This window comes from Dasypus novemcinctus, chromosome 6 (assembly GCF_030445035.2).
Source record: "Dasypus novemcinctus isolate mDasNov1 chromosome 6, mDasNov1.1.hap2, whole genome shotgun sequence".
NCBI classification, from domain to species: Eukaryota; Metazoa; Chordata; class Mammalia; order Cingulata; family Dasypodidae; genus Dasypus; species Dasypus novemcinctus.
In genome coordinates this window covers 79,985,134-81,072,369 of record NC_080678.1, presented here as the reverse complement: position 1 = coordinate 81,072,369, position 1,087,236 = coordinate 79,985,134, and the positions used below count along the sequence as shown (strand labels likewise).

Sequence of the window (1,087,236 nt, the reverse complement as noted above, 5' to 3'; positions counted from 1 at the left end):
CTTGTAGGTTGTGCTGGGACTCCGGGTGGCTGTGATGCTGTGCTGAGCTCCCCGGGCCGAGGGGCGGGTCTGGCGGCGAGCGGTGCTGCAGGTGGCTTCAGTCCTCGAGGCCTGCGGGGTGCCAGCCCTGGGCCGTGGCTGCACACAGCGGAGTCAGCTCATGCGCCCTCTCAGAGGGAGCCGATGAGTCTAAAGAGCTTGTGGGGAGTCATCGGTATCCACAGGTGATATGGGGAGTGGAGGACCACCTCCCTGCCCCCAGGGCCGAGGGGCGCCTGGCACGCAGCTTCCAGGACCTGTGCACCCGGCAATGGCTCCCAAAGGCCACGGCATCCCCGGCAGTTCTTCCAACACGGGTTGTGGCAGAGGTTTCCCTTCTGTCGTAATGGAGCCCCTCGTTTCTAGCAGGCACGTGCTGCCCAGAACAAAGACCACATTGCCAGCAAGCGGATGTGGCTCAAGCAATCGGGCTCCCGTCTTCCATGCAGGGCGTCCTCCCGGTGAAGGTGAGCTGGTCAGCGCCGCAGAAAGCTGGTGCGACAAGATGACGCAACAAGAAAAGAGACACAGGGGAAAGAATGAGAGTCACAACAAACCAGGGAGCTGAGTTGATTCAAGTGATGAGGGCCTCTCTCCCACTGTGGAGGTCCCAGGATCTGTTCCCAGTGCCTCCTAAAGAGAAGACAAGCAGACACAGAAGAATGCTCAGCGAATGGACAGGGGCAGACCGTGAGCGCAGGCAGTGGGGGGTGGGGAGGGATAGATAAAATAAAATAAATCTTAAAAAAAAAAAAAGACACTGCCTGCCTCCCTTGCAGCTAGAGATGGCCAGGTGACTCCATGGTGAACAAAAGGATGTGAGCAGAAGGGATAGGTGGCACTCCTGGTTGTGGCCTTAAGTGAAGGGGGCTTGCCCCTCCCCTTTCCTTTCACCTCTTCCCACTTGCTGGGATGGGTGTGGTCAGGGGCGATGGCCACGGAATGCCCAGCGTGGAAGGAAGCTGCACCCTGTGCCCCCGGGACTGCCTAGACCTGAACTGTGACAGAAAGAAATAAAATGTTTATTTTCTTTAAGCCTCAGTGTTTTTTCATGTCTCTGATACAAGATCCAAATCTAGATCCTAAATCTGAGAGTCTCAAAATTTTTTACCTTGACTTCAGAAGTCCCTTTGACCCTGGGTCCCAGGACACACTACATGTGTGCGTGCACATGTGTGTAACTAGAACAAGGTTTCGTGAAGCAGTATTGACCCTTTTTATGCGCTCTGCATTCTAATATTTTTATTCTGTTTGACTTCTTTTAAAAGATGCTGGTTGCGCTCATTAAACTGGCCCTGTGATAGTGGCCTGCAGTCAGAAAAACATCTTAAATATTCTCCAGGCCAACTCTGTTCCCTTCAAGTCACCAGTTTTCCTGCTTCTCTGCTCAGCACTACCTCACCTTGTGCACCTCCTCCTACCACCCTTTTTTCCCTCTTCCAAATGATTAGTCACTCAACAAACATTTATGGGTATCTACGTGGGGCCAGAAACCGTTCCAGCAGTATCCTGGTAAAAGTGCCAAGGAACTGAGGGAAGGAGAGAGGAAGCTGATTGCCAGTGATCAGGGGAGGCTTCCTGGTGGAGGTGGCATTTGCATTGGGCCTCAAAGGTCAGAGATAATGTGGAAGGGCAGTGCCCTACAGGACTGGTCCCAGCTCCACTCCTGCATCCCAGTCGTGACCCTTTTGCCACACTGGTCTTTCTTCTAGTCCTCAGAGGAGCCCGACTCTTTCCTACCTCAGGACCCTCACATTCTGTTCCTCTGCCTGGAACAGTCTTCCTCTGTCTCACCCTCAGACTCCTACCCATACTGACTCCCCAGCACCCGAGTCAGTGGCTGCCTCTAGGGAGATGGTCAGTAATAAATATTGGTTGAAATGAATCCCCACCCCAGCTAATGGTGCAGCTGCTGTGGAAGACAATTGGCAGTTCCTCAGAAAGGTAAGTATCCCGGCAGTCCCACTTCTGTGTACATTCCCAAAATAGTCGAAAGCAGGGACTCAAACGGGTATCTGCACACCAGTGTTCATAGCGGCATTACTGACAGTTGCCAAAAGATGGAAGCAACCCGAGTGTCTGTTAACTGATGAATGGCTAAATGGGACGTGGTATATACACACAATGGAATGTTATTCAACCATGAAAAGCATGAAGTTCTGATACATGCAGCAACATGGAGGAAGCTTGAAGACATCATGTTGAGTGAAATGAGCCAGATTCAAAAGGATGAATATTGTATGTTCTCACTTGATAAGAAATAATTAGAAAAAGCAAACGCATGGAGTTAGAATCTAGAACAGAGGTAACCAGGAGAGGGGTGCAGTAGGGAATAGGGAATGAACACTTAAAATGTAGAGTTTCTAACTGGGGTGGTGGGAAATTCTAACAGTGGGTGGTGGTGATGGTAGCACAACACTGTAAAAGTAATTGACGGCACTGAATAATATATTAGAATGTGGCTAAAAGGGGACATTTTAGGTTGCATATATGATACTAGAATTAAAATGTTAAAAACCCATGGAGCTATACAACCCAAACAGTGAATCCTAAGTTCAATCATGGGCTATAGTGTGTGTTTTCATCAGTTTTACAACTGACGCAGAAAGTGATACAAACGTTCCACACCAACGCAAGATGTTAATAATAGGGTGGTATATGGGAACCCTGGATTTTATGCATGATTTTTCTGTAAACCCACAACTTCACTTAAAAAAAAAAAGACATGTTAAGGGAATGAATGATCTTGTCTCAATTTGGCCTGGAGTCACCCTTAGGCCACCTCCTTTTCCTGCTCTCACTGGAATACCTTTTATCTGAAATATCTGTGATCACCAGTCTTGGTGCTGTTGATCACGAATAGCGAGTTCACTTCTCTTCAGCTGCTTTGAATGATTTTATCTTTCCTGGAGAATCATTTGGCAAATTGCTCTCAAGCCCACATATTCTAACTGCTTCTTGTTGGAAATCAAAATGTCAACATTTTATGTGAATTGCTGAAAATTTAAAGCTAGTTAAAAGCAACAAGTTTTTGGTAATATTGGTTCATTTATGTAAGGCATGTGGATTTTTTTTTGGGGGGGGGGTCCTGTGGTAAAATGGCCTACTTTCTGCGTCCTGAATTTCACTCTTAGTTCATACTTTCAAAAGGAGCTTTGATCCAAAGGAATGAATCTCTAAGGGTGGAGATGTGTGTCCTTTGGGGCAGAAAGATTGTAAAAGATGGTCTTCTCTGCTCTTGTCTGTGTTTTCCTTGGATTCACACCCTGTGATTTTTCATCCTCACCCTAACAGCACCAGAAGTCCACAGGGACGGCCTACCTGAAGGGAGGGACGGTGGCCCGACTGCGTGGGCGCTATCTTCCTCTGCTCGTTGCTGCTTGGTCAGCAGGGGGAGGGTTTGGAAACCACCGTGTGAGCCTGGATCCTGTGGCTCCAGTTACAGATCCCAACTCAGAGCGAGAGAGAGAAGGAATTTGTCAGCTCCCTTAGAGGGGGACCATATCGGGGCTCTCAGCATCTGAAGTCCAGGAGCCAGAACTTCTGAGCTGGCGACGTTGAGGCCAGAGCCCCAGGCCTGGCTCCTCGCTGGCCGTCCTGTGCCTCTGCTCTACTCTGCTCCGTCCGCCCCGTGGCCTCGCTCCCTCCTACTCCGACAGGCCTTGTCCGCATGGTGGCGCTGTGACTGCCCCGCAGCGCGGGCCGCTTGCTCCCCGGGTCCCTACGTCACACCCCGGGAGGGAGTCCATCCCCACCCATTCCTGCCGCCAGGTGATGGCGTGCGTGCTTAGCCAGGCCCGGGTCGCCAGCCCACCCGCCTGGCCGGGCCCGGGTCGCCAGCCCACCCGCCTGGCCGGGCCCGGGTCGCCAGCCCACCCGCTTACCCGGGACTGGGTCACGAGCCCACCTTGCAGCCTGGGCAGGGGCTCTGGAACCAGAGGATGGGAGACGGGGAAGCTTCCTGGAACCATCTAAAACAGCCAACAAGCTTGAATAAAAAACGCATGGACGTAGGTAAACAAATACCCCAGCTAGCACGCTAGGGTGTCCAGGATATTTTTTAATTGAGACTCTTCACAATTTAATTCCAACCTGCTTTCCCCCTATGCCTGACCCCCCCACCCCCAAGTCACACACTGCATTCCAGTTAAGCTCTTTGCTCGCTGCCGGTAAGTCTTTACAGAGGGGATGAATGAGTGTTTCCTGTGAATGGCCCACACTGTCCTACCTCAGGGCCTTTGTCGGCTGGGATGTACCTTCCACCCTGCCTGTTCCTACTTGTTTTCCATCACATCCATATTCTAAGGACTAGTTCAAACGCCACCTTTCCAGGAAGTCCTACCTGACCTTAAGACAGGCAGTAATTTGTTTCTTTTTAAGCTTTGGTTTGCACCACTCTAACCAGATTTTATGTTGTTTGCATTGTGTATTGGTTTAGCAGAAGGAACTTTCCAATAATTAATCCATCATCATATATTAATTGATGGGAGATAGTGCGCTCTCCATCCCTGGAGGCATTAAAGTAGAGATCTGTTTAGGGTTGTAGAAAAAGGAGGACTTCTTGGGGGTGGCGTGTAGGACAAACTGAAGACAATTTGGCTAGTAGAGACCAGACAGGAGCGGAGGTGGCAGTCTCAGCCCCAACCATTGTCAGATCTAGTTGTTGAAAGAAGCCAGAAGTCTAGATTTTTAAAAACATGCAGATTTTTAAATGCAACATATTCAAAAGCTTTTAAGGCATTGTGCTCTATACCTCTATAGACAATACATCTATGAGTCAAATTTGGCCTGTGGAGTGCCAGTTTGTGACTTCCAGCAAAAACTAAAACTTGGCTTCGGTGATCTCAGGGGAGAGCAGTGGGTGAGGCACTACCGCCAATGGCCACTGGAGGGCGAGCTGGTCTTTGTTTCAGGCGGGAGTGTGGTTTGGTGGAGGATTAAGCCAAAGGCTGGGCGTCATTCCATTTTTTTTTAATTCATTTTAAAAAAAATATTACATTAAAAAAATATGAGGTCCCCACTCACCCCCCACCCCACCACTCCCCCCACAGCAACACTCTCCCCATCATCACGTCATTCCATTTTAAACGTACTCTTCCATTGCTTCCTCTTACTCTTCGATGCCTGCTACTCTTGTCTGCTAATGAAACCTACTCCTTTGGCAGACAAAATGGGTTCAGAAGCAGCAAAGAAAGACCGCAGGAAAAAAGAAAGCAATGGTCAGAGTGCTCGTTCAACAGCTTTTCTTTATTCTCAATCAATCTTTTAAAATTGACATAAGCATTTGGGAAAAAAACTCAAACAGTACGAACGATTTGTTGTTCCCACTCCCAACCTCCACCCTCACTAACACCTCAAGAGCTTCTGAATCCAGAGACCATGATGACCTTTTTGTTGTTGTTGCACAGGTATCATACGCTTTTCTTGCAGGCAAGATTCTGCGCTGTTTGTGCAATGAAATTAGGTACGTCAGTACAATGACCTTGAGAATCCTAAGAAAAGTCATAGCAGGAATGAAGAGGAGGCCTTCCCAGGAACTTAATCACACTTACTATCTAATCACACTGACTCTTAGATGCAATATTTCCTAACGTTATTTCTAGTATTAAATAAATATTTATTTTTACTTTTTGTTATGGAAATTTTCAGATATTCATAAAAATAGAGAGATTAGTGTAATGGACCCCCAAGGACCCATCCATCGCAGGTTCAGCACTTATCACCCAAGCTCAATCTTGCTCCCTGCCCCGTGTACTTGTTTGCTGGAGTATTCCAAAGCAAATCCCAGATAGTGTGTCTTCCCCCTCATAAATACTTTTGTAATACATATTCTTCTATTTTATTCTTATTTTTTTTCTTTGCAGGGGAACTCATGGGTGACGGACTCAGCACCAGTCAGCACCCCACCCAGGCCAGGGGCAGCCCTGCACCATTCCACCTCAGCTCCAGCTGCCCCGGGCGGAGCCCACGCCTTCTCTTCCCCATCAGCAGCTTCGCTTTTGTGCTTTCTACTCTTTTTTATTTTTTAGGGATTGATTGATGTTGGCTCTTTTTTTAAAAGATTTATTTATTTGTTTATTTCTCTCCTCCCGCCCCTCACCCCGGTTGTCTGCTCTCTGTGTGCATTCGCTGTGGGTTCTTCTGTGACCACTTCTCTCCTTATCAGCGGCACGGGAATCAGTGTTTCTTTTTGTTGCGTCATCTTGTTGTGTCAGCTCTCCGTTTGTGCGGCTCCATTCCTGGGCAGACTGTACTTTCTTTCACACTGGGCGGCTCTCCCTACGGGGCGCACTCCTTGCACGTGGGGCTTCCCTATGCGGGGGACACCCCTGTGTGGCACGGCACTCCTTGCGCACATCAGCTTTGCGCATGGCCAGCTCCACACGGGTCAAGGAGGCCCGGGGTTTGAACCGCGGACCTCCCATGTGGCAGACGGACGCCCTATCCACTGGGCCAAGTCCGCTTCTCTCTACTCTTTTTTAAAAAATCAAAGAATATGCATAAAACTCAGTGATTAAAATTCAAATAATTGCCAGGCCCAGGTCTGCTCTCTGACAGAGACGGCCCCCGCCAAAACCCACCCCTCGGGCAACACCAGCGCCCCTCATAGCTTTATGTGTTTGGGGCCAACTGAGGCCTGAAATCCCTGAATTCTGTGTGCCGGAAAGGTGGGCTAAGGGTGTCAATGTCAAATGTACAAAGACCACAGGTCCTGGGGCTCCTCCCTGCCTGGATTTGTCCTTGCCTGCCCCGGATGCTGGGGATGCCTCGGCGGGGCAGATTATATTTTCCACAGGCGGCTGCGACACCATCTCTAACCCACCTGCCCTCGAGTGCGCCTGGCGCTCCTCCCACGGACACAGGAGATCTAGGCCTGTCTCCTTGAACCGGGCAGGCCTGTGACTTAATCGTGACCCAGAGTGCAGCAGAAGTAACGCTGCTGACGTCCAGCCTGGCCCGAGAAACGTGATGCAGCTTCTACCTGGTTAGTGAGAGCACTCGGCGGAGCCAGGTAAGGAGACTGACGGCCGAGGCCGCCATGCTGTTAGGAAGCTCAAAGGTCACACAGGCAGAGACCACAGGGGAGGCTCCGAAACCCCCCGGAGAGCGCAAGAGAGGTGCTCTAGGGTCCCCAGCTGCCCCGGGCTCACGCCATTCCAACACGGCCTCCACCCACCTGCACCTCCGTGAGATCTGAGCCCATCCTGATCGCCTGACCCACGGCAACCACGAGGGGTGATCAAACGACTGTCCTGCGGAGGGTGAGCTTTTGCTCAGCAATAGATAACTGACCCCCATGGGGTTGGGTGGGAAGAACCTCCTAGGCTTGGGTGGAGTGAACGGCTTTCTGGATATTTAGATTTCAGCGACCCTCAGGTATTCTGCTACTTGTGCCAGGAACGCCACTCCTTAGTGGCTGACTCAGATGTGCCACATCCTCTCCTTCCCCTGAGAGGTGAACAGGTACAGCTTCTCGTGGAGGAATGAGGCAGCTCCTTTCTTAAATCAGGCCAGGAGAGGTATCTCAAGGTGTTCCATGGGCAGACCACCTGATATTAGCTGGCCCCCCTCCCCATGTCCAGACTGTCCTACATGCCTGAGCTGCCCCAAGCTCAGGCCAGTGACGGGACCCTGTCCTCAGGCAGCGGAGGAGATGGCCCCTGGACACTCATCACACAGCATCCCCTTTATGAACCAACCCCACCAATACTGCCCCATCTCTCCAGAGAACTTTCTGGCTCTTTCATTTTATTTTTTATTTTATTTTAGGAGGTACCAGGGATGGAACCCAGGACCTAGTACATGGGGAAGCAGGAGCTCAACTACTGAGCTATATCTGCTCCCCAGTGAGAGTTGTTTTTTTCATTTGTTTGTTTTTAGGAGGTACTGGGGATCCAACCTGGGACCTTGTTCATGGGAAGCAGGCGCTCAACCACTTGAGCTACATCCACTCCCCTTGCTCTTTTATTTTTTTCAGTTAAAATTTTTTTTTAATTAAAAAAAATTAGAGCAGTTGTAGGTTTATAGAGAATCATGCTGTAAGGACAGAGCTCCCATATACTCTCCCTCTACCACAGTATTCTCTCATTAATATTTTGCATTAGTGTGGTACCTTTGTTATAACTGACCAAACATTATTATTAATTATAGTTCATAGTTTACATTAGGGGTCACTCTTTGTGCTGTACGGTTCTGTTTAGGTAACAAGTATACAACCTAAAATTAATCATTTCAGCCACTTTTTATACAATTCAGTGGTGTTAATTATGTTATGCCACCATCACCACCATCCATTACCAAAACTTTTCTATCACCCCGCACAGAAACTCTGTACCCATTACTCATTAATTCCCCATCACCAAAACCCACTGGTATTCTAATTTCTGACTGTGAATTTGTATATTCTAATCATTTCATATAAGTGAGATCATATAACAGCTATCCTTTTGTGTCTGACTTATTTGCTCAACCTGATGTCTTCAAGGTTCACCCATGCTGTTGGAGGTATCAGAAATTTATTCCCTATTGTGGTTGAATAATATTCCATTCTTCCACGATATTCCAATATCCCAATAATATTCCACTGTGTTTGTATATACTGTATTTGGTTTATCCATTCTTCCATTGATGGATGTTTGGGTTACTTCCACATTTTGGCAAGTGTAAGTAATGCTGTTATGAATGTAGGTGTCTAAAAGCAGTCTCTTAATTTTCTCCTGTGCACACTGGAGTAAGTCAGAAGTAACTGACCACATTTCTGGTTTTGCTAGAAAAGGTGTGGCCAAAGTGTGGCTCCCATGCTAAGGTCATGATGGTAGAAAAATGAAGGGGGAAAAATCACAACCCCACTGCTCAAGACATGGAGAGTGGAGGGAGGGACCTGCTCTAGACCTTAGCACTAGATCTTTAATTAAAATGATTAATCTAGGGAAGTCTTCGGACTTTGTGGTGTAGCCTTCCAGACTCTTGACTATGCGTGTATGTAACACAAATGCAGACACATAGATGAGAGTGGGACTTTACAAAACCCAGTTTATAGACAACATAAACATCTTTTTGTGGCATTGCATGTCTTTCTATAACACAGTGACTCAATTTCTTTTTCTTTTTTTTTAAGGTACTGGGGCCGGGGATTGAACCCTGGACCTCATTTGTGGGAAGCCGGTGCTCAACCACTGAGCTACGTCAGCTCCTGAGTTGGTTTTTTCATTTGTTTGTTTGTTTTTTAGGAAGCACTGGGGGCCCATCCCGGGACCTCCCATGAGGGAAGCAAGCAGTAATCACTTGAGACATATCCACTCCCAATTTCTTGGGGCCCCGGTTATTTCAAGAAGCCCAGGAGAACTTTAGTCCCTTAGTAGGAAAACACCCTTAAGCACATGCATACAAACTTGGCATTTGGTTTCAGGAAGTCCACAGACTTCCTAAACTTCATTCAGGAGGCTCAGTTATAAATTAAGTTCTGTAGCCCGTGATTTCAGTTTTTATGGCTGCATGATAGTCAATTACATGTCTATATTGTAATTTTATTTAACCAATCCCCTATCTTTGGATATTATGTAGTTAATAATGTTCCACTGTTATAAACTATAATAACCATCATTGTAGCAAAATCATCAACAGAACTTTGTCCCAGGCTTAATTTATGCCGGTTGCAGTTGATGTGGATACTTTATATCTTCTCGGTGACACGGCAGGGCATGTTTAAAGAAATACAATGTTTTGAAAATGAGAAATACGTGCAGTGGAACTGCCCTCGGCCTGGCCTGGAGATGCGCCCCGGGGCTCCGGGCGCTGGGCTGTGCGGAGGTGAGGAGCCGGCGGTCCCCGCCTGCAGGATGTCGCCGGCGCCTGTGAAGCGGGCTGGGGGAACCTGGCCTCGCTGCCCTCCCGAGGAGCCGAGATTTACGTCGAGGGTCGAGGCGGCACAGGGGCCGCGGGCTCCCTCCTGGGGCCGGTTCAGGCCTGTGGGCCTGGGGGCCGGGGGCCGGGGCCCTGGGGGCCGGGGGCCTGGGGCCGGGGGGCCTGGGGGCTGGGGGGCTGGGGGGGCCTGGGGGCCGGGGGGCCTGGGGGCTGGGGGGCCGGGGGGCCTGGGGGCTGGGGGGCCGGGGGGCCTGGGGGCCGGGGGCCCTGGGGGCTGGGGGGCCTGGGGGCCGGGGGGCCGGAGACCTGGGGACCTGGGGGCCGGGGGGCCGGGGACCTGGGGGCCGGGGACCTGGGGGCCGGGGGCCTGGGGCCGGGGGGCCGGGGGGCCTGGGGGCCGGGGGGCCGGGGACCTGGGGACCTGGGGGCCGGGGGGCCGGGGACCTGGGGGCCGGGGACCTGGGGGCCGGGGGGCCTGGGGGCCGGGGGGGCCGGGGATCTGGGGGGCCGGGGACCTGGGGGCCGGGGGACCTGGGGGCCGGGGACCTGGGGACCTGGGGGCCGGGGGCCGGGGATCTGGGGGGCCGGGGACCTGGGGGCCGGGGGGCCTGGGGGCCTGGGGAGCGGGACGGGGCGGGAGGGTGGAGGCCGCAAGGCTCCCGCCTCGGCTGCTCCTCCAACCCTGTTCACTCCGGGAGGAGCGGGAGGGCAGAGCTGGGCCCCGCAGCTGCGCAGCCGCCTGCAGAGCCGCAGGGCCGCGGCCTCCAGGGAGGGGCCTTTAGTAGGGCGGCGGCGCGCGCGGAGCAGGCGCGGAAGGCCGGCGGGGCTGGGGCGGAGCCGCGGGCTGCTGCGCCCCCGGGAGCGGCCGGCAGGGGGTGCTCGCGGGCCGAGGAAGCGGCTGCCGCAGGGGCGCTGGGTCTTAGGTTAGGGGTGGGGGCTCCGCTCTCCAGAGCGGGTCCTGCCCTCCACTCTCTCCATTTCTTCCTCCCTCCTTTCTTTCCTTCCTTCTCCCTCTTTCTTTTTATTAATTTTGGTACTTAACAAGAGTTAACGGTGCCCATTTACCTGCTGACTCCGTACAAAGGTGGGGGAAGAGGAGGTGGGGGAAGAGGAGGTGGGGCTCCCGCCCCCCCCCCCCCCAGGCCTCTCTCCACCACCCCCCTCCAGGTTCTCACGAGCACACGAGCCCATGCACACAGCTAGGGCCTTGCGGTTGCTTGCTTTTAGGGAAAATGTTAGCAGGGGCCACCACGGCCGTGCTTTTCAGCGTGGAATATCTGGCAGTGTGCAGAGGCTCTAGAGACCCGGAGCGGAAGGCCCAGGGAGGCTGCGAGTCCGGCGGTGCTTGGGCCAGGCCTGAGTATCGATTCGCCCTGCCTGCAGTTCCTACAGCGCCCCAAGCCGCACGTGCTTTTCCATTTTAGTGATATGTACACAGCCCTCCAGATAGTGGAGCTGGACCAATTTATTCTTTGTGTGTGTGATAAAATACATGTGACATAAACATTTACCACTTTAACCATTTTAAAGTGTATGATTTAGTGGCGTTAAGTACATTTACAATGTTGTACAACCATCATCACTATCTAATTCCAGACTCATCTATTCCTTTTTATTTTATTTTTTTTATAGCTTATGGGTCTTTTGTTGTTGTTGTTTGTTTTTTAGGAGGTACCAGGGACTGAACCCAGGACCTTGTACATGGGAAACAGGTGCTCAACCACTAAGCTACATCTGCTTCCCTACACCTTACGGCTTTAAAAAAATTATTATAGCAATAAATATACAACTGAATAGACTCAAACAGATACTTGCACATTGATGTTCATAGCAGCATTATTCACAATTGCCTAAAGAGAGAAGCAGCCCAAGTGTCCATCACCTAAGAAATGGATAAATGAAATATAGCATACCCATGCAATGGAATATTATTCAGCTGTAAAAAGGAATGAAATCCTGACACTTGTGAACAACTGGATGAAACTTGATGACATCATGTTGGGTGAAATAAACCAGATACAAAAGGACAAATATTGTATGATCTCTCTGATTTGAAACAATTAGAATAAGCAAACTCATAGAGACAGAATCTGGAATAAAGTTTACCAGGGGACAGGGAGGGGATAGGGAGTGGGTAATTGAGGCTTAAAGTGCACAGAGTTGCTGTCTGAAATGACAGGAATGTTTAGCGGATGCTGGTGACGGCAGCACAACATTGTGAACGCAGTTGACAGCACTGAAATATACATCTGCATGTGATCAAAGGGGAAATGTTAGACTGTATATATCTATATGGTAACAGAATAAAATATTTCTTAAAATTCGTGGAACTACACTACACAAACAGTGACCCTTAAGTTAAACCATGGACTTTTGTTAATAGTACAATTAGGAAATTTTGCTGTCATCAACTGTAAGAAATGTATGACACCAATGTAAGATCTTGGTAGTGGGGTAATGTAAGAGAATCCTGGATTTTATTGTTCTGTAAACTGACAACTTCTCTCATATAAAAAGAAAAGCCAAAAAACATACATATACTCAAAATTTCCCATTCTAACCATGTTCTAGTGTACAAGTATTAATTACATTCACAGTGCAATGCTACCATCACTGAAATCTATTGCCTGCACTTTCTCATCACCTCAAACAGAAACTCTGCACTCATTAAGCAATCACCCATCTCCCTCCCTGCCCCACACTGGTTCCTGGTTACCTGTAATCTACTATTTGGCTCTGTGAAATTTGTCTCTTCTCATATAAATGAGATTATACAATATTTGTCTTTTTGTATCTGGCATATTTTGTGCAACATGATGTCTTCCAGGTTCATCCATCTTGTCGCATGTGTCAGACCTACATTCCTTTTTGTGGCTGAATGATATTCCCTTTTGTTTATCCATTTGTCAGCTGATGGACACTTGCGTTGCCTCCACCTTTTGGCTGTTGTGGATAATGTTGCTTGCAAATATTTTGGGTGTACACCTAGAAGTAGGATTGTGGAATCCATTCTTCTTAACAGATGCATAATATGCAAGAATGTGGATCCAACACTATTTATTCAACCATTTCCCTATAATGGATATTCAGATACCTAGTTTTGTTTTGTTTTGCTTTTTGCCCTTTCTAACAATGTTGCAAAACAACTCCTTTTTCCATATCCTTTTGGTAGGTGCTTTTATCCCTACAGGAAACTTGTCAATGGTGGGGCTGCTGGGCTAACGTGAATGTGTATTTCCTATTTTAGAAGAGAACGCCTGATTATTTTCTAAAAGGGTGCTGCAATTTCCATGCTCACAACAAACGGCAGCCGCCCGCTTTCCCATCGCCTCACCACCACTGCTATTATGGTTTAAGTTAAAATTTTGCCAATTTGTGGGTGAGAAAACAGCCTCTCACAGATTCTTTAATGTGCCTTTTCCTGAACCCTGACCAGGCTGTGTCTTTTCAAATGCTCCCTGGCCTCTGGCTTCCTGCTTCTCAGTCCCTGCTTGATAGTGACCTCTGGGTGGCACCTGGGGCCTGGGGCCTTTCACTTTCTTGCTCTGAGCCTCAGTGTCTTTGGCCTTCAAGTGGCGACACCGCCATTTCTCAGGGTCATTTGTAAGCGAAGTGTCGCACCCGCTCAGGCGGCTCACTGTCCTCAACCATCACGGTCACCAGTGTGGAGTGCTCTGTATGCACTAGGCTAAAGCCTTCACACGCCTCGCCTCATCTAATCCTCACAATTGCCCTGCATCCTAGGGACACTTTGACCACTTTGCAGATAAGGAAACTGGGACTCTGAGAGGTTTTTTGGCTTGCCCCATGCCACCCAGCCGAGATGGCAGAGCCAGGTTTGCAGCCAGGACCGAGTCCAGAACCTGAGCTTCCCAGCAGCAGGAGCGTGCTCTTGGGGCCTCGGGTCACCTCTGCATCCGGCCCCTCTGCCTGTCCTCAGCACTGAGGCCATCCCGTGCAAGTTCCCCGTTCCCCTTCTCTGCTCAGAGACCCTTCCCTCCCAGCACTCTCTCTCCCCGGAACCACTGAGGAACGTCTCCCAGTTTGGCTGTAAATATGAAGGTATGTTATTTTCATGCAAATACTGCTGTCAGCTGTGCTATGCTGAATGCCCTATTTGCCTTCCCTTAGAGACGTCTAGGGTGGCCTCTGTGCCTTTTTCTTTTTAAGACTTATTTATTTACCCTCCCCCTTTTTTGTAGTCGCCGTCTGCTCTCTATGTCCATTCGCTGTGTGCTCTCTGTGTCTGCTCGTCTTCTCTTTAGGAGGCACTGGGAATGGAACCTGGGACCTCCCATGTGGAAGAGAGGCCCTCAATCACCTGAGCCACCTCAGCTCCTTGGTTTTTTGTGTCTCTCACTGTCTTTCCTCTTTGTGTCTCTTTTGTTGCATCATCTTGTTGCATCAGCTAGCTACCCCTGCCCGTCGTGCCAGCTCGCCTTCTCCAGGAGTCCCCAGGAACCGAACTCAGGACCTCCCATGTGGTAAGCGGAAGCCCAATCGCTTGAGCCACCTCCGCTTCTCCTCTGCCTTTCGGAGCACTTACCGTGTTTGGAATTCGTCCTGTCCAACTTCAAATGCCAGTCTCAGCCCTGAACGGACTTGGCGTCCCTCCCCAGTGCCGGCAGAGCGCCCCTTCTCCCTGTGCGTTGAGTGTGCCCCTCCCCATTGTCCCTGTGCATGTGGGGTCTCCCTGCAGATGGTGCTTTACTTGGGGGCGCCCAGCCTCACCCCAAACCCCTTGTGCTGAAGCCCCTCGGAGAGGAGCCGCAGGGTCTTCCCTGCTCCCAGCCCCAACCACGCCCCTACCCCTTCTCGGGTCTAGGCCCCGGGCGGGCCCTGTCTCCTGCCCAGCCCCACCCTGACCTTCAAGCTCCTGCGCAGGGCCCCGCCTCCTGCCCTCAGAGGGCTGGGAGAAGTGGGGTGCACTCCCCCTTGCTGCAGGTGTCTGAACCCACCGCGGCTGGCCGCCCCCCACCAGGAAAGCGCGGGCAGGCAGCCTCTCTTCCCCGCTCTTCCTCCCGCCCCACCCCACCACGGCCTCCCCCGTGCCCCACCCTGTAATTTCCCGGCTGTGACCGAGCTGATTTGGGACTTACCAGGGCGTGGTCTCACTGGGGGGGGGAGCACGGTCAACAGTCCCTCCCTGAGACGGCCTCCGCCCAGTTGCCCCGGCAGAGGCCTGAGAGCCGCAGAGGTGCGGGCGGTGGCCCCCGGGTGGCCCTGCCGTGGCCCCTGGGTGGCCCTGGGCTTGCCACTGGCCTTCTCTGGGCCTTTCCAAGTGAGTAGCTCAGGGTCCAATTGAAGGGAACCTAGCACCAGCCCCCTCCCCAAGTCTCGGATGGCCGGGAGCCTGGCATGGTGCCCAGCCGCGGCCAGGTAACGGGGGCCAAGCTGCAATGTGTGGGCGCGGCGTCAAGGGGCAGGGCCTCCGGCCTGCCCGGCCAGAGGCTGGACCAGGTGGGGACAAGGGGCCGGGCCTGAAGACCTGTACTCTTCCGGCCCCTCTAGCAATGTGGCCTGGCCGTGTGAGACTCTCAGGGCCTCAGTTTCTCCATCTGTAAAATGGAGATGATGCTTTTTCTCTCAGGGTTCAAGTGAGATGAAAGACCTCAACTCAAGTTGTTCCCGGGTGAGGGTCCAGCCGCGGCCCCGCCCGAGCCTCTGAGTCTATAAATCCCACACAGCTTCAGAGGCAGGTCAGAGGAGCAGGTGCTGCGGCCTGCAGGAGGCAAGAGGGGCATGTGACAGGAGCAGATGTTCCTCAAGGGCAGCCAGGTGGCCGTGGCTGGCTTCAGCTCCTTCATGTGTAAATAAGGATCCTCACACGGCAGGGAGAGGCACGCCCAGGTAGGAGCTGCTCTTTTTTGGTATTATCATGACATTGCCTTTTACCTGTGAGGGAGGAATGAGGCAGCACCTGTGTGCCTGTTTTGCAGTTGAGAGAAAGCGATAAAGGACCTCCCGCGCCAACCTGACCCATAGCTGCCCGTCTGCAGGCAGGAAGGAGGGCTCCCGAGAGGGACAGGGCCCAATCTCCAGCTCTGAAAAACCAGATTAGGTCACCGGGGGACAGGGTGTGCTAAAGAGACAAAGACCAGTCCAGACCATTTCCTGGCTGGGTTCTGAATGTCAACACCAACTCCTTTTGCTCCGTAAATACATTTTGCATTTAAATAAATAAGGAACAACGTGAATTTTTTTTTTCCCCTTTTGCAGAAGAAAAGAGCATTTGTCCCATCTCCAGAAGCTCATTCCTTATTTCCAGCTCCTCTGTGACATCACCCAGGGGCAGCCTGGGTGGAATTTTCCCTTCTCAGATGGCCGTCTCCTGGACAGCACAGGCAGTGCCCAGCCCTCGAGCCACAGGCAGGCTTTGTTCCCACAAATCTTCTGCAGGTTGTTGTTGAAAACACTGAAGCAAGGTTGCATGTGGCTGTTTGGTTCCCAGGCTAGACCAGCAGCCCATTTTTGGAAGCAGTGAGGAACAAGCAGCGGCTTTGGACTCGGAAGACCTGACGCGGCCCTGGATCTTCCATGTACGAGCTGTGTGAGCCCAGAAAAGTGACTTGACTTCTCTGAGTCTTCTCTGTCGATCGGGACCTGATTCTCCAAGGGTCTCTCTTCTTTCTCCATGTCTTATGGCAGTTTCTGTTCTGGCGTATCTTTTCAAGAATGCTTGTACAGCAAACAGCCTTGGAAGACAAATATTGTCTCCCTCCGGGCCAGAAGGCAGATTTGTTTGCTTTCCGGGATTATAAAGACAGCATCTCCCTTTGGGGCAAAGATTGGGTAGGTTTGCTAGCAGCCCCCTTGTAAGACTGGGGCTTTCCTAAATTCAGGCTTCCTCAGCTGTGACATAAGCCCACTGAGGGTGCAGCGTCCACCCGACCCGCCTCAACACTGGCCCCACGAGATTTGGGGGCCCAGGGGTCCAGTGTGAACCCATGCTGCCTGCTGTGCCTTGGGGAGTAACAAAGTCTTCGTCTCTGACCAGGAGTCTCCTGTCCTCGGCCAGCGTCCCTGAGCCGTGGCAGGCGAACAGGCTACATTCTCAGACCCGCCGCAGCTCTGACAGTCGCCTGCGGGGCCCTGACGCCCCCTGTGAGGTCGCTGTGAGCGCGAGATGGCAGGCGCTGCCGGCCCTTGGTGAGCAGTTAACACACGAGGTGGTGACCATCTGCCGACCGGAAGCTGGTTATCTAAAGCCTCCCAGAAGCCCTCCCCAGATGCCGGCGGTGCTGCGAGGCCTTGGGCTTGGGAATTCCAGCCCGTCGTGGGGGTCTGGAAGCCAGCTCAGGGGTGCAGGATCTGGGGCAAGGATTTCAGGAGGAGGGGGTAAAGTCCTCCTTGACCACCCCACCCAGCCCCCACCCCTCCTCGGCGGTCACCTCGATGACCCATTTGAAACACGCCTTTCCAAACCTTTTCCTCTACATAAATATAGGTTTAGAGAATGTGTAATTTTTTCACATAAGTGAATTACACTGTATGTATTATTTTGCAGTTTTCTTTTTTTCACTTAAAGTTATGTCCTAGACACCTTTTTTAAAAATCTGGTTGCATCATCGTCTTCTTTTCTCTGGTGTGTCGCCTCGCTGAGTGGGTGGGGGGCCTGCGCCTCTCTGCAGGTCTGGGATGCCTCATTTTTTCTTTTTCTTTTTCTTTTTTAACCAGAAGTTCCCAGGGATTGAACCCAGGTCCTCCATATGGTAAAAGCTTGAGCCACAGCGGCTTGCCCCAGATACCTCTTTCCATCAGCCCACTTAGCTTTTAAAAGCTGCGGAGTCACCATCATGATGTGGCTCTGCTGCCCTTTCTTTACCCCTTCCCCACTTGATGGACATTTGGTTGCTTCCATTTTTGTCAGTACAAAGAGGCCCATCGCACGTGTTGAAAAGCCTCCTTGGGGGCATGGCCGAGGCATCTCCAGGGGAGAAATGGTACGGAAATGGGGACCCACAGGGGCGGTAGACTTCCCTAGGGTCACACTGGGAGTGGGCGGCCAGGCTCAGCCTGCCCTTGGACCCCAGAGCCCAGTGCCCCACCCCCTCCTCTCCCCTGAGGGCGGTGAGGAGGGGCCAGGAGGCCAGCGGGCAGGAGAAGGAAGGAGCAGAGGGGGTGATAGCGCCGCTTCTCCAGTGATGCTGACCGGCCCATGGAGGCAATGGGGAGGCAGCAGAGGGGCTCTCGAGGGGCTCCCACGTGGGGCTGCAGGGGAAATACGGGCCTCTCAGGGCTGCCGGGCCCAGGTTTCCTCTTGGGGGGCCTGGCCCCATCCACCTCACTCTAGAATCCTCCGTCCACCAGCCCCAGGGCCTCCCGGGTTGCTGCTCCTGTCACCTATCCCTGCGGCCCAGGCCCTGCAGACCAGAGCAGGGAGGCGAGCAGGGAGGGCGGGGCGGGGGAAAGGCCGCCGAGGCCACCCAAGTCCGTCCCTCCTCCCACCAGACCAGTCGACAGAAACGCCGAGAGCCACTGCCAGGCTCTGCGTGGGCCCACCGGGGACGTTCCCAGCTTGCTGAAGGTCAGACTGTGACATCAAACAGCACGAGCAGAATAGAGGATAAGTAGTGGGTAGCTCACTAACCACTTATTTGGTGCTTAAAATGTTCCTGGCACGCTGAGCCGTTTCCTCCTGCCTCTCCTAGCCTCACCACCTGTGGGGTAGATAATATGACCATTCCTATCTTACAGAGAGGTGAAGGGGCTCATCCCAGGTGGCCCAGCCGGCAAGAAGTCTCTGAGAAGTCTTGAACCTAGACCTTCTAGACCAAATGGTTCTTAATTAAAAAAAAAAATTTACTTATTTCTCCCCCCGCCCCTTGTTGTTTGCACTAGCTGTCTGTTCTCTGAGTCTGTTCGTTGTGCGCTTGTCTTCTTTTTAGGAGGCACTGGGAACTGAAACCAGTACCACCCCATGTGAGAGGGAGGTGCCTAATCGCTTGAGTCACCTCCACTCCCTGCTTGTTTTGTCTCTCATTGTGTTTCCTCGCTGTATCTCTTCGTTGCATCATCTTGTTGAGTCATCTTGGCGCATCGTTTTGTTGCATCAGCTCGCTGTGCCAGCCCATTGCATCAGTTCGTTGTCTTGCTCATCTTCTTTAGGAGGCCCTGGGAACCAAACCAGGCACCTTCCATGTGGTAGGCAGGTGCCCAACTGCTTGAGCCACATCCATTTCCCAGTTCTTAACTTTTTCAGAGGCACGGATCCCTTGAGACTCTCATGAAAGCCCTGAATTCTTCGGCCAGAAAAGTGCCTGCAGTATCTACACACAACATGCCCCCGTGCCAGGGCCAGCTTCCCGGAAGTGTGACACGTGCAATCCTGCAGTTCCCCTGCTCGGAAGGCCCCATGCTGTTTATGCTCTGCCGTTGCCATCTTGAAATTCCTAACATTTTTGAACGAGGGTATCACATCCTCTTTTGCACTGGGCCCCACAAATCACATAGTTGGTCCTGCAGATACACACACTTCCTGCACACACGCCACAAATTTGCAGACAACTCTAGGTGTGCAAGAATCCAAAGAAGCGATTCATAGACTCTGGAGCGACCCCTTTGCTTTCCTCTGCTTCCTGGAAGGCCGTGCGTGCGCACGTGTGCGTGTGTGAGTGTGCAGGTGGGTTTGTGGTAAGTCGTCTGGGACCGTGCGCTCAGGGAGGAGGGCTGGCGAGGAAGGCTTCCCCCTCCTCGCCTGTGACAGCAGCTTGCTGGCCCCCGAGAGAGGGCGCCTGGCCTGGCGCCTGAAGCCCTGTCCTTAAAAACCTGCTGCCTGGGACGGGACAAGGCGCCCTTGTGTGAGGTGCGGCGACCTCAGGGTAAACATGGGAAGGCGACCAGCGGCGGCTCGCTCGCCGTCTGGGGAGGGCCTCCGAGTCCAGCTTGGCGTTTGGCTCCGAAGGCTGCTGCCCGCGGCCCTGGGCGTGGAAACGTCCAGGCAGGGCTGGGCCCTGGCACCGGCACAGGGGCCTGAGGACCCAGAGGCACGGCCAGCGCGGCGGCAGGGGCCCGGGCCTTTAGGAAGTCCTTCTCTCGCTGTGGCACTTTGGGGGAGGGCTTAGGCGCCCTGTGGCTCAGTGTCCTCATCCACAAAGCTGCCCCCGGGCTTGTGGATTGAGTACAATCTGTGATGCCCTTAGAGCGAAGCACAAGAAATGACGGCTATCATCATCATCATCATCATCATCACTACTACGAAAACGGGGCTTCGAGCGTCGCAGCCGTGCTTTTAGTTTTTTTTTAAAGTCAATTGCTGCTCTATATGAGCCATTAGGGTTTTTTTGGGGGGGTAAGGAGAAAGGTCTGTTACTACCAAATTGGAGAATTAGTGCCCGGATGGAAACTGGGGAGATCGGGGGGTGCATGCCTGGGTGGGGCAGGGTCACCCTCAGGGCAGGAGCCGGGAGCGGGCCCCGAGGAGCCCAGGGGTCCACTGAGCTTGAGGCTGGGGCTTTGGCCAAGAGGGATTTCTTTTCTTTTCAACAGCAGTAGCACAGGGGCTGTTTCTACCGCCTCGGCGGGAGGCAGACTAGGCCAGGGCCTCGCCCCCAGAGAAAGTCCCTGGGAGCTTGTCCTGTGTGTGCGCGTGAGCATGCGCAGCCTCCGGCCTAGGGCCCGGGGAGGCCGGGGCGAGGACCGTGGGAGGCCCCAGGGCTCAGAGCACCCCCCTGCCTGCAGTTCTGGGGAGTCCTGTAGCCCGGCAAGGGGCCAAGGCAGCCTGTGGCTTGCGGGCCCGTGACGAGCTGGCGGTGCCCGCCGGCAACACGGCTCACCGCTGCGAGGACCTTCTGCGCTCGGGGCTCGCCTCCAGCTCCCTGTCGTTCTCAGTTCAGCCCCTCACCTGCCCGAGTCCTTGCAGGGGAGGAAACGGGGCCGAGAGGGACCAGCCCAGTCCCAGGGTGCCCGCCAGCGCGTGACGTGCCAGGCCTGGACTCCAGCTCCGGGAGACTGCAAAACTTTGGTGCAAGCCACGCCGAGCCCCGGACGCTGCTACCTGAGCCCAGCGCTTCGTGCCCAGCGCCCTCCCCCGGGCGGCGGCCCCAGGCGGGGAGCAGGGCCCGAGGGGCTGTGAAGGACGCCTCTTTCCAGTCTGCCCCTTGGTTGCACGCCCCCTGCCCCCTGCCTCCTTCCCCCAGGCCTGGGCCTCTTTCTGGCCAAGCCCCAAGCCCATCCTCGTTGTCGGGCAGTGCTGCCCGCTGACTATTCAGGATTGCAAAACATCAAAACTTAGGTAAAATTTTTTTTGTGGGGATGAATGCACAACACTGTGGTTATACTAAAAGTCATCGATTGCACACTTTGGAGAGCTTGTATGGTATGTGAATACATCTCAATAAAACTGCTTAAAAATTTTAGATGTATTAAAGTGCTTGGCGCACTGTAAGTACGGAATCAGTGTCACCTGATTTTATTATTAGCTTTCCAGTGGGGTCACTGATCTTTCCAAGACCCTTTAAGAAAGGGGCCATAAGCCTCCATTTATTTATTTATTTATTTATTTATTTATTTATTTATTTATTTATTTATTTATTTATTTATTTATCTCCCCTTCCCTCCTGCCCCAGTTGTCTGTTTTCTGTGTCTATTTGCCGTGTGTTCTTCAGCGGCACGGGAATCTGTGTTTCTTTTTGTTGCGTCATCTTATTGTGTCAGTTCTCCATGTGGGCAGTGCCATTTTTAGGCTGGCTGCACTTTCTTTCGTGCTGGGTGGCTCTCCGTATGGGACACACTCCTTGCTCGTGGGGCTCCCCTACGCAGGGGACACCCCTGCGTGGCAGGGCACTCCTTGCACACAGCACTGCGCATGGGCCAGCTCCACATGGGTCAAGGAGGCCCGGGTTTGAACCACGGACCTCCCATGTGGTAGACGGATGCCCTAACCACTGGGCCAAGTCTGCTTCCCAGCCATAAGCCTCCATTTTCAAGATAAGGAAGCTGGGGCTGAGATTGGTTGGAGAACTTGCTCAAAGTCACTGACCTTGTTCCTGAAAACCTTCCATCCTCCCAGCCTGCCACACACTCCTGCCTTCAGCCCTGAGGGTGAGCAAGGTGAAGGGGGAGGGTGTGTGATAGGGGACAGTTCCAGGTGGGGATAGTAGCCAGAGGGACTCAGGGGCCCTGAGCAGAGTCCAGGCTTGACCACTGGCCAGCTGTGTGTCCTTGGGTCAATAACCAGCCTCTCATCTGAGGAATGGGCAGAGGGACAGCAGCATCTCACAGCTGTGCACTGGGATTAGAAGCTTGGCCCATGGATGGACATGTCTTCATCTGCTGGGCATCTCTGCAAGTGTGCTGCCTGCCACAGTCTGGAAAGTGGTGGCATACATTGAATTGGTTTTTCATCTTTGTCAAGAATCAGTTGATCTATGTATGAGTCTATCCATACTGTCTTGATTACTGTAGCTGCTGATTCCTGTAGGGAGGTCTAATCTCGAGCAGAATTATTCTTCCCACTTCATTCTTCTTTGTCAAGATGGTTTTAGATATTCTAGCACCTATGGGCTTTTCATATCAGTTTTAGAATAAGCTCATTTATCTCTACAAAAAACCTTGCTGGGATTTTGATAGGCATTGCATTAAACCTATTGATCAATTTTGGGAGAATCAATATCTTTACTATCTTGAGCTTTCCCATCCATGAACATGGTATGCCTCTCTATTTTTGTAGGTCTTCTTTGGTTTCTTTCATCAGGATTTTGGTTGTTTTCAACATAAAGATCCTGTACATATTTTGTTAAGTTAAATGTATACCTAAAAATGTTATTTTTGTGGCACAGCTATAAATGGTATTGTGTTTTTAATTTGGGTTTCTGCCTGTTCATTATTAGTATGTGTAAGTGTGATTAATTTTGCAAATTGATGTTGTATCCTGTGACCTTGCTTAGTTCATATAGGATGGAATATTATGCAGCCATTAAAATAGTATTTATATTATCTATTTCTTCGCTCCATTTAAGGTTAATTCCACAGAACTAAATAACTGTCCCATGAGAGTTTTTCCATTCTACAGAGTTCAATGATATGTTTTTAAATTCAGATATATTTAATTGCTTTTATATTCATTGTTCTTGTTTTATTCTTCCCATTTAGCTTGATAATTGCTTATTTTTAAAAATTGATTCCTAAGGAGTCTAAACATACTTCTTTTAAAGTTTTTTTTCCCCAGATTCATCTGCAGTGAATTTATTTCTTGTTGTGAATGTGTTGTTTTCTTAGCATTACGTTTCTCCACTTGATTTGGATTTAGTTTCTGGGCCAATTGTGAGTGGGAGGTTTGTTTGTATTTGTGTTATCTTTCTTCCTCCCTCCTGCTTGCCACATCTGCCTGCAGCTTTGCAGACCCTGTCCACAGCCCTCTGCACCCACATCCTGGGTTTTTTGTTGGCATCTTGGGGCTCCTGCTCTGTGTTCATACTGGGGAGATCAGACATTAAGCAGATGTGCAGCTTCTCACAAACTTTCTGACCTTTGGCCCTGAGCTCAACCTTCAGCCTCTCCACAGCTTTGGGTTTTCATTTCATCACTGCACCAAAAGAAGCTTATCACATTTTTGAGTGTAGGCACATTTTTTTTTTTTTTTTGCGGTAGATGGGGCTATATCTTTTAATTTCTTTTTAAAACTTTATATATTATGACTATGCTTCTGGAGCCACAGAGATCCTCAAAGCATGAGCATAAAACTCTAACTTGACCACAAGTCCGCTCCTTCCAATGCCTCCATTCTCATGGTGAAACGGAGGCTCAGACAGGCAAAGGGACTTAGATGACACTCGGCGCTGTGGGCGCCCAGACTCTGAAAGCTTCAGATAGTTTCTGTCTGGTCAGGGGAATCCTTCACCACCCCTCCCAGGGGAAGCTATGGGCAGAGATGAAGACTGAAGCAAGTAAAGGTGGGATGGGTGTGCGGTGGGAGGTTGGGGTCAGGTCCTTCGGAGAGAGGGCAGGGGGTGTGTTGGCACATGCACGCTGTCCCGTTTCTGGCTTGTTTCATGTCAGGCACTCGGAGGCAGGCAGTGGTCACATCTTCCAGGCCGAGGGCTGGTGCAGTCCCCACTCTCCTTGTCGGGGCCAGGCCACCATCCCTGGTGACAAAGTGGAGATGTCTCTCTTCCAGACCAGACTTGCGGGTGGGACCGTGACAGATGAGAGCCCACAGCTGTCCAGATGCCCCTTCAGGTGCGGGGAGGAGAGGGAGGGGAGATTTACTTTCTTGGAAGTTTTCAATATCTTCTTCTTTGGAGAATTTAAGAGGATATCATATTTATTGGGTACGGACAAGTGTAAGAGTGGCTTTATGGGGTACAGTGACTGCCTTTGGGGAGATGTCAAGAATATTAGGGAAGTGGCTGTGGCTCAGCTGATAGAGCGTCCGCCTACCATATGGAGGGCCCAGGACCCAGGGCCTCCTTGACCCGTGTGCAGCTGGCCCATGCGCAGTGCTGCCGCGCACAAGGAGTGCCATGCCACGCAGGGGTGTCCCCCGCGTAGGGGTGCCCCATGCACAAGGGGTGCACCCCGTAAGGAGAGCCGCCCAGCGCGAAAGAAAGTGCAGCCTGCCCAGGAGTGGCACTGCACACAAGGAGAGCTGACACAGCAAGATGATGCAACAAAAAAAGCAACACAGTTTCCTGGTGCCGCATGACAAGAATGCAAGCAGACACAGAAGAACACACAGCAAAAGGACACAGAGAGCAGACGGGGGTGGTAGAAAAAAAATCTTTTTTTAAAAAACAGAATAATATAGTTTAGGGGAGTAGATGTAGCTCAGGCAGTTGAGTGTCTGCTTCCCACTTATGAGGTCCCAGGTTCGATCCCTGGTACCTCCTAAAAACGACAAACGAAAAACCAACTCTCACTGGGGAGCACTCAGTGATTGAGTGTCTGCTTCCCATGTATGAGGTCCTGAGTTCATTCCCTGGTACCTCCTAAAAAAAATAATAATATAGTTTGTTCTCATTATAACATGGCTCCAGATATTTTATGTACCCTCCCTCTCGAAGAGGTAATATTATCTTGAAGGAAAGTTAAAATTAGTTAGACAGAACTCGGTTTAATTGATTCTACTCATTAGGTGTGTATGACCCTGAGCAAGTAACCTCACTTCTCTGCCTTGGTTTTCTTATCTGTAAAATGGGGATAATAATAGTACTTACCTGTGACTGAGATAGTTACCAAACTTTCTGTGTGCTCCCTGACATTTCCCTGCCCCCTGCAATTGGGCAGGTGCCACGTGACTCATTCTGACTGATGGCCTGTGGATTGAAGTGATGTGAGTCACTTCTGGGGCAAAGCACGGAACTGCTGGCACATGACCCTTCATCTGTCTCTCCCTCTTCTTCAGCACCAAGGAGGCTTCAAGATCAAAGCTACCTGGGTCCCGTGGAGCCACAGTAAACTTTATGTAAGTGAGAAATACACTGCTGTTAGGTTAGGCCCTGAGACTTTGGGGACTGTTTGTTATCACAGCACAACCTAGCCTGTGCTGACTAATACACTCCCTCTAGGATTCTTATGAGAATGAAATGAGTGGGTAAAGCAACTACAGCAGTGCCTGATAAACGGTAATTTCTCAATAAGTGTTAGCTATTCTCTGAACCTTGTTTCCTCATTTTCAAAATAGGAGCAATGAGGGCGTCTGCTCTGGGAGTTGTAAAGATTAACTAGGCTATTGTGTGAGCGCTGAGTGGCGTGCCTGCCCAGGGGAAGGCTCAGCGCATTCCTTCTCCTCCTCCTGGCTCCTCGTTGTGGCTGCCCAGTCGACGAGCCTGCCTGACTTTGTTTGAAGCTCCTCTGAGCAGGACTTGGCCAGCGTCCACTGACCCTTCCTTTCCTGACGTGAACACGTTGGGCCCCATTCTGCGGTGAAGTCATTGTTCAAAGCATCTGCTCTTGGTTTTATAAGCCTTCCCCCTGTGGAGCTGGAGGTCCCCAGCCCCCCCTCCCGCCAGGCCTCAGAGCAGGGCCTGAACGGGTGCCTGGCAGGCTGGTGATTAATGCCCAGCCAGACAGAGCGGCGGCCCAGCGCCTGTGTGCTCAGCGGGCACCATTTCCAGCCCCGGGCCGCCTTTCCCAGCCCCAGGCCGCCCTTCCCAGCCCCGGGCTGCCCGGGCTGAGGGCTTGGGGCTCACAGGACCTCTACTTTTTGTGGATCAAAGCAGGTTGGCTTTTTTGTGCTGGTCCTAAGGAAATTTCAGCATCCTGTGCAAGGAGAGGGAACGTTTCTCTCAGAACAAAGGCGAGAGGGAGTTGGGGTACTCAGAAGGCAATGAGCCTGTCAACTGAGAACATGAGAACTGCAGCCCAGCTCTGAGCCCCAAGCCCGGCCAGAACCACAGGGCAGAGTAGGGGCTCTTGGGAACGGCTTCCGGGAAGCTGCAGGTGGGCTGAGGCGGAGAAAGAGGTCAGGATTTCTCTCTGACGTGAAAAGGGAGTGGGCGTGAGGCCAGGCAGCGACTGAGAGCAGCTGGACCTGGGCAGGTCCTTACGTGATGACTGGGTGTTTGTCCTTATTTTTGTCAATTGCCCTGTGGTAGGTTCCCGGTGGTTTTAAAGGGCAGGTGCCCAGGGCCCTGCTCCAGACCACCTGAGTCTGGGAGAGTCTCAAAGTGCAGACCCTGGGACCAGCACACGGGCAGCATGGGGAGTTCTTGAAATGCAAATTCTCAATAGCCCACCCCGCTCCATCTCCTGGATCAGAAAACTGGGTTAGGGCCCAGCAATCTGTTTTAACAGGCCCCCCGCCCCGGGGATTCTGATGCACGGGAAAGCTTGAGAACAAGGTAGCTAGGAAACAGGGACATTTATAGAGCTCCTCGGATGATTTTAATGTGCATCCAACTTGAAATGCACCGGTTAGAGTTTCGGGGGCTCTTTCTTATTAACAATGTAATGCAAGGGGGAGGTTGAGTTCAGAGGCCTCATCCACAGAGCCTGGCCTCTTCACCACTGAAGTCCTTCCTGTCTGTCTCTTTGGGGAGGACGCACCATCACAGACCCTGGCGGGTGCTAATTCTGCAGCCCCCCCGAGATCACATATCCCCCCAGGCCTTCCCAGGGAGGGCCCCGGGGTCAGGGGGCTGCACTTCCGTGATCCGTGAATTAGTGGCCAGTGAGTGGATGGGACGTGAGCAGGGCCTCCAGCCTCGAGCTCAGAATGAGACGGCGGCACAGGGCTGTGCCAGCTCCCAGACAGGCAGCCCCAGGCAGAGGTGCTCCATCGCCCTGCGGACCTGCGAGGGGGGCATAAATGCTTGCTGTCCGGGCCCCGGGACTTTGGCATGGTCTGTTATACAGTGTTAAGACTGCTCTTCCACCTTTCCTGTCTGATATTTCCACACCTTATGCCTTCTTCTCATACTCGAGCCCACCCTCCCTTGGAAGACACTCTTGTTTTTTGTGTCCTAAGGAACAAAGAGGACCTTTGAAGGCAGTGCCTTCATCCTTACCCCCGCCCCTAAACTACAGCACATGGGGCCTCTGCCACACCCGACCCCCTTTCCCCCTGTGATTAAGGGGTGATGCTCCCCCAGTCCCTCTGCTGCCGACCAAGGGATATATCTGTGATTACCGCCCCCTCTCTCCCGAGTCTTCACCTCTGTCTTTCTACCGGAACGTTCCCTGCAGCAGTCACACAGGCTCGCGTTCGCCTTTCCTTGTGCAAACTCTCCCTGATCTGGAATCCTATGCAATCCCTGTCCTGACTCCGCTCCCCAGGACAGTGAATGCTCTCCAGAGAATCGTGGCTTGGGCCTACGTCATAGCAGGAAAGAGGAGGACCCGCCAAGGAGAGAGGGAAGAAGTGCTCGGAGAGGCAGGGGGAGGCTAGCTGGATTGGGTAGGGTCTTCTAGGCTGAGGGGAGAGAAGGTTCTAAGAAACGGACAGGTTGATGTGTGGAGGGCGAGGACAGAAAGAGGAAGGGCTTTGCCAGCAGTGTAAGAGCGTTCAGAGCGGTCGAGCCCACTGTGCTCCTCTCAGGTTCAGTCCTGTCCTCCATCAAGCCCCCAGCACAGAGCTCACCGTGCCTTAGGGGCTCGAGAAGGACTTGCTGATTTGGTCTTGAAAATGCTCTAGCTTGTCATCTGCACAAAACAGGAAAACATCTTACCCTGTGGCCCTCTCTATGTGCCTGTGTGCTGGGTTGGATAGCATCCCACCCAAATCCATATTCCACCCAGAACCTGTGAATGGGACCGCATTTGGAAATAAGGTCTTTGCAGATGCACTCAAGTTATGATGAGGTTACGCTGGCTTAAGTAGGCCGTAAGTCCAATGCTGATGTCTTTTTTAAAAATATTTATTTATTTATTTCTCTCCCCTTCCCCCTACCCCCCCCACCCCCCCACCCCGGTTGTCTGTTCTCTGTGTCTATTTGCTGCGCCTTCTTCTTTGTCCGCTTCTGTTGTTGTCAGTGGCACGGGAATCTGTCTCTTTTTGTTGCGTCATTTTGTTGTGTCAGCTCTCCGTGTGTGTGGCACCATTCCTGGGCAGGCTGCACTTTCTTTCAAGCTGGGCGGCTCTCCTTACGGGGTGCACTCCTTGCGTGTGGGGCTCCCCTATGCGGGTGACACCCCTATGCGGGGGCACCCCTGAGTGGCACGGCACTTCTTGTGCGCATCAGCACTGCGCATGGGCCAGCTCCACACGGGTCAAGGGGTCCTGGCGTTTGAACCGCAGACCTCCCATGTGGTAGACGGATGCCCTAACCACTGGGCCAAGTCTGCCAGCCTGATGTCTTTCTAAGGAGAGGGATTTGGATACAGAGAGGTGCAGACAGAGGGAAAAAAGGCCACGTGAGAATAGGGGCAGCTCCAAGACAAAGAGCAACCACCAGAGGCTAAGAGGCGGCACGGAAGGATTCTTCCCCCGTGTCTTCAGAGCGTGGCCCTGACAACACTTCTGGCCTCCAGAGCTCTGAGAGAATGAATTTCTCTTGTTTTAAGCCACCCAGTTTGTGGGATTTTGTTACAGCAGACCTAGGAAACTAATACAGTCTGCATCCACCACCCAGCCAATGGCCGGTTTCTCAGGTAACCCCAAGGTGGGAAGATGTGTCTTTAGCTTACTCTTCTACTCTTAGGGTTGGAGAATGCAAGGGGGTGCATCTGGGCCTCAGTCAAAATGCCAGGGGGAAGGGGGGGTCAGGTTCCAGGGCCACACATCAAACTGGAAGGTTTGTACTTTGTTGGGGGTGCCAAAGTCTACACTACCGTGAGCACTGGTGGTTAGGCGCTTCGACGACCTTGCGTGCTGGGCTCAGCACAGAGGAGCTGCTCCATCCATCCATTCGTTCAGGTATTTGCCAAGAACCCACTATGTGGGGAGTCTTAAAGCCCACTTTGTCTGATAGTAATATTGTGATGTCTTTTGGTCCTTGTTGCCAGGTAGGCTTTTAAATATCTGTAGAAATCAAATACATGACAGTAATAGCAAAAAAGGAGGGAAGGGGGAGAGCAAAGTTAAAGTAGTCTAAGATCCTTACATTGCCCAGAAGGAAGTTGAAGTATCAATTTATAGTAGACTGTAAAAAGTCAAGAATGCATATTCTAATATCTAGGGCAAACTCTTGTATTAGTTTACCAAAGGGTTGCTGATGCACAGTACCAGAAATGTGTTGGTTTTTATGAAGGGTATTTATCTGAGGTAAAAGCTTACAGTTCCTAGGCTGTGAAAAGTCCAACTCAAGGCATCATAAGAAGTGCTTTCTCACCCAAGGCAGCTGCCCCGTTTTGAAGCAAGATGGGGGACGATCTCTGGTCTCTGCCTTCCGCTCCAGGCTGTTTCAGCTCCCGGAGCTCAGATGAGGGCAACCAGGCATGGGCTTGTCTCTTACAGGACCTCTCTCTCAGGCTTGGCTGCTCTACTCTCTTCCTGAGTTTAGCTGCAAGCTATCAGGCAAACGGCTCATTTGTCCCTAGAGCCTCAGCTTCTGGAGCCTCTCCTTTCTGGCTCGCGGCAGCATCAGATCTGGTGGAGCTCTCTTTTCTGCTGTGTCTTTGTTTTTGTTTTGTTTTGTTATTTTTAAGATTTATTTATTTTATTTATTTCTCTCCCCTTCCACCCCCCCACCTCCCAGTTGTCTGCTCTCTGTGTCCATTCACTGTATGTTCTTCTGTGACCGCTTCTATCCTTATCAGCGGCACAGGAATCTGTGTTTCTTTTTGCTGTGTTATTTTGTTGTGTCATTTCTCTGTGTGGGCGGCGCCATTCCTGGGCAGGCTGCACTTTCTTTTGCGCTGGGCGGCTCTCCTTACGGGGCGCACTCCTTGTGCGTGGGGCTCCCCTATGCGGGGGACACCCCTGCATGGCACGGCACTCCTTGCGCTCATCAGCACTGTGCATGGGCCAGCTGCACACGGGTCAAGGAGACCCGGGTTTGAACCGTGGACCTCCCATGTGGTAGGCGGACGCTCTACCCATTGGGCCAAGTCTGCTTCCCATGTGTCTTTGTTTTTTATCAGACCCAGCAAGAGGGCAGAGACAACCTGAGTCACACCTCACTGAGGCAGTTCAATTTAAAAAAGGTCTCATACCCACAAGAGTGGACCAGCTCACAAACATAATCTTTCTCTTTTGAGATTCATAAGATAATTTCAAATGACCACATCTCTAAAATATTACAACTATCTGAAATGAAAAATCCAAAGGATATTGTTAACATTAGATTAGATACTATATAGAAAAAGATCAGTGTGCTTGAAATTATAGCAATAGAAACCATCCAAAATGAATCACATCAGGATAACTGGAGTTCAGAAGAAAGGGGAGAGGGCAGAAAAAATTCACCCATTTAGAGGGAGCAATTCAATGATTTTTGGTATATTCACAGAGCTGTGCAACCATCACCACAATAAATTTTAGAACATTTTTCATTACACAAAAAAAACCCAAAACCACTCTCCTTAGCCTTCATTCCCTACTTCCTCCCAGCACCCCCACTGCCCAAATCCTAGGAAACCACTAATCTGCTTTGTCTCTATATATTCATCAAACCTAGACATATCATAAAAATAGAACCATGCAATTTGTGGTCTTTTCTGACTGGCTTCTTTCCCTTAACATAATGTTTTCAGGATTCGTCTCTTTTATAGCACTTAGGGAATCATTCCTTTTCTTTTTTTAAAAGATTTATTTATTTATTTCTCTCCCCCACCCTTCATTGTTTGTGCTTGCTGTCGGCTTTCTGTGTCTCTTCATTGTGTCTTCTCTGTGACTCCTTGTCTTTTTTTTTTTAGGAGGTACCAGGAACCATACCCAGGATCTCCCACGTAGGAGGGAGGTGCCTCAATTGCTTGAGCTACATCTACTCCCTGCTTGTTGTGTCTCTTGTTGTATTTCCTCGTTGAATCATCTTGCTGCATCAGCTCACTGTTCCAGGCCATCGTATCAGCTTGCTGTCTTGCGTGTCTTCTTTAGGAGACACCAGGAACCGAAACTGGGACCTCCCATTTGGTAGATGGGCTCCCAACTGCTTGAGCCACATCTGCTTCCCATCATTCCTTTTTATTGCCAAATAATATTCCATTGTATGGGTACACCACAAATTATTTATCCATTCATCATTTTATGGACATTTGGGTTGTTGCAACTTTTTTTAATGAATAATACTGCTATGAACATTCATATACAAGTTTTCATATAAACATATGTTTTCATTCTCTTGGGTATATATACAGGAATGGAATTGTGGGTCACATGGTAATTCTATATTTAGCTTTTGAGGAACTGCCAGACTATTTTCCAAAGGGCCTGCACCATTTTACATTCCCACCAGCAATGCATGAGGATTCTAATTTCTTCACATACCCGCCAACACTGGTTATTATCTGACTTTTTGATTCTAGCCATTCTAGTGGGGGTGATTTTTATACTGTGGTTTTGATTTGCATTTTCTTAATGTTGACCATCTTTTCATGTACTTATTGGCCATTTGTGTATATTCTTGGGGTAAATATCTATTTAAATCCTTTGCCCAGTTTTTAATTGTGTTTTTTTTTGTCTTTTCATTATTGAGTTCTAAGAATTTTTAAAAAATAAATATTCTACCTATATGTCCCTTACCAGATACACGATTTGCAGATATTTTCTCCAATGCAGTAGATTGTTTTTTCACTTTCTTGATGATATCCATTGAAGCACAAAAGTTTCTAATTTTGATGAAATCTAATGTATCTATTTTTTTCTTTATTCATTGTGCTTTTGATATCATATCTAAGAAGACTGTGTTTCTCGAAGATACTCTGTTTTCTTCTAAGAATTTTATAGTTTAAGCTCTTACATTTAGGTCTATGGTTCATTTTGAGTTAATTTTTGTGTATGGTGTGAGGAAGGGGTCTAATTTCATTTGTTTGCACATGAATATCCAGTTGTCCCAGCACCATTTGTTGAATTTCTTTTCTTTTTAAGTAAACATTTTATTGAAATAAGATACATACAGAAAATACACATACATAATATACCTAAATCATAAGTGTCCAACTTGATGAAGTTTTACAAAATGAACATACCCAGATATTTTAGGGTGTCTTTGGTCAGGTTCCCTAGAAGCCGAATCTGAGAAGCAAATTCAAGTCCGTATGATCCCCTGAAGGGATGCTCTCAGAATAAAGGGAGGGGGAGAGCAGAGCAGGGCAGAGCTGGACCAAGCCAGGACGTGATCTCAGCTGGGGCGAGCTTCAGCCTGTTCCCAAGGGAAGCTCAGGAGCGTGAACTCTAGCACAGAGTCGGTCCCATGTTGAAGTAAGAGGGCCAGCCCAGGCACCCACGTGTGAGCTGCCCTGGGGCAAGGGGACATAACCTCCTCGGGGAGGTAGACCCCATTTGGCCACAGGCAATTGTCAGGAGAAGGGGGCAGCTGTGCACGTTGGCAGCCAACACTCCCAGCAGTTGGGGGTGGTGAGTGGATCTGGACGGGGCTCAGCGGCAACGAAGGCCCCCGTGGAGCCGCCACCCAAACAGACATAGATGTTGCCAGCGCTCTAATCACTTTCCCTCCCGCCCCACTCACCCTCTGTCCTGACTTCCATCACCACCGACGAGGCTTGCCTGTTACGGTAATAACCAGAGACCTCCGAATCCTGCATGTTCTTGCCGTGTCCAGGCAGTCCAAGGGCCCCCTCTCTCCTTTGGGAAGCGCCACCTCGGGGCCCAGCCCTCTTGTCAGGGTTGGTCTCAGGGACCTGACAACTTCTGTTTGGGCCCTGGAGTTCCGGATCAAAGGGTTCAGAGTTGGGAAGGAGGAACCTGGTCTCTGCTCCCTGGAGGGGAAAAGGGATAATGACCTTCTCATTCTTTGAACATCTTCTACATATATAAGTGAGAACAAGACAAAAATTAATGTCGCAATTCATTTTCCTGCCCACTCTGTAGCAACACCAATAACAGCCCAAATCTGCTCAGAGAATCCTAAAAAACAAAAAAAACTGGACTTGGAATTCTACCAAGAGGCCAAGTCAGGCGCAGGGTCCTTCAGCTGTGTCTCAGCGAGTTCCGTTTAAGCCAAGTTCACGCCCTGCAAACATAGAACCTTTTTCTTGGGTTTTGGCACATTCTTCACACTGCTAGTCCTGAAGGAAGTAATTTATTTCAGTGCGATAGAAGAGTTGTGGGAAGTGGGTGGAGCGGGAATTTCTAGGAATCACAGCTTTCCTTGCCTCGCCTCCTTCTCTCTTTTTCAATCCAGTGCTCCTGCCGGCCCTCCCTGGAGCTCAGGCGCTCTGCTCTGTCTTGGGCCACCAGAATGTACCCCCCAAGCTGGTGTCTTCAGGCCAAGGGGACTGCAGTGTGCTCCTGGGTCAAACCAGCAGTGGAAGAAGTCCGGCTGAGCCCTGTCACCCTCCTGCTCTCCTGGTCTGGAAGGGGGGTGCACAAGCATCATGCCTGTGTGTGGGAGGTGTAGGGGGAAAACATGTCCCTCTAGCCTGCTCTCCCACATGTGAGGAAATCTGTGGCCCATACAAGCCAGCCCTTGCCTGGTGAGGGGCGACAGCAGAGGACAGAGCGACGGGCGGGTGGAAGCCTGCGGGGGTTGCTGGTGGCTTCCGCGGGCGTCTCCCTCTGGCCCACCCATCTGACTTCTCAGCCATCCGTCATCACTCCTCGCCCCAGACTGCACTGATTCTCACCCGATTCCTAGCCACCCCCCTTTCCTGTCCATCCCTTTGCCTCTTGGAGCCAACAACACTGCAAGGTTTCTCCTTGGCCTCTTCCAAGTCTGCCGGGCTAAGGTGGTGCCTTGAATCTACTAAAATCAGTCCTATTTTGCGACCAGATACTCTGCAGTGCAGGAGGTGGTCATGACTGAGAGCAAGAAACGAAGCGGACCAAGGAGTCCCAGCAGTGAATGGCAGTCTCTTTCTAGACCTGGCTGAAGAGTCCCCTTCCTGCCCTCATTTTGTTCTTGGTACAAGCTCTCCTCTGTCTCTCCTCCCAAATCAAACACGCTTTCCCCAAAGTGCATTTTTGTAAACTTCCGTGTCTCGCTCTGGGGCCAGCAGACCACTGTTTGCCGGGCTGTTCCTTGCAAGCCGTCTCGGTGGACAGGAGCGAGGAGGGCCCACACCCGAGGCCCGGCAGGTGTGAGCCGGCGGCCTGGCAGGACATCAGAGGGCACACCAACAGCCTCGCGGAGGCAGAGCCGGCAGGGATGGGCTCCTGCGAGCTCGGTGGGAGGGGAAGTGGGCAGGACTCCGGCTCTTTTCCTTCCTAATCGTTAAAGTGATGACGATAATAATCATAACACTTAATAGTAAGAATAGTGGTGGTGATAATAAATAATGGTCTGAGGCATTGTGTTAGGAACTCTACACGTATCATTTCATTAATAGCCTCCAAATCCCCTTTGGCTTTATTATTATCCCCAATTTATATCTGAAGACTGAAAATCAGAGAGGGTCAGCTCATGAGGGATGGAATGGGATATGACCTTGGGCAGCCTGACACAGAGGCCAGGCTCTTAACCACTGCATGACAGGTGCAAGGAGCACGGGCTTATTAAAATTTTTAAAAACTCAGGTAAGTACAGGGGAAACCATACAGTAGTCACCATTAAAAAAACCCTGCCAACATTTTTGTTTATGTCCTTTCAATCATTTCTCTGTGCAGATATATTCACATTATAGATATTTCATTTTACTAAAATGGCCTCATATGGTACACAGTATTTTTTTTGAAGATTGATTGATTGATTTCCCCCCTTCCCTTCCTCCTGCCCTACTGTGTTTTTTGTTTGTTTGTTTGTTTGTTTGTTTTGCTGTCTGTGTTTTCTTCTCTTCTCATTTTCTTTCCTCTAGGATTCACTGGGATTCGATCCTGGAGACCTCCGATGTGGAGAGAGGTTCCCTGTCAATTGCACCACCTCAGCTCCTGGTTTCTGCTGCACTTCACCTTGACTTTCCCCTTGTCTCTCTTTTGATACGTCATCATCTTGCTGCATGCTCGCTTGCACAGGACACCAGCTCACATGCTGGTACTCGCATGGGCACTCATGTGGGGACTGGCTCACCATGCAGGCACTCAAGCAGGCACTGGCTTGTCATGCTGGCATGATTTTCTCCTTCTTTTTCACCAGGAGATCCCAGGGATTGAAGTCAGGTCCTCCCATATGGTAGGTGGAAGCGCTATTACTTGAGCCACATTTGCTTCCCCGTATGCACTATTTTATAGCCTCTTTTTTTGCCTAATACATCCTTAGCATCCTCAGCTGTCATATAAATGTCTTCTGCAAGCATCCTTTCTTGATAAAAACACTTTGAAAGATATGAATCGAAAGAAAGCTCTTCTATATGACAAAACATATATGAGAAACCCACAACTAACATCATATGCAATGGTGAAAGGTTGAAAGCTTTCCCTCTAATATCAGGAACAAGACAAGGAGGCCCACTGTCACCATTATTATTCAACATTGTACTAGAAGTTCTAGCTACAGAAATTAGACAAGAAAAAAAAAAATTTAAAGGCATCCAAATAGGAAAAGAGGAAATAAAACTCAGCAATTTGCAGGTGACATGATCCTATGTTTAGAAAATTCTGAAATGTCTATAACAAAGCTACTTGAACTAATGAAAGAAATTAAATTTTAAAAATAAATCTTTAAAAAAAAACCCCAAAAAACCCTAGCATGGTACTGGCGTAAAGATAGACACATTATCAGTGGAATAGAAATGAGAGTCAAGAAATAAACCTTTATCTCTACCGTCAACTGGCTTTTGACAAACCTACCAAGTCCATGTTAACAGGACAAAACAGTCTTTTCAACAAATCATGCTGGGAGAACAGGATATCTATAACCAAAGAATGAAAGAAGACCCCTATTTCACTCCCTAAACAAGAATCAACTCAAAATTGATCAAATACCTAAATATAAAAGCTGGAACCTTCAAACTGCTAGAAGAAAATGTAGGGAAACATCTTAAAGACTTAGTGGTAGATGGTGGTTTCTTGGACCTTACACCCAAAGTACGTACAACGAAAGAAAAATAGATGAATGGGATCCCCTCAGAATTAAACACTCTTGTACCTCATAGGACTTTGTCAAAAGGGTGAAAAGACAGTTGACTCAATGGGAGAAAATATTTGGAAATCATATGTTCAGTAAATGTTTAATATCCATGATATATAGAGATGTTATAATTCAACAATGAAAAGACAAATGCCTTAATAAAAAAATGGGCAAAAGACTTGAATAGACATTTGTCCAAAGAAAAAATCCAAATGTAAAAAAAAAAATACACACAAAAAAATGTGCAACATCATCAGCAATTAGGGAAATACAAATCAAAACTACAGTGAGATATCACTTCACACCTATCAGAATGACCACTATTAAAAAGAGAACTACAAGTGTTGGAGAGGATGTGGGGAAATAGGAACACTTCTTCACTGTTGATAGCAATGTAGAATGGTACAGCCACTGTGGAGGACTGTTTGGCAGTTCCTAAAGAAGATGAATATAGATTGGCCATGTGACCCTGCAATACCACTACTGGGTATATATACCCAGAAGAACTGAGAGCAGTGACATGAACAGACATCTGCACACCGACGTTCATAGTGGCGATATTCATGATTGCTAAAAGTTGGAAACATCCCAGGTGTGCATCAACAGATGAATGAATAAACAAACTGTGGTGTAGTTACATGATGGAATATTATGCCACTGTAAGAAGAAATGAAGTCGTAAAGCCTATGACAATATGAATGAACCTGGAGGACTTTATGTTGAGTGAAGCAAGCCAGACACAAAAGGACAAGTATTGTATGATTGTACTTCTATGAACTAAACATATTGTGTAACATATTGTATGATTCCATTAATACAAAATATAAATATAAATCAATTTATAAAGATGAAATTAGATTAGTGGTTATGTAGGGCTGAGGAAGGCAGGCTAACAGGTGTGGAGTTTTTCTTTTTGGAGTAATGAAACTGTTCTAAAATTTTTTTGTGGCGGTGAAATGTGCAACATTGTGATTATACTAAAAGCCGTTGACTATATACTTTGGATAGATCATATGCTATGTGAATATATCTCAATAAAACTAAATAAATAATTGTGCAAGAATAGCCAGAAATAGCAGCTAAGTACAGCTGGGGAAACAGAGACTGAGAGGTGAAGAATATCTTTGTTTATTTGTTTGTCTGGTTTTTCATTTATTATTATTATTGAAACAATGAAAATGCTCTGATAACGATTGGAGTGATGAATACACAACTATGTGATTATACCAAATATCATTGATTGTACATTTTGGGTAAATCGTATGCTTTATTAATTTAATGTACCAATAAAATTGATTTGTTTTTAAAAAAGTCTTCTGCATGATCATTTTAATGGCTGCAGAGAATCCCATTATATGTGTAATCATAATTTCTTTGTCAAATCCCTGTTATTCAACATATAAATGATATTTCAGTTTTTCAATATTATAGTCACTCTCAGAGTGCAGCCACAATTACTTCTTTAAGATCAATTCCTGTCATTGGATTTGCTGGATGAAAGGGCATAACAAATGCTACGGTTTTCCGCACATTTTACCAAACTGTCCTCCAGAAGAGTGGACTTTCCGTTAGATGAATGAACATGTCTCCACACCGTCACCTCCCGGCTTTACGTAGTCTTTCTTTTTTTTCTGATTTTTGCCCACTTGTGAGGTCTTTGTTGTCTTACTTTGCATTTCTTTGGTCTCTCCTGAGTTTAAGCTTTATTCCTGTGTTCATTATGGACTTGTCTCTCCAGGGAAACAGGAAACATTTTGTCCACAGCTCTTCTGTCCTGGCCCCACATGTGAGGTTTCCCTGCCTTTGCATCTTGTTGTGTCCTGAGTCAAGTTCTGGGGAGTTCCCCGTCCTTCTGCTGTTTTCTTGGCTGAGTCAGGATTTCACGAGCCTTGTTCATGGAGGCAGACAACATCCTTTGGGAAACAACCCAAGCCTCAGATACGGGGCTGACGATGAAGGGCCTTGGGGCACAGGTGTAGCTCAGTGGTTGAGTGCCTGCTTCCCACGTGCAAGGTCCTGGGTTCAAGCCCTGGTCCCTCTGTTCTGACAACAGTGTGTGGAGCAGCTGTTCAGGTGTCAAGGTCTGGAGGCAGAAAGGTTGGTCCAAACCTGGATCTGCCCTCGCTGCCTGTGTCCTTGGTTACATCGCTCCCCTTCTCTAAGCCTTGGTTTTCTCATCAGGAAAATGGGCGATAACCGGTGGATGGGCCCATTTCGCAAGGTTGGGGCATCATCCAGGGAGATAATGCGTGGAAGGCACTTGGCACAGTGCCTGGCAGATGGTACAAGAATTATCATCATTATCACCCAGGGAGGAGGATCTAGAGGGTTTTGAGAGAGTATTTTGAGTGACAGATAATATCATAAATGTTCACTTGCTTAAAACATTCACAAAAGAGAAACACAACCAAGTTGACATTTCTGGGAGGAAAAGAATTAGAATTCCTAGTTTTACTATCTTTATTCCCTCCTCTTACCAGGTTCTTAGCTTGAAAACTCACATTTGCAAGCACTTACTATGCACCAGACCATTTACATGAATTAGCTCTACTTAGTTCTTACAACAACCCTCTGAAGTAGATACCCTATCTGCACCCCCATTTTACAGATGAAGAAACTGCCGAACAGCCAGGTCGAGTAACATACCCAAGGTCATGCACCGAGAAAACAGGCTGAGCCAGGATCGGAAACAGACAGCCCGGCTCCAGATTCCACACGCTTATCCTCCACACTGCACAACTGACCCTCTTCAAGGTTGCGTGGGGCGCTGCCCGGCTCTGCCAACAGCTCCAGGACAGGCCACCGAGCCTCCTTCAGCTTCTGATAAAAGGGACAGGGAGGGTGGGCTCTGAGCACCCCAGGCCCTGCCACTCTAGGATTCTGTTGGATCCTGTCCAGGGGCAGGGCCTTGGGGTGACCCTGTGCTCTGGGCTCCACTCTGCCCAACAGCCACGTGACGGCAGGGCTTCCTGGGCAGTGCTGAGAAGTCAGCGGCTGGCGTGGAGTTTCTGGTCATCCTGCTTCCATCTCCAAGATAACACACTGCAGAGGAGCCCTTGGATTGCTTGAGGAGACCCGTACAGTCCCCTTAGGCAGCTGTCCACGCAGACAGACCACCTGCACCGCCAAGGGTGCAGAGACACTGGTGAGTCACTTGGATCAGCGAGACTCAAACTACTTCAGGCTGGACCATCCCATCAGTCACGTGACGCAGAGGTGTCTGTTACCCCAGAACGCCGTGAGTTTCGGGAACCCAGAACCACGTGCTCAGCCCACACGGGGTCTGGCGTTCAGCGGGCTCACAGCCCGCAGAGTCTCTGTCGTTTTCTATCCCATCCCTCCTTAACCTCTCTAAGCCTCAGTTCCTTCCTCTGTGAAATGGGGAAATAATATCCACCTCGTCAAGTAGTTATGAGGGTTCAATAAGACATAATGAGCAAGTGCCCAGCTCAGTGCCTGGAACATAAGTGCTCAGCAAATGTTTATTAAAATGGAAGTGGGAAGAGAATTAGCAAGATGGCAGCAGAGTAAGGAGCTCCTAGAGTCAGCTCCTGCTGCAGGGCAGTTAGCAAACACCCAGAGCTCTCTGGAGCTGGCTGAAGCACCTGCTTGGGGGCTCCAGGAGGCCAGAAAGCATCCTGCAACATCCTTGAAGAAGTGGAAGGAGGGGACTGCCCGTCTGCAGAGAAGACTCGTAAGTAGAGGCTCCACCCCACGGAGGCAGGTGCCCATCCTCCACTGCAGGCACAAGCCGCCTCCGGAGCTGTTCTGCAGTTGGAATTGAAGCTCCACTTCCCAAAAACGGGGTAGGAAGAGATGGTTGGGCACCAACTTCAGCTATGATGGGGAAATTCAATGGGCTACAGTATGATCCTGAGAACAGCTAAGTTTGAGCCTGTCCAGGTCAGAAAGAGGCCGGGAGCTGCCACCTTAACTCCACGCCTGGCACGAGGAAAGGCGGGGCAGACTGGAAATCCCAGTTCTGGTGGGCACCGGCTTCTTCCTGTCCCGACCATACTGCAGTCTAGCCTAGGACCCAGGGCCACCTCCAGCAGGGAGGAAGCTGCGGGGACCTGCGCCAGCCTGTCCAGGAAATTACCGGCCAAGCCACAGAGGCCAGCAATTATCCTACTCTGGAGGCACAAGCCGTCCGAGGAGCTGTTCTGTGACAGGAATTGGAAGCTCCATTTCCCAGAAATAGGGGAGGAGGAGACAGTTGGCTGCCGATTTCAGCTACTGATTGGGAGACTTGGCTGGCTAAGAGATAACCCTGGGAACAGCTGGGGTGTGAACCAGCCCAAGTCAGAAAGGGGCCAGTAGCCACCATTCTGACTCCATCCCCAGCCTGCGGGGAAGCTGGGCTGACAGTTTCTTTCATGCAGATCAGCCTGCAGCCTGCCTAGGCTCAGTCCCGCCTCTGTCAGGGAGGAGGCTGAGGAGCCCTGTACCAGCCTGTAAGATAACTGCAGGGAACTTCGGCTGGCATAGACTGAAAATCAGAAGTCTACCAGGGCAACTGCAGTCAACTTGGACCTGCACTGCAGAGATTGCTGCCCACACCTGCAGCTCCATCCCTACCTCAGGCAGGGGAGAAAGGGATGTGAAGCTTCATCAGTCTCTCTGGGCATCTACAGTCTAGGCCTGCATATGAATTATTCCACATAGCTGTGACTCTGTCCTTACCCCTGGCAAAGGAGAAAGATGGAAGAAGCTTCATTGGTCCTGGCGCAATGAGAGCAGCTTGAGCCTCCACAGCTTATAGCACCAACTACATGCTTGGCTCCTACTGCACAATCAGCAAGGGCGAAAGGGCAGGAAGCCCTAAACTAAAGAGAACAACTGCACCCAGAATAAATACTCTAGTAAGCCAGATGCGAAGACACCAACAAAAAATTACAATCCACACCAAGAAACAGGAAGCTATGGCCCAGTTAAAGGAACAAGATAAGCCTCCAGATGACATAAAGTAGTTGAGACAACTAACTATAGATGTTCAAACAAATCTCCTTAATAAATTCAATAAGATGGCTAAAGAGATTAAGGATATTAAGAAGACATGGATTGGCACAAAGAAGAATTTGAAAGCATACACAGAAAAATAGCAGATCTTAGGGGAATGAAAGGTGCAATCAATGAAATTTAAAAAACATTGGAATCATATAATAGCAGATTTGAGGAGGCAGAAGAAAGGATTGGTGAGCTTGAAGAAATGACCTCTGAAAGTGAACATATAGGGAAGTAGACTTGGCCCAGTGGTTAGGGCGTCTATTTACTAGATGGGAGGTCCGTGGATCAAACTCCGGGCCTCCTTGACCCATGTGGAGCTGGCCCATGCGTAGTGCTGATGCATGCAAGGAGTGCCGTGCCACCCAGGAGTGTCCCTGCATAGGGGAGCCCCATGCGCAAGGAGTGCGCCCCTTAAGGAGAGCCACCCAGCGTGAAAGAAAGTGCAGCCTGCCCAGGAATGGCGCCACACACACGGAGAGCTGACACAACAAGATGACGCAACAGAAAGAGACACAGATTCCCATGCTGCTGACAACAACAGAAGTGGACAAAGAAAAACATGCAGCAAATAGACACAGAAAACAGACAACTGGGGTGGGGCGAAGGGGAGAGAAATAAATAAAAAATAAATCTTTAAAAAAGAAAAGTGAACATACAGAAGAACAGATGAAGAAAAGAATGGAAAAAATTGAACAAAGTCTCAGGGAACTAAATGACACCAAAAGATGTGCAAACATACATGTCATGGTGTCCCAGAAGGAGAAGAGAAGGGAAAAGGGGCAGAAGGAATATTTAAAGAAATAATGGTAGAAAATTTCCCAACCCTATTGAAGGACATAGGTATCCCTGTCCAAGAAGCACAACGTATTACCACCCAAAAAAATCCAGATAGACCAACTCCAAGACATATACTAATCAGGATGTCAAAGGCCAAAGACAAAGAGAGAATGCTGAGAGCAGCAAGAGAAAAACAATGCGTAACATATAAGGGATGCCCAATAAGACTAAGTGCTGATTTCTCACCAGAAACCATGGAGGCAAGAAGACAGTGGTCTGATATATTTAAGGTACTACAAGAGAAAAACTTCCAGCCAAGAATCTTATAGCCAACAAGACTGTCTTTCAAAAGTGAGGGTGAAATTAGAATATTCACAGATAAACAGAAACTTAGAGAGTTTCTAAGCAAGAGACCAGAATTTCAGGAAATACTAAAAGGTGTGCTAGAGCCTAAAAAGAAAAGACAGGAGAGAGGGACCTGGAAGAGAGTCTAGAAATGAAGATTATATCAATAAAAGTAACAAAAAGTGTCAAAAGGGTGGTGAAAATAAAATATGACAGATAAAACTCAGATAGTCAGGAATAAACTTAACCAATGATGTAAACCACTTGTATTCAGAAAACTGCAACTCAATGTTAAATCAAGAAAGCCCTAAATAACTGGAAGAACATTCTATGCTCATGGATTGGAAGACTAAATGTCATTAAAATGTCAATTCGACTCAAATAAGTATACAGATTTAATGCAATCCTGATAAAAATTCCACCAGCATTAAAGAAAAAATTGAAAACTTGATCATTAAATTAATTTGGAAGGGTAAGGAGTCCTGAATAGCCAGAAACATCATAAAAAGGAAAAGTGAACCCTCATTTCCAGACTTTAAATCATTAATACCTACCTACAGTGGTAAAAACAACATGGTACTGGCCTAAAGACAAACACAATGGACAATGGAACCAAATTTATGGTTCAGAAACAGACCCTCACAGGTAGGGTCAAATGATTTTTGACTGGCCTGTCAAACTCACACAGCTTGGGCAGAACAATCCATTCAACAAATGATGCTGAAAAAATTGGACATCCATGCCAAAAGAAGGAAAGAGGACCCCTATCTCACACCTTATCCAAAAATTAACTCAAAATGGATCAAAAAACTAAAAACAAAAGCAAAAACCATGAAACTTCTAGAAGAAATCATTGAAAAATATCTTCAAGACCTGGTGGTATGGGGTGGATTCTTAAAGGAGATAAGAGAAGGACTGAGTGGACTACTGATGTTTAATGTATGTAGTTTTCATTAGCTTTACTGTATAAGTGTGGAAATGTATAGAGTGGATGGTAACACACAGTGAGTAACAGCTAGTTTATAAATGGGGATGTGACTGAAAATTGTAGTCTAGTTATGTAAATGCCAATTGACAGAATGCTTGAGAAGAATCTAGGAACTGGAGAGCACAGTAAACCAAGAGGTGGGTGAGAATTGTGGTTGATGGTACAGATGCAAGAGTGTCCTTTGTTAGCTAGAACAAATGTATGTCACTACTGCAGGGTGAGGGGAATGTGGAGAAGCATGGGAAAAACACAGCTGGCGTGACCTATGGACTGTGGTTAGTAGTAATAATATAATATTCTTGCATCTACGCAAAAGATGTACTGTGTTGATATTGAGGCAGTATGGAAAATGTGAACCAAATGTACACTATGGACATGGCAATAATCAGATGGTATTATTTTATCTGTAGCAAATGACACTCCACATTGTGGTGTTGATGCAGGGGTTTTGTTTGGGAATTCTGCACATGTGCACGATTGCTTTATAAGTCAATAACTTCTGTCATAAAAAAATACATTTAAAAAATAATAATAGGGTGAGATGGGGGAAAAACACACCAAATGTAACATAAGAACTATGATTACAGTAAGATTTTGACAGTGTACTTTCATAGTTTGTGGCAGATGTCTCATGACAATGCAAGGTGTTGGTGGAGGGTTGATGTATGGGACCCCTGTATGATGTTATGCATGTTTGCTTTGTAAGTTCACAACTTTTACTATACACTTAATTGTTCATGTATGTTCATATATAAATTATATAAAGATAATAATAATCAGATTGGTTAGGGGAAAAATACTTTGTTTAGTAGTAATATTTTGACAATGCTCTTTAATCATTAGTTTAAAAAGTTTAAAAACAATGCAAGTTATTGATGGTAGGATGAGATGTTATATGTTTGTTTGATGTTATATATGTTTGTTTTGTAAGTTCACAACTATTATACATTTATTGTATAATTTATTTCAATAAATTAAAAAAAAAAAAAAGAAAGTGGGTGGAAACAGATGTGGCCTGCAGTTGGGTCCTGTCTACCATATGGAGGGTCCAGGGTTCGATGACCAGGGCCTCCTGGTGAAGACAAGCTGGCCACACAGCAAACTGGCCCACCTGGAATGCTGGCTCACGTGGGAGTGCCGGCTGATGTGGAGAGCTGGCGCAGCAAGATGACACAAGAGACACAGAGGAGAGACAATGAGAAGACATAGCAGAACAGGGAGCTGAGGTGGCGCACTGTTCCCTTGCTCCCACTCCGGAAGGTCCCAGGATTGGCTCCCAGAGCTGCCTAATGAGAATACAAGCAGACACAGAACACACAGCAGATAGACACAGAAAGCAGACAATGGGTGGCGAACTTGGCCCAGTGGTTAGGGCGTCCGTCTACCACATGGGAGGTCCGCGGTTCAAACCCCGGGCCTCCTTGACCCGTGTGCAGCTGGCCCATGTGCAGTGCTGATGCGCGCAAGGAGTGCCGTGCCACACAGGGGTGTCCCCCGCGTAGGGGAGCCCCACGTGCAAGGAGTGTGCCCTGTAAGGAGAGCCGCCCAGCGTGTAAGAAAGTGTAGTCTGCCCGGGAATGGCGCCGCACACACGGAGAGCAGACACAGCAAGATGACACAACAAAACGAAACACAGATTCTCATGCTGGTGACGACAACCGAAGCGGACAAAGAAGACGCAGCAAATAGACACAGAGAACAGACAATCTGGGGAGGGAGGAGGAGGAGGAAGGGGAGAGAAATAAATAAATAAATCTTTAAAAAAAAAGATACTTAAAAAAAAAAGAAAGCAGACAATGGAGGGAGGGGGGAGAAATAAATAAATAAAATAAATCTTTGAAATGAAAGTGGGGAAGTGGATGTGGCTCAAGAGATTGGGCTCTGCCTACCACATGGGAGGCCCTTGGTTCGCTTCCTGGTGCCTCCTAAAGAAGACAGCGAGCTGGCACAACAGGCAGGCATGGCAAGCAGACACAACGAGTTGATGGAACAAGAGACACAAGAAGAAAAACATAATAAGAGACACAGCAAAGCAGGAATGGAGGTAGCTAAAGCAATTAGGTGCCTCCCTTCCACGTCAGAAGTCCAGGTTCAGTTCCCGGTGCTGCCTGAAGAAGTAAGGAAGATGAATAGACACAGCAAGTACAAACAACGAGGGGGTAGGGAGAAATTAATTAATTAATTAAATCTTAAAAATAGAAAGTGCTCATTCCAAGTGCTTCTTTAGCTTTATCACGATTCATTCATTCATTCAACCACCACTCATGCTGTGTCTGGCATGGTGGGTGACAACGGGAATTACTGACGTCAGGGACTTAATCATCCATGAGAGACAAAGAGGCAAGGGCAGCTACACGTAAGACATCAGGAGCAGGTCTCTGTAACGTGCTCCTTGGATTCTGACGTTCGTGGGCAAGCCTTGAACACGTGTCTCCTTCACAGTTCCTCGGCCCCTCAGCCGAACAGGACATAAGTCAGGAGGCCATGGGCTCCAGGCCAAATGCGAACACTCCTCTATGTGGCCAGACAGACCCCTCGGGGGCCGGGACTAGGGGAGAATCGCTGCAAGATTTTGAATTGATTGACTGAAACCTGTATCTTCTTGGTTCTTGAGTGTCAATCTCTGCACTCATAGAGACAGAAGGAGGAGGGCTTTTTTTCTTTTTCCTGGAAGAGAAACTGTTTAAATAAATCAACATCAAGTCAGGGCAAAGAGAGTGTTAGAAGACAGAGGTGGAATTAATGAAAACTACCAGAAAGGATGAGAAAACCAGCACCACCCCACCCCACCCCACCCCACCCCACCCAAATTCTGGGAGGAGCCCTGAAGTCATCTCAGGGTTCGTCTTTGGAACCTCAGCTCCTGCTTTCAGAATTTGTCCTGCAGAGGCAGCCTGCCTGCCGCAGAGGCTGAGGGGCTCCGTTTGGCTCCCGTCTTCTTATAAGCTCTACGTGGGCCTTGGTTCTAGCCTTCAAAATATTTGCTGATTCAGTGATGGAGAGACTTCCTGAAGAGGGTGAGCACAGGACAAAGGGCCACCGACCATCTTCAAGTACAGCCCCGCCATTTATTCAGGGCCCATGGTGAACCGGGCACATGATGTGCATCACCAGCCCTTCCCACTGATGTTGTTATCCCCACTTGACACAGAAGGACCTCGAGGCTCAGAGAGGGCAAGTCACTGGCCCAAGGTCACACAGCCAGGACACATTGCTGCTATTCAAACCTAGAGAAGAACAGGCTTGGGGGCAGAGGTTTGAGAAGCTGGCATGTGGGAGGGATTCTGGCTTGTTCTGTGTGGCCCCAAAGGATAGTGCCTCCCGGGCTTGTGCCTCGATGACACTCACAAGGCTTGTGGGGTCTCAACGATCGAGGTGGGAGATTGACAAAGATGTAAAGGACGGGCAGGCGGAGGGATCTGCGAGGTCGTGGAGTCACATCCTGACACTGCCGGCTGTTCATCCTCTGTGCCTCACTCCTGTGCCTGTAAGACAGAGTGCAACTGACCAGCCTGGGCTGCTCTGCTTCGCTCTGAGGACCGAGCCGGGCCCAGCATGACCCTTCGGGCCTCCTGCCTCGGCCCTGCCTCCGTGGAGCAAGCCGCTTCTCAGTCCCCAGGCCTCTGCACTCCCTGCTTTCTTGGTAGCTCCGTGGAGCTTTCCTGGGCAGTGCTTGAGCCCAGGCACTGGGAAGTGATCACTGATCACAGGAGGCACATGCCCAAGGACTCCCCAAGTGATCACCCCGCCCCAGGTGATCACCCGGCCAAGTGCAAGGGCAGAAAGACGTGGAAGACTTCCCTGGGGGGGAGGGCCGGTCTGCCACGGGCTGGAGGCAAGCCGGGACGCGTGGGCCCTGCGGGTGGCCCAAACCACCTGCCCTCTTCTCTCGGCTCCTCCTGGCCACCCCCTCGGGGCTCCGGGGTAGGGGTGGACGGGAGCAGTGGGGGTGGGCGCGGTGGGAGGCGCCTCCCACCCCACTCCTGGGTGCTGCAGTGCTTGGACCAGGCGGACCCAAGCAGAAGCGAAGGTTTCCAGGGCGGCCACCTTGCTCTGACCTTGGTCTGACGTGAGGGCCCGGGGCGGACAAGGCGGGGCGGCCAGCCCAGGCCTCAGCATTCCACCAGCCCCTCCGCAGGCGCTGAAAACGCGGGCGGTGGCTGCGAGGGGTCAGGGTGAGTGCAGGCCCGCTGTGGCCCTCTCGGCCTGAGGCTTCTCACTGTTGACAGACATGGAGTCACAAAGATTTCTCTGCTGTGCAAGTGCAGACAAATGGCAATCGGCAGGCTGCCTCAGTGTTGGGGAGACCCTAGGGACTGGGGAGCCACGTCCTCTCCACCTAAAGGGACTGGGGCCTTCTCCCAGCAGCAGCCAGGGGGTCCCGAGGGAGTGAGAGCCCCACGTCCCGTCTTACCTTTCGGCGAGCTCTGGGTGGCTTCCCACTGCCCGTACCTCCTCCTCTGGACCTGAAGGCTTTTTCTAGAATTCCCAAGTGCTGCTCCCCTGGGGCGAGGGGTAGGCTCGGACATCAATGCTGTCCAAGAACGGCTGGGCCGGTGACCGCCAGGACTTGCCGTGGGAATCTTGCCGGCGCCTCCCCTCTCCCCCAGGGGGGGCTCCCCAAGTCACGGGGCTTACACGGTTTTCCCGAGTGGGGGGCTTGCACACCAGCCCACCCTCTAACAGCCCCTCTCTTCCCTCCTCCCCGCTGGGCCGCCTGCCACTCCCCAGTAGACCATTTGCTCTCACACTCTTGTCTCAGAGGCTCCTTCTAACGCAACCCAAGAAAGACACCTGATATTCTAGAGGAACCAGAAATCTGCTTTGTGGGTAATCGCCCTCAAATTTTAAGTGTTGATCTCTAATATCAATTGTTAAAAACCAAACCAAACCCACAGACCCCACGTCCGTGGGCGAGACTGCTCTTTACAGCGCCTTGGCTGTCTTGAAAACGCCCCCTCTTGCCACTCGCCCCTCCCTCCCATCCTTTCTTCCTTCCTTTCTTCTTTTCCCCATTCGGATTTTCTCGGGCCGGCCTCTCCTGCTGAGCATTTACTACCTGCTTGTCTTCCAATACACTGCTGGGCAGCACTGAGCGGGGCTTTGCTAGCCGCTAGAGGATCACACCTCCAGGGAACGGGTTGCACGGGTAGCCTTGGCCCAGCCCTTTCAGAAATGGCTCCTTTAAGAACTACCCCAAGCTCTGATCTCTTGGCTAAATGGTGCCCAGCGGTGATTATGCCTGGCCTGTTTTTTCAGGCTCTGCGCTCTCTAAGGAGGTCACCCCATCTTTGGGGTAAGCCATAGAGAGGTTAAGGTGGGTCAGCCAAGGACCAAGGATTTCAGGTGACCAAGTGGCTCTGTGAGGCCAGCACCAACGCCTTGGGGCTGTGAACTCCACTCCGCAGTGCCCCCAAGGCTGCTGCGACCTCCCCAGGGCGCCTGCCGCCTGGGCTGCCGCTCAGGTGGGCACGCGGGAAGGTGGAAGGGTGCCGGTAGGCCTGACGCTTGGCTTTTGCTCCCCTGCTGCCGCACCCACCAGACGTTGTCTGCCTACCTTGGCTTTTAGTCCCGGACATTTTTAATTGCTATAGACTATTTTGCAGAATGTCAGAGTCCTGCAAAATATTGATTGTTGGAACAAAAAACATTTCCACGATAAAAGTTTTTCCTGATAAAAAAGGCCCTGTGAGCAAAATGCTGGGCTTGGCAAAGGAAAGCAGGACTTCTCAGAGCGTTTGTTATGCTAATATGCATGTACCTTCCCCTGGGCCATTTCCTAGGCAGCAGTTCCTCCAGATGCACTTGGGGGGACACACTGCTGCAGCCTCCAGCAGGGCCTGAGTGGGACTGGCGGGGCTCCGTGAGCAAATGGCACAGCCCAGGCCTCTGGGGGCGACAAAACACTTGTTGGGGTGGATTCCAGCTGACTGCCTCTCCCTCAGAGACCCCATGGGGTGCTCAGTGACTTCTGAGAGTCCAGTATTTTGGGGTGTTAGGGAAAGAAGATTCAGAAGCCCAAAGGGATCCGGGAGCCGTGGGAGAGGGGGATGGTGGTGGGGGTGGGGGAGATGGCTTCCGGCCCGGGCTGCTCACTGAAGGGGTGGCTGGGTGGGGTGACCAGGCACCTCTGCTCTATCATTAGGGGAAATTTGTTTCTCCAGGAGGGTCATTTGTGGCAGGAAACACAGCCCAGAAATTAAACTAAATAAACCTAGTTCCCTGAGCAGTAGAGACAGCACTAGCTCCTGGCTGAGTGGGCGGGGTGGGGGGTGGGGGGTGGAGCTGGGAGAGTCCACACTTGTCACTGCCCTGACTCAAATATTTTAAGCTTTGGGAGGGAAATGATTGAGCTTCCAAAGCTTGCCCTGGTAAAATGGCAGACACCGGGTTTGAGGTTTGGGGGAAAGGTCCCATTTCAACACCAGTCCCCAGTGCTCAGCTCTCCTCTGCTGCTTCCTGCTGCTGCTGTTTCTGCTTCCCCCAAACCCCCAAACCCCCAAAGCTCCACCCAGCTGTCTTCCCTTATTCCACAGTGAGCGCCCTCCCTTCTCCCTGGGGGAATGCCTGTTCCCTCCACACAGCTGTTAGGAGGGTCTGAAAGCGAATTCTCACTAAAGTTACCATGACTGACGGCAGTGTGATTGCAGTTTGAAAGGACTCTATTCAATTTCTTAGCTGAGAGGGTCCCTAGCAATCTCCTAGTTCAAGATTTTGTTAAAGGCCAATCTCCCTTGACGCAGTTCCACACACAATTGCTCTGGCTGAGAGAGGGTGTGACCTGCCCTTCCACTCCCTAAAGGGACTCCTGAAACAACAGCTGTAAACTACGGCTTCCCCCCACCCCATGCTGAAGGAAACGGGAGCCGATAGAAGTGACTTGCCAAGGTCACATGGCCAGGTAGTGGCAGCGCCAGGTCTTGGTCCCAGGTCCCCAGGTCCCTGCCCCTCAATGCCTGATTTCTCTCCAACCTTGTTCCTACAGCTGTCTCCTTCAAGTAGTTATCATCAGCTCTGACATTTTCAGAACATAAAAAGCATTCATCTCCCACCCTGTGCTTACTCGCAGCGGGAGTCCCTGCCCTTCCTCTAGCTGGAAGCCATCCCTTTGCCCCTGGTTTATTAATTTATGTTTTGCTGGTAATACTCATGACACAATTGCCACCAAGAACAAATGCACCTCAGATCTTGCTTGTTGCACATTTCCATTTTTAATTAAATAAGTCAAGTAAGCCCTCCGGCGATGGGCACAAGGTTCACATTCTGTTCTGCAAAGCAGATCCTGACTGGCACAGCCGCCAGCCCTCTGAAGGGCAGCCCCTGCATGTCCACCAACGGCAAGGGCTTCTGGGACATGGTTGGCAAGGAGGCTGGGAGCAGTGCGGGGCAGGGCCAGGGGCCAAGCAGCATGAGCAAAACGCTACGCATAGACCTGGGGACACATGTACAAACCGCGGTCATGTATGGCCAATGAAGGGCATGTCCAGCATCACTGTGGCCATGACACAGGACTGAGGCGGTGACAAAATTGACAGTTACAGGACCTAGGAAGGGACAGGAGATCCAGGCAAACTTAGCCCAGAGTATGACAGATGGACACTTCAGGAGTGTCTGGCCCAAGCCCAGGTATGTGGGTCATTTTATTTACCAAATATGTTACCTGGGCTTCAAAAGAGCTAGGGCCCAAGATGATGGCACCTTATCTGCATCCTGGGAAACACGTACCTAGTACATCCCGCATGCCCGGCCATGGGATGAGACAAGAGACAAAACCAAGAGACAAGATCTTGAAGCTCTTAAGACATCTGAAGTTGCCAATTCTCCATCTTTTGAGGTAAAGAGCAGCTTCTGCTATTCCCAAAACTGTGGGCAGTTTGAGAGGTGATGTGGAATTTGGGAAACCCTGGGCATCCTTCCTCCCTGCTGGACCACATCCTCTGAGCCGGGGGAATTATTTGCAGGCATTCACTAGATGGACAAGTCTGGATTCCTTCCCAAGCAAACCCACCAAGCTGGGGGCCCCTGGATTTTAGCAGATGCTCCTTCTTTTTGTTCATACCATCTGACAAGACCTGTACCAGAAGTTTCCTTTAAAGTTGGTTTCTGCAGGCATCTGCTCTGCCCCCAGCTCTCCCTGCCCCAGGAATCCTCTGAAACCTCTTTGCTTTCAGTCTTTGGGGGGTGGAGGTGGGAAGGGTTGTGTCCAACAGAATGGGAACTGCTCTGGAGACGCAGCCATCAGCTGCCTCGTGATCTCGGGCTATTAAGGGACAGGCCCTATCACCAATTTAAACAGGCACAAGCATGGGAGAGGGTCACATAGGGCCATAGACCATAGGGGCAGGCCCAGACACCACCTGAAGCCTCCATCTCCTCCTGCCATCTGGACCTAGCGTGCGTCTTCAGCGGGGACCGTACGTACCACCTCCCACTGGACTCGTTCCATCACCACGCAGGTGGCAGAGATGACAGGAAAAGATGCCACTCTGATGGGTAAGTAGGTGCCCTCTGCTTTTGGGGGTTCAGCAGCCCCATTCCTCCAGCCTCATGGCAGCAGCTCCCAGGCTGAGGGCCCTGGCAGACAGTGAGTAAACTGTTAAAAAAATTTTTTTCCTGTTTATTTCATGATTCATTTTTGTGTGTATATCATAAAGACAAAAAGCTAGACTCTGCTCATGACTCCCGACCTTGGTAATAGCTGGACGATAACTCGCGGGGTATGTGTGCTACGGAGCTGCTTTTCCACCTCTCGGGGCCTCAGGAATCCTGCCTCCCCTGACTACCTTCAAGGACCTCCCCAGAGCCCCCCTCGTTTCCAAACAAGGTCCAGGGGTGAAGCCAGGAACGGGCTGCGGTGGCGACAGCCCTGCAGGTGCTGGCCACTGCCCTGTCTCACCAAGGCCTGGAATGTTCTGAACTATTTATACAGGCCAGGCTCAAGAGGTCCTCACCAGCAAGGGCAACGCGGCTGAATGAGCCTCTTGTGCGGAGGACGCTGGCGCGGCCCAGGCAGGCGAGGCCTCGGCCGCTCCCGGTCTCGGGGCTGGGGGGGCTCTGTGGAGCGGAAGGCTCGCCGGGGCGCCAGTGCAGGCAGAGAAAGCAGAGCTGGCCTCAGGGGGCGAGGCGGGCCCGCCCCCAGCAGGACCACCCCTCCCGCGCCAGCTCCACACTGAAAACCCCTGGTCCCGTGGTTGGTGCGTCCAGACAGAAGTCACCTCCCCCACCCCCGCTGCCCCTTGCCCAAACCCCGAGGGTTCCCAGAGCGCCGCGGGGCCCCAGGGGGACGGGTTTCAAGGCAACACTCATGTGAATTCCTTTGTCTCAGACACCAGGGCAACTGGAACACAGTAAAAGGGCCTAATGTTCACGTCTTCACATCAAACTGACAGAAAGCAAGGAGTCTCCTTAAACAGCCCCCAGGGGCCACAGTTTTTGACGAGGCCCATCTTCATTTTCTCCTCTTGTATACTGAATCATCTTCGGGGGTCCTTGTGTGTGTGGAGTGTGTGAATGGTTCTTACTAATTTGTCTTTCTTGATTCGGGTACAGCTTTGAGTCCCTGCAAATACTAAGGCACTCTCTGTTTCTTCTTCTCCACAAAATAAATAAATTAAGTCAACTTGCAGCGTACAAAGTGTCAATGTCCTGAGAAGTCCCAAAGGCTCGTTCTCCATACCGTCCTCAAGAGCTGAGGGATGGAGGGGGCTGTGGCCCCAGAGATGAAGGAGGGGAGGACCCAGCCTGCTGTCCGCACAGCGAGGTCTCTCTCCTAGGAAGAGCCCCAGAGGTGGCTGCCCCCTCCCCCACCCCCACCCCGGGAACAGAGGAGGGAGCAGGGTGGTGGCTGGGGAAAGATGCCTTGCACTTCTGGGCCTGCCAGAAACGTCCTGGCCCCACTCTGCCCCAGGGTCAAGTTTTCAGGGCTGGAGTGCCTTTGGCCAGTCAGAAACAGCCCCCTCTACAATCTATCCTTGAACTGCAAAATGGAGACAACCCTGAAAGGTTCAAGTCCATGATGATGGGGACCCAGGGGCTCAAACACACTGATTAGAACAAACACCGAGACGGCTAGCATCTTCACCTTTTTAAACGGCGACTTCCTGGCAGGATACCATTCCTCCCGACTCCACAGAGCCACCTACCCGACCTGGATCCTCTAGTTCCCAAGTGTCCATATTACTCAACCCAAAACTCGGCCCTCCGAGTTTGACAACAGGACTCATCTGACCTGAAGGTTGCTGGGGAAGTCAGACAGTATCTGGATGAATTCCCCAAGCCAGCCAGCCCGAGGTGAACTCCCCCATCTCCCTACAAATTCTCAGGTTCGAATGTGGGAGCTGGGGAAGGGCTTCCACTCTGAGGTCGCTCATTGCTTGCCTCAAGGTCCCTGGCCCCCAGGGAATCTGGAAGCCTTTGGAGGCCAGCCTCTCCCCTGGGGCTGCGGGCTGCTGACTTTCGCTGCTTCTGGATGTGCAGCAGGAACAGTGGTGGGTTCTGAGATTCGTTCCACGTGGGGTTCAAGCAGAAAAGCAAGTGGGGGCACTGTGGGCCGCCACGTGGCTACTGCTGCTCATTTGTCCCGCAGGAGCCAAAGAATCCCTGCTAGTTCTCCCAGGCCCCTCGGTCCCTCAAGCCCACAAGCTTCCAAGTGGCATTCCTGCTGAGACCAAACTGAAAGCACAGCCACAAACCAAGGACACCAAACCATAAATAACTTAACCCCAAATAACACACCCAGCCCATCCCCAGTTGAGCAATCCTCTCCAGAGCCTGAAGGAGGAACTCGAGTCCTTGGCTGTAACCATGGCGACTGGCCGGCTGACCTCTGTCCATGGGAGAGAAGGCAGTCTTCGCATGGAAGGGGAATCCTGATATGACTTCTCCCCCAAGAGCACTCTGTACTGTCTTCTTGGCCCTGGCTCTTTCATCTCCAGGGACCACAGCCACTTCTGCTGGTCGGGCCTGAGGCAGCATTCAAATATGGACAGACTTGCTGGGAGCTGGCTGAGCTGGACAGGGCTTTGGACAGCATTCATGTGAGTCGGCCACGTCATTCCAAAATATCCGTTTGCCAGCAGTGAGGACATGGAAGAGCCACAGAAGGAAGTGCAAGAATCCAAGGCAGACTTGGCAGCTCCAAATCCACTATTCAGTCCTAAGTCTGGTGAGGGGACTGGGTCATTGCACACGACCCCGTTTCCTCCCTCCACCAGTTCAAATAATTCTAAAAATGTAATCAAAGGCCCCCTTCAGGTGTGTGGCACAGATACACCCTGTAGGCATATGAGATGTGTGTGTATTTGCATTTTCATGATACTTTTGTCTCTCTGTGTGGTGTGTGAACATTTGTTTTTATGTATACATGTGTGTTTTGTGGCCCGATATGGGGCTAATGTTCAACCATACACCAGTGTGGCTATACTAGTTATGAAAAGTCACTCCATACTGGTTGGTGAACAGCTGCTGTCACCTGATGATCCCTAAATGTACCCCTCTGTCTCCCTGAGCTGTCCTGGCCCCTTCCCCAAGAACCCACCCAGACTCAACTTCTCTAAAAGCCAGACACTGAAAGGTTAACACTGGGCTCCAGGCAGTGACCTGCCAGCGCCCTCACCCACAGGGTGTTCAGGCGCTGCTGTGTGCTCGATCTTCATTTCTGTGGGTGTGATAAGCTGGTCCATAAGCCCTGGGCTGCTCAGTCCTGTTCAGGGGACCACAGCCCCTTAGGTCTGAGCTTGGCAGCTCCCAAGGGGGTCATGGCACTGTCCTGTTCCGAGTGAGACCCCGGCCCGCGGCTGGTGGGAAAGCTGGCTGGCTTGGGGCCTACTTCTACAGCTGGAGCGCTTGCCCTGCTGGCTCAGCTTCCCGCCCTTGCTCTGCAGAGCTCTGCGGGCTCTCCGGGGCGCCCGGGCGAGGAAGGCGGGGCCGGACTTTCACCAGGAGGGGGTACCGTGGCCACAGGCCCCCTACGTGACCCAGAAGGTGCCGCGCTCCTCCAGCAGGCTGACAGAGCGGTTAGTGAGCGCGGCCGCGTCCCGCACCAACTTGTAGCCAAAGAGGCGCATGGCGGGGCCGCAGGCGGCCTGCACCACCTGCGCCAGCTTGAAGGGCATGCTGAAGCGCCACTTCTCGAACTGCTCCGAGGAGTTCTTCTGCGTGGAGTAGATGCCGCTGCCGTCGCGCGGCGCCTGGGTGTTCTTCTGGATCCAGTCCTCCACCTGGGCGGTGAGGGGGATGCCCGCGAAGCGGTACATCTCGCGCGCCTTCTGCAGCGGCCGGCGCGCCACGTCCTCGTAGCGCACCAGCAGGTAGCGGCCGCGCAGCCACGGCGGCTGCCGCAGGCCCAGCTCGGCCGACAGGCGGATGCTCTCGCAGTTGCCCCTGAGCCGCTGCACCTCGTCCTCCCGCAGCCGGTCCTGCCCCTCCGCCAGCCACTTCTTCCAGGTCTCGTACTTGCCCGCGAAGGCCACCATGCGGGAGGCCAGCACGGCCCGCGGGTCGCGCACCAGCTGGATGACGCGCAGGTCGAGCCGGGGGTCCTCGGCCAGCGGCTGCAGGAACTCCAGCTGCCGGATGCGCACGGCCTTGAGCGCCATGTGCTCCTTGCGGCGGCAGGCCTCGGCCGCCAGCGTCACGTTGAGCGGCCCGCAGCGGCGGTTCTTGCAGCGGTACTTCTCGAAGGCCTTCTTGACCAAGGGCGTGCACACGGGGTCCTCGCAGAGGGAGCGGCTGGAGCTGCGGCGGAACATGAACTGCGTCAGGTGGTCCTCGGGCGGCGGGCTGATGAAGTGCTCCAGGACGTACAGGTCGCACAGGAAGAGCTGCTTGAGCACGTCGCGGTAGACGAGCGCCGAGCCCGCCGCGTTGGCGCCCCCCGGCTCGAAGGTCACCGTGCGCTCGATGTGCCACAGCGGCTCGAAGAGGTAGAAGATGTTGCCCTGCTGGTTGAAGAACTCGCCCACGAACGAGGAGCCCGTGCGCGTGGTGGCCATGAGCAGCACGTGGCGCCGGGGCGGGGCCCCCGCGGGGCGGGGCGGCCCCGGCTCCCCCCGCTCCTCCGCCGCTTTCTCCTCCTCCTCTGCCTCCTGGGTCTGGACCTCGGCCGCGGGCTCCACGCCCAGCTGCAAGCTGAGGTTCCGCAGGCGGCTCTGCATCTGGGAGAAGGCCGAATCCAGCTCGCTCAGGGACAGAAGGGACAGGTTCTCAGCCAGCACCAGGGCTGGGTCCGTGCTGTTGGCATCGGCCAGGGACTGCGGGATCTGCTTCAGCTTGTCCGAGACCCTGTGAGGGAGCGCAAGGGGAGAGAGGGGTCAGGGACTGATCCGGGACCCCATTCCCGGTGCTCTCAGGCTCTTCCTCCAAGTGGCCCCCCAGGCTGATCACCGAAAGCTGGTTGTAGTTGGGTTTCCCCAGAAGCAGACTCTGAGGAAGGATTTCAGTGTAAGTGGTTTATTTGGGACATAAAGGGATGAACTTATAGAGGAGTAGGGAAGGGAGGCAGTTAGGAAGAGAAGTCAGTAAAGCATGTGCTGTAATAGGGCAGCTACCCCTGCGGGCAACTGAGGCTCAACCTGCTGGAGGGTGGAAGGCTGCCATCCGGCCCTGGCTGAGGGCTGCTCCGGGAGATTCTTACTCCCTGGTACTCCTGACTTGACAGTGTGCAGATAAAGAAGGCCCTCAGTGGAGAGTTTCTGGGGGCTGCAGGAAGACCCTGTAGGCACAGACTACAACAGGCTGTGCCAAGGGGACCCAGGCAGGGAACCGTGTGCTTCACAGCCCAATGCCTATCCTACCCACCTTGCAGGGGTGGTGCCTGGGAGGAGAGGAGACCTAAGAATTTTTCTAAATCCATAGGTCCACCAGCACTTCCAACTCTAGGGGGCGGCATTCCCAGGGTAACCTATTGAGTTGAGTAATACACGACCTGGACAGCTGTACTTGGCAGCCCTACCCACCAAGGTATCCCAAGCAGGACCCTGCCTTGCCATCATTCTAGGCTAAGAACTGAATTAATGTTAGTAGTAACAACCTGCAACTATCGGACACCAACTATGTGCCAGGCACTGGGTTAAATGCTTTTGCATTTTCTTATTAAATCTTTATAAGGCAGGCATCTTATAAGGAGGATCTTAAAACTCAGAAAAGGGACATAACTTGCCTAAGATCTTACAATTGCAAAGAGCCAGAGACAGGATTCGAACCCGGGCTGCATGAGTTCGGAGACCGTTACCCTGTGCAGTCCTACCTTCTACTCATGAGGACATCTGCAGGACCCATTGCCTGGAACACTGCAGGGGCTTGAGAAGTACTTGCTGAGGTCCACTGAGAACCCTGCAGTCACCTGTGCGCCCACCCCGCCCCCCTTGAGAAGGAAGGCTGGTGCTTGCATCCCTCACCTTGATATGATTTTATTTTCCTTCTCAATGAAGACAAAAACCACCACCACAAAAGCCAGGAAAAGAGCATATTTGCTTCTCATCCTCAAGTTGTGCAGAAAGTCCCTGCAGTCCTGGGGCAAAGCGAGTCCTTTATCCATGGGGAAAGGTGCGGCCGTGGGCTCCTCAGGCACTCAGTGCAGGGGCATCACTTGAGACCCAGCTTCTCGTCTTCAGGGAGGGGACCCTTTGTCCTGTGGGGAGACAGGCGGTCAAGACACCCTCGTTTGTAGGTGGGAAAAAAGAGGACGTTTCCACCACTTGTGAGGCTCCCAGCTTTAGTTAGCAGCCAGAAGCCCAGCCCCTCTCTTCAAACAGACGGTACTGGAAGATACTTGAAATCAGATGATTTGCAATGCTTATGAACCCTTTGATTTATCCTTTCCAACTCTACAAATTTATCCCATAGACGTACTTGCTCATAGGTCAAGGGTAAGAAGCATAAATGTTCACAAGAGCAAAAGGCTACAAACGCCTACATACAAATGATGGAGGGGAAAGGATGTGCCTTAAGCAATTGGGTGCCCACGTCCCACATGGGAGGTCCCAATTTGGTTCCAGTGCCTCCTAAAGAAGACGAATCACTGCAATGGACTGCATCCCACTAGCGGAAATGGCTCAAGTGGTTGGGCACTTGCCTCCCACATGGGAGGTCCCGGGTTCGGTTCCCAGTGTCTCCTGAGTAAGACTAGCAGACAAAGAGCAGAAGGACGAGCAAGTCCTCTGGGGAGGAGGGGGGAGAAGAATAAAAATTTAGAAAGATGGGCCATCCATGCAATGGATTATTATGCTGCCACAAAGAATAAGGAATTGGATCTATAAAGGCTGACGTGGCATAATTTACAAAATACATTAAAAACAAAAGCAAGGTACAGACACAGTGTGTTTATACAGGACAGGGCTTCACAACCTTGGCACACTGACATTTTGGACAGCATGTTCTTTGTTGTGGAGGTTGTTCTCTGCATGGTAGCACGTTTAGCAGCATCTTGACCCCTACCCGCCAGATGACATTAGTACCTCTTCCCCCCAGGTAGTGAAAACCCAAAACGTCTCCAGACACTGCTGACTGTCCCCCAGGGAGGAGGTGCAAAATTGTCCCAGGTTGGGGGTTACTGATGTAGTATGATCCCACTTGAAAAAAAAAAAGGAGGAAATATAGATGCTTGGACACTTATGGACAGCGACTGCAGAAATGCAAGGCCTGATAACAGTGGTGCCTCTAGAAACTGTATGCACTGTTTGAAATTTTACCATGTATAACTTCTAAAATATTAACAAAAAATGAAACAAAAACCCACCATAGCACTTGAATTCTAACCAAAATCCTTACCATGGCCTCGGCCTTCAGGTCTCAGCTTACTGGAGCAGCCTCTCCCAGGCTAGGTTAGAGTCCCCCCACAGGCCCCCCAGCTCCCCACTGTACAAAGACTCCATTGGCTCCTCAACCTCGTCACAAAGTGAATCCACTTGTGACAACTTGTCCAATTCTGACTGTCCCTGCACAGAGGATGGAGACTTTGTCTGGGCCTCTCCTTACGCCTCCACGTGGGCCAGGCACACAGGGGACACTCATGCGCAGTCACTGAATGGCCGAGGAGCTAAACGAATAAATGGCCTCCGCTAAGGTTGTGTATATGTGTAAAAACCGAGCCAAGACAGCATGGCCCCGAGGAGCCAGATCCCTCTCCCGTGTGTCCTCACCACCATCACGGCATCATACGCATCCCCTGTCCAGCACCGTGGGCTCCAGATTTCAGCACAGCCCCCGCTTCTGAGAGTCTCTTTCCTAAAGGACACTCATCCGTGGGAGCTGACCTGCTCCGATTTGGAGTCTGGAAAAAAACACTGTGACCACCTGCAGGCGCTCAGGGCCAACTGCTCACTACCACTGCTCGAAAACTTTCTGGAAAAGATGTATTTCCCCAAAGGAAGTGGCTGATGTTGACATGGGTGAGAGAGGGCAGAAAGGAGGGTCCCCGGGCTGCACCTTCTTCATGCAATGGAAGTGGCTTCAGGGACAGCCAGGAAATCCGTTCTGTGCAGGAGGGAGCAGCTCTGCTCCTCAGCAGCCACAGTGCAAGGTGCCCAGGCTGCGCCAGGAGGAGTGGAGACGAGCAGGGGTGGGCTCTCACTGACTAGGGCACTGGGGGTGCTTCCCAGGTGTGGAGAGGGCAGGGAGAGACTCGGGAGAGAAGAGCGCTGGCCCAAGGCACCTGGAATATTCCTGCCTCTTTCTAATTTTCCTGGGTCTTTTCCCAGGACTTGTTTGTTTTTTGTTTTGAGTCCTTAGAATTTTTTTTCCTTTTTCTTCTTTATTTTCTTTTAAATGTTACATTCAAAATATAAGAGGTCCCCACCCCCCCCACACCCCCAGTACTTGTTAAATATTTTCCAAGCACCTCCTATGTACCAGCCTGTGGTGCAGGCACTGGGGACACGGTGGTGAGCAAGCAGACACCGTCCGTGCTTCAAGGGACTCACACTCGGGCTGGAAGGTGTGCCAGGTGTCACTTGCTTTGCATTTCCTCATCAGATCCTCACAAAAGCCCTAGAAGGGAACAGCTGTCCCATTTTACAGATGAGGAAACTGAGGCACAGTAACTTGTCCAGGGTCCCTCAGCGGGTGGGCAGTCGGGGGCTGGGATTTGGCCCAGGCAGCCGACCTGCACCAAAAGAAACAGGTGTGTCTGCTTTGAGTGTCTGTTCTGGCCTCTCAGCAAGTGACCTGGATGTCTGTGGGAACCTCTGTTACGTTACGGAAACCACAGAAAGCAAAACAGAGAGAAAACAACAGAGAGCTCTGTGATCTGCCTGGCAGTTGTGAACAGATGCTAGAAGGGGACATGTGAACCCAGAAGTCACCAGTGTGTTAGGGTAGGGGACATTCTGCTTTGTTCTAAATAAAAAAATTGGTAACTGTCAACTACAACATGGTTTGTGTGAAAAATGAAAGTGGCCAGCTACCAGACGACCTTAACCAAATGAGTCTGCTTAGTTCCAAAGGAGAAGAGTTGTTTCCAGGAGGAAGCCCCTTCAGTCGAGGGACAAGCAGCCGTGGGGATGCAGGGTCCTGAGAATGGTTTCTCATCCCTAAACTGAAACAAACACTGCCAGGGATCGGAGGCTGGACTTCGGCAATGGAGGCTGCCCTGAACCCCCTCCGGCTCATTTCCTGTTGGCAACCGGAAGTGGGTCTTCCTCTCCTCAGCTGCTTTCCTAGAAACAGTGGTCCTTGCACCTTGGTTAGCATCAGAGTTCCTCGGCCTCTCCCAGAGTCCTGCTCCACCAGGCCTGGGTGGGGCCTGACGGTTTTATTTGCTAAGAAGCTCCCAGGAGGTGCTGCTGATCTGGGGCACCCCCTCAGAGAACAACTGTCCTGGAGGCTTTCTCAGCAACAGCAAATGCCCACCGGGAGAGGCCAGGCAGCCCCCAAGCTGAGAGGCGAGGGGAGGCGTGTGAGTGGTGGAGAGGACACTGCTGCCCTCTGCCTTTCAAACTCTTCACCCTGCCCACCCATCACCTTTACTCGGCCCACAGGCCTTCGCGACCAGGTCCCTGCTTGTGTTCGGTAAATACAAGGGGCGTAGAGGGATGGCGTGGGGGAGCTCGCAGCTGCCCTCTGCCTTCTCGCGCCAGCACCTTTGGCTGCCTGACGTCCAGGGCTGCCTGGCTGAGCGAGCTCCTGAACCTTCTGGTCCCCTCCCTTCCAGGGACCGTTTCTATTTCTGAGTTGCCGTCCCAGCCCCCTCAGCTCCACAACTACACAGGGCTAGAAGATCTTTCCCGGCGCTGCCCTAAAAGGAAGACGCAAGGGTGAAACACCCTCTAGCAGGAAGCACAAGGCAGGCGGCTGGGTGCCCTGCCCAACCCCAGCCAGGCTGCCCCATGCTTAGCTTGGGAGGCCCACAGGGCCAGGGTGCTGTAAGGGTCCCGGGAGGAAGTGGGAGGTCCCCAGAGCCAGGCGGTGGGGTGAGGTCATAGGTGCTGGGAGGTCACAGGGTCGCGAGGGAGGGCGCCAGGGCCTGGAGCGGGCCACGAGGCCTAGCCCAGGCAGGAACTGCGCATGTGGACGAGGCTTTGGCTCCCTCCCTCCCCAATCTTGCGGTGCGTGTGGCCAGTCCCAACTCCCTGTTCAGCTCCCTAGAAGCAGCGAAAAGTGTTTCCTCCTCTTGGCGGATGCCCCCTCCGGGCCCCTCATACTTGATAGCTCCCCGCTCCCCCATATCCGAGCAACGAAGTAACAGGCAGAGGAAAAGGTGGAGGGCCTCGGGACGAGGGTGAAGAAAGCCTGGAGCTGCGGGGGAGTGGGGCAGCTGGGGCCCAGGCACACCCAGCGCCCGCAGGTGAGAGCCATACCTGAGGAGGGAAGGAACAGGAAGGGCTGGGTTCTTTCAGGGTGGCCCCTGGCGAGTGTGCACGGTGGGCTGGGCCCTGGGGCCACCCCAGCTCGGGCACCCCGCCTGCCTGCCCCTCAGGAGCGCGGCACAAACTTGCTCACCGCCCAGAACACTAATGGGCCTCTCCACCACCAGTACTGTGGCAGCCAAAGAAACTGAGCATTTGCTCTCACAGGCAGTGGGCTTCAGAGCCCCAGAAGTCCAGCTTCTGATGCTGGGCCTGGTACCTGGGCCCCACTACCTGCTTGGTTACCTGAAGCCACACTGTCACCAACGACAGGAAGACTGGGATTTGCGGGTCTCCCCGCCCTAGCCTTTATTCTGTAGCCACAACTCCACATCCATTCCTCTCCAGATTATGACCAAGACCCCACAATGCCCTGGATTGGCCTGCCTTCTCACCCCCACCCAGGTCTACCTTGACCTGCTGTGTGTCTTTAGGCCAGTCCCTCTCCCTCTCTGGACCTCTTTTTCCTCATCAGAAGATGCTGCAGTGGTTATCTCTAAGGTCCTCCCAGCTCCTGTGAGGCCCACCCCATCTCTCCCTGAGATACTAAAGGCACCTCAGCCCCATGCCAGCTGACACTTTTCACTAGCATGACTAGCATGCTCCTTGCAGGTGCAAGCAGTGCCCAGAACTATGGGAGGGGGAACGGGTATCAGAGTAAAAGACAAAGTCCTTAACACGATAACCCAGGTGGCCGCCAGGGGATGAATGGTCACATAAAATGTAGCATGTTCCCAAAATGGAATATTATTTGGCAATAAAAGAAATGAAGTACTCACACATGCTACAACGTGGATGAATCTTGAAAACATTAGGCTGAACAAAAGAAGCCAGACAAAAGGGCACGTATTGTATGATTCCAGCTACGTGAAATGTCCAGAATAGGCAAATCTATAGAGGCAGAAAGGAGATTCGTGGTTGCCTAGGACTGGGGGCAAGAAGGGATTATGGCAAGGGGTACAGGTTTCTTTCAGGGATAATGAAAATGTTCTAAAATTGATTGTGATCATGGTGGCACAACTTTGTGAATATACCAAAAGCCATTGATTTGTACCCTTTAAATGGGTCAGTTGTGTGAGGGGTGAGTTATATCTCAATAAAGTTGTTAAATTGTCCCTAGCCTGCCCTCCAGGGCCTTGGGGACAGCCCCTGCCGCCCTCCCGCGGCACCTGGCACCACCAGTCCTCCAGCCCCTGCCCTTCCGCTCACCTCGGGCGGCTTCTGCACCAGCCGGCTCCTCTGCCTGGAGGACTCTTCTTTCGGGTCTTCTCTCTTTCTAACCATTCAGGCCTCGAATGCCCCCTGCTCTGGAGTCCTTCTATATCCACCAGCATAATGCTAACCCCCCACCCCATCACTTTCTCAGGGTCCTGCTTTATTTCATTCATAGAACTTATCATTCTGTACATCCTTGTCCATTGCCTATTTCCTGTGCTGGGACATCAGCCCCACAGGAGGGCATCACGTCTGCTCCAGCTTTGTATTCCAGTGTCCAGAATGGTACCTGGCTCAGAGTAGGTACTCCTTATATACTTGTTGAGTTAATGAATAAATGCCTTTCCCAAAGCATTTAGCCATTGCAAATGCTTAATCATTCCAAGCTGATAGAAATATGAAGAAGCAGAAGAATTAGAAAAAGCAGCTGTTTGACATATTGAGCGAACCGCACATAGGTTGCTGTGTGAGCGTGTGCTATGAGCGCATGCTGTGAGCGTGTGCTATGGGCATGTGCCCTGAGTGTGTGCTACAAGCATGTACCGTGGCAGGCACTACGGGAGTGTACTGTGAGAACTTAAGGCAAACCTCCATGCCTGGGGCTTCCCATGTATCAGCCCTCTCAACCCTCATATCAATCCAGGCAACGCACTCTGAGACGGGAAACTGAACCTTGGTCAAGCTTCTAACAGCTGTGTGTAACGGGGGTGCGTGTGGGGACAAATCTCAGTGACTGTGGAAAGAAAGGTAGGCGTGAGCTGAGGCCCAGCCAGCCCTAGCAAGCCAGACATTGGCCTCCCTTCCCTGCTGTCCCCTAAGCGGCTCGTCTGCTCAGCAACCCCTCCTGAGAGAACGAGTTCTCTCTGTACATGGTTGGCTCCCAGCCAGCCCCTCGGCTCCCCTGACCTTCCACTGAGGCCTCAAGTGGCCCGTGGACTGCAGCCCACCCCACCCCCACTGGGGGTCAGCGTCAGGCCCTGCGAATAGAGCTCCGATAAGGGTCGGCCCTGCCAGACATTGCATCAGGCAGCAGAACTCCCCCACTCGCCGCTCGGGGCCCAGGGCTCAGCTTTGCGGGCCATGCTCACAGCCTTTCCGGGGGCAGGGATGGGAGCCCTGAAACCACCGCGGGCACACTCTGAACCAACCCACGGGCTGCGGCCCTGAGGGGTGGGGAGGCTGCCCCTGACCTCATCGCCCAGAACCTCGTGACGGTTTCTGGGGGTTGTCCCTGAATCCTCAAGAGTGGATACCCGCAGATCATTGGCAAGCCGTGGAACTGGGAGAAGGAAGCAAGCGCTCAAATGCTGAGCCTTCCTCTAGTTTGGATGAGAACTTGGGGAATGCAGAAGTCCATCACGAGGCCATCCAGAGGTGGCTTGGGAAGGGCCAAGCTTAGGGTCCTAGTGTCTGGCATGGGAGCAAATGCCCAGGGGCTGCTGAGTGACCCGGTGAGTGAAGGAGGAAGGAGTGAATGAATGAGGACATAAATAAGTGGACAAGCGGCCAACACTCCCCTGCGCACTCAGAGATATCCATACTTCCCGAACATCCTCGCTCTCAGGACTCAGGCTTCCTCTCCCAAGAATGAGTCAGTCTCTGACTTCTCTGTGGAAACGTGTCCTCCTCCAGCCAAACAGAGGCATGTCTCACCTGCGTGTCGGTGGACGCCCACGAGGTGGCTGCTGGGGCCAGGCAGCCTGGCGAGGCTGCTCGCTCTCCGGGGTTGCTCCCTGCCCTCAGGGCTGCTGGGCTGTGGGGCTCCCCGGGAGCCAGCCCTGGCGGGGACAGGCCCAGCTGCCCTCGGCCCTTCCTGCCTGGGCAGGGACGGGGGAGAGCGCGCTCTTTCCCTCGCTTCCCACGTCTGACACTGGTCAGTTCTTCGGGGTCTGCTCAGCTGTGAGAGTGAGCCATCCTCTGTAGACCCCAAAGCTGACAGCTGCACCAGAGACAGGGCTGTGAAGAAGAGGCCCGGGCCCCCCTGTGGGGAAAGCACTTCCACGCCTCTGGAGCTGGACCCTGGGCCCCGGCCAGGTGGGAGCAGCACTGCCCCTCTGGGCTTCGGCTGCGCTTGCCTAGGCAGGAGCTGCAGTGGACGCTGGTGGCCACGAGCCTGTGACCATGCAGCTGGGGCCACCCGGGGAGGCCCTGCTGGCCCATTCAGAACTGACCTGGACAGGGGCAAAGACTTGTCGCCCAAGGATGTGCACTCCGCCCCCGGAAACCTGATGAGTGCTTCGGCACAATGGAATGCATGCCCCAAGGGGGTTAAAAATGCTGGCAGAGTTAAAAATGGAATGGTCAATAAGAGCTGAATCTTTTCCCTTTAGTGTTGTGTGAAATTTTGAAGACCAGGCACACGTATCACTTTAAAATTAAAAAAAAAAACAGCTCTAACCTAAAATTTAAAAAAAGAAATGCAAACTTACGTTGGGAGTTGTGTGAAAAATGCTTTGGGAACAGGCCGGCCGGGAGACCAAGTCAGTGCGGGTGATGGTTGGACTAATGTGTCAACTGGACCAGGTAATGGTGGCCAGTTGTTCGGTCCGGCAAGCACTGGGCACTGTAATACAAGGACATTTATGGACTTTAATCATCTGTGAGTTGATTGCATAGATGGCTGATTACATCTGCAACCAACCAAGGAGATTGCCGTCAGCAATGAGTGACATCTGATCCAATCAGTTGAAGACTTTAAAAGGGGGCATGCATGACTTCAGCATTCAGAGAGAATTCCCCTCTCTACTTTGGAAAGCCAGCATCTCCTGGGAACTCATCAAGGACCTTCATCAGAGCCCCTGGTTTGCAGCCTGCCCTGTAGAATTTGGACTTGTGCATCCCCCCAGTCATGTGAGAGGATTTTTATAAAATCTTATACTATTTACAAATCTCGTCAGTTCTGTTTCCCTAGAGAACCCGGACCGATACAGTGCCCATCCACAGTGGCCCAGGAGAGACGAGGTGGCCTGAGCAAGGCTACGGCAGAGTCATGTAGCGGGGGAGGCGGGGGAGCAGGGGGGAGTGAGGCGGACCTGCTGCTGTCCCTGGATGCCTGGCTTGTTCTCCGCTGCACCCTCAGTGCCTGGCACATGGCAGAGCTCAATAGATAGCTGTTAAGTGAATGAATGGCTTGTACACAGTGTTCAAGAGTTAGCTGTTGTTTCCTGTGAGTTGGTCTTCTCTTTTCTAGGGCTAGTATAGATGATGCTTAACTAATACTCGATCGAAAAAACAAAGTAGGCATAAAGTCAATTATTACATAGAACAATGTTCATGTTATGATTCAGAGCCAAAAAACCAGACACACCAGTATCTAAAGTATATTGCGTTTTTGTAAAAATAAAAAATAAAAAGCATACATACATACATACTCAGGAAAAAGTCTGAAAATATCACCAGCGATTCCCGCTAGAGCAGTGGGTCCTTTTGGCTTCCCTCCTTCTGCTCATTGTCTCTGACTTTAAGGCCTGTGACCTTGGGCAAGACACTTAACCTCTCTGAGTGCAATTTCCTCTCCTGCAAAACGGGGGCATTTACAGCATTATTGCATCAGTGTTTATGAGATGATGCTGGTGGAACACTTAACCCGAGCCTCAGATGTCGTCGGTGGCAGCTAGGAAGGAACCGCGGGCCCCGTTCTCACAGACGTGGCACTTTCAGAGGCTTGCACTCTGTTGGTGTTGGAATGGGGGTCGTAGTCTCCCAAAACACCCAGCTGATGTTAATGGCGACCAGACCACCAGCTGTACATGCCCCTTGGGTGGGATGGCCCCCCTGCCAAGTGGCCCTGGGCACCCTCTCCTAGGGCCTTTCTGGCCGCACCTGGAGATGAACTGGCTGGCTTTCCCTGTCCCAGGCACTGCAGCTGCCCCAGGCAGGAGGCAGATACCCAGAAACACCATGGTCAGAGCCCTCAGAGATGCTCTCCCCAGTTCCCCGCAGGTGCGAGCTGTTCACAAGTGCCACGTGGCCCTCGCAGGGCCAGCAGGGACTGCGCAGGCTCTGAGAGGACTAGGCCTCAGGAACGACAGGAACCACAGTGTGGGGTGGGCCCAAGGAAAACTTGCAGAGGTGTCATCTCCCCTCTGACTGTTGTGAAGGGCGTGCTCCATGGACAAAATCATGCTGAGCAGTGGCCAAGGCTAGCAGCCTCACCTGAAGCTCAGCTTTCCAATTCTAGTTGTACTCTCTTTCCATAGTAGAATTCCAAGGGGGCATTTCTTTCTGAAAAGTTCAAGAGAAATCTCTCCTGTACACCACCCCACCAATCACAAGCAAACACAGCTCTTGTCATAGAGATGTAGAACGTCAGGACTAGGAAGGGATTCGAAATTTTCTTGTCCACTCTTCCTCACTTTTCACTTTTAGAAACTCAGACTCAGGGAGAAGAAGTGCTTGACCAAGGTCATACAGCTAGGTGGTGACAAAACTGGAAACAGGACCTAAGTCTCTTGTCTCCCAGGTTAGTGATGCCTCTGCCCAACTTTACCACCCTGGCTCTCATGGCTCACTCCATTCAGAAACCTTCAGTACAGGGATGGCAAATACATGGCATACATCCCACCACTCAGCAGTCCTGTGCCTGAGACAGACATTACTAATCAATCAGCATCCTATTTTTAGCTAAGATTGGATGTAGCCCCATAAATCTTCTCAATGCAGTGCCAATTCATTTGTCTTTGGCTTGAGGTAAAACCCATTCTGCTCTCCCCCTCCCCCAATTTAGAGAATCTCCATTGGCTACCAAACAAAATTCCTCACTAGCCCCTAATTCAGCATTCTACCATGTGACACCACACTGCCAGCCCAAATCCCAACTCTCCTCTACATAAACCTTCCATTCAAGCATGCATGCCCATGCATTCTGCCCTCCAAACCTTTAATTTTTAGCCCATAAGGACCTTAACTGAGCAAAGCACCACAAGCCACAATTCTTTGTGAGGATGCTAAAAATAGTTAAAGCATCAAAGTCTGCAAAAATTTTACTTTTTGAAAAGAACTGCAATGAATGCAGGGTTATCTTTAAAATTACACCTTTCTCCCTTGCTTAGCTGAGCTTTCATGAATAAGAGAGGAAGTAGAGTTATAGCTAGCTTAGGAAATTGCACAGAACCACTGCGATTCACTCCACACCACAGCTGGCAAAGATCTTTAAACATCTAGTTTTATATTATTACATGCTTTCATATGTTTTTATGAACAACAGCCAAAAATACAGGAAAAAAAAAAAAAGTATTAGGGCTTCCCTACAAAATGTTTTTGGGTTCTGGACAAGTCCCCTGGAGTGTGAACATAAATTACTATGGGTAGTACAGCAGAAAAAGGTTCAGAGCAACTGCTTAAAGAGAGCACATAAGTACAAATCAAAATTATATGCAACTGGCACAAGGACAGGCATATAGACCAAAGCAATAGGACTGAGAGTTCAGAAACAAACCTGCACATCTATGGCCAATTGATTTTGACAAGGGTGCCAAGTTCACTCAATGGGGAAAGAATAGTCTCTTCAACAAATGGCACTGGGACAATTGGATATCCACAGGCAAAAGAATGAAAGTGGACCCCGACCTCACACCATATACAAAAATTAATTCAAAATGGAACACTGACCTAACTAAGACTTAAAACTATAAATCTTTTCAAAGAAAACATAGGAGAATTTCTTCAGGACCTTGTTTTAGACAACAGATTCTTAGACTTCACACCAAAAGCATAAGCAACAACCAAAAAATTGATAAATTGAACTTCATCAAAACTAAAAACTTTTGTGTATCAAAGAACAACATCAAGAGAGTGAGAAAACAACCTACAGACTGGGAGAAAATATTTGGAAACCATATATCCAATAAGGGTTTAATATCCAGAAATATATAAAGAAATCCTATAACTCAACAACAGAAAGACAACCCAAATTTTAATGGGCAAAGGACTTGAACAGACATTTCCTCCAAAGGTGTACAAATGGCCAAACAGCACATTAAAATATGTTCAACGTCATCATCATTAGGAAAATGCAAATCAAAACCACAATGAGATACCACTTCACATCTACTAGGATGGCTATTAATTTAAAAATGGAAAATAACAAGCAAGAATGTGAAAAATGGGGATCCTTGTACATGGTTGGTGGGAATGATGGGAAACATTGGCAGGTAGGTTCTTCTTCCACTTCTAGGTATACACCGATACATGCTATAATGGATGAACCTTGAAGACATCATGTTGAGTGAAATAAACCAGACACTAGAGGATAAACATTATATCATTTCAGTTACCTGAAATAACTAGAATATGGAAATTCACAGAGACAGAAAGCAGATTAGAAATTACCAGGAGTGGGGAGTGAGGGGAGGAATGGGGAGTAATTGCTCAATGGGTACAGAATTTCTGTTTGGGGTGATGGAAAAGTTTTGGTAATGGATAGTGATGATAGCACAACATCATGAATGTAATTAAAACTACTGAATTATATACTTGAAAATGGTAAAAATGGGGGAAGTGAGAACATTTGGGAAAGTACCTAATGAACCTTCCAATGATAAAATCTCACATTCAACAAGTATTATCCATTTGAGCACTTACTCTGGGCCAAGCATGGGACCAGGCCTTGAAAAGAGGAGGAAATGACACAGTCCCTGCACTGGAAGACTTGATGCTAATGTTTATTAACTTGAAGCTAATGTTTATTCTGAAGCAGGCACTATTCCAAGCATCTCATGCACATAAATGTATTTCATCCTTAGAACAACTCTCTGAGGAAGGTAGTATTATCCCCAGCTGTGGTGGCTCATTTCACATGCCCGCCTGGTTAGGTTATGGTGTCCAACTGTTTGAAAGCAACCAAGCACTGGCCCGGTTTTGACTGTGAGGGTCTAACATGGTCAGTTGACTGCATCTACGACTGGTCCCGTCCACCACCAACAAAGGAGCTTGCCCTCAGCAATGAGGGATGCCTCCTCATCTGGCAGTCAGAACGGAGGAGTTCTGTCTCTTCTTCAGCCAGCTGGGGAATACAACTTCACTTTCATCAGAGTTTCCAGCTTGCTACCTGCCCTACAGAGTTGGGATGTGCCAGATTTTATAACAGAATCACCTTTTTCAAAGTTCCCAGTTTGTGGCCTGCCCTAAATACAAACTTGCCAATCCCCACAGTTACATAAGCCAATTCCTATAAAAATCTCTCATTATATATAAATCTTTCATTATATATAAATATATTTAAAATCTCCTGTTGGTTCTGTTTCTCTGAAGAACCCTGACTAATACACCATCTTACAGAAAACAAAATGAAAGCAAGGAGAAGCAAAGCAACTTGCCCCAAGTTACATGGCAGAGCTGGGATTCGAACGCCCAGGCAGTCTGGCTGCACAGGCCACGAATTCCATTACTTTGCTGTATCGCTGAGCAAGCAGATTTAGCCAGAAGGAAGGGGCTGTGCAGCAGTGGGCAGAGCAGAGTCCTGGTCAGAACACAGTCTTCCAGGACCTGTCACCACCCTGGCTCTGTGACTACGGATGACTCTCCGGACATCTGTGTCTCATACTCCCCAAGAAATACACGGGGCCCCAAATGCAGAGTTCCTGGAGAGTCTTAGAGGGAACGTGCTTTGCAGGCACAAGGCCACTGCCGGCCTCCCAGGAAATGGGGGCCTGCTGACCGCTCCAGATAAGTGGCTGTTGCTGGCCAGGATGACAGGAAGTAGAGTGCTGCTCCTGGCCCTACCCTGGGGTTTTGAATGGGAGTCCAGAGCCCGAACACCAAGCAGGCCCGAGAGTCTGAGGAGTAGAGGACACCAGCAAGAGTGCCTCATGGGCTCCACTCCTCCAGAAGCAAGCTCCAACTGCCCCAGCATTCCAGGGGTCACGCTGGCCCCTCTGTCTTTCCAACTGGTCTCCACTCCAAGGACACTAGGATAGAACACGGCAGGGCTGGGATTTGAACCATGTCTGTCTGGCTCCAAATTGGGGGCAGTGTGGGCAGCTGGAGAGAGCAGTGAATGAAGGTCAGGGACACCGGAGTCCTCCCTACTCCAGCTCTGCACTTGCTGTGACGTCACTTCTTTCCTCACCTGCAAGGTGGGGCTAGTGAGAGCACTCTAGTAATTTCCTATTGCTGCTGCAACAAACTTCCACAAACGTAGTGGCTTAAAACACCGCAACTCAGATTTATTCTCCTACAGTTCTGAAGGTCGGAAAGCCGAAGTGAGTCTCAGGGGGCTGAACTCAGGGTCGGCAGGGCTGCTTTCCCTCCGGATACTCTGGGGGAGAATGTTTCCTTGCCCTCTGCAGCTTCTAGAGGCCGCCTGCTTTCCTCGGCTTGTGGCCCCATCCTCCCTTTTCAAAGCCAGCAAAGGCTGGTCGAGTCTTTCTCAGGCTTCATTGCTCTGGCATTCCCCTTCCACAGTCAAATTCCCCTCTGCTTCCCTTAAAGAAGTCCATCCTGATAATCCTGGACAATCTCTCCACCTCAAAATCCTTCATCACACCTGCAAAGGCCCTTTCGCCCCATAAGGGAACCTAGTCTCAGGTTCTGGGGATGTGGACGTGACAGCTCCACGGGGCGTTGTTCAGCCTACCGCAAGCACCTGCCTCACTGAATGGTTGACAACAGGCGAAGCAGAGCCCGGTGTGTACCTGATGGGAGGCCGGGGTGCACAATCCCAGCTGGGGCGAGAATCACTTTGGGAGCTTTTAAAAAATACCAGTCAGTGGCTGAGCTCACCCTGAAGATTCTGAGGAGGGGGTCTGTGCCTCTGAATTGTCAGCTCCCCAGGGACTCTCTGGGGGAGCCAGGGCTGGGGTGACTGTAACCAGCGCTGAAGTCAGAGCAACAATTATCAGTATTCCCCACGGCTACTTAACACCATAACTCAGGGCCCAGGAGCTGTTCAATAAATGTTCGTTGGACTGGACGGAGCTGAATCAATCCTGGGACCCCGACTGCCCTCTGGGTTAGGGTGAGAGGGGCAAGGGAGGAGGGGCTTCTCCCTGCTGTCTCAGGGTCCAGAGAATGAGGTTCTGTGGGTAGACAGAGGCTGAGGCCTCCAAATCAACCTCACACCCAGAAACTGCGGCCCGGTGGGCTGGCATCCTTCCTGCCCCAAAAGCCCAGTCAGAGGGGGCCCAACCCGGGCAGAATTCCACCATGAAAGGGCCATTGTTAACGCAACAGAGGGGCTCTGTGCCCATTTAACACTTCCCCTCTTCGTGAAGCTGCTCCCAGCCAAAGGCTGACTTCTGGGGGGCTGTAAGGCTGGGGAGAGGGCCGTGGGGGCCCGAGCTAGTGTGAGCAGGGGGATGGGGGAGCAGAGGCTACAGAGGAGGAGGATTGGGGTTGGGGGCTGAGAGCTCCCCGAGTAGGAGGACGGAGGCAGGGTGAGATACAGACCAGTCTCGGCATTCCGGCTAAAGCTGGGAATCCCGAGGCAGCCAATAACCTCCCAGACCCCATCCCAGAGGCAAGGGGGGACGGCCTGGCGGTGGCCACGCTCGCCCCACTTTCTTTCCTTTAAAAAAAACAAAAAGGTGAACTCCACATAGTAAATGGTTCCTTTCACGGCCTATAAGAAGAACAGTGTTTTCCAGCTGAGAGGACTTTATGTTCCACGGGTTTGGGATTTGAGAGTCAGGTCATTCCACCGAGGCTGGGCATAAACATTCCTTGGCTTCCAGACCTTTCATCACTCCGCACTTTCTATCAATAGTGCAAGCCGGCTTCCAGGAGGGAGAGTGTTTAAAACCCCAAAAATGCCTGACCGGCATTCTCAGAAATCTCGGAGACCCACAGTGCTTGTGCCACCGTCAGCAGTTCTCATCTGCTCAGCAAAGCAAATGCCCGGGGGGTCTCTGCCAAGGGAGCATATTGCCTTAAAATATATTCCAGGAAGGTGGATCTCAAAGTGGGGCCCCGGGGACGGCAGCACCAGTGCCACCTGGGAGCTTGCTGGAATTCCAGTTCCCCAGCCCAGATCCACTGGGTCAGAATCCCTGGGGACGGCGCAGCAAGCTGGTTTAACAAGCTCTACGCGATACAGGGCGTGCTCAAGTTTGAATATTGCTGGTCCAAGTGATATTTTTCAAAGTGGTTGTGAAAGCACTTTGGTGGATCCGACAAACTTTTGTTTTTTTAATAGGCGAGAATTTTAAAGAAGAGAAAACATCAGAGCGCATCACAGTATAAATATGAGTTCCATTAAAACTTTCGTTTCTGCCTTGTGTGTGCCTGTGTCAGATTTTCGTCACAAACAAGGATGAAAGCCACTGTTCTAGAGCCAGAATGAACTAATTTAGACTGGCTCCCCTTTTGTCATATTTCTGAATCAGTGAGGTTTTAAGATCCTGGCGTGGGTCCCTCGGGCCCCACGCGAGGCAGTCGTGCAGGGGACTAACACGAGAAGGATGCGGCAGGCAATCTTTCCAAAGGAATCCTTGCTGGATCTGCTCTCAGGGCAGACAACTGCTTTACGATGCTGGCCTAAAAGGAAATTACATGGTGTATTTTTCCCATTCCTATAGCTTTGTCCCTCCACTGCCTCCTCCTTCTATGTACAAGTATCTAGAGAATTGTCTAGAAGTGTGTGGACCAAATAACTAATCGATTATATGTCTGGGTAGTAGGCGCATGGGTGATTTGTTATTTTTCTATCAGTATTTACCCATTTTGTTTGAATTTTGCATGTTGAGCATTTATTACTATTATAAAAGCAATATAGTTGCTCCTTAAACAAATACAAAGCAGGGGATGCATCTCTTTGTGGAAATTCACAAGAGGGAAGGCACTCCCAGAAGGGAGGGAGGCAGCCGTCAGCCCTGGGCCAGCACCTGCTAAAATGCCACCTCCTCCCTGTCTGTGCCTGGCCAAATTTTACCCACCCCTACGGCTGAGCCCCTACGGCATACATCCCCTGGGCAACCCTGCCCCCACAGCCATAGTCTCCAGGGGAGACTAGCACCGACCCGCCCCCCCAGCTGTCACCCTCTCCCTTAGCCCTTTCGTGCCTCTTGTGTGAAGGCTGGATCTATAACCTCTTTTCCTTCATTATCCAGATGAGACACAGAGGTTCAGAGGGCTAAGTGACCTGCCCAAGGTCAAAGAGCTGGAGAGCAGACCTCAAGCACATTGACCCCTAGCACCATTTGTCTGGCTGCTTCCTGCCATATTTATCACTTTCCACCTTCACTAGAGTTAGGTGCATGGGCTGTCGGGCAGCCTCCAATAAACGCGGAGGGCAGAGAAGGAATTTGTTCCAGGGCCAAGGAGAACCTGGTATGTTGTTGAACCTCCCCGTGACACTGGGACCCCAAGGTCAGACACGGGGGATGGGGGAAGAAGCCTGGGGGAGGGGCCCACAGACCTCACCAGCTGTGCCTCCAACTCCTGCTTCTGGCCCACAGGTCAGTGCTGACCAGGGACTCTCAGAGGGGCTGCTCCCTCATGGCCCTCAAACACGGGCTGCTGTGCCCCAGCCTCCTTGTCTGTAAAAAGGGCACAAGGACAGGACACGGGCGTTTTGAGGACTCCAGGGTGAATATCTGAAAAGCTCCCAGAGCAAAGCCTTGCACCAAGTAAAGCGCACAGAGGGCGGCTTACTGTTCTGACTAGTCTGGTTATTGGAGCCGGGGGGAATGAGGGGTCACCCACCTGCTACCTGCTGGGGGAAGTGAGCTGATCTCGGAATTCCTCGAAGCCCTCCAGGGCAGCCCTGCAGTGGGGTGTGGAACCCGTGACGGGCCGGGCTGCTGTTTGGAGCACAGCTGAGCATCTTCTCCTGTGTGACCCGAGCAGGTGGCCGGCCTGCCCCGCCTCATCCCTCCTCTGTCCAAGGGGACAGCGGTGCTACCTCACAGGGTTAAACGACAACGCTCATAAAATGCGTGCCACGGAGCCTGGCGCAGAGGCAGGCATCAATCCGACACGGTGGTAGTGCTCCTCTTAGCGAATGCTGCACGGACTTCTCCGTTGGTGGCTCAGAGCCAGGTCTGTGGGAGACACTTCAAAGCTCAAGCTTTGGGGATGGGGCAGGGGCAGGGGGGGGAGCGGTAGTCTTTGGTCACCTGCAGGATGGGCGTGGCGAAGGGCAGGCCCTTCCTGTGGGAGCCCCAGCCCTAGGGAACTCGGATGATGGACATGCAGTCTGGCCGCAGTCTGGCCGAGGGGCAGCCTGGTCTAGCCACATCACCACTGCCAGGTCCTGACACATCAGCTGAGCCCGCAGGCCCCAGCTGCCGCTCCCTGCCCAGCCACCAGGAGGGGAAGGAGGTGGAGGGGCCGGACGGCTGGGTTAACCCAGAGCCAGGCCTGCAAGCCCAGGGAACTGGCAGGGGCTGGGCCCCCCCAGAGCCACAGGGGACGAGGGGCTGCCAGCTTCCCCGCCACGCTGTGTGGGTGGAGTCAAAGGTGACTGCTGAGGGGCGGGGGCCTGGGAGGGGGCGGCCACTTAGCAATGCTGGTAGGTGATTATCATGTTAACAGTCCTCAGGCAGAGTTGGCCTATTTCCAGGGCCCATTACTTTCCAGGTGGTGCCTCGGTTTACCTCATGGTAGAGCAGAGAGCCTGACAGAGTAGGATTTTAATGGTTTTAACACTGGATAGTTTAAAAATAAATAAAAATAAAACTGGACAGTTTAAAAGCAGTTTACACCCAAAAAACTCATAATGCCGGCTGCTTCTGTAGAGAGACCTGGGTGTCTGGGGCAGGCATGACATAGAGACTTCACCATATGTTCCTCTGTGTACCTTTTAAAATTCGGACCATGGGCATGCCTTACTTATTTTATAAAATTAAACTAAAAATAAAATGAAAGTTAGGTACCAGTTTTCTACTGGTAGAGGCAGAGGCAAAATCTTTTGAGGTTAGACTCCTCGTGTTAAATAGTTCCTTTAACAGGCTTTCAAATGTCAGTAGGGGCAAAACCAAAGTCCTATTTCAGAAAGGAAAACTTGGGGACAGTGACAAGCAAAACTGCTCCTAGAGTCTGTTTAAAAGTTTACCTTCTCTGAAAGAAAAGTGACAACTCTCCATAAATTATTATTGTAGTCATTGGGCCTGAGACAGAGGATGATGGGAGTGACGGGTTTGGGCTCCCCTCACTGCCGTGGCGGGAGGGGTGCCCCCCACCTGCTGAGGGGAGGGGGGCTGATGCTGGGGAATCACCCGGACCTCACAGAGGCATTCCAGACCCTCTGCCGCCACGGGCATGGCCAGGGCAGGGTGGAGCTGGCACCAGGGAGAGAAGGAACCTGCCCCCAGGCCTGGCAGAGGCCCCTCTGGCTTCAAATGTGTGCCAGGAAAAATGGTGACTCATCGCCCGAGGGAAAGAAGAGCTTTTCTCTCATCCCAGAGGGTCATTCGCCCTGTAACAGAGGGACCCATCTGACGACGGACCACAGAATGAATCAGAAACGCAAGCCTGAGGACAGGGCAGGCTCCTCAGTGGAGCCAGCAGCTCCGTCAGCGAGAAAGGGCCTCTCTGTCCCTCTCTCTGAAGATGGAGTCCCCATTCCTCCTCTTTCTGGCCGAGGGTGGCTCAGGCAGGCCAAAACTTCCCTGAGCCTCAGTGTTCTCATATGGAAAATGGGGATAATCACGCCTCCCCAGCAGGGCTGTGGTGAGGTGAGACCAGCCCTGCCTCCCAGGCTGTGCCAGCCGCCAGCTGCAGGGGGCAGGGTGGGGGGAGCTATGAGCACAGCAGCAGCTGCAGTGGCCTGGGCCCCCAGCCTGACCCGTTCTCTTTGTCCGGGTCTGGGCCAGGTGACAGTACAGGCGCGCCTCTGAGCTCCTGTGCTCCTTCCAGAGAGGAGAGGCAATGGGATTTTAAAGAAACCCCCGCACCCCACCAGCCACATCAGAGGATCTGCGTGGCCAAGGAGGCTGGGTGCTCTCTGCTGCCTTCAAAATGGATCTACAATCTCCAGGAAGCTCTGGGGCGTGACCCACACTCAGATGAAAACTCCTCTGGCACTTCCTATCTAAACTGCACAATTTGGGAGGCTTAGGCTGGGTACACCCCACTTCTTACGGTTCTCTGGTGGCTCCATTGGAGGCTGGCTGGCAGAGCGGCAAGAGCATGGGCTCTGGGCTTGGGCAGCTGTGGGCTGAGCATGGGCTGTGTGACCTTGACAAGCTACTCACCCCTGCACCTGTAAAATGGGGTACCTCGGGCAGTTGGACTGATGCTAAGAGAGTTCTCTGCCTCTGGAGGCTGGTACGTAAAGATGCCTCAGATTCTCAATGGTGTCCTCTGCGGATACTCAGCTTCTGGATCTTCTCTAGGACGTGGCAGAGTGCTGGGCACACAGCTCAACTAAGCTTTGTTTTCAGAAGTGATTCCAACAGAATAGCAGGCACCATTCTCAAAGGAAAGTAACCGTAAAACCTGGACACAGGAGCAGGTGTACTTCAGTGGCTGAGGACCTGCTTCCCAGGGTATGAGGTCCCGGGTTCAATCCCCAGTACCCTCTAAAATAAAAAAAAAAAAAATTAAAAAAAAGAAGAAATGTGAAGGAAAAGATAATTAAAATAACTGTTACATATCTATAAGCAGAGCGGGTGCAGCTCAGTGGTTGAGTGTCTACCTCACATGTAAGAGGTCCCAGGTTTAATCCCCAGTACCGACTAAAAATTTTTAAAAAAATTGACACAGGCTCATGAGCTGTCCCCTCTCCACCTGGCATCCCAATTAAGGGGCTGGTACGGAAGCCTGTTTGAAAGCTCTCTGCACCCATCACCTCTTTCAGAAGCACTCAGACATGGGACTGGGGTGGAGGCTCTGGCAGGAAGGGGAGAGGTGGGAAAGTGGGAGACAGAGGCTCAGGAGGGGAAGCCAGGGCAGGAAGTGGTGCAGCTGGCCTGGCCCTGCTGCCTGGGGCGAGAGACTCTTCTCAGGGCTTTTGGCCCCGAAACGAAACCACCGGGAGAACTACAGGGGGCAGACCGGCAGGTAGGCGGCAAATGGCAGGCGGCAAGACCCAGTGATGTCATGTTTTTCCAAAATGACTCAACGGCTTGCCCCGGGCTGTGACCAGCCGGCTGTGTGCTCAGGCCTCCAGACCTCCCGGTCCTCCCGGCCTCCAGAAGTGCCCTGCATCTCTCCTTCCCCTATCGCCCCCTGCCCTCCCTGCCCCAGAAACCCGAGCTCTGCTCCTGGCTACGAGCCCAGCCTAGGCATGTCCCCCACACGCCCCTGCCATGTCTCTCCAATCTCCGTGTTGGAGAAAGACTGAGTGCCACGCGGCACCTGGTTTCATCCTGGTTTCATTACTGCCACTGACTTCTCCTGACTGAGTGACCTTGGGCGGGGTACTCGACCTCTCTGAGCCTCAGTTTCCTCATCTGTAAAATGGAGTCATTGCTAGTAACCTTGAAGGTTATATCAGGCTTACTGAGCATGTCTGTAAAACACTTGGCAGGTACTGAGTAAATGGAAAGTATGACATTCAAGACTCTTCTATGATCTGACCTCAACTTATCTTTCTAACTGCAATTTTTAAGTCTTAAAAAAATAAAAAGGGAAACGGACTTGGCCCAGTGGTTAGGGCGTCCGCCTACCACATGGGAGGTCTGTGGTTCAAACCCTGGGCCTCCTTGACCCGTGTGGAGCTGGCCCATGCGCAGTGCTGATGCGCGCAAGGAGTGCCGTGCCACGCAGGGGTGTCCCCCGCATAGGGGAGCCCCACGCGCTAGGAGTGCACCCCATAGGAGAGTCACCCAGCGCGAAAAGAAAGTGCAGCCTGCCCAGGAAAGTGCAGCCTGCCCAGGAATGGCGCTGCCCACACTTCCCGTGCCGCTGACGACAACAGAAGCGGACAAAGAAACAAGACACAGCAAATAGACACAGAGAACAGACAACCAGGAGAGGGGAGGGGAGGGGAATTAAATAAATAAAAATAAATCTTAAAAAAAAAAAAAAATAAATAAAATAAAATAAAAGTCTCACAGCTAACCTTTGTTAAGTGCTCACTGCTCTAAACACTAATTTATTTTCCTATCACCATGTGGTAGGTGCCATTAGTATTTCCATTTTACAGATGAAGAAACTAAAGGACAGAGAGGTAAAGCAACTTGGCCATGGCCACACAGCCAGTAAGTGGGAGCTGGGTCTCCCACACAGGCAGGCTCTCTCCAGCACCACTCCTTCCCTCCTTCCCACTTTCTCTCCTTCACGCATCCTACACGTTACAGTTCAGTCCCACCGGATCCCTACTGCTCCCTGCATGCACCCTGCACTTGCCCCTCTCCAGCTTCCCCCTGGATTCCCTGCTTCACTGAGTGCCCGCCTCCTCCATGGAGGCCTTCCTAGGTCCCCACTCACGGTCACCTTTGCCGGCTCGTCACAGCTGGCCCTAAACAAGTCTCCTCTCCCCTTTCCAGCCTGAGGGACCTCCCCTGACCCCCTCCCTCTGTCCACTCGACATGGTTCATGCAGGAGCAGGCACACAGGACCCTGACAGACGATGCCCGGCCAGCCCCCTGGTGTGGGGGTGGTGTGGGTCAGGAGCCGGCACTCAGGGGGCCCCTGCTTCTGCAGGCGCGGCTCCGAGCACTGGAGCTGGAACCACAGAGCCGTTCCTCCCCCCGCAGGAGGCAGGCGTCCTTCTCTCTGCTCAGGGAAATCGATGCACCCCCCCTGCCTGGAGGTTGGGACTGGACCTTGGAGAGGTTTATGGTCATCCACACTGGGGACAGGACCGGCCCTCCCTTGCTGGAGGCGCTGAGAGGTGAGGCCCATATTCCAACAATCCACCCGCCCAAGTAATTCAAAGGGGAGCCCCTGGGAAGGCAGGAAAGGGTGGGGTGGGAGGGGATCTCAGGCCCATGACCAGGAGAGGCCATCTGGCCTGGGTCCTACTCTCTGCTTCCCGCCCCTGTTCCACGCATGGCTCCTGGCCCATGCCAGCGGGCCCCTCCCGCTCCCCATGCCCCCCACCATCTCTGCCCAGGCGCAGTCCCTCCCTGATGACAACTTCCCGGGCTCCGATTCATCCTCCCAGCCGGCAGCGCGGGGGTGAGGCGGGGAGTGGATCCCTCCTCCGTCACGGCTCCAGGGCGGGCACACGAGGGCGAACAGGCAGGCGCTGTCCTGCCCTCGCTGAGCGCACGACCTGGCAGAGACCCCAGACCACAAAGCCAGCAGTCTTACGAGAGTGGGGTGCAATGTGGTGACAGGGGTGCACAGGCAGCCACGGGGGAGGACCACTGCCCTGGGCTTGGGACGGGGAGGCTTCTGGAAGAACGTGCCATGTATGCTGAGACCCGAAGAGGGGGTGGCCAGAGGAAAGGAGGGAAGGGGAGGGGTCTGGGCCCCTGGTACGGCTCCCGAGAGTGGGACGTATGCCTGGGAAATAAGGATGCTGGGGACACCTGAGCACTGCGTAAAGGTGGGGGCAGGTGGAGGAGACGCTGGGGAACCAACACCCCCTGGAAGATCGCACTGGGCACGGCTCTTTGCATCCCCAGCAGCTGGGTGCTGGCGCCGGGGTGCGGTTATCATCGGGGAGACTGAGGCCACCACGCTAACTTCCGCTCCCTCCACAGGGCCTCCTGAGACCGGGTCAGGGCAAAGCAGATGGCCAACGCTGCAAAAGAGGCCTTGAAAACATCTGCTAAGCGACCGAGGCCACTCACGAAGGACCACGGGGTGCATGACTCCATGCACGTGAAATGTCCATAAGAGGCAAATCCACAGAGAGAAACCCTAGATGGTGGTAGCCTGGGGCTGGTGGGAGGAGGGAGAAAGGGAATGGAGTGGCTGCTAGTGCATACGAGGCTTCTTTTTGGGGGTGATGAAAATGTTCTAAAATTGCACTAGGGGGACAAAAGAATAAAAATTAAAAATTAAAAAAAAATTGAAGTAGGGGGTATATGGGAACTTTCTGTACTTCCTGTGCAATTTTTTCTGTAAACCTAAAACTTCTCTAAAAAATGAAATCTACTTTTAAAGGACTGTGTTCGATTCAAACAGTTGTGCAACTATGTGACTATACTAAAAACCACGGAACTGGACACTTTAGGTGGGTGAATTATAGCTCAATAAAGCTGTTATTTTAAAGAAGAAGAGGTCGTTGTACAATCCTTTTTTAAGGCCCTGCCCTGGTCAGCCAGTGGGTGCTGGAGTCTGGTGCAGAAGGCTGAGGTTCAAACTTTTGCCTGCCAGACCCGACGCTACCCCGATGCCCCCTGGCTGGAGCTTCCTGGCGAGAAAGCAGCAGCGCGCCCCGGCCGCGGTTACTAAGGGCGCGCTCTGCGTGCCTCTCTCCGCCCAGTCTCAAACAGGACAGATGCACACGCAGGGGGTGTTGGGGCAGGGTTCTCAGCAGGACCCCAGAAGCCAGGGGACAGGGCTCGCACCACCAGCTGTCTGTCTAGCTCTGTTTTCCCATAAAAAGCACCTGCCCCAAAAGCTCTGGAAGCAATCAATGAGCGACTGCCCCGAAGGCCCTGAGACAGCGCCGGGAGGGGGTTGTGTCTAGCTGCTGTTATTATTTTCTGGGTACAACAGGGGCTGTCCTGGCTCCCCCATTCTTAAGCCCTGCCCCCGGGGTTGCTGTACCAGATTCAAAAGAAAGAAGAAGAGAGAAAACAGCATCTCTCAGAACAAAAATAAGATAAGGCTGCCTGACCTTTGTGGTCACGAGCGTTTCAGTCGTGGGGCGACTTCCCCTTCCTGACTCACAGGGTCTAAGTTTCTAAAGCTGGGGCCCTTCCCACCAGTCTATGCTTCCCCCGGCGGTGACAGACCCACCGGCTTCTTTCTCTCCGGCTTCTTTCTCTCCGGGCTCCCTGAGGCCTGGGCTCTTCTCCAGGGCCCAGCCAAGCGCCCGGCAGCCCCGCCCCGTGTTGTCTGAGTTGTGAAATTCCTCGCTGAAAATAAGTGCCGCCTCAGCCAGAGGGGTGGCCGGTTTGTTTTCAAAATATTTCCTCAGATAGCACTGCTTTGGCTCAGACGCGTTAGCACTTTCCAGAATCCTGCAGATGGCGAGGCAGCTGGAGAGGAAGTGAGAAGAGGGAAGGGGGGAGGAGAGCACTGGAGCCGGGACCCAGCCTCAGGTAGCCGCGTGGGCTCGGGCGCACCTGCGGGACGGGGAGTCCCTCGACCTGGAGATGGCAGCTTTCAAGCTTCCACGCCGGTGAAAGCTGGGTGTGCAGAGAGGCTAACTCGGGAGGCCCTTGAGGGGTCCCCACTAGACCTGGGGCTCCGTGGGGCGTAATCTGAAAACTCCTGCTAAAGGAATCACGTGCTTCTTTGGAGGCGTTGTGGCCATGTTGTTTCAAAATAATGAGCTTCCTGAAGGAAAATGAGATTCTCTCTCTAAAAAATTCTGATTAGATTCTAGTACAGAGAACGTGACGTATCCTGGAGAACGAGGTCTCAGAAAGAGACTGATGCCATCCACTGCTGAGTCTCTGGGTGTCCCTCAGAGAAGGCTTGTGCACTCAGGTCTGTGACTTCCCGGGAAGGAGCGTGTGGTGAATAATAATTTTAACACCTACGTAGCTCTCACCAGGGGCAGGCACACTTCTAAACTCCCGTAGATTAATTCATTTACAGTCCCTCACCGAGATTACTATCACCAACCTCCTCTGATGGATTAGGACACTGGGGCCCAGAGAGGTTAAGTAACTTGCCCCAGGCCATGCAGTTATGAAGCAGTACCATAAACCTTTGAGCATGGGCAATCTGGCTTTAGATTCTGTGCTCTTAACCACTACATAATTTGGCTTTCCGAATGCGTGTGTCCCTGTTCGTGTACCTGTGTGCGTATACGCAGGCACGTGTGCCGGCAAATGTTGTTGCAGTAGGCATCTGTAATGCGCCCGGCTGTCTCTAAGTGTGGGGTACCCGCGTGAGGGGGCAGGATATTTGTGCATTTCTGCCCACGACGACATGTGGCTGGTCCGGGAGTTCTGGGTGTGCGGGTCGGCCCACCAGCACCCCCCACAAGGCTGCAGGCTGTGATGCTCACCCCACAATCCCCCTCTCTGGCAGGTGGCAGCAGCAGGAAAAAGTGGCTCCCCGTCCTGGAGGCAGGATTCAGAGCCTTGAGGCCACAGACCACTCCTGAGATGACGGAGGTTTCGGGGTTTGCTGACCCAGCCCGGCACAACCACATACACTGGAGAGGCCCCTCAGCCACTCCTGGGGAGGTGGGTACCGGGAACTGCCCCCCGCCCCCAGCGCTGGTCCTCGCCCTTCTCACCAGGTGCCGGGTTTTAGAGTTGATCAACCAAATAAATCAAAGTTACTAAGTTACACAAATTTACTTCCTATCCCAAAGACATAGTAACACACGCTAGTGCTTTGAAACTTCTTTACATCAGTGGCGTGACCTTATACCAACACCACCATGAGCTGATATGACTCCTGCTAAAAGCAAAGAAACCTGACATTTTCGTTAATGTGGGAAGCCCCGGTAAGGTAAATGTATTTGAGGGTTTCTTTGCAGGTGGGCCCCCACCTTGGGGGCTCTGACCCACCCACCCCAAACCAATATTTAACATGCAAAGCTTCCTCAGAATGCCACAAGACTGGGGGAAAAAAAGCCCCACCATTCTCCACCATCAAAGTCAAACACAGCCACCCCCAGCCAGGCTGCGCTCTGCCGCGCTGAGCGGGGCACGCTGGGAGACTCACTCAGGGCCAGGCCGAGCTGGGGCCCTCACGCGGCCTTTTCTCCCACACGCTTCTGCACACTCTTCTCCCGTGTGTTGTGCCAGGGTTCCTTTTGGGGCAAGGACTGGAGGCTCCCAAAGTCAAGGAGGAGGACTGGGGGGAAGGAATGGAGGGGTCCTGGGGGGGCCAGGAAGGAGGGAGCTGGCTGAAAGGCAGCTGTGAGCTGGGTGTAGCCACGCGAGGCCACCTCAGGACTTCCCAGGCTGGCTTCTGAGGGTGCTGTTTACTTGCGGCGTTCAGGAGAGGCTGAGCTCGGAGCGCGTTATTTATTTTCCGAACTCTTCCTTCAAATCCTTTTCAGAGAGCCCTCCCGAGCCCCAGCACAGATTTCCCAGGGGCCAGGGAAACCACCGTCCCTCAGTGCACAAGCCGCCTTTGTGAGGAGGCTGGGGGGCGCCTCGAGAGGGAGGTGTGTGATTAGGAGCTCCCACGGCCGCCCCCGCCCCTCCCTCCACCCTGGCAGGCGTTCCAGAAGCACCCACCAGATCTGGGGTGATGGAGAAGGAAGGCTGAAGCCTGTTCACCTTCAAGCACAGGACAAACCGTGCAGGCCTGCCAGGGGCCACCCACACCCAGCTGTAGGAGCCACGCATTTGGTGCAGGCAAGCTCCATCTCTATCCTCTCTAGGCATCAGAGAAGAAAGGTGGCGAGTATCGTTTCTGGGAAAGGAATGAAAAGGAGGGCGGTCCTGCCCTGTGTGACTTTGTGAAAGCCAGAAACCTCTCTGTGCCTGTTTCCTTGCAGCTAGGATCCCCTCTGCTCCCCTGCTTTCCAGTTCCCCAGCCTGGGCCCTCAGGGTCCTTCCCTGGGCTTCCTTCATCCCGTCCCCCCAATTCCATGGGCCAGACACGGGCAGAGCCAGGAGAGCAAAGAGAAGACTCCTGGCCCTCGGGCCGGGCAGCTTCTTCCCACACCCAGTCTCCCTTCTCCACTCCGGGCAGCAAAAGAGGAGGCAAGGGCTCCAGGGTTGCAGCTCCGCCGCGTGAAGGCCCCTGGCACTCCCACAGGTAGGCTTCCGTGGAAGGCGGCAGGGGCCGGCTGGGCAGTGCCAGTCCTCTGCTCCTGCTTCCGTTTGAGGGTGCCAGCTTTCCCCGTACTAGAGACCCCTGTATCACAGGCTTTTGGGGCAGAGTTGGGGACGGGGGGAAGAAATGGGCCTTTGCCCCACAGGGTAACCCCTATCAGCCTTCAGGGTGGCAGAGAACACCAACCAGACTGAGACCTCAGCCGCCCGGGTGGAAGCGGGGCCTGCTCGCTGTTCCCTGGCTCCCCCGTGGGGTGGGAGGCACAGGTCCGCCCCGTGCACCAGCAGGCCTCCCCCACCCGAAGGATCCCTGGGCGGAGGCCTCCGCGAGCCCCCACTGTGCCCCCTTCTGCTCTCGTGACCGCGGCGCACTCAGCCTCACTCCCTCATCTGGAAGGTGGGACCACCACGATCCCGTCCCTCGGTGAGGGGTGTGTGTGGCCGGGTCAGCCACGTGGCCCTCCCCTCCACTGGCTGCCCTGCCTCTGCCCCAGCCACCTCTCCTGAGGACCAAACACCGCGAGGAGCGCAACTCTACGGTGGGGGAAGACACCAGCGGGAGGTGGCAGGTGCGGGCTGCTTTCCCCAAGTAATAGATTCCCTTGACGAGGCCAAAAAGGGAAAGGAATACAATACAGAATCGTTTGAAGATGTTTCTGTTTACCTGGCAATTTCTCCCACCTCCGAGGAGGGCGACACCTGGAAGCTTTGTCCCTGGAAGCTTCGTCCAGCCTAGATAAGCCGCTAATCATCTCTCACCTGAATTACTGCAGCATCTCCTTGTATTCACCCGAGCCCCCTCTCCCCAGGCGTTTCCTGACTGCTGATCCACTGCTCCCAGCAGCCTAATACCACCTGGCTTTTGACTCCCTGGGCCCATAGTACAGACCAGACTGGGCAGGGCGCATGGAAAAAGAGGCCCCGGGACCAGTTTCTCCACCCATAAAACAACGTCCACATTAGTAAGTGGCACCAGTGTTGTTTCCTTGTTGCCATGGAGAACTTAGAGACAGTCTGGCATGGTGGAGACAGTGTGGGTTCTGGAGTCAGACTGCCCAGGTTCAAATCTTGGCTTTGTCCCTCACCAGCTGTGTGACCGGGAAAACGTTCCTTAGCTTTTCTGAGCTCTGGTTTCCTAATCTTTAAAGTGGAAATAAAATGCCAGCCTCACAGGGATGTAAGAGCTTAGTGAGATAATGTATGTAGAGCCCCGATTCACAGAGGGAATAATTAAGGTGGAAAGGTGATATGGAAAGGGACTGGCTGCAATGTTTAACCTGAAATTGGGGGTGGTCAAACTCAGGCCACCCCCTCTCTCACTCTGGGGCCACAGTCCTTGGCACTGCCCACAAAACTTGCTCATCTCTGCATTAAGGCCATTGAGAAGCTTGAAATCTGCACTGAACATGAGCAGAGCTGTTCACAGGGGTGGGGTGGGAAGGGTACATTTCTCTGTGATTACATGCCCAGGCGGCCCCCACACCCTTGCCCGCCTCCTTTCCCACAGCAGTAGGGAAACGTTCCCAAGGCGGCGTGCAGGCCCAGCTGCAGGCCCATGGGATGTTTCTGCTCCTATGGGAAGCTCGCGCCAGCTGGCACAGAGGACCCCGCAGCGGGGCTCTGCAGGGACTGTGTGTGACCACCCCTCCACCTACCGCCACCAGCACAGCTGTGGAGCCATGCCCTTGCTGGAGACACAGCTTCATAGGACCCATCTCCAGCCAGCAGGAGCCCGAGAGAAGAGCACATGACCCCTCGCCCCAGTGCTACGTGTTCCCATGACTGTACCCCTAGCACATGCCTGCAGCCTGGCCCAAGCCTTTCTCCCACTTATCCACTCCTCTCCCCTGGCTAGGAGATGGAAGGGTGAATGGCATCGAGGCCTCTACCGACTACAGGTCTAAGGTTATTCTAACTAAGCTTGTAAAGGGCCGGGGGGGAACGGGTGGCCCCTAGGCAGGAGCCCCCTCTCAGAAAGGGAGATCCTGTGGTTTTTCTGCAAAGGGCTCTTTAGTCTTGTCTGAACCACGTGGGGCTATCTTAGGTCCAGGGCACACCAGACGGGCTGTCACCGAGTCACCTCTGATACTGACCCTCAGGCCTCCTTTTGGACCCCAGGCTGATGCTCAAGATGCCTGCAGGCTCTCCAGGGCTGCGGTCGCAGCAGGCTGCAGGTGACAACGAATTCCCCAAACACTACTCCAACCATGCAAGCCCCACACCACCCCCAGCCTAGCCAGAGGCAAGGAGGCTGCCCCTCTCAAGGGCAGCAGACGCCAAGGACAAGACACAAGTCCCCGAGGCCAGCACCTGAGGCACAGGGGAGCAAGCTGCTTGGGCCACTTCACCAAACAGATCAGGAGGACTCCCTGGAGCCACACGGGGATCCTTCGCCTGCAGGAAGACAAGCCCCGCACAGGCTCACGGAGGCTGGCTCATCGTTGAATCCACAATCAGTATTAATGATTGGTGTCTTGATTCACCAAACAACTGCTTATTGAGTATCCCTTACGTGCCAGGCACGGTGCTACACCCAGGAAAGTCCCTGGGCCCCAGGACACCACACATCAGAAACCAAACACCTCTTCAGGTGCAAGGAAAATGATCAAGGTTTCAGAGAACCCTCGGGCTTCTTCAAGAGCCTGGAGTCTTAACCCCAACCCCGCCCCATCCCGGGGCCGGAATCTCCTCAGCCCTTCCCAGTCTGGAAGTCCCTCCGAGGAAGCACATCCGCTGGAGGAAAGGGTGGCCGCTTCCCACGCAGGCCGGCTCACGGCCCCCACCCGCCCGGCCGAGCGACCCCGGCACGCCGGCTCTGAGGTTGTGAATCACTCGCTGCTCTCGCGCGGCCTCGCCTCCGGAAGGGCCGCGCACACCCAGACACATCACCCAGACTCCGAGCTTCCACACCGAACCGCGCGCCTGACCGGCCCCGGGAGCCGAGACCGCAATGTCCGCTTTCCCTTCCTCGCCCCTCGGCCTCGGGGTCCCTGCCACCACTTTCCACCACTCCCCTGCCCGCGGCGCTCCGGGGACTCCTTCTCCCCGGGGGGGCTGCAAAGACCGCGGATTCGTCCGAGGGGCCGGAGGACGTGCCTGGTTGAAGGCTCAGACCTCCGCGCTCCCAGGGCTGTAAACGTCTGTACGTGGCGTGTGCGCGGCCGGGGTGGCGCGCGCTCCGAGCGTGTGCGCGGCGGGTCTGGGGGCTGAGTGTGGGCGCGCCCTGTGCCCCCGGCAGCGCAGCGTGGATCTGGGGGGGCAGCGCGGCCGTGGGCTGCGGGTGCCTGCGTGGGATTCGGCCGGGAACTTCCTCCCTCACCCTCCGCTTCATCCCCTTCTTCCCGCAAAGTTTGGCGCGCGATCCCGACCCGGGACAGCGGGGGTTGGGGGCTGCGGGGAGGAGGAGGCGCACGGCCGGCGGCCTCCCCGGCCCTGGAAGCGATTCGGGGGCGCCGCCGTTCCACTTACCCCGGCCGCCGAGCCTCCTCCGGCCGGGGCGGAGCCGACTCCCCGCGGACCTCCGGGACGCGACGCTGGCAGCACAGGCTCGCAACTTCTCCCTTCGCTCGGAGGCTCGCGGCAGAAGCGGCTCGCAGGCGCCAGCTCCCGCGCGGTCCCGGCTCCGCGCCGTCCCGGGGGCGGCTGCGGGGAGGGCGGGAGGCGCGGCCCGGCGGGTCCGCACGCCCGGCGGGAATCGGCGCCAGGCGGGCGCCGCGCTGCGCGGCGAGCGAGCGAGCGGTCCTGCCCCGCGCCCTCCCCGCTCCGGCGGCGGCGGCAGCGGATTCCTGAACCGCGTCCAAAGCGCCTGCGGAGCCTTCCTTCTCCTCCGCCTCTTCTTCCTCACCCCACCCAGCTCCCAGCCCTCCGCGCCCGGGAACTTGGGAACAGTTGGCGAAGTTGGCGCTGCCGGGGCTGCGCGCCGGCCGGGTCGCGGGGTGGAGGGAGGGGAGCAGGGGGAGGAGCTGGGGGCGGCGGATGGGGCCAGGCCAGCCCCCGCCCCCGGGGAGCCGAGTTCTCAAGGACCCCTCTGTGGGCCTTTGTTCCGGGCGCTGCACCTCGGCCCGCCCCTCCCCGGGGACTCGCTCCGGGCCGCTCCGATCCCCACCCCCTCCCGGCGATGCTGGGAGGAGCTCCGGGCCCCTAGAGAGGGGCGGGAGGGGCGGGAGGGGCGGGGAGGGGGCTGTGGGGCGGCTTCACGCTCGAGAGCCCCCAGGCCGTTAGCGCCCCTCTCCCCAGGGAGACCCCACTGGCTACGTGGGTCCCCGACCGTCTCTGAGGGGCTTCTTCCCGCCCCCTTCGGATGGGGGCTGAGTGACGGTCCCCTGGGCTTCGGAAGACCACACGCCCCTCTCTGGGCGGTAACAGGTCCCCCACCCTCGCCAGCCTAGGACCGACCGACGCCAAGACCGCCGGGCCCGAGCCGCTTCGCCTTCCCTTCTGATCCTCCCCGCCAGCAGCGCCTCGCTCTGGGCCACCGAGGCCGACCTCGCCAGGAGCTTGGCAGGGGGGACTCGGTATTGGAACTTACACCGAGTATTGGTGGGAACGTACAGCCCGAATCTTGCTGATGCCGGCGCCTCCAAAAACGCGGGGGATGGCTTTTATTCCGGCTTCCCGGGCTCTCGCACGGGACTTCCCAGCACTCAGCGGCGGGAGCCGGTGCAGGCCTGAGACGGTGGTCCTGACGTTTAATGGGCTAGGAGAGGGGTCAGGCACAATAAGGCATTTCCTGTAAATGAGAAGTAGGGAAACCCAAAACATCAAAAGCCTCCCTCTGCTATTCTCAGCGTTTATAGATGAGATGGCCCCCAAGTGTCTGCCTTAGGCAGCAGCTGAAGTGCCAACGGAGCCGAGCGGGACCCCGGCCCTCCCAGGAGCCAGGGCCCACCGCTGGTGGGAGGGAGCAGTCCCTGGCCAGAACCTGGGTCTAGGCCAATTAGAGCCTCCACCAAGGCTGTGCCTGGAGGGGACCTGACAGGTGAATGACACGATTTGGGTCCTTCGGTTCTTTTACCTTCAATCCTGGGGCCTGCTGAAGTGGACGCAGACATTCCCAAGAATTCAGAACCCAGCTCAGCACCCAGGTAAGCACCCTGAGTCCCTCTGCCCGCATCTCCTGCGGCCCTGGCTGCCCTCACCTCTCCCGGGCTGCCCGCCAGCACGCCGCCCGGTCTCACTGCTGGCATCTTCCGGTGCGGGTTCCTCCCGGCTCCACTGCCTGCTTTCAGGAGGGAGGGCTGCTGGTTCAGCCTCCACCATCTGTCTAGGAGCTATAAGTAACTGCACCTGCTGGCCTTACACGCTCCTTCCCACTGGGACATATGGAGACTTGGACTTTATTGCCGGAACTTTGTGATGCACCTTGGGGATACAAAAGCAAAAACTTGGAACTGTGTCACCACCAGATTACAGAGAATGGGACTCTGTGCTGCTGGGGGTAGGGGCCTGGGACACTCTCGTGATCATTCAACACTGAACACACGGCCCACATGGGTCACTGGGGACCCCGCTGGCCCTGGGCCCACAGAGTAAACAAGTCTTAATCCCACCCTCTTTTGGAGAAGACAGACACATGTCTCAACCCATGCTAGTAATTCAGTGTACTACAAGAGGTGAGGCGTTTCCAGAACAGGACCTCAGGCTCACGCACCTCCAGGGGGCACCGTGCACATGGAGTGGGATGTGACTGGTGGCCCCTGGAATCGTGGGATGCTGCAGCCTTACTCCTGGAGCTGAAGCCTGGAGAGATAAGCTGGGGTTCTGCAGGTAGAGAGGGGGTAGAGGAGGACAAAGGGACCAGCAGTCATAAAGGAGCAGGGGTGTGAAAGGTCATTCATTCCCCAAGCTGCAGCTGGCATGGCAGCCAATGCTTGGGCCTTCAGTGAGGATATCTTGGGTGCAAACGAGAAGTCAGGAGGAAAGCGGATGTGGCTCAAGCGATTGGGCTCCTGCCTACCACGTGGGAGGTCCCTGGTTCGGTTCCCAGCGCCTCCTGAAGAAGACAGCAAGCTGGCACTACAGGCAGGTGCAGCAAGCTTATGCAATAAGGAAAAACCATGATGAGAGACACAACATAGTAGGGTGCAGAGGTTTCCAGTGTCTGCCAAAGAAGACGAGCAAGACAGCATGTTGATGCGACAGGCAGGTGCTGCAAGCGGACGCAACAAGATGACACAACAAGAGACATAAGGAGGGAAACATGAGAGACACAGGGAGCGGGGGTGCTCAAGCAATTAGGTGCCTCCCTCCCACGTTGAAGGTCCTGGGTTCAGTTCCTGGTGCCTCCAAAGAAACAAGGAAGATGAACAGATACAGCAAGTGCAAAACAACAAGGGAATGGGGATAAATAAATAAGTATATATTTTTAAAAGTCTGGAGTAAAAGTCTGATCCAGGACATTGGGAAATTTCATCCTAAAAGAGTTTCCAGGCTTGGCTTCTTTCTGGATTTGCTCTGCCAAGAGAATTGGTCTCATTTTGAAAAACCTTTTGAAAATTGAAAAAACCTTCCAGGCCAGAGGCAGAATTGCAGAGTTGTAAAGAGTGTGGGAACTTGAGCACCGTTTTAACCAAGCGATCCAAGTGAACGTCACTAATAATGGGGTGGGGACGGGATAAGGGATTGGACCCAGCTGGAAAGTTCCTCTGCTCCATATGGCATCATCTGAAGCCACTCTGCGGCATTCAGCTGGCGACCGGGGCTGGAAGGCTGCGCTCACATGTGCGGCACCCTGCTCCTCTCACCTTAGCCTCTCTCTCTCCAGGAGATTAGCTTGGGCTCCCTCGCAGCATGGTGGTTTCAGAGACATCAGGCTTCTGACGTGGCAGCTGGCTTCCAGGAGGGAGGCAGTTTAAAACTGCCAGTCTTGAGAGTCCCAAAACATTCTACTGGTTCAAACAAGTTACAACACCTTTCTAAATGTAAGGGGCAGGAAAAGCACCTCCATCTTGTGCTGGGAGGAGCAGCGTGCAAGTCCAGAGAGGGAAGGAATGGGTAGCAGTCACTTTGGGGGACTATTTACACAGACAGGGAAAAAGCAAATGTCAGAAATGTTAACAAGTGGTAAATCTGGAGGGAGGATAGCAATTCTTTTGAAGTAAAATTTAAAATAAAACCTGAATACTTAGAGACAGACTGCCTGGGTTCTGATCCTTTGTGTGTGACCTTGGGCAAGTTAACTGAGCCCTTTGTCTTAGGATTCTAGACTATAAAATAGGGAGTGTAATAGTGTACCTACCTTTTAGGGTTCTTGTGAGGATTAAATGAGTTAAGCCTATGAAGTGCCTGAAATAGTTCTGGCATTTAAAAATACAACAAAATAAAAGCTCTCTGTAAATATTGCCAAGGTCTTTGGCACAAATGTCAAAGGCTGGACACTGGCCCTTTCTGCGTACTTTTCCCTGGGATGGAACGTCATAGGGTTCTAGATCCCGGAGGCCTTACCTCTCTGCTCAGGACAGCTGAGGCTGAGAGCCAGGACAGTTCATCCTGTGTGGCCTGGGCTGTGGGGTGATGTGTGGCCTGGGCTGCTGGGAGTCCCAGCTCTTCCGAAAGACAGAGGCCCAGGCCGCTGAGTGCTGGACGAGGGAGGTGCTAAGGCATCCCTGGGATCCAGGACAGATCCTCTTCCCTGGACTGGGAGGAGCCAGTTGGGCAGTCACGAGGAAAAGAATCCTGAGTGCAAAGAGCAAAAAAGAGGCTCTGCTGCCCGGAGTCCAAGGACCCAGTGGCTCAGCAGCTTAGAGTAAGCTCTCCCTCTGCCCACGGCTCTCCACTTCAGCTTCCTTTCCTCCCGCAGGCTGCCCCCGATCATTTTTTAAAGCAGTTTTATTGAGATATATGCACATACCATACAATCCAGCCAAAGTGTACAATCAGTGGCTTTTAGGATAATCACAGTGTTGTGCTTTCATCCCCACAAAAATTTCCAGAACAATTTCATTACTCCAAAAAGAAAAGCTCCACACCCGTTTGCAGTCACCTCTCAATCCTGCTATCCTTCCCCAGCCCTACATAACCACTAATCTAGTTCTATCTGTATACATCGATTTATACTTATACATTTTATAGAAATGGAATCTATTTATAGTAGTTTGTGTCTACATAAACAGGAAGTGTTTCTTTCACTTAGCATAATATGTTTTTTGTTTTGTTTTGGTTGTTTTCTATATTGTCGTGTTTTGCCTGATGTTAATATCTTGTAACATTAACATACATTTGTTCAGTTTCAAAGAATAACAGTCATATATGCAACATTACCCATATTCATATTTCACGTGAGGTTTTACTATGCTATACAGTTCCATGTTAGCTTTCCTTTTAGTAATATACATGACCTTAGTCTTTCCAATCCATGTAATAGCACTACTAGACACAAACATGTTGTGCTTTCACCTTTTCATTTCATTTCCAAAGATAAACACACATCCTTTTTACCAATTCTACCCAAGTTAACCCTCAGCTTTCTATTCTCTAACCTCATTCTATTTTTTGGTGACCCATATTCTAGTTATTAACTTCATGAGTTTATACAATATATTTAGTTCTTAATAGTATAATCATACAGTATTTGTCCTTTTGTGTCTGGCTTACTTCACTCAACATAATGTGCTCCAGGTTCATCCATGTTGTCATTTGCTTCACAACTTCATTTCCTCTTACAACTGCATAATATTCTGTTGTGTGAATACACCAGTTTGTTTATCCATTCATCTGTTGAAGGACACCTGGGTTGTTTCCAACTTTTGACAATCGTGAGTAATGCCTTTACGAACATCGGTGTGCAGAGGTCCATTTGTGTCACTGCTCTCAGTTCTGGGTATATACCCAGTAGTGGTATTGCAGGGTCATATGGCAAATCTATGTTCAACTTCTTTAGGAGCTGCCAAACAGTCCTCCACAGTGGCTGTACCATTCTGCATTCCCACCAACAGTGAATAAGTGTTTCTCTCTTTCCATATCTTCTCCAACACCTGTAGTTCTGTCTTTTTAATAGTCACCATTTTGATAGATGTGAAGTGATATCTCATTGTAGTTTTGATTTGCATTTCCCTAATCATTAGTGATGTTGAAACTTTTATCGTGTTTTTTTTGTTTTGTTTTTGCCTTTTGTATTTCTTCTTTGGACAAATGTCTATTCAGGTCTTTTGCCCATTTTTTAATCAGTTCTTTTGTTGTTGTTGTTGAGTTGTAGCATCTCTCCTTTTTTTTTTAAAGACTTATTTATTTATTTATTTCTCTCCCTTCCCCTAGTTGTCTGCTCTCTGTGTCCATTTGCTGTGTGTTCTTCTGTGAACGCTTTTATCCTTATCAGCGGCGCCGGGAATCTGTGTTTCTTTTTGTTGTGTCATCTTGTTGTGTCAGCTCTGTGTGTGTGTGGCGCCATTCTTGGGCAGGCTGCACTTTCTTCCGTGCTGGGTGGCTCTCCTTACGGGGTGCACTCCTTGCGCGTGGGGCTCCCCTATGTGGGGGACACCCCTGCTTGGCAGGGCACTCCTTGCACACATCAGCACTGCGCATGGGCCAGCTCCATACGGGTCAAGGAGGCCTGGGGTTTGAACCGCGGACTTCCTATGTGGTAGGCGGACGCCCTATCCATTGGGCCAAGTCTGCTTCCCTGTAGTATCTCTTAATCATGGATATTAAGCCCTTATTGATTTCCAATATTTTCTGCCATTAAGTTGGCTGCTTTTTCACCCTTTGGACAAAGTCCTGTGAGGTGCAAAAGGATTTCATTTTGAGGAGGTCCCATTTATCTATTTTTTGTTTGGTTGCACATGCTTTGGGTGGTAGGTCCAAGAAACCACCACCTACCACAGGGTCTTTAAGATCTTTCCCTACATTTTCTTATAGTAGTTTTATGGTCCTGGATTTTATATTTCAGTCTTTGATCCATTTTGATTCATTTTTGTATAGGGAGTGAGATAGAGGTCCTCATTCATTCTTTTGGTTATGGATATCCAGTTCTCCCAGCCCCATTTGTTGAAGAAATAAAATAAATCTTTAAAAAAAACACACAAAAAAAACAAACCAATTGGCCGTAGAGGTGAGCGTTTATTTCTGGTCTCTCAGTTCTATTCTATTGACCGATGTCTCTATGCCAATACCATGCTGTTTTGACCACTGTAGCTTTGTTAAATGTTTCAATGTCAGGGAGTGAAAGTCCTCCCACATTGGTCTTCTTTTTTAGAATGCTTTTGGCTATTCCCTTCCCTTCCTAATGAATTTGGTAATTACCTTTCTAGTTCTGTGAAGTAAGCTGCTGGAATTTTGATTATATTGCTCTGAATCTATAAATCAGTATGCGTAGGGTTGATATCTTCACAATCTTTATTCTTCCAATCCATGAACACGGAATGTCTTTCCATTTGTTTAGGTCATCTTTGATTTCTTTTAGCATTATTTCTAATTTTCTGAATATAGGTTCTGTACTTCTTTGGTTAAATTGATTCCTAGGTATGTGTCTTTTACTTGCTATTGTAAATGGGATTTTTTTCCAATTTCCTCCTCAGATTGTTCAGCACTAGTGTACGGAAGCATTACTGACTTGTGTGTGTCGGTCTTGTCTCCTGCCACTTTGCTGAACTTCTTTATTAGCTCTAGTAGCTTTGTTGTAGACATTTCAGAAATTTCCAAGTATAGGATCAAGTTATCTGTGAACAGTGATAGTTTTACTTCCTCTTTTCCTATTGGGATGCCTTTTATTTATTATTTCTTGCCCAATTGCCCTAGCTAGAACTTCTACCACAATATTCACCTTTTTGTTTGTTTGTTTCTTGTTTGTTTTTAGGAGGTCTTGGGAATTGAACCTGGGACCTTGTACATGGGAAATAGGTGCTCAACCACTTGAACTACATCTCCTTTCTATTGCAATATTGAAAAATAATGGTGACACTGGGCATCCTTGTGTGGTTCCTGATCTTAGGAATAAATCCCATCTGGTCGAGTCATATAAGTCTTTTGATATGATGTTGGATTCTATTTGCAAGTATTTTATTGAGAATTTTTACATCTATATTCATTGGAGAGATTGGTCTGTAATTTTCTTTTCTTGTATTATCTTTATCTGACTTTGGTTTTAGGGTGATGTTGGCTTCATAAAATGTGGGGGCTAATTTTCCCTCCTCTTGAAGTTTTCTGGGAGAGTTTAAACATGATTCGTTTAATTCTTCTCGAAATGCTTGGTAGAGTTCACCTGTGAAGCTGTCTGGTCCTGGACTTTTTTGGGAGACTTTTGATGACTGATTCAATATCTTTAAATGTGATTGGTTTGTTAAGTTCTTGTATTTCTTGTAGAGTCAATGTAGTTTGTGCATTTCTAGGAATTTGTCCATTTCATCTAGATTATGTGATTGGTTTGTTAAGTTATTGTATTTCTTGTAGAGTCAATGTAGTTTGTGCTTTTCTAGGAATTTGTCCATTTTATCCAGGTTATCTAGCTTGTTGGCACCATTTTCTTATAATATCCTCTTATGATCCTTTTTATTTCTGCAGAGTCAGTTGTAACTTTCCCCCTTTCATTTCTGATTTTATTTATTTGCATCTTCTATCTTTTCTTCTTTCTTAGTTTAGCTAAGGGTTTTTCATATTATTGATCTTCTCAAAGAACCAGCTTTTGGTTTTATTCATTTTCTCTATTGCTTTTGTTTGTTTGTTCTCAATTTCATTTATTTCTCCTCTAATCTTTATTATTTCTTTCCTTTTGCTTGCTTTGGGAATGATATGTTGTTCTTTTTTTCTAGTTTCTCCCATTGTTTAATTAGACTTTGATTTTTGCTCTTTCTTCATTTTTTAATAAGGAATTTAAGGCTATAAATTTCCCTCTCAGCACTGCCTTTACTGTTCCCCATAGTATTGTGTTTTTTAAAAAATTTATTTTATTATTTATTTCTCTCCCCTTCCCCCCACCCTGCCCATTGTCTGTTCTCTGTGTCCATTTGCTGTGTGTTCTTCTGTGTCTGCTTGCATTCTCAGCGGCACCAGGAATTTGCGTCTCTTTTTGTTGCGTCATCTTGCTGCGTCAGCTCTCCGTGTGTGCAATGCCACTCCTGGGCAGGCTGCGCTTTTCTCACGTGGGGTGGCTCAATGAGCAGTGCGCTCCTTGTGCATGGGGCTCCCCAATGCTGGGGACACCCCTGCGTGGCACAGCACTCCTTGCTATGCAGCACTGCACGTGGGCCAGCTCACCACATGGGTCAGGAGGCCCTGGGTTTGAACCCTGGACCTCCCATATGGTAGGCTGATGCTCTATTAGTTGAGCCACGTCCGCTTCCCCCCCCACCCCATAGTTTTTGATAAGTTGCGTTCTTGTTTTCATTCATTTCAATATATTTACTAATTTCACATACAGTCTCTTCTTTGACCCACTGATTGTTTAGGAGTGTGTTGTTTAGACTCCATACCTTTGCAAATTTCCCCTTTCTCGTCTATTACTGATTTCCAGTTTCATTCCATTATGATCTGAAAAGGTGTTTTGAATAATTTCATTTTTCTTATACTTATTGAAACTTGCACTGTGTCCTAACATGTGGTCTATCCTGGAGAAAGATCTATGAGCACTTGAGACTAATGTATGACCTGCTGATTTGGTTTGCAACATTCTGTACATGTCTGTTAGGTCTAGCTCATTTATCATATTGTTCAAGTTCTCTGTTTCCTTGTTGATCTTCTGTCTAGTTGTTCTATCTAATGATGTGGTGGTATTTTGAAGTCTTCAACCATTATTGTAGAGGTGTCTATTTCTCCCTTTATTTTGCCAGAGTTAGCTTCATGTATTTTGGGGCACCCTGGTTAAGAGCATAGACATTTATGATTCTTATTTCTTCCTGGTAGATTGTCCCTTTTATTAATATATAATGGCTTTTTGTAGCTAATATAACCTTTTTTTGCATTTAAAGTCTGTTTTGGTGGCGGACTTGGCCCAGTGGTTAGGGTGTCTGTCTACCACATGGGAGGTCCACAGTTCAAACCCCGGGCCTCCTTGACCCGTGTGGAGCTGGCCCATGCGCAGTGCTCATGAGCGCAAGGAGTGCTGTGCCATGCAGGGGTGTCCCCCGCGTAGGGGAGCCCCACGCGCAAGAAGTGCGCCCCGTAAGGAGAGCTGCCCAGCACGAAAGAAAGTGCAGCCTGCCCAGGAATGGTGCTGCACACACGGAGAGCTGACACAACAAGATGACGCACCAAAAAGAAATGCAGATTCCTGTGCCGCTGACAACAGAAGCGGACAAACAAGACACAGCAAGTAGACACAGAGAACAGACAACCGGGGTGAGGGGAAGGGGAGAGAAATAAATAAATAAATAAATACATAAATCTTTTTTTTTTTAAAAGGCTGTTTTGTTCAATATTAGTATAGCTACCCCTGCTTTTTTTTTTTTTTTTTTTTTTTTGGTTATTGTTTGCATGGAGTATCTTTTTTCCGACCTTTCATTTCCAGCTGGTTTGTATTCCTGGGCCAAAGGTGTATCTCTAGTAGGCAGCAAATGGATGGCTCATGTTTTTTTTATCCATTCTGTCAGCCTACATCTTTTGATTGGGGAGTTTAAACCATTCACATTCAATGATATTACTGTGAATGCTTTATTTACTTCCACTATTTTATTCTTTGTTTTTCATATGTCACATCATATTTTTGTCTGTCTTTTGACTCTTTTGGTTGTCCTTTCTGCTATTCTTACCTTCTACACTCTCCTCCAAGCCTCTCTCTCCTGTCTTTTTCTTTCGGGCCATAAGGCTTTCTTTAATATTTCCTGCAAGTGGGAATGGGTGTGGCTCAAGCAATTGAGTGCCTGTTTCTCACATGGGAGGTCACAGGTTCAGTTCCTGGAGCCTCCTAGGAACAAGGGCAAAACAACAAGCAAAACAAACAAAGAAACCAACTCAGGGTTGCCGATGTGGCTCAGGGGTCGAGCGCTGGCCTCCCACATACGAAGACCAGGGTTCAATCCCCAGACCCAACACCTAAAAAGAAAAATAATTCCTGAAAGGTAAACTCTTTTGTATGAACTCCCTTAGTTTTTGTTTGTTTGTGAATATTTTAAACACTTTCATATTTGAAGGACATTTTGCTGGATAAAAAATTCTTGGTTGTGAATTTTTCTCTCTCGGTATCCTAATTATATCATACCACTGTCTTCTTACCTCCATGGTTTCTGATGAGAAATCCTCAGTGAGTCTTACTAGGTAGCCCTTGTATGTGATGGTTTTCTTCTCCCTTGCTCCTCTCAGAATTTTCTCTTGATCTTTGACATTTGACATTCTGAGTAATATGGATTTATTCTGATTGGAGTATGCTGCATTTCTTGGACATGGAAATTAATTTATTTCATGAGGTTTGGGAATTTTCAGCCATTATTTCCTTCAATACTCTTTCTGCCCCTTTTCCCTTCTCTTCTTGAAAACCCTTGACATGTACATTGCTGCACTTCTTGCTGTCCTTCAACTCCCTGAGCCCCTGCTCGTTTTTTCCATTCTTTTCTCTCTTCAATTTCAGCTCTTCTGTCTTTTGTGCACTTATTTTTTCTTCTATCATTTTGAGTCTGCTCTCGTATGCTTCTAATGTATTTTTTATCTCATTGTATTAGTCAACCAAATGGGTGCTGATACAAAATACTAGAAATTGGTTGGTTTTTATTACAGGTGTTTATCTGGGGTAGGAGCTTACAGATACCAGGCCATAAAGCGTAAGTTACTTCCCTCACCCAAGTCCATTTGGAGCAAGGTGGCTGCCGACGTCTACGAGGGTTCCGGCTCCCTGGGTTCCTACATTCCTGGGCTTGCTTTCTCTGGGTTCAAGGTTCCTTTCTTCCTGGGGCTGGCTTCTCTTTCCTCTGTGTGCTGAATTCCTGGGACTCCAGCTTAAATCTTCAGTATTAAACTCCAACATCAAAACTTCAACATCAAAACCCTCAGCTCTGTCCTTTGCCACGCCTTTTATCTGTCAGCCCCACCCACCCACCCTAATCATAACTCACTCATGCCCAGATCAGATCACAAGCACAGATCTGATCAGGCACAGACAGATTACAAGCATAATCCAATATTCCTTTTTGTAATTCATCAATTATATCAAACTGCTATACTCATCTATCATGTCTTTCATTCCTATGAGCTCTATTATTTTTTATTCAAGACTTTAAATTCTTCTTTGTGTTCACCCAGGTCTTATTGGTGCCTTTTATCTCTTTAGGCATATTGTCTTTCAACGTATTAATTTGATTTTGGAAATTTTTTTGAATCATTGATTAGTTGTCCAAATCCTGTGTTTCATCTGGGTCTTTGATATGTTCCTTTTCTTGGGCCATTTCTTCCATTTTCTTAGTATGGCTTGTAATTTTTTGCTGCTGTCTAGGCGTCTGATTATGATGTTTGGTTTCCTCAGTTGCTCAATTTCTTTTGTAGGATTTAGTGGCAGGAGACTGCTACTGCCGTTCTTTGATTCTTGGTTCAACCTATGCTAGGTCTTTAGGATTGTCCCTGCTGGTTGCTTACGTAAGGACCCTGGCACCGGTAACGGCTTGCACACCTGCTTCCACGGCCTTGGGGAGGGAGGCTGCAAAGGCCTGAAAAGGCCTCACTTGCTTCTCTGCTTTTAATTCCTTCTCATGCACTTGGTCAAGCAGCAGATGGCACTTTTGGCAGGCTTCGCAGTTCAAACCTGGCCACAGTGTGTTTGCTGCAACACAGACCAGATCTGTGTGGTGGAGGATCCTGTCTGGAGGCTAGGAGTCTCGTAAATCGAGCTTTCTGAGAGACAGTTCTCCAACTTTTGCTGGCAGCCTCCTCTCTTTTCCCGGGTATGAAATTACTCCATTCACCTCTGTGTCCTCAACAACCAGGCCCTTCACTCAGGAGGGTGATTGACAGGGTCGGGTCTCTCAGTCTCCTGCAGGCTCCTAGGGCGAGCAATGGCACAGCTTCACCTGGCCCGGAGGGGCTCATGGGACACAGCAGACCAAACTTGTGGGTCAAAAGCTAAGTCAATCTTAGGCTGTGTCCCCCTCTTTCCCTTTTCCTGGGGAAGTGGATCCCTGGAGCCCCCTTTGTAGTGGCCACCCAAGACCTGAGAATTCAACGCTCCCTGTTGGTTGGGGAGGGGAGGGGTGCAAGCAGCTGCAGCTGCTGTGTCTAGTCATGGTCTTAACGTGAGTTTCCTTCTCGTGCCTCTCTTCTGGGCGGTATCCAGCCTTCCTCTGGTGTCCTATACCCTAGAACTTTTTTTCCAGGCTGTTTCTGCCTATACTCTAGCTGTTTTTCTGGGAGAGTAGAGAGTCCTGTGTCTTTCCAATCTGCCATCTTCTCGGAAGTCTGCCTGATGATCATCTTAACCTATAAGCTCACTTAAAGGGGTGGAGAGGAAGGCAGGATGCTGCCACTTATTCAGCACAGGGTGCCAGGAGCTCTACCCAGGTTATTTCATTTAATCCTCACAGCAGCCCTGCAAAGGAGCCCGTGGTTACCCATTTTGAAAAGAAGGGGTAGAAGAGGTCCCGAGAGGTGCAGTGACCTGCCAAGAAAGAGCTGATTCACTTTTTATTCAATGAAGCTGGGCTTGTGAACACAGGAAGAATGATGTCGTAGTCAGCTGTTGTTGCAACAATGCTGCGTAACAACTGTCTTCTAAATCTCAGTGGCTTACGGCAACAAATATATTTTTTCCTCATTCACAGGTCAGTGTGTCAACCAGAATTCTCTTTCAGGCCATGGATTGACTGGCTTGGCTCCAGGCTTCAAGTCATGGTCAAGTCTGCTTTTCCCATCTCCACATTTTCCTTGGACCAGTGGCTACCTTGGGATATGTTCTTGTCAAGGTAAAGCCCAAGAGCACAGCCAAACCACATAAACACGTTTAAAACCTCTGATTTCCTCACTAACTAAATCCCCCACGGCCAAACCCAAGGCCATTAGGGTAGAGAAGTATATTCTGCCCACCCTGACACCACAGTAAGGGCATAGATAGATAATTCTATGAAGTGAGGGAGTGAAGAATTGAGAGCGAAGATCCAGTCTCCAATAGGCCTTGCCCTCAGGGAGCTCACAGTCTAGTGGGAAAATGCGTAAACAATCACAGCGCAGTGGGGTAAGTGCAAGGGAGGAAGCATAGGTGTGTAACCTGGGAATGTGTGTTTGGGTGTGCATGTGCACTATGGGAGCACAGGAGTGGCCCCTGCAGCCAGCTGGTCATCTGGGAAGACTTCCTAGAGGAGATGCCCAAGGTGTTAAAGGATAAATAAACGCTATTGGTGGGAAACGGATGTGGCTCAAGCAATTGGGCTCCCATCTACCATATAGGAGGTCCAGGGTTTGATGCCCAGGGCCTCCTGGTGAGCAGGTCCAGGGTTCAATGCCCAGGGCTTCCTGGTTTGATGCCCAGGGCCTCCCATGTGACAAGCTGTCCCACATGGAGTGCCGGCCCATGCAGGAATGTGGCCCCACACAGGAGAGCTGCATGGAAATGCCGCCTCACGGGGAAAAAGCCTCCCTGCATAGGAATGCTGGCAGATGTGGGGAGCTGGCACAGCAAGGTGACACAACACGAGACACAGAGGAGAGAAAACAAGAGGATGTAGCAGAACAGGGAGCTGAGGTGGACAAGAGAATGATCGCCTCTCTACCACTGCAGAAGGTCCCAGGATCAGTTCCTGGAGCTGCCTAATGAGAATGCAAGCAGACAGTGAAGAACACACAGTGAATGGACACAGAGAGTGGGGAATGGGGTGGGAGATAAATAAATAAAATAAAATAAAATATAAAATAAAAGCTACTGGTTGAAATGGAGGGAAGGGGGTGTGGAAGGGAGGAAGGGCATTCCAGGCAGTCAAAACTGGGTGGCAAAGGGGCCATGAGCAGCATGGTATGCGCAGGGGAAATGGCACCGTTTGCTGTCCCTGGAGCATAAAGCAGAAGGCGGTGGGTGTCAGGGGGAGGCAGGAAGGAGAAGTCGGCAGGAGCCAGACCAAACTCACGGCTTCTGTGATGTGCTGGACATCTTGCTTGACACGCTCAGACCCACTCCCCACCTTTCTGGCGGCTGACCCACCCAGGACAGCATCAAAGCCTCTCTAATTCTAGGAAGATGGCTTAATGCAGTTTCTGAATCTTCCTAAAATTCTCTGATAAAAGCAGAGCAAATAGGACTTTTTTAAAATTGGAAGACTAACAGACAACATCTACACCAAAAGTGCGTGACAAGATAAACCCACAAACCCCAAAAGATGGGTGGGTGGGGACAAACCACAGGCATTACGCGACCCGGCATTTATGAGAGTGGTATCAGCATTTACGAAAGAGGAAGCAAAAGTGAGGCACCTGGGCTTCTGACGGCCCTGAGAACAGAAAAGCTCCCACACCGCCAGCCAATCCCAAATTAAAAGCATAGGGCAGGCCGGTCCGAGAACGTCAGCCTGAAACTGGGAAGGAGTCTGCAGAATCCAGTTTGCCTGTGAGTACCAGGGGACCTCTGTGCAAGTACGGATAGTGCTGGAGCCCCCTGGCCCTACGTGCGCTCTCCTGCGTCCTCTATAAACTCTTGGAGCTAATGGACTGAAGCTCTCTTTAAGAGGAGAATCCAAACTGCTCAGGACAGGCAAACTGGGGACAAAGCCAGAGAAGTTCTAGGTAAGAGTGGGATTGGGGGGATCAAGGAGGTAGATCTCAGGAAGCACAAAGACACCTTTGTTTTTTAGCGTTGAGGCAGATTTTGTTTTCTAAATGTTGGGAATTGAATCGTGTCTCCTGCAAAAGCCATGGTCAGGGACCAACTACGGTTTGGGTCCTGTAGGTGTGAGCCCCTCTGTAAAGATGTTATGAGCTAAGGGGTGCCCAAACTGAACGAGGGGGGCCCTAATTCAAGATGGCCCCAGTCCTTATAAGCAAAGGCAATTGGACACGGAGAGAGAAGCCACCGGGAGAAACGAGAAGATAAAAGCCAGCAGAACCCAGAAGGGAATGGAGAAGATGCTGCCATGTGCATTGCCAGGTGACAAGAAAGCCAAGGAAATCCAAGATTGCTGGCCAGTGAGAAAATACTGACCATTTTAGTTTTCTGGCTTCTAAAGCAAATACCACTCAATGGGTTGGCTTAAAGAGTTGGAACTTATTGGTTCACACTTCTTTTTTTTAAATATTTATTTATTTATTTATTTCTCTCCCCTTCCCCCCTGTTGTCTGCTCTCTGTGTCCATTTGCTGCGTGTTCTTCTTTGTCCGCTTCTGTTGTTGTCAGTGGCATGGGAATCTGTGTTTCTTTTTGTTGCGTCATCTTGCTGTGTCACTCTCTGTGTGGGCGGCGCCATTCCTGGGCAGGCTGCACTTTCTTTTGCGCTGGGCGGCTCTCCTTATGGGGCGCACTCCCTGCACGTGGGGCTCCCCTATGCGGGGACACCCCTGCGTGGCATGGCACTCCTTGCACACATCAGCACTGCTCGTGGACCAGCTCCACACGGGTCAAGGAGGCCCGGGGTTTGAACCACGGACCTCCCATGTGGTAGACGGACACCCCAATTGTTGGGCCAAGTCCGCTTCCCTGGTTCATGCTTTTGAGGTTAGGAGAAGTCCAAAATCAGCGCATCATCACAGCAATGCTTTTTCCCAGAAGACTGGGGCACTCCAGGGCTGAGTGCCAGTGTGCCTTGGTCCTGGGCTCCTCTGTCACATGGCACATGGACCTCTCCTGGCTTCTCCTTCTCTTCAGGGTACCAGTGACTCTCAGCTCCTGACTACCCCCCCGGTCCCTGGCTTTCTCTTTTTTGTGACCTTCCCTATAAGGGCTCCTGTAATAGGATTAAGATCCGTTCTGGTACAGCTGGGCCAGGCCTCAACTGAAGTTTCCTCATCAAGAGGTCCCATTTACAAGGGTTCACACCCATAGGAAGGGGTTAAGTTTAAGAAGATGTTTTTTGGTTAGAAGCAATAGTTCAACATGTGTTCACAAATTGTAACAAATGTACCACACTAATGAAAGGTGTTGCTAATGGTGAGAGGTGTGGGAGGAGGATGGGGATGGGGTATGTGGGAATCCCTTATATTTTCTATGTAACAGTTATACAACTAATAGCTTTAGTTAATCTAAAGCTTCTTTAAAAGTAAAAAAGAAGGGGGAAGGAGTGGGGTATATGGGAATCCCCTATATTTTTGATGTAACACTTACATAATCTAAAGTTTCTTTAAAAATAAAAATAAGAGACTTCCAGGACTCTCTTCTCCAGAAAAATAACTAGAGGACAGCCTGAAACAGCCTAGAATAAGGTCTTCTAGGATTTAGGAGACCAGGTGAAGACTGGACACCACCCAGAGGAGAGAGGGACAAAGGGGGGAAACTGCAATGACAGAACTCTGAGTAGAAACCAGCGGCTGCTGCTGCCGGCACCCTCCCCCACACTAAAGACACTTCAGAATTCTCAGGCCTCTGGGCCTGCCCCTACAGACAAGGGGGCTCCAGGGATCCACCACCACAGGAAAGGGGAGAGAGAGGGGCACAGCCGAAGGCTGACTCAGCTCCTAACTCACAAATTTGGTCTGCTGTGTCCCAGGAGCCCTTCCAGGCCCAGTGGGGCTGCACCATTATTTGCCTTGGGAGCCAGCAAGGGGCTAAAGGTATACGACCCTCCCAATCTCCTTCTCTACTAACTGGGATTGATTGTTGAGGACTCAGAGGGGAGTGAAATATTTCCTAGCCAGGAAAAGGGATCTGGCTGCCAGAGAATGCTAGAGAATTGTCTCAGAGAAAGTTTGAATTACAAGGCTCAGAGCCTCCAGACAGGAAGCTCTATCACATTGATCCAGTCTGTGTTGCAACAAATATACTCCAACCAGGCATTGAACTGAGACTTGCCAAAGAGCACCTTCTGCTGGCAGACCAGGGAAATGCATGCAAGAAAATTGAAAATAAGTAGGAAAGTTTTTTTTCCGGCCTCTATAACTTCCCTCCCCAATGCCCTAGGAAGCGAGTCTACCACCAATTACTGGGTCCAGTGCCCAGTTTTCAGCAACTAGCATGGACAATCCTAACAATTCAGGCCAAGCCAAGAATCAAAGAGCGGTGGTAACACACAGCCTCCTGCCATTAAATCCTTACAAAAAAGAAATAAATTGAACACCTGAGTAAATTATATCCTAATCAGATGCCTAGACATCAGCAAAAAATTACAAGCCATACTAAAAAAATAGAAGACATGGCCCAAGAAAAGGCATATACCAAAGCCCAGATGGGAGGATTTGAGAAAACTAATCAGTGAGATGCACACAAATTTCCAAAATCAAATTAATGAGTTAAAAGACAATATGGTTAAAGAGATAAATGACATCAAGAAGACATTGAGCAAGTGTAAAGAAGAATTTGAAATCCTGAACAGAAAAGTAACAGAACTCATGAGAATGAAAGACACAATAGCTTACAACAGTAGACTCAATATAATAGAAGAAAGAACAAGTGATACTGAAGACCAAACAACTAAAATTGGAGACAAAAAAGACTGGGAAAAATTGAGCAGGGGTTCAGATTTGAATGACACACAAAACAAAACAACATATGTGTCATGGAAGTAGTAGAAGGAGAAGAGAAGGGAAAAGGGGCAGAAAGAGTATTTGAGGGAATAACAGCTGAAAATTTCCCAACAACTCTCACGAAAGAAATGAACTTACATGTTCAAGAAGTGCATTGTACCCCAATCAGAATAAATCCAAATAGACCTACTCCAAGACACATACTATTCAGAAAGTCAAATGCCAAAGATAAAGAGAAAATTCACAGAGCAGCAAAAGAGAAGCAAACCATCACGTACAAAGGATGTCCAGTAAGAATCAGCACAGATTTCTCTTTGAAAACCATGGAGGCAAGAAGACAGTGGATGAAACTATTGGGATACTGAAAGAGAAAAGATGCCAGCTGAGATTTCTTTATCTAGGAAATTTGTTCTTCACATATGAAGGTGAGTATAAAATATTCACAAACAAACAGAAACTAAGAGAATTTGCAAAAAAAGAATCCAACTTTATGGGGAATATTAAGGAAAGCCTTACAACCCAAAAGAAAAAGACAGGAGAGAGAGACTTGTCAGAGAGTATAGGAGAAAGAAGAGCAGAAAGGATAACCAAAAGAGTAAAAAGACAGATAAAAATATGATATCACATATGAAAACCAAAGAATAAAATAGTGGAAATAAATAGTACATTTAAAGTAATATCATTGAAAATGAATGGATTAAACTCCCCAATCAAAAGATACATGCTGACAAAATGGATAAGAAAACATGAACCCTCCACATGCTGCTTACAAGAAACTTCCTTTAGACCCAGGAGTACAAAATGACCAAAAGTGAAAGGTTGGAAAAAGATAATCCATGAGAATTGTAAACAAAATAGAACAGGAGTAGTTATACTCCTGTATAATAATTATTAGTATTATTATACTATTAATAATATTATACTATTATTAATAGTATAATAGACAAAACAGATTTTAAATGCAAAAACTTATAAGAGATTGTAGCAGTTTGGTATGGTTATGAATTCCAAAAATAGGTATTGGATTATGTTTGTAATCTGGTCTGTACCTGGGCATGATTAAGTTATGATTAGGGCTTTGATTGGGCCATGTCATTAGGGCACTGAGTCCCCACTCACCTGGGGACTCACACATAAAAGACATGGCAAAGGATAGAGGTGAGGGTTTTTGATGTTAAAGTTTTGATGTTGGAGTTTGATGTGGAAGCATTAAGCTGGAGCCCTGGGAAGTAAGCTCACAGAGGAAAGAGAAGCAAGCCCTGGGAAGAGAGGAACGCTGAACTCAGAGAGAAGCAAAACCCTGGAAGGGAGGAACCCAGGAAGCCTGAATGCTCACAGACATCGGCAGCCATCTTGCACCAACATGTGGAAATAGACTTTGGTGAGGGAAGTAACTTGTGCTTTATAGCCCCAAATAAATACCCTTTATAAAAACCAATCAATATCTGGTATTTTGCATCAGCACCCCTTTGGCTAACTAATACAGAGATACAGAAGACCATTATATATTAATATAAGGGACAATCCACCAGGAAGATATAAGAGTCATAAGTATCTATGAACCTAACCAGGGTGCCCCAAAACACATGAGACAAACTCCGGCAAAACTGAAGGGAGAAATAGACATCTCTACAATAATCATTGGAGATTTCAACACCCCATTCACATCATTAGATAGAACAACTAGACAGAAGATCAACAAGGAACCAGAGAACTTGAACAACATGATAAACGAGTTAGACCTAACAGATGTATAAAGAACAGTGCATATGGAAGCAGATTTTGCTCAACTGCTAGAGTGTCCACCTACCACATGGGAAATCCGGGGTTCCAACCCAGGGCCTCCTGACCTGTGTGGTGATCTGGCCCATGCGAAGTGCTGATGCGCGTAAGGAGTGCCGTGCCATGCAGGGGTGTCCCCTGTGTAGGGAACCCCCATGTGCAAGGAATGTGTCCTGCAAGGAGAGACACCCCACACAAAAAAAGCACAGCCTGCCCAGGAGTGGCGCTGCACACAAGGAGAGCTGATGCAGCAAGATTATGCCACAAAAAGAGACACAGATTCCTGGTGCCACTGACGAGAATCCAACTCAAGAGAATCCAAGGACACAGAAGAACACACAGTGAATGGACACAGAGGGCAGACAATGGGGGGGAGGGGGGGAAAATAAATAAAAAATAAATCTTTAAAAAATAAATAAAGAACACTGCATATAAATTCAGCAGGTTATACATTCTTCTCAAGTGCCCATGGATCTTTCTCCAGGATAGACCACATGTTTGGGCACAATGCAGCTCTCAATAAATATAAAAAGATTGAAATTATATAAAGCACTTTCTAGGATCATCACAGAATGAAACTAGAAATCAATATTAGATAAGAAAAGTAAATACACAAATGTGTGGAAGCTGAACAACACACTCCTAAATAATCAGTAGGTCAAAGAAGAAATTGCAAGTGGAGTCAATAAATATATTGAGACAAATGAAAATGAGAATACAACTTATCAAAACTTATGGCATACAGCAAATGCAGTCTTGAGAGGGAAATTTATAGCCCTAAATGCCTATATTAAAAAAGGAAAAAGAGCTAACTCAAAGATTTAACTCAACAACTAGAGAAACTAGAGAAAGAGCAGCAAACCAATCCCAAAGCAAGCAGAAGGAAAGAAATAAAAGTGATTAGAGCAGAAATAAATGAAATTGAGAACAAACAAGAGAGAAAAATCAACAAAATCAAAAGCTGGTTCTTTGAGATGATCAATAGAGTTGATAACCCCCCAGCTAGACTAACAAAGAAAAAAAGAGAGAAAGTGCAAATAAATTAATGTGTAATGAAAGGGACAAAGTTATGACTGACAACACAGAAATTAAGAGGATATTATGATAAACTGTATGCCAACAAACTAGACAACCTAGATGAAATGGGCAAATTCCTAGAAATGTACAACCAACCTACACTGATGCTACAAGAAATACAAGAACTTAACAAACCAGTCACATTTAAAGAGACTGAGGGAAGTGGATGTGGGTCAAGTGATTGAGCTCTTGTCTACCAAATGGGAGGTCCAGGGTTCAATTCCCAGGGCCTCCTGGTGAAGGCAAGCTGGCCCATACAGCAAGCTGGCCGGCATAGAGTGCTGACCCATGTGGCAAACTGGCCCAAGTGCAGAGCTGGCACAGCTGGCACAGCAAGATGATGCAACAAAAAGAGACACAGAGGAGAGATAGTAAGAGACACAGCAGACCAGGAACCTGAAGTGGTACAAGAGATTGAGCACCTCTTTCCCACTCCAGAAGGTCCCAGGATCATTTCCTGGTGCCACATAAAAAGATGAGAAGACAGAGAAGAATGCACAGTGAATGGACATAGAGAGCAGCAGACAACTAGGGGCTGTGGAGAGAGACAAAGAAATAAATCTTTTAAAAAAAAGGGAGAGAGAGCTTGAACCTGTCATCAAAAATCTCCCAGCAGTGGGGGTGGTGGTGGGGTGGTGGTGGATTTTTTTTAATCTTAAAAAAAAAATCTCCCAGCAAAGAAAAGTCCAGGACCAGATGACTTCATAGGTGAATTCTACCAACCATTAAAAAAAAAAAAAAAAAAAAAAAAAAAAAAATTAACACCAATCCTGTTTAAACTTTCCAAAAATGAAGAGGAGGGAAAATTACCGAACACATTTTATGAAGCCAATGTCACCTTAATACCAAAGCCACATAAAGATACTACAAGAAAATAAAACTACAGACCAATGAACATAGATGCAAAAATTCTCAACAAAATACTTGCAAATCAAATCCAACAACATATCAAAAACTTATGCATCACGACCAAGTGGGATTTATTCCTGGTATGCAAGGCTGGTTCAACAAAAGAAAATCATCAATGTAAAACATCACATTAACAAACTGAAGAGAAAAAAACCACATGATAATTTCAACTGATGCAGAAAAGTCATTTGACAAGATCCAGCATCTTTTTTTGATAAAAACACTTCAAAAGATAGGAACAGAAGGAAAATTCCTCAATATGATAAGAAGCATGTAAGAAAAACCCTACATCATACTCAATGGGGAAAGGTTGAAAGCTTTCCCTCTAAGGTCGGGAACAAGACAAGGATGCCCACTGTTACCATTGTTATTCAATATTGTACTAGAAGTTCTAGCTAGAGCAATTAGACAAGAAAAAAAATTAAAGGCACCAAATTGGAAAAGAGGAAGTAAAACTCTCACTGTCTGCAGATGACATGATCCTGTACTTAGAAAATTCTGAAGTATACACGACAAAGCTACTTGAGCTAATAAACGAGTACAGCAAAGTGGCAGGATACAAGATAAACATACAAAAATCAGTAATGTTTTTGTACACTAGCACTGAACAATCTGAGTAGGAAATCAGGGGGGAAATTCGATTTTCAATAGCAATAAAAAGACTCAAATACCTAGGAATTAACTTAACCAAAGAAGTATAGGACCTATATGCAGAAAACTACAAAACAGTGCTAAAAGAAATCAAAGAAGACCTAAACAAATGGAAAGACATTGCATGTTCATAAATTGGAAGAATAAATATCATGAAGATGTCAGTCTTACCCAAACTGATTTATAGATTCAATGCAATACTAGTCAAAATCCTAACAGCTAGGGAAGTGGATTTGGCCCAACAGATAGGGCATCTGCCTACCACTTGGGAGGTCCAAGGTTCAAACCCAAGGCCGCCTGACCTGTGTGATGAGCTGGCCTACATGCAGTGCTGATGGATACAAGGAGTGCTGTGCCACGCAGGGGTGTCCCCTGCATAGGGGAGCCCCATGAGCAAGGAGTGTGCCCCATAAGGAGAGCCACCCAGTGCGAAAAAAGTGCAGCCTGCCCAGGAATGGCACCACATACACTGAGAGCTGATGCAGCAAGATGATGCAACAAAACGAGACACAGATTCTGGGTGCTGCTGACACAAGAAGCAGACACAAGAAGAACACACAGTGAATGGATAGAGAGTAGACAACTGGGGGTGGGGTGGAGAGGGGAGAGAAATAAATAAAAAATAAATCTTAAAAAAAATTCTAACAGCTTACTTTACAGAATTAGAAAAGGCAATTATCAAATTCATTTGGAAGGGAAAGTGCACCCAAATAGCCAAAATCATTATAAAAAGGAGAGTGACATAGGAGGAATTTCACTTTCTGACCTTGAAACATATTACAAAGCTATAGTAGTCAAAACAGCATGGTATTGGCATAAAGACAGATAGATCAATTGGTGGAATAGAATTGAGAATCTAGAAATAAGCCCTTACTTATACAGTCAACTGGTTTTTGACAAACCTACCAAGTTAATATTAATGGAACAAAACAATCTCTTCAACAAATAGTGCTGGGAGAACTGGATATCTATAACCAAAAGAATGAAAGAGGACCCCTATCTCACTCCCTATACAAGAATCAACTCACAATGGATCAAATTCTTAAGTATAAAAGCCAGGACAATGAAACTACTAGAAAAAAATATCGGGAAACATCTTCAAGACCTTGTAGTAGGTGATAGTTTCTTGGACCTTACAACAAAGCCTGTGCAACAGAAGAAAAAAATAAATAAATGGGACCTCCTCAAAATTAAACACTTTTTCACCTCACAGGACTTTGTCAAAAGGGTGAAAAGGCAACCTACTCAATGAGAGAATATATTTGGAAATCACATATCCAAAAAGGGTTTTTTTTTTAAGATTTATTTTTTATCTATTTCTCACCCCCCCACCACCGTTCCATTCACTGTGTGTTCTTCTATGTCTGCTTGTATTCTCATTTGGCAGCTCAGGGAACTGATCCTGGGAACTTCCAGAGTGGAAGAGAGGTGATTACTCTCTTGTGTCACCTCAGTTTCCATTTCTGCTGTCTTCTTATTTTCTCTCCTCTGTGTCTCTTGCTGCGCCAGCTCTCTGTGCTAGTTGGCACTCCCGTGCAAGGAAGCTTTCCTGCGCAGGGCGGCACTCCTGTGTGGGGCCACATTCCCGTGTGAGCCAGCACTCTGTGTCGGCCAGTTCGCCATGTGGGCCAGCTTGCCCTCACCAGGAGGCCCTGGGCAGCCAACCCTGGACCTCCTATATGGTAGATGGGAGTTCAATTGGTTGAGCCACATCCATTTCTCCTGATAAGTGTTTAATATCCAGGATATATAAAGAGATGTTACAACTCAACAATAAAAAGACGAATGATCCAATTTAAAAAATGGGCAAAAGAGGGAAGCGGACTTGGCCCAATGGATAGGGCATCCGCCTACCACATGGGAGGTCCATGGTTCAAACCCCGGGCCTCCTTGACCCATGTGGAGCTGGCCCACATGCAGTGCTGATGCGCACAAGGAGTGTCGTGTCAGGCAGGAGTGTCCCCCATGTAGGGGAGCCCCACGCGCAAGGAGTGCACCCCGTAAGGAGAGCTACCCAACGCGAAAGTGCAGCCTGCCCAGGAGTGGCGGCCACACACACGGAGAGCTGACACAACAAGATGATGCAAGAAAAAGAAACACAGATTCCCGGTGTGTCTATCCTTATCAGCGGTCACAGAGGAACACACAGTGAATGGTCACAGAGAGCAGAAAACTGGGGGGGAGGGGGCAGGGGGAGGGGAGAGAAGTAAATAAAAAATAAATAAATCTTAAAAAAAAAATGGGCAAAAGACTTGAATAGGTATTTGTCCAAAGAAGAAATACAAATGGCAAAAAAACACATGAAGAAATATTCGACATCACTAGCAATTAGGGAAATGTAAATCAAAACTACAACGAGATGTCATCTCACACCTATAGAATGCCATTAATAAAAAGACAGAGAACTACAAGTGTTGGAGAGATACTAACATTTATTCACCGTTGGTGGGAATGCAGAATGGTACAGCCAGTGTGGAGGACTATTTGGCGGCTCCTAAAGAAGTTGAACATAGATTTGCCATATGACCCTGCAATACCACTACTGGGTATATATTTAGAAGAACTGAGAGCAGTGACACAGACAACTGCACATTGATGTTCATAGCGACATTATTCTCGATTGCCAAAAGTTGGAAACAACCCAGGTGTCCTTCAACAGATGAATGGATAAACAAACTGGTGTATTCACACAACAGAATATTATGCAATTGTAAGAGGAAATGAAGTTGTGAAGCACATGACAACATGGATGAACCTGGAGCACATTATGTTGAGTGAAGCAAGCCAGACACAAAAGGACAAATACTGTATGATTGCGTTACTATGAACCAAATATATTGTGTAACATATTGTATGATTCAAAAAATTTTTTTAATGTGTCCAGTACATCCAATTGAGAAATGTAAGTTTTAATTCAATTGTGTTATTAGTTTTTAATTGTTTATATTTCCAATTATTACATGTACAAAATAAAGTTTAAAAATAAAGTGAAATCAAACAATAAAAATAAAAACAAAACAAAAAAATAAAAATAATAAAAAGGAACATATTTTTTTCTGAGATACATAGCTTCAAACCACCACATCAATTCTGGGAAGAAGCAAGCTGGTAGCTTATTTATTTATTTATTCCCGCCCCCCCCCACTTGCCGCTTGTTTGCTGTCTGCTTTCTGTGTCCACTCGTTTCGCACTCTCCGTGGCGTGTGGGCGAGCCTGCCTTCACAAGGAGGCCCCGGGACGCAAACCCAGGGCCTCCCATATGGTAGACGGGAGCCCAGGGGATTGCGCCACAGCTGCTTCCTAAGCCATTAGCTTTTGAAACCAATATAGCACTGAGTCAATAAAGTTCTGTTGTTAAGCCCATTATAAGGTATCTGTTTTAGCAGCTAGAAACCCAAAACACCAAAGATGTTTGCAAAACCAACTCCTCTTCCTAAATGCCTTTTTTTACAATGTGGTTGTGACCCCTGTCCCGCTAAAAGCTGGAATCTTTGTTCTCTCCCCGTGAAACTGGCTGGGACTTTGTGACTGGTTCAATCAGTAGAGGACAGTGGAAGTAATGACTATGTGGCTTCCAAGGCCATTGATGGCAAGGCCATGGACTTCCACCTTGCTCTCTCAGGATGTTCACTCTTGGCAGCGAGCCACAAAGCTGTGAGGAAGCCCAGGGAGCCACTTGCAGAGATGGCATGTGGCAGTCCAGCAGCCCTCCAGCATGAGACGTTGGCCCCAGCCCTTAGCGGTCAGCTCACCTCCACTCAGTCTTCCCAGCTCCTCTAAAAATAATAATAATGCAGCCTCCGTCTTCCTGCTGATATTCGATGTCAGCCAGATGAAGAAGGGAGAGGACATGAAACAGAGACTTGCCGTCCTAGATGTGCCCTTTCTCAATTCCTGACTCACGGGACCATCAGAATAATAAAATGGTGGTTGTTTCATGAACTAAGCTGTGGGTGGCTTGTTAAACAGCAGTTGTAACTAGAACCAGCACTTTATGGACACAACAGAATAAGAAGCCCAAGACCTGTAAACTTAGACACCTATCTTTTCTCAGCCCTAGCTCCTAAATTATGGGAAAGTTCATTCCACTTTAAAAAGTAGCAGCAGAAGAGGATGAAGGTTGAATCGCACCTAAAATTATAATGAAAAGAGGATAAGTAACAAAATAACATTTTTACAAACGTGCCAGAAAAACATGTCCATAAAATAAATGAATGCAGTAACCCAATATTTCAAAACAAAATTAGAGAAATTAAGAAAATGATAGAAGTTATGAAGCAACAGAAATCAAAATTAGGTAAATTCAGAAGTGAGGTGACTGGGGGGAGAAAGCAGTTTTGAAAAGAATAATAATAAAAATCAGAAAATAGTTAAATAATAGAAAAATATATCATTTTAGAAATGAAGATGAAACCAGAAGGGACAGAAGAGTGAATAAATACAATAGATAATACCTTAAGAGAAAAAATAAGAGATGGACATTTTAAAATATAGAAATAAAATTGAAAGATAAAAAGGATTCAAGAGTGAGTGATAGATTCAAAAGATAGAAAAAGAAATTTCAACATATATATTAAGTAGTCCCTGAAGAAGAAAGCAAAACAATGGAACAGAATAAATACTAAAAAAATAGAATTCAAGGAAATGTTCCTCAAATACAACATGACTTGAAATTATATCTTGAGAAGCGGACTTGGCCCAGTGGTTAGGGCGTCCGTCTACCACATGGGAAGTCCGCGGTTCAAACCCCGGACCTTCTTCACCCGTGTGGAGCTGGCCCATGCGCAGTGCTGATGCATGCAAGGAGTGCCCTGCCATGCAGGGGTGTCCCCCGCATAGGGGAGCCACCTCCTCCTCCCCACCCCCGCGCAAGGAGTGCGCCCCGCAAGGAGTACGCCCCGTAAGGAGAGCTGCCCGGTGCGAAAGAACGTGCAGTCTGCCTAAGGATGGTGCCACCCACACAGAGAACTAACGCAGCAAGGTGAGGCAGCAAGGTGACGCAACAAAAAGCGACACAGATTCCGTGCTGCTGACAACAACAGAAGCGGACAAAGAAACAAGACACAGCAAATAGACACAGAGAACAGACAACTGGGGCGGGGGAGGGGAGAGAAATAAATAAATCTTAAAAAAAAAAATTATATCTTGAAGAAACATACTGTGTCCCTAGGAAAACCAAGCCTGACACGTAAATCCAGTGAAACTATTGGACTGTAAAGAAAAAAAAAAGGGGGGGTGGTATCTGAACAAAAAGACCAAATCCCTTGAAAGGGAAAGAAAAAACATTGCCATCAGACTTTTCAATAGCAGTGCTTTATGCCAGAAGACAATAATTTCATGAACTGTGAACCAAGTGTTGTTTTTGTTGTTTTTTTTACCAAGGATTTTATATGGAGTGAAATTTACCTTCAAATATAGAAGTCATAGACAAACTTATGAACAGGGAAGATCCCAAGGAATTCTTTTCTCTTCAGCCTTTCTGAGTAATCTACTAAAGAATAAGCTCCAGAAACTAAAAAAGATAGGTGAATTGTTGACATAAAGCCTTGTGAAGTACCAGAAGGAGTGGTAGAATTAGCATATCACCATTTGGAAACCCCTAATAAATTAAAGGATCTAGGCAATAGTCATCAGTAGCTGCTAATATCACAAAAAGAGAGATAATCAGACATTGTTATTTCCTAATGGAAGAACAAAATATTATCTATTAAGTAGTCTTGGCAAAAAAAAGAAGCAGCAATGAACCTGAAGCCAATCACTCCTATAATCTACCTACAAATTTAAGGGCATACAGGAGACAGAGGAACACGTTGAAATGATACCACGAACATCAGCACAATACAAGCTGTGGAAAACACTACAGGCGTAAGACCCAAGTTTTTCAACAATCACAACCAAATAAAAATTACAAGAAAAAAAGAAGAGATGAAGGAAAAATTTGTAGAGTAGAAGAGATTGAAGGGAAAAGAGAGAGAGAGACTTCAGAGATGTATTAACCAAATGCAATGTATGGGCTTTATTTGGATCCTGATTCAAACAAACTTTTTTTTTCACTTTATAGAACAATTGATGAAATATGAACTCTGGTGGAATAATTGATGATATAAGGAATTATTGTTAAAGATTTTGGAGTAGTTTTTGTAAAAAAAGTCCTTACCACATTTATATTGGACATTAATAAAAAATAAAATAAAATAATCAATAAAAAATAAAATAAGACCCCAAATCTGGTTAATTCTGTAAGGAGAGTCCCCTGTCCGTTTAGCTAGTTCAGTTTTCCATAATCCTGCTCACAAAGCTCAGCCCAATTCCAGGTGTTCCCACGTAGATTAACCAGACCAGGGTTTTAACTCAGAATTTTTATAATGAAGAAAGTTTTTTGGAGAATCATGTTTTCTAAAGGAACTGTGTTTTGAATTCTCCTACAATTTAAGATGGACTCTCCAAATTCCTCAGCCCACGACAACAGCTACTAGCAAGTGAGTCCGTTTAAAGTGCTAGGGAATGGAAGACGACCTTGATCAGAGGGTGAAATGAAGTGATTACACTTTAATTTAAAGCTTGGGATACAGAGACAAAAACAGTGTTTTCACAGTCACTTGGACTTTTATTCAAACTGATACTGAAATCTGTCCATTGGTTCCGTAGCCAGACTGAAGAACTGGGAAATGAGCGGGTGTTCCGTGTTGCATTTCCTCCTTTACGGCACAGGCTGTATTGAACACCTCAGGTGCAGTGTCTCACCTCCTCTCAGTTCACCTCACCCTCAGGCACCGCAGAGGCCGCGAGCTCCGCAGAGCTGTTTAACTCAGTTCCGCTCTGGACTTGCAGTGTTCTTGTTGCAGCTTCCTCTGAAGGCCCCAGGGGAGCTGCCTGAGGAAATCCATTCAGAATGGGAATGGGAAAGTTTATATCCTAAGGACAAGACTTTGCCAGTAAGATATGGGAGCTGATGGATAAAAATCCCCCAATTCTATCCCTGGGAGGACAGTTCTGAGGCACATTCTAAAGGTTTGCTCAGAAGGTCCTGGACACATCTAATAAGTTTTCCACAGTAGTGTCCAACTTACCAATGCTTCCTAAAATTGGCCTTTTCTCTTTTTCTGTTTTACTTTCCTCAATCCTATTCATCAGTATCACTTCAAAAATAAACTACCTGGATGCAAAAAAAAAAAAGTCTTTGTGGCTTAGAATTACATACTGAACCACCTACAGATGAAACGATACGTGTGATGTGTGGAATTTCCCTCCACGTAGTCTAAAGAGGGAGACAGAGTGTGCTGGCGGTTAGAGGAAGTATGATCGCCATGTAGTGGCAACTGCTGAAGCTGGGTGATGGGTACCTCAGGTTCATTATACTCTTTGTTCTTTTTTGCATGTTTGAAAATTTCTTCACTAAAAAGTTAAAGCCTTAGGGAGTGGATGTGGCTCAAGCAATCGAGCGCCTGCTTCCCAATGGGAGGACCTCGGTGCCTCCCAAGAACAAAAACAAAGCAAACGAATGAAACGATTATCTCATGGGAGCCGATGTGGCTCAGTGGTTGAGTGCCAGCTTCCCACATACAAGGCCCCAGGTTCAATTCCCGGTACCTCCTCTAAAAACAATAATAATAAAGCCTCTGTGTTCCTGCTGATACTTGATGTCAGCCAGATGAAGAAGGGAGAGGACATGGAGAGACAATTCCAGGAAGACAGACTATGCACAGCGGAAAGAGCTGAGGGGAAGATTTCTGCCTGTGAAAGGCCAGTGCTGGGGGGCCAGGGGAGTGGGCATGGACAGGAGAAGGATGGAGAGCCCAGTCTTGTGCACTAAGGAGCTTGAACATTTTTAAAAGAGCAATGGGGAGACACGGAAGGGCTCAGAGCAGAGGAGGGGCGCAACCAGATATGCTGGGGTTAGGGCCCAGCGAGGGTCCAGGGGAGGGCCAGTGCTGGCAGTAGGGATGGGGGGTGGGGCTCTTCCTGGTTTATTTAGGAGGTGGAGTCAGAGGGGCCTCATGATTGATGGGAGGAGGGTGATAAGTCAGAAGGCCCACTGTGGGCCTGATCTGAGCACTTTATACACATGAAGTTATTTTGCCCTCGTAGAATAAGATGATGCTGGTCTTAGCCTGGATTCCACAGAAAGCAAAGCCCGAGGCACTGGCTCATGCCTAGCTACGCTTTGTTAGGATTTGTTAGGAAGTGCATCCGAGGCTGCAGGAGGGAGGGAGGCACCAGGGGAGGGAAGCAGGGAAGGACGTGGAACCCCCGGCCCCACCGTGAGCTGGAGTGCGCTGTCCAGCGGAGCCTCCTCCAGGAAGGCAGGTGGAAGCAAGCCTGTAGAGCGTCATCCCCCATGGGTCAGTGTTCACCCCAAGTGGCTTTACGTGCCCCACACACACACTTGATTACTCAAGAGCAGGTGCTAGGCAGAGTCCCCGAGGAGCCCCAGGGCAGGAGGCGAGAGGCTGGCAGGCTGGACGCAAGGCCAGGCCTTCCAGCTGGAAGCGTCTGGCTGCAGAGCATCACCAAAGTGTGAGCAAAGGGTCCAGCTCAAGGTCTGAGCATCTGCTGGGGAGTTATAGGAAAGGGCTGGCCAGGGCTCAGATTACAGGGCTACCAGGCTAACCCGTGACTTGGGGGGAAGGGGGTTAAAACAACCCCACGGCCAAGGTCGGGAGGAGGTGAGGGGTGGTGTTTCCCTTTGGAGAACAGGGGCAGCTACAGACGTGGCCGTGGCACGCCCCCTTTTGCATGTAGCTCTGCAGCCAAAGAGGCTGCCACAAAGCCTTTCCCTCAGCTCCGCGGCCCGGGCGACCCTCTGCACCCCAACCCCCGCAGCCACTGCCAGCCAAGGGCCACTTATCTGGAGACAAATCTGGGCAAGAGAGAAGCTTTAAAATTCTAATGTCAGTTATTTCACTCTTCTCCCATCTTTTGGGATAAAAAAACAAACAACATGCCTTGGGATAATATTTTGGCACCTGCTTATCGAGCTTCTGTTACTGTGTTTTGTTTCTTTTTCTTAAGGACCCTTGCTTTTAAAATGTGCTAGAATTAAACTCCGTTGTTAGCCTACTGCAATCCTAATTACCTTGACAAATGCTGTGGAAAACTTTCCAGTGGGCTAAGTCAGAACTGCTTTGATGCTGGAATGAATGTCTATCCCTGCGCTGCTTTAGAAATAAGTCAATCTATTCACGGGAAGAGCTGGACGTGGCATTTGGGGTGGGGCAAATCCATGTTCTATATTTATTACCTGTGTAGATTTGGCCAGGTCACTTCACTTCTGTGAGCAGTGGGTGTCTCATCTGTAAAGTGGGTATAAGTGTACGTGCTTCTTAGGGATAGCATGAGCGTGATGGGGATTAGGTCTGTAACAGTCCCAGGTGCGGGGAGGGGCTGTGGCTCAAGCAGCTGAGCACCTGCTTTCCACACGGGAGTCGCCAGTGCCTTCTAAACAGAAACAAAACAACAAGCAAACAAGTGGAAAAACCTCCTCAGGCGAGCGGATGTGGCTCAGTGGCTGAGTGCTGGTTTCCTACATTGGAGGTCCCAGGTTCAATGCCCAGCCCCCATACCTAAAAAAAAATTTAAAAAAAGCAATCCCAGCTGGTAGAGGGTTTAGTAATTATAGATAGACAATCTATTTTTCTACTTTCCCTGCTTGTAGTTCCCTGAGCAATACAGTCTTTGTGTAACATAGAAACACACAGAATGCTGAACACAAAAGTGGGGTTTCAAACCAATGGGTTAGAAATCCACAGGGTGAGAGTTTACAGTTATCACCAAGAATTGGGACCAGGGATTGAAAACCTAAGCTGGGATTTGTAGGCTAATCGGATTTTTTCCCTGACTGGTGAGTTTCTATGAAAAATCTGACAAAGTCACTCTAATGAAAATACATTTGTTGTGGTTAACAGTAAATCAGATGGCAAATATGCTTGCCTTTGTTGCTTAATTAAGAGTTTCCAGAAAATCCCAGTCCTCCTTTTGAAAGTATAACTGTTGGGTCCTTTCAAAGCCATCTCTAGACATGGTGCTGTCCAACAGAACTTCCAGTGATGATGAAATCCTCCAGTGTGGTAGCCACGCGTGCTCGGGGAGCACTTGAAGTGTGGCGAGCGGGACTGAGACACTGAAGTCTTAATTTTATTTAATTTTAATTAACACGTATTTAAACAGTCGCATACAGCCTGTGTCTACCATACAGCTCTAATGCGACTGAGTGTTGGTGAAACTGGAGCACTGTCCATTTATAATTGGACTCAGTGGACAAACAGTGGTTCCCGATTTGGGGTCTAAACGCTGATATAATTTCTCCATGACTCTGCAGAACTGTATTTAGGAGACTAGCCTATGTATTTCACTATCAGCATGACCATGGACTGGTCATTTCTTTTCTCTGAACCTTAGTTTCCCAAGCTGTCAAATTAGTAACAATAATATTCCTTGGTAGGGTGTTATGAGGCCAGGATAAAATTCTAAGCCTGCTCTACCTTTTTCTAGCTGGGTGACTGTAGCACTTTGGTATTGTTTATGAATTCCAAAAATAGATAATTGTGTTGTGTTTGTAAACTGGTCTGTTCTTCTGGGCATATTAGATTGTATTAAATCCAGAAGTTTCACTTTTACTTGATTAACTTATGATGAGGGCTTTGATTTGACCACGTCAGTAGGATGTTGATGGGGACTCACAGAGAAAATGACACTGCAGAGGAAAGAGTTTTTAGTTTTTGATGCTGGAGCTCTGGGAAGCAGACACAGGAGAAGAACACAGAGGAATAGAGATGGCTCCACAGACACGACCAAGGGCCCGGGAAGAGAGAGGAGCCTGCTAGCCTCCAGCCGCAGCTGAGCCGGAGCGAAATAAGCCCCGGGGAGGGAGAGGAGCCTTATCCCAGCCTTCAGCCAAGATCGGAAGAAGCGGGGACCACAGAGCTAAAGAGGAAGAGGACGCTGAGCCCTCACAGGGATTGACAGCCATCTTGCTTCAACACGTGGCAACAGACTTTGGTGTGGAAGTAACTGACTTTTTTTTGGTTCAGATTTATTTTATTTATTTCTCTCCCCTCCGCCACCCCTGCTCCCCGTTGTCTGCTCTCTGTGTGTTCTTCTGTGTCTGCTTGCATTTTTATCAGGTGGCACTGGGAATCGGTGTCTCTTTTTTTGTTGCGTCATCTTGCTGCATCGGCTCTCCGTGTGTGTGGCACCACTCCTGGGCAGGCTGAGCTTTTTTGGCATGGGGCAGCTCTCCTTGCAGGGCACACTCCTTGCGTGGGGGGCACCCCTACATGGGGGGCACCCCTGCAAGGCACGGCACTCCTTGCATGTAGCAGCACTGTGCATGGGCCAGCTCACCACACAGGCCAGGAGGCCCTGGATATCAAACTGTGGACCTCCTATATGGTAGGCAGATACTCTTATCAGTTGAGCCACATCCACTTCCCAGTAACTTACTCTTATACCCTCTGTAAAAGCCAACAGAGTTCTGGTACTTTGCATCAGCACCCTTTAGCTGACTGAAACAGTGACCTTAGACAAGTTACTTAACCTCTCTATGCTTCCATTTCAACTTGGAGATGGGAATTAATGTTAATAATCTGATAAGATTTTTGTGAGGATTAAGTAGGAACTGCAAATCTGGGGGCATGATACAACCTATATATTTGTTTGTTCTTGCTATTTGAATATTAATATATTTAATAAATCACTACCAGTGTTTTCATAGATTTGTTTCTTTACTGTTCTCTTGGAACTGATCTTCCTGTGTCATACTAACAATTTCTAAAACCATATTTGATATCTTTTTTTTTTTTGATACTATCTTTTTAAGCAAGAAAACATTTTGTTTCAGTTTCATAAATATGTTTCATCACAGTCTCTATGTCAAATAGATTTATTTTCGGGTTGGGCCAAACAAGTTTTAAAGGCACTACTTTATTTTTTTTAATATGGAAGAGCTCAAAATTACGGAAAAGTAATCTCAAAATTACATGAATAAATTCTTTTCCTTAAACCCTTTAAAAAAAAACCCTGTGTTTTCCCCCCATCCATGCTGTGCTCAGGAGATAACTGCAAGCCCGAAGCCACAGCGGGGCCTGGCTGGAGGAGCTCGGGGCTGTGGAGCGGCGGTGACGGAGGGAGGAAATCCCAGGGAGGAGGCAGCCGCAGAAGGCTCCTGACTGCGTGCCTGCGCGGGGCAGGAGCGTGTGTTCTGTCCTTCTGGGGAAAGGGCCCTACCAAGTCAATCAGGCCGGAGCTCCCGGCGAGGGGGAGGAGGAGGAAGGGAGAAGGCATCCCTGGATGGCTCGGCGGGTGGGTGCACGGGCTCCCTGCCGCCATGTGGCACCCGCCTGCAGGTGAGGGACGGAGGAGGAAGGGAGAAGGCATCCCTGGATGGCTCGGCGGGTGGGTGCACGGGCTCCCTGCCACCACGTGGCCGCCCCCGCCTGCAGGTGAGGGACGGAGGAGGAAGGGAGAAGGCGTCCCCGGATGGCAGATGGGTGCTCAGGCTCCCTGCCGCCACCCCTGCCTGCAGGTGAGGGAAGGTGGGTGCAGGAGTCAGGACTCTCTAGGGAAACAGGACCGACAGGAGAGACCTGAAAATAGCATGAGGGTTCACAAACTGTCTCCCGCGCGGTGGGGACGCATTAGGCCGCGTTCCGCAGGGCAGGCGGCAAGCCAAGGGCTTCGAGGAAGGTCTTGATGGGTTCCCAGGAGACGCTGCTGTCCCAAGACAGGGGTTCTCTCTCTGACTGCCGACATCACGTCCCCTTTCACAGCTTCAGCTGACCGGGTGAGCTTCCGACAGCAACCTCCTCGGCTGATGGTCGAGGTCACCGGCCATCTCTGCCATCGACTCACTGGGACGAGAGCCCATGAAACGGCTTGTATTACAGTCAGCCCAGTGCTCGCGGGACCAGACACCTGGGCACCGTGGCCCGGCCGAGCCGACGCATCCGCCCACCCACCACAGTGAGTTTTCAGGTTTCTAGGATTCTGTAGTAGAGGAAGTCCAGGAAAGGGGGGCTCGCACGTGCGTGAGTGGGTCCACCCATCCACCTGCCACCCTGCATGAGTTCCTCAGAGACAGCCACAGACACCCGCCTTCCCAGCCTCTGCATCTGCTGCCCCCGCCCGCCATCTCTGCCCCCCCCACCCCAATTCCAGGCTCATCCTTGAGAGCACGGCCTCCTGGAGCAGAGCACCCAGACCTCCCTGCCCACGCAGGGAGATCGGAGGGGGGGGGGGGGGCAGTGGCGTGTGTGGGGCTGACCGGCCACTCTGGACATGGCAGCAGTTCCAGGGGCTGAGGGGACATGAGAAGGCGGGCAGAAGCATCTGCTCTGCTGTAGGGGCCTAACGGCCCCCCTCCAGTGAAAGGAGAAGGGCCAGGACCCGCTCTGAGGCCCGCTCTGAGGCCGCGCACCTGGATTCAGGTGAGAGCGGGGAGGGGGAGGGGGGCACACGTTTCCCTCCTGGCTCCCCCGTGCTCCCCACCACGGAACTCGTGCAAGCGAGCCGAGCCGACCTGTGTCAAGGGAAGACGGCTTCAGGCGACTTCTGGGGGTGGCGGCGAGGGCTGCTCTGGGCTGGGGGTCCTTCTGGGGGTGGCGGCGAGGGCTGCTCGAGCTGGGCTGGGGGTCCTTCTGGGGGGGATAATCAGCCCAGAAGCAGGAAAGCGCCTGGGGGCTGCTGGGTGTGGGGAGGAGACCCCAGTGGCTAAGGGGTCCAGCCCAGGAAAAGGGAAGGGGAGCCCGGGAGGACGGCTGAGCCTCGGGGGCCGGGGGCCCACGGGCGGCTCGGGGTTCGCTCGCTGTGCTCGGGTTCTATTGCTGCAGTAACAAATTATCACCAACTTCGTGACTCAACACAACACAAACGTCTGCGCTACAGTTCTGGAGGTGGGAAGTCCAAGGCCGCTCTCCCTGGGCTACAGCGGGCCGGGGCCGCGGGGCGCCCGCAGGCTCGGGGGGCTGCGCCGCCTGGCCTTTCCCAGCTCGCCGAGGCCCGGCTTTCTCGGCTCACGGCGCCTTCACGTCCCTCTGACCACAGCTGGGAGAGGCGCTCTAAAGGCCCGTGATTAGATCGGGCCTTTGGGGATAAACCGGGATAATCTCATCCGACCGCAATCACAACTGCAAGGTTCCTTTGTGCCTTGGAAGGTACCACATTCACGGGTCCCGGGGACCAGGGCGTGGCATCTTGGGGGGCCATTATCCAGCCTGCTACACCTGGGGCTGAGGCGTCTCCACCAGGGCACCCTCGGGTTTCGTGAAGGAGACAGGGGAGCAGAAATTTTAAAGCCCTATAGTGTCCAGTGCTCGGGAGTGTGTGGGCAAACGGGCATTTACAATTCTGTGGGTGGAAATAGAAACTGCTACAACTTTCTTGGAGAGAAATTTGACAGTGGGTGCTAAACTTTAAAACCCACATATCTCTATATGAGTCATCCCACTTCTAGAAATTGATCCTACAGAAATAAAGCATGAGAATATCAGAGATTGATACAGCTATAGTTATAGATATAAGCTTTTGTTGTGACATTGTAATACAGAAAAACTGAAAATAGGCTATGTATACATCAATAATGTGAATAAATAAATGATGCTATATCCATGCAATGGAATTTTATGAAGACATTTAAAAGGATAAAGATCTATAAATATTGACCTTAAAAATGTTCACGATATATTATTGAATGAAAAAAAAAAGTCAATATGAATAGCATAATCCCATTTTGTCTAGAAAAAAAGGAAAAATACATTCTGCTATGTACTATGTATAAATACATAAAGCTAACATCTACATTAACTTGGGGGAAAATTGATTTGTTTTTTAAAAAAACTTTATTATTTTTACTTTTGTTTTTATTATTTTTCTTTTTAACTTGGGGGAAATTGGGGAGACAATGCTACAAACCGTTAACAGGGTTTAGAAGGGGTGCAGGTGGGGGGAGGAGGCATACTGGTGGGATCTAACAGGCGAAAATGCAAATGGTCGCTACTTACTGGACTATTATTTGTAGAGTAATGGGAGAGGTGGGAGTTGGGTGATTTTTAAACGCATTTTTTTTCCTGTTTTTCAATATTAAATAAAAAATTAAGGGCACTCTCCCCAAGCCCGTGCGAGCAGGTCAGAGAGGGCGCCTGTCCAGGAGGGGGTGGGCGGGTCCCAGCCCGCAGCCGGCAGCTGCCTGCCAAGGCTCCGCGGAGCTCCGGGCCGGGCACCCGGAGCCCACCCAGGGGCCGTGTCGGCCTCCGCGCTCCCCGCTGCGGACGAGGCCCTGGGCCTGCTCTAAGGTGCCCCGGGAGGGCCAGCCATGGCGTCTCCGTAGGCAGCAGCTCTGGATCCAGGAGCCACGAGCAGTTCCACATCCCTCTCTGCCTTAGTGTCCCTCTCTTTAAATGGGAAACACATGAATCGCGAAGGCTATGTTACAGAACAGTATACACACTATGATCCTAACTGCATAAAAACATATCTCCCCCCCCCATGGCTCCCTCGTCTGTCTGCTCGTTGTATGCTCGTCTTCTTTAGGAGGCACCAGGACCCCCCGTGTGGGAGGGGAGGGTCCAACTGAGCCACACCCGCTCCCCTATCAGTTGTTAAACGTATACAAAACGTATATGCTCTTTAGGTAATGGATGGTGGGGGGAAAGTATATACAAACCAAGAGAAAAGACTAGAAGGATATTTTCCAAGACAGCCTCCATGGTTCTTTCGGGAACAGGACCCGGGCGACGCCGCTTCTTTGTCCCACGGCGCACGCGCACTCCATGCCGCGGTGCCTCACCCTGCACCATCCAAGCTAACTCACAGGGCAGCTGCCCCGGGAAGGTGCGTGAGGAGCCCCGCCGATGCGAGGCGGGAGGCTGGAGGCGGGGAGGGCCAGGGCGCACCAGCCGCACCTCCGCCCGCCCCCGCGGTGGTGCTGAAGGAAAAGACAAGCGTATCAGAGGGATTTGCTCCCCAAAGCCACTTCCGGGCACGGCCAGGGGTGAGGGCCCCTGTGCAGTCAGCTCTCCACCCCCCACCCCCCACCCCGACTCGGCGACGACCCCCGATCACGGTCCTCAGAGCCGACCAGGGGCGGAAAGTCTGGGGGCTGGACCCTCAGGGTTTGGAGTCCCAGGTCCCTCGAGCCGCGGCGGCCGAGCCACTCCAGCGTGCCCACCTGCTCACGTCTTGTCCAGGTTCACCGTCACACTGGCCCTTCCTCGGCCCTCGCCGCAGGCCCTGGGCACCCGGCTGGGTGTGAGGTTTCGGAGGGGGAACCTGGAGGTTCCGAGCCCGAGTCTCCCTGTGGTCAGAGAAGCAAATGTTGTATTCTTCTGCCCTCCTGTGGCCAGGCCCAAGATTGCAAGCGCCAGCCTCCTCGCCTCCCTGCTGTTATGCTGGAACTGGCCACCAGAGGGCAGGCTTCTCAACACGACCCCACCCAATGCGTGGTCCCGCTCCCAGCTTGCTGTTATTTAGTTAAAGGTTTGTTTTATTTACTTATTTCTCCCCTGCCCCCATTGTTTGTGCTTGCTGCCTGCTCTCTTTGTTGTGTCTGCTTGTCTTTTATTTTTTGAGGAGGACTGAATGAATCCAGTTCCTCCCATGTGGAAGAGAGGTGCCCAATGGCTTGAGCATATCCTCTCCCTGCTTGTTGAGTCTCTCATCTTGTTTCCCTGTGTCTTCTCGTTGTGTCATCTTGTTGCATCATCTTGCTGTGTCATCTTGTTGCATCAGCTTGCCACACTGGCCCATCACATCAGCTTGCTGTCTTGCTTGTCTTCTTTAGGAGGCACTGGGAACCCTGGGACCTCCCATGTGGTAGGCAGGCACCCAACTGCTTCAGCAACATCTGCTTCCCCCTGTTGTATTTTTTAGTAGATTATTTTATTTATTGATTTGATTTTTAGATTATTTTCTCCAGGCTTTCTAAAGAAATTTTTATTAGAGAAGTTATAGGTTTAGAGTAGACTCTTTTTAAACAGCGTTATTAAGGTATGATTCATATACCATACACTTCACCCATTTATAAATACCATTTAATGATCTTTACTATATATTCAGAGTTGTGCAACCATCATCTTTGTAATTTTAGAGCAGAAAGAAAACCCTACCCATTAGCAGTCACCCCTTCATTCTTGTCCCCTCATCCAGCACTTGGAAACCACTAATCTACCTTCTGTCTCTACAGATTTGTCTATTCTGGACAGTTCATAATTGTAATCATGGACTATATGACCTTTCATGAGTGGCTTCTTTCACTTAACAGTGTTTTCTAGGTTCATCAATTTGATAGAATGTATCACTGCTTTTATTGCTTAATCATATTCCATTGTATGGATATATCACATTTCATTTACCCATTCATCAGTTTAAGGACATTTGAGTTGTTTCTACTTTTGTCTATTATAAATAACGTTTCTGGGTGGCGGACTTTGCCCAGTGGTTAGGGCGTCCGTCTACCACATGGGAGGTCCGCGGTTCAAACCCGGGGCCTCCTTGACCCGTGTGGAGCTGGCCCATGCGCAGTGCTGATGCGCGCAAGAAGTGCCGTGCCACGCAGGGGTGTCCCCGTGCAGGGGAGCCTCACGCGCAAGGAGTGTGCCCTGTAAGGAGAGCCGCCCAGCGCGAAACAAAGTGCAGCCTGCCCAGGAATGGCGCCGCACACACGGAGAGCTGACACAAGATGACACAGCAAAAGAGACACAGATTCCCGTGCCGCTGACAACACAAAAGCGGACAAAGAAGACACAGCAAATAGACACAGAGAACAGACAACCAGGGTGGGGGGGGAGGGGAGAGAAATAAATAAATAAATAAATCTTTTGAAAATAAATAAATAATGTTTCTGTGAACATTTAGGTACAAACCTTTGAGCGAATGAATGTCTTCATTTATCTTATGACTATAAACCTAGGAATGGAATTGTTGGGTCATATGATACTTCTATGATATAAATATAATATAATATAATATAATATAATATAATATAATATAATATAATATAATATAATATAATATAATATAATATAATATTCCCATGTGGAAGGTGGGCACCCAACTGCTTGAGCCATATATCTGCTCCCCTCTAGCTTTCTTTCAAGTGACATTTACATCCTTTTCAGCCACAATCCCATTTATAAACCAGCTCTATTAGTTCTACTCACTGTAATGTTACCATCAACTCTATCCATTTCCACACTTTTACAGTCACGTTATTTAAAACATCTCATATAGTAAGCATCAATACACCTTCTCAGTCCTCCTTTTATCACCTAATAACCTATAATCTAGGGTTTAACTCCACGTGTTCATTCTTTGTATTTAGTTGCTATTAGTGAGACCATGCAATATTTGTCCTTTTCTATCTGGCTTATTTCACTTAACATAATATCTTGAAGGTTCGTCCATGTTATCATATGTTTCCCAATTTCATTTCTTCTTACAGGAGCATAGTATTCCATCATATGTATATACCACATATTGTTTGTCCATTCATTGGTTGACGGACACTTGGGTTGTTTTATCTTTTGGCAATTGTGAATAACGCTGCTATGAACATTGGTGTACAAATGTCTGTTCATGTCAGTTTTCAGTGATTTTGGATATATTCCTAGTAGAGGAATTGCTATCATATGACTGTTTTCTATGTTTAACTTCCTGAGGAACTGCCTAACTGTTTTCCACAGAGGCTGCACCATATTACATTTCCATCAACAGTGAAGGAGTGTTTCTCTTTCTCGCCATACTCTCCAGCACTTATTGTTTTCTGTTTTTTTGATAATGGCCATTCTATGTGGTGTGAGGTAATATCTCATTGTCATTTAGATTTGCATTTCCTTAATAGCAAGTGATATTGAACATTTTTTCATGCACTTTTTTGGCCACTTGTATTTACTCTTTGGAGAAATGTTTATTTAAGAGTTTTCCCCCTTTTTAAATTGGATTGCTTGTTCTTTTATTGTTGAGTTGTATGATCCCTTTAGTATAGAACAGAAATCAAATCCTTATTGGATATGTGGTTTCCAAATATTTTCTCCCATTGAGTGCGCTGAATTTTCACTTTTTTGGCAAAGTCCTTTGAATCGCCGAAGTGTTTAAGTTTGAGGAGGTCCCATTTAACCATGTTTTCTTTTGTTTATCATGCTTTTAGGGTAAGGTTAAAAATCCACCACCTAACAGCAGGTCTTGAAGATGTTTCCCTACATTTTCTTCTAGGAACTTCATGGTTATAGATTTTAGAGTTAGGTCTTTGATTCATTTTGAGTTAATTTTTGTATAATTTTTGTGTGATGGGTCTTCTTTCTTTATTTTGCATATGGATATACAGTTCTCCCAACACCATTTATTGAATAGACTGTTCTGCCCCAGCTGGGTGGGCCTGACAGCCTTGTCAAAAATCACACGACCATAGATGTGAGGGTGTATTTCCAAACTATCAATTCAGTTCCACTGATCTATGTGTTGATCATTATTCCAGTACCATGTTTGTTTATGGGTTTTTTTAAACCACTATAGTTAGGTACTATGATTTAAAGTCCAGAGGTAAGAGTCCTCCAAGTTTGCTCTTCCTTTTTAAGATGTTTCTGGCTATTTGGGGTCCTTTACCCTTCCAAATTTGATAATTATGTTGTCCATTTCTTTAAAAAATGCTGGTGGAATTTTTATCAAGATTGCATTTAATCTGTATATCAATTTGGATAGAATCGCCATCTTAACGATATTTGGTCTTCCTATCTATGAGCACAGAACGTTCTTCCATTTAGGCCTTTTAAAATTTCTTTTAGCAACGCATTGTATTTTTCTGAATGTAAGTGCTTTACCTCCTTGGTTAAGGTTATCCTTAAATATTTGATTCTTTTAGTTGCTATTGTAAATGCAATTTTTTCCTGACTTCCTCCTCAGATTGCATATTACTACTGTATAGAAACACTACTGATTTTTGTGTATTAATCTTGTATCCTGAAGTCATTTATTAGCTCATGCAGTTTTTTGTACATTTTTGGGGACTTTCTTGGTAGAGGATCATATCATCTGCAAATATGAAAGTTTTACTTCTTCCTTTCCAATTTGATGCTTTTTATTTCTTTTTCTTGCTTGATTGCTCTAGCTAGAACCTCTTGCACTATATTGAACAACTGTGGTGACAGTGGGCTTTCTTGTATTGTTCCCAATCTCAATGCAAAAGCTTTCAGTCTTTCACCATTTAATACCATGTTAGCTGTGGGTTTTTCATATATGGCCTTTACCATGTGGAGAAAGTTTCCTTCAATTCTTATCTTTTGTAGGGTTTGTTTGTTTGCTTGCTTGCTTGGTTTTTTAATTAATTAATTTTTTTATTCCTCCCCTTGTGGCTGGCTTGCTTGCTGTCTGCTCTCCATGTCCATTTGCTGTGCATTCTTCTGTGTGTCTGTATTTATTTTTATTTATCCCCCCGCCCCTTGCAGCTTGCTTGTTGTTTTTTGCTCTCTGTGTCCATTCACTGTGCATTCTTCCGTGTTTTTTACTTGTTTCCCTTTTTGTTGTGTCACCTTGCTGAGCTGGCTCTCCGCAGCACTTACAGGCCAGGCAGCACTCTTGGGCATGCAGGCGAGCCTGCCTTCACAAGGAGGCCCCCGGACGTGAACCCAGGGCCTCCCATATGGTAGACGGGAGCCCAACTGATTGAGCCACAGTCACTTCCTTACTTGCTTGTTTTTTTAGGTACTGGGGCTGGGAATTGAACCTGGGACCTCGTATGAGGGAAGGTGCCATTCAGTCACAGAGCTACACTGGCTCCCCTCTTTTGTAGTATTTTTATCAAGAAATGATGCTGTATTTTGTCAAATGTCTCTTCTGCGTCAATCAATAGTGTCATGTGATTTTTCTTTTTTGATTTATTAATGTGGTGTATTAAGCTGATTGACTTCCTTGTGTTCAACCACCCTTGTATGCCTGGTATAAAACCTATTTGATCATGATGAATAATTATTTTAATGTGTTGTTGGATTTGATTAGCAGGTATTTTGTTGAGGATTTTTGCATCTGTATTCAATAGGGAAATGGGTCTGTAATTTTCTTTTTTCATACTATCTTTATCTGGCTTTGGTATTAGGGTGATATTGGCTTCATAGAATGAGTTTAGTAGCATTCCTTCTTGTTCAATTTTTTGGAAGAGCTTGAGTAAGATTGGTATTAAATCTTTGAATGCTTGGTAGAGCTCACCTGTGAAACCATCTGGTCCTGGGTCTTTCTTTTGGGTAGTTGTTTGATGACTGTTTCAATCTCTGTACTTGTGATTGGTTTGTTAAGGTCTTCTATTTCTTCTAGGGTCAGTGTGGGTCATTTGTACATTCCTAGGGATTTTCCCATTTCATCTAAATTGTCTAGTTTTTTTGGTGTACAATTGTTCATAGTATCCTCATCTCTTTTATTTCTGTGGAGTCAGTAGTGATGTTCCCATTTTCATTTTTTATTTTATTTATTTACATCCTCTTTTTCTCTCTCTCTCTTTTTTTCAGTTTAGCTAAGAGTTTGTCAATTTTGTTAATCTTCTCAGAAATTCAACTTTTGGTTTTTTTAATCTTCCCTACTTTTTTTCTCAATTTAATTTATTTCTGCTCTGATCTTTGTTACTTCATTCCTTCTATTTGCTTTGGGATTAGTTTGCTGCTCTTTTTCTAGTTCCTCCAGCTGTGTATTTAGGTCATTGGTTTTAGCTTTTTCTCCTTTTTTTAAATGTAAACACTGAGGGCTCTAAATTTCCCTCTCAGCACTGCCTTTGTTTCCTCCCATAGCCTCTGGTATGTCATTTCCTCATTTTCAATTTTTTTTGAGATATTTATTGATTTCTCTTGAAATTTCTTCTTTGACTCACCGATTATTTAAGAATGTGTTGTTTAATCTCCATATATTTGTGAATTTTCCCTTTTCCCACTTGTTGATTTCCAACTTTCTTCCATTATGATCAGAGAAAGTGCTTTGTATAATTTTGATCTTGTTGAATTTATTGAAATCTGCTTTGTGACCCAACATGTGGTCTATTCTGGAGAAAGATCCATGAGCACTTGAGAAGACTGCATTTCCTGTTGTTTTGGAGATGCAATGTTCTGTATATGTCTGTTAGGTTTAATCCATTTATCATAATAGTCAAGCTCTGTTTCTTTATTGATCCTCTTCCCAGATGTTCTATCCAATGCTGAGAATGAAGTATTGAAGTCTCCAATTATTATTGTAGGTATATCTATTTCTCCCTTCAGTTTTGCCAATGTTTGCCTCATGTATCTGGGGGCATCTTGGTTAGGTTCATATACATTTATGCTTGTTATTTCTTCCTGATGTATTGCCCCTTTTATTAATATGTAATGTCCTTCCTTGTCTCTAATAACAGTTTTGTTTTTAAAGTCTATTTCATCCAATATAAGTATAGCTACTCCAGCTTTTTTGTTGTTGTTGCTGCATGCATGGAATATCTTTTTCCAACCTTTCCCTTTTAATCTATTGATATCCTTTGGTCTAAGGTGACTCTCTTATAGAGAGCACATAGAAGGCTCATATTATCTTATCTATGCCAGTCTGTATCTTTGGAGAGTTTAATCCATTAACATCCAATGTTATTACTATAAAGGCAGTTCTTATTTCACTCATTTTGACCTTTGGGTTTTATCTGTCATATTTTATTTTAACCACTCTTCTTACACTTTCAGTTACTTTTATTTATATAATCTTCATTTTTAGACTCTCTTCCAAGCCTTTGTCTCCTGTCTTTTCTTTGCAGGCTGTAGCACTCCCTTTAGTATTTCTTGCAAAGCTGATCTCTTTGTTATAAACTCTCATTTTTTGTGAATATTCTAAATTCGTCCTTATTTTCAAAAGACAATCTTGATGGATATCAGGTCTTGGCTGACAATTTTTTTCTCTTGCAGTATCTTAAATATACATACCACTGTCTTCTTGCCTCCATGGTTTCTCATGAGAAATCAGCGCTTAATCTTATTGGGTATCCCTTATATGTTTTGCATTGCTTTTCTCTTGCTGCTCTCAGAATCCTCTCTCTGTCTTTGGCATTTAATATTCTGATTAGGACATGTCTTGGAGTTGGTCTATTGGATTTATTCAGATGGGAGTATATTGTGCTTCCTGGACAGGGATATCTATGTTCTTCAATAGGGTTGAAAATTTTTCTACCATTATTTCTTCAAATATTCCTTCTGCCCCTTTTCACTTCTCCTTCTGCGACTCCTATGACATGTATGTTTGCACATTTTTTTTTTTGCCATCATTTAGTTGCCTGAGACTGTTCAATTTTTTCCATTCTTTACTTCATCTGTTCATTTGTATGTTCACTTTCAGAGGCCATTTCTTCAAGTTCACCAATCCTTTCTTCTACCTCCTCAAAACTACTATTATATGATTCCAATGTATTTTTCATTTCATTGTGCCTTTCATTCCCATAAGATCTGCTATTTTTCTATGTATTCTTTCAAATTCTTCTTTGTGCTCATCAATTGTCTTCTCATATCCTTAATCTCTTTAGCCATCTCATTGAATTTATTAAGCAGATTTGTTTGAACATCTATGATTAGTTGTTTCAACTCCTTCATATCATCTGGAGGCTTATCTTACTCCTTTGACTGGGCCATATCTTCCTGTTTCTTGGCATGGATTTTAATTTTTTGTTTTTATTCTCTTGGCATCTGTATTTACTCTGGGTTCAGTCTCTCTTTAGTTTAGGACTCTCTCCTTTTCTCCCTTGCTGGCTGTGTAGTAGGAGTTGAGGATGTAGTTCGTGCTATGAACTGTGGAGGCTGAAGCTGCCCACATTGCCTCAGGAACCAGTGAAGCTTCTCCCACCTTTCTCCTCTGCCAAGGGTAGGGACAGAGCCACAGCTGTGTGTAGTAATCCAAGTTGTGCAGGCCAAGACTGTCTGCAGTTTCCCCAAGCAACAGATGAAGTTTCATTCCCCTTCCTCCCTGGAGCAGGGATAGAGCTGCAGGTGCAGGCAGTAATCCATGCTGTTTGGGTCCAACATGGCCAAAATTTCCCAGGTAGACTGACATAGCACCACCACCCCCTCCCTGCCAGAGGTGGGGTGGACCTTCTGGAGTGCCCAACAATCTAATCCATGTGGCTGGAATGCACCTGCAGTTGCCCTGAGATGTTGAGGGAGTACTGTACCTTCTGCCCTTTGAGGATGGGAATGGAACCACCAATGCTCAACAGACCAGTCCATGCAGGCCAAAAGTGCCTACCATTGCCCAGAAAGGCTGAGGAAACACAGCTCCCCTTCTATCCTATTTGGGCAGGGATGGAGCTTCAGGTGTCTGACTATTCAGTGTGTCTGGTCCAAAAACCCCTGCAGTTACCCAGGGAGGCTGGGAAACACAGTCCCTTTCTTGTCCTACCAGGGGTGTGAGCCACAGACACCCAACAGTGGAATCTGTGCAGGCCAAAAGCACCTGCAGTTGTCCTGAGAGGATGAGGAAACACCAGCCCCCTCCTATCCTATGGGGGAGGGGTTTGAAGCAGCCTTAGGATCAAAAATGCACTCAGTACAGAGACAGGCATGAGCTTTATTGGGACTTATGGACAGGAGAGGATCTCTGGAAGTGTCAGGCTGAAGAATGAAAGTAATGCTCCACAAAGAGGTGAGAAAAGATGGGACAATATATGGGGTCTCAGAACAAAGACATACCATAGGGTATGGGAACAGAGTTTCTGCAAGAGTTACATGAAATACGCAAATGGGGTGTCTGGTGATGTTACACAAGGAAAGGAGTATACAGCCTGTGAAGATTAGTGTTTATAGTACCATCTGCACATTTCTTTCCTTTGAGGAGGTTTGTTACTTTTAACTAGTGAGTGCCTAGGTTATGCTGGCAGCTACCTACTTTGGGCTCTGTTTTATTTAAGGGGGGGCAGCCTGGGCACTGGGCTCCCACAGCTGACAATTTTCTTCTCTCAGGATCCTAGTTATAGCATACCACTGTCTTCTCGCCTCCATGGATGCTGATGGAAATCCGCACTAGGTCTTACTGTGTGTCCCTTGTATGTGGTGGTTTGCTTCTCCCTTGTTACTCTCAGAATTTTCTCTTTTACTTTGACATTTGATATTTTGAGCAGTATATGTCTTGGAGTAGGTGTATTTGCATATATTCTGGTTAGGGTACACTGTGCTCTTGGACATGTAAGGTCATTTATTTCCTGAGAGTTGGGAGATTTTCAGCCATTATTTCCTCAAATACTCTTTCTGCCCCTTCTGCCTTCTCTTCTCCTTTTGGAACTCCCATGACACATATGTTGTGTTTCATATTATCATTCAAGTCTCTAAGCCTCTGCTCAATTTTTTTCCATTCTTTACTCTCTTAGTTCTTTTCTACCTTCAATTTCAGCTGTTCTGCTATCTATATCACTTTTTCTTTCTTCTGTCATTTCAAGTCTGGTGTTGTATGCCTCTAAGCTGTTTTTGATCTCACCTATGGTGTCTTTCATTCCTATGGGCTCTGTTATTTCTCTGTTCAGGTTTTCAAATTCTTCTTTGTGCTTGCTCAGTGTCTTCTTGATGTCCTTTATCTCTTTAGCCATATTGTCTTTCAACTCATTAATTTGATTGGATTTTGGAAATTTGTGGGCATCTCATTGGTTAGGTGTCAGAAATCTTATGTCTCATCTGGGGATTTGATATGTTCCTTTTCTTGGGCCATGTCTTCCATTTACTTAGTATGGCTTGTAATTTTTTGCTGATGTCTAGGCATCTGATCAGGATGGTGAGTTTACTTAGATGCTCAGTTTCTCTCTCTTTCGTAGGGATTTAGAGGTGGGAAGCTGTGTGTTACTGCTCTTCTTTGATTCTTGGTTCAACTTGTTCTGGGTCTTTAGGATTGCCCCTGTTATTTGCTCGAATCTAGTCTGGACCCAGTGATGAGTTGCAGACCTGCTTCCAAGAGCCTTGGGGAGGGAGCCTGTAAAGACCGGAAAGAGCCTCTCTTACCTGTTTATTTTACTTTCCTTGCTGCCCTTCCTTGGTCAGCCAGCACCTGGTACTCTTTGGCAGCCCTCTCAGTTCAAAGCCTGGTTGGAATGTTTTTGCTGCAACACAGACTGGATTGATGTGATAGAGGATCCGGCCTGGAGGCCAAGAGCCTCATAATTCAAACTTTCTCAGAGGCAGTTCTCTATTCTTTACTAGCAGCCCCCTCCCTTTTCCCAGGCAGGAACTAATCCCCCTCCCCTCAGTATCCTCAGCACCCTGCCCAGGTAGGGAGGGAGATTGACGGTTCCCAAGGCAAAGGATGACACGGTCCCACCCAGCCTGGAAGGGCTCCTGGGACACAGCAGAGACCAAATTTGTGGGTCAAAAGCTGAGTCAGCCTTAGGCTGTGTCCCTCTCTCTCCCCTTTCCTGGAGAGGTGGATTCCTGGGGCCCTCTCTTTCTGTAGCCATGGGCTCTGAGGCCTGAGAATTCCAAAGTATCGACAGGGTGGAGGAGCCGCCAGCAGCTGCAGCTGCAGTTTCTACTCACGATCTAGCATTGCGATTCCTTTCCTGTGCCTCTCTCCTCTGGGCAGTGTCCAGCCTTCCCCTGGGGTTCTAAACCCTAGAACATCTTCTTCCAGGCTGTCTGCCTTTAGCTGTTTTTCTGGGAGAGGAGAGAGTCCCTTGTCTTTCTCGTCCGCCACCCTCCCAGAAGTTTTCTCCCTTCTATGTTCAATATTTTGAGGAACTGTCATCCTGTCTCCCAAAATGCACCATTTCACAATCCCACCAGCAGTGAGTAAGGATTCCAACTTCTCCACATCCTCACCAATACTTATTTCTGTCTTTTTAAATTATTTTTTATTATAGCTATCCAAGTTGGTGTGAAGCAGTACCCCAATGCATACTGTTTCAAAGGAAGTATTTTGAAATGCTCTCTTCTTATTTTGAAATTGGATGCATAAATTGGCTGTTCTCAAACTCTTTGTCCTCAGGACACCTTTACAGTCTTAAAAATTACTGAGAACTCAGATATTTTAGTTAGTCATCTAAAAATAACAATAAACCCATTTAATATAAACATATTTTTACCCAAAAATGTACATTTCCCAAAAAACGTAGTGAGAAGAGTAGCATTGTTATACACTTTTGTGAACCTTTTTTTCATCTTTATAAATTGATTCATATTGACATTTTATATAAATGGAATCATACAATATGTTACACAATATATTTGGTTCATAGTAATGCAGTCATAGAGTATTTGTCCTTTTGTGCCTGACTTGCTTCACCCAATATAATGTCCTCCAGTTTCATCCATGTGGTCATATGCTTTATGATTTCATTTCTTCTTACAGCTGCATAATATTCCATCGTGTGAATAGACCACCGTTTGTTTATCCATTCATCAGTTGTGGACACCTGGGATGTTTCCAACTTTTGGAACCATGTATAATGTCACTATGTACATTGGTATGCAGATGTCTATCTGCTCTCTGTTTTTCTGGGTATATACCCAGTAGTGGAACTGCAGGGTCACATGGCAAATCTATATTCAACTGCTTAAGGAACTGCCAAACAGTCCTCCACAGTGGCTGTACCATTCTGCATTCCCACCAACGGTGAATAAGTGGTCCTATCTCTCCATATCCTCTCCAGTACTTGTAGCTTTCTGTCTTTTTACTTTATTTTTTAGATCTTTTAAAAAAATTTTATATATTCTCCCCCTCCCCCGCCAACTGTGCTCACTGTCTGCTCTCTGTGTCCATTCACTGTGTCTTCTTCTGTGTCTGCTTGTTTTCTCTTTAGGAAGCACCAGGAACCAATCCTGGGACCTCCGATGTGGGAGAGAGGCATTCAATTGCTTGAGCAACCTCAGCTCACTGGTTTTGCTGGGTCTCTCATTGACTCTCTTCTGTGTCTCTTTTTTGTTGCATCATCTTGCTGCGTCAGCCTTCCACGTGGGCCAGCTCTCCGTGCAGGCCAGCCCACCTTCACCAGGAGGCCCTGGGAACTGAAACTGGGACCTCCCATATGGTACACGGGAGCCCAGTCGCTTGAGCTGCATCTGCTTCCCTGTCTTTTTTTTTTTTTTTTTTAAAGATTTATTTATTTATTTTAATTTCCCCCCCTCCCCTGGTTGTCTGTTCTCGGTGTCTATTTGCTGCGTCTTGTTTCTTTGTCCGCTTCTGTTGTCTATTTGCTGCGTCTTGTTTCTTTGTCCGCTTCTGTTGTCGTCAGCGGCACGGGAAGTGTGGGCGGCGCCATTCCTGGGCAGGCTGCTCTTTCTTTTCACGCTGGGCGGCTTTCCTCACGGGCGCACTCCTTGCGCGTGGGGCTCCCCACGCGGGGGACACCCTTGCGCGGCACGGCACTCCTTGCGCGCATCAGCACTGCACATGGCCAGCTCCACACGGGTCAAGGAGGCCCGGGGTTTGAACCGCGGACCTCCCATGTGGTAGACGGACGCCCTAACCACTGGGCCAAAGTCCGTTTCCCTCCCTGTCTTTTTAATAGTGACCATTCTGATAGGTATGAAATGGTATCTTGTTGCAGCTTTGACTTGTGTTTCCTTAATCATTAGTATTGTTGAGAATTTTTCCATGTTTTTTTTTTTCCATTTCTATTTCTTCTTTGGACAAATGTCTGTTTAAGCCCTTTGCCCATTTTTAAAATCAGGTCATTTGTTTTTTATTGTTGAGCTGTAACATCTATTTATGTAACAGGGATATTAGACCCTTATTGGACATGTGATTTCCAAATATTTTCTCCCATTGAGTCCTCTGCCTTTTCACTATTTTGACAAAGTCCTGTGAGGTGCAAGTGTTTAATTTTGAGGAGGTCCCACTTATCTATTTTTTCTTCCATTGCACATGCTTTGGGTGTAAGGTCCAAGAAACCACCAACTACCACAAGGTCTTTAAGATGTTTCCCTACATTTTCTGCTAGTAAATTTCCTGCTAGTAGTTTTATGGTCCTGGCTTTTATATTAAGGAATTTGATCCATTTTGGGTCGATTCTTCAGCACCATTTGTTGAAGAGACTGTTTTGTCCCATTAATATTAACTTGGTAGGTCTGTCAAAAACCAGTTGACTCTATAGGTGAGGGTTTATTTCTGGATCCTCAATTCTATTCCAATGATCGATGTGTCTATCTTTGTGCCAGTACCATGCTGTTTATATATATATTTTAAACATTTGTTTTTATTTATCCCTCTCCCCATCCCTCCCGTTGTCTGCTCTCTGCGTCCATTCGTTGTGCGTTCTTCTGCGTCCACTTGCATTATCCTGTGGCACTGGGAAACTGGGTCTCTTTTTTGTTGCATCATCTTGCTGCATCAACTCTCCACGTGTGTGGCACCACACCTGGGCGGGCTACGCTTTTTTCACACAGGGTGGCTCTCCTTTGCGGAGCACACTTCTTGCATGTGGGGGACCCCTACACAGGGACACCACTGCATGGCATGGCACTTCTTGTACACAGGAGCACTGCACGTGGGCCATATCACCACAGGGGTCAGGAGGCCCTGGGGATCGAATCCTGGACCCTCCATATGGTAGATGGACACTCTATCATTTGAACCATGTTTGCTTCCCAGTACCATGCTGTTTTGACCACTGTAATTTTGTAATATGTTTCAAAGTCAGGCAGCGAAATTCCTCCCACATCGCTCTTCTTTTTTTAGAATGCTTTTGACTATTCGGGTGCACTTTCCCTTCCAAATGAATTTGGTAATTGCCTTTTCCAATTCTGTAAAGTAAGCTGTTGGGATTTTGATTGGTATTGCTTTGGATATATAAATCAGTTTGGGTAAGATTGACATTGTCATGATATTTGTTCTTCCAAACCATGAACATGGAATGTCTTTCCATTTGTTTAGATCTTTTAAATTTTCTTTTGGTATTATTTTGTAGTTTTCTACATATAGGTCCTGCACTTCTTTGGTTAAATTGATTCCTAGGTATTTTTGTTGCTATTGTAAATGCAGTTTCCCCCCTGATTTCTTCCTCGGACTGTTTGGTATGAGTGTACAAAAACTACTGATTTTTGCATGTTGATCTTGTATCCTGCCACTTTGCTGAATTCATTTATTAGCTCAAGTAGCTTTGTCTTGTATACTTCAGAGTTCTCTAAGTACAGGATCATTCCATATGCAAACAGTGAGAGTTTTACTCTTTTCCTATTTGGATGACTTTATTTATTTATTTATTTATTTATTTATTTATTTATTTTCCTTGTCTCATTGCCCTAGCTAGAACTTCTAGTACAATGTGGAATAACGATGGTGACAGTGGGCATCCTTGTGTGTTCCCAGTCTTAGAGGGAAAGCTTTCAGCCTTTCCCCATTGGGTATAATGCTGGCTGTGGGTTTTTCATATATGCCTTTTATCATATTGAAGAATTTTCCTTCTATTCCTATCTTTTGAAGTGTTTTTTAATTAAAAAAGGATGCTGGATTTCATTGAACGCCTTTTCTATGTCAATTGAGATTATCATGTGTTTTTTTCCCTTCAATTTGTTAATGTAGTGTATTATGTTGATCGATTCCTTATGTTGAACCAGGCTTACATATCAGGAAATGTCATATAAGTCTTTTGACATGCTGCTGTATTTGATTTGCATTTATTTTGTTGAGAATTTTTGTATCTATGTTCGCTAGAGAGATTGGTCTGTAGGTTTCTTGTAGTATCTTTCTCTGGCTTTGGTATTAGTATCATGTTGGCTTCATAAAATGCATTGGCTAATTTTCCCTCCTCTTCAATTTTTTGGAAGAGTTTAAACAGAATTGGTGTTAATTCTTTTTGAAATGCTTGGTAGAATTCATCTGTGAAGCCATCTGGTCCTGGGCTTTTCTTTGCTGGGATATTTTTGATGATAGATTCAATCTCTTTACATGTGATTGGTTTGTTAAGTTCTTGTATTTCTTGTAGCATCAGTGTAGGTTGATTGTGCATTTCTTGGAATTTGTCCATTTCATCTAGGTTGTCTAGTTTGTTGGCATACAATTTCTCATAATATCCTCTTATGATCCTTTTTATTTCTGTGGGTTCAGTTGTATCTTCCCCCTACTTCTTTTTTTTTTTATAATATATATATTTTAATTTTTTATTTCTTCTCCCCGCTCCCAGTTGTCTGCTCTCTATGTCCATTAGCTGTGTGTTCTTCTGTGTCCGCTTATATTCTTGTTAGTGGCACTGGGAATCTGTGTCTCTTTTTGTTGTGTCATCTTGCTTTGTTAGCTCTCCATGTGTGCAGTGCCACTCCTGGGCAGGCTGCACTTTTTTTGCACTGAGTGGCTCTCCTTATGGGGTGTGCTCCTTGAGTGTGGGGCTCCCCTATGTAGGGGACACCCCTGCGTGGCAGGGCACTCCTTGGGCACATCTGCACTGCACATAGGCCAGCTCATCACATGGGACAGGAGGCCCTGGGTTTGAACCGTGGAACTCCCATGTGGTAGGCAGACGCTCTATGCATTAAGCCAAATCTTCTTCCCTCCTTGCACTTCTGATTGTATTTATTTGCATCTTCTCTCTTTTTTTATTAGTTAGTCTAGCAAGGGGTTTGTCTATTTTATTGATCTTCTCAAAGAACCAGCTTTTGGTTTTGTTGGTTTTCTCTATTTTTTGTTCTTAATTTCATTTATTTCTGCTCTAAACACTATTATTTCTTTCCTTCTGCTTGCTTTTTCTAGTTTCTCTTGTTGTTCAGTTAAACTTTGAGTTTAGCTCTTTCTTCTTTTTAAATATAGGCAGGGAAGCAGATTTGACTCAACTGATAGAACAGCTGCCTACCATATGGGATGTCTAGGGTTCAAACCCACAGCATCCTGACCTGCAAGCTGAGGTGGCCCACATGCAGCGTTGATGCGCACAAGGAGTGCCATGCCACGCGGGGTGTCTCCCATGTAGGGGAGCCCCATGTGCAAGAAGAGCCTCCCTGCATGAAAAAAGCACAGCCTGCCCAGGAGTTGCACTACACACATGGAAAGCTGATGCAGCAAGATAACGCAACAAAAAGAGACAGTGCCACTGGCAAGAATGCGAGCAGAAGGAGAACACACAGCGAATGGACACAGAGAGCAGATGGGGGGGGAGTGAATAAATAAAAAATAAATAAAAAAATAAAAAAATTAAGTATAGGTAATTAGGGCTATAAATTCCCTTGTGAAGACTGCCTTCACGGTATCCAATAATTTTTTTTTTTTAAAGATTTCTTTATTTAGTTCTACCTCCTCCCTCCGTTGTCTGCTCTCTGTGTCTATTTGCTGTGTGTTCTTCTCTGTCTGCTTGTATTCTCATAAGGCAGCTCCTGGAACTGATCCTGGGACCTTCTGGAGTGGGAGAGAGGCGATCATTCTCTTGCCCCATCTCAGGTCCCTGATCCAGGGTGGGTCTTAATCCTCTTACGAGTCCTTTATAAATGGGATGAATATGGCTAGAGGGAGCTGCAGACACAGAGAGAAACCCCCAGAAGCTGAGAGAGAAAGCCATGGGAGCAAGAAGCTAAAATATACTGAACCCAGAAGAGAGAAAGCACTGGGGTTGGAGAGAGAGCTGGAACAAGCCAGATGCTGAACACAACGAGACCTGGAGGAGAAGGGAGAGGCAGAAGAGGCCGCCACTGTGCCTGCCCTGTGACAGAGAAGCCCAGGATCCCCGGCAGCCGTGTGTTCGGGGAGAGAGCTTTGCCCGATGCCTTGGTCTGGACAATTTTCTCAGCCTCAGAACTGTAAGTTTATATATTAATTAATCCCCGTTAAAAAGCCAACCCATTTCTGGTATTTTGCCTTAGCAACCTTTTTCAAACTTAATCAGGATATATATATATTTTTTCCACCTTTTCACTTTAATCATGTCTTCTTGTTGAATTGACCCCTTTATGAATATATAGGGACCCTCTTTGTCCCTCATAACAGTTTTGACTTAAAGTATATTTTATCTAATATTAGCATAGCCACCCTAGCCTTCTTTTGGTTACCACTTGCATTAGTGATAATTTCTTAAACATTGACTGCAACGTGGAATCTGAAACCATATCAATGAATTTTTATACTTGGTTACATTAAATGCATTGGTCTATCTTGCACTTTGAATGGGTCTTTTACCCACACATGATTTTTTAAAATTTATTTCTCTCCCCTTCCCCCCCGCCCCCTCCCCCCAGTTTTCTGCTCTCTGTGTCCATTCACTGCGTTCTTCTGTGACCTCTTCTTTCCTTATCAGCAGTACCAGGAATCTGTGTTTCTTTTTGTTGTGTCATCTTGCTGTGTCAGCTCTCTGTGTGGGCGGCGCCATCCCTGGGCAGGCTGCACTTTCTCTCGCGCTGGGCGGCTCTCCTCTGGGGCGCACTCCTTGCGCGTGGGGCTCCCCTACGCGGGGACACCCCTACATGGCAGGGCACTCCCTGCCCGCATCAGCACTGCACATGGGCCAGTTCCACACGGGTCAAGGAGGCCCGGGGTTTGAACCACGGACCTCCCATGTGGTAGGCGGACGCCCCGTCCATTAGGCCAAGTCCGCTTCCCCACACGTGATTTTTTAATACCATGCTTTGGTCATCTGAAAAGCTTTGGTGCATTGACTTGGGCAGATCTTCCAAAAGGTGATCTGTGTCACGAAACAATGTCAAAACATCACAGCGATTCACATCACCACCCATCTCATCAGAAAGGCCTTTAAATCCTGGGAAGCGGTCAAGCTCCTGGCGGAGGACACAGGTCTGCCCAAATAATCATTTCTGATTGAAATTATCATGTAGATCATCGGCAACAAATGCTTTCAGTTGTTTTCTTTGAAGTGACCGACTAATTTCATTCGTTTTTGAAAAACTGCCTGCCAGATGCCCAAGTCTGAATAACCTCAGTTGGTCTGTCAGCTGTTCTTTCAGGTAAAAGTTGTGTTCCATGAAAAAAAAACAACAAAAAAGCAGCTAGTTCAGCTCCAACACAAGTCACTCCACGTGATTTTTTTTTTTTAAAAGATTTATTATTTATTTATTTAATTCCCCTCCCCTCCCCCGGTTGTCTGTTTTCTGTGTCTCTTTGCTGCGTCTTGTTTCTTTGTCCGCTTCTGTTGTCGTCAGCGGCACGGGAAGTGTGGGCGGCGCCATTCCTCGGCAGGCTGCTCCCTCCTTCGCGCTGGGCGGCTCTCCTTATGGGTGCACTCCTTGCGCGTGGGGCTCCCCTACGCGGGGGACACCCCTGCGTGGCACGGCACTCCTTGCGCGCATCAGCGCTGCGCATGGGCCAGCTCCACACGGGTCAAGGAGGCCCGGGGCTTGAACCGCGGACCTCCCATATGGTAGACGGACGCCCTAACCACTGGGCCAAAGTCCGTTTCCCTCCACGTGATTTATGTGCACGTCCTGTTTTGTCACGCAGGATAGCAAAAGTCGTGTACCCAAGGGCAGAGGTTTAATGAACTTTGTCCCTTCCTCGGCTTGGTCGAGGGGTTCTTAAAGGAAGAGGGCGTCGTTGCTCCTGAGAGCAGCTCTAGGAGAAAGCCAGGCTCGGGACCCTGCCCCGCTCCGGCGAGGCTCCTCAGGCCCCCCCACCTCAGCGCCAGTGTCAACATGGCGAAAAAGGCCACCAAGTCTAAGCAGCTTTCGGAGGAGTTTTGACCTGGTGGACCCCTGGGTGGGCCTCAGGGACCTCAGGGGTCCGTGGACCACACTGTGAGAATCAGTGACATAGATGTCAAATTTTACCTACACATACAGCATCAAAAAAAATTAGTATCATGCCCCAACTAATATATAGAGGAGAAGTAAAAATAAAGTAATAAGCAATGTCTAATAAGCATATATGCATCTCAATACGTCGCTGCCGGGCCACAATTCCCCCAGCAGACATAAATCATCAGATGCCCACGGCACCCATCAAAGCGAGACAAATGCCCAGCTGCAAATGCAGACATTTTAAGGATGCTGTTTTGAAGACTTGAATTCCGGGACAGAGGCTGCGGCCAGTGCTGCGATTTTCCGAGATGCTTAAAACTCTTGATAAAGTTCCCCACAAGACAAAGCACAGTCTTCCATTAACTTGCATTCCTGGAAAAGTCAGAGCATGTTTTAAAACATGCAAAAATACCTTGTGTTAAGTGTGGAACAGAGCTTGGTTTTTCACCTCTATGAGTATCTGAAAGGACACTTGAAAGCCTGGAAAGAACATTCGGGACAGTTCTTTGTCTCGAGGGGCAGCCCTGTACATTCCTGATGTTCAGCCTTCCCAGGCTCCCACCCAAACGCCTCTGCTGTTCCACCCCCGACACATCGTTGCAACAATCAACTGCCCCCCACGGGCATCCAAAACGCCCACCAGGGGCAGCGCCACCTGGTGGCACTCACGGGTCTAACCCTCCTGAGCTCAGGAGCAGCTGCACACTCCAGAGACGCTTCCGGGGGTGCTGGAGGCAGGGCTGGGCCCGGGGAGGGACCCCCATGTGAACTTCTGGCTGCCCTGGGCACACAGCCCTGGCTAACACAGGGCCAGCAACTCTTGTGAATGATATTCGTGATCTGATGGACGGGGGAAATGCCTGGGTGGGGGAAGGCTAGAAGCTGGGGGTCATCTCCAGGGAGCCAGAGAGAGGTTGCTTTGGAGGGGGCTGTGAACCTAAGCACAGCTGTTTCCAGTAGACAGGCCCTTCCGATCTGGCACCAAAAAGGCCAAACACGTGTCTTCCTGAGAAGGTGATTTATTGTGAGTACACAAGCAAGGAACTGGGGGAATCTTCCCCAAACCAGTTCAAAGTGCAAATGGGAACTAGGCCTTTTATAGGCAAAAGGAGAGGGAGAGAGGAGAAGAAAAACAAGTGATGCCGGGGTCTTGGGAGGGGGGCCTGCGCGTTTTCTCAGGCCTGTGTCGTCTTGAGCCCAGCCAGCTTGTCCTTGATTTCAGCGGCCACCAGACCCGGTTTAGGTAGAGCTGCGTGGGTGCAAGGCCTCCGTGGCCCCTTTCTCCAATGACCGCTCAAGGAGATCAAGCTATTTCGTCTCTGGGAAAAGTTACGGATTTGCACCATTCTGTTTGGTTTTGCTTGAAATGTTCCCGGCAGGGAACTCAGTGCAAAGAGTAAAGTTCCAAAATTAGATTAATAAAAAACAAGCTCAGTGAGTATGAGAATTTTCAAAACTGCTCAAGGAAAGGGATTTCAAAAGGCACATGTCCCATCTGTCAGGGTCAGCGGGAGAGGAACCGTGAGAAGCAGCGGGCAGCTGGAGTTCACTCGGGGTGAGCGGCCGGTGGGGGGGGGGGGGGCTCGGAGGGTGGGAAACAGCGGGGAGGAAGGCACCCAGGGTTCCCACGCTGGATCCCGCCAGTGCGAGGAGGGAGCAGCAGCACGGACGCGCCCCGGCGTGGGAAAGGCGCCCTGTCCGTGAGCGTCTGAAGAAGCAGGTACCCTGGGGCGTGGGCTGTGGCTGCAAAGACCACAGAAGGAGCGGAGAGGCAAGACGGCTGAAGGGAGGGACCCAGGATTCAGGGCAGGCCGGGCCCAGGACTCTAAGGCCACGGGCCCAGAACACGGGGCTAGGAGGAACTAAAGGTAGCCACTGTCACAGAAGAAGGTCATAGGCCTAAGATGCGGGGTCCACAGGGACCCTTAAAGACCAACTAATCTGATACACACATTATACGGATGGGGAAACTGAGGCCCAGAGTGCAATGTGACATTTCCTGGGACAGAACCATTGTAGAATTTCTTGTCTTACGGAATCTGTGTTCCTAACACCAAATTATTTCCTCTCCAGTGCCTGCCAATGCCCCAAGGCCCCTCGGGGTGGAGGGTCCAACAGCTCAGTGGAATGACCGCCAGCAGAAAAGCTGTGAATTCCACCTGTAATCTCTTGATCTTAAATGTTTGTTGTTGTTTTTTAAATATAATCAATGGCTTTTAGTCTAATCAGTTATGCATCATCATCACCACAAAAAATTTTGGAATATTTCATATCTCCAAAAAGAAAATCTCCATACCCCTTAGCACTCATCTCTCAATCCCTCTATCCTTCCCCAGCCCTGCATAACCACTAATCTAATTTCATCTTTATAAACTGATTTAAATTTACATTTTATATAAATGGAATCATTCAATATGTTGTACTTTGCGTCTGGTTTCTTTCATTTAGCATAATGTTTTTGTTTTGCTTGATAGTAACATCTTGTAACACTAATATATGTTTTTTTCAATTTCAAAGAAAAAGTCATATATGCAATATTACCCATACTCATATTTCACATGTGGTTACTATACTATACAGTCCCATGTTACATTTTTTAGCTTTCCTTTTAGTAATATACATGATTTAGACTTTCCCTTGCAACCATTCATACCCATATAATAGCACTGCTAGGTACAAACATTATGTTGTGCTTTCACCTTTTCTATTCATTTCCAAAGATTGTACAACCTTTGTACAAATTCGGCACAAGTTAAACTTCAGCATTCCATTCTCTAACCTCATTCTATTTTCTGGTGACCTATACTCTAGTTGTTTGCTCCATGAGTTTACACAATATATTTAGCTCATAATGGCGCAATCATACAGCATTTGTGCTTTTATGTCTGGGTTGCTTCACTCACCATAATGTCCTCCAGGTTTATCCATGTTGCCATTTGCTTCACAACTTTATTTCTTACAGGTGCATAATATTTCATTATGTGCATACACAACAGTTTGTTTATCTTCTCATCAGTTGATGGACACCTGGGTTGTTTCTTTCTTTTGGCATTCATGAATAACGCTGCTATGAACATTGGTGTGTGAATGTCTGTTCATGTTACTGTTCTCAGTTTTTCTGGATATATTCCCAGTAGTGGTATTGCCAGGTCTCATGGCAAGTCTATACTCAACTTCCTTAGGAAATACCAAGCAGCCTTCCAGAGTGGCTGTACCATTCTACATTCCCACCAACAGTGAATAAGTATTCCTATCTCTCCACATCCTCTCCTCTCTAGTTCTCTGTCTTTTTAACAGTAGCCATTCTGATAGGTGTGAAATGATATCTCATTGTAGTTTTGATTTGTATTTCCCTAATTGCTAGTGATGTTGAAAATTTTTTCATGTTTTTCTTTTTCTTTGCATTTGTATTTCTTCTCTGGACAAATGTCTATTCAACTCTTTTTGCCTATTTTTAAATCAGGTTGTTTCTCTTTTTATTGTTGAGTTGGAGCAGCTCTTTCTATATCATGGATATTAAACCCTTATTGTATATGTGATTTCCAGATATTCTCTCCCATTGAATCTACAGTCTTTACACCTTTTCACAAAGTCCTGTGAGGTGCAAAAGTGTTTTATTTTGAGGATGTCCCACGTGCTTTGGGTGTAAGGTCCAAGAAAGCAACACCTGCCACAAGGTTTTTAAGATGTTTAGGGAAACATCTTAAATGTTAGGGATATTTTCTTCTAGTAGTTTTATGGTCCTGGCTTTTATATTTAGGTCTTTGATCCATTTTTAGTTGATTCTTGTATAGAGAGTGAGAAATGGGTCTTCTTTCATTCTTTTCTTTACGGAGATCAAGTTCTCTCAACACCATTTTTTGAAGAGATTGTTTTGTCCGTTAATGTGACTTTGGGAGGTTAGTCGAAAACCAGTTGGCCTTAGAGATGAGGGTTTATTTCTGGACTCTCAATTCTGTTCTAGTGATCAATGCATCTATCTTTATATCAATACCATTCTGTTTAGACCACTGTCTAAACAGGTCATGCAGTGAAATTATTCCCATGTCACTCTTCTTTGTTTAGAATGTTTTTGGTTATTTATGTGAACTCCCCTTTCAAATAAATCTGGTAATTGTCTTTTCTATTTCTGTAAAGTAGGCTGTTGGAATTTTGATTGGTATTGCCTTGGATCTCTAAATCAGTTTTGATAGGATTGGCATCTTCACAATATTAAATTTTCCAATTCATGAACATGGAAGTTCTTTCCATTTGTTAAGGCCTTCGTTGATTCCTATTTAGCAATGTTTTGTAGTTTTGTGAATATAGATCCTGTGCTTCTTTGGGTAAATTGATACCTAGGTATTTGAGTCTTTTTGTTACTATCATAAATGGATCTCCCCCCTGATTTCCTCCTTAGATTGTCCAATACTTACATACAGAAACATTACTGATTTTTGTGTATTGATCTGGTATCCTGACACTTTGCTGAACTTGTTTATTAGTGCAAGCAGCTTTGTCATAGACATCTCAGAATTTTCCAAATATAGGATCATGTCATCTGTGAATAGTGAGAGTTTTACACCCTCTTTTCCTGTTTGGATGCCTTTTTATTTATTTTTTCTTGTCTAATTGCTATAGCTAGAACTTCCACCACAATACTGAATAACAGTGGTGACAGCGGGCATCTTGTCTTTTATTTCTTGTAGCATCAGTGTAGGTGGTTTCTGCATTTCCAGGAAATTATCCATTTCATCTAGGTTGTCTAGTTTGTTGGCTTACAGTTTCTCATAATATCCTCTTATGATCCTTTTTATTTCTGTCATAACTTCCCCTCTTTCATTTCTGTTTTTACTTATTTGTAGCTTCCCTCTTTTTTTCCTTTGTTAGTTGAGCTAAGAGTTTGTCAATTTTATGGATCATCTCAAAGAACCAGCTTTTGTTTTTATTGATTTTCTCTATTTTTGTTGTTGTTATTGTTCTCAATTTCATTTATTTCTGCTCTAATATTTGTTATTTCTTTCCTTCTGCTTGCTTTGGCATTCATTTACTGTCCTTTTTCTTGTTTCTCCAGTTGTTCAGTTAGATCTTTGATTTTATCTCTTTCTTCCTCTTCAATGTAGGGGTTTAGGGCTATAAATTTCCCTCTCAGCACTGCCTTTGCTGTATCTCATAAGTTTTGATATGCTGTGTTCTCATTTTCACTCACATCTCAATGTATATACTGATTTCACTTACAATGTCTTCTTTTACCCATTGATTGTTTAGGAGTGTTGTTCAGCCTCCATACATTTGTGAATTTTCTCCTTTCCTGTGTGTGTTAGTCAGCTAAAGTGGTGCTGATGCAAAATACCAGAAATTGTTTCATTTTTATAAAGGGTATTTATTTGAGGTAGGAGCTTACAGATACCAGGTCATAAAGCATAAGTTACTTCTCTCACTTAAGTCTATTTCATGTGTTAAAGCAAGATGGCTGCTGACGTCTGCAAGGGTTCAGGCTTTCTGGGTTCCTCCCTTCCAGGGTCATGTTTCATTCTGGGCTCAGGGTTCCTCTCTTCCTGGGGCTTGCTTCTCTTTCCTCTCTGAGCTTGCTTCCCAGGGCTCCAGCTTAAGGCTTCAGCATCAAATTCCAACATAAAAAACCCTCAACTCTGTCCTTTGCCATGCCTTTTATCTGTAAGTCCACACGCACCAAGGGGTAGGGACTCAAGGCCCTAGTGACATGGCCCAATCAAAGCCCTAATCATAATTTAATTATGGCCAGGTTCCAAACAGTTTGCAAACATAATCCAATATCTATTTTTGGAATTTATAACTATGTCAAACTGCTGCACTGTGTATATTGATTTCCGGTGTCATTCCATTACGATCTGAGAAGATGCTTTGTATAATTTCAACCTTTTTATATATATTGAGACCTACCTTGTGACCTAACATGTAGTCAATCCTGGAGAAAGGTCCATGGGCATTTGAGAAGAATGTATAACTCACTGATTTGGGATGCAACATTCTGTGTATGTCTATTAGGTCTAACTCATTTATCATATTGTTCAAGTTCTCTGTTTACTTGTTGATCTTCTGTCTACCGTTTTCTATCTAATGATGTGTGTGGTACGTTAAAGTCTCCAACTATTATTGTAGAGATGTCTATTTCTCTCTTCAGTTTTGCTGGAGTTTGTCTCATGTATTTTGGGGCACCCTGGTTAGATTCCTAGACATTTCTGACTGTTATTTCTTACTGGTAGATTTTCTCATTTGTTAATAAATAATGGCCTTCAGTATTTCTTATAACTTTTATAACAGCATTTAAAGTCTGTTTTGTTTGATATTAGTATAGCTACCCCTGCTCTTTTTTGTTATTGTTTGCATTGAGTATCTTTTTCCAACCTTTCACTTTCACCTGGTGTATTAGTCAGCCAAAGGGGTGCTGATGCAACTTACCAGAAATCTGTTGGATTTTATAAAGGGTATTTATTTGAGCAGAAGCTTAGAGTTACTAGGCCCTAAAGAGTCCAACCAAGGTACCGTAAAATGTACTTACTCACTAAAATCTGTTGCCATGTGTTGATGCAAGACGGCGGGCAATGCCTATGAGGATTCAGCCTTCCTCCTTCCTCTTAAGGCTCTTTGGTCCCAGCTTCTTCCAATCTCAGTTGTAGGCTGGCACAAGGCTCATCTCTCTCCCTGGGGCTCATTTTTTTCTAGGCTCAGCTGCTCTGGTCTCTTCACAAGGTCAGCTGTAGACTATCAGGCTCATCTCTCTTCCCTGGGCCATGTCTAAGGAACACTCTCTTCCTGCTTATCTGCTTCTGTGTGTGAGTGTCCACACACCAAGGGGGCAGGGACTCAACGCCCTACTGAGTTGGCCAAATCAAAGCCCTAATCTTAATTTAATCAAGTAAATGTAACCTTTGAATTTAATGCAATCAAACAGCATCACGCCCAGAGGAAACGACTGTTTTACAAACATAATCAAATTCCTTTTTTGGAATTCATAAATAATATCAAACTTCCACAGTTTGTATCCCTGGGTATACTGTGAGTCTCTTGTAGGCAGCATATGGATGACTCATTTTTTTATCCATTCTGTCAGCCTGTATCTTTTGATTGGGGAATTTAATCTGTTCTATTCATGATATTACTGTAAATGCATTATTTACAACAAACCATTTTACTCTTTGGTTTTCATATGTCATAACTTATTTTTGCCTATCTTTTTACTGTTTTGTTTATCCTTTCTGCTCTTCTTGCCTTTTACATTCTCCTCCAACCCTCTCTCTCCTGTCTTTTTCTTTCAGGCTGTAAGGCTGCCTTTAATATTTCCTGCAAAGGTGGATTTTTTTAAAAAAAGAACTCTATTATTTTCTGTTTGTTTGTGAATGTTTTAAACTCACTTTCATATTTGAAGGACAATTTTGCTGGATCAAGAATTCTTGACTGGCAGTTTTTCCCTTTCAGTAACCTAACTGTATCATACCACTGTCTTCATTTCTCCATGGTTTCTGATAAGAACTCTACACTAAGTTTTACTGGGCACCCCTTGTATGTGATAGTTTGCCTCTTCCTTGATGCTCTCAGAATTGTCTCTTTGTCTTTGAGATTTGATATTCTGAGTAGTATGTGTCTTGGAGTAGGTCTATTTGGATTTATTCTGATTGGGGTATGAAGTGCTTCTTGGACATATAAGTTCATTTCTTTTATGGAAGTTGGGAAATTTTCAGCCATTATTTCTTCAAATACTCTTTCTGCCCCCTTCCCTTCTCTTCTCCTTCTGGAACTCCCAAGACATGTATGTTGCTGTGCTTGGTGCTATCATTCAACTCTCTGAGCCCCTGCTCAATTTTTTCCATTCTTTTTTCTCGCTGTCCTTCTCTTTCTTTATTTTAGCAGTTCTTTCTTCTGTATCATTTATCCTTACTTCTATTATTTTGAGTTTACTGTTCTTACCTCTAATATGTTGTGGTTTTTTTAAGATTTATTTTTTATTTATTTCCCTCCCCTCTCCCCACCCCCAGCCAGTGTCTGCTCTCTGTGTCCATTTGCTGTGTGTTCGTCTGTGTCCGCTTGTATTCTTGGCAGCAGCATCACTGTGTCTCTTTCTGCTGCATCATCTTGCTGAGTCAGCTCTCCATGTGTGAGGTGCCACTCCTGGTGGGCTGTGCTTTTTTTCATGCAGGGCGGCTCTCCACGGCGGGGGGGGGGGCATTCCCTGTGCATGGGGCTCCCCTATGTGGGGACACCCCTGTGTGGCATGGCACTCCTTGCACACATCAGCACTGCGTATGGGCCAACTCCACACAGGTCAAGGAGGCCCTGGGTTTGAACCCTGGACCTCCCATATGGTAGGCAGATGCTCCATCAGTTGACCCAAATCCGGTTCGCCATCTAATGTGGTTTTTTAAAAAAAGATTTTATTTATTTATCTATTTATTTCTCCCCCTCCCCCTTGTTGTTTGCACTCGCTGTCTTCTCTCTATGTCTGTTCATGGTGTGCTAGTCTTCTTTTTAGGAGCCACTGGGAACTGAACCCAGGACTTCCCGTGTGGGAAGGAGGCACCCAATGGCTTGAGCCACCTCTGCTCCCACCTGTTACATCTCTCATTGTGTTTCCTCCTTGCGTCTTCTCAATGCATCATCTTGTTGCATCAACTCACTGCGTCAGCTCGCTGCGCCAACCTCTCGTGTCAGCTCTCTGCCTCTGTAGGAGGCACCGGGAACTGAACCTGGGACCTCCCCTGTGTTAGGCAGGCACACAGCTGCTTGAGTTATATCCACTTCCCTCAAATGTGTTTTTCATCTCATCTATTGCATCTTTCATTCCCATGAGCTCTGTTACTTTTATATTCAGGTTTCCAAATTTGTGCTTTGAAAATTTTTGTATTTACTCAGTGTCTTCTTTTTTTTTCCCTTCCTCTCCCCCTCTCCTGCCCTGCTGTTTTTGCTGTCTGTGCCCATTCACTGGGTGATCTTCTGTATCTATTTCTCTTTTTTGTCTTCTCTTCTCATCCTTCTCCTCTGGGATTCACTGGGATTCAATCACGGGGACCTCTGATGTGGAGAGAGGTTCCCTGTCAATTGCGCCACTTCAGTCCCTGGTCTCTGCTGTGCTTCACCTTGATTTTCCCCTTTGTCTCTCTTTTGTTGCATCATCATCTTGCTGCATGACTCACTTATGGGGGCACTGGCTCACTCCATGGGCACTTGACTTGCTGAGTAGGCATTCAGCTTACCACACAGGCACCGGCTTGCCACACAGGCACCGGCTTGCCATGTGGGCACTTGTACCGGCACTCAGCTCACCAAGTGGGCACTCGGCTCACCATGCAGGCACGCTTTCTCTTCTTTTTCACCAGGAGTCCCCAGGGATCGAACCCAGGTCCTCCCTTATGGTAGGATGAGGCCCTATAACTTGATAGCCACATCCGCTTCCCTCAGTGTCTTCTTAATGTCCTTTATCTCTTTAGCCATATTGTCTTTCAACTCATTAATTTTATTTTGGAAGTTTGTGTGCATCTCATTGATTAGTTTTCTCAAATCCTTTGTTTCCCCACTGGGTGGCCTGGCAGAGAGTGTAAACTACAATGTAAACCATTATCCATGTAGTGAAGCAGTGCTCCAAAATGTATTCACCAAATGCAACGAATGTCCCACGATGATGAAAGAGGTTGTTGATGTGGGAGGAGTGGGGTGATGGGGGTGGGGGCTATATGGGACCTCTTACATTTTTTGAATGTAACATTTTAAAAAAATAGAGAAAAAAAGGTTATATGTTAATCCATGGAAATGAGTAGAAAAGGTGAAAGCCCAATGCAATGTCTATAACTAGCAGTATTATTATGTGGGTATGAAAGGGGTTTAAAGAGAAAGTCTAAAGACTCTATATTACTAAAAGGAAAGCTAAAACATGTAACATTGAACTGTATAGTATAGTAAAACCACATGAAATATGAATATGGGTAAAATTACATATATAAAACTGTTTATCTTTGAAATTAAACAAATGTATGTTAACACTACAAGATGTTAATATCAGACAAAAATTTATGCTAAGTGAAAGAAATCAGACACAAAGTGCTACATATTGTATGATTTCATTTATATAATGTAAAAAGAAATCACTTCATAAAGACAGTTAGATTTGTAGTTATGTAGGGCTAAGGAAGGACTACTCAGGGGTGTGGGGTTTTTTCTTTTTGTAGTAATGAAATTGTTCTAATATTTTCTTGTGGTGATGAATGCACAACATTGTGATCATACAAAAAACCATTGATTAAACACTTTGGATATTGAGGTATATGAATATATCTCAATAAAACTGATTAATAAATAATTGTGCAAGAATAACCAGAAATAGCAGCTATGTACATCAGGGGAAGCACAGCGTGATTGAGGGATAAAGAATTTTGTTTGTTTTTATTATTGAAATAATGAAAATACTCTACTTATTATTGAGGTGATGAATGCACAACTATGTGATTACACCAAATTTATTGTAAAATTTGGAAGATTTTTGTGCTTTATTAATATGTATCAGTAAAATTGATTTAATAAAAAAGGAATGACACTTGCACACACAAAAAAATCCTTTGTCTCATCTGGGGCTTTGATATGCTCCCTTTTTTGGCCATGTCTTCCATTTTCTTAGTATGGCTTGTAATGTTTTGCTGATGTCTAGGCATCTGATTAGGAAAGTAATTTACTCAGATGCTCAATTTCTCTTTCATAGGGATTGAGTAGTGGGAGGCTGTGTGTTACTGCTGCTCTTTGATCCTTGGTTCAGCCTGTTTTAGACCTTTAGGATTGTCCCTGTTGCTCAAATCTGTCCCTGGACCCAGTAAAGGGTTGCAGACATGCTTGCAAGGGCTCTGGGGTGATGTAGGCTATGGGTGGGTGGGGCTGTTCATCTCTTTGTAGATAACTGAGCTGTATGTGTCCTGAGCTGGGCTTTAGGGACAGTGAGAACTGCAGCCCTGCCCTCGGTAACCATGACAACAACTCCAGTCCAGAGAAACAGTTTAGCAATGCAGACTCTATATACTTTAAATATTCAGGGGAAATGCAAACCAAATGTGCTAAAAGCTTATCTAGAATATATGAAGTCCATGCTACAAGCTGACCTAGGATGTGGACGATACATGTTAATTCAAGCCTACCGAGCACTGAAACAAAGAACCATTTGGCCCTTCCTCTGTATGAAAAGAACTCAGAAATCTTGTTTGGGGCTCAGATTTTGCATGAGAAGCTCCAAGCCCGGCCGGTCATAAATAAATTCTTTTTCCTTCCCAAAATTATTCCTGAGTCCTGGCCTTTCTATATACAAATAATTGAACCTCTCTCAACTTCGACAACAGGGGAAGGAGGCTGGAGAGGCCAGAAAAAGCTCCCTTGCTTATTACTTTTTTTTTTTTTTTTTGAGGTACCAGGGTGGGGATTAAACCTGGGACTTCGTGTGTGGGAAGCTGGCACACAATCACTGAGCCACAACAGCAACCCTGAGTTGGCTTTTTTGTTGTTGCTTGTCTTTAGTCTTGTTTCGTTTTGAGGAGGCACCAGGAACCAAACGCAGGACCTCCCATGTGGAAACAGGTGCTCAGCCGCTTGAGCTCTATCTGCTCCTCGCTTACTTTTATTCACATGCACTTCCTTGGCCCACCAGAGGATGGTGCTCTTCAGAGCCCTCTCAGTTCAAAGCCTGGTGGGAATGTGTTCACTGCAACACACTGGATCATGTGATAGACGATCCTGCCTGGAGGCTAAGAGCCTCGTGATTCAAACTTTCTGAGACGTTGTTCTCTAATCTTTCCTGGCAGCCCCCCCTCTTTTCCCAGGTAGGAAACAATTCTCTGCCCACTGTGTCCTCACCAACCAGTCCCAGTCAGCAGAGGGAGATTGAGAGGGTTGGATCTCTTCAGTCCTGTGCCAGCTCCCAATGCAAACAATGGTGCAGGAAGGGCTGGTGGGACACAGCAGACCAAATGTGTGAGTCATGTTGATTCAGTCTCTAGCTGTGTCCCCCTCCCTCCCATTTCCCGTGGACGCGGATCCCTGCGGTCCCCTTTGCCTCTAGCTGCCAGCCAGCTCAAGGCCTGAGCATTCAAATTGTCTATCTGGTGGGGGAGGGCGCTGGCAGCTGCAGCTGCAGCTTTAACTCACAGTTTTGCCATCAAGATTCTTTTCCTTTGCCTCTCTCTCTTCGGGCAGTTTCCAGCCTTCCCCTGAAGTCCTAAACCCTGGAACTTTTTCCCAGGCCTTTTCTGCATGTCCTCTAACTATTTTTCTGGGAGAGGAGAGTTCCGTGTCTTTCTAGTCTGCCATCTTCCGGGAAGTGTAAATGTCCTTTTTAAAACAAGCAAATCTTCAGGACTGTGCTTGTCAAAGAGATCCTTTGGGGGACAGACTCAACTGCCACAGTCTTGGGTCCAGAAGCTCCAGCTTCAGGCTGGACTGCCTCCTCGGTGTGGAAAGCCCCTGCCACCCGCGGCAGGGCGATGGTCCAGCCCCATCTACACCACTAAGACATCCTAGATGTCTTCCACAAGGAGGCCTGGGTGGAGTGTGGGGGGGTGCTGGGTAGGTGGGGGTGCCAGGGAGAAAGGAGGGGGGCAGGAGGGTGGAAGGGGAAGAGGGGCCTTGGAACAAAGCCGCTTCCTTCAAGTGTGGTCAGCCGGCCGCAGACAGCACTTCTTACTTATATCAGTATCTATTGTTATCAGAAGAGCAGCTGTGTACCACAGAGGAAGGAGAGACTGAGAGGCGATTACTAAGGGGTAGAGCTTTTTTTGTCTGTGTTTTATTGTATCATTATTGGAATAATGAAAATTCTCTAATAATGGCTGGTGATGAATGCACAACTGCAACTATACAAAATACCCATTGATTGTACACTTAGGATGGACGGCTCATTTTGGATGGATGTATGCTTTAATAATACGCATCGATAAAATTGGTTTTTAAAAACCCGAAATATATATAGTTTATTATTTCCATAACAATGTTTTAGAACAATCCTTGAGTTTCTCTGACCTCTTCGTTTTCGAGCTGAGGGATCAGAGATGCGAGGGGATGCCTTGCCCAGAGTCAGTGGGCTGGTGGCGGTGGCGAGGAGAGGGGAAGGATTTCAGGACGCCTGTTTCCTGGCTCGGGTGGAAGGCGAAGGTTCCAGGCCGCTGCGGCGCTGTGCGCTGTGCCCGTTTCACAGGCGAGGCGGCTGGCGTGGAGCGGGAGGCCGTCTCCGCCGTTCCCGGGCCCCCCGGAGCCGGCGTGCGCGCCGCGGGGGCTGGGAGGAGAGAGACGGTGGATGAACTGGGCTCCGGGCGGCTTCCTGGAGAAAGTGGCTCCACGGAAGAGTTAACGAAGAGTTGTTCGTTTTTCATCTTAAAATCAGTCAGAACAATGGCGCGGTCTAAGCGAAAAAGGAGGCTGCACCCGCCACGCCCCGACGTGGAGGCGCGGGGAGATCCGCGGGCCCGCACCTGTAGTCCTGCCCGTGCGCGCTGAAGCCCCCCAGGGCTGCAGGCCAGGGGCGTCCCGGGGCTGGGGGGGGGGGCGGGAAAAGCCGGGGTGGGGCGGGCGGCAGCGGGCGGAGGGGGGCGCGGGCGCACAGGCTCCCACGGCGGGCGCAGCCGGTGGGTGCCACGACCCCTCCTCAGCCCGCCGCCCCCGCCTCCCTCCAGATGGCTGAAATCACTTCGCAGTTTCTGATCCTCTTTCACTTCCCTTTCTCGGGGAACCTAAAGTTCCGCGCGTTAGGTTTGCAAAATTGTTTTTCAAAAGCGGGCGAGGGCTGCGAATTCCGCCGCAGGGCCCGCGGGGCGGTGGGCAGCGGGGAGCGTCTTGGCCAAACCGCGAAGGCAGCGGGAGATCCGCGGAGGGAACTGGGCGCCAACGGCCCGAGGCTTCCAGCCGCCCCCCCGGGCACCTCTCCCTGCACCCACAGCCGCCTTGCGGTTGAAAACGCAGTCAGTGTGTCCTGTAAAAGTCAGGGTGACGGTTACTCTTGGGGGGGTGATTGGGAAGGGCCGTGTGGAGGGGCTTCTAGCGCAGCCCGCAAAGCCCTTTTCCCCAGCCTCGGCGGAGTTCACCTCGCGGTAAATAGTTAAGCCCTACATTAAAAAAAAAATTGAAACCATAAAAGGATTTTAAAAAATGCCATTACAAGTGTAAAAGTGAAATTCCCCCAGCCCTAATTTTCTTTTTTTTCTTTCTCCTTTCATTAAGTTTTTTCCTCTTCTTTTCTTTCTTGTTGTTTTACTTCTATTTCTGTCTTTCTTTCAACAAATATTCCCTGAGAAGCCACCCACGCTGGGAATGTTCTACACTTGCTTCTCCACTGGTGAATTGACTTGTGGTCTCTGCTTCCCTGGAACTTACAGGCAGGGAAGGGAGGTAGCTGCAAATTGTGATGAAGATTTTGGTGTGCACAGGATTTTCACATAGGCGTGTGTTACCGGATTCTATCCAGGTTCTTGGCTATGCTGGAGAAATGAATTTCAAGAGCATGCTGGGTGAGTTAGGCCAGTAATTTATTCAGGTAGGGAGGAAGAGAAATGGGAGAAAATAACAGAGCAGGGGTCCCAGGTAGTGAGGAAAGGGGTGAAGAGGGCTAATTTACAAGCTACAATTCCCCGTTATAGATTATAAGTCCCCAGGATTACTTGCGTGGCCACATGGCAGAGGAAAAATGGTGGCAGTGGCACACAGAGGAGAAGACAGGTCCACCGGCGAGAGTAAGGTGAGCCCGAGAGCACAAGCCTCGAGGTTTGCTTTTAAATTGCTAGTCAGTCCACCCCCTTGCTAGTGGAAGGGGAGGGGGCGCCAGGTGTTTGCTGTTTGGATTGATAACCCCACCCATCAAGTCCTTAGGGAGGACCCAATGATAAAGTGTTTAGAGAACATCCGGGACATTTCCTTGTTCCCAGGAAGAAGTCTTTGTTCTAAGTAGCAGAATCCCAGGGATGGAGTTCCTCCAGCAGCCGTCTTGGGGTTCCAGATGTCCACGTGCACTCTGCCAGGTTCCAGATCCGTCTATTCCCTATCTTATTAGCCTGCTTCACATGCACAACATACATAAAATTGTGTACATGTACATGGATATATACATATGTAGGCTTTTTTTTTTACACAAGAACTCTGTACAATATATATTGCTAAGAAACTTGCTTTTCTCATATAAAAATGTGTCATGAGCAATTTTCTCAGTTGATACATGCAGGCTACCTCATTACTATTGACAGCTGTGTAGTATTCTGTCATACAGATTTCCCATCATTTATTACCCAGTCCTTTATGGAAGGACAGTTCAGTAGTTGATGCAGACCAGGTGTGGTTAAGCTGCCCAATGTGCTCAATGATCAATCCTGAGATTTCAAAGAGACAAAGACTTTATCGTGGTTGCACCACGTAGGGAGAACAGGTTTTTAACAGAACAGTTAAAACCTCAGCTGTATCCCCCTGAACTGGGGAAACCTTTAGTGTTTTATAGTATTCAAACAAAGGCAGGCAGGCTTAGGGTAATGAGCAAGGTGGTTTGAGTGATACACTCTAATTACTGAGCATGTGCAGATTGATGACATGCTTAGTCCCAGGACGTATGTAAGAAAATGGCAGCTTAACGTGATGATGGGCATGGTTTTTAGCATTTTAATAAAGAATAGGTCACCTGAAGTTTGAGGTTTAAACTACTGCACATGGGTAAGAACCTGCTTGGTCTAGCAAGATAGCTTAGGAATGGGTTGGTCAGTTCTGGGCACCTGTTACTTCATTAAGTACTTCAGTAACATTAAGGGGTCTATGTGCGGGGGCAGCAGACTTCAGAGTTGTCGGAAAAGATAAGGGATTTGCCACTGTCCAGTTACAAGGTAAAGATTATGCAGTTATAAAACATAGCATCAGCATCAAAGAAACAAGTCCAGTGAGTTATAACAGTTATAGATACTTGCCTCTAGCTACTTCAGAAGGTTAACATACGTCAAGGCATAGTTCAGTGGTATTGTCAAAGCTTCCAGGCACCTGGGTTACAGTTCATGTCTTAGAATAGTTTCAAGTACTTACTTCTGGCTGCTTTTTCAACCCTGGCTGCACATTGGCATCACCTGGACAGCTTTATAAAAGCTGAAGTCAGAATATCTGGGGTGGGGCATGGAGATGGGTGTATTTTTTAAAGTTCTTCAGGTAACTCTAAAGCAGAGTTGAAAAACCACCGCACTATCTTGTGTGGTGGTGCAGTAAGATTTTGAGAGCCCAGAGGAGGCAGTTTCCTCCGTGAGGCTCCTAGCAGCTTAGGAGCAAAGCTTGACAGGAGCCAGAACTCTGCAGCCTGCCCTAGGGATTGCCCAGCAGATGACCCTTTCAGCGTACATCCTTTTTGCCAAGTTTTGAATTTATGCGGTAACGAAGGATGTATTTTCTTTTTTCTCTAAATGTTAGAGAAAAAACGGCGCTCACTGGACATGGAAACTGAGGGTTGCAGGCAGGCAGGAGTTTATTGGGAAGCTCTCCCAACAGAGGGGGTCTGAAGATTAGACTTCAGCCAGCTCGTGGGAGGTGCAGATGTGAATTTGTACAGTACATCAACAGGCGGGAAAACGTTAGTTCAAGGGGAGGGGGTTAGACTCTGAGTATAGCCTCTGGTTAATAAGGGGCTGTAAGTGAATTCTTCCGTGCATGGCTAGGGGGTAGTGGGCTAGGAGGCAGGGTCTTCTTGGAAGGCAGGGGTCTGGAAGGGATGGGTCCTTATCTGCTCCATTCCCACTGTGATTTGGCTTATCCTTGGGGGGAAATATGCTGTCTTCCTGCACGTAGGCAGCTTTGCTCAACGATGGGACTGGAGTCGCGGCCTTATGACCTTAATCGTTGCAAATCTTATATGGGGGAAACTCTAACACCAAAAAATTTATAGATTTATATTATTGTAACAATTAAGGCAATTCAGCTCTAATAAATAAATAAGAATGAAAAGATTCTTATGAAAAAAAAAAAGATGGTCATGAATAGGCAATTCACAAAAGAAGAAATCCAAACAATGTATAAACAGTGGAAAGATCAGTCTCACCAAGATTTAAAGAAATGCAAATTAAGCTAACAAGGAAACATTTCCCCACCTATACCGTTGGCAAAGATGAAATGCTAACTGCTGCAAAAACCGTGGGCAAATGAATATTCCCTTTAAATCCATACCTGTTCAATCTTCTAAAGGAAATTTGGGAATATAAACCAAAAGCATTAAAAGTGCATTAAAAATGCATTCTGGGAAAGTGGACGTGGCTCAAGGGAATTGAGTTCCCGCCTACCACATGGGAGATCCCAGGTTCAGTTCCCAGGGCCTCCTGGAGAAGGTCAGCTGGCAACAGGCAGGCACGGTGAGATGATGCTACAAGATGACACAACAAGAGACACAAAGAGGAAAGACAATGAGAGACACAACAAACCAGGGAGCTAAGGTGACTCAAGTGTTTGAGTGCTTCTCTCCCACATGGGTGGTACCAGGTTCGGTTCCTGGTGCCTCCTAAAGAGAAGACAAGCAGTCAGCGAGCGGGGGAAATAAGTAAATTTAAAAAATCTTTTAAAAAATATATTCTGTTTGCCTTAGAACTTGCACTTTTAGGAAAAGCACCTGCCAAGACATATGTAAAGTATGTTCACTGCAAAATTATTAGTCATGATAAAAATAATTGGAAAACAACATAAAGATCCAGAAATAAGGGATTTGTTACAAAAATAAGTTATTCTGTATCCCACTGTGAAACATTAAGCAGCCATTAAAGAGAGATGAGGGAAAAAGAGTTGAGGCTGGGAGCTGGTATGGCTCGAGTGGTTGAGCTCCCACCTCCCATGTGGGAGGTCCCAGGTTGGGTTCCGTGTCTCCTGAAAAAAGAACAACAACAACAAAAAACAACACACAAAATAAACAAAAAAACCAACTCAGGGAAGCCTATGTGGTTCAGTGGTTGAGGGCTGGTTTCCCAGGGTTCAATCCCAGAGCCCCAGTACCTAAAAAATTAAAAAGAGATAAGGCTCACTGACTTGAATGCTTGAAAGTGGTCCAAATGGGAAACATTGTGTTGTGTGTGTATATAAACTATATATATATATATAAACTTTTTTAGAAAAGAGAGCTGAGACTTTACCTATGCACCTTGATGTAGAAAAAATGAGTATATTGTTATGTGACAAAAATCAAGTTCCAAGTAAATATCTCTGTGTGTGTGTATGTATGAATGTGTCTCTATATGTAAGTATGGTGTGTATGTGGATATATATTATATATATGTGTATTTATATGTATAGATATACATAGTACATAAGTTTGTATGTGTGTGATGTATAAGTGTGTATGACCAAGAAGATATTAACTACTAACATTCATTATCTCTGGGCAGTGAAATTACAAGGTTTTTCCCACTTTATTTTCATATACACCTATATTGTAAAAAATTTAACAAAATGCATTAATTTTTTAAAGTATTATTTTTATTTATCTCTCCCCACCCCCTCATTGTTTGCACTTGCTGTGTCTGTTCATCTTCTTTGTTTCTGTAGGAGGGACCAGGAGCCAAACCTAGGACCTCCAGTGTGGGAGGGAGGCACTTAACCGCTTCAGCCACCCCTGTTCCCTGCTTTCTTGTCCCTTGTTATGCTTTTGCTCTTGTGTGTCTTGTGTTATCTGGTCACATCAGCTCACCACACCTGCCCATTGTGCCAGCTTGCTCTCCTCCTCGTCCTCTTTAGGAGACCCCAGTGACCACTGTTCCCTGCTTTTTTGTGTCTCTCATTATGCTTTTCTTCTTGTGTCTCTTGTTGTGTCAGCTTGCCATGCCTCCCCGTTGCGCCAGCTTGCTGTCTTCTTTAGGAGACACAAGGAACTGTACCCCAGACCTCCCATGTGGTAGGTGGGAGCCCAATTGCTTGAGTCACATCCACTTCCTGTATTAATTTTATAATCAGAAAAAAGTTAAAATATTTTTCCCTTTTTGAAGAAAAGTAAAAGTAATAGATTTATTAGGAAAACACAGAAAAACAGAATGCAGAACCCAAATTCCCTTTGGTTCTATTCCACAAAGGCCCACACATATCTCATTTGCTCCTAGTCTTTCTCCTGTGCTGTTTTATTAGCTGTTGTTATTTGGCATAAATAATTTCACACCCTGCTTTTTCCTCCATCTTATATTTTAATGTAAGAATTTTTCCCTATCATGAAAAAGCCCACACAAATGTTACTGTTATTGGCTGTGTAATATTCCATTGTATGACTGTCTCTGTTTTCTTAATAATTTCCTTATTGTTAGGCATTTCGATCATCTCTAATATTTTGCTATTACAACCAACAGCACAATTAGCATCTTTGTACAAAATGCTTTTCCTGTCCTTAAGGCCTTAAGTTCAATTCCTTTTTTTTTTTTTAAGATTTATTTTATTTATTTCTCTTCCCTTCCCCCCCCCCCACCCCAGTTGTCTGTTCTCTGTGTCTATTTGCTGCGTCTTCCTTGTCTGCTTCTGTTGTTGTCAGCGGCACGGGAACGGGAATCTGTGTTTCTTTTTGTTGCGTCATCTTGTTGTGTCAGCTCTCTGTGTGTGCAGCACCATTCCTGGGCAGGCTGCACTTTCTTTCACACTGGGTGGCTCTCCCCACGGGATGCACTCCTTGCGCGTGGGGCTCCCCTACGCGGGGACAGGGCACTCCGTGTACGCATCAGCACTGCGCATGGGCCAGCTCCACATGGGTCAAGGAGGCCTGGGGTTTGAACCACGGACCTCCCATGTGGGAGATGGACGCCCTAACCACTGGGCCAAGTCCGCCACCTTAAGTTCAGTTCCTAATAGGTGAATTACTGTGCTAAAGGAGAGGAACATTTGTAAGCCCATTGATGCTCTCTGTAAAATTCTCTCTGAAAGAGTTGAGGCTGTCTCCACTCCCACCAGCAGTGCATGGATGCATGTTCTGAAGTAATTTTCCATCTCATTTTCTAATAAAGCCAGTTCCTTATTTTGAATCATCTGTCTGCAAACAAACTCTGTTTCCTCCACTTCTGTCCTCCTTCCTCTGGTTTAGTGGACAGAGTAGGATATTGTGGGTTCAAATCAAGGCTGGGTCCCTTGTGACTTTGGGAAATTACCTAACTTCTCTGGGCCTCCGTTTTTCTTCTTCAGTGCTTCCCGCAGGTCTTAATAATATCCTTGAACCTATGGTTTAGTTTGCCAAAAAGCTGCCAATGCAAAGTACCAGAAATGGGTTGGCTTTTATAAAGGGGATTAATTTGGAGTAAAAGCTTACAGTTCTAAGGCCATGAAAAGTCCAACTCAAGACACCATAAGAGGGAAGCAGATGTGGCTCAGGTGACTGGGCTCCCGCCTACCGCATGGGAGGTCGCTGGTTCGGATCCCGGTGCCTCCTAAAGAAGACAGTGAGCTGGTGTGACTGGAAGGTGCAGCAAGCTGACACAACAAGAGATGCAGGGAGGAAAAACATAATGAAAGACACAACAAAAGCAGGGAGCGGAGGTGGCTCTTGTGATTAGACACCTCCCTCCAACCTCAGAAGTCCCAGGTTCAGCTCCTGGTGCCTCCTAAAGAAACAAGGGGAAGCAGATTTGGGCCAACAGTTAGGGCGTCCGCCTACCTCATGGGAGGTCCAAGGTTCTAACCCAGGGCCTCCTGACCCATGTGATGTGCTGGCCCACGCACAGTGCTGATGTGCGCAAGGAGTGCCGTGCCATGCGGGGGTGTCCCACACATAGGGGAGCCCTGCATGCAAGGAGTGCGCCCTGCAAGGAGAGCCACCCCACCTGAAAAAAGTGCAGCCTGCCCAGGAGTGGTGCCGCACACATGGAGACCTGATGCAGCAAGATGATGCAACAAAATGAGATAGATTCCTGGTACCACTGAGGAGAATACAAATGGACACAGAAGCACACACAGTGCATGGACACAGAAAGCAGACAACTGGGGGCGTGGTCGGGGAAGGGGAGAGAAAAAAAAAAAAGAAACAAGGAAGACAGACATAGCAAGTGAAAAACAACAAGGGGGTGGGGAGAAATAAATAAATAAATCTTTAAAAACAATAGTAAAAGACACCACACCAGGTGCTTTTCCACCAGGGTCAGCTGCCACACGGTGAAGCAAGATGGCCACTGCTTGGTCTCTGCCTTCCCCTCTAGGCTGTGCCATCTCGGGGCGCTCAGCTGTGGGCAACCAGGTGTGGGAATTGTCTCTTCCCAGGCCTCCTCTCGTAGCTTCAGCTGCTCCTCTTTCTCCCTGAGATCCGCTGCAAGCTCTGAGGCGTAAGGGTCATCTCTCCCTGGGCCTCAGGTCTTTGAGCCTCTCAGGGGCTTCTCTCACAGGGCAGGATGAAATATGACGAAGCTCAGTTTTCCTGTGTGTCTCCATTAATATCAGACCCAGCGAGACAACGGACACTCCTCACTGACACAACCCAAATGAAAGGGTCTCACACCTACAGGAATGGATTTTTTTTTTTTTTTGGAGGTACTGGGGATTGAACCCTGGGTCTTGTACATGGGAAGAAGGTACCCAACCACTGTGCTACATCTGCTCCCCAACACCAGAATGGAATTAGTCTACAACCATAATCTTTCTCTTTTTGGGATTCATAAAATAACTTCAAACTGCCGCAACCTACTTTTGAGAGGTCAAGCAGGATTGCTTATTTTTATTCTCTTTTCTCTCCAGGATAGCACCAAAATTCTTCCTCCAAGAGGCAGGGTTCTGGGGGAAAATGTGACCTTGCTTTGTCAGGGGAGAGTCCTGCCTTCCTCCCCACATATGGAAATTGCCTCCTGCTGAGAGGAAGGTGTCCTGTCTTCCTTTCCTTGGCACCTCTCCCCAAGGCCATCCTCTCCCAGGAGAAAGGGATCCAGGGATATTAGCTTAGGGACAGCCCTGCTTTTTCCTTCTCGGAAATCAACATAGAGAAGCTGAAAGTAACCTTTGTTCTCCTTGGCCAAAAAAGATTCTTACTGAAGACTCAGGACATGGGCACTAGAATCCTTGAATTCATTCGCTCCTTCATGCTTGCATGCATGCTTTCATCCTTATATTTGTTCATTGAATCATTCATTCAATCACACATTCAGCTGGGGTTAATGGAGGCCTCCTATTGGCAGCCTGGCCTAGTGCACTCTGGGAAGGGCTAGGACCAGATTCTGTCCTTTGGAGCCACGTGATGAGAGACGTAGTGTGGGACTATCACAGGCTTCCCATGGCCCTGAGATCGAGTCCAAACTACCTCTGCCTCGAGCCACTGGCTCCTCCCTTGACCAGATACCCGATGTTCCTGGAACCTCTGCTTGGAAGACTTCTCCAGGCTCTGCCCCTTCTGCCACACTAACTCTTACTTACCCTCGGGCTCCACGTAGATCCACCTCCCCCCAGACGCATTGTAGGACTGACGGTTCCGAGGGCGTGGCCCCCACGTGCTTCCAGGGCAGCCCTCCCCTCTCACTCTGATCAGTGCTCTGGCTACCTGCCCCTTCTGGTGCAGAAGATGGTAATCTCTTGAGGGCAGAGAGTGTATCTGTCTTCTTAAGCCTGGTATCCATTTTCTCCAGAGTCATGCTCAGCACACAATCGGTGCTCGATGAACATTTGGGGAACTAAGTAATGATGTAAGGAGAAGTAAGAGTAGCAGGCAGATCTGAAAGATGCAGGCCTCAGATCGGTGGGAGCCCAGTGGGGCTGGGAGGACTCCCTGGGTGAAGTGGCCTGTGAGCTGGGCTTTGCAAGGGGAGGAAAGGCATCCAGCTGAAGGGAAAGGCATGAGCAAAGCGCGAAGACGAGATGGCGGCACGGCACGCCCGTGTGAGTGGACCAGCTTGGCTGGAGTGGAGAGTGCTGGGACAGGGAGATGAGTGGGAAGGGTGGGCATTGAAGGCCATGGGCACAGGGCAGCAGGCAGAGGGGGCATGCTGGAGAATCATGAGAGATGAGGGGAGGAGGAGAAGAGGGCGTTGGTGGCCAAGCGGGTGAGTTTGGGGTCAGTCCTCTAGGCCTTAGAGAACCAGTGAAAATTACTGAGCAACCACGTGGCTGTGATGGAGGCACAGTGGATCCTGTTCTCTGCAGCCTGGAGCCCTGGGTTCACACCCTCTCTCTACCGCTTTCTAATCCGCCGAATCTTTTTCATTTCTTCAAATCTCATTTCTTCATCAGAAGCTCCTTCAAGCCAGACACTGTCTGAGCACTGTGGACTCAGTGGTGCACATGGCACAGACCCAGGCCCTGTTCTCACAGACCCTTCCATCTGTCAAACCAGAAAACCTGCAGTTAGGAGGGCAGTGCTGCGAACCACGGGTTATGGCTCATAAAACGCTGTCACCCAATGTCTGTTCAAAACGAAGGTGACAGCAGATTCAGGCTGCTTAGTTTTGTACCAGACGAGATGGCCTGCAGGAGGTCGTTTGTGGTGGCTATGGCGGCGCCGTGAAGACGACAGCGAGAGCCGAGATTTAGGGAGCTCCAGAGACTGGTGGGGGGTGAGCGGGGCAAGAGAAGCTGTAGGAATGTCCACGTGGGCCCCGTGAAGCTCTTGAAGGCTGGGGCTCTGCGGTACCCACTCCCCTTACCTAGCACCCGGCCGCTGGAGCGCGCCATGGTGGCCTCACGCAGAGGCTGTGAGGAAGGATAGCCTGCGTCAGCATCAGCGAGTGGGCCCAGCGTGGCGCTCAGCCTGTGCCCGAAACCCAGAGAAGCAGCTTAGCCGTAGGGAAGGACAGTGGGCGAGTTGCCGAGCTGAAAGGGAGCCCTGGCTGGGGCACAAGGCTTTCCCGGACTTCGCTGGCTGACGCCTGCCCGGTTCCCAGGGATCAAGGACGCCCCAGCCCTTGGGAACTGACAGTGCTCGCGGCCCGAGCTGGATCCAAATGCCCTCACTTCTCCCCTTTCCCTCCAGGTCCCACTCCCAGAAGAGGCCTGGCCACGGCCTGTGACAGATGCGGATGTGAAACTGGAGACACTGGGTGAGAGCAAGGTGCCTGGAGCTGCTTGGGGGTCTATGGGCGTAGAATTCAGGAGAATTGTCTTTTTCTTCTTTTTCTAATACCTACAGGACCAAGACCAATTTTTCTGCATTTTCCAATTTTTTTTCCAGGACTGTGCTTTTGAGAATCATAAAAAAGAATACAGGGAAGCGGCTGTGGCTCAAACGATGGGGCTCCCGCCCACCATATGGGAGGCCCTGGGTTTGCGTCCCAGGGCCTCCTTGTGAGGGCAAGCTGGCCCGTGCCCCCGGAGAGCTGATGGCCCGTGCGCCGCGGAGAGCTGGTGCAGCAAGTTGACGCAACAAAGGGAGACAAGCCGATACAGAAAAAACGTGCAGCTAATGGACACAGAGAAGAGACAGCAAAGAACGGAACAAGCTGCAAGGGGGAGGAAATAAATAAATTAATCTTTTAAAAAAAAGAATACACTTTAAATTGATAAGCTATATAAATAAATGGATAGAAAAACTAAAATAGTAATGATTATGCCCACGTTACAGAGGCTGGGGGGCTTGGGGCCTGCTGGCACCGGGCAGGGACTCCGAGTGTTTGTTGAATGAGCGGCAGGGTGGGGTGATGGGTGGGGGTGGGGGCTGGGGCTGGGGGGTGGGCCCCCTCCTGCGGCTCTCTCTCCCCTCTCTCACGACCATCTGTCGGTTCATTCCACATCTGCTGAGGACCTACTATGCTCCAGGAGCCTGGGATACAGGGACGAGTGAGCCCCTGGGCAGGTACAGGCTCTGGGATGCTGTGGGACAAGGGTGTCCCCTGTGGATGCGGGACCCACTTGCCTGTGGGATTGAGGAAGTTTTCATAAAAGGGGGGTGCTGGAGCTGGATCTTGCGGGGTTGGGAAGGAGTTTGGGAGGCTGGGCAAAGGGCACGGGCATCCCAGCCCTGAATCCACGCTCCTTCCCTCCTCCATTTAGCCCTTCACGCCATCATTCTGCAAATGTCCCTGGAGTACCTACGATGTGCCAGGCCCTAAGGAAATGGGGAACACAGTAAGATTATCTCACCGACGTTCACATAGGAGAGAGTAAATAAAACATATATTGCGGGTAAGCCCCCAAATAAACTACTGCAGGGGGATGGATAGAGAGTGAGGCCTCCCTGCCCACAGTGGGCTGCAGGACTGGGAACCCCAAACTCCAGTCTAGAGTAGGAAGCAATTTTCAAGACCCACTGCTGGCCCCCCACCCCACCTTCCAGGCTGTGTGCACAGCTTCCGGATGCGTGCGAGGCTTGCAGGTCAAAGGACCTGGGGGCACTGTGCTCGCTGGGCTAGGAGGGAGTCGGGATTTGAGTCCCTTGATCCACCGGGACCCTTGATCCACCCTGGTGGCCGGTTCCCATTGGGTACAGCAAGGGCAGTGCTCTAAGCCAGCTAGAGTCCGAGGCGCCTACTCTGGGCTTTCAACTCCACCTTCTCCGGCCACATGACTGTGTGCCCTGCTTCCCTCTGCCCCCAGGGCTGGAGTTCCCAGGGCAGGGACCCGGCGCCCAGAGGAGCCTCAACGCCTGTGTGGACCACGACGCCCGGGGCTGTTGGTGGGTGGGGTGACTTCCGGTCGGGATGGTAGACTGTCACCCCACACACACACACACCCGCCTGCTGAAGCCCATCCCCAGCCCCCGTCCCTCCACTCTGGAGGAGGACCCAGAGGAGGACGGGAGGCCGAGGCCAGCATCGGCCGGTCATGCTGGCTGGGGAATGGAACTGGAACAAGCACTGTCACATCAACTGACTCATGGGGCACCCCTACCCCCCCCACCACGTGCCCTGTCCTGCCCGTGAGACTGAAGCCCTTTTCCAGAAAGCCTGGCCGGCTGCCGTCCTGGCCGGGGGAGGGTGGCACACACAGCTGCTAGCCCTGCCTGTGGCCTTGTCCCTGGAACTCCCAGAGCCGAAGCTGGATAATCACTCCTCCTCTTTCTGTGAGTCCTTGTCTTTAGATAGAGATTAAATGAAAACCCAATTTAATTTTTCTTAGCAGATTATCCCTGGGCTCAAATCTATGGAAAATTGTTGCCCAGGGAGTCTAGAAACTTGGGTCAGTTCCCAGCTCTAGCCCTTTGCTGGGTGACCTAGAAGGAGTCCCTTGCCCTCTCTGGGCCTCAGTTTCCTTTTCTGTACAAGGAGGCCTTGGACTCGGGGGCTCTCCAAGGGGCTTTAAATTCTATTTTAGTGGGTGTTGGTACCTTGGGGCCAGGGTCTCCTCTGCCCAGTCGGGGCTCTGGGGCGTCTTTGCTGGTAAGGCAGGCCAGGGAACCAAGGGAGAGGCAGGTTTTGAGTGTCTGTCACTTTCTGAAAATGCTGACGTTTGACTTGGGGCCCTTGGGACCATGTTTGTGACTTAGCATGTGATCCACTGGCTGCCGCGGCCCGCACAGGGCCTCTCAGCCGCCTTCTCGGCTCTGTGGCATGGAGAGCCGCCCTGTGGCCTGACCTCCTGGCTGGGCATGTGACCCGGGCTCCGCTGGGCACCGCGAGTGTCCTCACGACCTCAGAGGGGCCCGAGGGGCTGGGCTGGCCCCGTGGGGCGGGCGATAGCCCCGAGTGCCTCCAGAGAGTCCTGGTTTATGAAGAAGCCCCCTCCCTTTTGAGGCTCCAGGAGTGTGGGCAATAAGGTTTTTATGAAATCCTAGGGGAAAGGATGTTTACTTCTCTCTGAGCTTATTCACTGTTTCTCACATTTTGTTGAACATATACTGCTTTGGTAATCAGGAAAAAAAAAAGACTGTTGTTACTGTTTTTCAATGCCATGCCTGAAACCATCATCAGCACCCACTGCGCTGCCCAGCTCAGGATTTTTTTTTTTTTTTTTTTTGAGATTCCAGCTTTTCAAATTCCTTTCAGGATTTTTTATACAGATCCTGGCACTTGCGGTGGTCAGAGTCAGACCTGAGTTGAAACTCTGCCCCCACCCCCCTTTCCTAGCTTCTCTGAGCCCCATAAAAGGAATGATCATAACGGTCAATCTTACTCAGCATTTGCCTTGTGCCTGGCTCTCTTTTAACCACTTTACATGATTATTTAATTCTCACAACAACCCATAAGGACAGAACTGTTACCCCCATATTACAGGCAAGGCAATCGAGGCACAGGTGACCCAGATAGCCCGCTGTGGGCCGGGGAGTGTCGGAATCGTCGATCCGAAGGGTATCGGGAATGAAAGACAAAGAGAGATTGGCATCTGGGGATCTGAGAGCACCGAATCCTCAAGCTCATCAGACAAGTTTATTGATCACAGGGGCTTCCTTTTATACCCCGTCAGCCCATTAAAGCAGGCAAATAGTCCTAGTTAGTTATGTCCATTACATCAGCCCATTCCAGTAAAAGGAGATACACATCTAATGTACAGGACCTACACGATTACACCTCTAGGTGCGAAATCCCCGTGTTCTTTAACACTATTCTATAAACAAGCCTGTAAATCTTGTTGCCCACTTTGCCTTGTTTCACCTGAACGCACACATCTCCTTGCTGGCCTTGTGACCTGCATGTCAAGCCATGGTGACAGCATGTCTCAGTGGTCAAGGAAATAACTTGCTTAATGGAAACAATGTGCCTTTGTTTCCCCCAGGGGAGCCCACCCCAGGGCCTGCATGGGCTGCATCCTAATTTGCTGGCGGCTCGCCGGGAGGAGGTGAGGGGCAGTGAGCAGAGCGCATAGCGCCCGGCACGCAGCCGGCTCACCCATCCCTCACTCCTTCTAAGGGCAGAGCAGGCCCACGTAGGTGCCCAGGGACATGGAGACACCTACACTGTGGGAGCACGGGGCTTGGGGCCACCGTGTCCCCATGGGGGTCAAGAGCTGGATGGCACCCGGACGACCTGCATCCAAGCCTCTCACGGTCCCATTGGGGGTGGGGACACCACAGCTGGACAGGGGCAGCATCTTGTGCCAGGCCACGCAGCTCACCCAGGAACCAGGTCTCCTGACTCCTCTTCGGGGCCCATCTTGGTGGACCCCAACCTCCTAGATCAGAAAAAGCCCCTGCAGGAAATGCAGGGGGCAGATACCTGCCATCGTGAGGCCGCGGGCTTGCAGAGCAGTTCCTCGGCACCTGCAGGGGGTGGTCATTGGACGGGGAGGCTCACGGGGGCTCCTGTGGTTGCGGGCAGACGAGAGGAAGCAAGAGCCGCAGCACCAGAGCCAGCTCGCCAGCTCGCCAGCAGCTGGCTTTGGGAGGGTTGGGGCCGGTGGGCTGGGGCTCTCCTTCCCCCAGGTTGACGCACTGCCACTCCACCCACTGTAGCCCCGGGCTCACCCGCACCAGCGGCAGTGAGGTGGGCGGAGCATTGAGGCTGCCCGGTGGTTAAGTTTGGGGGGAGAGGTGGGCAGAGGGTTGATGTTAAAAATTAAATATGTGTACGGACCACTAGTGCAGGATTTTAAAATTTTATTGAATAAAGGCTATGATTAGAAAGAGAAACAAAAACACTGTTATTGAGATGTAGTTCATATACCACACAAATGGCCCGTTTAAAGTGCACGTTCACTGACTTTTCTGACTTCTGCATCCATCACCACAACGTTAGGGCATTTTTATTACCACAGAAAGAAACCACTGGGAGTGGATGTGGCTCAAGTGATTGAGCACCTGCTTTGCACGTGGAGGTCCCTGTGGTCCCAGGAGCCTCCTAAAAAACAAACAAAAACAAGCAAACAAATGAAAACATCAACCGAGGGGGGCCGACGTCGCTCAGTGGTTGAGCACTGCCTTCCTGCATACAAGATCCTGGGTTCAATCCTTGACCCTGGCACCTCAAAAAAAGAAAGAAATATAGAAAGAAAGAAACCCCCATCTCTTTGCCATCACCCCCTGCCCCAATCTCTCCATCCCCTGCATCCCCTGGTCACCTCTAGCCTACTTTCTGTCTCTGTGGGTTTGTCTGCTCTGGACATTTCCTACAAATGGAACCATTCATACCCTGTGGTCCGTGGTGTCTGGCTTCTTTCAGGCAGCACGATGCTTTCAAGGTTCCTCCAGGTTAGGGTTTGTATCAGAACTTCCTTCCTTTCTCACACTTAAATTTGTGTGTGTGTATGCGCAGGATTTTGTATTTTTTAAAAATTTCCCATTTTAACCACTTTTCAGGATAGAATTCGGTGTGCGGTTTACATCCACAACGCTGTGCTGCCACCGACACCGTCCATGATCAAAACTTTTACTTCATTTCTTTTTGTTGCAGAATAATATTCCATTGCCTGGACAGACCACATTTTGTTTCCCCGTTCCTCAGCTGATAGACCTCTTAGCTATAATAATGAATAATGCTGCTATGAGCATTTGTGTACAAGTTCCTGTCTTGCCATGTTTGTTTATTAGGGGTATAGTCCTAACAGGGGAATTGCTGGGTCATATGGTATGTTTAACTCTATGTTTAACCTTTTGAGGAACTGCCAGACTGTTTTCCAAAGCGGCTGCACCATTTTGTACTCTCACCAGCAGAGTCTGAGTGCTCTGGTTGCTACCCTTCTCCCCAGCACTTATTATCTGTCTTTGAGATTACAGCCATCTTAGAGGGTGTGAAGTGTCATCTTACTGTGATTTCCCTCCCCCTGCCCCCAGACAGGGCAGGAAATCTTTAGTTCATCTTCTAAGAAAAAACTTTCATTATGGATATATATATACACAACATAAAATTATTTCCCATTTTAGTCTCTTTCAAGTAAATAATTTAGTGGTATTAATCACCACTTCACCATCTCATGGCATTTTTATTTTTATAAGTCACTGGGGATTGAACCTGGGACCTTGTACATGGGAAGCAGGTGCTTAACCACTGAGCAACACCCGCTCCCTGAAGTATATTTAATAACCTCACAGTACCTTCTCATATACAAATGATCAAAATGGTTTTCGAGAAATAAGTATTTGATAATCTGGCCTTTCCTATGAGGAATGACCCCACTCTGGCATTTTTTTAAAAAGATTTATTTTATTTACTTATTTCTCCCCACCCCCTTGTTGTTTTTCACTTGCTGTGTCTGTCTTCCTTGCTTCTTTAGGCAGCACCACAAGCTAAACCAGGGACCTCCGTTGTAGGAAGGAGGGGCTTAATCACCAGAGCTACTTCTGCTCCCTACTTGGTTGTGTCTCTTGTTCTGCTTTTCCTTCCCATGTCTCTCGTTGCATTATCTTGCTGCAACAGGTCACCATGGCCGCCCATCACACCAGCTTGCTGTCTTCTTTAGGAAGCACTGCGAACCTCTGCTCCCAGCTTTATTGCGTCTCTCGTTATGTTTTTTCTTCTTGTGTCTGTGTGTCAGCCTCTCGCATCTGCCTGTCACACCAGCTCACTGTCATCTCTAGGAGGCACTGGGATCTGAACCAGCAACCTCCCATGTGGTAGGCGGCAGCCCAGTTGCCTGAGCCACATCTGCTTACCTCCTGTTAGAGAAAAATGCTACTCACTGGGACACGGAGACTGACACGATTGCAGGCAGGACGTTTATTGGGAAGCTTTCCCAATGGAAGGGGTCTAAAGAATAGACCTCAGCCCCCCACCTGCATGGTAGGGGTCTGAAGAGAGACTTCAGCCGGCTCCAGGAAGGTGGTGGGTGTGACTTTATACAGTACACCAATAGGCAGGTAAACCGAGTACAGCCTGGGGTCAAGTGGCCAGGGGGAAGTGGCTACAAAGTCTTGGAATGTGGGTGGGGTTGGTGGTGCCTGGGGTAAAGGTCCTTATCTGCCCTTATCTGCTCTACTTTTAGTTTATTTTTGGGAGGGAACCGGCTGCCTTCTAGCCCCCACAGGCAGTTTGTGCAATGAATGGGAATGGAGTCACAGCGTTATGACCTGTTAATTATTGTAAGGGGAAACTCTTTTAACACCTCCATTCTGGGCATTTAAAACGAAGATGTTTTTGTTTCATCCACTAAAGAGTAATGAAATGTACTAAAAAGAATATAATGGGTCAGAATAAATCAACTCATGCACAAGAAACTCCTGTACGATGATTTGTGGTTGCTGAGAATATTCAGCACATTATTTCAAAGTGGCAAATTCTGAGCAATCTAAAAAAAGAGAATTCAAAAGTGGCAACTACATTTGCTGATAGGTTTATGTGGGACACATGCACAAAACCCCCATCTTTTTCAGTGTGTATGCCAAGAGTTCATCATCAAAACAAGTCATTTTGGGGGGGCCGATGTGGCTCAAGCAGTGGAGCACCTGCTTCCAACATGGGAGATCCCAGTTCAGTTCCCCTGCCTCCTAAGAAAACAAACAAATAAAAAAATCTCACATAACAATTCAGGGGAGCAATGTGACTCAGTAGTTGAGCTCTGGCTTTCCACTTATGAGGTTCCAGGTCCAATCCTCCCAGATTCAGTCAGGCCGGGTTCAATCTGCCCGTTTCCTCCTACAAAAATAAATAAATAAATAAAAGTTATTTTGTTCATTACAGTGCAGGAAACAACAGAAGGAAAGACACTTTGCTGGTGAGCAATTGAAAAGCATTTTGTAAAATGTCCATGTCAATCTGAAACGGAAGGCCAGGCGTCCAGTGCCTCTGGCCTAGATTGGCTTGACCCCTTATTTGGTTGCAGCGGTGCCAGTGGGAGCTGTTTCCTCTATACCTTCTGCTGGCTTCTTCTCTTCCTCTTCCTCTTCCTCCTCATCCTCCTGGGGATAGAGGTCCTGGTATTTCGGCATGCATTCCTCCATGGCCCAGAACTGGTCTACACAGTCTGACCCCTTGACATCCTCCTTGCTGTAGCAGAAGCAGGAAAAGGCTGACTCGAACAGTTCCCCATCGGGGCCACTGCCCTTCCCCCAAGGCATGGGCAGGTCCAGTTAAGGTCTCCATTGGCAGAATCAATCCGTGTCCTCCCATGGAGGATTGCTGGGGCCCTCCACCAGCTCTGCATTGCTTGGAGTTTCATGGTCTTTGGTTACAAATGTAATTCAATCCTTCTCTTCTTGCTGGCAGTAGGAAGGGCACAGCTGTTCCATGCTCTGACCTTCATGGCGGTTTTGATCTGCATTTCCCTGTGGATAAGGAGGTTGAGAATCTTTTCATGTGCTTATTGGCCTTTAGTCTATCTTCTTTTTAAATAGGTTTAATCTTCTTTCTTCATTTTTTGGTGGGGAAATACCTTTACATAGTTTGAATTCTAAAGGTTTAGCACTCAGGAGCACCTGAGGGCTGCAGAGACACACGGGTTCTGTGGTCATGGCAGGTGGCTCTGGAGTTCGGTGCCTTGCCAGTGGGCCCTGGAATTTGGGCTCCTGAGTGTCATGGAGTTGGAATCAGATGTGACCTCTCTACACATGCCTCTTCTGTCACTTTTACTGAACCTGTAGTTGGTGCTGGGGTTGGTGTATGCTCAGGAGACTTGAATCTCTGGACTGCCCATGTGCCAGCTGAGACCTGAGCCTCAGCAGAGTTGCAACACCTACTCTTTGGTTCGTTGGACTTACCCAGGTCAGCTAACAGGGAGGTGGGGATGGTCAACCACTATATGAGGGAATCATCAGCCATGTGGGATCTAAGCCCCTTCTCGATTTAGAGGTGAAGTGGACATCACCATCCCAGGGTTCAGAGGATGCAGGAATAAAAGATGGATTAGAGTGGACTTATTCTACTATAAAACTATTATGACTCTAGCAATAGAAGAAATTATATCATTGATGTGGAGGCAGTGCCCATGGGAGTTGCTGAGGGCAGGGAGAGGGAAGCAGAGGTGTGATGTGAGGGCATTTTCGGGACTTGGACTTGTCCTGAATGATAATGCAGGGACAGATGCAGGATATTATATATCCCGCCATAACCCACTGAATGGACTGGGGGAGAGTGTAAACTACAATGTAAACTATAATCCATGTGGTGTAGCAGTGCTCCAAAATGTATTCACCAAATGCAATGCATGTGCCACAACGAAAAAAAAAAGACAGAAATTTGAAAAACAAATTATTTGTAGATACAGATGCTAACAATCACTTTAGGTAGACAATATTTCTTATATATTATGCAAATTTTAGTAGACTAAAGTTCATCTATGTAGGAACTTTATTATAATACTGATCAACAAAATTTTTTGTCAACTATTCATTGTGGTTGCCACATTTAATATGAACCATTTACTCTACAAATAATAAAATATAATTCTAGACATAAAAAATAAATAAAATAAAGAAGAGAAAATAAATAAATAAAGAAGGGTTAGTAAAACCGCTTCCTTCCAGCCCTGCTCTAAATTCTTCCAGAGATAGTCTTTGCAAATTTAAACAAATATGTATACATGTTCTTTTCTCCGCACCCCTCCAACACAAATGGAGAATATTAAACACTTCTTTGCACCTTGCTCTCCCATTTTGTATGGTTATATATTTCAACGTTGTCTTCGTGCTGAAGCTGGGCTAGTAAGATAGGGAATCAATAGATGGATCTGGAACCTGGCAGAGGGTCCACGTGGACATCAAAAACCCCAAGATAGCTGCTGCAAGACCGCCCTCCCCCTGCCCCAAGATTCTGCCATTCCGACCAAAATTTCCTCCAGCAGCCAAGGGAAGCCAGGAGAAGCCCTGGGTGTTTCCCAAGGACTTTATCATTGGGCCCTCTGGGGGACTGATGAGTGGGGGTAATCAATCAAAACAGCAAACTGCTGGAACTCCCCCCCTGCCATTAGCAAAGGGGCGGAATAATTAATGGTTTAAAAAGCAAGTGCCAAGCTCTTTTACTCTCCTGCCTTCACGTGTCCTGGTGCCAGTACCAGTACCGGTCCGTGTGCCTGTTCCTGCCCTCTGGGCCCTGCTTTTGCCGTTTTTCCCCTGCCATGATGGCCACGCAAGTAAAATCCGGGTGTTTATAATCTATAATGGGGAATTGTAGCCTGTAAATCAGCCTCCTTTATTACTTTTCAGCCCCTTCCTCACTACCTGGGACCACTGCTCTGTTACTTTCTCCCGTTTCTCTTCCCTCCCTACCTTCATAAATTACTGGCCTAGTTCACCCGGCGTGCTCTTGAAATTCAATTCTGCACCATAGCCAAGAACCTAGACAAAATCCGGTTACAATGCCGTAGGAGCCATTGGAGATTCCAGTGCCCTTTGGCTGGTAGCTTAGCCAGCCCCAGGACCTGGAGGCTTTTGGAGGCACGGTCTCTGGCAGGGTCGAGGAGGAGGCCTGCTCTGCTGGGATCCGCCCCCTCCAGGGAAAGTTGGGGACAGACGAGTGGGGAGTGGGACAAGGTCTTGGAGGCTGAGGCTGAAAACAAACCTTGTGGTGCCCTTGGGAACCCCTCAGGCGGCAGTCAGGAGTCGCTGGTTCTCCCTGGTGCAGGATTTGGGTCTCCTATTTAAAAAAGTGTCAAGAAGAACAAACCCTTATCATCTTCAGGGAAGGTGGGAAGAGAGATGGCTCAGAAACCATTGACTACTGATCCCCACCTGGACTGAGGCCGCCTAAGGACAGGAGGACATGTCCTGCCACATACCCAGTGCCTGGGGCAGGGTTTAGCCCAGAGCTGGTCATGAAGACATATTAGTTGATTAGTGTTTGAAAGGGCGACTTTGACCTTGAAATAGGCTCATGCCCCACCGCGGGCACAGCATTTCCTCCAGTGGCACCACTCTTTCCAGCCGGCAATGTATGTCCATGCTCCCTGGGCGGATGGAAAAGCCACGGGAGGTGACAGCCAGCAAGAAGCAGATCAGGGGGTAGATTCCAGGTGCCCTGACTTCAAATCCAATCCCCTCTCTCTAAGTCAGGGGTTCTTAACCAGGGGTCCCTGAGCTTGACCTGAAATTCAAAAAAACATTATTCTTGTGGGGACGTGTTGGTGTGGGTGTGATATATATAACACAGTATAGTGTGGACTTAGTAAGAGGAGTCTATGGAACAAAAAAAAATAAGAACCCCTGCTCTGAGTAAAACTTCCAGGTGTGGGTGGGGTTGTGCTTTGGGGGCACTTAGAATCCAGTGAGTGTGGCTCACTCCAACCTTGAACAGAATGAAGAAACGCCTGAGACAGGACCAGACGCCACAAAGAAACCTCAAGAGAATGAAAAGAGCAGAGGTACCAGCCTCCTTGTTTCCAAGGATGTTTAAGTACAGAGATCTATCCTGAGCCAAGAGTTCACGGTCCCCACCTGTGAAGGTGGACCTCGGTGCTGACCTGGCCGCCAGAAGCCCAGCCGTGGAGCGTCTTGATGGGGTGTCCCAATCCCGATGAAGGACCAGGGTCCCAGGCCCACGTGGCGGACTGAGAAACGTAATGTTTTCAGTGCCCAGAGCTGATGAACCTCCTCAACAAACTGACAAGAGCCAAGTGCAGAAACCTTGAAATGTGGGAGGGTTTGGTAGGTGGAGACAGCTGATAAATCTGGAGAACTAGAATGCAGGAGAGCTAGGTCCGGTCCCAGTTCTCTTATTTGCTTGCTGTGTGAACTGGTTAAGTCACTTCCCCAATTCGGGTTTATTGAGATTCTTGTTTTAGAGTCCACAGATGGATACTGGAGGTCTCTGAACCTCCTGAAAACATCTGCAAAATGTTGCATCTAAGCGTTTTTCTGGCAGAGCTTTTGCGGCCGTCATCAGATGTTCAAATGAGCTCTGACCTCAGTTGCAGGCTTTCTTGGGGTGACTCAGCAGCTCCTGTCTGCCTCGCTGCCCCTGCTGCCGCTGACTCACCAACGCACGCTCTTTCATCCCCTGCTAAGCCTCTCCAGAGCGCTGGGATTGGCATGGGCAGCCACAGTCCCGTATGGAATACTCGAGTGAGAGCCACGAGCCTCCAGCATAGACCGGCTGCCTGGGGCTGGCTCACCCCCAGTCCAGTTAACTGTGGCCAGGGTGACCGGACCTGAGCATTAGAGATCCCCCGGAGGGAATATGGTCGTAGCCCAGGCTCTGTGGTTTTCCCAGAGGCGGGCAGGGAATAACAAGCCCCTCCTGTGGCCTTTCCTCTCAGCCTGTGTCTTTCAGTTCAGTGTCCTCAGCCCCTAGTACAGGCCTGGTATATAATAGGTGCTCAATAAATGTATTGCTAAGACAATAACGAAACCACATGATAGATGACTCTTAAGACGTGAACAAAGTACCGTGGGAGCACTGAGAAGGGCGTCTCTGCAATTCCATAAAGAATAGAAAAGGCTTCCATCTGGTGGTGTCCCTTGATTGGGTCTTGAAGCTTGAATAAGAGTTCACCAGGGAGAGAGGAAGGAGAGAGAATTTAAGAAGGGGAGGGGCTATCTGCAGGAGCACAGAGATGTGAAACTGCAGTACTCATTTAGGGAATCAGGGACTGTGGGATGGAGATGGAGGACAGGGCTGGGGAGTTGGAGGGTAACAGAGACTGCAAAGCTGGGTGAGGGCCAAGGCTTTAGGTTCTGAAAAGAAACGGTCAGAGAAGTAGGACGACAACCAAGCAGGCAGGGATGGCGCCCTGGCTCAGTGCGCCATCCAGCTCCACCTTTCAGGACTAAGGCTGCCAGGGGCGCTGCCTGCTGAGGGCTCCCAACTGCACCCAGCTCCAGGAATCACCCTCAGCCAAAGGGAGCCCCTCACCCCAGCTTATCTTCCCTTCCCTGGTCCCTATTATATTGCGGTGCAAAGGCCCAGCCCCCTTCCCTCCATTGAGGAACGCTCTGCAGGGCCAGCCGTGCCACGTGGGATGCCACGTGGGATGCCACGTGGGACGGGCTGAGGCCTCGGCTGCCACTTCATTATGGCTCAAGGCCCCCTCTGCCCTGTCCTGCCACCCTCACTGCCTCCTGGGGTTGGTCCTGAGAGCACTCCCTGATCAACAGCCTCAGAGCTGTTTCCCAGCCAAGACAGCTAGCAAATACTTTGATCAGCCGTAGGGCTGCCTCGAGAAGCTGAGCTCGGTAGTGGTGTCTGCTGTGGCGGATGAAGTGGGGAGGGGGTTGCCACCCCTGCCGAGGGGTGCTGTGGTACTGATGCCGACGTGGGGGAGAATTGTAGGCGGGAGGCACAGACCCACCGTGCCAGCGGCTAAAGGGGATGAGGGGACTTCACAAGTAGGAATCCACTGTCTGCTTTGGACAAGCGTTGGGTGGAAGGGTGAGCTGGGATAGACTCAGGAGGGGAAGTAGTAGATATGGCAGTTGCAGATGACTGAAGTGTGTCCACGAAGGGAAGGGAAGAGAAAGCACAGTAGGTGAAGTGAAACTCAGGAGTGAGGAAAGAGTCCTCTTAGGATGGCAGAGACTTGGGCTTATTTGTAGTCTCATGGGGAAGAAGAGTCCGTGAAGGGGGAACGGAGGGGCAATTGATGGAGCCAAGTGCTCGAGGGATGATATTTAAAATATTCAACAACTGGTAGGGCATGGACACTGAACAATCAGAATGGACAGGCTATCAGTTCTGTCCTAGAGGTCACAGGGGCGGATAATAAAAAACACAGGTAGATTTAGTGGCTGATCTTCAGCCTCATAAAGAAGAGAAAGGACGTTTCCTCCTCAGAGGCAGGAGGGGTAAAGCGGGAAATGGGGATGAAGTAGCTAAAGATGAGTTGATCCAGGTGTCCATTAACTATGAATGGATAAACAAACTGGTTTATTCACATGACAATATTATGCAGCTGTAAGAAGAAATGAAGTCGTAAAGCATACGACAACATGGATGAACCTGGAGCACATTATGTTGAGTGAAGCAAGCCAGGCACAAAAGGACAAACATTGAATGAACTAAATATGTTGTATAGCATAGGGTATGATTCCACTTTTATAAAATGTAAATATAAATCAATTTATAAAGGTGAAATTAGATTAGTGGTATGTAGGGCTGAGGAAGGACTGCTAAGGGGTGTGGAGTTTTTCTTTTTGGAATAATGAAGTAGTTCTAAAAATTTTTTGTGATGATGAATGTACAACATTGTGATTATATGAAAAGTCATAATACTGCATGATTCAAAAAAATTTTTTATATGTATCCAGTACATTCATGTAATTGAGAAATGGATGTTTGTTTTTTTTTAATTTTTTAAAAAAGATTTATTCATTTATTTCTCCCCCCCCCTCCCTTCATTGTCTGCTCTCTGTATGTTCTTCTGTGTTTGCTTGTCTTCTCATTAGGTGGCTCCAGGAACCAATCCTGGGACCTTCTGGAGTGGAAGAGAAGTGATCATTCTCTTGCGCCACCTCAGCTCCTGGTTTGCTAAGTCTCTTATTGTCTCTCCTCTGTGTCTCTTTTTGTTGTGTCATCTTGCTGCACCAGCTCTCTGCATTGGCTGGTACTCCTACACAGGGTGGCACTCCTGCATGGGGTGGCACTCCCATGTGTGCCAGTGGCACTCTGCATGGGCCAGCTCGCTGCACTGGGCCAGCTCGCTGCACTGGGCCAGCTTGCCTTCACCAGGAGGCCCTGGGCATCGAACCCTGGACCTCCTATATGGTAGATGGGAGCCCAATTGCTTGAGCCACATCTGCTTCCTGAGAAATGGATGTTTTTTAATTTTTTATATTTTCAATTGCTAAACGTACAAAATAAAGTTAAAAAAGAAAAGAAAAGCCATTGGTTATACACTTTAAATAGATTGTATGGTATGTGAAAATATCTCAGTAAAAGTGCTGAATAAATAAGTAAATGAATAATTGTGCAAGAATAGCCAGAGGTAGCAGCTATGTACAGCAGGGGAAGCATAGAGAGATTGAAAGGTGAAGAATTTTCTTGTTTATTTGTCTGTTTTTTATCATTAATTTTGAAATAATGAAAATGCTGTACTAATATTTGAAGTGATGAATGCACAAATATGAGATTACACCAAATGCCATTGATTGTATATTTTGGATGAATTGTATGCTTTATTAATATGTATCAATAAAATTGATTTGTTAAAAAAAAAAAAAGATGAGTTGAGGGCTTGAGTACTGTAGAGGAGACCTGGAGTGTAACAGAAAACTCAAGATAATGAGGGCTTAAAGAAGACAGGAGTGCATTTACTAAATAAAATCTGGAGGTAGATGGTCTTGAGTGGGTATAATCATCAGGACACCAGGCTTCTATGTTGTTGTTCTGTCATCCTCAACAAGTCTTCCACCTCATAGTCCAGCATAAGATGCTGGAGCTCCTGCCATTATGTCCACATTCTGGCCAGCAAGAAGAAGAAAGGAATTTTACCCAGGGTTTATATTTAGCTTGTACACAGTAGTAGAGCTGTATCAGTAGTTAAATTATTGAGATATCTCTTTATTAGTTGAAATGGCTCAACTGACACTCATCCCCCCACTGATTTATCCACTCTGGCTCCTCCCCTGGGACTACCCACTTTACCACTACCCAAGCTTTGTCAGGTCCTTCCAGGATGTTCCTCCAGCACTGTGGCCAGTGTCCTGGCAGTAGCAGTTATTAAATATTTGAATATTCTCCTGGATGTGTGCCTTACTCTTTTTTTTTTTTTAAACAAATCAATTGTATTGGTACATATTAATAAAGCATACAATTCATCCAAAGTGTACATTCAATGGTATTTGGTATCATCACAGAGTTGTGCATTCATCACTTTAATCATTATTAGAGCATTTTTGTTATTTCAATAATAATAAACAAAAAAACAAGTGAGCAAGAAAACTCTTCACCCTTTAGTCTCTCTGTTTCCCCTGCTGTATATAGCTGCTATTTCTGGCTATTCATGCAAAATTATTTATTCAGCAGTTTTGGTTGTTTTTCTTTTTTTGGGGGGGGGAAAGAGCAGATGCAGTCCACCAGCAACACAAACTATGCAGTCAAGCTTCCCCCATGGGGAAGCAGACGTGCCTCTACTGAGAGAGCGTCCGCCTACCACATGGGAGGTCCAGGGTTCAAACCCAGGGCCTCCTGACCCGTGTGGAGCTGGCCCACATGGAGTGCTGCCACACACAAGGAGTGTCCTGCCACGCAGGGGTGTCCGCTGTGTAGGGGAGCCCCATGCACAAGGAGTATGCCCTGCATTGAGCTGCCCCATGTGGGAAAAACGTGCAGGCTGCCCAGGAGTGGCACCGCACACGGAGAGCTGACGCAGCAAGATGACGCAACAAAAAGAGGCACAGATTCTTGGTGCTACCGAGAATTCAAGTGGACACAGAAGAACATGCAGTGAATGGACACAGAGAACAGACAATGGGGTGGGGAAGGGGAGAGAAATAAATAATAAAGTAAATCTTAAAAAAAAAAAAAAATCCCCTATGGGAAATTGCAGGGCTCAGCAGGTCCCCAGTGCAACGGATCAACCTCGCCCCAGGAAAACCACCTTCGTGATCATGGTGTCTCCCCTGCCAGATAAGTATAAGTCAGCAGTTTTATTGAGATATATTCACATACCATATGATCTATCCAAAGTGTATATCAATGGCTTTTAGTATCATCACCACAAAAGTTTTAGAACCATTTCATTACTCCAAAAAGAAAAAAAACTACACCCCTTAGTGTGACTTTCCCAGCCCTACATAACCACTAATCTAATTTCATCTTTATAAATTGCTTTGTATTGTTTTGTATTATATAAACAAATAATACGTTACATGACATATTTAGTTCACAGAAGCACAATGATACAGTATTTGTCCTTTTGTGTCTGGCTTGCTTCACTCAATGCCCTCCAGTTCATCCATGTTGTCATATGCTTTATGACTTCGTTTCTTCTTACAGCTGCATAATATTCCATCATATGAATACACCACAGTTTGTTTATCCATTCATCGGTTGATGGACACCTGGGTTGTTTCCACCTTTTGTCAATCATGAATAATGCTGCTATGAACATCAGTGTACAGATGTCTGTTTGTGTCACTGCTCTCAGTTCTTCTGGGTATATACCTAGTAGTGGTATTGCAGGATCACATGTGCAGTACCACTTTTAAGAACAATACCCAGAAGTCACAAAATGGGCTACTGTACTTTAATTTCAATGACCAGAATGTAGTCTTACGGACAGGCTTAGCTGCAAGGGAGGCTGGGAAATGTAGTCTTTATTCTGGGTAGCCGTGGACCCAGATATAAATAGGGGGTGTAATTACTATCAGGAAGAAGGGGAAAGGAAAGTTAGGAGACAGTAGTGGACTTTGCCACAATGGATTGCTAATTAGTTGCTAAGCAGCACAGAGGGTAGGGCCAGGTGAGTCCTGGATGGGATCAGCGATTTCTCCAGCAGCCCAGGGGAGGTGGGGGTAGAAGAGGAAAAATCAGGGTTTGTCTGCCTAAGGCTGGAGATTGGAGGAGAGGGGTCATTGGGAAGGTCCTTTCAGTGGTGGCCTGAGGAGTTAAAACTGGGCCAGAAGGCTATGGAGGCAGGAGGGCTGAGAGGAGAACTTGCTGAGGGGATGCTGGAGGGAGAGGGCACCTGAGCAGGTGGGGAAGCATCAGGGTTTGCACATAGCGATGGGGCCATTCCAGGACATGGGGCCGTGCTGGGGTGACCGTTGGAGAGCCAGAGTGGAGCTTTAGGGCCAAGCAGGTGGGCTGGTCCTTCACAGCAGGGGTGGCAGCAGTCGTCCTGGCCAAGAATTGTTTTGGTTGTAGACACAGTAACAGAATGAAGCTCTCTGGGACCAAAAGGGGATTTATTGAAAGGAAATAGCAGATGGTGAAGGAGAAGGGGATGGTCTCAAGAGGTCCCAGTTACCAAAAGTAGAGTCTCATATGGGATTCAGAAATGGAAAGCTGTCAAGAACCCTGCCAGGGGGAAATGGACTTGGCCCAGTGGTTAGGGCGTCCATCTACCACATGGGAGGTCCGCGGTTCAAACTCCGGGCCTCCTTGACCCCTGTGGAGCTGGCCCATGCGCAGTGCTGATGCGTGCAAGGAGTGCCATGCCACGCAGGGGTGTTCCCCGCGTAGGGGAGCCCCACGCGCAAAGAGTGTGCCCTGTAAGGAGAGCCACCCAGCGGGAGATAAAGTGCAACCTGCCCAGGAATGGCGCCACACATGGAGAGCTGACACAAGATGACGCAACAAAAAGAAACACAGATTCCTGTGCCGCTGACAACAGAAGTGGACAAAGAAGAAGATACAGCATATAGACACAGAGAACAGACAACTGGGGCGGGGGTGGGGGGGAAGGGGGAGAGAAATAAATAAATAAATAAATCTTTAAAAAAAAAAAAAGAACCCTGCCAGGGTCTCTGGTATGGCTCATATTTCTGAAGAAAAATATCTTTCAAGTTCCCTGAAAACTTGAGCTAACAGCAGGATAGAGGTGAAGGGAATTTCCTGCCCTACCCCTTTTAAATATTCCTATGTTAATTTTTTTTTCTTTAAAAACTGTTAAGTAATCTGTGGACATTGTAATGTGTCAACTAAGGCACATAGGAGTTAACCCAAAGTAAGTAAACTCTTCTCCCCATCTCTGACTCCCTGTCCCTCTCCTCACTGAAAATCCCCCCACTTCTGAGAGACACGGGCAGGAGGGCCTTGGCTCCCCCAGGGCACCCCCTCTTCTGTGTACTTTGAACCAGAGGACCGTGGAGCTCCTGCGGAGGCTCTGTGGGCCCCTCTGGGAAGTCAGTGGCAGGGTTTAAACAGGAACATGAGTCCTGGGCCCTTCCTCTGCCGGCTTCCCTCCTCGGCCCGTTTCACGCCAGCATTCACTGCTCTGGCCTCCTGCTTTGAAGCTGCATTGAGCACGTTATTTTGCTCAATCTGGTTTCCTTAGTCGTTCCATTATTGTTCAGCATTTGGGATTTTTCCAATTTCCACTATTATAAATGGCCCTTCTGTGAATGCCTGGGATAAAACACCCCTCAGTGTCTGGGTTCTTTCCCTCTGGGGTGTTTAGCCAGGAACGGTACTAGAAGGTCAAGGGCATGAATAGCCTCGTAGCACTTGCTGCCTGTGCACAGATGGTTAAGATATTTTCAGAGGATTTAGGCATCTACTGACTTGGTGAAGAATTATAATAATCCGCTTACTGTTTTCAGGAGGTAGTGGGGTTGAAACTGGAACCTCATACATGGGAAGCAAGGGCTCAAACCACAGAGTTATACCCACTCCCTGATACTCCACTTACTGTTTTTATATTCTTAATTAAAAAAATCTGTCCTTACGGGGTTCATAAGGAGGCAGATGAGCCAATATATTACTGTTGTGTTACAGTAAGGAAATTAAGGCACCCAAAGTTCTCATAAACATTAACACGTTCCTGCAGTCATGAGGGAGGGGATATGAAAATGGAGGCCTGGTTGGTTTGGGCTCTGTCACCAACCAGCTCTGAGCTCTCTGTAACTCTGTGAACCTCAGTTTTCCTTACCTGCAAACCGAGAGCGTAGGCTCTGCAGGTCTCTAAGCTTCCTCGTGGCTTGTGAGCTCTGGTAACCTCTGCAGGGAGCACTGGGTGTGCTGCCTTCCCTGTCAGCGAGGGGCTGGCAGGGTTTGCCCTGTAGCCCACCTCCCTTGCCTTCACCCGGCTGTTGGAGTGGTCTGCCCCCCGCCGGGGCCTCGCCTTGGGAAGCTCTGGACCGGCAGCTCCACAGTCTCCATCTGGCCTCTGAGGCTGAGGCGTGAGGCGTCTGGCTTAGACCAAATCTTTTTCCAACTTTACTCAGCCCCTTCCCAGTCTGTAAGTGATGCAGCAAGTGTCTCCCAGCGTGGTACACACTTTCCCATCCCACCCCCCAGGGGGAAATAAGACCGTTGTGTGGAATAATGGCCGGGGAGAGAACCAAAGACCCCAAGCTCTGTGGGCTGTTCCTCAGAGAAACTATTGATCAAAGTAGGGGTTCTCTGCCTGACGTGCTCAAATGACCGATTTCTGAAACTTCAGGGTTTCGCAGGGAGAAAAAATTCGTTGCTAAGTGCAAAGCAAGGAGAACAGAAGGCCTGTGGCCCTAAAATTTGTTTCCCCAAACTGCAGTAACTCTGATAGTTTTTATAGGATCGAAAGACAGGCAGGTTTATGATGGTCAGTATAATGTATAATGCCTTGAGATGAGAAAGTTAAGGGTGATCTAATTTTTGAGCATGCGCTGACTGAGTACATGCTTAGTGCATTAGTCAGGGTTCTCTAGGGAAACAGAATCGACAAAAGATACCTGTCAATAGAATGTAATTCTAGAAAAGTTTCTCATGCAGCTGTGGGGAAGCACAAGTCCAGGTCCTCAGGCAGGCTGCAACCAGGGCCTGCAGTGGAAGTCCAGTGAGGACTCTTGACGAGTTCTGAGAGACGTTGGCTGTCCAAAGACAAGTGGGAAATTCTCACTCAATGCTGGAATCACTTCCCCTCTTAAGGCATTCAACTGGTTGGATAAAGCCTCACTCACTGCTGATGGCAATTTCCCTGATCAATGTAATTGTAATCAGCTACCTATGATTTACCACTTCAGTAAAGTCAGTGGTGACTAAAGTTCATAAATGCCCTTGTATTGCAGTTAGCCCAGTCCTTGCTTGACCAAACAACTGGGCACAATTACCTGGCCAGGTTGACATATTAGCCTAACATTCACACTTAGTCACAGAACGTATGCAAGAAAATGGCAGCCTTAATATGATGATGGACATAATTTTTAGTATTTTAATGAGGTATAGGTCATTTATAGGTTAAGGTTTAAGTTACTGTGCTTGTCAGGTAGCCAATTTTGGTTAGATCTAGATTTGTTCAGGAATATAGCTTAGGAATTGGGATGGGTTGGGTCTGAGCTGACTCAGGTTCCTTCATTAATAAACATTAAAGGGGAAGCAGATTTGGCTCAACTGATAGAGCATCCACCTACCACATGGGAGGTCCAGAATTCAAACCCAGGGCCTCCTGACCTGTGTGGTGCGCCGGCCCATGCATAGTGCTAATGAGCACAAGGAGTGCCGTGCCGCCACCCAGGGGTGTCCCCCGCGTAGGGGGAGCCCCACATGCAAGGATTGTGCCCCATAAGGAGAGCCGCCCCATGCAAAAAAAGTGCAGCCTGCTCAGGAGTGGTACTGCACACAAGGAGAGCTGATGCAGCAAGATGATGCAAGAAAAAGAGACACAGGTTCCTGTGTGCCACTGACAAGTATGCAAGAGGACACAGAAGAACACACAGCATCATGGACACAGAGAGCTGACAACTGGGGGGGGGCAGAAATTAATAAAAAAAAACTTTAAAAAACAAAACAAAACAAAAAACATTAAAGGGTTGTTCAGTGATCATAAGACTACAAAATCGTAAAACAGGATAAGGGGATACAAGGGGGACCAGTTATGAGTTGTCAGGAGTTAAAATCACCAAATAAAGATACAGTCATTATTGGGAGCTGATGAGGCTCAGTGGTTGACTGCCAATTCCCGGGTTCAATCCCCAGCCCCAGTAAGATACAGTCTTTATTAAAGATCAAGGCATCTGAGTTACAGTTTAGTGAATTTCAGTAGTTTCAGGTATTTACTTTTGGCTATTCTACAATATACTAGAAAATAAAAAGTCATCTATAAAGACCTAAATATAAAAGCCAGGACCATAAAACTACTAGAAGAAAATGTAGAGAAACATCTTCAAGATCTTGTAATAGGTGGGGATGTCTTGGACCTTATACCCAAAGCATGTGCAACAAAATACAAAACAGATAAATGGCACCTCCTCAGAATTAAACACTATTGTACCTCCCAGGATTTTGTCAAAAGGGTGAAAAGGCAGCCCACTCAATGTGAGAAAATATTTGGAAATCACATGTCAGATAGGGGTTTAATATTCAGGATACATAAAGAGATGTTACAACTCAACAATAAAAAGACAAATGACCCATTAAAAAATGGGTAAAAGACTTGAATAGACATTTGTCCAAAGAAGAAATACAAATGGCAAAAAACACATGAAGAAATTCTCAACATCACTAATGGTTAGAGAAATGTAAATCAAAACTACAATGAGATCATTTCACATCTATCGGAATGGCAACTATTAAAAAGAGAACTGTAAGTATTGGAGAGGATGTGGAGAGATAGGAACACTTAAGCCACTGTGGAGGACTGTTTGGCAGTTCCTAAAGAAGTTGAATGTAGAGTTGCGATGTGACCCTGCAGTACCACTAGTGGTTATATACCTAGAAGAACTGAGAGCAGTGACATGGACATGAACAGACATCTGTACACTGGTGTTCATAGCAACATTATTATTATTAAAATTTAAGATTTAAAAAAATTTATTTCTCTCCTTTTGCTTCCCCCCCTGCCCTGTTGTCTGCTCTCTGTGTCTATTTGCTGTGTGTTCTACTGGGTCTGCTTGCATTCTTGTCAGCAGCACTGGAAATCTGTGTCTCTTTTTATTCTTGCCTTTTAGAGATTTATTTTTTATTTATTTCTCTCCCCTTCCCCCCCTTTCCCCCCCAGTTGTCTGCTCTCTGTGTCCATTTGCTGTGTGTTCTTCTGTGACCACTTCTATCCTGGTCAGAAGCACCTGGAATCTGTGTTTCTTTTTTTTGTTGCGTCATCTTGTTGTGACAGCTCTCTGTGTGTGCGGCACCATTCTTGGGCAGGCTGCACTTTCTTTCGTGCTGGGCGGCTCTCCTTATGGGGCACACTCCTTGCGCGTGGGGCTCCCCTACATGGGGGACACCCCTGCATGGCATGGCACTCCTTGCGTGTGTCAGCACTGTGCATGGGCCAGCTCCACACAGGTCAAGGAGGCCCAGGGTTTGAACCGTGGACCTCCCATGTGGTAGGTGGACGTCCTATCCATTGGGCCAAGTCCACTTCCCTGTGTCTCTTTTTGTTGCATCATCTTGCTGCATCAGCTCTCCTTCTGTGTGGCGCCACTCCTGTGCTTTTTTCGCACGGGGCGGTCTCCTTGCAGGACACACTCCTTGTGTTCAGGGCTCCTCTACGCAGGGGACACCCCTGCATGGCATGGCACTCCTTGCACGCATCAGCACTGCGCATGGGCCAGCTGACCACATAGGTCAGGAGGCCCTGGGTTTGAACCCTGGACCTCCCATATGGTAGGCAGATACTCTTATCAGTTGAGCCAAATCCGCTTCCCATAGCAACATTATTCACGATTGCCAAAAGAAGGAAACAACCCAAGTGTCCATCAATAGATGAATGGATAAACAAACCGTGGTCTATTCACATGATGGAATATTACGCAGCTGTAAGAAGAAATGAAGTTGTAAAGCATCTGACAACATGGATGAACCTGGAGGATATTATGTTGAATGAAGCAAGCCAGACACAAAAGGACAAATACTGTATGATTGTGTTACAATGAATCAAATATATTGTGTAACATATGATTCAAAAATATTTGTATGTATCCAGTACATTTAAATGAGAAATGTATGTTTTTATTCAACTGTGTTTTCTTTTTTTTTTAAAGATTTATTTATTTATTCATTCCTTTCCCCTTTACCCCCCACTCCCCACCCCAGTTGTCTGTTCTCTGTGTCTATTCGCTGCGTGTTCTTCTTTGTCCGCTTCTGTTGTTGTCAACGGCATGGGAATCTGTTTCCTTTTGTTGCATCATCTTGTTGTGTCAGCTCTCCGTGTGTGTGGCACTATTCCTGGGCAGGCTGCAGTTTCTTTCGCGCTGGGTGGCTCTCCTTGCGGGGCACACTCCTTGCGCGTGGGCTCCCCTACTCGGGGGACACCCCTGCCTGGCACGGCACTCCTTGCGCGCATCAGCACTGCGCATGGGCCAGCTCCACACGGGTCAAGGAGGTCCGGGGTTTGAACCGCGGACCTCCCATGTGGTAGGTGGATGCCCTAACCACTGGGCCAAGTCCGCCGCCAACTGTGTTTTCTTTTTAGTTTTTGTTTATAATTTCAATTAAATGTAAAAAATAAAGTAAAAAAAAGACATCTTTATAATGATTCATTTGTTAACTCTTGACTCTTGGTTACAAGATTATTGCAGACTGGGAGGTGGGAGAACCCTGCATTTGCCCCTCCTGGGTCAGGAGATCTGGTTCCAGGCCAGGTTCTGTCCCACCCCACTGTGTGACCTTGGGCAAATGCCGGTCCCTCTCCAGGCCTCAGTTTCCCCATCAGTACAATAATGGAAAGCGACTAGATGATCTCTGAGGGCCTGCTCATTGAGATTCACCTTCTCTCCTTTCCTTGTTGTTGGCAGACACTTGTTCCTGGGTTGGGGGTGCAGGGGGTACAATGTGGGGAGGGCTCACTCCTCTGCTCCCAGCCGGGCCTGGATGGACACAAAGCACACCCTGGCCCCAAATCACCTTGGAACCAAAGTCAGCTGTAGGTAGAGGGTGAGGGGTTTTGTGAGGGCCACCTGGGCCTTCCGTTACCGGATTTTATTTACGTTCTTGGCTATGCTGCAGAAATGAATTTCAAGAGCATGTCCAGTGAATTAGGCCAGTAATTTATTCAGGTAGGGAGGGAAGAGAAATGGGGAAGATAACAGATCAGGGGGCCCAGGTAGAGAGGAAGGGGATAAAGAGGATTGATTTACAAGTTTCAATTCTCCATTACAGATTATAAATGCCCAGGTTTACTTGCATGGCCACGTGACAGAGGAAAAATGGCTAGAGCAGTGCACCAAGGACAAAAACAGGTCCAGGGGCAAGAGAGCAGGGTGAGAGAGCACTCAGGCCTAGCAGTCTGCTTTATAAACTATTCCACTCGTTTGCTAATGGCAGGGGAGGGGTTCCAGCTGTTAGCTGTTTTGCTTGATCATCCCAACCATCAATCCCCTAGTGAGGACTCAATGATAAAGTCCTTGGGGAATACCCGGGGTTTTTCCTTGCTCCCAGAAGAAGTCTTTGTTCTGGATGGCAGGATCTTGGGGGGTGGGGGTCTTCCAGCAGCCATCTTGGGGGTTACTGAGATCCACATGGACTCTCTGCCAGGTTCCAGATCCATCTATTAATTCCCTATCTTACTAGCCTGCCTCACTTTCCTGCTCTGGAATGAGGCCAGCAAGGTCCCTGGCCCATTTTTATCTGGGTTCTCAAATTCAGGCTTTGATTCTTGCTGCCTTCTCCAGTGGCTGAGGCACTGCCTATTCTCTCTGCCTCTTACTGCTTAGTCCCTTTCCCCCCATTTCTTCAATTCCAAGGAACCGTAGGGCAAACCGTGGTAGAACCTTGAGAGGGGCTGTATAGAACATTGAAAACCCTGTCTGTGGATCACAAGAACAAGTGAACGTTGAGATGGAAAAGCAGGACACAAATGTAGCTACATGCTGGCCACGGCCAGGCAAATGCTAACATTATTTAGGTGACGTGTGGGTCAAGTGACAAGTTTAAAACCTGACCGTGAGTCCTTGTATAAGTCATTCACGTTTTTGGAGTTTCAATTCTCCCATCAGTGAAAATGCCTATTTAGCAAAAAATGTGAGTCTTAAAAAGTATTTTATAGAGAGCAGATATAGCTCGGTGGTTGAGTATTTGCTTCCCATGTACCACGTCCTGGGTTCAATCTCTGGAACCTTCTAAAAAAAAAAGATACTTTATACAAATAAACCCTAAGGTTCAACCAACAGCCCCGCCCCTCCTTTCTCCTCTCTTCCTCGTTTCCACATTCCTGCTGCGCAGGCGCCCTGCGCCGTGCTGAGTCAGGCTGCTGGAGGAGCCCGGGTAGTTCCGGTGGGGGCGAGTTTGCGCCTGCGCAGTGGACGGCTGCGGGGCAGGGCGGGGCAGCTTTATATTGGAGAAGATCAGCTGACGGTCTGCATTGCAGACTGCGGAGTGGGACGGCATCATGTTCGTTCTCTTCCTCCTGGCCGGCCTCCTAGGCGCGGGTAATTCCTGGGACCCCCAGCTGGGGAGAGGGTCCTCCGTGGAAAGCGGCCCACCCGTTCTGGAGCGGACTGTACCGGGCTTCCCACCCCAGTTGCTCCCTTTGCCCGGGTTCGCGAGGGGCGCGCAAGTGCGCAGGCGCAGGCGTCGGCAGGGCCTTACCCGGGTGGTCGAGGGGCCTGGAGAGGACCTGCTTGTGGCTCCCGGTCTGGGGTGGGGGTGACTGGGCGAGGCGGGTGGGGCCGGGAAGTGGCAGGTTTCTCGGGGCCTGAGGTGCTGGAGTCTCTCGGGACCTTCCCTCAGTCTGCCGTTCCAGCTGTCGGGGTATGGCAGGCGACGCTTCCTCGGCCTCGCAGTTTCTTTGCTGGGCGCACATGATCGCGATGGCTTGGAGTCATATCTAGCAGGACAGAACTTTGGCTCTTGAACTCAGTTATCCTAGAGCTTTAAGGATATTGAAGTTGCAGTAAGCGCGTAAATAGATCGTCTGGGTTGATGTTTATCTTTGCTTACATATTTATTTCTGATCCTAGATCCTGAAGGTGAGAAGGGGTTTTGTGTCCTTGCTTTCCAATGGAGTCCTCATTTCACCTGCTTTAAAATGTCTTGCACTGCCATTGGCCAGTTTTAGCAATGACTTTTATTTTCGGGAAAATCTAAGTACGTGGGAAGTTGCACAGACAATATTCTTAAACCTATACATTATTCAGAAATAGTACTGATTTTTGTGAAAACAACCGCAGGTGAAGAAGGCTGTGTGCTTGGGAGCCCTCTGCCCTCCCTTTGACTAATTCTGTTACGTCATATGACTCTTCATTTTTCTAACCCTTGCCCTCACATTTTCACCACGTTTTAAATCATCAAGATAACCAGAAAGAAGTGAAATGGCTTACTTATTGAAATACCTTACCTTGGTAGTATTGGTATACTTGGTAGTATTGGTATACTCTTGGTAGAGCCAGATTATAAGTCTGGGCATTTTCAGGTAATTGCCTAAGTAAAGGTCTTTGATCTGAAGCCCCATGAAGAAAATAAAACCTGATCATCTTTAACTTTCAGAACCTCAGATTCTCAGTACCAAGTTAAGCAATTTCTTAGTAACTGTGATTTAGGGGCTAACTTCCATTCTAACTCATGCAGCCACCCAGATTTTAGTAAACAGTAACAAAGTGGATGACAGTGTTGATAAACCAAAAAAATAAGATAATTATAGATGAAATAGACTCAAACAATGTTTTTCTCATGTCAGCTTTCAACGATTCCCAATAATGCCTTGACCACCTTAAACTAAGCTCTTTTTTTCTCCCCTGCTTTTTTTTTTTTCTTATTTCTTTTTCTTAGGAGGTACCAGAGATTGAACCTAGAACCTTGTACATGGGAAGCAGGTGCTCAACCACCGAACTACATCCTCTCCCCTTAAATTAAGCTCTTTAGCTTATTTTACTTGTAGACTTTGAAAGTGATCTGCATATAAAGATGTCTTTTGGTTTTAGTCATGAAAAGTCCCAGGTCTGGGGTGGATACTGCTTGTTATTCCATGGTTTGTATAATAAACTAGTGCTAGTCTCTATATTGATTGAGAACAATTTTTGTTTTACAGTATCAAATCATGTTAACAGTGAGTCACTCATTACTCATGAGACTTAGAATTCTTCATAGTCACTCAAATCACCCAAAAAGGGAATAAATTGTTTCTTTGGAAATGTATGTACAATGCACCTCTGGTATCTAGGAGAGCACTGTTAATCAGAATAGTTCATTAATGGGAGTGTTCTCTAATGGCCTTGATCTGGCTTTGCATCACCTTTAGGGTTATGCTGTGGTCGTGCTGATGACACAGTGTATGTACTTGCCTTCACAGCTTTGGCCCCATGGTAGCATTTTTAGAGATGTTACTCCAAAAAATTCTTAATAACATTGATGCGGTATTTGTTGCTAAAAGTCCATGGTGACTGTAGTCAGTGTCTGCTCTCTGGGAGGCTTTTAGAACTGGCCATATCATTATGATACTTCTGCAGTACTAAGGAGTATCATCCTCGATCTGGAGAGACTTTACTGTTGCCTATGATAAAAGTCTTGGCAATAGGCTTGCTTTAGAGTTATTTTTCTACCCATCCAGTTGTCCCTCCCTTTTCCTCACCTAAGAAAGAAAGTGAAGTGATGGTATAATGAGAGAATTGGAGAGCATGTAATGCAGCTTCTTGATAAAAGAATGAAGACACTGAGGCCACCAGAAGTGACTCTCCTAAAAGACAGGCTATTAGTGGGGATACCGGGATTAGACCCCAGGACTCCTGGCATTGTCTGCTCTTTTTACACCCCTCACCAAGGTGTTGTACTTCTTCATTTTGAAAAATTCAGTGAGTAATGGGATTTGTGCTTTAATTGCATTTGACACATGATAAATATCTGCTGTGAGGTAAATACCTTCTTTGAGAGTGGAAGGGTATGGCTTGAGTGGAGTGGGTTTTTGTAGATCAGGGGAAGGAGAGCTTGCGTCTCTGTTTTCTTGGTGTGTGACTTTGTCATGGCCAGGCAGCTGTGTGGGACCTGAACTGGAGGGGGAAACCACAGGCTGGGGAAAGCCCCTGGTGAGGGATGGCTTGCTCTAAGGCCAAGATCAAGCCACTTGCTTGGGTGGAATGTGTGGGAAAAACATACAGCAACAAAAAATGATTGAGATAACATGTATATAATATAACATTATTTCCAATTTTAACCACTAGTTAAGTGGTATTAGTTAATCCACAAAGTAACCACTAGCCACACCATCCTTACTGCGGCAGTTTTTTGAGGCAGCCTTATCTAGCAGGGTCATTCTAGCGTCGCTGTCTGGCTCCTATTTGGAGGGTTTAGATTTTTTTTTTTTTAATAAGTGGAAGCTGTTTGCTTTTTAAATATTCTTTTTTTTCCCCTTAAACAATGGAAATTTATTGGCTTATGGTTTTGAGACCAGAAGTCCAAACCAAGGCTGTCATCAAGGCAGTGCTTCTTCCTGAATACTTGCGCTCTGGGGCTGGCTGCTGGTGATCCTTGGTTCCTCTGCCACTTGGCAGTGCAGGTGGTGTCCTCTCCCTTCTCTGTTCCCTTGACCTTCAGCTTCTTGCTTCCCCTGGCTTTCTCTATTTAAAATCATTTTAAAACAGTGATAAAAACATTGATTGTATTGAAGAATTTGGCTGTTGCAAAAGTACTAATTGTTTTATTTTCAATTCCATGAAGTTAAAACTGAATTATGGCTTTGGATAATGAATGGCCTATGCTTTTGAAAAAAATTTCTATCGAAATTCCATGTGTTCTCGTGGAATTTGTGATTCTTTATTTTGGAACTGAGATGATACTGTGGAATAGAAGTTTAGCTGTATCACATCTCTTACACTAGCTGTATGACCATGGGCAAGTTAAATTCTCCCATGGCTCTGCTAGGAAGGTGCACGAAAGGGCTTAGGTAGTAAGCAGTATAGTGTTAGGTACTGTTCCGCTAATAATCATGCTGCTCCACTGTTGTGATTGTCATTGTCCTTGTCCCACTAGCACAGCAGCCCTTCTCTGCCTTGATTTTGTGATTTCCCATGGTTGTCTTTCATCTGTCCAGCCCCTTGGATGGAGCTGGTGTTGTCCTCCTCTGGAAATCTTCCTTCCCCAAATAATTGATCCATGTGGTTGTTCCCTCTGTTCATTCAGGACTCTGCTTAGATGTAGCCTTACTAGAAACGCTGCCTGCTCTGCCTAAAAAGCTACACCACTGGACTCCAGTCTTGCTCTTCCTTTGACCTTGATTTATTTCTCTTGGTGCTCACCACTGCCTGGCATCATATGGTATTTGTTGTTCTGGCCACTTGCTGTATCTGCAGCATGTAGAAAGGCAGTTGGCGCATAGTTAGGTGCTTAGCACCCGAAAATGAATGCTGCCGTCAGGTGCAGCAAAGTAGGCTTCAGCTCAGGGCAGTGCGGGTAGGTTGGTGTGCGTGAGGCTTAAAAGGTTAGCTGTGTCGAGTCTTTATCACAGGAGACTTTATCACAAAGAAAGCCTTTCCTTGTATTTACTGAGATTAATTTTGAGACATTGTTTTCTAGGTGTTGGCAAATCAAGGGTGACTTTGGGCTCAAGTGTTGGCCTTTATAATAGTTTGTGTGCGGGTCACAGACCTAAGCCTGATGGGTGGACGGGGTTTACGTAGTTGGTAAGAACAGGCACCTGACATGACTCAGATGTCCCTCCTGGCTCTGATGTGAGAGGATAATGTGGAAAGGGAACCAGCTGTAGTTTGAGGAAGTTTTTCCCCACCTTTTGGTTCCAGAAGTTGATCGTTCCTAAATGTTTAGCCCCATCATTCTAAAACTTCTTGGTCTAAGGACCTCCCAAAGAGCTTTTGTTTATGTGGGTTGGCTCTATCTATAGATACCATGTTATTAATTAAAACTGACAATTTGAAAATAATTATTCATTTTAAAATGGTAAACCTGTTACATGTGGCTACGAATATTATTTTATTTTATTTTATTTTTGAGGTACCAGGGCTGGAGATTGAACCCGGGCCCTCGTGTGTTGGAAGCTGGTACTTGGCCACTGAGCCACATTGGCTCCCTTGAATTGTGTTTTTTTGTTTGTTTGTTTTGCTTGCTTGTTTATTTTTAAGAGGCACCTGGAACCAAGTCCGGGACCTCCCATGTGGGAGGCAGGCATGCAACTGCTTGAGCCACAGCTATTCCCCATGAATATTATATTTTTAATAAAAAATAACTATTTTACTAACACAAAAATATTTGGTGTGAAGAATGACTTGTTTTACATTTTTGCAATTTCTTTAGCATGAGTCTGGATTCCCAACTGTTATGCATTCAGACTGTTAGGCATCATGCATCAGGTGCCTCTGGAAAACTCCACTGTACATTTATGAGTGAAGGGGTGAAAAAGGTAACTTATGTCTTAGTATTATAACATAATTTTGACCTTGTAGCTACCCCCCCCCACATCCCTGGGATTATCCAGGTTCTCTAGACCACACTTTGAGAACCACTGGTTTAGCTGATTTGAAGAAACTGCAGGCATCACAGTAGCTAACACTGAGTGCTTACTGTGTACAGACACTGTTCTAAGTGCTTTTTGTTTACATTGATAAATTGAATCTTGGCAGCTGCCTTCTCAGGTGAGAACAGCTAAATCACCCCTGGGGCGTTCTAATACCTCTGTTAACCCAGTCTTTGGTCTGGTTAAATTTCAGTATTTCAAATGAAGACAGTCTTCTATATTACGTATTGTCCACATTGCGAGTATGGAACTAAATGAGCCAAAAGTGACATTTATCTTAATCCATAAAAAAATCGTGTGAGACAAGTAGAGAATATGGAAGTTGTTATTAGTGGGATTTGCTGGAATCTTTTTAAACCTCCTTTTGTCCTTCACAAGTGTGTACAGACCACACAGCTAGTTAGCCGGGGTCGGTGTAGACAGCTAGTACGCCAGCTAGTGACTGACCGAGAATTTCCTTACTCCCTGATTCCCTGGGTTGGCAGTGAGACATGGCTGCAGACCTGCTCCCTCAGAGCTCGTGCAGCTCTTCTAGGACCGTGTGGATTGCCGCCACCTCTGCCCCCTGCCTGTGCCTGCTTAGATTGGAACCTGGGCAGTCCTCCCAGGGGCTCAGGTTTCCATGGTCAGGTGTTGAGGCAAATCTTACCTAAGGTGATCTGAGTTCCTCTCTGATCATTACCTGATACGTTGACATTTTGGAAGAGCTTTGTTAGCAGGAGTTTTTATTGGACTGGAGTGTTCTTGAATGAACCATCTAAGATTTTGTCTTCCCCAAATTAATTAAGCTTACATTGCATCACAGTCTAAAAAGATTGCTTTCTTGCCCCCAGGTCTCTTGGTGGTCACTGGACAAGGTGGCATACCTGAGGACTGAGGACTCCATTATTGCCTTCTCCACGTAGATAGGTTTCTTGCCCTGAAATGAGGTGACTTGTGAGGCAGTCATGAGAGGAAAAAAGGGAAGAAAGAAGCTTTGTCTTAAGTAACAGCTTATTGGGGCCAAAGGTGATGGGATGTCAGCCAGGAGAGTTTGAGAGCTTCATTGTCTCTGATTTCTTTTGTGGTAAGAGGAATATTTAGACCTTCCTCCCTCCAGATTGAGGCAGGCTACCTCCGAGTGCTCTTGGCTGAATATTAAATGGGTAGTGTTTTTATTCTGCTATGCCAAATGTTTTTCAAAAGGGTTCAGTAAAGAAGAGATGAGTGCTCTTTGCCATAGAACATGCTATTTGAGTAGTCAGTGTTGAGTGCTGTGCATTATCTCCTGCTCTTAATGGTTTTCAATGCATGAATTCCTTTGGGAAATAGTTAAGTGCAAGGGACCTGAGGTGAACGTTGATCTCCTGGGTTATTCTCTTTGTTTCCTAGCAACCTGTCTGTTGCCATGGCGATACATTACCCAGGCAGCAAATCCACTGCCCTGTGGAATGTCTGCTCTGTGCTAGGAGGCTGCAGGCATTTTGTTATCCTTCCCCTCCACCCCCCTTGGTAGAGCTAAGATCTGAACACTTTACTTTCTGATTTCAAAGCCAGTTTGGCAGGGTAGCTGAGATGTGTGGATAAATTAAAATAGAGAAATGATAAGGACATAATGGTTGAGTACTCTGGAGGTTGATTCTTATGCCAATAAGTGACGTCAGTGGCTTCCTCTTCATTTTACAGATGAAAAGATAAGCTCAGGAAGAGTGATCTGCCTGAGGTCATTTGGACAGAAGGTTGTAGAACCAGAACTAGAGTCAGATGATGTTTTCACTATACCACATTTGGAAGCCCATTTAGATGGTGGGTGGAATTGCTATAGAAATCTCACTCTAAGCTTGAGGTTTAGTTCCTTCTGGCAAGAAGTCATAGAAGCATCTCGACACAAACAGCTTGAGCTCTAGGGAGCTTAGCTTGTCTTGTGCTCTTGCTTCACTTGAGGTTTTTTTTTCCCCTTTTTTCAAGTGACTTTTTTTATCTTTTTTTTTTTTAAAGATACATGGATCATGCAAAACACTTGAGATTTTGTTTCTGGTTTTTTTTTTTTTTTTTTTTTTTAAATTGTGTCTAGAGCTACCACAGGAGCCCACGGCAGATGTCAGGTCTGTTATTGGATTGTTGATACGGTAAAATCCCATTGCAGCAGACTTTTGATACAATGACCTACCTGGGGAATGGTTCAGGAACTGTGTCTTTACTTCTAGGCCTGGGAGGTGAAAAGGCAACGGAGCAACCCCCTCTTTCTTAAGGAAATAATTCCACTGAAACCTGTGAGTTAAAAAAAAAAGGAGGCCTGCCTTCCTTAGTAAAACCGTATAACCCAAGAAACTTGCCATTCTACAGGGTTTAAGTAGCTTCAACCACTTAGAGATGAGTGGGTGACAAGAGGCCTCCAGGGAGCCTGAGACCTCTGTCTGTGCTTGGCTTCTGCCACTTCCCTTTGAACCTTTAGTTGCTAATTGCAGCCTACCATTGTTTTGCCTTATGTGCCAGGCTCTTGGATGGGGCGAGCTTCATTTGCTCTAAGGGGCATTTGTGTCTTGATGACACGTTTATTCAGAAGTCTCCAAGGGGCCAGGCTAACATTCCAAACTTTTTCTTAGAGGTCATTGTATTGCCTCAGAGAGGAGGAAGTTGGTATTTGTGGAAAGGGTGTGGGAGGATGAGAATAGAGATTAAAGCTTTGTTGGGAGCATATTTTGAAAAATAACTCATGAGAAAATGGCTTAGGGTAATTCTTTTAAATTTTATTTATAAATAGTGAAAATATCATTTACCTCAGAATTAAGACTTGTAGCCTCGTGGAAGTCTTCCAGTCCATCTTACCACTCCAAGGATCCCTGTTCCACAGAATTCATCCACGTCTCCTTTCCTTAAACTTTTATTTTGGTGACATATATACAACATAATAGTTCCCCTTTTAACCTCTTTCAGGTGTACATTTCAGCATATTAATGACATCACCTTGTTGTGCTACCATTAACACCATTTATTGCCAAAACTTCTCCGGCACCCCAAACAGAGACTATACTAATTTCCCCATTTCTTAGCCCTGCCCCAAACCATTTCCTTTGCCTTGAGCAGTGGTCTACTTCACTCTAACCTTGACCCATTGGCCTGAGGTCTGTAGTCTGAAACTACACAAAACAAATCTGCTTCCGTGTGACAGATGGAAGGTGTCCCCACCTGTTCGAAGATGACCATGCATTTCTTTGAAACATTCTTTCTTCCAGGTCAACATCCCCAGTCTTCTTGGGGCATCTTCAGATTAGTTTCACAAGACCTCACCATTTCACTGCGAGTAGAGTGTCTGGGTGTGATCTGCTCCTTTCTTTGCCCTGCTGTCGCCTTTCACGGGCCAAGACCACTGCAAATTCAGACCACCACTTCCATCCTTATGCTGTTGGCATTTGCTGTTCTGTTATCTCTTTTAGCCCCAAAGACCTCACATTTAATCCTGTTCTTTCACTTTCTTCTCTGTCTTGTGCCTTTGGAGGTTTTCTCTTACTGCCACCATTTCTTGTTTGAACTTTTTTGAATTAACCTTAAAGTTGGGTGCTCTGTCATCTGTATCTCCCATGTCCCTTTCAGTACCTCTTCCACACCGCTCCAGAGTTGTAAAAAACATGAGCTAGCTTGTCCTGTCGCTGCTCAGGAATGGTGGTTCCTGTACCCTGCCCACAGGATGAGCCTACCACTTAGAGATGAGTGGGCTACTAGAGGCCTCCAGGGAGTCTGAGACATATCTGTCTGTGCTTGGCTTCTACCACTTCCTTTCGTACCTTTATAAATTTGGAGGTTGGTGGGGATGTCTTGCCAAGAACTGATTTTCTAAAAGCTGGGACTAAAGTTTTTTTCTCAGCGTCCATGGAATCTCTTAGATTTTGGACACCTGATTGCTTTATAGGTCTACCTATACTTGTCCCTGTTTTCCTTTCCTTTTTCTTTTCTGAAAATCAGTTTTCCTGATACATATTAATAAAATGTACAATCAGAGGTATTTGGTATAATCACATAGTTGTGCATTCATCACTTCACTCATTAGAGAATTTTCATTATTTCAATAATAAGCAAAAAACAGGCAAACTAACAAATTCTTCACCTCTCCGTGTCTCTCTACTTCCCGTGCTGTATATACGTGCCATTTCTGGCTATTCTTGTACAATTACTTATTTATTTAGCAGTTTTATTGAGATAGAGTCATATACCATGCCATCTATCCAAAGTGTATAATCAGTGGCTTTTAGTATAATCACCTGCTTTCTTGGTGAGCCGCCTTGGCTCTGGTTTGCTGATGTCCCGTCACTTCCTCTTTTCTGGCTTCCCTGTGCATCGTTGGAGATGTGCATTGTTCTGTCTTGTTTGCCAAAAGATTCATTTGGTAGCTTCCTGCTTACTATTTGGGCTTCCTGCTCCTAAGTTGAAGTAGAGCCAGGCTGTGGAGCGTGGGGCTGCTTTCAGGAGTACTGGGAGCCTGGTGCTGGGGAGGGTGTGGGAGATATGGGTCTTGGGACTCCCATTTATGCCATTTCCATGTTCCCATACTCCCCAGAGTCTTTACCTTCATGCGTTCCCTGGGAACCTGGAAGCAAGGGCTGGCATCAGCAGAGCTTGACCACCCTGGGTTAACTAGACCTTTGAAAACTGTCTGGGGAGCCCAGTACTGTTTTGACATTGGAACACATTTTCCCATGGACACAAGTGCAGCAGCTTTTGGAATGTCGCCAGTTGACAATTTGTGCACTGGTCATGGTTGTGATTTTAACTTACACAGGAAGGCTGTAAACCTGGGCAGCAGCTTCATAATTCATGTGCTGGTGTCTGAAAGGGTGCAGTAATCTGCCTTGGGCTTTTGGAGAACCTGTGGCTTGATCCTTGTGTGAATAGCTCGTGGAGCTAGTTATGACAGTATTTCATTCCCTTCCCTCCGGGGAGAGCACCTACCTCAGTGCATGAATGTGTGTATGTCATGTTTGTTACAGGTATGTGAAACAAGTTGAAGCAATAGCATACAGCATGACTCTTGTGTCTCTAAAAAAGGTTCTTGGTGGTTACAGGGTTTTCTTCTCAGCCTTGCCAATGTTTCCTATTTATCGCTGACCAAATTTGTCCCTTGAAAGGAACTTGACAATTCACCTAGTGGATTGTTTTGATTTGGGTTTAAACTTTATTTTATCTTAGTGCTTTTCCTTTGTACAGGCACAAAGGGAAAAAAAAGTCATTTTAACCCTGCTGCATTGTCTGCTGTAGTTTGCCACTAAGAAATCAGGTATCAAAGCTTGGCCTCCTGTAAACTGTGTGTTTTTTTTTTCCCTTTCTGTATATTTTGATAGAAGTGGGATATAAATTTGAGGGTTCCTCCCCATCTTCCTCTTCCAAAATCAAGGATATTGTGGACCTGTTTTAAGAAACACAGGCACTCTAAAGACAGTTTGTAAAATAGTTCAAAAAAAAATTATACACACATATTTTAACTTTAAGCATATATATTTTTTAAAAAAACCTGGCCCCCACCTGAATTTGCTTTGTATAATGTCTTGGACCTTCATCTGTACAGCTCGTGTATACTTTAATTTTTCTTTTCTTGAATTTAGTTTTCTGTTTTTTACTTTGTAAGTATATTTTACTGCTATACATATGTTGGTAAGAATGCTGTTGTCTCTTTTTGAGGTACTAGGGGCACAGGATTGAACCTGGAACCTCATGTGGGAGGCTGGCACTCAACCACAGAGCCAGAACTGTGCCCCCGAGTTGGGGTTTTTTTTTTTTTTTCATGTATTTTGCTTGTTTGTTTTTTGCTTTTTTAGGAGGCATTGAGAACCAAACCTGTGACCTCCCAAATGGGAATCAGGTCCTCAGCTGCTTGAGTCACATCTACTCGAGTCACATCCACTCGAGTCACATCCACTGCCCACTGTAGGATTTTTTTCCCCACTCTTAGTTTTGGCCAGTCAGATTACATCTGTTTTTTAGTAGTATAAATTATACACAGTAAATATTTGTGCATATTATATTTTATCTCTTTAAATTGCCTTATGATGTTTTTTTAGAAGTGGATTTATGTTTTGAAGAGGAAGTTTTTTTTGTTCTTGAGATAATTAACAATCAGCTTTATAAGGATGCACCTTTTACTACTGGTCACTGTCAGTTTAGGGATTTTTAAAACTTTTTTTTTTTTTCTAATTTAAATTTCAAAATTTGGCACCTTCTTGCTTCAAAACCTGCATTTCTTTGGTTCCAGGTGAAGTCGAACCTTTTGTCTCTACTTTTTCCTAATCCCAGGTGAAGTCGAACCTTTTGTCTCTCCTTTTTCCTAATCCCTTTTCTATGTGGGTAGCTTCTGCCCAGGTTCTTCCCTCAGTTACCTCAGTGGAAGAAACTCCTTTTACCTGGACATGTGCCGGACATGTGTGCACTTTGCATGTCAAAGTGGCTTGTATGATCTCTTCTGCTAGCAAATTTGTTCATGTGCAAAAAAGATTCAGGTAGTAGAATTATTTGAACAACTTTAAGAATCATAGTTTTAGGTAATAAGGATATGAATCTTTTGATGTTTTTGCTGCTGATTGTGTTTTTAAACTGGCTATTTTTCATTCTGTGGAAGTTAAAATCTCTGTAGGAAGTCTAATGGCCTGTCATTCCTTCATGGAAACTTTCCATAAAGGCCAGACACTGTTTAAATATAGTTTGAGGGGAAAGAAGTGTGCCAGCTAAATTAGTCCTTTCTAGCCCTGTGACTTCTATGAAAATGCAGCTTCTGCGGCTGGGTTAGAGGGCCGAGCTAACGGGTCCCCTGAAGTGCCCGGGAGCCCGGGTGAAGGAGGAAGGTGGACCTGGTGTGTGGGAAAACGGCCGCTTGCTCACATTGGTTTTCCTTGTAGCTCTAGCCAGCCCCGTCCTCGGCCTGAACGAGTGCACCAGAGGCTCCGCGGTGTGGTGCCAGAGCGTGAAGACGGCGGCTGACTGCGGCGCCGTGCAGCACTGCCTGCAGACCGTCTGGAACAAGCCTACGGTGGTGAGTGCGGGGCCGGACCCTGACCCCGTGTCCCCGAGCTTCTCCGGGTTCTGCGTGTGCTACCCGGACTCTTGGAGGTAGGGACAGACTGAGGTCCTAACACTCCTGCCCGGTGGCAGCCCCCACTTGCCCGCCCTCCATAAGGGGTGCAGTAGGTTTTCAGTTCTCCTTCCCAGGGTGGGCACTCAGGTAGAGCTCCTTCCTTTGTCCTGAGCTCCAAAAAGATATGCTGAGCTTCTAAAAATTTTTCCTTTTTGATATTTATTCCTCCCCTTTCTTCCCTGCCCCTAGAGTCAGACCCTAGAGCTCAGTAGCTATTATTTTAAAATCTAATTTCCAGCTGTAACCATAGTGGGAAAGTTAGCCCTGATCTTCACCTCCCTGGTGTTAGAGATAGCATTTTGATTTAACTTGGGATCTTGAACACTGTGGGAAATCAGACAGACACCAAGTGTATTCTTCAGGCGTCCTCAAGCTTTTGGGAGACGCTGGTGTTCTGTTTTGTTTTTTTAAGTCTTTTTGAAAAATATATTTTTTATTTGAGACGCTGGAGTTTTGCTGACAGCACCAGCAGAATGCAGCTGTTGCTCTCGGCTCCCTCTGGCCTGTATTCATTGTGACGGCCAGCCTGTGATGCAGGCCTTGTTTGAGCTGTGTTTGAGTTCTAAAAGTTGTCAGTTTGGCCATGAGTACACGTTCAACAAGAGAAGAACACTTACGAAGAATACTTCATTAGCACTGCTCTTTTTAAAAGCAGATTCTGAATTATTCACTGCAAAACTGCCCTCTGTGCCCAAACTTACTTTCAGATTTGGTTTTGGTCTTGTTAATACTGTTTCCTCCTTCCAAGTTTAATGTGTGGCAGTGAGGACGTTAGGTTTTCTGTCTTGATAGGATGGCCTCGTGGAAGCCCGACTCTTGGTTTGATCCCATGCGGAGTATCAGCCTGATGAGGTCCGAGGGTCCAACTTGGTTTCTCTAAATGAAGCTAAGTGCACAGTTACCTTGAGATAGCTGTGCAGGCGACTGCTCCATGTGCAGAAGTGCCAGGGCCTGCTGGGGCTTGTATCCAGGCTCCACCCACCGTTTACTCTGGAGGAGCCACTTCACCTTTCCCAGCCTCAGTTTCTTCCGAGGACTGTGAGGATTAAATAGGAAATTTGACCTGTACTGTGTTCACTGAGTAAGAAACTGAGGGATAGAGGGCAGGAAAAAAAACCACCTCTCTCTTCCACGGAAGCTCAGAATATTTGAGAAATCACACCTGGGCCTTCCTGTTGGTGTCTGTGTGTCTCACCTGGGCTGGGGAAGCGGGATGTCACAGTTGGAGGCCCTTGTGGGACGTGGCCAGGTCATGCCCCAGACCAGATAAAATACAAGGAAGGCCAAGGTGGTCAGTTTCATCGTCGTGGGGTGTGGATTGTGTCCTGCAAACACAGGGGACTCTCCCTCATGTTCTTTCCCCCTTAGAAATCCCTCTCCTGCGACATATGCCAGGACATCATCACTGCAGCTGGCGACTTGTTGAAGGACAATGCCACCGAGGTGAGCTGCTGGCCGCGGGGCAGGGGCCACTGGTTCTTCAGGGGCTGTGATGGGGGGTCCGAGAGTGACGGCTAGCTCCAGGGCTTGGCAGACTTCCAGAAGGGCCAGGTAGTAAGTATTTTGGGCTTTATGGGCCATATACTGTTTCCTTCACATTCTTCTTTTTAACCCTTTACAAATATAAAAACGGTTTTGCAGGTCCAGGCTGAGGACTATCGTTTGCTGGCCCCTGGACCAAGTCTTAAATACCCAGAATCAACATGTTTTTTTTATTGCGTGCTATTAAGCTTTTAGGTCATGCTTGAATATCTGCTTGCAGTTCTTTTTTTTTTTGAATTTTCATGTCTGGTTTTGCCTAATTGATATGATGGGGACATGACCGACCATTAGCTTTCTCCTTGATCCTTTTCCCTGAGGACTGGCTGTTTTCCATCCTTTCAGAGTCCTAGAGGGCCTCTTGCTTTCAGTCCATTTTCAGGGAAGAGGTCATGTAATTCTCCCCTTGCCTTGTGTCCTCATAGTCGGAGATTCTCACTTACTTGGAGAGGGCCTGTGACTGGCTTCCCAAGCCGAACATGTCTGCCTCGTGCAAGGAGATCGTCGAGTCCTACCTCCCAGTCATCATGGACATGATTAAAGGAGAAATGGTAAGTGAAGGGAGAATAACCTCTTCCCTTCAGGCACTTCCGGGACACAGGGAGGTACCAGACCATGTTCTTTTCTACAGAATAGAAAAGTCACAGATTAATTTCTTCAATAGCTCTTCACTACAATTATTTTTTCATCAATTTTATCAATGCATATTAATGAAGCATACAAATCATCCAAGGTGTACAATCAGTGGTATTTGGTATAATCACATAGTTGTGCATTCATCACTTCATTATTAGAGAATTTTCATTATTTCAGTAACAATAATAAAAAAAGCAAGAAAGTTCTTCACTTCTCACTGTTTCCCTTGCTGTATATAGCTGCAATTTCTTGCTATTCTTGCACATTTATTTATTTATTTATTAAGCGGGTTTTTTTTTGAGATATATTCACAACCATATAGTCTGTCCAAAGTGTATAATCAATGTTGTGCCTTCATCACTGCAAAAACTTTTAGAACCATTTCATTACTCCACAAAGAAAGCTCCACACCCCTTAGAATGCCTTCCCCAGCCCCACATAACCACTAGTCTAATTTTGTCTTCATAAATTGATTTGTATTTATATTTTCTATAAATGGAATCATACAATATGTTACACAATTTATTTGGTTCATAGTAGCAAAATCATACGGTATTTGTCCTCTTGTCTGACTTGCTTCATTCAACATAATGTCCTCCAGATTCATTCATGTTGTCATATGCTTTACAACTTCATTAATTCTTCAGTTGCATAACATTCCATTGGGTGAATACACCACAGTTTGTTTATCCATTCATTAGTTGATGGACACGAAGGTCGTTTCAAGCTTTTGGCAATATGAATAACGCCGCTTGGAACATGGGTGTGCAGATGTCTGTTCATGTCACTGCTCTCAGTTCTTTTGGGTATATACCTAAGAGTGGGAATGCAGGGTCACGTGGCAAATCTGTATTTGACTTCTTTAGGACCTGCCAAACAGTCCTCCACAGTGACTGTACCATTCTGCGTTCCCACCAACACTGAGTATGTTTTCCTATCTTTCCATACCCTCTCCAACATTATAGTTCTCTTTTTAATAGAGGCCATTCTGATAGGTGTGAAGTATCTCATTGTAGCTTTGATTTGCATTTCCCTAATCATTAGTGATGTTGAACATGTTTTCATGCCATGTATATTTCTTTTTTGGACAAATGTTTGTTGAAGTCTTCTGCCCTTTTTTTTTTTTTAAGATTTAAAAAAATTTTTAAATTTCTCTCCCCTTCTCCCCCCCCCCAGTTATCTGCTCTCTGTGTCCATTTGCTGTGTGTTCTTCTGTGACCGCCTCTATCCTTATCAGTGGCACCTGTGTTCTTTTTGTTGTGTCATCTTGTACCAGCTCTCCATGTGGGCGGCGCCATTCCTGGGCAGGCTGCACTTTCTTTTGTGCTGGGTGGCTCTCCTTATGGGGCGCGCTCCTTGCGCGTGGGGCTCCCCTATGCGGGGGACACCCCTGCATGGCAGGGAACTCCTTGCGCGCATTAGCACTGCGAATGGGCCAGCTCCACACGGGTCAAGGAGGCCCGGGGTTTGAACCTTGGACCTCCCATGTGGTAGACAGACGCCGTATCTATTGGGCCAAGTCCGCTTCCCTTTTGCCCATTTTTTAATTGGGTAGTTTGTCTTTTTATTGTTGAGTTGTAACATCTCTGTATATCATGAATAGTAAATCCCTATTGAATATGTGATTCCCAAATATTTTCTCCCATTGAGTTAGCTGCCTTTTCACCCTTTTGACAAAGTCCTATGAGGTGCAAGCATGTTTAATTTTGAGGAGGTCCCATATATCTTTTTTGTTTGTTTATTTTGGGTGCTTTGGGTAAGGGCCAAGAAACCACTAGGTACTACAAGGTCTTGAAGTTGTTTCCCTACATTTTCTTCTAGTAGTTTTATGGTCCTGGCTTTTTTATTTAGGTCTTTGAACCATTTTGACTTGATTTTTGTAAAGGGAGTGATATAGGGATCCTTTTTCATTCTTTAGGTTATAGATATCCAGTTCTCCCAGTACCATTTGTTGAATAGGCTATTTTGTCCCACTAATGTGGACTTGGTAAGTTTGAAAAAAAAAACAAACCAGTTGGCCATAGAGGTGAGGGTTTATTTCTGGACTCTAAATTTTCTTCCACTGATCAATGTATCTGTCTTTATGCCAATACCATGCTGTTTGAACACTAACTTTGTAGTGTTTCAAGGTCAGGCAGTGAAATTCCTCCCATGTCATTCTTATGTAGAATGCTTTTGGCTGTTTGGGTGCATTTTCCCTTCCAAATGAATTCAGTTACTGTCTTTTCTGTTTCTCTGAAGTAGGCTATTGGACTTTTGATTGGTATTGGCATTGAATCTGTAAATTAGTTTGGGTAAGATTGACCTCTTTATGATATTTAGTCTTCATCCATGAACATGGAATGTCTTTCCATTTGTTTAGGTCTTCATTGATTTCTTTTAGCATTGTTTTGTAGTTTTCTGCATGTATGTCCTGTACTTTTTTGCTTAAATTGATTCCTAGGTATTTGAGTTTTTTGGGTTGCTACTGTGAATGGATTTTTTCCCCCGGATTTCCTCCTCAGATTGTTCATTATTAGTCCACCAAAACGTTACTGATTTTTGTGTGTTGATCTTGTATCCTGCGACTTTGCTGAACTCATTAGCTCAAGTAGCTTTGTTGCAGACATTTCAGAATTTTCTAAATATAGGATCCTGTCATCTGCAAATAAAGTTTTACTTCCTCTTTTCCTATTTGAATGCCTTTTATTTATCTACTTTTCTTGTCTAATTGCTCTAGCTGGAACTGTTAGTAAATAATGTTGAATAACAATGGTGACAGTGGCATCCTTGTCTTGTTTCCAGTCTTGTTTCCAGTCTTAGAGGGAAAGCTTTCAACCCTTCCTCATTGAGTATGATGTTGGCTGTTAGTTTTTCATATATGGCTTTTCCTTCTGTTCCTGTCTTTTGACGTGTTTTTATCAAGAAAGGATGCTAGATTTTGCTGAATGCTTTCTCTCCATCAGTTGAGATGATCATGTGGTTTTTTTCTTCAATTTGTTAATGTGGTGTATTACGTTGATTTTTCTTACGTTGAACCAGCCTTGCCTACCAGGAATAAATCTCACTTAGTGGTGGTGTATAAGTCTTCTGATATGTTGGATTGGATTTGCAAATAATTTTTGCATCTATGTTCGTTAGAGAGATTGATCTGTAATTTTCTTTTCTTGTAGTGTCTTTATCTGGCTTTGGCATTAGCGTGATGTTGGCGTCATAAAATGTGCTGGGTAATTGTCCCTCGTCCGTTTTTTGGAAAAATTTAAACAGGATTGGTGTTCTTTTCGAAATGTTTGGTAGAATTCACCTGTGAAGCCATCTGGTCCTGGACTTTTTTGGGAGATTTTTGATGATAGAAGGTTTATCTTATTTATTTCTCATCTCCTCCCCCCTCCCGTTGCATACACTCACTATTTGCTCTCTGTATCCATTCACCGCGTGCTCATCTTCTCGTTTGAGAGGCACTGGAAACTGAACCCAGGACCTCCCATGTGGGGGAGAGGCGCTCAAACCTTAAGCCATCTCAGCTCCCTGTAATATCCTTTTTACTATCCTTTTTATGTCTGTGGGTTCCTGCGATTTCTTCTTTGACACACTAATTATTTAGGAATGTGTTGTTTAGTGTCTACACATTTGTGAATTTACCTTTTTCCTTTCTATTATTAATTTCCAGTTCCATTCCATTATGATCTGAGAAGGTGCTTTGTATAATTTGTCTTCTTATATTTATTGATTTACTTTATTTTTTAAATTACCCCCCCTTCCCCAGATCATTCTCTTGTCTGTCTGCTCATTGTTTACTTGCCTTCTCAAGGAAGCTCCAGGAACCGAACCCGGGACCTCCTACATGGGAGGCAAGTGCCCAAAGGCCTGAGTCATATCAGCTCCCCATCTTTTTATATTTATAGAGAACTGCATTGTGCTCTAACATATGATCTATCCTGGAGAAAGATCCATGGGCTCTTGAGAAGGATGTATAACCTGCTGAGTTTGGGTGCAACGTTATATGTATGTCTGTTAGTTCTGAATTGTTTATCATATTGTTCAAGTTCTCTGTTTCCTTGTTTATCTTTAGTAGTTCTTTTTTTTTTTTTCTTTTTGTTCTTACTAACTAATGATGTGAGTGGTGTGTTGAAGTCTCCAACGATTATTGTAGAGTTGTCTATTTCTCCTTTCAGTTTTGCCCGTGTTTGTCTCATGTATTTTGGGGCACCCTGGTTAGGCGCATACTTGTGACTGTTGTACTTTCCTGGTGGATTGCCCCGTTTATTAATATATAATGATTTTTCGTGTCTCCTATAACTTTTTTGCATTTAAAGTCTGTTTCATCTGATATTAGTATAGCTATCCCAGCTTTCTTTTGGTTACTGTTTACATGGAGTATCTTTTTCCAACCTTTGAGCTGGTTTGTATCCCTGGGTCTGAGGTGAGTCTCTTGTTGACAGCATATGGATGGCTCCTGTTTCTTTTCCATTCTGCCACCCTATTTTGATTGGGGAGTTCAATCCATTCACATATAGTGATATTACTGTAAATGCATTATTTACTTCCACCATATTATTCTTTGGTTTTACATGTTATATATTTTTGTCTTTTTTTCTTTTTTGGTTATCCTTTCAGCTATTCATTCTTCTATACTCTTCTCCAAGCCTTTCTCCCCTATCTTTTTCTTCCAGGCTCTAAGGCTTCCTTTAAGATTTATTTTTTTATTTCTCCTCCTACCCTGTTCCCCCTTTTGTCTGCTCTCTGAGTCCATTCACTGTGTGTTCTTTTGTGTCTGCTTGTATTCTCATTAGGCGGCTCTGGGAACCGTTCCAATCCTGGGACCTTCTGGAGTGGGAGAGAGACAATCACTGTCTTGTACCACCTCAGCTCCCTGTTCTGCTATGTTTTATTTTCTCTCCTCTGTGTCTCTTGTTGCATCATCTTGCTGTGCAAGCTCTCCGTGTCGGCCAGCACTCCTGCACGGGGTGGCATTCCTGTGTGGGGCAGCACTCCTGTGCAGGGCGGCATTCCCGCGTGGGCCCTCGCTGGGGGGCCCTGGGCATTGAACCCTGGACCTCTCCTATATGGCAGACGGGAGCCCGGTTGGTTGAGCTACATGTGTTTTCCCCTAAAGTTTCCTTTAATATTTCCTACAAAGGTGGATTCTTTTTTATGACCTCTCTTAGTTTCTGTTTGTTTGTGAATATTTTATACTCTTGTTCATATTTGAAGGACAGTTTTGCTGGATAAAGAATTCTTGGCTGGCAGTTTTTCTCTTTCAGTATCCTAATTGTATTATACTACTATCTTATTGCCTCCATGGTTTCTGATGAGAATCCTCACTAAGTCTTACTGGGCATCCCTTGAATGTGATGATTTGCTTCTCTGTTGCTGCTCTCAGAATTTTCTCTTTCTCTTTGACATTTGACATTCTTGTATGTGTCTGGGAGTAGATCTATTTGGATTTATTCTGATTAGGGTATGCTGTGCCTCTTGAACATGTAAAGTCATTTCTTTCATGAGAGTTAGAACATTTTCAGCCATTATTTCCTCAAATACTCTTACTGCCCCTTTTTCCTTCTCGTCTCCTTCTGGAACTCCCATGACACGTATGTTGTTTCATTTCATATTGTCATTCAGCTCCCTGAGCCACTCCTCAATTTTTTCTGTTCTTTTCTCACTTTAATTTCAGCTGTTCTCTCTTCTGTGTCACTTATTTTTTATCATTTTGATTCTGCTGTTTTATGCCTCTGTGTTCTCTTCCTTCATCCCGAGATGGCTCCCTTGTCTGTCTTCTGGCTGTGTCTGCTTGTTTTCTTTGCTTGTTGTGTCTGCTTGTCTTCTTTAGGAGGCACTGGGAACCAAACCCAGGACCTCCCATGTGGTAAGCAGGAGCTTAGCTGCTTGAGCCACATCAGTTTCTGAGATTGGGCTTTTTACTCAGTTTTGCAGAGTTCTTTTCCTTTTATCCCTCACTCTTTTGGCTGTGCCCAGACTTCCCATGGTGTCCTAACCCTAGAAGATGTTTTTCCAGGCCATTTCTGCCTGTCCTCTAGCTGCTTTTTTCTGGAGAGAAGAGAGTCCCGAGTCTTTCTTGTCCGCCATCTTCCTGGAAATTCCACCTGTAGTTCTTTTGACATTCAAAATGTCTGGCACCGGAAACTGCTTATAAAGTTTTCTTGCAGGGGAAGAGGTTGAGCTACTGGTTTTATCCAAAATCTGCTTTTCCATGGCTGGTGAGGGTACAGGAAAGTGGGAACTTGTAGAATTCCTGACGGAATGTAAATAGGTATATATATATATATATCTCTGACATTTATAGGTGACTGCTGACGAGTCATTTGAGTGACATGAGTTTGGTCTAAGGTTCCCCTGATTTGGAGTTGACAGGACAGTCGGGAGGTTACTTGATGCTGAGTGAGACATGGTGGGGACAGTGGAGATGGATAGATGCAGTTCTGTTTTGGGCTTGCTGTAGGGAATGTACAGGAGAGGGAAGAGTTAAGGTCTTCAGGTTGGACTTGAACTGGGGAGGGAGGATGTGGTAGAGCTGGAGTTGAGGAGGAGCAGGCTGTTGGGTGGAATTGAGGGTTTAGTTATAGGCTGTCCCTATCAGGAGGGCGTGTATGTGGGAGTCGAGCCATCAGTGTATGGAAGGTATTTCTCTGGGGAGAGAGAAAGGAAGGGTGGCTCAGAACCATTGCTATCCCTCTTCCTGCCCAGTCAGGCAAGGTGGAAGAAGAGCTGGTTGGGAGTGGAGATGAGATTTTTGATTCTTTCTCGGGTACACTGAGCAGAGAAAAATTTTTGTTTCTTGGGCTTAAGGAAAGGGACTGACTCCAAGGAAACAGGTGGATAGTTTGCCTCTGGGGAGAGGGTTTCATCTGGGCTCCTTTCCCTCCAGAGCCGCCCCGGGGAGGTGTGCTCCGCGCTCAGTCTCTGTGAGTCTCTTCAGAAGCACCTGGCAGCACTAAATCACCAGAAACAGCTGGAATCCAACAAGATCCCGGAAGTGGACATGTCCGAGGTGGTGGCTCCCTTCATGGCCAACATCCCCCTCCTCCTGTACCCTCAGAACGGACCCCGCAGCCAGCCCCAGCCCAAGGTGAGGCAGCGGGCAGGGCTGTGGGGCTTGGCTAAGGCTGAGGGGGCAGCCCAAGGTGAGGCAGCGGGCAGGGCTGTGGGGCTTGGCTAAGGCTGAGGGGGCAGTGAAGACCTCCAGGGGGTGTGTGTGTGGTTGGGGGGTCACCGCTTGCTGTGACTCTGCCCTTATATGGGCCAAGCTTCTAATACTTGTACCATGGAGATCCTAAAGAATGAGATATTTAAAATAAGCAAAGATTTCCCCCACCTCCCATTAAGTTGTTTCTGTATTTTTTCCTGAGGTACTGGGGCGGGGTGTTCAGGCTTGGACCTTGTGTGTGGGAAGCTAGCACTCAACCACTGAGCCACATTGGCTCGCCGAGTTGGTTTTTTTGATTGCTTTTTTTTTTTAATATATTTTTAATTTGTTTTAAAAAGATACTTAGATTACATAAAATGTTACATAAAAGAATATCAGGGATTCCCATATGCTCTGCTTTTTTGTTTTTAGGAGGCACCGGGGACCAAACCAGGGACTTCCCTTGTGGGAAGCAGGCACTCAACCCCTTGAGTCCCATACACTCCCCCATTAAGTTTTACTAAAACCCAGCCCCAGTTGATTTTAAACTTGTATAACTTAAAAGCCTGTAAGAGCACAGTAGAAACTGTTCAATAGTAAGTCACCCCCCGGTGATGTGATTGTGGTCTGTGAGGACATTTTCTTAGGAATGCAAACACTCATCCATAGAGCGATGCAGTTTTACAGCCTCATGCCCCGCCTCTGCAGGGTGCTGGGGACGTCTGCCAGGACTGCGTTCAGATGGTGACCGACATCCAGACCGCTGTAAGGACCAACTCCAGCTTTGTCGAGGCCTTGGTAGAACATGCCAGGGAGCAGTGTGACCGCCTGGGGCCTGGCCTGGCCGACTTGGTAAACCTGATCTCATCACACATTTTCCCAAAAAGCAGCCAGAGTAGGTGGTGGGTACTTATAATACTTAGTTGGTGAATTGAATCTGGAAATGCAACAGAACTCTTGGGACAAAAATACTGGCTACAGACCACTTTAGTGGTTACCTTGGTAAATGTTAGTCCTACCGGCCCAAACTCATTTGTTAGCCCCTTTGGTGGTTTCATTTCTTAGAGCATAACCAAGAATCATACCATATGTTGCCGAGTATATTTGGTTCATAGTAACACAGTCATACAGTATTTGTTCTTTTGCGTCTGGCTTGCTTTGCTCAACATAACGTCTTCCAGGTTCATCCATGTTGTTGTATGCTTTACATGTGACAACATATGCTTTTAATGACATACTCTCTAGGAATGTCATATCAGAGTTCTGTTGATTCTGAAGGCCTGGGAATCTTTTAGCCTCATTAAAGTATCTTTGCATATCTCAGTTTTAATAGGTTTCCCCAGTGTGACCCTCTGAGGACTCCTATATCACCTATGGCCTTCTGCCTGGAGAGGTACCCCAAGAATGACATGAAGAATTTTATGAGGGTCTACTGGAAATACCTACATTTATATGAAAATAGGAGTTTTTGAAAATCATTATTAACTTGGTTCTTCTGTTTGAAACCAAGACTGTGTCAGTGGATTTGACTACTAATCTTAGGTTCCTAAGCACCAACCCTGTATTGTAGCCAACGTTCACTGTTAAGTTGCTACTGAGTAGATGGATAGATTTGGCCCATAAAATCAAGCAGATGGGAGAACATCATCTCTAAGGTTCTCTTAATGGCCCTGACAATATTTCAGAACCTCTACCACACATAGGTTTACCTACAATAAGTTGCAGAATAACCAGATTGTCATTTTTACCTTATTAAAACTGCCCAGAGCAGACATTTACAAAGTCCCACTCTTGGAAACTTATTTGGTCACCAGTTGACACAGTTGGAAATAGTGGAGTTTTGGATGCATTTTTATTTAATTAACTCCTGTTTCTTTCTCCACAGTGCAAGAACTACATCAACCAGTATTCTGAAATCGCTGTCCAAATGATAATGCATATGGTAGGTGACAGGGAAAACCTGTTGTCAGCACTGTTCTTTGTCTCAGATTTGGCAGTTTCCAAGAATGTTGAAAATGATGACTTAGTTTCCTCTTCTTACCTCAGGGTACTAAATCACGCTAAAGTGAGCTCTCTTTGACCAGCAGATTTCCACTTGTAATCTCAGCTCCCGCTGCCCAGGGGAAAGGCTGAAATAGCCTGACTCCTGGGACTGCCTGGGCAGCTCCCTGGCAGTTGGCTTGCCTGTGTATATGTGGACTGGGCACCAAATTTCTAGAATTTGGCTTTCACCTAGGAACCCATAGAAATAGTTTGCTCTGTAGCAAAGCTAGACCTGAGAATTGCTGTGTCACAGCCTGAGTTCTGGGGTGGGGGGAGCCCCCTACCCCCCAGAACTTGTCCTGTGCATTGTAGCAGTATTGGCTATAGTGCTGCTTGAGCCCATATTCCCATCCTTGCTTCTGATTCATCAAAGTGGTAGCATTCGTTCACTATCTAAGGTAGAAAATATTGGTCATGCTCTTACATCTCCTTGCTCATGGGAAATTTAGATAGCCGCCTGCAGAAAACCTAGCAGGGTCATTTGAAGGCACCCTTACATTGGCAAAGTGCCCTGGCTTCCTTAGATCAAGGCGACGTCCTTGAAATGATGATGCTGTTGCCCTAAGCCACCTAGCTTGTCTCGCAAAATCTTAGCACTACCAATGTGGGTGTTGAAAGTTCTTGAATCTGAGGGAGTTTGGGGCATGGGTTGCATTTTGTTTGTCTCTCTCATGGTCTTCGAGCTTGTTCTCTAACCCAGAGATCAGCAAACTATGGTCTGCCACCTGTTTTTGTAAATAAAAAACACAACCATGCCCACTCATTTAGGTTTCGTGCTAGAACCCACAATAGAGACTTTGGAGCCCACAAAGCCTTTACAAAAGAAGTTTCAGGAACCCTGGTCTAACCACAAGTAATCCAGCCAGGCCCAATAGTTTGAGACTGTTATTATCCACACCCTACGTTGTTCTAAAAGCATTTAATGGCAGCTTAACGAAGACATGCACCTAAAGTAGGTAAAAATAAGCCTTTGATGTGGCTTGATTTAAGTAAGTGCTTCCTTATAGCAGACTTAAAAATATTTTTCTCATTAGAGATTATACTGTGTAGAAAATTTTTGAATGTTTGACTAATATTTTCCAAAGCAAAAATCATTTGGGGTTTTAAAAAGCACCAGTTAAGATCATATCAGATATCCAACTTTGTGTTTTGTAGCTTGTATTTTTTTGCCTCAAAAATGTATTGGTCATTAAGTATTTTTATACAAACCATTTTTAAGTGGCTGCATCATATCCCCCTGGATAGAACATCATTTATATAGCCAATCTCCTCTGCTAGATGTTTAGTTTGTTTTCAGTTTTGGAATTTAAAAGCATGAGGTTACATCCTTATAGCCAAATATATATGCATAAACCCTGTTTTCCCCTTAGTGCAGCTAACTAAAGCTGGAAAATTTTGAGACATTTGATAAAATGTGAAATCAGTCTTCTGCTGTCCCGTGGGCCACCTGGAGCTAGAGCGCCGTGAGGCCCGCGGCAGTAGAGAGCCTGTGGTTCAGGCCCTGTGATCCCCCTGGGTGTGTGTGTCTCTTATTCTAACACGCACACCTTATTTGGGCAGCCCAGTGTCTCCTGTTGTGCTGCTCGTCAGTGACCTGTGGGGAAGGCCTTGCGGGCATGGCAGGGTCAGGCCTCTTAAAGGATGGAGACCCCTTCATCAAATGGCATTTTCTGGGGAGCTGAGACCTACAGCCCAGTGTTTTGAATATGACTTAGTGTGTCAAGGATGTGGGGACAGTGTACACGCATGGGGCAGTGTGGTCCCTCCCTGAGGACCAGAGTAGCCTTCAGGCCCCTTGTTGGATGGGAAAGTGGGAGCAGGTGGGCCACTGATGTCTGACTGCAAGGGCGTTTCCCTAAGCTTCTTTGTGATATCCTTATACCTGGTTAACTGCTTGTTATTTTTATTTTTCTTAACCTGTTGTGTCCTTTCCTTTCTCTTATTTTCATCTCCGATTTCCTGTTTTTTTGTTCTCAACAGCAGGATCAGGTATGTGATGGGGAATTGGCTTATAGTAGCAGTGTGCTGCTCCTCTTAGTTATTTTGGTTAAGCTCCTTTTGTATGGCGTAGTCGGCTCTGACAGATACAAGGAGTGAATGGGAAAGGCAGGGCTCCTCCTCAGGAGGCCGGGGAGAGCTGTCCCTTTCCCCTGTGCTTCAGAATTCTAGGTGTTGGGGAGGGGTTTCTTCTCTCCTCTTCAAGGGGCCAGAAAACTAAGCCCGCAGAAGCTTGTGCTCTGGTCAGAGTCAGTGCACGGCACGCCTGCGTGCAGGCCACCAGCGTGATGGGTGGAGGGGAGCCAGGGGTGGCCCTGGAGGCACCTGAGTGTCCTTAAATGCAGACCTGACCACCAGGGGCCCCTTGTGTCTGTCATGACGCGAGTGAGCATTGCATGTCTTTAGTCCTGTTTTGTTTTTCATAGCCTCAGAAGTGCTTCTGCTTGAGCAAATAATTTGCAAACAGTGAGCAGACTGTTCCCTTGTCTGCCGGATCCAGAGAGTGGAAACAATCTCTTGATTGTGGCTTCTGTCCCTCTGGGTGATGGGTACTACAGGATCTGGAGCCAGTCAGACCACTCCACAAACCTGGCCATCCACCACAAAGGTGGTGGCAGGATCTGGAAACTGACCCCAGACCGTACTTGATCCTTCATTTCATTGGTGCTTGGTTGGAGCTGCAGGGCCAGCTCTGAGCCCATGCTGTTTTGGGGCTACTGATTAAAGGCTATTCTAAGGTATTTTGAGGTCTATAGAGGGAGGACTTTGGCTGACATACCTGAATTTTTTTACCTGGGCCACCTCAAAGTGTTAGAACCATGCTGATCCTGAGACAAAGCAGTCACACAGCTCCTGAATCTTGTCTTTTTTTCTAGAAAGCTTGCTTCATCTTCCACCCCATTCTGACTTATTTTTGTTTTTATTTTTATTTTTTAATTCTAAGATGTGTCAAAAGACAGGGTACTTGGGGATGTACTTTTCAGGCTTGCCTGACCTTATTTGATTTTAGAGCCTTTTGGATGTTAAAACGAGGTGAGCCATAGCCATGGTCCAGCTCTCTTCCTTTTGTGAGGCTCTTATAGCAGTTCTGCTCCCCCTGCTTTCTGGTCTGGTGGGGGAGTGGCAGACACAAATGCCTTCAGGCCCAGAGCTAATTGCTGGTTGCATGTGGTTGACAAAGTGTACAAAGATTGTATACGTCTCTCTCCCTTGGCCGTTGTCATAGCATCATGGCCAATAAACAGTCTAAATTAACTAGTTCTCTGTGGCTTGGTTTCTGGCTGGTGACAGGGAAGATCAAGTGGGGGATCTTGTGAATTGACCAACCAATTTGGGAGAAGGGCGTTTTGAGTACTGTGTGTAGTTGTGACAAAGAATGTGGTTTATTAAAAAACTAACATTTCCCCTTAATGCATCATTTTAAAGGGTCCTGCTGCTGAAAGGGCTGGCGTGATTTTATATCTAACAAATTTCATTAGTTTATGGGTCTAGATCATCCTCTTGAAAGGCATATGGCTTACTTCCTGTTGAGAGGAAGCCAGCCCAACTGAGAAACAGGTGTTAGAGCAGACCAGGTGTCCTCCAAGATGTTTAGTGGCTGGGGAGTGTGGCTTCCTTAGGATATGGCCTGGTTGGAGCTGCAGACACCGTGGTCTGTCTTCCCTCCCTTCGTAGCTTTGCATGGCTTCCTCCTGCAGGTGTAATGGGCATTTGCTCTACTTTTGGACATGAACCCTTCACATTTAATGTGGAATCTGCCCATCTGGTGGGGTCAGCCTTGACAGTGGGAGTGGGGTCCCCTTCCGGCACCCGTGCCTTTGTGGGAGTGGGGGGGCGAGAGGGGAGGGGTACAGGCCTGCACCTGACTGGTTTTTGTGTGCTCTCTTCAGCAGCCCAAGGAGATCTGTGCGCTGGTTGGGTTCTGTGAGGAGCTGAAGGCAATGCCCATGCAGACTCTGATTCCTGCCCAAGTGGCTGCTAAGAACGTCATCCCTGCCCTGGAGCTGGTGGAGCCCATTAAGGTACTCAGGAGTCCCTGTCAGGTGCTGCCCGGGCCGTGGTCCCCACAGAGCTGCCTTGTTGCCCTGCATTCCCTGTTATGTCACAGCCAAGCCATACATTAAGGTACTCAGGAGTCCCTGTCAGGTGCTGCCCGGGCCGTGGTCCCCACAGAGCTGCCTTGTTGCCCTGCATTCCCTGTTATGTCACAGCCAAGCCATACATTTTTTGCTTTCCTCTCTGGCTTCTGAAGGTAATGACTGCAGCCTCTAGTTGAGGGCCTTCTCCCTTCGAGTCCTTGACCTCTTTTGGTGATTGGCCTTAGCACCCAGAGGATCAGGTCTGTGTCTCAGCTGCTACTCCAGATGGTTTTTCAGTGTCTGGCTCCTGCCTGACCTTTCCATGTGTACTCTCGGCTTCCTCCCCATCATCGTCCCCATACTGTATAGCCAGAGTGAGACTCGTTCTCAGAACACCGTCCTGTGCTTGGGTGGCAGCCCATGTGGGAAAATGCTGCCTGCCCATATGTGTGTACTCTTGCCCTAGTGTCCTTTAATTGGTAAAACTCCTACTTTGTTCCATAATAAATTTGTATTTATACAAATTTATAATACAATTTATAATAAATTTGTAATTTATACAGGCCAGCTGCTGTTGTAGGAGTTTCGGCCAAGTTAGTAAACACACAGTGTGTCCTTGTGCCCATGGGGCTTGTGTTCCTTTCCTTCAGAGCCCTGGCTGTGTAACATCTTCTCCCATGGCGTGTGTGGACACGTCTTGTCCAGAACCACCCGGATCACTTGACAGCTTGTCTTGTCTCCTTCTGCTCCCCTCTGTCTGCACACGCATAGGGTGTCACTCATAGGAAGGTGACCACAGATGGAGTCAGGAAAGCACTGCCACCGGCTCTCCCTCCCCAGCTCCCTGTGCTGACCTACCTAAGTAATGGCAGAGAACATAAAGGACAGTTCGAGTCACCCTTTAAAGCTGTGCTGTCCATTACAGTAGCCAGTTGCCATGTGTGACTAAGTTAAAATAAAGGTAAATTAAAAATCAAGTTCCTTGGTTACACTAACTGCATTTCAAGTGCTTGGGAGATAGGTGGTACAGCCAGAGAGTATTTCTGTTGTCACAAAGTTCTGTTAAACAGTGTTGCTTTATTAAAGGGAGGCTCTAGAAAAGCAGTCAGGTGCTGTCAGACTTGGGAGATGCAGGAGCAGGCCTCCAGTGTGACAAAGGCTCTGTCCTCTCTCTCCAGTGGTATTAGAATCCCTCACACTATTCCAGAGTGCCCAGTCTCTCTCCCACGTGAGCACTGTATGATGAACGATTACAGCCCAGCTCTGCTCCATGTGGGCAGCTCTGTGGGGTGGAAAGGGGTTGCTGAGAGGACCCTTTCTACCTCCTGAAGTGTGAGTTGTGGTGATTTTGGAAAGTGAGCATGGGGAGGTGGTTGTGATAAGAACTGGGAGAACGGATGAGTCTCTCAGCGAGTTGAATTTGGACATTGGGAAGAAGCCATATTTTATTTTTAATTCGGTCGGCAGTGACCCTTGGTGTGACTGCCCCTGGCCTCTCTGTCCCCTCTTCTTGAGAGGTGCCCCAGGACCCGGGGGCGAGGGTCTCAGCATGACAGTGTTCTCCTTCTGCCGCTTCCACAGAAGGACCTGGTCCAGGCGAAGGGTGATATCTACTGTGAGGCGTGTGAGTACGTGGTAAAGGAGGTCGTCAAGCTGATCGACAGCAACAAGACCGAGGTGTGTGAACACAGCTGCCCTCTTCTCACAGGGAGGCCCCTCTTCAGTCCCCTTGGGCTAAAATGTCCTAGGGGGAGAAGCTAATGGAAGAGATGGCGTTAGGGCCCTCGCTGGTATTTGACACCAGCTTGGGGATCTGTACCGCCGTTTTCCCACCTTTTAGAAGGTATTTCCCATCCATGGCCCTTCTGGGCTGGGGAGAGGAGGCACTTTGGCCCTGTTCTCTTTTTTGGGGAAGAAACAGCACCTTGCTATTGACTGGTTTCTTTTATTGGTGTTCTCAGAATCTTTTACACCCCTGCCCAGCCTCTCATGAGATCCTGTCTTCACATGTTTCAGGAAGAAATATTGCATACACTGGAGAAAATGTGCACAAAATTGCCTGAGTCTATGTCCGAAGAGTGTCAGGAGGTGGTGGACACTTACGGCCGTTCCATCTTGTCAATCCTCCTGGAAGAGGCAAGCCCTGAGCTGGTGTGCACGATGCTCCGTCTCTGCTCCTCCAAGGGGCTGCCGGCCCTGACGGGTGAGCGCAGGGTGCAGTGGGGTGAGGATGGCCACCCCACTTGGCTGGGGAGGACCTGGCACTGAGCCTGTACTCTCTCCTTTTTTTAAAAAAAAAAATTTATCTTTTATTTATTCCCCCTACCCCCCACCCCATTGTCTCCTCTCTCTGTCCATTTGCTGGGTGTTCTTCTGTGTCCGTTTGTATTCTTGTCAGTAGTGCTGGGAAACTGTGTCCTTTTTTTGTTGTGTTGTCTCGCTGTGTCAGCTCTCCGTGTGTGCGGTACCACTCCTGGGCAGGCTGCACTTTTTTCACGCGGGGCGGTTCTCCTTGTGGGGCGCACTCCTTGCATGTGGGGCTCCCTTATGCAGGGGACACCCCTGCGTGGCACAGCACTCCTTGCGTGCATCAGCACTGCACGTGGGCTGGCTCACCACACAGGTCAGGAGGCCCTGGGTTTGAACCCTGGACCTCCCATATGGTAGGCAGATGTACTATCAGTTGAGCCAAATCTGCTTCCCTGTACTCTGTTCTGTAGCACATGTGACTCAGCGGAAGGACGGAGGCTTCTGTGAGGTGTGCAAGAGGCTGGTTAGCTATTTGGATCGTAACCTGGAGAAAAACAGCACAAAGCAGCAGATCCTGGATGCTCTCGAGAAAGGCTGCAGCTTCCTGCCTGATCCTTACCAGAAGCAGGTGTGCCCTGGCCTGCCTTAGGTCTCCCTGTCGGAACCAAGCAGGGAGATAGGCAAAGGCTGGGATAGGGTAGCTCACTGATTGTACTCCTGATGGAAAACCAGCTACTTCTACCTCCAGGCCTGAGTCCTGGAGAGCTGGTGAGGCCAGACCGAGGGGCGGGTGTCTGGAAAGGGAGGCCCTGGGCCCACAGTGCTGTGTCAGGGACTGTGGAGTAGAGCATGTCCAACCCGCTCCAGGCCTCTTAGGCTGTACTCTGCTTGGGCATGCCTAGACCTGCCCTGTATCCCTGCTTTATTTCACAGTGTGACCAGTTTGTGTCCGAGTACGAGCCTGTGCTGATAGAAGTGCTGGTGGAGGTGATGGAGCCTTCCTTCGTGTGCGTGGTAAGCCTTTCTGGGCAGTATGTGTTCTCTTGGGCCAGTCTGGCCTGTGAGGTATTGCGTGGACCCTGCGAAGGTTCCTTTGAGATGGGAGACTTGACCATGGGTCGAGCCTCTGGCCCTAGGCCCCCTTGCTTTACTCAGATCTCTGATTGTAGCTACTTCTAGAGGCTGATAATCTTTAATTTGAAAAGGATTAATTAGGCAAATCTCATTCTTCCCCCTTATTTTGTGTTCTCTTCACCATCCAGAAAATTGGAGCCTGCCGTGCAGCCCAGAAGCCTCTTTTGGGGACTGAGAAATGTGTGTGGGGCCCAGGCTACTGGTGCCAGAACATGGAGACAGCAGCCCAGTGCAACGTAAGTAGCTCCATGGCCCCCTCGGCAGGCCTGCCTTGCTTGGAGGGCAGTGCTGCGTTAGAGCCCTGCTTTGTGCTGGTGAAAGACTGAGGCCCCAAAGGGGATTACTAGCCTTACTCACAGTCTCCCAGCTAAGGCATAGCAGAGGCAGGCCGACTTTCCTCTTGACATTGGGAGTCTAGACTAGGGTTCACTTTTTTGTATTTGCTTTTTTGCCTTTGTCTTAACTTCTGTCCTGACGGGATCAGATTTACACGAGGTCACCCCCAGGGATTGCACAAGTCCTCTTGCCCCTTGGCTGCCGTTTGCCCCGGCTGGAGCCCCGCCAGGAGCTTCACCCCGAGGCCAAGCAGAGCTCTGCCTCAGTGGCCCGGAGCGTTGGCCCCTGCCTAGCAGCCCCAGGGCGCCAAGGAGCTATCTTGGCTGGGCAGCCACCAGCCGGGTGACCCTAGCTGCTTTCCTAGGTGGGGAGGTTTGGAAGCGCCTGTTGCTTAATGTTCACTTGCGCAACTATTTCTTCCTTGTGGGGTTGGTGGTGACTAAGAGTGGCCTGACCGTGCCTGTGTTGGGGAGATTGCATCATCTGGGTCTTGGGCCACTTCAGGGAGGGGCACAGCCCATTGTGCCCTTTCCCACCCCCAGCATGGACAGCGGGGACCTGGTGTCTGCCGCTGTCCTGGGCTTCCATACCTGTGGGTCTACTTCTGAGTGGTTGGGTGAGGGGGTCCTGCCTGGGGCCTAACTTGTGGGACGTTAGGGGCAGACCCGGCACTATGTGAAGGGCTCCTGGGCCCTGCCTGCATGGGTGCTTATTTATTTTTTTTAAGATTTATTTATTTTATTTAATTTCCCCCCCTCCCCCGGTTGTCTGTTCTCTGTGTCTATTTGCTGCGTCTTGTTTCTTTGTCCGCTTCTGTTGTCAGCGGCACGGAAAGTGTGTGCGGCGCCATTCCTGGGCAGGCTGCTCTTTCTTTTGCACTGGGCGGCTCTCCTTATGGGTGCACTCCTTGCGCATGGGGCTCCCCTACGCGGGGGACACCCCTGCGTGGCAGGGCACTCCTTGCGCGCACCAGCACTGTGCATGGGCCAGCTCCACACGGGTCAAGGAGGCCCGGGGTTTGAACCGCGGACCTCTGCATGGGTGCTTATCTGCTCTTGTGGACTCCTGCCTGTGAGTCTCAAACTGGCCACACATTCCCAGGTTTTAAATGACTGAGTGTCCTGGGTCTTCAGTGGCGTGTCTGGCTGACCTAGGACAAGAAAATGGGCCCCCTTTTTGGGTGATGTCATATATATTAATGGGGGCCAGGAATGGAGTTTGTCATTTGAAGACTAAAACCAGTTTCCTCTCTCCTTCCAGGCTGTTGAGCATTGCAAACGTCACGTGTGGAACTAAAGGAATGTTCCATCTTGGAGAAACCACAGCATCTTTTCCTACTTCTGTGTCTGGGGGAATCAGTGCACTGATCTCTTTGATTTTATTTTAAAAACAGGTCCCTCCCCTCTGCCTCTTCTCCCAGTATTGTAGCATTGTTGTCCGTGTGGGACGTGCCTCCCCGGCTGACGTAGCTGCTTCAGTGTCCCTTTTCTCTCTGCTAGACAGATAATGTATCCCCCCCCCCGGAGGTCGGCCTTTGCACGGGGGCTACCTGGAGGAGGAGGAAAGGGCTCTTGCTGGTGTGAGCCGGTGCTTCTTGGCAGATGACCGTCGTCCTCCTGGTGGCTGGGGCCGTGCTCAGCCCTGCCAGGTGCGGGGATGCAGCCCCTCTGCGCCCCCCCATGCTAAGGAGGGGCCCTCCCCCTTCCCAGGCCTGTTGACTGCTGTCTGAAGACACAAAACAAGGGCAGTTTTATGTGAAAGAAAAGCTCATGTAGATGAGCTCAGTTAGGCTTTTTTTTAAGCAATGTAGTTCCTGCTGTAAGAGCACTGGGATGCTGGAAGAGGCTGCTGGGGGCTCAGGGAAGGTGGTTGGGGTGTAGAGGGTTGCCATCGTGGGTCAACCCTTGATTTAGGTTTCCTGTTTTTCCTTATGCCTTGTTTGGGGGGTGGGGGGACTCTGGGTTTGGGGGGGGGGAGTCTGCAGGAATGTTGCCTGCCAGCTCTCTGGAGGTCGTGTGGACCTGGCTTTTGTGTGTGAGCCTGTGACAGTGGTGGCCGCTCCCTGCCCTGCACTCGTGTCTGCCTGGCTGCTGAGGGCTGCTTTGCGCTCTGCCCTGCCTGCGACGGCCCACCTCTGCTGTGGGCAGGCCCAGCCTGGCCCATCGTGTAGATGCTCTTTTCTTTCACATCCATGTGGATGACAAGCTCCTACGCCTCTGGCTTCCTGGGGAAGGGTGGCAGGGTCTGCTGGGTGTGGGCGTGGGCACTGCCCAGCGGCCTTGTCTGCTGTCCCGCTTCCTCTCCTGTTTGGCCTCAGCTTCTGTTCTGTTTCTGGTTGCCAGGAGACAGCACACAGAGCCAGCAAGATGTGCAGTTGCTGTTAAGTGGACTTAGTGATTTGTTTTGCACTTAAGTTTCTGTGATTTAACAATAAAGTTCTGTCAGCCAGCTCTGGGCCCAGATGCTTCTGTGACACCTCAGCCAGACCAGACAGCGCGGCCTCACGCTGCTCTGTGGCCACCCCTTCAGCTCCCTTCTGAAAGCAGGCAAGCCGAGACCCAGTGGGGGAGCACCTGCGGTCAGCCCTGCCCCCGGCCAGCTCCCTGCACCAGCCGCCCACCAGCCCTGCTCGCCCCGCCCCAGCCCCCGCCCCAGGCCAGCCACACAGGGAGTTGACCAGAGCCAGAGTGTATTGTGCCTTTTGAGTCGCCTTGCTTTTTAAACAGACCATTCCAAAAACTTTCAAGAGGACCAGTTAAACACAACCAAGGGAAAACAATTGCGAGAATAAGGTATTTAAAGGAATGCACACGAACACTCTACATTCCAAACCCAAGGGGGCATCAGTCATTTCTCTTTATAAGCTGAGTACGTTTGGAAAGCCGACGGAACGGGGGCAGTGCTGTGTTCATTGCCGGGGACCTTGGCCATGAGGGAGGCCGGGACCACCCCGCCTCCGCCTGGACGTCTGGCCAGGGTTGTGGCAGGAACGCGACGGGCCTCGGACTGCATGAAGCCGAGGTGTCGGCCTCCCGTCCCCGGGCGCTGGGCTCCTGCTCCGTGTGGGGACGGGGATGGACGGGGGCTGGGGAGGGGTGGGGGGAGGGCCTGTGGCCCCTGAGCCCCACCTGAACTGAATTGGTCATCAGACTCCTGGGTCCCCAGTGACCCTCCTTACCTCATCCTTAGCATTTTGTTGGGTTTTCTTAAAAAAATAACATTTTATGAAGGTAGAGATCAGATGCTGAGCAAGCGTCTGGTAAAGATGGAATCCATCTGAGCAGCTGTGGCAGGCCCCGGGCCAGCCTGAAGTCGTGCTGGCCTGAGAGGGGCCCAGACCCCGCTGGCCCTGCCCCTGCCCGGGAGGCAGGGCACAGTGGGACAGGCGCTGCTCACACCAGCGAGGCCCCCCATCTAGTCATAGCTCGGTGATCTCCAGAGGGCTCTCCATGATCACGTCGCGGAGCTTGTGCAGGGGCGTGGACTTGGCAGACTCGGTGCGGGCGTTGCGCTCGAAGGCACTGGCCTCGGCGGCCGTCAGCGTCTCCAGCGAGCGGCCCAGGCCCTTCTGGTCGTCCTCGGGCAGGCTGTTGAGGTCGGTGGCCAGCAGCGTGCCCGTGCTGCCGTGCGCCGCGGCCATCACATCGGGCCCTTTGAGCTCCAGGGGCGGCTTGTGGCGGAAGCGCAGGCTTCCCTGGCCGGGGCTGCGCTCTCCGGGCTCCTCCTCCAGCTCTGTCTGGATCAGCTGCAAGAGGCAGGATCCCCACCCCCCAACACATAGGGCTTAGGGACCCCCTAAGGGGCGAGGGGGTGAGGCCCCCGGTCCTACATTGAAAATGGTTATAAGGGCAAGTTTTGTTACCTGTATTTTACCACACACATGCAAAAACCTTCTGCCATGCAGTTACGTTAACCAGGCGTGCTACTAAGTTGGCCTACAGTAGGGTCAGCTCTAATTGGAGTCCATGGTAAAAGCTCACGGGTGTGTGTGTGTGTGTGTGTGTGTGTGTGAATTGGGTGTGGTGGAGCCCACCCAAAGGTGCATCCTGCCCACAATGGGGCTATCCTGCTGTAGCCGGTTCGGGTTGGGAAGGTGGGCCCAGCTGGAGTTCCATATAAAGTCTGACTTTATGTCGACTGTCATCATCGTGACCACCCGCAAAGACTATTTGATCGGAGAGCAGTTTTTCTTAAGATAACATCACTCTTCAAAGTTATCTCTTTGGGGTTCCTCAAATCTGAGAAACACTGCCTTGGAGCCCCTATCCCCTGAGAGCCCACTGCAGATCCCAGAGCAGTGCCCGCTGCCTGCCTTCTGGACCCCCCACCCGTTGCTGTCTTTGGCCTTGGCTGCTGAACTCCAGAGACCCGAGAAGGGTGGCAGGAGACAAGAGAGCATCCCCAGGGTGGGGCACGGCACACAGCTCCCGGCCCGCCCGCTACCTCGGAGATGGAGGAGTGGCAGGAGGAGGCTTTTTGCACCATCCGCTGTGCAAAGAGCTTTTTGAGCCGCAGGTAATCCTCCAGGACCACCTTCAGCAGCGAGCCCTGGGGGAGGGAGAGGGTTAGCCCCCCCCCACGACCCTCTCCTGCCTGCTGGCCCTTCCAGTTCTGTGAGCCCAGAGAACAGCCCGGAAGGATGGGAGGGAAGATGGAGAGTCGCTGAGCGCGGGTGCACAGGCATCTGTTCCCAGGGCTCCTGAGCAGAGCCTGGTGACAGCGGCTGGCCAGAGCCCATGGGGGCTCCTGCCTTAGAGCCAGGTCTCAGCACCGCACGCTGAAGCGGCAGCTTAGCAGGCACCTGCCCAGGACCCTCTTCCCATGGAGTTGGAGAGAGCTGTTTCCCAGGAAACCTGCCACCTCTGGAGCAGGGTCCAGGCTCAGCCAAGGGTCTGGGTGGGGAGGGGGCTCACCTTGATGGGCCCCTCTCGAATGATCTGGCCCAGCTTGGCGATGTTGTCATACTCCTGGATGGCGGCCCGCAGGTACCGGTCGTCGTCAGGCTTGACTGCTGCTGGCTCCCGCCCAAAAGTTCCCTAGGTGGGTGGGGGGGCATCAGCTGGAGCACGTTTCACATCCCCCACACCTGCCGCTCGCAGGGCCCCTGGAAGCACCAGCTCCGTGGCCTCCCGCCCCCGTGGCTGGCCCCGCGCCGTCGGCCCCGGCTCACGTGGGTGCGCGTGGGGCTGCTCCACAGGTCGGCGATCTCGCTCAGGTTCTCCGGCAGGTCGTCCTCGTGCTCCGCCTGGGCGGCCAGCTCCAGGTTCCGGCAGAAAGGATCCAGCCACACGGGGTTGGCCCTGCAGGCGGGGAGTGGACAGAAGCCCTCCCGGCCTCACCCCTGCTCTCTCCCTGGCTGGCTGCAAACTTTCACAGAATTCAGCCAGCAGGGGCACGGGAGGCGGGCCCTTTGCCCGTGGTACCCGTGCAGGCGTCCCACCCTAGGGCCCCGCCAGCACCGGGACATCACGTCAGTCCGGATTAGCTTCGGTGTGGTGGCCTCACCCCGCACTGGGTGACTAGAGTCTACCCACCCCCGACCCCCCGAGCGTGGCCTGATCAGGGGCGGGGAGCCCAGCACCGCGATGTTTGTGGAGAAGGGCGAGAAAGCGGACAGCCCAGCAGGGGGCGCCCACGCCTCAGGGTGAAGCCAGCCCCTGTCTCCCTGGCCCTTCACAGGCTGCGGCCATGCTCTACCCAGGCTGGGTCCCCGGCCGGGCTCCCCACGGTGGCCAGGACAGGGCTGGAGACCCCACTCACCCATCGAAGGAGTACTTGTTGGTGTTGGGCATGTCCATGATGTCGATGAAGCCGCGATTCCCTGAAGGAAGACGGGTGGGGAGGAAGGGGACCCTGGGAGGATGGGGGCCCCTGGGACGGAGGGGCAGGGTGCACCCAGCTGGGGTGGGGGAGGGAGCCTGGGTCCAGCCCAGGGCTCCAGCCAGCCCCCAGCAGGCACTCTGGGCCCAGGGACCCCTCCTACCCCTCTCCCCCCACCACCGCCGCCCTCACTCACCTGCAGAGCCCGCCACGATGGCTTTGAGCTTCCTCTTGTGTCTGGGGAGAAGGGGAGGGGGTGCTGGTGATGGGGGCGGGGCCGGCGGGCATCTCAGGGGCTCGCCTGGCAGGGCGGGGGGCGGGGGCTCACATGGTCCTGTAGTACCAGTTCATGAGGATGAAGAGCATGGCAGCCAGGAAGAGGAGGAGGGCCAGGACGATGATCGCCATCTGGGGGAACAGGCACGGCCCGAGTGGGTGGAGGGCCGCGAGGGGGCCAGGGGGAGGGAGGGCCGCACGGGGTACCTGCAGCGCGGACATGTCATCGGGCAGCCGCGCGGAGATGGCGGGCTGCACGTCCAGGACGTTGTAGTTCCGGAAAAGATTCCGCAGCTGCTCCTTGTTCTCGTCGATCATCTGGATCACCCTGGGTGAGGGGCAGGAGCCTCGGCGTCCACCCTCAACCCCCGAGAGCTGGCCCCCCCCAGGACAGTCTGCCCTGCTCCTGCCCGGCATCTCCAGAGCTCACTGGCCTCTGCCAGGGCCTTGCAAGGTTAAAGCCGGCCTGGCTAGGAGAGCTTTGCGTCCTACAGGGTGCATGGCACCTTCACGCAGGATCCTATCTGATGCCCCCATTTTACAGCTGGGGAGAGTGAGGCTCAGAGGGCAGAGCTCACCCATACTGGCAAGCTGGGCTCTCCTCTAGCTCTGCCAGCCCTCGGGGGAAACCACACGGCAGGCCTGAGGGCGCCATCTGTGCCTCCTTCAGTGGGCAGACAGACAGACAGGCAGACAGACAGGCCGAGCACGGGCCCCTACCCACCGGTCCACGTCCAAGATGCGGTTGGTGTCCCTGTTCACCACGTGGATGAGCAGCTCTGTCTGTGCGAAGTTCACCCGCCCCTTCTTGTCCACGTGGAACTAGGCGAGAAGGAGCATTGGCAGCCCAGGCCCGGGCTGGGCCGGCCTCGACTAGGAACCCCCCTGCCCCACCCCGAGAATAAACCCCTCACTACTGAGCGCTCGCGGTGGACTGACCACCAGGCCATTCTACAGGTGAGGAAACTGAGGCTCGGGCACCTGGAAGGCCTCTCCCAAAGCCCCCCGGCCAGGAACCGGCCAAGGAGGCACGTGCGCCCCTCGTGCGCCCACGCACCCCTCCTGACCTGTCCGCGAGGCCCCGTCCCTCCTGGTGGCCTGGCCCTGGTGCCCCCGGCCCCTCGGCTACCCCCAGCCCCGGGGCGGGCCCTGCGGGCCACCTGCACGTCGTCGGTGTTGACGATGGCGCCCGTGATGTTGGACAGCAGGCGGATGAACTCCTCCTCGAAGCCGCGCACGCGGTCGGGGATCTCGTTGATGACGATCTTGACGCGCTGGTCGTCCCTCAGGATGTAGATGCCGATGATGGCCGTGTCATTGTGGCCCGCCAGGTCCCGCGCCACGACGTCCACCACGAAGTAGCCGGGGCTGTAGGCCATGAAGAGGTCGAAGGTGCGCAGGATGCCGTCCACGCTCCCTGCAGGAGAGCCGAGGCCAGGGCACAGCTCAGGGGCCGCTAGGGCCCCCGCGCCCTCTGCGGGGAGGAGGGGGCAGGGCGGCACGGCCCGCACGCAGACCCAGGGGGCAGACGCCCGCAGGGCCCAGCAGCGAGCCGTGAGGACAGGCAGAGCCAGGGAGCCTGAGCGCTGGTGGCAAGGGGCGGTGGCTCCTGCCTCAGCTCAGCTGAGGTCGCACTGCCCGACCTTCTAGAGAAACTGGACGGTCCCCCCTTTTTTTGTGCAAAATCCCCTGAGTTTTAGCTCCTGGCCTAAGTTTTAATGTAAACACTCTGCATGCTAAACAGACCACAACTGTGGGCTGCACCGACCCTGGGAGGCCGAGTTTGCGACCTCTGCTGCACCATGCTGGGGTGCTATGGAGCACCCCCTGGTCTTGTCTGTCTGTCTCACACACACATACATCTACAAGCAGAGTAGAGAGATGACTAGAGGTGGTACAGCAGCCTTCTCTTAGTAGACCTGGGTTCAAAGTCTGCCCCTTGGTAGCTGTGTGACCTTTAATGGCACAGTCTCTGCACCTTGGCTTATTCAAAGGAGCTAGGAGGGGAAGGAATGGTGCTGTAATCAGCGAGGCCTTCCTGCAGGAGGTGGCACATGAACTGGATTTCTTAGAATGGGCTGGGGAAGGGGCAGGTATCAGAAGGCTGAGGTGGGAGTTGAGATGACATTCCAGGAAGTGAAGACAGAGGGTGCGTGAGCCCAAGAGAGGATGGTGTGGAGCAGGCTGAGGGACTGGGCGGCTCAGTGGGCTGGACCCGGGCCCTTCAGGAGTGCGGCCGGTGTTGGGGCCGGGAGTAAGGAAACATGACACCTGCAGGGACACCTTCTAGAACCTGACCCAGGGAGGCCCAGCCACCCGCCCAGGAAATACACAGCTCTTGGGTCCAAGCGTGCACTTTGCCTTCTGCCTCCCCAGTGCCTAGCAAATGTCTGACACGGGAGGCTGAGGTGCTCACAGAGGGGTGGATATATAGAAAGGCACACGGGAAGATGGATGAAAGGATGGACGATGGATGGGTGGATGAGAGGATGGAAAGAAAGAAGAAATAAATGAAAGAGGGGTGGCAGATGCAGAGATGACTAGGTAGATACATTAGAGAATAGAGTCATGCACAGGTGAACGAATGGAAGGATTGACAGGGCTGTCTGGACAGACAGATGACCACTCACACACCGTGGCACCCACACAGAACCATGTCCAGACGACAGCGCGTGCGGTGACTGAGTGGCCTTCAGCCACGCGCGGCCAGGCCCCTACCCAAGGTGAAGACCTGGCCCACGTCCTCGGAGTCGTTGGCAAGGGCCCGGAAGTAGTGGATGGCCAGGATGCTGTAGAAGACGAGGCTGTTGTTGCCAAGGTCGTCGTCCAAGGCCAGCACCTGGATCAGCTCCGAGCCCATCTTGGCGTCGGTGGCCACGCCTGCAGGAATGGGCAGGTGGGTGTGGGCGGCCGGGCAGGGGCCACGCCCCAGCCCACACCCACTCTCCGGTCCCTGCACCTGCGGTGTACTCCGCCTTGGTGAAGCGCGGCGGCTGGTCGTTGATGTCCTCGAGCACAACGCGCACCTCCTGCAGGGTGAGGTCGGCCGCCAGGTCGAGGGCGGGAGCGGGCCCGCGGGGAGGTGTCCAGCTGCGATTGCTGGACGCCTTGACGATGAAGGAGAAGACGGCCTCGCGCTCCCGGTCCAGGTCCCGCAGCACCAGCAGACGCCCGTCGGGCTGCAGGAGGAAGCTCTTCTCTTCGTTGCCGGCTGAGGTGGGGGGGCGACCAAGGCATAGGGTGAGGGGGCGTGTGGGTCCTCTGCCGCCCGGGGTAGGTCGGGCACCAAGCCCCCCTGCCCCACCTGCGATGAAGTAGTAGACGATGGCGTTGGGGCCCTCGTCGGCGTCCACGGCGCCCGTCACGTTGCCCACGAGGGTCCCCCGGGGCGAGTGCTCGGGCACCGTCAGCAGCTGGTACTGGGGGCTGCCTTTCTGCAGGGGGAGGGGGCTGTCAGCACAGGAGGGCGAGGGGAGCCCAGGGCGCGCGGCCCTTGCCGCGGTGCCCTGCCAGCGGCGGTGTGAGGAGCCGGGGCTCTGTACTGCCCGCGCCTGTGGGGCGAGCAGGCAGGTGTGCCCGCAGGGGAGCACGGGCTGCGCCGGGCCAGCTCCGTCCACGGGGAGCCGCCCAGGGCTGTCCATGAGGACAGGGTGGGGCAGCGTGGTGGGTGCTGGTGAATGCAGGCTTGAATGGGGGGGCACGTGCTCTTACGTGCGTGTGTACACAGTCATCCGGGGATCACATCATGCGTGCACACAAGAGTTAAAAAACGAGCCAGGGAGTCTCCGTCCACACGAGCGGCCCTCAGCCCTGGCGGCGTTTCAGCCCCAGCTCGGTAAAGCAGAATTTTTATGTGTGCAAATTCGAGAATATCAGGTCCCCAAGGTCTCATATTTTTGTGTTTTTTTTAAACCATTGAAATAGATGCTCAATAAACACGTGTCCGCACGTCGGCACGTCTCCAGTATGCTTGCACAGCACTGTGTGCACGTGCGCAGCGGGGCAGGCAGGCGAGTCTGTGTGGGTGTGACCGGCACCGGGGGGTGGGGTGGGGGGGATGTGCGAACTCACTGGGGGCCTCACGAAGAGGGGTTCGTTGTCGTCGATGTCCTCCAGGGCCACCTGCAGGGGCTGCATGGTCTCGTACGGCACGGGCTGGCCCAGGTCGCTGGCCACCAGGATGAGCTGGGGGCGGAGGAGCGCAGTGGGCCGGGAGGGCTGCGGGGGGCGGTGGGCGCTCCCGGGGAGGCCAGACCCCGGCGAGGTCTCGGGGCGGGTGGGGGGCGCCCCGCGCCCGCGCCCCGCCCCTTACGCTGTACACCGCCTGCTTCTCGCGGTCCAGGCGCTGCGCCGTCTGGATGAGGCCGCTGATGGCGTCGATGCTGAAGTACTCCCAGTCCCGGTTGCCCGTGGTCTTCAGGAAGCTGTAGCGCACGGCCCCGTTGAGGCCCTCGTCGTTGTCGGTGGCGTAGACCTCATACACGTTGGAGCGCAGCGGGATTTCCTGCGAGGAGGCGCAGCAGGCGAGGCTCCTGGCCGTCCCAGGCCATCCCAGCTCCCAGGCCCTGACGGGGCTCTGGCTCATCCTGCTCCCCGCCCTCCAGCCTCTCCAGGAACGCCCCCTGCTTGGCTGGACCCTCTGGAGGCTGGGCGGCTGCTAGCCGCGCCCCTTGTTCCCAGCCAAGGCCACTGTCCACTGACAGCCCAGCCTGGGCTCCCCCGTGCACCAAGCTCTCTCAGGGTGACCACCCTTCCTGGGGCAATCCCCCGTCCCACCAGTCCCTTTGCCTGCTGAGCTGTCTGTCTTACTCTCCCCCTACCCCAAAGACAGGAGCTCTGGGTACCCCCAAACAACCCCATTCATCCACGGGGGCTCCAGAAAACGAGGTACATGCAGGAGGCACCCTTCCTGCATGTACCTGCTGGATTCTAGTCTGTCACTAATTCACCAGGTGGCCCGGACATGCCATTCCACATCTCTGAGCCTTGATCTCCTGAATTCCCTTAAGTCTAAGATATTAAAAGATCCTAATAAAAATCATATGCCGATATGTGGTAAGACTGCCCCCCTGGCAAAAATAAGGAGGGAGGGATGGAGAAAGAGAGTAGGCACAACTTTCTTTGCTTTCAGCTGAAAAATTATCAGCTCAGTATGGTTTCACTGTTTATCTCATTGACCATGACAATCAGATGCTCAGAATGGCAGTTACAGCTCATTAATAAAAAGCAGGATGACAAATAATTACTTAACAAATGCTGGTTGTTTGAGAGACATACGTCTTTCCAAATACGTCCTTGAAGGGAAAGCCTTAGTAAATGGGGCCTTTGGTGTGGAAAATAACTAGATTTTACTAATTGATAGCCAGCCTCTTTCCACAAAAAAGAACTGAGGCAGCTTACAAGAATGTATAAGATATAATAAGATTGCACGAGTTTAAAAAAATCAGAGTATCATTTGCAAAAAAGACTGAAGAAGTCAAGAGGAGAGGCAAGAAATTTCACAGAGGCGTGATGCCCCGTTGCCATCTTTAGGGTATTCAAGCATTTATTTAGTTAAAAGTATAAACACATCCTGAGATCTACATAGTAGCAGCCTAAGGAAAACAGAGATGAAAGGCAGAAAATGGACGGTATGTCTGAAAGAAAATTCCAGAGCAAGCGAAGACCAGCAATATTTAGAGAAGAGAATAAAGTTTACTTGAGCTTAAGAAAAAATATTAATCTTCATATGAAAAGACCACAGTCAAAGCAAAATTAACAAAAAGTGTTCAGTACCTTTGTGAATGGTTGACATTTTGAATGTCAGGGATAAAGAATGCCGCAGAGGTTTTAGGAGGAAAAAGAAGAAAGATCTGAAATCAGGCTCCTCCAGAGTGTCACAGAGTAACAGCATTCAACAGGACGCAGCACAGATGATGTGTGGAGGAGGGAAGGCTGAGTGTGACTCAATAATTCTTTATCACGTCATGTGTAAAAGCCCCGGAAAATAATTTTCACTTATGTATGGGCTCTGAAGATTCCACCCTCTGAAAAAAAATCCCTTTACAGATGTATTATACATGACTGAAAGGTTAATCAAAGCTTGTGAAGTATAAAAAAAATTCCCTTGAAAAAAGGATAAAAGAAAAAAAAATGGTTAGCAGGAAAGTGGCAGCTGAGGAGGGGGAGGTAAGGTGTATGCCCTCAGTGGCAACTGAGGAGGGGGAGGTAGGGTGGGTTAACTACTCTGAGTTCCCTGGTAGGCAGAGCAAAGAGGACCATCCAATCATTGCAGATTGCTAGATACAAGGTAGAAGCCGATCACAAAGTAAAAGCCCAGTGTTTCCTACAGCTCTCCCACGGGACCTCAAAGAGGGGACAGAGAGTGACAGCAGGGACCTAGTGCTAACAGTCTGAGATGGGCAGACCTGGTGGAGCAAAGAACAAGCAGGAGACACCCCAAATGTATTTCCTTGTAGCATTTTGGGCCTGGAGACAAAGGAGTGCTCCCACCTTTATAAGGCAATTCAGACCAAGGAATGAAAGCTGGATTGGAAAGACTCTGGAACTTAGACCACTTCCCCTTGTTTCTTATTTTATGTTGATCCTCAACTCCCAGGCAGTCTCCCACGTTGGCCGCGGCCGGAACAACAGACAGACAGAAGGGACAAGTGAGTTTATTTTGAGACAAGAATGGGGGAAGTGGGGTGTTGTGATTGTCCTTCTTGGCAGATGTCTTCCAAGGTGGAAAACAGACTCAGAGAAGTCACTTGCTCAAGGTCACTGGGTTGGTAAGTTTCAGAGTTAGACCTACCTATGCCCAGATCTTTTGCCAGCACAGCCCGTACTACGGCTGCCCTGTGCGGCACTACTCCAGCCTCAGTTTACCCACTGTCATTCTGACTGCAGGACAAAGCAGCAGGCTGGACATTGGCAGGGGGATGCTGGAGGGCGGGAGGTGGGCCTGGGGGACAGCAGTACCTCTCTGATGTGGAGGGTGGTGCCGTTGGGCGGGCGCACGAAGACGGGGCGGTTGTCGTTGACGTCGATGACCTCCACCAGGAGCATGGTTGTGCCCCAGAGCGGGGGCTGCCCGCCATCCGTGGCCACCACGGTCAGGTTGAACCTCTCGTAGGAGTGCAGGGGCCGCTTTGTGGTCACCAGGCCCGAGTCCATGTCCACGTGGAAGGCCTCTGGCGGGTGGGGCAGGAGAGCGGGGGCTTGACTCTGGCTGGGACATCCTCCCGCTCCCTCCTCTTCCTCCCGGCCCGGCAGCCTGCCCCCCCCCCAACCACCGGGGGCAGGGGGGGGGCTGGAGCAAGCGACACACCCACGCCGGGGCCCTCGAGTGAGTAGGCCAGCTCCCCGTTGGCGCCCTCGTCCTGGTCGGTGGCCATCATGGTGATGACCGACGTCCCCGCTGGCTCGTTCTCGTACACGCTCGTGCTGAACTGGGGCCTGGAGAACTGGGGCCGGCAGTCGTTGACATCCAGCACCTGGATCACCACCTGGGCGAGGGAATCCAGGTCAGGGGCGTGTGGGGCTGCGGCTAGGGACCTGGCCACACAGGATTGGCTGGAGTGGAGGAGGGACCGGTACCCCCCGGGGGTTGCAAGCCAAAACACGGCCCTCTTTCACTGGGGTCTGACCTCGAGCAACTTAACCCCTGAGCCTCAGTTTCCCTCGCTGTACACTGTGGATAATAGCACCTTCCCTGTCTGGGTCCTGGCGAGGCTGAGACGTCACCTGCAGGCTAGCTCCTTGATGCCGCGCTGCCCCGAGTACAGATTCAGCGGTTACAGGTAACTGGCACCTGGACCCTGACGCAAGGAGCCCCTTGTCCCTGCTACTCTGCCCTTTGCTACCCCTCGTGGTGGCCTATAAACCCAACCCCGGGCCCTTAGCGCTGGACCGCTGGCATTCCTCCACTCCCGAAGGCCCCTCTTGACTGGGATTTGGGTCTGGCCTGGGACTCAGCTCCCTCTGCTGGTCCCAAGGTCCACACCAGGTGCTGTGGACGCACCAGGTGCTGTGGGCCTTTCCCCTCCCACCCCAGCTGCTGTGGTCCAGCCTGACTGCAGGCCCATCAGAGTCCTTCTCAGCAGCAGTTTTTGGAACCCCTTTTAGTACACAAAGCACTTTCCAGTCCTCTAAATCCCCACCAGCCTGGGAGGTCAGCAGTGTCGCTGCACCCACCCTCTACAGATCAGGCACCTGGGGCTCAGAGAGGTTAAAAGAATAAGGCAGGGTGCTCAGCTAGGGGGAGCTTAGTCTTCTGACTCCAGGTACTGTGCTTTTCCCAACAGATGCATACGTGGCAGGGACAAGATTCAGCTACGTGTGCTCCCAGCCCTTCCCCCCACTGCCAAGAGAACTTGTCTTTGCTCCTTAGTCTTCTTTCTTTCTTTTTTTAAAGATTTATTTATTTAATTCTCCCCCTCCCTCCATTGTCTGCTCCCCGTGTCCATTCGCTGTGTGTTCTTCTGTGTCTGCCTGTATTCTCACTAGGTGGCTCCAGGAACCGATCCTGAAAACTTCCGGAGTGGGAGAGAGGCGATCATTCTCTTGCTTCTCCTCAGCTCCCTGGCTGCTAATTCTCTTATTTGTCTCTCCTTTGTCTCTTTTTGTTGCATCATCTTGCTGCGTTGGCTGGCACTCCTGCGTGGGGTGGCTCTCCGCGTGGGCCAGCTCGCCATGCGGGCCAGCTCGCCTTCACCAGGAGGCCCTGGGTGCTGAACCCTGGACCTCCTATATGGTAGGTGGGAGCCCAATTGCTTGAGCCACATCTACTTCCCCCACTTCTTTCTTTCCCCCACCCTTCAGCAGAGTTTTCTTTCTGCCTTCTGGGTGATTAGATTATTGTGAGGGAGAACTGGAAGAAGGAGTACAGAATGGCCTGGAAAAGGCACTGGGAATAGAGAGCAAAGCCTCAAGGCATGGGACATTGGACAGAGAACTTAGGTGAGACCGCAGCCTCAGAGCAACTGCGTGGAGGCGAGTATTGGAATTGGAGTGGTGCTGCGGATCTCATCCACATTAAGACATAAAGCACAAGGACTTCCCAATTATGTTTCCTTGCTGGACTGTGTTTCTTTCAATGTGACACCATGGAGGCGTCAGGTTTCAGAGGGGCCCAGGCTTTATTTGGGTTACACCAAGGTATGTGTAGCTCCTTAGCAAGGGTCTGACACAGAGAGTTCTCCTCTTCCCTTTTTCTTTTTTTCAAGATTTTATTTATTTATTTCTCCCCCACACCCCCCATTGTTGTTTGTGCTTGCTCTCTTCTCTCTGTGTCTGTTCATTGTGAGCTTGTCTTCTTTCTAGGAGGTACTGGGAACCAAATCGGGGACCACCCATGTGGGAGGAAGCGCCCGATGGCTCGGGCCACCTCTGCTCCTGTTGGTTGTATCTCTCATTGTGTTTCCTCATTGTGTCATCTTGTTGCATCAGCCCATTGTGTCAGCTTGTCTTCTTTAGGAGGTACTGGGAACCAAACCTGGGACCTCCCAGATGGTAGGCATGCTCCCAACTCCTTGAGCCACATCCACCTCCCCTCTCCTCTTTTCTTAGGCCATAGATGCCGTAACCCACACAGCAAACCTCTTGCCTTCTCCTTCCTGCCACCACGTCCTGAGGGGATGGTGGCTCTGCTCCCACTCCATGCCTCTGTAACCCCAGCCCCTGACCCAGGCCGGAGCCCTTTACCTGCACCGAATTTTCCCGACGGTTGCTGGCTACATCCCCAGGGTTGTCCTTGGCCAAGGCAGTCAGGATATAGTGGTCCTTCTTCTCCCGGTCCAGGGAGGACAGCACATAGATGTCACCCTAATAGGGACAGGCTGGCCTCAGGCCCTGCATTCATTCATCTGTTGCTTACCGAACGCCGGGCACTATTCTAGGCTCTGGAGATGTGGCAGTGGACAAAGAGGACAACAACCCCGCCCCCTGGAGCTCACATCCTAGGGGCTCTCCATGTCCGGAATGAACAGCCCAGCCGGGGCTCGCTGCCCGGCCAGCTCTGGCTCATGGCCAGTGCTCCGTAAGTGCTTGCCATTCATCGTGCCAGGCCAGCAGCCATGTGTGATTGTCACCAGGCCGGAAGGAGTGAACCCTGCTGAGAGGGCAGGGTGCAGGGGGTATGGCAGAGAGGGGCAGTGGGAAGGAAAGTCCAGCCCTGGCAACTTGGGAAGGCCCTGCCTGACCAACCACCCCCAGACCACGGGGCCCTTCCTTTGTACTGAGAGCACCGCCATCTGAACTCATTGCTCAAGTTTTTTTGGAGCTTCTGCTGTCTGGAAGCCTGGGACTCATGGAATCAGGGTGGCTGCACCCTTTGGGCCTCTTTCCTCCCCCAGCACTTGGGTATAGATAGGGCCATGCATACTGTAGGTGCTCAAACACAGGGCCCACCTTCTTCAGAGCCTCCATGCATCTCCTTTGATTGTCTCAAAAAGAAGTCACTTGGACCGATCAAGTACTTGATGTGGGTGGGGACACTTCTCAGAAGTCTTTATGCCCACAAAGGGCCGGTTGCAAAAGACACTGCCCACTTCCCTCCGTGCTGGGACGTTAAGGCCTCAGGCTACAGGTTGTCTGGGGCTCCAGTAACTGGGTTTACTGATCTGGCCAAAGAACCTCTGAGGCTGTAGAGGCCCCTGGGCAGGGCCCAGAAAAAGGGGGATTGTGGCCACAACCCATGCCCCTGGGCCTCCCCACCCCCTAAACCCAGGCGTCCCAGGCCCCCTTTACCGTAGTGGGGCTGATGGCAAACTTGCCCTCTCCATCCCCGAGACTGTACTCGATGAGGGCAAAGTTGCCCGAGTCAGCGTCCGTCGCAGTGACTGTCAGGATGACTGTGCCCACAGGCACGTCCTCAAAGACGGCTTCCTGGAGCCCAGGGGGCAGGGAGGGAGGAGGCCAAGGTCAGGCCCTGAGCTCCTGCTCTCTGACGTCCCGAGGGGCCTCAGGCTGCCCATGGGCCGGTCCCTCCCAGGGGGCTTAGAGGCTGGCAGGACGGGAGTGGGAGCTGCCCAACGGGCCCCAAGGACCGGGTGCAGGTCCTCGTCCTGACCTGTTGGCCTGGCCACCCACCTGGTAGGAGGGCCGGTCAAAGATGGGGTTGTTGTCATTGATGTCCACGATCTCCAGGTAGACGGGGATCTCGGCTGCCCGGGGTGGGGACCCGTTGTCTGAGGCCCTCACGGTGAAGTTGAGCCAGTGCACCTCCTCGTAGTCCACTGTCCGGTTGGCAATGACCTTTCCTGAGACACAGAAGCACCCACTGCCATTTCAGCCACTCCTCACTCATAGGCAGCTCTCCAAAATATGAAGAGAAGGACCTGGAGCTCTGAGGGACAGGTGTGGCCCTTTAAGAAGGAGGGCGACCAGGCAGCATCGCCCAGTGACAGACAGACGGCCAAGCGGGGCTGGCATCCAGTTGTCCTCCTAACTGGAGAAGCGAAAAAGCTTCTCCCAAAGCGGACATATCTGGGACTGAGAGGACCCACTTCTCTTGGCCTTTCTGCTCCCTGAGTTATACCGCTCGCAGGAGTGGGGGGTGGTGGGGTGGGGGGAGAGTATACCTGGCCGGGACCCACTGTCCTCTCCTCCCGTGTGGGCCCCTGGGAGTGAATGGAACATTGGCCATCTGGGCTCTGAACTTGTCCCCTGGGGGCCAAGGAGGGCCCAGCCGGAGGGTGACAAGTGGGCCCAGACCTCCTGGAGGCTAAGCAGGTACAGACACATCTCCCCCAGCCCTCCTGCCGGCTGTCCAACCTACCGGCCGAGGGGTCTTCCAGCTGGACGTAGCCTGGGGGCGTGAGGTCCAGCAGGCTGTAGGTGACCAGCCCGTTGAGGCCCTTGTCAGGGTCCACGGCAGCCACGGCGATGAGCGTGGTGCCCGGGGTGGCCCCCTCCAGGATCCGCTCTGTGTAGTAGGTGATCCCGAAGGGCTTGAACTGGGGTGTGTTGTCGTTCACATCCAGGATGTTGACTGTCAGCTTGGCTGGGGGGGGGGGGGGCGAGGCACAGGGCGAGAATGGGGCAAGGGGCACCAGCAGGGTTGGTCAGCCTTCGGGGCCTCAGCTGAGCCACGGGAAGTGGCGCCTGGCTTCTACCACCTGGCTGGGTGACCCTGGTGGAGCCCCTGGCTTTCACCGGGCCTCAGTTTCCTAACCTGTTCAATGAGCTAGGACCAGGTGGTCTTTCAGACCCTTCCCCGAGTTCACCCTCTGCTTCCCGGTGGAGGTGTCCCGTTTACAACACCTGCCCGGGGCCCTTTGCCCTTTCAGCTGGGGCACACAGGAGAGGACCAAGTCACCCTTCCTTCCTGAGAACTTTCTGGGTTGTGAAGATAAGCAGCTGATTGCCAGCCAGGCCCTCGACCAGCTGTCCTCGCCTCATGGCAGAGGCCATTTGAGGTCCCCCATGCCCGCTCTGCCCTCACGGAAGTCTAGCAGCCTCTTCCCAGCTCGCGCCCCAAGCTGCAGGCAGGTGGCCACCGGAGGCAGTGCCTGTACCCCCTTCTCTGCCACAGTGCCTGCAGCAGCCCCCACAGTGCTACATTTGTGGCCTCAAATCATCTCTCCTTGCTCGGTGCCCGACTGTGTGGCTTCCTGTAAAACCCTCACTATCAGCTGTGATAATTGGATTCTGGCTCAAGTCTCTCTATTTTTTTTTTTTCCAAGGAGGTACCGGAGATGGAACCCAGGACCTTGTAGATGCGAAGCAGGTGCTCAACCACCTGAGTTACATTCTGCTCCCCTCAAGTCTCTGTTAACCCATCCTTTCCCCAGCCCCCTTCCAGGCTCCACCAAGCCTCCTTCCCACCTCTGAGACTTGGGGCTCTGGACGTCTGGATCCCCCACTGCTCAGCTCTTGCCTTGAAGCGGCACACGCGGCCACCCCGAGCCTCCCTCTAGCTGCCAGCCTCCCACGGCCCCCGCCGCGCCGGGGTCCCGCTGCCCCTCCCCGGGTCCAGGCCTGCGTACCCAGGGGGAGACGCCCGCAGGGCACCTTACCGTTGGGCACGCTGACAGAGCGCTCGGGCAGGTCGCTGGCGTTGTCGGTCACCGAGAGGGTGACCTCATAGGTGGCGACCAACTCGCGGTTCAGGGGAGTCTTCACCATCACAGACCCTGCGGACCAGGCCAGGTCAGCCCAGGAAGCCCCTCAGGACCGGCCTCCCGGGGGCTCCTGCCAGCCCTCCCAACTCCCGCAGACGGCGGACCCCTGGGGCCGGGCTCTCGTCCCTGACCCGGATGGGCCCCAGCCACCCACCAGCTGCCGTGTGCCTCGGCCCCTCACTCAAGGCTTGTTAGCTGTGTGACCTTGGGCAAATTATTTAACCTCTCTGCACCTCCCTTTCCATATCTGTAAAATGGGAATAATCGCAGTACCTACCTCACAGGGTTACTTTGAGGACAAAACATTCAAAAAGAGTAAAGTGCTTAGAACAGTGCCTGGCAGGCTGTAAGGACTGTGTAATTGTTTGTTTAAACAACACGGTATCGTAGGCAGATCAAGTACAAAGGAAGGTCATGGGGTGCTGAAAAGCTGGGGGCTGGGGTGGGAGCCCCTGGAGGGGCTTTGGTGGGACAGGTGAGCTCCCCCAGGCCTGCACCCTTGTCCTGATTACGTGGGAGTGGTGGGGCCGACTGTGGGAAAGGAGAGTCAGGTACTACTTTAGTCTTAGCTAGGATCCCTAGCCTGTCCCCAAAGCAGAGAGGAACCTCCAGAAGCTTGGGGCTTGGAGGGACAGACCTAGTGTGCCGACCCCAGGGCTGGCTCTGCTGGGTGGCAGCCCCGTCCTAGAAGGAAACCTCCTCCCTTTCTGGCTCCTTCTCAGGCATCGGGGTCTCTGGGACTCCTTCACCCTCGGCGGGGCCCCCCACCCCCCGCTGGGCTTCTGTGCTCTGCGAGTCCCCGGCCGCGGGGCGGTCACTTACCCTGGGCTGCCGCCTCCTCCTCCTCCTCCTCTTCCTACTCTCGCTCCCCGTCCCCCAGGCTGGGGAGCGAGGATGGGGAGAGGGCGGCTGCATTCAGTCTGCAAAGGCTGGGCCGCGGCCTTGGCCCAGGCCCCACAGGGCGGGGAGGGGGTGGGGTGCGGTGGACATGGCGGGAGGCAATGGGGTGAAGCAGAGAAGAGATGAGGTGGGAAGTGACAGAGAAACAGAGCTCAAACCTGTGGGCCTGCCAGCCGTGAGGAAGAGAGAAGAGGGTTAACGTTAGTTCGTTCAGGGTGCAGCGGGGAGGCGTGCAGCGGGGCATGGGGCACGGTGGGGGCTCAGAGCTGGTTATGGAAGGAGGTGGGCAGGGAGAGGCCAGAGCTGGGACGGGTGGCGAGGGGAGGGAAACCAGGAGAGCAGGGGGGAGCCCAATTGGAGTGAAGAGATCAGGGAGCTGAGGCTCTGGCAAGAAGAAAAGGGAGGGAAGCCGAGAGCAAAGGAGGAGGGGAGAGCATGAGGAAGAGGGAGCAGAGAAGACACTGGAAAGAAAAATAGAGAGAAGAGTCAGTGGGAGTTAGAGGGAACAGAAAGGAGAAAAGTGAGAGAGGCATCAGTGGGCCTGAAAGTGGGCAGGGGCTCAGAGAAGCTCTCCATGGTCCTGAACAACCAGCGACGTCTGGGAATTTTGCTAATCTGGGACGTGGCTGCTTCAGTCTAACCTCTCTAGTGCTCACAGTTTTTCTTTCTTTGTTTTTCCTTTGGGCCTCAGGTGCAGATTGCGTTTATCATATTTGTTTTCATTGCACACCATGATCACCTGCACCGCTCTTGTTTTATGTCGGTGTCTGTTCCTTTTTATTTCCATACCCTTCCCTTCTCCTCTTTGGGCAATCATGGTAATGCCTTGAAGTGTGCTTTTTATTTGAGAGTGTTCCTGAAAATTGTGCATTGTTTGGCATATATTTTACATTTTTTTCCAAATGGTTTTTGGTATATATCTCATGCTATTTCTCACTCTTCCAGTATAAGTACACCAAGCTGTGCACCCACCACATTTTCTTCTCCAATGTCCTAGCATGGACACCTGGGAGGCCGCCAGCTCCCCATCATCATCATCACCATCATCATCATCACATCAGTGAACACCCTCATGTGCTCCACTATTGACCTGAGAATTCTGGGGAGACATATACCCGGAAGCAGAATTGCTGGATCATAGGGAATGGGTGTACTTGGTATGCTCTCAGTGGTGAAGTCAATCTCAACACCTACACCTGTGCATGAGACTTCCAACGTCCCCACATTGTCCCCATTGTTGTCCAGCATTCTAATGTCTGCTGATCACCTCGTTGCTGTTTTACCCTAGGTTTCTGATAACCGACGGTTGTTGGCATTTTGTCATAACCATGTTAGTTAGTTAGAAGGGCAGTCACTCCCCTTGCTAATTCCCGAGAGGAGCAAAAACACTGACATTTTGGAGAAATGACAAAACAATCAACATTTCATAAAATCAACTGCATAAATTGTGAAAGATAAACCATGGTTCTGTTTGTTTTGGGATAGTGCAAAAAATCATTAAGGGAACAAACATACTTCACAGGAGATTTAAATTGCCAGTATGCATTTGAAGAAAGAGTTCAACTTCCTAGTTGTTAAGGAAATACATATTAAAGCAAGGTACCGTTTTTCTATAAAATTACAAACTTGAAAATTTTATAATATTCAATGCTGGCAAGAGTGTGGTGAGATGGACTCATACCACCCTGGCAGGGTGAGATAATCAGAAAGGAGAGGGGGAAACAGGAGGAAGAGAAAGCAGACAGGAGGACAAGGGGAGAGATGGAAAAGAGAGGGAAGGATATGCTGTCAACAAGGGAAGGAAGTGAGTGGACAGAGGAGCCGCAGAGGGAAAGGGAGTTGCCAAGAAAGAGAAAGAAGAAGAAAGAAGGGAGGGGAACAAAGAAGGCAGAGGACAAGGAGACTGGAACAGGGGGACAGGAGAGAGGGGCTGGGTGGGGAGCAGCCCTTGTACCTGTGTTGATATTCACTGCAAAGGCTTCCTCTTGGTCGGGCACCAGGCGGTCAGTGTCGTCCTTGGCCACGATGCCGATGATGCGGTACTCCAGCTTTGGGCTGAGGTCACGGTCGATCGCGGTGACGTTGGCAATGACAGTGCCTGGCTCGGCCGACTCCAGCACGCTCACCGTCTGGATGGGGTTGATGAACTCGGGGCGGGAGTCATTGATGTCATCGATGAGGATGGTGATGACGGCTGTGCCCGAGAGAGGGGCAGTGCCCCGGTCGGTAGCCACCACTGTCAGCCTGTAGGAGTCCTGCTCCTCCCTGTCGATGGTGGCGTTGCCGACGCAGATGACGCCGGTGACCGGGTGGATCAGGAAGCGGTCCTGAGCCCCGGCTTCTATTCGGTAGACCAGCTCCCCGTTGAGGCCGCTGTCCTCGTCTGTAGCTGTGACTTGAAGGACGGAGAATCCTGTGGGGGCGGGAACGGGGAGAGGCTGAGCATTCCCCAGTGGTCACTTCCCAGAGCTGTCCTGCGGCCTTGGCATTTCAAGGCTGGGCATTACCCTTCACCAACTGGATTTTCCTCAAAGTCACATAGAACACTAGGTTTGAAAGTTCCTCGAGAATGGTCCTAGCACCGGATTCCTAGAGCATCCAGGATCTAAACCTTTAGAAACTGTAAGCCCTAAAAAAAAGATAGCTCAAGATACAAACAAGAATAAACCACAAAATCAGTGTGCGAGTTCAACCAATTCTGAATTTCCCCGTGATGATGGACTACACTGATATTTACTGAAATGTCAAATATCAGTTTCTTTCAAATGTCATTTTTCAGTGCCCTGACTTCGCTGGTGCCCTAAGAAAATGTTCCACCTGCTCAGTGGGTGATTTCACAGTTATCTGATGCCAGAGATAGTTCCTGTCTGAAACCACACTTAGAAGAACCATTATCATGTCAGGGTGGAAAAGACCTTCAGTTACCAACCAACCAACCAACAAACAAACTGAAACCTTTTTCCCAAATAATAAAATAGTACAAGTTCCCTAGCGAAAACATGGATTGATAGCAAAATGAAAGCATGGAAACAAAAGCCATGTGTAATTGCGTATGCTAGCAATAACCACTATTAGACATTCTTTTTTCTGTACACATATCTTTCTACAAAATTTGGGTCATACATGGTTTTAAAGGTTTTTAACCTGTTTTGTCTGAATTATAAATTTAAACTGTTTTGGAAATTCATTTTAATGGTTAATTAATATTCCATTATAAGGATGAACTATAATTTATTTAACCATGTCTGCTGTTGAATATAATTTCTCTTATTTTTCACTATCACGGATGTTGCTGTAATTAATGTATCTGTGCATAAATTTTATTTGTATCTCAGTACAAATCTCCAAAAGTGGAATTGCTAAGAAAAAGCCTGTAATACATAATTCCAGAATGTCTTCTAAAAATCATACCAACACGCTTTGTGACAGTTTGAGATTATTTTTGTGAATCCCAAAAAAGAAAGATTATCTTTGTAAACTAATCTATTCCACTGGGTGTGTGATACCTTTTTTATTTCTTTAATTTTTTTATTTTAAAGATTTATTTCTCTCCCCTCCCCTTCTCCCCCCCCCAGTTGTTTGCTTTCTGTGTCCATTTGGTGTGTGTTCTTCTATGTCCACCTGCATTCTTGTCAGCAGTACCGGGAATCTGTGTCTCTTTTTGCAGTGTCATCTTGCTGTGTCAGCTCTCCGTGTGTATGGCGCCATTCCTGGACAAGCTGAACTTTCTTTCATGCTGGGCGGCTCTCCTTATGGGATGCACTCCTTGCGCGTGGGGGTCGCCTATGCAGGGATACCCCTGCGTGGCACGGTATTCCTTGTGCGCATCAGCACTGCGCATGGGCCAGCTCCACACGGGTCAAGGGGGCCCGGGCTTTGAACCGCGGACCTTCCATGTGGTAGACGGACGCCTTATCCATGGGGCCAAGTCTGCTTCCCTTTTTTTGCTTTTTAATGCTGGTTATAATTGTTTGATGTAAAGAAGTTTAAATTTGTATGCACCAAAATTTAATACTTTTCCCTTTATGATTTGATTTATTTATTTTATGCTTAGAAACTTCTTGTCCACAAAATCAAATATTCATGTAAATTTTCTTCTTTTATTTATTTTTTAAAAGAGATTCATTAACTTAAAAAAATTTTTAAAATTAATTAATTCTCCCCCTTCCCCTCCTCCTGCCCTGCCCTGCTGTTTTTGCTGTGTTGTCCTCTCCTCTCATTTTCTCTCCTCTAGAATTCACTGGGATTCAATCCTGGAGACCTCTGATGCAGAGAGAGGTTCCCTGTCAATTGTGCTGGTTTCTGCTGTGCTTCACCTTGACTCTCCCCTTGTCATTCTTTTCAAGCGTCTTTATCTTGCTGTGTGACTCACTTGCGTGGGGCACTGGCTCACCACACGGGCACTGGCTCACTGTGCAGGTACGCTTTCTCTTCTTCTTTTTCACCAGGAAGCCCCAGGGATCGAACCCAGGTCCTCCCATATGGTAGGCGGAGGCTCTATCACTTGAGCCACATCCACTTCCTGCTTCTTTTATTTTTAATGTTTTCCACTTTTATATTTTCTTTATAATGCATCTGGGGTTTATTTTGTTGTCTGATATGGGATGAGAATCTATAGTAAATATTAACAGTTTTTTTTTACACACTAAATAATTTTCCTCATGGTTTCATAGTTTCCTTTATCACTTAATATTACATTGGCTAATTTATCAGCATCTGTTACTGGGCTACTTCACTGAAAAATCTTGTACTCATATCAAATGGTTTAAAATATTGTAGTTTTGTAATATGTTTGAATACCTGGTAAGGAAATCCATCTTTACTAAACTTCTTTTCAAAATTTTCTTAGGCTCCCAGACAACCTTTAGAATCAAATTTACATCCCAGGTCATATTTTGATTTTGATGGTAATCACATTGATTCTATTTTTTTTTTGAGGTACCAGGAACTGGGGATTGAACCTGGGACCTCATGTGTGGGAAGCTGGAGCTCAACCACTGAGCCACGTTGGCTCCCCTGAGTTGGTTTTTCACTTGTTTGCTTGTTGTTTGCTTTTTAGAACACATCAGGATTCGAACCCAGGACCTCCCATGTGGGAACTAGACGTTCAACCGCTTGAGCCAAATCCGCTCCTGCTCTTTTGATTTTAAAATGGTTGGTCTTTCCATCCAGGAACGCGGATGGAACACATCTTAGTGACTCATTTTAAAGATAAGACGCGAGGATCAGAGAAGGTTAGTGAGGGGAAGAGCGGGGCGTCCTGACCTCCAAGTCTCTTCACTGCTCCCTATGCCCGTCTTTTGTCCCACCGGAGAGTGAATTCAGCTCCACTCCCCACCAACCACTACCAGCTCCTAGCTGGGGGGCCTGTGGCCTGTCCCCTACCTACCTGGTGGGCAGTTCTCCAGCAGGTGGACGGTGAGGGCAGCAGGGCTAAACGTGGGCCAGTTGTCATTGTCGTCCAGGATGGTGATGAGCAGGTCGGCCGTGCCGTTGAGCAGCCCGATGTCCTCAGCCAGCAGCAGCAGCTCCAGGATGGGGGGCGAGAAGGCCTCCCGGTCAATGATGACACCTGACCTCACTGTCACCACACCTGGCCCCCAGGGCCACCAGCCGGGGAGACACAAAGAAAAGGGTGCAGTGGAGACAGAGTGAGAGCCGACAGGGGACGGAGGAAGGCGGGGCACGGCAGGGGAAGAGGTCCAGAGGAAGCAGCTCGAGGACTTTCTTCCCCCACAGGCTGGACAGCCAATATTTAGCCAGAGCCTCCCCGTGCCAGGCGCTCTGCAACCATGGCGTGTCCTGGGGTCTCCCTTCCCAGCTGCCCTCTGTAGTCCCTGAGATCCTGCCTGGGATGTGACCAGACAGGAGTCGCCCGCTCCATTGAGAGATGCGCTGGCGTATTTCTCCTTTTTGTTACCTGTTGCCAAATCAGTCTCCTGCACAGACTGATGTGACATGGTCTCTGGTGTGGCTTTGGCTGCTGCTGGCACACTAGAGGCCCCAGACTCTGGCTGGGTGTGGGGAGATGGAGGGGTGCCGGGCTCTGCCTAGGCTGAGGTTTGTGCACATCAGGCCCGTCCAGGGTTCCCCCTGGGTTCTCCTGCCTGTCCCCCCCGGTGGCCTGATCCAGCTGCCAGATGGGGGGCTCCGCGCAGCGAGAAATGGCATCTCCATGGAGAGCCTGGGCGGCGCCTAGGGGGCAGGGGGCCCGGGGAGGGCTCGGAGCCAGACTGGGGGTCTGGGCGGTGCAGAGGGCTCACCCGTGCCGTTGTCGATGTCGAAGAGGCCACTCTGGGTGCCCAGCAGTTGGTAGGTCACCACGGCGTAGATGTCGAGGTCCGCGTCCAGGGCCAGGATGGGCCCGTTGAGCACTGTGACGGGGGTCCCTGGCCAGGGGGAGAGGGCGTCACTGCGGGGCCGCCGCGGCCCCGCCCTCCCCCCGCCCGCCCCGTGAGCCATGGCTGAGGATGGATGAGAGGGGAGGGGGGGCGGGCGGGGGCGAGCCCCGGGGAGGGGGGGCGCGGCCGCCTTGGCAGACTGAACGCAGGCGCCTGCGGAGCGGCCTCAAAGCCCTGCTGGGGAGAAAACACAAGAGCGTGAGCAAGCCCCTCCGGCGGCGGAGCCGCGCCGGCCTTCCCAGCAGCCTTTGAGGCGGGCCACTCCGCGGGAGGGTCTGGGGGCTCCCTGACGTCCCCTCCCCGTGCGTGCGCCCTGTCTGGCTGTGCGCATCCAGCCCAGGCCGCCCACGCACGCGGGGACCCCACGCTCTGTCTGCAGGTGTGCGCCTGCCCGTGACCGGGAACACACACGTGTGCGGGGCTCTGTGTACACGCGGCCCAAGCACACCCGGGGGCACACTCGCAGGTGTGAGAGTCCCCTGGATGGGTGCTTGTCTGCCTCTGCCCTCGTGGGCACCCACGGGCCCGTGTGTGCCTGTGTGATGTGGGCTCACGCTGGTGCACCTGTCGGCGTGTGCACGGGAAGGCTGAGGAGTTGAGCTCACGTGGAGAGGACACCCAGCCAGGGACCAGGAGCTTCTCAGCTCATCTCTCTCCGGGCTTCAGGGGGTGGGGAGACTGAGGAGGAGTGGGGACCCCGTGGGGGTGGGTATTAAAGAGAAGACTCTGTCCCTTTGGAGGGAGGTGAGACTGGTTGGTACGTGTGAGGAAAGAGCTACCCTGGCCTGGCCAAGGACCCCCGGCCCCCACCTCCGGTCACAGCCAGATGGTCCCAGAAGCCTCCAGGTGGGCTGAGCTCCTGGGGTGCAGGGAGCACAGAGTCCTGACCTCCTTGGGGACCAGGGACCACAGTCGGGCCCAACCAGACCCATGGCCCCTCCGGTGGCCCCTAAGAGGCCTGGCAGCCCCAGCCCACCAGCCACTCAGAGCCGCGTCCCTCTGCCCCCTCGGCACCCTTCTGCACCCAGGAGGGTCCGCGTTCAGGCACATGATGAGGCTGGGCCCCCATCGGGCACAAGGAGGTCCTCGGGCACCAGAGGCCCAGAGGTGCCCAGTGGTGCCTGGCACGGCAGGGGCTCCACGCGGGCCCGGCACCTACCGGCGGGAGAGTTCTCCATCACCTCCGCCTGGTAGGTGCTCTCCGTAAAGAGGGGGTGGTTGTCATTCTCGTCGGCAAGAAAGATCAGCAGCAAGTCAAAGTCCTGTGGGTGTGGGGGAGGAGGCAGGCTGGAGGCCCCGCTCTGGCCAAGCGCCCCGTGGGGGTCAGGGCTCAGAGGCTGGTGCTGCTGGGCTCCAGGGAGCCGGGCTCCGTCCCTGCTCTGCTCACAGGGTGGCCTCAGTCGTCCCTTCTGCCGGGGGCCTGCGTCGAGCAGCCTGGCCTCCTTCAGAGGTGTGTGTGTGGTATGTAGTCCTGTCCCATCTCCTCCAGGTGGGGGAGGGCCCCACTTTCCGGAGCCTTGGGGTCCCCTGACACCCTGCTGAGCTCACCCCCAGCTCTCACCCCAGGGCTGCTCTCTAGGCCTCTGTGGTCACGCCCACATTCCTCCTGCCTGGGAAGCTCCCGGGGCCTCCCCCAGGCGTCACCCCCATTTTAGAGATGAGGAAACCAAGGCCTGGGGTGGGCGTGGCGGAGCAGCTATTTGAAGCCACGTGGTGGAGGGGAGGCGGGAACCCAAGTCTCCAAGTCCCACCACTCAACGCTGCTGCTTCCTGGGTGACTCTGGTCCCTAAAGCAAAGGAAGGGGAAAGCGAGAGCAAGACCGAGCAAAAAACAGAGGGTAAAAGGGGGCGGAAGCAAGAGCAGGAGGGAAGGGAGAGGCACACAGAACAGGAGAGGCAAGTGGCTTATGGGAATCTCCAGCCTGAATTCTCCTATAGAGATGGGGAAACAGGCCCAGAAAGGACAGTGTCTTGGCCGAGCCACACAGGAAGCGAACTGAGATGAGCAGGGACTGCCAGCCCCAGACCTCATGGGCTGTAGAGGGAGCTGACCCCTGAGGAGCTTGTCTGCATTGTTGTTTTTTAAAGGAGGTACCAGGGATTGAACCCAGGATCTCATACATACGAAGCAGGCACCCAACCACTGAGCTCTGCACCCACTCCCTGGGCTTGTCTGCTTTGCCACACCCACCTTCTCCTCACAGAAGGAGTTGGTGTCTTCAGCATTTGAGGGGAAGGTCACCTGGCAGACGCGGTCCTTTCAGGACCTCAGGGGATGTGTTTGTGAGGGCATGACCACACGCAGCATTACTGAGACGCGTGCCCAGGTACGGGGGGGTTGGCGAGGATAACGAGAGCTGGCATTTTGGGGGTGTTTGCCGTGCACTGTGTTGGGCACTCTGTATAAATTGCCTCCTTCAAGCCCCTCCACAGCTTTGAAGTAGGGGTTATCTTCATTTCGCAGAAGAGAAAATGGAGGCTAGGAGAAGTTCACTCGCCAAGGCCATACCTAGCGATGGCAGAACTGGGATCTGAACCCGGCCCGTGCTGACTCCAAACGCTGTGCAGGTGATCCCCGGGACCCCCCGTCACCCTGGCCTGCTCCCACCCGGGCCCTCCAGCCTCACCCTCCTGGCTATGCGTGGGTTCTCGGGGTTGTCCTTCACGGAAATGGTCAGCTTGTACTCCGGGATCCGCTCGCGGTCCAGGGGCCGGTTCACGGTGACGATCCCTGTCTGGGATGGGAGGCCATGAGCAGGCAGCGACCTGTCCCCTCCTCAGGCTCTGGCCTACAGGTGCCCAGCTGCTCTGCTGACGGCCCAGCGTGGTTGTAAGTTCCTTCCCCACTTGCCCAAGAGGGCCTAGAAGATCAGGCAGGGGCCGGCGGGGTCTCGCCAGGGTGGGAGTGGCCCACCGATGCCCCATCAGGGCACATCCGGGACATGCCCCCTGATGGCCCTTCATGTCGGCAGCTTGGCGACACTCCAAGAGACCAAGCCAAGACTGCCGGGGCACTTCTCGCCCGAGGCAAGCCTCAGGAGTGACGTGCCTCGGGGTGGGTCCCCGGGGCGGCCCAGCTGGGGACCTTGGAGATCCCAGGCTTCCTTCAGAGGCTCCCTCGGCCCCTGGAGGGGGGCTTGTCCCCTGAGAAAACGGACAGAAGAGCCTGGGGAGAGGCAGGAGAAAGCCTCCAGCGCAGAGCCCTCTCTTTCAGGAAGCCCCCCGAGCCCCCCCGGGCGCTACCGTGGCGTTGATGGAGAAGGCGCGCTGGCGGTTGCCCGCGGTGATGTTGAAGGTGAGCAGCGCGTTGCAGCCGCTGTCGGCGTCGCTGGCCAGGACGCGGGTGACGACGCTGGCGACGGGGCTGCCCTCGCTGATGGTGACGTTCTTGGGCAGGTTGAGCAGCACGGGGTCGTTGTCGTTGATGTCCAGCACGCGGATCCCCACCAGCATCTGGGGGCCCGTGGGAGCAGAGGGAGGGGGGCGTGGTGAGGGGCGGGGGGGGGGAGGAAGGGCGCAGGGGAGAAGGGGGAGGAGGGGACGGCGGATGCGGCGGCCAAGTCGAAAGAGGAGGTGGCGGGTGAGATGGAGCAGGACGGCGGAGCGGGGGGCAGCTGAGGGAGAAGAGGGGGAGCTAGCCGTGGAGAAGAGGGGAAGGTGAAGAAAATGACAATCAGAAAGGCAAGAGAGGATGGAACGAGGATGAAGAGGGAAGCTGAGAAGGTCAGGAGGCCGAGGAGGGGCAGAGGGAGGGGTGGGGAAGGGAAAGTAACGGGGCAGGGACTGGGTGCTGGAGGGGAGCGGCCTCCGAGGAGCCCTGGGCCAGCCTCCCCGAGGCGAGGCCAGGGGCACTGGGGGCCTGCGAGGGGCCGCGAGGGCCTGCGCCGGCTCCAGAGCAGCCCGTGTCCTCTCTGGGCACAAGGGAGGTCGCGCATACAGGAGGACAGGCGGCCTGGCTGGCGGTGGGGTCTCTGTGGAGAGCGTGGGGCACAGGGAGGTGAAGCCAGAAGATGGGGCCCCCCGGACTCACCGTGGAGCTGAGCGGGGGCACTCCCCTGTCGCGAGCACAGATGGTCAGATTGTAGAAGGCAATGGTCTCCCGGTCCAGCTCCACGTCCTTCCGGACCCGCAGCACGCCCTCCACGGGAGAGATCAAAAACTCCCCTGGGGTGCAGCCCAGGAGAGGCCCGAGTTAGCCGGGCACGGCCAGGAGCTCGGGGAGCCCAGGCCTCTCCCTGCCTCCTCACGCGGGCCTTACTCGCCAGGGGAGGGGCCCAGCGGTCCCTCCAGGGTCCCCGCGGTCCCTCCAGGGTCCCCAGGTGCAGACCCTCATGGGACCTGCCAAGGGCTGGGAAGTGCAGGAGCGAGAGGAGCACATTGCGGCTACGGGTGCAGGGTGGGGCTGGGGTGGGCGGGGGCTGCTTCCGCCCCTGTGGAGCCTGCGATGCCAGACCCGACGGCCTCCTGCACCTGGGCGCCCGCCTGTAGACAGGCAGGCCAGGGCTGAGCCTGGGTGAGATGGTGAAGTTGAAAAAGTGGGGGCTCCCTGTCCACACAGGTGCTCTCTTTCCAGCCACCGTTGGGCAGAAGTTGGTTGCGGAAGGTGTCAGACACTTTGTACGTGCGGTTCCTCTTGGACACCAGGTCTTGTTAAAGAAGATGTCGGGGAAGGGCAGAGCCTGCCAGGAGGGACTGCCTTGGTGGTGACAGCTTGCCAGCACTCGGCGGGACGGAGCAGCAGGGAGGGAGGGCTGGGCGGTGCCCGCTGCGCCTCCGCTCATCCCCCGGTGAACGTGTTTGGAGTGCAGAGTTCTCCCAGGCCTTGGCCCGAGTCTGCCCTGACTTCCTTTCTCCAGCATTTCTGAGACGCCTCAGCTTGGCCCTTTGGCTGCAGTGCTTGTCCTGGCCTTGGCAAAGCAGCTAGATACCTGGGGAGGTCTGAGAACAAGAACCTTGGATTCTCAGACTGAGCCGGAAAGGACTTAGAGACCGTCAAGTCCAAATGGGGAAAATTAAACGGGTCCAGGGAAGGGATCCCACAACAAGTTAATGACAGAGTCAGAATTCGAACCCAGGGCCCTGGGTCTTGGCCTACTTCATCTCGTGGTACTTGCACTCAGAGTTGACAAGGGCAGGAGGTACAGGAGGCACAGATGAGAATGAGGAGGGGAAGTGGCAGAGGGGAAGGAAACCAGAGAAGCAAGTGGGAGTCCAGTTGGAGTGGAGAGATTAAGGAGGTGAGGCTCTGGCAAGAGGAAGAGGGAGGGAGGTGAGAAAGGGATGGGGGGAAGCCTGAGGAAAAAGGGGCTGCCTACAGGCCTGGGAGAATGCTCTCTCTCCCAGGAACAGCAAAAAGGGAGGAAGTTACTTTCCCCTTAGACACTTGGGGAAAATGAGGCCCAGAGTGGGGCATTGACTTGCCCAAGGACACACAGCACAAAGGGCAGAGCCAGGTCAGAGACCCCAGCTCCCCAGTGCTCTTCTCTGCCTGCCTCATCACATCCCACGCCCCTGCTCCCCACCCCCAGATCCTCCTGCTCTGATTTACAGAACAGCCCCTCCCCTGAGTCCCCCTGCAGCTGAGATTTCCCACCAGCCCCTCTGCTCCCAGGCCCCTACCTAGAGGTCTGGATGCTGCTTGAAGTGGGATTTCCTGACCCTGAAATTTAATCTCTAGAGAACTGGGGATTCCCTTTCTAGGGGGTTCCCAGCCTGGTGTCAGCCCCTGGCCGTGTGCCTACAGAGGGCTTCCTGCCCTTTTTCCAAAGCTGGGGGGAGGGGGGGAGCACTGCCACGCCCCTGAGGGACGGGAAGGAATTCCTGAAGGCTCCAGGGGCAAGCCTGAGCGGCGCCGGGGCTGGGCCCAGGCCACACGCCCAGAAGGTCAGCTCCAAGATGCGCAGCGTGGGCTGCCGAAGGCCCTGAGCTCCTCGCTGTGCTCCCTCACCGGAGTGCCCAGGCGCCTGAACCGCCCCCTCCTGCCGCCCCTCCCAGACACCAGAGGTGGGAGGCAGAGGCTCAGGGTTCCGTCCTGCCTAGGTCTGCACTGTTCTGCAATCCTGTGTGCCGCTGGGCACGCTACTGCGCCTCGACTTCCCGAAAACGGGGCTAAGGAAGAGCAGGGTTGTGCTGGAAATGGTCAAAGCCTGGTCTCCCTTGTGAGTGCTGGGTCCATGGCAGCTCTTGGCATCGATTGGGGAATCCTAAAGAGGACTCAGGCAGGACCCCTAAGACAGGGGTCTCGTCAGGGGCCTTACAAGAAGGGACCGCTGGGGCCCTGAGCTGGGGCCGTGGGGTGGGGCCGGAGGGGCCGAAGGGGGTTGGCCTGTTTCCCATCTGTTCTTTGACCACGTTCTCGTCCTTGCTGCTTACTGGGGCTGGCAAGCGCCCAGCCGTCCCTAATGTCTCCCCTGATAGGCGTCCCCTCCAGGGTCCGGCTGCAGCTGTGGAAGATGACCCTCCAGCCGGGGGGCCTTGAGGATCTGCTCCACCCAGTCGTGTGCGGTTGACCAGCTCTCCAGGGCAAAGCCCCGATTTGTAGCCTCTGTTGATTTTTTCAGGTTACCAACAGGATAGCTTGAACCCAAACTGACCCTGGGAAGAGCTGCGTGGAATGCGTCTCGTGGCCTGAGCAAGCTGACTGCAGCAGACCGCTGGTCTTTGTTTCTCACTTTTGAAATGTGGGTGGTGCCCGGTGACTCCCGGGTTACCTTTGGGCTGTAGGCATCAGTTCTTCCTTCCTGCCGAGAGGGAGCCCCAGTCCAGGGTCAGGCTGGGGGACCGCCCCGGCCTCTCTCACTCCCTCGGGAAGTCCGCCTCTTGGGCTCTCCTATAGCCGACTCCTGACCGTGCGTGCACTGAACCCAGGAGGCTTTGTCCACGACTTGGGAAGCCCACAGCACGGGCCGCTCTTCCTTTCGCCAGGGCGCAGGAGTGAGCCGTGCCCCGGGGAGCTGGTGCGCAGAGCGTGGTCCTTTAAGGGCAGCTGCCTTCCCGGCCAGGCCCTGGCGTCCACCTGCATCGAAGCAGGGGCTCTCCAGAAGCAGCAGAACCTCTGTGCTCGTGAGAATGGCAGGGTGAATCCCTGGCTCAGTGCCTCTCAGAAGAGGAAGGCACAGCCTTGGGCCAGAGAGGAGCCTCTGGAGACGTGAAAGAGTGGCAGGTGACAGCAGGGTGAGCCACCACGGCTCTGAGCAGCAGAGGCTCCCGATCTGGCCCTGTCAAAGTGTTCTGTTTTGTGTTTTTTCCTGCCTCTTAATTATGGGCCTCTCTGTCTACTTCCTTGGTGCTGTCCTTCAGTCTTGTGTCTTTAAGTATAGCCTCTATGCAGACAACTCCCAGACACCTATGTCCAGCCAAGACCTCTCTCCTGAATTCCCAGCTTGTCGCTACTGGACATCCCAACCTTGACCTGTCCAAATGGAGTCCTTCACTCTTGCCTCTGAGCCTGCTCCTGCCACAAGCTTCCACCTGTTAGTGGCAAGGCCTCTTTCCAGCTGCCTATGGGATGTGACTTTCTCGCACATCCCGTAGCCGATCAGTCAGCAAATTCTGCAAATCCTGTTGGCTCTGCCCTTGAAATCGACCAGTGCCATCCACCTCCCATCACCTCCAGTGCCACCGTGCTGGCCCCAGCGCAGCACCTTAAGCCTGGGTGACTGCCACCGGCACCCACCTGCTCCCCTGCTTAGCCCCTTAACCCCTAGACTGTTCTCAGCCCAGGATCTGGATAGTCCTGTTAAAAACCTAGCACACGCCCCTCCTCTGCTCAGAGCCCTTCTATGGCTCCCATGTCCCTCAGAGCCAAGACCGAGTCCTCATCATGGTCCTCAAGGCTTGACAACATCCGGGCCCCCCCCTTCTCTCAAGTCCTCGCCGCCCACGAGGGCTGGCGGCTTCTCTGTGAATACACCAGGCGTGCTCCCACCTCTGGGCCTTTGCACTTGCTGTTCCCACTGCCTGGATGCTCTTCCCCCAGAGGCCCACCTGACCCAGTCCTCACCTCCTTCAGGTCTTGGCTAAAATATCACCTCCTTGGACAGGCCTTCCCTGAATACCCCCAAATTGCAGCCTTCACCCTCGCATTCCTCACCCCTGGCTTGGCTTTATTTTTTTCTGAGGCTCTTAGCACCCCCTAATACCCTGCATCCCTACTTAATCAGTTAGGTCTTTGCCTGTGTTCTCCTACATACACTCTATGAGGGCAGGGTCTGTGTCTGTATTGTGTGCTCTTCTGATTTCTCAGGACCTGGACTAGTACCCCACACAGGGCACATATTCAATAAATACTTACTGAATGATCCTTAAAATATTGCAGGCATCACCAAGAGTTGGATTTCCTGCTTTTCTTTAAAAATGGCCTTCATTTCCACAAGGCTACAATTGGCTGGAGCTGAACTGTGGCTGCCACAGTCCCCACAACTCCCTATTGCCCTTCTAAGACCCCCTCTTCTCCCACATATGTTCCCCGAATGACCCCATTGAGTTTGGGACTCCTATTCTATAGAAATGAGTACAAACTGACTTCAGAAATCGCTCTGGCTAGGGCTGACCCTGCTCTGCAATTGAGGAGGAAAACGGTGCCAGTTGTGCAGCACATTCTCCGGGCAGAAGCTCTGTGTTTTCTATCAGATTTTTAAAGGGGTCTGTGAGCCTCTGAGGCTATGAACTGTTCTCAGATTTCAGAGTGTTCTCACCGTATCCCTCTGAAGACGGGGTGGGGAGGAGATTACGTCCATCATTTGATGGTGGGGAAACCGAGGCCCAGAGAGAGCGAGATCACACAGCGGAGGGGCCGCCCGCCCTGCGGCGTGCCTTCTTATCCTCTCTGAGTCGGCGGGGGAGAGGCCCTTAGGGCCGTACCTGTCCCCTCCCCAGGCGCAGGCCACTCACCCAGGGGGTCGCCGTCCACGATGCTGTACTCCACCTGCCCATTGGGGCCCGAGTCCCGGTCGTGGGCCAGGAAGGTCCACACTCGGGGCCCCGGCTGGCCCTCAGTGACGTCGAAAGGCCCCTCGTAGTCCCGGGGGAAGGTGGGCGCGTTGTCGTTGACGTCGTTCACGCTCACCAGCACCTGCGTGGTGTGCAGGCTCAGCTCGGCCACCCCGGCCGGCCCCGGGGCGGGGCCCAGGACCCTTGGCGGAAACAGCCCCGGGGCCCAGGGGAGGCGGAGGGCTGTCACCAGAGCCCTCTGTGGGCGCGCTGTGCACGTCAGCGAGGCTGCGGGCATCTGTTTATCGCTGTGCGGCGCGCGTGTCGCCAGGTCTCCTTCGCCCCTCCCACACCTTGAACCCTAGTTTTCACTACCCCCCTTTCACAGATGAGGAATTGGAAGCTCAGGGAGGAGAGTGACTCCCCCAGGGTCACACGGAGGGGAAGTGGAGAAGCAGGCATGTGAACCTCTGTCGGTATGAGCAGAGTTCCTGCTTTTCCCATGAGCGGGGAAGGCAGGTGTCGTACTGTCCGACAGAGGCAGCCACACAGAGAAGTTCAGGGACACCTTCAAAGTCACACAGCAAGTTTGCGTGAGTCGTGGAGTTTTCCCTGGTCATGCAAGCTTTCGCTCCCCACTTCTCCCAGAAGAGCTTTTCTGGGCTGGTCCTCCCCCCACCCCCAAGTTGGAGTTGTGTCCCACCCACCGTGGTGGTAGAGGTGAGGCGGTGGGACAAGATGGGGCACTGGTCCGTGGCAGTGACGATTAGAGTGTAGCGGCCGTGGCTGATCTCGTAGTCCAGCTCCTTGGCCGCGGTGAGAACACCCTGGAGGAGACAGGTGGGCCAGTGGATGGTGGTCCTGGGCACCTCGGGAACACGCTCCTTCAGGCACCCTCTGGTTATCCAGGCATTAGGCCCTGACCTTCTCCAGCACGATGGGGAATCCCTGCTCCTCTCGGCCAGACCCCACCCCACCAGGCCTTTTCATCCTCCTGGCACCGGCCAGTCATTTCCTCCTGGGCTCTATTGTTGACTCCCCACCCCACGATGTCACTGGGTGCCCACCCATCCCTGGAGAGGCTCGGCCTCTCTCCCTGGACCCGCTGTTGGCCGCTGACCGTGTGTCTGTTGATGTGGAAGGTGTTGATGATGTTGCCAGCGACGATGGCGTAGGTGACTGTCCCATTAGGCCCCTCGTCCAGATCGAGCGCCTGAATGGTGACGAGGCTGGCATTGACTGTGTCTGGACCCTCGTCCAGCAACACCTCGTAGTGGGGCTGCTGGAACACGGGCGTGTTATCGTTCTCGTCCAGGATGGTCACATACACGTGGGTGGTGGCCTGTGGACAGAAGCATGATCAGGTTCCTTGGCCAGGTGGCTAGAAGGGTTGAGGTGGAGCTAGCTGGAGGTTCTAGGCTCAGCTCACTCAGAATGATCCAACCCAGTGAGGGAGAGGGAGAAGAAAGGATAGGAGGGAGGGAAGTCACAGGCCAAAGGAGATGGAGAGCACATGAGGCTCCACTGAAAGCCAAGCTAGGTAACTGTTTAGGTCCAAGATGGCACTTGCACCACTGCTCCTCTGTCCTGTGCCCATGGCAGACATCACTAATCAATCACTGCACTGTCACCTCAGGCCCCTTCTTCGCACAGTGACCTAGTGAAATTGGCATAAGCGTTGAACCCCAGTAGGCACCTCCAGCCTGCAGGTTTGCCTGGCCCAGGGTCTTACTAGCCCTGGGCCTTGTGTCAGACAACAAGAGGTGAGAATGTGCAACATTCAGTCCAACAAAGTACTTATGCTTCACCCCTTGTTCATGTACATGGGAGAAATACACATTTACAGCATTTTTAAGGGGCTGGACATTGGATTTGGGGCCATTTCTCAGGATTTGTTTGTGAAAAACAAAACTCACAAAACACAACTTCATGGTAAGAACAATTTCTGCAGCAAGCACTCCTTGATTGGCCATCTCTGGCTGGTGCTTGGGCCAATCGAACCACGAGTAATATTCAGCCAATCATAACCCAGAACCATTAGTAATGGTGACTGTGGCACTTCACAAGCAGGGTAGAGAAATGGAACAAGGAAATTAGCCAGGTGTGGTATTCTCCATCCCTTGCCCTGCCCCCTCCCTTCTCTGCCTTTCTACACCTGGGGGGGATGTGCCCTGCAGGCTACCTCACCTGGGCTCCCTGATGGGCTTAGCCGATGGGAAGACGGGGGAGGAAAGAGAGAGAAGTGGGCATCGTCCCTGGTAAAAATGGTCCCTCCTTTAAACTCTCTTTGGCTGAGGTCTTTCTGAGAGTGCTATTTCCTGCCAGGAACTTGACTGATACAGACCACAGTTAGTGACTTAGATTAAAATAACTAGGATATAACAACTGCCAAGATGTTGGGGTAGAGAGAAAGTGATTACGTCATGGCCAAGGCAAGAGAACAAAAAACAGGTGATAGAAAAAGCTGAACATAGAAAACGTGTGTACGACTCTGTCCTTAGACCTGGCTACTTCTGGAACCACTTGTGGAAGGATGGACAGGTGGGCAGGGGATCTGGACCCAGGAGGGCTGGCGCTGCCCCTGATTCCTCCGAGCTGCAGCCTTGCATCTTAGGGGCTGGCTGATGAAAACTGTTTCCAAAGCAGGTGGGCTGGCAGCCTTGAAATGGAGCTGGGTGCCCTTGGGCAGGTGGTGCGCCCTCTCTGGACCTTTCCTGTCTGTTAATGAAAGAACTTGATCTTTAACGACCCTTCCAGCCCAGCCATTCTGGGATTCGGACCTTCTATACTCAGCACGTGGAGTAAAATCCCACCATCTGGGAGGCATTCTTTTGAGTCTTAGAGTCTCCACGAATCCTTTATTAAAATACAAACACCCAGAGAGGGAAAATGCATGATTTTAACATTTCTCAAACTTTTCCACCGAAGAATGGAGATGGCATTTGCAGAGAATCCGGGAGAAGAGCCTGAAGTGTTTGACTCAGGATTATGATGGCTTTGAAATAGCTCGCATTACCTTTGAAAGTTCATGTGGATTCGGCATCCTTCTCCATAATGTGGTTTTTCATTTAAAATTCGCGCTGGGGGCTGCCACTTATTGGAGCAGTGACCATTGTCAAGGAAGGTGAGGGTGCTTAGCGGGGGTCTGCTGGGCCCTGGGCGCACCTGTGATGTGTCCCCGGGTGCGGAGCCCACACTGGGTCCTGCTGAACTCACTTCTCTGCCAGCAAGAGCTGGGCCTCGCAGGAAGGGGCCAGATTCCCGCCTCACAGCGGGGGGTGGGAGTGCCGACCTTGTCGAGGACACACTTTCCAGACTCACTTCTCAGGCCCCCTGGGAGTGGGAGGTGTGTGGGGGGGCAGCTAGTAGAGTGTCCCCGTGGGGCCCCTCCTGCTCGGAGGCCGGGCCCGAGCCTGGCTGGGGGAAGGTGGGTCTGACCCGCTCTGGCCCCTGGTGTGTGGAGGACGGCAGTGCCCCCCAAGGCCCTCTCGGCTGCGCCCTTCCTGCCTGGCCTGGCATTGAGGAAGCGGTGCTTGGGCTTTCTGGTTCATGCCAGCACCTTGGGCAAGGCTGCCTTCCCTCCTGACCCGGGCGTCTCACCCTGATGCAACCCCTTGAGGCCCCGTGGTGGGCAGTGCGGAGGGGAGGAAGGAAGCGGGAGGAGGGGTTGGGCCCGGCCCCGTTGCCTAGTCCTCTGGGGCAGGGCTTGGCAGGACAGCTCCCCCCCCCCCAACACGTCCCCATTCCCACGTTCTCCCCACCTACCTGCTAGGCCCAGGGACAGGCGGAGGTGGGTTTCAAGGGTGGTCTGAGCAAGGCCAGGCCAGAAAGGGGTGGGGTGACAGGGGTCAGGTGCTCCAGGGTTCTATTCCTCGGTGACACGGAGGGTGGCTGGGTGGGAAGAGGGCCCAGGCCTGGCTTTGCACCTTCTCTGGTAGAAGGCAGCTCCCACTCTGCCGGCAGGAAGGGCCCTGGGCTGCCTCCCAAGGTGGAGTCACAGGGTCAGGGTCATGCCCAAGGACCCGAGGTTACGTCCTGGCCACCTCTGGCTCCCGTCCCAGTGGGGTTCCCTGGCTCCCAGGGGCCTGGGCCCTCATGAGCTCATCGGGTTGGATCATGCAGCCCTGCGCTCCCTCTGTTGCAGCCTCCCCTGCCCCAGAGAACCTGTGACCTGGTTCGGGCCACCCACGGGGCCGCCAGCATCCCTGTAGTCCCACTACCCTGACTCCTGACCCAGCTGGACTCTATCCTTCAGCCCGGGGGTCACTTATGCACTCAGGATCGCAAACAGGCCAGCAGGGCCCTGGGAAGCTTTGGCCAGGCTGGAAGTCAAGTGGATAAAGCGGCTGTGCTGGGCCCTCCCCCGAGCCCTGGCCCCCGCCACGGTCACCTCGGCCGCGGGTCTGTCCATTCAGGGAAGAGTGCCTCGAACCTCTCCAGGCCCGGCTGTGTGCCCGGGGCTCAGAATCTTCAGGGAAAGGCCCTGGTCCCCCAAACTCACCATCTAGCTTGGGAGGAGGTGTGGCTAGTAGGGACTGGGGGCCTCTTTGGGAACAGAAATGACTTGAGTTGAGCCCAGAGGGATGAAAATAATTTGGACAGAGGAGAGGAAAGGAGAGACATCGCCTGTGGCACTGACAGTGAGGGGCGGCGGCGCCACAGCAGAGGGACGAGGGGTGAAGGCGCAGCCGTGAAGGCACAGGAGTGTCCCGAGGATATCTAGGACACCAGGGGCTGAGAGCTGGTGCCCAGCGGGAGATAAGCGAGGCCCGGCGGGGAGGGGAGCTTGGGTGGCATCATACGGGACATGCCGACAGATGCTGAACATGTGTGTCCCATGTAGGGGTGTGCCAAGCCTGCTGTGTATGTCTGCACCTGTTCCGTGCCTGTGTGCACACGAAGGTGTCACTGGGCCCTCCCAAGCTCTGGAATCTACAGGTAAGTCTCAAACCAAAAAATAAAATAAAATAAAAATAAAAACAATACAAAACAAAAAACAAATAGAAATAGCAAAGAATCAAAAATAAATAAATAAATAAATTTTAAAAAAGTACAGCGAAGTCTGCTCCAACTTGCCCAACGCTTTACAGAGGTTAGATTCCACTTATTTATTTATTCTTCCACTCATTCCACAACTGGGAGCGCCCCGGACATACCAAGCGCGGAGCTGCGGGCGGGAGGCTACAAGTCCCTGTCCCCAGGTTGCGCAAAGGCTGGCCGGTGTGGGCAGACACACACCATAAATACCTATCAGACTAAGTTAGGCGTCTGCTAGGCTGCGCGACAGTCATCATCTTCCCGGAAGAGTAAAGGGAGAAAAGAGAAAAGGCTTTCCACCCGCAGGCAAGAGGAGCCCCTCGCCGGGACCCCGATCCGGCCGCCTTTCCCCACCTTGACCGCGGGCCGTGGTGCCCGGCGCCCGAGGCCCCTCCCGCGGGGCCCTTGGGAGAGGGAGGCAGTTGCCCCCGCGGCCCCCCGGGGGCGCTGCGGGGCGCGGAGCGGGCGGCGCCCGGGGCGGCCCGCAGCACTCACTGCCCCGCGCTCACTCGCCGCGGGTGTCCCGGGCCGGCAGCGTCCCGCGCTCTCCCCGCGCCCCGGAGGTGCCCCCGCGCGCCCCGCCGCGCCCGCTCCAGCTCCGCCGCAGCCGCTCCGCCCCACGGCGACATGGGCGTCCCCTCGGTCCCGGCGGCCGGCGGCCGGCGCTGGGGGCCCGTGCTCCTCGCTCTCTTCCTGGCGGCCTCTCGAGGTAGGGCCCGGGCGGCGGGAGGCTGGGTGCTCGGGTCGAAGTCTGGCAACCGACCGCGGAGGGCTGCGGGTCGGGTGGGGGCGCCCCAGGAGCCCCCACACACGCCGTGCGCCACACCCCGCGGCGTGGAGGCTGCCGGGGCTGCTCGGCAGGGTGCAGCCGCTGTCTGCCAAGTTCCCTGGGCGGGGTACTGGGCACATCTGCTCGTCCTGACAGCTGCCCCAGCAGCAGGCAAGGCTGCCCACAAGGGGGGGCAGCCCCCCGGGGTTCTTGTGGAGGGGACACCTGTGCAACCTCCCGCCCCTCCTGCCTCAGGGCTCTGGAATCCCAGAGGGCAGAGGGTGTGAGACTCCCTGCCAGTGCCTGGTGACCCTCCTGGCTGAGTTCTGGGGGGCAGTTGGAGCCAAAGAAGGGACCGGTCTGGGTGGGCACTTGCCCATGCCCAGACGTGGGCAGTACTGCCCGCTGGTCCCTATCCTGAGGGTGGGGTGGCCAGGAGGGAGCTGGCTCGTGGCATCCTGGTGGGGCTGAGGCTCAGGGACCAGTGCAGGGCACTGGAGAGGCGGGGGGACCCTCTCCCAGCGTGGCCACAAGCCCCTCCGTGTCCTTGGATAATGATGGCATCTCTCTGGCCTCAGTTTCCTCAACTCAAACACAGAAACCCCACCCGAAGAGGCACTGTTTGCTTCTTTCGAAGTCCAGACTGTCACGACTCCATGTGGTGTCTTGACCAGGACAAGGGGCTCCGGGGGATGGAGGGTGGGGAGAGACCCCGGGACCCACAACTGGTCTCCGCTTCTCCCTGCTCCAGGGAAGAAGGGGCCAGCAGGCAGTGGGCGGGACCAGAGTTTATGGGGCGGGCCCAGGAAGAGTGTGAGTCTTGCAGGGAGTGAGAGGGAGGCAGGAGGGAAGTGGAGGGCTTGGCAGAGGGGTCCAATGGGTGGGTCGGAAGAAGCAAAGGGAGGGAGGACAGGGTGAGGGAGCGAGGAGGGGGCCCAGGGAACCTGGAAGACACCTGAGCAACAGACTGGGGTGTCTTCAGGCAGTGGGGTACCTCCGCCCTTGGAAACCAGCCTGGTCTCTGATAAGGAAGAGGGAGCCCATACCCCAGAGCCCGGGGCTGCCCGAGCTCCAGCTTGGATGCTCCACAAGACGACAGCCAGGGGGATGGAGAGCGTCTCCCTGAGATACGGCGGCAGCCCCGGCCCCAACGCCACGGGCAGGTGGAGGGCAAGGCTTCCAGGGGGAGCAGGCGGAGGGCTCCCCGCCACAGGCCAGGGGTTGGCTGTCCCCCAGACTCCCCCAAGTCCTCCGGGAGGTCCCTCCTGTGTTAGCCCTTGCTGGCCCTCACCTGGCTGGGCTGCTCTCTGTTCAGGGAAACTGAGTTCTAGGGAACCCGGGTGTCAGGATCCAGCTGGCAGAGCGGCTCCGAGCTCCTTTCCCCCATCTTGTCTTCTTAGCCAGCCGCCTTCACCCCCAGAGGTCTTGGCTGCTCAGTGAGCTCGGTGCTTCACAGGGCTGCCTCTTCCCGGGCCCAGCTCACCGAGATGATTAGGGCTGGAAGCAGCATTCCAGCGAAAGGCGTCAGGAGAGTTCTCCTGGCTCGGAGCCACTCTGGGGCTCTGTGGTCTGGGCTGTCACAAGGGCATCCGTCCCCCTCCCCAGCAGGACCGTGTCGACAAGGGCGATGGCCGTTGGGAGGCTCGGCTGCAGGTGCATCAGGGGTGGCCTTGAGTTGGTGGGATTCCTAGTGCCCCCTAGCAGTCGGGGAGACCCGCACCCCGGCCTGCTCAAGTGCTGGGACTGCAGGCGTGGCTGCACCTGCTGGCTGAGCTGAGGAGGAGGAGGCTGGCGCAGACCTGGGGTCCAGCTCTGGGGGCCGGGCCGGCACTGAGGAGGATGGGGGCAATGGGTGTGGTGCTCAGGGGCCCAGGAGAGACTGAACACGCCTCGTTCCTGGGCGGGACTCGGGGCGAGATGGGTGGAGGGAGGATCCTAGGGAGCCCGGACCTCAGCAGGCCCCAGGTCGGCGAAGACTCTTCCATCCCTACAGACATTCCTGGGGCCTGCGGAAGTTACTGGTCCTTGCCTGGCCCTCAGAGGCTGAGCCCTTTCAAGCTCATAGGGGTGCCCTGGGGCTAGAAGGGGAACCCCCCTTCCCCTGCAGCATCTTCCCCGTCCTGGTGAACCAGGCTGCAGGACCTACTTGAGTAACCCAGTGGTGTAAGCCCCTGAGGCAGCACGGGCAGCTCTTAGGAAATCCACAGCCCACTGTCCACAGGCCTGGGTGCAGAGAAACAGCCTTGGGGCCAGCCCGTGGGCAGCACGGGGGGCATCTGCCCAATGCCAAGGCACCCAGGGGCAGTAGTACTGCGGAGGCCCCCGGTGAGCTGGGCTGGCTGCCCCCAGGAACACCATGTGGTCACCCGTGTTTCCCCCCAAGCAAGACAGGCTCCCTGCTGGGACCTGACCTCCTCTGGAGGAGGGTGGCCCAGGCAGGAGGTGCACTGCTGGGGAGCTAACAGGGGCCGCCTCCTTGTGTGCATACAGTTGGGGGGGGGTTGTTGCTTAGGCACTGGGGCGGGACAGGGCCTGCGTGAACACTGAGGGAAAAAAGGAAGGAAGGAGGGCTCCTCAGTGCCCACCGGCCTGTTGGCAGAGACCCTGCAGCAGGCATGGAGACCGAGGCCCGTGGACTGAGCTTGAGGCTGTGGGTTGTAGGCCAACTATTCATTCAGGGGCAGCCTGGCCCCCCCAGGGGAGGGTGATCCAGGGGTCAGCAAGGAGGCTGCCCATGAACCCTGTACCCTCTCAGCAGCAGTGCTGGCATGCCCACGTCCTTCTTGATGGCAAGGGACCTGGAGTGTGTGGCCTGTGTGCTGGGGGCTTCCTGTGCTTAACAGTTTAGCTTTTGGAGTCAGCTAGACCTGGGTTCAAACCCCAAAGCTGGTCGTTTTCTGCTCTGTGACTTGGGGCAAGTTGCTCAGCCTCTCTGAGTGAGGTTCCTTATCTCTAAATTGAGGTGGCAATAGCTCCTCCTGTGGAGGGCACACCTAGCACAGCGCCTAGTGAGGTCTCCATACTATTACGCGATTCCTGCCTTTGGCTCTCCATCTGAGCTCCTTGCTGCCCCCAGGACCCTGCACAGTCCCCAGGGCACGGGAAGGCATTGCCTGGTTTCCCTGGGACTGGACTCTCCTGTCCAGAAGGTTGCACGGGCTCGGACCGCCACCCCCCTCTAGCAGCTACAGCCTGCCCTGTCCATGGAGGTGGCTGCAGGCTCTCCTCTTGACCTTCTCCAGGGTTTACAACTTCCAGGCAAGCCCAGTCCAGGGTTCGTCTATCTCAGTGCAATCTTTCTCACGGCTGATCTTCAAATTCAGCCTATTTACTTTGGGTGACCCTCCCCAAAGAGAAAGACGATGGCCGCCACCTTGCACAAGTCTAACTCAGTAATGAAGTTGCCTTGCTACTGACCAAGCAAGGCCAGTTCCCTTAACCTTCCCACAGAGGAGCTCGTTTCCCACTGGGGCTGGGGTCAAGTCCTGCCCCTGCTACTCACTCATCGTGCGACCTCTCATCTGTGCAGCGGGCAGGTCAGGTGAGATGATTTCAGCAAGGCTGACCACTTTCTTCTGAAGCATAATTCCAGGAGGTGTTTCCCCTAGCTTCAGTCATTTGCATATCCTCACCTTTGTCATTTCTGCAGTGTCGCCTGCCCTCGTATTTACTTATTTTTTCCCTTAAGCCCTCATTCTTTCTCGTAAGTAAATAGATCTTAAAAGGAAACTTTGTATCACTGCCATAAATGGAAAGTCAGAATCACGTGCCATAAATAGAATAAAATCATAAAAGTACATAAATAGGAAAACCAAATAAGGGTATTAAATTCCAGTTAGAAACCATAGCCTGGGGAAAGCTTTGAGCCTGAAACCTGATGTCCCTTTAGCAAAAACAAAAACAAAAAAGCAACAACAAAAAGATTAGCAAGTGGCAGAGGTGTTTTGAGGATGTAAGAGCCCGGACTTTCGCTTTGATGTAATCAAGACTGAAAGAGAATCGAAAAGGGAATAACCTTCTATGTGGTTCAATATTATTTATTGCTGTAAAACTAAAAGTAAAACTACCTATGACAGCTGGAGAGGCTGTCAATTCCTCTCCCCCACCCCGGAAGCAACCTTGCTGCTGGGGGGAGTGTTAGCCAGGGGCAGGACGTCCAGCTGTCCCAGAGCACGGGAGCCAGGGCGGCTTTCCCTCTCCTTAGGGCCGCTGGGCCTGCAGGCAGGGCGGGGCCAGCCGTGACTGCTCCCACCCCAGTTCCTTTCCTAGAGCTCGCTTCCAGTTAAGTACAGCAGCTCGGCCTGTGCTGGGGCCAACCAGGCAGCTAGCAGCCTCCCTGGTGAGGGCCCAGCCCGGGTGTGCATTGGCCAGGCTATCTGTCCATCTGCAGGAAGGGGGCGGGGCCTCCGGTCAGCCCCTGGCTCCCCTAAGAGGTTAGCGGATCGTACCAGAACTCCCAGACCTGGGTTCAAATCCTGACGCTCACATCACTAGTTGTGATACTCTGGGCAAGGTACTTAACCTCTCTATGCTTCAGTTTCCTTAGCTGTAAGATGGAAACGATAACACACTCCTCATAGCGGGAGAGGATTGAGTACGCAAATCCCTGTAGAAGTGCTTAGAATGATGCAAGGCACAGAGCAAGGGGACCAAAAGAGACTTGGGCCGGAACCTCAGGCAGGCTCCACAGCACAGGATCGTGAGGCCCGCTGCTGGAGCTGGTGGTCTGGGCTGCATGCAGACCCTCGCAGGGCGGGCCTGGGGAGTCTGGGAAGGAGTCATCCAGGGAAGCATCCACCAGCAGGGCCTCTGGCCGGCTGCCCAGGCCCTCCCTGGGGAGGCGTGCCGGCCGAGAGCCTCCCAGCCCAGGATGCAGGGACGCTTTCCCAAGGTTCTGGAAGCGCCGCTTCCTCCAATAGAGCCCGGCTTCCCCTTCCCGGCCTCCTTGGTCCGATGTGAATGGACACTTCCTGCAGGGGCAGGCATCAGTAAACACATCTGAGGTGCCCTTTGTCCTCGAGCTGGCCACAGAGCCCCACGGGGGGCCGACCTGCCGCTCCAGCCCCTCAGCCCTTTGACCCGGCGGCACTTCCTGGAGCTTAGCTCCTGCGGACTCAGTCCTCATTGGTCCCTGCCTCTGTTTCCCTCTGTGCACCGCATCTTGGTTAAGACGGAGCCTAGACTTTCCCTATGCCCCACAAACCCACCACAGACCATCTTGGGGACAGGGGCCGGCAGGAGCTGGAGACCAGGCCCCACGTCCCCTTGGGGTCCCCAGTCAGGGCAGCGCCCGGGCCTTTTGGTGCTGGCACGGGCGGCAATGGCAGGCGCCTCAGGACTGTTTACGTGGCATCCCCGAGCAGCTGGACAAAGTTCAGCTGTTGGGGTGGGGCCTCCCAGGCCTGACTAATCAAACCGGGGCCTGGGACCCACCTCCGGAGGCGGGGCGGGGCCTCGGTGACCGCAGACTAAGCTCCCGGTGCCTCAGCGAGAAGGCGCAGCTTGTTCACAGGCCCCCACGCATGCAGGCCCACGAGGCGGGGGCGGGCGGGGAGGCGCGTGGAAACGGGCGTCCAGACAGGCTGGCCGGACGGAACTCCTTTTCCCTCTGCTGCAAAAGCTTCTCACGAGGCTGAGCCCCGCGCGCGGCCGAGGGTCCCACGCGGGAAAGCCGCAGAGGCAGGACTACGTGCTGAGTGGCTGTCCCCTTTGAACTCTGCGTGCCCCACGGTCTCCCTGCTTTGGGCCCGGCTCACTTTGTGGAATGAGAGAAGGATGTTTCCAGTGTGGGTCTGAGGCAGAGGTTAACTAGCAGTCAGACCACCCTTCCTAAATAGCTGGGCGATGAGGCATGAGCCCCTTGCATTGGCGGGGTGGGGAAGGCTCTTCCTGTGTGCAGGGCTGGAGCGCCCAAGGTCTGCATCTCAGCTCTGCTGCACTGGCTGTGTGGCCCTGGGCAAGTCACTTGGCTTCTCTGAGCCTGTTTCCTCACCTTGGAAAGGAGCGTGCTGATACCCTTGTCAGGGGATGTATGAGAATTCAGTGAGACTGCCCTCTTCCTTGGACCTTGGAACAACAACCGTTTCTACCTGTCCACAGACTTCAGAGCTGGAAGGGGCCTAGGAACTTGGGGAGTCTCTCAGGTTAAGGGGAAGAAGGGGAGGGGGGAAAGGCATGGGACTGCCCAAGGCGGCAGAACGAGGGCCTGGCCAGGGGGATGGCTGGCTCTGCCTGCCCAGGCCAGGGCGTTAAGCGGGAGCCCTGACGCTCTCCTGGTTCCCAGCGTTCTGCCTCCTCACCCAGGGCCGGCGGCAGGCTGGGTCCCAAGGCAGCCCAGTGACTGGACGGTCCCCTGTGGGCCCACGTTCAGGCCCAGGCCCGGGGTGCCCTTCCTGAACCACATGCTCCTGGCCACCCTGGAGCCAGGGCCCTTCCTTCCCCACCCACCTTCCGGGGCTTCCGTCAATGACCCAGGTGTTTGAAAGGATCCGCTCCTGACAATAAGCAACATCCTCCCCCCAAATAATTGTAATTCCAGCCGGGCTATATATATCCCTCCTGACACAGGCGTGTGCACAGGCATGGGTGCTTGTGGGGCGTGTGCAGGGCCCCCTCCCCACGTGTATGTGCTCCATTTCCCCCACTGCTGTGCCCCGGAGTGTCCTCCCAAGGACAGGCTGCTCTGGCCAGGTCCCGGCCGCAGTCAGACGCAACAACAGGATATTCTGCCCCCACTGCCCAGGACAAAGCCCCTAGACCCTTGGCGCACCTCTGTCTGGCCCTTTGCTTGAAGCAATACTTTCCTGCCCCCCATCCCCACCCGACCTTGCATCCCAGGGCTGCTTCTCCTTTTTATAAAAGAGGAAGAGGTTGCTCTGAGGCCTTGGGGGGGGAGTTGGGATTGAGCAATGCCCCACTCCTGTTGTACCTGACCCCAGTTCTCTCTGTGTCCCTGTGGGGGTTTACAAGGAAATGCCTCTAGCACAGAAAATCCACCCCACCCCGGCTGGCCGGGCAGTTCCGTGGTCAACCGGGTTGCCTGGCCCAATGGGGGCCCCACCCCCAGTCACATCAACACCTGCCCCACCCACCAAGCTAGCCCCACCTGGCCCACACCTCGGCCCCACCCGCCTACACTCCTTGGCCTACTTAGTGGGCCCCCACCCCCATCCCACTTCTGCCTCCACCTCTGCCTGTCCCGCTCCACCCACCCTGGACCCGCAGCCCAGACTCTGCTGAGCTCGCCCTCCCCACGGCCCCCGCCGTGTGCGTGCTCAAGGGAAGCGCTGCCGCAGCTGGATTCTGCTCCAAGCCCGGAGGGGCTCTGGGACAGCTCTGGGGCTCGATGAGGTTGGGCAAAGGAGAAACGGGGTATCGGCCGGGAGAGGTGCTGGTGGGACCTGCCATGGGACCTCCTCCCGGGGAAGGGGGAACGCAGGGCCGAGTTAACCACAGGGTCCACTCTTCAGTTCCTGGGAATGCCTGGGGACGCCCTTTCCCTAGCTACTCCCCACCTCCACTTTCTAACACAGCCGTAGTTCTGCTACAAGGGAAGTCCAGGATGGCACGGAAAGCGTTAGGGGCACAGCTCAGCTCCCTGGGGTTCCTCTTCCTCGGAGCCTGGTGCAGGGGTAAGAGCAATGAGTTGGCAGTAAGAGGAGACTTGACTCAGTCTCTCCTCTGACAGGCTCCCACTGGAGACATGGGGTGGATGGTCTCCTCTCTGAGCCTGAGGGTCACATCTGCAGGATGGTTGGCTTGGGCGGTAGAGTCCCACCCTGCCTGCCCAAGGTGCTACACTCACAGATCACACACTCAAATGCCCATGGAGTCAAGCAAATACGGCAAGGGAGTGAAGCAAGCTGGGCTAATATTAGGGAGTAGTGGAGGCTGTGGCAAACTGGAATGCTGGTGCATGTCTAAAAGGAGGGTGGCTGTGACTTAGCTCTAGTTGATGGTTGTCTTGTAGGGAAGTTAGTTTAATATTATCTTCTAATTTTCAAAGAGAAGCTAGATGTTAAGTTTATATCAAATTCCCGATTTTTAAATGTTGGTAATCTAAAAAAAATTTAAATTCTTCGAGGGGTAAATACAATATGTCTACAGGCTGGCTGCCGGTTTCTGAACTTTTTCTTTAGTATAGTGTCTTAGTGCCCGAGTTTGAATTCCGACTCTAGCATTTACTTATTGTATGCTCTTCAGTGAGTTACTTAACCTCTCTGGGCCCCAGTTTCCTCATCAGTGAAATGGGAATAAAAATAGCATCTATTTCATCAGGCTATATCAGATATGTGTATAAAGCACATATAAGAATAAATAAATACGATTTCTTCTTAGTATTACAGTTCTAATTAGATCCTGCTCTGGGTTCATACTCCTAGAACTTCAGACAAACCACTTTCCTTTTTGGAGACTCTGTTTCTAACTGAAAAAGCATCTTGCCAAAGAAGTTCTGAAATCTCTGCCCAGTTTAGCAATGGTTTTCCCTTCCGCGGCTCCTAGCCATGGCTCCCCTCCCATGTGGGTGTCGGGAGAGGGAGGCTCAGGTGTGTGCTGGTCTTGCCTAGGCCTGAACCTCCACCCCTGCTGACTTTCTCTGGGGCCCAGGCTTCCCCGCTCCTGACACCCTCCTTTACATATGCAGGCACTGCAGGGTGGGCTCACAGGCTGTCATCAGGTCCTGTACACCTTACTGGGAAGGTGGCGGGTGCCCGGCTCGGTTCCATTGTGTGGAAGAACCGCTTTTCATTCCTAGGAAATGTTTCTTTAATTGCTACAAGGGATTAGAGACCTATCTAGCTCCCATGCATCAAGCACCAACTACAAGCAAGGCACTTTAGAGTACTTCATGCAAATTATTACCAATCTCTGCTTCCACTCTGCCTGGTAGATATTTCCATTTCTGTGTAACAGTGAAGAGTCTAAGTCACTCACGGCTATTAGGCTCCCAGGCAGCCCGCCCCAGTGCACCAGGGCCTCCCTCCTGCCTGGGCCAGGCCTTGGGCTCGGCCGGGAAGGGCATCCTGAGCGCTCACGGCAGGCAAGGGCTGCCTGAAGGAGGAAGTAGCAGTTCCCGGGTCAGACAAAGCCCGACGCGGGCAACTGCAGGGAACGCATCCATCTGGATTCTGTACATATTTCCAAACCCTCCTTCCCTGCCTGCCTACCACAGCCAATTAAAATGAAAAGAGCAATCACATGTGAGAATCGTAGCCATCCCCCGTTTATCTGCAGAGGGCATTAGAGCTCACAGCTCATGTTCTCTTCTCTCATTCGATCCTCCAGCAACCCTGCCATATAGCTAATATTTTTCATTGCATGGATGAGGAAACTGAGGCTCATGGAGCTAGACAGAGGAACCAGGCTCCACGTGGCATCGTTTTCAAACACCAGTGCTTTATGGTTAAATGCTGGGACACCGGGTGGGAAAGAGGAACAGGGATTGCTTCATGGGATGGCTGAAAAAAGAATGAATGAGAAAATGGGTCTAAGATGATGGGGTGGGGGCGGGGGCACGGCTGAGACGACTTCTGTGCATGCCTCGTCCGTCCCTTGTCCCTCGGGTTTTCTGCCTCCTCGCCCCCATGCCTGGGCACCTGCTCCACTTGCCGAAATCCTATCTGTCTTTCAAGCCTCAAAGACCCTCCCTCCTCAGGAAGTCCCCTGACATCAAGGGGAGGGCTGTTTGCCCTCCTCTGAGCACCCGAGGATAGCACGGGCTTGCGCCTTAGCTGATGGGGCTCCTTCTTCATCAACGCAGGCTGCACCCCAGCCAGACTGTGAGCTCCAAGGGGAGGCCGCACGTTCGCCTCCAGGAGAGACGCAGCACCTGGCTCCACGTGCACGCGGGCAGGACATCCAGCCTCAGTGGTGGAGGACAGAGAGTGATGGGGCCAAATGGCCCTTCTGCTCCCCGCCCTGCCACCCCCGACAGTGCTGGACAGGTGGGCCAGGCAAGGCCAGGGGCCCACCCTGGGCACTGCGGGGCACCTGCCGAGGTGGGGTGGGGGGTGATCTGGCACGCGGGCTCTCCTCTCCATGGGCCGGGTCCAGCCAGGCCTCGAGCCTGCCTTGAGTCTCTCCCTGTCACGCCTCCATGTCCCACCCAGCTGGCGAAGCTCCCAAGGCTCCTCCCCCCCAGCCTGGACAGAGTCTGGGCCGGGTTCTTGCAGAGAAGGAGAAGCTGAGGCTTGGGGAGGTCAGCTGCGTGCCCAGCGCCGGACGCTGGGAGCGGCCGAAGCGGGGGGCTAGAACCCACACGGCTGCAGCCCTGGCCAAGAGCCTCTCCAGCTCTGGGGGAGTGACAGAAGTCTCGTCTCTCTGAACAGGTCTGGTGGCGGCCTTCAAGGTCGCCACGCCCTTCTCCCTGTACATGTGTCCCGAGGGGCAGAACGTCACCCTCACCTGCAGGCTCTTGGGCCCCGTGGCCAAAGGGCACGACGTGACCTTCTACAAGACGTGGTTCCGCAGCTCACGGAGCGAGGTGCAGGTCTGCTCGGAGCGCCGGCCCATCCGCAACCTCACCTCCCAGGACCTGCACCTGCACCACGGAGGCCACCAGGCCGCCAACAGCAGCCGGGACCTGGCCCACCGCCACGGGCTCGAGTCCACCTCCGACCACCATGGCAACTTCTCCATCATCATGCACAACCTGACCCTGCTTGACAGCGGGGTCTACTGCTGCCTGGTGGTGGAGCTCAGGCACCACAGCTTGGAGCATAGCGTCTACGGCATCATAGAGCTGCAGGTGCAGCGAGGTGAGGGCCGGGGGCTGGGCGTGTGCACCTGGCAGCTGAGCGTGGGAGACGCGCCTGGGGGGATGGCACGTGGACCCATGTGCAATGGTCAGCCCAGGACGGCCACGTGGCTGTGACAGTGGGACCCTAGGAGAGACTGCTTGCGCAGCCGTGTGACTGGGGGTGTGTGATGCTGTGTATGTGACAGTGTGGCACCAGAAGCACATGTGTGGCCCTGCAGGATGCATGCTGCTGTCTGTGGCCACGGTGCGTGGAGCTGTGCAAAAGTTTCTCTAGTTCCTGGGTGTGGCGGGGAGGGAGGAGGGCAGACGTGCCTCTGGGTGTGAGTAGGGCTTTGAAGGCGAGAGGGTGGAGGGACCGGGGCTGGGAGTGTGACTGCTCACGGGCACACCACAGCGTGCTGATTGCGTGTCACGGCGCGACGGGCATGTGACCTGGGCACAGGCCACCCCGTTGCTTGCTGGGGAGTGTTCTTGTGCTCCTCCTTAGGGGTGAGCGCAGGGGTTAGTGGACTGGATAGCGGTGTGGGCGCCGGCAGGTATCCGCCTAGCTTCGGGGGTGGCATGAGGACAGGCAGGGCACGCCTGGCTGTGTGGCAAGAATGTGTCAGTTTGTGTGTATGTGTGTGAGTTTGTGCAAGTGTGTGAGGTACATGTGTGGGATGTGTATGTGCTGTGTAAGTGTGTACGTGTGGTCTGGGTGTGTGGTGTGTGGGGTGTGTGTTCACGCACAGGCTCCAGCTGGGCCAAGTGGGCGCTGGCACCTGTGTCTGTGCTGGGAGGGGCTGTGCTGGCCTGGGCAAGCTTCCCTGGCCTCCCGGGCCTGTCACCCCCCTAGTGACCCTTCTCTTTGCTCCCACAGGCCAAGAAGTGCCATCCAAATGCATCGCGTACCCACACTCGCCCCAGGAGAGTGAAAGTAAGGCACCGCCTTCTTGCCTCTTCTTGGCTGTCTGTTCTTTGTTCTCTTCCTGGACTCAGACCCCATTGTGAACTCTGACCTCTGACCTCATCCCCCGAAGCCCACGGATCCCCCATTACTCCTCTGCTGCTGACAACCCCTTTGCTTCCGTCTTCACCTGAGCTTTGTGCCACAGCCCCCAGAAACCCTCTCGGCTTCCAAGCCCTCACCGTGGGAGCACACTGCTGGAGGGGTGAGGGGTGAGAGTCCTCCCAGGCAGTCCCTGGTGGGCTGAGCCCTGGCAGTGACCTTGGGCCAGGGAAAGTCTCCCATGGCGATGCTGGACGCCACGGGCTGCTGAGCCTGCCTTCAGCGAGCCCTCACCCTGCCATCCAGCCCTCTGCAAAATGGGACGGCTGGAGGGTTGTGGGGGGCTCCTCCCGGCGCAGCGTACAGGGGATGCTCAGGGAGGGGAACAGAACTTCTAGGTGCCAAGCTCTGTGCTAAGACACATTGTTACCATCTCAGGAAATCTTAGGAGAACCCTGTGAAGTTGGCGTCGTTCTTGTCACCCTGTATATGTAGAAACTGAAGCCCAGCAGGTTGCCATGACTTGTCCAAGTTCAAGGAGAAGCAAGGGGAAGCACCGCTGAGGTTTGGCTTCAGGCCTGCTTAGCTCTGCCCAGCCTTCCTCCCAGCCCAGTGGAGGAGACTGGACATGCTGTGGCATTTGCTCAGAGAGGCCCCCATGTGGGGAGACACTGCTCGAGGGGGTCCCCGGGCACTCAGAGGCCAGGCGCGGATGCCCAGCAGCGTGGAGACAGCAGGCCAGAGGAAGACGCCTCTCCCGAGCAGAGGGCCCTAGCTTCCAGAGCTTGCTGGCCACCCAGGATCTACTGGACACCCAGTGTGGACCAGGCTCAGCACAGGCCTTGGAGACCCAAAAATCCAAACTGCGTTCCTGCCCTGCTGGAGGACCCAAGCCAGGGACGGGGAGCAGCTAAGCTGTGTTGGCGCTCCTACTCGACCTACTTCCCCCTGCCCCCCACCAACAGTCAGACTAGCCAGGAGCAAAATCAGAATGCACATTCTGGTCTGAGCCAGATTCGCATGGAACTAAGAAACGCTTTGGTTCAGCCCCACTCCCTACGCACCACAGAGCTCACGTGCCACCCCAGCACCAAGTGGCCACTGTCCTCGCTTCCTCCACGGGCAGCTCCCTGGTAAGGTGGGGGGCAGCCTCGGAGTGGGCCCCTTCCTTCCCACACAGCAGTCCCCGCGACCTTGCGTGGGCACGTGTGCCTGTGTACAGGACGGGTTGACTCACACCTTCGGGACACACGGTGCTCACTTCCCCTTGCCCCTTCCACTCTGTCACTTTGACTGCAAGGCTCTTAGGGACAGCCACCTCTGACATCACCCCCATTTTATAGATGGGGAAAACGAGGTTCGGTGTATGAAGTGCTGCTCAGAGCCAAGAGGAGACCCCAGGGTGCCCGATTCCTGGTTTGCAAACCCTGCCGGGGCACCAGACTGCCTTCCTGTCTGTTTATACCAACTTTCTGAAAATTAATTATAGGATTGAAGTCTTGGGGCCAGAGATGAGAGGTGCTGGAGGGGATAAAGCTAGAGAAACTAGGTGCAAAGTGCAAAGGGAACTGAGATTTGGTTAGTTTGTTCTTGATCTAGAACTCTAGAGAAGCAGCTACTGGAATTAAGGGAAAAGAAATCACCTGGGAAATGCCAGGAATCGGGCTGATAAGAGCCCTTAGAATGAGGCAGACACCTTGAACGTGACCGTCAAGAAAGGGTCAGGTTTCCTCTTCAGGTTTTTGACATCTTCTTTCCTATCCAATTCACGGGGGTGTGAACTCTCACTCTGTCCACTGTGAATGGCCGCTGGAGGGCCAAGCTGTTGAGGGCAGGGGATTGGCTTTGATGACTTCTGCAGTCCCCTTCCTGGTGCTTGGTCCTGGGAGCCTGAGTCTGGACACTGTCCGTGTTAGCCCGTCAGCACTGAGGCCAGCGCTGTCACAGGTGGGAAGAAATCGGGCGGTGCCTTCTGGGTTGGGTGGGGGTCTGTTTAGACAGCACTTCCACTTTCTGCCTACCATTTCCTCGTTGAGAAATGGGAAATGGGAATGAGTGTGTCCCCTTCCTTCTAACAGGCAATCACGTCAGTGTTATCTAAACTCAGAGGACCCTGTGCCGGGCACTAGTGAGGAGGACAGTAGGGGAGAGTGGAGACTGTGGTGAGCACACGTAGGGTAGCGCCAGCTGCTGCCAGGCAGGATGGGGGCTGCCCAAGGATATCAGAGCCACAAAGGCAGAAATTCATATTATGTGAACTCTCCATTTAAAATGTTGGCAACTGATTACAAAACGAATGAAGTGCTTCGTAGGACACGTTTGCAACCTGAGTCCGTTCTCCTGAAAGGTGGTGTGGTGACGTGGTTAAGAGCACAGACCCTGAGATCTGCCAAGTTCCTTAACCTCCCTGTGCCTTAGTTTCCTTGTCTGTAAAATGGAGATGACAATTATAATAGCGCCTACTTCCAGGATTGTTAGGAAGCTAAAATGAGGTACTCTGCATAAATTGCTAAGAACCATGCCCGGCCCAAGGCGCTGTGTAAGTGCTGGCTGTTATTACATCTAGATAGGGCCTGCTTTCCAAGCCAACTCAGCCCCTCGCGCAGGATGGCGAGAAGGTGGCGGCAGGGAGCGGCCCCTTGTTCTCTAACGGTTTTAGAAACAGCACTTAGCGGCCCCAGGGCCTGCTCCTGGGTGTCACTCTCCATTGCCACTCACCTCGGGCTAGACCCAGCCCCGGCTTGCTCTGAGACAGGTACCTGTTCAGAGGCTGGTGCTTCCAGCCGGGAAGTTCTTTGTTCTTTTTCTTCACTAATTTTAGCCCAAACCCGGGTCTCCTAAGACTACCCTTGGCAAGTGGGAGAATTGCTGGTCTATGAAATATGAGAGTTCAAGTCTGCCTGGGGGTGGGGCGGTGTCAGGAGGGGAGTGAGGCTGGGGGAGTTGGTGCCTGAAGAGCCCCCACATGGCCGAGGGGCTGTTGTTTTACCTTGAGCCCATGAAGGGGGCCCGGTGGCCCATCTTTCCCCCAGTACCCCCTGTCCCCAAACACGGCAGGATGTGCGGTCTGCTTTCATCCAGCCGCTCCCTGGGAAGCCAGGTGGCCCACCCTCAGCTGCCAAATGTGCCAGACCCACGGGCCACCCGCAGGCTGGACAGATGGACAGAGGCCCAGCGGGCAGGCCGGCCCTCCCCCTTCACCCGAGGCGCAGAGGCTGGCACACTCCTCAGCGCTGGCTGGTGGCTGCCGCTGCCCGGTCACCTTCCCAGGAAGAGCCTGGCCCTAGCGACCCCCGAGCTCCCCCCCTCCACGGTGGTGGAGCCCAGCATTGGCCACCCGTGGGGGTGCTGGGAGGCTGGACTTGCAGGGGAGCCCACGGCTGCAGAGAGCAGTGGGCCCACGAGAGCTGTCCCCAAACCAGCTCTCCTGCCCCAGCCTCAACCGAAAGCTCAGGCTGAAGGGGAAACGCAGGCTCCCTAAGCGAAACCAAGTCCTGCTCCCCTAAAGAGGCAGCAGTGAGGACGCAGGTCAGGCAAGGGGCTCTGGCCAACCCCCACCCGGAGCAGTCAGGGAGCCGGAATTGGTGAACACCTGAAGAACACCAGAGGCCGAGGCCTGCTTTGATGGTTGGAAAAGATCGCTTTGCACCCAGCTTCTCAGATATTGCCCACAATAAGGCCTTTTGATGGGGTTTAGAAACACGAAGTGTCTGAATTACAGAATATTTTCACTTTCAATATTCCATGGCAAAATGCAACCTTGCTGGGATCTGTGGGGAAGCTGCTTCAATGTGAAGACGAACTTGCTTTGTAATTAGCATAGCAAGTCTTCTTGGACCAGAGGGTATTTCTATGGTGCCCGAAAAACAGTTCGTTCTGTTCCATGCTCCGAACAAACCCCCCTGAAAGCCTGTTTACACCAAGTTGTTTAGCAACACAATAAAGTAAAAAACAGCCTTTTTTCCCCCGTAAATAGACCACATCCCTCCCCACTCGCAGAGCTCTCCAAGGAGAAGTTGACATTGTGACAAAGGCCCCCAGCCCATCTTTTGGCAGAGGGAGGGGCTGAAACTGGGAAGGAAATGCGTGCACGCTGGTTGTGGTTGCGAGGTCTGTTCCCAGCCAAACTCCTGGAGTCAGCAGATGGAGGGAAATAAACCGAACTTCCCCATGCTGCGGGGGGTTGTGAGGCAGTACAACCTTTTTGGAGGGCAATTTAGCAATAGCCGAAAACACACATATTCTTTGTCTCAGCAATTTCACTGCCAGGAGTTTAGGTAAAGGTGCTCAAGTATGCCAAGATGCAAATGCAAAGTGCTCATTCATACGTTGCCAGTCATGTTTGGAAGCAACCTAGATGTCCACCAGTAGGGGACTGTTTCAATATGTGTTGGGTTAGCCGTGCGGTGAGGTCCTATGGGGCTAAGCAGAATGAGGGAGATCTCTGTGCCCTTCTGGCGAGATGGGCAAGACCCGTTAAGTGGAAAAAGCAGTTGTCATGTGACCCTATGTATGCTGTATATGCCTCTCCATCGAGAGAGGCACAAGACACCCCTGTGATTACCTCTTTGGAGAGACTGGGTAGAGGTTTAGAGAAGATTTTGGGGGCAGAAAAAAATTTCAATTGGACATATTTTTGTCATTCATAAACTTTAAAATTTAAAAATGTCACTCAAGGATCCCACATTTTAATTTTTCTCCCATGACTTTTGGGCATGAGAGCAAGAGGCAGGGCTTCCAGACACCTCACTCTGGAGCTAAGGGCTCTCTGGTGGTTTGGGGCTCCTTCTGACCTTGAAGCCTGCAGCACGGGGTCTGTGAAAGGCTGGCTCCCCACCACCCCCCGCTCCCCCCTCCCCCCTCCCCCCTCCCCCCCATTCCCCCCTCCCCCCTGCCGAACAGCGCATGGCCCTGGGCGTTGAGCTGTCAGGGCAGGATGGGGACTCGGATCTTTCCTTTCTGCGGAGCTGCGGCCCGGGGCCCTCTCTGCCAGGGGGGTGCCCAGATCTTCCACGCATCAGTCAGAGGAGCTGGTGCTCGTGCAGGTTGCGGGGGGTCTGGCTGGGGGCCTGGGTAGAGTGGGCCTTCCCTCCCTGGGCCTCGGTTTCCCCTCAGGAGGAGCAGTGGGAACGGGCGCTCACCCTGGCTGCTTCTCTGCCCTTCAGGCATCACGGCCGCGGCGCTGGCTACGGGCGCCTGCATCGTGGGCATCCTCTGCCTCCCGCTCATCCTGCTCCTGGTCTACAAACAGAGGCAGGTGGCCTCCAACCGCCGTGAGTATCCCTGCCCCCCGGGGCGGGCGGGGGCCCTGAGGGACCCGCTGCAGCCCCCGGGTCAGCCCCTGGGGTTAACAAAGGTGGAGTTTCCCCACCCTAGAGATGGGCGCTGCTAAAGCGCCTGCGAGGAGCCAGGCTCAGGGAACGAGCGCTGAGGGGCTCCAGGAGCCATTTCTGGGGCCTGAGCACTCATGAGACCCCGTGGCTCCCACGGCACTTGGTAAATATCTGTTGAGTGGGTGAATAATCATATGGAGCAGTTCAAATTGATTTGTAAAAATCCTCCCTCTCTGAGATCCTCTGAGGACCTGCTTTAATGGCTTGTTTTGTGGTTAGCTTAGTAATCTATTGGGGCGAAAGTGGCCTTTGGAGTGTCAGAGCTGGGAAGATCTTACACATAACTTAATTCAACTCTTTTCTTTTACAGAGGAGAGGCCTAAGATCAGCAGGTTAAAAGAACTATTCCCACGTTACCTAACTTAGTAAGGGGCAGAGCTGGTACTCGAACCCAGAGCTTTCAACTCATACGCTCTCCAGGGAACATATTGCCATCGTAATAAAAAAGTACTCGTCAGCACGAGTGTCGTGGCCGACAGCGCCTAGCAGATGGAAATATGCCAGGCTCGTCACACGCGCTCTCTCACTTATTCTTAATTACAATGCCAAGAGTTTGGGGCTACTGTAGGCCCATTTCACAGATGAGCAAACTGAGGCACAGAGAGGTTAAGCAGTTTGCCCAAGGACCTGCACAGCAAGTGGTGGAGCCAGGCTTCAAGTACCAGCTATAAACACCCTTCGCTCTCCTCGCAGGCGACAGTGCCCCCTTTGTCCGGCCCCAACCCCACCCGTGAGCCTAGGCCCTCTCAGAGCAGGGGCCCTCTCCCTGAGCCTGGCACCCCCTCCCCGGCCTCTTCCCCTCAGCCTGGCTGCAGCAGGCCAGGAGGGAGGAGGCTGTGCCACCGCGTGTCACACCTGCTTTTCCCTCTCAACACCTCACCTGATTTTCTCGGGCTGACCTATAGCACCTTGACGTTCCTCCCTCCCCTGGGGGCCTAGATGGGAGCCCCCAGGCACTCAGGGGCCCTGGCCACCTCACTCTGGCTCTCAGGTCGCCCGTATTCCTCTCACAAAACCCACCACAGCCCACCCGCAGGGATACGGCAGGGGCAGGTAAGGGGGCGGGGACCCGAGAGGCACCCAGGGGCTCAGCAAGGGGAGACGCTGCCCCACGGTCCCCATCGGCGCCTGCTCGTCCCTCGTCCCCGCCACAGTTCCACGGAGGTGGGGAGGGGGAGCAGGAAGGAGGCGTCCAGCAGGCTTGCCGCCTCCGGGTGAAGAGGTGCTCGCTGTCCCCTTGCTCCAGACCATGATGGTCGCGACGCCATGTGATCTAACAGGGACCAGGAACTGGGGGAGCAAATCCCAGGGCCTGCGTGGCGGCCCCAGGGGTGCCGGCTGGAGGCCTGTCGGGGTGGGGGAGGCTGGAGGCAGAAGGAGTCAAGGCTCCGCAGGGGAGGCTGCCGGAGGGTGGCCAGAGCGGGACAGCCCCAGGCCACAACGCCGTGGGCATGTGTCCCGAGGCGGGGGACAGCCTGCGGGTCCTCCCTGTTCTATGCACTGTGGCACCTCCAGTCCAGGTGCTGGGCCCTGGGTTTCTTAAAGGAAGGGTCTTTGCCCGTCCCAGGAAGGACGTGGGGCGGAGCGACGCCGATGAACTAGACCCAGAGAGGGGACAGGTGGGGCCGGAGGGCCAGCTGGGCAAGGCTGGGACCCACGCTGAGCACGGCCTCTGAAACCCCAGGTGAACCCTGTTCCTACGGTGGGCAGCCACTTTCTAGCACCTCACCCCCAGATGTGACATCTGCAGTAACAGAAAGTGGTCAATCATTTGCATTCTAATAAAAATATTTCTGAGGCCGAAAAGAAAAGAGGAGGAAGGGCTGCGCGCACTCTGGAAGGCAGTTTGCTGGGGAGGCCGATGGATGTGGGTTCCTATCTAGTTTCAGCCTGAGAATCAGTCTCTGCAGCTCTAAAATGGGACCAACGATCCTCACCCAAGGGGGGTGCGGAGAGGATGGAATGAGGCATGAGTGGTGCCTGCGTGGACGGGAGCCACGATTCTTACACGGCGGAGGCTGCGGGCACCTTTGTGCAACTTCCCCATGTTTGTTCTTTCGTCGCGCCCCTCCTCCACCATCTGTTTCCCCATAGCAAGCAGCAAGCAGCAAGGTCCCTTAAAACGAGAAGGATCTGTGGGAGTACGGGGAGCTGTAAGAAAGAAGGAAGTTGGGCCACTGCATCCTAGTTAGTGGCCAGTTTGGGGGGTGTGGGGAACCCAAGAGTAAGGCATGGGGGTGCAGCCCCTTGCAGAGAGCAGAAAGTGGGCCAAAAGCCTGAGAAGTGCGGGGGTGCCCCAAGATTCTCCTTGAGAGAGGCCACCTCCTGCCCTCCTAAAGCCATTCTGTCAGGCAAGGTGGAGATGGGACAGAGAGAACCAGAAACTCTCGGATTAGGAACTGGCCTTGCAACACTCCCCCGCAGTAAATCATGGCTAAAAACCACACGGTGGCAAATGTCCAAACAGGAAATGGCAATTAGCAAAATCAGGAGCCAGGCCTTCCGTCTATACTTAAATCCCAAAAGTCAAACCCTGCCTAAGTCAAGCCAGAGAAAGCTTAGCTGCCTTTGGTTTCCTGGTGGCAAAGGTTGCAAGATGCAGACTGGAGTTTCACGTATGGATGGTAGAAACCGGCCCCTCCAGGAGGCACCCCTGCGGAGCCACGTGCAAAGCCGCACAGGCCTCCTGCATGGGGTGGGGGTGGGGGGCTCGAGGGCTGGGGGCTGGGCCTGGCCCCGCCTGGGGCCAGGGATGCTGTCTGGGGCAGCCTTCCCTTCTGTGACTGGCTCCTCTCTTGGTCTGTCTTTAGGGGCCCAGGAGCTCGTGCGGATGGACAGGTAAGGCCCATGGAGACCTCCCCAAGGAAACTTCCCACAGGTGCCCCTGCCCCGCCTCCCAGGGGCTCCATCTTCTTGCTTCTCCTGGACCTCTGGCTGTGACGGCGCCAAGGAGGCAGGGGGCGGGGTCACTTTGGGCCAGGACAGACTGACTCTCCCCGCTCCACCAGCATCCTTCCCACTGTCCTCCCTCATCACTGGTTATATCACGATGATGGGGCTCAGAACACAGACTGGGCTGACCTGGCCGCCCCTTCCCCCCACTCAGTGCCCTGTCCCAGCTGCCAGGGAGGAGCCGTTTCTGCACAGCAGGGCCCCTGCTTAGTCGCCTGCCGCAGCTGGCTGGAGGAGCACCTGCCCCCGAGGCCCACATATCGGCCCGGCTGGTGCTCTCCTGCCCACCTCCCCCGGCAGGCCGAGCTCTGATGGGCCATGCATCAAGGGGCAGGCAGGGCCGGGTGGGGACCCGGGAGGTAGCAGCTGGCCGGGGTGGACACTAAAAGAGCATGCAGAGTGGGGCAGCGGGTCGGCCCGGGCACACGTGGAGTCGTTCTCCCGGCAGGGCACGTCAGGGGGAAACCGTCCTGCTGTGGCAGACCGCCAGGGCAGAGGCTGGCAGGGCCCAGAGTGGTCAGCTCAGGTCGGAGTGGGGTCGGCAGGGGCTGTGTGAGTTCCTGCGCTTAAGGCACGGAGCCAGCACGGAGCGCGGCGTGGAGAACGCGCTCAGGCTCCTCTGGTTGGAAAGGGATAGAAGTAACGCTGGCATGTCCGCGTTGGAGGGGTCTTTGAGGTTGTCTCACTCCCAACAGGGAAGAGAAGGGCACCCCTCCCGTCACTCAAGACGACTTTGGGGGTGTCCAATCCTAATGCCATCAACTCTGCTGACCACAGGGGAACTTGTCCCCAAACTCCCCAGGCTGGTGTCCCTGGGCTCCCCGGCTGGGTCAGACCACGGGGAGAGCCGGGCACCCTGACTCCCTCAGCTCGGGGCGTGTGGGGAGGGGGAGCTCAGTGGGCCTTTTCTCCACCGGGAGAGGCTGCTGAGGCTTGGGGAGGCAGGGGAGGGGGCGGGAGGGAAGACAAGTGGGTTGGGCTGGGGGGTCGGGGAGGGTAGGGGAGGCAGCGAGGGCAGAGATGACCTTGACTCTGATTCTTAGCAGCAACACTCAAGGAATTGAAAACCCCGGCTTCGAGGCCGCTGCATCCCCTCAGGGGGTGCCGGAAGCCAAGCCCAAGCCCCCACTCTCCTACGTGGCACGGCGGCTGCCCTCTGAGTCTGGATGGCACCTACTCTCCGAGCCTGGCACCCCCCTGTCTCCTCCAGGCCCCGGGGATGTCTTCTTCCCATCCCTGGGTGAGTGCTTCCCCGACTCCCCCAGCACCCTGATCTCAGGTCCCCGTGGCCTGCCGGACCGTCCTCCCAGGCCAGCTGCCTGTGGGGCGTGCCTGCAGGGCTCCCTCACTCCCCGCCCTCCGGGGGGACCCAGAGCCTCAAGGTGAGGGGTAGAGGAGCTGATGGAGGAGATCCCTGTTCACTCTGCTTCTCCTTTCTTTTGCAGACCCGGTTCCTGACTCCCCGAACTTTGAAACTGTCTAGGCCAGCTGGGGGCCACTGGGCAGCTGTGGCTGGGCCTGTGGCAGGGCGCACTTGCGCCAGTGCTGGCCCTCTGAGTGGCCTCTTTGGCCTTGGCCTTGCTTTCCTCTCCAGTGTTCTGAGCTCAGCTCCCTTATGACCAGACGCTCATGCCCTCTGGATATTCTCCCGGGGAAGGGAGAAGATGCCGGATCATTTAGCCCTTGCCCCAAGGATGTTGGGGTACTGGAATCTCATCCCAAAGACCTGCAGTTCACCAACTACGGATGCCAAATGACCCACATCCTAAGAAGATCCAGAATATCCAGCTTTGCCACAGCCTTTCTACCCCGGATATGAGCCTTGTGAGCTGGCAGCAAAAATGGGGCAAGATTGGGCAGACTCCCACTGCCCCCTCTCCCGGGCATGAGACACGGAACAAGACGTGCAGAGTCCTCCCCCTGGACAACCGGGCCCCCAGCTCTCCCAAGGCTGCTTATCTGTAAAGCTCACTCTTTCGACCCTCGGGGCTCGGGGGCTGGGCCTGCCTGCCCACTGCCCCCTGGAGCTTGCCCCAGCTGCCTCCTACCAACCACCTCTCCGAGGAGCTGTCAGCAAATCTGGGGCTCCCAGTGCCCGCATTCTGGTCCCCAGAGCTCAGTGGTGGGAGGCCCCAAAACAGGAAGGACGTGCTGGGACACCACAGTCACTGTGAGCCAACTGGCACCTTGGGTAATCACAGGCCAGGCCAGGGGTTGCACTATCCACCGCAGAGTGGGGTGAGGGAGATAGGTGGGGCCTGCTGGGAAGGTGAGCAGAGAGGGACCCCCCGCCTCCGTCAGCGTGGTCAACAGGCAGGGCGGCCACATCGCATATTGGCCCGATTGGGATGCCTGGAACGTGGAAAGGGTGTAATGTAAGGACTTCACGGGGCAATCAGTGCCTCGGTGACCCCAGCGATGGATTGCAAGGGCGGGGCTCGCCCCCCCACTTTGCCACCTCGGTCCCTTCCTCCCGCCCCCGGGCTTCAGTCTTCCACCCCAGACGATCTGCGCCGTGTGCGCCGTGTCCTCGCCTCAAGCTGACCGGGTGGGGGCAGAGGGCGCGCCGCCTACGGAAGGGTCTGCTCCCCTGCCGCTCTGCCCGCCTCCCGCTTCGGGGCATGGCCTGGACTTGTTTTTATACACGTACTCAAGGACAGTTCTTTGTGGAATTGCGATTAAAGGATTTTAAAGCATGGACGAGGAGTGGGGGGATGACCTCTGCACGCTCTGGGGTGGACAGAGGGAAGCCAGGCCCGGAAGTGGGGAGGGGCGCGCCTGAGTCGGACAGGACGCGGGAGGCAGGACGGCGGAGGGGGCAGACGCTCCCTGGGTGCCCGACTCCCAGCAGCCTATGCCGGCCCTGCTGAGTTGAACTGGGGTGCCAGGACTTCCAGCCTGGGCGCAGGGGCAAGGTGGGACCAACACCAGGTTCTGGCAGCAGTGAGCCGGCCAGGCCACAGCTGGAGCCGGAGGGAACGACCGGACGGGTGGCCTTGCGTTCAGACCCACGGGCCTCGGTCCTGCTGTGCCAGGGGCTCCTCCTCGTCTCCCTGGGGGTCCCGTCTTCTAGTCCCTCTGCCCCCATGATATTCAGTGCCACTTGCCACACAAAGAGGGAGCTGTTGCCACAGCTCTCGGGGGCCCACGGGGCCGGGATGGAGAGGGTGACACCTGTTCCTTGGCAGGGCGGGGCTGTCCCTAACGTCAGAGGACGAGCCACCAGAGCCGAATCCCCGTCCCCCAGCTCAGGTAAAGCTCTCTCTGCCCCTCCTGACCTCGAGGCAGAGACGACTTCTAAGAATTCAGCTGCAGCTCCCCGGCCTGCTGCAGCTACCACGTGGAGGGAGGAGCCCCTGAGAAGCCACCGCACTTCCTCCCCAGCGCCCTCCTGCACGGCCTCCCCGCCGTCTTCTGGGGACCCTTACAGTGAACGCCGCGCAGTAACTTGGTGGTTTCCTGTTTTCAGTGAACTTTACTCCGAGCTCCAGGCTCCGGCTTCATCCATCCCCACCGTCCCTGCCCCCCGCGGCCACCGGGGCACCCATCCTGCTGCTGCCAAGCGCAGAACGGGGCAGGGTCGGCGCTGGGGCAGCCCTCTGTGCCCTCTCCAGGGATGCGGGCCCCTCAGGAGCCGTCAGCCCCCCCCGGGAGAGGAGGTCCCTACCGGCTCTGGCTCAGCCCCTGTGGGCCGGGGGCCCAGAGCAGGGTGGGGGGTCCTGGGTGAGGTCTGCCGCTGAGCAGGGTGGGCTGGGGCGTGAGCGTGGGAGGCTCATGGAGGACTGGATTCCTGGCACCGTAGGAGACCCTGGGAGGGAAATCTCTGTTTTAGGAACTAATTCGTTGTTAGGAGATGAGTCGGAGTTAGGGGCCACATTGCCCATCCCCCAACATGTAATAAAGACCCTCCACGGGAGAGACTAAGGGAATGGATGTCAGGCACCATGGGAAGAGAGCTGAGGACTGCTCGGCACTACCTGAAAACGTGCCACGGAGCACTGGTAAAACCTGCTAGTGGGTCAGGCGGGCCCTGCCTGGGGGTGGCTGCAGCAATGGGCACAGGGGTGGTGATGTGGGAACCCAAGGGCCTCTTCTAAAAGTCCACCCCTGGGGCTGCCCTCACTCCTGCCCAGCTAGAGCTCCCTCACACGTGGGGGTCAGCTCGAGCACTCAGGCCTGGCCTCGCCGTGCTGGGGGCAGGGGTAAGATTTGTTCAGCGACCCCGAAGGGAGCCGCAATGGCCAGGAAGAGGACCTGGAGTTGCCAGCCAGGAGGCTGGACGCAAAGGCCTCTTGAGAATTAGACACTCACGGCCCAGCTGAGCGTCCACCCCAGTCCGCAGTGAGCACGGAGTCTGGCACGTTCACTGGACACTCCCTCTTCTCGACTTCTCTTTCCAGCTTGGCTGCTTTGTCTCCCTAACTTTTTGTGAGTTCCAGGAGGCCTGGTCCAACAAGGGCCCTTCCTGTGACCCGCCTGCTGGGCTGGTGACTGGCACACAGCCACACCACCGCGTGCGGCTAACCCAGGGAGCCGGGGTTCTGTTCTCTGACCCCTCCCAATTGTTAGCGCCACCTCCAACTTTCTACCAGGTCTAGTTCCTAGCAGCTTTGTCTGGGCCTGGCAGCATTTCCTCAACAGCAGTAGTACTCTGAGCTTGTTGAAGGCCAGTGAGGTTTCATTTTTTTCTTAAAGCAACTCTGATCTATTGGTATGTCTTCCTGAAATATGGGTTGAGAGGGATTTTGAACTATCAATACGGCTTGGTGAGAAAGTGCTGTGATCGGCTAGCAATGTCTGTCCAGGGCACAAGAGAGGGAAGTTAAAGTACTCTGAGCTTGTGAAAACATTTTATGTGTTATTACTTGTTTGATCTGCCCACCCCTGAAAACCGTCGGAGTTTTTATTGTCCCTCTTTAACGCACGAGGAAACTGAGGTCCCCAAGTTTGTGTCTTGTTATGTAAGTGAGCGGTGAAGCTGGATCTAAAGTCCAGTATCCTGCTTCCCAGGCCAGGGCTGAATTGAATGGCCTTCACCCTGGACTTGCCTATTGCATATTCCTGGGCTCCAGGAGCTGAGCCTGCACCCACAAGCCCACAGCTCTACCCCACTCCACACCAGAAATGCTCTGTGTGTGCCCTGCCTGCCCTGGCCTTGGCCATCTGGCAGAGCCACAAGACCCTGTTACTAATACGGTTGGCTCCTCCCCTATCAGCTCTTGCCACCCTCTTTCTGTTAGCAACCCTGAAGCCACAGGACTCCCAGTGGATATGGTGGCCCGTGCACCCCACTTCCTCACAGCAGGGGAGGCTCTCAGAGACCAGAAGAGGATGGGGAAGGGAGAAGCTCTCAGCCCACCACTGGGCATAGCCCTGGGCTCTTCGGAGCAACTGAGCCAGTGGTACCTGCAGCATTTGAGCAGCTGCAGAACATCCCTCAAGAGGCAGAGCTAGGGGAAGGGTCTGGATTTAGTCATCCTGAGCCAGGGAAGGCGTATCTACTTGGTGTGTAGCACGGGGAGGGGACCAGACTTGGGGTTTCCAGAGCTTGAGCTGGCGTGGGGGGGTAGGGGAGCAAGCTTCACGAGCAGGAGGCGGGTCCAAGTTTAATAAACAAAAGAGCCCCTGCCCTAAACACAGGAGGTGAGCTGCCAAGAGCAGTGTCCCCAGCTCACAGACTAGCTGCGGCAGCTGCTGGGGACTCGTACCAGAAAGGGGTGGTGGGAGATTTTCTGTCCTCCTGCCTGGACAGGTGACTTCTGCAGGTCCCACCAGCCTTGAGAAGCCAGGGCTTTTCCCCTGGGACTGTGTAGCCTGCTGGCCGTGTGTCGTGTGGCAGGGCGGCTGCCGCCCTCCCTTCCCAGCCCCTGCCAGTGGGCCTCTGAGGCTGGGGCTCAGCCCTGACCTAGAAGTTGCCTTCCGTCCTTCCTCTCCGGGCCCAGCCCTTCCTCTTGCAGGGGCCTCCTTGGCGTCCACTTAGATGTCCCCCAAGCCTGGCCTCCCCACCCACAGCTGGGAGCTAGCCAGGGGCCGAGGCTGCACAATGACTTCCCCGGGCTGGGTGGAACCCACTGTGGGAGGGACCTCGACTGACCCTTGCAGCACAAACTGTTCCAAGTGTGCATGATATAAGGATGACAGTTGGGAAGAGCCACCTAAGTTGTTTGCAGGAATATTCTGGTCTCAGAAAACTGGGGGTGGGTGGAGGCAAGAAATGGAGAGCTGAGGCAGCTGGGAAGTAGGGTTTCTCTTGGCTTTTGGGAGGCTCTTGGTAGACAAATCCCAGGCCCCTGCTTAGAGATCCTCATCCTTTAGTAAATGGCTGCAAATGCCTCCTCCAGAAAACTTCCCCTGGCTCTGGCTCTGTGCTCCTGGTGCTCTCTCTTGACTTCCTAGCCTCTAGCACAGGGTCTAGCATGAAGTAGGTGCTGAATGAATGAATGAATGAATGAGTGAACAATTATGGCCTAGTAGTAGGTTCTCAAATTATGCTTCTGTGGTCACTGCAGTCCTTTACTGAGGTGTCCCCTGCACATAATCAAATCATGGGGTTCTTTTTCCCAAGAAAGTAAAAAAAAAAAAAAATTGAGAAAGAAACAGACTCTTCTCAACTTAAGATTTTTCTCCAGCTGGTGCCCGTGGCTGTTTGTTTGTATCTGTGTCTGGAGAAAGCTGGGGTCTGACTCAGCCAGAAGGCCAGACACACATTCCCCTGGTGACGGCCTCAGGGGCCTCCACCCCGACCTCCTCATCTGAGGCTGTTTTCTGGGGCCCTGGGGAGCAGTGATGGTGATGGCAGGACGAGGAGGGTGGAGAAGGAGACGGCGCTCCTCGCCACCCTGCGCCCCCCACGCTCACCACGGGGCAGGGCTGAGAGCTGCTTGCAGGGAGGGTCAGAACGTCGGCGCCCGAGTGGGAGGAGGCAGTGCCCCGGGCCCGGGGGCTGGCACGGGCATCTGCAGAGGGTCCGGATGGAGACTCTTCCCGTCCACTGGCACCTGTCCCGCGTCCTGCGGGCACTGTCTGGGGAGTGGCCCGTCTGTTCTGGGGGGCCAGGAGGAGTTCCGTTTCTTCAATTCCCACTTCTTCTGGGGACCAACAGGAAGCCAGACCTGGCCTCTGCGCTCAGGGTATAAAACGTGGTGGGCGGTAGGATGCCTCCTAAAGGAAGGGCTTAGAAGCAGCAAGTCACAGAGCCGGAAAGCAGAGTGGTGGTTACCAGGGGTGGGGCGAAGGGGCAATGAGGAGCTATTGCTAAACGAGGATGAGTTTTGGTTCCGGATGATGAAAATCGTTTGGAAATACTTAATGGTGAAAATTACGTATGTGTCAATGTACTTAATGTCACAGAATTGTCCACTTAAAATGGTTAAGATGATTTTCATGTTTTATCACCATTAGAACTAATGAGGGAGGGGTGGGGGGGTCACTAGGTCAAAATGGGGAAGAGAGCAGTGTGGCAGATGCTATTGGTTGCCTACCCGAAATCTATTTCCCACCTTTTCCTCACTAACAGAACCCTGTTTTCATTTGAGGCAGTGATGTAACTAGCCTAGAGAAATAAGTCAATTATGACAGTCCTGTCCCTCATTTTTCCAGCCTGCCTTGAACCTAGGATGCCTATGCGACCCACTTGTGGTCAACGAGACATAAGCAGGACTCTGGAGGGTGGCCCTGGGAAAGCGTTTGCTTTCCTCATTAAGGGGCAGATGTGGCTGGCAAAAGATGTCCTTTTGTCATCTTGCTTTAAATGCTGACATGATAGCTGGAGCTATAGTAGCCATTTTGCAACCATGAGGGCAAGGCCAAAAAATATTAGCACTGGTATTATTGAACACGAAACCAACGTTTATAATTCTCTCCAGAAATTTTGCTATATTAGAAAAATATATTCTGATTTATTTATGACTCCACAGTTAAGTTTCTGTTACTTGCAGCTGAAAGCATCTCTACCTGCTATTGGAGGGAAGACCAGGAGGGGTAAGTCTCCTTGAAGCTAGGTGCAATTGTGATAGCTGGAAAATGTGCCTATTAAAAAAGTTTATTCTTAAGCAGCTCTGAAAACTTAAAATACCTTCCCCAGATCTAGTGGAACTGGTTTTCTATTAATCTACTCTAAGTAGCTTAAACTTTGTTCTTAGTTCCTAGAAGAACAATAACCGGACCTTCCCAGTTCTACTCCCAGGAATGTCAGGGATAAGATAACATCTCAGCAAAACCACAGAGTGGTTCCTGGGAGCACCTTTTAGCCCAGGAAATCTACCCTTCCCTCAAGGACAAAAGACTGTGAACCACGACAAGCAAGAGTTTAGCGTGCTGGAGAGAAGACAGGATTATGAAATCTCCCCACACCCTGTCACAAGATCCTGTCAAAAAATTCCAGAGTCACCACCTACGTGGAGGAATGCATCAGAGTAGTCACCACGTGAGCCTCGACCCCTACTCCCCTATAAAAACCCTCGCCCCCATTCTCACTCTGAATTGATTTTTTGGGAAGATTCCCCAAGTTCCTTGCTTGTGCACTTGGAATAAATCACCTTCTCACTGAGAGCTGTGCGTCTCCTTTATAGCGGATAGGGTGGGCCTTTGGGAATAGCTGTGCTTGGTAACAACTGGGGAGGGTTTATGTCAAAACTGGGCCCCCCAAGTCACCACAATAAATGGCGCTATCCTCCATCCTGTGTCCTTTAAATGTGCCTCTATTTGGTCCACTGGGTGTGACTGACTGAAGGGACACTGGTGACACTGGGCGGCCCTGGAACTGAGGATCCCCAGGGGGTTTCCCAGAGCCAGTGCCAATTCCTGGGCTCCTCAGAATGTGGTGGTGGGGTTTCCTGGGACTGGCCCCCTTTCTACCAGGCTCGCTGGAGACACTGCCAGATAGCGAGCCCAGCCCAGCGCTGCCCTGGCCCCCCAATCCACAGTGCCATTGCCAAAGGAGAGGGGGGCTCTAGAGTCACCTGAGGGTGGGAAAGGGACAGAGCTGAGGCCTCATTTACAAGCAGGTTCCCTAATGGTTACCACATCACTGTGGAAGATTTACTGCAAAAATGCCCCCAAGTCTTCACCTCTATCTCCACACTCCCTGTAATGTGATGTTGCAACTTCTTTCCTCAAAAGGTGGAGTTTAGAGTGTGATGTCAGTGATAATAACAGTGCAGGGCCCTCCAGGGACTGTCCCTCCCCAGAAACGCTGAAAATCTTGGCAAAAACCCTAGGAACTCTGGAAAACAGTCAGAGGTTTACAGTAACCAAGCAAACACTCAGCCTGGAGAAAGGCCACTGAAATTGGGCAGGAGATCTTTGCGGCATTTTACTTCATCCCGGCTTTAGCCCGCCTCCCAAGCTGTGGCAGAGTCGAAGATGACAGCCTGATTCCAGGCCTGGGCACCTGGATCCCCAGGGAGCAGAACAGACTTGGCTCCCAAGGAATTGTTTGTCTCTTCCCACCGACAGGGATTTTGCTGAAAGACTGCTGCAGGGGGCTTCCCTTTGTTTTGCCTAACTTGGAACTCTAAAAGGGTGGAGTAGCTACAGGAGTCTCTGAAAACAATGAAAGCCAAATGAACAAGTCACTGCCACTGCGAGCAAAAAAATAACAATTGTGGAAACAACAGACATTCCTAAAGCCTGGGAGTGAGATTTTTTGGAGAAAGGGAACCTAAAAAGTTATGGACATGCTCAGGAGAGGATACATGCTCAGGAACAACCTGCGAGGACCCTAAGCCCTCAGCTCTGACTTAGCCTCAGCACAAGCAGGAAGTGAAGGCTGAGGCAGAGTTGTCAAAGGCCTGGCTAGGCATTGAGGGAATGCCCTATCACAGAGCCAATCTGCAAAACCTGGGGAGTATTTCTATGTATGTATGTATGTATGTATGTATGTATGTATCTATCTATCTATCTATTTATCTATCTATCTATCATCTATTATCTATCATCTCTCTCTATCATCTAGCTACTCTTCTTTCCTTCTTTCTCCCTTCCTTTTCCTTTTTTTGGGACACATCATAATATTCAACACATCCAGCTTTCAACAAAAAATTATGAATCATGCAAAGAAACAAGGAAGCCTGGCCAATTCATAGAAAAAAATAGAATTGAACAAAAACTATCCCTGAAGAAGCAGATACTGGACTTGCTAGATGAAGACTTTAAATCAATCATGTATATGCTTAAGTTCTAAAGGGCAAAAGAACAAAGGACTAAAGAAACCAGGAGGATGGCATATCAATAAATAGCAAATATCCATAAAGACACAGAAATTATAAAAAGGAACCAAATAGAAAAGTTTGAGCTGAAAAGTGCAATAACTAAAATGAAAAATTTATTAGAAGGGTTCAACAGAAGCTTTGAGCAGACAGAAAAAAATCGGTCAACTTGAATATAAATCAAATGAAATTATTCAGTCTGAGGAACAGAACAAAAAAGAATGAAGAAAAATTAGCAGAGCCTAAGAGTTTGTGGGACACCATTAAGCACACCAACCTATGCTTAGAAGGAGTGGAGTACTAGAGAGGGGCAGAGAGAATATTTGAAGAAATAATGGTCAAAAGCCCCCAAATTTGATATAAAAGACATCAATCTTCACATCCAAGAAGTTCAACAAACTCCAAGAAGGATGAACTCAAAGAGATCTACACTGAGACACATTATAATCAAACTGTAGACAGCCAAAGATGAAGAGAGAAGTAACACATAACGTATAAGCCACTTATGGCCGATTTCTCAGTGGGAACCTCAGAGGTCTGAAGGCAGTGGGATGACACATTTAAAGTGCTGCAACAAAAGGCAAAGTTTGTTTTCCCATGTTTTAAATCTGGGCTGGCCCTGTGACTTGCTTTGGCCGATGGAATGTGGCAGAAGTGACCTTGTGCCAGTTCCAAGCCTGGGCCCCAAGAGGCCTTCCATGCTTCTGCTCTCTGTCCTGGAACCCTTTCCAACTGCCAATGGGAACAAGCGTGGTCTAACCTGCTAGGGGAAGAGAGATACGTGGGCTGGTTTTCCCTGTGCCCCAGCTGACAGACAGCCAAGCCCCAGAAGCACAGCCATTCAGCTGTCATGCAGCTGCCCACACACACATGAGAGAGCGCTGATGGTACCAGAAGAATTGCCCAGCTAAACCAGGTTTAAATCGCCAGCCTACGAAATGACTTAAAAAAAGATGATGGTGGTTTTATGCCTCTAAGGTTAATTCGGTGTGTAAGGCTGCATTATTGTGTCATAGACCCACTCCTCCTCCTCTTTCTCCTCATCATTTACTAAGTACTTCCAAATGATCTAATTTGATTTCCCAAACAACAACTCTGAAGCAGATACTATTATTGCTCTTTCACACATGACAAAAGCAGTGTTCTGACAGGCGCTGGCTTGCTCATGATCACGCAGCCAGGTCACAGCGGGCTCCGGCTTGGTGCTCCTGACTCTGAATTTCCCACTCTCATTTGCAAGCTACTCCCAGTCTTCACTCACCTCCCACCCAAGCCTATCACTCCTCAGACAGTCTCACCACTCAGTCCCTCAGGCCCCCGCCGACCTTTCTGACCTTGCAAACATTACCTTGGGCGATGGCCATGTGCATTCAGACGTCAGACTGGATGACCCTGCCAAGTCCCTTCTCACCTTGACATGTCCCTCCAACATGATTTAGGGAGAGGGGGTCAGAGGACACCTTTTCCTGTTTGTCACAAAGGCACCAGCGGCGCACAGCTTGGCAAGTGGAATGTGGGATGGATTTGAGCTCCTGCTTGCCCCTGGGGCTGGGCCCTAATGTACAGGTCTCCACCTGTACCAATCCATAAGCTGCTCTGCCAGAGCAAAGAAGACTGAATGGAAGCCTGAGTGGCTGTAGACGCATGAGAAATACCACTGTAGCTTTGCATGCAACAGGCACTCCCTAGGTACTTGTGGGTTAATGGACTAAACACATGATAAACGAGTTTTCAAAGCTTCACCCCACTGCCTGGAATTCTGTTTCTACCCATCTTGCTTTCCCCTCTCCCAGAAGGTAGAGCCACCCCTCACCCAGCTCTCACTCCCTGTGCCCACCCCGTCACTCACCGACAGGGTGGGGGTGCCCTCGTCCTCCACGGTGACCACCAGGTGGTAGAAGCTCTGGTGCTCGCGGTCCGGCGGGGCGGGCCGTGTGGCAATCTCACCGCTGATGCGGTCCATGCGGAAAGTCATGTCCGTGTTGCCTTCGGTGATGTAGTAGGACAGGATGCTGTTGATCCCGATGTCACGGTCGGTGGCTCTCACCTGGACCACAGTGGTACCCCCTCCCACATTCTGGGAGAAGAGCAGGAAAGGGGTCATTCTGGATTCAAAGTCTAGTGCCTGCTCCTGGCAGCCCAATGCTTAACCTAAACCTTCAAGAAGTTGTGCCTCGTCTACCTGGAGCAAGGATGAAGATGGCGATGATGGTGGTGAATGCCTACTATGTGCCAGGTCCTGAGTTAACTCATCGAATCCTCTCTATAGCCCTAAGAGTTAGGCAGGGGGGTTATTCCCATTTTCAGATAAGGAAGCTGGGGGGTTAGGAAGTAATTTGTCCAGAGCCAGGCTTTGAGCTGGACTCTAAAGCCCTGTGCTATCTTGCCCTAACGACGGTCTGACTTGGCATGATATCCAGCAATGCTGGAGCAAAAATTCTCCTGCAGTGGCTTAATCTTAAGGCAGAATACTAAATATATTGTTCTCCCCAGCAACTCTCCAAAGGTAAACCTCAGCTTCCTGTCAGGTGAAAGACAACTATCTTCTTTTCCTCACCTCTCCTACCACAAAAATATACCACATTCCAGGACCCAGGCCAGGCCCGGGGCATCTAATTATGAACGAGTAAGCCACAGTCCCCACCCGGGGGCCTGAGCGACGAGAGGGAGAGACAGACACATGGACAGGTCCAGGATGGCCGGCTGTCCAGGCGGCGGGGTCTGCCCATACCTCGTTCACACTGACGTTGTACCCAAAGGGGCTCTCGATCACTGGAGGGTTGTCATTGACATCCAGGACGGTCACCTGCAGGATGTGGTCCTGCTTGCGTGGAGGGGTGCCACGGTCTGAAGCCACAACCTACAAGGAGGAAGCATGGCCAGAGCCAGGGCTGAAGGGTGCTGGCGGTGGGGAATCAGGAGTAAGGAGTCCTGGAGGCCTAGGAGACTCGCCCATCCACCCCTGCCAGCTCGGGACCCTCCCCGAGGCTTTCACCTTCTGCCCGTGTTGGAAGCAATCCTTGCCCAGCCTCTGTCTGCCTCGGTGTCCTGCTTTGGAATCTGACCCCTGTCTGCCCGAGCCTTTACCTCCTGATCTGACCCCTGACTGTGATCTGGGCCCTGCCAGCCCCTGAGTATGACCCTGGGCCTGTGACCTGACCCAGGACCCCCGCCTTCAGCCCCAAAGGCCTCTGCCCCATGCACTCAGGTCCATGCCGATCTGATTTCTGGCAAATAGCCAAATCAGCCTCAAATAATCTTTCCAGCAACGAGCTGGTGACTGTTCCTGTGAGCCTTGATGCCGTCCAGAGGTCCCTGGAGCAGCAGTGAGTGCTCCAGCTCAGCTCCTTTCAGAGCCACCCCTGGTCCCCCAAGACCACTCAGGAAATGTGCCAGCCACAGCGGCCCTTCGTGACTTCTCGCACCTAACACTTGCTTCTCACCTTGGCCTCGGCAGGCCAAGAACAGGCTCTCCTGCGCATTGCACAGGTAGGGAAACTGAGCCCAGCCTGGGTAAATAATCTGCCCAAGGTCACAGTGAGCTGGGGGAGGAGGCTGGCCTCTATCAGCGCAGCCAGGCTTGGTCCGCTGGCTCTTATCTCAGCAGGGACAGCTGCTTCCTGCTTGGAATTCAGGGATCCCTCCCAGGTCCCCCTCTTCCAGGTCGGCCTCCCTCCTGCTCTCTGCCCTGCCCCTGTGTGACTTGGGGAGAGCAGGGAAGCTGACCAGCAGGGTGTGCCGATGGGCCGAGCGCTTCCCCGCATGGCCAGCGGTGCGCGGCCAAGGGCTGAGCTGACCGGCCCTCAGCCCGGGGGGCCACCACCCACCTTGAGGATGTAGTGGTCCAGCTCCTCTCTGTCCAGGGGCCTGGCCACAAGCACCTCCCCGACGGAGTCGTTGGTGGTGAGGATCTCAAAGGCCCCGGCGATGTTGCCCGAGGCCAGGGAGAAGACCACCTGTGGAGGGGGGAGAAGGGGAGGGCGGGTGGGCGGGAGGCCTGCCTCCCCCTCCACCCTGGGTGGTCTGCTCAGCTGGGGCTTTTGAGAACAGAGGGTTCCATGCAGACATCATTTATGTTCCTCCAGCAGGGGGTGGGGGGCCCCAGGGCTGGTCTATGGGCCAGGGGACTTGGACGGGGGCAGGTCCCACCACCCCACTGCACTGGCGTTTTCTCAGGGTGGGAAGGGAAAGCACTACCGATGATGGAGCTCCTGCTATGAGCCAGCGTGGGCCGTGGTGTCGCATGGATTGTATTTGGCTCTGCCAACAACCCGTCAGAAAGGAACTTTCGGTTCATAGACAGGAGGCTCAGAAATGTCAAGCTACTGGCCAAGGTCACACAGCTTGTAAGTGCCAAAGAGAATGGGGCTTTGAACCCACAGACCTCTAGCCCCAGAGCCAGCCTCTCTGGGTCCCCCAGAGGTGTATAAATCATTTTTGTAACTGTGGAAACCTTCCACTCAAACACACCTGTGCACAAAACCACCAATTCATAGAACGGATCAAAAGGGTGTGGAAATCGGGAAGCGGTCTTGGTCCAACTGATAGAGCATCCTCCTACCACATGGGAGGTCCAGGGTTCAAATCCAGGGCCTACTGACCCATGTGGAGTTGGCTCATGCGCAGTGCTGATGCACGCAAGGAGTGCCATGCCATGCAGGGGTGTCCCCAGTGTAGGGGAGACCCATGTGCAAGGAGTGCACCCCATAAGGAGAGGTGCTGCATGTGAAAAAAGTGCAGCCTGCCCAGGAATGGCGCTGCACACACGGAGAGCTGATGCAGCAAGATGACGCAATAAAAAGAGACACAGATTCTTGGTGCCGCTGACAAAAATAGAAGTGGACACAGAAGAACACACAGCGAATGGACACAGATTGCAGAGAGCTTGGGGGGGGTGGGGGGAGGGAGAAAAAAAAAGGGTGTGGAAGTGGCTGCACTCCACCATGCCTGCCTCCTTGTGCCCCAGGGGTGCCCAGTCCTGGATGGAAGGCAGTGGTTCCTGCTCCGGGCTGGGGTGCTGGAAGCAGGAGGCAGAGGAGCCTGTCCCGCGGGGACCTGGGCCTGCTGGAGGGTTGGCCTCTGGACCTGGGAGTAAGGGAAGCTTACGCCCCCTGCTCTCACCTCCTGGTGAGGCCGAGCTAAGGCTGACCAGTGCTGTGTGTCCACTTGGCTCAGGCAGGACCAAGAGCCCACACGGCTCTGTGAAGCGGCTCTGCCTCCTAGCCCTGACCACAGAAGGGGACTCGTGCGTGTAGGCGGTCCTCGGGGACAGGAGCAGAGCTGGGCAGGCTGGGACGACTCCCCTGCCAATGGCAGGGAAGACACGGGCTCTTTCACTTGGTGCCCACCTGCCCATTGCTGCCCGCATCAGGGTCCCGGGCCTTGACGGTGGCCACACGCTGGCCCACGGGGCAGTCCTCGGGCACGCTGACAGCTGAGTCAGAGGTGAAGTCGAACCAGGGGCTGTTGTCGTTCTCGTCCAGCACGGTGATGTAGACCTGGCGGGGACTGTGGTCAGAGACCCACGTCCTCCCTCCTCCGTGCCCCTCCTTCTGGGTCCAGCGGGGAGCAGACCCCCAACTGGTGGCGGAACGAGGGCGAGCTTTCAGAGCTCACCTAGGCCCATCCCCGCCTCGAAAGGACCCTGAGCCCACTGCAGCAAAGGCGCTGGAGACTGGCAGGGGAGGCTGCACAGGTGAGCGCCCGCCAGCCCTGGAGGGCAAGGGGGGAGGCCAGGGGCACTCTAAGAGGCAGCGGAGCCGGGAGAGCAGGAAAGCGCCCTGGGTAAGGGGATGGGAGCTACTCCACTCCAAATCCATTAGCGACCGCTAGCTGTGTATTGGCATAACTTCCTACTTTTCCAAGAGAAATTAGGAATCTAGATTTTTACGTGACATCAGACATAAATGAAAAAAATGAAAGAAAATCATGTGCAGGCCAGCTAAAGCTCACGTGGCAGCAGGCTATGGCCGGGACACCTGCCTGGATTCGAGGGAAGGAACCAGAGCACGGCCACGGCTGGCGGCCAGGAGGCTGCATGGCAGTCCCTGTGGGGGCAGGGCAGGGGGGGACTTCCCAACCGTCAGATGAAAGCCGGGGACAGGCAAATCGCATGCAAAGAGCTCGGGCTCTGTGTCTACAGGTCAGGCCCCTCCCGCAGGGGCTGAGCTGTGATCTGACCAGGGGAGGAGCCGCCAGCCCTCAGGTGGCCACAGAGACACAGAGGCAGGGCCATGTGGGTCCCTCGTGTCCAGGGAGGAGGAGCCAAGGAGGAGGCTCAGGCTCAGGATTTCCGGGACAGGCCTCTGCCCACTGCTTTGCCCCAACCAGACCCCATCCTTTTCTTACCGGGCCCTGGAATTTGGGGCCCCCCATTGGCAAGGGACCCCGGGGGAAGCCTGCTGACCTCTGCACCTTGCACAGGAGGTTCCATGTCAAGCTCCCTCCTTAATCGGCTTTGCCTCTCAGGGCTAGCCGTTCCGGCAGCTGACAGAAGCAAAACGCAAGGAGCCCGAGCTTTGCAGCGCGGCCCACTTCATCCCTTACCGGCTGTGCGACTAGGGGAAAGTTACGCCACCTCTCTGATTTTCCATTTCCTTGGTGGGAAAATAGGAGCAGGAATACCTCCATGCTGAGACGCTGGGAGGAATCGGTGAGCCGGCAGAGGGGTCTGTGCGTCAGTCCCTGCCCTCCTTCGCTGCCTGGGAGACAGTCACGAGCCCACTCACGGAGACCCTGCCCATCCATCGGGAATTTGGGCCAGGGAGTTCCCTGAGCCCCGGTCTGCCCACTCGTGAAGTGGGAGTAATATCACCCACCGCACTGCTCTCAGGGCCCTGTGATCTGGTCCCTCCCAGATGCCCCTCCTCCCGCCAAGGCCTTGCTGGACCCACTGCGCTTCACCCCACCTGAGGGCCTCTGCACATGCCCTTCCCTCTGCCTGACATGCTCTTCCCTCTTTGCTCACTAACTCCTATGCATCCTGCAGATTGCAGCGTGAGTCACTTCCTCAGGGAAGCCCTCTTAGATTTCGCTGACCAGATCTTCCCTCTTTGCTCACTAACTCCTATGCATCCTGCAGATTGCAGCGTGAGTCACTTCCTCAGGGAAGCCCTCTTAGATTTCGCTGACCAGATCGTATCTTACTACAGGCTCTCCCTTGGGGCACACACGTAAGGGTGTGATCATTTGATCAGCAGTTTCTTCCCTGGGCTGTATCTCAGGCTTGGGAAGGCAGGGCTGTGCCTGAGTCTGGCTTCCTATGGGATCCTGGGGCCCCGTGCCCGGCACACACATTACTACTCTGACGAGGATGAGGATGGGGAGGTGGGGGTGAGGGGCTGCTGGGCCTCCCAGTTGGGGTCCTTGGCCTCAGTGGGCCAGGAGGGAGGTCAGGTGGCAAGGCTGTTGGATTAGATACTTGGCCTCAGGAATCTGAGTCTCCCCTCCTGGCCCGCTAAGGGCCTGTGGGCGCCTCAAGAGCTCTTCCCGCCCACCGCAGGCCTGCCCCTTCCTGCCTGCGTTCCCACCCCTGCGGGCAGGGAGGAGTCAGGCCTGGAGGAGCTGCGGTTTCGGTTCCAGCCTCTCCGAGGAAACGAAGTCACCTTGAAAAGGCCGTGCGCCCCGCCTCCACCCTAGCACCTCGCCCGGTGTGTGGGGCTCGCCCGGCTCGTGTATCTGGGGCAGTGGCCTCTGGGTGCCTGGGAGAGGAAGCCGGAGCAGAGCGCACGGGCGGGGTGGGTCCTTCTTCCTGGAACGGGGCAAAGCGGCTGGAAACACGGGCCGTGGGGGACGGTGCGCTGAGGTCCTCGCCACCCCGCACAGAGGAAACGGCTCCCTGGGCACAGAAGGGGCTTCGGCAGCCTCGGGGAGCCCCCACCCATCCCTGCTGCTTACGGGGCTCAACCAGCCTCAACTCCCCCCGCCTCGTGACCACCGCGGGGAGGCACTGGGCCCGTTTTACTGATGAGTAAGGGTTTCCTGCTTGACCTCTCTGAGCCTTCCAGATGGGAAGGCCAGCTGAGGGACTGTCTACTCCTGTCCTGGAAGCTGTGGTTGGGAGCGCGGGACACGGGCCACCTGCCCACTGCCAGGGGCTCTGCTCGCCGCCGCCCACGGGGACTCCCGTCTGGGAGTGTGCGGGGTCGCTGGGGCTGCTGCAGATGCGCTGACCCCAGGCCCGCCCCATGGACCTCCGGAGGGGGCCTGGGCCTCTGGGTACGGCCAGGCCGCAGCAGGCCACCGGAGCCGGATGTGCCAGGGGCCAAGCCCCCGCGAGGCTGAGCTGGGCTCTTAGCCTGGACGCTGGGTTGACTTTTATCCCTTTAGGCTAATGCGAAAGGTTCTGAACTAAGGATGAAATAAAAGCTGTAACCGAGGCTGATGACAGGCCGATGGCTGCACGTGGGCCCTCGGGTGCTTCAGACGGCGTCCAGCCTGACCGGCCGATGCCCAAGCTGTGGCGATTGTCACTTGTTATGTCATCACGTCAGGATCCCACCCAATGGGCCCCCTCAGAGGCTTCCTCCCCTGCCGCCTCCCCGCCCCCCGGAGCTCCCCTGCCTGCTCTGCCCCCTCCCTGTGCCCCAGCTGGGCCCTGCCCTGACCTAGGAACCTCGCCTGACTCCTGGGCCCTCAGCGGGTCCCTGCGCAAGGGCTCGCCGCCCATCTTCCCCGGCGTTGATGATCCCCTCCTTGGAAGCAGGGTGAGGCCTGCAGGCAGCGGGTCACAGCCTGCTCCTGGCTATCCTTCCCGGAGGCCTGGGACTGAGCACCCACTATCCACACACTTGGGTATAACGAGGTCCTTGCACCCACCCGGGGAGAGGGATGTGGTCCTCTACAGGCGCTGGGGCGGGGGAGGGGAGGCCGCGCTGATTACACCTCCCCCAGGGGCGCGAGTGCACAGGGCTCTCCTACCCACGGCTGCCGGGGTGACGCTCCTCATTTTAGAACCAAGGAAAGGGAAGCACAGAGAGGTTAAGCAGCTTGCCGGCATCACACAGCCGGAGAGGAGCACAGCCGGGATGGGGCCTCCATGTTCCTTCCATTGCACGTTGCAGCTACTCCTTTGTTATCGTGTCACCCCATTCCAGTACCCCACGGAGGGCTGGGCAGGACAGAGGGCAGAGCTGGACCCAGGGAGAGCGCCCGAGAAGGGCCTGGACTAAGGTCACGAGAGTGGGTGACCGGGGAGGTAGGGGAAGCCTGAGCAGGGGGCTTGCTGCAGGCCAGTTGTGTGCTCTCTCTCCAGCGGGAGGTGGGGGACACACGGGCCCCCAGCCGGCCCCGGCCCCGGCCAACAGACGGGGGGTCACCCAGCCCACGGGCTACTCACCTTCTGCAGGCAGAGGCGGCAGGAGGCGGCGAGGGGAGAAAACGCAAAGATGCGGATGGTCAGCAGCGCAGCGCTTCCAGGCCCCGCGCCCAGCTGCGGTCTGCGGAGGATGCCGCCCCCCCCACCCCGCACCTGCCGAGGCCCCGCCCCTCTTCCAGCCTGCCCGGGCAGGTGCACCCCGCCAGCCGCAGCGCGGCCCCGGCCTGTCGGGACCCTCGCCCGCCGTCTGGCCGAGGTGTTGGGTGGCTGGTGAAGGTGTGGGTTTGGGGGTGGCCTGGGGCTTTCACCCGGGGACCCACTCACCACAGTGGAATCCACTTTGGGGCCACCGTCGTCTGCCACCACTGTCAAGGTGTAGAAGTCACCCTTCTCCCGGTCTACCAGGCCCTTGACTGTGATCGCACCCTGCAGGGAAGGGGCCAGATGGCAGCGACAACCCACACCCGCCAGGCGGACCCTCCCTGCCCCTGGCCATCCAGTGCTCCAGCCAATCCCGGACGTCCTTCCCTCTTTCCCACCTCCTTGTTCTCTCCGCTTGGCATAACTTGTTGCTCCCTTACTCGGGTGCCAGAGATGCCTTATTATCCCTTTACTAAAGTTCCTTTTAAATCTTCCTGTGGTTCTCTGATTTGCATCCTTGATTATTCCCATTTCCACTCCTAGCCTGAGAATGCTGAGGGCTGGGAGGGCCTCGTTCACGTTTGTGTTCCTGATATCCTCCAGGACCAGACCAGCACATTATATTCATACCTTGCTTATCTCCAAAGGACTTGAAAAGGATTCCAATAAAAGACACAGTAAAGCAAAGATGGAGGAGAAAGAGTTAGACAGTAGCTAGGGACGGGAAGTGGTGAGAGAGCTCCACCAGAAATCTAACAAAGAATATAGCTACTGCAATGAAGCACAAAAGTCACATCTGTGCTTCCTGACAGTCAAGGTGCAAAGGGAAATAAGATGACTTGCAGAGCTTTTTGTCTAAGGCTTTCGTCAGGTTGCCTAGGTATAGAACTTTACCCTGGTACTACATATTAAAAGGGATGAATTCCAGGGATGTGCATCTCAAGCACACTTTACAATAAGGAGCAGAGCGCTGTGCCTGCAGGAGGAGCTTGTTAAATGTAGGCTAGACCTAACGGAACTGGGCTCCCCGCCCTGGCTGTGCCTGTCCCCAGGCCCCCTCACCGTGATGGCGTCTATCTTGAAGAGCGCTCTGGCTTGCGCGCTGGTGTGGGCGTCGAAGCGGTAGGTGATCTGGTTGAGGTTGTCGAGGGAGTAGGCCTGGACGCGCACCACCTCGGTGCCCAGGGCCAGGTTCTCCACGACGGCGGCCTCGTAGGAGGCGTTGGAGAACTGCACGGCCTCGTCCAGCTCGTTGAGCAGCGTGACGTAGACGCCGCAGAAGCCCTGGTGGAAGGGGGGCGCCTGGTCGGTGGCGGACACGTTCATCAGGTAGCTGGTCTTGGTCTCGTAGTCCAGGTGGTCCACCGTGACGATGAGCCCCGTGCTCTCGTCCACCTCAAACTTGCCCTCCGCGCCCGACATGATGCGGTAGTTCACCAGGCCCCCGGGCCCTGCGGGAGCACGAGAGCCTGTAGGCCGGGGGCGGGGGGGGGCCGTGCTGTGGCTCCCCCACCTGCCCGCCCCCGGTGCCATCCCGAGGGGCCTGGGCTGGCTCCTCCGCGTCCCTCGGTGGGCCGCGCTGCCCCTGGCCTGGGGCGGAGGACGGGGACAGGGTCTGGGTGGACGGCCCGGCTCTGGGTCTGGGCCTTGGCACGAGAGCTCTGCCGGAGGGGGCTGGTTCTGGCCCCGGAGCCTCCGCACGGGGGCTCCAGCACCTCCCCTGGGTGGCTGGGCCGACAAAGGGTGGGGGAAGTCGGGGCTCTCCTTTAGCGAGGGCTTCGCTCTGGGGCGTGTTAGATGGGCAGCACCCGCAGAGGTGGCACCCGCAGAGGCGGCTGCACCTGCATCGGGTCCCTCGAACTGCAGGGCTTCTGGCACAGGGGTCCCTTCCCCGCTCTTCCCGCTTCCTCCATCAATTAGGAGACGCAGGTGCTAGAGCTGGGGCTTCCTAGCCTGGTGTCCACAGACCACAGGGGGAGATGATAAAATCACTCGGGAAATCCAAGACTGTCTTGGAATCATTTGCAAATCTCCCAGTGGATGTGCCTTTTTTCCAGGGAGGGCATCCACAGCTTTCACTAGTTTCGGAAAGGGATTCTTGACCCAGAAAAGAAGATGAATGATGGGACACAGGAACGTAAGGGGCCCAAACTCTATATATGTGCCTTTTGGGGGAGGGCAAGGCACCTGGGCATTTTCAAAGGCATATTTCTCTCTCTGTCCCTCCGCTGGCCCCAGGTGAGCGGGGCAGGCTCTGAGAGGTGGGCTTGGCATTACCACAGGAGCTGGCGGGCAGCAGGGCAGCAACTGGGGAAAGCAGGAGCAGCTCCGTGTGGGGGTGGGGTGGGGAGCAGACCTCGGGGGGTCTCCTACATGCGGACCGTGCACTGGCAGCCACGTCTGGGGCTGGGCCCTTGGCGAGGGTGCCCCCTGCAGCCCGAGCCCGTGGGACCTGGAGCCACGGCTGACCAGGGGGGCCTCTGCTTCCCCCACCCCTGACCAGCCCCGAGCCAATGGCCAGTCGGGAGCTGCTGGGTGCTGGGATGACAAATCTGTGACCTCTGCTATTGCTACCCAGAGGTTGGGACCCCTGTCCTCTCAGGCCTGGCCATCTGATGGGGCGGGACCAAGACGGTCCCAGGAGCCCCTCCCTCGCCTGCGTGTGGCTGAATGAGGGACCCCAGGCGTCCCGAGGCTGTGGGACCCTGCAGGACTGGGCTGGACGAGCTGGAGGGCCGCTCTGCAGGAGGGGGCTCCCTGCCGCCCCGCCGGCCTCACCCGTGTCTCGGTCTGTGGCTCGCACGACGATGACGGACGTGCCGATGCCCGCGGTCTCCCGGAGCCCCAGGCGGCTGTACTGCTGCTGTGTGAACACGGGGGCCTCGTCGTTGACGTCCTCCACGTACACGATCACCTGTGGGGGCCGGGCCGGGGCACGGTCAAGGCGGGCGTGGAGACTGGACGCCAAGGGCTCGTGGCCCCGCGGGGGCCCGCCTGTGTGCCTCCTGCCCGCTGGGGCCAGCTGTGAGCTGGAGCGCCCACACTGTCCCCGCCGGCGCTGGCCCCGGCCCCTGGCCTGTGGCCGGTGCGCAGACACCGTTTGTTGGGGGAGGAAGCTCATCTTACACTTGGCTCTGTCACTACCCGCCCTGGTAGCCTGGGACTAATTCGTTATCCTTTCTGAGCATCAGTTCCTCTATTAGGAAATGGTCATTTTAATATAACAATAAACCATACTCTGTCGCACTCCTAAGGTTGTTATAAAGACAATATGAGCCAGGACCTGAAAAAACGTCAGAAAAAGTTGAAAGGGACCGCACTTAAATATCAACTATGTGGGAGGACATACATACAATGTTAATGATGGCCACAGCAGAGGCTGCCCAGGTCCTTTTACAACGACCCGCACTGCTGCCGCGCCCGCGCTCCTGAGCTCTCCGCGGAGGGCTGCCCCCTTCCCGCCCCCTCCGGCTGCCGGAACCCACACTCCCAAAAGCTGGAGGTGCCTGGGAACTGAGGTCCCCCCGGGCATCCCCCGGCCCGTGACTGGCAGGCGGGGAGTGTCCACGCTGCAGCTTGCTGGCTCCTGCTTGGGGCAGTTGAGGTGACTCTCCAGAGCTGCGCCGTGGGACAGAGTCCAAGGCCCCCTCCGTGCCACCTCCCCTCCAGCTTTTCTTGGGGACACTTCCTACCGAATCACTTTCACCCGGAGCCTTGCCTCAGGGTTTGCTTCTGGGGACCCCACCTATGAGAGTGGCTGTTTTTTGAATGATGGAGTTATGGATTGTCTTCTCCGTTGTTCATCTGTACTTCCTAAGCCCTCTTGAATGAACACATATGTCTTACATGGCAAAAGTCATAAAGCCTAAAGATGTTTATGGAGGGCTGCGTCTGCGGTGAGAGATCAGCCCTGCCGTCCTTCTGTTCGCCCCCTCCAGGGTTTGGTAGGACCAGGCTGTGTCCGACAGAAGCGGCACGGCGGGGAAGGGGAAGGCATCCCACAACTCGAGCCGCGGAGTGCTGGCGCTCAGGCAGCCGTCGGGAGGCGGGAGGAAGCCACCTGCCCAAGGCCTCCCAGGAAGAGCCTGCTGGGCTGAGGGGGGCCACCGGGCTCCAATCCACGGAGCCTCCCTGGGTCTTTGCGGGGCTGAGCTGGCCCCAAGCAGGAGAGGCTCCCTCCTCAGAGCATAAGGAGCCAGGGCCAAAGGGAACTGGCCAGCAGACCAGAGTGGGAGCACATGGGGGCCAAGGGTGCTAGGTGTAGGGTTCAACTGGGTAGCAGCCCTGCTGGAGGGGCCAGAGGCGCTGGGACCCGGGAGCTCGTATATTTGGCTTCTGACTAGTCACTGCTCTGGGCCCACCCCTGGCTTCGGCTCTGGGCTTGGCTGGGGAATGAGCTGGAGCGAAGCGAAGGGGCCCTGGTTCAGATAAGCTGAAAATGGCAGCCCGAGGAGTGGAGCCCTCGGGGGGCCGAGCTGGCGGGGAGGAGAGGCCTTTGGGAGCAAAGGTTTCCCCACATCCCTGCTCTCGGGGTTCCCCCAGCAATGCTGTGTCAGCAGAATTTTCGTTTCTCGATGCCCAGAACCCACGATGCAAAGTAAAGTGCCCACCCCAGAGCACAGCTGTTCCTGGGCAGGGGCCTTCCAAGTTTGGCTTCACGTGAATTTGGCTGGGGAGAGGTGGGGCGGGGTGGGTGTGGTGGGGAATTTGCATGGAAGAATTTCGGGAAGTCTCTTTCTGTAAACAGAAACTAATCTTTCATCTTTCAACACTGTGAGCCTTCCCCTACCCAAGTCTGCTTCTCCAAACAGCCTTGGCTCCAGGGGTCACGCGTGTGTGCGTGTGTAAACAGGGCCAGAAAACCGGTGTGTTAAAAAAAGCAGGGAGGCGGTATGCAGCCTGGGATTGGCCGGTCAGTGCTGAGTCTGGCTACTTGCCACCTCCTCTTGCTGGTTTCAGCCTTGCTTTTAGCAGCAGCTGCAGGGGGCTAGATGGTGTGCGGTTTTCAAACCTGAGAGACGCAGATGCACAGGAAATACACAGGCCTGCCAGGTTCTTGCTGAGCAGCGAGCTACCGGGCTCCCTGGAGAGCCAGGGGCCTTAGATCAGTGCTGCGACCCCAGCAGGGATGGGAGGGGCGGTGTGTGTCCACATCCACGTGTGTGCACGAGCGTGGTGTGCGGCGTGCACGCCGAGGCACCCAGCTCTGGTCCCTGGGCCCTTGGTCCCTGGCCTCGGAAGCAGGAAATGGAGGAGGTGGGTGGCCAATGCAGGCTGCTGCTGGAAAATGATTCCAGGAGCCTGGCTGGGGTCCCCATTCTGTCTCCAGGAAGGCCCCGGCTGTCCTGGATCTCAAATGTGGGGGGCTGTGCACAGGGAGGGCCATCCCCCCATCCCCAGGGGCCAGCCCCCGCTTCCCACCTTACATCACTCTTCGGAGATGGGGCCGTGTTTCCGGCTGTGCTCTGAAAGCCTTCTACGAGGCGGCGCAGCGCTGAGCTAAGGGGACAGGCGCAAGCCCCGCTCTGCTGCTTAGCTGGGTGGCCCTGAGCGAGAGGGACCCCATCCCCCTCGACTGCCACCTCCTCCTTTATAACACAGGTGTCACAGGAGGGCCACCATCTGCGGGCTGAGTGCAGTCACCGAGTTAAAACTCATGAAGGGCTTGGGAAAGTGAGTGCCCGGGGAGACTCTGTCCCTGCTGGGTGGCTGAGTGGGCAGGGCTTGGGTGCCCCACCCCTGCACCCATCCGCACAGCCAGCTTTGATCTATTCTAGGCAGCATCCTGGGACACAACGTGCTTTTTTTTCTTTAAGGGTAGGTGACTAAAAAAGATTTGCAAGCCCAAGGTCCAGGCAGTGGGGCAGACAGGCCTCAGGCAGGGCCGCGCGCCGGCCCCTGGGAAGGAGGGTGCTGGGGCTCCCTCGGTGCTCAGTCTGGGGAAGGAGGGGGACACAGGGGGTGTGGTCAGGAACCCAAAGTCCAGCGACCCAGACCCAGGCCACGCGGACGCCGTCACTGTGGCCTGAAGTGAGCACCACGGGAGGGCCTGACGGGTGTAGACTGATCAGCACCCAGGCTCCCGCAGGTGTGTCTGGGCTGTGTGAGTCAGCGGGGCACAGCTAGGTACCTGGGTCTGACCCCCACTCACCAGGGCCCTGGAATGTTCCATAAGGTGTAAAAACCCAGGGGATTGTGCCCCTGGGCAATCTCCGCCCAGAAGCTCTCAGCCAATGGGGCCGCCGGCAGCGCCCGCGCTTTTCCACTTGACCCCGCAGGGCCCAGCTCTTCCTGGGGCAAAGCTGCTGGGGCCCGAGCAGGAGATGAGCCGAGGGCTGAGTCACTCAGCCCCAACCTGCCCCTGGGTGCTAGCCAGGTAGGCTTCTGTTCATTGTTTCCAGCCTGGGGAAACACCGGGGTGGAGATGGGACCGATAAGAGGCGTAGAGTCGGCTCCACTCGGTTCTGGGGAAAGGTCGCCCCCTCCTACCCGAGGCCTCTGGGGTCTGACTCACACCCCCGGGTTTAAGGGAAGGGCCTGTGAGCTGCTGAGTCTGCAGTGGGGCGGGGTGGGGATCCTCTTGAGAGGACGGCTTCTTCATCACCGTCATCCCCCTGTCTCCCGGCAGAAGCCCGTGTGGGAATATTTGGGTGTATGTTTTTTAAAGGTCCATTTGGGAAGATGAAGGTTGACTTTATTTCAGCTGCACAGGGGAGCTGGCTGAGGGGAGTGAGGGTTGGCAGGAAAGAATCCATGCTATGGGCAGCTGGGCGTGGTGCTTGGAATAGTTCAGGGACACTTTCAATGGAAAGAGCACAGACCTTGGACTCAGAAGAATGGGGTCCAAGTCCTGGGTCTATTACTAGCAACTTCTCTGGGCCTCAGTTTCCTTGTCTGTAAAATGGGCTTGGTAACACCTCCATCTCCAACATAATACGAGATTTTCCCAGTCCATCTTAGTGCTCTTGGTCTGCACTGAAACAGGGCTGCGAGCCGCACACCCTGCACAACCTGCTGAGTGGCCGCCCAGCCGGCCCCAGCCTGCCCCCCAACCCCCCCAGCCGGCCCCAGCCTGCCCCGCCAGCACCCCCCAGCCGGCCCCAGCCTGCCCCCCAACCCCCCCAGCCGGCCCCAGCCTGCCCCGCCAGCACCCCCCAGCCGGCCCCAGCCTGCCCCCCAACCCCCCCAGCCGGCCCCAGCCTGCCCCGCCAGCACCCCCCAGCCGGCCCCAGCCTGCCCCCCAACCCCCCCAGCCGGCCCCAGCCTGCCCCGCCAGCACCCCCCAGCCGGCCCCAGCCTGCCCCCCAACCCCCCCAGCCGGCCCCAGCCTGCCCCACCAGCACCCCCCAGCCGGCCCCAGCCTGCCCCCCGGCACCCCCCCAAGCTGGCCCCAGCCTGCCCCCCGGCACCCCCCCCAAGCAGGCCCCAGCCTGCCCCCCGGCACCCCCCCAAGCTGGCCCCAGCCTGCCCCCCGGCACCCCCCCAAGCTGGCCCCAGCTTGCCCCGCCAGCACCCCCACCCAGCCCCAGCCTGCCCCCGGCACCCCCCCAAGCTGGCCCCAGCCTGCCCCGCCAGCACCCCCCAGCCAGCCCCAGCCTGCCCCCCGGCACCCCCCCAAGCTGGCCCCAGCCTGCCCCGCCAGCACCCCCAGCCGGCCCCAGCCTGCCCCCCAGCCCCCCCAGTCGGCCCCAGTCTGCCCCGCTAGCATCCCCCAGCCAGCCCCAGCCTGTCCCCCCAGCCCAATATCAGCCGGCCCCAGCCTGCCCCCACCCAGCCCCCCCTGCCTCCCCGGTCCCCCCAGTCGGCCCCAGCCTGTCCCTCCAGCACCCCCCCCAAGCCGGCCCCAGCCTGCTCCCCCAGCCCCCCCAGCCAGTCCCAGCCTACCCCCCCGGCCCCCCCAGTCAGCCCCAGCCTGACCCCCCGGCTCCCCCTCCCCCGAGCTGGCCCCAGCCTGCCCCCCTAGCCCAACCCCAGCTGACCCCATCTGGTCCGAGTCGGCCCCAGCCGGCCCCCCCAGCCCCCTCCCAGCTGGGCCCAGCCTGGCCCCCAGGCCCCCCCAGCCTGCCCCGCCAGCCGGCCCCCCCAGCCCCCCCAGCCGGCCCCAGCCTCACCCTGACTGAGCTGCGCATCGGGCCCAGGTCGTGGTTGTAGGCCTCCACCACCAGCACGTGGGACGAGTTCTGCTCCCGGTCCAGGGGCCGAGGCCCTCGCATCAGAAGCCCGCTGCTGACATGGATCCGGAAGTTGTTGCCGTGGTTACCTGGTGGTGAGACAGAGGAGGGGTATGTGCTCTGCCCAGGAGCAGGATGCTGGGGAGTGGGGCACAGGAGAGGGTCCAGGCCCAGCTGGAGGGCTCCCCTGGTCCAGAGGTCCTGGACACTTGGCTGAAGCCCGCAGTGTCAAGGAGGCCTCTGCCTAGTGCTGCCCTGGCCTGCAGGGTTTGTCCTCTTCCACGTGGGAAGCCTGAGGGTCCCCAACACAGCCCCCTCCTCAGATATGGGGGGAGAGAGGATTTAAAAGATATTTCAGAGGAACCTGGGGCACTACAGAAAGAGGGACAAGCATGAAACAAGATGTGGTGGACATCTTTGGGCGTACCCAGCATCCACTCCCCATCCTGCAGTAAGAGCACCCTGATTTTCTTTTGGGGACCCACCCTCCTTGACTCTCAGTCCACATGGCTTGTGTAGGGATGACTTCACCCCCCGGTTCCAGGGGTGGTCAGATAATCAGCATGCTTTGTTCTCTGGCCATAGCGATTGGCATGTGGTTGGGTGGGCCCACGAGACAATCTCTGGGACGCCTCCCAGGGGCTGTGCTGGTCTCCTAGGCCCCCCCTTGGTGGGCGCTGTGGGGCTCTGGGAGCACAGCAATCAAGCGCAGTGCCCTTTTGTAACGTCCCAACTCGGTGCCAACAACAGCAGACGTGTCGGGCCGTCTCCTCTCTGGCCCTGCCCCGTGTTCAGCGCTAGGGGCCGCCTTGGCCTCCCCTCCAGTTCCCTGGGCAGCCTGGAGCAGGTCTGCCATCCTGAGGGCCAGGAGCACTGTCCCCGGCACCAGGCGGGCCCACTCACCATGCAGGATGCGGTACCACACACGCCCAAACTCGCCCTCGTCTGCGTCCGTGGCTTTTAGCTGAGGGAGAACGGGACACCAGGGTTACTTTCAGAATTCCATTCAGAAGGGGGAGACGTCTGTGGAGCCTCGTTCCTGCCCCTGTACCAACCCTCACCCTGTTTTGCCAAAACTCATGGTTTCCTGCAGAGGCTGAGGATGCGGGAGGGGAGGGGGCCGGGCCGGCTTCTCGCACCTCCCGTGAAGACACCTTCCTGTCCTGGGCTGGGGCTGGGGCTGGGGAGGGCTTTGTCACTTACTGGCTGTGTGACCACGGAGACGTAAGTCAGCCTCCCTGTGCCCCGGTTTGCTCATCTCTACTGGGGACAGTGACAGCCCTCCTTGCAGGGGTGGAGGAGAAGATGAGACACGATCTCTGAGGAGCATCTTATCTGGTGTCCGCTCAGGGATTCCTGAGGCATCCCTCCCTCTCCCAGAAGTCTTAAGACTTCAAATGCAAGAGCTGGAAGGTGGACGTGATCAGGACAGGGGAGAGGGCAGAGCTGCCAGAGGCTGCCCCTGAGGGCCTCATCCGCGGTGGGATCCCCTGATGGCTCCCTCCCACAGAAGCCTGCAGCGCCCCGGAAGCTGCCTCCGTGGCTCTGGCCCTCCCGCACGACTGGCTCCCGCCCTGGCTCTCCCGCCAGGGGAGGGGGTCTCAGAGGGCAGGCGTGCGGGAAGAGGGCCCGGGTTACGTGGCCCCCTGATGCAGGCTGGGAAAAGTCCCATCATGCCTGGCGCTGGCCCGGGTCTACAGGGCCAGGAGGTCGTGGTTGCTTCATTCCTCGCCATCAGAGGCAAAGGAAGCGGGACTTCCCGGAAGATGGCGAACTAGGAAGACATGGGACTCTCTTCTCTCCCAGAAAAATAACTAGAGGACAGGCAGGAACGGCCTGGAAAAAAGTCTTCTGGGGGTTGGGACACCAGGGGAAGGCTGGACAGCGCCCAGAGGAGAGGAGGGCACGGGAAAGGCATCACAAAGGCAAAACTGAGTTAAAAGCGGCCTGCGGCCTCCCCACACTGTACACTTTTGAATTCTCAGGCCTCGGGGCCAGTGGCTACAGACAGAGGAGACCGCAGGGATCAGCCTCTCCAGGAAAGGGGGGAGAGAGGGACACGGCCTAAAGCTGACCCAGCTTTTCACCCAGAGCTGTGGTCTGCTGTGTGCCACAAGCCCTCCCAGGCCGGTGGGGCCGCCCATTGTTCACCCAGGGAGCCAGCTCGGGACTGAAGAGATCCCACCCTCTCCACCTAGTAACCCCGGCTGACTGCTGAGGACGCAGAGGGGAGGGGAATTATTTCCTGCCCGGGAAAGGGAGGAAGCTGCCAGCGAAGGTTGGTGAACCGCCTCTGAGAAAGCTTGAATTACGAGGCTCTTGGCCTGCAGGCAGGATCCTCTATCGCAGCAATCCTGTCGGAGTTGCCGCAGACGCCCTCTACCAGGCATGAACTAAGAGGGCTGCCGGAGAGCGCCACCTGCTGGCAGACCAAGGAAGTGGATGTGAAGAATTTGAAAGTAAAGAAGAGATTTTTCCAGCCTTGACACCCTCCTTCTCCAAGGCCCCAGGAGGAGGGTCTGCAACCCAATACTGAGTCCAGGGCCCAGATTTGAGCAACTAACAGGGACAATCCTAAAGACTCAGAACAGGTTGACCCGAGAATCAAAGAACAGCAGTAACAGCCTCCTGCCACTAAGTCCCTATGAAAGAGAAAAACTGAGCATTGAGTAAACTCACCATAACCAGATGCGTAGACATCAACAAAAAATTACAAACCATACTAAGAAAATGGAAGAAATGACCCAAGAAAAGGAATATATTAAAGCCCCAGAAAAGACGCAGGATTTGAGACAAATAATCAACAGGATACCCACAAATTCCCCAAATCAAATTAATGAATTGAATGACAATATGGCTAAATAGATAAAGGACATCAAGAAGTTATTGAATGAGCACAAAGAAGACTTTAGAAACCTGAAAAGAAAAGTAACAGAGCTCATGGGAATGAAAGACATGATAGGTGAGATAAAAAACATTAGCGGACAGCCAGCAAGACGGCAGCAGAGTAGGGAGTGCCTAGAGTCAGCGCCTGCTGCAGGGCAGTTAGCAATCATCCGGCGCTATCTAAAACATCTGTGTGGGGGCTCCAGGAGGCCGGAAGAGTATCCTGCAACATCCTTAAAAGAATGGAAGGTGGAGACTGCCCATCCGCAGTGAAGATTAGTAAGTAGAGCACTCCACGCCACAGAGGCCAGTGCCCATCCTCCACTGGAGGCACAAGCCACCTCAGGAGCTATCCCACAGCTGGAACTGGAAGCTCCACCTCCCAAAAGCGGGGAAGGAAGAGACGGCTGGGCACCAACTTCAGCTACTGATTAGTAAATTCAGCGGACTAAAGTATAATCCTAAGAACAGCTAAAGCTTGAGCCTGTCCAAGTCAGAAAGAGGCCAGCAGCCACCATCTTAACTGCATCTGGCACAAAGGGAAGTGGGGCAGACTGAAAATCACAGTGCTGGGAGGTACCAGTTTCTTTCCATCCAGATCAGATTGCAGTTCTAGCATAAGCCCCAGCCCCACCTCTGGCAAGGAGGAAGTTGGGGGGACCTGCGCCAGCCTCTCCAGGAAATTACAGGCCATGCCACAGAGGCTGCTGATCATTCTGCTTTGGCAATGCAAGTCCCGCCCTTCCCCTGGAGCTATTCTGTGGTTGGAATTGGAAGCTCTATTTCCCAAAAGCAGGGGAGGAAGAGACAGATGGCCACCAGTTTTAGCTACTGACCAGTAAATTTGGCTGGCTAAAGTATAACCCTAAAAACAGCTAAAGTTTGAAACTGTCCAAGTTGGAAAAAGGCTGGTACCCACCATTTTGATTCTGCCTCCAGCACGAGGGGAAGCCAGACTGATGGAAAATCTCAGTGATGGTAGGAACTGGTTCCTTTCACCCAGATCAGCCTGCAGCCCGCCTAGGCTTCAGCCCTCTGGTAGGGAGGAGGCTGGCAGGCCCTGCACCGGCCTATCCGGGTAACTGCAGGTACCTTTGGCTGGCACAGACTGAATAATTGGAAGTCTACTGGGACAACTGCGGTCATCTTGGACCCACACTGCATAGACTCCTGCCCACACCTGCAGCTGCATCCTGCCAGGCAGGGGAGAAAGGGGTGTGAAGCTTCATCAGTCTCTCTGGGCAACTACAGTCTAGGCCTGCATGACTTGGATTATTCCACACAGCTGTGACTCTGTCTCTACCCCTGGCAAAGGAGAAAGTTGGATGAGGCTTCATTGGTCCCTGGGGCAATGAGGACAGCTTGAGCCTCCACGTTTATAGCACCAACTATATCCTTGGTTCCTGCTGCACAACCAGCAAGGGAGAAAGGGCAGGAAGCCCTAAACTTAAGAGAAAAACTGCACTCAGAATAAATACTCTAGTAAGCCAGATGCCAAAACACCAAAAAGAAATTATAATTCACACCAAGAAACAGGAAGATATGACCCAGTTACTGGAACAAGATAAGCCTCTAGATGACATAAAGAGTTGAGACAACTAATCATAGATGTCCAAACAAATCTCTTTAATAAATTCAATGAGATGGCTAAAGAGATTAAGGATATTAAGAAGACATTGGATGAGCACAAAGAAGAATTTGAAAGCATATATAGAAAAATAGCAGCTCTTATGGGAATGAAAAGCATAATAAATGAAATTAAAAATACATTGGAATCACATAATAGCAGATTTGAGGAGGCAGAGGAAAGGATTGGTGAACTTGAAGAAATGCCCTCTAGGGAAGCGGACTTGGCCCAGTGGTTAGGGCATCCGTCTACCACATGGGAGGTCTGCAGTTCAAACCCCGGGCCTCCTTGACCCGTGTGGAGCTGGCCTATGTGCAGTGCTGATGTGTGCAAGGAGTGCCGTGCCATGCAGGGGTGTCCCCCGCGTAGAGGAGCCCCATGCGCAAGGAGTGCGCCCTGTAAGGAGAGCCGCCCAGCGCGAAAGAAAGTGCAGCCTGCCCAGGAATGGGGCCACACACACGGAGAGCTGACACAACAAGATGATGCAACAAAAAGAAACACAGCTTCCTGTGCCACTGACAACAACAGAAGTGGACAAAGAACATGCAGCAAATAGACACAGAGAACAGACAACTGGGGTGGGGGGGAGGGGAGAGAAATAAATAAATAAATCTTAAAAAAAAAAAAGAAATGGCCTCTGAATATATAAAAGAACAGAGGAAGAAAAGAATGGGAAAAATTTAACAAGATCTCAGGGAACTAAATGACAGCAAGAGACATGCAAACATACATGTTGTGGGTGTCCCAGAAGGAGAAGAGAAGGGAAAAGGGGCAGAAGGAATATTTGTGGAAATAATGGTAGAAAATTTCCCAACCCTATTGAAGGACATAGATATCTATGTCCAAGAAGCACAACATACTCCCATCCAAAAAAATCTGAATAGGCTAACCCCAAGACACATACCAATCAGAATATCAAGTGCCAAAGACAAAGAGAGTTCAGAGAGCAGCAAGAGAAAAGCAATGCATAACATATAAGGGATACCCAATAAGATTTAAGTGCTGGTTTCTCACCAGAAACCATGGAAGCAAGAAGGCAGTGGTGTGATAAATTTAAGATACTGCAAGAGAAAAGCTTCCAGCCTAGAATCTTATATGTGGCAAAATTATGTTTCAAAAATGATGGCAAGTTTAGAATATTCACAGATAAACAGAAACTGAGAGAGTTAGTAACCAAGAGAATGACTTTGCAGGAAATACTAAAGGGTGTGCTACATTCTGAAAAGAAAAGACAGGAGAGAGAGGGCTGGAAGAGAGTCTAGAAATGAAGATTATATCAATAAAAGTAACAAAAGTATCATAAGAATGGTGGAAATAAAATATGACAGATAAAATCCAAATATTCAGGCATAAACTTAACAAGTAATGTAAAGCACTTGTCTTCAGAAAATTACATCTCAATGTTAAAAGAAATAAAAAAGGTCTAAATAATTGGAAGAAGATTCTATGCTCATGGATTGGAAGGCTAAATATCATTAAGATGTCAATTCTACTCACATTGATATACAGATTCAATGCAATCCTGATAAAAATTCCACCAGCATTTTAAAAATAAATGGGAAACATGATTAGCAAATTTATTTGGAAGGGTAAGGGGTCCTGAATAGGCAGAAACATCTTAAAAAGGAAAAGCAACGTTGTAGTATTCTCATTTCCAGACTTTAAATCATATTGGCAAGCTACAATGGTAAAAAAAAAACAAAAACACAGCATGGTACTGACTTAAAGAAGACATATAGACTAGTGGAACCAAACTGATGGTTCAGAAACAGACCCTCCCATGTATGGTCAAGTGATTTTTTTTGAAAGATTTATTCTCCCCCTCCCTTGCTCCCCCTGCTGTTTTTGCTTTCTGTATTCAATTGCTGTGTGATCTTCTGTATCTATTTCTCTCTTTTTTTTCCCCCTCTTTTCATCATTCTCCTCTAGGATTCACTGCGATTCAATCCTGGGGACCTCTGATGTGGAGAGGGGTTCCCTGTCAGTTGTGCCACCTCAGTTCCTGGTCTCTGCTATGCTTTACCTTGACTTTCCCCTTCATCTCTCTTTTGTTGCATCATCATCTTGCTTCATGACTCACTTGCGCAGGCACTGGCTCACTGCACAGGCACTCGACTTGCTGCATAGGCTCTTGGCTCACCACATGGGCACTGGCTTGCCATGAGGGTGCTGGCTCACTGTTCAGGCACTCACGCAGGCATGCAGCTCATCGTGCCAGCACTCAGCTTGCCACACAGGCATTCATGTGGGCATTTGGCTTGCCACGTGGGCACTCTCATGGTCACTCAGCTCACTGTGTGGGCACTGGGCTCACCACGCAGGCACTCGGCTTGCTGCACGGGCACTCAGCTCACCATGTGGGCACTTGGCTCACTGTGTGGACACTTTGGCTCACCACACGGGAAACTGGCTCACCACACAGGCACACTTTCTCTTCTTTTTCACCAGGAGGCCCCAGGGATCAAACCTGGGTCTTCCCATATGGTAGGCAGAGACCTTATCACTTGAGCCACATCTGCTTCCCTCAAGTGATTTCTGACTAGCCTGCAAACCCACCCAGCTTGGGCAGAACAGTCCACTCATCAAATGGTGCTGAGAGAACTGGATATCCTTAGCCAAAAGAGGGAAAGAGGACCCCTATCTCACATCTTATACAAAAATTAACTCAAAATGAATAAAAATCCTAAATATAAAAGCAAGAACCATAAAGCTTCTGGAAGAAATTGTAGGAAAAATATCTTCAAGAACTATTGTGGTTAGTAATTGAAGAAAATGTGGCATTGGTGTGGAAAAAGTGGCCATGGTGGCTGCTGGGTATGGGGAATGGGAGGAAGAGATGAGATGTGGAGGTGTTTTCAGGACTTGGAGTTGTCCTGGGTGGTGCTGCAGGGACAATTACCAGACATTGTAGGTCCTCCCAGGGCCCCACTGGATGGAACGTGGGAGAGTGTGGGCTATGACGTGGACCATTGACCATGAGGTGCGGCGATGCTCAGAGATGTATTCACTAAATGCAATGAATGTTTCATGATGATGGAGGAGAATGTTGTTATGGGGGGAGTAGTGGGGTGAGGGGGATGGAGGATACATGGGGCCCTCATATTTTTTGAATGTAATATTTTTAAAAAATGAATTAAAAAAATAAATAAAAAAAGGGAAAAAACATATAATAGAACCTCATTCCTTTTCATGAATAAATAATATTTCATTGTATGTTAAAAAAAAGACTTTGTGATAGGTGGTGGATTCTTAAAGGAGATAAAAGGAGGACTGAGATGGACTACTGATGTTTAATGTATGTAGAAGTTTTAATTAGCTTTACTGTAAAAATGTGGAAATGTACAGAGAGGATGGTAACACATTATAGTAACAGCTGGTTTATGGATGGGGATGTGGCTGACAATGGTATTCTAGGGACATAGATGCCAATTGACAGAATTCTTAAGAATGGTCTAGGGACTGAATAGCACAGCAAACCCAGAGGTGGATGGGAATTGTGGTTGATGGCATAGATGCAAGAGTTTGCTAGAGCTAAAGTACATCACTATTGCAGGGCGGTGGGACTATGGAGAAGCATGAGAAAAGTATAACTGGAGTGACCTGTGGACTGTGGTTAGCAGTAATAGTGCAATATTCTTGTATTGATGCCAAAGATAGACTGTGCTGATCAGGGGGGAGGATGGAAAATGTACGCCAAATGTACACTATGTACCTGGTAATAATTGGATGATATTATCTTATAATCTGTAACAAATGTTACACTGTGGCGTAGTTTGTTGATAGAGGGGTGTTGTTTGGGAATTCTGTACATATGCATGATTGTTTTGTAAGTTTACAACTTCTGTCATAAAAATTTATTAAAAAAAATAGTAGGGTGGCTTGGGGGGAAAATACACCAAATGTAAGATAAGGCCTATGATTAGTAGTAAGATTTTGACAATATTCTTTCATAATTTGTAACAGATGTCTCATAATGATGCAAGGTGTTGGTGGAGGGTTGATGTATGGGACCCCTGTATGAAGTTTTTGTTTTTTTTTTTATTTTAAAGATATATTTTTTATTTATTTATCTTCCCTCCCCCCCCCCCATGGTTGTCTGCTCCCTTGTGTCCATTTGCTGTGTTCTTCTGTGACCGCTTCTATCCTTATCCACGACACTGGGAATCTGTATTTCTTTTTGTTGCGTCATCTTGTTGTGTCAGCTCACCGTGTGTGTGGTGCCATTCTTGGACAGGCTGCACTTTCTTTTGCCCTGGGCGGCTCTCCTTACGGGGCACACTTCTTGTGCATGGGGTTCCCCTACGCGGAGGACATCCCTGTGTGGCATGGCACTCTTTGCACGCATCAGCACTGCGCATGGGCCAGCTCCACACGGGTCAAGGAGGCTCGGGCTTTGAACCGCAGACCTCCCAGGTGGTAGGTGGACGCCCTAACCACTGGGCCAAGTCCACTTCCCCTGTATGATGTTATGCATGTTTGTTTTGTAAGTTCACAACTTTTACTATACACTTATTGTTTATGTATGTTCATGTATAAATGATATAAAAATAATAACATTAGGGTGGGTTGGGGGAAATACTTTGGTTAGTAGTAATATTTTGACAGTACTCTTTAATCATTAGTTAAAAATGTTTAACAACATTGCTAGATATTGGTGGTAGGGTGAGGTATGAGAGCGCTGTATGATGTTTTGTATGTTTGTTTTGTAAGTTCACAATTATTACTATACACTTACTGTTTATGTATGTTCATATATGAGTGATATGCTTAAATTAAAAATATGAGGCATACAACATCACACTTGAAATGGTAGAAGAATGAAGAAGTGATACAGAAGACAGAACAGCTGAAATTGAAGAGAGAAAAGAATGGAAAAAACTGAACAGGGGCTCAGGGTGTTTAATGATAACACAAAATGCAACAACATTTGTGTCATGGGAGTTCTAGAAGGAGAAGAGAAGGGGAAAGGGGCAGAAAGAGTATTTGAAGAAATAATAGCTGAAAATTTCCCATCTCTCATGAAACAAATGAACTTGCATATCCAAGAGGCACAGAGTACCCCAATTAGAATAAATCTGAATAGACCTACTCCCAGACACATACTACTCAGAATGTCAAACATCAGAGAAAAAGAAAATTCTGAGAGCAGCAAGGGAGAAGCAAACCATCACATACAAGGGTTGCCCAGGAAGACTCAATGAGAATTTCTCATTAGAAAACATGGAGGCAAGAAGACAGTGGTATGATACAAATAGGATACTGAAAGAGAAAAACTGCCAGTTGAGAATTATCTAGCAAAGCTGCCCTTCAAATATGAATGTGAGTTTAAAATATTCACAAACAGAAACTAAGAGAGTTTGCAAAAAAGAATTCACCTTTGCAGGAAATATTAAAGGAAGTCTTAGAGTCTGAAAGAAAAAGACAGGAAAGAGAGGTTTGGAGGAAAGTGTAGAAGAAAGAACAGCAGCAAGGATAACCAAAAGAGTAAAAGACACATAGATATGACATATGAAAACCAAAGAATAAAATGGTGGAAGTAAATAATGCATCTATAGTAATACCATTGAATGTGAATGGATTAAATTCCCCAATCAAAAGATATAGGCTGACAGAATGGATAAAAAAACATAAGCCTTCCATATGCTGCATAAAAGAGACTCACTGTAGACCCAGGAATACAAACTAACTGAAAGTGAAAGGTTGGAAAGATATTCCGTGCAAATAGTAAGCAAAAAAGAGCAGGGGTAGCTATACTAATATTGAACAAAACAGACATTAAATGAAAAAAGTTATAAGAGATACAGAAGGCCATTATATAGTAATAAAAGGGGCAATCCACCTGGAAGATACAACAGTCACAAATATCTATGCACCTAACCAGGATGCCCCAAAATACATGAGACAAACTGGCAAAACCGAAGGGAGAAATAGACATCTCTATATTAATAGTTGGAGAATTCAACACACCGTTCACATCATTAGATAGAACAACTAGACAGAAGATCAACAAGGAGACAGAGAACTTGAGCAGTATAATAAACGAGTTAGACCTAACAGACATATACAGAATGTTATACTCAAACACAGCAGGTTATGCATTCTTCTCAAGTGCTCATGGATCTTTCTGGAGGATAGACCACATGTTAGGTCACAATGCAAGTCTCAATAAATATAAAAAAGACTGAAATTATACAAAGCACCTTCTCAGATCTAAATGGAATGAAACTGGAAATCAATAAAATAGGAAAGAGGTAAATTTGCAAATGTGTGGAGGCTGAACAACACACTCCTAAATAATCAGTGGGTCAAAGAAGATCTTGTAAGTGAAATTGGTAAAGATATTGAGATATGAAAATGAGAACACAACTTACCAAAACTTACAGGATATAGTGAAGGCAGTGCTAAAAGTGAAATTCATAGTCCTAAATGCCTATATTAAAAAAGAAGAAAGAGCTAAAATCAAAGATCTACCTGAACTGTTGGAGAAACTAGAAAAAGAACAGCAAACCACTCCCAAAGCAAGCAGAGTGAAAGAAATAATATACATTAGAGCAGAAATAAATGAAATAGAGAACAAAAACAACAAAAAAACAAGAAAAGCAACAAAATCAAAAGCTTGTTCTTTGAGAAGATCAATAAAATTGACAAACTCATTGCTAGACTTACAAAGAAAAAAAACACGTCAATAAATCAGAAATAAAAAGGGGTGAAGTTACAACTGATCCCACAGAAATAAAAAGGATCATAAAAGGATATTATTAGAAACTGTATACCAACAAACTAAGAAAACCTAGATGAAATGGAAAAACTCCTAGAAATGTACAATCAACCTACATTGGTGCTACAAGAAACACAAGACCTTAACAAATCAATCACATTTAAAGAGATTGGCTCCATCATCAAAAATCTCCCAACAAAGAAAATTACAGGAGCAGATAGCTTCACAGGTGAATACAACAAAGCATTTTGAGAAAAATTAACACCAATCCTATTTAAACGCTTCCAAAAAATTGAAGAGGAGGGAAAATTACCCAACACATTTTATGAAGCCAACATCACCCTAATACCAAAGACAGATGAAGATACTACAAGAAAAGGAAATTATAGACGAAACTCTCTAGTCAGCATAGATACAAAATTTCTTAACAAAATACTTGTAAATAGAATGCAACAGCATATCAAAAGACTTATACATCATGACCAAGTGGGATTTATTCTTGTATGCAAGGCTAGTTCAACATAAGAAAATCAACTAACATAATACATCACATTAACAAATCTAAGGGAAAAAAACCACTTGGTCATCACAATCAATGCAGAAAAAGCATTCACCAAAACCCAGCATCCTTTCTTGATAAAAACACTTTGAAAGATAGAAATAAAATGAAGATTCCTCAATATGATAAAAGGCATATTTGAAAAGCCCACAGCCAACATCATACTCAATGAAAAAGACTGAAAGCTTTCTCTCTAAGATTGGGAACAAGACAAGGATGCCCGCAGTCACTACTGTTATTCAACATTGTGCTAGAAGTTCTGGTTAGAGCAATTAGACATGTAAAAGAAAAAAAAGGCATCCAAATAAGAAAAGAGGAAGTAAAACTCTCACTATTTGTGGATGACACAGTCCTATATCTAGAATATTCTGAAAGGTCTACAACAAAGCTCCTCGAGCTAATAAATGAGTTCCGCAATATGAAAGGATACAAGATTGATACACAAAAATCAGTAATGTTTCTGTACACTAGTATTGGACAATCTGAGGAGGAAATCGGGGAAAATTCCATTTACAAGAGCAACAACAAAACTCAAATACCTAGGAATCAATTTAACCAAAGAAGTCCAGGATCTTTATGCAAAAAACTATAAAACAATGCTATAAGAAATAATTGAAGACCTAAACAAGTGGAAAGACATTTCATGTTCATGAATTGGGCAAACAAATATTGTGAAGATGTCAATCCTACCCAAACTGATTTTTAGATTCAGTGCAATAGCAATCAAAATTCCAAAAGCCTACTTTACAGAAATAGAAAAGACAATTAGCAATTTCATTTGGAAGAGAAAGTGCACCCAAATAGCAAAAAGCATTCTGAAAAAACAGTCAGACATGGAAGGAATTTCACTGCCTGACCCTGAAACATATTACAAAGCTATAGCATGGTTCTGGCATAAAGATAGACACGTCGATCAGTGGAATAGAGTTGAGAGTCCACAAATAATCTCTCATCTCCAAGGCCAACTGGTTTTTGACAAACCTACCAAAGCCATGCTAATAAGACACAACAGTCTCTTCAACAAATAGTACTGGGAGAACTGGATATCCATAACCAAAAGAATGAAAGAGGACCTTTATCTCACTCCCTATACAAGAACCAACTAAAAATGGATCAAAGATCTAAATATAAAAGCCAGCACCATAAAACTACTAGAAGAAAATGTAGGGAAACATCTTAAAGACCTTGTAGTAGGTGATGGTTTCCTGGACCTTACATCAAAAACAGGAGCAACAAAAGAAAAAATTGATTAATGGGACCTCCTCAAAATTAAACACTTTTACACCTCAAAGGATTTTGTCAAAACTGTGAATGAATTTCACTTTGAATGAATTTGATGCTTTATTGATATGTATCAATAAAATCAATTTGCTTTTTTAAAAAACTTAAAGCAGAAATAATACTGCCTCCATCACGGTGTAGTGAAAATCAAACGATATAATACATGTAGTAAGTGTAAAGTGCTTAGCACAGTGCTCGCACAAAAAGTAACTGTTTGCCACTGGACAGACACTAAAAAGCACACGCATCAATAAAAATGTGTTCTATTAAAAAAAAAAAAAAAAGAAACCAGGAAAAGGGAGGCTGACCCTTGGGTCAGGGGGAGTAGCCCGGTGCCTCTGGGGGCAGCCACGTCTGCACTTGGGAGTCAGCTCCTGCAGAGCCATTTGCCCTCCAGAAGAACACGGGCAACAGATGGCATCCAGTTGACTCGAGAAGAGACGGTTGAGGAAAACGGAAAATGGGAGGTGCAGTGACCCCAGAGGGCCTGCGGGCCTTGGGGACATGCCTGCTGCCCCTCCCTACCCATTTCAGGGGGAACCACAGTTCCCCCCACCCCCACTAGCTCACTGTGTGACCTGGGCAGGCCACCCCTCTCTGGGCCTCCCTCCCCTCATCTGTGAGCGAGGGGCTGCATCAGACGACCCAGGTGGGCCTCTCCTCTCCAGCTTTGACTTCACAGCAAGCCTCCCATCTACTTTGGTGCAGGAAGAGCGGCTCTTGAGGTTGAAGGCTAAGGGCAGGAGGCAGTTGCTAAACGCCACAAACTGGGTTCAAAAAACAGGGGGTGTGCCCCAGGCTCAGGACTTGGGCAGAGCCACAGCCCCCCGCCCCGGGTTGTATTTCTGGGAGCTTGGGGGTCCCTGGTGGGGGAGCTCCTTGAGACTCAGGCTCCTAAGTGGGCAGCTGGTTGCTGGGGAAGCTCTGGCTTCTGGGAGGAAAGGAGGCTGGGGGAGGGGAAAGCATGTGTGCGTGCGCGCGTGTGCGTGCGTGTGTGGGAGAACCACTGCCTGGAGGGTCTTTGCTGGCCCACCCAAACAGCCAGGACCACAGCTTGGCTGTCCCACAATTCGGTGCTTTCTGCCCTATTATCACCAGGGCCTTTGAAGATGCCTCTCGCCCTTCCTTTCTGCAGCTAGACCCCTCCAAAGGGAGGCTGCTTTTCTGGGAAGCTGAGGAAGAAGCTCGGAGAGGGGCCCAGGGGCTGCCTCTCTCCCTCTCTGCGCGCCCCTTGCAGCCCCTCTCCCCGGTAACCTGGAGCTGGCAGGCACTGAATAGCTGCCTCCGACCGTACCATTCAGACTTCCAACGGGGGACGGTGCAAGCCAGGGGGCCTGAGAGGCAGTGAAACTTCCCCTGCAGCCCCAGAGCCGCCCACCCCCCCAGAGGGCTCCAAGGAGACCGCTGGGGGAGGCTCTGGGAGGCTGGAGCGGCCTGCGCCCTGACAGCGCCGCTCTCTCTCCTGGCAGCCGCGTTGTCATGTCTACCCCCTTGGCTGCCCCCTCCTTCAGGGCAGGGCCCGAGCGGTTCCCCACAAAGCCAGGCCCAGCTGGAGAGCGAGGGGAGAGGGCCCACTCTGCCGGGCCTCGCTGACCGAGGGGCGAGGGCCCAGCAGAGCCCAGGCTGGGCGGGGGTGGGGTGGTGCCCGGCACGCCCAGCCCCCCGGGGACAGCTGAGAAGAATCCTCCCCCGAGCTCGGGACAGCTGCGGGCTGGCTCTGAGGTCAGCACTTGGAGGACTGCAGGAGAAGCTGGGTGAGAAAGAGGGGTCCCCCCCCGCCCCCCGCCATGAGGTGCCCTGGGGTGGGAGGGTGTCCTCAGCCCTGGGAAATCCCTCTGGTCTTGGAGAGTGGACTCAAGGCCCAGCAAGGGGGCAGTGGCCAGCCCTGCAGCTGGTCCTGTCTGCTCCCAGCAGGCCCTGCTCTGTGAAGCTCTGTGGGAAGAAAGAAGGTTCTAGACTGAGCTTGCAGAGATCTGTCCAGGGCGGGGCCCGTCCGGTGTGTCTGGGCTCCAGTCAGGTGGAGGACTTCGGCCACTCTTAGGGCCTTCCGAGCCTTGGTCTGACCTTGGCCAGCAGGGGCTGTGCGAGGGGCCTGGCGCTGCGCTGCAGGGAGATGGCTTGAGGCCGCAGCAACAACTCAGATGCTAATTTAAAAAGCTTCATTTATCTTTTCATTAAAGCAGGTCCCCAAAGACTGAAGGCCGGCCCTGCTTTGCCAGCCTCATAGGGGTCTCCAGATGCATTTGAAGGTCTTGCAATAACATTAGGTGCATTGAAACGTCTCCCCATTTCAGGCAGCAGCCCTTCTCTAACTCCCAGGCAAGCATCGCCCCGGGGGAGGAGACAGGAGGCCCGCCTTCTCCCCTGGGCGCACTGACCCTTGTCCCTACCCAGGCTCAAGAAGGGCAGGCCCACCGGCGGCTGCCCGGCCGAGGACCTCCCTAGGCTGGCTGCTGGCAGGCGGCGCCCTGGGCAGCTGGACAGGCATCAGAGTTTCCAGCCGGGAGCCGGGAGGGATGGTTTTCTGTCTGGGAGGGTGGGAGGGGTGGTGGTAGGGGATGGGTGGGAGATAGGGCGGTACTGTCGGGATGTCCTTAACTTGCTGGCCCTCGAGGCTGCAGGCAGGAAGGCGCTGGGAGAGAGCTTGGAGCTGGGTCCTGTGGCTGGTGAGTGCCTGCGGTGGGGTGGGGGCTGGGCGGCCACTCCCCAGTACCCAGCGCCAGGGATTCTCTACAGCCTTGACACGACTTGGGGCCCTTCCTCCAGCCAATTGTAGGTGCTGGAAACTTGACCGTGAGTTAGACTAAGCTGCAAGCTAAGAAGGAGGAAATCTGCAATCCCCCAACCCCATGAGAAGCTCCAGTGCTAGGGAGAAACCACGATGTCTTTATTTGACCCTCTTTGGGATTTCCTGTCTTCTGTACGTAGAAATCAACGATCACTAGTTCTAGCCCACTGCCATCCTGTTCATGCATTTTGTTTGGTCTGTGTAGCGTTTTACATATTTCTAGGTTCTTTTCATATTTTTTGAAATCAAGTCTAGCCTTTGCAGTGGTTTTGCCTTCCTCCCTCCCTCCCTTTCTTTTCTTGCCCTAAATTTGAATTAGTTGCCAACACCTAAACGGCAGGAGCATTTGCCTAGAAACCTAGGTTTGTGGTTCTCTGAAGAAGGCCTGTGGCTGTTCCCGCCCCGGCCCCACCTCCCGCTGAGATCACCCTGCCAGCCTATCCCCCGCGGCTAGGGCTATCTGCCAGCCAGTTTCTGCGGCATTTTCACTTGCAGTCCCAGACATTCAATCCAAGGGCCAGCCTGCTTTTCTATCTACAGGGACCATCTGTGTGTTCCCTCAAATGGGATGATCTTAATGATAACAGAAATGCCCCTGGCGGGCGACCCATGCCTCTGGGGAGGAGGGGGGCGACCCATGCCTCTGGGGAGGAGGCGGGCGACCCATGCCTCTGGGGAGGAGGGGGGCGGTTGCAGAGCCCTGCCTTGTCAGTTCAGTTTCTCTTTGCGGGGTGATCTCCCACCTTCCACCTGAACTGCTCAGCGAGCTCAGGGAGATGGGTGGGGACACCTGGTTCTGGCCTTTGCATGCCACTGGCTCGGGGTGCGGCTTTGGGCGTAGCCTTCCCTGTTCGGACCTGTCACGGGAGCAGGTTCGACTGCATCAGGGACAGGGAATGCCCTGGGGCCAGGCAGGCGGCATAAGGTGTGACGAGGTCACGTGGGGGGGGTTAGAGAACGAGGCTCCAGGTGCCAGGCAGGAATACCCACGGTCGCCCGTGCAGAAATTCTGAAATATCGAGGGAAGCCAGGCATCTACATGTTATGTGAAATTCCTCCCTCCCTCCTTTGAATATTCGCAATTAATTTAAACAACCCAGTTTGTAGCTTTGGCATTAGAAAACTGCTAAGACCCCCGCCAGCTGCAGCATCCTATATTCCACGACTTGCTTCTGCTCACAGAGCAAGTTATTAGAGGAGCTGGTCCTGGATGCCAGTTCTCAGCCTAGGTCTCTAAGTTAAGGCATGAGGATTGTTGGAAAAGGGCAGAAGACATTGCCCTGCTGTCTCCTCCATGGAGCGCCATGCAGCGCCATCACTTGTCAGCTGCGTGACCTCAGACTTGTCACCGCGCTGGGTCCCCCTGACTTAACCTGTGAAATGGCCATAACGCAATCAGCGCTTTAACAGTGCCCAGCTCCCTTCGCTGTCCCCAAGTCTCCTGGGTGTCCCCTGCCCCGCCCCTAATTTTCTGTCCCATTCCTCTTGCAGGAACCATGAGCACAGACGCTCCCAGTCCCCCCGCCTATCTCACAGCTCCCGCCACTCCGGGGACCCCGGAGGAGGCAGCCGGCCCCCTCCCCGTGCTCATTGTGCTGGCCTGCACCTTCCTCCTGCTGGCCATCTGCCTGCTGTTCATGGCGCTCTGCAAGCCGGCCGCGCTGGACCCGAGCCGCCGCGGGGCGCGCGAGTGCATGCCTCACCACCCCGGCAGCCCAGCGAGCCCCAGCTCCGCCTCTGGAAGCGCCTGGGCTCCCTGCGCCGCTCCCTGCACAGCTTCCGGCGGGGCCGGCCCGCTGCCCCGCGTCGCCCGCTGCAGGGCGGCGATCACCACCACCACTGTGACTCCATGGAATCTACCGAGATGTGATGAGTGCAGAGCCTTGAGCCTGGGATGGAGCCTGGCGCCGCAGGCAGCAGGGGGACGGCAGCCCCCAAACCCGGACCACACGCTCACCTTTGGATGTCCAGGCCCTTCCCCAGAGAAAGCCCCTGAAAGAGTACCTTCCTCTCGGCAGACCCCTAGCTTCTGAGAGACACCTGGACGGGGTGCCGAGCATCTGCAGCCATCTGCATACCTGGCCTGAGGCTCCGAGGGGGCAACCTGGGGCTCCCCAGGGCCTCTTTCTGGCCACTGGGCACCACCCACCTGCTGGAAGTGGCATCCTTGCAACAGAAGACTTGCCCGCCCTCCCAATCCAAAGCCCAGCTCTGGTTCTAGTGTGAGCTGTTAAATGGCCTGAGGTTCCCTCCATCCAGGTGAGAGAGCCCAAACCAGGGGCCCTTGTGCCAACTCAGTGCTCGATGCAAGAGGCAACTTGGTGACTCTGCTCTTTGGCTTTCTGGGGCCCTGCCCGCACCCGCCTGGCTCTCCGTGGACGCTCTGGGTACCCTCATGGTGGGTTTCAGAGCCAAGGGCCTGGCAGCTCCAGCGTGTGAGGGGTTAATTCTCCCCACAGCCTAGCTCAGAGAAGCCCCAACAGACTGCGGCGGGATTTAGTGTTCGGACCTCCTGCCTAGATCACAGATGCAGCTTGGGCATTCTCTTTGGAGAGGTGCCTGCTCCCTCCAGGCTCAGAGACCCTCGCGGCTGTCCCAGTGGAGAGCCACGGGGAGCGTCTGTGCACTGGGGCTCCCCTGGCACTGTCTGGGAGAGGAGGGCGGGCAGTCCCGCAGCGGGGGGCTGATGGCATGTTAACTGCAGCCCTCGGGGGTGGGGTTCCTGCAGGGCAAGGGCCTGAACCGGCCTGGGCTGCAGGTGAGTACGGCAGGGGAGTGGCCCCAGCTACGACGCTCTGAGCGGAAGGGGCGGACCCCTTGGGCCTGCCCTGAAGATCCTGAACAAGCCGAGGGTGCTGAGTGATGGGCACTTCAGCACCCAGTCAGGACCTTCCCCACCAACTCGGCCACCCTGGCTCTCTCCTGGACACTCTCTAGCTGGCCAGTGCCCCGACGGAGCTAGCAGCTTGGATTTCACCTGCCCTCTGCTTAGAGCAGGGGTCTCCTTGCCACAGGGGACCAGCCCTCCGTCCTCAGGTGGGGTGGGGAGGACGGCTTCCACCTGGCCACGCTGCCCCTCCGGCCCCGCGCCCACCCCCCATCTCTCAGGTCAAAGCTCCAGATCTCATCAGGATCCCCGGGGCCTGCACACTGGCGCCTGCCCCGCCCTCTGGCCTCATCTCCTCGGTCACTGTGCTTCTCCACGTGTCCCGTTCTCTCCTGCCTAGGCCGTCCACGCGTCCTACTTCCTCTACCTGGTGGGAACCTCCTCCTTCACGGCTCTCCCTCAGGAAGCCTTCCTGATACCGAGACCACGGCAGGCCCCCCCTCCTGCCAGCTGTGCTCCCCTGGGACCCGCGGCTCTGTCACGCCAGGCACCCTCGGGGCTAACTTCCTGTTCCGGGTCTGTCTGCTGCCGTCAGCTCAGGGGGGAGCACCCTGAGTCCGCCTGTGTCTACCCTCTACCCCTTGCGCCCAGCCCTGGGTGCTTGTAAGGACGGGGTGAAGGAAGGAACGAATGACCAGCTGCAAGGAAGCACCTGGGCCGGAAGGGAAATGCACGGGCTCCTCTCACAGAGGCACTCCTGTCGCCGGCCAGGCCATCAGACCCCGCTCCTGGCGGGAGCCCAGCCTGGGCCGGGGCCGTGCTGGAGAGGCCTGGATGTCACGAGGAGGCGGCGCGAGCAGGAGACTTTCTACACCATCGACTGCGCTGCCGTATGGGCGGCTGTCTCGGGCGCGCCCCTGCAGTCTGCCCTGGCAAGATCAATTGGGGAGGGGCTTGGGACAGACTAGGAGGGTCCCTGCAGTGGCTGGAAGGGTGTGCCACAGTGGCAGGGGCCGCGCGTCCAGCAGCTGAGGCGAGCCCTTGGCTGGAGCAGGACTGCCAGGGCAGCTCCACGGCCCTCCCTTTCGGTCCTCCCCAGGGCAGCCGTGCCACCGCGAGCCTGCACTGCACTAGATGCGCGCGTTGCTTTGGTGGTTGCTTCGCTGACTGGCTACCTGGCAGGAGGCAGATCCTAACCCAGGATGGGCTTCTCCCAATCCCAAGCCCTAGGCCTCTCCTCCATGCTTAGGGCTAAAGACTTTGGTTGGGTCCCAAATTTGCCAGGGCCACCTCTGGCCCCAGCACGGGGCTGCGCCCCCCCCCCCACTCTGCTATGACCCATAGTGCGGCCAGTCAAGTCTCCTCAAAGAGCAAGCTCTGGTTTTGCAACTCCCTAGCTCCAACGACTTCCCCGGCTCCCTACCGCTCACTGGGAAAAGCCACAGCACTTTAGCCCTGTGCTCAGCACCCTCTGGCAGCTGGCTCCAATGTGTCTTTCTAGTCTCTTCTCCCATCTTGACCGGCGACTCCAGGCAAACTGGACTACCCGTTCTCTCCTGGCTGCTGCTTATGCGTAACATGGCACCCACTCCAGGGGAAAGACACTGCCGCTTGGAGCTGCCCACGCCCCTCGTGTCTCTCCAAGGGAGGACAGGGTCCCTGAGCTCTTGGCAGCGTGAGCCTTGTCTACGTCTTCTTTCTACCAGCCTGGGAGCTCAGAGATGAGCCTCGGTTCCACCCCTCCCTTTGCATCACCTGCTCCCGGCACAGAACACTGGGCCTCTGTTTACCTAGTGAGAGACGACTTAGCCTGGGTGTGCCCATGCCCCAAAGCTCACGCAGAAGGGGCGCTGGTGGGAGCCTGCTAAACGCAGAGCCCCTTTGCCCCTCGCATGCCCTTAGAGCGACGACTTCTCTCCGAGCTGGCCCTGTTGGAGAGGACCACAGTGACTTCTTTCCGTGTCAACCCAGCACCGGAGAGCGAGTCCAGCTTTGCAAGAAACTTACAGGGCCGTGGAGAAGCTGCCAGGGCCCGAATTCCTGCCCCTGGGAAGCAGGGAGACTCGGGCTGGCCCATGTGCCTCCCGGGCTCTGGGACTGCGGCCTGAATAGCGCTTGCGTACATAGAAACCACTGTGGTGATGTTTAGAGAGTGGCGCAGGCCTCCTCCCAAAGGCCCTTCTGCCCCCTTCCTGCGCTGTTAGCCTCTCCTGGCTCACGTGCCCCAGGGCCTCGCTGAGGCACGCAGGCTGAGCTCCGTCTGCGGCCAGTCACCCCGTGGCCCTGGCCAGCGGGCCCTGCTTGGCCCTCGGCCCTGAGGACTGAAGGAGAAGGAAAAACCAGGGATGGGGACTCAAAGGTCAGCTGCACGCCCAGGTTGGGAGGGCTGCAGGTCCTGCCGGGGAGCAGGGGCGGCAGGTCCTTGGCCAGAGGCGAGGTGGGCCCCGCCGCTTGGAGCTGGGGGCTCCCCAAATCCCCAGAGGAGCTCGGACACCCCCTGCCAGGGCCCACGGGGTAGGAACCCTCCTTCTTCCTTCCGGGACACCAGCCACCAGGCTCTTGCAAATCCCACGGCTTTCTGGATTCTTCCTACTTCTGGGAATCAGTGCCCTGTGCCCCTGCCCCTTTCCTGAGCCCCCTCCCTGCACCGGCCCCGCTGGTGGGTGGCGTGCACTGCAAGTCCCCCACTCTCTGTCCCTCCCAAGCCGGGGGCGCCCGCCCCAGCAGGACAGGCCCAGATCTGCTGCGTGCGGCTCAGCTGCCAAGGTGAGCCCCCGCAGCTGGGTGAACGGAGCGATTCATTCCCGGCCTCCAGGGGCGGAAGTGGGGGGACGCCAGGCCTGGACACGGGGGAGGCCGCCGCAGGGTGGCGGCTGCTGCTTTGCGGGGGGGCAAAGGAGCCCTTTCTTCTTGGGCCTGTTTCCTTCCCCAGAGGGGAGCTCTGGCCAAGGCCCTGCTCTGGGCCTGCCGGGGCCTGGCTCTCTCCGCTCAGCTCCTTTCCAGGAAAGGCGTTGCCTCTTGGGCCTGGGGAGCAGGCTGCGGGGAGGGAGGGGCAGGCCGAGGCCAGGGGCTCACCCCCCCACTTCTCCGGGAGGGAGGAGGGGTCTGGGTCTGGTTCCCTGCGGAGGCAACGCCTGCGGGCGCAGGCCCAGCTGGCCGGCTCCTGTTCCCGTCCTGCCGCGACACGCCCTGAGCATGCGCGCCCAGAGCGGCCAGCCCCCCACCCCGGGCCGGCGCCACCTGCCTGCACGATGCTGCGGCCCTCGGGGATGTCCTCGGGGATGCTGGCCTCGTAGCTGCTCTGCAGAAAGATGGGCCGGTTGTCGTTCACGTCCAGGACGGTGACAAACACGGTGGCCGTGCCCGTGCGCCGCTTGCCTACGGGGCCGTTGTCTGTGGGGGCGGGAGGGGAAGGGGTATGAGCGGCCGCGAGGGCAGGGGGGCAGTGTCCGCGGGGACGCGCCACTCCGCCCGCCCTCTGCGCCTCCGCGGGAGGCGGCTCTCGGCTTTTCAGAGGAGGCGTGACAACAGTCGCTAACATGTAGATACCACCGTGCGCCGGGCACTGTTCTAATTCCCGCAGTCCTCACGACAGCCCTGCGGGGTCAGCACCATTAGCAGCCCCCTTCTACAGATGGGGAAACTGAGGCTCGCGATCACAAAGCCAACCGTGGCCGGGGCCCGGGCGGGTGGAAGGCCTGGGTGCGCCCGCCTCAGGGGCCGCGGCCCCTGCTCCAGGCCACGGTGCCAGGCAGAACGTGGCCCGGGACGCCAGGTCGTCTGACTTCTCAAGAGAAACTCAACATCTGAACTTTTCAATAAAACCTTCTGATTTTTAAATGTTCTCAACTAAAAAAGAGAAAGCGTTTGTCGGGGCAAACGTGTCTGCAGAACAGGCCTGGCCCGCGGGCCCTCTGCATCCAGGGCCTCGGCCCCTTGGGTCCCCAGCAGGACCCCCGGGGTTGGGTGAACAGGCGAGGCCAGCACCCCCGCTCAAACCAGGGGAAGCTGCCGGGCAGGTCCTCCCTGGTGGAAGGAGCTTGTGTCCCACCTGCGTCTGAAATTTGTTGAGACTTAGTTTCATGCCCCAGCCTCTGTTCCACAAGCCCCCAAAACCCTTGTATGTTCACCCCAATTAGCTGCACCAGTCTCCGGGCAAAGGCAGCCACCCGGGGGGAGTGTAGGGGGCTGGAGTTGCCCAGGGACCAGGCTACCTGGCCACATGGGGGGCTGCAGTCACCACCCCGGGGTACAGCCTCTCATCGGAGACGCTCCCCCCCAGGACCAGCCTCGGGGCCCCAGCGGGGACAGTGTGAGCCGCGAGGCCCCTCAAGAGCTGAGCCTCAGCCAAGGCCCGGAGCAAAGGCTGGACCCTGGGTGGGGGGTGGTGGACAGGCAGGTCTCCAGAGTTGTGTGGTTCCCCCGGATGGGAGGAGCCCAGGGATGAGGTCAGATGCCTCTGGGGCCTGCGTGGGCAGGCTGGACGCTGCTTGGAAAGAGTGAGGAGGCATGGGAGCCCATTTCCTGCTCTGCCAAGGGCACTTCTGCAGAGCTCGCTGTAAACACGGAAGCGGGTGCTTCTGGGAGGGCCCACAGCACCCTCCACCCCCTCTGCAGTCCTCCAGGGCTCCCCACTGCCCAGAGACCCAACACCAAGCTTCCAGGCCAAGCTGCAGGCCTCCCCAGTGCAGGCCTACCTGCTCACGCCTCCCCCCCCAACCCCAAACGCGCAGGCTTGTGCAAGCGGCTGCCCCAACCCGGTCCTGCCCCAGCTCCTGCCCTTGTAGGGGCTGATCCTCTGCTGAGACGTCCCTCCCACTCCAGCTCTGAACCTCACTTAGCCCTCACGGCCGTGGCGGGCAACCCTTGCTTCTGCCTCTCGACGGGCATCTCCTGCTCACTTCCGGGGAGCCCATGACCCCAGGGGCCCTCTGAGGACCTTCTCCCCAACTCTGAGGCCTGGGATTCGGGGTGGGGCAGGGCTGACTGCCCCCAGCTCCAGGGATGGCAGGTGACTTGGGCCTAACTGACCAGCGCATCTCACCCCCTGGCCACTGAGGGGCTCAAGGACAGGCACTGGGACAGCCTGGGGAGACTGGGAAAGAGGCGAGTGCTGTCTTCCCTGCCCTTGAACCTGAGAGGATGTAAGGCCGGGCCTGCAGCAGCCATACGCTGCCACGTGAGACAGAGAATGAAGCCAACGTGCGGGAGGTGGGGCCAGCTGTGGGCGGACAATGAGCCCTGATGGCACCCTGTGTCCTGTATCCACTGGTACCTGAGGCTAGACCTCTTGGTGGACAGGGTTATTTACTAAGACTGCTGAAGACAATTGATATTTTTTTCAAATTTGCCACCAAAACAGTCCTAAGGAATCCAAAGGCATGCTCAGATGCCACTTCCGCCATGAAGCCTTCTGTGATTGCCTCTCTTGTCTCCAACACCTCCGTGCCTGCTGCCCGCACATCCCTTCTCCCTTTCTGCTTTGTTTTGCCTGGTTTTGCAGTGAGTTGTCTCACGCGGGTCTCCCACTTGGCTCCCACGAAGCTCCCGCCCTACCCTCTTTGGGTCTTGCATCCGGCACCAGCACGGAGCCACACACCCAGCAGGCCCTCGGCACCATTTGCTGAGCATCTGCTTGCCCTTTCTCCCCTGGAGTCCAGCCTTTGGCTCCAGGGCAGCCCACGTGAACTCTGCCCACGTCCGGGGTGTGTGTGGGGGGGCGGGTGCATACCGATGGCCTCCAGCGTGAGCGCGTAGGCGGCTGTGGTCTCACGGTCCAGGCTGACCACCGTTCTCACGACGGCGTCCCGGTAGCCCACGCTGAACTTCCCGTCCACGTTGCCAGCTGAGGGCGAGAGAGAACGAAGCTTCAAGAACTGCGCAGGGGGCGGGAGGTGACTCCACCGTGCAGCCTCCCGGCCCGCGCGCCCCAGGGGTGGTCCGGGAGCAGAAGGCTGCGCGGCCGGCTCAGCCTGTCCCTGGAGGGGCTCTGACGAGGGCGCGACCCTCGCGATCCCAGGCCAGGGTGCCGAGGGCTGGACCACAGAGCCGTCTGACCTGCCCTGGGCGCTTGCCACGGGCCGGGCCCCTCCCGTGGCCGTCCTCATTTCTCCTCAGTGACAGCCTCTGAGTGCTGCACCATCACTGTCCCTGCCGTCGGCAGAAACGGCCTGGGTGAGGTGACCAGTGCCCCTTGGGCGACAGCTGCCTGCGTGGGGCTCCCCGAGCCGTGCTCCTCCCCCCGCTGCTGCCTGCCTGGGCTGTGGGGGCGTCAGAGGCGCTAACCTGGGTCGGGGCTTTTCTGTGTGGCTGAGGACTTTGGGGAGCGGGCGTGCAGGAGAGGGGGGCTGAGGCCCGCAGCCTTCTGAGCGAGGACAGGTGCAGGCACCTGAGTCAAGAGTAGGGGCATGAGGGCAAGCGACAGGTGTCACTGAGTCGTCCTGAGTTTCAAGACTGGTGAGAAGTGTGAGGGTCTCCTCCCCGAGAAGGCCCCGAGCTAGAGAAGGCCCCGTCATTGCAGGTGGAAGACGCCCCCCGCGCCGGCGGGCGGGCAGTGCGGCATTCTGGTCAGCAGAGGGCGCCACTGCACTAGGTTTGGGGCTAGCTTGCCCCCGGACTCTGCACAGCTTCCTGCAGAAGGCAGGCTTAAAATTGGAGGGCGCTGGGGCCGGGAGGCTGCTTAGCAGGTCCGCAGGAACTGCCCCTTTGGGGGTGCTGAGAAGTCATCTTGGGGGCTGCCTTGTCTTTAATTGGGCTGCTGCTGGGGAAAGCCCTCTGCTCCCCAAAGCCCTAGTATCTGTTCCCCAGTGTCTGAAGCTCCATCTGGAAGGGACACAATCTGCTCCATAGGTGGGCAGGAAAGGACCTAAGATGCAAATAGTGCTGGCACCGTGGCTTGTTGTCACGTGTGGGTGCCCACAGTGCTGGCTGTCCTGTACGGGGTCTTTGATAACTGAACTTCTCTTGGGGCAGTTTTGAGGGCTAAACTATGAGAAGACGGTCTGAGGGTGCTGGGCTCCTTCAGGGAAGGGGAGGAGAGAAGAAGATCTGGAAAGGAGAGGCCGAGGGCTGGGAAGTTGCTGTTGTGTGCAGCAAGTGAAGGAGGGCTGTGAGCCTGGACTTCCTGGCTCCAGGGGAGACACATCAGAGAGGCCGGTGTGTGCCCTGCATATGGGCACCTGCTCCTGTGCGCAGTGTGCAATGCGGCCGGGGGCAAGTCATGGACATAGAGAAGTCTGAGCAGGGAAAATGACTAAGGGAGGACTGAGGCATGTGGAAGGGACTCCCACCACCTGGCGCGTCCCAGCACCTCTCAGGACTGGAGAGTGTTGGGGAACTGTCCTCATCCAGGAATGACAGACACATGGCATGCTTGCCACCACCTGCCAATCCTATGGTTGGAGCAGACATCACTAATCAATCATGGCTGGGCTTCCCCTGTTGGGCCAGGACATGGCCTCATACTCTGTCTCCCCAGCTCTCCAGGTGGTAGCTACTTGCTGTTTTAGCTGAACCATTTCTCTCTAGAGGAATATCTGTCTCTAAACGGTGGGAATCCTCCTCCGAGTAATGGTCCCTAGGGAAGGACAAGGTCACATTCCTCCTCTCACTGCTTTCGTCACCTGCATTGGGATGGGGTGGGGGGCAGGGCTCAGATACACCCAGCTCCTGCCAGGAGTCACCGGCTCCACGTCCCTCCAGGCTGAACGAACCCCAGGAATCTCCCTCTCCCCTGCCCACCGGCTAGTCCAGCGAGCTCCAACTGCAGAGCTCCTGGGAAAAGCCAAGAGCAAGCCGCCGGGAGGTGTGGGCAGGCGCTAAAGCCCAACGGAGGGCGCTGGACCTCTCCTGCCAAGCTCCCGGCCCCCGAGCCTGGGCCACATCTAGAGGGGGCTGGAGTGGGGCGCAGGCCCACGGGCAGCACCTGTGATGAAGTAGCTGAGCTCGGCATTGAGGCCCACGTCGTTGTCGGTGCAGTTGAGCCAGACCACCCGGAAGTCCCGCGGCACGTCCTCGGACACGGAGACGTTGTAGACAGCCGGGAAGAAGGTGGGCGTCTCGTCGTTCACGTCCAGCACTGCAGGGGCAGGGGGGCAGAGAGGGCACGCGGGCTAGCGCTGGCTTCTGCTGTCACCCGAAGGGCTCAGAAGGCAGAGGCCTGAGCCAGAGACCCGGGCGTGAGCCGAGCGCCCCGCAGGCTGGAGGGGCCAGGGCAGTGCTGCCCGGCACCCCACACCCTCCCGGCCTCACTCCAGGATGTGCCCTACGACAGGTACAACGACGGAGAGGACGGTGGAGCGAGCACCGAGGGGCTTTGGCACACGCCGAGCGCTGCGTGCTTCCCACACAGGACACACACGCTCCCCGCAGGCAGGTGGGACACACCGCAGACAGGAACTCGGGAAGCCCGGGGCGGCGAGTGCCTCGACGGCGTCACAGAGCTGGGCGCCGCGGGGCTGGGCTGCGGAAGCCTGCCCGGTTTGGGCTGGATCCCAAGAGAGCGAGCCAGCTTGAAGGTGTTTCCTCCAAGAAGGCCTAATTTCCCTTCAGTTTTTCTCCCTCCTTTTCTTTTCTGCACCTCTGGACCCTGCTCCTCAGGCAGATGGGGCTTGGGTGACCTTCATAATGAGATGACCCCACCCCGCTTCGGCCACTCTGTGTGGTGTGATCAGGAGAACCGATGGTCACTTGATGATGAGACCCTCTGGGGGGTCCTCCCTGCAAGGACTGGACGGCCTCCCTGCCAATCAAGGGGGTCCGCAAGCCGGCGGAAGGAGCCCAGGGGGTCCTCCGGGGCCAGGCGTGGCTCTCTAGTGCCTGTGCCAGGGTAACCACGCCGCCCCCTGTCCCACAGAGGGGGCAAGAGCCAGGCTGGACAGGCATGTCCTGAGAGCAGGCTCGCCCGCCTGCCGTTATCTCCCTGGGGTTATTCCTGGCCATTCAGCAACAGCTCGTGTCACTGTTCCAGTCTGGCCTGGAGAATTAAAGGCACGTCCAGAGTGGACGAGAAGTAGTGACCTCCCCGGACTGGAGGGCGGGGGAATGGGGGCCAGGGAGGAGCCCCAGGGGCATGAGGGAAGCCAGCCGCCCTCCTCACAGGGCGGTGCCTCCTCCAGTGCCAGCCAAGCCCTTCCACCCACTCGCGCGGGGTGGGTTTCCTTTGCATCTTTGAAATAACAACTCGGGCCTTCCAAAGAAAGCAGAGGGTGCTGCCATCGGCTGGGGCCTGCCCAGGACCCCGAGGGCCCCACCCCCCCTTAATTCTTCTCTGCTGTTCCGGAATCAACAACTCAGACCTCCAGGAGGCCGGGAAGGGCAGGGGGACATCGGCGGCGGTCAGGTGGGGACAAGGCTGTGCCGGCGGCGCTTCTGCAGGGGAAGGGAAGGCCCTGCCCATTCACTGGCTCCAGCGCCGACAGGGCAGTGTGCGAGCTCGGGAGCGAGGCCCAGGGCGACGGCAGGCCCCCTTCCCCGCCCCCGGCACCCTCCCCACCCCAGCACGCAGGAACAGCCCCCGCCCCGCTCACCGCGGACGGTGAGGGTGCTGGTGGAGCTCTTGGCGGGCGCGCCCGCGTCGCTGGCCACCACCCGCAGCTGGTACTCGGCGATGCGCTCGCGGTCCAGCTCGGCGGTGGTGAGCACGACGCCGCTGGTGGCGTTGAGGGCGAAGTCCAGGCGGGGCATGCCCACCTGCATGCGGTAGGACACCTGCCCGTTCAGGCCCTCGTCCAGGTCGACCGCCACCACCTGGGGGACGGCAGGGGTGGCGTCGGGCCGGGGCTCGGGACTGCCGGTGCTCCCGAGAGACCCCCACCTCCCCTTCTCCAGGCAGATGCACCTGCCCCCCTCGGAGCCTCAGGTGGGACCGTCGTCCCCAGCAGCCCCCTCACCTGTGCGCGATGGGGGGCTACGTTGAGTTGAAAGGCATCCAGGGGCACCCTGGGCCATCGTTGATAGGACAGATGCACTGAGTGAGGTCGGGGTCAGGGCGGGTGGGGAGGGACGTTCTAGAAGAGTCCAAGTACCCACACACCTTCCCCTTCCAAGCCCTGCTCTCGCCTCCAGGAAGCCCTCCCAGATTTCCTCCAGCTGGCCCTGGTTCCTCCAAACTCTCCAGTGTTCCAATAGTGTCCCTCCAGCCCTGACAATGCTGCCTGGGGCAGCGGTTACAGCTTTCAGGCCCCTTGGATTATCTGGAACTGAACTACAAGAGTAAGGAGGGTTGGTAAGACAACAAAAAGCAACTTATTTTTAAGTCACTTGAGGATTTCATTACTGAAATCCAAATATATTTATAATATATTCATTATTATTTAAAAAAGCCATTTTAGGCGATGTACAGGCACGCCTCATCTCAGATCCCTACACTGTTCCCACTTACACTTCCAGGCCTGATCGGACATATCCTAATTTGTGACCACGATATGCTAAGAGTTCTATGGAAGGGGATTCAAGACATTTGAGAAAAATGTGTTATGATAGTTTAAAAAAAAAAGGTCTTTGGCTTAAGACAGGGTTTTCGGGATTGGCAGACCCAGTCAAGGTCATCTGGTCCAATCGCATCTAACAAGGTGGATGGCAAGGGGGCCCAGCCCAGTTGGAACGCTTTCCAGGACAGGGGAATTAACTGCTTCTACGATTTGCACACAGCTCTAATCCCTGGAGAAAGTTCTTCCTCACGTCCAGCCAGAAATCTTTAGCGATTGAGGGTCTAGGCTGGAGCGGGGAACTCACACGACTCGAGTCACAACATCCTCCTGGATCTGAGGACAGTTCAGAGTCAACCACCCTTCCCCGCCGTCTCGGGATGCCCCGTCAGCTCCTCGGGGCCCTCGGACGCGGCGGTGGCCGGCAGGCTTTCCCCGCCGCCCGCCCGGGAGCCCCGGGAACCAGGCTGGGGGCTCATTCACTCCCTGGCACACCCCACCCCCCGAGGCGGGCGGCTCCCCGGGGAACGGCGGCTGCTCCCTGGGCCGCGGCGCCCCCTGCTGGGGCTCGCGGAGGTGTGCTGCTGGAGAGGCCTCTGCTGGACCAAAGGGCACCCTTAGCCCTCTTCTAGGGAGGCACACGCTGAGGCTCGGTGGGCGCAGGGCATTGCCAAGGTCACCCACTCTGGCATCCCGACACACCATCTGCCCCCTCCCGCCCGCCGCCGCCTTCTCTGGGGCGTACACCCTCACGGCGGGTGCCGGGCCTTTCCTGTGGCCCAGCAGCAGGCTGCCTCCCCGTGCGTCTGACTGAATCCCCACGGCGCAGCCAGGCAGTGCTGGGACCATCTCCACTTCATGGATGAGAAGATGGAGGCTCAGAGAAGTTAAGCAGTTTGCTCAAGTCACACAGCTGGTGAGTGGTGGCCTTGGAGTCCACACACTTGCTGGACCCCAAAGCCTATGCTCTAAACCACGAGGGCTTTCCAGCGTTCCTAAATAGGCACTTCTAGGGCGTCCTCTCCCTGGAACCAGCATCTTCAGGGTCTGCAGGCTCAAGGTCGGGCCAACTCCTCCTGACCACAGGGACATGGGCAAGTCCCTGTAAGGCTTACTGCAAAATGGGGTGAGTGCCACCCCTTGCCTGGAGCTTTCGAGGGGCTTATGGGAGAGCACGGTGTGGGGAGGGGGTTGCCCCCGGAGTGCTTTCTTTGTGTCTAGTACCCCCTGCAGCCTCGGGGTGTGGAAGGCTTGGGCCTCACCTCCACAGTCGTGGCCTGAGACTCTCCAGCTCGACTTCTGAGAATTCTGTCTTTGCCTCCCTCCCTCCGTTTCTGCCTTTACCCATCTCGTTGTCCTCTCCTGTATGCTTTCCCTCCATCTCTCCAAATCCACCGGTCCTTAAAGGCCTGGCCCAAGCTCCGCCTCCTCCAGGAAGCCTTCCCGGACTACCTCAACCCTTCCCAACCTCTTGCAGAGCTGGCCCTCCAAGCCTGGAGGGGATGGCATACCGTCTGCCGTCGTGTGTCCCCCCTACTTCCCCCCGCAGCAAAGTGCTCCTCACGGGGCCACGCACACGCGTTGCGCACTTGTTGGAGGGTCTCAGGCCAGGAAAGGAAAACTCACTCGGTAGATGGAGACCCCCGCAGGGGTGCCTTCCAGCACCTCGGCCACGACGGGCAGGTTCTGAAAGATGGGGTCGTTGTCATTGAGGTCCAAGAGGTTCACGAACACGGTGGCACTGCTGGTGGCTCGCAGAGGGGGCCTGCCGCCTGGGGGACGGGGTGCAAGGGTGGGGGGAGAACGGAGAGTGGAGCAAGGAGGCGGGCTCAGGGACCCCCACCAGGCCGGCCCTGGGCCCCGTCCCCGCGCCCCGCCCCCCGCGCGCGAGCCCTGCGCCCCGCCCCGCGCCCCCCGCCTCCCGGGAAGGGCCCTGCTTAGCGCTCAGGGCCGGGGTGGGGCGGGGGCGGCGGGGGCGGCGGGGCACGCACAGTCGGTGACCGAGACGACGATCCTGCGCATGAGCTGGGCCTCCACGGGGTCGGGGTTCTCGCGGTCCAGCACGGCGTGGGTCGTGCGGATCTTGCCGGTGGTGCGGTTGAGGCTGTAGAACTTGTTGGGGGGCTGGATGCTGTACACCAGGGTGCCGTTCTCGCCCAGGTCCGGGTCCACGGCCACCACCTGCGGGCGGGCCAGACCCCTCGCTGAGCAGCGCCCGGCCTCTGCTCGGGGCGCCCCCGGAGCCCCCTGCTGCTGCCTGGGAGGAGGCGGGGGCCCCTCTCCTGGCTCCCACAGAGGGTCCGGGGTGGGAGGCGGTGGCTTCGGGGGAGACACCCGCGTGGAAGCTGGGCTCTAGTCGGCTCCTCTCCCGGCCCGGGTTGGCCCCGGGCAGGCGCGTCTCCCCAGGAAGCCTCGGGGTCCCGAGCTGTAAAAGCGGGGTGCGCAGGAGAGCACCCGCCTCTCCGCGCAGCACCTCAGCCGGTGTTACAGGCGAGGCCCGAGGCCGCCGAGCCAGGAGCGGGCAGCGGGGGTTCGAGCCCAGCTCCGGGGCCCTCCAGAGCCCGCGTGGCAACCGCCAGGCAACGCCTCAGCAGCCCTCACGCCGTCCTTCCCGTGTGCGGGTGACACCTTCGCGACCTTTGGGGAGTTAGGGGTTAGGGCTAGGCGGGAAGGTCGGTGACCGCGGAGCCCAAACCCTGGGCCCAGCTTTTGGAAGGACTCGCTACGCTGGACTTTGGAGGGTGGGCTCCTCCTGATTTTGCAGGGTTTGACTGGGAGGTGATTTGCAGGAGAATTAGGGCTCTGGGCCAGCAGGGACGGCAGGAAGGAGCCCTGGGCTGCCCCACTGGGAGGGTGGGTCCCGGAGGCCTGGACAGTTAGGGGGGTGGTCGGGGAGCAGGGGGAGCAGGGGGAGGGCTGGGCCCCCTGGCGGGGAGGAATGCCCTTCCCGAGAAGGGGGAGGGTCTCAGGACGACTCCCCAGCCGCCCCCTGGTGACCACCTGGAAGCCCCAGCCCCGAGGGGAGCCACGCTCAGGACGCCCCTAACCCAGGAACCACAGAACCCTCAGCCCTGCTGTCCCCTGGGCTCCCAGACACCCGGAGCCAGGCCTGAGGGAGGGGCCCAGCGGAGCCTCGTGTCCCCTGAGGGTCTCGGTGCCCACGAGGCCCTGCTCTGCGGGGAGCCCTCCACCATTCCCACCTGCCCTGCTTCCCACGCGGGGAGAGCCAAGCCCAGAGAGGCGGCTGGAGGCACACAGCGCCCGCCTGGGGGCCCAGACCACCCCCGCCCTGGGGGCCCCCTAGAGCCCAGGGCGGCCGTGACCGCCCCCCCCTGTGCTGCGGAGGTGGCTGCACCACCACAGGTGGACAAGGTCAACGGGGGGGGGGTGGCCGTGGGCCCCGGGGCCGTGCCAGGACGCCGCCGTTCTTAATTCCCGGACGCTCGGCGATGACAGGCCGGCCTCGCCAGCTCCTTCATCTACTTGATGTGGGGCCTTTTGTGCTTTGGCAGCAGAATCTGTCCCTCCTTGGCTTACTCCCCAGCCGGAGGTGTCTCTGGGGTCACCAGACCAGAACGGACGGATGGGCTGCCCCGGCTGAGGACGCCCGTCTGCCCAGGCCCGCCCCGGCTCCAGGGGGCGGGGGGCGCCCACCCCACCAGCCTGCCCCGTCCACTCCTCTCCCTTCCCACCTTGCTCCACCAAGGAGGCCAGGGCGGGAGAGGGAAGGTGTGATGTGGGCGTGTGGCCTCAGTTTCCCCAGCCACGGCAGAGAAGCCCGATTGGCCGCATGTTGAAAGCAGGAGCCAGGGCTCCTGGGAGCTCGAGCCTAACTAGAGCAAGGCCAAGCCGATCCACTGAGGCACACGGGACCAGCCCCCTGTGTGTTCCGTGACGCTGCTCTCCTGTTAGAGGGGATATTTTTTATCCTCATTTTTCTGGATGGGGAAACTGAGGCACTGAGCAGTGAAACGACCTGTTCAAGGCCAGCAGGCTGTTGCTGAAGGCACTGAGGTCAGCTCATGGGAGGGGGCTTCTCCTTTTCTGTCCCCTCTCCCCATCCCCACCGGCCAGGGGTGCCTGATGTCTGCTCCCTTGGCCTAACCCCCGGACATGGGCTGGGGGCTGGGCGCGGGCGGGCCAGGGCTGTGACCCCTCTGCAGTCTCCCTGCTGAGCGATTCTGTAGAATCTCACCACTTTCCCCTCATTTATTTCCAATTTCACGCTCGTCATTTTTCTCCTGGCCTGACGGGGTATAATTCTCTCTCTCTCCCTCTCCTTTATTTTGCTGGAGGGTTTTGAAAGGTTCTAAATCAATGCCCATCAGCCGGGTCCTTGAAGGAGGTTGCAGGAGCCAGGAGGGGAAGGTGGGCTGGAATCTCACTTGCAAAGAGAAAGAGCGACACGCGAGCACCTGCGTGTGTGCAAAACACCCCCCAGCGCCCGTGTGGTGCCCCCCACGGACAGGCAAGCGTACCCACGCCAACCCCGCACGTTCAGCTGCAGGGGTGAAGCTCGATTGCTGCCGTCGGCTGGTTCCGGGGGATGTGGTCAGTGCCCCCTCCAGAGACGCCCGGGGGGGGGAGGCCGGTCACACCCCCAGGTTCCCTGGGACAAGGAAGACCCCACTCTGACCTGGCGGAGCTGGGGTTCCAGGTGGGATAAGGGGTGGTTAGATATTCACCCACTCAACAGACCCGTCAAATATGTGCTCGGCAGCGGGCTTAGTACAGGGGGGTTCAACAGTGAGTAAGACCTCAGGGGACGTAGGTGATGTGACGATGACGACAACCACAGCTACCATGTACGGGCCACTTACCATATGCTAGTGCTTCATGTATACTGAGTCATTAAGTACTGACCACGGCTCTATCAGATGGGGACTTTCATTATCCCCATTTTCTAGGTAAGACGATTGGAGCACAGAGAGGTTTAGTAACTTGCCCCCAGTCACACAGCTGGTAATTGCTATAGCTGGGATTTTGGTATCAGGAGCTGTACACTTACTTAATCACTATGCTTTACTATGTTTTAATAAACAAGCAACCTGACAAGCATAGATTGTGGGGCCAGTTCTGAAGGAAACAGCGTATGGAGGGGTACTTTAGTCAGGGATGGCCTCTCGAAGCTGGGACAGAAGGAGCAGAAGGAAGCAGCCATGGAAGATCAAGGGCAGGGGAGTAGAGGAAGAGCACTGGGGTGGGGGAGAGCGTACAGTGTGTGCAGCCTTGGAGGTGGATGAGAGTTTGGTGGGTTCAGAAAACTGAAAGGCCAGGGTGTGTGTGTGTGTGTGTTGGGGGGGATTGTGGGGAGAGCGGTGGGGGTGAGTCAGCGGTGGGCCAGCGCCCCTCATATACCACCTCCCTGATGCCGCCTGACCCTCTGGGGTAGCCGTGGCCTCCCTGTTGCCCTCTTTACTCACACCTCAACCGAAGCCCCCACCTCCCTCAAGGCCGTTGTACCGCCTTTGGGCCCAGGTGTGCATGGGGGGGGGGGCGGGGCACAGACCCTTAAAAGTATAGAAAGGTATTAAAATACACACATGTATATGCATAGATAGAGTTTATGGCTGTAAAATGTGAAAGGATTTTTATGACTCCTTGTTGTTTTGCTATGACAAACTTGATTAATGTATGAGGTTCTTGAGTTCTCACTTCCTGGGAGTTACTACCCACAACTGAGCATTCCAGAGAATCCTTGAACATTCTTGGGAATGCTAGAAAATCCTACCTACAATTTGTCCTCGAATGAAATGGAATTTTTACAAAATTAATAATTATTAAAGTTCAGCATTACATTGGTAGGTGTTTGATACATCTATCAATTTTGATTTTGCCACTTTCTTTTTGAATTTTTGAGTCTTTATACTTTTTTTTTTCCAGATCTCAAACCCTACCATGGGCGCCTGAGAAGCTCGAGTCCCAGCCCTGTGCCCGTCCCATGGCAGGGGCCGGGGAACAGCCGCTCCAGCCTGAAGGGTGGGCTCTCGCCCCCGCCCCTCACTGCTCCCGCAGCACCAGGAAGCCTGGGTGGGACCTAGCAGGGGGCTGGCGCACAGTAGGTGCTCACTGAAGGTTCCTGGAGCGCGAGGAGGCGCTGGGCAGCAGGCCCCTGACCCCTGTCCGCACCTGCTCATGGCTGGAGGCAGGCCGGAGGCTGGAGGAGGCCGCTGGGGACGGGACGCAGATGCCCCGGTCGCATGGGGCTCCCCCCTCCCGCCCCGGGGGGCCTTCTCGTCGCCAGTGGCTGACTCTTCCACGCTGTTCCCCTGTTGGGCCATTCAGCCACTTCCGCCGGGGGTCGTGTCCTGTACCTGCCCCTTAGTTCTATCTGGAAGGAATTACCCAGAAACTTAAGGCAAAGGTGAAAGTTGACCTGACAGGTATTCAAAGCTGGGTGGGAGTTCGTCCTGTGCCTGCACCAAAGTGGCCACAAGGTGGCAGCAGAGAGCGCCCACCCCGCGGCCCTGAGCCTGGAGAGGACCCGGAAACAGCCCGTGCTTGTGGTTTCCAAACCTGGACTGTGGCGGCCAGCAGCGCCCCGGAGCGGGTGTGAGAACCACGATTCCAGATCCCTCCTCCCTGCGCCCGCCCGCCTCCCCTGGAATCTCCCCAGATAAGGCCGAACGGGGCACGAGGGGATCCCAGGGCAGAGCGGGGTAAGGGGTCTTCCCCGGACACTGCTCTCCATTCTGGACGCCCCGTGCCTTTAGCCACCCCTTCCCGCCCAGAGTGGGGCTGTGCGGGCTCAAGTTCCTGCCCCGGACCCGTGTGGACGCGTGTGGCACACACAGGGGCTCTTCACCATGCGTAGCCCTGCTCCAGAGGATCCTGGAGCCAGCCTCAAAGCCCTGCTGGGCAGTCCTGGGGCAGGCTGGAGGCTGCAGTGACAGAAGTGGTGACAGAAGAGCACTGAGGGTGGAGCTGAAGCCTGTGCACTTGGCGGGATGGGTTGGGGGCTCTCCTGAGGGGGCGGCCAGAGGCGTGAGGGCGGGCCCGGGGGCCTCAGAAGGGTGGCTTACGGGCTGGAGCGGCTCCCCGTCCTCTGCCACCGTCCCTGGGCTGCCGGAGGCTCCCCGCGATGGAGCCTGAAGCCCACTGACTCCGGGGCTGGACGAGCGCCTCCCGCCCCCTTGACCTGCGTTCAGCCCGCCAGGACCCCTGCTGAGCTCTGCTCCAGGAGCCGGCTCGGACAAAACGTGGAGTCCATGAGCTCCACGCGGGCAGGCCCACGGCACCCGCAGCGGGAGGGGCAGGCCCCCTGGAAGGGCAGCCGCGGTGGCCCTGCCACCCCGCCACCTACCGTGGTCACATCCGAGTCTGGAGGGGTCATCTCCACCAGGTTGATGTAGTAGGGCGCGTCCTTCCAGGTGGGGGGGTTGTCGTTGATGTCCAGGAGAGTGATGTTCACCTGCGAAGCCACAGGGGGCGCTGTGGAGCGCGCCTCGCCGGGCGGGGCAGGGGCACGGCTCAGAGGGGCCGCACGCCCGACGCCAGCGGGCATCTTGGGCTTAATGCCACCGGCTCCACCAGTTGACCGGACCTGGGGGCAGGGCCTGGGCTTTCAAGGACAGGAGGGAGCTAGCTCCTTCCAGGAGGGGAGAGTTTAGGCGCCGTCCCACCAGCAGGCGGGGGAATGATGAGATGACCCCCGAAATCCTTGCCGTGACCCCGGCGTTTCTCCACCCCACCCCTAGTCTTGGCTGAAGTTCACCAACAGGGTGGCAGAGGTTTGGGAGATCTGATAGAATCCCTTGAGCCTCCCAGTCCCAACTACAGGCCAAGCAATTTCCCCGCTCACTTGCCGCCCAGGTGAATTATTTATGGGGCTCGGATTCCTATTAGCGGGGCCTCCCACCCCTGAATGGGGCACTGGGGACTTTTCTCCCGAGTCCCTGGCCGAGGGACACCAATCCAAGCGCTCCGGCTGGAGGCAGCTGCTGCAGGTGGAGCGAGGGCCATGCACAGAGATCAGCCGAGGGGTCGCGAGTGACAGCCAGAGAAAGCTGAGGGGAACTAGGGGGGAGGGCGCCGCCGTGCCTGCCCCTGGTCTGCCTGGACGCCTCTTGGGGGCGGGCGCTTACTGCTTCTCACGCCCCCATTCTCTTCTGCAGCCGAGAACTCCTTCAGGACCCCGGCTCCCTTCCTCTACTCTTGGGAGCACCCTGGGGGGAGTGGCGAGGCCTTGGGTGAGGGCCTTCCCTGGTCCTTTCGGTTCATGGGAAGGAAGTATCAGGAGCCCCCAGGGTTCGGCAGGGCTCCGCTTCCTGCGCTGAGCTGCTGGTCCTGCTCCTGCTTGCTGGCACTGCCGAGGCAGGAGATGCCCGGGGCCCCTGCCTTCTGCTCCCTGCCCGCTGGCCTTGGGAGGGAAGGGAGGAGACCTTGCCTCTCGCTCCTCCGTAGCCTCCCCGTCCTTCCTGGTGACTGGCGACGGGCTGGTACCTGCCCATCGCTCTCAGCCCACTCCCACAAAGCCCAAGACTGGCAGGGGAGCAGCGTCCCGGTGGGAAGGTGGGGAGCCGGGCCCCGGAGGGACGGGCACTCACCGTGGCAATGCCCGTTTTCTGGTTGTGGCCCACGCCCCCGTCCACGGCCCGGACGATGAGGATGTATTCAGACTTGACCTCTCGGTCCAGCAGGGACGTGGTGGTGATCTCACCTGCGCGGGGTGGGGGGAGGGCGTGACACTAGGGGGGGCCCGGGGAGAGCGCGGGCAGGAGGCAGAGCGCCAGAGCAGGCAAGAGAGACGCCTGCAGGTCAGGTGAGCTGGCAGGTGTGCACGTCTGCGCTGGGGTGCAGAGCGCCAGGCGGGCGGGAGCAAGGAGCAGAGGTGGTGCCCGGCGGGGGGGGGTGCATGCCCAGGCCGTGGGAACTGGTACCCCGGAACTGGGCAAAATGTCCCCACGTTGAGGAGGCGTTTTCCTCAGGGAAACTCTGAGGCTGGTTATGGGGGCTGGGGGAACCCCAGCCTCGGACACTCAGTTAAATTTTGACATCATCTTACTGGCTTTCATCGCCTTGAACCAGTCACATAGAACCTCTGTGCCTCAGTTTCCTCACTTGGTCAAAAGAGAACAATGATAGGACCCACCTCGTAGGACTGCTGTGGGAGCTGACTTAGTTAACATCGTGGAACGCTCTCAAGAGCACCTGCCGCTGCTGTCCGCAGAGCCACAGAGCCACAGCGGCAGGACTGAAAACGCCAAGCTTCTCACATGTCCCCGCTTGGGACTCATGACCAGACAGTTCAACCGCGAGTACATCGAGAACGCAGAGTTTTTAAATAATTTCCTTAATTACCTTGTGAATAACATAATTCCACTGCCTTGCATTATGTAGTATGCAACAAGTTATCCTTTTAAATATCAACTTTTATAGTTCTTACAGTTTTTGTCAGCCTGTTCGGGCATTTCTTTGTATTTTGGTAGAACTAAAAAACGAAAGTCACTTTGTCAGAGATGTGCTGGTAAATGCTTAACAGCTGGCTCCCCAAGAGGGAAAAAAAGGATTTGCCACTTTCTGTGGTATAAATACTCCCGTTGGGGTTCATGGTAAGCCCCTTACTTGAAGGCATTGAACATGGAATTGGCAAGAGAGGCGCACAGCCGGCTATCACACGCGGGCGTGAGCCAGCTGAGCCGCTTCTGTGCGTCACGCAGCCAGGCCACTGCCAGGCCCCCCTGGGCTGTGGGGGAGACTCCACACCTTGAGGACAGGGAGACCCAAATTTGGATTTTGGTTACGGCCCTTTCCAGATGCTCAGCCTTGGGACATTGACTTAATTTCTTTGAGCCTCTGTTTTCTCATCTATAAAATGGAGATTATTATGCTTTCCAGAGCCGTTGTGAGATGAGGATTAAATAACTGTAGGTGAAGCTCCCAAAACTCAGAAAACATTACTTTCCACCCAAGGGACTGTGAGTTCTCCAAGGGCAGGGGCGGTGTGCTAGTCATTGAGCCCCATTGCCTGAGCTGTGTGACCTGAGGAGAGTCACTTAACTTCTCTGTGCTTGGTTCTCTCTACCATACAACAAGGGAGCTGGGCCAGAGGTTCCCTAGGACCCCTTCCATCCTCGCATTTCCCTCCCAGGCACTCCGGCTTGTCCTCTGGCCTGTGCGGGCCTGCGCAGGGAGCCAGGGGCGGGGGAGCGCTAAGGTGCTCAGGCCGGGAGCAGAAGATGGGCAAAAGCCTGACCACTGAGCCACACTCCCTCCGGGGTGGTGTTGATTAATTGGTAGGGCGAGGAAGAAATTAATCTCTAAAAAGTTTTAAACATGAACTTGTCGGCATGATAGATCGCGCTCCTGTCTGGGAAATTAGATCCAATTAAGGGCACCTTTGTGGAGAAGGTCTGGCTCATTTGACCAAGGAGCTCAGAGGGAAATGCTTCCACCTTTGGAGCTAAAGGAGACGTGTTAAGGCAGCAGGAAAATGTCCGTGTCATCGTTAAAGGCCCTGGGGTGGAGACCGGGCCCTGAGCGGGGAGGCCTGAAGGTCAGCCTGCCCGGCGCGGCCGCGGGCGCTGTGTGGCCCTGACCTGGCTCTCTGGAACGGAGCGTTTGGAGCGCGGGCTCCGGGGACACAGGTCAGGCCCTGCGGGTCCTCAGTCAAGGGATGTCCTGAGCGTAAGTCCTCACGTGGAGGAAGGGGATACCTCACAGGGCAGCGGGGAGGGTGGGAGGAGACGAAACTGGTCAACGCGCTGAAAGCCGTGCTGGGCTTCGCCCAGCGCCCGAGTGCAAGTTAGTGAGAGGACTCTGAGCCCCTGGAAATGGGGCCGACGGGGGTCACTGCTCAGGAAACCAGGGCGAAGAACCCCATTTTTCAGAGGTGGGAGGAGAGGCTCAGGATGGGCTGGGCCCCTCCCTGCAGCGTCTGCTCAGGCCGGCCCTGACCAGTGCTCCCCCGGGGAGGGGGAGAACAGAGAGACGGGAGACAGGCTTTGACCGGCGAGGGGGCTGACCTGGGAGACGGCCTGCGGCAGTGACGCCCCGCATCCACGAAGCTTCATGCCCCTTCCAGAACACCTTTCCAGAGCTATTGCTGGGAAGTGGCCGCCAGGCCGGGGGCTGCTGCCCCCTGCCCTCTTTGCATCTGGGCAGGGCCACTGCCTGGTCACCCAGGCCTGCCCATAGAAACTTCCCTACACCATGCTCCGTGCTCTCTTATCTCTTTTACAATATCTTTGGAGCCACAAACTCGAAGGAGGCTGGGACCCAGAATCACCACGCTAGCGGCTGCCCACAGAACACCCACCCTGGGCTGCTGTGTGAAATAGGATTTCTCCTGTGTTCAGGTTTCAGGGTTTATCTGTGTGGCGTCTAGGGTTCCCTTAACCAATACAGAGATGGGCACTTGGAAGTGGGGTGCCTTCTAGGCCCACGAGGCTGGCTTGGAACCCCATGAGGGCAGGGACCCTCGCTCTGCCCCCAGCACGCAGCACGCCACCTGGCACAGAGCAGGCCCCACTGAATCCCAGATGAGGGCGTGGGTGGATGAGCCAGGGCCACGCGTTCCTCCCCGGCTCTGGCTGAAAAGCCCGGGGGAATCTTTTGCTGCTGTTTTTCTGCCCGCCCCTTCCCTCCCGGCTTCAAGGAGGAGAGAGCTGGACAAGGAGGAAGAGAGGAGACTCTCTAGGGCCAAGCGGTGAGCTGGGATGGGGACCCTGGGTGGCTTAATTCTGTGAGCCCGGGCCAGGTGCCAGGAGCTATACTAAGTGTGTGTTCACGGTAATAACTCATTCAACCCCCACAACAGCCCTCATACGATCATCCTCGTTTTGCAGGGGGGAGACTGAGGCACGGAGAGTAACTTGCTCAAGACCACGTGACTGCATTGGCAGGCAGAGCCAGGACTCGAGAGCAAGGTCAGCGGCTGAGGGAGGAGGACACTTAGGCTTGAATAAAAGTGTCCCTGGAGAGTGGCGTGCTGCCCAGCCTTTTACTAGAGGGAACTTCACGGGGCTCTCCAGCATTGAAGGAAATCCTTAGTGGGTACATTTATGCCGTGAATTTTTTTTCTCCGTAAGATCGGCCATCACACACAAACGACTACATCGGCGATGAAGCCGGGCGTTCAAAGCCGGTTTGCTCCACGCAGGGCTGGAGGGGGCCCGGGTGGGGCGGGCGGGGGCTCACCCGAGCGGGCGTTGATGCGGAACTGCGCGGAGCCCTCCAGGGAGTAGATGATGGATTCCTGGCCGAACTCGCGGGAGCGGTCCCGGTCGGTGGCGTTCAGGAACAGCACGGTGGCGCCTGCGGGGCACGAGAGGAGGCGGCGGGGCTGCTCACCTGCGCTCAGCGCCCCAGGAGAGGACCCGGGACCGCCGCAGGGCCTCCTGGGACCAGAGCCGGCTCAACCCCGCGCTGCGGCCATGAGCGAAAATCCACGGCTCCCAGGCTGTGCCGGGACAAGGCCCCGGGGGAGGCGGCGGGGCTCCCTGCCTCCCCCCCTCGCCCCCCGCCCAGCCTCGGCGAGCATTCCACGGCGAGGCCCTTCCCTGCTGGCCCCACATCTAATACACTCGGAGCGCACAGCTCTTACTCGGAGCCCACAAGAAATGAAGCTCCATAGTAAATTGCTCTACATTTATTGTAGTCCATTTTAATCTGACTCTATCTTCTTCACAAGTGGAATTTGTAAAGGGTTATTTTCTCCTTAGTGTGCAGTTAATTCCCTCTCCTTCCTTCTCCGCCTCTGTGAAACCCTGGGCTGGGGAGCAGCCTTTCCAGCCGCCCCGGCCGGGCCACCACAGCACTTAGCCCTGAGGCCACGCCTGCTGGGGCTTGCGGCTCCAGCACCCCCCGCCCCCCACCTGTGGGCTCTGGCCGAGTGGGAGGCGGGGAGGCATCTGGGGTCATTGCCCTCAGGCTGCCACTCACGGGCTGTGGGACCTGGGGCCAGTGCCTTCACTTTCCTGAGCCTCAGCTTCCTCCTCTGTAAAATGGGTCTAACAGTGAAGTCTCGCTGTGGCGCTGCGGGTGAGGACTGTGGGATAAAGCCGCGCCTGGCCACGGGTCCCTCTGACTGAGCCGCAGGGCCGGTGGTGACTTATTTGGCTGATGAATCAGTAGTTTCTGCGAGAGTCAGGGGCCAGGCGGGGGTTGTGGGACAAACCGGTCATTCCAGCCCCATCCAGGGAGCCATGGGGCCTCTCATCTGACTTCCGGCCCTGCCTGCAGCAGGGGGACGGGTGCACTGACCTTTACATTCTCCTTTACTTAAGTGCATTCAACCTGAAAGGGGAGTAAGCACCCTGGGGCGGGTGTCTCGGGGGCTGAGCCCCCAGGGGGTGGTGGCGAGGGCAGGAGGCTGGCTTCAGCAGTGACACCCCCGGGAATGCCTGGCGGGGACGGGAGGGGGGGCGAAACCCAGCACCCTGCCCGGCTCATCATCAGACACGAGCGAGTGCCCCGAGGCTCCCTTTGGAAGGTTCCAGGGTGCAGGGAAGGCCGCTCCTGAGCTCAGCCCTGCAGCAGATCCTGAGGTGGGGCGTTCTCCCCGTGAGGATGAAGCGACACTCTGGCTTTAAGGGTGAGGCTGGCAGCCCGCCCTGGGGACAGAGCAGGTCCGCCGGAAGCCCGAGTGTGGAGCTGGTGGTCCTGGGCTCTGCAAGTGGGTGCTGCCGCCTGGCCCAGGGGTGAGCCTCACGCCCTGCCCGGCCTGGGCCCATACCTGCCATGATGTTTTCCACCACGGAGACGAAGTAGGCCGGCTTGCTGAAGGTGGGAGGGTTGTCATTCTCATCCTGGAAGGAAAACCGACAGGCTGCAGACGCCAAGGAGGCCTGGGGGCTGGCCAGCTGCCCGCGGCAGGCCCCAAGGCAGGAGGACGGGCACCGGCTGGCGCCGCGGAGCTGTGGGCTCTATGCACAGCCAGAACCTGGGCGGGGGGCGTGTTCCAAGGGGGACAGGGGACCCTCTGGCCAGGCTATCATTCAAGGATGCAGGGCAGGCCTTGGGAAACACGTGGTGGGGTGGGAAGGGGCAGTGAGGGCAGGGAGACGGAGAACGAAGAAGCAACTGGGATTGTCTATAATTCCCAGGTCCCCAAATGCTCCCTCTGTCATCCAGCTGAGCGCCAGGCTCTGCTCCGGCCCCCCCACCTCAGCTCATCAGCCCCATGCGAGGGATGCCTGCCCAGAGCTCCCCTCCCAGCTCAGCCAAGACGATGGTGGAAGGTTCTAGCAAGCAGCCTAGAAATTAAGGGAGAAAGGAGAAACCAGCCCAGAAGAGACAGACGTGCCCAGGGGCAGGCAGGGTGGGGAGGGGAAGGGGGCGGCTGTCCCCTGGTGCCCTCCCCTGGGGCTGGCCAGGCAGGTGCAGCCAGCCCCCTCCTCACACGCCCCTGGGCTCTTTCTGGCCCAGAGCCCCCCCGCCTGCCAGTTCTGGGGCAGTCCCAGCCCTGGCCCAGCCTTCCCCTGTGACCAGGTGAGCGACCAGTGGCCAGACAGGGTATGTGGCTGAGGGCTGAACCAGGGAGCCGGGCCGGGGGCCTCCAGCCGCCCCTCGCCCCCGCCTGCTCTTCAATCAGCAAAAGCTCTCCTGCACTTGAAGACTCTCATGCTCACCTCCTGCTTTTTGCAATCACTCAGCAAGAATTTCTCTGTCTCCCTCTTTGAGGAAGCTTCCGTGGCCCACTCGACTCAGCGCCCACCCCTGTCCTCCGAGGCCCTCCCGGGGAAGCTTCTCAGTCGCTCAGCCCCCCGAGCCGCAGCCCCCCTGGGCAGTCCTTTAACTCTCCGGGGGGGCTCATGGAACTGAATGCTCTCGGAGGGCGAGGATCCTGTATGAAGCCCCTGTGAGCTGAAGGCACTTCCAGCCGAACAAACATGCAAGAGGCGGCGGGATGCCAGGTGGCTGCTCGCCAGGGGGACGTCAGAAAACCCCGCCCTGCTGCCCAGAAAGGAACACCCCCTCCTCCCAAATCTGGCCAGGGGCTCTGCGTGGCGCCCAGGCTGATGCTGACCAGCCCCTCTCCAAGGGAGCGGTGGTCTCGGGGTTCACCTGCTGTCCAGTGCCCTGACACCCCAGCCGGGCCCTGGCCTGGCCCTGGGGCGGGGGTTCCCATCTCCATACACGCTTAGGCCTCCTGCTTGGCCGTGAACCAGCATGGAGAATATCAGTGACGGAGCACGAGGCAGAAACTTATTAGCGGGGCTATCTCCCCGGATGCTGGCGCTGCTTTCGCTATTAGTTCTAACTCAGTGGCTCCCTCTCCAAGAGCTTATTGTCCCCTAATGGGAAATCTACAAACCGAGTTTGACTTCTTTATTAAAAACCAACAAGCGGTGGATGAGAAGGAATCACCTGGCCGCGCCAGCCCCCACCTCCCTCCTGCCCGAGCTGTCTCTTTTGTACGCCTCTCCCCCCGCCACCCCGGCCTTAAGTGTTGCCTTCCATGGCTTCGTCATCTACTGCATTTTTCTTCATTTGAGAGAAAAATCCCTTTGGTGGAGGGAGGCAGCAGCTGAGCCAAGTGACAGCTACTTAAAAATCACCCACGTGCAAAATCACCCCGAAGGTGGTGATCTTTTCCAGGGGGGGTCCTTAGACACACGGGACTGCGCCGTCCGACGCTCACACAAGGTGGCGCCTGTCTTGACTGCCAGCCCCTCCTGCTCCAGGGCTCAGGGTGCTACCTGAAGGACGGAAGCTGCTCCGTCCTGAGTGGACTGAGCTGGTGTCCTGCCCCGGCTGCCGTGGCCTGCCAGGGGAGGGGTACTCCTGCCCCTCCAGCCCACCCCTGCACCAGGAGGCCTCACCTCAGGGACCAGAGGTGGAGAGGCACCCTCTTTTGTTCATGGTGCAGAAAAGATTAGTCCAGTCCCAGCTGCGGGTGGGCTGGAGCCGAGAGTAAAGGCCCCTCCTCAGGTCCCTTCCTCAGCTGAGCCTCAGGCTGGGAAGGTGCCTGGGGTTTGGGACAGTCTGTGGGGTTCCAGATCTCAGGAGGGCAGAGACCCCAAGTCCGTGTTATTCCCAGTGGGTCCCCTGAGCAGTAGCCTCAGCTTCACCCTGGAAATGCAGACTCTCTGCGTTTAAATGAGAGCCCCAGGTGGCGATGTGCGTGCCCAGCCCAAGAGGCACTGGTCTCCAGCACTTGCCCATAAGGGCCCCAGGCCCGTGGGTGAGCTGCACAGACGTGGTCAGGGTGGCACCGTGTGGTGGAGAAGCCAAGGCAGGGAGCGCATTCTAGTTCTCTGGCACCACTGTCGACATTTCAAAGGAGAGGGGGACATGGTGAGTTAAGGACAGCCACGTCGTTAGGCTTCTGCAGATGGACACCTGCTAGGCCTCCTCTTCCCCTGCCACTCCCAGGAGCTGCAGCGCCACATTCAGGACTCTGGACTTGAGGTCCTGGACACCCATCCCTCCCCTGGCTGCATCTGGTTCTGCACACTCGCCCACCCATGCAGCCTGAGCCTGCTCCCTCACTGCCTCCCAGGCATCACCCTCGACGTTTCCATCATCCCCGGCTCCCTCCTGTGCAGCAGGTGCTCAGGTGGTGACCTCTCTACCTGGGTTAGGCCCTGGTGCTGTGGCCTTGGGCCAAGACGCTTGGTGGCGCCAGGTCTGGGGCAGCACCAGGGGCTGCTGGCGCAGTGGCTGCGACAGGAGGGCTATCCTGCAAGCCTGCACGCGGGGGCAAGATCGTCCTGAGCTTATGTTAACTCACAACGCATCTCCTAACCTGACGATCTCATCTAATCCTCCTGGCACCGGAAATGCGCTAACTCTTCCATCAACACGCGTTCACCCTCTCCCGGCAGCAGGAGGGAGGACGAAGGCTGTGTGTGCGGGCACAGGGGTGTGGGGAGGTCTCGGGGGGAGGAGGGGGCACAGGCCCGCCGTCCCGCTGTCAGGCCATGCTCCCCGTCCCCGGGGTCGCGGGGGAGCTGCATGGGGCAAACGAACCAGCGTGGAGACCGGCTCAGCGACTGATCATTTCAGACCCAGAATCCACTCAAGTGTGCTTGATATTCACATCAGACAAGCTGGGGTTTAGTTTCAGGCCCCTTTAGGTCTTTAGAGAAGGAAGCAAAAAAAGAAAGAGGAAGGGAGAGAAAGACGGAGCGGAGAGAAGACGACCCTCCAGCAAGCCCTTGAATTGCCCAGACCGTGGCTGCCCAGGAAGCCACTGCACGCCGCTGCTCCCCGCCGGCCTCTGTGCCCGTGCCCCTGCAGCGGGTGTCCTGAGGGCCCAGGGAAACTCAGCAGGACTGACTGTGTCTTCCTGAAGATGCGGGACGCTGGGTCTCCCCCAGGGGCCTGAGCTGGCAGGCAGCTTGGCTGCTCCAGCAATGGCAGCAATGGCCCACAGCCCTGTCCGCTCCTAGGGGGCAGCGTTCAGGACAGTCTGCCAGGCAACAGCCTGAGCTGTGGGGACCCGTCTTACACCTGCGGCCCTGGGGCGCGCGCCACCCAGCTGGAAGGACGAGGCCGGCCGTCTGGGTACTTACGAACACCTCGATGGTGACAGGGACCGTGCTGTTGAGAGGAGGGTTGCCGGCGTCCTTGGCCATGACCGTCAGATAAATCAGCCCGTTGGGAATCTGCTCGTAATCCAGGGGGCGGCTCACACTGATCACTGAAAAGACAGGAACGGGGTGCCCAGCCCCTCTGTCGGCAGCTCCAGATGCCCAGCCCATCTGGACGGGCAGAGAGGGTACAGCGGGAACAGGCCTCTCCAGGTCTGCCTCATCTTCCCCTCCTGCCTCTGAACCCCGGGACCCCTGACTTGACTTACATTTGCCGGCTGCCTGATATGTGCCCGGCCTTGAGCTGAGCCCACAAGGCGGTAACATTAGTAATCCCATTTTACTTAGGAGGAAACCAAGCTCAGAGAGGTTCTGTAATGTGCCCAAGGTCACACAGCTAGCATCTGAGATAGCCGGGGATGGAGACCGGGTTTATCTGAATCCAGAGCCTAGGCTCTTCTCCAGTAGATGCAACTGCCTGCTTGTCTGTCTGTCCGACCCACACACCTGGAATTTTTCTTTATATGTTCTTCCCCATCAGTCTGCAAGCTGCTCGGAGGGCAGCCACGCCTCAGGCTCTCCAGCCCTGTCCCGGTGACCCCGCCCTCCCTCCCTCCCAGCACGGGGTTCACCCAGGCATTGCCCAGTGTCGGGGTACCAGGGAGGCCCAGGTGGTGCATGCAGATGGCGGCCCCTCTCCCGCCCCCGGCCTGTTTTCCTCCCCTCACTGCCTGCTCTCTGCTTCTCCGCCTGCCCTCCCCGCTTCTCCCTATGGCTCTTCTTGCCCACCCACTGGTCTGCTCTGGGCGCTGCTTAACCCCCGGGGCACTCAGGTTAAGGCAGACTTGGCACTCAGAAGAGCTCTGTGTGGAGGTGGGTGAAGAGACCCTAAGCCCAAGGCCAGCTGCAGGCACAGGCCGCGAGGGAGGACCTGGGGGAGCTGAGGCAGGCGGTTTTGACCGTCAAATACCCACCGCCACTGCCCATGTCAGAGCTCCCCCGTTAGGAACTGCTCCTGTGCTACGCCACCGGTTCTGAGCTGGGGAGGAAAGGCATATTGGCTTGGGGCTGGGGGGCAGGCGGAGTCCGCAAAGGCATTAAAACGATATTAAATTGCAACTTTCTGTTTGGAAAGTCGAAACAAAATTATTGCATTAGTCATACAAATCCTAGGCGTGGATTCTTCCAGCTGAAGGAGAAGAGAGGGAGTGGGGTGGGCCGAGGCCAGAAACTTCCACTTTTTAAAACGGGGGGAGTGAATTAAATGGATGGAGAACCCAGGAGGCAGTCTCGGGGGCCGGGACGTAAGCGTGGGGAAGGGAGGAGGAGTAGCCCGGGACCGGAGCTGTTCAATGGCCCATTCATTCCCCCTTGGGGGACGCCTGACCCGTCTCCTGCATCAGCAAAGCTCCCCCAGGAGGGGACCTCCAGGCGAGTCCTGCAAGCTAGCCCGACGTTATGGATGGAACAGCCAAAGGCGGGCAGGACAAAGAGGCAGGGGGGAGGCGCAGACCACAAAGACCTGGAGGAGGGGTGACCACCGTAAGGGGAGAGCTCATCGGGGGACTCAAGGGGGTGCTGAGAGTTGAGGCTGGAGAAGCAGCCAGGTGCCAGATCACTTGACCTCATGAACCACCTCCAGCAGCTCTGCTGTGTGACCTTGGGCAAGTTGCTTCTTGTCTCTGTTGCCTCTTATGGAAAATGAGGCAATCTTGGGATTCTGGAGCGCAGGACGTGGCTAGGCTTCTAAGGAAGGGCTCTAGGCATCAGGACGCACAGCAGGGCAGGCAGGCCGAGGTCCGGAGGGTGGAACCATGCCTGGGTCTAGCAGGGACGGGGAGGGAGCGGCCAGCACGGGGAAGGCCACAGCTGGGCAAGGCTGGGCAAGGCTGGGCCTCGGCCCTGGGGCCGTCCACAGGATGGCAGAGCTCGGCTAATGAGGCTGTGCCTCACTGATCTGCCCGGGCAGCCTCGCTAAGAAATAGGGCCCCATGGGTAACACGGGATGCCCAGCTGGCCTGCAGCGCAGGCCACGGGCCACGGAGCTGGAGGAAGGGCTGGTCTGAGCCGCAGAGGTTGGCCTGCCCACGGCGACCTCCGACCCCACGCGGCTCAACCCGCTGCGGGCGGCTTCCTGAGGTTCAGGGAGTCTGGGAGGAAGGACCCCCAGAGAGAGGAGGGAGGGCGCGGGGTCCCGCCTTCCCGGGCCGGGCCTCGGCTCTGTGCCCCCTTACCTCCGTAGCCCTCGTACACGCTGATGTCGAAGTAGCTGCGGAAGGCGGAGGCGTTGACGATGCTGTAGGTGATCTGGTTGTTGGGAGGTGAGTCCTCATCTGTGGCCTGGAAGAAGAGGCAGATGGGCCCGGTGAGCCCCGGAAGCCCCGGGCCAAGGCGGGCAGCTGAGCCGAGAGGCTGGGCCCCCCCAGGCCCTGCACGAAGAGCCCCTTCTTGGGCCCCCGGCCCCGGCTGAGGCTCCGCCCGGCCCTCAGGAAGCCCTCCCTGCCCCAAGCTGGCTCCAGCAGATGCTCTGCTCCCCTCCACAGGCCGGAGGACAGGCTGGGGGCCTAGGAAGAGGGGGAGGCCTGGCTGACCCAGAGGTGGAGAAGGTTGCCCCATACGCAGCAGGACCAATGCCTGCACCCTTCGGTCCCGGCTGGAGCATCCCACCCTGCAGAGGCCCACCCTGACCTCCAGAGCAGGCCAGGCTTCTGGGCTGGGCCCCCGTTAGCCCCCTCATGCCGGTTCTAATGGCTTGTTTAGCTTCTGCCCATCTTGCCAGACTGTCCTCTTCATGAAAGCAGGACCCGGACATTCCTTGGTGGCTGCTGCAGACCTAGAGTCCAGCACTGTGTTTGGCACATAGTAGGTGCCTAGTAAACACATGCGGCACAAGTGCAAGGAAGAGAAAAGGCCTTTGGAGTGGGGCGAGGGAGCCTTCCTCCCTCCGACTCTCTTCTGGGGTGACTGACCCCGAGAGCCCCAGGGATGCCCTCGTGACTCCGGTGTCCCTAGAGCTGGGCAGGGAAGACGCCTGGGGGAGCGAGGCCATTAAGCCGCCCTGGGCAGAGGCCCCTGAAGCACGGTGGGGTCTCGCTGCAGGGGGCAAGTGGAGTAGAGGCCCCAGTCCCCATCCTGGTCTGCGGCTAGCGCACTGCGCCTCCCTCGGCCGGCTCTCCCCTCGCCTTCCCCTCCTGTGCAGTGGGGCTGGACCCCAGAGTCTCCGGGGCGCCAGCAGCTGTAGCCACTCAAGGACCTGGTCCTTATGAGGGACAGCTCCCACCTCGACGACACTGCCAGGGGAGATGGGAAGGTGTCCCTTTGCTGAGTGGTGACTTGAAATTTAGGCTGAGACAGACCCTCCGGAGCCAGGAACCTGGGTGGGGCTCAGGGGAGGCAGACACACCCCCAGATCTGGGCAGTTCTTTGCCCAGGGTGGATGGGAGCTCAGTGCCCCCGAGGGGCTCGCCAAGAGGTGTGGTCAGGAAGAAGGCGCTGAGGGAAGGACGGGGCGAGGGGCTGGGCTGCAGGACGCCCGCCTCTTACCCGGAGCCGCACCAGTTGTGTGACTGAAGGCTCGTTCTCCCTCAGGGCACCCACGTAGGCGTCCTTCTGGAAGGTGGGCACGTTGTCGTTGACGTCCAGCACGTTGATCCTGACCCGGCCGGTGGTCTCCTCGCCGCCCCCATCCCGGGCAATGACGGTCAAGGTGAAGCGCTGGATGAGCTCATAGTCGAGTTTGGCAATCAGCATGACCAGGCCTGTGTCCTTGTCCAGAGAGAACCTGAGACAGGCAGGAAGGAGGGAGGGATAGGGCACCGGGGCTTCAGGAAGACTTGCAGATAAGGGCCTGCATTTGCTAGCCCGTCCTTGCCCAAGGCGATAAACAGAGAGACAGGGATTAAGTCTGCCTTCTTTTTTATTTGTTCTTAATAAAAAGAACAGCTGTTTCTAAAGGGGGGTGGGCAGGAATCACAAGCACAGCAGTGGCGGAGTGTCCGGTACTGAAAGGGCAGGAGGAACAGATGGATTTTACCCAGGAGGAAACGCAGGTGAATGACCCTCCTCTTGCCGTGAACATGTTTCTGCCCATCGGAGATACTAAGAAGCTGGGGAACGGCGAACTGTAATGGTCAGAAATTCCACCACCCCAGATGGGTTAGCACCGCAACGCTTTAAGTGGAGAGCAGCGAGGCATCCAGTGAGAGGAGGGGTGCTTGGCTCTCTTTTGAGAGCTATCTCTTGTCTTCTGCTGGAAGGACCGAGGCTCGGGGAAGAGGTTGGCAAATGTCTCGTGGGGAGGGGCAAGGTCCAGAGAGGGGGTCCCTCTAACTACGTGCCCCTTTGGGAGCCTCTTCTGATTAGTTGCCATGTATGTGCTCTTCCCTGGGTCAGAGCTGCAGCTACCCGGCCTGGAGGGTCCCAGCTCCGGGACCAGAAAGGCCCCTGGCCCAGAAGATGGAAGGCGTTCAGGACGAGGCCACGTGAACGCGGGCCCCGAGGGGGGGCCTCCACTTTGCAGCCCCGTCACAGAGTGGCAGAGAACGGCCGGATGAGCCCGGTGGTCTCCCTGTCTGTGCCTGACCGTCCTCACAGGTAGTCGAGGCTGAGAAGCTGAGCTGACAGCCACTGGCTTGCGCATCCCAGCGGGCTTCTCGGGGCGGCTGGCACTTCACTGTTTGAAGCAGACTTGCTCTCTGAGTTTGGCTTGGCCTTCGATCATGTGAAAAATGAGAGGGCCTTCCCCGGGAATGAGATTAACTGAAGACGGTAGGAAAGAGAGGGGAAGAGATGGCCCAGAACCAGTGGGGCGGGAGGGGTGACACTGGGGCTAGGCTGGCAGAGGCCCTCGTGCCTGGGGGCCGTGGAGTCTACTGGTGAAGGCCTCGTGTACCAGCTGTGTGACTTGGGGCAGGTGACTTAACCCCTCTGAGCTATAGTTCCTTCCCTTGTAAAATGTGAGTTGGTTCACATTTAGTTGCGAGGATTGCATGAGATGATGAGAAGCACACGGCTGAGAGACTGGCCACTGCAGGGAGGGCTTGATAGAGGCTGGCTGGTGGCAGTGGTGATGGCGTTGGGGCGATCACCAGCACTTCAAAGCCTTCGAGACTCACCGTCTTCATTCCCAAAGTGAAGGGCTGGCTTTCGAGGGGCTGAGGAGCGATGCTGCAGGGGGTTAGGGGCCTTGACACAATCGGGGACAAGCCAGCAGTGGTGCCCATGGATCCTGACCCCAACTGAGCCTAACTGTGGGGTCACGGCGGCCACGTGGGGGTGGAGGGCCACTGCGGAGGGGCTGGGGCAGGGCTCACCTGTCAGGGTCATCGGTGAAGGAGTAGCTGACCTCCCCAAAGGTGCCCGCATCGTTGTCCGTTGCCTGCAGAGGAGAGAAGCAGCAGCTGCTACCGCCAGACCCAGCTGAGGCATCTCAGCTCGCCGGGAAACGTCCACAGCAAGCTCTGCTCCTCCCACACAAATCCTTTGGCCCGGATGGAATTTTCTAGACCCGTGCTGTTCAATACAGGTGCCAGGAGACACAAATGGCCATTTAAATATATTTTGGAGAGTGCGGTTCCGAAGCATCTGCCTTCCACTGGAAATCTCTAGCTTCGTGAAACCAGCCCCCCCTCGGCTCGTATTTGACTGGGGGGCGTGCTCTTTGCAGATGCTCAGAAAGCTTAGGGGAGAGGCCTGGACCTTGGGGCGACGACCTGTAGGTTTGCAAAGTATCACAAATGAAGCTGGACGTGGGCTCAGCTGTCTGGTGGATTCTTCCAATGATCGTCCCCCAGGCCCCCCAAAATCCTCCAGTCAGATGTGCTACCCCGTGATGGAGGCCCCCCGGGGGATTTCTCATTCTGCCCCTTTCCTTTCTTTGACCCAGGGAATAATCCTTTGCATGCAGGGGGCAGACTCTCGCCTGGCCGGCAATCTTCTCTCCTGCAAACAGCCTGCCACCCGCCCCTCCTCCTCCTCCTCTTTGGCACCTCTCCCTGCCTGAATGAGTGGTCTGGGCAGGGGCTGCCTACCCTGCCACCCACCCCTGAGAGGGGGCTTGATCTCAGCTGGGCCGCCAGAATCCTTCTCTGAGATTCTTGTTATTGCTGCTGGGGATAAAATTTTTCCCCTAGGGGTGAGCTGGAAGCTACTGGATGTTTGGGGAGGATGCAACTGCACCCAGAGCGGGCTGGGAGAGGACAGGGGCTGAACCCTGTTGGCTGTGGAGGCCCCGTCCCCCCAACAGTGTGGTTTGTAATCCCACCAAGACCTCTTTTGCCAAGGCTGGCCCAAGCTGAATCTTTGCCACTTGTAGTCAAACGAGGCCATAAGGGTCTTGTGCAGGGGACGACAGCCGTGACGGTGACCACTGACAGCCCACACGACTGTTACACGTTCTACATTCTCAAACACCATCCGTGTGTGTTATGACCTCATATTGTTCTCACAACCATCCACATGATGAGGACGGCAGAGATTTCCACCCATTTTACAGACTGCAATACTGAGACCAGACCCCACTGCGGTCCGGCAGAGCCCTGCTCCAGGTCACAGGAAGTTCAGGGCAGCGCGGGGCAGAAGCTGCCTTCCTGCTCTCAGACCGGGCTCTTTGCTTGGCACCAGCTGAATGAGGCCCCTCCCTTCTCCCTTCTCCAAGATGACCGAGGTTTCTAGAGGGGCCTGGCTTTTGTGGCCGGGACCTCTAGGCTTCTGCATTGGGCCTGGCAGGCTACGTAACACCACAAGTTCGTTCATTCACTCACTCAGTGAATATCTATTGGGCACCTGCCATGTGCCAGGTGCTCTCCTAGCTGTGACCTCTGCCCCTTCCCAGGCAACCCTGGCCTGCGGCCAGCTGCCTGGAGGCAAAGGCCTTGAGCTGACCTTGGGCTCCGCTAACGTCTGTTTTATACACAGAGCTTCTCTATAAGATTGTAATTGAATAAAGTCCTGCTACTAAAATATATTTTAACACCTTTGTGCTCAATATTTTCTGAGGTTCCTTTTAAAGCTTCTTGATTCTATGAAATCTATTAAATTCTAGGTTCTTTATGACAAAACCTGAAGTTTCAAGGAAAAGCTAATTTATGTTCAGTATATTCAGTTCAGGGAGGCAGAAAAGTGAATAATGCATTTCCTTCCTAAATGATTCAAATGAAACCAAAATGTTGATGCCCAGAGGGTTTAGATCTGAGTTATCCAGAAAACTTGGCTGTACGGAAAGATGCCAATTCCGGGGGGCTCTGAGCAGCCTGGTTTCACCGGGCGGCTTCTTATGCCCGACTTTCCTTCACCGTCCCCGCGGCTTATGTTCTGCAGACTGTGCAGGTCGTGCCCTCCCCGTGCCTGCCAGGCGAGTGTGTCACGGGTTCTCAGCGGGTGCACGTTGAGTAAATGAAGAGGAGCATGTCGAGCTGTAACCTACCCTTCCAGCCCAGCGTGGCTCCCCGGGGGGCCCCCCAACCCACCCCAAGCCACTCCTCAGGGTAACAACTGCCACTGTTCACGGAGCACCGCGCACACGATTCATTCCATCCTCCAAAAACCCCATGGGGTAGGTACTATTATCACCACCACCAATTTACGGGTGGGGCAACTGAGGTACGGAGAAGGCAAAGAACTGTCCCCAGCCTTCACGGCCACAAAAGGAGCAGAGCCGAGAATTGAGCCCGGGGCTGGCTTGTCCAGAGGCCACACGCTTGGCCTCTTCGTGTGTCCCCTGTCCAGCCCAGGAGAGGGCCTGCTCTCAGAAGGGAGACCGGGATTTTCCAGGGAAAGGAGACCAAAGCTTCCCCAGGCAGCCCCCCTTCCAGGCCTGAGGAGAAAGAGAGCAGACTCCCGCCCCCGCCCCACCTCCATCGTTCCCCTGGGTCCCCTGGAGGTCACAGCCCCGTGTGCTCCAGGAGGCTCTTGGAACTGAGGTTTGGGCTTGGCTCTAACTGGCTGCACCTCCACGGAGCCCCTCAGGGAGGCGGTAGAGATCCTAGACCCAGGCCAGCGCCCAGAGCCAAGGTCACTATGCGGCCAACATGACCCCCGCCCACCCAGCCTCATCATCTTCATCCGTCAAAGGAAAGGGTTTGGGGCAGCGACTGGCAGGTCCCCTCTGAGCTGACCGGTGGAGCGCGAGCCCCAGAGGGCAGCCTGCGCCTCCCAGCAGGGATGGCGCCCGGGCCCACGGTAGGTGCGCCCCTGAGGCTTGAGCAACGAATGCCCGTGTTCCAGCAAGAATGGGGTGCTGGAGAGAGAAGAGTGGAGAGATGGGAGCCAAGGCATAGGAGAGAGGACATGCGGGGGAAAAGTGTGGAGCCGGGAAAGGGGAAGCGGTGGGAAAGGGGAAAGGAGGCGTGGCGGCGGCGGGGTGGGGAGGTGGAGGGCGCCACGAGGGACCTGGCAGCACCCGGCGGTGGCTCCCTGCCCTGCAGAGGTCACGTCTGGACCCTCCCGCAGGCCCTTCGTATCCCTCCAGAGCGGCAGGTGGGCTGTCAGGAAGGGAAGGGTCCCTGGGGTCCCGTCCAGGCCTCTTCATCCTGGGGTCCGGGGAAATTACAGGCCAAGCCTCTGGGGGACCGGTTGGGACCGCTGTCATTCCAGGCCACTGACCGCCCCCTCCTCGGGTTGGCCTGGTCTCAGCCATGGCTCCTGCAGTGACCTGGTTCCCCCGGGGCCTCTCACTGCCCACTCAGGCGGCTGACGCTGACCAGGGAAGATTTGTGAGTCCTTTAGTGCCACCAGCTAATGACCGTATGAAATATGTATGACCGGTGAAGAGAACTTTCATTTTTCAAATGCGTGAAGCAGAATAATAAGAAGATGAAAAGCTCCTCCTGTGCCCCTGCCAGGGGTGGGGGCACCGGCGTGGCACAGAGGGCCTCGCTGCAGGTGGCTGGGATAGGGCCTGTGCCCGGGGGGGCGGCACATGGCACCACCGCAGCCTTGCTCACGGCGTCCAGGCTCCCTCCGCACGAGGGCGAGTCCTTCCCCCTGCCCGCGCTAGCAGCCCTGCGCCGCCAGACCCTCGTCTCCAGTGCAGACGGCATCCAGCAGGGGCCTCTGCCCACGCCGCTCCCTCTGCCTGCCTCACCCGCGCCTGTGCTGTGGAAAGCCCCCCCCGAACCCCAAGATTGAGTTAGGGGGAAGCGGACTTAGCCCAGTGGATAGGGCGTCCGTCTACCACATGGGAGGTCCGCAGTTCAAACCCCGGACCTCCTTGACCCGTGTGGAGCTGGCCCATGTGCAGTGCTGATGCACGCAAGGAGTGCCCTGCCATGCAGGGGTGTCCCCACGTAGGGGAGCCTCATGCGCAAGGAGTGAACCCCATAAGGAGAGCCGCCCAGCGTGAAAGAAAGTGCAGCCTGCCCAGGAATGGCGCCGCACACTCAGAGAGCTGACACAACGAGATGACGCAACAAAAAGAAACACAGATTCCTATGCCGCTGACAACAGAAGCAGACAAAGAAGACGACGCAGCAAATAGACACAGAGAACAGACAACTAGGGCGGGGAGGGGGAGAGGGGAGGAAAAACCCTGCACTCAGCCAACCCCTGCGCCGAGCGCACGCTGCGGAGCTGTCGGCTGATGTGTTTCTCCCCGACGAGGCTGGGGCTCCTGGAGGAAGGGCAGGGCAGGGCCAGGGGGCTGCACATCCCCAGAGCCCAGCACTGGGCCTGGACCTGAAGGTGGGCTCCCAGGAGGCACTCTGTCTCCATCACCCAAAGCTGCATCTACATCCACAGGTCGGGGTATCATGTGGTCAAATTTTGACCACATCCCCATGGGGTAGCAACTGCGATTACCCACCCCATCCCTTTTGCACATGAGGAAACACAGGCACGATGAGGTTCAGTGGCCACGGCTGGTAAGTGCTGGCAGAGCTGTCATTCAAGTCCCTGTGTTTGCACCCTGTGGGCACCCCTGTGGGACACGCAGCCCCCAAGCGCAGTCCTGTGGCCCTGAGGCCGGGAGTAGGTCCGCGAAGGCCAGCAGACCTGGCTCCGTAGCAGGCTCTGCTGGGGCCGCTGCATGCCCCACCCAGGCAGGGCGGTGCTGGGCTCGCTCCCAGCCCTTTCAAAACCTCCTTCTCCAGGGCAGAGACCTGCTCTGTGCCAGCTGGCTGACAGACCGACAGACAAAGCAAGTGACAGATAGTCAGGGACCTGTGAGCCCAGGCCCTGCTTCAGGAAGGAGGGTTTGAGGAGCGGCTAAGGGTTTGTGAGGAGAGAACAAACCTTCTTCGTCATGCCGTGAACAGCCCCTTTCCTGCCCACGTTCCGGCAATGAGCACACCTGTCTCCTTGCGGGTGCCTTCCCAGAGTCACACAGGTCAGGGTCGCGGGAAGTGCAGGCCCAGCTGGCCACGTGGGGTGGTCCTCACATTGCCAAACCAGGGTTGCAGGTGCGTTCCTCACCTATGCTCCAGGCCCCCCCTCTGGTGCCCCTGGGCTCCACTCCCACTCCAGCCCACACCACTCCGGCGCCAGGTGGCATCAGCAGGTCCACACTCGTCCATCTTCCTACCTGCCAAAAGTGCTCAAAGGAGGCGCAAGGGCGGGAAGCCAAAACCAACGGCAAAAGTGATCTTACTCCTCTGCTCAAAAAACCTTCCACGGCTCCCCATGGCCTGCTGCGTTCCTTCCAGACCAGTGCCCTGGTGTGAAGGCTGTCCACTGCCTGGCTGGCCTTGGTGGTCTCGTACCCGCTTCTGCCCGACCATTCTCTTCGCTGCCTGGTTGCACCATTCCTTCAATCCATAACTATGCAAACTCCCACCCACCCCGTAGGACCTCCCAGCGGCCCCTCCCTTAGAGCGCTCGCTGACCACTCACTCTGCCCTTGACCTCGGCGCTCCTGGCTTTTCCTCTCTTGGAACAGGCGGCTTGGTCTGCAGTTCCTTAAAACCGCCACGGATGCCCCGTCTTCCTACCTTGAAGGAGGAGTCTGTGGCTAACTCATTTTTTACATCCTCAGCTGTTCCAGCACAGGGCTCAAAATCTTTGCCACGTTTAGTAAAGTCTGTGATTTCTGTTCCAGGCCCTGAGGGCAGCAGGACCCTCCACAGGGCAGAGGCCCACCCATCGCTGCTGGGGCTCCTGAGGCATCTCCCATGAGCCTCGGGAACTCTGGTCTCCTGCCGAAGCTCCTGGCAGGCCAAGCCCTAGAGGCAGAGGGAGGGCAGGGGGGCTCACAGGCCAGCCGGTGGGGGGGGGGGGCCTGGGGAGGGGGGGCAAAGAGAGGCTGGGACACCATTCAAAGAACTTTCACGAAGACATGACCAGCCACTCACTCAGCCGCTCATACAACAGACATTTTTTTTGAGCTTTTCCAACGTGCCCGCTCCGGCATCGGGCACTGAAGCCTTGGCCCGCGGACGGGCATGACAAGCCCTTGTTGAATTTGACTTCCACTCTGAAGAGGGGGCGGCAGACGATAAAGCCAAGAGCGAAAGCACGAGTAATTTCAGAAAGTGATGAGAACCGTGGGGAAAGAAAGCAGGCAGTGGGCCAGGAGAGGACTGGGGTGGCCCTTTCGGATGGCGAGGTCTGGGAGGATATTTCCCTGGGAAGGACTATTTGGGGCTAAAGGACAGTCATTGCCTGGGCACCGAGAAGAAGGGGTGGCTCCTGGTAAGAACTGCCGAGCAGCATGTCACGGAAGAGAAACTGAGTCCCCGCAGCCTGGAGGGGCCTCAGAATGCCCCTGCCTCCCCCGGTCAGCCTCCGCCCGTGGAAGGGTCCTCAGCCGCAGGGGTCCTGTCCGTGTGGTCAGCGTTTGGGGAGAGGGCGTGGCCGGGGGACGGGCTACTGCCGCGCGCTCTGATTTATAAGGCGGCTCCTAGATTCTCCCCAACACCGGCATTACCAGCAAAACTAATTCCCTCATTTGGGCCTTGATAATTGCATCCGCAAGTGCTTATTTTCGTGATGGGACAATGCAGGCAGAAGTGTAATTTTCTTTTGCTGACAAAAAGGAAAAAAATAAATACAGAGGGGAAAAAAATTCCAAAGGTTAAGACAAGGTGAGTGGAGGACGCTGTGGTGGGGCGACGGCCATGTCCAAGCTGGCCAGGCCCCAGCCAGAAATGCAGACCACCCCTCCCCGCCACAGCAGGGTGAGGAAGGGGTGAGGCGTGCCCCCCCCCCGCCGCCATTGTCTTTCGAGGCCTTACTATGTGCCACCCATGGCGCTAGTGCCTTCTGCCCCTCAGCTCACCACACTTCCCAACAGCCCTGGAGCCCGGGGCTGATATTATCCCCATTTTATAGACCAAGGAGGGGACCGAGGCTTGGAGAGGGTCAGTCAACCCGCCCAAGGTCCCACAGCCATTTAAGCCACAGCACTGGGCACGCACCCGACTCGGCCATCCCGAGGGGTGTGCTCTTAACCGCCCCTGCTGACCCCTCCGGCGGGGGCCCGGGGGGAGGGGTGGGCTGCAGTTGGCGAGCCCAGCTGTGGGGTCCCTGTGGGGTGCACAGTCACCTTCCTTACCCTACAGAAGCCAGAGGGGTCCCCACGGGCGGTATTCTCCTTCATGCACAGTGGCTCCATCCCCCGGCCTCTGCTGGGGGGGTGCCCAGCTCCTCTGGCAGTACCCCCCAGCGGAGGTGGCAGGGGGCTGTGGTTTCTAGGAGGCAGCTCCTCAGGTGAGCGCCTGGGACACCCACACAGGTGCCTTCCACAGCCCCACCCTGGCTGCCCCGGGGCCCCCGGCACAGCACCCTCTGGATACAGTTCTCCCTCCGGCTCGTGTGCCCACGGCTCCAGACCCAGCCCGGCTCCCTGCCCCCCGACGCTCACCGCTACTTCACAGGCCATCCCAGGACCACCATCTCGACCGTGCCAGGAGCCCCCTTCTCACCCAGCCGGTTTTCCCAACGAGCAGCTGCCGCCTCGCCCCTTTCCGCACCTTCGCCCAGGATGAAGGGCACCCCTTACACTGTCCCCATGCACCCTGGCTGCCCGTCCCTGCACCTCACCGCTGTCCCTCCCTGTGACCTTGCAGACACCCGCCTGCTCCGCGGGCCCCTTGCCCCACACGACCCTGCCTTTCAGGGGCTGCCTCCAGCACAGAGCACAGCCCCACCCGCCCACCCCTCCCTGACGGGCGCTCACTTCCTCTCTCACGGCTTTGACACCCCCAGCCTTCCTTTCCACCCTGGTATCCCAGTCTTGCCTCTTCTCCTTTCCTGAGTCCTCACACTTCCCTACTTCTTTGTGCACACCCACGCGCACACACTCCCCCCCCCCCCCCCCCCCCCCCCCCGCCCCGGGTCTCAGGAAGCCTCTAACTCCTCCCTGTACCCTGCACTTGCACACATGGTCACACACACACTCATAGGAACCTTCTCTCTCTGGCTCAGGCAGACCCCACCCAGATCACACACGCGCACACCCTCACACACTCGCCCCCCCCCCTTGGTCTCTGACTCCCTCCCGGGGGCCTGTCCCCGCGGGCCGGCAGCCGGCAGCACGCTCTCAATCACGCCCCCCGCTGCCCGCGGCCGCGTCACGCTCGCTTGCCCGGGTGCCCGGCGCGGAGCTTCTGCTCTGAAGCAAGGCGGGCCCAGCTGCCTCGCCGGCAGCCCGCACCCTGCAGCAGCGGCAGGCGGCGGGCGCGGCGAGCAGTTCTGCTCCCGTGCGCAGATCTGCAGAGAAGGGCACGCGGTACAATTTGTTCAGGAAACAATAGCAATGTTTGACATGTCATAAGGATTGATGGAGCAGAAATTTACATGGGAGAATGCATTTTTAAACAGCTCCACAGAGCCCCGGCGCCTTGCTGCTAATGCTCTCCGCATTCATCATTCGCTGAGCCCCCTCTGAGTAACTCCTTAAACTACGTGCGATTGACTGTGCTCTTGGGGACCTGGGGTGGCTGGTGTGAGGCCGCAGGGATGTCCCTGCTCCCCAGGAGGAGGTTGGCAGCCCAGAGCCTGGGGTGACCGCCACGTGGCCTGCGGGGCCTGGAGGCCTCAGCTTCTCTCCTGCCCCTTTGCTCTTTCCCAAGGTGCTCGGACTTTGACGGGAGAGGACTTAGCCTTCTCGCTAGGTAGCCGCTGACAGCCAGGTCTAGGCTGCTCCACACTTCTGGGGCAATGCCTGGTGCCTCAGTTTCCCCACCGTCTTCTCAGGAGAAGGAAGCTCTCTAATCTGAGAAGTAAGCCAGGGCTGGATGGGTGTAGGAATGGGGCGTCAGGTGGGCAGGGGTCAGATTAGGCTGGAGGCTGCTGCCCTAGTGCCTTCCTGGGGCCTCCTGGGGGCAGCCCCACTCCAGGAGGAGAGGAAGCAGTGGCGGTTCAAGGCAAAGGTCTCCTGTCAGAATGTGTGTGGGAGATAAGAGGGCGAGTGTTCCGGGTGGGCAATGGCTTCACGGAGTGAGCAAGAGGGTGCTGGAGAGAGGACGAGGCTGTGGTCAGAGGAGGAAAAGACACATTCAGGAAAATCCCGGGTGCAGGCTCTGGGCCTCTCAGCACGCAGGAGGCCTTAGAAGAGCAGGGTGCTGTTGGGAAGATGCCAGAGGACAGGAGCTCAGAGCACAGGCCAGGGTGGAGGAGCCACAGGGAAGGGCAGTTAGGGAAGGGTGGGGGGGTCCAACCAGAGGTGGGGGCTGCAGAGATGGGCAAGGGGGTCGTTCCTCCCTTTTGTTCCATTGTGAACCTGGGATGGACAGCCATCCCTCCATCATCCATGCCCGTGCAGGCATTACCAATTGATCACAGCACTGAGTCCAGAGACAGCCTCAGAACCTCTCTCAACACATATCCTCAACAACCCCTAAGAACTGGTGGCAGGTGGAACATGTGCTACAGCCTCTTTGCTATCCGTCAGACTCTCAGCTCTATGCGGGTGGGGAAAGTGCCTCGAGAACAGGTACGAAGGGTCTCAAAAAGGATTTGTAGGTCAGCGTGTAGTCACGAGCACACACTGAAGTGGGGTCTGGACTCGAGTCCTATCCCTCCAGCTGTGTGGCTTTGCGGGGGGACCCCGGGCTCCGGGGGCCTGCGCCCTGCACCGCCTGCTGCCCACCTCCACTCTTGCCTCTCATTCCATCCTCCACTGTAGCATTCTGATATAATTGATGAATTCCAAAAAGAAATATTGGATTATGCTTGTAATCTGATCTATACCTGGGCATGATTGCATGACAATTAGGGTTTTAATTGGGCCACATCATTAGGGCGCTGAGTCTCTGCCCCTTGGTGGGTGGGGACTCACAGAGAAAAGGCATGGTGAAAAACAGAGTTGAGGGCTTTTAATGTTGGAGTTTGATGCTGAAGACTTAAACTGGAGCCCTGGGAAGTCAGCATGCAGAGGAAAGAGAAGCCAGCCCCAGGAAGGAAGGAACCTTGAAGTCAGAAGGAAAGCAAGCCCCAGGAACTAAGGAACCCAGGGAGCCTGAACCCTCACAGACATCGGCAGCCATCTTGCTCCAAATAGACTTCAGTGAGGGAAGTAACTTATGATTTATGGCCTGTTATCTGTAAGCTCCTACCCCAAATAAATACCCTTTATAACGCCCAGCAGATTTCTGGTATTTTGCATCAGCACCCCTTTGGCTGACTAATACATCCACCCAGAGCCAAAGGGGGCTTCCGAAGATACAAGCACATCACTCTCCAGTTTATAACCCTCCAAAGGCTCCAAGAGCATTTAAATCAAAATCCAGACTCCTTACTGTGGCTGCCGAGTCCTACCTGGGCCAGCCTGTGACCTCTGCCCCTCTCCTGGCCCACGTCCCCTTGTTGGCTCCACTCCCACCCACTCAGGCACTCTTCAGGTTCCTGCTGCAGACCTTGGTGCTAGCTGCTGCCTCTGCCAGGGAGGTGTCCTCCAGGCCTTCCCTGAGGCCTCAGCTGCTGCACCTGCTTTACATTCGCAAAAGGAGGGACTTTCGGGGCCAGAAGAGAAGGTAAGTGATGTGGCAGGCGGTGCAGTCCTCTCACAGAGAGGCACTGGGTCTTGGGCCAGGGTGCTCAGAGGGGTTCTGGGAAGCTGCCGGGCTTGGGACACGTGGGAACGGTGGCGCTGGCAGGTCTTGCTGGTGGCTGCACGTCGTGGGGGAGAAGGGCATGGTTTGGGCTGCGGCACCTGGGCCAGTGTTTACTGGCTGTCTCCCCTCGCAAGAACATAAGCTTTGTGAGGACAAGAACTGCCTCTGTCTTGTCCCCTGTGGATTCTCAGCACCTACGCGGTGCCTGGCACACCGGGGACCCTCAACAGATACCAGCTGAGTGAACGAAGGAACCAACAGGGAGCTTAGAGTTGGGGACTTATGAGGTCCCTTCTAGCAAACACAAGCCAGGAGTCTCAACTCCTAAGTAGATGGGCTGTTAGGGAAGAGAGGACCCCAGGAAGAGGGTGCTGGTGGGGTGGGGAGAGCAAGATGGAGAAAGAGGGGAGAGGAGGAGAGAGAGACATCAAGGGGGGCTGAGCAAGAGGCAGGAGGAGGGAGAGACAGCTCTTCTGGGGACAGAAGAACAACCCCGAGCACAACCCTCCCTAGCCTGCGTCCTACTATAAAGTGGGGTAATAGAGGCACCTGCCTCCTGAGGTTGTCGTGAGGATTAAGAGGCAAGACTTGAGAGTGCTTTGGGCTAGTGCTTGGCACTCAGAAACCGCCTTGTAAGGGCAGGGTATCATCATCCCACCTCCCGTTCTGACTACCCCTTCCAGCCTCCACAAACCCGCTCCGCTGAGCCCCCCTCCGCCCAGCCCGCCCCTCCCCCCGGGCCACGCCAGCGTCCAGGGAAGCCCTGCGCGAGGGGATGGTCAGGTGAGAGGCAGGCCCTGCCCGGGTGTCGATGCGTCAGTCCGGGGGCAGGTGGGGGACGAGGGGCGGGCCTCGGGGCTGGCGGGGCATTCTCCAGCATGGGGTCTCCGGCTCGTTTGCTATTGCAGATGTGGTACTGTGTTCGAGCGCCCCCAGCCCTTCGTTTATTTCCCTTTATTTTATTTTAAAACCTGGAAATAAAAGTTGGTGGGAGCAAATCGCAAGGGCCAGCAGCTCCGTGCGTAAGGAGCAGGCATGGAAGAAGCTAGTGTTCGGAACGTCAGCAGCTGCCGGGGGTGACCGCCGTGCCTGGCCTGCTGGCCCCCTGGGGGCCTCCTGCTGGGGAGAGCAGGGGGAGAGGAGGCAGCCCGGTGAAGGCGTGTGGGGACCCAGGGACAGGGGGCCAATCACGAGTGCCTCTGTAGGTCTTGTCCCTAATCCTTAAAATTACCAGAAACAGAATTACAAACCCATTCTACGGATGAAGAAATGCCAGCTAATATTCACAACTATGAAAACACTACCAATGGCTCACCTTAATCAGTCCTTACTGCGTCCCATGTATCATCCTGAGAAATGGTATGTACATTAACACATTTAATTTCCACAGCCCACTCTATGAGATAGGGACAAATACTCTCCCCAGCAAAGTGAAGCCCAGAGAGGTCAAGCAACGTGCCCCAAATCACACAGTGGCCTGAGATTCTGCCAGGTGCCAGACCTGAAGGTAGGCGATTTACATAGAGATCTATACTTTCTAAACCAGGGTGATTAGCAGTTTCATTCCACAATTTGTTGAAAATTTACTGTGCATCAGACACTGCTCTATTGTTAGTACATGCATTATTGCACTTTCTCTCCATACTGACTCTGTGCTATTGTACCCCATCTTTCAGATGAGGAACTGAGGCCTGGGGAGTTTCAGGAAGTTGTTTGAGGTCACTCGGCTGAAGTGGCAGAGCTGGGATTTGAATTTGGATCTGGATCTAAACCTGAAGCTCTCAAGCAGGATCTTATATGGCTAACTGTGCAGCTGGGTAGATCATCCCTCCTCCCTGCTCCCTGGGTCTCGGTTTCCCTAACTAAATTAGAAGTAGGCTCTCTCCAGCTCTACCCTCGGGGGTCTGTGGTTCTGAATCTGAAGGGTAGGACAAATCAGCTGCCCCAGGCCCTGAGGGGTCCCTTGGCTCAGCCCAGTTTCTGGTGGTGGCTGCTCTGGTATTTCTCGAGCACCGACCACATACAGGGCCCTACGCTCGGCCCTGGGAGGAGTCCAGGCAGGTGTCAGGTGCAGCCTCAGCCCCAGGGGGAGACACAGCCCCAATACTGACCAAAGGAAAGGACCCAGCAAGGCCAGAGGTCAAGGGTCAAGGGATGGTATGGGACCGGGAGTGGCCAGGGGCTTCCTGGAGGAGGCGGAGTGGGAGCTGCAGCTGGGAGAGGCTGGGCTCTGAGATGAGGGGAGGGCATTGCAGGTGAGCAAGGCCAAGGTGGCTGCGGTCCCAGGGTGGGTGGTTCAGAGAGAACAGGTGGAAGCCTGCCTGCGGGGCCATCCTGGACGGTCTGCCACATGCCCGACCGTGGCAGAAGCTGCCAGTGCCACCCACACAGTCGCTCGGCACTCAGGCCACACGCCAGGGACTGCTGCACCGGAGCCCCTGCCCCTGTCTCTGCCGGGGGCCCCTTCTGGCCCAGGAAGCAGCTGGAATGGCGGGGAGTCCACATCTCACTCAAGGGGGCTGGGCGACGGTGGGGTCGATACCCCTGAGCCGGGCTAACTCAGGGGCACATGCTCTACCCCGAGTTCCCGGGAGGACCTGGCTTCGTAACGCACGCTCTGGTGGCTCCTCCCTTGCTCGTCTCACTTCCCACTCTGACCCACGGTTTCCTGGGATGGCCTCCCTTGTGCACCTCGAATCCTTGTCTCGTGGTCTGCTTCTGGGGTGCCCAGCCTAAGGCACAGACCTCATGCTGGGTGCTGGAGATCCAGTAGCGAGCCAGATCGCGAGTTCCCTGCCCTCACGGTACTCACAGATGGAAGTGGCCCAGAGAGGGCAAGTAATCTGCTCAGGGTCCCACAGAGCTGGGATTCGAGCTCTAGTCTGCCAGACATTCCACACACACAAAGGAAAGGGCAAAAGGAATCCTGCTTCTAATCCTTCTAAAACACTATCCACTCTTCTAAGTCCTTGGGTCTGTGGAAGACTCAACCGAGCAACCAAAAGGAAAAAAAATATCACCCCCTGACCACCAAACAAGAAAACTGGGAGACAGAAAGCCATTTTCTCTGGGATATAGGAGTCATCGGGTGACTGGCAGGGCGTAAGCAAGACATTCGCGATCAGACAGGACGGGGACCAGTTACCAAGCTGGGATTGTGTGCTGCTGGAAGAGAAGGGGAGGGAACCATGAGGAAGAGGGGATAAACCCACGGGCCAGAGGCACCCTTAAGAGGGACCTTATGTGCCGAGGAGATGAAAGGCGGGAAAAGACGGTCCAATCAGCCCCCTGGGGTGCAGCCCGGCCATCCCGGGGAATGCTTCCGTTGCTGTGTCCCTGCCTGGTGGGACCTCTCTCCCCCAGTCTAGAGGGATGGCAGAGAGGCACCTGGGCAGGGGCTGGTCACTGCCCATGCACTGGGGACACGTCCTCATTCCAAGGTGACTCGGTGCCTGGGTGGCACGCCCCCTGCACCTGCTGCCATTGCCGGGTGCTGACTGGGCCGGCACTTGCTCCTCGTTAATGAACCGTATTGATTTCCACATTCTCGTGTTGTCTCCCTAAATGGCAAGCCACACATCTGATAGATTAAATACCCACACGATTGCCTGCCTGACATCTCCGTCACTCCGCCCGCGGGTCCCTAATGAATTTTACAGCCCCACACTGACAGAAGAAATTAAGGTCAAAGTCCGACACAGGAAATATAAATCACCCACAATCTCTGAGACCAGTAGAGGGCTGCGGCCCCAGCCTCTCACTCGCCAAGCCGCTCCTGCCCAGGGCTTGCAGGTGGGGAGAGCCAGATTCTGTGTGCGTGTGGCGGGGTGGGGTAGGGGGAGGAGAGGTGCTGGGAGCACTGGTACCTGAGAAGCAGCCCCCGCCCTGACATTAGGGTTTACTCCTTCCTCTGCTCACCTTTGCCCCTGTAGCCGGAATGTTCCAACACAGACTGGAGAATCGGCCCCTCCATCGGGAGGGCAGCAGCATCTCTCAGTTATGAAGACTTGCTTCCCAAGGAGCTCAAATCACTCTGGCCTTACTGTTCTCAAAACACACTCGGGGAGGAGAGGGTTCAGGAGCGTTCTCTGTATTTTGCAGATGAACAAACTGAGGCTCACAGAGGAAAGGGGCATGCCCAGGGTCATTCAGCAAATCGAAGACCTTGATTTCCCAACTCCAAGCCTGCAGGTCTTGTTGGAGTGGCAACCTAAAGGGGTCATTGTCCTGTTGCACCTCTGAGTGGGGGGCCCCCCCTGGAGGTGGCTGGGCAGGCAGGGGGAACTCTGGCCTGGGGTCCATGACTCCTTGTCATACCTCTCGGCCCCACGGTTTGGCCAGGCTCTCAGGTGGGAGGTTCAGTCTCCACAAGGGAGCTGTGCTGCCTCACGGTTAAGGGAAAGGACTTTGACATCCTACAGACAATGGTTCATGCCTCAGTTGGCCCATTCCACATGTAGGACCCCTGGCATGAATCTAACCTCCCTGAATCTCAATGCACTCATCTATCAAGCAGGGATTCAATCGGATAACACATGAGAGGCACTTAGCACAGTGCCACACATATAATATTAGCACCTACCCATGGTATTGGCACGATAGACACACTGACCAATGGAACCAAATTGAGAGTTCTGATATAGATCCTCATATATACACTCATCTGATATTTGACAAGGCCATCAAACCCACTCAACTGGGAGAGAATGGCCTCTCCAGCAAATGGTGCCTAGAGAATTGGATATCAATATGCAAAAGAAGGAAAGAGGATAACCATCTCACACCTTATACAAACATCAACTCAAGATGGATCCAAAGACCTAAATGTAAGAGGCAAGACCATAAAGACCCTGGAAAACAAGATAGGGAAGCATCTACAGGACCTTGTAATAGGAAATGGCTTCATGAACTTCACACCCAAATCACAAGCAGCAAAAGAACAAATAGATAAATGCGACTTCCTCAAAATTAAAGCCTTTTGCACCTCAAAGGAGTTTGTCATGAGAGTGAAAAGAGGGAAGCGGACTTTGGCCCAGTGGTTAGGGCGTCCGTCTACCACTTGGGAGGCCCGTGGTTCAAGCCCCGGGCCTCCTTGACCCATGTGGGAGCTGGCCCATGAGCAGTGCTGATGCACGCAAGGAGTGCCCTGTCACACAAGGGTGTCCCCTGCGTAGGGGAGCCCTACGCGCAAGGAGTGCACCCATAAGGAGAGCCGCCCAGCGCGAAGGAGGGAGCAGCCTGCCGAGGAATGGCGCCGCCTACACTTCCCGTGCCGCTGACGACAACAGAAGCGGACAAAGAAACAAGATGCAGCAAAAAGACACAGAAAACAGACAACCGGGGGAGGGGAGGGGAATTAAATAAATAAAAATAAATCTTAAAAAAAAAAAAAAAAAGAGAGTGAAAAGAGAGCCTACCCAATGGGAGAAAATACTTTGTAACCATATATCTGATAGGAGACTTATATCCTGCATATATAAAGAACTCCTATATCTTGAAAATAAAAAGACAAACAACCCATTTAAAAAATGGGAAAAAGATTTGAACAGACACTTCTCCAAAGAAGAAATACAAATGGCTAAAAAGCACATAAAAAAATGCTCAAAATCACTAGCTGTTAGGGAAATGCAAATCAAAACTACAATGAGATACCATCTTACTCCCATAAGACTGGCAGCTATGAAAAAAACAGAAGACTACAAGTGCTGGAGAGGATGTGGAAGAATGGGAACACTCGTCCACTGCTGGTGGGAATGCAGAAGGATCCAGCCATCCTGGAGGACAGTCTGGCGATTTCTCAAAAAGTTAGCTATAGATTTACCATATGACCCAGCAATTCCACTGCTGGGTATATACCCAGAGGAACTGAAAATAAGGACACAAATTGATATATGAACACCAATGTTCATAGCAGCATTATTCACTATTGCCAAAAGTTGGAATCAACCCAAATGCCCATCAACAGATGAATGGATAAATAAAATGTGGTATATACATACAATGGAATACTACTCAGCTATGAGAAGGAATACAACTCAGCTATGAGAAGGAATACGTACAAACACACGTGATAACATAGATGAATCTTGAGGACCTTACGTTGAGTGAAGCAAGCCAGGCATTGAAGGACAAATACTACATGACCTCTCTGATATGAAACAAGCAAACCCAGCTGTCTCAGAGAGCTAAAGACTGGAAGATAGGCTTAAAGGAATCTGGGGGTGTGAGGAAGGTTGCGAGCTGATGCCTACATGGGTGAAGTCTATGACAAGCTGGAGGTAAGTATTTGTATAGGGAAGGGATAAGACGGGGCATAGGGATACCTTTGGGTGGGGTTTTGTGGGCTTGAGGGGGGCTAGGGTTGGGAGGATGGATCAGATGACCCAAGGAATTGGGAAACAGTTTAATATGGCAGAATGTCAGGTGTATGTTTGAAACTATACTGCTGAGAAAACCCTTTAGAAAATATAATAAGGAAGGATCACGTGTTTAAGGTGCTTCGGGGTTGGGGGGAGGCAGGCATCTGGTACAAGGGCAAGCTTCTAGGGAGTATGTGAGTGTTCATTTTGTCGTAGTGTGTTATATCATTGGGTGGAGACCCATACAATGAGTGTGAAGGTGTACCCACATCCTGGGGAGACCTGATGCTCCCAAAGAGAGGGAATTGTGTCTCTCAAGAGGATCGCTGGCTTCCAATTAGTTAGGGCAGGCTAGTACGTCAAGCCCTCAGCATTGTTGCAGTATCTGTAAATCTGGTTCCTCAGGTAGTGAAGATTGAGTGTCACGGTGTGCCCTGAGGGGAGGGGGAGAGAGGTATAGCATGGATGGCAGCAGGGAGTGGGGGGCAATGGAAGTGCTCCACAAGATCATGCAATGATGGACATGTCAACTTACATCCGAAGTGTATAAGAGTCTATAAACTAAAATGTAAACTATAATGTAAAACATAAGGAAACTAAAAATTTAGAAATTTGTACAGCCTAAAATATAAACAATAATGTAAACCAAAATGGAACCATGTTTGATAGCTATGTTTCAAAATTTGTACATCAGCTGCAGCAAATATAACATGAACATGTAAAGAGATCATTGCTGGGGAAAGGGGAAAAGGGTTTGATGTTAGATATCTGGGAGTCCCCTATACTGTGTATGTGAATTACTGTGATTAAAACTTTTTGAAGACAAAATTAAAAATTAGAAAAAAAATAAAAAAGAAAGGATGTAGACACTGAGGAAGAAATGAAAGTGCTTTGCCACTGTACATACAGGACGACACCTATTACAGTGATGAAAGGCAAAATGTTAGAAACAAAGCTTTATAATATTTTTCATTTTATTAATATACCAATTTATTTTTATTTTAGTATTTCTAAATTACTATGTATTCTATTTTTAAACCCATTCCTGTATTTCAATTTCCTATTAATTGAATTTGGCGATATCTTAGGATTCATGGTTGAAGAAGTTTTGGACCACAGAGAGGTTCAGCTATGGCAGGGGAGGAACTCTGGTGTGGGTTGTTATTGAGGGGGGACACACAGACAGGGGGGAGATCTCCAGGGCATGTATATAGGGAACATAAATATGTTAGGATATATGTGGGGTATTTTTATAGTAGTTACAGTTACAAATGTTAACTGAGGGAGTGCTAAGTTCCCACCCAGGGGAGCTCTGTCACATTCCCCAATGGAACAACAATAATCCCCCAAGTGCAACGGCAAAGATCAACAAGGAAGGATGGTCCAACAATGAGCCAACAAGGAAGGATGGTCCAACAATGAGCCCTTGATACTGATGACTATGCTTAGGAGCCTGTGTGCCTGAAATATGAACTAGGTCTAGAGCTGCAGGGTGCCTAAGAGTTACCTCCTGAGAGCCACCATGTTGCTCAAATGTGGCCACTCTCTAAGCCAAAATCAGTATGTAAATGCATTACCTTCTCCCCAACATGGGACATGACTCCTGGGGATGAGACTCTCTGGCGCCAAGGGATTACTACCAATCACTAACTGGAGAAGCAACTAGAAAGAGACCTTGAATAAAAGGGCCAACTCAGACCAGCAGAATATCTCAGCCTACATGTTGGATCAAGTGTTAAAAACTGCTCTTTGACCTTGAATAAAAGGGGGAAATGGCAAAGGCAAATGAGTTGATATGGCTAATAGTCTCCCAGTAAGAGTCGGGAGGTCATCAGAGGGGTTGCGCTTACGCACACCTCAGCAGGACCCCAGAAAAAGCCAGAATAGATACAACCCTAGGTACTGGTTCTCCTGAAGGCTATGGAGATCCACAGGATATATTCATGGCAGATGGATTTGGAGCTCTGTGCCATGTCAGAGGGCCCTACTTTGGAATTTGGGCCCCTGAGTGTGACGGAGCTGGACTGAGATAGGACTTTTCTACACATGCCTCTTCTGTCACTTTTACTGAACCTGTGGTTGGCGCTAGGGATGGTCCATACTCAGGAGACTTGAATCTCTGGACTGCCCATGTGCCAGCTGGGCCCTGAACCTCAGCAGAGTGGCAACTCCTACTCTCTGGTTCGTTGGTCTTACCCAGGTCAGCTAACAGGGAGGTGAAGATGCTCAACCACCACAACAAGGAATCAAGAATGCTTACAATGGTAAGCCGAAGAATTGCATCCATCATTCATGTGGAATCTAAGCCCCCTCTTGATCTAGAGGTGGAGGGACATTGCCAGCCCAGGGTCCACAGAATGGAGGAATAAAATATGGACTAGAATAGACTTACTGATATTCTACTATAAAACTATTGTGAGGAATAATAGAAGAAATTTTAGCATCAAGGTGGAGAAAGTGGCCACAGTAGTTGCTGAGGGCAGGGAGAGGGTAGAAGAGATGTGATGTGGGGGCATTTTTAGGATTTTTAATTGTTCTTAATGATATTGCAGGGTCAGTTACTGGACCTTATATATCCTGCCATGACCCACTGAATGTATGGGGGAAAGTGTGAACTACAGGGTAAACTATTATCTGTGTAGTACAGCAGTGCCCCAAAATGTGTTCATTGAGTGTGATGAGTGTGCCGCTATGATGAGGGAGGTTGTTGGTGTGGGAGGAGTGGGGTGGGGAGTGGGGGGTATACATGAATCTCTTGTATTTTTTAGTGTAATATTTTTTTGTGATGTATATATCTTCAAAAAAATACAATTTACAAAAATGATGTGGTGGGGGGTGGGGAGTGGGTTATATTGGAACCTCTTATGTTTCTTGTTTTTTAATGTAACTTTCCTTGTGATCTATTAACTTTAATTTAAAAAAATTTTTAAAAAGTGAAAAAATAAACTATATTGAACTGAATGTTAATTTAAAAAATATATATTAGCGCCTACCATTTATTTAGCACCTACTCTGTGCCAGGCACTGTGCTAAGCACTTTACATACATTATCTCATTTAATCCTCAAAACAAATGCACAAGGAGGCCTCTTTTGAAAACCTTGTTGACCCATCCAGCTACCCACGAGAGGGCTAATCTCAGTAATTTAGCTCATTGCCCTAGACTTGGGGCCAAATCCTGGCTCTGCCTGGGCAAACTCTTTCATCTCTCTGGGCCCCAGCTTCTTCCTATGTAAGGAAGAGATAATAATACCTAATTCATTGTGTTTTTTGAGAGTAAATGAGATACTGAATAGGAAAAAAAAAAGTAGTTATTCTAAAAAAAAACCACAAAAAAAACCACAAATGAACAAGGAACTATCAACATTGCCATTTTCCAGAAAAGGAAACACAGGTTATCTAAGAGACTAAAAACCCATGCTTCCTCCTTTCTCAAGTTAACATAAGTCTTGCTATTTAGGTGGACACAATACTACCTGGTTAAAATATATTTCCCAGCCTCTTCAGCTAAGTTCCGGCCATATTTCTCAGTTCTGGTCAATGAGATAAAAATAGAAGTTTGCAAGGTATTACTAGGAAGTTTCCTTAAAAGTGAGAGGGAGTGTCCTACTTTATTTAATTCCTGTATCCAGCAGCTTGGAATATAGATGTGGTGGCTGGAGCTCTAGCAACCAGGGCAGGCCATGATGATGAGGACCACACACTAGGAATAACGGAGAAGAGAACTTGAAGGAGCCACCCTATGCTGCTCACCTCTAGATTGCTTTAACACAGGCGAGGAATACACTTGCATCTTGTTTAAGCAACTGTTTTTCTGGTTCCTGTTACTGCCAACTATATAGTGTCATTGCTGATACAAGTAAGTTATCCAAAGTTACAAAGGTAACCTAGCTGAGTCAGGATAAACCTGGGTGGTCTGAGTCTGGAGTTTGGGGTCTTTGCCACTCTCCTCTCTTAGCGAGCATTTGAGAAATGTAGTATCATCCTTGTTAGGTGGTGAGGCAGAGAGAAGACTCTAGAGATGTTTTCCAAATAATGGGACCAGAGTTTTTCAAACTTTGGGTCACACCCCTAATGCCATTAGTTGGTCATGAAATCAATTTAGTGGGTCAAGCATTTTAAAGAGCAGAATCTGACGCGGATTTGGCCCAACAGATAGGGCATTCGCCTATCACAAGGGAGGTCCGCGGTTCAAACCCAGGGCCTCCTGACCCATGTGATGAACTGGCCCATGCGCAGTGCTGATGCGTGCAATGAGTGCCGTGCCACGCAGGGGTGTCCCCCGCGTAGGGGAGCCCCACGCGCAAGGAATGCACCCCGTAAGGAGAGCCGCCCAGCGCAAAAAAAGTGCAGCCTGCCCAGGAATGGCGCCACACACACGGAGAGCTGATGCAGCAAGATGACGCAGCAAAACAAGACACAAATTCCGGGTGCCGCTGACAAGAATATAAGCAGACACAGAAGTACACACAGCGAATGGACAGAGGGCAGAAAACTGGGGGTGGGGGGGGGTGGGGAAGGGGAGAGAAATAAAACTAAACAAATAAATAAATAAAAATAAAAAAATAAAAAGCGGAATCTAGTAGAAAAAGTGGAAAATTATTGAGGTGCTTTGCACGTAGTAGGAAGTGCCGTTTTGCTGGCGATACATGTGTGTCTGTGCGCTAGGCCATGAGGTTAAATGTAGCTTTTGCTAGGGATCATGGTGAAAAAACATTTGAATAACACTAAACAACTTAATGGGCATTCGGGACTTGGAGTTTCACTCCAGAAATGAGGCGGCAGGAACCACTGCTACCAGCCCCTGCAACAGGGTTTGCGCAGGCAGATTAAGCCACCCGAACGTAATGGTCCAGCCCAAATGCTTCCTAAGCCCCTGCCTGCCGCCCCCTTCCCAGCCCTCCCCCTCCAGCACCCCATTGCCCCAGCCTTTCTCCCAGCTGCTCCTGCACAAGCCCCCAGGGCTAGGCCTTCTGGCTGCTTCTGGCCACCCCTCCCCGCCCCCTGGCCCCAGGGCTCAGGCCCTGTCCAGGCCATTGGTGTGTGGCACTTACGCGCTCCCTCACCTGGGAGGCCCCTTTTCTTTGCTCTGGTGTCCTCTGAACAACTGCCAGAGCAGGACCAATCAGCATCTGAACCATCAGAGGCACAAAATCCAGGGAGCCACAGGCTCTCAGCGTGGGAGGGGGCTGTCCGGGGCAGACCTTCACAGGTATGAGCCCAGGGGGCCTCGGAGAGCGTCCAGGCCGACTTTTTCATTTTACAGTCAAGGGCCCTGAGGCCCTTGGAGCCTCAAGGTCAAGGTCACCCAGGGAAGAAAGCCCAGGGAATGGGGGGGGCCACGATGGCGATGGGCAAAGAGGAGGGGAGGCCAGGGGCTTTGGAGTCAGACAGACCCGGGTGCTCGTGAAGCCGGCTCGGTCGCTCTCTAGCTGGCTGACCTTGGCAGCTGACCTACGTCTCTGGGCCTTGGCCTCTCCTGTACAATGGGGCTAAATGAGCGGCGGGGGGCGGGGGGCAATGAGTAACAGATGGTGAAGTGCTTGGCCCAGCGCTGGCGTTTAATGAGACCACAACACCTGCTGGCCAGGCCTATGATGACAAACGACGCTGCCCTTTTGTTTTGGTAAAGGGGGCAGAGGTCAGGGGCAGACAGAGCGTCCCCCAGTCAAGGATGGTGGACTCTGGAGGAACAAACGACCGGGCTGTGGAGCACGTGGGGCACTTCAAAGGCAACTGGCAAAGGGGCTTCAGATCAATTTACCAAAAATCAATGATGTGAATGACCAATCTGCTGAAAATCATCAGACCTTAACCAAGGTCTGGGACAACTGGCTTCAGGGGCAGAGGTAGGGGAGGCCCCGCTCCCCCCTGACTCTGACCGGCAGCCCCGGGCCTTGCGCTGCAGCCTCCCAACCCGCAGGCGGGCCCCGGCTGGTGGCGGGGGGTGGGGGGAGCCCCCGGCCCGCTGCGTACTCTCTCTCCCCTTAGCGCCTTCCTACCGTTCATTCCTCCCCATTTCGTTTTTACGGATTGATATTTAGATGAAAGAGATAAACACAGCCAAGGAGCATTGAGGCCTGACAGAGGAACTCCAGGCCGTCAATCACCATCAGCCAGCTCGCAGCCCCCTCCAGCCCTGCGCGAGCACCCGCTCCTCGGGCAGCAGAGGAACTGACGGGAAGATTAACGGGGCCCAGACGTACACCCCGAAATGTGCGTTGGTGTGTGCGCAAAGGCCTTCCCGGGCAGCTTGTGAGCAGGCCTGGGCGACTTCCTGCGCCGTGCAGGCCTGTGTGCGTGTGCGTGTGTGTGTCCGCTCTCTGCCTCTCTCTTCCCCTCCCCAGGCTGCAGATAAAGAATTCAATTTTCTTTTAAACGGTGGGGAAATTGGAAGAGATTTTGTTCTGTTTAAGCACAGCTGGAGTCTCAGGTCTCAAGAGGTTTGAGAACAATGAGATCAATTAAGATGCCAACGGTGAGGGGTGTCAGGAGGGGGTGGGAGAAGGAGCACCAGGCAGGGGGGCCGAGGGCGAGGGCTGCGGAGGCCCCGGCTGTCAGGAAGCCAAGTTGCAGGCTCCTCGGGGCGCAGGCCCCAGGGCTGCCTTCCACCTGACTGGCCGCCCTCCAGGGTCTGCTCAGACCTCCAGAGGGGGCTACACACTGGCCCGGGGTAGTCCCAGACTTACTATAACTCACGGTGGCGACTTCGGTCACCAGCTTTACAGGGAGAGGTCATGTTCTAGAAAGCCAGGGATAATCCTGAGGGCCCGGCACGAGAGGCCCTGGGTCCCTCTCTCTGAGCGTCTGCTGGGAGGGGGCCCTGGACTCTGAATCGAGGTAAACTGTCCACGTAAGCCTCACCGCGTGGCTGAGCTAGGAATGCTCATTCTTTCCATTGAATAGGGCAGGACACTTCAGGCCCCGTCCACCTGACATCAGCAGAGGTGCCAGGCCCACCTGGTCAGACAGGTGCAGGTGAAGACGGCTGTGCCCTGTGGGGCCTGAGGGGAGAAGCGCTGAAGCCACCCGGGAACCAAGCCTGGGCTAGGAGAAGAGGCCGCGCAGAGGTAGGGACCCTGGCTCGCCACCTCTCCGCCCCCCCCCGGCCACCTGCCTGGTCGGAGCCATCCCTCTCACCTGGAGCTGGTGGCCGGTCTCCCAGCTTCCAGCAGCCCCCCAGCCTCCTCCCCCTGCTCTCCAACGCGCTCCCCACTGCAGTCAGGGCACAGGCCTCAGGCCTCCAGACCCCTCTCGGCTGCTCTCCCTGCAGCTCTCCACGCTCCACCCACACCTGGACTGTGCGAGGACACCCCAGCCTGGGACGGCTCTTCCCTGCGTTATCGACCAGGACCCCTCCCTTCCTTGGGGTCTCTGTTGCAGGCCACCTTCTCTGATGGGCCTTCCCTGACCCCAGCCCTGGAACGCCCCACCCCCCACCTGGCGACATTTTCCTCCATGGCCTTATCCTCACCGGATATGCTCTGCCTTTCCCTGTTCATTCTCTGTTTCCTGCCCTAGAATCTACAGGGATGCTTGTCTGTCTTGTTCGCTGCTGCAATTCACGTGCTTGGGGCATGGCCCTCGATCAGGAGTTCTTACCCTCCTTTGTGCCATGCCGTTGCCAGGCAGGCGAAAACCACGGACCCCTTATGAAGTCCACACGACACTGTGTTACTTAATAAATATATGACACCCGCACCAACACATCCCCACGAGAATTATGTTTTTTTGAATTTCAATTCAAGCTTGTGGACCCCCTGTTAAGAACCCCTGCCCTAGATAAGCAGTCGTGAATGAAGGAGGATGGTAGCTGCATCTGAGGGTACCCTTTGCCCCAGAGACACAAGGGGCTCAGAGAGGGCCAGGTGGACCCCAGACCCAGCTCCTGCCCAGCCGCATCCTGGGAAGGGTTGGGGAGTGAATCGTGTCTACCCACAAAAGACACGGTCAGGTCCCAAGCCCGGGGCCTGTGGGTGTGAGCCCATTTGTAAGGGGGGACATTGAGGATGCTGTTAGTTAAGAGGTGACCCAACTGAATGAGGTGGGCTTAATCCAACTGGCTGAAGTCCTTAAAAGCAAAGGCAAGTGGACATGGAGAGAGAAGCCACAGGGAGCAGCCAGGGGCCAGAAGCCAAGGCAGCCCGAAAGAGAAAGGAGAAGACACGGCCGTGTGCGTCGCCATGTGACGGAAAAGCCAGGGAACTCCAAAGAGCGCCGGCCAGCCAGAAGATCCTGACTCTGGAAAGAAGCAAGCCTTCTAGCCTCTGAAGCCCTGAGCCAAAGAATTCCTATTGTTAGGCCAACCTGTTGTGTGGGATTTGTTTAGGCAGCCAGGAAACTACAACAGGAAGCAAGATCAGCTTTCCTGCTTTGCTGCTCTCCTGTCTACAAAACCAGGCTCAGGCGCTGGGCAGACTTCAGCCTTTGCCCAGGAATCAAAATCCCTGCCGCAGCCTGGCGAGGGGGCCCAGGGGGCCTGCGGCTGGCGGCACGATGCCTCCCTGCCCCTGCCTTGGCCGACTTAGGAAGGGCACTCAGAGGCATCCAGTCCAATCCATGCTTGGCTGGAGCAGGAGGCTGAGGCCCAGAGAGGGGACAAGACTTGGCACAGGGCACAGAGCGAGCAAGTGGCCTGGCATCAGCCCTGGGGCCTCTGGCCAGTGTTTCCCACGTGTTCATCACAGGACAGACAGTGAAACGTCTGGCTATGAGACTCCAGATTCAGACACACATCTCTGCCATTGATGGGTTGGGGACCCTTGGTTAGATATCATTTACCATCTATGTGCCTCAGTTTCCCCATGAGGCCTCTGCCACACTCTTCTTCTCATGCCAAGAATCATGTCCTCTTCCAAGAAGATGGCCCAGACCACAGCAGTCAATTGAGACTTTTACTGCACATGTCTGGGGCGGGGACACTGAGACAGAGAGAACCTGCTTCCTGGGAAGTGGACTTGGCCCAGTGGTTAGGGCGTCCGTCTACCACATGGGAGGTCCGCGGTTCAAACCCCGGGCCTCCTTGACCCCTGTGGAGCTGGCCCATGGGCAGTGCTGATGCGCGCAAAGAGTGCCGTGCCACGCAGGGGTGTCCCCCGCGTAGGGGAGCCCCATGCGCAAGTAGTGCGCCCCGTAAGGAGAGCCGCCCAGCGTGAAAGAAAGTGCAGCCTGCCCAGGAATGGCGCTGCACACACAGAGAACTGACGCAGCGAGATGACGACGCAACAAGAATAGACACAGATTCCCGGTGCCGCTGATAAAGATAGAAGCGGTCACAGAAGAACACACAGCAAATGGACACACAGAGCAGACAAATGGGGTGGGGGGGAAGAAATAAATAAAAATAAATCTTAAAAAAAAAAAAGAGAACCTGCTTCCTGCCTTCAGGGGGCTTTCAGGGAAACAGGAGGAAGGACACGAGGCAGGATGGCCCTAAGATGAGTGGTGAGGACAGCCAGGGCAAGCACGGCAGAGCGTGAGAGCAGCTGGGAGGGGATCGTCACTCAAGGCAAGGAGGCCACAAGGCCCTTTCCAGGGGCAAAGGCTTCTTACGGGGGCCTGTCAACTGGTGCTTAAAGGGTCCGCGGGGTGGTGCAGGCCTCAGACAGGAAGGCAGGGAGAGCTGGGGGCTGGGGGAGGGATGGAGAACGTGAGCAAAGACACCAAGCGAGGCAATGCAGAGCGAGCGCAGGGAAGACAGGGGTCTGGCTGGGCAGAGAGAAGGTGCTGGAAAGCAGCTTGAGGCCGAGTTAGGGGGCCTGGAAAGCCAACCCAGACCTAGAGAACTCAGACCTCATTGGCCAGGGAGTGCTGGGAACGTGCGAGCGTGTGTGTGCGCGCGCGCGCGTTCACGTGCTCTAGCTTCTCCCTCCGTCCCTCCCTTCCTATCACCCTTCAGTGAGAGCTCCTTCCAGCAGGGAAGCCGGCCTTGATGGGTTCCCTTGTGCAATTCTCGTTGTTTCTGTACGATATCCAGGAGAAGAGGAAAATTGCTGTTTTGCTCGTACGTCACATCTCAATAAAAGGGGACTAAACAGGAATGAGTTCTGAGTGGTTTTAGGACATTTGTGGAAACTCATTGATATCACTCCTTTCCCCCAAATCAAGACCTGTGGGATCTGTGTCTCCTCCCCTTGAATCTGACCTTGTCTTGGTGACTCACTTGGACCCAAGAGAATTCAGTGGAAATGCTGCTGCCTGATTCCAGAGGCTAGGTCAGAAAAGGCCCTGCAGCTCTGGCCTGCTTCTCTCGGATGCTGGTTCCCCAGAGCTGTTCTCTGGGACACTCCCTCTCAGAACCTCCATGCTGCGGGAAGGCCACGTGGAGGGGCCACATGTGGGTGCTTGGTCCACTGCTGAGCCCATCACTGGACGCGAGAGGGGAGAATTCATCTGTGAAGTGGATCCTGCAGCCCCAGCTCTTCAAGTCACCCCCGTCCTCAAGGAGCAGAGAAGAGCCTTCCAGATTCCTGATCCACAGAATCCACGAGCACAGTAAAACGGTTTTTGTTTCATGCTAAGTTTGGGGTGGTTTCTCACGCAGCAACAGGAACTGAAGCCAGCTCCATGAGACAGGGGCTGTTTTCATTCTGTCCCAGCACCTCGCCCAGCGCGTGGCACAAAGTAAGCATTTCCTGAGTGTCTGTTGAATGAATACAGGAAGGGATGAAAACAACAGAACCACTGAATTTCCTGCAGCAGAGAGTTCTACAACGTCTTCAACCAGGACTGGCTACATAATTTGCAGGGTCCATTGCAAAACAAAACTTCAAGACCCCCTGTTCAAAAATTAGTAAGAACTTCAAGACATCAAGAGCAGAGTGGTAAACCAAGCACGGGCCCTTCTGCATCCAGAAATCTGTGGGACTGCCCTAGTTTCATGCTCATGAAGCCAGCTCTGCTCCTAGCATCCATTGTCTGCTTCCCTGCTAAGGGTCTTGGTCCTCTCCTGCATCTTCCTTTAACCCTTTTCTGTGTCTAGTCTGTCCAGCTAGACAGTAAGCAATGTGAGGCTGGAGCCTGGGATTCTCAGGGCTGGGCACAGACAAGAACTCAAGCCATGTGTCAAGGGCAAGAAGATGGCTCCAAAGGCAGAGAATTCAGGCTTTCTGCCTGCCCAGAGACCTAGGTATTAGAGTCAGTGTTTTCTGACCCTTGAATAAGATGGAGACTCCATGGCCGATAAAAATAACAATAGCTGGCACGTACCCAGTGCGTTCTCATATGCTAACTGCTTTAAGTGCACCATCTCTTTTTTTCTCTCTCCCTCTCCCTGTGCCCTGTTTTTGTTGTCTATGTCCATTTGCTGTCTGTGTCCCTGTCCTGTGTGATCTTCTGTATCTATTTCTCTTTTTGTCTTCTCTTCTCGTCTTTCTCCTCTAGGATTCACTGGGATTCGATCCTGGGGACTTCTGCTGTGGAGAGAGGTTCCCTGTCACCTGCACCACCTCAGGTCCTGGTCTCTGCTGCACTTCTCCTTGACTTGTCCCCTTTGTCTCTCTTTGGTTGCATCATCATCTTGCTGCGTGACTCACTTGTACGGCCACTGGCTCACCATGTGGGCACTCAGCGTGCTGTGTGGGCACTCAGTTCACCACGTGGGCACTTGGTTCGCCGTGTGGGCACTCGGCTCGCCGTGCAGGCACTCACGTGGGCACTTGGCTCACCACACAGGCACGCTTTCTCTTTTTCTTTTTTTTACCAGGAGGCCCCAGGGACAGAACTCGGGTCCTCCCATATGGCAGGCGGAAGCCCCATCAGTTGAGCCACATCCGCTTCCTGCGCCAGCTCTTTTAATCACAGGATAGGTATGGGTTAATGGGTTGAACGGAGTTCCCCAAAAGGACATGAGCAAGTCCTAACCCCTGATCCTGTGAATGGCAACCTACTTGCAAACAGGAAACAGGATTTTTCTAGACATTATTAATTAAGGTGACTAGGGTGGATCCTAATCCAGTATGACCGGTGTCCTCAAAAACACAGAAGCCTGGACTCAGAGAGACAGAAACAGAGAGAAAGACAGAGAGACAGAGTTACGCTGCCACAAGCCAACCGGCCGCCGCCAGCAGCCAGGGGAGAGGTGAAGAGGGACCGGGGCCCTGCCCGCACCGTGAGTTTGGACTTCCAGCCTCCAGAATCACGAGCTAACACATTTCTGTTGTTGAAGCCCATTAGGCTGTGGCACTTTGTTACAGCAGCCCTGGGAAACGCAGATATTATTATTATTATCCCCATAGCAAACTCTGGAAACTGCGGGTCAGAGCACAGCTTAGCCTCTGCTCAGGGCCAGAGACCCAGCAAGTGGCTGGGCCAGGATTTGAACCTGGGTCTCTCTGGCTTCGAAGCCATGTTCCTAGGCAGGTTCCCTCCAGCAGGAGTTGGTGAATCACCACTGATATCACCAGGGAGTGACAGGCGTGAGTCCCAGCGAGCACAGTCTGAGCCTGCAGCAGGGCGCTGGCCTTGGGTCACCTCGACTGGGCCACCAGGCTCCCAGAACCCCAGGTGAGGTCCATGGTGGGGGAACCCTGAAGCCTTCCATCAGGGGAGCCCCGGCCAGCACAGAGCCGGGGAAGAGGTCCTGTGGCCTGGCAGCTGCGGGAAGAGGCACGTGGCATCTTAAGTCCTCCAGGACTGGTGATCGCCATCGCCAGGGCCTGCCCGGATCAATCACATCCCAGGGGGCCTTTTCCCTTTGGGCCCAGGGGTGTTAGCTGTTGGCAGGGGACAAGCGACAACGGCGGGGAAAGGGGCCTGGGCCAGACAAGGAGGAAAGGCCAGTTAGCTCTAGGACAGGGAGGCGAAGGCCGTGGGAATCTCGACCAAACTTCTGGGTGGGGCCTGGGGGAGGAGGGAGGGGCAGGGCACGCAAGGGGGCTCCAGAGATGGATGCGGGGGGTGGAGAGGGCCCTCGTGGGGCAGGGGACACCCCAGGTGGTGCTAAGCTTGCTAATTCACCTGGAACCTCCTGGAAAGGAGCTCGCACCTTGTGGGCCTAAAGAATCTCATGTTGCTGGCAAGGAACCTGCAGAGCAGCAGTGGCTGCCCTCTTCTCTGGGGCAGAGCAGGCTGGAATTCCAGCCTCACGGAGCCAGCGGGACCCCACGCAGCCCCTGGCCCGGTCATCTCCCAGGGTCATGGAGGACCTTGTCCAGGCTGCAGGGCTGCCACGCGCAGGGCCTCGCCTACAAGGTTGAGGACCCCCCCAGGGGCGGGTGCCCCCACGAAGCCTCGGCCAGGACCCGGCATGACTCGCTGACGACTCGAGAGGTGTGCCCCAGCCAGGCTCTGTGCTAGAGCCTTCGTGCAGCACTGCCTTCTCCTCACCACCGTCCTCCCAGGCAGGGCCTGCAGCCGGTGTCTTCACCGGGTCACAGCGGAGGAAACTGAGGCCCGCTGAGGCTCAGTGGCTAGTCCGAGGGCCTCCCCCACCCCCGCATTCTCGTCAGGCCCAGGGTCGGTGGGCTCCCTCCACCTCTGTGGCTCAGGAGGGGCTGCAGCTGTAGCCGCTTGCTTAGGGACTGTGAAATTCCTTCTCCCTGACCTTTTCTGGGATGTTATTAAAATGTTTCATGGGCAGTTGTGTCAGGAAAAAATTATGAAGAAAAGGAAATGTTTTAATTTGCACTGAAGGCTGGGGCAGAGCCTGCCGTGAGGGGCCTCCCACCCCGGCGCAGCTCTGCTCCTGTGGCTGGCGCCCTGTCCTGGGGAAGCCGAAGGCGGGGACGCTGTCACCTCCAGCCTGGGCCTCCGGGGGCCACGGCAGCACATCCTCCAGCCAGGCAGAGGCCCTTAGAGCCCCCAGTTACAGCAAAACGCCTTCCACTGTGGAGGGGGAAGGGCCCCCGGAGTTCACAGGCTCCACCTTGAGCCTGACTCTGATCGGGTCGCCTCCTTGGCGGGAGGGTCAGGGCGGTGGTGGGTGGGAGGCCAGGAGGCTGGCTGCCCGCCTGGTAGGGGCTCTCTGGAAGCCTCCTGGGGAGACTGGAAGACGGGGGGAGGCAGCCATCTGGGGCTGCTGCCGCGTCCCTAGTTTCACATCCTCTTTCCAGCCACCTTGGGCTCCTGCCCATTTTGCAGATGAGGAAACAAAGGCTTCAGCACGTAGCAAAGGCAGGAAGGCTAGGGCCTGCACAATTTCACTTCTGGTCCTGCGCTCCTATAGGCACGCAGCCCTGCTACTAAAGCTGTCATCACAAGGGCTTAAGAGGCCAGCCCTGGGCAGACGCTTTTCAACCAAGCCTTAATGCTCACAACTCCCTGGGGAGGGGGACACCCCCATTTTATCGATGATGAAACTGAGGCCCAGAGAGGTAACATAGCTTCCCCAAGGTCACACAGCTGGTACGTGTGAGAGCTGGGCCTCAAGCCCAGGTCGGCTATTCAAAGTGTGGCCCTACCCCCTTACCCTGAATTTCTTCTCATCCCTCTCCCTGCCCCTGCCACCCCACAGGGCCCTTGGTTTACTGTCAGGTGGCACGGGAAGGAGGAACCTGCGCCTCTCTCCAGGTGCCTCCCCCAGGGCTGTGCAGCATGCCAGCTATGTCTGGGGTCCCAGCCAGGGCAGGGTGGGGAGATGGACTGACGAGGCCTTGGCTCACAGGGCCTTAGGCCACCCTGTCCTGGGGCTCACCGGGGGTCAGCTTGAGCTGGTTAGCCCACCAGGGCCATGACTCTCCTCTCTCCCTTCTGGGGTTCAGGAGTTTCCTGGAACTCAGCAGCTCAGGCCTGTGGCCTGGGCGAAACCCTCCCTGTACCTGCACAATGCCACAAGCCCTGGGGCTGTGGGGCCAGGGGGGCGAGGCCCTGGAGGGACAGACCCAGGAGCTGGAGACTGGCCAGATTGGCTGGGGGTGGGGGGGGGGGTAGAGGCCCTTAGGCAGCACGGAGGAGGCTGAGCTCACGCTCCACACCCCTGACGGGACTTGGGAGAGGGCCTGGAGAGGGGTGGGTGAGCCCACGGCAGGCCAGGTCTGCTCGGGCTCTCGTGGACTTGAGTTGAGGGCCTCACCTCCCTGTCATCAGAGCCACCCCCCACCGCCAGCCCCAGGCAGGATGGGGCCTGATACGACTGTCCCTGGTGCCAGCAGGTGGCCACAGCCCCACACTTTACAGACCAACCCTGTGTTGTAGGCTTCCTCCAAACCCTTCCCAGGGCGGTGGGGACTTGGGACTGCAAAGTGAGAATGCCAGGAACGAGTGCCCCGACGCCCGCCAAGCCTAGACCTGAGAGCGGAATTCTTTGCCATGTGGCCCCAGACCTGTGGGGCGGGGGGCCTTCTCTCCTTGTGAGACCCCTGCCTGGGTGCCCTTCATCCTGACATTCAGAGGTGGTGGGGACTGAAGGGGGCTCTTTGGGTCCAGAGTCTCCAGGTGGGCCCAGAGGGGCTGCGGGAAGGTCCCACGCCCTCCAGCCCCGAGTGATTTATTGCAGGGAGCACCCTGGTGGAGCCCGGGGCTGGGGGACGCGGGGGGAGCAAACGGCAGCAGCACTTATTGTTTACATCTGACAGCCTGACTAGTAAACATCTGTTTGAAATATTAATAACTGTCAGATGGGAAGAGCCGCGGGGCTCGATAGAGTTCCGTGGCATCTGTCTGCAGAGTAAACGCACTCTGGAGCCGGGAGCCTGGTGTAGGCAGCGCTGTCTCCACTTAGGGGAGGGCGGGTCAAGAGGTGGAGGACGGAACTGCGGGGCCTGGGGATTCGGAGCGGGCGGGAGGGGGCAGCGGCGAGCTAAGCGCCCTCACAGCAGCCGAGCACCTACCACGGCAGGACCCTGAGCGTGCAGGGCTCACATCTACTGCTTGACATCTCTGCATCCACACTGGGCGCGACAGCATCCCCCCAAATCACACCCACTCAGAACCCCAGAATGGGGCCTTACTTGGAAATAGGGTCTTTGCAGATGTAAAGTTAAGGTGAGGTCATAGTGGGTCAGGGTGGGCTCTAAATCCAGTGTGGAGAGGGAAGGGGAGGGGAAGGGAGGAGATGAGAGGGGAGGAGGGGAGGGGAAGGGAGAGCAGAGGAGGGGAGGGGGGAGAGGAGGGGAGGAAGGCCCTGTGAGGATGGAGGCAGAGACAGGAGAGATACAGCTACGAGCCAGGCAACATCAAGGACTGGCAAGAGCCACCGGAAGCGGGAAGGATTCTCAGAGCCCTCAGAGGGAGCAGGGCCCTGCCAGCACCTGCGTTTCAGACTCCTGGCCTCCAGAACCATGACAGAATAAATTTATAAATTATAAATAAATCTGTTGTTTAAAGCAACCCAGTTTGTGGTGATTTGTTACGGCAGAAAATATATACAGCAAAAAATAATACAGCATCCAATCCCCTTTCTTCTCACAACAGAAGCGCCTTCGGGAAAGCCCTTGAATTTGGACGGGACTGGCCTCAACCCCTCGCTCCACTAGGGGAGGATGACCCATTCCTGGTTTATCAGAGTCAAACAATGACTGGTTCCAGAGCGGTCCCCAAGCTGGGCCAATGAGAATCAGCAATGGAACTTTTGCAGGAACTTTTGAAAAATACTTTTTCCCCCTTGTTTGGGTTGATAAGTTGGTACTGTACCAGCTTAGAGATGCGGGTGCCTTTCTCTGCCAGCACACACACACACACATACAACAGAGCCAATGCTGAAACCGGATTCCTGCTCAATTGAGTGCCTGGATGCAGCCATGCCTGATGTCTACCCTTACACTTTGAGACACAGGGACCAATACTCTTTTTTTTTTTTTGGAGGTACTGGGGATTAGACTTGGGAGGCAGGGACTCAACCAGTGAGCTATACTCACTCCCTTATACTTTTCCGTTTGAACTACTTTGAGCAGGGTTTCTGTTCTGTCCCTTGCAACCAGTACTACTGACTGATACAATGAATCCTGGGAAGGCAAGGGAGCTGGGGAATGCCCAGGCACCCTCAAGGAGCACTTTCTTCCCTGGTGCCTGTCCTCAGACAGGGAGGGCCATCCTCAGAGATGACTGGCACCAGCCCACCCACCAGAGGGGGCTTCTAGGGCTCCTGGCCCACCTACGCTCAGTGTCTCTCAGGGAAAAGGCCGAAAACCAAAGCGTCCTGAGCCCAATCTCACCCTCCCCTGCGGTGGCCCCTTTTCCGCAACGCGGTTCCGGCCTGGGAGTCCCACAGCCGAGAGTCCGAGAGGCTGGATACAACACTCCGGGGGCTTGGGACCCCCCTCCTGATTGCCCGGACTCCTTGGGCAGAATCTCGCCAGCGGCCACCCCGTGGTCTGTCCCAGAGGGCTCAGTGGTCCCGGAGGAGAGTGGGGGCTCACCAGGACGGTCAGCACAGAGGTCCCCACGGTGACGTTCTCGTACAGGCTGACGTTGTACAGGGGCTGGCTGAAGACGGGCCGGTTGTCATTCTCGTTGATGAGGGTGATCTTCACCTTGGCATAGCCCACGTGGTCGGGAACGCTCTCGTTGGCAAAGAGCTGGGCAAGGAGACGGGGGGCCGGTGAGGGCTCCCGCGCCCCCGGAGCCCCCATCCCCAGCAGTCCTCCCTGGGCCTCTGCCGGTGCCGACGCAGAGCACCCGTCCCCAGCCCCTGGCCGCCTCAGGTGCAGGCTACTTTGAGTCCCTTCGCGCTGCTCCAGGGGGCTGGGGGTGGTGACAGATTCTGCGGGGCAGGAGGGTGTGGAGGGGGGCTGGGCTGGCAGGAGAGGGGCGATCGGTAGAGGCTGCCGATGCTGCATGGCACCTGGTAAAATCCCACTCCGTTTTCCTCTTTGAAAAGGGGAGGCTCATCCCGGCCCCCGACACCTGGGTCAGCCCCACAGGGAAGGATGGGGAGAGATGGGACCCCTGTGACCCCCTTCCTCCCCTGAACTCCCCCCAGCAGGCCCAAGGAGAAGGGGAGTGGGGCCTCACGTCGAAGTCGTAGCGGTCGACGGTCTCGTAGTCCAGCGGGATGGCCACCCGTATGCGGATGTCGGCTTTCCCTTGGATGGAGGTGGGGGAGATGATGAAGTGATGCGAGTTGTTCCCCACCAGGTACACCTCGAACATACTGTTCAGGCCCTGGGCAGAGCAGGAAAGAGAAGCGGTCAGCAGGCACCAGGGCCTGAGGTCTGCAGAGGGCACGGGGGTGCATGGGCACGCGGCGGGTGGGTGAGGGTGTCCGCGCCGGGAGCCGCGTTGGTGGGAGAGGAGGATGAGGAGCCAGCTTCCCCAGGGTGGTCTGGCCTGGGCTTCCTGATCCCTCCTGCCCGGGTCCAGGCCCTCAGGAAGTCCCCTCCAGCCCTTTGTGCCTTCATCATCTGTTGGCTGCCCACTTAATCCCTTCCGGGTGGTTTGGTTAATTTTCTATCTCCTGCTTCCTTTTTCTGCCCAGCCACCCTAATGGGGGAGCAGCCTGCCAGCAACGCGCCAGCAGGGAGACGGAGGAAAGAAGAGGAAAGAGGGGTGGAAGGGGCTGGAGGGGAGAGAAGCAATTAAGTGGACACAACAGGCTTGGGCAGGAGGGGCCACAATGGACAGAGCAGTCGCCCGCTTCTCCGTTCCTCTCTCTGGAGCCGGGCCCTTTGGGGAGCACACACGGAAAGGGAATAAGCCCCCGCTGTGCAGCCTGGGGTGCCCTGGAGGACACGGGCCTTGGGCTAAGGCCAGCGCTGCCCCACCATGTCCACTGTAGCCGGGTGTTCTGATGGTTCTAACCAGCGCTCGTGGCAGCCCCTCAGAAGGTGTCACGCTCCTAAACCCCAGATGGGGAGGAAGGGCCACCTGCTGAAGACGGGAGGCACAGCTCCTGGCTCCCCAGAGTCTGGTCTGCTGGGAAAGCGAGTCAACATCCTCTTCCTGCAGGCTCGGGGGGAGTAAGCCCCAAGTCCCCTCCCACCCCCAACCCAGGCAGGCGGCCTATGGTTTGTAGATGAGAGCCTCCTCAGACCCCGTCGCAGATGCGCAGCGGGCTCCTGGCCGGGCCGCCCACTCCCCTGCGGGCTATAAGTGCAGGAGGAAGCACCCTTTTGGATCAGCACTGCAGAGCCAAGGCCTACCCCCCGCCCCGCTGCCCCCCTATGTGCACAGGTCTTTCCTGTTGAACTCTTTTCTTGGTTGCCCAGAGAATGCTGAGGAGCTCCCTTCCAGAACGGGTCCCTGGTGAGCAGGGAGCAGCCAGGCAGCCCTGGTCCCAGCTGGAGAGGGAATGGTCTCTGCAAGGCTTGTTTCCACATGCCCAGGGCAGGGAGGCTGCCCCAGGAAGTGCTAGCCTCCACGGAGCCCCAGAATTCTCAGGACCCAGCATTAGCCGCTTCTCGTGCTCCCGGTGCTGCCCCCCAGGTGTGCAGATGTATGTGCTTTCACATCAGTCTCGAGGTTTTTCCATTTTACAAATTGGCAAGTCAAGAGCATGTCATGCATCTAGATTTTTCTCAGGGCCTGGAGGCAGGTCCCATGTCCTATCCCTGATACTGAGGGTTTGAACGGAGAGGGTGGGAGCGAGCTCTTTCAGCCCCCTCCTGCCAACCTTGGGTCCAGGCATGGAGCGGGGTGTCCGGAGCCCCCAGCCCCTAGCAGCCCCTGCGGATCGTGGGGGCAAAGCTCCTCGTGGCGTTTCCAGTCCTCCCTGGTGTGGAGCCCATCCTATTCAATGGTGGGGACCAATTAAATGCCTGAAGGGGCACTAATAGCCAAAGCTGGTGGAGCGTGACAGCTCTGAGCGGATGACACCAGCACGTCTCCCTCCCCTGCACCCTGGCCCCGCGACCACAGGCCCGAAGAGGCCAAGAGCGGGTGGGGAAGGCTGAGCGACACCCGCTGCGAAGCCCCCCTCCGACCCAGGCGAGACCCTCCCCGGCTCACTTACCAGGTTCTATCAGTGGAGTTGGTCAGTCAAGGGAGGTGGAGGCAGAGAGAAGGAGCCGGAAAGGTTTGGAGAGGAGGACAGAACCAGAGAGAACACAGTTAGATCCTGGGTCAGGGTAAAGCAGCAGGGCTGGGGGCCCGGCACCACTCCCCGCTCTGAGAGGCCCCCCCACCGGGCCACTGTGTGCGGGGGAGGGAGAGGTCTGCGCAGGCCACTCCGCGAGGATCTGAGGGCACAAGGGCGAGGAGCTCGTGGCGCGGGGCAGACTCACTCCCGGCTCACTCCACCCTCACCTCGATGGCCAAAGCTCGAGGGGCCGGGAGGGGCCGGGACGCATCGTCCTCCTCCTGGAGCCTAGACAAAGCCCCTGCAGGAAACAAGCCCGACCATTGTTGGGTGGTTTGCAACTATGTAACCCAGAAAGGCAGGGGTGGACCATGCTCCACAAGATCTCTCCTGGATGTGACCTCAGGGAAGGTGTGGCCCCCTGAGGAAGACTGGGCCTTCAACCCGGGTTCTGGAGTCCTTTCCAAGCCGAGTGAAAGGGGAAAACGCAGGAGGAGCAGCCCAAAGCTGGAAGTCAGTGGGACCCGGAGAAGGGACAGGCCAGGAGAGGCCACCTGAGCCTCCCACGTGGCAGAGGAGCCCGCGAGCAAGGCTCGGGCAGCCAGCCCCAGTGCATCACCGTCTTCTGGGAGAAAGCATCACCTTGATGACACCTTGATTTTGGACTTCTCCTAGCCTCAGAACTGTGAGCCAATAAATTCCCATCGTCTAAGCTAACCCATTGCAGGTGTCTGCTTTCGTAACCGGGAAACCCAAACTGCCATGTGTTTAAGTTCCGAACTTAAAAAGTGTTAAACGCATGACAAACACAGGCACGGACAATTTTCAGATAGTTCAACTCGCCTCTCTCTCCCCTCTCCCCACTCACTCTGGCCACCAGCACACCCCGTCCTGGGGTCTCTTGCCCGAGGACACCCATGCATATCTGAGCATTACACACATCTGCCTCCACTCTTTGGCATAAACAGCAGCAAGCCATAAACAATGCTCTACATTGGACTTTTGCACTTAAAACTACATCTTTCAGATTGGCCCCTAACCGTATAAATCGATGCCAGCAATAACCATACAGCACACCCTGGCTCTTGGCCAGGCACCCTCCTGAGCACTTTATTACGATCAAGTAATCATTGACTCCAGAAAGGGCTGGCCTCATTTTTCTGAATGGTGGCGGAGTGGCTCCAGCCTGTTGTGTGGTTGTTCTGGAATCCCACCTGAGACCACGCACACAGGACCTCCCCAGGAAGGGATCCACTTCAGCAACTCTCCTCATAAGTTCGGGGCCATGGGAGGGAGATGAAGGTACGCTGGAGCTTGGAGACCCCTCCAGAGGAAATTGAGTTCAGCGAGGGTCAGGGGGCTGCCCAAGGTCTCAAGAGCAGCTGGCAGCAGAGGGAGGGATAAAAAACCCAGCTCCCAGGCCAGTGCCTGTCCCCACAGCTCCACGCTGACCTCAGACCACTGAGACTGGAGTCTGAGCTTGGGGCTGGCTTCCCGATGGCGGCATCAGTGTGCAACAGGGATTTCCCTGGCTGTCCAGTCAATAGTATTAGTGACCAGAGATGGTAAAACTGAGCCCCCCAGGGCTGAATCAAGGGGGACAACCAGCAGGCGAGACCAAGCAAGGGAGGCTGCCGGAAGAAGGGGAGTTTTGAAAGGGTTTTAGGAATGAAGAAAGGGAAAATGGACTAGCTGAGCGGCATTCTAGCTGGAGAAAGTGGCTTCCAACCAGTAATACTCACTCCTTAGCCTGTATCAGAGTTACTGGAGGGTTCGTTGAAATAGATTGCTGCTATGTTAAATTTTACTCACACTCTGTGATCCTGGAAAACAGTGAAGGTAAGAGCACCCCCGCCTTGTGATCTAGAAAGTAGATTATTACAAAGAACTACCCGTCTCCATGACTTAGGAAAGACTCACAGATGCCCCTGGTTCACCTACAAGGCCAAACACAGACCCTCCACATTCCCGCTCACTGTCTCATAAACGACTAGAGCCGCGTGTCCCCGCTGATCAGTCAGAGCAAATGCTTGTTAACCCACCTGTGGCTAAGCTCCCTCCTCTAGAGCAGGGGTTCTTAACAAGGGGTCTGTGAACTTGAACCGAAACTCAAAAGAACATTATTCTTGTGGGAACGTGTTGGTGTGATATATTTATTAAATAAAACACAGTATAGTGTGGACTTAGTAAGGGGTCCGTGGTTTTCACCTGACTGGCAAAGGGGGTCTGTGGAACAAAAAAGGTTAAGAACCCCTGATCTAGACCCCCTGAACTTTAAGGGCACTGCCCAGAAAACAGGCTGCTTAAGCCTAAAATATCCTCAGCTCTACCATCTGATGGCGTCAACCTTTCATTTCACTTCCCCACACCAGTCCTTTCCTCTCTGTAAAAGAAAAGTCCCTTTCGCCTGACTCTGGAGACCCTTGCAGACCTTTAAGATCAGAGCATCTCTCTATCGCAATAGTCTTTCCCCCCGTACATTAATCCTTTCAAATCAGGTCTCCCTATCCAAGTCCAGGTTTGTTTTTTATTTCACACCGACCTCTCACTATGCCCACCTCAAGCTGAGTTTCTGGTTCGGTAGGTCTGGGCTGAGGCCTGAGAATTCGCATGTCTAACGAGTTCCAGGGGATGCGGATGACACAGGCCCAAGGAAACCATCCTTTGAGAAGCACCTGCCTAAGCCAAGGCACGGAGAGGGTAATGGATTAACAAGGCTGAAAGTGAGCTGATTTGCAAAGGGTCCATGCAGAGGTTTCTGAGATTGCTGGGATAGAGGAATTGTGGGCCTCCGTGCATCCCACCCAGGGAACCTTCTTAAAGAATTCAGTGTGGCGCACGTGGAGCTCAGTGTTGAGAGCCTGCTTCACATGTACGAGGTCCCAGGTTCAATTCCCGGTACCTCCTAAAAAAAAAAAAATTAAAAGGACTTCAGTATTGATTCAATGTGATTCAATGGGCACTGAGGTGTATTTCTCCTTTCAAAAAAAATACAGATTCTCGAGCACTGTGTCAGAATCTCTTGGGGGAGGGGCCGAGGCATCAGGAATTTTCAAAGCCCTCTTGGGGTTATTCATTTCAATGTGCTTCCAGGGTGAGGACCCCTAGGTTGAGCAGTGGTTCTACAACGTGGCATGAGGCCTGGCAACATTGGCATCACCTGGGAATGTTAGAGATGCACATCTGTAACCTACATCCATTGCCTAGATCCATTGAATCAGAAATTCCGAGGAAGGAGCCCAGTAATCTGTTTTTTTTTTTCAATTTGGCAAATAATCTGGGTTTTAACAAGCCCTCCAGGTATTCTGATCCATGCTCAAGTTTGAGAATCACTGATACAGAGCAATGCAAGGGAAGAAGCAAGTCAGAGAGAGTTAAGAACATGGAACAGCAAGAGATGGTGGGTGACCAGATAGACAGAGAAAGCTGGGGCTGGAGCTATAGACACAGCATTAGTCCAAGTGAAAAGTTTTTTTAATGTAATGGTTTGTGTGATCTATTAACTTTAAAAAAAATTTTTTTTAATTAAAAAAAAAAAAAGATAAGGGGCGGAAGCAATGCCTGGGAAGACGGTGCTGAGCTCAGCACTGATCAGGCTAAGTACCTGGCAGGAGCAGGTGCACCTAGAGGGCCCGGTCCTCAGGGGCAGCTTGCTGGTCTCTTCAGGGGAGGTCTCTGGAGTCTCGGGGACGAGGCCTGCTCCCTTCCTGATCTGCCACCAGGGTTCTTAAGTTCACTCAGGCCTGATCCTGCAGTTAGGACCCCAGTGCTGCTGTCCTGAGACCCCAGGGTCACCTTCTGGTCGGGTCCCCTGAAATGCTCAGCCTGCCCCTTCCAGAAGCCGCCCAGAAGGCCAATTCCTGCTGGGACTTGGTCTGTGCCTGCCAGGGATTCAGTGAGTTGGTGCAAAACCCCTACTAACTGCAGCCTTTTATAACCACAGCTTCCGGGACATCAGCGTCAGTCGGCCCCTTTCACAGAGCAGGAAACTGAGGCCGGAGAGGGTAACTTGCTCAGGCCACACAGTTATCAACGATGCATTTGAACACGCATCTGTTCTTGTTCCAGAGTCTAAGGGCAGGATGCCTGGTGCACTTCTCTCCATCTGCAGATGGTAAAAGCCAGGCTCACTGAGGCAGAGCCCCTCTTCCAAGGTCACAGAGCAAAGCCGCAGAGGAAGGAAGCTGGGTTGATGGAGGGGGAGGGGAGGGGAAGGGAGCCTGGCAGGGTCCTGGCTGGCCCCTCCCCACGCCCTTGCCCGCTGCATGCCAGGCTGGAGGGGGTGGCGAGGAGGCAGCAGGCCCTCTTGGAGCTGTCCGAGGGGCGATTTTGTTAGGAAGGGAGATAAAGAGCGACATCAAAAGGAGCCCCAGCGTGTGTGGAGAGGAGCCTGGTGGATTAAATTCTCCTCCAGCTGGGAGAGGCGATGAGAGGGCTGATAGCTGGCAGCCAGGGGGGCTGGAGCCGCAGCGTCGCCTCCCCCCATGCGGCCACAGAGCCGGCCGCTGCCCTGGGGGGGCCGCCGGGACGTTCGGCTTTCTGTGTTTACTGGGAGGGGGAAGACCACATGAAATAACTTCTTGCCCCTGCTGGTCCCGCCCCGCCTGGCCTCCCGTGCCGTGCTCCTGGTTACTGGAGCCACTGGAGGGCAACGTGCCAGCCCTGGCCGGGTTATCAGCCGCTGCCAGAGGGGGCTGCCTCCCCACGCTCAGCTCCCCAAGCCTCCCCTCCCGCCGCCTGCTCTGGAAGGACGGTCCCTCCTTGTCTCTTTGTGGCTTCCAAACCTGAGCCAGCCCTAAGGCCAACTGGTGGGTGCGTGAGCTGGTGGTGTTTCCTGCTACGAGTGTGAACGGCTCAGGAGCCAGGCCCTCTACAACCATAAGCCCCGTGGCGCCCCCCACAACCCTGGGAGGGGCGGGGGTGGCGTTCCCGTTACGTAACAGCTGGCGCAGACGGCCTTTCCTCAGAGGTGGATTCTGGCTGGTACCTGCTCTTGGGCTTGGGTGGGGGCGTCCCGGTTGCACTTGGCTTCCCTCGGTCGTCTGCGGGCTCTGGACACCGATGTCTTCCCCTCCTGATGTCCGGTTCCCCAAAAGGAGAAAGGCCTGCCCACCCCCCCCACCATTCCCCAGCCACGAGGCCGGCAGGTGCCTCCTTTGTCCCTCCTGTAGCTGCACTGGCTCTTCCCTGCAGATGGCGACACCGAGCACCCTCGGATGCGCCCAGCTCTCCCTGCCAAAGGTCAGGGTAGGATCTGGGCAGGTGACGCAGGGCTGTGAGGACGTGGGACAGGATTCGGGGTCCACAGCCCGGGCTGGAGACAGGCCCTATCATTCCCTAGCTGTGTGATCACTTCCCCTCCCGAAGCCTTGGTTTCTTCCTCCAGGAGTGGGGAGAAAAGAGCAGGCACCCCAGGATTACATGAAGCAGCACTGTCGCCTTGCCCCACCACGTTTTGGTGGGCGGCGCGCCAATTGTGGGTTTGTTTTTTGCTGAAGAGACAGGAAGCTCCCGATGGCAGGGACCAGTGTGTTCTTTCCTTTGAAACTGAAAAGCTAGGGGCATTTGCCCCATCCTGGGAATTCCTTTCAAAGAAGAGGATGGAACAGGGTGTGCGAATGCAGAGTGGACCGGGGAGGACAGCAAGGACCAAAGTGACCTTTGCACTGACAGCGGCAGGGCTAGGGGCATGCTGGGAGGCAAGAGAAAGAAGGGTCAGGACCCTGCCCGGGGCACCCAGCGAGCCCTGTGGACGGGTGGGACACTCTCCGCCCCAGCTGGGAACAGGCTGGGGACCTGGAGTTCCCACCCTCTCAGAATCCTCGTCCAGAGCCCAGGCTGCGAAGGAAGAGACCCAGGGACTAAAGATTCCAGGGTGTGCTCGTTCAAGGCACAGGCTTTGGAGTCAGACCCGAGTCCAGATTCTCCCCTTTATACCCGTGCCATTTTACACAACCTCTTTTACCTCCCTGAGCCTCAATGTCCTCATCTGTAAAATGGGAACAATAAAGCCTACCTGATGGGGTAATTGTGGGCGAGCTGCAAAATCTTAGGGAAATATGTGGCACCGAGAAAGTGCTTAAAAAAGGAGGGCCTCGTTGTCCTAGAAAGGGTGGGCAGAGGGGAGGAGGTTGCCCTGGGGAAGGGCTGATTTCTAGACCTTGGCCAAGGACTGGAGGGCCAGGCAGAGATGGCAAAGGCTTAGACGTGTGCAGCGTGAGGACCCCCACCCCTGCCCAGCTCAGGGGGTCACGGGGCTCCCTCCCTCCTCCACTGTGCTCTCTTTTGGTCTAATCCACGCTATTGACTGACAAAGAAAAAAAAAATCCAAAGTCACCGAAGATGTCTTTTTTTTTTAGGTTCTAGGGACGGGGGATTGAACCCTGGACCTTATACGTAGTAAGCCGGCACTCAACCACTGGGCCACATTGGCTCCCTTGAGTTAGTTTTTTCATCTGTTTTTGCCTGTTGTTTGTTTGTTTTTCTTTCAGGAGGCACCAGAAACTGAACCTGGGACCTCCCATGTGGGAGGCGGGCACTCAACCACTTGAGCCACGTCTGCTCCTGAGGATATTCTTATCACTCCTTTGTCCATCTTCCACCTAACCCTCATTCTGAACCTTGGCAGGAGGTGGGCCTCTCCACACCTCCTTCACCCCCTTCTCCCTCCAGCCCCTACCCCTGAGGGGGCACCAAGCTTGTCCGCCTCCTGGCTGCCTCCCTGGGGCAGCCATCCGTGTCCACTGCCCCAGGCTGCCCTCTGCCATGTCGGAGTCCCTGGGGCGTGGGAAGGAGCCCCCCAGAGATCACCACCTCTATCCCCCAACTCCACCTCAACTCCCATGGACCTTCTAAGCTGCAGAAACTGGGGAGAACTGATGCTAGTACCTTCTCAGAAATTCCTGGGTGAAGGCCGCTGCCCTCGTTTCAGGCTGACATCCCACCTACAACCTCCTTCCCAGGCCCCTCCACGGATTTGGCCCTTAAGCTGTGTAGGCAGCGGTCAGGAACCTGCCTTCTTTGCCACTTGGCACTGTATGCCTGGGACAGACCCTTTTTTCTCTCTGGGCCTCAATTTCCTGATCTGTAAAACGAGGAGCTTGGACTGGATGATTCCCCAAGGCCCATTAACACCCGCCACTCTCTCCTTGCCTTCTCTGCCACTCCTCTTATTCTTTCCCTTCTTTTCTCTCCTTCTTTATTATTCCCTCATTTCCTTTCCTCTTTTCCCTCTCACCTTTTTCTTTCCTCCTTCTCTCTCTTCACCTTTTTCTTCTCTTACCTTTCTCTTTTCTGTTTCTTTTTCTCCCTCTCTTTCCTCCTCCTCTCTTGCCTCTTCCTCTCTGAGATCCCCTTTTCCTCCCCACCCCAGCCCTGTCCATCTCTGTGCAGCCTTCCCCTCCCTCCTCTCCCCTAGGTTATCTGTTGAATTCCACACACGCTTGCACAGACGGGATCAATCCGAGGCTGCCTTGCCTTCAGCTTATCTCTGCTCCAAATGATTGATTTTCCCTCTTTAAGAGTAATTTGCTGGTGAATTTCATGTATTGCAAAAACCCTTGTGAAATCTAATTCAATCCAATTGGCAGCTGGCACTTTGGGGGAAAGAATACTAGAGAGCTGTCAATTTCATCCCCCGGATGTGTGTATTATCCATCTATAGAGCAGGGCACGTAAGGTAGGCAGGTGCTCCTCACCTGCACACACACTCCTCCTCTCCCTCCCTCCCTCCTCCTCCCAGGAGAAATCTGGCCAGCAGGTCCTGCAGCCAGCCTCAGCTCTTCTGGGAAATGAATTATGCGCACTGAGTACCTGCATTAAGGTAAATGAGGGACAGGTGCTTTTGAATTGTTTCCTTAATTTGCAGTCCACTGCCCAGTGCACTATGGGAATCTCACATACCCAAAGCCCATCTACCCCCTACCATCTGTCTGTGTCCTTGTCCCCACACCACCTATTCCTGGGCAAAGTCCCAGCTCCAGGGACCCTGCAGAGTCCACGTCACATGGGTGGGAATTCAGCCCCTTTGTCCTCTTCTGTATTCCAGGCTTGCCTGGCCACCAGCGGCTCAGAGCCTCAGTTTCTCCTCCCTGGGAGTGGGTCAGCTCTTAGACCTGCATCGCAGACTTTAGGATCTGCTCTTAGGTGATCAACTGCCCTGGTTTGCCCGGGACTAAGGAAGTCCTAGGATGTGCATTTCCAGGCCCAAAACCTGGACAGTCCCAGATAAAGCGGGCTGGCTGGTGCCCAACTCTACCTGGCCTGTTTGTGAGAGCAAAACAGGGGTCAGTCAGAACTACTGCCCAGCAGTGGAGGGTCCTGTATTTGATGGGAAGTAAGGGGTTCTAGCATCTAGTTGCAACCACAGTTGCCCTGTGGGTGCTCCCCCGCGGCTGCTCAGACTTGCCAAAGGAGCTGGGCTCACGCCAGCGAGGACGGATGCACACCCGCCCGTGCCATTCACCCGGCCTTGGGGACCAGTGCTCTGGGTGCATCCCTTTGGGAACAGAGGTGGCACTTGTGACCACAGGATACACTAGTACTAACTGTACCCATCCCAGAGTTGGAACCAGCCCCCCTGGCCTCAGGAAAACAGCATTTCTGGTTATGAGCAGGAGTCAAATCTCTGGACTTCCCTGTGCCTCGAGGGAGCAGAGCAACCAGCCCAGTGGGCACTTACTGAGATGAAGTCCAGGAATGGGCTCTGCCAGGTGCCTGTGGACGTGGCTCAAGGGCAAGCCTTCAGTGGAGGGCCCCCAGGCTGTCCCTCTCTCCTTCTGGCCCCACAGGTATCGGGGCTGCTGGCCCTGGCCACTCGGACTACTAATTCACGTGCAAAGGACAGAGGGGCCATGGGTTTAAGAGACTCGAGCGCCTCATTGCACAACACCGTGCACACCTCCCCCTACCCCACCAAGACCCGCGTGGATGGAGGGAACCCAATCCTCCCCGCTACAGAGACCGAGTGGACCAGTAGCTTGGGGCAGGGGGAAAGGAGGGTTAGATGGGTAATGGCTAAAGGGGGTTTCTTTTTGAGGTGATAAAAATGCTCTAAAATTGACAGTGGTAATGGTTGCACCTTTCCGTGAATACACTAAAAACCGCTGAATTGTGTACTTTAAATGGGCGAATTGTATGGTATGTGAATTAAATCTCAGTAAAGCTGCTATTGAAAAAGACTAGAGAGTAGTTGAGTGCCTGCCTGCCACACAGGAGGTCCCAGGTTCGGTTCCCGGTGCCTCCTGATAAAACAAAAACAAACAAACAAAAATCAACTCAGGGGAGCTGATGTGGCTCAGTGGTTGAGCGCCAGTTTCCACATAAGAGGTCCTGGGTACCTAAAAAAAAAGACTAGGGGAGCTAGGTCTTGCCCCTCCCACGTCCCTCCCTGCAGCAGGAAGCCCCCTTCAGAAGGCACCTGCCCCACATGGAGAGCCTAACTCTTCCTTCAAAACACGCAGCCCACCCCCTCCAGAGGGCCTCCAGATTCACACGCCTGCCTGATGGCAGCCTCCACGCCCAGCGGTTTGAAACAGCAGCAGTAACTGCAGCGATAGCGTGGCCCCGGGCTGCGCTCCTGCCGGCCCCGAGCTAAACGCTCCCCAACTTCCCCTCAGCTGACCTGCACCACAGCCAGGTGGAGGCTGGCCTGGGGAGGACGGGCATTCGAAGGCTGCAGATTAGGAACCTGCCCAAGGTGACAGAGCAGATGGCCTTCCTGAAGTGTTTCCACCGAACACCGGGATCGCCAGGGAGTGAGGGACGTGGCCTGGCCTTGCCACCCCGCTCGCCTCCGGCCAGACCACTCCCACGTGGGGCCGTCTCTAAGCGCAAGGTCCTCGTCCGGGTCACAATCTGCGACTTGGACTCACCCCACGCCCGCCCTCACACCCTTCCCTCCCCCCACTGGACGCGCCACGGGGGAGCTTTGGCTGGGGTTGGAGCAGGGAGCTGATGAGTTCTCAGACGGCAGGGAGGGGAGTCTGAAACGCAAGAAAAAAGGGTCTGCCTGGCAGGAGTTCCCACCCTTCCCTCTGGGCCCCTCCTGGGGCTGGCTGAGGGCACAAGGAGCCCTCTGCTTTAGAGGGGGCCTCCAAGGAGCAGGGAGGGGCCTTGCGCCCCCCAGCGGCTGCCCAGCTCCTGGATTTACCAGGCTAAACTACCCTGTTCTCACACAGAGAAGCGTGTGGCAAGGCACAGGAGTCTGACCGCCTTATGGCAGTGGGGAGGGGGCTCTGCCAGGGGCTAATAGACCACTTGGTATTCGGCCGCCGCTCCTCTGATAGCGGCGTCGTCTTCTCTGCGCCTCCGGGAGGCAGGGAGGGGGCTGCGGGGGGCAAAGGCGGCGCGGAGGGAGGACAGAGCCCCTGCGAGCCCCTGGAGCTGGCGTGCTTTGCGACCTTGGGCAAACTTTTGCCCTTCTCTGGGCCGCCTTTTAAAATGAGGGGTCCTGTTGCCTTCAGGAGGCGCAGAGTGCAGAGCCCAAGGCTACTTTTTTAAGCAAATTTTAAAAAATTGTCTTTTTTTTTTTAAAAGATGCATAGATCACACAAAATGTTACATTAAAAAAATATAAGAGGTTCCCATATACCCCACTCCCCACCCCCCACTCCTCCCACATCAGTTAAGAGACCGTGAGCCTGGCGTCCTGGGAGCCTGGAAACCAAGGGGCGCGGGGCTGATTTCACCTCCCGACCCTTCTAGCCCTTTTTCAAGAGAGCTGCCCAGCCTTGGTTCCCTTCTGGTGAACGGAGACGGAGCGGGGGCCCTGAGGAGCGGGTGAGTCATCTGCCAGGTGCCTCTGCCAGGTGACAGTCCTCCCTGTCACTCAGCTGCCTCTGGCTACCCCGGCATCCCCCTGTCGAAAGTTCCCAGCACGGCTGCCCAGGTTTGCAAAGGCCCCTCCTACCCATACTGCCCCACTTCTGAGGCACGTGCTGGCCCTCAATACCTGTGGGTTGAACAGACAAAGGACTGACCGAACGAATGAATGGACTGCACGTGCATGTTTATCTGTGGCTGTGCGGGGTGTCAGAAGAAGATCAGAGAGAAGAGAGTCAGACACAGAAGGGGCGATGGGACGGAGGGAGAGAGAGAGACGGTCAGTTTCAAAGAGACACTGGCAGAGAAAGAGAGAGAGAGACTTGGAGAGGCAGAGAAACAGAAAAGAAGACAAGGGTGCGCAGTGGGCACTCAAAAGAGGAAGTGCGTTAAGGTGATGATCAGCCCAGGAAGGACCACGGGGTGGCGGCAGGTGGTGGCAAAGCCTTCTTTTCCTCCATCTGGCCCGCGCCCAGCCCGCTCCTCCAGGCTTCTGTCACCCGCATCACGTCGACCCCAAGCCCAGACTTCATCCCCACCGCCTCTGTCCCCCTCCTCTTGCCCAGTCCCCGCCCACCCACGCTCCCTGCCATCACCCTGGGCTCCTGCCCCATCCTCCTCAAGGTCACAGGACTGATATCACACTCACGCCCAAGCACGGTCCATGTCCCCATCGCCCAGCTAGGTTCCAACTCACGGGGGCACTCCAGGCCCTCCAGCCCCCTTTCTGGCTTGACAGGAGGGGACCTATGACGTACTTGAGGAACTAAATGACAGTGAGAGGAGGTGCTACCTGAGTCAAAAAGTCCATTGCGGTGCTGTCAGTGCCGATACTTCTCATTTCATCTTTTTTTTTGGGGGGGGGGGTGAGGCATCCTCAGTAATTTATAATTTAATTCTAAATGAACACACAGTAAAATGGACTTTTTTGGTGTGCAGTTCTATGAACTTCAGCACATGTGTAGATTTGTGTTACCATCACCACAGTCAGGACACAGAATAGCTCGATCGCCCCCAAAACTCTGAGAAGCTACCGCTTTATCATTGCCCCTCCCATCCCCAGGCCTGACGACCACTCGTCAGTTCTCTGTTCTCCGTCACTAAACTTTTGTCTTTTTGAGACCACCATGGAATGTTTCAGAACAACTGTTTGAGATTGGCTTCTTACTCGGCGTCATGCCTCAGATTCAGCCCTCTCCCCTCCCGCGTGGTCTGCTTATGTGAGCCCAGAGCCGGCCCTCCTGGGTGCACCAGCCTCTCTTCTGGGTGAGCCCGGGGTGGGCCCTCCTGGGTGCACCAGCCTTTCCCCTGGGGTGAGCCGCCCAGTGTGCCCGCGGGGGCTCTGCAGGCAGGTGGAGGGGAAGGCCAAGTGGTTTAGAAAAAAGGCCTCGTAGGCCCGCTCTGTAAATGTTAGTGAAATTGGACATTCCCTAATGAGAGCAATTAAAACGAGTCATTATGCTGCGGAGAGAAAAGTAAACACAGACCCGCATGCTAATTGGCCGGCTCAGGATGGATGGTGGGCGCCGCGCCCGCCTGCTCGTCTTCGGAACCCTCCGGAGGACTGCGACCCTGCGCCAGGCCTCCAGCGCCTCTAGGGTCCCATCTTGGACCTCTTCTTCCCTCCCCAGGCACCTGCCCCGGCCCAAGCAGCTGCGACGTCCCATCTGAATTACCCCGACTGTCCCTCTTTGGCCCCTGCCCTCTGATAGCGAATCACCCCTCCCCACCCCCACCCCCTCCAGTGTGTCTTTTGGAAACGTCAATCCCTGCTCAATTCTCTCTGGTAGTTCTCTGCTCCCCTCCCAGCCCCACTCCTATCCCGACACCCTCTTCTAGCCACCTGGGCCGCCTTGCGCTTCTTTGACATGCAGGCACATTCCTACCTCAGAGCCATTCTACTTGCTGTTCTCCCTGCCTGGCACGCTCTTCCTCCAAGTATCGACCTGGCTTGCCCCTCCTTCCCCAATGTGTCTCCTCAAATGCCACCTTATCAGAGATGCCTCTCTGCCTACCTTTAAACCCTCTACCCTGCTTTATTTCTCATAGTATATATTTACAGGCTTCTTTTTTTTGTTATTTTCTTTGTTATTTTTTTTACAGGCTTCTTTATTGTCTGTCTCCCACCTCTAGAATGTAGGCTACCCAAGGGCTGGACTTTGTTGTGTTCACTGAGGGTCTGCAGTACCTAGAATAGCTCCTGGTAGGTAGTAGATGCTCAATAAAATTTTGTTGAAGAAATGAATGAATGAATCGGTTCCCATTTCCTACCCACTGTGAGATTCCCTTCCAAGGCATCTCTTTCTCCTGCAGCAGGCCTGTGGGCACACGCGACCCTGAGTGTTAGCTACCCTGGGAGTCTTCTGTCTTGTTCTGGGCCTAGCTCTGCTCATGCAAAAGAACAGAAATACCATCTGCCTGGTGACACTGGACTCAGGGCACCCGCCAGGATGAAGGAGAGTGCGACAGGCTTGCCCCTTTGAACTGAAGACTGTAAATGCAGGACAACCTTGATTGTGAACATTTCTTTTCACTCCCAACTCCTTTTTCAAATGAAGTGGGTAGCAGCTGGAGAAACTGAGGCCTGGAGCGGAAGAAGGGAGGGTCTGCGCCATGCCGTTAGGGTCACAGTGGTGACACTGCAGTTGAACCTCCAATGCCTTCCTCCCTCCCCCCTGCCCGTTCTCCCCTTTCAGGGGGACCCGGACTCAGGAGCCCAGGAAAGGAGGGGTGGAGGAGGCTCGGTGTGCATCTCAGGGCCCCTCCCTCGCCACCGCTGCCCAGCAGAACTCCGCGCCCCCGCTGCTTGCGGATCAGGACATTCCGCAGCCCGTGATCACCGTGATGGGGTGACTCACAGGCACGCCCCCCAGCTGAGCTGTGCTGACCCCCTCCTGGTGGTGAACAGAGCTCACCACCTATTCCTGCCAGGGCTGTGATGGGGGTGGGGGCTGCGGGGGAGTGTCGGGTTGAGGTGGCCCATGGGTGCTCACAGGGAGGTCAAGAGGCGATGGAGAGAGGAACTAGTGGCTCAGGGTGAGGTCTGTCAATCCTGCTTCTGATCCCACTGGGGCGCCTGGAAGACGCAGCCACGGCCTTTAGGAGCGCAACTTCTCAGATAAAACCCCTCCCGCTGCTCCCCTCCTGCCAGCCCTGCTCACCAGCGTGGGGTGGGGGAGTCGGTGAAGGCGGAGCAAATCCCAAACCAACATGAAAGGTGAACTCCAACCTCGGAAGGGGCCTTGGGCTGGAAGCCGAGGGGCCCTGCTTTCCACCACACCGGGCGACGGCGCCTGGCGGGCCGAGCAGGAAGCAGCTTTAAGGACGAGACTAAATTAGGAGGTGCGTGAATCAGCCCCAGGACACCCGCCAAGCCTCGGGGGCAGTGGAGCTTAGCCTGCTCGGAAGAATCGCACCCCAGGACGCAGCCACGACAGGAAACTCTTAATAATCGTCACTGTCATAATAAGAGCCTCAGAGAGAGCAACCGGGGAGAAGTTAATGGGAAAAGGCCCAGGCAGGGCTGGCCGGTTTCCCCGGTTCAGGGCTCGCAGGCTCCCCGGCTCCCCTGCCAGGGCGGCTGTGCTTTGAAGTCAACGAAGATTTTCCTGGAGAGTCAAAATCTTGGGGGAGGAGCCCTAGAAATGTGGGCTGAGCGGCAGAGGCCTTGCAGACAGACGCCTGCCCACGGCCAGGGCAGAGGGTGGGACAACAAAGGTACGGAGCTGCTCACCCGGGCACCCGCCGTGGCCTGCCGGCGTTGGCATGACTTTGGGCCCAGCTCTTAACCCCCGCTATGTGTCAGGATCACGGGAGAGCCTTCCAGAAGAGGAGCCAGCGTGGCGCGCCACTGCTCGAGGGTGTGGGAGTGGGGCCATGCTGTCCCCCCGACTCCACTGGTCACGCCTTGGTTGCTCCCTGGACCAGAGCCCTCAGCCCCCGCCTGCTCTCAGCCTTACTTCGCTGGCGCGCTCCCACGCTGGGTGAGAGGTGCAGATGGAGGCAGGCCATTCACCTTCTCCCTGACTCCCAGGGGGGTTCGGTAGGCACTGATTGAACGTTCCAGGCGGCAGGCGATTTCCAGCCAGATCCCAATTATCTCCCTAATGGAGGAGAATGAAGGGTCTGGAGAAACAGATCATCATCCATCCACGGATAGTGCAAAAACCTCCATCTGCCTCCGGGTGATGCTGGCAGCCTGCCCTGCCTTCTCCCCCCAGCTCAAGTCGCTGCTTCCAGAGCGTGGCTTCTGATGAGAACCGCTTAGGAAAGCAGGGAAGCAGAGGGCTGAGCTCTGGGCCACGTCGGCAGGCAGGGAGAGGCAGGGCAGCTGGGACCCCTCCGCCCCCGGGGGCAGTGGGGACATTTACTGTGTCTCTCCCGCAAAGTGGAGGCTGGTGAAGGGATTATGCGGCCCAGGGGGCCGGTGGCCTGGAGGGCCCAGGGCTATAAAATGGACTTGGCGGACTAGGAGACACGGAGCAGCCCGCTTGCCTTTTAGAAGTAAGTGGCGCCCCAGCGGGTATGGCGAGGAGAGCCGCGTCTACACACAGTGGACGGTCAGCCTCGCGGAGGGCCCTCAGGGGGCGCCAGGGTGAAGGGCCGCGGTTAAGGAGACGGAAGGGCAAGGCGGGGCTTTCCAGCTTTTTCTCCCGCCCCTTTGAAAGTCTGGAGGAGCCCATGGGCCCACTCTCAGAATAACAATTGTAACTGAATGAAACAAAACACACAGGACCACAAGGTGAGCAATTATTTTGGAATGCAGTTATCAAAGTAGCTAAACAACAGTGTTATTTTCAGATTTAAAATAGAAGCAACTTCCAAGACTCAGGCTGAACAGATACATTTACTTTGCCGGGGCGGGAGCCTTGGGGGGGATGTTTGGACAATCTGAGGTTGATACACTTCTCTCACCACCTCCAGCCCCCATTTAAAAAATAATCTTCATTAGAGAAAATTCAAATAGGCCAAAACAAAAAGAGGGCTGCCGCTGGTGGTGAGCAAAATCAATCATCAACTACTCTCTTGAAATAACCGATGTTAATATTTTGGTAAACAGCATTTGTGCTTTTACTTTGCTAAATATGTATATTTTTAAATAAAAACTCATATGTGCATGGTAAGAACTTGGTGCAGCGTATGACAAATAATAATTGCTCAATAAAGATTATTTTTTAAAAAAACCTCATATGTGCATACTGTTTTTTTTTTAAAGGAGGTCCTGAGGATTGAACCCAAGACCTTGTACATGGGAAGCAGGCACTTAGCCACTGAGCTACGTCTGCTCCCCCATACTGTTTTGTAACCTGCCTTTTCACTTAATAATATATTGTGAACATCTTTCAAGGTCAAAAAGTAGTATTATTGTAGCATATGTGCTTCTTAGTGCATTACGTAAGACTGAGCAGCGGGTCTCATAACTGCTGTAATGTCAAAGTCATGATGAGTATAAATGGTATTTTGATTTCGAGATCCCGGCAGCACCTGTAATGTGATAGGAACACGTCTGCGATTTCTCTCGGGGTCGACGTCACAGGTGCCGCCAGCCACGGCGATTCTGCGCTACAGCCGTCAGTGAGGGGTGTGCTAAGCCTCAGCTGGGGGTGGTGAACACACAGATGCAAAGTTTTCTCCATCCAGGCTCCTGGATGCCGCGGGGGTCGGTGGACCCCTGGGCTAAGCAGCCCTGGACTGCGAGGGAGCTTGGCGAGACCCCCAGGCCCGCTCCCACGGGCACAGCCTTTGCGGAGCTGTGGGGACGGGGAGCGGGAGCCAGGGACGCCGCGGCCGGGACAGACTGACTAACAGGATTGAACGGGAAGATAAATTTAAATTTAAATAAACACACGGCTGTGGGCTGTGGCTCCCTGACAGGCCTGGCACACGTGCGGAATGGAAAATGAGGGCGATGGATAAAAATAAAGGCCAAGATTAGCCCGAGAATGAGCACACGCTCTCCTCCTCATCCCACTCCCAATAAATCCGGTATTCTGGGATACGGCCGATTCGCCCCATCCGTGGCTTTCTTTTATTTATTTATTTGGTGCTGTTTTCTCCTTGGGGAGGTGGGTAATTCTCTCTGTTTTTTCTATGCCCCTCAAACAAATGAATCGTGTCAGCTCCTGACAGAAACACCATCGTGTGGAATTAGCTCCCGCCAGATGTGTCCCTGTTCACCTCTGCGGTGCAGGCGCCTCCCCCTTGCCTGCGCCCGCCCCCGGCCACGCTGGGCTGGGAGGACCCACTGGCTGGTGCAGCCACACCCGTGAGATGGTTGCCCCCTGGGCCTGAGACCCTGCACCTGAGCCCTCAACCTTGTGGCCCCCAGGGGCCTCAGAGGTGACCGCCTCCCGCCGGGGAGGGCAGGCCTCCTGCCCACATGGACTTCTTTTTAAGGCCACCACTCTTAGCCACTGTTTCCCATCGTTAACTGCCCTGGGCTCTTGCTTAAATCTCTCTCCTCTCCAGAGATGGGGAAGTGAAAATCACCAGCATTTGGACAACTGCCCCTGGGATGTGTGAGAGTCAGGAGCCACAGCTGAAAATGGGGTCCCCCACAGCACATCTAAGAAGCATAGGACTGAGAGTTCAAGGCCAAGCCCGGCCACCCACTGGCTGTGTGATCTTGGGCAAGTTCCTTAACCTCTCTGAGTCTCAACATCATCATCTCCGAAAAGGGCAATAAAATATACATATTTCCCAGGGCTGGGAATAGTGATAACTTAACATTTGAAGAGTGTGTTCTACGGACCAGGCACCACTCAGATTCATGTATTAACTCATTTATAATCCTCTTAACAGCTCTATAAGGTAGATACTATTATTGTCTCTATTTTACAGTTGAGAAAACTGGCTCAGAGAGGTTAAATAAGTCCCCTAAGGTCACACAGCTCAAAAGCAGTGGAGCCAGGATATGAATTCAGGCTGTCTGGCTTCAAAGCCTACCCACCCATTTCCTAACCCGTGAAGGGACCTGCGGATGGTATCAAGCATGAAGCGTGTGGGCAGGCTGGGAGGGGGAGGGGTCCGAGCCTTTCCGCTGAAAGGGGGAGGAGGGGCAGCTGGAGCAAGGTCAAGGGGAAGTTCGGGGCCAGCGTCGGGGCAGGAGTGAAGCGGGGATTGGGGCCGGCAGCTCCTCTTCCCACCCAGGTCCCATCCAGGACGAAAAGGATGTTGGGATTCTTTAGCTTGGAGAGACCGGCTGGTCCAACCCACAGTTTTCCCGAGTTTTTGTGGAAACCGAGGCACCGAGTGGGACACAACTTGCCTGGACTCTGCCGTGCTGGGGGGCAGACCTGGAGGGAGAACCGGGCTCCCACGGTGTCCCTGTCACCTTCTCTGGGAGCTGCGGTAAGTTGACACAGAGCGCTGTGGTCGGAGCTAAGAAATCCTGGGCCGATCTGCAAACTCTAAAGGGGGCAGCTCAGGTGCTCCTGGCCAGCCTGTGCCGTGGCCCAGCGCTGTGCCCTTCCCTGCCTCTCCCTCTGGGGTCTGAGAGCCATGGGAAATGACCCGCATGCTCACCGCCTGGATTCCCAGCAGAGCCTTGAAAGGCAGCTCTGCAGGTGGTTCTATGGGGCTTGTAGGGCTCCAGGACGAGGGGGTGAGGTTCTCGAGCTTCCTATAGAGCTTAAGAAGCACCTGAGGGAGGCAGCTAGACTGCGAGGGGGCCTCGGGGAGGCTGGGCGGCACCTGCGGCCTGGCACAGGCGGGCAAGGCGGGTGGGAGCCTGCCCTTGTCGGCTCGGCCACATTTCCCTGCTTCTTCCACTCTCGCCTCCTGACAGACCGTTTTCAGCGCGGCCACCAGAGGGGTCCTTGAGAAAGGTGGCTGGAAGGTGGCCGCTTCCTGGCTTCCGGCGGCCCGCCCCACCCCGTGCACCCCCGCGGGGCCCCTTCCGACGGCTGCAGCCCCCGCGCCCGCCTTCCAGCTCCCGGCCAGCCGCAGGCCGTGCCCGCGCTCCCCGAAAGAGCCGCCGTTCCTCGGCTGGACCTGCCCCTGCAGAGGGCACACGCTGCAGGGAAGGTGCCCCCTCCCCACCACTGAGCCTCGGCCCCCACGTCTCCTCCTGCCACCTAAATCAGCGCCCCCGCCCTCCCAGCACTCTGTTTATTTTCTTAACCTGCATGGCCACTGGAAACGATGCTGATGCCGATTGTTCTGCTTCCCCGCTGGAAGGAAACAGACACTCTCTGAGGGCAGGGCCCTCGTCTGCGGTCCTGTCTCCCTGGGACCAAGCTCGGGGCCAGCACCAAGCAGGTGCACAGTGATGCCCGAGCGAGTGAATGAATGCGCCCCGCGCCTGTGGAAGGTTCGAGTCAGCCCCTTGGAAAGGCCAGGAGGCCTGCACACGAGCGAGGTCTGAAGGCCTCTCTGAAACGATTCCAGTTCCCAGAAGCCACCAGAAACGGGCAAGAGAGGGCTTTCTAGGGGATATCGGGACCCTTGCCCCATTCCAACCCCTCTCCTCAGCAAAAACTATTCTGAAGACGGCAGTAAATAAATCCTGGGAAGCTGGGGGTCAGAAGTGAGACAGGAGCCAAGTGGATCCAACATTTCCAATGCCTGAGAGGAAAGTATGGTGTACACAGATGAATTGTCCTGAGGGGGAGAGGAGAACTGTCAGTGTTCAGTTGTCTGGGTCAGCTGGAAGGGCTGATGGAGACCCCGCTCTGGTACTGGGGAAGCCGCCAGAAGCAGGGGCCGTCTTGGCCAGCCGCTCCCTGCCCTCCTTCCCTCCCAGCAGTGTGAGCCTTTAGGCGCAGGATCCAGAACACACACTGGAGACCCACTTGCATTTACGTGGAAGAGTGGTTTACAGAACAATTGAACAGAAAATTCCAACCTTCCCAACAACCTGCCCAAGCAGAAGGGAAAGCATGATGGTGCTGTGGTGGATCAGCTGCAGAGGCGATTAAAGAGGTAGGGGCTGGGGGAGCGCAGGTAGGGTCAGGAGAGGAAAGGTGATCAAATAGGAGAAAACACAAATGATACGGTGGAGGGCAAGGGGGCGGGGAAGGCGCTCCTGGGAATCCAAGCGGGTGAGCATGCGGGTCATTTCCTGTGGCTTTTCAGACCCCAGAGGGAGAGGCAGGGAAAGGCACAGCACTGGGCCACGGGAACAGGCTGCCACAGCCTCTAATTTGAAACTCTGATGAGCTCTGCCTCTCCAAGAGTGACTTCTGGGGCCTCTGCTTTGAGCTTTTTTGGTGGCGATTTGCATCATAACCATCTATTTGCATCTCAACTGTCACACTGTACAAAGGCTGATGTTGGTTTCCGCTCAGTCCTATCCCTTCCATGCCGACCTCTGAGAGTTTTCCATAGCCGGACAAAGGAGAAGAAATTATTCAGCCAGATGACAATGCAAATGGAGGCCTCGGCGACACAGAGGGCCTCTTTCAGGCCCCACTCTTTGCCCTGAATGGTCTAGCAGTGCCTGAGATTCAGCAGAAGGCCGAAGAGCAGTTGGAGACCCGAAGGGGATGGCAAACGTGATCTGGTCCTTGGATTATTTCAGCCTCCTTGTGAGAAATGACCGCCACAGAGCTCCTACTGATAGGTAACTGCTTCCTTCTCCTCCTTGTCTGCCAGCTGCACCCTTTACTGCCCCGCCAGGACCCCCGAGGTCATCCTTCCTGCACAGACCCAGAACTGGTCTGCGGCACAGGGCACTGAGGACCCAGCTTGCTGGAAATCCTAGGCCTCCCCTGTATTTCTGATGTGACATTTATGTATCCTGAATCTCCCTTAAAAATATAAGAAAAAAATGCTAAAAAAAGAAATCTTAAAAGATAAAGTTCTAGGCTGAGGATGTGAGAAGATGGTAGGGCAGGGAGACTCAGGCCCTGCACTAAAACAACTGTTAAACAGGCAGGGACTGTCTGGGTCAAAACCCTGGAGTCCAGTGGAGCACTGGGAAGAGGAGAAGGTGAATTAAGGTAAACACTGATAAGTTGCTCTCTCTGTTGGTGGTCACTGGCACCCATACCCACCTCCTGCAGCAGACTACAGGGGGCTCTGGTCCCAGGCATAGATTGTTGGTGCCAGGAAGGGACATAAAATTCCACTTACCCAAGACTTGGGGTGGGCATGGGCCAATTGCTGATTGTGGCTTTTGATTAGTGACCTCATATCACTGGGGGCCTGGCTCTGAGGGTGGCTCCAACCTGCCCTGGACAAAGGTGGCAGTGAAAGAGACCCAGATTCACTAGGTTTCCTGAGGGTTGTGGAGGACAGGTGAAGGGCAGCATTGCTGGGCAGGTCAAGAAGCAGCTTTGGGGAGCTGTGGAGGGAACTCCTGGCATCCTTCCTGGACCTTCCCTCATCCCCGCTCCCAGGCAGCTGGGAACTGGCCTGCACTCCCTGGCCTTGCTCCAGCTGGGAAAGACTGACTTGGGAAACTAGGCTCCTCCCAGAATTTGCCTTCTAGGCAAAAGCAGCTTGAGCTGATGGAAGCAGTATAAGAAACAATTGAGGCAGAGGTCCTGGGCAAAGGCTTAGCTGCTTTAAGTCCAGCAGTGGAATATGCAGGAGAGAGAGAGAAGGTCTATCTCCTGGGAAGTAGAGGGGACATTCAAACTCTTTGTAAACAGGGGACCTCTTAAGATTTGCAAGCACAAACTCAGGGTAAGATACAGGCCCAGAAAAGAAAGGGAGGACCCTGCACTTTGTATTTGCTTTGGGAAGACCTTTCTGATAGGAGGGTTGTCATATCCCCAGCTGGTTACAAACTAAAAACAAAAACAAAAACCCAGGCATCTCAGGAAATAAATCCCAGAGTTAACTTTTTAAAATATCAAAATGTACAGTGTAGAAGAAAAGATAACAAGAAAAACAAAGAAAGAGGAAATGATGGCTCATCCAAAGGAGGAGGATAAAATCCAGAAAACATCAGTGAAGAAGGCCAGACTGTGGACATACCAGACAAAGACTTTTAAAACAATGATCTGCAACATGCTTAAGGAGATACAGAAGGATATAGGACACAGAAGGAAAATACAGAGAAAGAACTAAAGGATATCAGGAAAACAATAAATGAGCAATATGAGAATCTTAATAATGAGATAGAAATTAAAAAAAAAAAACAAATGGAACTATTGGAGTTGAAGACCACAGTCACTGAAACGAAAAATTCCCAGGAGGGTTTCAACAGCATATTGGGGCTGGCAGAAGAAAGAGTCAGTGAACTCAAAGACAAGACAATTGAAGTGAGTCAGGCTGAGGAGCAGAAAGAAAAAAGAATTATGAAACAGCCTAAGAGACCTCTGGGACACTAAACATATCAATATAAACAACACGGGGGTCCCAGGAGGAGAAGAGAGAGAGAAAGGGGTACAAGGGATATTCAAAGAAACAATGACAGGAAACTTCCCAAACATAGCAGAAGACATGAAATATGCACATCCAAGAAGTCTGGAGAACATCAAACATGAAATGCAAAATGTCAAATGCAAAGGAAAAGGAGAGTTATGAAAACTGCAGGAGAAAAGCAACATGTTATATACAAGGAAGTCAAAATTAGATTAAGTGCCAATTTCACATCAGAAACCATGGAGGCAAGGAGGCCTGGTTGAAGTAAAAAGTATTGAAAGAAAACAAATGCCAACCAAGAATTTTATATATGGGGAGACTTTCTTTATAAAACGAGGATGCGTTTAAGACAGTCCCAGGTAAGCAAAAGCTGAGGTAGTTCATCACCACTAGTTCTGAGCTACAATCAGTGCTAAAGGGAGCTCTTCAGACTGAAAAAAAAAGGACACTAGATGGTAGTTCAGTGGCTCTAAGAGGTGTAAAGAAGTAAAGATCACTAGTAAAGTAACCGTTTGGGTAATTATAAATGCCAGTACTATTGTATTGTGATTTTTGGTATGTAACTCTACTTCTTACTTCCTACAGGTGCTAAAATGCAAATGTATAAAAAGTAATGTTGGGAAGAGGATGTGGCTTAAGTGATTGGGCTCCCATCTACCATATGGGAGGTCCAGGGCTTGATTCCTGGGGCCTCCTGGTGAAGGTGAGCTGGCCCACGCAGTGAACTGGCCCAAGCAGAGTGCTGGAGCAGCAAGATGATGCAAAAAAAGAGACACAGAGGAGAGACAATAGGAGACACAGCAGACCAGGGAGCTGAGGTGGCACAAGAGAATGAGTCCCTCTCTCCCACTCCAGGAGGTCCCAGGATTGGTTCCAGGTGCCACCTAAAGAGAAGACAAGCAGACACAGAAGAACACACAGTGAATGGACACAGAGAGCAGACAATGCGGTGGGGTGGGGTGGGAAATAAATAAATCAATCGTTTAAAAAAGAATTAATGTTAAATCTATGGTCCTGGACATACAATGTGCAAAGATAAAATTTGCAACAAGTACAAAAAAGGTGGAGAGATCAACAAGTACAAAAAAGGTGGAGAGATGGAGGAGTACAGGAAGAGTGTATGTGCATGCTATTATAGTCAAGATGGTATCAAATAAATATGATTGTTATATACTTAGGATATTAAATTTTAACTCCATGGTAACCACAGGGAAAATATATGGAAAACATATACAGTTAAACATAAGAAGAGACTTAATATGATACAATATAAAAATCAAGCCACCCACACTTCCCATGTCGTTGACGACAACAGAAGCGGACAAAGAAACAAGACGCAGCAAATAGACACCGAGAACAGACAACTGGGGAAGGGGGGGAATTAAATAAATAAATAAATAAATCTTAAAAAAAAATCAAATAAATATGAAAATAGGCATTAATGGAAGAATTGAGGGACAAAAAAGGTAGAAGACTTACAAAGACGAATAGCAAAATGGCAGAAGAAAGTCCTGCATTATCAGTAGTGATTTTAAATGTTAATGGGTTAAACTCTCCAGTCAAAAGGTGGAGATGAGCAGAATGGATAAAAAAAGCATTACCCAGCTGTATGCTCTTAGTAAGAGACTCACCTTAAATTCAAAGACCTAAGTAGATTGAAAAGTGAAAGGATAGAAAAAACATGCCGTGCAAGTAGTAACCAAAAGAGAGCTGGGGTAGCTTTACTAATATCAGATAAAATAATATAAGTAAAAAAAAAAACAATTATGAGGGACAAAATCAGTCATTATATACTGATAAAGGGTCAATTCAACAAGGTGATGTACAAATAATAAATATGTGTGCACCTAACAGTAAAGCCGCAAAATATCTGAAGCAAATACTGACAGATTTGAAGGGAGAAATTGACAGTTCTACATTAATAGTAAGAGACTTTAACGCACCACCTTAAATAATGGATAGAACATTTAGATAGAGGATCAATAAGGAAATACAAGATTTGAACATTAATCTAAACCGACTAGACCTAACAGACATAAATAGAACAATTCACCAAAAACAATGGAATACACATTCTTCTGGAGTGCACAAGGATCATTCTCCAGGATAGACCATATTTTAGGTCCCAAAACCAGTCTCAATAAATGTAAGCATATTGAAATCATACAATGTATCTTCTCTGATCCCAATGGAATAAAGCTAGAAATCAATAACAGAGGGAGAAATGAAATATTCACAAATATGTACAAGGTAAACAACATACTCTGAATAACCAAAGGGTTAAAGAGGAAATGACAAGGGAAATTAGGATTATCTTGAGATGAATAATAGTAAAAATATAACATACCAAAACTTATGGGACACAGGAAAGAGAGTACAAGAGGTAAATTTATAGCTGTACATGCTTACATTAAAAAAGAAGAAAGATTTGAAATCGGAGACCTAACCTTAAAACTAGAAGAATTAGAAAAAGAAGAGCAAACTAAACCCAAAGTGATCAGAATGAAGGAAAGAGCAAACATTAGAGCAGAGATAAATGAAACAGAGAATAAAAAGCAATCGAGGGAATCAATAAAACCCAAAAGCTAAGTCTTTGAAAAGGTTAATAAAATTGACAAAAACTTTGGCTAGAAGAAAAAAAGAGGACCCAAACCACTAAAATCAGAAATGGAAAGGGGGAAATTACTACCAACCCTACTGAAATACTATGAAACGCTGTATGCCAAAAAATTAGATAAACCAGAAGAAATGGACAAATTCCTAGGAATGCACGAACTACCTACAGTGACTCAAGAAGAAATATTAATAGATCGCAACAAACCAATAACTATTAAAGAGATTGACTCAGTAATCAAAATCTCCCAACCAGGAAAAGCCCAGGATGGGATTTTTACCAAACATTCCAAGAAGAATTAATACCAACCCTGCTCAAACTCTTTCAAAAAATTGAAGAGGAGGGAACACTCTCTAATTCTTCCTATAAGGCCAACATCACCCTCTTACCCCTCCTACCAAAACTAGATAAAGGTAATTACAAGAAAATTGCAGACCAATATCTTTTATAAATATAGATGCAAAAATACTCAACAAAATATTAGCAAGCTGAATCCAAAAGCACATTGTAAGAATTATACTCCATGATCAAGGGAGACATAGCCCAGGTATGCAAGGTTGGTTCAACATAAGAAAATCAATTAAGGTAATACAACACATTAAAAGAATGAAAGAAAAAAAAGCACAACACATGATCCTCTAATTAATGCAGAAAAGGTATTTGACAAAATCCAGCACCCCTTCTTGATAAAACCTTAAGAAAACTAGGAATAGAAGGAAACTTCCACAATATGATAAAGGGCATATATGGAAAACGCACAGCTAATATCATAGTTAACAGTGAAAGGCTGAAATCTTTCCCTCTAAGGTCAGGACAAGACAAGGACACCCACAGTCACCACTGTTACTCAACATTGTACTGGAAGCTCTTGCCAGAGCAATTAGGCAAAACCACACACACAAAAAAACATAAATAAAAGGCATCCAAAATTGGAAAGGAAGTAGTAAAACTTTCCCTATTTACAAATGACAGGATCTCATATACAGAAACTCCTGAAAAATCCAAAACAAAGCTCCTAGAGCTAATAAATGAATTCAGCAATGTGGCAGGGTATAAGATCAACACTCCAAAATCAGCAGTGTTTTTATACACCAGTAATGAACAACTGAAAGAAGAAATTTTAAAAATTCCACTTACAATGGCAACTAAAAGAATCAAGTATCTAGGAATAAATCTAACCATGGATGTAAAGGACATTTACCCAGAAAACTATAAAACATTGCTAAAAGGAAGCAAAGAAGACCTAAATAAATGGAAAGACATTCTGTGTTCATGGATTGGGAGACTGAATATCGTTAAGCTGAAAACAATTTACAGATTCAATGCAATCCCAATCAAAATTCCAGCAAACTTTTTGGCCAGTCATCATATTTATATGATGTTTGGAAAAGCCAATCATCATATTTATATATTGGCCCCAAATCGCCAAAGCCATCTGATAAAAGATCAAAGTTGGAGGACTCATACTTCCTGATCTTAGAATTTATTACAAAGCCACAGTAATCTAAACAGCATGGTACTGGTACAAGGACAGACTTAGAGACCAACGGAATCGAGTTGAGAGCTCAGAAATCAGCCCTCACATTTATGGCCAACTGATTTTGGACAAGGAAGCAAAGATCACTCAACTGGAAAAGAACAGTCCCTTCAACAAATGGTGCTGGGAAAACAGGATCTCCATTTGTAAAAGAATGAAGGAGGACCCCACCTCGTATCATTTATAAAAATCAGTTCAAAATGGATCAAGACCTAAATATACAAGCAGAACTATGAAACTCCTAGAAGAAAACATAGGGAAGCATTTTCAGGACCTTATGTTAGGCAATGGTTTCTTAGAATTTATACCCAAAGCACAAGCAACAAAAGAAAAAATACGTGAATGGGACCTCATCAAAATAAAAAAATTTGTGCCTTGAAGGACTTTATCATGAAAATAAAATGACAACCTACACAATGGGAGAAACTATTTGGAATCCTTATATCCAATATCTACAACAAATAAAGTAATCCTTCAAGTCAACAACAAAAAGAAAAATGACCCAATTTAAAAATGGGTAAAAGACTTGAACAGACATTTCTCTAAAGAAGATATATAAATGATCCAAAAACCCATGAAAAGATGCTTATTGTCATTAGTCACTAGGGAAATGCAAATGGAAGCCACATTGAGATACCATTTTGCACCCACGAGAAAGGCTATTATTTAAAAAATGGAAAATTTCAAGTGTTGGAGAGCTGAGGAGAAATAGGGAACAGTCATTCACTGCTGGTGGGAATGTGAAGTGGTGCAGCCACTGTGGAAGACAGTTTGGCAGCTCCTCAGAGAGTTAAATACAGAATTACCATATGACCTGACAATGCCACTGCTATGTATATACCCCAAAGAACTGAAAGCAGAGACTCAAATATCTATTTGCACACCAGTGTTCATAGCAGCATTATTCACGATTGACCAAAGATGGAAGCAATCCAAGTACCCAACAACTGATGAACGGATAAACAAAAAGTGGGGTATATACACAATGGAATATTATTCAACTGTAAAAAGGAATGAAGTTCTGACACATGCGACAACACGGATGAATCTTGAAGACATGTGGAGTGAAATAAGCCAGACACAAAAGGACAAATACTGTATGTTCTCACCAATATGAAATAATTAGAATAAGCAAACCCATAGGGTCAGTATCTAGAATATAGGTTACCAGGGGGCAGGATGTGGGTAAGGAATGGGAGTTAAGACTTAAAATGTTGAGTTCCTATTTGGATTAATGGTAAACTTTTGGTAACAATGGTGGGGATGGTAGCACAACATTGTGAATGTAATTAACAGCACCGTATTATATATTCGAATGTGGTCAAAAGGGTAAATTTGTGGTTGTATATATGTTACTAGAATAAATTTTAAAAAAAATCCATGGACCTGCACAACACAGTGTACCCTAAGTTAAACTACAGACTACAGTTAATAGTACAATTATAAAAATATGCTTGGGAAGCAGATTTGGCTCAACTGTTAGAGTGTCGCCAAACATATGGGAGGTCTAGGGTTCAAACTGACCCATGCGCAGTACTGATGCGTGCAAGGAGTGCCGTGCCACTCAGGGCTCCTGTGTAGGGGAGCTCTACGTACAAGGAGTGCGCCGGCAAGGAGAGCCGCCCTGCGTGATTAAAAAAAAGTGCAGGGAAACGGACTTTGGCCCAGTGGTTAGGGTGTCCGTCTACCATATGGGAGGTCCGCGGTTCAAACCCCGGGCCTTCTTGACCCGTGTGGAGCTGGCCATGCGCAGCGCTGATGCGCGCAAGGAGTGCCGTGCCATGCAAGGGTGTCCCCCGCGTGCGGGAGCCCCACGCGCAAGGAGTGCGCCCGTGAGGAGAGCCGCCCAGCGTGAAAAGAAAGTGCAGCCTGCCCAGGAATGGCGCCGCCCACACTTCCCGTGCCGCTGACGACAACAGAAGCCGACAAAGAAACAAGACGCAACAAATAGACACCAAGAACAGACAACCGGGGGAGGGGGGGGAAATAAAATAAATAAATAAATCTTTAAAAAAAAAAAAAAAAAAAAGTGCAGCCTGCCCAGGAGTGGTGCCGCACACACGGAGAGCTGATGTGGCAAATGATGCAACAAAAAGAGACACAGATTCCCTGTGCTACTGACAAAAATGCAAGTGGATACAGAAGAACACACAGTGAATGGACACAGAAAGCTGACGACGGGGGGGAGGGGGAAGGGGAGAGAAATAAAAAATGAATAAATCTTTAAAAATATATATATATGCTTCAGCAGTGCAAGGTGTTAATAATAGGGTGGTATCTGAGCATCCTATTTTATACATGATTGTTCTATAAACCCACAACTTCTCTCTCTCTCTTTTTTTTAAAGCTCTACACCACCTCATTCCTAGATGATAGGTCACATCTGCCCAGCTATGACTACTATAATCACTTAATCATGCATTAATTCAACCAATATTTTTGGAGTGGCTCCCATGTTCTAGGCAGTGTATGAGGCCCTGGGTTACACCGGTGAGTCAAAACAAATGTGTTGGGAGCAGGTGCAGCTCAAAGTGGTTGAGCGCCTGCTTCCCATGTATGAGGTCCCAGGTTTGATCCCCAGTACCTCCTAAAAAAACAAATGAAAAAAATGTATGAGGTCTTGGATTCAATTCTCAGTACCTCCCAAACAGTAACAACAACAGAAAAACCAACCAACAAAACAAAACTGGTGTGACCTATGGCCTGTGGTTAACAGCCATACTCTAATGTTCTTGCATCAATGCCAAAGCTGTACTGTGTAGATAATGGGGGGTATGGAAAAAGTGTGCCAAATGTATGCTATGGACCATGGTTGGTGGTAATAGTCTGTTGATATTATCTCATAATCGTAACAAATATTCCACCATGCTGTGGTGTGTTGGTGAAGGGGTGTTGTATGGGAATTCTACACATGTGCATGATTGTTTTGTAAGTTAGCCTTTCTAATAAAAATATTAAAAAAATAGAGCGGGTTGGGGGAAAATACACCTAATGTAGGATATGGACTATAGTTAGTAGTAATATTTTGATGCTGCTCTTTCATAACTTATAACAAATGTTTCACGAATATGCAAGCCGTTGGTGTTAAGGTGATGTACGAGTTACGCATGCTTATTTTGCTTATTTTGCAAGTTCACAACTTTTACTATACACTTATTGTTTATGTATGTTCATGTATGAATGATCTACTTCAATGAATAAAACATATTTTTAAAAACAAAATTAAACAAACATGTCCCTGCCTTTGGATTGTTCAGTCTGGTCGGATGACAGACAATGAAACAATCACAGGAATAACTGTAAAATCACAAGGACGGCGCGAGCGAGGGAGAAGCCGCCTACAGAGCCCGTCGTAAGGGGGCTGGCGCTCTCCTAGCGCTGCCCTCCTGCACATTTCCTCGCTGAACGCGTCACCTGCCACATCTAGCCAATCCAGAGGCCCCTTCGACTCTGACAGAAATCCCGGCACAGATTCTCCTCTTAAAAGGGGAACCGCAAGAACTGGCATGTAAAAAGATCTCTTTTACAGTGGCTGCCTCATCTCTTCTTGAGGTTCCTGATTTCTCCCAGATCCTGGTCGTTTTGATCGCTTAGGCCACTCAAGTGCCTTGGCCTCTGCCCCGTCCCGTGGCGAGGAGGCTGGCCCGCGGTCAGAGGCACTGGCCAGCTCCCTGGAAGCAGCACGGGAGGGCGGGGGTTGGCCTGGGGGTGCCAGGGGGGCTGGCACGGCGGCCGTGCTGGGCTCCGCCTGCCCGGGCAGCCCCGCGGAGGCCGGCTGAGCTCACACTCCCAGCGTTTCTGGGGACACTGGAGACAGGGCTTCCCGCACAGGGCCTGAGATGGGACCGAAGGGCTCAGGCCACCGTGAAACCCCCAAGCCTGGCCTGGCGAGGACACTGGGGCTCACCTGGGGTGCTGGGCCTGCTCTGGATGAACCAGCCCCGGTCAGGGAGCTTCTGCTGCGTGGCCCAGAACGACGGCTGACACTTACGTGTGGCAGGCACCCCGCTAAGCCCTTACCTCCATCTCTCCATAGCCCTGTTGACCTCCTTTGTGGCAGGGACAATTATTTGGCTGCTCGCCCACCTTTCCCAGCCTTTGGGAGTGAGGTGGGGGCACACAACTGGTTGGGGCCCATGGGCCGTGGGCGGAAGGCAGCGTCGCCTCTGGTATGGAGCACAGATGGGACTGGCGCTCAGCCCTCTGGCGCCTCTTCCCGTCTCCAGCGACGGAGGAAATGCCACATTGCACCCCTGAGCGGCTACACAGGCGGGGTGTCCCTGCTGACCCCCCAGCGGGCCGAACAGCCTGAGGGCGAGATAAACCTTTGTCGTAGGAAAGGACTGGAATTTCAGGGCAGATTTGTTAGTGCCCTAAAAACCGAACTTAAATTCTTTTTCTTCCTTGTTTAAACAGATGGGTAAAGGGAGGCTCAGTGACTCACCCAAGGTCGTGGAGCTAGTCAAGGGTAAGGCCGGACTGACACACAGGCCGCGTCTATGCCAGGGCTTGTGCTGGCAGCCACCGCCCGAGCTGCCTCCAGCCTCAAGCCCATTGCCTCGGCCTGGCATTTGAGGCCCCGAGGCCTGTGCCCAGTCCTCCTTCCCGCACCAAGCCCGCGTCAGTCCAGCCGCCGGTTTCTGGGTCTCGGCCTCTGTGTGGGCCAGTGCGCAGCCAGCCGGCCTTCCGGTGCTCCCTGCCACCCCGGGGCTCGGCCCTAGCGCCCCTTCCGCTCCCCGGCTGTCCCTCCTCCTCTGAGCGCCGGGAGCCTCCGGGCCCATGCAGCGGCCGGTGCTCCGCAGTCGGCGCTTGCCTTGGCCTCGGCGGCATTACGGGCCTGAAACCAACAATGGGACTTTTCCCCAAGGTTGTCACGTACACAGTTGCCTCTAAAAAGAGGGAGCCTGCTCTCCAGAGGGGATACAAGATGAGCCGCTGGGGTGTGAGAAAACCCTAGAACTTGTTTTTATACTTATTGTTTCTCTACCCTCTGGGTGTGTTTTGCAATGCACGTACGGCGGTTGTACTGACGCACTGTTGGACCTGGGGTCATCTGCCACTACCAGCAAATCCAGACCACCGATTACACACCTTGGATTCCTCCAGGAGGCCAGATACGGCACGTTGTAAACAGTAGGTGCTCAATAAATCCGTCATCTCAGACAAGTATGTACGGGGAACTTAGCAGATGGAGGCATGCGTGTGCAGACACACACACGAGCACACACTGGAGCGGGCACACGCACACACGCTGTGGGGCTGGTTTGCGCACGCGGCCCTGAACCTGGGGGGACCGCAGCCGGGCGGGGGGTGCTGACGGGGGACGGGGAGAGGCTGCGGAAGGCAGGGCTGATACAGGCTCGTGCGGCAGTTTGCTAAGCGGGCAGGAGGAGCGGAGGAGAAGGGCTTGGAGCAAGGCCACGGCGGGAGCCCCACGCGGGGAGTAATTGAAGAGAAGCACCTCGGGCTGGAAAATTTAATGGGATCCCGGAGCCGAGCCGGCTGGGGCAGCAGCGGTAATAAACAGAAGTCCTGTTAGTGACAGTGGCCGCTGACGGACAGGGAGATGGGGCCCGGGGAGGAGCTGGGCGCAGCGGCGGGAGGCCGGTGGTCCTGTAGGGCTGGCAGCCTGCCCCGTCCAGCCCTGGCCCCCACCCGACGACGGCAGCAGGGGGGCACGGGAGGGCTGCTGCCCGCCCAGGTGCCTCCGCCCTCCTTCTGTCCCATTGATTGCTCCCTCACTGGGAGCCATATCCCTTCAAGGCTGGGTCCTGTCCACAGAGAGGCAGGTGCCCCCGAGCCCTTTGGAGGCTTCTTACAGCCTGGAATCCTCTCAAAAGCTCTTAAGTCCCTGGGGCGCCTTGTCTGGAAAAGGCGAGGTCTTTATGACAACTGGAAGCAGGAATAAGACGTTCTGGCAAGGACGTCATTTACACCGGAGCCTCCAAACCTGTGTCCCTCAGCCCAAGGGGGCCCGAGACGATCCATGAGGCTGCAGGGGAATACACTTACGGTTTATTTCCACCTCTGAAGATTTTTATTTTTTGTGTATGTCATCTAATATAGCTACTATTTGTGTATGATGGCCATGTATCTAATTTCTAAGTAAATAAATACATACACTGGAGGTGTGCGCTCAAATGTTTTTTCGCAAGGTGTAGGGGAGTGGCCCAAAAGATGGGAAGCCACTGAATTTGACAGCCTACTTCTCAGAACACGGCGGGGGGCGGGGGGGGGCAGCAAGGTTTGCTTCTCTTTTGTAGCCGAGGACCTGAAAGCCCGGAGTCACCTGCACCCCGCCCCAGGCTGCACAGCCTGGCAGGGCTGCGGCTCTGACCGGGCCGTGCCGGCGACTCACCTCGTCCTTATCCACCACCTGGATGAAGAGGGGGAGAGCAAAGCCGACCTGCGCCAGCTCGGTGATGGCCACGCTGTACTCAGAGCTGTTGAACTCCGGGGCGTTGTCATTGATGTCGATCACAAGGATGTTGAAGGTCGTCGTGACCGTGGCATCAGACGGCGTGCGGTCGTCGTTCAGCTCCGTGCCCTGCGGACAGAGGCCACAGTTGTGACAACAGCTATCGTTTACCAAGGGCTTTCTCAATGCCAGGTGCTGCGCTATATGTGAATCATCCCATCTAATCCTCCCCACAACCCCAGGCGGGAGGTTCTATCATCAGCACCCCCTTTTACTGATGCGGAAATGGAGGTTCGGAAAGGCTGAGTAACTAGTGCAAGGTCACACAGCCAACGTAGGTTTCAAACTCGGGCAGTAAGATTCTAGATCCGACATAGGGATGAGGTGGGGTAGGAGGACCAGATAGATTTGGGGGCTCATCTAGGGGCAAAGGGAAAATCTTTATTCAGTTTGACGGAGTTAAAAATTGAGGCAAAGAAAGTCAAGGCCACATTGAGCATCTGCTATGGACCGAGCACAGCACTGGGTGCTGTGGGTTAGACTAGGGAATAGAGAGACTCGGGCCTCTGGGTGCCCAGTCTTTGGCTGCACCAGAGTCCTAGGGCAGAAAGCCCATTCCCAGGCCTCTCCCCAACCTTCTGAACAAGGATCTGTGGGCAAGAGGCCCAGGAACGAGCATCTTTCACCAGCTCCCCAGGGCATCCAGATTCACAGTCCAGTGTGGGAACCCACACTCACATTTTTTTTTTCAGGTTACAGAATTTTTATTTTTAGGAGGTACCAGGGATTGAACCCAGGACCTTGCACATGGAAAGCAGATGCTCAAACACTGAGCTACATCCGCCACCCCCCATGCTCACATTTTATATAAAGGACACACTGAGCTCAGGGTCCCACAGTGAGCTGGTGGCAGGCTGGGACCAGCCAGCAGCTCTCTCCCACTGGGTCCCATGGCCTTGACACTGGGAGCCATCCACAGCCAACCACAGACACAGCAGAAGTGGAGAGGAGCCAGCAGGCTGGGGGGGAGGGGGGACGACAAAAACTTCATCCGCACCCCAGGCCCTCGCAAGGTCAAGGAGAGCAATTAAGAGCCAGGCTGGGCCAGCGATCTCTCCACGCCCATAGAAGGGTCTCCCACCTCAGTGCCAGTCCTAGGGGGATGCTGGTGACAGGTGCAAGTGCCCAGCAAGGCCCCTGGCATGGCCCATGCTTGGCACACGTCAGTCCCTTCTTGACAGGTGCCCTGGGCTTGAGGCCCAGGAATCAGCGCAGCGGGGAGCAGAAGTGATGCCCCCCTGAAGCCGCCACCCGGCGGGGGGCCTCGGACGCTGCTGGGCGCTGGCATCGTGGCAGGGGGCCCAGTGGCCCCAGCCCCCTCCAGCCCCTGAGTCTCACCTTCACGGTCAAGATGAAGCCGTGGCTGTAGAGGGGGTTCTCCCGGTCCAGCAGCCCGTTGAGGGTCAGCGCTCCGCTGATGTAGTCCAGGGCAAAGATGCTGTTGGTGTTCCCTGCAGGGGAGAGAGGCAGTCAGGGGCGGGCCGGGCCCAGGGCAGGTGGACGTGGGCTGGGGCCGGCCGGGGCCTCTGCATCTGGGCATTAAGACCAGCGGGCCAGTTCAAATGGACGCTGGCTCAAGCAGCGGTGGAAAGAGCACAGGGACAGCAGGAGTGGAGGGCCCAGACCCTGCGGGCCGTGTCACCCGCCAGAGAGCCCTGCCCTCTTCCAGCTCCTTCCCACCTCCCTGACTGATGCCAGGAGAAAGGGCTGTCCTTAACTTCTCTCTAACACTAGTTTCTTTCTAACAGAGGGAACAGGCTTCAGCCTCAAAGCCTTCCCGAAAGAGCAGCATCCAGCCAGGATTCAATAACCTTGTTTTCGTTTTCCTTGTACTTAATTTCATAGTCATTTTCTATTTAAGGCAATTATCAAAATTTTCTATTTATGGAGGTGATAGAAAGTTTGCTTTTATGATAATGTAAGTTAGAACACAATTCAATTAAAATAAGCTCTTATTTTAAATACTTACTAAAATTTAAAAATACATATTTAATGGGAAGTGGATTTGGCCCAACGGATAGGGTGTCCATCTACCACATGGGAGGTCCATGGTTCAAACCCCGGGTCTCCTTGACCCGTGTGGAGCTGGCCCATGCGCAGTGCTGATGCGTGCAAGAAGTGCCCTGCCACGCAGGGGTGCCCCCCGCATATGGGAGCCCCACACGCAAGGAGTGTGCCTCGCAAAGACAGCAGCCCAGTGAAAAAAAAGTGCAGCCCGCCCAGGAGTGGTGCTGCACACACGGAGAGCTGACGCAGCAAGATGATGCAACAAAAAGAAACACAGATTCTGGGTGCTGCTGACAAGAATACAGGCGGACACTGAGGAACACACAGTGAATGGACACAGAGATCAGACAACTGGGGGGGGGGCAGGTGGGGAAGGGAAGAGAGAGAAAGAAAGAAGGAAGGAAGGGAGGAAGGGAGGAAGGGAGGAAGGGAGGAAGGAAAGAAATCTTAAAAAAATAAAAATAGAAAAAATAAAGTGCTGGTGCACAGATAACGGCAAAACCCATACATAAATGACGAGAGCTTTTCAGACGGAGGCCTCTGTAGCCCCACCACCCTCCTTTCATGCTGCCCTTCTCTAGGGACCTGGGACCTCCTTGGGTTCCCCAGATCACCAGGCTCATTCCTTCCTCCTCGTCTTTCCCCTCTCATTCTCCCCCTCCCGTCTGCCCAGGTCTCACGCCAGTCCTCCTCCTCCAGGAAGGCCATCCTGACCTCCCTAGCTGGCCCCTCCAGCCCCAATGGCAGGTGCACTGTTCTGTACTGAGCTCTTCTCCACTTGCTTCCTGCGTGTTACCTGGGTCTCCCCAGCCAGCCTAAACGCCCCCCGAGAAGGGGGTCCTGGCCCTTGCTGGGCACATGGAGGCATGCATGGTTCTGAAGGCTGAGGCCCCCAGCCCCTGTGGTCGCCTGGCCTGGGCCTCCACCGCGGCCCTTTGCCCCTCCCACTGGGCCGGGGAATCCCTCGGAAAACCCCAACCCCACGCTTCTCTCGGGCGTTTGTCAGTCTGCTGGTTCACTCCCGTCCTCCCTCCCATTCTCCTCCTCTGCAAGCCCCCGGGCCCCGTCCACTGGCCAGGCCCTGGGCTTGGCGCCGTGGGGGACGCAGGTGTCAGCCTGCCAGGAATTCTGACACCGAGGTCCTTGCAGCCTGGCCAGGCAGCTCTGGCACCCACCAGGCCAGCATCTCTGAGTACACAGCAAGGAGAGGTGCTCACGGCTGCAAGGTTCAGGGAAGGAAAGCTTCCTGGAGTGGTGGGATTGCTGCCACCACACACGAGCTGCGTGACCTTGAGCAACTTACCTCTGTGCCTCAGTTTCCTCTTCTGTAAAATGGGGATAATAATGGCATCTGCCACATGGGGCTATGAGGATTAAATGATTGAGTGTCGTTATCTGTTCTTTGGCTGGGAATAGTTCCTGGCACAAGATAACTACACAGTGTTGGTGTCTGAGCAGGTCCTGGGGGCCAGGCAGGCTGGAGGAAGGGTGGCTGGACACACATTCCACAAGGAGAGAATCAATACCCAAGCCTCTGGCACTCGCAGGAACACCGGGATCACCCACGGAAACGGCCATCTTTCCCTGTTCCTCCCCTTCCCTCAGTTCTACAGGGGTCTGCACACAGTAGGGCTCGTATTACCACTTGGATTCACTAGGAAAAAAGCAGAGGGGAGACAGTTCCCTCTTGCATTAGACTCTGGGGTGGGGGCTGCACTGGTCAGCAAGGTAGCCCATTGCCACCCGGGTTGTGGCGAAAGGCCCGCTCCCACCCAGTCCCCCAGCCCGCTGCAGGGGATTGACGAGACAGGGGCGAGGCTGCTGATGACCGTGGGGCCCATTTGGATCTCGTGTCCTCCTGATTAGGGGCTTTGAGAACCGTGACAGGGGCCGGACCAGGCAGGGGACGTCACTCCAGCCCTGCCGCTTGCCCAGCGCTTCCTCCCGTGGCCTAAGGGTGCTGGCAGGGACCTGCGGAGGCCCGTGGGGGACGCGGGCGTCCTTCCTGCTGGGTTTCGTGGCGCTGTCTGCGTACGGGGAGGATGAGGTTGCACGGAGGCTTATATCTACACGAACGTAAGGTTAGAGACCTCTAGCTGGGAACTCTGCTGCTGGGGAAACGGGGACCCTTGCCCCGTCTGTCCATTCAACAACCATTCATTGAGCTCCTATTATGGGTCAGAGATATATTCTAGTGGCGGTGCAGCCCTCAACCAGGTATCCACGTTGCAGAGCGATCAGTGCTGGGATGCGGTGAAGCACGGGGCTAGGTGAACATCGGAGCCCACTCCAACCTGGTGTGGGGGGCCACGGGGAGGAGCTCCCCGGAAGAAGCCCCGCACGGACCCGGCCACCTCGAGACTGCTGCGAAGCTCCTGGGGAGGTCAGGCTGTCCTTGTCCCCTGCTAGCACTGACCCACCCCGGGGCCAGGTGCTGGGCGGGAGAGCCAGGATGCCCCCAACATCGGCAGAGCCATTTAGGGGGCGGGTCCTCGGAGCGGCCTGAAGGCTGAGCTGAAGGGCTGGCCCCAGGCGAGACCTCAGAGCCTCTGCCCCCACTTCCTCCCCACCACACACGCCCACCCCCCAGCCCCAGGCTCAGCTCTCGTCATTCCAGATCCTCATACACGTTTATTCTTTCCAACAAATGAGCCCATCAAAGGTTTAACGAAATGTGATTCAATTTTTATCTTTGTAAGATCTTTCTCATAAATCATTTACAAATCAAAAGCCCCTTGCTGAACTATGGGTTTTAAGTTTTGGTTAGGAAAACAGGATGATCAACTTTGGCACACCCAGGTTTGTCTCCCTACTCAGAGCTGGCACCCCATTGATGGTCACGCTGCCTGCCTCCACCCTAGAATCTGGCCCAGCACACATCATCCCCCCCACCCCAAAACCTAGGTACCTTCTCCAACAACCTGTAGGGTCCCAGTTGGCACACGTTCCTACTTGGGGGCCTTTCCCCATACACACACACTTTTCTCTCACACATCTCTCTATATGGAGTTCACCTTCCAGGCTCTTGCCAAACATGAATGACTCATTGCCCAGGACCAAGAGCCAGAAAGGCTTATGCCCAGGGACTGACAAGGCCACCTGCCGGAGGCACCAACTCTGATGCTACTACTGTCACCATGGCAACCTCAGCAGTCACTGGGATGCCGGGCTCTCAAAGAGGCAAGAGTTAGGTGCTGTGCCCCAAACCAGAGAGGCCACGGCCATGTCTTGCTCAAAGACTGGTTGATTAGTTCACTCACTCACTCAAGTTCATACTGAGTGCCTACTGTGTGCAAGACACTAGCATACCAGGAGAGAAGAGCAGACAAGATTCATGGGCTGAGTCTCACTGTGAACATTGATATTGATAAATACTGTTGAATATATACAAACTGAGTTAAGGCCTCTGACGAAAAGCATCATGGAATACACAGCTGGTTAAAAGATTATGCTCTCTATTTGGAGTTGTCCTGAATGATATTGCAGGGACAGATGCAGGACATCATACATCCTGCCATAAACCCCTGAATGGCCTGGGGGAGAGTGTAAACTACAACATAAACTATAATCCATGCAGTGTATCAGTGCTCCAAAATGTAGTCACCAAATGCAATGAATGTGCCACAATGATGAAAGAGGTGGTTGATATGGGAGGAGTGGGGGTGGGTGGGGAGTGGGGTATATGGGAACTTCACATTTTTAATGTAACATTTTGTGTGATCTATGTATCTTTTTAAAAAAGGCAATTAAAATTTTGCTAAAAAAAAGATTATGCTCTCTGAAGATAAATGGTATGGGTTCTAATTTTGGCACTGCTACTGTCTAGCTGAGTTACTTTGGTCAAGTTACTTATATGGGTCTCAGTTTCCCAGTCTGTAAAATGGAGGTAATAATAGTCCCTACCCCAGGAGTTGCTGTTAAGATTAAATGAGTTGGCGGCGGACTTGGCCCAGTGGATAGGGCGTCCGCCTACCACATGGGAGGTCCGCGGTTCAAACCCCGGGCCTCCTTGACCCGTGTGGAGCTGGCCCACACGCAGTGCTGATGCGCGCAAGGAGTGCCCTGCCATGCAGGGGTGTCCCCCGCGTAGAGGACCCCCATGAGCAAGGAGTGCACCTCATAAGGAGAGCCGCCCAGCGTACAAAAAAGTGCAGCCTGCCCAGGAATGGCGCCGCCCACATGGAGAGCTGACACACCAAAAAGAAACACAGATTCCTGTGGCGCTGACAACAACAGAAGCGGGCAAAGAAGATGCAGCAAATAGAAACAGAGAACAGACAACTGGGGCGAGGGGGGGAGGGGAGAGAAATAAATAAATAAATAAATCTTGAAAAAAAAAAGAGCTGAAATGATTAATTCAGTGCCTACCACTGTGGTGCTCTGTGCACGGCCACCACAGCCTAGGAGCCTGAGCCTAGAGCTATTTGCCCGCGTGGGCACTGAGCCAAACCCACACTCCTGCAGGGGTGCTGAGAGCAAAACCCACAGGCCCACCAGGTTTCCCCCCAGGCCTCTGGTCTCTGCTCCCTCCATCGCCCGCCCCCCAGGGGAGGTCCCCACTTCCTGCCTTGTGCCCTCTGTGATCCTCCCACTCCCACCATCCTCCCTTCCCTGGGGGGCCTGGACTTGGCAGCTATACACACGCATTTCTCACACATGTATTTCTCTGCTCTCCTGGAAACCGATACCCCATGTCAACCCTCTGCTCTCCCGACATTCTTTACCCAAGTCCCGTGGGGGAGCTGGGGGCTGAGGGAGGGGGCTCGCTGGGGACGCCTTTCACCTGTTGGGCCCACATTGCCGAGCAGAAGGGCAGCTGCTTTCCCTGGGCTGACAGGTGCTGTCCTGGCTGGATGGGGGGAGTGAGCACCTGGGGGGGGGCGGTGAACTTGGGTGGGGGGTACCTGGTTGGGGAGAGATTCTTGGGTGGAGCAGGGCTGTCCCTCTACTGCCCTAAGCATTCTGGGGACTGGTGAGTCCCAGTGTTCACAAAAGAGAAGCAGGCCCTCTTCGGGTCCTGCTGGGTCCCCTGGGGGTGACCCGTTCCTGTTGGAGCTACGGCGTGAAGACTCTTCAGGGGTGTAAGAGGGAGCTGAGACAACGTGAATCCACCGCGAGAGCACGGGAGCGGGGTCGGCTCACAGGCGTCATGCCTGTTTTTTATTAATAAAGAGAAGCCACTGCTCACTACGCACTTCCCACGTGCCAGGCACGGGGCTACGCGGTCTGCACAGCCACACGACTTCTGCTTTACAGTCGCACTGTAGGGAGCTATGCCCTGTGACGTGTGAGGAAGCAGGCTTAGGGCCGTTAAATAACTCGTCCACGGCCACGCGACCCGTAAGTGGTCAGCTCAGACTCAGATTTAAGACTCTCTCCCCTCCCACTCACACGTTAGCACCCACGCTAAGCCCCGCCCTGTGCGAAAGGACGAGGAAACGTGGCGCGACAAGTAAGGGATCCTCCTCCACAGAGCGCGGTGTCCAGGAAGAGAGCCGCTTTTTCCTTAGGGGGAGTCCTGGATAAAAACCAGGACACATCCCGGAAAGCTCTGGCCAAATTCCTCTACGATAGGGCTGTCTGTAGCCGCGGGACGTCCGGGTGGCGATGTGCTCTGGGGGGCTGGAGAGGTGGGCTCCAGTGGAGACCTGAGCGAGAAGGCAGGGCTGGCGGGAGCTGCTGTCAGGAGAAGGGGTGACATATAGGCACCGGGGACATACATAGCGCATGCGAGAACGCTCCAGGGCAAGGCCGGCCTTTACGGCAGAACTGTGGTTCAATGGAGGATGAGCAGGAAAATTCACCAGGCAGGAAGGACACAGAGAGGCGGACGTCAGAGAAGAGGGTGGGAAGCAAGGACAGCGTGAGGCGGCTGCAGGCTGGAGGAAAGGAGGTCAACAGGGCCAAACAGGGCAGAGACGCTCAAGGGTACGAAGACCTGGCAAAGCCATGCCTGGATCTTCACACGCCCGCAGAGATCAGACTAAGATGCGGAGGAAGTTGAGGGGCACGGAAGTGGGGACAGTCTGGTGTTTAAAAAAAAAAAAAAAAAAGCAGAGCGGAGAGTGGCAGCTAGAGGGCGCAGCAGAGTCGGGCCAAGGGCTGGGCTGCTTCCTAGGAGGTGAAAGGAGGGGGAGATTGGGTGGGAGAGCTGCAGGTGGGGGGCTTTGGGGGGCCGGGGAGCACAGGCTCCTCTCCCCCTTCTTCCTTCAAGGCTGGCGGGCTACCCCTGCCCCCTTGGTATCGGCTCCCAGCACCCTGACCCACAGCAGAGTGGGCTCTGGGAGGGGCAGTTCAGTGAGCCGCTGCCCTGCGGTGGGCTCACAGGCCGATGGCTTTCAGCCGCTTCGTCCGCTCTGCTGGGCTATCAGGACTGCCCCCCTCTCTGCTCTCGCTGCCTTCGGAGTTAAAGGAAAACCAGCGGCTCCCTCCTTGGCCTGAGTCCTGCTGTCCTTAAGAGCCACCCCAAATGCCACCTGCTGCAGGAAGCCCATCCTTGTCTCTCCAGCGGAGGCTGCGCCAGCGCCCACTGCTCTGAGCCCCTGAGCCCCGGCTGGCCGGGCCTCGAGGCTAAGGGCCGGGTCTCCTGCCTCCAGCTCCTGCGGTGCCCTGAACAATGCTCACGACCTAGGACCCCCGGAAGTTTAGCTTCCTCCCTGCAGCCATCAGGAAGTGTCAATCAACACACATCACCTGGGCGCCTACTTTGGGCCTAGCCCAGGCTACAGCCGCGGGAGAGAGAGAAGAAGAGAACGGCGCTGTCCAATGTAGAGCTTGTGATCTAGCTGGACTTCTGGGCTGGGCGCTGGCTGACCGCTCCTGGCCTCTGAGTTGGTCACCTGGCCCTCTCCAGGTTCAGGGTCAGGGCCTTACCCAGGGAAGTGAGCAGAACCGGGATCTGCACTCCCTGTCTGAGCCATGGTCTGTGCCTGGGGTCTTTTAAATCAAAACCCAAGGGATGACCTCCTACTGTGTGTAAAAGACCTGGGAATGAACAACGGCTCTGCCCCATGCAAACCACTCGTTCCTTGGAGCCAAAGTCCTCAGCTGCATGCTGCAGGTGCCGGCTCCCACCTCACCAGGCCTTCGAGGGTCAGGTGTGATCATGAGCATAAAGCACCTATTATGAGTCCTGGCACATAGTAGGAGCACATTGTGGTTCCCTTCCCTTCTTTCTCTGCAGGGCCTGTTTCTGACCAGAACACGGGTCAGACCAGGTTGCCTCACCTGTGGTCCATCTTGTCCAGAACCAGCTGTGAGAGGGGATCTCCCCACAATAGTCAGGCACTGAGTTCTTACCTTGTGCCCAGCACTATGCAAAGTGTTTTGTATGCGAATCTTATTGAATTCTTACAAAACCTCCATGAGATAGGCACTATTATCCCCAGTTTAAAGACGAGGAAATTGAGGCATGGAGAGGTTAAAAATAACTTGGCACTAGGTCCCCCAGGTAGCAAAGGGTGCAGCAAGGAGTTAAACTCAGCTCCTGCTAAGCTCAAGGGTTCACATCCTACCCAGAGGGCCCCCGGTTTTGCTCTCTCCCCTGTCAAGTGGACCCTATTAAGCAGTGACAATTGAGCCAGCCGGCAGCCCCCACACAGCTGGGTGGAGCCATGTAGTTTTGACTGGTATAGAACTGTATCACAGAATAATGAAAATTGGGAGTCCATACGAGATATGGGCTCTGGGAAAGGCATCTTATGAATTAAAAATGGTTCCTTAGCCGCCCGCTGACAAAAGGGGCCCGTGTCCCGCGTGGCACCGGCTGGGCTGCATTCAACAGCTCTGTGATCGACATATGGCAACCGGTGGTGTGGGTTACCGTGGCCTGCAGCGAGGCGGGGGACACAGGCGGATCGCTTGCTGCCCTCCCAAGGACCCTCGGGGAGGCAGCACGCAGCCAGCCCCCCACCCCCGTCTTCAAAGCTGCCCCCGAGGAAAGCAGCCTCTTCCCCTCAGCTTTTTGCTGGGTGCCCGTCTGCATTCAGGTCTCAGCTCAAGTGTCGCTTGCACACGGAGCCCTCCCTCACCACCCCACCTTCCCACCGGTGGGCCTGCTGAGAGGCCACTCTGGCCCCCGGGGATTCCATAGTGGGGACCACCAGGGCTACTGCTGGGATCAGAATCTCCCATTCCCTGAAAAACCTTTACTCTGCAACTGAGGGAACGTCTTCAGAGGGAGTACTGGTGGCCACACCCACACACAGTTACCAGGATGTTCAGCCCCGTGCCGCTTAACGAGGACAGCGGAGGACAACCTCAGTGTCCAACAACAGGGGATCAGCCCGACAAGTCAGATGAAATTCAGTCAGTCTTTAAAAATAATACAGCAGAAAAGTTCTGTGACTTGAAAAGATAGACATTCAAGATGCTAAAACAAAGGAATCACAAAATGGTATTGTTCAGTAAGAATGAAATGTTAAAATGTGAAAGGTGGGCTCTGAGTGGCGATGCTAGAGCAGGGTTTCTCACCCACGGTCCTCCTGGCAGTTTGGACCTGATGCATTTGTTGTGGGGGCTCCCCCGTGCACAGTAGGAGCTTTAAGCGTCCGTGGCCTCTGCCTGCTAGATGCCAGGAGCAGACCCTCACCTTCGGCTGTGGCAATCAAAAATGTTTCCGGAGGTAGTCAGATACCCCATGGGGGCAAAAATTGCCTCCATTGAGAACTGCAGCTCAAGAGTCAATTTAGCTTTCCCTTTTGACTTACTTGAGTTAGATACATTTTGTTTTTTTTTTAAGCCAATATGAGTTCCTTAACAAAGTTATCCCCAGTGCTCTGTGTCTACGTGCTCTAAGTTGGTCCTAGATTCAGGCTGATTGGTAAATGAATTCCTTTATTTAATTTTAGTTTATTTATTAAAAGATCTATTTTATTTTATTTATCCACCCCCCCCCCTTGCCACTTGTGCTCGCTGCCTGCTCTCTCTGTCCATCCGCTGCACGGTCTCCTGTGTCTGCTTCTCTTCTCGTCTTCTTCTCTTTAGGAGGCACTGGGACCTGAACCTGGGACCTCTGATGTGGGAGAGAGGCGCTCAATCGCTGGGGCCGCCGCGGCTGCCTGGGCTGCTTGTCTCTCATTGTCTTTCCTCCATGCCTCTCTTTTCGTGTGTGTGCTGTCTCGTATCAGCTCTGCACTGGCCAGCTCCGCTTCACCAGGAGGCCCAGGGAACCGACCCCAGGACCCCCCGTGTGGTAGGCGGGAGTCCAATCACTTGAGCCACTCCCGCTCCCCCTTTTATGAGCTGGCCTTCCTCTCCCTGGTACACCACCGTTACTGGCTCGGTCCACTGAGTCTGGTGCTCCCTGCGGGAAGGGACCTTTCCTGCCCTGGTCACTGCCCCTTCGGCCAGGGTGAAGGGGCACGCCTGCTCACAGAGGGTTTGCAAGGCGTGGGGGGCGGGCCCTGAGCAGCATGGGGTGAGGTCTCTACCCTGGAGCAGCGTCCGGGCCAGGTGAGGGCGCAGCACCTGTGCCGGGGGAATTCCCTCGGGCCGGGCAGGGCAGGCTTTGGGGAAGTGTGGCCAGAGAGAGCATTCCTGAGGGGCCTCGCCCCAGCCAGAGGGGAGTGTTCCCGCCGTGGGAGCCAGTGGGAGGAGCAGCGTTCCCTGGAGCCGGGAACCCAGGGGAGCAGTCTGGATTTTTATCTGATTCTGGCCCACTGGCAGGGCTAAGCTGGCAGCAGGAAGGCCCGCTGGTGGCGAGGACACGCACTGGGTGATGGCAATGAGGACACCCATAGAACGAGGGCCAGCCCTTATCGAGGCCCAGCGCTGACTGTGTGCCGGGCAGTTACCCGTCTCAGCCTGTCCCCTTCACACACCTCCAGGCGGAAGGCAACATCCCGTCACTGTCCTGTTCCTTTCTTCATTCCCATTTTACAGGTGAGAGAGCCGAGGCCCAGGGCCACTGAGTGGTGGGTCTGAAGTCTCACTGCAGGATCAAGGCCACGACTGTCTGACTCCAGAGTCTGCAGGCTTAGCCCACGTGCCAGGCCGTCCCTGAGACGGGGAGTGTACTCCCACTTGCCGGCAGAGTGCTTTTGCTGTTTGTTCACATGCACCATCTGATGGGCTCCTCAAAACACCCTGCAAGGTCAGCACTGCCACCTTATTTATCAGATGTGTAAACTGAGGCTCGGTCAGGTGTAGTGACATGTCCAGGAAGCATGGTTACTTAGTGGCCATGCTGGGATTCGAACCTGGGGCTCGTGGGTCTCAAATAGCCCTCATGGCTGCCCAGGGCTCGGTCTCTCTTGTGTGAGGCTGGTGCTCCCTTAGCTCCTGGAGCTGGAGCAGCCGGGAGGAGAGCAGCATGGGGAGAAGGAAAGCAGAGGCTGCTCTGGGACCCGCCTGCTCACCTGCTGGAGTCTGGTAACATCCAGGGCCAGGGGCAGGTGCACCCAGCTAGAGCCAAGGATGGCCTGGGCTGGCGGGCCAGAATGCCTGTGCCCACCCTCCACCGGGGTCCTTCCTTGGGTCACACTGGCCCGTGGTCCCCACTGGGCTGCCTGCTTGGCCCGCCGCCAGCCAGGCCCCATAACTCACCTGAGGCTTGGCACTCGAGAGCGCGTCGGGGCTCAGGGAGATTTATGGGCTGCGATAAAGCCATCTCAGGCCTCGCATAAGCAGCGTTTTATACTTGATGATCTGAAAGGCCTTGTCCCTCAGGGGGTGCGTGGGGGGGGAGGAGGAGGGGAGACACTTAAGAAAACAAAGAGGACAGCGATCAGATGCCCAAGGAGAAGGAGGCGCGAAGGGCGCCTGTCTGTCACCCTGGCAGAGCTGTCGCCCCGCTCTCCGGCACCAGTGCTGACGCGGCAATGGGACGTGGGAAAGACAGGCCCAGGGAGTGGGGTACCAGAGACCACCCACCATATAACCAGGCGTCTCCAGCAGGCCTGGGGTGGGGGCCTGGTAGTGCCCCCAGGGAGGCCACCGTCTAATGGGGCAGACTGGTCAGCCCAGAGGAAGGACAAAGCACACATATACAGAAAGTGACTGAAGAACTCAGACAGCGCTGGCCACCGAGGCAGGAGACTGCTGCTTGCTACATCCCAGCTCTGAGCTTGTGTGCCTCTCTGGGCCTCAGTTTCCTCACCGGAGGTGAGAAAACCTGCCCTGCTCAAAGGGCAGTTTGGAGGTTCCGTGACATAAGGGACCTGAAAATACTTTACAAACAGACCAGTGCTGTACCTGCATCAGGTGTGCTTGCGAGTCCAGTGCCTGGGGCAGGTGGAATTACGCGGTGCCTGGAACTGGCATTAGAAAACACTACGGGGGATGAGGGGGGCATTGCCAGTTGCGGTGCACTGAAGTTGGTGGGATGAGGGGGCTCGGCTTCCGGAACCTTCTCTCCCAGTCCTATTTCTCAGGTGTCAATGTTTTCTTGGAAATGCTACTCATTCAATTCACGATCTTGTCATCATCATGATCGAATGGAAGCAGCTTTGGATCCCAGCGTCACTTCTTCTAGTCATGTTTGGGCCACGGACTTCACCGCTCTGGGCCTCAGTTTCCCCATCTGCCTCTAGGTTTGCTGGGAGGGTCAAGGAGACAACGGGCACGGAGCCAGGCCCACGGCCGCTCCCCCTCCAAGCGCTGCCAAGTTCTGGAGTGAATGACTTTCAAATCCGTGGAAGGAGAGCCCATCACACACACCTTCCGCTGGGTAATTTATGAATCAAATTGTGCTCCGTCAGGGCTCCACGGCCCAGAAATAGATGTGGTCGGACGAGGTTCAGGGAGCCGGCCTCAGACACAGTTATCTTCATAGAAACTGGCCACCAGCAGGAGGACGGGCCCCGACAACTGACCTTGAGGGGCTCCCTGGGGGCCGCAAAGCCCCCCTCAGGCTTACCCCTGATTTCAGTTCTGAAGAGAGGACAGAGATCTGCCTGGGGCTCAGGAGGAGAGCTGGGTGACCCTTGGCCAGTTACTTAACTTCTCTGGGCCCCAGGATCCTCCCCTACTTAAAAAGCCTTCTCTTTGGTGGTGGTTTTGTCCAAATGTCTTTGTTTCAGTAGCAAATCCTTTCATCAAACAAAATCTTACACAGAACGCCAGCATGTGAAACAGCCAAAGACTAGAGCTGACTGGCAGCCATGGCTGAAGGAGATGGGGGGCCTGGGGGTCCAGCGCGCTCAGCACCCTGTCACCCCCCAGAGCGAGCTGAGGGGTGGGGCTGGGCCCAGGGCTTCGGGGAGCCTGGAAGTCCCCGAGGACTCCTTCAGCTCTAAGATGCCACGGTCGTCCACGAGTGCCCGCCTGGGAAGCCACAGGCCCATCAGGCCTTCCAGACCACCCTAGAAGGATCTAGGAAATGCTGCCAGGCAGGTGGGTTTCCCGGGGTTCAAAGGATCAACCCTTCTTCATCTGGAAATGATCTTTCTGACGAGGCAGAATATTGTAGTGGCTCGTGCCCCAGGGCTCACATCTCAGGGGCACTCAGCCTTCACCAGCTGTGTCACTCTGGGAAAGCTTCCTAACCTCTCTGGGCTGTAATTTCCTCAGCTGTAAGGCAGATCGATGCTATTTATCTCATAGAGCTGATGAGAAGACTAAAAGCATGGAACACATCTATTTAGCCAGCACAGTAAGCAACACATCATAAGTACTCAATAAATACCAGCTGTTACAATTTCTTTAGTAGAAGGAAGGAAACTTGGCACTCGATAAATACTGTGCTGTGTGACACAATAAACTTGCTGATGGGTAAACGGAGGTGGGAGGTGAAAGAACGTCTCCTGTGGTTGGCAAGTGCTTGAACTGAGATTTGAAGGCCAGGGCTTCCGATGCCACAGCCTATGTTCCTTCTCTTATTCCTCCCTAGAAACACTGCTTCTAGAAGGCTCCACCAGGAAGCCTGCAGACCGTGCCAGCCCAGTTGCCCGATGTTGGAGGGTTTTCCCACATCTGGTCAGTGACTCAGAATGTAACATCAAAGCAGATGTTTCTGGTCAGGGAATGACTAGAGGAAAAAACTGCAGATTTAAAGTAGAAACCACCCAACAATGTGGAAAACATCAAAAATCTCTTATTCTCCTGGAAATGAGTGAGTCAGAATCATCAGGTTCACAAGAAGAGATGGCAGATCTGTCCTGCGGTGCGGGAGTTCCCAGTCTGCAAAGAGGACCAGGGTTCCCCAGAGGGCGCCTGGCAGCGCTGGGATGTGGGGAAAACCTTCTGTGATCAGATGATTTGGGAAACGTTGAACAGGTCTCTTCACTGCAGGACCTGTCAGAGTCTTTGATGTGCTCATGTGCGTTGTGTCCTGCCAGGACTGGGACACTGTGATGCAGTGTCTCACCAACTGATCCAGGCACAGCTCCCTTTTCGCAGGTGCTCTCTTAAGGGGCTGGTAGTCTGGGAAACCCACTGAAACAACAGAAAGTGTAAAAGGTCCTGCTTTTACAGGTCCCTGCAGTGGAGGTCTCTGAGCCATGTAAGTTAAATGCATCGAGCGTGAGAGATGGAAAATGGGAGCGTGCTTAGAGCCCATCAGGTCTAAACCTACCCCTCCCTGGTGAACTGAGGATCAGAGATGGGGAGTAATGTGGCCAACATCACACAGCAAGGCAGAGGCAGGGCTGGCACCAGACAGGCAGACCTCAAGTCTGAATGCTGCTTCTCTACCTGACCTTCCCAGGCCACAGGTCGGATGTGGGTTCCAGGCCAGTGTGGCAGCTCTGGGCCCTGGAAGCTTTGGGCCCACATTGAAAACAAACAAACAAACACTTTTTACTATGCAAAATTTCAGTACATAAATGTAAAGACAAAAGTGCAAGGAAGTCCCACGTCTCCTCGCCAGGTTCAACAACTACCGACGCTTTGCCCATCGTTTCATTTCGACTCGCCCTCCACCATTACCAATTTTTCCTGCAGTTAAAAGAGCAAATTTCAGTTCACCCTTAAATATCATAAGCATCCCCGGTAAGGACTTACAAAATTACAACCAAACCTGCCATTGTCACACTAACCAAAATTAGCGATTCCTTACTAACCGAACACCTAGTCTGTATTCAAATTATGGATCCCATTTTGAAGACAGTATCAGAGGCTTTAACCCTCTCTACTCATTCCTCAGAAACCAGGACTCTGAGGCCACTGAAAATGCAAGCAAGGTGTTGTCCACAAGATGTGTGATGCTTCATTTCCTAAACGAGAGCAAAAAAAGAACAAAAAAGATCCAAAGCAAATAGGGCAAAATGTTGACAACTGGAATCTGGGAGGAGTCCATGGTGGGGGATGTTAGTTTCTGTAATTTTAAAAATATTTGCCAGCTGCCGCGCTCTCCTGAGGACAGCCAGGGGCTGGTGGTCATTTCATCCTGGTGGCCCAGCCCTCAGGATGCCCTCATCTTCCAGCCCGAGCCTCAGCCCCAGATGTCACATCTTGTCTCTGGCCCTCAGCCCGGTGTCCCGCCCCAGCGGGCACTCAGAGAAAGCGTGAGGAATGAACCAGCCAGACGGGGGTGTCCCGAGACGCTCCCGTCCCCTTGGCTCACGCAGGCAGGAGCTTCTGCTGAGCAAGCGGGAAACAGTAAAAGGAGAGAGACGTCCTTGCTTTCGGCAAATCTTTCCAAAGTGTCTGACCACTTTTTTGAGGGGAAAAAAAAGAGGCCACAGGACAGGGTGCAGGGATGCCAGGCCTGGCGTCCAGATCTTGTCTGCCGGCCTGGCCGTCGGTCCCCACTCTCTTGGCAGGAGGGCACAGGCACCCGACAGTTCCCACTCCAAGTTCTGTAAATAAACTCTCACTGAGGGTGGGGAGCGAAGGGGCCTGCTGGAGACAGACGACATCTTTGGGAAGCTCCTGGCACTGCCCCAGCACGGGGCCAATCCTCAAAGCCCAAACACCCACCTTAGCCGAGATCAGAAAGAAGGGGTCCCCTAACCTCTGTCCAGATGTGCCTGCTCTCCCTCCCAGCATTAAGCCCAAGCAACGCCGGCGGTGGCAGCCCCGATGGCAGCTCCCTGGTCGGAAGGCGACTCATGGTTTTCATTACCAAGGGCGGGGTGGGAGCCTCAGGCAGGGGCCAGCCCCGCCACGTGTGGCCCGTCGCCGGGCGTGCCCGGTTGGCGAGGGTGGCCGCGGGGCCCACTGCTTGCTGCCAGACCCTCCCTCCACTCCTGGGTGCCGTGACCAGCCCCTGCTCTGTGTGTGTGTGGGGAGGGGGGGGGTCGGAGCAGGAGGGGGTGTGTGGGAAAGGGAGAGCGAGCCCAGCTGGCCGAGGGACAGGACGCAGGAGGGACAGATGGACTGGGAAGAGCAGGGAGGCCAAGGGCCGGGACCTGGCCCTCCTGGAGAAGGGTGGTCACTGAAGAAACCGGGAGCGGGCAGGAAGAGGCGTGAGCGGCTGGCAGACAAAGGCACAGACCCTGGGCAGGGCGTGCGCAGGGCACTCAAGGTCGTCCCTTGCCTGGGTCGCCACGGTGGTCTCCCGCAGTCTCCCTGCTTCCTTCTTGTCCCCTCCAGCCCTTCGACACAGCAGATTTGTTTTCAGATCTCTTAACAGCCTGCTCCGTACCTGGTTAGTCCACTGTAATGTCCTCCCAGGGCAAATGGAGCGCGTCCTGGCCAGCGTGCCCCTAAGTGATGCAGCTCTCTGACTCTGCTTTCTTCTCCAGATTCCCTAATCCCCACCACTCCAGCCTCATGGAAACTCTCTCAACTTTCTGTCTCTTAAATATACCAAGCTCATTCTTTTCTTTGTCATTTTAACCATTTTTAACTGTCCAACACAGTGGCATCAATTATATCCATGATGCTGTTGAACCGTCACTACATCCATCACCCCAAGCAAACTCTGCACCTGCTAAGCAGAGACTCCCCGTTCCCCAGGCCCCCCGCGATGCCTAACCTACTGTTTCTATGGAGTTGCTTCTTCTGGACATTTTTTATAAGTGGAATTGGGCAATTTGTGTTCTTTTGTGCCTAGCTTCTTTTCGCACAGCATATTTTTGAGTTCACCAGGTTGTGGCATGTATCAGAGCACCATTCCTCTTAGAGGCTGAGTAATGTGCCATTGGATGGAGAGGCTGCTTTTCTTTTTTTCAATCCATTATCTGTTGGTGGACACTTGGGCTGTTTCTGTCTCTTGGCCATTATGAATAACGCCGCTATGAACACTGGGGATTTCAAGTCTTTGGGGGCCTGCATGCAGGAGTGGAGTTGCCCGAACATACGATAAGTCTACGAATAACTTTTCAAGGAACCGTCAAGCTGGTTCCACAGCAGGCCAAGCTCATTCCTGCCTCAGGGCCTTTGCCCAAGCTGTCCCCCCGGCCTGGAACTTGTTCCCTGTAGGGCCGCACGGCTGCCTGCTCCACCACTGCTCGAGCCCTGACTCAGATGGTACCCGATCACAGAGGCCGTCTCCAAACGCCCCAACCAAGCAGCCCCAGCTCAGTTATCTCCATCACGCCCCCCTGTTCTCCCTTCTTGCGAGTACTGGTCACTCTGTGAGATGATCTCTTCTGTTAACCTGCTGAATTATTTCCTGACTTTCTCACTAAACTATACATTCCATGAGGGCAACAGCTTTGTCTGTCTTCTTCATGCCGGTCTCCCCAGCAGCTGGCCCAGGAGAGGTGCCGGGTAAACCGTCAGGAAGAGTCACAGGAGCCAAGCTCCGGGCCTAACTAAAGGGATGAAGGCAGCCCCCGGTCTGCCCCGCGGCTAGAGGCAGAGCAGTGACCAGAGGCAGCCACCCCGCCTCCTGGCCCGGCCCTCCTTCCTCGCTCCTTCGGGGGCAGAGGCCAGGCCAGCCCTGCTTCCCTGCCCTGCCAGCAGGTGCCCCGTGGGAGGCAGGCTCCGGGGCCTGCCATGGGGGGCTCCAAAGACCCCCCCCAGGGAGGGACCTCGACGGCTTCCTATACCTGTGATGGCATCAGGGCAGAGGTGGGGAGTGGGGAGCACGGAGAAGGAATGAGAGTTGGGCAGAGTAGTGGAGAGAGCTCCAGCCTGGGCGACGGGCATTTCCCTTCCCTGCTCGGAGCCTCTATTTTCTCATCTGTGACTTGGGAGGGTTGGACTGGATGAAGTTGGGGCTCCTGCGGTCCGTGCCAGCTGAGCCCCACAAACTGGGCCCCCCATGCTGGGAGAGAGAGGGAGACGGGCGAGGGGGCAGGGCGATGGTGCCAGTCCCGCTCCCCCACCTCCCTGACCCCAGTCCCGCGGGCGGTTCTCGCCCGGCCTGGGTTATCAATCTCCCTCCACCTGGAGAACGCCCCTAAATGAAATTCTTACTGGCGTGTGGGCCTGTGATAGAACAAGTCACTCGCTTTGCCTGGGAAATGAAAGATGATAAGGCAGAGTTCCCGGGACAGAGGCGATCTCCATAAATCTGCCAAAGTGTGCTGGGGATTACTTTGTGGGATTAATTATCTGTCCTTCAAACAAAGACCTGACCTCGGCGGCTGAATGTCCCCAACCTCCGAGGGAGGGAGTGCTGGGTGTGAGGGGGGTGGGCCCAGGGTGGGCTGGCCCAGTGGGCACTGTCCTGGGGTTTCCTTCCCATCCTCTGAATGTGTCAAGGGCCACCCGGCTTCCAACACTTTCTGCAGCTTGTCCCTCCCGGATCTGTCCAGCCATCGGGCCTCCCATCCGCTCCTCACCCCATCCCAGGCAACCCTAGCCTCATCTCCTCTCCTACTTGTCTCCCTACTGCCTGAAGTTGGGGAGGGGTCCTGGTATGGGTGGGAAAGTCCTGTGGGCAGTGGACAGAGTAAAGTGCTGTGGGAACCACTTCACCAACCGCGTGACCTCGAGCTTTCCTGAGCCCTCAGAGCCTCAGCTACGCAGCTGTGAGACAGGAACGGTGGACACAGGGTCTGTCCATGCCCCGTGGAAAGCACAGGACCTGCCGGTGCTTGGCCTGTGGAAAGCACAGGACTTGAGACTCACAGACACAGGTTTGAATCCTCGCTCTGCCACTTCTTGGCCTAGCGTGGCCCTACGTCACATAACCTTTCTGAGTCTCAGTTTCCCCATCTGTGAAATGGGAACGCTGTCCGTGCTTACTGAGGCACTTGTAAGACGCAGCCTCTGTGGACGGCCTTGGCCGCCAGCGGGCGTGGGTGTCCGCTGACCTCCTGGTTACGGCTGCTGAGAGCAGTGGGTCCAGGCAGCTCTCTGGTTTCTGCTCTCACCCTGGGCCAGTCTCTTCTCCCTGCTGAGGCCCAGCTGTGTGCAGACCCTCCCCCACCCCTGAACAGGGACAAGCAGAGGGCACCCACCCCGGCGCCAAGGAAAGGCAGTGCTAATCACAGGAGGGGCTGCCCAGAGCCAGGCGTGAGGGCAGTCGGGCCCCAGTTAGTGGTTCTGAGTCACACAGGCCGCGGAAGAAAGCTGGCTGGTACAGGCTGTGGGTCCCCTGGAGAAGTACAGCGCGCATGTGTTCTGGCTCGTTGGTGGGTTCTGAGGAGGCCTGCAGCATCAGCAGCTCATATCCAAGAGCCTGATGGACACATGGATCCCAAGGGATCCAGTGATCACCATGAGGGGAGGAGAACAGATGCTTGTGACCCCCCAGGCCAACCAGGCGGCCATAGTCCAGAGGTGACACTGCCTTGGGCATGGGGTGGGGGTAGGGGGCCATAGAGGAAATGGAAGCCAAACTGGATGGTGAGCAGGAATCTCCCCTTTAGAAATGGAATGCAGGTGAGCCCCCGCCTACTCCAGTCACCAAGCAGATGAGGCCGGGTCAGTGGTCAGGGAAGGCTTCCTGGAGGAGGTGACTAAGGTGATAAATTGTAAAGGAGGAGAAGGACACAGAAAGATGGCAAAAGTGGGAACAGGCAGATAATTACAGAACAGATACTGAGGGCTCTTCCCTGATCTTCCCAAGTGCCCTTCTGTCAAGAAGATGCCATGAAAAGTCAGTTATTTCTCTAGGCAATGTTGATAAACTTGGAAAAACAGTAATTTACTGAGCACTTACTTCTGAGCACTCACTCTACTCCAGGCACAGCGCTAAACACAACCTTTCCATGAGCTAGGTGTTTTCACCTCTTTTTCCAAAGGCAATTTGTCTGAGGTCCCGCAGGCAGTGTAGACGGAGCCAGGATTTGACCTATCTGACCCAAAGGCCCCAGCGGCTACCTCAGCATACAATGCCCAGGCCTCTCCTCAGGGAGCGTTACATCAGTTACTCTGTCTTGGAGGTGGCACGTCTCATCACTCCAGGTTGGGTCGAGGCAGGGACAGGTCTGGACTTTTATTTCTATGGCCTCCAGGAGGGCCAGAGGCTGAAGGACGTGCTCTGAATCCCAGAGAAGCACAATGAGAAAGAAACACCAGGGACTGCCTGGACATGGACGTGAGGGGGAGGGTAGGATTTGGGCGAAGGTGGAGATGGCTACCCCTTCTCCCCCGAGATGGCTCCCTTGTCTGTTTGTTCTTTGTATTTGCTCATTGTCTGCTGGTTTCTTTTTTTTAGGAGGCACCAGAAACTGAAACCAGGACCTCCCGTGTGGGAGGCAGGTGCCCAACTGCTTGAGCCACATCCACTCCTTGCTTGTTTTTCATTGTTTTTCTTTTTCGCTCGCTCTCTACTCATTGCTTGCTCATTGTCTTTGCTCAATATCTGCTTGTTGTTTGCTCATTGTTTGTCTTCTTTAGGAGGCACTGGGAATTGACCCTGGGGCCTCCCATGTGGGACGCAGGCACCCAACTGTCTGAGCCACATCCACTCCCCGGGGAGATTGCTTTTTCAGATCTGCTGGTTCCGTCTGACTGGACTTCAGATTTGATCTCCAAAATTGGAGCCCAAACTGCCTGGGTCCAAATCCTGCCTATGATATTTACTGAGCTGCCTTGGACTTGGTTTCCCCATCTGTAAAGTGGGGACAATAATAGTAGCTACCTCATACGTCTGCTGTGAGGAGTAAATGAATTAATAACACATGAGCAGCTTAAAGCTATGTCAGGAACATGGTGATTGCCTGACAAATGTTAGTGAATGTTATTACAGCTGGGATTTCCTCCCAATCCATACCCCCTCTTCTCCAAAATAAGTACCAATTCCAATGCTTTGATATATGTCCCTGGATGTGCATGCGTTCCTAAGTAGCTACCTATTTAGGTGTGCATTTGTTTGTTTGCAGACATGGTATTATGTTTTCCCATTCTATTTCACTTATCACTCAACACTAGGTTTTAAAGATTTATCTATTATGCTCTATATACATTTATTAAGTTGAACCTATGAAATTATAATACTGAAGTTTGACTATTTTTTATCTTAAAAGAATGGCAATTTCACATGACTCAGCCTAATAGTCTGTGGTTTCTACTGCTGCAAAGCATTCTTTTTTTATTTTTTTCCAAAGTATTCCTGAGTGCAGGAGTCTGCAAACTTTTTCTGCAAAAGGCCAGAGAATAAATAAATATTTCAGACTTTGCAGGCCAAGAGGCAAAAGCAAGACTACGATGTTGGTATGTTTTTAAAAAGAGAGAAAAGAAATTTTCACAAAAATTTTTATTTATGAAATTCAAAATAAAGTAGTAATAATGGGAAACAATTTTTTTTTTTGCAATACAGGTCTACTAATGAAAAGAATGGAATTTTTATGTGTGTGTGTGGGTGAATAACATTTTGCTTAACTGAGTTCAACGATAGCATTCCCTACCACCAAATCAACAGCAAATAACTGTCATCTTTAAAAGTCACTCTTAGCTAGCCAGCCATACCAAAACAGGTAGCAGAATTTGGCCCACATACCCAAGGAGGGTGTAAAGAAGTTGGTTATTATAGTTGCGATTTACATTTCTCCAATTTCTAGCCAGTTTCATATATCCATTTGTCACTTGGGTTTTCCAGTCTATGGAGATCCTTTGCTTATTTTTTTTATCAGATTTATCAACCTTTACCTGTTGGTTTAATAGGAATATCTTATATATTTTAGTTATCATTCCTTTGTTGGTTTTAATTGTTGCAAAAATCTTCTATGTCATCTATGGTTGTCTATACGTTGCTTTGAATTGTAAATCCTTTGTCAGAGGTCAGTTTTTCTTCTGTCAATGTTCTTACCCACTACAAGGCCAAAAAGATCTATCCCCACATTTTCTTTTATGAGCTTTATACTTTACTTTTCCCATCTAGGTCTTTAGTCCATCTAGAATCTACCTTTATATGGTAAGGATCTTGCTTTATTTTTCTCCATATGGTGAGCTGGTTTTCCCTACACCACCTGCTAAACAAGTCATCCTTTTCCCATTGATTTGTGGTACCACTGTTAGCGTGAATCAAGTCCCTGTATTTATGCACAGGTCTGGTTTGTAGAGCTCTATCCTGTCCCATAGGTCTATCCATCTGTCTTTCAAAATGTCCTAGAAGTGCTGGGGCCGGCCCCACTCATGGCCCTGCTGCTTTCCCCTGTACCAACTGGCCTGGGTGGCCTCATCACAGGCTGGGGGGATGCTGCTTGCAGCAATGAGCTGGCAACCAGACCCCCTCTGGGGAACTGGAAATTGGAAAACTATAATATGGAGATGGTTGACAGCTGCGGCAGAAGCCGAAAGGGCATTTCAAGAGCAGCCGCAGTAGAAGAGGGGGCAGCACGGCCACTGTGGGCAGACGAGGTGACGGGGAGCCAGTGGGGTGGAGGGAGGTGAATGGGGTAAAGTGCAGCAGAAGGCTGAAAACAGCCCCGAGACCTCTGAGCATCACCTTACATGGTGGAGGGACTTTGCTGCTGTGATTCAGTTAGAGACCTTGAGATGAGATGGTCCGGGATCATCCCTCGTAAGAGGGAGGTTTGATGATGGAAGAGAAGAAGGCGATGACACCAGGGCGGCAGAGATTGGAGTGTTGCAGCCACAAGCCAAGGACAGCCGGTGGCCCCCAGAAGCTGGGAGAGGCAAGGCAAGGCTTCTCCATGGAGCCTGCAGGAGGAACCAGCCCTGCCAACACCTTGATCCGAGCCCTGTGAGACTCATTTTGAACCTCTGGCCTCGTGAATGGTGAGAGAATAAAGTCCTGTTGTTAAGCCACTAAATTTGTCATCCTGTGTTCTGGCAGCAGTAGGGAACCAGGACAGAGGTCGTGAGAGGGGCGAGAGTGAATGAGCCGGCGGCTCCCACTCCTGGTCCAGGGGGTCCGACTCAAGAGGAGGGAACCCACAGCCTCACACAAAGCCCCTCTCCCAGCTCCGAGTGCCCTCGGGTTCCCGGAACCACAGCGGCACGTTCCTTAAGCGTGGCTGTCCAGGCCTTCGACCACCTCCACCGCCCCCCTTGCTTGGCCCACACCCCTTTGCTGTCCCCTGAAGAGTCCTCCCTCTGAGTTTCTGCCCATGTTGGTCCTCCTGCTTGGCCTGCCCTGCTCCCCACCTCCCCAACCCCTCCTTCAGTACCAGTAACACCACCTTGTGGGTGCCAGGGCCCCCCATTTCCACGGCTTCCTGAGGACTTACCATGCCTGCTTGTTCTGAGCACCTGGCACATACCAGGGTGATCCCAGGCTCCCTCTGAGCTCCACTGTCCTCCCCGCTCTACAGATGGGTAGAGGTGCGGGCACGTCCGCCACTTCATGGGGATTTGCCACTCTTCAGTCATTTGTATTCCACCCTCAAAATCTTTGTCCTATCTGCATGCAATGTGTATCATTATTTGTTTGCTATTTTTTCTTTATTTTGCTCAGGTTTTTCCTTTAAAAATCATCCTAAGAGGGGAATGGATATGGTTCAAGCGGTTGGGTGCCTGCCTCCCACATGGGAGGTACTGGGTTCGATTCTTGGTGCCTCCTAAAGAAAATGAGCAAGACAGCAAGCTGACACAAAGGACTGGCACAGTGAGATGACACAACAAGATGTCACAACAAGGAGACACAATGAGAGACCCAATAAGCAGGAAGCAGATGTGGCTCAAGTGATTGGGTGCCTCCCTCCCACATGGGGGGTCCTGAGTTTTGGTTCCTGGTGCCTAAAGTACCACAAAAGGAGAACCAGTTCATCTGGATAAATAGAGGGTAATTGTAAAGTGGCTAAAAGGAGGCTACTTAGATCCTAGCTGCACCCGCTTGTCTGCTGGAGACTGCCGGCTGCTCGCTTTTGGTTAAATGGGGAAATGAGCCCCAGGCGCCCAAGACGAGAGCACCAACTGGACTTGGTCCTGGGCAGAATTGACAGAAACAAATTCTAAACGAGAACGGAGAATGGACGAGCCGTCTCGGTGTGTGAGATTCAACGTTATTTCACGCCCTGCCCGCGCCCCACGTAACGTCACCTCAGGAGTGTCGCCCCACTGCCAGGGAGTGCGCGCGGGGGTGGGGCCTCGGCCGCTCCGCCCTTGACCTCCGGGAAGACTTACTGAGTGTGCCAGGGGCTCAGCAAATGCTGCTTGGCTGGAGGAGAGGGGTTTCCCATGCTGTCTCCCAGCAAAGCCTCCGGCTTCTGGGTGCAGAGGGGCTGCCTTGTATTACCTTGGCTCCCCAAGACCACCCAGCGCGGCGGCGGGGCCCCTGAGACCCTCTGGAAGCCCGACAGCCTTCTAAGGAGGACCGGAAGCCTCCCGGGCCCTCAGATCCTCATTTGCAAAGTGCCCCTTCAAGCCTCAACTAAATCGCCCTGGCTGACATTTAAGACTCGCCGTCATTACCAAGGAGGGCCGGTCGGCGGCCCCCTTGACAGGAGACGCTTGCTGCGCTGGAGGCTGCTCGGAAATGCCTTCAGCCTTGCTGGCGTGGATTCAAAAGCCTTGGCCCCTGTGGGCCCTTGGGTGGGGGGGATGGGTGCGAGGGCAACGGGCTGGAAGACAGAGGTGGCCTGATCCCCGCACTGCCCCCAAAAAACCGCCTCCGGGGGCTGGGGGAGGCCTGCGACGGAGCACAACCCAACAGAATGAGGCTGTGAGCAATAAATTCATTCTGTGTGGGAATGTTTGCTCACTTCAATCAATGTCTGAAATATCTGCCCTGAAATCTCTGTTTCCAGGATTTTGGTCAAATATTTGAATGGGGGCAGCAAGTTAATTGACTCAGGCAGAGCACTTGACAAGCAGAGAGAGAGACTTTGGGGGCACTGGCAGTTCAGCCAAGCCCGGAGATAAATCGGGTGGTTCCCAAGCCCGGAGCAGTTCCCGCAGGGCCTGGGGGGGGAGAGGGGAGGGTTGAGGCCCTGAGCGACAGAGGACGGTGGGTTCAACCCCTGGCTCTCCCACCCACCACTGTGGGAACTTGGGCAACTGGACCTCAGTTTCCTCATCTGTACAATGGAGTTAACGATAACAGTACGGATCTCCTGGGGCTATTATCTGGATTAAAAGAGTTGATGCACGTAAAGCACTTCACTCCGTTCTTAAGGAATACCAGTTTTCCTTATCATGCTCTTATTGCTCCTTAGTCTGGCCTTCAAAGCTCTCCCAGTGGGAGTCCCGGCCTGCAAGAGGGTTAGGGCTGGAGAGCAAGGGCCTGTGCCCCTTCCTCAGTCTCTCCAAATCACGCTTCAGGACCGCCTTTCCCAAGTAGAACAAACCCCTTCCAGCCTCGTGCAGCACCTGCTCGACCTGGCGCCCTTCAGGCGTTCACGACGGCTCTGCGTGCCGCTGGCTCTGGGCTGGACAGGTCTGGTGACCTGGCGGGTGGGGTTTCATTCGCTGACATTTTGGCTAAAAGATAGAAATCTTTTCTTTCTTTCTCTTAAAAATTGCTTTAAAGCATGGGTTCTGAAGAGAGGAGGGGATAGGAGGGTGGTGGGGAGTAGAAGAGGTGCAGGCTGGCCTGGAGGAGCCGTTCACATGGGGGCTGCAGGGGCACAGGGGCCCGGGCAGCAGCGCCAGGGCACCCAGGCCCCTGCAGCGGGGGACAGAAGCGGCCCCTTCCTCTGCCCAGGATCCGCTGAGCTCCCAGGGCCAGGGAGCGTCCAGGGGACGCTGGGCCATTCCTGAGCAAGGGGCTTTGCGTGGTGGGTGCCCACAAGGGGAGCAGAAGTAGAAGATCTGGCAGGCCAGCTAAAAAGCATGTGGGAGCTGATCCCCCTCTGTACCCCATTTAGCTGGGAGCTGAAGGCTTCGGTTCCACAGGCTGGGAGGAGGGGCACGTGCCAGTGAAATTGGGATTTTCTGAGACCTTACTAATACCCACATGTGTCTCTTCTTGTATGTGTTTGTCACCAACACTAACCCTGTTAACATCCCCATTTTACAGGCGAGGAGGCTGAGCCCAGGCTGACAGCGGGCAGGGACGGTGACCGAGGCATCTTCTCCGGGCCTTCTCCAGGGTGCCTGGCCCACAGGCAGCACACAATACTCAAGACATGGACAGGCTGGCATGAATGTAGGTGCAGATGCCAACATTTCTGGTCCCCCGGGCAGCCATGAATCAGAATCAGAGCTGCGCGGGGGTGGAAGGTGGTTGACGGGCTGAGCTACTAGAACTCCATCTGCTTCCCTTAGCCTCTCTGCAGGGCGCCCCGGGGCGACTCCCTCCTGCAGCCCCCCCACCCCCCACCGCCTCCTCCTCCTCCCCGCTCCCGCTAAGCCCAGCCCAGAGACAGGGGGAACAGCAGTGCAGGGTTGTGGGTGGCTTCAGGCTTAGTATCTTTGCAACCACATTGCGAAAGGGCATGCCTAAGACGGCACCTTACGCTTAATCTTTCTCTTTTATTGCTTTTTCACTTGTATGATTTAACCTTGCACCAGGTATCAAGCTAGATAAATAAAAACTTTTATTTCAGATTAGCCCCAGCTGGGGGCTGCCTTGAAAGCTGAGCAGTCATCCAGGGAGTCAAATGAAAAAAAAGGAGCCGGGAATCCGAGCTACTTAAAGGGGCTCATCTCAGGTTCAAAGTCCCCAAAAGATACTGGACACCTTTTCTGAAGTGGGAGCAAAGAGGGGCTCCTCCTGTCCCCACAGCCTGGGGAGGCCGAGGCAGGCAGCCGGGACATCCCCAGCCCAGCCTTCCCACCCTCCTTCCTAAATGGCCCTTGCCCTGGTTATCTTCTCACCACTCTGGTATTTTCCTCCTGATACTTAACGCAGCCGGGAAACATTGCCTTTGCTCATTTATTTATCACCTCTCTTCCCCACTAGCATGGGAACTCCAGGACACAGTGACAGTGGCTGATCCTTCTGAGTTGCTTCCTAGGGTCCAGCATGGAGCCTCGGACACAACAGGCACTCGATTAATAGCCATCGATTGGTTGAATGCCTGAATGAATCCCAATCCCAGGCTCCAGACTGACGCACAGCCCTGCAGGTTGGCACGGATCTCTTGGTTTCTCAGGCAGAATAGTAAGAGATGGTGGAAGGAAAGCAAGTGTGTTCTGGAAGCAGGAAGACCTGGGTTTGGATCTTGGGCCTACAGCTTATAGGCCCTGTACCCCCTAAGTGTGTTTCATGACCCTCGGGGGTTTTACAAGCTTCTTCACTTGTAAAATGGCTAGAGACAGCCTTGCTCTGGGGCTATAGAGGGGGTGAGAGGGAATGTGTGCAGCCCAAGGCTAGCTCTCCCATGTGTCCCGAGACACGTACAAGATGTTCATATAGTTTGTAAGAAATAGTGTGTCTCTTACAGTACAGTGTGGTAAGAGAAGAAAAAAACAACCCATAGACCACTGACAGGAAAATGGGTAAATGAACTGTGGCTTTCCACATGATAGAATACTATCAATCACAAAAATGAACAAACTATGCCTACATCAAACACCATGGATGAATCTCAGAAAGTAATATTCAATAAAAACACAAGTCCCAGGAGACTATGTATAAGATGATACTTTTTAATAAAGTTCAATGAAAACTGAATCCAAGCAATATATGATTTAACACATATGTGACAAAATATTTTTGAAAAGCAAGAGAATGAAAAAAGATGCAAGATTCAAGATACAGTTCTTGAATGGGGAGATGGGAAGGGTGGAAGAGGGGCACACAGGCAGGTGTAGCTATAGTAGCGGTCTAGTTCTGGGTTGGCTGGTGGGTTCATGGGTGTTCAAAAGACTAAAAAATAAGTAATGAACGGAAGAGGGCCACGCATGGACCAATGCTGGTCGTGAACCAAGAATTATGTTTAAATCAATTCTGTGTACTTGAGGTCCACAGATTTAAGAGAGAACGAGAACACAAAATAAATGATGGGCAATTTCATAATCCTCCAAAGAACTCGAAGTGCTTGGAAATCTAACACAAAGCAGTTATCTTGGAGATGAGGACAAAACAGAAAAGAGCCAAAGAGGAAGAGACAAAATTCTTTTGGCATGGGGGAACCAGACTAGAAAGACAGCCCCCACCTCTTAGGAAACCTGCAGGCAGGACTCGGTGCCAGCCTTGGGGAAGGAGTCTCTGAGCTGAGCTGACTGACGATGGGGCCCCATAAGGGCCATTCCCTATTGGGGCAGGTAGGGGGACTCAAGATTTAGCAGAGAAGATTCTGGTTGGGCCCAAGGGGGAAGGTCTTAGGGGTGCCCCACAGGGCACTATAGCCCACGAAGAGAGTGCGGGAAAGAGGAGATGCAGAGAGTGAGGGTCCCTGACTGAGCTGCAGTGAAACCTCTTAAAAGTCCACTGACCAATGTTATTTATGGGAAAGAAAGCGAGGGGCAAGCACTGTTCCTGACAAGAGCGGAAGGACTCTCATTAAAGGAGATGGGAGAACTAGGAATCATAAGCACGGCAGTAAAGACTCTGGTTATCACAAAGGCAGGGCACACGAGTGTGTACAAGCATCAGGAGAAAGGCTGGCTGGCAGGAAGATGCATCCCCAAAGAGGCATCCCTGGAAAGAAGAGTGGGGGAGACCAAGGCTAAGGGGAGGCTTACATCAGGAGGAATTCAGTGTTGGTGTGATATATTGTTGTTTTGGTACGGTGGTGGGAAAGAACTGGGGGTAAAATGCAAGTGTAATTGTAGTTAGGGGGTTAAAAAAACCCTCCAAAGGTTCTGTCCCTAGGGATTCTCAAAAGGAGAAAGACATGGGTCATGGTTGCATGGATCCTACCGCACTTTCAATCCAGCTTGAGGCAGCATGCCTATCAACTGCCAGTGGCTGCCGGAAGGCTGGGCAAGGAAGACTTAGAGGTCACATCCGGTTCAGTGGGAAAGTGTGCAGCGATTGATTACTGATGTCTGCCTTGGGTGGGGGATTAAGGAGTTCTTAGTGCCTATAAGTATGCTGACTTCCCTCCTGCACATCTCCACATGGTCCTCCTGTCCACAAGGCTGATTTGGGGTGGTAGCCTGTTGGCAGATCTTCCTCATTCCAGTGCTTCTGTTCCAACCTCATAATTCCCATGAAATGAATCTTCTGGCAGCCCGTGTTTACCCACTCACTTAAGAACTGACTTCTTTTGCCTTCCATGCCTTCCACCAGCTGGCCCCACCATCCCTGTCTGATGTGCACTTCTCCCCTCCCCGACCATCTCTTGGCTCTAGCCAGGGTGGGCCATTTCCTCCAAGTTCAGCCAGATGCCCTCAAGTCCCCAGAGCTCCCAGGCACCTGCTGTGCAACCCAAGCCAGGAGCTGTGGCGTGTGATTCAGATTTTCAAAGCAGTGCAGCTTTTCTTGATTTTTCACTTCTTAGAGGGAGAAAATGCCAAGCAGCTTAATCACAAGGCTTTGAAGTGTTTCGCACGATGGTCTCCTGTGATAGCTGCCCCCCACCAAGCCATGGCTAGGGGCCTGATTAAGTTATTGGCATATGGGGAGAGGAGGGGGTTGCGCAAGCCTGACTGTGTCTGATTATTCTCTCTTCCTCTCTCCTACGCACACACCCATGTGCACTTTCCTTCCAAGCACTCGATACAAGGAACCGCTCCTCACTTGGTAGCATTAAAAGTAAAATCTGGAGACAGGGCCCGGGCAGGTCCCTTCAGTCTTTCAGGCTGAGGGTGAAGAGCTTGGGCCTGATACTTCTCACCTATTCTCTACCCTACCAAACTTTTTTTCATTATCGACCCCCTAAGGAGCCTTTTTAGACATTTCCCCCCCTAACTGCCTCTTGCCATGAAATTTCAATATCACAGATATAATGTATATCTGTGCTTTAGCCATAAAAATAGTGTTTTGCTTTGTTTTGTTTTTATTTATTTATTTTTTTTGCCCCTCTCCAAGAACATATTTTCTCCTCCTTGGGGGCAGTATGGCCCTTGATGAAAAGGCATGTTCTTCTAGACCAGTGGTTCTCAAAGTGGTGTCCAGGCCAGCAGCAGCAGCATTGCCTGAGAATTATTAGAAATGCCAGTGTTTGGACCCTACGCTGAACCTACCAAACCAGAAACTCTGGAGCTGGGCCCCAGGGGTACTCATGGAAATTGGGTGTGTTCTGGAGCCTGAAAGACTTGGGTTCAAATCCTTGCTCTGCCCCTTGGTAGCTGGGACCCTTGGCCAACCTCTCAGAGTTGCTTTTGCTGTCTATAAAATGGAGTAATAGCCTGCCCCTCCCAGACTGTTGCAAGGAGTGAATTGTGTCCACGTAGTGCCTAGCAGAAGGCAGGCACCCAGTAAATAGGGGTTCTTCTTCCCTCACTTTGGGAGATGATCCAGAGCCTCAGAAGACGAGGGACAATGACTCAGATGGGGAGAGGGCTGTGGGCTGCAAGGCACAGAAGAGATTCAGCCTCTTCAGCCCAAGAGAGGACAGGGGAGTGGGGTCTGGATTGAAATGGAGGCTGTAGTGCAGGGAAGTGCCAGTGCAGGCTTGTTCACTGAATCCACGCAACCCAGGATGGCAAGGGCCCTTCTCACACTGGAGAGCAGTCATGTCACATCAGTTACGGGAAGGAGAGAACCAAGTGACAGAACTCCTCAGCTAGTATGTGCAGGAAATGAAAATGCTTCCAATGGGGGAAATGGATTCAGAGAGCATCAGAGCCATCTGGGGGCTCATTAAAGCCCAGGTGGCTGGGCCCACCCCATGGTGCCTGATTCTTCAGGTCGGGGGTGGCCTGAGAATGTGCATTTCTAACAGGTTCTCTGTGGATGCCGACACTGCTGGTGCTGGGACCCCACTTGGAGAACCACTGCTGAACAGCCTCTTGTGGATGGGCTCGCTACAGCGGATGATGAGGAAAAGAGGAGTCTGGCGTCTCTGCTGGCAGAGGATGGCGAGGCAGAATCCTGGGCCTCTGAGCCCTGGGGCTGACCGAGAGAAGCTCTCAGCCTGGTTCCTGCTCCCCACCCCCGCCCCCGGCCTGAGCCCAGCTCACTGAGACGTCAGCGTGGCCACAGCTAGAAACAGCGGCTTCCGGCAGCACGGCACGTGCTCCTCTCACTGCCTCCTGAAGGGTGGCGAGCCCTGCCGTTGGCTGGGGGCCTGCTGTGTGCCGGCCCATGCGAGGCACTCACCGAATGCCAGGCACTTTCTAGAAATGGTCTCATTTACTTTTATTTTCACAACTCTTTGAGAAAGATACCACTGGCCCCAACTAAAAGATGGAAAAACGGATGCTTTGAGAGTTGAAATACCTTGTTCAAGATCACTTGGCTGGTAAAAGAGAGTGCCTCTCTGGAACAAGTAGGATTTGGAAATGAAGCAAGGTCTATGGCCCAGGGGGGCCTCTGAAGGTGCCCCCAGGCCACGGGCCAGTCCTGGGCTGCTTCCTGGGTTACACCTCTCGTCCCCTCAGTCACCGCTCATCCACTCTGCCTCCTCGCCCTGCTTTGGCTGTCTCTCTCCCCTCACCATGGCTGACCATTTGGGGTGACTGCTGTCTCTCAGCTGGACATGACACTGACCTTCCCACTGGCCTCCCCTCCTCCCAGCCCATTCACTCCTCTCTGACCACAGTGAGCTTCTCACTGGCCACGGCCCTCCCTGGAGGAGCCCTTCTGTGGCTCCCTGCTGCTCTCGGGCAAAGCAACGCCCTGGCTGAGCATTCCAGACCCTGCATGGCCCGGCCTCGCCTCCCCCGTAGACTCTTCTCTTCCCAGGCCTGCGCGTGTGCTCTCGGCTCAGCCATGCTGAACCACGGCAGTTCCACGAATGCACCACACTCTCTTACTCCCATATCTGCACGTGCTGTTCCTTCTGCCTGCAACAGACTTTCCTGCGTCTTTCCTGGCTAATTCCGTCCCACCAGTCACTTCACGGCTCGGACGCTCTCTCCTCTGCGAGTCTCTCTAGACCCTCTGGTGGCTGGGATGGGTGCCCCTCACTCACGTTCTTCCTCACTCCGTGTAATGGACACCCAGTGTTATGGGTTGGTTTGTGTTCCCCAAAAAGATATGCTGAAGTCTTAAGCCCCAGTACTTTGGACCGTGACCTTATTTGGAAACGGGGTCACGGCAGGTGGGATTAGTGATGATGAGGCCATACTAGAGTAGGGTGGGCCCTAAATTATATGCCTGGTGTCCTCAGAAGAAGGGGACAAGAGACGACACACACAGACGAGGGAGAGCTTGAAGGGCTGCGGCTACAAGCCAAGGATTGCTGGCCAACATCAGAAGCCGGGAGAGGCTGGGGAGGACTCTCCCCCACAGCTTTCAGAGGGAGCGTGCCCTGCCAACATGCTGCTTTCATTCCCAGCTTCCAGCCTCCAGGACCGGGAGACGTGCATTTCTGTTGTTTTAAGCCACCCAGCCTGTGGTACTTGGTCACAGAAGCCCTAGGAAACGAAGTCACCCAGGTAACCGTCACCCCACATCAACAACGGTCACCCTACCCCGTGCTTCCTCCGCAGAGCGTTACAGCAGGAGACGGAAGTCACCCACTTACCGATCTGTCACCCGGCCAAACCACACCAAGACAGCGGCTTGGTCACCGCCACCTCTCAGGACGTTGGCACAGTTCTCGGAAGACACGCCATCCACCGCGGGTGGAGACCGGGAGTTCAGATCGGCTGAGCGCTTACTAAGTCACGTCACCCGCCTTAGCTCATTTATTCCTGAGAGTGCCCCCTGAGCATGCACTATCATCGTCTCCACTTCCCAGACTGGGAAACTGACGCTTCTACGGTTACCCCGCTGGCCAGCGGCTGAGGCTGAGCCGAGGCGCTCTAACTCTAGCCAGAGCCATCCTCGGGAATAGAATGTGGGCCATGCGTGTACTTTTAAATTTTAAAAATGTGAAATTAATTTTAATAATACACTCTATTTCACTTACTACAGCCAAACTATTACCCCTTCAACATATCATTAGAAAACATTATAAATGGGATATTTTGCAGTCTTTTTTCCAGGCTAAGTCTTCGAAGCCCTGTGTGGTAGACACGACAGCACGATGAGTTTGGACCAGCCGCATTTCAAGTGCCCAGGAGCCACATGGGCTACCGAATCGGACAGCGCGGCTCTAAGGCCGGCACTCTCTACCACTTCTCTACCGGTGAATAAGCAAGTGGAAGAAGACATGAATGAGTCAGAGCCCCAAGGAGCCGTGGGTCCTGGTCTGTCCTCCACAGTGAGTAATCCTTGACCTTTAAGGCCCTTTCCGGTCTCTCCGGCACCTTCTTGCCCACCACGGAGGCCATTAGCCCAGGCCACGGACGGGTGTGGGCAGAGTGAGGGTCAGTGTCTGGCTCAGACACGCTGCTGGCCGGGGCAGCGCGGGCCTCTCACGCACACCCTGGACTTCAAGCCCAGTGCTCTGGGTGGGGTGGGTGCCGATGCCCCTCGAAGCAGGCCTCTCTCTGGTAGGAGAGGCACAAGGCCAGAGGATGGGAGCCCGTCACAGTCCTGTTTTGGTCTGGCCCTGGAGGAAACGATGCCCCTGGGGTGTAGCAAATGCAGGCACAGGCCGAGGGAGCAGATGGGACTGTGCCAGTCTGGCCACGAGAGACTGAGGACAAATTGATGGCAATGACTCCTTGTTCTTGGCAAAACAGAGGGGCCCTTAGTAATGGGGCAAGCGCTGGTATACGCAGACATAAATCGCCTCGGCTGCAGGGCTGATAAACAGCCTGGAGGAGACACGGCCGCAGCGCAGCTGGGCAGGCTTACCATGTGCCCGGGATCGGTGTGGGCTCAGGCCCGTGTCCACCCATGTGGGGTGGGCAGGGCTCACCCACTTGCAGACAGAGCCACCACCAGCCTGGCTCTCCAGGCGCCTTGCACCTTGGGTCACTCACACCAGTGGCCCCCAGGACTCTCGCCTGGCCCCAGGTGCCCCCACGGCCCTCAGTTCTTTCCTTCAAATGAAAATGTTCCAGGGCACCCAGCTGGCCCAGGTTTCCCCCGGGGCACTCAGGACCAACTGGGGGCCGTCAGCTGTGAGGCCGCCCTCCCAGGGTGAGGCTGGGTCATGAGCCCTCCCTCCTGTCTGCCTCAAGCCCGTGGGCACCGGCCAAGAACCAGGAGGCAGGTACGGGAGACCCTAGGAGGACGATGCTCTTTTCAGCAGTGTCCACACCGGCCCAAGGAAGTAGACAGAAAGCCACATCCTAACCTGTTGTCCACCTGCTCCCCTGGGGACTTGGCCCTTCTGCCCACCTGCCTGCTGCACGTCACCCTGGGGCTCACTCACAGGGAGACTATGGCAGCCCAGGGCCAGAGGGGAGGTGGGTGGGAACTGGCTGGGTAGGCCCGTCCAGTCGTGCCAGGTGCTCAGGATGGGTGGGAAGAGAAAGGGAAGAACTGCCCTTTGCTCAAGCTGTTTGATCTCTGGCAGGGATTTGGGTGGCAGTGGGTAGTTACAGATAAATCAAGGGTGGCCCTGTGAGTGCAATGCCAGTGCCAACTTACCAAGGGTGGCAAATATCTGCCATCCTTGCTACACTCTCCCTTTCTACACCCACAGCAGACCCTAGCAATTGAGTACCGCACTCCTTTGCACAGAGGTTGTTTGGTTTCATGATTCTTTTCAGGCAGCCATTATCAATCAATCCAAGTTGGCATGCGAGAGGAAGCCCGTGAGTCATCTTTTCTAAAAGCCCTCAGGGCACATCTGTGCTGTCATTGGGAATCTTACTGAGCTTTACTAAGTGCTCCAGGCCTTCCAGAAGTTTCTGCCTCCTACCCTCACTTCTGCACACATGCCCTCACATCCTGGGTCTCTATTCTCACCTTAGCCCAGGAGATTATGCCCCTGGAAGGCACAGGACACGGGTGTAGGCAATAGTGTCCAGACTCCAGGCTCCAGAGCCCAGGGCTCAGCTGCCCACCCTCCAGCCTCCTGCTCCAAGGAGAGGGGAAGGGGCTGGAGCCGGCTGGAGCCATCTCTGAGGGCTGAAGAGGACCTGAGGGTCTAAGGTTGGCTGCCGGCACCCAACACAAATCTGGAATAGACAAGTGCCTGGGGGGATGGGCTCCCAGAGACATGGTGGGAACCCCTGTCTGGGCAAGACCCGGCCAGGTGCTGGTTCCTGTCCCCATCCAGGCTGGGGCACGTCCGGAACCAGCAGAGGCAGTGAGGAGATGAGGAGACGCTTCACCCAGCCGGGTGTGCCCTCCACGCTGCCGCCTTGGGCCTCTAGACCCTACAATTCCATTGCCCTCGGGGCTCCCTGGTGCGCCCCAGACCTTTAGTACGAGCCCCTTGTCACCTCCAGAGGCCCTGGCTTTGTTCCCCAGTTTGCAAAACTTCTGAAGGAGATCAGCACCATCATAGGCTTCCCTCTTCCTCTGTGTACCCCAAAAGGGCCCCCAAATTTTCAGTGGGACTCTGCCTTTCTGCAGACGGCTCTCCTTCCCAGGACCGGCTTTTCCACACTGGCTAGGGACTGCCTGGGGCGCTGGTGAGTGAGGAAGGAGATCTCTGGGCCCACCCAGACCTGCGAGAAGAGCGTCTCTGTGGGTGCTAAGGGCTCTATTTTGGTAGGTGATGCCTGGGCATACTGGAGTGTCACAATCCACTACCCGAGGGGTGAAGTGCATTCCTTTGTTTGCTCCTTCATTCATTCATTCATTAATTCATTTCACAAATGCATACTGGGGCTTACTCTGTGTTGGACACCAGAATGGGAGAATTGGGGATGGGGTTGGATAGCACAGCCTCAAATCCACACTCCTGCTGGGCTGGCATTTGTTTTGGGCCCTGAGGTACCCTGGGCTTAAAGATACGAGAACAGTCATGTCTGAAGCTACAGGTCACGGGAAGACCATAATACCCAATTTCCTGTGTTCCCACCAGCTAACCCCCAGCTTCCCAAGGGTATTATTAGGGGCTTGGCGGTGATAAGTACTTCACGTACACTAATTAAGCTCTCGGCATGTATTAAGTCATCCAATCCTTAAACCACTCCGAGGTAGGTACTCATTACTCCCGTTTTACAGATGAGAAAACTGAGGCATAGAGAGGTTAAGCGACCCACCCCAGGCGATCTGTCTCCAGAGACGCAGCCCTCCGATTTCTGCACTACTCCCCCTTACTGTCCTTTGCGCTGTAGGGAGCCCATGCCTCAGCAGGGCTTGCTCCTGCTGTTTGGAGTGGTGGTGGGGGGGTAGGAGGGATGGCGGGGTGAGCTGACATCCTGGCCTTCCAAGATACGCCCTAGGCCACCCCTTCCCCACCTAGCGAGGTGAGCAGGGAGGCCCTGCATGGGGCCCGTATGGGGTGGCGGTGGACGGAGCCCGTTGGGTGGGGAGTGTCCTCTCACTCACTCCCCCCCAGCTCCCTCGCTCCCAAACCACCCCGCGCAGCCGGCCAGGCAGAGCTGCCGTTTCATCACTCTCGGGGTGAGGGGTGGGGCCTGGGACACCGTCACTCAGAACCAGCTCCACGTCACGCACTATTCCCTTCAGCCAAGGGACCCGGGGGGGGAGGAGGCTTATGTCCCCCCACAGCATTCCCTATAAGGCATGACCTTCCAGTGGTCGGAAATGCACTAGAACCGTGAACAAGAACATGAGGCCCTCAGACATGCAGCTCTAGTTGTTCTAGAGAGATGATGTAAGCTGCCTTTCCACCAGTAAGAAAAACAAAGCGAAACCATGGGGGTAAGACGGGCGTCACACTGTCCCAGGCCAGGGCCCCGAGTGCCTTGCTGCCTCAGATCTTGGCATGTGCTCCTGCCCCCAAGACCACGCAAGCAGCCCCAGGCATTTTCCCTTCCGTTGGCCTCCCAAGCGCCTCCTCTCTCGGTTCAGGCAGTCCCCTTCCTAGGTTCTTGGGCCAGGAGTGTCTTGGGGACAGGCCCCCTCCTACCACTGCCCCACAGGCCCCTCCGACCTCTCCCCAGCCCTTGACATCAATACAGTGGCTCCTCTTGGGGTGGGAGGCAGGGGCCGCCTGGCCTTACCTGAGACGATGGTGTAGCCAATCCCCCGTGGACGCCCTTTATCCTGGTCGATGGCAGTGATGACGCGCACTGTCGTGCCCTGGGAGGGAGAGAGGAGGGCCTTGAGTTCAGCCGCCCAGCCCCCGGCTGCACTCTTTCTTTGTAGCTGTCTGGGCGCCCTCGGCTTCTGGCCCCAGGAGGACGCCTGGCTGCAGGTGCCGGGTGCCCAGCCTCAGCTGTCCTCCTTGTCCCTGGGGTGCCCCAGGCAAACGCCCCGGGGTCCTTTGGAGAGGCTCCCTTCCCCTCCTCACCTCCCTTCATTCAATCCCCCCACCCCCACCCCATGGGAGAAGAACTGATGGAGGAGAATCAGGCAGGGAGACGAGATTTGATCTCCACCTCGGCTTCCCATCAGATTGCCGTGTGACCTCAGATCGGTTGTTGCATCTCTCTGGCCTCAGTCTGCTCTATTTTAATAACAGTTAAAACCCTGGCTCAAGGCACATGGCTTAACTTGAAGTCTTAGTAAAGGAGAACATCTTGGACCAATCGTACTTGGATAAAAATATTGTAAATCCTGCAAGCAAATATCTCTAGGTACGACCCATAGCGACCCTAGAGACCATCAGGGCACAACAAACTGTATCCCACTCAGCACTGCACCCGGCAGCTCCTGCTTCAGCAGCTCTGCCCATACCCCATGCATTCTCCCAGCTCTACTGGGGACAAGGGGCCAGAGCTGGGGCTATCAGGATGGAAAGTCAGCAGCCCTTGCCGTTAGGGCACACACAGTCCAAGGTGAAGGGGCAAGGACAATGTGTGGACAGCTGATACACACACAGGAGGTGCTTAGATGGAGAAATGTCCAAAACATACAGAAGTCCCCCTGGAGGAGCTGGCTGAGGATTGTACAAATGGTGACAGCTGGGACGGAACGTGAAGGACGTGGAGGAGTTTGCCAGAGAGAGAAAATGAAAAGGAAGGTGCTCCTGGTGGATGGATACAGAACATGCAAAGGTTTGGAGGCATAAAAGTTTCTCCTAGGAAGAGATCCTGGCATGTAACAGGCACCTTTAAATGTCGAGTGAATGAATGAATGAGTGAATGAGTGAGTGAATGAATGAATGAAAGGATGAAGGAACAAATGAGAGGATCCTAACGTCACCAGCTCCACCACCTCTTGCTGAGTCACCCGTAGCCCAGGGCAACCTTCGCCTTGTTCCCCAGACACTACGGCACCACTGCCATCGCAGTTGTCAGTTACTGCGATGTCGCCCACCTGTGCCCCCTGAGGTCCCGGCCCAGGCTGCACTTCTCCCTGGGCGATGGAGAGCAGGCAGGCCCTGTCCCCACTCCCTGGGGAAGTATCAGTCCTGGCATTCACACTCCTAATGAAGGGCTCTTGTGGCCTTGACCGCTTCTTGCCCATTTGCCGTTTACCAGCCTGCAGGATGCACCACCCAGCACCATCTGCGTGCCTTCTCCTGGGCAGAGAAGCTTGTTCCTGGACACACAGGCCCTCTGCCCTGGTGGGTAGGGCCCAGGGCGCAAAAGGGGGCGGGCAAGATGCCTCTCTTCCAGCTCCTCCTGGGCTGGCTGCCACGGTGCAGGAGGGGTGTCACTCCCCCACTCGCCCAGGCGGTGTGACTGCCCCTCACGGCTGTTGCTGCACCCTCTCCTGGGCCTAGGTGTGGAGCAAGCCAGAGCCCCTCTGGATTTGGCAACGGGAGGGTAAGATAGTTTCAGGAGAAATGTCTCCTGCAGAGAGATGGACACAGCCCAGAGGTCAGGGCTGTGCAGAAAGCAGGTCCTGACCCTCCCCTGCCTGAACCGTGTCCAGCCCCCTCCTTGAGCCCTTCCTTTAGACGGGAGCCCTGGCTGAATCCCCTGGGAAAACAGCGTGTTACAAAGTCAGAGAAAGAGCCCAGTAAACTAGCATCTCCCAAAGTGGGTTCTGAGAGACTTGGTCACCTGGAAAACACCCACAGCAACAGCCACCGTCCTTTCTGGAACACTCACCCTGCGCCTTGCACTGTGGCAGACCCTCGACACGAATCCGCTCATTCAACTGCACAGCAACCCACGAGACAAGCCGCAGCCTCACCTCCACGTACAGGCAAGGAAATTGGGGCATAGGTGAAGTACCCTTCCCAAGCAAGGAGGAAATGGGGAAGCCAGGATTCAAATTGGCTCCAAAGTGCTCTGGGCCGCCAGGCGACACAGCCTCTGTAGAAGGTCCTGGTATAATAAGGACCACTAAGAAACCAGCATTGGCAAAGCAGTTGCTATGTGTCAGGCACTATTCCAAGCATCAACTCATGCAAATGTGGGGGAAATCCCCATATGCCATGTCTCCCTTGGAGACTCACAGTGTGCTTTAGTGCAGCAGGGCTCCAAGGTGTAGTCAAGGAGTGAAGGAACCCGTCACCCTTGTGCTCGTGCTCTGTTAAGCAGGCTTCCCCACTTGAAGACAGACCTTTCCACGCAGCACCCGTCAGCAGCCCGGACACAAGGCCCACAGGAGGTCTTTTGGGAAGTACTTGGGAAGTAGACAAGGGCCCCCCGGGCCGGCTGCCCTCCTGGGGTCACTCCTCACATTCCTACCCCAAAGACAAGGTCCCAAGGGGTGACTCGTGCCCGAGGCTCCAGCTGCCAGGGCGGGCTCTTGGGAACCGCTTGTGGAGGTAAGGCCCGTGGAGCCAGGACCCACACATGGCGCAGCACGAGGCTGCCCTGCTCTGTTGGGCCGGGGCTGGGCCTGCCTGGTGAACTGGACCCAGCGCCTCCCCGCACTATGCCAGAGACTCACTAACAACCACCGGGTTATCCCAGGCGTGCAACCACGGCAAGGCTGCGAGGGGCGGGGCCTGGGACAGGAGCCTCAGGGGATGGACGGGCCAGGGGCAGCACTGTCCTGTGCGAAGAGGGAACCTGGTGGCCGAAGACCCCTCAGTCCTCAGAGCCCTGCGAGCATCTCACCCTGGGGGCCTCCTGGGAGGGCAGTGCTAAGAGGGGGGGCGGTGCTCAGAGGAGGGCAGCCGTTGGGGGGTGGTGGTGCTCAGAGGGGGGCAGCGGACAGAGGGGGGCAGTGGACACTGGGGGGCAGCAGACAGAGGGGGCAGTGCTCAGAGGGGGGCGGTCTGGTCGTGGGGACCGGAGGACAAGGATGCTTGTGCTCCCCTGGAAAAACTATACCTGAGCCTCTATGAAGCAAGATCTGACGGGCTCCTGACAAAGATTGGCCTTTCATCTCTTTTTGGGTAAATAAATCCATTTTTAATAAAGCCCTGAGCTTTTAATACAAGTACAGGCAGAAAAGACTGGGGATGTTATGAGAAGGAATTAACAGGGAGGAATGGGGGCCTTTGGGAACCCTCAGCTCCTGTATCGGAGCCTCGGTGATTACATTTTCAATATACTGAAACTTATTTCCAAAGACAAGGGGACAGACAAGTGTGGCCGCCGCCTGGCTGGGAGCTGGCACCTCCGCCACAGGCACTCCGCCAGCGGCTGCTCTCCAGAGCGGAGAGGAGGTGAGTGAGCCCAGGTTCAGCTCTGGGGCCAGAGACGGGTCCTCCCTGCCCAATGAGCTTCTTCCTTTCACGTGGAATCCGCGTCGTAAGGAGGTGACCGGAGAGATGAGAGGACTTGCACCGCACGGCGGTTCAGGGCTAGGTTAGCCAGGCTGCCTGGGCTCGAATCCTTTGGGTTAGCTACTTAACCTCTCACTGCTTTGTTTTCCCCATCCATAAAATGGGTATAATAACGATTGCCACCCCCTAAGATGTGATACATGTAAAGCTCTTGGAATAGTACCTGGTATACGGCAAATGCTACAAAAGTTGCTGTTTTTGTGAACTGGGGCCTCAAACTGCTTTAAGCATCTCGTGAAAGCTAAAGCACCTTAGCTTTCCCAGGAAATGCACATACACGTGACACTTTCCAGACAGTTTCAGCAAATTCAGACCCCTCGCTCCCTCAAATCAACACTCGCGCCCTCGAAGTAAGGAGCGCTCTGTGTTCTCCAAGGATGGCTAAGCGCCCACGGGGAGAACTGGCTTTTCTGGAGCATCTGCAGTGTGCCCAGCACCATGCTGGGTAGCCAGCACAGGTTCGCTCACCTTCTACTCGCAGCCCCTCGTGGTGGGGGATGGATGGGGAAACTGAGGCTCAGAGAGTTCAGGGACTTGCTTAAGGCCATAGGGTGCTGGGAGTCGGATGGGTGAGGATCACTGGGGAATGGAAGGCTGTGCAGGGGTGGGCCTGCGTGGGCCTCCCCGTCCCCGGGCAGAGGCGAGAGGGCCCAGGGTTCGGTGCCCAGTGGGTGTGCCAGGTCGAGGGTGGATGAGAGCTACAGAGAGGTGAGCGGGCGGCCTCACCCTAAGAGCCTCAGCACCAGTGGGAGAGCCGGGACAGAGTCGACAGGAGCAGGGACTTCTCCAGAAGGAGGCGTGTCTCTTCTTCTGTTGCCTGTCCTTGCAAAGAAGCCCTGGCCGGGAGCCCGGAGCGGAGTCCAAACGGGAGCCAGGACGCGCTCTGCCTGGCGGCCGGGGCGCAGCCGTCAGCTTCCCGGCCAGCCTGGGACCTCGGCCCCTCCTCCACTTCCACGACAGGATTAAGGCCTTGAAAAGCAAACCTGCCGTTTGCTGCGGGAGTGGGAGGCACCCTGGGGAGGGGGAGGCCCGTGGGGGCAGCAGGGGACTTCCGACGAGAGCTGCCACAGCAGATTCGGAGGCAGAAAATCCTATTTCTCAGTCCTTAATTCCAGTCAATTCCAGTCAAAGGGCTGATAGGCATCGGCCGGCAGTAATTTGTGCAGTTTATCCGCGCTTTTTGCTTTCTATCGGTCCTTCACTGACGGGCAGGCTGACATGCTGCCGCTCGAGTGAGGAAATTAAAATTTGATGCAATAATCCCAAATAAGAAGGATTTTATTAGGTAATGTATACACTTTAGATGAGGCATTCTGGCCTGATACACTGATAGAGAGAGGCATACATTCTGGGAGCGGCAGATAAAGGGGGTGGGGGAGAGGGGCAGGGTCTGAGCAGAGGCCCCGCGCAGCAGAGGTTCTGCGGAATGGGGGGTGTCCACGGGGGCTGGCCTGGGAATTACCACCGTAAATCGGAGTGCCACACTCTAAAGGGACATGGAGGGCCCAGACGAAGGCAGGGAAACTGATTAGGACGCCTGGAAAAATCAGGCTTGGAGTGCACGGGAGCCTGACTGTAGGAGAAAAGCTGTGGAAGAAGGGCAAACGTGAGAACTCTTTAAGCGTGGAGACAGGGAGGAGGGAGAGGGGTGTGTAGAGTGGGTGCCAGGAGCAGGGAGAAGCCGAAACCCTGAACTTCCTCGCCTGTGTCCCTCCAGCCCAGTCGTATCCCAAGCTGGGGGGCTCGTTACTGCCCCTCCCAGAACAGGGGTTCCAGCAGCTCCCAAGCACTGGCCTTCGTGCTCTCGCTGGGGCAAAGGGACAGCCCTGGCAAGGCCAAGAGACCTCCAGGTCTCTGAGTCTGAGCAAGTTCTAGGTATAGTTATCAGACACTAAGGAAAGGAGAGGCTCAAGGAGAGGGAAGGCGTGTAAAGAGGGCAAGAGCGAAGGTGAGCCTTGTCGGGACTGCGGAGCCCTGGAATCATCTGGACAGCAGCGCTTAGCACAGGAGCCCCTACGGAAGGGGCTTGGCACACATCTCCCAGATTGGTAAAAAGAACGTAACAGAGAATGAATGGACGGACAAGCTCAGAAATCTGAATGGCAACACAAGATAGGTTAATTTCGTATCCTAAGCTGGAGGATGCTAGAAAAAGACCACGGGGCCTCAGAGGACACCTGTGTCCCGACCATCCCAGACCGACTAGGGTGATCTGAAGCTGGAGGCCCCAGCCCAACGCTACTCCCCACCACTAGCTGACCCACCCACGCACTAACCACTGCTCTTCAACGCCTGCTGATTGCCAGCACGTGCCGGCTGCTCCATGCGTGCCAGCGCCAATCCTTACGGCCCCCAGGTGAGAAGGCACTTTCATAGGTGCTATTGGCCCCACTTCTCCAATGAAGGAGTGGTCCACAGTGGGGATGTGATTGGGCCGAAGCCCCTGCCACTCGTGGTGAGCGGCAGCGTGGGTGTGGGGAGGGGCTTGCCCTGAGCCCCCTGGCTGCCCGGTCGGCATCGTGGCCCACACCTCAGGCCGCAAGTGGGTTTCACACACCTTCTCTGCACTCAGCCGCGGGCACGATGCCCTGAGAGACCCAGAGGAGGTCAGAGACGAGGTCCCAGCCTGAAACCCTCCTGGTCACGGGGGGATCAGCAGTCACCCACTTACACGTGGAACATGACAGGGGAGAGTATAATTAAGCGGTAAAATGTGCAGCCTGGAGAGAGCAAGTTCTATCAGAGTTAAGGGGAGGGGGGTGGCAATCCCTGTGGGCCGGTGGGATGAAGGCAGGAAAAGCAGCCCAAGAAAGGCGGTGAGTGGGCTGGGAACTAACAGTGGGGGGACTTGGGATCAGTGACAAGAGCAAGAATGAGGGGTGATGAGGAGGGGAGGATGGTCTGACCAGGGCTTTGTTTGCTCATTCATTCATTCCATCAAAACTTCTCGAGCACCCGCTACATGCTATGCCCATGAGCAGACCCCGGCCAGGCATCAAGTCCAGCAGGAAAGCAGAGGTTGAGCAAGTTGACTCAGGAGCACTGAGTGCCAAGAGGGAGACATATGGGGGTCCCTTATTTGAAAGGTCAGGGACGTTCGCCCCAAGCAAACCAATGTCAGCCTGGCACAGGAGGTGGGGAGAAGGAGCTACAGAGATAGAGGTGGGGGGAAGTCATGGGCTGGCCTGAACCGGGACAGCCTTTGGTCTCAAAAGCTGGATTTCCTGCTGTTTGTGGAAATCCAACAGGGAGAAGTGGGACAGGGGGCCCTTTGAACGCAAAACAGTTTCAAACATGTGCAGTTGGGAGGCTGGAAAGCATTTTGCTTCTTAGATCCTCCTTTCCACACTTGTTGCAAGGAAGAAGTGGCGAGATATTACCCCTCTGCCCCCACACACCTGGAGACTGAAGCATCATGTTTCAAAGTAGCCAAATCAAGGATGCCAGTGGTCAGGACAGACTACGGTCTCCAAATTGGGGTCAGGCTTCCCTGAGCTGCGGTGGCCTGGCAGCCCAGTCTGCACCCCGGCCAAGGGACACCTGCCTCTTGCTTATACTCATTTCTGAGCCTATGCAAATGTGCAGGGCCCTGAGCCTTATGTGGGGGCCCCACTTTGCTCTCAAAGCTGTATGACGTTCCTCTAAGCATATGCATTCCCTCAAAAGAAGGGGTGCATTTTTCTTTCCACCAAATCTGCTCCCCAAGCTTCATGTCAAGGGGTTGTGTCTAAACAGATGAGGTAGCTTTTTCTAATTTATCTGCCCAGCGAGAGTGTTTTTTCCAATTTGCACAAAAGCACTGATGGCGGCCAGACAGGGGATGCCTGCCAATGCCCGCCTGGCCCACAGCTGAACAAACGTGCCCCCTCTCCCCCAACCAACTGCTAAGTGGGCAAAGGCCATGCTTTGATCTCTAAGACCTCCCAACCACAGGGCACTGGGCGAGGGTGGACACATGACCCAAGGGTGGTCAATCTACAAGCTGACTGATGACCTATGACCTTGTGGCATGGCCCCAAATCATGGGCACAGCCAACCAAGTTGCTGCTTTTGGAAGTCTAGAATTGAGAAACCCAAAGACCAAGCAGCTAGGAGGGGCAATGGGAACTATGAGCTCTTGGGGCAGAGCCGGGCCTCGGAGGGCCTGAGGAGCAGGGCAAGCTGCTGCCATCTTGGCGAGTAGAACCTCGAGCAAAAGGACAGAGCCGGTTGACCGAGGAGGAGCAGCCTGAGTGCCACCGGACATGGCTAAGCCACAGTGTTGTTTTATTGAGCCTGAATGAGTCCAAATCCACTTTGTAACCTAGTTTGGGTTTTCTACAGGTGTCCCCATCACTCTACCCAAATCTTAGGAATCCACTCCTCTTCACTTGCACCTAGGGAGTCCTTGTTCTTTGCACTTGGTGCCCTCTGAGGATGATGTGAGAGGGTGAGGAGATGGGTATGAAGTAAGGGGGGCCAGGGATTTCCCTGGGTTAGGAGACCTATTGCTTCCATGCCTAAGATTGGGGAGGGGGTATAGGAAATGCCTGTCTCACCAAATAGGGCCCCATCCCTACAAGCTCAGCAGGAAGTCCCACACGGGCTGCAGAGGGTCTTACCGGAGGGGAGTGCTCGTAGATGTTGGTGCTGTAAGGCAGGTTGATGAAGATGGGGTCCATGTCCTGGATGTCCGTGATGATGATGGCCAAGTTGGCCAGTGTGGACAGAGGCCTGTTCTTGTCTTGATCCTAGGAGGACAGAGGGCACGTGGCCTTAGGTCCAGTGACGTGTGGGCAAGCATATTCACACACGCACACACACACAAACCTACACCAGTGTGGCACATGTATGCACACGCAAGCACCCCTCATGCCTGTGTGTGCACACACACATGTGCACATGTGTTCATGCAGTCCCACAGGGAAGGGCATGTGTTCACAGAAGGTCAAGGACTCTACAAATCCACAGTGATCTCTGGTCTTGCAGGAAAAAGCAAACAGGGCCCCCAAGACCCAGTGGAAGGTGACTGAACCAATGACACGAAGCAGCACTGGGCGAGAGCCAGAGCTCCGGCCCCTGCCCATCCCAGCCCTGACCCAGCGTGGGCATCTGGTGGGTGGGGTGAAGACACGGTGCTGCCCTTCGCTCCTTGGTTGTGTTCACCCAGGAGGGCCCACTGCCTTGCTCCGTGCCCACTTTCGGCTCCCCAGGCCGGCAGGGGAGTGCCTAGAACGGAGACTCCTCAGAGGAAGGGCCCTTTGGCAGCAGAGAGGGTTACTCTGCATTTATTAGTCAAGCGACTTTTCTGGTTGAACCAGCAGGGGGAGCTCCTGGGCCTATGCCATTTGGGGATTTGGGGGAGAGGAACCCTGAAAGGTCATGCAGGCCATCCCCCTGTGGCCAGACAGGCAATGTTTAAACCCTTCTGATTAGTTGGGAATTTAGCCCTATAAAAGCTCACCAGGAAAGGAATCCAAAAACCTTCTCTTACCCTCAAATGCTCAGTGGACTATGCTAAACCCCACAAGAAACCTGCTGCCGAGGATAACAGCGACTGAACGCCAGGCACAGTGCCAGGCACCCCTTTTATATCTGTAGGTTGTTACTGTCTTTTCTCTCTGGGAGACTTAATTTCCACATCTGTGAGATGAAGGGCTCAACTGGAGGCCTCCATGGACCCTTGGGCTGGGACATTCCCTGGTCTGGGATTTGAGGAGCGACTGTCCTTGAGTTGGTCTCCCTTGGCTGTCTGGGGTGACCAGAAGAATGAGTCTAAGATAGTCCCCCACGCTGCAGGAGCCTACGGCTGCCTCCTGCCCTCCAGGGGGAGAGCAGAGCCGTGGAGGAAGAGGAGGGCTGGTGGCCGGGAAGAGTTCCCCAGGGCAGCCCGGGAGAGGGCAGGCCGTGGGATGGGGGGGGGGACAGCGTGGGAGGACACAGCATGAAGGCGGGGGCCAGGGAGCCGTGCGGGTGGCCAAGCGGGAAGCCCCTTGTCCTCTCGGGCAGGGGATGCCAGCAATGCGGATTCGTCACCTCCAGGCTTTTGCAGGCAGCTGGCTTCTGTCCAGCCTGGCACCAACCCTCCCATCCCGCACCTGTGGTTACAGTTCTGTCCCCACAGCAGATGTCTCCGTCGAGTCCACCCTGGACTCCACGACTGGGGAAAGGGGTTGATTGCGGCACATCTGGTGGGAAAGCAGCCTGCCATGATTCTAGCTGTGGCTCTGGGCCTGCAGCTTGTCCCCAGGGAAGTCCTCACGTTTCCCCACCCTGGTGGCCACCCAGCTCCCTGCAGGAGAATCTCTGGGGGGCCGGGAGGCCAGCAGTCAAGGGCCCCACTGCTCTGCGGATCAGGCGAGGAAGTCACCTCTCTGGCACACAGCAGCTACCAGGGGAGCTCCAGGCCCTCGTGGTCCGTGGCTTCAAGGCCTGATTGCTTGGAGATTAAGGGCAATTTAACTGTATCCATCACCCCAGCTTGAGCCCAGGCCTCTTGAAATGCCTCGGGCCACCCAGATCCTTGCCTGGCCCTGCTCTGGTCTATTCCCCACCCGCCCTGGGCCATTCTTACCCTGGGTGAAAGTGATCCCATAAGGACCAGTTCATAGCGAGAAAGAGAGCAAGCATCTGTGCTTCTGGGCTCAGGCGTGTGCAAATAGAGAGGGACAGTCTCTGTGGGTGCAAGGAGGGTGGAAGGGTACGGGTGTGTACAAAGAGCAAGTTTCAGGCTGGCCTGTTCCTTCCATCCCAGAAGCCAGTTTTACAAATAGCAGCACACACCTCCTCCCAGGCAAGGGAAACTTAAATAAGGGAGAAGAAAAGAATGTGTGTGACCCCCCCAGGGGCCACCGGGCCAAATACAAACAAAAGGTTTACATTTCTTGACTCGAGGCCTCCCTGTATCCTGGTCATGCCTTGTTCCTCCATCCTGCCCAGGGTATCTTTGCCCGCAGTCTGGGCTCTGCGACCCGCCAAGCAGATACCCCCGCACTGGTGGCAGCCCACGCTGCCGGTGGCACAGGGCCGGGAGGTGGATTCTGTGTGTCCGGGTCCCGGCTGGTCAACAGGGACTCGCGTCGCTTGTTTTGCTCTTGGCCTGAGCTTTGGAACTGGATATCTAGGGGACAACAGGCCCGCACCTTGCTCGCTGATGGCTCCAGCTGCGCCCTGAAGCAGCAGCCGGGGGCAGGGAAGAGGGAAGCCCAGGATATGACCCCATTTAGCGTGTGGCTCACCTGTCCCCCAGGCCCTTGCAAACAGCTGGACCAGCAGCTGTGCGGGAGCCTCAAAGCCTCCCGGCCATGGAGCATGGTGGTCGGAGCACAGGCCTGGGAGTTGGACCATCTGGGTCTGGGTTCTTGCACTCCCAGGACTCATCAGCCATGCGAGTCCCAACGGTGCCATCCATAAAATGGGCTGATTCCTCCCGTCTCACCTCCCTCCCGTGGCCAATTCATCCTTGAAATCCCAGGAGCCAGTACAGTGCTTGGCCCGCGTGGACGCCCCCACTGCCTAAGCATCCCCGCTCTACGAGGAAAGGCCGCATGCCTGCACCCCTCTGGCGCCTGCATTTTGGGTGGTGTCAGGACACCCCTGGGGTTGACACCTCTGTCCTGTGTCTCAGAGAGCAAGAGGACTCCTTGCTCACCGTGGACGCCCTGTGGTGCTCACCAGGGCAGGCTCCGGAATCAGTCTGCTTGGGTTCGAATCCTGCCCTTCATAACTTACTAGCTGGGTAAGTCACTGAATTGCTCCTGTGCCTCAGTTTCCTTCCTCGGCAAAACAGGCATCTTAATAATACACATGACCCAGGGCTATTGTGAGGTTTAATGGAGACGGCCCATTGAAGGACTCAGCGCAGTGCCTGGAACACAGGCTGTCGTCCTTAGCATCACTATCGCGGTCACCATTTTTGCAGGCCCGTGGCTAGCAAGGCACGGGGGCAGGCGCCACCCGGAAGGCCCCCGTGCTGTGTGAGCCGTCTGGCTGTCTGGTGACTCACTGTGGCGTTGACGGTGAGCTGGTAGGCCTGGGTGGTCTCGTAGTCCAGCTCCCGGATCACTGTGACAATGCCGCGGGCGCTGTCGATGGCGAAGAAGAGGGAGGGGGGCTGGAAGGAGTAGAGGACGCTGCCGCCTGCGCCCAGGTCGGGGTCCGTGGCGTTCACGATGAAGATGGGGGTCCCTACCGGCGTGTTCTGGGGAAGAGAGCAAAGCACAGCACAGGGTGAGCTGCAGCGCCCAGCTCTTCCCCCAAAGCCCCTGAACCGTGTCCCTCCAGCCATCCAGACCCGTGGCGTTGTCATTTTCATTCTAAGAGGGTTCGGAGGAATTTAAAATGCAATTTCTTTTTGTTCCTTCTTTTCTTGATGGCCTCCTGGTGGCTGTAACAGCCCCGGCTCCAGTGGTGATCGGCTCATCCTGGCATTCGAGGCGAGGGGCCTTTCAGTCCCCAGACCCCTACTTCCTGGTGATTTTTCTTCCTGGGGCCCCCTGGATACCCCAGCCTCGGGCCTGGACTGCTCCGAGGGGACCTGGGAGTCTGCAGTTGTTGAGGTTTCAAGGACAGAGAGAGGGGAGGTGTGAGCAGGGATCTGGTGGAGGTCCCCGGGGGGCTTTGCCTGGCACCACAGAGGTTACCTGGCTTGGCCTGGGGAGGGGCATCCATAATGCCACCCTGGGCCATAGAAGTCTGCCACCAGAGGGCCCACAACACCTGCTCAAATGTCACCTCCTCCTGGGAGCCCTCCGTGACTCCCTCTGCTACACCCTGCATCTTTTTGACACCAGATGTCTGGTTAAATGTCACCTCCTCTTGGAGACCTTCTGGACTCCTAAAACAGGGCAGCCCCCTCTCCACCCCTCCCCACAGTTCATGGGCAGGGTCCCATAGCATCCTGGGATTCTCCCCAGAATTCCTTGTCAGGGCCCATTTTCCCTCATAACACATGTGCTCCATGGGCTCTATCTGCCTTGCTTAGCACAGTGCCTGGCCCAGGGCAGGTAGTCAGTAAATGAATGAATGAACAACTGGCGAATCTCTATGACAGCACTTAGCAGATAGACTACAGCACCTGCATCCTCTACCTGATTTCAAGTCCTCATCTGCAGCGCCTACCACAGTGCTTGGCATGTGCTATTGGTAAATACTGGTTGAGGGGATTAATTTATTCTTCATTTAGTGACTTCTGGACACATTTGAGGATCAGGCAATCTAATCTGTCTCTTCACAGAGACTTAAGAGTTAAAGAAGCACTGCTTCTGCTGATTGACTGCTCATTCCAGGCACTGTACTAGGCGCGGCAGCTGTTAACTCTTTAACAAACAGCTTCCCAGGTGGTAGCTATTATCCTGTTTTCAAACAGGAAGCTGAGGCTCAGAGATGTGAAGTAACGTGCCCAAAGTCACACAGCTAGGCAATGGAAGATCAGGCCTTGGCTTCAGGTCTAGCTAATTCTGAGCCCTTGATCTTACACTTAATATTAAACACTCTTCTGAAACACCGAGAGCAGCTTTTCCCCACAACTCCTTTTCTGTATGACGCTGATGTAAAATGCTTCCTCCGTGCTGGGGCAATGCCACGGCCCCTTCTGTCACCCGCAGGGCTCTGTGTGAGTTGCGACCCCCGTTCCAGGCTGCTGGTGTGCCCTGGGTTCTGCAGCACCCTTTCGAGCAGTCCCTTTCTTTGGGGACCAGCCTTGAGCAACCTGGCAGCCCTCCCCAGGCTCTGATGGGGCCAGCTGCTTGAGGTAAGGGTGTCCTTGAAAAGGGCCCTCGGCAGGCTAGTGGGCGCCTCCCGAGGGCAATGCCACAGAACTGCACTGTTTCTTTCTGAGAGGCCTCATTCTCCCCAGCACCAGGCAAGCCTCGGGCTGTATAGACAGGCTCATCACCTGCCCTTTTCCGACCAGCACTGGGGGCAGGAGGCAGGCCGTGGGAGGCCCCTCCCCTCCACTCCACCCATGGCTCCCCAGTTCCCCTGGCATGGAACTCCCGTCCCTCATGGTCGGGCCCGTCTCCCCCTCGCATCTGGTGCCCTGGTGGTGTGCAGCTCTTTGTACTCCTCAGGCTCCCTCACACCTCTGGGCCTCTAAGCTGCTTCTCCTTCACTAGGTCTGCCTTCCCTAATTCAGCTGCTGGAAAACAGATGCTCTGTCCCTCCAAAAGAGAATCAAGTCTGCCTGGGGGCAGGGCAGATAAGGACGAGGGCTTCAGGGCTGGACAGACCTCTGCTGGAATTCCAGCCTCACGGTGTGTCTTTGGGCAAGTTACTTGATCTCTCTGAGCCTTAATCCCCTCCCAGTACATTGGAGTTAATGTCTTAAAGGGTTGGTACGAAGAGTAAACGTCAGTGTAATCGTCCCAGCCCGGAAGTCCTCAGAGGATGGCAGCAGTGATTTCAGTCTCTGAATGTCTTCGAGGAGTGTTGGCAAAACCACCTTCAAGAGTAGGGCAGGGAGAGGTCAAGAAGAACCCCGAATATTAGCACCTTTTGCTGGGCATTCCCTGGCCATCCCCCACCCCCAAGATACCTCTGGAATCCTGCTTTGCACATCGCCCCACCTCCCACGGCCCAGACAGACCTCGATGGGCTCCTGCCCCCAGGCTCCCTGGCTGGGTGGCTTTCAGCTGAGTTCTGCCAGTGGGAGGCACTGGTCGGAGTTCGGAGGAGAAAGTGCCTAGGGTATTACCTCTCACTCTCGGGCTCCAGTAACAGTACATCCTTCCTCTTTGCCCGTCAGCCGCAGGGGGATTAAGAGCTTCCCACTGTTGCTAGTCTCTGAAGCCTCAACATCCTTACTTTCCCCCTAACCCTGCCCATTCCTTCACTGAAATGCCTTTACTGGAACAATCTGAGATGAACTCACAGGCACCCTGCAAATACGTATCCCAGCTCTCCGTGTACAAAGCCCCGCTAACCAAACTCACCAGGTGCTGAGCTCGGTGAAGCCAGCCTCCACCCGGTCATGCCCACCACGGGGGCACTGGGCTTGGGCGGTTCTACACGAGGTTCTTGGCTAGCCTACAGTTCTCCCTCTTGCCCGCCCCCTCCAGCTCAAACATGCATATGGCACATGAGTGACAGAGCAAGCCCCGTGGACCCAGAACAGAACATTCCACTGGGGCCCGGCTCCTGCCACCAGACAGCACGGCCAAGTTCCAATTTCAGAACAGCCTGCCTGCTGGGTGGCAGCTAGATAGCACTTCCGAGCAGATAGCCGGTCAGCTCAACACGCCCGTCGGAGCAGGTGCGCAGAGAGAGGGGTGGCTCCCACAAGGATGTCAGCTCTCCAGCCCCCTGCCTGTGGGCAGCGAGGACATTTCACCATCCACACCGTGTGATCCGGGCCAAAGGCTGTCTGAGCAACCGATCAGGGGATTTAAGAGCAAGAGCCACGAAAAGAAGACAGAGGAAAAGAAGGAAACAGAGGCGATGGTCCGGTGTCTGACCTTCTTGGCTATGTTTCATACCCTGCAGTGAAAACCCATTTAATTTCTGCATAACTTAGAAAGGGTTTTAAACGGGCCTGGCAAAGAGCCATTCGTACACTTAGAAGGGACAAGCCATTGGAGGGAAAAGAATGCTGACTTCTTGCATTTTGTGTCCTGGGCGCCATGCTCTACGAGGGGCACGGGGGGGGCACCCATTACCACATCCACTGGGGGCTTCTCTGAGAAGCCAGCTGCCGTTCCATGCAAACCACAGAGGTGCACACAGGCCTGCAGCGGCCACACCAAGAGGCTTCTTCTATGGGGCTGGTGCAGCTGAGTTTCCAAGTACTCCGCAGGCAGTGAAGCTTGACGGCTGAGAACACGGGCTCCGAGTCACACGCCTTCCCCTCGAATCCAGGCCTTTCCCCTCACAGGCTGGGGCACCTTAGACATAGGCTGTTTAATCTCTTTGGGCCTCAGTTTCCTTATCTGTGAAGTGGTGTCGTTAATAGTATCTACCTCCTAGGTACTGTAGTTACAAGAATTACTTATAAATAAGGTGTGGGGGAAAAAACGTTTCTCACTGGGCCTGGCACACGGCCGAGGGAAAGTGTCTTTTTCTACACGGGTGGTTGATAGCAGAGCCGGCACTGGAAATCTGGACTCCTATTACTATATTGTGCTCTTTGCACCCCACCTCCAGGGATGCCAATCACGGCCTCCCCCCACCCCCAGGGATGCCAGTCACGGCCTCCCCGCCCACAAGATGCTCTTTACACCCACAATTCTGCTCCAGGAGATGGATCTGGGCGGCCATGTTGGTACCAAGTGACTGCAGATCCAGAACATCCCTGATTGGCCCAGGGATAATCACCTGATCCTAGTGGGCCAATCAGGTGGGGTCTTGGAAATTGAGTTCATTTCCTGTGGGCATCTGAGCAGAAAAAGCCTTGCTGTAGGCTTGGGGTGGGAGTGGGCTCCTTGACTGCTGAGCGTTACACAGAAACCACAGTTAGAGAGTAGCAGAGAAGCCGAGGGCAGGCGATTGTGAGGAAGAAACACAGACAAGAGACTGCGAGCATTTCCAGGCCTGGTCTTGACATGCCCTGCCTGCACATCCCCTCTCGTCCCTGGCCACGGTGCCTGAGACACTCCGTCTGGCCCTTCCGGCGGGCAACCCTCACTCACACCAGCCCCCGTGGGGCTCAGCTTCTTGCTCCCTCCCGGCAACCCCGGAGCCTGCCCAGACATGGGTGGGGCCACTTTTCCCTGCAGCTTTGCCCCAGCTCACCCTGCCCCTTTCCTCTTGGGGGATCCTGCCCCTTTAATGCCACAGCTGGGCTGCAGAAAGCAAAGCACCTGGCCCTGCACTGCTAAGGAGGGCACTGGCCAGCACCTCAAGGCTGGGAGGAAATAATGGGGAGAAGAATCAAAGGACCAGGATAATGCTGGCTCCTTCTTTTTAAGTGTCCCCACACACTCCTTTTGACATGCAAACCACCACCCCCCACTGGCAATGATCAGCATGCCTCTGGCGAGGTGGCAGGAGTGGACAGGGAGCAGCAGGGGCCAGGCCTGGAGGAGAGGCCAGCGCTGGGGCCAGGGCAGGGACTGGGGGACTGTGGAGCCAGGATGGACGTGGGCAGTGTAGTTAAGGCCAAAAGTTGGGGGTCAGGCCTGCTCCATCTAGGGTGACTTCTCCCCACTCATGCGTTATAGAAACTGGCGTTGGTTCACATTCTCGCTAGAAGGGAGCAGCCTTCCTTCTCTGCCTCGGCCTTGCTTTCAGGGCCCCTTCCTCCATGGCACCCTCCTGCCCTGCCCTGCCCTGCCCTGCCCTGCCCACTCCTTCACAGCTTCTGGGCCATTTCAAGGAATGTCTCTGGGCCTCCACGCGGCCAGGCAGTGTGTTTAGGCATTATCACCTTCTACACCTTCGGATCGATGTGCCAGGCTGTTCTCCCTTGCCAAGTGGCCCACGTTATGCAGGCCACAGGCAGGGCAGGTCCTGCCTCCCTCAAGTTCCCATTTAGGCTGCACATCACTTCTGATGGACCTGCTGTAAATGGGCCACCCCGTGCAATTCAGAGACAAATAAATCTTTTTGCTACTCCTGGGGTGACAAGGGAATAGACTCTGGGAAAGTTCTGCCGTGCAAGGGATCTTGTTCGTTAATAATAATGATAAATAGCTCACTTCTCACATGCAGTGTGAGTTACATTCCACTCTGGGCTTCTACAGAGGTGGCTCGGGGTGCTCCCTGGGAAGGGGGTGGGGGAGTGTGTGTGCAGCAGCGGGAAGTGGTCCAGGCAGAAAGAGAGGGAGAGGGGAGGAAACAGAGATGGGGAGAGTGGGGAAGAGAGGTGAAGGGAGAAGAAAGGATCGCGGGGGACAGGCACATGGAGGGGGCCAGATTGGGGGTCACAGGAGGAAGAGAGCTGGCAGGAGAAGAAAGAAGGAAGGAAAGTTGGGGAGAAAGGAACTAACTGAAAGGGGGAAAAAGGAGATATGCCAGAGGAAAAGTTGGAAACAACAAAACAAAAATAAAAATTGGAAGCAGCAAGAGAAAGGAAGAAAGGAGAGAAAGAACACCATGCCACATCCTCGTGGTGTACCCCCCCAATATGTCCTCGTTCTCCTGAGCAGATCTCAGCAGAAAGCGCTACCATTTCCACTGGAGGTGCCATCTCTAAAGGCCTTATTAATATTTATGGAATGCTTGCTAGATGCGGCTACCGTCTTTAATATCTTATTATAAAGCCTGTTATAAAATGCATTAGTAATAAATTCCTGATGGATGGAGTTCTGACAAGGTGCAGGCACTGTGGTGGATCAGAGCTGGGAACAGACCCTCCCAGAACACGTGTGTGCTGCTCAGAGGCTGATCCCCGAGGCCGCGGTGGCCGAGAGGAGAGTGGAGAGGAACTGAGGGGAGTTACCACCGATTCACCCCTTACAGTCATCAGGCCTGGGATCTGCATTTTTGCATTTCTCCTTACCCCCTTTTCCCACATGGGGGGAAATGGAGTCCCAGAGAAATAAAGCAACTTGTCCACGGCTTGTAAGTGGTGGAATCAGGATTCAAATTCAGGTCGCCTATCCCATCTCCAAAGCTCAGGGCCCTAGAGGTGAGGGTGGAGAGTGGGTCACGAGACTCTGCTCAAGAGGGACTGGTTCATTCACCCCCATCTAGGGGAGGGCTGGGGATGACGGTAGGAGCTGAAGACGAGAGCATTCACTTGTCTAGAACAAAGAAGAGAGAGCTGATGGGGAGCTTTTGCCCATAATTTTAGGAGAAAGTATGATTCCCACCATACTTTGATTGGGAGTAAGGAAATGGGCTCTGATTCTAAGAAGAGGAATTAAAGTTAGAAGAACTTTCTGAACAAGGGGGCTCCTGCAGTAAAGGGGAAGTGCCTGTACCTGTGTTTATTTGTTTGTTTGTTTTGATGTACATTGCTCTCTTTGGAGGCAGAAGCCTACCACAGTGGTTTGGGAGGACATCACTTCCAAATATGAAGTTTTGGAGGTTTTGTGGCAGTCTAGTTTATGAGGAGAGGGGGGAAAGAGGAGAAATGGGGGACACGGGAGATGTAGGCTGGTTTTCTTTCTCCAATAGGCAAAGAAGTATCTCTGGGCACCATCTGAGAACAGGAGAGCAGGGGTCCAAACACCAACAGAGCAGGGAGAAGAACCCAGCAGAGGCCTGGGTGTCTCAAGCAAAGGGCACACGCACGTGTGCACAAACCCACACACACACACGTGTTCTCCAGCACATCTTGCTGCAGTGGAGTCAGGAAGAGATCATTTCACAATGTCTCTTCTGTCCACCAGAGTCTGATCTTCTTGGATAATGTGTATTGTGCTCCAAAAGGTGCTAGTGCTGCTCTGAGAACCAGGGTGGGCTGCCGGCAGAGGGCCCAGCTCTGTGGGTGGGAGGAGCCCCAAAGGGCTGGGACCCAAGTCACACACACCCTGACGTGGCTCAAGGACCCTCCCGTGGGGTTGGGCTGGCTTCCCCAGCTGCTTAGCATCTCAGATGGCTCATCTCTGAGTCCCTCCTCCTCCTCAGCTGTGCAGCTGTGGACTCTCTACTCTGAATCCAAGGAAGGCGTTCATCAAAGTGCTTCCAGCGCCTTCCTGCCTTCCTGATTTCTGCTAGCATCTTGACCTACCCGGGCAATCTTGGACTTTCCCGTCTCTTGCTTCCCACTCTTCTCAGTCACCAGAGCTTTCAATTCTTCCTCCAGAATTTCTCAAATCCTTCTATTATTTACGTTGGCCACCTCTTTAGTCCTAGCACCATGACTTGTATACGTAAGACATTCGATAAATGTTTTAAGAGATTGGAGACTTCCCATTAAATATGGCAGATTGAACACATCTGTTTATTTCTACTTTTGTCCCAATACCTTGCTAAAATGACAATAAGGGAATTAAAAATGCATAAATCCACAAGGACAAAAAGAATAAGTGAAGCGACGACAAAGCAGATGAGAGAAGTCCACAAAATTCTGGAAATTGGAGACAGGTGAACCAGTGACAACTGAAAGCTGACGCATAGGCCTGCAGTCTCAGAACCCGGGAGAAGCTCAAGAAGTGGACTCACCAGGTAATGCTGAATATGAGGAATGGAATAGGGCTGAAAACAAGAAGACTGGCTGAAAATCTTTTAAAAGAGCAGTTATACTCCCAAATCCCTTCTGCTACTCTTGCAGAAGACTGAAGGGACTGAGTTAGTCTCTGGACTCAGGACTGGGAGCTGGGGGAGGCTGAAAACAGGGAGGGTAAGTGAAAATCTACTGACCCAGTGGTGAGTCTCCATGCCCACTCCCCATTTCCCGGCCCTCACTCGCCCTCTACCCCATCCACAGCAGGCCCCTTTAGCCATTCACCTCTTGAACAGTAGCGGCCAGGCCCACTTGGAAAACTGGCCCAAGAGAAAGCATACGCACAGGTGTACCTCATTTTATCGCACTTCTCTTTATTGCGCTTCACAGATGCTGGATTTTTTTTTTTCTTTAATAAATTGAAGGTTTGTGGCAACCCTGCATGGAGCAAGTCTATGGGTGCTATTTTTCCACATCCGCTTTGTGTCTGTGTTACATTTTAATGAAGGTAAGTACATTGTTTTTTTTTTAGACATAATGCTATTGTACACTTAATGGACTACAGCATTGTGTAAACATAACTTTTATATGCATTGGGAAACCAGAAAATCCATGTGGCTCTCTTTATTGCGATATCCACTTTATTGCGGTGGTCGGAACCAAGCCTGCAATTCCTCTGAGATATGCCTGCACTGATGTGTTGGGGCTCCCTCAGAGCAACAGCCGGGTCTTCACCGGGTGTGATGAGGCCCACAGTTAGCAAGCCACCCCCACCCCGCCCTGTCCCCAACACGCACAGCGAGGTTTCAGGTAGCTAACTGTGGCCTCGCTCTTAAATACGGACAGACAACCGAAGATCACCAGACACTTGACAAGAGGCTCTAATGGAAAAGTGAGGGGAGGACACTAAAAACTAAAACAACAGTAAAAAGGAATAGCAACAAAAAATGTCCTTAAGAGACAAGATAAGACAGAGCATCTTTGGAGCCAAGATATTCCAAGAGGAAGAAAGTTATTAGAACTTAACAACAAAAGAGTTGGAAAATAAAATTAAAGAATTTTATTCAAAGGTAGAACGAAAACCTGGAGATAGGAAATAAGAGAGAAAATAAAAAGATTCAAGGAGCAATCCAAAAGGTTCAATATCCAACTAACAGGAATTCTAAAAAGGAGTCAATTTAAGGGAAGAATTCACCCCTTATTGCACAAGAAAATACCCAGATCTGGAAGGACATAAATTTCCAGACTGAAAGAGACTACCATGTTCAGAAAGAAGACCCATGCTAAGGCATAAAACCATGAAATTGCAAAACACTAAGGATTAAATAAAAATCCTAGAAACATTCAAAGAAAACAAAATCACATTTGTAAGAGATTGGAAATCAGAATGGCACTAAAGTTCCAATGGTAACATTACAGGTCAGAAGACAAAGGAGAGATGCTTCATATTATGAGGAAAACAGTTTCCATTCTAGAATTCTATAGCCAGCCAAACTATCAAAAATATGAGAGTAGAATAAAATAATATTTTCTGACAAAGTGGGGAAAAAAAATCCTCAAATGAACCCTTTACAGGAAAATTCCTGAAGGATGTATTCCATCAAAATGAGGGTATAAACCAAGAAAAGAGAAAAATACTGGGACCCATGAAACAGGGGTTAAACACAGGAAAGATACAAAGGAATTTCCAGGGTGTCTGCTATGCAGCAAGCCAGAACACAGGCAGTCCAGATTGGCACAGGAGGATGGAAGCTCCTGGCAGAGTGTTGCCAGGGAAAATACAAACTGAATTTAAAAATTAGATGTTTAAATATAATGAGAGGAGATGTTCAATTATGTCAGAGTTTTTAGGGATGAATAAGTGATAGGTTCATAGAACACTAAGCAAACAAGCAAAAGAAGAGGCAGTTATAAATTCTAGGGAAAACAAAAGAGGAAATATAATTACAGTAAACTGGGTGGCTCAGCTGTGAATAACATTCACATAATCATAATACTGCATATGCTGAATTCTGTTTTAGCTAAAAGGAGGGCTATGATTATGTTAGGAAGATGGGTGAGGAATGTTGTGTATGCATGTGTATCAAAGATGAGGTAGGGAGTACTGTAAAAGACTGAAATATTCATTATGCATAGTTGGAAGATAATGTCTGAAATGGAAACACGTAAAGGCATGAGATTTAAAAATAAGAACGTAAATACCAGAAACTGGATGAGATTTTCTCAGGGTGGGAATTAAGAGTGGGAAGAGATTATAAGCCTGATTATACTATTTGATATCAAAGTTTGTACATATATAATTACTTTGATAAAAGTTAACATAAAAATTTTAAAAAAGGTTTCTCTCTATGGTTGGACCACTGCAATGGCTGCCCCTCTTTCAACCCCCTGTAACGGATCCTTGAAAGTCATCATTCTAAAGCATGCATCTGCCCATCTCCTTTTCCTCCTTAAGTACTATCAGTGGCTCTTTTTTTTTTTATTTCAGGTTTTTTTTTTAACCTCCAAAGTAAGCGTCTCCCAGCCTAGACTGTCACCGTAGTCTGATCAAACCTTCCCTCTCCAATCTCACCTTTCACCACTGGCCCCTGGGACCTGCTTCAGCCAGACTGGTCTAGTGCCCAGCTCCCAGTGCCTGGCCCCAGCTCCAGGCCTCGGTTCCTGGTGCTTCTCTTTCCTTCTGCAGAGTGGACCTCCCCACCTAGGCAGGGTACAGTCCTTCCCGTCCCAGGAGAGGCTGATGGCTCCACCTGGGTTTCTAGGCACACCTGCCCAGGCTCGGGCAGAGACATCCCCTCCCACCACCAGCTCGTGCCCACGTCCATCTGCCCTGTACCAGATGCTGGGGACGCAGGGCTGGGTGGAGCCTCATCTGAGGGACATCTGGGGCCTCCCTCCCATTTCAGAAGTTTAATTTTCAGAGCCAGGTATTTCCAAGCCCCACCTTCCTCCTTCTTACCCTGAGGCAAAGAAGACCTAAGGCAATCTTCCTCACCCCTCATGGCAGTGCTCCTTCCCCACTGGACCACTGACCTTCCTGTAGAATGGGTGACACTGGGGTCCAGAGACCCAATCCCCAGCACCACCTCCCATCAGCACCCATATTGCAGTGCTGCCCGCACACCTGCCCTCCTCCAGGCACCTCCTTTCACTTGCAGCCTTGCTCCTCGGGAGCTGAGGGACGGGCTCGGAGTACCTGTGGCAGGCCAGGGCCTTATGCAGCATGGATAGGCACTGGGGGGACCTGCCCAGCAGTTGGCCAGAGGCTTCATGGGAAGAGAGAGGGGCCAGGAGGGCCACGTGGCAGAGCAAACCTGGTGCCCACGCTGCCCAGCCTCAGCCCCCACAACATGCTGCTTCAAACACCAGGCAGTACCATCCCACCCCATCCCCACTTCCCCCTGTGGAACGGGAGAAGTGAGTGAGTGCAGGGCTGAGTTGGGGGATTCCAGTTCCGAGCCTTCCCTCCCTCAGATGACTCATCAGAGTCCTCCCTGAGTGTTCTCCCATCCCTGTCCCAACCTGGGAGGTTAGGTGGACTGGCTGCTGGGAGCTTCCAGCCCTCTCTGCCGCTGGAAGTACCTGGAAACCAGCATCTGGTGGCCAGTAAGGATCACTCAGTGAAGACTTCCAACCCTGACATTGGCTGGTTGGAAAAAAGCAAACAAACCAGAAACTGACCCGAAACGCTGGGTCACATTCTGGCTTTCCAGTAACCTCTTTCTCTCTTGCTACATGGCATCAGCTCCAACATCTGCTGCCTCAGCTTCCACATCTAGGAAATGGGTGCAGCAATCCCTACACAGCCTGCGTGAGGGAGATGAGTTATGAGTGGAAGAGCATGTTGAAAAATCAAAAGTCCAAACAATACTCTTCACCAATGCCCAAAGAGAGGAAGAAGATTCCAGAGAAAAGCCCCAGGAAAGGAATGGTGTGACCGACAGAAGGGCAACTCGAGAAAGCTGCCCAGGAATCCAGAACCTGCATCGTCGGGGTGCCAGGACCCTGGGTCCTGAGCCCGGCTGCAGGGGCTGAGTCCAGGACAGAAGAGGGTAGGCTGAGGCACAAGGCGGTCTTGAGACTTGGAAGACTCTGGAAAGTGGTGACAGATGAATGCATGGAATTCTTGGGTTTTTTAAAAAATAAAAAAAGGGTTTCTGCATCTGTCCCTGCAAGATCGTTGAGGACAACTCCAAGTCCCAAAATGCCCTCATATCACACCTCTTTTTCCACTGTTTCTGCATCAGTGATGTAATTTCTTCCATTGCTAGAGTCACAGTAGTTCTATAGTAGAATACCAGTAAATCCATCTTGCCATCACCCACCAATGGACTGGGAGAGAGTGTAAACTATATCCATGCTGTGTAGCAATGCTCCAAAATCAATGCAATGAATGTACCACACTAATGATAGAAGTTGTCGATGTGGGAAGAGTGGGGGGTATGGGGAGTGGGGTATATGGGAATCTCTTATATTTTTTAATGTAACATCTTGTAGGATTTATGTAGCTTTAAAAAAAAAAGATAACAAAAAAAAAAAAGAAGAAAAAAAAGAAATACTAACCATAAAAGATGAAAAAAAAAAGGTCTGTGAGTCTCCTGAGGACGTCCCAGGTATCAGGCCCTGCTTTGAGCACCTCATTCGCATTTTCTTTTATGCTCCACGCAGCCAACAGCCAACGAAGAAGACATTGTAAGTACCCCTATTTTCCAGACCAGGAAACTGGAGGATGGGGAGGGGGCGTCACTTGCCCAGGGCCGTGGTCCCAAGCAGCAGCGCTGGGCTGGCGCAGGCAGGCTGCCCCGGCGCGGGGGGCAGCGCTCTCGGGCGTGGCTGGGTGGAGCTGGCCAGCCAGGAGGGAGGGCGGGGGCACCCTGGCTTCTGGTGGGGTGGGGCCTGGTAGGGAGGTTTAGGGGGTTGCTATAGGATGACTCGGGCCAATCAAGTTCCAGATCAGGAGGGACAGGTGTCGGGAGTCGCCGGGGAGGTGGAGGAGGAGGAGCGCCAGGGGGTGCTGGGGACCGCTTTCACCCACCCACCTACCCACACACGTTCACGGAGCGACCCCGCACGAGCCAGGGCCCGCCCCGCTCACGCGCCTTGCCTTTCCAACAGAAAGAGTGGTTAAGAGAAATTACAAATAGTTATTTATGGGCAGGAAATCAGACAATAAAGGGAGGCTCTGAGGGCGCAAGTGTCCAGGCACTGTGGTTCGAGTCCCAGCTCCATGCTTTATTTGCTCTGTGACTTCAGGGAAGATAGGCGGCCTCTCTGAGCCTCAGTTTCCTCATCAGTGAAATGGCATAATAAAAAAAACCTACCTCATGGGGCTATTGAGGGGCTAATGGGAGAAAACACATGTAAAGTACTTAGTACAAAATAGGTACTCAATAAATCTTAGGCTCGATTGTAATAGTACCACATCGTGGGGCGGGTGTAAGAGTAAGGGTGGAAATGTGCATAGACAAGGGTCTGTAAACTGCAAGGAGCTTTGCAGAGGTTACTTTTGGTGGGGAGGTCTGGAAGGGAAGGAGACGGCTCTGAAGGCTGAGGGCTCAGCAGAGGTGAAAGTTCCCGCATGAAAGAGCTGGGGTGAAACTTCCCCTGGCATGTGAACCCCACCTCCCTCCCGAAGGGCTCCCCCCGAGGGACACAGCTGCCTCCAACGCTGCCCTGAGCCCCTGGCGCACAAATCCATCACTCACAAGTGGGGCTCCACCTCCCAGCCCCCAAATTCATTCTTCCGCGTGATGATGAATCATGTTAAACAAAATGAATATGCAGATCTCCTTGGGGCGGGTCTTACATCTATGGGAAGCTGTGGCTAATAAATCGATTCTGAATAAGAAGACAGCTCAAGCCACGCAACTTCTCCTGCCCGTCTCCCCTGCAGCTTCCCCCACCCCAGGGTGCCCCTGGGCCCCCATCCAGGGTGTCGGTTCAGTTCTGAGAGGCTGGGAGAAGGAACGGGAGTGGCCTGGGTGGGCTGGAGGAGGGCAGGGGAGGCCTGGGGCTTTGCCTCTCCAATCCTCAGGCTGCGCTGCCTGCCAGCCCTTCAGGGGGTGTGGCAGGGTAAGTGGAACCTGTCGCTTGGTGCCTGGGGAGGCTTCCCACCGGCCGGCTGCAGGGAGGAGAGAGGACTTGGTGGGCACAGGACCGGTGGGGCGAGGGCAGCAGTGCAACTCGTGGGGCCCCGGGGAACCTTGGGGGAATAGCTCAGGCTGCACTAGGTAGAAGGAGACGGGAGGATCCCAGCTACCAAGGACTCCAAAGACAGCTCCCCAGACACATCTCACTTGTATCCTCCAGGGAAGCAGCGTGGGGCAGTGGGAAGAGCTCTAGACTAGGGGTCAGAAGCCCGGAATCAAATTTGGATTTGATCCTGGACAAGTTACAAACCTTTTCGGTCTCCATGTCCTTGTCTCTCAAATGAGGGAATTGAACCACATTATGGCCACATTCCCTTCTGTTTTATAAGGGTATGAGTGTAAGTCCTTCCTGAAATCTAATCCAAGGCACTCTTGCTGCAAAGCCAGCCCTTCGCTGTGGGACTGTCTTCATGAGATATGAAGGTAGCATGGTCTGAAGCGAAAATTGATAAAGGCATTTCTCTCTTTTCTTTTTTAAATTTTTTTCAGTGTTGCACTGTAGGGTGAGATACGTGACTCGCTCATGTGGACAAATCAAAGGTTAAATGGCCCCCTGCAAGCCACACACGTTCACCCTGCCCTGGGAATGCAGGGCACAGTCCCTGGGTGTGGCTGACCAGCTGTGAGGGACAGCCTTAGGACAGCGAAGGGCTCCGGGTTACAGGAAGCCAGACACCTCGTGCCCCGGGGCTCTGTCTCACCAGCTCTAAGGATCACCATTCCAGAAAGGATGGGAGGACGCCGGGTCCTCAGAGTGCTGATCCCAGACGCCGGTCCTGCTCCTTCTTCCACTGCTGTGCGACTCAGGACAAATTATTTAAAGCCCTGAGCCTCAGTTTTCTCATCTGTAAAGTGGGGATAAAGCACCTGCCTCCTGGATTCGTGGGTCCTCCGTGAATTAATGACCGCGAAGCCCTTAGCCCGGGGCCTGTCCACAGTCCTGGCAGTTGCCATCCTTGTCGCAAACATCATTATGACCGAATAATGGCAGGCTCGCATTCTCCTGCTGGGGTGGGCCCAGGGAGAGCCACTCACCCAGGAACGTACCACCGGGAGCAGGAGGGGGCCAGCTACGTAGGCTCTGGGGACTGTCCCGTGGTAGGGATCCCACACCCACGGCGGGGGGCTGTGCCTGTCTCTGCTGCCCTGTGGGGCTGGGGGTCCTCTAAAGAGCAGAGGGGCTGTGGAAGGAGCAGGCTCCGGGGGTCAGGGAGACACACGCGCCGACGGTGTCAGGAGACCAAGGCTCCGCCACCGGCTCCAGGGACAGCCAGAAGCCCTGGCACACGAGGACCACCAGTCTGACCCCAAGAAAGGGGAGAATCCCAGATGCATCCTGCCCCAGGAGGTCCCAGGATGGCCACTGCCTCCCCCGCGAAGATCCAACTCATCCAGGAACCCACCAGCCTCCTCTTCCTAACAGAACCCAGAGAAGGTGCCTCGCCCGCCTGGCTGAGGTGTGTCCCAACGCGGTCAGGAACTGAAAATGCAGAGCCCAGTTCCACCAGGCATCAGATGCCTCCCAGCCCCCCTCCCCCCGACCCCAGGGTGCCCAGTGACAGGCTGGCAGCTCCCAGGGCACCCTGGCCTTCCCCCGGGGAGTGGAGACCATCCCACTAGGAATTGCAAATGACTTTCATTAAACAGGGTGCTAATACTATGAATTACAAATGAAACTCAGATGAAGAGGACCCTGGCAGCCTTACCTCCGTTTGATATTAATTGGGCGACACTTTGTTTTAATGGTACATTAATTAATGCGGAATTTCGACGGAAGTCCGCGTGACACTCACATTAATACAAATGAATTCATTACCGTCGGTGTTATTACAAGAAATGACAAATAAATCTGTAACAGTGGGACCCTTCAAATAATAATCACGAATCATTAGGTTCGCCGCTCGTTTGTGCTGTAGCTTGCAAATATGTATGTGTGTTTTCTGCTGCGAGCATGCCTTTGCCTTTTGGCTGGGGGGGGCACCCTTCGGGGCTGACTCTGGAGTGGTGGAGGGGCAAGACTCCCAGGCTTTTCTGCATCTGCTTTTCCACTCCTGGTTCCCCAGAGCCCGCGCCCAGGTTTAGCGACCCCCATATGCAAAATATGATTGGGATTAGCCAAATCAGCATGCCCAGGGTGCACTCTCTGACCCTGCAGATAGGATGGCAGGGTCCTGGGGCTGGAGCTTGCCTTGAAGAAGGGTGAAGGGTGCAGCTTCGGGAGCATTTGCTCTCAAGACGTTGCTCACTGTCAGACTGCTTTCATGTCCACCCCAGAGCTTCAGCATATCTTGGGAAGAGAATTCACAGGTATCCAATGGCCAGCATATATATATATATATATAAAACAGTGTTAGAAGTTCTATATATTTCTCTCTCTACCGTCCTCACAACAGTCCATGAGCTTTTAACCCCACTTTAAAGATGTGGAAGCAAGTTTGGAGAGCTCAAGTGCCTTATCTATAGCTAGTAAGATGAGCAGCCAAGCTGGGTACCCGGATCGGACGCTCCAAAGCACAGGCTCCCGATACACCAGCTCTTTCTGGGGAAAAGCTCCCATCTGTCCAGGATGGTTGAGTATCCTGCTGGAGGCAGAGGGATGGCCTGGATGACCTAGGAGGTCCATCCCAACTCCATGGGGCAATAAGCATGGTCCCAAGTAACCCTACTGGAGCAACAGTGAAAGACTGGCCTGAGTAAATCAGGGGAAATTTAGAGTAGATCTGCAGATCAGGGCAAGCAGGCTGCCGCACCCCCATTTGCACGCGGGACACACGGTACCAAACAACCCTGGGGCTCGTCCTCAGCCTCAGCCTCAGGGTTCTCAACCCAGCACTTCAGGCAGCTTCCAGCAATGGACTGGAGTTGGACCTTGATGGGAAAGCTCTTTGCTCTCCTAGTTTCCCTGGAGGACTTAAAAATTGGAGCCACTCTCCTCTGATGGGGATGCCTAAGAGCAGACCAGCTAAGCAGCCAAGATTGGTTAAAAGACCTCTCTAAGGTCGGGATCTGGAATTCTCCTAATCTGCTGCTTCTTCCCCTCTACAAGAATCCATCAGCCCATCTTATCTTCCCCTCACAACAGCTTCCTGGTGTGCGGCGGGCAGGTGAAGGTACCGTGGAAGCCCGATCCACTTCCTCCACCCTTGGGTCTCCACCACTGTGGCTCACTCTCGGGGCCCCTGACCAACGACCTCCCCTCGGCCCTGGCCCAAGGGGTCCTCACTCACGGAAATGACAGCCATGTGGCTGTCAACGGCTGTTGCAGAGGCCAGAACCGGCCGCGGGCCATAGCTCACTGCAGGGTGTTAGGGGCGGCCTAGCCCCCTCTCCGGCTCACATTTTCCTCCATTCACACTGGTACAGAGTGAGCCAATTAATCACCTAAGATTGTTAACTGTACTAATTACGCTCGCTCTTGAAAGTTGTGGAACAATTATTTACTGTCTCTGCTTCACGAGCTATCAATTATGGCATTGGAGGCAGGCTGTCACTTCTCCCGAGGCAAGACGGAGGAGGCCTAAGTGGGCTCAGGGCTGGTTTCTCAAGGAGAACTCCCAGAGGGCTTTCTGAGCCTAGGTTACGTCTGGCAGATGTGGCAAAGGTTTCCTCACGGGGGGAACAAACAGGCTTTGCAATCTTATACGGGGCAGCCCAGCCCTGATCTTAAAGGAAGTCTTTATTATCCAAAAGTTGTCTCTGTAAAAGATGAAATGACAACCACAAAGCACCGCCCTGGTAACTGTCCTCCTTCCTTCTTCCTGTGTCCATCAGTGTGTAAGGCAGTGCCCCCTTTGGCCGGGCTTGGCCTCACAGCCCCAGAGATCCCGGGGAGGTTGCACACGAACATGGGATTAACTTTTCCCCCTGGTTCCCCCGAGCCAGGAGCTCTATGCCTCCTCTTCCCAGCATGCCCCAGTCTTTGCTTCCCCTGAGTCTTGGTACCCCCCATTTACAGGAGTGCTGATGCCTCTGGCCAAGATCTCTGCAGAATGAAGGAAGAAGAGCCAAGAAACACAATCATGGGACAAAGCTGTCAGGCTCTGGCCATCCCACCTGGGCCTTGAGATATTCCTGTGCTCCAAGGCCACTGGCCTTCGGAGCACAAACCCACAGTCACCCCCCAAAAAACATACATGCTCTCCCCTCTCTGCCCTCCAACCCCCTCCCCCACCATTTACCACCAGGGTGACAGGGTATGACACGGAGTGCACATGCGGCTGTCGGGTAAACATGTGTTTATTCAGGGGAGCGGGAGGCACCAGCAGGCCGTGGCTCCCCATCCCCCAGCTCCCGCCCCCACTCCCAGCCCTCCTGCTGCCCCCACTGCTCATTTCTAAACGTCAGGGCAAAAAGCACTTAGAGCCGACCGCTGAGCCCAAATCTATTACGGTGCGGAGAAATGCACTCCGTCACCACGCAGCTGACAGGCTCGAGGCAGGCGGGAGCACAGTGGCCAGCCCCCGCCTGCCCCACCCCACTGGCCTCTCTCCTGTCAGTGTCAGGGGCCAGGCAGGGCGAGCACCTCCATAACCCTGGCAGCCGAGGAGCCCCAAACTCCATCGAGCCCCTTCTGCGTTCCACCCAAGCTACTGTCCACTCGATCCCTCCACGTGAATGTCTCAACAACACTTGAGGCTCAGCATGTCCAAAAACACATCCCGCCTGGAAACCATGTCTCCGGCTCTATAAAGGGCAATACGTTCCCTCTGCATCCAATTACTAAGCCAGAAGCCAGCGTTCTCCTTGCAAGTCCAGTTCATGTCCTTCCCCCGACACCCGTCTGCTTCTCTCCCTCCCAGCCTCCCTGGTGCCTTACCTGGACCGCTGCAGCCACCGCTGCATCGTGGACACCCCCAGCGGGTATGAGCCTTCTGAATCCCACCTCTGATTGTGCGGGCAGAACACGGCCTCCGCCCTCTATAACCCTCCACTGGCCTCCCACTGACCTCCAGGTAAATTCCACGGCCCTGCGTGGCCTGGCTTTCCAACCTCTCCAGCCCCCTTCCACTTCCCTCAGCCCCCAGGTCTGCTCCAGCCACCCCGGCCTTCTCACGCTCCCTAATGAGCCAGGTGCCTTTCTGTCTCGGAGACCTGGCCTGGCCTCTCCAGCCACTGATACTCTTTTCCCAGCTTCACCTCAATCAATGCCTACTTGACCTTCACATTGCACCAAGTGCCATTTCCTCCAGAACCTTCTCTGGCTTCCGGTTTCGCCAGGTCCTTGACTGTTCACTCAGAGTTCCCTGGACTTGTCCTCGAGGGCACCAATCTCACTCCGATGACCATCTGGCTCCTCACCAGACTCGACGCTCCCATGGGTGGGACCACGTCTGGTTCTGCTCGCCCTTGTGTCCCCAAGGCCTGGCACAGTGCCTGGCACGTGGCTGGCACTGAGTAAGTCTTGGCTAAATGAATGCCATCTCCACTCTCTCTTCATTCTTTTATCTTGGGAGGTGATTGGGAAATACCAGCTCTGAAGTTTCCCCCTTTCACTCATGTCTAGACTGTGTGCACAGCAGTGGAGGCCCAGCGACGGGGACGGGAGCACACTCAGTCCAGCTCCCGTGGGCACACCACGGAGGACGTCTCAAGGCACCGCTGACAGGTAGGCAAGGTGCTGCCCCCCTGTCAGGAGGTCTGGCGCGAAGGATGCTGTGTTAGATTCCCAGGATGCTCAAGCCAAATACCGTGAAATGGTTTGGCTTAAATAATGGGGATTTATCTGCTCACAGAGTCCAGGAAAAGGTCCACAGCAAGGCATCATCAAGGAGACGCATTCTTCCCACAGCCCAGCTGCTGGCAATCCTCAGCTTCTCCGCCACAGGGCAAGGCACAAGGCGGTCTGCTGCTCTCTCCCTTCTCTTCCGGGTGTTGTTGCTTTCAGCTTCTTGCTTCCATGGGTTCCTCCTTTCTCTCTCCACTAATGAGGTGGGTCACTCCTTCCCTGAGGGGGTCTCATCAGAAGATCTTACAATGGGTTCACACCCACAGGAATGGATTAGATTTAAGAACATGTTTTTCTAGGGTACATACAGCTTCAAACCACCACATTTCACTCTAGACCCCCAAAAGACAGGTTCTTTCTGTGTGTAAAATGCATCCATTCCATCACAATATCCCAAAAGCCATAAGTCATTTCAGAAACAATGCTTAGTACGAAGTCTCATCAAATTTGGTTATGGGTTGTGGCCTGTCCTGGGACACAATTCCCTTCCGTCTCTGGACCTGTGAACCCTAGACAACAAGTAATTTGCTTCCGATATATAAAAGAGGGACAGGCAAAGGATAGACATTTCCATTTTCCTAGGGAAAAACTGGAAGGAAAACGAGGAGTATGGATCCCAAACAATTCCGAAACCCTGCAAGGCAAATTCCATTAGATTTTGAGGTCTGAGAGTCATCTATGGAAAGACGTTTTGTCCTCCGGGCCTGATGAAGCGGCCGTCCCACCCCTACCAAGCACTCGTGCAGCAATCAGGCGCTCCGCGAGCACTGGGGCGACGGTTCCGCCCTCTTCAAGCACTGGGGTTGTGGCCAGGCTCTCTGCAATCCCCGAGGCGTGTAAGAGAACTGGGATGGTGGCACTCTTCCTGAGCAACGGGGTGGAAGGCCTGCCCTCTCCAAGCACCAGGGCATGCCCACCCCTTCCATACACATGGGTGGGCCCACACTCTTGGCCCAAGAAGATGTTTTTGGTCCAGACTTCAGCTTCCACGGTCCTGCCCTTGAAGTGAATTTTTTCTCCAATCTGTCCATTTTCTGTCCCTGTTAGTCCAAGCTGGCAATGGTTCCATTCATACACATCTTGCAAAAAAAAAAACAAAACAAAAACTTGTCACTTTTGTACGGCATACGCAGGGGCTCAAGCCATCAGACAGTAAGACTTGCCGCAGATCCTTCCTGGGTAGCTGCACCTCCAGCCTCACTGGCACTGAAATGACTGGTTGGATCCACGTTCAGTTAAACCCTTACATGGAGCACTCTTCTCTGGGGACTTGCTTTCCCGAAACTCAGAATTTTCCTAACCATCAGTTTCTGATTTCTTTGTGCCTAGGAGTTCAATTCTCAGGTTATCCCTTTCCTCTCGCATTTTACTATTAGCTACAAGGAGAATCCAGCTGCATTTTCCACACTTAGCTTAGAAACCTCCTCAGCTAAATATCCAAGCTCATCACTTTAAAGTTCTGCCTCCCAGCCAACGTCGGAACTCAAGTTCTCTGCCATTTTAGAACAAAGATCGCCTTTCCTCCAGTTTCCAATAACACATTCATTATTTCTGTCTGAAGCCTCATCAGAAACACCGTTAGCGTCCATATTTCTACCAACGGTCTCTGCAAACAATCTCAGCCTTTCCTCTCAGCACCTCACAATTCCTAGCCTCTATCCATTACCCGATTCTGAAGCTGTTTCTACCTTTTTGGTATTTTTAATAGCAGCACCCCGCTCTCCTGGTACCGAAACCGGCTTTAGTTTCCTAGGCTTCTCAAAGCAAATACCATGAACTGGTTCAGCTTAAACAATGAGAATTTATTCACTTACTGCTAAAGTCTGGGAAAATGTGCAAATCAAGGCATCAGCAAGGAGATGCTTTCTTCCCAAAGACCCACACGGCAATCCCCAGCAAGCCTTACCACGTGGCAAGGCACATGGTGGCGCCGGCTGGTCTCTCCCTTCTCCTTCAGGTTTTGTTGCTTTCAGTTTCTTGCTTCCATGGCATTCTCTCCATATTCATCCCATTTATAGGAATAAACAGGAATGGGATTAAGACCCATCATGAATGAAGGGAGTCACACCTTAACTCAGGGTTCTTAACCAGGGGTCTGAGAGCTTGAATTGAAGTTAAAAAAAACAAAACATTATTCCTGTGGGGACATGTTGGTGTGGGTGTGATATATTTATTAAATAACACACAGCACAGTGTGGACTTAATAAAGGGTCCGTGGTTTTCACCTGACTGGCAAAGGGGTACGTGGAACAAAAAAAAAATCAAGAACCCCTGCCTTAGCTAGCACCGCGCGGAGCCCCGGCGGGCGGCGGCCAGGGTAGCCGAGTCCGGCCGAGCCCGGCTGAGCCGCGGCGGGCGGGGGGGCGGAGCCCAGCTGAGCTCGGCCGAGCCCAGCCGCGCCGCGCCAGGCGGCGAGCGGGAGAGCTGAGCCGCGCTGCGCCGCCCCGGGCGGCGGGCGGGAAAGCCGAGCCCAGCCGAGCCCAGCTGAGCCCAGCCGAGCCCAGCCGAGCCATGGCGGGCGGCGGGCGGGGGACCGGAGCCCAGCTGAGCCCAGCCGAGCCTGGCGGCGGGGTTTATGTTCTTTGGTTTTTGTTTTTGTTTTTTTTTTTTTTGTTGTTGTTGTTGTTGTTCTTTTTTTTTTTTTTTCAATCCTCTCTTTCTTGTCCCCAATATTCTTCTTATACTATTTTACCTTAACAATACAATAGGTCCTACAGGAAATACCTCACATTTGCTGGGTTTCCTCACCCTCCACTGCCTCATTTCTCTGTGAATAGATTTAGCCTATCTACACTATCCCCTTTCCCCTACAACTTGATATCCTCTACCATCTGCTATCTCTCCTATATTCCATCTCCCTTTCTTTGATCCACAAAGTGTCTAACTCTTAATTTCTAATACCTTTGTTTAGTTTTCCATCTGGTATTCGTCCCTGAAACTATTACCTTTCTTTTCTCTTTCCCTCTCTCACGAAAACAATAGCCTCTTAGTACGTACCACATTCCTCCCATATTCAGTCGTCTACCTCATTATAGGTACTTTCCTACTACTATAACTCTACACAATTTACATGATCTAACCTCCATCCTCCCAGAACTCATATTGTTGCTTTGTAAACATATATCACCAATACTACTTCACACTTTTTCCTTCCTTACACAATTGACTTTCCCCAGCACTAATACTTTCCTTTAAAGTGAGCTTAACTAGCAATAAGAAATTGGAATAAGAAGAACAAAGTGACAAAGAGAAGATATAACACTTACACAAAAACAACAGCTAATTAATCTCCAAGACTAGACAAAGAAGCTAAGGAACTGATTAAACCCGTCAAGAAAAAATGTTGACAAGACAGCAACAAAAATCTACAAACCAAACCAGTAATCAGGAAAACATGGCTGAATCCAATCAACAAACTGAAAATCAGGAAGGGGGGCAGGACTTCGCACAAGCAATGAAAGATCTCAGAACATTTATCACCGACAAATTTGATGAAGTAATGAAAGAGGTTAACAGCGTGAAGACAACACTTGGAGGGGAAATTGCAGACATGCGCAAAAAAATAACAGATATGATGGAAATGAACACCACAATTCAAGAAATCAAAAATACACTTGCAGCAAATATCAGCAGACTAGAAGAGGCAGAGCAGAGAATTAGTGATGTGGAAGACAGTGCATTGGAAATCAAACAGATAGTAGAAGTGGTCAATAAAAAGGTAGAAAAAATCCAGATAGGACTTAGGGACCTGAATGATAACGCAAAACGCTCAAACATACGTATTATAGGCATTCCAGAAGGAGAAGAGAAGGGAAAGGGGTCAGAAGGAGTGTTGCAGGAAATAATGAATGAAAACTTCCCAAATCTACTGAAAGAGACAGATGTACATATCCAAGAAGCACAGCGCACTCCACTGGTCATAAACCCCAACAGGCCCACCCCAAGACATATACTTGTCAAATTATCCAATGCTCAAGACAAAGAAAAAATTCTAAAAGCAGCAAGAGAAAAGAAAACCATCACATACAAGGGAAACTCCATAAGATTAAGTGCTGATTTCTCATCTGAAACGATGGAGGCAAGAAGGCAGTGGTATGATATAGTCAAGGTACTAAAGGAAAAAAATTTCCAACCAAGAATACTCTATCCAGCTAAACTAGCATTCAAAAATGATGGAGAGTTCAAAATATTCACAGATAAACAGAAACTGAAAGAGTATATCAACAAGAAACCTCCCCTTCAAGAAATTCTTAAGGGAATTCTGCAGGAAGAAAGGAAAAAACAGGACAGTCAGAGATGGAGGAGAGTGTAAAAGCAACAAGAAAGACAAAAATAGAAGGGGAAAATAAAATAATACAAACAAAATATAACAAACACAAATCCAACCAAAATATGGCTACCATAAATAACTCTCTAAACGTAATAACACTGAATGTCAACGGATTAAACTCACCTATCAAAAGATTCAGACTGGGACACTGGATAAGGAAATACGACCCATCTATATGCTGCCTACAAGAGACACATCTTAGACCCAGAGACTCATGGAGGTTGAAAGTGAATGGCTGGAAAACAATCATACAAGCAAACAACAACCAAAAAAAGGCAGGAGTAGCTATATTAATATCAGACAAAATAGACTTTAAATGCGAAACAATTGTGAGAGATAAAGAAGGATACTATATTTTAGTGAAAGGGACAATTTGTCAAGAAGATCGAACAATCATAAATATTTATGCTCCTAACAAGGGCGCCTCTAAATATGTGAGGCAAACGCTGGAAAAACTAAGTGAAAGAATAGATGCATCTACAATTATAGTGGGGGATTTTAATACACCACTATCAACTCTGGACAGAACATCTCAAAAGAGAATCACTAAAGAAACAAAACATTTGAACAGTATATTAGAAGAGCTGGATCTAATAGACATATATAGATCATTGAACCCAAACACAGCAGGATATACATTTTTCTCAAGCGCACATGGAACATTCTCCAAGATTGACCATATGCTAGGCCACAAAGAAAGGCTTAATGAATTCAGAAAGATCGAAATCATACAAAACAATATCTCTGACCACAGTGGAGTCAAGCTGGAAATTTGCAAGGGACAGAGACCCAGACTTCACATGACAATTTGGAAATTAAACAGCACACTCTTAGAAAAACAGTGGGTCAAAGAGGAAATCTCAAAAGAAATCAATGACTACCTTGAAACAAATGATAATGATAACACAACATACCAAAATTTATGGGATGCAGCAAAAGCGGTACTGAGAGGGAAATTTATAGCCATAAATTCATATATCAAAAAAGAAGAAAGAGCAGAAATTGAAGAATTAACTGCACATTTGAAGGAATTAGAAAAACAACAACAAAGTAACCCAACAGGAAGAAGAAGGAAGGAAATAACAAAGATAAGAGCAGAACTAAATGAAATAGAAAATAAGAAAGCACTTGAAAAAATAAACAAGACCAAGAGCTGGTTTTTTGAGAAGATCAACAAAATTGACAAACCTTTAGCGAGACTAACAAAGAAAAAAAGAGAAAAGATGCAAATACACAAAATAAGAAATGAGAAAGGTGATATCACCACTGACCCCACAGAAATAAAGACTATCATAAGAGGATACTTTGAAAAACTATATTCCAACAAAAATGACAATTTAGAGGAAATGGACAAATTCCTAGAAATACATAAGCAGCCCATACTGACGAAAGAAGAAATTGATGATCTTAACAAACCAATCACAAACAAAGAGATAGAATCAGTCATTAAAAATCTCCCAACTAAGAAGAGCCCAGGGCCAGACGGCTTCACAGGTGAATTCTACAAAACATTCTGGAAAGAACTAACACCAATCCTGTTGAAACTATTCCAAAAAATCGAAACAGAAGGAACACTGCCTAATTCCTTCTATGATGCCAACATTACCCTAGTACCAAAGCCAAACAAAGACACCACAAGAAAGGAAAATTACAGACCAATTTCTCTAATGAACCTAGACGCAAAAATACTTAACAAAATACTTGCTAATCGTATTCAACAACACATTAAACGAATTATACACCATAACCAAGTGGGATTTATTCCAGGTATGCAAGGATGGTTCAACATAAGAAAATCAATCAATGTAATACACCATATAAACAGATTGAGAGAAAAAAACCACATGATTATATCTATAGATGCAGAAAAGGCATTTGACAAAATACAGCACCCCTTCCTGATAAAAACACTCCAAAAGATCGGAATACAAGGAAACTTTTTGAACATGATAAAGAGTATATATGAAAAACCTAAAGCCAACATTGTTTACAATGGCGAAATCCTGAAATCCTTCCCTCTAAAATCAGGAACAAGGCAAGGATGCCCATTGTCTCCGCTCCTATTTAACATTGTCTTGGAAGTACTGGCTCGAGCACTGAGACAAGAACCAGATATAAAAGGCATTCAAATTGGAAGGGAAGAAGTCAAAATTTCATTATTTGCAGATGACATGATCCTATATATAGAAAACCCTGAGAGATCTACAACAAAGCTCCTAGAACTCATAAATGAGTTTAGCAAAGTCGCAGGTTATAAGATCAATGCGCAAAAATCAGTAGCATTTCTGTACACCAATAATGAGCAAGATCAGGAGGAAATCAAGAAACAAATACCATTCACAATAGTAAATAAAAAAATCAAATACTTAGGAATAAATTTAACTAAAGAGGTAAAAAACTTATACATCGAGAACTATACAAGATTGTTCAAGGAAATCAAAGAAGACCTAAATAAATGGAAGAATATTCCCTGTTCATGGATAGGAAGACTGAATATTATTAAGATGTCTATCCTACCAAAACTGATCTACACATTCAATGCAATCCCAATAAAAATCAACACAGCCTTCTTTAAGGAACTAGAAAAACTAACTATGAAATTTATTTGGAATAAAAAGAGGCCCCGAATAGCCAAAGACATATTGAAAAAGAAAAACGAAATAGGAGGAATCACACTTCCTGACTTCAAAACATACTACAAAGCTACAGTAGTGAAAACAGCATGGTACTGGCATAAGGAGAGACACACAGACCAATGGAATCGAATTGAAAGTTCAGATATAGAACCTCATGTATATAGCCATATAATATTCGATAAAGCCACCAAACCCTCTCAACTGGGAGAGAATGGCCTATTCAACAAATGGTGCCTGGAGAACTGGATAGCTATATGTAGAAGAATGAAAGAGGATTACCATCTCACACCTTATACAAAGATCAACTCAAGATGGATCAAAGACCTAAATATAAGAGCCAAGACCATAAAGACCTTAGAAAGCAGTGTAGGGAAACATCTACAGGACCTTGTAATAGGAAATGGCTTCATGAATATCACACCAAAAGCACGAGCAGCAAAAGAACAAATAGATAAATGGGACTACCTCAAAATTAAAGCCTTCTGCACCTCAAAGGAGTTTGTCAAGAAAGTAAAAAGGGAACCCACACAATGGGAGAAAATATTTGGCAACCATATATCTGATAAGAGACTTATAACTTGCATATATAAAGAACTCATAGATCTCGAAAACAAAAAGATAAACAACCCATTTAAAAAATGGGAAAAAGATTTAAACAGACACTTCTCCAAAGAAGAAATACAAATGGCTAAAAAGCACATGAAAAAATGCTCCAAATCCCTAGCTATCAGGGAAATGCAAATCAAAACTACAATGAGATACCATCTTACTCCCATAAGATTGGCAGCCATGAAAAAAACAGTAGAATACAAATGCTGGAGAGGATGTGAAGAAAGGGGAACACTCATCCATTGCTGGTGGGAATGCAGAAGGATCCAACCATTCTGGAGGACAGTTTGGCAGTTTCTCAAAAAATTATCCATAGATTTGCCATATGACCCAGCAATACCACTGCTGGGTATATACCCATCAGATCTGAAAACAAGGACACAAACCGATATATGTACACCAATGTTCATAGCAGCATTGTTCACCATTGCCAAAAGTTGGAATCAATCCAAAAGTCCATCAACAGATGAGTGGATCAATAAAATGTGGTATATACACACAATGGAATACTACTCAGCTGTAAGAACCAATACACTACAATCGCACGTGATAACATGGATGAACCTTGAGAATCTTATGTTGAGTGAAGCAACCCAGGCATTGAAGGACAAATACTATATGACCTCAATGATATGAAATAAGTTAACTGCCTCAGAGAGCTAGAGTCTGGAAAAGTGGCTTACTGGAAATCGGGGGGTGGAGGAAGGATGTGAGTTAATGTCTGTAGGGGTGGAATCTGTGATGAGCTGGGGGTAAGTATGAGCACAAAGAAGGGACAAAATGGGGGCAAGGGGTTACCCTCGGGTGGGGTTTTCTGGGTTTGCGGGGGGCTGGGGATGGGAAGAGGGGTAATATGGTCCAAGAAATAGGTGGGAGGGAGGGGCAACATACAAACATGGGAGAGTGCCAGAAGTTCATTGAGAACTAAATGTTGAGTAAAACGTATCAAAGTATAAATAGGAGGGTCACCTGGTTAGGACGCTCAGGGGGTATGGTCTGATGCGGGAGGACTCCGGAGGGAATAGCTGAAGGCTCATTTTGCCAAGGTGGGTTCTACCATTGGGTGGGGTGGACCCATATCCTGGGGAAGACTAATGCCGTCGAATAGAGAGAACTGTATCTCTCGTGAGAAAGGACGGCTCCCAGGGCATTAGATTGGCAGGCGTTGTGGGCCCTAAGGGGAGGGGAAAATGGACGTGCAATGGATGGAACAAAGGTAAATAAGGGGGCAAAAGAGGAGTTATGTGAGAGTACACGAGGATGAATATAAAACAGCTAATATTACACCAAAAACATATAGGGGACGACAGACTAATAATGAAAACCATAAGACAAAACATAGGATAACTAAAAAATTTAGAAAACTGTACAACCTAAAGTATGGACCACATAGTAAGCACAAATGTTACCTTGTTTGAAAACTATAGTTTCGGAATCTGTACATCAGTTTCAGGAAATATGATATGAATAAGTTAAAAGATTATTGCTGTGGAAGGGAAAAGGTTTTATGGTGGATCTGGGGAAATACTGTATATTGTATATATGAATTTTGGTGATCTAAGACTCTTCTGAAGCTGACATTATGTTGGGATTCACTTTACGGGAAGGTTTGGATCACAGAGTGGTTCAACAATGGCAGCGGAGGAATACTGATATGGGGTGTTATTGACAGGATATATATGGTTGACAGGGAGTTATACAGGGCATATGCCCAGGGTATATGGTAATGTCTATATATACTCATAGTGGAAACAATTAAAAACAACAGCTGGGGGGTTACTGGGCTCCTGGCCGGGGGGTCACTGTTGTGGGCCCTGGGAGAGCAGCGGCAATCCTCCAGGTGCAACGGCAAGAACCAGGAAGGAAGGAGGGCCCAACAGTGGGCTCTTGATACTAATGGCTACACTTTTGAGCCTATGCACCTGCAATAAGAACAAGGCCTAGAGTAGCATTGTGCCTGGGGGTTTCCTCCTGACAGCCTTCATGTTACTCAAATGTGGCCACTCTCACAGCCAAACTCAGCGTGTAGATGTGATGCATTCCCCCCAGCGTGGGACACGACACCCGGGGATGAGCCTCCCTGGCACTGAGGGATCACTACCACATACCAGCTGAAGAAGCAACTAGAAAATGACCTTGAATTAAAGATTCAATGCGGAACAGCAGAATATACCTGTCTACATATAATAACATGACTTTGGGAAGCGGTTTGACCTAATGTAAGGGGGAAAAGGAAAGGAGAAATGAGATTATAAGTCTGTGAGTCTCTAAAAAAGAGTCTGGAGGTTGTCAGAAGGAATACCCCTATGTACAACTGAACAGAGTCTAAGAGACAGATAAGGTAGATACAACCCCAGGTATTGGTTCTTTTGAGGGATAAAGAGACCCACGGGTTCTATGGTCATGGCAGAAGGGGTTCACTGCCATGACAGATGGCCCTTCTTTGGAGCTGGTGTTTCTGCGTGATGGAAATGGACTCAGAGGGGATCTCTTTTCACAAGACTTGCATGCTACTTTATTGGAATTGTAGTTGGTGCTGGGTTTAAGATATATGTAGGGGATTTGAATCTCTGGACTGATAATATGACACCCAGGCCCAGAGCCTCAACAGACTTCAGCTCCTACACTTTGACTTATTGGACTTATTCCACTCAGCTAACATCGAGTTGAAGAAGGTCAACCACCACAACATGGAGCCTAGAGTGTCTACAACTAGAAGCGGGAAGAGTGCATCCAGTACCCATGTGCAATCTAAGCCCTCACTTGACATAGGTGTGCAATGGACACAACCAATCCAATGTCCACAGAGAAAATGTGGAATGGGTGTGGGAACGGTAGCCATGGGGGCTGCTGGGTGTGGGGAACGGGAGGAAGAGATGAGATGTGGAGGCGTTTTCGGGACGTGGAGTTGTCCTGGATAGTGCTTCACGGACAATTACGGGACACTTTAGATCCCCCCAGGGCCCACTGGATGGAACGTGAGAGAGTCTGGGCTATGATGTGGACCATTGACTATGGGGTGCAGTGATGCTCAGAGATGAACTTACCAGGTGCAATGGATGATGGGAGAGAGTGTTGCTGTGGGGGGAGTGGGGGGGCGGGGGCGGTGGGGTTGAATGGGACCTCATATATATTTTTTTAATGTAATTAAAAATAATAATAATAAATAAATATTAAAAAAAAAAAAAAAAAAAAGAACCCCTGCCTTAACTGAAGCAGCCTCATCAAAAGGTCCTACTTACAATGGGTTTATACCCACAGGCATGGATTAGATTTAAGAACATGTTTTTCTGGGGTGCACACAGTTTCAAATCGCCACAATGCTGACCCTGAGTTCTGACCTCCAACTCCACCACCACCTGTACCTGGTACCTGTTGGTCTTTGCTCATGCTGCTTCCTGTGCGTGGAACATTCTTCCTTTCATTCAGTCATTCATTTAACAAATAATTACTGAGCACCTAATATGTATGAAGCAGTGTTCTGGGTACAGGGGACACACTAGCAAACTCCTATGTATTTTTCAGACTCAGTTTGCTTATCACCTCTTCCAGGAAGTCTTCCCTACTTTCATCAACCCGAGTTGGGTGTCCATCCTATGGGGTCCCAGAGCCCCCTCCCTGTACTGCCCCCATATAGCATCTATCACATTGCATTCAGATTGCTCATATTGCATTAAATTTCCATGAGTGCCTTGCTCTCCACCAAACCCCCAGTACCACTGTATCCCTATGCCTAGCACATAACAGCTACTCGGTAAATATTTTCTGCATGAATAAATGCCTCTTTTACTTCCACTTGTCTCCACAAGCTATAAAGGCAAAGAGGGAGACACTTTGGACCAAGGTACAGTGGGCTGTCAAATGGAGAATGGGGCATTTGTCAGAAAGCTCTGGCCAGCGAAGAAGAGGAAGGCGAGATGGCTTTGAGATGAAGCACTGAGAGGGGATACAAGTTGGAGCCCTGGGCGTCCCCAGTCCTGACCCTGGGGGCATGATGGCTCTCATGGCAGAGAGGCCACGGACAGCAGGACCCGAAGTCAGCGGACTGGCACCGTGGACTCCTGGGTACCCCACATTCCAAACCCCTCCACTTCTGGTCTCACCCAGACTTGGCCTGGCCCCTCCCTCAGGTCGATGTCCCACAGAGCTGCTTCCATCGTGCCCCTCCTCCTGGCATGGCCCTGGGGCTCTACGGGGCACGGTATGGCCCTCGCGGTCCCACTCCATCAGCCTGCAGAGCCGCCACCTCTGAGATAACGGCACCTCGTGCTCTCAAGGTCTCCGCTCCATGCCCTCAGAGAGGCCTTTCCAGGCCACGGCCCGCTCTAGGCGCCCCCCCCCCCCCCGCTTTGTTTTTCTTTATTTTGTCAGCGACGTAGATTTGTTTGCTGGTGGCCTGCATCCCCCACCAGAAGGAGAGCTGCCAGCCGCAGGGGCTTGGATGCTTTTGTTCAGCCCTGAATCCCGAGCTAGAAGACAGTGCCCGACACACAACAGGCCCTCAAGAACTCTTTCTTGAACTAATGGATGAATGAGGGAATGAACAAATGAATGGAGGGTACGCGGCATCTAAAGCTTACTAGGCTAAACATGCACGAGACCCTTTGGGGGTCAGCACCAGGTCCCCCGTAGGGAGAAAACAGAAATCCCCAGCCTGCAGATCCAGCGAAACCGCACAGATTTCAGGGAAGACAACCTGGGACAGCTGAAGGTGTGCATTGCCTTGGAGTTGCTTTTATGGAAACACAAGGGTAGATAAGCACACCCTGATGGGCTTCTTTCAAGGCCGATGGCCTGGGTCAGCTCCACCGTCGCCTCCCACCCTGTCACTTCTCTTTCCATCCCTGGCCCCTGCTTTCTTGAGCTATGGAAATAGGGCTTGGGGGCATCCACGTCTGTTCTGGCCCCACCTCTCCTCTCCGCAGCACTCTTTCCTCTTTTTAACAGGAACTAAAAAGATTAGATGATCAGGCTCCAGGGAAGGCTGGGGCAAGAACTGCTGCCTCTTTTAAACCACCGCACCCGGTGCTTTGGGGCTCACCAAGGCTCCAAATCCTTGCGTGGTGGATGTGAATGTCTCCTCCCACAGTTACTTCCAGTGGACGTGGCTCATCCACCACTGCCGGCCCCAGGCTGGCCCCAGGCCACACCCTGAGCCAGTCACAAACAGATAGCACACCAGGTCCCTGATCTCTAAACCCAGCCCTAAAACCACCCCCATACTAGGAAGAGACTGGAACGTCACCAGATGGGCCCCTGGCTGGCTGAGATGTCAACCTAAAAGGACGGGACTCCCTTTGCAAGGAGGGGAGGTGGAAAAAGCAGCACCGTATCCTTCCCCCAGGCGGCCGTGGCCAGAGCCGTCGGCCTGGAGGGTCTGGCCTGTGGCTAAGGGAGGGGCGTTTGCAGGTGTGATGCACCCCCCGCCCGTGACCCCCAGGCCTGCTGCGGGTGGGCCTCCTTGGTCCCAGTCACTCGCGGTTAAACTCTCTACCAGCATTTCCACCTCGAGAGCCAGAACCCAGAGGAGAGGGTGCGGACGGGGCGCCGGGCACAGCGCTGCTCTCGGGTTCCCAGCTGCCGGCCGGCCCCCAGCCCGCCCCATCTCAGCGCCTCGTCCACGCTGCCCTCCCCTCGTGATTGGAACCCCTCCTGCTAGGGCTGATTAGGCCTGATTTCACCAGCCTGCTCCCACCTCTGGAAGCCTCCCCCTGTCATTAAAGTTGTTTTCCGTCCACTCTCTCGGTCCACTGGATGAGGTGTGTTCATTCGATTTGATTTCTCCCCCACCTCCCTTGCCCCTCCTGCTCTGTCCAGCCTGCCTGCATCTATGGCAGCCACACTGATGGGAGTTCAGGAAAAACCAGGAAAATTAACTTCTAAGCTCAGAGTAAAAATAGCTGTAATAAAGCCGGGTGAATATAAAAGCTTCATCTAATATAACTTTGATTAAGAGCGGAGACCAGCCTCCACCCCACAAAGACAGGCTGATGGACTGGCCCTTTAAAGAAGGGTGGCAAATACAGCCTGCTCTCGCCTCCGATTTGCTGCTCCTCAGGCTTTCTCTCCTTCTCGGGCTCTGTTTCACAGGTGCGGGCACCCTCCTACAGGCCTCGGGAGCACGTGTGCTAGTCTTCAGCCTGCCCCAAGTCCTCGGGGACGTGGGAAGAACAGTCACTCTGAATCCCCAGCCGCCTAGGACCCCCGCCCCCTCGCAGCACAGGGGGTGTGCGCCGAGAACAGGGGGCTGGGAGTTACAGTCCACCCTGGCCCCTGAACTCTTGGGGGGCCTGAGAACAGGCACAGGGCCCCTCTGGGCCTCTGCCTCCCCATTTGTCAAATGGGAAGACAGAACCTTTTTCTTGGCCACAGTGGCCAAGAGAACCATGAGGATTTGTGGTAAAATTCAGTTACTGATCAAAAGAAAAAAGGTGGGCTCCTCGCAGTTTGCTCACCCGGTTACAACCCCGACTCGCCCGTGAGGGACCGTGTGTTTCCACAGGAGCTCACCTGGCAGGTGTCCACCTGACCCGGGCAGCACCACCTGTATGGGCTCTAGGAACCGTCCAGCTGGCCGGCCGGCCCTGGGGGCTGGGCCCCGGGGAAACCCTGAAGTGTCGCGCCCCACCAGGGCTTCACAGGGAGGGGAGCGAACCCGGGGCCCATCCTCACGGCCCCTCCAGGGCTCTCCGTAGAACAGCGCCCGTCGGGGGTAGGCGGCTTGGAAGCAGCAAGCTCGGGATCACGCCGGGCTGCAGACGTGAGCTCTTCCCTGCACCGCGGGCCAGGTGCTTAGCTCTCCAGCCCCGGCTGCCTCACCTGCCCGGCTGCTGGCGGAGCTTTCCACCTGGCTGTGCATCCAGAGGTCCTGCACCTGCTACTTGTGCATTAGAATGACCTCAGGACCTCAGCGCCCGCCACGGCGTCACAGGCCAGCAGCACACACTCCCATCGCACCCCTTCTCCCAGTGACTTATCCCCTCCCCATCCAAGAGGCCACTAGGTCCCCTGAAACCCTCATGACCACATAACCCCTCCTAACCACCCTGGGGAGGGGCTCCCTGCACAGAGACCCTGGCCTCCTCTAGGAAACCTGCTCTTCCTGCGCTTCTCGGAGGAGGAGGGGTGAGGAGAGCTGAAGTGTGGCCGCCTGGAGCCCAGCCTGGCTGCCGGGCGGGGGGCGGCGGCGTTTCGCCCGCCACCGCCAGCCTGCTCCGCCTCAGCGCGCTGGGCTGTGGAGCAGGCGCCCGGTCCTTTTCAATTTCACGCCAGGTGTCAGTGGCCGGGCCTCGGCCAGCCTTATCTCCTCAGCCTCCCGCCCAGGTGGGCATCTGCTGAGCTCAGCCTCCCTGCCAAGCCCAGAGAAGGCTCCCCCAGGGGCAAGACTGGGGGGCTGAGGGGAGCCTGGAGCACCAGCACCGGCCCCTGCAGGAGGTGGGACCTTCTGACTGAGAAGCAGCAAGTGCTTTAAAACCCCAGAGGTGGAGGGTCAAGGGCTGAAAAGCACAGACGCACACATTACTTTTTATCCCTAGAGCCGGAAGGTCCTTAGAGATTATTTTATCTGCTACACCACTCTTCCCCATTTTCCAGATGGGGAAATGGAGGCTCTGGAGATAGGAAATAACTTCCCAAGGAACATGGGTGCAACAGAGCTGGGATCCAACCCCAGGCCACGCGGCTCAGACCCCCTTCTATTAGTACTGAGCAGAGCCACCTTTCTACCTAAAAACAACAACCAGAAAACAAAAAATAAAAAACCCACAAAAAACACCCAAGCTCCCAAGAGGGCTTAGTATGCCAAGGGAGCTGTCCTCCTCCATGTGGCCAAGATGCCTCTTCTCAGAGCCTCAGTTTCCTCACATGGGAAATGGGGATGAGTGGTGAGTCAAAAAGATCCTTACTGTCCTTTTCAGATCTAAATCAGTGGTTGGCAAACCAGGGCCCATAGGCCAAATCCAGTCTGCTGCGGGTTTGTGTGTGGCCCGCCAGCTAAGAATGGTTTTCATCTTTTTAAATGGTCAAAAACAAAATCAAAAGGAGAAGAATTGTGAAAATTATAAAAATTCAAATTTCAGTGCCCATGAATAGTCTTACTGGAACACAGCCGAGCTCATTGGTTTATAGGTTGTCTCTGATTGCTTGTGCACTACAGCAAAGTCAAGTGGTTGCAACAGAGAAGGTATGGCTTGCAAAGCAAAAAATATCTGCCAGCTGCACCTTTACAGAAAAAGTGTGCTGACCCCTGATGGAAAAGGTTGAGCTGGGTCTGGGCTCCAAACCCCTGAAGTGGGCCAGGGTGGAAAAACCTCAAGGACAGGGTTGGGTGAAGGAACTCCTGCTGGAAGAGTCTATTCACAAGGGCACTGAAGTGTCGCATGAAAATGCTGGTGCACGGCAACATGCAGCACGTTCCCTGGTGCACCCTTAGTGTCTGGAGAGCAGAGGCTTCCTCTCAGCAGCCTGCAGCTCGGGGACCTGCCTCCCACCCGCCTGCAGGCCAAAGCCAGAGCCCCATGCCTGCCTTCCCGAAGCTTCCACTCCTGCCAGCTTCCAACGGGGCCGCGGGCTCCATGCCCAGCTGGCTGGGCTTTGAGTGTGTTGTCAATAATCGGGTTTCGGTGTGGCTGGCGCCGGAGCCCGGGAGGAGAGGAATCAGAGCAGGTAATTGCTGCGTGAAAATGACAGCACAGCGATTTATCCACCCCAAACCGGGCCTCGGCATACCAAGAGGCAGCCGGCGGCTGGGAATCAATACCGCCCCAAGAGGAGGGATTATTAGGGAGAGAAGTGGGTTTGAAAGATCCATAAGAGCTGATGACTGTCTGCTTCCAGCGGGGCTGTCAGCTGCACGAGAACTGTTTGCTAAGGAGCAGAACTCCAGCAGCCCGTGCGAGGGGAGGCTGGGCTCTGTGCCAGAGCTGGGGCCCTGCCTTTACTTATCTACCTCCAGAGGGACGTGGCTGGGTTGGGACATCCTTGGGAGGAACCCGGGGTCCCAAGAGCCTTGGGCTGGAAACTGTGGGGTACATGAGGGAGACCGGTCCAACTAATGCACGACCTGACTGGATGGCAAGCAGGAGACCGTATCCCAGTCCCAGCACCAGCCTGCTCTGCTGTGTCATCCTGGGCCAGTCCTTCCCCCTGGGGCCTGCGGTGCCCGGCCCAGATGATGCCCAAGGGGATGAGAAGTCCCCTGGGAATTTGGGATTAGCACGGAGCTGGCCTGGTTAGCACAACTCGGAGAAGGTAGGAGGAGACGTTACTTCCAGAAGTGTCTCCTCCAGCCCCCGCTCAGGGCCTTCCTCTCCATTCTGTGTCAGTGGGGCAAGGGTAAGGTGACTGGGGTAACCCCTGCCCCTGATCTCCTGGGCGATTATGGGAGGGATCCCCTTGGGGTAGTGGCGACATTATCAAGCCATCGCACGTGTGGTTTGTGTGGAAGGGAACGGAGCAGACCCGCTCCTCCTTCAATCCCCAGTGGCCTGCCGCTGTGAGCCTGGCCAGGCTGGGGTGGCCAGAACATTCCATGAGCAAGGCCAGGTACGAGCCTGCACGGGCACTGCTGCCAGGACCCTCAGCTGCTCAGCGCCACCACATAACGCAGCCGAGCTGAACTTGCCAGGTGAAGTGTGGTCCCCAGGGGGTTCTGGTTAAAAGAGAGGCCCCTGGTCCCCAACCAGGAGCCAGGCAACAAAGAAAGGGTCAGGAAGCCAGCGGCTCTCTGGCAGCCGCTGCTCCAGCGAGCACACCTGCTCTCCCACCGTTTAACGGGGAGGTAAACACATACAGCTTACCCCCAAGGAGAGGGAAAGGGAAGCTGGGTGGGGGCCCAGCAGGACAGGGAGACAGAAAGCCAGAGAAAGAGAGATGGAGAGCGAGACAGAGAGGCCGACCGAGTCAGAGAAAGGGGCAAGTAGGGAAAGAGAAGGAGACGAGACAGATGGGCCAGGCAAGGCGAGAGGGAGGAAGGAGAGAAGAGGAGAGGGAGAGGAGCTTCAGCAGGCAGAGCTCTGCAAGGAGCAGAGGCTGGGTTTGCAGCGCAGCCCTCGGAAACGGCAGGAACAAATTGGGTTTTGAAATGGGAGATAAAAGGAGCTGCTTACATCTCCAGTTTTGCATCATTTAGTTCATCAGGCTTGACATGTGTCTAACAAACAAAGTCATAAGCAGGGGAAGAAAGACAGAGAGAGAGAGAGGTAAAGGAAGAGAGGGAGGGCGCCGGGGGAGTGGCCGCCCCTGGCCCTGCGTGCTGCGCTGACGCCTGATTCTCTGCTGAGCGGTTGATTCCCTGCTAGCGAGGAGCTGCAGGCGCGTTCGGCCCAGCCAGGGCAGGCTGGAGCAGACTCGGTCCCCACCTGAGAGGACCAAGACCAGGCCGAGAGCCACTTTGGGTCTTTGCAGGCCTGCCCAGAGGAAGTCTACTCTGGGGACGTGGGGAGGGTGCGCCCAGATCGCTGCCCTCTAGAGGGTGCTGTCCCTGCCTGATGCCCCCCCACCCCCCTCCCCCTTGCCAGGTGGGAATGGAGAAAGAGGAAGCAGGAGAATGGGGGGAGCTGTGGGCCTGGGGCTCCTGTCTGGACAGGAGGTGGGGGGCAATGGAACTTGTCTGGGTTATTGGGAGACAGGCCGAACCATTTTCCCAGGGTCACAATCAAGTAAGGAGAGTTACAGGGCCCCGGGCTCCTTCTGATTTGGCCAGACCACCCCTCACAGCCCCAATTGCCTCACCTGCTCTGTAGAGATAAGAATTCCTGCCCTGCCAACCTCGCAAAGTTTTTGTGAGGATTTAAGAAAATCGGGTATGCAAAAGCACCTGGTAGGCTTTCGGAACCCAAATGTGTTCATTTAAAGAAAACACAAACAGTTATGACTGATTGCCAACTCCTGGGAGGGTATCGCACACGGTATCCGCAGAGAAAACCGTTCTTTCAGCTGCCTGTCATTTGCCAGGATAGATTCGCCCTACTATCAGACAGTTCTGATGTACTTGCCTTGTATTCTGTTTGGCTAAAATCAGATTAATGTGGGAAACAGAAAAAAAAGTGCCAGATACAGCAGGGGGCGAGAAGAGAAATGGCTTGGGGGCTGATGGCTCCACACTCACGTGTCCTCCATGAGGCCACTTGTCTTGTGTGGGCCTCAGTGTCCCCAAATGCCAAGTGAGGGGGTGGGACCAGATAGGGTCTAAGGGCTTCTCCCCCTCTGGCAGTCCAGGCTCTGGAATTCTGGGAGGTTGATGGGCCGTCCAGGCCAGGTTTGAGCCAGGACAACAGCCTGGCAGCTGGCTAAGCTCTGTATTTTCCCTCACTGTCACCGCTACTTGGGGGCCACAGTGGCAAGTTATTAATACACGCTGCGGAGCGGGTGTTGAGAAGTTCAGAGCTCTGGGTTAGCTCTTAGAGTATTTGAAAATAAACTCATTTGCCACTTTCTCAGTTGCTCTTCTGAGCACCACGACCCAATGGAGACCTTGGGGGGGAGGGGAGGAAGGGTGGGTGGCAGGAGGAAAAGTCTTTTTTATTTCCCCAAAGATTCACATATAATTAGGAAAAATAATTTTTTTGCTTAAAATGAAAATTACTACAGTCATCGGGACAAGAAGCTTCCATTTATCCCAATTTTTTTTTAGCAAAACACAAAATAAAAATATCACATATATTTAAAAGGAGGAGAATGTGAAAATGGAAAAATACATTATATATATATATAGCAAGAATATTCTTCTACTATGGAAAACTATAGGGAAATAATCAAGAGAGTGTGCTACAAACAGAGAATCAGATTAAGAAGGTGACTTGATTTACAGGAGATGCATGGCTATCACCAGGCTTCAATTACATGGACCTGGCCACAGCCTTACATAAAGAGTGCTTGGAAAGTCATTGCCTTTTTCCACCTCTTATGCTCCCTTTGGAATACAATCTTGTTTATTTCTTTCCTTTGCCTTACTGTATAATATTGACCCTGACTTTGGGCCTCAGTTGCTCAAATCTGTAAAATGGGTCCAGTGATACGGACAATGCCGGCTGCTGGATCATACTCTGAAGGGCTTAGAGAGAAATTAACTAACACATTAGCTGGCACCTACTGTGTGCAAGGGAGTAGGAAAATGATGGGTTTGAACCCCAGCTCTGCCCTATACCAGCTGGGTGAATTTGAGTGGCTGACTTAATTTCTCCTTGGCCTCAATGTTGAAATAAGAGCGCGCTGAGGGAAGTGACTGTGGCTCAGTCAGTTGGGCTCCCATCTACCAGATGGGAGGCCCTGGGTTCACATCCCAAACCTTCCTTGTGAAGGCAGGCTCGCCCGCATACCGCGGAGAGCTGCTGGCCGGCAATCACCGTGAAGTGCTGACTCAGCAAGGTGACACAACAAAAAAAGGGAGACAAGTGAAAACACCGAAGAGCACGCAGCGAATGGACACAGAGAGTAGACAGCAAGCAAGCCGCAAGTGGGGGGGGGGGGTGTGGAATAAAAAATAAAAAAAGAGCACTGAAATCTCAAAATAATCAGGAGGGGTAAATGAAATGATGTTTGAAATCAGTCAACACAAGGTCTGGCCCACAACGAGGGCTGCTTAGAGGGTCGCTGACACTGCTAATTTGGGGCTCTATGATGAAACTGCATAAAGGACTGAGGATCTTTTCAAGTTTGGGGGTGGGCCGGGGAGAGCTGGAAAGCCAGAAGGCTGGACCTGCAGGGAGCAAAGAGAGCCATCCACAGTTCATTCATTATGGGTCCCCTGGGGCTTGTCAAGCCAGAAGGAATGGGATGTGGAAATTACCTTGATAACATTCAGTTTTTAAGGAAATATAAAGAGCCACTTGGAAGAGGCAAAGCCATTGTCCTCAGCATCAATGACACCAGAGAAAAATCCCTCTTACTAATGTGCTTTCTTGCTTTTTGACTTTTTTTCTGGGGGTGGGGGATGGGGAGCGGCGTTGGTGACATTCTGCTAGCTAACAAAAATGCAAATGGCATGATTCCCTCCCCCACGTCCTTCAGGCCCCTGACAGATAGTGTCCCGGGCTCTCTGCTGTGTTTATTGCTACTAATGACTTTCTCGTTATGATTTGGCTGCGAAACATAACCGATGGTTGTGGGAGAAATCCTATTATTTCCACACATTATTCAATTAGAGAACCAAGCTGCTCTTCTGCTTGGGGGATAAGGGCTGCCCGTCCCAAATGAGGGGCCACTTGCCTCCTGCCCCCACTCCCAGGTTCTCAGCTGTGGAGGCTCTAGCACGGGCACGGGGGTGGGGGGCTGTGGCGTCGAGAATATGGGTGGCGGGTGGGGGGCATCTGGACCTTCGGTGCCGGGTCCTGCAACAGTTCTGCCGAACGCATCGCATCAGTGCAACACAGAACCTTCGAGAGCAGCCTGGCAAGCAAATGTCCAAATAGTCCTGACTCTTGTCCCGGTTGTACAAGTCAGACTGTCCCCTCCAGATCGACGAGGGGCTCCGGCAGCAGCTCATGTTTGATGTTCTTTTGCCCGCCCCACTGCGCTGCAGGACCCCTCCACCTCCTCAGCCACACAGATTCTCTTGTCCCTTTGCCCCCCTGTGACACTTTCTTGGAAGAGTCCCCCTGTCACATCAGAGGGTCTCCCTTGCTTACTCCTCTGGCCCCTTTTGAATTTGAATGGACAGAAGGACACTAGAGTGATTACGGGGGATGGATTTCCAAATGAGGGTCTCCAGCATCACTCAAGCTGCATCCAAACCCCAGCAGCCACACCCCACTGCCCTCCTGTTTTCAGGAACAATCTTCCTCCCACCTCATTCCCTTCACGTCGTCCCATCACTGCGGCTCACTCTCTGCCGCTGCAACGAAGGCAAACTCCTCTGCCTCCTCAAAGCCCTCCACAGTCTGCTCCTTTGGAACGTTCCCAACCCAGCCTTCCCCGTTCCCAGAAGGCCTCATCTGATTCCGTCCCACCAGACCCCTCGCGGGCCCCAACCCCACCTCTGTTCCATTTTCTAGAATGTGCCCCCTCCACATCCCGGGCTTCTGTCCAGACAGCCCGTGCTCAAGGCCGCCTCAGGCCCTCCTTCCGGGGAGGCCTCTCTGCCCCCACTGGCCCTCAGAGCTCCCCATGCTCTGTCTCTCCAAGGCCCACTGCCTGCACCCCACAGAGTAACCCTTTCCCCACGAAGGCCTGCTCACTTCTGTTCAGGTTCCCTTTGCCCTGCTGGGGTGCAAGCTCCCTGACCTTCCGCGAGGCTTCCAACGCCACGCCCAGTGGGGAGCCCAGAGCAGACAGCCCCTCCAATCCTAGACGGCGAGCCTCCGCTGGGAGTGCGCCCTGTCCTGGGTGACTGACCTGACGGCCTAGGGCTGACAGTGTCTGTCTGGGTTTGAGTCCTTCCCACCATCTCCAGACGCAACGCCGCAGGGGGAGAGCTGCCTGGTCAGCTCTTCTGGTGATACGGGGTGGAAGCGCGGCCCGTGGGAGAGGTGTGGGCTCCGGCACAGCCAACCAAGTGCCTGCCCCGAGAGGTCCCATCAGGGGGCCGAGGGCCCCGAGCCAGGGGAACAAAGCCCTGCCGTCTGCATCGGACCCAGGGCAGGGCAGCCAAAGCCCGTTATGACGGGCGTCTGCCCCTCGACTGAGCTTGCTTCCTGTTTCCTAATACCCATGAGATGGCGCCCAGTAAGGCCGTTTTCTTGGGCTGCCAGGATGTGGAGCAGGGCTTTCTGTGTTGCCACAAGCCCCACACACTTGTGAGTCAGAATGACCTCGAAAAATGAGGCAACTCTTTGTGTCTGGGGTTCGGAAGACTCCTCACCACCAAGAACAAGCCAAAGGGAGGCAAGAGGAGCCTTTGCCCTGCAAGAGGGTCTCAGAGTTCACCCCTCTCCCAGCAGAAAGTGGTGAGCTGATCAAGAATGCACGGCGGGGAGGAAGGAAGACGCCGGCCAAGATTCACACAGTGTCTCTGGGCTTACCCAGAGGTTAGAGGCACCAGCCACTCCCGCCCCCACCCAGGCTGCCCCTCCTTCAGCTCCACTGCTGTCTTTCTCCTGCTCCATAAACCACCAGCTCCAAGCCATAAAAAGTGCAATGAGCGGTCTGGATGGAAGAGATTGGGCATGGAGCGGGCAGTCAGCCATGCCCCCCGAAGAGCCTCAGAGGACACAGGCCGGCAGCCAGAGTGAGGCCAGCCCGGAGGGCCCTCTCCCAGCTCCCTGTGCAGGGAGGGGAGGATGAAGCCTCTGCAGGCATCAGGCCAGGAACTCCCGGCTTCCTCTGCCCGTCCAAGGTGATACCAAGCTGCGCCAGGCCTCCAAACAGCTGGCCCCCGGGGGTCCTGGAGTCTGGAGCAGGAGCGACTCTCAGAGCTCCCCAAGCCTCACACCCTGGCCCCAAGCAAAGTGGCCTGTGGCAATGTCCATGCTGGCCCTGTCCTCAGCGTCCAGGAAAGGGGGCAACTGGCACCTTTGCGATGGAGTGGGTGACAGTGGAATCAGGGCAGGGAAGGAACTTCACGGTGTCACCGGGGTCTAATACTTCAGGTAAGCTGTTCTGACCATCTTCTGAGTTGAACTGTTGGTTCTACGGTGGGTGGGGATGGCGGTGGAATTTGGGGGGGGGCGGAGATGGGTGTGCTTGTCACGTGAGCAGGATTCTTCTGAACACTGGGAACAAGAGGTATAGTTCAAGAAAGTAGTTAAGTGAAATGGTTTCACGTCTGTACCAGCAACAACAGACTGCACTGGGTTAGAGCAGCAGCAGCAGCTCAGGCTGGAGATTCCACAGCGGTGGAAAGTTGAACTCAGCAAAGTGATGGTGTTTTAGGCGTTGCTAGGGGCAGCCAGTACTTCCAGATGTGAGAGTGGCAGGGAAATGCAAAAAAATCAGGACAAATGTCCCCCGGTCGGCTCGAGGAGGCCTACTTTGTGGGCTGGTTTATGAGCCAGCATGACCCAGATTCTGCTGAGATGATGGACATTCGCCCCTAAATTTTATGGATCTGGGGTGGGCTGGAAATATGCCGGCCACTGGGAAGAACCAGTGGGATCTGGGGACAATCACTTATCTGGGGTGGGGATGAGATTGGGCATCTCGAAGTGAAGGGACGCAGCAGCGCCTCGAGGGACAGCCTGACACACTTAGGAAAGGTGTCGGAAAACATCGGGCTGTTTATCATAAATAGAATGGTTAAAATTCAGACCCTGGCCAGGTAACAAGGAGGGGACAGCCAGAGTCTCAAAAGGAGATATTTTCTGAAACCTCAGGAAAAAATAATGCAAGGAAATGGGAACAGGGAGTTATAGATTTGGACAGTTTTGGACGATGGTGGGATGGGGCAGAGAATCTGTGCACGCTTTGCTCCACCCCTCCCATCCACCCCCTCCGCAATTACCAGAGGCTCTTTCCAAAAGTACAGCTCCGGTGGCATCCTTCCCCAGCCCCAAAGCCTTCTATCATCGCTCTCCCCTGCCAAAGTGGAGAAAGTCCAAACCACTGTCTGCGGTATTTCGGGTCCTTTATAACGTGGCGCCAATCAACCCAAGGGTTTTAACCTTCAGTCCCCTGGCTCTGCCCCACCACCCTGTTCTTACCGCACTTTCCAGCTCCCCTGCCTTTTCTTGAGTTGACCCCCCACCCAGTTCCTTTTAGCGGGGTTCAAAGGCTGCCTCCCCTCTGAGTCCCCTCTGGCTGTGGCTTCTGAGGCCCAAAACAGGTGTTTGTGTTTACCCTGTACCTGCCTTCCCCATCGCAGGAGCTAATAACTATTTCTTGAATTTATCTATAAAATCTTAGACTAAATACAGTACGGAAAGGCCTAACAGATTGTCCTGAACAAAAAAGGCCCCAGTTCCCCCTTTCTGGTTCAGTTAATTTTTTAATGTTCCTCTTGCTCTAAAATTTTATGACTTTTTGGATAACAAGAGAAAGGGGGTTTGAATTGCAGAATTTTATCCCCTGAGATATTTATATTTTAAATATCAAAAGTTGATACTACGGCTTTAAGTCCAGACACTGTAGGCATTTCAAGAGGTAAAATTTCTTTCCTGTGTATTTATGGAATGGGATCCTTAAAAGGTTGCTGTTTCTAAATATAGAGAGAGAGGGTAAGATGTAAATGCCCAATAAATATTTGCTGAAAACTTCCTCCAGCCGAGACCCCAGGGCTCGCCCTCTTTGTCACTTCATTCTAGAGAGGGTTTATGTGGGGACTCTCTCTACGGGAAATGGAACAAGTGGAAATGAGGTTTTCACTGAAGGACGGCTCTAAGTGAGCTCAAGGAAAGGACTGTAAACTCTTAAGTCTATTAGAGAAAGAGAGAAAAGAGAGAGGCAAAGAAGAGTAAGAAGTAGATGGCTTTGCCTGGCTTTCACATGAAGAACTATTTTCTTGTCTGCCTCCGTAGTGCTGGTGAGGTCCTCTCCAGAGGTAAATATTAGAGGTATCTTCAAGACCCCGGTCAGAAGATAAGTCCATGATTGCCCCAAATTCGTAAGCCCCATGCTGTGCTGAAACCAAGGTTATGGGACTACAAATGACAGCCGGGGTCGCCCTTCCCCTCCGCAGGCTGAACCGAGCCCCGCTGCTGGGGCGTCTGGGATCTGGTTCCTGTGAACCTAAGAGCTAACAGGGGGACCACTGAGGGCTAAACCCCTGCTCCAAGACCCACATCTGGGGGTCGTCCCCAGCACAGATGACGCCAGATTCTCTAGCCCTTTCGCCAACCTAGACCCAACACAGGAGTCATCCCCACAGAAAGGCAGAAGGGAGGGGGTCTGGAATCCCCGGGACCCTAGGTACTCGGCCAAAGGCTTGGGGATACATCCAGCTACGTGCAAAGGAGGCCCAGTCCCATGTGCGAATCCCGGTTCAGACTCTCTGCCAATAACACGGATCATCAGTTTCCTCATCAGTAAACCAGGGGCAATAATATCCACCTCGTACCTAATAGAGGACATACACGCATGGTTAGGAGTCACGGCACTGTCGTTCTCGTTCTCATCAGCCAGCAGTACTGACCTATGCACCTGTGGGGCCCAATTCAAGGCCCACCTTCTCTCAGACATCTTTCCTGCCCATCCCATCTGCCTCGGATGCTTTTCTCTCTCGTCAGAACTTCAGCATCATCACCAAGCACACTCTTCAGCTGTCAGCCTCTTCCTCCTGGGAGCTGGGGAGCTCCTGGAGGGCAGGGGTTCTATTTAATGCCCATGACAGCCTCCAAAATATGTCCCCATCCTGGCAACCCTATGGGGTGGGCAGGGAGGTATTACTCTCCTCGCTGGACAGACAAGGAAGCCGAGGTCCAGGTATTAAACCAAAGTCACCTGGATGGTGGCCGAGGCAGGGCAAGAACCAGCAGGGGCCTGTGAGTCCAGAGCCCGTTGTGCTGCCTCCCCATTCATGGGGCCTTCTGTGTTTCAGGCAGCACTAGAGACCATGTTCTAGAAAGATGGGGATGCCATCCTGGGTGGTGCCAGAGCATCTACACAGCCACCCCACACCCTGCAGGCTGGGTAGAGCGCTGGGCACCCAGCAGACAAGCACGGTATTCCCAGCAGTACTCCCAGGCTAACGCTCTGTTCCTTGATAAGCAAAGCTCAGCGCTGGAGAGTCAGGAGATTTCTGAATCTCCGTCCTGCCCCTTTGGGTGTTAGAAGGGGACTCCAGAGAGGGCCCGTTGGCAGAGCTGCCCTCTTGGGGTGTGACTGGCTGAGAGGGCCCAAGCCCTGAGGCCTGGAAGGCTAAGGGTTAAGCGGCCTCCTCAGGTGCCACCGCCCCCAGCCACCCACCCGCCGCCCCAGGCCTGACACTCTGATCCCTGAAGAAGGCCTGCCATTACCCTGATTGGGCTCTCCAAGATAATCGCTGGGCCTCAGACCCCAGCTGCTCGCTCCCCCCACGGCTCCCCCGCCTGACGCAGGCGGGAGGCTGGCAGGAGAGCAGCCTCCGGGAGAGGCAGATGGGGCTGTAATGACCTGAGGATGGGTGACAGCTACAGAGGGAAAAGTTCGTCAGTTACAGCCTTCCTGCCCCAGGACTCCACCTGGCCTTCCCTCCAAGAGGTCCCACCGCCCCAGCTCCTCAGGCCCGAGGCGCCGGCCCTGGAGGTATCAGCTCCGCTTCCTGGCTCCCCAGCGTCAAGGTCCGCCTTTCGCGGGGGACATCGGGGGTCTCTCTGAGGGACCCCTCCTTTCTGGGAGGGGCAGGCTGGCAGGTACCCCGGGGACAGAGGGTCTTCTGAACAAGAGGGAGAAACAGCCCATCCTGACTGAAACTCACGATCTCCTTCGAAACCCAAACTTGCGAGCAGAATGGGAGGACGCGCACCGCTGCTGCCTTCTCTGGCTCCGAAACTCACGCTCAGAGGCCGGGGAGGAGAAAAATCTTGGTCCAAAGGGGCTGGCACTGAGGTGCCACGCTAATGCCGAACCCCACCAACCAAGGGGGGTCACAGCCGTCAGCACAGAAGTGCCAGGTGGGGGTGGTGTCTATGGCGGGGAGGATCGGGGCGGTGGGCGGCCTCAACCCCTCCTGGGCCTCTGCCAGGATAAGCCAGGGCCACACTGGCCAGAGGCTCACACGCTGGTGCCAACAGGAGGGCGGGCTCAAGCACAGACCGGCCCTAATCCCAGGCAGCAAACTGGACCAACGGGGTGCAGGTGGCAGGAAAGCACTGGCCGGCTCAGCACTGGGAGGATTCCCTTACCATTAGAGGTGCCTGCAATTGACCCATGAACCCGGGGAGCTGAGAGCTCCAGGCCAAGGGAACGTGTCCACACGGAGGGATGATGTGTTGTGCATGTCGTGGTGCCCGGTGCGCGTCACCCGGGCAGTCACTCAACAGTCTGATGGGGTCTCTGCTTCCTGCCTCTCCTAAGAGGGTGTAAGAAGGCGACGATGCCTGCACAGAGCCAAGCAGGGCTCCTGGCACAGGGCGAGTGTCTGAGAAGCACTGACTGTGCCTTTTACTCTGTTGGCGGGACAGAGAGGTGAGAAGGACAAGCATCCAGTCTCCGTCCTCTACCGATGTCCCGGGGCTGGGAGAGGAAAGGCTGTCCATGCTTGGGAAAGGGAGAAAGAGAGGAGGTGGATGGTCATGCTGACCCACAGCCAGAGGCCCCGCCTTGCACACCTGCCGGTCGATGGCAGGTCAGGCAGGCAGGAGGACTGACCACAAACCACACAGTCACCCACAGCCTGGGGAGGGAGAGGCCGAGAGAGGAGGGAAGTCAGGTGAGATTGGAAAGGGGCACTGGGAGGGTGGAAAACGGGCTTGGCAGCCTGCAGAGGGCTGGCCACCTGTCCCAGGACGGCTCCAGCTGCTGGGAGGCCTCACCCAGCCTACGGGTGGGACGAGAGGAAGGTCCAAGCTCGGCTGGGAGCCAGCAGGGCCGAGCCGGGAAGGGAGTGCTCTCTCCCCCTGCCAGGCCTGGCCCACAGAGCCAGCAGCCCAAGGAGGGCTTGTTACATGCCAGTGGAGTCCTGTGCGCAGGAAGCCTGGCGGAGAGAGATAAGCCAGGGTGTCTCAGCACAGATCCCGGCGCATCGGAGCTGCCGAGCACCTAGAAATGGGGCCCGTTAGCTTATTGCCTGGCAATTAATAATGGGCCAGCTGGAGAGACTGAGTTTGGGGTGTGTGTGTGTGTGTGTGTGTGTGTGTGTGTGTGTGCATGTGCAGAGGGAGGGGAGGGCAGGCTGGGGGGGGGACAGAGTATCTTTCCTCAAGGACAGCCCCTCTCTGCAGCAGGCCTAGCCCCCACCCAGGTGGGAATGGGGGGTCACCCTGACTTATTCCCTCCAGCTGAGCTCCACAGGCCAGGAAGCAGCAGGAGGCAGGGCAGGGCCTGTTCCGTGGGCTTCTGGGACTCAGCCCCAAATCCACACTCCACCCTAGATGGGAAGGAGGGTGACTGAAGGGCAAAGCTGAGCTTGGAAGTCTGAGCGTGATGCGCACTCGTCTCCCTGCCCCTCGACCTCCACGTGCTGCTGGGGGAGGTTGTGAGATTAGGGAGATGTGACAGAGCGAGGGGTGGGCTGCCAGGAGCAGGCACAGGCGCAGAGCAGCAGCTCCAGGTTTGCAGACAAGGTCTACATGGTGCCTTTGTGAAAAGTAGAAAAGGCACCTCTCCAGAGTGAGTCCACACTTGGGGAGCAAACGGCCCCTCGGTGCCAAGGAACACACGCTCCTTTCTCCAGGGCGCACAGCTCTGTGAGCAGGCTTCGGCTGGCGGCTTCCCCTAGTCTTCTTGCACAGTGCGCTACCTACATAACCACTTTGGGCCTCCAGGCAGCTCTCTGGCCCACAGCCCTGATTGCTTGCTGGAGCCCACTCCTCAGTGAGGTGGGAGGGCAGCGGCTTCAGCTGAAATGCAGGGTCTCGGTGTCAGCCTCCATCTACTGAATCGCAGCTGCATTTTAAAGACTCTCGGGTGATTGTAAGTACATTAAAATCTGGGGAGCACTGACTTAAAAACCCTGGGGTTGTCCAAACGCTGGCAGGGCAGAGCTGGGGTAGAGCAGGGGCAACGAGAGAGTCAGAAAGGGGGGACAAGGGCGTGTCCTATTAGGTGAAAACAAAGCAGAGAGGGGCCTGGGGCCAACGAGAGCCTGTTCCCTGAGTGTCCAGCCCCTCCACCGAGAGCGGTGATTGGAGAGCCTCCGCCCACCCCCAGAGCCTGGCTGCCCCGAGGTGGGAGGGGGCCAGGGAGGGGCAGGGCCTGGCCTCCTGCCCCGGGGCCCCCTCTCTGCTGCAGCCTTTCATCAGGATTCCCGGGCTGCTGCGGAGGCCCAGGCGCCTCAATCACTGCTATCGCGCCGGGCGCAGGAAGAGAATAGCTTTCAGCTCAATTACCCTTCACATTCCAATATCATAACGCTCCAATGAGGCTTTTTAACCAAAAACAAAAAAGCCATGTCTGCTGCAGGCCGGCTGCAAGGCCAGCCGTGCAGAACGGACGGACCTGCCCGCTGACAGCCCCACCTGGCCCAGGTGAGACGGTGGACAGGGCCCATCCTGAGTCACCAGGAGGGCAGAGGGAGCCCTGAGCTCCCGGGCCTCAGTTTACCCACACACGCTCACCTCATCAGCTGACGGGACTTTTTTTTTTTTGTCTATGTCCTCTTTTATATCATGCATTTTTTATTGTCTTTTTTTTTTTTAAAAAAGATACATATCAGGAAGAGTCCCAGTCCAGGGGTCCGTTAGGCTGCATGGGGGTGCGGTCTGCTCCAGTCCCACGAGTCCCATCCTAGGTGGAAACAAGCTCTTCTCTACTCACTACACTTGTAGTGACATGCAGGGGCCCCCAGCTCCTTCTCGTTTATGAAGCACCTGCTGTGTGCCAGGCACGCCCTGTCACTAAGTGCCTCCCGCACATCACACCAACTCTATAAAGTGGGTTTTCTGATTGTCCCCATTTTGCAGATGAGAAAACTGAGGCTCAGAGAGGTCAAACCACTTGCACAGGGTCAGGGTCAGGCCAGAATTCATAACCAGGTCTGGGTAACTCCGGGCGCCCTACTCTTGCTCCTTGGCTACCCTCAAGATGGAACACCCCGACACCAGCCCGGGCTGGGGAGAGACTGCCCCATCTGAGAACTGGCTTCTTGGGCAGGCGTCACCTGGTGCTCACGCCGCACACTGGCAGATGCTCGGGGACGTCTTGGTGAGCATGTGTGTTCCAAGCCTGCGCCCAGCCTGCACCCCACCACGGAGGAGGAGGCCGGCCACCCCCCCCCGATCTCCCCCCCAGGTCGGCCGTGCTTCATCCGCCTGGCCGGCTCTGTGCTAATGGCCCCCACGGCAGAGTCCCCTCCCCATGTCCTCCTGGCCTCCCGCTGGCTGTGGCCGATTTGCTCATGATTTAGCACTCCGGGGCGCTGACCCGTGAGGGAGACACCCGAGACAGAAGGAGGCAGGGCGGACGCCGCGGCTGAGGGGTGTGCACGCGTGCGTGCACTGGTGCAGGGGGCAGGAGGCCGCCTCTCCAGGAGCAAGTCGCCCGGCCCGGCTCTCCCGGCATCCCCCAGGCTGGCTGATGGCCCCGGGCACCGTGCTGGAGAGGAGAGTAGGGGCAGACCGCAGGAAGGCTGCCGGGAGGCTCAGCTCAGACGTCCTTCCAAGGGGAGCCTAGCACCACCCCCAGAAAGGACCATTGCCTGGCTGGGTTCTCCATGTGTCCCGGACACGTTCAAGGGATGTGCAAACAAATGCCTCCATGTCCCACTCCCCGTTGTCAGACACAGCACCATGCGCGTCTATGGAGGTGGACCAACTGGGTTCAAATCCCAGCCCTGCTCCGGGACATGGGCAACTGACTTAACCTCTCTGAGCCTCGAGTTCCCCTTCTTAAAAATGGGGATAATTCCAGTACCAACATCACAGCTTGGTTGTAAAAGATGGCAGTTACGGTCTCCACGATGGTTACTATTTTGTCGTGGTTGTTCAGCGCTTCCCTACGCCCAGTACCCTAGACCTGAGGGGTGGGTGAAAATCTTAAGGCATAGACCTCACGGATCCTAGGACTTGGGAACCGGAGGTCCCAGGTGTCCAACAAGTGGTACGAACAGAAGCTGGAACAGGAAGAGGAGCTCTGAGCTGCGCCGTCACCTAAGGCCCCTGTGCCCTGCCACTGCCTCGCTGCGCCCCTGACCCAGCTTCCCTGCCCCTCAAGTCCTGATGCCAGCCCCACCATCACAACGCCCACTTCAAACCAGCCAGGCTGGCAGAGCCCACCTTTCCCGCCCTCCTGGGTCCCCACCCACGGAGGAAGGAAGCAGCAGGTGAGGCGCCCGGGGGGCTGAGGGCCCCGGGTTGGGGGAGGCCCTGGGCCTGCCTCGGAGCCCAGCCGCTCCTGCTCCTCTTCCCCTCCTGTCTGCCCCCACACCAGGACGGTGGAGCCGGATTCTGCAGGGCAGGGAGGCAGCAGGATGGGACAGAGCAGAGAGAACCAATTTGCCAAGCTCATTTAGGGCTCATTTGTCCAATTCTGCTGCCCGGAGGGAGCTGTGCTTGATGCTGATAGGCGCTGCGGGAGGCTAGGGCCAGGGAGCCGGGGCGGGACAGGGCCCGTTCTCCCGCAGCACCAGAGCTGGGGTGCAGAGCAAGCCATGGGGGCCGGAGACCACGTCTCATTCCTCTTGAGTCCCCAGCAGCTGGCGTGGGTCTGGCACCCAGCAGACACCCAGGCAATGCTTGATGAATGAATGAACGAGGGTGGGGTCAAGTGCATGGAGCCGACACTCCTGCATCTCCCTGCCACTGGTCATGCTCGGCCCCCGCTGAGCCTCCTGCGTGGATGGGAAGGTCTCCCTGGCACCCCTACTCCTTGGAGGCAGCCTCTCCAGTGCTCACTCCCCCCGCCCCGTATTCTGCCGGCTCCCCCCCTCTCTCTGGCCCCCTGGCCTCCTGCCCTCTGCAGGGACTCTTGCCAGGCACTGGCGGCTCTAGGCTCTGAGGCTCTCCCACCTCACCCCTGCTGGCTCCTGCAGGGCTGCATCCCAGCTTGGGCACCCAGCCAGCTGCCCTCCCTCTCCTGGGCGTCCCCACTCATGGTGGGCCCTAGCGGCTCATTCCCAGCCACCAGCAGCCTCCTAACTGGGGCCACCAATCTTCCTGTGCAAAGGCCCCAAAGGAGCAAGGGAACCAGAGTTCGGAGGTGCAAAAGCAGTGTGCCTTGGAATTTATGCCACTACCGTTTGGCCTTCAAAGCACCCCTGGATTCGTTTCCTTGCCAATGTAGAAATTACCACAGACTAAGGGACCAAAAGCAGCTCACATCATAGGGCAGCAGTTCGACTGCTCTCACGGGGCTGAAATCCGGGTGTTGGCAGGGCCAAGTCCTTTGGCGTCTCTAGGGTAGAACCCGTTTCCTCCCTTTTCCGGCTTCTAGAAGCCCCCTGCCTTCCTCCCTCCGCCTTCGACAGAAGCAGCCGGTATCTTCCCATCGTGCTCTGGCTCTGATGTGCCCCAACCCTCTTCAAGGCCCCTTTGACTGCACAGCCCACCTGGATACTCCAGGAGCACTTCCCGCTTCCAGCGCCTTCACCTAACCCCACCGCAAGGCCCCTTTGGCCACGTGGGGTAATAGCCGCAGGCTCCGGGGTGCGGACACCGACACCTGGCCGGGGCCACTGCCCTGCCTTCCACAGCTCTGCTCCACGGCACCCTATCCTCCAGCACCCCCGAGTGAGGCTGCCCCACCCCGACCCCACCCTGGGCATCAGTGAACTCCTGGGTGGGAAGCCCTGACGGCACCCCGAGCCGCCTCAGCATTGGGCCTCGGGAACGGAGCACACCAGGGCCTCGTGCGTGGAATTCCTCTTGGAGGAAACGGGCTGCGGGGGAGAGGAGGACGGCTCCCCAGGCAGGGACCGCCTCGGGTGTGCCAGGCCCCGAGGGTCCAGGGGTGGGAAGCTGGGGTACAGGCGCACCTCGGCTCTCAGAAAGTGCTGCAAACAAATGAATAATGACACCCCAAGATCACAGCCGTGACGTTCCCAAAACACAGAACACAGAATCTGGGCTGGACCAGGCGGGGCCATCTGGGAAGGCCCCCCAGAGGAGGGGGTGCTTGAGTGGAGGTCTCAGGAGTGAAGGCAGGAGTTGATGAAAAGAGAGAGGGAGCAGGGGCAGTGTTCCAGAGGGCGGGAGAGCCTGTGCACAGGTCCTGCAGCACAGCACCCCCAGAGAACCAAAGGGCCTGGGAGGCGGGAGGCAGAGAGCAAGCAGGGGAGCGGACGGTCCAGGGGAGGCTGGCAGGCCGGGCCAGCCGGCCGGGACTGGGGCGTCCACGGCTGAGCTCCCCTGGAAGTTTTTAGCAACAGCCCTCGCACAGCACAGGGACTCAGTCCAGCTGAAAGAATGGATGGAAGAAAGAAGGAATGCGCCTTTTCTTCCCTCTCAGGCCCCTCCCCAGAGACCTCTCCCATCCCTCCTGCACGGCAACAGTTAACAGAGAGAGCCCAGGCTTCGTGCCGATTTATTTATTTCCCAGCAGCGGCACGTCCCGTGCAGCCCGAGGGGCTCCGTGGAATCGCCTGCAATCGCAGCACACTTTAGGCATTACTTCCACACCATTTAGGGCTTTCCGCCCCGATAACTGCCGTTGCATCTCCCTCCGTCTCCATCTTTTAGGCCATGTCAGGCAGGTTTTGTTTTTTTTTTTAAAAGGTCCTGTGGCCCCTGAGTTTGGGGGATCTGATGGTCTGGGGGCGGGGAGGGAAAGAACGCTTTGGAAGAATTTATTATTCTTCTCCCATCACCCTGGCCCTGCCCCAGGCCCGACCAAGAAAGGAAAATAATCATTTCAAGCTGCTGAGAAGCCTTTACGGATTCGTGTGTTTTCCCAGGCAGGCCTGAGATTGGGCTGCTGATAGGAACGGCAGCTCTGTGTGAGGCTGAAGCAGCACAATAAAGGTCACTCCTGAGGGATCCCTCCCCTCACCAAAGGTCCCCCGCCCCCTCTCCAGTCTCAGGGCCTGCTCCTCGGGAGGCCGTCCCGGCCTAACAGTAAACCCCAAACCCTGAGTGAGTGCCCTGGGTGATGTGTACTGGGGCGTGCTTCGGGGGACAGTGCACAGAGGACAAGGCCCTGGACTAGCTGTGTGACCTTGGTCAAGTCACTTAACCTCTCTGGGTCAATTTCCCCAGTTATAACCATCATACATTTCTTTCCAACTTGAAGGACTGCTCTGAGGATCAAAGGGAACGGTCTGAGGGAAAGGCGCTCCTTCTTCCTCCCTTCCCTGTCCTCTCAGCCCAGGTTCACCCGCTCAGTCCAGGTCCCCGTGAATCCCTTTCTCCCTCCGGTCTCCTTTCCCAAGCTCTATACCCACCTGTGGGGGAGGGTGTGAGGAGGCGCTAACCACGGGGAGGGTGCTGCATCCCCAGGGGATGTCAGGCGGCACCGCTGCCCCAGCATGCGCCCACTTACCACTCACCGCGGAAGCGCTGAGACCCAGGCTCACACTCCAGGTGCCAGGGCTCCTAACCACTGTGGGAAGTGACCTCCAAGAGAGGGCCCGCGGCCAGCACCCAGGTGACGAAAATGACTTTAAAAACCTAATGGAGGGAAGCGGACTTGGCCCAGCGGTTAGGGCGTCCGCCTACCACATGGGAGGTATGCGGTTCAAGCCCCGGGCCTCCTTGACCCGTGTGGAGCTGGCCCATGCGCAGTGCTGATGTGCACAAGGAGTGCCGTGCCACGCAGGGGTGTCCCCCGCATAGGGGAGCCCCACGCGCAAGGAGTGCACCCGTAAGGAGAGCCGCCCAGCGCGAAAGAAAGTGCAGCCTGCCCAGGAATGGCACCGTGCACACGGAGAGCTGACACAATAAGGTGACGCAACAAAAAGAAACACAGATTCCTGTGCCGCTGCAACAGAAGTGGACAAAAGATGAACATGCAGCAAATAGACACAGAGAACAGACAATTGCGGGGGGGGGGGCAGGGGAGAGAAATAAAATAAATCTTAAAAAAAAAAAAACCTAATGGAGGGAATGTAATAAAATGAAAATGGGCAAGAGTAATCCAGGGCTTAGCAGCCAGGCAGGGGGAGGGGCTGGAAGGGGCCCATGGGGCGTCTGGCTGCCGGCGCGTTTCCGGAGCTGTGTGTGGTTACACAAGCGTGGGCACTTCAGGTACTTCATGAAGCTGAGAGTTACGAGCAGTCACTTCTCTAGGTTTGCTTAAGTAACACATTTACTCAAAGAGAGAAAAGAAGACTGGGAAGCGGAAGTAGCTCGAAGTGGTTGAGCGCCTCCTTCCCATGTACAAGGTCCTGGGTTCGATCCCTGGTACCTCCTAAAAAAGAAAAAAAAGGGGGGGAAGAAGGAAAAGAAAGGAGAGGGGAGGGGAGGGAACTCATGGAATGCCATGGAGGCCGCTGGATGAGGACTGAATCTGTCCCGCCTGCATAAGGCCTCCCGTGCTCGGTCCCCACGAGGGGTGGGCTCCTAGGACAAAAAGCCCATTGAACAGAGGGGCAAACTGAGCAGTAGAAGGACAGAGCGACTAGTCCAAGCGTCCCAGCCGCAGGTGAGGGGCTCCCACCCCTTCTGGGTTAGAGCTCATGCCAAGCCAGCTCGCTGGGCTGCACCCACCTCAGCACGGGCAGACAGGTGACCAAGACAGGAAGGGCTGCCCGCTGGCCTGAGCCTGTGGCCTCGCCTGCCCACAGGGGGGCCCGGGCAACCCGGAAGGAAAGGTCAGGCCAGGGCCAGGAGGAGAGGGGGCCCAGGTGTAGAAGCCAGGATGGGGCGCACGGAGGCGCAGCCCCAAGAGCAGGTGCGCTAAGAGACCTGGACCTTCAAGACTGCTGGAGAGAAGACTAAAGGGCGGGCCCCGGCTCGGAGCCCACGGGCTACTTCCAGAGGGAACTCGGGGGTGAGTCGCCGACTTCCCTGGCACATGGTTTGCTTATGTGCAAAGTGGGGCTAACGGGAGGGCCAAGCACCCCTCTTCTCCCACTGGATCCTTCAGAGGAAGGCAGAGAAGGCTTTGGCCAAATGGTAGGAAGGAAGATGGTGTGGGAGGCTGGGTTCCAGCATCCTGGGGGCACAGGAAAGTGACACATGGCCGAGAAGCAGGATTTGTGTTGAGAATGGTGGAAAATGCTCTGGGCTCAGGAAGGGAGTTACAAAGACGGAAGGGGTCAGGGGAGAAGGCCTCGTGCCATTTTCCTCTCTTGGGGGACAGGGCTGGGAGAGGGGCCCAGCCCGAGCCTGTGACCCTCCTGGACAAGGCCGTGACCGGGCATTTGGCTCTTCTTGGCCAGGAGAGCCGGGGCCCAGGAGGTGGGCTGGCTGACCGACGATGAGACAGCGAGTGGGGCCAACTGCATCGGACCCAGCGATTACGCGCCTGGGGAAATCTCATTGTCTCATCTGGAGGGAAGAGCAGGCTTTTTAATAAACGGACAGGAGGCGCCCACTTAAGGTTATTATGAAGAGGGTAAGCCCGGCCCCTCACGGCTTCCAGCCAGCACCACAAAGTTGCAAAGTAATTAAAGGCTGCTAAGGAATCAGAGAAATTGTAATAATTCCATCAACCGAAGCCTCACTCGCCCTCGCGCCCTCCCCTCCTGGTAGGAGGCGGGGGGGGCCAGGCAGCCTGCACACACATCAGAACGAGCCTGCTGTGGGGGGTCTCTGTGCCACGGGGCTGCCGGGCCTGGCCCCAAGCTGCTTTGACAATACTCTAATTTGTTCGGGTGAGTAGAAGGGCCAAGGCAAAATCCCAGAGCCCCCAAAACAGGAAAACAAGAGCAGCACTAGGTGGTCAGTAGATGCCCCCATGGGCACCCATGACCTGCAGCATGCAGCCTCGTGACGCCACCACTTCTGTGGGCAGGGGGAGCCACCGGGTGCAGGAGGCAGCACCCACCGCCCAGCTTGGCCTCAGTTGGGCAAGTAGTGCTTTGCCGCCGACACGGGTGAGTTCAGGTCATGGGTTCTAGAAACTGTTTCCCTGAACTTTCCTGCTCCAGGTATCTTCTCCAGTCCCCTCTGGTCTTCCGTGGTTTGGCTGCCGACGTACCAGGTGGTCTTGGGCAAGTCTTTTACCCTCCCTGGACTTGCTGATTGTCTATAAAACACGCAGTTGGATTCTGGCATCGCTAGGGTCCCTCTGGTCCTTGTTTCAATGAGCCTTTTGTAAAGCTCTCAACCTGCCACTAGCTCTTTCTTGGTGGCTCCGTGTTCACTTTTCCCTCATCGTGTCTTTGTTTCGTGTTGTCCACAGGTGTTTCCTGTCTCCCGCTGGACTGTAAGTTTCTTGACTGCTAATACCCTGGAGTAGGCTGAATAACAGCCCCCAAAGAACTCCATGTCCTAATCCCCAGCACCCACAAATATGTTACTTTAATGGCAAACTAGGGGTCTTGAGTGGGGAGAGTTGCCTGGGTTACCCAGGTGGGCCCGATATACCATAAAGGCTCTTATTAGAAAGAGGCGGGAGGTGAGAGCCAGAGGAGGAGATGTGAGGGCAGAGGCAGAGGCTGCAGAGAAAGAGATGGGAACATGCTGCACGGCCGGCTTTGGAGGCGGAGGAAGGGCCCCAAGCCAAGGGGCGCAGGCGGCCTCTAGAAGCTGGAAAAGGCAAGGCAGCGGATCCGCGCCAGAGCCCCCGGGAGGAAGGCAGGCTCGCCGAGGCCTGGCTGAAGGCTCCTGGCCCGCAGAACTGTGTGTGCTTTGAGGCCACTACGTTTGTGGTGGTTTGTTACAAACAGCCAGAGGAGACCAACCCACTCCCTAACACCAACCAATCTGTCTACACCGACAGAGCCGACCTGTCAAGCTCCTTGGATTGCCAACAACTTTCCCAAAGTTCTCAGAGAACGTTTCATAGCAATGATAACCCCCATCAGCTCCCGAGCATCCCTGGGCCTGCAGTCTTTTCACTGACCTTCCACAACCCCAACTTATTACAGACAAAGAAACGGAGGCAGAACTCCGTCCTCACGGCCTCCAAGGCTGCGCCTTCAGGCTCCACCACCGTGTGCGGCCACAGGAGCGTGTCCCCGCTCTGGACACGGGGCCCAGGTCCTGGCGAGGAAGCAAAGCCGAAGTGCTCCTGGCTGCAGCTGGGCCTCCTAGACCCTCAGTCTCCCAAGCCTCCTCCCACGAGGGCCTAAGGAGAGCCCACTTCCTCGAAGAAGACGGGCACGGCCGGAGACCCTCATCCTTGCCCCGGCAGAGCCCATCACCAGGGAGAGGAGCCCATCCAAGAGAAAGGGCGTCACAGACGACAGCAGACCCCAGGCCGTGCGGCCGACAGCCCGGCAACGCAGCAGGAGCGTCTCCTGGCAGACCCTGCCACCTCTGTCCCTCTAGAGGGCTGTGCTTAAAGGGCGGGGTGCGCAAGAGAAGGTGTCCCGACAGGCACGAGAATCCCGAACGCAGGCACTGGGCCCTGCACGGTCCCTCTGCCTCGTATTCATGACAGACTGTCCCGTGGTCACTGCCACGGAGTCATATGGGCCCTAAAAGGCACCCAGCATGAACCGGCAGGGAAACCGATATAATTAAGAACATTATTGCCATTAAAAGAAAACCACCATTTTAATGGCTTCTGGGCTCCTTGGGTCTCCTGCTCCAGCACTGCTGTCACCTTCCCTCCTGCCGAGGAGGGTGGGAGGCGCCCTGGCCACGCCCTAGGGCAGGGACGGGGGGCGGCACACAGGGCGTGGGACCTGGGATGGCCCGTGTTCTCTCCTGGGCACCGAAGAGCAGAAAAGGTGGCAGAAGGGGACGCTGGCTGCTCCTCCCAGGAGCGGGTTGGTGCTAAGCCCGTGGGGGCGGCCTCCTGCCCTCACAAACACTGCCGTGTGCGTATTTGAGGACTGAAATCTCGGAGGTGCCAGGGGGCCTCCCACCCTGCCTGGGTCCTGAGCGAGAAGGCGATGCCCGCCAGGGGGGTCCCCACCCCAGAGAGCAGCTGGCGAGGAGCTCCAGGTAAAGCTCCTCAGGGGTGGGGCAGCGGGGGCACGAGGCCCAGAGCTCCCGCCAGCCTTCCCCCGTCCTGGTAGCGTCAGGGCCTCCGCCCTGCAACTTCTCACCAACTACAAGTAGCCCATGGCAAAGTCAAAAAAGACAGTGCAAAGATACCGAAACGAAGTAAGTGGAAAGTGCCCCTCTAGGAGGCAGGGCATGGATGGAAGATGAGGGCTCTCATGGCAAGCACATCTGATTCTGGGTGACTTGAAGAAGCCGGTGCACTTGTCCTGGCCTCAGTTTCTCTCACCCAGAAAATGAGAATTCCTCACTGCCCTCCGCAACTTAGAGTTGTTACGAGACAAATGAAAGAAGGCGACTACATGTGGAGATATGGAAGATATTAAGTCACACACACACGGGCTGCCCTTTCGCTGTGCCCATGTGCATCCACAAGCCAGAAGCTCACTGTCGCGGCTGCTGCAGGCTATGGCATCCACCTGCCAGGAGGGGAGAGGGCTCTGCGCAGACAGAGGGCGGTGACTGGAGAAGGGGCACCCCCCCCACCCCCCAGGGTGCTGACCGAGGGGCAGAGAGTCGTGGCCTGGGGCTGCCGCTGGGCGACAACAAACCCCTCTGGCTCTGGGCGCCAGGAGTCCGGGGCTCCTGAATGATTTTTCAGTTTTCCTCTCCCAGATCAATAAGCGGTGGTTGTGGATGCAGAGGGGACACTGGGCACCAGGGCCCTGAGTTATAAATTAATACGGCCTGTCAGGGGGCCGCCTCTCCTGGCATGGGTGACGACACTCTCGTGAGCAGGGCTGGCACCTCGGGGGGAACGGCGCCAGCCAGCGGGAGCTCCCCCCCTTTGCAACCTGAGGATGCAGTTTATAAATCATTCAGCGTCTGGCGGGCACACTGCGTGGGAGGGCAGCTGGGGGCACTGCCAGAGGCCCCAGTGGGTGCTAATAAGCTGGCCTCTTTGGCCAAGTCCACCTCTGCATGCTCTGGGCCCCGGAGGATCGCACGTGCCCATGGCACAGAGGAGGGCATCGCCACATCACACTGAGACCCAGAACTGGCAGGCGACAGAGGGCACCGGCGAGGCCCAGCACAGAGCACTGCTGCTCTCAGGTGTCCTGGGAGGAAAGTCAGCCGAGGGGCAGGTGCGAGCACACCCCTTCCTCTCAGTGCTGGGCCTGGCCGGTCCTCACCAGAGCTCCTCATCTGGGTCCAGTAAGCCGGTGGGCAAAGCACCTTTGCAGGAATGCTCCTTTGTCCTCACTGCCATCCAGGCAGGGGAGCAGCCTGGCTGTCTGCTGGGAAGTTCATTCGTTCAGGAGCACGTTTTGCATCCCAGGCTCTGAGCTGGCGGGAGGGACAGATGATGTTCAGATAACAGCAGTAGCAGCACCCACCGTCCACAGCTCTGCCTTCTGCTCGGTCAGTGTCAGCTGACATACGGTGACCTCACTAAACTGAATCCTTCCAGTGATTTTGAAGGCAGGTGCAGTTGCGTCCCCTTTTCGGTAGAAATAAAGCTGCTTGCCAAGTTCACAGACCCAGGCTCGTGCTCCAGCCCTGGTCCACCCTTTGACTGGCTTTGGGCGAGTCAGGTAAGCGCTCTGCTTCCGTGTCTGCATCCAGGCAAGGGCCAAGCAGCAGGGCTGGCCCCACACTGGTGGGCGCAGTGAGATCCCACCCTCGAAGCCCTGGGCACATGGGGACCTCAGATTGATAATAGTGATAACTTATCTTCAGAGAAAGAAGTTATTTTATTTCCTTGACAAAACGGCCTCAGGGAGCGCCCTTCTGCCAGCTGTCCCACCTCCAGGAAGGAGGCCTGGGGACTGCGTCACGTTCACCCATCCTCCCTTGCTGACTCGAGCCTCACGGCCGCCTCTAGTGCTGCCCCCAGCCAGCCTGCAGGCTCCGGACAGGACCCTCTCCCTCGGGCCCCCGCTCCGGCCTCCCCACCGCACAGCAGGTCACCAGAAGCCAAGGTGACAAGGATCCCCCTGTCACAGTGACCTGGACAGGGACCCAGGGGCCCACTTCCAGCCTGGCTTTGTTTCCAGGAGGTAAACAGTAAGGAGTCTGCACAGGACACGGCCACCGTCCCTCTGCAGCAGGGCCTCGGTCGGGCATAGAGTTCACCTCACCCTGCTCCACTATAGGAAAAGAGACACTATAACCTTCTCTAACAAACTCCTGCTCATCCTATTAGGTCCCAAACAAATTGTCCCCCTGTTTAGACCAAGGTTACTTCTTCCCCAGTGCATCCATTGTGCTTTGCACACACTAAGCTACCATAACGTTTAAAGCATTTGGGTGTCGTTAGACACCCACTTGTCTTTCTTTCTGTAAAATTACTTTTCCCTGATTTTTAGGAGGTACCAGGGACTTTGTACATGTAAGGCAGGAGCTCAACCCCTGAGCTAACACCCGCCACTCCCAAGACCATGGCCTCAATCACCACCATTTATCTGCCACAAACTGGGCTCAGGACTTTTACCTCCATTCTCATATTCTCACAACCAACAAGGCAGCTACTGTTGCCCATTTTACCAATAAGAAAACCGAGACCCAAAGAGGCTAGGTCACCTGTCTAAGGTCACACAGTTGGCAAATGGTAGAACCTTTTTCACTATCTTGTGTGTCCAAGTCAGTTTAGAATCCCTGGGGCCTGTTCAGTAGCTGTTCGGCAAATGTTTGTTGTGTTTATTAAAAAGAAAAAAAGAAAAAAAAACAAGGAAACTATTGAGCCGATCAGGGCACGGTGGATCAGATGCAGGGAGACTTGAGTTAGGCTGAGAGAAAAAGGAAATCACTCCAGTATGAGACAGGAAAGTACAAGAGGCATGAGTGAGAGAGAGAAAAAGAGAAAGACAGAAGGCTAGAGTCACAGATACCCAGGGGCATGGGCTCGGCCCCCTGGCTAACCAAAAGCTAGGCTGGGAAAGGGAGGCTGCGACCCGGTGGGTGAAAGCCCGAGTGCCCGGCTCAGGGGGCTGCGCTGGTCTGAACTCCAAGGTCACGGCCGTCCGGGAGACCCCAGAGGGCTCTCCTTGACCCCTGACCCAAGGAGCCAGCTGGGCCCGTCTGACTTCTAACCACGCACCCGTCCTCCTGCCCGAACACCCCAGCACCCAGGCGCACCAGAGGGCCGAGGGGCAGGCCCGGGGGAGGGCCGGCGGCGTGGGGCAGGGGCCACGGTGAAGGTCAGCGAGGCGGGTGCGCGGCCGACGGCGCGCTGGCGCGGCGCTGCTGGGCACGGACACAGGCAAACAGGTCGGAGCAAATTGGAACGCCATAAAAGTCTATTACAGCAAATCAAACAGCAGTCAGCGTGACAGCCGTTAGCCTGAAATGAATACACAGGGACTTAATGAGGTCTGTCGAGGCTGGCTTGGTGAATTAAGTTGCCAATTCTAGCAGGATTTCCCTTTTCTTTACGGACTTGAAAGCATCCAGGCTGCCTCGTTAGGGCTTCGACAAGTGAATTGCAGGGCCTTTCACCCTGATAAAATGGATAATTACATGTAGAGCAGCTTAGCCAGGGTAGAGGGGTGGGTGGGAGGGGCGGCGGGAACAAACAAACCCAAACACGCACCTGCCGGCGTTTCCCCGGGAGGGGCCGCGCTCGGGCCGGGGCCTCTCAGAGACGGCGGGGCCCCGAGCTGGGTGGCCAGGGTGGGGCCGGGGAGCTTCTCCCAGGAAAGGGGCAGGGCCTTTCCAACAATCCCCACCCTCTTCTATTCCAGGCCCAAGGGACTTGCGCTCGGGGATCCCGTCTGCAGGCCGCTGTGGACAGGCTGGGAGTTCTCATCAAAGAAGGGCTGCCCCGGGACCCCTCAGAGCCCTCCGCTGGGGAGCCCCACAGAGGCCGTCCTGCAGGGCCTCCCAATCCCGGAGGAGTTTGTTAAAAATGCAGCTGTCTGGGCCTCTCCCCACACCTACTGAATAAGAATTGTAGGGACCCGGGAATATGTGTCCTAACCAGTCTCCTGACGGGGACGTGTTTGGGAATCTCTGATCCGGCCCTTGCCCCAACACCCAGGGCTGGACGGCTTCTGAGACATTTAGTCCCCTAGTTTCTGCTTGCATAACTCCAGGGATGGGGAGCTCAGTACCACCTCGGCAGGACAGGAGAGAATGCGGGTCGGGTCTCATTATTAGAAAGTCTTTGCCTCCCTCTAACCTCCTCCCCATTCCTGGCCCCAGGCTCTGGCCTCAGCAGACTCCCATATGACTAAGGCCCCCGGGCTGCACGGTAAGGGACCCGTGCAGGGGGCTGGAACAACAGAAGGAGCTGAACGGAGAGAGGCGGCCACCGCTCAGAGCGTCTCCCCATCCTTCAAGCAACAGTGAAACACTGAAGGGGAAGGAGGGCGTCTCTCACTGGGTTTCATCTCAGATCACGGAATGTCAGCCCTGGAGGGAGCCTCAGCCTGCCCTCCAGCTTGACAGCTGTTGAGGCTAAAGCCAGCAGAAGGGCAGTGACAAGTCTAGAAAAGTCTCACCAGCCAGGACCACACCCCGGGTGTCTTCCTTCCTCCATTCTCCTTTCCCATGAAACAACACAGGAGCACCCACTTCTCACCTTGGCAAGAGCCTGTTGGGAACTGACCTCCTCCAGGAAGCCTGCTGAGATTTCTCTGACCCTTCTGGCAACCCCCTCTGCACTCAGGCCTCACAGGGCTGCAGCACCCCTTGCCTCTCTGGTTTGCATTCTCACCATGGTCCCATCTGCAAGGCCCCTGCCTGAGTCATGCTTCTGAAGGGCAGGGGCCTGGAGTTTCCGGGGTGACCTCAATGGAGGCAGGTGACCCCAGGCTCAATGCCAGGCTTGGGGCCAGCAGGCCCTTGGCTGGTACCCCGACCAGGGCCCGAGCCAGGCAGCGAGGTTCCAGCTCAGGTGACTTTATCAGGCCACAGCCGATCAGCGGCAGGCCACCTCAGGTCAGGAGTGGCCTGGCCTCCGTCCAGCTGACACCACATCCCCTGGCCACGCTGAAGAGTCCCGAGCAGGGCATAGAGTATCAGGCCGCTGAAGCGACCCGGGATGTTTACATGTAAATAAGAAAGCCACGTGGGCCTTCCTCCCAGGACTGTGTGTCCACTGCAGCTGGCCCCTGCGGCCCACTCCCTCTCCATCAGATGGGCAGAGGGCAGGCCGGTTTCGATTCATTAGATAAGGAGGACTATGACCCAGAGAGGTTAAGTGACATGTCTGAATGCACCCAGCAATTTGGGAACAGGGCAGGTGGCTCTAACTGGGGTCGGTTGCCTTCTAGTTCCTGGTCCTGTGATCCTCCATTCCTCCAGCCTCCTGGGTCTCTGAGAAGGCAAAATCTGGCACAAAGCCAAGTCCACAGCAGACACTCAATAAATATTTCTTAACTAGACGAATACTGAAGAGGCTCTCCCCTGGAGGCAGATGTCTTTAGAGTCCCCTGGGGGAGGCCAACAGGGCTGGGGGTTGGAGCCACACCTCCTGGCACAGAAGAGGGGAAAAGGCCGGGCCCCCCGTCCAAGGCCCAGGGAGCTGGGACGTGGCCCTGCCGCCCTGCCCCCCGCGAGGGAAGGCAGCGGGCAGCCGTGTCGACCAGGACAGCCGCGGAGCAGGGGGTTCCAAGGCTCATTAACTCCGAGCAGTGCCCTTGGTTTCTGAGCCCGGGCCTGGAGCGCAGGCTGGCAGGTAGAGACCCTTAATTAAATTAGGGAGACTTCCAAACGAGAAGGAGCCCGGAGCCAAGCAGCAGCCCCTGAACCACCGGCCACGGCTCAGGGCCGTGAGCCCACGAGTTCAGGGCTGCCAGCTCTCCCTCTGCACGCAGCCTCTGCTGCCTCTGAACCAGCACGGCTGTCCTCACCTCCCTCCATCTGGTGCAAACGTAGGGCCCTTGGCCGAGCAGGCAGGGCCAGGGCGGGGAGCTGGGGAGCGTGAGGGCGGAGCTCCCGGTCCTCGAGGGCGGCTGAGCCTGCCTGGGAGTCAGGAGCTCCAGGTCAAAGCCGGCACAAGCCCCCGGCCCACGTGCAGCCTCGGTGTTCTCCTTCTACACCATGAACAGGACACAACAAAAGCCTCCTCTAGTTTCCTCATGCAGACATCTAGAACATAAAGAGTCTAAAACTCAAAGGCGGCGGGGCCAACCTGCCTCTCCGAAGGACTCATCTCCCTTTGTTCAGGGCCCAGCCCTTTACTGCAGCGCCCACCCGAGCCCTGGGGGCAGGCCGGGGGGGCACCCGCTTAGCATCCTCTACCCACCACCTACAGGGGCTTGGAATCACGCACTGCCCACCCAGGAGACTGCACCAGCAGCCCGAGAGAGGGGCAGCAAGCGAAGAGAAGCCTGGTGCCCCCGGGAGCCAGCAGCCCGCTTATTAACGAACCGTTTGTAATGCAATAATTTGTACTTCTCAATTACCAGCAATGGCTTGATTTTATACACATGCACTCATGCAGACAGACTCGGAGTACACAGTCGACCCGAAGGAGCAGGGAGGCCAGGGAGACCGTGGTGGGGAGAGCCCAAGGTAAGGAGAGGCCCTTTCTGGAACCACATCCTCCTTCTATCCTGGGGGGGCCCTGGTTCTGGCCGGAGCCCAAAGGCCTGGACTTCGGGCTGCCACCCCAGCCCACCCACGGCTGCGTCATGGAAGGCAAGGGGCTGCCCCGTCCAACTCCCGTGTGCCCCGCGACTCCAGCTGGAGGTACAGGCTCCACCACGGGCAGGAGGCTCTCACCCGGCCTGGCCGCCAGCCCTGGCCCAGCGCCTCTTCTCAACATCCAGACAAGCCCCCGTCGCCGGAGGCAAGTGCGCTGCCAGGAGAGGAGCTGCCCTGTGCCCCGCTGACGCTTCAGGCCGCTCCCAGACGTCTGGGGAGCACCAGGGCGCCTCTGCCCGCGCGTTCGTCCCCGGGCTCCTACCTCAGGGATGCGCACGCTGTAGGGCTGGTTGTGGAACGTGGGCGCGTTGTCGTTCACGTCCCCGACCTGGATGTTCACCTTCCGGGTGATCACCTGGCGAGAGGGGCGGGCTTAGCGGCAGCGGCCGGGCTCTCTCCGCCCAAGGAGCCCGGGGACCCTGCCCAGCCCAGAACCCTGTCCCCAGGGAAGGGGGGCCTCCGGGGACACTCACCCCCTGGTGGTCGCTGACGGAGAACTCCACTGTGAACTCCGACTTGGTCTGCAAGAAGAGGGGAGGGGGCAAGAGGCAGCGTTAGAGGCGCGAGCTGAGGTCCTGGGTCCCAAGTCCTAAGGGGGGTGGGAGGCCCCTAGTTTCACCCCGGGAGTTTGACTGGGGCTGGATATCTAAAGGCTTTCCTAAAATACCAGCATGGATTTCTGGGGCAGGATCTTTCATGGATCCTTTCGATCAAACAGCCATAGATTGGAAGGCAAGGATTTTGGCTTCTAGTCTTGGCTCTGCTCCTAAATTGCTGTGTGATCTTGAGCGAGTCACTAGACATCTCTGTGGTCACTTCCTCAAATCTGAGTAGAGGGCAAGGGTTGGGATTTTGTTCAAATCCTTAGCTGAATTTGCCGAGGGTGAGGGGTTATCAATTCCTGCTTTCCTGGAAGACATCATTTGAGGAACATTTGATGGGGGAGTGGGGAGACTTGCACATCGCATGGAGCCCTGTTTTAGGGTGATCAGCCCTAAAAGGGGGTCGCTGCCCCCTTTGCCTATGCAATGCTGCCTCTTACTTGGAGACACCTCCCACTGCCCCATTCCAACCCCAAATCCAAATCCTTGGCACTGGTCCTTGAAAAGGGACACATTTAGGCAGGATGATGTTACAGGGTCAGAATGGGGTCTCAGGGCATGGCCCCTAAAGATGGCGAGCCACTCCTGCACCCCCAGGAAAGGACAGGGGGAGGGGAACGGGCAGGTCCTACCTCTCGGTCCAGCGGCTGCCGGAGCCACACCACGCCCGTGTCAGGCTCCACAGCAAAGACGCGGGAGGCCTCCTCCCCCGACACTCCGAACACCAGGGGGTCATTGTCCATGTCTCGGGCCAGCAACTGGGTCACAGAGGAACCTGGAGTAGCCGAGGGGGAAAGCGGAGGGCAGAAACGGGAGGTCAGGGCCATTCCTCGGCACCATGTTCAGGTGGCTGGATAAGCAGCAGGAGCAGCTGCCGACAGACCTGCAGCAGCTCCTCGGCCACCGCAAGCCTCCTGTGCACCGCCGGGTTCTGACCCGGGCGCCCCACCTCCACCCTGGTCTGCTTGTCACAGTGTCACATGGCCAAAACGGAATCATCATTCGCCATGTCCTGCCTCCCTTTTTTCTGATTTCACTTTGGAGACTCCCTTCTCCAAGTGGCTCAGATGAACCAGGCCGGGCCCCAGCCCTTCCGTCCCTCTGTTCTAAGAGGGCACACGGCCCGGCCCTAGCCAATCAGAGCATTTCATCTCCCTGGTCACAGTAATTGGTTCAGGGATGAGCATGTGACCTAAACTGGCCAATCAAAGCCAACCCTGGAACTTTTGCTAGAACTACAGGGAAAGAGGAGCTCTCTTTCCATTGGGGTTGCTAAATTGGCAGGAAGTCAGCCTGGCACTGGAGGCAGCCATCCTCAGCACCTCACAGGAAGCGCCTGCTTGCGAGCGAGACCAACACGGAGCCCAGCAGTTCATGGAGAGACAGATTCCTGATGACTTGAGGTCGGCAGCCAACCGCACCTGAGGTTAGCGCCATCCTCTGGACTTGTCAGCTTTATGAGCTAATAAATTCTCTTATATGTATGTATGTATCTATCTATGGTCTATTTCAGTTTGAGTTGGATTTCTGTCTTTTGCAATTGGAACTCCATTTCTAGAACTTTGCAAAACCTCTGACATTCATTCAACAGTGCCTGGGTGCTGGCCATGTGATAAGCACTGGAGGACACAGAAGTAGGAAGACAAGGCCCAGCCTCAAGGACCTGCAGTCTAGAGTTGGACGACAAGGTCCAGTTCCTGTCCTCCAGGAGAGAACCAAGAGGTGGGAGTTGCCCTGCCCTAGGAAGCAGCGTCCTGGCCAGAGGCCACCACGGGCATCGGGATGCCCAGCCTTAGGAGGGCGTGCTCTGCTGGGGTTCACGGCCCCCTAGGCAGGCTCCAGGCAGGTGAGCGACTGTCCCGGGGTTCACAGTCCCCTATAGGCTCCAGGCAGGTGACTGACTGTCCCGGGGTTCACAGTCCCCTAGGTAGGCTTCAGGCAGGTGACCGACTGTCCCAGGGTTCACAGTCCCCTAGGTAGGCTTCAGGCAGGTGACCCACTGTCCTGGGGTTCACAGTCCCCTAGGTAGGCTTCAGGCAGGTGACCGACTGTCCCAGGGTTCACAGTCCCCTAGGTAGGCTTCAGGCAGGTGACCGACTGTCCCGGGGTTCACAGTCCCCTAGGTAGGCTTCAGGCAGGTGACCGACTGTCCTGGGGTTCACAGTCCCCTAGGTAGGCTCCAGGCAGGTGACCGACTGTCCTGGGGTTCACGGTCCCCTAGGTAGGCTCCAGGCAGGTGACCGACTGTCCCGGGGTTCACGGTCCCCTAGGTAGGCTTCAGGCAGGTGACCGACTGTCCCGGGGTTCACGGTCCCCTAGGTAGGCTCCAGGCAGGTGACCGACTGTCCTGGGGTTCACGGTCCCCTAGGTAGGCTCCAGGCAGGTGACCGACTGTCCCGGGGTTCACGGTCCCCTAGGTAGGCTCCAGGCAGGTGACCGACTGTCCCGGGGTTCACGGTCCCCTAGGTAGGCTCCAGGCAGGTGACCGACTGTCCTGGGGTTTACAGTCCCCTAGGTAGGCTCCAGGCAGGTGACTGACTGTCCTGGGGTTCACAGTCCCCTAGGTAGGCTTCAGGCAGGTGACCGACTGTCCTGGGGTTCACAGTCCCCTAGGTAGGCTCCAGGCAGGTGACCGACTGTCCTGGGGTTCACGGTCCCCTAGGTAGGCTTCAGGCAGGTGACCGACTGTCCTGGGGTTCACGGTCCCCTTAGGTAGGCTCCAGGCAGGTGACCGACTGTCCCGGGGTTCACGGTCCCCTAGGTAGGCTTCAGGCAGGTGACCGACTGTCCCGGGGTTCACGGTCCCCTAGGTAGGCTCCAGGCAGGTGACCGACTGTCCCGGGGTTCACGGTCCCCTAGGTAGGCTCCAGGCAGGTGACCGACTGTCCCGGGGTTCACGGTCCCCTAGGTAGGCTCCAGGCAGGTGACCGACTGTCCCGGGGTTCACGGTCCCCTAGGTAGGCTCCAGGCAGGTGACCGACTGTCCCGGGGTTCACGGTCCCCTAGGTAGGCTTCAGGCAGGTGACCGACTGTCCCGGGGTTCACGGTCCCCTAGGTAGGCTTCAGGCAGGTGACCGACTGTCCCGGGGTTCATGGTCCCCTAGGTAGGCTCCAGGCAGGTGACCGACTGTCCCGGGGTTCACGGTCCCCTAGGTAGGCTTCAGGCAGGTGACCGACTGTCCCGGGGTTCACGGTCCCCTAGGTAGGCTCCAGGCAGGTGACCGACTGTCCCGGGGTTCACGGTCCCCTAGGTAGGCTTCAGGCAGGTGACCGACTGTCCCGGGGTTCACGGTCCCCTAGGTAGGCTTCAGGCAGGTGACCGACTGTCCTGGGGTTCACGGTCCCCTAGGTAGGCTTCAGGCAGGTGAGCGACTGTCCCGGGGTTCACAGCCCCCTAGGTAGGCTTCAGGCAGGTGACCGACTGTCCCGGGGTTCACGGTCCCCTAGGTAGGCTCCAGGCAGGTGACCGACTGTCCCGGGGTTCACGGTCCCCTAGGTAGGCTCCAGGCAGGTGACCGACTGTCCTGGGGTTCACGGTCCCCTAGGTAGGCTCCAGGCAGGTGACCGACTGTCCTGGGGTTCACGGTCCCCTAGGTAGGCTTCAGGCAGGTGACCGACTGTCCTGGGGTTCACGGTCCCCTAGGTAGGCTCCAGGCAGGTGACCGACTGTCCCGGGGTTCACGGTCCCCTAGGTAGGCTTCAGGCAGGTGACCGACTGTCCCGGGGTTCACGGTCCCCTAGGTAGGCTTCAGGCAGGTGACCGACTGTCCTGGGGTTCACGGTCCCCTAGGTAGGCTCCAGGCAGGTGACCGACTGTCCTGGGGTTCACGGTCCCCTAGGTAGGCTCCAGGCAGGTGACCGACTGTCCCGGGGTTCACGGTCCCCTAGGTAGGCTTCAGGCAGGTGACCGACTGTCCTGGGGTTCACGGTCCCCTAGGTAGGCTCCAGGCAGGTGACCGACTGTCCCGGGGTTCACGGTCCCCTAGGTAGGCTTCAGGCAGGTGACCGACTGTCCTGGGGTTCACGGTCCCCTAGGTAGGCTCCAGGCAGGTGACCGACTGTCCTGCTTGGCCCGGAACCTAGGCAAACCAGGACAATTGATCGCCTTGGCTTCAGAAGGGTCTTAACCTGCCAGGAACGTGACACAAATGGGTCATTTCCTGCAGAAAGTATCCAAAATCTTCATCTGATTCTCTAAGGGGTGGTTAGGACTGAAACTGGCCTTGGGCAAGCCGTTTCTTTCAGGGTACCATTTTACCCTATAAAATGGGACAGACACCCTCTCGTACCCAAATACTGCCTCTCCTATATTAACTGAACAGCTCTGAAGAGCAGGGTAAAGAAGGAAGGATTCCAAACTGGGAATTTCATCTAGAAAAGAACCTAAGGAGCTCTTCTAAGTGAGGTTTTAAAAGGACACTTTCTAACAAGACAATGATAGCTAACATTGTTTCAGCACTAACCATATCCCAGGCACTGGGCAAGCAATTTCCATGCACTATCTAATTTAATCCTTACTGTTATTATCCCCACTTAACAGATAAAGCAACCAAGAGTGATTAAGTCATTTTCCCACAGCCGCACAGTTAGTAAATGGCAGAGCTGGAATTCAAGCCCTAGTACTCCCGGCCCAGAGCCCACGTTTGTTCCCATAACCTCACACATCTCAGCGCCTGACATGTGAGCTCAAGGTTTGGGATTTCCGTGGGCATGACCCCATCAGACCCTAACTGGAAGCCAAACCCTTGGAATAGGAGGACACTGGCCATTCATGGGGCACTACGACACACCAGACACCAGGCGCTCTCGTTCAACCCTCCCAGCCACTCTCCTTGGTAGTCATGATTCCACACACCCAAAGGATCAGGAAGCGGAGGCTCAGAGAGGCAGAGAAGTCTCTCCACGGTCACACAGCCTAACAGCAGAGGAGGACGTGGCAGCAGCCAAGGTGACAGGGGAAGGTGAGAAGAGAGAAGAGGAGGAGTAAAATCGTGGGAAGGAGCCAAGACCACCTCAGAGACTTTCTCGAGAGCCCGACCTTCCCGTTCTAGAGACGGAGAAAGTGAAGGCCTTTTGGATGTTGGCCAAAGTTAAGGCTATGAGCAAGTGAGTCATGACTTGAACCCAAGTTTCCAGGCTCCAAGGTCAGTGTTCTTTCTAGATAGAGAAGGAGGGGGGGGTCTGTGGAGTCACAGACAAACCAAGCACATCTTCCCAAAGCATCAGAGTTGCTGAATGACGAGCAATTTTATACCAAAACAAAAAGAAACACCTTAGAAGCAGAAGGTAACATTTGCGCTTATCTTTAAAGATACAACCTAAGGCTGTAGAGAAGTGTTCAGCCTGCCCTAGACCTCCAGGGATACACGTTTCCTTTCCTTTGCCTTCAGGGGTTCTTGAAGGGCAAAGTGGGAGAAACAATGAGCGACTTCCTAATGCACTGAGGGGTCTTCCACATTGGGAAACTGAGGCCCAGAGGTCCCTGCTTTTCCACGTCCTGCAACAAGTCCACGGCAGCCCGCAGCCCCCGGCTGCAGAGCGCACCTGGCGGCCCCCTTCGGGCCCACTCCAGGTCCGGCTGGCCCAGGAGATTCTGGGAAGGCCAGGCTGGACCTGCGGCCAACGTCGCACCACTCGGCCTGATATCCCCAAGGCTTTCTCAGGTCCGACGCTCCGGCCCTCCCCAGAAGGGGGGCGCTGGGCAGGATGGGGATGGGGCCATCAGCTGCTGTCACCCACCCTGTAATTTCCTGGACTTTTATCCATTTTCCCTTCAATTATGCGCTGCTCAAAATGGTCCTTTTCGGCTTCCTCGCGGGCTCTTGTCTGCTCACGCCTTCTTTGTGTCCCAGGTAATTGCTAGTGACCTTTTCTAAGTGTACTAATTAAAGGTGCCAATTTAATATTATATTGAAGACAAGACGCCCCGCAATTTTTCAGCTGGGCAACATATTCCCCCTCCCAGCCCTGTTCTGCTGGTTTGCAGAAGTGGGGCCCAGTTCTGACTTCTCCGGGAAGCAAAGCTTGTTTCTCCACCCGGGCTGGCTTCCGGGGATGAGTGTGCGGGCCAGTCCTGCAAGGACAAGGTCATTCTGCAGGGCCCGACTCCCGCCTGCCACCCAGGAGGACCAGCCCTGGCCGCATGGCCCTGGGCACACGACACGCTCGGGTTCGCTTCCCACCCGGCAGAAACAGAGAGTGAGCTCCCCATCTCCAATATTGGCAGGGAACACCCGGGGTTCTTTTCCGTGGTAAGAAGGACACCCAAGGATTTGCTGGGGTGGGGGAAGAGGTGGGAGGGGGTAAGCCTTGGCTGCAGATGCCGGCCGTGCCGTTTCCGCTATCCCTTGGCATGTCCTGTTTCCACGCACGTCCGCCTGACAGCCCACGCGAGCCTCTGGGGTTCTTTGCCTGAGGGTTTCTGGCCATCCGAGTCCACTCTGCCCACACGCGGGCCCAGCCGGAAGCACCAGGAATTAATGTTCCTGGTAGCAGCACTCGACAAATGACGGGTGGAAGGTGGCAGAGAAAGGTAGGTAGGGAGGTAGGTAAACGTGCTGGCTCCGCCTCTCGGGGTTCCGCGGAGGCACGTTCTGCACTGGCTGGTAGAGCTCCCCAGTGGATTCGTCTCCAGCTGCCCAGAGTGGTGACGTGCTGGAGGCATCTTTAGGGCTTCTTTCCTTCCCCTTCTCACATCCTCACCCCCCTGTGTTTCCTGGAATCCCTTCCCCAATAAACTATTTGTCCTTAAATCCCCATCACAAAGTCTGCTTCTGGGGACACCCAAAATAAGACATTCCCTGAGACTGTGGCATCAGATTCACCTAGGGAGCCCGGTACGACACAGGTTCCCGCCCTGCTGCACGGGGAGCCTGGGTGCGACCCAGTGGCTGTGCTTTCAACAGCAGTCTCCACTCTCCCTGCAAGGGACTTTGGCACACGGCCAGGTCTGGAAATCCTGGGGCTAGTTTATAGCAGGGTGATATTCAAATATTTAGCAATGGGCACAGTACAAGCACTGAGCAATCAGAAAGGACACCGGCCATAAACAACCGGACCGGTGGGCACAGGCTGTAAGTCAGCCTGCTTTACAGCCCACATTGTAGATGCAGAGAAAAGCTCCTCCAGTTCCAGGATGATTTAAAGGCTCGGTTTTAGGGCTCCTGGCTCAATCAGGGCCGCAGGAGGACTCAACGCGCCCGGCCTCCCCCGACCCTCGTGGGGACGGGAAACCCAGTGAGGCTGAGCCCCTCTGCCAGCCTGACCCAGGCGGGAGAGAAAGTGGGACTTTAAAAAACCTAAATTAGGGGCAGCGGACGTGGCTAGGGAGGCTGAGCTCCTGCCTCCCACATGGGAGGTCCTGGGTTCGGTTCCTGGTGCCTCCTGGAAAAACAAAAATGAACAAAAAAAAGCAAATCAGGCAAGAAAATCAGCTCAGGAAAGGCGATGCGGCTCAGTGGTTGAGTGCTGGCTTCCCACATACGAGGTCCTGGGTTCAATCCCTGGACCTCAAAAGAAAAACAAACCAGAAAACACCTAAATTAGATCACATCCAAGGCGCTGGTGCCGGAGGCCAGGCCGGCAACTGCCCCTGCCTCCCGCACCAGGCTCCCCGGGCTCTCCTCATGCCCATCCCAGCCTTCCTGCTGTTCCTGAGCAGGCCAAGTCGGCTGCTGCCGCAGGGCCTTGGCCTGAGTTGTGTCTTCTGCTGGAATGTTCCTAACTTAGGTTGCTACATGCCGGCTCCCGTTACCTCCTCAAAGAGGCCTTCCTCAAATATCCCTTCTGATAGAGCCTATCTAGAGAGGCGCCTGGGCCCTCTGGGTCCCCGTGCCCCAAATGTCTTCACGGGCCTCGCTCCTCTGAAACGGTCTTGTTCATTCTCTTGACTCGCTGCTCGCCTGCCCCTGGCCCCCACCCGCCCCACCGCCCGCTTATGCAAGCGCCACGGGGGCAGCGGCCTGGCCTGTCGGGTCCCGGGTCAGATCCCTAAGCCCGAAACAGGGGTTGGCATCCAGTAGGTGCTCGATAAATTGTCATTGGATAGAAAAATGAATCCTGCCAACCACCTAGAGGTGTTAGGAGAAGAGAACCCCTAAAATTCATGAAGGCTGAGCAGCAGCAAGAGAAGAGATGTGCCGTAACGGGCAGGGAACAGCTGGGCTATGGGAAACCTAACCTGCCCAGACCAGGCGCGCTCGGCTTTGCGCGCAGGTGGAATCATAGCAAGGCAGAGGCTGGGGGGCGTGCTGGAGGCTGGGGGGCCTGTGGGGGTTGCAGAGGCCCCCGGGAGGCACAGGGCTGGTGGCACGTCCCCCACCTGCTGCGGTCCCTCAGCGGCAGGCCACATCTGTCTTTCAGGCAAGGGGCAGACAATCACAGCTTCCCTGCAGCCCTGCTGGGCCCCAGCTGATGGCTAAGATGACTGTTATTACTATTATTGTTGTTATTTGCATCAGGGGTCAAGGGCTGGGATTGGTGTGTCATGCTACTCCAGGAGAGCTGCGGCTCTCTGCCTGCTAGATGGGGGGGTGGGCTAGAAACTCAGGCTGCAAGGATTTTTATTTTTATTTTTTCTGGATGGGGAAGGATAAAAGCTATGCTTGTTCCCCAAACATGGGGAGCGTGTGACAGAATGAGTAAGGGGCAAGGAGACCACACTGCGCTCCTCCTCGTGGCAGGCATACCTTTGACAGCGCCACGCTCTGCTCAAATACCTCTCACACTCCCCACGGATCTAAAACCGAGTTCCTTCCCATGATGGCCGATGCTCCCCTCGGCGGGTCCCCACCCCCCTGGCTGGTCACACCTCCCTCCCCACCCCGGCCTCAGCCTGCCACACCGCTGTCACGGAAGCAACACCTCGCCTGCGCCCTTCCACGCCTGGGCCGCTGCCCTCCCTTGCTTCGGCCTTGGAAGGCCCTTCCTTCTCTCACTGCCTCTCAACGTCCCAGGCACATTTCAAACACCACTTCCGCCACGACATTCTCTTGGCCAGGGCCACTGTTCTCTCCTCTGTGCTCCTGAGTCAAGCTGGCAGAGGCGCCCAGCAGGGGAGAGGCCACTGCCCCTGGAGGTGGAGGCTGATGTTCTAGAACAAATCGGTCATCTCCCCTCCCCACCCCTCCATGCCTGACGATTGCTCTAAGAAGCTGGCCAGTGCTGTTCCCTTGGCCGTGCCCATGCTGCTAATCAGTCACAGCGCTCTCGTTTGCTGAATCCAGATTCAACCTCAGAATCCTTCACAACACTGGTTCCATCAGCCACTACAAATCAATCCTAAGAGGCATGTGAGAGAACGTGCTTTGCCCTCCTTGAGAGGCAAGGCCTTCACGCAAGTTCCTTCCCAGCCAGGAGCCCAGCATCCATCAGTCTGTTTCTTCCAGAGTCACAGCAGTCAGGAAGGAGAGGAACAGGCTTGCAGTCTATAGGCGAGCACGGAGACAGGGAAGACTTATGACTGGAAGCAGCCAAGTTGCTGCTGAAATGAGAACTAAATGTACAAAGCGCCTTCTCATTTTGCAGAGGGGGAAACGGGAGTACTGGCTGGATGAAGGCTGCCTGGGACAGGACGATGTGTCAGCGAGTGGCTGAGCCAACGAGATACAGGTGGCCCATCCCTGAATTCCAGGGCCGTGGGCTACGACTGCAGTTTCTGAGAATAACCACCCTACCCAAAGCCCGTGGCCAGCCGGCCTGCTGCATCCCCTCAGCCCCATCAGGAGGGAAACCTCCCATCCTGCTTCTGGTCCAGAGGGCCCTCAGCTGTGCTGGCGCTGGCCTCTGTCCCAGCCAGGGGCCTCTGTCCCAGCCAGGGGCTTCTGCCCTCGCTTCTCCCTGGGATGAGCCCCAGGGCTGGGCTGGCCGTGGCGCTCACACAGTCTGGCTTGTCTGCCCTCTGAGATCAGACAGGCGGGTGAGTGCCTGGATTCCTCGGGATACTCTCATCGGCAGCCTTAGGTTTCCCCTCCCTGCCCTCCTGCCTCCGGTCACAGTGCTCCCCAATCCCCCCGGGGCTGGCCCCAGCTGGACATCAGGTCTGCCTGTCTTGACGTATTTATTTCTCTTGTCCTAGGACCTGCCAACTCTGGCCTGGTTTGGGAAGCCCGGGCACGCACAGGGAGCTCTGACCCAGCCCCTCTCCCCCGAGGGGCACGTCGCCGCGAACCCACCCTCCATCTGTTGGCAGGCTCACTCTTATCAGAAAACCCCGGAAAAAGGGCACTGCCCCTCCAAAAACCCACGGGCCACACGCACGCCTTCGCTCTCCTACCTCCCACTCCGCTCAGAGGAGACGGCCTGCGCCCACCTGGGAAAGGAAACCAGCACTTGGTGAATGCCTACTGTTTGCCAGGCACTGTGCCCTCACCTCGACTCCTCACGTGACCCTCAGGGACAGGGGTCAGCATTCCTGCTACGCGGATGAGAAAACCGAAGCTCGGTGGGCAGGGAACGGCGCAGGGTCATGGCTGAGCCGGGATTCTAACCCAAGGCCGTCTGACTCAGAACTCATGTTCCCGCCACATCCTCACGGCTTTTCTCACAAACCCTTTGGTCCAAGCCCAAAAGTGAGCAGCTGGGCACAGCCTGCTGCTCGCCCCGGGAGCCCCCGGCCCCCCCAGACCCTCCCATGTTTTAGGGTGCTTGGACCTCCTGAACGACTGGACTGACCTGAAGTTGAGCCCCCCTGGGGCAGGGACAGTGGGGGTCTCCCTTCCGTCACCCTGGGTTTCCACAGCCCACTTATCACCTGCCAGCAAGCAGAGGAGAGCCCCGCCTGAGAGCTGGGAAAGGGGCCGTGGGCTCACCTGGGCACACAGGTGCTCAGGGGGCAGGCTAATTAACGAGGAACGGAGGTGCCATTAAACAGAAACTCAGGGAGGCGCTGGAGGTAGAGGGGAAGTGAAGAAAAAATACGCACAACTATCTTTTTTTTTTTGAGGAGGTACCTGGGATTGAACCCAGGACCTCATACGTGGGAAGCAGGCATCCTAGCACTGAGCTACATCTGCTCCCCTGCACATATTTATCTTTTTAATTGATAAGGCCCAGGAAGAAAGAACAGACATCAAGTTCCAATATTTAAGGTCCCTGTCCCTGAGTCCTAGAAACCTGGAGTTCTGCCTCTGGCACTCCATAGCAAATAAGAGCCACCATTTTCAAGAGCTACTTGGCCTGGTTGTGGGCAGCAATGCGACCTAAGCCCCCACAACCCTATAAGCCACAGAGAGGTTAAGTGACTAGCCTCGAGTCACACAGCTAGTGAGCGGCAAGGCAGGAAATGTTCAGCAACCCTCCCGGCCCTCATTCCTGCACCACAGTCCTTTCCTCTTCCTCTCAGCGAATGCCTCCCGAGCCCTGCTCTGCGCCAGCGCTGCTCCAGGCCCTGGGGACATGCCAGTGAAAAGAGAGCTGGATGCCGCTGTCCTCCTGGCGCTGGCATCCCCGGGGCTGATCTGGGGATCCATTACACCACACGCTCTTCCGTGGCCTTCCTCGGGGACATTCGGGTTCCCTGGTCAGGGTCTGTGACCTCCAGGACGAGGGCTCTGTGGAGTCCCAGGGCAGGGGTTGAGGACTTGGGACACGGGACCAGAGGACCCAGGGGTCACGGTGCGGGAAGGCAGCCTCAGTGACACCCCTTTATTGAGCCAGAGAGGATCAGCAGGCACGGCAGAGCACACGGGCCGGCCCTGGTGCGCGCTCAGCCGCGGCTCAGGCCGCGTGGCCGTGCCCGAGTGGCTTCACCAACGCGAGAGGGGCTGGAGTGGAGGGGCAAAGCACAGAGGTCCCTGGAGAGCCTAGAACCCAAGCCCGGCAAGCGGTTGTAGCTGGTGTGCCATCGCTGGTCCCCGGGCAGTGATTTTGGGGGTGCTGTGCGGAGGACTGCGAGGCCACCTCCCAGCTCATAGGAAAGAAGGCAGGGATCCACTAGCGAGCGAGTGGACACAGGCCACCGTGCCGTTCTTGCCGTGGCCCACGAGCGCGTCTCACAGAGGAGAGAATGGCCGGCGCTAGTCCACGGTCACCCAGCGAACGGCTAACAGGTGGCAGAGCGGCAGCTCAAATCGGTCCCAGGTTCCTAGTCCAATATTCTCCCACAACCCCTCATCAAGGTCCCATCCAGCGAAAACACCGCCAGTGTGATGACTCCTTGTGCCCCCTGCCGTGGACAGAAGACAGAAGGGCCTCTACCACACAGGCCAGCTCTCAAGGGCTGGCGACCTGGTTGAGACACAGGGAGGAAAAGCTTGGGGAAAAAGCACGCCCAGCAGCCCTGGCTGCCACGGTCCAGGGAGACTGGATAATTTCTTTCTGCCCAGAAAGAGCAGCCTAAGCATGAAATAGCCATGCAGGAAGAGGCTCGGGAATGCTCTGGGTGACCTTCAGCGTCCTTGCTGCAAATCCCAGGCCCACAGATCCCAAGCCCCGTCACAGGGGCCAGAGAGCCAAGTGCCAGTTCGCAGATTTAATAACAGTGATGATAACAGAGGGGTGGGAGGTGGTATTTTTTTTTCCCCCTCTCCTGAAACTTTTCAATTCATTGAACTGTTCAATTAACTTTACAAAAAGAAATGTGGAAAAATGATGGCAAATTGAACTTGACATTATCATTAAAATAAACAGAGCACTGCAGGTCATTAAAGGCTCAAGAAGAGATTTTCCAAACCCTTGCAGGCGCATGCTGACTCCTTCCTGCTCAGAAGGGACCCTGATGCGCCCCACCTGCCCTGAGCTGGGGACACAGCACAAGGCACCCTCTCCACGGCCGGCCGGGGACGGAGGCTGTGCTCCAGGAACCCTGGAATGCAAAGGTGGGGGTGGGGGGGTTTGAGAGCAGCCCCCAGGGAGGCCAGTGGCCGGGTCCAAGGACGACTGTCCACTAACGGGCGGTGACCTTCTCGGGGCCTTGTCCCCAGTGCAAAAGATGGGTTATTATCCAGGCCAGTGGGCCTATCTTAGAATCCCCTACGGTACTTCTTAGGCACCCAATGCACGTCCCACACTAATGCAAAATGTTAGTAACAGGAAAAGCTGTGAGGGGTGGGGCGGAACATACAGTAACTCTGTGCTGTCTGCATCATTTTTCTGTTCTAAAAAATAAAGTCCGTTAATAACAACAAAAAACAAACAAAACTCCAGTTGCTCAGGCTGTGCCCCAGATCAATGACATCAGAGTCTCGGAAGGAGGAACTTAAGAGTCAGGATTTTTAAAAACTCCCCAAGTGATTGCAAAGTGCCGCCGAGCCTGATGACCGCGGTCTAGGTAATTTCGGCGGCTCCCCAGGCTTCGGGACTCATCTGAGAAACGACGTCGTAGGAAACCCGGTAAATCAGTGGTTACCACACCTGCAGGGATATGGGAATCTCCGGGAGATTTCAAACACTTCTCACGCCTTTGTCCAAACCTCCAGGGTTATTTATGATTTCACTGGTCTGGGGTACAGCCTGGGCGTTCAAACTTTTAAAAATTCCCTAGGTGGTTTTAATATGCAGGCAAGACCGGGAATCACTGCCACGGGTCACGTTTTCACTTGAATGGGGAAGCCAGCTTCCTGGTGTCCCTCCTACTGGGGTCTTCACACGCTCAAGTCTGTGGGTCCCTCACTACAGTGGGGTGCCCCCCCCCCAGCACATTCAGCCTAGGCCACTTCCACGGGTAGAACAAAAAAAAAAGCTGTTTCCCCTTTCTATGTTCAAATCCTTCCAAATCCCAGGAGAAAAAAAAAGAAGTTAATTCATGGCTTTAAAGCAGCGACTGGCGACCTGATTTCATATTTGCATCACTCGGGGAGCTTCTAAAAATAACGATGCCCAGCTCCCCCCACCCAAGGATTCTGTTTTAATTAATTAGTCTACTGCGGGGCCCAGACATCAGTATTTTGCTAAGACTCCCTCAAGCGACTCCCATGTGCAGCCAAGTGTTCAACCCCTGGGCTAGAGCCACGGTTCTCAAGCTTCGGCGTGCCTCAGAATCACCACGAGTGGTGGTTTAAAATGCAGATTCATGGGCCCCTCCCAGAGTTACAGATTCAGAATTTGTATTTCTAACAAGCTCCCCGGGGGGATGGCGAGGCGGCTGCCGCTGGCCCTGGACCACACATTGAGAGCCACGGGACAGCTTCCCAGGGCTCAGGTCCCAGCCAACGAAAATTCTTTCCAAGAGTCACTTGTAGCTCAGTGGTTAAGTCCCTGCTTTGCATGGATGAGGTCTCTGGTTCAATCCCCAGTTTCTCCTTAAAAAAAAAGTAATTTGGCTCTGGGGAATTTGGCCTTAAAGCCTGACTTCAGAATCCCACCCGCTCCCATGCTTCTACTGTCCACCCCTTCGTCAGAGATCCAGAGCCAGGGAGCCAGCTTCTTTTCACTTCTCCACAGCAGGAAAAGAGACGAAGGCAGGTGCCACCAGAGAGGCAGGTGAGAACGACACCTTGGCCCTCGCCGCTGCCCCCCGCCCATCCTCCCACCGCGAAGGAGGTCAGAGAAGTCCCTCCAGATATCCCTTCCTCTTTGAAGAGACTCATAATTACCCACAATGATCACAGCACCATTCATTTTGCCCCCAAATTAATACATCATGTTGAGAATGATATCGCACTAATTTATCACAAGATTTATGAAACTTGCACTTTTTCTAATGAGATTTATGCAAATACCGCTTCTGCCACTGTTTGTTTTCCAAAGTTTTGACAGGAAGTGAGGGTCCGGCCCAGCTGGCGAGGCCCGGGCCCACCTCAGGGGCTCCGGGGGAGGCTCGCTGGCTGTCCCTGCCCTTGGAAGGGCCTGGTGGGAGCCTCCGGCTTGCCCCTCAGCTCCGGCCCCGGCCCCGGCTGCGGCAGGGCTCTCCCCCAGCTCACCCGCTGCCTTAGCCCTGCTGCCTCAGCAGGCATTTACAGGCGCTGGGGGGCTGGTTCTCTAGGTGACCGCGAGTCTCTCTCACCTAATCAGAGACCTGCCAGGCCCTTCATCTCTGAGAGGAACTGTAGAGTGACAGCTTCCCCTCGCAGGGCCAGGACTGGGGTGAGGCAAGCGAGGCATCTGGGCACAAAATTTAAGGTGGCACTTGCTCTGAGGGTCAATTATCGTGTAGCTTTGGTCACGTGGCCTCTTTGGGCCTCAGTTTCCTCATCTGTAATACGGGGATCTTCCATTCTATTCACTAAGTCACTCGTTCCTTCACTCAACTACTCAGTCACTCATTACTCAATAACCTAGTATGAAGGCTTCAGGATGTGTACCAGGCACAAAACTAGATGTGAGCATCAACAATAGTCCGGACATAAATAACAATAAAAAATATGGCCCTTAAATAGGCCATAGTTTGATTTGTCTTGATTTCTGATTCTGACAGTGGTGTAGGTACTGGGATCAAGCTATTGGAAACAACTAGAAATACCAGATAAAATGTGTTTTTTTTACTTATTAAATGGATAAATGAGTCAACAAAAAAGTAAGGAATACTCAGCTAAATACTATGTAAAGGAAGAAGCCCACAAAGATGGGCTCATGCCTGGAGAGCATTTGCTGAATCAGGTAAACCTGAATTTTCATTTTTCCTGTCTCCAGGGCTCAAAGAAAAGGAGGAAAAATCGCAGGGCCCCCAGTAGCCCACCCAGGGTAGCAAAGAGAAAACCACCCCCACGGAAGCAGGCTCTGCGAAGAACCACACCCTTAGTGTGAGGATGCTCTGGAAATGGAGCCACACCCCACCCACACCAGGAGTCTAAAAAAAAACAACCAAAAAAACCTCTCTCTCTGACCTTGGTGTTGCCAAGAGAGGGCAACAAGGCCCTAGAATTTCATATCCACAGGATGGCCCTCACGCACGTTTTCAGCCAAACTCACGTTGCCTGAGTATCTAAACCCCTTAAGCAAAGAATTTCAGTTAAAGTAATGGGCCTAAGTGCTTAACACAAACAAGTACAGCATCTTCACAATAGCCAAAAGGTGGAAGCCACCCAAGTGTCCATCAACAGAGGAAGGATAAACAAAACGTGGTACGTCCAGACAATGGAATAGTGTTTGGCCATAAGCAGGAAGGAAGTTACGATTCTGCTACAACCTGGATGAACCCTGAAGACATCATGTTGAGTGAAGTAAGCCAGACACTGGAGGACAAATAATCTCTGATTTCACTTACATGGATACCAAGAACAAGCAAATTCACAGAGACAGAAGGAATTAGAGGTTCCAGGGGCCAGGAGGCAGTGGAGTGGGGAGTCATTGCTGCTGGGGTTGTGGAGAAGCTTGGGCGTTGGTTGGTGGTGGTGGCAGCACAACGCTGTGAATATAATTAGTACCACTGAATCGTACCAATGAAAGTCATTAAAATGAGAAATGTTGAGTCATAAATGTGTTGCCACTATAAAAAGTTTTTGTTAAAAAGGGGAATTATGGAAATGCAGGTTTTCTCTGGAGTAACTCACCTTTCTCTCGTATCTCAAGGATCCCTCTTCTCCCCCACACCGAAAGAACAGTTCACAGTCAAAATTGAAAACAAAGTAAAACAAAACAAACACACACCCAGTCAAAAAGACACCATTTGTGAGAATCTGCAGAAACAACAAACAGCAAATCAGACCCTCAAACACTTCAGGTACTAGAATGATCAGGCATAGGATATAAAATATTTTCAACACGTTTCAAGAACTAAGAGAGGTTTGCAAATATAAGTAAAGAGCAAGCAAATTTGAAGGAGTTAAATAGAACTCCTAGAAATCAAAATATGATCATCATTAAACTTTAAAACTCATTGGTTTGACAGAAGATTATATATGGTTGAAAAAGAATTAGCACATTATAAGACAAAATTAAAGAACTTATCCAGAATGCAGCCCAGAGGGACTGTGCCAGAAAAATGTAGCAGAGACTCTTTGAAGCATGGAGAATATGTAAAAAATCCAAAGATTTCAGAATCAAAGATTGAGGCAGAAGCAATATTCAAAAGATAATAACTTATTCATAAACATTATAATTTATCTAAGGTGTACAATCAATGGCATTTGGCAAAATCACCAAGTTGTGCATTCATCACTTCAATCGATATTAGTGTATTTTCGTTACTCAAAATAATAATAATAGTAATAATAGGGTGGGTTGGGGGAAAAATACACCGAATGTAAGACATGGACTATAGTTAGTAGCAATACTTTGATGATGCTCTTTCCTAATTAGTTACAAATATTTCACAACAGTGCAAGCTATTTGTGGTGGGGTGATATGTATGATGTTATGCATGTTTGTTTCGTAAGTTCACAACTTTTACTATATACTTATTGTTTACGTACGTTCATGTATGTTCATAAACTTCCATAAATTTTTTAATAAAAATATTTTTTTAATCACTCGACCATAAAAAAAAGAGATAATGGCTTGGAAGTTTCCAGAATTGATCAAAGACTCTAACCTACAGATTCAAGCAGACCAGCAAATCCCAAGAAAGAGAAATAAGTAGAAACACACCCAAAGAGGTCACAGCAAAATGGTGGAATGCCAAAGAAAAGCAGATCTTAAAAACAAACCAGAGAAGAAAAACAGCTGGCCTTCAAGGAACCAACATTTAAACTGGGAGCTAATTTCTCAATGACATAATGGATACCAAAGTCAACAGAATGATTTCTTCAATGCGCTGAAAGTAAATGCAAACTTAGAATTCCATACTCAGCAAAATATCTTCCAAGAACAAGAGTGAAGGTGTTCAATTGGCCTCGTTAGGCACCATTGGTAGAAAACATAGAAGAACAAAGAGATTCAGGTGGGGACAGTAGTGAACGGCAGGTCACGTATGTCCCCTTTAAAAGGGTCAGCTTCCTCGGTTCCAGCTGATTGTGGCCCGATCCATTCAACAAAAACTGGGAATCCATACTTTGAGATAAAATTCCACAACATTTAATCATCAGCAACCAATTGAGCATTTAAAGAAACACTGAGTGGAACAAGCTGCAGCCAAGCAGTCACTGGCACATAGCATTGTCTGTAAGGAGACAAATGATGAAGTCGTGAACCAGGTGGGACGGGGTAGGGGCTGTCAGAGGGGTCAGAGGCAGCACCGGAAAAAAGCTTTGCAGACAAACCCAACAGCTCAGAGAGGCCCAGGCCTGGCGGGCAGCCCTCGGTCCCAGGTAGGAGGGTTCCCATCCTTTTTTCTGAGAACCTTCCCCAAACACACAACATCCAGAAGGTACCAGGCCAAGGATCCTGTCTGGAAGGCCCGTCACCTCTTTTCTCCTAGTAAATGCCTTCTCCTCAGCTCTTCAGTACAGTCGCTCCTGGCAGGGGGCAGGGGATCCTCCCTGATCTACCCCCAGAGCTGCCTGTGCTAGCCAGGGAAGTGACATGCCAACGGTCCCTCTCCCCACCCCCTCTAGGGCCTGCCCCAGGCTCAGGGTCTTGACTCCTTGTGGGACACAGGGTGGGCACCCAGTGACAGCAGAGAAGGTTTCCAGAAAGGTCCAGACCACCGTCTGAGGAATGCAGATTCCTCCAGGTTATATATGCAAGGAGTGTATATGGGAAGCAAAGGGCCTCTGGGCTAATTGCAAAAGTGATCATTAATGAGCAAAAATAAAAAAAAAAAAACGGGGAGAAAGCAGGCTGTGTAAAGGCACAGGGTGGGCAAGGAGAGAGGTGAAGGAGAAGCAACGGACAGCCCGAGGATAAGCCTGCCCATCCTCAAATGCCCATGACTGCTCGCTAGGCAGCCGGGTGGGCTGGCCTGGGCCAAGCGGGGAGGCTGGGGGCCAGGGTGGGCTCTAAAGAAATAGCGGGAAGCGGACTTCGCCTAGTGGATAGGGCGTCCGTCTACCACATGGGAGGTCTGTGGTTCAAACCCCGGGCCTTCTTGACCCGTGTGGAGCTGGCCCATGCGCAGCAAGGAGTGGCGTGCCACACAGGGGTGTCCCTGCGTAGGGGAGCCCCACGCGCAAGGAGTGAGCCCCGTAAGGAGAGCCACCCAGCGCGAAAGAAAGGGCAGCCTGCCCAGGAATGGTGCCACACACACGGAGAGCTGACACAGCAAGATGACGCAGCAAAAAGAAACACAGATTCCCGTGCCGCTGATAAGGATATAAGCAGTCACAGAAGAACACACAGCAAATGGACACAGAGAGCGAACTGGGGGGAAGGAAATGGAGAGAAATAAATAAAAAATAACTCTTTAAAAAAACAAAAAGAAATAGTTACATCATGAACTATGTGATCACCGTGGTGATGAGGCCACGCAGAGGACAGTGAGTAGCTAGGTCCCTCCCCATGAAACAAGTTCACAATTATTTTCTATTTTTTTGCGTTTTTAATTATAATTTGATTCATTTTAATTTTCTACTATTTTTAAATTGGGGTGGAAGTCACAAAACATAAAATTAGCCAATTTGAAGTTTACAGTTCAGTGGCATTTAGTACATTCACCATGCTGTGCAACCACCACCTCTATCTAGTTCCAAAACATATTCGTGACCCCCAAAGAAAAACCAGGATCCATAAAGCAATCACCCCCACTTCTCCTTTCCCACAGACTGGAAACTACCAATCTGCTTTCTACCTCTGTGAATTTGACTAGTCTATATATTTCATATATATGGACTCACACAATATGTGACCTTTTGTGACTGGCATTTAGTATAGTACTTTTGAGGTTCATCCATATTGTAGCATGTATCAGTACTTCACTCCTTTCCATGGCTAAATTCCAGTGTATGGATATGCCCCAATTTTCAATCCATTCATCCACTCATGGACATGATTTATTTTAATTTTATTAAACAATTTAATTTACAACATTCAAAATTCATAAAGTACAAAATGCCCCCTGCTCTGCCCCCACCCACCCAATCCCTGCCTCACCTTATAAATGACCACTGTTTTGAATTGATATATCTTTCCAGAGATGTTACGCATTTATGCGTATATAACAAATACGTGTGTAGCTGAATCTACAGACCTTATTCCTCTCTTTGTTTAATATCAGTTGTAGTCTACTGCCCCACACTTTGATATATCTCTTACGGTAGATAACAGACATAAAGGAAGTGACAAGAGAACCTGAACTTGGAAGACAAGCTGAAATTGGGCAAGCAAAAGGGGAGAGAAGGCCGTTCCAGGCATGGTGAGCAGCTGGGTCTAGCTGCGCCTTGGAGAGGTGCTGTTGAGGCTGCCAATGAGGGGGGGCCACGTCTACTACGGCTGTCATTAGGCCTGACTGTCCACTCTGTGTCCCAAGGTACGAACTATCTCCAGTGTGGAGCAGCATCCAAAGAGACCGGACTGGACGCAGGAAGCCTCGTTTCTCCCTAGCCAGACACTGATTGGCCATGTGACTTTGGCCAATCCCTCCCTCTCTTGGGACTTAGGTTACCACTGGGAGGAATGAGGAGGGTCAGGCTGGGTGGTCTCCAGGGTCCAGATTCCCTGACTCCAGCGACACTCCCCAGGGCCTCTTCCAGGGAGGAGAGAGGACTGGCTCACTCGGCAGGGCATGCACATAGCAGGCCCAAGAAGTGAGGAACTAACGGACCTGGGCTGAGGCAAATGCTGGTTACTGCCGCAAGGTCACGCACAGCAGAGGCGACACTGGCTTCCCTGTCAATCTGCCTGTCAAGCCGAGCCAAGCAGGAACCAGCAGAGAGAACCCCACCTTTTCCCAAATGTTTATTGGGAAGTAACCTCTGCTGTCCAAGGAGCATCCCCAAGTTTCCCCAAAGAAGCCAGGTGCTGCTACGTGACTCATAATGGACTGTCCTCTAAAAGGCATTTGCTGCTCTCTTGTCCCTCACCCAGTGGCAGGATGATCCCAGTGTGGGTACAGAGGAAGAGCAGGTTTGGAAATCTATCCCATCCCATAGGTGCTGGGCAAGTTGGCCAGCGACAGCTCATAGCTTCACCCCTTTTTAGGACTAACCTTTAGGCAATGGGAGGTGCCTCACCCGAGGTTAGGCCCCCTTTCAGGGGCAGTCCGTGTCCCATGGCTGATTGATGGAGGGTTACAAGGCCTGGTCCCCTTGTCTCAGTTTGGACAATCCCAGCTCTAGAGCTCCCCACAGGGTCAGCTAAGGCACTTGTTGCAACTACATCACAGCTTAACTTCTCCCTCTGCCCAATCCTGCTTCCCTCACTCCTTTCCCCCTGCTAAATCCTCCTGCATACAAATCTCCATCTTAGAGCTGTTTCCAGGGAACCTGGCCCAAGACAATGAAAAATGCACTAAGAGTATGAGGGATGGAGTTTGACAAGCCAAGTTCAAGCCCAGCTGCACCTCTTACTGATTATGTAACTGTGGATATGTCCCGAGCCTCCAATATCTAGTCTATAAATAAGGACTATAATACGTTCATGTGTCAGCTTGGCTAGGCTGTGATGTCCAGTTGTTTGGTAAAGCAAACATGGGCTTGATTGTTACTGCAAGGATATTTCATCGAAGGATCTGTATCTATAATCTATAATCAGTTGATTGCATCTACAATCAACAAAGGAGATTGCCTTCAGCGATATGGGCAGCCTCCTCATCCAATCAGTTAGAGGTCTTAATAGCCAGAAAAGGATTTTAGAAGTCAGAAAGAGGAATTTCTGCCTCTCTCTGCGCCAGCTGGCTTCTCCTGGGGAATATCACTTCACCTTCATGGGTGTTTCCAGCTTGCAGTCTGCCCTTCAGAATTCAAACTTGCCCATCCCCATGGTCGCGTGAGCCAAATCCTAGAATAAATCTCAACACACACACGCACACACAACACATTCTTTCGGTTGTGTTTCTCCGGAGAATCCCAAAAGGCCTTGACACATGGGGAAAGCTTGGTAGACGGCGATGCTGTGTGAAGCCACGCTACCTGCAGCTGAGACCCTGTCATTTATCCATCACAGTCCTCCCCTCCCACCTTCTGCTCTGGGCAGGCCCCGCTACAAAAGCGTCCTGCCTCTCTCCTGCCCTGGGTCATGGTCCAAACTTTTCCTCCTCCCATCCCAGCTTTCCCAGCTCCAGGCCCACCGCCTCCCAGAGCCCTCCCAGCACTCTTCTGCCTTCCTCTCCTTGTACTCTCAGAGCACCTGGATTTGCCACTAAATAATCAGTGTCACCACCAAAATACCGTCAAATGCATAGGAGATGGGAACTTGTATCTCTGGAGATTCTGAGGGTATAAAGTCTAAAATAGCAGATCCTAAAGTTAAAACGTATTGCTTTGAAAAAATTTTTTTAAATTTAAAAATAGTTTCAAATAATTTTTTTATTTCAATTTTGTTTGCAAAATATTTTATGTGTCTTAGTTTGCTTGTTCATTCATTTGATAAATTTCATTTTGTTTGTAAAACAATAATTTATTTGTTTGTGTCTTGGCTCACTTGTTTATTCATTTGATAAATTTCACTGACTACCTCCCTAACAATGAACAGGACAAACGTGTCTTCAAGGAGCTTAGAGTCAAGTAAGCCTGTTTGAAAATCTGTGTATATTTTGCATCCTACTCCATAACATATACATGTTTATTTTAATATAAAAATTTTCCTTCTTTGCCCCAGTATGACATAAAATCAACATTCCAAGTAGATAAGCCAGACTTATCTCTGGCTCCTTGTGTACAGGCTGGGCCCTTGCTTTCCAGCATGAGGAGCCCAGACAATGCTTGCTGCTTACTTTGGCTTTGTCATGGAACCTGAGCATACCGGGGGCAGGAAGGAGAGCGGGGTCACCTGGGGTCAGCCTAGAGCAGTGGACCCCTGCTCGCCACCCAGACAACCACAGGCCAGCATGCCTGCCCAGCCTCCATGCCCACCGTGCCCCCAGCCGAGCCCCTCCACTGCTTCTCTGCCTATGCAACCTCCATTCCGGCACCAGTGAGGGACCCTCGTCCCCAGGGAGGGCAGGCCTGCCCCTGGTCTTGGAGCAGAACCGTGGACCAGAGCAGTCAGGCAGCCTCATCCCCTTGGCTGCTGACCGGTCTACAGATGAGCAGATGGCTCCGTTCCACCCAAGGGCAGGCTGCTGGGGTGCCTGTGGGGATGTCGTCTCAAACAAGGAAACGCCTTTGGCCCCTTCCCCCTTCCTCCTGCTGGAATTAGAGGTGGTGCCTGGGTTTTTTGCAGCCCGAGGACAAAAGGTCAATGCGGGAAGAATGCTGAAGCAGAAAGATGGGAAGAGCCTGGCTGGCTGATGGTATCGTTCATCAGCCGGACCAACCAGCGCCAGCAACTACCCACCTTAAGACCTCTTTTGATAAGGAAAAAAGAAACCCCTATTTGTTTACCTCTCTGTAAGCCAATTTTCTTTAACTTGCAGCCACATACCTTCCTAAACAAACAGCTCCTTAGAATGTACAAAGAATTTCTATGCAAATATCAGTCCTCACAGCGACCACATGGAGACCAGTTTACAGATGAGGATTCGGTGCATTTGATACATTCGTAATAAAAACTCTGCAAATGAGTAGTGGAAGGGAGCTTCATTAGCATGGTAGAATTTATTTATACCAAAATCTACAACAGGTGTGACACTTAAAGGAAGAAACTTTAGACCCAGGGCCTTTGAGACGAGACACAAGACAAGAATGCCCGCAGGGCTGCTAATGTTTACAGATGGCACAGTGGGTGGTGAAGACACATCCCCAAGGTCAAAGTCTGACCTTCTGACTCGCAGTGCAGGGCTCTCAATTGAGGAGCTGCCAGACAGATAGGCCAGGCGGGATCCACACAGACCGTGGGGCCCCGAGAGGGACAAGGCCCCGGCCCGCAGCTGCCCCCTGCCCCGACCGGCCACCTCCTCCGTGCGATGGAAGAAGAGGCAATCTCGAGAGCGCCTCTCCAGGCTGGAATAGCACCTCTTGCCGTTGCCTGCCCACTGCCTCCTCTTTCTCCTGCTCCCCGGAGAGATGGAGGAGAGAGGAAGATACTTGGCAGGTGTCTCGCAAGCACCTCGGCCCCGTCTGCTTATCTGCGTCCCTGCCACCTCGCCACGGCAAATTGCTTGTTGATAAATGAGGCTATTTAAGAGCGAGTGATGCTGGCATTACGGTTATTAATGAGGACGACGTGGAGAGACATTTAAGAGCGGCCGACTGTTCCCGCATCCTCCCCCCTGTGAGTAATGGGGCTGCTTGCGCCTCAGGCCCTCGCCCCCCACATCCAGGTTCGGGCCCTGGGAAAACGGCACACCCGGTCTCGGGAGGCGCAGGGTGGCAGGAGGATCCCGGTGGCATGATCTCCAGGGGGGGCCGGTACCTCCCCCCGGGAGCTCAGGCGGTAGGATGCACGTGTGTGCGCATCCACGGGCGTGAACACGGGGTCACGGGGGCTGCGTGTGAGCGCACATGTCCACCAACAGCCTGGGGCTCGTAAGCCTCGGCGTCCTCACCCGTGAATGGGGGTGCCGGCCGCACGGCCGCACGAGTCCTGTCTGCACAGAGGGCTCAGCTCGGGGTCCACCTAGGATGGAGAAGGCCCAGGAAGGGGTGGGGGCTGGCCTCTTCCCAGCCCCAGAATTACAATGAAAGCAAACTAGCAGGAGTGGGCGAGTGAATGGGAGAGAGGTGGTGTGAGCTGAGTCTGTGAGGGCCGCTGGGAACAGAACAGACAGGCAGAGAGAGGGACAAAAGGATGGGGCAGGGGGCACACCCAGCAGGCTGGTTAAGACGACAAGCCGCGAAGCGTGCCCTGGCCCTCCCCAAAGAGCTCACGCCTGCGGGAGCCTGCACCACCACAGGGCCAGCGCCTGTTCCGAGGGCGTGCTGGGCTGGAAAGGTGAGGAGCGCCCTGACCTGGGCAGAGCGCGCGTGCGCGTTCCGGGCCTGCGGGTTACCCCAGGGCGGTCACCGCGGCCTGAGGACGACGCAGGAGGCACAGGCCCTCCACCCCGCAGCCTGTCTGGCGTGTGATTTAACGCCCGCCCCTGCCTTCGACCACCGCCCGCACGAGGATGGGCCGCTGGACGGCGTTTCCGAGTCTCTGCAAAACCACGGCTGTCGACGGCGCCACTCTGCGTCCTTTGTACTAAGACCCAAATGATCAATTCCTGCTTGAGATTTACTTCCAGGCAGAAAAACTGTCTCTATAGATTAATGGGCATGCTTTGTGTTGCCTGGAAACACCTCAGAGTAGCTCCCTTTTGGATTTAACTGTCAGAGAACTTAGGGCCAAACGCAACGCCCCACGTGTTGTAATCGGTTCACCCCGGGCCCCTGGACCCGTCCTCTAATCCCTCCGCTTCCCCTGGATAAACTGCTCTGTTTTAGCCTCTGGCGCCTCCAATCGCACTGGGCTTTTCCTGCTAAGCCACCAGGGTCCTTTTGGACGTAAGCAGGACGGAAAGCGGAAATAAATGACCAGCCCAGCAGCACCGAGACACCCCTGGCCCCTCCACCCGCCCGTCGGCGGCTGCCCTGCCCTGTGGTCCTGAGCACTGGGTGTCCCCCTGGGGTGGGGGCTGGGGGAGGCAGCCACTCCCTTGCCAGTGGGGTCAGTCCCCCTCTGGCCACAGATGTCCTCCACGGCCTACAGCACAGGAGGTTCCCCAGGGGCCAGAAACTTCTGGCATCCACTTGAAAGCAGTCTGGTGGCTGAAGAGACAGGGGTGGGGGTCTGCCTCCAGGGGTAGGGGGCAGGGTGGGTGAGGAGGGGGGACCTGCATGTCGGGAGAACTGCAAGGGGACAGAAGGAGGAGGGAAAGGAAAGTGAGGAAAGGAAGGAAAGGAGGGGGGAGGGAGGAAACAGAAAGGAGGTGGAAGGGAAGGGGCCTGGGCAGTGGGCCTCAGGGCTGGGAGCCCACGGGCACCGGAGATGGTAGAGGGGTGGAGGGCAGCCAGGAGGCCGGCAAAGGGCCCCCCTCGAGCTGCTGGCACTGCCCCTGCTCTTCTGGGGAGCGTGGGTGGAAAGAGGACTCTTTCCAGCCTGACTCCCGCCTCTTGCAGGGCAGGAAGTCCCGGCTCCCCTGCCGGCTGGCCACGGCCCTGGCCACTGAACGGACCTAGCACAGTGGGGATGTGGCCTCCAGCTCCTCCCCACCCGGGACTCCTGCCCTTGCCCCAGCTCTCCTGCCAGGCCCGGCCACTGGCCCCAGCCACTGAACTGACCTAGCACAGTGGGGATGCGGCCTCCAGCTCCTCCCCACCCGGGACTCCTGCCCTTGCCCCGGCTCTCCTGCCAGGCCCGGCCGCTGGCCCCGGCCCCGGCCCCTGAACTGACCTAACACAGTGGGGATGTGGCCTCCAGCTCCTCCCCACCCGGGACTGCCGCCCCCGCCCTGCTGTGGACCCGCCCCAGGGAGCTCCTTGGTCCAGTGCAGGGAGGCCCCAAAAGTCCGCGCCAGAGCCGCCTCCCAAGACGTGTCTCAGGCAGTGGGGCACAGAGAGAAGCCCCTCGTGCTCAGGCTTCGGGGGGAGGGCGCGACAGAGGAGAAACCATCCAAGAAGCCACTGGCAGCTCCTTCCCTCCCCCCTTCCCTCCCCTTGGCCCTCGCCAGCAATTTCCCAGCTTCCAGTTTTCAGCTTTCCTCCCTGGCCCTAATTGCCCATTGTTTGGAGAGAGGCTGCTGTTGACTGAAAGGCACCAAAGCAGAGCGTGGAGGCAGGTCCAGGGCACGTGGGCACCCTGACAGGCTCACCTAGGGAGAGCCCTGGGAAGCCCCCCAGCCCCGATCCCTTCCCTGGGGCCGCGTAGGGCCTTCTGTGTGCCCCCACCCTTCTGGCCCCGTCTCCTGACGGCCGGGGGTGCTGGTGAGAGGGCAGGCTGGCCTCCTGCTGCTGGCCCGTTCGGCTAAGTCCCAGTTAAAGCCCTCACCTCTTCGCTCCACGGCCTCTGGGGGCAGGTGATTCTTCCCATAATCCATCAAAGCTCTGCTCTGAGGGATGCCTCAGGCTGCGCTGGTGGCCCTGCAGGCACGCGGGGAGGCCAGTGCACCCACAAAGGGAGCCAAGGGCAGGCCCCCAGCCCAGGAGAAGGGGCTGCCCCAGGACCCAGCTGGAGTCCCTGCAAAGTACCACGTTCTGAGGTTGGCACTGCCCACTCAATTCAGTCCCCTCGGCTGGGAGACGGGGGTCCCCAGAGCCTCCCCAACCCCCAGCCTCCTGGGCTGGCAGGCGGGAATTTTCACAAAACCTTCCTGCCACCTTCACTTGGACACCCCAAGACAACAGGTCTAAAATTAAACTCCTGTCTTCCTGAGAGGGTCCCCAAAAGGCATCACGGTCTACTCCAAAAGCCAGAAGCCAGTCTTGATTCCAGCATCTCCCTGACCCACCAGCCCTGGTCACCACCCCTGCCGAGCCAACCTCCCCAGAGCCCCACTCACCCCCCTTTCCCCGTCAGAGCCGGGGCCACCGCAGCTGCCGTCCCCCGGGCCCTGCCTTCATTCGGGGCCCCCAGCCTTCTCTCCCTGCAGGGTCCCTCGTAACCCCCTCAGCGGCTTCCCAGGGCCTTTAGGGTGCAGACGTAAAGCTCTCTCCCGCGCGCCGTCCTGGCTGGAGCTGTTCTCACCAGGAGGCCCTCCTCCAGCCTTGCCTGCATCCGGGGGCTTCCGCAGAGGCGCGTCCCGGGCGTCTAGAACGGGCCTCCAGGGCGGCCTGCATGCACCCTCTTCACCTGGGTCGTGAGGGCGCTCGGTTCGCGTCCTTCTCGCTCGCTGGACAGTGAGGGCCAGGACAGTGGTGTCCGCGCCCGGCTCCCCACTGCCCACCCCACACCCAGCACGGACCTGCACCCAGCACTCAGGAGGCCCTCCAAAGGGCCTACAGAACAAATGACCACAGAGACGGCACGGTGTGAGCGGAGAGCACGGACGGTACAAAACCCGGGGACGGCACCCTACAGGCTGGACAGCCACCCGGCCTGCCAGGCCTTCCCCGGCAGACACACGTCCGCTGCTCCCTGATATCCTCACGCACCCTGCGCCCCCCATCTCCCAGCCCCCTGTACTCGGGTGGGGCCAGCTACTCATTCTGGTCAATGTTTGTAGGAGGGAGTGACCTGTGTCCCTTCTGGGCCAGAGCACGGAGGAGCCAGGCGAGTCCCCACGCTTTCCGAGCTGGTGACTGCAGGGGCTGCGTGTTGAGACGGCGGTGGAGCCACGAGCAGGAAGCAGGCGGGCCACCGAGCGGCAGAATGGAGGGCAGCGCCCAGAGTCAACCAACTTGGGTCTGTGCACAAGAGGAAAGCTTGATGGCATTCAGCCGCTGCGACACCACTATTAGCAAGTCCAGCACCTCGGCCCTGCCTCTGTCCAGCGCGCTTCACGTCCCTACACTGTGGCCCCCGTGGACACCCACACGTTCTGCACACACGCTCCCCTGGACCTCTCGCGGGGCTCTCCCAGCAACGTGTGCCCCCGCCCCCGCTGCCCCCTCCCCAGACCCGCAGGTCCTCCTCTTTCACGCCCCGAGCCATCACGCCGGCTTGGGCCCCCAGCTCTGGGCACCCCTGGCTCCCCACCCGCTAACTTCCTGGCACCTGGCCCTCGCGTGACTCCTAACTCAGTAACCCGCGTGAAGTGTGAGGCTTCCCAGAAGCACTTTATCTTTGAAGAATCAAAAGTTTAAAACTCCAAGGAGCGCCCACCTAATGGTGCATTTCTGGCATTGACCGGAGCAGGGAAGCTTCCCTGACTCGGGAGCGTCTGCCTGATCCCTCCAAATCCTCTCCGCCCCCTCACAAGGGGCCCCCTGCAGAGGGGCTCACCCTCGCCGCATCCTCTCCGCATCCCCTTCCCCACTCACTCCTGGGTCAGCTCAGCCCACACGCCCCCAACTCCTTGACAAACCTTCTGAAGGCTTCCACCCAGGGTCTCCCCAGGCAGTGCTGGAGGAACCGCTTCCTGGGAGAGGATGAAAGAAATGGACACGGGGAGACCCTGATGCCGTCTACCCTGCCTTCTCCTCTCCTCCAGGGGAACAGGGAAGGAGAGATGGATACGGTTTTGAGAGATGTTACACCTGTTTTGAATCCTGCCTCCTTTGCCTGCTCTCCTGCTGTGTGACCCTAGGCAAGACCCCTAACCTCTCTGAGCCTCATCTATATAATGGGACAACCATCCTTGCTTCTTAGGGTTGTCCTGAGAGTTATAAGAGGAAACACAGAGGGAAGTTCCTGCCTTGAGGAGGGCACTCAGTGAACGGTCATTCCCTTCCCTTCCCCAATCCAAGCCATGAAGTCCCCATGCAATGCAGCAAAAGACATAAAAATCAATGGAACAGACAAACCAGCCTCCTGCCTGCCCAGCTTCTCTGTTCTTATAAAAGGGAGAGAAAAAAAGGCCTTCTTTCTTGGTCTTGTCATTTGTTAAGGAGGGGATCTAAGAAATGCACTCATATATATTTGGGTCACTAAGGGCCCTGTATGCTGGGACAAGAAGCTTCTATTTTATCCTGCTGACAATGGGGAGCTATGGAAGGATTTTAAGCAAAGGAGTAACGTGGCTTCATTTGTCCTTTTAAAGAGGTTCCTTTGGCAGTTGTGTAGGCAGACACTGAAGACAGAGCTAACTAGAAGGTTATGATGAAACCTAGGCCATGGAGAGCAAATGGCTTTCATCTCACAAGTCAATGCTGATAGATTGGTCGTGGCTGCCTGGGGCAGCACTGGGAAGAGGGAAAGCACAACGCCATGTCTGGTCCAGGCACAGGGCGAGAGGAATTTGGTATGAGTGTTAGAGATCTGCCCATCCTGGGCTAAACAGAGATGACGAGAGCCCAGCAGTGAGAAAGGAAAGGAAAGGGGAGCTTGAGACATTTCAGAAGTAGAAAATAGGCTTAAGGACAAAAAGGTTGACACACAAAGCTCCAACTGCATTTGGGGAGACAGGGTTCAGCCCTGTGCTGGATGCCTGAGGAAGAAGCCAGTGAGGTCCCGCAGGCAGGCAGACACACGTTTAGAGCTCTGGAGAGAAGCTTGGCTGAGGGTGGCGTAAGACGCTGGGGCGGGTGAAGCCGTGGGAGACGTGAGCACCTGGGAAGGGGTTGTAGAGGAGTGGGCTGAAGACAGCAGCATGCCTGCAAGGAGAGGAGCCAGGGGAGAGGCCGAGGAGGAATGAGCCTTGGGAGAGCAGCTGGAGATGTGGGAGGGGTGTGCCGTGGAGAACGCTGCACAGAGCTCAGGGTACAAAAACGGAAGAAAAGCAGTGCCCGCTGGGAGCTCATTCAGGCTCAAGAGTAAAGCAGCGCTGGGAAGTGGACCTGGCCCAGTGGTTAGGGCGTCCGTCTACCACATGGGAGGTCCGCGGTTCAAGCCCCGGGCCTCCTTGACCCGTGTGGAGCTGGCCCATGCGCAGTGCTGATGCGTGCAAGGAGTGCCGTGCCACGCAGGGGTGTCCCCCACATAGGGGAGCCCCACACGCAAGGAGTGCACCCTGTAAGGAGAGCCGCCCAGCGCGAAAGGAAGTGCAGCCTGCCCAGGAATGGCGCCGCACACACGGAGAGCAGACACAACAAGACGACACAACAAAAAGAGACACAGATTCCCATGCCGCTGACAAGAATATAAGTGGACACAGAAGAACACACAATGAATGGACACAGAGAGCAGACAACTGGGGGAGGGGGAAAATAAATAAATAAATGAATCTTTAAAAAAAAAGAGAGAAAAGAGTAAAGCAGCCCTGACCTTCGCAGCGCTCCTCTCCGCCCCTCTTTCCCAGGCTCCTGCAGAGCAACGTCCCCGCCCACGCCCACGGAGAACCTCCCCCAGAGGTGTGAGGATGCGCCCTCACTGTCCCCAGCAGGCGGGGTCAGGCCAAGCAGGCCCGGGGCGGGGCGGGGTGCTTGGAAGGCCCTGGGAAGGCGCCAGGTGACACAGATCACACTAGGGGTTTACAGTATTTCTTCAACCTGTAGGTGCGGGTTTATTACACTCTTCTATCTGGGCGGTACAGCTCATGGTGAAGTAAAAATAAACCTAGGACTCTTCAAGCAGGAGCAAAGACAGCCCGCCCTCCCGTGGTGCCCACCCTCCTGCTTGCCCAGCACCCCCCAACTCCTCATCTGGGCCGGGGGTTTTCCATTTGGCCCTGACGCAGCTGTTTAGCCCCACATGTCTCCAGAGTCTTAAGAAGCAAATGACTCCTGGGACGTGTCTTTCCCCACACAGTGGCCTGCTGTGTGACCTTGAGCCCACCGCTTCCCTTCCTGGGCCCTGGATCCCTTATTAATTCAAGGAGGAGGTTGGATGAGAGATGCCAGAAGATGCTTCCAGACACAAGTCTCAAATTCTCCCCAATCATCCGCTCGATATTGCTGGTTCAAGATGAGCAAAGTACAAGGATGTTGATCCTCCCGTGTGTGCGTGTGTGCGCGTGTGAGTGTGCAACCCCTGCACTGGAGACCCAGCCGTGGGCCCGGCGTCCTGCATCTTCACGTGTCAGGGGAAGGAGAGAAAGGAAAGTGCTGCCGACGCTCTCCGGAATGGGCCCTCCTCCCTTACCTGTGTGCTGCGTGTTTGTGTGATCACAGCTACACTCACCCCCATCAAACGTGTCACTGAAGGCCTGAAAGCTGCTGGGGAGGTGGGAGTGCAACATACACAACCAGAAGGGCCAAGGGCCTCAGAAATCACCGCAATCCCACTCTCATTTTGTAGCCTGGAAACTGAGGCCTGGGTTGCTCAGGCCCCCTGTGCAGGTCACACAGCGCTTGAAAGTGGAGGAGCTGTACCCAGGCCCTGGGCTGGCAGGCTGCCCCGCCCCCACCACCCGTGTCAGAGCCCAGGTGGGGGTCCAGGCTGGGCTCACTGCTTTTCCAGGTCCCGCGCAGCCTGCCCTTGCGGCCCAGCAGCCGCCTACTCCAGGGCCAGCGCCTGCCACCCCACCCCCTGCACTGACCGGATCTTCCCCTCCTTTCCTTATCCTTCACCCCCTGCCCCTCCTCGGGCAGAGCCGGCGGGAGGCGGGGACCCCTCGGTGACGGATGGCCCCGCACTGTTGGCGCTTGTCACGCGGGCATACGGGATGACAGGCCTTGGGAACCCGAGCATTAATACCCAAGATTTATAGTCAAATCTGTCACGGCTGAAGGCACTTCCCCCAAACTTGGCTCGGCCTGAAGGTCGCTTTTCCGAGGTGATAAGTGCAAAAAAGATGTCCTCACCCGCCCTTCCGGCCCCCCCCACCTCCTAGCTCGGGCTGCACAGCAGGAAGCGGAGGAGGAGGTGGGAACCCCGAGTTCTCCAAACAAGAGTCTGAGCCCATCACCCACCCAGCCCCTACCCTCCGCTCCATGAACCTAGAATAGGTGGAAACAACATTTAGGTGCCAGGGAGGGCCAGAGAGGATGGCGAGGCAGGCAGCGCTCCTGGGCAGCGTGGGGGCACAGTCCCGGCCGCGGGCTGAGCAGGTGACCACCTTTCTGAGTCCCACAGGGGATGGTTTGGGGGTGGCGAGGGGAAGGGAGAGCACTGGCCGGCCCAGGCAAAGGGCCCCTTGCAGAGGCTGCAGAACCAGAAGCTGGCCGAGGGGGACGGGGGGGCGGGGTGCGAACGAGTCACTGATGGGGTCTCCCTGGTGAGGGGGCAGGGGTCACTGGCCATCCAATCACCAAAATATTTACCAAGCGTCTCCTAGGATCATGGGATGGTAGAGCTGAGGGGGCCTTAGAGACTGACGTGGCCAATGACACATTTTCCAGATTGGGAAACTGAGGCTCAAAGAGGAGAAACAAGCATCCCGGTCTGAGCACTCAGTCAGCAAGTGCAGGCACTGCAGAGGGGCTGGGCCTGCAGGCCAGGGCTCCCCAGCTGCCTTCTCCAAGCAACGCCCTGTGCAGGACACAGAGCGGGCACGAGGATGGGTAAGTTCTTCCAAGGAAGAGAGAGTCTAACAGGCAAGACTTTGGCACGTGGCCCCTCGAACCACAGAGGGCAAATTATAAGCAAGATACCGCTAACTGTGCCAGGCCGTGGCTCCTCTCACCTTTACAATGACCTTGGGAGCTGCTGGTCTAATGGTCAGTAGTTGTCAGAGCTGGCATCAGGATCCAGGGCACATCTTCTGACAGCAACGCGATGCTGCTCCCCAGAAGGCAGCGTGGCATGCACTGTCTTAGGACAGGCCTTGACTAGCAGTCAGATATTTGGCTGGCGAGGCCTGGGATCCCCAAGAAGGAAACATGCCCCCGTGGGCGGAGGTGGTCTCTGAAGGCTTCCTGGAGAAGGCAGCAGAGGCCTTAGAAGCATGAGCTGCAGCACAGCAGGGGCACTGTCATGAAAGGTGAGGAGGAACCTCCCGTCTCAAACCCCACTCCTGGAGCAGCAGGCCACACTCTAACCCAGCACCGAGGGACTCGCCCTGTTGGTCCCATCTGGGGGACTCTCCGGAGCCAGCCGGTCAGGGAGGCCACTCGGGAGCTGCGCCGGCAGCGAGTGCCCTGCACCACCGCGAGGGGGCGGGGAAAGAGCGGGCGCCGGCATCCTGGACTCCGGAACCTGGCACGCGAGTGGCACCATTCCCGGGTTATGTATGAGCTAAATTAGCTGTGACGCTCATTAGCGGCAGCTCCTAATTAGAGAAAATTAATATTGGCTTTGATAAAGACGTTGGCACCAGCTCTCCAAGGCGGAGGCATTATCGACCTTGTCAGCTGGGCTAACGACTAGGAAAGTGGAGGTGCCGGGGGGGCCGACGAGGGGGCAACAAGTCACCAGGGCAGGGAGCAGGAGGCCTCGGCTCTGGGGCCAAGGCTGGGTCCTCCCACCCGAGGACCCTTGACCCTCCAGCAGTCACTCTGCAGGAGCCTGTCCCCACCTCCAGAGCTGCCTCCCGGGCTGACAGTCCTGGTGACAGCTGGCACGAGGGCCACAGAGAGCGCACTAACCACAGGTATTGCTAATACTGACTATTATATGCTCCAGGCAGTTAGCACACTTTTTTTTTTCTTCACGTGTTAGAACAAGGGTTTTTAACCAGATTCTGGGGGATCCGTGAACCAGTATTGAAAAAATATCAACTTATTATCTTTATTTTCTCTGGCCTCTAACTGAATCTAGAGGTGTATGTAATAATTTACTCTAGGAGTCCGTGAATGTATGTAATAATTTACGCTAGTATCCGTGGTTTTCACCTGACTGGCAAAGGGGTCCGTGCAACCAAAAAGGTTAAGAGCCCCCGTATTAGAATCCTCTGAAGAACCCTGGAAGTAAGGACTTTCCTTATCCCCACTTCACAGATGAGGGACTTGAGGCAGGAAAGGTTGACCCGTGGGTCCTGGGAGTTGGGCGCAGGCAGTCTGACCACAGAACCGTGCCCTTGACCTCTGCATGGTCCTACCCTTTCCCCGGGCCCCCTCCCCAAAGGAGGGGACGTGAAGGCCAGCCCACGGCGGGACACCCAGCATCTCACACCGTGGAAGGCACACGGCAGGTGGGCAGCCAACGTATGGGAGCCGACGAACAGAGGGAGCTGTGAGTTCTTCCAGAGGGCTTTTATTCCCTCACTTTCGATGTCTCTCTTCTCCACCCATTCAGTATTTCGGAGAACATTACTTTAGTCTGGGGCCACTAAGTAAGACGCTCCTCCGGAAGTTGCCCAGGGCAGTCTCCAGGCTGCTCAAAAGGCTGCCTCTGCCAGTGGTTAGGGCGTCCGCCTACCACATGGGAGGTCCGCGGTTCAAACCCCGGGCCTCCTTGACCCGTGTGGAGCTGGCCATGCGCAGCGCTGATGCGCGCAAGGAGTGCCGTGCCACGCAAGGGTGTCCCCCGCGTGGGGGAGCCCCACGTGCAAGGAGTGCGCCCGTGAGGAAAGCCGCCCAGCGCGAAAGAAAGAGCAGCCTGCCCAGGAATGGCGCCGCCCACACTTCCCGTGCCGCTGACGACAACAGAAGCGGACAAAGAAACAAGACGCAGCAAATAGACACAGAGAAGACAACCGGGGGAGGGGGGGAAATTAAATAAATAAATAAATAAATCTTTTTTTTAAAAAAAAAAAGGCTGCCTCTGGCAGGGAAGGCCCAGGAGCACCCGTCTTCCCAGGCGCTGCCTGGAGGCTCCGGCTGGACCAGATCCGGGCCTCGCCCCCTGGGAAGTGACAGGACGGATGTGGCTTCCCTGTACCCCGGTCCCTGCTCCCCAGGCCAGCCAGGGACCCTGAGTCCTGGCCCGGGGTAATGAGGGGAAGTAACAGATGCATCTATTTTTAATCCAAATAAAGGGAACATGTTTGCCACCACGGAGTTTATAAAAATAACAATGCATTATTCGGGCATTAATAACAATAAAGATGTCAAACTGTCAGATAAGAAGTTAATCTCATTCCAAGCACAATTAAAGAGGCTATTATCCCACTACCTGGGGCCACTTTGGCTTTTACCACCCAGCAGGCTTAATAGATAAAGGGGCCAGGCGTGAGCGAGGGGAGTCCCCTGCCCCACCCTTCCGCTCCCCCCACCACTCAGCGCCACCCCTGTGACTGCAGCACCGGGACTCAGGCCCCCTGGCAAGAGCTGCAAGGCCAAAGGCAGAGCAGGCTGGGCCGGCCTGGGTCTGCCAGGCATCCAGGCATGCACTCAACAACGGCTCCAGGACACATGGGTGAGACGAGGGCCAGACATCTGCTTGGGGGACCCTGCTCCCAGGGCCCCGACCAGGACAAGACACACTGTGTTTACCCAAGGGGGAACCGATCGCAGGGACTCTGGTGATGGAATCACTGAGAAGCCGAGTGGGATGGTGCGGGAGCCCAGGGACTGGTGACAGCAGGAGGCCACCGCCAGCTTGAGGCTGGAGGGACAAGGAGGTGTGTGGCCAGAACCCGGGGCCCCGCTCACCTGGTGAGAGCTGGGGCCAAGAAAGAGACACACCCACTGGAACCCAGGGAGAGAGGGAAGGGACAGGGGAAATAGCCTGGCTTCTCCCTCCCTCCCTCCATGCCTCCCACTGGCTAAATCCAGGAGGAAACCAGCTGACCCAGGAGCCCGGGGAATGAAGAGCAGGGTCAAAGAAGGCGAGAAATGGATCCCAGGGCAAACCCGCTCAGGACTGGCCCAGGGTCCAGTCTTGAGACGTTATTTCCTCACCGTTAACTGAGCACCTAATATATTCCAGACACTGTGCCTGGTGGATGTGGGGGATATAAACATGAAATTAGAAACCACATCAGCCCTCCAGGCAATGGTCATGAGTGGAAGAAAAACACAAACAGATCACATCTGTGTGTTAATGGTCGGTGCTAAGCTGTATTAGGAGCCATGAGGAAACAAAGAACAGACCCTAAAGAGGGGGTTCCAGGAAGGCTGCCTGGGAGAGGTGGCTTGAGATGATAACACAAAGGTAAAGAAAGAGGAAAGGAAACTAGGAAGGGACACCAAGCAGTGGAACTTTTGAACAAGGTACCAAGATGAGACACAGTAGAGCATGTGCGTTGCAACCTGAGAATGTGGGTTCAAGGACGAGCTCCAGTAGCCAAATCAGCAGCAGGCAGAGAGGGAGGGTCCAGGAAGAGGGGCTGTGCAGAGGAGGAGGAGGAGAAGTTGGACGTGCAGGATGGAGGTGTCCCTGGCTCCTGGAGCAGCTGTCAGTTAGACGTGTGCCGCACACGGGGCCAGCTGGCTGGGGGGCAACGCAGCCTGGAGGTGGTCCTGGAACAATTGGAAGGGGGAGATTCCACCAAACAGAGCGTGTAAAGAGGAAGAGAGAGCACATTCCTGGGAGGCACCAGGGCTAAGTGGGAGAAGGAGCCCAAGAAGGAGCCAAAGGGGTGGGAGGGAAGAAGGGAGGAGCAGGGGCCCGAGGAGCAGTGGGCTTCGGGCCGTGAGTGGCCAATGAGATCAGACCCAGCAGAGTCCTGCGAGGTCAGGTCTGAAAAATGCCCACTGGTCTGGGCCAGGTGGCAGCCGCTGGCTGGCCTCTGTGAGCGCTCACGCCGGGGGAGTGGCGGGGGCAGCAGTCAGGCTGCAATGGGTCGGGGGGCAAACCATGCACTGAGGGCCAGAGCGAGCGAGCGAGCGCACACTCCCCTTTGAGAGGCCTGGCTGCACAAGTCATAAAATTAACACCTGATCTTCAAAAGGCACTGGTAAGAGACTGAAAGGACAAGCCACAGCTGGGAGAAAATACTTGCAAGATACGGGATTTAAATCCAGAATATATAAAGAGCTCCCCAAAGTCAATAATAAGAAAACAAACACCCTATTTGAAAAAAGTGGGCAAAAGATGTGAACAGCTACTTTGCCAAAGTAGATACCCTTTGGAATACAGATGGCAAATAAGCATTAATACACAAAAAGGTGCTCAACCTCACCGATCATCAGGGAGATGTACATTGAAACCACAGTGAGATACCATTCGGCACCTATGAGAATGGCCAAGATGAAAAAGGACCGCCCGTACCAAGCACGGTGCCCCAGAGGAGATCTGCCGAGGGAGCAAGCGGGAGGGAAGGAGCACGTGATGTCATATTCCGAATTGTGTTAAGTGACTGCCTGGCTGCAGGACGGAGGGTGGACATGCGGCCGTGGAAGGGACAAGAGCAGCAAGGCTGCGCTCCCTCCCTCCCGGAGGAGCCCCCCTGCCCTCCTCCTTGCTCATTCCTCTGGCCAGCCCTCGGCAAGCGCTTCCGATGGGCCAGGTCAACAGCCCACCTCTCACCTCCCATCCGGGCCACCCTGGGTGAGTGGCCTCGTGCAGACAGGGAGTCGTGAGGGTTCCTGGGTTAACATGCAAAACATCTCAGAAGGGTGCTGTCACATGGTAGGCGCTAGTTATCAGTATCGGTATTATTATTCTACCCGCAACGAGCGCTCTCCTCTGAATGTCGTCGCTGCAGCGACCACTTCTGGACTCCATCGTAAACTCCTGTGACAGACTCTTGCTTACTGAAATCTGGCACTACTCAGATCCTTCACGCAGGTGAGTTGCTGTGGCTCCCAATAGACCGAAGACTCCTCTAAATACTAACTATAGACCCAAACCCCCGCAGAGCCAAGCACAGAGCTCTGCTCGTGCCATTTGTTGGATGAAGGGTGGAGGAAGGAAGAATGGAGAGAGAAAGGGAGGGAGGGCAAGAGGGAGCCTGCTCCTCTCCAAGTGGGGCCCTGACCAGCAGACCACACGCCGCGCTGCCTGGACTCCCAGCACAGCCTCCTGCGCCAGCCTTCCAGGCAGATGCCTTCATCCTCCCACGTGACGGATGAGGAGGCTTGAGCACAGGCAGGGAAGTCACTCCCCTGAGGGCACACAGGTGGCTGGTGGCAGGTAGCCTGTGAGTCCCAGCACCCATGCTCTTATCCGCTGTCTGGCCTCACCGGCTTCATTAAGGGACCTGGTAGAAGGCGTGCGTCCAGACTTCCCCAAGGGGGGTGGGTCCCCAGGCCAGCAGCAGCAACTGGGAGCGGGGTAGAAATGCAAACTCTAGGGCCCCGCCCCTGCCCTACAGAATCAGGAACTCTGGGGGAAGGGGATCAGCCTTCCAGAGGATTCTCAGGCACGCTGAAGTCTGAGAGCCACAAGTATGCATCACCCATCTGCTAACCGCTCGTAGGCCTAACTTGCTGAAGTCAGATGGCTGCCCCCAGCGGCCTGGACCAGTGTACCCGTCCCTCCTCTCTGGGGTCTCCACCAGGGGGTGTCCATCCATTTTACCTCGCGCCCAGGCCCGCCTCACGTCTCCTCCCACCACCCTTTATAAACACCTCTGGCTCCATAAAGCAAACAGAGCCAACGAGCTCTAAGTAGTAAGAACCCCAAACAGCACGCACCCCGCCGAGGGCCCCCAAGCTGCCGCTTAGCTCTCCCCTGATTCAAACCTCCTAATAAAGATCAGCCCGGGGGGGGGGGGGGAGGGGGCGCGAAACCTGCAGGGCGTGCGCGCTCGGTCCCGCCTAAAGCTGCGAGATGCTCCACTCGCTGCCGTGTGTGAGAACAAGCGAAGGATGAAATAGCGGTGAAGTCACACAGCCTTGCACACACCCCGCGAGCAGACACATCACGCCATACACACACGCATGCCCGCACTCACACACAGGCAGGGATACACACACTGTCACATCCTCACAGGGACACTCAGTACACACCTAAGTAGGGACAGGGCACACACTCACACTCATGGTCAGGTACACACTCACACATACTATCACACAACCTCACACTCATGCACATGGCAGGGACAGGGCACACGCACTCACATGCTCACACACACACTCACATGCGCGCGCACACACACACGCGGGTGGGGCGCGGCCCTGCAGGGGCTGGGGAGGCCGAGCCGTCGGGAACGCCATGCCCGCTCTGGCCCCATCCCCAGGGTGTGGCAGCGGGAGGTGAGCCGCAGGGGTGACAGCGGCTTCTTCTGAGACGTCACTGTCCCGACACCCCAGCCCCCACCCTCGAGGGAAAATTACGACTCTGTCAGGGAGGCGTTTTTTTATTTTTGTGTGTTTTTCCCTCTCCCCTCTTTCAGCGCACAGCACTAATTTATGACTATTTTTCCAACTCCACTGAAGTAAGAGGGTAATGGCTTTCAGCCGCTTTGCTTTCTCTCACCTGTCATTCACCGCTGCTACCTGACAGGACTGCAGACAATGTTCCAGTCACAGGGGATGTTTTTTGTTGGTTTTTTTTTTCCCCCAGGGAAGCAAAGAATTCATAGTGGCGGTGGAGAGAGTTATTTCATTCCTGGACAGAACAACTTCAAGTAAACAGCTGTAAAAATCCATAACCAGCAGGCTCGCCGCTGGCCGAGGGGCGGGCACACTGCCCAGGGCCCCGGCTCTGAGCCGGTCTGGCTGGGGGTCCGCAGAGCGGGGGTCCACAAAATGGGGAGGGGGACCCAGAGCTGGGTGGCTCTCAATGACCGAGGACCTCAGACTCTGCTGCCCTAGAAATGCTCTTTATCCTCAGAGCCAGAGAAAGACCGCCAGCCATGGAGAACAGGGGTTCAAAATCCAGATCCTGGGGAGTGCCTGTCCCCAGCCGAGGGACGACGGGCAGACTGCTGTGGCTCAGGTTCTCCTTAGTAAAATGAAGACACCAGGGCTGCCCAACAGAACTTGCTGGAATGACCGAAATGCCCTCTATTCTGCGTCCTCCGAGACAGCAGCCACTCAACACGTGGGACTACGGAACGTTTGAATCGGGGCCAATGTGGATGAGAAACTTAATTTTTAATTTCCATTGAATTGTAATTCATTTACATTTAAACAGCTGCATGTGGCTAGTGGCCACTGTATTGGACAATGCACTCTGTACTTTTCCACCAGTGTGGAGGATCTCACGCTGGGCCAAATGGAGGTGTGATCCCAGGGCTCCCTTCCTGGCTCGTTGTGAGGGCGGAGGTGAGGCACAGAAAATCCTGGCACCCGGCTGGCTCTGTGTCAACCATAGCTCTTATTAATTCTCCAGGACACAGTCAGGAGGGCAGGAGGGAAGGGGATTTGAGTTCAGGGGGGTCAGGGGATAGCAGGACTTGAACATAACTCACTTTCTGGTCATTGTTTTCTGGTTTAACTGGCAAGGAAATCTTAAGAGGCCACAGCGAGAGCATATCAGACCCAGGACGGGGACCAGCCACCAAGCACCCGCAGAGCCGCCCTTGCCCCGTGCTGCCAGCCCCCTCGGCCCCCTCCGCCCAGCCCCTCTCTTCATACACGAGGCGTCACCCAGAACTGCAGAGCTGGGTCACTCACCCAGGCTCTGGCACAGTGGGGCCGAGCTGAGTTGCTCTGGAGGAGACGGGTCTTCATCACAGATGGTGGGCTGAGAAGCTCCCCTGCTCTGGAGCCAGAACAGCCAGGCAGTGCAGCAGGACGTGGGGGGGGGGGTAGTGAGGGGGACGGCCGTGTCACCACCCTCCAAGGCCCTCCAGCAGAGACCCCACGCAGGCCGCCCTGGATTTCCATCTTGGCTCTACCATTTACTAGTTCTACGACTATGGGCAAGATGAGGTTTTCTGAGCCTCAGTTTCCCCATCTGCCACACAGAGACATAAATACCTCCCTGGAGGGTTATGGTGAAGATCTGACATGATCATGGGTATACAGGGCCTGGCGCCTGGCAGCTGCTCGGCACGGAAGCCCCCGTGAGACACAGAGGAAGGGGCTGGGGCTGTGCCGGCCCACCCAAGGCCAACTCCCAGCCCCGCCCCGCTCGCCAGCTCTGCCGTCTCGGGCAAGTCACTTCTGTTTGCCTAAGTTTCCCCAAATAAAAAATAGAATGATAAAAACCGTCTCTCTCAGAGTTGTTATAATGAGTAAAAGAATTTACAGCAGTCCTTGACACAGTATAAGTACTATTTGAGTGTTGGTTAAAATATTCCCCTGAGGCCTCTAAAGAAAGGGTAATGGGTGGATAATGCCTCCTCAAAAAGAAGCTGCCATTCATGAAATAGATAGGTGAGAGATCCAAAGATGATAGACAGACAGACAGACAATAGACAGCAATCTATAGATAATAGATAGATGATAGATAAAAGAGAGAATGCTATGGAAAAGGCGGCAAAATGCTAAATTTGTGGCTCTGGGTATCTGGGGTATGCTGGAGTTCTCTATATGGGGTTTGTATTATTTATGTAAGTGTTCTGTAAGTCTGAAATTCTTTCAAAATAAAAAGTTTAAGGAAAAAAAAAAGCAGCATCTGGGTTTTGAGCTGCCGACGGCAGGACCTGAGCAGAGGTAAAGAGTGAGGACCTCGGGCGCAGAAGCTTCAGGGAAAACAGAGCCTTTGACGTTCAGGGGCTTTGCTCTGGGGCATGTGGGGCTTTGCACCCACTCTTGCCTGGTGCCAAGAGGCGATGTCCTAGTTTCTGGATGAGAAAATCCCAGCAGGAGAGCTGGCCAGGAGGAGAACGCCGACTTCCTCCACCCTCCATCTGGCCCTTCCTGGCTCACCCACCTCCCTAGAGCTCTGGCGAGTGATGGAGAAAGGGGGGAAACGGGGGTGGGGTGCAGATAGTGGGGGACAGTGGCCCTGTCCTCCTTCTTTTAAATGGGCAGAGGACTGGACAGAAATAATTGCGTTTCAGGAAAAGAAAAGACAATACTTGCCCGCCGGGGGAGGGCGGACTGGGATTTAGCAGCCTTGAGTGTGTGCCAGGCTCTGTGCTGGGCATGCGGGTGTCATATGTCATGTGTCTCGGCCCATATGTCATCTCATCCAACGAGGGCCCGGGCTGGAGTCGGGACAAGCACCTCGCAGCTCCCAGGCTGCCGGCAGCCAGCATTCTCACGGGCCCACAATCTAATTTCAGAACACGGCCTCCTATTGTCACTTCTCAAATAGACGCCGATATTTATATTTTTGGAGCTAAAAAGCATTGCCAGTTTTCTCATTGACATGTTTGTAGTCAATAAAAGTAGGTAATGTAAGTTGTAAAAAATACACAATTTCCCCCATGGAATTCCTGACTGTATTTTCATTTTAGATGGAAGAAAATGTGACTGGCAAACATTTAAATTTTCCTTAATTGACTTTAGGCAAAAAAAGTTGTTCACCCTGGATCTAGGCTCTCCCAGCTGGGACCCCTCATCCCACCCCAGGACTCCCCCCACCCCTGCCAAGAGGGACCAGGGACCACCAGGCACTCCCCGGGTGTCTTCTGGTCTCCTAAATCCAAAGAGTGAGAGCCAGGCTCATTGTTCCTGGGACCATCCAGAACCTCAACATCTGAAGAGCCTTTTGCTCTTAGAAAGCACTAGGCCCTCCCGGGCAAAAGCAGCACCCAGCCCCATTTACAGGGGACGGGGCGAGGCAGGCGGGACTGTGCTCCCCACACGCACGTCACTGAAGAATCGCAAAAGCACTGCCAAGTTCACACGAGCTCAGCCCCATTTTACAGAGGAGGAAACTGAGGCTCAGAGAGGCAGAGATTGCCCAAGGCCCCAGCATGGCGGGGGCAGGGCCAGCCAGGGCACACAGCTGCGTGGCTCAAGCAGGAGCTGGGCAGTGACCAGTGACCGCTGGGCTGCGGACTCTCTAGCCTGCGGCTCCAGCAGCCTCCTCCCCTCCCCCTCCCCTCCTCCTCTTCTTTCTCCTTCCCCTCCCCCCTCCCCCTCCTCCTCCAGCTAGGTGCTCAGGCCCTGGAACCCCTCTGCGGCCCAGTCCGAGTTCCCTTCAGCAGGCCCCCCTCAGAGCAGGTGGTGGTGGGGAGGGGCCTGAGGGGGAAGCAGTCCCTCTCTTTAATTGACTGTAAACTGCTCCAGAGCTTTTAATGAAGGCCGTCAGGAGTAATTATGTCCTCCGCTGCATGGCCACTCTGTGTAAACACAAAAGACAGGCGTCTCCCCAGAGGCTCACCTGGCCTCCCCGCCTCCCCCCTGCCATGGGCCACCCTCTTAATTCGCAGATCTGTTCCCCGATGCGGACCCCAGAGGAGGTGTGGGCAACCCCGGGGAGGCCCTGGGCAGAGGAGAAGGACCGGCAGGCGGGAGCTGAAGGCCGAAGGGCAGGCACCGCCCGAAACTGCAGGAACGGTGCTCGGTCTGATGAGGAAGGACTCGGCCAGAGCCGGCGGCGGGACGCAGCAGGCAAGGGCACTGATCTCAGCGTGGGGCCCAGCTCTCGGCAGCGGCAGCGGCAGCGCACACGAGAACCTGTGAGGAAGGCAAAATCCCGGGTGCCACCCAGATACCAAGCCCTCCCGGGTTATGAGGCACGCTCAAGCCAGAGAACCACTGATGGAAGGGATGGGGAAAGGTGGGGAAACTGAGGCCTGGAGAGCACAGGCAGCTTGCCCACGGCACAGCCAGGTAAACTGTCTCAGCTCTCCCCGGGGTCAGACTGTCAAACCTTGGAGCTGGCATTTCATTAGCAATTTGACCTTGGATGACTCATTCAGTGGTTGTCATCTGTACAGTGGGGGCAGCCTCGGGGGTGATCGTGTGCATCAGCAGGAACCACAGCCCGAGGCCTGGGGCGTGGGACACGTAGGGGAGCTGCCACCTTTGGATCTCATTCCCTGTCACACCCTGTACCCAGCACTGAGCACGGACTGAGAAGCGGACCTGGGCTGTGTTCAAAGTGACAGCCCGCGGAGCACGGGGGCCAGCCCGATGATCTCCCCAGGGAAGCGCGTGCTGACCACTGCCCAGCGCTGGCATCTGGGCTCTTGCTGCAGAAGCCCCTGCGCCGGGACCCGCCTCTTGGTGCCACGCCGAGTCAGCCATCCTGAGCAGTCCCTCGCGTGCTGGGTGTCCCCCCTTCATTTTCTCTCTTCTCCTGGATGTCACCCCTAGGAAAGGCTTTCCAGCCAACCTGAGCACAGCCTCGGGCAGGGACAGGCACTTGTGCATCACAGAGGCCAGGCGCCACGGGGACACTGAGGAAGGAAGGCCACTTCCTGGAGTGTCAGCCCGCCGTACACTCCAGAAGATGCCAGCTAACACTTTAATTCGGGGTCCTGCCCTCGAAGAGGTCCCCTAGAATGCCATGGGGTGGCAGGGGCCACAGGAGCAGGGACTGAGCAGGACACACTCCTGGGGGACCAGGGTTAAGGGGAGCTGCCAGGGACCCCTGAGGGGCTTTGCTGCCTTCCGGGTCAACATCGAGCAGGCTGGCCCCATGAGACCCCCTCCCCTCTGCCTGTCACTAGGGACAGAGGCGGGGTCGCTAGAGATGAGGCCAGGGCTGCCCAGCTGTCAGGGGGCTTGGCTGCCTCACCTCCACTCTATCTGGACCACCCGAGCAGCCTGGAGCCAGAGACCACACGAGGGGGATCCCCCGGGCGGGCACTGCTGCCTCTTGCTCCCACATTTCAGGGTCACATGGGGTGAGAGTGGGCCAGTGGGAGGGGCAATGATCTACATGGCAGTGAGCCAGAAGCCATTCCATGGGACCCGATGTGGCAAGCAGGGTGCCTGGGCGCCTTCGGCACTGCTCCCCAAGAAATGCTGGGGACACACGCTGGGCCCTGCCTGTCAGAGCTGAGTTATCCCTGACATAGGGTTTCTCTGGAGAGCTCATAAAGCAGCCGATGCGGCGAAGCAGGTCCAGCACTCAATAATCCCTCCATCCCACTCTGGGCGGACGCCAGCATATTCATCTTGAATTATCCTTTCCAAAGGCCAAATCAATCTGAGGACACGCTCGCCGGGAAGGCACGTCCACGGCAGCCCCGTGATGCCAGGGCTCAGGGACTGAGAGGGGGGCCTGAGACACGCCCTCTCCCCCCTCGAGGGCGAGGGGCCAGAGGGGATCAGAATGTGAGGCTTTTGTCCCCTCCACCCACTGTGATCTGCAGGGAGAGCGAGAAGGCAGAAGGGAGCCAGGGATGGTGGCCAGGCCCCCGGGCCAGCTCCGCGCAAGAAGCTTCTCTTCGCCCTCTCTGGCCTGTGCCAGAGGGAGAGGGGCCAGGGCTTGAGCTCAGATCAACAACTGAATGGCCATCAGCTTCTGGGCAAGTGACAACCCCCTTGAGCCTTAGTTTCCTTATCTGTGAAATGGGCGTAAAACCATCTCCCCCACAGTGCTTAGAACACACGGGGGTGAGGAGGGAGAAGGCGGGCAAAGCACGTTCCGAGCACGAGGGCAGCTGCAGGAGTGTATCCTGCTGGAGAAAAGAAGACAAGATCTGGGGCTGGTTGGCCGTCCTGGGAAGCCACCATGGGAAGGCAGAGCAGCTGACTCGGGAGAGGTCCTGGGTAGAGCAGGATGGATTTAGGCAGGGGCAGGGGTGGTGGCTGCAGGAGGCGGACAGCCCCTGAGGAGACAGGGGACCTGCTCCAGCCAGGGCCCTCCCAGGATCTGCACGGTTACAGGCAGCTGTGCCCGGGGCTTCCTGGACAGGCCGGGGGGTGAGGCCAGGGGCCTCTGGGCCTCTTCCGCCTGGAAGGTGAAGCTGTCCCCGGAAGCATGGGCGCTGGCCATATACAGACTCATTCCTGTCCCCAGGCTGCCTCTCACCTGGTTGGGAAAAGCTCAACACAAGAGCAGCAACAATAAGAGGTAACATCTATGAACGCCTACTGTGTGCCCAGCTTGGCTCCAAAGGCCTGATGTTAATGAACTTGTTCAATCCTCACCACAACCCTCAAAGTATGTGCAGTCTCATGATCCCCATTTTTCAGCTGTGTAGACCGAGGCAGACAAACCACCTGTGATCCAGTCTATACTTGCTGAAGGTGCAAGGAAAGTCCTCTTGGAAGAGGAGGTGCTTAAAGACAAAATGTTCAATAAAAACCATGTCCAAAAAATGAAAATAAAAAAATAAGATAAATAAATGAAAAATAAAACCATGTCCACCATTCAGAAAGTGATTTAGTTTTCAAAGCCCTTTCTGAAGCTCCCTGCACAGTTGGCTGGGTAAGTATGACCGTCCACATTTCCAGAAGAGGCAGACGAGGCTCAGAGAGGGGAAGGGACTTGTCTGTGGCGACACAGCTAGTCTGTGGTTGAGCTGGGATTAGAACCCAGTCCTTGTACCTCCCCAAGGAGGAAAGGGAAGGCGCCCAGGTCAGGGGACCTGCAGGGAGATCCTTGCGCCAAGGGACAGTTCTCCTGGCATCCACACCAAGGGCTGACAAACCAACTTGATCTTCTCTGCGGGGCCAAGCTGCAGGTGGACAGTCAGGTTTAGAGGCCCACCGAGGCTTGTAAAGCACGGTCGGGGCGAGGGGGTGATGACAGTTCCGTGTCGGCTCAGCCTGCCACCATCTCCCCAACCAGCTGGAGCATTTTCAGCTCTTATAAATTACACCTTGGCTGTTCCCAGGGAGCCCAAGTGTTCCCAGTTGGCTGCAAGCTCAGCACATCCTCATCCTGAAGGCTTGGCGGGGCCAGTCTCGCCCGCCAGCCCCCCGCTTCTCCAAAGGGGTGTCTGCTGCCCGGCCACAGCACAGCCAGCCACGGCCCCTCCCCATCACTGCTGGTCAGTGGTCAGTGGTCAGTGAAGAAGGTCCTGGACCCAGAAGTGAGCGAACCGGCTAATCTCTCATACTTTCATCTGTTTTCCCCTGTCATTTCCCAGCAGTATTTCCAACTCTGCATGGCATGTCCAGCAAGGATTAGCATCTTCTGTGTAAAGAGGAGGAAACGTGGCCCAGAGAGGGAAACCGACTTAGCCAAGGCCACAGAACTGTTTCTGCCCCAGCCCTGGGCCTCGCCTCCCGGACCAGACTGGGCCGGCCGCTCTCGCCTCCCTGGCAGCAGCTGCTTTTACCCTGCTCCTCTCCGGTGTGGACCCCTGGCCACCGAGACCCCTTCCTGGGTGACAGACTGTTGAGAGGCCCCACTATCCTGAGAGGAGCACCGCAGGGTAGCAAGAGCGTGGGTGTCGGAGGTTGAATCCTTGGAATTCACATCCTGACGCTATGCTTATTAGCTGTGGGCCCTCGTGCAGCCCACTTGAGCTCCCTGAGGCTGTAAAATGGAGATAACAGAACAGACTTCCCATCATTACTGTAAGGGTGAAACGAGACCACGCAGAAAACCTAACTAGTAAAACACGAGTCCTAAATAATTACTATGATCACTTTCTTTTTACCACAACCCTCTCTTTCTGCCACTGAAGACACGATGTAAGTTACCTGCCTCACTGCTGGCCAGCCTGCCCCATCACCTTCTTTTGAAATGCCTCCCTAAGGCCCCGGCCTGTCAATACCCAAGTGCTCCAATGCCACCTCTACCAGAAAGCCCTCCCTGGTCTTGTGTCCAGAATGAATTCCTTCTCCATCCATAGCCCAGGAGTCCCAGCTGGCTGGGGGTAGCCGGGCATTGCCCACTGGTCCTCTTCCCCACTCCACATGGGAGCACCCAAAAAGCAAAGACCTATTTACAGAATCCTAGAGCTGTGGTGAAGGGTGCCAGTTTGGGGGTACACTTCAGAGTACACCACGCAGCACTGGGTTCAAGTCCAATTTCCATCCTCTACAAGCTGTGTGACCCTGTGCACATGACTTAACCTTCCTGAGTCTCTGCTACTTCACCTGTAAATTGGTGTTATAAGGCCCACTTTCTAGGTTTGTTATGAGGATTGAATGAAGCAAATGTGTATGAAGCGCTTGCCCAGGGCCCGACAGAGTAAGTGCCCCCAAAATGCTAGCTATTTCTGCAGTTATCTTTAATGTGCATGTCCATACCTACCCCCACCCCCTGCCCCCCAGCAAAGCCTGGCGCAGGTGCTCAGTGCAGGCCATTAGCGGCACGCCTGCACGACAGGTGGCACATCTCATCATTAGTGCTATCATGGCTACATCCAAAACACCTGCCCCCATGCACACCCACACCTGTGTGCTGACTGAGCAGGCCACATGTGACTCCCTGGCAAGACGCCTGCCCCTCCGGGCCTCAGTTTCTCTATTTGTAAAGTAGGAGTGTTGGTCTAGAACAGTGGTCATCAAATTCTATGGGAGGCCCTAGGTCTGCAACAACCCAATGTCCCCCCCTGACCTGAACTTCAACCAAAGACGATTATTTCTCCTTAACACTTACGACTAACATACTCTATGTTTTTCTTCTATGTTATTTTCTATCTGCTTCCCCCACTAGAATGTCTACTCCATGAGAGCAGGAATTTTGCCTGTTTTGCTCACTGTTGTATCCCCAGTACCTGGCACAGTACCAGACACATAGAAGACACCCAATGAGACATTTGTTGAATGAAAGAATGAATGAATGAAAGTATATGTGTGATATAGATACAGACACAGATATGGATATAGATACAGATATAGATACAGATATAGATATATATATACTAGACATCTGGTCAACACTGCATTTGCCCATTTTACAGTTCCACAGCTTTTATAAAAGAAGTTTGAAATCTTCTAGGCCTGTAGAAAAAGAACATGAGTGGGAAGACTGGTGACATCTGAATAAGCTCTATAGTTAACAGTATTGTATCAATGCTATTTTCCTGGTTTTGATAGTTGTATTACGGCTATGTTAGGAGAAGCTGGGTGAGTCATATGGAAAAGTCTTTGCACTATTTCTGCAGCTTTTCTGTAAGTCTAGGTCAGTCCTTTTAGAAGTATTGGTGGGGGGGGTGTCCAGTGATGAAACCCAAAATGATCTTGGAGGTATGAAGAAAAACTTTCTTTTAGCTTTAAAAGCTATGTATATATTTTAATACATGTTACAAAAATACAGCCACAGCATCTCAGCCCTGGGATTTCACTCTGGTGTTATAAAATGGACATCTATCACTTTATGAAGGCGATCTGTCCAGCTCCCACCCCTCCTATTTTTAGAGACCCTCCCACTGGGTGTAGCTGCAAGAGGCAGACCCTCACCCTCCCATCCCTCCCACCCCTGCAGCCTGGGCATAGCCACATGACCTGAGCTTGACCAACTGGGCCTCGCTTCCTGGGCCAGGAGTGGTAGAATTCACTCATGGTGACAGCCGTTGCCACCTGGTCAGACTTTCAGCCAACTTTCAGGCTAGGTCCTTGAGCTACTGTCCATTCTGAGAGGCTCCAGCAGCCTTCCCATAAATCGGCCAGCCAGAGGCGGTCTCTCCAGCGGCATCCAAGAAGCCTGAGCAATACATGATGTAAAGCTGCTTTTTAAAAATACGTTTATGGGAGTTTAAAAACAAGTGAGTGAATTCAAATCACAGCTTACATTTTTGAGCGAATCAGTTCTAAGGGCTTTACAATTTGCTCATCTAATATTTCCACAGTGGAGTGGGTGTAGCTCAGTGGTTGAGCACCTGCTTTGCATGTATGAGGTCCTGGGTTCAATCCCAGGTCCCTCCTTAAAAAAAGCAAAAGTAATAGCCACACAAACCTGAAGAGACCAATTTAGTGTTACAAACCCTATTTTGCAGATTAGGAAACTGAGGCAGACAGCAAGTAAGAGGCAGCGCACAGATCCCTACCAGGCAGTCTGGGTGTGCTAAGGCATGCTCTTAGCGACCTGGCTACACCGCCTCTGGACAGGTGGTTTGCAGATATGGCCGAACCACACGGAAAGTGCGCACCTGGTGGATGTTTGCAACCCACTGGATCACTGACATCCACGTCCTGCTGGCCCTACAATTCCTGCAGCTCTGCCGCCAGCCCTTGCCGAGCGACTCCTCCGGGGTACCATGACCCCTCTTCCCAGGGACAGTCCCAGGGAACCCCCTGAATAAGAGAGGAATGCTTCCCGCCCTTTGGCTCTCCACCTCTCCCGAGAGAGGACTTCTTCCCTTTGTAGAAAAGAAGGGGGAGGGGGCCACCGGGTAGGAGAGCCAGGGGCTTCCCAGACCCGCGGCGTTGAGTCCAGTCCCAGGAAACCCTCCGTCCGCCGCCCCTGCCTCCTCTCACCCGCCGCCCACAGTGTCCGCCCCGAGTCACCGAGCTGCCGTCCTGTCGCCCCGAGTGCCTTGGCCCCGGCTGTCATCAGTCGCCCCCTCCTCTCCCGTTCTGCTCCGGGGGCGTCCCTGCGGGGAGCTGCCCTCGTGCGTGCAGGCGCGGCTCCTCCGTCTGCTGAGACCACTGATGCGGGGTCAGCCCACCTGAAAATTGCTCTCCCTGGTCCAGACGAAACAGCTGGGCACTGATGGAGTTTGCAGAGAAATTAATCAGCGCCGACCGGCAGCGGTGCCAAGCGCCTGGGCCCGATCCATCCTAATGAATCCCGAGCCCCCGCCCTCCTGGCTCCTGGCAAGACTAATTGACTCGTGTGGGTGATTAGCATGGGCATTAGCACCTTAATGGTGGCTCGAGAAGCTTTGGGGTTCTGGGGGGGGGGGGGCGGGGGGGTCTGCCTGGCAAAATCAGCTCCATGCACACCCACCTCAGTGACACACGGGGGACCTGGGACAAAGGGGAGGGGGATCGGCAGGACATTCAGCATCTGCTCGCGCATTCATTCATTCATTCATCCATTTACTCACTCAACGAGCATTTGCTGAGGCACCTTCGGGCCTGGAGCTGTGCTCAGAGCAGAGGAATCCAGAGGCTCGGTTTGCTCAGCTGTGAAATGGGGATGATGGCACCTCCCTACCAGGGTCACTGCGAGGTCCCCAGCAGGACATGCACTTACAATGCTTGACAGAGGCCCTGGCAGGGAACTGACAATCAATAAACTCTATAATGTTATGGTATGTGCAAATATTGAAATCATAATTAATTATCACATTGATAATAGTAAAAATAATAAGCCAAAATTAATAGTCCAATGGGGAGTTGAACACAAATAGCCATGAAAGAAAAAGCTCCGTGTTTCCTCAGGCCAATATAAGGGGCTGACAGAGGGGTTGGGGGGGAGGTGACAGGAGGCCTTACAGAGGAGGTGACATCTGAGCCACACTGGAAAGGCAACGAGGGATTTAGGCTAAAGGACAGCACGTTCAAAGGCACAGCCATGACAGGGAGCCCGGGAGGGGCTGGGGGGCTGAGGGGTCAGAGAAGCCGGGCAGCAGGGGTCTGTGGGGAGAGGGGTCGGCAGGCCAGTGGGTAGAAGGAACCCCGGCTTGCTGTGATAGGATTTTCACTCCTTCTTGTTGGCACCCAGGAGGCTTTCAGCCGGGGGTATTTAGACTCAGGGTACAGCCTCGGTGCCCAGCCCTGGACACTGCCCTCCAGATCCTGAAGGTGAGTATGGGGTGGCGGCCTGAGGCAGATGGACAGATGCCCTCCAGGAAGGCTCACAGCGCTCCTTGCCCAGCCTGGGGTCTTCAAGCCAGGCTTTAGGCTGCTGCCTCTGTGTCCTCCCGGGGGACCAGCCAGGGCTCTGCGTCCCGAGGGTCCCCAGCAAGCATGGCACACAGCCCTGGCGGGCAGCTGTGGGCCACAGCGGGGGCCTCGCCGCTCACAAGCCATGGGCATGTCTGTGCCATCTGGGGACATGCTCTCCGGGGCCCACTCCCTGGGCAGCCGTCCCGTGCGTCGTCACAAATGCCTTGCTCCCCACACACCCTTGGGGAGGGAGCACCTGGCCTGAGGCCCCGGAGGGATGGCGGGCAGGCAGGGAACCAGTCCCCCACGCGCTGCGCTCTCCAGATGTTCACCCTTCGCCAAGGCATCCTGAGCCTTGGGGACGTGGAGTTGGCTCAGGCCACCTGGAGGCATTCCCAGTCCAACATGGGGTGGGGGGACAGACAAGCAACCACGTGAAAATGGCCAGGAACCGGCAATATAAAATAGTATAGCTATCATGGAAAGCGGTTTGGCGGTGCCTCAGAAAGTTAAACATAGAAATTACCAAAGGATCCAGCATCCCACTGCTAGGTCTATAGAATTTGAGTGACTCAAACAAACATTTGTACACCAATATTCAGAGTAGCATTATTCACAATAGCCAGAAGCTGGAAACAACCCAGCGTCCAAGAACAAGTGAACAGAGAAGCAAAAAGTGGAACGTTCTTTGACCATAAGAAGGAGTGAAGTTCTGAGACGTGCTGCAAAACAGGTGAACCTTGAGAACATGCTGAGTGAAAAAAGCAAGGCACATGAGGACAAATACTGTATGATTTCACATATATGAAATATCTAGAAATAGCAAATTAATAGAGACAGAAAGTAGATTACAGTTTACCAGTGGATGGGGGAGGAGGAAGATGGAGTTGTTTAATGGTGGGTATAGAGTGTGTGCAAATTTGGGAAATTTTAATATAAAAAAACAATAAAAATAAAAATTTCTGCTCATTGAAAAATACCACTAAGAAAATTAAAAGGTGGGAGCAGATGTGGCTCAAGCAAATGGGTGCCTGCCTCCCACATGGGAGGTCCTGGGTTCAGTTCCTGGTGCCTCCTAAAGAAGATGAGCAGACATGAGTGGACAGACAAGGGGGCCATGGGGGGGCACCGGGGGGTGGGGTGGGGGATAAAAAAAAGAAAATTGAAAGGCAAGTCACCGGGGAAGTGGCTGTAGCTCAAGCAATTGAACTCCGGTTTACCATATGGAAGACCCAGGTTCGATCCCCAGGACCTCTTGGCAAAAAAAAAAGACATCCCAAACCTGTGCAGAGCACAGTGCGGAAAGGTGCAAGGCCAGCACAGATGGGCACGGAGAAGCAGTGCACCAAAAGACAGTGATGTAACCAGATAGAAAAGAAAAGAAAAAAAAAAGGCAAGCCACAAACAGAAAATGAAAATTTTCCAATACATATATTCACCAAAGGACATGTATCCACAATATATAAAGAACTTCTACAATCAATAAGTTAAAAGACAGCTCAATTTTTTAAAATGAGCAAGGATGTGACTAGGCACTTCATGAGACATGAGAGATTATATAAAACTACCAATAAACACATGAAAAAATGTTTGTTTTAAAGAAGGACCAAGCACTGGAAGAAAGCAAGAGAAGCAGCACTTCAACCCTGCCTGGAGAGACCAAGAAAGTCCAAAGAGGTGATGGCATATGGACGAACTTAGGAGTTAGTCAGGATGAGCGCATCGTGTTCCAGGCCCAGGAGCAGCAGCCACGAAGGCCGTGAGGAAGGAACACAGCTTTCTGGCTTAAGGTACTGTAAAGAGACCAGGGTGGCTGAAGTGGAGTGAGCAGGGCGGAGACGGTAGGAGATGAGGTCCAAAAGGGAGCAGGGGCGGAATCACAAACAGCCTTTAAGCCATTTGAGAGCTCTGGCTTTTATCCAGTGAGATGGAGGGGCTTGAGCAGACATCTCATGAGAATGCTCTGTCTCCACTGGCTGCAAAGAGCCACTCAAGCTGCTGGGGCAAGAAAGGATTGCAGCAGGGAAAAGGACAGAAGCAGGGAGGCTTGGGAAGCCGCTGGCATAATATAGGCTTGGACCACGGTGTTTGGAGTGGAAGGAGTGAGAAGTGAGAAGATTCTAGAAAGGTTTTTTTAAATTTTGCTCAATGTCTGTTTCCTCTTTAGGAGGCACTGGGAACTGAACCCAGGGACTCCCATGTGGGAGGCACGCACCCAACTGCTTGAGTCACATCAGCTCCCTGTTTGTTTTGTTTTTGCTCACTGTCTGCTCGTTGTTTGCTCATTATCTGCTTGTTGTTTTTCCTCATCTGTGCTCGTTCTTTTTCATTGTCTGCTCATTGTTTTTGCTTGATATCTGCTCATTGTCTGCGTGGTGTTTGTCCTTTTTAGGAGGAATTGGGAACCAAACCCCGGTCCTCCAAGGTGGGAAGCAAGCACCCAACTGCTGGAACCACATCCGCTCCCCGCTAGGAAGATTCTGAAGATAGAGCCAGCAGAATTTTCTGACAGATTGGATGTGAGGTGAGGGATAATGAAAAGAACCAAGGATGAGCAACTGGAAGAACGGAGTTGCAACACACAGAGATGGGAAAAGTTGCAGGTGGAGCAGGGTTTTTGGAGAAAGACCAGGAATTCAATTTTGGACTCTTTAAGGTCCAAGTGGAAATACTGTGATTTATGAGTCTGGAGTGTCGTCTGAGGAGAAGACAAGGCAGAAGGCATCAGTCTGGGAGTGGCCAGCATGTAGATAGCATCTAAAGACCCGAAACTAGTGCAGATCACTGAGGGAGTGAGAATATGGAGAAGAGATACAAGAGCTGAGCCCTGGGGCTCCCCAAAGGTCAGTAACCAGGGAGACATGGAGAGACCAGCCCAGGAGAGAAGGAGCAGCCAGAAGTAGAAGGAACCAGGGGGGTGTGGGTCCTGGGATCCCAGGACAGAAAATGTTTCAAGGATGAAAGAAGATCAACGGAAAAGTCACGCGGTCTGAGAATCGGCGACTGGATTCAGCAACACGGAGGCAGTTGGTGACCGTGGCCTGAGCGCCGGCTGTGGGGTGTTTGCAGTGCATTCAGGAGGTGAAGTGGAGACAGCACCTGCGCAGCACCTGGCCTGGCCCTAAAGGTGCCAGGTGGCCACTCCCGGCTGACAGCCAGGACCAAGGTGTGGGCGACGCCACCCCGCCTGGCCAGGGAGCGGGCCGCGGACCTGCCCTTGCTCCACCGTGCCCAGGCCGGGCTCTGCGGCCCATGAGCGATGGCCACGTCTGGAGCAAGGACACGCAGGGACAAGGGGGCCCCTTCTGGGGGACCTCCAGCGACGCTAACAGAACCAGGGAAGGCACGGCTACTAACGGCTTCGTGTTGTGACTGTCTTCTCTGGCTCCTGTCATCAAGAGCATCACGCAGCGGGAACTGGAGCCCAAGATAGGTGAGAAGATGGTAACGGAACACACGGCCTCGGGGAGGGATTGCCAATGGCCCAGCATATCCCCCACTGCGCCCCAGGCCCGGGGCCCTGCCTCTGTCGGGAACTGAGGCAAGAGCATGAGGATGGGGTAGATAAAGCCTCCATCCCTAACCCAGCAGCTACACACTAACAGAGCCCCTAGCCAAACGACCTCCGACTCCTAAAAGGAATTTAAAACATGAATTAATTTTTAAACTTTTTTAAAGGAATTAAAAACGTTACATAAAAAAACTGAAGACAGTGGCCCTCAAGCACTCAATAGATGTTACAGATGCCATGTATTATTACAATTAAGGCGATGATGACGATGATGGGTCAAAAATTCCAAAGGGGTAGGAATTCCATAGGCAGATTTCGCATTACCATTAGGCAAACCTTTCTCTTCTTGGAACCGTCCCGCAGCACAGAATCGAGCTGCCTCCTAAGCTCATGCCCTCTCCATCACTGGAGGCACCCAGGCAGAAGCTGGAGAACCAGCCCTGGAGCTGGAAGCCCGGCCACCCACAGCCCTGACCTCCTCCAGGGAGCGCTGCCCCTGGCTTGACACTGACCCGCAGCCTGGACCCAGCTCATCTACGTCCTGCCTGCCCTCTCCCTGCAAGCCCGTGGCTGCCGACCTTCCAACCTTGGGTCAACACACAAGATTCCTTCAGTAACAATAGACAGTCCAGGTGTGGAAGCTTTGGAGTCAGTGGTGGTGTAGATAAACATCCCAACAACCCAAGGAGGTAAATAATAGTCCATCCCCATTTTGCAGAGTGGAACACAGATTCAGAGACAAAGGGTTGCTGAGGGCCAAGTCTCACAACTCAGGCTTTAGGTTGCCCCATACTACAAGGCAAGCAAACCTGTCCCAGCCCTCACCTTGGCCACTGCTGGCCATAGGCCAGCACCATGGAGCCACCTACCGAATGGCCCGGAGTGACAGCACCCAGCAGAGGGCTGCAGCCTGCCTTGTCTGAGGGTCTGCAAACACCAGGGCCAGATGGTGCATTCTCGTTGGCAAGGGGGGAAGATGGGTGCCCAGAGAGGGCAGGCACTGTGCCCAAGACCACACAGAGAGGAAAGAAAACAGGGCTGTGACTCTCAGGCCAGAGCTCTGCTGACCCATCCTGACTCAAACGGAAGGGAGGCGGCCGGGCCAGGGGAGCACCAGCCCTGCCCAGAGGGACCCACAGAGCTGTCCTCCAGCTCCCCTCCTACGGTCCCCTGGAGCCAGGGATCCATGCCTGCTGCGCCAGACGGATGCCTCTGCTGTGACTGCCAAGTGCAGCCTGAACAGGCAGAGCCCTGGAGCTGCTCCCAGAGGCCAATCAATGCCGGTGTTTGCAAAAGACGATCAAGAGCCAGAGCCACAGGTACCTGGAGCAGGGCCTGCGGGCGGGCTGACTGCACGGGCACCCGGCCCCCGGCTTGCACCACCAGCGAGGCCAAGCAACGCCCACCCGCCCGCCCCATCACCTTCCCTGCACCACGCCTCCTGAGCACCCCACGCCGAGGGCTTGCAGGGCACGAGGAGGGCCACAGACGGCGTGCTGGGCCGGTACCGCCCATCCCGGAGGGGCCTTCGCATCCCCCAACCGGCAGCTCTGGGCAAGTCGTGGCTGGCCACACGCCTGCCTCAGTGGGCCCACCTGCCCCAAATACATCCCTTCCACTGCAAGGGAGGATGAGGCTTAAATGGGCACTCCTAAAAACCAGCCACGGTGAATAGTCAGGTGGGAATAGTCAGAAATGGGAAGTGTCTCTTCAGGGTCTGCTCAAGTGCTACCTCCTCTCACAGCAAGCTTTCCCTGCCTCCTCCCTCCCCTGCCCTACACCCGGAGAGGATGATCCCGCCTCCTTCAGTCCCCGGTGGGACTTAACCAGATACCCAGGTCAACCTTATTATCCGCAATTCTCATTTCTTTATCCATTCTTTATCGGGGGGGCACCAGGATTCTCTCAGTCATCTCTTAACTACTTTTTAAAAAAACTTATAGACAAAAACAGGCATACTCAATATAGAAAGCTTAGTAATCAAAGAAGAGTACAAAAAGCCACAAAGCAAACTGCAACAGTTGTCATCTTCAAATACCTACAGGAAAGAGGAATGAGCCATTTGATGGGACAAAACTAGTACCAGCAGGTGAAAGTCAAGCAGCTTGTGCTCAAACGATCAACTCTGACATTTAGAAGTCCCCACTGTTGGAATGCGCCACCATGAGAAGTAATGAGTGCCCCATCCTAGGAGGCATCCAAGCAGAAGGCAGGCGAACACCAGTCAGAGACTCCATGGAAGGTGTTCATAATGAGTGGAAGGCAGTCTCCTCCTCTAAGATGTCCTTCACTTCTGGGAAAGGAGCCCAGCCTCCAGCCCACTACGCGTGCCCACCAGCCCTGATGCCAACTCACCCACGGGTGTGTCCTCGCTGATCAACAGGTAGGTGTCGAAGAAGTGGTTGGTGAAGAAGGGCAGCCGGTTCACCTGGCCTGGAAGTCAGAGGACAGGGCGTCAGTCACGTGCACCCACGCCTGCTTTATGCATTCTGCGAGGCGACGCAGAGCAGCGGCTGCGGCGGGCACTGACTGTGCCATGCCCACGTCCCAGGACCCTGGCAGGTCACCATCCTGCTCCAGGCCAGCGAGCGGGCAGCCACCGGGCCACGTGGTCAGCCACTCCCGTCGCCAGCCACGTGCAGGTCCTGAGCACGTGACCTGGGGCTGGCCCCCACAGACCCGTGGGCTGAAGGCCGAAGATACACCCAGGATTTCAACCATTTCCTTTGGAAAAAAAAGGGTAAAACAGCTCATTCATAATATCCTTATCCTGATTCTATATTGAAATAAGAGTATTTTGGATATTTGAACACCACCTATTTCTTTGTACCTTTTTAACACGGCGACGAGAACACTTAAAATCCCACAGTCACCTCACATTGTATTTCCATTGACCTGCACTGCTCTAGAGTGTAAGCTGGGCGAGGACAAGGACGGTCTGCTTTGGTGACCGCTGCGACCCTGGTGCCCAGAGCAGGGCCTGGCCCGAGAAGGCCCTCAGTACATATCTGCTGTGTGAATGGCCGGCTGGTCCGTGAGAATGAAAAATAAAACAACAATAATAGTTGCCACACAGGGAGGCCTTCATCTCGCCAGTCGTTTGTCCCGTCTCGCTCCGTCCCCGTGGCAAGGCCCTCGTCGTCCCCCTCTTCTTTCGAGGGAAGGAGGCGCACCGAGGAGCAGCTTGCCCTGGGCTGCCCTGCCAGCAAGGGGGACGGCTGGACCCGAACCCGGGCTGGCTGGACTCGCCCTGGGCTGTCAACCCTGGGCACGGAGCGGCCAGGTCTGGAAGAGGTCAGGGCGACGCCAGCAGGCAAGGGAGGGTCCTCCTCCCAGTGCCCACCAGCCAGGGGCGGCAGCCCCAGCTCACACGTGCCGCCCGCTGCGTCCTCCGGGGGCTTGGAGCCTGAGCACGTCCTCGCTTCTGCCGACCCCAGCCTGCCTCAGTGCACGTGCCGGGCTTGGGACCACCGAGGCAGGTTCACAGCGGGAGAGAGGCTGGAGTCAAGGTGGGGCATCTCCCCTGCCACCCCGAATGTCTCCTAGAGGGGACCAGAACACAACTAGGAGGCTCTGGTGTCTTGTCCTCCCCTGAAAGCTGCTCCGCCAGGCAGGCTGATCCCATTTCGGCTTCCCCAAGCCTTCTAGCCTCCCTCTTACTTCCTGGCCCTTCTGCCTTTCCTTGCCAAATTCCTATTCATTCTTCAGGTTTCATCTTAGATGCCCCTTCTTCCAGGAAGCCCTCCTTGATCATTTCACCTGTGCACGCGCCCACACGCGCACACTATCAGGAACCCTCAGGTCAAGAGCCCTGCCTTCGTCTGAGGCCTGTCTGTGCCTCTTTCTAGCCACATGACCTTCCCACGCCTCAGTTTACTCATGTGTGAAATAGCGATACTAATAGGACTTACTTGCTGGCTGTCCTGAGAAGTAAATGAGATCACATACATAAAGCGCTTAGCACCGTGCCCCCGGCGCACAGCAAACACCGGGTAAATTGTGGCTATTCTTAACCCTGATATTAATAGCCGTGCCACCCGGGGCCCTGGGGCCCCGGATACGGACAAGCAGGAAGCGATGGAGCCGAGGTAGGAGGCTCGGGGCGCCTGGGGGGAATTCAGTAGCGGGCTGGGGCTGCCTGGGGAGCGAAACCAGCAAGAAAAAATCACCTGCAGGAGCATCACTCGTTTTTAAATTTTATTTTACAGGCCCTGCCGATAACCAGTGGCGAGAGCTCTGCACGGGCAGCCAGGCAGGGACGCGGGGATGTGCGTCGCCTGCCACATACCAAGTAGGATCGGGGTTTTCAGAGGCCCAGCGGCCTTGGGCTGCCAGCACTGGCAGCTGGGGACTGGGAGGGGGCTGGCAGGACAGGCGGGGACGGGAGGGGCGGACAGGTCACTCGTTCTCTTAAAAACCACTTTTGAAGCACGAAGGCTATGTCCTCTCGAGGCAAAACTGCTGCCTCAGGAGCTCGGGGGCCTCCGGCGAAGCAGGCTCATGAGTGGACGTGGGGGGGCGGGGAACGGGTGACTTCTGTGACAGAGGAGAATCCCAAGACACTGTGCCCCTCATCCCACCCCCACAATCTGCCCCCTCCTGGAAGGGTCTGCCCTGAACCCCTTCCCCCCACCCACCCACCCCTGCAAATTCTCACTTGCACACTGCCCCACCCTGGAGTCCACAGAGGTGACCTGGAACCCCCCAAGCTTTAAATATCGCCAACAGCCTCCTAGGAACCAAGCTTTTAACCACCACGGGCCCGAGAGGAGAAGGGCGAGGGGCTGGGGATGTCAGAGGACACAGCCTGTGAACTGCAGCTGCTGGGTGACAAGGTTTCCACACACGGAGCACGAAAGGGAGAGAATTCTGGGAGGGGGACAAAGCCGGGGCAGGAAGCTGTCCTGGACGCTGTTCTGGAAATGACCAGACAGCAGATGTGGCTATGGGGAGGGTCCCGTCAGCCCAGAGCGGCCAGAACATGAGGCCGGGAAACATAAACTCTATTCAGAATCATGGAACCGGGAGACTCCTCTTGGCAAGGCGCAAGGACTGGATTCGAACCCAGGCCAGCCAGAATCCAAGTCCAGTTCCATTTCCCCAGCCTCACAGTGACGATGGGGCCGAAGGGGCAAGTCTCTTACCCTGAGACCCACATCAGGGAGAATGCACAGAGTCCGTGACAAGGAAGGAGCACTGGACAGGGAGTCCCGAGCAAAGCTCCAGGAGCCCGGGCCTTGCGTGTTCTGCCACTCCCTGGCTGTGTGATGTGACCTTGGGCACATCCCTCTCCTGGGCCCCGGTTTGCCGGCTGCAGAATGGGGCCCAAAAGCCCACCCACCCCCTGCCTCCCTCCATACCTGCGCCGCCCAGCAGGAAGCTCAGCGTCAGCCCAGCCCCCGCTGAGCCAGGCAATCTCGTGGGGAGGGGCGGACGTGCTTGGGCCTCCACCTCCTGCCTCGCCAACAAGCCCAGAGACCACGAATGGGAAAGGCCAGGGGGAGAGGGAGGGAAAAGGACAGGAGGCTTCGGCAGAGAGGACGGGCTGACAGCGGGGCCTGACATCATGGACGGATTGTCCCTGGCTGCCGGGGATGGACAGGAGATGTAAGCGGGGCTATGGGTCGGGTGGAAACCAAGTGGGGAGGGGCGGCGTGGGTGGGTCTGGGGCAGAGGCCAAGGGCTAGAGGCCAGGGGCAGGTGTTGGGAGGGCAGGGTGGGGACCCTCAAGCCCTGAGGATGGCCAGCACCCCACCCCACTGAAGGAGCGACAACGGCCAACTGAGACAGGACCCGAAAGAGGGCACTGTGCCCAGCAGAGAGAGCAGGGACCTGGGTGACGCTCACAGGCCAGGCTCGCACAAGGGCAGGACTGCTGGTGGCTGTGGGCAACTCACTCAGCGTCTCTGTTTTCTGGGCCCCATTTTGCTCCCTCTAGAGAAAGATTACTGCTGGCAAGAAAAGAGCCAGCACTAACTCAGCACTCAAGATGCACCAGGCATTATTGGAAGTGCTTTAAATATATATATTTACACATTTGAGCATTTTGACAATGCAAGGAGGAAAGTCCTATTATGGCTCCCATTTTAAAGATAAGGGAATCAGTGCACAAGGGGGCCCAAGGGAAGCCCTCGGCCAAAGAGGGGCTGGACCGCTGGCGCACCGGGTCCCACCTCTCTGTGCTGAAAGCATACACCATCTTTCACCCGGAGAGCTCAAGGGGCCACGGGCACGTCTCACTGAGGAAAGCCGAGGACTGAGCAGCTGTTTTATTTTTGCTCGGGTATTTTATTTTAGCATTGGAAAAGGTGAGTAGAACAGAGGGGAGAAGGGCATGAGGGTCCAAGGTCATGGAAAGTGCTCTGGCTTCCACCATCCAGCAAGCCCAGCGGTCAGGCCCCGTCTGCCCCCACTGTGGCTTCCTGAATGGGGCGAGACAGGGGCGGTCTCCTGACAAAAGCCCCAGATCTTGGCTCAGCTGGGCCCTGCTTTGTGTGACCTTGACCTTGAGCCAGTTGCTTCTCCAGGATTCAGTTTCTCCTTTGATAAAACGGGGCAAGGGGTACTAAAGGCAAAGTTTCAATAATGGATGGTGATGACGGTTGTACAACATTGTGAATATAATTAACGGCATTGAATTATATCTGTGAATGGGGTTAGAAGGGAAAAATTTTAGGATGTACATACGTTTCTAGAATAAAATAAAAAAACATAGGACTGTACAACACCGTGACCCTATCATAAACAATGGACTATAGTTAATAGTACAATTATAAAAACGTTCTTTCCTGAATCGCAGCAAATATACCACACTAATGCCAGGTTTTAATAATAGGGTGGTATATAGGAATTCTGTATTTTATGTATTTTGTGCATGACTTTTCTGTAAACCTACAATTTCTCTAATAAAAAGGAAAGAAAAAGAAATGGCCAGTGGTAGAGAGAGGCCTGAGCCTCCTTCCTGCCCTGCCCTCTGAGTCCTGGAGACTGGGTGGTAACGCTGGGCAGCCCCTGGTAGGTGGGCCCCCACGGGGGGCACTCCAGCAGGGGTCCCTCCACGCCTGGAGGCCAGCATAGAAGACCTCAGGCTCCCACAGCACGAGGCTGCGGCTTCCCCAGGGCCCCCGCCCTGCCCCGGCTCCCGGGAGCGCGAGAAGGAGCTGGGCTCCCCACAGGAATGTTTTTGCCTGTGTCGCCAGGCACGCCATGCCCACGGCTCTTCTCTGGGGACACTCCGGCCCTTGGGGACCTCGTGCCAAGCGTGCCTGCCGGGCTGGCCTTCCTTCAGCTTGCTCCTCGCCACCCACCAACCAGGGGTCAAGGGTGAGGCTAAGGCCCAGGCGTTTCCCGTCCTCCACCGCCGTGGACAGCAGAGCGGCTGGGGCCCGGCTCTGGCCTGGGCGACGGGAGGCGGGCCGGTCCCCCAGCCCCACGCCACGCCGGGAGGGAAGGCTCCTGCCTCCACACCTTTGCCCAGCCGTGCCCCCCCCACCCCGGGACTCCCTTCCCTCCGCCCCCCACTTCCCAACCAACTGCCAGGTCTTCCCACCCCGACTGTGCACCTCCCTGCTGGGCGGGTCTCTCCCCACAGACCGACTTGACCTTTCCTTCTGTGGGCGTCTCTGGAGGCCCGTGCGTGCTCTACCACCACTTGGTTCACCTGCATCGCAGTAAATCATGCACGTGTCTTTCTCCCCCACGGTCCCTGAACTCAGTGAGAAGGTAACTTCCTCCTGGGCCCCAGCGCCCAGCACCCAGGCACACGGCAAGAGCAGGCACCCAGAGTTAGCTGCGAAGCTGAAGAGCGCTGCAGCCCCTCCCCGCATGCCAGAAGGGCAGTTCACGGTCACGGAGCTCAAGTATTTCTCACAGCTCCTCCCATTCCCCTGTGTCCCGGCCCTGGGGACCACAGGTATTTTCAGCCCTGTGCGGGCTGCACAGGGCAACTGAGGCCCAGAGAGGGAAGCGCGTGGCGCGCACGAGCAAGGCAGGGTCTCCAGGTCCCAGAGCAGCCCCCTCACCCACCCCACCATCCCAGAGCACAGGCTCCGGCCCGGCCCCCCGTGCCCAGGGTGCTGTGGGGGCGGGGGAGGGCTGGACTTACCCCAGCACCCGGAGATCAGCACAGAAAGCCAGACCAGGTGGCAGCTGGTGGCAACGTGGCACCTCATTGCTCCTGGGGACACAAAGAAGAGAGAGGGTGAGAAACTTCACGCTGGAGGGCTCCCGCTCTCCAGGTCTCTCCGGCTCCCCCACCCCCTGCAGCTCCAGGAAGAGCTGGCCTGACTGCAAAGAGAGGAAAAAGAACCGACTCAAGGACGGGGGCAGGGAGGAAGGGGGGATGGGCGCACAGAAGAGGGGAGCGTCGTTTGGGTTTCCAATGGTCCAATCCTGGGCATGACACAGGGGCCCCAAAGTAACGGGGCTGGGGTGAACAGCGCCCTCTCTGCCCTCCTGGGGCTGCTGCCTTGGTGGAAGGAATCTGCAGGCGAAGCCCAGAGCCGGGCGCGAGCATGCGTTCACAACCTATCCTGGACTCCGTGGACGGAGGGTGGGCTGCTGCCTCCGTGCCCCAGGATCACGTCCCCAGAAGCAACTAATTTTGAATAGTCTGGGGACAGGATTAAGGAGATGTATGCTGAGCAGGAAGAGCGGCTTGGCAGGTGCTCATCCCATACCTCTTGCTATTTTTTATATCCACCATATGATCCTCTACCCCTGGATATGAAAGGAGGCAGCAGACTCTGGCGCCCAGCTCTGTGTGTTGGCAGAAAAAGAGGTACAGAGAGGGGAGGGAATTTTACCAGGGCCTCGCAGCAAGTCTCTGGGAAGCTGGAGCCCAATCTTTGGAGCTCGGAGCTCCTTGCTAGAAAGATCTGGGGCCCAGCTGGTGGAGGCTCGGCAAGGGCAAATCCCATGTCCGAGAGGGGCTAGGGAGGGTGGGCTGCTCGCTCCCAACGGCAGGACCCTGGTCCGGCTCCTTCTTTCCCCAGCAGGGCCTGGCCAAGGACGGGCCCATGGTCCTTCCATGAGCACCTACCATGTGCCCTACCTAGGGTGGCACTGCCCTCCCTTGCCTCACAAGTTGAGTCTGCTAAACTCATTTTACCATGTGGGGGATGGAGGCTTGGAGCCTCAGAGAACCCCGACTCGTGATGGTGGAGTCGGTGTCCAGATCCAAGTTGCCATGCCACCCCCTCATCAGTAGACGATCAGAAAAGACACCGGGAGGAGGACGGAACTGTGGGCAAGGATTTGATGAGCTGCTTCCCCACCTCTGCCAGGATCTAGGGGCGAGAGTAAGATGGGGCAGTGTGTTCAGATCCAGTCTCGGCCACTGTCCTCCATGGATGAAGAGGCCGCTATGGTGACTGTCTGTGGTGTCCTTTAATTCTGCATTAAAAATGTCCTAATTATGGGAAGCGGTTGTGGCTCAATTGATTGGGCTCCCGTCTACCATATGGGAGGCCCTGGGTTCCTGTCCCAGGGCCTCCTAGTGAAGGCAGGCTGGCCCACGCGCCGTGGAGAGCTGACACAGCAAGATGACGCAACAAAGGGAGACAAGCTGACACAGAAGAACGTGCAATGGCATCATTCACAAATGGACACAGAGAGCAGACAGCAAGCAAGCAGCAAGGGGGGGAGGATAAAAAAAAATGTCCTAATCCTTAGGTACGAAGTAGTCATTTGAAAAATAAAAAATTCTAAAATGTATTTAAATTAAAAACAACAACAACAACAAGGAATCTGGCCATCATATCCCTGTGTCTTCACCCCCTGAGATTCCCAGGGTTAGTCCATTGTAAGGCTTGCAAACTGAGATGCCTCCAGGGGCAGGCAGGTGAGATCAGGGAGGGAGATGTGCCTGGGGTGGGGACAATGGCCATTTGGAGGCCACATGCTCTGCCCAAAAGTGGCAGCTGCTGATGCCTGTCAGCTAAGAGGGAACATAGACCCAGAGCAGCCACAGCTTCTGACATTTTTCAGTGAAAAACTGGAAATCTGACTTTCTATATGAATTCCATTTTAAACATTGGCAAATAATTCAACATGCAAGAAACGCTTTGTGAGCTGAATATGACCAGGGCCAAAGGAAGTACATTGGGCCTGGTGTGCCTCCTACCAGGCCCTTCTCCACACTCAAGCAAGCACGTTCACGTTACACGCATGTATGAAGCGGTGTGGCTACTATTCATCTTTAGAATAATGGAGTCACCTCTGCACAAAAGGTATTTGCCCTTCTCACATCATGCTATTTCATGGGCGACTCCCCAGGTCAACACTGCTAGATCCACCTCCTCTGTAAGAGTTCGGTAATGGCTCTCGTGTGGATGTCTCATAATGCGGACAGCCATGCCCTGCTGGTGGGCATTTGGATGTTTCCAGGGACCTGCCGTTACAGACAATGCCACAGCAGGCATCCCTCAGCACATAATTGTTTTGGGACTTTGGATTCTCTTGAATTTGATTCTCCAAAAGTGAGGCTGTCGGGTCAACTAAATACAACACAGAGTACTAGACACTGCCGTGTCACCCTCTGGAAAAGACGATGGCAATTCGCACTCCCTCCAGCAGCATACCAGAGGGCCTGCGTGCCCACCTGGAAGCGATCCCTCTTTTAAATGGCTGCCAGTCTGATGCAGGAAATATGGTATTGCCTCGTGGCTTCCCTTTGCATTTCCCTCACTACAGGTGAGGCTGAGCACGACGCCTTTTTCTAAACGCGCACACCACTTTCCATCTGTTATCTTGCACTCTAACATAGCCTGCAAAGCAGTTCACCAGCCCTGGAAGCGTTATTCCTGATTTACAAGTGGAGAAACCGAGGCACAGGGCAATTAAGTGACAAATGTGACAGCTCAGAGTGAGTATCTTTTAAAAACAAAACCAAAAATCTCTAGCCCTCTGCCTTTCCAAAACCAGATGTTATGAGAAAGAAACAACATCTGCTAAGGGCATCATTCACAAATAGCTGAGGAGTGTACACCATTCGACCGGGTGTTGCAGGAATTTGCAGCAGAAGGAAGAAAAGGAACAATGACTAGGAAACTCCCACAGGCGGGGGATTTCCACCGGTATTATTTTTACCTAATTCTCCAAAGCATCTCTATGAAGTAGATACTATTGTGCCCATTTTACAGACGAGGACGGTGAGGCTCGGAGAAGCTAAATGTCACTCTGGGATAGGAACCATGTCTGCCTGACTCCAAAACCCACGCTATTTCCACCCAATGCTGCTGCTCTCCACTTTTCTTGCCTATAAAGGGGAAAGACACGGCCTCTTCCTCAAGGAGCTTTCCCATAACACAAAAAACAGGATAAACGTCTGCAGAGAAGTGAACATGTGTGTAGAGCCCACACGCGCACCTTGCGTCTCATTCTACAAAGTGCTGGCTCAGGCTCTGCAGGGCACACCGGGCCCCCAGCCTGGCTCCTTAAAGGTCTCCTTGCATCTCCTCTCCCAGTCAAGGCTATCACGCCACCTCAGTGACCCCGCCTGTCAGTCAAGGGCAGCCAAACACAACCGCAGCTTTGCAGGACGGACAGGGGCCACTTTTGGAATACCGGGAAATGGGGACGCTCTTAGCTCCACCCTGATTTTGCCTCCTTCCAGCTCGTGCCTCGTGACCTTGGAGACGGCTGGCACGTACATCAGGACAAGGTGGCAAAGGCACGAGGCAGCCAGGCCGCAAAGGTCTGTCTCGCTGCTGCATATTCCCAGAGATGCCCAGGTCTGGTTCATCCGCTGGTGCCTTTGGGTGCAGGAAGGAACTTTGGGTGCAGGAAGGAAAGCAGGGCCCAGAGAAAGCAGAGGCCGAGGGCAGTGGGAAGAGCCTTGTGTGGGTGCTGCCCTCACTCGCTGGCATTCCCTTGGCATCGGGGCTGTGGTAAGTGGCACAGGTTCCCCGGGAGAGCCTGACCTTGCTCTGCCCCCTGTAACAGCTGTTCCCTACATCCTGGCCTCCCCGCCTCCTGCCCAGCAGAGCCGTGCAGACTTTTCCACTGTGTGAGGATGTACTGCCCTTGGGATGGGGTTGAGCTCCCGCCTCTTCCCAGTGAAGCAGGGATCTCACACCCACCGCTTCCAGACCAGACCTTCCTGCCTGGGCCTGTGATGAGAGCCCAGAGAATGGTCCAGAGGCACCAGCCAGGGCACAGCAACACAGAGCCAGGCCCCCATGCCTCAGGCTGCCGTTTCCTGCCAGCCTTTCCCATGCTGTGCCAGGCACTGTGGGGGGACACAGGGACAAGAGGACAGCCAGAAATGTTTGATAGGTGTCCAAGAAGTGGTATAGACTGTCAGTGCCCAGGACAATCAGGGGACAGAAATCCTGGGGAGACAGCAGAGGGGTGGACAGGGAGCAGGGGAAAGGAAGAGAAAGGAAGTGAGAGAAGTCTCCAGAGGAGGTGAGGTGAGAGCAACTCAATTCTCAAGGATTCCTGATGGCTAACATTTACTGAGTGCATGTTAGATGCCAAGAACTGCATTTACAGTGTGCTCTACATGCCGAGCTCAGAGAGGTTGCCTAACTTGCCCAAGGCCACACAGCTAATAAGTGGTCTGGTCTGAATTTGAATTCCATTCTGATGGCCTTGGAAGGTCAATCTCCCAGCCTCAGCCCCAGCCCTCACTGAGCTCCAACGTGAGTCCCAGGGCAGAGCTGGCTGAAGGGTCTGGTGGGGGGGGGGGGGGCCTGCATCCACTTAGAGACCAGGGAGCTGGACCTAGGTGAGAACACTAAGCCCCGGTTAGTGGCGGGTTATGGGTGATTTGCTATTTTTCTACATACTTTCTGCATATTCCATATTTTCTACAATAAACAAACGTTTTTAGTCAGGGGTTTGGCTTATGCCCACCCTACCGAAACCTTGTGAGCAGCCTACGGACAGACGGACACCTCTGATAGGAAGCGCTTTCCTCTAATCTCCCCGCCCCCTGCCCCCGACTCCGAGCGGGCGGGGCTCTGGCTGCGCTCACTTCCTCCGCCGCTTCCACTACAGGAAGCTCCTCCCGGGCCGGCCCAGCGGGGAGCCACCGCCTCCGAGCCCGGCGAGCCCAGCCCACTCCCCCGCCGGGGCCCGAGGGGCTGCCCCGGAGCAAGCCTTCCCGGGCTCCACCGCAGGCTCCGGGAGCAGCGGATCGGGCTGCGGCCAGAGGCCTGGGAGGCGAGGCCAGGCCGGAGCCTCACGCCGCCCCGAGGAGCGCTGTCCTCGCCCAGGGCCGCGGCCGGCGGAGTAGGAGCGCGGGCGCCGGTGTGGGGGCCGCACGCACGGCTAGCGGGGGGGCCCCTCCAGGGACGTGCCCGCAGACGCCACTGCCCCACCGCCGCCCAGGCCCAGCCCAGAAGGCCCCTCCTCCTTTCTCCAAATCGGGTGGGCTTGCCCCCAGCCCCTCTGCAGTCACCCACCCCAACGCCCACCTCCGCCCGCTTTCCTGGGTCCCAGACGGGAAAGCAGATTCCTTGTTGCTGCCTGAGCAAAGCACCCCCCCCCCCCACACACACACACACATCTCCTTCAAAGCCAGCCCCTTCCCAGCCTGGCTCCCTGGGCGAGGCCACCAAGGGACGGCTTTTGCTCTCCCTGGGGCCCAGCCCTAGGCACCGGAGGGCGCTGGGCGGGAAGGAACACCTCCATGCTCCGGGAGGCATCCCCTCTGTCCCAGCAAACGGGGGACAAGCAGGAGCAGGGCAGGGGGGGACGGCGGGGGCAGGGGGGGACTTCGAGCAGCATTTCAGTTTCTCTAGAAACAACGATTTCCTCAGCAGGGTGCCACAATTTAGTTTGAACTGTTTTGAATTCCCATAAAATCAGATGCACTCAACTTTGAATAGAATACAGAAATACACTGCAGAAATCAAATACAATTTGGGGATTATTCACCACCGCTACACAGAGAGGTCTGGTGTGCAAGAAGGAAAGCGTGAACAGTCCCATTAGGGCCACAAACTGTCAAGCCACTGTGGGCACACGCCTCAAAGGCCACAGCACACAGACCCCCGGCTGAGGAGGCTGTGGGGGAGGGTCACTAAGGGGCACCCGTGGAAGGAGGGGACACCACCACCCTGGGCTGTCCTGCTCCTGCACTCTCCTCTCGGTCCCTCTGCGCAGCTCCCACCTGCTTGACGCCTGGGGGTGGGCAGGTAAGCTGGGCAGGTCCGGGAGGGGCAGAAGCCGACACCGGCAAGGGTGGGCTGCCACAGCCTTCCAGAACCCTCCCCTCCAGGCGGTGCCTGGAGCCTGAGTCCCCTTGAACTGTACTTAAAAAGAATCATTCAGCCAGAGATTTACTTTACTTCTTCGTTCTTTATGGAAGCAATACACAGACATAGTAAATAACTAAACAAAATGGTATACAGCAGGAAGTGATTCTCTCTTCTGCCCAGGACAAGGCTTCTCAGACACAACCCTTGAGTTTGCACATGCAAGCATGTAGCACCTTAAAAAAAACCAAAAACCCACGCCATCCATGCTATCTCACCCCTAGCTTTTTCCCATGACGATATATCCTGGGGATTTTTCTGCTTCAAGACAGAGCTGCCTCATTTTCAGCAGCTGTGGAACGTTCTGCTACATGGGGGATCATAATTTAACGAGTGTGCTGCTGATGGACCTTTAGATTGCTTTTCGCCTTTCACTTTGATGAACAAAGCCACAATGAAAATCCGTGTCGCTATGTCGCACACACATGAGGTATGTCTGTGGTGAGTCCAGAAGTGGGATGTTTTCACATTTGTCTAGCTGCTGACAAACCGCCTTTCAAAGAGAGGGCATCAAGCTGCACTCCCCACCCCAACAATTAGGAGAAGGACAGGTTCCCCAACTGTATTAGTGAGCCAAAGGGGTGCTGATGCACAATACCAGAAGTCTGTTGGCTTTTATAAAGGGTGATTATTTGGAGTAGGAGCTTACGGATTCCAGGCCATAAAGCATAAGTTACTTCCCTCACCAAAGTCTATTTTCACGTGTTGGAGCAAGACGGCTGCTGATGTCTGCCAGGGTTCAGGCTTCCTGGGTTCCTCCCTTCCTCAGCCTTCTTTTTCCTGGGCTCAGGCTTCCTCTCTTCCCAGGCTTGCTTCCCTTTCCTCTGTGTGCTTACTTCCCGGGGCTCCAGCTTAAGTCTTCAGCATCAAACTCCAACATCAAAAAACCCCCAACTCTGTTCTTCACCGTGCCTTTTATCTGCAGTCGTCAATGCCCTAATGACATGGCCCAACCAAAGCCTTAATCATAACTTAATCATGCCCAGGTACAGATCAGATTACAAGCATTATCCAGTATCTAATTTTGGAATTCATGACCCTATCAAACTGCTGCATGATCCCTTCGCCAGCACTGGGCATTCTGTTCTGCGTTCCAGAAAAGACAGCTGAGGCTCCTGATCCTAAGGCCCCCGACCCCCCAGGTGTGCTGGCAAGAATGGAGTTGATGAAGGTGTGTTTCCTCCTAGCTCCTGCCTGGACCAGCAGGGTAGCACTGCCTGAGGCCTGGACCTCTGCATGCTGCTGAAGTCTGTTCCCACCCCCCTCCCTGGAGAGGCATGCTTCTGCCAGCCAGTTGCCCCCCATGCACGATCCCTCTGTGCCTTTGGTCAGCTGGACCCTCTGCCTGGAGCACACCTGGCTCCATCTTGCATGCCCAGCTCCAGTTCAAATGCCACCCCTTCCATGAAGCCCTCCTGGGTCTCTGCTGGACGTGGAACCCTCAGCTCCCCTCACCCTTCATAGATTTCTGCAGGCCTTGATCCCAGCTGTGGGGGTTAGTCTGACATGCCCATGTCCTCCTTCTCCCAGCAGACCCTCAGCTCCTTGCCAACAGATTCTAAGTCATCTCCTACATCACTTGCCCATTGACATCTCCTCTTGGATTTCTCTCTAACAGTTAATGTGCCTGGCAGCGAATCTGATTAAGAATCTTTTCCAGGAGAGCGGATGTGGCTTAAGTAGTTCAGCACCTGCTTCCTACATGGGATGTTCTGGTTTCGATCCCTGGTGCCTCCTAAAAACAAACAAATAAATGAAAAACCAAACAACAAGCAAACAAATGAAAAAACCAACTGAGGGGAGCCAGCGTGGCTCAGGGGTCAAGTACCGTCTTCCCACACACGAGGTTGGGTTCAGTTCCCAGCCTCAAAAAAAAAAAGGATCTTCTCCAAATAGGTTCCTGTCCTTGCCTTTCCCCCTCAGTAAATTCACCTCCTCCTGCCCAGCCTCATGCCCTCCTGTGGCAGTTTGAGATGATTTATGAATTTCAAAAGGAAAGATTATTTTGTAAACTGGTCTGTTCCTCTGGGTGTGATACCCTTTGACTATATTAGATTCAGCTGAGACCTCTGATTAAATTATGTTAAGATTAGAGCTTTGATTCAAACACATTATTAGAGTGAGACTCAGACTTGAGTCCCAGCCCTCTCGGTGGGCTGCTAAACCAGACTCTCACCCAGAGAAAATGCACAGAGGATCCTGCTGCCCAGGAAGAGACATGAGCCTGACAGTCTACAGCTGACCTTGTGAGGAGAACAGAGAAGCTGAGTCCAGAGAGAAACAAGCCCCAGGAAGAGAGACGAGCCCAATGCCAGCCCACGGCACAGATGGGAAAACTGGGATGACGGAGCCTTAAGAGGGAAGAGGAAGGTCGAACCCTCACAGACATGGCCCATCATCTTGCTTCAACACATGGCAAAAGACTTTGGGTGAGAAAGAACCCCTTTTGGTACCCTGAGTTGAACTCTTTAGGGCTTGTGACTGTAAGCTTCTACCCCAAATAAATACCCTTTGTAAAAGCCAACAGGTTTCTGGTACTTTGCATCAGCACCCCTTTGGCTGACTAATATACCTCCTGACTAATTTGGCAAACATCTCTCACGCCCCTAGTAAGCGCCATTTCTAACTCTTCACCCCTGAATGCCGTATTTCAGCCACGCCAGCCCTCTCTCTGCCTCAAAGCTGCCATGTGCACTCCACGGCTGGCCAGCACCGTGGCAGAGCGGATTACTGGCCCCACCCTCCACTCCTCTGGGCTAGGATTGCACATCCACACCCACGCGGGGAACTCACGCCGTGTGCCGCGTGTACTTTCCTACCTTTCACAATGGGCATGGCTCCGTGACTTGCTTTGGCCAACGAGACATGAGCGGATCCGACACGAGCAGTAGCGTGAAACATTCTTGCACAGCTGGGCTTGTGTCTTGCACTCCTGCCTTTTCACCTGAGCAGAACATGCCCCGACAGCCCCTGGCCCCGGAAGAGAGAGAGCAGACTGAACTCAGCCCATGGCCTCAAGATTCACGGAGCCCCATCCGACCCACAGATGTGTGAGCCAGAATAAATGATTGTTATGCAGCTTTACTGAGGCAAGAATGGACTGATACTGCCACTGTAGGTTACATTTATTTGAAAAACTTAACCAGTACAGGAGGGGACACTGATCACAGAAGAGGCCAGCCCGATCACAATGGGCTTACGTGCACAACCAGCTGAAGAGCCAGCCCACCCACCCCATCTGTGCTCCCTTAGCTGCCGCTCTCACTCCTATTGTGCCATAACTCAGCTTCGTTGTCCCCTCCCCAGGGAGGCCTCCCTGATCACCAACCACTGCAGTTGCCCCTATTTTATTCTCATTGTGCCTGGTTCTTTCCTTTCACGGCTCTGACATACTTTGTAGCTGTATATTAATCTCTTGGTGGGCGATCTGTCTGCCCTCACCATTAGATCTGGTTACAGGGGGTGGGAGGATCTGGAGTCCTAACAAGGTGCTGACCAGGAGGGGAGAGCCTGGGGGGAGGGTTCTGGCAGGGTGGCCCCTTTGATGACCTTTCCTGTGCGTCCCTTGAGCTTCCCACTGTCTTCCAGCAGAAGGCTAGGGAATATACAACAAGCAAGCTCCCTGAAAGGTCAGGCAAGCACCTGCTTTTGAGTCTGACTATTCCACATATTAATTTCTTTATGAAAAACTCCCCTAGCACATACCGGTACGAGTTTCTGGAAAGCTATAGCTTTAAAAAACAGTCATGCCCTTTGACCTAGCAATTCCACCGATAGGAAATTTCCCCCAAGGAAATCATCAGAAACATGGCCCAGAGCCTTCTGTTTTGAGGATGTTCACAACAGCACTGTTTACACTAGTAAAAACAGGTAATTCAATAGTCAGAGACAGAGGTTTACTTGAGTAAATCATGGCACATTCATGCAAGAGAATACCAGGCAGCCACTGAAAATCATGTTTTCAGAGAACATTTATTGACAAGGAAAAATGCTCATGACAAACTGCTAAAAAGAAAATGCAAGTTACAAGAGTATGTGTAGCATGCTCCCATATTGGAAAAGAACTATATATTATATATGTATCTATCTACAGAGAGAAGAGAGGGAAGGACAGCGCCACCACATTTGCAGAAGTTGTTTTTCAGTTGTGATATTACAGGTGATTTTTGTTTTATCCCTCATGGTTCTTTTTCTGTATTTTCTAAGCTATCTATATTGAGTTGCTTTTTTTTTTTTTTTTTAGGGGTATCAAGGTTTGAACCTGGGACCTCATATATGGGAAGCAGGTGCTCAACCACTGAGCTACATCTGCTCCCCTACACTGAATTGCTTTTAGCAGTTAAACAATAGCGACTGTCCCATTTAAAAATAAAGCCAATAATTACGATAGTGTGGTGCTGGCATAATATAGATAAATGGAATAGATCTGGCAGCCCAGAAATAAAACCATGTGTGCCAGCACCATTCAAGGGGGGAGAGAATAGTCTTTTCAAGAAATGGAGTTTGGACCATAGATAGCCACATGCAAAAGAATGAAATTGGATCCTGTCCTCACACCACATACAAAAATTAACTCAAAATAGATAAAAAACCTAAATGCAAGAGCTAAAACTATAAAACTCTTAGAAGAAAACACAGGGAAAAATCTTCAGGACCTTGCATTTGGCAATGGATTCTTAGATTTTACACCAAAAGCATAAGGAACAAAAGAAATAAAACAAATAAATTGTACTTCATCAAAATTAAAAACCTCTTTGCTTCAAAGGACACTATCAAAATGAAAAGACAACCCACAGAATGGAAGAAAATATTTGCAAATGATATACACAATAAAGGAAATTTAGAATATAGAAAGAACTCTTACAACTCAATAATAAAAAGAATCAATTTAAAAATGGGCAAAGGGTCTGAATAAGTATTTTACCAAAGAAGATACACAAATGAACAATAAGCACATAAAAAGATGCTCAACATCATTAGCCATTAGGGAAATGAAAATCAAAACCACAATGAAATGGCACTTCACACACAAAGATGACTAGAATCAAAAAGTCAGATAATAACAAGTGTTAACAAAGATGTGGAAAAATCAGAACCCTCAAACACCTATGGTGGGAATCTAAAATGGTCCAGTCACTTTGGAAAACAGTCTGGCAGTTTCTTAAACAGTTAAAGAGAGTTCCCATATGACCTATCAACTCCTCTCCTATGCATCTACCCAGAAGAAATGAAAACATATATCCACACAACACTTGTACAAGTCATCAAATGTGAGATATGAGCTATAGTTAGTAGTAATATTTTGATGATATTCTTTCATAATTTGTAACAAATGTTTTACAACAATGCAAGGTGTTGGTGACAGGGTGATGTATGGGACCCTTGTACGATGTTAAGCATGTTTGTTTTGTAAGTTCACAACTTTTAATATATACTGGTCTAAGTATGTTCATGTGTGAAGGATATACTTCAATAAAAGAATTTTTTAATTAAAAAAAGTACAAGTTTTTGTAGAACATCATTTATAATAGCCAAAAGGCAAAAACCACACAAATGTGTATCAATGGATAAAAGTATAAACAAAAGGTGGTATATTCATTCAACAAAATATCTGGCTATAAATGGGATGAAACACTGATGCATGCTACTACGTGGATGAACCTTGGAAACATTATGCTAAGTGAAAGAAGCCAGCGACCACATATTATATGATTCCATTTACAGGAAATGCCCATTATAGGAACCTCTACAGAAACAGGAAGTAGATTGTGGTTGCTTATGATTGGGGGATAGGTGGCAGGGGGCTGATAGCTAAAGGGCACAGTGTTTCTTTTGAGGTGAGGAAAATGTTCTAAAATTAACTGTGATGATTATTATGCAACTCTGTGCATAATAACCACTGAATATTTCACTTTAAATGGGTGAATTATATGATATATGCATTACAGCTCAATTAAGTTGTTTTAAAAATAAAAATAAATAAAGCGTGTAGAAATGGAAGGCTATCAAAATTTAGCCAGTTAACCTGGCCAAGTTCATCATCAGGCAGACCCTCCAGGTGGCCCCCTGCTCATCTCCCCTGGGCCCCTCTCCCATCCCCAAACAGGGAGGCAGCTCGGCCTCACCTCACCCCATCCTTCCACACCTGAAGGGGAGCGCCCCATTTCATGTCAACCGCACCCAGCTCTTTTTACAGACATGGGAACCGAGGTCCTTCTTTCCGGCTCCGCTCTTCCCTGCTCTCCAAAGCTGATCCGCCTCCTGCGCCCAAGTCAAGGCCATTTGCTCAGGGGCCACGCAGGAGGTCAGGAGAACTGCAGGTGCGGCCACCTGTTCAACGTCCCCTGGCTAATTCCCTGCCCTGTTCCTTCCTGCGCTGCGGGGGCAGCTTCCCCAGGACGGAGGGCCGGGAACGAAGCCAGGATCCGCTTTCTAATTTCCTGTTCTCACCAGACAGGCGGAAGGGCTCATATCTGTCCCAAGACTCCCGGCCTTCTGTCTTCTCCTTTCTCCTTTCTCACTACTGTACCCCAAAACCTGCACAAGGAGCCCAGAATGCTGGGCAGCCTGCACCCAGCAGTTTCTCTCCTGCATGCTGAGGCTCCAGGCAGCCGCCACAAGGACATCTCCCTGGTGACTCTAACCCTGCCAGGGTTTTCTGTGGGTGGCTGCAACCTGCAGTGTCGACAGGCAGATGTTACTTCCTAGAGGGGGAGATGGAGTGCTGAGAGGGCCAGCTGTTGTTGAGGATCACCCGGGGGCTCAGCAGAGTCGGGGCCTCTCTCTGAGCCACAGGGTACTCCCCAAAGGCCACGGGGAGCGAAGGTGGGACAAATTCCGGGTGCCCACTTCCGGCTGTGGTCTCACCCACACAGGAGCTCGAAAGCCCAGGCCGGGGGGAGCTGTCCTGGCGGAAGGCAAGTGGGCTGCCGGCCACACTCCCGGGCCACGGCCGCGCCTGGGGCTCACCGACCTGGGTGCTAACTCTCGGTCTCTCCCACTGTCATTTAGCCAAGCTGCCCCCCACCCCCACCCCCTCCACATGCCTTCCTCCACGTTCTCCAGTCTTTCACAGGCACCCTTCAGCACCCCGCCCTTCCTCCTTGTTCTTATGTCCGTGGGGAGGCGGATGACCTGAGGTCTCGCCCTCAGCTCTGCACTGTCCCTGGGCCAGGCGTCCAGCCTCTTCAGGCCTCAGAGTCCTCGCTTGCACAGTGACACCTAGGATAGGTCACAGCTCATGACCTGGTGTGGGCAGAACCCTTGGACCCCAGCCCTTCCTCCCCGTGGATTACGAGGGGAAGGGGCTCAAATGTCCCTCCTCCGAGGAGCCTTTCCTGAGCTCTCCCAGATCCCATTGTCCACCTCAGGCAGACGTGGTCCCTCCCCGTGGCGCCCGGGACCCCTAAAACATGGTGCATGTTACTTCAAAGCCCTTGACATGGTGCGGTGTGAGCTCTGCTCTACGTGACTGCTTCTCTGCCTAGGCTGTGAGCTCCTCCCCAACTCAGCCCAGAGCCTGGCACGTAGTAGGTGTGCAGGGAACAGCTGAATAAATGAATGCTAAATGGATGGAAACCTTTCCAGCTAGAACAGCCTGAGGCTGTGGTGCGGGGAGGGGGAGGCCGTGAGTCTGAGCCGCCAGCAGGGAAAGATGCTCTCCCAGCCAAGTGGGGCCGGGGTCCCCGCAGGCACAGGGGGGCACCGACCTCCTCCTGGGCAGTGTGTCCCCCACCCCAGGGACCAGGGAGGAGGGAGGGAGTGCACTCCAACAATAAGTCGTGGTCTTCCCTTTACGGTAAGTGGTAAATCTTCTCCAGATTGCCTAGGACAGCTGCTTCCTCCCCACATAACCGTGTGAGACGCTGCTTGGCTTTTTATGTGTATTAATATCACAGCTCCCGAAGGGTGAGAGAGGGACCCAGGGGCAGGAGAAGGGGCTCTGGGCTCATGACCTGGGGCCTGGGGAGAGACAGGAGTGCCACCAGGCTGCCTTTGGTGAAAGGGGTGATTTCACACCCAGCACAGGTCACCCTGCCGCCTGGACTGCAGGCTCAGCGGGGGCTCGGGGGCCCGGGGGCACCCAGACACACTGCGCCGTGACGGCACAGCAGGACAGACAGCGCCATCGTCCTGCCGTCCCCAGCTTAGCGTGCTGGCCAGCATTTTAGGGTGCCAGGTGCTCACAGCCCCGTGGAGGCAGGACCATCACCCCAAAATGAAGCTCAGGGAGGGTGAGAGGTGTGCCCCTAACCTCTCAGTGCTTGGGCCCTGGAGAGACTGACTGTCCTGGGAGTTTGGGGTTTGGGCTGAGCCCCAAAGCTGCCACCTCCTGCCTAACTTTTCCCTGCATCCCCGGCAAAGAGGACCCCCCCCGCCCTGACCCACTGAGGCCCAGCTGCCCTCCTGGCGTTGCTGGCTGGCTCTCCCTCCGGCCGGCCGGGTGTCCTCACTGGGACCCGCCCAAGGAGGCCGCGCCTTTCTTCTCTGCAGCCAAAGGACTTGCCCAGACCTGGGGCAGGGAGTGCTTTCCAACCTGACCCCACTAACCCTGGGCTGTCACTGAGCCCCAGTGGTGGAGGGGCACAAAACCCACAGCAAATCCCTCCGCTGCAGCGGGTAGCTCGACCAGCACCTCCTCTCGCAAGTCTTCTCTGATTTCAAAAGCTAGGCTTGGGCATGCCCTCCTCCACCTCCCTGCGCCTCTGAGAGACGGATGCCCCGCTCTGAGCACTCCGTACACTGGGTGTGTGTGTGTGTGTGTGTGTGTGTGTGTGTGTCTGTCTGTCTGTCTCCTTCGCTGGACTATGCACTGCTCTAGAATCAGGACCAGGCCTTAATCACCTTGGTAGCTCCAGAGCCTGACACGGGGACTGTCATAAGACAAGAGGTGTCTGGTATTAATTGTTGAAAACATAAAAGAAAAAGGAGAGTGGATGTAGCTCAGTGGCTGAGCACTGGCTTCCCATGTACAATGTCCCAAGTTCAATCCCTGGTACTGCTTTTAAAAAAAAAAAAGAATGAAGGAGAGGGAGGGAGGGAGAGAGGAAAGGGGAGAGGGAAAGAGGACAAAGAAAGATGATACTGGGAGTGCCCCAATGCCAAACTCTCCCAAGAATTCCAAAGGCTTTCCCCTCTACTCCCAGAGCACTGTCCAGGAAATGGAGTCAGGGGAAGGGGACCCTGTGGGGGAGGCAGAGGCGCAGTCTATTGCTCTCCTCTCTGGGCCTCCACTTTCCCATCTATGAAATGGGGCTCCAGTTCCCTCAAGGCAGGCCAAGTACACAGAGAGCTGACAGCAGGAGTCAGTGCAGGAGGCACTGAGGGAGGTCTGAGGAGCCAGGAGCTGCTGGCCTGGCCTGGGGTGGCCTTGAGACCCTGGAGGCTAGCCTCCCCACCCCCAGCCACCGGCCTTCCTGGCCTTCCTTCCTCATACAAGGAGCACTGAAAAATTGGGGCAGAATTCTAGAGCCCCAAGATCAGCAAGCCGGTCATTGTACAGATGGGGAAACTGAGGCACAGAAAGACAGGAGGGAAGGGTGTTAACGTGCTGTGTGTGTCTACCACATGCTAAGGTTTCCATATAACTTAATGAATGGGGCATTACTGATGAAGAAACTGGGCTCGGGGAGAGTCCGTAACTTGGCTGAGGTCTCTCAGCAGAAGGAAGGGTAGCATGAGTCGAACTCAGGTGGCACTGGCCCCAGGCACCGAGCTCTTTCCAAGGCACCACAGAGCAAGGACTTGCCTAGAAGCACCAGACTCAGCCAGAAGCACCAAAGTCAATAATTCAAGGGGGTGGTTCTTTGATGCTCAAACCAGTGTTCTCTCTTCTATGCACTGTAGAGCTGTCCCACCTTCTAGACCTGGTATATCCAATTCACGGGATGACTGAACGCCAGAACTGGAGGAGGTTAGAGCTGGCTCCTCATCTGACGGTTGTACTCTACAGCAAGCCTCATGCACCTTCAACTTGAAGCTCACTATCTACTCAGAATCATTCCATCTTTTGGACAGCTTGGTTAATGAAGATGTTCTTCCTCTTAATGAACCAAAAATCTCTTTGAAAGATCCAAAGACTTCAGCATGACATCCGGTTCACTCTGTCCATATCTGAGCCTCTCTATCCCCTCACACACACATACTTCCTCACCATTCCCCAGCCCAGCCTCTTTTTTTCCTTTTAAGATTTATTTTATTTATTCATCCCCCCACCTCTCGTTTGCAGTCACTGCGCTCTGTGTCCATTTGCTGTCTTCTTCTCTTTAGGAGGCACCGGGAACTGAACCTAGGGCCTCCCATTTGGAAGACAGGTGCTCCAGCACTTGAGCCACCTCAGCTCCCTGGTTTGTCGTGTCTCTCATTGTTTTTCCTCTGTGTCTCCTTTGTTGTGTCTTCTTGTCGCGTCCACTCGCCATGCCTGGTTGCCTTCTCCAGGAGGCACTGGGAACCGAACCCGGGACCTCCCATGTGGTAGGCAGAAGCCCAGTCACTTGAGCCACATCCACCTTCCCCCAGCCTCTTGTAATTCTTTTTTCTGACCCTCTCCAGTAACCACCTCCCAACCTTTACAAAGGACAATGATATCTTTTTTAAAATACTCAATTTAAGAAAAAATATTGCACATCTGTATGAGCAATATACAAAATCATAATTCTTAAAAATAACAAATTGCAGACCGGAGTAATCATAAGTAAATTGATATTGATAAATAAGCTTTTCTCCAGAGCAGTAGGTGGTTTATTTTAATCTAATGAGTTTTGTATTTTCCCAGCTTTCAGATTCCATGATGAAGGGCTGTCTGCAATAGAATTACGACGCTCTCTGAAATATTGTAATTTAATGCCTCATTTTGTCAAGACTTTCTTGAAAATGAGATTTGTTCCCACTGAAGAATTTTCTTTGGCTTTTCCCCATGTGCCCCCACCCCCACCCACTTCCCCAGGCACACAGGTTGTCCAGAGGCCGGGACAGGATTTGGGGGAAGGTGGAAAGGGAGAGAAAAGCCAGGTTAACATGCGAGGGCTGCTTTGTGACTCAGCAGCAGCCCATGCCAACTCCACGCCTCACCTGTGCCTCCTGCAAACAGCACCTCAGAAGGTGCTGAGAGGGCTACTGTTTGGGGGCTAAGGGGAGTATGCTAAGGACCCAGAGACCCCTGTGGACAGAGGAGAAGACTGGCAGACCTCCACAGGCAGGGGAGAGCAAAAATAAAAGCTAAGGAAGAAAAGCAACAAAGCTATTTGTGGAGGAGGCTTGGGGGTCTTTTGGTTGAATGCCCCCCAAGAACGGGGATCTCACTACCTACCAGCCAGCCTGATGCATTGATAGTACCCTCCCACCAGGCCACTGGAGGAACCTCCTAGGCGGTGTTGGTGCAGAGAATTGATGAGAAGAGCAGGGCAAGAGTTCAAAGAGCAGCCAGACCAGCTGGACTCTCCTCCTGGGAGCCTCTATATCAGGTGTATAAGCTTGAGTGAGCCACTTAATCTCTCTGTGCCTCAGTTTCTCTGAAACGAAGGTAATAAGAATACTTTCCTATAGCAAAGGGTTGTTACAAGTTTCAAATGGGGTAATGCCTGTAAAACACCTGGACTACAGACACACATATGGTATGCTCTCAGTCGGCACAGTGTCACACTAAGTGTGACACTAAGAAACCATGAGCAGTGACTGCCTCTGGGAAGGAAACCTGGGTGATTGGAGGAAAGAAACAGGAGAGAGAGGTTTCACTGTATTCCTTTTTGAACCTTTGGAATTTTCTATATGTGCTATATTACCAACCCAAATAAAAATTTAAAAACTAATACAAGATAGCTTGGTATTTCAAAAAAAGGAAGTAATACACATTGATTTCTTCTTCTAATGGACCCCAATCTGCCTTCCAGTAACTTCCGCTCCTTGGCTGGGCTCTGGCCTCTGAAGTCACACAGTCAGCCCCTGCCCTTTGGAGCAAGCCAGTCCTTCATACAAGCTCTTCCTGAGCCCCAGCCCCGGGCCTCTAGGAGCAAGGAGCTCAGCCGAAGCCAAGGCAGACCCCAACCCCGCATCCACGGTGAGAGGGACGAGGGCCTCACCGTCATGGCCCGGGCCTCCCAGGTGGAACCCTTGGGGCCGTTTCCTGCTCACAGTCCCTCCTTGGCCCACTCCCCCTGTTGTGCCTGAATTAAGTTTCGTGTCCCTGTTCTGGATAAGGTGAGTCAACTGTTATTGATACACATGTTGAAGTGTTTAAGGCAGAAGTTACTGATGTTCACAACTAACTTTGAAATGAATCAAAAAAGCAAAAGCGTTGATGGATGGGTAGGAAATGGATATATGGACAGACACATGATAAAGGAAATATAACAAAATAGAAACGGTAGAATCCCAGTGGTGGGGTATCTGAGGGTTCACTGTACAAGTCTTTCCATTTTTCTGCAGGCTTGCACATTTTCATGAAAAAATGTTAGGGAAAAATTGGGAAAATAGAAACCACAAAAACCTTTGGGTGACTTTTTACAGCTGATGGCCCTCCAGTGACCTTGGCCTAGGGGTTGGGGGCTTTCCATGGGGAAAACGTCACTGCACTGTCCATCTTAAAGGGCTGCCTCCAGGGCCTTTCTCATGGCTGCCTCCACTCGAAAAGGGACTCGGCTGGCCTGAGGGGGTACCTCTCCATTCTCCCTGAAGGTCATTTCATTCTCCAGTGGCCATTCTCTGCCCTGGGACAGGGCTGGCTACAGAGAAGAAAGCTTTGCACCTTCTAGTATTGCAGGTAGGTGAGAAGTGAGTGAGAGAGAGAGAGAAAACATGCATATGTCTGCTGGGGCAGGGGAAGGTGATAGGTGGCTGGGAGGGCCCCTGAATCTATGCCAGGGCTGCAGAGAAACATAACCTTGGGCCCCTCAAAGTCAGACTATGGGATGCCTAATACCGTCCTAGAATTTTTACTTAAAACAACAACAAAACAACAATAATTAGTATTATGATGGCAACTACCATTTGTTGGGCACATATTATTATTTAAATCTCATAACCACCTAGTGAGAGGGATACAATTGTTATACCCATTTCACAGGTGAAGCGATTGAGATGACTGTGGCAGTTTGATATTTATGAATTCCAAAAAGAGATATAGATTATGTTCATAAACTGGTCTGTTCCTCTGGGCATGATACCCTATGATTGATTTAAATTCAAAGACTTTATGTTTACATGATTAAATCAAGATTAGGGCTTTGATTCGACCTTATCACTAGGGTATGCAAGGTTGGGTCCCTGCCCCCTTGGTGGACTATATAAATAGATACTCAATCAAGAAGGCAGAAGAAAATACACATGGGAACAGAGAGAGCTCCATAGACACAGCAGAGGAAAGAACCTGATTATGGGGCCCCAGAGAGACATGAGCCATTCACCTGAGAGTTTGTAGCTGAAGAATCCAGAGCCCTCAGTGGTTAAGAAAGCCCAGAAAGAAAGAAGTCCTTCAGCTTACAGCTGAGATTGGAAGAAGCTGGGCCCACGGAGCCTTAAGAGAAAGGAAGGCTGAACCCTCGCAGACATTGCCCACCATCTTGCTTCAACATGTGGCAACAGACTTTGGGTGAGGAAGTACCTCTTATGGTACCTTGAGTTGGACTCTTTAGGGCCTTGTGACTGTAAGCTTTTACTCCAAATAAATCCCCTTTATAAAAGCCAACAGATTTCTGGTACTTTACATCAGCACCCCTTTTGGCTGACTAATAGAATGACTAAGACAGAAAAGGTTATGAACCCAAGGTTACCCAGCCAAATATCCAGGAAACAGTAAAGTGAGAATCAAACCCCCAGTTGGATACTACTTCCAGCTACAATGTAATAACTTGTAGCAGACCAGCTCTCTTATTGAGACTAGAAAAGCTGAACCCCAAAAAATTTCACTGGGAGGCACCGGAGAGCTGTCATGGCAGACAACCTGATATGCCAAGATCCGGAGAGAAAGGAAGGTCATGGAGGCAAGTCCAACCTACTGGAAGTCTCTTTTCCACTCAGGGCACTGGCAAGAAGGAGGGTTGAGAAGCCAGCAGAATGTTGGCCAACCCATGAGGTAAAGGAGGAACAAAACTAGAGTTGGGGGCATAACAAGACAGCCTAGCCTTGAGGAGCCAAGATCCCAGAGAGGAGGGAGGCATGCAGCAGTGAATTCAGCACCAATTTTCCCCTTGACAAATTTGCCATTTAAGCTGTGGAGAGAAGAAGCCAATGAAACAAGCAGAAAGCAGATGAAAGGTGGAATGTAATTTTTAACAGATTCACATTACTAAGGATACAAAAATTGGAAGTGAAGACCCCTTAGGGAGGAGTGGCCGTAACTGATACTCCAGGCTCTCACTTAACAGACCCCTGAAGAGTACTACAGGAGTACTCTTCAGACTGAGCTTTATGAAGACTCTGACCCATCCTTGAGTCAGCTGAGTCCCTGACTGCTTTAAGATGACCATCCCCTCTGCTGCCTGCCAGGTGTTAAGGGGAATCCTCTCTGAAAAGAAACAGCAGGATCCAGAACCTCTACAATTTTTTCATATAAATGACTGGCATTCATTAAAAAAAAAAAAAATAACCAGCCACATCATAAAACAGAACAATGAGGAAAAAACAGACAATAGAAACAAGCCCATGGTGACCCAAATACTGGAGTTATCAAATATGGGCTTTAAAATTATAGTGATTAATATATTCAAGGAAACAGCAGACAATATAGATAATTTTACCAGGGAATTAGAATTTATAAAATAAATTAAAATAAACTTCTAAAAATGATTAATACAATAACTGAAATCAAGATCTTAATACATAGGTTTAACAGTGAGTTAGACACAGCTGGAGAGAAAATGAGTGAAATGGAAATAGGCTAGCAGAAAATAACCAGGATGAAGCACAAAGTGAAAAAAAGAGGAATATTGATTTTTTTAAAAATGACTTAAGAGGTATATGGGACATGGTGAAAAAGTCTAGCATGGTGTGCTAGAGGGATACTATAGCATAAGCAATAATTGAAGAAATATTAGTCAAGAATCTTTTGATACTGATGAAAAATATCAAGTCACAGATTGGAGAAATACTATGAATGCAAAGCAGGATAAACTAGGATAAAACTGCTGAAAACCAAAGATGAACAAATTTAAAGGAGCTTAGAGAGAAAAGACATGTTAGCTTCAAAGGAGTTTGATAAAACTTACAGACAGCTGACATTTCCACAGAAATTACAGATACCAGGAGACAATGAATGGAAAGACATCTTTAAAGTATGACAAAAAATTCTATACTCAGTAAAAATATTCTCCGAAGGTAAAGGTATAATAGATATTTCCATATGACCAAAGACTGGAAAATTTTGACAGGATATCCATACTAAAAGGAAAGATCTTCAGGCAATGGGAAAAGTAGTCCAAATGAAAAATAAAAAACAATGAAGAATGAAGAATATCAGAAAGGATAAATATGTAAGTAAAAGAATATCAACAGAAGGAATAACAATAATGCCCTGTGGGATATAAAATATATGTACATTAAAATCTATAATAACACTAACACAAAAGTCAGATGAACAGGAAATGGAGTTAGTGTTTCAAATTCCTAGCATTGTCTGGGATTTACTTATAAGTTAAGGGTGTAGGCTATAATCTCCAGGATGTCTACCAAAAGAAGAGTAAAGGACTGCATAACTAACACACTAATGGGGCGGGGGGAGGCTGAATTAGTAAAAATATCCAAGGAATCCAAAGAAGGCAATAAAGAAGTAAAAAGGGAAGACAAAACAGATAGTACATAAATATATTGGTAATTACATTAACTATAAATAGAATAGCCTCTCAAATTAAAAGACAAAAATATAATAGGTAAAATAAAACTACATTCTATTTACAAAAGACAAATCTTAAATATAGGGACACATGAACCATAAAAGTGAAGGGACAAAAATGTTAAGCCATGCAAAATCTAGTCAAAAGAAAGCTGGCATGGCCAGTATAATAGCAGATAGGTTACACTTTAAGGGGAAAAACATTATTAGAAATAAAGACAAAGGGAGAAAATATTTGCAAAACACATATCTAACAAAGGACTTCTATCCAAAATATACAAAGAACACTTAAAACTCAATAATAACAAACAAAGAACCTAATTTTTAAATGGGCGAAAGAGCTGGATATACACACACCTTACCAAAAATGATGTACATATGGCAAATAAGCTTATGAAAAAATGCTCAATGACATACATCATTAGGAATTGGGAATTACACCAATGAGATATGACTACACACATTTTTAGAATGGCTAAAATTCAAAGCACTGACAATAAATGCTAGCAAGGATATAGAGTAAATGGAACTGTCATTCATTGCTGGTGGGAATGCAAACTGGAACAGCCACTTTGAAAGACAGTTTGGCAGTTTCTTACAAATCTAAACACATGCTTACACACATATGAACCAGGAATTGCACTCCTCCTAGGTGTTTACCCAAAGGGGTTAAAAATGTTGTCCACACAAAAACTTGCACGTGACCATGCAGCTTTATTCATAGTTGTTCAAAACTGGAAGCAACCAAGATGTCCTTCCATGGGTGAATGATAAACAAACTGTAGCACATACATACAATGGAATATTATTCAGCAGTAAAAAGAAATGAGCTTTCAAGCCATTAGAAAACATGGAGGAACCTTAAACATGTATTATTAGGCGAAAGAAGACAGTCTGAAAAGCTTCCATATTGTATGAGTCCAACTATATGACACCATGGAAAAGGCAAAGCTACAGAGACAGAGACTGGGGGTTGGGGTTGGGGGAGGGATGGAAAGTCGGAGCACATGGCATTTTAAGGGCAGTGAAACCATTCTGTATAATAAGGTAATGGTGGATCCATGATATTAAGCATTTATCAGTACCCATAGAACTGTACACGAAAAGAGTGTACCCTAATGTAAATTGAGGACTTTAGTTACTAAAACTGTATCAGTATTGGTTCATCGATTCTAACAAATGTATCACATTAAGGCAAGATGTTAATAATAGGGGAAATTACGTACGTGTGGGATGTATATGGAAACAGTACTTTCTGTGCAATTTTCCTAAAACTGCTCTAAAATAAAAGCTCTAAAAATAAAACTTATTATTTTAAAGAGAAAGAAAGAAAGATATTTCAACCTTTCAAAGGGTAAATCCACCAGGAAGATAAAAATAATTCTAAAATTTTACTAACCTAATATCAGCTTCAAAATATATAAAACAAAAATGACAAAACTAGAAAAAGAAATAGCAAATACACAATCATATGGGAGACTCTGACACACCCTTCTCAATAAAAGTGGAGAACAAATCAGTAAGGATACAGACAAACAAGCAACATGATTTATAAATGTGAACTCATTGACAAAATTGAGCACTACACATAATAACAGAATAAACAGCTCCCTCATGGGTCAGTGAACAATTTACTGAAATTCACCATGCCAAACCATGAAGTCTCAAAGAAATAGCTAGAATTAAACTCAAAAACAACCAAGAAAAAAATAAAGAAATTCCCAAATGTTTGGAAATTAAACAATGCACTTAAAAATAGACCATAAGTCAAAGAAGAAGCTACAATAGAAAGTAGAATAATTTTTGAAAGACACAATAATAAAAATATGACATCAAAATTTGTGACATATAAATAGCTGTGCTTAGAGGAAAATTCACAGCCTAAAATGCTTATTTTAGAAAAGAAGATTGTCTAAATATCAATTGTCTACTGTCTAAGAGTTTTATAAGAAATATTAAACCTAAAGAAAATAGAAGAAATGAAATTAAAAGCACAAGAAGAGAAATTAATAAAATAGAAAACAAAATTAGAAAAATTGGTAAAACCAAAATTTGTTATTTGAAAAGACTAATAAAATTGACAGATCTCATGATCAGCAAGGTGATGGACAAAATGAGAGAGAAGACATTTATTACCAGTATTATGAATGAAAAAGTATATATGACTGCAGATTCCATAGAGTAAAAAAGATTAGATATGAGAATAATAAAAAGATACAATAAATACCTTTTTATCAATTCACTTGAAAATTTAAGTGAAGTGGATAAGGATCTCAAAAAATACAACCTACCAAAACTGACAAACAGAAATATAAAAATAGGGGGAGGCAAGATGGCGGCTGAGTGAACTTCCCGGTTACTAGCTCCTGGGGGGAATTGGCTGGGAGGCGTCGGAGACTCTTTGGGACCGGCTGTTTCGGGATTTTTCCTGGTCCGGAGGTGTCTGGACATCGATTTGGAGGGAAGGTAACAGAGAGGATCCATCTGTGAAATATACACGGAGATCCCAGCTATGTGTGGAGGACTCCCTCCTTGGGTAGGTGGAGCCGAGGCAGCTAGCACCGCGGCGGGTGGCGGGCGGGAGAGCTGAGCCGCGCTGTGCCGCGGCGGGCGGTGGGCTAAGGAGCCAAGCCCAGCCGAGCCTAGCCGTGCCGCGGCGGGTGGCGGGCGGGAGAGCCGAGTCCGGCCGAGCCCGGCTGAGCCGCAGCGGGCGGGGGGGCCGAGCCCAGCCACGCCGCGCTGGGCGGCGGGCGGGAAAGCTGAGCTCAGCCGAGCCCAGCCGAGCCGCGGCGGGCGGCGGGCGGGGGACCGGAGCCCAGCTGAGCCCAGCCGAGCCTGGCGGCGGGGTTTCTGTTCTTTGTTTTTTTTATTTTTTTTATTTTTTTATAAATTTTTATTTTTTGTTGTTGTTGTTCTTGTTGTTCTTTTTTTATTTTTCCAATCCTCTCTTTCTTGTCCCCAATATTCTTTTTATACTATTTTACCTTAACAATACAATAGGTCCTACAGGAAATACCTCACATTTGCTGGGTTTCCTCACCCTCCACTGCCTCATTTCTCTGTGAATAGATTTAGCCTATCTACACTATCCCCTTTCCCCTACAACTTGATATCCTCCACCATCTGCTATCTCTCCTATATTCCATCTCCCTTTCTTTGATCCACAAAGTGTCTAACTCTTAATTTCTAATACCTTTGTTTAGTTTTCCATCTGGTATTCGTCCCTGAAACTATTACCTTTCTTTTCTCTTTCCCTCTCTCACGAAAACAATAGCCTCTTAGTACGTACCACATTCCTCCCATATTCAGTCGTCTACCTCATTATAGGTACTTTCCTACTACTATAACTCTACACAATTTACATGATCTAACCTCCATCCTCCCAGAACTCATATTGTTGCTTTGTAAACATATATCACCAATACTACTTCACACTTTTTCCTTCCTTACACAATTGACTTTCCCCAGCACTAATACTTTCCTTTAAAGTGAGCTTAACTAGCAATAAGAAATTGGAATAGGAAGAACAAAGTGACAAAGAGAAGATATAACACTTACGCAAAAACAACAGCTAATTAATCTCCAAGACTAGACAAAGAAGCTAAGGAACTGATTAAACCCGTCAAGAAAAAATGTTGACAAGACAGCAACAAAAATCTACAAACCAAACCAGTAATCAGGAAAACATGGCTGAATCCAATCAACAAACTGAAAATCAGGAAGGGGGGCAGGACTTCGCACAAGCAATGAAAGATCTCAGAACATTTATCACCGACAAATTTGATGAAGTAATGAAAGAGGTTAACAGCGTGAAGACAACACTTGGAGGGGAAATTGCAGACATGCGCAAAAAAATAACAGATATGATGGAAATGAACACCACAATTCAAGAAATCAAAAATACACTTGCAGCAAATATCAGCAGACTAGAAGAGGCAGAGCAGAGAATTAGTGATGTGGAAGACAGTGCATTGGAAATCAAACAGATAGTAGAAGTGGTCAATAAAAAGGTAGAAAAAATCCAGATAGGACTTAGGGACCTGAATGATAACGCAAAACGCTCAAACATATGTATTATAGGCATTCCAGAAGGAGAAGAGAAGGGAAATGGGTCAGAAGGAGTGTTGCAGGAAATAATGAATGAAAACTTCCCAAATCTACTGAAAGAGACAGATGTACATATCCAAGAAGCACAGCGCACTCCACTGGTCATAAACCCCAACAGGCCCACCCCAAGACATATACTTGTCAAATTATCCAATGCTCAAGACAAAGAAAAAATTCTAAAAGCAGCAAGAGAAAAGAAAACCATCACATACAAGGGAAACTCCATAAGATTAAGTGCTGATTTCTCATCTGAAATGATGGAGGCAAGAAGGCAGTGGTACGATATAGTCAAGGTACTAAAGGAAAAAAATCTCCAACCAAGAATACTCTATCCAGCTAAACTAGCATTCAAAAATGATGGAGAGTCCAAAATATTCACAGATAAACAGAAACTGAAAGAGTATATCAACAAGAAACCTCCCCTTCAAGAAATTCTTAAGGGAATTCTGCAGGAAGAAAGGAAAAAACAGGACAGTCAGAGATGGAGGAGAGTGTAAAAGCAACAAGAAAGACAAAAATAGAAGGGGAAAATAAAATAATACAAACAAAATATAACAAACACAAATCCAACCAAAATATGGCTACCATAAATAACTCTCTAAACGTAATAACACTGAATGTCAACGGATTAAACTCACCTATCAAAAGATTCAGACTGGGACACTGGATAAGGAAATACGACCCATCTATATGCTGCCTACAAGAGACACATCTTAGACCCAGAGACTCATGGAGGTTGAAAGTGAATGGCTGGAAAACAATCATACAAGCAAACAACAACCAAAAAAAGGCAGGAGTAGCTATATTAATATCAGACAAAATAGACTTTAAATGCGAAACAATTGTGAGAGACAAAGAAGGATACTATATTTTAGTGAAAGGGACAATTTGTCAAGAAGATCGAACAATCATAAATATTTATGCTCCTAACAAGGGCGCCTCTAAATATGTGAGGCAAACGCTGGAAAAACTAAGTGAAAGAATAGATGCATCTACAATTATAATGGGGGATTTTAATACACCACTATCAACTCTGGACAGAACATCTCAAAAGAGAATCACTAAAGAAACAAAACATTTGAACAGTATATTAGAAGAGCTGGATCTAATAGACATATATAGATCATTACACCCAAACACAGCAGGATATACATTTTTCTCAAGTGCACATGGAACATTCTCCAAGATTGACCATATGCTAGGCCACAAAGAAAGGCTTAATGAATTCAGAAAGATCGAAATCATACAAAACAATATCTCTGACCACAGTGGAGTCAAGCTGGAAATTTGCAAGGGACAGAGACCCAGACTTCACACGACAATTTGGAAATTAAACAGCACACTCTTAGAAAAACAGTGGGTCAAAGAGGAAATCTCAAAAGAAATCAATGACTGCCTTGAAACAAATGATAATGATAACACAACATACCAAAATTTATGGGACGCAGCAAAAGCGGTACTGAGAGGGAAATTTATGGCCATAAATTCATATATCAAAAAAGAAGAAAGAGCAGAAATTGAAGAATTAACTGCACATTTGAAGGAATTAGAAAAACAACAACAAAGTAACCCAACAGGAAGAAGAAGGAAGGAAATAACAAAGATAAGAGCAGAACTAAATGAAATAGAAAATAAGAAAGCACTTGAAAAAATAAACAAGACCAAGAGCTGGTTTTTTGAGAAGATCAACAAAATTGACAAACCTTTAGCGAGACTAACAAAGAAAAAAAGAGAAAAGATGCAAATACACAAAATAAGAAATGAGAAAGGTGATATCACCACTGACCCCACAGAAATAAAGACTATCATAAGAGGATACTTTGAAAAACTATATTCCAACAAAAATGACAATTTAGAGGAAATGGACAAATTCCTAGAAATACATAAGCAGCCCATACTGACGAAAGAAGAAATTGATGATCTTAACAAACCAATCACAAGCAAAGAGATAGAATCAGTCATTAAAAATCTCCCAACTAAGAAGAGCCCAGGGCCAGACGGCTTCACAGGTGAATTCTACAAAACATTCCGGAAAGAACTAACACCAATCCTGTTGAAACTATTCCAAAAAATCGAAACAGAAGGAACACTGCCTAATTCCTTCTATGATGCCAACATTACCCTAGTACCAAAGCCAAACAAAGACACCACAAGAAAGGAAAATTACAGACCAATTTCTCTAATGAACCTAGACGCAAAAAAGCTTAACAAAATACTTGCTAATCGTATTCAACAACACATTAAACGAATTATACACCATGACCAAGTGGGATTTATCCCAGGTATGCAAGGATGGTTCAACATAAGAAAATCAATCAATGTAATACACCATATAAACAGATTGAGAGAAAAAAACCACATGATTATATCTATAGATGCAGAAAAGGCATTTGACAAAATACAGCACCCCTTCCTGATAAAAACACTCCAAAAGATCGGAATACAAGGAAACTTTTTGAACATGATAAAGAGTATATATGAAAAACCTAAAGCCAACATTGTTTACAATGGCGAAGTCCTGAAATCCTTCCCTCTAAAATCAGGAACAAGACAAGGATGCCCATTGTCTCCGCTCCTATTTAACATTGTCTTGGAAGTACTGGCTCGAGCACTGAGACAAGAACCAGATATAAAAGGCATTCAAATTGGAAGGGAAGAAGTCAAAATTTCATTATTTGCAGATGACATGATCCTATATATAGAAAACCCTGAGAGATCTTCAACAAAGCTCCTAGAACTCATAAATGAGTTTAGCAAAGTCGCAGGTTATAAGATCAATGCGCAAAAATCAGTAGCATTTCTATACACCAATAATGAGCAAGATCAGGAGGAAATCAAGAAACAAATACCATTCACAATAGTAAATAAAAAAATCAAATACTTAGGAATAAATTTAACTAAAGAGGTAAAAAACTTATACATCGAGAACTATACAAGATTGTTCAAGGAAATCAAAGAAGACCTAAATAAATGGAAGAATATTCCCTGTTCATGGATAGGAAGACTGAATATTATTAAGATGTCTATCCTACCAAAACTGATCTACACATTCAATGCAATCCCAGTAAAAATCAACACAGCCTTCTTTAAGGAACTAGAAAAACTAACTATGAAATTTATTTGGAATAAAAAGAGGCCCCGAATAGCCAAAGACATATTGAAAAAGAAAAACGAAATAGGAGGAATCACACTTCCTGACTTCAAAACATACTACAAAGCTACAGTAGTGAAAACAGCATGGTACTGGCATAAGGAGAGACACACAGACCAATGGAATCGAATTGAAAGTTCAGATATAGAACCTCATGTATATAGCCATATAATATTCGATAAAGCCACCAAACCCTCTCAACTGGGAGAGAATGGCCTATTCAACAAATGGTGCCTGGAGAACTGGATAGCCATATGTAGAAGAATGAAAGAGGATTACCATCTCACACCTTATACAAAGATCAACTCTAGATGGATCAAAGACCTAAATATAAGAGCCAAGACCATAAAGACCTTAGAAAGCAGTGTAGGGAAACATCTACAGGACCTTGTAATAGGAAATGGCTTCATGAATACCACACCAAAAGCACGAGCAGCAAAAGAACAAATAGATAAATGGGACTACCTCAAAATTAAAGCCTTCTGCACCTCAAAGGAGTTTGTCAAGAAAGTAAAAAGGGAACCCACACAATGGGAGAAAATATTTGGCAACCATATATCTGATAAGAGACTTATAACTTGCATATATAAAGAACTCATATATCTCGAAAACAAAAAGATAAACAACCCATTTAAAAAATGGGAAAAAGATTTAAACAGACACTTCTCCAAAGAAGAAATACAAATGGCTAAAAAGCACATGAAAAAATGCTCCAAATCCCTAGCTATCAGGGAAATGCAAATCAAAACTACAATGAGATACCATCTTACTCCCATAAGATTGGCAGCCATGAAAAAAACAGTAGAATACAAATGCTGGAGAGGATGTGAAGAAAGGGGAACACTCATCCATTGCTGGTGGGAATGCAGAAGGATCCAACCATTCTGGAGGACAGTTTGGCAGTTTCTCAAAAAATTATCCATAGATTTGCCATATGACCCAGCAATACCACTGCTGGGTATATACCCATCAGATCTGAAAACAAGGACACAAACCGATATATGTACACCAATGTTCATAGCAGCATTGTTCACCATCGCCAAAAGTTGGAATCAATCCAAAAGTCCATCAGCAGATGAGTGGATCAATAAAATGTGGTATATACACACAATGGAATACTACTCAGCTGTAAGAACCAATACACTACAATCGCACGTGATAACATGGATGAACCTTGAGAATCTTATGTTAAGTGAAGCAACCCAGGCATTGAAGGACAAATACTATATGACCTCAATGATATGAAATAAGTTAACTGCCTCAGAGAGCTAGAGTCTGGAAAAGTGGCTTACTAGAAATCGGGGGGTGGAGGAAGGATGTGAGTTAATGTCTGTAGGGGTGGAATCTGTGATGAGCTGGGGGTAAGTATGAGCACAAAGAAGGGACAAAATGGGGGCAAGGGGTTACCTTTGGGTGGGGTTTTCTGGGTTTGAGGGGGGCTGGGGATGGGAAGAGGGGTAATATGGTCCAAGAAATAGGTGGGAGGGAGGGGCAACATACAAACATGGGAGAGTGCCAGAAGTTCGTTGAGAACTAAATGTTGAGTAAAACATATCAAAGTATAAATAGGAGGGTCACCTGGTTAGGACGCTCAGGGGGTATGGTCTGATGCGGGACGGACTCCGGAGGGAATAGCTGAAGGCTCATTTTGCCAAGGTGGGTTCTACCATTGGGTGGGGTGGACCCATATCCTGGGGAAGACTAATGCCGTCGAATAGAGAGAACTGTATCTCTCGTGAGAAAGGACGGCTCCCAGGGCATTAGATTGGCAGGCGTTGTGGGCCCTAAGGGGAGGGGAAAATGGACGTGCAATGGATAGAACAAAGGTAAATAAGGGGGCAAAAGAGGAGTTATGTGAGAGTACACGAGGATGAATATAAAACAGCTAATATTACACCAAAAACATATAGGGGACGACAGACTAATAATGAAAACCATAAGACAAAACATAGGATAACTAAAAAATTTAGAAAACTGTACAACCTAAAGTATGGACCACATAGTAAGCACAAATGTTACCTTGTTTGAAAACTATAGTTTTGGAATCTGTACATCAGTTTCAGGAAATATGATATGAATAAGTTAAAAGATTATTGCTGTGGAAGGGAAAAGGTTTTATGGTGGATCTGGGGAAATACTGTATATTGTATAGATGAATTTTGGTGATCTAAGACTCTTCGGAAGCTGACATTATGTTGGGATTCACTTTACGGGAAGTTTTGGATCACAGAGTGGTTCAACAATGGCAGCGGAGGAATACTGATATAGGATGTTATTGACAGGATATATATGGTTGACAGGGAGTTATACAGGGCATATGCCCAGGGTATATGGTAATGTCTATATATACTCATAGTGGAAACAATTAAAAACAACAGCTTGGGGGGTACTGGGCTCCTGGCCGGGGGGTCACTGTTGTGGGCCCTGGGAGAGCAGCGGCAATCCTCCAGGTACAACGGCAAGAACCAGGAAGGAAGGAGGGCCCAACAGTGGGCTCTTGATACTAATGGCTACACTTTTGAGCCTATGCACCTGCAATAAGAACAAGGCCTAGAGTAGCACTGTGCCTGGGGGTTTCCTCCTGACAGCCTTCATGTTACTCAAATGTGGCCACTCTCACAGCCAAACTCAGCGTGTAGATGTGATGCATTCCCCCCAGCGTGGGACACGACACCCGGGGATGAGCCTCCCTGGCACCGAGGGATCACTACCACATACCAGCTGAAGAAGCAACTAGAAAATGACCTTGAATTAAAGATTCAATGCGGAACAGCAGAATATACCTGTCTACATATAATAACATGACTTCGGGAAGCGGTTTGACCTAATGTAAGGGGGAAATGGAAAGGAGAAATGAGATTATAAGGCTGTGAGTCTCTAAAAAAGAGTCTGGAGGTTGTCAGAAGGAATACCCCTATGTACAACTGAACAGAGTCTAAGAGACAGATAAGGTAGATACAACCCCAGGTATTGGTTCTTTTGAGGGATAAAGAGACCCACGGGTTCTATGGTCATGGCAGAAGGGGTTCACTGCCATGACAGATGGCCCTTCTTTGGAGCTGGTGTTTCTGCGTGATGGAAATGGACTCAGAGGGGATCTCTTTTCACAAGACTTGCATGCTACTTTATTGGAATTGTAGTTGGTGCTGAGTTTAAGATATATGTAGGGGATTTGAATCTCTGGACTGATAATATGACACCCAGGCCCAGAGCCTCAACAGACTTCAGCTCCTACACTTTGACTTATTGGACTTACTCCACTCAGCTAACATGGAGTTGAAGAAGGTCAACCACCACAACATGGAGCCTAGAGTGTCTACAACTAGAAGCGGGAAGAGTGCATCCAGTACCCATGTGGAATCTAAGCCCTCACTTGACATAGGTGTGCAATGGACACAACCAATCCAATGTCCACAGAGGAAATGTGGAATGGGTGTGGGAACGGTAGCCATGGGGGCTGCTGGGTGTGGGGAACGGGAGGAAGAGATGAGATGTGGAGGCGTTTTCGGGACGTGGAGTTGTCCTGGATAGTGCTTCACGGACAATTACGGGACACTGTAGATCCCCCCAGGGCCCACTGGATGGAACGTGAGAGAGTCTGGGCTATGATGTGGACCATTGACTATGGGGTGCAGTGATGCTCAGAGATGAACTTACCAGGTGCAATGGATGTATCACGATGATGGGAGAGAGTGTTGCTGTGGGGGGAGTGGGGGGCGGGGGCGGTGGGGTTGAATGGGACCTCATATATTTTTTTTAATGTAATTAAAAAATAATAATAATAAATAAATATTTAAAAAAAAAAAAAGAAATATAAAAATATATTCCTACATTTACTGAAGAAATTGGACATGCAATTAAAAACTTTACCACTAAGAACTCTAGGCTCACATGGCTTCTTTATTGAGTTCTTTAAACATCTAAGGGGAAAAAAACCCAAATTTTATCTAAACAACTACAGAAATAAAACAAGAATAGTTTCCCATTTGTATTATGAGGTCATCATAACTTGATACCAGGATCTTATAAGACTATTACAAGAAAGCAAAATCACAAGCTAATCTCTCCCATGAGCACAGATGAAGAAAGCCTTAAATAGAATATCAGCAATTCCCATTTGCTATGTGAAATATAATCAGAAGAAAGCTGTTATAGCTATTCTAATAGCAAACAAGAGATTGTCAAAAGAGTAATACATTATGATAATATTGGCTTTATTTCAGGAACACAAGGTTGGTTTAACTTCTGAAAATCAATCAAGGCAATTCACCACATTAACAGAATAAAGAAGAAAAAATACATGATCATTCATATAGACACACAAAAAAGCTTTTGATAAAATTCCACACTACATTAATGTTTAAAACTCATCAGAAAGGAATAGAACACAGACACATAAACTAATGGAATAGAACTGAGAGCTCAGAAATAAACCCACGCTTCTATAGTTGATTGGTTTTTGGCAGGAGGGCTAAGTCCAATCAATGGGAAAAGAATAGTCTTTTCAACAATTGGTGCTGGGAAAACTGGATATCCTCAAGCAAAAGTATGAAAACGAACCCCTTCCTCACACCATATACAATATTTAACTAAAAATGGATCTAAGTGGATCTGAATATAAGAGCTAAAACTACAAAACTCTTAGAAGAAAACATAGGAGAAAATCTTCAGAGTCTTAAATTAGGGAATGGATTTTACACCAAAAACATGAGCAACAAAGCAAAAAAATAGATAAATTGAACTTCATCAAAATTAAAAATTTTTGTGCATCAAAAGACTTTGTAAAGAAAGTGAAAAAACAGCCTACAGAATGGGAGAAAATATTTGCAAATCATATATCTGATAAGGGTTTAACATCCAGAAAATAAAAAGAGCTACAACTCAAAAATAAAAAGATAAACAACCCAATTAAAACAATGGGCAAAGGACCTGGATAGACATCTCTCCAAAGATATACAAATGACCAACAAGCTCATGTAAAGATGGTCAACATCATTAGCCATTAGGGAAATGCAAACCAAAACCACTATGGGATACCACTTCAAACCCACTAAATAAAAATAAGGATGGGGGGAAACGGACTTGGCCCAGTGGTTAGGGCATCCGTCTACCACATGGGAGGTCCGCGGTTCAAACCCCGGGCCTCCTTGACCCGTGTGGCGCTGGCCCACGTGCGGCGCTGATGCGCGCAATGAGTGCCCTGCCACACAGGGGTGTCCCCCGCGTAGGGGAGACCCACGCGCAAGGAGTGCACCCGTAAGGGGAGCCGCCCAGCGCAAAAGAAAGTGCAGCCTGCCGAGGAATGGCGCCGCCCACACTTCCCATGCCGCTGACGACAACAGAAGCGGACAAAGAAACAAGACGCAGCAAACAGACACGGAGAGCAGACAACCGGGGGAGGGGGGGGAATTAAATAAATAAATAAATCTTAAAAAAAATTAAATAAGGATGGGTATTATTTTTTAAAAATACAGAAAATAAAAATTGTTCGGCAGATTACAGAGAAATAGGAAACTATGTGCATTGTGGGTAGGAATGTAAAATCGTGCTATCAATACAGAAAACAGTTTTGCAGTTCCTCAAAAAGTCAAACATGGCATTACATATGTTCTGGTAATTCCGCCTCCAGTTACTAACCCCCAAATAACTGAACACAGATATCAGCACACTAATGTTCACAGTGGAATGTTTACAATTGCCAAAGGTGGAAGCCACCCAGTGTTCATCTACAGCTGTGTGAATAAATAAAATGTGTTACATACACACAATGTATGAAACATAAAAAGAATGAAGTTTCAATACCTGCTACTAGATGGATGAACCTTAAAGACATCATTTGAGTAAAATAAGGCAAACACAAAAGGACAATTATTGAGTGATTTCACTTATATGAATACGTAGAACAAGCAAATACACAGAAACAGGGAGTAGATTTCAGGTCACCAGGGGCTGGGGAGGGGGTGGGGTTAAGGTAAGTATTGGAAAGAAAAATATAAAACCGCTATCATTTACAGACAACAAAATTGTATATGAGAAAAAAAAAACAAAGACCTCTATAGTTAAACCATTAGAATTAATAAGTAAATTTAGCAAAGGTTGGTAGATATAGGTCGATATTTTAAAAATTAATTGTACTTCTATATGCCAGAAACAAATAATTAGGAATGAAAATATTTTTAAATATAATTTATAATAGAATCAAAAAACATAAAATACATAGAAATATAACTAATAAAAGAAATATAAAACCTCTCTACAGAGACAACTAAAAAATGTTTACGGAAAGAAATGTATTAGGACCTACAAGAATGGAGGAATATACTTTGCTCATAGATTGCATATTGTAAAGATGTCAGTTCTCTTCAAACTGACCTACATGTTTGATGCAATCTCAATCAAAATCTCAGCAGGATTTTTTGTGGAATTTCAAAAGCTGCATCAGAAATGCATATGGAAATGCATATGACCAAAAATAAACAAAAGAGTATTGACAAAGAAGAAGAAAGAAGGAGGATTTACACCACCATATATCAAGACTATGTATATAAAGTTATAGTAATTAAGCTATAAAGTTTGAATTGGTACAAGGACAGTCAAACAAATGGAACAAAATATGACTCTAGACACAAACTCGCACATGATTTAAGACAAAGGTAACACTATTAGTAAAGTAGGAATTGACGGCCTTTTCAATAATTTATGCTATGTCAGTTGGATATTCATATGCAAAATCGAATTGAGACCTTACCCCATATCACACTGTACACAGGAAACAATTCTAGGTCGCTCGTAGAACTTACTATGAAAGCTAAAACAATAACGCTTCTAGAAGAAATAATAGGAGAGTATCTTCGTGTCCTTGGGGTAGGCAAAGATTTATTTTTAAAGGACACAAAAAGGGATAATCATAAAAGAATAGATCAATATATTGGACGCATTAAACCTAAAGACTTTGGCCCATCAAAAGTCATGGTCGGGTATGAAGCAAGCCTGAAATGTGATAAGACGTTTGCCCTACGTACATCTGACAGAGGACTCATATCCAGAATTCATAAACAACTCTACAGAGCAACACATTAGCCCTCACAGAGAAATGGATAAAAACAAGAGACAACCCAATAGAAAAATGGATAAAATACTTGAGTAGACAACATCACAAAAGAGGAAATCCAAGTGGCCAAGAAAAGTTTGTCATCCGGGAAATGCAAATTAAAACAATGATCAGGTATCACTACCCATGCTGACGAGTAAGGTTATTATAGAGATGTGTGGTGGTTTTAAACTATGTCTGCAAATTCTCTGATATCCCTTCCCTCAAAACGGGAAGCCTAATTCCTCTCCTCTTGAGCGTGGGCTGGACTTCCTGACTCGTTCCTCATGGAAGTGACAGTACAGGACAAGGTCATAAAAGGCGCAGCAGCTTTCTCCTTGCTCTCCATCCTTGGAATCACTTGCTCTGGGGGAAAACCCAGCTGCCATGTTGGAAGATCCTCTGGAGAGATCCACATGGTAAGGAACCACGACCTCTGGAAACCAACCAGTACGGAACCGAGGGAGCCAACCTGGAAACATCCCCCAGCCCCAGTCAAGCCTCGGGACCGCTGCCGCCCCAGGTGACATCTCAACTGCAACCTCAGGAGACTCTGCACCAGAACCACCCAGCTAAGTGGCAACCAGATTCCTGACCCAGAGAAGCATGAGCTAGTAAAGCTTGTTGTTTTAAGCAAGTGTAAGTGTGGGTGAGTAGGAATAACACTGGGGTTCTCACTCATCGCTGATGCGAGTATGAATTGATAGAACCACTCTGGAAATGGACACCGCTATTGAAATGGAATAAGTGCATACCCTATGACTCAGCAATTACACTTCTAGGTATAAACCCAATAGAAAGGCACGTGTGTGCATCAAAAGGCGTGAATGCGCGCAGTGGCCCAAACCAGAAGCAGCCAGACAGCCTGCAACAGCAGAAAGGATTAACAGGGGTATTTTCACACAGTGCAATGCCACAGTGGCGAGAGGAATGAGGATAACGATACCCAACAACACGGCGAGGCTCACAAGCAAGCTGAGCGGAAGCACGCTCAGAGCGTTCTGTATGGTCCCATTTACAGGAAGTTCAAAATGGGCAAAACTGACCTACAGCATTGGGAATCGGGATAGGAGTTAGCGTGGGGTGGTAACTAGGCGGTGGCATGTGTTTTCTTGGTCTGGGTGGCTGCTATATGGGAGTGGTCCTTGTTATAATTCAAGCTGTCCACACAGGACGTGTGCACTGTCCCGCATGTGTTTTATACTTCTATTCAAAAGCTGACTTTTAATGTCCCCTTTGGCACCATCCACAGAGCTACCAAGCACTGTACTTCCCTGGCTCTCTTCCTGCCCTCCCACCAGGGGAGACGGTGCTAGAAGCTGTGGCCTGGGACAAGGGGGCCTCTTCCTCCAGACAGCCTTGCAGCACCCCTCCACCTCCTGTGATCTACTTAGCCTTTCTCAGAGGTATGCTATGCCTGGCACCCCCCGGAACCCCCGAGACTGGAGCTCCTGGAGGGTGCTGAGCATGACAGCAGCACCATAATTAACAGGAGAGGCATTTGCTGAGCAATGCATATGTGGCGGGCACTTTTCTAAGCATTTGCATGCAGTGCAGCGACTCATTTAATCCTCCCACTAAAACGGTGGGCAATTATTATCCCCATTCTCCAGATGAGAAAATGGAAGAACAGAGCGATGAGTTAAGTTGCCTTAAGATCTAACAGCTAATAAATGAAAGAGCTGGGACTTTAACCTGTCTGGTCCTGTAGCAGTTTGATATAGTTATGAATTCCAAAAATAGATATTGGATTACGTTTGTAAACCAGTCTATACCTGGGCATGGTTAAATGATGATTAGGGCTTTGATTGGGCCACATCCTTAGGGCGTTGAGTCCCCACCCCTTGGTGGATAAAAGGCATGGCAAAGGACAGAGTTGGGGGGTTTTGATACTGGAGTTTTGAGTTGGGGCTCGGGAAGTGAACACACAGGAGAAGAACACAGGAATAGAGATGGCTCCGTAGACACGGCAGAAGCCCGGGGGAGAGGCAGAGCTGTTCACCTCATAGTCTACAGCTGGCCTTGCAGAGAAAACAGAGGGTCTTGGTTGTGAGGAAAGAGAAATGAACCCCGGGAAGAGAGGAACCCAGGAAGCCTGAACCCTGGCAGACGTCAGCAGCCTCTTGCTCTAACATGTGGCAAAAGTCTTTGGTGAGGGAAGTAATTTATGCTTTATGGCCTGGCAATTGTAAACTTCTACCCTAAGTAAATACCCTTTATAAAAACCAACTGATTTTTGGTATTTTGCATCAGCACCCCTTTGGCTAATACAGGATCCAAACTTAGAAAACGCTTGCCTTTGGTTAGGAGACAGGCCCACAGATGCCAAGGAGGCCAGGTGCCTGGAGCCCTGGACACCCAGCTACGCCCCCGGCTGCACCTGGCACGCTCCTCGCTTCCTCCAGGCAGGCAAAGCTGGGTGTGGACAGAGCTGAGCGCTGTGCGAGGGTCACCTCCTGAAGGCTCCGTCCTAAGCTTCGAGGGCAGCAGGCCAGGCCCGGCGCCCGGTCTGGGCTCCTAAGGCTCTGGGGAAGCAGGTGGAAGCTGCAGCGTGGGATTTGGGGGACGCCTCTTCCCACGCCTGGGAGGAGGGCGTGGGAGCTCCTTGGGCCTCAGGCCCCCACTGACAGCTCTCAGGGTGGAGGAGGAGATGGAGGTGGCGACCCGCTCCCATCCCAGGTACAAAAGGAGCCTCTGCTTCCGGCTCCTCCCGTCACGCCAAACCCCCCCAGATCATGTCACCCACCCCACCCCCAGGCCAGGGGTCTGTGGAACAGGCCCTTGCAGGTAAAGCTGGTCTCCCTTGGGAATGAATTCTAGCATCCCACTGCCCTCCACCCTCACCTGGATGACGGATGACCAGTTTCTCTTTGGGGCCGCCTTCACCCTCTCCTGCTGCAGTTCAAGCTCACCTGGGAGCGAGGGGCATGCAGCAGGTGATTTGTGCCAGGGCTGGGCGGGTGTGGCTGAGGCTCCAGGGTCAATGACAGACCCCAGAGCATTAGAAGGGAAAGTCAGGGTTACCCCTGCCTGACAGAAAACAGCGCTCCCCAGTGTTGCAGGAGACCACACAGCCCCGCCCCAAAGGCTGCACCTTCTACAGCCAGAAGGAGGTGAGAGAGGGGACCACCCCAGAAGGAGGTGAGAGAGGGGATCACCCCAGCAAAGCAGGCACAGCTGTCAGTGCCAGAGACCAGAGACACCAGGGATAGCCTGACCCTGATCAGCAAACAGACCCGGGAACCGGGCCTGGGAGGAAACGGCACTGAGCAGGCGCGGCCCTCGGTCCGGCCACCGCCGGCGAGCACCAGGTCCACGCGGCTTCGGCACACCTGCGGGTGATCGTAAGAGTGCACTGCTGAACCCAGCGCGCCCACAGGCCACCCGTCAAAGCCAGAATGAGAGGGGCGGGCTAGGAAAGCGGGAAGGCAGGACAGACAGCCGCCTCCACCCGCGATTCCCATTCCCCGCGGCCTTCGCCTTCCTGGGAAGCTGTGAAACACGCAGGTGCAAGGAGGTCACCTAGTTGACAGCTTCCCTCCCACTGTATTATTCATGGGCTCCCTTCTGGAGGCCTGAGCTCCAGTTTCCAACAGCCCGGGCTTGCCAGGTCAGCTCCCCGGCCCAGCCCACAGCAAGCCCCACTCTTTACACCCCACGCCCTTCCGTCCCCTTCCCAGGAAGGCGCCCTCCCTGCAGCAGGTCAGCGCCCAGCTGTCAGGGCCCTTTAGTGAAGGTGAGAACTTTGGGGTCAGGGAGGAAGAGCAAAGAAGTGAAACCCTGGCCGAGTCAGGCGCGAGGAGCTGACACTGCCTGTGGGAGCTGCCTCTCTCTCCCTCTCTCTCACACACCCTCTGAATGCACGGTTCCAGATACTGTGCTCTGAATAAGTGTGAAAGCTCGGCAAAGGCCTGGCTTGCCCATCACACAGTGTTCTGCATACAGTAGGTGCTTAATAAACATCAATTAAAATGAACACCTTCCCAAAGAGATGGGTGTCAAACTGACAGGGTGGGCAAAAGCCATCAAGCCACTCAAAGGACATCTCTGCTTGTGTTGAAAGACTGTCATGTTATTTAAATACTTATCCACATGTATCTTCCAAATTCTACATAGTTCAAGTCATTATACAGAAAGGTAACTGATAAAAATGACACACGTACAGCCCGATGCTTTTTGCCAACCGCTTTCACGGGAGCCCCCTTCCTCTCTGACTCGAGGGGATTGGACAGGGAGGGGTATCTCCCCCGACTCTCCAGCAAAGGAAACCGAGGCCGAGAGCGTCACAGCACTCGGGTGGCCCGAGGGCCTATACCTGACACCGTGCCCTGCCTGCCCCGGGGGCTCTGCTTCACCACTGCCTGTCTCGCGGCCTTGCGGGCACCACGCACACCCAAGAGAATACAGAGCGATGAGCCCGCGGTCCTCCCTGCAGGGCATCGGGCTGGGACCGGGCAGCCGGGGCTGAGGTCGGGACCAACACAGGACAAGTACCAGCCTGGCCAAGAGCGGGGGCTGGGGTTAAATCACAGAAGCCACTGCCTGGGCCCCTCCCGTGACAGCTGAGAAGAGTTGGAGGCCCAGATCGCCAAGTATGGCCGGACCCTACAGGGGCACCCTGCACAGGGCAGAGGGCCCACCCCGAGGCCCGCCTCATTCAGTCCCGTACACCCCCCGCCTGGACGCTGTGAGCACCCAGGGTGACTCCCAGGTGAAGGCCAGACACACCAGACAGGGCAGGTTTGAAGGAGGGTGACCCTGACCCCAGGCTCAGCTCCATCGGGCCTCTCTGCGTAGCGGGGGTGGATCTCATGGTCTTCGGGGCTTGGACTCCATCCGGGATTTGGCTCCAACCTTCTCTCAGTGCAGCACAGAGTAATGGTTAAGGGATCAGACTACCTTGACTCAGATTCTACCTTGCTTGCTAGGTGACTTTGGGCAAGTTGCTTAACCTCTCTGTGCCTCAGATTTCCCATCTGTAAAATATGGGAACCAGCCATTCTTATCACCTTCTTATCATGAGGACTGAGGAGGTATTTTATGCGGCTGGGCCCGGTGGCTGGCACACAGATAGCGCTTAATAAAAGTTGTCCATTATGCCTGTCAGCTCTGACACAAAATCTGTGACAGAGGTCACAAACGGGCAGTCCCTGGGCCTCATCCAGTTGGCAGAAGAGTTTTCCTCCCTCAGAATATACACTTTACAAGCCAGAAACCGGGCTCATAGTAAGGACTCGATATGTATTTGAAAGGGAATGAAAGGCCTTATGTTTTTAAGTATTTGAACTAGTTACTAATTCGATTTTGTACTTTGTAATAATCTGGGTTTCTGGTCCTTCTGAGAAATCTGAGTGTGTGGCCACACTTGCGGCCTGCCTCGGGGCCCCGGGCAGGAGGGGAGCAGCTCCCCTTCGGGGGCGGGCAGCGTGCAGTTGGCGGCAGAGCCCGCCCTGCCAGCCTCACTCTCGTCCATCCCCCCCTGGACGCTGGAGGCCGCTGGGCGTTCAACCACGGCCCAGGGTCTGTCACGGGGGAAGTCCCCACAGCAAGGACAGCTTGGACGTACCCAGGCCCAGGGCATGCTGCCCTTGGGGACTTCCCCTCCCAGGCCACCGCCCACGCCCAGGCTGGGAAAGGAGCCTGGGGTCTGCCGGGCACTCTAGACCCCTGGTCACCCAAGCCTCCTCTGCTGTGGACAGGCCAGAAGGCCTCCCCAGAAGAGCAGGCCTCACAGGCCCCCAGCTGCCCCAGCGGGAAGATGAGCTAGATCCTCGTGCTTCTCCAGGAAAGCGCGCCGAGAAGACAGAAGAACTCACACATGCACACACACACACGCACACACGCACTCGCGCACCAGAGGCAAGTGCCCTTCTAAGGTAGTCTCTTTCCACTCCGGGCCCCACCTGCATCCTGGCCTTCCGTGGCAAGGGAACACCAAGCGCTCTGCTTGGTGAGCGTGGCCTGAGGGGCCGTGGCTGGGAGAGGCTGGCTGTGGCACGGGCCCCGGGGCAGGAGGCAGCCCCCATCCTCGCCACGCCCTCCCCACCCCTGCCAGGGCTCGGGCTCCTCGGGGAGGGACGTCATCCTTCTATCTGCCCAGTCACGTCTCAGCCCTGGGCTCGGCCCTGTCTTTTCTCTGTTCTGGTCTTGGGTGTGTTTGTGTGGTCTGTCTCCTCCAGGTCAATACGCAGCCACCAGCCACGTGTGGCTCCTGGAGACTGGATGAGGCTGGTCTGAACTGAGCCCTGCTGCAGACGCAAACTGCGCACCAATCCAAAGACGTACTATGGAAGAAAGAATGTAAAATGCCTCCTTACTAGCTTGTTATATTAAACTTATTGAAATGATAATATTATGGATATATTGGGTTAAATCGGATATGTTATTTTTTTAAAAATGGACAACTAAAGAGATAATGACAATTATTATTATTTTTTAATGTAGTCTTTTTTAAAATTTATTTCTCTCCCCTTCCCCTCCCCATCCCGGTTGTCTCTTCTGTGTGTCTATTTGCTGGGTCTTCTTTGTCTGCTTGTGTTGTTGTCAGCGGCACAGGAATCTGTGTTTCTTTTGGTTGTGTCATCTTGTTGTGTCAGCTCTCCGTGTGTGCAGCACCATTTCTGGGCAGGCTGCACTTTCTTTTCACGCTGGGCGGCTTTCCTCACGGGCGCACTCCTTGCGCGTGGGGCTCCCCCACGCGGGGGACACCCCTGCGTGGCATGGCACTCCTTGCGCGCATCAGCACTGCGCATGGGCCAGCTCCACATGGGTCAAGGAGGCCCGGGGTTTGAACTGCGGACCTCCCATGTGGTAGACGGACGCCCTAACCACTGGGCCAAGTCCGCCGCCGAGATAATGACAATTAAATGCAATATATGGGAAGCGGCTGTGGCTCAAGCAATTGGGCTCCCGTTTACTATATGGGAGGCCCTGGGTTTGATTCCCGGGGCCTCCTGGTGAAGGCGAGCTGGCCCACGACATGGAGGGCTGGCGCAGCAAGATGATGCAACAAAGGGAGGTGCAGAGGAGAGACAGCGAGAGACGTAGCAGACGAAGGAGCTGAGGCGGCTCAAGAAATTGAGCGCCTCTCTCTCACACCAGAGGCCCCAGGATTGGTTCCCAGTGCCTCCTAAACAGAAAGACAGGAAGAAGAAAGACAAGCAGACACGGGAGAACACACAGAGGGCAGACAGGGAGCACAAACAACAACAAGGGGGGAGCAAATAATAAAAAATAAACGCCCTACGTGATGTTGGATGGAATCTGGGAGTGGAAGAGAAAGGCTCAAAAGGACATTATTGGGACATATGAAAAAACTGGAAGGTAGAATGTAAGCTTTATGTTAATACTAAATTTCCTGAACGTGGTAACTGCCCTTAAGGTGGTTACATAAATGAATACCTTGTTCTTAGGAAGTGTGCATGGAAGTATTATGTGTTCAAGGAGTGTGATGTGTGCAAACTGTTCTCAAATGTTCAGGAACTAGATATACAGGCAGACAGATGATGGATTATAGAGAGAAGAATAAACAGAATGATACAGGAAATGTGGCAAAATGTTAAAATTGGTGGATCTGGGTATGTTGGAGTTTTCCATACAGGTTCTGTATTGTTTTTGTAATAGTCCTATAAGTTTGCAATTACTACAAAATCAAAAAATTTTTTAAAAGCATGTATTATCAAAAACAATTTCACCTTTTTCTTCTTATTTGTTCTAAGTGGCTACTAGAAAATGTTAAACTAACGTGGTTTGCATTCGTGGCTTGCATTCTATTTTACTGGGCAGCAACTGCTATGGATTCTCGGCACAAATCCCACCAACCAGGCAAAGCCTTCTGTACAGGTGATGCTCAACGCTGGCTGACCAATGAGTGAAGGGCCACCCCAACAGGGCCATGGACCCTAAAGTACAGAGGAGGACTGGGTTGGAAGGACCCCCTGCCCCCCTGCCTGGTGTGTGCTGGAACGTTCTAGTGTCAGCCCACTCACGGATCTACTTCAAGGCAAAGCCCTCGGCAGAAGGGCAGAGAAGCCTGGCTTGGAGTCTATTGCCTTTGGCTACCTGGAGATGACATCCCGCTCTCCGGGTCCCAAGAAAGAAGGGCAAGATGAGCTTCCTCCCAGTGCAGGGGGCAGATCAGGGCAGAAGACACAGGGACGGATGGAAGGATGCGCAGCCCCGCGGGAGCCCAGACAAGACGGCGAGGCTCCCACCTCTGCAAGCAAAGAACAATCAAGAAATGGGGCAGTGCTAAAGGCAGCCCCTTGGAGGGTCCCAAGCCCTCCCGACCCAAATTCCCGAGAAGCCAGGAAAAGGCAGCGTTCCTCGGGGATAGGATTGGGGATACGAATGGATTCCCAGACAGGGTTGCAGCTGCCCCTCTTTCTCTCTCTCTCTCTTCCCTCCTGTCTCTTTCTCCCTCCTCTACTTCCCTCCCTCGCTTTCACCGGCTCCCAAATTACAGCCTTCTTTCAGAAACAGACACAATCAAGGTAGTGAGCTGGGTCCTTGTCACAAATGGCATCTCAGGTCCTCTCCAAATGGAGTGTGGCCTTTAAAGCAGAGCACAGTCCTGCTAACAACCTGCTTCAGGGACGATGCGTCTCCAGGAAGGCTCGGGCCAGGAAAGGCTCCTTTCCTCTTAGGCCAAGGGGCCGGCGGGGGGCTCTGTGTGATTGTGATTGCAGGGCCCTGGGCTGCTGGGTCTGGGAGATGAGAGCATGCCTGTCTCTCCTCAACACACCTCCTGCTGGGAGGGGAGGAGCAGGGCTTGACCTACCACCACTCGGGGCCAGCTTCATCTGAAGGCCTTAGACAAGCCACTTCCCCACTCTGGGCCACAGACAAGTCCACCCCCCCACACACTCAGTTTTCCCATCTGTAAAATGAGAAGGTAGGAGTAGATGAGCTCTAAGTATTCTTACAGCCCTAGGTCACCAACTCAAATGCCTAGGGAGGTAGAGCAAATGAGTGAAGTAGTGTCAAATGGTCAACAACAGGGAGTGGTATGGATTGTGGAGAAATAAAGTCCATGAGCCCACCTAAATCTAAAGGGTGCCTGGAGACAAAACTCATCTGCATGACAGAAGTCAGAAAGGAGAATAGTGGTTCCTTCTGGAATGAGACAGCATTATCTGGGAAGGGGCATGAGGGAGCCCACCAAGGCCCTAGAAATGTTCGTATCTCAATCCGGGTGATGGCTACACAGTTCTATACATAGATAAAATTTCACCAATTTCATTTACGATTTGTTTTCCTTATTTGCATATTTGTATATTCTTCAATTAAATAGTGCTTAAAACAAAAATAGAAATAACAAGGGCAGCTGTAACTCAGCTCCAACCAACAACTGCCAATCAGTAAGTTAGACTTACTGTTGCCAATTTTAATAAGAGATGTCAGAAATCTAGATTTTTTTGTGAAACTGCTGAGATTTTTAATGTTGTTAGTAACTAATTCAAAACGAAAAAGCACACGTATATACCTTCAGGCCAAATTCACTTTATGCATATATAAGATTGTCAAGTTCTCAAAATATACAAGTCTACAAGGTAATGAAAATTATTTCCATTTTTACAGATGAGCAAACTAAGACCTAGGTGAGATTACACGGCAGTCTAAGGCTACAGAGCTCAAGAGTAGAAGAACTGGCATTCAATCCCTTTGCCTCCAGGCTGTCGTACAAAAATCACAAAGGGGGAAGAGGACTTGGCCCAGTGGTTAGGGCGCCCGTCTACCACATGGGAGGTCCGCGGTTCAAACCCGGGGCTTCCTTGATCCATGTGGAGCTGGCCCATGCGCAGCGCTGATGCACGCAAGGAGTGCCCTGCCACGCAGGGGTGTCCCCCGTGTAGGGGAGCCCCACGCGCAAGGAGTGCACCCATAAGGAGAGTCGCCCAGTGCAAAAGAAAGTGCAGCCTGCCCAGGAATGGTGCCGCACACACGGAGAGCTGACACAGCAAGATGACACAAGAAAAAAGTAACAGATTTCCATGCCACTGACAACAATAGAAGTGGACAAAGAAGAACACACAGCAAATAGACACAGAGAACAGACAACTGCAGGGGGGTGGGGGATAAATAAAATAAATCTTTAAAAAACAAATCACAAAGGGACTGGTTATGGCCATCATAATAACCAACACTTGAGTGGGATGAGAATATGCAAAGGAAATGTCAAAAGCAGGAAGCCTAAAGCCCAGCCTGCTGCGCCATTCTCAGCCACCCAGGCTGCAGGCCTGACACTCTCACCCCGCGGGCAACGCGCAGCCTGCAGAACCCAAGAGCACAAATCCGAGGCTCACGTTGGCGGACCAGCTAGGAGCAGCACTGCCTGCGCCACTCCTCATGACAGATCCAGATCAAGTTTCAGAGTGAAAGACTAGAAAACTGTCTCCAAGAGGCTCCTTCTTGAAGATGCCACTTTTCTCAGGGACACGCTTCTGGTCCATAGAGTTGATAAGATTATGCATTTTCCGCCCTATAGGATTCGGTAATGCTATTTTCATATTGAATCAAAATAAACAGGACCCATAAATGTTCTAAATTTTTCTGAATTGGCTCTTCTGCCAAAATCATCATCCACCACCGCTGAATATATTCCTATCAAGATATAGACATTTCCACTACTCCAGAAAACCCCCTTGTCCTCCAGTCATTGCACCCCCAGAAGTAACATTATTCTGACTTCTGCCACAGAGGTGGGTTTTAACTACAGCTGCCCCTTTTATACCATGCCTGCGCACTTCAGTTCTCCTCAGTCCCCACTATTCCCTATTGTATTACACTTGGCCTTACTTTCCTCTTTTGTCTGCCCCCTAGCACCTCTAGGCATGTGGGTTTGCAAACTCTACTCAAGGGGATATGCCTAGAGCCCAGAGTGTGGCAGTGTGGGCATTAGTCCCCAGGCTTGAAGGTAACCAAGACAAATAGTTACAACTGGTTGCTTGATGTGCTCATGATCAGGTAACAATGGGGCTAGAGAAGATAGTGGAATGATTGATGACCTGGCAATGGCCCATTAAGGCAATGAACAGTTACTGAGCACCACTTCAACCTCCACGGGCACAGAGGATGCAAGGAGGAAGAAGATACAGTCCCCTCCAGGAGATGCTCACTGTCCAGTGAGAGGCCAGACCAAAACAGTCTTAAAAAGCAGCCAGGAAGAATGGTGAAAGAGGGACGCCCAGGCTGGAGAGGCAACCAACTCCAGCCAAGCCACCCCATGGGAGTCCGAGGGGGCTTCCCCGGGGGAGACGACTCAGGAGCAACTCAGTATCATCTACATGATAAGCACGAGGCCAGGGTATAGAACCTGTTCCAGCCCCCACTTCTCTTCTACTGGAGGCAAAATGTTCCCACCCTGAAATAACTATGACCTTGCTCACCTAGTCATGGACAAGAAGAACTCAAATCAAGGCTCAAAATGAAACAAAAGGACTTTCAAAAATAAAAGTATAATTGAGTTTGAGACCGCTGAGTTCAAGGGTGATGACAATATTTTTTAAAAACCATCTTTACGCACTAAAACACTGCCTTTTTAAAAACCTCAGCATTCAAGAAAACGGTGACTTTTATTATTTTTTAACTCACTGACACCAACGTCAGTCAGTAAGTCCAGGGCCCTGCCCTCCCCCAGCTCCCACCTGCCACTCTGCCCCCTGGCCGAGTTGCCCATCTTCCTGGCAAAGAACCAGCCTAGGGCAAGGGCGGGCTGGGCAGGACCTGTGATCCCGGCAGCCTCACCAGGTCTCTGATTCAATCCCATCCTGCCATCCTTCAGACCCCCAACTCTCAGACCTGCCTCGACGGCTTCAGGGTCGCTGTTCCCCTAGAGGACCAGGGGGTGTGACCTGCCTCCATGGTAAAGTCCTCCTGTTGTCTTGGGATTGGGGCCCCCCATGGCTCTGGCAGAAGTGGCGTGTCTAGCCCTGGCTGGCGGAGGGGGGGAGGGCTGGAGTGAGTCAGCGCCTTCCCTGAGTGAGGTGTCCCAGCCTGGCATTACGTAGCTCCCCCTGCATGAGTCCCATGCCACTGAGAGCTACTACCAGTAGGCCATTCCACTTGGCTGGCAGGACAGGCAGGTGGACTGGTGCTTAATTCCCTCCTGGAGGACAGTGCCCACCCACCCTGTCCTAGGCCTCCTAGAGGCACGGTGCAGATCCATCTTCAGAAACCCCGTCTCTCTGGCCACTTCCTATCGGCCAGAGTGCCACACACCCAGCAGCATTTTAATTCCAGAGAGCTGAGCTGCTATGCCAATCCGCTGAAAACTCCCCGAAACAGAGGTCCTCATGACATTAACAAGGGGTCAGAGGCGGGCTCTTTTTTTATATATACATAATTATTTTTTTAGTTAGAGAAGTAGTTTACAGAAAAAAGCATGCAGGAAATACAGAGTTACCATAGCCTACCCCTGTTATTAACACCAGATGAGAACTTGAACCCAACCCCAGCACAACCGTCCAGGGAGGGAAGCTCAGGTCTTGTTCCCATCCACGGCTGCATTTGACACCCTTTCTGCTCCAAGAGGCTGAGAAATGCTCATTCCCTAGAAGGTGCTGTGGCCCGGAGCTCCGGAAACTTGGCTGTGCACATGATTCCTTCAAGGATCTTGCCAAAATACAGTTTCTGATTCACATGTGCAGTGGGGCCCAAGCTTCTAACAAGTCCCTAGGTGATGTGGATCCTGGTGTCCACAGGCCAAATTAGAGTAGCAAGGGCTCCCTGACACCTTCACCCCCCAAAGCAGGTGCATTTTAAATTGGGACTTCAGAAAGGTGCCCTTTAAAATACTTAGCTCATAGAAATTAACCTCGAATAGCGTAAGGCAGTTAAGATAGCTTTGGGTGGGGAGGCACACAGGACCATCTGCATCATAACCCCCAAAGCCAAGCCCTTTTTGTCCAGCAGATGGGAGGCCCTGGGACCCTGGGTCAGGACGCCGAGACGGCCATGCATCCAGGACCCTGCCCGGGCAAGGCCCGGCTGGCAGCTCTGGGCTTCCCACCCCCTCCCTGCTGGCCTCCAGCACGCCGAGCAGAGCCTCCCGGCCGACTCCAGTCATTCTGTAGTGCCCCCTCTGCAGCCTGCGGCGTCCTGGCACGCTCTGCCATTCAGACTCTCTCCCTTGCCACCATCCCCAGCCCTGGGGACACAGACAGTGCCATCCATGGCATTCCCCCAGCCAAAGGACCCCCACCCTGCCCCTCCTCTGCAGGGTGACATCTGGTCCCCTCACCCCCCGAGGTGCTGGCCGCAGTGCGCCTACCCCTGCACGTGAACCAAGCATTCATTCCCAGCCAGCGCTCCCCACCACAGGCTGACTCATCAGCACCTCGCACCTGGCCCCAAGCAGGCCTTCAAGCCCCAAACCTCCATCCCACCCCATACCTGCACAGCCTCATTCTTCCTCGCGCTACGGTCTCACTCCACCCAACACACACACACCACTCCAACCCCATAGTTCTTTCCGGCGTATTTCAAAATCCAAATGGGGGTGAAAGCGCTTGCTAAGGGGCTGGCAGGCGACAGCCAATGCCTGGTCTAGTCGGAGACGGCGAAGTACACTGAACAGAAGGCTGCTCGTGAATTACCCGGAGGGGGGACGTGTTACTACGCAGAGAGGGCTAATCTCCCTCCACGGGGCCGCCGGCAGCGCCTGGGCTGGGAGCGCGGTCGCAGCGGGGCGGCGGCGGGCGGCGGGGGCAGCGGATCCCCGCTCGCGGCACGGAAGCAGCCGCTCCAGGTGCCCGCCCCGGGAAGGCCCGGCGCTGCGTGCCCGCCGGCCGGCGCCGCCTCCGCCTTGGAACGCGCGGGCTCGGGCTCGGCGCGCGGCCCGGGCTGACCCGCGGGCGAAACCCGGGGCAGCGCTCCCGGGGACGCGGGCGCCGGCCACTGCCAGCACGGCCCGCGGCGGGCCAGCCCCGGGGCCGCGGCGGCGAGGCGCGAACCGCAGACGGCTCCCGGCTCCGCGAGGGGCGCGCCTTGCCATCGCTGGCCTGGACTGGGGAGGTTGCGGGAGTCCCCTGGGGTCTCCCGCGGGCACAGAGAGGCGATCCGGGGAGGGGGAGCTACGTGACTTCGGGTCCCTCCAGCGTCGCTGCCCACTGCACCGTGAGGGCTGCGCCCACCCCATCTTCACTGGCCAAAGAGAGCCCCAGAGCGCAGAGAGGGACGGGATTGGATTCCAAACCTTCTTCACCCCCGAAATTCTCCCCGCCCCGGACCCGGACTCTCTTTGCAGCGAAAAGCTAAGCGGTCCCAGGAAGAAGAGTGCGTGTGTGCCAGGGCGAGAGGGGAAAGGGCCTGTGCCCCAGGCCACCACCGAGGGCATTCAAGTTCCCGGCAATCAAAGTTACCGCGTGTCGGGTCGCGGGCTCGGAACCTGGCGGAAGGACCCGGCCAGGGACCTGGGGCGGCAGGAGGCCGGGGCGGCTACGGCCACGCCGGGAACAAGTGGTTCGGTGGCTGCGGCTGCGGCCGTGACCCCGAGGCTGCAACTTTCCCGCCGTGCCGCGGGGGAACGGCGCGGGGAAAGCGACGGGAGCGGGGAGGGAAGGGGCGGCGCGCGGCTCTTGGTACCGTGTGCGGAGCGGCACCGCGCCGCGCCTCGGGCTCTGCTCTGCGCCGGTTGTGGCCCCGCCGGTCGCCTGCTCAGACCGCCGCCGCGTCTCGCCGCTGGCGCGAACGCTCATCCGCGTCTCGCCGGCCGCTCTGGGGGTCCCCTCGGACCACCCGATCGCCGCTCGCTGGCCGCAACTTCAGGCGCGCCGCGGGCTCGGACGAGGCGCGCCCCGAATGTCCCGGGGCTCAGCACTCCTGCGCTCCATGCCCTGGACCGGGCCACCCCGCCCCGGCCGGCTCACCGCCCGGCCGTCGTCGGACGCGTCTTTTCGCCGAGCATCGCGCCCCTCTCTTCCGAGCCGCCGCCGCCGCTCAAGTCCGCGATCAACTTTCCCTCGCTTCCTCCGCCCCGCTCGGTCCCCGCCGCCCAGACCCCGCCTCCTGACGCTCCCTCCCTCACCTCGCGCCTCGCCCAGCCCCCGCTCGCCCTGCCGCGCCTCGCATCTCCCCCAGGAAGGGGCCGCCGGGACCCCTGCGCCCCCGGTCCCCACCACGCCCGGACCCCCGGGAGCGGCGCGCAGCCAGGCGGGCACTCAGGGTATGAATATTTCAGTGCAGGCGAAGCTGCCCTCTGCCGATGTCATGGCACCGGCTGCTGTGGCAACTCGACGAATCCCCCAAAGGGCCAAGGAGGAAGCTCGCGGAAGCGGTCTCAGGTGCGTGCCGGACCGTGCCCCGCAGGGCCGCCCGCCGCCAAGCCGAGGGGCGCGCAGGAGGGCGACGGCCCGGCCAGAGTCCCGCGGGCTCCGCGCCTCGGGCGGAACCGGGAAACGCTCCAGGGAAACGGGAGCGAGCGGCGGGCGCTCGGCCTAGGGGAGCCCGCGCCATCTGCTGGCTTTAAGCGCCCCCTCTCTGCTCCCGGGAGCGCCAAGCAGGGCTTGGTCCCTCGTCCCTCCAGTGTAGTCTGGGGCTTGGCCGGCGGGGCTCTCCAACCCTTACCATGCGCTCATGCTGCTCCTCCTGCTCCCCCCGGCCCCCCCCACGTCCATCGAGCCCCCAATGCTTTCAAATGGGGGCCTCGGATTGGAGACCCTTCAGGTCACCCTGGGAACCCCGCCCACGCGGGAGGCCCTTCTGCAGCTCCCGGAGTGGTGGCCGCCCAGCTGGGTTTGGCTCACCCACAGCGCCCAGGGCCTCCCAACTTTTGGAGACGCAGGTTCCCTCCTGCCCCAGCTCTGTTAGCAAGTCTTGCACACACATTCCCCCCCCCCCCCCCCCAACTTCCCTGTTCCGCCTCCGGAGTTCTGTTTCACAGGCCTGGCTTCAGGTAGTAGAGGTGGGTTTTCCCTGCCCTTGATCTTTACTTCCCCAGGCTGAATATTCTGAATTCTTTTAATGATTCCTCCAGGGTTTCTGGACCTGTCGCTGATGCATACTGACTGTAGCAGCCTGACGCGGGCTCTGCGTTGAGCCTTTCCGGCCTCACCTCTTTCCAGCCTCAGCTCTTTCCATATTCAACAGTCTTTCCCGTAGGTCTTGTCGTCGTCCCCTCTTGCTGTGGAACGCAGGCTTGAAGCAGGTGAGGGGTGGTGCAACCAGACCCTGAACCCAGCATCTACCTGATTGCAGAGCTTCCGTTCCTGCCATTCGTTCTTCATTCATTCATTTATGCGCTATTGTGTGCTAGCAACCAAAACAGGTTTGGGGAATGTGATGCGGAACAGACCAGCCTCGGTTTCTGTTCCTCCTGAAGCTCCTCTAGTGCAGGAACCAGACAGGCATCAAGGAATCACACCAACAGGTAAAAATACAGCAGGGATCAGTTCTAGGAAGGAGAGTACATTAATGGCACCTAGGCTAGGGGATCAGGAAAGGCTTCCTGGAGGAGGTGACACTGAGTTGAGATCTAAAGGATGAGCAGTGGAGGGAGGGTAGAGTTTTAGGCAGGAGAAACAGCATGTGCAGAGGTCCTGTGGTGGTAAGGAGCTGGATATCTGAGGAACTGAAGGGAGGCCAGAGAGGCTGGAGCACGGAGAGTCTAGGGAGCTGAGGTAAGTAAAACTGGAGTGGGAGCAGGGCGGTACTGTGCGGGGCTCTGCTAGCCTTGATCAGGGTTTCATCCTAAGAGTGAAGGCATCAAAGCAGGGTTTTGGCGTGGGATTGACATGATCTGATTTGCAGGTAGAAAAATGAGGAATTGATTGGGAGGCAATAAAGGCTAAGAAGGGACCACTTCATTTACAAATAAATATTGATTTTCCCCAAGGGCGTTGAGGAAGGTGGACCAGAGTGCTAGAGCGGCATCGCTGACCACCTTACGTGGTTTTGGACAAGCTGTTCAGCCTCTCTGAGCTTTGGTTTTCACTTCTGCACCAGGGAGAATAGTGCCTGCCCAGCCGGCCTCCCGGGGGTGGAGTGTGAAAGCACTTTGATAACCTAAAGAACCACGAAGACCTTAGCTGCCAGGGACCTTGCTCTCCCCTGCCGCGGACCTTGCTCTCCTCTGCCGGGGACCTTGCTCTCCTCTGCCGGGGACCTTGCTCTCCCCGAGGCGGGCGTCGCAAAGCCCTCTCCTGCTGGGGGGAAAGCCCCGCTCTACCAAGTGAAGGGTGGAGCGGCGCTGCTTTAGTAAAGTGAAAAGGAAAGTCCTCCTCGTCCTGGAGCTCCCCTTCTCCTTGCCCTCCGGCACAAGCACGGGATGCAGGCTAGCAATCCGAAGCTCCGCCCTCAGCTTTGTACTTGGAAGGGAGACCCAAAGGCAGGAAGTTTAGAAATTAGGCAGAGCACCAAACCCTGACCCGCTGGCTCCTGAGGCCTGCACTGGCCTCAGTTCGCCACTGCATTTTTGGTGGCCAGTCTCCTTTGGTCCCTGCTGCTTTTCTGGGCCTTGTCTCCAAGCCTTGCGGTTGGTTCTGCAAGGCCCTCTTTATCTCACCAGGAAATTTTGTATTTTGCAATAATTAACCAGAGTTCATTTCTGTTGCTGGCCACCATGAGAATTCTGTCTGGTGTGATTCTTATGGTGATTGTAGGGGATCCAAGTGAAACCTGGAGTCAGCATTGCCAAAGTAACTCGACTGTCTCTTCAGTCCAACTGAAGAGCCATGTACAGAAACAGCTGGGGGACAGTGTGATGAGGCTGTCTTTGAGGCCAGGACCAGGTCCAGCAGGAACCCCAAGAACAGTGCAACCCACCCCGACCAAGGAGATTGGGGAAGACTTCAAGTAGGTGGGGCCACTTAAGCAGAACCTTGAAGGATGACTGCACCTGGCAAGCCAAGGCCGGAAAGGGCACTCGAGGTAGAGGCCCTGCGTGTGCGCAGGGTCGCAGGGGCATCGACTAGCTTAGAGCCTGCCGTTAGTGCGGCAGGGCTGGACCAAGGAGCACGCTGGGCAGAGGGGAAAGATGGGTTCTGGAAGGTGAGCACGGGCCCCATCGGGGCCTTGGGTTTCATTCAGCAAGTGATGCAGGGGAGGGGGGTGGAGAGCAGACCTGGAGGTGAAGATGCACAACAGAGCACGCCGGGCTGGAGGGTGGCCCGGAGGCCCAGGGAAGCCCTGGGCAGGCGTCTTGGAGGAAGGGCATCTCCTCTTCACTGTCTCTGTACACCCCAAACACCCACTAACCAGCTGGCTCACTGGCACTCTCAATGAATGAGGAAGGGAGGGAGGAGAGAAAGGAAGGAAAGAGGGAGCGAGGAGAGAGGGCGAGAGGGAGGGAAGGAACGCAGATCTGTTGTTCTAAACGTGTCCGGCCCACTCAGTCCCCTGGGGTTGGATCTGATTCCACCTCGACTTCCCAGCCTCATGCTGGGGTGCGTGCTGCCCCGCTGCCTTCCCTGCGCGAATGGGGGAGAGGCAGGGTGGCAATGCCAGCCTCGCCAGTCCAGGATACAGGAGGCCCGGGCCCTAGCCAGCTCGTCCGAGCCTCAGTATCCACAACTATAAATGGGCACGATAGCCCCCCGCCTCCCTGAACGACCCCCCAGGTGGCTGCGCGGGTCGGAAAGGGAGGCGCAGACTAAAAGTGCTTTATAAACTGAAGAGCACAAAAGCACGCTCGCATCCGAGTCTCTCGCCACCACGAGGTCCGACTATCACTCTTAACGCGCTCGCGCACCTCCCTCCTCTGGGTGCCCTCCCGAACAGCTTTCCTTTCCCGCCTCCCCACGAGGCTCCGCTTCCGGCCCCCCTGTATTCCCACCCCTGAGCTGGTAGAAGCTGTTTGTTGCTTCCTGTCGGCGGCATCCTCAGCCCGCCCGCCCTCTCCCGGGACGGTGCCTGCCACCATAAACCAAGCATGTGTGCTCCTGAGCTGGTTTGTGGGCCCTTGGAGCCTGGCACAGCTGTGGCGGCTTGACGTGGCTGGCGAGAGAGGAAGGCAGGGGAGGCCACCGAGGTGGGCCGGCCCGCCCATCTGCAGAGTAGAGGGCCCCCCCCCCCAGGGCCCCCCGGGAGGCCCGAGTCTCCCTCAGCCCAACCTTGCGTGTTGCCCCCTCTCGCGTTTGGCCTAGGGAGTGAGGATCCTCCCCCCACACGCCTGCCCCACTGCCTGGTCTCCTGTCCCATCATTTATTTATAAGGTGTTCATAGCAAAATGAATGACAAAAAGTTAGAAGCTAATTAAAGCTGGCACGGATTGGCACACGGGGGCATGAATTATGCATTAGTGCAGAATGGCGCTTGGTGGCAAGGACTGGCACCCAGTGCCCTGGGCGCTGGCAAGAAGTGGGCAGGGGTCCTCAGTTCTGCCTGGGCCCCCCAACCTGCCTCTTCAAGGGGTCCTTCATCCAGGGCCCTCCGCCCCTCTCTGGGGGCAGCTGGAGCCTTGTCAGCCCCCACCCCCCCGTGGGCAATTTCTGCGCATCCCAGCACGTCCTGGCTGTGAGAGGCGTCAACGCCATAACCAAAGGCCAGATTCATCCGGCACAAGCCAGTCCCCTGTCTCCAAGCACATGTGTGCTACAGCCTCTGCACAAAGCTGCAAGGCTGGGCTTCCAAACTGGGTGGAAGCAGGCAGAGAAGGCCTGAGAGCCAGCCAGCTCATTACTGGCACGGGCACATCAGAGCTGGAAGACACCTTTCCATACCACACAGTCCAAACCTCTTGATGTACACACAGATGGAGACTCCGAGGCCCAGAGAGGGACAGGCTCCACAGAAGGACACACAGCAAAGTAATAATAATAATCATGATGATGATGATGATGATAGTAGTCATAAAGTGCTAGCATTTATTTCAAGCTGATTTCATGCCAGGCACTGTTTTTCACTCAGACCTCACTGGAAGAAGACATGGTAATTATCCAACTTGACAAATGAGGAAACTGAGGCAGCACAGAAATGTAAATCAACTTGCCCAAGGTCACTGAGCTGGTGACTGGCACAGTCTAGATTAAACTAACCCAGGCAGTCTGACTCTAACCCGGCCCACCCGTGAGCCAGGACTGGTTTTCGCCCGGGCTGCCCTTTAGAATCACCCTGGGAGGCAGGGCCGGGTCTAAAACTGGGATCATTCAGATTTGACTGGTGTGAGGTGGCATCACAGCATTTTTGAAAAGTCCTTGGGTGATTCTAATATACAGAGGGGAACCACTGGTCCAGGGCATGGGGTGGGGTGGATTTTGGCCTTAAAACTTAAGGATGTGAGTTCTTGCTCTGCCACTACTGGTTGTTTGACCTTGAGCAAATGGCTCAACCTCTTACGGTCTCAGTTTCTTCTCCTGTAAAGTGGGGTTAGCAGTGGCAGGGACTCTGAAGGTGGACTCTCTGGGTTGGTTTGAACCCTGGCCCTGCCCCTGGGGTGGACTACCAGACTTCTTTTGGCCTCAGTTCGCCACATCTGTTGAAGGTGCCAATGCTAACAGAGCGTTGTGAGAAACAAATGAGATGATGAAAATGAAGTGGTGCCCGGCATATAGTAAGTGCGCAGGAAAACAGGAGTCACGGTCATTAGCTCTCCTGGGAACAAGGAACCTCGGCCCTACTGGTCCCCGTGGCTGTGGACAGAATCAAAGCATATCATACAGGGAGGCTGGGAACTTGGCGGGCCACAGTGAGGGGTGATGGTAGGAGAGGCTGGGTCCCCCCGCTGCCTCTCCGGGGCCCTGACTCTTTTTCTTTGCTCACAGGAAACAGGAAGACATTATCACCACAAACATGCCAGACCACGCGGACAGACCACTGTTCTCAATCTGGTGTGTGCCAAGTAATGCTCTACGTGTGTCTGTACATATGGAACTACACAGTGCTCGGCTGGGGGCAGGGGTGAAAGAGGCAGAGACACCATGGAGCACTTCTCTACTTTTGAATTTTGAACCATCTGAATGGCTCGAAATATAAAGAATTATAAAGGGTACGCTTCAGGCAGAGGGAAAATGGTCCCAGATGGAAGCTTGGCTATTCAGGAAGGAAAGAAGAGCAATAGAAAGGGAAATATGGGTAAATACAAATGAATCTTGGTTGTATAAAACAATAAAGCTGATGTTTAAAATATATAGAGAGAATTAAAATACACCACACAATAGCATATGAGTCAGGAAGGGGGTAAATGGAGTTAGAATGTTCTAAGGTCCTCGCATTGTCCAGGAAGTGGATAAAAATACATGAGTATACTAAATGTTAATAAATCAAGGATGCCTGTTCTATCTCTAGGCGACCTCTAGACGATATAAAGAGATAAATATATATATAACCAACCAGCCAACAGAGGGAAAATAGACTAGCAAGATAAATAAACACACACACATATATATAACTTTAAAGCGTTTCAAGAATTGTTTGTCGCATAACTAACAATTGGGTAATTGGTCGATGCTGACTCTTATCACACTGCACATATTGTTCTATAGTTTGCTTTTTTTTCTCTTAAAATACGTCCTGAGCTCTTTCCACATTGGTACACAAAGAACTGCCCCCTCTTTTCGACTGCGAGTGTGTATTCCATGGAACGACGGGGACAACAGAGCATCAAGCCAGGGGTTGGGCCCTACTAAGCGCGGGACCTGTGCTGCTGCCACATGCTCGTGCAGCCAGCCGCGACGGCAGACTGTAGTGCAGGCAGCGGGGTGTGCCCCGGGGCGTGTCTGCAGCCTGGACTCAGGTGGCCTAAGCCAGTCCTGCTCTGAACAGACCCTGAGGCCCTGCCTCGGGCCCACTGGTCGCACACTAGACAACCTGATGTCCGTTGAAAGGCAGCCTTGGGTCGTCTGGCTCAGTTTCCCGCCTCTGGGCCCTGGTGCAGTCAAGCAGCCCCAGGAAAGAGCTCGCGCCCACTTCAGTAACAGCCTCGGGGGCTCCAGCTTGGCACGGCCTGCAAGGCGCCCCTTGCTTGATGCACGCCCTCATCGCATCATCTCTTTGAATCACATACTGAGGAAGCTGTTCCATTTTCAACTCTGTCGTAGTCTATGTAAACAGGCATTTTTAACACTTGCTAATCTCTCTTTTTTGAACCAGAAGGGACCAGGCCTTCTGCTCAGACTCTGGCAGGCAATCTTGTCTAGCTGTATTTAATAATATGGTTTGGTTATCACTGGATTTATTTTGATAGTTATTTTTCAGTTATTGCAATTAGTATTGTTGGTTTTTCTTTCATTGATCGTGTTAACCTTACGTTTTCAAAAATCAGTTTAAGAGTTTAAAAGTGAAATATTGAAATTTAAATCCGGCCATCAACAGTGTAATTGGCATGTGGGTAAGCCAGAACTGGCAAAGGTGGTGAGCAAAGGCCTGACGCTGGGCACCCTGGCCGGAAGAATGAAGCCCGCGCATCACTGTAGCGCTCAGCCCCCCAGACCCACCCATCTCCCAGACCAGGCCCACCGCGCATCCAGCCTCAACCCAACCTCTCTTCTCTGTCAGGCCCTACCTCAGCTGGCAGACTGCTAGCTTAAGGCAGGTGTAAGGCTGTGCAGGGCTGCGCTCTTCTAACAGGAAAAAGAGGAGGGAAGAAACCTATGTGAGTATCGATAGGGAGCTGGCTCGACATTCGACGCTCGGATTCCTCTGTCCTATGGAAAACTCTACCCTTCGGCCCTCCCCACCCCAGGCCCAGGTGTACACTGTCCTCTCCCCTGCCCTTGCCCACTGCCCCCCGCCCCGTGCTGACACCCATTCTTCAAGTCCTGTCACCTCCCAGAAGCCTTCCCTGCCCACCGCCCAGGCCCCCAGCTCCTCCCTCTCCTGGGACCCTTCGAATCCCCACTCTCTGGCCACTCCCCTGGTACCTGTGCAGGGCGTGGACTCTTCAGTGATCCCACATGGTGTGCATGTCTAGCTTCCAGTGAGCTTGAAAGCCCCACAGGGCAGTGGAGGCGTGTCTGGAGGAGCACCCCTCAGGGGTCGGAAGGTCCAGGACTCAGCTCTCACTCTGCCACTCTCTGCCAAAGCGACCTTGAACAAGTCACTTCCCCTTTGAACCTCTGTCTCCTCCTCTAGACCTGGGTCAAGGTCCTTCATGGGTCCCTCCTACTTTGGGAGTCTAAGGCCTTTTCATATTTAGCTATATCTTCCCATATCAGTAATAAAAAGTAAGATTTTATATCTTAAGAGTATGACGACCTTGATCTCATGTAATCGTCACAATCACTAATAACTCTGTAAGAGGGTTACTATTATCGTCTCCCTTGCACTGAAAAGAAAATCAAAGCATGTCGTCGTTTGCCAGCGCTGGTGTAGCAGAGGAGCACAGACTAGCTGGTTTAAACAGCAGGCACGTATTGTCTCTCAGTTCGGGGGCTAGAAGTCCAACATCAAGGTGCTAGCAGGGCCCCGCCTCCTCTGCAGCCCTCGGCGTGGCTTGCCGGGGATCCTCGGCCGAACTCAGGCTCTGTCTCCGTCTCATGGCCATCTCCCTTCTCTGTCTCGGCGCTGGTTGTCCGTCTGTCTCACCATATTTTCTCTCTTTATAAGGACACTGGTCATACTGGATGCGAGCCCACCCTGACCCACTCTGGCCTCCTCCTAACGAATAACCACCTCAAAGATCTATTTACACAAAGTTCACATTCACGGGAGTTAGGGCTTGAGCATATCTTTTGGGAGGACACAATTCAATCCGTAACAAGGCACTGGGAGGCTCGATTAATGAAATTAAAGGAGGTTGTACTGCAGCATAAAGAAACCCTAGCATCTCCCTGGCAATAAATAAGAATTTATTTCCTGCTCACACATAGCCCAGTGCTGGTGGAATGGCGCTTCTGCAGGTGTGAGTTGGGGGCGCGGGCTGCTTCCACCTTAGGACAATATTGTCTGAAACATGAGTCCCTGTGGCCACGCATGGGTCACTATGGCAAGGGAACAAAGGGGTGGAGGGGATACACGGGATCCTAACTGCCTTGACCTGAAGTGACACACACCTATCGCCTCATTCCAGAGCGAGTGGATCGCGTGACTCCACCCTACCAGGGAGGCTGGAAAATGTAGCTACGAGCACCGAGCATCTGCTGTGGAGAAGCTAAGGAACTTAGGCCACGCAGGAAGTGGTAGAGGCAAGGATCTGAACCCCAAGAGTGAGACTCCGGAAACTTCTGCTTAACTGCTGGCGGCCCCAGGTCCATGGGACTATCACGGAGATGGTGGTGACTGATAAGACGCCATGCCACGCACTGGCGGGCATCAAGCGGTAAGAAGGACAAAGAAGAGATAGCAGCTAGGCTGAACAGCAGGCAGCCACCGTTCCCCACAATCCTCGCAGTGGCGCCCATCTGGTGAGCACCTGCAAAGGGCCAGGTGCTTTATAAATGTATCATATGAGCTGTGGAATATCCTGGAAAGAAAACCCACTTCCATTCTACAGGTGAGTGAGGAAAGTGAGACTCAAAAAGAGGTTGAGTAATCTGCCCGCTGTCAGGCAGCTGAGAGCACGGGATGGCCCCCAAGTCCGTCTCTGGGCTCTCACCCAGGGCCCTGCAGAGAGCTTGGCCGGGGCGGCCATTCCTAATCTGAAGACGTGCACGGCTGGGAGGGAGGACGGCGGAGAGGCGTGGGCGCCGGGCCTGGGCCCTGCCGATTCTTCCTGCCAGATCCCGGCAGAGGGAGCCTGGGGGGTAGGGGGAGCATCCTGAAAACGCTGGGGACAGACCAGCGCCCGGGACCCTGCCGAGTGCCAGCAGCTGGGAAACACCCACGGGCTCCGCTTCCCGGGGGAGTCCAGATCTGCAGTGCGGGGCGCCACCTAGAGGCCAAGCGCTGCACGGCACCTCTCCCCCTCGCCCCACCACCCCCAGACCTACAGAGGGAAGACTCAGGGGCTGCCTTCAGAGACCTGGGCCAAAAATCGGCGGGCTGGTGGTCTCCAGCAACGCCTGATCTCTTCCATCTGCCCCACTCCTCAGCTCCTGTATCCCCAGCCTTCCTGGGTCTCTTGCCTTGTTTCCATCATAAATATTCATTCAAGACCTCCTGTGGGCCAGGTACTCTTATGGGCTTATTTTGGGGCTGAGCCTGATCTCTTGGGTTCAGTCTGTGCTCAGCTGGCTGGGTGCGCCTGGGCGAGGTACTGCCTCTCTCTGGACGTCAGCCACCTCCCTTGTATAATAAAATGCAGGTTACAAAGAGGGGCAGCAAATGGGGGCGGAAGTCAGGCAGGCCCGAGTTGGAATCCCAGCTGTGCTGCTTCCTTGCTGTGTGACCCTTTGGGAAAGTTAGTTAACTTCTGTGTGCCCAGTTAACTCATCTGTAAAATAAGTTGATAGTGTCTATTGCTGAGCCTTATTATCAAAATTAAATTACATGCAGTAATGCAGTATATGAAGGGCCGAGCTCTGCCTTGCTCTCTCTTCCCCCTTCCTCAAGTGTTAAAACTAGATTTCAGTTCTCAGATCTTTCCTGCCCTTTTCCCTAAGAAGGGTCAAGGTCAATCTCTGGGATGTTCACGCTCTGAACACAGACCCTGCCCACCTGCACTAGGCCAGGGAAGGCCCAGGAGCCCTGGTTTGGGCAGGTCTACCCACTTCCTCCTAGTTACCTCCTCTGTCATGGTGAGGACTTACCTCTTTGCTGACTTGTTGTCGGTATGGTGTTTGGCATCTGTACCCTAAAGTTGCACAGTGCACAACCTCAGCAGCTGTTCATGGCCTGATGTTTAAATTTTCAGTAATAAAAACAAGTGCACTGGGATACAGCCTCACACCAGGCACAGAGGAGGAAGGAGTAGCAGATCGAGTTCCCATCCCTTCAGAAGGTCTCAGGAAGGCCTCAGTGACTCCAGCTGAGACAGAGGCCAAGCTCCTCCACCGGGCGGTGCTAAGCACCCTCCTCCTAATACTGCATTCCAAATTGGGTGGGGGTGGCTCCATTTACAGACCTGTGTTTAGCTCCCTGAACCTCAGTTTCCTCATCTGTAAAATGTGGGTGGTGACCCTTGACCTGTTTACTTTCTGTGGTTGTTCACGATAAAGAAAGATCTTGGAAGTCCTAAACTGCCAAGTTGAAATAGGAAGTTGTCACTGTCCCCCATTCCCACCTCGCCAGATTCCTTCACTTCCTCATTCACTGAGCACACAGCCACGCAAATGGCTAGCTGCTGGGGACAGCACGGGGGCACAGCAGGCAACGTCCTTCGACTTCAGCATCTTGGAGGAAAGAGGAGAAAAGAGGACATGGCGGGCGCCACAGCCTCCTCCCCTGCCCCTGCCTCCACCCCTTCCGGGACTTGTCATGACCGCAGCCCTCTGGAGCATGCCCCAGGCGCCCGGCACTGGCCCCTGTGCCCCGCACACATATGTCACGTTCTGTAATCCTTTCTGCAAACAGACGAGGTGGGACTGTTGTCCCCACTCCAGATACAAGGAAGCAGAGGCTCTGGGAAGTCGTCTTGGAGCAGAGGAAGCCGGATGCCTGTGCAGCTCGGTTTGGCTCTCCGAAGGGAGTCTTAGCCCTTCAGCTATCGTGGGGAAAGATCATCATCACTCAAGGCTTGTTATGTGTCAGGGGGCAGTGCCGGGCACTTTACCTACTTTATTTTACTTACGCCTCACACCAACCATGCTGGTTTTGCAGATGAGGAAACTGAGGCTCCGAGAGACAAGGGAGCCTCTCGGTCCTTCCCGCACCATCTTGGTTGATGCCTTGGGAGGCAGACGGATTACAATAATCAGCTAATGCCTGAGCAGGGCTTTGAAGATGAAAAGCCCTTATTGAGAGTGCTAAGTATGATGATTAAGTCGGAAGGTGGAATTAGCTGCACAGGGGGAGCAGGCTGCAGCCGTCAGGAGAGGATTAGTGACTTGCTGCCTGATTAAGCGGAAGGCAGGGTGGGAGGGAAAGAAGCTGAGGAAGGTTTCCAGTGCCACTGTGCTGCCCACGTCAGAGAGGGTGAGGGACTCTGTGCACCTGCAAGACTCTGGGGGCTCACAGGGACTGGGTGGCACCCACGGAAAGCAGCCTGGGCCCCGGCTCCATCCCACAAGGACTTCCTGAGCACCTCCTAGGTCGCAGGCGCTGTACCAGGCCCTGAGGATCCAGCTCAGGACAAGAAAGAAAGCACTCGTGGAGCTCCCGGGCCAGCGGAGGGGACGGCCACACATCAAGGGACTGTTGTTAAGTGCCGCTTTCCAGGTGTGATAATGATATTGTGGTATGTTTTAGAAGAGAGCCCTTATCTTTTCAAGATACATGCCAAAATATTTACAGATGAAATGATAGGATGCCTCAAATTAATCCAGAAGAGGGGAGGTGAGTGGGGGTAGAGATGAAACCAGATTGGTCCTGAATCGATAATTGAAATTGGGTGATGAGTAAATGGGGGCCCATTATATTTGTCTGGTTTTGTTTATGTTTTTGTAAATGTTTGAAATTTTCCATAATAATTAAAAAAACATACACACAGGCAGATAATTACAACTCATGATAAATGCCACAAAGGAAAAGTAAATGGTGTGATGAGAGATTATTGTAGAGGAACCTGATTTCGACTTGGGGATCAGGGGACCAGGCTGGGGATTTGGGGATCACTCAGCCTAGTGGTCTACAGAATGGCCCTTTCCATCTCTTCCTACCCCAGTGGGCAGGCTGGCGGGGTCCTGGGGAGGGAATCCTACTTTTGGGAATCACCAGCGCCTTCTGGCTGACCAGGGTCCTAGGGGAACCCAAGGCCAGGTCCCAAGTTCCCTCATCAGTCATGACGGAGGCAACAGAGAAAGAACCCAAGTTCAAGTCTGTACCCATCGTCAATTAAGTCTGTGTCATGAGTGTGTGTGTATGTGTGCACATCTTGTCGCCATGAGTGTGATGTCCTTGGAACGGCTTTGAGGGAGGAGATGAGACTCCTTCCTTTATCGATGAGAAAAATGAGGCTCTGAGAGGTGAACAAGACTCATCCTAAGTCAGCAGCAACGCCAGAACCTACGGCCCGTGATCTTGCCATGTTTCCCATCCCACCCCCACTCGCCAGCTGTTCACGTAGCCGTCCTCATCCTTCCTGGATCATGGCGAGTGGGGGTGAGCAAGTGTTAACAGGAAAGCTGGATGAGACCTCAAACCAGAGGTCCTGCGGGCCCAGAGAGGTCAGACTCTTGAGAGTACAAGCCCGTGGGCAGGGGCAGGCAGCAAGGGAGTAGTTTCCTGGAAACCCACGGAACCAAACATCAGAGAGAGCGGGCTTTAGAGGCAAGGCTCCCCACCCCCCACCCCCACCAGAGCTGGATTTCCAGGTATTTGTGAAACAGAAGGCTCCAGCTCCGATTAAGGGGGCACACGGTTGGAGCTCTGTGGGTAGAGATTGTGGGCAGCAGGGACCAGCCTTGAGAGAGAGCTGGAGGGAAGGGGCCTCGGGCACTGCATGTGTGGGAGCCTCTCAGGCCGTGCCCTTTGGGACACCAGAGCATCCCACCATTTCAGGCCAGCATTGTTCCACAGTGGTACCCTAGATTTTTTCCAAAGTGCACTGCCCATAGCACCTCCCATAACAAAACTGGATTCCTGCCAACCTAGAGTAGAGCAGAAATGACAAGAGAAAAGACGTGGGCCAGCGCTCCCTGCTCACGGGCCAGGAGCTCACCCTCTAGATTCAGGCAGACCTGAATTCACACTCTTGGGCAAGCATCTTGAACCCTCTAGACCTGTTTCCTCCTGGGGGGATCACACCTCCCTCCCCACATCACAGAGGCTTTGTAAGGGTGAAATGAGGCAATGAGAGCCAAGCCCGCAGCCAGGCACTCAGCCTTCAGTGAGTGTCGCCCCCCCCCCCCCCGCCCCAAATGAGCAATGTTACCTCCCCCTGCTGTTTACCGTGGTGATGTTCCTCCAGAGGCAGCCTGGAGACAAGGATCCACAAATGCCAGTAGTTTATTCAAGGCGATCCCAAGAAGCCCAGTTGGAGAGAGAGGAAGTGAGACAAGGAAAGGAAGGTTGAAAAGAAAATTGTATAATTGACCAGATGACCAATGTGGACAAGTGGAGCTCAAGCCCACAGAGGAACTCTGGTTCTCACATGTGAGCAGAGCATATATCAGAATCCCTTGAAGAGCTTGTGAAAAGTAGATTGCTGCCCTTCACCCCCCAGTTTGATTCTGCAGGCATAGGGTCAATAAGAGAATTTGCATTTTTTAAATGTTTCCAAGTGATGCAGGTGCTGCTGGTCTGGGGACCACACCTTAAGAGCCCCTAGTGTAGAACCCATCCCACCATGATCGCTCTTCCCCGTCCATCAGGGTGTGAGGGCTGCCTCCAAGGGCGTTCACTCTGGCACTCCAGCTCCCCCCACCACCACGCCCAGCAGGTCAAACGTGCTCCTATAGCCCGAAAAGCCCTACTAAACAGATTGCTAGGGCCCTGGGAGGAAAGCTGGGAGGTGAACAACAGAGAAGCCTGCACAGCGCTTGACGTCTGATTGAAAGACGTCAGTGGCACGCTAAGGGTAAGGATGCCTTAGTGCAGGACCCTAGCAGTGTATTCACATGGGCATATATTTTTGTAAATAGTTGTAAAAGTATTGTGTTGTGATTTATTTTTACATTCTCAATATTCCTTTTTGTATGTTTGCTATTTTTATTCTTTTTCTTAGAAAGCACCCCACCCCCGTCCCCAAACAGTACAAGCTTCAGGCGCCTGAAAACCTGGATTGGCCCCTGCAGGGCCTAGTAGGAACACAGCCTTATGTTTGTTGATTTGAAAGGACCATCCACTTCCTGACTCATAAGAAAAATCTCGGACTACCTGGTTCAAGATCACCTGGGTTCAAATTCCAGCTCTGCTGCTCCCTAGTTGAGTTAGTTTGGCAAGATGCTTAATCTGTCCATACCACAGTTTACTCATTTACACAATGAGTTTAAGTAAATCATACTTTTCTTACATGATTAAATGAGGACCAATCATTATATTATTGTTATTATTATTATTCGTTTCTATGACTTGTTCCTGTTTCACAGCATTGCCTTGATGATCTTCCCTTTCCTCCAAGTTCAGCTAGGAGTGAGGGAACCAGGGACTGGAAAAGCACCTCCTCCACACGGGCCTCGCTCTCCAGCCTCTACACCTGCTCGCCCTCCCCGGCTGGCCCCGCCCCTCGCCCTGGCGCCCGTTGCCGGGCAACCACCGCCTGCCCTCGCGGGGTTGGCTGTGAGGCCCCGCTCCCGCCATGCCCCGCGGCTGTGACGGCGGCTCCGAGCGCCGCGGGTCTCCCGGAAGCCGCGCTCGGGCCGCTCTTTCCGCGGCAGGCCTGTTCTCGTTTGCGCCCAACGTACTAAGTTCGGAGTCGCCCCAAGTCAAAGCACTAGATGGCCTCGAGGGGTTAAGGGTCCTTCGTTCCTCGTGGCCGCAGGGACAGCGGGGCCGGCACCTGCGTGTTACTGCCGTGTGAGTCTCCAGCCAGTCCGAGCCCGGAAGAGACGGGGCTAAGTTCCCGCAGGCGGAGCGGCAACTTGGGGTGTCCACCGGCGGCCTGGCCCCGTGTTCAGCAGGCCCTGCTGCGCCGCCCCAGCTTCTGCCCGGAGAAGGTCGCGGAAGCCCCGAACCCTGCCGCCCGGTCCCGGGGCTGAGCATTCTGCAACCTGCCCTATAGTTAAGCCAACCTGATCCTGCCTTGTAACCTTAGCCAGCGTGACTTCCGGAAGCTTATTTTCCTGGTCGGAAGGATGGGTTGATAATATCAATAGGTAATAATAAAAATTAGCACCTACTGATGTCCTTCTTCCCACCCTTGATAAGCGTTTTGTTATTGAAGCCTTGGGACCCTAAGTGGTAGGTATTATCCCCATTTTAGGGATAAGGAAAGTGAGGCTCTGGAAGGGTATTTAATTTGACCTAAGTCACACAGCTCAACAAATCCAGATTCCTAACTCCAGGTAGTGTGACTCCACAGCCCTTGATTTTAACTCGGAGACTTTTTGTTAGATTCGATGAAAGGATGTCAAGTGCTTAGGCAGAAACCTGGCACCTAGAAGTGCTCAGGCAACGTTAGCGGACAGCTTGTCATAGAAGTTGTTACAGGCAGTAATAGTCATTAGCCTGGGTGGCCCTAGTCAGAGCTCTGTCAGGGACACACCACTCTGCCCACTTTGGACAGGGGCGGCCTGGGGGACATTGCTGGTGCTCCCCAGAGTTTCTTGTCCTTCAAAATGCTGCTCTGGCTTTGGGGCTTCTACTTTCTCCCTGTACTTTGCTCTCCTTCTATTTTTACCTCTTCCTCTCTGCTCTACCAGTTATCCCTAGCTCCCAGGCAAAGTCTGCAGCCTTTGCTTCTGAAAAATGGTCAGGTTTCTGCCACAGATTTAAAGGGGACGCTCAGTAACCACTGAAGTTCTCATTTTTCTTGACCAATTCCCAAAGGATATTTCTTATTAATGGGGGGCCTGAGGTTACAAGGAATCTTACCTATGCCGTGGCCTTCAAGCAGAAGACTGTCTGTGGTCTTCAGGGCAGACAGCCGTCTGTGTTCTCTCTGAATACCTCAGGCACCATTCTGGGGCTTGGGGACTCCTACGTGAATCTCACGTTCCCTGCCAATAAACTGATAAGCTTGAATGACATTTGCCATATCCAAGAATACGTATATTTTTTAAATTTAATATTTTCTTTGATTCAATTGCTTCACTTACATTTACTTGTTTTTTTTACGATTTATTTTTAAAATTTATCCCCCCTCCCCTTGTTTTGCGCTTGCTGTCTGTGCTCTGTGCCCATTCGTTGTATGCTTGTCTTCTCTTTAGGAGGCACTGGAAACTGACCCTGGGCCCTCCCACGATGGAGAGAGGCGCTCAATCGCTTGAGCCACCTCAACTCTCTGCTTTGTTGTGTCTCTTTGGCTTTCCTCTTTGTGTCTCCTTATTGTGTCATCTTGCTGTATCAGCTCACCACTCGTGCCTCTTGCTGCATCTTGTTGTTTTGCTTGTCTTCTATAGGTGGCACTGGAAACTGAACCCGTGACCTCCCATGTGGTAGGCATGTGCTCAATTGCTTGAGCCACATCCGCTTCCCTACTTACATTTACTTTTTAAAGCAAATTTTACATCATAACTTTATGGGAAAACCAGTATCACTTGGCATAGCTAGAAGGAAAGAAACCCAAAAGAAATAGAAATCAAAACAAAACATTGTTCTCAGTTCTAGTGGGCAAGACTTGAACTGAGACATGATTTCTTTTTGTTAAAAAGAGAAAGAAGTAAGTTTCAGCAAAGTGCTGAAGACATTCAAACACTTAACAGAAAGTTTCTTTAGGGGGAAGTCGGGATTGAAAGAAATGAAAAGGGAAGAACTTGCACGTGGTGCGATTCTGTGTTGTTAAGGCCCTGACTGGTAGCACTAATGTCACCCGGCACGACACCAGTAGTTCACTTTCTACACTTGGAAAATCACTGGCCGAGACAGTCCTTGGAGCCGTCAGTGCTCCTGTTCAATATCCAGCATTTGCTCCAGCTCTTTAGGGCAGGGGTTCTTAACGAGGTCTGCGAGCTTGAATTGAAATTTAAAATAACATTCTTGTGGGGGCTTTATAGTGAGGGTGTAATAAATGGATTAAATAATACACAGTATAGTGTGGACTTAGTAAGGGGTCTGTGGTTTTCACCTGACTGGCAAAGGGGTCTGTGGAACAAAACAGGTTAAGAACCCCTGCTTTAGGGTTGTGGGGCCAGTGAGGAACAGGAGATGCCCTCTAGTGGCTCTGCCAGCCTTCTCTCCCCCCATTCCCCTCCTGTGCAGTACAGCCAGCCAAGCCCACAGAAGACAAAAAGCCATTCAGTGGAATTTAATGTGCACCACAGGCTGTTCAACCACTGCATCTTCTCTGGCCCCCAGGAGGCAGTAACTCTTCCGGTCTTACCTTCTGGGGTAGGGGAGGCTTGATTCACAAAGGCAAGCGGCCCTACTTCTAGATCAGAGTCTTTGCCCTGCCAGCAGGTGGCTGAGTGGGAAGAAGACACTGGGACACTGGGACAGTGGGAAGAAGACCCTGGAGCACAATGTGGATAGTGGTGCCTTCAGCACAGGCCAGGCATGAGCTAGCAGGTCTGGGTTCTACACCCAGAAGAGGCCCCAACTCTTGGGTCGCCTTGGTAAAGTCACAGGCTGCTGCCTTTCACCCACTGAATTTGTGCCCCCTGTTGCCAAGGACCCACACCATTCCAGGATGGAGCTGCGGGAGGACCCGGCAGCAGCACTCTTCCTGCAGTTGCTCTCTGAACAAAAGTCTAGGCTTCTAGGGCCTGGCCTCCCCTGCCAGGATGGAGCCCATGGCTTTGAGTATTGTCTAGGCTCTGTGGCTTAGGGTTTACCACAGTGACAGCAGAATGGCGCTCTGTGTTAGCAGCACCACCACCCAGTGTCTGGAAACTGCTTAGGAGGGAAGAAGGAAGAGCCGCATTGGCCAGAGAGGGCCCATGGTCCCTGCCTGTGGCCCACCCTGCATGTCCCTAGGGGGTGAGAAATGGTTTAAGAGAGAGAAGGAAGGGAGTCCTTGGAATCGACTACAAATCCTGGCCGTGTTCCCTAATAAGGCACAGCTTTGAACTTAGGAAGTTAAAGGAGGGGAAAGAGGAGGAGAGGCACAGAAGACGAGGAAAATAAAGTCTGCCTGGCCCAAGGGTAGGGAAGTGGAATTCAAATTTCTAGTAATAAAAAAGAAGCCTACTCCTTACATCTGTGGCCCCAGGCAGGCATACAATACCATGTATCTCAAGATATAAAAGTTATAAATCAGGTAACAAGTTATTAAATAAAATATCTCCTTCCATCTCGCCACACAGACCTTTATAACAACCTGGAAGGCCAGGCCAATGTAGAGTCTTTCCATGGCTCTGTCCTATACCTAAGGGGATCTGAGGCACAGATACGGCTTCTGCAGCCCTTATGTCCAAAGTCTGCACCACTGGGCAACTGCCATCCTTTGAACTTAGGAGTGCCTTGAGCAGCCTGCCCTTGGCATAAATAGAGCTAGGAAAAGGCCTGCCTAGGCCCTGGTTGTGGACTCGAGCCCATTTGCACAAGGATTTCAGGAGTCCTGAGTAACCGGAGCCTGGTCCAGAAGGAGAAGGGGTACAGGCTCCAGCTGGCATGTCCTCTTGGTCCTACCAACTCCTTGCCCTGTGAACTGGGGTGGATCTAAGGCAATATAAAAACGATGGTGTTAATAAGAGCTAATCCCTTGTTTGCTTTTTGCAATTTACGAGGTACCATGACTTGATCAGTACTGTGAGGTATGCGAGATCATTATCCTCATTTTACAGATGAGGGCACTGAGACTGATGCAACGAAGAGAGAGGGAGGAAAAACACAATGAGAGACTCAATAAGCAGGGAGCAGAGTTGGTTCAAGCGACTGGGCCTTTCCCTCCCACATGGGAGGTCCCGGGTTCTATTCCTAGTGCATTCTAAAAAAGAAGATGCACACAGAGAGCAGACAGTAAGTGCAAACAACGAGGGGGTGCCTAGAAATAAATAAAACAACTGGTGTTACACCAGCAGACCCAGGACATCTGACATTTGACCTCTCCTGTTCCTTTCTCTCAGAGCTTTGCAGGCAGAAGGTAAGCCAGAGACAAGTCTCTTCTGAAAGACAACTTGTAAAGCCAGGCCAGACTTCTGCATTTTTAGCTCACAAAACATTATTAGAAAACCCAGTGAACTCAGTTTCTGACTCTAAAAGGTTTGCTGTTTGGTAATGGCTCATTTCCCTTTCTGATCTCAGCAAAGACTCAGCAAAATGTAAAGCTGTTAACACCACCTCAGCAGCTAACGAACTCCAGGGAACAGGTACAAGGTGTGACCCGCGCCCTAGCAGGGGGCGGCACTGCACCCCTATGCTGTTGCTCCCCCATTCCAAGAGTGCCTGGGAGGGGATGAGAGCACAAATCTTCCCAACTTGTCATCTGCAGGCTCTGAGCTGAGGCTGACTTGCCGCTCAGCGCTCACCTGGCCTCGCCCCCTTTTCTCCCTCCTCCTGTGTGTGTATGGGGTTGGTCCTCGGCTGAAGGGAGCAGGTGGGAAAGATGCAGCTGAGGAGTAAAGCCACTGGGCGCCAGCCTCGGGGGTTGGTGGAGAAGATGAGTTTGGTACTTAAAATGCAAAGGCTCTACTCCAAATCTGCGATGGTTTTTAAGGACGGTTGGGTGAGTGTCCGTGATGCCCTAGGTTCTTTAATGACTCTCCTGTCCTGACCCCTCAACTGGAACAGGAGCAGATGAAGCTCTCGCCTGCTCCCTGGCCCAGCTGCGGGCTCCTGACAATCCCCGCCCCCCGGATCTTTGGTGGCGTAGCAAGAGGTTCTTGAAGTGGGGTCCCCTGCCCAGCAGCAGCAGCACTGCCAGGGAACTGGTTAGAAATGCCAGTTCTAGTTCCCCAGCTCAGACCAATGGAGCCAGGACCTCCGGGTGGGCCCAGCAATCCGCAGTTAACCAAGCGTGGCAGGCGCCGCTGATAAGGACGCTGCTCCACGCTTGTCAGGAGCTTGATCCTGGATCACACAGACCTGGCTTTGCATCTCAGCTCTGCCACTTAGCAGCTGTGTGCCAGCGTCTTCGTTTCGGCACCTAGAAAATGGGGATACTACTCCTTCCTCACCGTGTGACCAAAAGGCTCAAGTCAGATTGCGTGTTAAGATACTCGCCACGGTGCTTGCCCCACGGTGCTCAGTACGCAGTAGCTCCACCGCTGCAGCAGTGCTCCACGAGTCTGTGCCAACAGGGGGACTTCAAGAGGCCTCTCTGCACGTGCCGACAGGCCAGTGTTGCCAGGCCCTCGCGACGCGTGGCGCTGACACATGCCAAAACCCGCCTCCTGCTGCCTGTGTCCCGTGACTGAGTCTCAGCACTTGACCAGGACTGAAACGGGTGGTAGATCATCCCCTGTTTCTCTAAAGGGAATCCTTCCACCAGTAGGAACTGGCCTCTGAGAGCGGCAGAGAGACTTCCTCTCTCTAATTATTTCACCCCAGAGTCGGCCGGACCACCTGCACCTGCAGTCAGAGGCTCTGGCAGAACTACCGTCTCCACTACTTTTCCTCAGCTAGAAAATGGGGAGGATAACCCCCGACCCGCCAACCTCACAGGGGCCTGAGGAGAAGTTGTACTTGAACGCGCATGAAGGCCCTGGCACGGGCTTGGCCTGCATGAGCACTATCTGGGCAACAATCCCACGAGGTGGGCACTGGGTTAATCCCACTTGACAGATAAGGAAACTGAGACAGCGAGAGGGTAAGACCCTGGCCCTAAGTCACTAATCAGTCAGGACTCAAAACCAGGCAGCCAGGCTCCAGCAGTCCTGCTGTGTACAGCGACCAGGTAGGGGGAAAGGGGCCTGGCACCCAGGGCTCTGAACCCTCCTTGGGACTCGGGTTTCTCTGATAATCCTGTGACGAGGTAGCGTCTCTCCCCAGGGGAGGTCCACGATCTCAGGCCTCCCTGAACCTCTCGTTCCACCCGTGGACCCCAGGTTGAGATGCGTGTAGGGGTCTTGAAAGAAAAAAGTCCAGAGACATTAGAACATTCTTCAGGAAACTCCAGGGAGCAGGACCGGGGCACGAGGAGCTGGGAGACAGGCTGTCGGGTGTGTGTACAGGTAAAGGGGTTTCTTTCTTTCCCTCCAGGTGCAGTAAGAAGAGCAGCCCCGAGAATGCTCTGCCTCCTTGGGCCTCCCGGGCTCCCCTGGAAGGCTCTGCAGGACAGCACAATCCTGGGAGCTGGCCTCCAGAGGCCCTTAGGGACCGTGCTGTTAAATCAGGGACGGGAGGTGCCTGGGTGTCCCACTGCTCTCCTGCCTGGGAAGGTGGCCCATCCGTGGCCCCTCTGCACATTGGGGGAGGATCAGCTTCAGTGAAGCTCCAGCTTTCACTGGGACACCTCAGGCCAGCGCCACATGACGTCAGCAGCGAAGCTCTCTACCCGCATCACGCACGGCTCTGTGGAGCTTGCCCTCGGCTTGGCGAGTTGTTTTAGGTTCCTATAAAGCCTGCAACTTTGACCCTGCGCTAAACACGACAGAGGCCCTGAGGGCAGGTGGACAAGTTAATCCAGCCCCTGCCCTTTCCCTTCTCTACCCACCCACCCAGCGTGTGCCTCCGGGGTTCTCACGCGGTCCTGGGCCCAGACCTCAAAGGCTGTAGCTCACTCTTCTAAGGCAGCAGGTGGACAGGAAGGAAGCCCAGGTGTGAGTTCCGACTCTGACTGACCTCGCCCGTCTCAGTCTCAGCTTCCCTCTATGAGGTGGGAGGACAGGCCCACTGGCAGGGCTCCTGTGCAGTGGGGCACAGGAGGCGCTCAGGAGCCTTTTATTGTGCTGCAGACCACACTCTCATCACGCAGGACGGCACGGACCTGCTCAGGGCAGCCAGTCAGGCCAGAGGCGCCCAGAGCCCTGCTTCCCACCAGAGTCTCGACGTCGCAGCCCGGGCAGAAGCCAACACTCCATCCAGCGAGTGCTCTCCCAAGGTGAAAGGCCCCCACTCTCCCTGCGGATCACAAGGCAGAAACACCCTTCCGGCTGCTTCCGCCAAAAGGCAGGTAGGTGAGGAGAGAAGGAAAGGAAAGCTGCTGTACCTTAAAGACAGGCCCAGTGGTCACAGCTGGCATCTTTACAGAACTGTCCACTTAAGAGACTTAAATTCCACCCTCTCAATCCTGTTTCACTGAAGCGGCATCCTAGAGAGCTGGGGGAGCAGGAAGCAGACCCTGACTTCTGATTCCCAGCCTGCAGTCATCTCTTTTCCCTCCTCCCTCTCTCACTTCCTTCCCTCTTTCCTCCCTCCTTCCATTTTTCCTTTCTTCTTTTATTTTCACAGCTTTAAAAAAAAATTTCTCTCCCCTGCCCCCTCTCCCCCGCCCCAGTTGTCTGTTCTCTGTGTCCATTTGCTGTGTCTTCTTTGTCTGTTTCTGTTGTCAGTGGAACAGGAATCTGTGTCTCTTTTTGTTGTGTCATCTTGCTGGGTCAGCTCTCCGTGTGGGAGGCACCATTCCTGGGCAGGCTGAACTTTCTTTCACACTGGGTGGCTCTCCTTACGGGGCGCACTCCTTGCGCGTGGGGCTCCCTACGCGAGGGACACCCCTGCGTGGCAGGGCACTCCTTGCATGCATCAGCACTGCAATGGGCCAGCTCCACACGGGTCAAGGAGGCCTGGGTTTGAACCGCGGACCTCCCATATGGTAGGCGGATGCCCTAACCACTGGGCCAAGTCCACTTCCCCCCCTTTTTTTAATCACTGGGTGAGCAGCAAGATCAAGTCATATTCCTGGGGAAGCTCCTCCAAGCACACTGTCAGCTCCAAGCATGGGCAGCCTTTGGAGATGTGGCTTTGAGGGGTGACCGAGGGAGGGGTCAGGCAGCCAAGGCTGTGGTCTGGGTGCAGGGAGCAAGCCCAGAAGCTAGAGGGCAAGGAAAGGGAGGGCAATGGCTTAGTGTGACTGTGGCAGCCCCGAGAGATGTGCAGCACCGTCCTCCAGGAGCTGGTGTTTAGAACGTAGGACTCGCCAGGCTCGATTCTAGCGCTTTCTATGCGTTCCAAGTCTATCATTCACTGTACCCAGTCACCGCATATGAGGCCAGTACTGCCATCACCCCTGTTGTTGAGATGAAAAAACGGAGGCAGAGGTTCACCTTGGCCGAGGGCCTGCAGTTAGGAAGTGGTGAGCCAGGGGTCAAGGCTAGGCAGTCTGGCCCCAGAGCCCAGGCCTCCTACCCACTTTGCTTCAAAACCAGTTTCCAGAGAGCATCGGTGGCCATGGTCACGTGCTCACGATGGAGGCAGCAGAGGTGCTGGTTGCCCATTTTCCACCTGAGGTTTAAGAAAAAGTGGAGCGATGTGCCCAAAGGCAGAGCGCGGGGCCGGGCTGGGCCTGGGATCTCTGGTTTCTGCCCCAGATCAGGCAGGTGTGGGCAGGGAGCTTGGGCAGCAAACAGCAAGGGCCGAGTCAGAGGTGATGGTCCAGACAGGGTGGGGGCGGCCCGGAGCCCTGGGTACCCAGGAAGGAGACCGACATCACAGCAAGTGGCCAGGCATCAGAACGTGGAAGAAACAAGTTTACTGAGGACCTACAGTGTGCCAAGTACTTTTACACACGACGCTGAGGCTCACTTTATCCTTACTACATCCGAGAGGTTCCCGTTTTAGAGAAGAGCCAAGAGGGTTCTAGCATGACTTGGCCAACGTGACCCAGCCAGCAGGTGACAGAACCAGATGCCACACCTCGGGGCAGGGAGCATCTGCCTACTCCTCGACCCCTTGCTGCCGCCCCAGAGCTCCCTCCAGCCTCCATTTGAGGCAGGACCTGCCCCGGGGGGTGCGCCGGGCCCTCTCTGGCCAGGGCCAGCCGGCTGGAGTCTGCGGTGGGCGCAGAGGGCACGGTCATCTTTGCGCCCCCCTTGGGGGTCCAGCCCGCAGCAGCCTGAAGCTGAGGCTGAACCCGTGCCCCGGAACCGTCCTGCTACAAAAGCCACGAAGCCTGCAGCCTCCTGGCGTGGGCTGGGGAGCGGCGTGACTGGGGTGGCGGGCTGGCTCACTGGCACAGCACGCAGGCACCACTCGGGGCTTGTTTCTACCCCCATTTTACAGATGAGGAAACGAGACTTGGGAAGAGTAAGTGACTCACACAGCCAGTGCCTGCTGGGGCCAGGAGCAGGACTTCCTGGCCCCCAAACCCTGCTGTCCCAAGACAGTCTGCAGCAAGCCATGCTGGGGCGACCTTGGCAGCCAGGCTGGCTTGGGGAGGGGAGGGTGGTGGGCCTGGGAGGGGAAGGGGCTGGGGGCTGGGCTGAACTGGACAGGTGTGGTGTGAGTGGGCCTGCTCTGGGCTCAGGGTCAGGATCCATGGGGGGCAGCCCAGCAGGGGGTCTGGCCAGCTGCCCTGGGCAGAGCAACCCAGGGCAGGGCCACTGCCAGGATTTTGGGCATTTTGTCTATTTGGAACCAAACTCCAGCCAGGCATAGAGTGAGAGTTAGGGGCAACAGATGTCAAGAACCAAGGAAGGATTCGGGGCTCAACCGGATTAGCAAGAGGGCATGGTGGGCAAGGACTTCAGAGTTTGATTCCTGTCTAAGCCACTTCATAGCTGAATGAGCTCAGGTAAGTTACTTAACCTCTCTGAGCCTCGTGATGTTTACCTGCAGATGGGGAACGATGCTTGCCTCCAAAGGCAGTCAAGATAACGCACATAAAACACATGGCACTGGGCAGTTTGGGTCCAGGGGTCTGGGCAGCATGGGGGCAGGGCTGCCCTGGTCCTCCACCTGCTGGTGGAGCTGAAACACCTGCTGGGACCCTGTCTGGTCTGGCCTGGCCTGGGGACTGGCAGAGGGCAGCATGACTCAGGCCACAGGCAGAACCAGAGCTGTGAATGCTGCCACAAAGAAATGGCAAGGAAACGGTGATGGGTAAATAGATTCCAGGTGCTCTCGCTCAGAAAGCCCGCAAAGCTGCAGCAAGCACGGCGTTTTACATTTAAACTCCCCTGGAATAAAATATCTCAAGCTGAATGCTGCCCCCCTCACTTCTTGGAGTCCTCTATCAGAGCTTTTCATCATCACGGAAGCCGTGGGCCTACAGTGACCTCCTCCCACATCACGTCCCCCGGGGCGCTGGGTGGAAGCAGTGGGGTGAGGAGTTTTTGATGATAACACCTGTCCCCGGTTCACATCACGACCCCTCATGCCCCGTGTGCGCAGGAAGAAGCATTCCCTTAAAAGTACCTGCCGTCTTGTTGAAGAGTCACCTGGTTTGGATGCCTATGACTTTCTTTGTTGAATAAAATTAGGAAAATGAACACGTGTGTCGTATGGCCTGGGATTATCCAAGGACATGCACTAAAATCTGCCATTTGGGATTAAATCCGAGACCCATTACACAAAAGCAACTCTTTGGGGGTCCTCTGTACTGCCCTGACTGAAGAAGCCCCTCCTTTAGCAAGTTTTGTCACCTCCCCCCCCAAGTGCGTGAGCTTGTTCCACAAGCCTGCTGGGATTGCACAGACTCGAGAGGCTGCAGCCAAACCCCACGAGGTGGCAGCGGGGGGCACCTGAGCCAGCATCTGCCCCTCTGCCTGGAGATGCATTTCACTTTCCTTCCTTCTTCTCGGGGAAGGAATGATCCTTTATGAGATGCCCACTAAGGCGAGTGACAGAAGTTTCCAAAGCCTGGATAATGCTCCCACCAGCCGAGTCCCGGGCAGCTCCAGCCCCTGCCCGCTAAGGGCTTCTCTGCCCGCAGCGACCTTGGCACTGACTTAGACACCAGCCCCCCCAGCCCTGCACCATCACGCCAGCAGGCCTCGTCCCCCTTCACGCCGCTTTCAAAGCCCTTTAACAAGGACGCCTCCTGCCAGCCCTGTGGAAGGGGCACCCCGGCACAGAGCGCGCACCACCCCCGACTCCTACCCTGTCAGCGCCAGGGCCACCACATCCCCGAGCTCTGAGGCTGCGGTTTCACTTTAAAACAGATCCTACAGGGCCTGTTTCTGAAACACCTGAGGGTGACGTGAGTCACTGACAAGACGGATGCCACAAATGATCAACAGCATTCAAGTTGGGGTGAAAAAAATCACGGGGAGGTTTGAGGCTTCAGCAGAGGGGAGGGGAGAAAGTTTCTTTTTTTTGCATCAAGTTTAAGAAAACCTTTCAAGGGTGTCCTCTTCATTCTCTGGTCAAAGAGAGGGACTGTGTACTAGCCTGAGACATGGAGCAGGTAAGCTGCTCTGCTGGGTGGATTACTGGCTCTTTCCCGGCCTAAGCGGCCGTCTGCAGGACACCGCCGAGCGAATCAGAGATGGAGAGGGCTGATGTATGGCTCTCGGGGTTGCTGTTTCTTGGGGCCAGCTCTGTTCTTCCTGCAGGATTCTTGGGAAAGAACTCCTGGTCGGATCTAGTTCCCTTCCCTCTCAGCTTCCCAAGAGGGGCTGCTCTCCCATGGAGCAGCATTGCCTGCAAAGACCCTGAAAGAATAAATGACTATTCATGTCAGGCAATCGCAAATGTGTGGGTCGAGTCTCCCTGGGCAGGGCCACAGAACCCGGGCCGGACTTCTGAAACATCAGAATGCACAGCTACCCCACCCAACCGGGACCACACATGCACAGCGGCGCAATTTCAATGTTGGGTCACTCTATATTCCTTGCAGTGATGCAGAAGCTAGGGTCTTGGTATTTGCTGTGATAAAAAGCATGAGAAACCTCATGGAACGGGCAATGTGAGTGGTGATATTCAATCCCATTCCGAGATTTGAGGAGCTGGACAGTGCCCAACACGCACGTACACCTAATTAGAATTGGTACGAGTGCAACAAAAATATTCCCTCCATTTGTGTAAGCTTTTTAAAACACACTTTGTTAGGACACAAATACTTGAGTTCCTTGAACCTAATTACCTATTAACAGCCATTAAGTATTTCTTTTGTCCGAAGGGCACAATGGAGGAACTTCTGAGACACTGAAGGGACTCTGTGAACTGAGAACGTCTTGGGACCTCTCACTAGCAGAACAAAATAAGCTTTTGTGGATTTCAAGACCCCTCATTTTTAAAAAATTGCATTAACATCACTGGGCGTTAATAAAGAATTAAACGCACGGACGCGCTGTCCCACTCTGGACGAGCCCCTGGACCGGGCCGCCAGCTCACGGCCCCCTCTCCACCTCCAGTCCAGTCCACAGGGAGCACGGAGGAGATCGGAGGGAGGGTGGCGGGGAGAGGGGCCGCCTGCAGGGTCCCATCCGAACCCCGAGGTCCTGGAACAGCTCCGCCTGGTCAGGTGGGGGGGGCAGTCTCACTATTGTGAATTCTGGGCTATAACGAACCCCTTGAGCTTCCTACATCCTCTTTTACATTATCCCCAAATGACCCCCATTTGAGTGGCTTCTGTTTCCTGCCAAGACACTGACTAACAGGGACACCAATAAGGCTGTTAAGAAAATCCAAGTATTTATTATGGCCTTGGGCCCATGGCCTTGAGCCCATGGCCTTGACGGGTCGTAAACACCAACATCAAAAGACCACGCCCTGCCCAGCCACAGCCCCTCCAAGGACCCCTGCTTGAAAACCCAGGCCCAGCCCTCTCGGTCCCCGGACCAGGGGGCCCCTCTGGAGCCCGAGTTTCTGGAACGGTGGGTGACCTGTCAGCCACAGAACGCAGGGGTCTGCACGGGCGTGGGCCTTCAGGATTGGCATCCCGAGGGGCCCTCCATTCTAGGGAGACGGCTCAGGGTGGGAGGGCTGAGCGTTCTCGCACGTCTTGCCGTCAGACGCAAAGAGCAAAGCGAAGAACCTGTGGCTGGGGTTTGGCACTAAGAACAGCTCAGAGGCCAAACACAGCCGACCCCTTTCAGAAGACCCGGAAACCAGCTCCCAGCCACTTACGGCGGAACGTCGCCGTCAGCTGGGGGAGTGAAACCTCCGCTTTGTGACGGTTGCACCTGCATCCTCGCGGGTCAAGTTCAGACGTCCCAGGAGCGATCTGGAGTGCCCCTGCTCTCCGCACTGCGGAACGGCAGGCACTTCCTCCGCTGCCTGAGCCCCCCAGGGCTCCCTCACCACCTGACAGAAGCGCCAAAGAGTCCCGTGGCCGGCCGCGCTCACCGCCGCCCCCTAGATGAGGTGCACGAGCAGCGCGGAGCAGGCGGAGCCGAACGTCAAGCCCAAGCACAGGTAAAAGGACATGACCACGCCGGCGGCCTCGGCCAGCTCCCTGGGCACGATCTTCGGCCCGTACATGAGCGCCAGGGTGCCGAGGTAGCCGCTGCTGAGCCCCAGCAGGGCGGTGAAGAGCGCGGGGTAGACGTCCGACGCGAAGACCACCGTCCGCAGGCGGTCGCGGGGCTGGTAGTTGCAGAACACGAAGAGGGGGACGAAGGCGGTCCGGAGGAGCGCGAGCCCCGGGAGCAGCCTGCTCTTGGGCCCCGGCACCTGGACCCACGCCGTCATCTGCCGGCCACACAGGTCGGCAAAGTTGAACAGGAGGAAGGCGGTGAGGGGCACGAAGAACTTGGTGGCCCACGGCGAGCCCGAGCCCTTGCGCACGGACTCGATGTTGGCCAAGAGGGCGGGGAAGACGAGGCTGGTGACGAAGTAGAGGTAGACGACGCTGAAGCCCAGGCCGGCCGTCGCCTTCAGGATGGGGCGCAGGGGCGGCGAGCGGGGGCTGCGGGGGCCGCAGGCCACCACGTGGGCGTTGGGGACGCCCGGGCGCTGCCCCTCTTCACCGGGAAACCTGCGGGCTGGCCGGGCAGGCCTCATGTAGTACCTGCAGGGAGGAGAGGGCGCACCTGGTCAGAGGCCGGCCGGAGAGCAGGGCCATTTGGGGCTTCCAGGGACGCGGCGGGAGCGTGGGGGGCAGACCTCAGAGTCAGCACAGCCAGGCGTGGGTGCTCGCAACCGAACCGGCAGGCCCAGCGTGTCAAGCCCGAGGCCCGCCCGGCCACCAGCCCCGGGGTGCCCGAGGTGGCACAGGCTGGAGCCGACGGCTGGAGGAAGCCCCCACAGCCTCCGCCTGCCGCCCCGGCGCTGCCTGCGAGGCCGGACTCCAGCCAGGCTCTCTGCGGCAGTGGCCGCGCCGTGAGCAGGGACACAGGGAACCAGTGCTGAGTACCACGCAGAGAGCCGGGATTCCTTGTGGCTCACTTGTTTTGTTTTGGAGGGCGCGGCAGAGATAAAACAGCATTTAAAAATGTAATTTCTAAAAATTGTAAAAGTAACATGTGCTTGAGGCAATGAACCCAAATAGTATAACAGAGAAAGATAGAGTAGGAGAACTCTCCATTCCCACCCCGAACTCTCCCCTTAGTGCCAGAGTGGTGCTGACCTTAGCAAGCTGATGCAGTGTCCTATCCACGGACAAACACGACAAACACACAAAAGGGGATCACACTATACACACTGCAAGACACTCTGCAATAGTATAATGAAATACTGCCTGAATACACGCATAACCACCAAAATATTATGTCCCTGTAACTGCCTCAAGAGCAGTATCTTGGGGCTGTCCTTTCACACCAGTACAAGGACCTACAATATAACTGCTCCCCTACTGAAGGACATCTAGGTTAGCTCTAGATTTTCACTATTACCTATAATATTGCAATGAATATCTCCATACATAAATCCTGGTACACTTATATCACGATTTTTGTAGGGCAGATTTCCAGAAGAGGAATTGTTGGATTAAAAGGTCTGCACATTTAATATTACCAATTTCTCTCTGCTCCTTGCTTCCCACCTGCCCCCATCTAAAGTAACCCACCTTGTCAATCTCTAGAAGATAGCTTGTTTATTTCCTTAAAAAAACAACAACAGAAAAACACCTGACCGCAATATTAATTTACTGGTTTAGCATCTGTCTTTTTCAATGGAAGGCAGTGGCCTGGGAAAGGACCACATTGGGTTGTTCCCAGCTAAATCCACAAGGGCAGAGTAGTCCTTCAAAACGTATTTGTTGAAAGAACTGATAATAAACAGCCTATGAAAGTGCCTTTTTCCGCATACCATCAACACTGACTAGTATCATTCTTATCAAGCTCGGGTCACTTTGCATTGCTGTGTGACCTTGCCTGAGTCAGTCAACCTCTCTGGGCCTCAGTGTCAGCTTCCTGTATTAAATGGTCAGACAGAAGGGCTTGATGTGGTGGGAGGGAGCAGTAGCTTGGTGATGGCTGGGTTCTGGTTTCAGCCCTGCTTCTGCCCCTGTGTGACCGTGAGCAGGTGTGCCCCTCTCTGGGCCTCGGTTTCCGCCTCCGTAAAATGGAGCGTTCTGCAACTGTGGTCTTTTGAGCTTAGGAGGAAGTTAAATGGAGGGCCCTGCCAGTCCTCCCACACTAAGAGCCACAGATAACACGCAAGTCAGTGGGAGGGCTCCCCTGGAATCATACTTCCCGCGAAGCTGCTGAGCTAGGCCTCAGCTGCCTCGTTTCACAATCGCTATCCGGGGAAGGGGCAGTCTTACTTCTCTCTCTACTCAGCGTCAGGTCCCCGCCTTGAATCTGTTCTAAGATGTCCCCCGAGTTCCTCTGGTCAGCACAGCCTGAGGCAGCAGGGATGGAGCAGTGACCAAAAGTCAGGCTAGCCTGTCCTCACGGGGCTCACGGTCCAGTGAGGAGACGAGCAATAAGGAAAAGAAACGTGCAAGGAGGACACGAGATACAAGGAGGCAGATACGTACCATAAGTATACAGCAAACTGCCCATAAAACAGAAGGAGGGACAGAGCGAGCGGCGCCCTCACCTGGCGTACTCCAGCCGGGGCAGCAGGAGGTAGAGGCCGACGCAGAGTGCCAGGATGACGTCCGCCGTCAGGAAGAAGGCCAGGGCGCTGCTCGTCACGTCGCTGGACGCCGCCAGGTCCACCAGCGAGGCCACGGCGCTGATGGTGCCCCCCATGGCTCCTCCTGGAGAGACGAGAGGACTCTGTGGATGTGGGGTGGGAGGGAGGGGCAAGGCCGTGGGTCCACCCTCCTGGACATTGGGATTTAAAGGAGCTGAAAGAAAAATTCTCTCTGCTGAGAAAAAAGCCGTAGCTCCCCCAGGAGGCCGAGACCCGGGCAGCCGGGAGCAGGCCTGTGCGTTGCCCGTCGACCCCCGTCTGCGGCCTCCTCCGTGGGCTCTGAGGCGCTGCCCCACCGCGCCGCTTCCTGGTCTCCTTCTGGCCCTCCCTTCCATTGCTCTTCACCGCCGTGCGGGTGGGGCCTCGAATTTTAGATTCAGGGCCTGGGTGTCTTGGAGAGCTCTGGACTCGCTCTCCTCGGCCGCAGCTCAAACCGCCCTCCAGGCAAACTGGGGAGGAAGCCCGGGGGCCTTCCCAGCGGAGGTTCCCCACGGCCTCCGAGCCTGTCCCCCCTGGGGAAGCCCTTCCGGGCACGAGCCCCACCAGAGCTCACAGCTCAGCTCTGCACCCAAGCAGGGGGCACTCCACACTGGTGCAAATGCGCACCCACGGGCTCACACGTATACGCACTGTCACACGCTCACACGCACAGGCTCACACAGGCTCACACACATACGCACTGTCACACGCTCACACACACAGGCTCACACACATACGCACTGTCACACGCTCACACACACAGGCTCACACACATACGCACTGTCACACGCTCACACACACGCAGGCTCACACAATACTCACAGGCAGACTCGCACACTCACACACATTCTCACACTCACACATGCATGCCCCTGACCCGGCACGTGGAGTGTCACCATGCCAAGGTCTCCGGCTCATCCACCCCTGTGACCCTGATGCTCTCACTGGACCTCGCAGGGGAGGCAGGTTGGGCCCAGGGGCCCGACAGATGACGCCTGCCCCTCGGCTCTGCTGCTTCCCAGCCGCGACCCGGGGGCCGACGTGCCTCCGCGGAGCCACAGCTTGCGCATCTGTAGAATGGGGACGATGACCGCTGCCTTCAACTGCTGCTTTGAGGACGGAATCAGATGGCAAGCGGGTAGCAGGCTTTCAATGAGGGCTAGTTCCCTTCCCTGCCACAACCACGCAGTAGGTTTGGGGAGGCAGGGAGGGTGCCTCACAGCCACCAGTCGTCAATCGTGCTGGCCAAGAGCCAGAAGGTGTGGCCCCGTGTGGGCAGCGCAGTGGCAAGCAGGAGCAGGGCATGCCACGCCGCTTGGCTCAGGTTATGCCTGGAAAGTGGGGCTAACACTTGCCCTATCATCCCATGAGAGTGCAGGGGGACAGGGGGCGGTGGATGGAGAAAACGCCGCCTGCACGGGCAGGGCTATTATCGCTACAGTGAGGGCTGGCACAGGGCGGGTGGCCTGGCTGGATGAGTGAGTGTCCCACGTAAGAGCGCGGGGACAGCCGCACTCGAGGAGGGAGGGCTGGCACAAACGGCAAATGCGGAAGCAGCACACGGGTCCGCGTGTGGACGTGAACTGCTCTGTCATCGCCCCGTCTTCACCGGGTGCCCCTCTCCTGCCATTGTTGTGTGGCGCAGACGGGGAGAGGGACTGCTCAGGCTCCACATGAACTAGGCCGTGGCCCTGAAACACGAACCTTTCTCCCCAACCTTCCCAGGGTAAGTGTGATTAGCCTGGGTGTGGGGGCTAGAGGTTGGGGCTCAAGGGGAAGTAAGGATATAAACATTAGCACAGCGATTAAAAGCACAGACTCTACAAGCCGAGTGACTGAGTCGAAACCCAGCTCTACCACGTCTATCTGTGTGACCCTGGGCAAGTCACTTAACCTCTCTGTGCCTCTGTATCCTCATCTGGAAAATGAGGATGCTAATAAGACCAATGTCTTAGGGCTGTTGTAAAGATTATTATAAAAGGGTCATGTCAGCCTCTTAGGGTATTGAGAAAATTAAAAGGATAATGTCAAGGGCCGAGAGCAGTGCTTGGCACAGAGAACCGCCATGTGACCCTCCCGACTCCCAGTTAGATTTTTGGCTACTTCTGTCCTTCCCACATTGAAGCAGCAACAAAAGGGTAAACCTTTGCCAAAAGGGTGCCCACTTTTGAGAAGCTATAATCCCCAGCTGAGTGTCTGGTAAAGCAGGGGCTAAGCTCATGAAGCATCGCCTTGCCACCCAAGGAAGACTATCTCGGCATCAGCGCCCGTGGTTTTCCTCTCCCTCCTTCCAGCTTGTGGAGAATTCACAATATTATCAGCGACAAGCCAGGCCTCCGGGGGGCTCATCCTTCATGACTCCCTACTTTTATCTCATCAGTTATGGAAATACATGCAAATGGGAGTTTCAAAAAAACACCAGTACAAAACAAATGAATCGTTGCTCAGATGCCAGCACACGTGGAATTCACAGATCATGGGCTCCTCTGGACGACAACGGGTGGGGTGGCGGGGGTGTGTGGGCCCCTGGAGATCGGTACACCCTTGGATTCTAGGGTGATGGTGTCCCATGGCAAGCACAAGGACGGTGCTCAGGCCAAGGGCAATAAATGCTTAAGGGAAAGTACTAAATTACTCTACCTTTCAAAAAATGGAATTTCTGGAAAACTCGCAGGAGACTTCCCTTCTCTAGAAGATGCTCAGGAGGGCTTCCCACCACAAGTGAGTGGGGGGTCACTGGCTCCTGGAGAAGTAGCCTGGCTGACGGTATATTTAAAAGTACATCCAGGGAAGCAGATCTGGCTCAACGGATAGAGCCTCCGCCTACCACATGCGAGGTCCGTGGTTCAAACCCCGGGCCTCCTGACCCGTGTGGAGCTGGCCCATGCACAGTGCTGATGCGCGCAAGGAGTGCCCTGCCACGCAGGGGTGTCCCCCGCGTAGGGGAGCCCCACGCTCAAGGAGTGCGCCCTGTAAGGAGAGCTGCCCAGCGCGAAAAAAGTGCAGCTTGCCCAGGAATGGCGCCACACACACGGAGAGCTGACACAGCAAGATGACGCAACAAAAAGAAACACAGATTCCCGGTACCGCTGACAAGAATACAAGTGGACACAGAAGAACACACAGCAAATGGACACACAGAGCAGACAACTGGGGGTGGGGAAGGAGAGAAATAAATAAAAAGTCTTTATATATTAAAAAAAAAAAAATCCAGTATGTATCTTCAGAAAAATACAATTTACAAAAATAATGGGGGAGGGGGGTGGGGAGTGGGTTATATGGGAACCTCTTATGTTTTTTTAATGTAATGTTCTATGTGATCTATTAACTTTAATAAAAAAATGAGTTAATAAAAAAAATAATAAAAGAAGCAGTGACTGGGCACTCCCATGTGCCAGGTGCTGTGTAAGAGAGTGGAGAGTTAAAAAATAAATTGTTACCAAGTGAAAAAAATAAAAAATAAATAAAAATACGTCCAGTAGGATGGAGGGAGAAACTGGGATCAGAGCCACTTTCTGAGACCGAGGGTGACAGAAGGGATTAAATTCAGTGGTTGGTGGCCGTTACCTTTGGCTCAAAGATGCCCTCAGTGAAGCATGGCTAGCAGCACTTTGCACTCAGGAAACTTAGCAACAGGTCCAACTTTTGTTTGTTTTAGGTCTAGGGCTTTGCCAGGATAAGAACCAGAAGCCTAATCCTCTACATCAAAGGTGCCAACAGATTCGAGCTCACGTCTACATTCTGAGCAGTTGAGAGCGAATGCCTGAAATGCAGTGTTGAGAAGGATTCAGAGGTTTGGGAGGAAAGGTGCCGGCCTGATACAGTGGGAGGTGTTTGCCATGCCTGCCCACATGCTGCCTGGCATGAACTGATGGGCACAGAACAGTCGCCTCGTGGAAGTCCTCTCAAGCTGGCAGATGTTTAAGGCACTGCACTTCAGGGATGTGTGGAAATGCAGAACGGAGCAGCCGAGCCTCCAGGCTTGCTCTACAGGGCCGCGGTCTCCTGCTAAAGCAGATTCCTACTGACCCAGCTCCTTTCTACCTGGCTAGGACTTCGGGCTGGGAGACACATGCCTCCCTGGCTCAGAGAGCAGCACTGGTGAGGTCTAGACAATGGGCTTAGCGTTGGCATGAGAACTGCAGCCAGAGGGGACGGCCCTGCCTGGGCATCAGCACTCCCGCAGCCAGCGGCCGGGGAGGGAGGACAACGGGTGCACCAGGCTCCCAGCTCCGAGGGTGGGGTCGTGGTCCTCTCTGAATCCCCGGCACAGAGGTCTTCTACAAAACCAGAAAGGAAGACAAAACAGAAGGAAAGAAGGAAGGGAGAAAAGAAGAGGAGAAAAGGAGAGGGAAAATAGAGAGAGAGAGAGAAACGGGAAGAGGGGAAAAAGGCAGGAAAGAAAAGAAGCCTGGTTTCAAGATCTTCGACTTGTGGATGGGCTGTTTTTCCCAAAAACGGCTGCAAGCACGTGTCCCCTCCCCAGGCTCTTCTTCTAATATGCACCCTCTCCCCGGAGACCTGGGCGGCGATGCTCCCCTCCAAAGCAAGGTGGAAAAAGGCCCTAGATGGCCTCTGTGGCTGCCTCACAAAAGGAAGTAAAGCCTCTGCCTGGTTCTCTGGGGAGGCTCCCTCTTGGAGCCCAGGGCCATGCCACTGGGAGGCTCCACTCAACCGGGAGGCTCCTCACCACGCGGAGGCTCCACACCACGGGGAGGCTCCTCACCTCACCACTGGGAGGCTCCTCACCACGGGGAGGCTCCACATCATTGGGGAAGAGGGCAGGCTCCACACAACCAGGAGGCTCCTCAGCATGGGGAGGCTCCTCAGCATGAGGAGGCTCCTCACCACTGGGAGGCTCCTCACCTCACCACGGGGAGGCTCCGCACAACCGGGAGGCTCCTCACAACCGGGAGGCTCCTCACCACGGGGGGGAGGCTCCACACCACAGGGAGGCTCCTCACCTCACCACTGGGAGGCTCCTCACCTCACCACGGGGAGGCTCCACACCAAGGGGAGGCTCCACACCACGGGGAGGCTTCTCACCACGGGGAGGCTCCACACCATGGGGAGGCTCCTCACCTCACCACTGGGAGGCTCCTCACCACGGGGAGGCTCCACATCATTGGGGAAGGGGGCAGGCTCCACACAACCAGGAGGCTCCTCAGCATGGGGAGGCTCCTCAGCATGAGGAGGCTCCTCACCACTGGGAGGCTCCTCACCTCACCACGGGGAGGCTCCGCACAACCGGGAGGCTCCTCACCACGGGGGGGAGGCTCCACACCACAGGGAGGCTCCTCACCTCACCACTGGGAGGCTCCTCACCTCACCACGGGGAGGCTCCACACCAAGGGGAGGCTCCACACCACGGGGAGGCTTCTCACCACGGGGAGGCTCCACACCACGGGGAGGCTCCTCACCTCACCACTGGGAGGCTCCTCACCACGGGGAGGCTCCACACCACTGGGAGGCTCCTCACCACGGGGAGGCTCCACACCACGGGGAGGCTCCTCACCACAGGGAGGCTCCACACCACGGGGAGGCTCCTCACCACGGGGAGGCTCCTCACCACGGGGAGGCTCCATACCACGGGGAGGCTCCTCACCAAGGGGAGGCTCCACACCACGGGGAGGCTCCTCACCACGGGGAGGCTCCACACCAAGGGGAAGCTCCACACCACGGGGAGGCTCCTCACCACGGGGAGGCTCCACACCAAGGGGAGGCTCCACACCACGGGGAGGCTCCTCACCTCACCACTGGGAGGCTCCTCACCACGGGGAGGCTCCACACCACTGGGAGGCTCCTCACCACGGGGAGGCTCCACACCACGGGGAGGCTCCTCACCACGGGGAGGCTCCACACCACGGGGAGGCTCCACACCACGGGGAGGCTCCTCACCATGGGGAGGCTCCTCACCACGGGGAGGCTCCATACCACGGGGAGGCTCCTCACCAAGGGGAGGTTCCACACCACGGGGAGGCTCCTCACCACGGGGAGGCTCCACACCACGGGAAGGCTCCTCACCACGGGGAGGCTCCACACCAAGGGGAGGCTCCACACCACGGGGAGGCTCCACACCACGGGGAGGCTCCACACCAAGGGGAGGCTCCTCACCACGGGGAGGCTCCACACCACAGGGAGGCTCCACACCAAGGGGAGGCTCCTCACCACGGGGAGGCTCCACACCAAGGGGAGGCTCCACACCACGGGGAGGCTCCTCACCACGGGGAGGCTCCACACCACGGGGAGGCTCCTCACCACGGGGAGGCTCCACACCACGGGAAGGCTCCTCACCACGGGGAGGCTCCTCACCACGGGGAGGCTCCTCACCACGGGGAGGCTCCACACCAAGGGGAGGCTCCTCACCACGGGGAGGCTCCACACCAAGGGGAGGCTCCACACCACGGGGAGGCTCCTCACCACGGGGAGGCTCCACACCACGGGAAGGCTCCTCACCATGGGAAGGCTCCTCACCACGGGGAGGTTCCTCACCACGGGGAGGCTCCACACCAAGGGGAGGCTCCACACCACGCGGAGGCTCCACACCATGGGGAGGCTCCACACCACGCAGAGGCTCCACACCAAGGGGGGGCTCCACACCACGGTGAAGCTCCTCACCTCACCACGGGGAGGCTCCACACCACGGGAAGGCTCCTCACCAAGGGGAGGCTCCACACCAAGGGGAGGCTCCACACCACGGGGAGGCTCCTCACCACGCGGAGGCTCCTCACCACAGGGAGGCTCCACACCACGGGGAGGCTCCACACCAAGGGGGGGCTCCACACCAAGGGGGGGGCTCCACACCACGGGGAGGCTCCTCACCTCACCACGGGGAGGCTCCACACCACAGGGAGGCTCCTCACCATTGGGGAAGGGGGGAGGCTCCACACCACGGGGGGGGGGGATCCACACCACGGGGAGGCTCCTCACCACGGGGGGGGGATCCACACCACGGGGAGGCTCCTCACCACGGGGAGGCTCCTCACCACGGGGAGGCTCCTCACCACGGGGGGCTGCACACTGTGGGAGCCCTGGCCCCAGCCCCACCCCCGGCTGAGCTTGCCGTCAACAGCCGGGGCCTAACACACCAGCCGAGCCATCGCGCCTCCCGCCAGTAGATCCCCCAGACCCCAGGCAAGCAGTCCCAGCCAAGGCCACGTGAGGCAAAGGGGAGCCGCCCCCCCAAGTCCTGCCCAAACTGCAGATGCTGAGCAAAATCAATGGTGGCGGCGGCTGGAAGTCGCTACGCTCTGGGGTGGGTGGCCGCACGACGGGAAATAACGCGCATCTCCCGCCGTGTCCCTCTCTGGAAGGGCCGCCGCCCGCCCCTCCGCCTCCCTCCCGGGGCCCTCGGTGGACGGGCCTCTCACCTGATAACAGCGCCTGGGAATTCCTCATGGGGAAGGCGCCGGTCAGGCCGAAGATGCTGCTGCTGAAGGTGATGGAGGTGCCGCTGAGGAGCGCCATGCAGACCAGCGCGACGGCGAAGAAGCCGCGGGTCCAGGAGGACGTGTCCACCTTCACCAGCACGGTCATCCCCACAAAGACGGCCAGCATGACGGCCAGGGAGGCGAGGACACGGACGCGCACCGGCACCCTGGGGGGGGCAGCGGAGGCAGTTAGCGGCCTGCTCGGACCTGCCACGTGGCTGGGCCCAGGGAGCCCCGTCGGCGGGGCGGGGGGCAGACGAGCTCAGGGGTGGGGCCGTCCAGGCTGGAGGCAGAAGGCCCGCGCGTCACCCCCGCGCTCCCTGCGCGCCGGCTGGGTGGCCTCGGGTAAGCTCTGGTTTCAGCGTCTGTCTGGACAGTGGGGAGGAGACTTGAACTCGCTCCCAGGGTGGTTGTGGAGATTCCAGGAGTTGATGTGCAGCGCGCAGAGAGCAGTGCCCGGTCGGGGTAAACGCTCAGTAGATGCTGCTTCTCGAGGTCTCGCTGGGAGGCTCGAGGCCAGCCCCCTGCTCCTCCTGCCACAGGGCTGAGCTCCACTGGCTTTGTCTACGTTTACACAGAGAACCCACCCACTGGGCTTCCTTCCCCCGAAACTTAGCATTGGGGTGTGGTGGGGGAAAGAAGGAGAAACCACCATCCTCATCGTCACTATAAGAGCAAATACTCCCACGACCTCCTGTGCACTAGGTGCTCTTCTGAGCAGTTCTCTGTATACTGCCTGAAGCCTCACCCTGCTCTGTAAGATGGTGCTCTTGCCGATCCCACTTACACAGAAAAGGAAACTGAGGTTCAGAGAGGTGACGGCACCTGCTCAAGCTCCCTCAGCTGTGAATCCAGGAAGTCTGCCCCAGTCCGTGCTCCCAGAATGTCATTCTCCTGCCTCCCCAGAATACAGGAAATAAGGTGGCGGGGGGGGGGGGGGGGGACAAAGGCGCCACAGGATGGGGGCAAGGCGGGATTCCCCTGTGAAGGTCTCAGGTCCCAGGCTGTCCAGCAGCTGATGCCCAGCTTGGTGCACCCAGGAGCAGGGACCCTCCCCCAGACTCCCAGCACCACAATCACATGTAAGCCACACGCCCCTCCCAGCATCCAACCTGCCCAGCACTGCCTGAGGAGAGAAGCAGGGAAGCCGAGGCTGTCTGAGAAACTGCACATTTTCATTCTAGGGAGAAAAGACAGTACCTGCAGAGGCTGTTAGCACCATCAGATTAGACTAAGCTTTCAACCAGATTGGATGTTTAGTTAACTTTCCTGCTAAGCAGTGGGTGGGGGCTGGGAGAAAAGCCAGGCTGGGTATACAGGAACTCTTTGATTAAAAAAACAAATGAAAAACAAACTTGAAAGGCAGGGGAAAAAATACATATACGTGCATAAGTAGGTGTGAACGTTGAGTAAGAAAAGCAATGAAGGACTTTTTCAAAGTGCTTTTGCGGCCAGGGCTACTGTGAGTTTCCTTCCCGGCCCCAGGCTCAGGGAGCGCGGGTGTCAGCGGCAGGTGCTCCGCAGGGTAGGAAGAAGCCCAGGGAGCGGAAGGGCAAGCGCGAGGTTGCCCAGCGGGTCTGCACGGCGCTGGGACGAGGAGCGGGGTCTGCGGCGCAGCCCACCTCTCGGCCTGTGAAAAATGTTGGAGCTGGCGTGTCCATTCCGCGGACCCTTACTCAGCAACTACCGCATCGAGAGCTGCCTGAGGCCTGGACTCCTAGACGGACAGCCGTACCAGAACCGGGCCTTTCCGTTCAGCGGACGAGGCGCTCCACCTGCCAAGCCGTGGGGCACACACCCACGCTGGGACGGGGGCAGGCGTTCAAGGCCAAGCCCGAGCTGAGACGCGCCAGGCAGTGGGAGGCGTGCCTGGATGGGGGAGCCGGGGAGGGACATGGAGCCGCGCCCTGAGGGCTGGGCCCACCTGCTGTGCATCAGGGGCCTCGCCCTGAGAATGGGGTGTGGAGGGGACAGTGCTGTCTTCCTCCATCAGCTTCCACGTTCTGGGAGACCTCCTCTTCCTCCATGCCGAGTCGTCCCGGGGAGGCTGTCCGCCACGTCGCCCACACATCCCGGCCCCAAGTGGGGGATGTGATCCAGTGGTCATCACGTCCCACGCTGCCAGCCACTGTGGCCGGCTTAGGGACTAGCACATGACCACGCGGGGCCAAGCAATGCTCCCCCAGACTGAGCCCCGGAAGCTGGCAGAGATGCCCCTCTCGGTCACGGTGCGCCTGGGCCTGCTGGCTGCCAGCTCGCCACCGAGGCGGGCAGGGGCCGCCAAGCAGAGACACACAGAGCCCAGAGACGGTGCCCGAGCTGGCGCCATTCGCCAGCCCCCAGCTCCCACCACGCCTGCAGGCAGGCCCACCTGGGAGCGTTCCTGGTGAAGTACGCAGAAACCCTTTTCTGTGTGTCTATCATTGTTACCGAGGGTCAGCTAAAGCTAAGAGAAGCACAAGGATTTGAAGCCAGGAACGACGCGGTGAGAAATTCTGCAGCACGGCTGTCCTTCCCCTGCCCCTGTGCTCTCCCTCTTCCCACACTGGGCAAGCTCGAAGGGCAGGCAGTTAACACCTCCCGGGCACAGCCTTCACCCAGTGACGAGAAGCCAGTGCATAAACTCCCCAGCTCCCTCACCCCTCGGGCGGGCACGCTCAGGTGTGCGCCCGGGGTGGCTCCCAGAGCCTCCCGGCAGGATGGGAGCTGCCTCCCGCAGGACGGGCGTTGGCTTGAGAAGGCCTCCTCTGCACTCGCCTCACCACTCTCCTGCTTTCACCCCCCAGGCAATCTCGCACCCGTTGGACTCCTTGTCTTGGGGCCTGAACCCCACACTGGGGCTCCTATCACTCTCCCAGGGTCTGCAGCGGCCTCGGCCCAGGCAGGACCTGGTGGCAGCCCTGGAAGCCAACACCTGGACCCCTGGGGGACCAGGTACCTACCCTAAGTGCACAGGTCCCAGGGGCTGGTCAGGCCTCTCCTCTGCTGCCGGGGCAAGCCTACACCCTCAGCCCTGGAAGTGCCCCACCCATCCCAAAGAGAGGTGCCAGCCGCCGCCCAGACCCTGGGCCTGGAGACCAGAGCCCTGTGCCCAGCTCTGCCACGAACCGGCTGTGTGACCCCAGGCAAGTATTCAACCTCTCTGGGCCTCAGTTTTCTCATGTCTAAAAAAAAGAGGCTGTGTAAAGGTAGTGATAAGGTTCCTTCCAACTTAGGATTCTAAATCTGAAGAAATTCAAGTGGAGAGGAAAGCTGCAGTCAAATCCCAAAAAGCTTTAACCAATCCTCTGGAGGAAGAAGGAGGCACGGGACCGATTAGAAGTCATGACGAGTACTGCAAGGGCAGGTGCCCAGTCTTGCTCTTGTTGTCTTCCCAGGCCTGGGAGGCGGCTGGAGAACATCTGCTGGCTGCACTCGTGGCAGGCAGGGGAGCCCGCGTGCGGGTGGCTCTCACCCCAGCCGAAGCCTCCGGATGGCTCTCTGCTCCTCCATTCCATCAGCTTCCCGGGAGCCTGGCTGTAAACAGCTGCGGATCCCGGCCCGCCTTGAGAACGGCTCTGCCTGTCGCCATCCCCTCCCAGACACAGAGCAGATGTCCACTCGGGGACGCTGCTGGCATCCCCGAAACACTCCCGGCCCAGCTTGTCGTGACAAGCCAATTAGTCACTTAAACAGGAAGCTTGCTTTGGAGAGAGCCGGGGGACTTCTTACTCAGGCAAGCCCGGGGCAGGGAGACGGGGTGGCCTGGGAGATGAGGACGCCAGCACCGAAGGGCTGAAGGGCTGGGCAGCCGGGAGGGCTGCCCCATCCCTCCCCGGGGACGGCCGCTGGGCTTGCTAATTTTCGGCTAGAGCCTCTTCCTGCGGGCTCCAGGACCTCGGGCTCTTCTCAACGCTCAGAAGACTTTATGGAAAGGTGCCCTGGGCAAGCCCTGCTGGCACGAATGGAGCAGGCTCTCTGCTTCTTCCACCCCGGGCAGGGAAAGTGGCCCAGGGGACGGGTGACACTGTTCAGGCCAAGCCCAGGCAAGCCTTGCCCCTGGCGTTTGTGGTTCTGCCCTGGGGCAGGAGACAGCGATGCAGCCCCGGCCCGGGGGGCATGCTACTGTGAAGATCCTCGGGGGGCTGCCCGCCTCCCTCCTGGCTCCTGGGGCTCGGGACCCCAGGGGACCGGCTTCTTCCTAGTCTCCAAAATGCATATGCTCCTCATAAAGTATTTATGATGCTGCAGATTTACCATAATAAAACACTTGGCCATTATGGATGAGCCGGGCAGGGAAAGGCAGGCTCTCCAGGAGGGAGAAGACGGGGCATTTCACTCCCGCACATTAACTTCAGAACGGCGCGGCTCAAACCTCTTCCCCCGGGCTGGGAACAGACGGGGTCTGGGAGCATCTCCCCGCCTTGCCCTCAGCCCCTCCTGTGCTCTCTCCCGGCGCCCTGGCAAGGGCAAGGGCAGGCCCCGGATGGCCGGACTCTTCTGGAATGTGCCCTGTAAGTGCCCAGCCCTGCAGGGCTCAAGCCCGGGAGGCAGCTGGCCTGGGCAGGCACGGGCCTTCCTGACAGGTCCTTCCTGCCCGGCAGCCTGAAGCGGGAGGGGCAGGGCCCTGGCGGCAGGGAGGGGCTGCTGCGAAGCTGGGCAGCTGGGGGCGTGGGGCCCCGAGTCGCAGCCCAGAGCCCCAGCCCAGAGGCAGGGGAATCTTAGCGGCCCTGTGACCCTGCTTCTCTTGCTTGTCAGCCACTGTGAGGATTAAAGGAGGTGAGGGCTCTAAGCCACATGGGTGTGCGGAAGTGGCCATCATCATTAGAGACCAGGGTCCCGAGGCTGCGCGGTGGGACAAGGGAAGCCCCTCTCTGCCTCTGTCCGCCCAGAGCCCAGGCTGGCTTCAGCCTGCTAGAGTCCACCCACACGGCAGGGGCCACGGGTTGTCCCTTACCGGCCCTGGGGTCTTGGGCGTGTCTCCTGACCCCCGCTGGGAGAACGGGCGCTGCCACTGCCTCCCGCCTGACAAGGGCGTGAGGGAGGCAGGGTTCAGACAGGGCACCCGGGTCTCAGGGCTAGGTCTAGGAGCACCCGGGTCATCCAGGCTGGACCCACCACCCTCCGCGGGTCAGGTTTCCCAGCGTCCGGCTCCTGCCCCTCCTCTTGCCCACCCGATCTCTCCTCTACTTCCTCTTCTGCTAGTAGCTGCTGGGGACCCCCTGTGGCCCCGGTCCCTTTGCAGCCGGGGTGGGGTCTCCACAGGCTGCGCCCCGCCTGCTGGGCTCCTGCCTGAAGCCCTGGGTGCCGAGGTGGCAGCTGAGGGCCGCGGGCCCGTGGGAGGGCTGCAAGGTCTCCGGCCCCCCCGGGGACCGCTGCTTGCAGCTCGCCCCGCCTGCACCGGGCTCCTGGGATGGTTTTCAGATGGCTGCAAATGCCTCCTCCGGCGCCTTCCACTGTGGCCCTTTGTCGCTGCCGGGCTCTGAGACTCTCGACCACGGAGAAGACAAAAGAGACCCTAGGACACTTCAGAGACGGGGCTCCCCAAACCAGCCACCCCCTTGCTCTCCCAGGACACTCACCCTTGGCACCTTCAGCCACACTCTGAGCCTGACCACCCTGAGGCCGGCACGTGAGAGCCCATGAGGAGAGACCCGAGGGGGGTGGGCGGGGAGCTCCCGAGGCTCCAGCCGCAGCCTCTGTCCAGCTGCATCAGCTCAGGAGCCGCCAGCTGAGCCGCGCTGCCCCCAGATCCAGGCTGGACTCTAACCACTGTTCCTAAGCCGCTGTGACCTAGGGTCGTTTTCTGTGCAGCATAGCCCCATGGCACACTACCTTTGGAGAGACTGGTCTATTCGGGGAAGCCCGTGCCGGCACAGGCACCGGCCCCCTCCTTCTGTGCGCAGAGCAGACCTAACGAACTAATCCTGGCGCGCTCCCTGAGGCCAGACCTGCCCGGGGGGCCTGTTCAACCAGAAGCCGACTGTCACCACCAAGTGATCAGAGCTGGGGTGGAGTTTTTCTTTTTGGAGTAATGGGAATTATTCTAAAATTTTTTGTGGTGATGAATGCACAACGTTGTGATTAAACTAAAAACTACTGAGTATACACTTGGGATAGATTATATGGTATGTGACTGTATCTCAAAAAAACTGCTTTAAAAAAAAAGGAAAAAACTGAAAACAACCTACACGTCAAACAAGGAGGGATTTTTGTCTGATAACTTTGGTTATCTCTACTATGGAATACCATGCAGAAATTTAAGGGAATTAAAAAATGTTTACGACAGGGAAACGGACTTGGCCCAGTGGTTAGGGCATCCGTCTACCACATGGGAGGTCCGCGGTTCAAACCCTGGGCCTCCTTGACCCGTGTGGAGCTGGCCCATGTGCAGTGCTGATGAGCGCAAGGAGTGCCACGCCATGCAAGGGTATCCCCCGCGTAGGGGAGCCCCACGCGTAAGGAGTGCGCCCCATAAGGAGAGCCGCCCAGCGCGAAAGAAAGTGCAGCTTGCCCAGGAATGGCACCGCCCACACTTCCCGGGCCGCTGACAACAGAAGCGGACAAAGAAACAAGACGCAGCAAATAGACACAGAGAACAGACAACTGGGGGAGAGGGGAATTAAATAAATAAATTAAAAAAAATTATATAAAAAAAAAAAGTTTACGACAGACATCAAAATACCGCAAGAAAAAATGATAAGATGGTACCAAATTATTATATAGATATTACTGGATCACATTTAGATTAAAATAAAAATGAAATATACTTAAAAAAAAAAGTGATCAGAGCTGGTAGAAGAGGTTTGCCCTCAGTGATCCAAGGTCTGCCAGGCTGTGACGAGATGCCCAGGTCTTGGGACCACAAGATAGCCTCTTCCACTTGGTGGCAGCTCGGGGAATTGCAGGCAAAGTAGCTCATGGTCCTTGGAAACACAAACTGAGAGTGGATGGCAACGGCCACCCATGGGGTGTGTGGGCTATTTGCCTGGCTCTTTCCTAAATAATTCCCTCTTCCATGGTACATCCAGATGGCAGCTCACCAACACTCAGAATTCCTCGGAGGGCCACCAGCCTGGCACTGAGCACTTAGGCGACCCGTTCCTGTGCGGTGGGCGCAGGGCAGCGGGCACTTGGAACCACGCTCAGAAGTGCCTGGAGGCCCAGCTTCCACAAGCCTTGCTCCCTGGGCCCCGCCCCGCACCCCGCCCCACCCTGGGCAGCTGTTGACAGACAGGCTCCCTAAAAGAAGCAGGGAGACCCCTGTGTGCCCACATGCCTCCGGCCGGCTGCTGACATCACGCTGTGACACGAGGCTGGAAAGTGCAGGCCTGCTCCCTGAGCGGATGGGCTGTCAACACGGCCCAGGTAGTCCGTCGGACCCCGTAACCTACACGACACAACTGCGCTGCCCGCCTCCGGCTCCGGGGGCCGCTGTTCAAGCAGGCAGAGGTAGAAAAACAGCTGTGGGCCAAAGGGGAGTGGAGGAGGCTGGAGGAGAAGGTCGGCCCGAGAGAGGGGAGGAAGGCAACCTACCTGTTGACGAGCAGGAAGTTCGCCAGGAGGCACAGCACGGAGGGCACAGTGGAGGCGATGGAAAGGTAGCTCTCAAAGTAGTTCTGTAAGCACACGGGGGGGGGGGGGGGTGGTGGTGGAGGTGAGCGCCCATCGCCGAGCCGAGGCGGGTTCCCTCTGGGTGGGGCCTCCCCAGCTGTCTTCAGACCCCGAGGAGTGACGAGTGGCTGTCCCGCAGGCCAACCCCGAAAGTCCACAGTCACCGACAGGCGCCAGGCTGTGCGCTGGGGCACAAGGATGGACACACACTGTCCGTGCAGCCCGCGCTCCCACCACTCTCCCTGTCCCACCAGGAGGAGCAGGACTCTAGAGAACTTTTTTGCCTTATCAGCCTTCTCAGCCCACGGAGGACCTGGGCTAAGAATACCCACATATCCCAATGGCACTTGTTCGGAGCCGACCCGAGTCGCACATTCTTGCCGGCGAGTCCCCTGAGAACTGCGCCAGGCCCCGCTCCCTGCCTGCGCGCCTGCTTCCTCAGCACGAGGTGGAGGTGGTTTGGGGAGGTGGCTCTTGCACTGGCCAGAATGAGGAAAAGGGGCCTCTTCCCAGGAGCGGCTTGAGAATGGCCGGCGAGGAGCAGCTGAGGGAAGTCAGGGAGGGGAGAGGAGAGCGAGGTGAAGAGGTTCATGACTGCGGCGCGCTGGAACCCGGAGCCCGAGAGGCCGTGTGGCCGCCGTACACATCTGTGGGGAAAGGTCCCCTCGCCAGGGCGGATTGCACTGCCTGCGCAAACCTCAACATACTTAAAAGAAAGAAATCAAAGTCCTGCCACATCTGGGTTTGGGCTTTGGTTGCACCATGAACCCCAGGTCAGTAATGATGACGCACCCCAAGCCATGAGAACGGCTGACATATATTAAGCATTTACTGTATACCAAGTACAGGGCTTTATATGAATCACGTTGTTTAACCCTAAGAAAAAAAAGCAGTGTGAGTATTCTGCTCTGGAAAGTTTAAGAACTCTACCTTAACTGAGGAAATACTGTGACTACCCACGATATACAAAGAAGTCTTCAGGGGTCGCTAAAGTGCAGAAGGCACGGTCCTTGCCTGCCAGGAACTTAGCGTCCCATTGGGAATGGAAGATTGCATGTGAAGGTTTTTAATAGCTTAAAACACCTCTGGAAGAGATGTGAGAATTCTGCGTGCTTACGCCAGGTCAGGAAGGAATGATAAGTTCTATGGGGGTTCCGGCAAGAGGATGGAGAAGGGGGGGTTGAGCATTTCAGAGACTGGGAAGGGTCCCAGAGGATGTGGGATTTGAGCCAGACCTTGAAACAGCCAGTCGGCTTTCTCCTTCCGGTGAGTTTATTGCAATCTGGAGGCCAAGAATTTCTAGAAAGACATCGTAACGGGTCCTTCCAGCCTGAAGCCCAAGCTGTCTCATGGTGGCTTTTTAAGCCTGCCCCGTGCTCTGTGGTCTTTAAAACCTACACTCTGAATATAAGGTCGAGGTGGCCCTGGCAATTAAAATGATAATCGTGGTGAGGCGGTGCATCAACCATGAGCCTCAGAATTAGCCTTCCTCCTTTGAGGCTGCACCTCATTGTTCCTGCCCGATGGACTCAGCAGAGCTTGCCCAGGTGGGGGCCGCCCGTCAATTACGTCTTGACACAGTGGCTGGGCCTACGTGAGACCCGGCTAGGGAGCCAGGGAACACGGCTTCCCAGGGGCTGAAGCTCCCAGGAGGAGGGGGCTGTGGTCACGGGCCGAGGCTGCCCCACCTGAGCCCGATGAGGCTCCCTTGGTTGTTTCTGGCTCCCACATGGCATGCGGAGCCTGTTTTTGATTTTGTGTGCAGGCTCAGGCCCCCTGCAAGGGGATTCTCCAGGGAACCGAATGTTATGGTTTGTTGACATTTAAGCAGGAAACTCTTCCTTGGATGTTGAAATCTTCTAAAATACTGACAAGTGGAAGAAGCTGTAAGTCCGCTCCTGTGACTGAGCCTGCTGCCCTGCCTGACAAAGAACATGCTGGGGGGAAGCGGTGTGGGCTGGGCGGTCTCTCCACTGGTGCAGGCGTGGAGCTGCAGGTGGTGAGGGAGGTTGACCCGGCACTTCCCGTCAAAGTTTCCAGTTATTTGCTGCTTTCACGTGTAAGTAGCGGTCCAGTAGAATGAGGGGTGGGAGTCAGGCTCTTAAGAGGGCCCCGCGCCCCTGCCGCCTGGCGTGCACGCCCTGCGTGAGGCCCTCCCCTAAATCCGATTTGCTTCTAACCAAGAGAACACGGCAACACGACGCACATGATGATGTGCACGCGATCACGTAATTACGTGACGTGAGACCAGAGCCCCTGACCTGCCGGGGCTTCTTGCTCCTCGCTGGCCCGGGACAAGAGCAGGAGCTGCGGAGGCCCCCGAGGTGTGCAGGGCCTGCAGTCCTGCAGCCCACAACGTCAGGGTCCTGGATCCTGCCCACACCCGATGGAGCTGAGGAGTGCCTCTTTCTCGGGGCGAGCCTCAGGTGAGATGGCAGCCCCGGCGGACAGGTGACTGCAGCCTTTGAGGCCCTGCGCAGAGGCGCTAAGCCGACGCCGGGCCCGTGGACTGTGTGAGGCATGTGTGTGTGTTTGTTTTCTTCTATCTGGCTGCATCACTGTCTTCAACGCACGGGGGCCTGCCCCTGTCTGTGCAGTTCTGGGACGGCTTTTTTCTTTTTTTACCAAGAGGTCCAAGGGACAGAACCCGCATCCTCCAAATGATAATTGGGAGCTCAATTGCCTGAGCCACAGCCGCTTCCCTGCGAGTCGTTTTAAGCCATTAAGCTTGTGGACAGCAGTAGATGACTAATACATGAGGGTTTCAGAAAGCTGGGTTCCTGCTGATCAGGGTTTGCCTGAATATTGTTTCAAATGAAATTCAGTTCCTCGAGGAGAACAAGAACAGCTGTTCCACAATTCTTTCTCCAACTTCCCACCAGACATGAAGCCCGCTCTGTTTGCCCAGCAGGGAACAAAGGTTATGCCTGCTGACCACATCAGTCTCTTTAGCCTTTCCTCACCAAACGCTTTGCTGAAATTAGGATCATATCTGGAAGCAGCACGTGCTAATTTCAAGAAACTAGGCCTGGTCGGTTGCCAGCCCAGGTCCACTTGCCCTGCCTGCCCCTCGGGCCATGTGGTTTTGCTTCCAGGTCAGCTTCTGGGGGTCAGAAAGCCACCGCCGCTGCTGCCCTGCTACCAAAAGTGGACAAGGAGAGACCCCCGCCCCTGTGCAGGGCCCAGGTTGTACCCTCAGAGGCTCTTGCTTCCCCAGTGGCTGCTATGGGGAGAAGCACTCCCTGAAGTGTGGGGCGATCAAAGCTCCACGAGGTAGTCTTTGACCAGTGGGAGACAGGAGAAGGAGCCAGCAGAGAAACTGAGCGCTCTCCTCTCCCCGACAGACGGTTCTGAAATATGGCAGCTCCATATGGCTTCTCTAGAAACGGCCCCTGTGCCTGAGCAGCCAGCTGTGCTTTGCTGCAAAGCTGGGGCCAGCTCACACTGCGCCTTCTACTTGCTCTCTCTCCATTCCTGCCTCATTCCATAAACTGTTTTATCCCTCACTCTTACTTGCCTAGGATTGCACTCCCTAACTAAGCATTCACATGTAATGTCTCGCCGTAGGCTCTGTTCTCTGAGATAGCACCTTTCTAGAAACATCCAACAGTGAAGGCCCTACATTCAATTCCTGATTATGTGCTTGGCAGATTGCAGCTGGCACTTCCTGAGTTCACCTCGTTTGCTTCCAAGGGGTGTTGATCCTGCTTTCCTCCATTTTACTCAAGGAAATGTAAAGACATTTGAAATCTGGCTCAAACATATTGCAATTAGGATAAGAGTAAGAGTACTGTCCCCGCCCGAGCAACCTGCACTGTTCATCCAGGAGAGGGATTTTCTGTAGTAGTGTCTGGGATCCTTCCTGCCATAGTTCACCTCCCCTTGGGCCTGATGCTTGAGAGCTCACTCAAAAGGCTCGGTGGTTATTTATCCCACCAGGGCCGCTGCAGCGTGGCTCTTGGACATGACCTCCACGATCAAGAGGTGGACGCCAGAGGCCAGCCCCGGCCCCAGAGCAGTCAGGGTTGAGAGATCCCTGGGCCGTGGCACCGGGGCCACCTCGCAGGACAGCAGAGGCCATGCTTTGCGCATCTCCAGGGAGCACCACCCCTGCAGAGCAGGAGGCCTCCCGCAGCAGATTCCACAGCCTCAGCGGGCTGGGTGCCAGGCAGGGGCACTGGGCGGCCACTGTCCATGCAGAGCAGCACCTCTTCCTGTTTTCACCTGCGCCTTTTTTTTTTTTTTTTAATATTTTACTTATTTATTTCTCTCCCTCTTCCTCATTGTTAGCACTTGCTAAGTCTGTCTTGTTTCTTTAGGAGGCACTGGGAACTGAATCCGGGACCTTTGATGTGGGAGGGAGGCACCTAATTGCTTAAGGCACCTCCATTCCCTGCTTTGTTGTGTCTCTCATTGCTTTTCTCCTTGAGTGTCTCATTGCGTCATCTTGTTCTGTCAGGTTCTGCACCTGCCCATCATGTTGGCTTGCTGTCTTGCTCATCTTCTTTAGGAGGCACCAGGAACCTCCATTCCCTGATTTGTTGTCTCTCATGTTTTTCTTCTTGGGTCTCTGTTACAGCATCTTGTTGTGTCAGCTCACTGCACCTGCCTGTTGGGCCAGCACGCTGTCCTCTTTCAGAGGCCCTGGGAACCAAATCAGGGATCTCCCGTGTGGTAGGCGGGAGCCCAATTGCTTGAGCCACGCCTGTTCCTCTCACCTGCTCCTTTGTTTGCTGCAGGTGTGTGCGCCTCCGGCCAAACACTGCAGGTGGTGGGGTGTATACAAAAGAACAGGCCTCATCACCTCATACCGCCCCTGTCTTGCTGCAGTCACCCACCTCCCAGCCCTGCCTTTCACCTGCAGTTACGTAAGGCCCCACTGATCCCCGGGACAGCAGGTTTTCAGCTGTGGACTGCCGTGTTGCCCTACTCTGAGGGGCTCCATTTACAACATGAGTTAGAGGAACGGAGGCCCCTGCTTTCAAGCTGCCATCCAGGATGGCCTCCCGGGAAGGCTCGGGGAACAGACAGGCTGGTGGGAGACAGGCAGGCCAACCTCCAGCTGTGGGACACGCACACAAGGCACTGGGTAGGGGTGGGGAGGGACCTCAGGAAGGCTTCCCAAAGGGGAGGGCGGCAGCCTGGGGGGCGTCTGCCCGACCGACAGGGAGGTAGGGCGCTGCCGGAGAGAGAAAAGGGTGGTCAAGAGGAGGGTGCAGCGAGCACAAAGGCGAGGGGGACGCTTCTTAGGTTCCAGCTCTAGGTTACTTGTTGGAGCAGGGCCTCTGAGGCTGTCCTCAGTGGACAACAGAAACCTGCTGAGCTGAGACAAAACCGCACCGCGTCGTCCACTGGCCCAGGACAGCTGGTGGGAAGGGCCGGGAGGCTCTGGGGCAGCCACAGTGCCCGCCCCGTACTCCTGAAGAGAGTGTGGCCCGTCGGTCTCGCTTCTGCCCCCTCAAACCCAGCGCGTGCGAGGCCCAGCTCTGAGAACAGAGGCCTTTCTTCTGCTCGTGAGTCTCTTCCCGCCCTCAGCCGTCTCCCCAGCGTTATCTGCACGCTGCAGCTAGCTGGGGCACAGGAGGCCCCGGCCTCCGGCGGCAGGGACAGCAAAGGCCGACTTTGGCACCTGCCCAAGTCCAGGTAGGGGAACAGAGGCCTGCAGAGTGCCGGCCACCCCTGCTCTTTGAGCAAAGCACCTTCCATGTGGAGTACCTGCTCACATCTCAGTCGGTTTGCTCTTCCTGTAGCTGGGAGGAGAGAGGCTAACTGGGGCCACTCCCATTTCACAGATGAGGTGCCCGAAGCTGATGCAGGGGGCTGAGAGCACAGAGGCCACGCCTGGTGAGCGCCGGGGATGGGACCTCCGGGTGCAGGGTGGGAGATGCCGACCGTCTGAACGCGAAAGTGTGCCCGGCTGAGGCTGCCACCCCCACTTCCCATGGCCGGGAATGCAGCGTGTCGCCAGGAAGCCCGGTGCCCGGCGCTGGCAGCCCACCTGCCGTCCCAGCATTGAGCAGGTTGCAGCTCGCAGGGTATCCGGTGCCCCACATCTTCCCTCTGCCCCAGCCCCTCAGCGTCGGTGAGCTGCCCAGCCAGCCAGGGACGGGATTGGATTTCTCTGCCTCTGCGTGCAGTGGTGGACAAGGGCGAGGGCAAATGTTAACTCTCCCTCCCCATCAGACCCCATCCCTCCAGGCATTTCTGTGGGCCTTCGGATCCGAGTAGTGTCAAAGAGAAATTGAAAATAAAAAAGAGGAAAAAAAAAAAGCACCTATCTCTGCCAGCCACCCCAAACGATGGCCACACTTCCAATAACAAGCGCGGGCCGTGCTAAATTCAACACTGTTGTTGGCAAACACTGGGCAGGCTTCCAAGCCTCCCTCCTGCCTGCGTGACCCTCAGCAAAGCCTTCTGGAGGGGGGGGGCGCTCAAAACCCAGACTGTGGGCAGACCCTGGCCAGGGGTGCCGGGGGGCCCAGCGGGCAGGTGAGCGGAGCCAGCCGCCTCCGGCCTGGGCACCGGGCACCGGACTCACTTGTGATGGGGATGGGGAAATTCATTTTCATCTCCATACCCTGGCCCAGTTTGCAAACACCAGGAAAGGTGTTTCAAGTACAGTCTAGAAACCGCTGGAGCCAGCTGGCCAGATGTGCGGCCCGTTTTATGACAGAGAACATTTCCTCTCCGCCACGCTGACAGGCTCCGCGCTAAACGTCTCTTCTGGAAGAATCTCATTCGGGGCTCAGGGTCCAGGTAAAGAGGTTTCTCTGGGCAGGGAGGCCCCGAAATGAGTCCGTTTATCTCTGGCAGGGCCTGGGGAAGCTTTCTCTCTACTCAATGCCGTTTGGGCCCTTTGAAGAAAGTACAGCAAATTAGTCACGAGCTGCGGCAGGCTGGGGGCCCGCGCGGCCAAGTGGCTTCGGCGCATCCGTTTTGTGCAGCCCCCCCAACTCAAGAGCTCGGCAGCGGAGGCAGCTGGGCTCCTGCTGGGAGAGAAAAAGCGATTCAAGCCTGGGGGTGGCAGCTCAGGGCAGCAGAGCGTTACCTGGATCACAGGGGCATGAAATTAGCAGCAGCCAGCAGGCTGGAGCCAAGAATATTTTGCCGTGGCAAACTTGCCTTGGGAGAGCAGAGTTCTGCAGCCTGGGACGGGGACAGGGGAGGTGTCCTCGCCCTGGGCATCCGCATTCCTGGGCAGGTGGGTGGCACGTGGAGGGCGGCCCACCCAAGGGGTGCAGCTCTGTCTGGGGGCTCCAAGGGCCCATGTTTGGGGCATCGGCCCAGGAAAGCTAGTGGGGGTGTGGTGCGGATGAGACGGAAGGGCTGGCCGGACAAGGCCTGCTCCGACGCCCAGCCCGCGAGGGACGCAGGGGACCCAGCTAGGCCTGGGGGGGCGGCCAGGGGCCCGAGGGCAGAGCAGAGCAGAGCGGGGGTGGGGATCAGCAGGGGAGCTGGGGAGAACGCTGCCCAGAGGCCCCGCAGCCCCCAGGGGTGGGAGCCCCAGCTGCTGCACGCTGCCCAGGTGTCACCCCACCCCTGGCCGCTCTGGCAAGGTCCAGCCTGGGCACTGGGCCACTGTGAGTCTTGCTCCCCAACAGCTCCGAGGCCCTTCCACCCCCTTCCACAGCTCCTTTGGGACCCGTGCCTGAGACCCCCGGCAGGTGCTCTTCCCCTCCCCACGAGCAAGGCTCTCTGGCGAGCACCCCTGCCCTGCACGCAAGGGGGCTCCCTCTCGAGCCTGGGCTGATCTCTCCAGCCCCTTCTGGGAGACTCGTACCATTATCTTTCACCTTTCTTGCCTGCATTATTTTTAAATCAACTTTTTGTTTTGACATAATTTCAAACTTAGTTACAAAAAAAATACAGAGCCCATTCAGAGAACTCCAGCAGCCCCACCCCCGCCACCCAGACACCCAGATCCACCAACTTTAAATGTTTTGCCCCCTTGGCCATATCATTCTATCCATCCACCGGCCCACCCAGCCAGCCAGCCATCCTGTATCCATCTATCACCTACCTATCATCTATTTTCTAAACATGTGTGTGTAGGTTGTAAATATGCCCCTTGAACACTTAATACTTCCACGTACTTTTCCTAAGAATGAGGATATTAAGTGCAGTTATCAAGTTCAGGAACTTTAACGCTGATACATGCTGACAGTCTGTGTTCCCCTTGTTTGTATGCTCCAGTACTGTCCTTTGGGCATTTCTCCCCGCTTTGTGGAGCCAGTCCAGGGCCTGGCCTGCCTTTTCTCCCCCCACTGCTAGTCCTTCTCTGCTGGCCAAGCGGCTCCCTCAGGTCTCCTTGGGCAAAAAGGCCGTGGACTTCGGTGCCTCCAACCACCAGGCCCCTCCTTCCCTTTACGGCCACTGTCCCTGAAAACGCAGTCCCTGGCTCCAGGCCAAGGCGGAGGCCGTCCAGGCTGCTGAGGTCCTCGGAGCCCCAGGGAGACGCCACCTCCAAGGGCCCCCGTGGGCCCTCAGTAGCCCACCCACAACCGAGGCCGGGCCCCAGGCCCCAGGCCCCTGACCCCGCAGGCTGCCCCGTCGCCCAGCCTGGCCCGCCCGGGGCGCGCGGCTGCCTCCCCTCCCCGGCCCCCAGCCCTGCTCCCCTCCTCCTCAGAGGTCCTCCCAGAGCTTCCTTCCTCCTCTGCAGGCCCTCCCTTGGGGGGCCCGCCGCTGGCTTCGACCCTTACATTGGCACCTGCCTCTAGGCACTGTCCCTGCCGGGACCTCACTGCCTAGGTGTCCTGCTGAGCTGAAACTCCAAGTGCTCCAAATCAACACCCTTCAAGAGAAGACTCCCCAAGCACCCCCCACCCAGGGCCCAGGGCCCCTATCTCAGCCCCTCCCCCAAGTGTCTCGAGCTTCTCCCTCATCCTGGCCCCAGGGCCCGCCCCATTTGCCGGCCCCCATACCTCCTCTCCCGACTGTGGCTTACACGTTCGCCCACCTCTTCCAGCCCAATCCCCCCTCCACCAACCGGGGTGCCAGCCACAACACACCGGCCCCCGCACACTGCCCCGCGTCCCCCACTCCACGCCTGTGCTCAAGCGCTTCCCGGCCTGGCCTGGCCACCCTCCCACACACCCCACCCACACCACGCCCATGTGTCCACCCTGACCTGCCTCCGCCGCCAGCCGCCAGGCGCTCCTCCCCCGAGGCCTGCCTCCTTGTCCCTCTCTGAGCTGTCCCTTCTCCTCAGGCCCTTTTTCAGGACAGCCTGGGTTTGCTTCAATGATGGGGCACGTGGAGGGGAGGGGAGATTCCGGGATGGGCTCAGGTAGCAGGGTGAAGACGGGTGCTCATTGCAGAAGGTACTAGGGAGCTATGGAAGGCTCCTGAATGGCCAAAGGATACAAGCAGCGCTGGGCATAAAGGGGGCACCTGCCAAGAGCAGGTGGAGGGGGCTTCCAGGAAGATGGTGGGCTAGAAAGACAAGGGACTCTCTTCTCTCACAGAAGAATAGCTAGAGGACAGGCAGAAAAGGCTGGAAAAACTTCTTTCAGGTCGCCAGGAGGATCCTGGACACCACTCAGAAGAGAGAGGGACAAAGGAAAAGAATTGCGACTGCAAAACTGTGAGTTAACAGTGGCAGCTGCCGGCAGCTGCCGGCACCTCACCACACTAAAGATTGGAATTCTCAGGCCTCTGGGCTGGCTGCAGACAAAGGGGCCCAGGGATCTACCGCCCAGGAAAGGAGAGGGGACGCAGCCTAAGGCTGGCTCGGCTTTGGGCCACACATGTCGTCTGCTGTGTCCACGAGCCCTCCAGGCCTGGCGCGGCCGCAGCCCGTTGGCCCAGGGAGCCCGTCAGGGCTGAAGAGGTCCGACCCTTCCATCCGCCCTCTCTACAGGATGCAGACGGGAGGGGACAAGGGAGGGGGCTGCCCGTGGAGGCTGAAGAACTGCCTCTGAGGAAGTATGAATTACAAGGCTCTTAGCCCCAGGCGGATCCTCTCTCACTGATGCCATCCCCTTGCAGTGAACACACTCCAACCAGGCATGGAACTGAGAGGGCCATCTGCTGGCAGGCTAAGGAAGTACATGTGAGGAAATGAAAAGTAAATATTAACAAGTCAGACAGACTTTTTCTGGCCTTTGTAGCCTCCCTCCCTCCCCAAGGTCCTAGGAAGTGGGTCTGCAACGCATTACTGGGTCCAGAGCCAAGTTTTGAACAATAGGGACAATCCTAATGATCCAGGTTAAATTAAGAATCAAAAGAGCAACACTAACATACAGGCTCCTGCCACTAAATCCCTATGAAAGAAAGAGAAATGGAGCATTTGAGTAAATTACCATCCTAATCAGATGCCTAGACATCAGCAAAAAATTATGAACCATACTGAGAAAATGGAAGACATGGCCCAAGAAAAGGAAGTTATCAAAGCCCCCAAAAAGATGCAGGATTTGAGACAACTAATTAATGAGATGCACACAAATTTCCGAAATCAAATTAATGATTTGAAAGACAATATGGCTAAAGGGATAAATGACATCAAGAACACATTGAGTGAGGGGAAGTGGACTTGGCACAATGGATAGGGCGTCCGCCTACCACATGGGAGATCTGCGGTTCAAACCCCGGGCCTCCTTGACCTGTGTGGATCTGGCCCATGTGCAGTGCTGATGAGTGCAGGGAGTACCATGCCACGCGGGGGCATCCCCTGCCTAGGGGAGCCCCATGTGCAAGGAGTGCACCCCATAAGGAGAGCCGCCCAGTGCGAAAAAAGTGCAGCCTGCCCAGGAATGGTGTCACACATGGAGAGCCAACACAACAAGATGGCGCAATAAAAAGAAACACAGATTCCTGGTGCTGCTGATAAGGATAGAAGCAGTCACAGAAGAACACACAGCGAATGGACACAGAGAGCAGACGACTGGGGGGGGGGAGGAAGGGGAGAGAAATAAATAAAAAATAAATCTTTAAAAATAAAAAAGAGACATTGAGTGAGCATAAAGAATCTAAAATCCTGAATAGAGAAGCAACAGGGCTCATGGGAATGAAAGACACAATAGATAAGATCAAAAACACATTGGAGGCACACAATAGCAGAATCAAAATGTTAGGTAAAAGAATAAGTGTCACTCAAGACAGAACAGCTAAAATTGAAGAAAGAAAATAATAGAGAGAGGGAAAAAATGGAAAAAACTGAGCAGGGGCTCAGGGAGTTGAATGAAGACATGAAATGACAACATATGTATCCTGGGAACTCCAGAAGGAGAAGAGAAGGGGAAAGAGGGAGAAAGAGTATCTGAGGAAATAATAGCCAAAAATTTCCCAACTCTCACAAAAGAAAAGAACTTACATGTCCAAGAAGCATACTGTATCCCAATCAGAATAAATCTAAATAGACCTACTCCAAGATACATACTACTCAGAATGTCAAATGTCAAACATAAACAGAAAATTCTGAGAGCAGCAAGGGAGAAGCAAATGAAAACATATAAGGGTTGTCTAGTAAGACTTAGTGAGGATTCTCATCAGAAACCATGGAGGCGAGAAGGCACTGGTATAACACAATTAGGATACTGAAAGAGAAAAAAATGCCAGCCAAGAATTCTTTATCCAGCAAAGTGTCCTTTAAATATGAAGGTGAGTATAAAAAAATCACAAGCGAAGAGAAACTAAGGAATTTTGTAAAAAAAGAATCCACCATTGCAGGAAATATTAAAGGAAGCCTTAGAGCCTGAAAGATAAAGACAGGAGAGAGAGGCTTGGAGGGGAGCAAAGAAGAAAGAATAGCAGAAAGGATAACCAAGAAAGTAAAAAAAGACAAAAATATAATATGACATATGAAAACCAAAGAAAGAAATGGTGGAAGTAAATAATACATTTATAGTAATATCGTTGAATGTGTATGGATTAAACTCTCCAATCAAAAGATTTAGGCTGACGGAATGGATAAAAAAACATGAGCCATCTATATGCTGCTTACCTTAGACCCAGGAATACAAAACTATCTGAAAGTGAAAGGCTGGAGAAAGATACTCCACACAAATAGAGACCAAATAAGAGCAGGGATAGCTATACTAATATAAGACAAAACAGACTTTAAATGCAAAAAAGTTATAAGAGATACAGAAGGCCATTATATATTAATGAAAGGGACAACCCACCAGGAAGATATAACAGTCATAAAGATGTATGCATCTAACCAGGGTGCCCAAAATACATGAGATAAATGCTGGCAAAACTAAAGGGAGGCATAGACATCTTTACAATAATCATTGGAGACTTCAACACACCACTCACACCATTAGGTAAAACAACTAGACAGAAGATCAACAAGGAAATGGAGAAACTTGAACAAAATACAGAACATTGCACCCAAACTCAATGGGTTATACATTTTTCTCAAGTCCCCATGGATCTTTCTCCAGGGTAGACGACATGTTAGGTTACAATGCAGCTCTAAATAAATATAAAAAGATTGAAATTATCTTCTCATATCATAAAGGAATGAAACTGGAAATCAGTAACAAGAAAGAGGTAAATTTGCAAATGTATGGAGGCTAAGCAACACATTCCTAAATAATCAGTGGGTCAAAGAAGAAATTGCAAGTGAAATCAGTAAATATATTGAGACAAATGAAGATGAGAACGTAACCTATCAAAACTTACTAATACAACGAAGGCAGTCTTGAGAGGGAAATTTATAGCCCCAAACACCTATACTAAAAATGAAGAAAGAGCTAAAATCAAAGATCTAACTGAACAGGAATAGCAAACCAATCCCAAAGCAAGTAGAAGGAAAGAAATATAAAAATGAGAGCATAAATACATGAAATTGAGAACAACCACAACAAAAAAATAGAGAAAATCAACAGAACCAAAAGTTGGTTCTTTGAGAAGATCAAGAAAATCGACAAACCTCTATCTAGACTAACAAAGAAAAAAGAGAGAAGATGCAAATAAATACAATCAGAAATGAAAGGGGAAAAATATGACTGACTGAACAGAAATAGAAAGGATCATAAGAAGATATTATGAGAATCTGTATACAAACAAACTAGACAACCTAGATGAAATGGACAAATTACTAGAAATGCATAAACAACCTAGACTGATGCTAACAAGAAATACAAGAACTTAACAAGCAATCACATTGAAAGAAATTGAATCCATCATCAAATATCTCCCAACAAAGAAAAGTCCAGGATCAGATGGCTTCACATATGAATTCTATCAAGCATTTCGAAAAGAAACATCAATCCTGTTTAAAGTCTTCCAAAAAACTGAAGAGAAGAGAAAATTACCCACACATTTTAAGAAGCCAACATCACTGCAAAGCCAGATAAAGACACTACAGGAAAAGAAAATTACAGACCAATCTCTCAACAAAATACTTGCAAATCGAATCCAACAGCATATCAAAAGACTTGTACAACACAATCAAGTGGGATTTATTCCTGATATGCAAGGTTGGTTCAACATAAGAAAATCAATCATTGTAATACACCATATTAACAAATTGAGGAGAAAAAAACCACTCAATCATCTCAATGGATGCAAAAAAGGCATTTAACAAAATCCAGCATCCTTTCTTGATAAAAACACTTCGAAAGATAGGAATAAAAGGAAAATTCCTCAATATGAAAAAAGGCATATATGAAGAACCCACAGCCAACATCATACTCACTGGGGAAAGATTGAAAGCTTTCCCTCTAAGATTGGGAACAAGATAAGGACGTCCACTGTCACCAGTTACTGAATATTGTACTAGAAGTTCTAGCTAAAGCAATAAGACAAGAAAAAAACTAAAGGCATCCAAATAAGAAAAGAGGAAGTAAAACTCTCACTATTTGCAGATGGCATGATCCTATATTTAGAAAATTCCAAAATGTCTATGACAAAGCTACTCGAGCTAATAAATGAGTTCAGCAAAGTGGCGGGATACAAGATGATCAACATGCAAAAATCAGTAATGTTTTTGTACACTAGTACTGAGCAATTGGAGGGGGAAATCAGGGGGAAAAATCCATTCGTAATAGCAACCAAAAGACTCAAATACCTAGGAAGCCATTTAACCAATGCATGCAGAAAACTACAAAACAATGCAAAATAAATCAATGAAGACTTAAACAAATGGAAAGACATTCCATGTTCACGGATTGGAAGCTAAATATCATGAAGATGTCAATCCTATACAAATTGATTTATAGATTCAATGCAATACCAATCAAAATTCTAACAGCCTCCTTTACAGAAATAGAAAAGGCAATTACCAAATTCATTTGGAAGGGAAAGTGCACCTGAATAGCTAAAAGAATTCTAAAAAGGAAGAGCAATATGGGAGGAATTTCACTGCCTGACCATGAAACATATTATGAACCTACAGTGGTCAAAACAGTCTGGTACTGACACAAAGATAAACACGTCAATCAGTGGAACAGAAACAAGAGTCTGGAAATAAACCCTCACCTCTACGGTCAAATGGTTTTTGACAAACCTACCAAGTCCATGTTAACAGGCCAAAACAGTCTCTTCAACAAATGGTGCTGGGAGAACTGGATATCTCTAACCAAAAGAATGAAAGTGGACCCCTATCTCACTCCCTATATAAGAATCAACTAAAAATGGATCAAAGACTAAATATAAAAGCCAGGACCATAAAACTACCAGAAGAAAATGTAGGGAAATATCTTAAGGACCTTGTGGTAGGCTGTGGTTTCTTGGAACTCACACCCAAAGCACGTGCAACAAAAGGAAAAATAGATAAATGGGACCTCCTCAAAATTAAACACTTTTGCACCTCACAAGACTTTGCCAGAAGGGTAAAAAGGCAGCCAACTCAATGGGAGAATATATTTGGAAATCACATGTCTGTCTGATAAGGATTTAATATCCATGATATAAAAAATGTTACAAGTCAACGAAAAGACAAATGACCCAATTGGAAAATGGGTAAAAGACTTGAACAGACATTTGTCCAAAGAAGAAATACAATGGCAAAAAACCAATCAACCAAACAAAAAAACACATGAAAAAATGTCCAACATCATTAATGATTAGGGAAATGCATATCAAAACTATAATGAGATACCATTTCACACCTATCAGAATGGCCACTATTAAAAAAACAGAGAACTACAGTGTTGGAGAGGATGTGGAGAGACAGAAACACTTATTCACTGTTAGGAATGAAGAATGGTGCAGCCACTGGGGAGGACTGTTTGGTAGCTCCTAAAGAAGCTCAATATGGACTTGCCACGTGACCCTGCAATACCACTACTGGGTATCTACCCAGAAGAACTGAGAGCAGTGACATGAACAGACATCTGCACACTGATGTTCATGGTGGCATTATTCACAATTACCAAAAGCTGGAAACAACACAAGTGTCCATCACCTGAAGAATGGATAAACAGGCTGATATATTCACATGATGGAATATTATGCAGTGGTAAGAAGAAATGAAGTCATAAAGCAGATGACAACATGGATGAACCTGGGGACATTATGTTGAGTGAAGCAAGCCAGACACAAAAGGACGAATACTGTATGACTGAGCTACTATGAACTAAATATATTGTATAACATAGTGTTTGATTCCATTTATATAAAATGTCAATATAAATCAATTTATAAAGATGAGATTAGATTAGTGTTATGTAGGGCTCGGGAAGGCCTGCTAAGGGGTGTGGAGTTTTTCTTTTTGGAGTAATGAAATAGTTCTAAAGTTTTTTGTGAAGATGAAAGTACATCATTGTGATTATACTGAAAGCCATTAATTATGCACTTTGGATAGGTCATATGGTATGTGAATATATCTCAATAAGACTGCTTAATAAATAAATGAATAGTTGCACAAGAATAGCTAGAAATAGCAGCTATGTACAGCAGGGGAAACAAAGAGATTGAGAGGTGAAGAATGAATATTCTTGTTTGTTTGGAGTTTTATTATTATTGTTGAAATAATGAAAATGCTCCAATAATGATGTGATAAATGCACAACTATGTGATAATATCAAATCCCATTGATTGTACACTTGGATAAATTGCATGCTTTATTAATATGTATCAATATAACTGATTTGTTAATAAGTAAAAAAGAGTGGGTGGAATGAGTGGAGGGGCAGAAACAGAGGGCGTGGCCACTCATCTATCATTCCTTTATTCACTCCATAAATGTTCAAGGCAGCTGGCCATCTATCGCTCATTCACTTATTCAACAAATAGCAGCCGAATACCTTCTGTGTGCTCAACATGTGCTAGAGGCTGGAGATGCCCCAGTGAGTAAGACAGATGTCCCTGCTCTGGTGAGGGAGGTGGACAAAATGGACACAACAAAAAACAGCAAGTAAAAAAAAGACCACACGAATGGAGCAGATCTAGCCAAGGCAGCAGAAGACAACTTCTCGGAGGAAGCAACGTTTGGGCAGAGACCCAAAATAGACAGTGTGAGGAGTGAAGGGGAAAACATTCTGCAGAGGGAACAGCGCATGGTGGTCCTGAGGCAGCGAGGAACTTGGTGTCTTCAAGCAACTGAAAAGACAGGTGTAAGCCTGGAGTATAGGGAGTGGGGGGCGGGGAACAAGGTTGGAGGCAAGGGCAGGGGGCCGTTCAGGGTGTGGCCTGAGCTCACAGCTCCTTCTGACCACAATGGGAACCACAGCAGGACTTTTAAGTGGTAACTCCCCTTGCCCCACCAGGCCTGCTGTTCAAGCGTTTTCACATGTGGACTCACTCGATGCTCACGGCAGCCCTTTGAGGGTGGATTCATTTCTCAGAGGAGGAAACCAAGGCTCCGAGGGGTCAGGTAGCTAGCCCAAGGTCACAGCTCAAGCCCTGCCATCGGCCCCCAGGTCAAGCACCCACATCCGGCACAGCGGACACCTATTTCGCTCTTAAAGAGATCCCTTGCGCAGGCTGCGCGGGGAGTCGGTGGAAGGGGCGTGATGGGAGCCGGCGGCCAGGGAGCTTAGGCCAGCCCGACGGCCGTGGGGGACAGCGTGGAGGGGTGTGAGGCATTCCAGAAGCACTGGCAGCACTTGCCGGCGGGTTGAAGGACGGAGGGAAAGAAGGTAACCCCTAAATCCCAGGCTTGACCGACTGGGAGTCCGCGTGCTCCTGGCTGGGCAGGGAAAGGGGGTGCACTTGGCGGCACTCGGCCTAACCTGCGCCCGGTAAGATCCGGACTCCACCCGAGGTCCACGATCCCGACTGCGACGGCGGGAGCAGGCGGCTGACCCTGGGGGCATGGGTCTCCCCCCGAGCCTCTCTCCCCGCACACCAGACCAGCACGACACGAGAGGCCCTCACAGACACTGAGATTCATTCATCATTCTGCAGATACTTCCTGAGCTCAGTAAATATTCCAGGCCCGGGGGATTTAGCCATAAGTTCCCACCTTCACGAAGCTGACATTCTAGTAAAGGCAAACTTACAAAGTTGGCAAACTTATAAACAAGTACATAGATCATATGTCAGGGAGTGATAATTGCTCCAAAGGAAGGCAAAGCCGGGCAGTTTCTCCACAAGGATCAGAGAGCACGCATGCTGGGAAGAGTCCTAGGGGAACGACTGGTCCAGGGCCTGCAAGTGGCTCTCTTTGGGTCACGTCCAGCCCACCGCCTGTTTCTGCAAATACCAGAATGCAGCCACGCTCGTGGCTTCCGGACTGCACCTGGCTGCTTCACGCCGCAAGCGTGGAGCTGAGTCGCTGTCAGAGGCCTGCGGAGCTTGGAATATTGACTATCTGGCCCTTTCCAGAAAAAAAGGTTGCTGACCCCTGATTTAGTCTGAACTGCTCATTTCTTAAATAAGGAACTGGAACCCCAAGCCCCCCAGCGAGTTCGAGGCAGTCAAAAGCAGAGCCCATAATAAAAACCTAAAAGAAAGAAATACCAACAAAACAAACACCCAGAAGCCAGCTCTCCTGGACGACAGGGTCTTTCCCCCACAGGCTGCCGGGGACAGCCACGGCAGGGGGAAACCTGGCTACCCCCTCCTCCATCAAACCTTTGCTAGGCTCTTAGCAAGGGGCAAGCCAGCCTCTTTGATTTCCATCCTTTTCTATCCCCCCGTGTGCCCTCAGGCTGGAGCCTTAATAGGCAGAGAAGCGGCTCAGAACCAGCTAGAGGGAGAGCCAGGGACGCAGGGAGCCTCACGAATCCACACACGAGTGACCCTGAGCAGGGAGAGCCAATTCGAGGTTCCGTCACCGGCCACCGCCCACGCCGCCCGTCCTTCCTCTTCTGCAGCCTGACCTCTGCCACGTGGTCAGGGCAAGGAGGAAGAAGACCTGCCACGCGGCCCTGACCTTCAGCACCCCCACGGCGCCCCATGATCACCGTCACGAGGCTGGTGGCCGGGGTCCAGGAACACGGCACGTGGGTCGTGTCAGGGAAGCTGGGGTGCTCCAGCTGCTCCCTGCAGAAGGAAACCGGGGGCAACCAGTAGGAGGAGGGGCTCTGTAGCTGGACCTGCGGACACTTACCCCACGACATGCCCCTTCTGCTGGGGAGGGGGTGTTTTTTGGAACACGGGCTGCCCTGGCCCCCCGGAGCCCCCGCCGCCACCACGGCCCCTTCCAGGAAAGCGACTGGCGGCCACAAAGGCGCGCAGGCTCTCGGTGGACACCCTAACGTGGTTATGCTCTCTAGATGCTCGTGATGATCCATCACGCTAAGGAGACGCTTGCACCCCGCAGGCCCAGGCTGTGTTCTAATTTGTCGAGGAAATCGCCTCTGGATGCCGAGGATGCGTGCGGGAGGAAATCAAATCCAAGGCAGAGGGGGAACGGTCGATAGCCGGGCGGCTGAGGGGACACGTGGGGCCGGGAGAGGCCGCTCTGAGCACGCTGGGAGAAAATAAAAGGAGCGTTAGAGGAGTCGGGGCAAACAAAAGCATGGGCTGACAGCGTTTCAAGCTGGGCTTTCTCTCTCCCTCTGTAGGACGCCGCCAGAGCTAAAGGCGGAAGAAAAAGTCATCGCAGGTTATTTAATGGGAATGGCACGCTGGCTGGTCTGCACTTAGAATCAGAGGGCGGACAAGGGAATGAAAAAAATGACTCGCTTTTGGTCCTAATTTTTAAAAATGGCTTAGAGCAGCCATCCACGGTTGCCCAAGTGTGTGGGCGGTGAGGGGCTGCCACCCGGGCCCTGCGGCCGAAAGTCCGAGCCCCTCCTACCTGCCCAGCCCCTCGGCCACCACCTTCATCTCCGTTCTGGGATGACGGGGCAACCTTCCTGCACTTTCATGGGGGAAGATGGGTGTTCCATGCACTCAGCACCATTCCTGGGCATCTTGCTCTTTAAAAGCAGTGGCCAAATGGTGTCTGTGCACCCTTTCCGTCACAGACCATCCCGCTTGCCGTAAGATTCGATCTGTAGGTGCACCATGATCCTGCGCTCAGAGGGTGCACAAGCCTCCAGGAGCAGCGTGTGGCCCAGGGGAGAGGATCCTGGATACCTGCTCCCTGGCCAGCTGGCCACGCAGGACCACCTGGCCACGCCACCAGGTCCCACCTGGGGAGATGGAGTCAGCAGGGCAGGCCTGGGAATCTGGGTCTTTGCCAAGTGGCCCTGGAATGCGGATGCCGATTCAGATACTCCTGGGGGTCCTTAGTAGCCATATGGCACCAGCAAGTGACTTCTTTTCTCCACTGTCATCCTCTGTGAAAGGAGGACGTTCTCCTGGGATGGCTGTGAGGTTAGAGGCCAACAGGGGTGGGGCTTTTCAAATTACAGGTGCGACCCATTAAAGGATGTGAACTCCACTGGTGGGTCACAACCAGAAACTTACTTTTTCTCTCGCTGCCTTCCCTCCTGTTACTAAGGATGAACTGTCCACATCCTTTTCTCTTCATCGTACACCTGAGCCCGTCCCTCTGACCTACTCACAGCCATCATTTCGGCTGTTCTCTCTCTTCCTCCTCCTCACCCATTTTTCCCTCTCTATGGGATCATTAGCATCAGCTTCCAAACTGGCTGCTGTTTCTCCCATATTTTATAAAAAAGAAAGGACAGAAAACTCATACCTTTCTTCACCACACTTAACCTTCAGTTTCAGCCTCATTCCCCTGCTTCCATTTAAAGCAAACTCCAATTTCTCTCCTCCCATTCTCTCTTGCCACCTCCGGTCCAGCTTCTGCTCCCACCCTCCCCAGTTTTGCTCTCCTCAAGGTCACCAAGCACTGGCCCAAGGTTAAATCCAAAGACAAAGGCTCAGTCCCCATCATCCGTGGCTTCTAACCAGTATTGGCACTGCTGCTCCCTTGCTCCTCCCTGAAAACTACGTTCAGAAATTTCTTTCTTAGGGGAGAGAATGAAAACCATTAAAGCGTAGATATTCCTTCATGAAACTCTTGTTTCAATCACAGACCTGTATGTCTTGCCAGGTGAAATATGTGTTGTAGTCAAAAGAAGTTTGAAAACATGAGAAAACGCTGACATAGAGCAGGATGGCCAAGAGCTTGGACGTGGATTCAGCTGGCCTGGGGTTGAGTCTCCACTGGCACTTACTTTGTGCCTGGGAGCAAATTACGTCATCCTTTTGGAGCCTTGGTTTCCTCCTCTGTAAAATGGGTATAATAGCACCAACCCCTTAGGGCTGCAGTAAGGGTCAAAAGAGATCCTTTAAGAAGGCCCTGGAACACAGCAGGTGCTTCCCAAGTGTACGGAGTTAATGAACTAATCCACACCCTCAGCCAGGGGCCGGCGCGGGCGAGGTCAGCACCCCACTCTCCTTCCCAAGCAGCATCCGGCGCACTCGGCCAATCCCCCAAGCCCCAGCCCGGCCACAGAGCAGGTGAGGGCACTGCTGGGGCTTGGGTCGAAGTCCCATTGCCAAATCCAGGCTCCTCCCAGCCAACTATGGTCCCACGAGACAGGACATACCCAGCTTTCTCCCTGGTAGAGGCACAGAAATTTAAAAAATAAATTCCCGACAGTTCTTAAAGGTGCCCAGTGCCCGAAAGAACACAGGGGTGGGGGGCTGGTCCAGGACAACAGAGCCAGGGCTGCCTCTCCCAGTTCTCGTGGCCGCACTTGCCTGTGCTTTGTGCCACCCCAGGTGCTGGGACGATTACCTTGAGACCCAGGTGTGAAAATGGGAAGGAAGAGGCAGGGGGTACGGAGCCCCTGGGCTCCTAACCTCGTCCTTTCAGGGCCCCACACCGGGCCCCACCAAAGGGGAACATCTCCCAGAGGAAGGGGCGGACGGCCCCTCTTGGGTCACTGCTGGCCGGCGCAGGGCTGGGGGCAGAGGGACGGCGGCACAGCCACGCAGGGGAGTCACGCAGATCCAGCGCTTTAGGTTAGAGGAGCACAGAGCTCTCGGCCCCCGGCCTTGGTGAGGGTGCTAGTGAGGCGCCCTGTCTTCTCTGAGGCAGACCAGGCCAAGGAAGGCCAGCCCTCCTCTTCCGGCAGGGTGGCTACTCCAGTTCTCCAAGGATCCACCCCCCTGCACTGCCCGTTCTGACACCTTATCCTGCAGGAAGTTCTTCCAGAGGGCTCACTTAAGTCTCTCATGATGTAGCCTAAACCCACATAACAGGCCCTCTGGTGGGGGCAGAGAAGAGCTGCTCATTACCCGGTGGAAATCTTTCACTTGCGCTGGCTGCATGTCAGCCTCCTTTGGGGAGTTAAATGCTTGCACCCAGGCCCCTCCCCAGACTGACTGAGTCAGAATCCCGGGTGGATGGGCGGCAGGCGGGGTAGTTTTACACGCTCTCCAGGTAACTCAATGTGCAGCCAGGACTGAGAATGCTAAGGCAGGTGGACAGGCTGGCTGCAGCCTCCGGGATGGTCCAAATCCCAGTTCTGGGAGGTGGGTGCGGCCTAACCACCAGGTCACCTATGCCGATTCAAGGAAGACGGTAGGTCAAGGGCGGGTGGGCCCGGGCTGCGTGGCAGGTGCTTTGTGAAGGTGGCAAGTCACTGCCAGCACCTCTGCTCCAAAGTGGTTCATCCTGTTCCTTTTATCCCCTCCTCCAGGACAGGGTGTCGGCCCTTCGGTTGAGCCACGACATCCTGCTTCCTGGGGGTGTTTGGAGCTGGGCCAGGGCCAAGGGTGATACTGGCGTTGGAAATAAAGGGAGGGGTGCTCAAGGCCACTAGCTGCTGACCAGACCAAGCTGGCTTCCCTCCCCACCGCAGGAGCCTGCTTCATGTCTGTGCCAAGCTGCCTAAAGGATCAAGACCCCTTGGGGGGTGGCTACTGTGACCCCCAGATCTTCTTGTCTGAAAAAAATCAGGTTAATAAGACCTGCCCCACAAGGTTAATCAGAGATGATGCATGTACCTGCTCTGCTGGCATGGTGGGCTCAGAGGTGGGCTCTGAAAACAGCAGCCACTGTGGCTTCCCCCTCCACCACCATATATCAATTCTTCCTTGTTGATGCTCTAAATTTTTGGGCCCTGGGCTCAAAGGTCCATGGTGGGCTCATCTGAGGTTCTTATTCCAGAGAACAAAGAGGGCAGGGTGAGCAAGATGCTTTTTTTCTAAAACATTCCAAAATCTGTTCCAGGCAGAAGAAAATGAGCCTGGGATAGGAGGTGACCTTGAAAATAACATAATTTGGGGAAGGGGGTCTGTGCAAACATTCCTACTGGGCCAAATTCCCTATCAAATCGTATCCATCCCTGGGAAATCTTAAAAGGAAATAAAACACCACAACCAGACCTGCAGCTAATTGAGTTGCAGGTGGTGGCTGGAGACAGAGCCATCTGACAACCCCCCCAACACGACCCTCAAGTGACAGGGCAGACTAGCCACCTCTCACAGGGAAATCAGGAAAAGAGGGGAAAAGAAAGAACTGGGGGAGGGGTGGGTGGCAGGAATGAGGAATTAGGCAAAGAAAAATGGCCCGCAAAATGCAGAAACGCCCCAGCATGCTTGCTTCCCAAAGCCGGCGCATGAATCGAGGGGTGACAGGTCTCTCATCTCCGATGCCAAGAGCCAGGAGCTCCGGGCAGCCGCAGGTACTACATCCGCACCTGCCAGCACTTGGAAAAAGGCAATAAAGCATCGTAGCAGGGCCCGGAATGCTAAGTGCCTGCAGCTGGGAAGGGACCGCCTTGGAGCGAGAACAGCTCGTGGCAAAGCTCCACCGGGTGAGGACTCCGCTCCCAGGGAGGGGCCTGCTTCCTCTCCCCCCCCCCCCCCCCCCCCGGGGCGGCCTGCTCCTGGGGGCTGCGCGGTGGATGGAGGAGGCAGGGGCAGGTACGCACAGCGCCGCCGGGGGCGGGGGCTCTCATGCAGGAAGCCCATGTGGGCTGGGGGTTTATGGAGGCAGGCAGGAAGCTGGGAAGCTCGAGTCACTGGAAAATAAAAGCGGCTCGTAAAGCGGCGCGGCTAAGCCTGTTGCGTCTGGAAATACACCAGGGCCACGTGCATCTTAGGCATGTGAGCCCCATCCGTGGGCCGTGCCGATCCCCAAATGATAGTAACGACACTGGTATAGCACTCAGTAGGGCGGTACCACACGCTGTTCTAAGCGCTTCTTACACATATTAACTGACTTATTCCTCACAACCACCTTGAGAAGCTGGTCGTATGATTATCTGCATTTCCCATCCCAGCACAGGAGGCAGCAGGCAGGTCACAAAACAAAGAACCAACAGAGTCAGGCCTGAGCCCAGGCAGGCTGTTTCTAGAACCTGTGTTCTAGCTGGAGCATCTCAAGCCTTAACCAGCCACCAGTCACCTCGCAGCTTGCTGACGGGTGGGTTGTGTCCCTGGAGGGCTAGGGTGAGGCCTGGGCCTCTGCATTTCTCACAAGCTCCCAGGTGAAGATGCTGGTCCCTGGGCCACGCTTGGAGAACCCATTGCTCTGCCCGCCCCCCCCCCTCCCCGAGGCAACTATGAATTAACCAAAACAGGCCCTCGGGAAACAGATGTGGCTCAACCAATTGGGCTCCCATCTACCACATAAGAGGTCCAGGATTCGATGCCCAGCGCCTCCTGGTGAGGGCAAGCTGGCCCACTGGCGAGCTGGCCTGTGCGGAGCGCTGGCCCACGCTGGAATGCCACCCAACATGGGAAAGGCACCCTGAGCAGGCGCGCCAGCCAACGCGGATTGCTGGTGCAGCAAGAAGATGCAACAAGAGACACAGAGGAGAGAAAATAAGAAGACGTAGTAGGACAGGTTGCTGAGGTGGTGCAAGAGAATGATGACCCCCCTCCCACTCCAGAAGGTCCCAGGATCAGTTCCTGGAGCCACCTAATGAGAATGCAAGCAGACACAGAAAAACACACAGAGAATGGACACAGAGAGCAGACAACGGGGGAAATGAGGAGGGGGAGGGGATAAATAAAATAAATCTTTGGAAAAAAACAAAAAAAATCAGGCCCTCACAGAGTGCCAGGATCAGAGGATGGGGGGATTGTGGAAGGGACTGGGGGGACATCTTTTCAAATGTCCACCACCCCCTCAGACTAATGCAATGGGACTCTCTGGGGCTGGGCCCCGATTGGGACTTTTAAAAAGCTCCCTGGGAGATTCTAATGTACAGCCACAGTGGAGTCCTTGGCACAGACAGCAGCAAGGCCTCATCTGTGTGCCAGATTCACTGTACCAAAACCGAGGAAGGTCCCTGGGACGGGGTGGTGAGTCACCTCCCGGGCCAGTGGAGGGATATGGCCGGGGTCTGCTGTGATGCTGTGACCCTCTCTGTGTCTCCAAGGACACCCCTGGGGCAGAGGAGACATGGCGGGGGCAGCTGGCAGCCCCACCCCGGGATGTCTTAGAAACGTCCCCGCTTCCCCATCCACGAGTTTCAAGTGCGAGCAGGAGCCAGCCTAGATCAGCTGCAGAAACTGAGACCCAGACAAAGAAAAGTCACTCCAGTACGCGAGCAACACCGGGGTGGGAGCGGGGGACTGGGCACCACCTTGCACAGGACGCAATTCAGACTCCTCGCCTGGCGCCCGAGGCCTGTGCGATGACCTCGGCCTCACTTCTCTCCTCTTGTGCCCCACGCACAGCCAAACGGGACACCCCATCGCTCCTCACACAAGCCTGGACTTCCCTCCCATCTCGCCTCTGCCTTCTTCCACCTGGCATGTCTCCTCCCCATTCTTCAAATCCACCCTCTTCCTAAGTCACAGCAATCTCTCCCCTGGGGACAGATGACTCATCATCTCCAAAGGTTCATTTCCCCCTGTCTCTATAACTATAGAAGCTCCCATTTTAGCTGGGCATTTGGTCTTCTGGAATAAAGACTACATTTCCCAGCTTCCTTTGCAGTTTGTTTAGTCATCTGACTGAGTTCTCACCCACGTGATGTAAGGAGAAGGACACTGTATCACTTCCAAGAAATGTTCTTACAGGCAAGAGGCAGTCCTTCCTTTTCCCCTTCCTTCTTTCTACAGATGCAATGGCTGGAGCTCCAACAGCCATTTGGGCTGTGAGGTGACCTTGGAAATGGAAGCCACACATGGTGCATCAACTGGGTTCCTGACACCGTGGAACACCACACCAGCCCTGGGCTGACCGCTCCAGATTTGGATGTAAGAGAAAAATTATCTTCCATCTTCTTTTATCCACTGCTCTTTTGGAGTTTCTGTAACTCACGGCTGAACTTAATGCTACTAAATCTATTCCTTCCAACCTTGGGAGGCATGGACTTTAGATCTACGGATGCCTGGACTCCAGGGATTCCGGATACTTGGGTTTATCATACTCTGCTTCATAGAATCATCATTTGCATCTCCTTCCCCCAGTTCAATACTAAGTAATCTGAGGAACGAGTTGGCCTTATCCATCTCCATCTTCCCCACTACATTAAGCACCGAGCCTCACACACAGCACAAAGCATGTCTCAGGACTAAATGGGATTCTTTCTACAGCACTTCCCACGGCTTTCTAACTCACATCCATATTTTCAGCGTGCTGCACCCTGGAATGGTGCACCCCAAGTAAATCTCCCCTGTGGCCGCTCCTACCACCCCCTCCCCACCCCTGGCCGTTCACTCCGGCCCGCACCCTGGGACAAATGAGCCCTTACCAGGATGTCGGAGCCCACAGCCCCCTCCGGCGGGGCTGGGCTGGAGGAGTTGCGGAATTTGAAGAGCCAGTACTCCTTGGCAGTGATGAAGAAGTTCCAGGGCAGCAGCGCGCCGATGCCCATGATGAAGAAGATGAGGTAGGTGCCATTGCAGCGGTCCTCGGGCCTCTGCAGGCCAGGCGGGGGGCTGTCCAGCAGCTTCTCAAGCAGAGCCTCCTGGTCAGCTTGGACAGAGCCGCGTGTGCTCCCGTCGGTGGAGTCTGAACTGTGATGAAGATCAGCCTCTGAGACAATGGCCACTATTGGAACGGGGAGAGAAAACAAGACAGGGCAGGGGAGCAGAAGCTGAGGCTGGGGACAGCTGGGACCTTGCCCAGCCCCAAAGCTGACAGTGCCCCCATGCCAGCGTCTGTGAGGTCTGTGAGCCTGATTGGAGAGCTTCAGGTTTATGGAACAGGGAGAAAGACAGAAGTCAGACCCAGAGAAGGACAGGATGTCAGAGCTCTAAGTGGCCTCAGGGGTCACCCCATCCATACAGGGCCACCATAGTTAACACACCAGTGTGGGGCAGGCTGGGTGTAAGGCACTGGGGCCCAGTGGGGCCTGTGGCAATCAATCCAGAAAGGCAAGCTGATCTAAAGACATTCATCTCTCTCCACAGCAGTAAAGAAGGAATGAGAACTCTTAGTGGACATAAAATGATCTCTCAACTCTTACCAACTTGATGAGAGAAAAGCAAGAAACAGGAGTGTGTGTAGCATATGCTACTGTTTGCATACAAAAAGAGGAAAGAAGAATACATATACACACATACAGATATTTATTTGTATATCTATAGAATATCTATGGAAGGGTACATAAGAAATGTCTAGTGGTTGCCTCTGAGGAGAGGGACCTGGGGACAGGGAGAGAGGGGACTTCATTGCATTCTCTTGGACCCTCTGAATTTTGAACCAAGGGAAATTATTACTTGCTCAAAAGTAAAACTAAAATGATAAATAAAAATACAGGCATTCAAATGAAATAATTTAAAAAACCCTGGGAGGGCCGAGCTGCCTCTATCAGCCAGTTTATAAACTTCCATCTGTGGGGAAACCAAGGCCCAAAGAGTAGAAGGTCACAGGCTAGGTAAATGGACAAGCCTGGGTCTGAGCGCCTGCCTGGGTCCCCACCTGTCCATCACCTCCCACCAGGAGATGACCATTTCTAAGACAAAAGATTCTGAACTGCCAGGAAGAACGACATACCCGGCCCTGGGCATAGCGCCATGTTTCTGAGCCTTGCTCTCTCCATCTATAAACCTAGGGTAGTCTTTGTAACAATTGCTCTGCCACTGCAGCTGGCTGGCAATGGCTGGCCCAGGGCAGCAGCTGCTGAAGAAGCGTCAGCATCTTCCCCAGCATCCTGGGCTTGTCAGCTGGCTGGCTGGCTGCTGAATTTGGCTGCTTCTACGCTCGGCATAGCACCTAGGACACGGCAGTGGCTGGAAAAATGGGAAATGTTCCTATAATGCTGGGGACAGGCTGCTGCAGGAGTGTCCTCCCTCCCCAATCAATCAATGCACCTCAGCTCACGCAGGGGCCGAGCCGCTCAGAGCACTGAGTGGGGCAGAGCGGTGCCCTTCTTCCCTGGGGAGATGAATGCCTCCTCCCACGGGCACAGAGCCTTGCCCGTATCTCAGGAGAACCTCACAGTATTCCTCGGCAGGGGGGGATTACTGCCCCCGCTTTTGCAAATGCAAAGACTGAGGCCTGAAGAACCCTTGATTTGTCCCACATTCACTCACCTAGTAAGAATTACCTATGGTTAAAATAAAACTACCACTCGTGCATGCCAAGGTAGGTCTCTGCCCAGCCCTCGAGCCTGGCAAAGGCCTAATGAGGTAAGTGCTGGTCTCACCCCTTTTCACAGTTGAGGGGTCTTAGGCTCAGAAAGGTCGAGTCACTTGCCCAAGATCACACAGCTACCAGACGGCAAGACTGAAATTAGACAGCCGAGGAGTCTGAGGCCCAGACCCGACTCCTCGCTAGTTGGGAAGTGGAACTCCTTTCTTCGGGCTCCAAGTACAGGGCCTCCTCCTTCCTGAAGGCCTGGCAGCCAGTGAGCTGTGAGGCAGAGGCAGCGCAGCCCGGGTACCCCCAGCGACGGCTGCTACGTGGCACATGCCCGTGGCCGGCAGTCTCCCCCACGGGGGCGGCATGTGCCCGGGGCAGGCAGGAGGAGGCTACCCTGTGGCCCAAGCCCAGAGCCTCCGAGTCAGCAAATCTGGTCTTCCCCAGCCTGAATTCACAGGGAGCTCAGCACTTCTCTCTAGCCAGACAGAAAAACACGCACAACAGCAGTTTTTAAATTAGTATCTAAAAGTGTACAGAGTAATTCTGATCCAGGCAGGGCAACAGAGATGGGCAAGTAGTTCTTCCCAGGTGCTCCAGCTCCAGGAGTGGGTGCAGTGACCCAGCGGTGGGGTCACTCGGCGCCACACTTGGCCAGGGCCCACTCTCGGCTCCGGCCTCTATTTGTGGAGGACCGTTCAGGCTTGACCGAGCTTCTGAAGGAGCCAGGGATTTTCTCTAACCCAGGTCACAGGCCAGGGCACCGGAGTGAGCAAAGCTTATTACTCTTTATAAAAGCTAGCTGCTGACTTTCGGATTAAAAAAGAAAGAACAAGAAAGGTAAGGAAGAGCTAGAGGGGAGTGGATGTGGCTCAAGCAGGATTGAGCATCTGCTTCCCACATGGGAGGTTCCAGATTCAGTCCTCAGTGCCTCCTAAAAACAGAAAGAAAAAAACAAAACGGACAACGAGCAAACAAATGAAAAAACCAACTCAGGGGAGCCGATGCAGCTCAGTGGGTGAGCACCAGCTTCCCACGAGGTGCCGGGTCCCCAGCCCCAGGACCTCAAAAAAAAAAAAAAAGAAGAGTTAGAGCCTCCCCTAAGACACGCTGGCTGTGGCCCAGTGTGTGTGCCTCAAAACGCCCACAGGAGCTGGCCTGGCTCCCTCCCGGGGTGACCTCAGGGCAGGAGGCAGCTCCTGCACAAAGAAGCAGAAACGTGGGGGTGAGGGGGCCCTTGCCAGTGCAAAACGTCTGAGCTGGGAAGATCAGTTCCCAAGGGGTTTCTGACTCTGCAACGTCCTCATCCGTGAAATGGGGCTGGGGGCTGGTGGAACGAACCTGTTGGGAAGCACAGGGACTGCCCAAAGGCCGTGTCAGAATCTGATTCGGGTTGTGGTCCACACAGAGGTGGTGGTGGGGGGGGCCGGGAATGGAGCCCCAGAGACAGAGGAAGAGGGAGTGAGAGCGAGAGTGGGGGGGGGGGGGGAGTCGGCAGAGAGCGAGAGGAGGGACGTCGGGGAGGGGACACCAGAGGCACCGACTGGCCTGGCGGGGCGGGATGGGGTTGGGGGCTCCAAGCCCGGATCGAGCCCCGCGGCGGCGCCGGGAGTTGGCCTGGGGGGGAGGCCGCTGGGAGCGGGCGCCGGGGGCGGCCGGGAGCCGGAAGAGCTGTGGGTGGGGCCGGGCGGGCCCTCCGCGCGGGGCCGAGCCCACCGCCCCGACCTCCGGCTGCACTTACTGTCGCCGCGCCGCCGCCGCCGCCGCCTCCCGGGCCGCCGCGGCCACCGCGACTCGGGCTCGGCCGAGGGGCCGGGGCTCGGGCGGGTCGGCAGGCCCGGCTCCTCCCCGCGCCCCGCCCCGGCCGCCCGCCGCGTCCGCGCTTCCCGGTTTGCAAACTCGGCTGCTTTTGTTTTCTTGCTACGCTCCTGCGCGGGGGGCGGGGGCATGTCGCCGCTTTTCACAGGTGGAGGCGCCAGGGAGGGCGGTGAACCCAGGGCTCCTGGCGGCTGCGGCTCCTCCACGTGCGCGGGGCCCGCACCGCCGCGTCGGAACCCTCGCCTTCAGCTCCAGAGCTGCGATCCCCGGGGCACGGGGGAGCGCTCCACCTCACCCCAGAGCCCTGAGAGGTCCCCTCTAAATGCAGCTCCCACGCCTCCCGGAGCCCTGCACCCTCTGCCCAGGGACCCCTCCTGCCCCAGAGTCGGCATCTGGCCCGGACCACCCAGTCTTGGCTCACAGATTGGAGCCAGCAGCACCAATGGCCAGGCCAGTGCCAGGGCACCTTTGCTTCTGACACCACCTGCCAGAGGCTCCCCTGGTGCAGAGGGGGAAGGGGCTGGTGCCCAGAACAGTGAGGGGAGGTGGTGAGGAGGGGAGGGGCTCCTGCCTGCCCCCACTCCCCGTCCCACCCGCTGCCTGACCTTCGTTTCTGGGTTTCAGACCAAGGGACCCGCGTTTACCCAGCCCTCCCTCTGAGTAACTGCTGCCTCCTTAACCCCTTTACAGACTGCGAGGAAGCCACTGGAGCTGGATGTGCTGCCAGATCTCATTGTCACTCTACTCAGGGTGCCTCCCACCCACGAGGGTGTGCTCCTGCAGGGTGCTCTCCGAGGAAGGTCAATGGCAGCCTTGTTTCTTGGGACACTCAGCCACTCACCCTTTAAGTTGACCTACTGTGTGCCAGCCCTACAGAGCCCCCTGTTTCACAGAGGAAAAGTCCAAGGCACTGTAAAATTAAGTAGTCGGCCCAAGGCCGCACGGGGGGAGGAGAGCCTGGACTCGCACCCAGGGCTGTCTATTTTAAAGTCCCTTTGGTTTCTCTTCCTTAACGTGGTGTCTCCTGGGACCTGGAGTTGGGGAGGGCGGGGAGTAGAACTAAGGGAGGAAGCTTCTCAGAGGAGCTGACCTTGGAGCTGAATCTCAAAGGACGCGTCTGTCCCACTGAGAAGCACAGGAAGGACTGCCAGGAGGAGAGAATGGCAGAAGCAAAGGCCTGGAGTGTGAGAACCAAGATATGTCGGTGGGAAGGTCTGAGGCTGCAGGAAAGGCTGGGGCCGGAGTGGCCCTGAGAGCCGGGCTGGGTGCCTGGATGCCATCCTGAAGACACAGGGCTCCAGAAGGGACTTCAGAAGAGGACGGGCCACTCGGGGGGTTGGCCAGTGGCCATGGTGGCCGGAGGCAGGCCCAGGCACTGGAGGCTGGGAGAGCTGACTTACTTAGAGCAGTGGCCTAAGAAAAACAGACCCAATTTGCAGAGCTTTTATTTTGCATTTTACTCATTATAGGCCCAAACCATCCCAGCTCCAGACCAGGCCTCCCTACCTCAGGTCGGTGCAGTTTGCAACATCCCAGTCCAGAACGCCTGGATCCTGCAGGAGGTGGGCTCTCCAGGGCCTGGGGAGGGGCCAGTGGCCCAGCCTGGGCCCCGCGCACTTCCCTCAGGAGCGCCCCGGATCTGCCTCCCCCTCAGGGAGGTTGGGCAAGTGCCGAGGTCCCTCAGCTCTCCAGGTGGGACCGGCCACACACGCAGGTGTCCGTGGCCTCCCTGGGCTGGGGAGAGGTTTCCAGGAGAGCCAGCGCTTGGCCTGAAGCCCCGCAGGCCATCCCAGCCCTCACACCCTGACCGTGAAGGAGAGCACCCAGGGGTCCCTCTGGGTTCTTGCCCAGAGTCCATGAATTAGAGTCCACACCTTGATGCGGGAGAGAGAAAGCACGTTGACCAACACAGCGGTGGGGGGAGGAAGTGGGGGAGCCTCAAATCTGCCGTCCCAGAATAAGGGAAAACAGGGTTTTTATGAATTCAGACCGGGGAGGGTGGAGGGGTCACCCTCACGATGGCGAATACACACAAGGACAAGCCCAGTTTTGAAATAACCGTGAACAAAGGTGAGCTATTAGCTTTGGGCTATTCTTTTTTTCTTTTTTCCTTCTTTCTCTCTCTCACTCTCTCTCTTTCTTTCTTTTCTATTTGTTTATTTTTATTGTTGTTTTGCTTTTTATTTGGTTATTCTTAATATACTGGAAAAGAAAAAGCTCTGTATAGGTGTTTCAGTTGTCATAATATTTGTTAATTCTTAACTCAGTTACAGTTTCAAGCTTCATTTTCACTTCAGGATGAGCTGGGCACTTCTGTTTATCAACTAAGCAACCAACACTATTTTAACATTAGATTATGGAGGGCAGGGCTTCCTCAGTCAAGATCCCGGGGCTGGCAGAAGCCAAGGTGGGGCTGGGTTTAAATCGCTGTGGTTTAGCCTCAGCCCCCTGCGTGTAACACCAGCTGGGAAGGAAGCAGAGCTTCCTGGCCCCTGGGTCCCGGTGCCTTCGAGCAGGGCAGAGCAGGGATCAGGAAGCCTGGGCAGGGTTGGAGGTCCCAGGCCGTCCTTGCAGCCACCACCCCAGGGCTCAGGGTGCCATGGAAATGGGGACAGGCTCTCATAACCAGCACTCCCCGAACGCTTGCCTGATCTTATAAGTCCCCCAGGCACTTACTCAGACTCCACAGCCCCTCCCCAGAGATCCTGAGGGCATGACTTCATTTGCCTTGTTTAGTCAGGGGCACACAGTCCTGGGCACATAGTAAGTGCTCAATAAATACTGGATGAATGAATGTGATCAGTAAATCAGGAGGTCAGGGGTGGGACTCAGAAATCCATATGTTTGATAAATTCTCCCAGCAGACAAGTTTGGGGAACAGCACCCTAAATTGCCAGAAAGCCCCCAGCTCTGGAAAGGAAGGGGTTGGAGCCCCCAGAGCTGAGGGATGAAGGGAGCATGGCAAAGTTACTAAATACTCTCTGCAGCCAGAGTTCCTTGTAGGACAGTTGGGAGAATCAGATGAGTTGCTAGTTGCCAGGTCTTCCCGGCAAAATTTCCTTCCTTCGCAAAGAAGTTTTTGTTTTGTTTTGTTTTTTTGGTAGGCAGGGGGATGAGGGTGGGGGATTCAGGCTTTACTTTCAGCCTTCTTTAACATTTGGAAAAAATACCTTCTAATATAGAAAGCATTTTCATGAACGTTCTCTCGTTTGAGCTCCAAAACCCGGTGAAATGAGACCGTTATTCCCATTTTACAGATGAGAAAACTGAGGCTCAAATAGATGAAGTAGTTACCAGGGCACACAGCTGGCGATGGTGAAGTGGCAGACCTCAAAGCTCTCTCTTCCATGCCACAGTGCAAGCAGATGGATGAGAGGACAGAGAGGACAGCATAGGGGACAAAAGTCCTTGGGCCCAGCCCTCATTTCATTGGAGCACGAATGCTTTGTCACTTGCTTGCTTTTTCTCCATGCAAAGCCCTGAGTTATTTTATATATTGTCATTTACATAGCCATTTTATCATTTATAACTTGCTTTATCTTTGGAGAATGTATGTGTGAGTGCGACAATTTCGGGACACCTGCCAAGAGCATGACTGGGCACCCAGAGCCCTCCCCCATGCTCTGAGGCAGGGGTGGGGGGCTTTCTCCAAATGCAGGCGGTGCCGGGCATCTGGGGACTGGCTGGTTGCTAAGGCTGAGTTCCACCATGAAGACAGAGAGCCTGGGAGGAACAGGCTGCTTCCGGCCAGGATGGGTTCGTCCTGTTCTCCGGGGCCTAGGCATATGGCAGCGGTGGCGGCTAGCTCAGCGCCAGGACAAGTCGGGTAGCTGTGGGCACACTCAGCTTCCCAGGGGGTGTGGGCAGCTGGGAGGGATCAGGAAGGAGCACCACCGGGCGGAGCCGGAAGTCCTAGGCTCATTCTGACCTTGACCCTGACCAGCTCTGCGAACTTGGGCCAGTCTCTTGCCCTCGGGGCGCTTCCTTGAGGAGGTGCCAGAGTCAGGAGGAGGAGGTCGAGGGGAGAGGGATGCAGGTGTTTTCACAGGTTGACTTGAAAAATGGCAGACTCCAGGAGCTGGGGCCCGGGAGGGCATGGGGCAGGGCAAGGCTGTGGGGGCAGGCCCAGCCATTGGTGGGGTTCCTCTAAGCTGAAGTCGCCCTGGGTAGGCTCACCTAGGCGCCTTTTTACTTGATTTGTTTATTTAGATATTTTTATTAAAGAAGTTGTAAGTTTACAGAAAAATTATGCGGAAAATAGAGTCCCCATAAACCCACCTCCATTCAATAATTTGCCTTACTGTGGTTCCTTTGTTACAAGTGATGACAAACTGCTGTAATTGTGCTAGTTGTACTTTATAGCTTACATTAGGGTTCACTGTTGGTGTTGTACAGTCCTATGATTTTTAAAAAATTTTTACTGTAGTAACATATATACCACCTAAAACTTCCCCTTTCAACCACATCCAGATATGTAAAAATTCAGCACTGTGAAAAACAGTCACAGTCCTCTGGAATTGTCTAGAGATGGAGTGGCTGCACCTAGAGGGCCCACCACTCTGAACCTGGGTGGGGATGGGTGGAACAACTCAACAGTGTTGAGAAGCACCACCTACTTGCAAGCGTGGTCAGAGAGTGTCAGGAAAAACATTAGTAAATGCCGAAGTAGATACAACCTCAAGTAGTGGTGCTCCTGAGGGCTACGGAGACACCCAGGTACTACGGTCATGGCAGATGGCTCTGGAGTTCAGTGCCCTGCCAGTGGGCCCTACTTTGGAATTCGTGCTCCTGAGTGATGGAGCTGGACTTAGATGTGACCTCTCTACACATGCCTCTTCTGTCACTTTTACTGAACCTGTGGCTGGTGCTGGGGTTGGTGTATGCTCAGGAGACTTGAATCCCTGGACTGTCCATGTGCCAACTGGGCCCTGAGTCTCAGCAGAGTGGCGACTCCTACTCTCTGGTTTGTTGGTCTCACCCAGGTCAGCTTACAGGGAGGTGGGGATGGTCAACCACCACACCAGGGAGTCAAGAGTGCCTAAAACTGCAAGCAGGAGAATTGCATCCATCAGATCGCCCCCTCTCAATTTAGAGGTGGAGTGGACATCGCCATCCTAGGGTCCTCAGGATGAAGGAATAAAATATGGATTAGAGTGGACTTACTACTACAGACTTATTGTGACTCTAGCAATGGAGGAAACTGTATCCTTGATGTGGAGGCAGTGGCCACGGGAGTTGCTGAGGGCAGGGAGAGGGAAGAAGAGGTGTGATATGGGGGCATTTTCGGAACTTGGAGTTGTCCTGAATGATATTGCAGGGCAGATGCTGGACATTATATATCCTGCCATAACCCACTGAATGGACTAGGGGAGAGTGTAAACTACAATGTAAACTATACTCCATGCGGTTCAGCAGTGCTCCAAAATGTATTCATCAAATGCACGAATGTGCCACAATGATGCAAGAGATTGGTGATGTGGGAGGAGTCAGGGTGGGGTGGGGAGTGGGGGTATATGGGATCCTCTTATATTTTTTAATGTAACATTTTGTATGATTTATGTATCTTTAAAAAAATAAAATCTATTAAAATTTTTAAAAAATTGTAAACAGTAAAGCACTGCACATTCATTAGGTGTCTTTATTGTTCGTGAACACACACAAAGAAGAAAGGAGTGGAAGGAGTGAGAAAGGAGGGAGAACAGCAAAAGAAGGAGAAGCAGAAGAAGAGGAAGAAGGAGAAAGGAAGAAGGAAAAGAACAGGAAGGAATAAAGAGAAAGGAAGGAAAAAAGGAAGAAAAACTCAAAATGTCCACAGCGCTTTTTGCTGGGTCCTTCTTTTCCCACTCAGTCCTTTAACAAAGCGTCCTGCCACTCATGGCTTGGAAACGCCGCAGGTCTGATTACAGAAGGGAGCTGAGGTTGTGGTGCCCAGGGCTGGTCAGAGAGGCCTGGCGGGGAGGCTGCCTGGCTCGGTGGGCAGAGCTGGGCTGGATGCTGTTATGTGTCCCTAGGCAAGTCAAGCCTCAGTTTCCTCATCAGTAAAGGGTACACAGCCACAAAACTAAAGCCTTCTCTGAGGCACAGCACAGGTCCCCACTAAATGCTGTTAAAGGGCCTGAGCCCTTTAACTGTTTGCTGAGCTCCTGCTCCAGCTCTGCCCTCTGCGGGGGCTACCTCATTGCATCTACCCCCCCCCCCCCATGAGGCAGGCAGTAGTTATCCTAATTTTGCATATGAGGAAACTGGGGTAGTATCTTGCTCAAAGCTACACAGCTAGACCTTCCTGCTTTCAGAACCCACCCAGGAGCTCCATCATAGGTGGCTGGGGATGGGGGCCCCCAACCCCCATCTTCCAAGACTGGAACCCTGCAAGCTCCCTTCTCCCCTTACCCAAGGTCTGCTGACCTGTGAGCAATTAAGCACTTCGGGAACAGCCATCAGTAGTTGGTACAGCCCCTGCACCTCCAGCCCCAGCACAGACATCAGCCTCCTGGACGCAGAGGCCACCAAGCACTGGGTTCATGGGACGACGCTGTCATCTGGTGGTACTGCTCTGCCACTGCAATTCTTGCAGGCTGGGCTTGCTCACCGGAGAGTGCATTTCCTTCTTTCCAGGGCTTACTGGTCCCCAGGAGGGCACATGGAATCTGGAGGATCAGGTATCATCATAACTGCTCACCCATGACTTCTCTGCCCTCATGTCATCAATTCAAGTCCCCCAGTCTGACCCTAACCATCTCTCTTCTGCACCCATTGGAGCCTTCAATCCTTGGCTCCTCTGTCTCCCCTCCATCTCTTGAGCAACTTTCTTTCCGTCCTGATCCAGCTTAGGTCCCAAAGCCCATGATTTCAGTGATATAGCAGTACCCGGCACTTCCCTGTCTCCTGGTGGTATGGTTGACTAACCCTGGGTGAACCCACCTACTCCTGAGCAAACGGGGCTCTCTGGAGAAAGTCACAAGCAGGGCCAATGGTTCCACTCTGAGTTCGTGGTTTCCAACCTCAGGGGAGCCTTCAGGGGCCCCCAGGAGTCCGACCACATCTCAGCCTCTCCTGGCTGTTGTCAGCCTCCTCCACTCTTCTCAAGCCTCTGGCCACACGCCAGCCCAAGGTGGCCTCATCTCTTGCCTACTATTTCACAAAGAAAACAGATGTCACCAGCCCAGAACAGCCTCCTTTCCCAGTGCCACATCTGCCTCCATCAGTTCTTGTTTGCTTTTTGTTTTTCTCTTTCTCTCCAGTTGTAACAGAGAGTTGCCCCTTCCAAGGCTCGTCACCTTTCTGGGCTCCAGATTCCATCCCACCCTCACCTCCCTGCCCAGGAGTTGACTGACCCAATGGCCCTTTTCTTTCTTATGATTTCTTGCTTTTTCTTTCTCTCTTTTTGTTTACAGTCTTTGTATGGAAGTGTAACCCACATATAGACAGGTATACAAATCCTAAGTACACAGTTGATAAATGACCAGAAAATGTCATCAGCACCTGAATCATTCATATAGTAATCTAATTCTACCTTATTCCTTATTTTAAATCTCACATTTAAAAAAAAAATTGTTTTAATTTCTATTTACTCATCTATTTACCATTTCCATTTTCCCTCAGCTCTTTCTACATTTGCTTCTTCCTAGAAAGTCTGAAGAACTCTTTTTACTATTTCTTTTAATGGCAGTCTGTTAGCAACCAAGTCTTTTACTTTTTGTTCATCTGGAAAAGCCTTTTGAAGGATGTTTTCACTACGTCTAGAATTCTAGATGGCTGGTTCTTTTCTTTCAGCACTGTAAAGATGTCATTCCCTTGTCCCCTGTGTTCCACTATCTGGAGAAGACAGCTGTAAATCTTACTGCTGCTCCTTTGAAGGTAAAGTCACTTATTTCTCAGTGGCAGCTTTTCAGATTTTACCTTTGTCTTTGGTTGTGGCAGCCTTACTATGATATGCTTAGATGTGGATTTCTTTGTCTATGTGCTGCTTGAGGTTCATGGTGCTTCTTGAACTTGTGCCTTGATATCTTTAGTCCATTTTGGAAACTCTCAGCCCCTATTTCTTCAGATATTGCCTGTGCCCTGTTCTCTCCTCCCCTTCTTGGATTCCAGTTACACCTATGTTAGACCTCTTCACCCTACTCCAGGTTCCATGTATCACTTATGCTCTTCTCTAAGTTCTCCAGCATTTCTTTCCCTTGTGCTTCTGTCAGGATGCTTTCTGCTGTCAAATCTTCCAGTTCACTCAGCTCTCTCTTCCTCTGCCTCATTTCCTGTTAAGCCCATATGTTAATTTCTTAATATCAGCCATTGTATTTTTTTCACTTCTAGAGTTTAATATTTTTAAAGTAAATTCCACTTCTCTGCTAAAATTCCTTATCATCTATTTTCTTGATGATATTAATCAGTTAGTTCAAAGTTCATACCTTGTAAGTGTAAGAGATGGACAATCTCCCCCCCATCGCCACCCCCTAAGAGCCCTGGCATCTGGCAAGCTTCTTGATGCCCGAGGGCTCAGGGGGAGGACCTGCCCGCCCTCTGGAGTCCCGGCCCTCCCTGTGGGTGAATTGTCTTTCCTTTCTCCTCCTCCTTCCCCATCTTCTAAATCATTTAATAGTTTAAACCTTTGATTTTCATTCCAAATTCATGAGACCAATATTGAGTGGTCATGCATTCAAATTTGTACTCTATTCTCAAATTGCCTATGTTTGTTATTTATTTTAAAACAGTTAATAGCCTTTCTTTTTTCATGAAGTTTTAGATGGACAGAATAGTCCCCAAATGATGACAGGTTTCTGCACAGACAGTCCCACCCGGGCTGCGCTGTGGTTCATGACTGGTGACCGTGGCACCCCCTGCCCATCTTCAGGAACTGACAGTGAGACGGGGGATTCTGGGGCCGCTGGGCCAGGTCTTGGAGGCCTGGGAAGGGTGCCCGGGGCCCGACTGTGGTCCCTCACGGGGCTCAGGCATCAGAGGCGTCTCTCCAGGACTTATGCTAAGTCCTCCTTTGGGTCCCAGGAAGCGCCCTGCCACCGTCCTGTCTCCCAGGGAGCCCAGGACGAGGCCAGGCATCCCGGCGGCTGCCGGCGCAGGGCCCGGGAATCTGCATGCGCCCTGGCTCCCGGGGTGCGGGTGGTCGGGCGCTACCTGGAGGCGGCTTTTGTGCCATTACTCCCGAGCTCTGGCAGGGTTCCAGGCAGCCAGCGGCCTCTCAGGTGGACAGATAGTGGGTGGGGACGTTGTACTGTTCAGAGAAGACTCAGTCCAGGCCTAAATTGGGGTGTTGTCAGCTGTGGGTGGAAGCTGAAGCTGTGGGTGCACACGAGATAAACCAAGAGGAGAGGGAAGAGGAGGCCCAGAACCCCAAGATGCAAAGCTTGAGTTGAGGAGAAGGCTTGCAGAGGGGACGGGGCGCTGGCAGAGAAGACGGGGGACAGCCCAACGGGGCATGTGAGATGCCAGGGGTCAGATGTGCATGGAGGAGGTGTCTCCTTAGCCCTCTAGACCATCCCTGCCAGCTTCCATTTGGTTTCCCCAGTTCAGGGAGGCACCTTCTGTGTTTCAAAGCTCACGAAGAGACAGAACTTCTTTGCTGCCTGGGAGCAGGCTACCTGGTGGGCCTGGAAGCTAGGATAGGTGCATGCTTGGGTCCAGGCTCCAAGGACTTGGGGCCACAGCCCTGTTTCTCAGGTCCCAGGGAGGGTCCCTGGTCTCCAAGGCGGGGAGCCCCGGGAGGGGCCAGAGCACTTGCTCCAGTCCCAGCCCAGGTGGGCAAGGTGCTCACTGTCCTTGGGTCACCTGTAAAGTGGGGGGAGAGTCCCTTGTCCTGCCTACCTCCAGTGAGGAGATTCTGAAAGTCTCCTCAGAGGTTGATTCTGAAAGTCAAGGTGAAGGTTAATGTGAAGGTGTTTGGGGATAGACCACAGGCCGTGTCAATGTCAGGGTGCTACAGGTTTAGGAGATGAGGCTGCAGCTGGGCTATGCCCCCCACTGTGTGGGACCATGGGGCGAGCACTGGACTGGGAGTCGGGAAAGTGCTCACTAGCAATTTCCCACCTTCATGAGCAGAAAACATGTAGGGTGTCAGCAATGTGATACACGTGACAGCACTTTGTGATCTTGGGCATCTGCTAATGCGAGGAGCTCTTCTCTTCTTCCTCCTCTTCATATAAATAGAAGTATAGAGCTCAGGATAAGGGAGGTGATAGTGTAACCTGCTACGGCTGTTGTTGTTGATGGTGACAAAATGGAAAAGGACTCATACGTATTGTGCTCTTGACATTCACACCCATGATCTCTTTTAGTCCTTACAGTGAGTCTGGGAGGAAAGGCTGGTCATCTCCGGTTTGCTGTTGGACAATCTGAGGATCCAGGAGCTTAAGCAGTCTGCTCAAGGGCACATGGACAGCAGAGGGTGGAGTCTGGGTTAAAACTCAGTTTGGGCACTCCCCGAAGCTTGTCACCTTAAACCCGCAGCTGAGCCAAGGCAACGGATGCTAGCTTCTGTTCCCTGAGCCAGTGCCTGTCTTGTTTTCAGCACCCCATGCTGATCATGCTTCCCCCGTTAGCAGCAAGAAAATTGAGGCAGAACGTGAGGGAGCAGGCAGGGCCACATGGAAGCTGAGCCAGTCTGGGAGCAGGTAGCTGCAGGAGTAAAGCTCCAGGGTGGGCCATGAGAGCTGTTTTCAAATATTTGGAGAGCAGTCATGGAGTGGGAGGCTTACACTTATTCCTATTGATATCTGAAGGTAAGATAAGCTCCTTAAGTGAAAATAAGAAACCACTCAATAAATGCTGCTATTATTATTATTATTACTATTAGGAAGTAATGAGTCCCCCATCTCTGGAGGTATTCAAACAGAGACTGGAAAAACCCGTGTCTGGGCCATCTGGCATCAGATGAGGAGAGATCAGATGGCAGCCAAGACCCCCCACCTCTGCCATCCTAGAAGTCTGTGAAATGGATCCAGGTGGACCCCTGAGGTGCTCAGGGACTGTCACTACCCAGTGCCCCCTCCCCAGCTAATCACAATATTTACATCTGCCCCTGGGCACCTGTAGCAGGGGAATTTGGGGGGCCTGGAGCCCGGAAGCTAAGCCCTGCCATGGGTTTCATCAGTCAGAGGAGAGGCTCCTGGGGACAGGAGCAGCCCGGGCTAGTCCTGTGGAGGCACGCTGGAGGGAAGGAGATGGGCAGGCACCACTGATGGAGCCTGGGGAAAGCAGCACCCAGCAGGGCCCCTGAGCTGTCTGTACAGGCCACAGCGTTGGGGCACAGGACCCTGTCCCAGCCAGTGAACCCCGAACCAGAGCAGCTCTGCTTCAAAACCTTCTGCAGCTCCCCACCGCCCAGCATATCACAAACTGGGTGGGTCTTATTTGACCCGCACGGTGTTTAAAGGATTTGAGTCAACAAGAATAACTTGACGCACCCTGGTTTCTGGTTTCTACAGGCAGGAGAATGGCACAGCCCTGGGCACTCATTCCTGCCTGGCACCCGGGACCTGGGTGGCAGGAACGCTCCCTTTGGGTGGGCCACAGTCTCCAGTCCTCCCTACTGCTCCCCAACACAGGCCAGATGGGAGAGGCTGTTCAAGAGCACGCTTATCTCCCTGCGTCGCTCTAGGGGCGATACATTTCTTTGTACCCGTGCGGCGCACAGGAGTGGGAAGTGGATTTGATGCGCTGAGATGGCCAGATGTCTCAAGAAACAGCTGAGAGGGCACCTTGCTGTGTGAAGTGTTGATGCAGCTACCTCGCTCATTCGCTGGCCCACCCGGCCTGGATCCCTGAGACGTTTGCGTTTTTGACGCCTGTGGACAGGGCCCTGGGGCTCGGCATTTGGGGGGAGCTGACCCCCAGTCAGGGAGCTAGAATGGGTGGCCTCCTAGGGCCCTGCCCTGCGGCAGCCTCCAGCAGGTCCTGCACAGTCTCCCAGCCCGCAGGCCCACCCCCCACGCTGAACCTCCAGCTGCCCCCCATCTCCTCCTGCCTAAATACCGCCGTCCTGGAAGCGAGTCTGCTGGAATGACCCTTGCCCGTCTTTGTGCCCCCACGGTGTGCTTTGGGCCGAGCTCAGGCCGTCTTGGTCCTGAGAAGTGGGGTTTGCTTCTCATTCTGCTGCAAGCTCCTTGGGGGCTGGGGCCAGGCCTGACTCACCCCCCACTCCCCTAGTGCTGTGCCCACCTCTGGATTAGAACCATAAATGTTTATTGGATTTCCAGGCATCCCGGGATCTTCCTAGGAGGAGGAACTGGGATGGACCAATTCAGCCACCCTACGGAGAGGCCTGGGCGGGGCCAGAGGCTCGGAGCTGCTGGAATGGCACTGACTCGCTCACCCTGCCCCCGGAGGACCCCACCTGCACCCACCACAACTGCCCCCAAGCAGGGCCAGCTCAGCACCCTGCAGACAGAGGCCTACAGACCCAGCTCATCAGAGGACAGCGGCATCTTTTCTTAGCAAGTTGTTTTAAAGAAGAAGCTTGCTGCAAACTTTTGCCTAACAGTGACTCCCACAAAATGCATCATTGAGAAACTGTGCTAAAGGCATCTCGGGGAAGCCAAGCCCAGGTCCCACGATGCCACCTCCTGCCTAGAGCCCTTCTGAACCCCAGACACGTGGGGGCCCCACAGAGCCTCCAGGGCGGCAGCTTGCCTGTTTGTTCATCCATCGACCCTCTAGGCCAGGGGTCCAAGGATCCCCATGGGGTCCGTGGAAAGATTTCAAGGGATCTGCGAGCTTGAATTGAAATAATAAAAAAAAACACCCACATTATGCTTGTGGGGACATGTTGGTGTGGGTGTGATATGTTTATTAAATAACACACAGTGTTGTGTGGACTTAGTAAGGGGTCCTTGGTTTTCACCTGGCTGGCAAAGGGGTCCCTGGAACAAAAAGGGTAACCGCTGCTCTGGACTGAGGGCAGTGTGTGCTGCCTGGCCCTGGCACCTAGGGGTGGCCTGTCCGTTTGCGACTGAGTTGGTGAATAGGAGCACGGAACCCCCCACTCCCCCCGCACTCATTTAGTTTTGAAAAATCGGGACTTGAGAGTTCCTGATCGCTAGCTCCTCCTATCCCTGGAGTTTTCTTTCCAGTGCACGGATTGTGGTAGAAGCAGCATCCTTAGGAGAAGAGACACTGGATTCCCTGGGGCCCAGTTCTGGGAAGGCTGGGCTCTTGCTGTGAGGTGCCCGTGCCCTGTGCTGGGAGAGGCAGGAAGGCTTGCGGGGAGGCCGCAGGGAGGACGTCCCACTGCTTGGCCTGCACTGGACGGCGCGGTGGGCTTTAGTTAAAGATGACGCTGGAGCGCCAAGATGGATGGACTGAGCCTTAGCAACCGAAATGAGGCCCTCCTAATATCAGCAAGGATTGGACAAATTGGGGACCTCCACGGAGATGTTGTTAGGGGCCTGCTGTCCAGCGGGGAGGAGGGTGTAGCAAAATGAATTTCGGAGCAGCTACTGGGAAAATAAAAACGCTTCATGTTTATACCGGGGTTGAGACTCTTGGATCAAATCCAACATATTTAAATATTTACAAGTACAAATATATGTTTGTATAGGCATAGATCTTCCTGAAAGGATGTATAAGAAACAGAACAATTCCCTCTATGGAGGCAGACTAGGGGCAGGGGAGAGAGTGGATCTATTTTTCACCCACTCTTTTGTACTGTTGGAATTATTTTTTAACCATAGGCATGTATCATACTTTCAAATAAAATGGGTGAAAGTTTTGAATAATTGGGTAAGCAGAACTGGGTGAGTCCTTAAGCTGCTGGCTGGGTGGGAGCCGATTTTCTCTTATAGCCTGGGTGGAGGAGGGGGCGGCCGGCTGCCCCCCACCTGGGGTCCCTTCCTGGGCACCAGGCGGTGGCCTGGAGCTGGCGGGCCCTGCTGCCGCCTGCCACTGGGCTCTGGGCCTCCTTTGCCAGCTCACTGCCCTGCTCTAGCAGAACTGGACAGGAAGCCACCAGCAGCCCCTCGGGGTATGGGGTTGCAACCAGCCACTTCTGCCTCCTCCTGGGCCTATGCGGAGAGGAGGGCCCCAGCAGGGGGCTGTCACATCGTGGCCTAGAACCAGGACATCGCAGATTTCAGGGTTACACCAGCCAGAGGCCCCTTACACAGCGGCAGGTCCAAGGCCCCCATTTGATGGAGGGGGACACTGAGGTCCGAGAGCAACGTGACTCCCGACTCCCCCAAGAATTGGGCTGGAACCCAGGCCCCCTGCTCCCCAGCCCAGAGCCCTTTGCATCCCACCTGCTGCCCAAGCTGTGTTCAGGTGAGCTACCCAGGACAGGTGGCAAGGAGATGCCCTGCCTGCTTAGCTAGTGGGCAGAGAATGTGGGTTTAAGTGGGCTCCCTTGACTCCTGCGGGGTCCACATAACCTGCCTGCCTGGGGGGCTACTTGTATGAGCCAGCTGCCCCACCCCTGCCTGCCCATCTCCTTCCTGGGCTGCTGCCCCCACCTCAGCACCGCCCCCGTCTCTACACACACACACACACACTCACAGCAGTCCCCTTCCTCTACTCCCTTGCAAACTCATCTCTGCTGGGAAGGCCTTGCTGACTGACCCACTGGAAGGGACTGCCCCAAGTCCCCCGGTTCCCCAGGTAAACGGAGCTTGTGAGTGTGTATATGTACACATATATGTGTGTGTGTGTGTATATGTGTATGTACATGTACATGTGTGTGCCTTCCAGTTCTGTCCCCCTCACTAGGCCGTAAGTGCCCTGAGGACGGGCATGACTTTTCCCTTGTCTTGGTACTTCCAGCAAAGGCCTGGCCGACTGGGTTCTGCCCCCCACCCTGTGGGGAGAGCTGGGTGATGTCTGGTACAGAGCCCTGAGTCTGGGTTCCAGAAAGCCAGAGCTGGCAGGGCCAGCAGGCACCACATATCTCAGGATGTGAATAGGCTGAAAAAGGATTCCAAAGCCAAATACATCTGGGACACCTTGTGCTAATGCAAAAACTAAACAAACAGCACAGCTTCTTCATGCGGGACTTCTCAGGGCCTTTAACATGCAGATGCAATGACTCTCCACGAGGTGGCCAGAGGGTGCTCTGACCCCTGTTCAAGAGAGCACAGCAGCCGCTATGGAGCAGGAACGCATGCTGGGAAATGCCGAGTCCAGACTCAACACACACAGGGAAGTCCCGAGTCCTTGGGGCAGAGGGGGGCAGCCAGAACGGGTGCTAGTCATGCAGCACCTTTGCGTAAGTTAGAACAAGGGGTCCCTTCCTTCAGACGCTTCCATCTGGGGGAAATTAACCACCAGTAAATGGATTTTATCAGAACAAGACCCTTTACTGCCATCTGCTAGGAACATCTCATTGTGAATATACAGATCAACAGTGCCTTTGGGAAGGCACCACCCCCAAGATGTGGTGCCCCGTCCAGTGCACAACCTACGCAACCAGGCACGGCGGCCCTGGGCCCAAAGTTGCACGATCCCAGCCAATCCATCAATTCCCTTTGCACTCAGCCGAGGGCTCTGAGCTAGACTGGCCCTTCAGCCTCAGCCGCAGGCGAACGCCTCAGAGGCAGGCAGGGAGCTGAGGGTGCCAGCTCTGTCCCCCTGCCCTGCTGAGCCCCCCTCCCCCCAGCCCAGGGCAGGCTCCAGTGTCTGCCCTCGGGACACACTGCATAAATGCTCACGCTCTGGGCGCTGTGACCGGGAGGCAGGGAGCAGGACCCCGGTGAGTGGTGAGTACTGGCTCTAACTTGCCGTGTGATTCCAGGGAAGTCCCTACCCCTTTCTGGGCCAGTTACTCCTTCTGTAAAATGAGGTAGTTGAACTTGGACATCTCCAGGGGCCCAGAGAGCTCTGAACAGATAGTGAATATTCCCCGCCCCCTTCCCTGTGGAGTTTTGAGAAGGGCAGAGAGGTCAATCCTTATCGCTGACAGAAAGACTTCCAGGAAGACAGCAGACTAAACCTGGATTTTTTTTATTAGACTAGGAAATATAATTTATTTCATAAAAATTAATTTTGTTACAATAGGAATGCTAAACATTATTTACAGGCTGTGGTTTACAGAACAAAGAGAGGTGGACTTGGGGGCCCTCCCTGGAGCCCTGCACGCCCGGGACGTAAACCATGTCCACCGCCCAGGTGAGAGGCCAGCCCCTTGCCCCCAGGAGAGCCGCTCCCTGCTCCCAAGCTCCCAGGCGCTCAGAGGGCCTGCGCAGGGGGGCTGGGGGGCCTGGGACCCTCTGGGAGGTAGCGGGGGTCCCCATGCCCTCGGGAGGACACCTGCCCCCGAGTCCTGGAGCCCGGAGCACTGCGAGGTGGGGGAGAGGCACGTAGACGGTACACGACTGACCCTGTGGACTCAGAGAGGGCAGCAGACAGGCACGCCAACCTCCAGGTGCCCCGACCTGGACGTGGAGGAGGGCACACCCACACACACGCAGGTGCAGACGTGGGCCACGGAGACAAGCACACGCCCAGAGGCGCGTGCACACACACACACACACACACACACACACATAGCAAACCCCCCCCCCCCCGCCTGCATGAGGACTGTGCCAGCAGGGCTCAGGGTAACTGGAGGTACCCCTGCCGGCCACAGGGGGCTGCCACTCAGGTCTGGGGGAGACCACTAATCCTGCCGTCGAGGCGGGTAGTGTGGGGACGTAGTCACAGCAGCCCCGGCAGATGGATGGAGCCTGCAAACCCTTCTGGGCTTTTCTTAAAGAGCTGGACAGTTTGATTCCTCCCAGGAGCTCCAGCCAATTGGTTCTGGGCTCCAGGCCCTGGTACACAATTTCTGGAAATCAGCTTGGAAACGGAACACGCGGGCTGGCCCGGCCTCAGGCTCCCAGAGCTCTTGTCTCGGTGCCAGCGAGCAGGCTGCCGTGGCGGGGAGGGGTGGAGAGGACAGCGTGGGGGGTGCGGCGAGCAGCGGGGTGGCAGATGCGGCCACCTTCTTGGAATCCGCTAGGGTCTCCTTCAGAAGCCTAGGATCAGAGTGTCAAAAACTAATGTGGGCCTCAGCCAGCAGCCACGGGGTCTCCTCGGAATAAAAAGGCAACCGAGGCCCACCTCGGCAGAGCTCGGGCTCCACCCCCGGCCTCTGGACTCCCAGGTTGCTGGTGTGCATTGGAAAGACCTGGCCCGGGAATGGCTGCAGCCCCACCCCCCACCCCACAATGTGGGGGTAGCGCTGGGCTGCTCTCAAAGTCACAGGACAGAGGCTCCCATGGCTCGTGTGCAAAGGGGCCGAGGAGGCCGAGCCCGGGGGCCCAGGCCCCTCTGGGAGGAAGGCTGGCCACCTGCATCCAGGGTGGCTCCCACCTAGGTACCGGGGTAGAGAGCCCTGTGCTCAGCCTGGGGGTCCTGGGTGCAGGCCTGGCCCCTGTGGGCGGCCCTAATGCAGAAATCCCCTCTCAAAACTCCCACAGGTCCCTGCCTGCCCGAGGCCAACCCCCCACCCCCTGGGAGGTGAGAACCCCCATAACCCAGGAGCCCAGGGCGGGGAGGCGGGGCTGGGACGGCAGCCCTTAGGCCCACTCTCCCCTCAGGAGCACAGACTTTCACAGGCCGGGGGCTGCCGGGGCTGGTCCCAGCCGCTGCCCAGAGGCCTGCTGCTTGCCCAGAGCTGTCAGGGGAGCTGGCGCTTGCCTGGCCCTGGGTGCCAAGGAGGAGAGGCCTTTGATGAGTGCCCTGAGCCAGCTGCGAGAGGACCTGGTCCCAACCCTTGTCAGTCACCTTAAAGGCGCGGGGGCTTCTCCCTCCCCACTTAGACCCTGCGGCCCCTCCAGACTCTGTGGAGCAGCTGGTGGGGGCTGCCAGCCCCTCCACGCCAGCAACCCAGCCCTGCTCAGAAAGAACCCTCAACATCTCCCAGACTTCAGACGAGGCTGGCTGAGGAGAGTAGAGGCAGGGGCCGTGGAGATGGGGGCTGGGAAAGTGCTCTCCCCTCCTCAGCCGCAGGCTGACTGCTCTCCGGGGCCAGAAGCCCAGGCTCCTGCAGCTCCAGGCCCTCCTGACTCCATCCCTCCTGTTGACAGGAGGAGAACCTGAGTCTGGGAAGGGGAGATTCTGGATTCCTGGGCACCAGGAACGTGCCACCCTGTACCGGCCCGTGTGGACTCATAGCCGCAGAGTCGGGTGCAAGGAGAGTGTCATGGCTGGCCCCCCAGAAAGAGTTGTCCATGGGGGACCCCCTCTCCCACTTCTGATCTCGGCCTGAGCCCCACTTTAGTCTGGGAGCCTCCAGATGGTGGCACTGGAAACGCGCTCCCTGGCGCAGAGCTGGCCTGGCCCCGCTCTCCGTTTCACCCTTGTTAATCCCGGCTCCCTGGAGTCCTGTGCTCCCCAGGGGGGCCCGGGGGCAGCTGCCTGGGGCTGCGGGAGGGAGGCCCTCACCCCCCCACACCCGCACTGCTCCTCTGCCTCTGCTTAAGATCTCTGAGAGCAAGTACCAGGGCTGAAACCTAGCCTGGTCACTCCTGAGCAACTGCGGAAACTGGGATCTTCCTCGTCAGAATTTAGTCCAAGACAGATTTACCAGCAGCGAGGCATTCCCTGGGGGTCTTTCTCTGCCTGGCAGTCACACATGCACACACACACACAGGCACATGTGACACTCCTGGCCAGAAGCACGGGTACATCCACTCTCAGCCACTCAAGAAAAGAGTTTTCTATTTTTTTTGTGTATGTTTTTCATTTTCTTTTTTTTTTTTTCTTAAAAAGGACTTATCCAATTATCTGGATAATAAATCATTTGCGTTTCCTAAGAAACTGGGTTTTTCTTTTCCCTTGTGGTTTTGGTGTTTTTCTTCTTCTCTGAGCCTTACTAGCAGTCTGAAGCTTTCTTTCTTTCTTTCCTTTTCCTTTTTTTCTTTTGGACAGGAGAAAGCAGTTTGAATTGTACTTGACTCTTCAAAGAGTAAAGTGGCATGGAAGGAGAAGGGGATTTAAGGAGCAAAGAGAAATCAATAACCGAGGAAGAAAACGTAGAGTGAAATGAAAACAAAATGTAACCTAGAAGTCCCAGGGCCAAGGGTGGGAGGTGCAGGGGGGGCACCTCCTTTGCCCCCTGTCACCAGAGGCCACATGGCGTCCCGCACAGTGGGCGCACCCAGGAAGGAGAGGCAGGGGCTGGGGCAGGAGCCCTCGGTCCTCTCGGCAGCAGAACACACGGGTTGAGCTAAGGCTGCTCGTGGTCTGGGGTGGGGGCAGGGGGAGGTGGAGGAGGAGGGGGCAGCTCCGGCTGTGAGCGGTGAGGCGGCAGGGGCCATGCGTCCCCACCAGGAGGCTGCCCCGGGCCTCCCGGCGCCCGCCTCCTGCCGGCCCCGCCGGCCCGCGGTTCCAGGGCGGCTCAGCAGTCCCCGTCGGTGGCCATGGCCACCAGCATCTCACTCTTGCCCATCTCCTCCAAGGCACTCGCCAGGCTGTTGAGGTCCCCGTCGTCCTGCTGCAGAGCTTCCCAGAGGTCCAGGATCACACCCGTGGGGCTCGCTTTGGTGGCAAAGTAGTTCAGGTACCTGCCGGAGGGAGGGAGGGACAGGGGTGTTGGGGTCCTTGAGTGCTCAGCACCTCTCAGGGGCCTGGGGATTGGTGGGTGGAAGCAGCACTGGAGAGAAGACCAAAGCCCGGCTCCTCTGCTTCCAGGCTGAGTGGCCCTGGGCAAGTCACTGCAGCCCTGAGCCTCGGTCTGCCCATCTCTAAGGCGGGAATGATGCCGCTCAACTCCCAACATGCAGGCAGGCCTCGAGACGGATCATTCAAGGTAAGGGCTTAGCAGGGTCTCTAAGGCTGCTGTCTTGTGATCATCAGCCACCCTCATCCTCGTTATTAGTGAAACACACTGGCACCAGGAGAAACTGGCCCCACCTAGCACTCCCTTCTCTTTCTTTCCTCCTTCCTGCCTGATCCCACCCTGTGAACTCCTTAGGAACAGGGCATTAGACATCTTTGCAAATCCCACCATTTCTAGCTACAATCTTGCACGTGACATCTGCTCAGGAGTTGACCGTGAGTAAAACCTATGATCATTGCCATTATAGCTATCCAACATCTTAAATTCCCAAAACGAGTTTTGATGCCGAGGTGTGTTCTTTCTGAACAAGCGTTTGCAGAGCTTGCTTGTCCCGGGGGCTGGCGGGAGCTAGGGCGGTGGAGCGGGTCACGCAGAGCCAACGCCCCGGCCTTGTCTGGTTCTCACGCCGCCCCAGGAGATGGCCACTGAGCGCTGTTCCCACGTAAGGGAGAAGGGCAGGGCTTGGAAGGTGGACCTGCCTCTTGCCTGCCCGGCTAGTGGGCCAGAGCTCTGAGCTAGGAATGAGCTTCTCCGATGGACACGCGTCACTTTCCCAGCCGCACCCCCAGCCCGTGCCCAGCTCGTATGGGGTACGTGGCAGCCCCAAGGGCCTTAGAGGCTTACAGGGCCCTGCACGGTCCAGCCGTTAGCTCTCTGACCCCTTCTGCGGGCTTGGGCCACCCCACCTACCCCGTCCATCGGGGTGCTCCTGCCTCGGGGCCTTTGAACTGGCCACTCCCCCTGCATAGAGCTGCTGCCCTAGACATTTCCTCAGTGTCCCCTTCTCCGTGAGGAGGCCCCTGACTCTCCCATTTAGTAGCAACCCTCACATTTCCCTCCCTCTTCCTCGGGCTGTTCTCATTGGACTCCCCTACCCCGGCTTCACTGACGGGCCTTGGTCATGCCTGTCTCCCTCCACTGGAACATAATCTCCAGGGGACCAGGGTTTCCATCTGTTTGTTCACTGCAGTAACCTCGGTACCTAGAACGGTGCCCGGCATGCAGTAAGGGCCTGGCACGCAGTAGATACTCAACAAGTGATTCCTGGACGAATGCCTGCTCAGACGGATTCGGCTCTGGGCACCTAATCCACCACCAAGAGGACCTTGATGAGAGCCACTGGGACTCTTCTACTTGGAGGGGCCGTGGAACTACAACAGGGACCCTGGAATCCAGACGCGCTGACTGTAAGCCAGAGCATCCAAAATGAGGTTCTGGAAACCAGAGGATGCAAGTGGGAGGCACGAGAGCCAGAAGGGGACGGCAGGCCAACACGTACCGGTCCATGGACAGCTTCTGCGCCAACAGCCGCCAGTCGTTGCCCCGCGAATTTGGGGCGTCGAGGCTGTTGCAGATCTTCTGGCGGATGGAAAGCGGGATCTTGAAGGCGTAGGGCCCCAGCTGGGTGGTGACGGTGCTGCTGGGGGCCGAGCAGAGGGCGTCCAGGGAGCCGGCAGCCGTCTGGAAGGGCAGGGGCGTGGGTGAGGGTGGCACAGGGCTCTGGGGACGGCTCTGGGCACCTTGGCCTGCAGCCTGCCTGCTCTGGGACGGCGAGCTCATCGAGGCCCGGGTCTCTTCACCTCCTCCGGGCAGGCTCTGAGCACTGCCGGGCGAACGCTGGTGCAGGCATGAGCTCGTGAAGCTGCCTAGAGTCTCATGGTCTGACCACACAGACCCCTTGACACACGTGTGTCTAGACAAGGGACGAGACCTGCCCAGGGCCACACAAGTTAGTGGCAGGGCCAGTGCTCTTCTCACTGCACCACGAGGCAGGCGTGGGATTCGTAAACCTCAGTCTGGACTGAGAGGGGCTGAGAGCTGCACTGACCTGGGTTCCAGTCCAGGTCTTGCCATCACCTGCCACGTGATCGTGGGCAGATACCCGCCCTCCTGAAAGCCTAGTCTTGCACCCCCCAGGTGGGGACCAGCCTATCTGTCTCCCCAGGTGGCTGCGAAGATCCTGCGAGGCACTGGAAATCGCCGGCACATCCACACCCACGGTCATCCCATAGTCGGCGGGGGCTGCTACCAAAGGACCACCCGGCCCTCTCTCTCGGACTCGGACTCGGGAGGAGACGGCGCTCTCCCGCAGGCAGGGCCGGGGCTGGTGCTCACCTCCGCCAGCGTGGTGTGCAGCTGGAAGATCTGGCCCTCCCCCTCCACCTGCCGCACGCAGATCTTGCAGGCGAGCTCCGTGGAGGCCAGGCTGTGCCTCTCCAGGGTGAAGGTGCAGTGCAGGGCCTTCTGGCTGCCGCTCCAGATGTGATAGAAGGGGATCTCCTGGGGGAGGAGGGAGTCAGGGAGGCGAGGCGGCCTTCCCGCGCCCCACCCGGCCTGCCCTGCCCTCGCGGGGAACCAAGGCAGAGCAGGGACAGGGCCAGGCAGGGCTGGGACCTGGCAGGGTGTCAGCAGAGGCCCCGCCACCGGACAGGCAGAGGGTTCCACGAGGGAGCAGAGAAAGGGGGTGTGTGGAGAGGCGAGGCCGAGTCGGAAGGCTGAGCGTGCCTGGGTGCCCCCTGGGTCAGGGAGGCCATGTGGATGAATGGTGGCACACGGCTGGGGGCTCAGCGGGAAGGAACCATCAGAGAGTAGGGTGGCCGGTCCGGCCAGGCGCACACGTCCTGAAGACGGGGAGGCTTCTCTGAGGATGACGCGTGGAGGGACTCGTGCATGGGACCGGAGTGGGTGACGCAGTGGGGGTGCAGTGTGTCTGTCCACGGCACCGAGTCTGGGGCTGTGGCCAAGGATGAGTGGGAGCGTGGAGAGCGGGGAAGGAAGGCGACAGAGATGGCAAAGAGGGGCACCAGGAGGGGCGAGGCTGCAGGACGGAGGGAGGAGGCAGGGCCCCGGCCTGGGGGAGGGGGGAATGGTCTTCCCCGGCCAGTCCCCTGAGTGGCGCCCCCACGCCCTCCCTCCCGCTCCTCCGGCCGGCCCTCACCTGGTACTTGGCCAGCAGCTTGCTCCTCCAGTGGGCGTGGGGGAGGTCGTGGAGGGAGAGGCGCAGGTTGTGGTAGCTGTCCTTGAACAGCAGGGGCTTGGGCTCCTCCACCAGATAGCCACCGAGCGTCCGCTCCAGCTCCAGCACCTCCTGGGGGCCGGGGCAGTGGCAGGGAAGAGCCCCTTACAGTTGGCCAGTGGGCCCTTCCCTGCCGCAGGCTAGAAGGGGAGTGGGTGGGGAGGGGGGCAGGGAGGACAGGCCGATGCAGGCGGGGGGAACCAGGCTGCAAAACTATGGGCAGGTGCCCATCCGAGCGCAGGGCTGGGCATTTGCCAGGTGCGCCTAGGAGCTTACAGTGTGATGGATGCATAAACAGGAAAATGGAGGACTGGATGGACAGATAGCCGGACAGATGGATGGGTGAATGGATGGATGGATAAATACATGAGTAGACGGACAGATGGATGGAAAAATGGCTGGTTAGCTGGATGGATGAAAGGAAAGATAAATGGATGGATAAGCAATGGCTGGATGGACAGTGGACTGTTGACTGAATGGGTGTAAGGAAAGATGGACAGAAAGTTAGAAAGATGGATGGATAGATGGGTGGATGGATGGATGGATGGATTGGAGCTGAATAAAGACTAAACATGTGACAGCTTCCTTCTTGTTTGATCTTCACTCTTTCCTCCGGCCAAAGCTGGACATTATCCAATGTCTCAGGATCAAGAGATCATTTCCCAGGAGCCTCCAACCCCATTATGGGCGTCCTGGAATTTCAGGCCACCTTGATTCCACAGGAGGCATCACTCTCCCACTGGGCTTTTCACCATGTTGCATCAGCCTGAGACTTGAGTTTGAGACAAGTCGCAAGATGCTGGGAGACAAAGGAGCTGGAAGGGACCATAGAGCACGGATGGGAGGGGGCATGGAGCTGTGGGAAATGACCATGAGGCTTCAGGGAGGAGTGGACGGAAGGACGGAGAAGGGATAGGGCGTTAAATAGGGCCAAGTATTTGGACTTTTCCAGCATTAAGTTAGGATCTGACTGAGGTGCTGGGAACCGGGGGAGAAGGCTGGGGATGGAATGCACAGGTGCTTTGGGGCTGGGGGGCACCAAGGAACTCTCTCTGGACATCTCAGACTCTAGAGGTTAAAAAACAGATCCCTCCCCTTCCTTCCCTCTGTGCCCTGAGCCACTCCCACCTGCCATGGTCCCTCCCTCACTTAGGGGCACCACTGTCCCTCCTTTTGCTTAAACCAGGAGCCTGTTGCCAGCACCCCCCCACCAGCACTAGTTCTGTCCATTCTACCGAATGCACGTGCAGAGTCCAGCCTCTCCTTGCTGCTGCCCCTACCGCTCTCCTGGGGTCCACCCAGCTCTCCACTGGCCTCTCTGCCTCTCATCGAGCCACCCTTGCATAGGCACAGGGACCTTTCTAAAGAGCACCTGAGGTGGGTCTCTTCCGGTTCTACGCCCTCTCCCCTTGGATAGATTCCACACAGGCTGAGGGTGGTGCAAGGGTGACGGGAAGGGACCCTGAGCTCGGGGGGGGGGGGCACGCTCGCAGCTGGGGGTGGCGCAACCACAACCTGCCGAGGTCGTGTGGGCACCCGTGGCCTGGCCCTACCTTTAGTGCTACGGGCGTGTCCTCCAGGCAGTAGACCCTGAGGCTGTACTCCAGGGAGGTGCAGAGGGCCGGGGCGAAGACGGCCAGCTGGAGCCGCTTGACCGCCGAGTGCGAGTAGGACTCGCCCGTGAGCACGTAGGTGCCCAGCTGGTCCAGCAGGACGTGGCAGGCCCTGGCCTCCAGCTGGCAGTAGCAGGGCGTGTTCAGGGTCTCCTCGTCCAGGGTCACCACCTCCTGTAGGGGGAGAGCGGGGGTGGGGCGGCGGGGCGCGGTTAAGCCCCTGGAGGGGTCCGTCTGCTCCGCCCCCCGGGGGGCCTTGGCACCTCACCTCCCAGTGGCCCTGGTGGGCCTGCGTCTTGAGCTGGAAGATCCAGTCGCCGGCGCTGACCTCGGCGCAGTGGGGCACGGTGAGGATGACCGGGCGGCACAGCAGGAGGCCCGTGGGCCCACACGTCACCGAGGGGCTCAATACTGTCTGCGTCCCTTCCGACAGCGGGCTGCGGGCGGGGCGGGGGCCGGTGAGGGGAGCCCTGCAGGGGCGCTGGCCCCGGGCTGTGCTCTGCCCCAGTGGAGGGCGCGCTCCCCACCCCCGGGGGCCGAGCAGGGCGGAGGAGAGGCGCGTGCGGTGCCACAGACTGCCAGCCGCTCCAGGTTCCTGCTGTCACAGCGCAGCAGGCTCAGTCAGTGCTCGGCTCACATTTGCAAAAGTTCTGCATGCCTTGGACGTGTCTGATAGGTGTTGCTAAACTACTCTCGGAAAACGTGTACCAATTTACACTCCCACCGACGTGCCACGGGGGAGGGAGGGGGGCTGTTTCCACGCTCTTGCCAGGCCTGAGGTATAATCATTTGGAAAAAAAAATCTTTGTGAATTTTCTTAAGCAAAAAAAAAAAAAGTCTCATGGCTGATTTAATTAGCATTTCTTTGACTGTAGATGAGGTTAAACGTTTTCTCATAACCTAATAGACTGTGTGTATGTGAGAGAGAATCACTTGTTCATATCCTTTGCTATTGAGGTGTTGAATTTTTTTCTTATTGGTCTGTACAATCTCTTTATATAGTAAGGTTATTAGCCCTTTGTCACTTGTCATCTGCCTTTCAGTTTTATTATATGTTATGGCGGGTTTGCAAGATTTAAACGTGGACCTAGAAAGACCTATGACGGTTTCCTCCAAGGCCTTTGGATCAGGCTTAGAGTACGGGGGTGGTTGGAGGGGGTGGGATGTGAGCCCCAGGGGGGCAGCTCTGTGGGAGGAGCAGGGGAGGAGGGAGAGCCTGCTGAGCAGCAGGGAGAGGAGGGGCCGCGGGGGTGGGGCTGGGGTCTCTACTCACAGGGTGTTTTCTGCCTTGTGGATGAGCAGGTACATCTCGTAGAACTTGCCCTGGGGAATGGCTCCGTTGGGCACCAGCAGGCTGACCCCTGGGGGGAGAGGGAGGTCGCCAGGGAGGAGCTCTGGAGAGCAGGCCCTGGTGGGATGAGCCCCCAGCTCAGGGCAGAGAGAGAGACCTCTCCCAAGCTCCAGGGGGTGAGCAGCGGGCTGTGGGTGGAGAGGCTGGGGACTGAGAGCGGGGCCAGGCCAGGCCACCAGGCCAGCTGGCTTGCCCAATACCAGGGGCCTCTGGCATTTCTGCGGGTGTAGAGACGGGCAGAGCCTTGGTTCCGAAGGCCCCATCTCCAGCGCCATCCCCCGCTCGGCGCACGATGCTGGGAAGCCGGGAAGCGCCGGCTCTGCCAGCCTGAGAAGAGCATCCCTGCCCTTCCTGGACGCTAGAGCCAAGGACAGTGGTTGCAGGGGCACGTCCCATTTAACAGACGAGAAGCTGAGGCTTAGCAAGGGGTGGCTGAGGCCGCCCTGCCCCTGTGAAGGGCAGGCAGGTCTAAACCCACCTCTCCCATCCAGGCACCCCTTCCTATAGTCGCTTCCTCCCAGTGCCCCTTTCCCCTCTGAGATGGGACTGGGGGAGCCCAGGGTCTGAAGGCTGCAAGTCAGGGCTGTTCAGAGAAGGCATGTGAAGGGGCAGGCAGGTGCCCACCTGTGCCAGGGACGCTGAGCCTCCCGCCCAGGCAGCCGAAGGTGCCGCTGACGCTGCTTCCAGGGTCTCGGGGCAGGCCCAAGAGCTGCGGGGAGCCCAGGCTGGCACTGCGCAGGTGCAGGAAGTGGGGGTCTCGGGTGAGGTCACCGGGGTACGTGCCGGGCGGCAGCACCTCCAACAGGTCGGCCCCATCTGGCAAGCCAGTCCCCGAGCCTGTGGTGCTGGAGCTGTAGACCTTGATCTTGAGGCTGGGCAGGGGGTCCAGCAGGGGCGAGTTGGTCATGGGGATCTTGTCGGCCGAGTCCTGCAGGGCATACACAGGCCCGCGGTAGATGCTGGCACTGGCGGTCAGGTCAGGAGGCACGGAGGGGTGCAGGAGCTGGGGGTTGTCTGCAGGATGGGGAAACAGTCAGGCCAGGCCACTCCCGATCCTGCCAGAGTCCTCTTTTATATATATATATATATATATATTTTTTAAAGGTTTATTTCTCTCCCCCCGCCCCAGTTGTCTGCTCTCTGTGTCCATTTGCTGCATCTTCTTCTTTGTCTGCTTCTGTTGTTGTCAGCGGCACAGGAATCTGTGTTTCTTTTTGTTGCATCATTTGGTTGTGTCAGCTCTCTGTGTGTGTGGCACCATTCCTGGGCAGGCTGCACTTTCTTTCGCGCTGGGCGGCTCTCCTTATGGGGCGCACTCCTTGCGTGTGGGGCTCCCCTACGCGGGGGACACCCCTGCGTGGCACGGCACTCCTTGCGTGCATCAGCGCTACGCATGGGCCAGCTCCACACAGGTCAAGGAGGCCCGGGGTTTGAACTGCGGACCTCCCGTGTGGTAGACAGACGCCCTAACCACTGGGCCAAGTCTGCTTCCCCAGAGCCCTCTTATTGCACAATCCCACCCAAATGCCCAGCTACCAAAGGCTCAACTGTCACCTCTGATGGACAGCCTTCCAGGATTTCTCCAGACTGGGTCCCCTCCCCTTCTTCTGTATTTCTCAAATCCACACTCAACCACAGTTACTTCTAGAAGAAACGCTGACCTGGGAGAGTTCCGGCCTGGCCAGCCACCATGCCTGCCTGGGCCCCCCACCCCACCACCACCCAGGCCTCCCTGGGTCCTTACTGGGCCTTGCAGTCTTGAAGTTGACGGGGTGGAAGCCGCCGGTGAGGGCGGCAGACGAGTCGGTGATGTCAGTGTCCAGGTCGCGGCAGCTGCGGCGGTACACCACCACCCCCACCGCCAGGAGGATCGCCACGACCACGAAGATGGACACCACGAGGCCCGCGTACAGCGCCACGTCCCCTGAGGCCTCCAGGACTGCGGGGACAGGAGGGGCATGTGAGGCGCAGGGGCAGAGGCCCTGGGGATCCCCAAGGCCTCGGACAGAGCTTCCAAGGCAGGCGGCAGGTGCTGCTTGGGCTCACTGCGGGGTGAACAGATGGCGCTGGACTGGGTGCCCGTCTGAGCCCCGCCAGGCAGGCTGGGTGACCCCAAGCAAGCACTGGAACCTCTCTGAGCTTCAGTCTCTTTATCGGTAAAACTCCTGCCCCGCTTCCTTCCTGGCATGGCAAACACACACACGTGACGGCTGCAAGGTGCATCCATAGTCCACATTTTCCAACGTCATCATTCCCAGGAGCCAACTCGTGGTTCACTGCTGAGAAGGAGGCAGGAGCCTGTGGCTCTGTGCCAGAGCTGGGATTTCAACCTACACAGCCTCACTCCTAGCCAGCAGCAATTTCCCTAGGACTAAAGGCTCAGTTCCCAGAAACCTTTGCAAGTGGCCATTCTGGATCTCTTCTTCCATTCCATGCTCAGAGAGAGGGAGGTGGAGACTGAGGAGGGTGGGCGGGAAGAGTGGAATGAGATGCAGAGTGGTGGGGTGGAGAAGAGGTGAGCAGGGAGGGGGAGTGGGGGCCGGGGATGCAACCCTCAGCGACACGGCCCTCTCCCGGGCAGGTGGGAGGGCACCCAGCTCTGGGTGGGGGCAGGGCTGGTACTGCAGAGGGCCAGGCAGAAGGGTGTCGAGCTCAGAGAGGCTGGGTCTAAAGCCGGGTTTTCCAGTGCAACTTCCCACGGTGATGGAAATATTCTGAATCTGTGCTGGCCGATGCGACAGCCAAGAGCCGCTGGTGGCTATCGAGCAGCTGGAATATGGCTGGGGAGACTGAGGAGCTGAGTTCTGAAACTGATGTAGTTTTAATTAATTTAAATATAAATTTAAACAGCCATACGTGACTAGCGGCCACCGTGGTGAACAGCTCAACTAGACCTTGGCGGCTGCTCACCCCTGTGCTCCTTTTGGGAGCTCCAGGAAGCACCTGTCCACTCTCTCTCCTTCCTAAGGGGCCCTTGGAGGGGTAGCCTCCTCTCCCTGTTGGGATTCCTCCAAGCTCCACTCCCTTGGGTGAGTCTGAGCCTTGTGGCAAGGCCCGGGCCTGGCTTTTGGCCCTGGAGGTCCATCCGCACGTGCCACCTGCCTGGGCCCCTCTGGCTCGCCTCAGCGGCTTCCTTCACCCTGACTCGCAGGAGAGCTGCCCGAGAAGCCCCCTCAGGGCTGGGCTCCCAGCTCAGGGGGCTCTCCTGGGGGAGGCTCTGCGCCTGGATGTCCTTGCTAACCACTGGGGCCACTTGCCTGGTGATTTACAATCTCTAATTAGTCACCAGCCTGGCCCCCTGCGAGCTGGGCCAAGGACCTCATTGCCGATTTTATGACTCTAGAATGATTTGGAAATGGTGGTTTAATTACCACAGGCCAATCTGCTGGCTTTATTGCTCTGGGGTAACTGCAGCAGCAGCACGGCCCCTGGGGGCTGACGCAGGGCAGCGGGGGCCTGGGGCAGTTGGGATGGCTTCAGTGTGGCTGCTGGGCCACAGCGAGGGGGGCACGGGGGCGGGCAGGTGCGGGGCTAGCCCTGTTTGAATACAGCAGGGCACGGGGCTAGGAGCATTGGCTCTGGCCACAGAAGCATGCAGGTCTGGAGCCTGGCTCTGCTACCTCCTGCTGGGTCCTTCATCTCTCTGAGACTCAGTTTCTTCTCCTGAAATGGAGAAAAAAGATCCAAGGCCCTTCCTGTCGGCTGGGAGCCTGGCTATCTGCACATGATGGAGGACACGGACACACGCAGCCCCGGACACCCTGCCCTGCGCCCCGTGCCCTGGACAAGCCAGCCCAGGAGAAGCAGGGATCCCACTGAGGAAAGAGAAGAGCCAGGAAATGGGACTTACGGTGGCTTTTGGGGTCACTTAGAGTTTTCTTATCTGTTGGGGAAATAAAGGGAAAGACAATGACACAGGTGACAGAAAAAGGTGGCAGAGAAGGTGATGGGGAGATGGTGGGGATGAGCTGACGGATGTGGGGGGCGGGCCGGGCCCTGAGGTCGGGGGTGGGGGGCTCCTTACCAGGCTCTGAGCCCCTGCCCTGCCCTCCTGGGACTCACTCTGCATGCACAGCCCATCCGTGCAGTTCTTGGAGTCGAGCAGTGTCCCGCTGCAGTCGCGGCCTCCGTTCTGAGGCGGGGGCGCCATGCACTCACGGCTGCGCCAGTGGGCACACTCGGTGCTGCAGGCTGACCACTTGCTCCACTCGGTCCACGCTCCGTCCACTGTAGGTGCCACAGCACATGCCCCACGGGAACGCAGGCATGCACACGGACACGGGCAAACAGACATGCACAGGGGCACGTGCAGATGTGCACGAAGACACACACACGTTATGCACACACAACACAGTGATGAACCAACACATGCACACACACACATGCACACGCACACCCATCACGGCCCATGCACCCCACACAGGGAAATGCACGTTGTGGCCAGACAACCCCGTGCCGATGGACAGACAGACCCAGGCGGACAAAGAGAACCCAGATGAGGCCCCACACAGATAGAGCCCAATACACGACACACACCCAAAGTCACAAGCCCAGGGTAAAAAAGCAACACACCATTCACACAAATGCACAACCAGAGGAAAAGCACGGCCAAGGAAAGGCGAGCAGATGGAGACACGGGGTGAGACAAAGATAAAAAGAGAAGAGGACTGTTACGGGATTTAAAAGAGAAGAGGACTGTTATGGGATAGGGTCTGTGGCCTGGGTGTGTCTCACACTTATGTGCAGGAGCACGGGCTCTCTCTGACCCTGGGCAGCTATGGGACCCTGGCCTGGGGGACAGAAGAGCCCCGGGCAGGGGTTGGGGAGAAGAGTCCACCCCTCCAACCGCCACTCAGAGCCCCTGCATCTGCTGGCATCTCTCCAGCAGCCCGGGGCAGGGCCTGGGCAGGCGTCAGGACTGAACAAGGGCTCAGAGGTCCCGGCACCTAGTCCAGCCTGGCTGGCCAGCCGAGGGGGCCCCTGGACCACCACTCTCGGCTCTCCACCACGGGGAGACCATTACCGTCCTGACTCGGGCAGATGCCACGGGAGGTGGAGATAGGAGCTGGGGTGGGGCATGGGCGGGGTGCCCCCTGGCCGGTCGCTCTCACCTGGGCACACGGTGGTGCAGGCGGTTTTCTGGAAGGCCTGGCCTTCGCAGAAGGCTCCTCCGTTGAGCGGCGCGGGGTTGGTGCAGGTCCGCGTGCGCTTCTGCCAGCCACGGCCACAGCGGTTGGAACACGGCGACCACTCTGCCCAGCTGGACCAGCCGCCGTTCACTGCAGGGGCAGTGCTGTCACCAGGCCAGGCCGGCCCTGGGACCCCCGGGTCCCCGAGCCCCGCTCCTGGGGGCTGCCGAGGCCTCTCCAACCAGGTGGGCACTGCCTCGCGAGACCCCTCCTGCCTGCAGGGCTGGGGGCTCAGCTGCCCATGGGCTGCTCTGGGCGGCCACGGTCTATCCCCAGGACAACCCTTTCTCCTAGAAAGCCTCCACAGTCGTCGCAGCTGTGGCTCTGCTCTACCCAGGTGGCCCCCAGGGGGCAGCAGCGAGCAGCTTACAGGCCCGGGAGGGGTCGCTCACTCGGCCAGGACAAGAGGCTTGGGTCTGGGGGCTACAGACAGGGCCCTGCCCCAGCCCCCACGCCAAGAGATAGGCGAGGGGCCTAGAGAAGCGGGGAGTGCCTGATTTGGCCATTAAGCTTGCTGTGTGGCCTTGGTCCAGCCCCCCGCCGGGTCTCATCTCCCGGTCTGTTCAGGAGGGGTCCCCAAGGTGGGGCAGGGGCAGGGAACAGGACAGCCCCAGGGCCCGCCCGCCCCGCGCCTCTGCCGGCCCCGCCCTCCCCGCACCCGCACCGTAGATGATGACGGCGGCGGTCGTGCTCCGGCGTTTGGCCACGATGTTCTTGGCCACGCAGGTGTAGTTGGCGGTGTCCGACAGGCGGGCCTGGCGGATGATGAGGTTGTGGTCGATGGTGAGGAGGAAGTTGGTGTCCTGGGCGGGGTCGATGGTGTCCTCGTTCTTGAGCCACTCCACCTGCGGGAGGGGGGTTGGGGGGGCGGTGAGGGCCCCTACTCCCCTGGCACCCCGGGGAGCGGGCCCACCGATGCAGGGAAAGGGGCATGTCGAACCGTACACAGGGGCTCAGCAGTTCAGTCTGTCTGCCCCGCAGCGACCCGGCGACACCGGGCCGCCGACTCGGGCCAGGCCTTGGGCTAATTGCTGCAAATAGCAAAGCGGTCAAGAGCAGCCCTGACCGGGGGCGCGGTCTCAGGCAGTGACCTAACTGCCCAGGGCCTCAGCTTCACCACCTGCACTGTGGGAATTTAGAAGCATCCACCCCCAGAGCTGTTGCGAGGACAAAGTGAGTGAGCACACGGAACATGCTGGAACAGCGTGGGTCAGCACTGAGGGTCGGCTCGCAGGGCACGCCTCTAGCATTTGTTCTTCCATCCACGGGCCAGAGGCCTGGCAGGGTGACAGAGAACACGAGGCCTGCACCTGGCAGGCCTGGCTTCAAATCCCTGCCCTGCCACCTGCCAGCTGGGTCACGCTGGGTGACTACTCCACCCTCCCAGCGCCGTCTTCCCCAGCCATGAGGTGGGGTGCTGGCGGGCCCCTGCAGGGTTGCTGTGAGGGTCAGTGTGTGTGCCCGGTGCCCAGCTGTGGGGGCCCGGCAGGCGGCAGCTAGTACGTAACAAGCTTGTCTGGCCCGTTTTCTAGATGAGGGATGGACTGGGGGGGGGGGGTGAAGGGATTAGTGCAAGGTTTTGGGGCCACATCCCCGGTTCCAGAGCAGACCCCAGCCGGCGAAAGCTGAAACGCCTACCGTGGCCTACTCTGATTCCTGCCCGCCAGTGCAGGGGGCGTGAGTGGGCAAGGAGGGGCGTGTCTGAAACGTGGGCAGGGGTGGTGAGAGGGGGCCTGAGGACCATGTGGGGAGGGGAGGGGAGCCACCAGCCTCGGGGTGAGCACACATGTGGACCCCACATCACGAGGGCCCCAGGCTCCTGGGGCGCTGGGCGGGGTGGGGAGATGGTGTGCACGGCCCACGGGCATCGCCCCCGGCAGGAGCCGGGGCCTGGGGCCTGCCCGGGGAGCACCAGGGGGCCTCTGTCCAGCTCTGCTCCTGTCCACGGGGCTTGGAGTGGGACCTGGCAGGGGCTGGGCTCTGCGGCGGGTTCCCTGCCTGAGCCTCGACCTCCCCGCCTGGAGCGGGCAGGGCTATCTGGGAGGCTGTGGTATCCTGCTTGGCCGCACCCAGGCCCAGCGTTCCCCACGTGCCCCTCACCTCGGCCACAGGCACCCCTTCTGGAGGGCGGCACTGCAGGAGCACCTCATGGTCCAGCGGCACCTCCTTGCCCAGAGGCTCCTGATCGAAGTTCTTGCGCAGGTCTGGGGAAGGGAGAGGGTCCCGGGGCTCGTCAGACGCGCAGGGCGGGGCCGAGGGGCCGCCTGAAGTGCCCCCGCCAGCCGCCAGGTGGCAGTGCACACCAAGGGAACTGACCTGGGGCCCCTGGCCTGCACCTGGGGAATTTCCTCTCCCTTGGAAGGAGGGGCCTTACCAGGTGGAGCTGGGGAACAGGGCTCCTCTGACTCGGGGGCCTGAGCACACAGTGGCCCAGGACGGATGAGGAAGCTGACAGCTTCATTATACAGAGCAGGCGAAGGAGGTTAGTAAGTCCAGGGGCCAGAAGCTGGGAGTGGATCTGGGGCTGCCATCTGACCCTGCGTTCCCTCCCCAGGACCCCCGGGCAGGGGGAGGGGCCCCGGGGCAGGGGCTGGGGGTCAGGGCTGCGTACAGGCGATGCGCACGTAGGCCCGGCGGCTCTTGGTGGTGCCCGCGGAGCTCCAGGCCACGCACTGGCACCAGTAATCCTCCAGCCCGAACAGCTCCTCCACCTGCTGCCGAGACACCTCGATCTGCACCTCTCGCACCCGCAGGCCTGGGAGGGCGAGAGACACCGTCAGGGCAGGTCTGAGGACGTGGGGCACAAGGGCCGGGCCTCGACGCCTCGCCCCCTTCCATGCCCTGGTCCACTGGCCCTCCTGCCCGAGTGCGGCCCTCCTGCCCGAGTGCGGCCCCTTACATCCGCTTCTCTCATCTCCGGCTCCACCCCGCCCAAGCCGCCAAGCCGGAGCAGCGCCCTGGCTTTCTGCCGCCAGCCCTCGACCCGGCCAATCCATCCTCCCCCCGCAAGCAGCCTGAGCTTTTCAAAAAGCACCCGTGGCACATCAGCCCCTGGTTATGCGCCTGCCCCCAGGGCCCGCGCCATCCCGCTCCCTCCAGCCACATCGTGCACAGGCAGCCTCACTGGCCGTCCTTCGGTCTCCGGGTTCCTCCGGCCACAGGGACATTGCACCTGCAGGGGCCCTGCCGGAACTCAGCCCTGCCCTCGGCCTGGTGAACTCTGAGTCACCTCCTGCGTGCCTGAGGGAGCCCTTCCCGGGCTCTGCCCACCTGCACCTGCTCCCTGAGCTAGCTCAGCCCTCTGGCTGCACCTCCTCTTTCCTCTGTACAGCTCCTGACCCCCCCGCCCCCAGCACTGGCCGTCATCTGGAGCTATCATACATAACAATGTGTAAACGTGCTCATTGTCATCTCCTGGGCTGCATGAGGCTGAGGCTGGACACGCTCTCTGGGCCTGGCACAGGAAAGGGCTCGACACATAGCTGAAGACATCACATGGCAGAGGTGACCTCAGCCGTCCCCAGGTACCACTCGGGGGCCTGGGGGCTGGAGCTGTGGGGAGGCCCCTCTTCCTCAGGGCCCCCTGCCAAGGCCTGCGTGGAGGGGATCATTCGCTCTGCTTTCCCAGCCCTCTTCCTCCACAAGGCCTTCTATACTCAGAAAAGAGATGAACCCGCCCCGATTAGGGTGCCCATCCAGGGAGCCCCCCGAAAGCTTATTGGAGGGCTTTGGGCCTCCTCCTCCAGGAAGCCCTCTCCTGCCCTAGCTGCCTCCTTGCCATGACCTGCCCCATCTCATCCTCTCACAGCTACACATGGCTTGAGGGCACGGCTGTGGGCTGCACACATTACCGCTCTGTGGAGTGGTGGGGAAGAGTAGGGCAGGCCACCCAGGCAGGCTGGAATGCTGGCCCCATCAGCACTCTCTGCTGTGTGATCCCCACTAAGTTACTTAGCCTCTCTGTGCCTTAGTTACCTCATCATAGTAAAAGACTTAGAGGAAACTGCTGGTTCCTCTGCCACTGCACCTAGCCTACTCTGGCAGGGTTTTTGGATCTCACTCAACCCCTTCCTTTACATTTGGAGAAAATTTGGGTCCAAAGTCCCAAGCAAGTGACCAGCAGAGCCGAGATCAGCTCTCTGGGGTCTTCCCAGGTTAGAGCTCTGTCCCCAGCTGCCTCTCCAGACCTCACCTAGGGACGTCATCACTTTAACTCTCCTGCATCATGGGGAGAGGTCTGGAGGTCTTTGCACCGGGAGCCCAGACTATGAGGGGCAGCTCAATTCCGATCCAGGGATCTACATGGGGGGCGCAGGGGGCTTGCCCCTGGGGGAGCCCTGGGAGGGAGGGCTCTGCCCATCGCAGCGGCGGCCCGGAGGCCTGGCTCCAGGTGTGAGGCCGGCATAGCACGAGCCTGCTCTCCCAGGCTGTGAACTGGAGGGGGGCTCCTTTCAGGTAGGCCATCCATCTAGAAAGGCTTACGGAGCACCTGACCAGCTGGACGGGAGAAAACAGCCCCCAGAGAGGCTGGGCACCGTGTCGAGGGCCACTCAGCAGGCAGGGGCTGCAGAGGATGATGGAGGCACTTCGGTCCAGCCTGGTGGCTGAGTGGCAGGAGGTGCCCCGGCCGCCTGGGCCACCTGCCTGGGGCCTGGCGTGAGCTGGTGGGTAGGGCCATCCCTCCGCTCCTGGGCCCAGGGCTGTTCTCTGTACTTCCAGGGCTTTGGGGAGGGCAGGGAGGGCTAGGGTAGAGCGTGGAGGCTGCAGTGGGACCAGGCCTCGTCCTCTGTTGCCAAGGGAGTAGCCTGCAGGACCGTTTCCATTCTTTGCAAATAATGGGGACAACAGTGCCCCAATTTCTAGGGCTGCCAGGGCCTGTGTGCCTGGTGGCAGGGCTGTTACTGTGACTAATGACTGCAGGGTCCCTGAGGGGCGCAGCAGGGCATACTGTCCTCCTATTCTGCATGGACCTCTGGCCACTGACCTCTGATACAGGCCCGAGGGGCTCGGGAAGACAGATGTAAGGGCAGTTTGCAAGAAAAGGAGAGTGAGGCCAAGAAAAACTCATGGAGAGGAGGGGGAAGCAGGTTCCCTGAGCCCCTGCTGGGATCTGGAACTACTGCAGAGCACCAGTGTCCCCAGAACCTTCTGGTGACTCCCTGGCTTACAAACAGAGCTCAGAGAGGTTGAGCAACTTCCTCAATGTTGCACAGAGTTGGGGAAGCTGGGGTTTGGTTTCAAGCCAGGGTGGTTCTGCAATCTGTGCACTTTTCACAGCAAAAGAGAGAGGGGAAAAGTGAAGGGGGGAAGGAAAAGGGCAAGGGAGAGAGCAAGAGTGTGTCAAGTGAGAGACACCCAGAGAGGGAGAGAGAATGAGACAGAGGCAGACAGGGATTAGAAAGGAGAGGCAGAAACTCAGCATGTAAATGCATTGCCTTCCCCCAGCGTGGGACATGACTCCCTGGGATGAGCCTCCCTGGTGCCGAGGGATTACTACCAAATACCAGCTGATGATGTAACTAGAAAATGACCTTGAATAAAAGGGTCAACTCGGACCAGCAGAATATCTCAGTCTACTTATAATACCAGGAGTTAAAAATGCTTTTTGACCCAAATCAAGGGGGAAATGGAAAGGACAAATGAGTTTATATGGCTATGAGTCTCCAAAAGAGCAGGAAGGTTATCAAAGGGGTTGCTCTTACGCACACCTCAGCAGAGTCCCAGAGACAGATAAAGTAGATACAACCCCGGGTATTGGTTCTTCTGAGGGCTACAGAGACCCACAGGTTCTATGGTCATGGCAGATGGAGTTCAGTACCATGTCATTTGGCCTTACTTTGGAGTTTGTGTTTCTGTGTGATGGAGCTGGACTCAGATGTGATCTTTTTTCACAAGCCTCTCCTGTTACTTTTACCAGAACTGTAGTTGGTGCAGGGGTTTAATATATACCCAGGGGATCTGAATCTCTGGACTGACCATATGATAGCCAGGTCCTGAGCCTCAACAGACATCAGCTCCTATACTCTGGTTTGTTGGACTTACCCCACTCAGCTAACATGGAGGTGAAGAAGGTCAACCACCACACCATGGAGCCAAGAGTGCCTACAACTGAAAGCAGGAGAATTGCCTCCAGCATCCATGTGGAATCTAAGCCCCCTCTTGATATAGATGTGGAGAGGACACAACATATTCCAAGGTCCACAGGATGGAGGAATAGAATATGGATGAGAGTGGACTTACTGATATTCTATTCATGAACTATTGTGATTAGTAATTGAAGAAAATGTGGCATTGGTGTGGAGAAAGTGGCCATGGTGGCTGCTGGGTGTGGGGAATGGGAGGAAGAAATGAGATGTGGAGGCATTCTCGGGACTCGGAGTTGTCCTGGGTGATGCTGCAGGGACAATTACCAGACACTGTATGTCTTCCCATGGCCCACAGGATGGAACGTGGGAGAGTGTGGGCTATGATGTGGACCATTGACCATGATGTGCAGTGGTGCTCAGAGATATATTCACCAAATGCAATGAATGTCTCATGATGATGGAGGAGATTGTTGCTATGGGGGGAGGAGTGGGGCGAAGGGGCTGGGGGGGTACACGGGGACCTCATATTTTTTTAATGAAATATTAAAAAAATAAAGAAAAAAAAAAAAAGCCAACCTATTTCTGGTACTTTGCATGGACAGCCCTTTGGCAAACTAAAGCAATACCCAACCCGAACTCAATGCCGTGTGAGGGGAGGGCCAAGGACCTGGGATGGGGGCGGCCAGCCCAGAACGCCCTGTCTCCTGAGGCAGCATCGCCTTGCTGGCACCTCGACTTTGGACTTCTCCTGGGACCAAAACCACAAGTCAATAAATTTTCATTGTTTAAGCCAAAAGAAAGAAAGAAGAGGCAGGAGAGAGACAGAAGGAAAGAAGAGAGGGCTGAGAAAGAAGGGGAGAATAGGATCAGGAAGAGGAAGAAGCAAGGGATGGTGAAAAATAAAAAAGCAGAAAATGAGGAAAGCTCTTGGGGCACGAGAGCACCCCTTAGCCTGGGGCCAGCTGGGGTGTCCCGTGGGCCGGCCCTCGTCAGGTGACAAGGAGCGGGTGCGCGCACCTTCCTGTCCTAAGCTCTAGAAACAGTCTTTGGTTCCTGGGGGGTCCCTGCACTATGAACTGGGATCCCACTTAGATGGGAGACGTGGGGAGCCCCAGGGCTCTGCCTTCTCTCCTGGGGACACCCAGGGCTCGGCACCCATCTCAGGAGGGAGGGGCTCCCTGTTCCCCAAATTCCAGCCTCTCTGCTCTACCTCTCAGGAGTTGGGCTACATCCCAGTATTACTGCGATTGGAAAACCGGATCACTGTCCGCAAACAGAAGGGAACTGTGAAAAGAACGATGGGCCTGGATTCCGGCAGGTGCCACCGGGGCCAGGGCTGGGAGGCAGCGCCTGCCCCCTCCTCGGGAACAGGGAGGTGAGCGGAGGTCTGAGAGGCCGCAGGGCCCTGGCCCCACCTGGACTCGCTGCTGATGGCGGCAGGACTGGGAGAAAACGGAACAGGGAACGGGCCCCCGGCAGGGCCCGTGTGGCTGAACGCGGGGGCGAGTGGGCACCTCAAGTCGGGGTGGGGTGTGCGGCTGGCACTGGCGGCCCGGGTGAGCCCCCGAGGGGACTGGGAGGCCCAGGGCGCCGTGGCCGGGCGCAGCCTCCCCGAGCCCGCGGCGGGGCCAGCCCCAGGGCCCGCGCAGGCGGCCTCACCCGTGGCCTTGTCCAGGCCCTCCTGCGTCACGTGGTCGTTCTGGCTGACCCACTCGCCGTTGCACTTGAAGTAGATCTGGGTGGCGGGGACGGCACGGCAGCGCAGCTCCACGGGCTTGTTCTTCACGATGTAGGCGTCCTGGGGCTCTTGCAGGAAGTGGGGCAGCGGGTCGGCTGGCGCCGATGGGAAGGAGTCCGGGAGCACCTCGCTGCCTGCGTCAGCGTCTGCGGGAGGGAGGAGGCGGGGCGCGGTGAGGGCGCTGGGGACCGCCCCTCGGAGGCAAGGGTCAGGCAGCCAGAGACCCTCCCGGGATGCTCTCTGCGACCTGGGCAAGGCCCGGCCCTCCCGGGGCCTCAGTTTCCCCATTTCCATCCTGCCTTTTAGAAGCTGAGAGAGAGGGCTTTGGAGCCAGGCCCCCTCTATGATGCTATGGGAGTCTACTTTACAGATGGAGAAATCGGGGCAGCCCAGAAAGGTGAGACCACCTGCCAGGACGAGGGTGCCCCTCTGACCCTCCCCAGTGTCCACTGCACTGGCCCTGCCCGGCCTTGTTCTAGTTTTCCATGGCGATGCCACAGGACGCGGAGGGCTGGAAACAGGGCTGAGGTCAGAGCGCAAACCAGGCCAGCCTAGCCCCCAGCTAGGGCTGCCGGAAGCGGGGAGAGGATCCATGGCCCACAGGGACATGGGGTGGGGGCAGCAGCTCCGGACCGGGGCTCCCTGGTGCTTGGCCCCTCTGCAGGCCTCCTTCTCCAGGAAGCCCACAGTCTCCACGCAGGGCCAAGGAAAGAGCAGCCCCCACCCAGAGCCTCCCTCCTCGGTGGCTCTTCCTGCTGCAGCCAAATCCACACCCTCCAATCCACAGAGGAGGAAGAGGAGGGAGGGAACGTGGGAGGCTGCGCCCGTGGCACAAAGCGGGCCACATGGAAACCAGGGCCGGCCTGCCTCTCTGGAAAGAACACGACTCAGGCAGGGGAGGCAAACAGGAAGGAGCCGGGCCAGCAGCGCCGGTGAGAAAGGGAGGGAGACTGGGCCGGTCAGGCCTTTTTAATCTACTTCGGAAAACTGATTTTCCAAAGCCAAACTATTGGGTGGGCGGCTGGGGACGTGCCGCGGCGGGGCGGGGGCTGGGTGAGGCTTGCCCGAAACCACTCCAGAAGAAACGAGTTGAGCAGCAGGGGTGCGGGCGCCCACCCAGACCGTTGTGCCAGCCGTGGCCCTGCCCCTGTCCCGGTGCCCGAGGCCTCAGTGGGGCTGGGGGCGGGAGGCCTGCATGGCCTCAGGGACCCTGCCCTTGTCCTCCGTTCAGGGGGAGCCACAGCAGGGCACGCTTGGCTCTAGGAGGCCCCTACAGGCAGAGGGGCCAAGGGGACCCCCAGTTTTCCGAGAACAGAAAGAACTCATGTCTGACCTGCCCAAACTGCACGCAATGCTTTAGGCCCCTGCTGGGACCCGGGCGGCCTCAGCGGTGCTGAGAAAATGCATGGGTTACCACGGGCTCTGGGCATGAGTGGGGTGTGTGCATGCATGGGTGTGCGTGTGTGTGCATGTGTGTAACACGGGGCAGCAAAGGGAAAGCCAGCAGGATGGGTGAGACTCCAGCTCCAGCCTCACGAGCTGGGTGACCCAGGGACACCCCTTCCCTGTGAGCCTCCAGGCTTTTTCTCTGAACTCCGAAGCAGGCAGGGAGGTGAACACTTGCCTTCTCTTGCTGGACTGTTTGAAGGAAGCCATGAAACAAACACTCATGAGTGCACATGGCCTGGCATACAGTGCATGCATGTTGCTGCATCAAGACAATAGCTAGCGTGTACTGCCTGCATGAGGTGACCTGTTTCCAGTGGTTTGCTTAGTTAACTTATCCAATTCTTGCAACGACTCTGTAAGTTATGTTTTGTTACTGTCCCCATTTTATAGATGGGTTAACAGGCTCAGAGAGGTTAGGTAAACTGCTCAAGATCACACAGCCAACAAGAGCCAAGATTTGAACCCCAAAAGAGACTTCAGAGAAGGGAACTATTGCCCAGGACACCACACTGTCACCAGAGTAGATCCATGACACTTGTTGTTTCCACACCTGAGAATCCTAATTGTACCCTGACACTGGCCAGGAATCTCTCATCAGAGGGGCGGCAGGGCTCGGACCATTCTCATTTCAAAGCTGAGGAAACTGAAGCTGTCTGGATGGGGCAAGGGACTTGCCCAAGGCTCCGTGGTTACTGAGGAGTCCTGAGGCCAGGCCAGGGCTCCCCACAGCCCCGGCCCTCTGCCCGGCAGGGAGACGTTCTCAGCAGCCAAAACGGCAGCCCTGGGGGTCTGGGAGCTTGGGGACTTGGTGGGGAGAAGACAGGGGATTCCTGGTTCCAGCCCAAGGAATGGGGGCACTGGTCTCCCACGGGCTGAAGAGCTGGTCCCTGTGCCCACCCTGTGGCCTCCCACCAAACCGGGCAGCGCAGCAGAGGCAGGTGGGGCTAGGAGGGCATCTGGGCAGCCGAGGGTCCACCAGCACCTTGCCCGCCTCCCTACCACCAGCGCCGTCCTGTCTCCGCCCAGAGAGGGGTAAGGCAGAGCTCAGGTTTGAGCCTTAGCTCCCCCTGGGTGGGAATCAGCTCTCTGCTGGCCTCAGGCGCGTCTGTGAAGTGGGGGTGAAGGGCTCCCTCCGCGGGCGGCGGCTACACAGGTACGCAGGGGCCGCGCGCGTCCCTGCCGCGCCCTAGCCCAGGTGTTGGCTGCCCCGGCCCTCTGCGGCACTGCCGGCTGTATTTATGACCTTGGTTTAAAACCCTAATGCGACTCACTTATAAAGTAGGTGCAGACGCCACCCGGGAGTAAACATCAGACGTCCCTTAGTGCAGACTGCCCCACTCCTGGCGGCCGCGCCCCTCCAGCGGCCCCTCCCCTCCCCTCCCCCAAACCCCGCCCTCCCTGAGGCCCCGCCCTCGGCAGCCCCTCCCCTCCCGCGGTCCCTCCCCTCCCCCAAACCCCGCCCTCCCCGCGGCCCCGCCCTCGACAGCCCCTCCCCTCCTGCGGCCCCGCCCTCCCCACAGCCCCGCCCCTCCCCGAAGCACCGCCCCTTCCGCGGCCCCGCCTTCCCATCGGCCCCCCCTCCCCCGCGACCCCACCCTCCACAGCCCCGCCCCCGGCGGCCCCGCCTCTCCCCGCAGCCCCGCCCCTCCCCGCGGCCCTGGAACAGGTCCTTGACTCAGGCTTTGCAAGGTACACGGCCTCCAAGGTCGTACCAGCCTGGGATGGGGCTGTTGCCTCCTTGCCAAGGTCCCCACACCCAGGCATCCTGAAGGCAGATACTGCCAGGAGACAAGAAAGAGGAATCTCAGGCAGGCCCTGGAAGGGTCCCAGGTGGGCTCTAGCGGTTGGCACGCAGTAGGTGCTCAATGAATTCAATTTCTGCAAATGGGAGGCGGGAGGGGATGTATGCCAAGGCCTGTGTGTTAGCTGAGTTGGGCCTTCTGCCTAACCAGCTGGACATTCCCCCTCTTCCCCTTATACAGGCAGGGCAACTAAGGCTCAGAGAGGTTGAGCAACTTGCCCAAGGTTGCATAGCTAGCAAAAGGCCCAGCCTTTCTGCCTGATGGAGACTTGGCAGGTTTGCTTAATGGGCCAAAAAAGTCAGGCCCTGCTGGCACTAGCTTGGAAAGAGAAAGAAAGTGGAGTCTCAGGGTTGGCTTACTCAGCCAGGCACTGTTCAGAGGGTGCGTCATATTAACTCATTCAACCCCTCAATAACCCTAGACAGAGGTTCTCAAATTTCTTTGGTTCTTTGTGTCTGGGTAATTTTTTTCAGCACCCCAAGGCCAAAAGAAATATGTAATAGTTCTGTTTATTAAGTAGTTAGGTACAAACAGCTCATTATTTTTGTAGTAATATACATGACTCGAAAGAAAAAAATAGTATTTTGGTTTCAATCCTAAGTAACTGTAATTACTTACTAATGGGATGTGTGCACCTGTTGGCCACTGCACAGCTTCTCAAATCTTGGAATCAGATTGGACACCACCACCCTCATTTCCTCCTTCATGTTGTTTATTTCATGGTACTTGCAAATGCCCAAACCCCAGCTTTACAGAGATATGACATCATCTAAAGTAAAGCAGGACAGTGTTATGTCGAAACTGTGAGCAGCCTTGAGCTAGTAATTAGTGTGATATCTGACAGCTGTCCAGTGTTGCTGTGCTTCCCTTGAAAATTAAAATATCCTGCAGCACTCCAGCCACTCACAGTTTGGGAACCACAGCTTCTTGAGTTAAGTATCGTTACCAGCTCCATTCTACAGGTAAGGAAACTGAGATGAGGGAAGTTAAGGAACTTACACATTCTGTAAAGCCGGTAAGTAGCAGAGCAGGGGGGCAAATCCAGGCACAATCTGATACCTGAATTTGCCTTCTGAACTCTCTGCAAAAGTGAGAATCGGCATTTGCGTCCACTATGTGCCAGGTGCCTCAAATATGTCCCCTCATGTGTTCTTCCTAACTCCCAAGGAGGGGATTATTGTCCCATTTTACAGATGAAGATGCGGAGCATTGAGGGAATTGGCTGGGGTCACCTGGACTGTGGGAGGACGCAAAGCTTTGGGTCAGATCTCTGCCACTTTCCACTCAGTCACTTGTCATTTCCCTGGCTTCAACACAGCTCTCCCTACCGGCTTCATCTTTTCCAAGAAGAATATAATAATCTACCCAGGAGGATCTTCTTTCTTCTGGCAGGAAAATTCCCATATGAAGTGTTTTTTTTTCCTAACAGTAGAATTCATTTGGACCTATAGTTGCAAAAATGCAACCTGCCTTTAAAGCTTTATATAAGAATGGTCCAGCTATTCCAAGACGAAGGCATGAAAGAGGACACATGACTTACAGCATCTCTGGACGGGACCTCCCGTGGGCTCTGGTAAAACCCTCCCTTCTAATTCACCTTACCTGCCTGTATGTGGTCTCTCGTCAGCGGCTCTAGTTCACTGAGACACAGAAGGGCAGGGTTGGAGATGACTTTCAAGGGCCAGCGTATCCACATCCCTCAACTCCTCATCCAACCTTGACTCAGAGACCTCCGGGATGGGGAGCTCACCTCTGCCTTTCTCAGCTAGGTTCTCCCTGGGACAGAGCCCGCAGTGGGAGAAGTCTTCCCTACTTGCAGCTGAGGTCCCGGCCACCACTACAGTTCTCACCTCTGAGGCCACACAGAACAAGTGCACTTCCTCTTCCCAGCCTCTCAAGGCTGCAGCCTGCCTCCCTCGGTCTTCTTTTGGCGCACAAGCAATATAAAGGAAAGAGGGAGTTGAACTCAACGCCAGGGAGGTGAGGGCACCTGGGAGGGGGTGGGGGGTTGGTGGCACCTCCCTGCTTGGCAAGCGCGTTTCAAGCCAGGTAGCTCCGATGCGCCTTTGCAGTTTCGGTGCCTGCTTCTCGAGGGCAGGGAGCATACCACACCCTTCTCGGTGTCCCTCAGGGGGTCTAGGACAGACCACCTGTCCCCTGAGAGGGGAGTGAAGCTTTCAGGGCAGGCGAGGAGCCCGAGCTCTGCTCCCACCTCTCAGCAGGACATGCAATCCGTCCAGATGCTTCCTCTCAGGGGCGGGGCCCGGGCAGAGCCTTTTAGGGAGACAAAGGGTCCCGCCTGGCAGGTGGGGAGGCTGATGGGCATGGGGTCAAAGCTCACAGGGTTGTTTCGAAGGTATCAGACTCTAAGACACTCAAGCAAGAGTGAGGGGCCTTGGAGGGGAAGGAAGTGATTTTAGCACAAATGTAAAGAAACTGCGCTTCCCGGAGCTATCCCTGGAGGAGGTAGAGGCTAGAACTAGAGCTGTTAGAGCTCGCATCTTCATGCGAGATGGTAACCAGTGGTTAGTGGAAGCCAGAGACTGGGGCTCAGGCTGGCCGGGCACATAGCAGAATGGGCTGGCACTGTGAGACCTGAGGAAGGTCACTGTACCTCTCAGGCCTCAGTTTCCCCATCTGTGAAAAGGGGGATAAGAATTGTTGCCCTATTGACTTTGAGGTATTGCAAAGGTCAAGAGAGAAAACTAATGTGTAGTGCTTTATTAACTGGGCAGTGCTGGGCTAAGGAGAGGCACCAGCAGGCACTCTGGCCCCATGGCACCGGGCAGGGAATCGCCCTCTGGCTGGGATATATGAAGGGAGCCCGGAACCCCACACTGGCAGCTTCCTTGGCCTATTGATGCTGGAGCCCCAGCAGCCCAGAAGCATAGAAGGTCAATGCTCAGTGGAGACCTGGAGCTCCTGGAGCCCTGTATTCTACCAGCTCAGAGAGGGAAAGTCACCAATGCAATGTCACACAGTGAATTAAGGGCCAGGCTGGACCAGAGCCCAGATTTTTTATTTAGGGCTATGGTGGGATGGGAAATGGGGCACAGAAGGACAGCACGGCCAGGGCATGGTCAGAACTTGGGGCTCTATTTCCCTCTCCTGAGATAGGAACTCAATGCCATACAACTCAGCCAGGTCCGCTGCCGAGCCCTGCTGCCCAGTGTGAGGCTATAGTGGCTTGGTAGGGATGGCCCTGACACCCCCACCTGCTGGCTTTTGTCCCCAGGTAGATGACAAGGCCAGGCCTGGGACCCCAGCCCCAGACGACTGCAGCTGAGCATGGTTGTGTATCTCCAGGGCTGGCTGGCATGAGGCGGTGCCCGCACGGAGGGGCAGGACTGGAAGGGGGGCAGGCGGGAGGTGAGGGAGAGAGAAACGCCCCACGCTGGGCACATTTATCATCAGCAATCACAGTTTTTCTCTAGCCCCTGGATGCCGGCTAATTCTTGACAGACTTGACCTCCCACTGCATGGAAAATCTCTTCCATTCACCGCTCGGGCGATGTGCTCAGTGGGGAGTGGGGAGAGTAGGGGGAGAGGAGCCCACTTATTATTATGTTTTTAAAACACACAAACCCCACATGGCAGGACCCTCCCCGGACACAAAGCCCTTGCTCCATCTGGCCCTGGCTCCTGGCGGCTGTGAGGTTCAGGCTGGGGCCCCCCTCGGAGGCGTGACAATGGCCGTTACTGGATGACAAATGGGGGCTGGCGGGCCTGGGGGACGCCAAGTTATGCCTAACAAAGGCGGCCCTTTGCACAGCCCTTTTCCCAGACCCTCTGTAGACCTGCCCGTGCCCATGACATCACTTCCTGTGCTGGCCACAGGAAGTCGCTTCACCAAGATGGTTGGCGGGGACAGGAGCTGGCATCCGGAAGGGGCGTCGGGCTGATCCAGAGAAACCTCTTCCCTGGAAGGACCCTGGTGGCGGTGGAGGAGCCGATGGGAGGCGGGGGTGCAGCCCCAGGGCAGGCACAGGCCCCTGGAATGGAGCTTTCCTTTATCCCACGAGGCCTCCCTCGGCCCCCAGTGCCCCCGAGGGAGCCGCGGGGGCGGCTGTTGGCAGAGGAGCCGGCGGAGCCCCTCGGGGCCTTGCTGGAGGGGAGGGCTCTCAGCTTCCTCACCCAGCGCTTGGCCTCCCGGCCTCCGGGGCCTGAACCTTCCAAGCCCCGGACCTGTTTGGGGATGTCCCAGCCAACCAGAGATGACACGGTCCATCCTGGCCTGGAGGGACCTGGAGTCAGCCTGGCCCCCGAGACACCACCCAGACACATGCGCTCCTCCCCACGGGCCCCGTGCACCGACCCGAGGTCACAGTCCATAACGGTCCCCCTGACACTCGGAGCCCCAAGCAGGCAGGGGCAGCGACTCCTCCCTCGGGGCTGTCACCTCTGAGGCAGTGGCAGTCTCCCCACCCTTGGCTCGGGTCCGCGGGGGCCTGCTTCCCCCCTTCGGAACTGGGACGGGGAGAATTTGAGCTACAGTTTCAGCCCCCACCAGACCAGCTGGTGGGTTCCCATCTGGGGAGGCCTCCTGGTGCCGTGCTGCCGGATGGACCCTCGGCAGACCCCAAACCACACGACCCCCCACGCCCTCCGCCATCCCTCCCTGCACCACGCGCCACGTCCTCCTGCTCTGACCCTTCCTCTCTGGGCTCCTACTTCCCCTCTTGTCCCTCAGATTTACCCCTCAGAGCAGCCAGGGTGGTCTTTTAAAACATGTCATTCTCCTTCTTACACACTCCAGGGGCTTTCCTTTGCATCTGGAATAAAGTCTTAGCCCCCCCCACCAAATTCTCACTATGCTCCCCTGCTCACCGGATGCCATCCCCTGTGCTCTGATAGATCCAGGCTTTCTTCCTGCCTCTTGAATATGCCTCGCTGATTTCCACCTCAGGGCTTTTGCTCTTCCCTCCTTCTGGAATGTTCTCCCCTCCCCCGAGACACTCTCAAGGCTGACTGAAATGGCTTCAGCTCAAAGGCCACCTCCCCAGTGAGGCTTTGCCTGACTGTCCACTGTAATTTTGTTAGTCTCCTCCACTTTCTTCATGCTCTCCATCTCCAGGGCTCACCTCTCTCTGGAACTGCCTTTTCTGTCTGTTCTGTTTCATTGTTTGCCATCTGTCTGGACAGATCTGCTGTCTGGAAGGTAAGCTCCTTGAGGGCTGGAGATCTTGTTTACTTATATAGCTGGGCCCACTGGGGATGCCCGAATTTCTCCAACTGTGCCACCCAGGCCCTCCGGAAATACCTGGGATGGTAGGGGAGCAGCTGAGGGGGAGGGTCCACAGGAAACCTCATCCTGTAGGCTGTCACCAGCCCAGGGGGCTGCAGAACTGCTCATCACTGCCCTTCAGGACGGAGACCAGAGAGGGTGTGGCCTAGCCTCAGGTCACCCAGCATCTGAGCAGCAGAGCCAGGAAGAGAAATGGGCACTAGATTCCCAGGGCGGTGACTTCATTTTTTTTTTTTAAAACCTCCTTTTCCTTCCAATGAAAATACTCTCTCTTGGCCATTTCTGATTACAAAGCTAATAAACCCTTGCATGGCAACAATTTAGACAACAGTGGAGTGATTTAGAAAAGAAGAAAATAAAAAATGACCCAATTCTCGCCCCAGTTTACTAGAATTAACACTGGATGTTGATCCTCTCTGCGGTTTTTAGAAACACATGTATTTTGTTACACAAATGGGCCTCAGCATATTCAGTTTTGTAGCTTATGTTCTCCTTCCAGCACTGTTAACTGACACATCACCAGCAAAACAGCCCAGGCCTCTCTCTCTCTCAGCCCAGGCACGCCCATCAGGCGGGCGCTGGCTGATCCCGGTGCGTTCCAGGTCACTGGAGTGGCTGCACGACGTGCGGCGGTGCCGGGAGGTGGCCGTCAGGTTGGCTCTGCACGCTTGGGCAAGGGGCAGAAAAACGACCTGGGTCCTTTCCCTTTCTCTCGGAAAGGTCAAAATGCCCAAGGCATAGCCTCTGGCACAAGCAGAGGGGTGATGTGCTTGCTGCCCTTCCAGACAAGGTGTCCCCAGGCTGTCCTGGAGAGTTGCGGGCCAGGGCTGTTCTCAGAGGGCCCCGGGCATGTCCTCAGCGTCCTGCGCTAGAACTGAGCGGCACTTCCTCGCAGAGGACTAAAGGGGGCAGCCACTGCCAGACACAGTGCCAAGGAGAAAAGCTGCCGTGACCCTTGTCCACTGCTGGACTGTCCCCATGCCCGGGCCAGACCCTCCCTGAGCCTGGCTGGGGCCACCTGGCAGTCACTAGCAGGCTGCTAGGGGCCCTTAGGCCTTTTTGCTGCCAGGTGGGGACCCAGAAGCCACAGAGGGGCAATCAGCCATCCTGTGGCTGCAACCCCCCTGCTGTGTTGACGTCCTGTGGCATAAAGGGAGCCACTGCAGGGAGAGAGAAAAGGGGTGCCTTGATTCCGGACGTTGCAATCTATGAAATGAGGCATGGGAAGAGAGGAGGACAAATGGGGGGACATGAAGAAAGGTTGGGAAGGCGTCACGGGCAGAGGGAGAAAGATCTGGAGAGTGCCTGGCAGTGGTGGGTGAGTGGAAGGGGCTGCTGGAGCCACGTAGGGCTCTCCTTGGATTTCTGGGAACTGGGATCCACTTGGGGTCCTGCTGGGTCACTAGGGGTGAGGAAGGAAGACAGGCATCTTTTGGCATCTTTGACCTTCATCCGCCAGGTCAAGATAGGAATTAAGGTTCTACAAGCCCCAGGCAGGGCAGGCCTTGTAGACACAGGCTCCTAGGAAAGCCCTGGGGACCAGAGGTGGGGAGTAACTTGCCTCGGGGCACACAGCAGGTTGGAGGCAACACTAAGGCTGGAACATGGACCTCCTGGAACTCGGCCAATGCTCCTGTCCTGGCCTCGGTCTGGTCCCAGTGGTGAGGAAGACCTGGGCCCTGGACTTGGGTGAGCGGCCAAGTTCTAGCGGGTGGAAATGAGGGGACACGGATGGCACTGGTTAAGGTTAAGTGCTTTTTGGCAATCTGATGCAGTGTGGGGGAGGTGGGTGGTAGGCTCACCACCATTCATTCATTCATTCATTCACCAAGTGGGCTCACCACCATTCATTCATTCATTCATTCATTCATTCATTCACCAAATATTTCCCAGCTGCCTCCTCTTGACCATGCCTGTGGTATGGCCCAGAGAGCAACAAACAAGCATCAGTCCCACCAATGGGAAGCTCACAGCAAAGGATCAAGGTTAGTCCAGACTTCCTGAGCCTTCGATTAGTGCTCAATCTGCCTCCAGCTGTGCTGGTTTGAGTCTTTTATGTGGACTCCAGAAAATGACCGTTCATAAATGGAACCTATTGCAAACCTTTGATTAGATTAGATCAGTTAAGGCCCATTTGATTAGATTGCTCCAGTACAGGGGCTGAATCCTCTTACTGGAGTCCTTTATAAATGGAGGAATAAAGAGCCCCAGAAACGGAGACAAGGAACCCAGGGTCTCAGACAGGAACCGGGAGAGAGGAAGCTGCAGACGGCGCAGTGAGAGCTGAAGCAACCGGACCCAGCGGAGAAGCAGATGCTCCACGTGGCGTGCCATGTGAGAGCAGACGGTCTCCTGAAGGGGCCTTGATTTGGACACTTTCATGGCCTCGGAACTGTGTGCTTTTAACCTACTGCATTACCATTATAAAAGCCAACCCATCTCTGGTATATTCTCCCAGCAGCTTTTTCAAAATAAAACACCAGCCTAGAAGCACGGAACAGCCCTAATGACTTGTGCCTGGCAACCCACAATCAGTGCAGAAATAAAGCTATCGTGTTGTCTGTAGTGCTCTCTTCTTCACTCAAGCAGCCAGCCCACTCCTCCAGGAAGCAGGCTTTGACTACTCCTACCTTAACTGGAGCCCTCACTCTCCAGGCTCCTACAGGCCCGTGTATTTCTTGGGCTGAAATACATTGGCGCTGTCACTGACTCACGAGGCGGCCTTGAGTAAGCTTCCCTCTGGGCCTCAGTCTGCCCTTCTGGGAAATTGGGCCACTTTTATTTGCTTTCCATGTTTCCTCAGGGTGACTGGGGACATCGAGGTCATAAACGTGAAAATATTTTGCTGGCTGGGCAGCCCTGTGTCCTTGCTAATTTTTATGATTGCTTTCACAGTAAGCAACAGTGGGCATGCCTTCCACTGGCTGACATCTCCCCCGGAGCCCTATCCCAGCAGCCGCAGCTGCCCCGGCCTTCCAGCCACTGTCCTGGCCCACTCAGTGATGACATGGAGCTGCAAAAGGCTGATGCAAGCTGGAAGGAGGGAATGAAACAGACTTGCGTGGGGCTGGATGAAGCGCCACCACCAGCCCCCTGGGAGGCCCGCCGTGCTGCCGCCTGCTTGTTTGCACCTGCTGATGTAATCGCTGGGCCTCCTTGGCTCAGGCCTTGGCCTGCTCATTCGTCCCCAGTGCTAGGAGCCGGAGGAAGGGTGCAAGGGCAGGAGGGCTGGAGGGCCAGGCCAGTGGACAGCACGACAGAGCTCTCCTCCAGAGGGGGGGCAGCTGGACCCCGCAGGAGGGTAGAGGGAAGCAAAGAGCCTGTGAACCTCCACCACATTATCTGAAGGGAATGCACGTTAGAGTCAGCAGGATTTGGGTTCAAATCCCAGCTCTGCTGCTGTGTCAGTGCAGGGGGATTTGAGCCCAGATCCTGCTGGGACAGGGGGAGCGGTCCAAGTCTCAGAGCCTGCTTCCCCTTCTCAGCTGCAGCGATCTCCTGAAATGCCATCGGCATGGTACCCAGCCCAGAAGACGTCAGTTTCCTTCTAGGGATTTCTCGAGGGGAGATAAGAAAGTCTGGAAGGGGAGAAATGACGGGGGAAGACTGGCTTAGTGGAAGGAAAATGCCCAAAGAATCCTGGGCCAGCCACGCACCCAATGGGGGCCCTGAGTCAGCTGCCTCCCCCGCTGGGGCCTCAGTTTATGTGTAGAACGCGTGAGGCCAAGCACCTGCTGTGCCAACTCCCAGGGACAGTGTCGGTCAGGGGGTGTGAAAGTGTGACATGACGTTAAAGCAGGTGGGCAGCTTGGGGGGCCTCGGACAGTCGGCGGGGGCCTCACCAGGAACCCGGGGCTCTCAGAGGCTGAGCCGGCCCTGCCCGGCGCCGTCTGCCCACTGCCCTTCCCAAGAGCCGCTGGGCAGAGGAGGTGGGGCCTGTCAGCTGCGGCTCTGCCGGGCCCCAGGAGCCTCCCCCGGGGAGGAAGACAAGGAAGAGGAGAGCGTGGCTCTCCAGAGGCCTCCCAGGAGCTGTCAAAAACACACAGGTAGAGAGGAGGGGAGCAGAGACGGGCTCCCGGAGACCACGAGGCCGCGGACATGCGGCCAAGGAAGGCCACCCACGAGCCCAGGTCAGGGTGGCCGCCCGTGGCGCCCGTCTCCAGAGAGGCTCCTCAGACTTGGTTTCCCTGGAGCCACCTTTGCTCTTTCCCTGAGAAAGGGGAGGAGAAGGCGCCTCCCTTACTCCTTGCCTCTGCCCTTGCTGGAAGTCTCTGAGCTGGCCTCAGCCTGGCAGACGGGGGGCCTCCGTGGGAAGGAAATAGGCTGGCGGGAGCAGACCTCCGACTCGGCCACCCCGAGCCCCTCGGCCTGGGGTGGGAGCGCAGTACCGTTCCTGACCAGCCCCCACTTCTTTGCTCTGGAGGGAGGGGGGTGGTCTGCACTCCAGCCGGGGTCCAGGGGCTTCCCTGGCCAAAAAGATCCCTTTAGGGCCCTCAGTCCCAGCAGGTCATAGAGTCATGCCCAAACAGCTGACCGGTTCCCAGGCGCTGCGCTAAGTCCGTGGCATGGGTTATCGGATTTGATCCCCCCAGTGACCCTTTCAGCTGGACACTCTATTGTCCTGCCCAGAGTGCAGGGGAGGAAGCTGGGGCACAGGGAGGTGGACTAATGCCTCAAATCCCAGAGCGGCGCTGTTGGCATTTGAACCCGGGTCTCCCTGACTCCATGCCAGGGGTTCTCCAACTGTAGCCTGCCCTGGAACCACCCGGAGGGCTCCACATCCCCTCCTCTCCCTCACCCCCACCCCCGACATTCTGACTCAGGCGGGCGGGGGTGGGGTGGGGGCGAGAACGTGCAGTTCTAACAAGTCCCCAGGTGCTGCCGCGGTCCACTGCTCCCTGGCGTCCCGGTAGAAAGATAAAACACTTAGAGCACGTAATGGCGCTTGGCATATGCCAGCCTCCTTCCCTCGGTACCACTGTGATTCAGCTGCGGGCCTTAAAAGGAGCTAAAGGAATTCTGCGGCAGCCTGGCGCTGGGGTCTTCAGCTCCCACAACCTGCATGGGGACCCGGGCTGTGGCAGTAACGATAATGACAGCCACCACCTGTGCTCTTCCCTGCCTGGCAAATCGCTCATCCTCTCCGTTTCCCCACCTGCAAAACGGGGTAACGATACCGTTTAGAGCTAGGGCTAAACACCTGTGCCCGGTGCCTCCCAAGGGCTGCCCGGGAGCTGCCTCATCCTTTCGGGTCTTGTTACCACTGCTAACGCCGGCAGGGCTACGTTCTCTCGTTGGATCTTCGCACCAACTCTGCGCGGCTGGTATGGTTTAGCTAATGTCACTCTGAGGGATAAATGACTTGTCCAAGGTCACAGTCTCTAAGGGGCAGAGGAAGGGTTCTCAGCAACGTCTCTCACCCCAGGGGCAGGAACTGTCTGCCCATAGCCCAAAGCGATGCCCACCACTGCTGCGTCCTGGGAAAGGATGGAGAGTTATTTTCTCACTTTTGTTTCCCGCAATTCCTTCTCATCCTCCCAGGCTGAGCCCAGGGTGCAATAAATGCCGTTGGTGAAGGGGAAACTGCCTCAAATGGGGGAAGCCGAGGCTGTGGTAGCCACGGACATCTGGTGACCTTGGGCAGACAGACTCCCTCCCTCCCTCCCTGTCCATCTGTCCCTCCCGACAGGGCACTCAAGAGGCTCCAGGGCTGGCTCGGCATTGGCTGGGAAAGGGGAGGGTCACTTGCTTCTCCTGAGGGCTCCTGCCCCCCAAGTCCCCTGGGATGCCCCAGCTCAAAACAATAGAGGCCTCAGGTTGCCCTTGGTGGAGAGGTTTAGTGGGTGGCTAATTTTAGCTGAGGAATACTCGGCATTTTCCCAGCCGCCGCCGCTGCCGAACTCGGGGCTGGACAAATGGCCTTGGTTTTCCTCCCTGATTGTTCTCAGCTGGGAGCCGGGGCCGACTCCAGCTCCGGACAATTCCCTTTGTGTCTGCTTCCAGGTGGCTCTTAATAACTCAGCGAAGGGGACGGGACAGCCTGGAGCTCCCAGCCCGAACTCTTCGCCTCCCCGGCTCCTGCTCAGGATGCAGGGTCCCTTTGCTCCCTGCAGGGGTATCCTGGAAAGTGGCATTTGAACAAATAGGACTTGCTGGCCACAGTGACTTCAGATCCTCAGGGCAAGGGCAGAGAGGGAGGGCTTGAGGCCTAAAGGGGACTCCCCGTGAACAGATGAGAAAGCTGAGGCCCAGAGAGGGTGTGACCAGTCTAAAGTCACACAGCACTCAGTGGCAAAGCTGGGCCTGGAGTGCCGGTCTCCAGACTTGTGGCCCACTGCCATCTACTGCTTCCACCTGGGGTGGGGCCACCTCAGCATGTAAGATGCCCAGACTAAGCCTTGCCCTCTTAGGTCAGGAACACTGCTGCCCGACCCTGGCGAAGTCCCACTTCTTCAGTCTCACCTTAAAACTCACCTCCTCGAGGAGCCCTGCCTGATGCACCCCTCCCAACCATTCTAGGGCCCTGGTTCGTCTTGCCTTTTTTCCCCCTTACTGCCCTCATCACCTGTCTGCGTTCTCTATTCATTAGTGCATCTCCTTGTTGAATGCCTGTGCACCCACCAGTCCCTGGGGTCTTAGGTGGCAGATGCAAGTCAACAGTCACAGCATGTAATCACCTGTGTGGACACCCAACAATCTAATGGGGCTTTGCTGCGCCAGCAAGGTTTGGGGGACAAGGTAGGGGGCCTAAGACAGTGACAGGAGCAGCTGGGGGGCACTCAGAGGTTGGCACTGCGGCTGTGTGCCATCCTGGGTGGAAATCTCTGTCTATTTTAACCAGCACTCCAGCCTCACGGGGGCTCTCTGCTGAGCACCAGCCCAGGGTGGAGAGCATGTGCTGGCTCCCTGCTCTGCCGCAGTGCCAGCCGGGCACATGCAGATACTTCAGAAATGCTTTTTGCATGAATGAGCGAGCCTCCTGGCTCCTCTGGGGCCTCCCTCCCCGAGGGAGAGCCCTGGGTTCCAGCCACGCCCCACCGTCCCCACAGCTGGCTCTGGGAGCAGGAGACAGGAGGAGCCTTGGGGCAGGCCCAGAGCAGCTCTACCGTGGACAGGGTGCCGGCCCCTGCCCCAGCTCGGCCCCTGCCCCCAGGCCGGCGTGGGGTCCCTCCCCGCTCCACAGGCCTCCTCCGCGGGCCGCCCTCTGCTTCAGCCGGGCCCAGCACTCTATAATTAGAGTCCTCCTTGCAGGCTCCGGTAATGAGAGGGTGTCCGGTGCCAGCCGTAATTACAGCCTGGTTAAAATGAACAGGAGCCGCCTCTAAGCCAAATTACAAAGTCTGCAGCCGGAGTCCCTCCGCTCCGCTCCCTTTTTATGGGGCTGGTTAGACTGAAGGACTAGCCAGCTCGCGGGGTGGGGCTGTGGTCTCCGGGGAGCCCTGAGAGCTGACAGTCTGGGTCTGCGCTGCCTTCAAACTGGCCCGCCACCCTCCCCCCACCCATCACAATTCCCATCCAAAGCCGAGGTTGGGAATAGGCAAGGAAGCCAGCTGAGGTTTCTACCTAATCCTTTCCATCTAGGAGCTGAACCCTCGGCGCTTTGCACATGATGGACACAGCACCCCTATGAGACAGGCACCATTAGCCCTATTTCCTAACCGAGGGTCTAGACCCTAAAGACCTTGCCCTCACGCCACAGTCAGAAAGAGGTGGCTCTGGGACTCAAGCCAGGGTCCACACGGGGGGAAGGTTCTGGAGGGTAGGCACCCCCCATCTCATGCCTCCCACTGCACTGGGCCCTCGGTGGGGCACAGAGAATCATGTGGCTTGCAAGTTCAGGCCTGAGAGGGCCCAGTGGGTCCTTCTCTCCAATTTAGGGATGAAGGAATTGAGGCTCAGATTTCAACTGACATTTTAGGGTCCACAGAGGCAGAGCCAGATGGAGGCCTTTTCCACCCTACCCCTGGCCCTGTTGGTAGAATCTGCAAGGCCTATAGAGAAAACCTAGTCCAGGAGCCAAGACGCAGCAAAGCTGGCCCTTCCTGAGGCTGTGGCAGGCATCACTAATCAATCACGGCACGTCTGGATGCAGCCACCCCCAATCGAGTGATGAAGAAGACGTTTCACCATCCCTGATCTGATGAGTCTCCACGCACCCTCACTTCACCTCAGAGGGAAACAAGGTCCGGAGCATTGGGGTGACTTGCCTCGGTAACTGAGTGGCTCTCTGACTCCTCGACGAGCAGCCTCCAAGCACTGCCAACCTGCCACCCCTAGGCCCCTCGGCCCAGCTCCGTCAGCTCTGGCCCTCCTTCATGGGAAAGACTCTGGAGATGTGAGGACACCGCCAGGCCTCGCAGGCCCGAGCCAGCCTGTCTGCCGCCCCGGCCACAGGCGGCTCTCGTAGGGGACTGCGGGGGGACAGCGGAGGTGACCAGTGCCGCGGCCGGGAGCCTCTCCCCCCCGCTGCCCAGCTGCCCGCCTGCCTGCCCGCCCTTCCCGGGCCTCTTGGCTGGGCTCTCCTCCCATCCCGAAAACCTGGCTCCAGCCTCCCGCTGCCCACTCACCACAACCGGCCCGTGGTGACTCAGTCTCCTCGTTACCTCCTCCTCTCTGCCCCTGGCACCCCCGGCTCTGACCAGCCTCTTCAATGGTGCCTTTGATCCCGGCTCTCGAGGCTCTTTAACAAGGACAGCCTGCTGCCGTTCACAAGGGGCGCGGGTTCAGGGGCGAGAGACACGGAAGGCGGGGAGTGCGTCCGGCGAAGACGGCAGGGGGCACAGTCCTGAGGTCCCCACCTCCATCGAAGGTCCCCCCCCAGCCTCACTTCGGTCATTCCAGACCTTGATGAACAAGAGTCCTCAGCCTGGGGCCCTCCAGGGAGGGCGCAGAGCCGCCGGGATTGTGGGGAGGGGCTTGCCTCGCCTGGCGGTGCCGGGCCCAGGACAGAGGGCATTTTCAAAAGGACGCTTTAATGAGGAAGCAGGGCCGCCAGCCAGCGGGCCTGTGGGCCACGCCTGGTGCCATCAGAGGCCTGGGTAGTCCCGGGCCCAGCCTGCCCCTCCCGCTCCACCGAGGCCCCCTCTTCCCTGGGCACCCCTGCTTGCTTCTCCCATCCTGGGGCCCCTGGGAGGGAAGGCTGGAGCCTCAGGTGTGGTTTCCTAAGCTGAGGCTTGGCTCTCGGGCGTGGAAACAGGGAGTTGCCGATGGCTGGCGAAGGCAGAGAAGCCAGCTGTGGGCAGGAGCTGTGGCCACAGCCCAGTGCCGGGCCATGGAAGGGAGTGGGGGCCAGTGCCTCCGGCCCTCACCCTGTGTGACCCCACTGTGCCACCAGAAGGGACACCGGCAAAGGTCCTGCCTGGCAGTTGGGGCGCATGTCCCCTGGAGGCCCCACTCAAACCCGAACCCTGCTGTTCCACACATCATCCCCCGCAGACAGCGTATCCCCACATCCAAGACGGACAGGCTTTCACCCGCCCAGGCTGTGGCTGCCCCCGAAGCCAGGAGTGGGGAGAAGGGGTCCTGAAGCCCTTGTCAAGTTGGCCAGGGGTCCATGACCGGAGCTGAACTTGGCTGTGGCTGAGGCACCGTGCCAAGGCAAGCACAGGTTTTCTCTGGGCCCCAAATTCTTCCTCTGTCCAATGGGGAGACCCACGTGAATCCCAGGCCTGTTGTTAAAGTAAACTGTCACATAGGTGAAAGCCACGAGCACAGGCCTGACTGTGGTACCCCGAGAAGCCACACTGGACTAGGCTGAGGTTCAAGTCCTGCTCATGTGCTAACTGGCTGTGTGACCTGGGCAAGCCTCTCGCCTCGCTGAGCCCGTTTCTTAATCTTTGATGGTGTGAATGGTAACTTCTTACGGATATGGAAGTGCTTTATAAACTGTGAAGGGCTGTCCAAATCTAAGCTGAGTCATTATTATTTTTTCCAATAACCTTAACCTCTCTCCTCCCTGCCCATCAGGCGAGGCTGGGCCTTCCCACCCCAGCTCAGCCCACGGTGTGCTGGTGACATCTGGCTCAGTGGCCCACAAGGCTCAGCCTCTTCCTTGTTATCTGCCAGCTGCCTCCTGGGCAGAGAGGTGGCTGAGGGTCCTTGGCAGGGAGGAGAAGAGGGGCTTTGGAGGCTTAGGTTTCTTGGTGGGGAGGAGTCTTTATTCATTAGGAGAATGAATCTACTCCCAACGGGAATCTACTCCCAAGAGAAAAGGCCAAGCTGGGATGGGCTGGGGCGAGGGTGGGGAGCTTGGTGAGCCTGGGGGCAGGTGGGCTGGGGGGGGCCAATGGGCAAAGCTTGCCCTTCGTTCCTCCTGCCCGTTCTCTGAGGGAACTCCGGAGGGGCTACTTGGCATGTCCCAAACCCTGTGACCTTGGAGCTGGGCCCTCCCTTCTCCGGGCCTGCTTTCCTTTCTCTATACAGAAGCTCTCTAAAAAACATGGCTTGCCCCGATGCTCTCGGACCCTCACGAGTGGAGGGTTCCTGCCAAGTTACAAGGGCAAGGAGGCCCTGACCAGGCTCTGGAAAAAGCCAGGCTTTCTGGAGGGGCCACAGGGCTGGGCTGGAGAGGTCTGGGGGGCCCAGCCCAGGGCTCCGCTGACCTCCAAGCCTCCTCCTCCTGTGTGCCCGTGGCCGGCAGGCGGGTGAAGACAAGTGCGGGGCCCCGTGTGGGTCCCACCAGCCCTGGCCAGCGCCTGCCCCCGCAAAGCCCTCTGCAGTTCCCAGCAAGGCCGCGCTGTCCTGGGACAGGGCAAGTCTCGGGCCTCTGTCTGGCGTCTGTGAAGTGGGTACCCCTCCCTCTGAGAGCTCGCACAGCAGGGGACTTCAGCACGGCCCACGCGTGACAGCCCTCGGGGTGTTTGTGGGTGCCGCCGAGGCCCGGTGGCCTGGCAGGGCGCCCTGCACACCTGGCCGCAGCCTGCCCCAGTTCCCAGGCAGGGCACAGGGCAGAGCCTCTGCCCTGCAACAGGCACTGGTTGTTTTCTCGCTGCTTCTTGTTGTCAGGCCCCAGACGGCTGCCGGGCCCCCGGCCAGGTACGACACCCCAAGCCCACGCAGCACCTCCGCGCAGCACCTGGCGCGAGGAGGAGGGAGCTCGCTACGCAGCCCGGGATGCTCCTGCCCTCAGGGCCTTCCCGCCAGGGGCAGGGAGGGGGGCCCAGGGCCTGGGGACACATCCTGAGGCACTAGCCACCCACGGGGCTGGCCTGGGTGGGCCTGGAGGGGACGGCGGCACAGAGAGGGGCCAGGGATCCCTCAGACGCCTGAACTGTTAGGGGCCACCCTCAGGCGTCCCCTTGGCCCAACTTCCATATTGACGTCTCTTTGGGGCCTCCCACCTACGCTCTGAGGGGGGCATAATGGTCCCCTCGTAACAGCCGAGGAACACAGGCTCAAGACAGGGGCGTGGCTGTCCCCACTGCTCCCTCCTGCGGCGATGAGGCCGGCCGTGCTGGCTGGTTGACACCAGGGGAGGAAACAAGGCCCGATCTGGAGGTGATGCCCCCCCCTCCACTCACCCCAGTGCCTGGCAAAGGGTATCTGGAGCACCTGCTGATTAACAGAGACCGCCCAGTGGGCCAAGGGCTCCAGGCCCTTCACGCCCCTCCCCCTGCCAAGCCGGTCTACACTGGCTGCTGGTCCCCTAGCCTGGGTCAAGCGATCAGGGCTGCCCCAATTCTCCTCCTTGGCCAGCCTCCTTTGTTTCCATGCCCTCCCCAAACTCCACGCTCCCTGCTTCGCCTCCCACGCTCAGTCCCCTTCATGGTCTTTCTCTTCTCTCCACGGTGCCCCATGCTGGCTGGAGCTTCTTGTGACATCCTAGGGAGGCAGGAGACCCAAACTCTTAGCTCAGCTCAGTAGTGATGTGCTGTGTGACCTTGGACAAGCCCCTGATCCTCTCTGGGCCCCTGCTTTCCCATCTGTCATTGAAGGGTTAGGTGAGGCACTCCAATGTTCTATGAATATCAAGGCCCATACACCACATGCCCAGGCTGGCATGCTGGCGGGTATCTGGCTGTACTCCTGGCTCACCTCCTGGCTCCCCGCTGGGGCCCCGGGGAAGCCGGTCCTGGGACCAGACTGCCAGGTGGTGCCCCCTTCCACGCTCCCAAGCCTCCACCTGGGCTCCAGCTGCCTTCAGAGCCTTCTGTGCCTCCGTCTTCCCCCTCTTCCCTAGCCCTTCCTCACTCTGAGCCCGTGGTGGCTGCCCTGTCGCTGGAGCCAGCTCCTGGCAGAATTATTTCCTTCCGTGCCATGCTTCCATTAGTCAGTAAGTACACCGAGCCCAGGCGGGGCGCTGGGGGACGGGGCGGCCGTAAATCACCGTGGCGCTCTCTCCCAGCCAGGCTGCCGCTGGCCTGCGAGCTCTGCGAGGAGCTGGGCTCAGCTTCCCGGAGGAGCCCCGGCAGGGCAGAGGGTGGGTGTGTGAGGGCCAGTGGTGCAGGGGCGGGGCAGGCACAAGTGCACGCACCCCATCACCTCTGGGCTATGGCGGCACGTCCCAGCTCCCTCCGCCGTGTCACCTGGGATCCCTCGAGGTAGGTGGCCAGGGACCCTGAGACTCAGAGCCTCGGTTTCTTATCTGTAAAATGGGGCGATCACCATCCCCGCAGAATTTATGGGAGGATTACTTCAGACACGCACAAAACACCGAGCGCAGGGCCTACCACAGAGCATGACTCCAAAAAAATCACTTGCCTGCCCACTAGGGGGGTCAGGGTAAGGAAGGTGCCTTGTTCACCTATGTTTAAAGCCACGTTTTTTTACACCATGCTTTTCCCTTTTGCAGATGGACAGGTACGGCTCTCTTGCTTGAGATCTGAGCTGCCAGGGGTGAAACAAATCTCAGCAGAGCTTTCAGAAGTCAGACCCACTCTTGGGAAAGGGTGGGAATTCAGCCCAGGCTGGCAGAAGGCAGGAGCCGTTCACTTCCTCAGTGAACAAAGTTTGGTTGAGAAAATTAAATGAGATCACAGAGGTGATATTAAAAGAACAAATTGCTTCAAAGGGCTTCCGCTCATTCCGTGTCTGAGTGCAGATGGATGGTGCTAATTACGAGCGAGGAGTGGCCTGCACGGTGAGGCAGGTCCCTTAGGGCCTTGGTGTTTCGAGGTTCAGGACTCTAGGAGTGAGAACTCCGAGCCCCTTTTGTCTCCAGGTCACATTACTTTCCCCAGCATTTGTGGGACCTAGAGAACTTTGGAAGTCTGGGCTGCCTGGGAAATACCTTTTACCACCTCCCAGGCCCATGCACATCTGCTGGGAATTCGGAGAATGACAACTTGGAGTAACTTTTGCTCCAAGTCCACAAAGCCTTCTGGCCACATGCATCAGGAACCACACAGCAGGCCCGTGACCTAGAATTCCACTTCTGGAAAGCTCCCTGGAGGAGCTCAACCCAGCTGTGCGCACGGAGATGTTCGCTGCGGTGTTAGTTACCAGCGTAGAACATCCAGCGATGGCGGTACTGGCTGGGTGAGTTAAAGTCTATGCACAACGTGGTTATTCTCAGCTATTACTAGTGCTGCCTGAGAAGGTTCTTTATGCAATCTATGTAATTATACTAGAAATTTGTTAAGTGAGGAAATCAAGGCATGAAATGATGCGTATTCTTTGATTACACCAGGAAACAGACCTGGACATGTGCCTAAAAGGAAATATACTAATGGAAAATAAGAGTTGGGCCTGGGTGGTGAGATTGTGGATGATTATTTTGCAGACTTTTATTTCCCATTATTTGGGGGTAATAAGGCAACATAATCTGGACAGAATAAAAAAAGAACACGTCTCGGACCCAGAGATACTGACGAGAGGGCCAGAGGCTGGTGCTGTTCCCAAGGATCTCAGGCCTGCAGCGCGTGGGCCTCAGCCTGCTGCTCTGGAAGGAGGGGCAGTGGTCTGGGCTCAGAGTGGAAGGAGCCTCGGGGCTGGGAGGTGTGCGGCCCGCCGTCTGTCCTGCTTTGTGCACCTGTTGCCTCAAGAAGGCCTCTCTGGGGATGCCCCATTGTTCTCTGGCCTCAGCAAGGCGGGGGCAGGGAAAATGGCTGGTCCCAAAGCCAGGAAGTACCCCCCCCACCCCCCTCATCCCCACCCCCCCCATATGGCCTCTCCGTTCAGGCCAGCTTATGGATGGGGCCCAGGCCTCCTTCCCCGGGTGTGTGAGAAAACCTCCCTGGGCCGGGCCCACGCCGTCTCCGAGACTCTCCGGGGAGCCAGCCCGGAAGCTTCCTCTGGCTGTTTCCGGACATTGTGGGCCCTGCAGCCCCCACCGCAGCAGGACGCTGGCAGTCCACAGTCTCAGAGCTGCCTCGCCCTCCTCCCCCGTCACCACGGCCTGTGGGGGCCCAGGGTGGGCAAGACGATCTCCCTGGGCCTTCCAGAGCTGATATCCCATGACAGGAGACCCTGTCAGCTACCCTAAGAGACACCCCCTCCTCTCATTCTAGGTGTAGAAGCCATGGTCATTTGCATGTGGTTTACATTAATTTGCATAACCACCTGCTCCAGTGGAAGGCACATTGAACCAAGAGTCAGAAACCTTGGGAGTCGGTTCCCAGCAATGCTACTAACTCCGTGTGACCTTGAGCCAGTTTCTGTCCTTTCTAGCATCAGTTGTCCTGTCTGCTAAGTCGGGGGACTGAACCGCTGCTCTGTAAGTCTGGACCTGGCTGGGCCATTGGTAGAATTGAGATGATATTGTGGGCAGGAAGAAGGACACAATTGGGACAGGATAGAGTCCCTGGGACCCCCCACCTGGTGACCCCACCTGGGGAAGGTGCTCCCTGAACACCTCCTGGAAGATATCCCTGAGCCGCCGGCTCCTGGGGCCCAGCAGGACCAGCAGTGCCCACCTGCTTGGCCCGAGGCTGCAGGGACCCCTGGGGAGAGTGAGTGCTCATGCCCTGCCAGTTCTCCTGTCCCTCCTCCCCTGGAGGAGCTTCTGACACCCTGGAAATGTTTTCAGCCAGGTGCCACGGAGCTTGGCAGGGCCCCGGGGAGAGGGAGGCAGATCCCCGGGCTGGCCAGAGATGGGGTGAACTCAGCTTCCCCCCACCCCCACAGCCTGGACCAGAGCAATGGCAGGGGGAGCAGGGACCTCAGGCCACTGTTCTGGCATCTGCCATCCTGGCCTGCCCACCTGCTACAGGTATCTCCCAGGAGGAGATGGAAAGAAAACCTCCTTCCTGGGAAGCTCCACCATTGCTACTCCTTGCATCAGGATCTCCAGGGCATGGTGTGGGGGGAAGGGAAGGGTGCCCGAACTCCAGGAGCTGGCTAAGGGCCTGGGCCAGGCAGGGGTTGGGGGGGTGGGTGCAGTGGCCGAGGTCTGCTGTGGGAAAGAGGGGCTGGGATCAGTGAAGCGCAGGATTGTGGCACTTCGGGGCCTCAGCACCAGGAGGGCTGGGCCTTTGCAGTGAGCGAGCGTGGGGAGCAGAGGGGGCTCCAGAGCTCACCGCTGGTGTGGGAGCAGGGTATCCGTAGGTAGGAAGGAAGAGCTAGGGGTCGGCACTGCAAATAAGCTAATTAAAGCTTAGAGCCTGAGCCCTGGGACTTGTGCTCTGTCGTCCCCTCCCCCTCCCTCCCATTTCTCCAGGGAGCTCCTCTCACCCCGCCCTCTGCCCCCTGGGGGACCACAGGCTGCCCAGCCCCTGAGTCAGGCCCTGGGAGTCCCTGGAGCGCCCTCAGTGCCCTCTGCCTCCCCTCTGGAACGCACTTCAATGTCACCAGTGCCTTCGCTCTTCCCACAGCCTGCAAGTGCAGGCAACGGGGCAGGCCCGGGTGAGGGGCCAGCCGTGGGCAAGCATTTCACCTCTCTGAGCTGGCTTTCTTAACTCCAAAGTGGGGGAAATAATGACGCCTTGTGAGGGGCTCTGAGTTTATAGGAGCTAATGGAAAAGACCAGCTTAGCACAAAGTAATCGAAGCCGAAGAACTGCTGGTGGCCTCTGTGATCAGTAGCCTCTCTGCGCCTCGGTTTCCACCTTTGCACAATGCACATCCTAATCAAGCCTCCACAGGGTAATGGGGAGATTAGAAAGCGATGAGAGCTGGGAGAGCACTCGGTAACCCGAGGGGACGTGGAGCCGTTACCAGCGCTGCTGTGGGGCAGGTGGCTGGGCCAGTCGGCAGGTCAAACCCTGCCCCACCCTGGTACAGATCCACACAGGGAGTGGCCTTCCTAGCCCAGCGCATCTGCCTTCCATTTGGCAGCCTAGAGCCACACAGCGAGCAAGCAAGGCTGAAGAGACTAGAACCCAGAAAGATAAAACTCGAAGATTCAGACACCACTAAAGAGAGTCGACTGTCTTTCCTCCTTTGTGAAAAGCACCGACATTTGGAAAATTATTCCATGTAAGGTAAAAAAAAATCCTCAATTCTTCAGTGTTTGCCTGTGAGACCCCCACAGGACAGGAATTACTGCTTGGTTCATTCATTCTTTAATCTGCCTAGGATGGAATGTGTGCCCGGGGTTTAAGTGGGCAGAGCTCAGGGCTGGGTACGGGCCTGTACACTCCACAACGTTCACCGCTTTGTCTGCAGGCTTGAGCAGGACCATCAGGAAACGCAGACAGCATTTAAAAGCAAACTTATTAAAGCGCAGGCCACCTTCCCCACACAATCGCACACGGTGGAGTCTCACTTCCCATCATGGGGCAAATGGAAAATCGCTCTCGCAGATGGGGAAGGTATATTGTGTGCCGCAGCCCGCAAATCTGGAGCCCAGGGCAGCTGCCAGGAGAAAATCCAATTTGCCTTTAAATGCCATTTACAGAGTGTTCCTATCGGCCAACCACCTACAATATTAAAGGGTAAAAGTTAAAAGTTTAAAAACTGCACAGAGACTTAGGAAGACTCTAGCTGTCGGGACCAGCCTCAGACAGGCACATCCTGGGTGAATGTCCAGGCTGTTTTGAGCTTTTCCTGCATCCCAAGGACCAGGTGAGAAAGGATGAGGCTTGCCAGGGGAGAAGGCCAAGTGGTGTGTGTGCACCTAGGTATGTGTTTATGAGTGCGTGTGTGTGTTTACATGTGTGTGGGAGGGTTATGAATGTGTCACGGGTCTCGGTGAGCGTGTGAATGTGAAAGCACAAGTGAGACCGTGTGAGCATGTGCTGGAGAAGCTCAGTCCTGCTGATACTCACTCAGGGGAGCCCCCTTGGCAGGAGCTGGGGTTCTTGGATCATTCGACCACCTGCAAGCAATGGGGTGACCTCTGACAAGGCAGCCCTCTCTGGGCCCTCATTTCCATCTCAGTGTATTTAGGAGACTGAACTAAAACAGAGACACCACGATCATGGCACAGAGGCTGCCAGGGCGTGGCACTCTCTCTGACCAAGCCAGATCTCGGTCTCGGCATTGACGTGGCTCCTGGAAGTGGTAATCACTTGCTCAGAGCTGGTAGGCAAGAGGACACCTATTTGCTACTCCTGAGCTCAGTTCCTCTAAAATTCCTTCCACCTCCAGCATGCTATGAGTATTCTGATCTTCCATTAGAATCTGTTGGGAGATAGAGAAGTGTGCTTCTGTGCAAAAGAAAAGTCACATTATTTTGGGGTGCTGGGAGCCTGGGGAGATACCACTTCTTGAAATCACTGGAGAGCAATAATGAGACTTCATAATTTAGCCCTGGATCTGTGACGGCAAATGCCTGGTATCCCCATCCCAGTACATCAGTTGGTGTTGACATTCTTTCCAGATGAACCCAGATGTGGCCTTAGAATTCTTCTAAACAGATCAGTTAGTCTTGCTTAGGCTATTAAAACTGCCACCCGAGATGAACCATTTTTGCCACTACTGACCTAAAATTGAGGCACAGGATCTACAGGTCCAGGTAAGCTGGGGCTATCAAGGAAGGCTTCCTGGAAGAGTCAAGAATTAAGCTAGAACTTGAGGAATGGGTATTTTTGGAGAGGTAGAGAGGAATATCATCTAAGAAAGGGGAACACCACAACCCCCAAAGCAACCACACTGATGAGGGAGAAACCAAGGCTAGGAGAGGGGCAGAGGAGGGGATTCCCAGGGGGCACCTAGAGCATGCCAGCTCGGCTACGGCAGGGGACATCCTGCTTGGACCCAGCAGAACAGCCTGGGGTGGGGCGGCAGGGTCACCCCTGGGGCTGGGGTAAAGGGCCTCTGCCCCCTCATTAAAGGCACCCTGGGAGCAGGGCCTGGGGCACCCACACGGCAAGAGGCCTTCAGCAGGGGCAGCCCGTGGCTCAAGCCCAGGCGATTACTACGGGCTCCCAGTGCCCCTGCTGTGCTCAGGGTGGGGGGATGCCCGGGGCAGGGAGATGGGCCCCCAAGGCCACATGCTCTCCCCCTGGCTGCCTCGGTGGTCTCCTGAGCCTGGACCCCGTGTGGGTCTGGAAACCACATCTGCCGCATCTAGGCAGCAGGGCTACAGCCTGAGTGTCAGTGGGAAGACGGAAACCCGGGCTCCGAAGAAGCCCGCGGGCACTGGGACATGTGGCCAGGGCCCTAGGAGGGACCTTTCCCGAGGATTCTCGGGGCAGTGTGTCCTGTGCTCTCACCTGCCGCAGCCCGGGCGTCTCCCTCTGTAGAATGGACTGCCCCATTGGCTCTGCTCACTGGACTGCCCCCTGGTCTCCTCGTGCTTTGGGGGAAGTGGGGGAGAGAGGGGGAGATGGGGCCAGGGATCACGCCAGGGTGACTCTCCTGGAGTTAGGGGTCACTGCCGGGAGGCTCTGGGCCAGCTCTGGAGCCAGAGGGTCTCACCCATAAGGCACTGACTATCTCGACACAAGGCTGTGAAGTGTGTTCCCTCAGGGCCAGGGGCCCGTCTCCGCTGACAAGCTCAGGAACACACACTCACGGTGGGGACATCACACCCTGTCACTATTGTCCCCACGCCCTGGGAAGCCCCCACCCTTGCAAGCTGGTGGTGCGGCAGCTGCGCCAGGATTCGAGAGCCAGCCGGGAGCTGGAAATCCCAAATGGGCTCCCCTTGGCAGCCTGGCTGTGTCAGGACAAGACTCGGCCATGCCAGGCTGCAGGTGCCCAGGCAGCGAGGCTCCAGCGCCAAGGCCAGGGTGGGCAGCACGCTTGAGAAACCCAGGGGGAGTCTGGAGCTGGTGCCAGCATGGGGCATGTGCGCGGCCGGAGATGTGGCCACGTCCGTGCTCTCGTGCATGTGCTCAACCCTGGGGTCAGTGGACACCCCCATCGGGCTGCGCGGAGGGAAAGAAGCCTCGGACACAGGGTGGCCCATCTGAACTCCGTCCCAGGCCCCTTGTGGGGCTATGTCGGGACCACCTGGCCAACCATGCGAATGCAAGCCTATGGACCCCACACCCAGAGGTCGAAGGAAGGGCGTGCTGGTGGGAGTGACGGTGGCAGGTCCCATGAGTGTGCAAGTGTGGGTGTGTGCAGGCGGACACGTGCACACTGCCCGTGTGCAACTGCACGGAAGGGGGCACTTCATCGAGTACGGGCCCCTTCCCATGCGCTCCCACGAACACGTGCACGGGGCTGTGCAGATGTGCAAGTACAGGAGCTGCTGTTAAGACAAAGACCTTGGGCTGCAAAGAAAAAAATGAGATTCTTAAGAACATCCAGTGTAACCGATATTAGCTGGTCTACTGGGGGCTGTTAGACTAACTGCGGGTCCATTCTACCGAATACATAAATTACCAATGTAAATTAAAGGATAATTGAAGCCCTTTAGGCCCAAATATTTAAATTATTTAACAGGGAGTCGGGAATGGGAGAAAAAAGGGAGGAGAGCGCAGTTTAACACCCAGAGAAACAAGTGCCAACTCAGGGGAACGCAGGGAAGGTGGGGCTACCTCCCTCTCCCATGCCCTCCTGGGCCCCCCACCCCCACCCCCACCCCCAGAAGGAGCCCACAGGAAGGCATGTGCCTGCACTGCCACCTCCTATCCTCCTGTTTCCCCTTACAGAGATGAGAGCTGGTGCCAGGGGCCGGGGGCCTGGGACAGAGTCCCAGGGTGAAGCCGGCATCCTCATCTCTGAGATACCGCAATCCTAGCAAGGCAGGGCTAGAAGAAGGGCTGGGTGGGGGGGGGCGGTTCATTCCACCCCCATTACATAGAGGAGGAAAATAAAGGCCCTGCAGGAGCACAGCCAGCCAGGGGCATGTGCTTCCTGTCCTTTCCCACCCTCTCCTGCAGGCCTCGAAAGGGGCCTCTCAAAGGCCTCGGGTCACCAGGACCCACGTAAGACACCGAATCTCTACTGACCTGACTTAGCCTGGACCCCAGATTCCAGGGCAAACCGAGAAAGGGAGCACGTCTTTCCTTGGGCCCTCTGCCCGATTTCTATGTCTGGTTTCTCTCTGGGCAACCCTTTGGCACAAAGCTCCCAAGCGCTGGGGACGCAGAGGTGAGGACGGCCATCTGTGCTGGGTGGAGGTGCCAAGTTAGAAGTACAGAGGGTCAGGCTTGGGGGGTTCGCAGAGGGCGAGGCCTCCAGCTGACAATGTTTCCAACGTCACGTACAGCAGCGGAGCCCTCAGCAGGCGAGAAGGAAACAAGGTAGGCCTGTCAATGCCCCGCTCCTCTCCAGTAGGCTGCAGTGCTGGCGAACAGCCCTTCCCCAGGGACCCCCACCCTCCCTTCATGCCCAGCTCCCAGGGCACCTGCCAAGAAGCCTGCCCCCTGCTCTGGGAAGCTCCTGCTGCAGCCTGAGCTGCTGCCACGTCTGTGCTGCCACTGAGTGCCTCTGGGCCATCCTTCTCATCCCAAGGAACCAGACAGCTGGCGCTCAATAAATGGTAAATGACCAGCTTCCCGGCCAGCCCGGCTCAGCCTGGACATGCCCCGAGTGGCCGATCAGGGCAGCCGACAGGCTCGTTTGGTTTGTACTGGAATCTGGGGAAAGGTGAGAGGCTGAGACACGGCTGGCACCGACATTCTCCGAGCAGTAGGGGCATGATCTGACCGGCCCTGGATCGCCTGCGGGGACGGGTCCCTTGGTCACACCAGGAATGGGCAAGGGAGTGTGAGTGACTCAGGGTTAGCCCTCCCCACTGTGGGAACCCAACTAAACCGGGGTATTAAAGCTGTCTCCACAGGAGGCCCCGTGGGCTGGGAGGAGGCCGAGGCCACTGGCTCACCAGCTGACCTCTGGCTGCCTGTCTCGGGCTGGGTCTTAGTCTTCTTATCAGAGCTGTGGAGAGACTACTTTGGGCTTTAGCACCCTCAGAGCAGGAGAGTGGAGGTCAAGAGAGACTTGGAAAAGTTTTGACAGTGCTAAGTGTTAGCATGGTTATATTCGTCCTTTTCTTCACTCTTCTGTCCTTTCCATCCATCCATCCATCCCTCCTTCCCTCCCTCCCTCCTTCCTTCCATCTGTCCATCCACCCATCTTTCCACTTGTCCTTTCCTCTCCCTCTTTTCCTTCCTTCCTTCCTTCCTTCCTTCCTTCCTTCCTTCCTTCCTTCCTTCCTTCCACCCACCCATCATTCATCCATCATCCATCCATCTACTTGTCCATTCCTCTCTCCCACTCTTCCTTTCTTCCCTCTTTCTCTCTGTCGGTTATTCAATCGTTCATTCATTGACTCATCCATTACTGTCACGTGTGCCTGCACCGGAACATGTCTTGGTCACCTTCTGCAGCAAAGGAGCTCAGGGCATCAAATGGTGTTTCCCTGCCTCGGCCTTGCCCCCTCAGGGAGGCCCCTGACCGTGCTGACCCCATCCCACTGCGATCTCACCTTCCTCTGGGCTCACAGAGCCACAAAGCCACGGCTACAAAAGGAACGGCTCGGGCCCCCTCCCCCAGGGCCCACCTCTGCACCCTCAGGCCCCTGGAAGGGCCCCTCTCCCCACCTGCGGTGAGCCCGTCTTGTCTGTCCATGAGCTGCCAGCTCTGTCCTTGCTGGGGGGGCGGTACGTGCGGTGGGCTAAGCAGCGTCTGATTTGCACATAACCTCCCACAGGCGGGAGTCTTGCTTCCCCAGCTGAGGTCAGGGTGGGCCTCATTTCTCTCGAGGGCACCCTCGGCCTCCACCCAGAGCCAGAGGTGCCAGGCTTCCAGGAACCCTTGCTGAGAGGGAGCGAAGGGGAAACCAGCGCCAGGTGTTCTGGCAGCTTCTGGAGCACATCCCAGGCAGGCCCACCAAGCCCCAGAGGGGAGCAGAAGAGAGAAGTCCGTGCTTGTTGTGATAGGGAGCAAGGACCCCAGGCAGGTCAGGGAGGACAGAGCGACACAGACTCCACGCCCTGCCCGAGAGTGCAGAACGCTGCGAACGTGGGGAGTTCTGCGAATGTGAGGGGGGGTCCACCCATTCTCCAGAGGGCAAATGGGGGGAGGGTGGCAACAGGAACCCAAGGAGCAGATGGTCAGCCTGGCCCGAACCCCCGATGCTGCGTGGCCTGGCGGGCGTGGCACTAGCCTGCCGCCCTCCTGGCCGCCGGGGGTGGGATGGCACATTTTCAGGACTAATCCATGCCCTTGCCCCGCCCTCCCTCCAACCAGGGCTGGCTGGCCTGCCTCCTGCCCTAGTCCACTGAGACTGGTGGCTCAGGTTCCCAGCTCCTGAGGGCCCAGACCCTCCCTGGATTCTGCTCAGGAAGGGCCGATGGCAGGGCCCTGCACCCCCAGCTCAGCCCCTGTACCCCCGGGCAGGTTAGGGCGCTGGCCAGGCGCGTCTCAAGCCTGCACGTCTGAATCACCTGGCTGCTTGTCAAAAGGCAGAGGCTGTGTGGGAGGTCAGGGCCGAGACTGCATTTCTGACAAGCTCCAGATGATTGCCAAATCTGCCGACCCCTGTACTACACTTTGAGTAGTAAAGTCCGAAGGCTCCCAGCTCCGTCCAACCCAGCCCAGAGCTTCCAGCCTCACCCCACTCTTCAAAGCACCCCGCCTCGCTTCCCAGAGAGGCCGGCAGGCACAGGCAGAGGAAACGTCATGTACGGCAAAAAAACTCTTTTCAAAAGTGGTCCCTGGGGGGAGGGTAGAGGGGATGTGCGGGGGGGGGGGGGGGGGGGGCGGGGAGGAGCCGAGAGACGGGCGCCCAGGGACAATAGTGAATAGAGCTGGGATTATTTCCTGAACTATGACTCCTCGTGGGAACGGGGTTATGAAAAGCTTTTCCTTAAAATGGTTATTATTTAGTGGGCCGTCCAAAATAAACACACACACGCACTGCACGGAGCCCGGCAGGAAGTGAGAACATCTGGGAGACATCTGGCTGCCGCAGAACACAGAAGCAGGCTGGGGGGGGGGCCCGAGAGAGCAGGAGCCGGTCTGTGTGCCGTGCTTACCCACAGACTCCCGCTGCCACGCTGGCACGCACGGCCCCCGCCAGCATGGCGGGCACGCGCACACACACGTGCACGCCGACACACGCGCACACACAGGCAACCCCTGTCCCTCCCTCACAGCGGGGCCTGTGGGTTCTCGGAAGCGGACATCCTTGCTCTCAGCATCCGCCGCCCCGCTCCCTCCTCTCCTGTTCTTGGATGTTATTATATTTATGACTTGTCTCTCTGAGTGCTCAGGCTGTTTTCCTTCCACCTGCTCCCTGGTTATCCCAGCAAAGGCACCGCAGGAGGTAGAGGGAGGCGAGAGGAGACCTGAGGGCTGGTCTTGCTCCGCCCGGAGCAGGGGGATGGCCCAAGGCAAGTCGAGAGACTTGTCCAGGCCTCAGTTTCCTCCTCTGTAAAATGGGCTGGCATTCCACCTGGTTCACGGGAAATGAGGCATTCGTTCAACTGACGTTTACTGTAAGCCTTCCGCAGTGCCATTCTAAGGTAGTGTGATACCAACACCTCAGCACCCAGGTTCAGGGTGTAGCCATATGCCCGAGTGGTCCTGGGGGCTGCCTTCCCCAGCAGGCCCCAGCCCAGGCATGCAGGGACCTGCCACCACCGTGTGAAGGCCGTGGTGCATCATCATTTCTGGATGGGGACACCTCCAAGGAGACGGGTGGGCAAGGACTTTTGTCTGTGCAACTTTGTGTCCCCAAAGATGCCTAGCCCAGTACTGGGCACAGCAGAATAGGAAGGTGGGTAAATAAATGGAAGCAGAGGGAGATCATGACAAGGATACAGACTCCGAAGACAAACATACCCAGCTACAGAGTCAGGTGCTGCCACACACTGCTGTGTGACCTCGGGCAAGTCTCTTCACCTCTCTGGGCCTCAGTGTCCTCATGTATAAAATGGGGAGAACAATGATTATCTCCAAGGGTTGAGGAGCATGTCATTCAGGCCCTTTGCACAGTGCTGGTGCTGGGTTAGTGCGTAACAATCATTAACAGCAATATTGCCTTATGAAGCACAGAAGGACTTCAAAGTAGTCCCCACCGACGACTAGTGACCGTGTGCGACTGCTGTGGCTGTAGTCTTTCCTTGCATCTAGGTTGCAGGAGGACTTCTTGGGGCAAGTAGGGGGGCCTTCCAGAGTACCCTGGACTTTCTGGTCTCTCCAGCCGTGGCCATTCAGGTGGGGTGGGGTGAGGTGAGATGGCAGATGTGGGGGTGCTGAAGGCTTCCCAAGCCCTTCTGGGGGAGCAGGGAAGGGAATCAGCATGACTGAGTGACTTCTCTGCGCTGGGCATGTGGTGGCTAGCATCCTCCCAGAAGCCAACCTGAGCTGTGCCGTCCAACCCGCTCGCCACTGGCCACATGTGGCTTTTTAAATGTAAATCTCCCCAGGCTGAAAAGGGAAGTCAGGACGACAGGCGGCAGGAACCGACAGAGGACGGTCCTGCAGCAAAGGAGCCTGCTCCTGTGTCTCCTGTCCCTCGGTGGGGCTCCCTCTTTTGGCCAAACTAGTTCCAAGGAGCTCACCAGGATCTCCCCTACTTTCTGGCCATGTAGCTTGGTCACTTAGCCTTCCTGAGCCTCAGTTTCCCCATCATCTGCCCAGGGACGGGACCAGGTGAGCTCATGAGTGTGAGGCACGAGATCAGTGCCCAGAACATGCCCATCTGTGGATGCTGCCCAGGGCAGGACACGGAGGGCAGACCACGTGTGCAGAGGCTCTTGCCAGCAGCCAGGGCCTCCAGGCCACCCCGGCCTCCTCTCCCTGGGACTCTGGGCCCCCGCCTTGGGCTGTAACCTCATCTCAGGTGGAGTGCTGGATAACAAGGCAGCGGCCTGTTGTTCTTCCCATTGCCAGGCGCTTACTGTTGAGATTAAGCTGGACTTACCCCACCCTAATGGCTGGGGAGCACCACTGCGCTCCTGCATCCTTGGGTGGCAGGTCATGGCCCTGGGCCTCAGTTTTGAGTGGTGGCAATGGGAGGCTTCTTCTAGCTCCAACAGTCTGTGATTTAACGATAGAGATCTCCTGGCGCAGTGCCAGGCCAAGAAGCTAGGCCTTCTGTCCCAGTGCCAGTGCTTGAGTCCAGCCCACCCTCCCAGGGACAAAGCTGACTTGCCGACTAAGCACATTCCCCTCCCTTCATGTCCCCCCCCCCCCCCCCCCCAGATTAAGACAGGGCTACCTGCAAAGCACGGAGGCCCAGCTCTTGGTCCTAATGCTCCCCTGCGCACAATAGCCTCTGGCTCCCTCCCGGAGCACAGCAGAGCCACGGGAGACACCACTAAGCTTGGACACGGCCAGCGACCAGGTTCCATGACGCACACCTCTTCCCTGACTCGAGAGGGCTGAGCTGCAGTGCGGAAACGGAGCGCTTAAGAAGGCTTCAAGTGCCTTTGCAACAGGCTGGCGCTCTTTCTGGAACGTCTGCAGGGTGTTCTTGCTGCAGCCGCCAGCTAGTCTCTGTAGGGAGGCCTTTTGGCATCTCTCACCCACCAGGTTCTCGAGCTCCTTGGACAACCTCTCCCCTAACTGCAGTGAGTCGCCACTAACTGACATCCAAACGCGAGCTCTGAGAACCGCAGAAGGCAGCCGGGGGGCACGGCGGTCACGGGCGCGGGGTCTGGAGTCCCGCTGCCCGGGGCGAAGCCCGCGCTGGCTGAAGCCACGCGGGGGGCTTGGCTTCTGGGAGCCTTTGCTCCCTCGACTGGAAGATGGGGCTGCGGTTCCTGCCTAAGGGGCTCTGCAGGCGAACTGAGTCAGTACAAGCAGACAGCACAGGACAGTTCCTGGCATAGATGACTTCTTAAAAACGTCAAGTCTGAAAACAAACAGAAAATCACAGACTCTTGGACTCTCAGACTGCTAAATTAAAAGACGCTTAGAGGGCTATCCCAAACTCCCCCTCCAGGCAGGAATCCCAGACAGAGCTTCTTCCTGGCCCGGGGGACTGTTACCAGGGAGCCTGCCTCCTCTTACTTCTAAGGGCTGTCACAGGAGCCCGCCTCTGGCCCCGTGGCCACAGGACTGCTCGGGCCAGCCGGAAGGGCGGCCAGGGCTATCACATGCAGCTCCTGCGACTCCCGGGCCGTGGAGGAGTTGTGGGTGTGTGGGTATGGGGGTTGAGGGGGTGTCTGCCTTGGTCAGAGAGGGGGCAGGTGTCTGCCGGGCTGGGAGGAAATCATTGCTGCTGGCCTCTGCTTAGCCGTGACCCTAACAGGAAGTGATTCCATGGGCCTCGTGGGAGGCAGAGGTTGGAGGAGCGGAAGGACGGAGATGGGCCTTCCCTGCCTCATCGCCCTGCGGCCTCCCTGCTCCCCCTCTGCCCTAGCCCAAGGCCACGCTAGCTAGCTCCGTGCCAGTGAGAGCCTTCCTTCCTCACTGGGGGTATTGGGTCCCGGAGGAAGGGGGAAACTAAGGTTCAGGGAAGTTACATGCCAAGGGGAGCAGATGTGTCCTAGCTGGCGAGTGGCTGGCCCAGCGCCAGCAGGTGGAGGCCAGAGGAGGCAGATTTGGGCTCGCTCACATAGCTGTCCGAGTCGTCCAGCAAAGCACCACCCGTGAGAGGGCACGGGAGGGGTGCGGCTGCTTCAGAGGGGTGAGGAATATGGCTCACGATCTCTGGGGCTCTCTTGGAGGGGGACAGGGTAGGTAGTGGGTAGGAAGTGGGCCAGCCAGCGCCCGGGGGGCCGGCCTCTCAGCACCCCCAGCAGCTCCCTGGAGCCCAGCTTGGCCGCCTCCGAGCACCCCACACAGAGCACCCATGTCCCTCTCCGGGAGTCCAGGCCCACCTCCCCCCCCACGGAGGGCAGGCCCAGGGGTTTGTAAGCTCAGGTCCTGTTTTCCAAATGCCAAATCCGGGCGCATGTATGTTTCCCAGGGAGGCAACAGGATCAACTCGGTGACACTGAGAAATCGGGGCTTTGAGATGGCCCCAGGAACCCTCTGCTCCGGCGACCACATGGCCTGAGCCTGCACACAGCAGCAGTCCTGCCGACAAGCGTGAGTGAGCAGCAAAGCCTGGGGCTGTGGAAGCTCCAGGAAGAAAAGAGCAACCTGGGGGACTGGCCCCGGTCTGTCTCCGGGTCCACAACCAGCCCCCCCGAGGCAGGTGTCTGTGGAGGGCTGTGCCTGACAGCCACGCTCCCCTCTGCACCAGCCCGCACTCTCCAGAACATTCTTCCCCTGGGTTCCACGAGCAGTCCTTTCCGGCCTCTAAATCGCTGGGAGGCTGATGTTCCAACAGGAAAGGGGTGGGGGCCGTGCCGCCAGCGTCTTCTTATTTTTAATGATCACCCTCCTATTTATTTAGTTTCTGAGCAGCCCCAGATTTCTGCCTGAGGGAGTTACAGGCAGTCGGGCTATTTGTGGTGAAGTTAATGAGGCGACTCTGTGAAAGCCGCCTGCTCTCCCGCCGGCCGCGGGGAGACGGCGAGGCCCCTTGTCCCCCCAATTACCTGCCCATCTGGGGGCCTCTCCCACCTTCTTCAGTGCTTCCCAGCTCAGGTGACCCCTCCCTGCGCCTCCAGACCCAACCAGCTCGCCACAGAAGAGAAAACAGACGACTGGGCGGGCGTTTTATTGTCTTTACTCGCCGTAAGGTATGCATTAAAAGTTTCTTAAGGAAGAAAAAAAGCTTAAGAAGTCCTAGTAAAGACCATTCCGACTCCCACACAGATGCCTCCAACCCACCGGCTAGGGATGAGGCAGGGGCTTCCGCGCACCTCCCACTGCGCATGTCTGTGGCGACAGTCACACTTAAAAGGCTGGGACTCACTGGGTCATTTAATCCTTGCTCTTCATATCTCTGTTTTACAGAGAAGGGAACTGGGGACTCGAGCGGCAAATGATCGCCCACGACCGCACAATCTGTGGGAGGCAGAGCTGAGACTGGGGTCCCGGCTGCTGGCCTCTGAAGACCCCAAGCCACTCTCATCCCTCTCACATCTTCTCAATTCAACTTCCTGAGGCCTTAGGGGTAGACTGGGATACATTCCCCTGGGTAGCTGAAGATGAGGCTCAGATGGGTTAAAGAAATCGGCCAAGGACCCACGGCTAAGATGTGGAGAAGGAAGAACTTGAACCCTGTCTGCTTCCGGAGCTTGTCCTTGTCAGCACGAGCCCTGAAGAGCAAGACAGAGGGGCCCTTGGGGAACGGGCACCTGGTCCCAAGGGCGGACCTCAGCTCACAAGGTGGCCGGCGGGTCCACCCCGGCTCCTCGGCCGCTGCTGCTCCACACCCAGCCTCAGCTCCCAGCTGTCTGCACCCCCAGCAAGACCCACTTTCCCACCTATCCCCACTCCTCTCCTCCCCTCCAAATCCCTGCACCCCCCAGGACCCCACTCACACCCTGCCTCCTCCAGGAAGCCTCCGGTGTCCCAGTGGCCGAGCACCCTTCCTCCTCTGAGTTACCGAAAGCACGAGCTCTCTTTACAGGCACGTGTCTTCTCTCCCCAACTGGAAGTCTGTGAGTTCCTTAGGCAGGTACCCGGCTCACTTGGGGCTAGGCACAGGGCAGGGGCACCATAAATAACGGGGGGCTTCACTGTTCTCAGGAGGAGAAGTCTGGGAGCAGGACCCCTGATGAACTCCAGAGGCGCCCCCTGGCCTCCCACAAGCTCCAGGGTCCTCCTGGGCCCAGGCTTCCCCTCGACCCCAGGAAGGGCACAAGCAGACTTCCTTTGCACAAGGGGGAAACCAAGGCACAGCTGGCGGTGGGAGCCGGGGAGGGTGCATCTGAGTGGCTGGTGGCTCAAAGTCGGGGCATGTGCTGGGGAAGCCTAGGACCCCGCCCCGTGAGGAGGCCGGGGAGGGGGCGGGGGAGCCCTGGCCAGCTCCCTCCGAGAAACGCTTTACGACTTTCTAAGTGGGAGCTCTGCTGACAGCTTAACGGCCAGCTCCTCCCAGGCCTGGGCTTCATATTTATGAGCTGAAAGGCTTTGAGGGGGAGTCTCAGGAATCCAGCCCACACCGCCCAAGCCTCAGCCCTCTGGCTCCGGGGCCAGGAAGCCATAAAAAATTATCTTGAATTGCTTCCCTTCCCCCAGATGTTTTTTTTTTTTTTGAGGGGGGATGGGAAAGGAGATGATGGTGGAGGGGCGGGCAGGGAAGGTGTAGGGTTTTTTCCAAAGCCTGTACAAGCAAACACTCTTGGAGGGAAAGCACTGACCCCGCAGCCCGCCTCATGCGTGACTGCCCAGGCTCCTGCGGCAGGCTCTGCCTGGTCCTGGGGTCCCTGGCCTGAGCTGTGCGTGGCTGCTCATACTCATGTATGCCAAGGGCGTCAGCTCCAGCATCTCATTTAATATTCAAGTTTGAGAAGGTTTGGAAAGGGGGCGTCTGAGGGCTCCAGTTTTGCTGTCCCTCCTGCCCCACCAGGCTGCCCCAGGGTGTAGAACGCTTCAATTTACAGCTGAAGAGGCCCAGAGAGGGAATTGAACTTGCCTAAGGTCACACAGCGCGTTACTGGCCGAGTGTGGGTTACTGGCCAAGTGTGGGGCTGAACCTAGGGCTCTGAGTGGCCCGTGATACACTGGGAAGAGCGGATTCGCACATGTTGGTTGGGGCAGGTGGGGATGATGCCTTCTTCAGAAACCGGGCCTGGGTCTCCCTGTCTGTACAGTGGCTCTCTAGGGCTCTGGGCAGCTCTGGCACTCTAAGGCTGGGATTTTACATTGCTGCCTGATCTGAGGCCCAGTTGGTGGCCGTACTGCACCCCCTGTGCCCTACTCTCATCCTCGGGCACCAGGTGCCCCTCCTCTTCAGGCAGAGGCCAGAGGCCACACCAGCCCTGGCCATCTCCTGAGACCAGACCCCAGAGCTGGGAGCCGAGCCCTGGGAGCCCTCTAGCACCCTCCTGCGCCCCTCCCCGAGTGCCCCAGCCCCTGCCTGCCTGGGAAGGCCATCGTCTCCCACAGGATGTGGCCGTCTGGCTGGCTGCAGCCTCCACCACATCCCTTCTGGGCACTGTCCAGGCCTGATGCTGAGGAACGCTGACCACAGAAGAGACCCCACCCTCTGTCCCCATCGCGGCCACTCTGGCTTGGCCCCCCGTCCACACGCCCCCTTCTTCCTGCTGAAGTGGGTCAGTGCCACCCAGGGAAACCAGACCGCTGCTCTCCCAGAGCCCAGCGGGGGTCTCAGGCCATAGGAAGGGCTGCGGGACTGGCGGCCAAGCCCCCAGAGGGCCAAGGCAGGCTGGCAGGGGGTCTGGCCCAAGGGGTCTTTTGGTGGCTGCAGGCCTCCTGGTCCCCTCTCTTCCTCTGTGGTCTGAGCCCCTCCCTGGTGGCCCCCTAGCGAGGGGCCATCTGCAGATAATCAGGGAACAGATTCCGAAAGGAGGAAAAAAAAAGCACTCAGGCGCCAGACAGGATCCTTATCTTGGGGGTGGAATGTCAGAGCAGCAGCAGCAGCCGGGCAGGGAGTCCCGGAGGGAGGCCCGGGCTGTGCAGCCCTGGGAAGGGTGGGGGTTAGGGACCCGCCCTGCGTTCTGGGCAGGCAGGGAGGGAGGGGGCGGGATAGTCTGTCCTGGCCGGCAGAGCCCGAGGGGCGTCTGGCCTCCCAAATCCTTGCCCTCCAGCCCAGCTCTCAGGAAGGGTCTCCCCAACGTGGGACCTCCACGGAGCAGAGGGCAGGGGCCGAGGTGAGCCCCCAAGCTCCCAGCCAGGAAGTAAGGCGCCCGGACTCAGCAGCCCTGGAACCGGCTCGGCTACCACCTTAGCCACAGGACTGTGCCCACACCGCACCTGAGAGCACTCACCTGGAGGACGTGGATTAACACCCCACAGAGCTCCGGGTCCTCCACCACGACAGGGTCGATGACAGCTAAAACAGGCCAGAGTGAGGGTGCCAGCCGAGCGCTGCTCTGAGCCCCCTACCCCTAGAGGCTCTGCCGGGAGGGGGCTCTCTGCTGGCTCTCCCAGGGCCGGGGGCCCCCAGGCTGTCATGCCAGTGCTCCACTGCCAGTGAAGCCCCCAACATGGGGACAGCCCCTCTCAGAGCGGAAAGCAGGTCTTCTGATGGGGTCTGCTTTTCCCGAGGGCCTTCCTTCCCGGCTCTGGTGGCCCCGGGGGCTGCCTTCCCGGCTCTGGTGGCCCCGGGGGCTGAATCCCAGCACCAGCAAAGGACCCTGGTGGAGGGCAGTAGCGAGCACGGCCCCAGAGCTGGGTTCAAATCCAGGCCTGCTGCTTCCTGGCTGCGTGACCCTGGGAAAGCAACGCCCCACCTCCCCACCCCTGGCCTCAGTTTCCTTTATCTGAAATATGAGGAAGCTGTCTTTTCAGTGTGAACGTTCTGTGATTTTACCCTTGACCTAACAGTTGGGTCTCTGCCCCTGAGAAAAGTGAACTGTAATATAACAAGCGAGCCAGGAAACATGCACACACACACATCAAAGAGCATCAAACTGTGACGCGCGTACCCTGGAGCATCTTGGGGCCTCCTGCCGGAGTTGGGCTAGTTCACCTCCCAAGCAGGGGGCGGAGGAGGAAATGCCAGCCAGGGTCCTGACAAAGAAGGAAAACTCCTGGCTGGCGCTGGGGATTAGCGGCGTGCTCCCCTGCGCGCCCCCCTCCCCGTCCTGCGAGGGCTGGCTGGGCCGTCCCCCAGCTGTCATCCACCGGGACTGTCCTCATTAGCTGCTCTGACAGCTGAGGGGGGTGGGAGGGGCAGGCTGCCTGGTGGCCGCCGGGGAACTGAAGCCAGTTAGAGACAGTGCTCGTCGAGGGGTGCGCTGAGTGGTGGGCTGTGGAGTGGGTGGAGGTGGAGGTGGTGGTGGAGAAGAGGGGCCAAGGCACGGCAAAGGGGAGGGGCGAAGGCGAGAGCTGCTGGAGCCTCCAGCGTTGACCAGGCTGTGAACGCGGCCGCTGGCTCAGTATTTACCGTAAGTTCATCGGTCTTGTACTGTGGACCCCAAGATGTGGCCCACCGCAGGACCCTCTTCCCCCATCTCCTCACTGCCAGGACACACACGCAAGGGTCCTACTTTCCTGAAAGACCGCCAACCCCAACTCTTCTGGTTCACACGTGGGGAAAGTGAGGTCCAGAGAGAGCAAACAGCTTCGCTCAAGGTCACAGGCACGCTGGTACTCGAACTCAGCTCCCTTGGCTCTCAGGACAAACGCCACAGGAGGAAAAACACCCAGGCCACATCTATTTTCTTTTGTTTTCGTTTTTTAGGCGGTACCGGGGATTGAACCTGGGACCTCGTACATGTGAAGCAGGCGCTCAACCGCCGAGCCACGCCCGCTCTGCCCAGAACACATTTAGAGATGTGACAGTGACCTCTCCGCCAGCCTCCCCGCCAGGTGCAAGCAGGGCTGACAAAAGCTGGGTGAAGGCTGCAGCCACACCAGTGTCTACCATGCCTCAGTTTCCTCCTTTGCATCAGCAAGGCAATCATTGTCAGCTCGCAGAGCTGTTGGGAGGATTGCATGAAAACCCCTGGGAAACTAGGGTCCCAGACAACAGGAATTTGTTTACCTACATGCTCAGGAGAAGGGCTGGGAAGAAGTGGGGCAGGACCGGTGGGCGGGACGGCTGTGGGAGATGAGTGGTCCACAGCTGCTAGAGCACCTTGTAACCAAGAGGAGGCATGGAAACCACCTAGGGCAACACCGGGGTACCAACTGGCAGAGCTGGCGGTGATGTCACGCTCCCACCCAGTCCCACGCCTTCCGCCAGGCAGGCTGTGAGGTCACCGGCAGCACCTCCCCCACCCACCCTGGGCTGAGCCAAGAGGAGCATGGCACTGCCAGGGCTGGGGCGCCGCAGCCTGGCGCAGAGTCCACAAGCCCCGCCCTCTCCCCCCCCCCCCGCACCCCCACTGCCATCGCTGCTCCTCCAGCCCCCCGATCGTGTCTCAGTCTCTCTCCACGAGCACAAGATTGCTGCTTCTCATATAACACGTAAGCTGTGGTGTGAACGTCTGGTAAATAAAGATCTTATTTAAAACGTGTGCTATCAAGGGAGAAGAAGAGACAGGTTCCAACACAGCTCGGCCGTCTTGCCAGGAAAGGAGGTGCTGGGGGCCGTGTGCAGAGGCCTCGTCCTTCCTGGGGAGTCGCGGGGAGGGGCTGCAGGCCTTGGCCGGGCTCTTGACTCATCTGCCAGGGTGGAATCGGGTACTGCCTTCTTTATCCAGGCAGGAGGGTCTGGCCAGGAGGGAGTCCCTATGTGAGGCTTGGGTTTTCCGTGTGGAACAAGAGGCTTAACTTCGCAGGGCTTTCTGAGAATGGCTCTGATCCTGGGGTCCCTTACCTTAGCTGCACAGTAGGACCACCTGGGAGCACGCAGAACTCCTAACACCCGGGCCAGGCCCTTCACCAGGGAAACCAGAACCTCAGGGCTGGGACCCAGGCACCCCGACTTGTAAAGGCGATCCCACTGTTTCTACCGGGGTTGAGAACCACGAAGCCAGGCTGTTTTTTAACAAGGAGGGTGCTGTGGAATCTGCCGGGCTGCAGCCCTGCCCAGGCCTTAAACCAGAACTTCTAAGGGTGACGGCCAGGCCTGGGAATTTTGAAAGGAAAAGGAAAAAACAACTCAGACTCTGTTGTACAATCCTGGTTATTCGCTCTCGGAGGCCCTGCCCTTCGAGGGTGCTCTCCGGGCCGGGCACTGTGCTGGCTCACACCGAATGAGTGCCCGGCCCTGCCTGCATGGAGTTTACACGCCATAGGGTAGACAGAAGACGAACCAGCAAAACATGAGAAAATCCACAAACGATCCCTCCAGAAGGGAACAGTACTTTGAAAAAAAGTCAAAGAGGCAGGGGGGCCAGGGAAGGCCTCCCTCAGGAGGGGACGGTGAGTGGAGACCTGAGCGGCAGAAGCTCAGGGGGAGCGCTCCACAGAGCCGCAGCTCCCCGTGTGGAAACCGACGGCCCTTCGGCCGCAGAACCCACACACAAGCCACCCCCGGGTTTGCAAGGTGCTTAGACAGGACACGCATGGCCCCTGCACTGTCACAACTGCATCCCCTGCCCCTCCAGAAATTCTGCAGGCTACTGGGCAAGGGGATTTTAGAAAACGTGGAGCAGGAACTTGGGGGAGATCCCGGAGTTCACTAGTCCACCCCCTAATTTAACAGATGGGGAAACCGAGGCTCAGGAAGCGATCTGCACTGGCGTAGCATTTCAGCTCTGAAAGGGTTAATAGTGGCAAGGCTTTCACTAGGGAGCCGGCTTGGCTGTCCAGCCCACTGTCTCCCCCATCAGCCACCCTCCCCGTCCCCAACCCCTGCTGCTGGATGCTCTCCATAAATCATCTGTGTCTCCCAGACCTGGTCCCAGCCGTCTCTTCCCCGGTGGGACACACCCAGGGAGCTTAGGTGATTGGGGAACCCCGCCCCCATCATCTCTTTGAGGGTGGGAGGGTCCTTCCTCTCCCACCTAGAAGCCCACCAAAGGCCAGGCAGAGGGCCCCAGATAAGGCCGAGGGATTTGGAATGTGGTGGGATCTGGAATTTTCCCCTGGGGGAAGGCTGGTCCCGGCTGTGAGCGTCCACGGCCCAGGAACGAGGGGGTGCGGGTGGCCCAGGAACAGGGGCCAGAGGCCGGATGTGGGTGAGGGCGGCGTGGGCTGCCACAACGTGGCCGCCTGACCTGGGAAAGTCTCTGCCCGGGAGAGGCAAGCCGGGCCACTGGCCACCCCCTGGACAGACCACCGAAAGGAGCTTCCACGGCGGCCACTGACTCGCTCCTGCTCATCCCCTCGCTGCTTCCCCCTGGGCATGTGGTGCAGCCAAGGGGGCTAGAGGCGGGGCCGCCCCCCAGGCACGTGGTGCAGCCAAGGGGGCTAGAGGTGGGGTCGCCCCCCAGGCATGTGGTGCAGCCAAGGGGGCTAGAGGCGGGGCCGCCCCCCAGGCACGTGGTGCAGCCAAGGGGGCTAGAGGTGGGGCCGCCCCCCAGGCAGGTGGTGCAGCCAAGGGGGCTAGGGCGGGGCCGCCCCGTGTCAGCCTGCTTGGCCTCTTCCTTGCTACGTGTTCAGGGGTCCGCAGGGTCCGTTCCCGGCCATGAGTGGAGGGTGAGACCCCGTTCCCCAAACAGGCACACACTCCTCCCTACTCCTTTTGCCCAATCAGAGCTAAGGCTTTTACAGCACCCCCTAATGCCCTGCTCGGCCCCTGTGGGTAAAATGGGGGAAAAAGCCAGGGCGCCAGTGAAGGATGACCTGGAGCTCTCCAGATACTTCTTTTCTTAATCGTTCTCAGCCACCAACCCAAGGCGAGAGTAGAGAGAGGGCTGCTGGCTGCGAAATCAGGCAGCGACAAAGGCAGTCAGGAGATAACTTGGGCAGTTCCCTTTTCCTGCCTCGGTTTCCTCACTGTAGAAAGGGGATGAAAACACGCTCACTGGCTCTTCTGGGGGGCACTGAGAAGCTCGGATTCGCTTGTGGCAGTGCCCTTTGCAGGGTGACGTGCTTCCTGCCATGTGACGGTGTTGGGAAGCCTGCGGCAGCGTGGGCAGAGGCTCGTGGCCAGCTCTGACCCAGCACAGGGGATGTCGGCTGCCCGTACCCCCAACGGGGCCAGGCCGGCGGGTCCGCGGGGCAGCGGGGGCTCCCCCACGAGCTCTGCAGTCACAGTTCCCAGAAGGAGCCTTGGAAAGGAAGTCCAGGGATGTGGGACGAGGCTTCCACGCCTCCGGGGGCCTGGGCTGTGCTGGGAAGGCGGGAGGAGGCCTCCCTCAGGCGTCCAGCCCCCGCTCCAGCTCCACAGGATCCAGGGAGCTGGGGCAGCGGAGGACACTGTTGGGGTGTAAAGGGGTGGCCCGAGCCGGAGGTGGAGCACTCAGGCCTTGGAGCACGACCTTCCCACAATCATGCCTGAGGCCCCCTCCCGCTCCAGGAGGCTCTGAGGTCTGGCTCGCCCCCTCCCCTCACAGACCCAGGCGCCCTGAAGGCGCAGCCGCCCCCAGGAGGACTCGGAGGCGCCCCCATGAACACAGACCCTGAGCGGTTCTTAAAATGGGCAGAGGCAGGAGGGGCCTGGAGGATGCTAGCTGGGGAGCCCAGCTCTGTCCGTCACCTGCAGCGCTTTATTGTGGCCAGAATCCCCTCTGGGAAGGATTCTGCATTTAGCAAAGCGGTTCCAAGTTCTGTGTGCTCACCACCCATCACTCCACAAGGAGGGCCTGGGGTATGAGGACGGTAGGCAGGGGACAGCGCCTAGACCCCGCCTTGGGGAGTGGTGGAGGGTGGGCTCCCTGAAAGAGCACTGGCCAGTCTGCACTCCCACCAGCAGTATCTGAGAGTGCCTGTGTTTCCAGAGCCTCCCTGAAAATATTTTTAAAACTTCTCCGGTATGGGATAAATTGTTTTAATCTCAGGGTTATTTTAATTAGCATTTCTCTAATTATGAGTGAGTCTGAACATTTTTCATGTTTTTGAGGGTCACAGTTATAACTTATTTTGTGAATTGCCTGTTCATGTCTTATTTTTTTATGAGGTTGTTGGTCTTTTGTCTCTAAATATTTATTAATAGTTTATATTTTAGGGGTATTAGTCATTTTTTCTGTGGCATATGTTGTGAATATTTTCTTTCAGTTTGTCAGAGACTTTGCCTTTTGATTTTGTTTATGGTGATTTTTTGTCAAAACAGGTTTTCAGGTTTTATGTAATAAAAATGATCAACCTTTTATTTTATTGCCTCTGGATTTCAAGTTATAATTAGAAAGCCTTTCACTACACCAAGGTTAAAGAAGAATCCATCCGTGTTTTCACCTAGAAATCGTTTGGTATCACTGTTTACATTTAGATCCATTATCCATTTGGAGTTTATTTTTCTGTAGGCTGTGAGATATGAATCAAATTTTATCTTTCCCAAATGGCTATTCAGTTGTCCCAGCACCACTTATTAAAGAGCTTGTCTTTATCCAATGATCTGAGTTACCACCTTTGTCATACACTATATTTCCATAGGTACTGGGGTCTAATTCTGGACTTTCTGTTCTATTAATTTTGACTGGTCTATTTGCCAATTCAGACACACTGTTTTAATTATAAAGGCTTTATAGTATGTTTTAATATCTGGTGTGATAGTTTTATTTCTTTACCCATTTTTATGCCTCTAATTGAGCTCTCTTGTTTAATTGCATTCGTTAATCCCTCTAATACAGTGTGGAAAGCAGAGATGGTGGGTATCCATGATTTATTACTGATCTTTGTGGAAATGCCTTCAGTAGTTTCCCATTCACTGGCGTTAAGACTAGAGTACATATATTTTATTATGCTAAATAAGTATCTTTAATTCCTATTTTAAGTGTTTATGCCATGAATAGGTGTTGAATTTCTTCCAAAGCTTTTTCAGCATCTATGGAATTAATCATGATTTTATTTCATTAGATTCATTAATATGGTATACGATATGAATACAGGGTATGTTATAAATATTAATGGATTACTTCTGAACCAACCTCACATTCCTAGAATAAATCCCATTTGGTTGATGTATTACTTTCCTAAAAAAAGAGGGAGAACAGAATTGGACAGAATTTCTCTGTCCTCTACTGTTTTATCAGATCCAGTCCTCAAGGCAGCCACGTGAAACAGGTTTCATTCATTCCCATTTCACAGATGAGGGATCAGGGCCTGACTACGGGGAAGCAGCCGGGCCAAGATCACCGCACTAGCACACGGAGGAGGGAGGACTGTATCCTGGTGTGGTTCCCAAGGCCCCAGGGATATGCGGGCAGCATTATTTGTCATTTAGTTATCAAAACGCTTAGTATGTGCTAAGATATTGAAAAGGGAAGAGCTCTGTAAGAACCGGGAGGCTTCCCTCCTGCCCACCTGAAGCCGCCCCACCCGAGCCTGGCCGGGGAATGGCGTGCGGGGCTGGCGAGGGGCTGCCAGCCAGGTGTGCAGTCAGCAAGCAGACTCTGCAGGAGGCCGGGGGCGGTGGGGGGGGGCGAGGCAGCGAGCAGCGGCTTCAAGACCTGCCACGCCCCCTCCAAATCAGCCGCGCTCGGTCTTGGCATTTAGGTCTCAGGCTCAGGATGGGGAGGTGGGGGAGCAACTAGAAGAACGAAGGCTGGCCCACGGTGGGAACAAAATGGAGAGAAGAAAACTCTACCGCCCCACTCCCCGCGGGACTACCTGCCCCGTTTTCTAAGAACGGGCGGCCGGCCGAGGGATTATGTAACTTTCAGTGGACATGGCAGATGGCGTGCTGGCTCCGACAGCACCCAACCCTGCGCTGACGCTAACCTTCCCTGACGTGGCAGCCAGCGTGGTCTGGGGGCACAGAGAGGGATGGGAAGTGGCCCAAACCTTTGTAATTTAGTGCAAAAGCCACAGCAGCCAAGACACAGAGGCCAGGGCCCAACCCAGCAGTGGGCAGGTTGCAGCCAGGGAAATGGAAGCACAGGCCACCCCATCCCACGATGGACAGTTCTCAGGGTGCACCACACAGTCCCTGGGGTGACAGACCCTGCTCCGCCCGCCTCCTCCCGTCTAGGGTTTGAAGACGTTTCCAAAGCACCTCTCTGGGTGTTTTCTCACTTGGTTCTCCCTGGCATTCAGCACTTTCTATTCCTTTTGCCAGGGAGCAAACTGAGGTGCAAAGAGGGTGAGTGATTGGCCTCTCACATGGTGACAGAGTTGGCGTCAGAGCTGAGGCTTCCAGCTCCTAGTCCAGTGCTCTTTTTACATGTGTGTGACATGCAGACTTCTCTCCTTGCTGATAAACTCCAAGGGGGGTACTAGGGTCACCTCACTGGCCGTCCTGAGTCACGTGCACGTGGCTTTACAATTGTGGACTTGGGTGGTTGGAAGAAATCACACCTTATGCTGAAACCTCTCCCTGCTAAGAGGAGATCAGTAGAAAGAAAGATGGGGAAAACTTGTGATTTATGGGTTGATTTCTTTCCAGGCAGAAAGAAAAGGAAACTTTATTGATGATACCTGATCTTATTTAATCTCCCCAATAACCAGGGCCCCCATTTTATAGAAAGTAGATGGAGAATGAGAATTGCAGTTAGTGAAAGAGCAAGGACTTGAACTCTGATTCTAGGGTTGACTGTCTTCATCTGGACAGATGAGGGCTCCGAAGGCCAGACAGGGACAGGCACTAGTCCACTGTCACACAGCATATTAGCTTCATGGCTTGGATTAGAATCCAGGCTTCTTCCCAATGCTCAGTTTAGCCCTCTTTCTGCTGGTGACTCTTTCGCATGTTGTGTGTATGTCTGCACAGAAGTAGTATGAACCAGGAGGAAAATGTGGGGTCAGGTCAAATTTGCAGCAAGGGTCATTGTGCTAAGCAGTTATGGCTTGCTGCCAGACTGGAGTTCCAGATTGGCCTATGGTCAGGGCTCCTGGCAAGGGCCAGCGGACGCCCAGCTGTAAGGGTGGTATCTGGGCCAGGCCTACTACTGCCTCAGCCGAAGGCCTGGGGGTGTTTATTCTCCCAGGGCCTCTCCCTGCATGTTAACACTGGACACAGTGCCAGGGAGAGCCTGGCTCAGCCAGACCTTGCAGCCAGAACTGCTCTGCACCAAGCCCAGATCTTGCCAAGATGCTGGGGTGGTCACTATGGAGGACCAAGGCCTGGGGTCCGACCCTGGCCATGGACCTTCTGACATACCCTCTCAGTCCTGTACCTGCTCCCAGGTTGCAGGGTCAGGGTTCATGCAACAGGGCATTCTCTTGGGCCACTAGAAGGGCAAGGAGGAGAGGAGTGATTGTTGGGCTTGGGGAGGCCAGCAGGAAACAAGCGTTTTAAGGAGGCCTGGATCCGCCGTGCTTTGCTAAGACCACCTTGCAGATAAGGACATGGTTTACCAGCCCAGCAAGTGTCTGCCAGACTGCTTTCTGCATGTAAAGAGACTGAGTGCGCTGGACTGCTGTGCTTCGTTAAAAGCTGGATGGTGGGTCTACTGGATTTAACAAGTAAATGCTTTCCTACATAGGAGCTCTGACCTGAAAGCCTGGCTCTGACTTCCATTGTGCCTGTACATGTAAGAGCTCAAAAGAAAGCAAGCAGGAGAGAAGGAAGGGAGTGAGGCAGGCAGGCAGCAGGTGAGGCTGTAAGCATCTGTGAAGCAAAGATGAGAACCTTCCAATTCTTTGGCAACTCATCCCCAACGGCAAGTCCAGGGCACGCTAGGGACTGAACGGCAGCAGCCTCTGGGCTGAGCCCCTCGTTCATCCTACAAGCAATTATTGAGTACCTTCTGAGTGTCTGGCATTGTGCGGGGGCCAGGGACACACGAGGGAGCAAAAGCAGACCCCGCCACCCTACGTTAGCGCCCCGGGCAGCTCTCCCAGCTCCTAGCTGTTCCAACCCTGCGGGCCTCCATCCACTGACCCTGCCTGCCCATCCCCAGCACCCGCCTTAGTGACAAGGGAAGGGGAAGGGGACGAGGCTGCCCCATATGGCACACCCTTCCACCCGGTCACTGCCCAGTCTGCCTTTGAGGGGTGATGCCAAGAGCCTGCCTAGCTGTGCCGCGGAACGATCAAAGGTGGGGTGGGGGAGGGGGTCAGGAACAACCTTCCTGGAATTTCTGACTCAACTTCTCGTAAGCTCTGCGTCCTCCATGGGTGTTGAGGTCCCAGGCTGGGCAGGCGGGCGCCTCTGATCGCATTACAGCGCTGCTTTCCTTGGGCTCTGTCTCCTGATGCCGGCAATGCCTCCCGACACCACTCGGGGCCTCCGGGGGCTGCAGGCTCCCGGGTGATCTCAGCAGAAGGCACTTCTCCCAGACCCTGGGGACACTTCCTGAGCTTGGGCAGGCCAAGGGGGGCACCAGGGACCAGAACAGCCTGCCTCCCTCCCTCCTCTTCCTGGCCAACTGGAAGCCACCACCTGGGCTCTCCTACCCAGAGACGTCAGGGAGAGAAGCAGGGCCCGGCTCAGCCGCAGGTCAGCCAGATGGCGGGGAGCAGGAAGAGGGAGGGCAATGCAAACCGGGGGAGCACCTACTGGGTGCCAGGGCTGCACACTATCCTCTCCCAGCAGTCGCCACCCAGCAAAGTCCATGGTGTCATCTCTGTCTCCAAAACTGGCTCAGACACTCAGCTGAGATTTGAACCCTTCTAACTCCAAAGCCTCGGCTCTTTCTACCGTACTAAGGAGGGACCCTGGCCCCAGAGTCTCTGGTTTTATAAAATCAGTCACGAGTCAATGGCTGAGTGTGGGATTTGTGTCCTAGGCAGATGTGCCAGATGTTCCCACCTCCCACTGTCAAGTGCACATCCCCTGCCAGGAACGCCCTCTGCTCCATTAGCTAAATTCTCCTCACCCTGGAGCCAGTTGTGTCCCAGCCTCCCCGCCTTCAGGAAGCCTCCTTCGACTGTCCAGGCCCAGAGGAGCTTCTGTCTCCTCTCAACATCTTACATATTTCCCATCATACCACCTGATATTTGCAACCAAAAATGACGATGACGATGATAAAGTAAATGTTAATGCATTAGAGCATGCAAAGCACTTTTATGTATTCTTTCACTCCTCTCCTCTGCAATGATCTGATGAAATTGATGCTATCATCACCCCCATTTTACATAGGAAGAAACTAAAGCTCAGAGAGGGTAAGCAACTTGGCTGGGACACACAGCCAGATGGTGGCACAGCCCGGATTTGAACCTAAGCAGTCTGACTACACACCATGTCAGGCCCTCCCAGCGTGCACACATCTTGGCTCCTGTTTGCATAGGTTCCTTTCATCACATGCTTCTCTTGCAGCCCCAGCATCATAGGCCTGGCACTTGGCTCATGCTTCACAATCAAGAAGTGACATAAAACCCGTGGATTCTTCAAGGGTCAGGCCTATGCCTTGCCCCTCTCTGATTCCCAGAGCCCAGCACTTGCTCAGGAAATGTGGGCTGGACGGAAGGAACGTGTGCTGCTCTCTTGCACCGGGTTTTTGGGCGGGGCCAGGTGTTCCAATACGTGCTCACTAGATTCCTGCACACTAGATGGGCCCCCTCTGGGCCAAAGAAACGGAGGCGTGCAATGGCATGGGGTCAGGTCAGGGGCAGTCTGCTCCCACCACACCCTCTGCAGGGCTCCACCCTCAGCCTTGGCATGGGGGCCGGGGGTGGCAGAGGAGGGTGAGCACCACTTTGCTCACAAGCCAGGGCTGTCCCTACCGGCGGGGTCTTTTTTCACCTCCTGGGCCTTGCTGGGTATCTGGGACTCTCGATCTAAGGCAGGAGATGCTTATGGAGCAGGAAGAAGGGACCTAGGTCCCAGAGGGTGATTTATGGCTTCGGAGAGAGACCCAGGGCCGCATCATGTGCACAAGGGCATTCCAGTCGATAATATTGACTTTCTGGAGGGTTCTCTATAAACACAAGTGGTTCTGGGCCTCGGCTGTCTCTGTGCCTTGCTGGCTGCTGGGGCCTCCTCAGATAGAACCAGATCACAAATACGCAGTCCTGAGGAATCATACTTCTGCCCCAGACTTAGTGAGGGGGAGACCAACCAGGACCAGAGAGGGAACGGCACTTGCCCAAGGTCACACGGCACAAGAAGGGTAGGAACCAGAGTTTCCTAACTGTTAAGCCAGTATGCTGGCCTACCAGGCGTGGAGTCTCCCTGCTTTCTCCCCTCTCTCCCCACTCCCCTGAAGGAGGAAGGCTCTGGCATTGCAGACTCTCCTGAAGACTCACTGTGTGCCAGGCACTGTGCTAAGTGCTTTACCATACAGCAGTCATTTAATTCTCAAAACAACACCATGAGGACAATATTATTATTAACCTCAGTTTACAGATAAGGAAACTGAGGCATGGTGCAATTAAGTGTGCTCCTAAGGTTGCAGAGTTAGTCAGTGGCAATGCTGGGAGGCTATGCTCCCCTCCTCACATTTCCAGGTAGCCACACCATGCACCCTTCTGCACCAGAGGTGAAGGCCTGGGGAGGGGCCTCGGGGGGGGGCCTCGGTGAAGAGGGAAGGGTGGTGGTCGAGGGGCTGGGAGCTCACCGAGGTGGTGAGGAGAAATGAGTCTTTCCACGCTGACCGGCTCACAGGATTGGCTGAGTAGAGGATTCTGCTCTCCCCTCCTCACCCACTCTGAGCTCTCGGATTGGGGGCGCGGCAGAAGGCACAGAAGTATACCTTCCCATCCCCCCACCCAGGAAAAGAAAACCTTCCAGTGCATCAAAAGTATTCCCAGGGTCCACTCTGCCTTCAAGAGCCACAGAGAGAGAGAATAATAAGACATCTTCTTCTCTTGAGCCCCCACCCCAGGTCCCAAGCCACAGAGTCTGGGGTGGCTGGGAGGGGCAGGAGTGGAAACAAGGTCAGGGTGCTGCTTCATCAAAAGGATTACTGCCCACCCCAGATGCCGTCGGGGCCACCTCTCCAGAGCAGGGCACACCTGCCCAGGTACCTCACCTATCTAGTCCCCATGCCATCCCCTTTTCAGGAAATGCTCTAAAGAAAGACCTGAAGGAGGAGCAATTCAAGGTCTGGTCCCACTCACCTCCTCTAGGAAGCTCCAGGCTTAGGACGGTGACCCTTTGCTGTGCTGCCCCTGGGTAAACTGCTGCCCTCACGTGGGACCCAAGACTCTGAATGTCATTTAACGTTTCCGGGGTGGACGTCAGCCTCCCCCACAGCGCGCCCTCCGGCTCTGACCTGGGTCCCCACTCTGCCTCCTTCGGCTTCTTATCCGGGCATCCGTCTCCCCAGAGGGGCTCTTCCCAGGGCAAAGTACGGTCCCACTTATAGGTTTTATAAACTGTGAAGTAACATGCACACACTGGGGTGTGATTTTTCTCTAGGTCTCCCAGCTCCAGACTGGGGAAACCATCTGGGGAAACCATAGGAGAGTTAAGGGGGTGGCTGCCCTCAGTAGGGGCCGACCTGGGAAGGCAGGACAGGGGGTGAGGACAGTGGAATCCAGCGCATGCATGTGTCCACCGAGAGCCCCAGCCCTGAGACACGCCGTCCTGAGATGTGTCTTCCCATTAGGAAGGCCACTCACTCAGGCTCTGCCTGTCCCTTCTTCAGATTCCGGGGTAGACCCTAGTACCTCTGCAGAGAGACGGGCTGAAGGGAGAGCCTGACCCAGGGCGGGGAGCAGAGCCCCAACCACCGCCCCTCCCACTGCTCTGGGCAAGCGACCAGCTGTGTGCAGGGGCCCCTGTCTCCTTGGGGACAGTGGCCCAAGCTCCTGGGCTGCCTTGGGTCCTGTCTTTGTCACTCTTTCTCCCTCTGGAGCCTCAGGGCCCACTCTTCCTTCACTCCTGGAAGCTGGCCTCTGCATTCAGCCTCCAGAGCAGGGCAAAATGAGGGGCCAGCCGCCTGGCCCCACCCTGAAGAGGAACCCCCAGCAGAAAGCAGAGGTTCAAGCTTCCCAGGTCGGTGACTCCCTGTCCCACACGACAGGTACCTATTTCAGGCAAACCACAGGCACCCCCCCCCCACATCATACATCTCCATGTACACGGGAACGACCCCCCTGGACACACCCATCCACTCCCCTGCGCCCCCGCGCACCTCCACCCCAGCGAGCGCAGCACCACACTTCCACTGCACACTCCCCCCCAACGCCACCCCCCCCTCCCCCTCGTCCCCCCGTATGCACTCTGCACCCACCAGCCTGCCTTCCTTGAGAAATGAGCCGCGCGGCGGCGGGGAAGTTGTGCGGCGCTCGGGGCAGCGCGTTCCGGGAGGCGGGGAGGAGGGGGGCCGCGCGCTCGCAGTCGCCTGCCGGTGGCGTTAGCGGTGGCGTTAGCGCTCCCGGCGCTCCTGCAGACAGAGTTAGCTCCGAGGGGCGGTTAGAGGCCGTGGCGGCGAGGAGGGAGGTGCGAGGGGGCCGAGGGGGCGCCGGGGAGGGACAGGAGAGGTGGGGAGGGCAGGGGGCGCGGCTCACCACGTCACCGCGCGGCTGAATGCAGCCCGCAAGCTGCGGACAGGCTAATCAGGCCGCTTTGTCGAGGAGGGCTAATTTGGGCACGTTCAGCAACTGGGTTCTTTCGCAGAGAAAGAAGAGTAAATAAAAAAGCGGGGGGGAGGAGGCGGGGAGGGAGGCGAGTGATTTATGCCTGCGCTTCAGTAAATGCTTTCGTTGCCATTAGCATCATCGAAGACCAGGAGCCAAAAGAAAGGGGCGCTGCGGGGACCTGTGGCTCTGCGCGGTCTGCCTTCGGCTGGTCCTCGTGCTCCGTGGAGCCTGCCCCGCGAGGATGCAGCGGCTGCGGCGGATCTGGGCTGGGTTCGAATTCGGAGTGCCCACCCAACGGCCACGGCCACGGCCAGCTCCGCGATGCCAGGCTTCTCCCCAAAAGCCCAGAGGAGGGGCTCACCTGGCCCCGTGTCCCTTAAATGCCTCTGACCGGGACGAAATGAATTCCCGGCTCCGAACAGCGAGGGCAAGGGGGTGGCACTCCAGCCCTAACTTCTGGAGCAAACCCGAAAGCAGATTCACTGCGCCCTCCTGAAACTGCCCTCCCGGTGTATTACTCTAATTACGATATTTTTAACAGTCCTTTTTAAAAAATGCCAAAACCAGAAAAGCACAGAACGCACTTGTTTGGTGTTGCCTTTGCAGCTTTAATGGCTCCCTTTGTGGAAGCTGTTAAGGAAACTGGTGAGGAATGAAGGAGGCCAGAGAAGCACAAGCACAGGCCAGCGCTGCCGGCTCCCTCCTCTACCCCCTGGGGTGGCCCTGCCTAGGCAGCATTTTCCCCCAATTCCCTGGACCCAGCCGCAGTCGGAAAGCCCCCAAACCCTGCGTCCGAGCCCCTCCTCCCTTTCCTGCAGGCCTCAGGGGGCTCCACAGGGCCTCCTCTCCATATGCCTAACCTCTGGGGGAGAGCCCAGGACTGCCCCTTGCTCTCTGCGCGCCTGCAGTGGAGGGGGGCTAGCCCATCCTCTCCCCTGGCCTGGTCCCCATGGGCCCAGGAAGCCCGGACCCTCTTTGGTAGACATTTGTGCCTAAGGGGAGGGGAGCTGGGACGCAGTCTGACAGCACGCAGCCCCTTCAGTTCAGGAGAAGCTCCACAAGAAAGTGGGGTGGGATGGAGATGGGCCCCTAGACCTTCGTAATGAAAAGTAAAAACATTCTGTCGCTGACTGCAGAAATGGGTGTGGGGCTCTACAACGCCAGCCTGTAGCCAGGTAGCCCAAGGGAACCTGGTTTGTTACTTGACTTACTTTCCCCAGGTCTGGGCAGTTACTGGGAAGGGGGTGAAGTGTTGGGGGAGTGGGACAGAGCTGCTTTTGGGTACCTGCTGCTGCCTCAACCTGACCTTAGGCCCTGCCCTGTCCCAACTTAGCCTTCTTTCCCCATCCTTCTTGGCCCCCACCCATTCCAGCTACACATCCCAACCTTATCTTGAGCTGCCTGCCTTAAGCGACACCCCATTTGAGAATCTCAACTCCAGAGCCATGCTGGCTGGTCCACAGCCCAGGTGGAACAAAGAGACCAGAAGGATCAGTCTGAAATTCGTGAGAACAGAGGTCAAATCCTGGCTCGGTCCCTGAGTTTCCATGTGACCTTAGGCAAGTGGCAGCCTGTCCAGAAGCTACAGCTGCTAAACCAGTAGTTTGGAAAAGAGGGAAATTATTTTGTCCTACAGAATTCCATGTGTGAGAAGAAGTAGGGAAGAGGGGGGAGAAGAAAGACTACAAATGAAGTCCCCCACCCCACCCCTGCAGTGGTACTGGGTACTTTCACTTTAATGAGAAGACCTATTAAGATGTTCTTGATTTCCATGTGTTTAAGTGAGATAGGTGTTTGCTCTCATGTGGAAGGAGGTAAGGATAAGGACAGGGACAACACATACACACACGCACACATGCACACACACACACACACAGAGCCTGAGCAGAGCCATCAGGAAAACTCCCCATTTTATTTGCACTTTGAAAAGAAGTGTTATCATGACACCTCGGCTCCTTCTCAACCAACCACCCAGCCAGAGGCCAAAGAAAGGCTCATTAAAAGCTCTAGGAAGGGCTGAGGGGTGGGGTCTGCGAGCTTCCCAGGGCACCCTGGCTTTTGAAGTGGCCTCTCCTGGCCAGTCACCCCTCTCCTGGCCTGCTCCTTCTCCGGATCTAGCGTTTTATGGTTCCGGATTTGATTTATCCATCATCAAACTTTATGGCTTTAAAAAAATTCCCAGTGCTGTAAAGGAAGCTCATCCCCATAGTCATTAGAGGTGGGGGACTGAGAGGGGTTTGGACACCCCCAAGAAAGAGCCCCCTCTGTGAGAACAGTGTCCCCTTCTCAGCTTGATATGAGGCTCACAGCAGAGGGGCAAATATGTGGCGGGTGGAGGGGTCCAATGTGGCCTGAATCACTCAGGCTACTGGACAGGAGCCCTGCATATAAGTCTGTGACCTGTTGTCACATGAAGGCAAGATCTGGGGAAAACCAACACTTTGGCCTTGGTTTTCCCCATCAATGAAATGGGACTTAAGCAAAAAAAAAAAAAAGAGGGATCCACTGGGAAAACCCAAAAGGTATTCTGAAAGATGCTCTGTGCCGGTGGCAGCAGAGAAAAAGGGTTGTGTGGGAGAAAGAGGCCTGTTCTCCCGCCATGCCCCCAGGCAGGTTTCAAAGGGCCGCGTTCTGGGCACAGGGAAGGCTGCAGGCGACCCCACCAGTTGGCCCCTCTCCAGGCTGGTGGGCAGGCAGCCCCTGCCGTGCTAAGTAATGAGCACAATTCCAACACCGACTCAGCTCCGCTTGCTAGCGAGAAATCAAAGCCCCGTATTAGAGGCCATTTCTGGCTGGGCACCATTTGTGCCCAAATCCATCAAAGCTCCGGGCCTGGGGATTTTTCTGGGGAAGGTGGAGGCTGGATGCTTTGTTAAGCAGGAAAAAGGCAGGCCACCCCCAGTCTTCCCAGCCGAGCCCACCCTCCAGCTCCGGAGAACTCTGGGCCAACTAGTCTTGTCTTTCTCCTGCCTACCGGATCCCCCACCCCCACTCCCACCCCCAGGAATCTCAGTATTCATTCTTGATCCCACCGCCTTGCTGGTTCAAAAACAGCTTCCCAAGACCCAACCCTGCCCATGTGCCATTTACGGAGACTTCACCCTACCCTTCAATCACCTCCCCCAAAACTCCCTCAAACCAGAAACCCACACCCCAGTCCAGCACCTCCCACCTCCAAGTGCACCCTTTAAAACAAGGCTGGTTATTCAGCAGCCTTCCCACCCCCCATCATTACCTTCCAACTTCAAAAGACTGCCTTAAATACCAGAGTCTGCCCAAATCATAATTAACTTGGATCAAATGACGGCGTGTCTTAACTTTGCAGTACAGGGGTGGGGGGAGGGAAGGAGGATGTGCTAAAACCAAGTCCTCACTCCTGGGCCGTGGGAATTATTAATTCAGAGTGTGGGATCATTGGCTCCTGGGAGAGGGGGAGAACGGATGTCAACATCCAAGCGGAAAGTGGGGTGGGGGGAGCGGGAAGGGGGACCGCGTCATCTCATCCCCTTGCTGCACCAGCTTTCCTGCCCCATTCTCAGCCTCAACTCAGAGAGTATGCCTGGCTACCCCAGTCAGCCCACCTGTTTGGACTTGGGCGTTGACCAGCTCCCCGGGAAGATGCGGCCGGGACAGCGACTCCTGGCGCAACTAAACGATGAAGGAGACATGTACACATCCACGGCGGGAGGCCAGGCTCAGGGACTTTACTTTAGGAACCCCCTTACCGCATCTTTCTCTGTTCAGAGCAGGCCTTGTACCCAAGCGAGAGTGCACCTAGTTTGCTTCCCGGACGGAGAATATTGGCGACCCATTTAAAGAGACACTGGGCAGGATACACTACGTACCCCCAGTCCCCAACCTCTACCCCAACACCCAGGTAAAATCCTCTCAGATTTGCGGGCCGGCGATCTCGGGGAAAGCTGCGTGTGCAGGATTCAGCCCTTCTCGCGTTCACTAACCAAAGCCCTTCAGCCCGTCCTCCCCGCCGCTGGCCACGCGGGACCCGCGCCTCGCGTGCTCAGCACATCTCTCGCTTCTTCCCTGTGGAGTGCGGATTCGCTTCCGTGAAGCGCGAAGGAGCCCAGCCCAGCCGCAGCCGGACTAGGAAGTTGCCGGCGAGAGGCGGCGGGCGCACACCTGGACTGGGCAGCTTTATCCGCGGCGCCGCCAGGAGCGCGGGGAACCAGGGTCCCCTGCACCCAGGCCCTTTAGGAGGCGTAGCCCCAACACAGACCCTTCGTTCCAAGGAAAAGAAGCTATTCCTTCCAGTCGGACGCGGGAAGTTTCCAGCTTATTCCGAACCCCCGGGACCCCCACGAGGTGGCTGTGCCATTGCCCACTTTGGCGGGGCAGAGAAATTTGACTTCCAACTAGGCGACCTTGCCGCTCTGCCGGCGCACACCGCCGCGGCAAGGACCGCCTCAACTTCAGCGCAGAGTGAGGCGCAGGGGTCCCCTCGCTCGCGCCCCCACGCCCCGTCGCTCCTTACCTGCTAGGCTTAGCCTCGGGTTCCAGCAGAGCAGCAGCGCCAGCAGCAGCGCGCCCCGATCTCCGCTCCGGGCCCACATGCTCCCGCGGCCCGGCTCGGGCGCTTCTCCCCCGGGGCTCTCTCCCTGGCCCCAGCCTCGCCGCCGCCGTCTCCGCCGCCGCCGCCTCCTCCTCGCCGTCCTCCCCGGCGACCGGCAGCGCCAGCCCGTGCCCTCCGTGGGGGCAGCGGCAGCCACGCTGCGCGCAGGGCCGCCCGGCGTTCGGAGCACGATGGGTGCCCGGCGCGCCCCTCTCTGCGCTCCACGGACTCCCGGGCTCCGAGCGCTACCCGGGCCCCGGAGTCCGGGCTCGGAAGTTGCGCGGTCGAAGGTGAGTGCGCTCAGCGGCGCTCGCAGCTGCTGGCGCCACAAGCCCGAACCCCCGTGCGCGCCTCTGCGCGCCCCGCCGCTCCCCGCGGCTCCGGCGCCCTCGCCGGCCCCCGCCGCCTGCCACAATGCCCAGCGGAGCCGCCCGCTGGTCCTACTGAGTCCGAGAGCAGAGGAGCTCGGCGCGCGGCCGGGGCGGGGCTTGGGGCGGCGAGGGAGGAGCCGGCAGGGGGAGCCGCGAGGGGGGACCTGGAGGCCGCCGAGGCGCGGCTGCGGCGGAGCTGGGGGCCTCTCAGGGGGGGTCCTCGTGAGACGCAGGGCCCAGAGCGCTGGAAAACAAGGCAGGTAGATGGAATGGAAGCGGAGTCTGCCCAACTTGCCCTTCCAAACACCGAGGAAATGCACCTTTGGGCTTTCCTTTGGTTTGGCTGTGTCTGTGTCAACCGCCTTCTCTGACTGAATTCTGCACTCTTGCTCTGTTTATGCCCATACGTCCAAATGTGGGGGCTTTCCAAGAACGAAACCTGAAATGAGAAAATCTCCAACACTCAAGTCCTGGTTAAGCTGGGGGTTACAGCGATGTGAATTTGGTATGGGTTTAGGTCATCCTGGATGACCCTACTTGACTGTATGACCTTGGACAGAACTGTTTACCAGACTGCCCCTGCCCCCAGATTCTAGGATGTTGTAAAGTGGCGGGAGTGGGGCAGAGGGGAGAGGGCAGGCATTTGGGGCTCTAATCTAAGTAGACCAGTGTAAACTTGGGCTCTGCCCCTCACTTGCTGTGTCACTTTGAACAGGTTACTTAACCATTTTGATGTTCCCTTTGTGGTCATCTGTAAAATGGGGAATAATGATGATAACTATTTCATAAGGGGTTCGAGAATTGAGTGAAAAATATGTATGGGAACTGCCACACACATGTCAAAAATCTCTTTCCAAGATTCTCCCAGCCAGTCTGGGAGAAAGTCCTGACCCCCCAGGGTGGGCCGAGGAGTATGTGGGGTCAGGTGGAGGATGGGTGGTGTCTTGGGACTGAAGTCCAGAGGAGTGCAAAGGAGTGGATTGGCTGACACTGGCAGAGACCACACTATGTGCCAGGCACTGGGTTAAGCACTTTCTATGCACCATTTCTGTTAGTCCTCTCAACAGCCCTGAGTAAGTACTATTTGTATCCCGTTTTACAGGTGATGAACTGGGACACAGAGATGAGAAGCCATTTGCCCAAGACTACACAGCTTTGAGTGAATAAACTAGGAAGTGAATGAATGATTGGGAAAAAGAGATGGATTGAGAAGACACCCTCTGAGCTGGGAGCCTCCTCTCCACGCCTTCCCTGGGACACCACTGGGATGGGGGTCTCCCTTTGTAGGGGAGGGGGAGTCCTGCTGGCTGCCAGCAGGAATGCCCCTTCCACCCAGTGCTGATCTATTTACTACTTGGGATGCCCTTTTTCTCTGGAGCTGGGGGCTGAATCAGTCCTCAGGTATAGATGCAGTGAGCTCCTTTCAGGACAGTGAGGGAAGCAGGAGAGAGGTCCGGCCAGTCCCAGGAACCAGCGAGGGGTGGGCTGAAGTTGGGTGAAAGTGTCCCTGGGGTGCTCCCTAGATTGGAGGGGAGGGTGCTTGGGAGCCAGAGCTGCAGGCTGGAAGGGGCCCTCATTGGTAGGGCAGGGCAGGAGGGCAACAGGAGCTTGCCCCAGCTGTGGCCCCAGAGGAAGGTAGACAGGCAGCCCAGGACCTCCCCTCTCCTCCCCACTCTCCCCTCCTGCTGGGGCCTGGAGCATCCGGGGGAGACGGTGGAGTAGCCAGTCAACCTCCTGGGCACCACGATCAGGAGGGGAGATGTGGGGCGATGAGTGGGATTTCCTGCGGAAGGACTTTGGCCAGTTGTGAAAGGTCCCTGTGGGCAAAAGTGGGCAGGAAAGAGGAGTGAATCAGAGAGTCAAAAGCTCATCACCCCCAGCCAGCTCCACCCATCCACATAACTGAGCCCAAGTAGGTAAACACACACACACCCCTAGACACAGTTACAGCACACATCCACTCCCAGACACACCGACAAAAGTGGGTTCACACACAAGTGAACATAGAAAATGCAGTAAAGACATTCAGGTGCAAAGTGCCCCCCCCCCCCGAAACACCACACATACCAACAGGATAGAACTGCAGAAACAGCCACATACCTAAGGCACATGACTGAAAAGGGACGCACACCTAGACAAATACAAACACATACACAGGTACACACATCTAAAAGGACAAATACACCCTTAGGCACAGGAGGTCAAAGACAAATAGATATTCTCTACCACCAGAAAACACATTCGCACATGTCCCATGACCCACATCTGACTGTCATTCCTTGGACTCTCAAGTCCAAGGACGCTCTGCTCCCGCAGCCCAGCTCCGGCACTTTGCCCCCAGGGCTCGCTCCCTCGCCCCAGCCTGGCCATCTCCGCACAGAGTCACAACATGTAGGAACCCCAACAGCACACCCATATGGCGTACACGCACTCTTGAGAGATCAGAAGGCCGATGGGATGTGAAGATTTTCCAAAAAGTTCTAGTCCTTGGGACTTTGCTCTTTAGGCAGTAATAGCATCAGGGAGGCCCTTCTAGTTCAAGTGTCAGATGTCATGGCTTTGTTTAAACCCTGGCAGGAGAAGAGGGGAGCTGGGGGGGAGGGCACACAAAAGGAGGGTGGTCATTTCCCCTTCTTCTTCTGCCACTCCCAGCACCACTTCTCTCCCCAGCCTAAAAACTCTCTCAACTCTTGAAATATGCGTCAGGATGAGGGGCTGATCACCGGGAATAACTCCTCTGCCTGCCCTCCCATGCTATCCAAGTCTTGTGATGAAATCTTCTCCGCCACCTGCAGCCGAGCAACCTGCTAGAGGCGCGGTCCCTCTCCAGCCCAGGCATCTCAGAGAGGGCCAGCCCGCAGCTGGGGGGGCCAGGGAAAGGGCTTCCGTGGGAGCCAGACTACCCGGAGCCCGAGACTCCCCTCAGATGGGTGAAGGGTGCGCAAGGCCCCAGCCCCCAGAGAGGCACATTGGAGTTGCTGGCTTAAGACTACGGGGTATTTCCCCAACACAGTGCCCTCGCACGCAGAGCAGAGGGGTCCTCTGTGCGTCAAGAAAGAGGGCAGGCAGGGGCCTGTCTTTTCTGTTCACCATCGTACATCCAGCAGCTAAGACAGTTTCTGGCACATGGTAGAGATCCAAGCAATATGGATTAAGCAGACACAAGTAATGAAGTCGGGGGAAGAGGGGCTACTGGTTAGAGGGTCTATGGCCCTGGCCAATGAGCCCCAGAAGGAGTCCCCCACCTCCCTCCATTTCCTGGGGGTTCTGGGGTCCTGAGGCTGAAGGTGAGCTGTCTTTGTGCAATCCAGCTGCTTCCAAATCGGTCCCAGAGTCAGTTCTGACCCCAGTGCGGGGTGCGGCTTCGGTGGGTTACCCTCGTGTTCCTCAAACCAAAAGAGTGTGGCAGGCAGCGTTCTGGGTCTGGAGCCACGCTGGGGGCCGCCGTCCTACACCTGGGGCGGCTCGCACCTGCTGGGAGGAGCTGGATGGGTTGCTGACTTCCTCAAGCCCCGGTTTCCTCAATCGTAAGATGGGAATAATAACAACTACCTCATAGGATTAAAAAGAATACGCATCAAGCCCCCGATCTGGCCGAATAAAAGCTACCTATGTTACAATAATGGCCATGATCTAAAAGCAGCTGAAGGCGTGCCCTGAGGAGTGGCTGGCGCCGAGTTGGGAGCCTCCTAAGCCCGAGGGGCGCTCTCGGGCGGGTTCCTGGGAGCTCGCAGGTGCCACTAGGCGGCGCGCTGCGGCTTAAGCCGCCCCCGCCTCCGCCCCCGCCCCCGCCCCCGCCTCCGCCTCCGCCTCCGCCCCCGCCTCCGCCTGGCTCCTAAGACCTGGGTCTGGAAGGACCAGCGCCCCGGCCCCACAGCGCCGGGGGGACCGCACCTGGAGGCCGCCCAGGACTGCGTCCAGGCCGTTGAGGGGTTGTCGGGGAAGGGCGCTTTGAGACGAGTCGGTTCGCAGCATCTTGAGGATGAGCACAGGATCCCTGCCTTGGCCAGCCCGCTCCTGGACAGACCCCAAAGGTTTTACCACCCCCTTGTAATCGAATCGAGATGGCTAATGTTGAGCGCGTTCCATGTGCCAGGTACGGTTCCGAGTCCTTTATGAGCTGACAACAACCCTGTGAGGTAGGTCCTGTTATCCCCGCTTAACAGACGGGGCAAACTGAGGCACAGAGAGGAAACTTGCCCAAGGTCACACACAGCTATTGAAGGGTGCAGTAGACAGTCAGACATAGAAGGTCTGTCTCTCAAACTTGTACTCTTTTTTGTTGTTGTTGTTAATTGAGCTAAAATCTACATAACATAAAATTCACCATTTAAAAAAAAAAACATTTTCAAGCATACAATTCAGGGTTTTTAGTATATTTACAGTGTTGTGCATCCATCACCACTATCTAATTCCAGAACATTCCATTACTTCCCCCAAAAGAGATCCCGTATCCATTAAGCAGTCACTCCCCATCGCCGCCTCCCAGCCCTGGCAACCTCCCGTCTGCTTCCTGTCGCTGTGGAGTTGTCTATTCTGGCTATTTCTTATAAATGAAAACACAATATGTGACCTTTTAGTTTGGCTTCTTTCCCTTACCGTAATGTTTTCAAGGTTCGTTTGTGTTGTAGCACGTATCAATACTTCATTCCTTCTGATGGCAGTAATATTCCATTTGTGGATGTACGGCGCTGTGTTATCTGTTCATCAGGTGGTGGACATTTGGGTCTAGCGTGAATAATGCTGCTGTGAGCGTTCGTGGAGGAGTTTTTGTGTCAACATGTTTTCAGTCCTTTTGGGCGTCTGCGTGGGATTGGAACTGCTGGGTTAATCACTCTTGTACCCTTAACCTCTGCTGAGCCCTGTGGCAACCCTCCTGCTCCGGCCCCTCCCTCTCGGGCTGCTATCGCGGCCCACCCCCATCTTATCTTGCTCCCTTGGGAAGGGCCCTCCGGCGCTGGTGTTCAGACAGCCAAGCCCGGCTTAGGCGTATCTGGGTGCCACACCTGCTGTATCTCGGAAGTTTACTCATTGTCCCTAAACCACCCGGTAGTCTCCATCTGGGGAAGCGAGACAGTAGAGCACCTCCCTCAGAGCTGCTGAAGAAAGAGGAGAAGCTACGATGGCGTGGAGCAGAGGGGTGGGCGTCGCTGGAGTTGCCATGGTTGTTACTGGGGTCATTCTTATTGCCCGCCCTATTTCCTGGGGCCCTCGTCAGCTGTGAGGCAGGGAGGTGAGGGAAGGGGCTGGTGGAATGGGTTTGGAGAGGAAGTTATAAAGGAACTAGCCAGCTGGCCTTCCCTGGAGCACACTTTGATACTCATCACTATCGTTCGTCCATTCGTTGGCACTCAGCCACCATTTTTGGACCACCGCTTTTGGGAGGCGCCCGTTCTGGGGGCTGCCGAGGCAGGATCGAGGCGGGCTGGACCCTGAGGGCAGGGTGGCCTAACCGGCCTGCAGGAACCCCGGGTCTGCTTAGCATCATCCTCTGCTGATGCTTTCTTGCAATTCTTTTTTGTTCTTGTTAATTTAAAAAAAAAAATAAACTTGTATTTTAGAAAAGTGTTAGATTTACAGAAAAATTGCAAATATATTACAGAGTTCCCATATACCCTGCGCCTGGTTTCCCCTATTATTAACATCCTACATTAGTGCAGTACATTTGTTACAATTAATGAACCAATATTGATACATGATTATTAACTAAAATTAAATCAGATTTCCTTAGTTTTTGCCTAATGTTCTTTTTCTGTTCCAGGACACCGCATTACATTTAGTAGCCATGTCTCCTTAGAAATGATGACAGTTTCTCTGACTTCCATTGTTCTTTTTTGTTTTAAAGAATGTATTCTTTTTTTTTTTTCAGATTTACTTATTTCTCTCCCCTATCCCTGCTCCCCCTTGTTTGCTCTCTGTGTTCGTTCGCTGTGTGTTCTTCTGTGCCCGCTTGCATTCTTGTCAGTGGCACCTTGTTTTTGATGACCTTGACAGTTGGAGGATTTGGGGTCAGGCATTCTACAGAAAGTCCCTCAGTTGGGATTTGTCCATATCAAAAGCCTCTATTTAAACAAGGGGCCTTGAATTTTCATTTTGCACTTGGCCCTGCTATGACGTAGCCAGTCTTACTTATGGGTTACGGGGCAGAGAGGAGGCAGGCTCAGCCGACTGTGGTCAGCCTGGCTGGACACACTGGGGAGTGTTATGTGCTGTCAAGAGGAAGGGCTGGGGGCTAGGGCCAGGGGTGAGAAGGAAACCAGGAACATAGAAGAGGCTCGGAGAACATTCTAGGCCAAGGCAACTGCACAAGAAAAGGCTTTGTCAGGCAAGTGGATGATACGGCCAGGAAAGTTCAGGCATGCGCACTTCCACTTAAACAGCGTGTCTTCCAGGGGAGGAAGTGGAAAATCTCCCAGCGAGGGGAGCCAGGGATGCTGTCTAAGCTGAAGAGAGGCCTCAACTGAGCTGTGCTGTGGGACCATATTTAGGGCTGGGATATCAGGGCCGGCTGAGGGCAGCTGGGGCCAGGGAAGCCAGTGAGCTTGCCCCAGGCAGTGAGACGCTGGCCCAGGGCTAGAGAAGGTGGGGCCTGGGGAGAGAGGGGTCTCTGGACTTTGTACTTCATTGAGTGTGGGGACTTGAAGGGGAAGCAAGAATCCCCATCGCAGCTGGGGCGAGGGGTGCTGCAATGGAAGAAATAGTAAAAGGAGGAGGAAGGGTGTGTCGGGGAGATGGTGGTGAACTGGGGTTTGGGCATGGTGAGTTAGAGGTGCCTGTGGACTCCCCCGCACACAGCTGTGAACACAGGACTGGCTGCTGCTTACGTGAGTGGTTGCCATTCTTAAAAAATAACAGTGCTTGCAGGTGTCTTCCAAGCAATCAGATGAGCTGGACTCATGCAAAGAGCTTAATATGAATTAGTTGGTTCAATCACCACAATAACCCATGAGGTGTGTATTAGTCAGCCAAAGGGGTGCCGATGCAAAATACCAGAAATAGGTTGGTTTTTATAAAGGGTGTTTATTTGGGATAGAAGCTTACAGTCACAAGGCCATAAAGAGTCCAACTCAAGGTACCGTAAGAGGCACTTTCTCACCCAGAGTCTGTTGCCACGTGTTGATGCAAGATGGTGGGCGATGTCTGTGAGTGTTCAGTCTTCCTCCACTTTCCAAGGTGCTGTGGTCCCGGCTTCTTCCAGTATCAGCTGTAGGCTGGGACAGGTCTCGTCTTTCTCCTGGGGTTGTTTCTCTTCAGGCTTAGCTGCTCTGCTCTCTCCACAAGGCCAGCTGTAGACTGTTCAGCCTCTGCCGTGTCTAACAGAGCCTTCTCTCCTCACATTCCTGCTTCTCTGTGTGCTTACTTCCCAGGCTCCAGGATCCAAACCCTGTCTCCTCTGCCTTGTTTTCTCTGTGAGCAGGGACTCGACATCCTACTGACGTGGCCTTAGTCCTAATTTGATCAAGTAAAAGTGAAATCTCTGAATTCATTATAATCTAAGGGCATCGCTAGCCCAGAGGAACAGACCAGTTTATAAACATAACTGCATTTCTTTTTGGAATTCATCAATAGTATCAAACTGCCACAAGGTGGATCCTATTATTTTCCCTATCTTAAAAAATGGGAAAACTGAGGCTCAGGTTTCCCTGCTCAGCTACAGGAAGAGGTGGGATTCAAACCCAGGCAGCTTGGTTTTAGAGCCCACACTTCTAGCGAACTCATGACACTGGCCCTCTGAATGCCCTCTGTGAAGTTCTTTTATCTTATGGTGTGATTCCCGTCACTCATCTCATTTGTCCTTGGAGGTGGGCGTTAATCATGGGTGCATTAAAAAAGGAAAGCCAAGTTCAGAGGGGGAGAGGACAGGCCGGGGTCAGCTGGTTCGTGCTGTCTCTGATCTTGGAGCCCACCCTCTTCTGACCAGTCCACATCATCAGCCCCTTCCAGGTCCTTCCTGGAGGTGTGGATGAGGTGGTGTCTGTGTACGGGGCGAGGAAGAGAGGATGGACCATTGAACAGGGTTTGAAAGAGCAGGATAGATCTTTTAGACTTCCTCAGACTTTATTATTTTAAACATTCCAATTAAAATGTAGTCAGATAATCGTGAAATTCCTTTTTATAATAAAAACATCAAGGGACTGTCACATTTGTCTTGGAGCTGTGCTGCTCTTGGTATATAAAAATGCCTTTTGCCATTTCAATTATGTCCAGTTTCAGAGTTGCTCATGTGATGCTTCTGGTATTGTTTGCACAACAATGGACTGTTAATCAAATTAAATGCAATATTTATACTATCCAGAGAGTCCAAGATAATGTAAACAATTCACTCAATATAGATTAATATCTAAATCTACTCTATTTACAAAACACTATCTTGAGAATTATAATTCTGTAAAGCTTTCATTTTGGCAAAAATGTAATCACTTAAGTGATAACAGTTCCTTGAACCAAAATGAGAGATATTTCAAAATTAATTTTGGAGACAAAATTCCCACATATCTTGCTGTGGTTCTGGACGTTCAGTAGTAGGTTCATCCACATGGCTGAGAACTTGCTATTATTTTCAGGATACAGGCCAAAAAGTCCTTTAGTGGAAAGCACTCTTGAAGCGGGTCACACCTGCCTTCAGAAGGAGCAGAAGGAAAGAGGTCCTCGTGTGTGACCTGTCCCCTTGGGAGCGTCGCAGCAGAGAGCTTCCCTGGAGAAGAGGCGAGGAAAGAAACCCGATGGCTGAGTTGGTCGTGGGGCAGGGCGATGGTGGAGGGACTGCGAGAAGCTTTCCTTTTCATTGAACGCTGACCCCTGGATGAAAGGGCAATATGGAAAGTTCTATTTGTTCTATGTGTCAGATCCTATGTTCTATCGTTCTTGTAATGTCAGCGGTCAGTCTGGTTCTTCCTGCTTTTTTGCTATAAAATTGACTCCGTCCTGAACTATAAAGTTGGACCTGTTTATCTTTCACTCGCTGCTTCCAGATCTGCTGTTCCTCATGACACTTTATCAATGCAAGCATCTTTTAAGCTGGATTTGAGGCTGTCGATATATTTGTGTACATAGATATATGCAGTCTCTCTTAACATGGCTAAGTTTTTCAAGAACTTTATCTTTTTTTAAATGAGTTTAATAAATTAGGTAATGAGAGATTTTTAAACAAGTAACAGTTCTGCTCCAAATTAAGAGAGCTATAAAAAGTTCCAATGCTTGCTGCCCAGAACATCTTCCCCCAAGGAAGAGTGTGGAAATCAGGACCTGGGCCGATGCCAGCTGAGTGGTGGTACCTGCTGGAAGCAGGAGAGCCCAGTTGTGGAGGAGGTCAAGGGTAGAGGAAAGAAACGTTACCGGACTAGGTCACCCAGCTTTCTGCCCAGTGTTTCCTCTTTTTTTTCTTTTTATTTGATTGAGGTATAATTTAAATAGTGGAAGGCACGGACCTTAAGCGTACATGTCTATGAAATTTGACCACTGAAAACACCCAATGACAGTGGCCACAATCAAGATATGAACATTCCCAGCATCCCAGAAAGGCCCCCCCGTGCCCTTCTCCAGTAAATCCCCACCCACCAGAGGCAACCGGTGTTCTAATTTCTAATCCCATAGATTAGTTTTGACTATTCCTGAATGCAATATAAATGGAATCAGACAATATGTACTCTTCTGTGACTGGTTTCTTTGGCTTGATATAATGACTGAGAGACAGATTCATCCATGTTGCCCTGTGCAATTGTTACTTCTGACTGGTATTCGTTACGTGTTGTTGAATCAATTTGTTGATTCATGCTGCTATTGATGGGCAATTGGATTGTTTACCACTTTAGTCTATAATGAATCAATGCTTTGAACATTCTTGGGCATGTATGTTTTCAATTCTTTTCTGCAAAGAGACACTCTTCCCTAGGATTTGACATTGTCAGTGCTTTTAATGCTGGCTGTGGAAGGGAAATGATATCTCAGTTTAGTTTTAACTGGAATTTCCCTGATGACTAATGATTCTGATTATCTTTCCAAAGTGCTTACTAGTCATCTGTATATCTTCTTCTGTGAAGGGTCTGTTCAGATCTTTTGCCCAATTTTTATTGGTTTGTTGTCTTTTGTTATTGATTTATAAAAGTTTTTAAAAATATTCTGAGTACAAATCCTTTGTCAGATGTATATATTGTGAATAAGTTTGTAGTTTGCTTTTCCATTTTTGTTAACCATGTCTTTCAAAGAGCAAAAGTTTTTAAAATCAATTCACTACTTTTTTTCTTTTATGGTTACTACATTTTGTATTTTGTGCCATAAAGGTATTTTCCTATGTTTATTTCCAAAAATTTTATAGTTATTAACCTTTATGTTTAGGTCTATTATCCAACTCTAAAATTGTTTTTTGTGTGTAGTGTGAGTAGAGATTGAGGTTCATTTTTCCCCCCATATGATTATCCAGTTGTTCCAGCATCATTTTTTGGAAAAAACTTTCCTGTCCTCAGTTGGATTATTTTGGCTCCCTTTGTCAAAAATCAGTGGTCTGTATACGTGTGGGTCTATTTCTAGAATCTTTATTCTGTTTCATTAATGTATTTAGACAAATACCATCCTTACCCCAATACCACATCTGCATTACTAAAGCTTTAGAGTAAATATTTAAGCCCTGTAACCTTGTTTATCTTTTTCAATATTATTTTGGCTCTCCTATGTCATTACTATTTACACATTTAGAATCAGCTTAGTTTCAACAGTAACAACAAAAAACTATAGAGTTTTCATTGGCATTGAATCTATACATCAATTTGGGAAGAAGTGATATCTTAAGAAAATTGAGTTTTCCAATCCATGAACATGGCATATCTCTCCATTTTCTTAATTTCTCTCAGTGTTATTTTGTAGGTTTCAGTTTAGAGGTCTTGCACATTTTTATTGAATTTATTCTTGCATATTTTATGATTTTTATGGTATTAAAATATTTTAAAATTTCATTTTCTGGGAAGCAGATGTAGCTCAAGTGATAAGGCCTCCGCCTACCCTATGGGAGGACCCAGGTTCGAGCCCTGGGGCCTCCTGGTGAAAAAGAAGAAGAGATAGCGTGCCTGCATGGTGAGCCAGTGCCTGCGTGATGAGCTGAGTGCCCACGTGGTGAGTCAAGTGCCCATGTGGCGAGCAGAGTGCCCATGTGGGTGTCCACATGGCAAGCCAAGTGCCCACATGGTGAGCTGAGTGCCCGCACGAGTGCCCACATGGTGAGCTGAGTGCCTGAGTGAGTGCCCATATGGTGAGCCGAGTGCCTGAGTGAGTGCCCACATGGTGAGCTGAGTGCCTGAGTGAGTGCCCATATGGTGAGCCAGTGCCCATGTGGCAAGCCAGTGCCTGCATGGTGAGCCGAGTGCCTTGCGCAGCAAGCCAAGTGCCTGCATGGCGAGCCAGTGCCCACACAAATGAATCACGCAGCAAGATGATGATGCAACCAAAGAGAGATGAAGGGGAGAGTCAAGGTGAAGCACAGCAGAGCCCAATGGACAGGTGGTGCAATTGACAGGGAACCTCTCTCCACATCAGAGTTCCCCAGGATAGAATCTTGGTGAATCATAGAGGAGAAAGATGAGAAGAGAAGACAGAAAGAGAAATAGATACAGAAGATCACACAGCAAATGGAAACAGACAGCAAAAACAGCAGGGGGGAGGGGGAGGAAAGAAAAAAATTTCATTTTCTAATTGTTTTGTAGAAATGAAATTGATTTTGTATATTGACCTTGTGTTCTGTGACTTTCCATATTTATTTATTAATACTAGAAGTTTTTTCTAGATTTGTATGAATTCTACGTATTAAACAAATGTAAAAATGTATTACTCGTTCATTTCCAGTTGTTATGACTTTTATTTATTTTTTTGTCTTATTGTACTGGCTAAAATCTCCAAAACAATGTTGAGCAGGAGTGGATATTTTTGCTGTATTCTAGGTTTTAGGGGAAAGACATTCAAATTTCACCACTAAATATGATGTTAGTTATAGGATTTTCATAGATATTCTTTATCATATTGAGGAAATTCCATTTTATTTTTACTTTTCTGGTTTTTTAAAAAATCACAAATGAGTATGGGACTTTGTCAAATGCTTTTCCTGCATCTATTGATATGATCATACATATTTTTCTTCTTTCTTCTGTTAATGTGGTGAGTTACACTGATTTATTTCCAGGTGTGAAATTAGTCTAGCATTTCTGGGATAAACCACACTTAGTCATGTTATATTATCTTTTTATGTATTTCTGGATTCAATTTGCTACAATTTTGTAGAGGATGTTTGCATCACTGTTCATGAGGGCTATTAGTATGTAATTTCCTTTTCTCATAATATTTTTTTGAGGTTTTGGTATAGGATTTGCTGATATAAAATGGGAAGTATTTCCACCTTTTCTAGTTTTAGAAAGAGTGTGTAAAATGGTATAATTTCTTTAAATATTTGATGAAATTCACCACTGAAGACACCTAGAACTAGTGTTTTCTTTGGTTTTAATTAAGAATACATTTCTTTAACCAACTTAGGACTATTCATATTTTCTATTTCTTCTTAGGTCAGTTTTTGTAAGTTGTACTTTGATGGAATTTACCCATTACATATAAGTTGTCATATTTATTTTTACATGGTTTAGAATAATATTTTCACATTATCCTTTTTTAAAAAAAGATTTATTTATATTCCCCCTTCCCATTGTTGTCTACTCTCTGTGTCCATTTGCTGTGCATTCTTCTGGGTCTGCTTGTCTTCTCTTTAGGTGGCACCAGGAACCAATCCTGGGACCTTCCAGAGTGGGAGAGAGATGCTCAATCTCGTGTGCCACTTCAGCTCCCTGATCTGCTGTGTATCTTATAGTCTCTCTTCTGTGTCTCTTTTTATTGTATCATCTTGCTGTACTAGCTCTCTGCTCCAGCCAGCTTGCCACACAAACCAGCACTCCTGCATGAACCAGCACTCTTATGTGGGCCAACACTCTTGCGTGGGCCAGCACTCCATGTGGGCCAACTCTCTGCTCAGGCTAAATCATCACACGGGCTAGCTTGCCTTTACCAGGAGGCCCTGGGAATCGAACTCTGGATGTCCCATATGGTAGATGGGAGCCCAGTTGTTTGAGCCACATCCACTTCCCCCTGTTATCCTTTTAATGTCTATGGGACTTCTAATGACACCCCCTCTTTTGTTTCTGATATTGGTAATTTGAGTTTTCTCTTTCTTTCTCTATTTTCCTTGTTCAGTCTAGCTAAGGTTTATCAGTTTTATCAATCATTCCAAACAACCAAATTTGCCTTTGATGAATTTTTCTATTATCTCTCTATGTTCTATGTTATTGTTTTCCACTCTTCATTAATTGTTTCCTTTTACTCACTTTCAGTTTAATTTGCTCTTCTTTGTCTTATTTCTTAATATGGATATTTAGATCATTGATTTCAGTCCTTTATTCCTAATTTAGATAATCATTTAACACTATAATTTTTTTCTAAGCTGTGCTTTAGGTGTACCCCACAATATTTTTTTTTTGCATTCAGTGGATACATCTCTTAAATCATTTTGTAATTGATACATATTAATAAAGCATACAGTTCATCCAAAGTGTATAATCAATGGTATTTGATATAATCACATAGTTGTGCATTCATCACTTCAATCATTATTAGAGCGTTTTCATTATTTCAGTAATAATAATAATAATAATAAAAACAGACAAACGAACAAGAAAATTCTTCACCTCTCAATCTCTCTATGCTTCCCCTTCTGTATATAGCTGCTATTTCTGGCTATTCTTATGCATGTATTTATTTATTTATTGAACAGTTTTATTGAGATATCTTCACATACCATATGATCTATCCAAAGTGTATGATCAATGGCTTTTAGTATAATCACTATGTTGTACATTCATCACCACAAAAAATTTTAGAACAATTTCATTACTCCAAAAAGAAAAAAACTCCACACCACTTAGCAGTCACCTCTCAATCCCTCTACCCTTCCCCAGCCCTATATAACCACTAATTTAATTTCATCTTATAAATTGATTTATATTTACATTTTATATAAATGGAATCATACAATATGTAGTTCTTGTGTCTAGTGTCTTTCAATTAGCATAATGGTTTTTTGGTCCGATATTAATGGCTTGTAGTATTAACATACATTTGTTCAATTTCAAAGAAAAACTGTCTTATATATACAATTTTACCCATATTCGTATTTCACATGTGCTTTTCCTTTTTTAAAGATTTATTTATTTTTCCTTCTCTCACTCCCCTTCCCCCCCAGTTGTCTGCTCTCTGTGTCCACCCGCTGCGCGCTCCTCCGGTCCGCCTCCATTCCTGACCCCAGCACGGGAATCTGTGTTTCTTTCCGTTGCGTCATCCCACTGCATCAGCTCTCTGTGTGTGCGACGCCACTCCTGGTCAGGCTGGACTTTCTTTCGTGCTGGGCGGCTCTCCTTACAGGGCGCACTCCTTGTGCATGGGGCTCCCCCACGTGGGGGGACACCCCTGCGTGGCAGGGCACTCCTTGCAAGCATCAGCACTGTGCATGGGCCAGCTCCACATGCGCCAAGGAGGTCCTGGGTTTGAACTGTGAACCTCCCATGTGGTAGGCGGACGCTCTATCTGCTGAGCCAAGTCCACCTCCCCACATGTGCTTTTACTATACTATACAATCCCATGTTACATGTTTTAGCCTTCCTTTTAGTAACATACATGACATTAGAAATTCCCTTTAAACCACTATCATATCCATATAATTGTACTGCTAGTTACAAACATCATGTTGTGGTTTCACCTTTCATCCCACAAAATTTGATACGTTGTGTTATCAATTTTGTTTTGTTCATTTAAGTAACCCACAAGAAGGCAATATATGGGAAGCAGGAAAATGAGAAACAGAATGAACAAATAAACAAATAATGAAATGGCAGACTTATGCTGTAACATAACCATAACTACTTTAAATGTAAATGACCTAAAGACACCAGTTAAAAGTCAATTATTGGGAGAGTGGATAAAATATACTCCAGCTATGTGCTGTCTACAAGAAACTCACTTTAAATATGCAATTTAGGTAGGTTGAAAGTAAAAAGATGGGAGAAAATATACCATTTAAACATTTTAATTCTTGCCACAAGATGGAAGTACCCCAAATGTCCAGCACCTGATGAATGGATAAATGAAATGTGATATATACATCCAATGGAATATGGTTCAGCCATAAAAAAGAATGAAGTCCTGATACATGCGATAACATGGATGATTTGAAACAATTAGAATAAGCAAACTCATAGAGTCAAAATCTGGAATATATTTTACCGAGAGATGAGATAGGGATAGGGAATGGGAAGTTAAGGCTTAAAATATACAGGATTCCATTTTGGAGTAGTGGAAATATTTTGGTAATGGATGGTGCTAATGGTAGCACAACATTATGAATGTAATTAACAGCACCGAAATATATATATCAATATGATTAAAAGGGGAAATATTAGGTTGTATATATAGTAACAATAAAATTTTTTAAAAAATTCTTGGCACTACACTACACAGTGAACGCCTAAGTTAAAAAAAAAAAGCCAGAGTGACTACCAGACTTTATATCAGGTAATATCAGATAAAGTATATTCAGAGCAAAGTGACAAAGTGGGTCATTACATATTAATAAAAGAACCAGAACACCAAGAAGACATAAAAGGCTAAATGTGTAACCCACCAAACAACATAGCTTCAAAATACATGAAGGAAAAGCTGAAATAGAAATAGCTAAATCTTTGAGTATAGTTGGAGACATCAACATCCTCTTTCAGCAATTGTAACTAATAGAAAATCAGCAGGGCATAGAGAAACTGAACGCCGCCATCAGCCAACAGGATCTAATAGATTTTTATAGAACACTTCACCCAACCACAGTAGCATCCACATTGTTTGCAGGTACTTCTCGAGAATTCACCAAATTAGACCATATCCTGGGTCATAAAACAAGCCCCAACAAATTAAAAGAATTTAAATCATAAAGAGTATGTTCTCTGACCATAATGGAATCAAAGTAGAAATCAATAACGTAAGAATAACAGGGAGGGAAATGGATGTAGCTCAAGCGACTGAGCACCTATCTACCGTAAGGTAAGTCCCGGGTTCAGTTTTTGGGGCCTCCTGGTGAAGGCGAGCTGGCCGGTGTGAAGAGCTGATGCAACAAGAAGACACAGCGAAAAAGGAACACAGAGGAAAGCCAACGAGAGGTGTAACAAACCGGGGCGCTGAGGTGGCTCAAGTGATTGAGTGCCTCTCTCCCATGCTGGAAGGTCCCAGGATTGGTTTCCGGTGCCTCCTAAAGAGAAGTCTAGAAGAGAAGATAAGCAGACATGGAAGAACACGCAGCAAATGAGCAGAGAGAGCAGAGAGTGAGTGTAAGTGGCAAGGGGGGGTGGGGGAATAAAATAAATTTAAAAAATAACAGGGAAAATCTCCTAACACTTGAAAATTAAGTATTGCTTGGGTCGAAGAGAAAGTATCAAAAGAAATTTTTTAAAAAACCTCTTAAACCAAAAAAAAAAAAAAAAAGAGAAAATATGGTGAATAAACATTTGTAGATGTAGCTAAAGCAGTACTGAGAAGGAAATTTATAATACTGAATATTTACATCGGAAAAGCAGAGGAGTCTCAAATCAATTTCATTGTTCAAATAGTCCATTAAGTAATTAAATATTGCATGGGTCAAAGAGAAAGTATCAAAAGATATTAAAAAAAAACCTCTTAAACCAAAAAAAAAAAGATTGAGAAAATATGGTGAATAAACATTTGTAGATGTAGCTAAAGCAGTACTGAGAAGGAAATTTATAAGACTGAATATTTATATTGGAAAATTAGAAAAGTCTCAAATCAGTTTCATTGTTCTTTGACCCATGACTTATTTAGATTGCTTAATTTCCAAATATGTGGAATTTTCTGTATATTTCTTTGTCGTTGATATTTAAGTTAATACAAATGTGTTCAAACAACAAACTTCATAATTTCAATCCTTTAAAATTTATTAGAATTTGTTTTCTCAATGAACATTTATGGTCTACCTTGATGAATATTCTGTAAATAATGTGTATTTTGTAATTGATAGGTATAGTTTCCTATAAATGTAAATTAGTTTACATTTAATAACAATGAAAACTTTGATAGTTTTATTCAAGTATTCTATATCCGTATACATTTTAAATCTACTTGTTCAATCAATTACTGAAAACATAGCGTTAAAATATCTCAATGTAATTATGATTTATCTATTTCCTCCTTTAACTCTATGAATATTTGCTTCATGTATATTTAAGGTCTGTTATTAAAAACTTAGACATTTAGGAATGTCATATCTTCTTGAAGAATTGACGATTTATCATGTAATAATGTTCCTCTTCATTGCTGGTAATTCTCTTTGTCTTTAAGGTTATATTGATATTAATATAGCAACAACATTCTTTTTATCTTATATGAAGAAAACACTTGTTTTATATACTATGGCACATTATTATAAGTAGGAAACATAGTTACAATAGGAGAAAAAATAAATGAATCCATTTCTTAAATCAATATGAAATCTCTATATTCAGCATTCCCATGGACCATGGCATATACTTTATTCAAACAGCTTTATTGAGATATAATTGAGGTATAATAAAATTGCACATATTGAAAGGGTACAACTTGATATGTTTTGACATATTTATGCATCTATTAAACCATTACCAAAATCGAGATGGAGAACGCATCCATCATTCCCCCAAATTTTCTTATGCATCTTTGTACTCTCTCCCACTTGATCCTCTCTCTCTGCTACCAAGCAAACACTGATCAGCTTTCAGACACCACAGATTAATTTGAAGTGTGTAGAGTTTTATGCCATATGTATAAATCATATCGTAAGCACTCTCTTTAGCAGTTGGGTGTATCAGTAGTTTGTTTCTTTTTATGGCTCGGAAGTAAGTAGTCCATTGTATGGATATATCACAATTTCTTAATACAGTCACCTATTGATAGACATTTGGTTGTTTCTAGTTTGGGGCTATTACAAATAAAACTGCTGTGAATATTTGTGTACAATCTTTATATGCACATACCCTCTCATTTCTCTTGGGTAAATACTTAGGTGTGGAGTGTCTGGATTATTTTTAAAACTTTAAGATTCTGCCCACTCGTTTCCAGAGTGGTTGTATTGTTTGACATCTCCACCAGCAGTATATGAGAGTTCTAGTTTCCCCATATCCTCTCCAATGCTTGGTATGGTCAGTCTTTTTAATTTCACTGTTCTAACAAGCATGTACTGATAAACTCGTTGTGGTTTTAATTTGCATTTCTCTAATTAATTTGCAACATCTCTAATGATGTTGAGCGTCTTTCCTTACATCTATTTGCCATTCACACATCTTCTTTCATGAGGTATCTGCTTAAATATTTTGCCCATTTTTCAGTTGTGTTGTTTGGTTTCTTACTGTTGAATTTTGAGTTCTTCACATATTCGAGATCTGAGTCCTTTATCAGATACTTGAAAAGATTTTCTCCACGTCTATGGCTTGTCTTTTCATTCTTTTGACAGTGTCTTAAAAAAAAAGAGATTATTTATTTATTTATTTATTTCTCTCCCCTTCTCCCCGCCCCCCGCCCCAGTTGTCTGTTCTCTGTGTCTATGTGCCGTGTGTTCTTCTCCGTCTGCTTCTGTTGTCGTTAGCGGCATGGGAATCTGTGTTTCTTTTCGTTGCGTCATCTTGCTGTGTCAGCTCTCCATGTGCGGCGCCATTCCTAGGCAGGCTGCACTGTCTTTCGCGCTGGGCGGCTCTCCTTACGGGGCGCACTCCTTGCGTGTGGGGCTCCCCTGCACGGGGACACCCCTGCGTGGCACGGCACTCCACGCATCAGCACTGCACATGGGCCAGCTCCACACAGGTCAAGGAGGCCCGGGGTTTGAACCACAGACCTCCCATGTGGTAGATGGACGCCCTAACCCCTGGGCCCAGTCCGCTTCCCATGACAGTGTCTTTTAAAGAGCAGAGACTTTTAATTTTGATGAAGCCCAATTTATTGATTAGTTCTTTTATGGATTGTGCTTTCAGTGTTGTATTTGTTGGTGTCAGCGGCACGGATGGCCCTCCGCGCGCATGGTGCCATTCCTGGGCAGGCTGAATCTTCCTTCGTGCTGGGCGGCTCCCCTTACGGGTGCACACCCTGCGTGTGCGGCTCCCCTACATGGGGGACACCCCTGCGTGGCATGGCGCTCCTTGCACGCATCAGCACTGAACATGGGCCAGCTCCACACGGGTCAAGGAGGCCCGGGGTTTGAATCACAGACCTCCCATGTGGTAGATGGACGCCCTAACCACTGGGCCAAGTCCGCTTCCCTTGGTATTGCATCTGAGAAAACTTTTTCCCAAAGATTTTTCCCTTTGTTTTCTTCTAGAAGTTTTATAGTTCTAGGATTTACATTTAGGTCTATGATCCATTTTTAGCTACTTTGTGGAATTCACCAGTGAAGACAACTGTGCCCTCAGTTTTCTTTGCAGAAAGATTTTAACTATAATTGAAATGTCTTTAATAGATTTTGGACTATTTAGATTATATATTTTTCTTGTGTCATCTTCAATAGTTTGTATCATTTAAGGAATTTGTCCATTTCATCTATGTTGTTGAATTTATTGGCATAAAGTTGTTCGTAATATTCCTTTATCATGCTTTTACCATCTTAAAATCTGTGGTGATTTAACCGCTCTTACTCCTAATATTAAAAATTTGTGTCTTCCTTCTTTTTCTCTCCAGATTAGTGCAGCTAAAGATTTATAAATTTTATTGATTTTCTCAAGGAAACAACTTCTGGGTCAATTTTCTCTGTTGTTTTTCTGATTGTCAATTTATTATCCCCCATACTGCCCCCCTATTCTTTTTCTTACTTTGCATTTTATTTACTCTTCCTTTATTAGTTTCTTAAGATGGATGTTTAAGTGACTGATCTGAAACCTTTCTCCTTTCCAATATAAATTCTTCCCAGGATCCTGCATTAGTAGTATTCAACAAATTTTGATTTTTTTTTTTCATTTTCAATCTGTACAAAATAATTTATAATTTACCTTTTGAGTTCTTCTTTAATTAATAATTTGTTTACATATGTGTTATTAGTTTTCAGTATTTGTGGATTTTCCAGAGATTTTTCCATTATTGATTTTAATTTAATTCCATTGTGGTCAGAGAAAATAGTTTGTATAACTTGGATTCTTTTAGATTTATTAAGGATATATTTTGTGTTCCAGAACATGGTTTACCTTTGTATAGTTCCGTGCACATTTGGGGAAAAGTGTTTTTCTGTTGCTGTTGGAGTGTTCTATCAATGCCAACCAGGTCAATTTTCTTGGTAAGATTCTTCAAGTCCACTAATCTTTGCTGATTTTCTGCCTACTTGTTCTATCAGTTATTATTAAGGAATATTTAAATCTCTAAATATAATTGTAGATTTGTCTATTTCTCATTACAGTTCTATGCATTTTTTTATTCTATTCAGTTTTAAGGACTTTGCTGCATAAACAGGATTGTTGTGATTTCATACTGAGTTAATCACTTTATCACTATGAATGACCTTCTTTATTCCTTGTAATATTTTTTTGCTCTGAAATCTACTTTGTTTGATACTAACATAAGCACTCCACAAATCTAGGAGACAGAAAGTAGATTAGGGGTTGCATAGGGCTTAGAGGGGGTAGTTAAGGGCAGATAGAGTGATTACTAATGGTATGAGATTTCTTTTTCAGCTGATGAAAATATTCTAAAATTGATTGTAACGATGGTTATAGAACTTTGTGAATATACTAAAAGCCACTGAACTGTACATTTATTAAATGAGTGAATTATATGATATATGAATTGTATCTCAATAATGTATGCATGTATTAGTGTATATCACCCCAGCTTTCTTTTGATTAGTATTAGTATAATACTTTTACATATGTTGTACAGCATACATTATACTGTTACTATTTTGTTTGAACAGGGTATTATCTTTTCAAGTATTTATAGAATAAGGAATAAAACCTAATATATTTACCATTGTAATTACCAGTTCCCATCCTATTCATTCCTTTCTGTCAATCCATATCTGTATTATTTTTCTTCTCCCTGGAGAACTTTCACTCCTGTCCTTCAATGACTGCAACTATACACAGTAAACTTCTTGAAGTTGTCTCACAACTCACTGATATTGTTTTCAATTTTTAAAAAATTTCTTTTCCTCTCCTTGTTTCATTTTGGGTAATTTCTGTTGCTATGCCTTCAAATTCACTAATATTTTATACTGCTGTGGCCTAATCTGCCATTAATCCCATCCATTGTCCTCTTTAAATCTCAGACATTGTAGTTTTCATCTCTTCAAGTTCAGTTATGGCTTTTTAAAAAAATATATATCTTCCACATTTTTATTTAATTTTTGAATACATAGAATACATTTATAGTAACTGTTTTAAAGTCCTTGTATGTGTCAGTTATGGATTGGTTTCTATTGCTTGATCACTCACCTCAATAGTGGTCTTATTTTACTACTTCTTTGCAAGCCTAGTGTTTTTAATCAGATGCCACACATTGTGAATTTTCGTTTTAGGATGCTGGATATTTTTGTATTTATAAATATTCTTGAACTTTGTTTGAGACACAGTTAAATTACTTGGAAAGAGTTTGGTCCTTTCAGGCCTTGTTTTTAAGTTTTTTTCATTGTTTACGATTTATTTTTGAGTTGCAAAGATTATTTTCCCTTCCCCATGATTTTAGAATTTCCTGTATTTCCCCATTCGATTTTGGCTGCCACAACCAGACAGACAAAAAGTGCAAGACCTTCTTTTTCTTGCATCTGTAGTGGAAACTTTAGCAGCAGACATTAATTAAAAAAAAAAAAAATTTTTTTTTTGACAGGACCATAGCAGTGTTTAGTCAATGGCTAATTATTTCCCACCACTGAGGTAAGGCCCTTCTAATAATCTACCCAATGTCCCATAATTATGAGGTTTTAAAAGTCTGGTTGGCAAGAGGCTGTGGCTCAACTGATAGATCATCTGCCTACCATATAGGAGGTCCAGAGTTTGAACCCAGGGCCTCCTGGCCCATGTGATGCGCTGGCCCATGTGCAGTGCTGTTGCACACAAGGAATGCCATACCACGCAGGGGTGTCTCCTGTGTAAGGGGAGCCCCACACACAAGGAGTGTGCTCCTCAAGGAAAGCCACCCCATGTGAGAAAAGCACAGCCTGCCCAGGAGTGACGCTGCACATGTGGAGAGCTGGAGCAGCAAGATGGTGCAACAAAAGAAGACACAGATTCCCAGTGCTGCCAAGAATGCAAGCGGACACTGAAGAACATACAGTGAGTGGACACAAGAGAGCAGACAAAGGGGGGAGGGGGGAAGGTGAGAGAAATAAAAAAAAAAAAAAAAGTCTGGTTGGTGGGAATAGATACTGTTCCTAGCCCTGTGTGAGATTTAGACAGAGGTCCCTTTAATTTTTTTAGGTGATTCTTACCTCTGCCTCTGGTTGTTTTTTTAAAGGAATTTACTTCAATCTATAGCATTTATTCATGATGGCCATGTAATTCAATGAAACATTTTACATACAGAAATTCTAAACTTTATTGAAATGATTTCACATTTTCCTACTTTATTTTTTTTTTAATTATAAAAGGTGCTTTAACAAATGACTGTTTGGAGTAGACAACAGAGGAAAAGTATTGCAACTGGAAATATGAAAATAAAATTCTACTACTCACTAATGTTCTATGTTCTATGTTACAGAGAAACATTTCAAAAGTGCTAATATTTTCATCACAAATAGTAGCAGAATATATTTAAATAGCAGACAAACCACTTGGTTGAAAAATATTGCAGGATAAAAAAATGAAATATTCTAAAAATCTGGGTCATTAGAAAGTTTTATATGTCTATAAAGAGATGACACTCTTATATCTTAATACATAAGCATAAGTTAAATTGGGATATATGTATATAGTCACATTCTGGTTTAATGAAATGATAAAAAGCTTTGCTTATGTTCAGTGTAACAAATGAAAGACTCTTTAGAAGAAGAGGAAGGCAGCCATTTACTAGAATTCTACTTAAACTCAATTTAAAATTTTTTTGTATGTCTAAGCAGCACTTAAAGGGGGATTCAAGAGTTTTGCTAACCTTTTCATTTTTAAATCATTTATGTAATGATATAAGTAGAAACTAGGCTTCATTTCAAAGGAGAAACCATAGGTGGCATTCCTATGCTTTAGGTATAAAACCTATCTTAAAAGGCTAGGTTTACTAAAGTCTTCCAAAAAAGATGACTTTTCTTTTTTTGTATCAATTTGATATTCATTCAGAAGAACTGAAAATAAATAACTATTAATTCAAAAGTGTACTTTCAAAACTTCTGCAAGGAGTTGCATTACATCAAACCAAACTACAGTTTTAAAGAGATCAAACTTAATAGGACTGCAAATGGCAGGAAAACTTACTCCTTCCATCTGAATTATACAAAACTCCACACTACAACTCTGTCTCAAGAACTATATAATGAGTCTTTTAATTGGCTTCTTTATACTCGAGGATTTTCATTTGCCATATTGGTTTCATATAATGGAACGCTGTGATATTGAAAGCTGGTCCCAGCAGTGGGCATTTAGGTTTCCACTGTATTGGAAGGAATGGTTAGCATTTAAGATTAACTGTGTTTACCAAGTATAAAATTGGTGAAAAAAATGAAACAACCAGCTAACACCGCCACCAAAAAAGAGGAGTTCAAGGTCTCAAAAAAAAAAAAAAAAAAAAAAGTCTTTGAATAAATCAAAATCAGAAAACCAGGATATAGGGGTTTCAATTTTAAAAAAGACTCATTTAAAAGCAATTTATCAAAAAATATCCCACATTCTTTATGAAATACAGCTATTATAATAAGGCATTTAGTTTTCATCAGAAACCTGATCCTACCATTGAAGTTATTTCTAAGAATAGGCATAATTTTAGTGTATTTAAATTTTATAGTTTAAAAAACGTTTTATTCCTCCAACTGAAAAACAGAAGTATCCTTAAGGCGTGTTTTATTGACCTGGCTAAGCACACACGGCCTGTGCTGTCCAGCTAAAACACTGTCCTGCATCTAACCCACCCGTCCCAGCAGCAGATGGGACCTCACCTGAGGCAGCCCCCTCAGAGCCACATGCACCCTGAAGTCTTGCTGACTGTTCTGGCAACAACTAGCTGCACTTTTCAGGTATTCCCATCGTCTTTCGGGCTTATCTCTCTTATAACCCTCACTTGATTATATGTTGTGTATGTTTCATTTTTCACATGTCCCTTTGCCCTGCCAAACTGCATACTCCCGTGGGTGGACAGTAGCCCCTCCACCGACCACGCGCAGCAGACACTCTGTCTGTCTGTCGAATAAGCAGGGAAAGTGGATAAGGAGCATGGAGATCAGCACTGGCTTCCCGGCTATTGTGTGCTTGCTTCCCACGAGTTACTTCCAAGTAAGGAATGCTTATTTCTAACCATTAATAGGTAAACATCAGAAATAAATAGTCTGGCTTAAATACCTACTGAAGAAATAGTGTACTTGGAGCAAGCACTCCTGAGAATGGTTAGAAGTAGAAATGTCGATGAAAAGGAAAAGATAGTTAACTTCTTTTTTTTTTGGTCGAAATGTCCCTCGGTCATTGTAACTTGTTAAGAAGTTTAATGAGAAGTTTATTAAACCATGTAGATTTAGTTAGAGAAGGAGGTTTTCAGAGGTTACTTAAAATGAGTTAGTGCAAATACTGGGTGGTTTCGTGAGACTCTTACTATGTGCTTTTTCTCCCTTAAAAGTTTAAAATATTCTCCAGTTATAATGCAAAACAAAAGATAAATATTTATGAAGGAAACAAATTCCGCAGCATTCCATACAGATTTCCACACAGTCTGATGACTCACAGGAAAAGGCCAAGATGCCACAGACCGTGTCACAGGGGCAGTTACGTCACCCGCGTTTCATCTCCTGCAACAGCAGCAGCCTCCGAGGTGCAGAGGCCGCAGGATCTCGTCCCACGACTGCAGAGGGTGCGGATTCACAGCACAGGCATGTCAGGAGACAGGGGACACAGCAATCTTCTGGAAAAGAACCTGTCTTTCGGGACAGATGGCATTCACTCTTCTCACTGACATCACTGTTCACAGGCGAGCTGGACTGAATTTTTCTAAGCCATTTTGGGGGGATGCCGGTGCTGAGAGTTTTTGATGATTTGTTTGACCCCATGGTGAATTCCATTCCCATCGCCCAGACTTGCCATGTCCTCCTCACTTGGAAGTCTGAAGCTGAGGCAAGCGCTGAGGCTGGGTTAGGATGGGTTCACCGTCTGACCAATTCCCCCAAATGGAATGGGGGAAGCGACTCGTGGTAGCTTGAGTTCTCTCTCTCAGTCTTCTCTTTATCACCTTTTTCCTGGGCCAAGGAGCCCAGCCGTCCACTGACCACCTCTCCCTTCGGCCCGGGAACTGGACGCTGCGCCCGCGTGAGCCCAGGGCTGCCCCGCACAGCGGCGCCTCGCTGCCGCCTAGCCTGCAGGCCCTCGGCGCGGGCGGAGCTTGGCTATTAGGTGCTGGGAGCAGAGAGCTTTTCTTATATGATGGGAGAGCCTCGAACTCTAGGCAGGCGGCGCCTGAGGCTGGGGACAGTGCGACCCGGGCTCTTCGGCACCCTCTCTGGCTCCGGCACTTTTCTAGGCCAGGAGGCCAAAGCCCAGAGGGCTGGCGGCGGGTTCCCGCCCAAGAGCACAAGGGGCATGTGTGCTTTTAGAGTTTCTAATGGCTACATTAAAAATGTAAGAACAAACAGGTGAAGTTAATTAATTTCCATATATTTTATTTAACTCAATATACTCCAAATATTATCATTTCAACATGAAATCAATATAAAAATTATTAATAGTCATTACATTTTCTTTTTCTTGCTGTCTTCGAAATCCCTTGTGTATTTTATACCTCAAGCATACTTTAATTTGGTTCCAAATATGGACTTAGTCCGTATTTACCTTTCCTAAATTTACAGTGGAAAAATAGATTCCCATGCCCACGTTGTTCCAAACATACTAAAAGTTTTCCAGTAAGTGAATGGACTTTTACATTTAATTAAAAGTATATAAAATTTAAAATTCAGTTCTTCCGCCACTCCAGGCCCATTTCCAGGGCTCAGTAGCCACCTGTGGCTGGCAGCCACCGTGTCGAATATCCCAGGTACCGTCGACAACCCTCGGTGCTGCCCCAGCTGCCAGCTCCCCACCCCCCCTCCTGCCCACCTGGCCAGGCAGCCTCCCAGAACATTCCCTGGTGCCGTGCTGTCTCCCTGGCCCATCGCCTCCCTCCTGTTTCCATCTCTAAGTCCAGCCCCCTTCTCCAGACCCCACGTCTTTCTGGATCCTTCTCTTTTTTTTTTTTTTTTTAAATATTTATTATTATTTTTTTTTTAATTACATTAAAAAAATATATGAGGTCCCATTCAACCCCACCGCCCCCGCCCCCCACTACCCCCACAGCAACACTCTCTCCCATCATCGTGATACATCCATTGCACCTGGTAAGTTCATCTCTGAGCATCACTGCACCCCATAGTCAATGGTCCACATCATAGCCCAGACTCTCTCACGTTCCATCCAGTGGGCCCTGGGGGGATCTATAATGTCCCGTAATTGTCTGTGAAGCACTATCCAGGACAACTCCATGTCCCGAAAACGCCTCCACATCTCATCTCTTCCTCCCGTTCCCCACACCCAGCAGCCCCCATGGCTACCGTTCCCACACCCATTCCACATTTTCTCTGTGGACATTGGATTGGTTGTGTCCATTGCACACCTATGTCAAGTGAGGGCTTAGATTGCACATGGGTACTGGATGCACTCTTCCCGCTTCTAGTTGTAGACACTCTAGGCTCCATGTTGTGGTGGTTGACCTTCTTCAACTCCATGTTAGCTGAGTGGAGTAAGTCCAATAAGTCAAAGTGTAGGAGCTGAAGTCTGTTGAGGCTCTGGGCCTGGGTGTCATATTATCAGTCCAGAGATTCAAATCCCCTACATATATCTTAAACCCAGCACCAACTACAATTCCAATAAAGTAGCATGCAAGTCTTGTGAAAAGAGATCCCCTCTGAGTCCATTTCCATCACGCAGAAACACCAGCTCCAAAGAAGGGCCATCTGTCATGGCAGTGAACCCCTTCTGCCATGACCATAGAACCCGTGGGTCTCTTTATCCCTCAAAAGAACCAATACCTGGGGTTGTATCTACCTTATCTGTCTGGATCCTTCTCTTAGAGGACCCCAGAAAGGGGCCGCCACCAGTCTTCCGGGGCTCCGTTTCAGAGAGGTTGGTCGAGCCAAGCCCTCCCGCCCTGTCCTTCTCTGACGCTGGCCTCTGTTAGTTCCTGTCCCTACAGCCTGTGAGGACTGGTCTGTTGCCACGTGGCAAGTTGGTAGCAGAGCTGAGACCAAGGGCCCCCTTCCTTTGTCCAAGATCGATTTGCCCCCCTCCTGCCTCCCCCTCGCAAGGCGGGCTGAAGCATACAGGAGGCTGAAGGCCACGCCGGAAGGGGAGGGGCTTGACACTCTAAGACCTAATGCCGACACCCCCAGTGGCCCACTGTGGCTCGCCCCGCCCTGCCGATCAGCCCCCTACCCTCGCCCTTCGGGAGGGGGCGGGCCCACACAGCCTTGTGCCCTCTCCAGAGTGAGAGCTGAACACAGGAGCAAGGAAGGGGGAGGAGTGGCAGGGCCATGGGCGGACAGGCCAAGAGCACCTAGGCTCACCCTGAGGTGAAGGGGTATTTACACCAGGAGAGGCAACCCAGGCTCCTGGGCCTCGGTTTTCCCATCTGCCGAATGGGGTCTCCTCGGTGCCTGAGTGGCCTCTGAGAGGACAGGCGGTGAGCGTGCCTAACCCATCACACACCTGGGTCGGCCTCCATCCACACCCCAGACCCTTGCTCAGCTCTGCCCTGGCCACCGTGGGGGCCCAGGCCCCGTGGCATCCTAAGAAGCACATATCACACCTTCGACCATTCCCTGGTGAGGAAAGACCAGCGTGTTCTCTGAGCCTCAGTTTCTTCCCCTTGGGAGACTTTTCGCCTCATTCTGACCCTGAAAAGATGCTGCCCTAGGAGCCCAAATCATTGAATTCGCGCGCGTCTCCTAACCTTTCGAGAGAACACACTGTCCCGCTATCTTCTGTGGCTCTTGCCAGCCACGCTCTTCTCAAAGCTCCCTTTCTACAGTTTGCAGAGCAAGACCAATAGGTGTGCTACGTGGGCATTTCCAAATTGGGCAGGCCCTCCCGACCCTGGCTGGTCCTGTGTCGGTGCCAGCACTTGCTCCCAGGACATAGTTATATGACCATGTCAGGAGGGGGAAACGGAGGCACCTAGCACAGTGTCCGGCACATGTCAGGGGCTTGATGTGTTGAAAGAAAGCCTGGATGTGCTTGGTCTCCCCCAGGGAGCGTGTGGATCCTCCAGGGCACAGGGGAACTGTCCCAGGATCTGGGAAGGAGAGGCGGGCGCGAAGGAGGGGCCTGACATGGAATCGCTGAATGAACAGTGGAATCGTCCCAGGGTTGAGGCCAGGCCTGCAAAGCCCCGACCACCTGTCCACAGGGACTGCAGGTCAGCAGGTGCCCAGGTGCGCCCGGCACTCCCGCGGGAGGACCCCGCCCCGAGGTGGAGCCCTCGGGCACTTGTCTGTCCCCCCCCCCACACGCTCCCTCTAATGGGCAGCTGTTGCTGGTCGAGGAGGTGTGAATGTCTCCTCCATGTGTCATTTTTTAAGCTTTATTTATTATGGGCAGAAAGAAAAAATAACCCACAACCTTGCCACTTCTTCTTTGGGATTATGTGAACAAGATGTGGTAGTTTCCTCCTTGTCTTTCCCCTACCCAGCCACTGCCGACAATCAACCTCCGGAAAGCTTGGGGGGAGACTTCTCAGTCAGATCCCAAGAAGGTGCAGACACGCCCTTTACAGAAACATGGCTAAAATAGCTTTTTTTAAAAAATGAAAGTGTGTTTTATATTGGGATGCAACTTGCTTTTCCACTTAACACGATAACTTTGCTGTTCTCCCAGGCCAGCATACAAGGCTCTACATTACTCTTTTCGATGCCCAGTATTCCACTGACTGGATGTACCTTAATTTTGTCAGTCAGCTATCCGTCAGTGGGCATTTGAGTTGTTCTCGGCGTGTGCATGTGTGTGTGCATGCGTGTGCATGAACACAAACAACGTTCGAGGGCCCCTGAGCCAGGCTGCACCACGAGGAGGGCGATGTCCTCCCTCGGCTGCCTTGGGGCCCTGCCACCTACCTTGTGAGTGTCGTTTGTCCCAGAGGGGCCCGGGAGCGGGTGTGGCCGGAGCCGCGTGCGGCAGCGGAGCGGGCGGCCGAGGCTGCAGATTGGAACTGCGGAAGAGAGCCAGGAGGTGAGGTGTGGGAGGGCGACATAGGAACCGTGCCTGTGGCTCCAGTCTGGGAAGATGGATGGATTCCAGGGAAAGCTGGTACCAATAGATGGACATGGCATCTGGGAGGCGCAGGGAGTGCTGGGAGCAGCCTACAGAGGGGCTTCCCACAGGACCGGCCCGGCGTGCAGGGGTGGGTGTGGCGCCGAGCCCCTCTCCTCGAGGGCTGGAAGAGAGGCTGCAGGTCTGGGAGAGGACGGGGGGCGCCCCGCGTCGTGGCCTGGAATTGGAGCGGGCAGATAAGGGAGTCTGGATGCTGAGATGGCCCCACTTGCCTGCAGGCCTTCTCCCCCTCCTCCCTCCTGCTTGGAGGATGGGGCTGGGGTGGCCAAGAGGGTGAGGAGAGGATAGGCTAGAGGCACCTAGGGATGGGGGAGGAGGCGAGATGCTATTAAAATAATAATTTGTTATGTGTGTTTTTTTCTGATTACAAAAGCAATGCATATTCATTGTAGAAAATTTGGAAACTAGAGATAAGCAAAAAAGCAAATAACGCTCCCCTGCTAATCTCCACACTTGGGGACAATTGCTCATGTCTCCAGCAGGAGAGTTAAGAGCAGAGGCCAGGGCCCTGCCTACCTGGGTTCGAATCCAGGTTCTGCCACTAACTGGCCGTGTGACCTTGGACCAGTACCTTTACCCTCTGAACATCATAAGGGAAAATGCATCAAGCTCTGGGCCCGTGGAAGGTGCCAGCTAAGTGTGAGCCACCGTTGCGATGGCGAAGCCCTGCCCCACCCTAGCTGGAGGTCGGACAGTTTTCTCACACATGACCTGGCTGACACAGGACTTGCATTTGGCCGCACGCTGACATTTGTCCCTGGCTGACCTCCTGGGCCCGTGGACTTGGGAAGTCATCCCCAGCACTTGGGTGTCTGAGCATGTAGCAATTTGATAAGGTTATGAATTCCAAAAATAGATATTAGATTATGTTTCTAATCTGGTCTAATACTGGAAATGATTTATGATTAGGGCTTTGATTGGGCCACGTCATCAGGGCTGAGTCCCTACCCACAAGATAAAAGGCATGGCAAAGGACAGAGGTGGAGCTTTTTTTTTTTTTAAAGATTTACTTATTTATTTATTTATTTCCCCTTCTCCCCCCCCTCCTCCCTGCCCCGCTTGTCTGTTCTCTGTGTCTATTTGCTGTGTCTTCTTCTTTGTCTGTTTCCGTTGTTGTCAGTGGCATGGGAATCTGTGTTTCTTTTTGTTGTGTCATCTTGTTGTGTCAGCTCTCCATGTGTGCGGCGCCATTCTGGGCAGGCTGCACTTTCTTTTGCACTGGGCGGCTCTCCTTATGAGGTGCACTCCTTGCACGTGGGGCTCCCCTACGCGGGGGACACCCCTGTGTGGCAGGGCACTCCTTGCGCGCATCGACACTGCACATGGGCCAGCTCCACACGGGTCGAGGAGGTCTGGGGTTTCAACCACAGACTTCCCATGTGGTAGACGGACGCCCTAACCACTGGGCCAAGTCCACTTCCTGTGAGTTGGAGCTTTTGATGGGAGGGTTTTAATGTTGGAGTTTGATGCTGAAGTCTTAAGTTGGAGCCCTGGAGAAAAAGACAGAGCCATTCACCTGAGAGTCTACAGCTGACCTTGTGGAGAGAGGCAAAGCCTAGAGAGCCTCATAGGCTACAGCTGACCTTGTGGAGAAAACAGAGGAGCTGAGCCCAGAGGAACCCAGGAAGCCTGAACCCTGGCAGACGTCGGCAGCCATATTGCTCTAAACAGACTTTGGTGAGGGAAGTAACTTATGCTTTATGGCCTGGTGTCTGTAAACTCCTGCCCCAAATAAACACTCTTTATAAAAACCAACCAATTTCTGGTATTTTGTATCGGCACCCCTTCGGCTGACTAGCTTAGAGCACTTGGGCTCCTCCTTGAGGCCTCTCCTGGAGCTCAACCAGCCGTCCTTCTCCAGGTCGGAGAGGAAGTGGAGGAGAAAGGAGGCAGCGCTGGCCCCACAGAAGCATGGGAGAGGGAGAGAAGGCGAGAGTAGGACGGGGCAGAAGGGGGAGATGCTGACGCCTAGGAAAGGGCAGTGGAGGAAGGATGGAGGGGAGCCAGAGGAGGAGGGAGGCCCTGGAATTCACCACCCACCTGGGATGCGCCTTCTTCTCCACGACGCGGATTCACCTGCTCGAGCCGACCCCACCTACCCTCGCCGCGTTCTGCACGCTCTGGCTCCAGCCTCTGCCTCTCTCTTCCTTTGGTCCTGTCAATAATTTATGACCGGCAGGGTACAGTAACTATCAATAATGCACAGGCAGTAATGCTCTCCAGCTCTCTGCCAGTGGTGTTACCCCCAGGATGTGCGGGACGGGGTCCAGGCCTGAAGCCAACAGGACCCCCAGCAGCTCCAGAGAAGAGCCGGGCTGGCCAAGGAGGGGAGGGTGGCAGGCTGGGAAGCCAGCTCCACCCCTCCTCCCAGAGCTGTCCCTTCCAAACCCTGTGGCCAGGCCAGGCCGAAGACCCTGTCAGGCAGGGCCCGCCTCGCCACCCATTCTGTTCCCTGCTTCTCAGTTCCAAGACTCAAACAAATCGGCAGGGGGCGCCCCCAAAGCCCACCCCAGGGTGGCTGCCAGTGTTAGTTCTAATCTCTACCATTTCACTCACTCATCAGTTTCCTCACCTGTAAAACAGAGCTGCGAATACCTGTTTTCCTCTCCAGCACACTTCATGATGGTTCAGGAAACATCTTTGGAAAGCTGGGAAAGCACTTTGTAAGTCAAGATTGACGGAACACGTGTCAGGGAACGGTCCGCACCTGGGCAGAGCCTTGGGAGGCTGGGAACAGGAACACAAACACATAGACCCTGCCCTCAAAGGGCTTCCTGTAGAGATGAGCCATAATGGACTCAAATGAAGCTGGCTGGAGGTGAGGCCATAGGGATTGGTGGGGAGTGTAGAAAATTGGAGATACATGTCCTGTCTAAAGCACAGGCTACTGCTCAGAAACAGCAGATGATGCCCCATGGGCTCTTGGGTCTACTGTTAATAGATTCACTATTCAAGAGGAATTGGGAATGTGGAGTTTTATTGAAATACCTCCTGATTTTTAAATTATGGGTTAAAAAAATAAAACACTATAAGGGAGGAAGTTGCTGTCAAAGCAAATCCAATAATGGGCCAAATTTGGCCCCAGGCCACTAGTGTGGCTTAAGGACTGGTTGCTCTGTCTGTGTTTTTCCCAGAAGAGAACAATTCCAGCTGGCACAGGGGACCACAGGAGCCCTGGACTGGGAGCCGGGCCCTGGGCTCCGGGCCGGGCCCTGCCTGGGGTAGCGTGAGTCCTGTGGTCCCGAGCATGCCGTTTCCTCCCCTGAGCCTCGTCTCCTGCCCTCTAACACAGGGCACTGGCTGGAGGAGGAGAGGCGCCTTCCAGCTCTAGGGCTAGGGCAGGATGTTACAAAGTTCCTGAGGTGGTGGCCAGAGTCTAGGGACTTGGCTTTCAGCGAGGGTCACACGCCAGGCAGTTTGGGATGGGGGGGAAAGGGTTTAGGGGTGTCCCCAGTAGTGAATGGGGGGTCACCACACAAATTGAGATTTCTCTAGGGTCTTTATGCCACCAGCCCTGCACTCAGTCTTTGGGAGCACCTCAAGGTGAGCATGAGACCCCTGGGCATGGGCCCTCTAGGTAGTGTCTCAGTCAGCCCGTCTGTAGCTAAATTCTGTCCATGGCAAATTGATGCCACCAACACTGACATCAGAGGTGGGCCTTCCACCTGTTGAGCTTGTTATTTCATTACATCGTTTAAGCTTCCCAGCAAACCTACCAGGTAGCAGCAGCCACTTTAACAGAGAAAGAAAAACATTGAGGCTCAGAGAGTTTAAGCCACTTGCCCAAGGTCACACAGGCGGTGAGTATGGGAGCCTGTATTAGTTTCCTATTCCCGCTATAACAAATTACCACAAACTTGGTAATTTAGTCTCTCCCAGTCCTGGAGACCAGAAGTCCAAAACCAGTTTCACTAGGCCCAAATTCCTGAGTCAGCAGGGCCACGCCCCCTCTGGGGGCTCCGGGAGAGAGCCCGTGCCTTGCTCCCTGCGGCTTCTGGCATTCCCTGGCTTGCGGCTGCACCCCTCCAGCCTCTGCCTCTTGCCTTGCCCTCGTCTGTCTGTGTCAACCCCCCTCTGCCTCTCTCATACGGGCACTTACAGGGCCTGCCCAGACAGTCCAGGGCTTCTCCGCCCCACCCCTGAAATCCTTCATTTACTCACATCCACTAGTCGGCTTTGTCACCTAAGGCAACGCAGGCTCCAGGGATCGGGGCCTGGCATCTTTGTCCCCAGCATGGTTGGGGAGGGTTTCTGCGGTGCGGCTTCCTTGCTGTAGGCAGTGGGACTTGCCGCGATGGACCAGAGGGGCGTGGGGGGCTCGCGGAGAAGCTGCCCCCTTCGGCAGGGCCGGGATGAAGCCGCAGCGCAGCCGGCGGCCGCAGGGTGACTGCCTCCCGAGCAGCCGAGAACCAGCTGAGGGGGCACAGCAGCACACCCACCGTCCAGAGGCGGACGGCAGAGACAAGCTCAGCGCTCACCAGGGACCCTGGGGCTGTGGGGGGGCGCGGGGCTGTGGGGGAAGGCGCCTGGGCTGGGCTTGGGCTCTCGGAGCCTCGTTTCCTGTCCCGGGAGGCCGGGCTAATAGACCTCCTGGGCAGGGTGCTTGTGAGAACTCAGGAAGCGGACATGCATGCAGGAGGCTGGCTCCTCTTAGGTACCCGGCAAGCATTTGTGTTAAAAAAAAAAAAAAAGAAAGAAGACTGGCTTCTTAATTACATCCTGCGTCCCAGGTGCGTTCGTCAGGGACCGCTGTGGTTGCTAGGGTTGTTAAAGTAAGGTGGCCTCTGCTGGGGCCACTGCACTGTTGGCTGGATGTGCTGCTTTAAAAATCATGTTAAGGGCGGAGGACTTGGCCCAGTGCTTAGGGCGTCCGCCTACCACATGGGAGGTCCGCGGTTCAAGCCCCGGGCCTCCTTGACCCGTGTGGAGCTGGCCCATGCGCAGTGCTGCTGTGCGCAAGGAGTGCCGTGCCACGCAGAGTGTCCCCCGCGTAGGGGAGCCCCATGCACAAGGAGTGCACCCCATAAGGAGAGCCGCCCAGCGCGAAAGAAAGTGCAGCCTGCCCAGGAATGGCGCCGCACACACGGAGAAATGACACAAGATGACTCAACAAAAAAGAAACACAGATTCCTGTGCCACTGACAACAACAGAAATGGACAAAGAAGAAGATGCAGCAAATAGACACAGAGAACAGACAACCGGGGTGGGGGGGGGAGGGGAGAGAAATAAATAAAATCTTTTTTAAAAATCATGTTAAAAAGAAAGAGAATTATAAGCATGCCATCGAGGCTGCGGTTGATCTCCAGCCTCCCAGCAGAATTGAGGAAGGGGGTGGGAGAGATGGGGTGGGAGTGAGGGGGAGTAGGGGCAGCCAGCGGAGGGGAGAACCCGACCGTGGCCTGACAGGAGGGGCCCTGCAGTCACCACCGAGCCCACCTGGAGGTGAGCGTGTCACCTGGGACGGCCTGTCCCCAGCAGCTGGCTGTCCTGGAGCTGGGCCACCTAGCGAAGGGCTTTTCAGTCGCTGCTTAGGCAGGGCTGGGAGCCTTGTTTAGATCGCTCCTTGATTTCTCTTCAGTGATTTTAGGCTCATCTCACCCCTTTACCCCACTGTGGTCCTCTACGGAGGCAGAACTGATCAGAGCAATGCGTTAAGGGCCCAAGCCAGGGCCTGAGTCCTGCCTGTCAGTTAGCACTCATGAGGCCCAGAGAGGCAACACCATTTTTTCAGGTCACACAGCAGAACACGGCAAGACTCCTCATCATAACACCTGCCTCACTCCCACCCCGTCTGGTGCCTCAGCTCCTTAGTTCCCAGTTACCTGTGCAAGTGGATCTTTCCACATAGGTCACACCTGTGGGGGGGCACCCAGGACCCTGCCGCACGCCCGGGGGCTGGCCCCTCCTGCAAGAGCGACCCGGCTCCTATCCATGTTTCATTTCTTTGCTATCACACACCATCGCCTTCTCACATTTGAGCTCGGGATCATAAAAAATACATGTGCTTGTTCTACCTGCCCTTACGCTTTTTCACAGGTTTGGGACTTAACAGGAAGTGAGCTTGTTCAAATGTTCTTCTAGTCTTCCGATGTGCTGGCCGCTCAGCACTGCCTGCCCCAGCTGGGCTCCGTACAGTGTGCTAAATGTACCGCCAGTACCTCCATGCTTCCGGGCCCCGCTCTCACCTTTTCAAAGAGGGCTTCTGTACTGCCTCTGTGCATTCCTGGGTAGGCAGGAGGATCCTTGATTGACCTCTGGGGCTCAGAGACGCTAACCCACTTGCCCAAGGCCACCCCCCAGGAATTTCTGAAGATAGTTGTCACCTCTAATCTCTTCCCCAGCTGCATCTGTGGTGTGGCCACCCCAGGCCCTGCTCTTTCCCTTCTGTCCTAGGATAGAAATCATAAAATCTAGAAGAGAGAAAAGAGGAAGAAGGAAGCAGAGGCTGCTGTGATCTGTCCTCAGCTTCAATCACACTGCGTCCCTGCTCAGAGACCTTCTCTGGCTCCCCGGTGGCCATGCCAAAAGCCTAATCCCTCAGTTTGTTAAGGCAGGTCCTTTCCCAATTGGGCCCAGCCCACCTTCCCACCCTGGCTCGCCACCCCTCACGTTCCAGAGGTCACACTGGGCCATATGCCTCTTCCAGACCCCTCTGCTCTGCCTCACCCCTGCTGGAAATCCCCCCGCCCCGCTCCCCCTTGGTGTCTTACTCTAGACCAGTGATTCTCGACCAGTCCCTCAGCGCAGGAACCTCCTGATGCGGGCTGTTGTCTTTAGAGGTACTGCTTAAATTGGCCCGGGCATCAGTACTTTAACCTACGTGACACCTGGTAAACTACAAGCTCCCTATAAACAATGAAAATGAGCCCCACAGAACCCCCTCGCCCCGCCATCTGCCTAGGAATGGGGGAGAGAGGCTGTAAAAGCTTGATTTTTGCAGCTACTTTAAGTATTGTCCCTTCGCTCTGAAAGCTGGCGTGCTTGTTTTCCCGAGCTGTGTAGTCTCCTTCCCCGGAAACGAGTGGGTCAGTCTCTTTGGTGGCCTTTTCTTCTTTTCAAGTCCCTGCCTGGAGAGAACTGCAGAGAGCCACAGGAGAGGCTCCCCACAGCCCCCTGCATTTCCCAGTGCCAGGGTTCAGATGACACTTTTCCCCTCGCTTTCCCCCCGCAGGCTGTGAGCTCCTTCCAGACAAAAGGACACTTCTTTTACCTCTAAATCCTAGCTCCTAGGACAGTGCCTGGCACAAAATAGACACTTAACTGTTGGTCCAACAAACGTGGCCCAAGGCCAGCATTTGAGCTGAGGCTAGGTTGAAGGCGGGCCAGCGACACGCCGTGTCCCTGCGGGAGCTAGCGGCAGGCTGCGCCCGAACCCAGCCCTCGGCACCCAGGCCTAGCTCCCCACACCGCCCTCCTCTGCCCCTTCCGCGTTTTTTCTCCCCTCTGCCATGACTGCGCTCGAGGAAGCCCAGAAGAAGCTGGATGCCAAGCACCCAGCTGTCTTCTCATTCCCAAGAGATGTTACACCCCCTGGCGTTTGCCGACTCAGACCTTCAGAACCGAGGCAGACCCCTCTCCCGGTCCAGTCCTGAGGAGTCTGCCCCAGGTGTGGAACTGCTCCTACAAGCTCAGCTCCATCCTGGCCTTCCTTCAAGCAGGTGGCAATTGTCCTTTAACTTTTTGGAAAACTCGAACAGTGGTTCTCAAAGTATGGCCCTAGTTGAGCAACATAAATATCGCCTGGGAACTTGTTTGAAATGCAGATTCCCCGGCCATCACCTCAAGACTTCCGACTCAGAAACCGTGGGGAGGGGGCCCGGCAAGTTTTGTTTAACAAGCCATCCAGGTGATTTTACAACACCGGCCTCTGAGAACCCCTGCTCGAGAACGAGACATCGGCTCAGGCCTTACAAAAGCCTTGGCTCGGGGCCCCTCCGCCGGGCTGATGGGTTGGTGAGGAAGGTCCTGTCTCCCTCTCAAGGCCAAGCAGAACATTTGGGGGACACGGCTCCAGGCCACCGCGAGCCTCAGTGAGAGGCCAGGGCACTCTGTGCCTGAGACCAGTAAACGTCAACGGAGGCCACCGGCAAGGAGCACTGGACCAGGAGGGGATCTGTGCTGGCTGGGACTGGGGGACTGCAGGTTCCAGGAGAGCTGTGACCCAGGGGACACGTGTGTCTGCTGGGGGATGGAGGTCCGACCAGAGGCTCAGCCCGCCGGCCTCGGCGTCTGGGCAGCAGGGGCTCCGGCGCTGCCTCTGCGGGTGGTGCCTGCTCCGGGCAGGGCGGCTGCTCTCCGTGGGGAGGACGCCTGGCCTGGCGACTACCTGTACTCCTCCGGCTGATGCTGGGCTTGGCACGAGGACAGACCTGCCCTCGCCACGGAAGCCTCCAGTGACCGCTGCTCAGGGTGGACAGCTGCTGGCCTGGGCGCAGGTCCCGAGGCCGCGGCTTGGGGCTTTGCTGATGCTCCGTGCTGCTTCTGGTCTGATGGGCCCTGGGAGCCACCCCAGGCGGAGGAGGGGCTCTGAGGCAGCCGGGCTCAGTGGAGATGGGGTGGAAACTGCTTCGGCAAGCAGCCAGCCAGGGCCTCCCCAGCCATCTGGGGAGGAAGGACTGGGATGGAGAAATCCCTAGGGAGCAGCTGTGGGGGGGGGGGCGGTTCCTGAGCAATGAAGCATGGGCTGCAGAGAGGAAAACTCCCGCGGGGGCTGGGCGGGGCTGGAAGGGAAGCTCGGAGGTGGCTGCAGAGTGTGTGGCTGTGGCAGACGCCCAGGGAGGCGGAGGCGGCTGCCCGGCCCAGTGTCTGCCGCGCCCTGGACTCTGGGTGCCTGGGACAGATGCACTTCCTACGGGGCCTGACCCTGTCTCCACTCCTGATCTGGGAGCAATCTCCAGTGGGTGGGAGGCTTGGAAGAGGCGGGGCCTCGGCTCTGGCCACTGAAGCGAGGTGGGCGGTGCCCCGGGCCCTGCACCCCCACTTGCAGAAGGGCAGCCTCTGGGCAATGTGGGGAGAGTGGCTGGAGGGCTCAGGTTTGGGTGTCTGAATGGACACCACTGGCCCCGCAGTCACACCCTGGCGTCTGGCTGTTGGAACCGAGAGCTTCCTTTGAGCAGGGCTGAGTTCTGGAAAGGCCAGAATTTTGAAGCAGCTGCTTGGCGGGCTGGGGAGCAGGCGGGCAGGTGGCCATCAAATCCTCCGGCAGCCTCTGTGTCGGCCGAATCCCTGTTGTCCTAAGACCTGCTCCAGCAGCAGAGCCCGGCTTGGCCTGTGGCTCTGGAAGGAGCTGATGACAAAAGCTCGGTGCCCTGTAGGTGGGACCAGCTTGGAGCTTGGATGAGAGGCTAAGCAGGGATCCAGGTTGCGTGTGGGGCCTCTTAGAGCACACGCTGCCCCCATATCCAGGTGTTGCTGGGTGGTCCCAGGAGTTGGGGACAGGCCCTTCCTGCCTTTTTCGGGTGCCAGCAGGGGAAGCTGATGTGGCTCCTGCTCACTGCATGTTACATCTCCGTGTTTTAGCTTTTCTCTTCATATCTACTTTTGTCCTTCTGAGACTCCAATCTGAGCTTCGAGTAAGCAAGTTCGTTCCTTGGCTGTATCGAATGTGCTGTTACATCACTTGTACCCTTTATTTTAGCTTATCTTAGCCAAACTCCTTTAACAGCACTAATACCGTAAAGCTTGTGGCCTGCTTTAACATTTCTACCTCTGGTGGACTCTAATCAAGTTCATGATCTTGAAATAGTTGTGCTCCTAATATCTCATGCTGCACCGGGCGCGTTTTCCCCCAGGGGGTGTGGGCTACTGTCCCGCAATACGTGTGTGGGGGAAGCTGGACAAGTCCCCGAAGGACATGCTGAGCTGGGAGGGAGGGTAGGGTAGGGAGGCCTACGCTGGAGAGCTCCGGTGCTGGGAAACCTGCCAATCACTCTCTAGCCCACAAAGCAGCTGCTTAGACTCTGCTCACCTGCCCTTAGTGCATGGGGTTAGGGCAGTGGAGGTGGGAAGGCTGTTTCCCAAGAGCTTCCCACCTGTTTCCCCTTAGCTCTGGGGGGTTCTTGCCAGGTCCTGATCTTATCCCTCTCCACGCCCTGAGGTGTGAGTTGCTGCAGGCGTGGGGGAGGCCCCCAAGTCAAGACCCCCATCCCAGAGGCTTCCTGGTGGTGGTGTTTTCCCCCTCCACTAGCTTGGCGGTTTTCTTGGTCTCTCAGGGATTGATCCTGGTGGAGGGAGCTGGACCTAGATCCAATCTCCTTGTTTCTCAAAGGAGTTCAATAAAGAAAAGTAATAGATTACCAAAGCTAAGTTAAGTCGTAGCTAATAGAAGCTGATTATGTACTTAAAGCTTCCTGTGGTGTCCACTGTGAAACTCCTAAATATCATGCTGATTTTCTATGCTATCTTTTTAACCGTGTTTTCAGAAAGTCCTTGCTTTCTCTGCCTCATTGGTGAGTCTGTCCACCCCTGATCCTGATGCTAGTCTCTTTGTTTTACTCGTTCTCTCCCTATATCTTCATAAGAAACCAGAGTGTTTGCAGAGGAGCTATATAGAAATCCAGACCCAGTCCTGGGATGATCTCAGCCAAATAGAAAGACTGGCTGACACAGGCAGATATGCTGCTCAGAAAGGGTACAGCGTAGGGGCTTGAGTATGTAGCCAGGTCCACCTGTCACTTGGAAGATCTAGACTCATTCGGAAAGGCAAATTATTTAAACACTGCTCTTTCTGTTGAAAGACTGGACTTGTAGTCTCTTGTGTTAAAAGACCTGTTGAGATTTGTCATAGTACCTTCCATTTCTGGGATGGGAAGTAATCCTAGTAACTGGGCAATTGAATATGCAACTTAACCTTACCCAGGAGTGGCAGCGTTCCAACTGGTTGCCGTTAGCTTGGGTTACGCAGGCACGCTGCTTCCTCTAAATCACAGCTCTTCGTCTCTGACTTTGTACCCTTCTCGTAGACTTGGTTCCTTCCTGATTATCTAGGATTCTCTCTGGAATAATTTGCTTTTAGACTGAAGTATTTCCTTCAATACTTAGTGAGTCTGCTGGTGACATTATCGGCTTTTTGTCTGTCTCTATTGATCTTAATTTTTGAGGATATCTTTGGCATATAAAATTCTGGGTTGCCATTTCTCTACACTGTAAAGATGTCATTCCACTGTCTTCTGGCTTCTATTGCTTATGGGAAATCAGCCAGGCTCCTTTTCCCCTCAGGCTGCTTTTGGGATCTTCTATTTATTTGGATATCAATATTGATGTGCCTGTACTTTAAAATCTATAGTGAAGTTTGCTGAATTTCTTGAATCTCTGGGTTCATGTCTTATTTCAGAAAATTCTTGGCCATTATCTTAAACGCTTGTCCCAGTCTCTCTCCCTTCTGAATCTCTCATCGCCTTTATTGGACTGCCTGATATGATCCTACAAGTGCCTGCTCTGGTAAAGGAAGCTCCTGTGGTGTAAGAAGGTAGTTTCTGGCTCTGGGTCTCGCTGCCTCCGTCCCCCTGAGGATGCAGGATGGCTGTTAGCCTCCTTTTGGTCTGGAGGCAGTAAGGGGCCATATGGGGAAAGCTGGGAAGCTTTGCTTTGAGTTGGGAGAGCCCGTTTGGGATCCTGGATGGTACCGTTAGCTGAGTGGGGGTATCCCCACTGGGAGGGGGTGGAGGAAAAGGGCACAGGGTCTAGGCCCAGGTCACGTGACCCCTGGACACAGTGGGAAGACTGATCACTTCTGGCCTGTCCCTCCCTTCTAGTAACTCTTAGGGGAAGTCAGGGCACTAGAGAAAGCATGTCTACCTGCTAGGACACAGGTTATTGCCAGGGAGAGGAGGGAAGGTTGGAGCTGGCTCACTTAGATCCTGTGACTTGTCCTGGGGGCTGCCAGGAAATGGGCCAGAGACTGGTGTCTGGTGGAACTCAGCTCAGCTTAGAACGACTGAATGCTGAGGGTGGCACAAACATCCCCGGTCCTGCCTGGGGGCTCCTGTACCAGGCACAGAGGACGGTCCCATTCCCCAAACCCTTCTAGACCAAGGTACTACCCAGTGGTCCTAGCCCTGCTCCCAAACCCCAAAATAGCAGGAGAGTGATGTCTGCGTAAGTGACCTGGTCCTGTGACCTCTTACTTCGGCCAGCTTTGTCTTCTGGCCTCAACGCTTGGTGAGGAGGGAAAAAAAACTTTAGGAAAAAGACTGGGCTTGTTTATTCTTTGATGGTGCTAAACCTTTTTTATTCTAATTCGTCTACCTAGTCTCTTTCTTGAATGTTCCATCTTAAGAACTCCACAGGTGTGTCCAAGATGCTGCCCAGATAACCTGGGCAAATTCCCATTGCGACATTTAGGTGTTACTTACAAAGGGACCTGAGGTTGAATTCTGCCGGCTGAGACATGGAGGCCGTTCTCGGTGACCCTCGACTGTCTACTCCTACCTTGCCTTGACAAGGGGCCAGGGGGGTAGCGCAGGGTCTGCAGCCACCGTGGGATGAACTGAGACCTTCGCAGCAGAAGAGTACCAGGTTTACTCGGACAACCTGAGTGGCCTTTCAGAAAGAAGGCGGCTGAGCCTTCCCTCCTTCCTCTTGCAGTGGAGGAAGCCTCAACGGGGGCTGACAAGGCTAGAGTGTTTGGCCCTTCTGAATATGCCTCAGAATGTAAGTTCTTGCTCTAGCCTCTCAAGGAGGAGGTAAACAAGCCTGGCAGAAAAGAAGCCAGCACTGCTCCAAGCCAGAAGCCAGTGCGTGGCAGGAAAACCACGATGGTTCCTGGGTGTAGCAGGAGAGGCAGTGAGGTGTAGGGAATAGGCAAGGCTCTAGAGTTTGGCCTCTTGGCCATGGGCAAGACTTGGGGATACCCCAGAGACGGCTAACCTAATGTCCATGTGTTCCAGAAATCCCTTCTCCTAGGGGAGTGTTTGAGGGCAGAGGACTCCGAATACCTGCCTGAAGTTGGAAGGTTGAGCCTGCTGGTCAAGTTCAGTCCTGGAATGGGGAGGTCTGCAGGTGGACTCAGCTGTCTGGTGTTGGCTGCTGAGGTAGGGGGAACAGAGACCTGTGTGGCAAGAGACTATTAAGAATTGACTGAGGTAAAAATTCTGCATCTCTCAGTCCCTGCAATACTGCTTTGTGCTAGCTTTCTTAAAAGACCACTTGATACATGGCAGTGGGAAGCTGGCCAAGGGCTCATATGTGAAAGTAGGTTACTAGCTCCTTACATTCTTTGTTGGGCTCTAAGCACTTGGAGCTCATCTTTATACGGTATGAGATAGGGATCAGGGTTCAGCTTGCACTATGAGGAGAGCCAGTTTCCCTACTACCTAATACAATCCTTCATCATTTGGGATGCTGTAGTCAAATACCGTGTTTCTTGTGCTCCTTGCTTATCAGGGATTGGTGGTACAAGTCAATCTTGCAGACTTCCAGAATTCTCTATTGTTTCAAATATATTAAATCGTTTGATTTAGGTGATCTACTTGAGGTGTCATCTTTGGGCTATATGTTTGCTTCCTTCCGTTTCTGAACTTTAAGAACTCATCAAATAACTTAGGACTATAAGAGAGGACTTTATAAGGAGTGTTAATATTGTGAGTTGGACTTAAATTAAAGCTGGGTTCCACCTGTAATGAGGGATGTATAAATGAGACTTTTTAAAAACCTGTTTGGGCACAGCAGAGTGTAATTCCCAAGAACTGAAAATGAGACCGCGATCTTTTATAGCACAAAGAAAACAAAGTTTCCATGCCCTATTTCATTATCTCTATGAATGTAGTAGACTATAAATCTTTAATTTGAAGAGTGATTAGGGAAACTGCTATGAAATTTTAGTATTTTTCAAGCCATTGTTACCATAAGTATCAGGACAAAATATATCAAGTATCATGGAAAATGTCTGATATATTAGTATCTTCTAGATGTACTTAGTGACCAAAAATGGATATAGTTTTGGTTTGTAAACTCCACTCTTTACTCCTCACAGGATCTAAAATGCAAATGCATAAAAATGATAAAGCGAATATTTTAATCTTAATTAAACTCTTAACTCATACCACTTGACCTGCTGGCTCTCAAGTGAGCTTAATCTTACATGCAACCAGCAGTAACTTTTGAAATTAGTGCCTAGATATTTATGTTCCAAGTTTGATATAGCTGCTCTACTGAAAAAGGGTGTGGGCAGGTGTTATAATCTGGCTATATCTCCCCTGCCTGTTTGTGTTTACAAACTGTTTACTGATCTCTCTCTGGAAATACTTAGTGGTGTAGGCTTAGGGAAACCACTGGGCACCAGTTTATAGCACATGAAGGCCACAGAACTAGCTAAGTTAGTTTGGTCCCATAATTCCTTCCAGCCTGGACTAGCTGTTGTCCAGCTTCTGTCCCTCATCAGCTAAGTCCAAAGTCGGATCATTTGGATTTGCATTTGCAAATGTAGTCACGCACAACATCCTGTCTCCTTGGGCTGGGCAGGGTCTTGTACTATCCTTTTGGAGGTGAAAAATCAAATAATATAAAAATGAGATGCATTGCTGATGTTATAAAGCAGCCTTGAAGTTGGCTTTTTTTTCCTTCCTGGTTAGACTTTTTTTTTTTTTCTCTTCAAGTAGAGGTCAGCAAACCCTTTCTGTAAAGGACCAGATAAACATTTTGGGCTCTGTGGGCAAAGGCAGGTAAGGTGGGGTAGGAAAGCAGGGGTAAGTACAGGCTGGGAAGAATAATTTGAAAGTCTGTAAAGTAACAGCACAATGGCTGAGATTGAAAACACATTAGAGGCATGTAATGCAGACTTGAATTGATTGAAGATAGAATTAGTGAGGTGGAACAGCATTTGAACTTAAAGATAGTTCATTATTTCCTATTCTTTCCTTTCTTCTATGTATAGAGTGGGCCCTTGGCATGGAGTCTGTCAGGATAGACTGTTGGTCAAGGTGCTTAGTTTCTCCATTGTTTCACACCTAGGTATGTGCCCAGGATCTGGGCCAACAGAAATGAGTGAGTAGAACTTTTAACTTGCCCTGTTGACTTCCTCCAGGCTATATATAACTGAGATTCTCATATTCATAGACTCTTTCCTTCCTGCTTGTTCCTTCCAATACTGTCTAATCTGACAATGAGATTCAAGTTCAGGGCATGTCTCTGGGCCACTTTCCCTGAAGTTGAACTCACAGCTGCAGCAGGTGTAGTAGGTAACAAACTGTCCAGTAACTACTAGCACTACCAGGCCAGGGTGTGCCAGCAAAGCCTCTCTAGGCATTTCTGGTCTTCAGTCAATTGCCTTGTTCAGCCTTTTAGTCCTAGGGCAAGTGACAGGAGATCCTAGGAAGCAGTGATGGCCCTTCTTGAGACATCCATCCCTGGAAGAGCCTGGGTGGGTCAGGCAGCAGAGCCCCTGGGACCTGAGCATGACTCACATAGTCTTGTGAGAAGGGGATGGGACCTCTTGAGCTGGGCTGGTAAGTGATGGTCTAGTTTTGGGAGTGCTAAAGGACTTACTTGGCTGTGGTGGCTGGCTTCTTTCAACCCTTAAGGAGGCTTACATTTACCAGTAAGTTTGTCAGGGAAGGCTTCATTTCTACAAAAAAAAAAAAAAAGCTGAGGCAGGGGAGTAGGACCTACTAAGAAGGCAGCATTCTGGGAGAGGGAGTTTTCCTATAATCAGGAAAAAATCTAGTTCTCCTGTTCTAGCCCTTCTGGGGGTGGTGGGGGTGGTTACTACAGGAAGATTAGCAGGAGAGAGGCTGGCACTAGTCATTAGGGCTCATGCTAAATCAGAAGTGTCCCATGGTATCAAGGTAGTCGGCTTTGCAGGGATGCCATGGGGCAAAGCTTCAGCCATGGCCAGGAATGGGATCTGGGACTATTCCATAGATAGGGACCTAATATACAGGTATATATATATTTGTACATACATATATATATACATATAATGAGGTGTTCTCCTCATCCTGGGACCCCTCTTACCCATATTCTGCTGCCCTGTATTGTGGGTCTATGGGCTACTTTTGTCTTGTTTTTCTCATCTTCTGCTTCTTGGGCTTCTGGGGCTATCAAGTTAGTTTAGGACGTTTCTGCCCTGTGTTGCTCCTAATTAGAATTTGTGTGGTTTCAACTCTGAAGCCTTGTCACCAGCTGTGACCTTCAAGTTAGGCTGACCCTCCCTGATACCCCCAAGCTCAGTAGCTTTCTGCCTTAGCCATGGGGATTTTCTTCCAGGACTTGTTGTCTTGTAAACTCTTGCTCCGTGATGCCCCTTCTGTTCTAGGTATGTTTCCCTCTCTGAGCCTGTTCACTGTCTACTGTCTTAGAGTCATGATCTTTTCCTAGAATCAAATGTAGGTGTCCTGTCTTAGTCTTGAGCATCTGGAATCATCCTGAGACATTAGATTCTAGGTACAGTCCTGAATTCAGAAGAATGATGAGCTTTCAGAAAAAAAGGGTCTACACTGCAAAGGTAGGTATGGAACCTATCTTGGCCCCACCACCCTTGCTGGTCTGGTTGGTGTTAGCTCATGGCTGGGGTAAGTGAATGTTGGTATAACTTTACTTTGCTACCCTTGAGTGACTTGATTTGGTTGGAGTTGACTCCTGGGAATAAAATGGGCAAAGAAGCCTACTTCAGAGGCACTCGATAATAATGGCTGAGTAGAAGGGACCCCAAGGGCATCAGTCCTTTAAGGCTGCTCACTATCAGACTAAGTAGCACCTTTTAAATTAGAGGGGCAGGGCTCTAGGCCATGTGCTGATGCATCTAGGTCAGGCATCAAGAGTCCCACAGGTCTGAGGTCTGTGTTCCCTGGGGGATGCCTTCTCTTGGATAAAGCCTAGCCCTGGTATTTTCAGATAGGCTACTACTCCTGAATGGAGCTCCCAGATTTGGGGGGTATGTGGGAAGGATGATTATGCCTTGTCATATGTAGATATCCCCTTCTAGAAGAACTTGAATTTAAGGCTAGAGACTTTCTGGGTAAGAGGAGACTTAGTTCTTGGCCAGGATAGACTTGACAGTGCTATCTCTTCTCAGGTCACCAATACTGCAGAGTGCTGAGCAGCTGTGAGCCTTTGTGTGCATGCCCTGTTGACATCCTTAAGATGGAGGGCTGGCCATGCATCTGGGAGGGCCCACGCCATGGTCCTCTGATGGCAGTTAGTGTTTGCTGCTGTCTTGGACTCTAAACTGCTCAAACATTACTGAAAAACATGCACTGATGTCCTTTGGGGGCCCTGCTTTCAGAACCAGGTGAGAATGTGGGCAAAGGAGATTGGTCAAGAAACTTAGGGTATGGCATTGTTGAAGCAAGTTCAAAGAAGCATCAGGAATCTTCTGAGCATATATAGACTTGGGGAGATCCCCTGTCTACAGGAGAATTGACTGGAAGGGAGCCCCAACAACTCCCTGAAGCTCAGTCAGGTTTTAGAGACCAGGTGAGTATCAGTCTTGAATCCTGGGCTGCCCTGACCTGTTATCTTGACTGCTTTGGACAGAAAGTCCCACCTGACCTTCCATGGGGCTCCCTGGGGGCAGGAGGACCCTGTATCTGATGTAAACCTAGTCCTCAGGAGGGAGTAATCTCTTTTCTTTTTCATGGCAGATAGCTGTTTATTGAAACTGAGGCAAGTAAGGAGGGCCAAGAGACAGCTTCTCTCCACTTATGGGCTCCAGGCCTGCTTTTTCCTTCAGCTCTCTACCTTCTCCCCTCCCTTTCTGTAGCCCAGTTAGGGCAGGAGTTGGGGGGTAGAAGGCAAGGAGAAAATGGGAGTTCCTAGGAACCAGAGAGAAAAGGCAGCATCAGAGGGGAGGGGGAGCTGATAGGACCAGATGGTCAAGGTCAGAGGTGATGTGGGATTCCAAGGGGTCAGACAATGATGTGACAGGTGAATGACACTGCCCTTCTATGTTCACCTTGTTGCATCAAGTGTGGGTTGCAATTCATGTCAGAGCTGGGCTATTGCAGAGCACACTACCTGGGCTGGACCTCTGGGGAGGCTCCAGAAGCTTCCAAGCCTCCGGATCTTATAGAGTGACTTCAAGCATTAAGCTTCCTTTCAAGCCTAGTTCTTTGGAGACTGGAGCAAAGTAGAGACCAGAAAGCACAATAGATTGTAGGACTATGATCCTGTTCCACAGGAACAACTCTTATGGGAAATATTCCAAGAGTTGTGAAGTTTTCTTACATGTTTGTTTATGGTTGGCTACAGAGCTAATACTTTTGCTAGGCTCCTACCTGTTATCCCAAGAACTCAGTTTAGGGTACCAGCCTGATCTAGAATATTTCATGGGCCTGGATGACATGCCTTCAGGTGTGGTTCCTGACTTCTCCCCTGTGCCATTTGAAAGTTGTGTTATATGCATGAGGGAGCGAGCCACAAAGCTGAGGACTTATTTCCGAAGCTGCAAATAAAGGGTTTCCAGTTTGTTCCTTGACCCTTCATTGCTCTAGGAGGACAAAGTCAGTATCTTCCCCTGACTGCTTTCTCTTTCCAGACAGGCAGTTCGGTGTCTTCAAGCTCAGTCCGTACCTGGCTGCACAAGAGAATGTAGCTCTGTGATAATTATTGAATTCTTCCTTACCTGCCAATTTTCCAGTACCCGATGGAGGCTCCAAAAAACTGTTCCCATGTTCAGGTGCAGAAGTGCCCCAGGGGCTTGTGGCTATAGGACTCTGGGGTGCTCTTGGTGTCAAGTACTTCAGTGGGACTGACTGTTCTTAGACTTGCCTGGTCCGCACACTGCAACCTGGTGGTGTCTCCCTCACAACGTCCGACTGGAGTCTTTTCTCCTTCGCTCTCCTGTGACTCAGTCCCTCAGGCTGCTGTGGGTCTTGACTGAGTCTGTTATCTTGAAACTGTTACCTTCTATTATTTCCTGGGAATGTTCCCTGCTGCATCTGTATATGGACTGAGGAGAATGCCATTCTTCCGTAAGAGAACTATCTTGTTCCAATAGCAAGAACGTGATTGCTTCTGGTGTCATCTTGGGGTCTAACCTGTTCAAGTGATCTTGAATGATTCAAGAATGTATTAAATGATTTTACCCACACCAGGAATAACATCTTTACTATGTTGTAAATACCTATGAATATGATTGGTTCTGTTTCTGACTTTCAAGCATGTTTAGTAAAGGTTAATCAATAGTCATGTACTATTCCTATGAAAGAAAATAGAATATACCATTTCCAGGTTGAGCATATCACTACAGATCTTGTTTACATTTATTTGTGCCCTCGCAAATTGTGATTATAGTATTTCGGTGGGAGACTTGCATGTTTGTGTTAGCCTTATGAATTCCTCCTGAGTTGCCTGTTGATTTATTCCAATGTGGGTTTTGGCTTCAATGATGGGATAAACATACTTCTAAATCTCTTCCTACCTCTGGACTTATTGCCTGCTTTGATCATTGTCCTTGACTTAGATGGCCTGGAAGCTGACCATGGGCCTCCATCGTGCTGGAAGATTCCGGGGATTCAGTTGTTGGGTACCTAAGGTCAGTGGCCATCCTGGAGGCCATCAGTGCAGAGAAGCCTTGATGTCTTATGGTAAGCTGTGCACTACTTCAAACAAGTGTTATAACCTCATTCAGCTGGGGCATCTTACAAGATGACTGGAGCTGGGGCCAGGTGTCCGTGCCAAGGGTCAGATACTGTTCTCAGGCATTGGTGGTCTTGTAGGCAGGAATGAGCCATACTGAGCCCTTACTCTAGCTTGCTGAGATCATGTGTAGGGATCTTTGGATTATTTTTCATATATATAAGATCTGATAGGATTTCCTTTTTCATTTACTTCTCCTAGGGACATCTTCTCTTCCTAGGAGTTGCTATCTTCAGCTGGCCACTGCAGGAGAAGCTTTGGGCATCCTTGCTATTTGTCCTGGCTCCTTGGTCTCCTCCATGCTGTCTCTGATAGTTTTCTGAAGGGTCATCTTTCCTGATCTAAATCTGGCACTTATTACCTTCTACTTGAGACCCCCATTGCTGGCAACTGCGGGGACTGGAGAAATGGCAGTTACAGCCATTTGCACTAAGACCATTAGCAGCTATGCTCTGGCTTCTTGTTCAGCTTCCTCTGGGAAGGTCTTTCCTTGGGCCAGATAAAACTGCTGGTCTCCTTCAAAACCTTTTGAACATGGGTTCCCCTCCCCCTTTCATGTTCCCCTCCCCCTTTCAAAAAAATTATTAAGGATATTAAGTGCCATAGAATTCTTGCCCATATATAAAGAATGGACCCTTGGCAGCTGTTAGGAAAGCCTGTTGCCTGTGGTAGCTGGATTGGCTACTTGTGGCTGACAGGGATGATATGAATAAGCCTTTCATTTGCTGCCATGGTCACCTTCTGCCCTTGTGTGACGGTGTCTTGTCTGCTCTTGAGCTTTCATTCCTCTAAGTGCCAGCATGTCTCCAGACCTTGCCTCTCACTGAGTTGTACTCACAGGTCTCATGAGGAAATAGTAACTATTAGACCTAGCCAGTGACTTATAGGTCAAAGATGACCTCCCTTGATGTTTTCTGGTTGGTTCTGATCTCTTCTGACTGTTCTCTAAGCCAGTATTTATTGTCAGTGTCTTGGGCTCATGGAGAAAGGAACTGGAAGATATATTTCTATTGCCAGACTCTGCCAGTTATAAAGTCTCAGGTTGCTGAGGGCCTGCCCTGGATTTTCTGCAGCAGGTGTTCAGGGCCTTTAAAGCTGTGTGGGCAGATGAGAGATTCGTGCTTGAACATGAAGACTGCCAACTAGGTCATGGTGCCTGGCCACTCAGTGCAGAGGCACTGAAGAATTTATCAATGGGCGAGTCAGATTTAGGCTTCTCTCACAGCTTTAATGATATGAAAACTGAGGCAGAGGTACCATTGGGATTCTGGGCATAGTCTGAGTAGAATGTATATAGGAAGAAACGACAAATCCAAGGATCTTATATTGGTTCCTCCTTAGGAGCAGGGTATAAAGGCTGCCAGGAGAGAAGCTGGCATTGGCCCTCTGAGGGGACTTGTGCTAAATGATGAAACCAGGAATCTCAGCCATATTAAGTGAGTCCGAGTGTGGAATCTGAGCTCCTGGAGCAAAGTCTAGTTCATGGCTAAGAAAAGGCTTATTCCATTGATAAGGACCTAATGTACAGATGTATACAAGGACCTCTTCCCCATCCAGGGCCATCTTAGTTATGAATCCTAATTTTGAATACCCTCCGTAAACTTGGGTGCTGGGTCTGCTGATCAGCCTGGCCAAGGTTGGCTCAGCATGGCACTTGGGTGTAGTAAGTGTGCTTATGACACCTGAGTGACTGCCTGGAGCCAGCATGTATAGGATAATACAGTGGCAACTAGAGACCCGTTTCAGAATACCCCTAAACGGTAAGCCCACGATGAAGACCTACGTGGCCTCTGTCTGTCCTGGAAGTACTGCTGACTTCAGTAGGGAAATATGTGGATTTAACTGTTTGGCAGAATGAATAGACTGGGTCACTGTGGCTGCTCAGATGTTGATATACCCAGACCCAGAGGGGCGTGAGATCCAGCTAAGGCTCTCTAGATTTTTACCATGGAGCCAACAGGTTACTTCCTGACTTCTTTTCAGCTTTTCTAACAGATGAAGATCCTTTTTAAGAGCAGGATTGCTGAGCCTGGAGTCTGCAGCAGTCTCTTGGTTTCTGCACCAGATTCCTAAAAGGCTTGTCCTCTGACTCTGTCCCTGAGGACACACATCTAAAGCTCTTGTTCCTGCTTCTGAATCCTTCTCCTCCCCAACTCTAGTCCCCCGTGCCCTTGGGTTAAGGAGGTTCTATCTCTTCCCAACACTTGCTGTCAGGTGGGCTCCCTTTGAATTTCCACAGGTACTAGAATATTCTTCATGGGCCACTAAGAAGGGACCTAAGGGGGAAGGGGAGACCAAGGGCAGTTAAGGGAGGGTTCTTTTTATGACTTGTGCTGCTGGAGAAAGAAGGGCACAAGGATATATTTACAGAAAAATAGAGACAAAAATAGGGAGTGGTTACTAGAAGCATACACAGCAAGAAGGCATCCCTATTAAGAAAAAGAAACTTGACCAAAACAAAACAAAACAATAATAAAAGAAACCTGGAAAGACTAACTACAAACCAAGGCAGGGGCCCTGTGAATCAGTACAAGAAACAAGTAGGGAAGAGCAGAGTCTAGTTTAGGCTCGCATGCCCCTTCATATCCTGGTCCCTCAGGAGTCCAACATTCCTCCAAGATGACAGCTTTTATTTTTTGGAGCCCAGAGGAGAAGGTTGAGGTAAACAATGATGATCATTAGGTCATGGCTCATTAGCCTCCTTGGATTATATACTTGCCTCTCCCCACACCTCTCCCTGTCCTCCCCACCCAGAGGCAACTGTCTAATGTCTAAGGGTCTATAAATGTTTCCGTGCATTCTGACAAAATGGCTCATGTGCCCGTATTAGCTGCTCGTCCTGTCTCTTCTCCATTTGCTCCTATCTGATACATCTACGTTGTGGTGTACATCTGGTCTGTTTGTCACATGATCCTCCATGGCATGCAGCTGCCTTGCCTTTCCCAGCTGCTCCCCCAGGAATGGACACCCAACTACGTCCATCTCTCTGCCACCACAAACAACACTGTAAACGTCCTCACGCATGTGCCCTTTTCTGTAGGACAAATACTCTGGGATCTAGTCCCAGGAATAGACCTGCTTAATTTGACTGTGGCGCCAGACCGTTCTCCAGAATGGCTGCCCCGTACACGTTCCCATGACAATGTCCTTATTGATCTGCCATACAATCCGGCTTTCTAGCACTTGCCAGCTTAATGGGCATGGAGGGGTCTCGTCGTGTGACTTGGGTCTCTCTGAAGCTGAGGACTTCCTCATGTAGCACTCTGGTTATCCTCGCCTTTGCCTTTTCTTCTGGGGGGTCCCATCTGTCTCACTTCTCAAGAATTTCTCTTATTCAAAGATGGTAGTCCCTTGTTGGTCTCAGACACTGCGTCCCAATCTGTTGTCTGACGTAACTTTGTTCAGAGTGTCTTCTGTTGAGCAGAGACTTAATTTTGACTGAGCATCCCTGGCGGAGGGTTTAAGACTCCCGGAGAAGGTGCTATGTCCCGGGTCTGCTGGGCGCGCCCTCTCTTCTTGCCCACTTCTCCTGGGTGAACAGTAGCTGCTTCACACCGTGATCCCTGTGTTCCGGCAGGAGCGAGTCTGCTCGGCTATTTGCTACCAGGGACCTGGAGGTGAGGACCTAGCTGACAGTAGCCTCTTCTTACTAAAGAGCTCTCTCTTCAGCTCTTGAAGTTTATGCTGGTAATTTCACCGGGAGGCTCCCCAGGGTGCTATCCCCGGGAAAGCAGCCACATTGAAATAGATGGGAACTTTGTTTACCGGGTTATTAAAAACCCTCTAAGCATGGAGGGAGTGTCTACTGAGGCACCGTTGGGTCAGGCCAACTTCGAGGCAGAGCCACAGAATCTTATCTGCCCTTTTGCGGCTCGCGTTGGACAGCTGATGCTCTGACCGCATCACGGGGCCTCTGAGTGGCCCTTATGACCACCTCTCCGAAATGACGCTTTGGGAACGAAGATGCCTGTACAGAGGCTGCTGAGAAGCAGACGCTCCCGGTCCACGGGGCGGCTTTGGCACAGCCAATGCTCTGACCGGTTTGCTGACAGTGATATATCCCTGCGTCTTTGGGAGAAACTTGACCTCTGATCTCCTCGTATTCAACAGCTATCCCTGAATGTTGCTGGCCCCGCAAGGGTCCTCTTGCTGGCATCTCTGGACCTTGAAGTGGAGGTGAAGCCTACAACACTGTGTGAGGACACTGCTGGAGACCCTGTTGCCCCAGTGGGGGTTCTATATGCTGCAGCTCTTCCCCCACGGTCTCGCCTCCATTACCAAAGAATTATTTGGTCAGTGTGGCAGTGATGCCATCTCTTGTGTGAGTCTAATATGTGGTGACTGTGATGGGAGTTTGGGCATTGGGCTGGGGACCATTGCTGTGGAGGTCTGTTAATGCTCACCAGCCATCTGTGTGCCCACTATTTTCTGGCCACATGCAGCAACATGGGTCAGATGACACACCAACACAATATCAATAGAAGCAGAAGTGATGGCTCTACTGCTCCAAAGCAGTGGAGAGCATGTGTGTCTTCCTGTGTTCTTACATGGGACCTTGAAGGTGACCTTGGAGGCTATGTACTCTGATGTGGCTGAAGCTAAAGCCTTCCTGAGTCTGCAGTAGGAAAGCCTTGCCCAGACCACCTTATCCTCATGGGACTTGAGTAGGAAGTAAACCTTTAAGCCACTTAATTCTGAGCTTTTATGAGAGCAGAGTTTAGCATCTCCCTGGATGAGGCAGCTCACTCCCCACCAACTGTATCGCTGCCCCATCGCCCTGCCTCAGCTGTGACAGGAGCTGCTGCTGCTTCCACGGCACGTTCAGGTGTTCCCCGGAGCTGTGCTCAGGGATAGAATATCCAGTGAGGCACCTGTTTCCCGGGTGTTGGGACCCCGCCCTGCAGCTTGGCAGTTTTGACAGTTATCTTCTGTCTGCTCTGCCTTCACCTGTGTTGGCCCCAGAGGGCCTAACTTCCATACGCCTTTGCTTTCTTCTGGCTTTCCTGATAAAACCCTGGGTTTGTTGTTTTCCTGGAGTTGCCCTTCTAGGTTATTTCAGGTCACTCAAGAAAGAGTTTGGGCTTTCTTCAACTCCTTCCGTGTGAAGGTAGGTACAAACTGAATATAACAGTCACTAATTTTCCATAGAATGTTCGAACTTATATGTAAAATATTCTCTCTGTTCTAGAAATGTTCTCATTACATGCCAAACACCAAATCAGATTTTAGCCTGGAATGTGAAAGGAAACTGGGGTATTCTGCCATAAGGGTACATCTTGTCTAGAAAAGTTTAAAAACCAGTGCTCAGTCTCTACCTAATCTTTTGGTGTTGTTGCTTCTAGCCTTCATCCAGCATATGGGGGACTGGATTCTGTGGCATTTACATAGACTTGTGGGCTGTGTAGCAAGTCATAAGAAGTAGAAGAAGGTCTGTGGCCCATTTACACTGGTGCCTTGGCCTTATCAAGAGTGAGATCTTTATAAATCGCTCCAGATCCACCTAATTCGCCACTGGGCTTTTTCTGCTTTGGGGACTTTCCTATCACTAGTAATCCCCGTGACCTGCCTACATACAAGCTGGTCAAGGGCCTTCTGGCTCCATGGAGGATCCTAGGCCTCTACAGGAGGAGAGTGATGGATGGTGACCAGCTATTGCCTAGAAGGGGTACCAAAAGCAGGCATTTGGGGCCCCAGAGGCCACCTGTGGCCCAGAGAGCAAGAAGCTGTGGCATGGGATTATTGCTGGGGGCTTCCTGCTCTGGAGGGTCCCAGCAACCTGCTTTACAAGGATGCCCCATGCTGGGCCTCGCCCTGTGCCTCCTATACCTGACTCTAGCAGACGCTTTCTTCCAGGACAGCTTTCTCACTCTTCCACTCTTTCATCTGAGTCTGTTCTTTACCCTGGAATTGGGTGTGGGGTAGGAGGGGACAGGTAGTAGCTAAACATCCTTCCTGATACCCTGGCTCTCTGCCTTGCTATATTTGTGGGGGGTAGAAGGGACTTGTCAGCAGGGACTGTTGTCCTGGTCCCGTGGTCTCTTCATCCTCTTCTAGGTGGGATTTCTTGATATCTATAGTAAAATGGACAAGTGTTCAAGAAATGTTTATGGGTAGAACTAACAGGATTGGTTAAGGGAAGAAAGTAGGAGAAAAGCTTTTAATTATCTGCTGGTCATCTTTAGGTAAATGGCATGACAGTTGAGAGGCTCTTCCTCTAGAACCCCTGAGAAGCAAACACGAATTCAGGTTAGGCCAATCTTGGTTTGAGTTGCTCAATGACTTCAAGTGGGTAGGTGAAGCAGGCAGGGAGAAATTTCTCTGGAGACCAGGAGCAAAGTCTGGACTAGAGATAAGTCATTGGCATAGTGACAGTAAATGAAGATATGGAGGTTGAGCCTGAACTGCCAACTGAGGAGTGGGCCTAAGAACAAACCCTAAAAATTCTGATACCTCTTCTGCCCAGAGTTCACAGCTGGAGGTGAAACAGCAGTGAAAGATGAAAGCCAGCAAGATGAAATATCATGGAGGTAGAGCGTTTCTGTAGAAGTCACATGGGTTGAATGGGGGGTGGGGTGAGAAGACACTTGTAGACAAGAACTTGTAGCAACTTGTGGGCTACTCTGGGGATCTTAGGACAAACGTCAAGATATGGATGGGCTGTCAGGTAAGGGTAGGTAAGTGAGGTGGGGGAGTATAGACTGCTCAGCTGTGAAAGATAAAACGTCAACTAGAATGTCATAGGCTACAGGGAGGCAGAGTTTCTCTCTCAAACTAGAGAAATCAGACTCATACAAAATGGACAGTGTCCAGTGGAAGGGAAGTTGGTGCTTGGAAAGAAGGATAACAGATAGGGTAAGGCTCTTGGGGAAAAAGGAAGGTTTTGCACTCACCTGTTAGTGATAGGAACTGGACACCAGAAACCTGCTTCCATGCTAACTGGACTAGTCAGAAGCTGGCTGCTGACCTTACTCCATGGAAGCCTCCTAGGACCTGCGTTTAGTGGATGTCTGAGCTTGGGGACCAGGTGGATGCTGAAATGGCATTGAAGGCTGAGGCAGGTGTCCCCAGCAAGCCCAGGAGCTGGCTTGGAGGCCCCTTAGCTCACCTAGTGAGGTATGGGGAGAACTTGTTTCTTCTTATAATCTAGTTGAAATGCAGGGCCTCACCTCCAACCATGGTTCTTGGACTTGACACTGGCTTTTCTCACTCTTGCCGTCTCTTCAGAGTTAAGCACAGCAGGCAGCAAGTGGGTGTCCTGGCTCCTGGCCTGCTCAATGCTGTGTGTGGAGCCTTGTCTTCAGGGCCTCCTTTCTGGGTCCTCCTAACCTGTTCACCTTTCCTTCTACCTGGGCCTCCATTCCTGCCAGCAATGGGGCACTGTGCCTGCTTATGCTGTCCCCTTGCTACACTAAGCCTTGTGAGTGGCCTCACCTCTGTGAAGTCTGTTGTTTCCTGCTGGACTAGTCTCCTTTCTTCCAACCTAAGAGCTTTGCTTCTCTTGCCTCTGAGCCCTAACTTTCATTTGTCTGGTTTCCTCATAAGGATTTCTCCAAGGATGAGCTGTCTGTCATCTCTCTGCCCTAGTCCTGTGGGCAGTGTTCTGGTTGGCAAGAGTAGATGTGCTAGACCTTGTCACAGCTACCTCCAGGCCTGAATCAACTGTGACCCTTGCCCATGCATCTCTCCTTCTTGCCTTTCCTTCCAGATCATGTTTTCTAAGAACTCTTGGCCCCAGGGTTGCACAATTTTTACATAGGAAGACTGGGCATATTTGTCATATAGCTATGTACATGTATAGGCAATACGATCTAAACAGTACATTGACAACTTGGTATAGTTTGATAATGGAAATCATGGGAGGTCAAAGCCTCCTTAACATTATTGTCAATGCTTGGCCATCTTGGCCAGAGAAGATCGGATCTCCAGGGTTCCTCTTGTCCAGGGAACTTCCAGAAAATCACAGCACATAAGTGTTTGGTCTCCACTTGGACAGAGACCAGATCAGCCATGACTGGGGTCACATCTGTCCAGCCACTGTTTTTCTTAGCTGTTGTGTTCTGCCTTACTCTGCTTTAGGGTCAACAGCTAAGGGAGTTCAGAAGGCCCCTTACACTGCCCATCCCATAGGCTTTCCAAGTTTGTCACCCCTTGAACATGTTACCTAGGGTTCTGCTTTTTCCTCCAACCTGGGGAAGATTTTCTAGAGTCTACCTGCTATGTAATTCTGTAAGTTGTCATCTGCTATGGTCTGGGGTATAAAGAGCCCAGTTCCTGCCTCCATGAGCTCAGTGTAATGAGTGACAAGTCACAGATGACATGTGATGGTCCTGGGGCTATAATAGAGGCATAGGTAAAACAGTCCTAAAATCAGCACAGGAGGCTTACCAGGTGGCTCTGCCTTTGAATCATGGCTCAGAGCTGCCCAGCTGCCAGGGAAGAGCATCTCCTGGGGAGCACCACATGCATAGGTGGGGTGGCCAGCACCATGCAACTTCAGAGATGCAGCTTAGGAGCTGGAGGTTTCTAGGGCCATGTCATTGGCACAAGGCATTGCTGTTAGTGCTGGGTACCCCAACCCTGAATCGGGCTTCTCCAGCCTTGGCTGTGCTGGTCCCTGTGCTGCTAGCCCAACCCTTCTGGCTCCTCTGCTGCCAGCCCCTGTCCTGTGATGGTTCAGACCTCAGAGCTCCTTTGAGAACATGGTTCTTTCTGAACATGGCCTTCCCTTCTGTTAAAGGTAAGACTGAGGTTCCCTATGATTGCAGGGAGAGAGAACACGTTGTGGTTTTAATAGAGCACAGGGCTTCCCTGAGTGGCACAAATCTTTCCAGGACACTGAGTGGTTGGGTCTCTCTGAGCTGCCAGAGAGGAACAAGGCCAGCTGCAGCAGGACTGGGCTGGCTGGTCTCCGTCAGGGCTCAGAGGGTGCCCTTTTTATACTGTATAAGGGGGAAGGGCAGGCTGACAGCCTCAGAAGTGAAGTCTGCCCAGGTGTTGATAATAGGAGCCTGAAAGCTATTCGAAGTAGACTATTGGCACTGGTTTTCATCTCAGTCCCCGTGAGGGACTGAAACCCAGGGTTCCAACATAAGCCCCTCCTGCAGGAATTAAGTAAGCTTGCAGATTTGGGGGCAAGGGATAGACTGCCTAAAGAAAGAATCATGGGGATCCCAGTGATGGGGTCCTATAAGGCCTGGCAACCTGGTCAGCTTCTGTAACCTCTTCAGTGGGCCAGTGGCCCTGACAGGTGTTCCTTCTACCAGGACTAGGAAGACCAGGGAAGATCATCTATGTTGACTGGATCAACTGTGCACTGCATGTTCCTAGGCCTCTTGAGTCTCGTGCCCTCCTTACCTTTTCCATGTTCTCAAAGGAAGAGTGGTCTTTGGTGTGTAGTAAAGAACAGAGGCCAACTTGCCTAGGCTGGGAGGACAGGGCAAGTGCTGAGCATGGGTCTTTTTCCAGGTAGAAACTGGCTTTCCTGGAGCCTTGTAGATGCATGTCCCCAGGAAATAAGTGTTATAGGCCTGGAGGGGTCTCTGGGGAGATCGGGACCTCTGCAGGCTTCCTTCGGATCCTAGCTCTAGAATATGCTGAGAGACACTAAGTCTAACATAGAGCCACTACCCCAAGCAGAAGGTGTCAGCCAAGCATGGGGACAAGCAGAAGGAAGGGGGAGATGGTAAGGCACTGGGTATCCTGTGGGATTTGAAGGGTTGGGCCCAGACAGCATTTCTGGGGTTGGTAGACTTTGTTCTACAAAGGTGAAAACTGGGGAAGGAGTTGAGGGTAAGGAAAATAGGTCAATAGGGCACCAAACAGCTGGTGTGAAAATTTCCAGCGTCTCCATCTAGGTCTAGAGTATTGCCTACCATGGAGCACAACACAGAATGTAGAACCGTGGAGTGACTCATGGGCGCAGGGATGAAACTGGCCTTGAAGGTCATGAACCAGAGTACAGACAAGCCTGCAGGTCACTTGGGCCCATGTAGACTTCTCCCAAAGCTCCACCTGGGAGACTTCAAGTCCTTGGCATCAGTCATGCTTCCAAGCACTGAAATACATGAAGTAGTCTGGGAGGTAGGTGGGAATGGGCACGAGAGCCAGACCCTTGTCTATAAGGAGAGGTCTTGGGGCATCTCTGCTGGGTGCTGTGGCCTCCCTGCCCTCCCACAGGGAGATCACAGTGCTATTTGAAATACTCTTCTGTATCGTGTGAGGTCCTAGCAGCATGGGTCCAGAGCAGATTGTGTCCTTGCCTAGCCTTCATTTAGAGGCACCTTTAGCCAAGCCATCACCCCGGCTTCAGCCTCCATCCAAGTTCAGGCTGAGGCCCACATGTGTAATAGCCCTCAAGTGCAGGGGTATCTTCTTTCCTTTCTTATGACCTGAGGCTTAAGAAGGCATGTGTACGTGTAGGAGGTGCAGGTGGACAGGAAGCTAGGGGTTGGGGCAGGAAGAACACTCTCTACAATAGCCATACACAAGGGTGAAGCCTAAGACAGTGGCAGAAGGTGCCATCACCTTGGGCGTGTCTACCTAGCCCCCATCCTGTGGGTATTCCCTAGAGCCAAGCAAAGATCACTAGACTGATCTGGCATGAGGCACTGGCAGGTATGAGAAGACACAAATAGAATTTTCCAGAAACTTTGTAGTGGGAGTTCCAAGGAAACTGTCTGTATCCAGAACCAAAACTTGTGTTGCTGACCTGGAGATGAAGTCAGAGCCTGGGCTTGGATGGTGTGCCCCCACCACCTCTGGGACCATGCGCAGGTCCCAGAAAAACACTGAATGACTTTGACCCTGGGTGGCCTGCGTGGCTCTGCAACTGTTGTCATCATCCAAGATTCAGAGCTTAACACTTGTGAGTGGTAGATTCCACAACAGGCATCTCTATGAAGCAGCAGAAAGATCTCCCAGCAGATACAAAACTGGCAAGAGTGTATATAGCTCAGTGGTGAGAACCTGCTTAGCAGATAGGAGGTTCTAAGTTCAATTCCAATACCTTCTTTAAAAAAAAGAAACTGAAATGAGCTCTATCTCCTGTTTCCCCCATCTGGGAACACAAACCTTAATGCAAGTGGCTCCTGACTTGCTCTTCTGGGAGAGGGGAGACGGTCTAGGAAAATAGTCAGTGGCCTACCTGGTATCAGAGAAGCAGGCAACTGAACACAGAGCCCAAGGGAACCTGACTCCACTGAACCAGGCTGGATGAGGCATTTGACCTCAGACTTGCTGCAAAGGCCAAACCCCATGTGCTCACAGGACTTGCAGCCCCGATGTGGGCTTGCTCCTGGACTACACAGCTCGGCCTCTGTTTACCCTGAGAATTGCCAACGTCTCGCACAGACTGAGAACCTTGTGCTAAAATGACTTCAGTCTCAAGGCCCCTGATTCAGGCTCATCAGAATTGGCTTCTTTGACTCTGGCCTCAAACTTTCCTTGGGTGCTTTTTTTGTGCCCGGGGATATCTTCCAGGTAAGTCTAGCCTACAGCCACAGTGGGATTTGGGTTTCTGCATGTACCTTGCTGGAAGCTCTGACCATGATATGCAGGGTCTTCCTTATTCTCTGTAGCCAGGGTCCAGTGAGCACCCGGTACAGCAGGCAGCCCCTTCAGGGAGCCAGGACAGTCAGTCCTTGGTCCCTAGATGCATCTCAAAACACATCACCGTCAGCAAGTTCATCACTGTGGTGGGTGGACAGGGCTTGAGCCAGGGTCAGCCGCTCTGACCTGTTATACGTTGGTAGCTTCCCCAGCTCTTGGGAGCATGATGGGCAGAAAAGATCATGAGCATACATACCTGCTGAAGGCCAAGTACACGGCTTTCCTAGCTGTTGATCAGGACCAGGCCTAGATGTACCACCACTCATCATGGAGGTCTGCTGGAGCCCCTTGCCTGGGGGTAGGGGGAGAGAACCAGGGAGAGGAGGACAGCGTGCTATATGGCCCTGCTCCTAGACCAGTATATGAAGCCTGTGGCAAAGAGGGCTGCAGGCTGAGGAGGGGCTTAAACATGGCACGGCGGATCCCTGGGGGGCATCCTAACAAAGTTGTAAAAGTCATTTACTTCCTTCTCCTTACCCGAAGTTTTCTGCCCAGAAGCAGGCACTGCCTGAGCAGGTGGCTTTGCAGCTCAGGCCCTTGGCATGCAAGCTGGCATTCTCACAGGGGCATGGCTTGGCATCAGGAAGCTTCCACAAGTGGCTTTATGGGCAAAGACTTTCCCTAGGGTGGCCAGACAGTAGTAAAACATCTGCCCGAAGACTGGCTTGCATCTCTCGTGTGTGGTAGAAGAGACTGCAAGGGGCTTTCATCCTGTATGAACAGGTAAGAGGCGAACCTGGGAAAATCAGGGCTGCGTGTACAAACCTGGCCATGCTTGCCACCTTTGGCCTCTGGGCACCTGAACCCCTCTCCCTAAGTCTGGGGAATTCTCTGCTGTCTAAGTCTTAGTGGGAAGTAGCGCCTGCCTGCCCCTATGGAAACTAACTTGGATAACCTCTTTCTCTTGCAGCTGCAGCACAGACACGTGACCCAGGCTCCAACAATTAGATGTACCATGCCCAGATCCAGAAGAGAAGCCAAGGAGGCCAGGGCTCTGGGGCTGTGGATGACAGCCTTCTCTCTGGTAACAGTGATGGGTGTCAGAAGACCAAGCTCCAGGCACCCTTGGGAGCAACCCTATCTGTCCTGTGAGTGGTGTCAGCTGCAGCATCTAGTTCCCAGCAGTGGCAGCTGTGGCAACACGTCTGTGGTGTGGCCTCTGAACTTCAGGCTCCAGCACTTCTGTGGGCTACCCCTGCTCTTCATTGTGAGTTTTCCTGCGAAAATCGGCCAAAATTGGCTTCTCACCTATGGCTGAGAGAGACTGCTAGCCAGGGAGGCTGCAGGCACCTAGACTTCACGGAGATGGGGCTGGCATGCTGGCCCAGTTGGGGATGAAGGCAGCAGCAGTCCAGCTGGCATGAAGTTCTGGGACTCTTAGAGTCTGTGGCACTTGGAGACATTGTTACCAAGAATGTGATGTCCTTAAAATTGTCTAGGTGACACTGGCTCAGTCCTCGAATTTGTCACACCTTTCATACTGCCTCAGGGAGTGAGTTGACACCCAAAGCCTTGCCTTTAGTGGGTACATCTGTTTGTTGGTAAGAGCCACAGTACGTGTGGGTCTGGCTCTGAAGATGGCATGCACCGTGCCTGCAGTCTCTGCACAGAGGCCTGAAAGCCTGGCTGCTTTGAGTGGGGCCCAGAGCAAGAAGAAACTCCAGCTAGAACTGGCTGTGGAGTGGACACCTCTGCCACTTGGCTCTCATGACCTTAGCAGGATGATGGTTTCCAAGAGTCTGTAGCAAACTGAGATGCCGTGTGGAATGTTTGGCAAGCCCTAACCAAGAAATCTCAGTGGAAGCCCCTAGGGTTTTAGGGAAACCAGGCTGCCTTCTGTGCTTGGCTAGCTATTTGGTCTCTGGTAGAAAGGGAATACTGTGTAAGGAACACATGTTAGCTGACCCAGGGTCTGTGCTGCTCTTAGGTAGGTGGAAGTCCTACCTAAGACAGGGCCCGCGTGGGTCCTGAAGGTACAGGTAAGGTGTGTGAGCAGTTGGCTAACACAGCATGCCTAATCCCGTCCTGCTGCTGCCATCCCTCAGTCCATACCTCTGGCTCATATGACAAGTTAAGTAGGAGAAAATCTAGGGACTTATACATGGTTCCTGACCATGAACTGGTGTCATCCAGAAATAGGCTATGGCACTGCAAACCACATCAGGGTGCCATTGAAGAACCACGGGAAAGGGGAATCTTCCTAATGGGCAGGACTCGGGGCGGGTTATTTTGCTGCCTTTTCCTGCAAGGACACATTCCTATAAGGAGGGTCAACGTAAATCTGTGGTCAGAGGTTAAGAATGAGACTGGATGGTCATGGACTTGGGCACAAGATTGCATGACCAGTGACAAGGAGGTTTAGGGAAGAGGCATTACAGAATGGAATTCCTAGAATGGACCCAAAATGCAATGACATTGCTGTGAGAGCTCACAAAAGTTCCCGCTCAGGAAGAGGCTCCTCATTCGGTGAGCAATATGGCTTGTAGGTCAGCCTCCTTCCCGAGGTACTCCCGTGCTTTCTTAATCAATGCGTGAATCAAGTTCCAAGGAGGCATGGACAAGGCTGTGCATGAGATCAACAACTTCAACTCCTCACAAAGGCTAAGCTGGCCATGTCCACCGCTTGGTGGCCAAGTTGCCAGCAATAGTGGGACCCTGACAAAGCCCTCTAACTCTGGGAAACTGGCCAGATCCCGATGGCAGATTCTCTACACTGGTCTCCTATCTGCCGTTACCAGAAAAGAGACTTACTCTGGATTTATGCTTCTCCCTGCCAGGCAGGTGTGTTTAAAAATACTCTCCATGAATTTGAATGAAGCCTTCTGCTTCCTTGTGTCCACACAGCACAGCTTCAGACCAGAGTTCACTTCCCAGCAAAGTAAAGCAATAGGCTGAAGCTTGCCCTCCATCCCCCAGGGGCAGCTGGCCTTAGAGATTGGTGGTATAGTCTATCCAAGTCTCCATCACTGTTCTGCTCAGGATTTGCTGCTGCAGGGTGTTGAGGTGCAGTCCCAGGGAATATGGAATGTTTTCTGAACCAGTGACCAATGTGTTTCCTGCCTAGCCAGACTGCTGGGATTCAGATGCTGAATGGGGCACTTCTCACTGTTACTTAAGTCCTGTCCCAGGACTAGAGTTTCTGCTAGAGGCCTTGGCAGTTAAAGGAGGGACACTCCTATCTGAACGAGAGGTGAACCCAGCCTCTGGATTGTTGTCTCTTCCTTACTTTGAACAGGCAAATAAAGGGGGCTTACAATGCTGGCTGGAGTGATAGATTACTAAGTAGATCACCTATGCAGTAGGGCAGGGGTAGTATAGCATCCAGGGAATCCCGTCAAGCTTCCCAATACTCAGGGCAGGTCAATCGATTACCAAGTGTCTTCTGTCTCAGCAATGAAAAGTTTGGATCATTTCACCATCTGAATAACCCAATCAGCTAAAGCTGTATAGATCAAGGGGAAAAGGAAAAACAGTGTTCATATTTGGAAAGGGTCACAAATGGCAAGGGTATCCTAACTTTTATTGTACCAGACAAATTTAGTGCCTTCCTGCATTTCTGCCTTGCCATGACTAGTTTTTACTCCTTTATATAGGCTAGGATGGAGATGTCCTATTTCAAAATTTAGTCACCATCATGACACTATTGGGGTAGAACTCAATGTTTTGGATATTGGAACAGAATGTAGCAGACTGGGGTAGTCGCCATGTAGGGAGCAGAGGATGAGTTTTTGAGTAACAGCTGCATGACATATTCTGGATGTATAGGGAGAAGAATGGCTATTAAAGTTTAGTAGGAAAAGGGTAGACTGCAGTGACTACTTAAGGAGTTTTCTTTTGCTGTGCATTTAAATCCTCCCTATGTCTGGGTACTTCCTCTCCCTATGAGCATTTGTGTCTGAATAGAAATCAGAGTGACTTCCTATCACAGAAACAAAAGTAATATAAACTTGTTTTCTTGTCTAACCTTACAGCTAGAGTGCACCCGTGTGACCAACCAGACATAACTAACTCCAGATTCTTAATCTGGAATTGGGGGCACAAAGAAATAGCAACCTCTGCCACCACCAGCTGCCACACACCTGGGCAGAACAGCGATGATGGAGGAGACGGAACCAGCTCCAGCCTCTCCTGCTTGGGGCTGGCAGCAATGGGACCTTCAAGCAGTTCTTGATTTTTGGGAGGTGTTTCTGGCTTACCTTTGCTCTTTGGCTCCGAGTGATTATGAGCTAGACTATCCTAATAAATTCTTACAGCCCATGGAGTTTAATTAACTGATGGCCACTGGGTGACAATGGCCTGGATGCTTTGGGTGTGTGTTTCTTATATTTTTGGTGAAACTGCCCCATTCCCTAGAGGCCTGACCTGTCTCTCCAAGCCCATGTGCCCTCTGGCTCTCTGCTTCAAAGCCGGCTTGTCTTAGTTCAGTGTCTAATGCTGAGATCTATAGCTTGGCAGCATCTGTAGGATCATGATTGGTCATGAGGCCCCTGAGGTGGGCAGGTGGCTTTACTTTCTTCCCCGTTCCATCAGTGTCCCCTGTCCTGATCTGGCACCCTAGCTGTGCTCAGAGCCCCTCCTGACCACCAGGCTCAGTGCGCTAACTTCCCTCCACTCTAAGCCTGGAGAAAGCCTGCCAGGAGGTACATGGAGCTGATGCCCATCTGGTCTCCTCAGTCCAGGCTCCTCTGACCGGAAGGTCCGGTTCCTGCCTGTGTCTTTCCAGATAGTTCAAAGTCCTGGCTACGAGATGCTAGGACTTCTTCCTAAACGCGGAGGGGAGGTGTGGTCTAGCCTGGCCCTGCTGTTTCCCTTGAAGGCTGCTGGGGCTATGGCCAGCTGGAGCCGGAACAATCCAGGGCCCCCTGCCTCCCTCCTGTGAGCTGCGGGGCCTGCCAGCTTTGCCCCCCTCCCTAGGAGGGGTTTTCAGTCTGTCTCCCAAACTTACTAGGAATCCACTGAGGTCTGTAGGTATGGATGGATTTGACATCATCCCTGTTCTTTTTTTCTCCTCTCCCTTTTCCCCCCAGTTGTCTGCTCTCTCTGTCCATTCGCTGTGTGTCCTTCTGTGACCGCTTCCATCCTTATCAGCGGCACTGGGAATCTGTTTTGTTGTTGTTGTTGTTGCGTCATCTTGTTGTGTCAGCTCTCTGTGTGTGCGGTACCATTCCTGGGCAGGCTGCACTTGTTTTCGCACTGGGCAGCTCTCCTTATGGGGTGCACTCCTTGCGCATGGGGCTCCCCTATGCAGGGACGCCCCTGCGTGGCACGGCACTCCTTGCGCGCATCAGCACTGTGCATGGGCCAGCTCCACACGGGTCAAGGAGGCCCGGGGTTTGAACCATGGACCTCCCATGTGGTAGACGGACGCCTTAACCACTGGGCCAAGTCCGCTTCCCTCATTCCTGTTCTTGATGCCCCCAGTGCTAGATAGGGAGAGAGGGCCCTAACTTAACAGCTGCCTCCTGAACCTGAGGTGCTCGCGGTAAGGCTAGAGGTAGGATGCAGAACGAGTTGATCCTCTCCGTGGGTCCAGAGTGGAGAAAGTTTCATACAAATTCTGTGTCCACCACTGCCTCCCTCTTTTCCTGCTTTAGAATACCATAAGAGCTTTCTAGTTGGTCTCTGAGCTTTCATTCCCCTTCCATCTCCTCTCCATATTTCAAGAATAAATGCTCTAAGCACACCTGCATGGCTTTCCCTGACAGCCCATGGCTCCCAGTGGAAGTTCCAATGCCCTGATCAGCGGGGCCCAGTCACCGTGGACTACCCGTTCCAGTAACTGCTGCTACATCTGGAAACTGCTCTCACTCTGTGTGCCTTTGGGGGCCGGGCCCTCTGTCCAGGATTCCAAGGAGGCAGGGAAGCAGTGCTTAGCACACGCTGGGCTTCAAATTTGGGTGCCACCCCAGCCCCTGCCCCCTCAGACTGAGGAAAACAGGCTGGCAGGCACTTGCTCTCCCCTTGTCCCCAGCCCCAGAGAGCCGCTCTGGGCATCTGCTCCATACCTAGCTCAGGGACTCTCTGGGGACGGGAAGGGGGGAAATGTGAGGCTGCTACCATTTACATGGTCCTGAGCATGCTCAGAAGTCAACCGTTGGCAATAACTATTGGAAGTCCCATCTTACTTTATAAATGAGGAACCTGAGGCCCAGAGAGGTTAGGCAACTCACCTAAATCTACAAGTTTAGGAAGTGGTAGGGCCAAGATTTGATCCCAGGCTGTCTACCCATGGGGGTATGCTTTCTCCCAGCATTTGAGTATGAAAAATTCAAATATATGGCACAGTGGAAAGAACTTTATAGCAAATACCCATTAACATTTCTCTAAGCTTGTTTTATCACGTATCTAGCCCTCTATCATCCATCCGTCCATCTTATTTTTTGGTGCATTTCAAAATGAACTGCGGACAGCTGCACATTTCCCCTAAACACTTCAGCATGAATTTCATTAACTAGAGTTCAATATTTAATTTTTTCTTTTGATGTAAAATTGGCATGAGTCTATACTTTCAGCCACTGTGCTCCACTGTTTCTGTACTCGGGTAGCACCGGAGTTGTCATACTGCGAGTGATTACTGCACTGCCATCCGTGAGAGAATTTGGGATACAAAGGTAAATAAAATCCCCTGCTTAAAGTTCACACAGTGCAAAACCGAGCAAGGCGCAAGGGCAGGCGCGTGCCCGGTGCGGTGGGAGCGTCAAGGTTGCCTGCAGCAAAGTGATGGCCTGGAGGCTCATCCTGCCCCCCTCAGCCTAGGTGCCCCCTGACTCTCCCCTTGAAAACTGGTCTTGGTTTGATAGCCAACCCCGATGTCTACGTGGGCAGCTGCTCTGGGGTCATGGTTAGACCTGCCACCTCGGAGGGGAGATCAGGAGAGGCTTCACAGAAGAGTTTTGAAGTAAGGCATTGGCAAACCGGCTAGGAGCCGCGTTTCAGGTGGGGGGGGGCCGGCACAGAGGCGGGGAGCTGTGAAATGGGCTGGCTCGTACAGCCGCAGGCAGCCCGTGTGGCGGGATCGTAGAAGGAGCACAGGGGTGTCGGTGTCCCGTCGCTGCGACGACAGATTATTGCATGCTTACCTTACAGTTCTGGAGGTTGGACGTCAGAGATGGGTCTCCCCGGGCTAAGGTCAAGGTGTTGGCAGGAGTGTGTTCCTTCTGGAGGCTCCTAGAGAAGAATCTGTCTCTTCCAGCTTCTGGAGGCACCCCAGACTCCTTGGCTCCTGACCGCCTTTTGTCTTCAAGGCCAGTTCCGGTCAGCCAAGGCTGTGTCACGCGGCATTACTCCGACATGCCTTCTGTCGTCGCGGCTCCTCCTCTGATCATCCTGCCTCCGCTTTTCATTTATAGGGAACTTTGTGGTTACGTTGGCCCCTCCTGGAAAATTCAGGATAACCTCCCCTCCTCAAGATCTTAATCACCCGTCAAGTCCTTCTTGCCGTGTGAGGTGTCATGTTCACAGGGTGCAGGGATTAGGATGGGGACATCTTGGGGGTAGCATTCTCCTGCCTTCCTTGGGGATTGGGTGGCAGGGACCATCGGGCCACGGGAGCTTGGCTTGGGCTTCTAGAAGGAGGAAGGCTTGGGTGGATTTGGCTTGACAGAGAAAGGTCTGGGTCAAGTGTGGAGAAGGGGGCAATCCAAGGGCTGCCCTGACCTTCTCTACCTGTTGGACTTGGCACAGAGGGCACACAGGAAGAATTTGCAAAATGAACAGAGTGAGGCGAGCCTGGCTGGAGGCGGGTGGCAGGGGACAGCCTGCACCCAGCGGAGCTCCCCGTGGAAGCACAGCAGGTGGGAGGAGCTCTCCCGGGCCTCTCCACACAGCGAGAGGGTTAAGACAAGTCTATTACTGTTTCCTTGTCACTCTGTCACCCATCTAATGGCCATCGATAGTAGTTGAATGAGAATTGATGGGGAGATAGATTTAATTAACCCTGGTGTCAACAGCTGCGGGCCACCAGTTTGTGTGTTAATAGAGCAGCTCTCTGCCCTCTCTGGGGCTTTGCTGGGAGCCTGCAGAGCCATTCTGCCTGTCAGTGAAGGGGGGTGCTCAGCCTGCTCCCCACCCGCTGCTCTCTTCTCCCAGCTCAGGCAGTCACCTTGCCCACTGCCACTGTGACCCCCTGCTCTGCTTCCTTTTCTGGGCCTGGCAAGGACAAGGGGCCAGAGCCCACCTTGCCTCCCTGGCCCAAAGAATACAACATGCTGGCTCAGCCTGGTGTTGGAGGTGGCCCCGTGGAGGGCCCTAGCTGGTACCTGGTGCTGAGTACCCCAGTGCAGCTGCTTCCTTGCCACGCTTCCCGCCTGCTTGGCCTTCCTTGCTCCACATGCCACCCACCTTCACGACCTGCCCCCTGCACTAGTCCCCCCACCCCGCCTTTCTCTCTATTTCCTGCTACCCCTCTGCCTCTGGAGAGCGTGACAGCTGCTTCTGTGTGGGGCAGAGGAGAGCTGGCTGGACGTGGTGCCGGCACGTCTCCAGGGGTTGCCCCCAGCTCTGCCACCCACTCTTTGGGGGACAGTGGGGCAGTTCTATTGCCATTTGCACACTCCATCTTCCTATGCTGTGAAATGGGGGTGCAGATGCACAAGTGCCCCCAGCCAGGCGATTCTGGTGAGCAGCCGTTCTTGCCTCCAATCACCTGGGCTTGTCTCATCCTGTCTCTTGCGCATCCACAGGGCCAAGCCGGGCACCCCCCCATGGTGGTGACTGGTGATGAGGGACGGGACGGGGAAGGCCTCTGTCCATTGCACTCCACTGAGCGGCGCCCTCCACGAGAAGAGGATCCTTGCTGGTTCCATTGGGAATACGGAGTAGGTGCCACGTACGTGCTTATTGGAGGCACTGGCCCCAGGGGCTGACTGTGGAGTGACCTGGACCCCTCAGGGAAGACCAGGACCGTGACTGGGGCCCGGATGAGGCCCGCTGCCTGGGCAACGGGAAGCTCTTCCCAGCACTCCCTGCTTGGCCCCTGCACAGCTGCGCCACTTTGGGCGAGTCACTTGGACACCCTGCATCTAAGTCTGTGGCCGTGTCTCTTGCCAGCGGTGACCCCAGAGTCGATGAGACGGTGAGCGGATCAGGCCAGGGCGTGTGCTTGGTTGCTAGAGCCCCGGTCCCCTGGGCCTGGCACTCCCACGGTACCTCCCTCACCCAGCTTTGAAGCCTGGAACCCAGGGGGCGCCCCGGGCTCTGCCCTCCAGAGGACCCCCGCCCATCCTGAGCACCATCTCCAACAGGGGCAAAGGCGACAGTCGCGGTTATTGTCTCCTGGACGTCCGAGCGGGCCTTGTTCTTCAGCCCAGGGCTGCGCCTGCTCTTCGGGTGGAGAGAAGGAGGCCCGTGGCTCCCACTGGCCTCAAACTTCCCCGAGGGGCCGGGCCCCGCCTGGTACCACACTGACTCCGAGGCAGGTGTGCGGCAGGGGCGGCCCGGGACCCGCTGGCCGGCCGCCCCCACCCTGTCTGGCAGCCTCCAGCCTCGCTTCACACCTTCGCTGCCTTTCATTTTCAGCTCTGATTGGTTTTCTTGTTTTAACACATACCCCAGGCCCCGTCTTTGACCCCGGTGATGGATTCGGCTGCTCCCTGGGACTCCAGCTGCTAAGCTTGTCTGGAGCCGCTGGGGGTGGGGGAGGGAGCGAAGGTGTGGAAATTACCCTCCAGGCTCACGGGGGCAGGGGCACCCTCCTCTGCCACGGGAGCACCCAGGGGGAGCAGGTCCACCGCGGTGAAAGATGGCGTGCAAGGGGGGTGTGGCAGTGGACTGCTCATCTCTAAGAGCTGGCAAGTCCAAGTCCTCGGGTAAATGGGGCATTGATTTTCCTTCATGCCTCTGGATGTGCTCTCCAGACATCTGTCCACCTGCCAGCTGGGCCCCCAAAAGGCAGGCCGGGAACCGGCACTAGACGTCTCGGGGTGAGGGGGTGCACAGGACGACCAGAGCCTCTGTGCCAGGCGATTGGAGGGGCGCCTGGCTGTGGCGTGTGGGTGCAAGATCCCTCCTGGACCTGCAGCCCTCAGATCCCAAATGAGGTCCCCCTGCCCACTTCCCTGGGGCGGGAAAGCATAGATGACAGGGTGACGACGGCCGCAACCCGGGCGTGGAAGGTGGGGCATTTGGGGACGTCGGGTGTTTGTTGTGCTCTCAGCCCAATGGCTGTTTGGAAACATCTGAATGCGCGGCTGAATGTTCCCATTTCAGACAGGTGTCTGCAACTGCGTCCTCGGAGCTTGCATACAAGAGGCCGAAGCCTGCCAGGTGGGCTTGGAAGGCTCCAGGGTCTGTCTCTCCTCCTCGCCACCTCCTTCTTTGTAGTTGACTTATGCTTTTTGATAAGCTTTAAAATTTATAACAAATACATTATTGTTGTCACTAATGAAATAGTCCAAAGATAAACACACAAATATTGTGTATCGGGATACACTACAATCCACAGACGTGTAAACACACACTTACAGATACATACAGAACTGACCTGGGATGACATCACTGCCTGGAACCTGCTTTTGTCAAGGCTACCGTAAACACGCAGGCTTCACGCAGTCTAACGTTTCCCTTCTAGTGAACAACCAAATGCCGATACAGTGACGCACACGTGCCCTCAGTTAGGCGGACATCTCCACCCCTGAGCGTGCCCTCATTCTCTCTCTCATTTGTACACAGCAACCCTCTCCCCTACTTGGTTCTTTGGAGGTGTGGCAATAGCCTTGCAGGGTGGGGGCAGAGGGAGGGTGGCGGAGTGAGCGGTCCAGGTTCTCCTAACTCTGCTACCCATTGGCTGCTGCCCGCTCTGGCCTGTTCCCCATCTGTGAAGACCTTTTGGTGTGTGTTCAGTATTTACAGGTGTGTTCCAGAGAGGTGGATACTTTTGAGGATGTTCCCCACAGGTGGGCTGGACCCAGCCTGGATCTTGGGGCTGGGGGCTGGGGGTCAAGCACCCGGCCTGCTGTTGGAAGCTGTGTGACGATGCCGGGGCGCTCCGAGGGAGGGGGTGGCAGCTGGCCCAAGGCTCATGTCTGTCTGGAGGACGGGTGACTCTGTCCCCTGCACGGTTTGGCAGCATGCACACTCTTCTGGCTGGGGCTGGGGTGGGCAGGGTCCTGGGGCAGGGCAAAGGGTTTGAAGACCTGATAGTCCAGTCCTGCTCCTTCTAGCCATGGGACTTCTGGAGAGCCTGTCTGAGCCTCATTTAATTCATCCTCCAGGTTGGAATGTCCATAAGGCATAAGGCACAGGGTGGTTATGCCAGAGGTGTAGCCGTTAAGGGACCGTTTGGATATTGCATTCTGTTTGGAACTCAGGCAGTGGAGCACCTCTCCCTGAGGGCCTGGCTGGCGTTCCTGCCCCCCCCCCCCCCCCCCCCCGTGGAGCCTTCAGCAGAAACCACGATAATGGGCACAGCCCCGAGGGCTGAGCCTCAGTGCGCTCAGGACAGTGGGAGGTCAGGCAGACCCCCGCTTTCCAGGGACTGGGTGTCTGACTGGAGCGACCAGATACATGCCCCTGAGTTGGCAGGGAACTGAGAAGTAAGAGATGAGGGCTGTGTTGGCCCAGCCTTTAGAAACTCAAGGAAAGGGAAGGCAACAGGCTGGGAGGCTTCCTGGAGGAGGGGAGCATTTGAGCCAGGACTTTTAGGACAAGTAGCATTGTGCACGGGAAAAGAAGCAGGGAGGGGCCTCGAGGTGGGAGTGGGGTGGGGTGACCGTGGCTTGCTATTAGTAAGTTCTGGGACCTTGGAGTGCCTCCGGCATGGAGGGTGGGGCGGATGGCTCCTTGCCTGTCCCCAGCAGCTTGGTGGGACTGTCCCTCTGCGGGGACACCCCTCGGTCCCTCTCCTTCCAGGTTCTCCTCCCACTACCGCCACCTCATGGGGCACGTTTACAGGTCCTGCCATCCTCCAGCCATGTCAATAGATAATGGCTAAAATCAATGCGGAAAGAAACAGCGGTAAAAGCGCATCATTTAGAAAGATGAAAGTAAATGCCTGAAGATGCAGCCTAAAGCATTAACCGTGACTGCCTCTGGGCAGCTGGCCTGAGGGGGCGGGTGGTGGAACGCAGGGCCGGAGACTGTTGTCCTCAAAGCCTATTAGCATATTCTGATACTTTAACTTCGACAAAAATGAAAAATGAGTTTTTTGCAAACCTCCCTGCCTCACTGATTGCCCCTATTGCGCTGGAAGGACATCTCTTACTATCCCGCCTTTGGGAGCGCTGGGGTGGGGTGAACCTGTTGAGGCCTGGGGAGGGGGCGTTTGTCGAGACATCCTGGCCGACAGGGGAGAGCCTGGCCCTCCGGAGCTGTGGGGGAGGAAGGGCTTTCTTTGCTCCTCTAGGCGGAACATCCTGACCAGCACAGGAAGGGAGAAAGCCCAGCGCTCTGGGGCCATCTCGGGGCTCGAGCGGGCCACGCCGAGGCAACGCTGTGTGGTCCCTGAGTCACACTCGCCCCTCCCCCCCTGAGCCCCACCGGCCAGCTCCTCTCGGGCCAGTTAACCTCGGTGCTGCCTCAGTTTCCTCATGGGGAAAGCAGGGCTGCTAGTATTACCCACCTCTCAGGGTTTCGGGAGGAATAAACAAGATCCCGCCATGAAGTACAGTGCCGGGCATGCGAAAAGCACCAAATGCACGTGAATCAGTTACTGTTTAGATTGCTGGAACTGCAGAAGTTGATAAAATGCTAGGATGCCGTATGTCGGATGTAAAAGGGATCTGAAAGATGAGCTGCAAAGGAGTCAGAGAAGAGGAAGCTGGAAAACGACCCCCTCACCCCAACAAGCAGGTGTGCAGGGGAGCTCTGGGGAGGGACCTCAGAGCCGAGAGCAGGCCGGGGCCCAGACGCTGATGTGGCAGAGCCTCTGAGGGAAGAGAGGGAAGGAAGCAGGAAGCAGATGCCAGAGGAGGGGGAAACAGTGATGGAAGGTGAGGCCGCTGGGCGGCTGCGAGCTGAAAGGGCATTGGGCGGGGAGGAGTTGTCCTGCGGCAGGAAATGACTGTGCGGCAGGAAGTGGCTGGAGGAGGCGGGGGGTATGTTTTGGGAGCGTATTAAATGCAGGGCCAGGGGCTGACTGGACAAATAGAGCCTTTCCCCGTGGCCGTGCCTGTGACTGGGTGGGGACACTTAGGGTACAGTGTGGGGGTTTCTGTGACAAGCTAATTCTGCGTGCATCACATGGCGTGTGTCCCCTCCAGGGTGACGTGTTTCCTTAGAGGTCCACTTCCCCTCCTAACCCCCAACCCCCCCGATCCAGGCTTTGCCAGAGGGAGCTTCTGGGTCCTGCACCTCCTTAGCAGCTCAGACAGGCCCCTGGAATGGGTCCACATCCAGGATGCTGGGAACCTCGCCCGTGCGCTGGGCCAGCACCGGGCCCTGGAGTGTCTCTGGGACCCATAACTGGGGCCTAAGGAGGAGAGAGTATGCTTGAGAAGGATGCAGAGGCACCAGGATTTCTACTTAGGAGGGGTTTGGGGGCAGCAAGCGGGCAGGAGGACGGCTGGGCTGTTGAAGCTGTTTGCAGAGCAAGCCCCCTGATCGTGGATACCCACTCGGGGTAGGGTGGGTGCCTGGTGGAAACTGAGGGGAAGGGCTAGCCCAGTGTTTGGGTGGGGGGCAGCTTCCAAATCTCCATAGCCTGGTGACACCCCTCACGGTTCTTCCCCTCGGGGACTGGAAGGTGTTGGCTTGCAGGACCAGCAAGACGATGGAGGGAAGCAGCGTCCGCTGCTGCTGCTGCTGCGGTGCGAGGGGAAGCCAGCTGCGTCCAGCTGTGGCCTCTTTCCTCCCAGGCTACCCTAGGGCGGGGGTGGCCTCACCTTAGGGGTAGGCCGAGGAGGGGCCGCTCTGTGCTGGGGGTTGGAACATCTTGCCTTCTGCCTGCTGTGTTCTGCCCATGCCCCACCCCGGGCCTCTGCTTCTCAGGCTGTTTCACAAAGGCAGTTACACTGGATGAACTCTGGGAACACTACCCCTCGTGTCCAGCTCAGAACAGGGTGCCAGGGAGGGGCAAGGCGGGCCCAGGACATCCGCCCTGAAGGCATGGGAGGGCGGGCAGGGGTAGAGTCGCCTGTGTGCTCATCTGGGCAGGCCCCTGCTTTTTCCTGGAGATCTTCCGTGATCCGGGTGACCTTAACTTTGGGTCACAGGATCAGGAATCCAAAGATGCTGCAGAGTACTGTGCTCTAGCCTTGCACCTGGGCCAGAAGGGGAGCAGGCGGCTCTTGGCCAGGCCATGGACCCCCTGAATCCGGGGCAGCCTGCTGCTGGCAAACTCTTCTTGCAAGCCTCGGTTTTCTTCCTTGTGCTGTCCCGGCTGGACCTCATTCAGGCAGCTGGAGCCTAATGACCCTCGCCTGCTGGCCATTCACAGGACAGCCCTGCCGTGCTTAGTGACTGTATCGTGTCCCCTTGAGCCTTCTCCAGGCTGAGCATACCTGCTCTCGGAACTTTCCTCTTGACTAGGGCAGCGCAGAGCTGAGTAGAACAGGTCCCTGCCAGGTCCTAAGGCTGTATTAGCTTTTCTCCGTCAACCAGATGTCTTTTTCCACATAAATCACTGCTTTTAACCCATATCTTTCCTAAGCTCTACTTCTTCACCCCTCTGGACCCTGTTTCAATCTGTCAATATCTTTTTGTATCTTGATTCCAACATCCCCTTGTATTAGCTTTCCCTCCCTGCCTTGTGCCCTCTGCAAATCTGATAAGCAGCCTTCTGTGCCTCTATCTAAGCCACTGATAAAGGCATTAAACAGGATATGGTCAAGTTCAAGAAAGCCCTGTTGTCCCTAGAGAGCCCTCCAATCTGCTATCGATTCATTAATGAGGCCTCTTAGGATACAGTCGTTTGACCAGCTATGGATCTGGCTAACATCCTTGTCCACAGGACACTCTTGAGAAACTTCATCAAATGCCCTTGCTGAGGTCTCGATGCTCTGGCTCTATGGCCATCTCCTGGTTTCTATGTCTGGTGACCCTATCACAAATGGGGACTAAGTGGGTCTGGCATGACCCCCTCCTGGAGCCCTTCATGCCCTTTCATGTTGGCTCCCAAACCACCTGCTTATTAATCAGCTCTACAGTTCTGCTTGGAATTAACAGAAAATTAATTAGTCAGTTTTTTCTAGAATCTATCTTTCTGTTCTCTGTAAAACTGGGACAACATTTATTGACTTTTCTGCCCTCTTTTGTTTTCCATGATTTTTCAAGGATTGCTATTTCAGCTTCTGCAAACATACCTGCTGATTCTTCCAGAAGCTTCAAAGATAACTCATTCATACCCAAAGACAAACTCATTTAAAGCAGCTAGCTGCCCAGAAACCATTAAAAAACCCCAAGAACATTGTGTTTGGCTACACGAACAATTTTAAACAGGGGAAAATGACCTCTCTAAGCTAAAAACCAACTACAAAAAATATTTGCCACAGATGTTACAAAAGGATTGATTTTCCTATCATACAGGCAGGTCTTAAAACTCAGTAAGAAAAAGATACAAAGCCCGAGGAAAAAAGGGGTAAAGGATATGAATAAGCAGAAATAATAAAGGCCAATAAACATATGAAAATATACACAGTCTCATGATTAATGCAAAACAACAACGAGATTAGTTTTGTAAATGAACAGAGTGGCAAAAATTAAAATTTGATAAAATCTGCGGGCAGGATATGGAGAAATGGATTTGCATGTATGGTTGGCAAAAGTGTAAATTGCTGCAATGTATCTTAAAGGTAGGTCAATAATATTTATCAAAACTCATATGACTTTACCCTTAGAGACTTGATCACATATAACTCAAATATATGTACTAGGATGTTCATCACAAGATTATAAAAGCATGGGAAGCAAGTTAAAGACTTGTCTCTAGGTGGCCAGTCAAACCGACATATCTACAAAATGACCTACTATTTAGCCTTTAGCTGTGCATGGGCTGCTATAGGAAGATCTCCAAGACACAGGAAGTGGAGGAAAATAAGGTGCAGAACAGTATGATTCTATTTGTGTAAATCACATACCTAGGCTTAAGGAGTCATTAAAGCATTCTAAAGGATGTGTGCAGAACTGAAAATACCTCTGGAGATTGGGCCTGGGGTTTGGGGAGGGGGAGAGAAGTTTTGATTTTTGTTTTTTATCTTAGTATGTGGCTTCCATTTCTTTACCAAGTGCATGCATTGTTTTATAATTAAAGACGAAGTGGCTGCTTTGTCTCCTGCTGTCTCAACCTTTCAGGTTTTGATTATTCACCAAGAGCCTCTGACAGGCTCCAGATCCTTCTCTTTGATGGAGAAGACAGAAACAGCTAGGACTGGGGGATCTCTTTCTCTGTCTTGATTTAACTCTGCACTTTTGGAACCTTCCGGAGTCTCAGGGCTCTAAATTTGTTCAAAAGGACCTTTGTTGCCTTTGTTTTATCTTTTCATTGCTTTGTTGGAATACCACCACCCCCCCTCCCCGCCCCATTTATCCTCATTCTAGACTCTGGCCTCCAAACTACAGGTTCACTTCAAATTTTTTTTCCCTGGTGTTGGCTGTGTCTCTACTTCTGCTCAGGTCCCTGGTAAACCTGGGCAGCCACATTAACTGACATTTTAGAAGCTTTTCCTTTTATTCCTTGATACCATCTGTTATCATGGGTCAGAATCAGGGCATGGGAAATAGACCATATCCCTCTTTCCTCGAAAAGTTTTCATTTCTGCCTTCCTAAAGACCAGGGTATCTTTATTCAGAGCAAACTCTTTGGGCCCCAGGGAACTAGGGAGCCACAACAGAAATCAGACAGGAAGCCAGCCCTCAAAGGTCTTACAGTCCACCAGGAGGGCTGATACGCTGAAGGATTACGATGCAGATGGATTTAAAACCAGAAGTCACGCTCCAACACATCTTTGACTTTCCTTGTAGACATTTAAGCCTCTTGGAGGAGGGGGTGAGGAAAATGGAGTTTGGGGACTGATTCCCCCATCCCACCCTAACCTGATCATAATGCTATGGAGAGAGCTTTTGAAGGAAGAGATGCTCCAATTCTGGTTCTTGGGATACCTCAGGGCACTAAGGAAGGGACATGATTATTCCTTTTCAGTTGGCAGTTAAAAACAGTCATTAAAAGCTCTCTGGGCTTGGGAGAAAGTGTGTGTGTGTGTGTACACGCGTGCTTGTGTGTGCTCATGAATCCCCATTTTTGCTGGGTATAAGACTGAGGAAGGAAAGTGTGTGCTCTCAAGAAGCAGCAGGGGTAGGGGGTGGTATAGGAATGTGGGGAGTAGATTGGGGTCCCTTCTTCCACTAGCATCAAAATTGCAGTAACTGCAGATTAAGTGCTGCTGACCCCAGGAGACAGGCAGCTCTGTTTCCAAGGGAACCACATGCCTCCATCAAGGCCTCTGAAAGGGGGGGTGAGCCAGGAGGGAGCAGCCCTTCAGCCATCCTGGAGCAGCAGCCTGTAGAGTAGAGCCTTCAGCTCTGCTTCCACCTGCTGAGGGACCAGGGGCGACTAACTGCTGGCCAAGTTTCCAGTGGCAGGGCTGCTAGAAGCAGCTGGAATAGCTTGGCAGACCCAGGTCTCACGAGGGGAATTTGGCTGTGCCCCTAGGTCTCTGAATAGCTTTGGGGCAGTCCCTTTGTGTCTCTGGGCTTGGTTTTCCCCATCTGCACAATGAAAGCATGGGATAAAGATGCCTTAAGGATCTTGCCAACTCCAGGGCCGCCTTCTGACACCATCCCCTGTGATGTCCAGACCCCTGGCCCAAATAATTGACCAAACCCATCAAAGAGTATGAGGGCACTGGGTGATCCAGAAAAACCATGCCCCTGGCCAAACAGCTCCACTAGTGCCATCTCTATAGCAACCACGTCCTCCCCATCTTTAAGAAGCTAGTGGAGAGTCCAAAAGGCAAACAGGTGCTTTTCTCATCAACTTCAAGCAGGAGCAGAACCGGGAGCTAAAATGCAAGGAGGGGGCTCTGAGCTGAGGAGAATGTAAGATGGGAACCTTCCCCCTCAGGCCACAGCCCTTTGCTGGGACCCCTGGAAAGTCAGGAGCAGAGCCAAGTCTCCAGCAATCCTGGATCTGTCCACCCTTAATAGAATCCAGCATAAGGCAGCACAGACTCCAATTGTCAGGCTCAGAAAGACATGGCAGAAAGAGCCTAGCCTTGGGAGTCGGTCAGTCTGATTTCACTTGCAGGTCTGCCACATAGTGGTGGTGGGACAAGTCACTAACCTCCCTGAGCTTCAGCCTCCTCCTCTGTAAAATAAGGATACTAATACCCGCTTCACATGGTTGTGGTGAGGATTAGATGAAGTAAATAAAATACCTAGTAGAATTCTATAGATCTTCCAGGACAATGGTTCTCATCCCTGCTGCACATTAGAATCACTAAGGGAGCTTTTTGTCATGCCCAGTGCTCACGTCTGTCTGGGGTGGGACCTATGCTTCAGTATCTATGATGCTTTCTAGAGACGTCTGCTTCCAGCCACAAGGAAGCACTGGGAAATGGATTTAGCCTCCCACCTTAAACAACTAGAAAACTGGATGAAGTACAGGATATTGTGGTTCTCAGGCACTGGGCAACAGGCAGGGCAGGACTGTGATCCCTTAGAAAAGGAAACAAGGTGAGCCTGTAATTGAAGGTGGTGGAGAACAAGGGGTCAGAATTTATGGGGCAGAATACTGAAGACATGAGAGCTTTGAAGACAGAAGTCCACAGCATTGCTGAGGGATCCTCGGGTCTTTGGCTAAGAATTTGTCTGACCATGTATGAAAAGAAACCACCTAGGACCAGGAAAAGAGCCACTAGAAAGCTAATGGGCAGAACCATTTCCAGAGCTCATGAAGGTCTCTGTTCACCTTAGACAGAGTGGAAAAACCCCATAATACTTAAGAGCTCAGCTAGCACCCCCAAAAGTGTGCCATCTGAGTGTATCAAAATTAATCCTAGAATAAAGAGTGCTCTGGACCTGCCCTAAAAAAAAAAGATTAAAAATGAACCTTAAAAGGACCTAACTATTTCCAAGTAACTTAACTGTCCCAGAACAGCATTTAACAGGAATACATAAATATACAACACCCAACAAAGTCAAATTCTTAATGTTTGGCATCTAAGAAAAAATTACCGGGTATATTAGATTTTTATTGCAGTCATAAAAATTTACTCCAAACAACACACATTATCTAACAGTGTCTGTGGGTCAAAAGTCCTGGCACAGTGTAGCTCAGCTGGATTCTTTGCTTATGTCTCAGAAGGCTAATGTCAAGGTGTCAGTTGGATGTGTTTCCATCTTCCAAGTTCAACCTCAGTTCCTGTGATTGTAGGACTGAGGGACCCATTTTCTTTCTGACTGTTAGCTGAGAGTTGCTCTCTCCTCCTTAAAGCTGCCCACAGTTCTTCTCCTGCTGCCCCTACCCTCTTCATCCTCAAGCCAACAGCACTGCATAAATTTCTTCTTGTGCTTCAATTCTGTCTGACTTCCTCTTCCACCTCTGCTTTAAGGACTCATGTGATTACACTGGTCCCACTCAAATAACCCAAAATAATCTACCAATCTTAGAATCAAATGATTTGTGAACTTAATTACATTGGCAAAGCACCTTTTTACCAGGTAAGATAATATATTAATATCCCCCAGGATTAGAGTACAGAATCTCTTTGGACATTGTAATTCTTACAGGCATGCAAAGAAGAAAGAAAATATGACCTATTTCAGAAGAAAAAGAAATCAATAGAAATAGATCCAGAATTGACAGAGATATTGGAATTAGCAGACAAAGACATTAAATAGTTATTCTGAAAATGCTCCATATGTTAAAAAAGATAGAAGAAAACATGGCAGGATGAAAAAAGAAGTGGAATGTGTACAAAATACCCAAATGGAACTTTTAGACATGACAATTTCTATATTGAATTAAATTGGATGGGATTAATAACAGATTTGACACAACAGAAGCAAAGACAGTAAACTTGAAGACATAAAAACTATGCAGAATGAAGCATACACAGAGGGGAAAATGCAACAGAGCACCAGTGACCTGTGGAACATCTTCAAGCACTCTAATTGGAGTCACAAGCAGAGAAGGAAACAAAGCCCTTTTTGAACTAATGACCAAAAACTTTCTAAGCTCAATGAAAGCTATAAATCCACAGATCAAAGAATCTCAGAGAAACCCATAGCAAAAGAAACATAGAAAACCACACCAAGACATATCATAATCAAATTGCTGAAAAACCGCAGGAAAATGCAAACCTTCATAAAAGCAGCATAGGAAAAAACCACATTATGTATATACAAACATAGAAATGGCAACAGATTTCTTGTGAGAAACTAGTCAGTCTAGGAGAAGCACAGAGTGACATCTTTAAGGTTAAAAAGAAAAATAAGCTGTCAACCTCAAATTTAATACCCAGTAATTTCTTTTGAAAATTAGAGCAAAAGAGAGTCTATTTTGGACCAACTAAAGCTAAGAGAATTCAATGTCAGCAAACCTCCACTGTAAAAAACATTAAAGGAAATTATTCAAGATGATGAAAAATGACACCAGGTTGAAATTTGGATATATCTAGAGGAATCAAAAGCAGTGGAACTGTCGCCATGTGAGAAAATAGAAAATATTTTCTGAAGCCATTTTGATCCCTTTATAATTGATAATTTTTACACCTTTATTGAGGTAATATTGACATATGATACTACATATATTTAAAATATTTGATTAGTTTTGACATACATATACACTCATGAAACCATTACTACAATCAAGAAATTGAACATATCTATTGCTCCAAAAAGACTTTGTGCTTCTTTCTTTTTTTCCCCCATTTTAAAAAAAATTAAAGTTAATAGATCACAAGGAATGTTACATTAAAAAACATTAAAAAAACAAAAAACATAAGAGGTTCCTATATAACCCACTCCCCACCCCACCCCGACCTCATAGTCTTTGTAAATTGTATTTTTTGAAGATATATACATCACAAAAAAATGTTACATTAAAAAATATAATGGGAAGTGGACTTGGCCCAGTGGTTAGGGCGTCCGTCTACCACATGGGAGGTCTGCGGTTCAAACCCCGGGCCTCTTTGACCCGTGTGGAGCTGGCCCATGTGCAGTGCTGATGCGCACAAGGAGTGCCCTGCCATGCAGGGGTGTCCCCCGTGTAGGGGAGCCCCACACGCAAAGAGTGCGCCCTGAAAGGAAAGCCGTCCAGTGTGAAAGAAAGTGCAGCCTGCCCAGAAATGGTGCTGCACACACGGAGAACTGACACAACAAGATGATGCACAAAAAGAAACACAGATTCCTGTGCCACTGACAACAACAGAAGTGGACAAAGAAGATGCAGCAAATAGACACAGAGAACAGACAACTGGGGTGGGGGGCGGGGAAGGGGAGAGAAATAAATAAATCTTTTAAAAAATACAAGAGGTTCCCGTATACCTCATACCTCCCCACCCCACTCCTCCCACACCAACAACCTCCCCCATCATTGTGGCACACTCATCATTGTGCTTCTTTCTAATCCCTCCTTCCCACACCTCCCTACACCCCTCAGCCCCCCCAGCAAACACTGATCTGATTGATATCACTATAGATTAGTTTGCAATTTCTAGAGTTTCATAAACATGGAATCAATTAGTATGCATTCTTTTTATGGCTTTTTTCCCTCACAATATTTTGTTTTGAGATTTGTTCATGCTTTTGCATGTATTAATAGTTTACTACTTCTTATTGCTGAGTAGTATTCCATTGTTTGGATATACCACAATTTGTTTATCCATTCATTTGCTGAAGGGCATTTGGGTTGTTTCCATTTTGGGGTTTTTACAAATCTGCTATAATACATTTATGTAAATGCATTTTATGGACACATGCTTTCTTGTCTCTTGGGTAAGTACCCAAAAGTGGAATGGATGGATCACATGGCAACTGGTATGTTTAACTGTTAAATAAACTGCCAATTTTTTCCCAAAGTAGTTATATCATCTTATGTTCCCACCAGGGTTGTGTGAGAGTTCTAATTCTTCAACATCCTTACCAATAATTGGTATGGCCAGTCATTCGTATTTTGGCCATTCTAATAAGTATGTTGACTTCTAATTGTGGTTTTAATTTACAATTCCCTAATGACTAATGATGTTGAACACCTTTTCACATGCTTTCAGTAATTTAAAAATTGTCTTTCCCCGGCTTCTTGCTTTGCTTGTTCTGGTGAGAAATCTGCTAATTTGTTCCTTATCTTTTTTCCCTTTGCATATAAAGTGTTTCTCTTTACCCACTACCCCAGCTAAGATTTTCTCTTTTCACTGGTTTTGAGAAATTTATTATATGTCAAGTTGTAGTTTCCTTCATGGTTCCTGTTCTTTGGATTTGTTGAAATTCTTGCATTTGTAGGTTTATAGCTTTCACTAAATTTGGATAATTTTGGCTATTACTTTTTTTTTCTTTACTCTCCTTCTGCTGTTCTCTCTTTTGGGGATCCAATTAGTTGTATATTAGAACCCTTTGGTGGTGTTCACAACTCTCTGGCACTCTTCATTGCTTGGGATTCATTTTTCTCTGTGTATTTCATTTTGGATAGTCACCATTACTATGCTTTCAAATTCACTAATTTTTCCTTTTGTCATGTCTAATCTGTCATTAATCCCATCTAATATATTTTCAGTTCAGAAATTATGTTTTTCACCTCTAGATGTTCAATTTTTTAAAAATAGCACCCATGTCTCTACTTAAGTTTTTGAACATATGGAATTAGGCTAAAATAACTTTTTTAATGTTGCTTTCTGCTAATTACTACATTTGCTGTCAGTTCCAGGTCATTTTTGGTTGACTGATTATTCTCAGTGTGGGTTGTGTTTTCTGTTTCTTTGTATGCCTGGTAATCATTGATTGGATACCATACAATGTGAATTTTATTTTGTTGGGTGGTGTATATTTTTATATCACTATAAATATATTCTTGGACTTTTTTGGGGGATGCAGCTAAATTACTTGCAAAGATTTTAATCTGTTTGAGTCTTGCATTTATTATTTGTTAAGCAGATTTAGAGCAATGTTCAGGATAGGGCTAATTAATCCCCACTATTGAGGCAAGATCTTCCCACATATTCTACCCAATAAACAATCAATTATTAGTTTTTCCAGTCTTACATGTGAGAATAAGCACTATCCCTGGCTCAGTGTGAGCCCTGAGCACTGTGTCCTCTGATCTTTCCTATCGTTTTTTTTCCCCCAGTCCTCAGGTAGTTTCCTCACCACATGAACCACATGAACAGATCAGTACTCTGCTCTCTCTAAGGGAGTCCAATGCAGCTCTCCAAGGTTCTCTCTCTGCAACATTTTCTTTTTTGAATCTCTGTCCTATGAATTCTAGCTTTGTCTTTCCAAAGACACCTGCCTGGTTTCCCCCTTCCCATGCCAAGACCTGAAAACTCTAGGATGGCATTAAGCTGCAGGAATTATAGGGCTCACCTGGTTTGTTTCCTCTTTTTCAGAGATTACTCTCCTTCAATGCCTGGTGACCAGTGTCTAAAAATGTTGCTTTTCTTATTTCACTTAAAAAAATATATTTCATTTGGGAGGGTAAATCTAACCTGTTACTCTGTCTTCAGCCTATAATTAACAATTTAAAGATACAATAATGTATTTGGGATTTAAAACATATGTAGAAGTAATATATATGGCAACAATACAATACATAAACAATATTACAGTACATAGAGAATGGGAGAGAGAAATGGAAATATACTGTTGAAAGGTTCTTTACCAAGTGGTATAATATTACTTGACGGTAGACTGTCACAAGGGCAATATGTTTATTATAAGCCCTAGAGCAATTAAGAAAGAAGTAAAACAAAAAAGCAAAGCTAATACAAAGAAGAAAAACAACAAAAATATACTGGATAATTAGGAAAAATTTTCAGGATGGTAAATTTAAACCAGCAGTATCAATAATTACATTAAATATCAATTTCACTCCAATTAAAAGGCAGAAATTGTAAGATAGTATAAAAAGGGAAGATCCAATTATATGTTTTCTATAAGAAACCTGCTTTATATCTGAAGACACAGATATGTTAAAAGTAAAAGGGTGGAAAAATAAGAGCAATGCAAACATTAACCTAAAGAAAGTTAGAGTTTTTATGTTAATATCAGACAAAGTAGACTTCAGAACAAAGAATATTACCAGGGATAAAGAGAGTTATTTCACAATAATAAATAGGCCAATCAATCAAAAGGGTACAGTCCTAAAGGTGTAAGCTCTGAATATCAAAGATTCAAAATATATTAAATAAACCTGATAAAACTAAAACAGAAAGACAAATCTACAGTTATACCTGAAGATTTCAACCTTACTCTACAGTAATTTAACAAGCACAGTAAAAATAGAGAAGTACTGAACAATACTGTCAATCAACCTAAGTGACATTTACAGAATGTTCCTCCGAACAACAGCAGAATGTACATTCTTTTCAAGTGGTCATGGAACAGTCACCAAGACAGACCATATTCTGGACCATAAAACAAAATTAAGAAGATTGAAACAAACAAAGTATGGTGTCTGAACACAGCAGAATTAAATTAGAAATCAATATAAAAAAATTCCTGGAAAATCCTCACATATTTAGTAAATAAATAATGTACTCCTAAATAAATGATGGGTCAAGGAAGAAGTCATAAGGGAAATCAGAAGAAATCTTGCTCTGGATGAAAATGAAAACAAACCATATCAAAATTTGCAATATGCAGCTAAAGCAGTGCTTAGAGGGACATTTATAGTATTAAATGGTTAATTATCAATAGAAAAAGAAGAAAGGTCTTAAAATCAATTTTGTATAATCAATGGCTTTTAGTGTAATCACAATGTTGTATATTCATCATCTCAAAAATTTTAGAACAATTTCATTACTCCAAAAAGAAAGATTCCATGCCCCTCCAAAAAGAAAGATTCTACGCCCCTTAGCATTCCTTCCCCAGGCCTACATAACCACTAATGTAATTTCAAATTATACATTTTGGGTAGATTTTATGGTATGTAAGTATATCTTAATAAACTTCTTAATAAATAATAAATAAATAATTGTACAAGAATAGCCAGAAGTAGCAGCTATGTATAGCAGGGGAAACAGAGATTGAGAGGCGGGGAATTTTCTTTGTCTGTTTTTTGTTTATTATTATTATTAAAATAATGAAACTTCTAATAATGATTGAAGTGATGAATGTACAACTGTGATTATACCAAATACCATTGTTTGTACACTTCGGATGAATTGTTTGTTTTATTCATATGTATCAATAAAATTGATTGGCTTAAAAAATCAATTATGTAACTTACCTCAAGTTTCTAGGAATGCCCTAAATTAACAGGGAGACAAAAACAAGGACACTAGACAATTGACAATTGAGGAAATTGAACACTCATGATTTTAAAAAATACTTCTCAGCAAGCTAGGAATAGAAGGGAGCTTCCTCAATCTGATAAAGGGCACTTACGAAAGAACCAACAGCTAATATCACACTTCATGGAGCTTGACTGGAAGTCTACCCGTAAGATTAGAAATCAGGCAAAGATGACCATTCTCACCACTTCTTTGAACATTGCAATAGAGGGCCTGCCCAGTTCAAGTAGGTATGAAAAAGATATAAAAGCCTTACAGATTGGAAAGAAAAAAATTAAAACTACCTTTTTATTTTTTTAGCCCCCCATTGCGGCGTTTTGCTTGCTGTCTGCATTCTGTGTCCATTTGCTGTGCGTTCTTCTGTGTCTTATTTATTTTTATTTATTCCCCACCCCCTTGCGACTTGCTTGTTGTCTGCTCTCTGTGTCCATTTGCTGTGTGTTCTTCTGTGTTTTTGCTTGTCTCCCTTTTCGTTGGGTCGCTTTGCCGGGTCGGCGCTCCACAGCTCCTGTGGGCCGGCGGCACTCCAGGCACTTGCGAGCCATAAAACTATCTTTTCTGCATATGATATAATTAATTGTCTATGTAGAAAGCCTAAGAGATAAGACGATGCTACTAGAATTTGTAAGTGTGTTTACTGTGGTAATAGGATATAAGACTAATGCATAAAAATCCATTGTATTTATGTATATTGATAATAAACAATGGGGCCTTCAAATTTTAAAATACCATTTCTAATAGCATGAAAAAAATGAAATATTTTGGAATAAATTTAATAAAACCTGTGCAATTTCTGCACTAAAAACAGCAAAATATTTAGAGAAATTAAAACTGATTTGAATAAATGAGAGATATACAATGTTCCTGGATCTGTAGATTCAGTACTGTTAAGAGTCAATGCAGTTCCTGTCAAAACCCCAGCAGGATATTTGGAGAAACTTAAAAGTTCATTCTAAACTTCATATGGAAATGCAAGGATGTAGAATAGCCAAAATAATTTTGAAAAACAAAACAGGCTTGTAGATCTTATTGTATTATATTTAATAATTATAACTATTTAGCTCAATGGAACAGAATAGAGTGTCCAAAAATATACCCAGACATATATGGTTAATTGGTTTTCGACAAACGTGCTAAGATAATCCAATGGGCAGAGAATAATCTTTTCAAAACAAATTATACAAGAACAATTAGAAGGTTCCTGGCAAAAAAGCGAGCCACAGCCTTACCTCACATCAAGCACAAATATTTAACTCAAGACAGATAATTCATCTAAATTTGGAAGCTAAATCTCCAAATTTCTAAGACGAAGCATTTGAGAAAATAATTGTAACTTTGAATTCAGCAGACATTTCTTAAATAGGACACAAAAGTACAAACCATAAAAGAAAAAAATGATAAAGTGGCCTCCTCAAAATTTTTAAAAATTTACTCTTCACAATTTATTGATAAGAAGCCAAAAAGGCAAGGTAGAGACTGGGAGAAAATATTTGTAAAACATGTATCTCAAAAAGAATTTGTATCCAGAATATATAAATAACTCTTGCAACTAAATAAGATAACAAGCAAGTCAGAGGTGAAAGATTAGAACAGATCTTTCAGCAAAGAGGTTAGAGGAGTGGAATATAAACACATGAAAGGATGCTTAACCACATTGGTCATTACAGAAATACAAACTAAACTACAATGAGATAGCACTATGTACCCACTAAGAATGGCAAAAATTGTAAAAGACTGGCAATATTATATGTTGATCAGGATTTAGAACAACTGGAGCTCTCATACATGGTGGGAGTGTAGGCTGGTACAACTATTTTAGAAAAAAGTTTCAAAGTTTCTTTTAAAGTTAAACTATACCCAACATGGCTCAGCAATCCCACTATTAGGAATCTACCTAAGGGAAACGAAAACATGTTCATACAAAGAATGTGCTTGAATGCTCATAGCAGTTTTGTTCAAAATAACCAATTGTGGTACATCCATACAGTGGAATACTATTCAACTACAGAAAGGAATGAGCTTCTAATACATGAGACCACAGGAATGAATCTGACGTGCATTTTGCCAAGTTAAAGAAACCAGACACAAAGGAGAACATTTTATATAATTCCATTTATTAAAAATTCCAGAAAAGGGGAAAGTAGAATGGTAGAAGCTGATCAGTGGTTACCAGGGGCCTGGGTTGTAGGGAAGGATTATCTTAAGGCAGCATGAAGGAGATTTAAGGGTCGATAGAAATGTTCTATATGTTGATCGTGATAGCGGTTATGTGAATATTTATATTTGTCACAACTCATCAAATTGTACTCTTAAAATAGGTGATCTTGATATATGTAAATTAAATCTCAACAAAGCTATTTAAAAATTTTTTTATTTTTACACTTTAAAAAAATTAAAGTTAATAGATGACAAAGAACGTTACACTAAAAAACATTTTAAAAACGTAAAAAACATGAGGTTCTCATATACCCCACTCCCCACTCCCCACCTCATCTTTTTTTTTTATCTTTTAAATTCATGTATTTATTGTAGGTAAACATTAGATCAATATAGCTATTTCAAAAGAATTTCTGCATAAGTTTTATAATTCAGTATTTCTTTGTTTTCTTTTTTTATCTTTTAATTTTTAAAATTCATTTTGTAAAAATATTACATTAAAAAAATATGAGGTCCCATTCAACCCCACCGCCCCCACCCCACCACTCCCCTCCCCCAGCAACACTCTCTCTCATCATCATGACATATCCATTGCATTTGGTAAGTATATCTCTGGGCATCGCTGCACCTCATGGTCAATGGTTCACATCATAGCCCATACTCTCCCACGTTCCATCCAGTGGGCCCTGGGAGGATCTACAATGTCTGATAATTGTCCCTGAAGCACCACCCAGGACAGCTCCAAGTCCCGAAAATGCCTCCACATCTCATCTCTTCCTCCTATTCCCCGCACCCAGCAGCCACCATGGCCACTTTTCCCGCACCAATGCCACATTTTCTCTGTGGGCATTGGATTGGTTGTGTCCATTGCACCTCTATGTCAAGAGGAGGCTTAGATTCCACCTGGATGCTGGATGCAATCCTCCTGCTTTCAGTTGTAGACACTCTAGGCTCCATGGTGTGGTAGTTGACCTTCTTCAACTCCATCTTAGCTGAGTGGCCACCCCATCATTTTTGTAAATTGTGTTTCGTTGAAGATATATACATCACACACAAAAAATGTTACATTAAAAAATATAGGAGATTCCTGTATACCCCCATCCCCCCACCCCGCTCCTCCCACACCAACAACCTGCCCTATCATTGTGGCACACTGGTTGCACTCGGTGAACACATTCTGGAGCACTGCTGCACCACGTGGATAATGGTCTTTAAAAAAAAGGCTCTCCAGGTGACTCCAACATGAAGGCAGGGTGGAGACCAGTGATCCAGGCTCGCTCCCTCATTTTACTGATGGGGAAACAGCAAGGCCCGGGAAAGAGAAGCACCCTGGAGGCATTGAGTCCTCATCTATGGGTGACGTGAGTGGGTGAGTGAGAGGATGATGGATGAATAAAAAGAATTTGCCAAGTGGCTCTTAATGGGGGCAGAATAAGCGTGAGGGTCAGAGCAGCCTCGGAGTTGACCGGCCACCCTCCTGGGTGGGGTGGGTGGGTGAGGTCAGGGATCGGGGCTGCTGATTCCCTCCACACTGCCCGCCCCGCTACAGGTCCCGAGGCTGGCTTGGGCGGGATGGATGGATGGGAGCCCTAAAAAGGAGCAGCGCCTCGTTATCCTACCACCCAGGGTGTGGGCTGCGGGGGAACCCCAGCCTCACCGGGTGCTTGTGAGAACTGGGATCTCAGGCTCCACGCCAAACCTGCGGGACGGGGACCTGTGTTTCAGAGGTTGAGAAGTTGTACGTTGGAGGACTTTACGAAACTGAAGGTGGGGGTGTTGGTGGAGGCGACAGGGCCGGGGTCCCATCTGATTCTTCTACAGAGGCAGCAAGTCAGAGACAAGACTGCTGGGCTGGGGTCACCTTGGTCGGGCCACTTTCCTCTCCTGCACTTCCATGTCCTCACCTGTAAAATGGGCATCAGAATTCCTGCTCTGCCTACCTAGCAGGATGGTCAGAAAGGACAGGAGAAGGCGGGTGTGAAACCACCTGGAGCTGTTGGGTGCGGGCGCACCCCTTCTCTCTGCACCCCCCCCCAGCAGGGTCTGCTGCTGGCCATTCCAGGCACCCTGACGTCCAGGGCTCCCAGCGCAGGCCCAGCCCCACAGCGAGTGCTCAGCAAATCCTCGTGGCCCGGTGGTGACTTTGCAGCCATCTGGTCTCCGTTTCGCATCTCTCCCCTCACAGCTTCTCACGGGTGGCCGAGAGCCAGTGCAGCACCCCACTTGTGTTAAGCGGAAGGAAGGAGTTGCAGCTGGAGATGAGAGGATGGTTCGAGGGAGGCTGCTCTGGGGAGCAGATTCCTGGGGCCTCCCACCCTTGGGCATCAAGGAGCCCTGAGCCTCCTGGGGCTCTCTGTCACCACTTCCCGTGGCCCAGCAATGAGGGACAGCTGACCCCCTCTCAGGGGGCCCTCCTCGGGTACATGGCAATAGCTCCCGAGACAGGAAAGGCAATGACTTCCAGCTTCCTCTGGAGAGGGAGGACTCTGTGGATGGAGGCTGAGGCCAGCAGCCCTGGAACCCCTGTGTGCTGAGCAGCCCCTCCTGGCACCGGCAGCCGGGGCTCATTCCCGCTGCGTGAGAGGCTGGTCCGACAGCAGACGGCCCACCACACCGGTATTCCTTTGCGCTGAGGTTTCCTCGCATGTCCTGCGACTCCCCCGCCATATGTGGTCACTCTCCTTGCATTCATTTCCCTCCCCGGTACACCAGTGCTGCCCCAGTGGAACAAATTAATCCCCTCAGCAGATTGTGCCAGTCTTTTGGCAGGCATGATACTTCCCCAGCATCAAGTTAACTTGCCTAGCAGTCATTGCGACCTCCTGGCACCAAATGTTATTTCTGGAATGCCTGGGGACTCCGCTGGCACGAGCTGGCGCTCACACTGGCACAGGGACGCGTTCTCTGGGCAGGTGCAGGTTTACTCGGTATGCACTGGCTAAGAGCTGAAGCCTCTACTCTAGTTCTCATTTCTTGTGTAAATCAGAAGGCATTGTCTCTATGGCTATTTTCAGGATACCGCAGGGGCAGTAGGGATTTGTTTCATCTGGCTTTCCAGCTTCTAGCACCAAAGGTATCTAATATTCATCTCAAGCCTAACATGGCCAGAATAGAACATTTGATGCCGCTCCCCAAAACCAGTTCCCCATCTCAGTAAGTGGCACCATCTGGCGCTCACTTAAGCCAAAACTCAGGTGTCATTCTCAAGTCCTCCCTTCTTTCCTTACAGCCAATCCTGCTGGTTAGCCAACGACCTCCAAATCAGTATGCATTTTCTGTAACTGCTATAGGGAATCCCTTCAATCTTGGTGCCAACAAACAACACACATTTATTCTCTCCCAGTCCTGGAGGCCAGATGTCCAAAATCAGTTTCACTGGGCCAAAATCCTGAGTCAGCAGGGCCACACTCCCTCCGGGGGCCTAGGGGTGAGCAGGTGCTTGCTTGCTGCAGCTCCTGTTGGCCACAAGCGCTCCTTGGCTTGTGGCTGCACCCCTCCAGCCCCTGCCTCTGTGGTCACACAGCCTGGTCCTCTTCTGTCCATGTCAAACCTCCCTCTGCCTCCTTCTTGCAAGGACAAATGCAATTGCAATTAGAGCCCACCTAGGTAATTGAGGAAGATCTCCCCATCTCAAGGTCCTTCACTTAAGCACATCTGCCATCCAAGGTAATGCTCACAGGTTCTGGGCATTAAGGCTTGGATATCTTTTTTTGGGATGTGTGTGTGTTGGGGGAACATACTCAGCAGTTGATCATTATCTTTGAAACTCTCTTCTCATGTTTTCATTATCTTTGAACCTCTCTTCTCATGTTATCCATCCATCTGCTCCTGTACTGGCCATTCTTCTCATTCACCTTTGTTTGAAATCTCCACACAGGGTATCCACCGTCTACTCAGTTGTTCAAATAAAAAAATCTATGACATTCTTGATTTCACTTTTCCCTCACTGCCTTCCACAGCCAGGGCATTGGCCTGTCCTCGCGGCTCCCCCTCTGCTCTACAGCCCCAGTCTTCCCTCTTCATGTTTCCTCCACTCACTTCTCTCCATCCTCGCTGTGACCTCCTTTGTCTGTCGTCCAAACCACCTCCTCCCTCACCTAGATGCCTGCAATAGACTCTGCGGCCAAAGGGATGCATCAGAAGCTCCAAGTGCCCGCTGCATTTCCTCTCAGCCTCGCTTCTGATTCCAGCCACAGCTGCAAAGAACAGTTCCATGAGGGTTTCCACTGGCAGGGTCTTACCTTAAGTGCAGGATGTGTGACTTTTGCTTTCTGCAAGGCTCCTATGATCCCAGAGGGTTGGATGTGGGCAGGCGTCTGCATGGCAGGAAGTGTGTGCAGCCTGGAAGTGGGGGGGTAAGGAGGTAGAAGTCAACTTATAAATGCTCCCCCCATGGATTATCACGCGGACAGTTCCAAGAGGCATTCCAAGTTCTCAGAAGGTTCCAGGGGACTCAAACCCCTGGTTTCCCACAGTGAGGCACAACTCAGTAATGTACCTGTAGGTCAGCTTTTTTTCATTCCCTCTTTTTTCTCTCTCCTTGATACCTGGGGTTCACTTTCCAAATAAACTCTCTGCACCCAAGCCCTTGCTTCAGACCCCACATTGGAGAGGAACCCATGCTGAAAGAGTGAAATTTCCAAAATGCAAATTCAGTCCTGATGCAGCCCCCTCTCCCACCTCGCTCAGGTCCTTTCAATAGCTCTCCATTCTTCTTGTGCTAATAAGGGAGCTCTTTCTGTGACTGACAAGAGTCTAAAGTTTTTTCCTACTAATTCTCTATCCCATTTTTTCCTGCCCTCCTTTCCACTGCCCCCTCTCCCAGGCCTCTGTGGCCTCCTTTCAGTGCCCCATGCTCTCTGGAATTTCTCCCCACTCAGGGCTTTTGCACAAGCTGGTCTCTCTTGCTGGGGTTCTCTTCCCACCCCTCTCCTCCTCCTGATAACTCCAGCTTGTTCCTCACCTCTCAGCTCAAGCGTATTTCCTCTGGAATATCCCCCATTTACTCACAGACCAGGGAACGCTCCCTATTAAACATTCTTCTAGCACATCTTTGGGTAACTTTCCTTCTCTGCAGTGTTTGTTACACTTGCAGTTTTAGTTCTATTCGTGTTCTTATTTGACTAATAGCTGTCTCGCCGTTGGATGATAAGCTCCAGGAAGATGGAGATACTCCATTTTTGCTCCCTGGTTATCCTCAAAGACCTTGCACATATAAGGCACATGTTATAGGCATTCAATGTTTGTCAAATTAATGAATGAAGGAAGGCATAATTATTCCCCAGTGCTCAAGGTACACATACTGCCACATTTCTACATCCTTTCTAAATCAAATTGAATCCAGCTTTAGCATCCACCAACTATCAGTAACTTTCCAGCCTTTGGCTGAATAAATGACCCAGACTTACAGAATCCTGAGAAAGCAAAGTGGGATTGTTCTCTTTCTTGCTAGGAGTGTGGAGTCATCCCCATCATTCTTCTTTGCTGAGCCCTATGAGCGCTCCATCCAGTTCAAGGTTGCTAGCTCCACTGGGTGCTCCACCCTTCCCTGCCAGCTGGACCACAGCAGTCATGCAGTGACTGGTCCTCACTGCCACTTTTTTTTAAAGATTTATTTTATTTATTTCTCTCCCCTTCTCCCCCACTGTTGTCTGCTCTCTATGTCCATTTGCTGTGTGTTCTTCTGTGTCCGCTTGCACTATCAGGCGGCACTGGGAAACTGTGTCTCTTTTTTGTTGCATCATCTTGCTGCGTCAGCTCTCCAAGCGTGCAGCACCATTCCTGGGCGGGCTGTGCTTTTTTCACACGGGGTGCACACCTTGTGCATGGGGGACCCCTATGTGGGGGCGCCCCTGAGTGGTATGGCACTCCTTGCATGTGGCAGCCCTGTGCATGGGCCAGCCTACCACATGGGTCAGGAGGCCCTGGGGATCGAGCCCTGGACCCTCCATATGGTAGATGGGCACTCTATCAATTGAGCCACATCTGCTTCCCCCTCACTGCCACTTATGCACCAGCCTGTCTGGGCCCTGCTCCCTGGGAGTGAGCTCAGGTGCACATGCCCTCCAAGCCCAAGAAGCCTGAAACACTGTTCTCTTCACAAGCTACAGGTACAATTGTACTCAGGTGCTAGCTTATTCTGTCCTTCTCATGTTCAATACACATAGACTTCCTTCAACTCCTCTTTTCCTTCTCAAGTGGTTTGATTCCAAAAGTGAGACCCCAAACCTAGAACCACAGAAGTTATCATTTACCTTTACTCAGGGGAGGGAGAGATGATGCAAAGACACAGTGGTTAGTTTCTAACCTCCTTCGTGGTGGCGGGGTAAATTTTACAGTATTGAATTCCTAATGAATCAAACTGCTGTACTTGCATACCATTTCAGGTGGTTTCCAGATATCTTCAAGTCCCACTCTATTTCCTTGGCTGTATTTATTGTCACCTTCCTTCGTAAGGCGCGGTCTGTGGTGCTGAAGCATCACGAGGCTCAAAGGTGAGGTCGTTTCCCCGATTTGTTCACTTCTGTCCAAACTTTCCCAAGACTTACACTTCTTAATTATTTTATTTTCTGAATGAAAAGTGCTTTTCTTAACTGTTGCAACAGAAATAGAATCAGGCCTTTCATTTCTCATTGTTTGCAGCTGATTCTTGTACTTTTGGCAGTTCTATCGTATTTCCAAAAGCTACAATTTTCTCATATGGGAAGTCAGGGAAGGGTTGGGGTTCCATCCCATCTGCATCCTTTTTGCTACGACCAGTGTATCTGGGAGAGATGCTGGAACTTGGGTGTGGGAGGAATGTGTACATGGACTGACAGTATGAAGCATGGCTTATTTCATTCATTTCCTTTAGAAAAATGCTTGGTATATTCTAACCACTTGGTTTCCTGAGCAAGAGGCCTCTGAGTCATCTCCCGCACAGCCTGTGAGTCAGAGGTTAGTTCAGAAGTGTGTTCATTCACTTCTTTCCATTCCACCACTGTGGCCTTTGATCAGACCCTCATCTCTGAATCACAGCAAATAGCTTCTAGTGGGTCTCCCCGCCTCCAGGTTACACCTGCAGGTCAATCCTTTACACCAGTTGGAGGGCTCCTTCCAGCACAAAGAACCGCTCTCCATTTCACTTAAGCGTCAAGTCTAAACTCCTTCACATGGCACCCCCAAGCAGCTGTGCTCAGTCCCTCCACTGTGCCTTTATCTGCACCTTCCACCGTGATTCCTCTGCCTGGAAAACTCCTCCTCAGGCCTCCATGCCCAACTCAGATGGCCCCTCTTCCTGGCATCTTCTCTGGGCTCCACTAGGCTCTCACAGGCAACAACCCACACCCCACGGCCTCGCTGCCCTTCTCACTCAGTGCAGGGGAGGATCACGATGGCCTCGTCTTTCTACTCCAGGCTCTTCACCCCACGCCCAACAAGTGAGAGGTGCTCAGACAGAGGTCACTGGATATCTAGCAGGTTGGTAAATTTTGTCTGGCTTGTCGCTTCCCTTGGAGATCAGCCTCTCCCCTCCTAGCCTTAATCCCTCTCACTGAAACTTTAATTCTTGTCTTCAGGAGTACATAGCAGCTGCCAGTCACCTCTCATGTCTTGGTTTTCAGAAGACTGTGTTTGTATCACCCCTAACTCCCTTTGGCTTCCAGCCCCTTATGCCTTCTCAGAGACTCCTCAGTTCAGAAGGACTGCTTTATTTTTATATAGAAGGAGTCTGTGGGCGAGAGAGAGTGAGATACCTGTACAGCCTGCAAGGCCCGGAAACTGAAAATATTCTTTTGCAGGCCAGTGCTCCTGTCTTCCCTCCACTCCTCCTGGCAGCCAGGAGCTGAGATCTCCCAGCATCTTTTAAGTCCCAGCCTACCTAAAATGCTCCATAGATCAAGCTTAGAATTAGGAAACTAAGCAAATATTTGCCACATGCATAGGGGAAAGAAAATCTCCCCCAGTTGGGAATGACCTGATACCTCCCTGCAGGTGGTCTCATTCATACAGAATATAATACTCTGAGCCTGATAGCACTTTCCCCCATAGGGAAGGGGCTGGGGTTTATATGTGGGAGCCGAGAGGCATTCTGGGTATAGGAATTGGGAATAGAGTTCTAGATGTGGGTTATCTGTGTACCAGATATCTTAAAGAGGGTGAAATTCTGGGTGTGATGGGTGGGGGTATGAGGGTGCGAGAGTCTGTGTTTGGGGGTCTGTGCGTGTGCTGCACGGTCTTGGGGATCACATAGCCTGGGGAGCTGCCTGGCCAGCAGCATGTGACCTGAAGCAGGTGAAAGTCAAGATGGGAAGAGTTTCAGGCAGCAGGAGTGGGGCTCACAGGTGGGTGCAGGCAGTCTCTTGGCTTATAGTGTGGGGTCCACTCTGGACTACAGACTTTAGGGGATACAGAGTGAGTCCTTCGCAGGATGAATTCCAGGAATTCAGGAAACAAGATGAGACCAGGAGGAGCAGGAGAGGCCCAAGGAGCACTGCTGATGGGCCTTGAGAGGCACAGAGACGCTGAGGTCTGAGGGTCAGAGAGGACAGTTTTGCAGAAACGAACCGTAAGGGACCAGAGGGATTTGAGTGTTTGGGGGAGTGGCAGGTATATTACAGGTACATTACAGCAAAGGTGCAAGGAGCTGAGAGCGCATTTAGGGGCAGCTCTAGCACATGGACTGAATGAGCCGCCCAGGACAGCACACTCATCTGCCTGATGGAGGCAAGGAGGTGACGCGGTGAGTGCAGCAGGCCAGGTGTAAGATGGAATTGGGAACGTGGGGACAGACAACTGAAGAGAGTACCCAAAACAGGTAAAGGCATTCCAAACAAACCAAAACAAAACTGGGCAGGCCAAGCGAAATCGCAGACAGGAGAGTAGGGGAGCTGTGGCTGATTGAGGGTACGTGGCAAAAGCCCCGAAGGCCCAGCCCAGCCATAGAGGGAAATTCTGTGATGATGACGGGGTGCGAGGCTGCCAAGGGCCCCAGGGTGACAACTGTCTCTGGCCAGGGCTTTAGTCACCCTTCCGTTAGGAGGGGCTAAGTACCATGGACCCAGCACAGTTGACTGTGGACCCATATTGCGCTCACAAGATGACCACATTTCCCTGCTCCTCCAACCCGAGGACCCCAGCCAAGCCCCCTCCACTACTTGCTGTCCCCTGGGCCTAGCTTTGTGTTTGGATCTGACCCATCATCTCCCAACCCATTACAATGCTCCAGTGCGCAATTCGGAGCTGACCCGACCCTGACTGCTTCCCGCAGGCCTGGTCCTTTGGGACGTGACCCCCTCCTGCCGCCCCCCAGAGTCACCTAATCCCCTTTCATCCCCCTCTGGCGAGGTAGGAAGAGGAGGGGTCCAGGCACCCTTCTCCCATTGTCTGTGCTCCTTGAAACGTTTAAAGGGATTAGGGGCTGGGGGCTGGGCTCGGGGCGCCTTCGGGGATGTGTGTTCAGTGGGGGAGAAGATGAGATTCCATCCTGCCGGTCCAGAGGGCTGGTGAGTGCAAGATAGATGGTGTGGATAAGGGGGCATCCAATTAATTCCAATTTAAACCCAATTTGGTCTCCTTTATAATTAGAACAGCAGGCTTGTTTTAATAGTGGATTATCTCTCCCAGGCAGTCGTTTGTCATCACTCTTTCTCTCACTGGGTCTTCTTGGACCACCCCACTCTGGCAGGGGGAGGTCTGGGGGGTCCTTCCACGCTGGGGGAGGACAGGGCACTGAACGGGTGCAGAGAGGAATGGCCAGAGACTTGTGCCCCATCAGCTGTCACCAGGTCTAGCCTGAGAGTCCTGCTCTGTGCCTCAGTTTCCCAGCCCATAAAACGGTGGAGGGGCATGTCAGGGAGCATTACTTACTCTGACAAGCCTAGGAGAGAAAGGGAAGACATTGAAGGTAGATCTAGAAGGAGAGGCCATTGGGCTCAGAAGGCATGTCAGAGACCTGGGCATTACTGTGTGACCTTAGGCGAGTCACTGGCCTTTCTGCGCTTCCGGTTTTTCTTGCCAATTGCATTAGAAACCATCTTTCAGTAACGTCTTAAAATGGCCCCATTTTTCAAGTGAACAAGAAAGGCTGTATGGGGGGAGGTGCTCTCTCTGCTCCGTTCCCTCTGGAGGCCCTTTGGGGACCCACTGGTCAGAAACCATGGTCAGAAAACAGGGTGTGGGATGGCTCTGCAGGTGCTCAGGTGTTGACCTGGGAAAACAAATAACCTCCAGCGGCTGCCAGAATCCATGTGATGGTTGAGCTGGAGTGGGGGGCTCTGGTGGGCTGCCTGGGCTGGCACTCCCCCCCCTCCCCGATTTCGGCTGCGGTGGCCCTTTGCATTTTGTCACACCTTTGTCTCATTGGGCCCCATGCCCACTTCTCGAGCTGACAGGGCCATTGTAGTCATTACTCCCATTTGGCTGATAAGAAAAGAGAGGCTGGGAAAAGGGGTTGTGGAGGCCATCCTGTTCTTTAGAGCAGGGGTTCTTAACCCGGGGATTGGGGAGCTTGAACTGAGAAAAAAGTCAACTTACTGACTTTATTTTCTCTGAACTCTAACTGAAATCCAGCATTTCCTTCTCTTATGAATGTGTGCAATGGATAAAGGGTAGTGGTATTCATTGCACCTCACTGGTAGAGGGGCCCGAGGAACAGAAAAGGTGAAGAGCCCTGCTCTAGAGGCAGAGAAAGCCCCGCCGCCCTGCGTCCAGTCTTGCCCTGGAGCCCCTACCCCAGTTCACAGGTGACGAGCCCCAGGCAGCCAGCCCCTGTCCTGGGGCCAGCTGCTGCTCTGGGTGACACAGAGCTCCGGCCTGCCGCCCTCGCCCTCCCTGCACCTTAGCACCCGAACCCCAGCCTCAGCCTGGGGCCTCACAAATCCTCCCAGGGACGTCTGGGTAATTAGGAGATTCTTCATTTACTGATGACACTTTTCATTACCCAGAATGAACGCAGACGTGTTCCCTCCCTACCGCCCAGGCAGGCCGTTCCTCACGTCGGCAGGATTGATGGGCCGGCAAGGTCGTGCCAGTGGCTCCCTCCCCGCCTTCGCAAGTGCCCCCCCAGCCCCCGCAGGCTCTGGCGCACTCCTTCCTCAGAGCACAGGACAAGGTGCTTGACAACCCCATATTTAACCCACACAGTCTCCCTCTGGTTGACTCGTACCGTCCTCTCTTTTTCGTGGGGAAACTGAGGCTCAGAGAGGTCAACTACGTTCTCTTTCCCAAGGTCACAGAGCTGATGAATGAAAAAACAGCCAGGTTCCTCACCTCTCCCTAAAAATCCCATGCTCTCACTCGCACACACGCATTGTGATGGGTCACACAATTCTAGAGGCCTTGGTTCTACAACTAAATTCAAAAGGAGAGCCAAAATTCCTGATTCCAGAACAGGCAACTTCCTCCTCATAGAAATGGAACCAGACCGGGTCGTGGGCAGCCCCGGCCTGGGCTGGGCCTTCCCCCATGGGGCGGCGTGGCCAGGCGCCCTTAGGCGACCGCTTTCTGAGTGGAGACCCCGCGCAGCCTGGCTCTGGGAGCTCACCTGTGGCGCCTGGAGGCCTCAGGCAGTAGCTGGAACAAGGGGCAGGGGGCGAGTACCCCTGCCGACTCCCTCCCCACACTCAGTCTCTCTGTCACTCTGAGGCACTCAAACTTGCCCTGGGAAGTTCTTTCTTAGAGCTAATATGAGCTTCTATAACTGCATTGGGAGGACTCCTAGACCAAACAAGAGAACTGTCCTAAATTTGGGACGAGGGATGCTGAAGGGTGAGGAAAGGAGGTTTAACCTGCCAAAGCCTCCCATAAAGCTGGAAAAATAAGGCTTTTTGCCAGAAAGGTTTTTCTGTCCTGAGGGAATTGCATAACAGCAGGGTAGTTTATTTATATAAATGAATATGTGTGTATGTGTGTGTGTGTATATATATATATATATATATATATATGCTTTGTGATATTTGTGAGAACTTAACACACAGCATGAAAGCTTAAAGCTGACAAGTGAAATTTAGTTAGCAGGGCGTCCCTTATTCTAGATTTATTACTTCACCAGGGACTCGTGCAGGCTGCAGGGCTAGAGAGCTGGTGGCAGGGAGAAAGCCGGAGACCCAGGCACCGGTTGAATTATGAGTCACAATTTATAAACCATTACGTGCTGTGGATTCCAACGATATTTATTGCACTTGCATTTAAAACTCAGTTTCGCAAATAGGGAGGAAAAGGGGACCTTAAAACTGTGTGTTTGAGCTGCGCCTCACCCTGAGGCCGCCCTCAGGGCTGCAAAGGGCGCCCCAGCCTGCAGCCGCAGCCCTGGGGATAGCGCGATACCCCTCCCGCCCGTGTATGGCACTGCCCTTCTTGCTGGAGAAGACAGGGACCTTCTACCTGTGTGGGGCCTTCTATTATGGCCGGGTGCCCCCTGGAGATGCTTTTTTTAAATAACAAGCCTAGGAGGAAGCCCCCTTACTCCTTAGTCCCCCCATGATGACTGGGGCAGTTGAGGCCCAGAGGGGTGTACTGGTTTACTCTGAGAGGTAACACAGTGTAATTTCTCCAAGGTGGAGCCAGGCAGACTGAGGTTCCAATCACGTCTGCTGCAGTGGGCAGGGGGCCCGATCTCTTTGAGCCTCAGTTTCCTCATCGGAAATAAATAAGGATGATGTAAGACAACATGTGAGATGGGCATTTTGGGAGACTCAGTGCAAAGCCCCTGTTTATTAGGGTTATTGTGACTGGTAAGCAAGTGGTGGATGGAGCCTAGATGGGAGACAAGTTTGTGGTGCCGCAAAGCCCCAGCCCTTTCTGCCCCATCGCCCCGCCGGTTGAGTGACTTACTTAAGCCCCACAGCCAGACCGGGCATCACCAGGAAGCGTCAGACCTCCAGTTTCTCTTCCCTTGGGGTCATTACCCAAGCATCTTGTTTACCTTGCCCCTCACCAGCTGCACTTGCATGTGTCTATGGGATGGGACGGGAAGAGCTCAGCTTGTCCCATCCACAGGTTTGCAGAACACAACTGTCCCACCATAAAATAATTTGGAGCACCCGAGTCGGTCGCAGTTACACAGGCTTCTCTTCTGCAGGACTTCCCAGAGCCTTGATTCTAGAAAGGGTATGTGGTATGAAGTGTTTCCTAAATGTAATGACTGTGGAGGAAGGAGCCCTATTAACAGGAAGAGTTACATGGGGAACAGTGGTCTGTGGTTGGGACTGTTGTTTTGGGCTTCATGGGTGCAATCCATGTTGTCTGCATCATTTGCTTATGACCTTGGAAGCCCCACTTGACCTCTTGTGGCTCATAGGTCACCCCCTGGCTACATATGGGTCAGTTAGAGCAGCAGGACAGATGGTGTCAAGCCAAGAAGAGAGAGTCAGAGCCAGGCAGTAGAGCAAAGAACAAATGGTCAGGGATCACCTGAGCACTGACCACTGTGTGCCCGTAACAAGCGTCTTCCCCTCCCTGGGCCTCAGTTTCCCCCCTCTGTTATTTGATGGTCTTGAAGAGGCCTCTAGTTTAGTCTTTGTTCAGTTGGAGAGCTTGACTTCTCATAACTCTCTGTACCAGTCCCATCGGCTGCTTCCCCCAACCCCCACCCCAGGAAGAATGATGAAAGAGCCAACAGCCCGACCAGGCTTAATGTAGCTGGAGCAAATTAATAATTGATGTACAAAGAGATGATGATATCTGCCTCGGAGGAATGTGAGGAGAGGAGGGGAGGCTGGGAGATGGGTCAGGACCCATGGAGGACAGTTCTCAGGCCAGATCTGGGGTGCAGGAAGGCTCTTGTGACTATGTAGCCTTGTCCAGGCCCCTAGAGGGGAGGCGTCCCTGGGGTCTGGTCAGGCTCAGCCTGTAAGATCTGACAAGGTGGCCCCGGGGACAGAGCCCTGCCTTGGGCATCAATGAGGAGAAGGTACTAGTGATGTCCAACAGAGGGCATGTTGAGGGCATCCACAGTTTGTTTCAGCTTCTGGACCTCAGGGTCCAGGGTGGTGGAGTTATGGATTCTTTAGGTTGGACAATCCTGGCCTAATGTCACCGGAACACAGGGCAGTGGGAAACATGTGGGCTTAGGGGATGCTCAAGATGGCCTTGATGCCCGCCATCTCTCCATTATCCAGTGGCGGCCTGGGGATTCTGAAGGCGTGGGCTGGCCTATGACCTTGCGATGGAACCCAGGCCAATCTCTTGGTCTCTCTGGACCTCAGTAACCTGCTGGGTTTGGGGCAAGTCCCTTCATAGCCTGGAGCCTGGCCACAGCCTGAAGACTAGCCTGGCACAGTGGTCATCTCCAGGGTCTGGGTGGAGGGTGGGAGGTGGCGGCAGAGTTTGGGTCATCCCACAGCTCCAGGGGTCCCAGGGTCCCAGCCCACCGATAGTCAAATCACCTTGCCTCTTGGAGCCCCTGGGAGGCTGGCAAGCCTTTGGGTTGCTCGACACCCTGGCTCTTAGGATTCCCGAAATAAAGGGGTTGTCGGAAGGCATCACCTGCTAGCCCAGGACTGTTGCTGTGGAGCGTATCAGCCCAGCACAGGACATCACATGTTCCCCTGAGCCTATGCGACCTGCCTCTACGTCGCTGGCAGAGCCTCTGCTCCGACTGGCCCGTCCTCCCCAGAGCCCCCGCTGCACACTCTCCTCCTGGGTGAGGCACCACGGCAGCTGGTGCTCTCTGCTTCCTGACTGCCGGGATGGTCCACTCAGCCACGGGGACAGACAAGTCTGCCTGGCTGTGGGGAGAGAGGGGGTCAACAGCCAACAGCGCTGCTTCCCTGGCAGGCCCAGAGAGAAAGACTGAGCCAAGTAGGTGGTTCCCGTCACAGCTGTCGGTAACTCAGCCTCACCTGTGCTCATGGAGCCAGAGGACCTAGTCCTCCTGTAGCCCTCCTGAGCACCCCAAAGGATGATAAGGAAATGGGGACTCAGAGGTCGCTTGTCCAATTTCACCCATCTGGTACGTGGAGGGGCCAGGATTTGAACCCCAGTTTCAATTGTCTGACTCTAGAGCCTGTATTCTTAACTATTGTGTGAAATTGCTTCTTCCACACTCTCATTCCACATGTGCTTCATTCACTAAATAAATATTTCTTAATGTCTCCTCCACACATACTCAACTCTGAACATTAAAATCTGGGAAGTTAAGTCATCCTGATGCCCCAGATAAGGCATTCTAAGGAGAGAAAAGAGCATATGCAAAGGCCTGTGGGCAAGATAAAGCGTGGCCCTTTCAGTGGGAAAAAGGCACGTGTACGGCTGGAGCCCTGAACGAGAGGTCGGAGGTGGTGAGAAGTGAGGCTACAGGGCCAGGTAGGGCATAGCGAGGACAGGGCTCCGTCTGTGGTCAGTGGGAGGCCAGTGGAGAGCTTTAGTTAGGAAAGTGGCTTGACCGGAATGAGGCTTTAGAAAGGCCTCTTTAGCCCTTTCGTGACACATGGATTGAGAGGAATGGGAGCAGGGGCCAGGACTGGTGGAAGGAAGGCCCTGGGGAGCCCTTGCGTCCAGTCACCTGCCGATGAAGACCTGCTCTAGGGGAGGGAGTGGCTATGGCAGCTGAGAAGATGGGCCCAGACATGTATCAGGTGAAACACGCACATCGCGATGGCTGGGCCAAGGAAGTTGGGTGGGAAAGTCACCGACGACCCCTACGGTGTTGGTTCATCCAGGCATGGAATCAGCGCTCGGGGAGGGGGCTGTGTTCCATTGGGGCAGGCTGGGTTTGAGGTTCCCGAGGGGACCTACCCCCAAATACACGGGGTCTGAGGCCAAAGAGAGAGGCCGGGCCCGCACATGGAGACGTAGAAGCCATTGGCGTAATGACGGATGGTAAATTCTTGGGTGTAGAAGACTGTGCCGAGGAAAGGAGCAAGAGACAGAGGGAGAGGAGGAGAAAGTCCAGCTCTGAATCCTGAGGAAAAGCAACATCCAGGGTGGGAAGAGTGGGGGGAGCATCTGAGAAGTCTTGGCCAGTCATCCAGCCAGTCAACAAACACATCCTGAGCGCCCAGCCCGGGCTCCAGCTGTGACCAAGGACGTCATTCCTTATACGGCCTGGGCCTGGGATTGTCCCAACCAGGAGGTCGTTCACGGGCTTTCACTGTTCAAGTCTTCCCCTACCAGTGGGAGCCGCACCCAGGTCCCCCTGGTCCCAAGGGGTCCCCTTTAGTCTTCTCACTGGCCTTGTCAGAAGGCAGCTTGGACTGAGGCCAGGGGCCCGCTGGGGGTTCCCAAGGCCACGAGTGCAGCTGGGGGCAAGGCCCCTGGTGCCCCTGCCTTGCAGGGTTAAGGCCATGCTGGGGAGACTGCTCTGGATCCCTAGAGCCTCCCTTGTCAAGGGCCTGGCCTCGCCCGAGCCATGTTCGAGTCCCACCACTAGCAGCTGTTCATGCTGGGGGCGGGGGTGGCAGAGAGGGGCAGCGCGTGCACAGAGCTGGGGCTGAATAGCCAGGGGAGCCTTCCTCTGCACGCTCCGGGAGAGCACTGGCCGAGAGGGGTCCCTGGCAGTCCCTGGCACCTGACGTAAAGTTACCTCCTACTCTGCCTGGCCCTGCAGGGGACACGCCAAAATCCACTCATTCATTCCCTCACTTAACAAATAGTAGTCTGGGTTAGGCACTGCCCTTAGGCACCGTCCTGGACTCTGGAGGTAACCCTAGGAGGTAAATTATTAACCTGTTTCTACTGGGACGGGCTATGAATGAGGAAGTCCTGGTCCTGTGAGTTCATCATGGACTTGATCTAACCTGGGGAATCAGGGAAGGCTCTCTGCGGAAGTAACACTGAACCCGAAACCTGAAGAATGACCAGGAGTTAGGTACAGGGACAAGGGGAATGGGGGATGGGAGTGGAGAGAACATTCCAGGCAGGAGGGACAGCCTGAACCAAGACCGAGGCTTGAGAGGAGCTTGGGGTGCCACAGTGCTGATTTGGGTGCTGATTCTGTTGTCACAGCCAGAGGTGGGTGGCGGCCTCGGCTCCTGGTTCCTAGGAGCTCAGAGGCTCCACACCCACATCTTTTGGCAAATCCCACTCCCTCTTCCTCTTGGGGACAGATGTGGGGGGGCCTGCAGCAGAAGCTGCTGGTCCTGCCCACTGACCACAGCCGGCTCCCCTCAGTGCTGGGGCTTCCCAGGTCTCCCTGGGGGAGGCGATTTACTGGCCTCGGGAGCCTGCTCTGCCCGGCCTGTGCCCGGGCAGACCAGAAGCGCCGAGACTTCCGGGAATGTTTCCTCCGCAGGAAAATTCTGGAGTAGTTTCCTCGTGGTCGCCCAGAGAGACCTGGTGGGGAGGGGCTGCCGTGCCCCCGGCAGCAGCCTGCCTGCCAGGCACCTTGGATGCCTTTCCTGCATCTCTGGCCTCCCTCCCTTCCCCTCCCACGGTGTTTCCTGGGATTGTCCCCTGAGCAAAGCACTTGCACCTAAATTTTTGTCTTATTTGCTTTGGTGGTGGTGGTTGAGGCAGGTCCCACAATAAGACAGAGCCCAACTTGAACTTCAGATCCTCTTCAGGGCCTCTCAACTCCTCCCCTCTCCCCTGCCTGCCAAGAGCACTTGGCTACTGATCTGTCCCCAGTCCTGCTTTCCCTCCACTCCTTGAACTTGCTCGGTGTAGGCCAGTTCAGGGCCCCCAGGAAACAGTGGCAATTATGTGGGACCCTGGGGTTTGGAGAGGCTCGTGACTGGCCGACTTGAGCTGGGCTGGGTGGAACTCTGTGTCCACCACAGCAGTTAAAGCCGCTGACAGCAGAGGCCCCTGCGGGGCTGGGGGCGTAGCGATTAGCTGCTGTGGTGACAGCCGAGACAGGCCTGCTAAATGGGCCCATTAGAGGGCATTAGTGAAATGACAGGCAGCAGCCTGAGCAGAGGCCGCCTGCCCTCGCCTCCTCCGAGGGGCTGGGGCTGGGGCTGGGCCAGATGTACCTGAGACATGCCAAGATTCCAGGGAAGGGTTGCCCCCGAGACCTGTGCTGCTTTAAGAAGGGGGTGCCCCTTGCTGTGGCCACAGCCCAAGGGGAAGGGGAGCCTGTCTGAAGTGATGCCTGCCCAGCCAGCAGATAATGGCCTTCACGGGACCTCACTTAACAGGAGTCCCAGAGCTCTGTTCCAGCCATTACTGAACTCATTAGCTCCTTGTGGCTGGTCCGTGAGGCCCATTTCACAGATGAGGGAGAGGGACAATAAAGTCACAGTTTAAAGGTTAACCAGCAAATTGACATGAGCAGACTCTTGGTCTCGCCTGTGACCCTTACGCCCCATGAGACTTGTTCTTCTCTGTATCTCCAGGGTCTGGGTTTAGGCCTGGCCCAGGCACCCCAGGTCCCAGCCCTGTGGGCAGGAATCCAGAGTCCAGCACACATCAGCTGGACTCTAGTAGCAGGGCTGCCTCTGTGATCTCAGTCAAATTGCTCAACCTCCCTGAGCCTCAGTTTCCTCAGCTGTGCATTGGGGATGATGCTGGAAACTGCTCATGGGTTATTGCAAGAACTGAATGAGACCAGGGCTACAGAGAGCTTAGCAGAGCCCTTGGCACACAGTGTGTGTGCTGGAAGTGGTGGGTGGTGGTCACCTCTGCTCTCAGTCTTATCCGTTTATACGGTGGACTACACAGGAGGTCCTTGTCTAAACAGAAGGGCAGCTGTGGCTGCGGACGGTGACCCCATGCTGGACTTTCAGAGGCAGCACAGAAGAGAGCAGGACAAAGCCCAGGCTGAAAGGCCAGGCCGGGCTCCATGGCAAGCTCTCTGGGACTCAGTATCCCCTAAGGATGCTCCCAGCTCTAAAAGCCTCCTGGTTCTGTTCACTGAAGGACCATTACATGTCAAGGAGTGGAGAGAAGGAAGACAGTGATTGGCATTGCTGGGTATGGGGCAGGAGGATGGGTTGGGGTCACAGATTTGGGCCAGGGTGGGCCCAATTCTGGGCTGATAAATGTTGGTGATTCTAAGAATGTCCCCTGCTTGACACTGTGTGACCAGCCCATCCATCATAAGGTGAAACCCTGGGCAGACATAATGGACGGAGATACTGACTCAGAGAGACAAAGCCCTGCCTTGTCCTTAGCTGCACCTGCTGGGAGGGTGCTGCATGGCTTGGGAGGTGTGGGAGGGTGTTCAGTCTTCCTGCACTTGGGCTGGGAGCACAGTGAGAGCTTCTTTCTGGGCAGCGCAAAGAGAGCCCTAGCTCCCGAGCATCACCACCTTGTACAATTGGAGGGAGCGCCCCTCATGCTACGAATACAACATGGGCTTGCCACCCACTCCTACTTTCCTCTTGTTTTCTTCCTAAGGCTTGGCCTCCTCTGCACCCATCATTGAATTCTGACTGCACCTGGAGAAATAGAAGGGCCCTCTCTCCAGTGCACAGGATGGGAAACTGAGGCAGAAGAAAGCTGGGTGACTGGCATTCAACTGGTATTCACTGCCATTCTATGGAGAGCCAAGGAGGGGAACACAAAGATGAGCAAGATATGGCCTGGACCTGGAGAATGGAGTGGACATGCCCACGTGCCCTGCCTTTTTCAGCTCCCAGCTTGGCTTCCTGCAGTTCTTCTCATCTATCCTTGTCTGCCTCTCTGGGAAAAGGCAGGATAGGAGAAGTAATAGACCCATTTTACAGATGAGGAAATTGAAACTCACAGAGGAGACATGCTGCATCAAATGCTCTTACTAAACACTGTTTATTTTTTAATGAAAACTGTTAGCAGAAAACCATAAAATAATGGCACTAGTACTCTGGGGCTTTGAAAGGGGGCTGTTTTGTTTTCGGTATCTGATCATCTTCCAAGGCCATAGAGTTCTAGAATTTGTCAGTGCAGGGTCAAGTCCTGGGCGGGTCCCTGGCAGACACCACACATTTTTGTTTCTGCTATGGCTCTGGCAACCACAGGCCTGTTTAGGGGGCCAACAATGGGGTAAACGGGTGGGGGGACCCCACATGGTTGCCCCTGCTCATTCTGGCCAACTTGTTTGCTGTCTGACTCCCAAGGCCAAGGGGCAGGGACTGCCTCTCCCCAGCCAACTGGTGTGACTCTGCCTTCTTCCCCCACTGGAGCCAGTTCTGCCTTGCCTATTGTGGGCCAGCTGCCCAGAGAACCCCTGCCCCATTCTCCCTCATTGCAGGCCACACCTTCCCAGCACCAAAGGACAATGTGTGAATGCCCTCCCCCTCCACATGGGGACCTGCAGGCCGCTATTTCCCCTTGTTTGGTGAAGTCACTTAAGCAAGTAAGTCTAAGGTACCTGAGGCAAACTCAGTGACTCACCTCCTTGCTGATTTTCTTCTAATCAGGTTCCTATTCACACACCCTGGTTGTCATATATTTCCTGAGCACCTAATTTCCCCATCCCACAAAATGGAAAAATCGGAATGACAACAGTACCTACCTCCAAGCGTGGCTGCGAGGATTAGAAGAAGGAATGCACGAAAAGCCCTGAGCACAGTGTTGGACACAAGGAAGCCCTGGGTGAAGGGTGGATGGGTGTATTGTTATTTGCTGTTAGCATTATGGCATTGAGCAAGGGCACCAGGTGGTGGGGGGCTGGGCATGGATTCATGGTCCCTCTCCTCCAAGAACACATAGCCTCACTCCCAACACATGTCCTCTGGCTCCCCTGGAAGCCCTGCTCCATCCCAGCCTGCAGACTGAGTTAGGGCCCTCGTGCCGTGCCCTCCAGCCTCAGTTCTTAGCACATCTGGTGCTGCTGTTCTGTATCTGCCTGCTTTTCCAAGCCCATAGCCAGGGGCCAGATACATTTTGCAGGGGTGTCCTCAGCATGCGGCACAGAGCAAGGATTCAAGAAATGAGTGTGGACCGAATGAATGCTGTTTTCTTCTGGCTCCCATTGGCCACAGCTCTGTGTTTGTTGGCTCCAGTGTTTAATGTTTATATCCCCTGCCACAGTTAATCCTCATGACAACTCTCTGAGGGAGATACTGTCTGGTTTTTACAGGTGCGGAAGCAAGCTCAGAGAAGCCAGGGTTCTGGCTGTACCACCAGATTCTAACTAGGAAAAGAGAAGTGGCTTCAAGTGTTTACAGCTGGGGAATGAAGTGCAGGGAATTGGTCTCACAGGTGACGGAGTTGCTGAGAAGCCTAACAAGATGGTGCAGCAACACAGAGAGCAGAAGAGGAACGAAGATGCTACTGCTTGGCTGGGGAAAGAGAGGCCTCAGTGGGTATGCCCTGGGACAGCTGGAGACATGGAGGAGATGGCTGTTGCCAGAGAGGCCACCTACAGCAGAGCAGGAGAGGAGCAATCCCCCTGGGTTTTCCCTTCCTCCTGCTCTCCAGCCATTGGTCCCTTGTGGGACACCAGCTGAGCCAGGAGCCTGGGAGATAGTCCACAGGGGCAGTCCTTGCATACAGAGCCAAGCCAGGTACAGGCAAGGGAAGGATCTCAAGACAAACAAGCCCAGCACACTTCCCATATGTGAGCAGGTCACAAACCCAAGAAGCGGTGGTGCTGGCTTTGATCTAAATCTGTCTTCCTCCAGGCTCTGGGCTCCCTGGCCTATCCTGCCTCTGCTCTTCCCCAGCCTAGCCTGGGCCATTCCTGTCTGCTCCCAGAGGTTCAACCTTGTGCTCGGGACTAGCCCCATTGCCATCTGGATCTAGAGTCCCAGCAGAGCAGCCTGATTCTGAACATGGCAGGAGCAGCCAGGCCACAGTCCCTGCCGACATGCAGTCCCAGCTGGCCCTGGGACACAAGGTGTCAGCCATGGTCAGTGCAACGTGACCCCTACCAGCCACAGCTTATCACATGACTGCCACCCCTTTTGGTCACAGTGCTTCACAGTGTGTCTCCCCTGGTGCCCACCCCTCAGCCTCCAATTCTCCCCTCTCTTGCATGAATCTTTCTCAGGATTGGATCACTCCCATTGGCCCTCAAATGTATTCTACGCCGCCCACCCACCAATGAACCCAGGGTGAGCCCATGTCCTCCCTCAGCTATGTGAACACCTCACACGATTGCCCACAGACCCTTTCCTCCTCTCCCACTGTAAGTGTGTTCCAGCTCTTGCCGAGGTCTCCAATGACCACGTGTTACCCAACCCAGGGGTCCCACTGCTGACCTCCTCTTCCTTGATGTCCAGCAGCATCTGGCCCAATGGGCACTCCCTCCTTCCAGGGACAGTCTCTTCCCCTGCCTTCCCTCTGCCATCCTTGGTTCTCCTCCTGCCCCCTGGCTGCTTCTCTTCGGTTCCTTCATGGACTCCTCCGCTGTCCCACCACTAACTGTTGGGGGCCGCCAGGCCTCCTCTCTTTTCTATCCACACTCCCTTTCTAGGTCCTCTCACCCAGGTCCATGGTTTTAAAGATCGACCCCTTGCTGATGATGTCCACATATGTGTCTACGGCCTGGACCGCAATGCTTAGCTCCAGATTTATTTCTGTAAGGATGAGCCTGGTGTGTTCACAGGGATGTCCCAAAGTCATCATTTTAAAACAGAACTCTCTATGCACCCATCACCACAAAAAAAAAAGGAGTCTCCCCCTTTGGGTAAATGGCACCCTCATCTACCCATTGCTTAGGCCTAAAACCTGGGGGTCATCCTCAATCCTTCCTCTCCCTGCCCCACTCCCTGCACCCGTTGCCAGCCTGTGGCTCAGCTCCAAATGATATGCCCCACTTAGCCTCTTCTCCCCATTGCCATTGCCATCATCCCAGTCCTGGCCACTGTCATCTCTCCTCTCAATTGTTGGAATAACCTCCTCATCTTCCCCCTATAATTTATTCCCATGGCAGCCTGAGCTATCTTTGTAAAACCTCAGTCAGGGCATGGCAACCCATCCTTTAGCCCATTGTAGACTTCCCACTGTATGGAGAATAAAATCCAGACTCCTTACCCCAGCTGACCCCTACTGACTGCCCCTCGCCCACACAGCTCCAGACACAGAGGCCCACTTGCTGTACCCGCAGCATGCCGAGCCTGCTCCTGCTTGGCCCCTCGTCTGCCATGTCCCCCCCTAGTTCTTCAGGCCTGCCCTGACCCCCCATCGGAAGTAGGCTCCCTGTAGGTTTTCCCCAGTCACCTGAGGGTAACCCTGCTCCTCAGGTGCACACATAGAAGTTCCATGAGAGGAGATTTGCCCTTCTTGTTCCCAACTGTATCTTCAACATATTATAAGCCCTCAAAACGTATTTGTTGAGTGAATGAATAATCCCATTGCACAGGTGAGAAAACTGAGTCCCAAACAAAGGTTGCCCTTTGTGATGATCATCCAGCTGGGAGCAGCAGAGCTGGCTCCAGGTCCCCCGAGCCCTGCCCTGCCTCCATCTCACCCAGAGGGGCTGGTGGTGATGGGCAGGGGTCTGCTTGCTCAGTGAACTGAGAGGGAGAGCCGGGGGGCACGAGGCCTGAGAGCCGCTCTGATGGCCACGGACCCTCCCTCCGTGTGCCTGTCTGCCTGTGACGGATGCTCAGCTCAGAGATTTTTTTCATTTATCCCTCCTCTCGCTTTCTCCCCACTGGGTCTTTTTAGGAGGTAATTACAGCTGAAGTGGACAATCTGTCTTTTTATTTTTAGGCTTTGACGCTCAGACACCAGGCCTTGGACAGTCAGTGCTGCCTAGAAATAGGAGGCTGACGCCCAAGGCAGGGCGCTGCCAGGGCTGGTGGCGGGCAGGGCTGGGGGCTGGGGTGGGGGTGTTGACGTGCAACCCCCGCAACCTTCCGAGTGTGGCAGAGCCTGGACCGCAGAGCCTGGAGACCAGGGTCTGGCCCCTTCTGCCCCGTGCCTCGGGGGAGCCCCTGGCCCTCGCGGCCTCGCCTTCCGGCCCAGGCTCAACCAGGGGCTGGGTCAGATGAGCTCGGCGGGCCCTGAGGATTCCAGGGCGCGGGGCCCCGGAGCTGGTGGGGGGGTTTTCCTGGCGTCTCTGTGACGAGAGATAACAGGAAGGATGAGGCAGGCTGGACAGGGCCACCTGGACGGCAGCTGTCCTGTGACGAGTGACGGCCCGCGTGTGGCCAGACCCTTGCTCGCCTCCCGCGCCCTCTGCTGCTTCCCGTGGCCTTCATACCTCCATTGTCCCAAAGTTCTGTCTAGTGCATCCTTCCTCTTGGGCTGCCACTCCCAGCTCTCCTGTCCCCTGTGGGCCCAGGGAGCCGACCGTGGCCTTCACGGGCTGACAAAACAGGAGGCGCCAGCCCCAGGGGCCTCCCGCGCCAACAGGCCCAGCTGCTTCCTCGGAGCGCCCCGGCCTCCACCCAGCTGGCCTGGCCTTCTCCCCCTTGGGGGCGGCCTTGGTGTCCCTGCCCTGAGGGGGTTCATCGGGGTATCCACTCACTCATTCGTGCACTTACTCATTTAGCAAAATAGGGAGCCGATGTGGCTCGGTGGTTGAGGGCCGGCTTCCCGGGTTCAATCAAAAAAACAATTCATGGGGCACCAGGTGCTAAAAGACCTGGCAGTGAGCAGAGAAAGAGCCTTCTAGTTGGAGGAAACAGACCACCAAATCCTACTAAAGAGAGAAGCGCTGGTAACGACGAGTGCTAAACTAATGGCACTGAGAGGTGAGCAGGGGTGGCTCCTTTGGGTCAGGCGGTCAGAGCCGGCCTCTCAGAGGCGGTGACAGGAAGGAGTGGCTTAGGAGCATCAGCCCCTGGGCACGTCGCCTCCGGGGGCTGGGCGAGGGGCCTTCGGGGTGGTATGGCAGCTCTCCTGGGGGTCAGAACCACAGCCTACATCAGTCTGCCCCTCAAGCACTGAGGAGGCCTCTGGGAATTTTAGGAGAAAACTAAGCCCAAGTCCAAGACTTCTCAAGCTGAGTCGCCCCAAACCAGCTGGCTCCTCTGGGCAAAGAGATCTAAGGCACGAAGGCGGGTCTTCCCTCTCTGCCCGTTTGGGGGTACATCTGGCATTCCAGAGGGTCTGCGCTGGAGCTGCACGCGCCCCAGAGCCCGGGGCTGGACACGACCAAGGTCACGTGGCCTGGCAGTAAGAGATGGCACCGCCCACGCCTTCTGGCTGCAACCCAGAGCCGGCCTCCCTGCCTTCCGTGGACGAAGGGGTAGGAAAGGAAAAGGGGGTATCGTGAGGAAATCAGGTCAGGAGCTGCCTTTGCCTCTGGAAGGGGTTGGTGGTCTGTACCCAAGCTCCCCCCAAGGGCAGGGGACACCATAGGGGCCTTTGAGGACAGAGTGGAGATGGGGTGGGGGCACTTCCAAACAGCTCAGGCCTCCTCTGGCCTGGGAGCCGCAGCAGGACTCCCTGATTCCCAGCTGCAGGATTAGAGAGGATTTATCTCCAGGCAGGGCCCTGGACCTCAGGCAGGGACCTGGGCAGCCGCCTTGTCAGACAAGAGGAAACGGCCTGTCCCAGAGGCCACAGGCAATGGCAGCCGTGCCCGAGCCCAGCTGGAGGGCGCCTGGTCTTTTGTATGGAGGATGCTGGGGGGGTAGACGCCTGGCTGGGAGTCCACAGGCCGGTACTGCCCAGTTATCCAAGGAAGGAAGCTCTCCAGCACGGGGCAAGGCCCCTTTTCTGCCTGTCACCAAGACACAGCCCTCCTTCTGCCTTGCAAGCAATAGAGTTAACCGTTACCTGGCGCTCACCTTGAGCCAGGTCCTGCTCTAAGCACGCTAAGGGCGATAAGGCTTAACCCATAATGCTCCCGTTTTACAGATGAGCAAACTGAGGCACAGAGAGCGAAACTAACTTGGCCAAAGGTTGCACAGTTCTAAGAGACAGAGCCAGGATACAAACCCAGGCAGCTTGCCCCAGCAGCCGAGCTTCTAACTGCCTCAAGTGCTACATCCACTCATCATGAGGGTAAGTGAAGGCACAGGTGCGGCTTCAGAACACTGAGCACGCAGTGGGCGCGTCCCCTGACCTTCTTTCTGGTCCCTCGACCGCTCCCCGTGTCCCGGGAGCTCACATGCCAGCGGGCTGTGGGGCTTGGCTGCCTCCTCTGGCCTCCTTTGCCGCCGCGGGTTGTGGCTCCCCAGCTTTCGGTCGGCTCCTTTCCAAGTCCTTTTATTAATTCCCTCTCTCTCCAGCAAGAGAACTTTAATTAGCCGGGCCGATTTATCTATATAAATACAAACGGATGGTGCTCCGTGGTGGGGCGGGAACGTAAAGGAGAGCTGGGCCAGCGGGTTGCCTAGGGCAGAGGAAGTGACAACTGTGCCGTCCCAGCAACCAAAAATACGACTTTAATATCGTGCACACGTGTGCGCGGGTCTGGGCAGGGGTGGAGCTGTTCCACCAGGCTGGTGGGGGGACTGGGAGAGCGGCCGCGGCTAGAGCCGAGCACCCCGTCACGCAGGTGAAGGAAGAACGTGCTTTTTGGAGCTGGGCTGCTCAGCTTTCTCGGGGAAGGTCTCAATCCCCTCTCCCAGGAGGAGAACTGATGATGCTTTCCTGCTCGTTGGACCGCCTCCCTCTCATGGCTACCCCAGGACGGAGCGAACGCATGACCCAGTCACCGGGCTCAAGAAACTCACTTTGGACCTCAGGGGCTCCTCTCAGGGGTGGGGACTGGGGACAGGCTGGGTGACAGCCGAACTCCCCTCCAGCGCCAGGAGACTTGGTGTTGGGGAACGGGTCACACAGATACCCCTCCTGGCTGACGCGGGGGCCCCTGGGGTCTAACCTTCCTCCCGGTGTGCGCATGCCTTGAAGCAGGGGTGGCGCCCTGGTAGCTGGAGCCGGGGATTTTGATGCATGTAATAATGAAAACAACACCTTCTTCCTCATCATATTATTAAGAGACACTGTCTACTTATCGTGATAGGAGCTGTTCTGAGACCTTTCTCATCTCACTCCGAGTTTGGGGGCAGGGCAAAGAAAACGGGGCTCGGTCCTCATGAGGCTCACAGTCTAGCTGGAGACTCATGACCCTCGAGACTAGAGGCCTGATGAAAAGCAGAAATATTATGTGCCCAGTGGGGGAGGCAGGCAGTCAGAGCAGGGAGGCTGAGCCTGGCGACCCGTGACAGGCTCCCTGGAGAGGAGGGGCTCAGCCAGGCCGCTCCATTCCTTCTGGGAAGCCGATAGGGAGGAGGGGTGGGTGCGGGGAAAAGCTCCTTCTAACTCTCAGGACTTCTCACGAGGCTCTGGCCCGGCGAGGGAACGGTGTCTTGCCGTGGGAGGCGCGTGAGCAGGGCCTAAAGGAGGGTGGGCCGGGGACATTGTGGGGGCGTTCTGAACCGGTGGGCAGGAAGAGGGGCAGAGGACAGCACATCAACCCGTTCTCCTGGGAGTCTAGCTAGAGCCCACCAGCCCACCGAGCGCACGGGAGTTTCTCTCTCATGCGCACACCCCACCTCCAGCATCGTGATTGTCCCCCAGATGATGCTCCTGTCCTTCCCGGTAAGGCCAAGGGCTGGGGCTGGGGCGAGAAGGAGAGAGGGCAGCAAGAAGGCGGCAGCGAGTGGAGGAGCGGGGAAGAGACTTGTCCCATCCTACGGGTGTCGCCTCCAAAAAGGGAACAGAGCAAATCCCAGCTCCGCGCCTTAGCAGCGTATGCCCTCTCGGGCTCACTGGCCTGGGCTGTGCAGGGCGGCTGAGATACAGACCCAGGGCAGAAAGGAGTCCAGAAGAGCCTGGCCCAGCAGAGTCGGTGCCGCAGGCTTGTCCGGAGCAGCGGCTTCCCTTTGGCTCTTTCCCCCTGGGCACAGTTAGGGCAGGGTGCCCGCCCTCAGCCACCCAGCCTGGTGGGGCCAACGAGGAGCCCCCCAGCTTCCTGGGCCTGGAGCACCATGGAGCGGCAGATACAGAAAAGCCCTGTGTCGTGGCAGCGTTTCCCAGCAGAGGCCAGGAGCCGCAAACTCTATTCTTAGCCAGCGGCCCGCCCCGCGGAGAGAAGCCTCTCATTAGCCGCGAGTTAGGAGCAGGGGCCAGGTCCAACCCCGCAAGGGCCCGGGCACCGCAGAGAGCTGGTGCTGGAGAGCCGGCTGCCGGGCCGAGGGCGGAGGAGGGAGACCCAGGAGGAGTCCAAGGGGGCATCCGGCCGGGGACCCCCTGGGTGGAAGGTGCAGGAGCCAAGGCCTCCAGAAGAAGTGCGGGGGGAGGCAGGCGGCCTGCTCGGGCGAGCGCAGCCCAGAATGCCTGCTGCCTGGTGCCGCACTGCAAGTTTCGTGAAGAAGGTGCTCGAAGAGAGTATGAACTAGCGGTGGGAACCAGGAGACCAAATCCAGACCCGTCTCGACCGCCAGGGCGCCGGGTGGCTGGGGCCAAGGCACAGCCCTTCTCTGGACCCTTGGTCTACAAACGAGGGTGTCGAGCTCGATGGTCCCTGGGCGCTGGCATTTTGCAGCAGGGTCAGAGCTGAGAGCAGCACCAACCCCTCGTCAAAGCCCTTGCCCAGCCTGTGGGCAGCCCAGTGGTTCCCACTAGAAACCCAGGGCTCCCGCAAGGGCGTTTATCCCACACTCACTTGGTTCTGACGTGTCCTGCGGTTCTTTGTCCTTAGAGCATCATTTGCAGTCAATCTAGCCAGCTCCTTGTCTGTGCGGGACCGGGACATGCATTAGACAAGTCGGGACCATGTTGGATGGGTGAAGCTAGATGGGACGGTTGAGGGGATGACCAGGAAAGGGGAACAGGGAGGAGCTGCGGGGGCAGCCAGGGGTGTCCTATGAGGGGCCTTCCTGGGTCAAACTGTGCCTTGGAGGACCTGACACACAAGCGCCCGCCTGCCTCGTCCCCTCCGCCTCGCCCCTCTGGCCCCACCGCTCGGTTCTCCCTGGCCCTGGCCTCTTCAGCGCAGCCGTCCCGTCCGCCGCCTCGTCCCTGGCAGCTGAGCCCTGCGCTCCTGGAGGCCAGGCAGCCCAGCAGCTCTCTCTTTCCTCCCTGGCCCCCGCAACCTGAAGGCAAGGCTTGTGGAGGGCCCCGCGTCTCCCCTGCCCCAGCCAGCCTGGGCCCAGCCTCCACCCGTCCCCGCCTGGCCCCTCAGCCCTGGTCCATGCTGGCCGCTCATTTCCTTGGTAATTAATCACTGCTGGTCTCCCGTGGCGTCCTGCCCTCCCCAGCTCATTTGCCTAAAGAAATGAGTTGCTTTGTTCAGGAAAAACAAATGCTTCCCAGGTTTATTTCCTGACTCCCCTCTCTAGACCTCGGACACGTGGGGGCCAGGGTCCTCTCTGGGTCTCTCCAGGACAGAGAGGAGGCGGCCCTGGGCTGCAGGGGGAGAAGTCTCAGTTTCCCCATGTAAATCAGAGCGAGCAATTTCTACCCAGCCCTGAGAGGAGAGTGCTTTGAGACCCAAATGGGGGGAGTTGGGTGGTGGAGGGTGGTAAACGCAGGCTTTCCAGCATTTTAACTGCTCCCCCCCACCCAGTCTCTTCCCTTCCACCTCCCCCCAGCCGAAGCCCCTAGAATGTGGTTGTTTCGTCTGATAAAGCTAATGAGCTTTGGATCCCCAAACGGAGAAAGGAAACTGTCAGCTGGTCTCTCACAGGCAGATACCAAAACCCCACCGAGCAGGACAGGACTGGTCACGTCACGGGGGAGAGGAGGGAATGCAGAGGCTGCAGGGAGGCGGGTGGGCTCCACCGTGGGGAGCCTGCCTGGACGTGGGCGCTGCCCAGAGAACGGCAGGCCAAGCCTGGCCCGGGCTCGTCCCCTCCCTTCTACCAGACCCAGAGCTGGTGACCCTCCCAAGGGGGACCCACACCCACCCGCGGGGACCAGTGCAGAAGCACCTCCTGGGGTCTGCTAGACCCCGGCCAGCTAACTGAGAAGGCTCTGAGGTCAGATAGGCCAAGTCCAAACCCCTGAGCAGCTGCTCGAGCACAGGCAAGTTCCATGTTTCCATGCCTCAGTTTCCCTTCCTGCCTCTCAGTGGCAGGAAGAAGGCCGATCCCGCCGACCAAGCACGCGGCGTGGTGCCTGCACGTGGCAAGCACTCCAGAAAGACCAGCTCTTATTTATTACTGTCATTATCATGGTCTCCCACGTTAGCACCAGGATGCAAGCAATAGAGAGAGGCCGCACTACAGGAGCAGCCTGGAATCGACTCTAACTTATTTTTCGAAAGTAAATTGTGTGCACACTCTGGTGTTCCGCTGTCCTGGTGAGCATGGTGCTGAAAGCTCTCTCGGCTGGTGGACGGCCAGCACCGGGGCTGTGGGCCGGCCAGCCCAGGCCGCCAGAAATGAGGGGCGAGGGTCACAACTGCAGAGAGGACCCTCCACCCACCGGCCCGGAGCCTCACCCTCCTGGGAACGCCTGATACAACACCATCCTGTTGTATCAGCCACCTCGGCTCGTCTGGGGGTCCCGGAGGGGCTCGCCTGGGTCTGTGGAGGAGGGGCTACACTGCAGAGCCCCCCTGCCTGCTCTGCCAGCCTCTCTCTACACTCACACACTGGGTGTGTGCCTCTGGGAGCAGCCTGGGCACCCAGTGCCTCAGCCAGGCTACGCTCAGCAGAGAGCCTCAGAGGCTCTGGAATTAAACCAGAAAACACTTGAATATGCAGACTTCCCTATGGCAAGTCATATCTCCCCGGGGCCACTGCCCTGAGGAGAGAGCAGGGAGTCAGGGCCCCACGCTGGGTCTGAGCCAGGGCTGGGACCCGCCCCACTCCCTCCGCTGCTCCGAGTCTGCGTCACGCTGACTGCAGAAGGAAGGGCGATGGCTAGTTTCCCTATGACTTAGGATCTCTTCCAGCTGAAACGACCGAGAAGTCAGAGCAGCAAGTGCTGAGAGAGGAGGGGCAGCAGGTTGGAGAGGATGGAGACGCCCCGCCAAGGCGGGGGGCCAGGGTCCTTGGGCACCTGCCATGAGGTGGAACGGTTGTTTCCTTCCGCCGTCAGATGTGGTCAGGGTGAGGGGAGGATGTGGGGACTGCTGGGACCCTTCCAGCCCAGCTTGTATGACCCAGGGGAGCCTGGGGTGCTGACAGGCGGGACCTGGGCTGGGGACAAACCTGGTGGGCCCAACGTGGGGGCAGGGGCAGGACCAGACCTGAGAGGGAGGGCGTGCGTGGCAGGATCCATGAAGCAACCTCGGGAATAATCGACATTAATATTTATGTAGCACTTCGCGGCCAGTCACGTCTTGTATCTCATCAAATCATCCCAACTACTTCATGAGCAGGGAAAGTGGCACCCCCTATACAGATGAGGAAGCAGATGCTTGAAGAAGTGAGGCACTCTTCTCAGAGTGGGGAGGACCATCTGGCTTCACTTTTTTTTCTGCCAGAGGCCCGGATATGGCTGAGAAAAACCTAGGCAGTTAGACGTGATAGCAGGGCTGCCACATAAGGTTGGGCAGGTTGCTCACTGCACAAGGGTGCCTGGTTGAGAGCGTATGGGGCTGAAGTCCAGCCTTCCTCCCCAAGCCATGCTCTCCAGTGTGGGGCTGTATCCGCCCAGAGCACAAAGGCCTCGTCTGGGGCTGCTCTCAGACTCAGTTTCCTGAACTGAAACCCAAGTGTCCCTTTTCCCTGTCCGCCAAGGGAAGTGGGGCCTGTGAGTGGTTTAGAAAATTAACACACTATGAGGGCTTTGAGCTCCTTGAAGATAAGCGTCAGGACAAAGAGGGAGGTGATTAGAAGTGGAGTGCGTTCTCTGGGGCACTGCTATTGATGGTAGAAGTCAGCTCAGCGTGTCTGGACTGTGCGAGTGTGGCCGCTGCGGACCTGGGGCTTTCGCCCCCGCCTCCTCGTGGACCGGGACCACGGCCTGTGTCGTCTGCATCTCCTCGTTCCTCCATCTCCCTCCCGGGGACTTGCACGTTGCGGGGAATCGATACGCTTGTTCTCGCTGAATTGACTTGTCAAGTGTTCCTATAATCACTGGCCTCCTCCCTGCTCCTTCTACAAAAATGCAGTTGCCACTAACACATACCCTGCATCCGGCTGGGAGCCCAGAGGTCGGTGGTCACAGCCGGACTCTGCCACCCATACACCGCGGCCTCTGACCCCTGCTCTCCCAGGAGCTCGCATCCCCGGTGCCAAGTGAAGCATTGGATCAGTGGCCGGCCGGCTCCCCCGCTCACGGCGCATGTGCCCGGGCCTAGCCGGGGCCTCCCTTTGTCTCCGAAGGCGGCGGAGATTAAACCCAGCCTAACCTAGCCGGGAGCGGGTCCTCTGCCCGAGGGGCTGGGGCACAAATTGGGCCGTCGCGTTGCATTACTTCCGCCAAGTTAGGCCCCACCGTCTCACCTCCACCCGCTGGCACACAGGGACAGCGCTGGGCAGGGAGCGCCGTGGGGGCAGGGGGCCCGCGTCGCCACCAGGCCCCCTGACTCCACCATCAAAGGCGACGGGCAAGGGAGGGGCCCAGTCAGGGGGGGATTTTTAATGACCCAAATCCTGGCAACTCATTATGCCTCTGATAAGGCCAGGGGAGCTGTCACTCCGAGACGCAGCCGAGGCGACTCCCTAGAGAAATTTTGCCGCCTTCTCGCTAATCTTCTTATAAACATTGTTATTTATTTTTTCTTATTTTATCCGACATGTGTCAAGCAGCCCCCGCTAAGCCTGGGGCGTCTCCAGGGAGGTCTGGAGGAGGTTTGAGGCTGGCCCGTGGCTCCTCCCAGCCCTCGACAGCCCGGCCCTGGCCTCTGACCAGCCGAGTGGGGGCTCTGAGACGCCCGCAGGGCTTGGCCAGGAGATGCTGGACATCCAGGAGCTGGCCACGGGGTGAGCGGATCAGAGACTGGGCCAACTGGGGCAGGATCCAAGGAGAAGGAAGGGCTTCGTGTCACCACCGGCACCGCAGGGACACCACACATGGTGCTGGGACGCCCCGGGCTTAGCACCCAAGGTAGCCGTCACAGCATCTGCCGCCGATGGAGACTCACCCTCGTCACACGTTAGAGCCATTCACGGTGGCACCATGAAGCCGGTGCTAATGTCACTCCCATTTTCAGGCCAGGAAACTGAGGCCCAAGGAAGTTGAACTGCTCCCTCGAGGCTGCACAGTCTTGAGGGGGCAGACGAAGGTTTTGAACCCTGGCACTTGGAAGCGGAGCCCGTGCGGTGGCGTCCTCACTCTCCCCTCCGGAATCCTGGGCGAGAAGCAAGGCCAGGAAGCCTTCCCGCCCGCCCGCTGTTCCAGGGGCTGGGGCGAGGCTGGGAGTGTGGGAGAAAGTTCCAGCTTGCTGCTCTCCCAGAACTTCCAGGACACCGAGGAGAATCTGCCTCCCACATCTGGGAGACGCCCGCGCCACACAGTTCCTGGCATGTTTGTGGTGAGCCGGAGGATCTCACACAATGCATTAAGAAAGCAGGCTGCAAAACAATGCTGGCCGCCCGATCCCATTTTAGTGAATAGATCGTTATATGTGCATACCAGCAGAGGGGAAAAAAGGTTGAAAGTATTTGCCACTTTCAAAATTACCTTGCTTTTTTTTTTTTCCCTTTTCTAATTTAATTCCAAAATTTTAACCTTCTACATTTTTGGGGGTCCTGAACCCAGAACAAGGCACATATTTTTTTTAAATGCATTTTTAAATGATTAGATTTACAGAAGAATTCAAAGATAGCCCAGGGAGTTCCCAGATACCGTTCCCCCAGCTTCCTCATAATGATGCCAGTGCTGACCTCTTGACCAGCGTACAGTCATCAAAGCTGAGAATTAACATTGGCCCATGCAAATCACAGAACCACAGACTTCATCCACAGTTGACCAGTTTTTTCCACTGGGGAAAAACTCTCCTTTACAGTGGATTTCCGTTTCAAGGTCCAGTTCAGGTGAAGCAGGTGTGACTCAAGCCACTGAGCTCCCGTTTACTGTATGGAGGACCCAGGTTTGATTCCAGGACCTCCTGGTAAAAAAAATAAAGTCACCCCAGGCCTGCACGGAGAGGCACAGGCCCCTGCGCGGTGAAGCAATGCACCAAAAAGGCAGTGATGTAACCAGATTTTTTTTTAAAGTTCAAGTCTGTGTTGGGGTCATGGGGTCTCCTCAGTCTCCTCCAGCCTGTGAGTTTTCAATGTCATCTTTCCTGACCTTGACGCTTCCGAGGCGTATGGTCAGGTATTTTGTCGAATGTCCCTCCATTCGGGCTTGTCTGGTGTTTTCTCAAGATGGTACTCGGGTTGTGGGCTTGGGGGAGGAAGAGCACAGAGGGCACGTGCCCTTCTCACCCACACGTGGGGTCCCTGGTTAAGGGCCTCTCCACTGCAGTGTTGCTGAGCTTTCCTCTCCATTGTCCAGCCTTGGAAGCAGCCGGCCAAGTCCAGCCCCGGCTGAAGAGGGGAGGGCTTAAGCCCCACCTCCTAGACATACACGAATCTGGGGACAAGGGTTACAACCACCACAGCCATCAACGCATCTTGCGGGAGAGAGGCTTTGAGGCTATGCAAGTGTCCTGTTTCTCCTTGAAATTTTAGCATCCGTCTGTGGAGCCTGCCTGCAGGAATTCCTACGGGCGTGTCCTAACGGTGACTTCTGCCTTCCCTCATTCCTTTCACTTTATTATCGAGACTTCTTCTGTAGGGGAGATTTGTCCCTTTTCTCCCATTTATTCACTCAAGCATTTGTACCAGCGTGGCGTCATGTATACTTACCTTATTATTTGGGTTATTGTTACCCAATAGGCTCATTATTTATTTTGTTACTAAAATTGTTCCAGCATCGACCATTGGGAGCTCTTTCTGGAGCTCTGTCCTTTTGACTCCCTGTCCTCCCCCCACCCCTGCTGCATTTTTTTTTTTTTTTTTTTAATATCCCCATCATGGAGGCACTTTCTGAACCTTTTTTTAAACTTCTGGTACCATAAAGTGTTCCAGGCTCATCTTGTATTTTTTCCTACCCCAGTGCTAGAAGCAGCCATCTCTCCAACAAGCCCTGGTGCCTTTTATTGAAAAATGGAATTTAAAATCAAGACCCGGTGCTAGGAAGACACACATTTTAAAGACAACTTTTACACCCAAAAAAGCATTTGGAGCTTCCTATCTGGAAATGAATTGGTGTCTAACACCATCAGGTGTCCTTATACATTTGTGCTTTTTTACATATTTACGTAAACACACCCTGGACCTCTGAATTTCACTCAAGCTTCATTTGAAGAATGACCTTGAAAGGTCATTGCAAGGATGAGGCATGTAGCCCTGGGTTCCAATCCTTACCACTGGTATCATATTGTCCTGTAGCTACAAGCTGACCGAAGAGTACAAACCTCCAACCTGTCATTCTCACGGTCAGGATGTACAAGCCAAAGAATTTGATATGTCTTCAAAATGTCGACTAACCATTTGGGAAATATTAAACCGTGATTTCACCATTCTCCTCAGGTTTTATTCAATTAGAAATTTAATATTCTTGACATTTCCTTCACTCCTATGGAGTCTCTGAGCCTCCAGACTGGGAAGAGAGCCTCAGAAACAAGGATGTGATCACAAAGGGACCGAGGGGGGCAATTAGCCTCACCCGTCTACTAGATTCCTTGTATAAAAGGGGAACAACGAAAAGAAATGACTGACGACAAAGTACAATGATAATCGCTGCGGAGCGTAACTGTTTTGTGTGCACAGCAGGTAGAATTCAGGCTCAGGGTCCTACAGATCTTGCTTCAAACCCTGGCTCCACCGGTCACCTGTGCGACCGTGGGCAAGGGGCCAACCTGCCTGGGCCTCCCCGCGCCGTCTGTAATTGGGCGCTGCCTCCGACCTCGGCGGGGGGGGGTCCTGGGGCCCAGGGAGGCCATCAGAGTCCAGTGCTGAGCACAGCAGCCCCTCAGAAGGCGCCGGCAGTAGGGACCACTCTCGCGCTCACGGCGGCCCAGTCGCAGGGCTCGGCCACGGGAAGGTTATCAGCGTCACTTGGGTGTTTAAGACCAACACTGGGAGTCGAATTTCAGTGGTTTTCACGCATGTGTATTTTCATCATGGGCTTTTCAAAAGGGACTCCTTCACCCCGAACAAAGCTCCTCTCATCTGCAAATGCCCCTCTCTAGCCAAGGGCCTGATCACCAGAGAGCCTGGGGAGGGTTCTTCAGCCAGGCGGCCTCTTTTTTTTTTTAAGATATATTTTTTATTTATTTCTCTCCCCGCCCCCCAGATGTCTGCTCTCTGTGTCCATTCACTGTGTGTTCTTCTGGGACCGCTTCTATCCTTATCAGCGGCACGGGAATCTGTGTTTCTTTTTGCTGTGTCATCCTGTTGTGTCAGCTCTCCGTGTGGGCGGCACCATTCCTGGGCAGGCTGCACTTTCTTCCGCACTGGGCAGCTCTCCTTATGGAGCACACTCCTTGCGCATGGGGCTCCCCTACACGGGGACACCCCTGCGTGGCAGGGCACTCCTTGCGCGCATCAGCACTGCGCAGGGGCCAGCTCCACACGGGTCAAGGAGGCCCGGGGCTTGAACCGCGGGCCTCCCATGTGGTAGGCAGACACCCTAACCACTGGGCCAAGTCCGCTTCCCCAGGCGTCCTCTTGAGGTTTAGTGCCGGGCTAGGCGGCAGGGGTAGGGGGGCTGCAGAGGGTGGGCTGGCCTCCAGGAGGAAAGAGGGGGTCTGGCCAAGGGGCCGAGCCCAGGGCAGAAGCCCACGCCCGGGCCTGCTCACGCTCACCCCCACCTGCCCCCGGAGCATCGTGGCTGCCTGTCAGGCCGCACGGCACCACCAACTAAACTCCCCCCTCGCCACCTCCCCTTGCAGGTTTAATTGGGGGCATCCAGCTGCCCAGCGGGCTGGGGACAGTGGGGATTCCCACCCTGGGCGGCTTTCAGGAGGAGGTGGGAGGCAAGGTCTGGGGACATGGGCTGCTCCGCCCTGGCCCCGGGCCAGCCCCTGGAGTGGTGCCTGCAGCCTGGGCTTGTTCCCGAAGCGCCGGTGCCTGCTTTCCGCCAGTGGATGGGCAGCTCGCCACCTGAAGTACAGAGTCTCGGGCCTCTGAGAATGGGGCCGGGGCACCCTGTCCCCTCGCCCCCAGCCCCCTGCTCTCTTCGGGCTCAGCCCCCGTGATCTTGGCTATAGGCCTGGAGGATTTGTGCCAGCTGCAGGTAGAAAGCGGGGCTCCTGGAACCCCAGGCCTCCCTCCCCCCGCTCCCTCGCAGGGCCTGTCTCCTGCAGAGGCACTGAGGACCTCCCGTGGCCGGTTTGCCGAGCGCCGCACGCTGCGCTGACCCCTTTCCAGCTGCTGTGCCTCCTTTCATCCCAAGACAGCTCCGCAGAGCTGGCCTCGCTCTTCCCATCCTCCAGACGAGAGGCCCAGATGTTTTAAGTCATGTGCCCGATGCCTGGCCGGGAAGGCAGCTTGGCTGGCTGGCCAGAGCCACCCACCAGGTTGGAGCACTGGGGCAAGTCCTTGAGGCATTCCGAGCCTCAGTTTCCTCACCTGTAAAATGGGACCAATAATACCTTCCTCTCTGGGTGGCTGAGCAACCTCTGTGAGAAAATGAAGGTAAAGTGCTGTAGCTCAGAGTGAGTGCTGGGTCAGTGTTGGCTTGAGTTATTATTACCAGGAATATCTGACTCCAAAGCTCCTGGTCTCTCTTCTACCCACATCCTGGCCCTAGACACAGCTAGAGCCGGTCCTTAGGGGGGGTCTTTCCAGAGGGACCCAAAAACCAACGGTGCAGGTCTGGGAAGGTCCACAGCTCACACTTCCAGTCTCTCTCGACAACCTTGCTTCTCTGCCTTGTTCTCACACCTGGAGGAGGGATGAGCCCAGAGTTGGCCAGGGAACCAGGCCAAGGTCACACAGCAGGCTCCTGACTCCCAGCAGGGGCGCCCCAGCTGAGCCAGCTCTCCTGATGAGCAAAGCCTTCGTGTCTGCGCTCTGTAACCACTGACCACGCCGTTTGCTTGTCCATCTGGGTTGGATGCAATCTCCCCAGGGCACGAAATTCATTTTCTTTGTGTCTTGTGGAGGATTGAATGCTCCACTGAAATCTAACAAATCATAGTGATTGCAAAAACAAGCCCAGTTACGTCCCGGGTCAGGCGCAGTGCACACTCAGGGCAGCTCGCTCATGCGGACACGTGCAGGCACACCTACGCTTGCTCACACTCACATACTGGCTCACACTCACATTTCCACACACTCATGCACATACATACACACTCACACCCACACCCAAATTCACACTGACTTCTAGAGTCCCATGCCTTCATACTCTTACACACACACGCATCATACAGCTTGCATAGCCACTCACACCCTTTCACTCACACAGTCATATGCGCTTGTGCACACACTTTCACCCATTCTTGTGGCTCTTGAACTCCCAGTTTTGTGACAGATGTGATATTTTCCTGAGCCTAGAAAGCTATTTTCCAATCCCCTCCCCACGACTCATCTTCTGGCTGAATTCTTCCAAGCCCAGCTCCAGACACCCCTCCACCCCTGCCACCAAGGAAACCTTCCTGATCCCCTCCCCACGCTCCTGGGGCCTCCGCTTCCTGCCTGGGCTCCCGTCATCCATGGCAGATGATCTCTGCTCTTGCCTAGCCCCAACATTTGTTGAGCATGGGCTCTGTGCCACAGCCTCCTCCCCTGGAGGGACAGGGCACCGGGAGGGCCAGAGCACCGGGAGGGCAGGCTGGCACCGAGTCATCTGGGCCCCAGCACTCAGGAGGGGCCACGCACCAGGCTAGGCCCTGGAAATTCTGGTACCTGCTGTCAAAGCCTTTGTAGAGTAGATGAAAGGGCTGGGGCCTGCCAGGTGTTTCCCAAACCCAGCCCCTAGCCCTGCCGCCCCTCCAGGGAGCAGCCTTCTCCTCCATACCAGTCTCCTCCTGCACGCCCGTGTGGGACTGGTCCAGCGCCGTGCTCCAGCCCAGGCCTTCAGTGGCCCACCTCCCAGAGACGCCCTGCTCCAGTTGGGTGCCTGTTTGCCTGCCCACTGGACTACTGGCACCTAAAGGCCAGCCTGGGTGCCAAGCGCTGTGTCCACACAGCCCCATGCAGAGTGAACTTTGGTCAGGCTTTGGGGGGGCCCAAGACATGCTTTCTCAGTGGAAAAGCCTCTCCAGAGTGGAGAGAGCTGGCAAAAGCCTCCAGACTCCCCTCTTCCTCTGAAAAGGGAATCCTGAGTCATGGCAATTTGCAGACTCAGAAGAAACTTCCCTTCCCCTGGAGCTCACCCTGTGCTGTGAGAAGGTCCTTGTCCCATGCATGGGAGGGCACTGCCCGGGAAGGGGGCAGAGCCAGAAGCAAAGGGCTGGGGGTGCCAGGGCCATGCCAGGGGGGTGGGGAGCCCAGGGGCAGAAGCGAGGACAGAGGGGAGGCTAGGCAAAGTAGCAGCGAGGTTTGGCTGAGATTTTCTGAAGCCGCGTTGAAGGGCGAGAGGGAGCAGTGGAAGGTAAAGGAGGCAGGCAGCATTAGAGAATTAGGGAACGAGACCCAGCTTGCCCCCAGTGGAGAGTCCCCAGGGCAAGGGCGCAGCCTCCGGGTAACTGGAGCACAAACACCAAATGGGGTCAGCAGGGCTCTAGCCAGAGTGCCCGGAGCAGGACAGCTGGGGAGGGGATGACTAGGACCCACCCAATGTTCCGAAGAAGGGTCCCAAAAGGGACCAGACTCACACGGTCACTCACCCGAGGGGTGAAAAAAAGAACCCAGAAAAACAAAACACAGGACCCCTTCCGCTTCACTTCTGCAGGACCGAAGAGGAGTGGACAGGCCTTGGAAATTTTGCTCCCCTCTCTCTTCCTCTAGCATTTATTGAGCACCTGCTTTGCGCTAAGCACCATACTAGGCCCTGGAAATTCTGTGGGGGTCAGGCGAGGTCCTCATGGTGTGACAGACGCAGAGCGAGAAATGACAGTAGATCCAGGCGTGAAGGAGTATGTGTGAGTATAAGAATATATATGTGGGTCAGCACGAGCTAGATCAAGAAATCTGGATTTTAGCTTAAAGCCACCTGATTTCCAGGGGCTGGCAAGCAGGGCCAGACACCATTCCAAGGTCAGCTAGAGCTTGAGAAGGAGCATCCCTGGCCACTCTCCTTTCCCAGAGTTCATATACAAGTGAGACTGCTTACCGCCTCTTTTCTCCCACTGAGATCAAAGCTAAGTCTCTTCTGCTGCTTCTCTCCCACCCTGGGGGTCTGACTCCCTGTCCACGACTGGCCTACAGCCAGGCCAGGACTTGCCCACCTTTCTCTGTGACCCAGGAGATCCACTGGGGACCCCTCAAAGCCATGACCTCTTGGAAGAGACCGTTTGAGCCTCTTTAAACACTGTCCCAGGAAGTAAAGACAGGTAAGGCTTCTTTGCCTCTGGGAGCCAGGAGGGGGCTGAAGCGGTCAGCTGCTGCCTCTTTCTGGAACCAGGGAGGCTAGAACCCACTAGGGCAGCCTGTATCCTGAAGTCATGGGCAGACACACATTCAGGCCCAGGGTCCAGTTCCTGGCTCTGAGTGCCCCTCACTGTGTAACCTTGACCAAGTCAGGTAACTCCTCTGGTAGCTCCATGACGTGTCCTTCAAGAAGGCCCTCCACCCTCTGGGCCCAAAGCGTCTTTCCCCAGCCCATATTATTTTCCTTGGCAATCCAAGGCAAACAAGTTCCCAAACACACCCTACAATTTCCACCTCTAAGATTTTGCCCATTGCAATTGCCTCTCTTGGTGTGCCTCCTCTCCAAATTCAAACTGTGGACTCTCCCCATCCTTGGAGCTCCAAAGAAAATGCTAACTCCTCCACGGAGCCTCCTCTGATTGCCCCAATTGCTATCACCTCCACCTCTTCCCAGCTGTCCAAGACTTCTCTCCATGGCTCATCTAGGGCCCTATTCATGCTCTCTTTGGTGTTGTAAAGAGGGGGAGCCAGGAGCTAGAGGGGGAGCCAGGAGCTAGAGGGGGAGCCAGGAGCTAGAGGGGGAGCCAGGAGCTAGAGTGGAAATCAGGAGCTAGAGTGGGAGCCAGAAGCTGGAGTCCTACTTATTTGTTTTGGCCACGTGGGGTCCAACACCCAACAGGCATTTCAATAAGGACTTGTGGGGCTGAACTGGGCATCTTTGCCCAGTTTCCAATGGATTCAAGGCCGTGGTGTATGACCATGCAGGCTGTAAACCACACAACTCTAGGGGGCGCCCGTCACATTGTAGCCTATGAAAATGGCACCCCCGAGAGTCCTGCAGTCTCTAGCCAGTGCAACTATATATGTCAGCCCTGTGTCTTGCCTCTTAGGGCTGCTCCAGGGATCCCATGGGATTACGACAAAAGTGCTTATGGAGTTGAGGAAAGCTGGGCAGATACCCGAGGCTATTATAGGATGGATGGAGGTGCTGATTTTCCTCTACTCAACCTGCTTTTCTTCTCCACCTACTCACTCTCCCCAAGTGCCTTCACCCAGGCCCGAGGCTTAAAATACCATTTCTAAATTGATGACTGACTCTTAAATTGATGTCTGTAGCCTTCACCTCTGCCCTGAGCTCCAGACTCGTATACCCAACTGCCTCCTGGGCATCTCTGCTTAGAGGTTTCACAGAGGTTTCAAATTTAATAGCCCCCCCCCCCAAACTGACCTCTGAGTCTCCCTACCCTACACCCAATCTTTTTCCAGTCTTTTCAATTTCAGTAAGCCATCAACCCTCGGGCTAAAAACCCAGAGTGAGCCTTGATTCTTCCTTATCCTCAACTTCTACAGCTAACCCATTAGCTTGCCCTATTGCCCAGGGTGCAAAATATATCCCAAATCCAACTCCCGTCTCTAATTCTGTCACCAGGCCACCATCACCTCTTCCCTAGAAGGCCAATAGGTGGGTTCGCCCAAAAGCAGAGCTGGAGACAAGGATTTGGCTGTAGGTTGTTTATTTGAGAGGTGATCCCAGGAAGCACACACGAGGCCAAGTGAGAGAGGAAAGGGTAAAAGCCCATCTAGGTGTGTTCTGCAGCAGCTGACCCTGCTGGTGGGACCTGAATTCACCCTACCGGGGGCTCTAAGGAGCTGCGCAGCACGAGCCTCAGAATGGTTCCTCCAGAGGACAGCAGGATGGGCCGTGTATTTACCTCCGCCTGTTCCCCATGGGAGAAGATTGCTCTCTCAGAGCTTGCCGCCCCTCCCCAGTCCCCCAGTTGTTCTGAGCAGGCTGAGAGAGCCCCACGACAGAAAAGCAGAGTGAGAGACCAGCACTGAAGGTGCTTGTCCTCAGCTCAGCAGAACTGCCCACCCCACTGCAGCTGAAATCATCCAGGGGCCATGGGATACGGTGGTCTTTTAAAAATACAAATCGGATTCTACCACTTTGTTTCCTCAAATCCTTCATGGTCCTTGGAATGAAGCTTTGGCCATGGCTGACCAGGCCACATATGGCCTCACTGCCTCTCTGCACTCATCACCTGCTCAGGAAGCTGTGGGCACACGGGTCTTTTGGGGCCTCACAGCCCAGGGTCACTCCAGCCTCAGGGCCTTTGCACTTGCTGGCCCTCCACCTGAAGCCCTTGAACCCCGTCTTCATGTGGCTGGCTCCTCCTTGCCATTCAAGTCCAAACCCACATGTTCCCTTCTTGGGGACTCTTCCTGACACCTGATCAAACGCAGCCTCCCTGACCCCCAGACGCTCTCCAGCACTTCATTCATTTTCTGTTCCCAGAGCACTTATGCATGACTCATTTCCTTATTTGTTGACCTGTCCGTTGCCACTGTCTCCCAGCAGAGTGTAAATGCCACGAGGGAAGGGGTTGTCAGTCATGCCCGCTTGTGTATCTCCAGGCCTGTAGTGCCTGGCACGTAGGAGATGCTCAATAAACACTTGCCGAGCGAATATGAGCAGGCCAGGTTCCCCTGAGAAACAAGCGGTGCCTGAGACAGGGATTGGGGAATGCTCTCCTGTAAGGGGACAGAGGAAGCAGAAGAGGGCAGGGGAAAATTAAGCAGAGATGCAGGTCCAGCTGACGCCTCGCCTCAACTTTATGCCATGGAGGGAGAGGAAGAGGGTGGCTTTGGGGCATGGAAAGCACCAGGAGTTGTGCCCCTTTTCAGTCCAAGCTTGGGGAAGGGCTGCTCCCAAGGGAAGCTGCAAACTCTCAGGCTTGTCCAGGCGAAGCTACTTCCTGCAGCCCCCGTGGGGCGGGGATTGGTGCTGGGCCTGGAGAAGGGATGTGGGAGGGGCGCAAACGGCATTCGCTGCGGGAAGGCGCTGCCCTCCAACCCCGCGCAGACCTGGTCCCCCACATCTGCAGAGCTGGATAGCCAGGTAGAGCTCCTTCTTGAGTAGCAGTCCTTGGGCTTCTGAGGACTCCTCTCTGTCCCTAAAAATCCCGCCCACCCCCCCTCTGCCCATCTGCCCTGCACCCTGCTTGCTCTTGCCGGACTCCATTTTCTCTTTGATTATGAGAAAAATGAGTGAGAATTTTCCCCAAAACACCTCTTCGGAGTCCCCTGCCTCATCTGAGTCTTCCTAAGCACTGGATGGCCATCTTAGCAGCGAGCAGGAGGCCAGCTGATTGGCTGACCTGCGCTTCTCTCACCGCTTAATTCCTGAAATATTAGGGCCCAGGGAGAGAGCGTGCCTGCGGCTGAAATGCCCGAGTATGCCAGGGCAGTGTGCGCGGCCTCCAGGCTTCAAGATGCTGCCGACTGCAGTCCAGGCAGCCTTGGCCTTGACAGACAGCCCAGCCCCTGACCAAACGTGCTCTCTCACCTGACAGCTATTGACAGCCAGGGCACTTGAGGTTTTCTCTGTAGGCTCTTTCAGTTGAAAAATATAAAGAAAACACCTATTAATTCTGTGCAACTCATAAGCTACCCACTCCTGGGCCTTTTTAAACAAGAGCCTGAGCCTGGCCAGAAGCCCGAGCGGGGAGGGGCAGTGGGAGGGGAGGAACACGCTTGATCTGGACTTGTACAGGAGCCTCTGGGGACTTGGGATAAAAAAGAATTTAGGAGCTTTCCCCTTGTAAGGAAGTTTGAAGCTCCGAATTTTTAAAATGTATTATCATCCCTAACAATTGCACAACATTTTGCATTTATGAAGCAATTTACATTTGCAAAGAAAGCCCTTCCGCATTTGTCTCATTTGATCAAGTTGTTTACTGCTTGAGACAACCAAGCCACCATTGGTGGGGCAGAAATCCAGCCCTCCCTCCCCTTATCAAGCTATGCATCTCTGCGACCAAGGCCCTACTCCCAACAGAAGGAGACTGCACAGAGGTTACTGTCCCCATTTTACAGATGGGAACATTGAACTTGTCCAAGGTCACACAGCAAATGGGCAGTAGAACCTGGTCAGTAGAACTCTGTGCCCGCTGCATGTACTCTACTCCCCATTAATGAGGTTCTGGGGCCCTCTGCTTGTCAAGATACTTGGTTCCTCTACAAGGCTCCTGCTTAATGCAGATCATAGTTAGACCTGAAGAAGAACTTCCTAAGAAAAAAGAGGTGAATGATCACTGTATTGAGAGACTGCTCCTCTCAGTCTAGGGCTTGACAGCAGAGGGATGGAGCGGATGACCTCTCTAAGCCCTTTCTAGCACAAGAAGGCCGAGATTTCCGAGTGCCAGGAGAATGGATGCCCATCAGCCTAAATGGAGCCACCTCAGCCTACTTGTCTTCCTTTTGGCACACTCCAAGACGTGAGTCATAGAAGGTGCAAGGGAAATTTATTGCATTATCAATATTTAATATCTCCAGGGAGGTGACATCAGCAAAAATTGCCTGGCCTGGCAAAACCATCTAGGTGGACAGATGGCCAGGCCCTTCATCTCCCTGGACACCCTGCCCTCCCCACATGAGGAACGGGTGAAATTTATGGGCCCTGAAAGAGGCATGGGCATTGTGTGTGTTGGGGGCACTTGCTTCCCATGGCCCTGGCCTGGCCCGGGGTCCTGCAGGGCTGGGGGCGATTATTCCTTGGATGCTGGGACCTGGGGTCCCCGACTTCTCACCCCAGGTGAGTATGGAGCACCTGACAGTGTTGTGTGATGGCCAGGCCCTGGGACCCACACAACCCAGTGCTCTGTGTGGTCCCAGAACACAGAGCTGTGAGTCACCAGCCTGGCAGGCGCGCAGGAGTCCGATGTCACCAAGGTTAGGCTGACCCTGAGAGAAACGTGGCAGTGGCAGGGAAACATAAAATAAGGCTGGAGTTAACACCTCCCCCCAGGCACACTCCTTTTTGTCAACCAAGTGAGTGAAACTCTCTGGGCCTCGGTTTCCTTCTCTGTAAAATGGGGTTTCTGGTCTCTGCCTCACAGGTTTGTTTTGAGGGTTGAAATGAGGCTATACTTGATAGGTACCTGATCCAGTGCTGGCCCAGGAGAAGCTCAACCCACCTGTGGTCCCAGACCCCTCATCCTGCCCCAGGGCAGGCAGAGGGAGCCGCTGGGTCTGCTGGGAGCAGCCGGCTGTGTAGGGCTGTGACATGAGAGAAAGGAAAGGCCATGAACGTGAATTCAGTCTGGGCATTGTTTCAAGCTTGCCAGGAGGCTCTCATTTCATGCCCATCATTTATAGTGGGGAGAACTGAGGCTTGGAGAGGCTGACATGTCCAAGTTAAATTGGCAGTGGAGCTGAAATCGGAAACTAGGGCTGCTTCACTCTTTTCACATGCTTAAATTGCCCCAGGCATAGGTGAGATGGAGGAAACTGAGGCAGTGGCAGAGGAAGTCCCCACAGCTGTACAGGCAGGTTCTGGGGAGCAGCCCAGTGTCTGTCTGTCACAGCAGGCGCTCCTCCTCTAGCCCCTGGCCCTGCCTGGGCTGTGGTTCTCCCTATGCCCTGATCACCAGGACACACGGCGTCTCCATCAGGGGCCAGGCCTCCCAGCCCAGGCTGCAGGACTCACCCTGCCACCGCCGGCCGGGCCCTTTCAGACCCGCAGGGGCGGAATCCAGAAGGTACAGGTTCAGGAAGCCCTGAGCTCCCCAGAATTGGCTCTCTGCGGGCAACTCCTGCCTCCCGTGGCGGGACCAAAGCAACAGTTCCTAGATGATCTTTCAACAGTGCAAAGAAACTCAGGCTTGGTCCTGGATGCCTTTGTGTCTCTGGGCATGTTACTTCTCCTCCTGGGCCTCAGTTTCCCGCATCTTAAAGCAAAGGGCTGGGCTGGATTATCAGTAAGGACTTGCCGAACACTGACCCTACATGAACTCACCTGGAAAGCAGGCATGGTCCGTTCCCACAGGGAAATGCCATCCACTGGCAGAGACGCCCGCATAAACGCTGTCAATACCGCATGTGGCAAGCTAGGAAAAAGGGCTACCCTGGGTGCAAGGGGTGTCAGGGCGAGGGGTTCCCGGTCCAGCCTGCAGGGCCAGGCAGGGCCCATGGGCAGGGCAGTGCTGGGAGGAAGGTGCAGAGTTTTGGAGCAAGGGCGGGACTCAGCCAGATGAGAAGCAGGAGGGGGCCAGGGAGCAGCAGGGACGTTGAGGAGTGTGTCTGGAGAGCCGGGAGACCCACCAGCCGTTCTGGGCCCCTGGAGCGTGGACCCCGAGGTGGGAGGACCAGGTGGTGAGGCTGCAAGTGGTCAGCAGAAACCACACAATGCAGGGGCTGGCCTGGGCCTGAGTGCGCAGAGTGGGGCTCAGGGTCGGGGAAAGGGGCGGCAAGCGGCTGGAAGCTGAGTCCTGGAGGGTGGGGCTAGCGTGGCTTCAACCCTTTCCCCCCCCACCGAGGGCAGGGATGACCGTGGCGGGCAGGGATGGAGAGGCCAGCAGGACAAGGCCCGCGGGAGCCTGTCTGAGAGGCATCGTCATTCTGCTGGGGGGCAGGGCTGCTGGTTGCAGACAAGGCTTGGCAGGGCCGGCTGTGACAAGAGGCTGGAGATACCTGCTGGACGTAGCCCAGACCCCAGAGCCCACTCTTAGCAGGTCGCTTGCCCCTCCCTATGGCTCTGGGTCAGGGTCTGAAAGTCTGAGCCACAGGCACTGGACCAGGGAGGTGCGGATTTAGGAGCCTTGCCGCTCTCCCCGTGTGACCTTGGGGAAGTGGCTCTCCCTCTCTGAGCCTCCGCTTCCCCATCTGCAGCACAAGGGCTGGGCTGAGCTGACCCACGCAGGCCTCGGCAGGAGTGGAGAGTCGTATTTTAAACCTGATGTGCCCGGGGTGACGGAGGCAACCCCTCCCTCTGGAGAAAGGTGGCTGTTTGTTAGCTTGACATGTACGGGAAGGTCCCTCCACACGCTGCCCCACCAATCGCCTCCTTTTTAGAGAGAAATCAGGATGTCTGGTGCAGCTGTGATGGTGCAAATGCGGGACGGGGGGTTGTGAAAGGCAGCGGGCAGAGACGGAACGCTACTTCCCTGGCATCCCTGGCTCTGCAGCTCCAGCTAGGGGACGTCAGATAGACCCAGGCTGGGCCTGCCCCATGGGGCACCCTGTGACACCGCCCACACGGCCCCCATGGCGCCCCACGGGAGGCTGCAGAGGTCCTGGGGCCGGCGGGCTGACCCTACGCTGGCCAGCTCCGGAGCAAGGCCAGTTGTCCAGAAGCCCCTGGATTCCGAGTTTATGCAGACACACGAGCACACACACACATGGGGTCGGGAGCGTCCTCCCACATTTACGGACAGGACATGCCCACCTACCCACAGTCACAGTTGTCCACACTCCTGAGTCCCGCTCGGCCCCATGGGGCCCCTGCCCAGAGGAGGCCAGGAGGCGAGGGGCTCACCTGCGGGCGTGGGAAGAGGGGCAGGCAAGCGGCTCCGGACGCTGGTTTCTCAGCCCTTTCCTGGCCCCGGCCCCGCGCGGGGCGCACCGGCCACACCTGTCCCCGTCCCCATGGCCACCTGTCTTAGTTTGAGTACCCAAGAACGCAGCCCTGAGGGAGAAGGCGGGTGCGAGGTGCTGGCTGGCCAGGTGATGCCAGGAAACCCGCTCAGGAAGGGCGTGAGGCGGAGGCGGGGAAGGGAAGATCAAGGGTGAGTGTTGGCGGGAGCACCTGGAGCTCCGCCGGGTTCTTCCGGAAGACTGAGTAGAACACACCTTAGAGCCGCTCCCCTCCCCACGGGCAAGGATGCGGGTACTGCCTCATCAGTTCTTGCTGCTCTGTGCTTGAGGATTGCCAGCTCGTGGCCCAGCCCTGGGGAAGATAGGTGGGTGCCTGGAGCAGCAAGCCATCGGCACGCACAGGAGCTGTCCACTGGGCTCGGGCGACCTCGGAGCAGCCAAGGGGATCACCTAGCCGCCTGTCCGTCCCCATCCCCACCGGCCCGTGTGTAAACCACACACCCCAGCCCGCCTCTCTCTTCTTCCCACCTTGGTCCTCTGCTCCTGACTCGCTGGTCCCTAGCTGGCTCAGGGAAGCAGGGGACTGGGTCATCCATCTCCCAGAGTGTCCCTGTTCTCCTGGTGGGAGGGGGGCCTGTCCCCCAGCTCTCGGGCCCCTCCGTCCTCAAGCCCCTCTTCCCCACCCTCCTCACTCGGCTCTCGGATTTCAGCGCCTGGCTTCAGCCCAATCTATCAGCCGCGATCGCAGGCTTTGAAGCTGGAGACTCCCCAGGCAGACAAAGGGGCGGCTGCAAGGGGGGGGGGGGCTGGGGGTGCCAGCCCAGGTGTGCGGCGATTATCTTGGGGGCCTAATCAAGGTGCCTTGTCCTCAGCTCGGCTGCTGAACGACGGCCGCCCCCTCCCCTCCCACCACTTCCCCTCTGCTGGCTGCCAGGACGGTGACGGGCACCTGCTAGGCCCTGGACCACTTCCCTCCCCTGCCCGGCCTCCCTTTGTACCAGCACAAAGGGGGACAAATCCAGGGCCCACCTGGTGAGGGGGTGGCCCCCGGGCGCCCTGCTTCTCAGCTGTGACCATGCTCCCCCAGGTGCCAATGTATGTGTGGGGGGGTGGGGGGTGGAAAGTATTGGTGCATGTCAGAATTTAATATTGAACAGGAGTACCCCCAGAGAGACTGCCAGACATACGGATGATGGCCCAGGATGGGCAGCTGGATGAGGGAGGACCCACCGTGGACAGCTGCCCAGGGCCGTGCCGGTCCCCGGGCTGAGCGCAGCCCCAGCCTTCCAAAGGACCCGGTCACCACCTCTGCTGTCCGCAGGGCCCACGTGGGAAGCAGGGCCAGAGCCAGCGCCATCTTTTTTGGAAGGAGTCGGGGGGAGATGAGGCTCCGAGACTCTGAGGGAGCCAGCCAGGGTCCCCAGGCCCCAGTGCTGGGCTCTGATGTCAGATTGCTCGGTCTCCAAGTCTAAGGGCTACCCACTGCGGGAGCGGGCACACAGGACACGGGGGAGAGGGGTGCTTGGGCAGGAGCTGGGGAGAACTCCCCGTCCCCTGCCAGCCAGCTCCCCTAGGCGCCGCGGGAGCCGGGCCCCTGCCTGCCCCTGCGCCCTCTCCTTCCACACAGGGCTGCCGGCCCCACCCATGACTCAGGGCCCGAGCTGCTCCTTGGAGTTGGCGGGAGAGAAGGAAAAACGCAGAGGGAGAAGGAGAAACAGGGAGAGGGAGGAGAGAGAATGTCCACGGGGCCTCAGCTCTTTCCTGGAGAAGGTAGAGACCTCGAGTAAGACAGAATCAGACAGAAACCAGAGAGAACAGCGTGCCTGGAGCGCGGGCGCAGCGTGGCTGGGGAGCGGGAGGCAGCGTGGCTGGGGAGCGGGCGCAGGGTGGTGGGAGCGCCGGGGCAGCGTGGCGGGAGTGCGGGCGCAGTGTGGGGGGAGCGCGGGCACAGCGTGGCTGGGGCGCGGGGGCGGCGTGGCAGGAGCGCGGGCGCAGCGTGGCTGGAGCGCGGGCACAGCGTGGCTGGGGAGCGGGCGCAGCGTAGCGGGAGCGCGGGCGCAGCGTGGCTGGGGCGCGGGGGCGGCGTGGCGGGAGTGCGGGCGCAGCGTGGGGGGAGCGCGGGCACAGCGTGGCTGGGGAGCGGACGCAGCGTGGCGGGAGCGCGGGCGCGGCGTGGCTGGGGAGCGGACGCAGCGTGGCGGGAGCGCGGGCGCGGCGTGGCTGGGGAGCGGACGCAGCGTGGCTGGAGCGCGGGCGCGGCGTGGCAGGAGCGCGGACGCAGCGTGGCTGGAGCGCGGGCGCGGCGTGGCAGGAGCGCGGGCGCAGCGTGGCGGGAGCGCGGGCGCAGCGTGGCTGGGAAGCGGGCGCAGCGTGGCGGGAGCGCGGGGACAGCGTGGCTGGGAAGCGGGCGCAGCGTGGCGGGAGCGCGGGGACAGCGTGGCTGGAGAGCGGGGGCGGCGTGGCGGGAGCGCGGGCACGGCATGGCGGGGAGCGCGGGGACCGCGCGGCTCCTGGGCGTCCGGGGCCGTTAAGATGAGGCATGGGCTTCCCCAGAACCATTCCTCAGAGCCGGGGTGGGGGCTGGCGGGAGGAGGGAACACATTATTCACAGCAAGGAAAGACTCATTACTTTGCACCAACCTTTGGCTGGTATTGAATATACCATCGCTTTCCTCTTAACAAACGGCTTCCTGAGGGTTTAATTAACTTCTGAGCACTCTCGGCTGGCAGCCCGGCCCCTGCCGCTGGGCGAAGCCCGAGGCAGCCCCCCTGTGGGGCAGCGACGGCCTTCAGGACAGGCAACTCCTGACGACGGGGAGGGGACAAGGGGAGGCGGGTGTCCCTGCTTGCCTTGACTAACCTGCTCCTGTTACACACGGGGAAACAGAGCCTAGAGAGGAGAAGGCGTCAGCCACCCGGGAAGATGGCGGACGAGAAAGACACAAGAGGAGAAGACACCACGCCCGAGGTTACCCAGCTGCGCAGAGGCAGCAGCAGGCCTGGCGTCCGAAGGACCACTCTGGAGCGTCAGCTGTGTGCTCCCCTCCCACGGTCACAGCACAGAGTGCGCACAGCGCGGCGTGATTCTGTAATGACCAGATGAACTTGACAGAGACTGATGGCAAACTGGGTTGAGGCTAAGTCCTTTCAAGTCGTCCTCCCCCTTGTCGAAAACGCTCATCACACCCTCCCCATGTGCCAGGCACCGTGCAAAGCGCTTCCGTGTTTTATCTCATTTACTCCTCACGTTAACCCCAAGAGGCCGGTTTTACTACTATTCCCATTTTTCAGATCAGAAAACTGAGGCTCAGAGAGATTAAAGCAAACGTCCCAAAGACCACATTGCCGGAAGCACCAGGCCACACGGCAGCTCTAGAGAAAAACCCAAATCATTGGACCCAGTCTCTTCCCTGAAGGGGAAACTGAGGACTTGCCCAAGACCTCATAAGTGGACTCAAGCTCGTACCTTCTGATTGCAAGCCCAGCCAAGGCTCTTTCGACCCTGTCATATAGCTCACCCTCTGTCTCTACCCATGCCTCCCAACTTGACCTGCTAACCCTCTTGAGGGGGCAAACCCCCATGTCCTGAGCCACACTGAAAAGCCCAGTTGAGCCAAGGGACTGAAGACCTGGCTCGGGAAGCAGACAGACCCAGGTTCAAATCCCACTCTGCCATTTTGTAGCCACGGTCTTTGGGCGGGTCACTTCCTAGCAGAGCCTCAACTTCTTCATCTGGCAAATAAAAGTGTCTGCCTCCTAGGACATTTGTGAGAATTAAATACGTACTTAAAGCACTTAGCCCAGTGTCTGACAGGTCACAGAATGCCATCCGTAACAGTATCCTTAGGATCCAGGTTCAACCCTGGGCAGAGCTTCCCACCTCCCTCCTCCATCCGGCTATCATAGTTGCCCCTCAAGAAGACCTGTCCACCCCCCCCCCATTATAATTGGGGCAGAGAAGCCCTGGAGGATGCTAGGTGCCAGGGCAGAGCCCACCCCACCCAGGCGGAGCATGAGGGCCGCCTCCTGGGCTGCAGGCTAATTAATTGTGCCGGGCTGACAGCAGAGAGGGGCTGTGCTTTCTGCCGACAAGTCCAGAGCAATGACGGAATAATGGGCTCTAATGCACTGGTCTTCTCTGGGGACCTGTCTTTCATCCCCAACAAAACTAATTAATGACAGCAATAAATAAACCAATCCAGCCCATGCTGCCCGGAGTAGCCAGGGCTCTTGGAGAGAAGCCTATTGCTGGCTAGGCCAGGGAGCACCAGGCTCCTTCCATGGGTGGACATGGGGGAGGGTCCTGGGATGTCAAGTGGGAAGGGGCAGGAGGAATCGGGCCCAAGAGAGACACTTGATCCCAGGCTGACAACATGGGCTGTGAGTTCTAATCTCAGGCTAGGCACCAAGTCACATGTGACCCTGCCAGGCCATTCTGCATCTCTGCGTTTGGGACTTTAATCCCATTTGGGTAAAAGAAACCTATAGTCTATAACCAGGGGAGGGTCACATTTCCTTTTGCGGCTTAGAAAATGAGCTATGGCAAGTACTTCAAAGGAAGAACATCACCCAAGAGCCCCAGGTCACTTACTGCTGTAACACAGAAAGCACTAGAGCAGTGGTTCTCAACTTTTAGGGTGCATCAGACACATAGGCCCTGATAACAGGTTTCTGGGGGATGCTGCCAGTGGTCGAGGACCCCACTTTGAGAACCACTGCTCTAGACTGAGTGTTGAGACTGGGATCTCATCCTGTGTCTGCTTCTAGCTGACCTGGGGCCTCTCACGTCCCCTCTCTGGGCCTCAGTTTCTCCATCTGTAGAGTGTGGACATGGGAGACTGGAGGGCAGGGTCTTTATGGCTCTGGGGCTCTGCTCTGCCTTCCAAGCGCCAGCTCAAGCCCTCCGTCACACCCACCCCATGAGCAGGTCTAGTCCTATTGGCCGCACTGACTCAAAGGACAACAGAGACTATAGACAACCACATGTCCCCAGTAGATGGCAGCCCCCCTAGTTATGTGGGCATCCTCGGCCCCTACTACATCCCTCCCTAGTGGCCCCTACCCCTCCACTGACAGGACGCTCACTTCCTTACTATGCAGGGTGCCCCTTCTGAGATCCTAAGGAAGTTTTTAAAAAGGTTTTTCTTTGTGCAAGTTCAAAATCTGCCTCCCTGTGATGGACTCCCTTGGCCAAACCGCTCCTGGGCCTTAGTTTCCTCAAAAATCCCTGTCAATTTTGACATTATAACACCTGGATTAGAAAACGATTGTAACCACTCATTGTTGTGGGACTGTGGGAAAGCCAGTGTAAGCCTCCGCTTCCCCTCTGTAGGATGAGCTAAGGAGGTGAAAATATAGACTTTGGCAACTATGTGATGTGTGATAACATGGCCCCTGCCCGGAGTTCAGCCGGGATTCCCATTTCAGGACAGTTCTTTCTCTCTGAAGTGAGAATGAGCTCCATCCCCCTCCTGATACCGGGCATTTGGGATGGTAAGCCACCCCCCTGCCCGAGCCCACGCCTGGCTCCCCTTGGAGCCACTGGCCAGCGTTCTAGAGGGGCCCTCAGCTGAGCTTGGCTACTGGAAGTCTGGAAGCCAGGACCAGAGTCTGGAACACCTGTACGTGGCGTGAGCCCTTCACCGGCTTCTCAGCACAACAGCGCCAGGCCTGGCCCAGGGTCTCACCAGTGTCTGAGCCCAGCAACAGGTGCGATAGCTACCCAGCCTGCCCCGTAGAAAGCAGGCAACAGAAGACAAAGCAGAAGAGGAATCTGTTGGACAGACACGGGACCTTCAGGAATCACTGAGAAGGGCTGGAACACACAGAGCCCAGACCACAGGCCAGATCACCACCCCAGACCATTTTGGGGATGACATTGCCACCGAGCACAGGAGGCCACCCATTGTGCTGCCTCCAGGACCATGGGACCCTGTGTGCTGCTACCCCATTGCCAGGCTGCCCTGGAGACTGGCACAGCTGTCCCACTGCCCTTGCCTCCCACCAGAATGGCTTTTCTGGGGTCCTGCTCATGTGTGTCACAGGTCCATCTGATAAATAGACCTCAGGCAATGGATGTGTGCCTGAGTTGCAAGGGAGGCTGGGAAAGTGAGAAGCTGGGATTTCCAGGTTCTATAGCAGTGACTAGGCTCTACCTCCCACCAGAAGTAGGAAATACTCCAAATATTCAACAAAGGTTCAGATCTGGAGCAGGAAAAACATACCAGTTGTAGCAGTTTGATATAGTTATGAATTCCAAAAATAAATATCGGATTATGTTTGTAAACTGGTCTGTACCTGGGCATGTTTAAATTGTGATTAGGGCTTTGATTGGGCCATGTCAGTAGGCATGGCAAGGGACAGAGTGGGAGGGTTTTTGATGTTGGAGTTTTGATTGAGTTTGATGCTGAAGTCTTAAGCTGGAGCCCTGGGAAGTAATCATAGAGAGGAAAGAGAGGTAAGCCCGGGAAGAGATGAACAGTGAGCCTGGAGAGAAGCAAGCCCTGGGAAGAGAGGAACCCAGGAAGCCTGAACCCTTGCAGATGTCAGCAGCCATCTTGCTCTAACACGTGGCAAAAGACTTTGGTGAGGGGAGTAACGTACACTTTATGGCCTGGTAACTCAGGCTTCTACCCCAAATAAATACATAAAAACCAACTGACTTCTAGTATTTTATCAGCACCCCTTTGGCTGCCTAATACACTAGTGGATGCACCTATCCAAGGCAACCTGCCTTTGGCCAGCGTTGTTGAGCAGAAAGGCCCTGGGGCAGGATGCAGGTAAAAATAACAGCCCACCTTGAGCACTTGCTGCAAGCCCACTGCTCCTCTGCAGGCTCGATGTGGATTGCCCCATCTAAGCTGCTCAGCATCCTCATGAGGGAGGTGCTTTCACTATTTTAATCGTCTCCTTTCATTGACAAGAAATCTGAGCCCCAGAGAGGTTGCCCGTGGTCATGCAGCTAGCAAGAAGCAGACCAGGGACTTGAACCCCTGTAGTCCCGTTCCTGGCCGGTGGTCCTGACAGTCTGTTCTCCCCACTCTGTCTTACACAGAAGACCCAGCTGCTTCTGTGAGCAGGAGAAACACAAATTGCTAGAATATAAGGCAGGAGGTGCCAAGGACTAGGCAACCAAGGATTGGGCTTAGAGGAGAGTCAACTGTGATGCCCTGGAGACATGAGAAGCTTGGGGGAGGGAGGTGCCAAGGAGACAGCAGGGTTCCTTCTGCCTAAACCCATCCTGTTCAGTTTTCCCAGCTCAGCGCCCTACTTAGCTTCAGAGACATGCCCACAGAAAGAGTGCTGAGGGGGGCAGGAGCTGTCAATGTTGGGAGGTAATGGGTACTTTCCTTGAGGTGAGGCTAAGCCAACCCTGCCTCGCCTGTCCCCATTAGCCAGGGAAGTGCTTCTGAGATTGGTTGTGAACAAGTGGGGTCCAGGGTTGGCCTGGAGTACAGTTCCCAGGGGTTTCTTACCCTGGCTCTATTATTTAATCACTTGAGAATTAGATATATCTCTATATATCAATGGTGAGCTCTGCTCACAGGGATCATGGGGTAAGTAATTGGTCTAGGTGGGTCCCAGCATTGGTCATTTGCAATGTTCATTAGGTGCACCAGGATGGAGAGCGTCTGGTCCTGGGGATCTGCACCTTCCCTAGGCCTGGGAAGGCTGAGAAGGGGCTCCTTCCCATGCTCTGCTCACGGCTCAGCGCCTACCTCAAGCTCCCAGGTGGAAGCCCTTCACAGGGGGTGAGGCTACAATGTGGACTTAGAATGGAAGGCTGTGGAATGACTCTCTCTTTCAATAGGACAGACAACCAAGCTTTCAGTACTACCAAGTAGTTTGGAAAGAGAGGTCAAGGGCTGATGTTTGGGGCAATTCTGAATTCTACATAAAGGTCACCTCATCCAGGGAAGTAGTTGTGGCTCAACTGACAGTGTCCACCTACCATACGGAGGGTCCAGGGTTCGATACCCAGGTCTCCTGACCCATGCTGTCCACACTAAGTGCTGCCACACGCAAGGAGTGTCGTGCCATGCAGGGGTGTCCCCCATGTAGGGGAGTCCCATGCACAAGGAGTTTGCCCCACAAGGAGAGCCATCCCATGTGAAAAAAAAGTGCAGCCTGCCCAGGAATGGCACTGCACACATGGAGAGCTGACACAGCAAGATGATGCAACAAATAAAAGCAACCCACTGCCACATGACAAGAATATAAGCAGACACAGAAGAACACACAGTGAAGGGACACAGAGAGCAGACAACGGAGGTGGGGGGTGGGTGGGCAAAGGGGAGAGAAATAAATAAAATCTTAAAAAAAAAAAAAAAAAAAGATCACCTCATCCAGGAAAGCCCCTGAGCCCCAGTTCAGAGGGATCTTGTCCCTCTGGGTTCTTCCAGCCCTGACTGAGAGTGTGATGAAATAAGAGATGGGAACAGCTCTGGTTAGACAGTGTCCTGCTCAAGAACCTTCTGTAGCTCCTTGTGGCCCTCAAGATAGAGCCCCAATGCTTTAGGCTGGTGTTCAAGACTCTGCCAAGAGACTCTTCTTCCTGCCACTCCCCTTTATGTATCCAGAAGGGAATTCTGATATCCTGGAAAGAGCCTGGCAGCTCTGGGCCTACACAGACCTAGGGGCCGAATAGGGTTCCTGTGTGAAGTTAATGACATGGAGGATGGAAAGTGCCTAGCACAGGTTGTGGCACAAGAAAGTCCTCAAAAAAGTGCCAGCTACAAACATCACCACCACCACCACCATCGCCTTTATCACCTTCTTCATCACTTCCACTGCCATCATCTTCATCACCACCACCACTAGCACCAGTCATGCCTTTGCTTCTTCTGGTCCTTCTGCCTGGATTGCCCTTCCTTCTTTTCTCACCTATGAAGGGACATTAGTGGACATGGAAGTCCTCCTCGTCCTCCACGGCCCATCTCAAATGCAGCCTTCTCCATGAAGCTTCCCTGATGCCCACAGCCAAAGAACACAGGGAGTCTGGCATCCACGGCTGCTCTGGGTGCCTATGTCTGCTTCCTCTTCTCCTTTTCTGACTCACGTGTCCCTGTTCCTTACTTCATCTACCCTCAACTTCCCAGAGCGGCTTTCATTCCCTGTGCTTTTCTCTGTGCCTCTTCAGGTCTCCCACTCACAGTTGATGTCCCTTCACCACCCCCCAAATCTTCCACTGCTCTGCAATTCCTCTCCTGCCTTAGATGAGGGCACAGAACCAGGAGTCACAGACCTAGGGCCGAGTCTGGTTTCTGTCACGTTCTGTTCCTGTGTCCTTGGATGAGGCACCCCTCTTCGGGGGCAGAAATGGTCTCCCCATCCACACAACGTGCAGGTGCATGCATAATGGAGCTCTCGATCCCTTTCTGTCTCAGGCACCCCAAGTCTCAGCCTGGGAGGGCAGTTGAGCTTCCCATGGCTTCCTCCCTTTCTAAAAGGCAGTATTTGGTGTCTGGTGGTTTGAGGGTTCCTTGAACGTGGACCCACACAGATCAGTGTTCCTTCCTACCCAGAAAAGTAGCATCAACCTCTCTCATGTTCTGGGGGGTGGGGTGGGGCTGGAAACTGAGGTGGATCCCGTGCACACCAGACCTGGCCCCCCTCTCAGGTGAGGTGCTCAGAACAAAGGGCCCCCAGCTCTGCTGCCCTCAGCCGGGAGGCTCAGATCTCTTGGCCCATGAGCCTGAGGGGAGGGATATCTACGGTTTAAATAACTGGCTTATTGATTCTCATTTGTACGCCGCCAATGGGGCTTACCAAGGAAGTGAAGGCACAAGGGCCATGTTGGTAAATAAGTGTCTGGTTGGTCCCATCTCTAGCTGGCCAGGCTTGCTTCTGAACAGGGCGTGTACCGCAGGGCTCCCTGCTTAGCCGAGCTCTGACCGGTGGTCACAAGGATGCCAGCCAGCCAATCCAACCCCTGGGGACCTTCTGAGTCCAAGCCCATGCCCTGCTCACAGCTCTTCACACTGAGCAATGCACTTTCATGTCTAGCATCTCTTTTGACTGTCTCCCTTGAGGGAGGTGGAACAGAGTTTAATAGCCCCACTTCACGGATGAGAATGCTGAGACTTAGCAAGATTATATAATTTACTTGAAGTCATACTTCCTGGAAAGGCTGAGACAGGACTGGAAATGGGGCAATTTTGAGTGGCCATCTGTATTAATGAGCTCTTGCTGTGCAACAAACCACTCTAAAATGTAGTAGCTTAAAATAATAAATTGTTTCTCATTAGTCTCTGGGTCAACTGAGCAGTCCTGCAGATCTGAACCTGGCTCACTCATGGGTCTGTGGTGCTGGAGAATGGGCCGGGGCTGGCTGCTGTGGGGTGACCTTGTTGGGACAACTGGGCTCTGCTCCATGGGCTCCTGTAGCCCTCTAGCAGGCTAACCCGGGCTTGTTCTCACGGAGATGGCAGAGGTCCAAGAGAGGAAGCAGAAACACCCAAGCACCTTTACTTGCTTCTGCGTGCACCAAGTTTGCTACTATCCTGTTGGTCAAAGCACGTCAACGTTGACAGGCACTACTTAAAGCCATAGGTACAGCAAATCGTGAAAAATTGAGGCCATTAATGCAATCTTTCTACCACAATGACCCAAGAGCATTACTCTTTTCACAATTTTCCAGCATTCTGCCCTTTCTCCATAAAGAACTAAGCCTTGAGTAAGAGGAAGTCCTGTTGACTTTCCCCAAGCCTGGGTAGCAGGGTCAGTCCACTTGAGAAGCATGGGGTCTGATCTGGGCTGTACAGAATTCAGGACCAAAGCCTAAAGGTCTGGGCTTAAGACACGGAGAAACTTTCTGAGGGCTGTCCCACAATAGAACAGGCTTCATAGAAAGGTAGTGAGTTCCCTGTCAATGGGAATGTGTAAGCACATATGGAATGCAGACTGCATAGCTGCAGGGGCGATTCTGCCTCCAAGAGGCTGGAAGGAGCCTGGATAAGCATTAAGCTCCCTTCCATCTCCATAAATCCAAAAGCTTATAAACGAATGGGATAATGACTACAGGTCCAAGGCCGTGGAAAGAGGCTACCCAGTCCCGAGCTCATCTCCTGGCTCAGGGGCCCGATGACAAGTCCAAGAGAGAGCTGCTCTCTAGCCAGAGAGCTAAAGAGTATGAAGAAACCTCAGACACCCCTTTGGAAAGTGAGGCTCCGAGCAGAAAGCTCCCTGCCAGCAGCAGAGCGGCAGCCTGGTAAAGCTGAAAGAGTGTGAACGCGGGAGTCAAGGCACACCTGGTTTGAGCTGACCTCTGGCAAACACTCTCCCTGAGCATCAGTGCCCTCATCTACAGAAGGGGGTAATCCTGACCACCTTGCAGGATGCTTATGAGGATTCAGGAAGATGATGTAAATGGAAGTTCCAGGAGGAGATGGGTAGGCACAGCAACTGTATTTTTTCCTTTTCTTTAGTCACAGCAGAAAAAACAGGAGCTGGCATAAAATCCATGTTCCCCCACGATCTCGCTGACTCCAGCTACTTTCCGCTCCCTCCGCCCTGTTTGTCCAGAGGGGACCAAGCCCGACTCCTGATCTGGGGCGGAAGGACATGGAGGCGCGGGGGAAGACGCAGGGGCCAGGCGAAGGAACAGGGGGCTCCAGTTCAGGCCCCCCACACTGGTGACCGCGCTAGGGGGTTCTAAGCAGGCAGGATTGACAGGAACCATTCGCCAGCCACCTGCCCCCTCCCCCAATTCTGGCCTCCGGGCAGAGCCCCTTGTCTGTGGCAGGAACCTCATTAATGGAGAGGGAGGTGGGGCGGGGAAGGAGAGGGCTATCCACGGCCTTTTCCGCTTTCTGGAACCTTGGGAGGTTTCTTAGGTAATAATAGTAACAGAACCTTGCCTTTGAACAGGGCCTCAGAGTTTTCCCCAAGTCTGCCCGGCCTTTCATGGTGCAGTCTCTTCCCAGAGAGGCCGGGCTGCCGTTTGCCTGACTCACAGCTCCCTGACGACCGATGATTGGCTGCTACAAGGACTGACTGATTTGGGGAGCACCTTGCTGGCAGAGGTGTGGACTACCACCTGAGTCCTCGTTTCTCACCGACTATCTCACCAACAGACACGCTGACTGGCCGACTGACTGTCCAGCAGACACAGGGAGCACCTGACTGACAGTCGCACCGGTGGGCCAGCTGTTCCCGCGACTGACTGAGTGTCTGACCAGAAGACGTGCAGTGATTGACAGGAGATGGTCTCCCCAACTCTATCTAAATCCCTAACACAGGGACTGACCAACTAATCGACTCCCTGACAGTGTTTAACCGACAGACACATGGGTTGCCTGACTGACTCACTGACTCAGCACTGACAAACCTACTGTCGGACGTAGTGTTCGACAGACAGGCTCGTGGGTTTCCTGGCTCAAGATCGTCTCACTGACTAGCTGGCAGACTAGAGAATGTGTCCCTGACAAACTATGGGTTGCCTGGCTGACTGTTTCCTCACTAATTTGGGAGTGACTGGCTCTCTCACCACATTAGGATGGACCACTAACTGGCTGACCAATTTACCAGCCGACGTACTGATGACTGACCGCTCCGTGGGCTGACGGGCCTTTCAGACTCACCTCGAAGCGCAGGGCTGCAGAGCCACTGGTAATTGCAAGCCTGCATGGCTTAGTATTAACTAACTAGGGGACTGCCTGACAACAGCTCAAGCACTGACTGACTGGCTGACTGACCACCATACTTTTCGGCCAATTCATTGGCTGACTGAAAGCAGGCAGGCCTACTCAGTGGCAACTGGACCGCCCTGCGGGCTGATGGACTGACCCCTGCTCAACCAGCCGTGCTGCTGAGGGGCTGGCTCAGGCCACTGACAGATGGCTGGCTGGCTGGCCAGCAACACAGCAGGCGCCCGCTGTGCAGGCTGACAGGCCCGACGGGCTGACAGGCTTCCTGGCGGATGGATGAAAGCGTTTTTACGAACCCCCTTGGGTTCCTTGCTTGTCCCCCTTCCTGGCTCCTCATCTCCCAGCTTGGCTTTTTCACCTCACACTCTACTTCTTTCCAATTTTATGTATTTTTTCACGTGCCTCGTACATAAAAGGAATGTAGTTAACGTAAATAAAAATCCTGAAAAATGAAAATAAAATCAACACCTGTGCATCACACCCAGCTGCAGAGCTGGAATAATGACTGCTACGCTGAACAGTACAATCACCCGGGGAGCTTCTGACAAATGGGGGTCTGGGTCCAGACCCCAGAGATGCTCACTTTATCAGCCTGGGGTGGGGCCTGGACATCAGGGCTTTGGAGAAGCATCCGGGCCATTCTAGTAGGCAACAGGGTCCAGTGCCCTGGGCTAGACCATCCTACGGTACTTTGGCTTAGCCTCATTACCTGAAGTATGGGCTGCCCAAGCAGCATCAGCTTCACCTGGAAGCTCGAGGGAACTGCAGAATCACAGCTCCCACCTGAGGTCCACTGCATAAGACTGCTCTCTAACAAGATCCCTGGGTGGATCGTGAGCACGTTACCTTTGGATGCCCTGCCTTAAATGGTGCTGGCTCACACCTCACCGAGAGCTCAGCCCTCCCTCCCTGCAGAGGAAACCACTATCTCAAGGTTGGGTTCCTCATTCCCTTGCCATGCATGTATGTTCCCCTAAAACATCATGTTTAATTTGCTTGCTTACATTCTTTTTCTCACTAAGATCACACTGCATGTATTCTTTCACAATCTTTTTATATATATGAATCACATTATATATTCCAGATTTGTCCATGTTGTATTTGGCTATGACACCTTCATTTCTTTTTTTTTTTTAAAGATTTATTTTTTATTCCACCCCGCCCCCCGCTGTTGTCTGCTCGCAGTTCCTCTGTGACGGCTTCTATCCTTATCAGCGGCACCAGGAATCTGTGTTTCTTTTTGTTGCGTCATCTTGTGTCAGCTCTCCATGTGTGCGGCACCATTCTTGAGCAGGCTGCACTTTCTTTCGCGCTGGGTGGCTCTTCTTATGGGGCGCACTCCGTGCATGTGGGGCTCCCCTACGCGGGGGACACCCCTGCGTGGCACGGCACTCCTTGTGCGCAGCAGCACTGCGCATGGGCCAGCTCCACATGGGTCAAGGCGGCCCGGGGTTTGAACTGCAGACCTCCCATGTGGTAGGTGGACGCCCTATCCATTGGGCCAAGTCCGCTTCTGACACCTTCATTTTTCATTGAAGTGAATACATCACAAGTTATTTATCCAATCTGAAAATGGAAAGTTGAGTGTTTCCAATTGTTGTTTTCTGATACACACGTTCTTATAAACTTCTCTTGGTGCATATGTGTGAGAGTTGCTCTATGGGATAGGTATCCAGTGGGAAGCTTGCCAGGTGACAGGTTATGCAAATATTTAGCTTGTCCAGTAATATCAACCTGTTCCCCATACACACTCACAGAATGTCCTGCTAATTCTCTCCCTGTGGCCTCTGCCGGCTCCTCCTCTCTTTGCTACCCCTCCTCCCGGGAGCAGAAGAGCACATACCTGCCACAGACTCTTTGCTGGTTACTGCTTCCTGTGCTAGGTCTCCCTTAATTCCCTACAGGTCCGTGGTGAGTTAGGGATGGTTATGGTGTGTCTTTACCTTCTGTATCTTCACTTCTCACATGCCTGTCTTGGCGGCCCTCACAGCTGAGGAAGCAGTCAGTCTGGATTTCCCTGTCTCTAGCCTGGCTTCGGGCTGAAGGACTCTTGGGGGGCAGGGGGTGGTGAGGGGCAGAGCCATCAAAAGGTGCTCTTTTGGTCTAGTACCCTCAGCCCCTAGTAGGTTCAGAGTGGGTCCAAGGTGAGTCACAAGGCCTGACAAGCCTCCATTTGCAGCCATGTGAAAATAATTTAAAATTAGCAGCATGCACAGTCTTCACTCCTTTTTTTTTGCCACAACCACCCACTCTGCATCAAGCACTGTGCTAGTGAGAGCATGTGGCAACAACAGCCCTGGCCTCCATTTTGTAGGAGAGACAGGCCCCTAAACAGGTAATCTGACACAACAGTAAGAGCACTTAGCACCGGCCAGGCTCTGCTCTAGTCACTCTGTGTGTATTTCCTTCCAGACTCACTAAGGAATGGAACTATTACTATCCCCATTTGACAGGTGAGAATATTGACACTCAGGGAGGTAACCGGTCCATGATTAACCAGCTGATCAGTGACAACCCTGGCTCTGAATCCATGATCTTCAGACCCTCCTGATGTACCTTCCAATGGGGCAAGTGGAAGCACAGTGAAAGTACCAGCAGAGAGGCTACAGAAGAGAAGATGCACTTGGGAGGGCTTGTGGAAGCAGAGCAGACAGGTCTTGATGCCAGGACCTGATGGTGGAGGGGAGGAGAAGGAGGAATCCAGATGGACCCCCAGGTTACAGACTTAGGGGGAAAGAGGGGCGGGAACGTGGAGAAGAGGCAGGGAAGATGAATTTTGGGTGGGTTCGTTGAGAGGCTCTTGGGAAACCTCCAGTGGTGCTGTCCAGCCCAGTGGTCTGGAGCTCGAAAGCAGTGTGGAGGGAAAGAGAGTTCCGGGAGCTACCAGCCGGAAGGCCACCCGTTAAATGGGAAGGAAATCAGAAAAGGCATCTGGAGCCTGGAGGAGTGGGAGCACCTGCTTGTAGTGCTGGTGGGAAGGGCCCCACATTTCAGGTCCAGGTGCTGCCTTCTCCTCCTGGGCCCTGCACAATGCGCAGCACGTCAGGGCGCCCTTCTGAGCCTCGGTTTCCCGGGCTTTCTCCTGAGGTAATTGGACAGGAAGATCTCTGAGATTAAAGAAGCATTTTTACTCCCCACAGTGGTTGTGACCTGAGCCATTCACTGCCCATCTGCCAGGTCCCAGCATGTCAGAGGGCCATGGGAGGGGACCCAGGAGGAGACCCTGGATGTGGTTAGTCCAGGGAGGCCCCCATAAAGGAAAGAAGGAAGAAAGGGAGGGGGGAAGGAAGAAAGGAACAGGGGATAGGCCACAGAGGAACCAGAGCCCTGGTTCTTGCCTTCGAGAAGCTTCTGTTCTGGTTTGGGAGCTCATTGGTGGAATGGCTTAGTTTTGTTGCTAAGCAACAGATGAGCAATAAATACCCAGGAATGTAACCATCCAGCGGCCATGCCTGAGCCACATGAGTGATTTTTTATTATGATATTATTATTAATTTAGTTTTTAAATTATCATATGGTAAAATTGGTCTATAGTTCTATGAAATATAACATATATATATAGATTTAGAATGCAGAACAGTTCCATCACCCCAAAAAACTCCCTCATGTCACACTTCTAACCCATGACAGCCACTTATCTGTTTTCTAGCACTACAGGTTTGACTTTTCAAGAATGACATATGAATGGACTCAGAGAATATTACCTTTCCAGACTGACTTCTTCCACTTGGTCTAATGCCCCTGAGAGCCATCCAAACTGTTGGCTGTCTCAGTAGTTGGTTCCTTTTTATTGCGGCACATTCCCTTGAATAGATGTATCATAGTTTGTTCATTCATTCACCTAGTGTATTTAGATTGTTTCTATATTGGGGAAATTATAAATACAGCTACTATAAACATTCATGCACAAGTTTTCCTATGAACATATGTTTTGCTTTTTCTAGGAAAATAACCAAGAGTTGGATGTTGGGTCAAATGGTAATCATATGTTTATTTTTTAAATGCCAAACTCTTCTAGAGCAGCTGTTACTATTTTGCACTCTTGTCATAACTGTAGGAGAGTTCCAGTTGTTCTGCATCTTTGGCAGGACTTGGTATAGTCAGCATTTTTAAAAATTTTAGTCATTCTAATAGGTGTGCAGTTTTTGTACATGTCTCTAATGACTAAAGATGTTGATCATCTTTTCTTGCCCTTATCTGTCATTCTTATACCCTCTTTACAGATGTGTCTGCTCAATTTTCTCATCCATTTTAAAAACTGGTTTGTTTTCTTTTTAAGGGTCCTTTATATAATCTAGATGCAGGTCCTTTAACAGGTTTGTGATTTCTCTTAATCTGTAGAGTGTCTTTTTCATTCCTTTGACAGCATTGTTCACACAAAATGTAAGTTTTTAACTTTGATGCAGCCCAATTTATGTTTTTTCTTTTATAGGTAATGATTTTGACTTCATGTCTAAGAACTATTTGACTGACTCCAGTTTACAAATGTTTTCTCCATTTTATTTTCTTAAAGTTTAATAGTTTTATGTTTTACATTTAGATACATTTAGAGCTATGATCCATTTTGAATTACTTTTTGTACAAGCATTGAGGGTGAGGTTCATTTTTAAAGTAAGTATGTCCAAAAAGAAAAATATATATGTCCATCTGCTCCAACACAATTTGTTGTAAAACTTATTATCCTTTCTCCATCAAATCACTTTTACACCTTTGTCAAAAATCAACAAGCCATATTTATGTGAGTCTGTTTCTAAAGCCTCTATTCTGTTTTATTTATCTATATGTCTTTCCCTTTGCCAATACCACATTGGCTTGATTTTTGTAGCTGTATGGAAAGACTTAAAACCAAATAGTGGAATTCCTACAACTTTATTTTTCTTTCTCAACATTGTTTTAGTTATTCTAACCTCTCTGTATAAATTTTAAAGTCAGCTTGTACCTATCTACATAAAATCATGCTGGTATTTTCATTGGAGCTGCACCAAACCTACAGATTAATTCGGTGATTACTGGCCTCCTTACTTGTTGATTCATCCAATACATGAACAAAGTGCAGCTGTCCATTTACTTAGGTTGTCTTTGATTTATTTCATCTATGTTTTTTGCAGGTTTTGTTATATTTAACCCAAGTATTTTAGGGGTTTTTTTGGAGTTATTAAAAATAATATCATTTGCAAGTTTCTATTCCCAACTATGCATTACTAATACATGAAAATATGATTGATTATTGTGTGTCAACTAAGTATCCTGAGACCTTTTAAATTCACTTTTTAGTTCTTTGTAGATTGTACATTCCTTGGGGTTTTCTATGTAGGTAATTGTGTCATCTGTGAACAGAGACAGTTTTATTTCTTCTACTCTAATCTGTACGTTTTAAATTTATTTTTCTTGCCTTATTGCACTGGCTAAGACTTCCAGTAAAATGAGTACCAGTTGTGAAGGTAGACATATTTGCCTTGTTCTCAATTTTAGGGGAAAAGCATTCAGCATTCAGTCTTTCACTATTAGGATGACATTAGCTGTAGGTTTTTCATAGATACACTTTGTTAGGTTGAGGAAGTTTCCTCCTACTCCTAGTGTGCTGAGAGTCTTTATCATGAGTGTATGTTGAATTTTGTCAAATGCTTTTCTATACCAATTGATATGATCATGTAGTTTTCCTTCTTTGGTCCCTTAACATTGTAAACATATTATTTGGTTTTTGAATGTCAAATTCAGTCTTACATTCCTGGGTTGTGGCATATTATTATTTTATATAATAATAAATAAAATTGATTTATTAGCTAATATTTATTTGCTAATATTTTGTTGACCAAGTTTCCTTTTCCTATAATGCCTTTTTCTGGTTTTGATAACATGATAATACTAGCCTCACAAAATGAGGTAGGAAGTGTTCCCTCTTTTTCTATTTCTTTTGAAGCAATTGCATAGGAATAGTGTTATTATTTAAATATTTCTTAGAATTCACCAGTGAAACCATCTGGACCTAGAAATTTCTTTATTAGAAGGTTTATAACTATAAATTCTATGTCTCTAGTAGTTCTAAGGTTATTCCAGTTATTTCTGTTTCATCTTGGGTAAGTTTTGGTAGTTTGCAGATTTTGAGATATTGGTTCATTTCATCTAAGTTGTTAAATTTATGAACAGAGTTATTCATATAGATAAAATAATAAAAATATTTATTATTTTAATGTTTGTGGGACCTTCTCTTTCATTCCTAATTTTGGTAATTTGTGCCTTCTCTCTTTTTTTCATTGTCAGTCTTGCTAGTGGTTTATCAATTTTACTGATTTTTCTCAAAGAACCAGGTTTTTTATTTTCTCTGTTTTTTCTGTTTTTAATTTCACTGATTTCTGCTCTTTATTATTTGTCTTATTTCTTTCCTAGTGCTCCCTTTGTTTTGGTTTTTCATTTGTTTCTCACTCTTCTTTTTCTAGTTTCTTAAGGTATAAACCTAGATTATTGATTTAAAGGTTTCTTCATTTCTAATTAAGCATTTAATGCTATAAATTTCCTTAAAAGCACTGTTTTAACAGCATATCACAAATTTTGATATGCTTTACTTTTGTTTTTGTTTAGCTCAGTACATTTTCTATTTTCCCTTGTCACTTTTTCTTTGACCCATGGATTATTTAGAAGTGTGTTTTTTTAAATTTCCAAGTGTTTAGAGATTTTCCTTTTCTCTTTTTGTTGTTGATTTATTGTTGAGTTCAATTCCTTTTTTGTTCTGAGAAATACTTTACAGGATTTCAATTCTTTTAAAATTTGTTAGTTTGTTTTGTGGTCAAGGATATGGTCTATCTTGGGGAATTGTTTATGTGCAGTTGTAAAGAACAGGTATTTTGCTATTTTGGGTGGAATGTTCTATAAATGTCAATTAGATGCAGTTGGTGTATGGTATTGTTCAGTTATTCTATATCTTTACTGATTTTTCCATCTACTTTTCAATCTATTACTGAGAAAGGAGTGTTGAGGTCTTCAAACTGTAATTGTGGATTTTTCTGATTCTCCTTTCAGTTCTGTCAGTTTTTGCTTCATTTATTTTGAAGTTCTGTTATTATGGGCATATACATTTTGGATTGTTTTGTCTTCTTTGTGAACTCACCTTTTATTATTATGTCCCTGCCCTTCTTTTTCCCTGGTATTTGTCTGTGTCTGCAGTCAACATCATCTGTTATTAACACAGCCACTTCAATTTTCTTTTGATTAGTCTTTGCATGGCATATATTGTTCCACTCTTTGACTTTCACCTTACTTTTAACATTATATTTTAAGTGAGTTTATTCTTCCCATAAGAAAAATACATTCACCCCATCCCAACATCCCAAAAAATCTTAACCCATTACAGCATCGACTTTATGTCCAAACCTCATCTTCTAAATCATCTAAATAAATATGGGTGAGAACCAATTTGGCAAATTTCCTACCCATCTGTGGACTTGTGAAACAATAACACAAGTTATCTGCTTCTGAAATACAATAATGGGACAGGCATAAGATAGATATTACCATTCCAGAAGGAAGAGATTGGAAGGAACAAAGGGGCTACTACTCTAAAGCAAGGCCACAACCCAGCAGGGGAAATCACATTAAATTTCAATGCCCAAGAGAAATCTTCTGTGGCTCAATGCTCAGTCTTTCTGGCCCACCAGAGGTGAGTGACCCCCCTTCTCAACCAACACCAAGGCAACGGGCCCCCACTCTGAACCCAAGGAGGCCTCGTGGGCCCAGGCCTCCGCATCCACGGGACTGCCCTCAGAGTCATTCTTTCATGTTGTCTTTTCCTGTCCATCTCAGTCTGGGCTGGCAGTGTTTCTCCTGGTAGCAAATTCTCAAAAATCTTGCCAGGCTTCCAGGGATGTTAAGGAGATCCTCACCACTGGACAGCAGTGTCTTCTGCAGATCTTTCCTGGGTGCTGTGTCTCTCCTGCAGCCATGCCTTCAGGCCTGATTCCAGAGGACTAGTCATGAGGACAGGCTGAGAATTCTCCAGTTCATCAATTTCCAGTTCCTTTTGGCTTAGCAGTTGATTCCACAGTTTATCTCTTCCCTCTCACCTTTTCCTATAAACAGTAAAAAAAAGTCCAGCTTCACCTTCCACACTTGTCTTGAAAATCTTCTCAGCTAAACAGCCAGGATCATCACTTACAAATTCTACTTTCCACCCAACATCAGAACACAAGACTGCCAAGTTCTCTGCCCCTTTGTAACAAGTATCCAATAACAAGTTCCTCATTTTCATCCAAAACCTCACCAGAAGCACCTTTAATATTCATATTTTTAGCCACATTCTCTTCTCTTCAAGGCAATTTAGGTTTTTCCTATCGAGCACCTCAAAATTCTACCACTACTCAATTCCAATGCTACTTCCACATTTTTAGGTATTTGTTGCAGCAGCACCCCACTTCTTAGTAAATAAGTCAAAAGCAGTCTTAATTCACTAGGGCACCACAAACTGTTGACTTAAAACATTAGTATCGTTTCACAGTTCTGGAGGCTACAGGTCTGAAATCAAAATGTCAGCACGGAGACTTTGGGAAGATGGCGGACTAGAAAGACATTGGACTCTCTTCTTTTCCAGAAAAGGTAAAATGGCCTGGAAAAAATCTCATAGAGTTTAGGACACCAGGAGTAGGTTGGGTACTGCCCAGAAGAGAGAGGGGTAAAGAAAAAGAATCATGACATCGAAACTGTGAGTTATAAGCTGCAGCTGCTACTGCAGGCAACCTCCACCACACTACGGCACTTTCAGATTCTTAGGCCTCAGGGTAAGTGGCTACAAAGGGGGCCCCAGGGATCCATGTTCCCAGGAAAGGGGAGACAGAGGGGCACAAGTTTAAGGCTGATTTAGTTTTTGACCCACAAATTTGGTCTGCTGTGTCTCAGGAAATCCTTCCAGGCTGTGTGGGCTTCGCCATTGTTTGCGTTGGGAGCCAGCAAGGGACTAAAGAGACCCGACCCTTTATCTCCCTCTCTACTGACCACGGCTGGTTGTTGAGGACACCGAGGGTAGTGGAATTATTTCCTGCCTGGGAAAAGGGGGAGGGGACAGCCAGCAGAGGTTGGAGAACAGCCTCTGAGAAAGTTTGAATTACGAGGCTCTTGGCCTCCAGGCAGGATCCTCTATCACAGTGATGGGGTCCATGTTATAGCAAACACACTCTGACCAGGTTTGAGCTGAGAGGGCTTCCAAAGAGTGCCATCTGCTGGCAGACCAAGGAAGTGCATGTGAGGAAATTAAATAAATAAAAGGGGCTTTTTCCAGCCTTCCCAGCCTCGCTCCCCAAGGCCCTTTGAAACAGTTTGGCAACCCATTTCTAGGTCTGTTCCAGATATGAGAAACTAACAGGGACGATCCTAAATACCCAGAACAGTTTGAACCAAGAATCAAAATACAGCAGTAACACACAGCTTCCTACCACTAAAACCACATGAAAGAGAAAATTGAGCATCTGAGTAAACTCATCATCCTAATCAGATGGCTAGACATCAGCAAAAAATTACAAGCCATACTAAGAAAATAGAAGAAATGGCCCAAGAAAAAGGATATATCAAAGCCCCAGATGAGACACAGGGTCTGAGACAACTAATTAATGAGATGCACACAAATTTCCAAAGTTAATTAATGAGTTGAAAGACAATATGGCTAAAGAGATAAAGGACATCAAGAAGACACTGAACAAGCACAAAGAAGAATTTGAAAACCTTAGTAGAAAAGTAACATTCATGGGAATGAAAGACACAATAGGTGAGATCAAAAACATATTAGAGGCATACAACAGCAGACTCAAAATGACAAGAAAGAATAAGTGACACTGAAGACAGAACAACTGAAATTGAAGAGAAAAAAGAATGTAAAAAATTGAGCAGGAGCTCAGAGAGTTGAATGACAACATGAAACACAGCATATACATGCCATGGGAGCTCCAGAAGGAGAAGAGAAGGGAAAGGGGGCAGAAAAAGTATTTGAGAAAATAATGGCTGAAATTTTCCCAACTTTCATGTAAGAAATAAACGTACATGTCCTGGAAGTGCAGCATACCCCAATCAGAATAAATCTGATTGTACCTACTCCAAGACACAAACTACACAAATGTCAAACATCAAAGTTAATGAGAACAGCAAGGGAGAAGCAAACCTTCATATAAAAGAGATACCCGGTAAGAGTGAGTGTGGATTTCTCATCAGAAACCACATGGAGGTGAGAAGATAGTGGTATGACACAATGAGGACACTAAAAGAGAAAAACTGTCAGCTAAGTATTCCTTATCCAGCAAAATTGTCCTTCAAATATGAAGGTGAGTTTAAAATATTCACAAATGAACAGAAGCTAAGGGAGGTCATAAAAAAGAACTCACCTTTGCAGGAAGCCTTAGAGCCTGAATTAAAGACAGGAGAGAGAAGCTTGGGGGAGAGTATAGAAAACAGAATAGCAGAAAGGATAATCAAAGAACAAAAAAGACAGATGAGAATAAGATACGACATACGAAAACCAAAGAATAAAATGATGGAAGAAAATAATGCGTTTACAAATAATATCATTGAATATGAATGGATTAAACTCCACAATCAAAAGATATAAACTGACAGAATGGATAATTTTAAAAAACATGAACCATCCATATGCTGCCTACAAGACACTTACCTTAGACCCAGGGATACAAACCAACTGAAATTGAAAGGCTAGAAAAATACTCCATACAAACAGTAAACAAAAAGTAGGCTTTAAATGAAAAAAAGTTATAAGAGCTACAGCAGGCCAATATATATTAATAAAAAAAAACAATTTTCCAGGAAGAAATACTAGTCATAAATACCTATGACCTAACCAGGGTGCCCCAAAATACACGAGGCAAACTCTGGCAAAACTAAAGGGAGAAATAGACATCTCTACAATAATAGTTGGAGACTTCAACACATCACTCACATCATTAGATAGAACATCTAGACAGAAGATCAACAAGGAAACAGATAACTTGAACAATATGATAAATGAACTAGACCTAACAGACACATACAGAACGTTGCACCCAAACTCAGTGGGTTATACATTCTTCAGGTGCCCATGGATCTTTCTCCAGGCTAGACCACATGTTAGGTCACAAGGCAGGTCTCAATAAATATAAAAAGACTGAAGTTATACAGTGACATTCTCAAATCACAATGGAATGAAACTGGAAATCAATAATAGGAAAGAGATAAAACTGCAAATGTGTGGAGACTGAACAACATATTCCTAAATAATCAGTGAGTCAAAGAAGAAATTGTAAGTGAAATTAGTAAGTATATTGAGACAAATGAAAATTAAAGCACAATTTACCAAAGCTTAAGGGATACAATGAAGGCAGTGCTGAGAGGGAAATTTCTAGGCCTAAATGCCTATGTTTTTTTTTAAAAAAAGAAAGGGTTAAAATCAAAGATCTAACTGAACAACTGGAGAAACTGGAAAAAGAACAGCAAGCAGAAGGAAAGAAATAAAGATTAGAGCAATAAATGAAATTGAACAACAACAAAAAAAGAGAAAATCAACCAAACCAAAACTTGGTTCTTTGAGATCAATAAAATTGACAAACCCTTACCTAGACTAACAAAGAAAAAAAGAGAGAAAATGAAAATAAATAAAATCAGAAATGAAAGGGGGAATTTACGACTGACTCCACAGAAGTAATAAGGATCATAAGAGGATATTATGAGAAACTGTATGCCAACCAATGAGACAACCTAGATGGAATGTACAAATACCTAGAAATGCACAAACAATCTACATTGACTTAGCAGGTAATACAAGAATTCAACAAACTAATTACTTTTAAAGAGATTCTATCAGTTATCAAAAATCTCCCAACAAAGAAAAGTCCAAGACCAAATGGCTTCACATGTGAATCCTACCAAGCATTTGGAATACTAATTCTGTTTAAACTCTTCCAAAAAATTGAAAAGGAGGGAAAATTATGCAATAGATTTTATAACACCAACATCTCCCTAATACCAAAACCAGATATACACCACAAGAAAAGATTACAGACCAATCTCTCTAATGAACATAGACTCAAAAATTCTCAATAAAATACTTGCAAATAGAATCCAACAGTTTATCAAAAGACTGATGCACCATGAACAAGTGGGATTTATTCCTGCTATGCAAGGAGGGTTCAACATAAGAAAATCAACTAATGTAATATACCACATTAACGAATTGGAGGAAAAAAATACATGATCATGTTGATTGATGCAGAAAAGGCATTTGGCAAAATCCAGCAAGCTTTCTTGATAAAAAAACATTTATAAAACTAGGTATAGAAGGAAAATTCCTCAACATGATAAAGGTCATATATGAAAAAACCAACAGCCAACATACTCAATGGGGAAAGGCTGAAAGCTTTCCCTCTAAGATTGGAACAAGGCAAGGATTCCCACTGTCACCACTGTTATTCGACACTGTGCTAGAAGTTCTAGCTAGAGCAATTAGACAAGAAAAAAAAAATAATAAAAGGCATCCAAATAGGAAAAGAGGAAATAAAACTCTCACTATTTGTGGATGACATGATCCTATATCTATAAAATTCTGAAATGTCTACAACAAAACTACTTGAACTAATAAATGAGTTTGGCAAAGTAGCGGGATACAAGATCAGCATTCAAAAATCAGTATTGTTTCTGTACACTAGTATTGAACAATCTGAGGAGGAAATTAGGAAAAAATTTTGTTTACAATGGCAACAAAAAGACTCAAATACCTAGGAATCTATTTAACCAAAGAAGTACAGGACCTATTTGCAGAAAACTAAAAAATAATGCTAAAAGAAATCAAAGAAGACCTAAGCAAATGAAAGACATCCCATGTTCATAGATTGGAACACTAAACATCATGATGATGTCAAACCTACCCAAACTGATTTATAGATTCAATGCAATATAATCAAAATTCCAACCACCTATTTTACAGAAATAGAAAAGGCAATGACCAAATTCATTTAAGGGAAAATGCACCTGAATAGCCCAAAGCATTCTAAAAATAAGAGCGATGTGGGAGGAATTTCACAGCCTGACCTTGAAACATATTATAAAGCTATAGCATAGCATTGGCCTAAAGATAGACATGTCAATCAGTGGAATAGAATTGAGAGTCCAGAAATAAATCTTCACTCAATGGTCAACTGGTTTTTGAAAAACCTACCAAAGCCATGTTAATGGTACTAAACAGTCTCTTCAACTAGCGGTGCTGGGAGAACTGGATATCCATAACCAAAAGAAAGAAAGAGGACCCTATTTCATACCCTATACAGAATCAACTCAAAATGGAGCAAAGACCTAAATATTAAAGCGAGGACCATAAAACTACTAGAAGACAACATAGGGAAATATCTTAAAAGACCTTGCAGTAGATGGTGGTTTCTTGGACCTTAAACCCAATGTACAAGCAACAAAAGAAAAAATGGGTAAATGGGATCTCAAAATTAAACACTTTTGCACCTCAAAGGACTTTGTCAAAAGGGTGAAAAGGCAGCCAACTCAATTGGAGAAAATATTTGGAAATCACATATCTGATAAGGGTTTATATCTATGATATATAAAGAGATGCTGCTACTCAACAATAAAAAGACAAATGGCCTTATTAAAGAATGGGCAAAAGACTTGAATAGACATCTGTCCAAAGAAGAAATACAAATGGGGAAAAAAGAACTTAAAAAAATGTTTCACCATCATTAGCAGTTAGGGAAATGCAAATAAAAAATAAAATGAGATGTCATTTCACACCTATCAGAATGGCCACTATTTAAAAGACAGAAAACTACAAGTGTTGGAGATGATATGAAGAGATAGGAACATGTATTTACTGGTGGTGGGAATGCAGAATAGTAAAGCCACTGTGGAGGAGTGTTTGGCAGTTCCTAAAGAAGTTGAATATAGACTTGCCACATGACCCTGCAATATCACTTCTGGGTATATACACAGAAGCACTGAGAGCAGTGACATGAACAGACATTTGCACACCGATGTTCATAACAGTGTTATTCACGATTGCCAAAAGATGAAAACAACACAGGTGTCCATCAACTGAAGAATGGATAAACAAACTGTGGTCTATTCACATGATGGAACGTTATGCAGCAGTAAGAACAAATGAAGCTACTGAGCATATGACAACATGGATGAGCCTTGGGGACATTATGTTGGGTGAAGCATGCCAGACACAAAAGGACAAATGTTGTATGATTGCACTACTATGAACTAAATATATTGTGTAAATTCATAGAGTTAATAACTTGCATATGGGTCACCAGAAAACAGAATGAGGTTAGAGAATGAAAAGCCGAGGGTTAACTTATGCAGACTTGGTAAAAAGGATGTGTATTAATCTTCAGAAATGAATAGAAAAGGCAAAAGTACAACATAATGTTTGTAACTAGCAGTACTATTATATGAGTATGAAAGTGGTTTAAAGGGAAAGTCTAAGGCCATGTATATTACTAAGAGGAAAGCTTAAAAATATAATATGAAACTGTATAGCCTAGTAAAACCACATGTGAAATGTGAATATGGGTAAAATTGCATATGTAAAACCATTTTTCTTTGAAACTGAACTAATATATGTTAATATTACAAGATGTTACTATCAGACAAAACAAACAAACAAACATTATGCTAAGTGAAAGAAACCAGACACAAAGTACTACATTTTGTATGATTCCATTTATATAAAATGTAAATATAAATCAATTCATAAAGATGAAATTAGATGAGTGGTTATGTGAGACTGGGGAGGGATAGAGGGATTGAGAGGTGACTGCTAAGGGGTATGGAGTGTTTCTTTTTGGAGTAATGAAATTGTTCTAAAATTTTTTTGTGTGTGTGGTGCTGAGTGCACACATTGTGATTATATTCAAAGTCATTGATTATATACTTTGGATAGATGATATGGTAGGTGAATATATCTCAATAAAACTGCTTAAAAATTAAATAAATAAATAGGAGGCAGGGCAAGATGGCGACTGAGTGAGTGCACCTCATAATCTCTCCTGCAAAGAAGCAGCTGAGTAGGGTTGGAGTCCTGCCGGAGTGGGCTGTTTCGGGTGTTTGCAGGGCAGGAGGTGTCTGGAGGTCGATTTGGTGGGATGGTGACAGAGAAGATTCTTGCAAGAGGTAGAATTTTGGGTCTCTTGCACAGAGGTCAGAAGTTGTGGGCAGGACCCCTCCCCCTGGGGCTGGCAGCCCAACTGGGGCAATTCTTGAAGGCTTTGTTGTGCTGGGGTTTTCCCAAGCCCTGAGTGGGCTGTTTCGGGGACTTGCAGGGTGGGAGGTGTCTGGATGTTGATTTGGTGAGACAGTGATGGAGGAGATTCTTGCAAGAGCTGGAATTTTGGATTTCTGACATGGAGGTCAGAGGTTGTGGGTGGACGCCCTGCCCCTAGGGCTGGCAGCCCAGCTGCTGCGATAGCTAGGATCTTTGCTGTGCTGGAGTGTTCCCAAACCCTGAGCAGGCTATTTCAGGGGCTTGCAGGGCAGGAAGTGTCTGGATGTTGATTTGGTGAGACAGTGACAGAAGAGATTCTTGCAAGAGGTGGAATTTTGGGTTTCTGACACGGAGGTCAGAAGTTGTGGGCAGGACCCCTCCCCCTAGGGCTGGCAGCCCAGCCGCTGCAATCCCTGAAGGCTTTGCTGTGCTGTGGTGTTCCCAGGCCCCCTGTTAACTGGATGCATAGTTCCCAGGCCTGTGTCCCCTAAACCCTGGTGGCCCTCGCTCCAGGGACTCACACACCTTGACTCTGCAATATCACAGACTTCCCATCCCCAAATCCACCATGCCCTGAGGTCTGTTTGAGGTCCTTGATTACCCTAGCCCTCCACGTTTTATTTGTTGTTGTTGTTGTTGTTTTATCTCTCTCCTTGAGCTTGGAGGAGTGTACCAGCTGACTTGGGGAGAATCTAGGAAGAAAGGAGAGGCAAATCTGCTGAGAAAGCCCAATTTTCCTAAACGTCCTGGGATAGGAAACTTGGTCTGGGAGAAGGTGGAGTCAGAAAGTCAATTGGATCTCCCCTAGCACACCTAAGGGGGAGGGACTGCAGGAGGTGCTATCAGAGCTTCCAATAGTATATTTGGGGTTTCTGGTGAGGGATAGGTGCTCTCACGCTGGAAATAAAGAGTCATAGTCTCCTGTATTGAGTTGGTTCAACAAGGACCTACTTGAATCTCCTACTGGACCTCTCAGGCAGCTTTCCTGCTGCCCTGGGAAAGAGAGAAGTAAGGAAGGGAGAAAGGGGGAAGATCAGATCACTAAGCATATTATTTAACTACAAAGAGGATTCCTAGCTTGAAACGGTGGTTCTTTTTTTTTTTGGTCATGGTTAATATTGCATTCTCTCCTGGTCTCTTCTCCCATTTTATCCCCCAAGGTCCTTCTTCATTTTATTTAGCTTTTTTTCTCTTTTTCTTTTTCTTGCTTGTTCCCCCCTCCTTTTCTTTGCCCTCCTTTTTCTCTTCTCTTTTTTTTCTTTTCTCTCTTTTTCTTCTTTTTTATTTTATTTTCTTTATATAATAGGTGCTACAGGGAGTGCTTCACATTTGCTGTGTTTCCTCATTCTCCATTTCCTCTTTTCTGTGTGTATTGATTTTGGCCATCTACACTATCCCCTTTCCCCTGCATCTTTCTATCCTCCATCATCTACTATTTCTCTTACATTCCACCTCCCTTTCTTTGGCCCCCGAATTGTCTGACGTTTTATTTCTAATACCTTTGTTCCATTTTCTGTCTTTTATCCACTCTTGATATTATTGTCTTTCTTTTCTCTTTCCCTCTCTCATGAAAACACTGGCCTTTTATTCATACTATATTCCTCCCCATATTCAGTTGACTGTCTCATTATAAGTACTCTACTTACTGCTATAACTTTACACAACTTACATGAGTCTAATATCCAGTCTCCTAGATCTCACATTGTTACTCTGTTAACATTTATTACCAATACTACTTTATACATTTTCTTTTCTTACTCATTTTGCTTTCCCTGGCCCTAATATTTTCCTTCAAAGTGAACTTAGCCAGCAACAAGAAAATAGAGTAAGAAGAACAAAGTGACAAAGAGAAGACATAACACATATGCACGAACAACAACTAATTAATCCCCAAGACTGAACAAAGAAGGTAAGGAACTGATTAAACCCATCAAGATAAAATGATGACCAGACAGCAACAAAAAACTACAAACCAAACTAATAATCAAGAAAACATGGCCGAATCCAATGAACAAACTAAAAACCAGGAAGAGGAGCAGGACATTGGACAAGTAATTAAAGATCTCAAAACATATATTAGAGACCAACTTAATGAAGTAAAGGAAGAGATTAACAATATGAAGAAAACACTTGGAAAGGAAATTGCAGACATATGCAAAAAGATAACAGATATGATGGTGAGGAACACCACAGTTCAAGAAATGAAAAATACACTCTCAGCAAAGAGCAGCAGATTAGAAGAGGCAGAGGAGAGATTAGCGACATGGAAGACAGTACATCTGAAATCAAACAGATAGTAGAACTGATAGATAAAAAGATAGAAAAAATCCAGCTGGGACATAGGGACCTGAATGTCAATGCAAAACGCACAAACATACATATTATAGGCATCCCAGAAGGAGAAGAGAAGGGAAAGTGTACAGAAGGGGTGTTGCAGGAAATAATGGCTGAAAACTTCCCAAATCTACTGAGATGGATGTACAAGTCCAGAAAGCACAACACACCCCAAACACCATAAATCCCAACAGGCCTACCCCAAGACAATACTTGTCAAATTATCCGATGCTCAAGACAAAGAGAAAATCCTAAAAGCAGCAAGAGAAAAGAGAACCATCACATACAAGGGAGGCTCCATAAGATTAAGTGCTGATTTCTCATCTGAAACCATGGAGGCAAGAAGGCAGTGGTATGATATAGTCAAGGTACTAAAAGAAAAAAAATTTCCAACCAAGAATACTCTACCCAGCTAAGCTAGCATTCAAAAATGATGGAGAGTTCAAAATATTCACAGATAAACAGAAATTAAAAGAGTATGCCAACAAGAACCCTGCCCTTCAAGAAATACTAAAGGGAGTTCTGCAGGAAGAAAGAAAAAACCAGGAGAGGCAGAGTTGGAGGAGAGTATAAGAGCAACAAAAAAGACAAAAAGAGAAGGAAGTAAGCAAACAAAATATGACAAACACAAGTCCAAACAAAATATGGCTAACATAAATAATTCCTTGAATGGTGTTTATGTGTGATGAATCTGGACTCAGATGGGATCTCCCTTCATAAGACTTTCATGCTAATGTGCTGGAGGTGCAGTTAATGTTGGGGTTTAAGATATATTTAGGGGATTTGAATCTCTGGACTGACAATGTGATAGCCAGGTCCTGAGCCTCAACAGACTCCAGCACCTACAATCTGATCTATTGGACCTACCACACTCAGCTAAGATGGAGTTGAAGAAGGACAACCACCACACCATGGAGCCTAGAGTGATTACAACTGAAAATGGGAGGATTGCATCCAGCATCCATGTGGAATCTGAGCCTCCTCTTGACATAGAGGTGCAATGGACACAACCAATCCAATGTCCACATAGAAGAGGTGGCATTGGATTGGGAAAAGTGGACATGGTGGACGATGGGTATGGGGAAAGGCAGGAAGAGATGAGAGGTGGAGGCGTCTTTGGGACATGGAGCTGCCCTGGATGGTGCTTTAGAGGTAATCACCGGACATTGTAAATCCTCACAGGGCCCACTGGATGGAATGGAGGAGAGTATGGGCCATGATGTGAACCATTGTCTATGAGGTGCAGAGGTGCCCAAAGATGTACTTACCAAATCCAATGGATGTGTCATGATGATGGGAACGAGTGTTGTTGGGGGGGGGAGAGGGGGGGTGGGGGGTGGGGTTGAATGGGACCTCACATATATATTTTTAATGTAATATTATTACAAAGTCAATAAAAAAAAAAAACCTTACACATAAAACACAAGCAAAAAAAAAAAATACTACACAGTATAGTGTGGACTTAGTATGATTTTTATTTTGATGTAGCATATTCTGAGTGCAGTGGATAGTTGCCTGAAAAAGGCTGGTAAGGATGGCGGAGATGGTTTTATGATACCATGGGAAAACTCGGATTTCTAAATGTTTGCTGAAAATGACCATTTGAACAGATATTGAACTGTATAAGGTCATCAGGTATTGAAATTATGGGAAAGTTATAAAATGTAATTTTAAATAATCCTAAATTTTAATTTAAAGGCATGCCGATATTGAGTGTAATAAAACTATCTGCCCCCCCCAAAAAAATAAAAATAAATAAATAAAATAAATAAATAAATAAATAATTCCTTGAAAGTAATAACACTGAATGTCAATGTATTAAACTGTCAAAAGAATCAGACTGGAAGATTGGATAAGGAAATATGAGCCATCTATATGCTGTCTACAAGAAAAACAGCTTAGACCCAGGGAATCAAGGAGGTTGAAAGTGAATGGCTGGTAAACAATCTTACAAGCAAACAATAACCAAAAAAGGCATGAGTAGCTATATTAATATCAGACAAAATAGACTTTAAATGTGAAACAATTGTGAGAGACAAAGATGGATACTACATATTAGTGAAAGGGATAATCTTTCAAGAAGAATGAACAATCATAAATATTTATGCTCCTAACAAGGGTGCCTCCAAATACGTGAGGCAAACACTGGAAAAACTAAGTGGAAGAATAGATGCCTCTACAATTATAGTGGGAGACTTTACACCACTATCAAATTTGGACAGAACATCTCAAAAGAGAATCAATAAAGAAACAAAAACTTTGAACAGTATATTAGAAGAGCTGGATCTAATAGACATACAGATCATTACACCCGAATACAGCAGTATATACATTTTTCTCAAGTGCACATGGATCATTCTCCAAGGTAGACCATATGCTAGGCCACAAAGAAAGGCTCAATGAATTCAGAAAGATCAAAATCATACAAAACAATATCTCTGACCACAGTGAAGTGAAGCTGGAAATCTGCAAGGGACAGAGACCCAGATTGCATGCCAAGATATGGAAACTAAACAGCACACTCTTAGGAAAACAGTGTGTTAAAGAGGAAATCTCAAAAAAAATTAATAACTACCTTGAAACTAATGAAAATGATAACACAACATACCAAAACTTACGGGATGCAGCAAAAGCAGTACCAAGAGGGAAATTTATAGCCATAAATTCATACATTAAAAGGAGGAAAGAGCAAAAATTGAAGAACTAACTGCACATTTGGAGGAATTAGTAAAAAAACAACAAAGTAACCCCACAGGAAGAAGAAAGAAAGAAATAACAAAGATAAGAGCAGAACTAAATGAAATAGAAAATAAGAAAGCACTTGAAAGATAAACAAAACCAAGAGCTGGTTCTTTGAGAAGATCAATAAAATTGACAACTCCTTAGCTAGACTAACAAAGAAAAAAAGAGAGAAGATGCAAATACACAAAATAAGAAATGAGAAAGGAGATATCACCACTGACCCCACAGAAATAAAGACTATGATAAGAGGATACTTTGAAAAACTATATTTCAACAAAAAATGACAATTCAGAGTAAATGGACAAATTCCTAGAAACACATAGGCAGCCTCTATTGACGAAAGAAGAAATTGATGATCTCAACAAACCAATCACAAGTAAAGAGATAGAATCAGTCATTAAAAACCTCCCAACTAGGAAGAGCCCAGGGCCAGATGGCTTCACGGGAGAATTCTACAAAACATTCTGGAAAGAACTAATGCCAATCTTGCTGAAACTCTTCCAAAAAATCAAAACAGAAGGAATATTACCTAACTCATTCTATGATGTCAACATTACCCTAGTACCAAAGCCAAACAAAGACACCACAAGAAAGGAAAATTACAGACCAATTTCTCTAATGAACCTAGACGCAAAAATCCTCAACAAAATACTTGCTAACTGTATTCAACAACACATTAAATGAATTATACACCATGACCGAGTGGGATTCATTCCGGGTATGCAAGGATGGTTCAACATAAGAAAATCAATGAATGTAATACACCATATAAACAGATTGAAGGAATAAAATCACATGATGTATCTATATATGTAGAAAAAACATTTGACAAAATACAGCACACTTTCTTGATAAAAACACTGTAAAAGATTGAAATACAAGGAAATTTTCTGAACATGATAAAGAGTATATATGAAAAACCCACAGCCAACATCATTTACAATGGTGAAATCCTAAAATCTTTCCCTCTAAGGTCAGGAAAAAGACAAGGATACCCACTATCACCTCTTCTATTTAACATTGTCTTAGAAGTACTTGCTCGAGCACTGAGGCAAGAACCAGATATAAAAGGCTTTCAAATTGGGAAGGAAGAAGTCAAAATTTCATTATTTGCAGATGACATGATCCTATACATAGAAAACCCTGAGAGGTCTACAATAAAGCTTCTAGAACTCATAAATGAGTTTAGTGAAGTTGCAGATTATAAGATCAATGTGCAAAAGTCAGTAGTATTTCTGTACACCAATAATGAGCAAACTCAGGAGGAAATCAAGACACAAACACCATTTACAATAGTAAATAAAAAAATCAAATACCTAGGAATAAATTTAAAGATGTACTTATACACAGAGAACTACACAAGACTGTTCAAGGAAATCAAAGAAGACCTAAACAAATGGAAGGATATTTCCTGTTCATGGATAGGAAGACTAAATATTATTAAGATGTCTATCCTACCAAAACTGATCTACACATTCAATGCCATCCCAATAAAAATCAACACAGCATTCTTTAAGGAACTAGAAAAACTAGCTATGAAATTTATTTGGAAAGGAAAGAGGCCCCAAATAGGCAAACACATATTGAAAAAAAAATGAAATTGGAGGAATCACACTACCTGACTTCCAAACATACTACAAATCTATAGTAGTGAAAACAGCATGGTATTGGCACAAGGAGAGACACACAGACCAATGGAACTGAATTGAGAGTTCTATATAGATCCTCATATATATAGTCATATAATATTCAATAAAGCCACCAAACCCTCTCAACTGGGAGAGAATAGCTTATTCAACAAATAGTGCCTGGAGAACTGGATATCCATATGTAAAAGAATGAAAGAGGATTAACAACTCACACCTTATATAAAAATCAACTCAAGATGGATCAAATACCTAAATATAAGAGCCAAGACCATAAAGACTTTGGAAAGCAGTGTAGGGAAGCATCTACAGGACCTTGTAATAGGAAATGGCTTCATGAACTTCACACCAAAAGCACGAGCAGCGAAAAAACAAATAGATAAATGGGACTTCCTCAAAATTAAAGCCTTCTGCACCTCAAAGGAGTTTGTCAAGAAAGTGAAAAGAGAGCCTACACAATGGAGAAAATATTTGGTAACCATGTATCTGATAGGAGACTTATAACTTGCATATATAAAGAACTCCTATATCTCAAAAATAAAAAGACAAACAACCCATTTAAAAAATGGGAAAAAGATTTAAACAGACACTTCTCCAAAGAAGAAATACAAATGGCTAAAAAGCACATGAAAAAAATGCTCCAAATCTCTAACTATTAGGGAAATGCAAATCAAAACTACAATGAGATACCATCTTACTCCCATAAGATTGGCAGCTATGAAAAAACAGAAGACAACAAATGCTGGAGAGAATGTGGAGGAATGGGAACACTCATCCACTGCTGGTGGGAATGCAGAAGGATCCAGCCATTGTGGAGGACAGTTTGGCAGTTCCTCAAAAAACTAGCTATAGATTTGCCGTATGACCCAGAAATTCCACTGCTGGGTATATACCCAGTAGAAATGAAAACAAGGACACAAACCTATAAACGAACACCAATGTTCATAGCAGCATTGTTCACTATTGCCAAAAGTTGGAATCAACCCAAATGCCCATCAACGGATGAATGGATAAATAAAATGTGGTATATACATACAATGGAATACTTCTCAGCTTTAAGAATGAATACACTGGGGGTGGGGGGGAAGGGGAGAGAAATAACTAAATAAATCTTAAAAAAAAAAAAAGAATGAATACACTACAAACACATGTGATAACATGGATGAATCTTGAGAACTTTATGTTGAGTGACGCAACCCAGGCATTGAAGGACAAATACTATGTGACGTCAATGATATGAAATAAGTAAACCAAGCTGCCTCAGAGAGCTAGAGACTGGATGATAGGCTTAAAGGAAATTGGGGGGTATATAAAGGATGTAAGCTGACACCTATATGGGTGAAATCTATGATAAGCTGGAGGTCAGCATTTGTACAAAGAATGGATAAAATGGGGGAATAGGGTTGCCTTTGGGTGGGGCTTTATGGGCTTGCGGGGGGCTAGGGATGGGAGGATGGGTAACATTGCCCAAGTAATTGGGGGGAGAGTGGGGGAATATATGAACATAGGAGATAGTCAGGTATTTGGTTGAGAGTATAATGCTGAGAAAACTTTTTTGAAAATATAATAAGGAAGGCTACCTTTTTAAAACACTTAAAGGGGTAATCCAACAAAGGACAGGCTCCTAGAGAGTGTGTGAATGCTTATTTTGCCATAGTGGGTTATATCATTGGATAGAGACCCATATAATGAGAGTGAAGGTACACCCACATCCTGGGGAGGACTGATGTTCTCAAATAGAGGGAATTGTATCTCTCGAGAGAAATGGTGGCTCCCAGTGCATTAGGGCAGTTGAGCATGTCAAACCCTCAACACTGTTGCAAGTATCTCTGAACATGGCCCTTCAGGCAATGAAGATAGACTGTCACTGTGGGCCCTAAGGAGAGGGAGAAAGAGGTATTGAATAGATGGAATCAATGTAACTGTGTGGGCAATAGAAGTGTTCCACAAAATTATGCAAGGATGGATATAAGACATGTTAAATTACACCAAAAATATACAGGGGCTGATAGGCTAAAATGAAAATCATAATGTAAAACATAAGATAACTAAAAATTTAGAAAATTGTGTAGTCTAAAATATAAATCACAATGTAAACCCACATGTTACCTTGTTTGAAAGCTATTGTCTCAATATCTGTACATCAGTTTCAGTAAATATAGTATGAATATGTAAAAAGATTCTTGCTGTGGAAGGGAAAGGGTTTTTTGTTGGATATGTGGGAGTACTGTATATTGTATATATGAATTACTGTGATCTAAAACTTTTGTGAAGATAAGCTTAATAACTAGAAAAAAAAAAAAAAAAGAAAGGATGTAGACACTGAGGAAAAGATGGAAGTAGTTGCCTTGCCAATTTGCATACAGGGCAACACTTATTGCAGTGATGGAAGGCAAAACATCAAAAACAAAGCTTTTGCATTTTTAAATTTTTTGATACCCCAATTTATTTTTACCTTAATTTTTCTGAATTAATATGTATTCTACATCTAACCTTTAAACTCATCACTATTTTCCATTTTACTATTAATGGAACCTGGCAATATATTGGGCTTCATTTTTGAAGAAGTTTTGGATCACAGAGAGATTCAACAATGGCAGGGGAGGAATACTGGGGTGGGATGTTATTGACAGGGAACACATGGTTGGCAGGGAGTTCTACAGGGCATATATCCAGGGTACATAAAAATGTTTGGTTATTTTCATAGTGGTTACAATCAAAAACAACAACTGAGGGAGTGCTGAGTTCCTAGCCAGGGGAGCTCTATCACAGTCCCTAAAGGAACAGCAACAATCCTCCAAGTGCAACGGCAAAGACCAAAAAAAAAAAAAGTAGGAAGGTCCAACAATGAGCCCTTGACACTAATGACCATGCTTGTGAGCCTGTGCACCTGAAATAAGAACATGGCCTAGAGCTGCAGGGTGCCTAAGAGTTACCTCCTGAGAGCCTCTGTGTTGCTCAAATGTGGCCAGTCTCGAAGCCAAACTCAGCATGTAAATGTGTTGCCTTCCCCACAGCATGGGACATGACTCCCGGGGATTACTACCAAGTACCAGCTGATGATGCAACTAGAAAATGACCTTGAATAAAAGGGTCATCTTGGACCAGCAGAATATCTCAGTCTACTTATAATACCAGGAGTTAAAAATGCTTTTTGACCTGAATCAAAGGGGGAAATGGAAAGGACAAATGAGTTTATATGGCTATGAGTCCCCCAAAAGAGCTGGGAGGTTATCAGAGGGTGCCCTTATGCACACCGCAGCAGAATCCCAGAGACAGATAAAGTAGATGCAACCCCAGACATTGGTTCTTCCGAGGGCTACAGAGACCCACAGGTTCTATGGTCATGGCAGATGGAGTTCAGTGCCATGTCAGTTGGCCCTTCTTTGGAGTTTGTGCTTCTGTGTGATGAAGCTGGACTCAGATGTGATCTTTTTTCACAAGCCTCTCCTGTTACTTTTACCAGAACTGTAGTTGGTGCTGGGGTTTAGTATATACCTAGGGGATTTGAATCTCTGGACTGACCATGTGATAGCCAGGCCCTGAGCCTCAACAGACTTGCAACTCCTACACTCTGGTTTATTGAACTTACCCCATTCAGCTAATATGGAGGTGAAGAAGGTCAACCACCACACCAGGGAGCCAAGAGTGCCTACAACTGAAAGCAGGAGGATTGCATCCAGCATCCATGTGGAATCTAAGCCCCCTCTTGATATAGATGTGGAGTGGACACAATCATTCTAAGGTTCACAGGATGGAGGAATAGAGTATGGCTTAGAATGGACTTACTGATATTCTATCCATGAACTATTGTGATTAGTAATCGAAGAAAATGTGGCATTGGTGTGGAGAAAGTGGCCATGGTGGCTGCTGGGGGTAGGGAATGGGAGGAAGAGATGTGATGTGGGGGCACTTTCGGGGGTTGGAGTTGTCCTGGGTGGTGCTGCAGGGACAGTTACCGGACATTATATGTCCTCCCATGGCCCACTGGGTGGACTGGGGGAGAATGTGGGCTATGGTGCAGATCATTGACCATTAGTTGCAGCAATGTTCAGAGATGTATTCACCAAATGCAATGAATGTCCCATGATGATGGAGGAGGTTGTTGTTATGGGGAGAGGAGTGAGGTGAGGGGGGTGGAGGTTTTATGGGGACCTCCCCATAAATGTAACATTAAATGTAACATTTAATGTAACATTAAAAAAATAAATAATGACAAAAAAATAAAAAATAAATTAAATAAATAAATAAATAAATAAATAAATAAATAAATAAATGTGCAAGAACAGCCAGAAATAGCAGCTATGGAGGGCAGGGGAAGCATGGAAAGATTGAGAGGTCAAAAATTTTCTTATTTGTCTGATTTGTGTTTATTATTATCGAAAAAATGAAAATGCTCTAATAATGATTGAAGTGATGAATGCACAACTATGTGATTATACCAAATACCACTGGTTGTACACTTTTGATGAATTGTATGCTTTGTTAATATGAATCAATAAAATTGATAGGTTGAAAAAAAAATGTCGGTACTGACATCTCACTCTGGCCATCTCCCAGGCCTGCTGTCCAAATTTCTTCTGATAAAGATACCAGTCATATTGGATTAAGGCCCACTCTAAACCAGTTTGACCTCATCTTAACTAATCACCCCATGAAAGACCTTATTTCCAAATCAGGTTACATTCATGGGACTGGGGATTAGGACTTTTTAAGGGACACAATTCAACCCACAATGCATATTAATTTATCTGCTCTGATTTTGACTGTAATCTCTTCATATCTTTTTCTTTTAGTGGGTGCTCTAGAGATTTCAGTGCACTTCTTTAACTTTTCATAGCATCAATATTTTACCACTTCAAGTGGAATGTAAAGATTCTAAGATTTCTTTACCCCCTTGTGTGATACTTTTCTTATGTAGTACATCTAAATACATTAAAATTCCATCACACAATGTTATAATTTTTGTTTTCAGCTGTAAAGTATATTTTAAATAATTCAAGGAAGAGTAGTGTCTTATATTTACTTAGATATTTATCATTTGTTTTGCTCTTTCTTTATTTCTGAGGTTCCATATTTCCTTCTGGCATCCTTTACCTTCTGTCTGAAGAACTTCCTTTAGGAATTCTTTTAGAGCAGGCCTTCTGGCTATGAAGTCTTAGTTTTTTCTCATCTTAAATGTTTTTTATTTTATCCTTATTCCTGAAGGATCTTTTTTTTTTTGCTAGATTTAGACTTCTGAGTAGACAATTCTTTTCCTTCAACACTTTACAATTGTTGTGCCACTTCTTTCTGGAACTTGATGTTTTTTAATGAGAAATTTGCAATCATTCAAATCACTATTCTCTTTATCTAATGCAACATTTTTTCTGGCTGCTTTCAACATTTTGTCTTTGTCTTCAGTTTTCTGAAGTTTGATTATGTTATATTTTGGCATAGATTTCTTTGAGTTAATCCTCTTTCGCATTCACTGAACTTTTCGGATATTTAGGTTTATGTCTTTCACCAAATTTGGGAAGTTTTCAACCATTATTTTCTCAAATATTTTTTCAGGCCTGCACCCTTTCTCCTCTCCTTCTGAGACTCCAAAGATGTGAATGTTAAACCTTTAACTATTGTCCCACAAGTTCCTGAAACTATATTCATTTTTTCAAACTTTTCCTCCTCTGTAGTTCAGACTAAATAATTTGTATTATTCTATGTTCAAGTTCCCTGATTTTTTTCTTCTCTCATCTCTAATCTGTTACTGAGTATAACCAGTGAATTTCTTTTTTAGTTACTGTATTTTTCAGTCCTAAAATATCAGTTCGGTTTTTCTTTATATCATCTATTTTGGTGGCTCTCAAATGGAGAAAATTTTGTTCCCGAGGAGACATTTGGCAATGTCTGGGGAGATTTGGGGTTGTCACAATTGGTGGTGGAAGGGGGGCTATTACTGGCTTTGAGTGGGTAGAGACTCCACCACAAAGAATTGTCTAGCCCAAAATATCAATAGTGCCACTGTCGAGAAATTCTGTTCTATTTCTTCAAGGAGATGTTCCCTTTTTTTTTTATTTGTTTCAAGAGTGTTTGTGATTGCTTGTTTGAACATTTATATAGTAGCTGCTTTAAATTCTTTATCAGAAAATTCCAGCACCTGTGTCACTTTGATGATGACATCTGATATCTGTCTTTTCCCGTGTGAGTTTCCATTTTCCTGGTTCTTCATGCTGAGGAATTTGGGGTTGTTTATTGCATATTTCTAATATCATGTTATGAGACTCTGGATCATGTTTAAATCAGCTAACCTGATGATAATTCAAATTATGGTCTTCTTTCTCAAACTTCCTACTACTATTAATTTTCAAAGACCTCAAATAGCTGCTCCGGATTTCACAGTTGCATTCAGCAAGAGAAACAAGTCAAAGTATGCCTACTCTGTCTTGTCCAGGACCAGAACCCTCACCTGGAAGAATTTTTATAAATGCTGGATTCTAGGCCTGATCCCAGATAATTAAAACATTTGTAAGTGGGAACCTGAGAATCTGCATTTTCATTGGCTTCCTAGGGGATTCTGAAAGACCTTAAGAATTTGAACTCATAATCACAGACTTTTAGACCATGTCAGAGGGATTGGCTCCAACTGCGTGCTGCACAAGTATTTCCTCTTCAGCTACCTAATTACGTAGTGGCCTGCCTCTGCTAGGATGTCTAATCTAACGGGGTGATGAGTACCTCACCGGGAAAACAGCTCTAAAGTTACTTGCTTCTTTTGCACTGAGGTCTGCCTTCTTGAAACTTCCAACCACAGGTCTTGGTTCCTTGATCTGCTTCTGAGGCCCTTGGAGCGGTGAGTACCATCCAAGGCTGCAGTCAGAGACCTGGGGTTTTACCAGCATCGGGCCTGCTGCTGCCCCACTGAAAACATCTCTGGCCTCTTCTCCTCAAGTCCACAGACACATTGGCTTCCAGAGAGGCACCAAAGTAGAATGGGTGGAAATTCGGAGTCAGATGTTAAAAAACAAGAGCAAACATTAATTGAGCATTTAATATGTAAACCAACCCTGTATCAAGCATTTTACAAACATCATCTCTTGTCTCTGCAACAAACTTACAATGAATCAGGTCATATTCTATGCGTGTAAAAGCATAAACACATATGTATTTCTACCCAAAAAGCAGCACACTATGCATGCTCTTCTGCACTTTGATATTTTTCTCTCCATAATATGCCTTGTAGATTGTTCCATTTAATGATAAGAGTGTTTCAGTGTATGGCTGTACCACTATTTAACAAACAAGTCTCCTTGATAGACAGTTAGGTTTTCCCCAATATTCTTTTTGTTTGGTTCATTTTTGGCGGGGGAGGTACTGGAGATTGAGCCCAGGACCTCATACATAGGAAGCAGGTGCTCAGCCTCTGAGCTACAGCCACTCCCAATGAGAGCAGTTTTTTGCATTTGTCTGTCTGTGTTTTTAGGAAGTACCGCGGATCAAACCCAGCACCTCGTACATGGCAAGCAGGCGCTCAATCGCTTGAGCTGCATCCACTCCCTCTTTTTGTTGTTGCTGTTCTTTTTTTCAAATTCCTAGAAGTTGAATCCCAGGATCAATCTAAGTAACACAAGATTTGGAGCCGCTTGGGGTGGGTTCAGGTGGGAAGGAAACAACGCATGTTGTGAGCCTTGGAGGAGGAAGGGATGGGAAAGCAGCGGGACACGGAGAGGAAGAGCGGGGAGGGGCCCCAGTTCTGGAGGGGCGGGGTAGAGTGAGGCTGGGCCCAGCTTTGGGGGCTGCACGTCTCTGGGGCCCAGCAGCAGGGAGTCTTCTCGAGGCTGTGTGGGGGGGTGGGTGGGGCTGAGGAGGGAGGAGGCTGCAGCCTCAGCCCCGTGTGTGTTTTTCCATCCTGCCCAAAGTCTGTTCCAAATTGCCATGCTCTTCCTCTGCCTGTGCTTTCCTGCCCCCACCCCACTCCCACCACTCCCTGCTCAGCCTGGGAAAATCCAGTCAGAATTAATAAAAGCTTAGAGATTGCTTAGAGACGGAGGGCAAGGGTTGGAGACAGTTTGGGGGCCTGATATTTCCCTCATGTATAATAATCTGGTAGTGAGATCTGAAATTAAAACCCCTTTCCTGGAGCCTTTATTAATATTAGCTCCTAATGCATAATTACCTGGCAAGCCCCGGGGGCTGATGCTTGTGTCTTCCCCCCACCCCAGCCCACCTCCACGCCTCTCCCCTCAGCCAGGACACCTGCTCCACAGGGCCGTCCGGCCGTCAGGCAGGGCTGGCTCTGGGCGCAGAGGAGCCGTTCTGGTGGCCCGAGCATGTCCCTGCCCCTCCGTAACCCGTGGGGCGCGAGCCCAGGCCGGGGCTCTGCGGGAAGGGTCACCAGGAGACACGGCTTCACGGGCCCCTGGCTGGTGACCCGGCCACCGTGCGGCTGTGGGGGGCGGCGAGTCTGGCTGGCCCACCTCCACCCAGGGCGGCCTCCTCGGGGCTCCCCTCTGACTCTGGCCGTTAGAAACCTCTCCTGCCCTCTCAGGCCTGGGAAAGGGCTGGGAACAACGGTGGCCACCCTCGTCCCTCGTGGCAGGAGGCTCGTCCCCTATGAGCCAGGGCTGCAGCTCCGCTGTGGTTATGAGCTGGGTAGGCCTTGGGCAAGTCTCTTGCCTTCTCTGACCTCAGTTTCCCCAGCAGGATGGTAAGGCTGCACCTGCGGCCCCTCTGCTGCTGCTTAAACTCCTAGTCTGTGCTGGGATCAGGAGCCCCAGAGTTGACGAAAGCAGTCTGAGCAGATGAAAGGTCCCGAGGTCGGAGTGTTCTGAGAGCCCCAGAGCCCCCAGTTTACTCCAGGAGATGCTCTTGTGGCAGGATCAACAGGCACTGCACTGTGTCCTCACTCCCACCGTGCTCCCATCTTCCACAGGACCTTTGCACATGCTGTTCTCTTGCCTAGAATGCTCTTCCCTTCCCTCTTACTTCCTACACATCTTTCAGAACTCGGCGCAAAGCATCGTTTCCTCCAGGAAGCCTTCCCTGACCTCCAAGTGAAGTCAGCTTCACAGTGGCCATGTGTCTCCACAGCTATTCTGAATCTATAAAATCAGGGTACAAAAAATGTGACTTTATTTTTCTGCATCCAAATTTAATTTCTTCTGGAAGCCTCCATTTTTCCAGGAGGTTGAAATACAATCTAAGGCAGTCGGGGACCCTCCTGCTTTCCCCGGTGTTCTGGGTACGTTCCAGGCTGGGCCTGGGTGTGGGGAAGTGTCCGAGGTGGGGCTGTCATCTGTCCTCCCGGCACCACAGTCCCTGCTGTGTCATCTTCACCAGCCTGACCCCAAGGCCCCCCAGGCCCCCTGCTGCTCCCTGCGCAGGCACTTCTTTTGCTTCCGTACCATGCCAGGCAGAGGGGACCTCTGGGGTCCCACCACTTACCTTCTGCTACCTCATAAGGCCAGGGACAATGCAGAGCCCTCAGAGGCCCCCCACGGGGTGGGGGCGGGGTAAGCAGCTGCAGAGCCCTTCCTAGGGGACCCCCCAGCTTCTCCTCTGTCGCCCCCCCTTTGACTCTCCTCCCCTGCTCCCTGCCAGGTGCCGAGAACCCTGCAGGAGTCTCGGGGAGGGGTAGGATGCAACTTGTACATCTATCACCTCTGCCCCTAACCATTTAGGAACTGGGTTTGTTCTGCTGTGTCACCCTTCTCCCCAAGTCTGGGGGTCAGAGGAAGGGGAAGGGGAGGGGGAGAAAGGAATACCAGGGACAGGTCAGCCCACGTTAGGCACACAGTGACCTCAAGCAGGGGTTCTGGAGCCAGATGGCCTGCGCTCAATTCCTGCTCTGTTGCTTGCCAGCTGTGCACCTCAGGCAAGTTACTTCCCCTCTCTGATCCTCAATTTCCGGTTCCATAAACTGGGACACCATAGTGGTCTGCCTTAGTTGGGATTAAATGAGGTAATTCATACAAAGGGCTTGGCATCGTGCCTGGCAAAAAGGAAACGCTCCTTGCTATTCCTTTAAAAACAGTGCCCACCCCGCAGTTAAAGCTTAAATTGTTCGAATTTGATTAATGTCTGTCTCTTTCACCAGACCGTGAGTTCCAGAAGGGCAGGGCCAAGGTTGTTGCTGGAATTGCTTGCCGGGTTTTGGTCACAGTTGTGTAGCCTCAGGGCTGGCACACACCATGTGTACTACTGCTCCCGTCGGTGTCCCCCCGGCCCTGCTCACCTTGCCATGACCTTGCCCCCCTGTCCTGCTCACGCCGCTTCCGGCAAAGCCCCTCTGAGCCCCTCTCTTAGATAAACCTCTCTCCCCCACAGCCCATGAGAGCAAGTCCCTTGAGGTCAGAGCCATGTCCAGCTTCTCTCTGTCTCGAAGGCCAGGCCCTGCTGAAGGGCTCTAGGTCAAGTGGGCCTCGGTCCTCATCAGTTTATTTGAGCCTCACGACAGGCCAGAAAAGAAGGCGAAGCAGACCTTTTCCCCACGGTATGGATGGAAATGAGACTCAGAGAGGTTAAGTGACTGACTCAGGATTGCACAACTGCTGAGGGCAAGAGTTGGGACTAGAACCCAGGGCTCAAGACACCTAGTCTCTGTCTCCTTCTTGCCCCAAGGAGTTGAGAAGAGGGCTCTTTCAGAAGACAGCCAAGGGTGAGAACTAGGTCACTGCGGGTGAGCATGGTCCCAGCTTCTTGGGACCTCTCTGAAGAGTGAGTCAGGAAAGCGCTGCAGGTGAGGACGTGGTCTGGGTGGTGGGAGGGATGGAGGCCAGGTCTGGACTCGCAGAGGCCTTGAGTGCAGGAGGAGGCAGGGCCAGACGTGCTCAGAGCCCCTGGCAAAGGTCCGCTTTCCCAGCTGTTCTGGCCTGCCAGGCTGCCGGAAGCAGATATCATAAAATGGGTTGGCTTTTAACAACGGGAATTTATTAGCTTACAAGCTTACAGCATCGAGGACAAGGGAAATGTCCAAGTCAAGGCATCATCAGGCCATGCTTTCTGCCCAAAGGCCCGCCGCTGGGGACCCTGGACTCCTCCGTCACCTGGCAAGGCGCATGGCAGTGTCCCCAGGTCTCTCCCTTCTCGCCCGGGCTTCTTTGCTTTCAGCTTCTTGTTTCCTTGGCTTTCCCCCTCTCGTTCTCTCTGAATGTCAGTCTCTTGTAAAGGACTCCAGTAAGAGGACTGAGATCCACCCTGGATGAGGTGGGTCACATCTTCTTAAGATCCTACTCAACCAAAGATCCTACTTACCATGGGTCCACGCCCGCGGGAATGGATTCATTTTGAGGACGTGATTTTCTGGGGTACATACAGTTTCAAGCCACTACACCAGCCTCGGGCCCATGACTCGGGCCAAGGAAATGAGGCACCCACAGGCTCCAGCCTGAGCCGGGCCAGCTCCATCATCAGCCAAGTTCCTGCAGGCCCAGTGTGTGCCCACCCCCTGCCTGTCCCCCTCCCCAGCCTGCACCATTACAGCAATTAGACTTCTAAGGCCCAGAGACGGGGAGCGAGGCCTCAAGGCCACACTGCACGCCTGGTGTCAGAGCCCTGGGGCCCCTGCTGCCTCCTTCCAGTCCATGGACTCTGAAGGAGGTTCAGGTGCCCCAGAAGCTCTGTCTGGGGCTTTGAGATCAATATTTTAGGGTCTTCACTGGGACCTCTCCTCTCTGGGCAACCAGGAGCCAGGACCCCAAGTTTCAAGCCAGCACCTCTCCACCTTCAAGCCAGGCTGACAAGAGTCCTTCGCCTCACATGGGGGGCCACCTGCTTCCTGCAGCTGGGCTGAAAGGCCGCTCACACGCCCCCTGGCTGGGCTGACCTAGATCAGCAGAAAATACTTCACTCCAGTAAAAATAGCCCAAATGCATCCCCCACCTCCTGTTCCCCAGGCACAGCCCCTGAGCCCTGCCTGGGCCCAGGCCCCCAGCCCTGAGGGAGCTCAGAAGACAAAGAGCAGGAGTGCAACCCCCCTGTCTCGCCCGGGGCTGTCAGCTGGCTCTTAATCCAATGCCTTCCCCACGGTAACCCTGGGGTGGGCCGGATTGGCTCCGTGTCTCAAGGAGGAAACTGAGGCTCGGAGAGGTGATTTGCCCAAGCCTCACACAGCAAGGAAGCGGTTTGGGCCGATACTGGTCTGCCTGACTCCAGAGCAGAGCTGGTCTCAGGGCCTGTCTCTGAAGGTTCGGGAAGTCCTGCTCAGACCCACCTCCCTCCAGCCTTGCTCTTGTCTTCTGCTGCCACTTCCTGCACCTGTGCGGGTGGGCAGCTAAGGCTCCAGCTAGGTGGTGTTGGGATCTAGCGCCACCATTCAGGAACTGACTTGGGCCAGTGATTTAACCTCAGTTTTCTCTTCCATAAAATGGGAAGAAGAATAGCACCTCTTCCTGGGCTTGCTGTGAGGTGTCTGAGGAGATCTACACAGAGCATGGAGGGGCTCGGTGGATGCCAGCCGCTGCTGTTGGTTCCCTCCCCGCAGGGGTGGGCTGGCGTTAAAGCAAGGTGAGGGAAGCGCATGTGGCTCAAGTGATAAGGCCTCCGCCTACCATATGGGAGGACCCGGGTTCGATCCCTGGGGCCACCTGGTAAAAAAGAAGAGAAAGCGTGCCTACACAGTGAGCCAGTGCCCGTGTGGTGAGCCGAGTGCCCACGTGGTAAGCCAAGTGCCCGTGCAGTGAGCCGAGTGCCCACATGGTAAGTCGAGTGCCCACGTGAGTGCCCGTGTGGTGAGCCAGTGCCCACGCAGCAAGCTGAGTGCCACACAGCAAGCCAGTGCCTGTGCAAGTGAGTCACGCAGCAAGATGATGATGCAACAAAAAGAGAGACGAAGGGGAGAGTCAAGGTGAAGCGTAACAGAGACCAGGAACTGAGGTTACACAATTGACAGGGAACCTCTCTCCATATCAGAAGTGCCCAAGATCGAATCCCAGTGAATCCTAGAGGAGAAAGACAAGAAGAGAAGACAAAAAGAGAAATAGATACTGAAGATCACACAGCAAATGGACACAGACAGCAAAAACAGCAGGGTGGAGGGAGGGCGAGGGGGAGGGGAAGAAGAAGAAAGAAAAAAGAAACAAAAAAGCAAAGTGAGTGGTGTCCAGGACTCCCCAGCCATCCCCCCTTTGTCCCCTTCAGCTGGGCTACAGCTTCCTCTCCCACCGCCCAGCCCGTGTTAGAGATCCTGGCACTGCTTGGGTGATGCTTATTGACTGAGTGGGTGCTGGCTGCCCACAGGCCAATGGCTGGAGTGGGAGGAGGGCCACGTCCTGAGAACCCCTTCCCCAGGCCTGGCGAGGGAGCTCTGGTGTGGGCTGGCTGTTGGCTGAGTGAAGAACAGGTGAGGGTGGGAACTCTGGCCCCAGGGCTGGGCGGGGTGATTCTGGAAGCCAGGAACCCTGCAGAAACCCTGCCCACAAATTCACAACCACTCCTCAGCTGGTGGGCAGGTGCAGACAACAGGGAGGACATGTGCCTCACCCCAAGAAGAGGCCATGCCTGCAGTGCCTCTTCCCAGTGAAGGCCACCCAGGCCCGGGAGGGAAGGATTGAACCCCTAGGGGAGCCAGGACAGAGGCTTTCCCCCAACACTTGTAGAAGATAGTTGACTGGCCTCCAGCTGTGCTTCTGGTGACGGGAGCTCCTTCCCACCGCCTTGAAGGCAGCCCCTTCCATCAAACAGCAGGGAAGGTCTTATTGCACTTGAGCAAAGGTCGGCCTCCTGGTGACGTCCGTGCTGTGCTCTGAGCTCTGCCCCTGCAGCCATCCTGGGCAGAGCCATTCCTGTTCCCACGCATCTTCCTTGGTTGGGTTAAGAGCTTGGGCTTTGGACTCGCATACTGGGAGTGACTCCTGGTTCTGACTCTTAGTAACAGTGTGGACTTGGGTCAGTTACCTCTCCTCTCTGAACTTCAGTTTCATTTCCTAGAAAATGGGTGTAAAAGTATTGCCTCCTCATAGGATATCCCAGGCTGCCCCCACCCCGAATGTCTGCTCTCTGTGTCCATTCGCTGTGTGTTCTTCTGTGTCTGCTTGTATTCTCATCAGGCAGCACTGGGAATCTGTGTCTCTTTTTGTTGCATCATCTTGCTGCATCAACTCTCTGTGAGTGTGGCGCCACTCCTGGGCAGCCTGCGGTTTTGCATGGGGCAGCTCTCCTTGCATGGGGGCCACTCCTTGCGTGGGGGGAGGGGCACCCTTATACAGAGGCATCTCTGCATGGGCCAGCACTCCTTGCGCACAGCAGTACTGCATGTAGGCCAGCTTACCACACAAGCAAAGAGGCTCTGGGTAGCAAACCTTGGACCTCCTATATGGTAGGTGCCCTATCTGTTGAGTCATATCCGCTTCCCTCCCACAACTCCTTTTACAGAAGGCAATGAGGAGCCATGAAATGCTTTAATGCTGGAGCATGGCCCAACTGTAGTCATCAGACTGTCAGTCGGGGCTGGAGGGGCTCAGGTGGGGCAAGATTCTGGTGAGCAGGAGCTCAAGGGAGATGTCCTTAGAAAGCCTGGGGAATTGAGAGCTTCCCAACATTGGCGTGGCTCCTAGGTTGGCAGCTCTGACAGTGCCACAGACCCCAAGACAGCTGTCTCCAGTGGCAATGCTGGATGCACTTGTTTCCTGGGAAAAGGCTGGATTTTCACCCACCTGTCCACCAGGTGTCCAGCCAGTGGCCCATGGACCTCCTCCTCCTTAAGGCTGGAGGTGACAGGCCACAGCCCAGCAGTGGACAGGGCGGGGCGGGATGCCTTCCTGGCCTCCAGGGATTCTCCCTGAGGCAATCAGGGATCCCCGTTGTTCATAGAGGACCAGAAGGAAAGAGAAGGCCCAAGGTCCTCATCCCTCATTTCCTGGCCTAAGTCAGCGCTGGACTGGGCGTCAGGATACCTGGGTCCCCATCCCATCCTTGCCATTTATTACTTTGTAGCATTCAGCAGATCACTTCATTTTAGCTTCGGTTTCTCTAACTCCATCTGCCATCTGTCTATCCGATTAAAAGCCTTACTCTCAAAAGGTTATTCGCATCAAATGGGAGACGAGATATAAACGGGAAAGCCCTGTCCCTGCAAATGCAGTTATTATCACTGGTGCTCTTACAGGGAGGGCGTCCTGGATGGAGCTCAGGGTGCTGTGGGACCTGGGCAAGGCCTCTCCCACTAGCCCTGCCCCACCCCCACCCCCCTTCCCAGCCTCAGGATCCTGCCTGAGCAGTAATTGGATTGCATCAGATGCTTCCTAGAACTCATCCAGCTCTAAAGCCAGGCGGTGGATTCTCCTGCAGCCAGGTCGGGCCTCCACGGGCAAATGGACTCGCTGCCCGGCCCTCTGTGTCTGCGACGGGAGCGCCTCTCTGTCTCGGGGGACCCGGCTCCCCGCCGGCGTGGCTGGTGATTAATACGCCCTGAGTGGGGCTCCTGACCCGCTGTCAGGCACATCAAGGTAAGTACCCATCCACAGGCTGAGGGCTCTGTTGATGAATAAATAATAACAGCAGGGAAGTAATGGGATCCGGGGAGGCCGCTTAGGATAATGGAGCGACAGACGCGGCGTGGGAGCCCCAGGGGCCCGCGCCGCCGGAAGAGCAGCCTGCAGGGGCCGCAGGAACAGGGGCGCATGCGCAACCCGGCCCGTCGGCTGCCCCGGGCCACAGCGAGCCCGGAACCCGGTCCAGGATGACGTCGCCGCAGAGCGATTCGTATCATACTTACGAGTGTGAATTTTGGAGTCACACAAACCTGGTACTGCTTTGCCCGCCTGAGCCTCGGTTTCCCCATTAGCAATATGGACTTAGTAAGAACCAGCTCGGAGTTTGAGGAGAGGAGGAAACGAGAGCCTGTTTGTGAACCTCTGGAGGGTATCCATCCGCTGTGGGAGCCAGTGCTGCTTGTCTTCGAAGTGCTCTCGCCTCGTTCAGCTCGCTGATGGGTCGCTCGCACCCGCGCTGTGGGCCAGGCAAGGCAGGGACGATGCGCCTTTGCTAGGCGAGGAGCCTGAGGCTCCGGAAGGCGCCTTTCTCCTGAACATCCTGGCTCCGCCCTGGCTGAGTTTACCCACACTGACGTTTCCTGCTTTGGGTATGGGCTCTCAGGTGGCACCCGTGGGCAGGTCTGTGTCTGGAGAACCTCCAGGTGTAGAGGAGGGGTAGGTGGCAGCAAAGGTCGATCCAGAAAATAGGCCCCAAATTGCAACCACAGTGAGATCTCATCCCACAGGTGCTGGAAGGGCCACGTGAAAAGGTTGACAATACCATGTGCTGGCAAGGATATGGGCCAACTTGAACTCTCCACGTTGCCAATGGGAGCGTAAAATGGGACAACCACTTTGGCAACAGCTGTAACAGTTCCTAAATCTCAACATTTAACTGTCCTTGACCCAACAGCTCCTCTCCTAGATGTTAACCAAGAGAAATGAAAACATGTGTCTACACAAAGACTTGTACACAAATGTATATAATACAGTTATAATCGCCAAAGCCTGGAAACCACCTAAATGTCCATTGACAAGTGATCGATAAATGCAATGGCACATGCTCAGCAACCGAAAGGAGGAAACGGCTGTGTATGAAACAACACAGATGACTCTCAAAAATATTACCCTAAGTAGGAGAATCCAGGCACAAAAGCGTATATATGAGATGATTTCATTTACATGAAATCCTGGGAAAGAGACATCTAATCTCTAGTGACAGAAAGCAGATCTGTGGTTGCTGGGACCAGCAGAGAGTGCAGGAGGGAACTTTTGGGGGTGATAGAAATGTTCTATATCTTGACTGTGGTGGTGTTTGCCTGAGTGTATACATTTGTCAAAACCATAGCGTTGTACATTTTAATGGGTACATTTTATTGTATAAAGATTTTACTTCAATAAAGTTGAAAAGCAAAGCAAAATAAAACACAAGCACCAAAAAGGAAATTGCCCACCAGAGTAGTCTGAACAGCTGGCAATCCCCCAAGAGCATATGAACTTGAAGCCCCATCAAACATTCTGCTTGGCTCAGGTTGGTGGCTGCCTTGGAGGAAGGGAGAGGCTTTGCCACCCTGGGGCCTTGGGACCATGGGCCACTCCCTGAGCCCTGGGGGAGGGCCAGGCCCTCCCTCATGGCCCGATGTCCTGCCTCATCCTGTTCAGGGCTGCCCCTCCAGCCAAGGGTCAGCCAGCTCAGGGCCCCCGAGAGCCCATGCAGCTTCTGCACGAGAATGTCAAAAGGTGTCCCCTGGGCCAGGCTCTCCGCTTGGCAAGATGATAGTGCCTTTGTGCAAAGGAAAAGGTTCCCCTTCATTCAGGCAGACGTGGGTCCTTACCGCTTGGTGAGCAGGCCTCGGCCCCCACCTTTGGGCGCCACTCAACCTGGAGGCTTTATGCTCAGCCTTCATCCTCGAAACCGGCTCTGTCTTGTCTGCCTTTAAACAAGTCTCTGCCCTTCTCTGTGCCTCAGTTTCTTCTGGCTTCCCTTTTGTCCCCCCAGCTATCCCCTGAAAAATCCATCCCAGCTCCTGAACATTTGGGCCCCAAATGCCACGGGCAGTCCTCCTCAGCCATCAAGAACGAGCCGGGCACTACGCTGGTGGGAGCTGAGGAAATGAGCCCGCTCTCCCCAGCCAGGGCCCCTCCCTCCGCAGGGCAGAGGGCCGGGTTGAGGAGCTTCTCTTTCTAGGCCCTGATCTGTAATGAGATAACTGATTGTTCCCCTCTCTTAGTCTCTTTCCGATAAAGGGATGGACAGAGATGAGACAATTAAAAGGCGGTTCCCAGCTGCCCCGGAGAGAGTCTATGAATAATAACAGACTTCCAGCTGCTGTCTGGCTGAGGCCTTGAGAACAGCCAGCTCCAAAAGGGCTTAAGGGGCCCAGTGGGATGACTTAATTTTCAGGAGAACAACGGCCAGGAGGGAGTGGAGGGCCCGCCTCCCCTTGTCAGGATGGGTACTGAGCACCTCCTTTCCCAGGCTCCTCCAGCCTTCTGCCCCAACCAGGCTGCAAGAAGCAGGGCCTGAAGCCAGGGCACGGGGCTCCGTGCAGCTCTGCCCTGCCCCGGCGACTGCCCCAGGACTCCACCCGTCCCTCATCTCCTGGGCCCGGGCCCCGAAGCTCAGCCAGGCCCTCCAGGGTAGAGGAAAGAGCTCCGCTCTAGGAGTCCAGAGGCCTGGATTTCTGACCATTCTGTCTGGCTTCAGAGGCCCTGTAAGTACTTGACAGCTTACAAAGACTGTGCAACCAAGACTCACAGGCCCCAGGGCCACCTCGTGTCTTGGGCAGATCAGAGACTTCCATCTCCATTTCTGAGGCAGCAGACACCGAGGCCCAGAGAGGGGATAGTAGCAGGAGTCAAGATTCAAACTCAGGTCTTCTGACTCCCAGGCCAGGGCTCTTGCCTCATGTGCTCTGAGCTGTCACATCTCTGTGGAACGAGCCCAGCCCTCTCGGGACCTCAGTTTCCACATTTGCTCAAAAGAGAGCTTCCCTTACCCTGCCAGGAGAGCCCACGGCTGCAAAAGTGACAGGGGCCCCAGCCATGGATCCTGCATTGGTATCGGAACGTGGGCAAAGCATCCACCCTTAGCCCAGGACCCCTGGACTTCCTGGGTCTGTCACCCCTGTGGGGGACCAGGAGAGGACAATCAAGAGCCAGGGGCAAGAAGGGCAGGGTGGCTCGCCTTGCCCTGGCTTTGAGCTTCCCTCCGGATGGGAGCGAGGGCACAAAGAGAAACAGCTCCTTTCCACCCATTTCTCTTCTGGTCTTTTGCAGGCAGGGTGGGTCCCGCCTGGCTGTGGGTAAACGCTGTCCAAGGAAACGCAGTCTGGCCGTGACAGGTGTTCCTTCCAGCGTGGCTGGGGAAGGGAGCAGCCCTCCCCGAGGCTGGACCCTGGCTGGAGACACAGGAGGGCCACCTCTCAGGCCTGCCGGGCTGGAACCTGCCCCGTTGCCCCCACTCCTCCACGCACTACCCCGCTCTCCTGCCCTCTCTTACAGACTCGAGGATGCATGGAACAGGACCGCTTTCCCCTCCTGGGGGCTGGGAAGGTGGGTGCCCAAAAGCGGCAGTGACTGGCTCAAGTCACACATCAGGTTGGTAGCTGAGACCAGCAGACGTCTAGATCCCGTACCTCCGAAGATTCACGGGCCGTCCTGGCACCCGGAGCAGGGGCCTGGAGGAGGAAGACACAGCCCAGGGCAGGAGAAAGCCCCCAGCTTTGGGGCCACCTGGGCCTGGGGTCACATCACATCCACTCCTTTTCCTGACGGGGTGGACCCAGCCTGGGCGTGCTGAGGGGAGCTCCTGGAAAGGGTTGGAAATGATTGGCATCAGTTAAGTAGCCTGTCCCATGGGCAAGGTCTTTGAAACAATCAGGCCACAGGAGGGTACAGAGAGAGAGAGAGAGAGAGAGAAACCCGGGGAGAGCCTGGGACAGAGACAGAGAGAGAGCCAGAGCAGGACACAGAGAGACAGAAAGAGAGAGAGAGGACACTTTTGGTTTGCTAAAGGCTGCCAATGCAGTATGACAGGAGTGAACTGGCTTTTACAATGGGATTTATTAACTTAGGAGCTTACAGTTCCAAGGCTGAGAAAAATGTCCAGAACAAGGCACCAGGTAAAGCTCTCTCCCTGAAGGTCTGCTGCTGGAGTGCTGGACTCCTGCCACGTGGCAAGGCACAATGGCACCGTGGCGGCTTTGCCGGTGCCACGTTGCTTTCAGCTTCCTCCTCTCCATGGGCCTTGGCTCTCAGCCTCTGAGAGGCCCCTGGCCATGCTTCTGTGCTCTGCTGATTCCAGCCTCTGGCCTCCGGGACCTGGCCCTCCACCTCTGCAGCTTTTTTCTGTGTCTGCAGCTTTTTTCTGTGTCTGCAGCTTTTTATTCCTTCATTTATAAAGGACTCCAGTAAGAGGCTGGCGACTACCCTGGGCCATGCCCTACTAGAGCAATCTAATCAATGACCGCTAACTGAGCGGATCTAATCGAAGGTCCACATTAGGTTCAATTTAAGAATACAGTTTTCTGGGGTCCACAAGACTCCAAGCAACATAGAGACACACACATATATGGAAAAAATCCTGGTGGGAATGGCAGAAGGTGCTGCTCCCAGCTGGAGAAACCTCCCCATGTGGAAAGTGTCCCTGGGGACAACTCAGGGTCCCTGGGAAGCCCGACCTCTTCTGGGAGGATGCTGTGTTACACTCAGCTTTATGTCACTGGCTCTCTGATCACATGGCCTCTGCCATTAAAGAAATCTTACTTCTCTAGCAGTGGCCGGTGGTGTCTCTCCATCAATGACCATCTCACTATGGCCCCCATGCAGTCACCTCTCTGAACCCAGTTTTCTAGTGAGGGAAGTAAGATGAAGACCTAGAAGTGTGACAGTCAGCTGTGAGGTAGAGCACATCCAGAGGAGGAGTTGCCTGTAATTGGGATCTCTTCCTTCCCCTGTCCCCCACTTCACTTTCATCACTCCTACCCATCCTTCAGTGAGCATCCATGTCATCACCTCCTCAGGGAAGCCCTCTCTGACCTCCCACACCAGGAAAATCCTACATAGTATCTGCCCTCACAGCATCAGGTGCTCCTTCGTAGCACTTATCCCAGTGTAATTTTATATTTATTTCTGTGATCATTTGATTAATGTCTCTCTCTGTCTCCAAAGACTGGAATCTCTGGAAGGGCAGGGAATTGGCCATTTTCATTCATTTGTTGCATACTCAGAGCCTTCCCCCAGGGCCTGGCACTTGGAAACTTGATAAAGATCTGTTGAATAAAAATGCACGATCCACACACAGTCGAGAAAAAGAAGGGTGACTGAGAGCTGCCTGGACCTGTTAGTACTCTGGGAGTCTTCCCAGGCAGGAGTAAAGTTAATGTTGGGTAGAAAAGAACGCCCCGCTAAAGAAGGGTCCAAACCTGTCCTCTGGAGCTGGAGATGCAACCAGCAGAGTCTTGAAGAGCTGGGGACAGAAGCCTCAGGAGGCCAATGCAGGTCACCTCCCACCCCCGCTTTCTATCCCAGGGAGGGCATCTATTCCATTCTCCCAGGACCCCAGACTCCCAGATCCAGGCTCTTAGCCCAGTTCAATCCCTAAAATTGACTGCCCACCGATGAGAGAGGCTCACCGGCGGGACGAGTCCTCCTGACCTTTGGGTTGTTGAGTGCCTCCTTTCTGGTGGCTGTAAATGAGAGGCATGAAGATCCGCACACTCTGCGCCCATTCCCATTGGTCCATCCCTACCCTTTGCCCCAGGCTGCCTGGTATCCAGGCATCCAATCTGGCTACTTCCATGAGCTTGGCCGGCCAGCCACTCTGCCCAGGAGTGTGTGTCCATGTGTGTATCACAGGCCTGTCTCCTTCCTCACAGTGGGTGACCAAGTCTCCTCCCTCCTTGCCTGCCCACGGGGAGGACTCCCCTTCAGCACTGTCCCTGAGGCCGCCTGAGTGGGACTGTAGAGTGTGGCCAGTGTTCATGTACCGCACCCATGCACCTGTCAACCAGGCCCAACTTTGTTCTTGCTCTCTCAGTTGGTCTTAGAGAACTCCGGATGACACTGTAAGTCTGAGGTGGAGATGTGATGGTGCGATACAGATGACTGGGGGGGGGGATCTTTAGGCCGCCTTTTCATGTAATTTACTTGTGCGTCTTAGTGAGTGTGATGTGACTGCTTGCCAGGGGCCTCCACCACTCCACCGACCACCAGCAGTGAGCTCTGCACTGCTGGCTGATAGTGAGTGCCCCAGCTCCTGGCTCTTTATCCTGGGGTCTGCTTCCTGATAGCCTGCGTTCTCCTCTAAACAGAACCTGGGAAAAGACTTGCTTGGAGGTTGGTGGGGTTTTTTTTTTTTTTTCTTTTTTAGAAGTTGATCCCAGGGAGCAGGTTCAAGGAACAAAGTAAGGAAAATAGGGAAAAAGGAGCTAATACAAAGGTGTGTTTTAAAATGGGAACTGCTGCAGGTACTTGATCTCGTGCTGCAGCCCTTCTGAGAACACTTACTCAACGTGTTTCAGAGCTGACCCTGAGGAGAACAGACACAAGAGGTGTTTCTCCATCAGCTACCATCCCCCATTGGTCCACGGTTGCCCCGTAGGTGTTTTAGTTGCCCCCCTAACACACGCCCTGGGTTGCATGTGCAGGAATGCCCCCGGGATTCTTGCAGGTGTCCCTTACCATGGCAAGTACACATGATGCACACCTGGACCAGGGAGAGTCCCTGTCAGGTCACTCACCTGGGAGAAGCTCGTCAAAGTGTGCAGAACTGCTGGCCCCAGCCCTGGCTGGAGGCAGAGGAGGGGCTAAATGAATTGAAGTGTCTAACACAGGTGCCTGCTCTAAGGGGTGGAAGCAGAACCCAAACCAGAAGGTACCGGCCTCCTACTCTGTGCTTTCTACCCCTCCATGGCACCTCTGTGCAAAGAAGCACCATGTGTGATGCTGGGGTGGGGGAGGGCAGCGGAGGCTGAGCGGGGGTTCTGACTGCGCCCTGGCATAGGTCTGGGGGTGATGGAGGAGCCCACAAGGCAGGGCCTCGGTCTGCCTTTGACAGCTGGGCCTGCTCTGTCTGTCTCCCCATAACAAATGGAGCCTCATCAGGAGAGACCGGTGAGGCTCGCCAGTGTCAGCAGCGAGCCCAGGAGAGGCCAGGAAGGCTTTCCCGCCCGCCAGAGCAAACCTGCCCCTTCGCGGTAACTGACCCGCGCTAACGGAGTGAGCCCCGCGAGGACGCGGCTCACTGTGAGTCGGGCACCTCGGGACTGCGTCGGCCTAAAGAGGATGCCCTGGACTTCTCCTTGACCCCCACCCCTCCTGCTTCCCCTTGTCTCTGCCTGCTGAGTCATGGACTCCCCCCAAGCCTGGGCTACTTTGGGAGCTCCTGAGTGGGGATGGGAGCAATGCAGATCCCAGGGGGTCTTGGGTGTGACCAGAAGGCCCACAGCACGTCCTTCCCCAGATCTGGTGGGCCATGCATCAGGAAACTCTTTCCCACTCTAGTCTGAATGTGCCGTGGCCTCCCTAGCCCAGGACCCGGACAGCCTGGTTCTGTGGCCAGGGGTGCAAAGCCCACTGAATCTCATGCCAACGCTCTTCCGTCCTGCCCTCCAGGTAAACGGGGGCCCGGGGGGCAGGACAAGCTCCTGGAGGACGCTTGATAAAAGCCAGCTGTGCCATGCCGTCAAGACTGGCTGCCCACTGTGCTTCACGGTGCAAGGAACTGTGGGGGCAGGTGGTCTAGGGTACAAATCCTGGTTCTGGGTGGACTTGCATGACTGCCGCCCCTCCGTAAGTCCTCATTTTCTCCTGTGAATTGGGGAGGACAGTGATGTTCTCCAGGGCTACTGCAAGCCTGGGCGCTCAGACATCAAGAGTGCCTGAGATCCAGTAGGCATTCAACCAATCGAGGCTGTCATTACTGTGACAGGTGCTGATGGCCGGCGAGGGGTCCTGCTGGCCGTGCAGTGATGCTCCAGCCCACAGCTGAGAAGAGGGGGCATTGAGGGCTCACACCCTAAGACCAGAGAATCGCCAGCAGTGGGCCCACCTCCCCGCGGGAACTGCCATGCCCTGCACTGCCCTCCCCCACCCTGCCCACCCCCGCCACCCACTGCCCACCCAGATTAGAGGAGACTGGAACTAGAATGCCAAGGATAGGAGGAAGACGAGAGAGCCTTGAATTAAAGGGCAGCCTGTGGGCTTTAAATGAACAGAACTGGTTTTTAAAGGCTGGGAGTGAAACTATTTAGTGAACAAGTCAGAAGGAGATGGTTGATGGTGATCACCACTCAGGGCGGGGGCTGTGAAGAGAGCACAGGCAGCCACTGGGGGGAATAAAATCATGCTCATATCCCTACGAGGTGAGATTCCTCCCTGAACATTGTGATCAGTGTTTTTATTAATTAATTAATTAATCAGCGTATAAATTGATTACCTGCTGGGGCCCTTTGCCAGGTGCCAGTGAGAATGGAAAGTCAGGGAGTAGCGCTGGGTTGCTTCCAAGGCCACATCCCACCAGGGACACAGAGCCAGCCCCTGTGCCGCAGGCTGGCTGGGAGTGTCTGAGCATCCTCAAGTTCAAGGGGCCAAGCCCCCGACCAGAGTGGCTTCCTGTGGGGCTAAAAGCCAGGAGCCCTTGAAAGGTGGAGGAGGCAGAGAAGGGCAGGGTCCGCAGCCACACCCATTGGCTATGGGAGTGACATGCTCACAGCCGTGCAGCCGGGGGCATTTGAGCCGGGCTGCTCCCCAGATGCCCCTCATTCCTGGTTCATCCATCCGGCAGGAGTGGGTCGAGGACGACTCCTGCTGGCCCACACCCCAGCATGGCCTCTCTCCCCCAGCTTCCGAAGAGCTTGGTGGATGGGCAGAAATCCTGCAAACTCGGGGACGCCAGGGGCTGCCTCCGTCCCACGGCCCACCCCGCAGCCCCTCTGGAACAGGGCCATACGCTCGTCTCCAACCAGCTGCCCTCTGACCACGGCTCCCTGCCAATGGAGGTGGGTGTCGGAAGGCATCGTTCATCACAACACATTCACCTTTGGGTTCCAGGGTGGTGCCGAGGGCTTTTACTGGCCTCAAACTTGCTCTGTGATCTTGGCAAGTCATTTCATTCTGGGCCTCAGTTTCCCTATTTGACCCATAAGGAGACTGGACTAAGCGATCTTTACATCCCATTCCAGTACCGGGTCACCCCCACCCAGCTCCTCTCAGCCACAGGCAGCGGTATGGTTCTCCCCCCTGTCTGCAACGGCAGCTCAACCAGAGGACAGGGACTTCTCTCTGTCTTGTTCACTCCTGATCCAAAGGACCTAGACGGTGCCTGGTACGCAGAGTGCGTGACTCAATCTACAGGAGTTGCCATTAATTAAGCATGAATCTCACGCTGGATACTGGGCTAAATACTTCACCTGCAGGACCTGAAGGCAAGCCCCGAGGGTGGCTGTGTGGTCAGGGCTGGGGGCGGGGCATGGGCTGCACTGGTGTCCAGCCAGGAGACCCAACCCCCCTCGCTTCTGCCTCTCGCCACCCCTCATCCTACAAGTCCAGCAAGAGACCGTGGGTGACCCAGAGTCGTTCTCTTCAGAGATGGGAAGTCTTGTAGATGAAGGCCTTCCTTAAATCACCTGAACTCTTTTTGCTTGACTCCACTCAAGCGATTTTAATTTTTCCTATTTCGTTTGGTGAAGTTTCAGGAAAGCACCACTTTACATCAGATATTTATATTTCCAGAAATCTTATTAAAAATTTCCCTAAGAAAAATGTAACAAAGTTAAAAGGCAGCTGAGAAACCAGAAAAAAAAAAATTGCACGATATACAGGAGACAAAGGGTTAATAGTTTTACTTTAAAGCACATTTAAAATCACTGGGAAAAGACAAACTAAGGTTTCAAAGATGGAGGTGACCAATATACTTGAAGAAATTTTCAAAAATTCATTAAAGTTTTAATACAAATGATAATAATAGTAAGATGTAATTTATCATCTAGCCAGTTGGCAAAGATCTTTTAAATCTAGGGTTGGTTTGTGTGTCAGGAAAAAAGAGCCTGATGCTGTGATATCGTGGGTGTGAGGGGAAACTGGCCTGTCCTTTCCAAGGGCAATGGGGCAGAGAGAGCTGAAAATCTTAAAATCAAGTGCACACTCTTTAATCCAGTGATTCTACTCCTGAGTATTTATCCAAAGAAATGCCTCAAGGATGTTTATCTAAATGTTAATCAAATGTTATTAATAAATGCCTGGTTGTCTACCAATAAAGGATTAGTCAAATGAATCGTGGTATCTCCATACGCTGGAATATCATAAGCCGTGAAGGATGATATATGTGCCTGCTCGTATATACGCAGCCCATCTCTCGAAAGATTGTCTTCAAGAAACCGGTAACAACGGGGCCTCTTTGGAAGGGAATGAGAGCGCAGCTGGGGGGACAGGGAGGGGAGGGGGATTGATTTTCCATTCAATCCTCTTCTGTCCTGTTCAAATTATTTATCAAGTGCATGCATTAACCATTAAAAAGAAAATTAATTAAAATTCAAAAGACAGAATGTTGTAGAAAGAATATATTATTGTCAGAAAAATAATTAGACTAGAGATGGGATGAATTTCCACCAAACTGTTAACCTTGGTTGTTGCTGGGGAGGGGGCACCCACCTCCCCCCTGTGCTTCAGCCCCTCCCCCCACCTCCGTTGCTCTTTTCTACTCCATGAGGGAAGAGGGGCCTCTCCTGGCATGGTCCTGGCCCGGGAGAGGGAGGGCCACTCTCGCTAGAGGTCAAGGTCGCTGCACTGAAAAGCCACGCGTACCTGCAGAAGCTCCCCTCTGCTGCTTCCTGCCCCTGGCTGCGGGCCTGACGCCAGGAGGCAGCCTGCTCAGCTTTCGTGGGAAAGGGGCAGAAATCCCCTCAAGTCTTCCAGGCCTGGGCCAGGTTCTCCACCTAACCCCACCAGAGTTCCACATTTTTAACACATTTATTAACAGGTAGCATTTGGAGTCCCATTGGTCACCGTTTCTAGTATAAAACTTTCTTGGTCAGGAATTCTGCATGGGTGGGGGACAGGGCAGAGCAGTGGGTCTGGGAAATGATCTGGGAATTTCTGGCGCCTGGTGCTAGTTTCAGAATAGCCCGGGAAGTCCACCCAGACCTCCAGACCGTTCTCTCTGGGTAGTGGGATTATAGGATATTTTAATTCTCATCTTAATGCCAATCTGCATTTTCTCATCTTCCAGTATTTAGGGAATTTATAAACATTTTTCTATAAAAAATGAGAAAAAAAAAACCCTCTCTGATGGCCTGGCTGAAGACGTGCCCCTGGGCAAGGTCTGGCACAAGATACACCTGCCCCCACAGCTTCCGGCAGTTCATCGGATTCTCCTAAGAAGTCTTTTGTGGACATCAAATTACCTCTGTGCTTGGAGGGGATTAGGAAATGCCAGTTTTTATCCCTGGGGATTGGTTTTTGGAACAACCATGTCTTCTGAAGGCCTCTGGGGCTGTTAGAGAGGGCATTTGAGTGAATGCGTATTTGAGCCTGACATTTGTACAACATTCTGTGATTTACAAAGACCAGCCACCTCCGTTATCCCCTCTAATCCCCCTCAGAAACCCTATGAGAGGCAGGACTTCCTCCTGGGAAAGGGAAAGAAATTATGAGTGATCTCATTTGAGTCATGGGGAAACTGAGGCAAGGAGAGGTTCACTGCCTAAGGTGCTAGAGCCAGGCTGTAAATGCAGGCCATCTGCTCTGTACCCCACGCCCTTATGCTACTTTCTTCTCCAAGCTGTGTGAGTTGGACCAAGTACTTAACCTCCTTGAACCTCAGTTTCCCCATCTGGCAAACAGGAAAAATAATATTACCGACTCTCCTAGGGTCATTAGAACTAAATAAGTTAGTACACAAATTGTCTTAGGAGAGTGCCTGGCTCACAGTAAGTGTTTGGTAAATTAATTGCTACTAAAGGTGGCAGATTGCAGGTCTCTATCACGTCAAATCCTAGGCTTGCCAGGCTCCACCCATCTGCCTCCTGCATTTTTTTTTGAGCACCGTTTCTATGCAGGGCTCTTGGAGGGAGAGAATTAAACAAGACAGAGAGCGTGCCTGCAAGGGGTCTTCCTTCTAGCAGGGCAGAGATACTTTTTCATGCTCCAGCCCAGGAACGGGCCACAAGCAAGTCTTCCTACAGGGGAAGCATTCTGGGAAAGCTTCCTGGAGGAGGCGCTGGGGTTTCTGACCTATGTGGTCGAGGATGAGGCCTGGATTCCAAAACTGGGGCTGTGCAGAGTGGCCTGACAGACTTGGTCCATTGCTGGCCACAGTGAGGACAGCCTGTGCTTTCCTCCCCCAGCCCAAAGCAGAAGGCAAATCATGGCTGGGGAGTGGCTGCCTCCTGCAGCTGCTTCCCGCATTGCAAATCAGGTGGCGGCACTGGGGGTGGTGACACAGAGTCTATGGGATGGAGAAAGAGGAAGGAGACAAGCAACTCCTTCCTGCCCTCGCCTGCCCTCCCCACCTGCGCCATGCCCTGCGGGGTTTGCAAAGTCAGGGCTGCCCTGTTTGGGTGCCAGAATGTCAGCGCAGAGAGAGAGGTGAGCCTTGGCATTGGTGCACACCACACCCACTGCTGCTGCCCTTGCCACAGGTGCCAGGTGCCATCACCCTGCCAGAGCTGGCTCTCAGCAGAGGCTCCAAAGAGCTCTGTGCCCCTTGGGCCAAAGTGCCCACAGTCCTTCTTAAGGAACTGCTGAGGAGTCTTTGGACACCAGCGAGCATCACACCTTACCGAGTCGCCCTTGACTCTGTCATGACCTTGACCAAGCCAGCTGACCACAGGCCCCACATTGCTCCTGTGCAGTGTGGCTGGGACCGGCCCGGTTTGACAGTGCCCCCTGAGTCTCCTAAACTATGTGACCTCCCTATATTTGCTGTGAAGTGGGAATAACGGTGGCAGTGTGTCATTGGGGAATCCAGTGAGATCATTCCTGTGAAAGTGCTCTGTGCGTTGTCAACTGTGACATAGTCTATAGCATAGTGGTTAAAGTCATTATTGCATTTTTTAAAACAACCACTGTCAGTTTAATTTAAGAGGGGGCTTCTGATACGACAGTCACAGTGGTTCTTTCGGCTCTGAAATTTCCAGCTCTTCAGCTCAGCCCCACGGGCAACTCCTTGATCCTTCAGTCAAAATTAGCCAAAATGACCTAAGAGAACACCGACTCGCCTCGGCCGCGTGTTTTCCAGTGGCCTTGCAGACTGATTCCAAAGCCCGACACGCTAGAAGCTCGGCTCCCCTCACGGGCCCTGCTGGTGGAGCCGGTTCATGCCTATGCAAGATTGCCGGTTGTTACGTTTTCAGAATCGTGAGAGCCAGCAGACGGGCTGGTCACTCGGGAATAGGCCAAGGTAGGAGTCCTTGCATCACGGAAATCAGCAAATGCTACAAACCAGAGGTGGTTGTTTTTCTCCTGGAGAGCTTGTCTTCAGATGTTTACCAGCGCACACTGCACAGGGTCCAGGAACCGCAGGGATCCCGATGAGGGCCAAGGGGACGGTCCCGTTTGAATCCCAGGGCTAACCTGGGCGCTGCCTAATTCCCTTTCCTTTCCTTCCTCTTTGCCCGGGGCCCTGGAGGGAGGGGGCTGCAGTTTGATGCAGAGCCTGATCTTTACCTGCGGGCTGGGAGCTTTCTAGGGCCCCGAGGGCTGGCTGAACAGGCAGGCATCTGGGGTGCCTGGTGTCTGCTGGAACCCTCCCCCCGGCTCTCCGTCTGCACCCGTGCCCTCATGCCTGCAGGAGGCACACCTCCTCAGACAAGCGAGCCCCGGGGTGCGTGATCTGGCAATTCCTTCCCAAAGCGCCTCCTGTCCTGTATGCAAAGCCTGCGGAAGCAGAGGGCGGGTGCCCCCGCCCCACCGCCACCCCACCCTCCTCCCAAGACCTCCTCCCTGCCAGGGTGGTGGCCTCAGGCACCTGTCCATAAAACAAGGTATGAGAGGGTGGCCCTTTCACTCTCTCAGCAGTAGTCCTGGAAATTCCTCTTGGGGACAGTCCTGGATATATTGGGGGGAAATCTGTGGTTCTGCCTCTGGGGTGAGGAAGCTGACGCTGAGCAGCAGGTTCATGTCACGAGCCTTCCTTCTCCCAAAGCTGGGCCCTGTTCACCGGGGCTGCCCGGTCTGCCGTGCCTGGTGATGGATTTGTGTTTGGGAGGTCGGGGCAGGAACTGGGGCAGGGCTAAGGGTTCTGCTAATTAAGTGCTGGGGAAATGCAGAGGTCGTGAGGAGCCTTGTGGGAAGGAGATCAAACAAACCAAGGGACACGGTGGTCCCAAAACAGAGAAGGGGCTTCTAGGAGAGAGGACTCAACTAGTGGGAATTTTCTTTTAAATTTACTCCTGGGGAGAGGATGTAGCTCAAGTAGTTGAGCACCTGCTTCCCATGTACAGGGTCCTGTGTTCAATCCCCCGTACCTCTTTTAAAAAAAATGAAAATTTACTACCAACATGTAAGTTTTTAAGAGAAAGTGTACAGATCATATGGGTGTAGCTTGACGGATTATCACAAAGTTGAAGATTCCAGATCAAGATATAGGACTCTACAAGCATCTCAGAAGCTTCTCACGTCCCCTCCTAGTAAATGACACCCCCCTCTCAAAGTCACCACTATCTGATCATCTGGCACTGTAAACTGTCTTCGCTTGTTTTTAGCATCATATACATTGACTCATACAGTCGTACTCTTTTGTGTCTGGCTTCGTTCAGGCAGCATTTTGCCTGTGAGATTCACCCTTGCTGTCACATGTCGCTGTCGTGGATTCATTCTACTTGCTGTAGACCAGGGGTTCTTAACCTTTTTTGTTCCACGGACCCCTTTGCCAATCAGGTGAAAACCATGGACCCCTTTCTAAGTCCACACGGTACTTGTATGGTTTAATAAATGTATCACACCCACACCAACACGTCCCCAGAAGAATAATTTTTTAAAAATTTCAATTCAAGCTCACGGAAACCCTTGTTAAGAACCTCTGCTATAGAATATTCCATGGAGTGAATATCCCAGAGCTGACTTTTCTATTCTACACGGAAGGATGTTTGGGTAGTTTCTGTTTTTGACTACGGTGGCCAGTGCTGCTCCCAACGGTCTTTTGTGTGTCTATACACATTTCTGTTGGGTCTATACCCAGGCGTGGTCTAGAATCACTGGATCACTGCACAATTGGCTTTAGCAGCTACTGCAAAACGGTTTCTAAAGTACTTGTTCAAGGTCGCGTCCCTACCAGCAGTGGGTGCGAGGGCCAGTTGCTCCACATTTTCACCCACGGGGGCACCATCTGTCTCCTTCATTAGAGCCATGCGCTTACCTCCTTGCCATGCCCAGGGAGGTCCGTGTTCCTCACCCAGGCCCTTGGACAAGAAATTTGGGGTGTGGGGAGGGTAGACCAGAGGGGCTAGAGGTTCAGGGGTGTGGGGAGAGTGGCAAGGGACAAGGCAGAGAAGGTGGTTAAGGGCTGGTCCAAGCAGAGCTCCAGGAGTCCCCTTAAAGAGGTTGAATTTTATTTTAAGTGCAACAGAAAGCCTCTGAAACATTTAGAAAAGGTGTGGCAGGCACTGCACTGCCGGTGTCCCCCCATCACAGCCCCCCCGCCCACCTCTGATGCCATCACAGCCCCTAGTCGGCCTCTGGTTTCAGCTGCAGCCTCGTGGGCCCCGCACTGACCGGGACCCCTCCGGCGCACACCGCTTGCCTTTCCCCTTTCTGCTCCCGGGCTCTGCACAACACGAGAGCCCTGGAGCCTGCGTGTGAGCTTTGCCCTGAAGCGCGCAGGCGCTAACTGCCGCAGAGCTGCCCTCAGCAGGGCGCTCTGTAGGTTTCCTGCGAGCACCAGCCGCCTTTGCTGAAAGCAGCAACCTCAATACCACACTCTTACATTAGCTTTTCCTCCTTCCATTTCTCACTCCCATGGGCTTCGGTGATGCTTCCTGGGATCACCTCCCAAACCAACTCTCTCCATGCCACAGCCTCTGCTTTGGGGGCAACCTCAGCTGATACAGGTTTTATTTATGCAGCATGAAGAAGGGAAAGTAGGAGGAGGGAGAAGCCTGCAGACTGTCACGGTCGTTGGGGTGGTCGAGGTCAAGACAGTGAGGAGTGGTTGGAGTCAAAAGTGTTTTGAAAGTTGGAAGGCGAAGCTGGTGATGGTTTGGGTTTGCTCAACCAGCTCGGCTTTGAGTGTCCTGGAATGTTTCTCTCGGCAAAGCGGAGACTTGGGGACACTACCCCCAGTTGTGGAAGATCGCCCACGGGAAGAAGACGGAATGGCAGGCACGTGCCGAGGTGCCCAGGGAGACGGATTCAGCCAACTGGAGAGACTTTGCAGGCTTCAGCACGGAGCCCCTGGGCAACTGCTGGGTGCCAGGACGTGCTCGTCTGAGCTGCCCAGGGCAGGAGCCACCAGCCCCGGTGGTTACTGAGCTCTTGAAATGTGGCTGACCCATTGAGATGTGTTTAGTGAATGTAAAATAGACGCCTATTCAAAGACTTAGTGTAGAAAGAATGTAAAATATCTCATTACTACTTTTAAAAATAGTGATCCTATTTTGAAATAATATTTTGGATATGTTGGCCTAAATAAAACACATTATTAAAATGTATTTCACCTGTTTCTTTTGACTTTTTTTAAAGCAGCCACTAGGAAAATAGAACATTTTGCATATGGCACTCATTTGTGGTGCCTGCTGTTTCTACTGGCCGGCGCTCGGCTAGAGGCTGCACGGCCACGTTATGTATACTCTGCAAACATCACGCCCCTCATCTTCCAAACGTGAAGGCTGAGGTCAGGTGCCTTGGCCGAAGTCCCAAAGCCCATGCTCGTTCCTACTCCACATTGTGTTGCCTGAAGAAGCAGTGAGTTTTGTATCCAGGGTTATTTGAATGGACACTGGCATCCCAATGGGAGGGTTCAAGTCCAGGATAAAAGAGGCAAGCTTGGGGGTAGTTGACCTTGAAGATCGAGTCAGCCCTGAGACTATGCTTGGAGGGTCAGTGGAGTGGGGAGGGGACACTTGCCCATCTCCCACCCTCCCTTGTGGGGGTCCTGGTTCCAGAGCTTCTTCCTGGCTCTTCAGCCCACCAACCCCCCACCATATCAATCCCCTACATGATCTATGGGAACCATCAAAGCTAATTAATGCCATAGTTACAAAGCCATCCCAATGTAATTATTGTGTAATTGGATTATAACTTAGGTAATTTCCAACAAAGTGCTTATTGCTTATGTAAGAAAGCCAAGGATTTTCACCAAGTGATTGATGGGGGTGTTGGGACCAGACAGGGAGGTTGGGAAACAAATTAGGTTGGGGGCTGTGCCCTGTGAAAATGCCTCCCTTTGCTGGCCCCGGGGCCATCTGAGCGCCTGCACCTCCCATTCTTCTCTCTCCATCTGTGCTCAGTCCCAGCACTGTCCCACCCACGACCGCCGCCGGAGTCACCTGCCCCACCCAGCGCCGTCCAGCCTGGCCCGCCAGCAGGGCGGCTCTATTTCACAGAGCATGTCTCCGCTCCCAGCCGCCTGGCCACAGTGGACTGGGCGGTCATAAAGGACTGTCAGAGGCGAGAGAAACCGAGTCACAATCCTCAAACTCCTCCTGCTGAAGAGCGGCGAGATCACCTGGGCCCCTGCTGCCTGCGACTGAAGAGCCGTCCCGACTCTGTGAGGCCTGGCTGCTCCGGCCGCCCCCGGGACTCAGTAGCGAAGAGCACTGGTTTCGAGCACAGCCGGGCAGGCTTCACGAGCAGCTCTCCCGGCACTCGCTGCCCATGTGCTCGACTTTTTGGAACCTCAGTTTATCTGGTTAGTAAAGGGAATAATAATAGCTAATAATAATACTGCTAGAGTTTGTGGTTGTAAGCAACAAAAACCAACTCTAGATAGCTTAAGCAAAACAGAATATCCTGGAGGACTATGGGGAATTTACAGAATCAACAGGGGTCCTGTGGCCAGACTTGGGGGCAGGTTTCCAAGGAAAGACAAAGAACAGAAACCAGCCAAGCAGCAATGACCTTGCACTTCCAGGAGAGCAGAGGGGGGCAGGAGAGAGAGGTGAGCGGATGTGTACCCTTCCTTGGCTGGACCCCTCTACCCCGGTCGCGGCTCCTACCATCTAGTCCCGCCAGGGTCCTTCCACCCCTCGCTGTGCCCCCTCGGCCTGGGGTGGCAGCAGCTCCCTCTGCTGACATCTCAGGGTACTGCGTCAACCCTTGTTGGTTCCCCTTAACTCTGCCTACACCCTTATAAATTGTTCCCGGTAAACTCTCCTCAAATAGCCCCTAGCCCTGTGGCAGAATTCCGCCCCTGCTTCACTCACTGAGGAACCAGGGTCCCGGGAGAGTGTCTGACTGGTTGTCTTAGGTCGCTGCTCGCCTGCTGACTGCCCCAAGTGGGAAAGAGAGATTTGCCCCCTCAGTGTCCGACAGCGAGTGCCTGGCAATGCCCTTCTCCATGACTTAGCACAGTGCAGACCGGCGGGTGCCCCGATGGGGCGAATGGGAAGCAGGATGGATGATGCGCGTTAAAACAGGCCTTTTTTCTCTTTGTGCAAATGTGAAATAATGAGAACAAAGTGCTCAGCCTGGCGCCTGCTGCACAGCCAGTGAGCAGTAAGGGATGGCTCTGTCACTGGAGTAGTCAAGTGGAACCCTCGTCCCCCTCGTGGCCCGGCACATCCTCAGACAAGCCCCGTTCCTGGACGCCCCCTAGGAGAGCCGCCCTGAGACCCCAGCCGGCACTCCCCGCCCCACAGGCTGCAGTCCCGAGGGGCCAGCGGGTCCCCGCCACGCCAGGGCTTGGACAGGCTTCTCAGCGCGCTCACCGCAGACCCACTCCTCCTCGCCACGCACGCCTGCCGGGAACGCGTGTCTGCCCTGGCCAGGCCTGTACAAACGTTTCCCCTTTTCACTGTCAATCCCGGGTTCAGTGGGCTTTCTGCTTTGTTCAAGTTCTTTCCGCGTCTCCCAAAACAGTACGCCTGAAAACAGTTCTATTTAAGCTCAGGGTCTCCACATGTGGTATTTACAGATAAGACGTGTCCGGGGTTCTTGTCTGTCTCGTGCCAATTTCCTTGAAGCAGAGCCTGAGACGGGGATTCCAATTTGGGGGTACAAGATGGACAGAGGGAGAGCGTCTGCCGGAAATCCCGGGTGGGAGGGAGGGAAGCAGGATAGGATGCGCCCGGGGGAGGGCAGGGAAGGCCTGGCCCTGGCCTGATGGACTGGGAGCTCTGGAGAGAAAATCACATCAAAGGCACCCTGGCTTGTGGCCAGGGACAGGCTTTGGTACCTCCCTCGGTAAATCGGTAAATCGTGGGCAGGGATCACTGCCAGGAGGTGGGCTACTGCCCTCAGGGCACCTGCCGGGGCCACTCTGGTCGGCCGGGCAAGCCTCCCGGAGGTCCCAGCTGCCAGCGTGGGCCACGGGACTCCCGCCCGTCAAGCGAGTGCACCTTCGGGCAAAGGGGCCCAACGAATCTACAGCATCGTGTCCCTACCCTGGAGCCCTTTGTTATTTTCTTCCCGTGGACCTGAAAGAATTTTATCTGCCCATCCAACCACACACCCCAAAAAATCCAGGCCCTAGCCTAGAGCTGGCACAGAGTGAAAACAAACTGTATAGAAAGAAAATGAATTATTGGAAGAAAATGAGTGCACCTACCTGCCCTCTGAATTCCAAAAAAAAAGAACGAGTTTCTGACTCAGTTGCTGAAAGTCCCTCCCTTCAGCTGAGGGGCTGGTTGGGAAGTGGGGGGGAGAAGCCTGGCCTGGGCCCCCTCCTTAATAGGTGGGTCACGTCCCATCCCTGGGGCTCACTTCCATCCCCTGAAGAGGGGGTAAAATCGCCCACACCCTGCCAGGAAGGCCCGTGAGGCCACAGCAAAACTCAGGGGACTCTTGGCTGGCCTGTGCAGCTCTGCAGGTGGGCAGGGCAGGGCCCAGCCCAAGCCCCTGCAGGTGGCCGGCAGGTGCCCCTGGGGCCCAGCAACCTCCTGCTGCTCCCAGCCCGAGGAGTCAGAGAAGGGCACGGAGGTCAATTCAGGGTCCTGAGGGGCCTCCTGGCGGGGCCCTGGCCCTGGAGCCCCTCCTGGTGTGCCCTGTCCTGGGCAGTGGCCATTCACCTGGGCCCCCAGGACTCAGCACCTCCCAGCTGCGTTCTCTCTCCCCTTAGGCCCTGCCGAGCCCAGCCCCATGGCAGACAAAAGATTCCTGGGAGGGGTGGAGGAGCGGACCTGAGGGCCACGTCCCTGGGCCCAGCAGCGTGCAAGGCACTGGGCTGGCTGCAGAGGGCCGGTGGGGAGCGTGGCCCTCACGAGACCCTCAGGTTAATTAGGGAATAATATACTCATTCTCAATATCTGTTCAGATCTGTACAGTGTACCAAGATCTTGCACACACACGCATACGTACACACTTTCTTTGCAATCCTTTAAACATCATTCAAATGGAGGGCTCATCCCCATTTTACAGAAGAGGGAAAGTGATGCCCAGAACTCCAAGGTCACCCAGTTAATAAGTAGCAGAGACTAGTCTTGGAGTCAGGCCTTGAAGCATTAGATTCCCATGTTTTTTGCTGAATCACACTGAAATAAGAGTTAATGAGGCAATGTCTCCGAGGCAGTGAAACAATATAATAGATTACCTCTGGGACCCTGGGCTTTCTTTTTTAATAATTGTTTTAGCAAACACAGAATCATACAGAACACGCTATTTTCCATCCTGCTTTTTTTTTTTTCCTTGACAATATCCTGTGGACATTTCCCCAGGTCGTTAAACATTCTTTTACTAGGCCATCATTTTTAATGGCTATATGGTATTCCATCACATGGATGCACCATAATTTATTCAACCAATCTGTAAGCAGGACCTTTAAGCTATTTCCAATTTTTCACCCTCATAAACAAGGCTGTGATGAGTGTACTTGTACATAAATCTTTGCACCCATTTCCGGTTGCAGCCTTAGGGTCAAAAGGATGAATTCTTTTTAAGTGTCTCTTACCACATTTCCTGAGGTTGTTCATTTTCCCTCATCCTCAAAACTGGGAAACAAACAAGCAAGTAAATGATTGTTTTAAAACTGCATCACCTGTTCAGCAAGTAATTAGCTGGGTGACTTTGGCAGGTCACCACCCCTCTCTGGTCCTCTGTAAATTCAGCTATAAAGTAAGAGGGTTAGACTAGCTGCTCCCTACGTTTTCTTCTGATTCCAGCATTCTCGAAGAGCACAGGGAGAAGCCTGGCCTGTTCGGGCTGCAGATGCTCAGAGGAGAAAGTGGGCCCTGAGGACTTCCTGGAGGAGGCGAGGCCTGAATGATAGCTAGGGATTCGGAAGAGGGCCTAGAGGGGAGAGGGAGTCGGGTGGAGTCCAGCACCTTGGCTCTGCTCAGCTTGGAGACGGGACTCTCCATCAGCCAGGGGCAGGCACAAGGCATGGAAGATATTTTAGGGACAGTCGAACCTCAAAGACTGACATAGGAGCAACATTAGGGCTTCCCTGGGCCTCCGCTGTCGTCCTTCTGGGAGCAGAGCCCCTGTCGTGGGGAGCGGGTAAGAGACGCACCACTGCAGGGCGGGCCCGCACCCCGCGTGGGGTGGAGGAGGAGCACGGCACTGTCATCTGCTGGTTCTTTTTTTTTTTTTCATGTTTTGAATTCTACAATCAAGGCCAAAAACCTTGTCTTATTTTTAAAGGAACAGAAACAGAATAAAATGCCCAATTTGCAATCTGACAAAAATAATAACTTATTAAACAGAAGTTTTACAGAAATCAAATTTAAACCAAGTTATAAGTTTTTTTTACACTTTTTTAATTAAAGTTATTAGCTCACAAAGAACGTTACATTAAAATACAAAAAAAAAACCTAAGACATAAATCTTCTGGTTCTAAGGAGTAAGACTGAGGCCAAGTGCTATCCCCTCTTAGGCCTGAAGTAAAGGAGTAATGATACATGCTCATTCACTCAGTGAATCGTTCGCTGAGGGCCTACTTTGTGCTGGGCCCTGTACTCATGGGACTCACGGGCTAGAGGGAAACAGGCATTATGGAAACAGTCACTAAATAACAAACAATACATAAGGACAAAGTAGTATAAGGATGTGAAAGAAGTGCACGAGCTCTAAATATGCAATGGGGGCCCTGATCTAATCCCAGGGGCAGGGAGGAGGAGAGTCAGGGAAAGTTCCCCAAAGAAGTGGCATTTGTGCTGGAAAGGAGTAAAGGGGTGAAATTTACGGGAGGGGGAAGGAGGGTGTCTCGTTTTCCCAGGGCTGCCCGGCAAAGCCCCACAGCCTGGAGGCTTGAAACAACAGAATCGCATGGCTCGCAGCTCAGGAGGCTGGAAACCCGCACGCAGTCAGGTGTCAGGAGGGCCACGCCTCCTCGGAAACCCGTGGGAGGGGACCCCTCCTCGTGATTCCTGCCTACTGAAGGGTGTGGGCGATCCCTGGCGGTCCTTGGCTTGCAGCTGCGTCGCTCAGCCTCTGCCGTGCTGGGACAAGGCCGTCTTCTCCCCGAGGGCCTCTGTCTCCTCTCCCTTCGTTTAAAGGCATCAGTCAATTGGATTAAGAGCTCCAGGATGACTTGTCATCTCAGGACCTCTCATGCAGAGTGACACTTCACCACTGGGCTCGGCCAGGCAGTGCACACAACGTGAACACACACGCGCACACACACTAACCCCATTGGCAAAGACCCTATTTTCAGATCAGGTCACTTTCACAGGTACCAGGGCTTAGGACTTGAACACATCTTTTGAGGGAGACACATGACAGGGGGGAAGCACTCCAGGCAGAGGGAACAGCATGTGAGAGCCCCAGTGGGGAGGGAGCAAGGGGCCACAGAGGACCTCCAAGATGGCCACAGACCACAAGAGGCAAAGTGGCAGGGGCCAGCCGGGCGAGGCCTTGACCCTGTTCTGGGAAGGCACCTAGGGAAGGGGCGACTACAGCCTGGTCAGCGTAATGCTATGTAGCCAGCAGAGCTCAGGGGAGAGAAGGAATGGGACAGCAGGAGACCAGGGGGTGAGACTGGAACTGACTGGTGTGGTTCTCACATGCTTAGATGGATGACCCGTGGCCTCGAGTCCTGCTCAGGTGCCTGGTGTGGGTGCATGGCTCCTGCTCCTTCCTGGGAGCCCCAAGGAGCAGGAGCCAGCTCAGCAGGAGGGCTAGGAGCCAAAGAGGCTGCAGGAGGGGAGGGTCAGGCTTCCCTTTTCTCATCACCTAGCTTGTGGCAGTGGGGAGCAGTCCAGGGTCCCCAACCTGTCACCTTGGGACCTCTCATGTAGAATGAGACTTCACCACTGGCCTTGGCCAAGCAGTGCACACATGCACACTATATTAGTCAGGGTTCTCTAGGGAAACAGAATCAATAAGAGATATCTGTCAACAGTATGTGATTCTATAAGAGTCTCTCACACAGCCGTGGGGAAGCACAAGTCCAGGTTTTGCAGACAGGCTGCAACCAGGGGCTGCAATGAAAGTCCAATGAAGGTTCTTGATGAGTTCTGGGAGATGTTGGGTGTCCAAAGACAAGCTGGGAAATTCTCTCTCAATGCTGGAATCACTTCGCCTTTTAAGGCATTCAACTGATTGGGTTAATCGTCACTCATTGCTGATGGCAATCTCCCTGACTGATGTCATTGTAACCAGTTATCTACGATTTACCACTGCGGTAAAGTCAATGGCAACTAAAGTTCATAAATGCCCTTGTATTACAGTTAGCCCAGTGCTTGCTTGACCAATGGGGCGCAATTACCGTAGCCTAACCATCACAGTCCACCCCTTGTCAACTCGGCAACCATACACATTACCTTAACCCATACTTAGTCTCTAAGTAAAAACAGTAACAGGCATGCATATATATATATACATTTCTGCCTAACAATATTCAACTTTCCTGCATACATCTGGAAACACATTAATTCCATACAGAATGGGGTACAAGTTCTTGAATAATATTCACTCTCAAACTTGACATCCTCAAATATTATGGCATGAAACGAATACAATTTGCTATATGATAAGGGGAAATTTGGGGAAAGAAGACAAAGAAATTAGTTTTGTGTGCATATGCAATCATCATCATAATGAAACAAGGAAGCAAGTTTCATGACCATTATAGTCCTCCTTTCTGTAACTGGTCACGTGGTCAAAGTTTATATTTATCACCACCTTCTTCCACTACTCATTCCATGATGCAATTACCCTCAGCAAGTACTTCAGCAGGCCATGGTTCTTTGCCTGATGGGATGACCCAAACTTTTATTTCTGAAGACTCTAGGCCATTGTTAGTCCTGCTTGGATTGGGTTGTTGTAATTTTTGATTGACTTTAATCATAGGACATGGCAGTACTAGGAGATGCCCTAAAGGATCTCCTGTATTCCAGGAAAACTCTTCTTTACCCCCATTATGTAGATGCAGTCCTATTTCCCCTTTTTAGTCAGGATCAATCACCCCAGCCAGTACAGTAATTCCCTTCTTTGTTGATTCAGAGGTAAGACAAGCCCAAAGTGGCCAGGTGGCAGTTTTAACTTCCAGTTTAATGGAATCATTGTTGTGTTCCCTGGTGACAGCACTCCTCCTTTTGGGGCTAAAACCTGTATAGACCAGCAGAGTTTGAGGTTGCAGGGACAGGAAGCAAAAATTTTCCTAGTGGGTCACTAGGGATAATACTATGTGGTGTCACTTCCATTTCCTCCCCTTGATTCCTGGACCCATGGATCCTGGTTATGGGAGAAAGAGTTCCATAGAGTGGATGCTGATTTAAAGCATACACAGCCTCCTGGAGAACATTGCCCCAGCCCTGCAAGATATTACCACCTGGTTGGCACCGTAATTGAGTCTTCAAAAGGCCACTCCACCATTCTATCAATACAGCTGCTTCAGGGCGATGGGGACCATGGTAAGACCAGTGAATTCCATGGGCATGTGCCCATTCCCAGACATCATTTGCTGTGAAATGGGTTCCTTGATCAGAAGCAATGCTGTGTGGAATGTCATGGCAGTAAATAAGACATTCGCTAAGTCCACGGATGGCAGTTTTGGAAGAAGCATTGCCTGCAGGAAATGCAAATCCATATCCAGAGTATGTGTCCATTCCAGTTAAAATAAATCGCTGCATTTGCATTTGCCAAATCAACACTTCCATGGTGGAAGTGGTCCAATCTAGTCAACCTGTCACCAGGTTGCAGGCTGGTCACCTTGAGGAATGGTGCCATATCAGGGCCTGAGTGTGGGTCTCTGTTGTTGGCAGATTGGGCACTCAGCAGTGGCTGCAGCCAAGTCAGCCTTAGTAAAATGAAGTCCATGTTGCTGAGCCCATGCATAACCTCCATCCCTACCTCCATGGCCACTTTGTTCATGAGTCCATTGGGCAATGGCAGGAGTGGCTGAGGAAAGAGGCTGAGCATTAGCCACAGAGTGGGTCATCCTATCCACTTGATAATTAAAATCTCCCTCGACTAAAGTTACCCTCTGGTGAGCATTCACATGAGACACAAAAATTCTCATGTTATTTGTCAATCCCTATACCTCTTCCCCACGCCTCTTTGTCACCAATTTTCCAATCACGTTCCTTCCAAGTCTCTGACCATCCAGCCAAACCATTAGCAACAGCCCATGAATCAGTGCACAAACGTACCTCTGGCCCTTTCTTCTTCCAAGCAAAATGAACAACCAGGTGCTGTGCTCGAAGTTCTGTCCAGTGGGTGGATTTGCCCTCACCACCTGTCCTTCAGGGATGTCCCAGAAAGGGGCTGCAGTGCTGCAGCTGTCTACTTTTTGGTGGTACCTGTGTATCATGCAGAACCATCTGTAAACCATGCCCGAGTTTTCTCCTCAGTCAACTGATTGTAAGGGACCCCCCAAGAGGCCGAAGCTATGGGCTGGGAAAGAGAAGGTAACACAGGGGTGGTGATCATGGGCATTTTGCCTACTTCCTCATGTAACTTGCTTGTGCCTCAGGACCTACTCGAGCCCTATCTCATATATACCACTTCCACGTTATTATGGAGTGCTGCTGTGCATGCCCAACTTTATGGATTCATGGGTCAGACAATACCCAGCTCATGATAGGCAAATCAGGTCTCATGGCAACTTGATGGCCCATGGTTAAGCGTTCAGTCTCTACTAAGGCCCAGTAGCAGGCCAAAAGCTGTTTCTCAAAAGAGTAGTAGTTATTTGCAGAGGATGACAGGACTTTGCTGTAAAATCCTAAGGGTCTGCATTGTGATTCTCCTATAGGGGCCTGCCAAAGGCTCCAGACAGCATCTCTATTTGGCACTGAAACTTCCAGCACCATTGGATCTGCTGTATCATATGGCCATGCGGTAGTGCAGCTTGCACAGCAGCCTGGACCTGTCTCAGAGCCTCTTCTTGTTCTGGTCGCCAATCAAAACTAGCAGCTTCTCTGGTCACCTGGTAAATGGGCCAGAGTAGCACACCCAAATGAGTAATGTGTTGTCTCCAAAATCCAAAGAGACCAACTAAGTGTTGTGCCTTTTTTTTTGGTCATAGGAGGGGCCAGATGCATCAGCTTATCCTTCTCTTTAGAAGGGATATCTCGACATGCCCCACATCACTGGACACCTAGAAATTTCACTGAGGTGGAAGGGCCTTGCATTTAGGTTGGATTTATCTCCCATCCTCTCTCACGCAAATGCCTTACTAATAAGTCTAGAGTCTTTGCTACTTCTTGCTCACTAGGTCTAATCAACATGATATCATCAATGTACTGGGCCAGTGTGATGTCTTATGGGAGGGAGAGATGATCAAGATCCCTGCGGACAATATTATGACATAGGGGTGGAGAGTTGATATACCCCTGAGGCAGGACAGTGAAGGTATACTGCTGGCCTTGCAAGCTGAAAGCAAACTGTTTCTGGTGGTCCTTACTAATAGCAATAGAGAAAAAAGCATTTACCAAATCAACAACTCCATACCAGGTACCAGGGAATGTGTTGATTTGCTCAAGCAATGCTACCGTATCTGGGACAGAAGCTGCAATTGGAGTCACCACCTGGTTAAGTTTATGATAATCTACTGTCATCCTCCAAGATCCATCTGTTTCCTGCACAGGCCAAATAGGAGAGTTGAATGGGGAAATGGTGGGAATCACCACCCTTGCATCATCCTTGATGGTGGCACTAATCTCTGAAATCCCTCCAGGAATCCGGTATTGCTTTTGGTTTATTATTTTGCTAGCTAGGGGCAGATCTAGTGGCTTCCACTTGGCCTTTCCAACCATTACAGCCCTCACTCCACAAGTCAGGGTTCCAATGTGGGGATTCTGCCAGTTACTGAGTATGTCTCTTCCAGTTACGCATTCTGGACCTGGGGAGATAACCACAGAATGGGTCCGGGACCCACTGGACCCACTGTGAGACAGACCTGAGCTAAAACTCAGTTAATCACCTGACCTCCATAAGCCCCTACTCTGACTGGTGGACCACAGTGACATTTTGGGTCTCCTGAAATAAGTGTCACTTCTGAGCCAGCATCTAATAATACCTGAAATATCCGATCATTTCCTTTTCCCCATTGCACAGTTACTCTGGTAAAAGGCTATAAATCTCCTTGGGGAAAGGTGGGAGGAAGATTAATAGTATAAGTTTTGGGCAGTTTAACGGGATCCTTCCCCAAGGAGACCTGGCCTCCTCCTCATTCAAGGGGCTCTGGGTCTGTAAACCGTCTCAAGTCTGGGAATCGATTAAGCAGCTGTGATTCTCTGGTTTCGTTCACTCAACCTAGAACTTTCCTGTTTATACAGATCCAGAAGAAATTTAGTAGACTGCCTGTCTGTTTCACTGCTAGGTACCCCATAATGTATTAGCTAATGCCATAATTCTACATGACTCAGACTATTTTGAGTGCTCTTTTGAATCTGCCTTTCATTGCAGTAGCCATGCCCTCCTTGACTTGGGCAATAAACTGCCAGATACTTGACTTTTACCAGACTGACATCCTATCATTCCCATAATGTTTGAGGATTCTAATTCCATCACAGCCCTCCCTACAGAAATACCTGGACTACAGAGAAGAGTAACCACAGAGCTCTTCAGAGAAGATGGAGTTAGTCTTAGGGTGGGTGGGCAGCTTTCAAATGGTAAATCCATTCTAGCATTCCAATCACCCTAAGCCTTTGAATTCCCTCTTCTACCGTGTACCAGGGCAAATCGGGCATCTCAACCGCAGACATGCTAGGTCAACTTTCAGCCCATGTTTCAATCAGCCACCCAATCAAACTGTTAGAGCCCTTGCTAACCCCTCAAGCTACAGTGTTGGATCCAGAATTTCTGCTTAGTGGGCCCATATCAATAAATCCAGCCTGATCCAACTTTATATTCCTTCTACCATTATCCCAAACCCTTAGTATCCATTCCACACATATTCCCCTGATTTCTGTCTATAAGTTGGAAAACTCATGCAGTTCTTTCTGAGTATACCTTACTTCCTCATGGGTCACACTTCATATTTCACCTTTGGGCGCTTGTTGTGATTTTAGTCCAGTAACAGGTCTCAAAGACAAGAGAGGTGGTGGGGGCGGGTAAGGAGAAGGATTAGAAATGCCTTGCAAGCTACTGACATCAGGGCATTCCCCTACCTTTTCTTCTGGTGAGACAGGATTAATCTCTTTAGGCAGGGGTTGGAAGGCAGTTTCCTCAGAGCAGACTGGAGGCTGGGCAGTGCATGCTGGAGTTTGGCTGGTACATGCCTCAGGGCTGGGAGGAGGTCTAGACTCCCTGCGGCAGGCTGGAGGCTAGATGATACAAGGTATTGTCTAGACAGGCAGGCCATGGCAGGATTATCTGGTAAAGTCTCAACAGAATTCAGGGTTCCAATGTCTCATCAATATCATCATCATCCCATATGTCTCCATCCCAATTCTCTGGATTCCACTCTTTTCCAATCAATGCCTTCACTTTAACTGCAGAAATCCTGTGGGGTTAAGATTTTAGTTTCCTTTGTAAGTCCACTACTTATACAATGCGAGTCTGAGTTTGGCTCTCAGATATTTCAAGCCTGTGGCTACAGAAGACAAGATTCTCTTTCAGAGCACACAAAGAAACTTTTGCATCATCCATTCAGTGTTTAAATTTCTAATTTGAAGCCTTTAACTCATCTCTTTTTTTTTGTAATAGTATCCAGAGTATCTAGGAGGAGCCATCAATATCAAAATACCATTTGAGGATGGCGGACTTGGCCCAGTGGTTAGGGCATCCATCTACAACATGGGAGGTCTGAGGTTCAAACCCCGGGCCTCCTTGACCTGTGTGGAGCTGGCCCATGCGCAGTCCTGATGTGTGCAAGGAATGCCATACGACGCAGGGGTGTCCCCCGCATAGGGGAGCCCCATGCACATGGAGTGCGCCCCATAAGGAGAGCTGCCCAGCACAAAAAAAGTGCAGCCTGCCCAGGAATGGCGCCTCACACACAGAGAGCTGACACAAGATGATGCAATGAAAAGAGACACAGATTCCCGTGTCGCTGACAACAACAGAAGTGGACAAAGAAGACGCAGCAAATTGACACAGAGAACAGACAACTGGGGCGGGGAGGGGGGAAGGGGAGAGAAATAAATAAATAAACAAATCTTTAAAAAAAAATACCATTAGACTCCACAAAACTCTGTTAGGGTGTTGAAAACACTCTCACGCAGATCCTTGCTTCTTATAAGCATGGAAGTAGGGGAATCCAGTGATGCTATTTTGCCAACTCACGCCATGGACTGTTAGCAGCCTCTTCGCTATTGGAAAGGGAGTCGTCACTATCCTTGAGTCCAATTAGAGTAGAAAGACGATTGCAAAACTTCCAGAACCACCTCAGAATCCCATGTTTAAGAGTCTGTTCCTCAAGAACCGCTCCCGGTACCAAGCTGTGTTACTCAGGGTTCTCTAGGGAAGCAGAATCAACAAGAGATATCTGTCAGCAGTGTGTGATTCTTTAAGAGTCTCTCACGCAGCCGTGGGGATGCACAAGTCCAGGTTCTGCAGGCAGGCTGCAACTAGGGCTCCAGTGAAAGTCCACTGAAGGTTCTTGACGAGTTCTGGGAGATGCTGGCTGTCCAAAGACAAGCTGGGAAATTCTCTCTCAATGCTGGAATCACTTCCCCTTTTAAGGCATTCAACTGATTGGGTTAATCGTCACACACATGCATGCATGCACACAAACACATGCTTGCTTCCCCTGTTCAGACAAAGAGCAGATTTTGGAAAACCGGCATTGGCAGCCACAGGTGACTTTCCCGCCAAGATTGAGTGAAATCATTTCCCCCCACCCCTCACCCCAGCTTCTGCCTGTTGAGTTCTGGCCTGAGGGAGCAATGCTGGGAGCAGCTAGGGAGCCTGGACAATGAGCCAGACCCTGCTCTTTCTCCAGAGTCCTTAGCCCTCAGCACAACACTAGGGTGGGTGGGCACACCAATGTGGCAGGTGAGGAATCTGAGGTTCAGAGGGGTGACGTAGCTAGCCCAGGGCCACACAGCCAGCAAGTGGAGAAGCCTGCTCCACACCCAAGCCTGTCAGATGCCCAGCAGGGTGCCTGGGCCCAGCCCAGGTGCTGGTGGACCTGAAGGAAAAGGCTACTTGTCACCAGAGGAGGGCAGAGTGGGCAGCTGGTCTGGGGGCAAAACTTCTGGACTGGCAACTGGCAGAGCTGGTCCTCCATCCTTCGCTCACTGGATGACCTTGGCTAATCGATCACATAGCAGCTCCCTGCCTCAGTTTACCCATTTGCACACCAGGATTTAAAACCTTGCACTCACAAAGAGGGGCAAGCATCACAGAGGGAGTGTGTTTGGAATGAAAACAAAAGCATGGTACAGGCAGGGGAGGGTGCTGTCAGAATCATTACTAATGTCATGATAATGCCTGTGATAAATGATGGGGCTGCAAGGCCACGTGCTAAATAGAGGGGTGACTGCTAATTTCCCCTCCCACTCTCCTGGCGCTCTGAACTTCCCCGAGCCTCTTCCCATCCATCATCCCCTTTAATCATCCCACAGCCCTCCCTGTGAGGGAGGCCGCGGGCAGGGACTGCGGAGGGTCCAGGGGTCTGATTGGGCAGGGCCTTGGGGACAGCTTGTAAATCGATGGGAAACTGTGACTCAGTGAGGACACCCAGCAAGGGGGAGGAGGGCCTGGACACCGCTCAGACCCAGCCGCCTGATTCTGTATGCGAGCTCCCACCCCCTCCCGTGCATCCAGGAGAATTTGCACCTTGAGCCTGTATTCTCACAGAGGGGAGCAACACATAGGGTGGGCGCAGGGCCCTGCACGAGGCGGCCTGGGAGGAGGGGGGCTCTTCTCTCTGGTGGCTTCTCCCTACTTGCTTCTCCTCTTCCACGCACCTCGAGCATGGTGAGCAGGTCGAGAAGACCTGGGACCCAGCCTCTGACTCTAAGACAAATTCCTCAGACTCTTACCCTGTGGTCTCTGCCTCAGTTTACCCACCTTGTTCCCTCAGGGAAGGGGCAAAGATGAAAGGAATACCAGACTGAGGCTTGAATGGGGCATCAGAGGAAGCCGGATGCTGCCCACAGCCCTGTAGGAACCCAAAGCCTGGGACTGGGAGGGGCAGCCTAGGTCCAGCTCCTCTGCTGAGGGTCTAGCCTCCTAGGGCCACTCGGACCCACAGGCTCAGGTGCTCCCTGCAGAGGAGGGGCTCCAAGGAGAGAGGCCTGGACAGAAGAGCTCTCATCCCAGGCAGGGGCTTCTCCCTCTTTTGGGCTGTCCTAGGAGGTCTGAGCTCTGCAGGATCTCCCTCTATTCCCTCTTGCTTCTCCCCTCCTCTCCCCACTCCACCCATTCCTGAGTACTTTGCTGGTGCCCTTCTCTGAACCCAGCACCCACACACACACACCTGCTGGAGGCCTCCCATGGCTCTCTAGGGCCCCAGGTCAGACGTCCAAGCCCTCGGACCTGTCCGTGCTCAAGGCCTCAGTGACCAGTGGTCGGATTCCAGGATCCTAACCACTCAGCCCCCAAACCCCGGTCTCCAGCCAAACGACACCACCCCCTTCTCCAAACACCCCATTCACTGGCATCCACCCCTCCGCCCTCGCAGTGCCCTGTCTGCACGCCCCTCCCTCCATCTCTTCAAGTCCCCAAGGCTTTCAAATGCCCCTTCCCCTAGACCAGCCCACTTCCCCAAACAGACAGACCCTCCCCACACAGTAAGCCTCCAGGCTCTCGCGCTCCCCTGTCTGATGGCACCTCCAACAGCCCCCCTGATTTTGGCAGATTGTGTCTGCTGCTCCTTTCCCTCTAACCTCCGCCCCCCGTACAAACCCAGGCTCCTCCCTTTGTCACCACAGATTTGTTTTGCCTGTCCTAGAACTTGATATAAATGGACTCCTTCGGTGTTGGGCTTCTTTCATTCAACATAACGATTTTGGAGATTCATCCATGTTGTCCTGTGAATCAGTAGCTCACTGCTTTTTATTGCTGAGTAGTATTCCATTATATCACTATTCCACAGTTTGTGTATCCATTCCCCTATTATTTCCACTTTCACTGACTAGAAATACAGGCGCTATAAATATTCATGTACAGATTGTAACCAGTGAAAGCGGGGCTTCTCTACCCAGTACATTCAAATGGCCAATTCTTGAGACCCCAGGGTTTCAAAGGGAGAAAGAGTTTATTGCTAGGCAGTGAAGCAAGGAGCTAAGATGGCCTAGCCACCTAATATCTGTCTCCCCAAGTCTAAAGAGATTAGGTTTTTTATGGATTCTAATAAAGGGAGGTGGCGTTACCATTACATAACAAGTATTAATATAAACTACAATTTACAAAACATAAAGTTGTGGAGCTAAGCTAAAGTAACCATTACAGTAACAAGTATAAACATTATATAGTTTTACAGTCATTATCAAACAAGTATAAATATATATATATATAGCTTTACAATCATTACCAAAGATCAAGGCATCTGGATTTCAGTTCAGTGATTTCCCATCATTTCAGGTATTTACTTTGGCTATTCTATGATATATTAGAAAGTAAAAAGACATCTATGTATAATGATTCAGTAAGCAAAATCATTAATTCTTCACTCTCAGTTGCAAGATCTTTGCATAGATACATGTTTTCATTTCTCTTGAGTAAATGTCCAGAAGTGGGATTGCTGGGTTATAGAGCAAGTGATTAACTTTATTTTTCAAATTGCTCGACTATTTTCTAAAGTACTTGTGCCGTTTTGCAATTCCACTAGCATTAAGAGATTTCAGGGAAGCAGATATGGCTCAGGTGATAGAGCCTCCGCCTACAATATAGGAGGACCTGGATTCGATCCCTGGGGCCTCCTGGTGAAAAAGAAGAGAAAGCGTGCCTGCTGGACGAGGCAGTGCCCATGTGGTGAGCCAGTGCCTGCACAAGTGAGTCACACAGCAAGATGATGATGCATAGAGAGATAAGGGGAGAGTCAAGGTGAAGTGCAGCAGAAACCAGGAGTTGAGGTGGTACAGCTAACAGGGAAACTCTCTCCACATCAAGGTCCCCAGGACTGAATCCTGGTGAATTCTAGGGAAAAAAATTAGAAGAGAAGACCAAAAAAAGGAGAAATAGATACAGAATATCACACAGCGAATGGATATAGACAGCAAAAACAGCAGGGCAGGGGGAGGGAGAAGGGAAGGGGAAAAAATAAATAAATCTTTTAAAAAAAGAGAGAGAGATTTCAGTTACTTGGGGTCCTTACCAGCACTTAGTGGTGGTAATTTTTTTAAAAATATTAGCCATTCTAGTAAGTGTTTTTTGTTGTAGTTTTAATTTCTCTTCTACTAGTTCAAATGATGTTGAACATCTTTATATGTATGTACTTGCCATCTATAGCTCTTCTTTGGTGAATGACTGTTAAAATCTTTTGTTCATTTTTTAACTTGAGTTAAGTTTCTTCTTGAATTGGAAAGATTCTATATACATTCTATATATAAGTCCTGCAAAACTGGATACATGTTTTGCAAATATTTTCTCCCAATTTGTGCTATCTTTCCATTTTCTTGTCTTTCCAAAACCAAAAGTTTTTAAAAGTTTGTGTATTATAATGTATCACATTTTTATTTTACTGTTTGTGCTTTGTGTGTCCGAAATCCAAAAAAATTTTGCCCAACCTAAGGTCATCAATATTTTCTCCCATGTTTTCTTCTAAAAATTTTATCATTTTTCATGTTACATTTAGGTCTATGATCATCTGGAGTTAGATTTTGTATATAGTGTGTCATAAGGGTCAGTTTTTGCTTATGGATGGCCAATTGTTGCAGCATGATTTATTGAAGTGGCTATCTTTTCTCCATCGAATTACCTGACAATTTTGTCAAAACTCAATTGCCTACACATGCATGGGTCTAATTCTGGTCTCACTACTTTGTTTCATTTATCTATATGCTTTATTATGATAGATATTTAGGAAGTCTTAAAAATGGTCGTATGAGTCCCCTAAGGTCATTCTTTCTCAAAATTGTTTTGGCTATTCTAAGTCCTTTGCATTTTCATGTGTGTTTTAGAATCAGCTTGGTGATTTTGACAAGAAAGTATGCTGGAATTTTTATTAGGATTGCATTAAAACTATAGATCAATTTGGGAGTAATTAACCTCTTTAACAATACCAAGTCTCCTAATCCATGAGCATATTATATCTTTCCATTTATTTAGGTTTCCTTTGATTTTTCTCATCCATTTTGTGTTTTTTAGCATACAAATTTTGAATGTATTCTGTTAGATTGAGCTCCAAGTATATCTATCTTTATGCATTGTAAATGGATTGTTTTTAATTTTCGATTTCCATGGTACATAGAAATACAAAAGATTTTTGTATATTAAGCTTTTATCCTGCAACTTTGCTATACTCATGTATTAGTTCAAATAGTTTTTTGATACTTATGTTGGGATTTTCTATGTAGACAATTATGTCAGATTTTTTTTTTCCTTTCCGACCTAGGTGCTTTTATTTGTTTTTCTTGCCTTATTTCACTGGCTAGGTCTTCTAATACAACATTGAAAAGGACTGATATGAGTGGACTTTCTTGCCTTTTTCCTGATCTTAGCGGAAAAGCCTTTGGCCTTTCATCATTAGCCATGCTATTGTCCCTTTATCAGATTAAGGATGTTTTCTTCTACTTCCAGGTTTCTAAGAGCTTTTATCACAGGTGAACACTAAATTTTGTCAAATACTTTTTTGGAACTATTGAGATGATCTTATGGTTTTCTTATAGTTTCTTGATATGGTGAATTATACTGATGGATTTTCAGACCTACGAACCTGCTTGCAGCTTAAAATAGTCTTCCCCAGGGAGCCAGACCCCAGCCCAGGAGCAGCCCGAGGCTGAGTGGGTCCACCTCCCTGGGTCAATGGCCTGTTTCCTTTGTCGCTGGTGCTGGTACCAAGTTCCAGCAGTAGGCAGTGGCCTATGGGGCAGTCTTTCCGCAGGGAGTCCTGGGGTCCTGGGAATTCCCCAGGGAAATTCAGGAGAGCCAGATTTGTAGGTGACCAGATGATGAGCCATCCCCGGCCAGCACACCTGAGCCTCCTCGGTCCAACAGGTGCTGATGAGGTGGGGGCAGGTCGGGGACTTGGGCAAAGCTGGGGCCCCTGGGTCAGAGCGGATACCAGGGCTTGGAAGGGTTGGGGTGCACAGGGAGCCCCAGGAGGTCACGGCCTGAGGCCACTGCCAGGCCTCTCTCCCAGGGCACTAAGTGGGCCACGGTGTCCCACCAGAGCTGGCGTTTGGAGCCAGGCAGGGGCAGATGGGCTTTCTCTCTCCTTTGGCCCCTTTAGTTCTGACTTCAGAGCGGAGGCCTGCATGAGGCTGTCCTTCGAGGCCTGGGATCTGTGAGTTAATGTGGGGACTTCCGGGCCCCCCAGACCTACTGGGGCTGCAGCAACGTCAGCAGCAGGGGCCAGTTGTCTGTGGGCCCTCGGGCTCCCAGGGCCCCCTCCCTGGGGTGACCAGTGTCCAGCAAGTGTCCTTGTCTGTGCACTGTTAATAATTATGTCAGGATAACAGGTAAACAAGCACTGTCCCAGTGGCCCTGCCTATGCAGCCATCATCATCACCCCTGTTTAGAAGACAAACCGAGGACCAGAGACTGTGGGTCTGCTCAGGGACACACCGGTAGGCCACAGGTGCCAGGCAGCCCTGGCTTGGCTTCTCTCTCCTGCCCCTGGCAGACCCTCCAAACCAACCCCCAACATGGATGATAATAATAGCTCTTCTTCTTTTTTTAAATTTCTCTCCCCTTCCTCTCCCCACCCCCTCTCCCCCGCTCCAGTTATCTGTTCTCTGTTCTCTGTGTCTATTTGCTATGTGTTCTTCTTTGTCAGCTTCTGTTGTTGTCAGTGGCAAGGGAATCTGTGTGGTTTTTTTTTTGTCTTTATTTTTTTAATATTACATTCAAAAAATATGAGGTCCCCATATATCCCCTATCCCCCTCACCCCACTCCTCCCCCCATAACCACAATCTCCTCCATCATCATGAGACATTCATTGCATTTGGTGAATACATCTCTGAGCACCGCTGCACCTCATGGTCAGTGGTCCACATCACAGCCCACACTCTCCCACAGTCCTCCCAGTGGGACATGGGAGGACATACAATGTCCGGTAACTGTCCCTGCAGCACCACCCAGGACACCCAGGTCCCGAAAATGCCCCCAAATCTCATCTCATCCTTCCATTCCCTACCCCCAGCAGCCACCATGGCACTTTCTCCACACCAATGCCACATTTTCTTCGATTACTAATCACAATAGTTCATGAATAGAATATCAGTAAGTCCACTCTAATCCATACTCTATTCCTCCATCCTGTGGACCTTGGAATGGTTGCTTCATCTTGTTGTGTCAGCTCCCCTTGTGCGCAGCACCTTTCCTAGGCAGGCTGCACTTTCTTTCGCTCTGGGTGGCTCTCCTTATGGGTGCACTCCTAGCGCGTGGGGCTCCCCTACGCGTGGGACACCCCTGCGTGGCAGGGCACTCCTTGCGCGCATCAGCACTGCGCATGGGCCAGCTCCACACGGGTCAAGGAGGCCCGGGGCTTGAACCGCGGACCTCCCATGTGGTATACGGACGCCCTAACCACTGGGCCAAGTCCGCTTCCCAATAATAGCTCTTCTTGATCAAGCATTCACCCCAGGCCAGATATACACTAAGCATTTTGTATTCATTACCTCCTTAGAGTCTCATGATCGCCCTAAGGAAAAGGGACAACTCTCCCTCTTAGACATGGGACAATCTCTGCAAAACAGATGGGCTGCCTCGTCCCCACCTTAGAGCTGAGCACTCAGAGAGGTTGAGTGAAAGGCTAAGTCACTTGCCTAGAGTCACACAGACAGGAAGTGTTAGAGCAGCGACCAAAACTCAGCCAGTCCAGAAGGCGTGAGAATGAGGCTGGAGCGGGGCGGCCAGGAGTCTGGGCATCTGGGAAACAAGTCAGCCACCAAGGGCAGGAGGCAGGGGAGCGGTGGGTGGAAAGTAGAGGTTTCATCTAGGAAGACTTTGCAAAGCACAGCCTCCAAGCCAGCCATCTCTCTCCTCCCAGCAGCTTGTGGAAGAATGCATGTTCCAGGCTTGGCACCCAATCTGGAGGGTCGAGAGCCTGTGTTTCCATGGCAACTGTATCCTTAGCATCCAATAAGGACATTATTTGGCGGCAGCGAGCACATGCAATCTTTTGATTGCTGCCGAAAGTATCGAGAGGCAGCCCTCCCCCTCTCCAAGGGCCCCCACCTCTTCTTGGAGAAATAACTGCTGCCCCAAAGAAAGTGGGGGGATGGGGAGTGGGGAAAAGTCTTCACACAAGAGAGGGGGGAATGGGGAAAAAATAATCAATGTTTGCATTAATGGAGTTGCCTGTTCAGCGTTTCTCCTCTTTTATAGATTTAGATAACATACTCGTCAGGGATATCTCCATTTCCCAGAGCAAAGAAATTAATTACTCACTAATGGCGCAATCCAGAAATTAATTTGGGCTATCGTCTCGAATATGTCGTTATTAATCGACAGTCTGAGGCTGGTGGGGGGACGGTGTCCTCTAGGCTTCGGGGGGCTCGGGGCTGACCTATACTTTATGGACAGCTCGAGGTCGCTGGACTAGAGCTGCTCAGAGCCCAGGGTGGGGGGTCATAGGCCCAAAAGGGTGGCCTGGGAGGGCTTGGGAGTGCTGTGGGAAGAGCACTAGACGGGGAGTCAGATGGCTTGCATGCCAGGTCGTGACTTTGAGCAAGTCTCCCCAGGTCTAGGGTTTTCCATCTGAATATTGAACAGTGCTTTTCAAACCTCCTCTAAGAGCAGCATTCATCCAATGCAACACTCGCCAGAATTCCCATGTAAAAGATAAATGGGTCAGGATGGGAGTCCTGAATCCTACTCTGTCCCCAAGGTTATGGTCCCCAGGGCTGGGCAGGAAACCCTCAGGAAGAGGGTCTCTGGTTCTCGGGTCTGTGTGCCTCGGGAAGGCATCCTTGGTTCCTGGTGCCTGACACAGCCCAAGTCTGGTTCTAAGATAGCTGGGTCCATCTTTCTCACTGCTGAACCCTCAGTGCCTAGAACAGGACCTGGCACACAGTGGGTGCTCAATAAATGTTTGTTGTATGCAGAATGGTTTGGCTCTAGGTAACCAGGAAGGGGAGAGTTGCTTGGGTGGGAGGTACCATTTGAAACAGGTGCAGGGAAATGGCAAAGACAAATGAGTTTATATGGCTAAGAGTCTTCCAAAAGGAGTCGAGAGGTCATCAGAGGGGTCACGCTTACGTTTGCTTTAGCAGGACCCCAGAGAGAGCCAAAGTAGATACAATCCTAGGTGCTGGTTCTCCTGAAGGCTGCGGAGATCCACAGGGTATATGGTCATGGCAGATGGGATTTGGAGTTCTGTGCCACGTCAGAGAGCCCTACTTTGGAATTTGTGCTCCTGAGTGTGATGCAGCTGGACTCAGATGTGACCTTCCTACACATGCCTCTTCTGTCACTTTTACTGAACCTGTGGTTGGTGCTAGGGTTGGTGTATACTCAGGGGACTTGATTCTCTGGGCTGCCCATGTGCCAGCTGGGCCCTGAGCCTCAGCAGAGTTGCAACTCCTACTCTCTGGTTCATTGGACTTACCCAGGTCAGCTAACAGGGAGGTGGGCATGGTCAACCACCACACCAGGGAATCAAGAGTGCCAAGAACTGTAAGCAGAGGAATTGCATCCATCATCCATGTGGAATCTAAGCCCCCTCTTGATCTAGAAGTGCAGTGGACATCACCATCCCAGGGTCCACAGAATGGAGGAATAAAATATGGACTAGAGTAGACATACTGATATTCTACTGTAAAACTATTGTGACTAGTAATAGAAGAAATTGTAGCATTGAGGTGGAGAAAGGGGCCACAGTAGTTGCTGAGAGCAGGGAGAGGGAAGAAGAGATGTGATGTGGGGGCATTTTGGGGACTTTGAGTTGTCCTAAATGATATTGCGGGGTCAGACGCAGGATTATATATCCTGCCATAACCCACTGAATGTACTGGGGTAGAGTGTGAACTACAGGGTAGACTACTATCCACGTGGTGCAGCAGTGCTCCAAAATGTGTTTGCCGAGTGTGATGAGTGTGACACAATGATGGGGGAGGTTGCTGGTGTGGAAGGGGTGGGGGGGGGCATATGGGAACCTCTTATATTTTTTTCATGTAACATTTTTGTGTGATGTATATATCTTAAAAAAATACAATTTACAAAAATGATGGGGTGGGGGGGTAGGGAGTGGTTATAGGGGAAACTCTCATGTTTTTTATGTGTTTTCATGTAACGTTCTTTGTGATCTATTAACTCTAATTTTAAAAGCGTAATAAAAGAAAACAGGTGCAGAGCCTGGGTATAGGAGCAGAGGGAGGAGGGGTTGGGAGGACTGTGGGGCACTGCCCCGTGGGGAGCTGAAGGTTAGGTAGGAGTCTGGGTGGAAGAGATGGGCGTGAGGGGGCCCGAGCAGGTGCTGGAAGAGGGAAACACTCGGGCAGCCCCCAGTGCCAGCCGAGCCAGGCACGGCTCTCGGTGGTCTCAGCAGAGTAACTCCCTCGGCCGACCCCACAGCCCTCCAAGGTGGGCGACTGCTCCTTGCACGTACAGGTGAGAGGTGGCCAGAGGCCCCTGGCTCGGGGTAAAGAGCCACACTCGGATCCAGGCTTTGTCTGCTGCACACACCTCCACCTCATGCCGGCTTAATCACCTACCGCTTTCCTGAGGAACTTCACAGTCTACAAAGTGCTGCCACACACTCGCCTTGCTCGAGCCTGGGGAGGGGCAGAGTGGACAGCATTGCCCCCATTCGAAGGATGAGGCAAGTGAGGCTCAGAGGGGCCAGACGCGGCGGGACTCAAACCCAGGCCCCTGAGTCCAGGCCTGTGCTGACCGAGGGGGGTCGGGGCTGGGGGCGCTCCCCATGGAGGGGCGTGGGCTGAGAGGCCGGAGGGCCCCGGGCAGAAGCCAGGGTACAGAACGACCCACTGGGCCAGTGGTGTTCCAGAAGAGCTGCAGGGACACGTGGGGTCTGAGAGGTGGAAGGAGAAGCCCCGTCATTTTACAGATGGGGAAACTGAGTCCTCAAGAGGGGAAGGGCTGACCCAGACCATCCGGCAAAGGAAGACGTGCCTTCCTGCAGCGAATCCTCAGAAGGCAACACACCCTGTGGGACGGCTACGTCTCCACTCTTGGGGACATGGGGGCAGTGTCACTAGAGGCTGGAGAGTGGGCAGGATGGGCAGGGTGGACAGGAGGACGCCGGCTCCAGAAAGACCTGAGGATGCTGCGGGCCAGGAAGTGAAACGGCCAGGGAAGAGCAGGAGGGCACGGTTTCCTGGGGGAGCCGCGGGCCCTGGCAGAGGTGACGACGGCGAGCTGCGTGGTGGGCAGGGCACTCCCGCTGGCCTCGCCCTGCTGCGGGGCCAGCCTCGGGCTCCTCTGCTCGCTCCGCTCACCCACATTTACTGAGCGCCTGCGATGGGACGGCCATCTGGCACCTGTTATTCCACTCGGCCTTCAGACCCACGCCATCTGCAGGTGAGGAAACTGAGGCCCAGAGAAAGAAGCAACTTCCGCAGGCAGCCACAAAGCCTGGAGTGCAGGGGAAGCCAGGGAGAGGAAGGGGAAAGAGAACATTCGGCGCGGTTTCCCTGGTGACGCAGACGGCCCACAGCCCCTCCCCCACGGCAAATACCAGTCGTAAGCCACAGCCTCGGCGGGTACGCACAGTGGCTCTCTGTGCCCAGGACAGGCAAGGAGGGAGCCGTGGGGTCTGCACAGGCTTAGAGCCGGGAGGCTGCGTCCTGGTCCCAGCTCTGCCCCAGCCGGGGGACCCTGGACAAGGGAGCCAGTCTCTTCACCAGGAAAGTGGGGTTAAACCCCTCAGGTTAGTGAAACCCTCCCACAAGAGGACACGGGGGAAGGCTGGGGCCCTGGAACCACCGTGCACCTGCCCGTTACTGCTTCCGACCAGCACCCCACGCCACCCCTCCACCACGCCTTCCTTTACTGACTCCACAAAGGTGTGCTGCCAGCCTGGGAGGTGGCGGGTGCAGCCCGGCCCAGGGCCCCAGGTGCGGCTGGCCCACGGCAGCCTGCCGGGAGTCTGCGGCATCTTCTCCAGTAGCCACGCAGACCCACGCTCAGTGTCCACACGCCCAATCACCGTGCACACACACACTCATATATACGATCACCTCACGTCGTCACATAATACACACTCACTTAACCCAAGGACACACACGGGTGCCCACACACACGAGCACGCTTTCATCTACACACTCCTGGTCACGAAAACACAACCAGGCAGTCACACGCATACATAAATGCATCAGCCCTGATTACAAATGCACATGCCCACACCCACACTCACAACCTGGCTGTGAAAGTGAATCGAGACTGCAGGTGGGAAGGCGCATAATTGTTGCTTTTTCTTTTTTTTCCAGGAGGCACCCGGGATTGAACCCAGGGCCTCATACATGGGAAGCAGGCTCTCAACCATTGAGCTACACCAGCTCCCCTGTTCTTGCTTATTTCAAAGAAAGAAAGAGACCCCGAGCAGCAGCAGGCTCTCGCACCCGCCCCTCCACCGCCCCTCGGCCTCCCTCCAGCCTGCAGCAGCTTCCAGGCGCCCTGGACTCTGGCTTGGTCTCCGTGGCTCTCTTCTCCGTGGCCCTCCTCCACCGCCCCCTGGAAGGGCACGGCGTGGCCTTCTAAGTGAGCTGCTCACACAGCCACTCACCTTCAAGCCTGATGGTGGCTGAGGAGGGCGGCGCGTGGGCCCCGCCCCTTCGCGTGACTGTCCACCTCGCTATGAGACCCCGGGTGGAGGCAGGGGCCCGCGGGCGGTGTGCTTGGGGGGTGGGTGGGTGGAGGGGCTACCGAGGGACAGGCCTGGCCGTGGTGCACAGCTGAGAGGACCCTCCCAGAAGGGCCTCGACCCGAACCCCACCCTCCCCCGCACACCCAGCACCTGTGTGTGCGCATGCGCATGAGCCTCTGCCCTGGGCTGGGTGGGATGGGGAGAGCTCACCTCCTTCCTAGCCCCAGAGCTCCGGGTCTCCGCATGTCCAAGAGCCCAGGCCCCCCAGGGCAGATGGGGCAGTGGAGGAGGGGTGTTTTAGAGTCCTGCTTTGCACCTTTGTTCCCTCTGGGGCCTCCATCCCCTCAGTCCCTTGCAGCCATCAAGAAGTATCTAAGGGACCTGAATCTCTGGACTGACCACATGATAGCCAGGCCCTGAGCCTCAACAGACTTCAGCTCCTACACTCTGGTTTGTTGGACTTACCCCACTCAGCTAACATGGAGTTGAAGAATGTCAACCACCACACCATGGAGCCTAGAGTGCCTACAACTGAAAGCAGGAGGATTGCATCCAGCATCCATGTGGAATCTGAGCCTCCTCTTGACATAGATGTGGAATGGACACAACCAAGCCAAGGTCCACAGGAAGGAGGAATACAGTAAGGATTAGAGTGGACTTAACGATATTCTATTCATGAACTATTGTGGTTAATAATCGAGAAAATGTGGCATTGGTGTGGAAAAAGTGGCCATGGTGGCTGATGGGTGCGGGGAATGGGAGGAAGAGATGAGATGTGGAGGCATTTTCGGGGCTTGGAGTTGTCCTGGGTGGTGCTCCAGGGACAATTGCCGGACATTGTATGTCCTCCCATGGCCACGCTGGATGGGACGTAGGAGAGTGTGGGCTATGGTGTGGACCACAGGCCATGGGGCGCAGCGATGCCCAGAGATGCGCTCACCAGATGCAATGGATGTGTCATGATGATGGGGGAGAGTGTTGCTGTGGGGGGAGTGGTGGGGTGGGGGCAGTGGGGGTGAATGGGGACCTCATATTTTTTGAATGTAATATTTTTTAAAAAAGGAATAAGTTGAGTAGAATTTGAAAATAAATAAATAAATAAATAGCAATGAAAATACCATACTAATGAAGGAAGCTGTTGATGTGGGAAAACTGGGGGATGTGGGAGGTGGAGCATATGGAAATGACCTATTTTTAAAGCAATATTTTGTGTGGTCTATGTATCTTTTAAAAATAAATAAAAATATATTTTTTAAATGAGAAAAAAAAAAGAAGAAATCTCCTGTTTGACCCTGGAGAAATCTGTTTAACGCAAGCAGGCAATTCCTGCCGGGGGCCCCTCTGTGTCCTCCCCACGAACAAGCTGCCCCTTCCCGGGGCCTTTGGGCCATATTGTTCTAACCCCAAGGGAGCCGCGTGGGGCTCTCCGTAGGTCGCTAGGCTGGGGGAAATTCAGGGACCTCTGGCCACATCAAGTCACACGGGATAAGGACCAGCCTCTTCCTCTAAGACAGGGCCAGCCCCGAGCTGGGGGAGGGCGCCCCTACCTCCTGCCAATGGCTGTGACAAGTTGCCTCAGGTAAGACCCCTCTCTGGAACATACTCTTCTCAGCCGTAACCCGAGAGGAGAGAGGGCGGATGGAGTAGATGTTGTTTTGGTGTCCATTGGGTACAAGGACCAATGTTAGTGCCACAGGAAGGATCAGCACTTGTGTCACTGTGTATGATGCATTCCACAGTCATTATGTAACCCTTCTGCAGTAGGTAGGGTGGCTATTATTAAATCCATTTTATAGATGAGGAATCTGAGGCTCAGAGAGATTGAGTAGCTTGCCCAAGGACACACAGCAACAGAACTTGAACCAAGGTCTTCAGAGCTTCAAGTTCAGATCCCTTCTACAATACGGTACTGCACCTTGGTGGGATTCTTATCTGTCCAAGGGGGTATGTCATATCTGCAGGGATGAGTTCCTTGATTTATCTGCCTCTGGCTCTCCATCCCCATTCCAGGACTTAGGAAATAGTAATTGATGAGCTCTGCTGCTGGAGGGTCCCAAAGCTCTAGTTCCACAGTGTCGGCCTCCCTTCCCTCTACAATGCTCTTCCCTTCCCTGGTGCTGCTGCTGTCGCCTGAATGTGCTCTCTGGGGAGGACGGAAACAATGACAGTGAGATCAAAGGGGCAGTGGCAGGGTAGGGAGCTGGCTGTGTCTCGAGAATGGCCCGAGAGTGCCCTCGCCCTACCGTGGCAGCCCTCTGCCCACTTGAAAAGGAAATAGAGCTTCGCTTGTTAAGGAAGAGCCAGCCATCCTCCACCGCACTCGCCTTGCAGCTGAGAGTGGAAGAGTGACAATTACGGACACACACACACCACAAGGGCCTGACCTGCTTCCCAGGGAGCTGGGCCAGAACGTGGGAGGGGGGGAGAATTATTGGATTCCTGTCCTTTTATATACATAAGAAATGATCATTCTGATCCTTTAAACATAGGGCAGGAAGTTACAGGAAGGTGTGTTTGGGCTTCACATTAGATGGGGCATTCTAAGAATTCAAACAGTCTCAGCACTCATGGAAGCAGTGAGCAGCTCATTCCTGCAGGTGTGCAAGCTGATGCTGTCCTACTTGTCAGAGGACCTACAAAAAGGAATCCTGCATCCCTGAGTCTTGGCCCAGAAATCCCTCTGGCCCATTCCACATTAGGACTCTAGGATTTGGGGGCAGCAGGATGTGGAAGAAAGTGCTGGGTACTAGGACGAAGGGGTCCTATTCCACCATTTGCATTAGCTGTGTGGACCTCGGCAAGCGCAGGACACTCAGCCTCAGTTCTCTGCTATAAAATCATGTGTAGGTGAATCCACAGCTTCACCCTGTGCTCTTTGGACCCTCAGGTTCCCTGGAGAAGCCTCAGAGCTGCTGTGGGATAACAGGAAGGCAGAGAGAACAGCAGTTCAGGCCCCCACGCCAACTACAAGTAGAGGGGCTCTGCAACTTCTGCATAAGACCTCACTGGAGCCGAGGGTCCCTGCTGAGAAGGTTTAAAAGCCCCTGAGTGGGGAGTTGTGAGGGCCTTCCAGCTCTGATGTGTGTCTGCGCTCACACCCCCATTTCAGATGTGCTGACTGATGTTCATCAATTAACCTTCTTTGGGGCCCAGCCTCGTTCTGGGTACCGTCAGGGACCCTGAGAAGTCTAAGGCATGGTCTCTGCCCTGTTTCTTTAAGAAGACTAGACATGGCCAGAAATCAAAGAATTTCACAAAACAAATGTGATCACAAAAACCTGGTGATTGTCTTTGGGTTTGGTTTAATCTATTTACTTTATTTGCATAAAGCATCCCACTGCTTCCCAGGAGAAGCCTGACATATGATATGGGGAATTTGCCAAGCTTAAGGAGTCGGGGCATGGTGGATGGGGAAAAGTCCCGTTTTCTATTGTCCCAGGAAAGAGAGTGCCCCATCGCTTTACGAATATAAGGATAACTTTGACCTTGGGGACAGCCAGAGCAATGAGGGCCTCCCTGTAACAGAGCTGCCACCAGCTGGGACAGCTTTCCTTCTGGTACAGCCAAGGGGCTGGAGAGAGCGCTCCACCAGCATGGCTCATGGAAGGGCTCTGGGCAGCCGACACTAGCCCGGGGTAGGTTTCTCTGGTTTAACAGAGGCTCACCTATAGGTGCAGTCTTCGAGGAGGCTGACAGAGCTCTGCTGTTCCCCTGGCTCCTTGTGACCGTGGGGCTTCTGGTGCTTCCACTGTCAACAGCTTAGCGTAGGGACCGTGCGCCAACCCCAAAGATGGCCCTTCATGCTGCAGACTTACTAACATTCAGATTGAGAATTGTGTGTGTGCAGCTCTGTAAGCTCAAGATGTTGAAAGAAGAGAGTAATCCCTGGCAGTTGCAACTGTCCTGCTTGGTGGTCCAGTTATCTAGTTTGCATAATAAAAACCACTCCCAAATATAATGGCTTAAGAATGACAATTTATTATTATTATTCTATCACACATTACTGTGGGTCAGGGATTTGGACAGGGAAGAGCAGACGACTCACGTTTGCTCCATTATGTCTGTGGCCTCATCAGGAATGACTTAATGCGGCTGGAAGCAGCCAGGAATCTCCCTGTCCACATGGCTGCTTGGGCTTCCTCGCAGCATGGCAGTCGCAGCATAGACTCATGACAGCTTACGGCTCCAAGAGGAAATGGTGGGTGCATCCAGGCGTCTTAAAGGTGAGGCCTGGGACTGGCACAGCTTCACTTCTGCCACAGCAGCAGGAAGACAAGAAAGCAGAAGTAAAGGAAAGTAAAAGAACAGACTTGTTCCCCAAGTCATGGATCAGACCTGAGCTGAGGTGAAGGGGAAAGTTTTAAATTGGATGTTACGTTGAAGTTTTGTCGAAAGCCAAAAGTGAGTCCTAATTACTAAAATGAAACTCTTCTTATAACAGACACCATGGAATCTGCCCAAGATGATGTCAAGACAAGACAGGGAAATGAGACTTGACAGGAGCCAGTTTAAAAACAATGATTGGACTATATAAAGTCATTTCCTAAATGAACAAAATAAAATAAAGAACAAAAATAAAGTCATTTCCTATTTGCATCCCATCAAGTTCAACTTTTTTATTTGTGAGAGTAATTCTCACTAGCTCCTCTAACAAACAACCCCAAAATGTCAATGACTTTCCCTGGTAGACGTTTATTTCTTGCCATGTAAAATCTGATCCATATCAAGCAGCTTTCCTGGATGTCTCTTCTCTGTGCAGTGATTAGGGGAAACAGGTTCCTCCCAACTTGTGGAAGCTTTATCCAGCTAGCAGACAGGAGAAGAGAATTTGGAGCAGGCACCCCAGAGACCTACTCCCATTATCCCAGAAGTAGCCCCTGTCTCTTCTGCTCACATTCCCTTGGCTGGAATGAGTCGTGTGTTTAACCTAACTGGAGGGGGGCTGGGAATGATGGAGAAAGTCTCAGGTAGGGGTGCTCAGTCTTTGCCATAGTGGTGACTAAATGGCCAGGCAGCCATCAGTCATCAGATCCTTCATTCTACTAACTCTTTTCTGAGGACTTCTAGAAGTTAGACACTGTCTGGGCATGGGGGAGACCAACACAAACAAGGAAGTCTAAGCTCCTGCACCTCACATGAGAGCTATAGTCATGTGAGCACATGTGAGATGTGGACAGGTCATTGGGCGTTGGCAATTCTGAGTGATGAGTGCCAGGGGACGTGCAGGGTATCATGGGAGCATAGGTGAAGGTCACTGAACTCAGACTCAAGGGTGAGGGGACGTTTCTGGAGGGAGTGAGGCCTGAAGGAGGAAAGCAGTTAGCCAGGTGCAAGGTGGCAGGAGGAGGGCAGGAGAAGAGCGTTCCAGGAGCAAGAGTCCCAAAGACCTGGAGACAAGGAAGAGCGTGGTACACTTGGGGCAGGCAGCTCGTCCCCTTCTTCTCCAGGGCACTCCCGAGCTCTGAACCCACATGGGTCCTGCATGTGCAGTTCCGTTTAGTCCATCCCCACCTCTCCAAACCCGGCAGGTTAGAAGGTGACGTTTTTCACTTGTGCTGCGTGACCTTGAGCAAGTCAGTAATCCCCTTTGGGCCTCAGCTCCCACCAAATAAGGCTGTCAGAAAGTTCTTGAAGGCCATTGTCACTCAGTCTGACATTCAGCCAGATGAGCACTCGTTTGGGAATCCCCCTGCCTGCCCTAATCCTTCCCACTGAACAGCAGAGCAAGGCAAACCAGGCCTGTGGAGGGGGAAGGGAGGCCAGGTTGTGACTCGAGGGGGCTAGGGGAGGCAGAGGAGGCAGCGTCCCCCTCCCGTCACCTTCCAGCCCCAGCCCGCCACTAATGAGGCCTGTCTGCGGAGTAATTAGCCGCAATCACAGCGCGGTGCATTAGGCAGACACGGCCTTGGTGCAGCGGCAGCAGCTCCCAGGACACAGGAGCCCAGGGCTTTGAACACTGCATTATGGCAGGGGATGCGTCCTAATGTCACTTAATTACCCCAGACAGCCTCAGATGTAATCGAGCCAGGACGGGCTGGTGGGAGCGGGTGCCGGCATCCCGACAAGGCCGATGCATTTATAATGATGCCGCTTGGCAAGACAAATCTGGCCTTGGTGGGCTGAGGATGAGGAAGAGGAGGTGAGGGTGGGAGGAGGAGGTGTGGAGGCATCCAGACCCGGGCCCCTTCTTTCCCCCAAACCCAGGCGAGCTTGGCTCTGGGTTGGCAGGATAGCTCCTCGCATCTGCCTGGGGCGGCAGGAGACCAGGGTGGGCCAGGCGGCTCTGTCCTTCCCATCCCCTCGTCAAGCCCTGCGGGGTCGGTGATCTTCCTCTTTGTCCTTCCATTTCAGTTCCTGCTAATGGTGAATGGTGGGTAAAGGAGGAAGTATTGGCAGGTGTGGAGCTGAAGCCTGGACACTGGGAGGGGGTCGATGGAACCACCAAGGAGAGTAGAGAGCTGGCAGTGCCCTTGGGGTGCTGTACACTAGTTTGGGAGCAAGTGCCACGGTTGGAAGAGTTCTGAGGCAGGAATCCAGCTACTGAGCTTCAAGGGTGGACTCTCGAGACAGTGCTCCAATAAACACACGTCCCTCCGGAGGCCGGAGGCGCCTGGATTCTGGGGAAGGTCTCTGAAGACTGAGTCGGCCTTGCTCACCTTTATATTCCCAGCACCTAGCACAGAGCCTGCCTAGTAGGTGCTCAATAAGCATTTATGATACAAACGCATGAATGAAAGTCACTAGCCTGCTTCTCCACGTGGGACTAGACGTTTCCCTCTCTGGACCTCAGTGTCCTCATCTGAGGAATGGAACCAACATTTGCCAGCAGCTCTCCCAGGGCTGCGAGCACACCTGCGGGATGAACAAATGACCACAAGACCACTGACTGGTCAGGAGCCCCTCCACAGGGATGAAGGGAGCAGCCACCTGTGGGGCCCCTCTTGCCCCTGCCTCCTCAGCCAAGGCCCACAGGCCCACCCCAGGCCAGGCTGAGCACCTGGGCCATGGGAAGTGAGCCTCTCAGTGACCGGGTCGGGGAAAAGTGCTTCCAGCTTGCAGAGGGGCCCAGGACTTGCTCGCCTTCCTCCTCCCATCCCTCTCCCCAGGAAAGCAGGCCTCTGCGTCCCAGGCTGCAGTCCCCCGGATCACGTCTTCTGTGGCATGGTGGTGGAGCCCTGCTCAGGCAGGGGCCTCGTGCAGGGACTTAGTACGGAATGCGGGGAAGGGTGGGTGACTCTAGGATGCTTGCGCAGAGGCCACCCATAGATTTCAGACAGATGAGCGGGAGGGGCAGGACCTAGGCCAGAGGCTGGGGCCTGAGCGAAGGCAGGTGGGGGGAAGAGTAGGTGCAGACAGCTCATCAAGGCCTCAAATGCCCGGCAGGACATTGGAGTCATATCCCACCCTCACCTCTGCAGGTGAAGACAGTGACATCGTGATGTCTCTCCTCTCCCTCCTAGACCACTTAGGACCTTTTCAGGAGGTTACCTGCTGTAACCTTGGGTAAGCAGCAGCCCTCGGGGGTGTGGAGGGACTGTCCACCTCCACTTGGAAAGCAGGTGGACTACATGGTTGCTAGATCCCTTCTAATTTTGATATTCAATCTGCCTACCACAAAAAGGGGCTGGGGGAGACACAGGCTCCCCCTGGGGTCCCTGTCACTGTACCCCAGAGCCCACACACTCCCTCCCTGGGGACTCAAGCGCCACTGTGGCCCACAGTGACATTGAGGGACGTGCTGTTCCCCACCCTGCCCAATGGGCCGTGTGCCAACACCTGCCTTTTCCCCACGAGCCATCCGTCACTGTCTCGGCCCATCGGAGGAAAGATGGCTTCATTAGCTCCTCCCCAGCCATCCGTCCCTGGAGCAAAGACAAATTAAGTCCTCCCACCCCCATCGGCCAGGCAGAGCTCAGAGCCCCGAGGGCAGTTTCTGCAGGGCTGCCCTGGCATCTCTGCTCCCTGCACACAACTGCCTGAAGTCACAGACGTTCTCCATGGGCCAGAGGCACCAGCCTCAGGATGTGTCCCAATAGCTCCCACACCACTTGTCACCATGCCTGAAGTCCCACAGCTAGAGGGGTCCCTGAGGCACTCCACGTGTCTATTAAAATTTAGCACCCTTGCCCAGGGACGAAGAGCACCAGACTGGGAGCAGTGACAAAGGCGCTCCTTTCTGCTGGGTGACCTCGGCCTTCTGAGGTCCCTTTCTGGCCCTGTTTTTCCTTCCATAAATGAAGGAGTTGGTCTAGAATCTTGATCATCTTCAAGCCCCCTTGATCTCCAATATTCTGAGGTTCCTCAGGGGAAATTCCAGGGCTCTGAGAAGATGCCTGTGTATCTGGGGGAGGGGAAGGGCACTGTCACCCACTGGTTGGGCCTGAGGTCACCAATCACATGCTCAGGTTTGTAAGATGAGAATGGATGAGATGTGAACACAGCTCTCTCCCTCTGAACCACACGTTCTTGAAAACTGATATCCATTTTGCAACTTCCAGATACCAGCCACACTAAGGGGCTCTACCAAACAGCAGGTAGTAAGTAGAGTTGAGGGCGAACCCTTCCTTGGTGTCTTGGCTGATAAAGGTCTCATGAAGTGGAGCAAAACTTCTTCTCCAGGGTTCTGCTAGTCCCCCAGGAAATTGTTCTGCCTCCTAGCTGAGATGAAGAGAGTATGCCTGATGACCAACTCTGGGCCATCTGGAGTTTCCCAGGAGTGCAATGAAGGAAAGAGAGTCACCAGCATCCCACCTTCTTGCTTACCCTAACAGATGGACACCCCATGGTTTTCAAAAGGCAGAGAGAGGGAGGCGCAACTCACCTGTGTTATAACAGTGTGTCAAGAAAACCCCCCATCTCCATTAATAAAAATCAAGATGGATCTTCCAAGGTTGACCTCCAGAGATAGAACATCTACATCAAGCAGTTTGTGCTCTAGTGGGGTAGGTGGGTGGGTAACTTCCTGCAAGGACCCTCAAATTGAAGCTGAGACTGTACAGTGGGGGTGTTGGGTCAACTCACAAAGGCTCTCATGAAGGGAGGTGGAGGCATAGGCACATGATCAGGCAAGTTGGCCACTCCATGAGGAAAGGAGGCAAGGCCCCATGTCCATAGTAGTGTGACCTTGTCCACTGAGGCCTTCAGGGTGCAGGATCCCCAGGGTGACTCACTTGGAGAGGAGGCTACAAGCCTCAGCTACCCTCCCCTTGGAGTATCTTCACTGCCAGTCTTGAAAGAGCAATTGTGTTTTTTTGTTTTGTTTTGTTTTGTTTTGTTTTGTTTTTCCTCCCCCCTCCCACCCCTCCTGCTGTTCTTGCTGTCTGTGTCCATTTCTCATTTTCTCCTCTAGGATTCACAGGGATTCAATCCTGGGAACCTCCGATGTGGAGAGAGGTTCCCTGTCACTTGAGCCACCTCAGTTTCTGGTTTCTGTTGCGTCTCGCCTTGACTCTCCTCTTCGTCTCTCTTTTTGTTGCGTCATCATTTTGCGCCACGGCTTGCCATGTGGGCACTGGCTCACGGCGAGACCTGGCTCGCCACACAGGCATGCCTTTTACCAGGAGGCCCCAGGGATCGAACCTGGGTCCTCCCACATGGTTGATGGAAGCCCAATCACTTGAGCCACATTCAATTCCCCAATTGTGGTTTTATTAAAAGAGCTAAGTGGGTCTTTGTACCAAAAGTACCCACCCATGTCCCCAGTTGTGAGAAACTCTGGCAAGCCACTGAATATTTTGCCATTGTTCAATGAGGGTCCCAGAAGGTCTATTCTCTCAGAGGTTAGAAATGGAGAGAATTGGAGGAGGAGTAGGGCAGTGGGGGGTGGCAAAGACTTGGGATGAGAAAGAAGAATGTGTCTGGGTCTGGAGAGAAGGCTCATCTAGCTGGAAAGAAGGATGTGTAAGGAAGTGGAAAGGATCAGAGAGAGCCTTCAAGGCTTGGTTAGGGATTAGGACTTGATTCTATAAACAGAGGGAATTCCTTAATGGCTTTTTAAACAACTTTTAAAATCGAAGTTTACCATTCATACATGAACTTCCATAAACAATAAGTGTATAGTAAAAGTTGTGAACTTACAAAACAAACATGCCTGTCATCATGTGAGGTTCCCATACATCACCAACACCACCCATTTTTGTGAAACAATTGTTACAAATTATGCAGGAGCTTCGTCAAAATATTACTACCAACTATAGTCCATATCTTATATTTGGTGTATTATTCCCCCAACCCACCTGATTGTTGACACCATGTTATCGTATTATTACATATTGTTATAGTTCCTGAGAGAATATTCTCATATTTGTTCAATGGCGTTAGACTGGGAGGGCCCTGAGAAGTCACCTAAATTCACTCCTCATTTTAAAGTTGGAAAACCTTAGACCCAGAAAGGGGAAGGGACATACTTAAAGTCACCCAGGTTTTTTAGAGCCATAACCAAGCATAGTAAATTTAAACACTTGTCTACACCATGCCAGAGTAACCATGTTCTATGGTGGGGGAAGAGGCACTCCTCCCACCCCCAGCCATAGGAAAGCTCTTCGCATGGGAGCCAGTAGCTGCTTTCAGTAGTACGAAGGTTGTGGACAGCTTTCAGCCACCAGGCTTCCCCCTGGAGTCAGAAAGGGGGTGGAGAATAAAGGCTTTCAGCACCACTCAGATTGTGCACAGTTCTGCCCGCCTACTAGGAGAAGGGTAAGGGAGGCGTTTTCAGCACCACGCAGGCCGCGGACAGCTCCTGGCCACCCAGTCTTCCATTAGGAACCAAGTGGGCCTCAAGGAGGGAGTGTGCGAACAGTGGGGAGAGGGGCTGGAGTGTTGACTTCTATTATCGGGGGACCCAGATGTAAAATGAATGCCTGTGATATTTATCCCTGTCATTGCTAATAATAAGTGGCCTGATTTGTCAAGCGGGGACAGATTCTAAGATGTCAATTAAGAAGAGAAAAAAGCCCAGCTGTACCATATTTATCTGCTGTGCAGATGCTTTGCAGGCAAAAGGACTTCAGAGCTTGAGGTCTCCGTGCCCCCACCCTCACCCCAGTCCTACCCTCCTTCCTCCTCTCTCCTGCATCACCTTCTCTTCTGCCTCCCTCTCTTTTCCTTCCTGTCTTACACCCACATCTTACTGCACCTTTCTGTCTCTTTCCACTTTTCTTCATTCTCTCCTCTGTATTTTCTCCCTCCTCTCAGCTTTCATCCCTCCTTCCCACCTACCCCACTGGATTACCTAACTTTCACTCTCACTTTTTGTTTTCTCAGCACCCTCTCTCTGTCTCTCCCCATGACATGCCTGAGCATCCTCTCCCAGGCTCACCATCCCTAAACCTCTGGCTGCCAGGACGCTTGTCTCCTCAAACTGGTCACCTGCCATTATCTCAGATCACAACCCATATTCTGAATTCAGAGTTTTTGAATGGGCATAAACCATTGGTGAAAAATTAGGGGAAAAATACAAATCTGAAGATTTTACTTAAACTATAAACTTTAGAAGTTTGGGGGTTGAAAAATAAAATAAGATCCAGAGAATCAGTTTGACTGGGTCCCTGAATCTAGATTAAAATTTGACATTCAGCACCTGAACTAAGCCAGAACTCCACAATACTGCCTGTCCTGCAGTCATGTCTGAGAAATGGGTCCTCCGATGCAGGCAGCCGAGGGGTCCTAAATAGCACAAAGTACCTTTACCCCATGCCTGGGGTCTCTCCAATCAAGAAGTCATAGAGAAATGGCCCCAGAGTGGAAAACAGCACCACCAAGGTCATTGTACTTTAACTGAGGTCCATGAAAAATGTGGGGATTTATCCATTTTGGTACCTTTTTTAATGCCAAGGGGGCTTGGCCTTGGAGAATGATGGAGGATGATGCATCAGCCTGGTGTCCTCCACCCACTGGCATTAGGAACTTGTTGGCTTCATTTTGGGAGTACATCCCACCCTGACATCCCAAGCTGGAGTGTGCACTCCCTATCCTGTCTCTGCCATGCTAGGTTCATTCCTTTCCCTCTCTGGGCAACAGAGAGAATGTTTCCCTGAATTATGGGATCTGGGATCTGGGTCCAGAGCTTCATATCCTTTTCTGGGCCTTTTCCTTACAGTCTCCCCAAGCCTCGATGATTCCGTACTGCAGGGCACCAAGACATACCAATGCGATGAAGGTCGGTCTGGACTCAGTCTGGCTGGAATCAAGGGCTAGAGGGTGGGTCAGTCTATGGATAGAGAGAAGGAGATGACACATTGCTTCCAGGAAGACACTAGCCTCAACCACCTGACCAGCATCTTTGGACTAAGTGTAGACAGAGACCCTTCTACCACATTCCGAGGTGTCCATGCATCCATAAGGAAATGAGGAAACTTGTTCCCCACTGGTTATAATGCTTCTTAGGTGGCCACCCCACCTCCTGGTTCAATAACTGCCAATCCCATTCTCCTCTTCCTTCCTTCCACCTCCAGGGTCCAGCTGAGTGCATCCCCTGAGCAAAAACTTCAGGCATCTCTTTCAAGGTCAAGGGTTCCCCAAGTCCCTGAATCCCAAAACCAACTTCTTTTTTTTTTTTTTTTAAGATTTATTTTTATTTATTTAATTCCCCTCCCCTCCCCGGTTGTCTGTTTTCTGTGTCTTTTTGCTGCGTCTTGTTTCTTTGTCCGCTTCTGTTGTCGTCAGCAGCACGGGAAGTGTGGGCGGCGCCATTCCTCGGCAGGCTGCTCCCTCCTTCGCACTGGACAGCTCTCCTTACGGGTGCACTCCTTGCACATGAGGCTCCCCTACGCGGTGGACACCCCTGCGTGGCAGGGCACTCCTTGCGCGCATCAGCACTGCGCATGGGCCAGCTCCACACGGGTCAAGGAGGCCCGGGGCTTGAACCGTGGACCTCCCATGTGGTAGACAGACGCCCTAACCACTGGGCCAAAGTCCGTTTCCCCCAAAACCAACTTCTGGGAAGTGCCAACCTGAGCCACCTTTCTTCTTCCCAAGCTGCCTGCTCCAGAGGCCCAGCCTGAGCCATCCTGGATGTGTCATGATGACACTTGGCTCAAGTTCTCGCTCTCTGACCCTGGTGAAGGCTTTGTGGCAGTAATGTGTGGTTTTCAAAGCAGTTCTATATTCATGATCTCTTTCTCTTTTCCACGATCTTATTTGATCCTCACAACAGCCCTAGGAAGAGACAGGAACAACGTGGTTTTATCCCCACTTTAGAGAAGAAGAATCCAATACTCATTTTAGAGCCCAAATTAGAATCCAGACTCCCTGCCCAGTGTGCTGTCCTCTGCACCACATCTTCAAAGTCTGCCTCAGGCATAGTCTGAGGATGATAAAATGATGACAAGATAACTTCTGAAGTTGATCTTTGGGCTCTTGGGAAGACAAGTGTCACAGACAAAGATGTGATTGTCACAGCCAGTACTACGCACACAGATGTGTTAGACACTTTTTGACAGCTTGATTTGAGTTTATAAGGTCCAGAAATGTTGCCTGAGTCTGTTTTTTAACTCCCAAGGACACAGTGGACCACTGAAAATCATTCAGGGCTGATAAATTGGCAGAGTTTTCTAGAAGCCTGCATCTTTGTCTTTCCTTCTTTATGTATCGCTGGTATAATAATAGCAATAGCAATAGATGTTCATTGATTCCATCATGTATTCAAAGTACAAAGCTGAATACTGCACAGGCTTTATTTTGCTTATTGATCACAACAACCCCTTAGTATAAGTACTATTTTCTCCCCTATTTCAGAGAAGACTGAAGTTCAAAATGTTAAGTAATTTGCTCAGGGACACAGCTAATAATTGGCTCTTGCTAGAGCCCGTGAGCTTCTGGAGGAACACAAACTAAAAGCCCTTCTCCCCATGCTCAGCATTATCCTCAGTACCTAGTGACCTGATCAGGGTGCCGTCACCATTTTTCTGCTCAGATCCCCCAAACAGCTCCCTGGCACCTTCTGGATGAAATCCAAGTTCTTTAAGCTGGGATGCAAGGTCCTGCCAGGTCCAGTCCCTGCCCGCCTCACCTCTGGTACTACTTTCCCCAGGATTCAGCCAAAGGTAGCTTCATACCTCCAGGCTTCTGCTCACACAGCTCCCTCAACCTGGCAACCTGTCCCAAGTCCAGCCCCTCTACCTGTTGAACATCTACTCATCTTTCAAGATGCAGCTCAAGGGTCACTTCCTCTAGGGGGGTCATTCCTGACCAGCCTTCTTGAGCAAAAGTGATCGCTCCCACCAGGGTGCCCCCCGAACAGGCCTGACCTTTCCTCTCCTCAGGCCCTGTGATCCCTCCTGGGGCTCATGGGTGTGGGGGCCGCCTCTCCCCCCATGTCGTGAGCTCCTTGAAGGCAGAGGCCAGGTTGAGTCATCTTCGGGTTGTCAGGCCAGCCCCCGAGTCTGATGAAGTCAGGCTTAATAAATGTACCGTGAGTGAGTGACAGACTATGAGATGAGAGAAGGAAGGGCAGGGGGCAGGCAGCTCAGAGGGCGGCTGCTGGGCCCCAGGCGCGACGCGTCTCGTTCTGTCTTGGTCTCAGAACCAGCCCCGCCGTGCTTCGGTGGCCCGGCAGCTGGGCCCACCTGTCTCAGGGGGGCTCTGTCTCCCTCCGCCTGGTCGGTCAGACCTCTAAATGGAGGTCTCCTCCCCACCCCAGCCTGAGCTTCTGAGAAGCGTTCCAACTTAGTTTCCAACACAGCTGGCGGTGGGAACTTCTGTGAGTGACTTAACTCCATCTTCCCACCTCAGCCTCAGTTTTCCCAATTATGATGGGAATAAGAGGCTCTCCCTCCCAGGGAGACTGTGAGAACTCACGGTATCCATGAGAGGGCCCCAGCACATCTCCTAGAATGTGGACGGCACGTGTACCCCTATGGGGACTTGCGCACGTGAGTTGAGGAACTCATTGGGCACTAGAAGGCACTGTTGACAATTTTAGCCCAGTTTTTCCACTTCATAGCAGGGCAAACTAAGGCCCAGAGAGCAGTCGTCCTTCCCAAACCACAGAGCCTGCAGGGACAGACCTGGGGGTGTCACAGCTGTGCTCTTTCCATTGCGTCAAGTGATGTCTTTGCAACCACCACCGTTGAGCTAAATAAAAATTAAAATCCCGTCTTTCCTCGCCCGCCCCTCAGGCTTGGATTCTGGGCCCTGAGTGACGTTTACCAAAGGTTCCCCATCTACTACCCCACCCTGGCAAGCCTTCCCCACAAACCACACCCATGCCCCCCCCCACCTCCAACAGCAAAGATCTCCGCAGTGCCAGGCTGCGAAGTCCAGCGGCCAGGCTGAGGGTTGGGGTGGAATGGCCTGCCCAGCGGGCCAGCCCTGGCACCACCTGCCCCCTCGCCCACCGACCCCAGCCCAGGCCTCAAGGTCTGTCAGCAGGGAGGTCAGACCCGAGACCAGCCGCGAGGCAGGCTGTTCCCCTTACTCATTCTGCAAACGGCTGGGCACACCCCCAGTGTCCCAGGCTCTATGCTGGGCTGTGGGGATCAGGAAGTAAACCGTCACTCTCTGCACCCCAAGATGCTCAGAGTAGGGGGATGGACAAGCAAGCCAAGAGCAGCCTCCCTGTGTGAGAACACACCCTCCTCAAGGCAAGCACCAGGAGCTGTGGGAATGTGGACGTCAGGGGGCGAGGTGCGCGCTGGTGGGATGTGACTTCCCCCAGAACCCACAGTCTGCTCACCGGCTCCTGGTGGGATTTCTCTCCGCCAACAAACCTGAACAGCCCAGGGCTCCCCAGAGAATGCCTGTGATTGGGTCAATTTGCAGAGAGGCGCCCCCTGGGCTGGAAGGGAGCGGGGGCATCCTCTCCCTTCCCCCTGCCTTCTCCCCGCTCCCACCCACCCCTGCAGCCCCAGCTCTTCTCCCTCCCCCTCTTGAATCATCCTATTAATAACTTGTGATACCATTAGCTTTTGCTGTCACCAGCACTGACAACTCAGAAACCCCCGAGAGCTGTCTGCAAAGACACAATAAATGCAAACTCTTAATTAACACCTCCCCAAACTAACGAAATTAATTTTGTGTGGTCGTGATGTCAGCCGTGTGACTTGCCCGTGACTGAGGCGACTTGGATAGACTTGGCCAAGGCCGCAGGGTCAGCTCAGCTTGTTGACCTCTGCAGGGCCACAGCGGGCCACAGGCACGCGTGCCCGGGGCCAGCCCGGCGATGGCCAGGCAACCGTGTGGCCGAGCCCCAGGGGGGACATCAGCAGGCCCTGGCTGGCCTGGGGCAAAATTCTTAGCTTCCTGGGCCTCTGTTTTCCTCACCTGTAAAATGGGCATCATCTCTCCTATGGATTTCTCAGGCCTGTAAAGAGGATTAAAAGATGCTGGATAGGAAGGGGCTTTATAAATGATGAAGTGCTGTGAGCAGTTGAGAAATGGCCATGGTGGGAGGACAATGGCAGAGTCAGAGCTAGCTGGGCAGTTCTGCCCTTTCCCTCACAGCACACAAACAGGACAAAATGGTCCCTGGATCGCTGGGCAGCCCTTAGGTTCCATAAGGGACAGGACAAGGAGAGGAGCCTTCAGCAGCCACCTGCTCCGCAGGTGGGAGCAGCAGGCCGTGAGGCAGCAGAGTGGGGCTGTTCCCACTGGCTCCCTTCAGAAGAAAAGCTGCACTAGCCCAAGCTGACCCTGACCCACAGGCAGCCTCTGCTCCAAGCCTGGGCTGAAGCCTCAAGCCAGCCCCTGCCTCTGACCCCAACCTTGACCCCAGCCTGACCCCACCTAGCTGCCCTGGCCCTGCCCGAGGCCTGCATTCGGGATCCAGAGTGAGCCCAGCCTTTGCCTGAGCTGGGCCCTGACCCCGGCCGGCCGCCCCCTCTGCTCTCCCTCAGCTCTAGTGCCAGCCCACTTGCCAGCCCTGTGCCAGTCCCTGGGACCTCCCACGTGGGCCCGTCACCTCCACCCCTCAGCTCAACGCTGGTCTCCAAACGCTGCTCTCCCCTGATTCCCCAGTGCTCCACCCGCAGGCACCGTCCTCAAAGGCAGCTCCCTGCTGCCCAAACCATCCCCCCAATACGGGCATGCCACTCGCCACCCTCCCCATCTAGCTCCGTTCCTGGGATCTGAGCAGAGACATCAGGCAGCTCACCCAGGGCCGCACAGCATAGCTGTGGCCCAGCAAGGGTATAAGTGGACACCCAGAGCCCCTGTCTCCCTCTGAGGGGGAAAGAGCCGTGCTCACGGTCCTTGCCTTCCTGAGCCAGGGGAACGGTGGTTCCTAATTCATTCATTCAGCCTCTCAGTAGCTGCATGCCAGGCACACGGGGGGTCTCAGGGTTGCTCTCGTGGGGCTCATGGGCAAAGATAAGATCAGTTCCCCATTCCAGACTGCTCCCAATGTTTCTCAGTTGCTGCCGCACTTCCTCCCCTGCTCACGCGCGCGCGCACACACACACACCCTAGGCTGACAAAGTGAGGACACACGTTGAAAGGAGCAGACAGGGAAGCTGACCTCATGGAGCCCCTCCCTCTGCTGCTTCAGTGGGCCTGGCGGGGGGAGGGTCCGTCAGGGACGCTACCAGGAAAGAAGCCCCCGTTGGTAGCTGTGGGAGCACAGGCTGTCGCCTTAGCATCGGGCCCAGGGACAGGGGCCAGCGGGATGACCTGGCATCCCCAAGCACACTGCAAGCCCGCAGTGACCCCGCCCACAGCCTACAGGGCTGCAGCCAAGCTGGAGTAGCTGTGAGCAGAAGCTGGGCTGGGGCCGCAGAAGACAACGCGAGCTGCCCACCAGCCTCTCCCACGCGTAGGGGCTTGGAGCGGATGTCAGAGAGGCCGAGGCCAGAATCCCAGGGCTGGGGCGTCCCTGCCTTGTAACATTTACAAATCTCAGAATCCTACTGCTCTGGCTTCTTGGCATTGGGAAATGCTTGACCTCCACTTCCCATACCGGCATGCTCCCCTCCAGCCCAACTTTCCTGACCTCCTAGACGCTTCCTCCAACTTGAAGTCTTTCCAAGCAGAGGCTGGCCCCTGCAGCCTGGAAGCCTTGGGACGACCACAGGGCTTGGAAGCAGCAGATCCAAGCTCGAGTCCCGGTTCTGCTCCCGAGCAGCCACGAGACCTTGGGCAAGTCGCCTAAGGTTCAG

The 1,087,236-nt window shown here is 52.8% G+C and overlaps 6 protein-coding genes, 5 long non-coding RNA genes, 1 other non-coding gene and 2 pseudogenes across 18 annotated transcripts; 6 read left to right on the top strand and 8 right to left on the bottom strand.

Moving 5' to 3' along the window:
* Positions 1-15,080: 15,080 nt before the first annotated feature.
* Positions 15,081-17,458, top strand: LOC111767071 (uncharacterized). The gene is made up of 2 exons (XR_009186331.1): positions 15,081-15,184; positions 16,355-17,458. It is a non-coding gene; the product is annotated as an uncharacterized lncRNA (long non-coding RNA).
* Positions 17,459-50,713: 33,255 nt separating this feature from the next.
* CHST3 (carbohydrate sulfotransferase 3) lies at positions 50,714-88,928 on the bottom strand. The gene is made up of 3 exons (XM_058298992.1): positions 88,742-88,928; positions 57,918-58,150; positions 50,714-56,802 (listed from the first exon to the last, which is right to left on the bottom strand). Exons 2-3 carry the CDS (start codon positions 58,055-58,057, stop codon positions 55,488-55,490), a joined length of 1,455 nt encoding a protein of 484 aa, XP_058154975.1. The 5' UTR covers positions 58,058-58,150; positions 88,742-88,928; the 3' UTR covers positions 50,714-55,487.
* Positions 88,929-123,057: 34,129 nt separating this feature from the next.
* LOC105747290 (uncharacterized) lies at positions 123,058-127,478 on the bottom strand. 2 transcript variants are annotated; one of them, XR_001119380.3, is made up of 3 exons: positions 127,355-127,478; positions 126,851-127,111; positions 123,058-124,040 (listed from the first exon to the last, which is right to left on the bottom strand). It is a non-coding gene; the product is annotated as an uncharacterized lncRNA (long non-coding RNA). The 2 variants fall into 2 exon arrangements; XR_001119379.3 differs by lacking the exon at positions 123,058-124,040 and adding an exon at positions 126,008-126,578.
* A 19,930-nt stretch (positions 127,479-147,408) lies between these two features.
* LOC105747289 (uncharacterized) lies at positions 147,409-170,235 on the top strand. Its single transcript, XR_001119377.3, has 3 exons — positions 147,409-147,528; positions 169,690-169,767; positions 169,888-170,235. It is a non-coding gene; the product is annotated as an uncharacterized lncRNA (long non-coding RNA).
* A 15,639-nt stretch (positions 170,236-185,874) lies between these two features.
* Positions 185,875-186,021, bottom strand: LOC111767090 (U1 spliceosomal RNA; annotated as a pseudogene).
* A 9,188-nt stretch (positions 186,022-195,209) lies between these two features.
* PSAP (prosaposin) lies at positions 195,210-229,107 on the top strand. The gene is made up of 14 exons (XM_004470574.5): positions 195,210-195,393; positions 207,287-207,420; positions 208,891-208,965; positions 209,487-209,612; positions 216,563-216,763; positions 217,529-217,672; positions 218,706-218,762; positions 222,751-222,882; positions 224,521-224,616; positions 224,956-225,142; positions 225,660-225,817; positions 226,123-226,203; positions 226,452-226,559; positions 227,920-229,107. The coding sequence occupies exons 1-14, from the start codon at positions 195,354-195,356 to the stop codon at positions 227,953-227,955; spliced, it is 1,575 nt and encodes a 524-aa protein (XP_004470631.1). The 5' UTR covers positions 195,210-195,353; the 3' UTR covers positions 227,956-229,107.
* Positions 229,108-229,331: 224 nt separating this feature from the next.
* On the bottom strand, positions 229,332-667,699 carry CDH23 (cadherin related 23). 2 transcript variants are annotated; one of them, XM_058298988.2, is made up of 67 exons: positions 667,327-667,699; positions 616,413-616,484; positions 610,664-610,741; positions 553,951-554,093; positions 553,190-553,237; positions 552,979-553,071; positions 487,141-487,335; positions 483,758-483,886; positions 475,525-475,603; positions 438,751-438,863; positions 437,293-437,481; positions 402,648-402,797; positions 402,053-402,211; positions 367,727-367,791; positions 365,958-366,195; positions 364,649-364,754; positions 362,397-362,524; positions 358,613-358,685; positions 357,076-357,192; positions 353,484-353,596; positions 352,241-352,348; positions 346,929-347,118; positions 346,564-346,709; positions 344,038-344,257; positions 342,435-342,587; positions 340,242-340,355; positions 337,755-337,903; positions 316,728-316,788; positions 315,765-315,913; positions 310,432-310,567; positions 308,716-309,104; positions 307,837-307,938; positions 303,545-303,694; positions 302,024-302,152; positions 300,928-301,056; positions 300,046-300,273; positions 263,211-263,432; positions 262,798-262,917; positions 262,052-262,232; positions 257,190-257,323; positions 256,403-256,612; positions 255,787-255,894; positions 254,319-254,421; positions 253,022-253,147; positions 252,148-252,351; positions 248,713-249,171; positions 245,754-245,870; positions 244,514-244,738; positions 243,826-243,995; positions 243,484-243,621; positions 242,440-242,559; positions 240,065-240,242; positions 239,716-239,927; positions 237,068-237,259; positions 236,827-236,940; positions 236,060-236,189; positions 235,715-235,966; positions 235,474-235,635; positions 233,916-234,172; positions 233,480-233,577; positions 232,963-233,083; positions 232,808-232,887; positions 232,676-232,716; positions 232,420-232,480; positions 231,830-231,959; positions 231,573-231,695; positions 229,332-230,404 (listed from the first exon to the last, which is right to left on the bottom strand). In XM_058298988.2, exons 2-67 carry the CDS (start codon positions 616,477-616,479, stop codon positions 230,078-230,080), a joined length of 9,951 nt encoding a protein of 3,316 aa, XP_058154971.1. In that variant the 5' UTR covers positions 616,480-616,484; positions 667,327-667,699; the 3' UTR covers positions 229,332-230,077. The 2 variants fall into 2 exon arrangements, with proteins under 2 accessions (XP_058154971.1, XP_071071946.1); XM_071215845.1 differs by lacking the exons at positions 437,293-437,481; positions 438,751-438,863; positions 475,525-475,603; ... (6 more) ...; positions 616,413-616,484; positions 667,327-667,699 and adding an exon at positions 409,637-409,729.
* VSIR (V-set immunoregulatory receptor) lies at positions 267,584-290,686 on the top strand. Of its 2 annotated transcripts, none has more exons than XM_058298991.2 (7): positions 267,584-267,836; positions 278,225-278,653; positions 279,515-279,571; positions 284,809-284,916; positions 287,847-287,874; positions 289,035-289,228; positions 289,434-290,686. In XM_058298991.2, the coding sequence occupies exons 1-7, from the start codon at positions 267,755-267,757 to the stop codon at positions 289,469-289,471; spliced, it is 936 nt and encodes a 311-aa protein (XP_058154974.1). In that variant the 5' UTR covers positions 267,584-267,754; the 3' UTR covers positions 289,472-290,686. The 2 variants fall into 2 exon arrangements, with proteins under 2 accessions (XP_058154974.1, XP_058154973.1); XM_058298990.2 differs by having other exon boundaries at positions 267,607-267,836; positions 289,032-289,228.
* LOC101418400 (uncharacterized) lies at positions 330,429-338,354 on the top strand. The gene is made up of 2 exons (XR_009186171.1): positions 330,429-330,649; positions 333,175-338,354. It is a non-coding gene; the product is annotated as an uncharacterized protein (transcript).
* A 27,919-nt stretch (positions 667,700-695,618) lies between the features above and the next one.
* On the bottom strand, positions 695,619-743,639 carry SLC29A3 (solute carrier family 29 member 3). Of its 3 annotated transcripts, none has more exons than XM_004470569.4 (6): positions 743,564-743,639; positions 739,991-740,289; positions 713,955-714,037; positions 706,380-706,606; positions 698,932-699,094; positions 695,619-696,958 (listed from the first exon to the last, which is right to left on the bottom strand). In XM_004470569.4, coding segments are annotated over exons 1-6 (1,428 nt in total). In that variant the 5' UTR covers positions 743,565-743,639; the 3' UTR covers positions 695,619-696,303. The 3 variants fall into 3 exon arrangements, with proteins under 3 accessions (XP_004470626.1, XP_058154970.1, XP_058154969.1); XM_058298987.1 differs by having other exon boundaries at positions 739,991-740,255; XM_058298986.2 differs by lacking the exons at positions 713,955-714,037; positions 743,564-743,639 and having other exon boundaries at positions 739,991-740,271.
* Positions 743,640-762,293: 18,654 nt separating this feature from the next.
* UNC5B (unc-5 netrin receptor B) lies at positions 762,294-840,927 on the bottom strand. 2 transcript variants are annotated; one of them, XM_058298983.2, is made up of 17 exons: positions 840,524-840,927; positions 782,311-782,535; positions 777,177-777,320; positions 776,666-776,769; positions 775,230-775,410; positions 774,488-774,655; positions 773,439-773,603; positions 773,227-773,259; positions 771,121-771,315; positions 770,001-770,390; positions 769,299-769,386; positions 768,294-768,462; positions 767,966-768,199; positions 766,335-766,484; positions 765,512-765,676; positions 764,676-764,857; positions 762,294-763,121 (listed from the first exon to the last, which is right to left on the bottom strand). In XM_058298983.2, exons 1-17 carry the CDS (start codon positions 840,600-840,602, stop codon positions 762,956-762,958), a joined length of 2,838 nt encoding a protein of 945 aa, XP_058154966.1. In that variant the 5' UTR covers positions 840,603-840,927; the 3' UTR covers positions 762,294-762,955. The 2 variants fall into 2 exon arrangements, with proteins under 2 accessions (XP_058154966.1, XP_058154967.1); XM_058298984.2 differs by lacking the exon at positions 773,227-773,259 and having other exon boundaries at positions 762,871-763,121; positions 840,524-840,694.
* Positions 840,928-844,731: 3,804 nt separating this feature from the next.
* Positions 844,732-866,764, bottom strand: LOC111767079 (myoD family inhibitor domain-containing protein pseudogene; annotated as a pseudogene).
* Positions 866,765-871,882: 5,118 nt separating this feature from the next.
* Positions 871,883-874,866, bottom strand: LOC111767070 (uncharacterized). The gene is made up of 4 exons (XR_002798970.2): positions 874,701-874,866; positions 873,112-873,266; positions 872,580-872,694; positions 871,883-872,029 (listed from the first exon to the last, which is right to left on the bottom strand). It is a non-coding gene; the product is annotated as an uncharacterized lncRNA (long non-coding RNA).
* A 71,082-nt stretch (positions 874,867-945,948) lies between these two features.
* On the top strand, positions 945,949-948,955 carry LOC131278982 (uncharacterized). Its single transcript, XR_009186330.1, has 2 exons — positions 945,949-946,041; positions 948,513-948,955. It is a non-coding gene; the product is annotated as an uncharacterized lncRNA (long non-coding RNA).
* Positions 948,956-1,087,236: the final 138,281 nt, after the last annotated feature.

What these genes read in the sequence shown, in the direction of transcription:
- CHST3 (XM_058298992.1), bottom strand. Translation starts at nt 58,057, where the DNA reads ATGGATAAAGGACTCGCTTTGCCCCAGGACTGCAGGGACTTTCTGCAC. An exon ending in GAAAATAAAATCATATCAAG is followed by an intron (nt 56,803 to 57,917) that starts GTGAGGGATGCA and finishes GCTCCCTCACAG; the next exon opens with GGTCTCGGACAAGCTGAAGC.
- PSAP (XM_004470574.5), top strand. Translation starts at nt 195,354, where the DNA reads ATGTTCGTTCTCTTCCTCCTGGCCGGCCTCCTAGGCGCGG. An exon ending in GCAGCCAGCCCCAGCCCAAG is followed by an intron (nt 216,764 to 217,528) that starts GTGAGGCAGCGG and finishes CCGCCTCTGCAG; the next exon opens with GGTGCTGGGGACGTCTGCCA. An exon ending in AGACAGCAGCCCAGTGCAAC is followed by an intron (nt 226,560 to 227,919) that starts GTAAGTAGCTCC and finishes CTCTCCTTCCAG; the next exon opens with GCTGTTGAGCATTGCAAACG.
- VSIR (XM_058298990.2), top strand. Translation starts at nt 267,755, where the DNA reads ATGGGCGTCCCCTCGGTCCCGGCGGCCGGCGGCCGGCGCTGGGGGCCC. An exon ending in CTCGCCCCAGGAGAGTGAAA is followed by an intron (nt 279,572 to 284,808) that starts GTAAGGCACCGC and finishes TCTGCCCTTCAG; the next exon opens with GCATCACGGCCGCGGCGCTG. An exon ending in TGTCTTCTTCCCATCCCTGG is followed by an intron (nt 289,229 to 289,433) that starts GTGAGTGCTTCC and finishes TTTCTTTTGCAG; the next exon opens with ACCCGGTTCCTGACTCCCCG.
- CDH23 (XM_058298988.2), bottom strand. Translation starts at nt 616,479, where the DNA reads ATGAGGTGCCACGTTGCCACCAGCTGCCACCTGGTCTGGCTTTCTGTG. An exon ending in TCGACCGCTACGACTTCGAC is followed by an intron (nt 402,212 to 402,647) that starts GTGAGGCCCCAC and finishes CTCCTTGCCCAG; the next exon opens with CTCTTTGCCAACGAGAGCGT. An exon ending in CGTCGTCTCGGTCACCGACT is followed by an intron (nt 346,710 to 346,928) that starts GTGCGTGCCCCG and finishes CCCGTCCCCCAG; the next exon opens with GCGGCAGGCCCCCTCTGCGA.
- SLC29A3 (XM_004470569.4), bottom strand. An exon ending in AACTTCCTGCTCGTCAACAG is followed by an intron (nt 706,607 to 713,954) that starts GTAGGTTGCCTT and finishes TGCCCCCCCCAG; the next exon opens with GGTGCCGGTGCGCGTCCGTG. An exon ending in CCCCGGCTGGAGTACGCCAG is followed by an intron (nt 696,959 to 698,931) that starts GTGAGGGCGCCG and finishes TCCTCCCTGCAG; the next exon opens with GTACTACATGAGGCCTGCCC.
- UNC5B (XM_058298983.2), bottom strand. Translation starts at nt 840,602, where the DNA reads ATGTGGGCCCGGAGCGGAGATCGGGGCGCGCTGCTGCTGGCGCTGCTG. An exon ending in GCTCAGCGTCCCTGGCACAG is followed by an intron (nt 769,387 to 770,000) that starts GTGGGCACCTGC and finishes CTCTCCCCCCAG; the next exon opens with GGGTCAGCCTGCTGGTGCCC. An exon ending in CCCACCAGGGCCACTGGGAG is followed by an intron (nt 768,200 to 768,293) that starts GTGAGGTGCCAA and finishes CTCCCCCTACAG; the next exon opens with GAGGTGGTGACCCTGGACGA.